A 1153433-nucleotide genomic window follows, 5' to 3' on the forward strand; every position below is an offset into this window, starting at 1 on the left:
GGTTGCTCCATGACAGTATTTCTGGAAAATACTATAGTACTCTTCTCTCTTCCTTTCAACATATATTACAGGATCATTGGCTTCCCTGAACATTTTGTGTTGGTCAGTGATCATCTTGTTTGCTCTCTTACAGATGGAAATAACCAAATCCCTGAAGAATTCATTCTTGAAATCATATCTCACTGGTCCGTTCTCATGTTGTACTATGCTTGCCTTGATGTAACCAGTGAGTTGTTGAATGCAGCTCTTGTTGTAGCCCATCTTTGAAATGTTAAATGATTGAATCTCTTTGTCTGTATGCTGAGCAACGTCTGTGACAAATGATTTTATTTGAACTTCATCCTCTTTAGATAGAGAACCGCAAATTAACTTCTCAGCTGATCTCATAGCATATGTAAAAAATCCACTTGATTTTTTAACTTTTACATAATCTGAAAAACTGGGCACAGATAAAACATCACTGTTCTCCATCCTTTGATCTACAGAAACACTTCCATAGGCATCACTGAGGATCTCTCTCACATCTCTCATTATGTCAATGTCTTTGATTGGAGGAGTGTCTGAGATGATCTTCTTTACACTCTGTTTCCAAAACAAATCAAACTCTTTCTTCACTGTTTCTTCATCATTTGCTTTATCTTTTAGTTTTAAGGCAAGTTCTTTGCTCTTTTCATAGAGAGTGTTTTCTTGATGTGTCCTCTGATCATCAATCTTTTTCTTCATGTCTCGTTGCTGAAGAACCTCATTTAATTTCCTCTTTGTTTCTCTCACAATGTTTTCCTGAAGCTCATTGATTTTGATTTCAAATGATGTTTTCCACTGAATCAGTATCTCTTTATCTTTGTCTTTCTCAAAGAATTCAGACATTGATTTTTTTACTTCTTCTCTTGTCTTCTTCAGTTCTCCTTGAAGATCAGTTTCCTCAACTTCATGAATTGCTTTATTTTCTATTTGGTTGTGTAGCTTGTTCTCAGTTTCCATCATGGCACTGCGAAGACTCCAGGTCCACTTGCTGTATTCGGTCTCCAGTTTTCTGTAGGCTGAAATCTCCAGAGAATTTCTGAAGCTGAAGACAAACTGTTCATTCAGTAAAGCCTCCCAGAGATCTTTTATACGATCTTTTAAGTCTATCAGCATTAATCCATGTGACTTTGATGCATAAGTTTTAATAGATTCCTTTAGCTCTTGAATGTTTTTGCAGTAGTTTGGGTTTGGTGGTGCCATGGGTGGGCTTCCTTCCCAGAGCTGAGCAAAATACTTCACATCATTCTGAACATCAAATTTAATAACATCGCTAAAACATTCTGCATCACAGACTTCATCTTTAGCAGCGAGTTTTGTCATCTCATCCAGTTTCTCTTGCAGTCGTCTTCTTCCCTCCATGTTTTTCTCTCCAGCTGTGACGTCTGAGACGTTCTGATGCACAAACACACACCTGGGAGACAGATTTACCTTCTTCATCCTCAGGAAGGCCTGAACAACTATCTGAAGAACGTCCTGCATCTCAGATGGGTTTTCTCCAAAGATGTTGATCAATGTCAAATTTCCAAGACCAACAACAAATGTGGCCAGTTCATTGTCATGATGTCTTGTTGATCTTCCAGCCAGTTCTAGAGCACGAAGACCCTCAGTATCAACAACCAGAATATAATCAAATTTCATCTGTGTTTTCATCTCATCTGAGACTCTGACCAGCTGCATGAAAGCTCCTCTGGTGCACCTGCCAGCACTGACAGCAAACTGGAGTCCAAACATGGCATTCAGCATGGTGGATTTCCCAGAGCTCTGAATCCCTAAAACGGACAGCACAAAGACTCTCTGGTCTCCCAGTTTCTGGATGAGTGCATCTATAACAGCAGAGATCCAGACCAGAGGAACATGAGCAGCATCTCCATCCATCAGCTCTAGTGGAAATCGAGAGATCATCATCTCTGCTGCAAGACTCGGGAGAGAAGAGAAGTCAAACTGCAGATCTTTCTTGTTCTTCTTCACAGATGAACATGATTCATAGATCTGACTGATCTCCCTCATTATGTGCTCCAGACCAAAGGCTGCAGCTTGAAGATCCTCAGATATTCTCTCAAGTTCTGCTTGTTCAGCTTTGAATTGTTCAGGTTTTTTGTCTTTCAGTTTTAAAACTGCTGACCACTTTTCATCATACTTGTGATGAAGAACAGAAAGGTCAGCAGATGAGTGTTCATCCAAGAGGATTCTGAGCCATTTCAGAAAAAACATCTTTTCATGTTCAGTTTTTGAGTAATTTGTTTTATTAAATAGTGTCATAAACTCACCTGAGTCACATTCATGCTGTTGTTCACGGATTTTCTTCATTTCTGTTTTTTTCCCACCTGTTTCCATTTCTATCTTATCTCCTTTAGGTCGATGTAGTTCCTTGTTCTTCTGACTCCACTGATGCCACAGTTCTCCCTGACAGGGCAGAAATGATTTTTTGATTTTTGTCAGATCTTTACCCTCCAGTAAACTCATCATCTCCTGTGCTGCTTCTCTTCCTCTCCTGCAGTTATCATCATCTTCCTCATCTACTCTGATGTCTGAGTGTTTGGGCACATCTTCAAGTCTGAAAGTTGAAGATGATTCTGAGAGACACTCATTTATAGCTCTTCCGAGTTCATCAGATACATCTGACTGATTTCTGTCTTTCAGACCAATCTTAAATTTCCCTTTCTTCATCTTCATTAAAGTAGATTCATCCTCTGTAAAAAGACAAATAAGTGGCGTTGTGATTTTGAACAAGTTCTGGATATTTTCTGCACTTCTGTCTTTTTTCTGAAGTCCTGGTAGAAGAACAACATTGACTGAGGCCATTTCAGTGAGGATCTGCAGCTGGTTCTCATGGTCTCCTGCATCACCGTGTAGATTACAGAACGCAACACATTCAGCGAATTTATCATCATATGATCCAGAGGGACAGAACCAGGCGATCTCCACCACTCCATCCATCAGGACTCTGGTTCGGCTGCTGCCTGGGCAGTTCCTGTGGAAGAATGTGTTGTGTTTCTCATTGATCAGACTGTTCATCAGATGAGACTTCGATGAGGACACAGAGCCAAACCTGAAGAAAGACACCATTGGAGTTTTTGCCTTGTAGACCGTCTGGGTTTGACTTGAGGTTTCATTGTTGGTGTTTCTCGTCTTCCAGCTCTTGTTGATTTGTCTGAATGTCCAGAGAGGAAACTCAATCTGTTGTGTGAATGGATCAGGAACAAGCAAAGGCAGAGCATACTGACACTGGGACAGTTTAGTGACCATCAGCTGCTTCAGGAAACCATCAGCACAATGAAACACAGCCATCTGAACATCCATCGGGTGAATGCGATCAGTTTGACTTGTTCCTTTGTTAGACAATGACACTGCTTGGAATATATCACCAATGTCTTCAGCTATGTCAGTGTCTCTTTGTTGTGTTTTATCATGTTCATTGGCCTTATAAACATTAATGTATCTTGCTTTGTAGTCCATCATCAGTAGTTTTTGTAGGAAAGTCTGAATCAGTTCCTCTTCAGCACAGGACTCATGGGACTGTAATGAATGTTCAGTTATCTGAAGAACATCTGCAGCTCTCAGTTTATTGTTCCTGTGAAGATGAAGTCTGTGAAACAGGTGCTGTAATTCTTCACTTTCATTCTTTTCCTGCGGTCGGCAGGAACTGACGTTCTCTCTCTGTTTAATAAACATAATATTAATAAATTTATTTAATATTGTTTCATTCACATGCAATCATATTCAGTATTGATAATGTGAAAGGCCATGTGATTGGGTCTATACTTTTAAAAGTTATTTTAAACTTAAAGGTGAAGTAAGATTAAAAAGTAAAATACAGTCTATTAAACCAATTTTATTGTTCATTGAGTACAATTAATATGACATTCATGGGTTTATCACTGCCCTTTGAGCCTCCCAGGCACAATAAAACATAAGAGCTGTCCTCTCAGATCAGTTCCAAACAAGTTATTGTGCTCCCCTTCCCTCTTCCCTTGTTACAGAAGTGTATGTCTAAATTCATTTCAAGTAGACCTTCAATTGGGTCACATAATCAAATAAACAAGTTTGTGACGGATCAAATAATGTTTGATCATCAGGTTTCAGCTGTATATTTTATTTATGATCAAACATTACTTAGCCGACTCAACTGCTTACTTTTATGTACTTTTACCAAAAATATGTCTTAAATGGCTGACCTTTTACTGTTCACTTTTAACTGTTGAGACAATATGCTTTGTTTTTGTAATTCCACTAGATGCCACTTGCATCACAGAAGCTGCATACCTCACATTTAACCATAATTTCAGGTTTGTTTGTTTTACTTAAAATCCTGAAGGCTTTCTTTCTGAAAATACACATGCACAAGACTTCACAGAACTTCAGCATGTGTGATGTCTACATACAGTGACACAGATAATGGAAGAAAATGGCATTAATATAAAACAAGACTAAAACTCCTCTAAAGATTTTATGTGAAAGTTCACCTTTATTGAATCATTTGATTCAAAACCGTCAGTCAACTGCTCACAGAGGCTGTTTCCTGTTACACAATTCTCTATGTTTTCAGGTGAATCTGAAAGAGAGAAAACAGCACTATATTACCACTGAAGATTTTAGGGTTCAACTAAAAACCAAAGATTTGTCATTTGCTCACCCTTGTTACAAACTTATAATATTTACTTTCATTTGTGGAACACAAAAGGCAGAATTAGTAGGCTATGCACTTGATTATGCACCTTTGATGACTCGCGTATACTGAATGCCAGCGATAGTGTCACCTAATTTTTTAGGTGAACTATTGTCTATATGGTTATTACAATCACTGTTTTGGATTCCCACCTTGAACTTTTGAACGTGAGTACAGAATGACTCACCTGGTGTGCGATTCCAGTCAACAGTCACTAGCCGGCAACAACAACCTCCCATAGTCCTGCCCCACCCAGTAAGTTTTATTTATTTAGGGAGCAATATTTTTGTTAGTCATAACTCAAATACAACAGAGTAACAAAATCTAAAGTTAACAGTTTAAGGGTCCAGAGCCCAACTAAAGCAAACACTGATCACCATAATGGTGTCTAAAAAATAGATTTTCTCCTTTGGTGATTCTGCTTGTTAACATCAGGTGTCTTTGCTGTGGAGTTTGACACTGGAGTTTTTGCTGTGTACATATATTTCCCCAAGCATTAAATGGTACATATATATTCCGTTTCTTTGAAAGGTTAAGGTACAATATCAAAAGACAGCCTCTGCTAAGTAAATTTTTTAAGGTTTTAATGATACCTTAATCATTTAAGGTAGATTGTAACTTATCACTATATTTGAGTAGCCTTAAAATAAAGGAAATAAAAGTTTTGTAAGTCAATTTACTTATATTAAATCATTATAACACATCAAAACTCCAGTGTTAAATTAACTCTCCTGGGAGTTTATTTGGCTCCAGACTCAAGAGTGTTAAAGTGTTAAAATATGAATGTTAAATTAACAATCAAGATTGTTAAAGTTAATGAGCTAATTAAGTGATTCATTGAGTGATGATTTACCATTACTGGAGACACCTGATTTTAACAAGCAAAATCACGGAAGGAGAAAATAAAAAATTGTAAGACACCGTTATGGTGATCAGTGTTTGCTTTAGTTGGGCTCTTGACCCTTAAACTGTTAACTTTAGATTTTGTTTGACTGTTGTATCTGAGTTATAACTGCCAGATGAACAGAGAGAAAAGTTGATCAGGTGGTGTTGGTTATGATTGGACATAATCCAAATTTGACCTGAATCACTGAACTCATTTAAAGTCTAATTTCTGACTTAAATGTATATTGTTGATTACAGAATCACTGTGATTCAACAGCATAAGATCCAGAATTTTTGAAATAATCTAAAGGATTTCTTAAAAGTTGTTCTGATAAAACAAATATTTATTTTAGGCACATTGTGTTACTAATTTCCTTTCCCTAATTGAATATTCTGTTTTTCACCATTGTTGAGAGTCATACACTTATTATTGATGTCTGTATCAATAATCAGTGTATGACTCTCAACAATGGTGAAAAACAGAAAATTCAATTAGGGAAAGGAAATTAGTAAGACAATTCAGATCATAATTTATTCATACCGCAATGCATGATGGGAGCCATGAATGAGTTTTGATTGGTGACACCCAGAAAGCACTGCAACATGCTTTATTATTGTCACCATTGTTGACATTCACAGGCTGATTGATGTCAGTGTGTCTAAATAAAGTAATTATCAAAGTCTTTTGATCAGAACAACTTTTAAGAAATATTTTGGATTATATTAAAAATGCTGAAAATCATTTGCTGTAGAATCACAGTGATACTGTAATCAACAATATACATATTAGTCTGAGATCAGATTCTAAATGAGTTCAGTGATTCAGGTCAAATTATGATTATGTCAAAACATAACCATCGCCATATGATCAACTTTTCTCTTTGTTCATCTGGCAGTTATAACTCAGATACAACTGCCAAACAAAATCTAAAGTTAACAATTTAAGGGTCAAGCGCCCAACTAAAGCAAACACTGATCTACATAACGGTGTCTTAAAAAATTATATTTTCTCTTTCAGTGATTCTGCTTGTTAACATCATATGTCTTCAATAATGCTCAATCATCACTAAATTAATCACTTAATTATCTCATTAACTTTAACACTCTTGAGTGTTAATTTAACACAAGAGTTTTTGCTGTGAAATAAATGCCGCTCCATCTGAAAGCAGGTGATGGTGATTTACTACTAATCAAGGAACCGGCTTTACTGATGAGATGCGCCTAACAATGTCATGCGATATATCGCCCAGCCCTACTTCACGGCATAGAAATAAAGTAGATTTATTCTATATATTTAAGATCCTGTTGTACATAAGATTGATTCATTTGTTATTGTTTCAATGTTGATTTCGATGTTGGTCTGCTATCAGGGTGTATACTTAAATTATGTAAAATATTGTTGTACCTGGCATTAAGGAATTCTGCACTGTCTTTGGAGGTTCGTCTGTCTTCAGAGAATCTTCTGTCTTCAGAGATTCCTCTGCATTTGAAAGTTCATCTGTCTTCAGAGATTCCTCTGTCTTTGAAAGTTCATCTGTCTTCAGAGATTCCTCTGTCGTTGGAGGTTCCTCTGTCTTTGGTGGTTCATCTGTCTTCAGAGATTCTGACATATTCAGAGATTCTTCTGTCTTCAGAGATTCCTCTGTCTTCAGAGATTCTTCTGTCTTCAGAGATTCTTCCGTCTTCAGAGATTCCTTTATCTTTAAAAGTTCATTTGTCTCCAGAGATTCTTCTGTCTGCAGAGATGATAATGAGGGTGTGAGTTACAAACTACATGCCTACAAGACAAGATATTCTGCCTAAAATCACCTTCTGATGACGGGTTTTGTCTTTTAAAAAAAAATGTCAATAGCTTCTTGGATGCTAAAAGTTGACTGGCTTCTAGATTAACGGGTTAAGCTTTTTTTCTGGTAACAACAAAGCCTAACAAGAACAAGTGGCTAAAAATTTTTATAAAATAAAAATTAGGAATCAGTCTGTGTTTTTACAAATTAATTACAATGAAAATGTATGTACGGCCAGTGCTTTTACTCTACAAAGCTATGATGAAGAGCCAGCAATATATTGGCTTTGTGAGTCAGCTTTGGACTATCACAAATTTCATCTAATTTCAAATGATGCTGCTTATAATTAGGTCAGTTCTGTCATTCTATGTGTCTGTTTTGTGCTGGCTGTGCATTATAACACTAAGTGAAAACTTAAAGGGTAACTAAACCCTAAACCAACTTTTTTTAGTAAATTATCTGTAAGAATGGGGCCTTATTAGAGCTGTTCATTGAGTAACTGTTTTGACATTTGGGTATAAAGTGTTTTAATTCTACAATATATGGTGTAAAAACATCTGAGTGCTGCCTTCTTCAGGTTGAACGGTGGCTACAGTGTGGAGCGAATTATGTGCCATAATATCCATGCTTCGCAAAGGAAAACTTGACTCGCAAACAAACAGAAAGCAATGTGCAAGTACAAAGGTCAGTTTGAGTGAAAATGCAGTGGAGTAACAAATATGTATTGTGTTGTACAAATAAATATAAATGAGCCAAGATAATACTTCACAAATAAATACAAACCATCCTACAAAATACATGTAGCCTTTGAACAAATACCAAATCTAGTTCATAAAAATGCATATCTGTCTGTTATGATTGTGTGATACTTGGCTTTTTATGAGATCTCTCGGCTCGATTTTCTCACAAATGTGTCCAGGTAGATTTTCTCACACGTGTCCAGGTAGATTTTCTCACAAATGCATTTGAGCAACTTCCTCTTCTAAAACAGTAGATGGTGCCAAACTAGGGGATTAATTTAGCGCTAGTCTCCCGGGAGAAGCACTGATTTGGAACTTGCCTTTACCAGAGCGTAGGAAAATGACTGGTGAACGGATGTGTTTCTGTCTTAATTTATCTCTAATGAACCTTTTTGAGGTTTTCTTTTGCAAAATGTTTATTAGCTACATTAACACTAAGACAGATTAACACTTAGCAATTCACTCTCTCTAGGAATGGGGGATCTGTAAGCTCACAGCTCTGCCACCATATGTTGCTTTTTTAAATTTTTGTAAAAAAGTTATATTTACTGAACAAGTCTTTTTCTTTTGTTCTGCATAAATTAATGAGAACATTTCATTTAATTGAAAGTAGGGTCCCACTTATTTATTTATTTAGTTGGAATTCAGTCAGCTTAACTGTTAATGTAATAAAATAATTCATGAACAAAACAAACAATATACAATTGTTTCTTAACTTTCCTGTGACGTATGCAGTGCCCAAATTATGATTTTGGACAGACAAATGAAACCCGCCTCTCAATTAAAATGTTCTCATTAATTTATGGAGATCGAAAGAAATAGATTCGTTCAGTGTAGACATAATCACTAATTTAGTCATTTCGCATGTGTCCGATGTAGAATTTTTTTACAAAAGGCAACATATGATAGTAGAGCTTTCAGCTTATAGATTCCCCTGTCCCAGTGAGAGTGAAGTGCTAAGTGCTAATGTGGATTTCTGTCTAGATATGCAATAAACATTTTGCAAAAAGAAAACCTTAAAAAGGTTAATTATAGATAAAGTAAGACAGAAACACACCTGTTCACCGGTCATTTTCCTAAGCTCTGTCAAAAGCAGGTTTCAAATCGGTGCTTCTCCCGGGAGACTAGCGCTAAATTAATCCCCTAGTTTACCGCCATCTACTGTTTTAGAAGAGGAATTTCTGAGAAAACCTGCCTGGACATATTTGTGAGAAAATCGAGCCGAGAGATCTCATAAAAAGACAAGTGTCACACAATCATACCAGACAGATATGCATTTGTATGCACTAGATTTGGTATTTGTTCAAAGGCTACATGCAATTTGTAGGATGATTTGTATTTATTTGTGAAGTACCGTAAAACTTCAAATAATAGCCCGGGCTTTTATTTGCCCAAATCGTCGAACTGCATCGGCTTGTATTTGAGACAGGCGTCTATATGAGACAGGCCTTTATAATTTAGTGTTGAGATGTTGTTCATTGAGATGTCCTTCCTAGAGTCTCTAATCTCTAAAAATCTCCAAATGCTCCACGTGAAACTGCGGTCTTCCGATCTTTTACTATCGTGTCCATTGATTTTGATTTATATGCGCGAGGGAGAGCGAGCAAGACAGCGCTCGTGTTTTTTGAAGACGTGAGAGTGCGCGCGCGCGGCCGGGGCTCTTTCTGCTCGTGCACCCTGTCAAGCGCAGCAGTCATTCGTTTCAACATCACTCACCGATCAAAAAAGGCTTTTTTGCTTTTGCTTTGGCGACACATTTGCTTTGGCGGCCGCCAAAAAGCGGACGATCTGACGGGTTTTTACGGAGCCCGGGAAGTCATCTGTTGAAAAAACAAAACAATCCGTGACGACGGTTTTGAAATCCGTTCGCTCAGTTTATAAACCGTACTCACGAATTCTCAAACTGTTCCCTCGGTTTAACAAATCGTGCTCACGGATTAATAAACCGTACCCACAAGTTCATAATCCGCGCCCTCAGATTTGTAAACCGTGCCTTCAGTTTTCGCAATCTGTACCCACAAATTCATAAACCGTGCCCACGCTTTCGCAATCCGTTCCCACGGGTTTGTAAACTGTACTCACGGATTTGTGGCTTCCCCCTCATTTTAGAAGAACACGTTGTTAACTAAACTTATTGTATATTGTTTTATTGTGTATTAAGTGGAATACATTAAATTGTCTTAACTGCGTCTGCATGCTTAAAGTGATTCTCAATTGTAGCGGGTATGGCGTGGAATATACGATTTAATATGAATGACGTGCATCAATATCTTATGTTTATTTGTGATAATCTTAGCACTTTATTATTATTGTCTAACCTGTTTTATGACTGATATGTGACGAATTGCTTTGTTAATTTTTTGTACGTTTTGGACAAAAGTGTCTTATATGTAGCCTAAAATGTAATAATAATAATAATAATCATTATTATTATTATTATTATTTGGGTTTATAACTATAAGTTCACTTAGTAATACAATAATATGTTTGTCATAAAATAATTTATCAATGCTTTATTTTTATAGGCTATAACCTAACCTTTTAGTTTTGGATAAATTAGGCCAACATTTTTGCATAATTTTTGCTTAATAAAATAAAGCATTCATAAATTATTTTATGATAAACATATTACTGTCTTAAGTGAACTCATTTATAGTTATAAATTCAAATAATAATAATATTAATAATAATAATAATAATACTTATTATTATTTATAATTATTATTACTACATTTTAGGCTACATATTTAGAAGATGCTTTTGTCCAAAACTTACAAAAAAGGAAAACAAAGCAATTTGTCAAATATCAGTCATAATACAGGTTAGACAATAATAATAAAGTGCTAAGATTATCACAAATAAACAAAAGATTTTGATGCACGTCATTCATATTAAATCGTAGCCTATATTCCAGCCCATACCCGCTACAATTGAGAATCACTTAAATGAGGGCGAGCCACAAATCCGTGAGTACAGTTTACAAACCCGTGGGAACGTATTTTGAAAGCGTGGGCACGGTTTATGAATTTGTGGGTACAGATTGCAAAAACTGAAGGCACAGTTTACAAATCTGAGAGCGCGGATTATGAACTCGTGGGTACGGTTTATTAATCCGTGAGCACGATTTGTTAAACCGGGGGAACAGTTTGAGAATTCGTGAGTTTGGTTTATAAACTGAGCGGACGGATTTCAAAACCGTCGCCACGGATTGTTTTTTTTTTTCAACAGGTGACTTCCCGAGCTCCGTAGGTTTTAGAAACCGAAACTAAAAAAACAGACCCGGCCTCTATTTGAGACCGGCCTTTATTTACCCAAACCTGTCGCCACACCAGGCGTGTAAAAGAGACGGCCGTCTATTCGGGACTTGGCTACTTTTTGAAGTTTTACGGTATTGGCTAATTTATTTTTAAAACACAATACATATTTGTTACTCCACTGCATTTTCACTGAAACTGACCTTTGTACTTGCACATTGCTTTCTGTTTGTTTGCGAGTCAAGTTTTCCTTTTGCAAAGCAGATCGAGTTTGTTTGCGAATCGAGTTTTCCTTTGCGAAGTAGATGCTGGATTTGTTTGTTTAATTATGTCACATAATTCGCTCCACATTAGAACGCCCTCTGCTGACGTTTTTTCATAGGCTACATGGACACATGCTTTTCTTACATTCAAAACTACCAAAATGTGAAACACTTCAATAATTAATGAACCAGTCTGCACACTCCATTATAGGCTAACTTAAAATCAGAATCAGGAATACTTTATTGATCTTTATTGATGCTATTGACAACCCGGGGGACAATTTTTTTGTCACAGTTGATGTGCACATCAAGACATTTAAAGGAATATAAATAATAATAGAAGTTGGTAAATAAACAAGTATATACATTTAAAAAGTATAAATATAGGCTATAAAATATGAAGAAGAATTATAAAGGACTATGGATATGCATCTTACAAGATTTACAAGATTTACAGTATTAGTAAATAAATAGAAGCAGAACTGCAGCAAACTATATTGCACACTGAATATTAAAACAGAGAATATTGCACAGAATGTGAAGTATTGCACTACAGGGTCCAGTTTAATAACAAAGGGTCCATGTGTCAGACACTTTACTATCTTGAGGGCACGAGTTACTATCTTAAGGCCACGAGTTACTTTCTTGAGGCCACAAGATACTATCTTGAGGCCACGAGTGACTATCTTGAGGCCACGATATACTATCTTGAGGCCACGAGATACTATCTTGAGGCCACGAGTGACTATCTTGAGGCCACGAGTTACTATCTTGAGGCCAAGAGATACTCTCTTGAGGCAACGAGTTACTATCTTGAGGCCATGAGTTACTATCTTGAGGCCGCAAGTTACTATCTTGAGGCCACAAGATACTATCTTGAGGCCACGAGTTACTATCTTGAGGCCACGCGTTTAATATCTTGAGGCCATGACCCAGATAGCAACATTGTTTCGGCCCAGATCTGGCCCACATCTGGCACTTGTGGAATGCGGATCTGGGCCACATGCAGCGAGGACTGACGGCACTTGGGTGGCCCACTCCTGTTTCCAGATCTGGGCCACAAGCAGGCCATAGCAATGCCCCATGTCAGCCAAGAGCAAAGAAATAAACCAGAACTGGACCTTATCTTAACATTGCATCATGAATAAATTATGCAGCTGAATTGTCCTATAATTTTGTTTGATTCTAAATATTTGCTTTTATTTTTTGCTGTTGTTTTTGTTGTGAATAAGTAACTTATCAGTGATGTTTTGAATTAATCTGTTTATCTAAATATTTGTGATTCTCACCATTGTTGAGATTCATACGCTGATTGTTGATATATTTGTGCGTCAGGATAAGCTAATTTTTTTATCTCATGTTTGTTAAAAGCTCTAAACTGACTGTTATAATATTGCTAGATATCACACTGCAGAAACACAGTGTTTGTGATTTGAAAAAATTAATGGATCAACACAATTGTTAGATTCCAAAGACATCAGTGAAACAGGTTATTTCATGATGATTATAAAACCATCAACCATCGCCACGTGATCTCATTTCACTTTAGCTTTCTTTGCTGCTGCAAATGTGTTTGACAAACACACTGTCACAGCAGCCAAAAAAAGTCAAAAGATATAATAAGAGTTAAGAGCCCAACTGATGGAAAGACGAATCACTGTTATGGTGATTTCAAATGAAACACATTATAGTTAAACCTCAGTAGACGTCTGACAGAAATAAAGTCAGTCTGGTTAGTTATAAGTAAAGCTGGTAATGCTGTTTGTGGAGTTGTTTAATCCTACTATGCTGAGATCTTCACAGATTTAATGTCTTCTTTTATCTGCAGTTGATTTCATCTTATGCCTGGTTCAGATTACACGATTTTTTTTGTCTTTTACGATAGTCACTGTGTCAGATTACGTGATTTTGACTCTTAAAATCTTGTCGTGTCGTGGACAAGAAACATGTCAGACTACACGTTGCTTCCTGACCAGTCATCGTGTGCCGTCTTTAACGATGCGCGTGATGTCATTGAGAAGGCGAAACTATAGCGAGTGACTTCCGGAAACGAACGTAAACAAACAATGGATGTGGCGGTGAGTGTTGTATTGGCTGTCCTGTGTTCAGAAAACTTAAAAAAAGAAAGAAAACCCGACAATGGACACGTTCCTGGATTGCTCGAAGAGGACAGTATTGGCTGTCAATCCTCCAAAGAGAACTTGAGGTAAAATATTGTTTTCTTACGAACCTTTCCTCCATGTCATAACTCCACCTAGTAGCACCATCATCTCTCTTTCGTTTCGCCATTTTTGAAAGTTGTGTACGGAAAAGCTTCTGTGCTCCTATTGGTCAACCTCATACATGTGACGGAACCCGTCGTGGACGACCGTTTAAAAAATTAAACATGCTAGTCTTTTTGTCGTGATGTCGTGAAGCATCGCAGACGCGACGTAGGTTGTCGCCCACTATGACACACTATACGAGATGATACGATCGAATCTTGCGTCCCGACGCCCGTTGTCGTTTACGAATCCCCACGAGACCCTACGTCAAACGGATCGTGCCAAAATCGGGTTAAAATCGTGTAATCTGAACCAGGCATAAGACTGTGTCTGAAGTCAGTTGTAGTTCTTGTGTTTCTGCTCATCTCTTTTTCTGTTCTCTTCTTTCCTTCAGTGATTCTGCTTGTTAACAGGCTCATTAAGGCTGAAATGACTCCATATCTAATATACACAGACTTTGTGTCTCAGATAAGGTCCAGTTCTGGTTTATTTCTTTACTCTTGGCTGACATGTGGCATTGCTATGGCCTGCTTGTGGCCCAGATCTGGCAAACAGGAGTGGGCCACCCAAGTGCCCTCAGTCCTCGCTGCATGTGGGCCAGATTCCCATTCCACAAGTGACAGATGTGGGCCAGATCTGGGCCGAAACAATGTTGCTATGTTGGGAGTTACTATCTTGAGGCCACGAGATACTCCCTTGAGGCCACAAGTTACTATCTTGAGGCCATTGAGTTACTGGCCATGAGATACTATCTTGAGGCCATGAGATAGTTAAAATTAATTTTTTTGACAAAGTGGGACTAGGGGGGCTCCGTAGTGTCTTTCAGTCTTTTTTTTTTTTATTTAATATTGAAACTAGAAAAATTAGAAAACAGTTCCAAAAAAAACGAAAAACAAGAATTCAGCTTGATTTTTCATTCTGAGGTAGAAAATGAAGATCAGCCTAAGATCAAACTGTTCCGTCATCAGTTCTTCCTCAGTTCCGCACAGCACTTATCTCGTTTATTGCAACTACATTTAATCTTTTTCTCATCAGTTTTTTCATTTTTCTACCTCAGAACGAAAAACGAAAAGTGAAGCTGAATTCTTGTTTTTCATTTCAACAGTAAAAAGGAACTGTTTTCTCATTTTTCTACTTACAATATTAAATCCCCCCCAAAAAATGACTGAACGAATGATACATAGATTCTGAACAGACAGACAATCTTGATTTTCATGGCTTTTTATTTCTGAAACCCAGGGTTATTTTCGTAAACGAAAACGACTCGGTTACTGACGTAACCTCGGTTCCCTGAGAGGAGGGAACGAGTATTGCGTAAGTAGCTTACGCTATGGGAAAACTCCTTTTCTCGAGAATACTGAAGTCTTTATGTAAAACGCATTGCAGCTGCACAGCTGACAGCAATGAACGAAGGAAGCTCGGTCATTGGCTGTGCTACGGCAACTTGCTCAACCAATGACGGGGCGACTCTGAATGCGCGACCAATGAGCGACCAATGAGCGTCAATATGGGCGTGGCCAAAAGCTATTTATTGGGCGCCCCGTCATGAGAGTTCTTTAGGTAAAAACGACTCAAGCGAACTAACCAGGCACAAGCACGGCAGCTTACGCAATACAAGTTCCCTCCTCTCAGAGAACCGAGGTTACGTTAGTAACCGAGTCGTTCCCTTTCGAGAGGTCTCTCCTATTGCGCAAGTAGCTTACACTATGGGAACACCATGCAAAACGCGGTGCATGCTGAACTTCGCCTTATGATAGCCAGAGGCAGGTGCCTGAGCTGAAAAGCAAAGTTATCATCCAACTAGCCGGCAGAGGCGAGCTTTATATGTGGGAAAAAATACAGAGCGGCTAGAAGGCGCTCAGTGTGACACAAGCACATACATAATCTAGATACGAACTCGTAGTTCAACTAGCATCATGCTGATAGTACATTGGAATGCAATGTCGGGACCTGTAGGTTGTAGAACCTGATAAATGTGGACGGTGAGGCCCAGCCTGCCGCTGCACAAATATCCTCGATCGGTATCCCGCTCGACCATGCCCAGGAAGAAGCCACACTCCTGGTGGAGTGTGCTTTGACTCCCCAGGGGCATTGAAGTCCCTTAGCTTCATAAGCCAGTGCTATAGCCTCAACTATCCAGTGAGAGATTCTCTGCTTTGAAATGGCGGAACCTTTCGTACGGCCGGCAAAGCATACAAACAGTTGTTCTGTCTGTCTGAATAGGGCAGAACGTTCCAAATACACTCTGAGAGCCCTAACGGGGCAGAGTAGATTAGCGTCGTGTTCGTCTGCTGGAGACGACAGCGCAGTTAGGGAGATAACCTGTGCCCTGAAGGGAGTGGTGAGCACTTTAGGAATATACCCGTGTTTCGGTCTAAGGACGATCCTGCAGTCGTTAGGTCCGAATTCTAGGGAGGCAGCGCTTGTCGAAAGCGTGTGCAGGTCGCCCACTCTCTTAACCGAGGCGAGGGCCAGCAAGAGCGCAGTCTTAAGCAAGAGCTGTTTAAGGTGCACGGTTCGGAGTGGTTCGAACGGGGGCCCCTTAAGAGCGTCTAGGACAGTAGCTAGGTCCCAGATCGGCACTGAGGGGGGGCGTGAAGGGTTCATCCTCCTAGCGCCCCTTAGGAAACTAATAATTAGGTTGTTTCTTCCCAATGGACGTTCCATTACAGGGTCGTGTGACGCTGTGATGGCCGCCACATATACTTTGAGCGTGGATGGGGTGCGGCCCGCCTCCAGAAGCCCTTGTAGAAAAGCGAGTATGTTCGTAATCTCGCATGTTTCAGGGTTCAGGCCCTTGGCATTACACCAGTCACTGAACACTTTCCATTTCTGAGCATATAAGCGTCTCGTGGAGGGCGCCTGCGCCTTAGCGATGGTTTTTAGTGCTCCGTTCTCCTTGGAGGCGAAGAGGTCGATCTCCGCTTTGCCAAAGGTTTTCCATAACCACAACCACGTCAGCGGGTTGAGAGCCCATTCTCCTGGGAGAATCTTGTCTCTGGATAGCATGTTTGCCCCCTGGTTCAGGGCGCCTGGCACATGCGCTGCTCTCAGCGAGCGTAAGTTGTGCTGGGACAATAAAATGAGTCTCCTGGCCATTGAATGCATGGAGCTCGACCTGAGTCCACCCTGGCGATTTATGTATGACACTACCGTCATGTTGTCCGTTCGGACCAGGACGTGTTCGTTTTTAGATGTGGAAGCAGGGCTCTGAGAGCCAAAGCGACCGCTTTCATCTCCAGAGAGTTTATGTGTAGGCGCTTTTCCGGGTTTGACCAAAAGCCGGAGACAGGCCTGCCCTCGTAAAGGGCCCCCCAACCTATTTTGGAGGCATCTGTCGTTATCATCTTTCTCCTTGTGTTCACACCCAGACTCACGCCTGACTGGTACCAGTCGGCGGCTTTCCAGTGCGTCAGGGCTTTTATACAGCCGTGGTTCGCTCTGATTAAAAGGTGGCCCGAACGCCACGCGCGAGTAGGGACGCGGCTCTTGAGCCAGCGTTGGAGAGGGCGCATATGCAACAATCCTAGCTGGAGTACGGCCGATGCTGAGGCCATGAGACCGAGCATCCTCTGAAACCGCTTGACGGGGGCACGTCAAGCTGATGAGAGACGCGCTGTCATTTGCATCAAGTCTAGAACTATTCCCAGGAAAGAAATCCTCTGGCTGGGAGATAGTATGCTTTTTGTAAAATTGATTCTTAGACCCAGGCATTCTAAATGGCTGATAATCCAAGATCTGTGTGTTATTAACTGACTCTCTGATTGTGCTAGGACCAGCCAATCGTCAAGATAATTCAGTATTCGCACTCCCCTTCGTCTCAAAGGGGAAAGTGCTGCATCCATACATTTCGTGAATGTACGGGGAGCCAGGGACAGGCCGAACGGAAGTACTGTGTACTGGTAAGACTGTCCCTCGAAAGCGAATCTCAGAAACGGCCTGTGATGAGGCGCTATTGGAATGTGAAAGTAAGCATCTTTCAGATCCACTGAGAGAAACCAATCTCCTGGGCGTACTTGCGCGAGGATATGCTTGGTTGTTAACATTCTGAACGAGCGAATCATTAGTGCTTTGTTCAGGTGTCTGAGATCTAGGATGGGGCGGAGACCGCCATCCTTTTTCGGGACGAGAAAATAGCGGCTGTAAAAACCTTCCTCGCTCATAGAGGGGGGAACAGTTTCCACACAGCCCCCATTTCTATTAGTTTGCGCACCTCGGTGCGTAGAACATGTGAACACTCCTTTCTCACTTTCGTCTCGACCACAGTCGTAAAACGTGGTGGTCTGCGAGCAAACTGGAGCGAGTATCCGTGCTTTACTATATCCAATACCCATCTCGGCATATCTGTAATGTTTTCCCATGCCGCTGCGTGTACAGATATGGGCTGAATACAGGCTAGGGGTGGGCCGCTGTGACGTAGGGACCCGGCCAGCAAATCGCCTGAGCTCGTAGCTCTCAGAGGCGCGGGCGCGCGCTGAGCAGCTGAGTGAATGGGCGCGTGTGTGATTACAACAGCGCGCGCCGTTTCTGTAAAACTCGCAGCCTGAGCTGGGGTTGTGTTTGACACTGTAAGGACAGTGTTTATAAGTGGGGGTGCATAAACAGTGGTAGGGACACTCGTCACTTTTATAATGTTTCCCGCTTTTACTGGAGGTGAATTTATAACTGTGTGAACAGTGCTTGTGTGTAGTGGTGCGTACATGACCGTAGGTGATCTACATTCATGGGGCGCGCAGCCTGAGCTGGGAATGAATTTGGCACTGTTTTGACAGTATCTGGGAATGCACACTTTGTGGACATGTGAACCCTTAGTGACACAGGCAGAAAAATACTCTTTTTGTGTTTTCTGTGCGTCGCCGTAAAAACGGCGTTTGTTTGCAGATGAGCGAGCTCTTTGACTGGCCCATTGACTGCTGTATGGACATACCCAGCCGCCTGTAAGGGGACTGGGTAATGTTTCAGCTTTTGCAGAGAGAGTGGTCCGGCTTTTGCGAGACACGCACTCTCTCTTCTCATTCCTGTGGCTAGGACGGCTTTCGAGGCTCAGGGTTCAGCACAATCTTGGGCCGAGGACCCCGTCGCTCAGACGGCGGCTTGCGGTTGTGAGAATGCGAGCGGCGTCGAGTGTGAGCCTGAGGCGCGGGCTGAGAGGCGGTGGGAGCTGTTCTAGCCCGCTGCGGCTGTAGCGGTCTCTGTCTGCTCTGCGATGAGCTGGAACGCCTGGGCAGGAAATGGCGCATAGCTTGTGAAGCGTTCTGGGCCTCAGTGAAGCGTTCGCCGAACCCTTAACCGCCGGTCCAAACAGCCCGCTGGTGGAGATAGGCGCGTCGAGAAATGGCGCCTTATCCGCGTCCTTCCTCTCCGTCAGAGTTAACCACAGATGGCGCTCGAGAACAGTCAAATTAGCCATGGCACGGCCAATAGACTGGGCGGTGGCCTTCGTGGCTCGCAGAGCTATATCAGTTGCGCTGCGTAGGTCCCTGAAGGCTTCGGGTTCGGGGCCAGACTCGTCCATAGAGCGGTGAAGTTTGGCTTGGAACACTTGAAGTACCGCCATTGAGTGAAGAGCTGATGCATCTTGGCCGGCGGCGGCGTAGGCGCGACCGGCAAGAGCAGAAGTAGTGCGGCAGGGCTTCGAGGGGTGGGAAGCTTTGGCTTTCCATCCGGTGGTGGAGGGTGGGCAGAGATGATTGGCCACGGCCTCCTCGAGGGGCGGTGTTCCCTCGTAGCCTCTTTCCTTCGCGCCGTCCACAGAGGAGAGCGAAGAAGAAAAAGAAGGCTTTAAGCGCGCAGAGTGGGGGGCTTTCCACGACTTGGTGAGTTCGTCGTGAACTTCCGGGAAGAAGGGAGAAGGCCTTTGCCGAGGGGCCTGCTGGCGCCCCTGCAGAAACCACTCATCCAATCGGCTCCGGGTTGGTTCTTCGGGAGAAGACCAATCGAGCCCGAGGTCTTCCACGGCCTTAGAGAGGACACGGATAATCTCGGTATCCATGGTGGAGCCCCCGCTCGTGCTAGCTAGCGTCGACGGGGCGGGGTCGAGAGTGGAGCCCGGCCAGTCGTCCGATGCAGCGTCGATGGACAAGCTGTCATCTATTCCCCCATCGTCCTCGGACACGCCGAAAGTCACAAGGCCCACCGCTCTGCTAGAGGGGTGTAGGTCCGGCTGGGTGAACTGAACCGGCGGTGGGGAAGGCAAGAGCGGCGGTGAAGCACGCGAAGACTGGCTCGGCGGGACGTCACTGAGCTCAGGTTCAGGAAGCCTCTGTGAGCGGCGCTTTTTCTTGCGCGGCTCAAACAGAGGGGTGGAGAAAGCGGCGAGGCGAGCCCGCAGTGCGGAGAGACCCAGGTCATCACATTCCGGGCATCCGCCCTTGGTCAAAGCATCTTATGCGTAGTCCCGGCCCAGGCAGCGAGCGCAGATGATGTGACGATCCCCGTCCGGGAGAAGGTCTCTGCACGACGCGCAGTAAGGCATTTGAAACAACGCCTCAGAAATTTGCTCTTTTACAAGTGTCGCGGGGCGAACAGATGTAAAGATACTTGCGTGTGTGACACGCCGGATGGCTCAGTAGGATGGCGTTCGAAGGCGGCTGAAGGTGCCGACGTCCTCGTAGCAATCCCGCTGGTATGCTTTTCGACGGCGGCGAAGGCTTCAATAATCCGGAGGATCCAGCGAAGAAGTTGTTCGCTGAAGGAGATTAAATCTAAAGAACTCTCATGACGGGGCCCCCAATAAATAGCTCTTGGCCACGCCCATCTTGACGGGCTCTGACGCGCGCGGGCGCGCTCATTGGTCGCACATTCAGAGTCGCCCCGTCATTGGTTCGAGCAAGTTGCCGCAGCACAGCCAATGACCGAGCTTCCTTCGTTCATTGCTGTCAGCTGTGCAGCTGCAATGCGTTTTACATAAAGACTTCAGTATTCTCGAGAAAAGGAGTTTTCCCATAGCGTAAGCTACTTACGCAATAGGAGAGACCTCTCGAAAGGGAACTGAAACTAAGACTAAAACATTTTCGTAAACTGAAATAAAATTAGAAATTCATAATAAATGAAAAACTAAAACTAAACGAAACTAGCAACAGTTAGCCTACTGAAAAACTAACTGAAATAAAATAATAATTAGCAAAAATAAATAATCGTTATCGTATTTAATAAGCTCTTTACTTTGATGGAAAGTCTGACCTGTGGCTGTTTAGGGAAATGCCTGTAAATGGCGCTTCACACGCGTTAAGTTGCTGAGGCGAATAACCGCTGTCCTGTGACGCGCTAAATGAAGGACAAGTGAACACATCGCTAGTCCTAAGCGGCTGTTCATAAAGGATGCGTCTGTGGCAGTGGTCAGGAATGGAAAATAATAACTCAAGGTAATGAGACGCAAGTTGAACTTCTTTTAACTTGAGCGAAGCGTTTTTAGAATGTCCTTTCATTTGCGAGACGCGGGTGCAACAGTAAAACAAGTCCGTCAAGCACAAAAATACCTTTAATGTGGTGATGTCATGCTTTCATGAAGGTTGACAGGCTGAAAGGTCACGGTGCTGTTGTTATCTTTGTTTTTACAAAAGATTTTCTGCTAATAATATTGTTATCCATGTGGAGACATGTCCCGGGACACCACACACACACACACACACACACACACACACACACACACACACACACACACACACACACACACACACACACACACACACACACACACACACACACACACACACACACACACACACACACACACACACACACACACACACACACACACACACTAACCTGACCCCTAAACCGACCCATCTTACACACACACACACACAAGCAGACAAACACACACACACACACACACACACACTCACTCTCTCTCTCTGGTCCACTTTGTTGGGATTCTCCATAGACGTAATGGTATTTATATTGTACAAACTGTATATTCTGTCTTCTTACACTAAACCGACCCCTAAACATACCTCATCACACACACACACACGCACACACATACCCGACCCCTAAACCGACCCATCACACACACACACACACACACACACACACTAGCCCTACCCCTAAACCGACCCATCACACACACACACACACACTAACCCTACCCCTAAACCGACCCATCACACACACACACACACACACACACACTAACCCTACCCCTAAACCGACCCATCACACACACACACACACACACACACACACACACTCACACACACTAACCCTAGCCCTAAACCGACCCATCACACACACACACACACACACACACACACACACCCACACACACACACACACACACACACACACACACACACACACACTAGGGCTGCACGATTTTGGCTAAAATTATAATCGCGATTAATCGAACTGATTACCTCAATTATGATTATTGAACGATTATTTAAAAAAAAATCTCTCATGTGTCACTGGCAAGGCTTATACTGTAAATATGTTCACGGTAGGGATGCACCGATATGAACATTTTGGCCGATACCGATAACCGATAATTCTTTACATTTGAAAGCCGATAACCGATATATTGGCCGATAAATCTAAATTAAAAAAATGTATATACTTTGATAGCCTGTATACATAAACAAAAGGCTCACCATTAAAAGCCTTGTCTCAAACACTTTTAACATAAATCAAACATATACAATACAGTACCCCCTAGTTTGAACCAGTGTAAGATTCCTTAACTTTTAAAATAAATTTTACACTCCTATGGGCAACTTTCTTTATTAAAAAAATGGTGACACTTTATAATACGGTTTAATTTTGTTAGCATTAGTTAGCATGAACCAACAATTTTATAAGACATTTTTAATAAAGTTGTATCTGTTAACATTAGTCAATGCACTGTGAACTAACATGAACACACACATTTTATTAACTACTATAACAAACGGTATTGCTCTCTGTTAGTTAATGCATTAACAAATGAGACCTTATTGTAAAGTGTTATCAAAAAATCTATTGCCTAACAAAAAATAAAATACCTAAATAATGCAAACAAGTCATTGGATAACATTGGGCTGCATATAAAGAAACAAAATGGATCAATAAAATGGAATCGCCTCTGCACGGACAATAAGGAAATTATTTTTATCAAACCATATCGTTGATGAAAATAATACGAGAACAAAATAATGGTAGTTATTAATTATAACACAATATTTTTGAAAAAAATTAAACATTTTTAATATTACAGTGATAGTAAAAATCTTTAATAGCTTAGTTACTGTTTGTTTCAAATGACATTGCTGTGTGAGCTGCGCGCGCTGAAGCTGAAGAGAACGAACGTTAAACCAAATCGCTTTGCTAGAAGGTTAATCAACTCAACGGTTGCTGAAGAATGCAAACCCAAAGAATTTACAAATTTATTACAATAGTGAATACAATTATAATTATATGACAGTCCCAATCATGGCTTTTAATGTTTTGCATTGTTGTTCAATCTGCGCGTGCTTAAGCTGAAGAGAACGAGCACCGGGAAACTGAAGAACTTTTCTAGCAGGCTGTTTAAATCCACGAAACGCATCATATGTGAGATTAATCAGATATTTATTTTACATCAACTTTATATTACGACTTATCTGCACAAAATGACGTGAATGCACATTCGAACTTGTGCTGGTCACAATGTTGTAGTAATCCCTGTTCTGGACGCGCTATTCCCACAACAACGCGCTATTCCCACAACAACGCGCTGAAACACGGCAACTAAACCCAGAGAATTCACAACGTTTTATTACAATAGTGTTCTCATTATAATGGCATGTATATGACAGTCCCAATTATAGTTAGGAATGTGCATTGCTGTTTGAGCTGCGCGCACGATAAATAGGCTATAAAGATGATCACCGGTACAATGAAGCGCTACTGCATCGTTCATTAACTCAACCAAACGCATCCTATATTAGATTAATAATATAGGATAATATATATAATAATACAGATATATATACACAAAATAAACATATTACAACTTACAATGGCACAGAATGCTGCGAATGCTCAAGAGAACTTGACTATGCTTGTCATGAAGGCTTAACTCCATAGATGCGCTCTTTCCACAACAACGCGCTCGTCGCGCTGAAACACTGGCGAACAAGAATTCACAACATTCTTTTACAGGCGTTTTTATTATAATGTTATGAAGCCTATGTGACAGATTTGTGCTGCACATGTTGCACTGAACTGTATCTTCCTTTTCGAAGTGAATCCAATCATTCAGAACCATCATGGCGAACAGCGCGCATCTCTCAACTGAAGTAAATAATCTATTATCTATCGGCTTTGATATATCGGCCAAATTTTCTTATCGGATCGATAACGATAACATCAAAAAAGACCATTTATCGGCCGATATCGATATATGGTCGATATATCGTGCATCCCTAGTTCACGGTTATTTTTTTTTTAATGAAAGAATGCATAATCCTATCTTTGTGATTCTAAAATAAGGAAACACACAGATAGCGTTTAATGCTTAATTATTAAATATTTCAAACAATTGAATCAAACAAAGCATACAATGCTTGAAATAAAAACGTCTTATAAAAAAGTAATTAAGTTTTAATGTAAAAATAAAGTTTCCTAAAAATGTAGAAAATGCTTATTTTTGTAAACAAAATATTGTAAATATTGCCATCTTAAAAGTAAAATATAACTTGTATAAAACAAAAAAAAAAACTAATCCTTTTCATATTGTGTAGCATTTGTAAATGCTTGTGTTATCGACACCTGCTTTGTGGAGTGGAGGCACGTGTTGCTGGGCGTATGTCAGTCTCTCTCTTTTTTCGCGTGTTTCTTTGGTACAAGCGGCTCCTGTTGCTGAGTTGACTCAGTGTTTGAGTTCCATTTCACACAGAGATTCCGGAAAATACACGGATAAAGTGGCCCGGGATTTGACCCGGGTTCGTTTGACTTTGGTTCATTTACACTGCCAGTGATTTTCCGGGAATCAACAGAGTGCGTTCACACAGACACACACAACCCGCAAAGACACGTGACATGTCCCAGAGGCGTCTATAGTTTGCTTATGAGCTGCGATTTCTCTCGAGAAACCACGCTTGTCCATTTTTTTTCTCTGATTCGATCATAAACTAGCGCATTACGAACCGTTTCACGCTGGCGAACGTCATCATTACGACACGGCATTGATTATGGCTTTTGTTCACACACAGCGCGCATTCCGGGACTGAACACGGCAATGTTACTATGTCCCCAACCTGGCATCAATCCCGGGTCGTGTTTGCGTTCACACAGAAGGTGTTTGTTCTGGCAATTTCCCGGGATCAACGCGCTGTGTGAAAGGGGCTCATGACTGATGTGCTCAAAGCAACATGGAGTCACAGTGTGCAGCGCTGCGCTGCTTAAGTGCGCTTTTAAAAGTTCACGTCACAAAGCGAAGAACTGTCGAGCGCACAAATCCTAGTGCAATTTGTTCCTTTGTTTCACAGTTTTAAATTCCAGTTATTGTGCGTTTGATGCCGATTCATAGTCCTTGTGATGTGTGTGATCTAGCAAGCACATCACGGTAGTGAGTCGTTTAAAAACAGCAACAAACTCCAACAAAATAAAGTACTTTTATGCAAATCTACAGCCCTTTATCTACAGATCATGCATTATAATGTGAATATATCATATTGGAGAGAGTTTTACCGTGCATCCAAGAGGCGCGCGCGTTGTTTGAATAAGAATCGAGAATGATTGACAGCCGCAGAGGAGGGAAAACGAGTTTCCGTATACTTTAATGATGTAAATAGACTTCTGTCCCTCACATTAAGCTATGACTTCAGATGACTTTGTCACCCAAACTGGCGTGAAAAAAGCGGGAGGCGCCGAAAAGCGCGCTGTTTGCATCCCTGCTTGTCAAAACGTGGCAAAGACACATCAAAAAGCTGCTGTAACCATTTGGCACTTAAAAAGCACGTCACGACACATAATTTCCCGTCTTCTTTTACTAAAGAATATTTTTTACTTATTTATGAAATGCATAACTGACGCTACTAAAATTTATACTGGCCATTGGGGTGGCCAGTGGGGTGGCCAGGAGTCGGCCAGGGGTGGCCACGGCCACCCCTGGCCACCCCCTGGTGGCGCCACTGGCTCATGTTGCTTCAATGTCGCAGACTGGACGGGGCGGAGTTACGTGACTACACACGCGGTAATATGTTTTAAGGGGAAAGTACATTAACACACAGTGGGCGGAAATATTAATAGGATTAAAAAAACGAAATAACCGACATGGTAAAATTACGTCGGTTATAGGCTCTGAATTTCGGTTTCGATTATTTTTCGATTAATCTTCCAGCCCTAACACACACACACACACACACACACACACTAACCCTACCCCTAAACCGACCCATCACAGACATTTTCAAAAAAACTAATTCTGTGTGATTTAATTTAGGCCCACAGTGACACAAGTCCCCATGAGTGTGTGTGCATTCAGGTTTAAGTCCCCACCACGATAGAAAACATGTACACACACAGAGACACGCACGCACGCGCACACACACACACACACACACTCTGCATAGATACTTCATTATTTAATCACACTGGCTTCACAGCAGGTTGTCAGATTAATTTAGCTGTTTTTTTGTTGTATGTATCAGTTACTCTGAAAAAAGTAAATTATGTTTAACAAGATTTCATCTTTAATATGAATTAGTTGTCTGTATTTTTCATCGTTTTTTTCTTGTATACTTTTAAGTTCCATTTATTTGGTGCTTTGTTCAATCTCAAACCATTATTTTTATTTTTATTATTAAGATGTCTGCACAAGAGTTAACTGTAATCTCGGCAAACATTAAACTTTGCTGAAATTATGCGTCTCGCTTTGGTCTACCCTGTAAGTGTATGTTTGCTCTACTAAACTATAATTACTAAAACTAAAACTGAAACTAAATAAAATAAAAACTAAATAGAAATGTGTTTGCAAAATAAAAACTAAACTAAAACTAACAAAACCATTAATGAAACTAACTAAAACTAAACTTAAAATTAAAGCAAAATTGAAAACGATATTAAAATAAAAACGAATTTAAAAAAGCAAAACTATAATAACCTTGGTCAAACCATCACCCAGAAAGTGAAAGTAAAGTTTAGATTTCTGGAGCATAAACAGTGAAAATGGATGTAATACATGTATCTGTAAAATAACTTTCTTGTGTCATGTGTCATTTGTTAAGACCTATTGCACAAAACCTTCAGAGTTTCTGAGAACAATGTGTTTGACATCAACTTTACAATGAAAAATCTAAATTAACGTGAACACTATATACACACAAAATGTAAGAATAAATACATTTAATAAATTATTACTAATGTATTAAACACAGTAAATACAGTCATACAATCATAAAATTAATTTACTAATGTGTTCACTACATTAAAAACATATTCAAATTAAAATACACTTTATACTTCATTCATTCATCAGTAATGGATTTTTGTGAGTAATGGATTTTTATTTTATTTTTTTATCCTCAGGGTCACTGGAAATCTGGGAGTCTACATGTTTATTTATCATTCACATTTACTTGTAATTTTGCAGGTTTCATCCTTCATACTTGTCAGATGCCTGTATTGATCAGATTGCACATTACTGGAAGCATTTATATACCAGTTCCAAAGCCTATTGATCATTTAAATAACCCAAATGACCATTAAACTGATATTGAATAATACAAATATTGAACATACAATATAAAACAGAACCTAAAAAAGATGTGTTTGTCACTTTCACAAATGTTTACTTATATAGTTATATTACATTAAAAATGAAACCCTAGGTTTCAAGTGACCTACAGTTAAATCCTTAAAATGGTCACAAGTCAATTTGTCAACTAAATGTGAAAATTGTGATGTGATTTTTTTTAATTTGATTAAATCTTAAATCTTTTAGATTTTACAACAGGGTATCTGCACACTACAGTCAAATTTAAGGCTTTTTAAGACCTGAAGAAACCAAAATTAATACCTTACATTAGGGGTGCGCAATATTGACAAAAATATGTCTCAATATTTTAATTTCCTTTTATTGATAATTAGATGATATTTATATTGTGTTTGTGTACTGGTACCATGGCTGGTTTAGGCCTGTTGTTGACAGCTGACTCACGAAGATATATATATTTTTCATATTCTATGCAGTGGTGAGTTCACAGCAGTGAAAGAAATTAAAAATTTTTATTAAAAGGACAATATTTGCATTTCCACCCATATATGGACTTTTTTTTTTTACTTAGAGGTATGCATCACCTTTTATGTCAAATTCTAACATTCCAATTAAATTATATTAGAATAATAACTCAATACCACTGTTACCAGTTAAATTAAATCATTAAATCAAAATCCATCTTTGCAGTGCAGAGGAGACACAGAAGCAGCAACAGAACTGGCATTAATATATTTACACTCCATTTACAATTGCATAAATAAAGCTATGAGATATTCAATTCTTTCAATTCTTCAATTCTTAATTCAATATTTAAATATGAAATGATTTCTAATTGTAACATTTGAATTACAAGGTACTTTAAATGTGAAACTAAACCCGCCAGTAGGCGGCAGCAAGTCACTGTCTCAGGGAGTCATTCATTCAACCGTATTGTTCAAACGGCTGATTCATTCAGGAAGTGCAAGTGAATGTTCATTGAATCGTTAAAATGATTCATTCAAAACGCGGATTTCAGTCAAGAAATCATCGCTGTCTTTTGCATTAAGACTCTGCTACGGTTTAATTCTGAAATTCTCGTCAGCGAAATAAAGTGAAAACAAACAATATTGACAATATTGTTTATAAAATGTAACTCACAATGTTAATTTAAGTTAACTGTTATATAAAATAAATATCATATTTGCTATTGTCCACGGGAAAACAGCCCTCCTGCTGATGTAATATTGTAATATTGTATGATAACAACATATGATAAAATACAAAAAATGTATACGTCTATTAGGGAAAATACCTATAACTGCACTGACACAGTGAAAGCAAGCATGAGAGACAATGCGATGTCAGCTCGCAGTGCGCCCTCGTACATAGTTAACGTTACAATAAAACAATGATTACAATATCATAATAGACAATACACATCGCACACCACTACACACATAAAGAATGAACTTACAATTGAACTGAAATTAACCAGCTTTCTTCTCCTATCCTGCTGTTTCACGTGCATATGTCAGACGTAGGCCTAACGTTAATGCTGGCGCGAATGTGTCGCGAAATGTCACGTGAACAAGCAAATCCACAAAGAACGAATAATAAATAAAAAAGTACGCTAAATTAGATAGTTTTAATTTGGAAAACATTAAGATATGTCTAAGTCAAATTGCCATCGAAAATGTAATACCTTTCATAAGTAAAAATAAGGCTTTTTAAGACTAGGGCCTATTTATGGCCTCAAATTTTTAAAAATCTAATTTAAGACTTTTTAAGATTTTTTAAGGACCTGCGGACACCCTGTACAAAGAGAACTCTATCGTCATCTCGGGGTGGGGATCATGTTTGTGATTTCACTCCTTTATCACATTTGTAACTGGCTAACACTCTAACTGAGATTAAGTCAAATTTGACTAACCTGAAGTGAATCTGGATTCCAAGGTTTTCTGCAGCATATCCTACAACAGTTGCAGTAAGCCATTGTAACTGCATGTGTTACTCTGCTACAGTCTATGGTAAACTGTGCAAGTCTTTGTCTTAAATGCTTGTAATTAATTTATGCGAATATACACGTAAGCCAATCAAAGGTGATCTGTAGGCTACTGCTTTCCAGTAAATCACATGACATTAAAGAAACTTCATGTTAAACTGAAACTTGCCTGACACATTAACAAAATGGCAGAAAATTATATAGTTTTGGAAATTAGATGTTTATTAAAAGCCTTGAATCAAAATCATTTTTTTTTTTTGCCAACTCATTTTGTTTATTATATATTTTTTGTATCACATTTGATACATCAGGCTTTTTGGGAACGTTTTGCTTACAACAGTGTAGATTTTAGATTAAAAAAAAAATCTATGCCTTTAACAGTTTGAGAACATTTTAGGCAGTTTTTCTCTTTTTTTTTTTTTACATAGATCTTTTTTCCAGTCCTTTTATTTTACTTTGTGGTAGTCATAAAGTAGATAGGCTAAGATTACTACAATTTGACATTACTGTTTAGACATAAAGGACCATTAATACCTGCAGTATCAAATTTGATACACAATTTCCAACACGATTTACTTGTAATTTAACGATTAAATTATTAAATAATTATGCATTATTTCAATTCAGAAAGTGTTAAATTAATTATATCAGGCGCAATCCAATATTATTTTTTAACTTAACAACTTGAAATTAGCCTTTATTTTCCTGCCGAAAGCGTCTGGCTTGATCCGCAGCCGCCATTTTGAAAAGCTAAAAAATCACCCCTCTACTGCCTGCAGTACAGTGAAATTCCACAAGATGGCAGAATACATGTATCAAAATAGATACAACAGGTTTTCAAAGTATTGCTCTCACTAGCTGCGTTTACATGGTTCAATCAGAATGACACGGTGTTTACATGAACGATAAATAAAGTAATCGGGTTGATGTGCGCGTTTATGTGTCACAAGATTCAAATCGGAATTGATTTTTTGACATGTGCACACTGCATGAATATGTGCCGCTGTTCGCGCATAACTATTCTCCTCTATTGGTTGTTTATTTTTTTTAAACAGCAGACTTAATATTTATCCATCTCTGGTCATGATTTGGAGACGATGAGCATGAACCGCTTTGCCGTGCTGCTTATATTGATCACGCAGTAAAACCCCACGCCCAAAACTAGTCATCTATGGATGACAATCTTAAACAAGCACTGGTGGGACGTTGTCCTGCTTCACTTCACAGACGCTGAGTGAAAAGAGAATTTTTTAATAACGGAACACTCATTTTATATTCACTTTATTCAACAGGAAGAACAGCTCGTTCCGTGCGTCATACGTCATTACGCTATTTCAACGTCTTTGCACATGCGCAGTCCTTTTAGTTTTGGTTTTCAATCCGATCAAGTGTTTACATGTTCTCTCGATCGGACTACAAAAGGAGTAAACCACCCCTTTCAATCGGATCTAAATTTCAATCGGATCGAGCTCAATCGGATCGATTAAGGTGTTTACATGAAGGTTTTTTAGTCCGATTGAGCCGTCAATCCGATTATAAGTGTCCATGTAAACGCAGCTAGTGATTCAATATATGTTTTAGAAACTCGTGTATCAAATATGATACGTGCGATTTTAAAGGGTTTCAGTAGGGCACTTGGACCTTGGTTTATGGTCATTTACTATAGTTCAGCTGATTGTTGATATATGTGTGCGATATCCAATTTTTTTTTCATGTTTGTTTAAAGATTTAAGCTGATGTTATATTGCTGGATCTCATGCTGCAGTACTACATGGTTTGTGATGTGAATATGGAACAACATAATTGTTAGATTAAAGTACCTCAGTGAATCTCAGTCTGTTTCATGATGATTATAAAACCATCAACAGGTAACCATCATCACCTGATCTCACTTCACTTTAGCTTTCTATGCTTCTGCAAATGTGTTTGACAAACACACTGTCACAGCGGCCAATAAAGACTGTAAAAGATATAATAAGAGTTAAGAGCACAACTAATGGAAACACTTATGTGTTTCATTTGAAGTCACCATATCAGTGATTAGAGTTAAACTCTCAATAAAACATTTGTAGACGTCTGACAGAAATAAAGTCAGTCTGGTTAGTAATAAGTGAAGCTGGTAATGCTGTTTGTGGAGTTGTTTAATCCTCCTCTGCTGAGATCTTCAGAGATTTAATGTCTTCTTTTCTCTTCAGTTGATTTCATCTGAGGCTGTGGCTGAAATTACAATTTTTTGGCTATGGTAATGTCCAGTTCTGGTTTATTTCATTGCTCTTGGCTGACATGTGGCATTGCTATTCAGAGGTGTAAAGTCCAGGTTCAGAAAGTAAAAGTCCTCCTCAGTATTTTGTTCCAATCACCTGGATTTACTAATTCAGACAGGAGATAGAACTAATTAGTCCAATGACTAGAACTAATCAGCTCATAAGGCTCCGCCCCCAGTGCCATGATTTGCATTTAAAGGGCACACATTGAAAAGTGCGTTTTTCTGAGCCCCAAAATGTGACTTTGTTCCAATCACCTGGATTTACTAATTCAGACAGGAGATAGAACTAATTAGTCCAATGACTAGAACTAATCAGCTCATAAGGCTCCGCCCCCAGTGCCATGATTTGCATTTAAAGGGCACACATTGAAAAGTGCGTTTTTCTGAGCCCCAAAATGTGACAAATTAAACACGCTGTAAAAAATTATTGAGATATTGAAGCCAAAAATTATCCTTAATTTTGAATGAATGTAAAACTTGTTGCGGTAGCATGCAGACATAGGCAAGACGGCTCGCGTGCCTATTGGCTGACCTGCGGCAACCACAGCAGTCTATCGAGAGAGGCATCAAATCAAATCAAATCAAATCAAATCCTTTTATTGTCACACAACCATATACACAAGTGCAACAGTGGGTGAAATTCTTAGGTGCAGTTCCGAGCAACATAGCAGTATGACACGATGTGACGAAAACAATTACAGCAAACATCAGATTTACATAGATTACACATCTAATGTGCGCACAATTACTCACAGTACCATATACACTAACAGAACAATAAATAATATACAATGTACAATATACAACAGTTTACAATATACAACAATATACAATATACAACAATTTACAATATACAACAGTATACAAAAATACAAAAAGAGGTAATTATACATAGAATAGATACTCGTAAGGTGCAAATATATATATATATATATATATATATTATGTAAATGCAGTAGGTTATGTTGTGCTGTGTTGACAGTTAGAATGTTTATGGTTATTGATCATGAGGGATCAAGAGTTTAGAAATCTAATTGCTTGTGGGAAGAAGCTGTCATGGAGTCGGCTGGTGTGTGTCCTGATGCTGCGGTACCGCCGGCCTGAGGGTAGCAGTGAGAGCAGCCCATGGCTCGGGTGGCTAGAGTCTCTGATGATCCTCCGAGCTTTCTTCACACACCGCCTGGCATATATATCCTGGAGGGAGGGAAGCTCACCTCCGATGATACGGCTGGCAGTGCGCACCACCCTTCGCAAGGCTTTGCGGTTACGGCTGGTAGTATTGCCAAACCAGGCAGTGATGCAGCCAGTCAGGATGCTCTCGACGGTGCTGGTGTAGAACTGTGTGAGGATGTGGCGGTTCATTCCAAACTTCCTCAGCCGTAAGATTTTACGCAGTACGAGAGAACCTCTCGTAAGAGAACGTACTCGGTTACTAACGTAACCTCGGTTCTCTCTAGAAGAGGGAACGAATACTGCATCATAACCAATGGGGGCGCTTCGGGCCCACTACGTCACGTCCCGCCTAAACAGGCGTGGCCTCGCATTATAAATATAGCTCGACAGGCTGATACAAGCTGGTTTTTCATCGCCGAAGCGAACCAGAGCCTGTTGTAAGCACGGCAAGATACGCAGTATTCGTTCCCTCTTCTAGAGAGAACCGAGGTTACGTTAGTAACCGAGTACGTTCTCTTACGAGAGGTTCTCTCGTACTGCGTAAAATCTTACGCTAGGGGAACACAGTGTAAAACGCTGTGCGCACCGGGATCCCACACCAAAGTCCCAAGGGCAAGTGCCCGGGGCTCATATAGTGCATAATCACCTTGAACTTACTGAGAGTCCGAGAAAAGAGGCTAAAAGCATCATTCCCAATAAATAGCATCCTAAGGGAGCTAACCATATTAACAGTGTTCCACACAGTCGGGGCGAAAATGTTCGGCCAGCACTGGGTAATAGTATGGGTCTTATACAATGCCCGTGGGGCTGTTATGTCGATAGCGAGCGTTGCTCAAGCTATTTACAGCATTCTGAACCGAAGCAATCGGGGTAGGCGGTGTTGATTTCTAGACCGACAGTAGTTTAGCCTGTAAGGCGGGAACCTCTAGGTTGTAAAACCTTATAAATGTGGACGATGAGGCCACGCCTCTCGTGGAGTGTGCTTTGACACCCAAAGGGCACTGCAGGCCCTTTGAAGTGTAAGCCAACGCTATGGCATCGACTATCCGTCTGGATAGGCTCTGTTTAGATGCGGCTAGTCCCTTAGAACGGCCGCTAAATAAAACAAAGAGCTGCTCGGTCTGCCTGAAGACAGACGAGCATGACACGTAAGCTCTCAGTGCCCTGACAGGGCACAGGAGGCTCGCATCCATCTCCTCATCATGACCCGGAAGGACGGACAGGAAAATTACCTGAGCCCTGAACAGTGTGTTGAGGGACTTAGGCACATACCCGTGTCTTGGTTTGAGGATGACCTTCGAGTCGTTAGGCCCGAATTCCATACACGTCGCGCTCACTGAAAGTGCTTGTAAGTCCCCAATGCGCTTCACTGAAGCGAGAGCCATAAGAAACACTGTTTTGAACGACAGATGTTTCATGTCGGGCTACATAAACCTTGAGCGTGGAAGGGGTTCTGCCCTTATCCAGCAGCTCTTGAAGGAAGGAGAGAACTTCCGTGACCCCCCAGTCTAGGGGTGAAAAGCCCTGGGCTTCACACCAGCCAGAAAACACAGACCATTTCGAGAAATAGAGTCGTCTAGTAGACAGGGCTCTAGCCTGCGTGATTGTGTTTAGCACTCCAACTGGGAGATTAGCGGGTACCCGTTGATGGCCCATCCATGTAGGGACCACAGTTCCGGGCGAGGATGGCAGATCGAGCCCTTGGCCTGAGAGAGGAGATATTTCCTCATCGGTATTGGCCATGGAGCAGTGCTGGTCAGCTGCATTAGTACTGGGAACCAAGCGTGATTTGTCCAGAGCGGAGCAACGAGCAGCACTGAGCATCTGTTTTCCCTGATCCGTTCCAACACCTGAGGCAGGAACGAGACGGGGGGAAAATCATAGCTAGGGCAGCGGGGCCAGATGTGGGCCAGCGCATCCCTGCTTTTGGAGAAAAACTTCGGACAGTGAGCGTTTTCTTGGGACGCAAACAGATCCACCTGCGCTCTGCCGAATATCTCCCACAGCAGTCGGACCGTCTGCGGGTGCAAAGACCATTCTCTGGTCCCAGATTCAGGTGACCAGGCACATGTGCTGCTCTCAGTGAGAGCAGACTGTGCTGAGCCCAGACCAGGAGGCGTTCAGTCAGCCTGTAAAGGTTTCGGGACCTGATGCCACCCTGGCGATTTATATGGGCTACCACCGACATGTTGTCCGACCGGACCAAGACGTGGTGCCCTTTTGTCTGGGGACAGAAGCGCCTCAGCGCGTTGTCGACTGCCATCATTTCCAGACAGTTTATGTCTAGGAGCTTCTCCCGTTCTGACCACTAGCCGAAGAACGGTCTGCCCATCCCAAGGTGGAGGCGTCCGTGGACACCACTTTCACACACGAGAAGGTCCCCAGGCTCACGCCTGACTGTTACCAGTCGAACGCTCTCCAAGGTTTCAGAGCTGAGACACATTTCTGATCGACCTTGAGACGAAACAGACCGGATGCCCATGCGCGGGGTGGAACCCGCGCTTTCAGCCATAACTGCAGCGGGTACATGCTAAGCAGACCTAGCTGGAGTACTGATGACGCTGAGGCCATGAGGCCCAGCATTTTCTGAAACCTCTTGAGCGGGGCTATAGAGCCGCAGTGGAAGGATTTCGTGGCGCGCTGAATGCTCAGCCTGCACTCTGGCGATAATCGCGCTGTCATAGACAGCGAGTCTAGTTCTATGCCCAGAAAAGATATCTTCTGACTGGGAGACAGCGAACTTTTCGCCCAATTGACTGTAAGACCCAGATGCTCGAGGTGGTTGAGCAATATGGTCCTGTGTTCTATGAGCTCGGAGCGTGATCGAGCTAGAATCAGCCAATCGTCCAAGTAGTTCAATATTCGCATGCCCTGAAGTTTCAGGGGTGTGAGAGTGCACATCATGCACATCGTGAATGTACGGGGTGCCAAAGACAGGCCGAACGGCAGGACTGTGTATTGATATGCCTGGCCCTCGAAGGCGAATCTCAAAAAATGCCTGTGACTTGACGCTATCTGTATCTGAAAATACGCGTCCTTCAGATCTATTGACAGAAACCAATCCCTTTGGCAAACTTGCGCGAGGATTTTTCTGGTCGTGAGCATTCTGAACTGGCGTTTCACAAGCACTTTGTTCAGCTGTCTCAGATCTAGAATGGGTCTGAGACCCCCGTCTTTTTTCGGTACCAGGAAATATCTGCTGTATAGACCCCCTTCGCTCTGAGCTTGAGATAAAGGCTCTATAGCCCCTTTGCCCAGTAGTTTCGCTATCTCGGCTCGAAGTAGATGAGCTACTTCGTTTTTCACCGTAGTTTCGACGCGCACCGTATAACGGCGGGGACGTCGAGCGAACTGCAGCGAAAAGCCTCTCTTTATAGTGTTCAGCACCCATTCTGATACCCTGGGAAGCTTTGCCCACGCATTTGCATGTATAGCTAATGGTAGAATGAGATCTGAGTTCTGGCCCGTGACATAGTGGCGACCGGAGAGCTCCGGTGTGCTGAAAAGTATACACTGTGTTTGCAGTGTGCGAGGCAGGGGGCGCGCTGCACTCAAAAAAATAATTCATTGGATGAACTCAATTAAGTTGTGGGCAGGATTTCCATCCAATAAATATATGTAGCCCCAACTCAAACTGAGTACATCCATTCAACAGAATGTAAATTAGTTAACCTAACTCATTTGTATCAAATAGATGCTAAAGAATATAAATGAGTGACTTGATTAACTTATTTCTATCAAATACTTAATTACTAACCAGATTGACTTTATTTCTGTCAGATGTCTACAAAAGTTTTATTGAAAATTAACAGGGGTTTATAACTATGTTTTCCATTTAAAGTTACCATAACAGTGATTAGTGTTTCCATTAGTTGGGCTCTTAACTCTGAGTGACTTGATTAACTTATTTCTATCAAATACTTAATTACTAACCAGACTGACTTTATTTCTGTCAGACGTCTACAAATGTTTTATTGAGAATTAACAGAGGTTTAACTCTAATGTGTTTAATTTGAAGTCACCATAACAGTGGTTAGTGTTTCCATTAGTTGGGCTCTTAACTCTTATTACATCTTTTGACTTCACTTTGTAAGCAAACGTGAAATGAGATCAGCTGATGATGGTTACCTGTTGATGGTTTTATACTCATTATGAAACAGAATGATTTACTGAGGTTTTTATAATCTAACCATTATGTTTTCACGTTTTTTTCACAACACATACCTTGTGTTACTGCAGCATGAGATCAAGGAATATTATAACACTAAGACTTTAACGAACATGAGCACAAAAAAGTCTGTTTATGATGACACACACAGACATCAACAATCAGCGTATGAATCTCAACAATGGTGACAATCAAAAGTACTTTGCTGCAATGCATGCTGGGTACCACCATAGTACAAAACTCCCAGCATGCATTGCAACATGAATAAATTATGCAGCTGAACTGTCCTATAATTTTGTTTGATTCTAAATATTTGCTTTTATTTTTTGCTGTTGTGTTTGTTGTGAATTAGTAGCTTTTCAGTGATATTCTGAATTAATCTGTTTATCTAAATATTTGTGATTGTCACCATTGTTGAGATTCATACGCTGATTGTTGATGTCTGTGTGTGTCATCAGAAACTGATTTTTTGTGCTCATGTTCGTCCAAGTTTTCAAACTTATTGTTATAATAATGCTTGATCTCATAATGCAGTAACAAGGTTTGTTGTAAAAAAAACATAATTGTTAGATTAAAATGCCTCAGTGAATCAGTCTGGTTCATGATGATTATAAAACCATCAACCATTAACCATCATCAGCTGATCTCATTTCACTTTAGCTTTCTTTGCTGCTCCAAATGTGTTTAACAAACACACTGTCACAACAGCAAAAAAAGACAATAGATATAATAAGAGTTAAGAGCCCAACTAATGGAATCATTGATCACTGTTATGGTGACTTCAAATGGAAAACATAGAGTTAAACCCCTGGTAATTGTCAATTACAGCGGGCAGCCTGGCCGCGCTCGATTTCTTTATGGCATGTTGCGGAGAGAGAGCGAGCGTGGCAAACCCTGTGGGATTTAACATGTCTGTGAGATACTGTGGGCGCGGGACAGCGGGCACATTTACTGCACTGAAAACACCGTCGGCCTGAGCTGACTGTGGGTGTGTCGGTTTCATTTTTACAGAAACCATGGGACATGTATTGTGTAGTGTTTGTGGGCACAGTGTCGTGGGCACATTCACTACGTTTAATGCACAATCGACATGAGTCGATTTTATTTGTGCGAGCCCTGTACTGTAGCGGGCTGTGTTTGTGTGTAGGAATGAGCACTGAGCCGCGGGCATTTCTATGACACTTACAACACCATCGGCCGTGGCCGGAACACCAGAAAATACACTCTTTTCTAGATTTATTTGGGTCTCCATGAAAACGGCGTTTGAGTGCAAGCAACTCACATAGCAACATTGTTTCGGCCCAGATCTGGCCCACATCTGGCACTTGTGGAATGCGGATCTGGCCCACATGCAGCGAGGACTGACGGCACTTGGGTGGCCCACTCCTGTTTGCCAGATCTGGGCCACAAGCAGGCCATAGCAATGCCACATGTCAGCCAAGAGTAAAGAAATAAACCAGAACTGGACCTTATCTGAGACACAAAGTCTGTGTATATTAAATATGGAGTCATTTCAGCCTTAATAAGCCTGTTAACAAGCAGAATCACTGAAGGAAAGAAGAGAACAGAAAAAGAGATGAGCAGAAACACAAGAACTACAACTGACTTCAGCCACAGTCTTAGATGAAATCAACTGAAGATAAAAGAAGACATTAAATCTGTGAAGATCTCAGCAGAGGAGGATTAAACAACTCCACAAACAGCATTACCAGCTTCACTTATTACTAACCAGACTGACTTTATTTCTGTCAGACGTCTACAAATGTTTTATTGAGAATTAACAGAGGTTTAACTCTAATGTGTTTCATTTGAAGTCACCATAACAGTGGTTAGTGTTTCCATTAGTTGGGCTCTTAACTCTTATTACATCTTTTGACTTTTTTGGCTGCTGTGACAGTGTGTTTGTCAAACACATTTGCAGCAGCAAAGTAAGCTAAAGTGAAATGAGATCAGCTGATGATGGTTGATGGTTTTTTAATCATCATGAAATAACCTGTTTTACTGATGTCTTTGGAATTGTGTTGATCCATTAATATTTTCACATCACAAACCCTGTGTTTCTGCAGCATGATATCTAGCAATATTATAACAGTCAGTTTAGAGCTTTTAACAAACATGAGATCAAAAAGTAAGCTTACGCTGAAACACAAAGACATCAACAATCAGCGTATGAATCTCAACAATGGGGACAATCACAAATATTTAGATAAACAGATTAATTCAAAACATCACTGAAAAGCTACATATTCACAACAAAAACAACAGCAAAAAATAAAAGCAAAAATTTAGAATTTAGAATCAAACAAAATTATAGGACAATTCAGCTGCATAATTTATTCATGTTGCAATGCATGCTGGGAGTTTTGTACTATGCTGGTACCCAGCATGCATTGCAGCAAGGTACTTTTGATTGTCACCATTGTTGAGATTCATACGCTGATTGTTGATGTCTGTCATATTAAACGGACTTTTTCGTGCTCATGTTTGATAATGTCTTCTAACTGATTGTTACAGTATTTCTGGATCTCATGCTGCAGTAACTCAGGGATTGTGATGTGAAAATATTAATGGATCAACACAATTGTTAGATTCCAAAGATGTCAGTAAAACAAGTTAATTCATGATGATTATAAAATCATCAACAGGTAACCATCATCACCTGATCTCATTTCACTTTAGCTTTCTTTGCTGCTGTAAATGTGTTTGACAAACACACTGCCACAGCTGCCAAAAAAGACAAAGGATATAATAAGAGTTAAGAGCCCAACTAATGGAAACACAAATCACTGTTATTGTGATTTCAAATGAAACACATTATAGTTAAACCTAAATTCAGCACTGCATGGCAATGCTTAGAGGTTGGAATTATGGCAGGATGCACCATTTCTCCACTGGCTTTTACCATGGCAATGGAAGTAATCATTAGGGCATCAAGATGGGTAGTAGGAGGAGAGCGCTTGGCTTCTGGGATGCGACTACCAACAATCAGAGCATACATGGATGACATGACAACCATGACTACAACAGTAGCTTGCACTAATCGGTTATTGGGGAAGTTAACAGATAATATTGAATGGGCAAGAATGCAATTTAAGCCCTCTAAATCAAGGAGCATCTCGATAGTTAAAGGAAAGGTAGTAGATAAAACATTCTTCATTAATGGTGAGGCAATACCAACAGTTTCTGAGAAGCCAGTGTAGAGTCTTGGGAGATGGTACGATGGGGATCTAAAGGACACAGTTCGAGTGGGAGAAGTTAGACGACACGCAGTGGAAGGGTTGAAGAGCATAAACAGCTGTGCTCTACCAGGCAAACTAAAACTCTGGTGCTTTCAGTTTGGTCTACTGCCGAGGTTGCTGTGGCCACTGACTGTGTATGAGGTTTCTTTGACAACAGTGGATAAGCTGGAAGCGTTAATAAGTTCATACATTAGGAAACGGTTGGGAGTTCCACGCTGCCTCAGCAGAGTGGGACTTTATAGTAAAGGAATATTGCAGCTGCCAGTCTCTGCTTTAACCGAGGAGTTTAAATGTGCCACGGTCAGACTGGAAATGACCTTAGTAGAGTCACGTGACAAATGTGTAAGGGAGGCAGCCCCTGTGTTAAAAACTGGTAGAAAGTGGTCAGCAAAGAAAGCTGTAGTAGAGGCAAAGCCTGACCTTCAAATTGGGGATATCGTGGGACAGGTACAGCATGGAAGAGGGTGTTTTGGGCTCAGTTTAGCTCCTCCTAAATGGCACAAGGCAGGTTCAGCTCAAAGGAGGAAGCTGGTAGTCAACGAGGTGCGAAAGCAGGAGGAGAGGATGAGGTGTATAAAGGCCATTTCCCAGGCCAAGCAGGGAGATTGGATGAGATGGGAGAGTGTGGAACAACGCAAGATGGACTGGCAAGACCTTTGGTCAATGGAAGAGAGTAGGATCAGTTTCTTTATTAGGTCAACATATGATGTTCTCCCATCACCGCAGAACCTAAACCTCTGGGTAGGAGAGGATCCTTCCTGTCCTTTGTGGTCATCACCTGCCACATTAAGGCACATTTTGACAGGATGTAAGGTGGCTCTTAGCCAAGGTCGGTTTATTTGGCGCCATGATAAAGTACTGCAATGTTTGGCTTTAGCATTGGAAGGCAAGCGTAGTATGACCAATAAGTTGCCGCCTGTTCTAGCAAAACATTACATGCAGAAGACAATATTCCTCCGCCCAGGCGAGCAACCACCAAGAAAAGGTGTTAACACCAATTCTTAACCAGGACAGCTGGAGGCTGCTAGGGACTGGAATATGCTGGCTGATCTTGATCAACGGCTTATTTTTCCACCTGAGATTGCCACCACTAACCTACGGCCAGATATTGTTTTGTGGTCTGGATCAGCACGCATTGTTCAACTGATAGAGTTAACAGTGCCATGGGAGGATGCGGTAGATGAGGCATATGAGAGGAAGAAACTGCGGTATGCTCATCTGGCCACTGAAGCAGAACAGCGAGGATGGAGAGTCCAGGTTTATCCAGTGGAAGTGGGTTGTTGAGGTTTTGTGGCACACTCTACAACCCGGTTCCTCAGAGACGTCGGATTCAGTGGCCAAGAGTTGCGTCGCACAGTAAAGAACTTATCTGAAGCAGCAGAAAGGAGCAGCAACTGGCTGTGGTTGAGACGGAAAGATTCTAGCTGGCTGTGTACAGGTCGCCACGCTACGGTTTCGTAAAATTCTTGAAAAACTTGAAGAGTCTGGTTGGGTGGTTGGGCAGATATTGTGTTTTTGCGGTAGGTGGTACGCCATACGGAACCATTGCCACTGAAACTGCATATCAACGCACCAGTGGGGCTCGACAGCCTTAGTCAAAGGGGTTGGCGCGTATGGTTGGGTTGCGGAGAGATTGTGAGATTGTGGTTAGGTCTCAGCAGCAGGAGGGATGTAGAGGTCAGTAAGCTGGGCTGAGTTGAGTGGGGGACGGAGGGGGGTGACTCTGGGACGCCAGAGTCACTGTCGAGCCCTCTAGAGGTGTCGTGGGCTAGTCGACGAAACACTGAGGACGGAAGGTGCCCACTTGAAGACCCTAGAGATGTCCCCTACTCGGCTCAATCCAGACGGTTGTCGTGCTGGTCCACTAGGGAGACCACACTGTAGTTGCAGCCGTCGTGTGTGCTGACGCGCCAAGTACACTGCAGCCGTTAACGCCGGACAGAAGGGGAGTCAAACCACTATATGGAAAGATGCGTAAATGGATGGAGAAGCATAGTTTAATGTAAAGCTACGTCTTAGTGTTGCTTATCTTGGCGAAGGGCTAGGAAGTTTTTGAGGCCTCTGGCTTTATCTCAATCCTCGGCGGGGGCCCGCGCGAAGGGGGGCGGCGGCCAGCTGAGCGAGAGCGCGGTCTCTGGTCCCAGGCCTGGCGGCGCTGGGAAGCGGCAGCAGGGAGCTGCGGCTGCGGCTGAGAGCTTCGAGTAGACGGCTGTTTTGAGCGACCTGCTGCGGAGCTAGAGCGCTTCGGTAAGAAATGCTAGCCTGTGACGTCTTTTGAGCCTCGGCGAATATGCTGTCCGTGAAGTCCTTGATGGCAGATCCGAAGAGGCCGGACGCGGAGATGGGCGCGTCGAGGAACACAGAGTACTCCGAGTCCGGCATCTCTGAAAACGTCAGCCAAAGGTGTCTCTCAGCCACGGTGTGAGAAGCCTTATTTCTCCCAATGGCCTGTGCAGCAGGTTTCGCAGCGCGAAGAGCCAAGTCTGTAGCGCTCCTTAAATCCGGCACACTTATGGCTTCCGATCCTTCCTCGTCCATTTTTCGGAGAAGGTCGGCTTGGAAGATTTGTAAAATGGCCATAGAATGCAATGCCGAGACAGCATGTCCAGCGGCGGTGTAAGCGCGACTGTGCATGGCAGAGGTAACACGGCAAGCTTTGGATGGTAGCGCCGTCTTAGCTCGCTGTCCAGCAGAGTGCGGGCAAAGATGGGCTGCTACAGCTTCTTCCACTGGAGGAAGAGAGAGGTATCCTCTGTCTTTCGCACCGTCCACCACGGAGAATGCTGCAGAGACAGAGGTACGTATTCTGGCCGAGAAGGGGGTGTTCCAAGACCTCGCGCCTTCTTCGTGAAGCTCAGGAAGAAAAGGCGTGGGCCTAGACGGCGGAGGAGCGCGGTCCTTTTGCAGGAAACATCCGTCCAGCCGGTTGCGCGCTGGCTGCGCGGGCGCCTCCTAGTCGAGGCCGAGGCTTTCCATGGCCTGAGAGACAAGACGCATCAGCTCTGACTCGATGCCAGCCCGTTTCCCTGATGACCCACGGGTAGAGGGGGGGAGGTCCACAGAGCTCGCCCAATCCTCACTGTCCGATGCTTGGATGGATCAACAAGCCTCGTCCGTGGATACAGCTGCGTCGATCTCAATGGCGGAAGCGGTGGCAGATGGCGGCCGCTGTCCGTCGGTGAGAGACTCCAGCGATGCCGGCGAAGCTGGCGGGTGAACCGGCGAGCTTTGGCGGGCTGGAGAAGGCTCGGGGACGCGCTGAGCACGGCGCTTATTACGGCGCGGCGCTACAGCAGTCTGAAGTGCAGGCTCTGAAAAAGACAGGCAAGTCCGCAGAGTCACCATTGACATTAACTCACAGTGAGGGCATCCGCCGTCAGCGAGTGCAAGAGCCGCGTGATCCTCACCCGACGCGACGTGACGTAGTGGACGCGAAGCGCCCTCATTGGTTATGACGTCACGCAGGGCCTCTCTCGATAGGCTGCTGCGGTTGCCGCAGGTCAGCCAATAGGCACGCAAGCCATCTTGCCTATATCTTCATGCTGCCGCAACGCGTTTTATCTTTAATTCTAAATTAAGGATAATTTTTGGCTTCAATATCTCGTGGAAAAGAGTTTTTCCCCCAGCGTAAGATATTACGCAGTATGAGAGAACCTCTTGTAAGAGAACCGGCTTTACTGTTGAGATGCGCATAACAATTGGATGCGACATATCACCCAGCCCTACTCATCAGATACTTATTTTACATCTTGTGAAAAGGGGCATAATAGGTCCCCTTTAAGAAACAGCACATGAATCTCAACAATGGTGACAAGCGAAAAGCTTAATGTCGCAATGCATGCTGGGAGTCATGGATGAGTTTTGTACTATGGTGGCACCCAGCATGCATTGCGCCATGAAGCTATTCGTTTGTCACCATTGTTGATATTCATGTGCTGATTCTCTATGTCTGTTTGACACCCTAGACTGTAAAAGCTTGTATTCACTGTATTTAAAAACAATGAAACAATGTTTAAGCTAATAGCCACAATCTAATCTTGTTGAAACTTTTTAAAAGTTGGGCTGGAGGACTTTGTCCACATCACAGACAATGCTTTGTCGGCAGGCAAACCCTAAAGCCAGATCCAGCCTTGACAACATTCTCCACACCTTGCTCTTTTTTGTTCTTCTTCTCTTTCTCCTTGTTCACCACATCTTATACATAGCCTTTCTCCTATTCCCTTATATTTTTTCATCCATTGTTGGTATCAACATTCAGTGCAATATTTCGAGTCAATTTTTGCACTCTGAACTGCCTTGTAATTTGTACAGTTGGTTTGGTCTCATCATTTGAAATAAGTGTGAAAAATGTTGAGTCGTGTGTAAACGATGACAAATGGGTTGTAGTTGTGTTTAACTTTTGCCTGCCTGTGTTTAGCGTTTTGAAACAAATGCATCACAGTGCGAAATGAGTTTTAGTGAGTTAGAATGTGTTTAAAGTTTTGCAAAAAGAGTCCAGGATATTTGCAAACAGTGTTTTAACTACCTGAACTTGTTTAATGTTTCACAGAAAGAGTGATTTATTTGACAATTTGGTTTAGAGAATGGGGTTTAATGTTTTAGCAATTCAGAAAAAAAAAAAATATTTATGTAAGCACGTGGTGTATAATATATGTAATATAAATGTAAATGTAAATGTAAATGTGGTGGTTCCATTCCTAGATAGCCAACATTGTGTCGGCTCATATCTGGCACATGTGGAAAGATGATCTGGCCCACATGCAGCGTGGAATGATGGCCCTTGGGTGGCTCACTCCTGTTTGCCAGATCTGGGTCACAAGCAGGCCATAGCAATGCTAAGTCAACCAAGAGCAAATAAATAACCCAGGACTGGACCTTATCTGAGCCACAAAATCTATGTATATTTAATATGGAGTCATCTCAGCCTTAATAAGCCTGTTAACAAGCAGAATAACAAAGAAACTGAAGGAAAGAAGAGAACATCTAAGGCTGTAGCTGAAGAAAGTTGCAGTTTATGTTCTTATTTCTCTTTCTTTCAGTGCTTGTTCACAGCGGGTGTTGATTGGAATAATGATTCAGGAACATCATACTAACCTTTAAATAACATTCTACACAGCAAAAACTCAAGTGTTAAATCAACTCCCCTGGGAGTTTATATGGCTCCAGACTCAGTGTTAAAATATGAGTGTTAAATTAACACTCAAGAGTGTTAAAGTTAATGAGCTCATTAAGTGATAAATTGTGTGATGATTGACTAATATTGAAGACACCTGATGTTAACAAGCAGAATCACCAAAGGAGGAAATCTACTTTTTTAAGACACCGTTATGGAGATCAGTGTTTGCTTTAGTTGGGCTCATGGCCCTTAAATCATGAAATTCAGATTTCGTTTGGCTGTTGTATCTGAATTATGACTGTCAGATGAACAAAGAGAAAAGTTGATCTGGTGGTGTTGGTTATGTTTTGACTAGTGCTGTCAAACGATTAAAATATTTAATCGCGATTAATCGCATTAATGTCATAGTTAACTCGCGATTAATCGCATTTAATCGCACATTTTTATCTATTCTAAATGTCTCTTGATTTCTTTTTGTCCCATTATTTTTTCTCATTTTAATGCTCTTATCAACATGGAAAAGTGGATCGGCTTGCTTTGTGCAAATGTTTTTTATTGAAAACAACATTGGCATATATTGTGTTCAATTTCACACTAAAACATTCTTACTTGGAGCAAATAATCTCTCACACAATGTAACACTGTCCATCAATAAAAGGGTGAAAGAAATACTGACGAGGTCCTGATATTGACGAGGGGGCGGAGAATTCGCATCAGCTGTGTGTGTGTGTGTGTGTGTGTGTGTTTGGCCATCATCAAGTGGTATTTCAGACTGGACGTGCTGCGATGATGATAGCTCAGTTCACAACGACAAAACACACAGATCACTTTGGTCTCGTCAATGGAACCATTTGGCAACTTTTTAAAAGTAAACGTTCCATTCAGAATCTTATTGGCATCCATTTCGGTGTCTCGCGCTCGTCATCCACTCAAAACTGGACGTTTTGAACGTTCCTATAACATTCAGAAATAACGTTTTTATAACTTAATGGGAACGTTATGAAAACGTTCTTATAACCTAAAATTGTTAGCTGGGGAAGAGGAGAGATTCGCGATTGCACTGAACACGTTTTAAGTGCAGGCACATATTGTCTGAGCGAGCCCAGAGAAAATTCTAACAAGAGCAGCGTGTATCTGAGAGCGCGCGACTCGAGCAGAGAGATTCGTGCTCGGCACATTATATTCCACGCGCGAGCAGAGAGATTCGCGCTCGCGCATCCGGCTCGCAAGCCCACACAAGTGTGTGCGGCGTGCCTGTTATTTTGTTTCCGGTCTAGCTAGATCCGCTTGCGCTTTCAAAACGTCCATGCCGCGTCCTATTGCAAAAGCATGTGAAAAAAAACTACAAAGTTTGCTAGGCCAAAAAGACCGTTAATCGCGCGATAAAAAAATTAACGCCGTTAAAATGGGTTTGCGTTAACGCCGTTAATAACGCGTTTAACTGACAGCCCTAGTTTTGACATAATCATAATTTGACCCGAATATCAAATCTCAATTAGAGAGTTATGTCTACCTTGTTGATTACAGCAGACCTGTGCTTCTACAGCAAATGATTTTCAGTCTTATCAATATAATCCAAAATATTTCTTAAAAATTGTTGTGATAAAAAGATTTTGGAAGTTACTTTAATTAGACACACTGACATCAAGAATCAGCCTGTGATTCTCAAAAATGGTGAAAATAATAAAGCATGTTGCAGTGCATTCTGGGTGCCACCAATCAAAACACATTCATGGGTCCCATCATGCATTGCGGTATGAATAAATTATGATCTGAATTGTTTTAGTAATTTCCTTTCCCTTATTGAATATTCTGTGTGTCACCATTGTTGAGATTCATACACTGATTCTTGATGTCTGTGTGTGCCTAAAAGAAAGATTTTGTTTTATCAGAACAACTTTTAAGAAATCCTTTAGATTATTTAGAAAATTCTGGATCTTATGCTGTAGAATCACAGTGATGCCGTAATCAACAATAGCTGCCTTCTGACTACAGGGCCCTGTTCTACGCTGGTTTAAATCATACCTGACAGAGAGAACATTCTCTGTTAAACTGGGTGCTAAATCATCCCCTCCAGTGGATATTAAATATGGTGTCCCTCAAGGATCAGTTCTTGGTCCCCTGTTATTTTCCCTATACATGCTGCCCCTTCAATCCATCCTTGAAAAGCACAACTTAAGATACCATTGCTATACAACCCAACAGCTACTTGCTATCCCCAAGACACGTCTTAAAACCAGAGGGGACAGAGCTTTTTCTGTAATAGCTCCTAAACTCTGGAACTCCCTCCCACTTCATATTAAGTGCTGTTATACAATTGTCAGTTTCAAGACAAATCTGAAAACACACTTTTACTCTCTTGCTTTTAATTCTCTTTAAATTTTATTAATATTATATTCTATAGCTTTATTCATTTATTTAAGTGTATTTAAGGAGTACTGTACTCATTTTTTTGTCAAGGCATATTGTTTCTGCCTTTCCTGTTTTAACTTGTGAAGCACTTTGGGTCAACTGTTGTTCGGTAAAATGTGCTATACAAATAAAATGACTTGACTTGACTTACATTTAAGTTCAGTGATTCAGGTCAAATTATGATTATGTCAAAACATAACCAACACCACCTGATAAACTTTCTCTTTGTTCATCTGACAGTTATAACTCAGATACAACAGAAAAACAAAATCTAAAATTAACAGTTTAAGGGTCCAGAGCCCAACTAAAGCAAACACTGATCACCATAATGGTGTCTTAAAAAATTAGATTTTCTCCTTTGGTGATTCTGCTTGTTAACATCAGGTGTAATAATAATAATAAGAATAACTTTATTTTAAATAGCGCTTTTAAAAGTAATCAACAATAGCTGCCTTCGACACTATTGATCATGGTATTCTTACTGATCGCTTGGACAATTGTGTCGGACTACAGGGCCCTGTTCTACGCTGGTTTAAATCATACCTGACAGAGAGAACATTCTCTGTTAAACTGGGTGCTAAATCATCCCCTCCAGTGGATATTAAATATGGTGTCCCTCAAGGATCAGTTCTTGGTCCCCTGTTATTTTCCCTATACATGCTGCCCCTTCAATCCATCCTTGAAAAGCACAACTTAAGATACCATTGCTATGCTGATGATACATTACTGTATTTACCCATTTCCCCTGGTTGTACTTCAGATATCGATACTATTTTTAACTGCTTGGAAGACATTAAATCATGGATGGCAGAAAATGTCCTTCATTTAAATACCAAGAAAACAGAGATGATTTTGTTTGGATCGTCCTCCACTTCAAAACACTGGAGTAATGCCCTTGGCCCTTGGTCATCAAATTTGCAGAATATGGTCAGAAATCTAGGTGTTATTTTTGATAGTTCTCTTAATTTTAACAAACAAGTTAGCTCTGTTGTTAAAGGTAGTTTCTATCAGCTTAGAACAGTAGCTAAGCTGAAGCATTTTTATCCAAGAAAGATCTCGAAACAGTAATTCATGCTTTTGTTTCCTCACGCTTAGACTACTGTAATTCTCTGTACACAGGTCTAACCAAACATAATTTAAATAGACTTCAGTTGGTCCAGAATGCTGCTGCAAGACTCCTCGGAGGCACTAAAAAGTATGAGCACATAACCCCAGTTTTAGCTGAACTCCACTGGTTACCAGTGAAATTCAGAATTGATTTTAAAATCTTACTTTTCGTTTTTAAAGCTCTACAAGGTCAAGCCCCTTTGTATATTTCTGAGCTTTTGTCTGATTACTCTGCCGTTAGACCACTCAGGTCTACAACCCAACAGCTACTTGCTATCCCCAAGACACGTCTTAAAACCAGAGGGGACAGAGCTTTTTCTGTAATAGCTCCTAAACTCTGGAACTCCCTCCCACTTCATATTAAGTGCTGTTATACAATTGTCAGTTTCAAGACAAATCTGAAAACACACTTTTACTCTCTTGCTTTTAATTCTCTTTAAATTTTATTAATATTATATTCTATAGCTTTATTCATTTATTTAAGTGTATTTAAGGAGTACTGTACTCATTTTTTTGTCAAGGCATATTGTTTCTGCCTTTCCTGTTTTAACTTGTGAAGCACTTTGGGTCAACTGTTGTTCGGTAAAATGTGCTATACAAATAAAATGACTTGACTTGACTTACATTTAAGTTCAGTGATTCAGGTCAAATTATGATTATGTCAAAACATAACCAACACCACCTGATAAACTTTCTCTTTGTTCATCTGACAGTTATAACTCAGATACAACAGAAAAACAAAATCTAAAATTAACAGTTTAAGGGTCCAGAGCCCAACTAAAGCAAACACTGATCACCATAATGGTGTCTTAAAAAATTAGATTTTCTCCTTTGGTGATTCTGCTTGTTAACATCAGGTGTAATAATAATAATAAGAATAACTTTATTTTATATAGCGCTTTTAAAAGTTAATTCTCAGAGCGCTTTACACAAGCAGAATTAAGAAAACACATAAAAGAGGCAATAATACAAACAGAGTATTTGGCAATTAAAATTAAAACCAGAGAATACCATAAGATACATCTCATTAACAACCACCAATATCACCTTTCTCCAAATGCTTCCGTAAAGGTGTCTTCAATAATTTAACACTCATATTTTAACTCTGAGTCTGGAGCCATATAAACTCCCAGGAGAGTTAATTTAACACTGGAGTTTTTGCTGTGTAACATTCAGGAAACTGGACATTTTATGTTCCTAGAATGTTGAATTGTTAATCAAAACTAAGTTGAAAGAACATTTGAGGAATATCATACCTTTTAAAACACATACATCTAACATAAAAAAACTGGACATTTTTTACATTCCCAGAACCAACACTGAATATTTGGTGAATATTCTTATAACAAAAATCTGTTAGCTGGGAAAGCGTTGACACTGGTGACTTTGCTGTGAACTCCCGTGGCTTTGTGAAAGTCACATGACTTTGGGGAAACTGTAGAGGGATATAAGACAAGAACAGGTATGTGCAAAGGGGGTTAAGCCACCGAGTCACACATTTTGCCCTCTTCAGCTGAGGTGAAGAGAATGTCATTTTATTTGCATGGTTCATTATGCATGCACTTTAATCCACAGCTACAAATCAATTTTTATTTTGTTGTTGTTATTATTACTTTTACAGTTTTTCTAAATTGTTTAAACACATTTCTTGAAACCATCACTCACTTCCTCAAAACCTTAAACACAAAACCAAATTGTCAAACCACATTCAGAGAACCTCTGACTCTTCTGGTAAAATCAAACAATTGCCTCAAAACCATTGTATCTGTGGTCAAAATCAAACAATGCTTTCAGATCATAAGCACAGTGAGTCGATATTATAAACACAGATCATTCCTTAAAACTTCTGTAGACGTCTGACAGAAATAAAGTCAGTCTGGTTAGTAATAAGTGAAGCTGGTAATGCTGTTTGTGGAGTTGTTTAATCCTCCTCTGCCAAAATCTTCACAGATTTAATGTCTTCTTTTATTTTCAGTTGATTTCATCTAAGGCTGTGTCTGACGAAAGTTGCAGATGTGTTCATATTTCTCTTTCTTTCAGTGCTTGTTCACAGAAGGTGTTTGAATGATTGATAGAATAATTCAGGAACATCATACTAAACTTTAAATAACATTCTATTAACATTCAGGAAACTGGGCATTTTATGTTCCTAGAATGTTGAATTATTAATCAAAATTAAGTTGAAAGAACGTTTAAGGAATATCATACCTTTTAAAACACGTTCATCTAACGTCAAGAAAACTGGACTTTTTTTACGTTCCCAGAACCAACACTGAATATCTGGAGAATGTTCTTATAACAAAAATCTGTTAGCTTGGAAAGCGTTAACACTGGTGAGTTTGCTGTGAACTCCTGTGGCTTTGTGAAAGTCACATGACTTTGGGGAAACTGTAAAGTGATATAAGACAAGAACAGGGAACATAAAAATTGCTTTGTAGCTGTGGATTAAAGTGTATAATAAACCATGCAAATAAAATCACATTCTCTTCACCTCAACTGAAGAGGGCAAAATTTCTACCCCCTTTGCACATCCCTGTTCTTGTCTTATATCACTCTACAGTTTCCCAAAAGTCATGTGACTTTCACAAAGCCGTTGTCAAAGAGGCGTTGTCTTGATGTTAGATGAACGTGTTTTAAAAGGTATGATATTCCTCAAACGTTCTTTCACCTTAATTTTGATTAACAATTCAACATTCTAGGAACATAAAATGTCCAGTTTCCTGAATGTTAATAAAATGTTATTTAAAGGTTAGTATGATGTTCCTGAATCATTCTTTCAATCATGACTACAATGATGTCGTGGGTTCACACCCCTGGTCAGACTCAAAACGGAAAACTTTTTATGCAATCATTCGGTCACACAAATTTTTTGAAAATGGGTTTCAAAGTGCAAGTTTTTGAAAACGGTACCATTTCGTGTAAACTACTAATACGCACATTTGTGAAAGCGGTGATGTCATGCACATACGTGTTACGTGTTTAGTCAATAGCAGAGGTGTCAAATCCAGGATCAGAAAGTAAAAGTCCTGCCATATTTTTATTTCACCCATGAACTCACACAGCAAAAACTCCTGTGTTAAATTAACTCTCATGGGAGTTTATTTGGCTCCAGACTCAAGAGTGTTAAAGTTAAACATATAATTAAGTGATTGATTGAGTGATGACTGAGTATTATTGAAGACACCTGATGATAACAAGCAGAATCACTGAAGGACAAAGGCACATTTTTTGAGTCGCCATTATGGTGGTGAGTGTTTACTTTAGTTGAGCTCTTGACCCCTAAACTGTTACTGTTAGTGTTTTTGTTTGACTTTTGTAACTGAGTTATAACTTCCAGATGAACAACAAGAAAAGCTGGTCAGGCGGTGTTAGTTGTGTTTAGATGAAATCACATATTGACGTTGACCTGAATCACAGAACTCATTAAGAAAAATTTACCTTATTGATTACAACAGAATATGATTATACAGTATACTACTTTCTGCATTTTCAATATAAACCCAAAGTATGAGGAAAAGGACCCAAGATCTAACTAGGACCAAGGAGCAGGACCGGAGCACAGAACGTTTTAATATATTTATTAGTACAAAATGACCAACTTTTCGACGCACATGTGTCTTCTTCAGAGTCAAACAGTCAATGGCAACAATATACAGAATTTAAAGAGTCAAAATTCAAGGTATTGGCCACAAGCCTAGGTGGGTGTGCTGCAACAATTATCCAATCTTATACAAGCACTCAAGTCTAAATAAAAAAATAAAATAAAAAAATAAATACATATATATATATATATATATATATATATATAAATACATACACATAAACAATATACCTAAATACATATAGAAACACACAGGCATAAAAAAATAAAATAAAAAAAGAAGAGGATATATATCTTAAAAGTTGTTCTGATCCAAAGACTTTTTTGAAGTTTGGACACACAGACATCAAGAATCAGCCTGTGATTCTCACCAATGGTGACAATAATAAAGCATCTTGCAGTGCATTCTGGGTGCCACCAATCAAAACTCATCCATGGCTCCCATCATGCATTGCGGTATGAATAAATTATGATCTGAATTTTCTTATTAATTTCCTTTTCCTAGTTGAATATTCTGTTTGTCACCATTGTTGAGACTCATACACTGAATATTGATGTCTGTGTGTGCCTAAAACAAAACTTGCTTTTTTATCAGAACAACTTTAAAGAAATCATTTAGATTATACAGAAAAATCTGGATTTTTTGCTTTAAAAACTCTGTGATTCTGCAATGACCAACATGAGTTTAAGCTAAGAGAGGGCTCTAAATGAGTTCAGTGACACTGATCAAATGATGATTATGTGTAAACATAATACCATCTGATCACTTTTTCTCTTTGTTCATCTGGCTGTTATAACTCAATTACAGCAGTCAAACAAAAGATTAATTTAAATATTTAAAGGTCACCTGCCCAACTATAACAAACACTGATCTCCCTAATGGTGACTAAAAATTTAGGTTTGCTCCTTCAGTGATTCTGCTTGTTATCATCAGGTGTCTTCAATAATGCTCAATCATCACTCAATTAATCATTTAATTAGCTCATTAACTTTAACACACACTTTGTTAATTTAACACTCATATTTTAACATTTTAACAACATTGAGTCTGGAGCCAAATAATCTCCCAGGAGAGTTCATTTAACACAGGAGTTTTTGCTGTGTGAGTTCATGGGTGGAATAGAAATATGGCAGGAATTATACTTTCTGACCCTGGATTTGACACCTCTGTCTGGTCCTGATCTCTTCTGATGAACTGAACTATAACACAAATAGATTAAAGTGAATACATTTAATAACTGTATTTAAAAAAATTCACATATTCATTTATCTTCACAATGTTGATAAAACAACCCGTAAAATGAACTAAGTGCTCTCATATACATCTCTCATGTGTGAGTAACACTACATACATTAAAATATAAGCTACACATAAAAAATAACTAAGCAATGTCCAAAAATAATTTCTCATATCTTGTAGAATATATTACTGACTATTTTCTTATAATATAAAATGCCGTACTATAATCATATTTTTATAGAAATGAAATACCTGAGATCAGTCTGTGTATCTTCACTCTTAAAATGTACTGGATGACCCATAGACTCGTCACTCCTCATAAACACACAGCTGGGCTCTGGTTCTCTTCTGATGAACTGAACTATTACACAAAAAAACAAAATAATTATTGGTGATAATATTTTAATACAAGTTCTTAAAATGTATTTTAATTAAAAGACTGGCTGGTCTAATTGTTTTCAATAAAATTAAAGTTTTCAACTTAATAAATACATCTTCTTGACTATAATTTAAAGATGATTGAATCTGTAGTTTATTCAAAATACCTGCATCCTGGATAAAAATCTTCATCTCTGGATGTTTCTGTGTCATCCATGATAAAGCTGAACAGTTGAAACAGAATCTGATCTTCACCACTGACTCTGAATGGAAATGACAAACAAAAACAATAATTCACAATCATTCAGCTGAACGATCCTGAGATTCAGAGAAACAGGATCATGAGACGTGGCGTTCACTCAAATACACAATGTCGCAAATTAACACAAATGCTAAATAAATCACAGACAACACGAATAAATGAAAACATGTTTTGCTATAAAAATAAAAATTTCAAACACATATAAAATAACTAATATGTCCTTTAGGGGAAATAGGCAAATATTGGCCTAAACGCGGAAGTCACCAGTAAAACGTCTCGAGACATGAATACTCTAACTTTTATCAGATTCACAAAATCCACCGCCGTTTTTATCAAGTAGTTGCACGTAAACTCGTGTCTTAGCTTTTATGAAGGTTTCCATTAAACGCTTTGGATTTGATACTCAGTATAGAATCGATTCTGGCGGTTTAAATGGCGAAACATCAACTCACTTTTACTTTCACTTTTATTTGTTACGCATAAAACAATGATGGCGTCACGTTACGCGCGCGCTCAGAGTCCTGCACGCGCACGGGTTCTGTTTGTTTAACCCGCACTCGCAGTAGCAACTAAACAGAATATAGCAGTGATATATTTAAATATATATATATATATATATATATATATATATATATATATTAGGGGTGGGCGATATCTCGATATTTAAAAGATATCGAGATATTTTTTAAACACGATATGGATTTTGACATATCATATATTTCGATATATTGTTTATATTTAATTCTGATTTCGCCGCTTTGTCTTCTCTGCGCTGTGCTCGCCCCCGCCTCCTTGCTTTTGTTCCCCCTCCCCTCGCGTGTTGTCTCATTCAACATGGCGGCGCCCGCAACTAGCCCGGAGGCTACAGAACTCGTCTAAAAAGATTGTCTTAAATGCTGTCTTACATGCACTTCTTGAGGCACACACGCACACTAGCAAACACACGCAAGGTCTCTCGCTCTCAGTCCCTCTCTGGCGTGCGCGCGCTACACGGTGCTCTCTCCCTATCTGCCGTGCGCACGCTACACGGTTTGAACCATGGTTTGAACATTCACACAGCCTTTCGAAAACGATACATTTCCCGGCACAACTTATTAAAAAGGATGACAATCCCGGTAAAAAGGGACAGGTGGCAATTATTTTTGTATACAGCAATCAATTTGTATACAATTATTATTTTTGTATACAGGGATTTTTTTTTAAAATGTCGCAGAAGCACTTTGGACTACATGAACTGCCTACCTCTTTGCACTCCAATAAAAAAAAAAGACTGTGGTATTTGGCATATTTGTTTTTGCATTAGTTTTTGTTTGGTTATTTTTCCTGTAAAGATATCGAGATATATATCGTATATCGAGATATAGCAAAATATATCGAGATATATTTTTTGCTCCATATCGCCCAGCCCTAATATATATATATATATATATATATATATATATATATATATATATATATATATATATATATATATAAACCAGGAAGACAAACAATATTAATTTTCTTATGCAACCCAAGCAATCACACCAAATATTAGCCATTCTGAGTTGATGCATTTATGAAAAATAGACACGCAGCCCAACATGGTGGTAATTAGGCAAAAAATATAAAAAAATATGAGAACGTGCAAAACCTACAAAACATTTTAACAATCATGTGAACAATCTGCCCATTCAGACTATTTTGAACAGTGAGGCTATATGTCACGCAGCAACCATAAGGACCTGGGGCCTCATTTATAACATAAACACAAAACAGGCCCTGAAAGAAGCGTATGCTACTTCCGACGCATATGTTGTGATTTATAAAAACAAACTTGACGGGAAACTTTGCGTACCTGCACGCAAACTCTGACTCATGCGTACGAAAGTTTAGGAGATGGAGCAGTTTGGCGACACCGATGGTGAGCTGGAGTTAAATGTCTTTTTGGTCACTTTTAGACAGAAAATCTAAAGAAAATTATACATATACAGAAAGACAATAATACAAAAATAATTTCACTCATCTAGCCTATCACTTGAAGCAAATATCCATCTCTTCTTAAATGCCATATGCATGTGGTGCAGGCTGAAGTGCGCTCGTTTTTCCAGGCGCACCTATATGCCGCGGCGAGATGAAAACATCTCAACTTTTCAGAGAGTTCCGCAAGCGCACCGCAGGTCATGTGACAAAAACCTACCGGTTAGCTTCGGCCTTTCCGTAACAACTTCGAAAGCACGGCCGAACAGCTGATCATAGCAGTAAAGTGTGTTTTTTATTTCTCATCTCCATAAATATAGCTTATCTAGTAGTAAAGATGATACAAAATCTAGAAACCCTAGATTCAGGCCCACCTCGAATTAATCCAGGCCCACGCATCTGTCACGTTCTGCATCTGCCACTGATCTTTATGCAAATTAATTCCGTTGAACGCGACTATCCTATAGGTGGGGGGGGGGGGGGGGGGGGGGGGGGGGGTTTGTCTCTCACAGGTCCTCTGTTCTAGACATCCTACTACAAAACTGTTTTTGATTCATGACTGCTTAACGAAATCCGTATACACATCACTTCTTCGAACAAATGTTTTTACTACGCAACATTTCCCGCTCGGTCAAAACCACGCCCATAGCAGTAAACAGAGGAACGCCCATCAATGTACAAATGTGGGGAGGCATTGCGATATGGAAGCAGATCAGTCTCATTATTAATTCACATAATTATTTTCACAAAAATCAATTCACATGCACAAAATAAAATTATATATTCATAAAATACATTTCACAAATGCAAAACACAATTCGTAGATGTATAACTGTGCACAAAAAACTTTGAATGTTTCAAATTTAAGAGTTTATCCTTGAATGTCAATGTGCAAATTGTCATTAACAATCACCATGGATTTGTGTGTGTTTTTGAGACTTTCCTGGCAGCGCTCTCCTCCTACACTGATCAGTCGTACTCTTTAGCCAATCAGATTTAAGCTTATCAATCGACCAATCAGCATCACGTGAGGGCGTGCCTACCAGCATGTTACATCATCAGCTTTCGACCACAGTTGATCGGTTCGTTTCTGTGTTTATGTCACAGTACGCTAATTCATGGTTTTCTTCTCGTCTCGTGTCATTGTTGTTATGTGTGTGTGTGTACGTGTGTGGGCGTGACCCGAGTTTCCCGCTGATCAGCATCTCACTGATCTTATTAGCGGTGCCAGCTGCAGCTCATCCCCCACTCACCAGTTTTCCTTAAGTACCCACTGGTTTCTCTTCTACATTGTCAGATCGTTGTTTGATGTCTCCCGTGTGGTGTGTCTCTCCAAGTTCCTGTCTTGTGATCCTGTTCAGCGTTTCCTCGTGGAGTCTGTTTCGTGTCCTGGACTATCAGCACTTCTCATTCACTCACCGGGTTTCATCATCACCAGTTCCGTGTTGACCATCGAGGTCCCTGCGCCACCTGCCTACACTCTTCACTCTGGACTTTATTGTATCTGACTAATAAAGAGTTAACTTGCATTTGCTTCCTGTCGTGAATCTTGACAGTTTACTGAAGTTAAAGATCAGTTTAAGCAATAGTTTATTAACTGCTGTTTTGTCCACGTGTGAACAAACATTTATTTTTAGCATTGATGGATTTTCATGTCCTGTCCACCACACATTCAACTTATGATGATGATAATGTAATGACGTGCATATATAGGAGACATCTGTTTTGTTTAAGCTGCAAATATTATGTAGCTTTATTGTTTCAGATTTCAGAGAAATATGATGTATGAAGTTGCAGACAGCAGTTCTGTGATCTTACCATTCCTACTGTAATTCTTTCAAAACAGTCTAGTTGCAAGTGAAGTGGTTTCAATTGTTCTAAAAAAAATAACTTCGCAGATATCTTTGATGCCAGAAATTATTAGACTTTATTTTCGAACGCCGTTCCGTTCCATAGAACGGCGCTCTAACGCTCTGGCCCTCCGGCCTTCTAGCGCTCCTGAGTATTTTTGGGTTCAGAGTTATATACATCTTTTTTCCAAACAAGGTAACATACCCTATAGATAGTTTTACTCACTTGCTTTATAAACAATACATTATAAGAGTCACTTATACACTTCCTCCTACACAGTGAAAAATACACTTTAAACTATCACAGACCTCAGCGATTCACTTTAGCTTACCTGAGCAGTCCCTTGTCATACCTATAACAATGCGGTAACCATAAGCTAACTTATCTGTGCGCAGGCTGTCTTATTATCCTTAATAAGAAACACAGAAAACTAACTGATAACCTTATCAGTATACTCGTTATCCTTAACAAGCAGAAAATTATTAACCTTAACGAATAAAGGTTTATCTCTAAATGATATCTTTATCATTACACTTGTCATCTTCAAGGCCCTCTTGACAAGAAAAAACAATAACTGTTATCCTTAACAGTAAACATAAAAACTGATTAACCTTGACCAGTACACTTGTTAAACTTAACCCTTTAGGCGCCAGAGGTTTTTTCCTAAAACGTCCAATTTTGACATCTTAATTTCAAAAGTCTATATATTAAAAGTGATAAAAGATAGAGACTTTCTGTAAATTAGAGAAATATTAAGGATGACCCAAAGTTTATGTAGGGATTACATTTTTCCATCTAATTTGCATATTATGACGTCATATAGTGGCGGCAATCTTGGATTATAGAATTTTCATGAAAAGTCACGTTTAAATGATAAAATGCAGCACTTCTTTCCCCCCAAAATGTCCATCACCTTCTGTATGCTATATTGCACAATACTGAATGCTCAGGCATATAGTAAGTAGTAAACAAACTGTAAATCATTACTAATAAATGGTATAAACAAACCGAATGCATGTAGTGGTTGGACTTTTGCTGTAGAGATTTTCCATTTACTAAATACAGTAGGCACTCTGATTCCATGTATGGGGCACATATATATTATTCATATGACATACAAACACAAGTAGACAAGACCTGTTTAGTTCAAACGCTCACTCGCCACGGCAAGGCACAGATCATGAGTGAGATGATACGAGCAGCGCGTCCAGATCTGCCTCGCACGCGCGCCGAGTGTGCACAGCTCGGACTACTGTCATTGTCATTGCGACTCCTCACCCTGCCTCCACGTTGCCTCCTAACTGTCCTATGAATACTTCGACCTCGTCTAACATACCCAGTGGTATTAGTCAAAGTCTCCACCACAATACTGTCGCCGCGATTGTGATGGTGAGAGGCTCTGATAACATGGCTCACTCGCACACTAGCTCCGCTTTTGATCGCACTGATTCAATGCGCTCTTACTCGAACATTTTTTATAGAAACATTGCGTTTTTTTGAGTCGGGGGTGAAGAATGACATGTCTGCCATCCAGTGGAGGGGAGGTCGAACGAAATTTGACACCCAATTTGAAAAAAAGCGGCCGTTTTATTCAGTGCGCGATCTTGTCGAGTAAACTCGACCGTGGCGCCTAGAGGGTTAACAAGTAAAGATAAATCCTGATAGCCTTATCAGTAAACTCAAATCCTTACATGCGTATGACAAAACCTTTAGCAACACATCTGGCCCTCCGGCCTTCTAGCACTCCCGAGTATTTTTGGGTTCAGAGTTATATACATACATCTTTTTCCAAAGAAGGTAACACACCCTATAGATAGTTTTGGGTAAATATATCTTACCATGTGCCTTCTCAGAATAGAATTGACATTCAGGGTATTTTTACAGAAGGTCTTGCAGCTTTCAAAGTCACCTAGACAGTCCTATTAGAGGAAATAACTCATACAAGAAACAATTGTGTATTCTTATATAGCTAAATTACTTAGTCTCTAAATAATAAAATCTTTAACAAAAGCCATACATTTTGACAATTTTTTCAACAAGAGGTCGAAAGTGATGCATTGTTACTGTATTCATTTGTCTCCTGCTGACTTTATGTACACGCTAGCACTGCGTCAAAAGGGGTGTATACGGGAGAATTCAGACAATGAATACGCCCGCTAAATGTGCTGTTTGGCAGGGATCTTTGGAACTTTGTTACGCGTACCTGTAAATGCCCGTAAAGGCCCGAAAACAGGAACTTGTCTGACCACATGCTGTTAGTTGATGGCTTGGCTTTGTAAATGCTAATTTGTGTTGGGACTGGCAGCTCAAGATTGCCCCTATTCCCCTGCCCCCCTCATTAGTATTCAGGAAAGGTGGGCTGATAAGTGCTTTACATTGTGTCAATCTACAACAAAGACTGTAGACCCTGAAAAGCAGTTTGTATCTGGGTGTCCTCTGCTCTTCAAGATGGCTTGCAAAAGATCGCTGGAGTTTTACGGAGAGCAGAGTAGAGATGTTACTCCTTTACGTTGGGACAATGTGGCTATTCAAACTCCGAGTCCGAACAAAAACAGACTGGTGTATATGGTAAATGCAAGTTTGAAGAGGATATTTGAAAAGCTGGAGACGATGGACAAGAGGTTGGATAAGATGGAGGCTGACATCAATGAGCTCAAAGAGGCAAAAGAGGAGCCTGCTTCAAAGAAATTAAAGAGAGCTGGAAATAATTCTGTTGCGGTAAGTTATTTTCTGACCGTCACAAACATTTGGCGGTGTCCGCTTAACTTCGTGTGCTTTATTTATTAATGTATTTGAATTGAGCCCTCATACTATGTTGGATGTTTACAGTAAGCTGTACGGAGATTGCACAATGGGGAAAACAACATACACAAATATGACCCACAGACAAGGTATATCTTTAAAACTATTGTTTCATAACAGTCCTTTCTTCTAAATTATATTTTTAATCAACCTTCTTTAATTACTGCTCCACAGTCTATCCTCCCCCCACAACCTCGAGGTCACAACCTATCTTTATAATGGCGTCTCCATGAGCGCATGAGACAAATATAAACAAGAGTAAGTGTAAATAAATATAAATCTCAGTGAAAGACTCAGCCTGGGAGAGGCTGTTGTTTTTTTATACATAGTATTATTTATATTATAAAGTATTATTTATAGATTGTATTATATATAATTCTATATAGTTTTCTATATATATACTGTATTTATATATTCTAAACAATTCCATATTGTTATCTATTTATAAATTGTATTATTTATATATTGTACTATTTATATATTCTAAAGTATTTATATTATATTGTTTTCTATATATTATAAACAGGCCTTATATATTATATGGGGTTATATATTGTATGACTAATAGTAAAGTGTATTCTGTGCTAATGTATTTTTATTTATAGAATTTTGACTGTGTATATATATATATGTCATGTGCCCAGTGTCATTTACAAATAATAAAAATAACAAACTCAACTTTGTCTATCTGATTGTCTTGACATTATAACCATGAACACCAATGATAATAAATATTAATAATGAGTAATAATAAACCCAAATGAGGCCATAAACTGGACCAATAGTGTGGGGTTTTAGAGAAGGGACAAAGCATTGAGCAGCCAATCCTATGTAAGACCTCTGACCAATTGAAGGAGGCCACTGCCTTGTGTCCCAAAGGTGTGAAATGCTAATGTTCCCTTGCATTGACCCCGACCGGGGGATTATTCACCATGGTAACTGATGGCCCTTAGTGGCTCCCTGCTGTGCCCCAAACTTGGTACATATCCAGGAGTATTCGGGATTGTGTGACGGGACAGCAAACTCCCGTATACACACGTTTATTTGTGGAGTACACAGGAGTACTCAGGAGTTTTACATGCCCGATTACAGCTCTTTTCACGCAGTGTAGGAATAAAACCCTGCTATGCATGCATTATTAAAGGGGTCACATGAAGCAATTTTTGTACAAGTTAATATGAATCTTTAGGGTCTAAATGAAAACTTTTTGAATACTTTTATTAAAAATTCTCATTAGTATTGTAAGAAAACACAAATTTTACCTTGTCAAAAACAGCTGTTTTCAGCACGCCGTTTAAGTGCATATGCCTTTAAATGATAATGAGCTTTGCTCATTCCGCCCCTCTGTTCTGTGGGGCGTTTTGACACAACTGGACAAGTGGAGTGTTGCCTTGACAACAGTTGAGGGTATATTTTGGAACAAAAATGGCAGCGGGAGTCTCTGAGGACACATCTGTGCAACCATATCAATTTGAATCGGAGTCGGACCAGGAACAAGATGACGGCCCGAAGCAGTTCGAACAGGACGTTTCTGAATGGTTGGTTAACGTAATGTCACGTAATGTACACCTGCGTACACAGTTTTTAATAACACATTAACCATAACGCATTGTTCATTATAAACGTAGGATTATGAATTATATTGAGAACATCGTAACGTTACATAGAAAACATGGCGTAATATACCCTGAGTGTAAACATTAGCCGCATTCATCGTGAAGCGTGCAAGCGATTTGCAAAGATTAATATTTAAAGGTTAATAAAACGTTACACTCACTTCTTCTGGAGGTACAGCAGGAACACGAATAGTTGGTACCGATTCTGTTTTCAGGACCAGCTTCTTAGCATCTTCAGCGGTAATGCATCTTCAGCGGTTCGAATTTAGGAACATTAAAATGACTGCTGTGTTTCTTATTACAGCCAAGAACAGAACACCACAATCGCTTAGACCCCATTCTGCTCCAGTGTATCAACAATGGCGGACTATGATGACAGCTCGCTCAGGGCGGGTCTGTGTTGAAACCATAGAACCGCTGCTGTCAATTATGAATTGTGGGAGGGGCGTCCGTTCCCTTTCGAGGGAACTCGGACTGCGTCGAATGACACTTTGGGGGAACGCCCCTCAGCGTAGCGCCTCTGAAGTAAGAATGAAACAAAGCCAATCTCTGATTGGTGTTGCGTCATGACGTAATATGTGACGGCATACAAGCGGAAGCTATAAAGGACGCCGGCACACATGAGATGTCAGCTTTCTGTTCTTCAGCAAAGCGCTCTCTGTTTGACTTGTCTGTCTTATTTGGTGTTGTTTGTCACAAGCATTACACAATATATATATATATATATATATATATATATATATATATATATATATATATATATATTATGGCGAGCCAAGCGAGTTTCATTCGGTGAGTGCATCCCTGCCCTCGTTATATCACGGGTGGGGACACGCATCGTTTGTGCACACATTGTTTGGGAGTGCAGCACGCGCGGGAAGCTCTCGAGGGGGCTGCTTGCGAGGATTGTGAAAGACTTCCAATCCGTGTGCTGCGCTCCCGCCTGGCCATTTTTAATGAGGATGGTCAGGCTCGCAAGCCCCGTGGTGCGTCTGCTGAGGTGGCGCGGCAACGCTCTTCATGGGGCTCGCAAATGGATCTGACAGGGGATCTCGAGACTGCTGAGGCACATTCTCGGGATTCCTCTGGCAGTTCTGATGTTCTCCCACCTCGCGCGGAAGCCCGCCCCACGGCTTCTTCCGCGCGAGTGGAGGACCCGATGTTTGAGCTGTCTGCTTCCGAGGAAGTAGACGTGCTCAGCATCGAGGGCCGAGATTTTGGGGATGACTCGCCACCCCATGTCCCCGCATATGAGGAGCTGTTAGAGGTTGTCTCTCGTGCTGTGGCCCGTCTCAATATCAGTTGGCCACATGAGAGGCAGGAAGCGCTTGTGAAAAGCAAATTAGACGAGCGCTTGCTGCAGCACAGAGAGCAACCTCAACACCGGGGCTTGCCTTTCTTTCCCGATTTACACAACGAGTTGTGTAAATCGTGGAATAAGCCACATTCCTCGCGCGTGTCCAACCCCCTGTTCTTAATTATAGTAATATTTTGGGGGCGCGAGAGAAAGGTAATGGGACGATGCCGAAGGTGGAACAACCATTAGCCACCTATTTATCTCCTGAATCGGCATCGTCCCTAAAAGCCCCGGTGCTGCCCACTAAGCCATGTAGGGATTAATCTTCCTTGGTGGGCAGGGCATATATGGCTTACCAGGCCGACCTTCTGAAGGATATGGATGAGGGCGAGGGACCAACTCCAGACGATGTAGCGGAGTTGAGGAAGGCTGCAGATTTATCTCTCCGAGTCACCAAGGAGACGATCCCCTGCAATCCCCTGCAAGCCTGGTTCCTTTGGTAAAATATTATCATGCATGGAAAAATCTCACGAATATTTCACCTTGGGCCCTGCGCACTATTCAAAAGGGGTACAGGCTGCAGTTCGGTTTACGCCCACCAAGGTTCAACGGGGTGGTCTGGACTGCAGTCGACCCAGTGCAGGGTCGGGTATTGGAACAGGAAGTAAACTCCCTGCTGGTAAAGGAGGCTATAGAATGTATTCCTCCACCGGACAGGGAGTCCGGGTTTTACAGCCGCTACTTTATAGTTCCCAAAAAGGATGGGGGGGGGGTGCGTCCAATAATAGATCTTAGACACTTGAATCGTTCTCTGAGGAGATTCAGGTTCAAGATGCTCACTATTCCCATCATCGTGAGTCAAATTCAATCCGAGGATTGGTTTGTCACGATAGATCTAAAGGACGCATACTTCCACATATCCATCCTTCCATCTCACAGGAAGTTCCTGAGGTTCGCTTTCGGGGGCGAAGCGTACCAATATCGGGTTCTTCCGTTCAGCCTAGCTCTCTCCCAATGCACATTTACCAAATTTATGGATGCAGTTCTAGTACCCCTGAGGCTCCATTATATCGTATATATTATACTCAATTATATCGACGACTGGCTGATTCTGGCCCAGCCACAAGAGCTGGCGGTTCAGCATCGAGATGCCGTCCTCGCCCACATCCAAAGTCTGGGGTTGAGACTCGAAAAAGAGCGTGTTGACTGCAGCCCAGAGAACCACGTTTCTGGGAGTGGTGTGGGACTCGGTCACGATGCGAGCACGATTGTCTCCTGCACGAATCGAGTCCATTCTGGCTATAGTGTCCAGGATAAAGCTAGGCCAAGCCATTACTGTGAAACATTTCCAAAGAGTGTTGGGGCTCATGGCAGCAGCGTCCAACTTTATTCCATTTGGCCTGCTGCACATGAAGACCCTCCAGTGGTGGTTGAGAACCATGGGGTTCTCCCCGAGAGGGAACCCGTTCCGCATGATCAGGGTTATGCGCAGATGCCTTCGTTCCCTATCTATGTGGAAAAAAGCTTGGTTTCTGTCCCAAGGTCCAGTGTTAGGAGCGTCATGTCGCTGGAAAACCGTTTCGACAGACACCTCCCTCACGGGCTGGGGCGTGGTCATGGACGGCCGCTTTACGACAGGTCTTTGGTAGGACCATCATGCCTCCTGGTACATAAACTGCCTGGAGATGTTGGCGGTGTTCCGAGCTCTGAGGAGCTTCCTGCCGGACCTCAAAGGTCATCATGTCCTTGTGAGGTCAGACAATATGTCGGTAGTGGCCTATATAAACCATCAGGGGGGTCTGAGGTCTCGCCCTCTATGCAGACTGGCGCATCAGATCCTCCTGTGGTCCCAGGGGAAACTGTAATCTCTAAGAGCAACATACATCCCAGGGATTCAAAATCAGGGAGCAGACATCCTGTCGAGACAGGGGCTGATGCCCGGGGAATGGAGACTCCACCCCGAGGTGGTGGAGTCCATATCTCAGAGGTTCGGCCCAGTGGAAGTGGACCTACTCGCGTCTCGAGAGACGACCCACTGTCCACTGTGGTTTTCCCTCACTCATCCAGCCCCGCTGGGGTTGGATGCCATGGTGCAGATGTGGCCGAGGCTGCGTCTGTATGCATTTCCCCGATCACTCTGCTCCCGGGAGTTCTAGAGAGGGTCCGTCGCGATGGGATCAGCCTACTGCTGGTAGCCCCATTGTGGCCGGCCCGAGTATGGTTCTCAGATATTATGGCGGAAGTCATGGATTGTCCATGCTATTTCCTTGGCCTACCAGGTGCGCAATCTGCCTTCACCTTTGGCCGTGAGGGCTCATTCAACCAGAGGCATGGCGTCCTCTAGAGTCCTCCTCTCGGGGGCCCCAATCCAGGAGGTCTGCGATGCAGCAGGAACCCCCTACACCTTTATTAGGTTTAACAGTCTGGACATCCCGTCTACGCCTGGCACTCTTGTGCTCTCGTCCTAAGTGTACCTGTGAGCAGCTTCACACTAGGACAGGCAGGGCGCGTTGTGGCATAGTGGGTACTCGTTCCCCCAAAGTGTCATTCGACGCAGTCCGAGTTCCCTCGAAAGGGAACGTCCTCGGGTTACAACTGTAACCCTTGTTCCCTGAGAAGGGGAACGAGGACTGCGTCCCTTCGCCACGCCTTCCCCTGCCTGGGAGCGCTTGCTTCATCACAGAAGCTGAAATCTCATGTGTGCCGGCGTCCTTTATAGCTTCTGCTTGTATACCGTCACACATTACGTCATGACGCAACACCAATCAGAGATTGGCTTAGTTTCATTCATACTTCAGAGGCGCTAAGTTGAGGGGCGTTCCCCCAAAGTGTCATTCGACGCAGTCCTCGTTCCCCTTCTCAGGGAACAAGGGTTACAGTCGTAACCCGAGGACGTTTTATTAACGTCACAAGATCGAATGGCTATATTTGAGGCAGGGGAAAACATATAAGGAGATTAAAACAAAAACACTGGATGGATTTTTATCATTATATGATGGTTGTGTACAGGCACTACCAACACACATTTCAGTACAATCAACTTGTAAAAGTGCATGTACCATTATATGACCCCTTTAAAATATTAAAAGACATAGATACATTTGATGTATAAGTTTGAATGATTTCAAAGTTTCTGAATCCTTTGGGAATAAAATATATATAAAAATTACTTGGTGTAAGGAACCTAGCTATATGAAATATTAATAATCAATAATAACTTGTTATGATTAATTATGAATATTTGGGTCAGTTAATTGGATTTAATTTGGATTTGGAGTTAATTGGAACTTGACATGGCTAAATTAATATTACAATCAATTAATCAGTTCGTCCAATGAACTCTTTTGATTATTAATTTATTCTAAGAAAAGGGTATCTTCCCTGGCCACAGAAGAATAATTATTTCTTAGCATGTACAGCGTTTTGAGCATGTAGCAAGAACAAAACCGTAAAGGGACTTCGTATTGCAAGCAAATCAGAACCAAATACATAAAGTGCATAAGTTTTAACTAAATCACTAAATCATAAACATAAATAAACTAAACACACATATATACAGAAATACAGAAATAGGTTAGTGATAGGATTAAATTGGAATCCGGAAAAAGGGACTATGAGAAGAACCATCAGAACTTCATTTTCACATTTCATTGAATTGAATACTTGCATTTGTAGTGGGAACAATTCTTGAAGTTGTTGAAAATTTAAGGTAGTTCACCAGATCTAGTGGCTGTGAAAAAATGAGTAGGGGAGAGCCGGACAGTTGAAACACTTTTCAGATAAACGTTTTTAAGATAAGGTTACAGATAGATTTTTTTTTTTTTGTGATCAACAACTCCCATATGTGTTCTCTTAGTATCATTTGATATTCAGTACAAATATACAATGATTTAAGTAAAAATTGACTTTGAACGGTAGTTGTGCTTTGTTTCAATCGTCCCGCATGAGCGGGAATACACGGGTGGGACGGATGAAACATAACAGTTTAAACGGCAACTGTTCATCTAATGCTTGTCTTTATGAACAATACCTGACAAGTAACTTATGTACATATTGTTAAAAACATATTTTCTATTTCATTTTTAATTTAAAGGTTCATATTAACATTTTTGTTCTGTCGCCCAATAAGCAATAGACGATCAGCCTACGCGCATTTTGCGTAATCTTTCTAATTGGCTATTTTGAAGAAGACAGACAAATCCGTTTACAATTAATTTTCTTAAATTTCTTCCTTGAGTCAGATTGAGTGTTTGCTAGTTGAATAGCCTGTTATTATGAAGAAAATTAGGTCAACTGGAAGACGATAAATGAAATTTTATATATAAATATATATATATATATATATATATATTAGAGGTGGGCATAGATTAATTTTTTTAATCTAGATTAATCTCACTAGAATCTTGGAATTAATCTAGATTAATCTAGATTAAAATGGCTCATTTGAATTCTGCCGAAGGAATTCAGAATATGTGTGCTACCCAAATAATGACTAAAAGTAAGTCTTTGAGAATAGTTCGCCTCGCGTAGGGATGTGAATTTGTGCCAAAAATGCCATTCGACATTTGAGCAGAAGTCGAATATCGGTCAAAAAAATTTATAAAACAAAATAAATAAATAAAACGCACAATTACAATGACAGAAAGGGAGGCCAATTTCATCTTTAGCGATTTGTCACCAAACAAACTGTTTAATTGAACAAGTAAAATGTTTTCGTCGTTTTTTTTTTTTTTAACATAGTAGCCTAGGCTAATTGGAAGAAGAAAAAAACAATAAGCATGACGTAGACAGTCCGTTTTTGCATCGCCAAACCAGATGCTCGTTAGATCAAAAAATAATGTCATATGTCATAATGATTTTATGTGAACCTGCCTTTACCGGAAATAGCCTCCTCCTTTTTAAACAAATTAGTTTCAATCAACGTAAACTATTCGTGTGACTATGCCCCTGCGCAATACACACACATTACCGCAGGATGGCGGGTGTTCATTTCATAAACTGTACACAATGGTAGCTTATTTATTTTGTAGCCTATAAATTAATGTATATGTCCAACGGATAATGTCATACTTTTTAGTAGTGCTATCGCGACGTAATAATCTGTTTGGTTGTAAAATGCATTACCTGAATGAAATGAAATCGAATGTATCGTCCTGTGGAATCATTCATTCACAGACAGCTTACGAAGATGTTCAACTAATAAAGATCTTCATCGCTGGCAAAAATATGATGCATTTGCAGATTTGCTTTCACTAGACTAAACTGTAGCTCTTGATGTTCTTAAATCTTCCTGTTACGACTCCATGTCGAGTGTGATTGAACGCGCTTCAGAGTTCAGACGATTCAGTGCGTGAGGAACTGAACAGAACTGATTCGCGAACCGATTTAGACAGATCTGCCAACTTGTTTGATGAAGTCTTTGAACAGAATCAACCCATCTCTGATTCATTTGTAAATTGAGCATCTCTCATGCCCATAAAAAAGATAGGCTACAGCGCTTGGAATAAACTCATTTAACAACATGTAAAGTAATTAGAGGAACGATCAACGTAACATGTAAAAGTATACACCTTGTGTCCCTGACAGGAAAATACCCTGCTGCACGATTTGCGCGAAAATATAACGATATTCGAAAAAGCTATTTTATGATCCCAACCCAACTTTGAGAATAGATTAACGGCGATATTTTTTTTATCGCCCGATAAGAGTCTCACGTTAACGCAGCACGTTAACGCCGATAACGGCCCACCACTAATATATATAGTTTATATATTATATATTTGTTATAATATATATATATATATATATATATATATATATATATATATATATATATATATATATATATATATATATAGCCTATATATATAAACAAATATAAAATAACTGGTTTAATTCATGTCACAATGGTTACAGATGTAATGCTCTGCACCATCGGTGACCAGATTTAACTGTCAGACCCGACAGCGCCTCCTGCCAATTAAACCCTTAATTTTTTTAAAAAGGGTTTTTTGCCCTTAAACTAAAAAACTCTGATATACACACTTAAGGGTGTGTTGCAGTACTAATACACCTTCCGTATTATCATTATAATGGCACATGAAAACATAAATACAACTTGTCAGTCAAAAAACAAGTAGCCTACCGCACAAAAGAATTCACTAACCACACTCAAAAACAGTTTTCCGGCTCTAACTTTAAAACGGCATGACGTAAAGAAGAAATGTTTTCGCGGGTCTGTTCGGCATTGCGTGCTGTACGTGCTGACAAAATTTGACGTACATGACGTGAGTGGTTTTCAAGGAAATCTCAATGTTTCATCCGTCCCGCGTTTCAATTGTCCCGGCTCTCCACTACTATAATTATAATAGGGCTTCCCCTGACTAAAGAGTTCATTTAAACCAATAGTCAGCTAATCGCACGTTTAAATTATAATATTAATTTAATTACCTATATGGGTCCCAATGTTCCCTCTAATTTTTTTTCTTGCTGAGCAAAACTTTTTTCTATTGGGCGGACATTTTTCGCCACCTGAGCAAAAATATTCGTAATATCTGACCTGTACAGCATACGTAGAAACACAATGGTTTCAACATTCAGTTGTAACTTTTATCTTGAATGTGCCATTTCTATTTTATTTGACCCTTGATGTAACTTATTGGTATTAAATCATATTTTTGAAAAACAAGCAGTTAATTAAGAAGTCACTAAATGAAGCACATTTTAGGTTACCTGATATTTTTTTTACAGTGCTGTTAACTGTATAGTCTTTACCAAGAAATCCTATGAAAAATAATTTACAAAATCTTCTGCAGGACAGTTCAATTCTTTACAATAATAGAATATAGTGTGAAAGAAAAGTAAGCTGTTACACTGAGATGGTTTGGAAAAAAACATAAAGTGTTTTTGTACAGTCAATTAATTGTGTACAGGAAGCATTAAACCATCAAATTTAATGATTGTTTATTGGTTATGAATTTCCAATATTTTCTTTAGCAGGGGGTTTCAAACTTATTAATGGCAATGAGCCCTAAACAATACCCTTGTGAGATTCTTTATTTAGGCTTATAATATAATACAATATAGGCCTAATATAACCTAAACAATACCCTTGTGAGATTCTTTATTTAGGCTTATAATATAATAAAATATTGGCCTAACCTAAACAATACCCTTGTGAGATTCTTTATTTAGGCTTATAATATAATACAATATAGGCCTAATATAATATCATATAAAAAAAAATTGAAGTATTTGAAGTGATATAATATATCAGTTTAAATGCTTCAATTTGTTTACATATTATATTATTATAATATGAAAACAAACTGAAGCATTTAAATAGATCTAAATATTTTCAAGAAAAGTGAATATGTGAACTCGTTTATAGTAATCTAACCATGCCTGAAACTCCCCCACACACAAAAACATCCATTTAAACTAATGATGTATTTTGAATTTGCACGCGGGTGGGTGTGTAATTCTTACCGTTGTGTGTCCATCAACCGTTATTTTCACCACTTTAATCAAACCACTCTTCTTTAAAACATTATGATGTGATTTTATTTCACATTTATTTGCGTTTCTCGTTGCCTCTCGTATTGAGCTATTTGGTCCGCACACAAGACTCGCTGCCAATCACAGGTGCTCACAACATTGACTACGTTTACATGCAGCCAATATTTGGGTTATGGTCGGGTTAAGGTCACTATTCGGGTTTCTGAAACATTAGGAATAACCCGTTTACATGCGTGAGCAGAGAGAGTTACTACTGTATACATGGAATTGCAATATCCCGATGTAAACGGCGACGCACGGTTAGCGTCTGGACGTACGGACAACCTTAAGATGCAATATGCCTCATTTCCGATTCCTCTTCCTGTATCCAAAGACAACAACAACAGCAGCAGCACGCGGATAATGAATAGTTCGGGGCAGATAGCGATCGCCTGTTTGCGCTTTGGTGCTGGTACTGACCTCGCTCCAAATGTATGCTGTGCTGCGTCTCGCCGTGTTTACTTCCGGTATAATGCACGCGGGTTTTTGTATGTGCCGAGAAGTTCCTCTACTCAAAAGACCAAGATTCCTTGCGAATAGAACATGCGCAGAACAAAAATCATTATGGATATATGCCGATACGCGTTTACAGGACCAAAAATTCGGGTTAGAAAAGGGGTAGTACCCCAGGTATCATATCCGGGTTTTTAAAATCCAGGATATGAGCATATCCGGGTTTTTGCCGGTGTTTACATGGCCGTGCATGACCGGGTTATTGCTAATATCCCGGTTTTGAACGGGTTATTGGCTGCATGTAAACATAGTCATTCTCTTTCTTTGAAACCTGTAAACTGCATTCACCACTTTTCACTCTATAGCGGTTGACCAGAGCACTGAAACTATTTCTCACTTAAACTACAATCAAATGGATTTCCCCACACATTTCACGTCAGTCCTCTGCGTGGCATTTTATTATTTTCTGCGGCCGCGGCATCATAAGTGCGCGACCACGCACGCGTGCAGCTTAGAGGGAACATTGATGGGTCCCCATAAGCTTATACCTGTCTGTGAGGCAAGTATACGCTGAGTTTCGGTTAATTTTTGTGATGCTCTATGACCAAAAATGATGGAAAGTTCTTTCTGCTGTTATCAAGAAAAAAATGCAAGTTAGTCCGCATGCACGATTAATTGTCAATAATTTACCATTAGCATTTACCATTAGCTCTCGGGGAACCATAGCCTGGTTAAAACCAGACCCTTCTCAGTCGTAACTGAGTTAGGGTCTGGGGAAGGTTCATTCACAGCTCATTTCCAAAGGGGCGTAACCAACGGACGTCGCTCAAATGCCTCTGTAAGCAATTGGATAGACCCTAAAACCAATCAGATCGATCTTCATCTTGTAAAGCCCACCTCAATGTTTGTGATTGGTGCCTCGATTTGGAAAGATTGGAAATGAGCTTGAATGGGTTCTTCGCCAGACTAACTTGCAGAGCATTATCTAAATTTGCCGGAAGTTCGTCTGGGTTTTTCCAGGCTAGGGGAACCACCCTGGTGGCTCGTTCCTAGACCTACCCGGTGAGAAAGCCCCTATTGTCTCCGGAGCGATACTGGTAACGGCAGTAATGAAAGGGAGAGCACGCACTTTATTACAGTTCATCTGAATTGTTTTACGGAGTTGTTAATGCGCACTTCTTGTACTGTTTTAAGCTCTTACGGTGATTTTCTGGAGTGAAAACGGACGCTTCATCTTTTATGTTGTAAGACTGGAAAAACTGTAAGAACTGTTAGAGAAGACTATTCTCTGAGAAAACAAAGGAAATTACCATTTGGACCCACTCCTGTGCACCATTTGAGATGCAAGTCTCACTTCAGAATCATTCTAATCTACATCTTTCCCTCGACCACCACTCCCTCTACCTAGTGGTGAGATCTCCCAAACACACACAAGAATCAATATGGTTTTAATGTTTGGTATCATTTGAAATGTCTCAGTGCGACTGGTACAAATGTCTCATTCCCAAAGAAGTAAACCAAAAGGTAATAAAGTTCTTAAGAGTTTAGAAATATATTGCACACAAAAGGGTGTGTCTTACAGACAAATGGTCAGAAATGGTCAGAAACTCAATGATAGCAAATGGTTTAATGTAAATCCACTGTGAACTCATGTTTACATTTGAAATGAGGTCTGTAATGAAATGCAACGAGAGCTCAGGGCCTTTTTCTGTACCTCAGATCAGCCTGTGAGGCTGAGAGTTGCGAAACTCTCAGCTTCATGTATTTCCTAATGTCGGGTTTGCATCTTTTTTCTTTATTCCAGAACATTTGATGTTATTGTATTGATTATATTTGAACTGATAATGAAATTGGCATGATAGATTTACCTCGCATAATAAATTATCACATTTTAGTATTCTAATTGACTTTGACACTCTTTTCATTCAAGAGTTTAAAAAGAATAGTAAAACATTTGCTCACACTTAATGATGCACAGATATCATTAAAACCTTTTCATTTATGGAGTCAGATGAAATAACGAGAAAATACATATGAGAAAATGTGTTGCATTTAACCAAAAATACTTTGTCGCGAGAAACACGCAGAGACCTTCACCCGCTGATTAGAAGATCCTCATTGGCCTGATCCAGCGTGGGTTTACAATGTGATGTACAATAAACTTCATAAAACTCATCAGTAAAGTTTTGTACTAATATTGGATAAAAGCAAGATGTCAAGTTATAACCGTAATTAAACTAAACTGTACCTGTTCTAATGCAGCATATATTCTCTGGCTTTTTAGGCATCTTTGTTCGACTCGGTTCAAACATATAAGGCTGAATATTTCAGCTTCCTGACATTTTCAGTGCAGGAGATTGTCCTGTTTTGTTGTAGCATGAGCTCTTGAAGCTCTGCCGTCTTCTTGAACGGGAGCCGAGAGCACCAGCTCATTTGCATTTAAAGGGACACACACACAAAAAATTAGTTTTTAGTTTAGTTATTGTGATTTCACATATGCTGCGTTTGCAGAGCGCAACTGATCCGCTCTGCTGTGTTCCACACACTCAACATTTATTCACTATCTTTATTTATAAATCCAAAAGTTATCAGCAACTTTTATAAAAAAAAAAGTTTTGTCAGCATTGCCTTTCTCTTTGTACACAGTACACTCTTTCATAGACGTATTCACATTTAAACACAATCAATTTAAACAAGCTATTATTCAATTAATTACTTCTATATGGATTTATATTTAGTTGCTCAAGCAAGTGGCAAAATATTTGCTTTGAAATATATTTGTTTGCAAAATATTTGTTTGTGCTGAGCTGATAAATTATCCGTGTGGCCCCATTTAACGCAGTTTCGTTCCACTTTTTGCGCATAAACATTATATCAAGCATTTATCAAACTTTTGTTATAATATTATCAAGGAAATTTTACCGCAATAATTATTAGTGATTTATCGCCCAGCCCTAATTAATAGATTAATTGATTGTTCGTTTAAACTACAATCCATTTGTCGTTTGATATCCCTAGCACGAACACTTGGATATGCACTAATGATACTGCACATTTATCTAGGTTAACGTTCGAACCAGCGGCCATATACAGTGTAAAACATTAGGATACTACGTACATGTTTTAAATGATTAGCCCTATTCGCACGGGATTAGTACTATCTGGGGACCTTGTGTGATTTAGAAATTATCCCCCCCCCCCCCACATCTCAAATTTACTGACTTATCTCCCGGACATAACGTCAATAGGCTATTGCTTGGAAATGTCTTTTCGTTATAGGTCAAGCTGTATGATATATTATGACATAAACAGAATAAAGTTCCTTACCGCATGCTGCTATACATGTCATTCATCTCCATCTAATCATTCTTTTTGTTTTTGCTCTTCTGATGATTTTCAGCTTTCACTTTATGCAAATTGTGTAGTTGTGTATAGCGATATGACCCAGCACCCAAAAAATACTATCAAAACACTCCAACACAGGCTCCATTCTTCGCGAAAGATGAATAAAAAGGCGCACATGAAACAAAAACCTTGAAAAAATGATATACGATCCGGCCAAATCACAGAGATGCCGATTCACACGGGACTAATATTATCACAGGACCTCTGTGTTCGGCGAAATATAGTTGGTAATTTGCAATTTTACAAATTACAGACATGGCCGATTCGCACGGAATAAAGATCTCAGACAACCTCCGCAATTATTACAAATGACTAGAGGTCACCAGGTAATACTTATCCCGTGCGAATAGGGCTTTAGTTAGGTTGATGAATGATCAACGTTTGGATTTCGTCCCCACTTCCAGTGGAGTTCTTTCTTTACTTTTTGATACTAACTGACTAATTAAAATGTGGTCGACTAATACTCTTCTACTCAGTTAATGTTTGGTCAACTAGGGGGCAGCTCTAAATTATAATAAAGAAGAAAATGCAACTCAATGATCATTAAACTTATTATAATCTGACATCTATTTGATTGTACTAACAAGGGAATTACAAAACTAATCTTCTAAAGATATTGTTTTCTGATATTAAGTCAGGGTTCACTTGAGTTTTCACATTTATCCTTCTTGAACTAATTCTAACTACTTTTAATATGTTTATTTCAGACCAGATGGAAGTGAAAGAGCAAAGACAAGAACTGGATGAAGTTGAGAAGGAACATTGCGACTTCAAAAATCAAAAGAGTTTTTCATTGATGAAAAAATGTAAACAGCAAAAGAAAACCCGTGGTAAATTGAGAGATCATGAGTGTTGTTACTGCGGGAAAAGCTTTACTAGAACTGATGATCTGAAACGGCACCCAAAGAATTCATACTGGAGAAAAACCTTTCAAGTGCTCATATTGTGACAAGAGTTTCACTCGGTCTGGATCTCTGAAATCACACGAGCGAGTTCATACTGGAGAGAAGCAGTACTACTGTACTCAGTGTGAGAAGAGTTTCAGAAGAAGTACCAATCTCAAGCAACATCATCTGCACATTCACTCTGTAGAAAAGCCATTTAACTGTGATCTGTGCGGTAAAGATTTTGATATCATCATCACATCTAAAACAACATCTGAAAAATCATACAAACGAGAGGTCTTATGCATTTTCATTTTGTGGAGCGTTTTTTATGCGACTGGATCATTGTAAACGGCACCAGAAAACACACACCGGTGAGAGAAATCATGTGTGTTGTGACTGTGGAAAGAGTTTTACTGATGATCTGAAACGGCACCAAAGAATTCATACTGGAGAAAGACCAAGTGCTCATATTGTGACAAGAGTTTCTCTCAGTCTGCAAACCTGAAATATCACGAGCGAGTTCATACTGGAGAGAAGCCGTACCACTGTACTCAGTGTGGAGAGAGTTTTAGACATTCAAGAAGCATTATCAGGCACATGAGAGACTATCATAAGTGGTCACAATGAGGAACATTTCATTTTTGTGTCAAATACATTAAAGTAAATGTTGTGAGATTAACCAAATATGGAGTTGCTCCCAAAAGAACAATATCATCTAGTTTAAATTTGTAAATTTGGTGAAATGCTTAGAAAATGTAGTGGAAATTTTAATATTTGAAACATGAAATTGACGTGTGTTAATGTGAGTTTGAAAGTAGATCAGTGTTTAATATGACGATTTTAAAGTTTTCATCTGAGAAAGAACAAGAGATGAAAAAGAAGGTTGAAAGATTGAAGCTGTAAGGAATTCCTTTTAAAGTGGGAGTCAAATCAGAGATGTAGATGGGTTATTGGATGGTGTGGGTCTTAATTTGTGAATTGTGGACCCTTTCTCTGTGTAATCACTATCAACAGTGTGTGTAGTCTATACTTAAATCTTACTTTGTGAAAAAGCAATTCTTGGGGGGTTTGGGGGTATGCTCCCCAGGAGATTTAAAAAATAAAAAAGACCCCTCAAGTGATGTCTTCTAGTGAGTTTTGAGGAAATATGGACAGATTTAGTCATACAACATGTAAGGGATAATGTATAGCGAGGCGGTTGTTATAGCGAATACAAACCCGACATGCTGATTATGAAAGGTCTTGAATCAGCCTGAAGGGTTTGTATTCGCTATAACAACCGCCTCGCTATACATTATCCCGCTTATTACATGGCTACCTACCAAATAAATCAATAATTTGACACAAAATATTGATTTAAAAAGGAGTTTATTGATTTAAAAACGATTGTATTGCTTCCGCTAAAGAAAATAGTCCCTTCCGTCTCTTAACTGCTTCCATGGCAACGCTCTGTTTTTCATGGCAACGGTTTGTTATACTTAGCAGCGGTCTGTTATCAAGAAATAACAGACCGCATTCTACATTGGAATTCTACCAAGCCATGTAATAAAAGTCATCAATAGATTTAGGTTATCTGGATTGAAACAAGATTATAATGCAGGATTGCTCCAATGATAACCATGATCTGTCAAAACATTTCCCTCTGATTCAATAAAGACAGTGAAGTACCTTTTTAGTCAAACATTATTTTTGGATTTATTACAATATAACATACAACAATTTAAAATGTTGCCTAGGTCAGCACACCACCCTGCCACATTTTCAGATTTATAAATACAATAAGATTTAAAATTAAATATATTTGACAAAAATTGAAATGAATATGGGTCAAATTGACCCCCTTTATGCATTCTTGGTTATCCAAAAAAAAAAAAAACTATCTTAAGACCAAGAAATATGAAAATGACACTCATGCGGATCAGAAACAAGAAAAATTCATGGAATATCAAATAAATAAATATTTTCATTGACACAATATTTCAAAAATCAAAGTGTATTGGGTCAATTCCCCCCTTTTTATGCATTCTATAGGGTTAATGTGAAAATTTAGAGAAGATCTGCAGGCATCACCATTATGAATGAGCAAACGGAGAACTAGAAGCTTTTCAGCAGTAAAACATGCCCTGTTAACTAATAATTAAATAGGCTAAGCCTTTTAGGATAATCAGGAGATTATTCAGTTAAAGTAAACACAAGTGTATGGTGTTAGAAATACAGATTTGAAATGTTTTGTTTATTGCATATTGTATTTGTAAAATTCACTCTGACTCAAATAAAACATCAACAACATAGCACATACACTAATCAATAAGTTATTTGTCAGTACCTACACTTCCTCTCTCTTCTTCATCACCTTTTCTCTTTCTTTATCTCTCAGTCTCCTTATTTTGCCTTGTATATTTTCCCTTCCCAATGCGGAGCTTTTATTAATACTGTTTTTTCTTTTTGATCTGTCAGTGAAGAAAGTAAACGTAGACTGTTACATGTTTTATGAATCATTTTGTGTAGCCCAATAGGTAGCCTACATAGTAGCTATGTGCACATTAAGTATTAATCCTATTCCTAAAATTATGAAAACGGCTTTTTTAATGTTTCTTGTCTCTTCACATTGTAATGCGTAATAATATTAAGCATTAGCCTACATCAGGCTACATTAATCAAGCAAATTATATTTTCAATTCAAAATGGCAAAATTAGACAAAAGTTTATTAGTTTGCATCACTGAATATTTTTGTAGGTCGTTAAACATTTCTATCGTAAAACAGCTGTCAAATATTAATGTTTAGTTTATCTACTTACATCTTATCTCGAAGTTTATAACCGTAAACTGAACATAGACAGTAAAATAAAGAAACTGAATCGTGAGCGTGATTTCGCGCTCAGCAGCTTCTGTGAACAATAAGCCCCGCCTACTTTGATTTGATTGGTCATCTCAACCATGTTGACAGTGACGAGCGCTGTTAGACTGAGAAGCTCAGATGAGAAGGACGGTTATCCTGGCGTTGTAGAATATCCTCGCAGTACTAAATTAGAGTTTAATATCAGGGAATTACTTCACGACCTTAATATACTGTAGGTCTCTTGTGACATATATGTCAGCGAGCGTAATATTATAGCACTGTCTTTCTCCGGTCCTGAACGCGGCGACGCACTGCGCATGCGCTTAAGGTTTGTTTGGGTTCGGAATACACGTAATACAAATGATAACTAATATGCGAATTGTATGGCAAAGTTTGTTGTTCTTCTAAACAGAGCTTTCAGTATTGGATTCATAAACATATAAACATCCAGTTGGTGGCAGTAATACACCAAAGAGGTTTCTAGTGTACCGTGTAAATCCAAAAGAACAAGCAGAGACGCGAGTGCTAAACGTTTGAAGACCAGTTCAAGTATTTGTTATTATTAATCGACGAGGCTGTAACAACCGTGTAAGAGTTTGAATGAAGGACAGTTGTGGAGTATTTTCGCTGGATATCTAAAGTCTGTATGTTGTTGCCACACGTGAAAGATGATTCCGATTTACAGAGTGTGACATGATCCAGCTTGAGAGATGAGGTATTTAACCACTAGCCTAATTAACATATATGTGCTCAGGTTTATTGTTAATGTGTAGTAAACATGAAATCTTCTATGTTTCTAATGTAAGAATTTATGTCATTGACATAATAATATTAATTATCAATGTGTTGTAATGTATGGCTAATGAACTTCATCAGTGTATGAAATGGTTTTTAAATTGGTTTTATGTGCCCTATTAAATTCTTATTTAAAAACCTGGGTTACACAAAGAACTTGCTTCTTTCAGATGTGTTTATATAGCCTAGTAACAATATGCAACCTTACTCTGTACAGCAAATATGTTAGTTAATTTCAGAGTAATCAAATTAACTGAGTATATATTTTGTGACTTTGTTTTTGATTTTTTCCCCCCAGATCTGGACAGTGATCACAGTGAAGCCCCTCCCACAACAATTCACCAATAAATACTGGGAATATTCCCATCATCCTACAAGAGAAGGACAAACTCCAGGAGTAGCAGCTGAAATCTGTGTGACTGTTAAAGATGGAGTTTATTAAAGAGGAGATTGAAGACATGAGTGATCCAGAACCATCCAGAATAAAACATGAAGATACTGAGCAACAAATAGGTTGGTGTCCATTCTTGATTCTGCATTGTTGACTGTTGCAAAACATTAAGGTAACTGATCCTAACTACTTAATGTGTTTATTTTAGACCAGATGCAAGTGAATGAAGAACTGAATGAAGTTAAAGAGGAACATGACTTCAAAGCTCAAAATAATTTTTTATGGTTGAACAGTTTTACACAGCAACAGAAAACACATAATGTAGTGAGAGATCATGTGTGTTGTGACTGTGGGAAGAGCTTTACTACATCTGGCCAACTGAGACAGCACCAAAGAATTCATACTGGAGAAAAACCTTTCAAGTGCTCATATTGTAACAAGAGTTTCACTCAGTCTGGATCCTTAAAATTACATGAGCGAGTTCATACTGGAGAGAAGCCGTACAACTGTACTCAGTGTGGGAAGAGTTTCAAATGTAAAACCAATCTCAAGCATCATCATCTGCGCGTTCACTCTGAAGAAAAGCCATTTAGCTGTGATCAGTGTGGTAAAGATTTTAAAATGTCATCAAATCTAAAAAAACACCAGATAATTCACACAAACGAGAGGCCTTATGCATGTTCATTTTGTGGAGAGACTTTTTCACGGCAGGAACATTGTAAACGGCACCAGAAAACACACACTGGTGAGAAAAATCATGTGTGTTGTGAATGTGGGAAGAGCTTTATTACATCTGACCATCTGAAAAGTCACCAAAGAATTCATACTGGAGAAAAACCTTACAAGTGCTCATATTGTGGCAAGAGTTTCACTCAGTCTGCACACCTGAAAGAACATCAGCCAGTTCATACTGGAGAGAAGCTGTACTGTACGCAATGTGAAAAGAGTTTTAGACATTCAAAAAGCCTTATCAGGCACATGAAAAAATATCATAAGTCGTCACAGTGAGGAACATCTCATTTTCATTTCAAATACATTCTAGGAAATGTTGTGCGATAAACAAAATATGGTGATGCTTCCAAAAGCACAATATCATCTAGTTTAATTTTGTTCATTTGCTGAAATGCATAGAAAACTAGAAATACTTCTTTGTAGTCTGAATAGGGAACTAAAAAATAGTTTCAGAAAAATATTTCTACAGTTGAAGGATCTAAAGGCTCGTTCACTCCAAGAACGATAAAGATATAGCTCAAAAAATCATTCTCAATATTAAAGAACAGCAGACTCCACACCACATCTATAACGATAACTATAACGATACAAAGAAATTATATCGTTGGGATCACTTTCAGAACGATTTTTTTGCAGCTGTTGAATGTTAAAACACTGACAGCCAATCAGAATCCATTCTAATTTAATGGACTTGCATATTTAAAATGTCAGACGACATTGTGGAGAAGTTAATCGCCGAAGTCCCGAAAAATCCACCAATGTTTGACAAGTCAAGCCCCTTTTCAAGAAAATGGATATGAAAAACAGTCGTTCATACCCTCTGAATAAACGGTTAGAGGTATTACCTCAGGTATCCAGCGCTCGTTTCAACAACGTCCTGCTTCCTTTGAAGTTCTGGTGGAAAAGACTAGGTGTTGTTTTTATTCCACTGTATTGACTACGTCAGCTAAAGGCTGGAATACACTACACAACTTTTAAAATCTGAACAGATTTTTAAACAGCAGGCATCATACACTTGCCGACTTTGTAAAATGTTAGAGAGAACAGCTGGGCATCATACAATACAGCACTGAGGATCATACATAACACTAAACAGAAACACGTGATGCATTGTTCAGTGATTTTGCCGTATTTACAAAAAATTCCATATTTTTTAGCCTGGGAGTGAAGTGAGCTGGTTAACCCCATTGTGTGAATACTGAAACTGTTGCAAACAGTTACTAAACAAATGGCAGATTCTGCAGATTTTCTAACACATTTATTTCATGGATGGCGGCTCCATCTAGTGTATCCTAGTATATGATCACTCGTCAAATACAATCTAGATGGTAAATTTGTCCTTTCTTTTTTTGTCTTTACCCGATCTCATAAGTCGTCTCCATTTTTTCTTGATCTTTGTGTCTTCGCACCCTTGATTTCCATTGTATTCCATGTATTATGACTGTATTATGTACAGTATTTATTAGCTTTGCATCATACACTATATGTGTTCTAAAATCTGCTCAAAATATCAAACATGTTTGGATATCCTCCGACTCGATGGAGTTTATCGTCTGAAGCTAAAAAATCAGAGCCTGCTCTGTGCCCATCATAAACTACGTGATTTTCTGTGAATTCTGTCAACTCCAGAATGCACAAAATCTGCAGACTGACGAAAACATTCGGCAACTACTTCCGACTCACCCGGATCACAAATCGGGGCAAAAGTCCTGTAGTGTAATCCAGCCTTTACGTTACTAAGATTATTCAATAAGATCTGATTATTATTATCATCACTTCATCTCCTGCTTCTGCTCTTCCCTGACTTTCTCAGTCAAACTCTCAGGCCGATAGAAAACTGTTTTGGGTACCAGACAACTCAAGCTGTTGACAGGGTTTACTGGCATTGGACACCAGACAAAACAACTATCATCTGACAGGATTTACTGATATTTCTGACATGGAGATCCACCCGATCTAACATTTTGCCTTAGTCAGCATGATGTCTGCACTAAAACAGTGTAAATAATTATTTGTTAATCTCCTACTTGGCAATTGATCCTTCACTAAGCCACACCCAAAAACCTCCACTGGCCAATCGCAACCGTAACTAGGTGCGGGAGGTCTGGCAAGCTTTCGAATGAGGGAAAAATGCCGAAGCGTTGTGCGTATGGATTGTGCAAATCTGATACCCGGTATCCTTAAAGTTTGGACGGGGGAGTGGAATTTTTTTCCTTCCCGAAAATTTAAAAGCCAAGGGGAGAAATGGTGTGAGTGGATCAGCAGTCTGGGAGACCCCATTCACAACTAAGTGTCGACAGGATTAACAAAAACACATATTGCTTGGAAGTTGGAAATAATGACGGTTCTTTGTTCATAATGCATATATTTTAATGTAAAATAAGACAATTAAAGACAAGATGGAGGCTCACTGACATACTTTAAAATATATTTCAGCATTTTGTTAATCGACGGCCTAACGTTACTGACTGAGTAACTCTAACCCAATCTGATCGCGGCTCTCCCGGTGTTAGTGTTATTCCACAAGATTTATGGATAAACTGTTTGATTTATAATTATTAGATTATTTTCACATTTTACTTACCCTGCTGTGCACGAACATAGCTGTTCCTCGATTTGTGTGTTTCCCATTTGAATAGTCAGCGCATGAGGCGCTGCTGCTTGCGCTGGGAATATAGGCTTTAGCTTACATTTTTATGAAATTATTTTCTAGTCAGTTGCATATTATGTCGTGGATATATCCCTCGAATGCACACTGCAATCCCTTTTGTCTTGCTCTCTCAGATATTTTGCCAAAAATTATTAATTATCATTGGGAATGTCTGACACCGGTGCATACACACTGTAATAGACGTGCCAGGCGCGAAAGCTTGACAGGCATAGCAACAGTAACTAGGGAGGGCGGGGCTTAGCGAAGGGTCGATTTCTGCTTGAATAATACATATTCATGTAATTTATTTATTTGCCAATGTTTACTATATTGTGTTCTGCCTGAAAAAAGTCGGTGGCTGTAGTGAGAAAATAATAGAAGCTGTAAAATGTGAAGTTGATTGTTTTCTTGATTTACAGATGGTTTGAAATGCTATTAAATCTGCTCCAGTAAGTTGCAAATGTGTACAAATATAAATGATTTAAAAGACAATTTTCACTGGTGTGTAATTTGATTTGTATCATGAAACCAGATTATATTGTTTAATTATGTTTACCGTATTTATTAATTGTTTCAATCAGTTTAAATGCATGCTGATCATTGGCTGTTTGGCTTAGTTTATATTGTATATATTGTTAGATAATATACTAATAAGTATTTTGGAAAATAATTTAGGATATATGACATAAATGCACTTAGATCATACTCTTGTACAGCAGTTGTCATTCACATTTTTACTTTTTTGAATGCTAGAACTAACCTTTTGCACATCAAAGATCTGATATCTGATAGACAGATACCAGGGCCTGTACCATGATGGTAGTTGAACAAACTCAGGGTAACAGGATTAGTTTCGAGTTGATAAAACCAAACCAATCCAACCAGGCTTTGTTGGTACCATGACACTGATCATCAACTTTCTCTGTCAATTCAGGCTTGGATCCTGAGTTTAGGAGTCTAGGTGTGACATCAGTAGCGAACAGCCAATCACATGCTGAGAAAGAGTGAAACTGAGACTCATTTCTCGCGAGAGAAGCCGCGATTCACTTCTCTCTTCTGCAGAATATTACGAGATTTAAAAAAATGAATAATTTAAACAAATTTACACAGCAAGAAGAAAATAGCTGTCTATGAAAGAGGACCATGAAAAGAAAAAGTCTTGCTATATCAGTGCAAGTAAAAGTTGTGAAGTTAATTTATTTGATAAAGGTATAGAGAGAATTGAACATTTAAGCTCACATGTATTAGCTTTATCTATTGATTCTAAAGTGTATTTATGTTATCTTCATATATTTATTCATTTAAACTCTGCGTAATAATAATTGATTAACTAAAATTGTACATGGGTGATTGATTAAGGGTATAATAATTACATAAATAAAATCTAAATCATTCAAATTTATTATTCTAAATAAGCATAAGTAAAAGCCAGACGATTTTGTCTTTAAAATCATTTGCTATGTAGTGACCTTTAATTTGGAGTAGAAACAGGTGGAGTGACTTTATCTCATCAGACATGTGACACTTTGCTCACAGCTGATTGGTCTAAGTTCGGTTTGCAACCTCTTACCTAGAGCATCACCTGTCCCGCACCAGGTTAGCCGTGGAGAGTTAGTTACTATGGCGGTGAACACTGCTAAAAGCCAAACCACTTTCATGGTGCCTAAAACCCAGGGTTGGCACAAACTAAACTCAAACATACCTGGCTAGCCACCTAAACCTTGTTTTCTGTTATTTAATCAGGAATATCCACATATATCCTCCTTAAACTGATTTAACTCTTTAACATGTTTATTTCTGACCAGATGGAAGTGAAAGAGCAAAGAAAATAACTGAATTGAAATTTCAAAGGTGATGATGTTGTAGTTTGTTTCAGTCTGTTGACACCAATAAAATGTGCTCAATGTGCCAATTTACTGAAGATCTCAGACATCACCATAATGAATGAGCTGAAAAATCATCCATAAACATAACTGAATGGGAAAGTTTGGGGTTCATATAATCAGAGCTTTCAGAATTTGAAATAGGATGGGATTTATTACTAAATGAGTGCATGTAAACATCCAGTAGGTGTCAGTAACACACTAAAAATGTTTCTTTAGCCGTGTAAATACAAAAGAACAAATAGAGAAGAGAGACATGAAATGGGAATTTAAATTCTCTGGAGAATATATTTTCCTTACAAATAAAAAGAAAAGTAGAAATATAAAGCTAAAATTATGTAATAAGGAATTAGAACAAGTTTAAGTGATAAGCTTTCTTGAAATGTGGTTTGACACAAAAATTACATGGAGAACTCGCATAAATAAGAAATACAAGAAGATTTTTAAATGTTATGAGGTTGTGAGGCGGGGGCCGGTAGAATGGCGCTGAAAACCATTTATTCAACAATGAAAAGAGCAAAACTAGACAATGGATGTATGGCTTATAGATCAGCATCCTAGATCACAATTATTGGGATTATTAACAAAATATTAGGCATCTACATTTAATACAAACATTAGTAGGAAGAAGAAGGAATTCAGGAAAGAAGATTGTATTTTATCGAGACTCACACTGGGACATACAAGACTTAATTCAACATGGTATATAAAAGGAAAATATTTTACAGGATTGTGTGATTGGGGTGGTCAAAGAAACAGTGGAACATGTATTAATGCAGTGTAACAGATATATATATATATATATATATATATATATATATATATATATATATATATATATATGTATATATATGTATAGGCTATATATATAGGCTATATATATAGAGGAAATAAATTAACTAACAGATGAATTACAGAAGAAAGAGAACAACAGCTTCTGAATCCAGTAAGAGGAGATAGTATTAATACATCATTTATGAATTGAACTTGGTTAATTGAAATAATATTGCCAAAACGTTAAAGAAAATTGTATTATTTATTAAATTTTTTGAATACTATTATTATTATCTTTTTGGGAGAGAAGGGAAGTGTCTCTGATCCGTAACTCACAGTATATGGTGGTAATGCTTTATTTAAGAATGCAAGCCTCCAATGAAAAGAAGAAGAAGAAGAGAGAGACAGGAGCACTGAAAGTTTGAACTTGAAGACCATGAGGGCTGTTACATAATGAATGAATGAGGCATTTATATAGTGCTTTCATATGTAGGCTACTACTGTACACCCAAAGCACTTTACAATCATATCAGGGATCTCTCCTCATCCACCACCAGTGTGCAGCATCTAATAAGACAAGATTAGAATACAATTTTGGTTAGTCAGATTTATAGTCATTTTATTCTGTTTCATAAAGCAACTTATGCTGGGAAACTCATCTGGTCCAGGGCAGGCTAACTGTCAGGATAAGCTTGAGTTGTCACACAATGATATTACCACTGACACTCTCGCATACCATTATTTTACTTTATTAACCACTATCAATCCAAAAATAATACAGTATGCAGAAAATCTACCTAAATAAGGCTACAATTCAGATTGTTTTAAAAATGTACGAATACATTTCTCTCTGGTTTTGTTTGGCTTTGGCAGCTGTAGTAGGCTATATTTTATGGTTATAATGGTGCGTTCACACCGGACGCAAATAGCGCGTCAGGCGCGAGTGATTTCAATGTTAACGGTGCAGATCCACTTTATTCCTATGGGTGACGTCATGCGACTTTAACGCGCCCACAAAGCATCCCGGGAAGACGGCGCTTCATTTGGAAAAATGCTGCGCGTAAAAAAGCTGGCCAATGCCCATCTTTATGCAAATGAATTCCGTTGAACGCGACGCGTCTATCCAATAGAAGCAGAGCATATGTAGACGGGGGGGAAGTCTCTCGCAGGTCCTCTGTTCTAGACTGGCCGCTGGCTCAAAACCACACCCATAGCGGTAAACTTGAGGAACGCCCATCAAAGTACAAATGTGGGGAGGCGTCGCGACACCACGCTACAGTCGTGTCGCAAAAGTGGATCTCTACCGTAACAGTACTGATCCACTTTTGCGACACGTCTGAAGCGCGGTGTCGCACGCCTCTCCACATTTGTAAGTTGATGGGCGTTCCTCAAGTTTACCGCTATGGGCATGGTTTTGACCCAGCGGCAAGTCTAGAACAAAGACCCCTCCAGAGACTACTTCTATTGGATAGACACGTTGCGTTTGACGGATTCATTTGCATAAAGATGGGCATCGGCCAGCTTTTTGACGCGCAGCATTTTTCCAAATGAAGCGCCGCCTTCCCGGGATGCTTTGCGGCCACGTTAAAGTCAAGTGACGTCACCCATAGGAATAAAGTGGAGTGCAGCGCGACTGAAGTGTCGCACGGACAAGTGGATCAGTACCGTTACGGTAGAGATCCACTTTTGCGACACGACTGTAGCGTGGTGTCGCGACGCCTCCCCACATTTGTACGTTGATGGGCGTTCCTCAAGTTTACCGCTATGGGCGTGGTTTTGAGCCAGCGGGGGAATGTTGTGTATTTAAAACATTTGTTCGAAGAAGTGATGTACGGATTTCTTTGAGCAGTCATGAATCAAAAACAAAGAAGGATCATTGTAGTTGCACTGCTCTACCTCCGGAGGAAGAAGTCACGTCGTCGTCATTGGGTTCACCCTATCCGGAGTGAAGTTGCCCGGCGGGAGTGTGGGGAGTATCACTGCCTTGTGATGGAGCTCCGGCTTGACGATGACATGTTCAGGGAACATTTCAGGCTGTCCAAGGAGCTGTTCGACGAGCTGCTGGCACGAGTGGGACCCCGGATTGCCAAGACAAACACCTTTTTTCGTCAGGCAATTGGTCCTGCTCAGCGCCTTGCTATTTGTCTACGGTAGGCTACTGCACGTAAATAATACAGTTATCGAATAATTATTGCTGGTTGATCGGAATACATAGCTTTATTTTCAATACTAGTTTAATTGAGTGGTGGACGTTCACTCAATATGATTTTAAAGCAACATTGTTTAATTAATAGCTACTCAACGTGAATATGGTATTTCAATGAGTAGTGTATGATCATGTTAGGACCACTACATTTTTGTTTTTAAATTTTCTTATGAGGCCAATAGGCTAACGTGTGATATCTAAAACAGTGATTACATATACTGGTTAATGTATACTACCTGAATATACTACATGCAGTTCATTAACATTTATTAATTTTTAGCATTTAGTCATTTATTTGTAAAAAACGCTTTAAGTGGGTTAATTAAAAAGCGTTATTTATATGTTAAATTACGTTTTTTACAACTTACGTGCAGATTGATACGTAATATTGTGTGTGTGTGTAAAAAGAATTCGTCCGCAGCCGCTCAAAAAAATAAAAACTGAGCGCAAGTCCACCGTCTAGGCCTAGCACTAGCAGTTTTTTGTGTTAATTTCTATTTCTTGTATACATGCAATTGTAATTAATATATCTTCATATCTTCACAGATACCTTGCAACAGGGGATTCGTTCAGGACAATATCGAGCAACTACAGGGTGGGCCACTGCACTGTGGGAAGAGTGGTGAAAGAGGTGTCAGCTGCCATCTGGGATGCCCTGCTACCTGAGTACCTGCCTGTACCATGCATGGAGGACTGGCGTGCCATTGCAGAAGTGTTCAGCCATCGCTGGAACTTCCCCATCTGTATTGGTTCAGTGGATGGGAAGCACGTGGTCCTCCAGGCCCCAGACAACTCTGGCTCCCTATACTATAATTACAAGGGTGCACATTCCATCGTGCTGTTGGCAGTGGTCGATGCCGACTACCTCTTCAGGGTAGTTGACGTTGGTGGATATGGCAGGACGAGTGACGGCGGATCCTTCTACAACTCTGCCTTTGGTGAGGGCCTCCGAGATGGCACCCTGGACCTCCCTGAATCTGTGGTCATCCCTGGGTCTGAGCATCATGGTACAATGCCCTTTGTGTTTTTAGGAGATGAGGCATTTCCCCTCCACCGGAACCTCATGCGCCCTTTCCCAGGCCCCCATGTCCCTGGAGAACAGGGGGTGTACAACTACCGCCTCAGTCGTGCCAGGCTTGTAGTTGAGTGTGCTTTTGGCATTCTGTCTTCACAGTGGAGAATGTACAGAAGAGTGATGGCTGTCAGCCCCACTACTGCTGAGACGTGTGTCAGAGCCACTTGCGTTCTCCACAACTACCTGCGTGTCATGACCCTGAGGAGACGGCACAGGGCAGGTTGTTACCGTAGGCCTGGTGATGGTAGTTGTCTCCGGGGTGTTTCCAGGATGTCTGCTAACAACGCCACACGGGAGGCCTTGAGAGTGAGAGGCAACTTCGCCTCTTATTACAGCGAAGAGGGCGCTGTTCCTTGGCAGGTCCAGCCATAAACCGACCCAGCAGCTGCATAACACAACGGCTCTTTTAAGAGCCACCCACATTGTCCTTTAAAAGCATAGTTCCAAAGTAGCACAAGCATTATACATACATTGCTCTTTAAAAGCAAATCTCCATGTTCCATAAGTAAAACACATGGAAATGTAAAGCATATATATGTGATACACCTGACTTCCCCCTTCACACAGCATTTTCACCCCTTACACTGTTGGGAAAAACATAGAGCCCTTTTAGCCTGAACAACCACACTAAATAAACATTTCACAGGAATGTTACACTACTAGACACCTCCCCTGACCCCTTGTGACAACTCACCGGTTCTAACTCAACCTTGTCATTAAACTCTTCATTCCGTGTATACAATACATATATTGTCAGTTATCTTTTTTTCATTTACTTTGGTTTAGTTATTAGTTTTACCACTGACGTTTTTCTTTTTTTTATGTGGGTATCAACAGTATTCCTCCAAACAACATTCTATATGAACTTATTGGATAAAATATTAACTCCTTGAACAAAATATTTCTTTATTGAACAAAATATTTCTTTATTGAACAAAATAAACTTAAATTAATAAATATGTATAATGTACAACACAAACATGAACATAAATAACATTTTAAAGAAAATTACTCCCTTCCCTCCAAATCCGCCTCATAAACTAAACTATAGATTTTAAATTTCACCTCGGCCCTCTTGGCCAGACTCATCCGTCGCATGGCGGGCAAGAGGCTCAAAAAAAAAATCTCATCCTCATCTGCAGTGAACAGAACTACTGGAGGAGGAGGAGGAGGTGGAGGAGGTGGAGGTGGTGTCGGCTCCATATTATGAGACTCCTGGAGTGTGCTTAATAGCTCCTGCTCAAACACTGACATGATCGCCCCTCTCTTCTTCCTCATCTGGGGCCTGAAATTAGAGGTGGAAGGGGCTGCCTCCTCGAGGTCTCCCACCACCTCTGTGAGAGGTTGAGTGGGTGCAGGTGGGGTGGTGGGTGCAGCCGAAGGGGTAGGTGCAGGTGGGGGTGTTGAATATAGCGGGGTGGGTGTAGCTGGAGGGTAGTGAAGCAATGGGATGGGTGCAGATGGGGGTGTTGAATATAGCGGGCTGGGTGTAGCTGGAGGGTAGTGAAGCAATGGGATGGGTGCAGGTGGGGGTGTTGAATATAGCGGGGTGGGTGTAGCTGGAGGGTAGTGAAGCAATGGGATGGGTGCAGATGGGGTGTTGAATATAGCGGGCTGGGTGTAGCTGGAGGGTAGTGAAGCAATGGGATGGGTGCAGCTGGAGGGTAGTGAAGCAATGGGATGGGTGCAGCTGGAGGGAGTGTGGCTGGGGTAGCTTGGCGTGACAGGTTGGAAATGGTTGGCCTACCCTGCATGAATGGGGCTAGGAACCCCATCACAGCCATATACTTCCATGGCCAAGCTGATGAGGCCCCAGCCCCACTCCTGTTCCTCTCCCTCTCCTTCCTCTTTTCCCTGGTGTATTGGTCCCTCAAGCTCTTCCACCTGGTGCGACACATGTCCTCTAATAATAATAAAAACATATAATAAAATAATAATAAATATAATAAAAATACAAATATGAGACAATTACATGTAAGCTATGAATCTGTCTGTGCATCTACTGCTACTTATATGCACATTTCAAATGATCAGATCTGTAATGAGTTATGAATTTATTATTATTTTTTAATAATTTATGAGTCCCTCATAATCTCTCTAACTACCAACTAAGTTATCATAAGTACTACTAGCCTATGAGAACATGTGTGTGCAGATGCACATGTGCTGTCTGCTACCATTACAACTCATTGAATTAACATTTAATTTAACACAGTGCAAACTCATAAAACCCACCAGGGACTCCAACGACCTCTGCCACCTTCCTCCAGGCAGAATTTCGTTGGTCGTTGTCCCTATAGGACAACAAAGATGGATCATATAAATTTGGGAAAGCTGCAACCGCCACAATCAATTTCTCATCCATTTTCTACTCGGAACTAAAGTTTGAGCATTTGTGTAGTAGGACATCTAGAACAGAGGACCCGCGAGAGACTTCCCCCCTGTCTCCATATGCTCTACTTCTATTGGATAGTCGCGTCGCGTTCAACGGAATTCATTTGCATAAAGATGGGCATCGGCCAGCTTTTTGACGCGCAGCATTTTTCTAAATGAAGCGCCGCCTTCCCGGGATGCTTTGTGGGCGCGTTAAAGTCGCGTGACGTCACCCATAGGAATAAAGTGGAGTGCTTTATTCCTATGGGTGACGTCACGCGACTTTAACGCGCCCACAAAGCATCCCGGGAAGGCGCCGCTTCATTTGGAAAAATGCTGCGCGTCAAAAAGCTGGCCGATGCCCATCTTTATGCAAATGAATCCGTCAAACGCGACGCGTCTATCCAATAGAAGTAGTCTCTCGAGGGGCCTTTGTTCTAGACTGGCCGCTGGGTCAAAACCACGCCCATAGCGGTAAACTTGAGGAACGCCCATCAATTTACAAATGTGGAGAGGCGTGCGACATCACGCTTCAGTCGTGTCACAAAAGTGGATCAGTACCGTTACGGTGCTGATCCACTTGTCCGTGCGACACTTCAGTCGCGCCGCACTCCACTTTATTCCTATGGGTGACGTCACGCGACTTTAACGCGCCCGCAAAGCATCCCGGGAAGGCGGCGCTTCATTTGGAAAAATGCTGCGCGTCAAAAAGCTGGCCGATGCCCATCTTTATGCAAATGAATCCGTCAAACGCGACGCGTCTATCCAATAGAAGTAGTCTCTCGAGGGGCCTTTGTTCTAGACTGGCCGCTGGGTCAAAACCAGGCCCATAGCGGTAAACTTGAGGAACGCCCATCAACTTACAAATGTGGAGAGGCGTGCGACACCACGCTTCAGTCGTGTCGCAAAAGTGGATCAATACCGTTACGGTGCTGATCCACATGTCCGTGCGACACTTCAGTCGCGCCGCACTCCACTTTATTCCTATGGGTGACGTCACGCGACTTTAACGCGCCCGCAAAGCATCCCGGGAAGGCGCCGCTTCATTTGGAAAAATGCTGCGCGTCAAAAAGCTGGCCGATGCCCATTTTTATGCAAATGAATCCGTCAAACGCGACGCGTCTATCCAATAGAAGTAGTCTCTCGAGGGGCCTTTGTTCTAGACTGGCCGCTGGGTCAAAACCACGCCCATAGCGGTAAACTTGAGGAACGCCCATCAATTTACAAATGTGGAGAGGCGTGCGACACCACGCTTCAGTCGTGTCGCAAAAGTGGATCAGTACCATTACGGTGCTGATCCACTTGTCCGTGCGACACTTCAGTCGCGCCACACTCCACTTTATTCCTATGGGTGACGTCACGCGACTTTAACGCGCCCGCAAAGCATCCCGGGAAGGCGGCGCTTCATTTGGAAAAATGCTGCGCGTCAAAAAGCTGGCCGATGCCCATCTTTATGCAAATGAATCCGTCAAACGCGACGCGTCTATCCAATAGAAGTAGTCTCTCGAGGGGCCTTTGTTCTAGACTGGCCGCTGGGTCAAAACCACGCCCATAGCGGTAAACTTGAGGAACGCCCATCAATTTACAAATATGGAGAGGCGTGCGACACCACGCTTCAGTCGTGTCGCAAAAGTGGATACCGTCAGTCAATGCAAACGTTATTTTGTAATATGACTGTGGTTCTAATGCACAACAAAGCAAATATTTTATCACATAAAACTTGATTTCAATATATGAGACATATTCATTTTGTATTGAATGCTATTTATTCCATATCTAAATTATATGAAATATTATTATAATGTAAAGACAACCAACATACTGCATAAGTTCGTGTCTGCACAGCTGTGTGAGAGAGAGGAAAATCACAGGACAGATTAATCACTTTTGGAGGCTGGCTCCATATATCATCAAAACAAAAATAATTGACAGATTAGGTGGATGAGGGCGATCCTCGCTCCAATGCGGGACAACAGGTCATCAAGTTGGGCGCGGGACAGGCGGAAGTACCGCTGAAAGCCGCCGTCATCCAGGTGCAGCTCCTGGAGCGAGCCAATGGTGAAACTCGCCACACTGGGTTCGCCTTCGACGGGTGAGGAGGACACACATACGGCGACGATTACCCCTACGCTGCCGTTCTGCTCTCCAGAGCAAATACAGAGCGGTGACTCTCTCAATGAATGCTCTATCAACATAAAAAAGATGGCTTTCGATTCTGACGCGTCGACGCGCGTAAATTTCGCTTCAAACTTTTGTTTTTACGCGCGTCAGTTTCACTCTTGACACGCGAATTAACACAAAGTGGTCAAGCGTCAAACTAGACGCGGTAGACGCGAATTTGACGCGCTATTCGCGTCCGGTGTGAACGCAATAACATTAGAATATTTCAATCTTAAAAAAAAGCTTTTTTAAATCACAAAATTAAAATAAATTTTAAAAAACACAGACTAAATTGTAACTGGTAAGATGAAGCTGAGCTTTGTGTTTGGCCTACAGTAGGCTATATAGCTACGCCTAAATTTGATTACCCCATTACAATAGCCACTTTACAGTTATTGCTATCATAAAATACACTTAAGCCTTGTAGGTTTACAATTCTAAATAAGGCATTCTAATGTGCAACAACAAAATAATTAGCTATATATATATATATATATAAAATAAAAACATTAACGTGCTTTATTATGTCTTTCAATTCAAACAAACACAATTAAAAATTGATATTTCCTTTAAAGACATTAAATTTACATGTATATTATTGTTTATTTTCCTGTCTTTTTTTCCATTTGTGATAATATTCTCGAACGCATAAACAGCAGCACACAATAGATGATGTTTGCTGTGGTTGATCGATTTGATCCATGAATGACCTCTGCGTAAGAAACGCGTGCAAAACGCAATTATGCAGATTAGATAAACCTGGATCAAATTAGTGGGATACCGTGAAATTCAATTATCTTTTATTTGTTAGGGTCATTCAATTCAGGTGTTGGAGTTTAATCTCCGCTTTTCTTAGCGTCTGAAACAGGTCTAAGTTCAAGTTAATATTAATCGACGAGGCTGTAACCGTGTAAGAGTTTGAGTGAAGGAGTTGTGGCGTGTTTTCGCTGGATATTTTCAGTCTGGATGTAGTTTCCACACGTCAGAAATGATCCCGATTTACAGAGTGTGACATGATCCAGTTTGAGAGATGAGGTATTTAACCACTAATTATTAATAGTTTGTGCTCAGGTTTAGTGTTAATATTGAATAAGTTTTTAATGTAAGAATTGATGTTAACATTGACTAACAATATTAATTTACAATGTGCTATAATGTAGAGGCAATGCTGGTGCTCTAATCTAGAGCTTAATTTAGTCTTTAACTTGATCAGTGTGTATAATAATTGATTATTTGACAAGCCATTTTAGCTTAAAATGATCCCAGCGTTACTTCTTGTAATTGCGTTTTTACTAAAGCCTAACAATTCCAATTAGAGAACTCTGCAATTTAATTCATATTGTAGAGTGATATGACTCATACCCCCCCGCCCCCCCCCCCCCCCAAATCCAGCCTTTGTCGCTAACAACAACAACAACAACAACAACAACAAATTAAAATCTATCAAGAGCAAAATTAATAGAATGGTTATTGAGTCAGAATGACCACTCATACATATGAGAAAAAGAAAATAAATAAATAAAGACAAATATTGTATAAGAAATTATTTGATTATAAATGCCCAAAAAGCTGGCTGGCCTATTACTGACTGTGGAATAGCAACCTGTACGTTAGAAAGAGATGTTTTTAAATAAACCTATTCTGCCTTTAAATCTTTCCTGCATGAATTTCTTGTAGCCTATACTGTTTTTTTTCTTCTCATGGCTAAATAACCAAACAAATACAAGCCCAAATTAGGGGTATGTGATATTGACAAAATGCATATATTTGGGGGGGGATTTATTTATTTATTTATTTATTTTTGTCAAGGACAAGGTGATATCTTGCTGATTGTTTTTGTGCTGGCTGGCTGGTTTAGGCCTGTCTAAAACCACCAGAAGGTGACAGCTCAATCCTGTCTTAATGAATGATTCATTGAATCATTCATTCAAATGATTTGTTCAAAATGGTTGATTCATTTAAAAACTAAGCAAATTACTGTCTGTTTCTCAGTTTTTGTCTGTACTTTTGTTTTTGTGGACTTGTGAAACGTCATAAATCGCTGCCCAGGTACTGTTCCAATAGGCTTTATGCCCAGCTTAACTACTTCCTGAACTTCAGCCAGCTCCTTTGTTTCCTGTCTGCCATTATTGGACAAACTGATTAATCCAGGTGTGCCTGATTATTGTTACTGAGGCCAGGCACACCTGGATTAATCGGTTTGTCCAATAATATACAGTTTGTATAAAGTGATTTAACTTTTCCCGATGGTCTAGTGTTAAAACAATTCGCAATATATTGCAATATCGAATGGCAATACTTGTTGAATTGCAATTCTTAAAAAAATCACAATACATATCGTATCGGCACCCAAGTATCGTGATAGTATCGAATCGGGAGGTAGGTGTATCGTCCCAGCCCTATTAGTAACGTATCTGCCATTGCCATTAGCTCTTGACAGCTAGGCTTAGGCTACAGATTATGGTGGGCTATTGAAAAAAACGCATACAGTAATACAGTAACAGAAAACTAGAGTTGGAAATAGTGAAAATATGTAGTTTGAGCATTTATTTATATAAGTCCTTTATCAATTAGGACGTCTTCCCCAGGCTTCATAAACTTACTTTCCATCCTGCGACTGTTTGATCTCCAAAGTGACATCTCCGCTCCGGCATCTATGCTTAGGACTCGGTTGCAGCTGGGTCTCAACCATAGACTGTAAAAAAATATGGACGTAGTGTCCGTGACGTCACCCGTAGGTTTCTGAAGAGTGCTTTTGAAGCCTAAAGTAGGCGGGGCCAACCGTCGCCATCTTGGCATCGCGTCAGCTCTCGTCACTCCCGGATAAAAGAAAATGGGCAAAGAGGCGGAGCGTGGGTGGAGCTGAGGTGCTAATGCTATGTTACTGGCCTCGTGCTAAAGTGACAGCTGAATGTAGAAGTAAAGCCAATAGTTAAAGTTCATGTTTTTGCCCTTCAAAATACTATAATAATTAAAAGACGTAACTAAAAGTGAGACTATGTGTATCGGGATGCATTATTATTCTGCTAGTTAAAAATGTATTATCATGCAGTAACTTACAATATTGCTCTGAGCTTGTGCGTGTGACAGTGATTCATGCGCATACATGTGAGTCAGCGCGGCATCGCACGTCAAGTTCATCAAGAGCTTTATTCAGTTCAGTTGATTTTAAAATCTGATTTTGGCCGCTTCTCAATTTCTCAAATGGGTTAAACCAAAAATATTACCTCAGAAGTTCAAGTAAATGCACTAGAAATCCGCGCTCATTCAAGGGTGTGTATCTATTGCATGGACGGAGAGAAAGCACTGACACCTGCAGGATTTTCTCACGGTACTTTTTATTTAACACTTAAAAGTTTGAGAGCAACGGTACCGCATAATGAGTGTAGCCTGTACAGTATACTCCAAAAAGCAACGAAATTGTCAGACATCCATTAGTGCATGCGAGGAAAACAACTGGAAATACAACGCTGGTTGTTCTCTCCATACTAGACACCGACGGAATCCAACGGCGTGGGCAAAGGTATAATGCGTGTATTAAATTGTATGAAATAATCCCGAAAAAAGCACAAACACTGCAGAGATGGCAAGTACAGCAGCTGAGGGTGACGTTAACAGAGACAAACGTCGGCTAGCAGTTATAGCAGCCTCAATCCACCAGTCACGCAAGTGGCCACGCCCTTAATTATGCAGAACTTTAAGGCTTAATATAATTTAAACGGATGAGGTGTAAAAAAATTCACCCCCCTCACAGTTGTCATGAAGGGCAAAATTAGCTATATAGACCAAAACCACTTTTTGCTCCAGGCTGTAAACATATTTTTTTCTTCTGTAAAGTTGGGGATTTTAACATGGGGGAGATACAGATTTGACTCACTTTTGCAGCCTGCCTCAAGCGGTCAGTCGATGAATTGCAGTTTAATTGGTTGGTTTCAAGAGAGAGACGGGGAGGTTGCCGCTTGGTCTCAACCCCATTTTTTCCAAGACCTGCCCCATTCTACTTCTGATTGGCTTGTAATGTATGGAATGCCAAAGCTGACTTAATTAAAAATAAATAAATACATAAATAATTATACGAATAAATGTAAAAAAGAAAAAAATACATAAATAAATACATAAATAAATATACAAAGAAATGTAAAAAAGTACAAATAAATGAGTATTTATACTTTTATATCCTTATTTATGTATAATTCTATTTTTTCACACAATTATTTATACATTTATTCATTTATTTATTTTCACTTTTATTTCCACATTAATTTATGTATATGTTTTTATGTCTACTTTTTTTATTTTCAAATTTATTTATTCATTTATTTATTTCCACATTTATTTATTTCTTCATTAATTTATTTCTGCATTTCTTTGTCCGCATGCTAATGAGGGGGGCGTGTTTTACCTCAGACATCAGCAATCGAGCTTAGAGTGGCAGTGCTGAAGCTTTGAGGCCACAGTGACACCTTGTGGTGTGACCAAACGAAACGCAAGAGGTGTGCGGACAATATCACATTTTAAAGGTGCATTGTGTGATTTTTAGCGACATCTAGCGGTTCGGCTGCGAGTTGCACTAAGGGATCAGCCCACTGCTCACCCCTCCCTTTCGAAGAAGCTACGGTGTCTAACATGGGACAAACAAATCGTCGTCTGAGACAGCAGAAAATAGCCAGAGTAAGCCAAGAGTGTGTAACATTGTCACTGTTTCTGTACCACTGTCCATTATAAACCACATCATGGATAAAGTTGACAAAGCCATAGTCAGGTGAGGATCAAGGGTCTTAATAAATATTATAATAATAGTAATCAGCTGATTGTCTCACAAACGTAACCAGCACATTTCCCCCCACATAGCAAACCCATAATATAGGGAGGGAGAAGAACCACATGAAACTCTGCAACTATATATTTTTTCTAGCAGGGTAAAAGTTTAGCTGGCTTAATATGAACTGTTACTGTGGCTGAGCTGGTTAAAGCGTAAACCCCTGTTTAAACTCGACGCGTCCGCATGAGCCCAAAGGTGTGTTCGGCAAAAATGGCATGATTGTACAGCGCACGCGCCTCCACATCCCCTTGACACCATTTACTACACACAATAGGCTTTTTTTCTCTGATTTTGAAAACTCTTCGCGATTGACTTAAAATGCTTCCAAGATCGACTTGTCGACCGCGATCGACGGGTTGGTGATTCCTGTAACGTTACTGTTTTAAGGTCAATGACAAGAGTACTAATCAGCTGTCTCACGAACGTAACCAGCACATTTATCCCCACATAGCAAAGCCATAACACAGTGAGGGAGAAGAACTAAGTTACATGAAACAATCCAACTACATATTTTACAGCACTGACCAGGGAAAAGTCACTACTCACGGTGTTTATGGCTAGCTTCTAGCTTTCTGCTGCTTCTCTTTCAAGGTAATGACGAAACGCGCTCTGTAGCGCTGTTTGTTCGCTTTCGGCTACGGTAGAAACATGACGTCACAATATGTCGACCTTCATAGAAGGGGATTCCCGCGGTTATGTAGATATAAATGTCTCATTCTAAGGTAATAAAAACATTACGGTTTATTAAGTAAGTTCTTTATACACCACTGAAAACATAGTTATGGATGTCATATTGCATTTCTGTTAGTAGATACTCAATTTTTACACATTGCACCTTAAGTCATGTATATCACCCTAACTGTATGTAGGGTAGGCTATATAGGGTTAACACACATAGCACACATGAACAGAAACTTTACTTCAACGGGTCTGATAGCAGACACTTGGACATGGAAGCGCATGAAAGTATTCACTATTAACAACAATGTAAACACGGTGGATAGGGCTGATAAGAGCTTGCGTTTATTTTCGATGAGACTCGCACACCAGCGCAGAACGCGGAGAGAAACCAGCGCACATTTCACTGACTCCTACGCAAGCATATTGATCAATGAGTTTGAAACGCGACTCAATACACGGTTTACATTCACGTTTCATAAATTCGTATGTATAACAGGTGACAATTCAAATGCTTAAAACACAACCCATATTTCATAGATGCTGCTCTTAGATACTGATTAATCACAAGTCATCAATTTGGAATTATTCTTAAATCAAACAAAAGGGGCTCAAGTAAACGCAGCTAGTGAGCCACGCATCTCACCCCATGCAGTGGAGGACAGAAGCATCATCATGCCCATTCAAACAGCACCTGTCGTGTCCATGGTCGTGGTGATATTTCCCCCTATAAATTGATCTTATATCTACCCAAACCTTATTAAATAGGTAGGCTATACATCATCAAATATGTCAAGTTCTTAATATTAATCGATAAACTACTCAGTTATAATTATAATAAGGCACTATGCTGTTATCAATAAAATAAAATTAACAAAAGTCATTAAAGTCAAAATCCAAAAGAAGAGAATGCTTTTACACTGCAATTTCAATTGCTTAAAAGTAATTATGAGATTAATGAAATGACTCACTCGTTTAAGACAGTGACTTACCGCCACCTACTGGCTGTTTTAGTTTCATATTTAACCATACAATTTAATTGATTCCATCATTTCATATTTCTATTTTCATTTGTTTTCAACAATCTCATAACGACTTTTACTTTCTACCTATTTAATAAGGTTTGGGTAGATATAAGATTAATTTATAGGGGGAAATATCACCACGACCATGGGCACGACAGGTGCTGTTTGAATGGGCATGATGATGCTTCTGTCCTCCACTGCATGGGGTGAGATGCGTGGCTCACTATAGCTGCGTTTACTTGAGCCCCTTTTGTTTTATTTAAGAATAATTCCAAATTGATGACTTGTGATTAATCAGTATCTAAGAGAAGCATCTATGAAATATGGGTTGTGTTTTAAGCATTTGAATTGTCACCTGTTATGCATAAGAAATTATGAAACGTGAATGTAAACCGTGTATTGAGTTGCGTTTCAAACTCATTGATCAATATGCTTGCGTAGGAGTCAGTGAAATGTGCGCTGGTTTCTCTCCGCGTTCTGCGCTGGTGTGCGAGTCTCATCGAAAATAAACGCAAGCTCTTATCAGCCCTATCCACCGTGTTTACATTGTTGTTAATAGTGAATACTTTCATGCGCTTCCATGTCCAAGTGTCTGCTATCAGACCCGTTGAAGTGCAGTTTCTGTTCATGTGTTCTATGTGTGTTAACCCTATATAGCCTACCCTACATACAGTTAGGGTGATATACATGACTTAAAATGTGATCTTGTCCGCACCAGGGACGTGCACAGGAATTATGAGGGGCAGTTGCTCTGACCTGAAAAAAGGGCTTCCTGTACATTCAGTTGTGCTTATTGCTCGTCTTCAGTTCTGATGGTAGGCTACGGGCAACTACGCATGATTTGAGGTATGATTGCGTAAAGGGAACAGGAATTCTGGTAGGGAACAGAATCGACTGCTAAACCCAGGGCCGATCCTGAACTCCCCCTGGGGCCCTAAGCAAAAGGGGCCCTCTACCTGACCTGTGACGCCGTGAGCTATGTAAACCATTTGCCATTGCCACACAATCACACCTGACACTTCAGTGCTCCCAATACAATCCTCCCTCCTTTAAACAAAACAGTCAAAGAATAAGTACAACAATATAGAACAGAATGAGGTTCAAACAAACAATATTTATTGAATAGAGTATTTTCTATAGAATGTTAACATAACAAGTGAATATTAACGTAAACATAAATAAGAAGAAAATAATAAATTATAACCCTGAGCTTTGGCTTTTGGGATTAACTTTGGTTCTCTCTACAGCCTGGGTATTTTCGGCATCAGTATGATTTTTATTTATTTATTATTATGCATGTTGAAGCAATTCTTGATTTATGGTTATTATTTACCGAGGGATGTGCATCCATATTGACCAGTATGTCCAGCTAATCAACATTTTAAATTCAATATAGCCTATAAATCAATAGTCAATCAATGTCAAATTGTCAATACATTGCTTTCTATCTTGCATAATTAGTGCAGTTGTTTAGAGTTTTTAACTACACTGAGACTAGATAATCAGTTTCTTGTTTTATAAATGTGACTTTGATTGGGAGTGCCATCATTCACGTGCATGTATTGTACAGTATGTCTGGTCTCCACATATTTCTGCTTGAAAAATGCGAGTTTCATTTCGTGCACGCGCATATGAACGCACGATAACACACGCGACGCGGTTATGTTTTCCGAGCTGCAGTAAACAAACACCGTTGCACTTTGTCGTTTATCAAAAACAAACGTAATATTTTTTTTTATTTTACTCTCACTTTTGTCAGGCACAAAGTGATGCAAGAGATGCACTGCCTGCCCAGCTATAGGTTAGCAAGACCGAAAAACATCAAACTTTGCTGACATCAAACTTAGAGAGGAGAGAACACAAGTTTACCTGATTGTTGTTCCCGCAATTCACTCTCATGGGTTTTTTCTTCTTCCTCTTTTCGTGACCAGAAGGATAGTATCGCTTCATTTTGTCATGGATGTTGTACACATTAATTGACACGCTATGACACGAGATGGAGGCGGGGCCATAAGTAATTTGTGGGGTCTTACGCACCAGTCGCGTGCAGCGCTGCAGCCACGTAAACAGTTTGCCCTTCCCTTACTGACTTTCAAGTTCGGTGCACGAATGGAAGTGAATGAGGCTTTGCGATTTAAAAAAAATAAAATAAAAAATGTATCTAGGCCTATGTGAAATTCTGCAGCCATTGTACGATTTTTTTTTTCTCGGAAGGGCAACTTGAGTCGAGAAGGGCATATGGGCAGTTGCCCGGGAAACCTGAGCAACCCCCCTGTGCACGTCCCTGGTCCGCACACCTCTTGCGTTTAGTTTGGTCACACCACAAGGTGTCACTGTGGCCTCAAAGCTTCAGCACTGCCACTCTGAGCTCGATTGCTGATGTCTGAGGTAAAACACGCCCCCCTCATTAGCATACGGACAAAGAAATGTAGAAATAAATGTAGAAATAAATAAATAAATGTAGAAATAAATGTGAAAATAAATGTAGACATAAAAACATATATACATAAATGAATGTGGAAATAAATAAAAGTGGAAATTAATAAATGAATAAATGTATAAAAAAATAGATGTGTGAAAATACAATTATACATAAATAAGGAAATAAAAGTATACATACTCATTTATTTGTATATTTATTTATGTATTTATTTATGTATTTATGTATTTTTGCTTTTTTACATTTATTCGTATATTTATTTATGTATTTATTTTTAATTAAGTCTGCTTTGGCATTCCATAGTAATGTTAGTTTGGTTGAGCCTGAAAGCTGTGTTCCTCTCATACCATTGATAGGCAAACTCATGAACCTGAACGTGATATCAACAAGTTTTCTTTTTTTAAATGTAGTATCTTTTTTTTCCGCAGCCAAATGCTACACGGCGGAGATCCGGCATGCTGCCGGAACACTTTAATCCCTCATTTTATTAAAGAGGAGATTGAAGACATGAGTGATACAGAACCATCCAGAATAAAACATGAGGATGTTGAGGAACAAACAGGTTGGTGTCCATTCTTTATTCTTGATTGTTGACTGCTGTGAAACATTAAGGTAACAAAGCTTTAGTTTAACAGATCTTGTGGCTCTGATATAATGAGCCCTATAATTAATATAATAGTTATAATAGAGAGGATGCAACATATTGATCATAAACTTGTTTATACTTGTTTTATCCAAAGTGACTTACAAATGAGGAAAGTAATGGAATCAATAACAATATGCAAGTGTTGTGACCCTTCCCAGTTTAGTCTAATGCAGTACACATTGTTTTCTCCCTAATAGATGTAGAATAGAATTGTTGGCTAATTAATGGAATAAGTGTTGGCAAAAAAGATGCATCTTCAGCCATTTCTTGAAAGTGGCTACGGACTCAGCAGCTCTGGTTGAGTTGGGCAGATCATTCCACCAGCAGAGAACCGTTGAGGACCATGAAAGTGATGTTGTGCCTCTTTGGGATGACACCACAAGGTGTCGTCTACTTGCAGAATGCAAGCTTATGGATGGCACGTAAGTCTGGAGTAATGAGTTTAGGTTAAAGGGAGCAGTGCCAGTGGATGTTTGTAGGCAAGCATCAGTGCCTTGAATTTGATGCGAGCGGCAATTGGCAACCAGTGCAATTTTGTGAGGAGAGGAGTGACATGTGCTCTCTTCGGCTCATTAAAACCACTATAGCTGTAGCATTCTGGATTATTGCAGAGGTTTAAGAACGCATGCTGAAAGGTCTTTCAAAAGAGCATTACAATAGTCCAGCCTGGATAGAACAAGTGCTTGGACTAGGAGTTGTGTAGCATGCTCTAATAGGAAGGGCCTGATCCTCCTAATGTTGTATAAGGCAGATCTGAAGGACCGGGCAGTTCAAACAATGTGGTCTGTGAAGTTTAACTGATCATCAATTACAACTCTAACTATAACTCCTTTAAGATCAGCCAGGAATCTTGATGAACCTATAGCTGAATGGAGAAGTTGTGATAAAGTGTTGGGTTGGCCGGAACCACAAGCAGCTCTGTCTTAACAAGGTTTAGTTGAAGGTGGTGGTCCTTCATCCAGCAAGAAATATCTACCATGAGATGCGAGCAGCTACCAACGGATCATCTGGCTGGAATGAGAGGTAGTAATGTCATCAGAATAACAGTGATAGGAAAAACCTTGTTTCTGAATGACAGATCCTAGGAATGACATGTAGATGGAGAACAGAAGGGGTCCAAGCACCAAGCACCCCCCCCGCCCCTCAACCCCCCCCCCAACCCCCCGCCCCTCAACCCCCCCCCAACCCCCCGCCCCCCGGTAACCGGTCCTAGTGTAGGTCATAAACACCGTCTCCCCATGTTATATAACGGGACGTGAGACCAACTAAACATTTAAGTTACACTTCACATATCTTTAATCCAAAGATAGTTTCTGTCATTTACTGTAGTTTTTATCACGCTGATGTAATTTCAAGTGTTTGTTTTTAAAATAAGTTGTTTTTAGTTAGTTATTTGATGCTATAAAAATGGCGCGGTGGCGCCATGATTGACAGCTGTGATTGACAGGTTCTCTGAGCGAAGTAGTAACTGAAGCACCAATGGACTTTTTTTCGGGATCTTTGGAGGACTGAGGAGATTGGGGCTTTAAATTTAATATCTAAATTTCTATAATTAATTATTTCACACCGACATAATGGGTTGTTCTGCAGTAGAATGTGCTAACCGATCTGGCATGTCCGATCAATCTTTGAGTTTTTTTGCACATGCAAAATAAATTTATAAATTATAGGTGCTAACCTAGCTGAAACAGACTACATGAGCTAAATATGAAGTTGATTTAGCTGTCCACCAAATTGTGATAGTTGTTTAATTGCAGTAATATGAGTAGGCTACTCATATTTTACAGTATAGGTCCTATATTAACACATTAATATATCCTATACTATAGGATATATTAATGTATCCTATACTATAGGATATATTAATGTTACTTTTTAAATATGACTGTGGTTAGTAGTATTGTTGTATTTACCTTATATTAACGAGGTACTGCAATCAGCAGACATCAAAATTGGAGCAGAACGGAGCAGACAGGCCACTTAAAAAAAGTGCAGGGTGTGTGCTTGTGATTGATTCAGCGAAAGTGAGGGCGGGGCGTTGATTTCGCGGCTTTACTTCCTGCTCACTACTGCACAGGTCTGGTCCCGAAATCGCAACTGTGCAGACTCAAGTCCCAAGATGTCAGCGCCATATCGGGACAATGGCAGCTTCACTTCTCGCCAATGGAAGAGAGCGAGGGGGCGTAATCCATCTTTTTTTACAGTCTATGGGATTGATAAGAGGATTTGGATGTTAACTGCGTCAAACGATCCGAAAAGACAGATCCAGCAGGATGAGAACTGAGGATTTGGAAGTTGCTCTAGCCAGTCTCAGAGCTTCAGTAACTGATAGCAGGGCAGTCTCAGTTGAGAGTCCACTTTTTAAATGAAACTGGTTGTTGTCCAGGAGGTTGTTCTGGTCAAGAAAGGCAGAGACTTGTTCAAGTCTTTTTGCAATGAATGGAAGGAGGGATAATAGTCTAATTTTCCAAATGTGCTGGATTTAGAGTGGGTTTCCTAAGCAGTGGGGTTACCCGAGCCTACTTAAATGCTGTGGGAAAGGTACCGGTGTGAAGAGAGTTGTTCATGTAAGTGCTAGGGGTGGCACGATCCGCCTTTTTTGCCTCCGATACCTGGGACTCAGTATTGGCCGATACCAAGTACCGATCCAATACTAAAATAATAATTAAAAAAACAGTGCCAAATAACCTAATAAACTGTATCTGTATGCCTCACTGTGGGGAAGAGACTGATTATTATTTTGTTAAAGGCATCAAAGCTTGACTTAAACATTATTTTCCTTACTTTGTAAAACAATATACAGACAAAATATACTATATAATTAAAAGACATTTCTTTTAAAATTTTAAGTGCAACTTTTTAATGAAGCAGCAACATATGATAGATTGGACAGAACAACTAAGGCTATCAATAAACTGCCATTGTGCAAAAGTATTGTAATATGAAAGGCTCCGATTCAGAGCAGCACGAAACACTTATGCGCATCCCGTGCACAGAATGATGTGTTTGAAGCAACATGGAGTCACGGCGCGCAGCACTTCGCATTGAAAAGTTCAAATCACAAAAGTAAGATATACATTTATTTATTTATTCATTAGTTTGAGCCTTTTAACAGTTTCATTTCAGTTAATGTGCGCGTGAAGAACAAATATATCGCTCTCTACTCCAGTGTTGTGATCTAACAGACACCTGGTAGAAAGTAACATGTGAAACTCCAGCAAGTTAAAGTTATTTTATGCAAACCATAGAACTTTATCTACAGATCTACAGTATAATAATAGGAACATTGACTCATCTTGGAGAGAGTTTCATCGTGTTGACTGTCGTACCCGAGCGCGACGCGCTGTTTGAATGCTGAATGGAGAATGACTGACAGCCGCAGCAGAGGGAAGCACTTCAGTGAACTTGAGTTTAACGACTTTAATCTGTACCTCAAATTAAACTATATGTAATGGCTTCAGAAAACTTGGAATATAGTACACGAAAACATTATATTTTATAATGTTTTTGTGCCTTTTGTGTTGTATAACAAGAACATGCGTACAATATCGGAATCGGAGATTGGATGGTCTCGTCTGGTCGATACCCGATCTGGCAAATATTGGTAGTATCGGAGCGATAGATACTGAGAAGGAGGGGGGGGGGGGGTGTTAGCTGTAAGATGTGGGTGTCAGGCTGGTGGTGGTTTTGTTTATGAAGGATGAGAGTAACGCATCCAACTCCTCTAAGAAACTGCCAAGCTGACCTGGAGGACAATAGACGACTACAAAATGGATTTTAATAGGACTGGTGATAGTAATCAAATGCAATTCAAATGAGCTGTTGTCACAGAGATGGTAAAGGATAAAATTTCCAATCATTGGAAATGAGCGGAGCAGTACCTCAACCCCTCGCAGTCAGGTGAGGGGTGTGTGAGAAAGTGAAGTTAGTGGAGAGGGCAGCAAAATCTGACATCTGTTTGATTGTATTGACAAGGGAATGACAAAACTAAACTTTGGCACATTAAAGATCTGATACTTGATTCTCAGAAAGATACCTGATCTCTTGTTTTCTTGTATTAAATCAGGGTTCACTTCAATTTTGACATTTATCCTTCTTGAACTGATTCTAACTACTAAATGTTTATTTTAGGCCAGATGGAAGTGAAAGAGCAAAGTGAAAATCTACATGAAGTTGAGGACGAACATTGCAACAAGAAAAATTTCAAACAGCAGCAGAAAACGCATAATGATGTGAGAGATCATGTGTGCTTTGACTGTGGGAAGAGCTTTACTAGAACTGTCAGTCTGAAACAGCATCAAAGAATTCATACTGGAGAAAGACCTTACAAGTGCTCATATTGTGACAAGTGTTTTGCTCAGTCTGGAACTCTGAAATTACATGAGCGAGTTCATACTGGAGAGAAGCCGTATCACTGTACTCAGTGTGAGAAGAGTTTCAGAAGTAAAACTGATCTCAACTATCATCTGCGCGTTCACACTGGAGAAAAGCCATATAACTGTGATCAGTGTGGTAAAGATTTTAAATCAGTATCAAATCTAAAAGAACACCTGAAAATTCACTTAAAGAAGAAGTCTTATTATCCATGTTCATTTTGTGGTGAGTTTTTTACACGACTGGATCATTGTAAACGACACCAGAAAAAACACACTGGTGAGAAAGATCATGCGTGTTTGGACTGTGGGAAGAGCTTTACAAGAGCTGACCATCTGAAAAATCACAAAAGAATTCATATTGTGAAAAAATATTACAAGTGCTCATATTGTGACAAGAGTTTCACTCATTCTGGAAACCTGAAAACACATGAGCGAGCTCATACTGCAGAGAAGCCGTACTGTAATCAGTGTAAGAAGAGTTTTAGATATAAAAGAAGCCTTCTGACTCACATGAAGATATGTCGTAAGAACATATGAGCAACATTTTGTTTTCATGTCAAATACATTCAAGTAAACTGTGTGAAATTAACTAAATATGGTGTTGCTCCTAAAAGCACAAAATCATCTAGTTCTACTTTGTGATTTTGGTGAAAAGCTTAGAGAACTAGGCTTGTATGTAGTTTGATTAAGGAACTAAAAGAATGATGTTTGAAGTGTCGGAAAAAAAATTGTACAGTGTCAATTATTTCTACCTTTCTTAATTACTTTGTTAAATCTGCTTGAATGAGACATAGTAATGGCATTTTCTTATTCACCAATATTTCTTGTTCACAATATTTTGTTCTGATTGTACAAGAGTCAGAGGTTAGAAAATGAGACGCTGTAAAATGTTAAACAATAAACAAATTGCAAAATTAAGTTGCAATAAAGTTTCTTAATTTACAGATGGATAAAAATTACATCAAATCAGTAAGTTGCAAGTGTGTACAAATATAAAGGATTTAAAAGGCAAACTTTAACCTCATTTACTGGTGTGTAATTTTGATTTGTATTGAAGGGGGGGGGGGGGGGATTGGAATCCACTGCTGCTTCAATGTATATGTACTGATTGATTATAATTAAGGTATTAATCAATATTTTTCCTTCTAAATATCAAATGAGTTGAATGACTTCTCTAGAGATTTTACTTTGGTTATAAACGTTACCTGTGTGATCACTGAAATGTTCTTTTCATGTATTCTTTAATGTCTGTATTTGATATCTGAATGCAGTGCTTGCTTATTTAACCCAGCTTCCAGAAATGAAATAGGGACTTGTTTTGTGTTTGAGAAAGGTCTTCAATGTGTTAAAACATATAGGGGTCATTGAAGCCAATAGTTTAAGGGGCCATTTCGTTGTTAAAGCCTTATTTTCCAGATAGACTAAAGTTTAGCTATCCTTGAGAGAAAGAACGCATTATCTTGATGTTTTGAGAGGACTCTCCTGTTTATAGTTAGAGCCGGGCAAAATCCAACCTCGGAAAAGCTGTGTGTCTGTGTGTGTGTTATCTTCTTGGTTACAGGTTAAGGAACCACTGGCATTATTGGAGATTGGCTGAGTTGTTGTTCTGGGCATTCTGGCGCCCAGCAACCCAAATCTGCGACCTGGAAGGTCATGATGTGCCTAACTTCAGCTGCATAATCGATGGAGATATGCTTCAGTCTATCTGTATATGTGTGGAAAATTACTGTGTTTATCTATTTCTTAGCCAATGAGAATCTTTCATCCTGTAAGCAATGACGTAGCTTAGACCTTGGAAATGGTATAACTGCTGTGATCTTTGAAACTGTAAGCGGGGCGGCCTACGAACTCCTGTGTGAGTCTTGAAGCTGACTTCTGCTGATGAAACTGTAAACTATCTTCAGTAAAACTTTTCTTTAATTTTTTTATAATTCTGACTCCGGGTCTTCATTCTTCATATCTGGGTCTTTGCCTGTATACCCCTTACAGTATCATGCAAGGTTAATGCAAAATATTTATTATCTGAATCACCATTGGCCTGTTGCATGAAGCAGGTTTCAATTGCTACCCAGGTAAATTTGAGATTAGTTTGAGCAAGCTTTGTTTGTTTTGTTTTGTTTTTTAGCTCAAGGAGGCGGTGTTTAGTGCTATGGTAACTTGTTCTACACTGCTCTTATTCTGGATTTAGCCAGGCATACACCATGTGATTTCAGCAAGGTTACCAACTCACACTACAGGTCCTTCTAAAAAAAAATAGCATATTGTGATAAAGTACATTATTTTCCATAATGTAAAGATAAAAATTAAACTTTCATATATTTTAGATTCATTGCAAACCAACTGAAATATTTCAGGTCTTTTATTGTTTTAATACTGATGATTTTGGCATACAGCTCATGAAAACCCAAATCTCAAAAAATTAGCATATTTCATCCGACCAATAAAATAAGTGTTTTTAATACAAAAAAAAGTCAACCTTTAAATAATTATGTTCAGTTATGCACTCAATACTTGGTCAGGAATCCTTTTGCAGAAATGCGGCGTGGCATGGAGGCAATCAGCCTGTGGCACTGCTGAGGTGTTATGGAGGCCCAGGATGCTTCGATAGCGGCCTTAAGCTCATCCAGAGTGTTGGGTCTTGCGTCTCTCAACTTTCTCTTCACAATATCTCACAGATTCTCTATGGGGTTCAGGTCAGGAGAGTTGGCAGGCCAATTGAGCACAGTAATACCATGGTCAGTAAACCATTTACCAGTGGTTTTGGCACTGTGAGCAGGTGCCAGGTCGTGCTGAAAAATGAAATCTTCATCTCCATAAAGCTTTTCAGCAGATGGAAGCATGAAGTGCTCCAAAATCTCCTGATAGCTAGCTGCATTGACCCTGCCATTGATAAAACACAGTGGACCAACACCAGCAGCTGACACGGCAACCCAGACCATCACTGCCTGTGGGTACTTGACACTGGAGTTCAGGCATTTTGGCATTTCCTTCTCCCCAGTCTTCCTCCAGATTCTGGCACCTTGATTTCCGAATGACATGTAAAATTTGCTTTCATCCGAAAAAAGTACTTTGGACTACTGAGCAACAGTCCAGTGCTACTTCTCTGTAGCCTCTGTTCTCTGTTCTCTTCTCTGTTCTCAGGCGCTTCTGCCGCTGTTTCTGGTTCAAAAGTGGCTTGACCTGGGGAATGCGGCACCTGTAGCCCATTTCCTGCACACGCCTGTGCACGGTGGCTCTGGATGTTTCTACTCCAGACTCAGTCCACTGCTTCCGCAGGTCCCCCAAGGTCTGGAATCGGTCCTTCTCCACAATCTTCCTCAGGGTCCGGTCACCTCTTCTTGTTGTGCAGCGTTTTTTGCCACACTTTTCCCTTCCCACAGACTTCCCACTGAGGTGCCTTGATACAGCACTCTGGGAACAGCCTATTTGTTCAGAAATTTCTTTCTGTGTCTTACGCTCTTGCTTGAGGTTGTCAATGATGGCCTTCTGGACAGCAGTCAGGTCGGCAGTCTTGTCCATGGTTGCGGTTTTGAGTAATGAAACAGGCTCGGAGTTTTTAAAAGCCTCAGGAATCTTTTGCAGGTGTTTAGAGTTAATTAGTTGATTCAGATGATTAGGTTAATAGCTCGTCTAGAGACCCTTTTCATGATATGCTAATTTTTTGAGATAGGAATTTTGGGTTTTCATGAGCTGTATGCCAAAATCATCAGTATTAAAACAATAAAAGACCTGAAATATTTCAGTTGGTGTGCTATGAATCTAAAATATATGAAAGTTGAATTTTTATCATTACATTATGGAAAATAATTAACTTTATCACAATATGCTAATTTTTTGAGAAGGACCTGTATATTGCATGCTTATCTGGGCCAACTAAGGCATATATAGCTCAGTTCTGGTAGCGGTAAAGGTCATATGGGCTGTATCTGGCCCACCCACATCAAGCCGGTTTTAGTCTGAGTTGTGGCTTGCTGTGTGTGGCCCAGATGTTGCCCATGTGACCTTTGCCGCAGCCAGAACTGAGCCATATATGCCATAGTTGGCCCAGATGAGGCATGGATATGTATACTATTGCCAGCCACACTCAGATCATTCCGTTCATCAGATCATTCTGGTTTTGCGCAGGTGCAGTGAGGGAAAAACACTAGGGTTCGTAGCTCTGCTTCAACTGTGCAATAGCCAAATTTCTGACGTCAGAAATTCACCCGACCATCCGCTTGCCAGACGAGAGAGGTTTATTGCCTCTCGTTTCCCCCTGTACACTACACGACAAACACACAGCAAAGCTGAAATTCGGCCCGGCTCAAAAAGAAGTTGCACGAGTCAGAATTTGGTTTGAAAACGGATGAAAATCGCACAGTGTATGTTTAGCTTTAGAGATCGCAAACTAAAACTGGACCAATCAGCTGTGAGTAATAGGGTCCACCTGGTGGTCATCTTCAAATTGCCATTTGACTTATCTCACTGGCCGTCCTGTGGACAGCGTTGGAATCTGAACATGTGCCATCAAAAATCGTCTGCCTCCTCCAGCAGTCATACAATGTCTCGACAAGCTGCATCAGACACCAAAACAAAGTGTCTGAAGAGTTATTCATATGAGCTGGGGTTCATCAATGAGATTTCACCTCCCAATCTTGTTCAACGTGGTGATCGACTCTATCATGAGAAAAAACATTCTAGGACAAGCGAGGAGTTCAAGGAGTTAATTGCCAGCGAACATTCTCCTTGAGGGGATTCAAATTTAACAAGTGCAGAATTTCAAGTACTTAGGATCTTTGATCCAAGAGAAGATTGCAGCTATTGCAGAAGTTCAATGACGAGTCGGCAATCTTCTTGTGGAAGAAGGCCAACATCACGGTTGCGACCAAGATGCGCCTTTTCCTGCATTGGGCGTTAGGCAATCTCCAGCGGGCTCGATCGGTCGCAACTGTTTCGACTACGTCCCATGGTAGGTCGATGGCGCGTGATTCTTCAATGAATGTACATCGCCATGTTTGTCTCGGGTGTCCTTGCTTCCGCTTCCCGTGGGTTGGAGCCCTGGTGAAAAAAAAAAATGTTAAGTTTACTTGCAGCCAGACAAATTATCAGTTTACTTCATGTGTGTTAATGATTAGTTAACTTGAAGTGTGCTATTTTGAAACAACCAATTTTGTACTAAGTATATTTTAGTTGTAATTTAAATTGTAGTAAAGCATAACTTTAAGTGCATTTAGTGTTCTTTTGTGTACGAAATTAGACCAACTTCAAGTGTACTTGGTATACTTAAATTACATGCTTGATTAGTGATATTAAAGTGTACTTTATTTGTGTTACAAGTACATTACAAATTCATTATGACTGTCTTCAAAACATAAGCAATATACCATAAGTGTATTTATATACATTACTTTTCAAAAGTTTGGGGTCACTTCAAAATTTCCTTGTTTTCCATGAAAATATACATGAAATGAGTTTGAATAGGAAATAAAGCAAAATGAATAGGAAATAAAGCAAAATGAATAGTAAATCTAGTCATTGACAAGGTTAGAAATAATGATTTTTAATGGAAATAATAATTGTGTCCTTCAAACTTTGCTTTCATCAAAGAATCCTCCATTTGCAGCAATTACAGCCTTGCAGACCTTTGGCATTCTAGTTGTCAATTTGTTGAGGTAATCTGAAAAGATTTCACCCCATGCTTCCTGAAGCACTTACCACAAGTTGGATCGGCTTGATGGGTACTACTTATGTACCATGCGGTCAAGTTGCTCCCACAACAGCTCAATAGGGTTGAGATCCGGTGACAGTGCTGGCCACTCCATTATAGACAGAATACCATCTGACTGCTGCTTCCCTAAATAGTTCTTGCATAGTTTGGATCTGTGCTTTGGGTCCTTGTCCTGTTGTAGGAGGAAATTGGCTCCAATTGGCTCCGTTGCAAAATGGAGTGATAGCCTTTCTTCTTCAAGATCCCTTCAGCCTGTACAAATCTCCCACTTTACCACTACCACAGCACCCCAGACCATCACATTGCCTCCACCATGCTTGACAGATGGCGTCAAGCACTCCTTTTCAGAACATCTTTTCAGTTAATCTGCATCTCACGAATGTTCTTCTTTGTAATCCGAACACCTCAAACTTAGATTCGTCTGTCCATAACACTTTTTTCCAATTTTCCTCTGTCCAGTGTCTGTGTTCTTTTGCCCATCTTAATCTTTTCTTTTTATTGGCCAGTCTGAGATATGGGTTTTCTTTGCAACCTTACCTAGAAGGCCAGCATCCCAGAGTCGCCTCTTGACGTTGAGACTGGTGTTTTGCGGGTACTATTTAATGAAGCTGCCAGTGTGAGGCGTCTGTTTCTCAAACTAGACACTCTAATGCAGGGGCGTGTCTAGAAGGGGGGCACGGGGGGGCACTGGCCCCCCCTGAAATATGATTGGCCCCCCCTGGTGCCCCCCCCCCCCCAACATCATTGGGCTAGATCTACTGTCAACCTGACAATGCCCAACGCCATTGGATCAGAGCGTTGTCAATCACTGCTTGATTTGCGATCGCAGAGCGGAATCACAGGTCCGCGTTTTTCAAACAGTAGGTGAGAGAGACACCTCGACACGTCACTGTTTATGGTATATACACACTCAATTACAGTATATATTTTGAAATATCGCACCATATGTTAGTCTGATTACTTTCATGTGTGACTGATCAAGCCAGTAACGTTAGATTAGCTAACGTAACTTCGACAGATGACTTGTCAGTGTTATTCCGCGGCAGCGCGTCTACATAAATATAAAATAGATACATGGTCCATTCCTGGTACGCGGTGACTTTCCTGTCCCAATGATTTATTTACCAATATTTTCTCTAAAATGAGTCACATATTTATAATAAATGGCTTAAATTGTAGATTTAAGTATTCTTTACCATTTAAACAGAGATAATAGACATTAAAAATACTATTTTGTATTTTACACAATTTTAATTGATGTATGCATTCAATTATATCATGTCCTCAGTGCACAGTAATCAACTTCTGCAAGAAACACACCCCTTGAAATGACAAAAACCTCAAAATATTTTAAATTATGTTATAGACTAGGCTAAATTGCCTCTAATCATACATATAAATCATGTGGAAATATAGGTCTTTTTCTTAAAGTTTTCTTCAATTACCCTGAAGTCATCTTCCACCCTGTTAGTATGTACTTTTTTGCCTTCCAAATCCGACTGCAATTTCCTTTAGACCATTATCAAGAAGTGAAATTTCTTTTCTTTTACCTGCTTGAATTCAACTGTACAAACTGAGGTATGCTTCAGCTCTCACTCCTAACTTTTGTTTTTAGTTTTTGAAATGCTATCCTGCTTGTCCCACCCTTAAAGTTCCACCCTGTTAGGCTATGTTATGGAGAATGTTTGTCCTATCAAAAAAATTTAAAAACAAATCTGACATAGTTATAAAAGTTCTGTTCATCTGTTGAAGGTTAGCTAGCTAAAAATGTTGATCACTCAAAGAGCTATGGCTAACTTAGCTCAGAATTTTCCACCCTGTTAGATCTATAAACCTAGCAGGGTGGAATGTGAAACATATTCGATTCATCAAAAATTGTTTTGCTTGTTTCAAGAAGAAGAAAAAAATCTAAGATGGCATAAGGGACATATACTATCCAAGAAAAGCTCATTATTGTTTAACATTTACATTATAACATGTTGTGATAACTATGTATATGTCCCTAACAGGGTGGAATATTTTTATGGACAGTGTCTGAACAATCTACCAATAATTATTATTATAGAGTCCCTGAGCTTGACCTATATGTCAAACATCAAACCTGTATGTTAAACATGTCACTATTTTGATAGAAACATGAAAATCATGTCCTTTTTTTCCCAACATTTATCTGCATTTGTATTTATATCTGCATTTATGCATTTGGCAGACGCTTTTATCAAAAGCGACGTACATTGCATTTCAAGGTACACATTTACATTCCTATAAGTTCTTGCTTTCCCTGGGAATCGAACCCATAACCTTGGCGTTGCAAGCCCCAGCGCTCTACTGTTAGAGCTAGAGGAAAGCATATATGAAGCCAAAATGTCACCGTACCAGCAATGACCCACATATTACTTTATCTTTTGTTTTAAAGACTAAAGGCACTATAATCTTTTTTTTTTAAAAGCAGAGCCGTGGTAAACATTAAAATGTGAGAACTTTACATGAAACTCTGTGTAATTTATACTGAATGGGTTTTTGTTTATTTTTACACCACAACAGGACATCCAAGGTTTCCATAAGAAGAAACCATGTCAGAGACAGATTTCATGCAGAGAACGTTCGCCGACACACACACACACACACACACACACACACACACACACACACACACACACACACACACACACACACACACACACACACACACACACACACACAATGTTTGTGTTGAGAATAAAGTGTGTTAAATGACTATGCCTAGGTGATGTTTTTTATTTATTAGAACAAACTGTGTGGTCCAATCCATGTATAATACAAAATGATTTTTAGGCTGTTGTTCAGTGCCACATTTAATACCATTTATAGGTCACTGAGCATTACAAAGATTTTTTTAAATCGTGCTTAATATTTTCTAAACAAGTATTTATTTCCATTTTAATTTTCTGATTTCCCATGGGCCCCGTCCGACTTGATCTTGGTCCCCCCTGTGCCCCCCCATTTATAAAATCCTGGAATCGCCCCTGCTCTAATGGCGCTTTTCCACTGCATGGTACGGTACGGCACGCTTTGACGCTTTTCAACTGCATGGTACGGTACGGTACAGCTCGCTTCGGCTCGCTTTAAATGGTACCTGTAGCGAAGAACTACCTGAAGCTGCTAGGGCTAGTTGGATCGCAGTGAACCAGGTGTGTCGGTCAGAACACCACAGAGTGAAGTATCAGTTTGAACTGGATTTATTCTCACTGGTATGCAGAATTAGCATGAGAGGAGGAGACAGCCTTTACATAAACTTTAACAAGCTATGAAACTTAAGATCAATAGTGCAGTAGACTGATGAGAGCAGCCTCCAGAGGGAATGGAGTTCCTTAACTGTGTTTGAGCATGAAGACGATTGCTGTTGCACATGCAAGGCTTGGTGGACAATGACACGATGTGAGCATGTTAAGCACACCTAGCTGAGACCTGGAGTAGTCACTAGGCCCTGCATCAACTGACGTGGGTTTGGCTCATAAATGGGCTGAATAACCATTAGCTGGCATAGACATGTTTGGCGTGCTCGTAGTAAAGGATGTAGAGGCTTGAATGTGTGTGTGTGTGTGGTTTCTCTGCAACACACAAAAGCAATACTCAATAACAGCAACATCATTACAAATCATCATTCACATACTGACTATAGGCTGCTCCCCTCATAACAATGATACATAAACACTGGATATAACATCTTCCATCATATTTACTTTCACTATTTATCTACATTATTTACTATAACAGTCTAAACATTATAACTCTAAACTTGGAAGATCGACAGATAAGATATAAGAGCTGTTACGGATTAATCAACGTCGTCAGAACTGTTAACTGCGTCATTACTGATAACGAGCATCAATCAGTGAACATTACGGAATAACACTCACTCTTTATAGGACGCACACCTAGACACAAGATACATCCACCTGAAAGGCAATAATGCTTCTGTAACGTGTCTTCAGCTGTTCGTGATTGCGGTGAACCTGATTACTAGCAGCGGCTGATGCAATCTGCCATTCGCACTGAGCGGAAGAGAAAGCTGCTCTTCCGGTCACTCCCTACAGAGTTCATAATAAGAGTCCCAACTAAATAGTGCTACATTGCTTTAGCATCATCTTATTATTAAGGGGCCTTTTGCACAGCCGCCCCCAAATTGCGTGCAATTTGCTCACGTAAAAGGCCCATCTTAAGTTTGGACCGTAGAGGGGCATTCCTCATCCTCCTCAGTATCTGGAATGACTGGAAGAGCAATAAGCCGGGCAACTGGCCGAGTATACACTTTGTCTTTGACTTGCACGTCCACGGATCGCACATGACCATCTGCACTCGGATATACTTTAACTACTCTGCCAATTGGCCAAAGTGCCCTGGGGAACTGGGGGTCCATCAACAGGACCACTGAATCCACTGTCAGATCTGCTGGGACACCATGCCACTTCTGCCTGCATTGGAGGGTTGGCAGGTAGCACCTGATGAACCTTGACCAGAAGTGATCTGCTATAACTTGGCAGTGTCGCCATCTCCGCCGGCTTAGTCCCTCGCTCTTAGGGTAGACAACTGAAGGTAGTGCTCCATCAAGCCGCCCCATCAAGAGGACATTAGGAGTCACGGCATCCAAGTCAGCAACACTGGATGAGGTATAGCCCAAAGGTTTGGTATTCAGTATTGCCTCAACCTCCAGTAAGGTAGTATGTAGTACCTCCTCAAAGATAGGCTGAACTCCTAAGACCGTATACAGTGCAGCCTTAACTGACTTGATCTCCCTCTCCCAGGTTCCCCCGAAGTGAGGAGCTGCAGGTGGATTGAAGTGGAAGTCAATCTTCTGCTCGGAAAGGAGCCGTTGGAGGTCGGAAGACATGTTGTTAAAAGACTCACGGAGCTCCTTCTCTCCTGCCTTAAAGTTCGTACCCTGGTCGGAATAGAGTTCAGCTGGAGTGCCTCTACGAGCAATGAACCGCCTGAGACTCATCAGGAACGAGTCAGCGTCCATACTGTGTAGGATGTCTAGATGCACCGCCCTGGTGGTAAGACACTTATAGATAATGCCCCATCTCTTCTCTGAGCGTCGTCCTATTTTGACCTGGAAAGGTCCGAAGCAGTCGACGCCAGTGGAGTAGAACGGCGGTTTGTATAAGCGTAGACGTGCCACTGGTAGGTCGGCCATCCTCGGGACCAACGGCTTAGACTTCCATCTTCGACACTCCTTGCACTGGTGTTGCACCCTCCGAACTGCTTCCCTACCACGGAGAATCCAGAAGACCCGGCGCATCTCGGCGAATACTCGCTCAGGACCCGGATGACAAAGACGAGCATCGTAGTCCTGGATAAGGAGTTTTGTCGCTGGATGCAAGGGGTCCAGGACAACAGGATGTTTGAATGCAGGGTCTAACCATTCGGCACGTCGGAGTCTTCCTCCGACTCGTATGATTCCCTCGTCGGGGTCCAGCTCCGGGGACAGGGTTAGGAGACGACTACTTCGAAGTACCGCTTTCCCTGCCTTTAGGTGACGTAACTCCTCCGGAAAGCACTCAGCCTGAACTCTACGGAAGATAGTCATCTCTGCCTGCCGGTAGTTAGCCGCTATCAAGGGCTTATCTCGGTCTGCCGCCCCATGTACCTCCTGCGCCACGGACTCAACCATATCCTTCCAGGACTCGTATGACTGGCCCAGGTGGGTCTTCTGTCTGTCTGCTCTAGATATCACCCCACATGAAGCAGACTTCTTGTACTCCGTGATGTCCTCTTCTGGTGCCTTTCCCGGTGAGGGTGGCCATTCAGCAGGTCCCTTGTGAAGGAAGGATGGCCCTTGGCTCCAGCGGTTCGGCATAGCCAATTCTGCCAGGGTTTTCCCACGGGTCACATCATCTGCTGGGTTCTGCGCAGAATCAACATAGCGCCAGGTACTCCCTCCTGTCAACTCCTGGATCTCGGAGACTCGAGTACCCACGAACACCTTGAAGCGGCATGATTCTGACTGCAACCAGGTTAACACTGTTGTTGAATCACTCCAAAGGATTGTCTGATCCGTCTTCAAGGTCAGTTCTCTATCGAGTGTCTTCGCCAATTGGGCAGCGGTCAAGGCACCACAGAGCTCTAGGCGCGGAATGGAATGCTGTCGCCGGGGTGCTACCCTGGATCTAGCCGCCAGGAATGCCAGGTAAACCTGTCCTTCAGTATCTTCTGTCCTCAGATAAGAGACTGCTCCGTAGGCCCTTTCAGAGGCGTCACTAAACACGTGGATCTGTCTGGAAGCAACCATCTGATCGGTTTGAGTCGAAGCATAATGCCGGGATAATGAGACACGTGGCAGCAGGTGTAACTCTGATTCCCACTCCTTCCATGCTTTCTGCAGATCTTGAGGGATCAGTGGGTCATCCCAGTCACGTGGTTTGTCCCACATGTTCTGGACGATCATCTTTGCACGGGTCGTGTAAGGTGCAATAAATCCCAAGGGATCATATTGCCGGGCGAGCACCTTGTAAACATTCCTCATGGTAAGTGGTCCATACTCCAGAGGTCGGCTCTTGTAGCCTAAGGTGTCGGTCTCCCAATGCCAGCTGAGTCCGAGGGCTGGTTCTGAAAGTCCGAGTTCATCGTGCGAAAGCCATCTCTCCATGCTGTCGGACCTCGCCTCTGCAGGTAGGTGTCGGAGGACATCAGGTATGTTGCAGGCCCACTGTCTGATCTCAAACCCTCCAGATGCTAGCACTTCCCTGAGCCGGTCCACCAGTTCCTTAGCTTCCTCTGCTGTGTGCACACTCTGAAGACAGTTGTCCACGTAGAAACAGTGCTCCACTGAATGCCTGACTCCTTCTCCTGGACCCCCATGATCTCTCGCATGCATTTGGAGAGCGAAGGTGGCGCAGCACGGTGAACACGCAGTGCCAAATGGTAAAACCTGCCACTCGAAGACATCAGGTGGGGTTTCACTCTTCATGTCCCTCCAGATAAACCTGAGGAGCGACCGATCTTCTGGTAAGAGCTGAACCTGGTGGAACATGCCTTTGATGTCACCACTGACTGCTACTGCACGTTCCCTGAAGCGCAGTAAAACGCCCAGGAGAGAGGCTCCCAATGTCGGTCCAGAAAGGAGGGTATCATTGAGGCTACGACCTCGGAATTGGAAGGAGCAGTTAAACACCAAACGACTCTTTCCGTTATGGCTCACCAAATGGTGGGGTATATACCATGACTCATCTTTGGTTGAGGCTTCCCTTTGGTCAATCTTCTTGACTGCTCCTGTCTCCACCAACTTGTGGATCGCAGCACAATACTCAACGGCTCGTAGGGGGTCCCTGGCCAAGCGTCTCTCCAAACTTCTGAGGCTGGGTAGCACGGCTTCCTTGGGAGCTTGAAGAGGGGGAATGTCTCGTTTCCGTAGCAGAGGCGTGGCATATCTGTGGACGCCTGCGACCTGTACTCGCCTTGTCTTGACCTCTAGGAGCTTAACTGCTTCTTTATCCTGCTTCGACCTCATTGCCAGTTTAACGCTCTGGTATGGCTGTGTGTCCATCTTCCAAAGCTTCTCCACGTTCTGCATCAACTCCGTCATCTGGGGTGAGACACTAGTGAAGAGACACTGCTGGGTGCTCGGTGCCCATTGTGTAAGGTGTGCGGGTCCTTGAAGAGTCCATCCCAGTCTCGTGCGAATGGCGGCCGGACCTCCAGGAGGCCCCATCTTCACTGGCTCGATAGGGTTGAGTAGATGGGGGTAGTCAGCGCCAATTAACACGAGCGGCTTAATGTGATTGAATGCCTCAAGGGGAAGATCCGCCAGGTGCTTGTACTTCCTCTTCAAGCTTGCGATGGGGTATGAGTGGTCTGCTAGACCCAAGCGTTGAGAGGTGAAGGCCTCCACTATCCGGAATGTTCGCTTAGGATTGGTAGAGGATGAAATTTTAAATGAGACAGCAGCTCCCTTCAGGGTTTGAACTTCCTGCCTAATCGTGCGGAGAGCAAGGTCCTCAGGCTTCTTCTCCAAACCCAACTTATCAACAGCCTCGGGGAGAAGCATTGTGCGCTCAGAACCATCGTCCAGAACTGCATAAGTGTCTAATGTCCTGTCCCTGTTGCGCAGGAGAACTCTGACGACTTTCAGCAGAACACGAGAGTGGGCCGATGGTCTGTCCAGGTAGAGAACTTCTGTACTAGTGCTCACCAGACAGCTTTCAGCCTTCGGCGGCTCAGCCTTGGGGCGTGCGTTGGCATCATGCAAGACTCTCAGATGCTTCCCTTGACACACCTCGCAGAGTTTCTTGAGGTCACATTGCGCTGCCTGATGTGCTCTCCCGCATCTCCAACATCTCTTATTAACCCTGATCCACTCAACAACCTCCTCTTTGGTGAGTCTCTGAATGACTGGACAACTATTCAAGAAGTGCTCTGTGCCCTCACAGTATGGACAGTAGGGTTTGGATTTGCTCTTCCATTTCGGCGCAGATGAGTTCTGACTCTCTTGTCTCAATCTTCGGTTGGACGTATAGCTCTCTGCTCCGTGCAGCACCGTAGCTACTGGCTTGCTCCGTCGCTTCTCGGTTCGAGGTCCTGACAGCCCTTGGATACGGATGTCTGAAGGGTTGTCGTAACCTTGGCACCACGACTCGTATCGGAGCCACTCCGCCAGGTCGAGCAGCGTATGAGTATGTCCGGGACGATGGAACATCTGACGTCTGAAGTTCGCTCTCATCTCTGTCGGAAGCTTGGTGAGGAGTCGTGCCACATGTGAGCCACATTTCAGCTCGACTTCTCCATCTGGGCCCAGTGTCTGTAACATACCCACAAGTGACTGTACATGCAGGGAGAACCTCTCAAAGGCAGCTACATCTCCTCTTCTGATCTCAGATGAATCCATCACTGCAGCGATCCTCTGCAATGCTACATGGTGCGGCTGGCCGAACTTCTCGGTCATGGCTGCCATGGTGTCAGTGTATGGCCTAGGCGAGTTAATAAAGGAGTCGGCAATGAGACAGGCCTCCTCAAGTTTCACATGATCCACCAGAATCTGATACTTAAAAAGCTCTGAAGCGTCAATGGGTAACAGATTGGCTAGGGCTAGTTTCAGCCGAGAGAACTCCATCGGATCCTTATGGACGAAAAGAGGAATTTTCGGCGCGGGGCCCCTGTAGTCTCCTCCTCCCAGAGTCACCGATGCTGGGGAGAACTGTCTGCCTCGAGCAGGGTGTGATTGACTTGTATCAGGCCTGGCTGGGTACTGAGTTGAAGATCCCGCATCTGTGCGATACATTCTGGGCTGCGGACTGGAGATGGGCATGTAGGGTTCTAGCCCCCGGGTGTAGGACCGGACGTTGTGATGTTCAGGACCTCGTGTAGGTTGAGGGCTGTTCAAGCTACGAGGGGTAGAATGTAGCCGAGTATGGGCTGTGACATTGGAAGTCACATTGTCCCTCATCAATTGTAACTCGCTCATCATTCTGTCTATAGCGGTGACCACACGCTGATCCTCCGCAACCGCAGATGATGGAGGGTAATCAAACGAAGGCCATGGTGGAGGGGGAAGTCCCTCATCATACTCCTCTTCCTCTAATGCTAATGAGTCACCTGGTAATGGAAGGGGTGGCACTGGCCATCGCTCTGAAGACGGATCCCGCTGCGCTGCTTCTAGCACTCTGGCCGAGGTTGTTAACTCACCCGACTCCCTTCTAGTACCATGAGGTGAGGCTAAACTGTACTCCAGGCTCTCTCTGTGTAACCCGCTCGGTTCATCCTCCGTGTAGGGCATAGGGGCATGTAGCCATCCTAGGCTCGTGTTGTTAATGCTCTCCCCAGAGCTCATGGAATAATCATCCCGTGCATTGGGGAGTCTACTCCACTTTACATGAGGCTGTGAACTCCACTCTTCCCTGGTTGGCGCATGTGGTAGCGGGCTGACATGCGAGTCATGTATCTTCGGTCGTGCTACACTGACCTCATAGTCTCTCAAATATGATGGCTGCCTTAACTGCCGCCTGGGCCGAGTGGATGGGGCCCACGATGCTTCATCACTCCGTTGCATGCTCCCAGCACAGCTGCGATCCGGCTCGAAGGACCACAAATGTAGCGAAGAACTACCTGAAGCTGCTAGGGCTAGTTGGATCGCAGTGAACCAGGTGTGTCGGTCAGAACACCACAGAGTGAAGTATCAGTTTGAACTGGATTTATTCTCACTGGTATGCAGAATTAGCATGAGAGGAGGAGACAGCCTTTACATAAACTTTAACAAGCTATGAAACTTAAGATCAATAGTGCAGTAGACTGATGAGAGCAGCCTCCAGAGGGAATGGAGTTCCTTAACTGTGTTTGAGCATGAAGACGATTGCTGTTGCACATGCAAGGCTTGGTGGACAATGACACGATGTGAGCATGTTAAGCACACCTAGCTGAGACCTGGAGTAGTCACTAGGCCCTGCATCAACTGACGTGGGTTTGGCTCATAAATGGGCTGAATAACCATTAGCTGGCATAGACATGTTTGGCGTGCTCGTAGTAAAGGATGTAGAGGCTTGAATGTGTGTGTGTGTGTGGTTTCTCTGCAACACACAAAAGCAATACTCAATAACAGCAACATCATTACAAATCATCATTCACATACTGACTATAGGCTGCTCCCCTCATAACAATGATACATAAACACTGGATATAACATCTTCCATCATATTTACTTTCACTATTTATCTACATTATTTACTATAACAGTCTAAACATTATAACTCTAAACTTGGAAGATCGACAGATAAGATATAAGAGCTGTTACGGATTAATCAACGTCGTCAGAACTGTTAACTGCGTCATTACTGATAACGAGCATCAATCAGTGAACATTACGGAATAACACTCACTCTTTATAGGACGCACACCTAGACACAAGATACATCCACCTGAAAGGCAATAATGCTTCTGTAACGTGTCTTCAGCTGTTCGTGATTGCGGTGAACCTGATTACTAGCAGCGGCTGATGCAATCTGCCATTCGCACTGAGCGGAAGAGAAAGCTGCTCTTCCGGTCACTCCCTACAGAGTTCATAATAAGAGTCCCAACTAAATAGTGCTACATTGCTTTAGCATCATCTTATTATTAAGGGGCCTTTTGCACAGTACCACCTCTCTTGAGGTTCCAAGCGTACCGTACCGATACTATAATGTGACGTGGAAGCACTGTAGATCACTGATTGGTCAGACAGACGGAATCGTCACTACCAGCGTCATTGTATTTGCGAGACATCAACCCGCTAGATTTAAATAGCCAGTAACAGCTGTAGCACCTGTTTTAAAACTACTTGCTTGACTTGCTTGAAGAAAAAAAAACTTCCAAAAAAGAAAAGGCTGAATCGTGGTCAGTGGACGAGAAGCGCAGAAGTTCCTCTCGTTGGTTGCCGAGGAGCGGATAAACTATAACGATCAGTCATAATCCCACCCACTTTGAAGCGGTACTAACTGCAGTGGAAAAGCAACCGAGCTAAAGCGAACTGAGCCGTGCCGCGCCGAACCGAGCCGTACCACGCAGTGGAAAAGCGAAGCGAGCCGAACTGTGCCGTACCGAGCCGAACCGTACTGAGCCGTACCGAGCCGTACCATGCAGTGGAAAAGCGCCATAATGTATTTGTCCTCTTTCTCAGTTGTGCACCGGGGCCTCCCACTCCTCCTTTATTCTGTTTTATTCTCCGCTGTTCTGTGAAGGGGGTAGTACACAGCGTTGAACGAGATCTTCAGTGTCTTGGCAGTTTCTCGCATGAAATAGCCTTCATTTCTCAGAACAAGAATAGGCGGACGAGTTTCAGAAGAAAGTACCTGGTTTCTGGCCATTTTGAACCTGTAATCGAACCCACATTTGCTGATGCTCCAGATTCTCAACTAGTGTAAAGAAGGCCAGTTTTATTGCTTCTTTAATCAGCACAACAGTTTTCAGCTGTGCTAACATAATTGCAAATGGGTTTTCTAATGATCAATTAGCCTTTTAAAATGATAAACTTGGATTAGCAAACACAACGTGTCATTGCAACAGGACTAATGGTTGCTGATAATGGGCCTCTGTACGCCATATAGATATTCCATTACAAATCAGCTGTTTCAAGCTACAATAGTCATTTACAACATTGACAATGTCTACGAGGTATTTCTGATCAATTTGATGTTATTTCAATGGACAAAACATTTGCCTTTCTTGCGAAAACAAGGACATTTCAAAGTGACCCCAAACTTTTGAACGGTAGTGTATATTTTTAATAAAAAAAAAAATTTGGGGGGTTAGGAGTTTTCGCCTTACGACAGTAGCTAGACAGGAATGAGGTGGGAGAGAGAGGAGGGATGGGATCATGAAAGGTCCACGAGCCGGGGTCTCCCGAAGCACATGTCTGCGCACTCGCCCACGAGGCTATCGTGGTGTGATATATTTGAGTAAAAAGTATAGGCTCCTTTTGGCTCATTCCAAATACTACAAATTGCATACTTAAACTTCAATAACAAATGTACATTATTAGACGAATACAACTTAGCTATAATTTAATAGTATTTTGAACAATGTATTTTGAAAGTATACTTTCAATGTATTGCTACAATGATCATTTCCAGCTAACAGTTAAAATATACCTAAAATATATTCTTAATAATTGCAAATAAATACACTTTTAAAAAATAAACGGAATTTTCACTTCAAGTATATTTTTCTAAAATAGATTTTTAGAAAATATACTAAAGTACAATTATTTTAAAGTGTGTTAAAAGTTGTATTTTGTAAATAGGTAAAAGCATGATGCTAATATACTTTTAATATATTTAAAGATAGTAAAATTTTTGTTAGTATATTTGCGATGTACTATTGAAAAAGGGCATATATTTCAAATACAATAAAGTATTTCCCCTACTTTTTTTCTTCTTTTTTTTTCAGTAGGGCGTCCACAACATGGCCATCTTTGGTAATCATTCTGGGGATAGGCGAAGAACATGTTGGCCAAGTGGCGGGTAACAGTGTAATATTTATATTATATGAATTATAATTATGTATAATTATTTAATAAAAAGTTTAAAAGTTTAATATTAATTGTCAATATAATAATTATGTGAATATATTATACATAATTGTATATTTGCATAATTATTATTTTGACAAATAATATTAAACTTTGCTTTTAAATTAATACAAGTATATAAAAATACAAGCTTTAATATATAAACTTTTAAACAGATTAAGTTTGTGTGTTCTTTTGAGCTCTTTGTGAACCTGAGTTTGTCAATCTCAGCCTGTGTTCCTGTCTTGTGTGAGGACTTTTGGGTTATTTCCTGTCTTTGGTCATATTTTGTAGTTTTTCGTGTTGATTAGTCTTATTAGTTCCCTTGGTTACCCTTGTGTGTTCCCATGATAATCAACCACAACCCCTTGTTAGCTGTGAATAAATGGCCCTTGTGTTTCTCTTGTGGTTTGTCAGTTTGTTTCTTTGTGTGCCATTGGATTACCGGTTTATATTGTTAAAGAAGTGCTTGTGTAAAGGGATTAGGTGATTGACAGCAGCGTTTGCCTATCAGCAAGTAGTATCTTCCATTTAAAGGCTGATTGGCTGTTACCCGGGATGCGTCACGTCCGTTTCCCCCTTTTCGTTTGCTCGGCCCAGTCCCAATTCGCCTACTTATACTACCACCTAAAAGTATGTACTCTTTTTGTGAAGAAAAAGTACATACTTTTGAGTGTGTAGAAAAAGAGAAGGCAAGCTTTGGGACATACTATCAAGTCTTCCTTTAATGGACAGATCTGTTGCGTGCATCTAAGGGTGTAATCCATCAGCCGGAAACTGAAGCCTCCCTGGGGGCCGCCATCGTAGCAGACCTGCTGTTAGCATTCCATTGACTCCCATTCATTTTGGCGTCACTTTGACTGCGAATAACTTTACATCTGAACCGTCCAAAGACTTCATTTGTCCATTATTTATTTCTAAAGAAACATGACAATGTGTAAAAGGCTCCATTACTTTTTATCTTACGTTATGGCCCCGTAGAAGCCGTTTTTGTAAAAATAGGCTAACGATTGCGTCATAACCACGTGACTTTGTCGCACAATAGAGACATTACCGTATAGACAGGAGGAGAAGCTCGCAGGCAATCTTTTACTGTCTATGAGGCAATCGGGGGACATAGATGCATAAAGTCAAGGGAGAAGCCCATAGATAGAGAGTCCATACAAGCAACGGGACAAAATATTTCAACAACGTGTTTGAGGAATTAGGTGATTCAGATTTGTCTTGCCACAGCTACTAGAAGATTTACAACTGTCAGACTGTCGTCAAGCTCAGTTTGAGCCTGCGCAGTCGCTCAGCCATCAGGAGGTGAGTGCTCTAATCAGGCTTCAGTTTTCTCCGTTGAAATCTAGGGGGTCGCTGTGTCCATTTCTTTTACTGTCGTGCATCCTGTCACCGTAAACTGCCCTGTCAATCACCTTGTCACAGTTAAAATCCTCTATTCAATCTAATTTGAGTTCCTACCGTTTCAGAGAGCACATTGATCTGCAAAGCTGACAACTCTCACACATTGACCGTGAGACTCACCGTGTTGACCCTTTTCACACGCTCTCATATGGGATGAATATAGTATCAACTGCGAAATTTCACGTTTTTTTTTTACGGGGTCAGGAAGGAAAATCCCATTCACGTGAAAGTTTGCACGTCGCGTTCATATAGGCTCTTGTCTGTAGGCTATATTTTCCTCTCATAGAGCCTATTATAGAGAAAACGCCTAAAGTCAATGCAGTAAGACGCTGATATTAAAACTCAGTATCCTACACTTTATTGAACATGCAACGCGCTATTGCACGTTAAGCGTTTTATGATTTTCTATGGGTGTTCATAATCTGATTTAATCAGTTTGCCTCTACACAAGTATGCTTTGTTAATAAGATAGGCCTATGTGTACTAAATTTGGTGCTTCAATATCACTCACATTAAGCATCTTAAATGGGGAAGAACGCTGGATCACGGTGCGTTGTCTGTTTTAGCAGCTACTGCAATCTAGTGGTAGCAGGTTTTCTCAGACAGTGTGTGTGGATCGTGCAAAGCTAAACCAGCGAAATGAAAGTCTCAAAATCCAAATGAATCAAATAGGATCGACTCAGAAACGAGTCAATGAATGCACGTGTGGCAGGAGGGAAAACCGCACTAGACTGGCACTAAGGCCTAACTACTTATATTAGAATAAATGCAGCTTTAAGAAACCGACTACGCCACTCTGATATCACACAGAGAATGATTGATAACCTTTATCCAAAAGGCACGCAAGTTGGTTGTACTAGTAAGGATCAGAGACGTGAATGTCGTACAAAAAGGGTTCTTTATTACTAAACTCATTAAAATAAACCGAGCATCCCAGGCAAGACACACCGCAACATCTGACAATAAAAAGGGGTTGTTATGTGGTCAGAAGAAATAGTCATTCACAAGTCAGTCACTACAAAACAAATATAATAACATTACACAGAAGCTTTTTGGCTGAGGGCTAAAGAACAAGGAATACTACCACACACACTTTGGAGTAAACTCTTATCACTCACACAAAATCCGTGCGTCTCACTGACCAAAGCACCCAGTGTTCAAACCACCACCAGCATGCGGAGAAAACCAGGGAGGATTCCTAGCTGAAGCCCTCAGCATCTAGCAGAAGTTACAGTTGCTCATGCACACACAAACAACAAAAATCAAAATACCATTGGGTTATAAATCAAAACAATATAAACACAGAAGACAGTCAATAATAATCATAAATCAAGAAAACACTAGAATTCCCATCACAAATAATCTCAAAACAAATAAACAAATTAATCAGTCGTTCATCTCACATATAATGAACCATGCAAATCAAACTAAATAACACACAAACACGTAGGTGGTAGGACAACGGCGATTCCTCGCATTATATACTGGCAAAAGGCAAAGAAAGATCTCGAACTCCTTAGAAGGGAAACACAATGGTTAAACGCCACACGAATGCCCAATGTTCTCAACCCAATCAGGAAGAAACTTACCCGATGATAGAATCGCGTCAGTCTCAATCACAAACCACCGTTTGTTAATTAGTGTTGATCCTGAAGCGCCGCACTGAACTGGTTTGCCTTTGCCTGAAATGAGCTAAAAATCACACACACTTTCCCAATCGATGCCTAAAGACACAGTACCTGTAACTTCCTATGATGACGACTTACCCGACAATAGAATCAGTCAATCACTCTGAACAGTCAATCTTTTAGATCGCTTGGTCTCGTTTTGATCCTGCAGCGTCGCATAAACGGATTTACATATGCCTGAAACAAGCTAAAATCATACCCACTCGTCAGATTAATGCCCAAACACAATTTCCACAACTTACTGCAGTAACAGCTTACCAAAAGAAAAATCGCCGTTTCAGGAGCAAGCGAACGCTGGTGTACAGCCGCAGCGCAGTCAAATCCGCACGTTGGAAACGATTGGGAACCCCCGGGTCGCGATATTTTTTTTCACAGGATGGTAGGGGAAGACTCATGAATATTCATTAGGGAACTCATCCCTGATTGGTCTTAACCCCAGTGACTGGTAGGTTTAGGGGCGGGGTTAGGGGTAGGTCATCAGACCCCCACTGACGGGTAGGTTTAGGGGCGGGGTTAGGGGGTAGGTCATCAGACCAATCAGGCATGAGTTCCCTAATGAATATTCATGAGTCTTCCCCTACCATCCTGTGAAAAAAAATATCGCCCCCGGGTCAGTCGGAAATTACGCGTCTCGACAGGAATAGAAATAGGCTATTTATAGCCGATCGGAAATGACGTGTCAACGATTAAAGAAAATTTGTAGGCGGCGAGCTCTAATTAACTTATTAATAGACAACATGGGAGGAGAGCATCCGGTCACACACGCATGTCACCTGATCCACAAATGCAGATCTTACTTGTTGCATGCACAAATTCTGAGCTACATTAATACAAAATCGAGGTTTTGTATAAACAACTATGTCTCTATTTGTACAAAATGCTGCACATTCACGTGATTCTGGATTTTGCACACACAAGCTGTATTGTATTAGTTTAGAGTAACGCGAATTTTTCAAATAGATGGGTAGTTGTGCACACATTAATAATTAGCACCAGGCCTATTCATTTGTAGTTGTTTGTGTGTAATGCTTTGAGAAAATCTCAAAATCCAAATGAATCAAACGAGATTGACTCAGAAAAGACATCAATGAATGTACGTGTGTCACCTGATTCACACATGCACATCTTCTTTGTTGGATGCTCAAATTATGATACACTTATACAAAAGAAAACATTTGTATTCAAAAAAATGTCTCTCAATGTGTAGCAATTTGTAGACTACAAATAGCTGCACACATTCATTCAATTTTGAATTTTGCACGCAAGTTGAAAGGAATCTGGTTGTGGATAGTTGTCACGGTGTGGGTTTTGTGTCTTGTTCCTTGTTCTTGTCTGTCATGTGATTCCCTGTTTGTCATGTGATCCTGCCATGTGTCTTGTCCCATGTTCAGCTGTTCCCCGTTATGTTGATTAGTCTTCCCAGGTGTTTCAGTTTAACCACGCCCCCTCGTTATCTTGTTTAGCTTGTGTTCCCTTGTATTTAAACCCTGTGTTTTAGTTCAGTCCTTGTGAGTTCTTGATGTTGTTATGTTTGCTATTCCTGTCTTCGTCTTCGTCTTCGTGTTCCTGTTCTGAGTTCCCTCGAGATTACTAGTTTGTTAAATAAAGTGCTTGCGATTGGATTCACTCTCTGCTTCATTCCTGCCAGTACGTAACAGAAGAACTCACCCAAAATGAGTCCAGCAGCCAAAAGCAACCAGGCCCTAAGGAGATACCTGTCGTCTATGTCACAAGATGGCCAGCCCATAGTAAGGTATGTGAAGGATTTCTGGGTTTGCTGCCATTTAGCATCCCTAGACGACGCCCAGCTGATAGAGCTGTTCCGGAGTGGACTAGACGAGGACATCGCTCTTATGATGCCAGATGACTATACCGATTGGACGCTAGAACGGTATATCGACCTGGCCCTTTCCTTGAGCATTTCTTTGTTTGCTGTGGACATGAAGGAGAAGAAACTCTGTCAACCTGCAGTATCCCTTCAGTCTGGTCTTTACGTCACTCCCATTATCAAGCCACCCACCAGATCGATCTATAGCCGTCCGGGTTTGGTGTCCAGCGTGGTCGATCCCGCGCTGAAGTCAGCACGGGTTGCCAAGAAGGCTATCCTGCTTGGGACTCGGTTCGTCCAGACCGTCCCTCCCCCAAGACCGCCTCCGCTTCACCACCCTCCTGAACTATTGTTTTTTGTTTTTTATGGGCGTCGGGAGCCGCCCATAGGGGAGGGGCTATGTCACGGTGTGGGTTTTGTGTCTTGTTCCTTGTTCTTGTCTGTCATGTGATTCCCTGTTTGTCATGTGATCCTGCCATGTGTCTTGTCCCATGTTCAGCTGTTCCCCGTTATGTTGATTAGTCTTCCCAGGTGTTTCAGTTTAACCACGCCCCCTCGTTATCTTGTTTAGCTTGTGTTCCCTTGTATTTAAACCCTGTGTTTTAGTTCAGTCCTTGTGAGTTCTTGATGTTGTTATGTTTGCTATTCCTGTCTTCGTCTTCGTGTTCCTGTTCTGAGTTCCCTCGAGATTACTAGTTTGTTAAATAAAGTGCTTGCGATTGGATTCACTCTCTGCTTCATTCCTGCCAGTACATAACAATAGTAGGCTAAAACATATCTGCAACATTAATCAAGTTCATTGATAATTGTGCTTGCATGTGTTAATCATTTTGATACTATATTTATCCCATATTCTCACGCCACATATCCATTTTCTCACGCAGAAAAAAACTCGCGGACAAAGAGGACACTGACACCAACAGACAAGACAGAGAAGGTTACTTTTGATATGGAACAAATTCTCAGCTGTCAGATTCTGTCAATATTTTTACGAGATTCACACAATAAAGTTTTGGGGCTTTTAAAAGTGACAGCACCTCAGTTCAAACCGCACGTGATACAGTAGCCTGAGACTCTCCTCATGTGTTTGCAATTTGAATATAATGATGCATATAAAAGGTAATGGCTAAACGTATCTTTACAAAAGTTCACAATGCTGCTGAAATATAATGTAGACAACTTTGAACAAATACATTTGTCACATTAGATACTGATAATTAATCACTCAAACCCCTTTATCTAAACCTCTCTACATAACCGCCGGACTCGCGTGTCCTCCATATCTGTAGTTTTTTTAACACTTTTCACTTGTGTTTGTAGTTCTAACCATAGAGCTTCTAACCGAATCCTCGTCAAACGCGCGATGGGTTGTGGGCAATGTTAGTGTGCATCGATCTGCATGTCGCTACTCGATCCGTACCGGAAACACGATCTGTACTGCGCATGTGCGAGAACGAAGTTTTTCTGCCACTTCCTGTCATCATCAATGTTTTTAAGACATCGTCACTGTCACTACTCGATCCGTTTACTGTCACAATTTGTACTGTACTGTGCTGCATGTGCGAAAAAAACATGGATTCTTTTGCATTTTATGTGAAAGTTCAAGAATTTCTCTTAAAAGGAGAAATGCCTGGCAATCACGCAGAGCGTCGGAAAGTGAAACGGTCGTCTGCGAATTTTATCATCAAGGGCCAGTTGTTCAAAATATTTAATCTGGATCAAAATGATCCGGATTTGGAAATCCCATTTTTTCTTATTCAGGATCAGGTAATCCGTCTAACTTTTATGCCGGTTTTTCAAAGCAACATTGGACTGGATCACCCTGATCCAGATACACAGTTTACAAGATTACCAAATCCGGATTACCAGTGCTCTTAATGGGACAACATATCCTTTAGCTATGTAAAGAACAGGTAGAAGAGCCAACATGGAGTCACTGTAAATGCTTCTTACTTTGAGACAAAACACAAAAATAACAAAAACATCCACTTCCATTCGTAAATTTATTTTATGACCCCTCATCTGAGCCACAACAAATAAAAAACAAATATACATTGTGGATATTTTGAAAACGTCTTAAAACATTTTTCTGAATGAGGGACTGACTGGACGTATAGTATGCAATTGTTAGAATTTATTTTTGACAGGCTCATCTCTAATGATTGTTTCTTTGAAATTAATATACGGTGATGAATGACAGAAAAATGGAATTATATTATTTTTGTTTGTTATTGAAATTATTTCATGGGGACAAGATCATTTTTATTTTTACTTTACTTTACTGAATGGCTTTATTGGTAGCCTATGTCTACTTTATCTACTTTATCACTGTTACAACGGTTACACAAGTCAAGTGCAAAATATAAATAAAAGTATATATACACTAAATGATACAAAAGTATTATTTGACCAATTTAAAAGTTTTACTACATTTTCTTCCTGAAATCCACCTTGAAATCCTACCCCCGGTTGGGATCAGGATAATACTGTTTTTTTGGATCAAAGTTATCCAAATCCCACTGACAAGTTTTGAACAACACAAACTGAAGGTTTGATCCAGATTAAAATTAGGATTGGATTCCATGATCTAATCTGATGTCAGACTCATTCTTTCCCTTTTGAACAACCCATTTTCAAGATTTGATCCAATCCGATAACCAAAATCCGATCAGTTTACCTTTGAACAACTGGCCCCAAAGGTAACTATGACAAGGTTTAGACTAATCCAGGATTAGGCCTTAGTTCAATTTTGTTGTGTAACAATATATCGTGCCACAATATATCGTAATACAAAAATCATGCAACAATACGATAGTGACAATATATGTATCGTGGATAGTTCACCCAAAATAAAAATTGTGTGAGGAAAAAAATTATTTTTGCAGAGTTTTTGTGTAAGTACTACATTAAACTACTATATAATGTTGTTTTAATGCCAAACGTCTTATGTTACCAGTATGTTAAGCATATTCGTCTAAAATAATTTTTATTCTGGTGGCACCATTGTCTTTGGGTTACAAGCACCAAGTCCAAGCCTATTCATTTAAATCCACAATGTAATATCAAAGTTAGCATTTTAATCAACAGTGCATTTTGTAATAACCTTTTATAATATTTCTTGGGAGTATCGCAATAATGTCGTATCGCTGTTGCTTTCAGTTAAAACAGCTAAAATATGCATTTTACTCTCTGGGCCTTGTCTGTGTGATACCGGGGGTATAAGAACCGGAAGATTTTATAATGAAAAATAGAAGAGAACTGACTGACTGGTACAACCTCATGTTCTAAATGGACAAATTTGTTTAAAATATCAAGTTATTTTAACTGTACTTGTTCAGCTCCCATATCTGGGTATTAATACGTGACTTTAATGTAGTTAAACCTGTCAGATATCAGATAGTAATATGATATTTTTCTATTTACTTTGAACTTCAACTCTTTCAGACGTTTTCTTTTTTCCTTTTAAAACAGACGACAGACTCTTCTACATCGGCCCCAGTATGCAGTATATGCGGCTAGTTGTCCTGTCAGAGGAAAAGAAGAGGTCTGTTCTGTGTTCTCACAGAGTGCCATAATAATCCTGGGACTGGGAATCATAGTGGTGTCAGAGGCACTCAAAACAGGGTTGTTGCTGGCTACTATTGGTCTACAATTATCCAGGATGTGAAAGAATGGGTATCTTATATCTATACTTAAGAATGTGTCTACTTTTGCCACCTTTGATTGTTAGATACCTCCTTGATTTAAAAGTTGTCTCTGGATCAAAAGTGGATCAAAAAAGTTAATCAAAGTTGTCCTAAGACAAGAACGGGTATTATTCAAAAGTCACATATAACTTTAATGAAAGGTCTTTATCCACTTCAAATGTTGACTACTGTATTATCACCAACTTGTATCAACTGCAGTAGCATTATGGACTTAACATATTAAAGCCACAGATGCCATGTCACTTAATGTTAATAGCGCCTCTCATCAACTGGCTATTTTTCTAGACAATTTGTTCAAAAAATGTGTTGCTTTTTAGGTCAGATCTTGTCACCGCTGCCAGTTGAATGACCCAATCAAGACTGTTGTGCCAGTCTTGCATTCCATTAAGGTACTGCTTACAATGTTTTAGCATACTGATGAATCTAACAAGCTAGTCTCAAGCTTGTGTACAGTTTTACCAGCATTTGACTAATACTAATTTTGTGGCAAGCAGGTAAAAGAAGCTTGGGAGGTCATTGGTTTGGATCTGATTGGACCTCTGCCAGAAACGGCAAGCAACAAGAAGTATGTCCTTACAATGACAGACCTGTACACAAAGTGGGTGATTGCAGCGCCCCTGCAATCTAAGACAGCAGCTGAGGTGTCTGCAAAAATAATCAAAAAGTTGTACTTGTTCGGCACGGTCAGAAAAATAATTAACAACCAAGGGAAGGAGTTTGTCAACAAGGTGAAGTTTTGTAAAGGTTTAATTGTTTTCCCCCTACTCTAGTCACTCTCAACATATGTGTTGTTGTCTGCAATTACTCTAGTCTTGCAAATTTAACTGATGATCCCTTTGCAGCTCAACAGCAGCATTTTCAGTACGCTGAACATTAAACATGCTGTCTCCAGTGCTTACCATCCCCAGACCAACAGACAGGTAACTCTTATACAGGATATCTGTCCTGGGAGAACTATTGTTGCCTTACGGTTATTCACAACACAGGCTCATTAGAAAATCGTTCTTGTGGCAATATTTATACATGTCACTGCAGTTTCCAACAGAAATTAACACTAGAGGCAGTAAAATAGCAAGCACTTTTAATCATTTTTATACACAATTATGATTACAAAGGCAGATTATGGATCAATGACTTGTTTTCACTTGGCTCCTTGCACAATTTATATTATGACCTCAAAACCCTTTTTACCATAGTGCATGATTTTTAAACTAATAAATTCTGAAGTTTGCATCACTTAACCAGCTCCATATGGTCCAAATGAGCCTGGGCTGGTTATTCATCAACTTTATAAATGCATTGATATTTACAGGATGAAGGAACCAATCAAAACATCAAGCGTGGTCTCAGAAAGTATGTTAATGACAACCACAATGACTGGGACCTCCACCTTCCTGCTGTGGTGTACGGTATCAACACTGCAAAGCAGGTCTTAACACGTTTACTTATTATATTTATTATAACTACAGTTAGATGTCGACGGGAAAACTGAATTGATGAACTTATTTAATATTTAATGTTAAGGGTGAAGTTTTTCATTTAATACACATTTGATAGTAAATGGGAAGCTTCCTATGTGATCAGTACTCCACTAGACACAGTCCATACTTCCTACTCTTCAATCGACACCCACGTCTGCCAGAGGTCATGAATGCCTGTCCCATGGGAGATGATTTTGAAGTTATTGAAGTTATTTTTGAAGTTAAAAAATGAAATTCCCAGATAATGCATAATGTTCCACAAATGAGAGCGTGTGTGAGAGCGAGTGAGAGGGTGTGATGGATTCAGGAAGTGTGTGTGTGTGTGTGTGAGAGAGAGAGCGAGCGAGAGAGCTTGTGAGAGAGCGAGTGTCTTAGGGAGGGAGGAGGGATGATGGAGAGAAGGGAGGATGGAGGGAAGGGAGGAGGGATGGGAGGAGGGATGGAGGGAGGGGAGGAGAGATGGAGGGAGGGGAGGAGAGATGGATGGAGGGAGGGATATAGATGGAGGGGTAGATAGATAGATGGATGGATGGAGGGATGGATGGAGGTAGGTATGGATTAATTCATTTATTAATAAATAAATAATGTTATTCTGAGTGTTTCTGTGTTTTTTCTTGAGTGCAGACATTTGTTAAAGTATGCTGCAATAAGTAGAACAAACCTTTACAAAATGAAATATTACATGTAGTAATATTGTAAATATTACAATATTACTTCTGTAGAGGAGGCTACATACACATCTGTATGTAAAATTGACAACAATAACTGGCTTAAACAGAATTGACAAATATATGAGTGTTAACATGAAACGGAGCACGTAGAATAACACAACTTTAGGGAGAAGAAAATAAATTAAAGTTATAACCTGTTAACCTTCAAGGCCACTTTTGAAAAATCCCCAGAAATGGCATTCCCAAACTTAAACAGATACAGTTCATGAACCCTTTGCACTAAAAGCACAAGTATGATCTCATTTGAAAGCTGACACCTAGTAGTTTATTGTAAATGTAGAATTAATTATTGTCATAATGAAAAAAAATGTTTAAATAGCTTCAAAGTTTTGTAAAGTTATTAGAAATTTACTTTTATGAAACATCTTCATAAAAATAAAATTGAAGTTGGCCCTGGAGCAATCTAGAAATGCACTGCAGCTAAAGCCATATGTGTGACCATTTTATATTTAAAATCTGAAAATGATAAGTCTAAAACTCTGTATTTAGTTAAATGTTTTTCAAGATCATGTCAAATTACTTTATTTTGATTAGACTCTAAAATGCAAACTGATGTTTAGTCATCTTCTGAGTCATCTAATCAGTCTATTGTCTATATTGTTTTGTGGTGCAAACGAGCCCCATTCAGTGTGAGTCTCTCCCTGCACACATTTACACCTCTCCAGACTGGTTATGGCTCTAAATATGCATTTCTTTTGTCTGCATTATAGCTACTAACGACTGGCTATTCACAGGCTATTCATAGGGTTTCAAACCCTAATTTCTTTTATCAAAGTTCTCACTAAATATTTGAAACTGGTATCAAATGCACTGAAACATTTCAGTAAGCATTCCTATTTAGAAAAAAATCATAAAACAATAACTGCTGGTGGCAGGTGCACCTGGGCTAGCTAGCATGTTAGCTTAGCACACCATCAATACACGACCATTTATGAGATTAAAACCATGTTTGTGCTCCAAACTTACTTTATAACGCAAGTCGAGTGTTTTAAATAATCTTCTGTGCTCTAATTTGGCTTCAGATAAAAAAAAATCCGACAGAAAATTTATTATTTATAGTCTTCTGCACGATGATGAAATCTATATCGATTAGCATTGCATTATAAATATAATCTATTATTATGAAATACCTGGCATGGCTTGAAGAACACAGGTAACTCAAATATCATTGCAATCATGTTTATTGTCTTCAAAACATCTTTATCTGCATGTTACAGCGATCTCTGTCAGCTACTTTCTGTATCAGTGACGTCCTGGAATGTCACATGACTATGGGTCTTCTTCGTGATCCATATATGGATTGTTATTGTGCATATAGCGCCCTCAGGCTATTGGTATGAATTGAAAACACAGCACATCTCAGTAAGAAGCGATCATAATGATTACATCGACGCATTTGGGTATAAATTCAACAAATATTATTCCTGTCTATAGAAATATGATGTGAATCTATGAGAATATATCAATATTTCTCCAAGTCTGCACATTTTTGAGCTAAAGCCCTGAGGGACGATGTTTTGCGAATCGCTGTCATGACGACAGCACGGAGTGTTTTTTATGAATGGACCAGCTGACGCTCATAATTCATATTAAAGGTATCGACTCATTTTTCCATTTCATAACTCCTGACACAAATTAAGACATAACTGTCACTATAAGTTTCTCAGAATACAATAGTGGTCAAATACTGAATCTTGAGTATTATATCTTTTTAATGATGTATAGTTTGTCAAGGTATAACATTAAATCTGATAGTAAATTTGAACTAAATAAAAAAAAACCGCTTCAGTGCACCGACGCTCTGGAAACGGTTAACAGGATAATAAAATAAATAAACAATCAATAAAATGACAAAGGATAAATAAAAGTCAGTTAAGGGGCTTCAGTTACGGTCTTTTACTGTCTAGGGTTACGATACGGATCGGGTAGTGTCGAACAACAACTGCCGTAAATGGTTTCGACATCAGACAGGAAGGAGACGCGTTTTCGCACATGCGCAGTACAGATCGTGTTTCCGGTACGGATCGAGTAGCGACACTGCACATCGGATTCTGGCCGGAAATAGTAGACCATCCGGGTATCTTTGGAACATTCATTTCAACATCCCGGTAATACGATTTGGGACGTACTAATTCTATTTTCGAATACCATTTAGGACGGTGGTTGTAGGTAAGCACGCTATGTTTTAATAGGTGATGATTTGTTGGAAATTGTTGGCGAATGCATAACTTGAAATCGTTTTTACGTTAATCATAGTGCAGCCTTTTGTGTTGGTGCTGATGCCCCTTCGTGCTGTTTGGTGGATTTGATGACTGTTCGCCTCACAGTTAGGTTTGTTAAGGGCTCGTTATATAGAGCTGGTATGGCTGTGTGGGCTTAACATCCTTTTCGCGTACTAAATAGGCATGATTCCTTGTATCCCATTGCGTTGCATGGCATAAAGCGTGCTAGCTGGCGCGATATAAGTGTTTAATCGCAACTATGATGGGGGAGTGGGGATAGTATTATGATTGGTAACATCTCCTTTTGTGTTTGTTATAGGATTCTCGTTCTCTGCCGTGACTGTTTGCTGCTGTTAAAGCGCTGTGGTTTATGCAGACGCGATCATCACTATAAATAAAGGGGGACTGCTCTGCTCGGTTGATTCTTATCGTGCCGTTTTTGTGCCATGCTTCATATTTCTGGTTTGTGTGGGAGCTAAGCTGTCTTCTGTTCCGTTTTTTTCTTTTGATATAATCCTTTTCTTTTCTGTTGTAACACTAATTAACTGGTTATAGCTCTGGATGCATGTGATTAATCATCTATTCATGTCATCCTATTTGTGTGTGAACCTCTACCGAGTTGAAATTGCTTTGTAGTAATCTCAAGTGACCAACTATTTTATTTTTCTAAGGTTGTGTTTTTTTTGTTATTGATATTCATTGATGTGAGGACTTGCTTCATTAGTGATGTCCATATTGCCAATTCTATGTTCATTTCTATAAATCTTATTGTTCTTACTCTTTTTCTGCAGGAGCTGGGGTCCCACAGTGGATTGCTCTTTCCCCTTGTGGTGGTGGTCTTTCTTTATTGTGTGCGGTGTACAACTTGAGTGTTTGATAGTGTGATTAGACTGCACGGGTGTGTGTGTGTGTGTGTGTGTGTGTGTGTGTGTGTGTGTGTGTGTGTGGACGTGTGCCCTGCAAAACCGAACTCCACATCGATTCCTGCCGTTGGGAGCCTCAGCCCTGCAGGTATTATTTGTTTTTTGTTTTACATGTATACATAATTGTTACATATTAAGTTGGATTGTATTCTTTGTCTTGTTTTGAAGTGGGGTTGTTAGTGTTTCTTGTTGGTTTTAGTGACCAACATTTTAAATCATTTTTGTATTAATAAACATTTGTATTTTTTGTACTTTACTCACGTCTCTTGCTTAATTCTACGAGGGGACCGAACCGGTGTGCTTTACTTAATGTTTGAGTATTTTTCCCTGGGGTTAACTCCTAGGGTGGCGCAGTCGGACTTTCTTATTAGCAAAACAACTTGTGCTTGTGTCTCGAAATTGCACCAACGCGCCACATTTGCATGTGGATTCTCTCTCCGCTTCATCCCTGCCTCTCCATTACAGAATTATTAGACCTATTTGTTTGATCAACTTGCATTGCTGTAGTCAGATATTAACTGTGTCCCAAATGACACACTATACACAGTGCATAAGTACATAGTGTATAAGTGCATAATGTACTCAACGGTGTAGTGTATGAACTTTATTTGTTTATTTTGTCTTTCAACATCGGAGTCTGATAGACCCCCCTGTCTTCACAGTCTCTTAATCCGTAGCAGAAAAGTGAATTGTGCCGGCTCTCTCATGAGTGAATCACATTGACGCTCTCCATGTGATTGGCTGTTTGCCGCACGTGTCACACTTACAGGTGCACACGCATTGCAAACTCTGTATTAAAACAGAGTTGAGTTGACAGAGAATGTTTATACTGAGCTTTGTGAGCCGTATGAACCTGGGTCCTGATTGTAGTTAAAACACACAAACTCAGTGTCACAGGATTGGTTTCACGTTGACAAAACCAAACCAATCCAGTGATGCTTGGTTGGTACCATGACGCTGATTATCAACTTTCTTTGTCAACTCAGGCTTTGATCCTGGGTCTAGGTGTGACATCAGTCTCGAACAGCCAATCACATGCTGGAGCATTGAAACTGTGATTCACTTCTCCCAAGAGAAGCAGCGCGATTCAAAGGTGCTGATGCTGTAGTTTGTTACAGCTTTTACAGAAAAATGAGGTGAAAATAAGGAACTTTTGGAGACGGAGCTTTTCAGCAGCTCAGTTAAACATGATGGCTCTGTTTATTTATTTTTTGTCAATCTATCAAAACTAATAAAACAACCCTTTTAGGATAATCAGGTTTTGTGTGAGAGAGAATTCCATGAGAGATTGTCACACATGAATTAAGTTCCAGATAAATTGCAAAAAAAAAGATAAATTAAAATTTAATTTGCTAACAACTAAGAAAAAGTAGACGATTCGACATAGAACAAAATATAGACAAAGCTTTTGTTGAATTTGGAATTTTTTTCTCAAAGTCTTCATTGTCCATTTTAAACAAGTAAAAATGTTGAAATCTTCTGATGATTTCATACAAGATGACAAGAAGGAAATGAACACTGATGCATCCCAGTCCAAAAGATGACAATGACTTCAGCCACTATAATTATATCTCCAACGTCTAGAGGAAGAGGTAGTGAAAAATAATTAATTCTGTCCCATCTTTAAGACAACACTTTCACTCAAGACATGCTACCTGACATCATAGGATTCCATTCATTATGCTAAGCTAAGCTAGCATCGGCACTGCCAAACTAAGACAATGCATGCACTGAGACAAAAATGCTTTTGCCCAGGTATCTTAATGTAAGGGAGACTGTGAATAAGCCCTATTTCAAAAAACGGTGGAGTGTTCCCTTAATAGCAAGAATACTTTATTTTATCTTTTGTGGGGGAAGGTCTCCCCTAAGTAGAATTATACATACATTTTTTGTTATTATTCTATGTAATTTGAACATTCATAAATAAGAGATGTTGTATTTTCAGTTTTATAGCTGATTGTCTTATTTTATTTACAAGTTACAGATGGAGTCTAGAGATGATGTGTACTTATTATTTACTGTTTATGTCTTACTTTACACACTTCAGGCTGTTGCGGCAGCTCAGGGGAGAGACTGTATGATACTGGATGGTACAGACTGAGACATGCACAATGAAAAAAATGCCTTCTGCATCTTTGTTTTGCTTTTCCCTCCATTGTACCGAACCGTGACTTCTGTGTTTGCACCTCTAAAATATACATTATATAGGCTATATAGCTTATATATATATAATGGTGTTATATCCTGGGTTACACAAATATGATCTTATATATTTCAGATGTTGTTTTATAGTAATAATATGCAGCCATACTCCTTTACAGAAAGTATGTTCACATAATTTCAGAGTATTTAAAGTAGTTGAGTATTTAGTCACTTGTTTTTGATTTTTCCAGATCTGGTCCTGTGGGCGTGACTATCACACAGTGATCACAGTTCACACCTGCAGTGAAGCCCCTCCCAATTCACCAATAAATACTGGGAATATTCCCATCATCCTACAAGAGGACGACAAACTCCAGGAGTAGCAGCTGAAATCTGTGTGACTGTTAAAGATGGAGTTTATTAAAGAGGAGATTGAAGACATGAGTGATCCAGAACCATCCAGAATAAAACATGAAGATACTGAGAAACAAATAGGTTGGTGTCCATTCTTTATTCTTCATTATTGACTGTTGAGAAACATAAAGACTAACACTAACAGATCTAGTGGCTGTGAAATAATGAGCACTTTAATTATAATAACAGAGAAAAAGCAACTCTACCATCATAAATGTATTAATCTGACATCTATTAGATTGTATTAACAAGGGAATGACCAAACTAACCTTTGGCACATTAAAGATCGGATACTTGATACTCATAAAAATCCCTGATCTCTTGTTTTCTGCTATTAAATCAGAGTTCAGTTAAATTTTCACATTTATCCTCCTAAAAACTGAATATAATATGTTTATTTTAGACCAAATTGAAGTGAAAGAGCAAAGACACACACCATATGAAGTTGAGGAGGAACGTGATTTTATCAAAACTCAAGAGTTTTTCATTGAAGGAAAACTGTAAACGTCAACAGAAAACGCATAACAAAGTGAGAGATCATGCATGTTGTTACTGCGGGAAAAGCTTTACTACAACTTCAAATCTGAATCAGCACCAAAAAATTCATACAGGAGAAAAACCTTACAAGTGCTCATATTGTGACATGAGTTTTACTCAGTCGGGAAAACTGAAATTACACAAGCGATTTCATACTGGAGAGAAGCCGTAGTACTGTACTCAGTGTGAGAAGAGTTTCAGAAGTAAAACTGAACTCAAGTATCATCTGCCCGTTCAAACTGGAAAAAAGCCATATACAGGTGAAACTCGAAAAATTAGAATATCATGCAAAACTTCATGTATTTCAGTAATTCAGATTAAAAGGTGAAACTAACATATTTTGTATATATAACTATATACATATGCATGATAATACTTTTCAGAGGGCCGACATTTCTGTATTTAAAATCCTTTCTTTTAAAAAATTTATTTCATGTAATATTCTAATTTTGAGGTTTTGAATTTGGGGTTTTCATAAGCTGTAAGCAATAATCATCAAATTATAACTTTTGCATGATATTCAAATTTTTCGAGTTTCACCTCTAACCGTGATCAGTGTGGTAACGATTTTAAATCAGTATCAAATCTAAACAAACACCTGATGACGCACACAAACGAGAGGCCTTATGAATGTCCATTTTGTGGAAAGACTTTTTCATGGCTGGAATATTGTAAATGGCACCAGAAAACTCACACCGGTGAGAAAGATCATGCGTGTTGTGACTGTGGGAAGAGCTATATTACATCTGGCAATCTGAAACGGCACCAAACCATTAATACTGGAGGAGAAACTTAAGTGCTCATATTGTGACAAGAGTTTCACTCAGTCTGGATCTCTGAAATCACACGAGCGAGTTCATACTGGGGAGAAGCCGTACCACTGTACTCAGTGTGAGAAGAGTTTTAGACATTCAAATAGCCTTCTTGGGCACTTGAGGAAATATCACAAGTTGTCACAATGAGTAACATTTTATTTTCTTGTCAAATACATTCAAGTAAATGGTGTTGAACAAAATATGGTGTTGCTCCCAAAAGCGCAATATAATTTTTTACTTTATGAATTTGGTGAAATGCTTAGAAAAGAGTGGTGTTTGAAGCTTCATAAAATAATTCTTACAGTGTCAATAATTTGTATCTCTCCTTTTCGCTGCACTACTCCCTTCCCTGGTGGAGGGCCGGGTGGAGAATCCTTTGTTCCGTTTTATTTCTGTCAAGAAATACGTTTATTTCTGTACCCAAATGTTCAATAAAAGAGCAATTCCCTCTACCTCTGGTTCCCAAGAGGGCGTGGTTGGTGGTGTGCGGTACTATGATGAGATCCGGTGCAGAAGATCTCTTTTCTCGGTATGGAGTTGGACAGCACGCCTCATAGAGTGTTGAACTGCTTGAATTCATCCACAGGCAGGACGGTGGCCCCACAGAAACATTTCCAGGGGCTCCTGGGCCATATAGCATCTGCACTAACGCTGCTCGGATTGCTTCATATGAGGCCGCTTCAGCACTGGTTTCACGGCCGAGTCCCAAGATGGGCATACCAGAGCGGCACCCTCCGAGTGTTACTCACCCCGCGGATGGGCCCCCAACTGCATTGGCACATCAACTGCCTTGAGTTCTTAGTAGTACGTCTTTCGCTGGGCTGCCTCAAATCGCCGCTACGAGGCAAGCACATACTGTTCCGTGCAGACAACACTATGACCGTTGCATACATTAACCATCAAAGTGCGCAACTTTCTACGCAACTCGCCCGCAATCCCCTTCTATGGAGTCAAAAGCATCTGAGGTCGCTTTGTGTTTCTTAATCCCTGGCATGCTCAATCGTGCAGCCAACAAGCTATCACGACAGCCTGCGCTTCCGGGGAAGTGGTGACTCCATCCCCTGGCAGTCCAGCTGATATGGAGACGCTTCGGGGCCGCACAGGTAGACCTGTTTGTCGCCCCGGACACATCACATTTCCTCTTTTTTTATTTCCTGACCGAAAGGACCCTTGGCACGGATGCACTGGCATACAGCTGGCGACAAAAAGTATGTGTTTTCCCCAGTGATGCTTCTTTGCACTGTGATACTGTGCCAAGTCAGGGAGGACGAAGAGCAGGTCTTGCAAGTTGCCCCATATTGGCCCAACAGGTAGGCCCTGGTTCCCAGAACTCATGCTCCTCACAACATCCCCTCCCTGGTGCATTTCTCTGAGGAAAGACCTCCTTTCTCAGAGACGGGGCAACGTATGGCAGCCGTGTCCAGACCTCTGAAATCTCTTCATCTGGTCTCTAGATGGTAGGTCCAGGACATGCAGGGTATCCGCGGGGTCTTGAAAAGTATTAAAAGGTGATAAATCAATTTTGGGAAAATTAAGACCCATAAAAAGTATTAAAAAGTCTTATCTCGGGTTTATAAAGTCTTAAATTTGGAAAGTATTTTTTCTGAATTAGCTGTCCAACAGTTTCCCAACAGAGTCCCAAAAACATTGTAAAAGTGTGTGAATTTAGTCATTATTATTAAAAAAACTAACAGGTACATAAAAGACTAGGCTATTTTGGCTGCGTTCGTAAATTGCCTCTCAGTCATGTCAATCACTGTACTGATTGCCTACACCAGACACTGATCCCTAAACCTACCCGTCACTGTAACCTAAACCAATGAAATCGGTTGCAGGGCGGGATTTCCGCTGAAGTGGTTTGGGAAAAAAAAATCACGCGTATTACAACGCACCGAAATGTTTTAAGAGAAGGTTGGTGAACGCATGAACAGAATGGGGACGTGCAAATTTGCAGCGTTCTGGCTGGAAATGCCGGACTTTGAAGAGTGGCTGCAGCCAGTCGAGGGGAATGTCAGGGAGGCATATTGTACATTATGCAAGAAAAAAATAAGTAATGTGTCAATTGGCATTAACTCGTTAAAATCCCACATGTGTTGTGCTAGCCACAAAGCTGCTGCTAGCCGCCGAGAGCAGCAGCACTCCATCGCTAGCTTCTGTGGTAATTGCGTTGCACCACCACAACCTAGTGCCAACGTCGTTACTCCACTGGCAGTTGAACCTGAAGCTACAGCTACGACCCGGGCTGTCTCTGCTTCCTCATCTTCTGCAGCCGACATCAGAGTGGCTCTGGGCGGCACAGTAACACTGCGTGCTGAGGTGTTGTGGTGTCTCCACACAGCGGAGAAACACCATTCACTGAACTCAAACGAAAACTTGGCTGAAGTTTTCAAGGCTATGTTTCCGGATTTGGATATAGCAAAGTCGTTCACTTGTGGCAAGGACAAAACTGGATACATCATACGATTTGGGTTAGCACCACACTTCAAGCAGGAGCTCATCAACACCATCAACAAGGCTGGCCAGTTTGTGTTAATGTTTGACGAGTCACTCAACCAGTCAACAAAAACGAAACAGCTTGATGTCCACATTCGATTCTGGGAAGATGACCGTGTCCAATCTAGGTACCTCCTGCGCATTATTACTATATGTTATATATACTCTATATACTATATTTTTATTTATTTAATTTTCAACCTGTTATATGTGTGTTTTAAGGAGTGTCATATTAATAAAGATCTGTTCTGGCTAGGTACCTTGGCTCTCAATTCTTGGGACACGGAAAAGCTGTCGACCTGTTGCATCACATCAATCGTAAGTTAACTTACTAGCATTTCATCTTCAATTTTTGATACTTATGGACAATCGTGTGGCTAAAGTGTAGATTAATAGATGAGACTGGGATGTGGCAAGTGACTAAAAACAGGTTGATGGGGTTGGGGAGGAGGAGCCATGGATGATAAAGAGGTTGGTTGTCTGTCAGAAAGTATAAACATGTATAAATGTGACACACACAGTGGTGTGATAAAGGTTACTGTTGTGTAGATCTGAGATTTGTGTGTGTTTGTGTGCTTGCATAGACGTGTGTCAAGTCAAGTCAAGTCATCCTCATTTATATAGCGCTTTTAACAATGTAGATTGTTTCAAACCAGCTTTACAGAGATAAACATATAATTTAAGGTAACAGAGATTGGTTTGGTTTTATAGTGGCTCTTGAAAAATGTTTTTTCCAGCTAAAGTTAGTTTTGATTGATTCACTTCTGTCTAAATGATAATTTGATATTAAATTAGGGGCCGCTAAGACGACACCGTTCTCTCTGAACAGACTTTAAACGTGAACCTGTGATAGACGCTGATGGCGTTCACATGCGCATTAAGAATTGATTCTGTAGTTATGTGCATTTGAATATATGTGCGTCAGATCTGGAAACGGCCTGGATCCAGCAGGCTGCGGGAAAACCTCAGGATAAACAAAGGCACTAAAATTAGCGTAGATGCCATTCTTCTTATGATGTAACTAGTACATTAGGATATGAGGGAAGTGTTCTCAGTTCCGGCTGACCTAATCTAAGTGTGTGCGTGCGTGCGTGCGTGCGTGCGTGCGTGCGTGCGTGCACGTACATGTATTTGATTATGCGTGTGTGTGGTTGCTGTGGGTTCTTTGACTAGCTAATTGTCTGAAGTTGGTTCAGAGTGAAGTTGGTTGAACCAGACTAGTTCAGTTTAGCTTGAATGGCTTGGAAGTAATTGGAGCACATTACCTGGATGTACAGTGAAGAACATTCACTCATGTTTGTTAGTACCACTTGTTTGTTTCACTTATAAAACATATTGGTGTGCAAATATTGTATTTTTTGCTCCAGGAATTTGCACACCAAAAACATTTTTTCTTATAACCATTTTACATATAATACGAGTGAAAATCAGGCTAATACCTTACTGAATGCCAGTGTATTCAAAAATAAACATAAAAGGAATATTGCCATTAATATACTTGCTGTTGTGTTTATTCTCAGGAATGTGTTGCAAAACTGAATATGAGGCAGCTTCTCTCCCAAATGTCAACTAGAAGCTTGCCGAGGGGAAATCTGGGAAATTAATGGCACAACTGATCACAAAGTCCAACATCCTCAGAAAACGTAGTAAAGAAAAACGGAACGAATTGGTCCAAACTGAGAAGCTGCTGGGAACAAAATCAGAAGAACTGAGGCACATGTCAGCATGATTGTTGTTGAGGGTGAAGCAAAGTTTTGTTTTGTTTTTTAATAAACTTTGCTTTGATTTACTATCCCAGCCTATTTGTTTTTTTTGTATCAGAGTGGTCTATAGTCTTTATCACAAACTAAAACTTTTAAGGTTAAAGTATCACTGATGTAAATGGTTACAGCTTGAAGTGGCGGTGAGGTATTAAAAAATATTGAGAAGTTCTTGGAAAAAGTCTTGAAAAGGTATTAAAATTAACTTCAAGATTCCTGCATATACACTGACATGGGTGATCTACCCCAAGTGGTGATAAACACCATCACTTCGTCTAGAGTCTCCTCTACGTGGCGGCTCTATGCATTGAAGTGGAACCTGTTTGTTGAATGGTGCTATTCTCATCGGGAAGACCCCCAAAGATGCCCAATCAGAGCTGAGCAAAGGCTCTCTCCCTCCACCATAAAAATGTATGTTGCCGCAATAGCCGCACATCATGACGCAGTAGATGGTAAGTCTATGGAAAAGTACGACCTGATCGTCAGGTTCCTGAGGCCTCCTCGCCTTCACCCTCTTGGGATCTCTCACTTGTGCTAACAGCACTTCAAAGAGCTTGTTTTGAACCATTGCAGTAAACAGAGTTAATATCTCATCAATGAAGACCTCCTGACTGCAGGGGCAGACCCAGCTGCCTCCCTGACGGTGATCCCGTGTCTTTCCTTTGGCTGAGTATGCTCTGCCGTCCTTGCCGGTTGTTGACTCCCTCCTAATATTCACCTCAGAGACATTCCATATGTTGCACTAGCCTAATGGCCAGTCCATATGTGTAATTTCCACATGATAACTCCCCACGGGTAGGATGGGGATTCTGTAGCATCCATTTCAAAACATGAAAGGGCACACTTTCCCAGAGTTATCCAATAGTCTCGCTTTCCAGCAGCTCAGTTAAATATGATGGCCCTGTTTATTTTAGTCAAACTATCAATAATCAAACAAACCTTTTAGGATAATCGGGTTTTGTGTGAGAGAGAATTCCATGAGAGATTGTAACACTTGAGTTAAGCTCCAGATACATTTCTAAAAAAAGAGACAGTGAGAGAATATACAATTTTGGCTAACAAATAAGAAAAAGTAGAAGATTCAACATAAAACAACATCTTGACAAAGCTTTTGTCCTTGAACTTGTATCAAAATGGCACTGACATGGTCCAGTGATCTGAGTCTGCTCTCAAAGTCTTCATTGAGAATTTTAAACAAGTACAAATGCTGGCACTGTCTGATGAAGATTTCATACAAGATTAAAAGAAGGAAATGAACACTGATGCCTCCCAGTCCAAAAGATGACATCAGCCACTATAATTTCAGCCACAAAACTTCAGCCACTATAATTACATCTCCAATGTCTAGAGGAAGATGTAGTGAAAAATAATTAATTCTGTCCCATGTGAAAGAAAACAACAACATTTAAAAATTACATTAATAAAAATTAGAGACAAGATGTTGAATATCTGCAGAGACGCAGATAAGAGAGGTCAAAGGAAATTCAGCAAAACAAGGATGAATTGTGAAGTAAAATCAACTTTAGGAAGACTTATATAACTCATTGTGTTACATTGGTTTTATGTACCATGTTTAATTTTTACTTAAAATCCTGGATTACACACATATGAACTTCCATATTTCAGATGTTGTATTATAGTAATACTATACAGCCTTACTCTGTACAGCAAATATGTTCACATAATTTCAGAGAAATTAAAGTAGTTGAGTGTATATATTTATTCACTTGTTTTTTATTCTTCCAGATCTGGTCCTGTGGGCGTCACTATCACACAGTGATCACAGTTCACACCTGCAGTGAAGCCCCTCCCACAACAATTCACCAATAAATACTGGGAATATTCCCATCATCCTACAAGAGAAGGACAAACTCCAGGAGTAGCAGCTGAAATCTGTGTGACTGTTAAAGATGGAGTTTATTAAAGAGGAGATTGAAGACATGAGTGATCCAGAACCATCCAGAATAAAACATGAAGATATTGAGGAACAAATAGGTTGGTGCCTATTCTTGATTCTTCATTATTGACTGTTGAGAAACATTAAAGGAATAATGAGCATTATAATAACAGAGAAAATGCAACTCTATGATCATACATGAATTATAATCTATTTGATTGTATTAACAAGGGAATGACCAAACTAACCTTTGGCACATTAAAGATCTGATACTTGATACTCATAAAAATCCCTGAGATCTGTTGTTTTCTGCTATTAAATCAGGGTTCAGTTGAATTTTCTAATATATCCTCCTTCAATTGATTGTAATATGTTTATTTTAGACCAGATGGAGGTGGAGCAAAGACACAAACTACATGAAGTTAAGGAGGAACATTGGAACCTCAAAACTCAAAAGAGTTTTTCATTAAAGGAAAACTGTAAACGGCAACAGAAAACACACAATAAAGTGAGAGATCATGTGTGTTGTTACTGCGGGAAAAGCTTTGCTACAACTGGACATCTGAATGTGCACCAGAGGATTCATACTGGAGAAAGACCTTACAAGTGCTCATATTGTGACAAGAGTTTTATTCAGTCTGGATCTCTGAAAGAACACGAGCGATTTCATACTGGAGAGAAGCCGTACCACTGTACTCAGTGTGAGAAGAGTTACAAAAGTAAAACTGAGCTCAAGTATCATCTGCCTGTTCATACTGGAGAAAAGCCATATAACTGTGAACAGTGTGGTAAAGATTTTAAATCAGTATCAGATCTAAACAAACACCTGAAAATACACACAAATGAGAGGCCTTTTGCATGTTCGTTTTGTGGAAAGACTTATTCACGGCTGGATCATTGTAAACGGCACCAGAAAACACACACCGGTGAGAAAGATCATGCGTGTTGTGACTGTGGGAAGAGATTTACTACATCTAGTCATCTGAAACAACATCAACGAATTCATACTGGAGAAAGACCTTACAAGTGCTCATATTGTGACAAGAGTTTCACTCTATCTGGATCTCTGAAATCACACGAGCGAGTTCATACTGGAGAGAAGCCGTACCACTGTACTCAGTGTGAGAAGAGTTTTAGTTATTCAAAAAGCCTTCTCAGGCACATGAGGAAATATCATAAGCAGTCACAATGAGCAAAATTTTATTTTCATGTAAAGTAAATAGTCAAGTAAATGATGTGAGATGAAGAAAATATGGTGTTGCTCCCAAAAGCACAATGCCATCTTTGTGAATTTGGGGAAATGCTTAGAAAAGAGTGGTGTTTCAGGCTTCAGAACTTTTTTTACTCTATCAATAATTATTTGTATCTTTCCTACTTGGTAAAAATGATAAAATCTGTTTGAATAAGACATATTCATGAAATTTACTTATTTACTAATGTTTACTATATTGTGTTGATTGTAAAGAGTCGGTGGCTGTAGTTAGAAAATAACAGACGCTGTAAAATCTTAAACAATTAAAAAAACTGAAAAATAAAGTTGATTGTTTTCTTGATTTAGAAATTGATTCGTTTTAAATACCATTAAAGCCGCTCCAGTGAGTTGCACGTGTGTACAAATATAAAGGATTTACTAGACAAACATGACAACATTCACTGGTGGGTAATTTGATTTGTATCATGAAAGTTTTAATGACAAAACATTTATTATCCAAATCACCAGATTCTCTGGTTTGATTATATATTTAACTTACACACAACTTTTATTTAAATATAAAAACAAATATTTTATGGCTGACATATTTGTTTTTATATAATTATTTCAATTAGTTTAAATGCATGAGGATCACTGTTTGGCTAGTTCATATTGTTAGAAGCCAATCATAAGAGCTGTGAAAAATAAGCAAATAATCTAGGGAAATATGACAAATATACTTAGATCATAATCTCATACAGCCGTTATCTTTCACATTTTGACTGTATTGAATAACAGAAATATCCTTTGGCTCAACAAAAATCTGATATTTAATAAACAGATACCTGATCTCTTGTTTTCTGTTATTAAATCAGGGTTGAGTTTTCACATTTATCCTCTTAAAACTGATTCTAACCACTTCATGTTTATTTCAAACCCGATGGACCAAAGGTGATGATGCTGTAGTTTGTTTCAGCCTGTTTCATTTCATTTATTTATTTATTTAAGGACAGTGCACATTAATTAACATCACTGTAAATGTGCCAGTGTTAGCCAGCAGGCTAATTTTCAACTGTAGTTTATTGGCAAGATGTTATACTAGGCACATGATGGCTAAAATAAAATAAAATAAACATTAAATCACACAGCAATTAATACACGACAATATAACATAATGCCATAGCCCTGGCTCCATTAAAACATAATATCATAAAACATATAGCATATAACCATACAGCCATACAACTGTTAGGGAATTAAAAAGTAACCATCTATCATCTATCTATCATACATATACCATAGGTTATGGACAGCTAAAGTATAGAGGCAGACATACATTAATTATTATGAGAGGAGTTCACATTTTTGTATGCTCAAAAGCCAATCCTTAAAGGGTAAGTTCAGCGTTTTACAAGTAAAGCCCTGTTTTAAGATAGTTTCTGATTAAATCAAAGGGTTAAGTTTAAAATTTGGACACATGCTGCTGTCCCGAGAATTTTAGGTTTTTGTGTTAGCACCACAAAATATAGGGGGGGGGGGGGGGGGGGGGGGGGATAACAATATATTCACATAGGCTACTCGAACTTCCCGGATCAATATTCTTGAGCTAAACGTTGTTAAAATACAAACAACACCTATTTACAATCACAGTAACCATTTGAAATTGCAGTGACAGATTTGAGATTTCCATTACACGAGAGTAGATGTTAAAACTTCATGCTGATTTGTACTCGGCTTTCGCCAAGATAATCACCAACTAAGACGTAGCTTTACAGTAACCTATGCTTCTCCATCCATTTACGCTTCTTTCCATCTGGTGACGTGAATCTTCTGTCTGGTGTTAATACAGTGTATTGCGCGTCAGCACACACAACGGCTGCAACCACAGTGCGGTCCCCCATAACAACCCTCTGGATTGAGCGGAGTAGGGAACATCTCTAGGGTCTTCAAGTGGGCACCTTCCGTCCTCAGTGTTTCGTCGAGTAGCCCACGACACCTCAAGAGGGCTCGACAGTGACTCTGGCGTCCCAGAGTCACCCCCCTCCGTCCCCCACTCAACTCAGCTCAGCTTACTGACCTCTACTTCCCTCTTGCTGCTGAGACCTAACCACAATCTCACAATCTCTCCGCAACCCAACCATACGCGCCAACCCGTTTGACTAAGGCTGTCGAGCCCCACTGGTGCGTTAATATGCAGTTTCAGTGGCAACGGTTCCGTATGGCATACCACCTACCACAAAACACAATATCTGCCCCACCACCCGTCATTCACGCAATATACACAGGAACGTAATGACTGTAAATACTATACAACCTATACAAATAAACCAACAGTTGCTGCTGAGACCTAACCACAATCTCACCGCAACCCAACCATACGCGCCAACCCGTTTGACTAAGGCTGTCGAGCCCCACTGGTGCGTTAATATGCAGTTTCAGTGGCAACGGTTCCGTATGGCATACCACCTACCGCAAAACACAATATCTGCCCAACCACCCGTCATTCACGCAATATACACAGGAACGTAATGACTGTAAATACTATACAACCTATACAAATAAACCAACAGACCTTTCAAGTTTTCAAGAATTCTACGAAACCGTAGCATGGCGGCCTGTACACAGCCAGCTAGAATCTTTCCGTCTCAACCACAGCCAGTTGCTGCTCCATTCTGCTGCTTCAGATAAGTTCTTTACTGTACGACGCAACTCTTGGCCACTGAATCCGACGTCTCTGAGGAACCGGGTTGTAGAGTGTGCCACAAAACCACGACAACCCACTTCCACTGGATAAACCTGGACTCTCCATCCTCGCTGTTCTGCTTCAGTGGCCAGATGAGCATACCGCAGTTTCTTCCTCTCATATGCCTCATCTACCGCATCCTCCCATGGCGCTGTTAACTCTATCAGTTGAACAATGCGTGCTGATCCAGACCACAAAACAATATCTGGTCGTAGGTTAGTGGTGGCAATCTCAGGTGGAAAAACAAGCCGCTGATCAAGATCAACCAGCATCTTCCAGTCCCTAGCAGCTTCCAGTTGTCCTGGGCGAGAATTGGTGTTAGCACCTTTTCTTGGTGGTTGCTCGTCTGGGCGGAGGAATATTGTCTTCTGCGTGTAATGTTTTGCTAGAACAGGCGGCAATTTATTGGTCATACTACGCTTGCCTTCCAATGCTAAAGCCAAACATCGCAATACTTGGTCATGGCGCCAAGTAAACCGACCCTGGCTAAGAGCCACCTTACATCCTGTCAAAATGTGCCTTAATGTGGCAGGTGATGAACACAAAGGACAAGATGGATCCTCTCCTACCCAGAGGTTTAGGTTCTGCGGTGATGGGAGAGCATCATATGTTGACCTAATAAGGAAACTGATCCTACTCTCTTCCATTGACCAAAGGTCTTGCCAGCCCATTTTGCGTTGTTCCACACTCTCCCATCTCATCCACTCTCCCTGCTTGGCCTGGGAAATGGCCTTTATACATCTCATCCTCTCCTCCTGCTTTCGCACCTCGTTGACTACCAGCTTCCTCCTTTGGGCTGGGCCTGCCTTGTGCCATTTAGGAGGAGCTAAACTGAGCCCAAAACCCCCTCTTCCATGCTGTACCTGTCCCACGATATCCCCAATTTGAAGGTCAGCCTTTGCCTCTACTACAGATTTCTTTGCTGACCACTTTCTACCAGTTTTTACCACAGGGGCTGTCTCCCTTACACATTTGTCACGTGACTCTGCTAAAGTCATTTCCAGTCGGACCTTGGCACACTTAGACTCCTCGGTTAAAGCAGAAACTGGCAGCTGCAATACTCCTTTACTATAAAGTCCCACTCTGCTGAGGCAGCGTGGAACTCCCAACCATTTCCTGATGTATGAACTTATTAACGCTTCCAGCTTATCCACTGTTGTCAAAGAAACCTCATACACAGTCAGTGGCCACAGCAACCTTGGCAGTAGACCAAACTGAAAGCACCAGAGTTTCAGTTTGCCTGGTAGAGCACAGCTGTTTATGCTCTTCAACCCTTCCACTGCTTGTCGTCTAACTTCTCCCACTCGAACTGTGTCCTTTAGATCCCCATCGTACCATCTCGCTAGACTCTTCACTGGCTTCTGAGAAACTGTTGGTATTGCCTCACCATTAATGAAAAATGTTTTATCTACTACCTTGCCTTTAATTATGGAGATGCTCCTTGATTTAGAGGGCTTAAATTGCATTCGTGCCCATTCAATATTATCTGTTAACTTCCCCAATAACCGATTAGTGCAGGCTACCGTTGTAGTCATGGTTGTCATGTCATCCATGTATGCTCTGATTGGTGGTAGTCGCATCCCAGAAGCCAAGCGCTCTCCTCCTACTACCCATTTTGATGCCCTAATGATTACTTCCATTGCCATGGTAAAAGCCAGTGGAGAAATGGTGCATCCTGCCATTATTCCAACCTCTAAGCATTGCCATGTAGTGCTGAATTCTGGAGTTGAGAAACTAAATTGCAAATCTCCAAAATAGGCTTTCACTAAATTTGTTATCGACATCGGTACCCTGAAAAAATCAAATGATGCCCAAAGAAGCTCATGTGGCACTGAACCATATGCATTAGCCAAATCCAGGAATGTCACGTGGAGCTCCTTCCTCTCCTTTTTAGCTGATTGAATTCGTTGCCAGATAACACTGATGTGTTCTAAGCATCCTGAGAATCCTGGAATGCCCGCTTTTTGAACTGAAGTGTCAATGAAGCCATTCTTTAATAGGTAGGTTGACAATCTCTGAGCAATAATGCTGAAGAAAATCTTTCCTTCGACGTTTAATAGTGAAATAGGGCGAAACTGACTGATGCTTGTAGCATCTTTTTCTTTGGGTATAAAGACTCCCCCTGCTCTGCGCCATGCTCTAGGTACAACCTGCTTTTCCCAAGCCACTTTTATCAATTTCCACAGAATTCGTAGAACTCCTGAAGCACTCTTGTACACTCTGTACGGAACTCCATTAGGCCCTGGAGATGATGAAGCCCTTGCCTTTCTCACAACCTGCTCTATCCCTTTCCACTTAGGTGCACAGACCTCCATTTGGTATTCTGGTGGATTGACAGGTGGGATGTCTGACGGAATAGACATAGGCTTATGCCTTTTTGCATCTGTATGTGTTTCCTACAAATATCTCTCTAGCTCAACCCTAGATGCTTTTAAAGTGCCATTCTTCTCACTGGTGAATAACTTCTTTGCGAATTTGAATGGATCTTTATAGAAATTAGCCCTCGCACGCTCCTTCTTTTTGTAGCGTTTCCGTAGGCGCTCAGCTCTGCGTAATGTTGCAAGCTTATCTTTTATGGCCCTTTGTAAGAGATTGAGTCCCTCCTTCTGACTTTGTTCCGCTCTTTTCCATTGCTTCCTCAGCTGTCTCCATTCTCTAACTAACCCTTCAATTTTCTGCTGCCGTCTAGACAATCCAGGAGTAGTTTGTACTTTTTCCTTCCTTTTTTCCACACCAAACCTCTCACTTCCATATGCGTAAATGATGTCCCCAAATTTATCCAGCTTCTTTTCAACTGTACCAGTTAATCTTTCTAATGCAAAGCATAGATCTGTGTTTACCGTGTCCCATGCAGTTTTCTCACAAGCTCTTGGCCATCTAACTCCAGGCCTATGCCCGTTGAGGTTCTTTTCTCTCTTATGCTGGTTAGTCTGACCGGGTTCACAAGAATCAATGTGTTCATCACTAACTGTGCAAACCCTCCTCTCCTCTATGACAGGGGTGCTGATATCCTGCGAACTGTGGTTTGCTTCCTGTCGCTGGATTTCATTCGACTGACTTGACTGACTTCGTAAGAAGTACTGATCAATGCGAGGCCCTTGTCCCTTCTCCCTCAAGCATTTCATCAAGAAGTTGCAAGTGCCTGCTTAAGGTTGTACTGCGAGTGCGAATGTAAGAATAAGTGAAAATATATGTTACAAGTTTGTGTCTGTCATTGTATTTTTGTGAGTGGCATTTTACACATTTGTGACTGCTTGTCTGCAGCTTCAAACTCAGAATACAGGTTTGTGACTATTGTCTGCGAGTGCAAATGTCAACATTCAACTTCAGTTTTTTATTTTACAGGTTTTCACATTGGAGCTGTGAGTGTTCATTTTAGCGTACAAGTACGAATATTTATTGTACAAGTTCTAAAATTTACATCTACGTGCTCTCGAGTTTTGCTACTAATTTACCTTCATAGTAGAAGATTCAACATAAAACAAAATCTAGACAAAGCTTGGACAGATAAAGTCAACAAGAACAACTAGGAACTTCAGCAAAAAAAGGATGAACTGAAGTAAAATCAACTTGTAACTTATATGTGGTGTTTAATTGGTTTTATGTGCACTAAATTTAATTCTAATTTAAAATCCTGGGTTACACAAATATGAACTTGCATATTTCAGATGTTGTCTTATAGTAATAATAATATACGAAGTGTGAGAAGAGCTTCAAACATAAAATAAGCCTTCTGACTCACATGAAGATATGTCGTAAGAAGTTGTTACTATGAGAAATATTTAGTTTTCATGTACATTCTAGTAAATGTTACGAGATGAACAAAATAGTTTAAATTAGTGTCAATAATTATTTATATCTTTTCTTACAGGATAATTACTTTGCAAAATCTGCTTGAATAAAAATAGAGAACGGTTGTTTTCTTGATTTTCAGATGGATTAAAATGCCATTAAAACTGCTGCAGTAAGTTGCAAGTGTGTACAAATATAATGTATTTTATAGTGTTGAGAGGTTTTTTTTCTTCAAGCAAACTTGTTTATGTTTTATTAGGCTATTGAATTTGTAGATTCTGAAACTATTAATTAAATGCGTTAAGTAATTGTTTATATTCTTTTACTTTATGTATATCATGTTTATTTTTATTTTTTGCAAGACGGGGAAAATATATATTTTTGGTTATAAATAATATTTAGAGTTCGTTCTCTGAGTGACGTCATTTGTAATGGACCGGTTCCGCGCGCACGCGCTCAGTCAGAACAGCCCGTGAGAGAGTCAGTCAGGTAGGTCTCTGCATTAAAGAAAGAAAATAGGCTGTATTAAGTGAAGTTTTAAGTTTATATTAATAGCAGTTATTATATCCAGACATAAAACCGGGACAAGATTTATTCGGTTTTCCGCCAACAGTTCGATTTATTTTGGGAGTTTTATTAATGAACGGGTTTGTTTTATGTTGCCGCCGGCGCGCTAAATCATAGCTCGTGGTTTTGCCTGTTAATACATTTCTCCACATATAATTTTGGTGGATTGAGTGTGTAGATGTGGTTTAGAGTAGTGAATGTGTTTAGCTTTCAGTTTGATGGTAACGTATGTTTTAGCCATATCTGTGACCTGTGTATTTAATGAATTGCAGTTATTGTTAGGGAGGACGGTAAAGAGTGAATCTGAAGGTGTGTGTGTGTTTATTGTCTGTCCTCTGTCAATAAACTGCAGATGTGGTTCATTTAGGTGAAATTTGCTATACATTTACAGGAGAAACATTTTGACAACATTTACTGGTGTGTGTGTGTGTGTTGGCTAATTTGATTTGTATAATGAAAGTTCAATGACAAAACATTTAGCCTAGCCTATTTTCTGAATAACTAGATTTTCTTGTTTAATTCTGTAGTTTCCTTCTACACAAAACAAATATTTCCAATGTAAAAAAAGGCTGATTTTATGATTTGTTTCAAATAGTTTAAATGCATGATAATCACTGGCTGATTTTTTTCCTAGTTTATATATATATATATTATACAGTTGTGTCCAAAATAATAGCAGTGTGTTTAAAAAAGTGAGTAAAGCTCAAAATCCTAATAATAACTTTTATTTCAATTAGTGGTGTGACGGTTATTATATAACCGTGAGACCGACGGTTATAGTTGAACACTGTCATTAGAACTCTATAACCGCCAAAACCGTGTTATTAAAATATTTTTTACAAATATTTTTTTATCATAGAGAATGTTTAAATACTAATATCAGCTTACGAGGGAAACGGAGGCAGAGTTAGTGGTGGTGCTTCCGCTACTGCTGGAGATGATTCGGGAGAAATTTCTGCCCCTTTACCGATCGGAGCGCGCGCTGACACGAAGTAAAGCCTTGTTTATACTCGACGCGTCCGTTTCTTTTACTGTTTATGGTCGGCACGAGCGCGAAGGTGCGCGCGTCAAAAATGACGCGTTGGGTGCGCGCGTCAAAAATGACGTGTTGGGTGCGCAATAGAGGATGGATACCCGACACGAGCCCGACGGGACCCGTCGGTACCCGACGGGCCGGGCCGGGTTCGGACAGATATTTAGAAATTATGTTCGGGTTCGGGTCGGGCTTGGTCACATCAGCGCGATATGGCATTGAACATTTTAAATTTAAAACAGCTTATTATGTTGGTAGCCAATGTGCCTGATGCTTTCACGTGATGCAAACGTTAGTTTTTGTGATTAAAATACATGTAAAATATTACCATAACATCTGTCTTCCTGTGTGCGGAAATTTGTTTATGTAGCCGTGACAACGAAACACGTGCATGCGCGCCTGCGTTAAGTGCGCTTGTTTCTCCATGCGCGCTGATGCACTCATCCTGCTGACATTTCCGAATGTCTTCCTACAGTTGCTTTCCACACAAACAAACGGACATGTGTCATTAGTATGAGAAAAAAAAAAGGGATTTTAACTGTCGGTCTCGGGTCGGGCTCGGACATAAATATCTTTATGCCTGTCGGGCTCGGGTCGGGTTCGGTTACTGCTCTGTCGGATAGCGGGCCGGGCTCGGACAAAAAAATTCGGCGCGATCCGCACTCTAGTGCGCAAGACCGGCAAGACCCCATTTAGCATTGCTGCGTGCACAGCTTTTTTTTTGTAACAGCGCGCGCGGCGCCGCATCCGAGGATGAATGACTTCAAGCCGAATCTGCCCGATAATGTACGTCTCACCGCACCGGCACCCTTGCGCGTCTAAATTGCAGTTCATTGCGTTTGACCTCTTTGAGTACGAGTATGACCTCTTTAAGTATGTTGATGTACTCAAACTGATCCATGAGCCGTGGTATACAATATGTAGGCCCAACACCATGGTATGAGAAACATCCCCATATCATGATGCTTGTGCCACCATGCTTCACAGTCTTCACAGTGTACTGTGGCTTGAATTCAGTGTTTGGGGGTCGTCTGACAAACTGTCTGCGGTCCCTAGACCCAAAAAGAACAATCTGGACCACCCTGGAGCTGATCATTGGCTGAGTCTTTGCCATTTTGGCTATTCTTCGATCCATTTGAACGGTAGCTTTCCGTTTTCTTCCACGTCTTTCTGGTTTTGGTTGCCATTTTAAAGCATTTGATACCATTTTAGCTGAGCAGCCTATCATTTTCTGCACTTCTTTATAAGTTTTCCCCTCTCCAATCAACTTTTTAATCAAAGTACGTTATTCTTCTGAACAATGTTTGGAACGGCCCATTTTATTCAGATCTTCAGAGAGAAATGCACTATAACCACCATGTAAGAGCTGCACGATTATCACAAAAATCATAATGCCGATTATTCCCTTGAAATTGTAATTGCGATTATTAATTACGATTATCACAATTTACATTGAGTATATATAGGCGTATTATAATACATGTTTACACAAAAATTGTTAACACACACACACACAAGTACTGTCCCCCTTTACTTAACATACCCATCATTTGTAAGAATGACTAATAGTAAAGACTACTAATAGATAAACATTAGGATTATGCTAAAGCAATTAAATAGCAGTCCCAAACTAGTTTTTGTTAATACAATGTTGATATGAGCCACCACAGTCATTTAAAAATATAAAAAATAACACAAAGTGAAAATAAAGTGGCATTTTGGGGTTATGGAAACGACAGTTACCATGGTGAATACACAATATACTAACAAGAACTGTTAATAAAACAACTCCTGGTGAATAGAATGAAAATCATACCTGCGTGCAAATCCTTCTCTGCTAACACGTGATTTATTGGTATTTTACTTTTATTTCGTGACTTACTAATTTACATTGTAATTACATTGTAAACTACATTGCTCGTAGTTTCTTTTGCACTTTATACAGTGAAGCGATACACAGCGCGCGCCGCCGCATTTGCGCGTGCAATTGAAGAGTGCGCGCTACGAGCACAGTATAACGGCTGACAGGACAGTAAAGTCCGTTTTTCTGAGGGGACGTACACTTACGTCACTGCCTGGTATGTCATATTGTGCTGGGTTTTCTGAAGTAGTCGTGATTCGCCTCTCATAACATAATTGTGCTCTAAACACACAAACGCAGAGTGGATTTTCTTTTGTAATCGCGGCTTTGAACGAGTACGTAATCGTGGCATCCGTAATCGTAATCGCGATTAGAAATTCGTTTAATTGTGCAGCCCTACACCATGTACAGTCGAGTACTGCCTTCGTCCTTAAATAAGGGCCACTTATTGACACTAGTTTTTTCACAGAATGATTAACTATGTTCAACCTCACTAATAAAAACTCCACACTGCTATTATTTTGAACACACCCCTTTCAATTAATGATTCAATTATACAGAATTAGCAACATGCATGTCATGACTGTTGGGTCTGTTGTTTTTCCATTACTCTACTACACCTACTAGTAAATAGTACTAGTAAAAAATTATTTGCCAGAAATATAATTTCTACCAAAAACAGTGATTGATCTGTTAGTGATGTTGGACTGCTATTATTTTGAACCCAACTTTGTATATATATATATCGTCGCTGCCCGATGACACTCACGTATGTCCAAAACGGTTACTTTTCAGGAAGTGAAAAAACACCGTAATTTCAAAAGCAGTTGAACGTAGCGTTGTCATACTTGGTACGGCATCTTTAAATGTAACCATATTCTTGCCATTGTAATTATATAATCCACAATTGACCAAAATCAAGTTTAAATGGACATACGTGCATATTTTACAGTAACGATGGTCGATACGCGTTCTTCCGATCATTAATTAGAATGACCAAGTCGCGTTTTATATTGACAGATTAATAGGCTACGCTCAGTTTATTAAATAGCCTACGTCTCAGTTTATTAAATACGCTCAGTTTATTAAATGTCTCTTGCAAACTATGAAGGGACAATGAATCAATACACTGACATGGCAATGCTCGACAGATACTTTGTTTGCACAGTCCTACCGTAATTTTGTAAAATATACAAAAAAATTACACTGCCTATACGGCAACTCAAAAGGCGGCTTGGAGGTAACGGAACAAAAAAAATTACACTGCCTTAGCAGTGCTTCTCAATCTTTTTTCAATAACATACCCCCTATCATTTTTTTTCTCAGTCAAGTACCACCTAACCGACCGCCAATCATTTTAGATAGAAATAAAAGCTGGCTGTGATATAGTGACCTGCCATTATTATGAGATTTATTAAACAAATGAAAAACATTTTTAATAATAAACATTTGCAATAGTAAACATTTACAATAATAAACAATGTATCATTACCGATAACTGATCGTTCAGTTTAATTACCCCTTGACTGGCCCCAAACATGTTTGATAAAAGAATCATAATACAGTGTGTAGGTATAGGCTATATGATGTGTATGACATTTTAGCTCAAAAACAATTATAATAAAATATAGGATCATAAGATGCGCAATATGAGACATGGTTTTTACCACTTAATTAAGTTTTGTTTTGTATCTCTTCAGACATGATTTTTACCACGTAATTAAGTTTTGCTTTGTTGAAAGCCTTTCTTTAAAGGTGCAATGTGTAAAATTTCTGTGGATCTATTGACAGGAATGCAATATAAAATCCATAACTATGTGTTTAGTGGTGTATAAAGACCTTACTTAATGAACCGTAAAGTTTTTATTACCTTAGAATGAGTCGTTTATATCTACATAGGCGTGGGAATCCCCTTCTATGAAGGTAGCCATGTTGTGACTACCGTAGCCGACAGTGGACAAACATCGTTACAGAGCGCGTTTCGTATCTAACCGGAATAGTAAGCAGCAGAAAAAGACGCGGCAGAATTTCTGGAGAATGATGCACCACAGTTATTGTTCAGGAAAAGATTCGAAATCGGGTAAATCTGCTTCAAAGAAGAGAAAGTATGATGAAGCTAGAAAAATAATGCAGAATCGTAGACAAAAATCGCGGATCAACATCGTGTGGCTTTTCCCAGATGGAAGGGTCTTATGAGGGAAAAGGGCTTTCAAAGCGACGCCGAGGTTGCCTGTTTTCTGCTGGACAGGTAAGATATTCAAACTTTAACAATCAAAATTAAAACTCTTGTTTGATAATGTTAGCAATACCTAGACATAGCTAGCCATAGACACCAAGTGTCAGTTTTGTAAAATATGTAACTTAGATTGTTTCATGTAACTTAGTTCTTCTCCCTCGCTGTATTATGGGTTTGCTATGTGGGAAGAAATTTGCTGGTTACGTTCGTGAGACAATTAGCTGATTAGTATAATTATATTACATATTAAGGACCTTGATCCTTACCTGACTATGGATTTGTAAACATTATCTATGATTTCGGTTTATAATGGACTGTTGTATAGAAACAGTGACAATGTTACACACTCTTGGCTAACGTTTGCTATGTTGTCTGTCGGTGATCATACTTGCACTAGATGTCATATTTTTTGGGATGTTGAGTTTATTAGGCCCGATGAGCAAACCATAACAAGATGTTACACATTGTGAATTACAAAACAGTAATGTATTACAGTCGTATACGACTGTGTCATGTAGCACTTCATTTATTGATGCTGTTGTTTTTTCTCCAGGTACGAGACAGGTCCTGCAACATCAACTCCCTTGAAGATAAAACCTTTTCCAGTCCCAGCTCCAGCATTGTCTAGTATAGGTGCTTCCAGTGGAACAGACAGGTAAAACATGCATTATGATGTATTAATTTTGTCCTAATATCTTTTATTATAAACATGATCATTATGATTATTGTGTAATTTGAATTTATATTTGGTCTATATCTAGTGTTGAATGTGCATATGTGGGATATACACAACTTTCTTTGGTAATTCTTTACAGAGATGAGCATCTTGATGTCCTTGTAGAAGCCACTGAAATTCAGGGCCTTGAACAAAAATATAATAAAATATTTGATAACTATATTGTACCCTATTACATGTCAATGAATGATATTTGCTGTACAATATAGTCTGTAACTGTCTGATGGCACTGTATTCAACAGGACCATTACTCCAACCAGCATCTGATGTGGAAGGATCCCCATAGATCACCTTGCATGTGTCCTTGTCAAGCAGGATCACGATGGAAAGAACTTCAATTCAACGACAAAGTCATAGCTTTCAACTATTTTCATCTTATTCTGCTAAGTACACTGTTAACAGCGCATATTATTTTCAGTAGGTAGCCCAAATTAAAGTTTTCAATTTTGAAAAGTAATGATAAGTAAGGCTACAGATGTACCATATTATGTAAATATAAAAAAATAAAATTGATTTTGATAATTTGAAGGCAAAGTTTGAAATTGTCATACTTTTATAAAAACATGTTCAAATGTATATAATGGAAAATAAAACACCATGTTCTTCTATTTCTTTACTTTTATTTTTTCAATAACATAGAACTGCAGTTGAACAACTATAACAAAATATATAACTATAAAACCGATTAAAATTAAATAAAGACGGGAACAATAGTAATAAATATATATAGAAAAGTAATAAATCAAATATTAAATATGTACATTTGTTTGATGCCTTGATGATGCTGAGGCAGATTTGTGAGTACTTGTGTAAACTGTATGAACATGCCAGAGGGCCTGGAAGGAAATTCATAGTCCAGGAATAAAACCAGTGTAGTGTCCTTGAGGATCAGGGAACTTGTCCCTGATCCTCCAAACACAACAACTGGGAATGACAAGTTGGTTTCCCTGGCATAAAGCTCCATGTTGCCAATAGATGAAGTGTCTATAGGCTCCATAAAGGTACTCTCTGTTGTCATCCCCAGGCTCCCTGATGTTGCCTAATGCCGTAATGTCCTCCCGGTACTGTCTGTGAATGCGAATAAAGCCTTCTTCAAGGCAGTACTGGGAGAAGTGGGGCATTAGGCTCACACAGTTTGCTTTATCCTGGCCACAGCATTTCCTCTCCTGGTCCGTAGGCATTTCCCGACAATTACCACAAGTACACCAAGGTACTTCTGGGACTCCAGCAGAAGGTGGAGCACCGTGTGCGCTGATGCATTATCAAGGCATCAAAGACCAGGCCTGGCTGTCTCTCAAGCAGAAGGGTGGAGAGCTCTCTGTGTTCTTCTAGGGTCATCTCCTGTAGAAGTCTCTGAAGAAAAGGGACACAGGGAAAAATAATCAATATGCAATATTCTCTATTTATATACTCTGGTTACTATGTCTCAATAATGTTGTTTTTAATATTGTATCCACTCAAAATGAACTATAGCAGTACTCATTATTACTGTTAGTATTTGATGCTCTAGCACTATTTATCATTACACTTCTGCTGATGTTGTAAGTTATGTCAACGTCATTAACTTTATTTAGAATTATATTTTAAAATTTGTTTATTGTATTGTATTTCCTACTTACCTACTTTATATAGTGATTTCTTTTCCTCAGTATCTTGACATGCAAGCTTAGCAAATGTTACCCAGAGTATCCCATAGGTTATCAATACATAATTTCTGATTCTGATAAAATATGTACATATTTTAAATATTAAATATGTTGACAAACGGTACCATATTGGGGTTTGTAGTCTGGCAAGTATTTGCTAAACTTGTGTAATATGGCTTCATATAATCATTGTTGCCCAGTAAATGACAGGTTACACTATGAAAACATTCAACTACTAACTAACGTTACAGTACCAGGGGTACATGTGAACAGAGCTACTATGTAAATAACGTTATCACTGTGTGCTTGGATGTCATAAAGTGCAGACAGGTCAGAATATAATAACGTTACAATAACTTTATAAATACAAACCCCTCGGTAACAGCTCTCCGGTTCCTTTGGAGGGCTAACACTCTTTTTTCATCCTCTATTGAGCCATCGATCCGGGTAGGTCCTCCTCTGCCTCTCCTTTCCCTGACTGCACCTCCAACACCTCTGCCTCTCCGCCTTCTTCCTCTCCCTCTACCTTTCCCTCTCCGTCTTCCAGTTACCTCTGGTACGTATTCAGGTTGTCCCTGACTCTGAAACCGTGTATAAGCAATGCTGTCCGAGTGATGCCTCGGAAATCGTAACGTTAACTATTTCCCCTTACGTAGCTGCTTTGATGCTCTTATCCATAGCTCTTATCTTGTACTAACTAGCATGGAAACAAGCTATGGTAAAGTCAGTGAATAAAACACTAACACAATGATGAACAATTAAAAATAACAATCGCAACAACATGTGGTTTTACTGAATAATTAAGTAAATACAATTTAATATAAAATCTAATATAAAAAAAACCTCCTTGCTTGACTTGCTACTCTCTGCTGACTCAGACGACGACATACTTTATCCTCTTTGACTTTATCCTACGTTGGCCACCGTAGCTTCGAAATCGTGTTTGCAAATGGAGGGAGAGGCCGTGAGTGACTTGCTGTTTGCAATTCGCAAGCCTCACCACTAGATGCCGCTAAAAACTACACACTGCACCTTTAAAGTGAATTTCGTTTTGTATAAATTGTATCTTAATTTTAATAAATGTTTCATCAACCAATTGCATGTATTTAATAAATAAAAAGCAAATAGGCTATAGCAGACAATATAATAACCGTAACATGGAGGCGCCTGCGCGCTGCGTTCACTTGCATTGTGAACTGGAGCGCATATCTCATCATAAATGAATGAAACTCAGCGTAGGCCTATGATTCATTTATTAGCCTTAAATATGTTTGCTGCATCCTTTCTAGAACAGACAAGGGCTTCTAGCCTCGCTGCTCGCTTCAGCATCGTCCATAGACCGCAAAACAATCAGCGGATGGCGGGCGGGCGCGGCTTTGAAATTTGTTCAAAAAACGTTTGTGCGGATGATGCGTTTTGTGATGCGGTTGAGGATGAAATAATACCCCATCCGCGCATCTCTATCGATAACAACATTGAACACTACACAAATAGTAATTTTATGTTTTTAATTTAGGCGATACATTTTTCATAGGAGGTGCCGGATCCAATAAAAAAGGTCCCGGATCCAATAAAAAAGGTCCCGGATCCAACGTCGGATGTTCCGTCGTGTTCCAGCTCAAATTAAGCCCTGTCTATACATATTGTGATGCAATCTTTAAAGCATTTGGTGAAGTAATCAATAAAGTTTGAATTCTGAACCATTGCATACTCTCCTATATTTTGATTCTTCTATATTAAGGTTTTCACTGAGGGGTCTGTGAAGATTTAAAACAGATTTTTTAAAACATATTTACAGCTTTATATCTCTGCAAAAAACAAAATTTCCAATAAAGGATATACAGTAAAGTGTGATCTTAGTAAAGAGAATATTTGTACTCATTTGAATACGCCACATGATGTCGCTGTAACAGTCACGAGACCGGCGAGATACCTCCACAGGGTGGGAGATACGCGGCGTGATTGACAGCTTTGACACCAAATGGATATACGTGAAAATCAGATGACATGATTTCACAACTTTTCATTGGTCATTTAGATATGTGAAGCATACTGTATACGGAAATGAACCTGGACATTCTAGCCGTAGAAAAATCTCAAAATCGGCAAAATGGCCATACGCGGTTTTCATCGGACAGCGACGATATATATATATATATGTGTGACTGATCACGGAAACTAGAGACACAAGTCGGTTCTGGGGCATTTTGAGTTATTCATAGATTCTGAAAGTGTAGTCTCCAAGCTTTCCAACGATGTGTAACACATTGAAATCTGATAATATTTGGAGAAGTTGTGGCCATTTGAAGGTAGGCACTCAACAAAGCTAAAAGGTTAGATAACGGCCTCTAAAGATTGTGCAGTTCTCACCTCTCTCTGCTGCTAGGAGTGACAATAGGCCTCATTTACATCTCATTTGGATAAGCCATACCCCCTGTAAAGATTCCCCCTGTGCTTTACAGCTTTTTTTTCTTTCCTGAGCTAGCTAATAACAATAGGTAGGTATGGGAAGGTCTAAACATGGACTAAACATGAGTTACGTGTTCTTAGAATGAACACAAAACGACAAACTTTGATGTTTATGGAAACTCACCCCCAGGACCGGCGAATGCACTTCTGTCGCTCTAGGCAAAAAACAATTGTGCCGCCCCTCTATTTGCAACGTATACCTGCAACAACCAACAAAGACCAATATGCCATACATATAACGCAAAACCAGCAACAACACACAAAGACCAATAAGCCATAGGCCTACATACTGTATAACGCAAATAGTGCACAACGCGCGTGTACCCAAAATGTCAACAATATTAAAGTTTATGCAGGAGGCAAATGCCTGCTGGCATTTTTCTTTAAGCAGTTATGACAGGACTTTTCCAAATAATCACATTTCACCTCCTCAAATTACTGTTGCAAATCTCTTTTCACCACTTTCTTATGTGCGTAAAACACACACAAATGAAATGTCCGCAAGCACATTATATCATCAGCAGGTTCAGCATCTTAAATAACGACTAAAGAGCAAATGAAGCTTAACTTACGTTTCAGAAGCATGCACGGCGGGCCTTCATCGCAGCAAAGGTCTTAACTGCATCCTCTATTTCGATTCTCTGTACCAGTTCATGTTCTGTGGAGATTGTTGCCAGTCCATTAACTCTGTTCCCTGTTCACAAAACGTTCCCCATTCAAAGCAATCGGGACGTCACATATGAAACAGCCAGCCACCGCTGTCAGCGAGTCGCCGTATTCAAGCACCGAGGGCGCGCGCGCCCATACCTCCGGTTCAGTTTCCCGAGCCCACGAAGTGCGGCGATCGGAACCTGGAGGCCATTCTGCCCCTAGCTGTACATGTAAAAGCATGGGAAGCGATTCCAGGGATATCAGAATGCAAAGGGGCCATAGAACCGGTACCTCCTTCTCTGAGCGAGTCAGGCTTTTACAGACGGTTCTATGGCCCCTTTGCACAACAGTTTCGCTATTTCAGCGCGGCTTGTCGAAGAAGTACTTCAAAACATTTTCGGTGTAACTGCCACGGTTCAGCTCGTCTGCGAAAATCTTTGCAGCGTCCATCTTCATTGAATTTTGATATCAGATAGAGCCGGCCAGAGCGCAGCATAATAAGTAGCCACGCTGTTCACTTGGAGGGCGGAGGCAAAAGCCGGCTTATCCAGTATGGAAATACACACAGACAATGACACGCCACGCCCCCACTGCATGCTAGAATCTCCGAAAACAAGCCGATTTCAACCTCAAAATGTAAGGTTTTAAATATACCAATACTGCTATCTCAAACATGGAGAGGCTTCTTCGTGATTTCAACTAACAGATTCTGCAAAAAATTGAAATTCACCAATTTTGAAAAAAAAACCCCGCTTCTTTCTCACTTTGCTCGAAAGTTGTGCTGCCGACTTGTGTCTCTAGTTTCCGTGATCAGTCACATATATATATATATATAATATATAATATATATATATATATATATATATATATATATATATATATATATATATATATATATATATATATATATATATTGTTAGATACCAATCATAAGAGTTGTGAAAAATAAGCAAATTATCTAGGAATATATTACATAAATGCACTTAGATCATAATCTTGTACAGCAGTTGTCATTCACATTTTGACTATTAACAAGAGGATGACAAAACTGAGCTTTGGTATAACAAAAAATTGATATTTGATAAATCTCACTTGTTTTCTGTTATTAAATCAGGGTTCACTTGAAAATTCACATTTATCCTCCTTGAACTCATTCTAACAACTTAATATTTTAATATGTTTCAGACCCAATGGAAGTGAAAGAGCAAAGACAAGAACTGAAATGAAATTTCAAAGGTGATGATGCTGTTTGTTTCAGCCTGTTGACAGCAATAAAACGATTTAATGTGCCAATTTACTGAAGAACTTTTGGAGACAAAAAGGCTTTTCAGCAGCTCAGTTAAACATGATGGCCCTGTACTTTTTAAATGCAGATTGGATAAAAACACAGTGATCACAGTTCACATCTGCAGTGAAGCCCCTCCCACAACAATTCACCAATAAATACTGGGAATATTCCCATCATCCTACAAGAGAAGGACAAACTCCAGGAGTAGCAGCTGAAATCTGTGTGACTGTTAAAGATGGAGTTTATTAAAGAGGAGATTGAAGACATGAGTGATCCAGAACCATCCAGAATAAAACATGAAGATACTGAGGAACAAATAGGTTGGTGTCTATTATTGATACTTCATTGTTGACTTTTGAGAAACATTAAAGTCGTCATGAAATCAAATTTTACCATTCATATTTTTATATGTAATATTGTAGTGTTTATTATAAATGATTTATCTGTGCACTTCATTATTTTTTTTAAATTCCTGTACGCTTATAATCTTTTATCAAATACGTTACCCTTCCCTCCCCCCTCGAAACGCCTTCTCTTCACTTCCGGTCAAAAACTATTACTAGAGGGCGTGGCTATTGTGGTCTGTCTCTTTTGACTTGACTATCAGCCGCCTCATCTTGGTTCACGGGAGGCTCGTATAAATATGGGCTGATACCTTCCGGAAAATGTGGCTGCTTGTCCTCGTTCTCATCGTCGGGTTCCTCAATTAAAAATGCTTCATGGGAGGGTAATGGTGGTGAGTCCGGTGGAGAGAAATCCTCCACAAATTGATTGTAAACTGGCATTCAAATCTGCCTCCATTTTGTTAGCGGCGCCCAACCTCCAAAGATCCAATCAATTCCCAAAGGACGAAATCAAGCCCCGCTCGAAATTTTTTTCTAATTGGAGAAGCCGTTTCACTCGGATATACGTCACAATAAGGAAAAAAGGACAATCTCAACTTCCGTTTCATGACGACTTTAAGGGAATAATGAGCACTATAATTATTATAACAGAGAAAATGCAACTCTGCGATCATAAATGTATTATAATCTGAAATCTATTAGATGTATAGTATTAACAATGGAATGACCAAACTAACCTCCTAATTTAAAGTAAAGGGATAGTTCACCCAAAAATGAAAATTCTGTCAGTATTTACTCACCCTCATGTTGTTCCCACCTCGTAAGACCTTCGTTCATCTTCGGAACACGAATTAAGATATTTTTGATGAAATCTGAGAGCTGGATCACTCCTCCATAGGCTTCTAAGGGATTGAAACTTGCCAGCCCCAAAAAGTTATTAAAGATATCGTTAAAATAGTCCAATTGTCTACAGTGGCTCAATCTTAAGTTTATCAAGCGACGAGAATACTTTTTGTGGGCAAAAAAAACAAAAATAACGACTTTATTTCAACTATTCATTTCCTTCTCCATGGGCCTCTGGTCAGTTAGCGTAGTGTATAGCGTAGAGCTACGACACACGTAGGCTCACTTTTGGCCGACGCTGGTCATGTGTGTGATGCGTGTGACGTACAAAAACAGAAGAACTGCGCTATATCACCAGTGAACTGACTCGAGGCCCACAGAGAAGGAAACAAATAGTTATATAATAATATATATAATAGTTAAAGAAAGTCGTTATTTATTTATTTTTTGCGCACAAAAAGTATTCTCGTCGCTTGATAAACTTAAGATTGAGCCACTGTAGTCAATTGGACTATTTTAATGATATCTTTAATAACTTTTAGGGGCTGGCAAGCTTCAATCCCTTAAGAAGCCTATGGAGGAGTGATCCAGCACTCAGATTTAATCAAAAATATCATAATTCTTGTTACGAAGATGAACGAAGGTCTTATGGGGATGGAACAACATGAGGGTGAGTAAATACTGACAGAATTTTCATTTTTGGGTGAACTATCCCTTTAAACTCACATTAAAGATCTGATACTTGATACTCATAAAAATCCCTTATCTGTTGTTTTCTGCTATCCACCTTATTCTTCGCCCGTTTTATTTCCCATGATTCATAGCGGGTTCAACGGACTAAACGGTTTTCTACTTCCGGCTGAAGTGTTTGTTTACATAGCATGCGAGTACTAGCATAAAGGCTATGGTGATATTTTTTAAAGTTAATAAAGTAGTAGATAACTGTTCAGTCAAGATGGGAAGTAGTTGGTGGCTACAAATTTTCATTTTGTTTTATCTGTTATTTAATAAAAATAACGTGATCAGATCACATTTGATGAATGTTTTTTTTTATTTAGTTTAGAGATGTGGAGATCACACAATCTGAAACACATGGCAAATGGATATAGATCAGACTCTGGTAACTAGGGATGAGTCACGGTTTTCGAATATTTCTGAAGATTACGCGCCACTCGCTCATATTTAGCCTCAGAACGCCCGCAGTGACGCGCGGCTGGTTAGATAATTATGTGAAATAAGTAGGGCTGCCCGTGCACGACTGAAGTTATGTTGGAGAGAATGCGAAACCATAATGAGCATTTTCGTAATATATATTTCCTATTCTGCATTTTAACGCACAGATAAAGCTTGCCACAAAAAAAACGGCAAAAGTAATGATTATGCATGCAACATTTGAATTGATTATTAATAAACTAGTGTTTTCTGTCAGTGTTGGCTGCAAAGATAAAGTTGACGATGCTGACTCGCCATCTTTGCAGTAGTGAACGCGCCTATAGAGAGAAATGCACATTTCATTCGAATTAACCTACATAAGCAGAGAGCGGCCCATTTCTGTTCGTTATTAATTATTTTGTTTAAAAGTAGACATGTCAAGCTTTCTATAGATATACTTCTCAGGTCTGTGAGGCAAGTATCTTATACGCTGAGTTTCAGTTCATTTATGAGACGCGATCCAGTTCACGCACCGGCGCCTCCGTGTCCTGATTAGATTGTCTACTATATTTAGCCTACTTATTTATTAATCCCAGCAATTTGTTGATGAAACATTGATTAAAATGAAAATACAGCTTATACAAAATGAAATTCACTTTAAAGAAAGGCTTTCTACAAAACAAATCTTAATAAGTGGTCAAAATCTTGACACATTCCAAATGTTTTCCTATATATTGGGCATCTTCCTATCTTACTCATCTCATGCGGTTCCCTTTTCATATAATCAACATGGATTAAATAAAAAAAAACATTATTTTATGGAACATAGATATAAAACTTATGTTTTAGTTTTTTTTAACTTATATTTAAGCGTCACTTCGCTCCGCTTTGCTCACATGCTCTCGTTTGTAGCCTGGGTAGACTGTGTACAGTTGAGATATGAGTACAGTTGAGACACCTTAAATATTGCGTGTGCAGCAAGCACAAGTTGTGATTTTTGCTGTGCACATGTGTATTAGTGTCCTCTTTGATCGTGGGAAATTTGAACAACGGGCGCATCTCCGATCCGAAGATATCAGCAAAAGTTTTTTTTCTAAGCTAAGACTTTCACTTCACCATGCACACTCCACAATGAATAGCTTATTATCCTTATGTGACTGTTATACATAACTGGTATCATTACAAACGTTAATCTGTGCCCTAAAAACTGGCAAATTTCTTGGTATTGTGTCATGCAAGGTCGTTGCAAAATCTAGGCTAGAGAAATGTGCGAGGTGGCCAGCGGGGTAAGTTGAGACACACGTGTATCTGTACCCCCCGATAGAGTTATATTAGGAAGCACACTTTAGTTGTTCAGTGTTATGATAACAGGTTAAACGTCGTAATTAGCCAGCATAGGACGCAAATGAAAATAAAATATGATATTTGTGATATTTAAACTGTGTATTATTAATTAATATATTAAATATATTGTTCCTGTTTTATATATTTTAACCAGTGCTAATTTAAATAAAATTAATGAAGTTAAATGGATGAATAAACAAACATGTTGCCCAATTGTTATTTTCTTTATTTGTCTTTATTTATTATATTATCAATGAACGTTTAGTTACCTTTACATCATTAAAAATGGGTGTCTCAACTGTACCATGGTACTGTCTCAACTGGACCACACAGTTGAGACAAAAAGCACCTTATTTTTATGAGCTAATTGTGGAAAATATAAACTACTTATGGGTATATTGATTGAAAATATCTTAGTCTACAAGCTAATGAAGTGTAATGTGGCATGTCATGTGGAAATTCACTTCTTTTCAGTATCTATTTTTGTCTGAAAAAGCAAAAAGTGTCTCAACTGTACTCAGTCCACCCATGCATGTGTGCGTGCATGTGATGGAGGGGTGTGATTTTAGAATAATAATGAATACCCAGCGATCTTCGAATATTGTTTTTGCTTGAAATGCCCATCCCTACTGGTAACGTATTTGGCGTTTGTCAACAAAGTGGTGCGAGCAGACATACACATTTTTCGGTGGATGCTTCAGTTTTAGCGCAGCTAACCAAAAACGTCTAACGTTACACTCTGGCATTGAATGTAACAGCTGATACGGAACCGGACATGGGCATTCTCTCCTTTTTATCTTATGCTAAAAGCACTCAGTTTCTAAAAAGTTTTTTTTAATCTTCTTTGAATTGTTAAAACAACCAACAACAGCTAGGGATGTTAACCGATGACCGTTTGACCGATGGTTGACCGCATCAACGTTAACCGATCAAAGTTGTCGGTAGTCGGTTAAAAAAAAAAGTGATCTCTAAATTAGGCTATTATTGACAGTGGACTAAACGCTACTACAGTTAGCCATCTCATTCCAAGATATTTTTGTGTGAAGTGAACAAACCCCTCACAGTAAATTTTTCATTACTCGCCTGTTTGTACTTAATAAACCAATAAAAACATTTGGCGCGAGGGCACAGCGCTTGGGTTCGCGTGATCACAAGGTTTGGGAAAAGTAAAGGCTACAGGCTAAAACACTCGAGGTTAGAGCCAGGGCAGACGACAGGATGAAGCGTGCAAAGCGTGTGTGTGACCATTTCACCAAAAAGAATGCTGGGCTTAGATTTGGAAATAAATTACATCTACATTTCAGTGGTAACATAAGGTGATGATGATCATCATCTTTCTTTATTATTGTTATCACTACGTTACCTCAAACTAAAGCGGCGTCTCTTCGGAGCTGTCATTTTTTTTAAATGAGCCGCGGCAATGTTTCTAATGAGCTTCTAACGCTAGCCTAACGCCTTTATTTTCAACGCGATCACCTTGTACCCAAACCGTTTCGAAACTAAGGAGCCATTTGTCCTCTGATTACATACAAGCTCCTCGGCGCCGCGTTTGCGGGACTCATGTTTCGTGCTGTAGGGGATTTTAAAAAAGTGATGTGAGTGGAACGGCGGCGCCGGGCCGTGTGTGTGTGTGTGTGCTGGAGGCGAGCAGCAGAGAGATGCGACAGAGTTGCGAAATTGTGCGGCTCGAAATGGCTGTTATTTCAAATAGCGTAGCATATTTTAAACTAATCGGTTAACTGGTTTCAACCGGCTAATGAGGCTCGGTGGTCGGTCAAGAAATTTTTTTGTTTTCGCCATCCCTAACAACAGCACATGTAGAGCCTGAACCCATTCTCTCACTGCTAATATCGCTACGAACCGGAAGTAGGCAACCGGAGTCGTTGTCATGGCGGCGAGCATTGTTTAGAGCAGAATAAGGGGGATTAAATCAGGGTTCAGTTGAATTTTCTAATTTATCCTCCTTCAACTGATTCAACTGATGTTTATTTTAGACCAGTTGGAGGTGGAGCAAAGACACAAACTACATGAAGATGAGGAGGAACATTGCAACATCAAAACTCAAAAGAGTTTTTCATTAAAGGAAAAATGTAAATGGCAACAGAAAACACATAATAAAGTGAGAGATCATGTATGTTGTTACTGCGAGAAAAGCTTTACTTCAACTGGACATCTGAATGTGCACCAGAGGATTCATACTGGAGAAAAACCTTACAAGTGCTCATATTGTGACAAGAGATTTGCTCAGTCTGGATCCCTGAAATATCATGAGCGAGTTCATACTGGAGAGAAGCCGTACGACTGTACTCAATGTGAGAAGAGTTTCAAAAGTAAAACTGAACTCAATTATCATCTGCACGTTCACACTGGAGAAAAGCCATTTAGCTGTGATCAGTGTGGTAAAGGTTTTAAATCAGTATCAAATCTAAACAAACACCTGATTATTCACACAAACGAGAGGCCTTATGCATGTTCATTTTGTGGAAAGACTTTTTCATGGCTGGAATATTGTAAACAACACCAGAAAAAACACACCGGTGAGACAAATCATGTGTGTTGTGACTGTGGGAAGAGATTTATTAGAGCTGACCGTCTGAAACAGCACCAAACCATTCATACTGGAGAAAAACCGTACCACTGCACTCAGTGTGAGAAGAGTTTCAGATATTCAAATAATCTCAATCATCATCTACGCGTTCACTCTGGAGAGAAACCATTTAACTGTGATCGGTGTGGTAAAGATTTTATTTCATCATCAGATCTAAAAAAACACATGACAGTTCATTCAGATGAGAAGCCTTATGTGTGTTCTCTCTGTGGAAAGAGTTTTTCTCGACTGGACAGTTTTAAACGGCACCAGAAAACACATAATGAAGTGAAAGATCATGTGTGTTGTGACTGTGGGAAGAGCTTTATTACAGCTGGCCAACTGAAACTGCACCAGAGAATTCATACTGGAGAAAAACCTTTCAAGTGCTCATATTGTGACAAGAGTTTCACGCAGTCTGGATCTCTGAAATCACACGAGCGAGTTCATACTGGAGAGAAGCCGTACCACTGTACACAGTGTGAGAAGAGTTTTAGTTATTCAAAAATCCTTCTCAGGCACATGAGGAAATATCATAAGCAGTCACAATGAGCAACATTTAATTTTCATGTAAAGTTAATAGTCAAGTAAATGGTGTGAGATGAAGAAAATATGGTGTTGCTCCCAAAAGCACAATGTCATCTGATTTAACTTTGTGAATTTGGTGAAATGCTTAGAAAAGAGTGGTGTTTGAAGCTTCAGAATTTGTTTTTACGGTGTCAATAATTATTTGTATCTTTCCTACTTGGTAAAAATGGCCAAATCTGCTTGAATAAGACATATTCATGAAATTTACTTATTTACTAATGTTTACTATATCGTGTTGATTGTAAAGAGTCAGTGGCTGTAGTTAGAAAATAACAGACGCTGTAAAATGTTAAACAATTAAAAAAATAAAGTTGATTCTGTTCTTGATTTAGAAACTGATTGATTTTAAATACCATTAAAGCCGCTCCAGTGAGTTGCAAGTGTGTACATATATAGAGGATTTACTAGACAAACATGACAACATTCACTGGTGGGTAATTTGATTTGTATCATGAAAGTTAAATGACAAATCATTTATTATCCAAATTACCAGATTCTCTTGTTTGATTTATATATTTAATTTACACACAACTTTTATTTAAATATAAAACACAAATTTTATGGCTGACATATTTGTTCAAGAATTATTTCATTTGCATGAGGATCACTGTTTGGCGCAGTTAATATATTGTTAGATTGACTGCATTTATATAGTGCTTTCAACAGACCCAATGGCCACCAAAGCGCTTTACATATTGCCTCACATTCACCCATTCATACACCGACGGCGGTGTCAGCCATGCAAGGTGCCATCCAGCTCGTCGGGAGCAGCTGGGGTTAGGTGTCTTGCTCATGAGCACCTCGACACTTGGTCAGGTGGACCATTTGGCTCATCAAAAATCAGAAGTTTAATAAACAGGTACCTGATCTCTTGTTTTGTGTTGTTAAATCAGGGTTGAATTTTCTCATTTATCCTCTAAAAACTGATTATAACCACTTAATGTTTGTTTCAAACCCGATGGATCAAAGGTGATGATGCTGTAGTTTGTTTCAGCCTGTTGACACCAATAAAATGTGCTTAATGTTCTACCGTTCGATCGCGAATTGGTCATGTCTGTCTTCCCCCGCAAATTACCTACCATATTTTGTCCTGTGATAATTTTAGTACCACGTGAATCGGCATCTCTGTGATTTGGCAGGGTCGTATATAATTTTTTTCGAGGTTTTTGTTTCCTGTCAGCATTTTTATCCATCTTTCGCGAAGAATGGAGGCTCGAGTGTTTTGATAGAACTTTGGGTGCTGGGTAATATACACCATACAACTATACAATTTGCAGAAAGAGAAAGCTGAAAACCATCAGAATGTGTTTAGCTTTCTTTTTGATGTCAACCTATGTTTTTATTACATATTAAAATTGTATTATGTTCTTCTGGGACAGTTGGTAAATTAAGAGGTTTAAGAAAGACTTCAATTTGTTGTTCATTCTCCAATGGCGGTTGTGAGTACAGAATTTTGTAGTATTTCTCAAATGAATTTTGTTGCTCTTCTTGTTTATACTGTAAAATATTGGAAGCTGGATGCTTTATTTTGTATATGGTATTATCAGCTCTTTGTTTTTGTAACCTCCTTGCAAGAATTTTAGCCGATCTAGGTCCGGATTCATAGTATTTTTGTTTAGCAAAACTCATATTTTTTTCTATTTCTTGGGTATATAATAAGTAGTGCTGTCAAACGATTAGAACATTTAATCGCGATTAATCGCATTAATGTCATAGTTAACTCGCAATTAATCGCACATTTTTATCTATTCTAAATGTCCCTTGATTTCTTTTTGTCCCATTATTTTTTCGAATTTTAATGCGCTTCTCACTGTTATAACAAAAGCAAGCAGCTACTGCGTGCATGGTTTGGCATGACCTAATTCCTAAAGAGCGGACATCCGTCCATCGCGATCTCACACATCCCTGTTATTATCAATGAAGCTGACTGCACAATGAATCTTTCATACACTTTGTTTTAATTAGAGGATTTGCCAGCATACAGAATTCAGCTCTGAACAAAAATGTCAGTTTTGAGCGGTGAGGGGATTCTATCTTAAATGCTTCTGATTGGCCATTGCGTTCAAGAAATCAACACATGTCTGTGATTAACTACATCGCTCAACGATGCAAACATGTTATTAAAATAAACTCTGGCCTATAAATCGTTTCTATTTTGTTTTAGTTGTTCTTGTTGCTTTTCTGCAACATTTGAATAAAAATGTATTCGTTTTTATGTTTTATTCATAGATATTTCTAGTTTGCGGGAGTCCCGTGAATCGTTTTATTCTCCCGCAGCCCACACACACAGAGTGAGTGCATTACCGCCTGCGTTCGCACTCGGCCATCAAATCTAGTCCCGCGCCGCACTCTATTGCGTTGGGAGTGCACGTCTCTAGATCACAGGCATCCATTTCGGCGTCTCGCGCTCGCCATCCACTCAAAATGTAACGTTAGCCTACTACTCTTTGGCCGGCGCGCAAGCCCAAACAAGTGTGTTTGGCCAGAGAATTGGGCGGTGTGCCTGTTGTTTTGTTTCCGGTCTAGCTATCCGGTTTGCTGTTGTAGTTTTTCTAACGTTACTAGTTGTTGCAACAGCATGGGAAAAAAAAAACTACAAAGTTTGCTAGGCCAAAAAGAACGTTAATCTCACGATAAAAAAATGAACGCCATTAAAATGGGTTTGCGTTAACGCCGTTAATAACGCCTTTAACTGACAGCACTAATATTAAGTCAATTTCATTTCTGATTTTCTTAATTTTGGTCAGCAAATTAGAGGTTGGTGCCCTTTTGTGTTGCACTTCAAGGTTTTTTAATTCTTTGTTAAGGTCTGTAAGTCTTAATTGTTTGTTTTTTTCTATTGTAAGCACACTAAGACATAATTTTCCTGTGAATAACTGCTTTTAAGGCATCCCACACTATTAATAATAATACATCGAATTTGTATAGTGCTTTTCTCAAACTCAAAGTCACTTTACAGGGCAGGTGAGTAAACAAGTTAAGACAAACTAGATGAAAAAAAAAGATTCAGGCACAGATGGAAATGGGAGGGGCGTGGGGCTACGGGAAGGCAGAGGTAAAGAGATTGGTCTTGAGGCGGGATTAGAAGATGGTGAGGGACTCAGAGGTGCAGATCTCATGGGGGAGGGAGTTCCAGAGCCTGGGGGCTGCCCTGGAAAAGGTTCTGTCCCCAAAACTGCAGAGTTTGGGCTTGTGGATCTGAGGGACCGTGAGGGATGGTAGGGGGAGAGGAGGTCAGTGAGGAATAGGGGGCCAGGTGGTGGATTGTTTGGTAGGTAAGGACCAGGATTTTGTATGTGATCCGGTGGAAAATGGGAAGCCAGTGTAGTTGTTTTAGGACTGGAGTGATGTGGTGCCAGGATTTGGAGCGAGTGATGAGTTGAGCGGCTGCGTTCTGGATCAGTTGGAGTCTTTTTAAGTAGGTTGAGCTGATACCAAGGAGTAATGAGTTGCAGTAGTCCAGTCGTGAGGAGATGAAGGCGTGAATGAGTCTTTCAGCAGCAGAGGGTGTGAGTGAGGGTCTGATTTTAGCGACGTTGCGGAGGTGAAAGAAGGAGGTTTTAATGACATGACGGATGTGAGGCTCAAGGGAGAGGGTTGAATCTAAAATCATGCCGAGATTCCGGGCCTGAGGAGATGGGGAGACAATGGTGCCGTCGATGGTGAGAGTGGGGTTATTGGTTTTGCTGAGAGTGGATTTGGAGCCTATAAGGAGGAATTCAGTTTTATTGCTGTTGAGTTTGAGGAAGTTGTGTTGGATCCAGGTTTTAATAGCTGACAGAGATGAATTGATGTGGGAGAGGGGAGGATTGTGGGGGGGATTTGGTGCTGAGGTAGATCTGGGTGTCATCGGCATAACAGTGGAAGTTCAGGTTGAAGTGGCGGAGTATCTGACCAAAGGGGAGGATGTAGTTGTTGAAGAGGAGGGGGCCGAGTACGGAGCCTTGGGAACGCCTTGGGTGACTGTGACTGTGGCGGAGGTATGGTTATCAAGAGAGATGAAGTGGGATCTGTTGAAAAGGTAGGAACGGAGCCAGCTGAGTGCAGTACCTTCGATACCAAGGTCTTTGAGTATGGAGAGCAGGATGTTATGGCTCACTGTATCGAAGGCTGCACTCAGGTCGGGAAGAATAAGGATGTTAAGGGAACCGGTGTCAACAGAGGTGAGGAGGTCGTTGAGGACTTTGAGGAGAGCGGTTTCTGTGCTGTGGTTGGGCGAAAACCAGATTGGAGAGGTTCAAATTCTTCATTGGCATGAAGATGGGTTTGTAGTTGTGAGACTACTATACGTTCGAGGGTTTTAGACAGAAAGGGGAGGTTGGATATTGGGCGGTAGTTGTTGAGGGAAGAGGGTTCCAGACCAGGTTTTTTAAGATTTGGTGTTACAGCGGCAGTTTTGAAAGCAGAGGGGACAGTACCAAGGGGCAGTGAGGAGTTGAAGAGGTTAGTCAGGTAGGGGCAGAGGACGGGGAGGCAGGACTTCAGGAGTGGAGTAGGGAGGGAGTCAAGTGAGCAGGTAGTGGGTTTGGAAGAGCTGATGAGTTTAGAGATTTCAGGAGTAGTGACCAAGTCAAACTGTGAGAGGAGGCCGTGTGGAGGAGGGGGAGGGACATCCGGAGGGATGGGGGGAAGAGGGGCCGTGATAGGTGCAGTAGTAGATACTGGGAGGTCAGATGCAGAGGATAGGCCTCCCTACCTCTATTGGTCCGAGGCTTGATGAGGTAGTTCATTGTGTAGAAGAGGGTTCTGGGGTTATGACAGGGGTTGGTGAGGATGGTGGAGAGGTAGGCAGATTTGGCAGCAATGAGGGCATCTTTGTAGGCAATGAGGTGGAGTTTATAGGCTTCTTGGTGGACTGTGAGATATGATTTTTAAGGATGTTTAAGTCACCGATTAGCAGCAGACGTGGAAAGAGAGATGAGGCTAGTGTGAGGAGTTCTGTAAAATCAGAGAGGAAGGAGGGATTTGGTTTAGGTGGCCGGTAAATGAGGATAACTGTCATGGAGGAAAGGCGAGGTATTTAAATGATGATACTGAGGGGAGAGTGAGTTCAGTGATACTTTAGTTCTGATTGTAAATAACGGCAAGGCCACCTCCACGGCGAAAGGGGCGGGGTTTGCAGATGTAATTGTAGCCAGTGGGGGGATGCTTTGTTGAGGGAGAAGAAGTCATTTGGTTGTTGGCAGGTTTCGGTGAGCAGAAGGAAATCCAGCCTGTTGTCGAGGATTAGTTCATGGAGGGCCGGCAGTTTATTGTTAAGCGACCGGGTGTTGAGGAGGGCAAAGTTGGCATGGTGAGAGGGTGGTTAGATGGGGGAAGGCTTGAAAGATCTGAGGTTGTCACAGTTAGCAGTGCGTGTGGAGTGGTAATGCAGTTGAAGAGGGACGGTGAGTGGATTTGCAGATGATTGGAGAATAGGTATATATGAAGTGTGAATAGCACTGTAGTCCAGTCTGGGTTTTCTGTGCTGCCTGACGGTGCGCTCTGCTCTATATGATCCAGCGGGGGAAGCGCTCCGATGACGTAGGAGAGGTGCGACAGAGCGTGCAGGTGACCAGATGGATGGGAATGGATTGTCCGTGGTGCAAATAAACAAACTTGCAGGATGTAGCGGGGTCGACGTTGAAGTCCAAGCTGTTTGATGACTGGGATGCAGGATGGAATGGAATAGTTGATTAGTGCGACCAGTTGCATATCTGAACACGATGCCGAGTGGAGGGACTGAGAGCTCCATGATAGCAGTTAGCGATGGACTAGGGACTCCGAGATGGGTGACTGATGTAAGTGCCAAAATTATCCACGGCATGACTGAAGGAGATGAAAGTCTAGGTCACGGCTTGAATCTGATGGAGGTTGCCTATGAGAAAGAGGTAGGCAATCGGGTTAGCTGCTATTTTAGCTACTGCAGCTAGAATTAGCCACCACGCATTAGATGAGCACAGGCAGCCAGCCAGCGGCTTACCAACAAGGCGACAGTCCGGTTGAGGTGCCCAAGCTGCTTCGGAGAGGCTGTCCAGAGGTAGAGGTACAGGGAACCAGCTGACAGGCTGTCCAGAGTACAGTGAACACAAAGAAAACAGGAACACAAGAAGGGATAGCAGACTGAGAAGCGGCAAATAAACATCGCCAGCGTCCTCTCACCTCTCGATGAATGAAAGATACAGATTACAGACTCAAATTACCGCATCAACCTCTCCCTTATCGTTTTCCTCCAGAAACTGTTTTATTTCCTTTCTCATCTGAGCCACAAATTATGGATTATTTAAAGCACTTGTGTTCAATCTCCACAATGTTTTACGTGGATTATCACTGATATGGACCCTACAAGAAACAGATGCATGATCAGACAGATCCGTAAAGCCAATATCACAAAAACTTATTTTGGAGCGATCTCTCTTAAACAGAAAAAAGTAATCTATTCTAGAATATGTATTATGGAGGAATGAATACAAAAGTGTAGTCACGTCTTAGTGGATAGAAGTCTCTGCAAAGGTCTAGTATGCCCAATTCCACCATGAGATTGTTAACTTTCTTATGTAATGATGTAGTAGGTACATTTTTGGATTTTATCTAATTCCGGGTTGAGGCGAATGTTCCAGTCACCCCCGCAGATTACAAATCCTGTTGCTTTCATCATTAAATCTAAATCTTCCTATACAGACCAAAACTGTTCCAGGAGGAACATAAACAATACCTATTGTGATTATTGCATTATTTATCTTTCCAGTAACCATTATATATCTCCTTTCCTTATCGGATATCTCTGATATGTACTCAAAAGGTATTTTTTTGTGAGATTAATATTATTACCCCTCTTCTTCAACCAGATTTATAGGATGAATAATAAGCACTTGTGTATCCCACTCTTCTAATTTTTTCATGTTCTGTTAAAGAAAGATGTGTCTCTTGTAAAGGGCCGTACACACTGGGACGAATATCGGCACGCGTTATTCACCAGTGTTTTTCAACGCGTTTTTTGTGTTCACACCCAAGCGATTTTCGCTGACGATGAGCCCAGTGAACATGCAAATTCATTCCCTGACATTAGATGGCGTTACAACAGTTAAAAGTTACAATCCTATTTACATGAAAGACAATTAAGTGACATGAAACTCACCATCAAAGCCCATTTGCTCTGCAATACCACTCCTTAACAGTTCTCTTTTATCAATATTTTTATAGTCGCTGTTGCGTTTGTCATACAGTTCCTTATGTTCCGACACCAACCAGACCAGCAGCTCTACATTTATCTTGGCTTGCATCTTCCTCGTCTTCTTCCCGGCAGTGTTTACTGTAACTTCAGAAGCTCCAGACACGTGAGCAAAAGCGCTAATCTCATTGGTCGGATAGTTTTTGACGCGGCGCGTCAAACCAAAAAAACGAACCTGAGGCGTTTTTTAAAAAATGCCGCTTTTACGCGTGGTGTTTTTCGCATCGGTGTGCACACTAACATTGGCGCCCTTTGTTTAATCACGAGGCTTTAAACGTCAGCGAATATCGCAAGCAAAATTCGTCCCGGTGTCAACAGGCCTTAATAGGACAATCTGAGCATTTTCCCGTTTCATTTTTGATAAAATTGTACTTCTCTTAACTGGGTTTGAAATGCCCTTCACATTAAGTGATATTATCTTAACGTCCTGTATATTCATACTTTTCTTATCTGGTGCTCTTATTCTTATCAAGCATACTCCAAATTTGGTTGTCCCGACCCTTAATTATAATAAAAAAAAAAAAAAAAGAACAACACTTTAATTGGATTAACTAAAAATATAACTTAGCCCTACTCAATTGTTATAATTATAAAAAATAATTGTAAAAAGGGACAAGTCCTTCATACCTCTAGTAAAAGTTAACTGACTTTGTAAGGTGACCTTGAAGCATCGGTCCTCAATAGTAGGTAGTCTTCTGAATCCCTGGAGCTTTTCCTTGAATTGTGCGTGATGACTTCTCTGTGTATTGTCCCCTGTTGCACGAGCTCTTGGTCGCCGCTCCGCACATGTCATCATCTTCTCACAATCTGCCACGGAGACAAGAGTTGAATCTCCTCATGACCTGGGACTGCTGCGGGCGGTACGGCAGCGACAGGGAACCCACGAGCTGCCACATCTCTCGTCACTTCTGCTGCGTCCTGGTAGAGATGGGTGCCATCATCATAAAACACCCGCATCTTTACTGGATATGGGGTCTGAAACCTGATGCGTTCATTTTTAAGTATTTTTTGGCACCTGCGTAATTGTTGCGTTTTTTTAAGCACTTGTAGTGGAAATTTTAATATTTGTTGATCAATAATAGACCTTGCATTGAAATGTCATGTGGGTTTCTTATCTGCATTCTGTATATGGAAACAGGGAGACCTGTTGTTCTGTTATTGTGTTTATACAGTCTAAGGGTTGGGTGAGATAGCAAGGAGATGGTTGGGCAATCTAACCCCCTGGGGTGAAGAGATCCTGAGTGGAGCCATAAGTTCCTTTTGGTCATGTCGTCTAAACAACAGCTGACAAAAGATAGCTAGAAAAGATAATTGTTTACTGCCAACCAATCTCACTATCTGTCTCCCCCATTTTGACACGTAGGGTTGACCGAGCCATAATTGTTTATACATCTGAAATACAGGAGAGAGAGACACCTCGGGAACGGCTGAGCAGGGACTTTGCCCCCTGGGGAGCAGGAGTCATTAAGTAAAGGGGAACCTTTTGGGCCAATAAGTAGCCAGGAGCTAGGATCCTGTTTATCTAAGGAATTTGATAGAAAGAAGCCCTGCTTCTTTGAAGACCTTGGAGGGAAGTATAAAAAGCTGCTCAGCCTTTCTCATTGTTGTCTCACTCCTGCCACAGCTTAACCTCTGTGTAATGACTGCAAGAATAAATACTTTTAAGAAAGACAGTTTGGTTTCAGAAGCCCCTTTCACACAGACATTCCAGAAAATACACGGATAAAGTGACCCGGGATTTGACCCGGGTTCATTTGATTTTGGTTCATTCACACTGCCAGTGATTTTCCGGAATCAGAGAGTGCGTTCACACACAACCCGTAAAAATCCTGTAAAGACATGTGACATCGATGTTACGTAATGTCTCAGCAGCGTCTATAGTTTGCTTATTAGCTGTGATTTCTCTCTCGAGAAAACACGCGTGCATTTTTTTCTCTGATTCGATCATAAACTAGCGCATTACGTACCGTTTCACTAGCCTGCTTTGACTTCAGCGTCATCATTACGACACGCCACTGATTACGGCTTTTGTTCACACAGCGCGCGTTCCGGGACTTATCCCGGCAATGTTACTAGGTCACCAACCCGGCATCGATCCCAGCATCAATCCCGGGTCATGTTTGCGTTCACACAGAAGGCGTTCTGGCAATTTCCCGGCAATTTCCTGGGATCAATGCGTTGTGTGAAAGGGGCTAGAGTGTCTCTTACGCAGTGATTATGGTTTTTTAATTTTTGCCACAACACATTTCAACTGGAAAGTCATGGTCAACAAAGAAACGCGTTTCATCACAGAATACTTCTTTTTTCTGCCATGCTTTCCGGAGAACCTCCTCTTTTGTACGGTAGCTCCCAAAATTTACCACGATAGAGCGGGGATTCCCCTGTGCACTGTACGGCCTTTGAGTCAGTGTCAAGTGTTTTACTTCTTTAGCTGTGCTTTAACCCTCACTTGATAGGGATGTACCAATCATGAACATTAAACTGTTTCACTCAATAACCAGGCCTCAATTGGATCTTTGCCCTTTTTTCTTTTATTTGTCTTCACCTCTTGAAGCCCAGACATTACAGGTGAAAAACCTTCAAAACCAGAAAACACCAACAATTTACTTTTTTGCATGTTTGAGGTAAAACAGACACATAGAGCTCAAAAGTGATTAATTATCAAACTTAGCACTAGACATATATATAAAAGTAAATACACAGATCTCTTCATGAACTATTTAAGTTTAAATTCATTCACAAACATTAAATTACTATTTAAATTACAGGAGGCACAATGAATTGCATGAGTATTTAAATATTCAAACTGTGAATTTAACTCATTTTTTACCCATACAAAATATTTTCAGTACATATTCACTCCCATTAAAATTGTACAAACTTCTACTTTAACATTTAAATATTTTTAATTTCCATTTTAGGCAAATATTATATAAAAATAGGACCATGCACGATTTTAAACCATGTCTTTCCAAATCAACAATATCCCAAATGTCGGAGCACATATCAGAATTAAATCACTAAATTAAGTGATTTCGTAAATACCACGTGAGTGTCTACAACACACAAATACTACAGCACGCAAACATAAGTGTCTTCTTCCACCCGCACCTCAACGCCTCATCAGCGTGCAACAAAGTCTGATTAATGTGGCGATCTTACCGGCTGTCTGTTCAGTCTTTTGATTTGGTACCGATATCTGCACAGCTTCAGTGAAGTCTGATTAGAAAGCCGCTTTCCTTTCTCGCGCTGTACTGGCGTTGTTGCTGGTACTAGCTGACACATTGAATCTGAAATGTGCGTGTCTTTCCTGCTTGATTGCCCACAGGTGAGTGATAATTTGTTCCGCCTGATCGCTGACGAAAAGGGGCGTTCGCTGCGACACCTCCCACTCAACCTTTTTGTTCTTGGATGGAAAGGTTGCAGAACTTTAAGCGAACTTAATCACTACAGAGACTGCTCCTCTACAGGCAAAAGGACTACAAGTCGTCTGACATCTCTGCGCAATATCACTCCATTAGACCTCTTAGCCTGGTCACTAGAAACTAAGGACTGGGTCCCCGGCTCTTGATACTGGACTGAGCGACAATTTCCTGGTGTGACAAGAATCTCAACATCTCTCACAATGCCCTTTGAGTCTGGAGCTACGGAGACGACTTGCCAAGCCTAAACTGACCCCGCAGAGCGTTCTGGTCGCAAAGCCAAACGACATCCCCAACAGCGACATTTCTTTCCGTAGTGTGCCATTTGGTTCTAATGAAAAGACTTGGGCCAGCAAGCTGGCACCACGCTTTCCAAAACTCGTTAACCTGGGCTTGAACTTCACGAAGGCGCTTGTAGGGGTAGTTGTTAAAGTTAAAAGACTTGAAGTCGCCACTGTGAGATGCTCGCCCTAAGAGAAGCGAGTTTGGTGTTACATACTCAATGCGGTCCTCGCGACTCTGGATTCTTGCATCAATTGGCCGCTCATTAGCCAGATTAGCTGCCAAATGGAGGGTTGTCAGGAACTCACTGAAAGTAAGGTTTGCCGATCTGCTTAAACTTTGAAGAGCTCTCTTAGCAACCCTAACGCCAGCTTCAGCAGCTCCATTTCGATGTGGTGAATCAGCAGGGAGCACTTTCCACGTCCAGCTTGTCCCATTTTTTGCAGCATACTCCTCCAGACTTACTGTATCTTGGCTTCGAGAAAGGTATACAAGTCCTTCAGAAAAGATCTTGCCCCAATAAAATTAGTCCCAGGGTCTGACCAAACCTTAAGGGGATGGCCCCTGATGGCAACGAATCTTTGGTAGGCCATTAAGAAGCTCTCTGTGGACATACTACTGGCAAGATCTACGTGTAGAGCCCGACTTGCAATACAGCAGAAGATGATGCCCCAGACCTTCATGGACACTCTTCTTTTGATGTCATCTTTCACCAGGTATGGTCCAAACAAGTCAACAGAAGTAAACTGGAACGGCGCAGCAGGTCTTGACCTTTCTACTGGTAGATCACCCATTACTTATTGACATACTTGAGCTCTAGCCTTCCGACAGTGCATGCACTGGTTGACAACTTTCTGGGCCAGCCTTCTACCTTGTATGACCCAAGCCTTTTGCCGCATCCTTGACAGAGTTCCAGCAACCCCTTCATGCCCTTCCTGATGACTTTGGCCTGCCAGTAGAGTCCCCAGCCAGGTGTCAAAGGGAATTAGGGGAACAGCCCAGCAGTCTTCCTTGAAATACTGTATTCGGCCTCCGCACAGTAACAACCCACTAGTTTCATCCTTGTACACGACCAGCCGGTCTGTTGTAGTGCTGGGGAAAGTAACTCCTTCTTGAGCTGCTAGACACAAATCTCGGAAGGCGTCCTCCCTTTCGGCCACAGTAACAATGCCAACAAACGGGACTGCCTCCCACTTTAATCTTCCCCTGGCTCTGCCTTGAAGAAACTTCTTTGCCGCTCTCCAGACCAGCACTAGTGACTTTATCAGTTTCACCAGGGTACTGAACCGCTTGATATCCAGAAGGCTTGTAGCTGCAACCCCAATGGGTGGCCTATGCAGATTCATGGAGGGCTCCTTCTTTGCTCCAACCCTGGTAAGAGCAGCAACAAAAGCCTTCTTCTGGATGCGTGTGAGGTTCTCTCTTGCTTCAACAGCAACATCCTTGGCGGACTTCACTGGCCACTCACTCTGCGGGAGACTTAAGAACTTAGGACCCAGCTGCCACTCTGTGCCTTCGTCCAACTCCTTGGGGCTTGCCCCTCTGGAAATAATATCCGCTATGTTGAGTGGCCCAGGAACCCACCACCAGTCTTGGACGTTTGTGCTGCCTTGAATTTCCCCAATTCTGTTAGCAAAGAATGTCTGGTAGCCGTAGCTTTCACGTTGGACCGCTCCCAGGACTGTGTGGCTGTCAACCAGGTGGTACCACGTCTCTACATGAATTCTGCAGTGCTTCTGGAAATGCTTCTTCAGACGGGCAGCATAGACAGCTCCACAAACTTCAGCCTTGACAGCAGGCGTCAGTTTGGCCTTAGATTCGACCAGCCGTATGATCACATAATGTGGTAATTTCCAACGTAGATACAATACAGCGCCGTATGAGCGCTCACTGCCATCAGAGAATGTGATACCGCAGGGCTCGGCGGCAGGGTCAGAAGGTGTTAAAGCCCTGGTGAATCTCAACCGACCGAGCTCAGCATAATCTTCAAGAAGGCAGATGGCGTTTTCCCGGAGGTCCTCAGACAAAGGTACGTCCCATGTGTTTTCTGATGGACTATATTTGACCTTCGCTTCTTGAAAAGCTCTCCTCACCAAGATAGCTCCCTTCTGCTTAACGGGTGTCGCAAGACCGAGGGGATCATACAACCCAGAAACCTGACTTAGGAGCTCTCTACGGGTAAGTGGATTTGGCACCTGCGCCCTTACTTCTTCTTTCAACAGGTTTTCTCCCAACCTCATTTTCTTTTTCTTTTTGGAGAAGTTCACAGCTACCATCAAGCGAAGTTTGTCACCTTCTGGATCATAACCAAGGCCCAGAGCTTTATTGTTCTCTTCGGAGAGTTGATTTGGAAGGACCATCACCGAGGGTTCTTTCCTCCCCAGGTCTCTGGGTTCTGGCCTCCCACTTTGGCCAGAGTAAACCCACGGCTTCAAGTAAAATCCGCCGGCTTCCAAGATTTGCACAATATTGGCTGTTATTTGCTTGAGCTTGCCCAGGTCATTGTGCCAGGTCAGGATGTCATCTACATACGCATCTTGTTCCAGCACACGGCGCTCTTCTGCAAAATGGTTGAACATTGGCAGATTTGCTGTATCACGCATGGCAACTTGCGCAATGCACCCAGCTGGTTTGTCTCCGATGTTAACCCTCGTAATTGCAAATTCCTGAACATCCTCTTCTTCAGAGTCTCTCCACAAGAACCGATGAAGATGTACCTCCTGGTCCTCAAGCCATACAGAATTATACATTTTTTTGATGTCCCCAAGCGCAGCAAAAACACCTTGCCGGAACTGTATGAGGACAGCACGGATGTCATTGAGTACATCTGGACCCTTGATGAGTAGGTCATTCAGGCTTTGGCCCCTGAATTTCTGACTACTATTCCACACAAGGCGAACCGGTGTGGTAACAGAGTTGGGGTTTGGTGCAATTAGATGACTAATGTACCACACCGGTCCAGTCCATCTCTCCAGTTCTTCAGCTGACAGCTTGACAGCAGCGTTCCGCTCAACCATATCGTGGATTTGTGCTTTATAGGCTACCTTCCATTCCAGCTCTCTTGCCAATTGCTTTTCGGTCCTCCGGAACGTTGCTTCGACAGCCCTTCTATTGTTGGGCAATGTTACCGGATCCTCCAACCAGGGGTACTTTACATGCCAATGTGGCTTCTCACTGTGACGATCTCCAGTTACATACGTCAATCCACTTTTTATTTGCTCCAGCTCCCGCTCCTCAGAAATGGTCATCTCCTTCCCCCCAGGTTGACAATTTCCACATCTACAGCCACCGCACCTGGGTTCACAGGCAGCCCCGATACTGTCCCATCTCCACCAATCCATGAAATCTCGCCTGGCAGCACATGAAGTGGTTTGGGTAAGTAGAGATGACTGGACTGAGCCATTACAGATGATTTCCTTGTACTCCGCAGCTGCTGTCCTCATGGAGCGTGCAAAATGCGTTCTGGAGCTATGGGCAGTGACTGTAACATCTTCCAAGAGATCCGGGTGAGAACCACCCACCGTTTGACTTGGGGTCTCCTACCCAAACAAAATTGGAGTGGTGCAGTGAAACGCACACCTACAGCCTCAGAACAGTAAACTGAAGCACCAACAGAGCTTGTTATAGCTTACTCTCAAAAAATCTCTCAGAAAATTAATTTTTTTTCAGACGACTTTTCTTGAGGACTTGTAGTTTTTCAGTGGCAATGCAGCCTCTCTGACACTTTCACTGAAAGAGCCCGTTCTTTAAAGCGAGTGCTTTATTTGATAGTTTAACTCCATCCAGTTCCATAAAAATCTTTTGGACTACCTCAAACGTGTAGTGGAGGTCAGCAGGGTAGCTGAGGTTCAAGGCATATGTAAGCTGCAGTTGCTTTCTGAAGTTTTAATTCCGCATCGTATGAAAACTTGGGCACATGAAATACAGCAGGCCAAGAGGATCGTGAGCTCATAGTCACTTGACAAAAGTACAACTGTTTCCATAGTTCCACCAAACACGACAGAAGAGTCACGTAAATAGGAAGAACAGAATGTATGGGCTTCTGGAGTGCACCTCTCATCTTGCTGTAAAGTGGGCCTGGCCTGGCCATATCAATTATCTTAATAGTACCTTTATCCTCTACCTCTGAAACTGTGGTAAGGTTAAGGAACTCATTTCCAAACATGGAATCCTTAAATTGAAGCCTAAAATTGCCCTCAAGTCCACACTGTTTCTTGACTTCAACCATCAACCATTAAGTCATCAATGGATGCAGGGAGTCTACCTTTGAGAACTGCCATCAGTCAAGATGATTTTAAGGATTACAGGAATCACCATTTTCAAAAGCGGTTTAATCTGCAAAGACATGCACAACAATGAGTAATGTCAGACATGCATTCATTCGTAAATACAGTGGCCTACACTAATAACTAAATGAAGTAGGTATGCAAATTTACACACTTTTTTGGATGAAATAGACAGTAAAAAAGGGGGATTGTGAATATGTAGTCAAATGTAATACTTTTAAAGACATATTTAAATAAACAATAGTAAGTAAAGTAAACTGTGACAAAGCAAGAGCAATTAAAAAAATGACAATAGAACACAGAAACATGAAATACATAACTGAAATACTAGCCTAAGTTACATAGAATATATTTTAAAAAAAATATGCATGTGCAAATTAAATATACATTTATTAAAAGTTACAAAAGATATTAAAGCTGCAAAAGTGCTTTAGTAAAGAGCAGTGAGAGATTTTTCTCTTTTTTGTTGTTTGATTAATATTAATAACGACAGCAGCGGTCACTTTAAGACAGACAGCACGGTTCCATCATCCTCGTGCATTGTTCTGAACTTCTCTCTTAATTTTAATTCTCAGTTCTCTCAACCGGTTACGTTGACTTACATTAGACATGCATAACTGTTTACTTGCAAAGACATGTCACTTTGACACACAGGTCTCTGCATTTAACAGTTCAAGCCCAATTAGGCGGCAAAAAGGACTCAGTTCTGGTCCCACGCACTTTATGAGCAGTGGCTTCATGTCGCATGTCTCTCAGACTGCGCTGAGCGCACGCATTTAGCGAAATTATTTGCCTTTCGCTGCATACTGCGCTTCAACGGTTTAAAAATCACCAGTTTTTAAACCTCAGTGCTTAAAACGCATGCAAACGATAAGCTTTCGAGACAGCGCAGCACAGCAACGTAACATGAACGTAACCGCGACAGAGAGGATCATTCAAAATCTATATCGCCCACCCCTATTCCTATAGAAGTCTAGCTTCGAGCGGGAAACTCAACTTCCATATGAACTAAAAACGTTCGCTCTGCTCCTCTCGCTTTGATCACGGACCTTTATTGAAAATGAGGTCGATACTCGCGAATGGCAAAAAAAGGGCCTTCACACTGTCAGTAAGCTTCAATCAACATGTGGAAAATAAGATTCACAATATTTAATTTTTGAGAAATGCCTCCGTTTCAAAAATACCAGTTTTGCGTAATGAGGCCGACTGACTGTTTTCAACGACTGAGAGTAACGTTAGGCCTACGTTGACTCTTGATGCTAAACTAACAGAGGGTGTTAAAGTGTTGATAATTGTACTGTAATCTAGTGGAAATATCACCTAAATTACTAGAAAACAAACATCAAGCATTATGATTAACTTACTTTTTAGAAATCCAGTCGGTGTCCGTCGCCTGAGGCTGCAGAGTCTTGCACAGTTTTGGCGCAAATTGGCGGTCGATTCTCCTTTTTCGGCATTTGGCACATCCTTCTCACTGATGCATTACCGCCACCTTCTGATCTGGAGTACCCCGGTTGTGTACAAACACAATTATATTGATTTCAGTTGTAGCGTTTATACGCCCGTATAAATATAACTAATCATTATTCATAACGGATTATGATCCATAATTAATAATTTAATTATTTTCAGAATTTACTGTAGCAGAATCAATAGTATGATCATTTTATCAGTTCATCCAATGAACGGAAAGCATAAACAATTATTAATTCTAGGAAATATAATATCTTCCTGGCCAAGAAAGACTAATTCCCAGCTAACAGCTAAATTAAGAAATAATCAAGGGTACAAGCATAGGTAGCTTTAGATCTCAGTTCAAGACAATAAATCTGTAAGCACACAACACAAGTAATGCTTCTCTTTTCAAATACAAACAATATTTTATTGATTATAAGACTAACACATAAAACTAATAGTAATAATAGTAATGGTAATAAAACTAACACACACACATGCACACGCATTCATACAAGTTGAAGAAAGAAAGAGAGTGAGGAAGAATGGGTTTTAGGAGTCAGATGGTGAGATCCCAAGTTTCTATATGCACTTATAAGACACAACCTGAACGAACCATCAATAATTAATTCCACCCTTTTGTTTCTTAGGTTACTAAATCTGTATCAAAATACACCAGTTCCGTTTAAGAGTCTGGAGGCATTACTTGCTTGTTTGCGTTCCTTTTTTTTTCTCTTGGGATTCCCTTTCCTCGTAAAAGGGGGTTTCCCGAGCTGGTTCGTTGGCTGGTCTCCTCGTGTGCCTGGATAGATCTTGGACAGCCAGTCACGTGGTGTGTTGGCGCGGATGAATGAAAGTCTTTGAAGTTGGAAGCTGGTTTTGCAGTTGAAACGTTAAAACGAAACTTTGCAGCAAAACTTAACTTAGAACCGAGACATTTAACGAGAAAATAAAGAAAAACTTAGGAAAGAAAGAAAATTTAGATGAGAGTAGATGGTGATGGCCTGAATGAAAGTGTTGAACCCTGTCTTCTGATCTTAATTTGGGTTCTTTGTCTCTACGCGTCTACATGGTTACTATAACCATCGTCTGCTCCATCCGACTTGTTGTTCTGCCGAGACCTTTTTCGAGAGAGAGCCCGCCCGACTTCTGTTCTATTCTTCTAGCGCATTATTCTACTAAAGTCTTCTTCCTTAACTCTGTTCTGGTTTGAGGTTTTAAACTCAAGTGTTTTGTCCCGCCTCCTGGAGGAATTTGGAATTCGAACAATAAGATACTATATGGTTATTTGAGAAGGGGGTCTTTTCTACGCACCCCCCCCCCCCCCTCTCATCGTGAATCATGTGTTATCTGTGGTCTGCTTACTCATCAGCTCGAACAGAGGATTCAGTTTAGACATAATTTCCATTTTAAGAACATAAACATTTTTACACAGATTTCAATCAAGCCACCTTCTGAATTAATAATGTATGAGCATAATGATAGGAAACACGATACACTTTCATTCACACAGGTAATAGTTACAACAATTAGATGACTTATATGTGATTGAGCATAATAGACACATACAGGGGTCATAGACACAATATAGAATTATGTAGTTGAACGATGTTTGATTATAAGTTCGTCAAGAATTGTTTTGTGATGATTGTATGCATTTTTATATGAAAAGTCTCTTGTCTCTGTGGTTTTTAAGAGGTCTCAACAATGAGGTCATTCAAAGGTCTTCAAAAAGGGGGAAGTCTGTTTTACATCTCTGTCATGGGACCTTGTTCCTTAAGAAAGACGTAGTCTGTTAGTCGCAGGGGTCAGGTGACCTCTCGTTAGGGCATCTTGTTTTACCATTTCTGAACAGAGCTGTCTTGCAAAATTATAAAACGTTGACAACGTTCTTCCTTTAGTTAAACAATAAAAAGTCTTTTTGGTTGCAGATTCTCTGGAGCCTATGGCTCTGGGTCTGGTGATTTGATTCTGGAATGTGAAGACTCTTTGTGGGATTATGTATGAACACCTAAAAGCTTCAATTGTGTTAATTCAATCAATTTCAATCAACGTGGGAAAAATGTCTAAACTCAGCACTCAAAATAAATAAATGAAATCTACTTGATTAAATCATATTCACAAAAGAAACAAATGAATTGTGTTGTATATACATGCTTTATTTGTGTAATTTCAAAGACCTGACATGTCCATTTTTTCAGTGTATTATCTCCCACTGAACTGACTGGAACTGGATTTTGTTCACTCAAAGTCACTAATGGTTCAGTTCAACTAATTTAAATAACAGTCGCGTTATAAAAATAACACATGAGGTGTGTAAGCACATCAGTCTACTCTTATTGTGTTAAATGCTTTGAGTAAATTCCCAAGTTGTTAATTTACACATCGATATGTGTAAAATAGATAATTTTTTCCTACACAATTTTAGTTAATATTGACACAAAATGTGTAAATTAGAGTTACACATATTGTGTAATTTTTCTACTCATTCCTTCTAAGAGTGTATATTGTGTTAAATTGGTTTTATGTGAACTGTTTAATTCTAATTTAAAATCCTGGGTTACACAAATATCAACTTCCATATTAGATGTTGTCTTATAGTAATAATAATATACTCAGTGTGAGAAGAGCTTCAAACAAAAGAAGCCTTCTGACTCACATGAAGATATGTCGTAAGAAGTCGTCACAATGATAAATATTTAGTTTTCATGTAAAATACATTCTAGTAAATGTTAGAAGATGAACAAAATAGTTTAAATTAGTGTCAATGATATCTTTAATATGTCTAATATATCTTTTCTTACTGGATAATTACTTTGCAAAATCTGCTTGAATAAGACATTTTGTAATGTCATGTCATGTCATGTCATTACAGTGTAATGTAATGTCATGTAATTTACTAATTTACCAATGTTGTTTCCTGATTGTACATGAGTCATTTGCAGTAAAATTTTAAACATAGCCTAAAATTAGAGTTGGTTGTTTCCTTGATTTTCAGATGGATTAAAATTCCATCAAATCTGCTGCAGTAAGTTGCAAGTGTGTACAAATATAATGTATAATGTAAGTTTTTTTTCAAGCAAACTTCTGTTTATGTTTTATTAGGCTATTGAATTGGTAGATACTGAAACTATTTATTAAATGTGTTAAGCAATTGTTTATATTCTTTTACTTTATGTATATCATGTTTATTTTTATTTTTTGCAAGACAGGGAAAATATATATTTTTGGTTATAAATAATATTTGGAGTTCGTTCTCTGAGTGACGTCATTTGTAATGGACCGGTCGCGCGCGCACGCGCACGCGCTAAGTCAGAACAGCTCGTGAGAGAGTCAGTCAGGTAGGTCTCTGCATTAAAGAGTGAAAATAGGCTGTATTAAGTGAAGTTTTACGTTTATATCAATTATAGCAGTTATTATATACAGACATAAAACCGAAACAAGTTTATTTATTCGGTTTTCCGCCAACAGTTCGATTTATTTTTGGAGTTTTATTAACGCACGGGTTTGTTTTATGTTGCCGCCGGCGCGCTAAATCAGAGCTCGCGGTTTTGCCTGTTAATAAATTTCTCCACATATATAGTTTTGGTGGATTGAGTGTGTGGATGTGTTTTAGTGTAGTAGTGAATGTGTTTAGCTTTCATTTTAATGTTAACGTATGTTTTTAGCAATATCTGTGACCTGTGTATTAGATTAATTGCAGTTAAGTTATTGTTAGGGAGGAGGTAAAGAGAGTGAATCTGAAGCTATGCGTGTTTATTGTCTGTCCTCTATCAATAAACTACAGATGTAGTTAATTTAGGTGAAATCTGCTATATATTTACAAGACAAACACTTTTTGACAACATTTATTGGTGTGTAATTGTATTTGTATAATGAAAGCTCACTGATAAAACATTTAACCTATTATCTGAATAACTAGATTTTCTTGATTATGTAGTTACTTTATACACAAAAAAATCCCTTTCAGTGTAATAAAAAGGCTGATTTTATGAATTGTTTCAATTAGTTTAAATGCATGATATTCAGTGGCTGTTTTTTCTTAGTTTATATAGCCTATTTTGTTAGATACCCATCATAAGAGCTGTGAAAAATAAGCAAATAATCTAGGAATATATGATATAAATGCACTTGGACCATAATCTTGTCAGTATTTACTCACCCTCATGTTGTTCCAACACCGTAAGACCTTCGTTCATCTTCGGAACACGAATTAAGATATTTTTGATGAAATCTGAGAGCTGGATCACTCCTCCATACTAGTCCATAGGCTTCTTCAGGGATTGAAACTTGCCAGCCCCGAAAAGTCATTAAAGACATCGTTAAAATAGTCAAAGTGACTACAGTGCCTCAATCTTAAGTTTATCAAACGACGAGAATACTTTTTGTGTGCAAAAAAACAAAAATAACTTTATTTCAACTATTAATTTCCTTCTCTGTGGGCCTCGAGTCAGTTCACTAGTATAATAGTGTAAGCTTCTGTTGTTGTACGTCACACGCATCACACACATGACCAGCGTCGGCCAATAGTGAGCCTACGTGTGATGTAGCTCTACGCAATCATACTAAGTTAACTGACTAGAGCCCAACAGAGAAGGAAATGAATAGTTGAAATAAAGTCGTTATTTTTGTTTGTTTTTGCGCACAAAAATTATTCTCGTCACTTGATAAACTTAAGATTGAGCCACTGTAGACACTTGGACTATTTTAACAATATTTTTAATGACTTTTCGGTAGGGATGCACCGAATGTTCGGCAACCGAAATTAGTAAAAAGTAGGCAGAATAAGTAAAAAGACCGAAAAAATCTGACCGAACAATGACGTTTTTGATGAAGCGATCAAATATTAACCAGCGTAGAGTGAGAGGCGCGCGCTTTATAAATGCAGCAAACATGCCCCCTTTGAGCAGATAACAAAAGAGAAGCTCATCTGATACGTCTGTGGCAGACGTTATACCCTTACTTGCAGCACTAAAGCGTCTTTTAACCCTATGTAGTTGACAAACGCGCCGCCGCGTTTTGCTGGATTTTTTTCACATAGCAGCAAAATAGACTTAAATACTCCGTTATTTATGGTCACTTAAATGCAGACTTAAGAAATATGAAAAAAAACTGTTAAATGTCTACTTGTGTCCACTTGTAATCGAAACAAAACTGTGCTTTTGTAAAATAGGGAAAATAAACAGGGTGTGCTTTCAGCCTCTCCGTCTCCGTTAACTTTTTTTCTGGAGCACGTCTCTAAACTTAAACACAACTCAGCCAATAGTCACACAGGCAAAAGCAATATATCTTTATAATCATTTAATCATCTACTTTTAAATGATCTATTTCAAAACGAAAACAAATATTCTCTGTTTATGTAATCTGTATGAAAAGAGAGAGATGTCAGTCGTTCTCATGGCAACTCCTTATCTGCTAATCGCCACGGAGAGCGCGCGCTATATTGAAATGATCTGAGGCAATCCATGCAAAACTGTCGACGCCCACGATAAAGTGTATGTAAACCGCAAAAGTAGGCTTATGTCTAGGACAGTTATTCATTTGTTGTGGGTTCATCCACATTTTTTTTGCACTTTTCAATGCACTTTTTTAGTTACATTCTTTCAGCAGTCAGTTATAGGTCTAACATAGGCTGTTCAAGAAGGGGGGCTTCAAAGATGGCCAAATAAAAATATATTTTTTATTTTAATAATTTATTTATTTTAGGTTATATTGTGCTTTGTTTAAATAATATCTGCTGGAATGTAAAAAAAAAATTCAGTGTTAAATAAATTGTATTTTTGCAATTTGATTTTTTTTTCTCTGAAAAGCAAGACAAATAGTAAAAGCATATTTTTACTATTTAATTAAATGCAATGGTGAAAAAATAAATGGAAAAAATGTGAAACACAAGCGTTTCATTATTATTCGGCCAAGAATTTTAATTTCGGTGCATCCCTACTTTTCAGGGCTGGCAAGTTTCAATCCCTGAAGAAGCCTATGGAGGAGGGATCCAGCTCTCAGATTTCATCAAAAATATCTTAATTCGTGTTCCGAAGATGAACGAAGGTCTTACGGGGTTGGAACAACATGAGGGTGAGTAAATACTGACAGAATTTTCAGTTTTGGGTGAACTATCCCTTTAAATCAGAGTTCAGTTGGATTTTCTAATTTATCCTCCTTCAATTGATTGTAATATGTTTATTTTAGACCAGATGGAGGTGGAGCAAAGACACAAACTACATGAAGTTGAGGAGAAACATTGCAACATCAAAACTCAAAAGAGTTTTGCATTAAAGGAAAACTGTAAACGGCAACAGAAAACACATAATAAAGTGAGAGATCATGTGTGTTGTGACTGCGGGAAAAGCTTTACTAAAATTGGACATCTGAAACGGCACCAAAGAATTCATACTGGAGAAAAACCTTACAAGTGCTCATATTGTGACAAGAGTTTTACTCAGTCGGGATCTCTGAAAATACATGAGCGAGTTCATACTGGAGATAAGCCGTACCACTGTACTCAGTGTGGGAAGAGTTTCAAAAGTAAAACTGATCTCAAATATCACCTGCGCGTTCACACTGGAGAAAAGCCATTTAACTGTGATCTGTGTGGTAAAGATTTTAAATTATCAGCAAATCTAAAGGAACACATGAAAATTCACATAAACGAGAGGCCTTATGCATGTTCATTTTGTGGAGAGTTTTTTACACGACTGGATCATTGTAGACGACACCAGAAAACACACACCGGTGAAAAAGATCATGTGTGTTGTGACTGTGGGAAGAGCTTTACTAGAGCTGACAATCTGAAACAGCATCAAAGAATTCATACTGGAGAAAAACCTTACAAGTGCTCATATTGTGACAAGAGTTTCGCTCAGTCTGGAAACCTGAAAGAACACGAGCGAGTTCATACTGGAGAGAAGCCGTACCACTGTACTCAGTGTGAGAAGAGTTTCACCCAATCAAAGTATCTAGTGAATCATGCTAAAAAGCATTGTTCTGTGTCACAGTGAGAAAATGTTTTGTGAGATTCACATAAAGTAAATGTGTAGTTACTTAACTAATAAACTAATGTTTCTGTGAAATACCACAAGATTTGTGTTTTATATGTTGGAGAACAAGAAAATTATTGAATTATTTGATTGAACGCTTAAAGAATTACCAAAATTAAAAGAAACTGGAAGCAAATGTAAAAAAAACCCCAATCAATTATGTTTGTATTCTCGTTCCCCGAAGGAGAGAACAGAGACGTCACATCCCGTAGCCACAGTTGCTGTACCACCGCTGAGCTGCCTAGTAACTATCTCGGATCCTCAGGGAAAAGCAAATGTGCGCCAATCTCCATTATCTCGTTTAGTTTACACTAGAAGGTGATTGGGCTCCTTCAGGGAACGAGGGTTACATACGTAACAGAGAAGTTTTGTGAGTTCAAGAAGGTGGATTGGTTTTTAGCAGTGTTCAATGCCATGGTATCTTACGCTACACTGCTTTTATTCTGGGTTCGAGATCCAAACCAAAACTGGACCAATCAGCTGTGAGTAAAGTGATGCAAGAAATATATCTGACACAATAAAGATATAGGGGGAGTGCCCTTATAGACAGTTTCAACAGCAACAACATAAACAAACGTTACTGCGCATGCGCGCTTTTGTGGCCCAAACTTATCTTCCGGTAGACTCAATAACAACAGAGTTCATCTGTAGAAACAAGCAAATTAGCTAGCAAGTATGTCTAGCCAGTATTATTTGCGACTATCAGTCGAAGAAAAGAGCCGCTACTTGGCCAGATTAAAATGTGACAACGTTAAACTACCAGACCCGTTCAACAAAATTGAGGCAAACTTTTTTTTCTACAGACCTGCCTGATTTACCGGAGGTCAGTCAGGTAAATATATTTGAATATTTAGTTGAGAAGGAATGTTTGTACACAAGGGAGGCATTCAAGGCATATCGCAGCTTGGATGCCTATAACTATTTTCATTCCGGAAAAGTTAAAAAACTTCTAACACACACAAATGGAAATACCTGTGTCGTTTATGGGGAAATCGAGGCGGGTCAGACGCTTTCAAAGAGCTACTCCGCCTGGATCATTGCGATGAAGTCCGGCGAAATCCAGAGTGGGCATTGCACCTGCATGGCAGGGTAAGTATGGCTGGCTAGCTAACGTTACATTTTACAATAGCATTTAGATACACTTTTTCAATACTTGCATTTATCCCGCTGATAAAATGTCTATCTGGATCTATGCAGCAATGGAGAGGTGTGTACCCATGTGGGTACGATTTTGGTTGCTGCGGAGCAGTGTGTTCAGGATGGACTCCAGAGTGGCCCATCTGTCACTTCAAAACCAAGTGTTTGGTCACAGGTGACTAAAAAGGGGAGAATTTTAACAATTATTATATTTAATAATTATATCCTAGTCCTTTCAAATATCAGTGTACAATTGGTGGTATTTTGTACAACACTACATGTGCCAATTTTCTTTAATTATTTTTATCATCATGTATATTTATGTATAATGTACATTTCAAATATCCTTTCAGGCTGATCCACAACCAGTAGCTCAGTGTGATTTCTTGAAACCTGGCAAGAAGATCAAGCTACAAGCTCCTCCTTCAGTCTTCACCATTGGACGGGCTGTCCCAGCGTCCCTGTGTTGCCAAGTGCACATCATCTCTGGACATTTTCTCCATTATTGCTCCCTGTCACCATCCAGATTTCAATAAATACTTTTTACTTGTATTTGAACCATTGTTATTTCATCACAAACATTCACTGGTGGGTAATTTGATTTGTATCATGAAAGTTCAATGAAAAAACATTTATTATCCAAATCACCAGATTCTCTTTTTTGATTATATATTTAAATTACACACAACTTTTATTTAAATATAAAAACAAAAAAAATATTATTCAAGAATTATTTCAATTAGTTTAATTGCATGAGGATCACTGTTTGGCTTAGTTAATATATTTTTAGATACCAATCATAAGAGCTATGAAGAATAAGCAAATAAGACAAATACACTTAGATCATAATCTTGTACAGCAGTTATCTTTCACATTTTGACTGTATTGAATGACAGAAATAACTTATGGCTAATCAAAATCCAGATATTTAATAAACAGATACCTGATCTTTTGTTTTCTGTTATTAAATCAGGGTTGAATTTTCCCATTTATCCTCTTAAAACTGATTCTAACCACTTAATGTTTATTTAAATTCTGATGAATCAAAGGTGATGATACTGTAGTTTGTTTCAGCCTGTTAACACCAATAAAATGAGTTTAATGTGCCAATTTACTGAAGATCTTAGACATCACCATAATGAATGAGCTGAAAACAGGGAACTTTTGGAGACAAAGAGGTTTTTCAGCAGCTCAGTTAAACATGATGGTCCTGTACCTTTTAAATGCAGATTGGATAAAAACACAGTGATCACAGTTCACACCTGCAGTGAAGCCCCTCCCACAACAATTCACCAATAAATACTGGGAATATTCCCATCATCCTACAAGAGAAGGACAAACTCCAGGAGTAGCAGCTGAAATCTGTGTGACTGTTAAAGATGGAGTTTATTAAAGAGGAGATTGAAGACATGAGTGATCCAGAACCATCCAGAATAAAACATGAAGAAACTGAGGAACAAATAGGTTGGTGTCCATTCTTGATTCTTCACTGCTGACTGCTTTGGTAAATTTGAATTAATAAGCAGTATATTGATGATAAATGATGGAGAAAAACATCTAAATGATCATAACCTTTTATATAGCAGATGTCAAACATATTTGAACCAATTAACAAGTGAATGACAGAACAAAACATGGAAGATCTGGTACCTGATCTCTGTTGCTTACTGCTATAAATTAAGAGATGGTTATCTCTTGAACTGTTCTGCTGAACACAAAGAAAGATATTTAGATGAATGTTTGTAACCAAGCAGACCTTGACTACCGTAGTATTTTTTTTCCTACTATGGTAGTTGATGGGTGGCGAGATCTGCTTTGTTACAAACATTCTTCCAAATATCTTTTTTGTTCAGCACAACAAAGAAATGTATACAGGTTTGGAACAACTTGAGGGTGAGTAAATGATGACAGACTTTTAATTGTCAGGTGAACTATCCCTTTAAATCAGGGTTTACTAGAATGCAGTGGCGGCTGTAGATCATTATTTTTTGGGGGGCACATTTTTTAAATTTTATTGAGGGGGGCAAATAAATACAAAGCAGTACCAAAAAGCATGTTTCCTACTTGAACATAAATGTTGCTCTCCTTTATATACAATTCAGACCAACAAAGCACTACCAAAAAGCATGTTTCCTGCTTGAACATAAATTTTGCTCTTCTTTCTTTCTGGCCAGCAAATTTCTCAATTACTCTCTGATTAAAGTCAGTCATCTCCGTAACAAGTCTCTTTTCCATGGACAGCAATGCCAGTAAGGGCTCGAAAGTGCGATAATTTTGGTCGCATATGCTCCTGAAATTTAATCGGTGCGACCTAAAAATATATTTGGGAGCATTTGTGCGAGTGCAAATAATGGTTGTGGTGCGACCTGTTTTTATTTCTCTACAATACGTTCACAAATTACTGCACAGTGTGTACCTTATGTGCGCTGATACGCGGAGGCCGGACCATCATTCTATCCAATGATTACATCCAATCAAACTTCATCCGTACGTTCTTAACTTTAAAGCAGATTTTAGATTGGTTAATATTAGCTGTCAATCACTCCAACTCACTTATGCCACGCTCCGTTGTCACGTGACAGGGAGCTGACTACCGCGCGAAATTTAAAATGCTGAGTAAGAGAGAAGATGAAACGAGGTTCCCCCTGCATTGAATTTTTTTTGGCGACCGCCAAAGTTTTATTTAATCGGTGAGTGATAGATGACTGACTACTGCGCTTGTGACAGAGCTCATGTTACTGAAAGAACGAGCATAGAGAGAGAGAGCCGGTCGCGCGCGCACTCTCACCGTCTTCAAACTTGCCACTCAAACCGTCTTGCTCTCCCTCCTTGCGCATATTGATATGATAATATACCAAAATAATTATTAGGTTTAGCAAAGAAGGATTTTATCTTACAAAGCTATGAAATACAGTGGTAAAATCACAGATAAAAAAATAAATAAATAAAAACAGGGCAAGAAAGGACCGTGTCCATCGGCCACCACCGAAAACCAAAACATTTTAAGCGCGAGAGCTTGGTTAAAGTTGCGGTAGGGAGTTTTGAGAAAATGTTGACTTAGCCTGAAAATTTGAACAAGAACAACTTACAGGTCCCAACCCCCCTTGCCCTCTGCTGCGCTACAGCCCTCCCTCCACAGCTCGTCCCCCACAGCGGAGCCTGCCGTGAACGTGCAGGATAGTAAGCAGGACCACCGATGACGACGGATTATAAACAGTTATGGAACATTCACTAATAGGAACGAAACATCAACAATATGCTTTACATTGACTATGGCCTGCCCATACTTTGACTTCAAACTTGGTCCTCAAATCATTATGTATTTTGCAATACATGTAACTTTATAAAGTTGCACTCTTTCTATAAGTTATAAATAGCTAGTAATATAACGTTAAAGGATTAGTTCACTTTAAAAAAAAACTTTTGCTGATAATTTACTCACCCCCATGTCATCCAAGATGTCCATGTCTTTCTTTCTTCAGTCGAAAAGAAACGAAGGTTTTTGATGAAAACATTCCAGGCATTTTCTCCATATAATGGACTTCAATAGGACACAAACGTTTCAAGGACCAAATCGCAGTTTCAGTGCAGCTTCAAAGGGTTTTAAACGATACCAGACGATGAATAAGGGTCTTATCTAACGTAAGATCGGCCATTTCAAAAATAAATACAAAACTTTAAGTTTTATAAGCACAAATGCTCGCCTTGCTCTGTTCTGTGATGCACGTTCGTAATCCTGTTCGAACTCGTTCATCAAAATGAACAAATCTTTTTTCGAGACATTTCGTTCGTTGAATGAACGAAATGACTCCAAAAAAGACTCGTTCAAAATGAACAAATCTTTTTTCGAGTCATTTCGTTCGTTGAATGAACGAAATGACTCGAAAAAAGATTCGTTCATTTGGATGAACGAGTTCGAACAGGAGAGTCAAGAACACGGTACGCGCTCGCGCTGTGCAAGAGGGGGATGATCAGCGCGTACACGAGCGTGATTGACACTGCTAAGACTTTCCTGATGGCTCTGATTGGTTGTTTCTGACCGGGAGCGGTGTATTTCCGCAAATGGCAATAGGGCCACAGGGAGGAGCCAGAAGAACTTGATTTTTTCCACAGATTATCTGTCTCATATTCTACTGTCAGGACATAATGACAGTTTTAACAAATATTTGTTTACAAAAGTGACCTACTGGAGCTTTAAACACGGAGAGAGTGCCCAGCACAAAAAGATGCAGGGACAAGTGTGTGGAAAACAAATCAGGATTGATTATTAAGGCTTTTAATCACCAGAATGCTGCCAGTCGTTCCACTCTACTGGCAGAGCTAAACGTCAAATTTGGTGGGTGCTCCTAAATTTTTGCTGGTGCTCCTAACTTTTTGAATTTGGGAGCACCAGTGCTACCAAGTAAAAAGGTTAATTTCGAGCCCTGCCAGTGCATTCAGCCTCTCCTGGGTCATGGTGTTTCTGAGAAAAGTTTTTATTCTTTTCAAGGTTGAGAAGCACCTCTCAGCTTCAGCCGTGGTCATGGGTGTGGTAATGATAACTTCTAGGAGAGTCACAGTTTCGTAAAATACTTCTTCGAGATTATTCTCCATAAACAGCTGGATTAGGTCCACAGCACCACGGCAGGCTCTAAACTCTTCCTTGCTGTAGATGAGACTTAGCTCTGTCTTCAGCTTGCTTCTACTGAGCATCGGATACGCTTTTATAGTGCTGCCCAATGCATCTTCTTTTATTTTGGATGCGATTAATCCCGATTAATCTTTTCACAGCCCTAATTATAATATTAGCAAAGGAGAAAGAGACTTAAAAATGAAAGAGAAAGCAAATAATCATCATTTTACAGGAATACAGTTACCTGATCTTTTGTATTTCCTGTTCGAACTGTTGGATGCTCACTTTGATATGGACAGAATCATTGTTCTTTTTCTGGAGCTTGGCATAGAGGAAGTCTACATGTGGCATAATGTGGTGATGAAGTTCCAGAAAGAACTTAAAATCCTCATCCTCCAGTAGCATGGCCAGGGCTGCTGCTACTCTGACAGTATTGGGGTCAAAGTCACCTGAGTCTTGTTTGCTCTCAAAACAGTGAACGAGATCCTCTCTGTGCTCAAAAACAGTATTGATGCTGGATCTTGGTAGTCTATGGGCAATCACTTTATCCAGAAAACATGTCCGCTTGGGTGACTTAGAAAAAAAGCGGGCAAATCCACCAATGTTAGGAAAAGAAATTCTCGTCTTGGATATGTGAGGCGTGGCCTGTTGCATTATCAGGTTGAGCTGATGTGCGTAGCAGTGGATGTAGTGGGCATTTGGGTACACATCTTGTATTTTTCTCTGAACACCTGCAGTGGTCACCCCTCTTCACTCTGGCCCCCTCATATGCCTGGCAGATGAGCTTACTTTTCTGATCCTCAGGAAGGATAGAAGCAAGACGCTCTTTTAGTGCAGTAGAAATGGACTCAGCTGTAGCTGACTGCAGAAGGATGAACTCAAAAATCTTTCCTGCACGATATTTTTGTCGTCGATGTAGCGCAGCACAAGCACAAGTTGGGACTGTGTGGCAATATCTGTTGTTTCATCTGCCTGGATTGATAAACTACTTGTCTGGACTTCTTTGATTATTTATTCTCTTGTAACAGACAACATACAGTCCAGTAGCTCATTCTGTATAGTTTTTGACATTCCCTTGTGGCACTGTCAAGGTGCTCTTTCAATGCTCCATCAAGAGAGGCAACAAAATCCACCAACCCGCAAAATATACCGGGGTTATCTGAGCTCTCACTCTCATCATGGCCACGTAAAGCCAACTCAAATGCTTCACACAGTCTATTATCCTGGACAGTATGTGTCAATTTTTTGTCACCTCTTTGTTGTGCCTTCTAATGCCAATCCTGTAGCCTTCATCTAGTTGTTCAGGAATGCTAACTCTGCCCAAAAACGTTAGTTTCATGCTAATATCAAGATGGCTGCGGCTACTTTCATGACGTTTGCATTTGTCAGAGAGATGTTTGAGGTCTCTTACCCCCGTTGTTGTCCACAAAACTTCAGTGCCGACACTTTGAAATAAAAGGCAGGGAAAACAAAACAGGGAATTGCTAACATTACATCCAGCAAGCCACCTCCGTTTCTCATAAAAAGCGCGGGAGAAGTTTCGTGTATAGCTTCGTCCTTTGTCACTGGCCTGCTGCTTGATTTGTAAATCTGGTTGTTCCGGTCCGAGATCCTTTATTATTTTTTTTTCTACAAGCGAAAGCCTTGTGAACAGGGTTTTTTTTGTAAATAAATTACAGAATTTGGATTAACTGCTGCCTGTGTTTATACAAAAATTGTAGTCACTTGTCAGCCTAGCAAGGTTTTGGCGGAGTCTGTCGAAGTGGTGTCGCCTGCGCACTTGCAGTATTGGGCCAGAGCGTAAGTTGAATGACAGGTGACGAGAACCAATCAGATTGGATAAAATAACATGTATCCAATTCTGATTGGCCAGGGACGAAACGACTTGCGCCCGGAGGAGAATCTTTAAGAAACCAATTAGAGAGCAGCTTCAGGTCACATGCTGCCCGAAAATTTAAAGTCTCAGATAGACATCCATTTTTCCGACGTCCCTCGCCCATGAAACCGCATGAAACATTTTGAAAAACATAGAAAAATTGTAGACCGATGAAAGACAGTTTTTATTAAATGCTGATGCTTTTCTTACTACCAGCCGGCACATCGTATGAATAAACCATTTTATTTTTGTTTTTTTATATAGTTTTTGTATATGTATATTTCTGTAATCTTGATGGGGGCGGCGCCCCAGCACCCTCTATTGACAAGCTGCTTGAATGGATTCTAACTGTATTTCTTTGTATTTTAGACCAGGTGGAAGTGAAACAGCAAAGACAAGAACTGTATGAAGTGAAGGAGGAACATCATAACTTTAAAACTCAAAGAACAGAGGCAAAAAAGATGCACACCTGCACTCAGTGTGGAAAGAGTTTCACATATTTAACTGATCTCAATCATCATCTAATCACATGAAAGATCATGTGTGTTGTGACTGTGGGAAGAGCTTTACTAGAGCTGAATATCTGAAACAGCACCATAGAATTCATACTCGAGAAAAACCTTACAAGTGCTCATATTGTGACAAGAGTTTCATTCAGTCTGGAAACCTGAAATTACATGAGCGAGTTCATACTGGAGAAAAGCCGTACCACTGTACTCAGTGTGAGAAGAGTTTTAGAAGTAAATCTGATTTCAATTGTCATCAGCGTGTTCACACTGGAGAAAAAACATTTAACTGTGATCAGTGTGGTAAAGGTTTTATTTCATCATCAAATCTAAAAGATCACCTGATAGTTCATTCAGATGAGAGGCCTTATGTGTGTTCTCTCTGTGGAAAATTATTGAATTATTTGATTGAACGCTTAAAGAAATACCAAAATTAAAAGGGACTGGAAGCAAATGTAAGAAAAAAAACACAACAATCAATTATTTGTCAATATATGAAGCAATGGACCACTTGCACTGAGTTTCGTGATTCTGTTTGGAAATACATCTCACTTATTTCCGGTTATGTTTACTTTCAAGGTACTGTGATCAATGAGTAGAACAAACACCACCTAAAATGAGTGTCCGCAATAAGATTTAAAAATTTGGAGATGACAGAATTTCATTGACAGGAGAAGGGATATTCTGATGTTTACTGTAAAATCCAATAAGTTAACTCAACTCAAACTGATTGAGGAAACTGATTGCTACAAACCGTTTAAGTTTAAAAACAAATACATATGAGAATTGTGAACGTATATATATTGAGTCCTATTCACTCATAATTTAGTGTTGGTTTAGTCAATCATTTTGAGTATAGGTAACTTAAAGATTTTAAGTTCATTCCATTAATTTAAACTAACTGGTTTGAGTTCATTTAATAAATTGAATCAAGTTTAAACAACTATATAGCTACTGAAAAGGTGTGAGGAAACCGATTGCTGTGAATGATTTAAGTTAATTAAGCTCAAATTAATAAAGTTAAATTAAGACAAGGGGAAAATATTAGTATAAAGAAATGATGAAAGGAAATGATGCAAAATACTTTTTCACAAAAGGTCATCAGGCATAAAACAGAAGTGTGCTGTTCAGTCCAAATGACATTAAAACAATTTCATAAAATATACACTTTAACCATTAAAGGGTTAGTTCGCCCAAAAATGAAAATTCTGTCAGTAATTACTCACTCTCATGTTGTTCCAACCCCGTAAGACTTTTGTAATTACTGACAGAATTTTCATTTTTGGGTGAACTAACCCTTTAAATCCACTATTCCTTTAAGACTATAACAGACCGCCCAAACAGGGACATTTTAAAACTAAATCAGTGTGCAAAATCAGTCCAAATAACATTACAAAATGTCATTACACATTTCACATGAAATATTTAAGATCAACTATTAAAACTTTAACAGCGCACATTGGGAACTTTTAAAAAGAAAATCAAAAACTGCTGTTTAAAATTCTAAAAACCCGCAAACTCAATTGCCTAATTGTACCAGAAACAACATGGATTTCATATTAGTCAATTAGAAGTTCACTTTTAAGTGCAAGCAACTTCGGCCTGGCCTTCCCATCTTCGAGATTTAGCAGCACTTTCTGTATGAACTCAAAAAATAAAACGGTCAGCTTCTTTGGGTAGCTTATGTGAAGGGCATAGAAGAGCTTGCTAGTTTCACAGATCTATGTGCATTCTATCATATTGGAAGGCCAAACAATTGAATAAAATGTAATACATGTCAGTTGGCAGTAGCATAAGTTATTTGTCAGTAGCCTACCTGCTCTTCCTCTCTTTTCTGTCATCTTCTCTCTTTCTTTTTCTCTCAGGCTCCTTATTTTGCCTCGTATCTCTTCCCTTCTCAATGCTGAGCTTTAATTGATACTGTATTTTCGTCTGTCAGTGAAGAAAGTAAACAAAACTGATAGCTATTTGTTTCATGAAACATTAAGTGCATTTACTGAAAGGCTAAAAGGGACACTGAAAAAAATTTGGAGTAGGATTTACTTGAAAAAAGCTAGGCAACTTTTTCCACTCAGAAAATGCTAGTAAATTTACAAAGATTTGCCAAGTAAAAACCTAAACATATTCATCAGTAGCTTTAATTAGAAATCTTTAATTTAAAATTTATTTGGAATATGGAATTAAGTAAACTTTACTTAACCTAGTTAAGTGAAAGTAACAAAGAAAATAAGTAATTTTAACTTGGCTAGTAAAAGGTTGATTAATATCAATTTAGTTGAAATTTCCTTTGCATTACATTTCATTCAAACAATTTTATTGAATTATACCAGTCATTTATAGTATGTGTTTTACTTAGAGTATCTAAGTAATTTATACTTCATCATGTCAGATGTTAAGCATGATGTGAATGCAAAGACCTCAATACTTGGTAGACACAGGGGCGCAACTACCCAGTGTTAGAGGGGTATGCAGCAACAATTTTGGCGCCCCACAATACACACACACACACACACACACATATATATATATATATATATATATATATACAATGTTAACAAATTATAAAAAGTTACAGAATAAACAGTTACATACACACACACACACACACACACACACATATATATATATATATATATATATATATATATATATATATATATATATATAAAAATAATAATCATCATATTGTGTGTAGCTGTCATTTGTATCAAAATGATCATCCATCAAATCTTCCTTATCCCAGAAAATTTTCTTTTTTTCTTTGCAAATCCCTGTACTTGTGACAATGACAACAATGAGGACATAAATTATGTCAATGAACAACAACAACAACAACAACAACAAAACAGAAACAGATTTTGTCCAAGTGGACAACAAAAGCCTCGTTGCTGTTTGCCACTTGATCATACATATTATATAGCACATATCTTTAAAGAGAGAGAGAGATGTGACCCTAAATACAGCTTCCATGTCACCCAGCAGATGTAACTATAGCTTGTATGTCTGATAGCAGAGCTAACATGAACATACATGAATGGTAAAACAAAATCTAGTTGTTTCCATGATAAACCAGCCTTATTGCATAAGTCATGTTTTCCAGCTTCTAGTCATTTATTGTGCATGCTACCTTATATTTACCAGTTGTTATTTTACTTTAATAAAATTGAGATATGTCATGCATGGGATTGGTACCATAAGGTTTAACCAAAATCTAAATGTAGATATCAGCAATATTATTTTGCATTAAGTTAGCAAACACTTGCTGTTAACATTAATATTTGCAAGCCTCCAAGATTGGTAGCAAATCTACGCATGATTCCATGGTAAACCAGAGATATTGCATTAGTTGTTTTCTAGATTCTTGTCATTTATTGTACATGCTACCTTATATTTTTTAGTTTTCAGCTCAGCAACCTCGGTTTTGCATATTCTAAACTAGCTAGCTCTGGCTGCTAACATACATTCCCAGAGTTAGCAAACGTTAGTCTGTTAACATGAATATTTGCAAGCCTCCTCCAAGCACAAACATCACATACCTGTTGCATTTCACCATCCACTTATTTCGCTGCTGTCGCATCCCTTGACATGCCATCTCCTTTAACCTCCTTCTTTTTCTATTTTTAGCCCCCGACCGCTTTTTTGCTTCATTCATCTTTTTCGAGTTTCAACGATAACGCACTCCTGTGCTGCTCACTCAGCGCTCACGCGCGCGCCGCCGCCTTTTTTTTAACCATCGCTTTGGCGCCCCCATGATGCGGCACCCCTATGCGCCGCATATAGCGCATACCCACTTTTTGCGCCACTGGGAAGACAATACAAAATGACGGTAACATTTGATGGATCGTTTTTGTGTTTGAAATGTGTCATTTTGAGCAGAAAATTTACTCGAAATGTCACAAAATGGCAAGTTACTAAATCCTGACAACAAAAGCAATGATAAAACAGTGTAAATACTGCTGGAAACCAGTGAAAAATGAACCTCATTAATTATTCAAGGTCCAGTGCATGATGGGAACCCCAATGTCAGAAAAGTTGAGTAATTTTTACTTAATTTTATTGAGTTGATATTTACGCTTTCATTTCTAATCGCTTGAATTAAGTACTGATATGGAATTTACTTAGTTTTTTTAATTCTTGCCTGAACTAACTTTTTCTTGTAAATTACATTGGTTTTTTTCAGTAGTTTTTACCTTACCAAAAAATCATTTTTTACAGTGTAGGTACACAATATGTGGACATTCATTATTAATCGTATGCCTAATATGATGAAATATAATGTTTCTTGTCTTGTCACATTGACAGTTACAAATTACATTAGGCTAACGCAAATTCTAGGTTATTTTCAATTCAAAATTGCGAAATTAAACAACCAGGGCTCTCAAGTTTTATCAAAAGTTTAGAGTGAGATTTAGGGGAGGAGCCACCCAAATATTTGCAGCAGCGGTCCATCGACCCAACCAAATTCGCTTAAATTTTTGCTAGCAGTTCAATTTTGCCTATTGTTCATAATTGACCAGCACAAATGGAAATTATAACAATTGTTAAATCTGATAAAAAGACAAATTCATCCAAATAAAATAAATAGTTATATTTAAAAAAAATACAAATTTATTGAAAAATAAAAATAAATTTGACCCCAAACAAGCCAATTGAACATCAGTGCTCAATGTACATAACATTGTGTCATAACAACTTGCCCTGAGCATGTATGTCAAGACCAAAACCGGTCACCTTTACAGGGGTCATCGGATGCCCATTTTCCACAAGTTGGTATGATTCTTTTGGGTCTTCATGTAAAGTTTGTAACATACTTTGGTTAAAATTTCTCAATGGTTATGTAAAACAACACCCTTTTTACCTCTTAAAAAACAGCTCTGTTGACAGTGACCCGTTTCGGTGCCTGTCTCTTTAAAATGATAATGAGCAACAACTTTATGGCTTTTTGAGGATTAAAAAAAAGTGAATGGATTTTTTTTATTGCATGGTGATTGTGTCCACACACTGCAAAGACACATTTATTTGCAAATACCATATAAAAGTGTATTTTGCATCCGATGGCAAAAATTCTGTTAAACATCATCACTGCGTAAGAGACACTCAGACGAAAATGTTAATATCATCATATTAAACACTGATCTACTTTCAAGCCCACATTAACACCAGAAATTTATATCACTTAATTACACTTTGTTTATTACACCTTCTCGGTGGGCATTTACAGTTACATGTTAGAATGTCCTGCTGACCACAATCAAGACACTCTCTGTCATTAAGTGGGTTCATGTGTCAGCCTCAACTACAGCATCAGACACCTGTCCTTTACTATAGTTTGATCACTGTGAGCTTGCAAACGGCTCCAACTTACTGCACACCCTTGAAGCAGTGTGTGTCCCATTCAGGAATGTAAACAGAGCCACTGATTAAGCAGTTCTCTGTATTCTTTTACAGTCCACCAGTGGCGGATTTAATCACAATAGCCAAATCATAATCTTCATCATTATCATTGGCCGCACATTAATTTTAATAAGCTGCATCGAAATGCTCAAAATATTCTAAGTTGTTTTCACAAAGATTTCGTTTAACTTTAGTCATACTTGTCCAGGGAAATTATCCCCGACCCATAATTTCATTTATAAAACAGACAATATCTTTTGCTTCAATTACTTAATATCAACAAATATCCAACATTATACATTATTGATTTCCAGAATTTTTGGTCAAAGTAGTCTTTACATTTTACTAATTTGGTATTATCATCAACAACCCTAATTACAGAACAAGTACATATCTAACATCCGGGAACCGGGCTGAATAATCAAACCCTGTTGCTGTACCCCCAGCATAGCTGGACCCTAGGTTCAAAACACAATGGTTATCAAACTAAAACTAAACCTAATTTCAATCATTATTTTACCATTAAAATATAGAATTTTTCCCCATTTTTAGCACGAATTTGGCTATACTCCTCAACATCAGCTCTCACTGTCTTTGATCACAGGCAAGAGATATCGTCCAGGAATCGTAAAATCAAAATGCTAAAAAAATAAATAAATAAATGAAGATGTCCGCAAACCGCATTCATCAGATCGTGCTCTTCCAACTTCCACTCCGTGTGTGCGCGTGTTGTCTATAACGAACTAGCTTGCAGCGGGAACACATAATTCACCCGGAAACAACTAATTCTAATTTCTGATTGGCTGGTAGCTAGCATTTAACTCTGTATAACTCGAGACAGATGCTATGAACTCGGCAGAGAACTTTCCTCTGTTTGCCTGCGCCTCGTCCATTAATTGTATAGCGGGACAAGTTCCCTTACTCCTCAGCGTGAGAAATACAGGTGTGGCGTGTGAGCGTGTGAACGGGTTGAAATGCGTGTGTCTCACGCCCAATGCGTGAGACTTGAGAGCCCTGAACAACAGTTTATTAGTTTGTTCACATGATTATTTCTGTCGGTCGTTTAACATTTCTATCATAAAACAGTTGTTAAATATTAATGTTTAGTTTAGCTACTTACATGTTATCTCGTACTTTATTACCGTTAACTGAAACGTCACTCTGGAATTCGCGCTCAGCAGCTTCTGTGAACAATAAGCCCCGCCTACTTTGATTTAATTTGTCATCTCAACCATGTTGACAGTGACGAGCGCTGTTAGACTGAGGAGCTCAGATGAGAAGGATGGTTATCCTGGACCTGGCGTTGTACAATATCCCTGCAGAATCAAAATAGAGTTAAGATCTGGCAATTTCTTCAAGACCTTTATTATAGCCTATTATTATATACATAAAAATGTCGAGGTCCGGACCTCATTGTCATTGGTGAGTATACGACCCTAGAAGAGACTGAAATTAGCTAGAAATATCTTGTGATTTCATTTTTTTGTCTGTCTTTCTCCGGTTCTGAAAGCGGCGACTGACGCACTGCGCATGCGCTTAATGTTTGTTTAGATTCAGACTGCACGTAATACACATGTAAACCAATATGGGCGTTGCATTGCAAAGTTTAGGGTTCTTATAAACCGAGCTTTCAAAATCTAAAATCGGATTGGTTTCACTTACAAAAATTAGTGCATGTAAACATCCAATAGGTGGCAGTAATACACTAAAAAGGTTTCTAGTTTGCCATGTAAATTCAAAAGAACAAGAGTATGCGCAGAAGAGGGACACGAGCGCTGAAACGTTGAAGACCAGTTTAATATTTGTTCATTTAATCCGAGATGCTTTAACGACCGTGTAAGAGCCACACGTGAACGATTACATGAACAAGCTTGAGATATGAGGTATTTGACTATTAATTAACACATTATGTGCTCAGGTTTAGTGTTACTACGCAATAAACAAAACACGAAATCTTCATTAACGGTAGTTTCTAATGTAAGAATTGATGTTAACATTGATATTAATAATATTAATAATGGTCCATAATGTAGAGCTAAGGCTAGTGCTCTAATCTAGAGAATTTAGTCTTTAATTTAATTAGTGTGTCTGTGGTTGTATATGGGTCATTCCTGGGATTCGGTAATATTTCAACTTGGACTTTTTTAATTTTTGAACTGCATATGATTACATTCTAAATACCCCACATTATTAGGTACATATCAAACCTTCAAAAAATCATATTTTCCCATCTCAGGCATTAAAGACTATTTATTATTTTCAGTTTTTTTCAGATTTGTACACCTTTTATTCTCAACCCCGTAACGGACAAAATTGAATTAGTTTAAACAGGATTTTACACAAAACTTGTTATAAAACAAACATCTACCTACTGCTCATGTGTCCCTCATACCAATTCAATGACTTAAAATGTAAAATTTATGATAATTTTCACATTTGTATATGATGGAAGTTACAAATATCCAAATTGTTTGTCCGTGGTCTCTTTATTTTAGTAAGAAAAAAGATCACAATCAGAACTCATAGAACACAGGACCATATTACTCGAACACTATGTCTATGACAGCGCGATTGTCGCCAGAGCGCAGACTGAAAGTTCAGTGCATCACAAAATCCTTCCGCTGCGGCACTATAGTCCCGCTCAGATGGTTTCAGAAAATGCTGGGTCTCATGGCCTCAGCATCATCATCAGTACTCTAGTTGGGTCTGCTTCGCATGCGCCCGCTGCAGTTATGGCTAAAAGCTCGAGTACCACCTCGGGCATGGGCCTCCGGTCTACTTCGCCTCAAGGTCGATCAGAAATGCGTTACAGCTCTGAAACCTTGGAGACGAGCGACTGGTACCAGTCAGGTGTAAACCTGGGGACTTCCTCGAGTGTGAAGGTGGTGTCCACGGATGCCTCCACCTCGGGATGGGGAGCGCTGCTCGAGGGCAAACCGTTCTGTGGCCAGTGGTCAGAACGAGAGAAGCTCCTACACATAAATTGTCTAGCAATGATGGCAGTCGACAACGTGCTGAGGCATTTTTGTCCCCAAATAAAAGGTCACCACGTCTTTGTCCGCTCAGACAACATGTCAGTGGTGGCCTACATAAATCACCAGGGTGGCGTCAGGTCCCGAAACCTTTACAGGCTGACGGAATGCCTCCTGGTCTGGGCTCAGCACAATCTGCGCTCACTGAGAGCAGCACATGTGACTGAACAGCTGAATTTGGGACCAGACAGACTGTCCAGAAACAATATTCCAGCAGGAGAATGGTCTCTGCACCCGCAGACGGTCCTACTGCTGTGGGAGACATTCGGCAGAGCGCAGGTAGACCTGTTTGCGTCTCAAGAAAACGCTCACTGTCCGGAGTTTTTCTCCAAGAGCAGGGATGCGCTGGCCCATGTCTGGCCCCGCTGACCATTCTATCAGGCTTGTGCAAAATTCAGAATTTCAGAATTGACCAATTTTAATTGAATTGACTCCGCACCACAGGAAGTTGAATTTGAATTTGAATGACAGGAAGTGGAATTAAATTCATGGCAATTCAAAGAAATTCTACACAGTCACACATAGGGTGACCACCATCAAACAAACCAAATGTGGGACGATGTGGGACATGTTACCAACACTAAAACATAACCTGAAACTGTTATATAATGTCCATTTAACTTAATAAAAACATTTGTATTCTGCATTTCAGCTGATAAATATACTTTGTTATTTAGTCCCTTCCAGACAACACAATTACATCACCAATGTAACATAACATGTCTTTATTTTACTTGCCATTTAAATTCAACATCACTGAGCAAGGAAGCAGCATCATGTAGATCACTATTTTTGAAACAGTTCTGACTAAGTCCAACTAAAATCCAACAAAATAGATAATGAACAAATAAAATATAAAACAACATGAAAATAGTTTATTGACAGCCTTATATATTAAGAATATATTACACCAAACACTTTCATATTTTTAGAAAGGATGTGAATTAAAACAACTACAGCAGGCAATAAATTGATAAATTCTGTTAAATTAAAAATTTCATTTACCGAATTATCCATTTGGTTTCTGACAGGGAACACATGAACGAATCACCGCTCAACATTTTGATTGACAACCTACTAGTGACTGTGTTTACTCCTTTCTTTTCAACCATTGGATATGAAAAGAACGCATGCACATTTTCTTAATATGATAATTAAAAACAAAATGCGGGACATTTTCTCAATATGCAATGTGAGGAACAAGGGGTGAAAATGCTGTGCGGCACAACACAAAGCGTGACGGGTGCTCACACTACTCACACAACAGAAAGAATATGTTGAATCTCACATACATTCAGCGTTAGGAAGGTTACTTTGGAAATGTAATTGCTAACTGTTATAAGTTACCTATTATAAATATGGTTTGGATTATTTTATTTGGATTACTTTATCAATGTAAATCAATTTCCTTTTAATTTGATTAGTAACTAATTAAATTAAACATTTCACCTCAGTAATACAACTAAATACAATTACATTCATTTTGTAATTCAATAACATAATTTCATTACAGTTAACTCACTCCTCAACCTATATATATATATACATATATATATATATATATATATATATATATATATATATATATATATATATATACAAACAAATGTCCACCTAAAATTGTTTTTTTTTCTTCTAAAGATTTACTAAAGTAATTCTGGGAGTCATGTTCTATCATGTTCCACAAAATTACAATTACAATAAATCAAACTTAATTATTTGTTCTGTGACTAGAGCTTTTAACATTCATTGCTGGGGGAAAATATTTCCTGTTAATGTAATCTGTACAAGTAGTTCAAACTAATATCATTTATAGAATATGTAATGCAATCATATCTGACATATACTGTAAAGCTTCATTGTTAAACACTTCACTTAAAATATCTATATGAATTTCTTAGAATTTGTTTTGAATTGCAATTCTGCTTCCTTTAATTCAAATTCGAATTTTAATTCTAGATCCTGTTTTTGACATCAATTCAAATTCAATTAAAATTCAAGAATTAAATTTAGGAGTCATTCTCAATTCAATTCTGAATTGTGCAAAAGCCTGCACTCTATGCTTTTCCCCCGGTCTCGCTCCTGCCTCAGGTATTGGAACAAATCAGGGAAAAAGGATGCTCAGTGCTACTTGTGGCTCCGCTCTGGAAAAACCAACCCTGGTTTCCAGTTCTGATGCAGCTGACCAGCACTGCCCCATGGCCAATACCGATGAGGAAAGACCTCCTCTATCAGGCCAAGGGCTCGATTTGGCATCCTCACCCGGAACTGGGGTCCCTGCACGCATGGGCCATCAACGGGTACCCGCAAACCTCCCAGAGGGAGTGTTAAACACGATCACGCAGGCTAGAGCGCCATCTACTAGACGGCTCTATTGCTCGATATGGTCTGTTTTCTGGCTGGTGCAAAGCCCGAGGCTGTTCATCCCTAGACTGCGGGATTACGGAAGTGCTCTCCTTCCTTGAAGAGCTACTGTATAAGGGAAGAATCCTCCCAGACACCCCTCAGTCCCCATGTGGGACCTTTCCACGGTTTTGGAAGCCATGAAAGGTGCCCTGTTCGAGCCAATCCCGTCCTGTCATTCAAGACAGTGTTTCTTATGGCTCTTGCTTCAGTGAAGCGCATAGGGGATTTACAAGGGCCCTCAGTGAGCGCGACGTGTATGGAGTTTGGGCCAAATGACTCGAAAGTCATACTCAAACCAAGACACGGATACGTGCCTAAATCCCTCAACACACCGTGCAGGGCTCAGGTTATTTCCTTGTCTGCCCTGCCGGTTTACAACGAGGAAAAGGACGCGAGCTTCCTTTGCCCAGTCAGGGCGTTAAGAGCTTATGTGTCTCGCTCGTCTGTTTTCAGACAGACTGAGCAGTTCTTTGTTTTGTTCAGCGGACGTGCTAAGGGACTAGCCACATCGAAACAGAGCCTATCAAGATGGATAGTTGATGCCATAGCGCTGGCATACACATCTAGAGGCTTGGAGTGTCCTTTAGGTGTTAGAGCGCACTCCACAAGAGGCATGGCCTCGTCGTGGGCTTGGTCTAGCGGGATTACCTTACAGGATATCTGTATGGCGGCAGGCTGGGCTTGGATCCCAGCACGCATGGCGCTTTACACTGAGTTCCCCTAGCGTAAGATATTGCACAGTACGAGAGAACCTCTCGTAAGAGAACGTACTCTGTTACTGACGTAACCTCGGTTCTCTCTAGAAGAGGGAACGAGTACTGCGCATCTTTGCCGTGCCTGCAACATGCTCTGGTTCGCTTTGGCGATGAAAAAAGATTATATCAGCCCATCGAGCCGTATTTATAGGTCCAGGCTACGCCCGCTCAGCCAGGAGGTGACTTAGTGGGCGCGAAGTGCCCCCATTGGATATTGCGTCACGCAGGGCCTTTCTCGATAGGCTGCTGCAGTTGCGGCAGGACAGACAATAGGCACGCAAGCTGTCTTGCCTATGTCTGCATGCTGCCGCAACGCGTTTTACATTAATTCAAAATTAAGGATAATTTTCGTCTTCAATATCTCGTGGAAAAGAGGTTTTCCCCGGTTTTCCCAGTTTTCCCCGCCTCTGGCGCTATGCTCTCTCACTTAGGACACTTATTGTTTTTTTTCTTTCCTGCCTCAACATTCCTTCTCCATCTCTGCTTCTCTCTCTCAAGGAACTGTGCCCTTTTTTCTGGGTCAGCATCTCTGCATGCACGAAACTGCCTTTGCCTCTCTCCTGTTAATGTGGGTGCCATTTCTGACTGGATGCCTGTTGAAGTTTAAGTGGAAACATTACATCAAATATTTTATCTATAACAAAAATATGAGTTAAGATATGAGTTCGTAATAATATATTTACTGAAATTAAACTTTTAAATTGAAATCATTGATTAAATTAAGTGAATAACTCAACCCTGTCACAAAGTTTACAACCCCGAAACAATGACATATGTGACGGGGTTGAGTGTGACGGAGTTGAGTTTTTTTGCTCAAAATTGCCACTGCTCTTAATGTGGTGTAGAAGAGTGGGCCACATGGCAGCCAATGAAATAAGTATATTTTAGATTTTTATGGATTAAAATAAAATTGAAAAGTCATAATTTTCCATCTTAATTGTATGTGATGGGGTTGAGTTGTTAAGCCTGACAGTACCCACCCTGACTATAATACACCTCAAAAAATGAATTAAAAGTGTGATATCACTCACCTTCTTCTGCACCATGCTGTTGAAGAGAGCTGAATGATGCAACCTCCTGTGAATGATGTCACATATTGGTGGAGTCTAAATTATTATGGGCGGAGAATGTTGGCGTGACGGGGTTGAGTTCAGACTGAGGGACATAACTTTATAAGTTGTTTTTTATCAAATATTTTGCATTTTTTAAAAAAAAATTATTTTCAAAAGCAAAGAAAACAAATAAATACTAGCATTATTGCCGAAAATTATAGACACTGTGCACATTTTATTAATTATTTTCAAAGTACAAATTCAGCGAAGAGCCTCAGGGACATGACAAAATGCTTGCTGTAAGACAGAAATAAGATTTTTTTTAATGATAAAAATTATTTAAATGCAATAATTATTTGTATTCATTATAAAGGATATACCAAGGTATTGTGAAAAGCTTTTAACATTTCATTTTGGTGAACCACCACTTTCAAAAATCTAGAGGACTGAAATATTACCGAATCGCAGGAATGACCCTTATATATATATATATATGGGTAAATGTACCTATTAAGCTTAAGTACCCATTAAGCACACTACCATTATTTCAGCTCAGATTATAAAAAGAAAAAAATGTTGTATCCTACTTGATGTCTTAACAATTGATGTGTTTGTTACTACATACCGCCTGTAATTTCAAGCAAATCAGACCATTGCACACTGAGATATGGGTATCTGTGTTCACACTGTCTGGTGGCCACTTTGGAAGCTGTATGAAATCTTTCACCCAAAGAGGAGTGATCCCCTTAAATGTGCATTTTTTAAACGTTTAAGCCTTTATTTTTGGTTAGTATAACTACTTACTGCAAAATGAATTGATTAATGTTTAGACCTTTGCATATTATAACCTGTGACATGGATTTGGCAAATAAACAGATAGATCCAAAAGATAGTTTTAGCAACATAGCGCAGATGCTACAGAACATAGTTACCTTACCAGCTGTATAAGATTGTGTGCTACACTAATATATTACTTCAAAATGTAACTTTTGTTTTTTAAAACTTGTTGGTAGGCTACAACAATATTGTACCTTTATCAAAGGTACAAATTTGATCCTTTAATGTACCACCCCAGTGACAAGCCCCTCTGTACCTTAACTGTGTCAAATATGTTCCTTTGAGAACTATTAAAGGCTGATTTCCTATTGAATAACATACACATTCAACAACTGAATCCAAAAGGCATCGATTTAATTAGTACTGTAAATACATATCAAATACATATGAATGTTTGAATATTTCGTTCCAACTTACATAAAGTATTTCTTTATGTAAATAAATCAGACTTCACAATACAATAAAGACTTAAAGGAATATCACTTCTTTAAAACGATTTGAAAGAATTAAAAATGCAATTACACTAAAATGTTACAGTACATAAAATATATTTTCTCATCTACAACAAAGCTAGACTTGTTTTTTCCCCCCATTTTCACACAATACCCTTGGATTTTACCCTTTATTTTTATTTTTTTTAAACACCATCCTCTACCCCAACTACTCGGCAATTTCAGATCCCTCCATTTTTACACGGCTGAAGATTCTCCTCTAACTGAAGACACGTCCAGTCAAGACCTTCCCAAAATCTGCACAGTGTTGTGATGTAGCCAGTTCTCCCTGAACAAAATGAAGAATCAGTATTAGAAAAGACTAGGGATGGGTACCGAAACCCGGTATTAAACGGGCCCCGGGGCTGAATTTTGAAAGACCGCTGTATCGATAACCTCGGACGTTATCGGTTCTGCTGTCGGTACTGGAGAAATTAAGAAAATACACGTTCTATTTATTATTGCTATAAAGACGTTATCTTGAACATGTTTATCTCCCCAGCCAGTTCTATATATAATATTATTAAAGCATTTGTTTGTGATGCAATTTTGCTATTCACAGTCCAGAAGAGAGAGAGAGATCTCTCACACGGAGCCACAGCACGCACAACACAATTTTATTCGTTTTGTTAAAGCATTACTTTTTCTTTTGCTATAGATATTTTACATTTCAAAATATAAAGTAAATTTGAATTATTACCTGAATGTAAAAAAAAAAAAAAAAAACACAACAAAAAGAACCAATAAGAATACCGCTAAAGTACCGGATCGATAAGCAGTATCGGTAAGAGTAGTGATACAGTTAAAACCTTAACGATACCCATCCGTAGAAAAGACAGAAGTTAATGGATTAAATTTATACTCCCAATGACAAGCTAAAATTTGACCTCTAGAACTGAAAATTCTGTCATTTACTCGCCCTCAAGTTGTTCCAAACCTGTTTGAGTTTCTTTCTTCACCTGAATGCAAAAGAAGATATTTTGAGAATTGAAACAGTTGATGGGCCCCATTTGACTTCCATAGTATATATTTTTTGATACTATGGAAGTCAATGTGTTGACCCCATCAACTGTTTCAATTTTTTGGGTGAAGTACAAATCCTGCAACATCTCGTCTGGCATCCATGCAATGTGATTCTATAACGGATTTTCAGTTTAACCAATTTTATGAAGCGGTGCTTTTTTTGATAAAAATAAATATAAAAAATGTTAAAAAATATAATAAATAATTAAAGCTGCAAGCAGCATTTATCGGTGTTCAAGCAGTTAAGGCAGTTAAGCTCAAAAGCATCAAAAGACATTAAGTTTCATGTAGCAAGCATTTAACCACTGACATCATAGATGGAATAGACCTTGTTTTAGCATGATTTGCCATGATATACCAAACTTTAGTGTGATTTTTCATGATTTACCATGTTCCAGTATGATTTACCATGAATCTGGCATGATTTACCATAGTTTACCATGATATACCAAGTTCTAGTATGATTCACCATGATTTACCCTGCTCTAGCATGGTTTACCACAATTGAACACATTCTAGTATGATTTAATATGATTCTAGCATGATTTACCATGTTATAGGATGATTTACCATGATATACCACATTCTATAATGATTTTATGATGTTTTTTAACATTAGTGCTAGGACCAACGGTCTATGAGTTATGAGCAATTTAGTACTTTTGGTTGCTGTAGCGCCACCTATGGGCCAATCGGGTTCATAGTCTGATAGGTTCTCCCCAAAAGTGTGGCCTACCATCTGGCCGAGTTTCAAGTCGCTGGGCCTAACGGTTTGGGCTGCACGATGCGTTTTAGGGGAATTTCTTTTTTTTCAAATAGCAATTACAATAGGTTTTCAGCACTTCGTGCTTAAACACCTAATAATAATGAGACGTTTTTGACAGTTATAGCGCCACCTATGGTCCGATCTCCATGAAACTTTGCATGCTTCTTCACCATGTTATGACACATATGCTCATCAATTTTTGTGAAGTTCTGAGTTTTTATTTATGATTTATAGGCTTTTGACTGTATTTTGCCATGCCCCTTTTCTAAATGACCCTGTTACAGCCACCCAATTGCAAAATTTGAACTTTTTTTTTCGATAATTATTGATCTAGAGAGTCCAGAGAATAGGCCTAGACTGGTTTGGTTCCGATCGGGCGAAAAACCAGGGACTAGTTTGCAAAAGTAGGTTTTGGACAAAATCCGACATAACTTTTTTTGTGTGTGCCTAACCGGAATCGATATACATATTGTCCGTCTTGAGCCAAGGATCACAGTGATGTAAAAAGCTTGAGGCTAGGACCAACGGTCGATGACTTATGAGCAATTTAGTACTTTTGGTTGCTGTAGCGCCACCTATTGGCCAATCGGGGTCATACTCTGATAGGTTCTCCACAAAAGTGTGGCCTACCATCTGGCCGAGTTTTAAGTCTCTAGGCCTTACGGTTTGGGCTGCACGATGCGTTTTAGGGGAATTTTTACAATAGGTTTTCAGCACTTCGTACTTGAACACCTAATTACCACTTTATTTAGGAAAATACTGACCTGCAATCCAGTAGGGGGAGCATGCTTATTGTGTTGACTCAAGACCGGAAGCTGTACTGTGAATTTGCTTTAGACTATATTATTTTCTAAATATAGAGGTAAATTATGATTTTTGTTTTGCGCAAAACAAAGCACTTGTATCATTTCATAAAATTGAGGTTAAACCACTGGAGTCACATGGATTACTTTAATGGTGTCTTTACTACCTTTCTGGGGCTTGAATGGATTAGTTGCGAAGGCTCCCAATGGAGGAACAAAAAAAACTTTGAAAAAGTAAAAAAATCAAATCAAACATATCTTAATTTGTGTTTTCGGAGATAAACAAAAGTCTTACGGGTTTGGAACGACGTAAGGGTGAGTAATTAATGACAGAAATCATTTTTATGTTAACTATACCTTTAAGGAATCCTGGAAACACCTTAATTTAACCACAGCATGCATTCGGTCCATTTCCTGGAATAACGGAAATGCAGATAAGAGAAAAAAAGTTTCACAAAAAAAAAACCTTTCTGCATTTTTACATTTCACACACAAAAAAAAGATTAGCAGTTTTAAATGATTCACTTAACACTTCAGATAGCCCTATTTTACGGTGCAAATCCTCTCCATACTTTGCACTTCTATGAGAGAAGTTTACAAAACTATTGCTTTCACTTTAGCAGCATTTAAGCATGGTCAATGTGAAGTAGATTTTGTCATGCACTCTTGAATGTGTAAAGTAGAGCTAGGGCTACTGTATGGTGAAAGGCAAGATGCTCACTAAAAAATAAGATGAACCAATCATGGACATTATTTTTGAATTTAAATTAAGTAAATAAAGGGTTAGTTCACCCAAAAATGGAAATTCTGTCAATAATTACTCACCCTCATGTAGTTTTCAAACCCGCAAGACTTTAGTTCATCTTTGGAACACAAATTAAGATCTTTTAATGAAATGGGAGAGTTTTGTGTCCCTCCATTGACAGCTACGCAACTACCACTTTGACGCTTCAAAAACGTTCATAGAGATTGTTAAACTAATCAATTTGACCGTGTTAGTGTGTAGCTATTTTGAGCCTTGTTAGTGGTATTAACTAGCGTTTTTTTCTTTTCTTTACTCTATGCCCTATATACTAGTGTTATAAGCTAATCTGTGGTAAAAACTAAAGATAAAACTGGATACATTCGATTATCATGAAAACTCATCCCAGAGAACGGTCGACTCGGTACCCATGTGCTATTTACCCCAGGTTCATTTTTGGCCAGAATTGTCCTTTAAAAAGTGTAACGTTATACAAGTCAAATGGCTAAAAGCATTTGGTGCAAAGCGAATTTAACTCGCTAAATTTGCGTAAAGTGGCTGAAACATTTATAGTTTCGACTTGTGAACTAAGTATAAACATAAGTGTTCAGAACTCACCTTTTAATTTTGTCTTCAAGTTTGATATTTAAAATAAACCGCGCAGTCGTGTAGCCTGCATCCGCTGTCAGTTCGAAAATTCCTTAACGGCTGAAGCGATTTCGGCCAATCAGCGTCTTGTTACTACGCCAAATACTCAACACAGCAACCAATCACTAATTAAACAGTAGTTTGGCATCACTACCCTTGATGTGAGAACAATTATGTACCTTAATTTCAATTGTACCTTAAAAGGTACCAAACCGTATCATCAGAGGTCTTTCCTGTACCATTAAAGGTACTTTTATTGAAAAGGTACAAAACTGTTCTTTGAGGAACATTATTTGTACCATCGTCTACCTTTATTTCTGAGAGTGTGTAGTTGCCTTCTACACAAAAAAATACTTTTCAATGTAAAAATAGGCTGATTTATGATTTGTTTCAATTAGTTTAAATGCATGATAATCACTGGCTGGTTTTTATTAGTTTATATATTGTTAGATACCAATTATAAGAGTTGTGAAAAATAAGCAAATAATCTAGGAATATATGACATAAATGCACTTTGATCATAATCTTGTACAGCAGTTGTCATTCACTTTTTGACTATTAACAAGAGGATGACAGAACTATCCTTTGGTACATAAAAAAATCTGATATTTGATTTACAGATCTCACTTGTTTTCTGTTATTAAATCAGGGTTCACTTGAAAATTCACATTTATCCTCCTTGAACTCATTCTAACAACTTAATATTTTAATATGTTTCAGACCCAGTGGAAGTGAAAGAGCAAAGACAAGAACTGAAGTGAAATTTCAAAGGTGATGATGCTGTAGTTTGTTTCAGCCTGTTGACACCAATAAAACAATTTAATGTGCCAATTACTGAAGATCTCAGACATCACCATAATGAATGAGCTGAAAACAGCGAACTTTTGGAGACAAAGAGGTTTTTCAGCAGCTTAGTCAAACATGATGGCCCTGTACTTTTTAAATGCAGATTGGATAAAAACACAGTGATCGCAGTTCACACCTGCAGTGAAGCCCCTCCCACAACAATTCACCAATAAATACTGGGAATATTCCCATCATCCTACAAGAGAAGGACAAACTCCAGGAGTAGCAGCTGAAATCTGTGTGACTGTTAAAGATGGAGTTTATTAAAGAGGAGATTGAAGACATGAGTGATCCAGAACCATCCAGAATAAAACATGAAGATACTGAGGAACAAATAGGTTGGTGTCTATTCTTGTTTCTTCATTGTTGACTGTTGAGAAACATTAAGGGAATAATGAGCACTATAATCATAATAACAAAGAAAATGCAACTCTACGATCATAAATGTATTATAATCTGACATCTGTTTGATTGTATTAAAAATGACCAAACTAACCTCCTAACTTAAACTCACATTAAAGATCTGATACTTGATACTCATAAAAATACCTGAGATCTGTTGTTTTCTGCTATTAAAAAAGGTTTCCGTAGAATTTTCTAATTTATCCTCCTTCAACTTATTGTAATATGTTTGTTTTAGACCAGATGGAGGTGGAGCAAAGACACAAACTACATGAAGTTAAGGAGGAACATTGCAACATCAAAATTCAAAAGAGTTTTTCATTAAAGGAAAAATGTAAACGACAACAGAAAACACATAATAAAGTGAGAGATCATGTGTGTTGTTACTGCGGGAAAAGCTTTACTTCAACTGGACATCTGAATGTGCACCAGAGGATTCATACTGGAGAAAAACCTTTCAAGTGCTCATATTGTGACAAGAGTTTTACTCAGTCTGGATCCCTGAAATATCATGAGCGAATTCATACTGGAGATAAGCCGTACCACTGTACTCAGTGTGAGAAGAATTTCAAAAGTAAAACTGATCTCAAATACCATCTGCGCATTCACTCTGAAGAAAAGCCTTATAACTGTGATCAGTGTGGTAAAGATTTTAAATCAGTATCAACTCTACACAAACACCTGATAATTCACACAAACGAGAGGCCTTATGCATGTTCATTTTGTGGAAAGACTTTTTCATGGCTGGAACATTGTAAACAGCACCAGAAAACACACACCGGTGAGAAAGACCATGTGTGTTGTGACTGTGGGAAGAGCTTTATTAGAGCTGACAATCTGAAACAGCACCAAACCATTCATACTGGAGAGAAACTTTACAAGTGTTCATTATGTGACAAGACTTTCACTCAGTCAGTATCCCTGAAATCACATGAGCGACTTCATACTGGAGAGAAGCCGTACTACTGTACTCAGTGTGGGAAGAGTTTCAGATATTTAACTAATCTCAATTATCATGTGCGCATTCACACTGGAGAAAAACCATTTAACTGTGATCGGTGTGGTAAAGATTTTATTTCATCATCAGATCTAAAAAAACACTTGAAAGTTCATTCAGATGAGAGGCCTTATGTGTGTTCTCTCTGTGGAAAGAGTTTTTCACGACTGGACAGTTTTAAACGGCACCAGAAAACCCATAATGAAGTGAAAGATCATGTGTGTTGTGACTGTGGGAAGAGTTTTACTAGAGATGACCAACTGAAACTGCACCAGAGAATTCATACAGGAGAAAGACCTTACAAGTGCTCATATTGTGACAAGAGTTTCACTCTATCTGGATCTCTGAAATCACACGAGCGAGTTCATACTGGAGAGAAGCCGTACCACTGTACTCAGTGTGAGAAGAGTTTTAGTTATTCAAAAATCCTTCTCAAGCACATGAGGAAATATCATAAACAGTCACAATGAGCAACATTTCATTTTCATGTAAAGTAAATAGTCAAGTAAATGGTGTGAGATGAAGAAAATATGGTGTTGCTCCCAAAAGCACAATGTCTAGTTTAACTTTGTGAATTTGGTGAAATGCTTAGAGAAGAGTGGTGTTTGAAGCTTCAGAATTTTTTTATGCTGTCAATAATTATTTGTATCTTTCCTACTTGGTAAAAATGGCCAAATCTGCTTGAATAAGACATATTCATGAAATTTACTTATTTACTAATGTTTACTATATTGTGTTGATTGTAAAGAGTCAGTGGCTGTAGTTAGAAAATAATAGACGCTGTAAAATGTTAAACAATTAAAAAACTGAAAAATAAAGTTGATAGTTTTCTTGATTTGGAAATTGATTCACTTTAAATGCCATTAAAGTTGGGTATTATACCGTGAAGCCGGTTTAGGTGGCCAAGTATGTTTCAGTTTTGTTTGTGCCAACCCTGGGTTTAAGGCACCATGATAATGGTTTGGCTTTTAGCAGTGTTCATCGCCATAGTAACTAACTCTCCACAGCTAACCTGGGGCCTGTACCATGATGGTAGTTGAACAAACTCAGGGTTACAGGATTAGTTTTGAGTTGACAAAACCAAACCAATCCAACCTTGCTTTGTTGGTACCATGACACTGATCATCAACTTTATCTGTCAATTCAGGCTTAGTTTAGGAATTTAGGTGTGACATCAGTAGCGAACAGCCAATCACATGCTGAGAAAGAGTGAAAGTGAAACTTTGATTCATTTCTTGCAAGAGAAGCAGCGATTCACTTCTCTCTTCTGCAGAATATTACGAGAGAGAAAAATATTAAGAATTGAAACAAATTTACACAGCAAGAAGAAAATAGCTGTCTTTGAAGGAGGACCACTAATAGAAAAAGTCTTGCTATATCAGTGCAAGTAAAAGTTGTGAAGTTAAAGGGATAGTTCGTCCAAAAATGAAAATTCTGTCAGTATTTACTCACCCTCATGTTGTTCCAACCTCGTAAGACCTTCGTTCATCTTCGGAACACGAATTAAGATAGGTTTGATGAAATCTGAGAGCTGGATCACTCCTCCATACTAGTCCATAGGCTTCTTCAGGGATTGAAACTTGCCGGCCTCGAAAAGTTATTAAAGACATTGTTAAAATAGTCAAAGCGAGTATCAAGCGACGAGAATACTTTTTTGTGTGCAAAAACAAACAAAAATAAAGAATTTATTTAAACTATTCATTTCCTTCTCTGTGGGCCTCTAGTCAGTTAACTTAGTATGATAGCGTAGAGCTACACGTAGGCTCACTATTGGCCGACGCTGGTCATGTGGGTGATGCTTGTGTTGTGACATACAACAACAGAAGCTTACGCTATTACACTAGTGAACTGACTCGATAAGGAAATGAATAGTTGAAATAAAGTCGTTATTTTTGGGGGTTTTTGCACACAAAAAGTATTCTCGTCGTTTGATAAACTTAAGATTGAGCCACTGTAGTCACTTGGACTATTTTAACGATGTCTTTAATAACTTTTCGAGGCCGGCAAGTTTCAATCCCTGAAGAAGCCTATGGACTAGTATGGAGGAGTGATCCAGCTCTCAGATTTCATCAAAAATATTTCAATTTGTGTTCCGAAGATGAACGAAGGTCTTATGGGGTTGGAACAACATGAGGGTGAGTAATTACTGACAGAATTTTCATTTTTGGTGAACTATCCCTTTAATTTATACATTTGATAAAGGTAAACAGAGAATTGAACATTTAAGCTCACGTGTATTCATTGTATAGCTTTATCTATTTATTCTAAAGTGTATTTATATTACCTTCTGTAACGGGGTTCAGATGTTATGGGAAGAAGAAGGCGGGAACCGGCAATCATTTAAAATTTTTAATAATACAAATACAAAAACAAAAGAAACTGCCAGCAGCCCCTCACGGCCGACTGCTGGCAACACCGAACAGAAACAAAACATCAAATAAAACACAGGCCTGTCCTCTCTCGATCTCCTCTGTCGTCGCTCCCCCTTTATGCTTCCGCTCCTCCGTGAGAGATGCGAGACCGCTGCGTCTCGCAGGTGTCATTCATTACCAATCACGCCACCGGCCTCGCGCCGTTCTCTCACGTCCCTCGACCTCGTCCTGCTCGCCACATACCCCCATTGCCCCTTGCAGGCCGGGGGGTACCCACGAGACTGCGCTCTACTCCCCCCCGGCGGCGGCGGCGATCCCTGGGGGGTATGGTCCGACGAGGTGACTGAAACGGAGACGGAAGCATGAGGAGCGACAGATCCGAGAGAGGGGAGAGAGAAAAAAAAAAATCTTGGTCCGGTTCCCGGACACACTGCCGCTCGGTCCTCAGCCAGCTGAGAGACTCAGTCGCGGTGCCATGCGATGGTACTGGACATCCGTTGGGGGACGGTTCGACGCTCCTCCGCCTCCTGGCGGACGGCGATGGCTCCTCCGGTCGAGGGCAGCCGGCAGCGAGTCCCCCGTTCCCTGCTCCGCCCCCATCATGGCAGACGGCAACAGGCTCCGGCCCACGGCGAACGGGAGCGACTCCTCCGCTCCCTCTCGGACGGCAGGCACCCCTCCTCGACCCAGGAGCACGGCAGCGAGGTCTCCGTCCCACTAGCTGTTCAATCGCTCCAGCACCATCGCCTCGGGCAGCAATCGGCGGCCATGGGTCCCTCGTGCTGCCTGAACTCCTCAGCACCGCGATCCCCCTCAGCAGCGAGGCTCTCCGACAGCGTGCCCCTCCTTCCTCCCGGGTTTTGGCACCAATGTAACGGGGTTCAGATGTTATGGGAAGAAGGCGGCGGGAACCGGCAAACATTTAACATTTTTAATAATACAAATACAAAAACAAAAGAAACTTCCAGCAGCCCCTCACGGCCGACTGCTGGCAACAGCGAACAGAAACAAAACATCAAATAAAACACAGGCCTGTCCTCTCTCGATCTCCTCTGTCGTCGCTCCCCCTTTATGCTTCCGCTTCTCCGTGAGAGATGCGAGACCCGTGCGTCTCGCAGGTGTCATTCATTACCAATCACGCCACCGGCCTCGCGCCGTTCTCTCACGTCAATCGACCTCGTCCTGCTCGCCACACCTTCATATTAGGGCTGGGCGATATGGTCAAAATTTATATTAGTCGATATCGATAATTATCACGATAAATGTGAAATCTTTATTTCTTTCCAGTTTAAAGGCAGATTTTTGCTCCTAAGTGAAAGTTGTAGAAACCAGAGCGTTAATTATGGTTTTAAACTACTCTTTATTGTCAGAACATATCATGACAAACACTTGCCAAACAGGTGAACATTTCACAAATCTGAGGTAGAACATTTAAACATTTGTCATTTTTCCTTAAAATAAATATCTGAATAGAAAAATATGTTTCTTAGTTTCTGCATGTGCTAATGGGGGATATTGTTTCTTTGATCAACAATAAAGTGATTTCCATTACACGAGAGTAGATGTTAAAACTTCATGCTGATTTGTACTAGGCTTTCGCCAAGATAAGCACCAACTAAGACGTAGCTTTACAGTAATCTATGCTTCTCCAATCATTTACGCTTCTTTCCATATGGTGATGTGAATCTCCTTCTGTCTGGTGTTAATAGCTGCAGTATATTTGCACACACAACGGCTGCAACCACAGTGCAGTCCCCCCATGACAACCGTCTGGATTGAGCTGAGTAGGGGACATCTCTAGGGTCTTCAAGTGGGCACCTTCCGTCCTCAGTGTTTCGTCGACTAGCCCACGACACCTCAAGAGGGCTCAATAGTGACTCTGGCGTCCCAGAGTCACCCCCCTCCATCCCCCACTCAACGGAGCCCAGCTTAATGACCTTTACATTCCTCCTGCTGCTGAGGTTGGTCCTTCCTCGTAGTTCACATGTGACCTTAACACAATCTATCCATAACCCGACCATACGCGCCAACCCGTTTGACAAAGGCTGTCGAGCCCCACTGTCGACGTTTAAAGCAGGTTCAGTGACAACGGTTCCGTATGGCATACAACCGCAAAACACAATATCTGTCCAAACACTAATCCTCTTTCACGCTAAATACACAGGAACATAATGAGTGTAACTACAATGCAAACTATATACAAATAAACAGACTCTTCGAGTTTTCAAGAATTCTTCGAAACAGTAGCGTGGCGGCCTGTACACTGCCAGCCAGAATCTTTCCGTCTCAATCACAGCCAGTTGCTGCTCCTCTCTGCGACTTCAGATAAGTTCTTTACTGTGCGACGCAACTCTTGGCCACTGAATCCGACGTCTCTGAGGATCCGGGTTGTGGAGTGTGCCACAAATCCTCGACAACCCACTTCCACTGGATAAACCCAGACTCTCCATCCTCGCTGTTCTGCTTCAGTGGCCAGCTGAGCATATCGTAGTTTTTTCCTCTCATATGCCTCATCTACAGCATCCTCCCATGGCACTGTTAACTCTATCAGTTGAACAATGCGTGCTGATCCAGACCACAAAACAACATCTGGTCGGAGGTTAGTGGTGGCAATCTCAGGTGAAAAAATAAGCCGTTGATCAAGATCAGCCAGCATTTTCCAGTCCCTAGCAGCTTCCAATTGTCCTGGGCAAGAATTGGTTTTAACACCTTTTCTTTTCGGTTAAAGCAGAGACTGGCAGCTGCAATATTCCTTTACTATAAAGTCCCACTCTGCTGAGGCAGCGTGAAACTCCCAACCATTTCCTGATGTATGGTTATTATTAACGCTTCCAGCTTATCCACTGTTGTCAAAGAAATCTCGTACACACTCAGTGGCCACAGCAACCTCAGCAGTAGACCAAACTGAAAGCACCAGAGCCTGGTAGAGCGCAGCTGTTTATGCTCTTCAACCCTTCGACTTCTTGTCGTCTAACTTCTCCCACTCGAACTGTGTCCTTTAGATCCCCATCGTACCATCTCCCAAGACTCTTCACTGGCTTCTCAGAAACTGTTGGTATTGCCTCACCATTAATGAAGAATGTTTTATAAACTACCTTGCCTTTAATTATCGAGATGCTCCTTGATTTAGAGGGCTTAAATTGCATTCGTGCCCATTCAATGTTATCGGTTAATTTAGCCAATAACCGATTAGTGCAGGCTACTGTTGTAGTCATGGTTGTCATGTCATCCATGTATGCTCTGATTGGTGGTAGTCGCAACCCAGAAGCCAAGCGCTCTCCTCCTACTGCCCATTTTGATGCCCTAGTGATTACTTCCATTGCCATGGTAAAAGCCAGCGGAGAAATGGTGCATCCTGCCATTATTACAACCTCTAAGCATTGCCATGTAGTGCTGAATTCTGGAGTTGAGAAACTAAATTGCAAATCTCCAAAATAGGCTTTCACTAAATTTGTTATCGACATCGGTACCCTGAAAAAAATCAAATGCTGCCGAAAGAAGCTCATGTGGCACTGAACCATATGCATTAGCCAAATCCAGGAATGTCACATGGATTTCCTTCCTCTCCTTTTTAGCTGATTGAATTTGTTGCCAGATAAATTTGTTGCCTTTGATGGCATGTATACGGTGGCCGAGAAGGGTCACAACACATACAAACGCCACAACAACTACATATAGTATTCAGAAAACACCTCCAAATTCAGAAAACACATGCAAACGCCGCCACAACAACTACATATTCAGAAAACATCTCCAAATTCAGAAAACACATACAAACGCCACAACAACTACATATTCAGAAAACATCTGCAAATACAGAAAACTCATACAAACGCCACAACAACTACATATTCAGAAAACAACTTCGTCGATTTCACATCACGTACGCTGCAAATATTCACAACACGAGCAAAAAGGGAATCGAACTGCAAACTGCAAAGACACAACGGAAATGTTTCCGGGGGGCCATAATCAGTGACGGACCCGCATCCATCCGGTTATCTTCGCGCTTTCTGAATGTGCGCTTTTGTTGTCTATGGCTACAAGAGGTTAGTGTTTCTCTTTTATTATGACAGACTTGTCGATGTGCTCTGATACCGAAGTGGTTTTGTGTGTTTTCAACATATTAAGTTATTGTCCCCATAATGTATTAGTCCACGCAGATAATTGTTAAACGTTCTGCCAACGTTGTTAGCTGGAAACTAGCTGTCTAGCTCGCTTCTGGTCACTAAATGGATGCATTACTGGCGTTTGTACATTGTTGTCCTGATATCTGAACTATTTATTTATTTTTCAGTTAGAAATGTTCTGTCCGTTTTGTGCTGTGCAACTGGGGGACGCTCCCAAGTTTTGCCCGTCGTGTGGTCTGAACGTGGGGTTCCTTACGGAGCATCCATCCACTTCATCAAGCGTAGGCCGTGGACCTACAGGTAACATCCCCTTACTGTGCTCCCATTCCACTGTGCTGCATTGAATTGTCCCGTGGTTTTAGCTGTCAGAAAGGCGACAATTTATCAACCAATCACAAATCATAGCTATAATGAATCAGTGTGTGTGTGTGTGTGTGTGTGTGTGTGTGTGTGTGTGTGTTAGTGAATGAGACAAGTATCCAAGGAAGAGCAGCTCTATTTATGAGGTTCAGGGAAGTTAAAGAGGCTGAGAGGAGGACCTTTTCAAAGGCTAAAAAGAAACCAAACATTACGGTCAATGTAAGCTAGTATGGAGGTTTAAGGTCGCAATGTGACTATTACACACAGTCTTAAACATGTTTGTTTTTCTTTTTTCTCTTCTTTTCTTATTTCTGTAGATTTCGATTGGCATAATGACCAGAACAAAATATGGGTTAAAACCTATAAGAGGGAAAACTTTGCCATTAAATGTTGAACCCCTGTGGTCATCAAAACAAATTTTGCCAGCTGCTATAAAAAAACAGCGAGATTTTAATCAAGACACGATGTACGATGGAGAATATGTCTTGGTCTATCCTGATGGCTCTCAGGTACAAAATATACCAGGCACAGACAGACCCTTTGTCCTTGAACATTATAAAGAGGCCTTTGGAAAGGCTTACCAGAGGATCGTACTGTACATCTGCCCCCTTCAGGATTTGAGTAAGTATTGAAGTACATTTATGTAAAATAATAATAATAATAATTGCTAATGGTTGGTAATTGAGTGAGTCCTTAACTTAATTCGTGCTGGTTGTAAAATTGCCATATATTTTGCATATATGGCACCCCAACTGTTGCCTTTTGGTCAAATTCACTGGTGACATCGGGCAAACAGAGGAGGCTGTGGACACAGGAGGGCCTACGCGGGAATTTCTGACACTCTTGATGGACGCCATTAAAACCAGTCGATTTTTTGAAGGCAAAGAAGATGGCAAATACCTGTCATTTGATAGCAAAGGTAATTCGCTTTTTGTCACATTTTGACAGTATTATAAATCAATTTGAACTAACTGTGGAACATTGCCATTGTTATCTGCAGAAGGTGATGAGTATTTCCATGTTGGAAGAATGGTTGCGGTCTCCATTGTACATGGCGGTCCAGGGCCTCGATGCTTTTCCCCAAGCTTCTACCAGTACCTGATTGGTAAAGTGAAGACCATTGAGGCCCCAATTGAGGATATACCTGATACTGAAGTCAGGAATGTTCTCCTTGAGGTAATTTTAATTATGTGTTTCTAAGCATATTCAAGAAAAAATATTTTTTTTAATATTTTGATGAACAATCAACAATATGGACACCCCCGTAGCTTGAAAAACCAGTGTGATGCTGGAATAATGCCAGTGACTTCCATGCTTTGTGACTAATATGTAGTCTAAATTCCAACCAATACAGACTCCTGTCAAAGAGAAATTTTCTGACATTTAAAATGTGATTTTGTCTATTCAGTGTTTTTATTTTACTCTAGATTAAGAATGCTAGAACATTGGAAGAACTCGTGGACCTCGCAGATAAGCACTCTAGCATGCTTCAGACAGCAGGATGCTATCGATACCTGAGGACACTGTAGGATAAGGAAAAAGTTGTGGATGGTTACATCCAGTGGTACTTCACCTATCGCAAGCATGTTTCCTTCCAGAGGTAGGTCACTCTGACTACTTTGTAAGAATTCAAACGAGAATTTGAATGAAACTCAAATGAGTGTCTAACAAATGGTTAAGTCAAAAGTGAGTCCTACTGGCAATAGCATTAAGAACCTACCATGATCTGCCTCTTCCCCTCACCCACAACCCAACCCGGTTATAGGTTCAAGGATGGCCTGGCTACTCTCAACTTTTTCAACGCTCTGGAACAGCATCCCTCCATTTTCCTGCCCTACATGTGTTACAGTGCAGAAGACCTGACAGTCGAGAGTGTAGAGTCACTGTTCCGTCCACAAATGAGCCCAACTGGTAGCTCAAATCACCATGAGGAGGAGAGAGTGTTTGGCTACTGGTTGGACTACTTAATCACTGTAAAAGGTATAATTTTTTGTATGTTGTTTAAAGTGAAGTCCACAAATGGATGATAAATCTTAATGTGTTTCATTAGTCCCAACCCCCACAAAGGAAGGGTCAGGGATGTCCCTGCAGGACATTCTGATGTTTGCCACAGGCCTGAAAGAAATCCCAGCAAAAAAAATTAATACCACAGCCTCAACTCACATTCCAGAAACACTCAAGGTTTCCTGAGGCTAATGTCTGCGCTAACACAATAAAACTCCCGATCTTACCCTCATATGAAATCTTTGAGGAAGCCATGAATTATGGAATCAAGAACGCCCCTGGAGTTGGGCTCCATTGAGGTGTCAATCAGAAATTAACATTCGGTGACAAATTTGCATTACTGTTTGCAATGCACTTTGCAGTTACCGTTCGCACTTTGCTGTTACTACTGTTACATTGTTTACAGAAATCCAATGATTTTTTTATAAGAAAAGGTGCAAGTTTCTCTATTTGGAAACTTTGTGGCAGATTTGCATTGCTGTTTCTGTTGTGAATCATCAGACACAGTCAGATCCATTTGCAGACAGTTTATTCAGAATAGACAAGTTCGACAGGCAAGGGTCAGAACCAGCGAGAAACAGTGGAGCAGAGCAGACAATAGCAAAAGATAACCAGGCAAGAGATCAGGGCAGGCAGCAGACAAGACGAGATCCAGGAACCAGGCGGGGGGTCAGTAGGCAGGCAGCAGTCAAGACGAGATCCAAGGAAACAGGCAGGGGGTCAGTAGGCAGGCAGCAGTCGATCAGAGATGAGATACAGCAGGGTCGTAAACACGGGCAGAATAACAGTCAGGAAAACGCTCAGAAATGTACACAGGGGTGAAACAAGACTTCGCACTGAGCTAGCTGTGAGCGTGGGTTATATAGAGCTGGGGATGAGATGCAGCTGTGTGAAATGATCATTGCCCGCAGGTGGGGATGAAATCAGGGCCAGAGTGAAGCATGGTGGGAACTGTAGTTCGGGAACCAGTCAGTATTCGGGGGAGATCGACCGTCGTGGGTTATTGGGGAGACTAGCAGGACTAGTGGTTGTGACAGAGCCCCCTCCCTGCGAGCGACTCCCGGCGCGATAATGCTGACGACGACGGGGTCTACCACGTGGTCGGGGAGCCGGTCTGGTGGGATGGTTAAGGTGGAATTCCTGGGTAAGCGTGGGGTCCAGAATGTCTTTGGCGTTGACCCATGACCGTTCCTCTGGACCAAACCCTTCCCAGTCGATGAGATATTGGAGACAGCCCCCCCGGCGCCTGGAGTCTAGTAGTTGGTGCACCTGATAGGTCTCCTCGCCCTCCACCAGTAGGGGTTGAGGAGTGGATTCCCTGGGCCTCTCCTCCCTCTCCTCGGTGGGGGTTATGGCCGGCTTGAGCAGCGAGACATGGAAAGTTGGAGAAATACGGAGGTGGTCAGATAGGGCAAGACGATAAGACACTGGAGTGATCTGCCGAAGGATTTTAAATGGACCCACATACCTCGGGCTGAGCTTCTTGCAGGGGAGCCGAAGGCGGAGGTCTCGAGTGGAGAGCCAGACCCATTGACCGGGTTGGTACTCAGGGTTGGGTCGGCGGTGTCGATCGGCTTGTTTCTTGCAGCGGTTGATTGCCCGTTGGAGGTGAGTGTGCGCGAGGTTCCATGTTTCCTCGCTGCGTCTTAACCAATCCTCCAAGGAGGGTATGTTCGTGGGTTCACCGGACCATGGGAACAGGGGTGGCTGGAAACCGAGGACACATTGGAATGGAGTAAGTACCGACTCCAGTACCGACTTAAAGCACATTAAGTACCGACTCCAATCCTCTTGATGTAGATGGCAGTAGGACCGAAGGAACCGGATGATCTCCTGGTTGAGGCGTTCGACTTGTCCATTGGCCTGGGGATGGTACCCGGACGTGAGGCTTACGTTGACCCAGGAGCATCTGGAAGAAGGCTGCCCAGACTCGGGAGGTGAATTGGGGACCCCTATCGGACACAATGTCGTCGGCAGTCTGTAGAACCGGAACACTAAGTTAGAGAGGTGTTCTGCCATCTGTAGGGCAGTGGGGAGTTTGGTGAGCGGAATGAGGCGGCAGGACTTGGAGAATCGGTCTATCACCGTGAGGATGGTGGTGTAACCATCGGAGGGGGGCAAGTCAGTGACAAAGTCAATGGCGATATGTGACCAGGGCCGTTGTGGGACAGGAAGTGGTTGGAGTAGACCGGCGGGCAGAAGTCGAGATGCCTTCTGGGTGTTACAGTTTTGGCACTGCTAGACGAACTGGTTGGCGTCGGGGACTAACGTGGGCCACCAATAGTGATTCTGGAGGAGTTGGGTGGTGGCCGTGATTCCCGGGTGCCCAGAGCTGGGGAGAGCGTGCACATGTTCCATGACCCTTCTTCGGTAAGCCTCGGGGACATGAACCCTGTTGGGAGGACACTCTGGGGGGACTTCTATCTGGGCGTTAGCCTGACTGAGCTCGGTTTCAATGTCCCACTGGATAGGGCCGAGGACCAGGTCGGGGTTCAGGACAGTTTCAGGGGTCTGGAAGGAAAGGTCTGGCTGTTGTTGGCGAGACATAGCATCAGCCTTGGTATTCTTAGACCCGGGACGATAAGTGACCGTAAACTTGAACCGGCTGAAGAGCAGCGACCATCTGGCCTGTCTGGGATTCAATCTCTTGGCTGTGCGGAGGTATTCTAAATTTTTGTGATCCGTGAATACCGTGAAGGGGTGTGAGGCTCCCTCCAGCCAGTGCCGCCACTCCTCGAAGGCGGCTTTCATGGCCAATAGTTCACGATCACCCACATCATAGTTCCGCTCTGCTGCATTGAGCTTCCTGGAGTAGTAGGCGCAAGGGTATAACTTGGAGGGAGATCCTTGCCGTTGGGACAGGATGGCGCCCAAGCCTGTGTTAGAGGTGTCCACCTCAACTATGAACGGTAACTCAGGGTTGGGATGGTGCAGGATGGGAGCCGTGGTGAATCGATGCTTGAGTTGATTGAAGGCGTGGGTGGCATCCTTACTCCAAGGGAGACGCACCGTGTTCTTCCGCACCAGAGAGGTCAGAGGCCCAGCCACCGTGCTGAAATCCCTGATGAAGCGGCGGTAAAAGTTCGCAAACCCCAAGGAAGCGTTGTAACGCCTTCAGGGAGGTGGGTTGTGGCCAGTCCAAAACGGCCTTGACCTTGCACTCATCCATTGCCACGCCTTCTGGACTGATGACATAACCTAGGAAGGTGGTAGAGGTCTGGTGGAACTCGCATTTCTCAATCTTGGCGTAGAGTTGGTCCTGAATGAGTCTCTGAAGGACTGGCCGGAAGTGCTGGATGTGGTCTTGTATGTTGTCTGAGTAGACTAAAATGTCGTCAATGTAGACGATGACAGTTCGGTGGAGCATATCTCGGAACACATCGTTGATGAAGGACTGGAAGACTGCTGGACTGTTTGCCAGGCCGAACGGCATAATCAGGTATTCGTAGTGCCCCGTGCAGGTGGAAAAGGCAGTTTTCCACTCGTCCCCTTCGCGAATGCGGATCAGATTATATGCGCACCGCAGATCCAGTTTGGTGTAGAATCTGGCCGTGCGCAGGAGCTCCAAGGCAGCAGGTACTAGGGGTAGGGGGTAGCGGAACTTGATCGTGCAGTCATTGAGAGCCCGGTAATCGATGCAGGGTCGGAGGCCGCCGTCTTTCTTTTGCACAAAGAAAAAACCGGCCGATGCAGGTGACGTTGAAGGTCGAATAAAGCCTTTCGCCAGTTCCTCCTCAATATATCTGCGCATGGCCTCAGTTTCAGGTTGAGAGAGTGGAAAGATGCGGCCTTTGGGAGGCGTGGTGCCTGGCACCAGATCGATGGCGCAGTCGTTGGTACGGTGAGGAGGGAGCTTTGAGGCTTTTGCCTTGCTGAACGCCTCTGACAGATCATGATACATGGATGGGAGATGGTTCATAACAGCATCCTCTTGGGGTTCGATGATGCTTAGGAGTGGTAAGGGAGTGACAGTGGCGAGACAGGTAGCGTGACATTTCTTCCCCCAGCAGATGATTTGACCCGTTGCCCACTGGATGTGTGGGTCGTGCGTGCGGAGCCAGGGCAGGCCCAGGATGACAGGTGTGTGTGGGGCGTGGAATACATAGAACTGAATGGTCTCATGGTGAAGGACTCCGGTCCGCATGCGCACCTCTTGTGTGATGTGGGTGACCAGGCTGGAACCTAGCGGCCGCCCATCGACGGCTTCGACTGTGAGGGGAGAGGAACAGGGAATCAGAGCAATCTTATGGCGCATGGCATAATCTCGGGACATGAAATTACCAGCGGCACCAGAATCAATTAAAGCGGCCGTTACTACTGTTTTGCCATTAAAGGTGAACTCAAGGGGTACCGACACACAAGAGTTGGGGTTGAGGGAATCAATGGTCAAACTCACCGATGCTACATCTCTCAGAGGTGGTCGTGAGGGACAGTGGAGACGGAAGTGTCCAGCGCCGCCGCAGTACAGGCATAGTTTCTGAGATCTTCGTCTCTCCTTCTCCTCTGGAGTCAGACAGGAGGTGTTTATCTGCATGGGCTCACTGGTCTCCATTGATGTTGACTCAGAAGCTCGAGGAGTGAAAAAACTGCGGGCGGAAGGCACAGGGCACGGGCCTTAAGTGGCTTGGAAATACCACAAAACCCCCTAAAAACTGCTTGAGTGCCAAGTAAACTTTGCGAATGGCACGACAGACAGCACTTTTCACTAAGTTCTCTGCATCTCCAATAGTGTAAAGGAACGTGCCACTCGCAAAGAATCTCAGGGCAATGCACACAGTCTGTGCAGTTGTCAAAGCCCGACAACCTCCGTGTTGAACATTTAATGTGTGGTTCCAGCAAATTAATGATGTAAATAACACCCTCACGAGAAAAACGATATCTCTCAAAAATTACACTGTCGTGCTGCGCTAAAGGATCCTGTCTATCCTGCAATACGCGATTAATTCGAAAAGCTCTGCGAATTATCCTCGCACCTTCCGCAACAGGTTGCTGTCGTAAAAATGGACAAGACATGGCTACGACAGACTTCCCGTATCACCTCCGCTTATAAAGCCGCAATCTAATCCTGTTTACATGAAATAAGCCTGCTCGCGAGCAGGTTCAAGCTGGCGCACCTGTTGCTATGACAGCAAGTCTAGGATGAGCTTCGAAGAACCAAACGATCCAAGATCATGCCAAATAGCCAACAATCAAATCCAGCTAACTGAGTTAGCGACGTACGAAGAACAGGCCCCAGATGAATAACATCAGTACGACCCACAAACATTTGTTTAATTGGATTAAATATTTTAATCATTCTGTCATGTTTTTGCCCTTAATTAATATTCAAAGTAGTTGACTGTCATTCTCTACGCTGTGTGCGCTACTGTTTAAGATTAATTAAATAGCCTATACCCTATTTAACATCATTACAGGCACCTCACGAGCATTCACTCATTCAATTATTTTAAAAGACTGGAATAAAGCACCAGCGCACACAAGCAATCCTTTTTATTAGTCAAATTCATTTCAAAATGTAAACTCAACAGGGATAAAATATCAGTAAGAGAAAAACACTGTTAATGAGGAGGAGACGAGCATATAGGTAGGACTGCTGCAGGTTAGTGGATAAATATATATTTAGCCTATTTATTATTCAGAATGCACAGTTGGAAAGAAAATGTATTTATAGGAACATTTCTGCAGGCTCAAGATAATTAATACAGAGATCATTATTCATTGTTTTTAGCAATTGGCATCCATAAAATGTAGTGATAATTATCTTCCATGTAGGTTCGCTGAACTCTTTTCCCGGAAACTCCCGTATGGAAGTAAAATAATGCCTAATGTTTTTTGAAACAAAAAGCCTGTTGAATTGAAAAAAAAATATGCATTGCATTAACCCTGCTTGTATTTTAATGCATTGCATTTTTAGCATGGTTGAATATTTAAGCTGTGAATTTAAATTAAAAACATTTCAAACACATTTTCATTAGTAAAATTTCAATAATCCATATTCACCTTTCATATTTCACTTCCAAAATATTCAAACTGATTAAAAATACAACCTATGATATTCAACAGGCGGTTTTCGGTCCATTTTATTTCGCTTTGCAAATTCGCTTCCACAAATTCAGTGGTTCAAATTCGACAGTAAATTCAACTTTGCCGTCCAGGAACTGCAGGAAACGCAGTAGATTACCGAGCATAATCTCCATCTGCTGTTAGTCAATCTCACCAGCAGGGTGTGCAAGCGCGTGTTGTTGACGAAGGCGAGCAACAGTTAGAGGGAGCCATTCATTTATAAAAACTAATTTACAACAATGTAAGTGTATTTGCGATTATTATGTTTTATGTGAAATTCGGTTTCTTCACAATTACTTTTCCTGTGTAGCCTACATGCATCTCTACCGTGAACAAGATTATAATGTTATTCCCCCGATGCGGATGTATTAATACAGATCCAATGTTACATTTGAGTTTGACATATCTATAGAGATCGCTAAGACATGTGACCAACTGGGCGGCAACGTCATCAGAACGCAAAGAATTATGGGTAAGTTTGGCCCGTTTACATCGGTTTACATGGGCTGGCATAGCAGACTAGTGTTCTGGCATGAAAAAATAAATAAAAATAGCGTGAAAAACAGAATATAATCCTACAAAATGCAGCGGGCTAAAGAAAACATTGTCGGACCATACCAGAAAACTGTCGTCCGTTCAAAAGTATGCTAAAGTTTTAAGCACCACACTCCTCGCTCTCTCTCATCTATCTGCATGCAATCGCAATTCATGTCAAGATTGCAATGCTGGAGTGTGTGCGTGTGTGTGTGTGTGTGTGTGTGTGTGTGTGTGTGTGTGTGTGTGTGTGTGTGTGTGTGTGTGTGTGTGTGTGTGTGTGTGTGTGTGTGTGTGTGTTTGTGCGCCCGCGAGAGAGAGAGGCGCGGGCGCGATCGAACTGTGTGTGTGTGTGTGTGTGTGTGAGAGAGAGAGAGGGAGAGAGAGAGGCGCGATCGAACAGTGGAAACATAAAACATACTCCCTCATTTTGTTCATAGAGGTTATCATTCAAACTGCAAAGTGTTTACTTATATTTGTGTAACTTACACTCGCAATAAAACACAACATTGTGCTTTTGTCACACTCTAAACTCTTGTCAAGCTGTAACATATAACTGTCACCCAACCAAACACACACAGTTTTAAAAGCAACATCCAACCCCATTTCAAAACAGTCTGTGGGTTACATCTTTTGGACATTAATCATATCGCATTGGTTTTCATTTCTTTTCTTCAGAGCAGTTACATATTCTACATTGATTAAAAAAAATCAAATGTGTTTTTAATGGTAGTATAATTTTATATGAAAATCAATTATTTACCATTCAGATGAGAATAAAGTTAGGGTTCATTAAAATTAAGGAAAACATATTGATCCGTTCTTAAAAGATAATTCAGGTATTTAGCACTTTGAGTCTATTTTCTAGTTTGTTTTGGATGAACTAAGTTAAAGTAGTGGGTAGAATTTTGACGATAGGTCCTGTCTCGACTTTTTGAATCTTTTAGAATCGCCTCTGACCGCTTCAGAGTGAGTGTCTACGAGCATACACAAACATGTCCTTAAAATAACCCGTAATGTTCGTTTTCAAAACTGTGCAAGAAGGACTATTGCAGTTTATAACACAGCAGGTAGACGGCATCTAGAACACTGCGTTCTTCCCTCCATGCAATCAAGTCTGGCGCCTTCTGTTTGTGCCGCGGATTCCCAAAATGCTTTGCGTTCACCACTGGTAATACGTCACGATGACGTCACATTAGCAATCTCTATTGGTTGTTTAGTTGCCTCAACCTTATATTGCGGGGATTGTGCTGCATGCAGTAGCTACTACCCAGCAAGCAATAGCCGTCATTTCAACGTCTCGGTTAAATATAGACCCGATATAGTCCGGCTATGTGTAACCCACTTTTAGCCCAAATAACATTTAATCTGGATAAATTAATTTTTTTCCAAAATAACTTGTGAGATGTATGATATTCCATCATGTAAGCAAAGTCAACTGTGATTACAAGGTGTTTGGTTTGCTTTATTTTACATGTTATATATGTAGGCTGTGCGTAGCCACGATTTAGCTCGTATTCAGACCCGGCTATTGTAGCCCACTTTTAGTCAAAACAGAGTAATTGTAGTTTTTTGCCAGGCAGTGCATGAAATGGTTGATATTCCATCATGTTCGCATTGGTAATGATATCTGCAAGGTTCAACGTGTCATTTCACGACATGGTCGATCTGTAGTCACGATTTAGCTCCTGAATTGGACGGGCTATATGCGGTCTACTTTAGCCCACCTGGCGAAATCAAAGCAATCTGGTCTACGTACGGCTTGGCTAGCCATGATTCATACCAGCGAAATAGTATAAGAATATTAGTCTTTAAAATGTTTTTGCTCACACAGCTTAATGTTTGCTGCCTGTCACACATAAACATAATAACATTCAAACACAATCTAAGATATGACTGTATCATTATAATTAAATCAAATGCAATTGCATTTCTCAACCGCGAGATGGCACAATCGAAACACTACTGAGACATGACTACTGGGACTACTGGCGGCATTGCGCGACTAGATCACTTTAACCAGATCTCGCGATAAACATTTCTGCCATTTTCAATTTTATTTTACACGAGGCAGCTGTCGGAGAGCATCGGGCGAGCGACACTCTGAAAACTTCAAATGTATACTTCGATCTTGTAAGTATGCGTGTTATTTTTGTTATGTTCATTGTTTAAATAAGTTAGTTGTTATAATGTGTAGAAACCGTGACATTTTAACATTACCATTGCAGAGTTAACGTTACCTGCACGTGTTATTGCAACTGTGTGCCCTTAATCTAAAAGGAATCTAAATTCAAGGTGGTAAGCATGAAACTATGAAACTTATCATTACAATTTTATTTGTATTATTATTAAAGATACCAATATATTTTTGTTTTTAGATTAGAGTAAGAAATAATAGGTTTTGATTTAATGCACATTTTCAAAGTATACTTTACATAAAACTTAACAGCAACATGAAAAGAAATTATAAAAAATTATTTTTTCCTTTCCAATTAAAAGGTAGTGGCAAACAGTAAAGTCTTTAAACTTGATTTAAAAGAATTAAAATATGCAGCATACATTCCGTTTTCAGTGAATTTGTTTCAGATATATGGTGCATAAAAACTGAATGCTGCTTCTCCATGTTTTGTTTTGACTTTGGGGATATAAAAGTAGCTGGCTACTGTCCCAGGTGACCTGAGAGGTCAGCTCTGGATGGTTCATAATGCATCAGAATATTAGAAATTTACGTTGGCCTTAATTTAATTATTGATATTGATTTATTAAAAATATTGATATACATTGTCTATATTGATATAAACTATATAATCTCAATCTATTTTCCATTAACTCTATATTGGCCAGCTCTAGTGTGCATCCTAGCAAAAGTGAATGACTGTAATTAGTTAAAAATGATTGTCAACAATGCTTTTCTTGAGCAATAATTTTTTTTCTTTTTCTCATTTGGCAGACGCAGTGATGGCCAACATTCCTTCGGCGACTGAATGGGAAATAAAAAATTCAATTTCTGGTCATTTTAAACAAGCACCAGGGAGAGCAGGGGATGGTGGTTATGGATATAAAGCTAACAATTAATTCTTAAAAATTTTAGTATCTTAAGTTGTTTTACATATTTTTTTATTTGTTCATTTTTATGTTTGAATGTTGTCTAAGTTGTTAATATAATTGTTCTAAATAAATCCTTTATATTCAATTAGTTTGGATGGATTTTCATTTATGAGAACCTGTTGTATTTGAGTGAAAAGAATCCTTATGCCTCATTTTGTTGTCAATTACATGTATATGTAGTGTAATTGATGTCTAGTCTATTCTTGGGCTATGGTTAGACGTCTATTAGATTTTCACTGACAGCCCAAAATTAGCCTTGTTTTAGCCTAGACCCATATTGCCTGTCTATTAGACGTATATATGTAGTCGTTTAATAGCTGTCTAATTGATGACTAGTCTATTCTTGGGCTATGGTTAGACGTCTATTAGACGTATATGTAGTCATTCAATAGCTGTCTATTCTTGGGCTATGTTTAGACGTCTATTAGATTTTCACTGACAGCCCCAAATTAGCCTCGTTTTAGCCTAGACGTCTGGGCTGTGTTTTGACGGCTATTAGACGTCTATTAGACGCAAAATTGCTTGCTGGGTAGGGTTTCCCTCAATACATGAGGATTCCCCTGCTGGACATATAAAACGCTTAACGTAGCTTAATGGACTAATACAGTGATATAAAAGACCAAACTCGCAGGCAAGCAGAAGGACTCAGAATATGGACTTAACACGCTAAGTTTAAAGCTGAGCGTTTCTCAGTGATACTGGCATAAGTTGGCTTGACATTGGACATTTGCACATTTAGGGACCGTCTCTAAAGTTACATAAGACATTGGTATACACGTTTCTAACTTCAATAGCATTTTAAGAGAACGACTTGCAGTCATAAAACCAACTGTAAAGTGTTCATGTAGGTGATGTCAGGCATTATGCGCAATTTATTCAAATACATTTAAGTTCGAAACGTTTAGGCCTATAGGACAACCCTAAATGTAGAGACGGTCCCTAAATGTGCGAATGTCAAGCCAATTTTAGTCATTTAGCAGATGCTTTTATCCAAAGCGACTTAAGTTACAGTTAAACTAACAATATATGACAACAATATGAAAGTGCTATGACCCTTCCCAGATTAATCATGTATGTAGGAATATTAACATGTATGTAGGCATACTTCCCCAATAAGGTGCGAGTTTGGGCTTTTATATCACTGTATTAGATTAAGCTACGTTAAGCATTTTGTCCTGATGGAAGGGGAATCCTTGAGTATGATGAGGTATTGCGGGAAACCGATTATAATCTCGTTCATGGTAGAAAAAGTTGATAACATGTAGCCTAACTGTACGTTCACACCGCCGCAGGCGAGAGCGGCAAAATTCGCTCTCGCCGCCCTGCCAGCGACGCCGTGGAAAGATTCGTGGACGCTCTGATGCTCTGACGTTGATCGAACGCGTGGTCATTTTTACAACTGTATTTAAAGGGGCCACAAAGCATCAATCATGTCGATAGTTATTTTTGCAGATAATTGATCGATGGAAAAAACTTTACAATTATAGTGACATGTTTGCTAATGAAATAAACAAATTAAAAGCGATTTGTGAGGTGTGGCTTTTGTGTTCATGCTTAAGTGCTATTATAATTTACATTCCCGCTGAAAAACAAGCGTTCTAGCGCGAAAATATTGCCTATAAATAGTGTTGCGCGCCTTCTTATCAAATTCAAATGATCAACCTCCTCAATTTTGCTTGGGAACTAATGTGGTCGGAACCAAAGTTTACAGGACTGCGTTCTCTGGACTCCTCTCAAACGGAGCACTTCTATATTCCGATTGGTTGCCGCCGGTTGCCGCCGAACCGCGTCATTGCTTATAACCATAAAGTTGACCTGACTTCAACTCTCCTCGCCGCTCTCACCGTCCAAGACGCATCGCGCCGCTCTCGCCGGAGCTCGCCGCCAGCTCTCATTGAAAATGAATGACTTCCGGCCACTTTGACGCTCTCGCCGGCGGCGGTGTGAACGCACAGTAAGGCTACACAGGGAAAGTAACAATGATGTTAATGAATGAAACATAAAAACAGCTTTTGTGCCTTTATCATCTTTTCCGCATATGTACTGACCCAAATAATCATCACAAAAAACTTAATGCATGCTCAATTGTTGTAAATGAGTTTTTGTAAATGGCTTGCTCTAACTGTTGCTTGGGCTTCGTCAACAACACACGCTTGGATCCCCTGCTGGTGAGGTCGACTAACAGCAGACGGAGATTATGATCGTTAATCTACTGCGTTTACATTTACATTTAGCTGACGCTTTTTATCCAAAGCGACTTAAAATTGCTATATATGTCAGAGGTCGCACGCCTCTGGAGCAACTAGAGGTTAAAGGGATACTTCAGGATTTAGCATTAACCCTCTGGGGACTAAGCTCTTTTTGGTCCGTTTTCTCTATTTTTACATTTGGGCTTATAAACTATATGTAATGGAGATGGAACACTATATTTGGTATCTATGGATTCAGAAGACCCTAAGCTAACATAAGCACACATGTAATATGATTATAAAGGAAGTATGAGTGAAAATGTACCATAAACTAGAGAATTTCAAAAACGGAAATTTGATTTTTGGCATTTATTTTTCTGTAAATCACACATCACACAACAATAGTGAACAGTTTTTGAACAAAAAAATATATTTGTCAAAGCCTTTGCTTGACAGACATGTGTAATTGTTAAATAAAATGTGTAAAGAACAATGAAAAAATTAACTGTATTTACAAATAGTCCCAGACGTTTTTCTTAGGAATGCTTAGAATTTTCTAAGCAATGCTTTCTCCTCGTCACTCTCCAGTAATTGTTCCAGAGCTTGTTCCACCGTAAATCGTTTACTGCTTGCCATCATAAAAGTGCTAAAACAATAAATAATGCTATAATTGTATGTGTGTATATATATATATATATATATATATATATATATTATAATTGTTCTGTCTCTCTCTCATATCTCTGTGCGCTCTCGCTCCGTAAAGCCTTGTTTATACTCGTCGCGTCCGTTCGATTTCTGACGTCTCTGCCACAACGCTGTTTGCGTAATAGTATATAGTACCAACCCTTGCAAGGCTACAGAGTCCTCCGATTTATTAGAATACGTCATGGTAACCTTCCTCTGATGGGGTAAGAAAAATATTCCTCCATCGGCAATTTTTCCATTGGTTGTTGCTCGTGAATCTGCCAAACAACATCGATTTCATTGGCCTTTGACGAAGTGGTATTGCGCAACAAGGAAGTGTGTATACAAGCCGGGTAGGTATTTACCGCACCTCTCTATCATTAATAGTTTTTAGGATAATTACACATTTGTAAAAGTATGTCACTTTGGGCGGTACCGCCCAATCCGTCCCCAGAGGGTTAAGCTTTGTATCAGTAGAAAACCAGTAGTATTTTCGAATAACTGTGCTTCCCCCCCTCATTTCCCCCTGATATGAGAGATTTATGTATTTTTAGTCTGGAAAGAATCGTCATTTTGCGTCATCGGAGGATTTTTGGGCCAGAGGCTTAAAACTACAGCCAGTACCTGAAGCTAGTTCTGCATGTTTTCACCACGCCCATATGGGGCAGGATCTCACTCACAGAATGTAAAGATATTGTCAGCCATCTTTCTGTACAAGCTAAGCTAACAGGCTCTTTCTCTGTGTATAAAGTTTGTATAGTAGGCTAATCACGATGGCGTAAGGTAACGTTAGTTTTGAAGTTGAAATGGCAGAAGGGGATCTCGAAGATCTGTTGCGCGAATCTGATGCTCGCGGCTACCTGTAGGAGCCGCAATACAGCGACCAACAGTTGCGGGAGATGGAGGAACAAGAGGCGGCCGGAGCAGCTGCTGCTGCAGCAGGGGAGCAAGACCTGACTCGAGCCCGGCCAGACTTGAGCTGGGGCGGACTGGTGGTGTCAGTGCTCTCGCTGTGCGCCTATGGAAACAGATAGAGAGTCCTATTGCTGTCGCGAATTTCAGCGATCCCATTTTCTTCTGGACGAGATCAATTGGAAACGCCAGCCAAAGCACGCAGGGACAAACGGATGGCTTAGTGTAAAGTGAGTAACGTTATTTCGTTTGTTTTTCTTTTTTTACCGAGATGTAATGTACAGAGTTTGGACACCCGGCATTATCACAATGTTCTTCCCGCGTAGTCAGCTGAGCTATTGTTGTTATATTTACATGATATCATTCTGTATGTGCAAATAGTTTGCATTGCTAATGTTGTGCTTACTGTTTTGTAGACAATATCGCCTAACAGCCTATTGTCACTTTATGGAATGGGTCCTGCAATGCGAGCGACTTGGTAAAGACTATCGTCTCGTTTTGCCCACCTGTGTTGTCCAGGACATCAGACGGAGATATCCAGCTCCTGACGGGCAATACTGTGAATATAAGGAAACAGCTGAAGCTCTGGAAGAGCTTTGAGTGTAAAAGTGTTAATATTAATTATTTTTTTAATTAAAAGTTATAACTCACATTGGTTGTGGTTCTTTTTATAAACCTTTACTGTTACTAGAGTATGTATTAGCCTAGAGAATGTGTGGAGAAATGTTTCGGATACTGCCGCCTGTAACCGGTAGGCGTGGTTTGGAAGTGGCCTGGCTTCGTAAGCAAGTGCATTCTGGGAGTTGTTGTCTTACAGCCACATGAGTAAAAAATACATTTTCTGCCTTTTCTCAGTCTAGAATGCTTCAATTTAAAAAATAATTTCACATTTCTACTATATAAATTATCACTATTAAATACACATTCATCTTCCCAGAGCTGAAGTATCCCTTTAAGGGTCTTGCTCAGGGAAACACTCACAGTGGATTCAAACCCGGGTCTCCCACACGAAAGGCATGTGTCTTATCCACTGCGCCATGACCACCCCCGCATTGCCTTCAGTTCCCCTGGATGTCAACGTTGAATTTACTGTCGAATTTGAACCACTGAATTTGTGGAAGCGAATTTGCAAAGCGAAATAAAATGGACCGAAAACCGCCTGTTGAATATCATAGGTTGTATTTTGAATCAGTTTGAATATTTTGGAAGTGAAATATGAAAGGTGAATATGGATTATTGAAATTTTACTAATGCAAATGTGTTTGAAATGTTTTGAATTTAAATATTCACAGCTTAAATATTCAACCATGCTAAATTTCAGCCCATAAAAATGCAAACCCTAAAAATACAATGCATTAAAATACAAGCAGGGTTAATGCAATGCATTTTTTTTTTCAAGTAGTACAATTCAACAGGCTTTTTGTTTCAAAAACATTTTCCATTATTTTACTTCCATAAAAAGTTTAAAAAAATTAAATTCTTGTCTGAACTTACTTTTTCATGTAAATTACATAGTCTTTTCTGTAGCATTTACTTCACCACAAAATATTTTTTATCAGTGTGTATAGTGAAAAAAAACTTGTGTTATGTGACATTAGTTTTGTGGAAGTTCTTTTGAACTTTCTAAAATTGTCATTTAGCGGTGACTCATTTCAACATATAAAGATTTTTTCATATAGATGTAATTTATTTCTAAATTCACAAATTTATTTCTAAGATAATTGAGGTTTGTGAAAGAATATTGCTATTATAAATTGACATACATAGACTTGGTATAATAAATGTTAAAACTGTTCTAATTCGATCCACTGCTCGATCTGAATGAAAATTCAAACCTTTCAAGAGGGCCGTACGCAGGGTTTTATAAATACTGAGGTCCCAAATCTGAGCTTGCTAGTTTCACAGATCTATGTGCATATTGGAAGGTTTTCGTCTGTTGGTGAAGAAAGTAAACAAAACTGATATGATTTGTTTCATGAAACATTAAGTGCATTTACTGAAGGCTAGTAGACAATATGTGGACATTCATTATTAATCTTATGCCTATTATGATGAAAATGGATTCGTTAATGTTTCTTGTCTTGTCACATTGACAGTTACGAATTACATTAGGCTAATGTTACACGAATCGCGCAAATAATAGGTTATTTTCAATTCAAAATTGTGAAATTAGACAACAGTTTATTAGTTTGCACACATGATTATTTCTGTCGGTCGTTTAATATTTCTATCATAAAACAGTTGTCAAATATTGATGTTTAGTTTAGCTACTTGTATCTTATCTCTAAGTTTATAACCGTAAACTGAAACGTCACTCTGGAATTCGCGCTCAGCAGCTTCTGTGAACAATAAGCCCCGCCTACTTTGATTTGATTGGTCATCTCAACCATGTTGACAGTGACGAGCGCTGTTAGACTGAGGTGCTCAGATGGGAAGGACGGTTATCCTGGCGTTGTACAATATCCTTGCAGAACCTAAGTAGAGTTAAGATCTGGCAATTATTCCAATACCTTTTTTACATACTAATAATATATAAACAAAAATGTCGAGGTCCGGACCTCATTGGTGAGTATACGGCCCTAGAAGAGACTGAAATTAGCTAAAAAATCTCTTGTGACGTCAGTTTTTTGTCTGTCTTTCTCCGGTTCTGAACGCGGCTACTGATGCACTGCGCATGCGCTTAATGTTTGTTTGGATTCAGAGACTGCACGTAATACACATGTAAACTAATATGCGCATTGAATTGCAAAGTTTAGGGTTCGTATAAACAGATCTTTCAGAATCTAAAATAGGATTGGATTCAATTGCAAAAAATTAGTGCATGTAAATATCCAATAGGGGGCAGTAATACACTAAAAAGGTTTCTAGCTTGCCATGTAAGTCCAAAAGAACAAGAGGATGCGCAGAAGAGAGACACCAACGCTGAAAGTTTAAAGACCAGTTTACTATTTGTTCATTTTAATCCGAGATGCTTTAACGACCGTGTAAGAGCCACACGTGAAAGTTGACATGAAACAGCTTGCGATATAAGGTATTTAACTCTACTAATTAACACATTATGTGCTCAGGTTTAGTGTTAATATGTAATAAACACAAAATTTTCATTAGTTTCTAATGTATTAGTTATCTAATGAATTGATGTTAACATTGATTTACAATATTAGTAATGGTCCATAATGTAGAGTTAATGCTCTAATCTAGAGCTGAATTTAGTCTTTAATTTGATTAGTATATATATATATATATATATATATATATATATATATATATATATATACATATACATATACACACACACAAAAGATAAAGCATGTATACACTCAATATATATACATGCATCATTCATATTATATATACATAAGAAAAAAGAGATCCTCACATGACATTTTAGGTCAAAAATCCATTTACATTCCCTCTGCAAAAGTCTCTGCTCCAAATTACCAACCAGCAACTGTGTCATATGTTCTATAACAACGAAATGTAATTCCGCGATCGAATGGGAAATCTCATCAAAATTGACGTGCAACTGGAGATTTTTTTGTCTTTCCTCCTGATAGCGCTCCTATTTTCAGTGATACGCGTCTTAATTTGTCTCTTTTCTTTACCTACGTATTGTTTGTCACATGGACAAGATAATAGGTAAATCACATTGGTTGAAGCGCATGTAACAAATAGTTTAATCTTATATGTACGGTTTGTTATGCTTCTGCAAAAGGAAGAACATCTTTTACGGATGTGTCTACATGCCGCACACTTAAGACAGGGAAAGAAACCAAGTCCTTGTTTATACGTCCATCAGGACTAGTCTTTATGAAGGTGTCGGATTTGACCAAATAGTCTTTAATGTTTCTCGCTCTATAATGTGAAAAAAGATGCGGATCCGCAAAAAGACTCGCCCACTGGATCACACTTATACCAATGTTTTTTAATCACATTCTTGATGGCTTGACTGTGTGCAGAATAAGTAGTGGTATACAAACTACAGAGTGGAACTTCTTTTGTTTGTCCGATATATAAGACGATTCTCGTACTTTCTCCAAAGCGATATCCAGCCATTTTTTCGGATAACCCCTAAGAATAAACGCTTATACATTATCACAAATTGTTGTTCAAAATCTAATTCTGATTCTACACTGCATATACGCTTCGGTCGAAGAAATTGGGTATAGGTTAGCCATTATTTTAAATAAGATGGATGAGCGCTTGCTGCATGGAGAATACTATTATTGTCAGTTGGTTCGGAATAGAAAGAGGTAAATAACGTACCCAATTCAAATATAACCCTATTATAAAGGAAAATGACAGAATGGGAATCAATTGCCACATTGAACTTAATAGAATACTATATTATTCAAAAACTCAACAAATTCAACGAACTTCAACTTTAACACCCTAAAAATACAAAATACATAATCCACATAATGCTTCCACATAACAATATTATCTAAAAAAGTTATTTTTTATTCCAGATGTATCTCTCCTCTAAATATCGCATAAATAGGCAAGCATAATCCAGAGAAAATTTGGTACCCATGGCTGCACCCTGCTTTTGTAGATAGTATTTATCCTCAAAAAGGAAATAATTATTTTCTAAAAGTAAAGTGATCATATCAATGATAAATTCAAAAGGAGGCGATTTCTCAGTTCTTTGATTTAAGAAATGTTTCATCACCACTAAACCTTGCCTGTGAGAAATGTTAGTGTATAATAAGACCACATCCATAGTTGTTAAAAAATATCTTTGTAACAAGGTTCGTTGTGGGAAGAAGGAGGCGGGAACCGGCAAACATTAAACAAAAATACTTTATTTAAAATAAAACATAACACAACATAAAATCAGGCCTGTTCCTCTCTCGATCATCAACGTTGTCGCCCCTCCTTTATGCTTCCGCTCCTCCGTGAGAGATGCGAGACCGATGTGCTTCACAGGTGTCGCTTGTTAACACTCGCATCACAGACCTTGCGCCGTTCTCTCACGTCCCTCGGCCTCGTCCTGTTCGCCACATACCCCCATCGCCCCTCACAGGCCGGGGGGTACTCCCGAGACTGTGCTCTACTCCCCCCCGGTGGCGATCCCTGGGGGGTATGGACCAACGAGCCGAGGGAAACGGAGATGGAAGCATGAGGAGCGACAGATCGAGAGAGCGGAGAGAAAAAAACAAAATAAAAAAAAACGTGGTCCGGTTCCCACAACGCGCTGCCATCTGGTCTTCCACAAGCTGGGCGATCTCCTCTGCGGTGGCTGGCGATAACGCTGGATAGCTGTCGGTGGACAGCTCGACACTCCTCCGCTGCCCGGTGGACGGCGACGGCTCCTTGGGCTCTTTGGGCAGCCTGCAGGAGTCCCCCGCTCCCTGCTCCTCCCCTTCGCACGACGGACGGTAGCAGGCTCCGGCCCTCGGCGAGCGGCAGCGACTCCTCCGCTCCCTCCCGGACGGCAGCCGCCCCTCTAACTCCCAGGTGGCCGGCAGCGAGCTTGACCGTCCCCCCGGCAACTCACTCCAGCACACCGCCTCGAGTGTCCATGGCCGCGACTCCCCTGCTCCCTACTCCTGCAATGGCGGACGGTAGCAGGCTCCGGCCCACGGCGAGCGGCGGCGACTCGGGCACCATGCTCGATTCCCCACAGCGGCAAGGACTCTCTGACAGCGCGTTCCTCCCTCTTCCCAGGTTTCGGCACCAGTGTAACAGGGTTCGTTGTGGGAAAAAGGAGGCGGGAACCAGCGAACATTAAACAAAAAGACTTTATTTAAAATAAAACAAAACACAACATAAAATCAGGCCTGTTCCTCTCTCGATCATCAATGTCATCGCTCTTTCTTTATGCTTCCGCTCCGCCGTGAGAGATGCAAGACCGGTGTGCTTCACAGGTGTCGCTCTTTAACACTCGCACCACCCGCCTCGCGCCGTTCTCTCACGTCCCTCGGCCTCGTCCTGTTCACCACAATCTTATTGGGTTCTTTCCCTTCTATATTCATTTCAGATAATTATATCAAGAAAACACACAGTACACGCACATGTATTATGTAAACACAAACTTTGATTTTGGATATGATTAATCGTTGCCCGGCACTAATTTTTATGCAACAGTATGCCTTCTTTTTCACATTATATTTATATTTATTTTTAAATCATTTATGTCCGTCTTATTCATTGCAGAACTCAAACCGACTTTGGAGAGGGGTCATCTTTCTTGGTCTTCCATTTATTAAAGGAGCAGTTCACACAAAAATCATTTACATGTTGTTCCAAACACACAAGACTTTTCTCCACCTTTGGAACACAAATGAAGATATTTTTAATATTATCATCATTTTTTGTTGATCCATTTACAGTCTAGATAATCTAAATTTTCAAGCTTCAAAAATATATGAACCATCACTGAACTTGCTTAAGCTGGACTACGACACTATTTTCTTCTACATCTGCTGTACAGCCGAAACAAACTTTGTTGCATTATTTTCCTGTTATCATTGTAAAGCTGCTTTGAAAATATCTGTATTGTAAAAAGCACAATATAAATAAAGGTGACTTGACTAGAAGTATTCCATACCAATATTTACACATGAATAAAATCCTAAATTATATCTGTTCATATCATAGTCAAGTCACCTTTATTTATAAAGCGTTTTTTATAATACTGATTGTTTTAAAGTTGCTTTAACAGTGATAACAGGAAATTAATGCAACAAAGGTTATGGATTTATAGTGATAAAGTTGAGTGAACTTAAATTTGGTTTACTTGTTACCTTTGTGTGCTTGAATAAGTTGGTACAATATTTAAAGGGTTAGTTCACCCAAAAATGAAAATTCTGTCAGTATTCACTCACCCTCATGTTGTTCCATCCCCGTAAGACCTTCGTTCATCTTTCGGAACACGAATTAAGTTTATTCAACGACGAGAATACTTTTTGTGCGAAACAATAAATAAATAACGACTTTATTTCAGCTATTCATTTCCTTCTTTCTGGGCCTCGAGACAGGTTACTAGTTTAACAGCGTAGGCTTCTGTTGTTGTACGTCACACGCATCACACACATGACCAGCGTCGGCCAATAGTGAGCCTACGTGTGACGTAGCACTACGCTATTACACTAGTTTAACTGACTAGAGGCCCAAAGAGAAGGAAATGAATAGTTGAAATAAAGTCGTTATTTATGTTTGTTTTTGCGCACAAAAAGTATTCTTGTCGCTTGATAAACTTAAGATTGAGCCACTGTAGTTACTTGGACTATTTTAACGATGTCTTTAATAACTTTTCGAGGCCGGCAAGTTTCAATCGCTGAAGAAGCCTATGGACTAGTATGGAGGAGTGAACCAGCTCTTAGATTTCATCAAAAATATCTTAATTCGTGTTCCGAAGATGAACGAAGGTCTTACGGGGTTGGAACAACATGAGGGTGAGTAAATACTGACAGAATTTTCATTTTTGGGTGAACTATCCCTTTAATACAAATACATAATTCTATAGGGTTTTTGTTGGTGCCAGATGATATAGGCAAGGCTAGTTTATTCATAGCACTTTTCATACACAGTGGTAATTCAAAGTGCTTTACATAGAAAAGGAATTATAATAATGATAAAATAATCACAACATATGCGTAAGCAATACAACAGCCTGCATCCAAGGACGGCTGTTTACATTATTTTTCACATTACATCATTCTAACAACTTAATGTTTTAATATGTTTCAGACAGGGTGGAAGTGAAAGAGCAAAGACAAGAACTGGAGTGAAGTTTCAAAGGTTATGATGCTGTAGTTTGCTTCACCCTGTTGACAACAATAAAATTAGCTTAAAGTTCCAATTTACAGAAGATCTCAGATATCTTTTCAGCTGCTCAGTTAAAATGATGTACTTTTTAAATACAGATTGGATAAAATCACAGTGATCACAGTTCACAGAATATTCCCATCATCCTACAAGAGAAGGACAAACTCCAGGAGTAGCAGCTGAAATCTGTGTGACTGTTAAAGATGGAGTTTATTAAAGAGGAGATTGAAGACATGAGTGATCCAGAACCATCCAGAATAAAACATGAAGATACTGAGGAACAAATAGGTTGGTGTCCTTTCTTGATTCTTCATTGTTGACTGCTTTGGTTGAAGTGAATTAATAAGCAGTAGGTATGTGTATGATAAATGATAGAGAAATACGTCTGAATGATCATATTTGTTTTTGCCCCCAATTTTCATGAGCTGAACTCAAATATCTAAGACATTTTCTATGTATACAAAAGGCCTATTTCTCTCAAATATTGTTCACAAATCTGTCTAAATCTGTGTTAGTGAGCACTTCTCCTTTGCCGAGATAATCCATCCACCTCACATGTGTGGCATATCAAGATGCTGATTAGACAATATGATTATTGCACAGGTGTGCCTTAGGCTGGCCACAATAAAAGGCCACTCTAAAATGTGCAGTTTTATCACACAACACAATGCCACAGATGTCGCAAGTTTTGAGGGAGTGTGCAATTGGCATGGTGACTGCAGGAATGTCCACCAGAGCTGTTGCCCGTGAATTGAATGTTCATTTCTGTACCATAAGCCATCTCCAAAGGCGTTTCAGAGAATTTGGCAGTACATCCAACCGGCCTCACAACCGCAGACCACGTGTAACCACACCAGCCAAGGACCTCAACATCCAGCATCTTCACCTCCAAGATCATCTGACACCAGCCACCCGGACAGCTACTGCAACAATCGGTTTGCATAACCAATGAATTTCTGCACAAACTGACAGAAACCGTCTCAGGGAAGCTCATCTGCATACTCATCGTCCTCATCGGGTCGCGACCTGACTGAAGTTCGTCGTCGTAACTGACTTGAGTGGGCAAATGCTCACATTAGATGGTGCCTGCCACTTTGGAGAGGTGAATGAATGTCTTTAAGAATGAATCCTGGTTTTCACTGCACAGGGCAGATGGCAGACAGCGTGTATGGCGTTGTGTCGGTAAGCAGTTTGCTGATGTCAACTTTGTGGATCGAATGGCCCATGGTGGCAGTGGGGTTATGTTATGGCATACTCACCGTACATGTCATCCATTGAGCATGTTTGGGATGCTCTGGATCGGCGTATGCGACAGCGTGTTCCAGGTTCTGCCAATTTCCAGCAACTTTGCACAGCCATTGAAGAGAAGTGGACCAACATTCCACAGGCCACAATCAACAACCTGATCAACTCTATGCGAAGGAGATGTGTTACACTGCGTGTGGCAAATGGTGGTCACATCAGATGCTGGCTTTCGAACCCCTCCAATACAGCAAAACTGCACATTTTAGAGCGGCCTTTTATTGTGGCCAGCCTAAGGCACACCTGTGCAATAATCATCCTGTCTAATCAGCATCTTGATATGCCACACCTGTGAGGTGGATGGATTATCTCGGCAAAGGAGAAGAGCTCGCTAACACAGATTTAGACAGATTTGTGAAAAATATTTGAGAGAAATAGGCCTTTTGTGTACTTAGAAAAAGTCTTAGATCTTTGAGTTCAGCTCATCAAAAATGGAGGCAAAAACAAAAGTGTTGCATTTATAATTTTGTTTTTGTTGTTAACAAGTGAATATGCCACATGGCAGATCTGAAACCTGATCTCTGTTGCTTTCTGCTATTAAAAAAGGGTTCACTTAAACTGATTTTATCTGTATTTCTGTGTATTTTAGACCAGGTGAGAGTGAAAGAGCAAAGACAAGAACTGAGTGAAGTGGAGGAGGAACATTGTTTCTTTAAATCTCAAAGAGCAAAAGCTGAAAAACTGCACACCTGCACTCAATGTGGAAAGAGTTTCAGACAAAAAGGAAACCTTAAAACACACTTAATAATTCACAATGGTGAGAAACAGTATACATGCCCTCAGTGTGGAAAGAGTTTCAGACAAAAAGGAAACCTTAAGACACACTTAAGAATTCATACTGGAGAGAAACCATATACATGCACTCAGTGTGAAAAGAGTTTCACACAAAAAGGAGACCTTAATATACACATGAGAATTCACACTGGAGAGAGACCGTATACATGCACTCAGTGTGGAAAGAGTTTCACACAAAAAGGAGACCTTAATATACACATGAGAATTCACACTGGAGAGAGACCGTATACATGCACTGAGTGTGAAAGGAGTTTCACATATTTATCTGATCTCAGAATTCATCTACGCGTTCACTCTGGAGAAAAACCATTTATCTGTGATCAGTGTGGAAAAGTGTTTATTTCATCATCACATCTAAATAAACACCTGAATGTTCATTCAGATGATAGGCCTCACTTGTGTTCTCTATGTGGAAAAAGTTTTTCAAGGCTGGAAGGATTTAAACAGCACCAGAAAAGACATAATAAAGTGAGAGATCATGTATGTTGTGAGTGTGGGAAGGGATTTACTACATCTAGTCATCTGAAACAGCATCAAAGAATTCATACTGGAGAAAGACCTTACAAGTGCTCATATTGTGACCAGAGTTTCACTCAGTCTGGACACCTGAAATCACATGAGCGAGTTCATACTGGAGAAAAGCCGCACTACTGTACTTAAAGTGAGAAGAGTTTTGCCCAATCAAAGAATCTAGTGACTCATATTAAAAAGCATTGTTCTGTGTCACTACGAGCGAATGTTTTCTTTAGATCCAAAACGTCCAAGTAAATCATGTGAGATTCACATAAAGTATATAATAAACTATTAAATGTGTTTTTATGTTGGAGAAAAAGAAAATGATTGAATTATTCTTTGATTGAACGCTTACTCAAAGAAATATCGAAATTAAAAGAGACGGGAAAAACAATCAGTTATTTGTCAATAATATTGACAAATAACTGATTGTTTTTCCCGTCTCTTTTAATTTCTATATATGAATATAGAAATATAAAATATATCATATATAAAATATATGAAGCAAGTCTTTCAATTAAGTTTTTTTAATATAATATGGAGTTTTTTTTTACTTTTGTTTGTTACATAAAATCAACAATTGTAATTTCATAAACAGATGTATTATGTATATATTATATATGTATTATATATAAGTTCTGTACAATAACAACAAATAAATTTACCATTTCACTGACAATGTGTGATTTTGTGAGCAAAAGTTATCTACAGATCCAATCAGATAAAGCAAATGTATAGTAAAATAAACCTGTGTTCTTTGATGTTAGAGTTGTGGAGTTCTTTTTTTTGCAACTGATTTGTCATCTATTCATCACATTCATTTCAATACATATATATAACATATTTTTTTCATAGAAATAATTTATAAATTCAAACATTTTGACGTATGCCACATTGCCATCCTTAGATTCTGAAATGAAACAAGATCTATATTGGAATGAGACAAAGATGTTTTTCAGCAGCTCCGTTAACCTGCTGTTATTTCACTCTTTTGTTGTTTTTATTATACAAACACACATTGTACATTGATACAGCACCATCGTTGTTTTGTAAAGCCTATCAACAAGAGTGGGGGTGATGAGCACCACGCCCCTTTTCTGCTCAGACATGGAAAACTTCCTACAGCGATTGTTGTGGAAAAATCTTCTTTTTGTGAACACAATCCAATAGCACTGTGCTATAAACACAGAAAAATGATCTTTCTATGGCCCTGGCCTACGGCACTTGAGGATACAGGCCCTCAAGGTAGCAAGGCTAAGATAGGGTGAAGGCATACCCCCGAGACAAAGGAACTCAAACCATGAGGTCTAAGCCTTGAGGGACAATGTTCTGAGCGGGTTGAGCTCGGGTAGAGTTAAAAGGTCGCCTGGGAAAGGAGGTGCTTTCTCAGGGGAATTGGCCAGGGACCTGCTGCCAGCAGCGGCATCAACTTGGAGAGCCATGACTGCTTCCACCAGAAGGTCTATGCGTCTGTCCTCCCTGATTTGCCTGATGACCTGAGGCAGTAGCACGACTGGGGAAAAGTGTACAGAGGAAGGCTGGGCCACTCATGGGCTAGTGCATCCCTGTACTTCAAGAAGATGTCAGTGAAAGTTGTCTTCTGAGGTAAAGAGATTAACCTCTGCCCTCTCGAAGAAACTCCAGATCGTGTGAACCATCTGGGGATGAAGTGTCCATTCCCCTGAGGACACATTGCAGACAGCATGTCTGCCCCTTAGTTCAGTTTGCCCGGTAGTGTGACGCTCTCAGCGAGCACAGGTTGCTAACCCCAAGTTTGCTCTGGCCTGGAAATAAGTAAAATAGGAAATGATGTGGGGTTAAGGGATGGGACTTCAGTATACTGCAGGGATGTTGGCACTTAATTGGGTAGAAAAGTGATGGCAAATAAAGTTGTGATTTGTTCAGATTCAATGGCATAGCTTACCGGCCTTCAAATATTTCAAACAGATATGATATGATACAAGAAACCCCAAGTGGAAAACAACAAGCCCAAAGCTGAGTACAAGAAAGCCCAAGTTGAAGACAAGAAGCCCAGACCTGTATACTGCAGGGATGTTGGCACTTAATTGTGTAGAAAAGTGATGGCAAATAAAGTTGTGATTTGTTCAGATTCAATGGCATAGCTTACCGGCCTTCAAATATTTCAAACAAATATTATGATATGATACAAGAAACCCCAAGTGGAAAACAACAAGCCGAAAGCTGAGGACAAGAAACCCAGAGCTGAGTACAAGAAAGCCCAAGTTGAAGACAAGAAGCCCAGACCTGAAGACAAGAAACCCCAAGCTGAAGACAAGAAACCCCAAGCTGAAGACAAGAAGCCTAGAGCGGAGGACAAGAGTCCCCAAGTTGAAGACAAGAAGCCCAGACCTGAGGACAAGAAACCCCAAGCTGAAGACAAGAAACCCCAAGCTGAGGACAAGAAACCACAAGTGGAAGACAACAACCTCAGAACTGACTACACCTTTAAGCCCAGAGGGGAGGACAAGAAACCCCAAGTGGAAAACAACAAGCCCAAAGCTAAGGACAAGAAACCCAGAGCTTAGGACGAGAAAGCCCAAGCTGAAGACAAGAAGACCAGAGCTGAGGACAAGAAACCCAGAGCTGAGGACAAGAAACCCCAAGTGGAAGACAACAAGCCCAGAGCTGAGGACAAGAAACCCCAAGTGGAAGACAACAAGCCCAGAGCTGAGCACAAGAAAACGTCTCGGTTACGTATGTAACCCTCGTTCCCTGAGTAGGGAACGGAGACGTTACGTCGGATGACGACGAATGGGGTTTCACTTAGAACACCTATCGACTTCGAGTATTACAAAACGAGCCAATGGCAAAGAAATGCCATGGGTCTGCGGAATTTGCATAGCGTATCTCCGCCTTACCTCGTGGGTATAAAAGGAGGACGCCGGCAACAGGCAGATATGTTTCTTCGCTGAGGAGCCAAGACTGAGCTCAGGCGATCCCCACGGTACAGCGGAAAGTGGCAGGAAGACGTAACGTCTCCGTTCCCTACTCAGGGAACGAGGGTTACATACGTAACCGAGACGTTCCCTTTCGTTGTCACTCCGAGTTACGTCGGATGACGACGAATGGGGTTACCAGTCTAATCACTCCACTTTCTCAGCTGTCTTCCAGTGCCCTGCGTAAATCTGAGATCCCTGTCGTGAGACTGGCACGGACGAAGGACTCCTATTTAGCACAGGTATACCAAGGTACACTGGGGAGCATATCCCAAAGTTTAGGGGAAATATGCAATCACTGCCAACCCAGAGGGAGGACTTAGAAAATACACATATGACCCAAAGGGATGCATATGGAGAACACTGGGGTGTCCAGCCGCAGGTGGAATATTTCAACCCCAGGGGTGGCAAGGTGGCTTGCCAAGGGAAAGACACATGCTCAGAGAGGCTTACAGTGGAATACACATTTGGGGGTCGCTCAGAGGAGGGACCATGCACACGGGAGGCACCTAGCCGACGCGCAGGCAATAGACACTGGCGCCGACGTCAGGAGTGCTGGAGGAACTCAGGGCTTTCGGAGAAGCTCACCTGAGGAAATATCGCACGTATCCAGTCCGTGGAGTGGAATGGCGAGCAAGCGAAGACACCCGAGCGGATCCAGTACTAGCTGGTTGAAGCGAGTACATGAGAGGACACTGGCTCCTCTCGGAGATTGTAGAATCTGGCGAATGTGTTAGGTGTCGCCCAGCCTGCAGCTCTTCAGATGTCTGTTAGCGAGGCGCCATGCGCTAGAGCCCAAGAGGACGCCACACTCCGGGTGGAGTGGGCAGTCACACCAAGGGGGCACGGTCGACCTTGCTGCTTGAATGCCAAGGCAATCGCGTCCACTATCCAGTGAGACAACGTTTGCTTGGAAAGAGCCTTTCCCTTCAGCTTCCCACCATAACAGACTAAGAGCTGGTCTGAGGTCCTGAAACACTGCATCCTGTCTACATAGGCGCGGAGAGTGCGTACTGGACAGAGCAGTGCAAGGCTGGGTCTGCCTCCTCCAGGGGTAGCACTTGCACGTTCACCACCTGGTCCCGGAAGGGAGTGGTAGGAACCTTGGGCACGTATCCAGGCCAGGGTTTCAGGATCACGTGAGAGTAAGCCGGCCCGAACTCCAGGCACGCTTCGTCAACGGAGAATGCGTGCAGGTCCCCTACCCTCTTGATGGAGGCCAGTGCAACCAGGAGCGCTTTCTTCATAGACAGGAATTTAAGCTCGACTGATTGTAGGGGCTCAAATGAGGCACTCTTCAGGGCAGTTAGAACCACTGAGAGAAGGGCGAGGCGGATTTAATCTCCTCGCTCCTCTCAGGAACCCGATAACCAGGTCGTGCTTCCCCACCGACTTACCTTCGATGAGGTCATGGTGTGCGGCAATAGCGGCAAACGTAGACCTTCAGGGTGGAGGGAGACAGCCTTCGCTCCAGCCCCTGTTGAAGGAAGGAAAGCACAACGCTGATCGAGCATCTCCGGGGGTCTTCTCGGTGAGAAGAGCACCAGCTGACGAAGAGGTTCCACTTCGACGTATGACGTGTCACGTGGACGACACCCTAGCGGAAGTGATGGTAGCCACCACCGCTGGTGGTAGGGTACTCAAACCTGCCTCGTCCCATCGAGGAGACGCATGTGGAGGTTCCAGAGGTCGGGACGAGGGTGCCATAGGGTGCCCCGTCCCTGAGGAAGAAGGTTCTTCCTCAGAGGGATCGGCCAGGGAGGTGCTGTCGCGAGGAGTACTAGTTCGGAGGACCAGGTCCGGGCGGGCCAGTACGGCGCGACCAGAATGACCTGCTCCTCGTCCTCCCTGACCTTGCGCAAGGTCTGCGCAAGAAGGCTCACTGGGGGAAACGCATACTTGCGGCCCTGCGGCCAGCTGTGCGCCAGAGCATCCGTGCCGAGCGTGCCCTCAGCCAGGGAATAAAACTGGGCGCAATGGGTCGAGTCGTGGGAGGCAAACAGATCTATCTGTGCGTCCCCGAACTGGTCCCAAATCAGCTGGACCGACTGGGGATGGAGTCGCCATTCTCCAGGGAGTGGCTGAAGCCGTGAGAGCTCGTCGGCTGCACAGTTCAGGGCTCCGGGGATATAAATGGCATGAAGCGAACTCAGACGCTTCTGACTCCATATGAGGAGGTGGCGAGCGAGTTGCGACATACGGCGGGAGCGTAGACCACCTTGATGGTTGATGTACGCTACAGTGGCGGTATTGTCTGAGCGGACTAGTACGTGTTGGTTCTTGAGCACGCCCGGAAGCGGCGCAAAGCAAGACGTACGGCCAGCAACTCGAGGCAATTGACATGCCAGAGGCGACGGGGTCCTGTCGAGGGCACTCCGGCCCGTAGAAAACTGAGGTTCGACCACGGGGTGAAGGTCTGACGGCAGGTCGGAGTAACTGTTACTCGGAGGGTGCCGTGTTGCCATGCCCACCTCGGGACTCGGTCGCGAAGCCAAAGCTGAAGCGGTCTCATATGAAGCAATCCGAGCGGCGTTGCCGCGGCTGCAGAAGCCACATGCCCCAGGAGCCTCTGAAAAAGTTTCAGTGGAACCGCACTCTTGCCCTCGAACTCGAACACAAAAGTTGTCAAATAAATTCAGAAAAGTTAACTGCATATAAAGCAACATAAAATACATTAAAATAATTTCAATTCATGCGTCACATTTATATCCGTACGCCTGTAGCGTAATGCGAAACTGTCAAACCGTTTCATTACATTTTACATCAGGAGTAGACAGTTCTGCAGTAGCCTACATTGAGAGTTGAAGCTAGCAGAGATAATCGGCAGAGAAATGTTACGGATGGTTTTATTCCATCTGCACGCACTGAAACTCAAGCAGTGCTGCATGTTCATATTCTTTCACCAACAAACCGAACTGTCTGTGTTTTAGTCCTTGCACAAGAATAAAACGAATGTTATGCCGGTTACTTACTTCCTGCAGCGTTAATAAAAGATCATGTCAGGAAGGAAGCAAAACATTCTGCAGATGATATTTAATGGTGTGTCTGCTGGGTTAATTTCCTCAACAGCTTCAACTTTTAACACACTTTTGTGTTCTACACAGGCCGTTTATTTTCACACACCTAACTGCAGCTACAGGTCCTTCTCAAAAAATTAGCATATTGTGATAAAGTTCATTATTTTCCATAATGTAATGATAAAAATTAAACTTTCATATATTTTAGATTCATTGCACACCAACTGAAATATTTCAGGTCTTTTATTGTTTTAATACTGATGATTTTGGCATACAGCTCATGAAAACCCAAAATTCCTATCTCAAAAAATTAGCATATCATGAAAAGGTTCTCTAAACGAGCTATTAACCTAATCATCTGAATCAACTAATTAACTCTAAACACCTGCAAATGATTCCTGAGGCTTTTAAAAACTCCCAGCCTGTTTCATTACTCAAAACCGCAATCATGGGTAAGACTGCCGACCTGACTGCTGTCCAGAAGGCCATCATTGACACCCTCAAGCAAGAGGGTAAGACACAGAAAGAAATTTCTGAACAAATAGGCTGTTCCCAGAGTGCTGTATCAAGGCACCTCAGTGGGAAGTCTGTGGGAAGGAAAAAGTGTGGCAAAAAACGCTGCACAACGAGAAGAGGTGACCGGACCCTGAGGAAGTTTGTGGAGAAGGACCGATTCCAGACCTTGGGGGACCTGCGGAAGCAGTGGAATGAGTCTGGAGTAGAAACATCCAGAGCCACCGTGCACAGGCGTGTGCAGGAAATGGGCTACAGGTGCCGCATTCCCCAGGTCAAGCCACTTTTGAACCAGAAACAGCGGCAGAAGCGCCTGACCTGGGCTACAGATAAGCAGCACTGGAGTACCCACAGTCAGTGATGCTCAGGGATGCCATGTCAGCTGCTGGTGTTGGTCCACTGTGTTTTATCAAGGGCAGGGTCAATGCAGCTAGCTATCAGGAGATTTTGGAGCACTTCATGCTTCCATCTGCTGAAAAGCTTTATGGAGATGAAGATTTCATTTTTCAGCACGACCTGGCACCTGCTCACAGTGCCAAAACCACTGGTAAATGGTTTACTGACCATGGTATTACTGTGCTAAATTGGCCTGCCAACTCTCCTGACCTGAACCCCATAGAGAATCTGTGGGATATTGTGAAGAGAAAGTTGAGAGACGCAAGACCTAACACTCCCGATGAGCTTAAGGCCGCTATCGAAGCATCCTGGGCCTCCATAACACCTCAGCAGTGCCACAGGCTGACTGCCTCCATGCCACGCCTTAGTTTCTTTCTGTGTCTTACCCTCTTGCTTGAGGGTGTCAATGATGGCCTTCTGGACAGCAGTCAGGTCGGCAGTCTTACCCATGATTGCGGTTTTGAGTAATGAAACAGGCTGGGAGTTTTTAAAAGCCTCAGGAATCTTTTACAGGTGTTTAGAGTTAATTAGTTGATTCAGATGATTAGTTTAATAGCTCGTTTAGAGACCCTTTTCATGATATGCTAATTTTTTGAGATAGGAATTTTGGGTTTTCATGAGCTGTATGCCAAAATCATCAGTATTAAAATAATAAAAGACCTGAAATATTTCAGTTGGTGTGCAATGAATCTAAAATATATGAAAGTTTAAGTTTTATCATTACATTATGGAAAATAATTAACTTTATCACAATATGCTAATTTTTTGAGAAGGACCTGTATATTGAGACTTTTAACAGCGATTCACAGTTTTTAAATCCATAAAATTTGTCCTGTCATTGATGGAAAAAGTTGTTTGCTGAAAGCAGTACTTGTAACAGTAAAGGAAGAACACAAATCAACCCCAGTTTTAATAAACGCATATCTGCATGATGGTGCAATTGGTAATAACGAGTGCATTTGTGTGCAAATGACTCAGGTGACCAGGGTTCGATTCCAGTCCGAAGTGGTTCCTACATTCAATGTGCAAATGTCTGTTCCCATTGTCTCACTGATGTTCTCTGTAAGTAAGTTACTGGTATACTGAGGTGTGTCAGTAAAAGGCAATTTCTCATACAGTGTCATTATTTATAAAGATTACTTTATTGTGGTCTATTTGAAGCACACTATAACAATGCCATTAGCACACTTCAAGTTTCCTTGGAATGCCATTGCAAATTCTGTTTTAAAATCGTTTTAATGTATGTTCAACATTCTTACAGTGTAACCGAATTGCAATTGTAATGTCACCAAAATACATTTGAAGTTTAAGCTGAGTGAATTCTGCATTTCAAAACTTAAATACAAGAGTATATTTAAAGTGCACATAAGTATACTTGGGATAGTTCCACTTTAGCCCAAACACGTATATTAAATACAACTTTAGTTGAGCACTTCAGCACTACTTCTGTACAACTAAAATGCATTTAGTACAATATTAGTTGTTTCATTTTAATACCAATTTATAGTTTGGCATAAATACATTTAGTTATACTTGATAAATTGTGCTTAAATATACTATTTATTCACCAGGGAAGCGGTTCCTTCAAATTAATTTTTTTAAAACTTTTGTTTGTTGCATAAAACCTGTAATTTCATTACCGATTTATTTAAAAGTACACATTTCTCTGCAACATAAAAGTAGTATATAAGGTCTGTACAATAACAAGAAATAAAATGACCATTTCACTGACAATGGTGATTTCACCAGGAAAATGTTCTAGGCCCTTAAGGTCTTCAAACAGGTTAATGCTGACTGTGCCACAATCTCGCTTTAACTAAAAGGTTGATAGTGCCTTTTCTGTTGCTTCTCAAAGTCTGTGGAATGATTTGCCAGAGCGCATAATGCTGTCTGCAATGTTGATAGCTTTAAATCCTAACTGACGACTTATTTTTTCTCTCTGGCTTTTGGTTCAATGTAATTATATGAATTTGTGTGTGTTTCTGTGAGTTTATGTATTTTTATTGTCTAAAGTTGTAAGATTGGACAACAGCACTTTGCTCAGCAGTGGCTGTTTTAAATTGCTCTAGAAATAAAAGTGCCTTGCCTTGCCTTATAGATTTTTTTTATATATAGGTGTTGGTTATTTCTAAATTCACAAAAATATTTCTAAGATCACTTCAGGTTTGTGGAAGAATATTGTTATGACAAATTGCCATCTATAGACTCTGTATAATACATGTTCTAAAACTGTTCTGTTCTAAAACGGATCTGATCTGAACCTTTCAGTAAGAAGACCAGGGCCCGTATTCCTAAAGAATCTTAATGAAAAGAGTAGCTCCTAGTGACAAAATTCTAAGAAAATTCTTAGAAATGTGGGGGTTTACTCCTAAAATTAAAGAAAAAATCCTAGTAAAGAAAAAAGTAATTCAGAAAGCATCTTAACCCTTAAAAGAGGTCTTAAGGTCAAAATTGTTAGGAGCACGGACGAGGACTTTTAAGAGGCTTAAGAGTTTTTTTTAGCAGAGGAGAAAATGGCAGAAAGACGAAGAGGGAGAAGAAATGTGTTGCAGACAATAGATGACAGTGAGTTAATAAGAAGACACTATAGATTAGATCGTGCAGGGATCATGTTTGTGACCAATTTTATTAGAGACACAATAACATCTCCGACACAGCGCAGGAATGGCGTAGTGCCAGAAATGAAATCACTACTGTACATTAAGATATTTGGCAGCTGGGAAAATGCATCAATGCAGCAGTGATGATTTGGGTCTGTCACAAACTTCTGTAAGCAGAGTGATCACAAACAATTACAGCACTTTCAGAACCTCTTATTGTGTCGCAGTTCATTTAGTTTCCACTGGACATTCCCACATTGCAGGCTCAAAAAAATGCATTTATGAATATAGTAGGCTTCCGCACAAGCAGGGGGAATGAACCGTAAATAATTTATTATTAACCGCTATAAGCTCCCACGTCTGCTTCTGTGCTGTGACACCCGGCCTGATTTTCCTTTAAGGATGGCCTTGTGTTCATCCACTAACTGGGCTCACAGTAAACACTGTTCCTCTGTCCAGTTGAGCTTTCTTGTCCTTCTTGTTTTTTATTCCATGTTTGTTACATTAAAACCAACATTCAAACCGCCACTTAAATAGACAGTGGAACAATTTTTATCATTCTAATCCAATCAAATACCTTATAGGAAATTAACAGTATGGTAAATAAAAAAAAGGATTTATATACACAAATATAATGTGTGTGTGTGTATGAGAATGGTCAAATAGGAAAAATTACGCATGTAATTTCAAAGTGAAGGCTTAGAATAGACCCTAATCACTCTTTTTTTCCTTCTTGGACAACCAACCAATCACAGTCTTCAAAAGATTGTGTCATACATAGCAACGGGGTCAGCCCCGCCTCCTCACTAAGATAAAAGTTTTTGTCTTTTCCTTACTCAGAGTTGCTCTCAGATCGGTCCCGAATCACTCTTAAGCTAAGACTCCTACGTAAAAGTTTTTAAGCTAAATTAAGAGTTTTCTAAAAGGATTCTTATATTCTTTAGGAATACGGGCCCAGGACCGTATGCAGGGTTTTAGAAATACTGAGGCCCAAAAACCCAAAACTGAGCTTGCTAGGGGTTCATAGATCTATATATGTGCATTTTTTTGTATTGGAAGGCCAAATACATGTCAGTGGGCAGTAGCATAAGTTATTTGTCAGTACCTGCTCTTCCTCTCTTCTCCATCATCTTCACTCTTTATATTTCTCTCAGTCTCCTTATTTTGCCTTGTAGCTCTTCCCTTCCCAATGAGCTTTGATTGATACTGTTTTTTTGTCTGTCAGTGAAGAGGGTAAGTTAAACAAAACTGATAGCTATTTGTTTCATGAATCATTGTGCATTTACCGAAAGCTACAAAGTAGGTACACATGCGGACATTCATTATTAATCTTATGCCTATAATGAAAAAGGGCTTCGTTAATGTTTCTTGTCTTGTCTCATTGACAGTTACGAATTACATTAGGCTAACGTTACATGAATCACGCAAATTATAGGCTATTTTAAATTAAATATTGCAAAATTAAACAAAAGTTTATTAGTTTGCACCCATGACAATTTCTGTTGGTCGTTTAACATTTCTATCATAAAACAGTTGTCAAATATTAATGTTTAGTTCATCTACTTACATCTTATCTATAAGTTTATAAGCCGCAGATTGGGGCGGGGCTGCCCATAACACATCTCATTGGTTAGTGGCAAAGTGATGACGTCGATAGAGGCGGGGCCGCACCAACGCTTCTCTCGTTAGTGGCACAGTAGGCCTAATGACGTCGACGCCACGGTAAACAGGAAATGTGTTTGAAAACAATGCAGTCGTTAAAACTCATGCGCTATATCGCATGCATCGTATTTGCATTAAGTGGTACAGTAATGACGTCGACGCGTCTTCAAAACGCATGCGCAAATTTGAAATACTTTAATAAAATGATAAAGTATTAAAAAAACTGAAAGCAGCAAAAAGGAGTAGAGCGCATATCCATAGTTTTAACTATGCCTGATCTAAGGTAAACTTATAAGGAATTACAGAGTATATATTGTGTAATATCTGTGTAGTATTTTAAAAGTTTTTCACATTCTGTTGCACTTCACTGTAAATTACAAAATTACTGTAACATTAATTGCACCTTATATATATTTATTATTTTAATCATTCCTCTGTAATAGTTCTTGTTTATTTTTGTGCATTATATAGGCTATTATAAAACATTTATGCCAATTAAGTAGTTTGAAGTTAAACCAACTACATAAAGTACATTGTCAATCTCTGTATCCCATAGTATGCATGCCAACTCAAAAAACCAAACTCATACCGGTGATAACTTTTATTTCAAAACAAGAATAATTGTGTAAAGAGATATGCAGACATCTAGATAATCACGTACACACACACACACGTACACTCACACACGTACGTACGTACGTACGTACGTACGCACGCACGCACGCACGCACGCACGCACGCACGCACGCACGCACACACACACACACACACACACACACACACACACACACACACACACACACACACACACACACACAATCTACTCAGCCTGAAATTCCCCTCCATCATTGAAAAAACAATCAACCGAGCAATAGCCCTCAACCTCCTTCTCGGGAAAAAATCCAAGCAGGACTCGTCTTCTGCCATCACACACACACGCAGGACTCGTCTTCTGCCATCACACACACACACACGCAGGACTCGTCTTCTGCCATCACACACACACGCAGGACTCGTCTTCTGCCATCACACACACACGCAGGACTCCTCTTCTGCCATCACACACACACGCAGGACTCCTCTTCTGCCATCACACACACACGCAGGACTCGTCTTCTGCCATCACACACACGCAGGACTCATCTTCTGCCATCACACACACACGCAGGACTCCTCTTCTTCCATCACACACACACACGCAGGACTCGTCTTCTGCCATCACACACACACGCAGGACTCCTCTTCTGCCATCACACACACACACACGCAGGACTCGTCTTCTGCCATCACACACACACGCAGGACTCGTCTTCTGCCATCACACACACACGCAGGACTCATCTTCTGCCATCACCACAGACCCAGCTGGGCAGTTCTTGTGTATTTCAGTGCAGTGCAAGCACAGAGTCATCGAGTACGGCACCCGGAACTCTTGCCTATATTCTCTGGAAAATGCACTCCAGTTCACAACACCTAATTTAGATAAAATACAGAACAAACAATATTGAATCATTTTGAATAAAGGCATTAACATAGTACAGAGTCATACAAGGAATTTATTTTTTATACATTTTAAACATATTATAGGAAAATGTTAAACAAGATATACTTGAGTGTTATTGGCTTTGTCTGTAAAGTACCTAAGAGACTTACTTTGTTTATGAACAACATAAACTAGTTAAAAAAGTTTGTCAAGACAAACTTTAATTTGGCTTGAGAAAGCCTATCCTAAAAGTTTGAAATAGTTTTAAAAGCTTGGAGTTTGAAGGTTTTCAGTTTGAATATCAAAGTAGTTTTGAAGCTGAAAGTTTTGAAGGCAATATAGTTTATCAGACACAGACAGATAGACATGACAGATAGGTAGAGATAGATAGACAGACAGAGATAGATAGATTAGGATAGAAAATGATTTTTGATGTGGTAATACATCAGCTGTGGCATGGTGGTGTACTGGCAGAATGGGCACTTACTACTGTAGTATTTTAAATACTGCTCACACTCCCCCTTGCTTAACACAGTTGTAGGCATTTTTGCGGGGGGGGGGGGGGGGGGGTGGCCTTTGAGTTATAAAGTAAACAACAACAAAAAATAGGTGAGAGAGATGGAGGACTAGAGTAAGAGTTAGAGAATAATTAACACAGCAAAACAAAAGTGGTAACACTTTACAATAAGGTTCATTAGTTAACATTATTTAACTACCTTAGTTAACATGAACTAAGAATGAACAATACTTTTACAGCATTTATTAATCTTAGTTAATATTAACTTCAACATTTACTAATGCATTATTAAAATCAAAGGTTGTATTTATTAACATTAGTTTATGCACTGTGAACTAACATCAACAAACAATGAACAGCTGTATTTTTATTAACTAACATTAACAAAGATTAACTAATACTGTAACAAATGTATTCCTCATCGTTAGTTCATATAAGTTAATGCATTAAATGATGTTAACTAATGACCTTTATTGTAAAGTGTTACCACAAAAATAATATACGTAAAGTAAAATAGCAAAAGTGGTACCCAGGGAATATAAATGGGGATCACAATGCCAAGGATCTGCAAAGAGAAGGAAGTATAGAGCATCAGAATTAGCATAAAATGTTTTATTATTGTATTACTCTAGTGCAGGGGTGTCCAAAGTCGCTCTTGGAGGGCCACTGTCCTGCAGAGTTTAGCTCCAGCTTGCCTCCACACACCTGCCTCCACACACCTGCCTCCACACACCTGCCTGGAAGATTCTAGTATGTCTAGTAAGACCTTGATTGGCTGGTTCAAGTGTGTTTAACTGGGGTTGGGGCTAAACTCTACAGGACAGTGGCCCTCCAGCAGAAGGATTGGACAGTGCATATACTGTATAGCAGCATAAGTGTAAGTAACAGTATGCAATATATAAAACAAGCCCTACTTTCCAAGGAGTTTTGTTGAATTTGTATTACTATTGAATGTAGTTTCATGTTCAATTAAATAAATGTATACTTATTAATAACAATAATATCAAAATAGTTTACATTTAATCAATTTATTCATAAAAAAAGCCCTACAATATAACTTTGTATATTGTTACTATTCATGGGTTTCAGTCACGTGACTTTTTTGTTGTGGGCGCCATCTTTAGGACCTTTGCGTAGTGATCGGAAAGATGTCGCACACTAAAATAGCACACCTCAATACAGATGAAAAACAACGGTATTTAAATAAAATTGATACTTTAGGATTAGATCCTTATTTACTGTCAAACGAACTGCTGACTCCAGTTAAGTCTAGTAAAAACTTGCCAAATTTGACGTTTGCTGATATTTACATCTACCTCGTCCACAATCCCTCTCCATTCACCGGAGAAGCTCTCAAGGCATTTAAAAGCACTGAAGCCTACCGCTACTTCACCTCAGGATGGGTTAATGATCCCAGAATCTATCATCTGGAGATGAAGAAAATGTTCTTGATAACAGGAAGGGTAAGTGGCACTCTTTTAATTACTCGCTGAACATAAAAGCATAGTTGAAATAAATTGACCGCTCGCAAAGACCCGCCATGTCCGACAAGCTCATTTATTTTTAAAGCACTCACAATATTGTTTCAAAGCATCTTTACAGAAAATGCATATGTACATTACAATTTAGACTGTCCAAGTTATGCATTTCAGAAATGTAGACAAATCACTAATTGTCTACTAATGTAAGGCAGAAACAGTGAGCACAGCATGTGCTGAATATGTATTCAGCCATATGTATAACTAAGGTTACTAATGTAAATATAGATAGCTGTCTAGAATGACGTTATACGTGTTCCAATTGTAAACTACATGTTTTAATTTTGCAAGCTAACCTGTAATTTGCTAATTTTACTTTTATTTAAATTTCCAGGTGAAGCATTCACAAAGCCTCAATGTAACACCAACACACCCCTGGATAACAGTACAGGAAGATGGGACAGTTCTCATGGCTCATTGCACCTGTAAGGCCGGTTTAGGAGAGGTATGCTCTCATGCAGCAGCTCTAATGTATTGTGTTTTGGCTGCTGTTGATGTCAAGAATGGGCAGGCTTGCACTCAGAAGCCCTGTGCATGGGCCCAGCCAAGTATGGAGTCTGTCCGAGGTGTCCAATATGCAGAGATCCGTAACATCAGTTTCTGTCATAAACAAGAGCCCCGTCATGTTCAAGGCCCTGTTTTTCCTTACATTACACCATCAGATGAAGAGTGCAGGATGTTTTTTGAGATGCTTCATCACAGTGAAATGCAAGAGTCTAAGCCAAAGAAAAGTGCCATCCTTTCTGTCATTGAAGGCCACTCCCACAGGTACACAGTGGTGAAATGTAACTAATTGCATCCAATGACATCAGGCATATGATCTGTGTATACATATATTACTCTATGGAATTGTTTTTTTAAAGGGTAGTTCACTCAAATATGAAAATTCTGTCATCATGTACTCACCCTCAAGTTGTTCCAAACCTGTATTTGATATAGCTTGAGGGTGAGTAAATGATGACAGAATTTTTGGGTGAACTATCACTTTAGGTCAAATATCTGAATACATCTTCCACCAATGCAGGTACACGCCAAAAGTGATGCAGCTGGACTTGCCCACTCCTTTGTCAGCCATATATTCAAGCACCTGGCTAGAGATGGACTTGCCCATGCTACTGGTTGAGAGTGCCAAGGTATTTGATAACCTACAAGTGACACAGCAACAGGTAAGTATGAAAATATTATCAACTAATTACTACTAATATTTCTACCTGTGCAGTTATAATTCACAACAATCTAGATAATTAACTAATTAACTAACAAACCTTTCTCCAGTGTTTGGTAGTTGAGGAGGAGACCAGGGAGCAAAGTAAAAGTAAGGTATGGTTTGATCAGAGGGCAGGAAGAGTCACAGGGTCAGTATTCTATGAGGCAGCCAAGGCAAACAGAGCGGTATCCTTGATCAAAAGAATTTGCTATCCACGCTCTTCTCAGTTTTCCACTGAGGCAACAAGGTAAATAGAACAAAGCACAATTAAACATGGTGAAGGTTTGGTACATGTAGTTACTTACCATGATGTAACCTGTTTAGCCATTCAATACAAGTAAATGAGGAGAAGCAGTTTACAAGCAAATTATAAGCATAAGGGTATTTATGACATTTTTGCGGTCAGAGTGCAACACCTTAGGGTAAATGTTAGGTAGATAGGCAGTAAATGTCATTCTAACAAATACATTTTAATAAACAGTTTGTATTTAAATTTTTGTCAGATGGGGTCAAGTGAATGAGGAAAGAGCAAGGGCAAACTATATATCTATGATGCAAGATCAGCACGGAGACTTTCAGGTCTATCAACAAGTAATTAATATATGTACAGCCCATCAATATTTATTTACAGTTTATCTATATACTTTGTATACATTCCAGTTTAAAGCATCAGGATTCGTCATCAATCCAGACCTACCCTGGATAGGAGCAACACCCGACGGCCAGGTAACATGCACTTGTCATGGTGAAGGCGTACTGGAGATAAAATGTCCATTCAACAGCAGGGACCGTTCACTCAACGAAAGCTGCAGAGATTCATCATTCTGTCTGGGCATAGGGGAGGATGGGACAATGGCACTTAAGACTGACCACAAGTTCATGTATCAAGTGCAAGCTCAGATGCATGTTTCCACGGTGAGCTACTGTGATTTTATTGTATGGACACCACAGGAGTTTTTCATTCAGCGGATCATGTATGATCCTGTTTTCTTCCACAATGCCTACCTCAAAGTGGTTGAATTCATCAAGACTGGAGTACTACCAGAGCTGCTGGGAAAATGGTATACAGCTCCACGCCATACTCACCCAAACACTACAACCACTGAACAGCCATCTGAAATGGGGTGCTACTGTGGTAAACCTCGTGACACAGATGACATCACCTGCACATCTGGACAGTGTAAGCGGAAGCACTTTCACAAGTCTTGCCTTAAATTGAGCAGGGTACCAAAGACATGGAAATGTGTGGAGTGCAGAAGAAAACGTGTAGTATTGGCTTAGTTTTTTGATTATTCTTCTCCCCTTAGTTACATGAGTGTCCTTTCAAAATAACCTCCATGAAACTTAACTTCATTAAGTGTTAGTTTACAATCAGTAGTTTAAAATGCCTTTTTCAATAACTTATAACATTCAGTTAAGTTACTATTTGTGAGCCAGGCACAGGGTTTCTGGTAAGAATAAATATTTGCACAGTAGATTACTCATGTGGTTTATAATGTATATGGGATTTTGTATGAATTATTTGATTATTATGAATGATTAACAATAAACAGAATGAGAACACAGAATTTTACTGTCACCTTTTTATTGCAAAAATAAAACAGACTTGTATAAAAACAAACATCAGTTCATATAGTTATGTGTTACACTGGGAACACAATGTTTCTTAGTCTCTATTCTGAGGGCACAACAGATGGGCAAATGTTACACAAAGCACAGCAGACTCTGACCATCTTGTCCAAAGATGTAAGTTCTCCTGGAGTTGTAGTCTGGCAAAGAGAGATGGGTATTGTGCTTTGCAAGATTGTGTACTTGTTCCTCACAAGACCAATGACGCGTTCCACATGGATCCGAACAGCTGCTAGTCCCCTTGTACTTTCAAGTTCACTTGGGTGCAGTTGCTGTTTCCCTTTAGTGAAGGCTGGTAATTTGAGATGAGCACTGTACAAGCTCACAGCATCTCCTATGGTAAACCCTCGATCTGCCAAGACGACATCACCAGGTGACAGGTTTTCCAGGTAGCCGCAGTTTTCAGTGAGGTGCTTATCACTTGTTCGCCCCCCCCAACCAGTAGACACAAATGATATGACTCCCTGTGGTGTTATTGAGATCAAATATTTAACAGTATTATGATGCTTGTACTGTGAATATGTTTGGGCTCGGGCTTTCATGTTCTTAGGCTTCTCAATGAAAATTTCAAAACAATCTATTATGGAAGTACAATTTCTGTATATGCTGTTTTTGAAACACATGGGTAAACTGATTTGAATTTGCTCCTTACTGGGCCACACTATGAAAGAAGAAGACAACCTACTGTTCATGACATTTAATGTACTGTTAAAAATTCGGCTTACAGTAGGCTTTGACACATGAAATATATATGTAAAGAAGTGGAGTGGTAAATCCAATCTCATTCTCATTAGAGTCATTAAAAAGCAGTGAAAAGGGGTCAGCCCAGGTCCCCCCTTTAGGAATCCTGACAAGAAGGTGAAGACGACCATCATCTTGGAATAGGATGGAAGTCCAGTTAAGTCCTGGACCATCTCATCATTGTCTTTGAACACCTCCTGCTGGAAAGATAACTTGCTTACCCTGTCCCTAAGCTGATAGACCTCTGCCCTCAGTCTGGTACACTCTTCCGTCAGTTTCTTCACAGTTTCTCGACAGGCTTCATCAGAGCATGCTACACTGCTCTCAGTATGGATAGGGTCTTTACAGTAGCTGTGTTCCCCACTCTGCCCGCACTCAGGAAAGCTGTGACTGTGGTCCATCTCATTGCCAGTATATTTACCATGGGGTAACATTGACACATCACTGGTACAACTTCTCTTCCTTTTGACAGCTTGTGTTTGCTCAAATTTCTTGTAGCAATTGATTTTTCTTTGTCGTTCCTCAGGTGACAGGTAGGCAAACAGACTTGGCACATAATTGGGGTTCAGAGGATTATCACTTTTCGTGCCTGCAGTGGTATAATGAGAGACCAATTAACATTACCTACTCAAAATTAGTGGTAACACTTTATAATAACTGCACGCTATTATTCATTAGTTAAGCATGAGTAAACAGTTAATTCATTAAGCATTAATAGACAAAAAATAGTTTATAAATACGGCTATAAATGCTTTTTCCTTGATTTATAAGCATATCTATAATGTTTAATAATAGTATTTTCATTCTTTGTTAATGATCAATTTATCATTTCTAAATGAAGTATAGGATTATTTACAAACCAGTTATTTAAGAGTTGTCAGTGATTCATAAGATCACTTAGAAAGTTTAAGTAAATGGAGTAAATTCAGGTAGATTTTATGAACACACTAAGTATTACTGTATGTCTCAATAATACGATGTATGAATGTGGATTTAAATACTTTTTTAAGTAATCTTAGACAACTCCATTGACAACTCTTAAATAACTGGTTTATAAATAATGCAATACTTCATTTAGAAATGATAAATTGATCATTAATAAAGTATATAAATACAATTATTAAAGACATTATAGATATGCTTAGAAGAATAAAGCATTTATAGCTGTATTTATAAATAGTTTTTTTATAACTATTAATGACTATTAATGCTTTATATGTGATGAAATAACTATTTACTCATGCCTTAGTTAATTTTTTACCGAATTAGTTAGTCTAAAAGTGGATAAAGTTAACGTTAACATAACGTTAGCAGAGACACAGATGACCTAAGCTATTTTGTCTGGAAATGTAAGCCAGCTACACATTACCTAATTGAATTTTTCTGCAAAGGCTGATTGGTAAGGAACTGGTGCTAATGTTACAACAGTTAACGTTTGCAAACCATGTTGCAAACGCTTAGCTTAGCCATACATTCCTTACCTGAAATAAAGTGCTCACTGCAGAGTCTGGAGTGTTCTGTAGGTGTCCAGTGATCCCTCTTGATAGCAGAAATCCATTTCTGACGACGTTCAGGGTTTTTGGGAATATTGTAAAATTTTAGTTTCTTATCATTTCTTTGTGATTTGCTGTTGTCACAGCTTACAGCACAGCAGATAGACGGCATGTTGGCATTTGCGATTCGGTCCTACAAATGGCGGCCGCGCCACTGTGTGACGTCACATGAAATCTAAGAATTAACTCTTAAATCCTATTTTCCTGGCTCAGTTTTGCCACTGTATTTCTTTTAAGGGCCTTGTTTTAACACTATAACCTAATCTAAACACACACACACACACACCTACGATGCTTTTGGGAAACGCTGCCCTAGTTATTTGTGCAATATGGTGAGTAAAGTTAAACAATCTTATGTTTACATAACTTCATTTTATCATCACACTAAACGCCACTTCAGAATTAAAAATTGTAAATAAAATTAGAGAAAAGAAGAGTAACTTGCCTGTAGGCTCATAGACATCATGATGTCTATGTGTAGGCTACTCACCATACAGAGATGAACAGCGGAAATGAAAACATGCTAGAATCGACGTCATGAGTTCACGTCAGTAACCAATGAGAAGAGATGTTGGCGGGTAGAGACGTGAAGCTCCGCCCCACGTGCACACCCGCCCAAATCTGCAGGCTTCAGCCAGGTGCTTCTCGGCTCAGCAGCTTCTGTGAACAATAAGCCCCGCCTACTTTGATTTTGATTGGTCATCTCAACCATGTTGACAGTGACGAGCGCTGTTAGACTGAGGTGCTCAGATGGGAAGGACGGTTACCCTGGCGTTGTACAATATCCTTGCAGAACCAAAGTAGAGTTAAGATCTGGTAATTATTTCACGACCTTTATTATATACTTCTATTATATACACAAAAATTTCGAGGTCCGGACCTCATTGGTGAGTATACGGCCCTAGAAGAGACTGAAATGAGTTAAAAAAAATCTCTTGTGACGTCAGTTTTTTGTCTGTCTTTCTCCGGTTCTGAACGCGGCGACTGATGCACTGCGCATGCGCTTAACGTTTGTTTGGATTCAGAGACTGCACGTAATACACATGTAAACCAATATGCGCATTGAATTGTAAAGTTGGGTGCTCATATAAACAGCTTTCAAATGTACTATTTAGTAAGTTTAATCCAAGATGCTTTAACGACCGTGTAAGAGTTTGAATGAAGGACAGTTGTGGAGTATTTTCGCTGGATGCTGGATGTTTTCAGTCAGTAAGTTATGTTGTTGCTACACGTGAAAGATGACACGAATCAGCTTGAGATATGAGGTATTTAACTACTAATTAACACATTATGTGCTCAGGTTTAGTGTTGATATATAATTAACACGAAATCTTCTTAGCTAAGCTTCTAATGTAAGAATTGATGTTAACATTGATTAACATTATTGATAATGGTCCATAATGTAGAGCTATATAAGGCCAGTGCTCTAACTAGAGCTGAATTTACCCTTTAATTTGGTTAATACACACACACACACACACACACACAGTATGCTTATACAGAGTGCTGGCTAGTAACTGATTACTGTAATCTGGATAATACATTCAGATTCCTAAAAATAAGTACTTGTGAGAAGAGTTTTCACAGCATTTATAATTAAACACAGTCATTATTTGAATTATATCACCAGTCTGTCATTTATTACTTACTCTGGAAGGGTTTTGTGTCTCAAACACATTAAAATGTACAAATTCACGTAATTGTATTTGCATGCAATGCAGGGATTCCTCAATTGTTTCCGTCAGCTAAACCTCTTTGTCTTAATATATTTCGTTGAAGATTACCCTGAGATTTTAAAACATCTTAGGTCAACAATAAAATAAAAATAAATGTACAATATTTAAGATTTTTGTAATAAAATATCCAAAAATCACTTGCACAGTGTGATACCCTATTTCCTGCAGTTGTGTACTTGCAATATCCCAAAATATGATCAGTATGTTATTCTAATGTTGATCTAGCTTACTGCTAGTCTCATACAGCCAACAAACTAACACATAGAATAACATTATAACTTTCAACACACTCAAATGCAGTTTAGTATGATAGTGTAACGTTAGACCAAGAGAAATAGCGCTGCGTTACCTCACAAGTTTAATTTGTCAAATAAACTGACCTTTGCGAGTAGTAATTCTGCACTTGCGGGTAGCTTAATAGAATGAAATATCCTTAACCCTTTATATCCGCGAGACTCGCGTTGGCGCTGATATCTGTCTCTTATTAGCAATCGCGCCCTGCTTCATACCACAGTCATGTTAAAAACATAAACATTATTTGATCCATCAGCATGACGACAAGTTCCATAATTCCGCTTATGCGTCATCAATACGTCTTTGTTATTGGAAGAGGTTAGTGACCCTTTGTGGTGAAAAATACATATTGTAGCTTTAATGGATTTTTGATGTGGGTTAATGGTCACATGACATGCAGGTACACAAATAATATATTTAATAATTTTTAAGTGTTTTTATTTTAAAATTATTCAATTTAATTAAAAAACGCTGGGTTGATTCAACCTAATTTTGGTTAAAAATCGTTCTTAATCGGTAACACAACACTGCTGGGTTGGGAACGCGGATGTGAAAGACGCGGGAGCATGCATTTCACATTAACAACACGAACGACACCAATGATAAAAAACGAGTGGTTTATGGTAAGTAAAGATAATAAATTAAAGTCCTTATAAATTGTTTTTGCCCAAGATTATGTTGAGGTTTCTTGGAATGCGGAAAAAGCAAGAAAAGAGCTTTATATGGGAATATTCTTGTTTTTAACAACTTAACGGCCTCTTTTATTGAACTGAAAAGACACTTTTAATATAGTTGGTTTCTTATGTCATGTTTACAAGTTTTTTTTTTTTAAGTATGTTGATAGAGGGATATCAACAGATTTACATTTAATTATTTGTATTACCCAATTTAGTTTCCCTTAACGAAATTAAACGGCAATATGTAAAAAGGGTTGAATTATTTTGATGCTTTTGAAGTGATTAATGTTTTGCCTTTAATATTTCAGACTTGCGCATTGTATGTTCATTTTGCCTGTGCCGGGAGTAATTGACACAGGCGACTTCTGCGCGAGGATTTTCTCAGCTTCTTCAGAACAGAGGAAAATACGGTTTATGGTAAGGAAATGTTCAAATTCCTCGTTGTTATCAATTGTTTTTTAATTAAGGGTAAAACCATGTTTATTTTTTTTTTGTACAAAGCCAGAGACCTAGGATTGCTTAATTCTTCTGAGTTTTTGTGAGTTTATTTTTAGAAAATGTTTCTGTTGTCTCCTGCCTGTTTACTTTATATAATATATGTGTGGGTACTGTGTATAATTATTTTGTTTAAATACACATGAATGTATATATTTAAGAAATATTTGCATGTATACACTGAATATATATTTATTAACGAGTGTGTAACGATACATGTTTTCATATTGAACCGTTCGGTATGAGGCTTTTGGTTTCGGTAATTGGTACACATTACAAACCGAACGATTCGTTGGACCATTTTTCCTGCTGACCAAAATCCACCATCACAACGTTGCGCAACATCAAATGGCAAACGTAATGAAAGCGTAACGAAACTGCGCTACTCATTATTTTGTGCTTCACGGATAAGAGATCCAGTAAACAAAGCCTTTGAATTCTCCACTAAGTAATTACATCGCTGCGAGATCTAGTGAGAAGCATTAAAATGTCTCCGTTATTCACGGATCAAACAGCACTGACGTGGAAACCAGAAGAAACATTGTTCCATGAATTAATTAGTTATAGGTTTTAAGTCCATAGATCAGCAACATTCACCATGGGTTTAATGTAGTAACACTCACTGTAACCATTAAAAAGTTTGGCAGAAATAGTAAAATGCTTTCAAGTACATCACACATCTTTTTCCAGCACTTCAAAACTCAAATATTATCATATTTAAATGTTATTTTTAATGTGATGACCAAAACATTATTTGTTCATCCTTCAGAGATTACCCCCATTTATAAAATTAAAAGTTTCAAGATGTAGGAAAACTCACACTTTTAAATTTCTCTGGCATTTTTCTTTATGCTGTATCGTATCGTATCGAACCGAACCGTGATTTTGTGAACCGTTACACCCCTAATATTTACACATAATTTATATTATATTTAAATATTTTATATATAAATTACACATTCTTAAATATATACATGCATATGTGTGTATTTATATATACAGAAATAATTATACACAGTACACACACATGTATTATGTAAACACAACATTTTATTTTGGATATGATTGATCACGATTAATCGTTGCCCAGCACTAATTTTTATGCAACAGTATGCCTTCTTTTTCACATTATATTTAAAAAATAGACTTTTGTCCATGGTTGGAACACAAATGAAGATATTTTTAATATTATCATAATTTTTTGTTGATCCATTTACAGTCTAGATAATCTAAATTTTCAAGCTTCAAAAATGTATGAACCATCACTGAACTTGCTTAAGCTGGACTACGACACTATTTTCTTCTACATCTGCTGTACAGCCGAAACAAACTTAGTTGCATTATTTTCCTGTTATCATTGTAAAGCTGCTTTGAAATAATCTGTATTGTAAAAAGCGCTATATAAATAAAGATGACTTGACTAGAAGTAATCCAAACCAATATTTACACACAAATAAAATCCTAAATTATATCTGTTCATATCATAGTCAAGTCATCTTTATTTATGAAGCGCTTTTTACAATACTGATAGTTTTAAAGCTGCTTTACAGTGATAACAGGAAATTAATGCAACATAGGTTATGGATTTATAGTAATAAAGTTTAAAGTTTTCTTGTTACCTTTGTATGCTTGAATGAGTTGGTACAGTATTTAATACAATTACCTAGTTAATACCAATACATAATTCTATAGTGTTGTGTTTTTTTTGGTGACAGATGATATAGGCAAGTTTATCTATAGCACGTTTCATACACAATGGTAATTCAAAGTGCTTTACATAGAAAAGGAATTATAGTAATGATAAAATAATCACAACATATGCATAAGTAATACACCAGCCTGCAGGACGGCTGTCCCAAACTCATGTCTGAGTGTGTGTGTGTAAACTCACTTCCCAATTCTCTCAACTCTTCCAACCAGACAGTCCTAACCAAAGATAAACAAAATCGTATCAAAATTAAAAACAAGGATAATTAAACGAGTTATAAAAAGATGATACATAGCAGTTGGATGTTCAGTGTCACAGTGCTCATCCAGTAAATGCACAGCTAAACAGAAGCGTTTTGACTCTGTATTTGAATCCAATATGCAAAAAAAGTCTAATTTGGTCTTAAATTCAGGTTATATTCATCAATGTTAATTAAATTGTTAAAATACATTTAATTTAACTATAAACCATTTGGCTGTTGATGTGCAGTATTTATTGATATTCTTCTCACACACTTTGTTACTTTTGACTGTGTTAACAGGTTTTATTAAATTTGTACCTTTTGATAGTCATTCTGTGTGTGTAAAAGTGATTTTATAATGTCCAATACATCCATGATGTCATACAAGTCATATAAGATGTCCATTATCGGTTCCACTTTATTTTGCTAGTCCTCTTTAGACATTCTTCTAACTATAAGTAACTTTGCAACTACATGTCAACTAACTCTCATTAGAATATTAGTAGACTCGGGCTGTAGTAGACTGTCAGTAGACTGTTAGTTTAGGGTTCGGGTTAGGAGAATAAGTTGACTTGTAGTTGTCAAGTTACTTATAGTCAGTATAATGTCTGTTGTGGGACCAACAAAATAAAGTGTTAGCAGATATTAAGCAGACAGTCTACTAATACTCTAATGACAGTTATTTTACATGTAGTTGCAAAGTTACTTATAGTTAGTAGAATGTCTCAAGTGGACTATCGAAATAAAGTGTTACCTGTAAGATTTCTGGGTTACACTATAAACCCATTTTGGGTTCATTTTAATCCAGCAATATAGTAATATTTTATATATAACACAAACACAAAGATGAACTTGCTTCTTTCATGTGTTATATTGTCAAAAAAAACAAAAAAACAATATATATATATTACTCTGTACAGCAAATATGTTCACATTATTTTTCACATTACATCATTCTAACAACTTAATGTTTTTATATGTTTCAGACCAGATGAAATAGAAAGAGCAAAGCCAAGAACTGAAGTGAAATTTCAAAGGTGATGATGCTGTGGTTTGTTTCAGTCTGTTGACACCAATAAAATGTGCTTAATATGCCAATTTACTGAAGATCTCAGACATCACCATAATGAATGAGCTGAAAACAATGATGCAGTGACAACAAGGTTTTTTTTCAGCAGCTCAGTTAAACATGATGGCCCTGTACTTTTTAAATGCAGATTGGATAAAAACACAGTGATCACAGTTCACACCTGCAGTGAAGCCCCTCCCACAACAATTCACCAATAAATACTGGGAATATTCCCATCATCCTACAAGAGAAGGACAAACTCCAGGAGTAGCAGCTGAAATCTGTGTGACTGTTAAAGATGGAGTTTATTAAAGAGGAGATTGAAGACATGAGTTATCCAGAACCGTCCGGAATAAAAGATGAAGATACTGAGGAACAAATAGGTTGGTGTCCATTCTTGATTCTTCAATGTTGACTTATTTGGTAGATGTGAATTAATAAGCAGTATATCGATGATACATTATAGAGAAATACATTTAAATGATCACAACCTTTTTATCATAACTAGAGGTCGACGATAGTGGATTTTACCAATACCGATAACCAGGTTTGAACGTACTTGTAGATAACCGATTATTCAACCAATTTAAAAAAATAAAAAAACATAACACTCCAAGTAAAATAGTGCTGAACTGAAATGTACTAAATATTAAATAAATATATTAAAATGAGAATTTCTACAGTACGAATTCGTGTTTTTTAATTATAACCTTGAAACATACTTAAAGCAACACTATGTCATTTTTGCGGGTTTTGCTCTCGGGGTCCCCCTACAGTTGGGAAACAGTATTGTCTTCTACTACTGTCGTAAAATCTGTAATGGTTACACCAGGCGATACACGTGTGCATTTGTTGACAAGCTGATACTGTCTTGAGTTCTCGCTGGCAGACTGCCAGCCTTGCGTGTGAAATGTCTTCATCCCAGGTACATTGGCATATATTTCAGCATGTCATATGAATATAATTTCATGGGTTTTATTTTTTTCATACGTCAAAAGATCGCGTAGCTCACGTTTACAATCCAGCATCATTATAGTAGCCTATTGTCTACTCTTTTACATAACAGATATGCTTATTCAATTCAATGTTTGTGTGGTAGGTAATAGCCATATATCGTCAATATTTTAATATCAAGCTACCATTGATGAATCTGCAAATTTGAAAATCGATTTGCATTACAGCCTGAGGCAAAACACTTTCACCAGAAAAATTAATAAACAAACATGATTATCAGCCTGCAGACATTAGGATAGTTATCCTGAAAGATTATTTATTATAACCACCGTAAACTATCATGTTAGTGCAGCTACCAGATTGATAATTCGCTACTCTACTCGCATTACTTGATTCATGAAGATAAATGGAGGACCAGATAGATTCCGTAACATGGCCAGGCCATGTTATTCAGCCTTTACATTTCGCGGGGTAGTCAGCTCCCTGACTCCCTGATTTATTTATAAATGTATAAACACTTTATAGATGACTGACTGCTGCGCTTGTGACAGGGTGCATGTTACTGAAAGAACGAGCATAGAGAGAGAGAGCCGGTCGCGCACGCGCACACTCTCACCGTCTTCAAACTGTCTTGCTCTCCCTCCAATAGTGATCCTCGTCTGGCCTTTTAATTTGTCACTCTCCCTTTTTCTTCTTTTAGTCTCCTCTGACAAAACCTTTGCCTTCTTCCTTTTAGTTGTTGCTTCGGTCATGACAACAACATACAGACGGGTATCAAATGCTAGTTGGGCTCTCACGTCAGAATTTGAGGAAGTGGGGGGTTGTGGGGGAAGTGATGTATGCCGTAAAGCAGTCGAATTTTGAATTTTGTTTGTGCTCTGCTTACTACCCGAAACCCAAGGTTACGTAGTGCCAGTAAAAGCGATACACACACTGTCAGGCTACGGCAGACGTGTCATTCAACCTATTGTAAGTCGATGTACCATCTCAAGGGTCTTGGAAATATATAATGAAGGTTGAAAAACAACGGTAGTGAACGATAGTGTTGCTTTAAATTTCATAGGTAACACTGTGCAAGTCACATTTGTTAACAAGGATGTATTAGCTAGCTTTCATTAGCTATATTATGCAATGTACATTTTTACAGCATGTATTAATATTTGAGCAAACAATTGTACCTTGATCATTCATGTTTGTTCACAGTACATTAACTAAGCACATGATAACAAAAAAAATTAACTCAATATAAAATGTAGGCTTTTAGTAAATGTTGAAATTGACAAACCTACAGTGAACAATACTTTTACAACCTTATTTAATGCTAAAAATGGAATCTTATTGTGAAGTGTTACCATTTCATATAGTAACATAGTTCATAAAGAGTCATGCTTAAAGATGGCCATCTATAAATATCTGCCAATGCCAGAGCATTAAAATTACATTAATGTAGACCTATATTACATGTATAGTCTCTCACTTTATTTGCTTCTACTTTAGAACACCAAGATTATCTAATCAAAATAGCAATATGTATTGTAGTGTTAAAAAAAAACTGATATCGAATGTTTTTCTGGTTTTTTTTTTTATGTTTCTGTCAGCTACATGAACTTATCAATGTTGAGAAAGCAATCACGTCAGTAGCTTTAAATATGCAACTTCGCAAGCTAATGAATGCATAAAAGTGACCAGCTGGATATTAACTTATCCCAATAGACGGTAACAATTTCGACATTAAACATTTGGGCGAGGTTTGCGTGTGTTTTTATCATATTCTTTTAGCCGCTTGAGGTACTACTAATGCTACATCTAGTCAACAAATTATTTACTTTATAAAGATATGGTAATATGTACTTTTGTGTTCTGTATTCATACTGTTTCGCTGTCGGTGATTTAAATGCGCATCTGAAGTGTCAGCGTTTTCCGTGCAGCGCACAGCCTCACTTGATAAAATAAACATTTCGAGGTGCCAGTGATAGTTTTTATTTGGCCACCAAAGGCCGCTCTCACTCTGTATAATTACAGCAGTCTCTTCTCGGCGCGCTTGTATTGTGTAATGATGGCAAATCTTCTCAGCCGCTCCAGCAACGGTCGCAACCCGGAAAAACTATTGGTGTGGATTTTTGTCGATAACTGGTATATCGGCAAAACCGATGAATCGGTCGATCTCTAATTACAACCATATTTTAACTGTATCAATAAGTGAATGAAAGAACAAACCTTTGCCACATGAAAGATCTGAGACCTGATATATGTTGCTTTCTGCTTCTGATTCTAACTTGATGTGTATTTTAGACCAGGTGGGAGTGAACGAGCAAAGACAAGAACTGAATGAAGAGGAGGAGGAACATCATTTCTTTATAACTCAAAGAGCAAAAGCCAGAAAGACCTACACCTGCTCTCAGTGTGGAAAGATTTTCCAACAAAAAGGAAACCTTCAGGCACACTTAAGAATTCACAATGGTGAGAAACCGTATGCATGTCCTCAGTGTGGAAAGAGTTTCACACAAAAAGGATACCTTAAGACACACTTAATAATGCATTCTGGAGAGAAACCACATGCATGTCCTCATTGTGAAAAGAGTTTCGTACAAAAAGGATACCTTAAGATACACATGAGAATTCACACTGGAGAGAAACCATATACATGCCCTCAGTGTGAAAAGAGTTTCATACAAAAAGGAGACCTTAAAACACACATGAGAATTCACACTGGAGAGAAACCATATACATGCACTCAGTGTGAAAAGAGTTACACATATTCATCTGATCTCAGAATTCATCTGCTCCGTCACTCTGGAGAAAAACCATTCATCTGTGATCAGTGTGGTAAAGAGTTTATTTCATCAACACATCTAAAAAAACACCTGAATGTTCATTCAGATGAGATTCCTCAATTGTGTTCTCTGTGTGGAAAGAGTTTTGCAAGGCTGGAAGGATTAAAACGGCACCAGAAAAGACATAATGAAGTGAGAGATCATGTATGTTTTGAGTGTGGGAAGGGGTTTACTACATCTAGTCATCTGAAACAGCATCAAAGAATTCATACTGGAGAAAGACCTTACAAGTGCTCATATTGTGACAAGAGTTTCACTCAGTCTGCAAACCTGAAATCACACGAGCGAGTTCATACTGGAGAGAAGCCATACTACTGTACTTAAAGTGAGAAGAGTTTCACCCAATCAAAGAATCTAGTGACTCAAAAGCCCCTTTCACACAGCACGTTGATCCTGGGAAATTGCCGTATAATTGCTAGAGTTCCTTCTGTGTGAATGCAAATACGTCCCGGGATTGATGCCGTGATCGCTGCCGGGATGGGGACCTAGTTACATTACCGGGATCAATCCCGGAACACGTCCTGTGTGAACAAAAGCCAGGACCAATGCAGTAAGGGGTGTGTCGTTGTGATGACGCACGGGCCTTTCTACAACCTATGCTACAACATATGAAGAACGTGCCACTTGTCAAATCCAGTGGCGCTACTGGGGAGTATGGACTTGTCTTCATGTAGAAATGACGAACAGGAGTTATCAGCAGAACTGACATCTGAAAAGGAGTTATCACATCCTGACGTCACGTGTCTTTACGGGATCATTAAGGGATGTGTGTGAACGCACTCACAGATCTCGGAAAATTTACGGGCAGTGTGAATCAACCAAAATCAAACGATCCCGGGACAAATAATCTGTGTGTTTTCTGGAATCTCTGTGTGAAAGGGGCTATATTAAAAAGCATTGTTCTGTGTCACAGTGAGCAAACGTTTTCTTCAGATCCAAAAGTAAATCATGTGAGATTCACATAAAGTAAAATGTGTAGTTAGTTAACTAATAAACTATGAAATTTGTTAGAGAAAAAACATGATTGAAAATGTTTGAATTATTCTTTGATTGAACATTTACCCAAAATGTACAACAAATGTAAGAAATATGAAGCAATTCCTTAAGTTTTTTTTTAATATGGAGTTTTTGTTTTACTCTTGTTTGTTATGTAAAACCTGCTATTTCATAAACAGATGTATTAAAAAGTCTACACATTTCTCTGCAATATAATATTTTATATGCGTCTATAAATGTCTATAAGCTCTGTACAATAACAACAAATAAAATTACCATTTAACTGACAATGTGTGATTTTGTGAGAAAGTTATCTTCAGATCTAATCAGATAAAGCAAATGTATAGTGAAATAAACATGTTCTATGATGTCAGTGTTGTTGTTTTTCTTCTTTTTTCTTTGAGTTGTAACTTTCTGATTTGTTATTTAGCCGTCACTTTCATTTATATATATATATATATATATATATATATATATATATATATATATACATATATATATATATATAAAAATTCATATAAGTAATTTATGAAGTAAATTTTTTGACTTGAGCCACGTTGCCATCCATAGGTTCTGAAATGAAACGGCAACTATATTAGAATGAGACAAAGATATTTTTCAGCAGCTTGGTTAATGCTGTGGTGCTGTTATTTCACTCTTTTGTTGTTTATTTTAGACAAACAGACATTGCATACTGATACAGGGCCATGGGTGTTTTGTAGAGGTGGAACGGTTCACAAAGAAATTTCCCTTTTTAAAACTTTGGAAATACCATACATCAGCATAAAATATATAGCCTTATAATCTATCATTTACAGTATTTAAAAAAAATATCATTCTCACCGTTATGTAACCAAAAAGCCGTAAGAATGCGGCAGCTTGGTTTGAGGACTTTACAGTCGTTGGGCCCAAACTTAAGGCAAGACGTGTTCACAGAGAGCGCTTGCAAGTCACCCACTCGCTTGACTGATGCTAGGGCAAGCTGAAGGGCAGTCTTTAGCGAAAGGGGTGCTGCTTGGCCGACTGAAGCAGCTCGAAGGGCAGGCCCCTGAGGGCCCTAAGGACTGTAGATGGGACCCATGTTGGAATAATAACGGAGTGAGGCAGGGTTCAGTCTTCTGGCCCCCGTCAAGAAAACAAATACCTAAGTCGTTCCTGCTTATAGACTGGCCAGCCACAAGAGCGTGGTTCGCTGCTATGGCCGCCACATAAACTTTGAGCATGGAAGGGGTGCACCCCTTGTACAGCAGCTCCTGCAGGAAAGACAGCACAAGTGAAATATCACAGGACTGGGTCTTCATTCCAGACTATGCATCAGTCAGAGAAGAAATACCACTTAGGGGCGTAGAGGTGTCTTGTAGATGGGGCTCTAGCCTCAGAAATAGTGCTTAATATCTTTGCGTGGAGGCTTGTAGGCTCCCGTTGAGGGACCAGACATGGAGGGCCCACAGCTCGGGTTGGGGGTGCCAAATCATGCCCTTTGCCTTGGAAATGAGGTCCTTTCTCAGGGGAATTGGCCAGGGAGCTGGTGCCAGCTGCGGCATCAACTTGGGGAGCCATGACTGGTTCCGCCAGAAAGGGGCCACCAGAAAGACTGCACATCTGTCCTCCCTGATTCATCTGATGACCTAAGGGAGTAGCACGACTGGGGGAAAGGCGTACAAAGGAAGGTTGGGCCACTTTATAGAAATAATGAATATATTGTATAGATTAAGACAAGCTGAAATAATAGTTCATTTTGTTTGAGTACCAACACGTGTTGATTTATTAACTCAACACGTGAAAGAGCCACACGGAAGGCACATCCTCGCGCCGTAATACATCTATGGGGTGGGAGGGTGGAGGTCCTGGAAGCTGTGGCAGCGCTTGCAGTTGAGCAGCCTTGATCCGGGAACTTGGCTTGGCTACTATGGCCGAGAACGTATAGCACCGTCACCGCCTCCCCCAATATTTTTTTAGATGTAAGTATGGGGTTCTGAACGGCAGTGGGCTCTTGGGCTGGAACGGACTCTGGTCAGGGGCTGGAGCCATCACTGGAACAGGATCTGTGGCTGGCAGGCTGGTTTCCTCCTCGCTCCGACATCTGCCTTTACAGGCACATGAACTTTAATGACATCCCATTCTTAATCTGTAGGGTTTAATAGTTGACCCACCATTTTCTGCTATAACAGTTTCAGCTCTTCTGGGAAGACTTTCCACAGGGTTAGTCTTCAACCCCACACCATAATCCCCCCTCTACCAAACTTTACACTTGGCACAATGCAGTCGGCAAGTACCGTTCTCCAGGCAACAGCAAAACCCAGACTAGTCAATCGGATTACCAGACAAAGAAGTGTGATTCGTCACTCCAGAGAACACGTCTCCACTGCTCTAGAGTCCAGTGGCAGCGTGCTTTACACCACTGCATCAGATGCTTTGCATTGCAAGGCTTGGATACGGCTGCTCGGCCATGGAAACCCAGTCCATGAAGCTCTCAACGCACTGTTCTTGAGCTAATCTGAAGGCTACACAAAGTTTCGAGGTCTGTAGCTATTGAATCTGCAGAAAGTTGGCGACTTCTGCGCAATGTGCACCTCAGCATTCGCTGACCCTGCTCTGATTTTACGTGGCCTAACACTTCGTGGCTGAGTTGCTGTTGTTCCCAATTGGTTCTACTTTGTTATAATACCACTAACAGTTGACCGTGGAATATTTAGTAGTGAGGTAATTTTACGAATGGATTAACGGCAAAGGTGGCAACCTATCACGGTACCACACTTGAATTCACTGAGCTCCTGAGAGCGACCCAATCTTTCACAAGTGTTTGTAGAAACAGTCTGCATGCCTATGTGCTTGATTTTATACAATTGTGGCCATGGAAGTTATTGGAACACCTGAATTAAATGATTTGGAGGGGTGTCCCAATACTTTTGGCAATATAGTGTATATACACACACAAAGATGAATTAGCTTATTTCAGATGTGTTTAGATAGTAATAATATACAGCCGTATTGGTCTTTTTGCAAATTTCTAAATTTTGAAGCTTAAATATGTCACACAGCCTAGGCGATTCGTGCAGAACCATAAATTTTTAGCGAATGAGGCAACTAGATGAATTATCTAGTTCTATAACAGCTATTGATGTTCAGTACTCACTGAACCCATCTTCCAACCTTTATAAAGAACGTCAGATTTTGCAGACAAAATATGATCTGTTATCGACTGAAGAGGCTGAGAATTGAGAATGTTTTTACAAGCTCAACATAGGGTCTATGAGTTTGGTAATAAGGTGGGTAAATTGTTAGCTTATCAAATTCGTATCGCAGTTACGCTTGGTATCCCGACTTAAGTTACCTTCAGCAATTACTACCACTGACTATAAAGAAACAAACTCTCACATTTAAACAATACTATGGAAATTTGTACACCTCGGAATCTTCTCAAGATGTATCTTTAATGAAAACTTTTTTTAGATAAATTAGATTTCCCCACTTTAGAGAAGACTCTGTGTGATTTTTTTGGATGAGGAAATTCAAATTGAAGAAATAGCTGATGCGATTGCTTCCTTGAAAACAGGCAAGGCTGATGGTTTCCCATCTGATTTTTATAAAGCATTTTCTAAATTACTATGCCCTGTGTTGCTTTTGGTTTTTACAGAGAGTCTTCAAAATTCTAACTTACCCTCAACCTTCTGTCAAGCTACTATTTAATTAATTCTTTAGATAGATAAAATTTGGCATTTATCCTCCTTGAACTGATTCTAACTCCAGTGGTTTGGCATTTATTTCAAACCAGTTGGAGGTGAAAGAGCAAAGACAAGAACTGAACTTAAAGGTGATGATGGTGTAGTTTGTTTCAGCCTGTTGACACCAATACAATGAGTTTAATGTGCCAATTTACTGAAGATCTCAGACATCACCATAATGAATGAGCTGAAAACAGGGAACTTTTGGAGACAAAGAGGCTTTTCAGCAGCAGTTAAACATGATGGCCCTGTACTTTTTAAATGCAGATTGGATAAAAACACAGTGATCGCAGTTCACACCTGCAGTGAAGCCTCTCCCACAACAATTCACCAATAAATATTGTGAATATTCCCATCATCCTACAAGAGAAGGACAAACTCCAGGAGTAGCAGCTGAAATCTGTGTGACTGTTAAAGATGGAGTTTATTAAAGAGGAGATTGAAGACATGAGTGATCCAGAACCATCCAGAATCAAACATGAAGATACTGAGGAACAAACAGGTTGGTGTCTATTCTTGATTCTTCATTGTTGACTGCTTTGGTAGATGTGAATAATAAGCAGTATATGGAAAATAAATGATAGAGAAATGCATCTAAATGATCTTAACCTTGTATATAGCCGTTGTAAAACATATTTGAACTATATTAACAAATGTATGACAGAACAATCCTTATGAAAAATAAGTTTATTCAAGTGTGCTAATAGTATACTTTTAAATTAAAATAAGAAAGTATACTTTCAGTCTACTTATGTACTTAAAATTGCACTTAAGTATACTTGACTCATTGGTACTGACAGAAAGGTCCAAATTTGGACTATAGGACTCAATCTTTTGATAATTAAGTATTCTAAGAAATTGCCTTGAAGTTGTTTAATCTTTCAGTTTAGTAGCCTATTAAATACTTTTTCACATAGTTTTACATACTGAAAATATTGGTTTATAAAGAGTAAAATGAAGATACTGAGGAACTAATAGGTTGGTGTCCATTCTTGATTCTTCATTATTGACTGCTTTGGTAGATGTGATTTAATAAGCAGTATATGGATGATAAATGATATGTAATACATCAAAATGATCATAACCTTGTATATAGAAGTTGCCAAACATACTTTTAACAAGTGAATGACAGAACAAAAAATGAAAGATCTGATCTCTGTTGCTTTCTGCTATTAAATAATGGTTCACTTGAACTTATTCAAACTGTATTTCTGTGTATTTTAGACCAGGTGAGAGTGAAAGAGCAAAGACAAGAACTGAATGAAGAGGAGGAGAAACATTGTAACATTACAATTCAAAGAACAAAAGCCAAAAAGACACACACCTGCACTCAGTGTGGAAAGAGTTTCTAACAGAAAGGAAACCTTAACACACACATGGGAATTCACACTGGAGAGAAACCGTATACATGCACTCAGTGTGGAAAGTGCTTTTCTGATAGATCAGCTCTCGATAAACATCTGCACATTCACTCTGGAGAAAAAGCATTTAAATGTGATCAGTGTGGTAAAGGTTTTAATTCCTCATCAAATCTAAAACAACACCTGAAAGTTCATTCAGATGAGAAGCCTTATGTGTGTTCTCTCTGTGCAAAGAGTTTTTCACGGTTCGACCAATTTAAACTGCACCAGAAAACACATAATGATGTGAGGGATCATTTGTGTTTTGACTGTTGGAAGAGCTTTACTGCATCTGACAATCTGAAACGACACCAAAGAATTCATACTGGAGAAAAACCTTTCAAGTGCTGATATTGTGACAAGAGCTTCGCTCATTCTGGAAACCTGAAATCACACGAGCGACTTCATACTGGAGTGGAGCTGTACTACTGTACTATGTAAAGCGCTTTGGTGGCCATTCGGTCTGTGAAAGCGCTATATAAATGCAGTCCATTTACCATTTTACTCAGTGTGAGACGAGTTATAAACATAAAAGAAGCCTTCTGACTCACATGAAGTTATGTCGTAAGAAGTCGTCACAATGAGCAACAATTCATTTTCATGTCAAATACATTCTAGTAAATGGTGTGAGATAAACAAAATATGGAGTCGCTTCAAAAAGCACAGTATCATCTAGTTCAGTGTTTCTCAACTGGTGGGTCGAGTTTGCAGTCAAAGAAACAACAGCAAACTTAACTCTATGATCTATTTCTGATACAAGGCTTTTATTTTGAAAGATGTGCATGAAAGCTATTGAGACTTCTGTCAGACTCATTTTAAGAAAAAGACCCCCTGAGAAAAACTTGTTGTCCTTATTCAGTATCTGCGGTCTGAGATGTTGTAAAACTATATGTCAGTGTAATTATTTTAATGTTATTTTTGTAACTTGTTATGAAATAAAAAGTCTGTCACATTTTCCTGTCGTGTGTAATGGACAAATTTGATTCTCATTGATCTGTAGTAGTTATTGCAAAGGAATGCAACATGTTTTTTTCTCATTTGTAGTGTGAGGGGGGAAATGTATGTATGTTTATACATCTGAAATACAGGAGCGAGACAGTTCGGGAACAGCTGGGTATGAACCTCTGCCCTCTGAGGACATCTAGTCCGGGGGGTCCTAAGGGTCAGTTAGTAATAAATCGAGGCTAGCAGCCATGGGTCCTTTATCTGACCGTGCGTTCACACCAGCAGTGACGCTGTGGAAAGATTTGGGGACACTCTGATGCTCTGACGTAGATCGAATGCTTGGTCTTTTTTAAAACTTTATTTAAAGGGGCCGCAAAGCAAACAAGCATGTCGTTCGTTATTTTTGCCGAAAATTGATCGATGGAAAGAACTTAACAATTATAGTTACATGTTTGCTTACGAAATAAACCAATTAAAAGCCATTTGTGTGTGTGGCTTTTGTGTTCATGGTTAAGTGCTATTCTAATTTGCATTCCCGCTGAAAAACAAGCATTATAGCATGAAAATCTTGCCTATAAATAGTGTTGCGCGCCGCCTTATCAAATTCACATGATCAACCTCTCCTCTATTTTGCTTGGGAACTAATGTGGTCGGAACCAAAGTTTACAGCACTGCGTTCTCTCGAATCCTCTCAAAAGGAGCACTTCTACATTCTGATTGGTTGCCGCCATTTGCAGCCAAACCGCATCATAGCTCATTACCATAAAGTTGACCTGATTTCCCCTCTCCTCGCCGCTCTCACCATCCACGCCGCGCCGCCCTCGCCGACTCTCATTGAAAATTAATGACTTCCGGTCACTTTGCCGCTCTCGCCGGCGGCGGTGTGAACGCACAGTAACGCCGCCTTCACACTAGCAGTTGAAATCAGCTCCGATAAGGCTCCGAAACGACCGGAAGTCATTCATTTCCTATGGAAATTGGCAGACCGCATGCGAATGGGTCCGAAATGGGTCCAAACGAGTGCGGTAGGAAGAAAATCATATCAGTTGGTTATCCGGATGCGTTCAAAAAATTGAACTCTTGCGAAAGGCTACGGACGGTTCCTATCTGACAATTCCAGCGGAAGTTAGCGTTGCTATGGTACTGATAAACAAAACTGAATTAATTTCTTAATTTCTGCATGTTTCAAGTCTTGAAACAGGATTGTGTTGCCTAACTTTGATGGCATGTATCTTCAGCACAGTTTGCAGCGCAGGCTGCAATATTAATATGACATGTTTTGTCTCGAAACGCATATTTGACAGTGAGTTGACAGTATAGTATTATCTTGAGTTAGATGCAGGTTAAATTTATGTTCATTAACAAGAACAGTAACATCTGTTAAAAAAAATCTCCTCCATTTTTGCAGTAGGCTACTCGCTTCCGACGCTTTTCTACGGTGTAGTATTACGTCCGCAGGTGGTGTATTGCGTATTACGGAGCTGATTTCAACTGCCAGTGTGAAGGCGGCGTAAGGAACTGGGACATTTTACCATGGTCATTAAGCTGCGACTGTCACACACACACACACACACACACACACACACACACACACACACACACACACACACACACACACACACACACACACACACACACACACACACACACACACACACACACTTGCAGCTTAATGACTATGGTAAAATGTCCCAGTTGAGAACCACTGATCAAAACTAACTTTAGCTGGACAATAACTTTATTCTAGAGCTGCTATACGGCCAAAACAATCTGTTACTTTCATTTCCTATTATCACTGTAAAGCGGCTTTGAAACAAAATATATTGTTAAAAGCGCTATATAAATGAAGGTGACTTGACTGATCTAGTTTAATTTGGTGTTAATAATTATTTTTATTTTTTTCTCACCGGTACTGCTTTGCAAAATCTGCTTGAATAAGACATATTCATGTAATGTACTTATTTACCCAATGTTAACCATATTATTTCCTTCATTTGTTGTGGTTAGAAAATAATAAAAGCTGTAAAATGTTAAACATATTGAAAAATAGAGTTGGTTGTTTTCTTGATTTTAAGATGGTATAAAATTACATTAAAACTGCTGTAGTAAGTCGCAAGTGTGTGCAAATATAATATATTTATAGTGTTGAGAGTTTTTTTATGTTGTAACTGTTCCCATTCTGAAACAATTAACTGTATGCGTCAAATGTTTTATATTTTTTTACTTAATGTATATCATCTTTATTTTTTTGTGCACGACAGAGGGGAAAAAAATATATTTTTGTTTATGAATAATATTTTGAGTTCGCTCTGTGAGTGACGTCATTTGTAAGGGACCGGTCGTTCGCGCGCGCGCTCAGTCAGAACAGCCCGTGACTGGAGAGAGTCAGTCAGGTAGGTCTCTGCATTAAAGAGTGAGAATAGGCTGTATTAAGTGAAATTTTGAGTTTATATTAATTATGGAAGTGGCAAAAAACCCGGAACAAGTTTATGTATGCGTTTTTCTGCCAACAGTTCGATGTATTTTTTGTTTTATTAACGCGCGTTTTAAAAAAAAATTCTCCACATATTTTGGTGGATTAAGTCTGTTGAAACTTCTTTAAAATGTGTTTAGCTTTCATTTTTTATGTTAATGTATTTTAAAGCCATATCTGTGACCTGTGTATTCGATGATTTGGATTTACTGTTAGTGAGGACGGTAATGTGTCTTTTCTAATGCATCCTTCAGCTGAAAGACAGTTGCTGCGTCCCAATTCGCCTACATTACTACGCCCTAAAAGTGTACTCTTTATTTGAAGTAGAAGTACATACTTTTGAGTGTGTAGCAAAAGAGTAGTAGGCAAGCTTTGGGACATACTACTTCCTCATCTTTAACGGACAGATCTGTTGCGTGCCTCATCATATATTATGAAGCTGCAGACTCGGAGCCTGCATCTACAGTTTTTCGAACACAGCGCCTCCTGCTGTTCGAAAGATCGTATAACATCCGCACACAGAGTACAGCGCACGCTTATCCAAATGCAATTAAAAACAATAGGATGCAATATTACGGTCTCCAAATAAATGATCCAATAAATATTTGCGTTCCCTGCTTAATGCATGTGCCAAAAAAACTCATTGCGATGGAAGGGATACAATTACAGATTGAACTATCTTCTGAAAAATAGTATGTGATATTATATTGCTACAATGTTTTTTTTATATTTTTTTATTCAAATTCCAATTTTTCTTTCAGTTCAACCTATAATGGTCTAATTAACATTACCATGCTAACATTACAAAATCTGTTTTTTGATATTTTGAATGCGAAGCAAAACAAATCAGAATAGACAAAACACTAAAAATAAACAATTCTGTACTTTATTTAATGATCACCTAAACATCATCTTGCTGTAAAGAAAAAACTGCGTTCGTGACTTTACTTTTCGTCTTCAATTGCATTAAAAAAACAAATTTATAAGTCGCTTTGCATAATCATAAAATGATATGTTGCTGGGTTCGGCAGGGGCGACTCCATCGATGTATGGTGTACCCTGGAATAGCCTACAACAGTATTGGCCCGATAGCACATGTCTTATGATGTTTCAAAAAGAAAGAAAGAAAAAAGATGTTTGCAAATGTTACCTTCATGTTGCATTGCTCTGTTGAAGTGTCCCTTGAGATGTTTTTGAACTTTGGACAACTTTGTGGGTTTGAAATATATGGGGGCACAAAATGGGCAGTGAAAATCACTGCAGCATTTATGACATATACAAAAAGTCCAAGGTTAAAGGCTAACGTTAGCTATCAAAATATTTTTGGGGGGAAGAGGGCGAAAAAACATACATTAACGGCTCAAATCTTGTTACAAACTATCTTTACAAATATTAAATGGACTATTCATATGTTGTATCGATGAGCTACATTAGTTTTATTAAAAAATAAATCAAACAAGTAGGCTACTACGATTCGCTAAATAAATTGAAGATAGCCTACTCACGTTTTGGCTTAAGTTCTTCACATGTTCTTCACATGTTTATCCGATACAATTTGATAGGAGGCGCTGTCTCGAAAAACGAGGGGTCTGAGAATGCGGGACTCTGGGTGCGGGGGGACTGTAGATGCAGGTCTCCAAATCTGCAGCTTCATACTTCTCTGCCTCATGTCACCTTAAACTGCCCTGTCAAGGCATAAAAAAAAAAAAGTTTGGTTCCGGTTGGTTGTCAGTTGAGGTCATGGGTCGGTAGGGAATTTTTTCTTTTCATTTTTTTTCTCTCTCCAGTGGCAGCAAGGGATGGGTAGGAAATTATTATAACTTTTTAAATTTTACTTTACAGTAGCGATGGATACTCTATTTTTTCATAACATAGCCTACCTGTACTACATGTACTCTACCACCTTGTGTGTCCCAGCATGTTACACACACACACACACACACACACACACACACGCGCTGATTTTAAATGTGTGTACTTTTTTCTACTCCTAAAAACCAGACATCTCAAGCAATGTTTCATCTAATACCTTTAATAGAATTAACCTCGATACAAACCTTCTCAGAAAAGTTTTTTTAAGCTTCTTTTTTTTTAGTTTGCTGCATGGTTAAAGAAAATACTATAGGCTATATAGCATATTTATTAACTCACAGGTAGGGATGGGACGATTACCGGTTTCACTATAAACCATGATAAAATGTACTGACGGTTAGTATTATCGTTTAAAATTCAATTATCATTAAAACTGTGTTTGATACTCGCGGTTTTAATAACTCACTATGAATTCTGTCCAGCCAGCAACAGTCTGACGCATGCGATGCAATGTTGTTGTTTTGTTTTTTTATTCGAAAAAGGAATGGCGGAAGGCGGTGACCGTGTTCGGGAGATTTTTCAGCCTTTTAAGAGGACCACATCTGAGGTGTGGTCATATTTTGGCATTTACAAAAATCCTGAGGGAAACTTAACTCTCTGGGGTCGAGAAACGCGCCGGCGCGTTTTGCTGTTTTTTTTCCACATAGCAGCAACATAGACTTAAAATACTCCGTCATTTTTGGTCATACAAATAAAATCAACACATGATTATAAACTATAGAGGGTCTTCTTTTTTTTGTGTACACTCACATTAACATCAAAACCGTGTGCTTTTGTAAAAATGAAGAAAATAAACAGGGTGTGCTTTCTGCCTCTCTGTCTCCGTTAAATTTTTTTCTGGTGCACGTCTCTAAACTTAAACAAAGCTCAGCGAATACTATTCACACAAGCACAAGCAATATATCTTTATTATCATTTAAGTTTGTACTTTTCAAATATCTAATTCAAAACTAAAATAAATATTCTCTGTTTATGTAATCTATAAAAAAAGAGAGAGGTGTCAGCCGATCTCATTATCGTTCTCTCAGCTCATTATTCTGCTAATCTGACACGCCCACGGAGAGCGCGCGGTATTCAAACGCAAATGATCTGAAGCAACACATGCAAAGTGTCAACGCCCCTCATAAACGCGATAACACAACAAATGTAATCATCAGATTAATGTAGTCTACTATTTCTTCTTGCGAGGCTGTGTGAGGAATAATCCTGGGACATTTACCTCAGAACATGTACTGTTTTTTTTCATTTCGAGGAGCAACGGATCCATCTGATAAGTAAGTTTTTTTATTATTATTGTTCTAATCGCGATATCATAGTGTATGTAAACCGCAAAAAGACTGTTTAAATATGAATCGCGTCTGTGTGTGAATGAATGAACTGAACAGTTTTTTACCAAACCCTATTACTATACTGAGATGAGTGAAAATCGACTGAAATATGTTGAAATAACGTTAAAATGTCTTTGTATTAGCAACGTATTAAACTGCAAATTAATATGTATGCCCTAATATAGGCTCATAAAAACAAAAAACGACATGCCTATGTTACAGACGAAATTATGAAAGACAACATTTCGTCGACTAGTTTTGGATAGATTATTAACTGTTTACTGTAAACTAGACTACTGCCACATTGAATAAGCTTTTGTTCACCAATTTCTGATCAAATGTTAAATATATTAGGCTATGTTTGTTTTGTCAAAAATAAAGTCATCAACTAGGATGCTATTATAGTGTTTGTTCCAATGTAGGCTTTATTCAAACTAATGAATCCTTAACTTTGAAATATGTATGATAAAATGTATACTTTAGTTTTTACAAAGAAATATTACACTTGAAATATTGTTATTTTAATTGTTGCTGTAATTGTAACCTTTTTAATAAAATAGCAAATAATATATTTACAAGGTAGATGTAAACAAAATCTTAAAAGGTCAATATAAGCCTTCTCTTCAAATTATTTGTATTGTGTTTTATTAGTGACAAATTTGGGGAGAGGATACATATCCAAAACTTTCTGAAAATACAGTATGAGAATTAACTACACAATTACTAGAAATGTTCACCTTGGATATTATACAATTTGCAAGCAAAAATACAAGTGGAAAAATACTATTTTTTTATAGATGTTTCCAACTGTGAACCAATTTTGTAGTATATATACACATTTCTTTTCTTGTGTCCTTGTATTCTGTCTTGTGGCTCAGTGACACACGTGTGAAAAGCTCATTATGCAGGCTCATTAAGCAGGTCTTTTGTCTTCACAGGTGTGAATCAGACCATTATACATGAGTCACGCCCATTTCGCATATTGCCTTTCCAAACAAAAAGTGTTTTACTAAATTTAAATCAATGTATTGTTTTATGTGAATGATTTGGAAGGATGATTTTCAGATCATTTTGAAGCAAAAATCCTAGGCGAGAACATCCATTAGTCAAAAGTCTTGTGGACACATATTTAGTATGTGTTTTGTGGCCTTATTTCAGAGACTTTAAGTTTTAGTTTTTTCAATAACCATGCATAAACAATATTCTCTCAAAAATACAAACATGTACATACATCTTGCTAACATATTATGGTAGCCCCGTTTGTGCTATATAGAGTGAATTTACACCTTTGCCATTAACATGTTTATAAATAACTGAAAAAAGCACAAATGTTAGAGCATGTCAGAACACCTCCAGGACCCCAAAAACACGTAGGACCCCAGAGGGTTAATCGAGGATGGTCACGTTAAACACTTCAAATCTGCCGGGTCGTCCTGTGTGACCATCACACACTGTTGTAGCGAACGCAAGGCAAGTTAACTTTGATCTCAATACTAAAACTACGTCTGGGAAATAATTGGGCACAAAATGTTGTTTTGAGTTGAAATATTTTATCTCACTCACTTGAAATAAACTTGAAGCTTCCGCGAAGAAAAGTTCGCAGCAATAAGTGGCTTTGAGCCAAAGACGAACAAACAAGTTCAAACAAGACTATTAAGAGTGACAATTAAGAGATAATATTGTATAGTCAGTGTACACTTATAACACCGATTTTCTTTTACCACATAATTACGGGGACATATTGAATAGAGATTAATGTCTCTATTCTTACCTGTTAAATCCATTTTGTACAGCGGACAAAACTCGTCCAGACAAGATGATCTCAACAATATTATCAAATTCTGTAAACAATAAATCAACTCCGATTTCATTTTCAATAAAATCAAAAACGGAGACGCAAGATGACAAGTTGTATTTGAATGAAATGAGAGAGCGTGCGTCCGTTGTGGTATACATGGATGTGCGCTGTATTATAATGCGTTGCTATTGATGACGGTCATTATAAGGAAGGAAATGCCACAGAATAGATCTTGCTTTAAAAAGTGCATAGAGCTGCTTGTTTTATTTGTTGTTTGTTGATTCTCAAATATAAAACTTGTTGGAATGTTTTCAGTGTGAGCATCAGTTCTTTTTTAACACTTTAATCTTGTTTAAAAAAAAAGTGATAATATTGATAATCACGATAATTTTGGTCACTATAATTGTGATATGCAATTTTCATACCGCACATAATTTTCAACCACACACGTGCCTGCAGACATCTTTTTCCGAGCAAGCAAAATGAAGCGAGCGAAAAGAAGTACAGTGTGGGACCATTTCAACAGAAAGGGCGACAAAGTTAAAATTAAAATACAGCAGTAGTACAAGTACGATGCAGTATCATTTGCGAAGCAAACATCCACAAACATCGAGTGATGAAGGGCAACAAACTTTGCCCTCCATGAAAGCAAATGAAAGGCGCTTCTCGAAACTGGCCACTCTGGCGAGACGTTATCTCTGTATTCCCGAATCCCGGGATATCTGTGCCATCGGAGAGGGTGTTTTCAGCAGCGGGTCTGGGGGTCGCACACCGGACGAGAAGGTCTTTAAAACTCGAACACAATATTCTCTATGAGTGTACACACACCGGCGGTTCCCAGCTACGGCTCAGGACCTTGTTCAAAACCCTGCCGCGCCACAGAGCGCCATTTACATGGTTTTATATTAAATTTACATTTATTTGTCTCATATCGTCATTAATGTATATACTGACTTCACCCTTTGCTGCAATATACATTTAGTTTGACATTCATTTACAGAAATCAGCTGCTTGAATGAAAATTGCTGATGTTATCGGATTTTCAGACGAGATTCTCAATTCATTCAGTTAATGTACGCTCTGGGCAGGGGTGTGTCTAGAAGCGGGGCACGGGGTGGCACTGCCCCCCCCCCCCAGAATATGATTGGCCCCCCCCTGGTGCCCCCCCCAACATCATTGGGCTAGATTTACTGCAAACCTGACATTGCCCAACGCCATTGGATCAGAGCGCTGTCAATCACTGCTTGATTTGCGATTCTCAAAGCGGAATCACAGGTCCGCGTTTTTCAAACAGTAGGAGAGAGAGACACCTCGACACGTCACTGTTTATGGTATATACACACTCAATTACAGTATATATTTTGAAATATCGCACAGTATGTTAGTCTGATTACTTCTATGTGTGACTGATCAAGCCAGTAACGTTAGACTAGCTAACGTAACTTCGGCAGACTGTATAGAGATGACTTGTCAATGTTGTTCCGCGGCAGCGCACACGACCACGTAAATATGAAATAGATACATATTACTTTATGTTTTGTTTTAAAGACTAAAGGCTCAATAACCTTTTTCCAAAGCCGTGCCATTAAAATGTGAGAACGTTAACTAACTCCATAGCTATGCAACTCTGTGTAATTTAGATACTTAATGGGTTTCTGTTTATTTTTACACAGCAACAGGACATCCAAGGTTTCTTTAAGAAGAAACCATGTCCGAGACAGATTTTATGCATAGAACGTTCGCCGGCACACACACACACACATACACACACATACACACACACACACACACACACACTAGGGGATGTCCCGATCCGATCCACAGCATCGGTACTGGCCCAGAAAAAATATGATCCGATACCTATCCAACAATGCTTGAATATAGCATCCCTTGCTGCGACATCCAATTAAGCGGCGCATATTGGGCAGTTTTGCAATCTATTTTGCGGGCAAAAAAATTGGTTTGGGCGGGTGAAAAAAAATTGGGCTGGTTTAGGATCAGTTCGACGGGTTTTTGTAGCTGAAACACCGGCACTTCAGATCCTTCTTTCGGCGACCCTCTGTTCAGCAGGCAGTAGTCTGTCTCACTCACTCACGCACACACACACATCTCTGGCTGACGTGCCCCCTAAACTCACAACAGACACTCCATCCCACTACCTTCGGTGTACTATAAACACAGTTTTGCAATCTGTCTCCTCAGTTTATAAGCCGTAGGCTACACAGGATTTTGACGCATATCCAAGCAAGCGTTTGTGCAGAGTGTGGAGTGCGCTCTGCATGGCACGGAGCGCGTGCGTGAACACTTCGTTTTCCTTTCAACAGTGGAAACAGCTTAAAATACTCTATCATTTCTGGTCATACAGAAAATAACTTATTTATATATAACTTACGTAAATATTTATTTTTTTAATAAAGGGTGGCAGTCTTTCATAATCAACTGTTGTTGTGGACTATATACTGGGGAAGTATTTGTTCTCCATTTGAGTGAGATGTTTTTAGGTTGCTAATTGAGCAAAGTGCTTCCATATATTTTATTAGGCCTAGTATTAGTTCAAGAATAAAATAGAATAAAATAAAGATATCGGATTAATATCGGTATATCGCAAATAGCCAAATCTGCGGCATCGGTATCGGAAGTGAAAAAGTGGTATCGGGACATCCCTAACACACACACACATTCACATTCAATGTTTGTGTTGAGAATAATGCATGTTAAATTACTAATTAATGCCTAGGTGATGTTTTCTATTTATTAGAAAAAAAAATGGTGTGGTCAAATCCATGTAAAATACAAAAAGATTTTCAGGGTCTTGTTCAGTGCCACATTTAATACCATCTATATATTAATCTATATACTTTGCACTGGGCATTGCAAAGATTTTTTAAATCATGCTTAATATTTTCTAAAAAAGTATTTATTTCCAGTTGAATTTTTGGATTTCCAATGGGCCCCCCTGACGGCTTATTGGTCCCCACTGTGGCCCCCCATTATTAAAATCCTGGAATCGCCCCTGGCTCTGGGGTAAAGTGTGTTCAGACTGGAGACTTAGCAACGATTGTATTTAATTGTACAGTACAATCATTACATAATACAGACATTATCTTAATTCCATAATGTCCTTAAACATAACAATATTGCTGGCCATAAACTGAGAAAGTGCGGGTCCGGTGTGCGATACCTCGAGTTGTCCTAGACGCGACACGGCGTGGCGCTAGGGCTGCTCGATTATGGAAAAAATCATAATAGCGATTATTTTGGTCAGTATTGAAATCACGATTATGTAACACGATTATTTCACATGAAATTGGGAACGTGTTGCATTTGTCATGACACCTTTCAACAATTCTTAAAAAAAATCTAAATTTGAACTTTTATTGTACTTTTTGAACTATTAAACAGACCTGCAAACTCACAAGTGGTGAAAAAGGTGACATGTTTACAAGGTAATTTGTTGTAGGGGGTCACCAGGGCGTTATTTACCTTTATAAAGGACAATTTATTAATATATGTTTTATGTCAAATTCTTACATTTGATCAAATTCAGTTTTCATAAAAAGGGCTGTTATCCATTAAATTAATTTACACTGCAAAATTACAACTGTAAAAATATTATGAGATTAATGTTTGAACAAATAATAAAATAAAAAATAAAATCAATGATGCCTTCAAACAAATCAATAGGTGGCGACAAGTGACCCTCTTAATAAACGAATCATTAAAACGATTCGTTCAAAATAATAAATCATACAGTAACAAAACACAGCGCTTAGTGATGCTTTTCTTTTGTAACTATTTTCGTCGGTGAAATAGAACAAAACCAGTCAATATTGCGTCTAAAATATAAGTTACTACATATAAAACTACTTGTTTATGAAACTATAAATTCAGTGTAACATTTGCAATCGTGATCTTATAGAACAGCCCTTAGTCGTGTTATGCTACTTAACTATATCATATATTATTAATTAAAAAAACCTCAACATTTCTACCTCAGTATGTTTCTTCTGTGAGTTTTTGTGTGAGCTGTTAGGCCAATTTGTTTTGATTTCTCCACTAATGTCTCTCTCACAAATAGACCGGCAGCGCAGCTTCCAGAAACTTTATCCATTACCAATCTCTGTTTACACTGACTGTATAAGATCAAAATCAGATCACGTTTCGATCGGTCGGGCAAGTAAAACTCTCTTTTACTTTAAACTTAAAAAATCCCCTTTTCCCGGACAAGCAGACAAGTGTTGATGTCACTCCCTGTGTTCATTCTCGATTGTGTTTCGTGCTGTAAAGCGGAACAGATGATCAGGTCACGTGCGCTCGCGCTGCCGTTCGCTTGAACTGAGGCGCTACAGTGATCGAGCAGAAAGAGATCGCGAAAGCTCGAGAGACGTCTATGGTCTCACTTCAGTCTATATTAAATTAGCCAATTGTTATTGTGAAGTTTATTGTGCTTGCAGTTTGTGACTGTATACATGAATATCGGATGATGTCACCAACGTCTCCTCACTGACGTCACTCAATTCTAAAACTTGTCTTCCGCCATCTTGAGTACCTGATTCGGCAAGATCGATAATACGTCAGTCGCAAAGGAAGTAGAGCTTATTCTCTGGCCGAGCCCCAACTTGCGGGCCGATATTTCCCGTCACTATCCTCGGGCCGGGCCCTTGATCTAGAGACGTGCACTCCCAATGCAAAAGAGTGCGGCGCGGGACTAGATTTGATGGCGAGTGCGAGCGGCAATGCACTCTCTGTGTGTGTGCGCGTTGCAGGGAGAATAAAACGATTCACGGGACTCCCGCAAACTAGAAATATCTATAAATAAAACATATAAAAACTAATACATTTTTGCATAAAAGCAACAAGAACTAAAACAAAATAGAAACGATTTACAGGCCAGAGTTTCCTTTTAAAACACGTTTGCAGCGTTGAGCAATGTAGCCAAAAACAGACATACGTGTTGATTTCTTCAACGCAAAGGCCAATCAGAAGCATTTAAGATAGACTCCCCTCACTGCTCAAAACCTCTATGCTCAAAACTGACTTTTTGTTCAAAGCTCTGTATGCTGACAAATCCTCTAAATGTAACAAACAAAGTGTATATATTATGAAAGATTCATTGTGCAGTCAGCTTAATTTATATTAACAGAGATGTGAGATCGCGATTAACTGATGTCAGCTTTTTAGGAATTATTAATTTTTAGTGCAAAATTATGCACTTTGCGCGCATTCAGTCAAAATCCTTCAATCATATCATGCCCAACCTTCCACGCAGCTGCTTGCTTTTATGTTATAACAGTGGTGTGCAAACTCTCTGTGCAGTGTTCATGTTGTCTGTGGATGTAAATGATAATGAGCTTACGCTAGCTTAGGGCTGTGCGATATCACGATTTATGATCGTGGATTAAAATATATCCACCATCTGCTTTTGAAGAAATGTCGTAGTATCGTGCATTCTATCAGTTGCAGTTCTGGAGCCTCCGTCTCAGCATAGGCTACAACGCGACGTATATTCACATCACATGTTAACGCAAATGAACGGGACAATGCAGTTCACATAAGTTCATTATTTGCATGTGCTAACAAGTCTTTCACGTGTTGATGCGCGGTTCTAACGAGCGCTTTTCTGAGCGCGTACACCCGAAGCGCACGCGCACTAAGCCTGTCTAACAACAGCGACAGGTTACTGAACCAAGTTATTTTTCTAGTCTTATTTCGCGAATACTGTCAAATACACACAGGGTTTACATAAACAAAGTTGGTTATGTATAAAGTGAAACAAACAGAGAAAATCTGCTTCCTAGCTAATGCCGTCAGTATTGTAGACAGTACCCGGCAGGTACTCAAGATGGCGGCAGTCAACTGGAAAAAGAGCGGATGACGTAAGAGGTCATGTGACTGATATTCATGTATAGGCTGAGAGTTTATGGCTTCGGGAGGGGCGGATATGCGCGTGCGTGAGTCAGTCAGAACACAAGACAAAAGAACATGACAAAATAATCGTTTTTACTCGACTACTATTTTGGAGATCGTTGGGAGCCAAAATTGAAATCAAAATTCAATTAATTGCACAGCCCTACGTGGCGCTGCGCTTCTCGTCCGGTGTGCGACCTGTCAACAGGCTGCCCTCCAGACTAACCCCACATTAAGTTGACGCAATGTTTTTTTTTTCGATAACGGTGATATGATTTTTAAACACATTTGCGATATTTCAATATACATAACAGCATTTGTCACTGACTGACGTTAGGTGCGCACCCGTCAGAAAGAGCAGAAGACAATTGGCTACTTTCTTGATGACGTACACCACAGACACGCAGCCAGTGCTCAGCAGGAGTAGCAGATCTCCAACACGACCTGTTTTTATTTCTCTACAAAATTACTGCACAGTGTGTACCTTATGTGCGCTGATACGCGGAGGCCGGACCATCATTCTATCCAACGATTACATCCAATCAAACTTCATCCTTACGTTCTTAGCTTTAAAGCAGATTGTAGATTGGTTAATATTAGCTGTCAATCACTCCCACTCACTTACGCTGCGCTCCGTTGTCACGTGACAGGGAGCTGACTACCGTGCAAAATTTAAAAGGCTGAATAAGAAAGAAGATGAAACAAGGTTTTTCCTGCAAATTTTTTTTTTTTTTTGGCGACCGCCAAAGTCTTATTTGATTGGTGAGTGATAGTTGACTGACTGCTGCGCTTGTGACAGAGCTCATGTTACTGAAAGAACGAGAGAGAGAGAGAGAGAGCCGGTCGCGCGCGCGCACTCCCTCCGGCATATTAATCGAAATCAATTGAGAATTGACACGATGGTGAAAGGTAAGAAGACCGACGTTTCACGTGGAGCATTCTGAGATTTTTCTCCTGAATTACCGCAGGGTGTGAATGGTGCAAAAAAAAAAATGTTGCCTTATCTTTTCTGAAAAGCACATTCAGCTGACATAAACCAAAATTTCAATAAACAAACTATCCAGTGATGAAATGTTTTCTGTGTTGACATGAATCTTGTGCGATGTCCTAAACTGCTAGGATAATTACACAACAATTCGTGCCGTAGCCTACACGTCCGCTAATGACACATGCGATTCGCGAACTAATGACTCCTTTGAACTGATTCCATGTAATGAACGGTTAAAACAACAGATCTGTCCAACACTGAACTCACGATAATTGGTGTATAACAAATCGGTAACACTTTACAATAAAGTTCAATTTATTAAACTCTAGTTAACTACATTAGTTAACATTAACTATTAATAAACTGCTTTGTTAAAGGTATAGTTCACCCTAAAATGAAAATTCTGTCAGTATTTACTCACCCTCATGTTGTTCCAACCCCGTAAGACCTTCGTTCATCTTCGGAACATGATATTTTTGTTGAAATCTTAGAGCTGGATCACTCCTACATACTCCTCCATTGTCTTCAATAGGATTGAAACTTGCCGGCCTCGAAAAGTTATTAAAGACATCATTAAAATAGTCCAAATGACTACAGTGGCTCAATCTTAAGTTTATCAAGCAACGAGAATACTTTTTGTGTGCAACAACAAACAAAAATAACGACTTTATTTCAACTATTCATTTCCTTCTCTGTTGGCCTCTAGTCAGTTAAACAAGTGTAATTGCGTAGAGCTACGTCACACGTAGGCTCACTATTGGCCGACGCTGGTCATGTGGGTGATGCGTGTGACGTACAACAACAGAAGCTCTACGCTTTTACACTAGTGAACTGACTCGAGGCCCACAGAGAAGGAAATGAATAGTTGAAATAAAGTCGTTACTTTTGTTTTTTTTGCGCACAAAAAGTATTCTCGTCGTTTGATAAACTTAAGATTGAGCCACTGTAGTCACTTGGACTATTTTAACGATGTCTGTAATAACTTTTCAGGGCCTGCAAGTTCAATCCCTCAAGAAGCCTATGGAGGAGTGATCCAGCTCTCAGATTTCATCAAAAATATCTTAATTCATGTTCCGAAGATGAACGAAGGTCTTACGGGGTTGGAACAACATGAGGGTGAGTAAATTATGAGTGGGTGAACTATCCCTTTAATGTTAATTTAATCATTAATAGTAGCCTTATTGAAATCAAAAGATGTATTTGTTAACATTAGTTAGCCTAATGCACTGTGAAGTAACATGAACAAACAGTGAACAGCTGTATTTTTTTATTAACTAAAGATTAACAAAGATTAATAACAGTAATAGGGCCAGATGATTACCGCTATACTGAAATCGCGGAATTGGCAAATTAACGCGGAATCTACTGTTAATGCGGAATTTCGCGGAATTTTACGTATTTGGAATGAAATTCGGTTTTTGTGTGGGAGAAGAATGTATGTCTGGGGAAAATGCAGAACGGGGGAAGCAAATATGGGCGACACAACCTCTCCCATCATTTGAGCTGCCTCTCCCCCTTCAAAACAACGAGAGCATGGCGAAGCGGCTCTCCACGAGTTAAGGAAACTTGACGCGTCAGTACTGAGCCGAGCAGTTCCCACGTGACTTTTATGCAGCGTTTCCCACACCTATTGCACTTTTCCACTGCATGGTACGGTACGGTTCGGTTCTGTACGGCACGCTTTGGCGCTTTTCTACTGCATGGTACGGTACGGTACAGCTCGCTTTAAATGGTACCACCTCTGTTGAGGTTCCAAGCGTACCGTACCGATACTATAATGTGACGTGGAAGCACTGTAGATCACTGATTGGTCAGACGGACAGAATCGTCACTACCAGCGTCATTGTATTTGCGAGACATCAAACCCGCTAGATTTAAATAGCCAGTAACAGCCACCACTGTAGCACCTGTTTTAAAACTACTTGCTTGAAGAAAAAAAACTTCCAAAAAAGAAATGGCTGAATTGTGGTCAGTGGACGAGAAGTGCAGACGTTCCTCTTGTTGGTTGCCGAGGAGCGGATAAACTATAACGATCAGTCATAATCCCACCCACTTTGAAGCGGTACTAACTGCAGTGGAAAAGCAACCGAGCTAAAGCGAACTGAGCCGTGCCGTGCCACGCCGAGTCGTACCACACAGTGGAAAAGCGAAGCGAGCCGAACCGTGCCGAGCCGAACCATGCAGTGGAAAAGAGTCAATAGACTAATTCGTGGCGATGCGCCACATAATCAACACCGGCCGCCACATATTGCGTTTCGTTATTAATTTTTTTAACGCTATTAAAAACATGCAGCGTATTCTTTCAGTTGCATTTCCTTTCCCTGCTCTCCCTCCGTCTCTGTAGCTCACACGTCTCTCGCATAACACACTGCGCGGGTGAGACCGAGTGTGTTTCTCGCGCTCGAAACTGCGCGAGAGAGAGACTGAGTGTGACTTTTATTTAAACTTAAACTAATATAATGTATTTTACTGGACAATTTAAAGCTCATAACCATTCATATTTTGTTGTTACCTTAAGTACTTCGAGTGCAGTGTTTGCATCATGCAGTAAATGTGATGTTTGTTACCTCAATAAATTTGAGGAATGCTGCCGGTCGTTCCACTCTACTGGCAGAGCTAAACGTAAAATTTTTGCTGGTGCTCCTAACTTTTTGAAGTTGGGAGCACCAGTGCTACCAAGTAAAAAAGTTAATTTCGAGTTAATTTAATGCGCGAGTGACTGCCGACTAGCAGCGGGAACACATCAAATCTGTTCTACTATCTGAAGCAGTTCCACCCGATAGAAGCAGCACAAACAACACTTTAGCCGGCACAAACGAAGCACAAACAAACAAAACTTTTTGCGTGAATTTGGAGCATGTAGGGATGCTGAGTGACCTCAGAATGACCAATATTATGGTTTTAATATCTGAGAAACCGAAACTGCACGCAGTGATTGACAGGGCGGGAGGGAGCATGATCGGCTTGGGGTCCATTTTCAATTTGCACATTGCATTTTGCTACATTCATTGCGGGACATTTAATGAAAATGCAATCGCAAGTGTCTTAACTGTGAGTGTAAATGCAATTAAGAAAAATAACATTTAAATGATCATTTTGCTATAGTTTGTGCTTGAACATGTTAAACATATCTAATCATATCTGTAATACATTTTAATTGTGCAACTTAGAAACGTTAAAATATGTATTCAATTTACATATTAAAACTAGTGTATGAAATAGCAAATGTAAATTATATAATTGAATTTTAATTTTGCACCAAACGTTGCTCAAATGTAATGGCAAATGTAAATTTAAACACAGAAATGCATTGCCATTTTACATATTGCATTGTCATTTTGCATGTTAAATTTCAAATTGAATATTGCTACCCATTAGGGGTGGGCGATATAGCCTCAAAATTCTATCACGATATTTCATGAATATTTGCGATAATGATATTTATGAAGATATAGACATTTTTGTTGTTGTTGTTGAAAATTTTCTTATCTCACCTAAATGTTTGCTCACTCATTGCGTTTTTACAATGTGGTAATTTTGTTGTTAAGAGTTTACACAACACAAGGAAGCTTGATTTCAATCTTTGACTTAAATGTTAAATGTGTGTAGGTCTAACACCAGTATTCAGAAATACTACAGAAACATAATAAAGTAATCAAATGTAAAATAACACAGTCTTTTAGTTCTGTTTCCTGATTAAATTAAATACATAAGCTAATAATTCTCATTCATTACAATTAAAGCTATCTTTTGTTGTTTTGACGACAACATTAATGACAGAGCATTAGCCTATGGCTGCTGTCACTTTTACAGCTAGTGCACGGATCCATTGCTGTTTTCATTATACTGTCTGTCACACTGTCACATGCGTTTTATACGTAACCGACTGTGTTTATGAGTATACTTACCAAGACCGGAAGTTTTACACAATTTTGCGTTTTTCCCCCCATTAAAGCGATATAATCCGTGAAAAATAACTAGTTTCTCGCGAGCTGTAGCCTACTCTATGTATGCACGCAGTGCAACTCTCTCAGAGAGTGCGCGAGTAGCTTACTGGATAGTTTAAAACCGCTTGAATGTTTAAACTGATAAGAATTAAGAAGACTTGAAAATTATAAACTTTAGTTACGATGCACTGATGGCCCGATTGTGCAAGAGACCATTCAGTCATGTCCCGACTCCTAAACACGCGCGAGAGAAGACGCGCGTCGGCAGCCCCGCTGAACACTCAAGCTGTTTGTGAAATTGCTAAATCGTCATCGGAGGCTGACAGGCTCTCGCGCTCAGACAGGTGTTGTTGTTGTGCGTGCTAGGGAACGTAAATGCGCCATACGTCATCGCGTCGCTATATCATTGATATCGCGATATGACACTTTTTTTATCATGTAAAAAATGTTCGTGTATTATCGTGGACGGTATGATATGGCACACCCCTACTACCCATATGCTTCCATAGTCTTGTAGCAGGTATTGAGAAGAGAATATTATTGTTATGATGGGTTATGTGCGTGAAAATTTGATCTGAATCCAGGTTCTGTTGTTGATCTTTTCTGTATACTGCTGTTTGCACTTTGCACGTTAAAATAAACCCTTTGATAAATAAAATAAAAGGTTTGTATTTTTAACTGGTCACAGATAAGCGTCAATTTTATTTTTATTTAGTGCCAATTCAATATTATAATCTTATCAGTTAACGGTTAATAATCGATCAACGAGTTGCGGTTGTCGGTTGGGAAAATTAACTGAAATGAGCATCCTTAATTAGCCTGGTGATACCAAACTCTGCTACTTCGCTTTGCTGCATAGACAGAGTCTGGAATGGCATAATTGAAAAGTGTTTTCTTTCTCGCGGGGGGTGCTTGTCTGAAGTATAAAATTATTGGTTACCTGTAAGCCAATCACATAACGCAATCACCTCTCTCGCCAACTTAAACATCACCTCCATTCAAAATGTTTAACAAACACTCTTCTTGTTTGGGCTTCAGTTTGCAAATGCCGGGAATATTCTCCACAACAGAGCGAATTGCATCCCGTGTCTCCATATCCGCGGTCGTTTTCGATTTCCCTAACCTAAAATAAAATCTTAAACTCGGCGCTTAGCGTCTACGTCACGGCTCTCCGCCCACCCTCTGTTCGTTGATTGGCCGGCTGTTTTCAGGCCGGAGGAAAACTGAGAGATAGGTCGCTATCTCAGACTGAGTACAGAAGCGAACTGAAATTGAGCGGAAGTACGAAGTCTGACGTAGTCAGGCTAATCCTTAATTTGTGTATTTATTTAATTTGTATTATTTCTTCCCCAAGCTCGTAAAATAAATTTGGGTCGCACATAAATTGACGGTCGGTCGGAAACCGGAACCAAACAAAACATTTTTTTATGCCCAATCATCTTGTTAAAATCCTCCATCCAATCTAATTTAATTTCCTACCGTTTCGGAGAGAAATGTAGTAGCACGTTCATCTGCCAGTCGTGGGTCTTTCATGCGAAGATTCTCCTCATGTGTTTGCAATTTGAATATAATGATACATTTAGGGCTGCAACTAACGATTATTTTGATAATCGATTAATCGGACGATTATTTTTTCGATTAATCGATTAATCGGATAGAAATTAAATTAGATTTTTTTTAATTATAACTAAATAAAACCGTAAATCAGGGTATTTATGTGTAAAAGTGTACTTTAAAAAGTGCAAAAGCCACACATTGAGTTTTACTAATATCAATATTTGCATTGTTTTTAATGATAATTGCTGATGGCAAGTTGACAAACATGATTATTGTTAAAAAAATGATATCCAACATATTATGTTTTAACACAATTTTTGTTAAAACAAATTTACACAGACATGTTGTTCAGATGTGAATATCTGAACTAAAAACAAACTAAAAACATCTAAAATATATAATTCATTTAATTTTTATTTAAAATTAATTATATATAAGGAATATAAGGATAAAGAATATAATATATATTATATATAATATATAAAAGAATAATATAAGGATAAATTGATTAAATAAATATAGAAAGACTGAAAACAATTGTGTGAATGTAGAGCCGCAGTAGATCGCGTTTGAAAAACAATTAAAACTTAGTAGACAAATGCTATAAAAAGAGAACGGAATGGAGGTAACGTTACCCAGCAAGCTAACAGGCTTGAGTAAAGGACAGGAGAAATTATGCATTAGTGCACAAGCATTCGCTGAAAACCACTGAGTACAGTGACTAAAAAACAATATTTTACTGCTGCTGTTATTAACTGCCTTTATATTTAGTGCTTCGCTTTGTAAAGACCGTTTTAATTTAACCTATTTCTGCGGTAGCGCTATTTTAATCCATCACTTACGTTGCGAGCGAACTGATTGCGCAACCTGATGCTCGAGACAAAATACAGACATCCCAAGATCCCGGAAGTCCCGGGAGTCTCCCGCATATTGATTGCGGCTCCCTGATGCCCGCGAATTAGTTCAAACTCCCGAAATCTAGAGCGCGCAAGCAAAAGCGCGCATGCGAGACAGAAGAGACTGCTCCAAACCGTGTAGCGCGCGCGCTCGGCAGAGCGCCTGAGGGAGAGAGACCTTGCGTGTGTGTGCGTACCAGTAAACGCTCCCCGTGACGTAAGCAGACCAACTAATCGATAATGACATTCGTTGACAACGATTTTCATAATCGATTATAATCGATTTTATCGATTAGTTGTTGCAGCCCTAGATACATTTAAAAGTTAATGGCTAAAGGTATCTTTACAAAAGTTCACAATGCTTTTGCAGATGCAATATAATGTAGACAATATTGAATAAATACATTTTCGTCAGGTTAGATACTGATAATTAATTACTTAAACCCCTTTATCTAAACCTCTCTACATAACCGACGGACTTGCGAGTCATACAAGTAGCTGACTGTAAGGTTGAGGATGGCCTTATGCAATATTTACCCTGCTCTATTCCGGTAGATAAATGTATATGTCTTGGCAATTAAATACTTTTTTTAAATTATTATTTTTTTAAATTAATATAGGCTATTTATAAGGCAGGTGCATGTGCACTGTCAGAGTCTTCTGGGTTAAAATTTACAGGTTGTTGTTGAATCTCAGATTTTGTTCAAACCTTGTCTATATCACGGATGTGTCCCAAAACCAAGACCTGTAAAATATTTCTGTTCAAATCCTATGTCTTCATATTTTCAGCCCTTGAAATTTCTTCAGTTTTACAGCCTGAAAATCATATTATCTGGGAAGCAATATTTGGAAATTAATGAAAAGTATTATTCATTGGCATCATCTATCTAGACAGTGATACATTTTGAAAAATAAAACTTATTTGCTTAAATATTTGATCCTTCTGCTATTACGAAACACAATTTTGCCTGTTTATAGCATTATATCTTTTAATGTGATAAAAACACTAAATAATAATTTTGACTATGTATTAGTATGTAATTGGCTGTGGTGTAAGGTGCTGGAAAAAGCTTTAAAATGGACCTTGAAAGTGCTTGAATTTGACCTTGGAAAAGGTGTACGTACCCTGCATACAGATTTGTTTGATTTAAAGCAGCTTTACAGTGATAATGTGTTAGCACATGGATTCAAACATTCTGACACGCAAAGTAAAGCATTCATGTCAAAGTGGAGCTTTAATTTTTATTGTGCATAGGCGTAATTTATGGCTGGGACATTCCTGCCCACCATTTTTTCTTGTGGTCGGTATTGTCCGGCACGGATGTACCTTATACAAATAAATAAAACATATCCAGTTAACTAGCAGAACATTCATTTAGTTTGTTATTAAATAAGAGACAATCTTGCACTAAAATGTGTTGTTTTTTTAAATCATGCTGAGCACTCGTTGCCGTGGTGATCGGTTGCATGGATACAGTGTTCTCTTGTGTCTCGCGCAGTCTTCACTCAGACGCGCGCTTCAATCTATAGCCGTTGTGGAGACTCTATTCGTTGCGGTGAAGTCACAAAATAAAATGCACACAAACGTGATTTGATATATACTGTAACCACTGATGAACATATTTGGTTTTGATGAGAAAAAAAAATCTATACGTGTGTGGATTAGAGCTCAGAACCTCTGACACGCTTGGCAAAAGTTTTAACCACAAGTAGGGTTGTGCGACGTCTACCAATTTAGCATCAGACGATGTGTACAGTCAAACATCGTGATGGACGATGATATCGGGAGGAGGGGCGGGGCTAACATTCTAATTTTTCACTTAAGCAATAAGCCCTGCAAAGCCGTGTTTTACGCCCGTTTCACACATAACACACGGACTCTATTCGTTCCGGTGAAATCACAAAATAAAATGAATTATAAAATAAAATGCACACAAACGTGTCCCTGCTTGATATATACTGTAACCACTGATGAACATATTTGGTTTTGATGAGAAAAAAAAAATCTATACGTGTGTGGATTAGAACCCAGAACCTCTGACATCCTTGGCAAAAGTTTTAACCACAAGACCAATACGGCACACAAGCAAAATGAACCCTGAATGTGCTTAATGTGCCAATTTACTGAAGATCTTGGATATCTTTTCAGCAGCTCAGTTAAACATGATGGCCCTGTACTTTTTAAATGCAGATTGGATAAAAACCCAGTGATCACAGTTCACACCTGCAGTGAAGCCCCTCCCACAACAATTCACCAATAAATACTGGGAATATTCCCATCATCCTACAAGAGAAGGACAAACTCCAGGAGTAGCAGCTGAAATTTGTGCGACTGTTAAAGTTGGAGTTTATTAAAGAGGAGATTGAAGACATGAGTGATCCAGAACCATCCAGAATAAATGAAGATACTGAGGAACAAATAGGTTGGTGTCCATTCTTGATTCTTTATTGTTGACTGCTTTGGTAGATGTGAATTAATAAGCAGTATATGGATGATAAATGATGAAATGCATCTAAATCATAACCTTGTTGTCAAACATATTTGAACAAGGCTATATTAACAAGTGAGTGACAGAACAAAACTTTGCCACATAAAAGATTTGATACCTGATCTCTGTTGCTTTCTGCTATTAAATAAGGGTTCATTTGAACTGATTCTAACTGTATTTCTGTGTTTTAGACCAGACGAGAGTGAAAGAACAAAGACAAGAACTGAATGAAGTGGAGGAGAAACATCGTAAATTTAAAATTCAGAGAACAAAAGCCAAAAAGACGCACACCTGCACTCAGTGTGGAAAGAGTTTCAGTCAAAAAGGAAACCTTAACACACACATGAGAATTCACACTGGAGAGAAACCGTATACATGCACTCAGTGTGGAAAGAGGTTTTCTCATGCATCAACTTTCAGTCATCATATGCACGCTCACTCTGGAGAAAAAACATTTAACTGTGATCGGTGTGGTAAAGATTTTATTTCATCAGCACATCTAAAAACACACCTGAAAGTTCATTCAGATGAGAAACCTTATGTGTGTTCTCTTTGTGGAAAGAGTTTTTCAAGGCTGGACAGTTTTAAACTGCACCAGAAAACACATAATGATGTGAGAGATCATGTGTGTTTGGACTGTGGGAAGAGCTTTACTAAAGTTGACAATCTGAAACAGCACCAAAGAATTCATACTGGAGAAAGACCTTACAAGTGCTCATATTGTGACAAGAGTTTCACTCAGCCTGGAAACCTGAAAGAACACGAGCGAGTTCATACTAGTGAGAAGCTGTTCTACTGTACTCAGTGTGAGAAGAGCTTCAAACATAAAAAAAGCCTTCTGACTCACATGAAGATATGTTGTAAGAAGTCGTCATAATGAGCAACATTTCATTTCTATGTCAAATACATTCAAGTAAATGGTGTGAGACATAGGCATAGCCTAAAAATTGATGCAGAAATATTTTAATACTTAATAATAAATGTGTTTCTAAACCTGGGCTATTGTGGTTTACTTACAATATTTGTTCATTTAAAATGTAATCTAATTTTTTAATTATTATCGTTAAAAAGAAATATCTACCAACATTCGGACTGATGCCAATATCAACCAATCCGATAACAGCTGTACTGTCTGGCGGTAACTGTACTGTCTGGTGGTTAATGAAATGTAACCACATTGTGCTTTTGAGGCTCGCGCATCATGAAAATAAAAAATGAAAACAAATGAGGTTATCTCACACAAAGAAACTCAGTGAACATGTGGAGTTTTAATATTTATAACCTATGATACAGTTAAGCAACATCACGACCAAGAGTGCTGAATACCATCACGTTTGAAAATGTGACAGATTTAATGACAGTTCAATAAACAAGAAATTCATATTAAGTCGCTTATATTTTAGATGCTATACTGACTGTTTTTGTTCTATTTCAGCAGCGAAAACAAAGATCAAAGCAGAACCATAAAGCCTCTCACAGGAACACATAACTGTGTTTTCATTACTGAATGATTCAGCGTTTTGAAAGAATCGGTTGAGTCAAAGATTCAATGACCCATTAATAAAAGCCTGGCTGCATTCCAAACCGCATACTCAATGATTAGGTACTTAATTTCAATAAGTGCTTAACGAGCGGGAAAAGAGTAGGTACTATATAGCCTGATCACGTTGAGTGTGAATGCGAACCGGACATCATACGCTAGGGTCCCCCATAGAGGGTCTCATAACGGCAGGTGGAGTGATGGAGGGTCTTATAACGGCAGGTGGAGTGATAGAGGGTCTCATAACGGCAGGTGAAGTGATGGAGGGTCTCATCAGGGCAGGTGGAGTGATTGAGGGTCTCATAACGGCAGGTGGAGTGATGGAGGGTCTTATAACGGCAGGTTGAGTGACGGAGGGTCTCAGGGCAGGTGGAGGAATGGAGGTTCTCATAACGGCAGGTGGAGTGATGGAGGGTCTCATCAGGGCCGGTGGAATGATGGAGGGTCTCATAACGGCAGGTGGAGTGATGGAGGGTCTCATCAGTGCAGGTGGAGTGATGGAGGGTCTCATAACAGCAGGTGGAGTGAAGGAGGGTCTCATAAGGGCCGGTGGAGTTATGGAGGGTCTCATAAGGGCAGGTGAAGTGATGGAGGGTCTCATAAGGGCCGGTGGAGTGATGGAAGGTCTCATAAGGGCCGGTGGAGTGATGGAGGGTCTCCTGGTAGGTGAAGTGATGGAGGGTCTCCTGGCAGGTGGAGTGATGGAGGGTCTCATAAGGGCCGGTGCAGTAATGGAGGCTCTTAAGGGCAGGTGGAGTAATGGAGGGTCTCTTAAGGGCAGGTGTAGTGATGGAGGGTCTCATCAGGGCCAGTGGAGTGATGGAGGGTCTCATAAGGGCAGGTGAGGTGATGGAGGGTCTCATAAGGGCAGGTGGAGAGATGGAGGGTCTCATCAGGGCCGGTGGAGAGATGGAGGGTCTCATCAGGGCCGGTGGAGTGATGGAGGGTCTCATCAGGGCCAGTGGAGTGATGGAGGGTCTCATAAGGGCAGGTGAGGTGATGGAGGGTCTCATAAGGGCAGGTGGAGAGATGGAGGGTCTCATCAGGGCCGGTGGAGTGATGGAGGGTCTCATAAGGGCCGGTGCAGTAATGGAGGCTCTTAAGGGCAGGTGGAGTAATGGAGGGTCTCTTAAGGGCAGGTGTAGTGATGGAGGGTCTCATCAGGGCCAGTGGAGTGATGGAGGGTCTCATAAGGGCAGGTGAGGAGAAGGAGGGTCTCATAAGGGCAGGTGGAGAGATGGAGGGTCTCATCAGGGCCGGTGGAGTGATGGAAGGGCTCATAAGGGTAGGTGGAGCTCCAATTGGAAAAAAAACCTCCAATTGGGATTGCTCCGATCTGTGCTCGATTGCTCCTGTCTGCCTTGCTGCTGCTGGTTTGGTTTGCGTCTGTAAGCCTCGTATATCTCTGTTTTGAATCATTATTTACTAGCATTTCCTGTTGTTTATACTGCTAAATATAACTTAATATCACAAATGAACTTTACATTGCTAGCTTCAATCTAAATCGTTGCTAGCATAACATGCTAGTAATTCGCAACTTGATCCTACAGAATTAGTCAATTACAGGCCGATCTCGAATCTACCTTTTCTGTCGAAGGTACTAGAAAAGGTAGTATCTTCACAACTATGTTCCTTTTTAGAAAGAAATGTTATCTGTGAGAATTTTCAATCAGGACCATATCATAGTACTGAGACAGCTCACACTAGAGTCACAAATGATTTGCTCTTATCATCTGATCGTGGTTGAATCTCTCTATTAGTGCTACTCGATCTTATTGTTGCATTTGATACTATCGACAACAACATTCTTTTAAATAGACTCAAAAATTAGGTTGGCATTAGTCGAATTGCATTAGCATGGTTTAAATCATACTTATCTGACCGTTATCAGTTTGTAGCAGTATATGAAGAGATGTCTTATCAGTCAAATGTTCAGTTTGGTGTACCACAAGGCTCAGTTCTAGGACTGTTGCTGTTCACTCTGTACATGCTACCTTTAAGAGATATCATTAGGAAGCATGGCAGTAGTTTTCACTGTTATGCTGATGATACTCAGCCCTATATTTCTTCACGCCCTGACGAAACTTACCAATCCACAAAATTAACGGAATGCATAGCTGATATAAAAAACTGGATGACTAGTAATTTCCTACTACTTAATTCTGAAAAAAACAGAGATTCTAATTATTGGACAAAAAACTTCCACACGTAATAACGTAGAATCCCGTCTACCACTTGATGGCTGCTCTGTCAAGTCTTCGTTGTCAGTTAGGAACCTGGATCTGCTCTTTGATACCAATCTTTCATTTGTAAGTCACGTTTCTAGTATCTGTAAAATTGCATTTTTTCATCTTAAAAATATATCTAAATTACGTCATGTGCTCTCAATGAAAAATGCAGAACAATTGGTTAATGCATTCATGACATCAAGGCTAGATTATTGTAATGCTCTTATGGGTGGTTGCCCTGTATGCTTAATAAACAAACTACAGCTGGTCCAAAATGCAGCAGCTAGAGTTCTTACCAGAACCAGGAAGTATGACCATATTAGCCCGGTTCTGTCAACACTGCATTGGCTCCCTATTAAACATCGTATACATTTTAAAACATTGCTGATTACTTACGAAGCACTAAATGGTCGAGCTCCCCTGTACTTGAGCGAGCTCTTAACGCATTATAGTCCTTCAAGTCTATTGCGATCTCAAAATTCTGGCCAGTTGATAATACCTAGAATATCAAAATCGACTGCTGGCGGTAGATCATTTTCCTATTTAGCACCAAAACTTTGGAACAATCTTCCTAACATTGTCCGGGAAGCAGACAGTTCAAGTCAGTTCAAATCTAAACCAAAAACAGATCTCTTTGGCTTAGCATACACATAACACATTATAGACTTCTATAATTCAATGTTAGGCTGCATAGTTTAGATCAGCCTGAACCGGGAACACATCCCATAAATCCTGGTGTACTTTGTACATCATGAGAAGGATGGTGTCTACGCTAATATTAGTCTCTCTGTTTATCCCGAGGTTTAACGCAGTCCTCCGGATCCAATCCGTATCCGGATCTGATGAAGGACCTGCGTCTTGACACGACGACAACGCAGTGCTCAAGTGTCACTAGTCTCTCCCTTGTGAAGGCCTCCTTCCCTTTACCTCTGTACAGATAAAACGTTGTCAGGATAATTTCGATTCACGTGGCTACATGGAAGTGATAAAAAATTCTCAGAACCACCAGGCACTGTTTTATGCAAATGAGCGGCCGGATCGCATTAAAGGGTTTCTGTTAGAATGGTGTCGTGTTAGCGGCCCATAACTGATATTTAACATAAATATAATATAAATAAATAATAATATTTAATAAACAGATCTCACTTGTTATCTGTTATTAAATAAGGGTTCACATGAAAATTCACATTTATCCTCCTTGAACTCATTTTAACGACTGAATGTTTTAATGTTTCAGACCCAATGGAAGTGAAAGAGCAAAGACAAAAGCTGAAGTTAAAGGTGATGATGCTGTAGTTTGTTTCAGCCTGTTGACACCAATAAAACGATTTAATGTGCCAATTTACTGAAGATCTCAGACATCACCATAATGAATCAGCTGAAAACAGGGAACTTTTGGAGACAGGCTTTTCAGCAGCTCAGTTAAACATGATGGCCCTGTACTTTTTAAATGCAGATTGGATAAAAACACGGTGATCACAGTTCACACCTGCAGTGAAGCCCCTCCCACAACAATTCACCAATAAATACTGGTAATATTCCCATCATCCTACAAGAGAAGGACAAACTCCAGGAGTAGCAGCTGAAATCTGTGTGTCTGTTAAAGATGGAGTTTATTAAAGAGGAGATTGAAGACATGAGTGATCCAGAACCATCCAGAATAAAACATGAAGATACTGAGGAACAAACAGGTTGGTGTCCATTCTTGATTCTTCATTGTTGACTGCTTTGGTTGATGTGAATTAATAAGCAGTATATGGATGATAAATGATATGTAATACATCAAAATGGTCATAACCTTGTATATAGCAGTTGTCAAACATATTTTTACTATATTAACAAGTGAATGACAGAACAAAAGGTGAAAGATCTGATCTCTGTTGCTTTCTGTTAATAATAAGGGTTCACTTGAACTGATTCTAACTTGATGTGTATTTTAGACCAGGTTAGAGTGAAAGAGCAAAGACAAGAACTGAATGAAGTGGAGGAGGAACATCGTAACTTTACAATTCAGAAAACAAAATCCAAAAAGACGCACACCTTCACTCAGTGTGGAAAGAGTTTCACACACAAAGAAAACCTTAACAAACACATGAGAATTCACACTGGAGAGAAACCGTATACATGCACTCAGTGTGGAAAGAGTTTTACTTGTTGATCAGGTCTCAGTTATCATCTCCACATTCACTCTGGAGAAAAAAAACATTTAACTGTGATCAGTGTAGTAAAGATTTTATTTCATCATCAAATCTAAAAAAAACACCTTAAAGTTCATTCAGATGAGAAGCCCTATGTGTGTTCTCTCTGTGGAAAAAGTTTTTCAAGGCTAGACAGTTTTAAACTGCACCAGAAAACACAATGATGTTAGAGATTATGTGTGTTTGGACTGTGGGAAGAGCCTTACTGCACCTAGTCATCTGAAAAAGCACCAAAGAGTTCATACGGGAGAAAAACCTTACAATTGCTCATATTGTGACAAGAGTTTCACTCAGTCTACACACCTGAAATCACACGAGCGAGTTCATACTGGAGAAAAGCTGTACGACTGTACTCAGTGTGAGAAGAGTTTCACCCAATCAAGTAGTCTTGGGACTCATATTAGAAAGCATTGTTCTGTGTCACAGTGAGCAAATGTTTTGTTAGATTCACATAAAGTAAATGTCTAGTTGGTTAACTAATAAACTAGTGTTGCTGTGAAATGCCACAAGATTTGTGTTTTATATGTTAGAGAACAAGAAAGAAAATGAGTGAAAATGATTTTGATTGAATCCTTACTCTAAGAAATACCAAAATTAAAAGAGACTGGAAACAAATGTAGAAAAACAACAACAATCAGTTATTTGTTAATATATGAAACGATTCCATGAATATGATCATTTTTTTTTACATTTGTTTTAGTTACATAAAGCCTGTTATTACAAACAGAAGTATGTACAATAACGTACATCTGTACAATAACAACAAATAAAAGGACCATTTACTAACAATGTGTGATTTTGTAAGTAAAAGGTTTCTACAGATCCAATAATTAAAATAAACTGAGAATCAGATAAATCAAACGTATAGTGAAATAAACTTTAATTCTGGGACGTTAGTTTTGTGGAAGTTGTTTGAAAAAAAACAACAAAAACGTCCTGTGGCCTGTTGCACAAAGCAGGTTTCAGTTGCTAACAGGTAAAGTTTGAGATTAGTTTGAGCAAACTCTGGCTTTTTCGGGCTCAACAAAGTGGATTAGTTTTTAGTTGTTTTTCATCACCATGGTAACTTGCGCTACACGGCTAACCTGTTCTGGAGACGGTTTTATTCTGCGTTAGAGATTTTAGAGACCAAAACTGGACCAATCGGTGCAGTGACATCATGTATCTGATACAATAAAGCCACTCCCCCTTTATCTCTCACTCCAAATCAATAAGATCTGATATTTGATAGACAGATCTCACTTGTTTTCCGTTATTAAATCAGGGCTCACTTGAAAATTAACATTTATCCTCCATAACTAATTCTAACAAAAATAAACAATTTGTAAACAAATACGAGTTTAATCAAACACAAAAATATACAAAATTCGTGTTGGATCCTGCATCCTATGATATTAAACCTTTATCTTGTGTTACCTGAATCGTTTAATCACAAGTTTTATCCATAAATGACAGACAAGATGGTAAGAAACCGGTTTCTCCCTTATTTCCTTTATGTGAACCAGTTCAAGTTCAATCTTACGTCACAACAAGTGTGCGTAACCATTAAAGAAACAGAACAGAAATGATACATAAAAAACATAGGAACTTATACTGAAATATATAAACATAGGAAATATCAGAATTGCCTCTCAAAGAAAGTTACAAAAATTATACTTTCAGTTATTACCTGCTAAATCCACTCTAAGCAAACAATAATAATATACACATTATGGATGCAAGTACAGTGCGACTGTTGGACATCCACCTGGTCAAATTAAATCCTCCTGATGTAATGGATCACAGAGACGGATGTAATAGCAAAGACTCTTTATTAACGTGTACAAACACACGTAGATCAGACACAAAAACACAGGGAATAGTTCTCCAAACAGGTGCAGGTCAAGCGATCAGCGCTAGATGGAAGGTGACACAGGGACTTCGGTGAGCGACTGGTGCTGGTGATCTCCCGTGAAGACCCAGTGCAGTGCTTGGTATTCCAGTGCAGGTGAAGAATCCAGATGAAACGAAAAACACAGGGAATCCACGATCCAACACGAACACGATCCAACACAAACACAGGAACACACCGGGGAAACCACAACGATCTGACAACATGAGACACCAGTTACTGAACTTATAAAGGGACAAACGGATTGAAACCAGCTGGCGCTGCTGATCAGCAGTGATCAGTGACCACGCCCACAGACACACACACACACACACAAACAACCGCACGCGAGACGAGAGAGAGACAGTGAATTTATAAACCGTGACAGTACCCTCTCCCCTAGGAACGCCTCCTGGCGTTCCCCGATGGCCTTACCTGTCGATTGTAATCATCGATAAGGGAGTGATCCAGAATGTCTCTAGCAGGAACCCAACTTCTCTCCTCCGGACCGTAACCCTCCCAGTCCACCAGGTACTGAAATCCGCGTCCCCTCCTTCTCGAGTCCAGAATACGATTAACCGAATACGTTGGTTCCCCATCTACGAGACGCGGCGGGGGGGGGGGGGGGGGACCGGAACTGGCGGATTAATTCGTGAATGAAACACGGGTTTGATTTTTGACACATGGAAGGCGGGATGAATTCTCCTGTACACAGGAGGAAGTTTGAGGCGGACTGCCACCGGACTAATGATTTTGGTAACAGGGAACGGGCCGATAAATTTGGGAGCAAGTTTATTAGATACGGACCGGAGAGGAATGTTCTTAGTAGAAAGCCACACCTTTTGACCCACGACGTATACGGGAGGCTTCGACCGGTGGCGATCGGCTTTAGCCTTAGTAGGTGCCCCCACTTGAAGAAGAGTCTCACGGGCTCTTCTCCAAGTGTGGAGACACCTCTGGACGAAGGCGTGAGCGGAGGGGACCGCGACCTCGGATTCTGTACTAGCAAAAACTGGTGGCTGGTAACCTAAACTACATTCAAACGGAGTGAGGCCCGTGGCTGACACTGGCAATGAATTGTGGGCATACTCCACAATAGAGAGTTGCTGACTCCAGGATGAAGGATTCCTGGAAACCAGACATCGCAACACTCTCTCCAAATCTTGGTTGGCTCTCTCGGTCTGACCATTGCTTTGGGGGTGAAAACCCGAAGAAAGACTGACAGTCGCCCCCAGTAATTTACAAAACTCTTGCCAAAATTTGGACACAAATTGGGGACCCCTGTCGGAGACCACGTCCGTCGGGAGGCCATGTAAGCGAAAGACGTGATCTACGACAGTTACCGCTGTCTCCTTGGCAGAGGGTAATTTAGGCAAGGGAATAAAATGGGCCGCTTTCGAGAACCGGTCCACGACAGTCAAAACGACCGTCTTGCCCTGGGAGGGCGGGAGGGCGGTAATAAAATCTAGCGCGATGTGGGACCAGGGTCTCGAAGGGACAGACAGCGGTTGGAGTAACCCATCTGGGGGTCGATTGGAAGTCTTACCAGTGGCACAGTCCGAGCAAGCCAAAACAAAACTGTGGATGTCACGAGCCATCAATGGCCACCAGAATCGTTGTTTGACCCAAAAACTGGTGCGATTGACCCCAGGATGACAAGCTACACTGGAGCAATGACCCCACCGGATGACGTCGGACCGATACCCCTCCGGCACAAATAACCGATTCGGTGGGCAATCGGGCGGAGGCGTTACCCCTTCAAATGCCTTCATGACCTTCGATTCGACCTCCCATCTGAGAGTGGAGACCACTAATGTCTCAGGTAAAATACACTCGGGAGTAGCCGGGCGTTCGGATTGGTCAAAAATACGAGATAAGGAATCGGGTTTGATGTTCTTAGAACCCGGACGGTACGAGAGAGAAAAGTCAAAACGTCCGAAAAAAAAGTGCCCACCGAGCCTGCCTAGAGTTAAGTCTAGAGCGTTGGGAGAGAACTGCTCCTACCCCCACCTCTGACGCGTCGACCTCCACCACGAACTGACGTGATGAATCAGGGGCAACGAGGATGGGAGCCGAACTGAAGCGGCTCTTGAGTTTGGTAAATGCAGCTTCGGCTGCATCAGACCACCTGAACGTCGTTCTGGAGGAGGTCAAGGCAGTCAGAAGTGAGGCTAGCTGGCTGAAGTTGCGAATAAAACGCCGATAAAAATTGGCAAACCCCAGAAACCTCTGTAGGGCCTTACGGGAATCTGGACTAGGCCAATCTATCACAGCCTTAACTTTGTCAGGATCCATACGCATTCCCTCAGATGAGACGATGTACCCTAGGAAAGGAACAGACTGTGCATGAAAAACGCATTTCTCCGCCTTGACAAAAAGCCCATTCTCTAGCAACCTCTGAAGCATTCGTCTGACGTGCTGAACGTGTTCCTGGAGAGAAGATGAAAAAATCAAAATGTCATCCAGGTAGACATAAATGAATTGGTCAACCATATCTCTCAGCACGTCATTGACGAGCGCCTGGAAGACCGCTGGGGAGTTGGACAGCCCGAAAGGCATGACCAAATATTCAAAGTGCCCCCTAGGGGTATTGAACGCGGTCTTCCATTCATCGCCCTTCCTTATGCGAACCAAATGATAAGCGTTACATAAATCCAATTTTGTCAAAATGGATGCTCCCTGTAACCGCTCAAAGGCTGAAGACATCAATGGCAAAGGATAAGTATTCTTTACCGTGATGTTGTTCAACCCCCGGTAATCAATACACGGTCGCAGAGATCCATCCTTCTTTCCCACAAAAAAGAACCCCGCCCCCGCTGGAGATGAGGAAGGTCTAATGAATTTGGAAGCTAGAGAATCAGAAATATATTTCTCCATAGCCTCCCTCTCTGGAACAGAAAGTGAATATAACTTGCCTTTAGGCGGAGACTGACCTGGCACTAAATCTATGGCACAGTCATAAGGACGATGAGGAGGAAGAGAAGCAGCCCGAGACTTACTGAACACTTCCTTCAGATCCTGGTACTCCTCGGGCACGGTAGACAAATTCACCGCCTCCTCCTGAAACAGACACAGGAACAGACGAACACGCTGACACAAGACATGACTCATGACACACATTACTCCACATGGAAACAGATTTGTGACCCCAATCGACTCTGGGATTGTGTTGCCGTAACCAAGGGTGACCCAGCACCACGGGTGCCAGTGGAGAGTCCATGAGTAGAAACGTGATAGTCTCCGTGTGGTTGCCAGATGTTATGAGTGTGATGGGTTCGGTAGTGTGAGAAATATGGGGAAGTTGTTGTCCATTGAGAGCATTAACGGAAATGGTGTGTGTGAGCCTCGAGATGGGAAGATGAAGACGTTGAGCCAGTCCAGAGTCCAAAAAATTACCTTCCGCTCCCGAATCCACCAAAGGCTCAGTGTCGTGCATGTGAGTCGCCCACCTTAGTCTTACCGGAAGGAGAGTAGATGATGATGGTGATGATGAGGTCTTCCCAGCGGAGATCCCACCCGATAGTAGCCTCAATGTTACTACCGGGCTTGATCTTTTACCGGGCAGGCGAAGATGAAGTGGCCCGCTTTCCCACAGTACAGACAAAGTCCCTGGGATCTCCGCCGTTCTCTCTCCTCCCGGGAAAGCCGAGCTCTGCCCACCTGCATGGGTTCAGAATCGGAAGCTGGGCTGACCGTGTCCAGATTGTCGACGCGCAGGGTCTCCATGCCGCGAAACGGGTTCCTCTGCTGGAAGCGGCCCATGCGATCCAGTCGTGCGTCAACTCTTAATGCCAGTTCGATCAGTCCATTAAGGTTAGTGGGAAGGTCCAGCATATATATCTCCCTCTGGACACGATCAGCCAACCCATGCAGGAATCGGTCCCACTGGGCCTCCTCGTTCCAACGGCACTCTGCAGCCAGGGTGCGGAACTGAATGGAATATTCCGACACCGAGCCATTACCTTGGCGGAGATCAGCGAGTAGTCTGGCCGCCTCCCTACCCGCTACCGCCCGATCGAACACACGTCTCATCTCCTCGGAGAGTGCCAGGAACGAGGTGCAGCATGGGTCTTGGTTTTCCCACACCGCCGTTCCCCAAAGAGCCGCCCTCCCAGACAACAGGGTGAGAACGAAGGCCACCTTCGTCTGTTCCTGGCTGAACGTCAGTGGCTGTAACGAGAAATACATCGAGCACCGAGTCAAAAAGGCTCTACAGTACTCTGGTTCACATGCATAGCCCTCAGGCGTAGGAAGACGAGGTTCACGTTGCTGGTGCGGCTCCGGTGGAATGGGTTGAACAGGCGGTGTGGGTGGCGCAGTGGGAAATCTGAGTTGTTGAAATTGCTGGGTGAGCTCGGACACCTGTGTCACGAGCGCTTGAATCGCCCGACCTGAATTGGCGATGGTCTCCTCTTGAGAATCCATCCTCGAGATGCTTCGAGCGGCGAATTCGTCCCAAGTCGTGGTCTCTGCTACATCCATGATGGTGGTCAGATTGTTCTGTAATGGATCACAGAGACGGATGTAATAGCAAAGACTCTTTATTAACGTGTACAAACACACGTAGATCAGACACATAAACACAGGGAATAGTTCTCGAAACAGGTGCAGGTCAAGCGATCAGCGCTAGATGGAAGGTGACACAGGGACCTCGGTGAGCGACTGGTGCTGGTGATCTCCCGTGAAGACCCAGTGCAGTGCTTGGTATTCCAGTGCAGGTGAAGAATCCAGATGAAACGAAAAACACAGGGAATCCACGATCCAACACGAACACGATCCAACACGAACACTATCCAACACAAACACATGAACACACCGGGGAAACCACAACGATCTGACAACATGAGACACCAGTTACTGAACTTATAAAGGGACAAACGGATTGAAACCAGCTGGCGCTGCTGATCAGCAGTGATCAGTGACCACGCCCACAGACACACACACACACACAAACAACCGCACGCGAGACGAGAGAGAGACAGTGAATTTATAAACCGTGACACCTGATGCACACATCTCCCTTAATTCATGTATTAGAGCTATACCCTGCTGTTCAGTAACCACATACGTCAAACAGTCTGAATTACCTCTGATCTGTGCTGTACACTGTTGTCTTTTGCACAGCTTTGCAGAGCGTAGATTGCACAAACTGGAGAGGATGTAGCACCAAATGAGTGATCAGTCATTCTGTATTCCACCATTTCCTATGCAGATAAGTTTCCTAAACTTAGGCCTTTAGGCCACCAAATGAATCTTAACAGGTCTTTGTCTTTAGCAGGAACTCAGACCCGAGGAAACATCCCCTCTACATCTGCTGCAAGGGCAATCGGCTTATGTCTGAATCTCATCAGCACACCAATGGGAGAATTATTCAAGTGGAGTCCTTGCAACAGTTCAGAGTTGAGTGATTTTCCTTGATAGATAATTGCGCAGTCAAACATCACTCAAAGTTTATGTTTCTGTGGGTGATACACTGCGTGGTGTGGGATGTACCAGATTCCAAATTCCACTTGCAGGAATTTTCTCAGCATGACCTTTGAGTAAAATGTCCTCCATGAAACTACAATAGTCCTTGTGGAAAGCTGAATTTCTTTTGAATTTCATTTTTAGAAATCGAGTGTGCAGAGAAGCAACAACATAATTGTTGGGAAACACTAAGTCCTTTTTTTTCAATGGAAGGTCAATGCAGTAATGTCCATCAACAAGCCCGGACTGTGATACAGACTCCAAAAACTGTCTATCTTCAATGGACATTTCTAAATTTTCAGCTGGTTTACATTCAGGAAAATCATAACTTTTTGCTGTTGAATTAAGTTCTCCAGGCTTACCACTGAAATCCTGTTTGCCATCACCTGTGGCCATACTGTGTTTCTGTTAGATTGGATGTTCCCTATTTCCAAAGGTCCATTTACAATCCAGCCCAGGATGGTCTTGACAGCATAAGGGTCATCTTCTCTGCTACTGATGACTTTCCATGGCTCAAGAATCTTGGGTACATTTGTTCCTATTAGTAAGCCGATGCATGCATCAATCTGAGGAAGATGAACCTCCTCAAGGTATTTCCATTTCTTAACATCCTTCTGTTGTGGAATGTTTTCTCTTTTAACTGAAATCTCTTTTTGTGAGAACACCTGAGGGAGATCACCAAAATTTTTCTCATTCAGTCCTCTTATTTCCAATTCGGTGAAAACGGGTACTTACAGAACTTTTGTGTCCCATGGTACGCCGCAGGGTGTTTGTTTTCCTACCAGTTAGCTTTAATTCCTTCATTAGCAGTTCTGTGCAAAATGTGGCAAAACTTCCTGGGTCGAAGAAGGCGTAGGTTGTAACCTCATGATCACTTTTTTTACTCTAACTGGTACAATGGCCAAAGAGCACACTAAATGACCAGGCCCAGTAAACCAAAGTTTCGCTGGCTACGTTACATGACTCTGTGACAGTTATGGAGCTGTCTCTATTTTGAGACACTAGAAGCACTGGTTTTTCTGGGAGATGAAGTATGGTTTGATGCTTTAGTGAGCACTTTTGACAAGTAAGTCTTTGCACACAACCTGTACTCGTGTGACCTGGTAATAAGCAACCATAGCAAAAGCACTTAGATTTCAGAAAGTCAAGTTTTTCTTTCTGAGGCTTATGCTTCAGAACGTTGCAAACATCCAATCCATGGTCTTCATTACAGCATAAGCAGAGGGGATCCATGGCTTGCTTTTTCTCCATCCTTTTCCTTTGTTCTTTGTTTTTTGAGTTCCGGAACAGGTTTCAAACTTGTTGCAAATGTATGTGGTTTTTCTTTCTTTAACCTGAAAGCTACCTGATTTGTTTGGTTTGAATTTGAGATTGTCTTGTGCCATTTTGGATGTGTAACAATATTTGCCTGTTTGTCTACAAAACTGACCAAGTCAGAGAATCTTGCTTTCATGCCAGTCCTTTCTTGAAGCTCACAGGCGACTACTCTCCACTTTTCTCTCAGTTTGAAAGGAAGTTTTGATACAATCGCTCGCATGTTGCTTGGACTGTACATTTCCTAAACGTATTCCACACTATCAACAGTGTTGCGACTACCATTAAGGAAAAGAGAAAAATCTTTTAAGGCTTTGTTATCCTCATTGCCAAAATGTTGGTAGAGTAGTCTCTTGGCCTCTTTGTAGCCCTTTTCAGAAGACATATGTTGACAGCTGCGTACCAGTACCTTTGGTTGGCCTGTTGTGAACTGCTCTAGGAAGTACAATCCGTCTTTGTTATTTGTTGTCTTAATCTCTACTCCATGTTCAAAAGCTCGAATGAAGAATGTAAATTCAAGCGGGTCTCCACTAAAGACTGGAATATCCATAGGCGGGAGAGTAGATAAAGACTGCTGTTTTATAAAAATCTCAGCAATGTCATTTTGACCTTGCATGATGTTGAACCAGCTTCCTGTATCAACATGTGAAGGAATGCTCACATCTGTCCTTGATGGCTGTGATTCAGCGAAATCCTGTTGCCCATCACTGACTATTGGAACATCAGCGTCAGGTGCTAACTCACTAAAATATATTTTTTTGTCGTACTACTTTATCAGATGTAGCTTTATAGTCCCTGTAAAGGCAATTCTAAAAAAAAAATTCTAAACACATTATAAATATTAGAAATGTATTGCTAAACATATTACAAAGACTGTGATCAGTGCAGTACTGGATTGTGGAGTTAGATCGTTAAACAGTTTTTCACCATTGCTGTGTTCCGGATTTTTGGGCGGGGCTAAAACGGGGTCTTGATGACGCACTGCAGTGCCTGAGCTCCTGGACACGCCCCTACTTGATGACGCACTGGAGCCACTGAGGCCGGCCCCTCCCCTAATCGCGAGTTACTGTCAGTACTACTAGTTACTACAGTCTACAGTTTGCTAGCTAGCTATGCCTTTGTCACGGAAATGCGAACTACCTGGTTGCGATCACATACAAAACAGATCGGTGTCCTTATTTAAATTTCCGAAAAACTATCACATCAAGAAGAGGTGGATTAATTTTCTGAAGAGCCAGCTTGATGGAGAGCTGAGGATCACCGCCAAAACCCGCCTCTGTAGTGATCATTTTACATGGGATAGTTTTATAAACTTTCGTCGGAAACAACTGGGATTCACTGATAATCCGCTGTTACTAGTGAATGGGGCCGAACCGACTTTCTCCCGCCTCGGCCTTCATCCTCCCGTCGTGCCGACATCATAGGCAGCGCTTGCCAACCGTGCGAGCATCCATTCCGGTTGTAGTTGAGTGTGGCGACGGCAGCTTTCCCGAGAGTGGGCGTGGTTTCAGCGCAGCCACGCCCCCAGCGTTTGAGAGCAGAGACTACTGCTAATTAGCTTATTTTATGTACTTGCCGGCTTTTTACCATTAAAATTTGGCTGGGTGGCTAATAACACATTTTTCTGTGGTGTGACAAACTCAGAACACATACTTAATTTTGACTTTACAGGGACTTTAAGGTTTTCTGCAGTTGTGTCTCCCTTTGCGCCTCTCTCAGATGCATTAGAAACACTACAAGCTGGTTCATACATGGACAAAACCTGAAGTTGGGCTTCAGCAATATTCAGCAATAGTTGGGCTTCAATAGGCTTCAGTTGACGTATAGTTTGGAGCTCTTATTTGTCTTTCTTTGCTTTGAGCTCAGCTTCCTCCCTCTCAAGCTCTTGTTTCTGCTTCAAAAGCATTATTCGTGCCAACAGCTCTGCCCTTTCAGTTTCAATTTTCAGCCTAGAAGAAACGGTAGATGAAACACCTGATGCCACCTGACTACCAGACTTTTTTCCAAAGAGAGGCATTTTTGAAGAAGAAATAACCAGAGGCACTGTCAGTACATACAACCTCTGAATCACATTGCTCTGTCTCTTTGTATTGGAGTTTAACTCTTTCAATCCAGTCATTGGCCTTGTCTACAAAGTGCTTAACTGCTTGAGACTTAGCTTCAAACCAGTGTAACTGATCCAAATATGACTCATCATCTGACATAAGTTCTCTGGTTGCATTATTAATGTCTTGGAATGAAATAAAGGACTGTGCAAACTCACCATTTATGTATTACACAGTGTCAACATTACCAGAGACCTCAAGCAAAGATTCAATTTCTCTCATTGGCCTTATTAAATGTCCCGGCTTGGCTCTTCTAGTTCTCATTAACTGGTTAAGGTGTTCCTCTTGTGCTTTAACAGTCATCTTCAGCACTCTTTTAGAGGTCGCATTCAATTCCTTTGTTTACATAGTAATCAATGTTCGTGTTCAAAGCGTGCATTGCATTCCTCATGAAAGCAGATCAGATCGCCCTCTTGCGCTGCTGAGTGAAGGCGTAAACATGGCGGGTCCATGACACAGCAAAGTTCAATAATATCCAAAGTCAAATAATATCCCAAAAACGTCCAAAAAGACTGTGAAAGTTCACCAAGGTCCAATATTTAAATCTGTAGAGCGTGTAATCCAAATGTAGGGCTGTAATACTCGAGTCCGGTCTTGGACTCGAGTCCGGACTCGAGACCGTTTTTCTATGGTCTCGGCCTTGTCTCGGACTCGCTGGTATTCGGACTCGGACTTGTCTCGGTCTCGGCCACTGGTCTTGCCAAATATGGCTTTTGTTCTCAACCGAGTCCAGGTGTCTTCATTATGTTCCCAGTAAGCACACATAAAAGCCGTTTATTTGCGCGCCGTTTATTTGCTCTGGTGTGAGCCGCGATTGCGCCAGAACCCGCCAGATGTCGAGATAATTCAGCACGCGCACTCCCTGGAGTCTCAGGGGAGAAAGCGCCGCGTCAATGCACTTCGTAAATGTACGGGGTGGTAGGGACAGACCGAACAGCAGAACTGTGTATTGATAAGCCTGCCCCTCAAAGGCGAATCTCAAGAATGGCCTGTGATGAGGGGGCTATCTGGATGTGAAAGTGTGCGTCTTTCAGATCCACAGTGAAACATTGCTATTATGAGGTATCACCATATGTCATCATTCTGTTTTCTTTAGATTAGAAGATTGTATGATATCAGGGGAAATTTCTATACTTAAAATTCCTGGGTTTTGTGACACTGTTTTTGCTTTTATATCAACAAATAATAACCCAAAATGATTGTCTTGATAATGTCATGCATAAGAATTTTTTTTCCTGTCCTGGGATCAGTCTTGACTCGGACTCAAACCTTTTCGAATTCGGTCTTGTCTTGGACTCGAACCTCTTTGGACTTGGTCTTGACTTGGACTCGACTAGTCCTGGTCTTGGACTTGTCTTGGACTCGACAAAAGTGGTCTTGACTACAGCCCTATCCAAATGCCATCGGAGAATCTCAGCCGCGATAGTTTGTTATTTTTCAAATTATGCTCTCTGATGATGCGTGAATCACTCGCTAATCCTCTCGTTAAAAACAAAAATATTACTCATCTCTGAAGAAAAAGAGAAGTTTACCTACTTTATGTTGATGCAAAGTCCTAGGTTAACTTCACGCCTATTATAGAGGCAGAAAAAATGGGTTCTTATTCATCACTGGTCAGTAAAAAATCCAGAAACAAATGCAAGTTTGATCAAAAACAAAAATATACAAAATTTGTGTTGGATCCTGTATACTATGATATTAAACCTTTATCTTGCGTTACCTGAATCGTTTAAACACAAGTTTTATCCATAAATGAGGGACAAGACGGTAAGAAACCGGTTTCTCCCTTATTTCCTTTGCACGAACCAGTTCAAGCTCAATCTACCGTCACAAGTGTGCGTAACCATTAAAGAAACAGAACAGAAATTATACATAAAAAACATAGGAAATGATAATGAAATATATAAACACAGGAAATATCAGAATTTCCTCTCAAAGAAAGTTAAAAAAAATATATACTTTCAGTTATTACCTGCTAAATCCACTCTAAGCAAACAATAATAATATACACATTATTGACATATAAAATTAGCTCTTCATTCACATTTATCCTCCTTGAACTTATTTTTACAACTTAATATTTTAATGTGTTTATTTCAGACCAGATGGAGGTGAAAGAGCAAAGACAAGAACTGAAGTTAAAGGTGATGATGCTGTAGTTTGTTTCAGCCTGTTGACACCAATAAAACAATTTAATGTGCCAATTTACTGAAGATCTCAGACATCACCATAATGAATGAGCTGAAAACAGGGAACTTTTGGAGACAAAGAAGCTTTTCAGCAGCAGTTAAACATGATGGCCCTGTACTTTTTAAATGCAGATTGGATAAAAACACAGTGATCGCAGTTCACACCTGCAGTGAAGCCCCTCCCACAACAATTCACCAATAAATACTGGGAATATTCCCATCATCCTACAAGAGAAGGACAAACTCCAGGAGTAGCAGCTGAAATCTGTGTGACTGTTAAAGATGGAGTTTATTAAGGAGGAGATTGAAGACATGAGTGATCCAGAACCATCCAGAATAAAACATGAAGATACTGAGGAACAAACAGATTGGTGTACATTCTTGATTCTTCATTGTTGACTGCTTTGGTAGATATTAACAAGTGAATGACAGAACAAAAAATGAAAGATCTGATCTCTGTTGCTTTCTGCTATTAAATAAGGGTTCAAACTGTATTTCTGTGTATTTTAGACCAGGTGAGAGTGAAAGAGCAAAGACAAGAACGACTCAGGTTACTATTGTAACCATAGTTCCCTGAGAACAGGGAACGAGACGATGCGTCCATCGACGCCATGGGAACGTCCCCAGCGTGACTGCATCTGAAGCATCTATGTCAACTAGTCCAATGGAAAGAAGTGTCAGGTCTCATTCATCAGGTCTCTCCTGATCGGGGATCTCGAAGGGAGGACCGTCTAGGAGATGGATCAGGTCCGAAAACCAGATCCGACTTGGCCAGCGTGGTGCTACTAGCAGTAGGCTTATTCCATACCGGCGTACTCGCTCCAGAACTCCTGGGAGCAGAGCAACAGTATCCTGTATCCTGTCAAACACACAAAAGGGGGCCTGACAGAAGATTAGTCACATACATCAGAAGACATTCATGAAAGATAGGCATTCAACCAACATTCAGGAAAGATGTGCATTCAACAAAAGTATGAATAAAAAACTATATATGAATCACTTATTGAGTATAGGAAGGATTATATAACTTGATTAGTGCTTATTATAGTAATAATGTAATCATAAAAAAGGATATACATATAGTTGAATTGAAGAGGCAAGGGATTCTGACCCCAACCCTTCAATTTACTAAGGGAACCAGCCTCTCGAGGCTGGTCTCTGGTGTTACTGAGACAGCTAATTCTGGAGCCTGGAACATCATGGCAGGAACTACCTGAACTGGCTGCTCTAAAGCCCCCCTCAGAGGGCGCGAAACCGATGCTGTGCTGCAGCATAGCATCAGCGACTCGCTGGAGACCGCTCCGCCCTGAAGCACCAAGGGTGGCAGGGTTGGCAGAACGGTCTCGTGAGGACCCCAAAATGGAACGGGCACCGTATAATGAGGTGTACACTGCTCTACTTCGGCCGGAGCTGTCCTCACAGGCCTGACGCATGAACATCAGGACCTTTTTTTTTTTTTTGAGCCGAAGTCCTCTTCGCCTGAAGAACGGTCCTCAGATCCGGCTTCGACTTAGAAGACTTCGGTATAGAGGGTTGCGTCTGTCTCCAGTGTCTAAGTGGAGGTGCACGAGACGCAACACTCTCTTTCTGTTGCACATGATATGATGAGCTCGACGGCTGGGGCTGCTCACGCCCAGCAGCCCCAGGGGGCTGGACACGGCGAGGGATAAACTTTTTAAAAGCGTCATCTTGCTTTTTAGACTCCTGAAATCTCTCGACGACCGCGTGGACTGCGTCGCCGAAGAGACCAGAAGGTTCAAGCGGAGCATCTAATTAAAAAGCTCGATCATTTTCTTCAATCTCTGACAGATTTAACCATAAATGTCTCTCAGTAGCTACCAAGGGTGCCATAGACCGCCCAATTGCTCTGGCGGAGCACTTAGTAGCCCTGAGAGAAAGATCGGTAGCCCGACGAAGTTGGCCATTCAATATTTAATTTCTCTACAGCCCGTGACATAACATTCACCAGCTCATCATATGCTGGGGAAATAACTTGTGAATCCCTTTCCCCCATGTGTGTGCTTTCACTCTCCATACTCATAACATCGACCTCCTCGGAGGAAGAGCATTGAAGTAATGGAGGGCTCTCCCCCCGGGGCGGAAGAAACTGCAGCGCGTGCTTCCGACACCGGGGGGTGAGCGCTGGATCTTCCGGGTAAGGAAGGAGAAAAGGCCCGCGGACCCGTCTCCAACCCCTCCGAAAGATCCTTTTGCGATCCCCAGGAATGCATTCTCCGCGCCGCCTCGGCAGACGCGGGTCCTGATCCCTGAGGATCGCGAGCCTGCCCACTCTTTTCATCAAAGAGTGACAGGCGAGAGCGGAGCATGCGGAGCGGTAGCATTTCACAGTGTTGAGACTCAGCCTCCTCGAAGGCTGAGACCGCATGCTCCACTCCCAAACAAATGACACAAAGCTCGTGTGTGTCCCCACCCGTTAAATAACGCGAGCAGGGAGGAACTGCTTGTACACTTGTTTCGCCATAACGTTTCCGAATAAATTGCAACAGACAACAATAAATAGACAGAGACAGTATAACACAGATCGCTTGCTGAGGCAACAGAAGCTAATGTCGGTTTGCACCGGATGTGCTTTTATCATATCCTGGTCATGACGTCACCCGCCCGTGACGCTCATTCTTTCCATTGGACTAGTTGACGTAGATGCTTCAGACGCAGTCACGCTGGGGGCGTTCCCATGGCGTCGATGGACGCATCGTTGAGTTCCCTTCATAAGGGAACTGAATGAAGTGGAGGAGGAACATCGTAACTTTACAATTCAAAGAACAAAATCCAAAAAGACGCACACCTGCACTCAGTGTGGAAAGAGTTTCACACACAAAGGACACCTTAATAGACACATGAGAATTCACACAGGAGAGAAACCATATACATGCACTCAGTGTGGAAACAGTTTTTCTCATTCATCAACTCTCAGTGATCATCTGCACATTCACTCTGGAGAAAAAACATTTAACTGTGATCAGTGTGGTAAAGATTTTATTTCATCATCAAAACTAAAAGATCACCTGAAAGTTCATTCAGATGAGAAGCCCTATGTGTGTTCTCTCTGTGGAAAGAGTTTTTCAAGGCTGGGCAGTTTTAAACGGCACCAGAAAACACACAATGAAGTGAGAGAATATATGTGCTTTGACTGTGGGAAGAGCTTTACTACATCTAGTGAACTGAAACTGCACCAAAGAATTCATACTGGAGAAAAACCTTTCAAGTGCTCATATTGTGACAAGAGTTTCACTCATTCTGGACACCTGAAACAACATGAGCGAGTTCACGCTGGAGAAAAGCCGTACTACTGTACTCAGTGTGAGAAGAGTTTCACTCGTGAATCAGATCTCATTTATCATCTGCACATTCACGCTGGAGAAAAAAGCATTTAACTGTGATCAGTGTGGCAAAGATTTTATTACATCATCAAATCTAAAAACACACCTGAAAGTTCATTCAGATGAGAAGCCTTACGTGTGTTCTCTCTTTGGAAAGAGCTTTACTGCATCTAGTCATCTGAAAAAGCACCAAAGAATTCCCACTGGAGAAAAACCTTACAAGTGCTCATATTGTGACAAGAGTTTCGCTCAGTCTGGAAACCTGAAATCACACGAGCGAGTTCATACTGGAGAAAAGCCGTACCAGTGTACTCAGTGTGAAAAGAGTTTCACCCAATCAAGTAATCTAGTGAATCTTATTAAAAAGCATTGTTCTGTGTCACAGTGAGCAAATGTTCTGTTAGATTCACATAACGTAAATGTCTAGTTAGTTAACTAATAAACTAGTGTTGCTGTGAAATGCCACAAGATTTGTGTTTTATATGTTAGAGAACAAGAAAGAAAATTATAGAAAATTATTTTGATTGAATGCTTACTCTAAGAAATACCAAAATTAAAAGAGACTGGAAACAAATGTAGAAAAACAACAACAATCAGTTATTTGTTAATATATGAAACACTTCCCTGAATTTGATTCGTTTTTTACATTTGTTGTAGTTACATAAAGCCTGTTATTACATAAACAGAAGTATGTACAAAAACGTACATATGTACAATAACTACAAATGAAATGACAATTTCACTGACAATGTATGATTTCGTGAGTAAAAGGTTTCTACTGATCCAATAATTAAAATAATCCCGACAAGCGTAGCGTAGACGCCATCCTTCTTATGATGTACAAAGTACATCAGGATTTATGGGAAGTGTTCCCGGTTCCGGCTGATCTAAACTATGCAGCCTAACATTGAATTATAGAAGTCTATAATGTGTTATGTGTATGCTAAGCCAAAGAGATGTGTTTTTAGTCTAGATTTGAACTGACAGACTGTGTCTACTTCCCGGACAATGTTAGGAAAATTGTTCCAAAGTTTTGGTGCTAAATAGGAAAAGGATCTACCCCCAGGAGTCGATTTTGATATTCTAGGTATTATCAACTGGCCAGAATTTTGAGATCGCAATAGACGTGAAGGACTATAATACTTTAAGAGCTCGCTCAAGTACAGGGGAGCTCGACCATTTAGTGCTTTTTAAGTAATCAGCAATATTTTAACAACTCGCTCAAGTTTAATAGGGAGCCAATGCAGTGTTGATAGAACCGGGCTAATATGGTCATACTTCCTGTTTCTGTTAAGAACTCTAGCTGATGTCTTTTGTTTATTACAGGGATACTCCACTTTTTTTGGAAATATGCTAATTTTACAACTCCCCCAGAGTTAAACTGTTGAGTTTTACCGTTTTTGAATCCAATCTCCAGTTCTGGCAGTACCACTTTTAGCATAGCTTAGCATACATCATTGAAGTGCGTACCATCGCATCAGTGCCGTACCATGAGTGCAGCAGGCGCAATAGTATGACGCAGCGCCTGAAATTAGGCTACCTTCCGTCAACTGCGCTGCGTCATATCATTACGCCTGCTGCACTTATGGTACGGCAGTAAAGTTTCTTAAATTATTACGCAGGAATGAGAGTATAGTTCCTAGCCATATCAGCCTAGAAAATCGCAACTTTACGTTTTCCGTCGGTCTTAGTGCACGATGTAAATACAGAAGAGTCAAGTTTTAAATAGGAAAAATATCGAAACACTTTGGTAATTTTTTTTTTAGAAATGCTAATGGTCTTTTCCACTTCAATGATGTATGCTAAGCTATGCTAAAAGTGGTATCGCCTGGATCGGAGATCGGCTGAATGGATTCAAAAACTGTAAAACTCAACAGTTTAACTCTGGGGGAGTTGTAAAATAAGCCTATTTCCAAAAAAAGTGGAGTATCCCTTTAATGTGTGCAGGGCAACCACCCATAATAGCATCACAATAATCTAGCCTTGATGTCATGAACGCATGAACTAACGGTTCTGCATTTGTCATTGAGAGCATATGACATAATTTATATATATTTTCAAGATGGAAAAATGTGGTTTTATAGATACTAGACACGTGACTTTCAAATGAAAGATTAGTATCAAAGAGCACACCCAGGTTCCTAACCGATGACGAGGACTTTACAGAGCAGCCATCAAGTGTTAGACAGTATTTTAGGTTATTACATGAGGACGTTTTTTGTCCAATAATTAGAATCTCTGTTTTTCAGAAGTTTCGTCAGAGCGTGAAGGAATATAGAGCTGAGTATCATCAGCATAACAGTGAAAACTAATGCCATGCTTCACCAACATACTTTATTCTACTAAAAAGATACATTTGTAAAGATAAGTAGGGAACCAGTATTGCATAGCCTGCCACACTGTAGCAACATGGCAAGTTGTCGCTTCAGTCGATATAATCCTGCAATAATGGCGAATTTGGGTTCCCTTTATAGGCGCCTTCGCCATTGGTTGTGCAGTTGCTGCAGCACAGCCAATCAGTGAGTCAGTCACTGCAGTTGCAATGCGTTTTTACATATAAGCTTCAATAAATCTGAGTAAAGGAGTTTCTCCTGGACAAAATTATTACCAACTCACATTTCCTTTCTTTCTTTTCTTCCGCATGATAAAGAAATCACTTAAACTGAGCTGCTGCTGTCTTTTCATCTTATCTCTGACATGTCGCCACTCGCCAGCTGCAGACTCCCGCTTCCCAAACAGTCTGAGCCGCTGAGGGGGTGCGCCGGTGACAATACGCTGTGTTGCGCTTTCAAAATAAAAGCATGCAAGTTAAAGATTTCAAAATCAAATAATTTTCTTCTCTGCGGTATAATTTTTGGGTGGGGCAAATGCGACTGTCTCCAATATTGGAGGGGACACCCCCCAGAACCCACCCCCCACCCCCACTTTACCCGTAGCGTAAGCAACTTATGCAATACGAGATAACCTCTCGTAAGAGAACTACACATATCTCTGCAATATCAAAGATGTCTTTAAGCTCTGTACAATAACAACAAATAATTACAATTTCACTGGCAGTGTGATTTTGTGAGCGAAATGTTTCTACATATCCAATACTTCAAATAAACAATGAGATTCAGATAAAGCAAATGTATAGTGAAATTAACTCTGTGAAATTAGTGGAAGTTGTTTTTGAGTTGTAACTTTCTGACTTGTCATTTAGCTTTCACTTTCATTCAATATATACATTAAAGATTTTTTTCATAGACAAATTTCTCATGTTCAAATTAGGTTTGTGAAAGAATATTGTTGACCTATAAGAAAAATTGCCATCCAATGGCTCTGTATAATAAATGTTCTAAAACTGTTCTATAGGCTATATAGAAACCAGGTATGATGACTCAATACAGATTTACACAGATGGATCCAAAGATCCAATAACTGGCAAGACGGGTTCAGCTGTTGTCACATGCCTGTCCTGTCTTGTGTTGCACATGGGTGTTTTGTTATTTTGGGCCATGTGCTCTGGTCGTTGTCTGATCCCTCCCCCTCGTTACCTGATTATTGTTTGAGTTCTTCCACCTGTCCCCTCTTGATTTGTTCCCTTCTTAAGTCTCCTCTTGTTTGCAGTCTTTGTTGGATCGTTTGTCTAATGTCTCCCGTTCCCCGTGATCCCCCGTTCCCTTTCGTAGTCACTCCGAGTTACGTCGGATGACGACGAATGGGGGTTTCGCTTAGAACACCTATCGACTTCGAGTATTACAAAACGAGCCAATGGCGATGAAATGCCATGGGTCTGCGGAATTTGCATAGCGTATCTCCGCCCCACCGCGTGGGTATAAAGGAGGACGCCGGCAACATGCAGGTATGTTTTCGCTTCGGAGCCAAGAATATTTCTTCACTCCATAATCATCTCTGACTTCGCTCTATGAGACGAGCTTCTCTCTCCGGTGTTGGTGTGACGGCGATCTGCAGCGAGCTCACAGTGCCTGCTGATCTGTGCAGTGATCTGCCAGTGTGTGTGTGTTTCCCTGTGCGCTTCAACATCGCAGAGTTTTTTTTTTTTCTTCTCTCATAAAAGAGCTTGCACGCGGCACGTCTTTTTAAAGACGGCTCGCCTGTGCATTTCTGGTTGCAGCGAACTGGTATCGGACTCTGATGGGCACGAGCGCTGTCTAGTGTGTTTGGGCTTTGATCATGCTTGAACAGAGCTCGTGGATGACTCATGTTCTCTCTGTGGGAACATGACCATCGCAGCATTACGATCGAGACTCAGTGATCTCGCAAGAGTGAGAGTCCCCTCATCCACACCCCGATCTTGCGTCTCCACGAAAGGCTCTACTTCTGCTGGTGGCCAGGTGATATTCAATTCAATTCAATTCAAATTTATTTGTATAGCGCTTTTCACAATACACATTGTCTCAAAGCAGCTTTACAGAAAGTGCATTTCGGAAATGTACATAGAATATGAGGGTGACTGTGGGGAAAAAAGCGCCGACTATCCGTCCGTGCCCCGCGTCTCCCTCTCCAGTGCTGCAACCCGCGAGCGTTCAGGAGATTCCAGCGAGACCATCTTCGGATGCCCCGACACTGCAATTAACATTAGCCCTTTATTCATGACAACATGGATACCGCATGGATACCGCAATCATACCGTGCATACGGCTGTGCCTGATCCAGAGATGACAACCATGCTTTCCCGGGCAGCTTCGAGCATTGGTTTAGAGTGGACCCTGTAGCGTATGGACAATCTCAATGCTGACTCACTCATTCCATTTGCTAAAAACCTTTTAGCCCCTGACTTTGGCCCGGTAACTCACTAGGATCGCGCCAACGAGTCTGGATCCGAATTGCCCATTTGACACCTTTATAGCATAACAGTTTTTACCCAGATACCAATAAACCAGAATGCGTATATGCAAAACCTACATTTCTTGGTACCGAATTAATCCTCTCGGTCTGCTTTAGCTAAAAATATATATAAGGTTATGATAAAATGTATCACACTATGTTTCCCATTCTTGATAGTAGAAAGTGGCGAAGTCTGATACCGCAATAAAAAATCTAAATGTGTTTAGAGCTGTTTATCCCTGCTTTAAGGTGTGTGATTTCTTGATGGTTCTTAAGGGTTAACTGTCTTGTGAAGTTTGCTATTTCTGTGATCTGCTTTCTCTCTCTTCCTTTCCTTACTTCCGTTATTCATTATTCTGTATATATTCGTTGTTAAATGTAATTTGTGCCATAGCTTCATTTATTAAACCCTCATTATACTCTTTATTGTCTCTGACTGGTGCTCATCAAGCAAAGCCTCTTAAATGTGTGATCCAAAGCTACAAGCTTGATAAATACTTTAACTAGTAATATTATCAGAAAGTTAATAATCCTTTTTGCGAAATTGATCAGAGAATCGCCGGTAGGTTCGGTGGACGAACAGATGGCGAGGCGGAGTTTATTTGTTTAAAGGATATTCTAAAAAAATGATATAGCCTATCTGTATATTATATGTGTTCATAATTGATTATAATTCGTTGTGGTTAATTGTCTATACATATATAGATACAGATGGACTATATATATATTTTGGGCAATTTAAAATTGTAGGTGATAACTCAACCCGTGTGATCAGTTATTAATTATTAATTATTGATTATACATTTCCCCCCACTTGAGCTGAGACCCTAAAACCCCTCCACCCTGTCCCGAGCGTTCGCGGCTGGATGATTGGTTTTTGGGTAAGGCCGCGGACCCCCGTCCGCGTCAAACCTCAATAACTTTCTTCCCGGATGTGCATGATGTCCAGGAAGACCCACATGTCTTCCTGCGACCACTCGCTGATTTCATCCGCCTTTCCTCCCCTCGATGAAGCGGCTGCCCGTGGGTACACTGGGCTCCCCCCGGTTGAACGCTCTGTTGCGATGCAACTGTGTCCTCAGAGTGCTTCTTCTCGTGGCGAGCCTAAGCACCCATCCAAAGCCTGTAGATTTTCGTCTACGCTAGGCGAAGTTTTACAGAGCGGCGGGACAGGCAGCCACTTCTTTGCATGCCATGGCCACTCTGCAGGCCTAACAGGCCCAGATGCTCAGGAACATGCACGAGGGCAGGACAGACCCAGGGCTCTTTGATGAGCTGCGCGCCGCCACGACCTTGCTCTCCGAGCGACGAAGGTGACCGCACGCTCCCTGGGTTTGGTGATGTCCACGGCTGTGGTCCAGGAGAGACATCTCTGGCTGAACCTGGCTGATATGCGGGATGCCGAGTGGTCCCGGCTGCTCGACACCCCCATATCCCAGGCCAGCCTTTTTTCTTTTTTTTTTTACCATGGTACAGTTGAGACACCCATTTTTAATGATGTAAAGGTAACTAAAGTTCATTGCAAATATAATAAATGAAGACAAATAAAGAAAATAACAATTGGGCAACATGTTTATTTATTCATCCATTTAAATTAATTCATTTTATTTAAATTAGCACTGTTTAAAATATATAAAACAGGAACAATATATTTAATATATTTATTAATAATACACAGTTTAAATATCACAAATATCAAATTTAATTTTCATTTGCGTCCTATGCTGGCTAATTACGACGTTTAACCTGTTATAATAACACTGAACAACTAAACAGTGTGTTTCCTAATACAACTCTATCACGGGTACAGATACTGTTGTGGTTTTCAATCTTTCCGAAAAATAACTTCGCAGAGATCTTTGATGCCAGAAATAATTAGACTTTATTTTCGAACGCCGTTCCGTTCCATAGAACGGCGCTCTAACGCTCTGGCCCTCCGGCCCACTGGCCCTCTGGCCTTCCAGTGCGCTCCCGAGTATATTTTGGTTCAGAGTTATATACATACATCTTCTTCCAAAGAAGGTAACACACCCTATAGATAGTTTTGGGTAAAGGTCTTTTACCATGTGACTTCTCAGAATAGAATCTTCTGCAGCAAACAACATTCCATTCAAGGTCTTTCACATACACAGAGGAAATCCAAAGTCACAGACAGAAGAAATAATTGTGTCCAAATATATAGCTAAATTACTTGTTTTCTAAATAATAAAATCTTCAACAATACATGTGTGTCTCAACTTACCCGCTGGTCACCTCGCACATTTCTCTAGATTTTGCAATGACCTTGCATGACACAATACCATGAAATATGCCAGTTTTTAGGGCACAGAAAAACGTTTGTATTGATACCAGTTACGTTTAACAGTCACATAAGGATAATAAGCTATTCATTGTGGAGTGGGCATGAAGTGAGTCTTATCTTAGAAAAAAAAAACTTTACTGATATCTTCGAATCGGATATGTTTATGTTGTTTAAATTTCCCATGATCAAAGAGGACATTAATACACATGTGCACTGCAAAAATCACAACTTGTGCATGCTGCGCACGCAAGTTATTTAAGGCGCACTGGTGAACCGGGCAGTCGCCCGGGGCGGCATTTTTTCATGTCACATGGCACCCCTGCTTGCTGAGAAGGTGCCGTGTGTGACGCCGGTTTCACCGGTTTCGCCGGTCAATGGGAAATCTGTTGATTGTCGAGTGCCAAATAAACAGAGATGGACAGGAAAAGGTCAAAGCCATCAGGTGCACAATTTAGAAAAAAAAAGAAAAGAAGAAGAAGAGAAACGAGCAAAAGATAAGGGTATGCAACTTTATTCTCTCTGTGGTATGATTGCGGTATCCATGCGGTATCCATGTTGTCATGAATAAAGGGCTAATGTTAATAGCAGTGTTGGGAGTAACGCGTTACAAAAGTAATGCATTACAGTAACATATAACTTTTTGCTGTAACGCAGTAGTGTAAGGCATTACTAATCAATTTTCAGTAATATTTTACTATATTACATGTTCAGTTACGCTTGCGTTACAACACATTTTTAGTTTTAATTGTAAAAAAACAACAACAAAAAAACACCAAGACCGCGAGACAAATAACGAATGAAAAGTGCAAGTAGGTTAAGTTACCTGTTCGTGGTCAGTCAATAGCCGCGTGTGGTGTCCAAGTTTGTGAATAAAGACTAAATGGCAGCGTCTGATATATTTTTTATTGCGATTCATTTTTTACAGGAGTGCCGTGAGGCATGATTTCGGCCTCTGTGCTCGCGCTGGCCAGTGGAAAAGATGGCATGAAGAAGACTGTAGCCTACATTCGCGAGATGGACGTGTGCGCATTAGGCTACCCCATTTGTTCTGTGTTTTCTTTCTAAACAGTTAGGCTATGTGTAGGTGGTATTTTTCTTGTTTTCATCACGCAATCATTTTTGATGCGGTGGTGACACCTTCACGTAACATGATGTAAGGAAAGCAACTAAAAGCTGTCACAAAGAACTGGCAAAAGCAATGATTATGAATATGTCAAATAGCTATAGCAAGGAGACATTTTAATTGTTTATTAATAAAGATGAAGTTGACGTTGCTGACTTGCGATCTTCGCAGTAGTGAATGCGCCAGAGAGAAATGCACTTTATACTGATAAGCAGAGACCAGTCCGTTTTCTTTCGTTTTGAATTGTTGTGTTAACAAGTAGACATTTCAATATATATATATTTTTCAGGTCTGTGAAGTAAGCTACCTATAGCCTACGCTGAGTTTCGGTTAATTTATGAGACAGCGCTCCAGTTCACGCGCAGGCGCCTCCGTGTCATGATTATCTATTGTCTGCTATATTTACTTCTTGTTTATTAAATCCAGGCAATTGGTTGATGAAACATTGATTAAAATTAAGATACAATTAGTACAAATCGAAATTCACTTTAAAGAAATTTGTGTCTTCTGTTTGAGGTCTCTGTGAAAGTTTTAAAACAGTCTTTTAGTGCCGCTTCAGAGCGGTCGCGTCCGTAACGGAGAACTGTCACGTAGTCCTACATTGTTTTTTCCTCATAAATGCGAACACGAAAAATAAAATAAAATGAATATTTTATGTTCTGTGGAGACCCAACCCTTCTTCATCCGGTGGGTAGTATTACTTTTGATTTGCGCAGTGTAATTCACAGAATTACAAAAAAATATTTTGCCTCCTAAAAGTTAAATATTTTTTTTGTCCAAAACGCTGGAAATCCCCAATTTTAAATAATTTATCCTCAACTAGTTTTGTGGTGTAGGTCTACGTATTTTATAATGTTAACTTCAAAATTCAAATAATACTAATAGTAATTAAAGATGTGATAGCATTGGATCTGGGCTGCATTTCCCGATAACGATGGATCTTAGCACTTACAAGCATTTTCTACGAGCGACTTTACGAACGTTCGTGTCCATTCCACGTGTGTTTCACAAAAAGCACTTAGCACGATCATGCGCAGTTGTGCTTTAAGTGCTACTTAGAGTCGCTGTCCGTTTGTCAAGTGCTGAAATGTCACGCTCCTAATTGTAGCACACTCTTGTATTTTGAAATGTATAGCCTAATTGTTTTCATCTGATGTGCATTTTCTACGAGGCCAATAATCTATAAAAGCACAAACCTACGGGTGGAGACATTTTTTTTTTAAAAGAGGAGATTAATGTCATTTTAGGCATGGTTTGTAAGGAATTACAAACCTGCGCACATATATTCAAACGCACATAACTATAGAATCAATTCTTAATGCGCATGTGAACGCCATCAGCGTCTATCACAGGTTCACGTTTAAAGTCTGTTTAGAGAGAACGGTGTCGTCTTAGCGGCCCCTAATTTAATAACAAATGATCATTTAGACGGAAGTGAATCAATCAAAACTAACTTTAGCTGGAAAATTTTTTTTTCAAGAGCCACTATAAAACCAAACCAATCTCTGTTACTTTAAATTATATGTTTATCTCTGTAAAGCTGCTTTGAAACAATCTACATTGTTAAAAGCGCTATATAAATGAGGATGACTTGACTTGACTTTAGAGGAGGTGGAGCTATACAACATATTTTATTCCGCAGGTTTAAGGGCAGTCATACAAAAAAAAAAAAAATCTGGGAGATTATTGCTAAAAAACCGACTGCAACTAGGGGCATTAAAAGTTCAGGGAAGGAGGTCAGGAAGAAGTGGCAGGACTTTGCCAGCCTTGCTAAAAGGAAAAAGGCACTGCAGAGGACAACATTTAATAAAACAGCTGGTGGGACCAATGATTCCCCCTTCTCACAGCAGAGGAAGAAAAGGCCTTGTCAATACTTGGCACAAGTGCTTCAGATGGCATTTGTGGTGGTATTGACATCCATGGAGGGGTAGGGGTAACTCAACCTGAGCCTGGTCAGGTCCTTCATGCTCAGAGGAACCATCAGTTTCATCTGCCATCTCCCAGTCCTCCAAACAACCCTCCCAGGCCTCAGCCTCCATCTTCTGTTGTCCAGACTGCAGGCACAACATCTCAGCAGTTTGAGAATGTTGAGAACATGATAATTTGAGAATGTTTGTTGTTGTAGTCAGGACATATGAGAGTGTCGTTACTTAACAGGGAAGAGGATGAAGAGGTGGAGAAGGACAAAGATGGCATGGGACCACATGATGGCCAACCAAGAAACAGGCTACATGGCTGGTTTTCGTGCATGTCAGCAAGTCATTGACATATTTTTTTTAGTTCATCCTATTTCCCCAGTCTTTGAAGCATATTACACCTTTTATTATTTTTTTTGTTCATTCATTTAATTTAGATTAAAATTATTAGATTAAATTATTTCTTTTTTGTTGTTGTTTTCTGCCCTTTTTAATTATTTTATTTATAAATTCATTTAAACAAAAAACGAGTAATAAAGTGTACAATAAAGTACAAGCACAACCTTATATTATAATCACATTGCACTTGAATAAAGTTAAATGTGTAATGTGCCGGTTGTCCTGCAGGTGACCTCATAACTCTGTCTTCGTACGATGCACTTGGGGATTTACGATTACTCCAGAGCACTCGTAGATCTACGATGATTTTCAAGTGCTACTTAAGTTACGATGCTTTTGGGAAACAGACCGTAATATTAAGATCACTCGTACGATCGTTTTTGCGATCTTCTTAGGCTTACGATGCTTTTGGGAAACGCAGCCCTGGACGGGAAGGATAACTCTTGGAGTTGGAAGGGGTGTGTCGCGATTCTGCAGGTTCGTGGATCTGAGTGTCGCGATTTCGGTTTCATATTGCATATCCTTACAGCCTTAGAATGTTAAGTTCTATTAGGCTACTGTATAGCTATTCTGGTGAAAGTAACTCAAAAGTAATACAGGAGTAATTTAACGCATTACAATTCTTAGACAGTAATATTGTAAGCAGGGCCGGATTAACCATTAGGGCAACTGGGCACTTGCCCAGGGGCCCACAACATCTAAGGGGCCCTGGGCACCAGGGGCGGAGTGGCAATCGGGAGAGTCGGGAGTTTCCCCGGTGGGCCGGTAGTGTTTCGAGGCCGCGAGGGCCGGTCTGATAAAATGTATTCATTGCAAGTTCGCCATGCGCAATTGTGGCGCAAGCGAGGGGAAGAAAACAAATATTTTAGATAACGGAGCGTATATTTGCACTAAGAGCCTGTCTTTTTAGCAAAAAGACGCCCTTCACGGAATAACTACAGTGGCGCACGCGGGCGCGTGAAGTGCTAGAAAGCTGCTTTTGATGCGCTCGACCCGAGTTCGAATCCGCCTTTTGCCGAACTCTCTCTTCTCCCTTTTCCCAACACATATGAGATGTAAAATGTATAACCTTACCTAACATAAAGGTCTCTAGCGTTATATTTTGCCAACGAACAAAAATCGAAACCATGATATGGCTTTGTGCCTTTATAAAACAGCACAAGACTTTAAGAATAGGCATCCTGTTTGTGCTGCGTGATTTAAAGAAAAGTGCGCTCTTTGAACAGCATGGTTATCTCGTGTTTTCTCCTAAATAAAAGCTCAAGGGTTTATTTCTTGCAAGTGAAGAAATTAGGACAAAAGTATTTTAATTTTCCTGTATTATAGTGTAATGTAGACTAAAATATACTTTTGAAATATTCATTTTCACTTATATAGTACATTTATAGGCTATATGGATTTTACGTCATAGGAATAATTATATAAATCATTATTACATTATTATTATAATTGTTTGGCATTCTAAAACACCATTGATAATGTAATGTAGACTGAGACTCTCATAACTAAAAAGATGTTTGAACCCTCTTTATTTTCCTGGTACAAATCAATGCTTTTTCTTTGTTCAACGAGCAGTTCATGGGTTGAAGCTCTTAATTTTGATCTCTCAAAGAGCACGAGATTGATGCATTTAACCTTAAAATGTACGAAATTTTCTTGCGGGGGAGCATGCCCCCGAACCACCCTAGAGGCACAGAGGTCCACCCAACATATAGTTTTACAAAATTGGGAAAGAACAACCATTTATGAACTTTACTCCAGCATACAACAAGGTTCCTTTTAAGTCAGTTAAACTGTAAATGCCATATTAAAATGTCCTTGGACAAAATATAAATTTGGCCTGCCTAAGGCCTTTTTGACTGTTCGTGTTTGTTTTCTTGTTTTCGGATTGCCTTTGGATTTGACCCTTGCCTGGACTGGATGTACGATTTTGGATGATCCCTAATAAACTACTGCTTTTGGAACTTACCCTTGTTTCCCCGTGTGTGGAACGTTACACTAGGCCCTGTAATTAGCCAATGGAATTTTCAAATCTGTAGGTAGTTTCAAGTCATGTAAACTTTTCTTGACCTCAACTACAGTGGTACAGTGACATTTTAATGACAAATTCATTTTGTACCTCTGTAGTTGAGGTCAAGAAAAATATTCATGACACAGTTATAATGGCCTCATGATGACATCCAATGTTCTGTTCTTAGTGCAATAGTGTAATAATTAGATTCTCTTTAGTGTGTTTTCACATTGGTGTGATAAAGTATTTGTGCTATAGAATATTTATTCTATATTTTAGTTGTATATTATTCTTAATGTTTTATATTATTTTTGCTCTCTGCTCTTGTTAAATTTTTTATATTTGTGATTGTATATATTTTTGGCACATTTATTTATATAGTGTATATTTAAGTTCTGATAACTTAGTCATAGTTTGTACAGAATTGTGTACATCGTCTTTTGGCAATGTTGGATGTAATGAAGGATTTGTGCAATTGAGAAATATAATTTTCTCTTTAACTTATGTTGTTATAATAAAATATGACTGTTTGTGGATAATGTGTGTTATTTATTTATTGGGGGGCTCGAAGGTGGTCTCGCCCAGGGTGTAATTCAATGTAGAACCGCCACTGCTTGACACTTAAGTAGCCTATGTCAAACTTCTTTTAAATTGCGTCAAAAATACGTAGGTATAGAATCCACTGCAAAAACAAAGCGCTTTATTCGCATACCAGTGTACAACTAGTGAAATATTTGTTTTTATTAGGTGATCCGTTGAATTGGGCATGAATCTGTCGCCGTTTAACATCTGCTGGAAATCCACGTAAAACTATCTGCGTGCACGCGCGTTCCTCCAGTTAACATGATCCCAAGTTGATCCGTTACACCGGCCATCACTACTCGTTGTGAAGTTTTCTTTTGCCCTGGTGAACATCTCTGAGCGTTTCTGCCTGTTGTCTTCCCGTGGATTACTCTTGGACTGTTTATTCTCTTCGTGAGTATTTGCTGCCTGCCCTGGACTGTTTCTATTGTGGACTGATTTATGTAAGTTTACTGCCTGACCTAAACGTATGCCTGTTTTCAGATTACGAGTTGCTTTGTCTCTACTGTTGTGTTTGCTGGTTATTGGACCTGATTGTACGACCAAGATTACAATAAAGCTGCAAATGATCCTCACTTTGCTGAAGCCTCGTTACAATTAAGTGAAGTTTTGAGTTTATATTATGGAAGTGCCATAAAAACGGAATAAGGTTATGTATGCGTTTCCTGCCATCAGTTTGATGTAATTTTTTTTTAAGTTTTTTTTAACGTGCGTTTAAAAAAAATCTCCACATATAATTTTGGTGGATTAAGTCGTTTTTAAAATGTGTTTAGTTTTCATTTTGATGTTAATGTATGTTTATAGCCATATCTGTGACCTGTGTATTAGATGAATTGCAGTTACTGTTAGGGAGGACGGTAATTAATGTGTCTTTTCTAATGCATCCTTCAGCTGAAAGAGTGTATCTGAAGGTGTGTGTGTGTTTATATCCTCTGTCTATAAACTGTAGATGTGGTTCATTTGTGTTGCTGGGTGAAATCTGCTATATATTTACAAGGTGTGCTAATTTGATTTGTAGGCTATAATGAAAGTTCAAAGACAAAACATTTAGTCTATTATCTGAATAACTAGATTCTCTTGTTTAATTCTATAGTTACCTTTTACACGAAAGATAATATTCAACGTAAAAAAAAATGCAGCAGTTGTCGTTCACATTTGGACTATTAACAAGATTATTACAAAACTAACCTTTAGTACAACAAAAAAATGATATTTGATAAACAGATCTCACTTGTTTTCTTTTATTAAATCAGGGTTCACTTGAAAATTCACATTTATCCTCCAGAACACATTTTAATAACTTAAAATGTTTTAATGTTTCAGACCCGATGGAAGTGAAAGAGGGAAGACAAGAACTGAATGAAGAGGAGGAGGAACATCGTAACTTTACATTTCAAAGAATAAAAGCCAGAAAGACGCACACCTGCACTCAGTGTGGAAAGAGTTTCTCACAGAAAGGACACCTAAACACACACATGAGAATTCACACTGGAGAGAAACCGTATACATGCACTCAGTGTGGAAAGAGTTTTACTGATGCATCAGCTCTCCGTAATCATCTGCTCATGCACTCTGGAGAAAAAGCATTTAAATGTGATCAGTGTGGTAAAGGTTTTAATTTGTCATCACAACTAAAACAACACCTGAAAGTTCATTCAGGTGAGAAGTCTTATGTGTGTTCTCTCTGTGGAAAGAGTTTTTCACGGCTGGACCATTTGAAACTGCACCAGAAAACACACAATGAAGTGAGAGATTATATGTGCTTTGACTGTGGGAAAAGCTTTACTGCATCTGCCTATCTGAAACAGCACCAAAGAATTCATACTGGAGAAAAACCTTACAAGTGCTCATATTGTGACAAGAGTTTCACTCAGTCTTCACACCTGAAATCACACGAGCGAGTTCATACTGGAGAGAAGCCGTACGTCTGTACTCAGTGTGAGAAGAGCTTTAAACAGAAAAGAAGCCTTCTGACTCACATGAAGTTATGTCGTAAGAAGTCGTCACAATGAGCAATAATTCATTTTCATGTCAAATACATTCTAGTAAATGGTGTGAGATGAACAAAATATGGAGTCGCTTCCAAAAGCACAGTATCATCTAGTTCAGTGTTTCTCAACTGGTGGGTCGAGTTTGCAGTCAAAGAAACAACAGCAAACTTAATTCTATGATCTATTTCTGATACAAGGCTTTTATTTTGAAAGATGTGCATGAAAGCTATTGAGACTTCTGTCAGACTCATTTTAAGAAAAAGACCCCCTGAGAAAAACTTGTTGTCCTTATTCAGTATCTGCGGTCTGAGATGTTGTAAAACTATATGTCAGTGTCATTATTCTAATGTTATTTTCGTAACTTATGAAATAAAAAGTCTCTCACCTTAGGAATACACACTTTCCTGTCGTGTGTAATGGACAAATTTGATTCTCATTGATCTGTAGTAGATATTGCAAAGGAATGCAACATGTTTTTTCTCATTTGTAGTGTGAGGGGGAACAGCAAGAAGAATGTATGTGAACAGGAAATGTATGTATGTTTACGTATATCATGTCATTAAAAATGATAATAAATGAATAAATGACTAGCATGGAGTGTCGTAGTTATGTTGTCAATTAGTAAGTCATGAAATTACCAAAAAGTACCAATAAATTATGTAACTGGTCGTGTGTTAACTGGGAAGGATTTGCATGCAGGAATGATGTTCATTCTATTCATCAGAAGAAGTTTTCATGTTTCATTAATAATTCATGTTAGTATTGTGTATTTACTGTTGTTTCTGTTTCCCCAAAATGCCACTTCACATTATTTCACTTTGTACACTTTATTTTTGGTGGCTCTGCCAACTTTTTAATTATTATATAATATAAAAGAACTAGTGTAAAGATTGTTAAAAAGTGGAATTTAGATAAAGAGCTAATAGCTCAGGAACGAGTATTTATAAAATGTTAATTTGATTCATGCAGATCTCTGAGTGTTCAAATTTCAGATGGCTTCAGTGTCGAATGGAAGCAACAAGAGGTGAAAGGGCAAAGACACGACTGCAGAAAGAAGAGAGAGTGGTGAGGGGCGTTCAGCTCCCCTTCTGAAGCTCAGCTTGGAGAAAGACTGATTTAATGCTGAAAAAAGGTGAAACTTTCACTACAGACGTTTTCCTGAGGACAAAGAGGAAAATCCTGAGATGCAAAACTGTGGCAGAATCTATCAAAAGCCCAAACTGAAAAGAGGCAGAAAAACAACAGAGCCTATATTCAACTTTACGACACCAGGCCTTTGAGTGACAGCTGAGCTGACGACACATGCAGAGCGACAGCCGAGAAGCTTCAACAGACGGATGATCTAAAAACAGAAGAACTGACTGACATCCTTCCCTTACGGGCACCACAGGTGCGGCAACTCCAATGATCACTCTGTAGAGATTGCTTAACTTTATTCATCCTAAGTATTCACTGGTCTCATAAGCACTTCTTTATATTCTCTGCTAAACTAACCCTCTCTGCTTTTTCAGTAGGTTCAAGTCCAGCCCTATAAAAAAAGAAAGAAAATACACAGTTAAAACTGAGGCTGGATTTGGTATAGTGAGGGCTATTATATGAAACAACTATAGGGCTAAAAGCATTAGAAAAAATATTCTGTAGCAAAGAAAAAGATAGACACAAAATGTCAAAGAATAATTATTATTGTTGGCAAAACAATGATACTGGTCACTCCATTTTGTCTTGGTAATTTTCCAGAGATAGATTGGAGAAAAAATTACTCCAAAAACTCCAAAATTATGAAATCACAAATGCTGTCAAAACTGGGATAATGAGATGGAAATGTTGTTGGCCATGGATCCAAGATTATCCAGAGATCTCCAATTTCTTAAAGCAGCTCATGAGCAAAAACAAAAAGATTCGGAAAAATTAGATTTGATAAAATTAGATAAAAATTACAATTGGCTGGCCTATTATTCTAAAATATTGAATCTATTAGAAACCTTATGATCATTGACATTTCTCAATAATGTTTAGTTGAGCTGACCTGATCTGACCTTGTGGCTAAAATTATAAGATGCCGCATTTAGCTGAAGCACAAGAATGTATTCTGGCCAGTGTGAGAGCGACTGAGTATGAATGGAGTGAGAGATGGTGTTTGAAAGGCAAATCAATTATTTCGCCAATACAGCTGTATTTAAGAATTAAATATGTGGGCCCACAGGGCAAATTCTGCCCAATAAAATAATGACCATGGATGGATTTGGTTAAATTTCCTGGTCGGAACTGTAGTGGCAATAGGAGAAAAAACAAAGAATGAAAAGAGGAAAATAACCAGTGCTACATTTGCGCAGCGCATAACACATCTGACTTTCTTTTCAGCATATCATGATGGAGCTGAATCTTTGTCAAAAGTATGAAATATTGTCTAGTAAAATGTGTCGTGTAACAAAGTGGGTTGAGTGTTGTCCAAGATGCCTGATAAATAGTGTGCTGATAGTGGAACTCAAAAAATGAGATAACTGAGTTGAATTGACTAATTGTTAAAAGTACATTGGAAATTTATTATGAGAAAATTGTAAAAGAAATTGCAATTATGATGATAACAAGCCAAACTGTATGAAAAACAAACGAGAATATATGGATTAAAGTCCTGCTGTTAATGAAAGCAGAAAGGACACCACTCAATTACAGTAACAAGTAATGTATAATGTATTACAGTTTGGAAGTAACTTGCACAACACTGGTTAATTGTGGGTAACTGGTCTCTTACGTTTCTTAGCCTTTTTGCTATGATGCTAGTTATGCTTATACAACAATCATTAGGTTTTAAGTCAACAAACACGAGATCTAATTTCACCATAATATTGTGCTTTGCAACAAAACTGTTACAAGTCCAGTTATTATTTATTTCCATCAGTTGGGTTAACTAGGCCCTGTAATTAGCCAATGGAATTTTCAAATCTGTAGGTAGTTTCAAGTCATGTAAACTTTTCTTGACCTCAACTACAGTGGTACAGTGACATTTTAATGACAAATTCATTTTGTACCTCTGTAGTTGAGGTCAAGAAAAATATTCATGACACAGTTATAATGGCCTCATGATGACATCCAATGTTCTGTTCTTAGTGCAATAGTGTAATAATTAGATTCTCTTTAGTGTGTTTTCACATTGGTGTGATAAAGTATTTGTGCTATAGAATATTTATTCTATATTTTAGTTGTATATTATTCTTAATGTTTTATATTATTTTTGCTCTCTGCTCTTGTTAAATTTTCATATATGTGATTGTATATATTTTTGGCACATTTATTTATATAGTGTATATTTAAGTTCTGATAACTTAGTCATAGTTTGTACAGAATTGTGTACATTGTCTTTTGGCAATGTTGGATGTAATGAAGGTTTTCGAGAGGTCTCTCCTATTGCGTAAGTAGCTTACGCTATGGGAAAACTCCTTTTCTCGAGAATATTGAAGTCTTTATGTAAAACGCATTGCAGCTGCACAGCTGACAGCAATGAACGAAGGCAGCTCGGTCATTGGCTGTGCTGCGGCAACTTGCTCGAACCAATGACGGGGCGACTCTGAATGCGCGATCAATGAGCGCGCTTTGCGCCCGCGCGCGTCAGAGCCCGGCAAGATGGGCGTGGCCAAGAGCTATATATTGGGCGCCCCGTCATGAGAGTTCTTTAGATTTAATCTCCTTCAGCGAACACCTTCTTCGCTGGATCCTCCGGATTATTGAAGCTTCGCCGTCGAAAAGCATACCAGCGGGATTTGCTACGAGGACGTCGGCACCTTCAGCCGCCTTCTAACGCGATCCTACTGAGCCATCCGGCGTACTGCTCACGCAAGTATTTACATCTGTTTGCTCTGCGACACTTGTAAAAGAGCAATTTTTCCAAGGCGTTGTTTCAAATGCCTTCCTGCGCGTCGTGCAGAGACCTTCTCCCGGACGGGGATCGTCACATCATCTGCGCTCGCTGCCTGGGCCGGGACCACGCAGAAGCTGCTTTGACCAAGGGCGGATGCCCCGAATGTGACGACCTGGGTCTCTCCGCACTGCGGGCTCGCCTCGCCGCTTTCGCCGTGAGCGAGCCCATCGCCGCCATCCCTCTGTTCGAGCCGCGCACTAAGAAAAAGCGCCGCTCACAGAGGCTTCCTGAACCTGAGCTCAGTGACGTCACGCCGAGCCAGTCTCCGCGTGCTTCACCGCCGCTCTTGCCTTCCCCACCGCCGGTTCAGTTCACCCAGCCGGACCCACACCCCTCTAGCAGAGCGGTGGGCCTTGTGACTTTCGGCGCGTCCGAGGACGACGGGGGAATGGATGACAGCTTGTCAATCGACGCTGCATCGGACGACTGGCCGGGCTCCACTCTCGACCCCGCCCCGTCGACGCTAGCTAGCGCGAGCGGGGGCTCCACCATGGATAGCGAGATTATCCGTGTTCTCTCTAAGGCCGTGGAAGACCTCGGGCTCGATTGGTCTTCTCCCGAAGAACCAACCCGGAGCCGACTGGATGAGTGGTTTCTGCAGGGGCGCCAGCAGGCCCCTCGGCAAAGGCCTTCTCCCTTCTTCCCTGAAGTTCACGACGAACTCACCAAGTCGTGGAAAGCCCCCCACTCTGCGCGCCTAAAGCCTTCTTTTTCTTCCTCGCTCTCCTCTGTGGACGGCGCGAAGGAAAGAGGCTACGAGGGAACACCGCCCCTCGAGGAGGCCGTGGCCAATCATCTCTGCCCGCCCTCCACCACCGGATGGAAAGCCAAAGCTTCCCACCCCTCGAAGCCCTGCCGCACTACTTCAGCTCTCGCCGGTCGCGCCTACGCCGCCGCCGGCCAAGCTGCATCAGCGCTTCACTCTATGGCGGTACTTCAAGTGTTCCAAGCCAAGCTTCTCTGCTCTATGGACGAGTCTGGCCCCGAACCCGAAGCCTTTAAGGACCTACGCAGCGCGACTGACATAGCCCTGCGAGCCACAAAGGCCACCGCCCAGTCTATCGGCCGTGCCATGGCTAATTTGACTGTTCTCGAGCGCCATCTGTGGTCGACTCTGACTGAGATGAAGGACGCGGATAAGGCGCCATTTCTCGACGCGCCTATCTCCACCAGCGGGCTGTTTGGACCGGCGGTTAAGGGTTTCGCCGAACGCTTCACTGAGGCCCAGAATGCTTCACAAGCTATGCGGCATTTCCTGCCCAAGCGCTCCAGCTCATCGCAGAGCAGACAGAGGCCGCCGCAGCGGGCTAGAACAGCCCCCACCGCCTCTCAGCCCGCGCCTCAGGCTGACGCTCGACGCCGCTCGCGCTCTCACAACCGCAAGCCGCCTTCTGAGCGACGGGGTCCTCGGCCCAAGATTGTGCTGAACCCCGAGCCTCGAAAGCCGTCCTAGCCACAAGAATGAAAAGAGAGAGTGCGTGTCTCGCAAAAGCCGGACCACTCTCTCTGCAAAAGCTCAAGCATTACCCAGTCCCCTTACAGGCGGCTGGATATGTTCATACAGCAGTCAATGGGCCAGTCACAGAGCTCGCTCACCTGCAAACAAACGCCGTTTTTACGGCGACGCACAGAAAACACAAAAAGAGTCTTTTTCTGTCTGTGTCACTAAGGGTTCACATGTCCACAAAGTGTGCATTCCCAGATACTGTCAAAACAGTGCCAAATTCATTCCCAGCTCAAGCTGCGCACCCCATGAATGTAGATCACGTGCCTACGGTCATGTACGCACCACTACACACAAGCACTGTTCACACAGTTATAAATTCATCCCCAGTAAAAGCGGGAAACATTATAAAAGTGACGCGTGTGCCTACCACTGTTTATGCACCCCCACTTATAAACACTGTCCTTACAGTGTCAAACACAACCCCAGCCCAGGCTGCGAGTTTTACAGACACAGCGCGCGCTGCTGTAATCACACACGCGCCCATTCACTCAGCTGCTCAGCGCGCGCCCGCGCCTCTGAGAGTTATGAGCTCAGGCGATTCGCTGGCCGGGTCCCTGCGTCACAGCGGCCCGCCCCTAGCCTGTATTCAGCCCATATCTGTACACGCAGCGGCATGGGAAAATATTCCAGATATGCCGAAATGGGTATTGAATATAGTAAAGCACGGATACTCGCTCCAGTTCGCTCGCAGACCACCACGTTTTACGACTGTGGTCGAGACGAAAGTGAGAAAAGAGTGCTCACATGTTCTACGCACCGAGGTGCGCAAACTAATAGAAAAGGGCGCTGTGGAAACTGTTCCCCCCTCTCTGAGCGAGGCAGGTTTTTACAGCCGCTATTTTCTCGTCCCGAAAAAGGATGGCGGTCTCCGCCCCATCCTAGATCTCAGACACCTGAACAAAGCACTAATGATTCGCTCGTTCAGAATGTTAACAACCAAGCATATCCTCGCGCAAGTACGCCCAGGAGATTGGTTTCTCTCAGTGGATCTGAAAGATGCTTACTTTCACATTCCAATAGCGCCTCATCACAGGCCGTTTCTGAGTTTCGCTTTCGAGGGACAGTCGTACCAGTACACAGTACTTCCGTTCGGCCTGTCCCTGGCTCCCCGTACATTCACGAAATGTATGGATGCAGCACTTTCCCCCCTAAGGCGAAGGGGAGTGCGAATACTGAATTATCTCGACGATTGGCTGATTCTAGCACAATCAGAGAGTCAGTTGATAACACACAGATCTTGGATTATCAGCCATTTAGAATGCCTGGGTCTAAGAATCAATTTTGCAAAAAGCATACTATCTCCCAGCCAGAGGATTTCTTTCCTGGGAATAGTTCTAGACTCGATGCAAATGACAGCGCGTCTCTCATCAGAGCGCGCGCTCACCATCCGGCGCCTTGCAACATCATTCAGGGCGGGCGCGCTCGCCCCCGTCAAGCAGTTTCAGAGGATGCTCGGTCTCATGGCCTCAGCATCGGCCGTACTCCAGCTAGGATTGTTGCATATGCGCCCTCTCCAACGCTGGCTCAAGAGCCGCGTCCCTACTCACGCGTGGCGTTCGGGCCACCTTTTAATCAGAGCGAACCACAGCTGTATAAAAGCCCTGACGCACTGGAAAGCCGCCGACTGGTACCAGTCAGGCGTGAGTCTGGGTGTGAACACAAGGAGAAAGATGATAACGACAGATGCCTCCAAAATAGGTTGGGGGGCCCTTTACGAGGGCAGGCCTGTCTCCGGCTTTTGGTCAAACCCGGAGAAGCGCCTACACCTAAACTGTCTGGAAATGAAAGCGGTCGCTTTGGCTCTCAGAGCCGTGCTCCCACAGCTGAGAAACGAACACGTCTTGGTCCGAACGGACAACATGACGGTAGTATCGTACATAAATCGCCAGGGTGGACTCAGGTCGAGCTCCATGCATTCAATGGCCAGGAGACTCATTTTATGGTCCCAGCACAACTTGCGCTCGCTGAGAGCAGCGCATGTGCCAGGTGCCCTGAACCAGGGGGCGGACATGCTATCCAGAGACAAAATTCTCCCAGGAGAATGGGCTCTCAACCCGCTGACGATTCACTGGTTATGGAAAACCTTTGGCAAAGCAGAGATCGACCTCTTCGCCTCCAAGGAGAACGCGCACTGCCCTCTTTTCTTCACGAAAAGCATGGATGCGCTCGCCCAGAGCTGGCCGAGCCGTCCCTTATATGCCTTTCCCCCGATCGCGATGCTACCGCAGGTCATCAGTCGGGTCAGAGAGGAGAAAAACGCAGTGCTGCTGATAGCCCCACTCTGGAAGAACCAAACATGGTTTCCAGATCTGATGCAAATGCAATCTGCACCACGGCCGATTCCACTGAGGCCAGACCTCCTCAGTCAGGCCAACGGGATGATATTTCATCCCCGCCCCGATCTGTGGGCCCTTCATGCATGGCCCCTCAACGGGGCTCCCAGGAACCTCACGAGCGGAGCACTAAAAACCATCGCTGAGGCGCGGGCGCCCTCCACGAGACGCTTATATGCCCAGAAATGGAAAGTGTTCAGTGTCTGGTGTAATGCCAAGGGCCTGAACCCTGAAACATGCGAGATTACGAACGTACTCGCTTTTCTACAAGGGCTTCTGGAGGCGGGCCGCGCCCCCTCCACGCTCAAAGTATATGTGGCGGCCATCACAGCATCACACGACCCTGTAATGGAACGTCCATTGGGAAGAAACGAACTAATTATTCGTTTCCTAAGGGGCGCTAGGAGGATGAACCCTTCACGCCCCCCCTCAGTGCCGATCTGGGACCTAGCTTCTGTCCTAGACGCTCTTAAAGGGCCTCCGTTCGAACCACTCCGAACCGTGCACCTTAAACAGCTCTCGCTCAAGACTGCGCTCTTGCTGGCACTCGCCTCGGTCAAGAGAGTGGGCGACCTGCACGCGCTTTCGACAAGCGCTGCCTGCCTAGAATTCGGACCTAACGACTGCAGGGTCGTCCTTAGACCGAAACATGGGTATATTCCTAAAGTGCTCACCACTCCCTTCAGAGCACAGGTTATCTCCCTAACTGCGCTATCGTCCCCAGCAGACGAACACGACGCTAATCTACTCTGCCCCGTTAGGGCTCTCAGAGTGTATTTGGAGCGTTCTGCCCTATTCAGACAGACAGAACAACTGTTTGTATGCTTTGGCGGCCGTACGAAAGGTTCCGCCGTTTCAAAGCAGAGAATCTCTCACTGGATAGTTGAAGCTATAGCGCTGGCTTATGAAGCTAAGGGACTTCAATGCCCCTGGGGAGTCAAAGCACACTCCACCAGGAGTGTGGCTTCTTCCTGGGCATGGTCGAGCGGGATACCGATCGAGGATATTTGTGCGGCGGCAGGCTGGGCCTCACCGTCCACATTTATCAGGTTCTACAACCTACAGGTCCCGACACTGCATTCCAATGTGCTATCAGCATGATGCTAGTTGAACTACGAGTTCGTATCTAGATTATGTATGTGCTTGTGTCACACTGAGCGCCTTCTAGCCGCTCTGTATTCTTTCCCACATATAAAGCTCGCCTCTGCCGGCTAGTTGGATGATAACTTTGCTTTTTTAGCTCAGGCACCTGCCTCTGGCTATCATAAGGCGAAGTTCAGCACGCACAGCGTTTTGCATGGTGTTCCCATAGCGTAAGCTACTTACGCAATAGGAGAGACCTCTCGAAAGGGAACGACTCGGTTACTAACGTAACCTCGGTTCCCTGAGAGGAGGGAACGAGTATTGCGTAAGCTGCCGTGCTTGTGCTTGGTTAGTTCGCTTCAGTCGTTTTAACCTAAAGAACTCTCATGACGGGGCGCCCAATATATAGCTCTTGGCCACGCCCATCTTGGCGGGCTCTGACGCGCGCGGGCGCGTTCATTGCTGTCAGCTGTGCAGCTGCAATGCGTTTTACATAAAGACTTCAATATTCTCGAGAAAAGGAGTTTTCCCATAGCGTAAGCTACTTACGCAATACTCGTTCCCTCCTCTCAGGGAACCGAGGTTACGTTAGTAACCGAGTCGATTTGTGCAATTGAGAAATATAATTTTCTCTTTAACTTATGTTGTTATAAAATATGACTGTTTGTGGATAATGTGTGTTTTATTTATTTATTTATTTATTTATGGGGGGGGGGGGGGGGGGGGTGATTCAATGTAGAACCGCCACTGCTTGACACTTAAGTAGCCTATGTCAAACTTCTTTTAAATTGCGTCAAAAATACGTAGAGTATAGAATCCACTGCAAAAACAAAGCGCTTTATTCGCATACCAGTGTACAACTAGTGAAATATTTGTTTTTATTAGGTGATCCGTGAAATAGGGCATGAATCTGTCGCCGTTTAACATCTGCTGGAAATCCACGTAAAACTATCTGCGTGCACGCGCGTTCCTCCAGTTAACATGATCCCAAGTTGATCCGTTACACCGGCCATCACTACTCGTTGTGAAGTTTTCTTTTGCCCTGGTGAACATCTCTGAGCGTTTCTGCCTGTTGTCTTCCCGTGAATTACTCTTGGACTGTTTATTCTCTTCGTGATACTTTGCTGCCTGCCCTGGACTGTTTCTATTGTGAACTGATTTATGTAAGTTTACTGCCTGACCTTATGCCTGTTTTCAGATTACGAGTTGCTTTGTCTCTACTGTTGTGTTTGCTGGTTATTGGACCTGATTGTACGACCAAGATTACAATAAAGCTGCAAATGATCCTCACTTTGCTGAAGCCTCGTTACAATTAAGTGAAGTTTTGAGTTTATATTATGGAAGTGCCATAAAAACGGAATAAGGTTATGTATGCGTTTCCTGCCATCAGTTTGATGTATTTTTTTTTTAAGTTTTTTTTAACGTGCGTTTAAAAAAAATCTCCACATATAATTTTGGTGGATTAAGTCGTTTTTAAAATGTGTTTAGTTTTCATTTTGATGTTAATGTATGTTTATAGCCATATCTGTGACCTGTGTATTAGATGAATTGCAGTTACTGTTAGGGAGGACGGTAATTAATGTGTCTTTTCTAATGCATCCTTCAGCTGAAAGAGTGAATTTGAAGGTGTTTGTGTTTGTATCCTCTGTCAATAAACTGTAGATGTGGTTCATTTGTGTTGCTGGGTGAAATCTGCTATATATTTACAAGGTGTGCTAATTTGATTTGTAGGCTATAATGAAAGTTCAAAGACAAAACATTTAGTCTATTATCTGAATAACTAGATTCTCTTGTTTAATTCTATAGTTACCTTTTACACGAAAGATAATATTCAACGTAAAAAAAAATCATGGCTGATTATATTAATTTTTCCAATTAGTTAAATGCTTAACATTGTTAGATGCCAATCATAAGAGCTGTGGAAAATAAGCAAATAATCTATGAATATATGACATAAATGCATCATAATCTTGTACAGCAGTTGTCGTTCACATTTGGACTATTAACAAGATTATTACAAAACTAACCTTTAGTACAACAAAAAAATGATATTTGATAAACAGATCTCACTTGTTTTCTTTTATTAAATCAGGGTTCACTTGAAAATTCACATTTATCCTCCAGAACACATTTTAATAACTTAAAATGTTTTAATGTTTCAGACCCGATGGAAGTGAAAGAGGGAAGACAAGAACTGAATGAAGAGGAGGAGGAACATCGTAACTTTACAATTCAAAGAATAAAAGCCAGAAAGACGCACACCTGCACTCAGTGTGGAAAGAGTTTCTCACAGAAAGGACACCTAAACACACACATGAGAATTCACACTGGAGAGAAACCGTATACATGCACTCAGTGTGGAAAGAGTTTTTCTGATAGATCAGCTCTCCGTAATCATCTGCTCATGCACTCTGGAGAAAAAGCATTTAAATGTGATCAGTGTGGTAAAGGTTTTAATTTGTCATCACAACTAAAACAACACCTGAAAGTTCATTCAGGTGAGAAGTCTTATGTGTGTTCTCTCTGTGGAAAGAGTTTTTCACGGCTGGACCATTTGAAACTGCACCAGAAAACACACAATGAAGTGAGAGATTATATGTGCTTTGACTGTGGGAAAAGCTTTACTGCATCTGCCTATCTGAAACTGCACCAAAGAATTCATACTGGAGAAAAACCTTACAAGTGCTCATATTGTGACAAGAGTTTCACTCGTTCTTCACACCTGAAATCACACGAGCGAGTTCATACTGGAGAGAAGCCGTACGTCTGTACTCAGTGTGAGAAGAGCTTTAAACAGAAAAGAAGCCTTCTGACTCACATGAAGTTATGTCGTAAGAAGTCGTCACAATGAGCAATAATTCATTTTCATGTCAAATACATTCTAGTAAATGGTGTGAGATGAACAAAATATGGAGTCGCTTCCAAAAGCACAGTATCATCTAGTTCAGTGTTTCTCAACTGGTGGGTCGAGTTTGCAGTCAAAGAAACAACAGCAAACTTAATTCTATGATCTATTTCTGATACAAGGCTTTTATTTTGAAAGATGTGAATGAAAGCTATTGAGACTTCTGTCAGACTCATTTTAAGAAAAAGACCCCCTGAGAAAAACTTGTTGTCCTTATTCAGTATCTGCGGTCTGAGATGTTGTGAAACTATATGTCAGTGTCATTATTCTAATGTTACTTTCGTAACTTATGAAATAAAAAGTCTCTCACCTTAGGAATACACACTTTCCTGTCGTGTGTAATGGACAAATTTGATTCTCATTGATCTGTAGTAGATATTGCAAAGGAATGCAACATGTTTTTTCTCATTTGTAGTGTGAGGGGGAACAGGAAGAAAAATGTATGTGAACAGGAAATGTATGTATGTTTACGTATATCATGCCATTAAAAATGATAATAAATGAATAAATGACTAGCATGGAGTGTCGTAGTTATGTTGTCAATTAGTAAGTCATGAAATTACAAAAAAGTACCAATAAATTATGTAACTGGTCGTGTGTTAACTGGGAAGGATTTGCATGCAGGAATGATGTTCATTCTATTCATCAGAAGAAGTTTTCATGTTTCATTAATAATTCATGTTAGTATTGTGTATTTACTGTTGTTTCTGTTTCCCCAAAATGCCACTTCACATTATTTCACTTTGTACACTTTATTTTTGGTGGCTCTGCCAACTTTTTAATTATTATATAATATAAAAGAACTAGTGTAAAGATTGTTAAAAAGTGGAATTTAGATAAAGAGCTAATAGCTCAGGAACGAGTATTTATAAAATGTTAATTTGATTCATGCAGATCTCTGAGTGTTCAAATTTCAGATGGCTTCAGTGTCGAATGGAAGCAACAAGAGGTGAAAGGGCAAAGACACGACTGCAGAAAGAAGAGAGAGTGGTGAGGGGCGTTCAGCTCCCCTTCTGAAGCTCAGCTTGGAGAAAGACTGATTTAATGCTGAAAAAAGGTGAAACTTTCACTACAGACGTTTTCCTGAGGACAAAGAGGAAAATCCTGAGATGCAAAACTGTGGCAGAATCTATCAAAAGCCCAAACTGAAAAGAGGCAGAAAAACAACAGAGCCTATATTCAACTTTACGACACCAGGCCTTTGAGTGACAGCTGAGCTGACGACACATGCAGAGCGACAGCCGAGAAGCTTCAACAGACGGATGATCTAAAAACAGAAGAACTGACTGACATCCTTCCCTTACGGGCACCACAGGTGCGGCAACTCCAATGATCACTCTGTAGAGATTGCTTAACTTTATTCATCCTAAGTATTCACTGGTCTCATAAGCACTTCTTTATATTCTCTGCTAAACTAACCCTCTCTGCTTTTTCAGTAGGTTCAAGTCCAGCCCTATAAAAAAAGAAAGAAAATACACAGTTAAAACTGAGGCTGGATTTGGTATAGTGAGGGCTATTATATGAAACAACTATAGGGCTAAAAGCATTAGAAAAAATATTCTGTAGCAAAGAAAAAGATAGACACAAAATGTCAAAGAATAATTATTATTGTTGGCAAAACAATGATACTGGTCACTCCATTTTGTCTTGGTAATTTTCCAGAGATAGATTGGAGAAAAAATTACTCCAAAAACTCCAAAATTATGAAATCACAAATGCTGTCAAAACTGGGATAATGAGATGGAAATGTTGTTGGCCATGGATCCAAGATTATCCAGAGATCTCCAATTTCTTAAAGCAGCTCATGAGCAAAAACAAAAAGATTCGGAAAAATTAGATTTGATAAAATTAGATAAAAATTACAATTGGCTGGCCTATTATTCTAAAATATTGAATCTATTAGAAACCTTATGATCATTGACATTTCTCAATAATGTTTAGTTGAGCTGACCTGATCTGACCTTGTGGCTAAAATTATAAGATGCCGCATTTAGCTGAAGCACAAGAATGTATTCTGGCCAGTGTGAGAGCGACTGAGTATGAATGGAGTGAGAGATGGTGTTTGAAAGGCAAATCAATTATTTCGCCAATACAGCTGTATTTAAAAATTAAATATGTGGGCCCACAGGGCAAATTCTGCCCAATAAAATAATGACCATGGATGGATTTGGTTAAATTTCCTGGTCGGAACTGTAGTGGCAATAGGAGAAAAAACAAAGAATGAAAAGAGGAAAATAACCAGTGCTACATTTGCGCAGCGCATAACACATCTGACTTTCTTTTCAGCATATCATGATGGAGCTGAATCTTTGTCAAAAGTATGAAATATTGTCTAGTAAAATGTGTCGTGTAACAAAGTGGGTTGAGTGTTGTCCAAGATGCCTGATAAATAGTGTGCTGATAGTGGAACTCAAAAAATGAGATAACTGAGTTGAATTGACTAATTGTTAAAAGTACATTGGAAATTTATTATGAGAAAATTGTAAAAGAAATTGCAATTATGATGATAACAAGCCAAACTGTATGAAAAACAAACGAGAATATATGGATTAAAGTCCTGCTGTTAATGAAAGCAGAAAGGACACCACTCAATTACAGTAACAAGTAATGTATAATGTATTACAGTTTGGAAGTAACTTGCACAACACTGGTTAATTGTGGGTAACTGGTCTCTTACGTTTCTTAGCCTTTTTGCTATGATGCTAGTTATGCTTATACAACAATCATTAGGTTTTAAGTCAACAAACACGAGATCTAATTTCACCATAATATTGTGCTTTGCAACAAAACTGTTACAAGTCCAGTTATTATTTATTTCCATCAGTTGGGTTAACTAGGCCCTGTAATTAGCCATTGGAATTTTCAAATCTGTAGGTAGTTTCAAGTCATGTAAACTTTTCTTGACCTCAACTACAGTGGTACAGTGACATTTTAATGACAAATTCATTTTGTACCTCTGTAGTTGAGGTCAAGAAAAATATTCATGACACAGTTATAATGGCCTCATGATGACATCCAATGTTCTGTTCTTAGTGCAATAGTGTAATAATTAGATTCTCTTTAGTGTGTTTTCACATTGGTGTGATAAAGTATTTGTGCTATAGAATATTTATTCTATATTTTAGTTGTATATTATTCTTAATGTTTTATATTATTTTTGCTCTCTGCTCTTGTTAAATTTTTATATATGTGATTGTATATATTTTTGGCACATTTATTTATATAGTGTATATTTAAGTTCTGATAACTTAGTCATAGTTTGTACAGAATTGTGTACATTGTCTTTTGGCAATGTTGGATGTAATGAAGGTTCCCTTTCGAGAGGTCTCTCCTATTGCGTAAGTAGCTTACGCTATGGGAAAACTCCTTTTCTCGAGAATATTGAAGTCTTTATGTAAAACGCATTGCAGCTGCACAGCTGACAGCAATGAACGAAGGCAGCTCGGTCATTGGCTGTGCTGCGGCAACTTGCTCGAACCAATGACGGGGCGACTCTGAATGCGCGACCAATGAGCGCTCTTCGCGCCCGCGCGCGTCAGAGCCCGCCAAGATGGGCGTGGCCAAGAGCTATATATTGGGCGCCCCGTCATGAGAGTTCTTTAGATTTAATCTCCTTCAGCGAACACCTTCTTCGCTGGATCCTCCGGATTATTGAAGCTTCGCCGTCGAAAAGCATACCAGCGGGATTTGCTACGAGGACGTCGGCACCTTCAGCCGCCTTCTAACGCGATCCTACTGAGCCATCCGGCGTACTGCTCACGCAAGTATTTACATCTGTTTGCTCTGCGACACTTGTAAAAGAGCAATTTTTCCAAGGCGTTGTTTCAAATGCCTTCCTGCGCGTCGTGCAGAGACCTTCTCCCGGACGGGGATCGTCACATCATCTGCGCTCGCTGCCTGGGCCGGGACCACGCAGAAGCTGCTTTGACCAAGGGCGGATGCCCCGAATGTGACGACCTGGGTCTCTCCGCACTGCGGGCTCGCCTCGCCGCTTTCGCCGTGAGCGAGCCCATCGCCGCCATCCCTCTGTTCGAGCCGCGCACTAAGAAAAAGCGCCGCTCACAGAGGCTTCCTGAACCTGAGCTCAGTGACGTCACGCCGAGCCAGTCTCCGCGTGCTTCACCGCCGCTCTTGCCTTCCCCACCGCCGGTTCAGTTCACCCAGCCGGACCCACACCCCTCTAGCAGAGCGGTGGGCCTTGTGACTTTCGGCGCGTCCGAGGACGACGGGGGAATGGATGACAGCTTGTCAATCGACGCTGCATCGGACGACTGGCCGGGCTCCACTCTCGACCCCGCCCCGTCGACGCTAGCTAGCGCGAGCGGGGGCTCCACCATGGATAGCGAGATTATCCGTGTTCTCTCTAAGGCCGTGGAAGACCTCGGGCTCGATTGGTCTTCTCCCGAAGAACCAACCCGGAGCCGACTGGATGAGTGGTTTCTGCAGGGGCGCCAGCAGGCCCCTCGGCAAAGGCCTTCTCCCTTCTTCCCTGAAGTTCACGACGAACTCACCAAGTCGTGGAAAGCCCCCCACTCTGCGCGCCTAAAGCCTTCTTTTTCTTCCTCGCTCTCCTCTGTGGACGGCGCGAAGGAAAGAGGCTACGAGGGAACACCGCCCCTCGAGGAGGCCGTGGCCAATCATCTCTGCCCGCCCTCCACCACCGGATGGAAAGCCAAAGCTTCCCACCCCTCGAAGCCCTGCCGCACTACTTCAGCTCTCGCCGGTCGCGCCTACGCCGCCGCCGGCCAAGCTGCATCAGCGCTTCACTCTATGGCGGTACTTCAAGTGTTCCAAGCCAAGCTTCTCTGCTCTATGGACGAGTCTGGCCCCGAACCCGAAGCCTTTAAGGACCTACGCAGCGCGACTGACATAGCCCTGCGAGCCACAAAGGCCACCGCCCAGTCTATCGGCCGTGCCATGGCTAATTTGACTGTTCTCGAGCGCCATCTGTGGTCGACTCTGACTGAGATGAAGGACGCGGATAAGGCGCCATTTCTCGACGCGCCTATCTCCACCAGCGGGCTGTTTGGACCGGCGGTTAAGGGTTTCGCCGAACGCTTCACAGAGGCCCAGAATGCTTCACAAGCTATGCGGCATTTCCTGCCCAAGCGCTCCAGCTCATCGCAGAGCAGACAGAGGCCGCCGCAGCGGGCTAGAACAGCCCCCACCGCCTCTCAGCCCGCGCCTCAGGCTGACGCTCGACGCCGCTCGCGCTCTCACAACCGCAAGCCGCCTTCTGAGCGACGGGGTCCTCGGCCCAAGATTGTGCTGAACCCCGAGCCTCGAAAGCCGTCCTAGCCACAAGAATGAAAAGAGAGAGTGCGTGTCTCGCAAAAGCCGGACCACTCTCTCTGCAAAAGCTCAAGCATTACCCAGTCCCCTTACAGGCGGCTGGATATGTTCATACAGCAGTCAATGGGCCAGTCACAGAGCTCGCTCACCTGCAAACAAACGCCGTTTTTACGGCGACGCACAGAAAACACAAAAAGAGTCTTTTTCTGTCTGTGTCACTAAGGGTTCACATGTCCACAAAGTGTGCATTCCCAGATACTGTCAAAACAGTGCCAAATTCATTCCCAGCTCAAGCTGCCCACCCCATGAATGTAGATCACGTGCCTACGGTCATGTACGCACCACTACACACAAGCACTGTTCACACAGTTATAAATTCATCCCCAGTAAAAGCGGGAAACATTATAAAAGTGACGCGTGTGCCTACCACTGTTTATGCACCCCCACTTATAAACACTGTCCTTACAGTGTCAAACACAACCCCAGCCCAGGCTGCGAGTTTTACAGACACAGCGCGCGCTGCTGTAATCACACACGCGCCCATTCACTCAGCTGCTCAGCGCGCGCCCGCGCCTCTGAGAGTTATGAGCTCAGGCGATTCGCTGGCCGGGTCCCTGCGTCACAGCGGCCCGCCCCTAGCCTGTATTCAGCCCATATCTGTACACGCAGCGGCATGGGAAAATATTCCAGATATGCCGAAATGGGTATTGAATATAGTAAAGCACGGATACTCGCTCCAGTTCGCTCGCAGACCACCACGTTTTACGACTGTGGTCGAGACGAAAGTGAGAAAAGAGTGCTCACATGTTCTACGCACCGAGGTGCGCAAACTAATAGAAAAGGGCGCTGTGGAAACTGTTCCCCCCTCTCTGAGCGAGGCAGGTTTTTACAGCCGCTATTTTCTCGTCCCGAAAAAGGATGGCGGTCTCCGCCCCATCCTAGATCTCAGACACCTGAACAAAGCACTAATGATTCGCTCGTTCAGAATGTTAACAACCAAGCATATCCTCGCGCAAGTACGCCCAGGAGATTGGTTTCTCTCAGTGGATCTGAAAGATGCTTACTTTCACATTCCAATAGCGCCTCATCACAGGCCGTTTCTGAGTTTCGCTTTCGAGGGACAGTCGTACCAGTACACAGTACTTCCGTTCGGCCTGTCCCTGGCTCCCCGTACATTCACGAAATGTATGGATGCAGCACTTTCCCCCCTAAGGCGAAGGGGAGTGCGAATACTGAATTATCTCGACGATTGGCTGATTCTAGCACAATCAGAGAGTCAGTTGATAACACACAGATCTTGGATTATCAGCCATTTAGAATGCCTGGGTCTAAGAATCAATTTTGCAAAAAGCATACTATCTCCCAGCCAGAGGATTTCTTTCCTGGGAATAGTTCTAGACTCGATGCAAATGACAGCGCGTCTCTCATCAGAGCGCGCGCTCACCATCCGGCGCCTTGCAACATCATTCAGGGCGGGCGCGCTCGCCCCCGTCAAGCGGTTTCAGAGGATGCTCGGTCTCATGGCCTCAGCATCGGCCGTACTCCAGCTAGGATTGTTGCATATGCGCCCTCTCCAACGCTGGCTCAAGAGCCGCGTCCCTACTCACGCGTGGCGTTCGGGCCACCTTTTAATCAGAGCGAACCACAGCTGTATAAAAGCCCTGACGCACTGGAAAGCCGCCGACTGGTACCAGTCAGGCGTGAGTCTGGGTGTGAACACAAGGAGAAAGATGATAACGACAGATGCCTCCAAAATAGGTTGGGGGGCCCTTTACGAGGGCAGGCCTGTCTCCGGCTTTTGGTCAAACCCGGAGAAGCGCCTACACCTAAACTGTCTGGAAATGAAAGCGGTCGCTTTGGCTCTCAGAGCCCTGCTCCCACAGCTGAGAAACGAACACGTCTTGGTCCGAACGGACAACATGACGGTAGTATCGTACATAAATCGCCAGGGTGGACTCAGGTCGAGCTCCATGCATTCAATGGCCAGGAGACTCATTTTATGGTCCCAGCACAACTTGCGCTCGCTGAGAGCAGCGCATGTGCCAGGTGCCCTGAACCAGGGGGCGGACATGCTATCCAGAGCATCAAAATTCTCCCAGGAGAATGGGCTCTCAACCCGCTGACGATTCACTGGTTATGGAAAACCTTTGGCAAAGCAGAGATCGACCTCTTCGCCTCCAAGGAGAACGCGCACTGCCCTCTTTTCTTCACGAAAAGCATGGATGCGCTCGCCCAGAGCTGGCCGAGCCGTCCCTTATATGCCTTTCCCCCGATCGCGATGCTACCGCAGGTCATCAGTCGGGTCAGAGAGGAGAAAAACGCAGTGCTGCTGATAGCCCCACTCTGGAAGAACCAAACATGGTTTCCAGATCTGATGCAAATGCAATCTGCACCACGGCCGATTCCACTGAGGCCAGACCTCCTCAGTCAGGCCAACGGGATGATATTTCATCCCCGCCCCGATCTGTGGGCCCTTCATGCATGGCCCCTCAACGGGGCTCCCAGGAACCTCACGAGCGGAGCACTAAAAACCATCGCTGAGGCGCGGGCGCCCTCCACGAGACGCTTATATGCCCAGAAATGGAAAGTGTTCAGTGTCTGGTGTAATGCCAAGGGCCTGAACCCTGAAACATGCGAGATTACGAACGTACTCGCTTTTCTACAAGGGCTTCTGGAGGCGGGCCGCGCCCCCTCCACGCTCAAAGTATATGTGGCGGCCATCACAGCATCACACGACCCTGTAATGGAACGTCCATTGGGAAGAAACGACCTAATTATTCGTTTCCTAAGGGGCGCTAGGAGGATGAACCCTTCACGCCCCCCCTCAGTGCCGATCTGGGACCTAGCTTCTGTCCTAGACGCTCTTAAAGGGCCTCCGTTCGAACCACTCCGAACCGTGCACCTTAAACAGCTCTCGCTCAAGACTGCGCTCTTGCTGGCACTCGCCTCGGTCAAGAGAGTGGGCGACCTGCACGCGCTTTCGACAAGCGCTGCCTGCCTAGAATTCGGACCTAACGACTGCAGGGTCGTCCTTAGACCGAAACATGGGTATATTCCTAAAGTGCTCACCACTCCCTTCAGAGCACAGGTTATCTCCCTAACTGCGCTATCGTCCCCAGCAGACGAACACGACGCTAATCTACTCTGCCCCGTTAGGGCTCTCAGAGTGTATTTGGAGCGTTCTGCCCTATTCAGACAGACAGAACAACTGTTTGTATGCTTTGGCGGCCGTACGAAAGGTTCCGCCGTTTCAAAGCAGAGAATCTCTCACTGGATAGTTGAAGCTATAGCGCTGGCTTATGAAGCTAAGGGACTTCAATGCCCCTGGGGAGTCAAAGCACACTCCACCAGGAGTGTGGCTTCTTCCTGGGCATGGTCGAGCGGGATACCGATCGAGGATATTTGTGCGGCGGCAGGCTGGGCCTCACCGTCCACATTTATCAGGTTCTACAACCTACAGGTCCCGACACTGCATTCCAATGTGCTATCAGCATGATGCTAGTTGAACTACGAGTTCGTATCTAGATTATGTATGTGCTTGTGTCACACTGAGCGCCTTCTAGCCGCTCTGTATTCTTTCCCACATATAAAGCTCGCCTCTGCCGGCTAGTTGGATGATAACTTTGCTTTTTTAGCTCAGGCACCTGCCTCTGGCTATCATAAGGCGAAGTTCAGCACGCACAGCGTTTTGCATGGTGTTCCCATAGCGTAAGCTACTTACGCAATAGGAGAGACCTCTCGAAAGGGAACGACTCGGTTACTAACGTAACCTCGGTTCCCTGAGAGGAGGGAACGAGTATTGCGTAAGCTGCCGTGCTTGTGCTTGGTTAGTTCGCTTCAGTCGTTTTAACCTAAAGAACTCTCATGACGGGGCGCCCAATATATAGCTCTTGGCCACGCCCATCTTGGCGGGCTCTGACGCGCGCGGGCGCGAAGCGCGCTCATTGGTCGCGCATTCAGAGTCGCCCCGTCATTGGTTCGAGCAAGTTGCCGCAGCACAGCCAATGACCGAGCTGCCTTCGTTCATTGCTGTCAGCTGTGCAGCTGCAATGCGTTTTACATAAAGACTTCAATATTCTCGAGAAAAGGAGTTTTCCCATAGCGTAAGCTACTTACGCAATACTCGTTCCCTCCTCTCAGGGAACCGAGGTTACGTTAGTAACCGAGTCGATTTGTGCAATTGAGAAATATAATTTTCTCTTTAACTTATGTTGTTATAAAATATGACTGTTTGTGGATAATGTGTGTGTTTTATTTATTTATTTATTTATGGGGGGGGGGGGGGGGGGGTGATTCAATGTAGAACCGCCACTGCTTGACACTTAAGTAGCCTATGTCAAACTTCTTTTAAATTGCGTCAAAAATACGTAGAGTATAGAATCCACTGCAAAAACAAAGCGCTTTATTCGCATACCAGTGTACAACTAGTGAAATATTTGTTTTTATTAGGTGATCCGTGAAATAGGGCATGAATCTGTCGCCGTTTAACATCTGCTGGAAATCCACGTAAAACGATCTGCGTGCACGCGCGTTCCTCCAGTTAACATGATCCCAAGTTATACCGGCCATCACTACTCGTTGCGAAGTTTTCTTTTGCCCTGGTGAACATCTCTGAGCGTTTCTGCCTGTGGTTTTGTCTTCCCGTGGATTACTCTTGGACTGTTTATTCTCTTCGTGATACTTTGCTGCCTGCCCTGGACTGTTTCTATTGTGGACTGATTTATGTAAGTTTACTGCCTGACCTAAACGTATGCCTGTTTACAGATTACGAGTTGCTTTGTCTCTACTGTTGTGTTTGCTGGTTATTGGACCTGATTGTACGACCAAGATTACAATAAAGCTGCAAATGATCCTCACTTTTTGAAGCCTCGTTACAATTAAGTGAAGTTTTGAGTTTATATTATGGAAGTGCCATAAAACCGGAATAAGGTTAACGTGTATGCGCTTTCCTGCCATCAGTTTGATGTATTTTTGAGTTTGAAAGTTTTTTTAACGTGCGTTTAAAAAAAAATCTCCACATATAATTTGGGTGGATTAAGTCGTTGTTAAAATATGTTTAGCATTCATTTCGATGTTAATGTATGTTTATAGCCATATCTGTGACCTGTGTATTAGATGAATTGCAGTTACTGTTAGGGAGGACGGTAATTAATGTGTCTTTTCTAATGCATCCTTCAGCTGAAAGAGTGAATTTGAAGGTGTGTGTGTGTTTGTATCCTCTGTCTATAAACTGTAGATGTGGTTCATTTGTGTTGCTGGGTGAAATCTGCTATATATTTACAAGGTGTGCTAAGTTGATTTGTAGGCTATAATGAAAGTTCAAAGACAAAACATTTAGTTTTTATTATCTGAATAACTAGATTCTCTTGTTTAATTCTATAGTTACCTTTTACACGAAAGATAATATTCAACGTAAAAAAAAATCATGGCTGATTATATTAATTTTCCAATTAGTTAAATGCTTAACATTGTTAGATACCAATCATAAGAGCTGTGGAAAATAAGCAAATAATCTATGAATATATGACATAAATGCATCATAATCTTGTACAGCAGTTGTCGTTCACATTTGGACTATTAACAAGATTATTACAAAACTAACCTTTAGTACAACAAAAAAATGATATTTGATAAACAGATCTCACTTGTTTTCTGTTATTAAATCAGGGTTCACTTGAAAATTCACATTTATCCTCCAGAACTCATTTTAATAACTTAAAATGTTTTAATGTTTCAGACCCGATGGAAGTGAAAGAGGGAAGACAAGAACTGAATGAAGAGGAGGAGGAACATCGTAACTTTACATTTCAAAGAACAAAAGCCAAAAAGATGGACACCTGCACTCAGTGTGGAAAGAGTTTCTCACAGAAAGGAAACCTTAACACACACATGAGAATTCACACTGGAGAGAAACCGTATACATGCACTCAGTGTGGAAAGAGTTTTACTGATGCATCAGCTCTCCGTAATCATCTACTCATGCACTCTGGAGAAAAAGCATTTAAATGTGATCAGTGTGGTAAAGGTTTTAATTTGTCATCACAACTAAAACAACACCTGAAAGTTCATTCAGGTGAGAAGTCTTATGTGTGTTCTCTCTGTGGAAAGAGTTTTTCACGGCTGGACCATTTGAAACTGCACCAGAAAACACACAATGAAGTGAGAGATTATATGTGCTTTGACTGTGGGAAAAGCTTTACTGCATCTGCCTATCTGAAACAGCACCAAAGAATTCATACTGGAGAAAAACCTTACAAGTGCTCATATTGTGACAAGAGTTTCACTCGTTCTGGATCTCTGAAATCACACGAGCGAGTTCATACTGGAGAGAAGCCGTACGTCTGTACTCAGTGTGAGAAGAGCTTTAAACAGAAAAGAAGCCTTCTGACTCACATGAAGTTATGTCGTAAGAAGTCGTCACAATGAGCAATAATTCATTTTCATGTCAAATACATTCTAGTAAATGGTGTGAGATGAACAAAATATGGAGTCGCTTCCAAAAGCACAGTATCATCTAGTTCAGTGTTTCTCAACTGGTGGGTCGAGTTTGCAGTCAAAGAAACAACAGCAAACTTAATTCTGAAAGATGTGAATGAAAGCTATTGAGACTTCTGTCAGACTCATTTTAAGAAAAAGACCCCCTGAGAAAAACGTGTCCTTATTCAGTATCTGCAGTCTGAGATGTTGTGAAACTATATGTCAATTTCATTATTCTAATGTTATTTTCGTAACTTATGAAATAAAAAGTCTCTCACCTTAGGAATACACACTTTCCTGTCTTGTGCAATGGAAAAAATTGATTCTCATTGATCTGTAGTAGATATTGCAAAGGAATGCAACATGTTTTTTCTCATTTGTAGTGTGAGGGGGCACAGGAAGAAAAATGTATGTGAACAGGAAATGTATGTATGTTTACGTATATCATGTCATTAAAAATGATAATAAATGAATAAATGACTAGCATGGAGTGTCGTAGTTATGTTGTCAATTAGTAAGTCATGAAATTACCAAAAAGTACCAATAAATTATGTAACTGGTCGTGTGTTAACTGGGAAGGATTTGCATGCAGGAATGATGTTCATTCTATTCATCAGAAGAAGTTTTCATGTTTCATTAATAATTCATGTTAGTATTGTGTATTTACTGTTGTTTCTGTTTCCCCAAAATGCCACTTCATATTATTTCACTTTGTACACTTTATTTTTGGTGGCTCTACCAACTTTTTGATTATTATATAATATAAAAGAACTAGTGTAAAGATGGTTAAAAAGTGGAATTTAGATAAAGAGCTAATAGCTCAGGAACGAGTATTTATAAAATGTTAATTTGATTCATGCAAATCTCTGAGTGTTAAAATTTCAGATGGCTTCAGTGTCGAATGGAAGCAACAAGAGGTGAAAGGGCAAAGACACGACTGCAGAAAGAAGAGAGAGTGGTGAGGGGCGTTCAGCTCCCCTTCTGAAGCTCAGCTTGGAGAAAGACTGATTTAATGCTGAAAAAAGGTGAAACTTTCACTAGAGACTTTTTCCTGAGGACAAAGAGGAAAATCCTGAGATGCAAAACTGTGACAGAATCTATCAAAAGCCCAAACTGAAAAGAGGCAGAAAAACAACAGAGCCTATATTCAACTTTACGACACCAGGCCTTTGAGTGACAGCTGAGCTGACGACACATGCAGAGCGACAGCCGAGAAGCTTCAACAGACGAATGATCTAAAAACAGAAGAACTGACTGACATCCTTCCCTTACGGGCACCACAGGTGCGGCAACTCCAATGATCACTCTGTAGAGATTGCTTAACTTTATTCATCCTAAGTATTCACTGGTCTCATAAGCACTTCTTTATATTCTCTGCTAAACTAACCCTCTCTGCTTTTTCAGTAGGTTCAAGTCCAGCCCTATAAAAAAAAAAGAAAGAAAATACACAGTTAAAACTGAGGCTGGATTTGGTATAGTGAGGGCTATTATATGAAACAACTATAGGGCTAAAAGCATTAGAAAAAATATTCTGTAGCAAAGAAAAAGATAGACACAAAATGTCAAAGAATAATTATTATTGTTGGCAAAACAATGATACTGGTCACTCCATTTTGTCTTGGTAATTTTCCAGAGATAGATTGGAGAAAAAGTTACTCCAAAAAGTCCAAAATTATGAAATCACAAATGCTGTCAAAACTGGGATAATGAGATGGAAATGTTGTTGGCCATGGATCCAAGATTATCCAGAGATCTCCAATTTCTTAAAGCAGCTCATGAGCAAAAACATAAAGAATAGGAAAAATTAGATTTGATAAAATTAGATAAAAATTACAATTGGCTGGCCTATTATTCTAAAATATTGAATCTATTAGAAACCTTATGATCATTGACATTTCTCAATAATGTTTAGTTGTGCTGACCTGATCAGACCTTGTGGCTAAAATTATAAGATGCCGCATTTAGCTGAAGCACAAGAATGTATTCTGGCCAGTGTGAGAGCGACTGAGTATGAATGGAGTGAGAGATGGTGTTTGAAAGGCAAATCAATTATTTCGCCAATACAGCTGTATTTAAAAATTAAATATGTGGGCCCACAGGGCAAATTCTGCCCAATAAAATAATGACCATGGATGGATTTGGTTAAATTTCCTGGTCGGAACTGTAGTGGCAATAGGAGAAAAAACAAAGAATGAATAGAGAAAAATAAAAAGAGAAAAACCAGTGCCACATTTGCGCAGCGCATAACACATCTGACTTTCTTTTCAGCATATCATGATGGAGCTGAATCTTTGTCAAAAGTATGAAATATTGTCTAGTAACATGTGTCTTGTAACAAAGTGGGTTGAGTGTTGTCCAAGATGCCTGATAAATAGTGTGCTGATAGTGGAACTCAAAACAATGAGATAACTGAGTTGAATTGACTAATTGTAAAAAGTACATTGGAAATTTATTATGAGAAAATTGTAAAAGAAATTGCAATTATGATGTAAACAAGCCAAACTGTATGAAAAACAAACGAGAATATATGGATTAAAGTCCTGCTGTTAATGAAAGCAGAAAGGACACCACTCAGCCCACATGATCATTCTACAGGGAACACAAGAAGGACAATGGGACAGATGAGCAGATGATTGAAATCACATGTTGTTGTCACTACCAAAAATAATTAAGCTTTAATTCACAGATAGCAGCAGCTCAATTCCAGGAAGGTTTCTGGGACGAGTTTAACAAAAAGAACCAGTGACTGTGCTTAGCAATTTCGGAAGAAGCGTGTGCAATGATCAACAGTGACATTTGAGTCCATGCCTCTCAACTTAAAATACACCAACTGACTTCAGCAACCCCCCACAACAGGAAGTGAGGGATCAAGGACATGCTGACAATGAGAGAAAAAAGTCCATTGCAACAAATTGCAAAGAGTCATCCTGGTGAAAGATATAAAGTTGACAAGATGGCTAACAGAATGATCAAATCATGAATGGAAAAAGAAGACAAACTTGACCAGAAACAAAGGAATGAGAGGAGCTGTGCAAAGAAGAGAGAATCAACAGAGATGAGTACAAGTTCAAACAATAAGCAACATCAACCAAACTTTCCTACGATTGAATGTTCAGCCCTTGAATAGACTTAGTAGCAACTTAATAATAACCCCACCAGAAAAAAAAAGATTGAGGAGAAAAAAATTATCAAAGCAACATAGAAACGATGATAATGACAAATTAGAAAAGAAACTAAAATAATGATAACGACTAATAGTACAGTGGAATTAAGACAATCCATGACGAAAATAAAAATAGAACTAAAAAGACACAAGTTCAAATAAATCCTAATGGGAACAAAAAAGTCAATACAGGAGTATACCTAATTAATTTAAGGCTACAGTTGAAATTAAAGCAAGTATTAACATTGGGTATTAATAAACATTCAATGTCAATTTTAATTTATGAGATTATGATTTGATTCAATATGCTATTGATTAATTAAAATATATATCTAGTGATTAGAAAGTTTATTGACTTACACAAAGTTATTGAAATTCAATCACAAACAGCCCCTTGTCAACAATCTAAATGGCACCAGAGGGGGGCCAAAATAGATATTTGGTATTCACATAAAGGACAGATTGTTGAACCAAAAATACTTTTGAATATTCTCAATCCAGATGCACAATGGTATTGTCACGGTTCATGAATTCACTTTCTCTCGTGTATTGGTGTGTGTGTGTGTGTGTGTCTGTGGGCGTGGCCGCTGACCACCACTGGTTAGCGGCGCCAGCTGTTACCACTTGTTTGTTCCCTTTATATGTTCAGTAACTGGTGTCTCATGTTGTCAGATCGTTGTGGTTTCCCCAGTGTGTGTTCCTGGTCCTGTTCCTGGTCCTGGTCCTGTTCCCGTTCCCGTGCTTGTTGTTTGGATTATTGTGGATATTCTTCTTGTTCTTCGTCGTCGTCTTCTGTCTGGATTCCTGCATTACCGCACTGGACCACCACACACCATCACCTGGTTGCCTGTCAAAATCCCTGCGCCACGTTACATCTGTGTTTGTGTTCGTCTGACCTGGTGTTTCTACGTTTGCTTGTTCTCTATACATTACAGAACGATCTGACCAATCATGGATGCAGCAAGTTCGGTCAGTTTGGATGAGTTTCTTTCTCGCAGTGTCACATGGATGGACCAACAAGAGGAAAGTAACGCCAACACAGTTCGGGCGGTCCAAGCTCTTGTGGCGCAGGTGTCCGAGCTCAACCATCAGCTCCAACATCTGAGGGGTCCTGCTGCGCCACCCACACCGCCCGTTCAGCCCACCCCGCCAGAACCGCATTTCCAGCACGAGCCACGCTTACCCATTCCAAAGGGATATTCAGGTGAGCCTGAATATTGCAGAGCCTCCCTTACAAGATGCTCTATGTATTTCTCATTACAGCCACAGACATTCTGTCAAGAACAATCGAAGGTAGCGTTTGTGCTCACATTATTGTCGGGAAAGGTGGCTCTTTGGGGAACGGTTTTGGGAGAACAAGAATCCATGCTGCGCCTCGTTCCAGGCGTTCTCCAAGGAGATGGAGATCGCTCGGTGTCGGAATATTCCATCCAGTTCCGCACCTTGGCCGCAAAGTGCCAATGGAACGAGGAGGCGCAGTGGGACAGGTTCCTGCATAGGCTGGCAGACCGTGTCCAGAAAGAAATTTACATGTTGGATCTTCCTCCCAGATTGAAGCTGGCGACTAGAATGGATGATCGGTTGAGCAGAATGAGCCGCTTTCGTCAGAATCGCCAGTATGGCGGCGCGGAGGACTCACGTGCCAGTGGCAGGGACACGGTCAGCCCCATCTTCGATCACGAGCCCATACAGGTGGGTAGAGCTCGGCTTTCCCGGGAGGAGAGAGAAAGGCGGAGATCCCAAGGACTCTGATTGTAATGTGGTAAAGCGGGCCACTTCATCCACTCCTGCCCGATAAAAGACCAATCCCAGTAGTAACTATAAGGCTACTATCGGGTGGGATCTCCGCCGAGAAGACCTCATCATCTACATTACTCCCGGTAAGACTGAGATGTGCAACCCACACACATGACACCAAGGCATTACTGGACTCTGGGGCTGAAGGTAATTTTATTGACTCAAGACTGGCTCACCTACTTCAGATTCCTGTTTCCCCACTCACGCACAAGATATCCGTCAACACTCTCAATGGTCTAGAACTTCCCAACATTTCACACATCACTGAGTCCATCACACTCATCACATCTGGCAACCACAACGAGACTATAACCTTTCTCCTCATGGACTCACCCTTTGGACCCATTGTACTCGGTCACCCCAGGCTCACTCAACACAACCCCAGAATCTACGGGTCACAATTCCATGTCTGCCTGGAGCAATATGTGTCATGAGTCATGTCTAGTGTCTGCTTGTTCGTCTGTGCCTGTTTCTGTGTTTCAGGAGGAGGCAGTGAATTTGTCTAACGTGTCCGAGGAGTACTTGGACCTAAAGGAGGTGTTCAGTAAGTCTTGTGCTGCATCTCTTCCTCTGCATCGTCCCCATGACTGTGCCATAGACTTTTGCCAGGTGAGTCTCCGCCTAAAGGCAAGTTATATTCACTTTCTGTTCCAGAAAGAGAGGCTATGGAGGGATATATTTCTGATTCTTTAGCATCCGGGTTCATTCGCCAATCCTCATCTCCAGCAGGGGCGGGGTTCTTTTTGTGGAGAAGAAAGATGGGTCTCTGTGACCGTGTATTGATTACCTGGGGTTGAACAACATCACGGTAAAGAATACCTATCCTTTACCGTTGATGTCTTCAGCCTTCGAGCGGATACAGGGAGCATCCGTCTTCACAAAATTGGATTTACGTAACACTTATCATTTGGTCAGCATAAGGAAGGGTGATGAATAGAAGACCGCGTTTAATACCCACAGGGGGCACTTTGAATACTTGGTCATGCCGTTCGGCCTGTCCAACTCCCCAGCGGTCTTTCTGGCACTTGTCAATGACGTGCTGAGAGATATGGTTGATCAATTCATACAGTAGGTGGACAACCAGAATGCCAGCCACCACCATGCCAACCACCGCGGCAAAAATAAACCAGTCGCTTTTCAAAGTCATTGTCGAAATGACCGCCAGGTGGCGCAAAGGTATATCGCATTTTGAAATGTAAGTGGAGTTAATGCTAATTAACAGTAAGGATGAAATACTACAATGGTAAAAATAATAGAAACTTTTTAGGACAGAAAAATAGAATGAAAAGTTAAGAACAGAGACGAGAACAATATAGCCTATAGGCCTAGACGTCGGGTGAAATAAGCCTATTCCCCGGGGGAGCAGCGCAATAACAAAAAAAAAACAAAAACAGAAAAAATTAATAACAAAAATAACAAACAAAAATAAATTAGATGCAATGAAGCTGATTATTTGTACTATTCTATTGAGGAATGAGACGAATGAAGAGCGCTTCTCGCTCATGTGAACGAACACAGGAGTAACGAACACTGGAGAAACTAATGTTTGGCATTGTCTCAGTGAGCAAATTCATGGGCGCTTGGTCAAACTTATGTTTCCATCATTTAGATGTCACGGGTTCAAATCCCGAAGAACAGGGACTACGCAAAATTTTATATTAGCCTATCAATTTTATATTAGCCTATTAATATTATATTAGCCTATTTTATAGCCTATTATTAATGCTACAGTTATTAATAGATATTTGTTTATATTTATAAAATAAAATTACCATGCATTTCCATTTTACACTAAGGAACAAATATTATCCAACAGAATGACTTTACATCTGTATAATAATAAAATCGTAATTTCAAAAGCAGTTCTGAGTGAGGGAGTGAGTTCAGGTGTGGAGACAAGGAGGATTCTGGTGAGTGTAGTGAAGACGAAGACTGACTGGTGCAGACGAGGACTGTGACATTACAGGGTGGGCATCCTGGAGTCCGTGACGGGAAGGCGGACCAGGTGCAGATGGACGGACTCCAGGATGGTCCAGGAGGCCATGGCGGAGCAGACTAGTCAGGGGGCCATGGCAGAGTAGGAGACCACCCCTCGGGTGGCCAGGGCGGAGCAGGACGTGCAGGCGGCCAGGGCGGAGCAGGACGTGCAGGCGGCCAGAGCGGAGCAGGACGTGCAGGCGGCCCTGCCTGTGAAGACCCTTCGGGTGGCCACGGCGGTGAGGACCCTTCGGGCGGCCATGGCGGTGAGGACCCTTCAGGTGGCCACGGCGGTGAGGACCCTTCGGGCGGCCATGGCGGCGAGGACCCTTCGGGTGGCCATGGAGGAGTGGATTTATTGCAAATTTTGTTGGGGAGGTTAACGGGCTGATGCTCCGGGTAGGAGAAGTCCAGCGGCGAAGGCGTGTCAGGGCTGGACAGGACCAGCGGCAAAGATGGCTCTGGGCTGGACAGGACCAGCGGCGAAGAGGGCTTTGGCGCAGGATCAACGGGCTCTGGCGCAGGATCAACGGGCTCTGGCACAGGATCAACGGGCTCTGGCGCAGGATCCACGGGCTCTGGCGCAGGATCAACGGGCTCTGGCGCAGGATCAACGGGCTCTGGCACAGGATCAACGGGCTCTGGCGCAGGATCAACGGGCTCTGGCGCAGGCTCTGTGCTGGACGGGACCAGCGGTGAGGGCTCTGTGCTGGACGGGACCAGCGGTGAGGGCTATGTTCTGGACGGGACCAGCGGCGAAGGAAGCTCTGTGCTGGACCGGACCAGCGGTGAAGGCTCTGGTTGAGCGGTCTCGGCGGGACAAGACTCTTGAATGCGTGGAGGGGTGCTGCTGGCTGGTGACATGACGTTCCACGGGAGGAAGCTCTCCAGACAACTGACAGAGTGCCTCTCTCCAGTCCCGACCGGAGAGATCTGGGAGCTCCCTCGGATCGACAGTTTTAGCCCCCAGCCGGTAACACGCCTTAATCGTTTCATCGTCCAACGAGCAGGAGGCAGCGAGAGGAATAAAACCCCAGGTGTAGTGGAACAGATCATGGCTATCCAGAGCCAAAGCCGTGATCTGTCCCGCGAGCTCCCAGCTCATGATTTTGGTCCGTTCTTCTGTCAGGGTTCGTGTGGGTTGAAGGAGACAAGAAGGCTGAAGATTCGAATATAAACACTTTAATAACGATAACTCACAGTGAGACAGGCAGATCGGTCAAACCACAACGTAACATTAACGAGAACGGACAAAGACTGACTGAACAGAGGGAATGTATTTGTACATAAGCTTTATGTTTTTTTTTCTTCAACTCTCTAATACATTTTTAACTGTTTGCAATTTTTTGTGGCTCCATTTTATTTAAACTGAAATGCTTGGTTCAGTGAATAGTTCTACATTGATTTTAACTTTTTGTGTGAGGTTTTAGTTAGAGTTTATTTTATATTCTTTTTACAGAACAGATAAACTTCCAAAATTGTTCTTATCACTTACACAGCTGCCGTGATAAGCTCTGGGATATGTAGGGGATGCGGCGACAAAAACACCAACTTCAAAAGATCAAACTAACTGTCACACATCCTATACGCCCCTTTTTCTTGATCAAACTAACTTCAAACGATCAAACTAACTGTCACACATCCATCATTTTGACAGAAAGTGTAACCGCAAGTGGCGGAACATAGGTCAGAAACGAACTGTCACACATCCTATACGCCCCTTTTTCTTGATCAAACTAACTGTCTCACATCCTATACGCCCATTTTTTCTTGATCAAACTAACTTCAAACGATCAAACTAACTGTCACATCACTTTGTAACTGTAACATCAAATCTTAAGTTAACATCAAAGGCCAATACCTCCCTTTTCTTGATCAAACTAACTTCAAACGATCAAACTAACTGTCACCATCCATCATTTTGACAGAAGCTGTAACCGCAAGGGGCGGAACTAGATCAAAGGTCATCATCCATCATTTTGACAGAAAGTTTAACCGGAAGGGGCGGAAACTAGGTCAAAGGTAACTGGAAGGGGCGGAACTAGGTCAAAGGTAACAGGAAGGGGCGGGACAAGGGGCGGGACAAGAAGGGGATGAACCGGAAGGGGCGGGGGAAGATCAAAGGATAGATACACCCACCTGTCTTGATAGATACACCCACCTGTCAAATGATTGATTGACAGGTAGTGTATCATATTACTACTCTGGTGAATGGGGCCAAACCGACTATCTCCCGCCTCAGCCTTCATCCTCCCGTCGCACCGACATCATCGGCAGTGTCTGCCCACCGTGTGAGCATCCATTCCGGCTGTAGTTGAGTATGGCGACGGCAGCTTTCCCGCGAGTAGGCGTGGTTTCAGCGCAGTCAGCAGACACGCCCCCAGCGTTTGAGAGCCGAGACTACTGCTACTTTTTCAAGATTAAGATAGCTTATTTTATGTACTTGCCGGCTTTTTTTATCATTAAAATTTGGCTGGGTGGCTAATAGATAACAAATTTTTCTGTGGTGTGACAAACTCAGAACACATACTTAATTTTGACTTTACTCGGAGGTTTTCTGCAATTGTGGCAGCCGTTGCCGCTCTACCAAATGCATTAGAAGCACTACGAGCTGGTTCATACATGGACAAAACCTGAAGTTGGGCTTCAGCAATAGCAGTTTGGAGCTATAATTTGTCCTTCTTTGCTTTGAGCTCAGCTTCCTCACTCTCAAGCTCCTTTTTCTGCTTCAAAAGCATTATACGTGCCAACAGCTCTGCCCTCTCATTTTCAATTTTCAGCCTAGAAGAAGCTGTAGATGAAACACCTGAGGCCACTTGACTACCAGATTTTTTACAAGAGAGAGGCATTTGTGAAGGAGAAATAACCAGAGGCACTGTCAGTACATTCAACCTCTGAATCGCATTGTATCTTTGTGTCTCTTTGTATTGGAGTTTAACTCTTTCAATCCAGTCATTGACCTTGTCTACAAAGTGCTTAACTGCTCCAGTTAACCAGTTAAACCAGTGTAACTTAACCAAATATGCCTCATCATCTGACATAAGTTATCTGGTTGCATTATTTGCCATGATTCTGCCATCATGTTCTTGATTTTCCTAGTCTTGTGGCAGGATCATGGCAGAGCCATGTTCTGTGTACTAGCGCATGGCCTGTTGTTTGGGCCATGTGCTTGTGTTGTCTCGTTAGATACCCCGCCCCATTGTTATCTTCGACTTGTCATTACCTAGTCTGTGTCACCTGTTCCCCTTATTAGTTTCTCCCTGTTTAATCCCCTTGTGTTTGCTGTCCAGTGTCGGTACATTGTCAACCAATGCGTGTTACTCTTTGTGAGAGTCCTGTGAGTACTTTGTCTGAATCCCGTATTAAGAATTGTGAGTTTGTGTAATTGTTTGTTTTCTTCACCTTGTCATTATCAGTCAGTTTCTAGTCCTAGTTTCTTTCCTGTCTTAGTCTAGGTGTACTGCCCTTCTGTCCTGTTTTGCCCCCTCGTGGATTTTTGCTTACTGTTTTGTGCCTCAATAAATCCTGTGTGTCCGCATATCGTCTGCGTTTGGGTTCCCTCCTTCACCCACATGACATTATTAATGTCTTGGAATGAAATAAAGGACTGTGCAAACTCACCATGTATGCATTACACAGTGTCAACATTAGCAAAGATTCAATTTCTCTCATTGGCCTTATTAAATGTCACAGCTTGGATCTTCTAGTTCCCATTAACAGGTTAAGGTGTTCCTCTTGTGCTTTAACAGTGATCTTCAGCACTCTTTTAGAGGCCGCATTCAATTCCTTTGTTTATATAGTAATCAATGTTCGTGTTCAAAGCGTACATTGCATTCCTCATGAAAGTAGATCAGATCGCCCTCTTGCGATGCTGAGTGAAGGCGCAAACATGGTGGGTCCATGACGCAGAAAAGTTCAATAATATCCCAAAAACGTCCAAAAAGATTGTGAAAGTTCACCAAAGTCCAATATTTAAGTCCACAGAGTGTGTAATCCAAATGCCATCTGAGAATCTCAGCCGCAATAGTTTGTTATTTTCCAAATGATGCTCTATGATGATGCGTGAATCACTCGCTAATCCTCTCGTTAAAAACAAAAATATTACTCATCTCTGAAGAAAAAGAGAAGTTTACTTATTGTAGAGTGAACTTCACTCCCTATGTTCCCTTTCAGGAACGTCGAGCTGCGTGAAACGCTGCGGGAACGCCTCTTGCGTTGTGCGTCATGAAGCACGTATGGAATCAGCCCAATGGCGAGACGGAACGTCACGAGTGACGTCATCGACCAGGAAACTATAAAGCACACCCCTGAACACAATGGCGACAGCTTCTGTTGTCTTCAGCAAGCGCTCTGTGTGTGAATCTGTCCCTGTGTTTTTGTCTGTTCTTAGTGATTGCTAGGCAGGAGTTTTTCACTTAAAAAAACTATATATATATTCACATATATCAGTATGACGAGCGAGCACCAATACAGAAAGTGTGTTCCCCCTGTACTCGTTTTCTCACGGGTGGGGATACACACGATCTGTGTGTTGTTTGTTTGGGAGTGCAGCATGCCCAGTCAGCTCTCGAGGGGGCTGATTGTGAGCATTGCGAGCGTTTTCCATCAAGAACGCTCCGCTCCCGCCGATCACTCTTCGAGGAGAGTGGTTCGGTTCGCGCTCCCCACGGCTCGGGTCCCGCTTCTGTCGAGGCAGAGCGGCGGCGCCTGTCGTGGGGATCGCAAATGGATCTGTCAGCGGGGTTTGATACGGGCTCTGCTTATCTCAGCCTTTACCTGCCAGTTCCAGTGCCTCAGTTCCGGGTGTGGAAGCACGCATTGCGGTTTCTTCCCCCCAGGCTGAGGCACCAATACTGCAGCTATCCAGTTCTGAGGAGCTGCATGTTGTCAGTATTGAGACAGGGGATGTTGAGGACTCGTCACCTCATTCCCCTGAACACGAGGAGCTTATGGAGGTGCTCACTCGTGTTGTGTCAAAACTAAACATTGAGTGGCCAGCTGTTAGGCAGGAATATGTTTCTAAAAGCAAGCTTGACGAACGATTTTTGCCTTCCCGCGTTCAGCCTCCACGGCGGTGCCTTCCGTTTCTTCCCGATCTCCACACCGAGGTGTCAAGGTCGTGGAAGAGACCCGCCTCAGCAGTTCTCAGACAGTCTCAGGCGAAGCCTTCTAGTGGTAAGGCTGATCTGAGGACAGTCATTATGGCTAGGAAGGCTTCGTCTAAGAAGTCGTGACGCCACTGGTGTCAGGATGCTGAGGGTGGTCCCCACCGTGAGAGGGAGGTGTTCACCGCTTTAGACGGTGCCCGTTCTCTCACGGTGCCCTCAGGGGTCCCTTCTGCCAACCCCGCCTTCGTGTCAGGGCGCAGACGGGCCCAGCGAGCGCTTTCCCGAGGGACGCTCGCCCCCTCTGAGGAGGGGTTTAGAGCAGTCAGACCAGTTGTCTCCTGGCGGTTCGCCGTTACAGGGCGCTGTGTCTGCTGCTCAAAATATTTCAGAGGCCAGCCTCGAGAGGCTGGTACCCTTAGTAGATTTTCTGGCAGAGTGGAAAAGTCTTCCAAAAATATCTCAGTGGGTTCTGCATTCGATAGAAAGGGGTTATGCCATTCAGTTCAGATCTCCTCCTCCTCGATTCAACGGGGTCCTGCCCACCGTGGTGGGCCCCGAGCAGGTTCTGGTAATGGAACAAGAGGTGAAAACGCTCCTTCAAAAGGAGGCTATAGAACGGGTTCCTCCTTCCTGCGAGGAGTCAAGGTTATTACAGCCGATATTTCATCGTTCCAAAGAAGGATGGGGGGTTGCGTCCAATTTTAGATCTGCGCCTATTAAAATCGTGCTGTAGCCAAGCTCAAATTCAAGATGCTTACGCTAAAGCATCTATCGTGACTGGTTTGTCACGATAGATCTGAAGGACGCATACTTCCACATCTCCATCCTTCCGCAACACAGGAAGTTCCTGAGGTTCGCTTTCGGGGCGAAGCGTTCCAATATCGTGTTCTTCCGTTTGGCCTAGCTTTATCTCCCCGGACGTTCACGAAGTGCATGGACGCAGCGCTAGTCCCGCTGCGGCTCCAGGGCGTTCGTATACTGAACTACATAGACGATCGGTTGATTCTCGCTCAATCGCAGCAGCAAGCGGCTCGGCATCAGGGTGTCGTCCTCGCACACATCAAAAAATTGGGGTTGAGGCTGAATGCCAAAAAGAGTGTTCTATCTCCATCACAGATAACATCTTTTCTGGGGGTACTATGGGATTCTGTGGCAGTGCGGGCTCGCCTGTCGCCTGCCCGCATCGCTTCTATTCTCTCAGCTGTAAAAAGAGTAAAGCTAGGCCAGTTGCTCACTGTAAAGCAGTTCCAGAGACCGCTGGGTCTAATGGCAGCAGCGTCCAGTGTTATACCCTGCGGCCTGCTGTACATGAGACCATTACAGTGGTGGCTCAGGACCAAGGGGTTCTCCCCGAGGGGAAACCCCCTCCGCGTGATCAAAGTTACACGGAGGGGTAACTTTGTCTCCGTGCTCTGGTCATGTGGAGGGATCCTTGGTTTCTGTCCCAGGGACCTGTGTTGGGAGCTCTTTGTCGTCGTGTAACGCTAACGACAGATGCTTCCCTCACAGGCTGGGGGGCGATCATGAGTGGTCGCCCAGCCCAGGGTCTGTGGCAGGACCATCATCGATTTTGGCATATAAGTTGTCTAGAGATGTTGGCAGTGTTTCAGTCTCTGAAGCACTTCCTGCCAGACCTGAGAGGTCATCATGTTCTTGTCCGGCAACCGACAACACATCGGTGGTCTCTTACATAAACCATCAGGGGGGTCTGCACTCTCGCCCGTTATACAATCTGGCTCGCTGGATCCTTCTATGGTCCCAGGGGAAGCTTCTCTCATTGAGGGTGATTTATCCCCATATTTAAATCGGGGAGCGGACATCCTGTCGAGGCAGGGGCCGAGGCCCGGGGAATGGAGACTCCACCCCGAGGTGGTGGAGCTCCTTTGGATGCAGTATGGTCGTGCCGAGGTAGACCTATTTGCGTCCAGGGATACATCACACTGTCCACTGTGGTTTTCTCTCAGTCATCCAGCCCCGCTGGGGTTGGACGCTATGGTGCAGGCGTGGCCGAGGTCACGCCTGTACGCCTTTCCCCCGATTGCTCTGCTCCCAGGAGTTCTGGAGAGGGTTCGCCGGGACAGGGTCAGTCTATTATTGGTAGCCCCGTTTTGGCCGGCCCGAGTATGGTTCACGGACCTAGTGTCTCTTCTAGACGGCTCTCCTCTGGAGATTCCGATCAGGAGGGACCTTCTCTCTCAGGCGAGCGGGTTGATACTTCACCCCCGCCCAGAGTTGTGGAAGCTATGGGCTTGGCCTCTGAGGGGGCCCAGCTCGTAGGGGCTGGTCTCTCAACCGAGGTTGTTGAGACCATCCTTCATTCCAGAGCTCCTTCCACGAGGAGGTTATATGCCTTGAAGTGGAGGCTCTTCACTTCTTGGTGTGGAGAAAACCTGTTGGACCCAGTTAACTGCCCAGTGGGTGCAGTGCTGGAGTTCCTGCAGGAGCGTTTCTCCTCAGGGCTATCCCCCTCCACACTAAAGGTGTATGTGGCGGCACTTGCTGCTTACCATGTCCCTTTCAGTGGAGTCTCTCTGGGGAGACACCCATTTATAACTCGCTTACTTCGTGGTACTTTGAGGCTGAGGCCTGTAGTCCGCACGAGGGTGCCAGCATGGGACTTAGCTATCGCCCTAGAAGGTCTTTCCCTAGCTCCCTTTGAGCCTATTGAAGAAGTTGCTGATAAGTTTATTACTTTGAAGACTATTTTTCTCCTTGCCATTTCTTCTCTTAAGAGAATCGGAGATATCAGGCTCTCTCGGTTGCTCCTTCGTGTTTGGAGTTTTCACCTGGGATGGTGAAGGCTTTTCTCCACCCCAGGCCAGGTTATGTCCCTAAGGTTCCTACCAATGTGGCCAGACCTATAGTTCTGCAGGCCTTCTGTCCTCCTCCTTTTACAACATCTGATCAGGAAAAACTTAATCTGCTCTGCCCTGTTCGGGCTTTAGATGCTTACGTCCACAGAGCTGCCCTGTGGAGAAAATCAGAACAGCTGTTCGTTTGTTTTGGACCACCTAAGAAGGGGTCCCCAGTGTCTAAGCAGAGGATGAGCAAGTGGGTGGTTGAGGCCATCTCACTTGCCTATGAGTCGGTTGGTCAGCCTTCACCTTTGGCTGTCCGAGCTCACTCTACCAGGAGTATGGCGGCTTCCAAAGCCTTATTGTCAGGAGTCTCCCTCCAGGAGACTTTTTTGTGATGCGGCAGGCTGGTCCTCACCGCATACTTTCGTCAGGTTTTATGACCTAGACCTCAGCTCCACCCCTGGGGCGCAGGTGCTTTCGGCTGAATTTAATCTTTGATTCACCCAGTCGGTCACTTGCTCTTATGGCGACGTGGGTATTAGCGTTCCCGCAGCGTTTCACGCAGCTCGACGTTCCTGAATGGGAACGTCCCGGGTTACGTATGTTACCCTAGTTCCCTGAAGGAACAAGACGCTGCGTGTCGTTGCCATACTCCCGGCATTCCCTTGATCGACTTGCTTCAGACTTTTTCCAGAAGCTGTCGCCATTGTGTTCAGGGGTGTGCTTTATAGTTTCCTGGTCGATGACGTCACTCGTGACGTTCCGTCTCGCCATTGGGCTGATTCCATACGTGCATACGTGCTTCATAACGCACAACGCAAGAGGCGTTCCCGCAACGTTTCACGCAGCGTCTCGTTCCTTCAGGGAACTAGGGTTACATACGTAACCTGGGGCGTTAACTTCACTCCTACTATAGTGGCTGGAAAAAATCGGTTCTCACTCGCCACTGAAGTCAGTCAAAAATCCGTAAACATATGCGAGTTTGATCAAACACAAAAATATACAAGATTTGTGTTGGATCCTGTATCCTATGATATTAAAACTTTATCTTGCCTTACCTGAATCGTTTAAATACAAGTTTTATCCAGAAATGAGAGACAAGATGGTAAGAAACCGGTTTCTCCCTTATTTCCTTTGCACAAACCAGTTCAATTTCAATCTTCCAAAACTGTGCGCAACCATTATAGAAACAGAACAGAAATTATACATAAAAAACATAGGAAATGATAATGAAATATATAAACACATCAGAATTTCCTCTCAAAGAAAGTTAAAAAAAAAATTATACTTTCAGTCATTACCTGCTAAATCCACTCTAATCAAACAATAATAATATACACATTATTGACATATAAAATTGGCTCTTCATTCACATTTATCCTCCTGGAACTCATTTTTACAACTTAATATGTTTTAATGTGTTTATTTCAGACCAGATGGAGGTGAAAGAGAAAAGACAAGAACTGAAGTTAAAGGTGATGGTGCTGTAGTTTGTTTCAGCCCGTTGACACCAATAAAACAATTTAATGTGGCAATTTACTGAAAATCTCAGACATCACCATAATGAATGAGCTGAAAACAGGGCACTTTTGGAGACAAAGAGGCTTTTCAGCAGCAGTTAAACATGATGGCCCTGTACTTTTTAAATGCAGATTGGATAAAAACACAGTGATCACAGTTCACACCTGCAGTGAAGCCTCTCCCACAACAATTCACCAATAAATACTGGGAATATTCCCATCATCCTACAAGAGAAGGACAAACTCCAGGAGTAGCAGCTGAAATCTGTGTGACTGTTAAAGATGGATTTTATTAAAGAGGAGATTGAAGACATGAGTGATCCAAAACCATCCAGAATAAAACATGAAGATACTGAGGAACAAACAGGTTGGTGTCCATTCTTGATTCATCATTGTTGACTGCTTTGGTTGATGTGAATTCATAAGCAGTGTATGGATGATAAATGATAGAGAAATGCATCTAAATGGTCATAACCTTGTATATAGCAGTTGTCAAATATATTTTTACTATATTAACAAGTGAATGACAGAACAAAAAGTGAAAGATCTGATCTCTGTTGCTTTCTGCTATTAAATAAGGGTTCACTTGAACTGATTCAAACTGTATTTCTGTGTATTTTAGACCAGGTGAGAGTGAAAGAGGAAAGACGAGAACTGAATGAAGTCGAGGAGGAACATCGTAACTTTACAATTCAAAGAACAAAAGCCAAAAAGACGCACACCTGCACTCAGTGTGGAAAGAGTTTCACACACAAAGGTCACCTTAACACACACATGAGAATTCACACTGGAGAGAAACCGTATACATGCACTCAGTGTGGAAAGAGTTTTTCTCATTCATCAACTCTCAGTGATCATCTGCACATTCACTCTGGAGAAAAACCATTTAACTGTGATCAGTGTGGTAAAGATTTTATTTCATCATCACGGCTAAAATATCACCTGAAAGTTCATTCAGACGAGAAGCCTTATGTGTGTTCTCTCTGTGGAAAGAGTTTTTCAAGGCTGGGCAGTTTTAAACAGCACCAGAAAACACACAATGAAGTGAGAGATTATATGTGCTTTGACTGTGGGAAAAGCTTTACAGCACCTGCCTATCTGAAAGAGCACCAACAAATTCATACTGGAGAAAAACCTTTCAAGTGTTCATATTGTGACAAGAGTTTCACTCGGTCTGGATCTCTGAAATCACACGAGCGAGTTCATACTGGAGAGAAGCCGTACCACTGTACTCAGTGTGACAAGAGTTTCACCCAATCACATAATCTAGTGAATCATATTAAAAAGCATTGTTCTGTGTCACACTGAGCAAATGTTTTGTTAGATTCACATAAAGTAAATGTGTAGTTAGTTAACTAATAAACTAGTGTTGCTGTGGAATGACACAAAATTTGTGTTTTATATGTTGTAGAAGATTTTATTAGAAAACAAGTAATCTAGCTATATATTTGGACACAATTATTTCCTGTATGAGTTATTTCCTCTGAATGGGGACTCTGTCTAGGTGACTTTGAAAGCTGCAAGACCTTCTGTAAAAAGACCCTGAATGTCAATTCTATTCTGAGAAGTCACATGGTATAAGATATTTACCCAAAACTACCTATAGGGTTTGTTACCTTCTATGGAATAAGATGTATGTTTATAACTCTGTACCAAAAAATACTCGGGAGCACCAAAGGGCCGGAGGGCCAGAGCATTAGAGCGCTGTTCTATGGAACGGGACAGCGTTCGCTTTATTGATGGAAAATAAATGTATTGAAATTTATTGAAAAGATTTCTTGTACAGGATAATACAATCCTCTATTCCAGACTCTAAAAACACAAACAAATATATATACATATAAATTCACATTTTAATTTATAAAAAAAAACACATTAATTTCATAATTGAAGTTTTCCTAACAATCCTAAATAAATTACGTAAAATGAATTACATAAGTTACTGGCAAGCTTTATAATCATACATAACACCTTTTGACAGGCAAACTGCATCCAACCTATTCTTAAAGGAATAAATAGAAGGGGAACACACAACTTCTTCTGGAAGCTCATTCCATGATTTTACCACACGGAGTGTGGTAAAAAAAGTTCTTTCTCTTTTCAGACAAGCATGTTCTAGGTTAGAGTTTTAACGAATTCCCTCGTGTCGAGTAACTATTATTCCAAAACTGAAGGATAGGTTCAACTGTTACATCGTATATTCCCTGTACAAGTTTATATACTTGAATCATATCTCCTCTATATCTCCTAAATTTGAGAGTTGGTAAACAAGTGTCAACCCACCTTTTGATAATGGACATTAAAATCCACTATACAAGCTTAAAGGGATAGTTCACCCGGAAATGCAAATTCTGTCAGTATTTACTCACCCTCATGTTGTTCCAACCCCGTAAGACCTTCGTTCATCTTCGGAACACGAATTAAGATATTTTTGATGAAATCTGAGAGCTGGATCACTCCTCCATAGGCTTCTTCAGGGATTGAAACTTGCAGGCCCCGAAAAGTTATTAAAGACATCGTTAAAATAGTCCAAATGACTACAGTAGCTCAATCTTAAGTTTATCAAGCGTCGAGAATACTTTTTGTGTGCAAAAACAAACATAAATGTGACCAGTCACGGAAACTAGGGACACAAGTCGGTTCTGGGGCATTTTGAGTTATTCATAGATTCTGAGAGTGTAATATCCAAGCTTTCCAACGATGTGTAACATGTGGAAATCTGATAATATTTGGAGAAGTTGTGGCCATTTTAAAGTAGGCACTTAAAAAAGCTCAAAGAGGAGAAAACGAGCTAAAGATTGTGCAGTTCTCACCTGTCTCTGCTGCTGGGAGTGACAATAGGGCTCATTTACATCTCATTTAGATAAGCCATACCCCCTGTAAAGCTCCTCCATGTGCTTTACAGCTTTTTTTACACTTCGAATGAGTGCACTTCTGCCGCACTAGGCGAAAAACAATTGTGCTGCCCCTCTATTTGCAACGTACCAGCAACAACACACAAAGACCAATAATGCCATATAGCCTGCATATAACGCGAAACCAGCAACAACACATAAAGACCAATATGCCATATACATATAACGCAAAACCAGCAACAACACACAAAGACCAATATGCCATATAGCCTGCATATAACGCAAAACCAGCAACAACACACAAAGGCCAATATGCCATATACATACAGTATAACGCAAAACCAGCAACAACACACAAAGACCAATATGCCATATACATATAACGCAAAACCAACAACAACAAACAAAGACCAATAAGCCATAGGCCTACATATAGCGCAAATAGTGCGCAACGCTCGTGTGCCCAAAATGTCAACAATATTAAAGTTTATGTAGGAGGCAAATTTCACTTTCTTATGTGCGTATACACACACAAATGAAATGTCCGCAAGCACATTATATCATCAGCAGGTTCAGCATCTTAAATAACGACTAAAGAGCAAATGAAGCTTAACTTACATTTCAGAAACACGCACGGCAGGCCTTCATCGCAGCAGCAAAGGTCTTAACTGCATCCTCTATTTCGATTCTCCGTCACATATGAAACAGCCAGCCACCGCTGTCAGCGAGCCGAGCCGCCGTATTGAAGCACTGAGGGCGAGCGCGCTGCGCCCATACCTCCGGTTCAGTTTCCCGAGCCCACGAAGTGCGGCGAAAACATTTTCGGTGTAACTGCCAGACGGTTCATCTCGTCTGCGACAATCTTTGCGGCATCCATCTTCATTGAATTTTGATATCAGAGAGAGCTGGCCAGAGCACAGCATAATAAGTAGCCATGTGGTTGACTTGGAGGGCGGGGGCAAAAGCGCCGGGTTATTCAGTATGGAAATACACACAGACAATGACACGCCACGCCCCTACTGCATGCTAGAATCTCCGAAAACAAGCCGATTTCAACCTCAAAATGTAAGCTTTTAAATATACCAATACTGCTATCTCAAACATGGAGAGGCTTCTTCGTGATTTCAATTAACAGATTCTCCAAAAAATTGAAAATCACCAATTTTGAAAAAAAACTCTTCTTTCTCATTTTGCTCGAAAGTTGTGCTGCCGACTTGTGTCCCTGGTTTCTGTGACGGGTCACAAATAATGACTTTATTTCAACTATTCATTTCCTTCTCTTTGGGCCTCGAGTCAGTTAAACTAGTGTAATTGTGTAGAGCTACGTCACACGTAGGCTCACTATTGGCCGATGCTGGTCATGTGACGTTGTGACGCTGGTCATGTGACGTGTGACGTACAACAACAGAAGCGTACGCTGTTAAACTAGTGAACTGACTCGTATATACAACACAAGGGGGAACAAGTCAAGCTTTGTTGTAGATGAGAAAATATATTTTATGTACTGTAAAATTTTGGTGTAATTGCATTTTTATTTCTTTCAAATCTTTTTAAAGACGTGATATTCTAATCATTTTGTGAAGCTTTTATTGTTAAGTTTTTGATTTATTTACACAAAGAAATACTTTACTGTAAGCTGGAACGAAAGTATTCAAACGTTCATATGTATTTGATATGCATTTACAGTACTCATTAAATCGATGATTCTGCCATCATGTCTTTGATTTTCCCTGGTCTTGTGGCAGGATCATGACAGACCCATGTTTTGTGTGCAAGCACATGGCCTTTTGTGGGCCATGTGCCTGTGTTGTCTTGTTACATGACCCCGCCCCCTTGTTATCCTCGTCTCGTCTTTATTGTCTAGTCACCTTCACCTGTCCTCGTCATTAGTGTTCCCCTATTTAATCCCCTTGTGTTTGCTGTCCTGTGTCGGTTCATTGTTAAACCTGCTGTGGTGTTATGCTCTGTGAAGTCCTGCCTGTGATTGCTCTAGTTTCATGTTGAATCATTGATTAATGTTACCTGTGAGTATCGTGTCTTAGTTACGTGTCCTGTGAAGATCCTGTTCATTTGTTTGCTGTTAGTTAGTCATCCTCTGCCTTGTCTTGTTTTACCCCATTGTGGGCATTATTTTCCCCTTTTGTTGTCAATAAATTGTGTGTTTAGTGTACTCTGTCTGCGCCTGGGTTCTCCTTCCCCACCTTGATAAAAGTGTATGTTATTCAATAGGAAATCAGCCATTAATAGTTCTCGAAGGAACATATTTGACACAGTTAAGGTACAAAGGGGCTTGTCACTGGGGTGGTACCTTAAAGGATCAAATTAGTACCTTTGATAAAGGTACAATATTGTCATAGCCTACCAACAATTTAAAACAAAAAAACAAAAGGTACATTTTGGTTACCCATGGTACAAATCATGTCCTTTAAGGTACAAACTGGAATGGTATAAATTTGTTCCTTTATATTAAGTAAAAGGTACCACCCCAGTGACAAGCGTTTGTACTTTCTTTGGTACAAAAATGTCCCTTTTTTTCTGAGAGTGCAGTGTGAAACAAACTTTAGACACCTATCTAACTATGAATGAATGTGTAACTGTTTGTATGTTAGTTATGTTTTCGTGTTTTTGTTAATAAAACTTGTGCACAATATGTGTTTGGTTCTGACTCCCTGCTTGCATACAAAGTTTAATTTACGATCTTGACCCTGTTACATGCTCTAAGCGCTGTACATGCCAGGAAAGACTTTTTTTCTGTGGAAATGAAAGATACCCTTTTCTTAGAATAAATGAATAATCAAAAGAGTTTGTTGGATGAACTGCTTAATTGATTGTAATGTTAATTTAGCTACCTCAAGTTAATCATATTAACTGATCAAGATTTGTATAATCAATTATAACCAGTTATTATTGATTATTAATATTTAATAGAGCTGATTTGCTACAAAGCTGTGTGTGTGTGAGAGAGGTTAAAGCGTGCAAGCAAACCATACGAGACAAGCCAGAATCCATCAGATCTCTATGTACACAACATTGTACTGTTATTACTATGGTAATTACATGTAACAAATGTAACAAGAACACTGTAAAATAAAGTGTTACCAAAACAGAAATAATTCAGATGAAAAAATGATAAAGCTTGGGTTGCTGAATATTCAATCCCTTTCTTCAAAAGCACTTATTGTAAATTATACCATTAGAGATCATAACCTAGATGTGCTGTGTTTGACAGAAACCTGGCTAAAACCAAACATTTGCATTACTTTAAATGAGTCCACTCCCAAGATTACTGTTACAAACATGAGCCTAGTCTAAAAGGCAAAGGGGACATTTTGCTGTAACTTATAATATCTTCAGTATTACTGAGAAGTCTAGTTTCAAATATAATTATTTTGATGTGATGGTGCTTAATGTAACACTATCTAGCGTAAAGGCCACCCATCGGCCCAACGATGGAATGCGAAGGTATAATATGTGTATGTCTTTTCATTTTACTTTAGCTCTCCGCATAATCTGACAAAAATTTCAAATGATTATCAAATTTAGATTGTGTTTCTTATTAGGAAATAATCCAAATATTGATTCTGATTTATTTAGATCTTTGATTATTCTGGATACCCCATACTTTCAATTATTCATTCATTAAGCGATTACGTGGATCTCACGGACACAGTCTCACCAGTCTGATCTTGGTCAGAGGGTAAAGGGTTTGCAAACACCTCTTTAGTCAGTTGTCTACTGCTCACTCGTAAATTTAGTAAAGTTTAGTTTATTTAGTTTAGTTTATTAACGTGCCAAGTTAGTGGCTACGTTTACATGCACAACTTTTGTTTCAATTGGACTGAATTCATTCCGATTGATGAATCCGAACGTAGGGTTTACATGAACAAAACATGTGATCAGGTTTATGTGCGCGTTTTTATGTCACAAGCTTCAAATCAGAATAGATTTTTTGACATGCCTACACTGTACGAATATACATAGTTTCCTGTTTGCGCATAATAACTATTCTCATAGATTGATTCTTTATTTGTTTTAAACAGTAGACTTAATATTTATCCTTTTCTGGTCATAATTTGGAGACAATGAGCATCTGAACCGTTGTTCTGTGCTGTTTATATTCATCACACAGAAAAATGCCCAAAACCAGTCATCTGTGGATGAGAATCTGAAACAAGGACTGTGGGACTTTGTCCAGCTCCACTTCACAGACACAGTGAAAGGAGAATTTTAGAATGACGGGACAATAATTTATATGACACTTCATTCGACAGGAAGAAAAGCTTGTTCCACACATCATACGTCATTACGCTATTTCAACGTCATTGCACACGCAAGTCCTTTCAGTTTTCTGTTATTAATCCGATTAAGTGTTTAAATGTCCTTTCGATTGGATTAGAAACAGAATAAACCACCCCTTTCAATCAGATCGAAATTTCATTTGGATCGAGCTCAATTGGATCGGTTAATGTGTTTACATGAAGGCTTTTCAGTCCGATTGAACCGTCAATCCCATTACCATTATTTGGTTGCATGTAAACATGATAGACAGAAATCAAAAGGTCTTCAGATGACATGACTACCGTTCATACATGCGCCTTTATTTTGACCTGTCCTGGGCCGGGTTCCCCAATAACGATGTATCTTAGCTCTTAAGAGTGCTCTCTACGTGCAAGGTTACGAACGCTCGCCGCAATTCCACGCACGTTTCCCAAAAATGCACTTAACATGAACGCGCGAGAACGCGCTATACGTGCTACTTAAGAATCGCTGACCAATTGAGAAGTGATTAAATATAACCTTATTAGGAATCGTATTCTGAACGTTTAACCTAATAATTGTCATCTGTTGTGGATTAGCAATCAAGACAAGTCTATATAAAGCACCTACCTAATACAGGCACAGACAAAATGGCTAAAAAAAAAGAAAAAAAAGAAAAGATACCTTTCAAAAAGATGAAATTAATTTCCTTTAGAGGAGATAGAGCAAAACAAAGATGTTATTTTTAACAGATTTAAAGGACACCATACAAATAAAGAAAAACAAATCATCTGGGAGGACATTGCTACCAAACTAACTGCAACCAGGGGTGTTCAAAGATCAGGGAAGGAGGTCCGCAAGAACTAGCAAGATTTTGCAAGCCTGGCAAATAGGAAGAGGGCACTGCAGAGGAATGCAATTAAAAAAACTGGTGTTGGGACCAATGAGTCCCCCCTTCTCACAGCAGAGGAAGAAAAGGCATTGTCAATACTTGGCACAAGTGCTTCAGATGGCATTACTGGGGGTAACAGCAGCTCATTGAGCTCAAGAAGGCCAAGCTGGCCTTAGAAGAGAGGAGGCCTGCACTAGAGGAGATTAGCTTTGCAAGGCCCTCAATTTCTGTGCCAATTATCTTGCCAGAAGACACAGGTAATGTGTTTTATTGTTCAATGAGGATTCATGAAGTTTCAGTCATTTCTTGTGCAATGTGAAATGTTTTCTATATGTAGTTATGACTCATCCCACTGTACAATGTCTTTTGCAGGTCATGCACTGTAAAAAATATTTTTGCAATTTAGTTGTTTCAACTTATTTTTGTGAGTAGAGATAACTAGATTTTCCGGATAACAAGACATTTTAAGTTTTCTTGTCCTCAACTACTGAAAGTTGAATGAACAACTTAAATTGTTATTTTAACTCAAAAATGTATGTTTTAACAACTGCACTAGATTTTCTGTTGAATTAACAAGTATAATTGTAATTTTAATTTATAAATGTAAGTTGAAACAACTGCACAAAATTTTCTGCGGGTTTTACTTAAATTATACTATAATGCTTTAATAGCAGTACATTTACTTTGTAAACTAAACTTAGTAAACTAAACTTAATATGTATATTGCTGTCTGGTAGACTGCATTAAAACCTAAACTTCAATTTTATTTAAGTTTGTACATTAAAAACATTAGCCTAATGTTATTTACAATAATGAGCACATATTAATTAAATAAATGTAATTAAATTACACTAAAAATTTGTCTAGCTGTTTCAGTTTTAATTCATGGTCAGAATTAGATTCAATCCATCATGGGCGGATTAAGCGATTCATGAAAATGAACCTCTCAATTGATTCGGTGAATCATTTTTTTTTCTCTGAGAATTTTCGAGAGAAGCATGCGGCAACCGCATGATTTTCCATGTTGGACCTTACACGTGTCTTCAGAGTAAGTGTGACATTTTATATTGTGAAAGTGGATGCACGTTTTTAGTTCATAAGCGTTTTATAGTCTTGTGTTATCGAATATTAAAGATTTGTAAAGCACACAATTAAATGTTTGTTACAGTAACAGTGTAATTGTTCACAAATACGTAATTTCTGAAATCATATTAAATTTATAAGTGCAATTAAATGACAACTAGTAAAAGCAGATTTTTAGAATTATAGTATCCATTTGTAGTCAAAGTGTTTTTGCACAGAAGATTCGCTGATTTTACTTCCTTGTGTTCAAGCTTCATTCAAGTTCATTAAAATCTGCTCGTTCACCAACCGGACCAAACCGGATTTTTTACCCCAGTTTCATCTCAGTTGCAGAGCGCCAGATATAGGTACGTTTTCACCACAATCTTTGAATTAATAAAGAAACTGTAAAATTTAACCGACATGGGTGGTACAAATATTGCAAGTAATACGTCTGTGGTTTGAAATGTCACGGTTTTCATTACTATTCAGTGTAATATTAGGCCTATTACTCGTAAGTTAGGCCTCGCGCCATTTCGTTGAGCTTTTGTTCATGTTTTAAGAAATATTTCTAATAGGGTGAATTACTCACGATGTTGTCACGAATTTAATATTATTGAGTGTATTTCTGCACATAGAAGATTCACACTGCGGTCAAGTTGGCCGCGCGTTGAAAATACACGGTCAAGCCAGCCGGACATTTTTTTAGTATATGCGCGTCTAATCGTGTACTTACAGTATGGGTGCTGGAAGCGGTCAAAATTGTTTTTAAGACTCTATTTTCCGCTATTTTACATTTTATTAGGACACAAATAATACATTTTCATGATTTTTTTAAAAAAACATGACTGTTTTATTATTATTTTAAAGTGTGTAGGCCTATGAGTTACATTAATTATTATATAATATATTCATGTTCATAGTAATGTCAATTAACATTAATCATTTTTACATATTTATTGTAGGGCTGCAACTAACGATTATTTTGATAATCGATTAATCGGGCGATTATTTTTTCGATTAATCGATTAATCGGATAGAAATTAAATTCGATTTTTTATTATTATAACTAAATAAAACCGTAAATCAGGGTATTTATGTGTAAAAGTGTACTTTAAAAAGTGCAAAAGCCACACATTGAGTTTTACTAATATCAATATTTGCATTGTTTTTAATGATAATTGCTGAAGGCAAGTTGACAAAAATGATTGTTGTTAAAAAAATGTTCCCTTTCGTCCTGGGAACTCCGACGTGTCGTCGGGGGAGTTCCCTGACGAATTGGGATCACGCTAGGGAGACCAATTGCCTTCGAGTGAATTAAAACGAGCCAATGAAAATTGGCATGCAAGATTTGCATTCCGCGACCCGCCTACCAGCGCGGGTATAAAAGGCGGAAGTAAACATTGCGCAATGCTTTTAGCTTCGGAGCCGACCGATTGTGTCCTCTCTGAGTGAGTGAGCTTTAAGATTGTATTTTTCTTACGGCTACGAGTCTGCTGTTTCGGGAGGGGATCTCTCTGTGTTGGTGAGATGGCGTTTCAGCGACCGCGCGGTTTCCTGTCTGCCGGCTGCGTCTATATGCTGTTGATTCAAAAGCTGTTTTCACAGCTGGTAAACGGTTGAGTGCGCACAGCGGGCTTGCAGTTTCCCCGCTGTGTTGCCGCGTTGGGTCCCTGTGTGCTTCAGCACGATAGAGAGAGTACTTTCTTCCTGAAAGAGCAACACGAGTGAAGATCGCGTCCTTTTCAGGATGACGTTTCACTCGTGTGTTTCTGGATGCGATCGTTTCCTGTCCTTATTTGACGGCCACGTTCATTGTTTCACATGCCTAATCAGTGTGTGAGACTACGTTCGTGGGTGGTTCATGTTCTCTCAGGAGTGCATGACCACGTCGGCACGTTGTTCGTCTCCCCTTTCTCGTAAAGGCTTGAGCCGCTCAGCGTGCCGTGTGCCGTCGAGCGCCGGCTGACAGCGCGGGTTGTCACGGCAACCCAGCGCGCGTCATTCGGCGCTCAAGATGCGCGGTCAAGATCAAGACTTGCGTGGCTCTATGAGGTGAGTCCCTTTGCTTATTTCCCGATCTAGTTTCTCTTCTGGTGCACCAGAGGAGGGCTACTTTGGTGAATAACATTGGTGATCTGAGGGTTTCAGTGAGCACGAACCACTCACTCCTCTAGCGCATCGCAAACATGTTGAGACTGTGTTCGTGGGTGGTTTATGCTTTCTTATGAGAGCATGACCACGTCGGCACGTTGTTCGCCCTGCCTGAAGGCTTGAGCGCCCAGCGTGCCGTGTGTCATCGAAGCGATGGCCACGTTCACTATCTTGCATGCCTGGTTGACGGCCACGATCACGGTTTCACATGCCTAATCAGTGTGTTGAGACTGCGTTCGTGGGTGGTTCATGTTCTCTCAGGAGTGCATGACCACGTCAGCACGTTGTTCGTCTCCCCTTTCCCGTAAAGGTTGAGCCGCTCAGCGTGCCGTGTGCCGTTGAGGCTTTCGGATGAGAATCTGGTCCTTCTCATGAGGGACCAAGCATTTCATTCGGGGCCCCAGGGAGGACAGATGTCGATCGCTACATCGGAGAGAGGGCTGTTATACTCTGAAATGATGCTGAGTTCCTACTATAATGGTGTGTTCTCATGCTGAAGATTCAGATTTAACAGCCACACTTTCCTGGGCTGTTCTAAAGTGCCTGGATGTGTGTGAAGAATTTTGGCAGCATGCAAGCATTTTTGGTGCCAATATGGCAAGCCAAACATGCCTAAATCTGCAGAAGTTTTTCCTCTCTCACTACCACTATACGTGCGTAGTTCTAACTCGGGGTTGAGCTGTGCTTAGTGACTGACCGTGATTAGTCACACCGCTGGCCCTCGGTTAGACGATGTCCACACTGGTGGTCCAGAAGCGCCTCAAACCCAGCCCGCTCAGAGTTTGTTTCCCCCAGCGCAGGGAAGCAACCCTGAGATGAGCGACCCAGAGTGTGTGACAATCTGCTCTCTGGGAGTGCGTGTCATCACCACTCCTTCCCCTGGGGGAGGGCCGGGTGGAGAATTTTTCTTTTCTGTTCCGCCGCTGTATCAGCGGTACCCAAAGTTTGAGCAGTCCACTTCCTCTGAGTCGTTCACGGGCCCCAGCGCTCAGATGGCAGTGAGGGCTACGGCCTTGTCACTCTCGTCTCTCGCTGGGTGAGGGGAAACCAGGACTCGATGCCCCCGGGCCTCGTCCCTCGTTCCCCTCACGGTCGAGACTGGCAGTATAATAAGACCAGTTTCCTCCGTCCGAGAGGGTCAGAATGGCAGTGCGTGCCGCCCCCGAGCTGCACCACTCCCGTTCCCCTCTCCCCAGCTTGCAGATAGCAGTGACGCAGCCTCGGCTGCGTCGCTCTGGTCTGCAGCTGGGCCCGGAGGCGCAGAGACCAGCATACGAGGAGTCAGGGCCTCGTTCCTCGTCTCTCCCCCTCCCCTCGCCACCGGGCAGTCCGCAGCAGAACGCCCACGAGCCTTCTCTGCCTTCTGCCCCTCGGTGGAAGCAGGTTGGTGTCAGGCGCACCCAGACCCCCGCTCTCGGTCGCTACAACGCCGGAGCTTCGGAGCCGACCGATTGTGTCCTCTCTGAGTGAGTGAGCTTTAAGATTGTATTTTTCTTACGGCTACGAGTCTGCTGTTTCGGGAGGGGATCTCTCTGTGTTGGAGAGATGGCGTTTCAGCGACCGCGCGGTTTCCTGTCTGCCGGCTGCGTCTATATGCTGTTGATTCAAAAGCTGTTTTCACAGCTGGTAAACGGTTGAGTGCGCACAGCGGGCTTGCAGTTTCCCCGCTGTGTTGCCGCGTTGGGTCCCTGTGTGCTTCAGCACGATAGAGAGAGTACTTTCTTCCTGAAAGAGCAACACGAGTGAAGATCGCGTCCTTTTCAGGATGACGTTTCACTCGTGTGTTTCTGGATGCGATCGTTTCCTGTCCTTATTTGACGGCCACGTTCATTGTTTCACATGCCTAATCAGTGTGTGAGACTACGTTCGTGGGTGGTTCATGTTCTCTCAGGAGTGCATGACCACGTCGGCACGTTGTTCGTCTCCCCTTTCTCGTAAAGGCTTGAGCCGCTCAGCGTGCCGTGTGCCGTCGAGCGCCGGCTGACAGCGCGGGTTGTCACGGCAACCCAGCGCGCGTCATTCGGCGCTCAAGATGCGCGGTCAAGATCAAGACTCGCGTGCCTCTATGAGGTGAGTCCCTTTGCTTATTTCCCGATCTAGTTTCTCTTCTGGTGCACCAGAGGAGGGCTACTTTGGTGAATAACATTGGTGATCTGAGGGTTTCAGTGAGCACGAACCACTCACTCCTCTAGCGCATCGCAAACATGTTGAGACTGTGTTCGTGGGTGGTTTATGCTTTCTTATGAGAGCATGACCACGTCGGCACGTTGTTCGCCCTGCCTGAAGGCTTGAGCGCCCAGCGTGCCGTGTGTCATCGAAGCGATGGCCACGTTCACTATCTTGCATGCCTGGTTGACGGCCACGATCACGGTTTCACATGCCTAATCAGTGTGTTGAGACTGCGTTCGTGGGTGGTTCATGTTCTCTCAGGAGTGCATGACCACGTCGGCACGTTGTTCGTCTCCCCTTTCCCGTAAAGGTTGAGCCGCTCAGCGTGCCGTGTGCCGTTGAGGCTTTCGGATGAGAATCTGGTCCTTCTCATGAGGGACCAAGCATTTCATTCGGGGCCCCAGGGAGGACAGATGTCGATCGCTACATCAGAGAGAGGGCTGTTATACTCTGAAATGATGCTGAGTTCCTACTATAATGGTGTGTTCTCATGCTGAAGATTCAGATTTAACAGCCACACTTTCCTGGGCTGTTCTAAAGTGCCTGGATGTGTGTGAAGAATTTTGGCAGCATGCAAGCATTTTTGGTGCCAATATGGCAAGCCAAACATGCCTAAATCTGCAGAAGTTTTTCCTCTCTCACTACCACTATACGTGCGTAGTTCTAACTCGGGGTTGAGCTGTGCTTAGTGACTGACCGTGATTAGTCACAGCGCTGGCCCTCGGTTAGACGATGTCCACACTGGTGGTCCAGAAGCGCCTCAAACCCAGCCCGCTCAGAGTTTGTTTCCCCCAGCGCAGGGAAGCAACCCTGAGATGAGCGACCCAGAGTGTGTGACAATCTGCTCTCTGGGAGTGCGTGTCATCACCACTCCTTCCCCTGGGGGAGGGCCGGGTGGAGAATTTTTCTTTTCTGTTCCGCCGCTGTATCAGCGGTAGCCAAAGTTTGAGCAGTCCACTTCCTCTGAGTCGTTCACGGGCCCCAGCGCTCAGATGGCAGTGAGGGCTACGGCCTTGTCACTCTCGTCTCTCGCTGGGTGAGGGGAAACCAGGACTCGATGCCCCCGGGCCTCGTCCCTCGTTCCCCTCACGGTCGAGACTGGCAGTATAATAAGACCAGTTTCCTCCGTCCGAGAGGGTCAGAATGGCAGTGCGTGCCGCCCCCGAGCTGCACCACTCCCGTTCCCCTCTCCCCAGCTTGCAGATAGCAGTGACGCAGCCTCGGCTGCGTCGCTCCGGTCTGCAGCTGGGCCCGGAGGCGCAGAGACCAGCATACGAGGAGTCAGGGCCTCGTTCCTCGTCTCTCCCCCTCCCCTCGCCACCGGGCAGTCCGCAGCAGAACGCCCACGAGCCTTCTCTGCCGTCTGCCCCTCGGTGGAAGCAGGTTGGTGTCAGGCGCACCCAGACCCCCGCTCTCGGTCGCTACAACGCCACCAGAGCCGGGTCCCTGTCTTCCACCTCGCTGCCCCGCCGCGGGTACGCCGGTGGTTCGGGTGGGTTCATTGCGACGCTATCTGGAAGCCTGGCTAGAGCGCTTCCGGGTCTGTCCCGATGGCTCATCCGCACCGTCCGGTTCGGCTATGCTATCCCAGGTTCAGGGGCGTCCACTTCACCCGTGTGCGGTCGGTGGACGCCCCTGTCTTGAGGAAAGAGATCGATGTCCTGCTGACGAAGGACGCGATCGAGCCTGCCGAGATGAGGTCTGGGTTTTACAGCCCTTACTTCATTGTACCCAAGAAAGGCGGTGGGTTACGGCCAATCCTGGACCTGCGTATTTTGAATCGGGCCCTGCACAAACTCCCGTTCAAAATGCTTACGCAGAAGCGCATTTTCGAATGCATCCGTCCCCAGGATTGGTTTGCAGCGATCGACCTGAAGAATGCGTACTTTCACGTCTCGATTCTTCCTCGACACAGACCTTTTCTTCGGTTTGCTTTCGACGGTCGAGCGTATCAGTACAAGGTCCTTCCCTTCGGGCTGGCCCTGTCACCCCGTGTCTTCACGAAAGTCGCGGAGGCGGCCATTGTTCCCATGAGTGAACAAGGCGTTCGCATCCTCAACTACCTCGACGACTGGCTCATTTTAGCTCACTCGCGAGATGTATTGTGCGATCACAGGGACATGGTGCTTCGGCACCTCAGCCGGTTGGGGCTTCAGGTCAACTGGGACAAGAGCAAACTTTGCCCTGTGCAGAGGATCTCTTATCTCGGTATGGAGCTGGACTCGGTCGCCTGGACTGCGCACCTCACAGAGGAACGCGTCCAGTCAGTGCTCACCTGCCTCAGGTCTTTTCGAGGCAGGACAGCGGTTCCACTGAAACAATTTCAGAGGCTCCTGGGGCATATGGCAGCCGCAGTAACGCCGCTCGGCCTGTTACATATGAGACCGCTTCAGCGCTGGCTTCATGATCAAGTCCCGAGGTGGGCGTGGCACAGCGGCACGTTCCGGGTCAAAGTGACCCCGCACTGCCGCCAAACCTTCTCCCCGTTGTCGGATCCTGTGTTTCTACGGGCCGGAGTGCCCTTAGTCCAGGTTTCCAGGCATGCTGTGGTTTTCACAGATACCTCTGCCACCGGGTGGGGGGCCACGTACAACGGGCATGCAGTTTCAGGTCTGTGGACGGGGCCTCAACTGCATTGGCATATCAACTGCCTAGAGTTGCAAGCAGTACGCTTAGCCTTGCGTCGCCTCAGAGGGGTTCTCAGACACAAGCACGTACTGGTCCGTACGGACAGCACTGCGACCGTTGCGTACATCAACCATCAAGGTGGTCTACGCTCCCGTCGTTTGTCGCGACTTGCCTCCCACCTCCTCCTATGGAGTCAGAAGCATCTGAGGTCGCTTCGTGCCATTCACATTCCAGGGGAGCTCAACCGTGTGGCAGACGAGCTCTCACGGCTGCCTCCCCTGCCAGGAGAGTGGCGACTCCATCCCCAGTCGGTCCAGCTGATTTGGAGTGTCTTCGGAGTCGCACAGGTAGACCTGTTTGCCTCTCCGGACACGACCCATTGCCAGTGGTTTTACTCCCTGTCCGAGGGGACCCTCGGCACGGACGCCCTGGCTCACAGCTGGCCCCGGGACCTGCGCAAGTATGCGTTTCCCCCAGTGAGCCTTCTTGCACAGACTCTGTGCAAGGTCTGGGAGGACGAGGAGCAGGTCCTTCTTGTGGCGCCATATTGGCCCACCAGGACTTGGTTCACCGAACTCATGCTCCTCGCGACAGCCCCTCCCTGGCCGATTCCTTTGAGGAAGGACCTTCTTCCTCAGAGACGGGGCACTCTATGGCACCCGCGTCCACACCTCTGGAAACTCCATGTCTGGTCCCTGGACGGGACGCGGAGGTTCTAGGTGGTCTACCACAGGCAGTGGTAGACACCATCATTTCCGCTAAAGCCCCCTGTACGTGGCGCCTCTATTCGTTGAAGTGGAACCTGTTCGTCGATTGGTGTTCCTCCCGTCAGGAGGACCCCCGGACTTGCCCGATCGGTGTCGTGCTTTCCTTCCTGCAGGATGGGTTGGAGCGGAGGCTGTCCCCCTCCACCCTCAAAGTGTATGTCGCCGCAGTAGCTGCGCATCACGATGCAGTGGAAGGTAAGTCCCTAGGGAAGCACGACCTGGTCATAAGATTCCTTAAGGGTGCCAGGAGGTTAAATCCACCTCGTGTTTCGCACTCTGTACCCTCTTGGGACCTTGCTCTGGTACTTAGAGCTCTTCAAAGTCCTCCCTTTGAGCCTTTGCTGACGGTGAGATAATATCCTGTCCATTAAGACAGCGCTCCTGTTGGCATTGGCCTCTTTCAAGAGGGTCGGGGATCTGCAGGCTTTTTCGGTCGACGAATCGTGCCTAGAGTTTGGGCCGGGCCTTTCACAGTTGTGTGAGACCCCGGCTCGGATATGTGCCCAAGGTTCCTACCCCTCCCTTCATGGACCAGGTAGTGAACCTGCAAGCGCTGCCCCAGGAGGAGGCAGACCCAGCCCTGGCTTTTCTCTGTCCCGTCCGTGCCCTGCGGGTTTATATTGACAGAACGCAAAGCTTCAGAACCTCAGATCAGCTCTTTGTCTGTTACGGAGGCCAGCAGAAGGGGAAGGCCGTCTCCAAGCAGAGGTTAGCCCACTGGTTAGTGGATGCTATCATCCGAGCATATGAGTCTCTGGGTGAGCCTTGTCCTCCCAGGTTGCGCGCTCACTCCACTAGAGGTGTTGCCGCTTCCTGGGCTTTGGCTCAAGGCGCCTCGCTGACAGACATCTGTAGAGCTGCGGGCTGGGCGACACCTAACACGTTCGCTAGGTTCTATAGCCTTCGTGTGGAACCTGTTTCCTCCCGAGTTCTGGCTACGGCCAGTGGGTCGAGGGAATAGGTTGTGTCGGCTTGCTGCGCCACTCAGCCTCAAACAGCGGATACGTGCGTTCTTTGCTCCGTATGGCGCCCTACGTTGGTGAGCCTCGTGAGTTCCTCCTTCACCCCTCCGGTGCTGGGCGTGGCGGACCGCCCGGCACCAGGTCTGCTACCTCTAGTAAGGAGCTGCTAGTAGACTGGGTGCTCCAGTGGTTTCTATTTGTGACCCATGAGGCCACGTGCAGTTCAGCCGTGTCTTCCCCTTGACGGACTCGTTCGTCGTCCCTGTTGAGTACGCTCCCACTTCCCTTGGATTGGGACTACCTCAGGGACTGCCATATGTTTCTCTATTCCTTCGGGCTAGTACATATGTGTATTCCTGGCCTTCCTCAGTCAGGCTGGGGCTTCCGCAGCGTTCCCTCCTCTCTTGAGGGAACGCTTTCCCAGTGTTATCCAATATCCACTGTGCGGGTCTCGCGGAACAGCATTGTGTTTCCCGTGCTAGCTCCCGCAACTTATTTCAAGAAACTGCTGCAGGGTAGCTTTGCCGGGCGCTGGAAGGGGCCAGCACCATGGCGTTTTATTAGGGATCCCAATTCGTCAGGGAACTCCCCCGACAACACGTCGGAGTTCCCAGGACGAAAGGGAACGTCTCGGTTACGTATGTAACCCTCGTTCCCTGAGTACAGGGAACGGAGACGTGTCGTCCCTTCGCCATGTTGCTGTACCTTCGCGGAGGACTGGACACCGTTCGGCTCCTCAGCGAAAAGCATTGCGCAATGTTTACTTCCGCCTTTTATACCCGCGCTGGTAGGCGGGTCGCGGAATGCAAATCTTGCACGCCAATTTTCATTGGCTCGTTTTAATTCACTCGAAGGCAATTGGTCTCCCTAGCGTGATCCCAATTCGTCAGGGAACTCCCCCGACGACACGTCTCCGTTCCCTGTACTCAGGGAACGAGGGTTACATACGTAACCGAGACGATATCCAACATATTATGTTTTAACACAATTTTTGTTAAAACAAATTTACACAGACATGTTGTTCAGATGTGAATATCTGAACTAAAAACAAACTAAAAACATCTAAAATATATAATTCATTAAATTTTTATTTAAAATTAATTATATATAAGGAATATAAGGATAAAGAATATAATATATATTAAATATAATATATAAAAGAATAATATAAGGATAAATTGATTAAATAAATATAGAAAGACTGAAAACAATTGTGTGAACGTAGAGCCGCAGTAGATCGCGTTTGAAAAACAATTAAAACTTAGTAGACAAATGCTATAAAAAGAGAACGGAATGGAGGTAACGTTACACAGCAAGCTAACAGGCTTGAGTAAAGGACAGGAGAAATTATGCATTAGTGCACAAGCATTCGCTGAAAACCACTGAGTACAGTGACTAAAAAACAATATTTTACTGCTGCTGTTATTAACTGCCTTTATATTTAGTGCTTCGCTTTGTAAAGACCGTTTTAATTTAACCTATTTCTGCGGTAGTGCTATTTTAATCCATCACTTACGTTGCGAGCGAACTGATTGCGCAACCTGATGCTCGAGACAAAATACAGACATCCCAAGATCCCGGAAGTCCCGGGAGTTTCCCGCATATTGATTGCGGCTCCCTGATGCCCGCGAATTAGTTCAAACTCCCGAAATCTAGAGCGCGCAAGCAAGAGCGCGCATGCGAGACAGAAGAGACTGCTCCAAACTGTGTAGCGCGCGCGCTCGGCAGAGCCCCTGAGGGAGAGAGACCTTGCGTGTGTGTGCGTACCAGTAAACGCTCCCCGTGACGTAAGCAGACCAACTAATCGATAATGACATTCGTTGACAACGATTTTCATAATCGATTATAATCGATTTTATCGATTAGTTGTTGCAGCCCTAATTTATTGTTAATTTTAATGTTTTCTAGACACTATTTTCTGCTATTTTCCATCTCATTAGGACACAAATAATACAGTTTTATGATTAAAAAAAACATTACTTTTTTATTATTATTTTAATGTTTGTAGGCCTATATGTGATTCATTAATTATTACACAATTTATTCATGTTCATATTAATGTTAATTATCATACATCATCATTTTTTTTACATTTTTATTGTTAATTAAAATATATATATATATATATATATATATATATATATATAAAATGTATTATACATTTTTGTACTTTATTTATTAACTTTAAAGAAACGCAAATATTAATGATAATTATCATACATTTATATTGCATTTTTATTGTTGATTTTAATGTTTTTATATATAAAGTATACATTAATTATTATACATAATGTATTAATGTTTATTTATTTATTTTCTTAAATATTTTATGTTAATTTAAATGGCAAATATTTGGCAAATAAATACAACAGGCTTTTGGTGGCTTTTAATCTGTCAATTATAATTGAATTGTATATATATAAGCTATAAACACCTTTATACAATCTATGAAATATACATTCATACCTGAAGTATGAAATATGATACTCAAAACACACACACACACACGCACACACACATTTACATTTTAGATATAATGGGAGTTTTGCCATTTTACTTCAACTTCTAGCACTTACATCATGTCCCATATTCAAACACTCATAAAAAGTGTTCCTTCATAGGTTTGCTCATTCTTTCATTTGATTCCTGTTCAGAGTGACCCTAGCTATTACTGTAATTATTTGTAATTGACAGATTAAAAGCCACCAAAAGCCTGTTGTATTTATTTGCCAAATATTTGCCATTTAAATTAACATAAAAAATGTAAGAAAATAAATAAATAAACATTAATACATTATGTATAATAATTAATGTATACTTTATATATAAAAACATTAAAATCAACAATAAAAATGCAATATAAATGTATGATAATTAACATTAATATTACGTTTCATTAAAGTTAATAAATAAAGTACAATAATGTATAATACATTATATATATATACATTAATACATTATGTACATATATATATATATATATATATATATATATATATATATATATATATATATTTATTTCCCTTTCAAGGGAACTCGTGCTGCGTCAAGCGCTGCGGGAACGCCCCTGCGTGAACGCGTCATGAAGTACTCGTGAAATCAGTCCAATGGCGTGACGAGACGTCATAGGCGGGTGACGTCATTGACCAGGAAGGTATAAAGCACCCCTGAACCAAACAATGTCAGCTTCTGTGTCTTCACAAGTGCTCCATGTGAAATCGTCTGGCAATTTTGGTGTGTATTATCTTTTCTATATGGATAAGCAGCAGTTTAAGCAGTGTGTTACTCCCTGCCCCGTTTTTTCACGGGTGGGGATACACACAAGTTATGTGTGAGGTGTTTGGGGCTAGAGCATGCCCAGTCAGCCCTCGAGGGGGCAGGCTGTGAGCACTGTGAGAAGCTGGCAATGAAAACTCTCCGGTCCCGCCGAGCACTCTTTGAGGAGGATGCTTCGGCTCGCGTGCCTCGGGGCACGGGAAGCTCGTCCTGGGGCTCGCAGATGGATCTGGCGGCGGGGCTTGAGACGGGTGATCCCCTATCTTTGCCTTTACCCGTTGGATCCAACGTTTCAGTTTGCGAGTCAGAAGCAAGCGCTGCGGTTTCTTCTGCTCGCGCTGAAGCGCAGGTGTTGCAGCATTCCAGTTCTGAGGAATTGGATGTTGTGGGCCTGGATGCAGATGAAGATTTTGCATTATCTCACACAACCACACACACACAAGAGGAGCTTTTGGAGATTATCACTCGCGCTGTTGCTAGATTAAATCTAGATTGGCCAACCCGTGAGCAGATACCGCATCAGTCAAAGAGCAAGTTAGACGAGCGATTTTTGCCACCCAGATCTCAACCTCCAAAGCGGGGCTTACCGTTCTTTCCTGATCTTCACACTGAGGTGTCGAAGTCATGGAATAAACCTGCTTCATTTAGAGTATTTAACCCAGCAGCATCTGAGTATTCTAATATAGTAGGGTTAAAAGAACATGGTTATGCGGCGATGCCTCAGGTGGAAGAGACGCTTGCGGGCTATCTCTCCCCTGAGTCTGCATCATCGCTGAAAGCCCCGCAGATGCCCACTAAGCCAGTAAAAACAACATCAGTTTTAGTGGGTAGGGCGTACTCGGCAGCAGATCAAGCGGCCGCCAGTCTACACACTATGGCGGTCCTTCAGACATATCAAGCTGACTTGTTAGGGGATATAGATGATGAGTGTGAAGAAGTGGGAAGAGAAACTATAGCGGAGATCAGGAGAGCAGCTGATTTGTCTCTTCGAGCCACCAGGGAAGCGGCAAAATCTATCGGCCGCTCTATGGCAGCACTGGTGGCTACGCAGAGACATCTTTGGTTGAATTTGTCTGATATCAAAGAGAGGGACAAAAAGTTTTTGTTAGATGCTCCTGTCTCCCCTACTGGTCTTTTTGGCGGCTCAGTTAACGCGGTCGTTGAGAGGTTCCAAGAAGCAAAAAAGCAGGCGGCTGCGTTTCAAAAGTTTCTCCCCCGTAAAACCTATGTATCTGGGGCTGTTGGGCGGAAGCGGCCCCAAACGAGTACACCATCGTCTTATAGAGTCCAGCAAAAGGAGAGCGTGGCTGCCCGTGCTCTCCCACAGAGAGACTGGGGTCCGGGACAGCACGCTCAGCCGAGGTCTTCCCGAGCAGTGTTTCCCCTAGGATTCTTTTTTTAGGGGGGGGGGGGGGGGGGGGTGTACTGCTAGTGTTGCGGAGCGGGCGTGTTACGGATACGTGGTGTAATTTTTTTGCAATCAAAAAGCATGTCTAATTAATTGAAATCATGTATTATGAATCATTAAACAATACTTTTTTTTTAAATATATGAAAAAAAATGTCACTAATTAATTCTGCGCTAATTCACACTAACACTAATTCTGTGTTGTGTTTTTTCTGGTAATAAAATGAAGACATAAAACAAAAATTGTATCATTTATCATCAATTTTAATCATGTGAAATTAAATAAACTTTTTGTCAAATAACTTGCTGCACAATGAGCTTTACTGTTAAAATTAAAACATGGATTATTCCTTAAAAATTTCAGTTTTGATGATAATTTATTTGGATTAGTGTTAGTGTATTATTACATTGGGACATATCTAAATTCTAATGTACAACAGTAATATATTTCTGTCAAGTTAAACCGAACTTTTATTTTGACGGGTTGCCGTGAAGACCTTTTGAGTTTCTGTGTGTTTATGTCATGATGATAGTTGTTCTCAAATGAAGCGGTTAAATGATCACGAAGTAGGGTTGGGAACATACTGTCTATGGTTGGGAATCGTAAGAAATTTTTCGGTTCCGATTCCGGTTCCGCCAAACGATTCCGGTTCCGGTTCCCATTCAATAAAAATTATTAAAACTAATACAAATAGTAGTACGGGGAAAATACACAATCCTTTTTGTGTTTTATTTCTGATAGGCCCTACTTGTCAAATGAGTTTAACAGACTGGCAATGTCAACAAATGCAACATATTATTTAGCAATATTTTTTTCTGAAGGAAAATAAAAAATGTTGCATTCTCAAGGATAATTTGGGACCTCTCCTATATCTTATTGTTTATCCAGCAGTGGAATACCCTCTCAGAAGGGGTAGAATATGCTTGAACACACATGTAAGATCCAGACAGGTGAAACATAATATTTTTTAAATCGGTTTGAATGATTGATTTCTGTGAAACTTCACTTGTTTCCTTACTGGATTAAAGTGCTCTAGCAGTTAATAAACAGAAATGCATGCGTCTTGCGGAAGAACATTGTAGCCGGAGCTACTTCTCTATGTTTATGTCAATGACTCGAGTGAGTCACGCAGGCACTGGGCTACTCCGCAGCAGTGCCGAACCGACCCGTGTAAAGTAGTCTGAGTCTAAACGCTTATTACAGCCTTACCGTAGTGATTCAGGATAAGAAAAAAACACGTTTTGAAAAAAGGCATTCATGATGTAATCGCTCATTATATACATTTTGTAAATTCTGAAGCGAATTTTCGTTATTTGAAGCGACTTTCAAAAGGTGATTAACTGTTTTAACATCAGTGTTTATTCTCGAACTATAAACTTTTATCTCAGTACTTCTGTGATCATTTGAATATTTTTAACACAGAAATATCGATACTGTGTTGTTGAAAAGACAGAAAGTAAAGCTAACGTTAGATGTTTCATGTCAGCGACAGCGCAAACAGATTTGAATGTCCCGGTGTGAAGTTTTTGTCATTTAGGAATAAGATCGCGTGGGTGTTTGAATCGAGATCGTTTAAAGATTAATGGTGCAGCTCTACTGTCTTATTCTCTCTCTCTGCGTTGATATCTGACGCAATTTTTTTTAACTTGTTATACGAATAGCGCGAGGGACAGTGCATTCATTACAATTTTAATATTTATGTGGTGAGACGTCGCTATTAAAGGATAAGCTCCCAGCACTTCGTCCACACATCGCATCAGAACCAAAAACACTACCGGTTCTGCATAAGAACCGGTTCTCGGTTCCCAACCCTATTACGAAGTGACTTTCAGAGTGGATCTAGAGCCTGGAGAGGAAGTTCATGCGTTTGTGTCTTCATATAGGCCAAAAAATAGCGCAAGCGTCACACGTGCTTCAGTGTGTGTGTGTGTGTGTGTGGTAAATGAAACTGCGCGTCGGCGGCACCATTCATTCACACAGAACATGCAGGATTCGTATTTAAATAGTCTTTGTGTTTTAATATTCACACACACTAGTCTACATCGCGATTTGATTTCAAGTGTACTGAACTGCTTTCTATTTTTTCCTCAAATTTACAAATTCCGTGAAATTCCGCGTTATACACTAAATTCCTTTTTTATGACTGGATTTCGTCAGCATTTTAGGGGGGGCGGGGGGTCGTTTTGGGGGGGCGGGGCGCCCCCCCAAAACAATGGTAGGGGAAACACTGCCGAGGTAGAGCAGATCTGAGGACTGTGATTGTTTCCAGGAAGTCCTCAGCGAAGAGGTCCTGACGTGAAGGGCGTCAGGATTTTGGTGGCAGTCCCCTCCGAGGGGATTCGGTGTGTCGAGGCACCCGTTTCCTCTCGGTGACATCAGGGGGCCATGTTGCCAACCCTGCCACCTCCGTTGTTTCAGGGCGCAACGGTCCTCAACGAGCACATGTCTTCATGTCCGCCCGGAAACGTAGCGGCATGGGGACGCTCCCACCCTCCGAGGAGGGTTCGAAGTGGGTCAGTTCGGTTGCTTCCTGCAGGTGCGCCGTTTCAGGTCACCGAGCTGGCCGCTCAAATAACACCAGAGACCAGCCTCGAGAGGCTGGTTCCCTTAGTAAATTTTCTGGCAGCGTGGAAACTTCTGCCAAATGTCTCAGATTGGGTCCTGCGTACAGTGGAAAAAGGTTCAACGTCATATCCGCCCAGGTTCAACGGGGTAGTAAACTCCGAGCAGGCTCTGGTGATGGAAGGAGAAGTACAGACACTTCTGCAAAAAGAGGCTATAGAAAGGGTTCCTCCCCACAGCAGACAGTCGGGGTTTTACAGCCGTACTTCATAGTTCCGAAAAAGGATGGGGGGGCTGCGGCCCATTTTACATCTGCGCCAACTAAACCGAGCAGTAAAAAGGTTAAGATTCAAAGTGCTCACGTTGAAACAGATTGTTTGTCAAATCAGGTCCGAGGACTGGTGTGTCACAATAGCCCTAAAAGACGCATACTTTCACGTTTCCATCCTTCCACAACACAGGAAGTTCCTCAGGTTTGCTTTCGGGGGCGAAGCATATCAGTACCGGGTTCTTCCGTTCGGCCTAGCACTGTCACCCCGCACGTTCACAAAGTGCATGGATGCAGCTCTGGCTCCCTTGAGACTGCAGGGCATCCGCGTGCTAAATTATATAGACGACTGGCTCATTCTGGCAAAGTCGGAACATCAGGTGGCTCAGTGTCGAGATGCTGTGCTAGCTCATATGAAAACGCTGGGGCTGAGGCTAAACATAAAGAAAACCGTGCTAATTCCACAACAGAATACCACTTTTCTGGGCGTGGTTTGGGACACAAACACCATGAGAGCCCGTTTGGCGTCTGCCAGGATAAGATCGATCCTGGAAGCTGTGCGCAGGGTAAGACTAGGCCAGTCACTCACTGTAATACAGTTTCAGAGACTTCTGGGTTTGATGGCAGCTGCGTCCAATGTGATACCTTTTGGCCTGCTGTACAGGAGACCCTTGCAGTGGTGGCTCAAAACCAAGCATTTCTCCCCGAGGGGAAATCCGTTTCGCATGATCAGATTCACACGGCGGTGCCTACGTGCTTTGGTAGTGTGGAAAGATCCTTGGTTCTTATCCCAGGGTCCGGTGCTGGGAGCTCCTTGTCGTCACTTAACGCTAACGACGGATGCTTCCGTCACCGGTTGGGGGGCGACCATGAGTCGTCGCTCGGCTCGGGGTCTGTGGAGCGACCATCTGCTTTCCTGGCACATAAACCAGCTGGAGATGATGGCCGTGTTTCTGGCACTCAGACATTTTCTCCCAGACCTCAGGGGCCACCATGTGTTGGTTCGTACGGACAACGCAGCGGTGGTCTCCTACATAAATCGCCTGGGGGGTTTACGATCTCGCCGACTTTGGAGGTTGGCACATCGAGTTCTGGTGTGGGCCCAGGGAAAGTTGCTATCAGTTCGAGCACTTTATATTCCGGGGTGTATGAACAAGACGGCAGACTCTCTGTCGAGACAGGGAGTAGTGCCAGGGGAATGGAGACTCCACCCCGAGGTGGTGGAGCTCCTTTGGAGCCGATCCGGGCAAGCTCAGGTGGATCTGTTTGCGTCTCGAGAGACTACGCACTGTCCCCTGTATTATTCCCTAACGCACCCAGCCCCTTTGGGGTTGGATGCCATGGTACAGACATGGCCGAGGGCTATGTCTGTATGCCTTTCCCCCTCTGGCATTATTACCAGGAGTTCTGGAGAGAGTACGCCAGGACGAGGTTCGGCTCTTGTTGATAGCCCCGTTCTGGCCGGGTCGAGTATGGCTGTCAGACATTGTGTCTCTCCTCGAGGGTCCTCCGTGGGAACTTCCGGTCAGGAGGGACCTTCTCTCCCAGGCGGCGGGGTCAGTATTTCACCCGCGTCTGGAGCTATGGAAACTGTGGGCCTGGGCTCTGAGGGGGTTCAGCTCATAGATTCAGGTCTCTCTACTGAGGTAGTGGAGACCATGTTGCACTCCAGAGCTCCTTCTATGAGGAGGCTTTATGCCCTAAAATGGAGAATTTTCGTTGCTTGGTGTACAAGCCAGTCTGTGAATCCAGTTGACTGCCCAGTTGGTTCAGTACTAGATTTTCTTCAAGAAAAGTTTTCTTCAGGGTTGTCCCCCTCCACCTTAAAAGTGTATATGTCAGCTATATCTGCATATCACAGTTCTGTAGAAGGGGCGTCAGTGGGGAGACACCCTTGGGTAACTCGCTTCCTCCGTGGTACTTTGAGGCTAAGGCCTGCGGCTCGCTCGAGAGTGCCAACTTGGGATTTGGCCATTGTATTAGAGGGCCTAGCCCTGGCCCCCTTTGAGCCCATAGAAGAGGTTTCAGAGAAGTTTCTCACATTAAAAACTCTGTTCCTTCTCTCGATCTCTTCTCTTAAGAGAATCGGGGATTTACAAGCTTTGTCAGTTGCTCCCTCTTGTCTTGATTTTGCGCCTGGTATGGTGAAAGCGTTCCTGTTTTCAAAGGAAGGATAAGTGCCTAAGGTCCCCACTAATGTGGCGGGTCCTATAATGCTGCAGGCCTTTTCTCCGCCTCCATTCCAGAATCCGGACCAGGAGAAATTAAATTTACTCTGCCTAGTTAGGGCTTTCGATGCTTATGTCCACAGAGCTGCCCTGTGGCGCAAGTCTGATCAACTGTTTGTGTGTTTTGGGTCCCCGAGTAAGGGGAAGCCCGCATCTAAGCAGACTTTAAGTAAGTGGATAGTCGAGGGTATTTCTCTTGCATACAGGGCGGCCGGTCATCCTTCACCACTAAAGGTCCGAGCCCACTCGACTAGGAGTATGGCTGCTTCTATGGCCCTGTTGTCAGGGGTTTCACTTCAAGAGGTATGTGATGCGGCAGGGTGGTCCTCGCCGCACACCTTTTTAAGATTTTATAACCTGGACGTAGCTTCTACTCCGGGTTCTCGGGTGTTTTCTGTATAATGTGCGTTACGATTTCACATATACAGGCACTTGAGGATTATGGCGACGTGGGTATTCCGTTCCCGCAGCGCTTGACGCAGCGCGAGTTCCCTCGAAAGGGAACGTCTCAGGTTACGTATGTAACCATGGTTCCCTGAGAGGGAACGAGACGCTGCGTCGCTTTGCCATACTCCCGGCATGCCTGTGACCAAGTTGTTCAACCTATCAGAAGCTGACATTGTTTGGTTCAGGGGTGCTTTATACCTTCCTGGTCAATGACGTCACCCGCCTATGACGTCTCGTCACGCCATTGGACTGATTTCACGAGTACTTCATGACGCGTTCACGCAGGGGCGTTCCCGCAGCGCTTGACGCAGCGTCTCGTTCCCTCTCAGGGAACCATGGTTACATACGTAACCTGAGACGATATATATATATATATATATATATATATATATATATTGAAACAAAATTTATTCATGTTCATATTAATGTTAATTATCATACATCATAATTTTTTTACATTTTTATTGTTAATTTGAATATATATATATATATATATATATATATATATATATATATATATATATATATTCAAATTAACAATAAAAATGTAAAAAAATTATGATGTATGATAATTAACATTAATATGAAAATGAATAAATTGTGTAATAATTAATGAATCACATATTGGCCTACAAACATTAAAATAATAATATAAAAAGTAATGTTTTTTTTTTAAATCATAAAACTGTATTATTTGTGTCCTAATGAGATGGAAAATAGCAGAAAATAGTGTCTAAAAAACATTAAAATTAACAATAGATATGTAAAAATGATTAATGTTAATTGACATTACTATGAAATTGGGCTGGGCGATAGGGTCAAAAAATCATATCTCGGTATTTTTTGGTTAAATGGCGATATACGATATATATCTCGGTACTTTCTACGTTTTTCTACTTGGATAAAGAAAATCTGTATTTATTCTAAAAAAATTATTTCATATCCTGCTCAATGATATCCAAACAATGTTGATATTGAAGGATATGGAAACAAATTAGTGAATGTAATGTAGGCTATGCAATATATAATGTGCAAAAAGGTGGTTAAAATCACATTACATTGTAACATTACAAACTAAAAACAAATATAATTCTTTTGTTTTTAAAATGACTAAAGGCTAAACTAAAAATAAAAATAAAAACAAAAGCACAAACTAATTATATTAGCCTGCATTTGATTACCTCATTATAATGGTCACTTTCATAAAAATATACTTGTAGGTTTAAAATTCCACATATGGCACATTTATTGTCTCCAACAACAAATATTTTAGCAATAGCCTATGTATATTTTAGTCAGAATTATTGCGCTACTATTCTATTATGCTTGTCTGTTTGGCGCGCATGCGCGTGGCGGCGCTCATTACCGGAAGCTTGAATTTTAGCGGAGATTCACTTGAAGAAGCTCGTCCTCTCCTGACAGTGAAATGGACATATTTGTTTGATTTTCTAACATTTACAGATGGAGAATATACCTGTGAAATGTAAGTTAAGGACTGAGGAAAGCACCACGTCTCAAACGCATTAAACAGCGCAAGTAAGTTATTTATCTGTCAGTCAGCAACAGTCTGTCAGAGCATATGACAGGGCAAGCTGCTTTAAACTTTTTAACTATATCTTACCAGTTATTTTAAAGCGATTAATATAAGCTTGTGTCATGTTTAGGACAAATTGTAGGCTACCATGTACTTTCACTGCAGGAGTTCACACTGCGTCCTCCGCTGTTTTTCAGATGTGCTCGTATCAAACTACTGTATCGATATAAACGGTATTGCCTCATTCCATATCGTGGGGATAAAAAATATCGATATATTGTACAAACTCGATATACCGCCCAGCCCTACTATGAACATAAATATATTATGTAATAATTAATGAAACTCATAGGCCTACACAATTCAAAATAATAATAAAACAGTCATGCTTTTAAAAAAAATTCATGAAAATGTATTATTTGTGTCCTAATAAAATGTAAAATAGTGGAAAATAGAGTCTTAAAAACAATTTTGACCGCTTCCAGCACCCATACCGTAAGTACACGATTAGACGCGCATACAAAAAAAAATGTGCGGCTGGCGTGACCGTGTATTTTCAACGCGCGGCCCACTTGACCGCAGTTAACGTTAGTCATAATTTATAGCGCCCTCCTGCGTCGAGTATGAATGAAATACTGGGGATATTAGTGAAGATTTTTTAGCAAAACGAACAAATTAGACGGAAGACAGAAACCGTTAACGTTACACACATTATCCTCACAATACACATTATTATCGTAATGCTTAATGGAAAATTATATATTACTCGTGTTTCAGCAGTTATAAACATTTATAATCAAATACGTTTAACTGCATTTAACTCGTTAACCCACACACATTTTAATTACCTCAGACAAACTCTCTCACCCGAACCGAAGCAAACAGCTAACAGCAGGAGCGGAAGAATCCAGAATGACAGCTCATTAGTTATGCAACATTCAACGATCTAATTGGCCAGCCGTTATATTCGTTTTAATACCAAAACCCTTATAATCAAATAATTAACAACATAATGGAATAAATTCAATCATTGAATTATTCAATCACCATCAAAAAAAAAATTGTTGTAGCTGGTCACTCTTTCAGGCTTTCTGGCAAATAAAATTGTTCCGGTTATACAATGTAGTGAAAGTTCTGCATTTAACCCACCCAAGTTAGTCCACAACACATTAAGAAAACCGTGGATATCAAATTATTTCAGTCACATTCAGTCACATAAACACATTTTCGATATTTCAATATACATAGCAGCTTTTGTCACTGACTGACGTTAGGCGCGCAGCCGTCAGAAAGAGCAGAACACAATTGGCTACTTTCCTGATGACGTACACCACAGACACACAGCCACTGCTCAGAGCAGCGGATCTCCAACGCGGCAAGTTTCAGCCATAGAATGAGCGCCCCTGACCGCAATGCAAATGTGACTGAACGAGCTTCCACAAGTGAGGAGAAAGCATACGAAATAGTTGATAAGAGAGGAAAGACTAATTCAGTGGTTTAAATTCAGTGGTGTTTCGGTGTTTCAGCGTGCTGCAAAATGTGATGGAGTGTGACTGCCGAGTTCGACTAGCAGCGGGAACACATCAAACGAGGATCAGGAGATAGACTGTGCCGATGCGCGCGTCTGCGGCCAGGAACGTCGCGTCCACACTCTAAAAATAGCTCACCGAAAGTTCTAATGAGCAGGTATCGCTCCCTGTGAATGTCCTGACGCGCGCACACACACACACACAACGCGCAGAATCCAGTTCTCTTTCTTTAGCGCTTGAATAACAACACACACATTTATGCCAAAATGTCCGTTTTGTCAATTGTATCCTCACAAGAACAGTCTAAATGAGTTAAATAAAATCTTAAATGAAAGTTAAGAGTAGCCAAATGAGAAAATTAAATGCGTAAGATCCTCTCATCAGCGACAGATCTTAAAGGGACAGCAGCCAATTCTGTCTGTCAGTTAAGTTAACCAAAGAACAAAGGGGAACAGAGCAAATAACTCACTGATCTCGTCTAAAGAACGTGTGTAGCTTTAATAAGGATTAATCTATATTTCATTTATAATTTATGCAGTTCAGACTATTTGATAACCTTATTCAATTTCTGTATATTAAAGTTTTATTTACACACAAAACATTAATAGTGAACATTTTTGACTTTATAAAATGATTATCTCAAGTCTTGAAAAAAGTAAGACATATTTTTGTTATACATAGTTTAGTAGCCTACTTTTATTTTTGGCAGAATTTATCATTATAATCAACTTAATTATTTCCTGGATTTTGTAACACCATAGTCCCTAAATTTATGTAAATGCAGGAAATGGGATTTAAATCGGAAAAACAATTCCCCCATTTTGTGTACCAAATGTTGCACAAATGTTATGGCAAATGTAAATTTAAAAACAGAAATGCATTGCCATTTTACATATTACATTGTCATTTTGCATATTACATTTCAAACTGAATATTGCTACCCAAATGCTTTTATAGTCTTGTAGCAGGTATTGAGAAGAGAATATTATTGTTATGATGGGTTATTTCCTTGCTTCATGTGGTTTGTTATGGTGCAGTAGCGAAAGACTCCAGCAGATTTCATAGACTTGGCAAATTCATTTTTTAGAAGATTGTAGGAACAGACATCTGTTATGGGCGTTCTTGGCAGTTTTTCTGAGGCTTTTATATTGTTCATATCGATATCGGAATTATATCGTATTGACCGTAATTTAGAAATATATCGTGATGTAAAATTTGGCCAATAATCATCATAAGATGAGAGGAAAACATCATTCAGCCATGCAAATTATAAAATGCTTAAGTATGCATTTTAAATCTAAATAAACAATTAATCTAAATAAAGTTAAAATCGCTATGGCTTAGTGATTATGAAAGTTTTGTAATTTGTGGATTACTGATCAGGGCTCGACATTAAGGCTTGTCCGCTTGTCCGGGACAAGTGGATTTTTTGTAGGACAAGTAGAAGAGAAAATTAGTTGTCCAACCGGACAAGTTAAATTTCAAACAAAATAAAATGCCATGTTACTTCACGTTATGTGCCACTCGTTACATCTATTTTACAGATTTAATTTTACAGATTTGAAACGAAGACATGTCCTGAATGTGAATGGCCTGTGAATGTCCTGAATGTGACTCGCAGAAAGACGCGCACCAGTATGATGCGCATGCACAGACCGCGCGCCAGAATACAGTTCTCTTTCGCGCTTGAACGAACATCAACACACACAATTAAGCCAAAATGTCATTTGTCGAGTATCTTCATAACACAAGAGCAGTCTTATGATGGACATAAAGAGTTGTGACTCGTGAGAGAATGAGGCGCGTGTGAGATCCGCGTCTCTGTCCACAGCGGCTGCTCTTAAAGGGCCAGCTACCAATAAAGTGTTCTGTCAGTAAAGTTAATGAAAGAACAAAGGGAACAGAGAAAATTACTCACTGCTCTTGACTAAAGAACTTGTGTAGCTTTAATAAGGAGTAGTCTATATATAATTTATAATTTATGCTGCGCAGACTGTTTGATAACTTTATTCAATTTCTGTATATGTCCTACCTGTTAGACAGTTCATTTTTATCCAAACATCAATGGCTTATTGATCATTATAGGTGTTATCAATCATTTAGTTGTTATTGCTAATTTCAGAATTATCACTAATCTGTGTGTGCATTTGGTTTAGAACCAAACAAGTTGACTCATGAAACCATTTGTTTATTATATCGCAATCGCATATCACAACCGCAATATTGATCTCAATAATAGGAATATGACATTTTCCCCAAATCGTGCAGCCCTAGATAAAATTATAAATCTTTACCCGGACAAGTGAGTTTTGTGCATGGACAAGTGAAACATAAATTTACTTGTCCGAAGGACAAGTGCCTCAAAAAGTTAATGTCAAGCCCTGACTGATAAGCACGAGTCTGGAGAAACAGGCGTTTATTTATTCATTCTCAGTGTTGAGAAACGTAGTCGGCATGTGTTATGTTATTGTGTTAATAATAACTACCTAATTATGTTACATAATTATTTTGTATGAATACTAGCGTATTAGTTACTTATGGATTAAAAAATACCGTTGTATCAGTGCTGCGCTCTCTCTCTCTCACAAACACAGACCGCGTGCACAGAGAGCGTCTCCTGGAGCTCCCAGAGGAACCTACCTGTTGACAGTAATCATCAATAAGGGAGTGATCCAGAATGTCCCTAGCAGGAACCCAACTTCTCTCCTCTGGACCGTAACCCTCCCAGTCCACCAGATACTGAAATCCGCGTCCCCTCCGTCTTGAGTCCAGAATTCGATTTACCGAATATGTGGGTTCCCCATCTACGAGTCGCGGCGGTGGGGGAACCGGGGCTGGCGGATTAATGGGTGAATAAAATACGGGTTTCAATTTGGAAACATGGAACACGGGATGAATTCTTTTGTACGCAGGATGGAGTTTGAGGCGAACTGTCACCGGACTAAGGATCTTGGTTACAGGAAATGGGCCAATAAATTTGGGAGCTAGCTTATTAGAAACGGAGCGGAGTGGAATGTTCTTAGTAGAAAGCCACACTTTGGAACCGACGACATACACGGGAGGTCTTGACCGGTGGCGATCGGCCTTAACCTTGGTGCGCGCCCTTACTTGGAGCAGAGTCTCACGGGCTCTGGTCCATGTACGGTGACACCTCTGGACAAAAGCGTGAGCGGAGGGGACCGCGACTTCGGATTCCAGACTAGGAAAAATAGGTGGCTGCTACCCTAAGCTACCCTCAAACGGAGATAGGCCCGTGGATGACACCGGTAACGAGTTGTGTGCGTACTCCACCATTGAGAGTTGTTGACACCAAGAGGAAGGATTCTTGGCGGCAACACATCGCAACATTCTCTCTAAATCTTGGTTGGCTCTCTCGGTCTGCCCGTTGCTCTGGGGGTGGTAACCCGAAGATAGACTGACAGTGGCTCCCAGTAATTTACAAAATTCTTGCCAAAATTTGGAGACAAATTGGGATCCCCTGTCAGAGACCACGTCCATCGGGAGGCCATGTAACCGAAAGACGTGATCGATGACAGACACCGCTGTTTCCTTGGCTGACGGCAATTTGGGCAAGGGAATAAAATGAGTCGCCTTCGAGAACCGGTCCACTACGGTTAAAACAACCGTATTGCCTTGAGAGGGCGGGAGGGCGGTAACAAAATCTAGCGCTATATGGGACCAGGGTCTCGAAGGGACAGACAGCGGTTGAAGAAGCCCATCTGGGGGTCGATTGGAAGTCTTACCAATCGCACAGATCGAGCTGGCCAAAACAAAATCTCGAATGTCGCAAGCCATAGATGGCCACCAGAATCGTTGCTTAACTAGAAATCTAGTTCGGTTTACTCCTGGGTGACAGGCTACATTGGAACAATGACCCCATTGAATAACATCGGCTAGAGGTGGGCGATATATCGTTTAGACGATAATATCCAAATTGTTGTCTGGACGATATGCAAAATTGGGATATCGAATATTTCATAATTTGTACAATCCGACCCCCCAAACATGAAAAGAGCTGAAGGAAGTTAAAGAGAAAACAAATAATGCACACTATAACCTTCTAAACAATTATATGTAGCAATTTTAATACTGTAGGGGTTTGTTTGACTGTATTTAATTTTTTGTACAAAATCACTATCGTTCCTCAATTGCACGAGAGTAAGCTGCTAAAGTTACTAATTTGCAATATACAACTACGAAGTTCTTACCTGTGTGTTATGACGTTTAGGTTGAAGCAACAATCCAAAATCGTAAAGAGGCGGCAAAATATGCGTTGTTTGTGGAAAAATGATCTTAAGTTAAAAAGTTTTTCTTAAATGTCTGTGGCGTCCTCGAGTGGCGAGCTTCGTGATTGCATCATTAGAAAATTGCGTTGTATGAGTCCAAAAGATGGAATACATTTTCCCAAGAGATCGGTTCCGTACGCATTACAAACCGAACCATTCCATTCCAGTGGTTGGACCATTTTTCCTGCCGACCAAAATCCGCGCTGGACCGAACACCACAATGTTGCGCAACATCAACTGGCAAATGTAATGAAAGCTGAACGAAACTCATTATTTTGTGCTTTACAGACCATTTATCATTTCGGACAAATATCAGTGCAGCGCGATCCGATCTTGAAGCAACACCGTTACTACATAAGAGATCCAGTAAGCAAAGCATTTGAATTCGCCACTTAAGTAATAACTTCGCTGCGAGATCTAGTGAGAAGCATTAAAATGTCTCCATTATTAACTGATCAAACAGCGCTGATGTGGAAACCAGGAGAAACATTGTTCCATGAATGAATTAGTTATAGGTTTTAAGTCCACAGATCATTCACCATGGATTTAATGTAGTAACACTAACTTGTAACCATGAAAGTTTGGCAGAAATATGAAAATGCTTTCAAGTACGTCACACATCTTTTTCCAGTATTTCAAAACTCAAATGTTATGTGTTATTTAAATTTTATTTTTAATGTGATGACCAAAACATTATTTGCTCATCCTTCAAAGATTACCCCCATTTATAAAACTAAAAGTTTCAAGATGTAGGAAAACTCACAATTATTTAAAAATAATTTTTCTATTAATAAATATGAAATTTCTATGCCATTTCTTTATTTTTGCTGTATCGAAAACGTACCGAACCGTGACACCACTGTATCGTATCAAAACAAACCGTGAATTTTGTGAACCGTTACACCCCTATTAAAAATATAAAAGAACAATAAAGACTTTGAATAATAAATGACTATTGAATAATATTTTATTATTTTAAAAAATTTAGGAGTCTTTAAATCAATAATGTCTCATATCTTTAAGTACTAGTAATTCTATACAATAATAGGTCAAATGCAGCAAGTCAAAAGAACAACTGGACCTTCTTTACCAGTTTGCACACATTTCTTTGAAGGATTGCAAAAATATCGTCTGAATATCGATATCGAGATATTGAAAAAAAATATCGAGATATTCATTTTTGTCAATATCTCCCACCCCTAAAGTCGGCCCGTAATCCCTCCGGCACAAACAATCGGTTCGGTGGGCACCGGGATGGAGGCGTTACCCCTTCTAAGGCCGTCTTGACCTTCGATTCGACCTCCCATCGGAGTGTGGAGATGAATCGAGTCTCCGGTAAAATGCACTCGGGAGTCTTTTGGCAGATTGAATGTATTCTAAGTTCTTGTGATCAGTCCAGACGATAAAAGGTACCCCCGACCCTTCTAACCAATGACGCCATTCTTCCAATGCTAACTTGACTGCCAACAATTCTCTGTTACCAATGTCATAGTTACGTTCGGTAGACGACAAGCGATGAGAAAAAAACGCGCAAGGATGCATCTTGTCGTCTGAAGAAGAGCGCTGCGAGAGCACTGCGCCTACCCCCACCTCTGACGCATCGACCTCCACCACGAACTGACGTGACAGATCAGGGGTCGTAAGAATGGGAGCCGAAACGAAGCGGCTCTTCAGGTTGGCGAATACAGCTTCGGCTGTTTCGGACCACCTGAACGTCGTTCTGGGGGAGGTCAAGGCAGTCAGAGGTGCGGCTAGTTGGCTGTAATTACGAATGAAACGTTGGTAAAAATTAGCAAACCCCAGAAACCTCTGTAGGGCCTTACGGGAATATGGACTTGGCCAATCCACCACAGCCTTAACCTTGTCAGGATCCATACGCACTCCCTCAGACGAAATGACGTAACCTAGGAAAGGGACAGACTGTGCATGAAAAGCGCATTTCTCCGCCTTGTCAAAAAGCTCATTCTCTAGCAACCTCTGAAGCACTCGTCTGACGTGCTGAACGTGTTCCTGGAGAGACGAAGAAAAAATCAATATGTCATCCAGGTAGACATAAATGAACTGATCGACCATGTCTCTCAGCACATCATTGACGAGTGCCTGGAAGACCGCTGGGCTATTGGAAAGTCCGAAAGGCATAACCAAGTATTCAAAGTGCCCCCTGGGGGTGTTAAAAGCGGTCTTGCATTCATCCCCCTTCCTGATGCGGACCAAATGATAAGCATTACGTAAGTCCAGTTTTGTGAAGACCGACGCTCCCTGCAACCTCTCGAAGGCTGAAGACATCAACGGCAAAGGATAAGTATTCTTTACCGGGATGTTGTTCAGCCCTCGGTAATCAATGCAAGGTCGCAGAGAACCGTCCTTCTTCCCCACAAAAAAGAACCCCGCCCCCGCTGGAGAAGAGGAAGGTCGGATGAGTTTGGATGCCAGAGAATCAGAAATGTATTTCTCCATGGCCTCCCTCTCGGGAACAGACAGAGAGTAAAGCTTGCCCTTGGGCGGAGACGTACCTGGCAGTAGATCTATTGCACAGTCATAGGGACGATGCGGAGGAAGAGAAGCAGCTTTGGACTTACTGAACACTTCCTTCAGGTCGAGGTACTCAGCGGGCACGTTTGACAAATTAACCCGACTCTTCCTGCAAGACAGAACAAGAGAGAGACGAACCAGCAGAAACTAAACATGACGCATAACACTCAGTGCTCCAGGCAGAAACAGAGTGATTATGGGATTATGGGGATTATGCTGCACCAGCCAGGGGTGACCGAGGACAATAGGAACCTGAGGGGAGTCCATAAGGAGAAATGACAGTTCTTCTGAATGATTGCCGGATGTTATGAGTGTTATCTGACTGGTGGTGTGAGATACTGTGGGTAACTGTTGACCATTGAGTGCGTTGACTGAGATCTTGTTAGTGAGTGGTATAGTGGGTATCTGAAGCTGTTGTGCAAGTGACCAGTCCATAAAGTTACCTTCTGCGCCGGAGTCGAGAAGAGCTTGGCAGTGCTGTGACCGAGTTGACCACTGCAATCTCACCGGGAGAAGGGTGGAAGAGGTTTTCTGGATGGAGACCCCGCCCGACAGGATCCTCTTCCTCACTGCCGGGCATGCTCTTTTACTGGGCAATTATTGAGAAAATGTCCTACCCCGCCACAATAGAGACACAATCCTCGGGACCTCCTCCTCTCTCTCTCCTCCCGGGAGAGCCGGGTTCGACCCACCTGCATGGGCTCGTGATCGTCGACGGGGCTGACCGCATCACGAACGTTGAGTGGGGCAACCCCAAAGCTCCTCTGTGTAGGTGCCGTACGAGTGCGTAGTTCCAACCGATGTAGGCGTCCATCCACTTTTAAGGCCAGTTCGATCAGGTCGTCGAGCTTCTCTGGCAAGTCCAGGGTATAAATCTCGTTTTGGATGCGGTCAGCCAGCCCATGCAGGAAGATGTCCCATTGCGCCTCCTCGTTCCAGCGGCACTCTGCGGAGAGGGTGCGAAACTCGATTGAATAGTCGGCGACGGATCTTTCTCCCTGGCGGATGTCTGCGAGCTGGCGAGCCGCCTCCCTGCCTGCGACTGCCCGGTCAAACACCCTCTTCATCAGCTCCGAGAGTGCCGCGAACGAGTCACAAGTGAAGACAAGGACTGCAACGGCGAACCTCCAGAACGAAGACAGGGCAGGAAACACAGGGAGCCGAAGAGACAGGAACACTACATGTAACATCCACAAAACAACGATCTGACAAACACAAGACGCACGAGATGAGTATAAATAGGCAGTGGTAATGCACAACACCTGTCACTGATAACCCCGGAGGATAATAAGTAACCACGCCCATACACACATACATTCATTCACAAATACACACACACACAGCGCAAGGGAGCGTCAATGAATTCCTCAACCGTACCCTATGATGCACATATGCAGTCAGTACATATAGCAGACACACATCTGACAGTAAGTATCTTATAAGAACACCTAGAGCTATTCTATACTTTGGGTCTTGAGGTGCAAGTGAGAAGAGGCATAGACATCATATAGATAGACGCCCTATCGACCGCTACTGCCTATTGGCGCGGACGAGCCGTGGGGCCGCCATCTTAAACCGGTCACCCGCTCCGCTCAGTGTAATCTGTTTGGCAGGTGCAATGAGCTGTCAGCGCATTTAATTAATCATATCTCACTGAATACCGAACTGATTTTCACGCTGTTTTTTTTGCTGCAAAGGTCATACACGTAGCTACGATAAAGGACACATTGAATATTTTGTTCACAAAATACAACCAATAGTACGGTAATGTTAAATGTTAAATCTTACTTGTGAAAAGTAATCCCCGAGTGATGGTCCGCCGATTTGAGCAGGAATATGCTGCACAGTGCTCTGGCATCTACTGCTGCTATGCAACGCAAATAGGAGTATGACCGGTTTAAGATGGCGGCCGCATTTCTTGCGCCACAGCGGCCAATAGGGCATCTAGTCTCTATATGATATCTATGAGAAGAGGTATGCTCATAGACTTTTCTTTTGGCTTTTGTGGTCTATTGCTTTTCTCATAGACAGCCAATCACAGAGGACAGGAACTGTAACCAATCATGTGTAGTGAAATGATGCCGACTGGATCCGCCCACCTACTGCCAAAAAGATTAACCGCGAGCGAGCGAGCAGGTTAAAGTTTCGCGAGCAGCAGAGCAAGGACATGGGATTCTGCGCGCACTCAAAGCACAGTTTTCTCCTCGCGGGTTACAATCCTGCTCGCGCGAGCAGAGAAATTCTGCACGCAAAAATAATATGCGCACGTGCGGCTTTCGCTTGTGCGCGCGCGCATCTCATTTCCTCTTGCGAGGATCTCATTTCCTCTCGCAAAGATCTCAAATCTTCTCGCGATTATTGACATTATTATGCCGCCATACATCGGCATCCAAACACGGCGAATCCAGTGCGTTCGTGCAGCTCGCAATAACTTGCATAGACGGAGATTACAATTGAGCTGCTATTTGAAAAATGGCGGTCACGGTACCTCGCCCCCACCCCCTAGCCCCTGACGCAAGCGGTTCTTACTTCTAGCCCTGTCGCCCAGCAATGTTTTGGTGCTACCTAACTCAACCCCTGGTCAGAGCCTGACTCCACCCGCTGGCAATATTTGATAAATGATGGAAAAGTGGGTGTGCACCTGAGACGTCTCTCTGTATGGGCGTGGTGTGCTCGTTCCTGGCACCACAACTACCAATAGGAAAATTCAACTGCAGTAGCCACTGTTCAACCTGAAGAGGGCAGCACTCAAACGTGTTTACAGCATATATTGTAGAATTAAAACACTTTATACCCCGAAATGTTAAAATATATTAGAATCAATGAACAGCACTAATAAACACCCAGTTTTACAGATTATTAACTAACAAAAAAGTTGTTTTAGGGTTTAGTTAGCCTTTAATAACAAAAAATTATCCACTTTTACTGGGAGAAGGGGTAATAATAATAAGTAATTTTTCCACTTATTTCAAATTAAATTCATGATTTTTATTAAGTGGTATTTTGACGGGATTTGATTTCAGAGGAAGGGTTCTGACTCAAATAAGTGGATAAATTACTTTAAAAAATACATTTTTCAAAATCGAATTCCTGATTTTTATTTAGTTCAGTCAGAACCTCCTCAGAGAAGCATTCCTTCAAAACTCAACAAAATTTCCTTCAAAATATTGCTTTGACTTTAATTTTATGAATAAAACAAACACAAAATTAAATAATATTTGCCAGAGTTTTTACATGTACCTTTCTCTGCCTTCAGCATGGCAACTCCAACTTCGCCTGCATTTCTGACTTGCAAGTGTGTTGCAACCAAGTTGAACCAGCGAGCCCAGAGCTTCACCAAGGGACGGAAAATTGAAACTGCACGATTCAAAACCCAATGTCTGAGTGCCCTTTCTGACGGGTCAAAAACTTTTTTAAATAAAAAAGATGGATTTACCCCAGAGTTCGAGGAGGGGGTAAGCTACGTTCTTCAGAAATACACAATATCCAATTCATACGGATAGATCTATTTGTTTGTTGGCCCTGGGACCTTGAAATTCAAAACCGTTCCACTCGACATCACTGAGGAGGCAGTGATGCAGGCCAAACATGCCCTGTGTCCGGCTTCACCAATGATGAGTGGTGAAGAAAACAAATTTTTTTCACAGGGAGGATACCTCAGCCTCCAGGGGACGATCACAGAAGTGACTATATTTTTTATCCGTCTAATACATTTAGCAGTATCTAATATAATGTACTAAATTGACATCATTACCTCCTCATCGTCCAGTTACAAGTTGCCTAAAACAGGAAATTTAATAAAAAATTAACAGTGATAAAGTGATAATGACAGTGTTCTGCAATACCTGTGCCAAATTCACTTATATTGCTAATTTTGTATTTGTGAGCTGAATAGTCTCAAAAACATACTAAATCAATTACAACATTTTATTATATAAATTTTGAAATAGTTTGTGCATGTAATGGGTGATTCAAAGTTGTCAAAGTTGTGAAAATGTCAACATACAAATAAACAGGACATAACAGTTGAGTAAGACTGTTGACACCATATATGCTTTTTCACCCTCTGATTTACTATCTATATTTCCATCTGACCGTCTTTATCTGTCTATCACTATGGCACTGTGATTTAAAGTCCCTGTAAAGTCAAAATTAAGTATGTGTTCTGAGTTTGTCATATCACAGAAAAATGTGTTATTACCCACCCAGCCAAATTTGAATGATAAAGAAAGCCGGCAAGTACATAAAATAAGCTATCAAAATCTTGAAAAAATGAGCAGTAGTCTCTGCTCTCAAACGCTGGGGGCGTGTCTGCTTACTGGGCTGAAACCACGCCCACTCGCGGGAACGCTGCAGTCGCCACAATCAACTGTCACCCGCTACAGCCAGAATGGATGCTCCTTGCAGCTTATTAGGTTAATTAACGTTATAACATAAGCACACAAACTTACACTCATTGGTGGGCACGTACTGCCGATTATGGCACCAGTTGTCGCCGCGACGGGAGGATGAAGGCCGAGGCGGGTGATAGTCGGTTCGGCCCCATTCACCAGTAATTGAATCCAAGTTGTCTCCGACGAAAGTTTATAAAACTATCCCGTGTAAAATAATCACTACAGAGGCGGGTTTTGGCGGTGATCCTCAGCTCTCCATGAAGATGGCTCTTCACAAAATTAATCCACCTCTTCTTGATGTGATCGTTTTTAGGAATTTTAAATAAGGACACCGATCTGTTTTGTACTTGATCGCATCCAGGTAGGACGCTATCCGTGACGAAGACATAACTAGCAAACTGTACGCTGTAGTAACTATAATAGTACTGACAGTAACTCGCGATTGAGCGGCAAACTGATGCGAATGTTCTCTATTTATATTGTTAGCGGCCAGCCTCAGGGGCTCCAGTCACATGCGTCACTGGAAAATAGCAATGGTGAAAAACTGTTTAACGGTCTAACTCCACAATTCAGTACTTCACAGTTCACAGTCTTTGTAATATGTTTTAGCAATACATTTCTAACATTTATAATGTGTTTAGAATTTTTTTTTTAAATTGCCTTTACAGGGACTTTAAACACACATTCAGGAAACCTCAACACTACATACTTTGTATTTTTCCCTTATTTGGAAGACAAATTGTGTAATTAACAAATTGAATAAATAAAAGAAAAATTCAAAATGTGCAATGTTGAGGAACTCCAGGAACATAACTAAGAAACAGAACTGTATTATACTCACCCATGAATTTAATTTTTCCAGTTGCGTGGCGTGAGGATGACTCGCACAAACGTCCCCATTCTGGACATTCAGCTGCAGTGTGGAGGGAAGTCCTTAGATGTGTCGCTGTGGAGGGATGAGGCGTTGACTGACCTCTACGTGGGGGATGAGGTGGTGCTCACACACCTTCGTCCCTGCATTTTCACGAACGGCCAGGGAAAACTCCACTCCTCAGCCTACACGTCTGTGCAGGTACATAATGCACAACACTACTGCTGCCATAGTTTACACTGAAACAGAAGATTTACAAACATATTTTGGAGATGTAAACCTACATTTCAATTAATAAATATCACATGAACAAAAGCATAACTGTTCAGAATATCAGCATGACTGTAATCTGATAATAGGCTAGAATTGCAAGTGTGTTTTCTAATACAACAGGTCAATAAACAAGAATTTAATATACAGAAAAGCAAAATTGTACAAAAAAGAAATACTTACAGTAAGGTGTTTTTAGTACTAATACACTGAAACTTCCCATACTGGTTTGTTTCCACAGATCCCTGAGGGGCAGGCCCAGGAAATGGAGGCCAACATCATTTGCGTCTCTGAGGTGAATGACACCTGCCACTTCCTCAGCAGTGAGTCGGAGGTCTTTATTGTCCCTTCAACCATCTTCTCTGGCACCACAGATGACCTCATTAACAAACTGCCAATGAAAGTCACCCTTAAGCACTTAAACAGACGGGTCCTGCAGATCAGTTCTGTTAATGAGAGGGAGACATCAACGGATTAGCCAGCTCCCTCAACCATTTTTCTTCATTTATTTACTTTGTTTGTGTTCTAAGAAAAAAATTGAAATAGTTCTTGTTTAGTTCCTATAGTGTGTTCCAAAATAAAATATAATTTTACATGTTTCAAAACGTTGTCTTCTCTATCATTGGTATCTTTTTGACAACAATGCATACCCTCTTAATTACCTGCAGAAAAGTAACACTGTTTTGCTTACCTATTGCGATGCAATGTAATGCAAGGTTCGCATCTTTGATCTGAGGTGTGGCCAGAAATTCATGGACCTCACCCATTTGAATGCAACACTGTGGGAGAATATAAACAGAAAAATCTTCAACAAGTGTAAAATTACACAAATATAATGCAAAATACATTGAGATATATCAACAAACACATACATTTGTCATACATTTAACAGGATGTAGTCCCTGTGTTTCCCATTAACTAGATGGTGACGACCCGTATATTGATATTAATCCTATCCTGATTGTTTAAAACTTGTTTAAAAGTGAAGCTTGCATTTTAAATTGTGATCGTGATCCGGTGTTTCCCGCGACTCAAGACAGCATGGTGCAGGTATGAAATTAAAACCCCGCCCTCTGGTTCCCTCCAGATTTTTCTATGGAGTTTTAGAATGGGGTTTTTCCAAATTAGGAGTAAAATTACATACATCTTTAATAAAATTACATAAATTACACACACCCATACCGAAAACACGAATTTTAAAAGCACCAGTTGAATCTCAATAACAGTGAATTGCTGCCATCTAGTGGCAGTTTTAATTTAACATTTAAATTTTAGTTTAAATTTGAACTTATTTCAAAAGTAAAGTATTAAGCATTTTATGTTTAAAACGAAGAATGAATAATGTCCGTTACTAATTCATTACTCATTCCCTGTGAGCTGCATTAAACAATGCTATTTCAGAATCAGAAAGAGCTTTATTGCCAAGTGTGCTTGCACACACAAGGAATTTGTTTTGGTATTGAGGCTTCCAGTGGACATATACAAATACAAATACAACATGAAACATGAAACATAATACTACAAATTATAAGAATAAAAATATAAATATATGAGAATAAAACTATCACAGTTGGGTTTAGTCAGAATAGACATTTTCAGATTTACAGATTATGAACCTATTTACAGTGTTTTGAATATTATAAATAAATAAATCTACATATAAGTATCACCTGAGTTGTAGGATATTGCACTAAACAGTGGGAGTATTGCACTTACAGGCCTATGCCTTGGGAGATATGTTAACTGGTCAGAAGGGAAATGGCCTGTGGGAAGAAACTGTTCCTGTGCCGAGATGTTCTTGTGGCCAGTGATCTGAGTCTCCATCTTGACGGTAACAGTTCAAACAGGTGGTGTCCAGGGTGAGTGGAGTCTGTGATGATTTTACCTGCTCTCTTCCTCACTCTGGAAGAGTACAGGTCCTGGAGGTTTGGCAGGGGGGCACCAATAATCCTCTCCGCAGTCCGGACCGTCCGTTGTAGTCTCCTGATGTCTGATTTGGTAGCTGAACCAAACCAGACAGTGATGGAAGCGCACAAGACAGACTCAATGACGGCTGAGTAGAACTGAATCAGCAGATCCTGTGGCAGGAAATATCCTTAACCCTTTATATCCGCGAGACTCGCGTGTGGCGCTGATATCTGTCTCTTATTAGCAATCGCGCCCTCCTTCATACCACAGTCATGTTAAAAACATAAACATTATTCGAATCATCAGCATGACGACAAGTTCCATAATTCCGCTTATGCGTCATCAATACGCCTTTGTTATTGGAAGAGGTTAGTGACCCTTTGCGGTGAAAAATACATATTGTAGCTTTAATGGATTTTTGATGTGGGTTAATGGTCACATGACATGCAGGTACACAAATAATATATTTAATCATTTTTACTAAGCGTTTTTATTTTAAAATTATTCAATTTAATTGAAAAACGCTGGGTTGATTCAACCTAATTTTGGTTGAAAATCGTTCTTAATCGGTAACACAACACTGCTGGGTTGGGAACGCGGATGTGAAAGACGCGGGAGCATGCATTTCACATTAACAACACGAACGACACCAATGATAAAAACGAGTGGTTTATGGTAAGTAAAGATATTAAATTAAAGTCCTTATCAATTGTTTTTGCCCAAGATTATGTTGAGGTTTCTTGGAATGCGGAAAAAGCAAGAAAAGAGCCTTATATGGGAATATTTGTGGTTTTAACAACTTAACGGCCTCTTTTATTGAACTGAAGAGACACTTTTAATATAGTTGGTTTCTCATGTCATGTTTTTTTTTTTTTAAGTATGTTGATAGAGGGATATCAACAGATTTACATTTAATTATTTTTATTAACCCGATTTAGTTTCCCTTAAGGAAATTAAATGGCAATATGTAAAAAGGGTTGAATTATTTTGATGCTTTTGAAGTGATTAATGTTTTGCCTTTAATATTTCAGACTTGCGCATTGTATGTTCATTTTGCCTGTGCCAGGAGTAATTGACACAGGCGACTTCTGCGCGAGGATTTTCTCAGCTTCTTCAGAACAGAGGAAAATACGGTTTATGGTAAGGAAATGTTCAAATTCCTTGTTTGATCAAATGTTTTTTAATTAAGGGTAAAACCATGTTTATTTTTTTTTTGTACAAAGCCAGAGACCTAGGATTGCTTAGTTATTCTTTTTTTTTTTTAGTTTATTTTTAGAAAATGTTTCTGTTGTCTCCTGCCTGTTTACTTTATATAATATATGTGTGGGTACTGTGTATAATTATTTTGTATAAATACACATGAATGTATATATTTAAGAAATATTTGCATGTATACACTGAATATATATTTATACATAATGTATATTCTATATATATATATAAATATTTTATATATAAATTACACATTCTTAAATATATACATGCATATGTGTGTATTTATACATACAAAATAGTTATACACGGTACACACACATGTATTATGTAAACACAACATTTTATTTTGGATATGATTGATCACGATTAATCGTTGCCCAGCACTAATTTCTATGCAACAGTATGCCTTCTTTTTCACATTATATTTAAATCATTTACGTCCGTCTTATTCATTGCAGAACTCAAACCAACTTTGGAGAGGAGTCGTCTTTCTTGGTCTTCCATTTCTTAAAGGAACAGTTCACAAAAAAATCATTTACTCGCCCTCATGTTGTTCCAAACTCACAAGACTTTTGTCCATGGTCGGAACACAAATGAAGATATTTTTAATATTATCATCATTTTTGTTGATCCATTTACAGTCTAGATAATCTAAATTTTCAAGCTTCAAAAATATATGAACCATCACTGAACTTGCTTAAGCTGGACTACGACACTATTTTCTTCTACATCTGCTGTACAGCCGAAACAAACTTTGTTGCCTTATTTTCCTGTTATCATTGTAAAGCAGCTTTGAAATAATCTGTATTGTAAAAAGCGCTATATAAATAAAGGTGACTTGACTTGACTAGAAGTAATCCATACCAATATTTACACATGAATAAAATCCTAATGAATAAAATGGGATCAGCCCTTCCCTCCAAAATTAAACACACAAAAAATGTATTCAATTCAAATATATATATATATATATATATATATATATATATATATATTATTTTAATTTTATTTTAATTAACGTTAGTCGTCTGCTGTAATTTTACTGGTCACCTTGCTATTTTCTAGTTAGTTATATCCGGTAGCTCCCAGCTTAGTTGAGGTGCGATTTCACTTACTTCACATATTCTTCTATGTGCTGATTTACTATCCCCAGAGCCGTTGAAAGACTGACTGGCCCCGTTTGACATGCTAGTTAACGTTAGGGTGACCATACGTCCTCTTTTTCCCGGTCATGTCTTCTTTTTGGACCTAAATAAATGCGTCCAGCCGCCCATTTCTAGATCGCCCAAAAATGTCGGGGATTCGGCTTTTGCTTTCTACAGTCGCCATTCATTATGTTTATGCACACCTTTTGTTTCAATCGGACTGAATTCATTCAGATCGATGAAACTGAATGTAGTGTTTACATGAACACTAAACAAGTGATTGATTTGATAGCGACCTAGAAGCCCAAATAAGGAAAGTAGGCCTATACAAGAGAACATCAGAAGCACTTTTCTTTTTTCTTTTTTTACTGAAACAGTGTTTTTTCTGTACATTTTTTTCTTTTCTTTTAACCATTGGCCAATAAAAGAAACTGTGTCATGTAAAAGGTGTTAAAAGCTAAACTTTTTTTAAAATTATAATTTGTTTGTCATTATTCTATTGTTGCGGGCAAAAAGTTAAATGGAAATTATAATATAGCCTATTTGCAAGGTCGTTTAATGCATTTGTCAAGATATACATAACGTGTTTAAATGCTTCCACATGGTTTTAGTTGCATGCATGTAATATGCATGCTTCTTTTGTTACAGCATATTCATACCATTTGGCTAGCAAAATGGGTTCAGGATAATGCTAAAATAATTTCAGTGTTATTAATTTTAGCTCTTTCTGTCTTTCTTTATTTCAGAGGAAGCATTCCAGTGTCTTGCAAAGAGCAGAAATGGCATCAGATGATGGTGGTGAACAAAGTGCCATGCCCACCCCACCTCCTCTCAAACAAGCAACACTCAGCACCTCAGCAATCACCCAAAGGAAAGTAAACTCCTTGGTTCTTGAGTTCATAATTGCAGATGTGCAGCCCTTTTCCTTAGTGGAGAATGCCTCATTCCGTGAGATGATTGCAGGAATTAGTGGGGGTAGGACACCCATGTGCAGAAAAACATTGATGCAGCGCATTGAAAGGGGATCTCAAAATATGAAGGAGGCACTTACTGAAACACTTCAGGATGTTCAAACCGTGTGCACAACAGCAGATATATGGACGGCTCATCATAGGAGTTTTATGGGAATTTCACGTGTCATTGGATTGAGCCAGAGACATTAGATCGAAAGTCTGTTGCTTTGGCATGTGAAAGGATAAGGGGCCGCCACACCTATGATGTCATTGCTGCCAAAGTTAGTCAGATTCATGCAGAATTCCAGATCCAAGGCAAAGTCAGTGCCACAGTCACTGAAAATGGTAGCAATTTCGCTAAGGCGTTCACTGAATATGGAGGGTGTGAAATGGATGATGAGATGGATAGCACAGATGATGTGCAGTTTGCTGATGTCTCTGCAGTTCTTCAGGAGCAGCAAGAGGAAGAAGAGCTAAACTTTTTTTTGCCACCTCACCATCGACGTGCCGCACATACTTTGAATCTTGTTGCCACGACTGATCTTGACAAAGCTGCCTCACACGGTGTTCCTCGAAAATTATACAGAAGTGCAATGTCTAAAGGTGCGGCAATCTGGAATAAGGCTCATCGCTCATCAGGAGAAAAAAGTTTTTCACCCTATGTTATGTTCAACTTTGACATTTTGGCTAGGTTTTTGCTGCTAGCCTTTGTTGTTACATTACCAAGAAGTAATGTTGGTTTTTCAATATAACATGGTGACATGTGGGTAAAATTATATTTGGTGGCGTAGTTTAAAAAAAGAAAAATTATTTCTGGTGCTTTTATTTAAAGGTGATAAGTTGCAACACCTATGCGCCTAGTTGCTCAGTGTTTTTTTTTCTTTCTTTTTTTTATATAATGGCAAATTCTGTACAGACACAGACTATTTTATTTGTCTATTTTCACACTTTTAACAGCTGAGTAAATAAAGAAACTAAAAGGGTAAAATTGGACAATTCTTCTCTTTTTTATTTTACCAAGCAAAACATATTTTGCATAAACATACCCTTATAGTCTTTGTTCCTCTACAGCAAATTATAATATATTGCACTTTCAGGGAGACTTGGGCCTAACACATTCAGCCATTTGGAACAGAAAAACACACCAAATTAGGCCTGTTTAGTAAGCAGGATTTGATGTCCGCATTCCTACACTTATATAATGCAATTCAATGTAGAAGTAATCCAAGTATTCAGAATACAATACTCAGATTGAGTAATGTAACGGAATATGTTACAAAATAAAATTTTGAGCATGTATTCTGTAACTAAATACATTTGAAAGTACCCTTCCCAACACTGTATATATATATATATGACTAATTAATGTCATTTTGTTGATAGATTGGTGTGCCAAGAGTGACATTAGTCTTCACGTAGACTGAGTTAAGCAAGAGTCTTGTGACAAATTATAATAGGACATTATAGCAAAAAAAATCATAGTACTTAAGTGCATTTGAAGGCAAATACTTTTTTTACTTTTACTCAAGTGAATTTTTAAAGGCAGCACTTTTACTTTTACTTGAGTAATATTTTACCTTGAGTATCTTTACTTTAACTCAAGTACATCGTGTGTGTACTTCGTCCACCACTGGTTAGTAGAATGTCTCAAGTGGACTATCGAAATAAAGTGTTGCCTATAAGATTTCTGGGTTTCACTATAAACCCATTTTGGGTAAATTTTAATCCAGCAATATAGTAATATTTTATATATAACACAAACACAAAGATGAACTTGCTTCTTTCATGATGTAATATTGTAAACAAACAAAAATATAGCCTTACTCTGTACAGCAAATATGTTCACATTATTTTTCACATTACATCATTATAACAACTTAATGTTTTTTTATGTTTCAGACCAGATGAAATAGAAAGAGCAAAACAAAGAACTGAAGTGAAATTTCAAAGGTGATGATGCTATAGTTTGTTTCAGTCTGTTGACACCAATAAAATGTGCTTAATGTGCCAATTTACTGAAGATCTCAGACATCACCATAATGAATGAGCTGAAAACAGGGAACTTTTGGAGACAAAGAGGTTTTTCAGCAGCAGTTAAACATGATGGCCCTGTACTTTTTAAATGCAGATTGGATAAAAACACAGTGATCACAGTTCACACCTGCAGTGAAGCCCCTCCCACAACAATTCACCAATAAATACTGGGAATATTCCCATCATCCTACAAGAGAAGGACAAACTCCAGGAGTAGCAGCTGAAATCTGTGTGACTGTTAAAGATGGAGTTTATTAAAGAGGAGATTGAAGACATGATTGATCCAGAACCATCCAGAATAAAACATGAAGATACTGAGGAACAAACAGGTTGGTGTCCATTCTTGATTCTTCATTGTTGACTGCTTTGGTAGATGTGAATTAGTAATCATATGGATGAAAAATGGAAATACATCCAAATTATCATAACCTTTTATATAGCAGTTGTTCAGACACATTTTTACTATATTAACAAGTGAATGACAGAACAAAAAGTGAAAGATCTGATCTCTGTTACTATTAAATAATGGTTCACTTGAACTGTATTTCTGTGTATTTTAGGCCAGGTGAGAGTGAAAGAGGAAAGACAAGAACTGAATGAAGAGGAGGAGGAACATCGTAACTTTACAATTCAAAGAACAAAAGCCAAAAAGACGCACACCTGCACTCAGTGTGGAAAGAGTTTCACACACAAAGGACACCTAAACACACACATGAGAATTCACACTGGAGAGAAACCGTATACATGCACTCAGTGTGGAAAGAGTTTTTCTGATGGATCAGCTCTCCATAGACATCTGCACATTCACTCTGGAGAAAAAGCATTTAAATGTGATCAGTGTGGTAAAGATTTTATTTTATCATCAAATCTAAAAGATCACCTGAAAGTTCATTCAGATGAGAAGCCTTATGTGTGTTCTCGCTGTGGAAAGAGTTTTTCGAGGCTGGGCAGTTTTAAACGGCACCAGAAAACACACAATGAAGTGAGAGATCATATGTGCTTTGACTGTGGGAAGAGCTTTATTACATCTGGTGAACTGAAACTGCATCAACGAATTCATACTGGAGAAAAACCTTATAAGTGCTCATATTGTGACAAGAGTTTCACTCAGTCTGCACACCTGAAAACACATGAGCGAGTTCATACTGGAGAGAAGGCGTACGATTGCTCTCAATGTGGAAAGAGTTTCAGACAGAAAGAAAACCTTAACAGACACATGAGAATTCACACTGGAGAGAAACCGTATACATGCACTCAGTGTGGAAAGAGTTTTTCTCGAGCATCAACTCTTGGTTATCATCTGCACATTCACTCTGGAGAAAGTGTGGTTTAACTGTGATAAGTGTGGTAAAGGTTTTATTTCATCATCAAATCTAAAAGATCACCTAAAAGTTCATTCAGATGAGAAGCCTTATGTGTGTTCTCTCTGTGGAAAGAGTTATTCAAGGCTGGGCAGTTTTAAACAGCACCAGAAAACACACAATGAACTGAGAGATTTTTATGAATGAATGACTCTCTCACCCGTTGCTCTAGTCTTCGTCAACAGCCGCTTGCGCCCCCTGCTGGTGAGGTGGACTAAGAGCTATGGAGATTATTACCAATCGGCAATCTACTGATATTCCTGCCGTTCCCGGATGTCAAATGTCGAATTTGAACCTGCCGTTTTTTAACCACTGAATTTGTGAAGCGAAATAAAATGGACCGAAATTTGCCTGTCGAATATTATAGGAAATATTTTTAAACATAATTAATATTTTGGAAGTGAAATCTAAAAAGTTGAATATGTATTATTTAATTTTTTTATAATGAAATTAAAATGCAAGCAGGGTTATTAATGCAATGCATATTTTTTTCAAGTGGGGCAATTCATCAAGCTTTTTTTCAAAAACATTTGTCATTATTTTACTTACATATTAGAGAACAAGAAAGAAAATCTTTTGTATCCGTGACAGAGTAAGTATTCAATCGAAATAATTTGCAATCACTTCGCCCACTCGTTCTGCATCACCGGAGTATTAATCATCTGCTCCTGTCATCATCACCTGCCGGCAATCTGCACTCACTTCACTCAAACCTTAAAAACCTCACCAGTTCCCTCACACAGTTGTCTGGTCTCGTCGACTCACCATCGACTTCCTGATTCTCTCCACCAAGACTTCTCTACTTACCTGTTGCGAATACTTTCCTGCTTCCAGAATTCCCGTTCAGAGATCCTGGTCATCCAGTCTGCCGGCCGTCTTCACTCTTCAGCCTTTCCTTCCTCACCATTCTACATCAGATAAGAGATTCAACAATTACCAATTCAGTCATTCACTCAATCTCCATATTAACTCAGCAACCACCTTTCTGCCGTGACTGTTCCTTAGTGCTTTCAATAAAGACCACTACACTTTACCTGTTTGTGTCCTTCTGATTCATGACATACTGAAAGAAATACCTACATTTAAAGAGACTGGAAACAAATGTAGAAAATTATTTCCTAATATATGAAACAATTCCCTGAATGTTATCAGTTTTTTTTTTGTTACATAAAGCCTGTTATTACATAAACAGATGTATATAGAATAACATATCTGTACAATAACAACAAATATAACTACAATTTTACTGACAATATGTGATTTTGTGAGTAAAGGTTTTCTAAAGATCCAATAATTAAAATAAACAGATTCAGATAAAGCAAACGTATAGTGAAATAAACTTTAGTTAAAGTACTTATAACTTTAGAATAGTTTTGTGGACGTTGTTTTTGAGTTGTCACTTTCTGACTTGTCATTTATCTGTCAGTGTAAAGCAGTTCTTTGTCTCTAGTGAAACAGAAATATCACCCTGTAGTCCAAGACTGGTTGCCCACTGAAGCTAAGCAGGTTTGAGCCTGGATGGGAGACTCCTTGGAAAACCAGTTGGGTCATAACACCCCAGTATAGGGATGGGGACACTATACTGTAACAAGCACTGTCCTTCGGATGAGGTGTTAAACCGAGGTCTTGACTCTTTGTGGTTATTAAAAATCCCATGGCACTTCTCGTAAAGAGTAGGGGTGTAACCTGTAGGGGTTTAACCATTCTACCCATTGGCCCTTGCCAATCAATCATGGCCTCCTAAAAATCCCCATCCTTTGAACTGGCTCTGTCACTCTCTCTCCTCTCCACCTATAGCTGGTGTGTGGTGAGAATTTAGTTATTATAGCCTATTAATTAACAAATACAATTAATTAATATAAATATTGTACATTGCTTCATATATAATGCTTTTAAACGTGTTCCCTTTCAGTGAGTCACTCTTGACGCCAGTCGTTCATAGACATTTGGAGCCATAGTGATGATGTCACTGACCACTACTTGGTAACTTGCATATTACGCACTGCTATAATATGTCATGCTGCGCCACGTTATCGACCAGGTAGAACAATTCGTCCATCCACCATAGATCATTTCTCAAATAGCTTATCTGATCTGTCCCAGCAGCTGCCTGAACCCAAACAAACAGATGAACTAGACGAACTAACTAGCACTATGAGCTCCATTCTCTCTAGAACTTTGGATATTGTTGCACCCATTAGATTAAAAAAGGTTAGAGAAAAAAGTATAGCACCATGGTACAATAATACTACGTATGTTTTAAAGAGAGAAACCCGTAATTTAGAGCGTAAATGGAAAAAAACTAATTTAGAGGTCTTTAGAATCGCGTGGAAAGACAGTATGTCACGTTATAAAAAGGCCCTTAAAACGGCCAGGGCGGAGCACCTCAGCAAATTAATAGAAAATAACCGAAATAATCCAAGGTTTTTATTTAATACCGTGGCTAGACTAACAAATAAACAGACGTCGTCTGAACAAAATACCTCGTTACAGTTTAGTAGTAATGATTTAATGAACTTCTTCACCGAGAAAATTGAAAGCATCAGAATCAAAATCGTAAACGTTCGATCTCTGCTCGCGCCTTATAATTCAGCCGCAATTATCACCCCGCAAGAACAATTACAATGCTTTACAACCATAGAACAAAAAGACTTAAATAAACTTATCACTTCATCTAAAACAACAACATGTTTATTAGATCCTATACCAACTGAACTACTGAAAGAAGTGTTACCTATAGTGGAAGAGCCTCTTCTCAATATTATTAACTCATCTTTATCTTTAGGTCATGTTCCAAGAACGTTCAAGCTGGCAGTTATAAAACCTCTTATTAAGAAACCACAATTAGATCCAAATAACCTAGCAAATTACAGACCCATTTCGAATCTTCCATTTATGTCAAAAATATTAGAAAAAGTTGTGTCCGCTCAACTCGGCTCTTTCTTGCAAGAAAATGACATCTATGAAAAGTTTCAGTCTGGATTCAGGCCACATCATAGCACTGAAACTGCGCTTGTTAGAATCACAAATGATTTACTTTTAGCATCGGACCAAGGCTGAATCTCAGTACTAGTTTTACTTGATCTTAGTGCTGCGTTCGATACTATAGATCACACAATACTCTTAGATCGACTACAAAATTACACTGGTGTTCAAGGACAAGCATTAAGCTGGTTCAGGTCATACTTATCTGACCGCTACCATTTCGTCTACTTAAATGGAGGAAAATCGATTATAACTTCGGCAAACTATGGAGTGCCGCAGGGATCTGTGTTAGGCCCTTTATTATTCTCAATATATATGCTACCACTTGGTAATATTCTAAGGAAACATGGAATTAGTTTCCATTGTTATGCTGATGACACTCAAATATATATTTCATCACGGCCAGATGAATACGCTAAATCATCCAAATTGACAGATTGTGTTAATGATATAAAAGATTGGATGACGCGTAATTTTCTTTTATTAAATCCAGACAAGACAGAGGTAATACTTATCGGTTCTAAAAACCGTCCACAAAACCCTTCACAGCACGACTTTAACATAGTAGGATGCCCTGTTACTTTATCCGCTACAGTAAAAGACCTGGGTGTTATACTAGACTGCAACCTGACTTTTGAAAAGCATATTTCATATGTTACAAAAACAGCCTTTTTCCACCTTAGAAACATTGCTAAGCTACGTAATATGCTATCAGTCTCTGATGCAGAAAAGTTAGTTCATGCATTCATGACCTCGAGACTAGATTACTGTAATGCTTTATTAGCTGGTTGTCCTGCATCTTCAATAAACAAGCTACAGTTAGTGCAAAATGCAGCCGCTAGAGTTCTTACTAGATCAAGAAAATATGATCATATAACACCGATTTTATCATCACTTCATTGGTTACCTATAAAGTTCCGTATTAAATACAAGGTATTGCTTTTGACTTATAAAGCTCTAAATGGTTTAGCTCCAGTCTATTTAACGGATCTTCTATCGCCATACAACCCATCGCGCTCTTTAAGATCACTAGATTCGAGGCTTCTGGTCATTCCTAGGATATCCAGATCCACCAAAGGAGGCAGAGCATTTTCAGATTTAGCTCCGAAGCTCTGGAATAGCCTTCCTGATATTGTTCGTAGCTCAGACTCTCTCTCCCAGTTTAAAACTAGACTGAAGACGCATCTATTTAGCCAGGCATTCATATACATTTTTTATCTTACAGTTACTGTAAATTCGGCCTCTAGTTCATAAACGCCAGAGGAGAACTGGCCCCCGACTGAGCCTGGGTTCTCCCAAGGTTTTTTTTTTCTCCATTGGGTCATTTGATGGGGTGTTAGGACACCATTAGGTCACTGGATGGAGTTTTTTCGGTTCCTTGCCACTGTTGCCTTTGGCTTGCTCAGTTGGGGATATTCGAATTAATTAACCAATCATACCATTGAGCTCTACCAAACTAGGATGTCTTTTTTTCCAGTAATAAACAAACATTGTTAAGTTGTTTTGATTGATACTGTGAAGCAGCTTTGATACAATCTGTATTGTGAAAAGCGCTATATAAATATATTTGACTTGACTTGACTTGACATTTGGAAACATTTTTGGGGCAGAACTGACCTGTTGAGAAGAGATATTCATTCCTCATAGGATGGTGCCGCTCTTCTCTCTAGTAATATGGCACATAGTCTTAGAGTTGAAACTTGACTAACTGGGGCCCAGGTCAGGAGGCAGACAGACTGGCTAACCATCACAGAAGTCAGATCCCAGCAAGCAATTTTGCATTTAAAAGACGTCTAATTGCCCAGACGTCTAGGCGAAAACAAGGTGAAATTTGGGCTGTCAGTGAAAAATGAATAGACATCTAACCATAGCCCAGGAATAGACTACATCAACTTGTGGTTAGGGTTAGGGCAGGGGTAGGCAAGTTTGGTCATAGAGAGCCGCTGTCCTGCAGAGTTTGGCTCCAACACTGAGTAAAACCTCACCTGCCCATAGCCTTAGTAATCCTGAAGACATTGATTAGCTTGTTCAGGTGTGTTTGATTAGGGTTGGAACTAAATTCTGGACAGAACTTGCCTACCCCTGGGTTAGGGTTAGGGTCAGGCTCAACATGTCAAAGAAATAATACCAAACACCTTCTAATCACTGTTAACTTTGCTTACATAATGGAATATCATACACCTCGCAAGTTATTTTGGCAAAAACGAAATGCACACTCTAAAAAAATGCTGGGTTAAAAACCACAAAATCAGGGTTAATGTAATCAAAATGGGTTGGAAATACTAGAAATTGTAGTAATTAAAATGACTAAAATAACACATCTACGGCAATACAGACTTCAGTAATCAAAATATGAAAATTTATTTTTGTTTTATCAAGTAAAATTGTTCATATGTAAATAAATTTTTGTAACAGGGTTCAGATGTTATGGGAAGAAGAAGGTGGGAACCGGCAAACATTTAACATTTTTAATAATACAAATACAAAAACAAAAGAAACTGCCAGCAGCCCCTCACGGCCGACTGCTGGCAACACCGAACAGAAACAAAACATCAAATAAAACACAGGCCTGTCCTCTCTCGATCTCCTCTGTCGTCGCTCCCCCTTTATGCTTCCGCTCCTCCGTGAGAGATGCGAGACCGGTGCGTCTCGCAGGTGTCATTCATTACCAATCACGCCACCGGCCTCGCGCCGTTCTCTCACGTCCCTCGACCTCGTCCTGCTCGCCATAATTTTTTTTTAAATTTCCCATCACTCCCTCCCCATTGACAAAATGCAATGAAAATGCATGAAACCATATCACAGAAAGACTTGAAACAACTTCTTGAAGAAAATATGAAGTGAAATCTAAAAACATTTCACAACATTTACATCAAGATCTTGAGCATAAGATATCATGTGAGAGAAATACTCAGTAAGAATGAATTGTAGTGTATTTATACTGTAGAAGAAAAGCACAAGTATTCAGAAGTAATAGTAAATATAAAAAGAACAACAGCATAAAAGAGGCAAGGTCACAGACAGTAATAACCTGTTTGTCAGCAAAAATGAGTCAGAAAAATTAACCTTTTGAAGAAAATATGATTTTGAAATCTTAAAACATTTCAAAGCATTTACATCAACATCTTGAGCATAATTGTACTGTAGAAGAAAAGTACAAGTATTTAGAAGTAATAGTTTAGAAGTAATAGTTTAGAAGTAATAGTAGTAAATATAAAAAGAACAAACAGCATAAAAGAGGCAAGGTCACAGACAGTAATAACAAAAACTACTGTTTGTCAGCAAAAATAACAGCACACATACATTATATATATATATATATATATATATATATATATATATATATATATATATATATATATATATATATATATATATATATAAAATTCCGTCAACTAGTTTTCAATAGTATCTACAATACCTCTGCCATTGGGTGTTGCAAGAAGGATGTCTATTCTAAGGATGTTCTAAACAATTTTTTTTTTGTTTATGAAAAAAACATCCTACAAATTTCTTTAATTTAATGCAAAAAAAAAAAAAAAAAAAAAAAAAACCAGACCAAACACCTTTTCTAGCAACAGTCTGGTCCCAAAACAAGAAATCAATAAACACAAACTTACAAATGCTGTTACTTGCTCCACAGATATCATGTGCTGCTGCTCCCTTGATATAGTAGGTGTAGTTGCAAGCTCTTCAATTGATTCCTTTAATGGAAACATGTAATTATTGCACATGTATGCATTTTTACAGTATGTTAGGTCTGCACAACACACAATTCACAATTCTGTTAATTTTCACACCTGTTCCTGACCTTACCAGTATCACACCTCAATAGCAGCAAAAGTGTTTTACAATACAACCTGAACACAATAAGTACATTGTACTTATTTTTCGATGCAAGTACATAGTACTTAAAGCCACTTAATTTAAAGTCGGACCTTATAATCTAATTGTTCAGAATTGTAATCGAATCGTGAGGCAAGTGAAGATTCAAACCTTTTCTATAAATATGCTTGTTTGAACAGCAGATTTGAAAAATTCAACAGAAAAGTCCATTTGTAATTTTCTACACTAATTTTTCAGTTTTAAAGTGTGCAAGTGGCTTACGATTAAAATGAACCCTGTAAAATATTACTACATACCTTCAAATGTGGTAATTAACTTTTCAAGATTCCATTTTCTTAGTTTAGTTTTCACATATTCGTCCATCTAAGATAAAATAACAGATAAAATACATTTTATGACTAAATTATATGCATCACAATAACAGATTGGCAAGGCAAAATTGGCGGTCATGATGCTAGTTAACATTATTGAACTAGGCAACTGTAGTCAGGTTTATAGAACTGAAAACATGTAAAACGTCGCATTGCTCTTTAATAATAGTGAAATCAGAGTCGATAATGTCAAATATACCAGGCTTAACAGAGTTGAAATTAGAAGTGGGGAAATGAGATGGAACAGTTAGCTGGATTTAACACTTTTCTGCGTCAAAGCAGCATTTGGCAAAAAAAAGAATATTTATGAAATAAACAACATAATTTAACAAGTACGACAGTAACAAAAAGGTCTTACTGTTTTGCATTTATTTTTCAATGTCCTTCGATGCACTTTCCAGTCATTTCAGAAAGATCACAGTGCTTGCTGCGCCTTTACATTCTCTAAAACTAAAATTAATGTCATTCAAAAGGCATTTTATTATCACAGAAAACTTAAGAAAAGCTCTAATCCAAATCATCCCGTGAGTGGCACGGACCAAATGACGGTCGACGAAACGTAAATTTTTTTTACAAATTAAAAAGGTAAAAATGTAAAGTAAGTATAGTGAGTAGTATGCTCATATTAAATTAATAACATCTAGGCCTACTGTTACTATTGTACAGTTAAACGAAAGCAGAGCGGAAAATTTGTTAAGAATTCTGACAGAGGACTAACGTTAGCATATGTTGTTTATCTGTACTTCCTGGGTTCTTCCCACCGGAGCCTCGCTTTCGAATTTAAAATAACGTCTGCGCGAAATAAGCGTATTGAGCTGAGAGTGTAAAACTGCGTCAGGACAGGTGTTGTGCCGAATTCCGACTCCTTGCCAGAATCGGGCTGCCCTCGCGAGCACGCGCCTGACGTCAATTCGTACCGCCAGTTGCGAAAACAGACAGGCATCAGACAACGTAAGAAATTTTACATGATAGCAATATTTGTGTGATATTGATCTTTGATCATGTATTTATTAGTTATTTGTCTTTGATCATGTATTTGACCAAACTCGTATGATTTATATCTTGGACTGTCTAGCTGTGATTTTTCGGTTGTATTGTGTTTTTACTACTGTATTATAAAACAGTGTTTTTGAAAATCTACAGTGTTTTTTGTAGTAAAACAATGGTTTAGTTTCGTAAGGGTAGTCTACACCTAAACATGAACATCATTACTAAAGGGATGTAGACAAATTTGTCATTTGACTTTACTGCCTGCACATTTTCTTTATAACAACAGTGCTGCCAAAATCATACTCCCTTATGTAAAATACTTATTAATGAATCCGAACACTTGTGCTTTTTTGCAGGTAGTCTATAGGATGAGATGTGTCTCCAGAATGAGTTTTTTGGGTCTCTGACCCAGCTAGGGATATCAGTGTGGGGGGTGTGATTTCGGCAGTGCTGCCAAAATCATACTCCCTTATGTAAAATACTTATAAATGAATCTGAACACTTGTGCTTTATATCGCAGTGCAGTCCTCCCAAAATCATAATTTTTTTTTTTTTTTTTTGCTAACCAAAAATAAATAAATACTAGGACAAATGCCAGACAACTTAAGACCCATTACACTTATCACACTTATCCAACTCCAACTAACTCCAAAAAAACTCCATTTGTTGGATCAGTGTAATGTAGATTTTCCAGGGCAGGAAATGAGACCTCGGTATCAGACTGGGTACCAGGCAGCGAACCCAATCTACTCTCCTTCTGAGGTTCAGGCCAGAGCAACTATAAAACTCACAAGGACATACAGTTGTGGCATGTGATTGACTGGTCATGCATGATCATTGACACTTCTGATTCCTTCTCCATTGCAGCACACCTTTTTACAACTGTCTTTTGTGGTTATACATGTTATACATAAAGTTACCCAGAACCAAGGGATTTCCTCCCACTAATTGAAATGATTTTTCTTATTGTATAATTATTTTTTGTTAAAGTTGTTTCCTGGTGTATGGACGTAAACCCACCCACTCACTCACCCACTGACTCACTCCCTCACCCACCCACCCACTCACCTCACCAGCTTGCAGACGTTTCTTGACTGGGTTATTTTGTTGAATTTGTTTGGTGATTAACATGGATCCTGACATATACAAAAAAATATTGAATTATAAAACAAATGGTTCATACCCTGATGGGTATTCCAAAACGGAGAAATCAAATTTTAGAAAAAAGGCCAACTCTTTTGACCTCCAAGGTAAGAGCCATAAAAAAAAAAACACATTTACAATTTTTAAAATTATTTTATCAGTTCTCTTTGTAAAAATGGTCTAAAGTTTGATCTTAAAATTTGTATCTCATATGCTAAAGGTGAGGCTGCCAGGTGCACGTGCAACATCTAGCCCTGCTTTTTGCGTCCGTGCGTTTAAGTTAAAAAAGTACAGAATATACTACTTTATAGTTGACTGCAACGTATGTTATTCAACGTGAGGACATGCATGATTAAACAATGCACACGTTAGAAAATTATGAATGTTGCAAAGTTGAATCGCCATCAATAAAAATTCGCTGATACGTTGTATCTAAATATATATATATATAATTAGCATAGTAAAATATGGCTAGACATTTTGAGGTAATCACCCACTCCTTTGTAATTTACCATTTAAGCCATTTATATTCGCTAGCAGTATAAATTAGTCGAGTTTTTAGATGCATAATGTTGTGGCAAAAATTCTGTTAAACATCATCACTGCGTAAGAGACACTCAGAGTCAAATTAATAAAAAGAAAAGTATTTATTCTTGCAAGAATAGGTTCAGTCTAGTACACAGAAGTTACGCTGTGCAAGAGAGTGACACACAACAGGAAGATATGAGACAGCCTTGATACTGTTTTCAAGGTTCCTCCTCACCCGCTGTACCTTTCACCCACCCAGATAAGGTCCTTACTGCTGTTCAGTTTCTACTTAAAGACACAAACTGGTACTGAAATAAACTGGCCAAAACTGACCGTCCCTAAGGTCAGAGGTCCTGTCCCATATGTTCCTGAAACGTCACGCACAAGCACGTGCACACATATACTTTTATACATTGAATAGGTTCTTTCTCTTATGATACTTGTTTGGGATCAATGACTATTAAAATTTCCACAACACTTTGTGCCACTAGGTGTCACTATACAGTACTGCATGCATTTTAAAGCTGACACATATTGGTAATCACAAAAATTAACCATGGTTTTACTAGTTTAAAAACACAAAAAAACTTCAAAAAACATAGTTACTATATTAAAACTATGGTTATTGTAGTAAAACCGTGGTTTTGCCAATAGTAATCCACACACACACACACACACACACACACACACACACACACACACACACACACACACACACACACACACACACACACACACACACACACACACAAAAACATGATTACTACGGTTTTACTTCAATGAAACGATGGTCAATTTTCTTAAGAAATAGCACAGGGGTCTCCAACCTACTCCAACACACCTGCCATGATGTTATATATGTATATGTACTTAGTTTGGAGTAGTTCTCGGGCTATATATGCATGTATGTATATGTGTACAGGTGTCCAGGACCTCTGGCAGAAAATTACGCCCACAGCATTAAAGATACAGCAGAGTATTAGCTCTTTTTTTTTTTTTTTTAAATCTGACCATAGAACCCGTCCTGTTTGAAGTTGAAAGTGTCAGTTACTTTCCAAACGTTCTATGGTCCGATTAAAAAAAAAGAGAGAAAAATTAGCTTTTTGACTGCAAACACTTAATATGGGTTTGGTTCATACAGGGATAAAAAAGTACCCCATGTGTAAAATGAAATACTATGCTGTATCTTTAATGCTGTGGGCCTAATTTTCTGCCAGAGGTCGAGGACATTTTGTTCAGATACACATGGCATCATGGATTCATTCAAATACCAACAGATAAGAAATCAAAACCTGAAAACCTGTGCTATAAATCTTATAACGGGCCATGTTTAGATATTCCAACTGGATACTGATCCAAAAACAAACTTCAAAATCAAAAAAATAAATGGGTTACTGAGCACAAAACCAAGCATCTGCGATGGCCATCCCAGTCCCTGACCTGAACACAGAGAATGAGTGGGCTGAACTGAAGAGAAGAAGTACCAACATGGATCTGGGAATCTACAGGATCTTGAGAGATTCTGTACGGATTCATGGGTATCTGATCTCTGGTCAGCTGTTCTCCAAACTCCTCAGGCATTATAGGAGAAAACTCTGAGTTGTTATCTTAGGAAAAGGAGGTTGAAAAAAGTATTTAATAAAAAGGGGGAAACAATTTTTCCCAATGTGTTTAGCAGAAAAACATTTATTTCATAATGACCATCCTGACCAGCACAGTATATAGGCCTACACTTTGTCTATTTTTAATTAATTTGTCTATTTTTTCTTTTCATAGATGGTGAATTGTATTACCTTCGGAACAAAGGCAAAAAACAACAGATTAAACTAAAAGTTGTGTGTGGGGCAGAAGAGGCAAACACAATTTTTGAGGAGTTTCATGCAAGCAGCATCGGAGCTAACACAGGACAAAAAAAAAAAACACGAAACGCAATATCTATACGATTTTACTGGCCTGGCATGTCACAGGACATTGACACCTTGCTAATAACATTTACAGAATTAATACTTTTGCAATATTATAAAATGCTAATGATTTCCAACATTATACAGTTTTGATCACAGGTGGCACAGTGTGTACCATGTCAGGCCAGCAGGTCATCAGTTAAGGAGCAAAATGAAATCATTCCAATTGTGGTATCCCTTTCCATCACACATTTATTTATTATTATTTTTTAGAACTAAATTAGAAATAACAATTCAGTTATAACTAATTATTTTGTTTCTATTTAATGAACTCTAGGTTAAAGAGCCTTTCGAAACTTGTGGGGATGGATCTAATTGGTAAATTAGCACCAACAGAAAATGGTAACCAATATATTTGTGTCATCATTGACTACATGACCAAGTGGCCCCAGGCTTATCCCCTCAAGTCAAAGGCTGCCAGGGAGGTTTCTGATTGCCTTTTAAAATTTGTGCATCAGTTTGAGGCACCTAATAGAATCCTCACAGACCAGGGGAAAGACTTTGTAAACACAGTATCATACATGTTCACTGATAAAACATTGGTACAAAATTATTAAATGTCAACTTTTTTCAATATACATAACTTTCATCTTTTCCCTGAGAACTTAAGAGTCTGTTTTCTTTTATACTTTGCAGCTGAACAGTAATATCTGCAAAGTGTTAAACATTAAAAGGTCCTTGTGCGCACCCTACCACCCACAGACGAATGGCCTTGTGGAACGGATGAATGCGACAATACAGAGGTAACAATAATTTTATTTTAATTCTCTTTACACTGACAACAATTTTGCATAGAACTAGCCATTTATGTATTTAAGTAGAGCATGATGATAGATTCATTGGTTCAGTTCCTTGCGAATGCACATAATGACTATGTACACACTGAATACACTATTATTTAAATGGGATAAAAATGTGTACTAGATGCATGATTGAAAATGGTCCTTCCTGACTTATTTGAACCTAAAAATAATGTTATTATATTACCAGATCCCTTTGCAAGCTTGTCAAAGACAAGCCCAATGAATGGGACAAACACCTAGACGCCGTAATGTTTGGGCTTCGGACAAAGCGGCAGGTGACAACTAAGTACTCACCGTACTTTTTAATGTTTGGAAGAGAGGCCCGTTACCCTTCCGAAATACCTGAGCACTACCGGGTAACTGCAGATTGTTAACATTTTCAAATAAATATCATTAATGATAAATAGGTAGCACTTTTTAACAGTATTGTCCTGCACTTTTTTTCAGATTGACTAGAGTGTGGAGGGCACAATGTCAGTGGAAATAATTACAGAATCGGCTACATGTTGAGGAACAACCCCGCATCCCACATAAAATAAAGTCTTCATCACCATCAGTTTCAGTTCCTGTGGTGTTTGCATCCCACTTCTCACCAGCATCTCCACCACCAGTGCCATCACCACAATCTCCACGACCAGTGCCATCACCAGCATCTCCACTACCAGTGCCATTACCACAATCTCCACCACCAGTGCCATCACCAGCATCTCCACCACCAGTGCCATCACCACAATCTCCACCACCAGTGCCGTCACCAGCATCTCCACCACCAGTGCCATCACCAGCATCTCCACCACCAGTGCCATCACCACAATCTCCACCACCAGTGCCATCACCACAATCTCCACCACCAGTGCCGTCACCAGCATCTCCACCACCAGTGCCATCACTACAATCTCCACCACCAGTGCCATCACCAGAATCTCCACTACCAGTGCCATTACCACAATCTCCACCACCAGTGACATCACCAGCATCTCCACTACCAGTGCCATTACCACAATCTCCACCACCAGTGCCATCACCAGGATCTCCACCACCAGTGCCATCACCACAATCTCCACCACTAGTCCATGTGGCCTCGTCAGGCCCCTCCTCACCGGCATCTCCACCACCAATGCCATCACCACAATCTCCACCACCAGTCCATGTGGCCTCGTCAGGCCCCTCCTCACCGGCATCTCCACCACCAGTGCCATCACCACAATCTCTGCCACTAGTGCCATCACCAGCATCTCCACCACCAGTGCCATCACCACAATCTCCACCACTAGTTCATGTGGCCTCGTCAGTCCCCTCCTCACCGGCATCTCCACCACCAGTGCCATCACCAGCATCTCCACCACCAGTGCCATCACCACAATCTCCACCACTAGTCCATGTGGCCTCGTCAGGCCCCTCCTCACCGGCATCTCCACCACCAGTGCCATCACCGGCATCTCCACCACCAGTGCCATCACCAGCATCTCCACCACCAGTGCCATCACCACAATCTCCACCACTAGTCCATGTGGCCTCGTCAGGCCCCTCCTCACCGGCATCTCCACCACCAGTGCCATCACCGGCATCTCCACCACCAGTGCCATCACCAGCATCTCCACCACCAGTGCCATCACCACAATCTCCACCACCAGTCCATGTGGCCTCGTCAGGCCCCTCCTCACCGGCATCTCCACCACCTGTGCCATCACCACAATCTCCGCCACAGGTCCATGTGGTCTCGTCAGGCCCCTCCTCACCGGCATCTCCACCACCTGCACATGCCACAGCATCCTCAGGAGTTGTGATTTTATCAGGGTCCAGCTCTTCAGATATAGAATCACGTATGTACTTAAACAACAATTTAGACAGTTATAATAATAAAAATACATATTACAGTAGTAACACATGGATTCACCAGTTGTGAGTAACACCATTGCATAATTTAAGACAGACATGTAACCTCAATTGTGATTTTTTTTTTTTTTATATTCTCATATTCTGTCTTGTCAGGACTTTGCATTGTTTTGCTTGTTTTTGACCTTTTACATGTGTCAAAGAAGTCTGGGAAGGAAAAAGCTTGTATGTGCTGGTCTCAAAAATAGGGCCTTTCAAATTGTTTTACTGAGACATTCATCAGACTGCACCCACACGATATTTTGAAAGTGAGGTGAGTTTATCCTTTTAGAAGCACCAACTCTCTAGGAAATTGTTATCTTGCTGAGTTCTAATTTCTATGAAATATTTTCCATGAAACTAATTTTATGTGATTTATATGCCTGTCCAGTTATATCTTTCATAGCTAAATACTTAAGTAATATATATGTCACAGCTTGGCAGATGAAACAGACAGATTAAGGTATATGTCCAAAGGAGATAAGTTTTAATTTTCGTGTATCCATGTCATTGTGGACATGATGTTACAGTCTGTTAACCTGCTGGTTACATTAACCGACAAGGGACTAAACTGAGGTGGAGGAAGATAAACTAATTATAGGGACTAACAAGAACAGGTGCTGACTAGACAGAACATAATTGTGACAATATACACAATTAATATTTAAAAGCATACTTTTAAAATGAAAAAAAAAATTCGAACATGTTCAAAAGTTAGTATTGAGAATTAACAGTCGTTTAGCTTTGTTTATGTTTATCTGAGTTCAGTATAAATTCACCATTATGTTGTTTAGTATTTATTTTAAATTGGCCTCTTGTCTCTTAAGGTTTTTATTTTTTTATCTAGCCATTATAATAATGTGTTTGTACAAAATATAATGTTATGTTGGCAAAATAAGTAAATATGTTTTTTTTTCTGAAATGGTTTGGATTTTCTTATTGGTTTCCACAGTGTACAGATTTTTATACCTTAAGAACACATCTTATATATAAAGCCTGTTTTATGCTTCTGCTTCGAATCAACGGCGTACCCCCGCAGACCCCTCTGCGTCGCCACGAACCCCTCCGCCGTAGCTCGACGTGCACCTCCCCAAAAAATTGTAACTACGCGTCGAGGCGACGCAGACCACAAGGGCTGTGATTGGTCAGATGCACCGCGATGCAACTCAACCTGACGCAGAACCATAAAACGGCAACGACGCCGTAGGAGTGACGGCGTAGCTACGCCGTGGAGTTGACGCAGAAGCATAATGAGGCCTTAAGTGTGTTAATGAAATCCAACAGTTTGTGAATGAAGCCACTTCATATCAAACCGTTTCAACATTTCATTTTATTTGCTAAAATAATGTTTTACAAACAAATAGTGTCCAAAGAAAAACTATCCAAAGTTCAAAATTGAAAATGTCCATTTAAAGGAGCCATTAAACAGATCACCTTTGTGAATATTTTTTACTTATGGGAAACTAATATGTCTTCATTTATTCCTGTCAGGTCATGAATGCTTATATGTACCTTTTGGTACAAAAATACAACAAGGATTCGACAACAAAGGCGGTGTGCATTGATTCATATGAAATGAGCGACATAAGGAAACATAAAAAAGCAAAGGTCAAGGTTAGTACACAATTTTTGCAAACTGCAATATAAATGTGATTAACATAGATGTAACTTATGTAGTGATCTTCACACAGACATCAGTTGTGTATTATATCATGCAACAGACAATAGAGGTAATGTGAGTTTTGGTCCCACGTAATCTTGTGTGTGTGTGTCAAGTAATATCTCCCTGCTTTTTACCTTGGGGCACCAGTCATGGAGTCACCTCGACAATATAAATGATCCAATTTGTATAGCCTCTTACTGCATTGTCAACACAAGGAAGACACAGTTGTAACAAAATATAATTTATTTAAAATATATATACAAGAAAACTAACAACACTATTAAAAGATAGTAAAATCCTAAAGGTCAGTATGATTTAAAGTAAAGTGCAGAGAATATAAATCTAATTGTTTTAAGGATGGTAGAATGTTAGCTGTTTACTTACAGTATAAGGCAAAAACCTTATTAATATTGATATATATTAATATATTAATTAATTTTTATTATTTCAATATTAATTATATATTAATTTCTGATTCTAAATAAACAGTCCATGTGGCAATGTCTTCCACTGGTCAGGCTGGGCCATGTCACATTGGAGAAAGTGTCAGATTTCTTTTAACAGCAATCAAACGTGGGTCATGGAATGCTTTTTTGTTTGTTGTTCACTACACCTCAAAATACTTGTGCAATAAATGTTGATTTTATTTTAACTGAAATTTCAGATGGATCCAAAAAAATTCAAATATATATTGGGGGTCATTAACGGGAATCAGCACTGGACTTTGACGGTACTGTTTATATGTTTTATAAGCAGTCTTAATTATCTTTTAAGTGATTGGATACAATATTTTTCTATCGTTTAAGGTTTTGTTATAATCATTTGCAATATCTTTATTATTAAGATTATGATTCCACAAGAGAAGAGGGCTCTGTTCAATGATCCTCTAGGAGAGACCAGAACAAAAATCCAAAGGTGTCAGAATGTGACAAGGTAAATCAAGATTTTAAACAAGATCTTCTGAAATTCTAAAGGTGTTTCTTAATATTCTATTTATTTAATAAATTCCAAATTCAAGATTTTTTTGTCATATGTACCTAATTACAATGAAATAATTATTTTATTTTGACCCCATAATCATAAATATTACAGGTCCTTCATGATACAGAAGGGCTACAACGTGCCCAAATGGGCATGTGACACATTACCACATTCATGCCAACAGGATGGCAGTTCCTGTGGGCCTTTTGTCTTGAAAGTAAGTTAAATGGATAATTATGCCATATATGACATTCTTTCCTTAGTGTAACACCAGAGGTAAATATTAATGGATGGTCATCCTGGATGGTAAATGGATCACAATGATAAATATTGAAATTAATGGTGACTTCAATTGAAAAGCAACACAAGGAGATATTAGTTAGAGTGTTACCGTTGACAATAGAAGTTAAGGGGGACTTTCTTGTAGTTATCATTCTAGTAGTGACATCGTTCTTTAGAATTCCCTCACTTCTATTTTATTAAAGAAGGACAGTCTTGCAGCTTTAAAACATCAAGAAAAAATTAAATAGATAACATATAATTCTTAATTTCATAATCACTTTTCTTTTTTAGTTTGCAGAATGTTTCTTAAACAATGAGTCGCTTCACTTTTCCACATCTAGGGAAAGTGTGGCTGCCTTGAGATTTAACATTGCTGCTTGTGTCTTGCAGAACACTGGTAAGTTTCAAATTTCCAATATTCATTAATTCTTTGGTACCCTAACCATTTAACAGTATTGGTAAAAATTAATTATTAATTTGCTTGTAAAAACTTGTGATGTTCTAAGAACTTGTTTTATAATAACATTGTTTATTCTGCCTTGGCGTGATCCTCAACTAGCTAACTTTAAGGACCTGTGCCATCTATGTGGGGACAAAAACAGTGGCAAAAAAGATACTAACTGGGTACATATTCCAAGAAAGAATATTGTCTTTTATCAAACCTTTATTGAATTTGCCATATGAATTGAAGGTGATATAATAATGTTCATGTAAGTATTGTTTGATATGGATTACAGAAATACCTATGCTTGACTTCCAAATTTGTTTGTCAACATGTTTAGATTGGCTGTGATGTGTGCCCACGTTGGTTTCACTGTAAATGTGTTCAACGTTCAAGGAAAAACAAAAACTACATCTGCCCAGTTTGTCAACCTTGAAGAGTACACTCAATAATTTATTGTGAACATTCATTTTATTTAATGAAAGGTTTAAGTTAATTTTCTTTTTTTTCTGAAAACTACATTGTACATTTCTTAACCTATACAATTTGTTTGCCAGGTTATTTAAATATCTTTATTGTAAGTAATCTCATCCTAAAGACTACCTTCAAAAAAGCACAAGTGTTCAGATTCATTAATAAGTATTTTACATAAGGGAGTATGATTTTGGCAGCACTGTTGTTATAAAGAAAATGTGCAGGCAGTAAAGTCAAATGACAAATTTGTCTACATCCCTTTAGTAATGATATTCATGTTTAGGTGTAGGCTACCCTTACGAAACTAAACCATTGTTTTACTACAAAAAAAAAATGTAGATTTTCAAAAACACTGTTTTATAATACTGTAGTAAAAACACAATACAAGCGAAAAATCACAGCTAGACAGTCCAAGATATAAATCATACGAGTTTGGTCAAATACATGATCAAAGACAAATAACTAATAAATACATGATCAAAGATCATCACACAAATATTACTATCATGTAAAATTTCTTACGTTGTCTGATGCCTGTCTGTTTTCGCAACTGGCGGTACGAATTGACGTCATGCGCGTGCTCGCGAGGGCAGTCAGATTCTGGCAGGGAGTCGGAATTCTGCGTTTATACAGTAAAATCGTTAGAGAAATATTGAATATGTAAGGGATAATGTATTGTGACTCTATTAACAGAATTTTTGGAAATAAGAAATAAGAAAACCAATAAAAGCGGCAGTTAAGACTTGAGGCAAAAACCGTGAATATTTCCATATAAGCTCTTTTCTGACTTTTTCACCTTCCACGAAATCTCAAAATACTCTTGGATAAAAACCAATTGATAACTACTTGAAATTTGTATATTTATTTACCATAAACTGCATAAACCTCTTTTATTTGATTCCACCTGAAGGCGCTAAGAAAATGGCAACTTCTCCAACTGGTGTCGTCCGTGTTGTTGCGTGACGTGCGTGCTCTCTTTCACGTCCGCATTCCCAACCCTTGTTACAGATTAAGAACGATTTTCAACCCAAATTAGGTTACATCAGCCCAGCATTCTTACCCAACAGTATCAACCCAGCGTTTGGGTTGAAAAAACAAACCAGCATTTTTTAGAGTGTAGCCTAAAAGTTTTTGCTACGTATCCTAATGACAAATCATGACAAAAATGACAATTAATGATATTAAGAAGAAGATCTTTGACCTCTGGAAGCATCTCTTTCAGTAGCTTAGTCGGTATAGGGTCTAACATACATGTTGTCAATTTAGATGATTTAACAAGTTTTAAAAAATCTTCCTCTCCTATAGTGTAAATGGAGGGCAATCTGAGAATGGCATTTCCCTCACTTCTTCATCCTCCTCAACTCATCGGCAAAAAAGGAAGGGTCACAATAAAAGATCAACCGCTCGACAAGTTACAGCCAGCGTCAAGGAAATGTCTGGGTTAAATCGCCTGAAATAAGGTCTGTGGTTAACAAAGCCTCTAAATATTTTCACGTTTTGATCTATGACAAAAAACACACCAGTTATAACCTGCTTGTGTTTTTTTAAACTTTATTGTGTCTGCTTGTGTTTTTTTAAACTTTATATAGGCTTCAAAATGTATACATTTTGGATTAACTTGTAAAGATTATCTTGATAGACAAAACGTGTAAGGGTCACAACTCTTTGTTGAACACACATCTTATTTTCGTATGCGTTTTTTTCGTATTCGTGATTCGGTGGCTCTGAATTGTCAAACACCATTCAAACGGCTTGCTACTGATATGAAAAACGCAGAAAATCGAACATGAAATTCTTTCACGAATTTCGGACTCAGTGTGCAATGGCCTTAAGATTTGATTGATCAATTAGCCTAGCCAAAGAGGCAGCATATGACATGGTTGTTATATTGCAAACACGGTTGAAGAGTACCAGGAAAGGTAGACTTATAATACAATAATATCATTTTTATAATAGAACACGAATTTGTATAGACTGATCACCTAACTCTTAAGGACACGACTAAAGGATAGGCTCTTTAGTTACCGCGAGGTTTTCTAAATATTCTAGATGGGAATACAGGATAATTGGGAACGGTATTAATCGTGATAATCCATCGCAATGAATATGGTCAATTGGATAACCGATTATCTCTCTAATAGACCACAGTATGTGAGGATGCAAGACTGTGTGTCTCAAATAGTGAAGTGCTGCACTGGAGTCCCTCAAGGAACGGTTTTAGCACCATTTTTGTTCACTTTTTATACATCAGATTTTCAGTATAATTCTAAATCTTGTCATCTCCAGAAATTTTCAGATGATTCTGTAATAGTTGGCTGTGTAAAGCACCACGATGAGAGTGAATATAGGGAGCTAATAAAGAGTTTTGTGGATTGGTGTGATAAAAATGGTCTCAGGCTAAATGCTAGAGACAAAGGAAATAGTGGTTGATTTAGTAGACTTCCTCAGATAGCGGTACCAGTAAATTTAAGAGATTCCGAAGTTGAGATTGTAACAACTTACAAGTATTTGGGTGTACATCTGAACTACAAGCTCAACTGGTCTGATAATACGATGCATGTACGAAAGACTGTCCTCGGAACTAAGTTATTTGTGGCACGGACTGATTACACAGGGACACACAGGAAGACAGTCTTGGAGAATGTTGATCTCTGCACGCATGAGTTCTATGTTTGTATAATGCGTTTATGCCTCAATGTAAGTACATATACATATGTATTTTATTGTATGTATGTGATTGATGTCCTGCGATCGTTCCGCGGTTAACATCGGCGAGTTTAGAGTGTCGTAGCGGCCGTTATTTGCCGCGAGAGAAGTGCGCTAATCAGCAATGTCAAGGAAGGATCCTCGGACGCCGTTATTTCGAGGATGCTACGTCATCGACATCCGTCGAAGGACTGTTCCAATGTCGAGGATCCTCAGAATTTCAACCAAGGTCTGAGTCCTTCGTTCGAAAAATATCCCATACACAGGAAAGGATGCATATGTGTAGCCTTCGCGCTCTCAAATCACCCACAATCCTATGCGCCAGCTTTACTATCTTGTTCAAAAAATAAAAAATGTCAGACGTTAGCGGAGTCGGAGCAATAACGGGGCACTATGCTTGTACATGTAAGTTACCATACATTTGTTATAACCGTTGTACATATAAGTAAAGTTTAACGTTTAAGTTCCAGTACAAATTACTACCGTATTGATATTACAAATTATACAAATATATACAAATTACGTTATTCATGGCTAACTGAACCGGACCTGTCATTTAGCGTGGTTGCCGTCACCGGCATTTCTTTTATAAATAACTAGTTAAGTTGTACAAAGTAATTTAACATGATTAGCAGAAGAGAATTCTTTTAAAAGCATTTAAAATCGTACTGGCCCCAAACTTTTGAACGGTAGTGTATATCACAACTTTTTGATCTTTTTGAATTTTTGCAGCGCCAAAAGCGGACCTTTTCACTGACGTAATGACGCAATGACGCAATGTCAATGACATGCACTTGCTAGCCTGTTCCATTTACGTGTTCTCCGAATGCTAAAGAGGAGCCTTGCCTAGCCTCTGAAGGAAATGACTTGGAAGGATCAATCCTGCCAAGGATTTATCCTTGACATTGAGAAACTGCTAGTATCAGCATCGGCAGTATCCTGAACTGCATAACCAATGTGTTTACATTAGTAATGTACCATTGTACAATTTATCATGGCTATTCGTGTTGATAAAGCTGGTATTACTGTTAAGGAGGCAGACTTGAATGTTAATCATTGTTATTGCATTTGTTGATTATAATGCCAGTGTGTAAATAATTCTCAGAATGCGATTGTAATTATATTTCTTTATTGTACCTTTAGACCATTAATACAGACATCATTGACAAAGCATAACTGGTTCAGATGAACACCCAGAGACTGTTCAATAAATACATCTTTGTGAAGAATCTCTTCTCCGACTCCTGATTCTCTGACCGGAATCCCGTCCATATTTGACTGCCTCAATCAGCGTATTATCTGTTGTAGCGCCTCCGCTATAATGCATGTCTATAAGAAGGGTCAGAGTCGTATTCATTTGTTAAGACGACTGAGATCCTTTGGGGTACGTCAGGTACTACTGAAGACATTCTATGACTCTGTAGTCTCATCTGTGATCTTGTACTCTGTCACATGTTGGGGACTGTTGGAAAAGGAGAAGAATAAGTTAAATAAACTCATAAAGAAGGCAGGCTCTGTCGAGGGGAGTGTGTTACCCACTTTAGAGAAGAAACTTTCTCTTATGATTAATCATGACTGTCATCCTCTTAATGAAATATCTCAAGCTTTTGTGAGTACCTACAGCTCAAGATTAATTCATCCACGCTGCTACAAAGAGCGTTTTAGAAAGTATTTTTTCCAACCGCAATTAGATTTTATAATCAGTGTTATATAAGATGATATATACAGGTGATGGTCGTATATATAATCATAATCATAATGCTTTTAAAAAAAATTGATATTTGAGAACAAGGCTTGTTTTCTTGTTGTGTATGTTTGTTGTTTTTGTTGTTGTTGTTGTTGTTTATTCATTGTATTTTTGTGCTGTTGTGGCATTAATTTCCCCCTGGGGATTAATAAAGTAAAGTAAATCAAATCAAATTTCTCTGGCAGTGTGAATTTTTGAGTAAAAGGTTTCTACAGATCCAATACTTGAAATAAACAACGAGATTCAAATAAAGCAAATGTATTGTGAAATTAGCTAGTGGAAGTTTTTTTGAGTTGTAACTTTCTGACTTGTCATTTAGCTTTCACTTTCATTGAATACATACATTAAAGATTTTTTTTCATAGACACTGTGAAATTAACTCGTGTTCTGTGACATTTATTGGAAGTTGTTTTTGAGTTGTATCTTTCTGACTTGTCATAGACACTTTTCTCACGTTCACATTAGGTTTGTGAAAGAATATTGTTGACCTATAAGAAAAATTGCCATCCAAAGGCTCTGTATAATAAATGTTCTAAAACTGTTCTATAGGCTATATAGAAACCAGGTATGATGACTCAATACAGATTTACACAGATGTATCCAAAGATCCAATAACTGGCAAGACGGGTGCAGCTGTATTCATCCCAAAATACAACATTAACATCCAAAAAACAACTCCAGATCCCCTCTCAGTCTTCTCAGTTGAAATAATGGCCATTATTTTAGCACTGCAATGGATTAGAGGAAGTTGATATGATAGTAATCTGATCAGATTCATGTCCTCTCTATCAAGTATTCAGAGTGGAAATCTATATGTAAGCAAGATCTTTTAGATTAAATAAATCAACTCATTTTTAGATTCACTTTTAGATTAACTCAACAAATTTTTTTACAGTTTACCTGGGTTCCAGCGCATGTGGGTATTGAGGGAAATGAAAAGCTGGATACATTAGCAAAAGAAGGCAGAGAATATAAATATACAAGTTCCACTTAGCAAATTAGAAATTAAAGTTATCATTAAAGATACAAATGTGGCAGGATATATGGGATCAGGAAGAGAAATGAAGACATTTATACAGCATTCAGAAAGAAGTGATGGATAAAAAGAACAGTATAAGACGACAGGAGGAAAATATGCTTACAAGGTTGAGAATAGGGAACACACGATGAATTAGCTGCCTGAAGTTAATAGAAAAACACCAGACTTGATTATGTATTCATTGTGGAGAAGTGGGAAATGTAAAACATACTCTTGATGAGTAGAAAGTACTCTGAAAAAAAAGAAAAGAACTAGAGAAGACAACAGAAAACATATTTAGTTTGCCTGGCACACAATCTATAATTAAGGATGTTATGATCTTTATAAAAGAAACTCAAGATTTAGGTTTTATTTTATTTTTTTTAAATTTTTTTTAATATAAACATCCCAATGAGTTTACACCTCAATCCAGAAGATGGCGGTAATGCACTTTGTTTGCAAAAAATAAAAAAACACAGATGAAGAAGAAGATCCTCGTTTTGTTTTGCCCTGGTGAACATCTCTGAGCGTTTCTGCCTGTGGTTTTGTCTTCCCGTGGATTACTCTTGGACTGTTTATTCTCTTCGTGATTCTTTGCTTCCTGCCCTGGACTGTTTCTATTGTGGACTGATTTATGTAAGTTTGCTGCCTGACCTAAACTTATGCCTGTTTACGGATTACGAGTTGCTTTGTGTCTACTGTTGTGTTTGCTGGTTATTGACCCTGATTGTACGACCAAGATTACAATAAAGCTGCAAATGATCCCCAATTTGCTGAAGCCTCGTTACAATTAAGTGAAGTTTTGAGTTTATATTATGGAAGTGCCACAAAATCCGAATAAGGTTATGTATGCGTTTTTCTGCTAACAGTTTGATGTATTTTTTTTAAACTTTTTTTAACGCTTAAAAAAAAGCTCCACGTATAATTTTGGTGGATTAAGTCGTTGTTAAAATATGTTTAGCATTCATTTCGATGTTAATGTATGTTTATAGCCATATCTATGACCTGTGTATTAGATGAATTGCAGTTACTGTTAGGGAGGACGGTAATTAATGTGTCTTTTCTAATGCATCCTTCAGCTGAAAGAGTGAATTTGAAGTGTGTTTATTTCCTCTGTCTATAAACTGCAGATGTGGTTCATTTGTGTTGCTGGGTGAAATCTGCTATTTAAGACTTTTTGGACAAAATTCACTGGTGTCCAATTTGATTTGTAAAATGAAAGTTCAAAGACAAAACATTTAGTCTATTATAAATAACCAGATTCTCTTGTTTAATTCTATAGTTATTTTTTTACACAAAACATTTTCAACGTAAAAGTCATGGCTAATTCTATGAATTTTTCCAATTAGTTCAAATGCTTAATATTGTTAGATGCCAGTCATAAGAGCTGTGAAAAATAAGCAAATAATTTTGTACAGCAGTTGTCATTCACATTTGGACTATTAAAGTAACACCAGGTAACTTTTCAACCTTCATAATATATTTCCAAGTCTCTTGTGATGGTACATCGACTTACAATAGGTTGAATGACACGTCTGCCATAGCCTGACGGGGTCTGTAGCGTTTTTAATTGTACTTTTAAACTTCGGGTTTCGGGTAGTAACCGGCGAACAAAGAGAACTACAAAACTCGACTGCTTTACGGCATATACGTCACTTCCACCACCACCCCCACTTCCTTAAAATCGCAGGGCTGTCAAGTGTCACGCATTGAGCGTGACAGTCACTCATTTCGGTCTTTTGTCACGCTCTCCCGCCACACATTGTATTTCTCACGCTGAAAAACTATTTTTAATATATTTAATATGCCGCAGCGCCCAAAACTCTGGCCGCGCCGCTCTCACTGTGGAACAGGCATGAATTCAAGCGCGTCTCCTCTGGTGTTGTTCGTCTGGTGTTGTTAGCCAATCAGAAAATAGCACTATTGTATCTGGGTAACATTTAACGCATCAACCAATGACACCCCGTAGTCTGGGGTGTTTTTTTGTCTGCCTGACTATGTCAGGAAAGCTATCTTATCCTCCGTTTATCTTCATGAATCAGGTAATGATTATTTGTCTTGCCTCAAGCTATAATGCAAATCGATTTGTAAAATTTGCAGATTTATTTATGGTAGCTTGATATTATAATATTGACGATATATGGTTATTATCTACCACTCAAACATTGCATTGAAGTATCATATAGCTTCAGTAAAACGGTAACCAATAGACTAGGCTACTGTAATTACACTTGCTTGTAAACGTGATCATCGCGATCATTTGTCGTTAGAAAAAAAATAAAACCCATGAAATTATGTTCATATGACATGCTGAAATATATGCCACTGTACCTGGGATGAAGACATTTCACACGCGATGCAAGCAGAACACCTGCATTTGACCTCCTCCTACAGTTTTCAGGGCTATCATGGTTGTCAAATGCACGATGACAGAGTTTACGACAGTAGTAGAGGACAATACTGTTTCCAAACTGTAGGGGGACCCCGAGAGCAAAAGTTACCTGGTGTTACTTTAACAAGAGGATGACAAAACTAACTTTTGGTACATCAAAAATATAATATTTGATAAACAGATCTCACTTGTTTTCTGTTATTAAATCAGGGTTCACTTGAAAATTCACATTTATCAACCTGTAACTTATTCTAATAACTTAATATGTTTTAATGTTTTAGACCCGATGGAAGTGAAAGAGCAAAGACAAGAACTGAAGTGAAATTTCAAAGGTGATGATGCTGTAGTTTGTTTTAGCCTGTTGACACTATCGGGTGTCCAGACGTCCCGAAAAATTCGGGAAAGTCCTGAAATCTAAATCCGGCCCTAATAGTCCCGAAATTATACTAAAGCAAAATCTTGAGTAGTTATTGTCTGATAAAACATTAAAAACTGTTCGTGGAGGTTGAGTCCCCGCCGGCTTCTCATTTGCCCAGCATAATTTAACATTTTTTTTTTTTTTTAAAGTTCTACAAGATATTGTAGTTGCGAATATAGATATGCATTGATAAGCTAATTTTCATTAATTTGTTTCGTTGACATGGCTGGTGTACTAGAGTAATATAAACACTATATAGGTGTACTAGAGTCCCTTGAACGAGGTCTGAAAACTTGGTCCATATATCAAAAACGCTTGCATGAATTAATATGAAACTCAATACACCCATAGATCTCATCGGGCCGAACAACTTTCCAAATTTTAACTTCTCCTCCATGGCAATTCATTCAATTGTCACCAAACTCGGTCAGCGTGAAGTCAAGACATTGAGGATGCTAAATTGCGGACGGATTTTTAATATCTCGAACGGTTTGGCCGTGGCAAGGAAATTAATTTATGACTATTAAAGGACACAAAGTTTGTTACAACTTACTTAGTTTTACCTACAGTTACAAAACTTGGCGTGTATATTGTTCTCGTCAAGCCGAACAACTTTCTAAGTTACAGTCATTAGCTCCGACCAACATGAAATCAGATATTTTGGTTTGAATGTGGATTCTGAGCATTTTCTCTCCCTCTGTCTCTCTCTCTCTGACAGAGAGAATGCACCCTGCCACTCTGTGTGTGTGTGTCTGTGTGTGTGTCTGTCTGTGTGGGGAGGGGCTCCTCGAGTGATAGTTTAGTTTAAACACAAAATCATACATAGGACCATACATCCCTCTTGTGTCCAAAATTATATTTGGTATGTGACTGAGGATACCCAGACAATAATTTAGCTCTTGTTGGGGCGCGTGTGCCTGCTCGACATAAAGTGCCTCGGTAAGATGTCTTATGGAGATCGGTAGCTAATCGGCAAGATGTCGGGAAAATGGTGGCATTAGAATGATTGCCGACCATGAGCCAACGTAAACCCGAAATGTTCGCCGACCGTGAGCCAACGTAAACCCGATATAATTATTATGACCTATGCGGCGCGATCCTACTAGAACGGCGAAAAGCATTAAGACGCCTCGCTCCCTTTGACTTAACACTGGAACAGCTGATTTTCAAGCGATGCAGCCGAAAATCAGCTGTTCCAGTAGTCAATGGAGCGAGGCGACCGAATGCTTTCCTCGCTTTCCACAATCCACCGTTATGTCTTATTGATTTGTTCAGGCTAACTGCTGTAAGTCAAGTCTAGGGCTGGGTATCGTAACAAAATTTTCGATACCGGTACCGATACCGATACCTTGACTTCGATACCGGTTCCTGAACGACACTTTTTTCGATACCAATTTTATCAATAAAACATTACCTAAAAAAAAAACTTTTATTTTTTTCAGTTTGACTTTTTTACACTCATATTTTGAGTCTGTAAAAAAGCACCAATGCTAAACTTTTCTATGTTTCCTAATCATTTAACAACATGTATTCTTTACTTCAATGAGCTCATTGTTTCTGCCTTAACTTAATGCATTGTTTAACAATGAAACTGAATGAAAATTAATTGAAATGCATTACACACAGTCACCCCTGATAACAGATCACTCTAAATTGTAATTTAGACACATGCATTTTCTGTAAAGCTCCATTGAAACGATATGTATTGTGAAAAATGCTATACAAATAAATGTGAATTGAATTAAATATAGTCTACTGGGGTGCGGGATATATGCCTCGGGCTCAGCACACGTGAAGCTTGCGCAAAGCACTGGCAAAAGTAGCCTAATGATTATGGATGTGTCGGGAAACGATAGCAAGGAGATATTTTAATTGTTTATTAATGAACAAGTGTTTACTAAACGTGTTGGCTGCAAAGATGATTATTGCGAATTTGCGATGCTGACTCGTCATCCCTCCAGTAGTGAATGCGCGCGCGCCTATATGGATTAGGTAATCAAACTATTTCTTTCTAATTGTTTCGTTTAAAAGTAGACATATTTTGAACATACAGGTCCTTCTCAAAAAATTAGCATATTGTGATAAAGTTCATTATTTTCCATAATGTAATGATAAAAATTAAACTTTCATATATTTTAGATTCATTGCACGCCAACTGAAATATGTCAGGTCTTTTAATGTTTTAATACTGATGATTTTGGCATACAGCTCATGAAAACCCAAAATTCCTGTCTCAAAAAATTAGCATATCATGAAAAGGGTCTCTAAACAAGCTATTAACCTAATCATCTGAATCAACTAATTAACTCTAAACACCTGCAAAAGATTCTTGAGGCTTTTAAAAACTCCCAGCCTGTTTCATTACTCAAAACCGCAATCATGCGTAAGACTGGCGACCTGACTGCTGTCCAGAAGGCCATCATTGACACCCTCAAGCAAGAGGGTAAGACAGAAAGAAATTTCTGAACAAATAGGCTGTTCCCAGAGTGCTGTATCAAGGCACCTCAGTGGGAAGTCTGTGGGAAGGAAAAAGTGTGGCAAAAAAACGCTGCCCAACGAGAAGAGGTGACCGGACCCTGAGGAAGATTGTGGAGAAGGACCGATTCCAGACCTTGGGGGACCTGCGGAAGCAGTGGACTGAGTCTGGAGTAGAAACATCCAGAGCCACCGTGCACAGGCGTGTGCAGGAAATGGGCTACAGGTGCCGCATTCCCCAGGTCAAGCCACTTTTGAACCAGAAACAGCGGCAGAAGCGCCTGACCTGGGCTACAGAGAAGCAGCACTGGACTGTTGCTCAGTTTTGCATGTCATTCGGAAATCAAGGTGCCAGAGTCTGGAGGAAGACTGGGGAGAAGGAAATGCCCAAATGCCTGAAGTCCAGTGTCAAGTACCCACAGTCAGTGATGGTCTGGGGTGCCATGTCAGCTGCTGGTGTTGGTCTACTGTGTTTTATCAAGGGCAGGGTCAATGCAGCTAGCTATCAGGAGATTTTGGAGCACTTCATGCTTCCATCTGCTGAAAAGCTTTATGGAGATGAAGATTTCATTTTTCAGCACGACCTGCCACCTGCTCACAGTGCCAAAACCACTGGTAAATGGTTTACTGACCATGGTATTACTGTGCTCAATTGGCCTGCCAACTCTCCTGACCTGAACCCCATAGAGAATCTGTGGGATATTGTGAAGAGAAAGTTGAGCGACGCAAGACCCAACACTCTGGATGAGCTTAAGGCCGCTATCGAAGCATCCTGGGCCTCCATAACACCTCAGCAGTGCCACAGGCTGATTGCCTCCATGCCACGCCGCATTGAAGCAGTCATTTCTGCAAAAGGATTCCAGACCAAGTATTGACTATTGAGTGCATAACTGAACATAATTATTTGAAGGTTGACTTTTTTTTTTTTGTATTAAAAACACTTCTTTTATTGGTCGGATGAAATATGCTAATTTTTTGAGACAGGAATTTTGGGTTTTCATGAGCTGTATGCCAAAATCATCAGTATTAAAACAATAAAATACCTGAAATATTTCAGTTGGTGTGCAATGAATCTAAAATATATGAAAGTTTAATTTTTATCATCAAATCATGGAAAATAATGAACTTTATCACAATATGCTAATTTTTTGAGAAGGACCTGTATATATAACTATTTCTCATGTCTGTGAGGCAAGTAGCCTATACGCTGAGTTTTGGTTTATATGTGACGTGCTCCAGTTCTTGTAGTCGAAGGCGGATAAACTTTTATACTCTCGAGTGTATTCTGTGCGCTTTTAAGTGTAGATTTACTGTGTTACCGGTCTTGGCAGCAATTATCTTGTCGAAAATATTGCATCGTGTGCTTATGGCATCGAGTCGGGTACAAAGGTACACTTTTGATTATTTCCACATATTTTCTATCTATCTGGGTTGGATGCTTACGCTTACACACACACACACTACAGGCTCACGTGCGACGAGGCACGTCTCTGGGCGTAAACTAGTGTTTTTTCCGCCACAGCCAATCATGCTGCATGTTTATTGTTTCACTGACGTTGACGAGATTAACCACTTAGGTACCGAAACTTGGTACCGAAAAACAAGACATGTTTCGATACTCGGTAGTATCGAGGCAATTCGGTCGGTACCCAGCCCTAGTCAAGTCAAGTCATCCTCATATAGCGCTTTTAACAATGTAGATTGTTTCAAAGCAGCTTTACAGAGATTAACATATAATTTAAGGTAACAGAGATTGGTTTAGTTTTATAGTGGTTCTTGAAAAATGTTTTTTCCAGCTAAAGTTAGTTTTGATTGATTCACTTCCGTCTAAATGATCATTTGTTATTAAATTAGGGGCCGCTAAGACGACACCGTTCTCTCTAAACAGACTTTAAACGTGAACCTGTGATAGACGCTGATGGCGTTCACATGCGCATTAAGAATTGATTCTATAGTTATGTGCGTTTGATTATATGTGCGCAGGTTTGTAATTCTTACAAACCATGCCTAAACAAACGACTTGTCTTGTCTATAAATTTTGATGCAGAATTTTATCTCATCACTTCGGGTAGGTACGCGAACCAAAAAATTCCACAACGATTTATCTGTAGAGTGGTATAGGGATCCTCCATAGGGAGGGGCTAGTTGGCACTTCAGCAATGCATTGTCATGGGGTCCAGGCGAAAGTCCTTCGTCAGATCTGGAAACGGCCTGGATCCGGCAGGCTGTGGGAAAACCTCGGGATAAACAAAGACACTTAAATTAGCGTAGATGCCATTCTTCTTATGATGTAACGAGTACATCAGGATTTAAGGGGCGTTAAGAGCTCGCTCAAGTACTTGGGAGCTAAACCATTTAGTGCTTTGTAAGTATTCAGCAATACTTAAAAATTTATACGATGTTTAATAGGGAGCCAATGCAGTGTTGACAGAACCGGGCTAATATGGTCGTACTTCCTGGTTCTGGTAAGAACTCTAGCGGCTGCGTTTTGAACTAGCTGCAGTTTGTTTATTAAGCGTGCAGGGCAACCACCCAGTAGAGCATTACAATAATCTAGCCTTGATTAGGGATGCAACGATTAAAGATTTTGTAAGTACGATTATTGTCTGAGAAATAATCACGATTTAACGATTATCACGATTATTATGCATCAATTAATTTCACAACACTATATGTATAATATCACATGAACACTCAACACTAGATTTTCATGTGTTATTTGCCACAACACAGTACAAAATTATAAAATGACAAACGATAATCAATCTCTTCCTTTGGAATTAAAGAGAAGTGCTTTGTAAACATCCAGCATTTTTCTTTTAAAATAACAAATTAAGTCAATGGCTGCAGGGCTCTTTGATTGAAATAGATCACAAAATGATTAAGTGTTTAGTTTGTTCTAAATTTATTTTCAACCTGAGGTAGAAAACTTGATAACATGAAAACAATATCTTGTTGGTATTTGACTTAAAAACAAATAAAGGGATAATAAATCCCAATGAAAATAAGAATACCAAAGTATTTGGCTCTATTGAATTAAATGTAAGCTAAATATTAACTATGTATTTCTTTTAAAAGAAAACAAATATAGTCCACATGTTATCCACTCCAATATTATTGTACTTATTTTAATACTCTTTTTTTAAATTATTAATCCAAATTTTACATGTGCCTTTAGAAAATCATCTATTATAATCTCATTATTTTGGTTTGTTTGTTTGAAGTTTAAGTAAAAATTATAGAAAGAAACTGAGAACATCTCTCATGTAGTGTTATTAATAACTGAAATGCAGTTAATTGGTAGTCCTAGAAGTCTACACGGCCCTGATCTTATGTTAGTGTTTTACACCGGGCATATTAAAACTACAAAGCCTAACATTTACAGGAGAAAGCAATAGGATATTAAGTTAAATGTTCACTGACTGAAACTCTTGAGAGCACGTCACATTCTGTTTTCCACAGACTTGGGTAACCAAAACATTCCGCTGTTTTTTGGTTGTTGTTTTTTTTACGTTGCACTGAAAGCTGAAAGTTGCACGCCACGTTCTCCTTTTTCCAAAGCGCTAGGGCGGTTGCGCTCCGGAGGCGTCTGTCGTTGCTGTGTTGGTTCTTGTCACTTGACCTAAGGTGCGCTTGCGGCATTTTGAAAAGTAGAGATGTTTTTATCTCGATGCGGCGCGCACGCGCTTGGAAAAAACGAGCGCGTCGCTTCCCTTATGAGCGCGCATGCCGCACGCTTACATTTGAAATAACGAACTTGAGCGCGCAAAAGACGCGATCTGTGAACAGGCCCTTAAGGCGTTTTTTCGGTGGAAATAGAGCGTCGCTGCTAGTCCCCCTGCCATAGTGGTTGACGAGCACGGCATTAAGCTGGTGCACCGCTGGTGTAACCTTGTTTTCGTTTGGTGCAAAAGTTCCGTTCCGTGCAGAACACTCGGTGTAGCATAGTCTTTAAGATTAATTAACCGTGACGTTTTAAAGCGCGGTTAATTGTGAAATCCGGTAATCGCTGCATCCCTAGCCTTGATGTCATGAACGCATGAACTAGTTGTTCCGCGTTTGTCAATGAGAGCATATGACGTAATTTAGATATATTTTTAAGATGGAAAAATGCGGTTTTACAGATACTAGACACGTGACTTTCAAATGAAAGATTGGTATCAAAGAGCACACCCAGGTTCCTAACTGACGACGTAGACATAACAGAGCTGCCATCAAGTGTTAGACGGTATTCTAGGTTATTATGTGTGGAAGTTTTTTGTCCAATAATTAGAATCTCGGTTTTTTCAGAATTTAGTAGTAGGAATCTAGTCATCCAATTTTTTATATCAACTATGCATTCCGATAATTTTGTGAATTGGTGAGTTTCGTTAGGTTTGGAAGAAATATAGAGCTGAGTATTATCAGCATAACAGTGAAAGCTAATTCCATGTTTCCTAATGATATCTCCTAAAGGTAGCATGTACAGAGTGAACAGCAGCGGTCCGATAACTGAGCCTTGTGGTACGCCATACTGAACTTGTGATCGATAAGACATCTCTTCATTTACTGCTACAAACTGATAGCGGTCAGTTAAATATGATTTAAACCATGCTAGTGCAATTCCACTAATGCCAACATAGTTTTCCAGTCTATTTAAGAGAATGTTGTGGTCAATGGTGTCGAATGCAGCACTAAGATTGAGTAGCACTAATAGAGAGATACAACCACGATCGGATGATAAGAGCAAATCATTTGTGACTCTAATGAGAGATGTCTCAGTGCTATTGTGCGGTCTAAATCCTGACTGGAAATCTTCCCAGATATCATTTCCTTCAAGAAAGGAACACAGTTGTGAGGATACTGCTTTTTCTAATATCTTTGATAGAAAAGGTAGATTTGAGATCGGCCTGTAATTGACTAATTCTGTAGGATCAAGTTGTGTTTTTTTAACAAGTGGTTTAATCATAGCCAGCTTAAAGGTTTTTGGTACATATCCTAGAGACAAAGACGAATTAATGATGTTAAGAAGAGGATCTATGACTTCTGGAAGCATCTCTTTCAATAGTTTAGTCGGTATAGGGTCTAACATACATGTTGTCGATTTAGATGAATTAATGAGTTTGCAAAATTCTTCCTCTCCTATGGCAATGAATGAATCAAATTTTACCTCAGGGAGACTATAATGCACTCCCTGATGCGATGCTGTAGTAGACGGTTGCATAGTTATAATTTTGTCCCTAATATTATCAATCTTATAAGTGAAGAAGTTCATAAAGTCATTACTGCTGTGTTTCTTGGAAACTTCTGGGCTTGAAGCTTTCTTTTTCGTTAGTGTAGCCACTTTTTCAAATAAATACCTAGGATTATGTTTATTTTCTTCTAATAGGGTTGAAAAATAAGCAGATCTAGCAGCTTTTAAAGCCTCTCTGTAAGCAATCCAGCTCTCCTTCCATGAAATCCGAAATACCTCTAGTTTTGTTTTCTTCCAGTTGCGCTCCATTTTTCTGGCTGCTCTCTTAAGGGCCCGGGTGTGCTCGTTGTACCATGGCGTTGGACTATTTTCTTTAATCTTCTTTAAGCGCAACTGAGCAACTGTGTCTAAAGTGCTGGAAAGGAGAGAGTTAAAAGTTTCTGTTGCAATATCAAAGTTCTTCTAAGCTATCTGGGATGCTGAGATGATGAAACTGATTAGGAAGATTATTGATAAAGCAATCTTAAGTGGCAGAAGTGATAGGTCTAACATACTTGTAACACGGAGTTGGCTTTGCAGCCTTGGCTAAATGTAATTGACATGAGACTAGATAATGATCTGAGATGTCGTCGCTCTGCTGCAGAATTTCAACAGCATCAACATTGATTCCATGTGATAATATTAGATCTAGAGTATGATTACGACAATGAGTAGGTCCTGACACGTGTTGTCTAACTCCAATAGAGTTAAGAATGTCTTAAAATGCCAATCCCAATGCATCTTTTCCATTATCTACATGTATATTAAAATCACCAACAATTAGGACTTTATCTGCAGTCAATACTAATTCTGATAGAAAGTCAGCAAATTCTTTGATAAAGTCTGTATGGTGCCCTGGTGGCCTGTATACAGTTGCCAGCAGAATTTTCAAACGTGATTTATGGTTTACACTATATATATATATATATATATATATATATACATATATATATATATATATATATATATATATATATATATATATATATATATATATATACATTAAGCACCAACACTTCAAAAGAAGTATATTTAAAACTAGATTTCTTAGTGGTTTTTAAAATATTACTATAAATTACAGCAACACCTCCCCCTTTGCCTTTCAGGAGAGTTTCATGTTTATAACAGTAATCTTGGGGGGTGGACTCATTTAAAGTAGTGTATCGTTTTGTTTTAGCCAGGGTTTATCTGACCTTGGTGACGCGAGGCCGCTAGCAGACGGTCAGTTTAGCCAGTTTGTCTGTTTCCTGACCTGAGCCCCAGATTGTCATGTTTTATCTCTAAGACTATGAGCCAAATTACTAGAGAGAACAGCAACACCATCCCAGGAGGGATGAATTTAATCTCTTTTCAACCGGTCAGGTTTGCCCCAAAAACTTTTCCAATTGTCTATGAATTCTATATTATTTTGATATTTCAGATAATCGTTCTTAATCTGTAACACAACACTGCTGGGTTGGGAACGCGGACGTGAAAGACGCGGGAGCATGCATTTACAGAGCATATAAAAGAGCTTTTCACGTTAACAACACGGACGACCCCAGTGATAGAAGCCGCCATTTTCTCGGCGTCTTCAGGTGGAAGCGAGTGGGTTTATGGTAAGTAAAGATAATAAATTAAAGGGGCATTCGGCAACTATTTCAACTTAATAAAACCGTTTAGAAATCATTTGGATGGTTTAATAACCTGTTCTGGTGAGAATGGTGACTTTCCCCGCTCCCCCCAGCGTTCCCAGGCGGAAAATCAACCTTGCAACATGAGGATTAACGTCCCGGTAAGTTGGAAATAGGAAGTCTCGTGAGAAGTGAGAACGAGCGCGAAACACAAACTGCTTTACGGCAATTCGACATAAACACACACGCCGCCCTCAATGTGTACTATTACCCACCTCGGTAGACATAGCTACACACGATAAAGTTGGCCGGCTCCGATAATAACAAATGCACATGAGCAGGGGTAGAAAGCGGGAGGAGTTTTATTGAACTGAAGAGACACTTTTAATATAGTTGGTTTCTTATGTCATGTTTACAATTTTTTTTTTTTTAAGTATGTTGATAGAGGGATATCAACATATTTACATTTAATTATTTTTATTAACCCGATTTAGTTTCCCTTAACGAAATTAAATGGCAATATGTAAAGAAAGGTTGAATTATTTTGATGCTGTTGAAGTGATAATTGTTAAAGTTAATGTTTTGCATGTAATATTTCCGACTTGCAATGCGTATGTTCATTTTGCCTGCGCCGGGAGTAATTGACACAGGCGACTTCTGCCCGAGGATTTTCTCAGCTTCTTCAGACAAGAGGAAAAGACGGTTTATGGTAAGGAAAGGTTCAAATTCCTTGTTGTTATCAAATGTTTTTTAATTAAGGGTAAAACCATGTTTGTATTTTTGTACAAAGCCAGAGACCTAGGATTGCTTAATTATTCTTTTTTTTTTGTTTTGTTTATTTTTAGAAAATTTTTCTGTTGTCTCCTGCCTGTTTACTTTATATAATATATGTGTGGGTACTGTGTATAATTATTTTGTATACATACACATGAATGTATATATTTAAGAAATATTTGCATGTATACACTGAATATATATTTATACATCATTTATACTATATATATATTTTATATATAAATTACACATTCTTAAATATATACATGCATATGTGTATATTTATATATATACTGTATATAAAATAATTATGCACAGTACACACACATGTATTATGTAAACACAACATTTTATTTTGGATATGATTGATCACGATTAATCGTTGCCCAGCACTAATTTCTATGCAACAGTATGCCTTCTTTTTCACATTATATTTAAATCATTTATGTCCGTCTTATTCATTGCAGAACTCAAACCAACTTTGGAAAGGAGTCGTCTTTCTTGGTCTTCCATTTCTTAAAGGAACAGTTCACAAAAAAATAATTTACTCGCCCTCATGTTGTTCCAAACTCACAAGACTTTTGTCCATGGTCGGAACACAAATGAAGATATTTTTAATATTATCATAATTTTTTGTTGATCCATTTACAGTCTAGATAATCAAAATTTTCAAGCTTCAAAAATATATGAACCATCACTGAACTTGCTTAAGCTGGACTACGACACTATTTTCTTCTACATCTGCTGTACAGCCGAAACAAACTTTGTTGCATTATTTTCCTGTTATCATTGTAAAGCAGCTTTGAAATAATCTGTATTGTAAAAAGCGCTATATAAATAAAGATGACTTGACTAGAAGTAATCCAAACCAATATTTACACATGAATACAACCCTAAATTATATCGGTTCATATCATAGTCAAGTCATCTTTATTTATGAAGAGCTTTTTACAATACTGATAGTTTTACAGCTGCTTTACAGTGATAACATGAAATTAATGCTACAAAGGTTATGGATTTATAGTAATAGTTTAAAGTTAAATTTGGTTTACTTGTTACCTTTGTGTGCTTGAATGAGTTGGTACAGTATTTAATACAATTACCTAGTTAATACCAATACATAATTCTATAGTGTTGTGTTTTTTTTGGTGACAGATGATATAGGCAAGTTTATTTATAGCACATTTCATACACAATGGTAATTCAAAGTGCTTTACATAGAAAAGGAATTATAGTAATGATAAAATAATCACAACATATGCATAAGTAATACACCAGCCTGCAGGACGGCTGTCCCAAACTCATGTCTGAGTGTGTGTGTAAACTCACTTCCCAATTCTCTCAACTCTTCCAACCAGACAGTCCTAACCAAAGATAAACAAAATCGTACCAAAAGTAAAAACAAGGATAATTAAACCAGTTATAAAAAGAATAAAATATGATACATAATAGTTGGATGTTCAGTGTCACAGTGGTCATTCAGTAAATGCACAGCTAAACAGATGTGTTTTGAATCTGGATTTGAATCCAATATGCAAAAAAAAGAAAGAAAAAAAAGCCTAATTTGGTCTTAAATTCAGGTTATATTGATCAATGTTAACTGAACTGTTAACATAAATTTAATTGAACTATAAATCGTTTGGCTGTTGATGTGCAATATTTATTGATATTCTTCTCACGCACTTTGTTACTTTTGACTGTGTTAACAGGTTTTAATAAATTTGTACCTTTTGATAGTCATTCTGTGTGTGTAAAAGTGATTTTATAATGTTCAAGACATCCATGATGTCATACAAGTCACGGTCCGGATCAAAGAGATGAAATTTGGTCCGACGAAAAGAGGTAGTCTCGGCCCGGATCAAACTGAACAAAGGTTTGGTTCGTTTCTAGTGTGAAAGCATTTCTGTATGGTCTGGACTTTCAGACCTTTTACAGGAAGTCCCGGTGGTTCCCGAATAGCCGAACAAATAGAAGTTGGAAGGAAAAATGAGCCTGACATGGGGAGAGGAGGAGACAAGGTTTTTAATTGAAGTATGGTCTGATGACATCATAAGAAGTCAACTGGAAAAAAACGCAAAAAAATGCAGACACTTCCAAATATGTTCGGAGAGGATGAGAGAGAGAGACGCACGTCCATTTACAAACCAATCAATGTCAAGATGATTATCAGTAATGAAGTAAATATAATTCGTTACTGTACTTAATTAGCTTTTTTTGCATATCTGTACTTTACTGAAGTATTTAAATTTGGGGAGCCTTTTACTTTAACTCCACTACATTTCAAAGTCAATTATCTTACTTTTTACTCTACTACATTTTCAAAATCAGTCGTTCCTTTATATTTATGAGTGGATAAAAACGTAACTTGTCAAACGAGCCACCAATCACAGTACAGCGCGCACGCTTTCTTTTGAACTTGAATCTACCAAGTGCGAACCAGAGCCATTATGATAGTTGCGAACATAGACGGTTGCGACAAAGTACCTGTGCCCGAAACCGCTCACTTGTTCACACATTCACTAATCCCTATATAGTGTATGGCATTTGAGTGCACTATATCAGCAAGGAGTGAACAAAATTAAGTGAGTGAATTCAGACACTAATGTTTACACTGTGCATAGGAGAACTGGAGCTGTTGCAGAAAATGCTTCGTCACACGTACTGATAAAACTCCTTTTATCTTACGTTACATACTTTATAAAATAATATTAACAACAATAACAATCATAGTGATCTTGCCGCCACGCGGGATGTGATTCGTTTTCAATAGTTCCAAACAAATCGCGTTGCCAATGATTTTATATATATATATATATATATATATATATATATATATATACTAATACTGTGTTTGACCCCCTTTCGCCTTTAGAACTGCCTTAATTCTACGTGGCATTGAAAGCATTCTTTAGAAATGTTGGGCCATATTGATAGGATAGCATCTTGCAGTTGATGGAGATTTGTGGGATGCACATCCAGGGCACGAAGCTCCCGTTCCACCACATCCCAAAGATGCTCTATTGAGTTGAGATCTGGTGACTGTGGGGGCCATTTTAGTACAGTGAACTCATTGTCATGTTCAAGAAACCAATTTGAAATGATTCAAGCTTTGTGACATGGTGCATTATCCTGCTGGAAGTAGCCATCAGAGGATGGGTACATGGTGGCCATAAAGGGATGGACATGGTCAGAAACAATGCTCCGGTAGGCCGTGGCATTTAAACGATGCCCAATTGGCATTAAGGGGCCTAAAGTGTGCCAAGAAAACATCCCCCGCACCATTACACCACCACCACCACCAGTCTGCAAGGTGGTAACAAGGCATGATGGATCCATGTTCTCATTCTGTTTAAGCCATATTCTGACTCTACCATCTGAATGTCTCAACAGAAATCGAGACTCATCAGACCAGGCAACATTTTTCCAGTCTTCAACTGTCCAATTTTGGTGAGCTCTTGCATATTGTAGCCTCTTTTTCCTATTTGCAGTGGAGATTAGTGGCACCCGGTGGGGTCTTCTGCTGTTGTAGCCCATCCGCCTCAAGGTTGTGCGTTTTGTGGCTTCACAAATACTTTGCTGCATACCTCGGTTGTACCTCTTCTATCAGCTTTAATCAGTTGGCCCATTCTCCTCTGTCCTCTAGCATCAACAAGGCATTTTCGGCCACAGGACTGCCGCATACTGGATGTTTTTTTCCTTTTCACACCATTCTTTGTAAACCCTAGAAATGGTTGTGCGTGAAAATCCCAGTAACTGAGCAGATTGTGAAATACTCAGACCGGCCCGTCTGGCACCAACAACCATGCCACGCTCAAAATTGCTTAAATCACCTTCCTTTCCCATTCTTACATTCAGTTTGGAGTTCAGGAGATTGTCTTGACCAGGACCACACCCCTACATACATTGAAGCAATTGCCATGTGATTGGTTGATTAGATAATTGCATTAATGAGAAATTGAACGGGTGTTCCTAATAATCCTTTAGGTGAGTGTGTGTGTATATATATATATATATATATATATATATATATATATATATATATATATATATATATATATATATATATATATATATATATATATATAATTTTTTTTTTTTTTTTTTTTTTTTTTTTTAATTGAATACATTTTTTGTTTAATTTTGGAGGGAGGGGGACTGTTCCCATAAGGTATAATACATTTACAGTATTGTGTGTATATATATATTGTATACATATATATATATATATATACTGTATATATTTTTCTCGAGCGTCTATGGTCATAATTATTAACATCCTACAGTTATGATACATTCACATAAAACTGCACAAAGCCATTATATATATATATATATATATATATATACTAATTAATGTCATTTTGTTGATAGATTGGTGTACCAAGAGTGACATTAGTCTTCACGTAGACTGAGTTAAGCAAGAGTCTTGTGACAAATTATAATAGGACATTACAGCCATATAAAAATCAGTAATTGGATACTTAAGTACATTTGAAGGCAAATACTTTTGTACTTTTACTTAAGTGAATGTTTAAAGGCAGCACTTTTACTTTTACTTGAGTAATATTTTACCTTGAGTATCTTTACTTTAACTCAAGTACATCGTATGTGTACTTCGTCCACCACTGGTTAGTAGAATGTCTCAAGTGGACTATCGAAATAAAGTGTTGCCTATAAGATTTCTGGGTTTCACTATAAATCCATTTTGGGTAAATTTTAATCCAGCAATATAGCAATATTTTATATATAACACAAACACAAAGATGAACTTGCTTCTTTCATGATGTTATATTGTAAACAAACAAAAATATAGCCTTACTCTGTACAGCAAATATGTTCACATTATTTTTCACATTACATCATTCTAACAACTTAATGTTTTTATATGTTTCAGACCAGATGAAATAGAAAGAGCAAAGCCAAGAACTGAAGTGAAATTTCAAAGGTGATGATGCTGTGGTTTGTTTCAGTCTGTTGACACCAATAAAATGTGCTTAATGTGCCAATTTACTGAAGATCTCAGACATCACCATAATGAATGAGCTGAAAACAGGGAACTTTTGGAGACAAAGAGGTTTTTCAGCAGCTCAGTTAAACATGATGGCTCTCTGCTTTTTAAATGCAGATTGGATAAAAACACAGCGATCACAGTTCACACCTGCAGTGAAGCCCCTCCCACAACAATTCACCAATAAATACTGGGAATATTCCCATCATCCTACAAGAGAAGGACAAACTCCAAGAGTAGAAGCTGAAATCTGTGTGACCGTTAAAGATGGAGTTTATTAAAGAGGAGATTGAAGACATGAGTTATCCAGAACCATCCGGAATAAAACATGAAGATACTGAGGAACAAACAGGTTGGTGTCCATTTTTGATTCTTCATTGTTGACTGCTATGGTAGATGTGAATTAATAAGCAGTTTATCGATAATATATGATGGAGAAATACATCTAAATGATCATAACCTTGTATATAGCAGTTGTCAAACATATTTGAACTATATTAACAAGTGAATGACGGAACAAAAAGTGAAAGATCTGATCTCTGTTGCTATTATTAAATAAGGGTTCTCTTGAACTGATTCAAACAAAAAGTGAAATCTGATCAGATCTGATCTCTGTTGCTATTAAATACGTGTTCACTTGAACTGATTCTAACTGTATTTCTGTGTATTTTAGACCAGGTGAGCGTAAAAGAGCAAAGACAAGAAACAATTGAAGTGGAGGAGGAACATCGTAACTTTACAATCAAGAGAACAAAATCCCAAAAGACGCACACCTGCACTCAGTGTGGAAAGAGTTTCTCACACAAAGTAAACCTTGACACACACATGAGAATTCACACTGGAAAGAAACCGTATACATGCACTCAGTGTGGAAAGAGTTTCACACAGAAAGTAAACCTTGACACACACATGAGAATTCACACTGGAAAGAAACCGTATACATGCACTAAGTGTGGAAAGAGTTTCACACAGAAAGGAAACCTTAACATACACATGAGAATTCACACTGGAGAGAAACCGTATACATGCACTCAGTGTGGAAAGAGTTTTTCTGATGGATCAGCTCTCCATAAACATCTGCTCATTCACTCTGGAGAAAAAGTATTTAAATGTGATCAGTGTGGTGAAGGTTTTAATTTGTCATCACAACTAAAACAACACTTGAAAGTTCATTCAGATGAGAAGCCTTATGTCTGTTCTCTCTGTGGAAAGAGTTTTTTATGGCTGGACAGTTTTAAACTGCACCAGAAAACACACAATGAAATGAGAGCTCATGTGTGCTTTGACTGTGGGAAGAGCTTTACTGCACCTGATCATCTGAAACGGCACCAAAGAATTCATACTGGAGAAAAACCTTTCAAGTGCTCATATTGTGCCATGAGTTTCACTCAGTCTGGATCCCTGAAATCACACGAGCGAGTTCATACTGGAGAGAAGCCGTACGATTGCACTCAGTGTGGAAAGAGTTTCAGACAGAAAGGAAACCTTAACATACACATGAGAATTCACACTGGAGAGAAACCGTATACATGCACTCAGTGTGGAAAGAGTTTTTCTCATTCATCAGGTCTCAGTTATCATCTGCACATTCACTCTGGAGAAAAAAACATTTAACTGTGATCAGTGTGACAAAAGTTAAAGCACTTTTTCTTGCGTACCGCTACTTCTCGCATGTAGCCGGTACAGAAAAAGCGTCAGTGTCAAGCCCGTTTCACATATACTCCGTTTGCAGTGCGTATGTGGTGCATATTTTTTCCGCACCCGCATTAACAGGTTAGAGCGTTCACACTGCACGCGGATGTGCTCCGGCGATCCGTTCCAGGAGCGGTGTATAGCCTATACAGCAGCGCAGAGATTGTTTCCACACCGAGTCTATTTCTGCTGTGCTGCACGTGCTGAATTAAAGTTACAGCGCATGGTTCGTGGTCAAAATGAACAGACTGACATGAAAATATAATAATCTTACCATAAATGCATTTAATTAATAAAATGTACAGTATCTTACCATAAATGTATTTTTTGACTTGCAGACTTGGAGGAGTTCTGTTTTCTCACACACACACACACACACACACACACACACACACACACACACACACACACACACACACACACACACACACACACACACACACACACACACACACACACACACACACACACACACACACACACACACACACACACAAATTATATGATATGAATTATTGAATTTTTAATAATGAAATTAAAATGCAAGCAGGGTTAATGCAATGCATATTTTTTCATGTGGTGCAATTCATCAAGTTTTTCTTTTTTCAAAAACATTTGTCATTATTTTACTTGCATATTAGAGAACAAGAAAGAAAATGATTGCAAATTATTTTGATTGAATGCTTACTCTGTCACGGATACACCAGCATCAGCGCCAGACCTCTACACTCCGCCCACTCGTTCTGCATCACCGGAGTATTAATCATCTGCTCCTGTCATCATCACCTGCCAGCAATCTGCACTCACTTCACTCACACCTTAAAAACCTCACCAGTTCCCTCACACAGTTGTCTGGTCTCGTCGACTCACCATCTCCTTCCTGACTCTCTCCACCAAGACTTCTCTACTTACCTGTTGCGAATACTTTCCTGCTTCCAGAATTCCCGTTCAGAGATCCCAGTCTTCCAGTCTGCCTGCCGTCTTCAGCGTTTCCTTCCTCACCATTCTACATCAGATAAGAGATTCAACAATTACCAATTCAGTCATTCACTCAATCTCCATATTAACTCAGAAACCACCTTTCTGCCGTGACTGTTCCTGAGTGCTTTCAATAAAGACCACTACACTTTACCTGTTTGTGTCCTTCTGATTCATGACATACTGAAAGAAATACCTAAATTTAAAGAGACTGAAAGAGAAATTATTTCTTAATATATGAAACAATTCCCTGATATTTTTTTTTACTTTTGTTTTAGTTACACAAAGCCTGTTATTACATAAACAGACGTATATACAATAACACATCTGTACAATAACAACAAATACAATTACAATTTTACTGACTGTGATTTTGTGAGTAAAAGGTTTCTACAGATCTAATAATTTAAATAAACGGATTCAGATAAAGCAAGTGTATAGTGAAATAAACTTTAGTTAAAGTACTTATAACTTTAGAATAGTTTTGTGGAAGTTGTTTTTGAGTTGTTACTTTCTGACTTGTCATTCTGACTTGTCATTTGTCAGTGTAAAGCAGTTCTTTGTCTCTAGTAAAACAGAAATATCACCCTGTAGTCCAAGACTGGTTGCTCACTGAAGCTAAGCAGGTTTGAGCCTGGATGGGAGACTCCTGGGAAAACCAGTTGGGTCATAACACCCCAGTATAGTGATGGGGACACTATACTGTATCAAGCACTGTCCTTCGGATGAGGTGTTAAACCGAGGTCTTGACTCTTTGTGGTCATTAAAAATCCCATGGCTCTTCTCGTAAAGAGTAGGGGTGTAACCTGTAGGAGTTTAACCATTCCACCCATTGGCCCTTGCTAATCAATCATGGCCTCCTAAAAATCCCCATCCTTTAAACTGGCTCTGTCACTCAATCTCCTCTCCACCTATAGCTGGTGTGTAAAATTAAACTTTGCTTTTAAATTAATATAAATATTATACATGCATTCATATGTATCACTTTTAAACATGTTCCCTTTCAGTGGGTCACTCTTGACGTCATGTCGTTCATAGACATTTGGAAACGTATTTTTGGGGCAGACCTAACCTGTTGAGAAGAGATATTCCTCCCTCATGGGATGGTGCCGCTCTTCTCTCTAGTAATATGGCACATAGTCTTAGAGTTGAAACTTGACTAACTGGGGCCCAGATCAGGAAGCAGACAGATTGGCTAAACGTCACAGAAGTCAGATCTCAGCAAGCAATTTTGAGTTTAAAAGACGTCTAATATCCCAGATGTCTAGGCCAAAACAAGGTGAAATTTGGGCTGTCAGTGAAAAATGAATAGACATCTGATCATAGCCCAGGAATAGACTATAGTCATCAACTTATAGAACATGCCAAAGAAATGAAACCAAACACCTTCTAATCACTGTTAACTTTTCTTACATGATGGAATATCATACACCTTGCAAGATATTTTGGCAAAAACGACATGTAAGTGGCTCCCAAATTCATTTAAGGGTAAACATTTTATTGACGTTGAACAAATAAAAAACTTATTGTAAATTATATGATTAGAGATCATAATCTATGTGCTGTGTTTGACAGAAACTTGACTAAAACTAAACAATTACATTACTTTAAATGAGTCCGACCCCCAAGGTTACTGTTATAAACATGAGCCTCATCTGAAAGGCAAAGGGGAGGTGTTGCTGTAATTCATAGTAATAGCTTCAGTATTACTGAGAAGTCAATTCTTTTGAAGTCTTGGTGCTTAATGTAACACTATCTAGCGTAAAGGCCACCCATCGGCCAAATGACGGAATCCAACGGTGTGGGATAAAGTATAATTTGTGTATGTCTTGTTACGTGGTTTATAGTTACACCGTAACCTTTATAGAAGGCTCTACACAAGGACCACAACAGTGTTTCTGTTGAACCCACGGCTTTATTATTCCCCCGTCCAAACATCCACCTGCACAAGGTTCCTACCTCAGTAGTTAACCTGATACTACATCCCCCTTTCTAAGCAAAGGATAAACTATGTGCAGATGCAGAAACAGAAATAACATTAAGAGCATTTCTAAACTTTAACAGAAGGCTCTTCCGATTACTTATACTGAAAATATAAACCATACCATCACTAAAATGACGATCAAGATCAATAATGGCCGTAACACACATTTATGGTTCTTTTTTTTCATAAATTTGGCTGTGAAGTACTATGAACATGTTCTTCTGTAAACACTTTATCAACAACATAAATTAGCGAAAATCAACTACTCCCTGCCCTCCCCCACCTCTCAGGTGCCATTCCTAAGAACGAACAAAGTCTTTCAAGTAAGATGGAGGATTCCTTATTCGGGCTGGGAAACATCTTTCACACACAGGAGACTGCTGACTGGCTACACACTGTGCTCCGGGTGTGACAGGAGTGTGTGTGTCAGGAACTGTGCTCTCAGGTGCTGGTTCAATTAAGTTAGCAGGTTCCCCAGGAGCCACAGGGGTTGACGAAAGATGCTATCTGTTTCTCCGCAGAGTGCCCCTGGGCGTCTCAATGATGTATGACCTTGGTGTGCCGGCCCTAGAGACCACAGTTCCTCTTTCCACTATATCTTTGACCCACACATGATCACCGGGGTGAAGGTATGGCATGTCGCGTGCTCTGTGTCTACAATCATAGTTCTGCCGCAGTTTTGTCTGTACTTTTGTTCTGTCCTTTTCAGGTTGTCCATGTCTGCGCACCCTGGGTTGAGCTTGGATGGAATGACAGGATTTGGCATTCTTATTTTCCTTCCCATCAGAAGCTCAGTGGGACTGTATCCATTCGCCAGGGGAGCAGCCCAATAGGCCATCAGGGCGAGATAAGGGTCGCTGGATTTCTTGAGAAGACTTTTGATTGTCCTCACAGCACGCTCCGCCTCCCCGTTGCTCTGTGGGAAATGAGGACTGGATGTCACATGACTAAAACCCCAATCCTGTGCGAACTGTCTGAAAATCTCAGATGCAAACTGTGGGCCATTGTCTGAGGGGACCACTTCAGGTATACCATGACGAGCAAAGATAGACTTGACGTGATCAATCACAGCTCCAGATGTTGTAGATGTCAGTTTGGCTACTTCAAAATATCTGGAGAAATAGTCCACAATGACCACGTATTGTTTGTTGTCTATCTGGAACAAATCCGCTCCTACAGTGGACCATGGTCTTGGCGGAAACTCAGTAGACATCATCTTTTCTTTGAAATTGACTCTTTCACGGCTACACACACCACATTTCTCTATCATGTTTGTCAGCTCTCTGCTGAGCCCTGGCCACCACACTGAATACTTAGCTCGCTCTCTGCATTTTGTTATTCCCAGGTGGCCCTCGTGCAGCTTTGACAGAATGTCCGCCCTGAGTGATGCTGGGAGGACTATACTGCTGCCATACAACAGTAGACCATCTTGGATTGTGAGCTCACCTGAAAATTGCACATATGGCTTAAACACTCTGTTAATTGAAAATTTATCTGGCCATCCTTCGACACAGAATTTCTTCAAGTGCTTGACTGTGGAGTCGTCGTCCTGGTGTCTCTGAATTTCTCTTAACCTCTTTTCTGTAGCTGGGAGATTCGCTACAACAGAGTCAACATAGAGGTTGATTTCCTCCTCTTCGCAATCCTTCTGCTGTGTGACTGATGGGAGCTCGGGACAGCACATCCACAGTTGCAATGTCTTTGCCGGCCACATGTGATATGGTGTAGGGAAAACGCATTATTCGCATGCGCAGACGCTGTATGCGTGGAGGAAGTTCATCTAAGCTCTTTGAGCCTAGTAGAGGAATTAGGGGCTTGTGGTCTGTCTCAATATGAAAACTCTTTCCAATGAGGAACTCTGCAAACCTCTCACAGGCCTGTGTTGATGCGCCTTTAGTTTGATTCATCCTGGACACAGATCTGCGATAGCATCAGTCTCATAATCTACTGGTCATAATGATTTCAGGAGAGTCCAGACTAAATCAAATGTAACATTTTATTTGTCAGGTAAAAAATATATTGTGTGATTTACACATGTAAACAATTAGATGCCCATTTAGAAATAATAAATACATGACATCAATTGCTCAGATATGACTCTAAGAGTAAGAAATGCATCCCTGACAGAGACACAGTGGTGTGTGAGTGTGTTATGAGTGTAAGCCTCGGGAAGACATTACACAGCACTGGATGGGGGTTTTCTGGTTACAGGTTCCCAAAGACTGCTCTGTCACTTACCCTTATATACTCAGACCAGAACAAAAGGCTTGCACAAATATTTTTTAGAGTTGGTTTGGGTCTATTCATGTACCCCAGTTTCTAACTTTGTACTTAAACCTGTCTCCCTTCACTAAACTTAAAGAAAGCATATGTCACAAAATCATTTTGCTATCTGATAAGTTATCATCTCGGTTCGGTACAGCTGGCTTACTTGTCGTGAATGCAGTGATAGACAGTTGTCTTTCCTCATTCGACTGGTGTTTGGATTTCATGTGATTTCTCATTTTCTCGCTTATGTAGGATGTTATCTTTAATTGTAATCTCTTCCCAGATGTTTCTATGTTTCTATACGGTATATAATGTTTTATAGATGTTAGAAAAATGATTAATTTAGGCATATAACCTGTACTCATTGACAGTTCTGATAGGTATGCGTTAACAGCTAAGGGTCGGGGATGATTGGCGCATGCGCATTTGTTGTAATGTGTAACCATGTGCCTGCGTGTGCAACGCCATCTCATGTGGTGTTCATGTTTTGTCATTTCAGGTAAGAAATAATTGCAAATACATTCACAAACTGTTGTATGATTTGAAGTAGTAAGTCATAAGTTAAATATGCTGTTACAGCGGTGAATCGCTCAATATAGAGTGTTATAGTGTCAGATCAGTCCGTAATTATATGTGAGAAGGTGTCTTTGATATTGATGTACTGTCTTGTGCTTGGTTGTTAAAGTCTATATTGTGAAGTTTATGTCGTCAGTTGGACATTAATGGATCAAAGGAAATATTAATGGCAAAATATGGTTATGGTTACACTTAAAATAGTTACTAAATGGATGTCTATTCAAGTCACCTTTATTTATAGAGCGCTTTTTACAATACAGATTGTATCAAAGCAGCTTCAAAGTGATAACATGAAATAATACAACAAAGTTTGTTTCTAGAAGAAAAGTGCATCATCGTCTACCTTAAGTAAGGCAGATCAATAATATAGTTGAATATTTAATTTCCCCAACTAAGCAAGCCAAAAGTCAAGGCAACAGTGGCAATGAACCAAAACTCCATCAGTGACAGAATGGAGAAAAAAAACCTTGGGAGAACCCAGACTCAGTCGGGGGTCTGCTCTCATCTGGCTAATGAGCGAACAGTGTTTGATTATGATTCAGGCAGCATTACAGGTCAGAAGTCAGATTGGATCAGAACTTTCACAATATTAATCTAGTTCCATCTGGTTGGAAGTTGGAGTCATCACGCTGGTATGGAGACGAGTTTGTTGAGGATCAGTGCCGATGGCTGTCGTGTCGATGAGTCCTTCACAGGGCTGATGAGGCTGGCACTTCAGGGATGCGACATGGACGGGTCCAGGTGCAGGTCCACCATCTGATCTGGATTTGGCCGGGGTCCGGCTGACTTCATTAAACAGGGAAGGAACTGGTTTACACTTCAGGACTGCGTTGTCATCGTGTCTAGGCGCAGGTCCTGCATCAGATCTTGATATGGCCTGGATACGGCGGACTGCGGTAAACCTCGGGTAAACAGAGAGACTAATATTAGCGTAGACGCCATCCTTATGATGCAACAAGTACATCAGGATTTATGGGAAGTGTTCCCGGTTCCGGCTGATCTAAACTATGCAGCCAAACATTGCATTATAGAAGTCTATAATGTGTTATGTGTATGCTAAGCTAAAGAGATGTGTTTTTAGTCTAGATTTGAACTGAGAGACTGTGTCTGCTTCCCAGACAATGTTAAGAATATTGTTCCAAAGTTTTGGTGCTAAATCCACCTTTTTCCTGGTTAGCGAATTTACCCATGATTCATAGCAGGTTTGAACCGGAAGCCGGTTGTCCTTTTCCGGTTCGAAGCTCAGAACGCCGGATGTGCTGGTTAGAAAAAGTATGTGAAATAAGTAGGGCTGCCCCTGCCCGTGCACGACTGAAGTTGGGTTGGAAGTTATGTATACTATATGGGAGAGAATGCTAAACCATAATGAGCATTTTCGTAATATATTGCCTATGCTGCATCTCAACGCACGAATAGCTTGCCACAAAAAAAACAGGCAAAAGTAATGATTATGCATTAAACATTTGAATTGTTTATTAACCCTCTGGGGACGGATTGGGCGGTACCGCCCAAAATGGCATACTTTTACAAATGTGTCATCATCTTAAAAACTATTAATGATAGAGATGTGCGGTCTTTTTTGCCGTCTTCCTCAGATTCCGCTGAAAACAGTGATAACAAACTTACCCGGCTTGTATACACACTTCCTTGTTGCGCAATACCACTACGTCAAAGCCCAATGAAATCGATGTTGTTTGGCAGATTCACGAGCAACAACCAATGGAAAAATTGCCTATGGAGGAATATTTTTCTTACCCAATCAGAGGAAGGTTACTATGACGTATTCTAGCAAATCGGAGGACTCTGTAGCCGTGCAAGTGGTGGTACTATATACTATTACGCAAACAGCGTTGAGTGGCAGAGACGACAGAAAGCGAACGGATGCGTCGACCGTAGAGTATAAACAAGGCTTTACGGAGCGAGAGCACACAGAGATATGAGAGAGAGACAGAACAATTATAATATACACATACAATTATATAATTATTTATTGTTTTAACACTTTTATGATGGCAAGGAGTAAACGATTTAGGTAGAACAAGCTCTGGAACAATTACTGGAGAGTGACGAGGAGACAGCATTGCTTAGAAAATTCTAAGCATTCCTAAGAAAAACGCCTGGGACTATTTGTAAATAAAGTTAAAATTTTCTTTACACATTTTATTTAACAATTACACATGTCTGTCAAGCAAAGGCTTTGACAAATATATTTTTTGTTCAAAAACTGTTCACTATTGTTGTGTGATGTGTGATTTTCAGAAATAAGTGGAAATAAGTCGTCCACTATACGAGATGAAACGATCGAATCTTGCGTCCCAATGCCCGTTGTCGTTTACGAATCCCCGCGACACCCTTCGTCAAACGGATAGTGCCGAAATCGGGCTAAAATCGTGTAATCTGAACCAGTTATAATGGACAGTTATGTAAGTGTGGAAATACATTTCTTGTGTCTCTTGATCTTGCCAGAATGCTCTGTTTTTTGTTGTTTAGAAAGCATTGTTCTGTGTCACAGCGAGCAAATGTTTTCATCAGATCCCAAACTTTCAAGTAAATCATGTGAGATTCACATAAATTAAATGTGTTGTTAGTTAACCAATAAACTAATGTTCCCTTTCGTAGTCACTCCGAGTTACGTCGGATGACGACGAATGGGGGTTTCGCTTAGAACACCTATCGACTTCGAGTATTACAAAACGAGCCAATGGCGATAAAATGCCATGGGTCTGCGGAATTTGCGTAGCGTATCTCCGCCCCACCGCGTGGGTATAAAGGAGGACGCCGGCAACATGCAGGTATGTTTTCACTTCGGAGCCAAGAATATTTCTTCACTCCACAATCATCTCTGACTTCGCTCTACGAGACGAGCTTATCTCTCCGGTGTTGGTGTGACGGCGATCTGCAGCGAGCTCACAGTGCCTGCTGATCTGTGCAGTGATCTGCCAGTGTTTGTGTGTCTCCCTGTGTGCTTCAACATCGCAGAGTTTTTTCTCCTCTCATAAAAGAGCTCGCACGCGGCACGTCTTTTTAAAGACGGCTCGCCCGTGCATTTCTGGTTGCAGCGGACTGGTATCGGACTCTGATGGGCACGAGCGCTGTCTAGTGTGTTGGGCTTTGATCATGCTTAACAGCGCTCGTGGATGACTCACGTTCTCTCTGGGAACGTAATCATCGCGTCATATATAGGTCGAGACTCGGTGAACTCGCAAGAGTGAGAGTCCCCTCATCCACTACCCGATCTTCGGCTGGTGGACAGGGTGACCTGAGGGTGTGGGTCTGGAACAAGGCGCCGACTCTGTGTCCACGCCCCAGCCCCCCCTCTTTAATGACGGTGCCCGCTAGCGAACTGATGATTCCTCGAGTCTACCCTCGGGTGGCCCGTGTGTTTTCATTTGAAGCTACCGAGGATGATGCTGTGTCTGTAGCAGCATCACTAGGTGGGCTTGATTCTTCTGGAAATGACGACTCTTCACAGCTGCCACCCTCTGGTGTGCATACGGCTGTGCCTGAGTCTGATCCAGAGATGATGGCCATACTTTCCCGGGACGATTGGTTTGGGTGAGGCCGCCGACGCGTCCACGGCAAACCCCAATATCTTTCCTCCTGGACGTGCATGATGAGTTCACGGGTCCTCTCGTTGGTCTCATCCGCCTTTCCTCCCCTCAGGGGCCGCTGCCCATGGGTACACTGGGGTTCCCCCGGTTGAACGCTCTGTTGCCATGCTACTGTGTCCTCAGAGTGCTTCCCGGCGCAATCCTAAGCACCCGTCCAAAGCCTGTAGTTCTTTTCGTCACAGTATCTGTGGCGAAATCCTATAGTGCCTCAGGACAGGCAGCTGCCTCACTGCATCCCATGACCGTTCTGCTGGTCTACCTGACCCAGACGCTCATGGACATGCAGGAGGGCGGGACTGACCCGAGGCTCTTCAGTGAGCTGCGCGCCGCCACTGACCTTGCTCTCCGAGCGACGAAAGTGGCCGTACGCTCTCGGAGTCAGGTGATGTTCACCAGTTTGGGGCTGACCAGTCTGATGTGCACAATGTCGGGCGGACCAGTCTGCTCGACACCCCCATCTCCCAGGTCTGCCTCTTCGGCGGTGCGGTTGAGTGCTTATGCCCAACAGTTCTCAACCGCCCGTGAGCAGACTGAGGTTATTCTGCCCGACGGCCCCGCCGTCCGCTCAGATCCCTCAGTCTGCCCACCGCCGAAGGCTCCCTCCCACGGTTCCAACCCCGCCCGTTCTCCGGGCCTGGCTCTGGAAGACCGTAGGGGGATGCCACAGCACTCTCCAGCCCCGCACCCCGCTAAACGCCGGGTTAAGCGGCACTTTTGAGATGGGCTGCTCAGAGATGAGACTCAGTTCTTTCCAGGAGTTGGTAGCAGGGCCACTCCTTTCCCCGGTGGAGGGCTGGGGAAGAATCCTTATTCAGAAAGAACTGACTCTCTCCTCTCTGAGCATACAGAGTTCTCGGACGACACAGAGCGCCGCCCACAAGCCGTGCTCTCCTCGTCCCCCTCTGCCCCAGAGGTGGTTGACACGGCGTGCCGTCCACGGACCGTTTCGCCCCTGTCCCCCTCTGTCGCCAGACCCCTGACAGAGCAGGCCCCCGTGGAACGCTGGTCCTTCCCTGGCCTCCTCTGTCAGGGTGCGGTTATGACCTTGCCCCCACACCGGGCCGCTCTGCCGTCCTCGTCTGGGCTGGTCATTCCGCTTCGCTGCACCACCGGGGGGACGTCTGTGGTTCTTCACTCCGCTGGCACAGTTGGGAGCCTGCACTAGAGCTTCCCTATCTGTTCCGCTGGGTCGTGCGAACCATCGGCTCGGCTATGCGATTCAGTTCGCACGGTCTCCTCCCTGCTTCACGGGAGTCCGCTCCACTTTGGTCGGTGGCTATGCCCCTATCATGAGAGCAGAGGTTGCTCCCTACTGGCGAACGGTGCGATTGAGACTGTCCCTCCAGCCGAGATGAGGTCCGGGTTTACAGCCCCTACCTCATTGTCCCGGAAAAGTCTGGTGGGTTACGGCCAATCCTGGACCTATGCATCTGAACCGCTCCCTTTCAGGCTGCCGTTGAAGATGCTCCTGGCCAAACGCATTTCTGGATGTGTGCGGCCACAGGATTGGTTTGCAGCGATCGACCTGAAGGACGCCTACTCTTATGTCTCCGTTCTCCTTCGACTCAGATCGTACCTACGTTCTGCTGTCAGGGCGCTCACATATCAGTACGCTGTTCTCCCATTCAGGCTAGCCCTGTCTCCTCGCGCCTTCACAAGGTTGTTGAGGCAGCCCTTGTTCCTCCATGGGAACACGGGGTTCGCATCCTGAACTATCTCGGTGACTGGCTGTCTTAAGCTCACTCCTGAGACCAGGTTTGCGAATACAGGGACCCAGTGCTCCGGCACCTAGCTCGTCTGGGCCTTCGGGTCAACTGGGAAAGGAGTAAACTTTGCCCTGTGCAGAGGAGCTCTTTTCTCGGTATGGACTTGTTCGCCTTCTCCACTCAGCCATTAAACAAGAATGCGGTCCCACTTAAATTGTTTCAGAGGCTCCTGGGGCATATGGCAACTCTGCTCGGCTTGCTTCATATGAGACCGCTTCAGCTGTGGCTTCGCGATCGAGTCCCGAGGTGGGCATGGCATCATGGCACGCTCCGAGTTACAGTAAATCCGACCTGCCGTCAGACCTTCACCCCGTGGTGGAACCTCAGTTTTCTACGGGCCGGAGTTCCCCTAGAACGAGTTTCCAGGCATGTTGTTGTCTCCACAGATGCCTCTTCCACGGGCTGAGGCGCCATGTGCAACGGACATGATGCCGTGGGCTCCTGGACAGGACCCCAGCGCCTTCTGCATGTCAATTGCCTCGAGTTGCTGGCAGTACGCCTTGCCCTGCACCGTTTTCGCACGTTGCTCAAGGGTCAACACGTACTAGTCCGTTCAGACAATACCGCGACTGTAGCGTACATCAACCGTCAGGGTGGTCTATGCTCCCGCCGTATGTCGCAACTCGCACGCCACCTCCTCTTATGGAGTCAGAAGCACCTGAGGTCCCTTCGTGCTATCTACATTCCGGGAGATCGGAACTTTGCAGCCTTCGAGCTGTCACGGTTTCGGCCCATCTCCGGCGAATGGCGACTCCATCCCCAGTCGGTTCCGCTGATTTGGGACCAGTTCGGGGACGCACAGATAGATCTGTTTGCCTCTCACGACTCGACCCATTGCGCCCTGTTCTATTCCCTGACCGAGGGCTCCCTCGGCACGGATGCACTGGCGCACAGCTGGCCGCGGGGCCTACGCAAATATGCGTTTCCCCCAGTGAGCCTTCTCGCACAGACCTTGTGCAAGATCAAGGAGGACGAGGAGCAACTCATTCTGGTTGCGCCGTTTTGGCCCACCCGGACCTGGTTCTCCGAACTGGTACTCCTCGCGACAGCACCTCCTTGGCCAATTCCTCTGAGGAAGGATCTCCTTTCTCAGAGACGGGGCACCCTTTGGCACCCTCGACCCGATCTCTGGAGGCTCCACGTGTGGCTCCTGGACGGGACGAGGCAGGTTTGAGTACCCTGCCACCAGCAGTGGCGGCTACCATCACTTCCGCTAGAGCATTGTCCACGAGACATGTCTATGCGTTGAAGTGGAACCTCTTCGTCAACTGGGCTCTTCTCGTCGAGAAGACCCCAGGAGATGCTCGATCTCTGTTGTGCTTTCCCTCCTGCAAGATGGGTTGGAGCGAAGGCTGTCTCCCTCCACCCTGAAGTGTATGTGGCGCTATCGCCGCATATCACGAAGCAGTTCAAGGTAAGTCTCTGGGGAAGCACAACCTGATCGTCAGGTTCCTGAGAGGAGCGAGGAGACTGAATCCTCCTCGCCCTCCTCTCGTTCCCTCTTGGGACCTCTCAGTGGTCTTAAATGCCCTGCAGAGGGCTCCCTTTGAGCCTCTGCATTCAGTTGACCTTAAGTTTCTGTCTATGAAGACAGCGCTCCTGGTTGCTTTGGCCTCTATCAAGAGGGTAGGGGACCTGCACGCATTCTCCGTTGACGAAGTGTGCCTGGAATTCGGGCCCGGTCACTCTCACGTGATCCTGAGACCCCGGCCTGGATATGTGCCCAAGGTTCCCGCCACTCCCTTCCGGGACCAGGAGGTGAACCTGCAAGCGCTGCCCCGGGAGGAGGCAGACCCAGCCTTGGCACTGCTCTGTCCAGTACGCGCTGTCCGTGCTTACGTAGACAGAACGCAGTGTTTCAGGACCTCAGACCAGCTCTTGTCTGTTATGGTGGGAGACTGAAGGGAAAGGCTCTCTCATAGCAGAGGTTGTCTCACTGGATAGTGGACGCCATTGCTTTGGCTTACCAACAGCAAGGCCGACCGTGCCCCCTTGGTGTGACAGCCCACTCCACCCGGAGTGTGGCTTCCTCTTGGGCTCTAGCGCATGGCGCCTCGCTGGCAGACATTTGTAGAGCTGCAGGCTGGGCGACACCCAACACATTCGCCAGATTCTATAATCTCCGAGTGGAGCCTGTGTCCTCTCGTGTACTCGCTTCAGTTAGCTAGTACTGGACCCGCTCAGGTGTCTTCGCTTGCTCGCCCTTCCACTCCACGGACTGGATACATGCGATTATTCCTCAGGTGAGCCTTCCTCTCTGAAGCCCTGAGTTCCTCCAGCACTGTTGACGCTGGCGCCAGTGTCTATTGCCTGGGCGTTGGCTAGGTGCCTCCGTGTGCATGGTTCCTCCCTGAGTAACCCCCACATGTGTATTTCCACTGTAAGCCTCATTGAGCATGTGTCTTTCCCTTGGCAAGCCACCTTGCCCTCCTGGAGTTGAAAGTTGCCACCCCTCGGGCTGGTCACTCCAGCGTTCCTCCATATGAAGCCCTCCGGCCATATGTGTTTCTTAAGTCCTCCCTACGGGTAGGCATGCTGCGGCATATCTCCTCTGAGATATGCTTCCCAGTGTACTTTGGTATTCCTGTGTTAAGTAGGACTCCTTCGTCCGTGCCAGTATCACGACAGGGGGCTCAGACTTTCGCAGGGCACTGGAAGACAGCTGTGAAGGTGGCGTGATTTCACGGGGATTCCATTCGTCGTCATCCGACGTAACTCGGAGTGACTACGAAAGGGAACGTCTCGGTTACGTATGTAACCCTCGTTCCCTGAGCAGGGAACGGAGACGTTACGTCTCCCTGCCACTTCCGCTGTACCGCTGGGCAGACGCCTGAGTTCAGTCTCGGCTCCTCAGCGAAGACATACCTGCATGTTGCCGGCGTCCTCCTTTATACCCACGCGGTGGGGCGGAGATACGCTATGCAAATTCCGCAGACCCATGGCATTTTATCGCCATTGGCTCGTTTTGTAATACTCGAAGTCGATAGGTGTTCTAAGCGAAACCCCCATTCGTCGTCATCCGACGTAACGTCTCCGTTCCCTACTCAGGGAACGAGGGTTACATACGTAACCGAGACGTTTCTTTGAAATACCTCAATTTGTTTTTTACAAATGATTGAACGCTTACTCACTGTAAAAAATCCAACTTGCAAATTGTTTACTCAGTTTAAAATTTTAAGTTGAGTGGGCAAATTTTTGGCTGCAATGTTGAGTTTACTTATAAAAACTTTTTAACTGCAAGTGAACTACTATTTTGTCCAATGAACACAAACAATTAAGTTGAGGAAACTTAATATTTGATTTATAATTTTGACCGTTTAACTTCCTGTTGTTGCGCATGCGCCGTCTGTCTTCGCGTTAACTTGCAAGGGGTTTCCCTCTTCAATCACGCTGACGAAGGGACTCGGGAGTGGATTTCCTCTTTTAAGAGGTAAGCTTTCTTTTATTGTTTGAAATTAAAATAAATAAACTGTACTCCTAAACGATAAAGTGCAATGTTATGTTCCTGAAAAATAACTCATTCTATAGCACGTTATACATTCAAACAAGCTCAGACAGCGATAGCAATCTTCATAGTTCAGCTGCTAACATTTAGAGGTCATAAAAAAATACACGGTTAAATACACGGTTAGAGTGTGTCAATTAAAATAATAACATGTATAGAAGTGGATTTTGTGTTGTAGATAGTGTTAATTTTGTTCATTAATGTTCGTTCTGTTTACTGTAGGCCTATTGTGCTGTAAGTTATACACGGCTTAGTGTTAAGGACGTGTGACTGAACCATAATATAAGTTTGATTTAGTCTTCAAACAATTATAAAAATAAGATCATCTCCATAAAACGTTATTGTTCCACATTCTGTTCCTGCTGTTTTAAAAGTGGCACGCTTTTCAGCTCTCCTTAAAGCTACACTATGTAACGTTTGAAGACACATGACAGTCAAATGTCCTTTCAAAGATTGTGAGCTGACAATCAATGTCCTTTCAACTTTTAGTAGCCACATAACTCGTAGACATAAGTCTCAAGGTTTTAAAGATTTCAGCTCTTCTGTTACATTTCAAACGGATGATTTGGAAAGCAATGAAGAATCTTGGTCGGAAGAGACTGGAGATCATATACCAAATCAACAGTCAAATGTTACAGATAGCACTGTTCCTTTACTTCTTTCTGGACCTGAAACAAGCTTGTATTCAGAGCCTGTAGATTATACAAGGTTAGAGGGCAAACTTGCATCATTGATCCTTTATATGCAGACAATTTTGCATGTTTCAAAAAGTGCAAATCATGAGATATTAATTTGGATGAGTGTTATTGTTTCGTTATCTAGTTATGCAGCAAAACAATCGATCAGGGGAACTTTAAGAACATATGAAAGCCACATTGATGATTCAGTGGCAGAGGAGCTTTCTGATTTGATATCAGCAGAAGTGCTTAAAAACAAATCCTGTTTTTACAGCCACTGCAAAGAAGGGTACACTCTCAACAGATTATCGAAGGAATGCTTATTTTAAAGAACATTTTCAAGTAATTGATCCGGTGGAGTACCGTTATGATAGACTACATCAAAATACCTTTGTGTATGTCTCAGTGTTGAGAGTTCTTCAAGTGTTACTCAACAGAGAAGATGTCTTGAAAAGAGCTGTTTTTGTAGAGGATGAGTTACCAGGACAGAACACATCTACTCGTAGTGGGCAGTACTACAAAGAAAACCAACTTTTTGGTTCGGACTAATGTCCTAAACGAATTGCCAGCATTGTTTTTGGAAGATCAGGTAAGTTTTTAAAGATGAATTAACGTGTGTTTTTTTTTTTAGATTGTGTAGACTTTATTCTTACTGTTAACTATGTTTTTTTAAAGGTATCAGCTGAGTTTTACCGGATTACTCAAACCAACCTGAAGAGCACCTTTTTCTCATATTTGGATATGCATCACCGATGATCAAGCTGTACAGAGCCCGTGGTGGAGCCTATGGAGAGGAAATAAAAAACCCTCCTGGACCAACTTGATAATCAGGTATTTACCAAATCTCTCTCAAAGATCAAATATCGCTGGTTAAAGTGAACTACAATGATATTTTCTGATTTTCCCCCTTTTTTTGTGTGAAATGTAGGTATTTGTGCATGCAATCGATCTGCAAAGTTACAAAGTCCACATCAAAGTTAGATGATCTCTCGAAAAGAAATCGGCTGCCTGTAACACTTCATTTGTAGCATTATTTCTGCTTCTGGTTGGATCTAACTTGTTCTGTATTTGTTTTTCTGTCTTTCAGACCTCTGATGTCCTTGCTCATAGAAAGGCTACAGCTCTCAAAGGGCTCCCGGTGTTTATGAGGGAAAAGTCAGGAAACTTTCTGAGGACTTGCTTGGTAAGAAGATGCGTATCAGCACATATACTCATACCTGAGATCCTTCCCCAGATCCTGTCAGGAGATAACAGTTTTGTCTGTTATCCAAAACACATCAACTAACTGTTCTATCATGGAAAAAACCTATATAAACATATGTTTTAATATAGGTTTTGATATAGGATTTTAATATATGTGACATATATAAAATTGTCCGTTTTCCTATATTATATGTGCATATATGTACCTATATAGGTGCATATATATATATATATGTGCATATATGTACCTATATAGGTGCATATATATATATATGTGCATATACATATATATATGTGCATATATGTACCTATATAGGTGCATATATATGTGCATATGTACCTATATAGGTGCATATATATGTACCTATAAAGAGGTATAAAAGGGTTACACACACCTGTGGTGTCTCTCGAAAGCGCTCAGTCATCATGGGACTCTCTTTAAATGGCTCGGTCTCCTCTCTGGAGTCTTAGAGAAGAAAGAAACTTAGTAAAACTCTACAACAATTTTTATTCATCCAAGCAAGCCACTATAGATTCTTATTTACAGGGGGGGCTTGGAAAACATCAAACATGTCAATAAAGTAAAGCTACATGCAAAAGTAATCTGCCAAACATCATAAAAATCCATATAGCTCTGTTTGAGTAACAAGTAAACTAAATAAATAAATACAAATGCAAGGGGATTACTCACCGGTGGCACTTCTCCAAAAGTCGAGAAGGGGGAATCTAGATCCTCCACAGGACTCCTTCCAGTTATGTTCATAGAAGAAAAATATAGTTATTCTCTTCAATAAATTAAAGTGCAAATACATCAAATAATTAACACTATCAATCAGCCCAACATCACAAGTTTCTACAGCTCTGCTTGAGAAACAATTTTAAAAAGCAATGAAAAACAGAGGAACTTACCTTTTGAGCAATAATGGCGAGGTTACTTTTCATTTGAGGGATTTCTAGAAAGAGGTTATATACAAAAACAAAACAATTACAATCACTAAATCAAAATAGCACCCAGCAACTCTACTCTTCGAAAGATATTTCCTGCAGCTGTGATGTCACAGTGTTGGGTTTGTGTTCCCCTGATGTCCACTAGATGTCCTCCTTTCCCACGGTGTCCTTCACTCTTGCGACCTCCGCGGGTCCCCGAAAACCTGGCCAGACGAGTTCCCTCGAATGATTCCCTTCTCTCGAAGGAAGGGGTCTCGGGTAACTTTCTCGCCGCGGTCTCCTCCGTGATATGAGCCCACAGAGCGAAACATTCGAAAATTTTCATACGCGGTGGCACTTCTCCAGATTGCGACCTCTCCCTTACGGTGGCTGGGGATGAGGACCAGAACCCCCTACTGCTGGAACTATTCATAACGGAGTCCTTCTGTAACGTTCCACACACGGGGAAACAAGGGTAAGTTCCAAAAGCAGTAGTTTATTAGGGATAATCCAAAATCGTACATCCAGTCCAGGCAAGGGTCAAATCCAAAGGCAATCCGAAAACAAACACAAACAGTCAAAAAAAAAAAAAAAAAAAAAAAACAGGCAACCAGAAGTGGTGTGACAATATACAAGGACTCCGTGACACATACTGAAACAGACAGGGTTATATACACAGGGAATCGACAATGATAGTGGGGAATTGGCTGAGTGCAATGATCAGTGATAAGGAACAGCTGAGTGCAATGATGAGACAAAGGATCGTGGGAAATGTAGTTCATCAGTGAAGGACACCGTGGGAAAGGAGGACATCTAGTGGACATCAGGGGAACACAAACCCAACACTGTGACATGTGAACGCAAGCTACAACCCTCCAAAGCGAGTAGCATCTGCCTGCAAAAACGGAGGCTGCATTTTCAGGACCCCACTTCTAGGACCGCATTTCTAGGACCCTAGGTTTTTAGTGACAACGCCACCTACCGAATTAGAGGACCAGCGAAGATGGATGACATTCAGAGTGTGAGTATCAAATGCGAATCAATTTTTATTTGTTTAACTTTAAAAACAATTGTGATGCATTTCATTGGAAAGTTAACGTTGCTAATGTGCTGGTGATTTGCTAAACAGTCTTGAATGCATAGCCATCATATATTAGCCTCTAATGCTGGAAAATGAATTGTTAGCACGTTCATTTAACGGAACTGTTGCATGATAAGCCTGTGTTGACTTATTTACAGCACAATAAACTGTAGCATGTTCGTTCTGAAAGCTTGTTAATTACTCACTGTTTTTCCATTTTCTCTCTCTCTATTATTTTTTTTTTTCTCAGTTCAGAGGGGCTTTATTGACATGAGTGTTTCTAGAACCTTTGTTCCCACAACATCAAAATCATTTTTTTCCCAATTCTTTGAACAGTATGCAATAATTGTATTATGAACATTAATTGGTATGAAGATTGATATCATTATTTTTATCATTATCATTACTCTGTGGTAACTAAGATCTTTTAAATATGAAATTTAAAATTAGAGAGTAGAACATGTTCAACTAAATGTTCCTTATTTAATTCACTTCTCTTTCTCTCTCTTAGGAGTCAGTGATGATGTTGTCCATGTGTTTGTCCATCCATTGTAGTTTGTCTATGTGGTTCACGTCATCATCAAATTTGTTTTTGTGTGTGTTCTCAAGTTCAGTTGTTATATATTATTTTGTAAAATATTTTGTGTGTTCAATTTCAGTTGTTATATATTATTTTGTAAAATATGTTGTGTGTTCAAGTTCAGGTGTTATATATTATTTTGTAAAATATTTTGTGTGTTCAAGTTCAGGTGTTATATATTATTTTGTAAAATACACAATCTTAAATCTTCCCCCAGAGTCATCCTTGTCTTCCCTCTGTACTTGAAAATGTGGTCCATCTAGTGACTGAAAAGACTACAACATGATTCCTTGTTTATTTTACTTGAGTTATTATAGTATGCTACTTAGACCCAATAATTTCTCAACATTCCTAGGAACCTGGTTTAATTGCAATAAAGAAAGTAGTATTTGGGTGTAATAAAACTTGGAGAAAAAAAACTCGAATGTAGTTAAAACTGGGTGGAAATACTGCCTTGGTGGCACTTTTTTCGGTCCTCCAAAACTAGGGTCCTGGAAATGCGTTCCTGGGACTGCGGTTCTCCGACTCGGTAGGTGGCGCTGTCACAAAAAACTAGGGTCCTAGAAATGCGGTCCTAGAAGTGGGGTCCTGAAAATGCAGCCTCCGGGACTGCAGACAGATAATATTGTCCAAAGCCCATTCATAAGGCTCTGCAGAGGAAACCTGGTTGTGAACGCAATTAAAACATACCAACACTACCAGCTAACAACATAGCATTTATTTTGCCAAACACGTGTTAAACTTTCAGTCCATACAATTTCTAAGTTTATACTTCTCTGCCACCGCAATATCCATCTCCAGAAAAAAACTCTGCTAATAAATATTAAAATTAGGAATACTTACGATTGATGATAGGTAGGACATAGCAGATCTCCAACGCTGATATCGCCATTTTCACTCCCAGCCGCTATCTTTCGGCGCGAATCGTCAAACGTGAGGCGGGTGACGTCATGACTTAACTACGCGGCGCTGTAGCAGCCATGGTAGCAGCAGAGTGGAGATTTTTTTTTTTTTTCAATAATTGTATAATGCCAGCACTAATTCTGTACCTCATGCTGACAGAAAATGTGCCATTTTGCAAAAGTTTCAATAAATAGTTTTTTTTGTAATGTTGAAAGTCTTTGCATTGTATTTTTTATTTATTGTAGTAATCCCTGCATTTGGATTCTTATAATGTCAGGGATTTGTGTGAGAAAATAGAACGTAAAATTAGGTTAGAAGAAAATCGAATAAAGTTGAATAAACTTAAAAAAAGAAAAAGTTGAGTTAACTTCAAAAAATTCAAAGTTGAGTTAACTTAAAAAAATTCAAAGTTGAGTTAACTTCAAAAAATTCAAAGTTGAGTTAACTTAAAAAAATTCAAAGTTGAGTTAACTTCAAAAAATTCAAAGTTGAGTTAACTTAAAAAAATTCAAAGTTGAGTTAACTTAAAAAAATAAAGCATCCAGCTGCAAAGCTTTTTTGAGTTTACTGAACTTCAGGACCTCTTTAGTTGTGCTTACTCGTTTCTTTGAGTTGGACCGGAGTTGGATGAACTTCGACCACTGAAGTTGAGTAAACTCAAAAAATAATCTGATCAGATTTATGTCCTCCCTATCAAGTATTCAGAGTGGAAATCTATAAGTAAGCAAGATCTTTTAGAAGAAATAAATCAATTCATTTTTAGATTAACTTTTAGATTAACTCAACAAAAAAATGTACAGTTTACCTGGGTTCCAGCGCATGTGGGTATTGAGGGAAATGAAAAGGTGGATACATTAGCAAAAGAAGGCAGAGAATATAAATATAAATTCAACTTAGCAAATTAGAAATTACAGGGGGGACCAAGAACCAGTCGGGGGGGGGGCCCATGGGAAATCAGAAAATTCAACTGGAAATAAATACTTGTTTATAAAATATTAAGCACAATTTTAAAAATCTTTGCAATGCCCAGTGCAAAGTACTATAGATAAATATAGATAGTATTAAATGTTGCACTGAACAAGAGCCTGAAAATCATTTTTTATTTTACATGGATTGGACCACACAGTTTTGTTCTAATAAATAAAGAACATCACCTAGGCATTAATTAGTCATTTAACATGCTTTATTCTCAACACAAACATTGAATGTGTTTGTGTTTGTATGTCGGCGAACGTTCTCTGCATGAAATCTGTCTCTGACATGGTTTCTTCTTAAAGAAACCTTGGATGTCCTGTTGCGGTGTAAAAATAAACAAAAACCCATTCATTACACAGAGTTGCATGTAAAGTTCTCACATTTTAATTTTTATCACGGCTCTGCTTTTTTGGAAAAAGATTAAAGTGCCTTTAGTCTTTAAAACAAAAGATAAAGTTATATCTATTTTATACTTATGTGGTTGTGTGCGCTAGGGATGCTAACCGATGACCGTTTGACCGATGGTTGACCGCATCAACGTTAACCGATCAAAGTTGTCGGTAGTCGGTTAAAAAAAATCTATAAATTATGTTATTATAGACAGTGGACTAAACGCTAAGTTAGCCATCTCATTCCAAGATATTTTTGTGTGAAGTGAACAAATCCCTCACACTCAATTTTTCATAACTCGCCTGTCTGTACTTAATAAACCAATAAAAACATTTGGCGCGAGGTCACAGCGTTTGGGTTCGCGCGCTCACAAGGTTTGCGAAAAGTAAAGGCTACAGGCTAAAACACTCGAGGTTAGAGCCAGGGCAAACGACAGGATGAAGCGTGCAAAGAAAAGTAGTGTGTGGGACCATTTCACCGAAAAGAATGACACAGATGTAAGTTGCAACTTGTGTGATACAGTGCTTATATACAGTAGTAGCACATTATCTATGATGTATCACCTGAAAACGCGACTTGTTCTGTCCGTTATTAGAAGGCACACAGTGAGTTAGACCTGCCTTGGCCGGTGCGTCTTCTACGCATTCTGAAGGTGCCTGTTTTATCCATTGGTTTTATCGTGTTGCAGTCTATTAGGCAACGTTCCGCATGAGATGGGCTTAGATTTGGAAATACATTACATCTACATTTCAGTGGTAACAGATAAGGTGATGATGATCATCATCTTTCTTTATTATTGTTAACACTACCTCAAACTAAAGCGGCGTCTCTTCAGAGCTGTCATTTTCTTAAAGGGGTGGTTGATTGCGATTTCACTATTTTCATTTTAAATGGTGTGTAATGTTGCTGTTGGTGCATGAACAGTATCTGCAAAGTTGCTGCGCTGAAAGTTCAACGTAAGCAGAGATAACCCTTTTTAAAAATCAGGAAGTTTAATGCCTACAAAAACGACTCGAATGGGACTACAACGAGATACTCCCGGGTTTAATACGTAACTAGCCCATAACCAACCCTCCCTCCGGAATATGCAAAAAAGGGGGCATGGCCATATTTCTGCTGCTTTGTCGAAGAGGAAGTGTCATAGTGGAGAACAGTAGTCATGCCATCGAAAGTGTGTTATTTTCACCCAGCTGTCAGGTCTTCTGTGTCCGGGTTTCTTACGGACGCTGTAGTTCGTCAACAATGGCTGAAATTTAGGTTTGATTATGTTCATGAAAATTACAATCGTAATTTAGCTCTCTGTGCTGCGCATTTTAAGGAAGACAGCTTCCAGAATCTCCACGAATTCAATGCCGGATTCAACAACAAACTGTTACTAAAGCATGAAGCAGTTCCAACTTTAAAACCAGAGGCAGCAGTTGTTGGGTCACAACCTGTAAGTAAGACTTAATAATTTTAAATGTGTTTGCATGTATAATTTTAGACACAATGCTTTAGTTTTTATCAAGGACGTAAAGAAATGCCAGCGCTGGATTTAGTAGCCACTTAGTTACGCTATTTTGTGTGTCTATGACAAACGCATACAAACATTTTGGACCTGAATTTGTAATTATGTACTAATTTTGTAAATGTATTTTCCATGTATACTTTATGACGTAATTTTTCGATTTGATCAAGAACGTAAACCAATCCCAACGCTGTTTTCTTTGCTATTTTGTGTGTATAAGACAAACGTGAATAAAGTTAAAAAATTATATGTAATCGCAACAGCAAACTTCAGCTGCTGTTATCAGAGGTTTTCACGTTCGGTTGGCATTTTAACACAGATGCCACGTGTACACCTAAAGAAAACGATACACCGAGTAAACTAATTTTTGTGAACAGATAAACGGTTGTTCATTATATCGACAAAACAATAACTTTTAAAAACGGTATTACTCAGTCATTTGTTCAGTTATATTAAACGTTTAATCAGGAGAAAACCGTATCTCAAAAGCTATAAGCAGCAGTAGCATTTTCAAGTAACAGCATATCGAAATTCTTATATAATAATAGTAGAATAGAATAATAATAATGATTCAAAAATGTACCATTCAGAAACGTTTTGTAAGAGCCGTGTTTTGGGGAGGTTCTGCTTGACTCTCTTCATTGCCGCTTTCTGGGTCTGATTCTGGCTCAAGCTGATACGCAGTATTGACACCATTATTTACATTTGACCGGAGCAAATGCAGCTTTCGCCTGTAAAGGAAATGGGCGTGAAGTTTCCAGACTACGTGCACTACGCAGTTTAGCCAATTACAACACACCAGCCCAGCTAACCAATCTGAGCCCATTGCCTGTTTTGGAGGGAGTGATTTCATAGAATCAGGAAGTCAACCGGTCGTTCAAATGACAGAGGAGAAAGCGGCTTACAATACAGGTGAAATTTATGAAAAATAAGGCTTTAAAAAAAATGTTATATTGCACCCCATAAACACAGTCATGCAAAGAAAAAAAGCAGTAAACCACCCCAAATGAGCCGCGGCAATGTTTCAAATGAGCTTCTAACGCTAGACTAATGCCTTTATTTTCAACGCGATCACCTTGTACCCAAACCATTTCGAAACTAAGGGGCCATTTGTCCTCCGATTACATACAAGCTCCTCGGCGCTGCGTTTGCGGGACTCATGTAAAAAAAGTGACGTGAGTGGAAGGGCGGCGCGGGGGCAGTGTGTGCGTGCGTGTGTGCGTGCGTGTGTGAGCGGCAGGCAGAGCAGCAGAGAGATGTGACAGAGTTGCGAAATTGCAGGCGCGGCTCGAAATGGCTGTTATTTCAAATAGCGTGGCATATTTTAAACTAATCGGTTAACCGGTTTCAACCGGCTAATGAGGCTTGGTGGTCGGTCAAGAAAATTTTTAGTTTTCGCCATCCCTAGTGTGCGCTACCGCGGAATAACACTGACAAGTCATCTCTATTCAGTCTGCCGAAGTTACGTTTACTAATCTAATGTTACTGGCTTGATCATTCACACATGAAAGTAATCAGACTAACATACTGTTAAAAATGTAAGCTTTGTCCAGAGTGAAACGGTTTTGCTAGCACATCCTGACCATTTATAGACTTGTCATATAACGTATCATATGATATAATGTAATTTAATGTATGGTTCTATTGGTTAGATCTGTATTACTCCCCTTAAACTTTCACTTTATATTGTATAACCCAGATATTAGAGATTGAGATTCTTCTCCCCAGCGCTGGTGAATTGTTCATTCATATCTTTTTGAATAAAGACCAAGATTGGGCACTTTCGTTGGACAATATCATTTCTAACACATACGGTGCGATTTTTCAAAATATATACTGTAATTGAGTGTGTATATACGATAAACAGTGACGTGTCGAGGTGTCTCTCTCTCTCCTAATGTTTGAAAAACGCGGACCTGTGATTCCGCTTTGAGAATCGCAAATCAAGCAGTGATTGACAGCGCTCTGATCCAATGGCGATGGGCATTGTCAGGTGGACAGTAAATCTAGCCCAATGATGTTGGGGGGGCACCAGGGGGCACCAATCATATTACACCTTAAAAACCTCACACAGTTGTCTGGTCTCGTCGACTCACCATCGACTTCCTGATTCTCTCCACCAAGACTTCTCTACTTACCTGTTGCGAATACTTTCCTGCTTCTAGAATTCCCGTTCAGAGATCCCGGTCATCCAGTCTGCCTGCCGTCTTCAGCCTTTCCTTCCTCACCATTCTACATCAGATAAGAGATTCAACAATTACCAATTCAGTCATTGACTCAATCTCCATATTAACTCAGCATCCACCTTTCTGCCGTGACTGTTCCTTAGTGCTTTCAATAAAGTCCACTACACTTTACCTGTTTGTGTCCTTCTGATTCATGACATACTGAAAGAAATACCCAAATTTAAAGAGACTGGAAACAAATGTTGAAAATTATTTCTTAATATATGAAACAATTCCCTGAATTTTATCAGTTTTTTTTTTACATAAAGCCTGTTATAAAGCCTGTTATAGGCTTTAGTTACATAAAGCCTGTTATTACATAAACATATGTATGTACAATAACAAGTACAATTTTACTGACAATGTGTGATTTTGTGAGTAAAAGGTTTCTACAGATCCAATAATTAAAATAAACAGATTAAGATAAAGGAAATGTATAGTGAAATAAACTTTAGTTAAAGTACTTATAACTTTAGTTTTGTAGAAGTTGTTTTTGAGCTGTCACTTTCTTGTCATTTAGCTGTCAGTGTAAAGCAGTTCTTTGTCTCTAGTAAAACAGAAATATCACCCTGTAGTTCAAGACTGGTTGCTCACTGAAGCTAAGCAGGTTTGAGCCTGGATGGGAGACTCCTGGGAAAACCAGTTGGGTCATAACACCCAGTATAGTGATGGGGACACTATACTGTAACAAGCACTGTCCTTCGGATGAGGTGTTTAACCGAGGTCTTGACTCTTTGTGGTCATTAAAAATCCCATTGCACTTCTCGTAAAGAGTAGGGGTGTAACCTGTAGGGGTTTAACCATTCCACCCATTGGCCCTTGCTAATCAATCATGGCCTCCCAAATATCCCTATCCTTTGAACTGGCTCTGTCACTCAATCTCCTCTCCACCTATAGCCGGCGTGTGTAAAATTAAACTTTGCTTTTAAATTAATATAAATATTACACATGCATTCCTATATAATGCTTTTAAACGTGTTCCCTTTCAGTGGGTTACTCTTGACGTCACGTCAATCATAGACATTTGGAAATGTTTTTCGGGCAGACCTGACCTGTTGAGAAGAGATATTCATTCCTCATGGTATGTTGCCGCTCTTCTCTCTAGTAATATGGCACACAGTCTTAGAGTTGAAACTTGATTAACTGGGGCCCAGATCAGGAAGCAGACAGACTGGCTAAACGTCACAGAAGTCAGATCTCAGCAAGCAATTTTGCGCTTAAAAGACGTCTAACCCTAGCCCAGGAATAGACTATAGTCATCAACTTATAGAACATGTCAAAGAAATGAAACCAAACACCTTCTAATCACTGTTAACTTTGCTTACATGATTGAATATCATACACCTTGCAAGATATTTTGGCAAAAATGACATGTAAGTGGCTCCCACATTCATTTAAGGGTAAAAATTTAATTGATGTTCAACAAATAAAAAACTTATTGTAAATTATATGATTAGAGATCATTACCTATGTGCTGTGTTTGACAGAAACCTGACTAAAACTAAACAATTACATTACTTTAAATGAGTCCACCCCTCAAGAGTACTGTTGTAAACATGAGCCTCATATGAAAGGCAAAGGGGAGGTGTTGCTGTAATTCATTGTAATAGCTTCAGTATTATTGAGAAGTCCATTCTTTTGAAGTGTTGGTGTTTAATGTAACACTATCTAGTGTAAAGGCCACCCATCGGCCCAAAGACAGAATCCAACGGTGTGGGCGAAGGTATAATGCATGCATGTCTTTTCAGCGTTGTGTGAAGTTCACTTAATTTGTATAATTTAGTTTCAATTTTACTTTAGCTCTTCGCTTAATCTGACTCCAATTTCAAATGATTATCAAATTTAGATTGGATTTAGATTTCTTATTAGAAAATGATCATAAATATTGATTATGATTAAATTTAGATCTTTGATTATGCTTGGAATCCCATACTTTCAATACTAGTTTATTAAGGGACTATGTGGATCTCACTTCCGTACAACTTGCCAAGTCAGTGATAGACAGAAATCAAAAGGTCTTCAGGTGACGTGCCTACTGAGCAGTTCATACAATCAAACATATCGTCAAAACAATTAAAAACATTTACAAATTGTTCCTTCCTTTAATAACTCACTAAGCAAAGATCTAAAAACATTCATTGACACCAGGGTCTGCAATTTTTAGGTCATGTTGTAAAAAGTTCCAATCGCTGGGTGCCGCATACCGAAAAGCTTATTTTCCAAATCCAGTTCGGGCGAGTGGAACTGAGAGGGTATACAAATCCTGTGAGCGCAGGATAATAAACGCCAACAGGTTTGTGTTGGGTAAGAGAGCAAAGATATGAGGCAATAAACCCAAAATTGATTTATAAATGAACAAAACTATACATGCACCTTTCAGGCCCGGCGTCGAGGGGGGCCCGGCGTCACCCCCCTAGCGGTGATCTGAATGATGATTATGTGACTAAGCGTTCGTGCAGGGTTTTTCTAAACACTTATGAATAAGATAACTATAAACGAGAACCGTCTGAACTGTTCTCGACTTTACCCCTTTTGTACACTGCACACGTCTGCAGTGCATTACGGCTCTGACAAGATTTTATTCCGTCCTCCACGCGGTGCCAACTCACACCAGGAGCATTTCAGAAGCAACGCGACTGGATGCGCGAGACCATGTGATTTGCCTGTCCGATGTGATTTTTCTTGATTTTTGGGTTTCTACCTTACAGTCTATGGTTTCTACCAAGGATATATTGGTGTGCAATACAATTGGGAGTCCTTACAGGGTGTTTATTTTAAAATTTACAGTGTTTTTTTACTTTTATTTTGTATTTATGGTGCCGCTTCTGGGATGCTTCTGAAACGCGCGTCGCAGTTGGTGTAAACACAAGCATTGACTAGAGTGGGCGCGATGAGCTCCGGTAGCTGTGCCGTAGCGCGCCGCAGACTAGTGTTAACTAATTTAACACAAAATAATTCTCTTTTTTTCCCAATATGGGGTACGAGAGAAACAGTACGGTTCGGCTCGGCGCGGTATGGTTTGGCTCGCTTCGCTTTTCCACTGCGTGGTACGACTCGGCGCGGCACGGCACGGCTCAGTTCGCTTTATCTCGGTTGCTTTTCCACTGCAGTTAGTACCGCTTCAAAGTGGGTGGAATTATGACTGATCGTTATAGTTTATCCGCTCCTCGGCAACCAACAAGAGGAACGTCTGCGCTTCTCGTCCACTGACCACGATTCAGCCATTTCTTTTTTGGAAGTTTTTTTTCTTCAAGCAAGTAGTTTTAAAACAGGTGCTACAGCGCTGGCTGTTACTGGCTATTTAAATCTAGCGGGTTTGATGTCTCAAATACAATGACGCTGGTAGTGACGATTCTGTGTGTATGACCAATCAGTGATCTACAGTGCCACTTAAAGCAAGCCAAAGCGAGCCGTACCGTACCGTACCATGCAGTGGAAAAGCGCCAAAGCGTGCCGTACCGAACCGAACCGTACCGTACCATGCAGTGGAAAAGCGCCATAAGCCTCGGGAAGACATTACACAGCACTGCTTGGGGGTTTTCTGGTTACAGGTTCCCAAATGGTGCTTTTCCCCTGCATGGTACTGTACGGCTCGGCACGGCACGGCTCACTTGTGGCGCTTTTCCACTGCATGGTACGGTACGGTACGGCTCGCTTCGGCTCGCTTTAAATGGTACCACCTCTGTTGAGGTTCCAAGCGTACCGTAGCGATACTAAAATGTGATGTAAAAACACTGCAGATCCATGATTGGTCAGACAGAATCGTCACTACCAGCGTCATTGTATTTGCAACACGAGATACCAAACCCGCTAGATTTAAATAGTCAGTAACAGCCACCGCTGTAGCGACTGTTTTTAAACTAACGTTACTTGCGTGAAGAAAAAAAAGACCAAAAAAGAAATGGCTGAATCGTGGTCAGTGGACGAGGTACAGACGTTCCTCTCGTTGGTTGCCGAGGAGCGGATCCAGCTAGAGCTAGATGGGGCGACATGGAATGAAAAAGTGTTCCAAGAAGTAGCTCAGCTCTTAGCTGCACACGGCTACCACCGAACCTATAACAGTGTAGGGACAAATTAAAAAAACTTAAAAGCGACTACATAGCCATAAAGGACCACAACTGCCGGAGTGGTGCAAACAGATGGACGTGGAAGTGGTTCGACTAAATGGACTCTATTTACGGAAGTCGACCTGCGAGCAATGGGAGGGAGGGTGCCCTGGACTCGGTCACCTCGTTGTTGGACAACACAATGGAGGATGGTACGTTGTGTTATGTGAACAATATATTATGTTTGAAATTCTGAAAAGACACAAAACCATCATGTAATTAGAAAGCCAACCCTTGAGAGTTTAAAGACTCAAAATGAATCAGACTGTTATTAATATCACATATAAGCTATAATATATATATATATATATATATATATATATATATATATATATGGTCAAACATAAAAAACAAAAATATTAAGAATACATATTAAATGTATACAAATATGTGATTGTAGTATAACAACTTATGACCACACTTATTGTTGCCACAAGTGGGGTCATGCTTCATTTTAAATCTGAGGATATCTCTAAACTTAAAACTCACTTTAAACCACCATCGAGTATTTGTATCATATTCCGGTTGCGTTTTAAAATATTGTGTCATAAAATGAATAGAAATGTTCTTCAGTATGACAAAACATTTTAAGAACATGTGATACATATTTCTCCAAATATGCACAACATTGGACTGAGAGCCCTGGCGGATGCTGTATATTGCATGTTTGTGAACAAAAATAAACCTGTAGAAATGTGATCAACTGCATTATGAGGGATGATAACTATTCAAAATATCAAACGTTACAAATTTTAATTTTGCACTCCTGGCATAAATAAAATGTCACTGCAAACCAGATTTATCATAAAGAGTGGTCAATTATCAAAGCTGGAGTCTTAAATATTTCTAATGATGCTCAGTTTGTCTAGATCAATAAGAGTGTGATGATTTAACAAGTAGTGAATGTTGAACAACAATAATCTGGGGCGTCTGCAATTTTGCCGTGAAATGGGTTAAGACAAATGCAAGGGAAACATATATTCAAATAGTGTACAAGAGTTTATTTACAACACACTTTACAGAACAGACATAGTCAATAGTCAACTATTTAAGTAACGCATCAAACCCTGAAGGACATCCCTGCCCTGCTCCTCTAGAGCCTGTGCCAGTGCCAGCACAGGCTCTGCTGCAGAAGGTGAATCCCATGCACTCTCATAGGCCTCCCACTGACTCTCACAAAGGTTATGTAGAGCACAGCATGTCAGTTACATGGATTTTACTAGCTCGACCGCACAGTTATTTCTTTTCATAAGGCAACGCCATCTTCCTTTTAATCTACCAAACGCATTTTCAACGACTACACGTGTTCTGGAAATCTTCATGTTGTAGACCTGCTGTTCCACTGTTAGCCTTCCAGTGTCAATGAATGGTTTTAAGAGCCAGTTCTGCAAGGGATAGGCAGAGTTTCCTAGGATGTAGTAGCCAACATTCACCCCACCAATGTTTCTGGTGTTAGCTGGTATGTGGTTTCCACGGCTTGCTAACTCCCACAGTGTGGACAGTCTCAAAACCCGAGCATCATGCAGGCTTCCAGGCAGTCCTTTGAAAACATTCCAGAAAAGTCCCTTTCCATCCACAACACCTTGAAGGATGATGGAGTGCCAGCCTTTGCGGTTGAAATAGTCACAGTGATAGTCCTGTGGTGCTATAATGGGTATGTGTGATCCATCAATAGCACCAATACAATGTGGGAGTCCCCACCTGTTCTCAATGTAGGCAGCCATTTCTTTAAACCTCTCCTGATCTGAAAAACGAATTTGTTCTTGTACCATCAACGTCTCTGCTGCAGCACAGAAGTCCTGATCACACCGACACACAGTTGAAATGCTAGCTCCAAAAAGATGTCCAACACTTCTGTACTCAGAGCCTGTTGCAAGCTTCCACAGTGCAATGGCTACTCTTTTCTTCAGAGGTACACACACGCGGAAGTTTGTGTCCCGTCTCTGCATCGCTGGACGCAGTTTGTTGCACAAATGGATAAATGTTTCTTCAGACATTCTAAAGTTTTCCAGCCACTGAGTGTTTGTAAAACCAGGAACAATCACATCCCACCACTCAGAAGCTCGGTTAAATGTCCAAACAGACGGTCTGTTGCGGCGACATTGCGAAATATGATACATCTGAAATACACAAATTACACATTTTAATATATAATATTGGCAGCAAAATTCATTATATGCTTTGTGACCGTGATATAGCGATTGAGACCCTAAACACATTGCTAAATGCAAGATCACCTTACCCTAGTGCGCCATCGGGCAAACCGAGTGTTGTCGTCGTCTGCGTTTTGTTGTAAGAGTTCCCAGACTCTTTTGTTTTTTTTAGCAGTGTTTTGTTTTGCTGCCATCAGCCTCATTTGAAACTAATTTCTCCGTCTTGAAGTTTAAAAACATCCACATGCCGAGAATCAAGAACACCATCCCCTCGATAGGCTCCATTGTTCCTTTGTGTTGTGCGTTTGAAATGTTGCGCGTTTACGATGATGTCATGCCAGTAGAGGCAGCGCAACTCATGATCAGTCTATAATTCCACCCACTTTGAAGCGGTACTATCTGCAGTGGAAAAGCAACCGAGCTAAAGCGAGCCGAGCCGTGCCGTGCCGAGCCGAGTCGTACCATGCAGTGGAAAAGCGAAGCGAGCCGAACCATACCGCGCCAAACCGAACCGTACTGAGCCGTACCGAGCCGTACCATGCAGTGGAAAAGCGCCAAAAGACTGCTCTGCCACTTACCCTTATATACCCAGACCAGAACAAAAGGCTTGTACAAATATTTTTTAGAGTTGGTTTGCGTCTATATTCATGTATCCCAGTTTCTAACTTTGTTCTTAAACCTGTCTCTCTTTTCTACAACCCAACACGTGACAGTTTCACACTTGTTGCAAATGTGGTTGTAGTAAGGTTTAAGGTTCTTACGTAGATTAGGAGGAAGAAGACGGGGTCGGCAGGACTGGGACTCACACTTTTTTAATACAAAATTAAAGAAAATAAACAAAAGTTGAGCCACTTGCGCCTTCACCGTAGACTCAACTACAGAAATGTAAAGAAAACAGTTTCGTTCTCAATTCACTCAGTCGAAACACTCTTCCCGCTGTTCCTCCAGCTCTCTCAGTTCATGCAAACGAACACTCTTCCCACTGTCTCTCCAGCTCTCTCAGTTCATGCAAACGAACACACTTTTCGCTGTTTCTCTAGCTCACGTTATCTGAGTGGTGCGCAAGTCCCAAGTCCTTTTCTCTCTCAACTGCTTCCCGCTTCCAGGTGGCTTTTTATGTCTCCCCACGGCAATCACTGCAAACGAGATCAGGTGTTCATCATTTCTCACTTAACCCTCTAGGCGCCAGGTCGAGTTTACTCGACAAGATCGCGCACTGAATAAAACGGCCGATTTTTTCAAATTGGGTGTCAAATTTCGTTCGACCTCCCCTCCACTGGATGGCAGACATGTCATGCTTCACCCCTGACTCAAAAAAATGTAATGTTTCTAGACAAAATGTTCGAGTTAGAGCGCATTGAATCAGTGCGATCAAAAGCGGAGCTAGTGTGCGAGTGAGCCATGTTATCAGAGCCTCTCCGCAATCGCGGCGACAGTATTGTGGTGGAGACTTTGTCTAATACCACTTGGTATGTTAGACGAGGTCGAAGTATTCATAGGACAGTTAGGAGGCAACGTGGAGGCAGGGTGAGGAGTCGCAATGACAATGACAGTAGTCCGAGCTGTGCACACTCGGCGTGCGGCGAGGCAGATCTGGCCGCGCTGCTCGTATCATCTCACTCATGATCTGTGCCTTGCCGTGGCGAGTGAGCGTTTGAACTAAACAGGTCTTGTCTACTTGTGTTTGTATGTCATATGAATAATATATATGTGCCCCATACATGGAATCAGAGTGCCTACTGTATTTAGTAAATGGAAAATCTCTACAACAAAAGGCCAACCACTACATGCATTCGGTTTGTTTCTACCATTTATTAGTAATGATTTACAGTTTGTTTACTACTTACTATATACCTGAGGATTCAGTATTGTGCAATATAGCATACAGAAGGTGATGGACATTTTGGGGGGAAAGAAGTGCTGCATTTTATCATTTAAACGTGACTTTTCATGAAAATTCTATAATCCAAGATTGCCGCCACCATATGACGTCATAATATGCAAATTAGATGGGAAAATTTAATCCCTACATAAACTTTGGTTCATCCTTAATATTTCTCTAATTTACAGGAAGTCTCTATCTTTGATCACTTTTAATATATAGACTTTTGAAATTAAGATGTCAAAATTGGACGTTTTAGGAAAAACCCTCTGGCGCCTAAAGGGTTAAGCCAATTAAGTGCCGCTCGCCTCCCAGCTCTCTCTCCCGTTGCAGCGGTCACTGAACCATGCCCCCCTCGCCACATACCCCCACCGCCCGACTCAGGCCGGGGAGCCGTCCGGCCCGCAGCCTCCCTCCTCCCCCCTCCTCCGGGAGAGGAAGTCAGCCACAACCATCTGTGCAGCTAGATAAGGCTAGATACCAACGGGTGATCCGCGCGTTGGTATCCTTCATGCGGTGGAGCCACTGCAAGGGAGCGTGGTCCGAACAGAGGGTGAACTCCCGCCCCAGGAGGTAGTAGCGGAGGGTGAGGACGGCCCACTTGATGGCTAAAGCTTCCTTTTCAATGGTGCTGTACATAGTCTCTCTCTTTAAGAGCTTCCGACTAATGTACAGCACCGGTCGTTCCTTGCCCCCCACCTACTGAGACAGGACCGTGCCCAGCCCCGCGCCCAGAAACGCTCGCTCGCCCTCCCTGTGCTGTCTTCTCCCAAGAAACACCCGTTAACGGCCACCTCCACTCTATGCTTTTGTCCCCGAAATTGGATAAATATGGCCCATAAAGGATATTCTACTATATCCCCGTGCACACACCTCACTTTAACCATGCGGCTTTTATCCAATGCCCCTGATTGTATAATTGGTGGATGGAGGTCTGGTTACAACCTGAATCCACCAGAGCCTGATAAGTACCCCCCTTTAACAGGAAATTAATGCAACAAAGGTTATGGATTTATAGTAATAAAGTTTAAAGTTGAGTGAACTTAAATTTGGTTTACTTGTTACCTTTGTGTGCTTGAATGAGTTGGTACAATATTTAATACAATTACCTAGTTAATACCAATACATAATTCTATAGTGTTGTGTTTTTGTTGGTGGCAGATGATATAGGCAAGTTTATCTATAGCACGTTTCATACACAATGGTAATTCAAAGTGCTTTACATTGAAAAGGAATTATAGTAATGATAAAATAATCACAACATATGCATAAGTAATACACCAGCCTGCAGGACGGCTGTCCCAAACTCATGTCTGAGTGTGTGTGTAAACTCACTTCCCAATTCTCTCAGCTCTTCCAACCAGACAGTCCTAACCAAAGATAAACAAAATCGTATCAAAAGTAAAAACAAGGATAATTAAACGAGTTATAAAAAGATGATACATAGCAGTTGGATGTTCAGTGTCACAGTGCTCATCCAGTAAATGCACAGCTAAATAGAAGCGTTTTGACTCTGGATTTGAATCCAATATGCAAAAAAAGTCTAATTTGGTCTTAAATTCAGGTTATATTCATCAATGTTAATTGAACTGTTAAAATAAATTTAATTTAACTATAAACCGTTTGGCTGTTGATGTGCAATATTTATTGATATTCTTCTCACACACTTTCTTACTTTTGACTGTGTTAACAGGTTTTATTAAATTTGTACCTTTTGATAGTCATTCTGAGTGTGTAAAAGTGATTTTATAATGTCCAATACATCCATGATGTCATACAAGTCATATAAGATGTCCATTATCGGTTCCACTTTATTTTGATAATCCACTTTAAACATTCTACTAACTATAAGTAACTTTGCAACTACATGTCAACTAACTCTCAGTAGAGTATTAGTAGACTCGGGCTGTAGTAGACTGTCAGTAGACTGTTAGTTTAGGGTTCGGGTTAGGAGAATAAGTTGACTTGTAGTTGTCAAGTTACTTATAGTCAGTATAATGTCTGTTGTGGGACCAACAAAATAAAGTGTTAGCAGATATTAAGCAGACAAATGTCGAATTTGAACCTGCCGTTTTTGAACCACTTAATTTGTGAAAGCGAATTTGTAAAGTGAAATTAAATGGACCGAAAATTGCCTGTCGAATATTATAGGTTGTATTTTTAACATAATTAATATTTTTTAAGTGAAATATGAAAGGTGAATATGGATTATTGAATTTTTAATAATGAAATTAAAATGCAAGCAGGGTTAATGTAATGCATATTTTTTCAAGTGGTGCAATTCAACAAGCTTTTTTTTTCAAAAACATTTCTCATTATTTTACTTACATATTAGAGAACAAGAAAGAAAATGATTGCAAATTATTTTGATTGAATGCTTACTCTGTCACGGATACACCAGCATCAGCGCCAGACCTCTACACTCCGCTCACTCGTTCTGCATCACCGGAGTATTAATCATCTGCTCCTGTCATCATCACCTGCCGGCAATCTGCACTCACTTCACTCAAACCTTAAAAACCTCACCAGTTCCCTCACACAGTTGTCTGGTCTCGTCGACTCACCATCGACTTCCTGATTCTCTCCACCAAGACTTCTCTACTTACCTGTTGCGAATACTTTCCTGCTTTCAGAATTCCCGTTCAGAGATCCTGGTCATCCAGTCTGCCTGCCGTCTTCACTCTTCAGCCTTTCCTTCCTCACCATTCTACATCAGATAAGAGATTCAACAATTACCAATTCAGTCATTGACTCGATCTCCATATTAACTCAGCATCCACCTTTCTGCCGTGACTGTTCCTTCAATAAAGACCACTACACTTTACCTGTTTGTGTCTTTCTGATTCATGACATACTGAAAGAAATACCTAAATTTAAATAGACTGGAAACAAATGTAGAAAATTATTTCTTAATATATGAAACAATTCCCTGAATTTTATCTTTTTTTTAATTTTTTTTTTTTACTTTTGTTTGTTTAGTTACATAAAGCCTGTTATTACATAAACAGATGTATATACAATAACAACAAATACAATTAAAATTTTACTGACAATGTGTGATTTTGTGAGTAAAAGGTTTCTACAGATCCAATAATTAAAATAAACTGAGATTCAGATAAAGCAAACATATAGTGAAATAAACTTTAGTTAAATTACTTATAACTTAACTGCGTTCACACCCGACGCGTATTGAGCGTCAAATTCGCGCCTGCCGAGTTATACGCTTGTACTTTTTGAATCCATTCGCGCGTCGGAGGCGAAATCTGTTGGCGGACATCTTTTTACAAGACGGCTAGTGTGTTCTATGTTCTTGCACTAAAGTATGTTGGTTCTCTTTACATTAGAATAGTAATAATAATGTTTCATATAAGCTAGATTAGATATGGAATAAATAGCATACAAAATTAATGTCTCCTATATTAAAATCAAGTTTTTATGTGCTAAAATATTTACTTCACCACGTGACAGCAGCAAGCTGGCTCCTGATTGGTTAACGTGGCGCGAATTGACGCAGAAGTTCAGATTTTTCAACTCGGGCGGATTCACGTTAAACGCGTGAATGCACAAAAAGCACTAAATAATCATTCGCGCGTAAAGCGTCAGACGCTCAATTCGCGCCATTCGTGCGTCACGAATTCGCGTCTACCGCACCGCGCTCTACGCCTCATTCGCGCCGCAGGAATTTTTACGCGCGTAACGTGTCTTTGCATTGACTTAACATTGAAATCACTCGCGCTAGACGCTCTATTCGTGTCCGATGTGAACGCAGCATAAGAATAGAATAGTAAAGCAGTTCTTTGTCTCTAGTAAAACAGAAATATCACCCTGTAGTCCAAGATTGGTAGCCCACTGAAAGCCCACTTTTAAATTAATATAAATATTATACATGTATTCATATATAATGCTTTTAAATGTGTTCCCTTGCAGTTGGACACTCTCAACGTCATGTCGTTCATAGACATTTGGAAACATTTTTGGGGCAGATCTGACCTGTTGAGAAGAGATGGTATTCATCCTTCATGGAATGGTGCCGCTCTTCTCTCTAGTAATATGGCACAATAGCTGTGTCCCAATGTGAAGGCTCCGAAGGCCTCCTATTCATCCTTCGATGGACACACCATGTAGCCTTCTTAGGATTTCCTAATTGCGCAGCCAGGTGTTCCCGATTACCGCTCCTGGCGCCAAGCAACGGTGCAGAGTACAGCTGCCATCCTGATAATTCATTTATTATAATTGTATAAACAGCTATGGAGCCAGAATTGGCTGTTGTCATTTTTTGGTTTTATATTTTACTGGAGGACATGGTGAGGATGTTTCCGTCACGTATTTTCGGCTTTAATAGCCGAGATCATGGTCAGAGCTGGTTTGCTGCGTCCCAATTCAGAAGCTGCTTCCTTAATTGTCAGATTACACTTTAAACTGTTCAAGTATTGGGTGTTAACTTGCGTAAATAGTGTAATGAAAAGAAAACATATAGGCATATAAAGGTTCAAATGTTCACTTATATCTTACCTTGATGCCATTTTGTAGGCTATTCTTTTTATTATGTATTATGTAGCATAAATGGACAATATTTATAAATGATGAGTATGAATATGGTAAATATATATTTCAACCCCGTATTATAGAGGGAAAAAAAACAAACAAAACAATCCGTGACAACAGTTGTGCAATTCGTCCCTTCAGTTTATAAACTGTACTCACAATATTTTTTATGTGTAAACATAAATGTGTAAAAATACACAATTTTATTTGTGTAAACACAATAACAAGAAAACTTTGTGCTTTTGTAAAATAAAAGAAAACAATCAGGCATGCTTTCATGATCTCCGTGAACTGGAGCGTGCCTCAAAAATGAACTGAAACAAAATATAGCCAAGTAAGCCTACCTATACAAAGCTTGAAATGTCCTCTTTTAAACAAACAAATTCGAATATAATTTCCAGGTGTAACGTAGTGCTTTAGAAATAGCGATGAGGCTGGATCCAGACGCAGTGTGGCTTTATTAACAAACTTAGACAGGAACAGGATTCAAAGACTCAGAAACAGGACTCAAGGATACAGAAATAACCAACGTTAACATCTATCATACATTCAACAACTCACAAAGACAGGGCAGGAACATAGGGCTTAAATAATCAGGGACAAACGAGCTAACAGGATAACAAGGGGGCGTGGGAAAATCAGAAACACCTGGGAAAACTAATGAACAAGACAGGGAACCAAAGAACATGACAGGACACAAACCCACATCGTGACATAACCCCCCCCCCCCCCCTAAGGGCGGCTCCTGAAGCCCAAAATAAACAAACAAAAGTCCAGGAGGGCGGTCTTGGGGGAGGGATGGGGGGCCAGGCCCATGCAGGGGAACGGGACCTGGACCTAGGCAAGGCGGGCCTGGGCCGCAGAGCGTGGGCGGACCAGACTGGGCCGAAGGCCAGGGCGGAGCAGGACGAGGCGAAGGCCAGGGTGGAGCAGGACGAGGCGAAGGCCAGGGCGGAGCAGGACGAGGCGAAGGCCAGGGCGGAGCAGGACGAGGCGAAGGCCAGGGCGGAGCAGGACGTGATGGCGGCCATGGAGGTGAAGCCCCTTTAGACGACCATGGCGGCGCAGCTCTCATGGTCTCCTCACCGGACCCTTGGCCCCCCCCCAAAAAATACTTGGGGAAATCCACGGGTTCAGGAAAGCCCTCCCGGAGCTTGAAGGGCGCAGGCAGGGCGAGGCGCAGAGGCGGGGCCGGCAGGGCGAGGCGCAGAGGCGGGGCCGGCAGGGCGAGGCGCAGAGGCGGGGCCGGCAGGGCGAGGCGCAGAGGCGGGGCCGGCAGGGCGAGGCATCTGGGAACGCCCTCCGGAGCCTGGCAAGCAAAACGAGTCCTCCTCCTCCTGCGACGGCGCTTCACTGGGCTTGAAACTTTCACTTGGCTGGATTCACTTGACTTGGAACTTGACTCACTTGACTTGGAACTCGACTCACTTGACTTGGAACTCGACTCACTTGACTTGGAACTCGACTCACTTGACTCGGCGGCACTTGACTCACTTGCACTTGACTCACTTGACTCACTTGCACTTGACTCACTTGACGCACTTGCACTTGACTCACTTGACTCGGCGGCACTTGACTCACTTGAATCGGCGGCACTTGACTCACTTGATTCGGCGGCACTTGACTCACTTGATTCGGCGGCACTTGACTCGGCAGTTGACTCGGCACTTGATTCACTTGACTCGGGAATTGACTCACTTGACTCGGGACTTGACTCACTTGACTCGGTGGCACTTGACTCGGCAGTTGATTCACTTGACTCGGTAGACTCGGTGGCACTTGACTCACTTGGCTCGGCGGCACTTGACTCGGCGGCATTTGACTCACTTGGCTCGGCGGCATCTGACTCACTTGGCTCGGCGGCACCTGGCTCGGCGGCACTTGACTCGGCGGCGCAGACGAGAAGTGCGGGCTCGTCGGGGCTCACGTGAAATGCATGCTCGTCGGGGCTCACGTGAAATGCATGCTCGTCGGGGCTCACGTGAAATGCATGCTCGTCGGGGCTCACGTGAAGCGCGGCCTCAGTTGGGCTTACGAGAGGCGACGAAAGCCCGGCAGGTGTCGAGTAGAACAAGCCCGTAATCGAGAAGAGATCATCCAAGGAGCAAGCCTGAGCAATATACCGGTCAAGAGTCCATTCAGTAAGATCCCTCGGCATCCATCGAGCGATCTTATAATCCAGCCCGTTCCAAAACAGGTCCATGAGCTGGATCTCATCTAGCGCTCCCAGATGGCAAATGGACAGAAAATCCTTCGCGTACCTTTGGACGGACTGGCCCTCTTGCAATAACGTCGACAGGTATTCTCCCAGAGCCCGGTTGCTGACAACTGCTGGATCCATTTCGTGGTGAGTTGTTCTGTAACGTAGTGCTTTAGAAATAGCGATGAGGCTGGATCCAGACGCAGTGTGGCTTTATTAACAAACTTAGACAGGAACAGGATTCAAAGACTCAGAAACAGGACTCAAGGATACAGAAATAACCAACGTTAACATCTATCATACATTCAACAACTCACAAAGACAGGGCAGGAACATAGGGCTTAAATAATCAGGGACAAACGAGCTAACAGGATAACAAGGGGGCGTGGGAAAATCAGAAACACCTGGGAAAACTAATGAACAAGACAGGGAACCAAAGAACATGACAGGACACAAACCCACATCGTGACACCAGGTTCTAATTGGGCCGTAGAAACCAGTAAAATCTAAATTTCTTCCATATTAATTTGTGAATATTTCAAATATTTAATAAAGGGGGAAAAAGTCATAAACAAAAATCTGAAAATATGTCAATTTTTTTTTTTTTCGCAGCATTTGGTGTGTAGCCTATAGTTCACATTAAAAATTTGGTGCTCAACTTTGCGTTTTAAAAATAGCTTACAACAACCGTTCATTTTTCGTTTTTCAATTACGGGTTAAAAAAAGAAAAACGAGAGGACACAAAAGTACACGGACCTTAGCCTATATTATTAAATATTTCAAATAATGTATTTGTAGAAAAAGTTTAAGTCTTGGGTCCTGTACTTTTGCGTCCATTCATTTTTGCACAAATAAAAGTAGTTGCAAATGATGTATTATTCTTTTCTCTATGACCAGAAAGTAGCCTATTTTAAGTTGTTTCCACTGTTGATAGAAAAATGCAAGTGTCCGCGCCTCCACACTCCACACAAACACTTGGATATGCGTAAAAATCTTGTTATTTATGATAATCTTAGCCCTGTATTATTATTGTCTAACCTGTATTATGACTGACATTTGACAAATTGCTTTGTTCCTTTTTTTTTTATAAAAGCGGCTCCTAAATATGTAGCCTAAATGTAATAGTAATAATGATAATTATTAGTATTATTATTATTTGTGTTTATAATTATAACTGAGTTCACTGAAGACATTAATATGTTAATCATAAAATAATTTATGAATGTTTTATTTTAATAAAACCTAACCTTGTGTTTGTTATATTTCTTTTTTATATGTGAAGTCTTTTTTTTTCTTATTCTATTATACTGAGCTTTTTCCTCCCAAAAAATGGACTTTTACAAGCCTAAATGTCGTTTTTTAGAAAATTCAAGAAATTATCCATTTTAAAAAATGAAGTTTAAACACAATGCAAAGCATCCCTCATAAACAGGTGGCCTGGTTGAATCATCGTGGACACAATTTGTTAAACCGAGGGTTTAAGAATTTTAAGAATTTGTGAGTACAGTTCATAAACTGAGGGGAATGATTGCACAACCGTCAGCACGGATTGTTTTTTACCCCCACAGGAGACTTTCCAGGCTCCGTACTACAGGAATATAAAACCCAGTTGAATATAAAAAAGTGCAGTTCAAATGTTACTCCCGCTCGTCATCGGTAGCTGTCACAGTTGCTAGGCGACAAGAACAAACATCCTTCATTTTTTGAAAAAATAAAAATGCTGTCGTCACCGGCGCATAATGACTTATGGGGTAGGAAAGGCCGCAAGGATCCATTTATGTATCCTTCCTTTCACGGGGAAACGAAGGGTGCATTTGGCGCCTTCGTCGCGCTGCGATGACGCAAGTCACGCAACCGGCCTTTGAATACGGCCTTCGAAGGATGCGAAATTGAATTGGGACATCCTTCATCGCGCCACGGTGAGGCAATCGTCCTTCAAATGCGGCCAATCAGCCTTCAAATACGGCCTTCGGAGGATGCAGCCTTCACCTTGGGACACAGCAATAGTCTTAGAGTTGAAACCTGACTAACTGGGGCCTAGGTCAGGAAGCAGACAGACTGGCTAAACATCACAGAAGTCAGATCTCAGCAAGCAATTTTGAGTTTAAAAGACGTCTAATTGCCCAGATGTCTAGGCCAAAACAAGGTGAAATTTGGGCTGTCAGTAAAAAATGAATAGACATCTAACCATAGCCCAGGATTAGACTACAGTCATCAACTTATAGAACATGTCAAAGAAATGAAACCAAACATCTTCTAATCACTGTTAACTTTGCTTACATAATGGAATATCATACACCTCACAAGTTATTTTGGCATTAAAACTTTAAAACGACATGTAAGTGGCCCCCAAATTCATTTAAGGGTAAAAATTGAATTGATGTTCAACAAATAAAAAAACTTATTGTAAATTATATGATTAAAGATCATAACCTATGTTCTGTGTTTGACTGAAACGAAACAATTACATTACTTTAAATGAGTCCACCCCCAAAGATTTCTGTTATAAACATGAGCCTCATCTGAAAGGCAAAGGGGAGGTGTTGCTGTAATTCATAGTAATAGCTTCAGTATTATTGAGAAGTCAATTCTTTTGAAGTGTTGGTGCTTAATGTAACACTATCTAGTGTAAAGGCCACCCATCGGCCCAACGATGGAATCCAACGGTGTGGGCGAAGGTATAATGTGTGTATGTCTTTTCAGCGTTCTGTGAAGTTAACTTAATTTGTAGAAATTAGTTTCAATTTTACTTTAACTCTGCACTTAATCTGACTCTAATTTCAAATGATTATCAAATTTAGATTGGATTTAGATTTCTTATTAGAAAATGATCATAAATATTGAATATAATTAAATTTAGATCTTTGATTATTCTAGGTATCCCATACTTTCAAATACTCGTTTATTAAGGGACTACGTGGATCTCACGGACACAGTCTCGCCAGTCTGATCTTGGTCAGAGGGTGTAAGTTTGCTAACACCTCTGTAGTCGGTTGTCTACTGCTCACTCATATAAAGAAAGTGTAGTTTATTTAGCCACTTCTGTACAACTTGCAAAGTCAGTGATAGACAGAAATCAAAAGGTCTTCAGATGACGTGCCTGCTCCATGATTATTTGCCCTTTATTTAACCAGATAAAACTTTCTGAGATTAAAAATCTCTTTTACATAAGATACCTGGCCAAGATGAGCAGCACAACATTATAAAAAATAAAAAGCAAAAAAAGAAGAAAGAAAATTCACCATGACATTAAAACATATCATCAAAACAATTAAAAACATTTACAAATTGTTTCTTCCTTTAATAACTCACTAAGCAAAGATCAAAAAATATTCATTGACACCAGGGTCTGCAATTTCAAGTCATTTTGTAAAAAGCTCCAATCGCTGTGTGCCGCATACCGAAAAGCTTGTTTTCCAAATTCAGTTCGGGCGAGTGGAACTGAGAGGGTTTACAAATCCTGTGAGCGCAAAGAATAAACGCCAACAGGTTTGTGTTGGGTAAGAGAGCAAAGATATGAGGCAATAAACCCAAAATTGATTTATAAATAAACAAAACAATACATGCGCCTTTAGTTTGATCCATCCTGGACACAGATCTGCGATAGCATCAGCCTCATAATCTACTGCTCATAATGATTTCAGGAGAGTTCAGACTAAATCAAATATAACATTTTATTTGTCAGGTAAAAAATATATTGTGTCATTTACACATGTAAACAATTAGATGCAAATTTAGAAATAATAAATACATGACATCAATTGCTCAAAGATGACTCTAAGAGCCAGAAAGGTATACCTGACAGAGAAACACAATGGTGTGTGAGTGTGTTACGAGTTTAAGCTTCGGGAAGACATTACACACCACTGTATGGATGTTTTCTGGTTACAGGTTCCCAAAGACTGCTCTGCCACTTATCCTTATATACCAAGACCAGAACAAAAGGCTTGTACAAATATTTTTTAGATTTGGTTTGCCTCTATTCATGAACCCCAGTTTCTAACTTTGTTCTTTAACCTGTCTCCCTTTTCTACAACCCAATACGTGACAGTTTCACATTGCAAATGTGGTTTTCCTTTCTTTAAAGTCCCCGTGAATCGGAAGTTGCAAACGACTTTTCTCCAGTTTTGTGACGTATTTCCGAGAGAAACGGAATACTAAATAAGGGAAAATAGTGGGCTTGGCTTTTTTTCCCAACTAGCACCTGATTGGATCTAGAAAAGTAGGTGTTTCAATTAGAAATGGAGGCAGATCTTAACGCAAGTTTACAATCGGTTGTTTAGGATTACTCGCCGCCTGAAACACAGTCAGCAGTCCCCTTCCTGCAGCAGGATGAGGAGGAAGATGAAGAAGAACAGGAGCACACGGAGGATCAATTCGTCACGGGGGGAATCAGACCTTACACGTTTGAGCCGTTACATGCGGAGGGTTCGAATGATCACCTGGACGTGGCGGCTCAGGAGCAAGTTCACACTCGCGAGCATCTCGATGTGTCCCAATGGTAACACTAATTGGAATTATAAAACTATTTTTATTTGCTGTTAATGCTGCAACCTTAACCGTTATGATAGTAACTAGCGTTTTATGTTTTCATAAGTTTTTGAATGTTGTACATTGTCTAGAATAGTTGCCTACATCTATAATTGACAGATAATTAAGCTTACCACGATTAAACCACAACTTTAATTTGTCAACTTAAACTCTACTATGCTTTTCATTCAGGTGCTCCTGTGGCTACTGCCAGCACATGGACACTGGTCCTGAAAGACTATGTTGTAGGGAGGTTAGGCAAGTTTGTGACAGAAGTGCAGAGAATGGGTATCATGTTATTAATCAGCCTATACATTACACAGCAGCTGAGTAGAACTGAAGATAGCAAACTCTATGACTTCAAAATACCTTAACATTTGTAATACAGTGCCTATGTGTCTATACATTACATAACATATACTACAGTCTAGAATAAATTACTAATACTATATGTGCTGTCTTTAAAGTTAAGTTAATGGGTTAAATAAGTTATTCGTTGGAAAAAGTTAAAATATTAAATTCATTAAGTTAAATTTCAGTAGTTCTTGCGGGGTGCTGCCCTCTACTGGTCAGAGTTAATAATTCAGTTAAGCACTCTCTTCAGTTGAACTCAGAGAGCTCTTCAGTAGACAGGCAAAAAAGACCGTGCTGTATTGGTGTTGCTGTATTTATTCTGATACGCTTCTGCCTTGGAGACTATGTGCCTGTAAGTAATGTGTAAATCATTTTCAATTACTTACATTGGTAAGGAATATCATGTTAGAAACGTTTTTATGTTTTGGTAAACATGTGTAACACTCTGTTAGCTAGCAGTTCAGTTGTAGCTAGCTCTGCTATTTAATTGTTTTGTGAGTTGTAGGTGAACTGTGTTTTCATTCAGTAGGCTACATTGCTTGTTGTATTCATTAGGCTACAGTGCTTATTTTACACTTTGATAGGAATTATACTTATGTATGCATATGTTCATATTTTTGTGTACTGATTTATATTCTTATTCTGTAATGTTTCAGTTTTACAAAACAAAACAACAAGAGGAAACAACTTCAGTAAAATACAAGAAAAGTCAAGCCTTGTGTGTTTATTGGAGGACTTTTGAATGTTCACTGGCTGTCTAGCTTTGCACAAGAGATCACATTGCAAGGGCAGCACAGTAAAAAGGCACCAGCACAGCGGGCCCAAGCTCAAGAAAACAATATTCAGCAAACATGAGTCTACGCTCAGGAGGACATTATCAAAAGAAAGACACCACTATGCAGCAAAACGAAGCTAGTGGAGAACAACAAGCAGAGTCTGCAGATCAAACAACCAAGAAGCAAGGGCCTCCTGAACAATTTGATGCTAAGTCACAGTCCTCAAGAACAGCCTCCAGAGCCTCTCGGCGATCATCATCAACAACTTCTTCAGCCACAAAAGCCTATGCCAAAGCAAAAGCTGCCCTGGCTCAACTAGTTTACGCTGAAAAAGAAGCTGACATGATGAAACAAAGAGCAGACTTGGAAGCAAGCATGCTAAAGCAAAAGGCTGACTGCGATGCTAGTCTCCATCTTCTCCAGTGCCAAAGAGCTGTTGCTGCAGCTGAAGCTGAAGCTACAGCCTATGAGGAAGCAGAAGTTGAAAGAGATGAACTCTGCTATATTGAAGACGTGCCCCTCAGTTCAGTCCAACGCACTACTGAGTACGTCCAACAGCAGTCTGAGTTGGCTTTTGTGGAGCTGCCTGCAAAGTACGTAGCTGGGGAGTCACAAGATAAAAAAATGTATAAATTGGAAACGCCTGAGGATAAATCGGCGAGTTACGAGGGTATCCAACAGCCAACAGCCAGTTTACAAAGACATAAAAGAAGAGGTATCAATCAACCCTCATAGTACTCCGAAGTACTCAGCCAATCCTGAAAATAAATACTTAACTGAGCCTCTAGGTGCACAAGACTTTGCAAAATATCTTATCAGGAGGGAAATGGTGACTGCTGGTCTTCTGCAATTTGACGACAAACCTGAAAATTACTGGTCATGGAAATCCTCCTTTCTAAGTGCTACCAAAGATTTGGACCTTTCAGCCAGGGAAGAATTGGACCTAATGACAAAGTGGCTAGGAGCTGAATCGTCAGAACAGGCCAAGGGAATTCGTGCAGTTCATGTCCTCAATCCCGCTGCAGGTGTCAACATGGTTTGGCAGCGTCTCGAAGAGTGTTATGGAACACCAGAAGTCATTGAAGACGCACTACTCAAAAAGATTGAACATTTTCCGAGGCTAACAAACAGAGACAATGTTAAGCTGAGAGAGCTAGGTGACATTCTCCTTGAATTAGAGTGTGCTAAGGAAGACGGTGCTCTACCAGGCCTCTCGTATTTGGATACAGCTCGGGGGGTAAAACAAATAGTGGAAAAGCTCCCGTATAACCTCCAAGAAAAGTGGACAAGCGTTGGAAGCAAATTCAAGGAGGACAACAGAGTAGCTTTTCCACCCTTCTCTGTCTTCTCCAAGTTTGTCCGACAACAGGCAAAGATAAAAAACGATCCCAGCTTCACTATATACACCTCCAACAGTCATGAATCTTCCAAGACAGAAAAGCCTCTGAAGTTCAGTAATAAAGCCGCTGTGACTGGTACACAAAACAGACATCCCCTCAGAACCGTCGGGCATCCAAACCAGTCCTGTTTTAAAGAAATTGGATGAACCAGATCGTCAGTGTCCAATACACAAGAAGCCCCACTCACTGAAAAAATGTAAGCTTTTTAGAGACAAACCCCTAGACCAGCGCAAAACATACCTCAGGGAGAATCGCATCTGCTATAGATGTTGTGGATCTACTCAACACATGGCAAAGGACTGCAAGACGACTGTCAAGTGCTTCGAGTGCAACAGTGACAAACACATTGCGGCCCTGCATCCAGGTCCTCCTCCCGTAACCACACAGAGTGCTATGGGTGACAAAGATGACAGGCGGGAGCACATTGAAAGCTCATCTTCTTCAGTCACCTCCAAGTGCACAGAGATTTGTGGAAATGCAGATAGTTCACACTCATGTTCCAAAATCTGCTTGGTGAAAGCATATCCTGTGGGAAAAAAAAGAGAAGGCAATAAAGATGTATGCAGTGCTAGATGAGCAAAGTAATAAGTCCCTAGCCAAAACAGAGTTTTTTAACCTCTTCGAGGTCAACGCCAGCTCCACCCCATACACGCTGAAAACCTGTTCTGGAAAATCAGAGACTTCAGGTAGGAGAGCTGCTAATTTCATCATTGAGTCCATGGATGGGAAACTACAGGTTCCCTTACCCACCTTAATAGAGTGTGACATGGTGCCTGATGATAGGACAGAAATTCCCTCCCCAGAAATTGCTCATCATCACCCCCACCTACAGCCAGTTGCTTCCAAGATTCAACCTGTAGACTGTGATGCTCCAATCCTCTTGCTCTTAGGAAGAGACATCCTTAGGGTGCACAAGGTGCGTGAGCAAATCAATGGACCCCACAACGCGCCTTATGCCCAGCGGCTAGACCTTGGCTGGGTCACTGTGGGAGAAGTGTGCTTGGGAACAGTTCACAAACCATCAGAGGTCAACGTCTACAAAGCCAACATACTGCACAATGGTCGAACATCCTTTCTGAGACCATGTCCTAACAGCATCCAAGTGAAGGAACACTACAGTGGCATGACACAGCATCATGGAACAACCTTCCCTACATGTGAAGAGGACACAAATCTCATCATGAGTGCAGGCAACCTAGGATGTTCAGTGTTTGACAGGTCCAAGGATGATGACAAGCCTGCACTATCCATAGACGACAAAGTTTTCCTGGCCATCATGGATACAGAGGTCTACCAAAATAAAGGAAACAGCTGGGTGGCACCTTTACCATTCCGCTTTCCAAGACGCCGCCTTCCAAGCAACAGGGAGCAAGCTTTGAAACGGCTTTGCTCACTACGAAGAACAATGGAGAAAAAGACAAAAATGAAAGATCACTATATCAAGTTCATGCAGACCATGTTAGATAATGATCAAGCTGAGACTGCTCCACCTTTAGACAAAGATAAAGAGCACTGGTACCTACCGACATTTGGTGTATACCACCCGCAAAAGCCAGACCAGATACGGGTTGTGTTCGATTCAAGCGCTGAATGTGATGGAACATCTCTTAATGACGTGCTGCTCAGTGGACCAGACTTGAACAATACCCTGTTGGGAGTTCTTGTGCGGTTCCGAAGAGAGCCAATAGCCCTAACAGCAGATGTGCAGCAAATGTTTTATTGCTTTGTTGTCCAAGAAGACCACAGAGATTATCTTCGGTATCTCTGGTATGAGGACAATGAAACCAGCAAGAATGTGGTAGAGTACAGGATGAAGGTCCATGTATTTGGAAATAGCCCTTCACCTGCTGTAGCTATCTACTGCATGAGACGAGCAGCTCAAACAGGGGAAAAAGAACATGGTTCAGATGCAAGACAGTTTGTTGAGAGACATTTTTATGTTGACGATGGTCTCACCTCAGTTGCCACACCTGAAGAGGCAATAGATCTCCTCACACGAACCAGAGAGATGTTAGCAGAATCCAACCTGCGACTGCACAAAGTGGCATCAAACAGTAACCAGGTAATGGAAGCCTTCCCAGCAGAGGACCGTGCCAAGGATCTAAAGGAACTGGATCTTGGAGTGGATCCTCTTCCTACTCAAAGGAGCCTGGGGCTCTCCTGGAACTTGAAAACAGACAGCTTTACATATCTGGTGTCCTGTGAAGAGAAGCCATTCACACGGAGAGGCGTGTTGTCAACGGTCAACAGTTTATATGACCCGTTGGGCTTCGTAGCTCCCATAACAATGCAAGGGAAAGCTTTAGTCCGAGATTTGTCTTCTGAGCAGAGTGAGTGGGATGCTCCTCTACCCCCCCAAAAGGAGGCAGAATGGAACCTGTGGAAGAACTCATTAAAGGCTCTTGAAGACCTGCACATACAGAGGTGCTACATTCCAGTCTCGCTGTCTGCAACACAGAGAACAGAACTGTGTATATTCTCAGATGCTTCTACAGTAGTTATAGGAGCTGTGGCCTACTTGAGAGCAGTCGACACTGACGGACAATACCATGTTGGATTTGTCATGGGAAAGTCGAAATTGGCTCCTCGCCCTGCCCACACCATTCCACGACTTGAGCTCTGTGCAGCTGTTCTGGCTGTGGAACTATACGAGCTGATCAGGGATGAGATTGACATTGAAGTAGAAGCTGTGAAGTTTTTCACTGATAGCAAGATTGTGCTTGGCTATATCCACAACTCTACAAGAAGGTTTTATATGTACGTCTCCAACCGAGTATCTCGGATTAGGAGATCCACACACCCGGAACAGTGTCACTATATACAGACAGACTTGAACCCAGCAGATCATGCAACCAGGTATCTACCAGCAACCCAACTCCAACACAGCAACTGGTTCTCTGGACCAGCCTTCCTGTATTGTGCCAAAGCAGCAGAAACTCCTGAATCTAATTTCTTCACCCTCATAGAGCCTCAAGCTGATGATGAGATTCGTCCTGAGGTTATGACTCTGACAACTAGGGCATCAGAGTCCCAGTTGGGCTCACAACACTTTGAGCGATTCTCAAGCTGGAGAACCCTCCATCAAACCACAGCCAGACTCATTTATGTTGCTGCATCCTTCAAAGGAAAGACAGACCAGGCAGATAGGAAGGGATGGAAGTGTTTTAAGGAAATGTCCAGCATAAGTGAGCTTTCACAAGCCAAAGCTGTGATTATTAGATCTGTCCAGCGCGACGTCTTCAAGGAAGAAGTGAAATGTCTTAATGACAGACAGACAAACTCCAAGCAAAACACACTCAAGAAGCTCAATCCAGTGGTAGATAAAGATGGTCTGCTTCATGTTGGAGGTCGTCTTTCTTCTGCTGATCTGTCAAAAGAAGAAAAGCATCCACTGATCATCCCCCATACCCATCATATTGGCACTCTACTTGTGAAACATGTTCATGAACAAGTAGCTCACCAAGGACGTCATATTACGGAAGGAGCAATCCGCGCAGCTGGATACTGGATAATTGGGGGTAAGCGTCTTGTGTCTTCTGTCATCCACAAGTGTGTTACCTGCCGCAAACTAAGAGGGAGGTTGGAGGACCAGAAGATGGCAGATCTGCCTGCAGATAGACTCACTCCTGAACCTCCATTCACCAGTGTTGGCCTCGATGTTTTTGGGCCATGGACTATCATGACACGTCGCACAAGAGGAGGAAGTGCGGAAAGCAAACGCTGGGCTGTGCTCTTTGCATGCATGTCAACCAGAGCTGTGCATATTGAGCTGATTGAAACCATGTAAACAGACAGTTTTATCAATGCTCTAAGGAGGTTTTTCTCGATTCGTGGTCCAGCAAAACTTCTGCGGTCTGATAGAGGGACTAACTTTGTGGGAGCTTGTAAGGAGCTGGATATGAACACAGATGACACAACAGTAAGGAAGTACCTCCAGGAGACAGGTTGCTCCTGGGTTTTTAATCCCCCTCACGCTTCTCACATGGGTGGCTCCTGGGAGAGACTTATTGGAGTTGCCAGGCGCATTCTAGATGCAATGCTGCTTCAGACAAAACCAACCCGTCTCACACATGAAGTCCTGAGCACTTTCATGGCTGAGGTGATGGCGATCATAAATGCAAGACCCCTTGTGTCTGTATCCACCGACCCAGATATGCCTGCAGTACTCACCCCAGCTATGCTCCTTACTCAGAAGACAAGTGCTATTGTAGCTCCTTCTGGAAACTTTGGTATTGCTCAGTTGTATGCAAAGCAGTGGAAGCAAGTCCAGTGTCTTGCTGACACTTTTTGGAAGAGATGGAAAGGAGAATATCTGTCTACTCTGCAGAGCCGCCGGAAGTGGACAAAAGACAAGTTGAATGTCAAAGAAGGAGATGTTGTCTTGTTAAAAGACAGCCAGGCTCACAGAAACGAATGGCCAATGGGACTGGTAGTCAAGGTTTTGCCAAGCAGTGACAATAGGGTCCGCAAGGTAGAGGTCAGGACTGTGAAGGACGGGACAGCTAAGGTGTTTCTAAGGCCAGTCTCAGAAACGGTAGTCCTTCTTTCAGAGCCTTTGTGAAAGAACTCTTAAGTATGTTGCTGTCAAGAGACATTCTCCCTCACGTTTTTGTAGGATCTGTAGTGATATAATGTTTTTATATCAAGCGGGGAGTGTGCTCTCTTTAAAGTTAAGTTAATGGGTTAGATAAGTTATTCGTTGGAAAAAGTTAAAATATTAAATTCATTAAGTTAAATTTCAGTAGTTCTTGCGGGGTGCTGCCCTCTACTGGTCAGAGTTAATAATTCAGTTAAGCACTCTCTTCAGTTGAACTCAGAGAGCTCTTCAGTAGACAGGCAAAAAAGACCGTGCTGTATTGGTGTTGCTGTATTTATTCTGATACGCTTCTGCCTTGGAGACTATGTGCCTGTAAGTAATGTGTAAATCATTTTCAATTACTTGCATTGGTAAGGAATATCATGTTAGAAACGTTTTTATGTTTTGGTAAACATGTGTAACACTCTGTTAGCTAGCAGTTCAGTTGTAGCTAGCTCTGCTATTTAATTGTTTTGTGAGTTGTAGGTAAACTGTGTTTTCATTCAGTAGGCTACATTGCTTGTTGTATTCATTAGGCTACAGTGCTTATTTTACACTTTGATAGGAATTATATTTATGTATGCATATGTTCATATTTTTGTGTACTGATTTATATTCTTATTCTGTAATGTTTCAGTTTTACAAAACAAAACAACAAGAGGAAACAACTTCAGTAAAATACAAGAAAAGTCAAGCCTTGTGTGTTTATTGGAGGACTTTTGAATGTTCACTGGCTGTCTAGCTTTGCACAAGAGATCACATTGCAAGGGCAGCACACTATAGTAAAATAGTACAATACTAAAACTACATAATTGTTATAATATTTTTTTATATAGGTTGTTGATAAATGTGCAGAAGCAGAACTGCAACCAGGATGCATGACTCAACACCCAAGTTTTGAAGCGGTCAGCTTGAACCCATGGGTTCTTCAAGTTGAATATGCATCCTTGGTCCAGTATTATGGTGACTATGACCAAGATGTTTTTACTATCAAAGAGTAAGCGAGTAATCATATCTGCAACAGTCAGTTTCTGTCCTGCAAAAATGTATTATTATCTAGTTTCCTTTTTTTTGTCTTAAGGCGATACCGTCACACCGCCTACAGGACTTTTGTCAGATGGTGTTAGGGCTACTTGGGAAGAAAAATACATGTTGTCCTCCCATCATGTGTTGTTGTTAAAATAAGATCCACATTCACATCAGAGAGATACACAGGCTTCAAGCTACCTTATACATCCACAATAGCAAGTGATATGTATGTAGAACTGTATGTAATAAATAATGACAAAGGACTTTAATAACACTTGATGTTTCAATTATTACATTTTGAAGATTAATTTTAACACAAAAAATTACACACACACACACACACACACACACACACACACACACACACACACACACACACACACACACACACACACACACACACACACACACACACACACACTCACTCACACACCCAGACACACACTCACTCAGACACACACTCACTCAGACACCAACACTCACACACTATCTAAACCTGCTCCTACTCCATCTGTGTAAAACGGGACCAGGGTCTTACTTCAGATTCCTGTAGGTCGGGCTTGTCAAAGGCAGCACATAAGTGGTCTGAAACCTTCAGTTCATTAATCTGCTCTTGGTATGGGCCAGGATTGATTACCACCTCCTCAAAAGTCTAAGCAGACTCTCCAGGTAGTCTATAACGCAAAAAATACAATGAACCTGGCATTTTTTAATTAGACATTTTTCTACAATTGGGATCAAACAACACTGTGGTCAATCAAACTGCATTTACCATAAACAACATGTATAATGTAATGTACGTTTTAATTGAATACCTAATTTTGCAGAAGATCTACATATTTTCCATATTTATTGTATGGTAACATTATCCTTTCATACTTACTGTAGGTTGGTGCTGTTTTTGTGTAGTGAAGGGAATGATCCCCCTTTTTGTATTTTTGCCATTTCACTTTGATAGACACTCTGGTTGCATGCATACTCGCGATTGGAATTTTCATTATAGTGAAGAGCATCAAGGTGCAACCTACATAGTTAAATTAAGAAATGAAAAGGATAAAATTGGTAAGGGGGGGTTGTTTAAACCCCCTAGTACTGTACTGATTACTGAGACTGCTCTCATTAAAGTCACAAATGATTTGCTCTTATCATCCAATCGTGGTTGTATCTCTATTAGTGTTACTTGATCTTAGTGCTGCATTTGACACCATTGACCACAACATTCTATTAAATCGACTTGAAAACTATGTTGGCATTAGTGGAATTGCACTAGCATGGTTTAAAGCATACTTATCTGACCGTTATCAGTTTGTAGCAGTAAATGAAGAGATCAAAAGTTCACTATGGCGTACCACAAGGCTCAGTACTAGGACTGCTGCTGTTCACTCTGTACATGCTACTGTTAGGAGATATCATTAGGAAACATGGAATTAGTTTTCACTGTTATGCTGATGATACTCAGCTCTATATTTCCTCAAAACCTAATGAAACTTACCAATTCACAAAATTAACGGAATGCATAGCTGATATAAAAAATTGGATGACTAGTTTGGATGACTAAATCCAAAAATTGGATTTCCTACTACAAAATTCTGAAAAAACAGAGATTCTAATTATTGGACAAAAAACTTCCACACGCAATAACCTAGAATACTGTTTAACACTTGATGGCTGCTCTGTCAAGTCTTCGTCGTCAGTTAGGAACCCAGGTGTGCTCTTTGATACCAATCTCTCATTTGAAAGTCACGTGTCTAGTATCTGTAAAAGCGCATTTTTCCATCTTAAAAATATATCTAAATTACGTCATATGCTCTCATTGACAAATGCGGAACAATTAGTTCATGCGTTCATGACCTCAAGGCTAGATTATTGTAATGCTCTACTGGGTGGTTGCCCTGTACGCTTAATAAACAAACTACAGCTGGTCCAAAACGCAGCCGCTAGAGTTCTTACCAGAACCAGGAAGTATGACCATATTAGCCCGGTTCTGTCAACACTGCATTGGCTCCATATTAAACATTATATACATTTTAAAATATTGCTGAATACTTACAAAGCACTAAATGGTTTAGCTCCGCAGTACACCCCCGCAGGGGGTGGTGATGGCGCAATGGATAAGACGCATGCCTTTGGTGTGAGAGACCCGGGTTCGAATCCACTGTGAGACACCAATGTGTGAGCAAAATACTTAACCCCTAGTTGCTCCAGAGGCGTGCGACCTCTGACATACATAGCAATTGTAAGTCGCTTTGGATAAAAGCGTCAGCTAAATGAATAAACGTAAATGTACTTGAGCGAGCTCTTAACCCATTATAGTCCTTCACGTCTATTGCGATCTCAAAATTCTGGCCAGTTGATAATACCTAGAATATCAAAATCGACTGCTGGCGGTAGATCCTTTTCCTACTTGGCACCAAAACTTTGTAACAATCTTCCTAACATTGTCCGGGAAGCAGACACAGTCTGTCAGTTCAAATCTAGACTAAAAACACATCTCTTTGGCTTAGCATACACATAACACATTATAGATTGCTATAATTCAATGTTAGGCTGCATAGTTTAGATCAGCCGGAACCGGGAACACTTCCCATAAATCCTGATGTACTTTTTACATCATAAGAAGGATGGCGTCTACGCTAATATTAGTCTCTCTTTTTATCCGGAGGTTTACCGCAAACCGCTGGATCCAGGCCATATCCAGATCTGATGAAGGACCATCACATGGACACGACGACAACGCATCCCTGAAGTGCCAGCCTCATCAACACTGTGAAGGCCTCATGGACACCTCAACAAACTCATCTCCATACCGGCGTGATGACTCCGACCCCTAACCAGATGAACTGGATAAATATTGTGAAAGTTCTGATCCAATCTGACTTCTGACCTATTATGCCGCCTAAATCATACACTGTTCGTTTGTTGGCCAAAGGAGGACTTGCCCCCTGACTGAGCCTGGGTTCTCCCAAGGTTTTTTTCTCCATTCTGTCTCCTGATGGAGTTTTGGTTCCTTGCCACTGTCGCCTTTTTTCGCCTTTATTCGCCATTGGCTTTTGGCTTGCTTAGTTGGGAATATTTAACATTTAATTTTGAATTTAACCATACTTTTACAACTTTACTTTCCTATTATCTCAAGGCTTCACCTGAACAGCTAAAATTTTCAACACACATATGACAATCAAACACATGAAACAACACAAGAAGACTATTACCAGTTAATACAATGAAGATAAACATACCTAGTAGCCTATAACTTTCCCTTTACTCCGTCTTTTCTGCTTGTGGGTTTCCGTTTGAACTGACACATTTTTCAAAGATGGTGCATGACATTGACAGTCCACATCTCTTGTTACGGGCTCTATAACAAGAATTGCATTATGTTATGATATGTGTACAAGGGCAAAATAGATTGTGCAGGACTGCCAACTTTTGAGTTATATTTCGAGTTAGAATTACGATTCAATTCATAAGCTTGAGATTCTGATCTTGATTCAATTGGATATACAATACAATTTTTAATGTTGTAAACTATACAGGGAAACCTTTCAGTTGGTATCAAAATTGACAACTTGTATACAATTATATGTCGATTTTTTAAATAATTGAGCAATTGCATGAGACATGATTCATTTCAATAAGTTGTTCTATATTTTTCAACATAAGTTACCCTTTGTAAAGAAAAAGAGATGACCGTTATGTCGAATCTGTCTTGATTCAAGTGGTGATGTTGGTTTTTGGCGCGCACGCTCCAAAAATGCACCTCCTCGCCATCTCTCCGTTCACACGCTGTCAATGCTCGAAAACACACAGGCAGCCTGTCTACTGTCAGTTGGAGGGGCGTGGTTACGGATGTTAAGCAGACACCAAAACCGTCAAACCTACGTCATCAGGGAAGGTCCTTCAATGCAGAGGGGAGGGGAAATTTCAGATTTTGATTAAAGATTACGAAGCCAAATTTTTTTGTGTGTGGATTGACTTGCATGGATGAATTGTTCACCACAAAATGATCAATTTAGGCAAACAAAGTAAGTATGGTCAACTTTGATTTCATGGGGACTTTAACCTGAAAGCTACTTGATTTGTTTGGTTTGAATTTGAAATTGCCTTGTGCCATTTTGTTACCTTGAATATTGGCAAACAGTGGATGTGAAACGTCTACGGTTACGTATGTAACCCTCGTTCCCTGAGTAGGGAACGGAGACGTTACGTCGGATGACGACGAATGGGGTTTCGCTTAGAAAGCCTATCAACTTCGAGTATTACAAAACGAACCAATGGCAAAGAAATGCCATGAGTCTGCGGAATTTGCATGGCGCGACTCCGCCCCACCTCGTGGGTATAAAAGGAGGAAGCCGGCAGCAAGCAGATATGTTTCTTCGCTGAGGAGCCAAGACTGAGCTCAGGCGAGCCCCACGGTACAGCGGAAAGTGGCAGGCAGACGTAACTTCTCCGTACCCTACTCAGGGAACGAGGGTTACATACGTAACCGTAGACGTTCCCTTTCGTTGTCCCTCCGAGTTACGTCGGATGACGACGAATGGGGTTACCAGTCTAATCACGCCACCTTCTCAGCTGTCTTCCAGTGCCCTGCGTAAATCGAGATCCCTGTCGAGACTGGACGAAGGACTCCATTTAACACAGGAATACCAAGGTACACTGGGAAGCATATCCCAAGCTAGAGGAAGTATGCAATTAATGCCAGCCCGGAGGGGGGGGGGGGGGGGGACTTAGAGAAAACACATATGACCCGAAGGAGCATATGGAGAACACTGGGGTATCCAGCCGCAGGTGGAATATTTCAACCCCAGGGGTGGCAAGGTGGCTTGCCAAGGGAAAGACACATGCTCCGAGAGGCTTACAGTGGAAATACACATGTGGGGGTCGCTCAGGGGAGGGACCATGCACACAGGAGGCACCTAGCCGACGCACAGGCAATAGACACTGGCGCCAACGTCAGGAGTGCTGGAGGAACTCAGGGCTTTCGGGGAAGCTCACCTGAGGAGAATATCGCACGTATCCAGTCCGTGGAGTGGAATGGTGAGCAAGCGAAGACACCTGAGCGGGTCCAGTACTAGCTGGTTGAAGCGAGTACATGAGAGGACACTGGCTCCACTCGGAGATTGTAGAACCTGGCGAATGTGTTAGGTGTTGCCCAGCCTGCAGCTCTGCAGATGTCTGTTAGCGAGGCGCCATGCGCTAGAGCCCAAGAGGATGCCACACTCCGGGTGGAGTGAGCAGTCACACCAAGGGGGCACGGTCGACCTTGCTGCTGGTAAGCCAAAGCAATGGCGTCCACTATCCAGTGAGACAACCTTTGCTTGGAGAGAGCCTTTCCCTTCAGCTTCCCACCATAACAGACAAAGAGCTGGTCTGAGGTCCTGAAACACTGCGTCCTGTCTACATAGGCGCGGAGAGCACGTACTGGACAGAGCAGTGCCAAGGCTGGGTCTGCCTCCTCCGGGGAATTTAAGCTCGACTGATTGCAGTGGCTCAAACGGAGCACTCTTCAGGGCAGTTAGAACCACTGAGAGGTCCCAAGAGGGAACGAGAGGAGGGCGAGGCGGATTTAGTCTCCTCGCTCCTCTCAGGAACCTGATGACCAGGTCGTGCTTCCCAACCGACTTAACTTCGATGAGGTCATGGTGTGCGGCAATAGCGGCAACATAGAACTTCAGGGTGGAGGGAGACAGCCTTCGCTCCAGCCCCTGTTGAAGGAAGGAAAGCACGACGCTGATCGAGCATCTCCGGGGGTCTTCTCGGTGAGAAGAGCACCAGCTGACGAAGAGGTTCCACTTCAACGCATAGACGTGTCTTGTGGACGACGCCCTAGCGGAAGTGATGGTAGCCACCACTGCTGGTGGTAGGGAACTCAAACCTGCCTCGTCCCGTCGAGGAGCCACACGTGGAGGTTCCAGAGATCGGGACGAGGGTGCCATAGGGTGCCCCGTCCCTGAGAAAGATGGTTCTTCCTCAGAGGGATCGGCCAGGGAGGTGCTGTCGCGAGGAGTAGTAGTTCGGGGAATCAGGTCCGGTTGGGCCAGTAAGGGGCAACCAGGATGACCTGTTCCTCGTTCTCCCTGACCGAGCCGCAATGGGTCGAGTTGTGGGAGGCAAACAGATCTATCTGCGCCTCCCCGAACTGGTCCCAAATCAGCTGGACCGACTGGGGATGGAGTCGCCATTCTCCAGGGAGTGGCTGAAGCCGTGAGAGCTCGTCGGCTGCACAGTTCAGCGCTCCGGGAATGAAAATGGCTCGAAGCGACGTCAGATGCTTCTGACTCCATAGGAGGAGGTGGCGGGCGAGTTGTGACATTAGGCGCAACGTAGACCACCTTGATGGTTGATGTACGCTACTGTGGCGGGATTGTCTGATCGGACTAGTACGTGTTGACCCCTGAGCAGCGCCCGGAAGCAGTGCAGGGCAAGGCGTACTGCCAACAACTCGAGGCAATTGACATGCCATAGCCGCTGGGGTCCTGTCCAGGAGACCGCAGCAGCATGTCCATTGCACATGGCGCCCCAGCCCGTGGTGGAGGCATCTGCTGAGACAACAACATGCCGGGAAGCCCGTTCCAGGGGGACACCTGCCCTGAGAAAACTGAGGTTCGACCACGGGGTGAAGAACTGACGGCAGGTCGGAGTAACTGGTACTCGGAGCGTGCTGTGTTGCCATGCCCACCTCGGGACTCGGTCGCGAAGCCAAAGCTGAAGCGGTCTCATATGAAGCAATCCGAGCGGCGTGACCGCGGCTGCCGATGCCATATGCCCCAGGAGCCTCTGAAAGAGTTTCAGTGGAACCGTACTCCTCCTCTGAATTGTCTCAGGCAAGTCAGCAGTGACTGTGCGCGCTCGCTCGTAAGCTGCGCGGACATGGCGACCAAGTCGATGTCCATACCGAGAAAAGAGAACCTCTGCACGGGGCAAAGTTTGCTGTTCTACCAGTTGACCCGAAGGCCCAGACGAGCTAGGTGCCGAAGCACTAGGTCCCTGTGTTCGCAAACCTGATCTCGAGAGTGAGCTAGGATCATCCAGTCGTCGATATAACTCAGGATGCGAACCCCGTGTTCCCGCAGGGGAACAAGGGCAGCCTCGACGACCTTCGTGAAGATGCGAGGAGACAGGGCTAGCCCGAAAGGGAGAACCGCCTACTGGTATGCCTGCCCCTCGAAAGCAAACCGGAGAAACGGTCTGTGTCGAGGAAGAATGGAGACATGAAAGTAGGCGTCCTTCAGGTCGATCGCTGCAAACCAATCCTGGGGCCGTATGCATTCGAAAACTCGTTTGAACGGAGCATCTTGAACGGCATCCTGTGAAGGGAGTGGTTCAGTACGCGCAAGTCCAGGATTGGCCGTAACCCACCGGTTTTCTTGGGGACAATGAAGTAGGGGCTGTAGAAGCCGGACCTCATCTCGGCTGGAGGGACAGACTCGATTGCACCCTTCGCCAGCAGGGTGGCAATCTCTGCTCTCATGATGGGGGCATTGCCACCGACCAAAGTGGAGTGGACTCCCCAGAAGCGGGGAGGAGACCGTGCGCACTGAATCGCATAGCCGAGCCTGATGGTCCGTGCGATCCAGCGGGACAGACGGGGAAGCTCTAACCAGGCTCCCAGGAACTGAACCAGCGGGACCATGCGAACCACAGGCGTCCCCCCGGAGGGGCAGCGAAGCGGAGTAACTGGCCCAGACGTGGACGGCATAGCGGCCCTTTGTGGGGGCACAGTTAGCAACCGCGCCCTGGCAGAGGGGGCCAGGGGAGGACCAGGCTGGTCATCCCGCGGGGGCCTGCTCTGCCAGAGGTCTGGCGACAGAGGGGGACAAGGGCGAAGCGGTCCGTGGACAGCACGCCGTGTCAACCGTCTCTGGGACAGAGGGGGGCGAGGAGAGGACGGCTCCTGGGCGGCGCTCTGTGTCGCCCGAGAACTCTGTGAGCTCAGGGAAGAGGGGATTGTTTCTGTCTTTAACCACATTAGGGGTGCTGCCCACCCGTGGGTGAGCAGCGTGGAGTGGAGAACAAAAGATTCTCCCCCGGCCCTCCACCGGGGGAAGGAGTGGTCCTGCGACACTTCCTGAGAAACAACCATCATCCCTGAGCAGCCCGTCTCAGGAGTGCCGCTTGGCCCGGCGTTTAGCGGGGGGCGGGGCAGGAGAGGGCTGAGGCGCCTTCTTGCGGCTTCCTCCGCGACTGGCCCTGGGTGGAGGCTGCTGCGTGGTCCGGGCGGGAGGGGCGGGAGGGCGCCCTCAGTGGGAAACAGGTCGAGGCGTCTGCCTGGCCGGCTGGGTGGAGGCAGCAGCGGGCCGGCGGGGCAGAATATGTTTGATGGCCTCGGTCTGTTTCTGGGCAGTTGAAAACTGTTGGGCAAAATCTTCAACTGCACCGCCGAAGAGGTCGGCCTGGGACAAGGGGGCGTTAAGCAGATGGGTCCGCTCCGCCTCCCGCATGTCAGCCAGGTTCAGCCACAGATGTCTCTCCTGGACCACAGCTGTGGACATCACCAGACCCAGGGAGCGCGCGGTAACATTCGTCGCCCGGAGAGCAAGGTCGGTAGCGGCACGCAGCTCATCAAAGAGCCCTGGGTCTGTCCTACCCTCGTGCATGTCTCTGAGCATCTGGGCCTGGTAGACCTGCAGAGTGGCCATAGCATGCAGTGAAGCTGCCGCCTTTCCCGCCACTCTGTAAGACTTCGCCACCAGGGTCGACGAAAATCTACAGGCTTTGGATGGGTGCTTAGGCTCGCCCCGAGAAGAAGCACTCTGAGGACATAGTTGCATGGCAACAGAGCGTTTAACCGGGAGAAGGCCAGTGTACCCACGGGCAGCTGCCTCATCGAGGGGAGGAAAGGCGGATGAGACCAGCGAGCGGTCCCGAGAAGACAGGGGGGTCTTCCAGGACTTCGAGATCTCATCATGCACATCCGGGAACAAAGGTATTGGGGTTTGCCGAGGACGAGGGTCGGCGGCCTTACCCAAAAACCAATCGTCCAGCTGCGAGCGCTCAGGACAGGGTGGAGGCCTCCACTCAAGTCCGATGCTCGCGGCTGCCCGGGAAAGCATGGCCATCATCTCTGGATCAGACTCGAGCACAGCCGTATGCACACCGGAAGGTGGCAGCTGTGACGAGCCCTCACTTCCAGAAGACTCAAACCCGCCTAGTGATGCTGCAACAGACATGGCATCTTCCTCTGTAGCTTCAACTGAAGCACGGGGGCCACCAGAGGGTAGACCCGCGGGAATCAGCAGTTCACTAGCGGGCACCGTCATTGAAGAGGGGGGCTGGGGTCGCGGACACATAGTCGGCCTTGTTCCAGACCGTAACCCTCAGGTCACCCTGGCCACCAGCCGCAGGGCGGGGGGTGGATGAGGGGACTCTCACTCTTGCGAGTTCACGTAGTCTCGACCGTAATGACGCGATGGTCATGTTCCCACATAGAGAACATGAGTCATCCACGAGCGCTGCTCTAGCATGATCAATGCCCAAACATACTATGCAACGCTCGTGCCCATCAGAGTCCGATACCAATCTGCCGCAACCAGAAGTACACGGGCGAGACATCTTTAAAAAGACGTGCCACGTGTAAGCTCGTTTTGTGAGAGAAAACTCAAGTGTTGAAGCACCCGGGGAGAACGCACCGACTGGCAGACCACTGCAACAGATCAGCAGGAAGCACGCTCTCGCCGTAGATCGCCGTCACACCAACACTCGAGGTACACGTTTGTAAAGCTGACAATTCAGAGATGGCTTGTGGAGAGAAGAATACACTTGGCTCCGAAGCGAAAACATATCTGCTTGCTGCCGGCTTCCTCCTTTAATACCCACGAGGTGGGGCGGAGTCGCGCCATGCAAATTCCGCAGACCCATGGCATTTCTTTGCCATTGGCTCGTTTTGTAATACTCGAAGTTGATAGGCTTTCTAAGCGAAACCCCATTCGTCGTCTTCCGACGTAACTTGGAGTGACCACGAAAGGGAACAATATTTGCTTGTCTACAAAACTGACCAAGTCAGAGAATCTTGATCTCATGCCAGTCCTTTCTTGAAGCTCACAGGCGACTACTCTCCACTTTACTCTCAGTTTGAAAGGAAGTTTTGATACAAACGCTCGCATGTTGCTTGGACTGTCCATTTCCTCAACGTATTCCACACTGTCAACAGTGTTGCGACAACCATTAAGGAAAAGAGAAAAATCTTTTAAGGCTTTGTTATCCTCATTGCCAAAATGTTGGTAGAGTAGTCTCTTAGCCTCTTTGTAGCCCTTTTCAGAAGACATATGTTGACAGCTGCGCACCAGTACCTTTGGTTGGCCCGTGGGGACCTGCTCTAGGAAGTACAATCTGTCTTTGTTATTTGTTGTTTTAATCTCTACTCCATGTTCAAAAGCTCGAATGAAGAATGTGAATTCAAGTGGGTCTCCACTAAAGACTGGAATATCCATTTGCGGGAGAATAGATAAAGACTGCTGTTTTATAAAAATCTCAGCAATGTCATTTTGACCTTGCATGATGTTGAACAAGCTTCCTGTATCAACATGTGAATGAATGCTCACATCTGTCCTTGATGGCTGTGATTCAGCAAAATCTTGTTGCCCATCACTGACTATTGGAACATCAGTGTCAGGTGCTAACTCACGAAAATATATATGTATTTTTTTGTCATACTACTTTATCAGATGTAGCTTTAAAGTCCCTGTAAAGGCAATTCTAAAAAAAAATCTAAACACATTATAAATATTAGAAATGTATTGCTAAAACATATTACAAAGACTATGATCTGTGCAGTATTGGATTGTGCAGTTAGACCGTTAAACAGTTTTTCACCATTGCTGTGTTCCGGATTTTTTAGGCGGGGCTAAAACGGGGTCTTGATGATGCACTGGAGTCCCTGAGCTCCTGGATACGCCCCTACTTGATGACGCACTGGAGCCACTGAGGCCGGTCCCTCCCCTAATCTAATTACTGTCAGTACTACATTAGTTACTACAGTCTACAGTTTGCTAGATAGCTATGCCTTCGTCACGGAAATGCGTACTACCTGGATGCGATCACATACAAAACAGATCTGTGTCCTTTTTTAAATTTCTGAAAAACGATCACATCAAGAAGAGGTGGATTAATTTTGTGTAGAGCCAGCTTGATGGAGAGCTGAGGATCACCGCCAAAACCCGCCTCTGTAGTGATCATTTTACACGGGATAGTTTTATAAACTTTCGTCGGAGACAACTGGGATTCACTGATAATCTGCTGTTACTGGTGAATGGGGCCGAACCGACTATCTGCCGCTTCGGCCTTCATCCTGCCGTCGCGCCGACATCATCGGCAGTGCGTGCCCACCGTGCGAGCATCCATCCGGCTGTAGTGGTGACGGTTGAGTGTGGCGACGGCAGCTTTCCCGCGAGTGGGCGAGGTTTCAGCGCAGCCAGCGGACACGTCCCCAGCATTTGAGAGCAGAGAATACTGCTGTTTTTTTCAAGATTTATATAGCTTATTTTATGTAATTGCTGGCTTTTTTATCATTAAAATTTGGCTGGGTGGCTAATAACAAATTTTTCTGTGGTGTGACAAACTCAGAACACATACTTAATTTTGACTTTACAGGGACTTTAAGGTTTTCTGCAGTTGTGGCAGCCGTTGCCGCTCTACCAGATGCATTAGAAACACTACAAGCTGGTTCATTCAAGGACAAAACCTGAAGTTTGGCTTCAGCAATAGCAGTTTGGAGCTCTAATTTGTCCTTCTTTGCTTTGAGCTCAGCTTCCTCCCTCTCAAGCTCTTGTTTCTGCTTCAAAAGCATTATTCGTGCCAACAGCTCTGCCCTTTCAGTTTCAATTTTCAGCCTAGAAGAAGCTGTAGCTGAAACACCTGAGGGGAGAGGCAAAGAGAGGCATTTGTGAAGAAGATATAACCAGAGGCACTGTCAGTACATTCAACCTCTGAATCACATGGCTCTGTCTCTTTGTATTGGAGTTTAACTCTTTCAATCCAGTCATTGACCTTGTCTACAAAGTGCTTGACTGCTTGAGACTTAGGGTGCTTTCACACCTGCCTCATTTAGTTCGGTTGAATCTCACAAGAGTTCGTTTTCCCCCTTGGTGCGGTTCGTTTGGGCAGGTGTGAAAGCAGCAATCGCACTCGGGTGTGCACCAAAAGCGGACCAAATAAGCGTACCGAGACCTCCTCGAAGAGGTGGTCTCGGTACGGTGAGAATGTTATCCGACCTTGAACCGACCCAACTGCCAAAGAACTGCGCATTTTTGGACTAAACCAGCTGCCGTAGTCAAACAAAATTATTATTTAGATTGTCAATAGCGCTCCCTTTAAACCATGACTGACTTATCGCGTTCTGCACTCTCACTAAAATTTCATCATAAACACTGAAGTTGTCCGCACTGCACAGTGAATTTCTTATTTATATCGCATCTAGACTTTGTTGTTTATTGGGGGATTTGCGAAAGGATAAAGCTTGTGCTGATTCTGAATATACATTGTGAGCGAATTCTCCACATGTCTGCCGGATTTTCCTCTTTGTTTACTTCCTGTTGGAATTTTCCCACACGTTAATTCTGACCAATCTAATTGCAGTTGTGGAAATATGTTCAAGACACATCTGGCCAACGAGTGATGTGGATGTTGTCACGTGACTGCTAAAACAACGCTTGGTTTTATTTCATCAACTGATTCGGACCAGAGAAATCAGTGTGGTGTGAAAAGGAACCAAAACGCCTGAAAATGATACAAAGTATAATTTTTCGCCCTTAGTCCGGACCAAATGAACCGAACTACAGGTGTGAAAGCACCCTTAGGTTCAAACCAGTGTAACTGATTCAAAATATGCCTCATCATCTGACATAAGTTCTCTGGTTGCATTTTTAATGTCTTGGAATGAAATAAAGGACTGTTCAAACTCACCATTTATGCATTACACAGTGTCAACATTACCAGAGTCGTCAGGCAAAGATTCAATTTCTCTCATTGGCCTTATTAAATGTCACAGCTTGGCTCTTCTAGTTCCCATTAACTGGTCAAGGTGTTCCTCTTGTGCTTTAACAGTCATCATCATCACTCTTTTAGAGGTCCCATTAAATTCCTTTGTTTACATAGTAATCAATGTTCATGTTCAAAGCGTGCATTGCATTCCTCATGAAAGCAGATCGTAAGTTATGAATATAACTATGCATCTGTGAGACCAAAGGATGACCGTCACTACGGTGTAATAGGATGATAACCTTCGTTCCGCCTTCTCTCGAGACCTTATGTAAACAAAGTCATGCCCATGACCCCGGAAGCGGAACGTCACGCACTATAAAAGGCGAGTAAACTTCCGGCTCGTTCTCTTACCTTTAATGCCCTAGTGTTCCGAGCGACAAGGATAGTGACGGTCATCCTTCGGTCTCACAGATCCATAGTTATATTCATAACTTACGATATGTTTCGGCCTCACTCTGACCGTCACTATGGTCTAATAGGATGACTCATGTAAATAGAGTAACGAGGAACTACAGACTCTGAACTATTCAAACCTCACTGGGCTACAGACATCAAAACTGCAGTGCTGACAGTTGTAGTGCTAGTTACGTCAACTCTGTAAAATTTTGAAAATGTACATGGTGTAGACCATGATGCTGCAGCACAAATCTCCCCCACTGAAACTCCTTTTAGTGCTGCCCAAGAATAATAATAATAGTAATAATATATTTTATTTGTAAAGCACTTTTCATAGTTAAAAACAATCCCAAGGTGCTACAGAGTATAAACAAAGATAAAAACCGGGAAGAGAAAAAATACTAATAAAAAATAAATAAATAAATAAATAAATGAATAAATAAAAAATAAATAAATAAATAAATAAATAAATAAGTTAGCAAAAAGTAAAAAATGCTTGCTTAAAGTAGCAGTGTGTAATTTTTAGCGGCATCTAGTGGTGAGATTTGCGAATTGCAAACAGCAAGTCACTCGCAGCCAATCCCTCGGTTTTAAAACTCGAATGAGAAGCTACGGTGGCCGACGTAAGACAAAAGATGTCGTCGTCTGAGTCTGAGTCAGCAGCAGAGAGTAGTGAGTCAAGCAATGAGGTTTCTTTAGCGCTGTTTGTTCGCTTTCGGCTACGGTAGACACATGACTTCACAATATGTCGACCTTCATAGAAGGGGATTCCCGCGCCTATGTAGATATAAATGTCTCATTCTAAGGTAATACAAACATAACGGCTCATTGAGAAAGGTCTTTATACACTACTGAAAACATAGTTATGGATCTTATATTGCATTTCTGTCAATAGATCCTAAGAAATATCACACATTGCACCTTTAAAAAGTAAGGTTTTTAGTCCTTTCTTAAAAGAGTCTATGGCTTGAGGAGCCCTTAGGTTTTCTGGAAGGGAATTCCAAAGACGCGGTGCGGCTGAGCAGAAGGCTCGATCCCCCATAGTACGGAGCTTAGTTCTGGGTGGTTGAAGAAGGACTTTGTTTCCAGAGCGGAGATTGCGTGAAGAGTTTTGCATTGTGAGTAGTTCCTTTAAGTAGGGGGGTTCATTGCCGTGGATTCATTGATGGGTAAGTAGGATGATTTTATAGTTAATCCTGTATGAGACAGGAAGCCAGTGAAGAGAGTGAAGGATGGGAGTGATATGCTCATATTTTCTTATCCTCATTAGGATCCTTGCTGCACTGTTTTGAATATATTGTAGTTTTTGAAGGCTTTTTCCAGGAATTCCAAAGAGGAGAGAGTTGCTGTAGTCCAGCCTCGAGGATACAAAAGCATGGACAAGTTTTTCAGCATCTGACAGACCAAGTGTGGGACGAAGTTTAGCAATGTTCCTGAGGTGATAGAAAGAGGTTTTACACAGATGTTTTATGTGGGCGTCAAATGTGAGTTGAGCATCAAATCTTACGCCCAGGTTAGTGACTGTCGATGATAGTGGAATGTTTTGACCAGAGAAGGTAATGTGGATTATGGGTGATGACTGGACCTGATGTGGTGTACCAACTAAAACTTCTGTTTCAGAGCTATTTAGCTGTAGGAAGTTTGCCTTCATCCATACCTCAATCTCTTCAAGGCAGGAGCTCAATGATGCCAGAGTGGCTGTAGATGAGATGAGGTTGGTTTTTATACATAGCTGAGTGTCATCGGCATAGCAATGAAATGATATTCCATGCCTGTTGATGATGTGGCCAAGGGGAAGAGTATAGATAGTGAACAAAATCGGGCCGAGAACCGACCCTTGAGGAACACCGCAAGTGACTGTATGCGTCTGAGACTTTACACCTCCCAAGGAAACATACTCTGTTCTTCCAGACAGGTAGGACTGGAACCAGGTCAAAGCAGTGTCAGAGAGTCGGATAGTATGATGGAGGCGCTGAAGGAGGATATGGTGATCAACCGTGTCAAAAGCTGCAGATAGATCCAGTAGGATAAGAAGCGATGGTGTGCCGGTGTCAGCCGCCATCAACAGGTCATTTGTGACCCTGATCAGGGCTGTTTCGGAACTGTGAGCGGAACGGAAACTGGACTGAAATTTTTCACAAAGGAAATTTGAATTCAGATGATCCTGAAGATGGGCAGCAACAACTTTTTCTAGAACCTTGGACAGGAATGGAAGGCTGGAAATAGGCCTGTAGTTTTCAAGAACTTCAGGGTCTGAAGTGGGTTTTTTAGAAGGGGTTAGATGACAGCAGTTTTTAGAGCAGATGGAACATGACCAGTGCATAAAGAATGGTTGATGACTTTGGTTATTAAGGGACTAAGAGAACTGATGTGAGTTTTCACCAGAGCTGTAGGAAAAGGATCCAGCATACAGGTGGAAGCTTTCATCCTGCTGATGATGTCCTCAACCTGTTGTTTAGAGATTTCAGAAAAACAACAGAGAGGCTGGAAGGTCCCAGGCTGTGGGTCGGCAGTGGGGACAGACAGAGCAGGGGTGCTGGAGAGTCGAGAGCGGATGGTCTGAACTTTTTTTCTGAAGAAAGTGATGAAGCTATTTCATTTCTCTTCTGATGTGTCATTATGTGAACTAGTTTGTGGCTTGGTGAGATGGTTTATGGTAGAGAAAAGCTTCTTGGAGTTTCCCTGATTTTTACTTATGATGCTTGAATAAAACTGTGTCCTTGCCTTTTTTAGCGACATTGAATAGGCCTTTTGATGTTCTTGATAAGCTATTTTGTGAACAGTAAGTCCAGTTTTTGAAGCACGCCGCTCAAGTACACGACCTGCTGTTTTCATTTTCCGTAGTTCTGGAGTGAACCAGGGAGATTTACGTGAGAAAGTGACTATTCGTGTTTTTACAGGTGCGTGGAGGTCCAAAATACTGCTCAGGGTGCTGTTATAAAAATCCACTGATTCATTTACTGATGTAACATTTTCGGATGGAATTTGCAGGAGGTCCAAAGCCAAAGTGTCTGGGTTGATATTTTTTATGTTTCTGAAATGGATTCGACGTTTTGGTTTGCTGTAATGAGAAAAGTCCACCTCCATTGAGATGACTTTGTGATCGGACACTCCGAGATCGTATACCAGCAGATTTTCAATGGGAGCAGAGTCAGTAATCACCAGATCAAGTGTATGTCCTCTGTTATGTGTGGGGACGTCAACAAGCTGTTTAAGATTTAGACCATCCAATAACTGTAGAAAATCAACTGCTGGATAACAGGAGGGGGTGTCAACGTGAATGTTCAGATCTCCAAGTATAACAATATTTGCAGATGTAGCCCAGAGTGAAGTGAGAAATTCATTTATCTCTGGGATAAAAGCTGGATTTTGCTTAGGAGGACAGTAAATGAGAAGAATAGTCATAGTGCAGGGTGGTTTACATCTGAAGGCAAGGCATTCAAAAGTGAACAAGTCAGGCAGAGACAGCGGGGTGAATTTTAAGTCACTGCGGTGTAGTACTGCTAGGCCACCACCGCGACCGGAGTGGTGGGCTTTCTCCAAGTATTGATAACCAGGAGGACATGCTTCATTTAATGCAAAAAATCCCTCTGGCTGATGCCAGGTCTCAGTAAGACACATGATATCAATATTCCTGTCCAATATGTGGCTGTGTATAAGACAAGATTTGTTTGTGAGGGACTGTGTATTAAACAGTTCAATTTTGATGTTTGATGGAGTGATGTACTGTAAAGAACAAAGTAGACTGAAATCCACTTCACGTTTTATGTTCCGCTCCGTAGTGACGGGTCTTATGCAAATAGATTTCTCAACGCTATTTACTCCAAGTAGAGAGGCGTTCTGATGACGTAGATGGCGTACGACAATGCGCTCGGCTGACCAAAGGGATGGAATGGAGTCCCCAGACTGAGAGAAAACAAACTTTCTACGGCAGCTTCTATGGATGTAGCGGGGTCGGCTTTGAAGTTTAAGTTGTTTAATGGCTGAGATATATGTTGGACTGCTGTTATTCCTCAAGTTAAGCAGTTGTGGGATGGAGTACTTTTGCATCATGTCGCTTTACAGAGTAGATCTAAAGATTGTCCAGCCGGCTGGCAAGTGGCTGCTCGCTAAGCCGGGGAGATGTTACCTTGTCCAACGAGGGCTAACTTGGCAGTGAAGTGTTGTCCGTTAAGACGATATTGATGCTGACATCGATGAGAGATATCAAGTCCACAGGGCCAGTAAACAATTGCAGTGCAGCGGCTCAGGTACAGACCGACATTGTACGAAGAAGATTGCCAGCAACAACAGGTATGATACAAAAATCCATACATCCATATAATCCGTTCAAAAACAATCATAAAAAACTACCTGGTAGATAGCAGATAGTGACTTTGTAAAAAGTAGGTTCTAGAGTGCAAAAATGATACACAAAGACGTTTAAAGATACACAAAGAAGTAGCTACACTTCTGGTTGAGTGGGCCCGTATTCCCATTGGAACTGGTAACCCACTTCCTGTATAAGCCTAGTCAGTCAACAATCCATAAACAAATGTTTATGAGTTTGATCAAACACAAAAATATACAAAATTTGTGTTGGATCCTGTATCCTATGATATTAAACCTTTATCTTGTGTTACCTGAATCATTTAAACACAAGTTTTATCCATAAATGAGAGACAAGACGGTAAGAAACCGGTTTCTCCCTTATTTTCTTTGCACGAACCAGTTCAAGTTCAATCTTCCATCACAACAAGTGTGCGTAACCATTAAAGAAACAGAACAGAAATTATACATAAACAACATAGGAAACGATAATGAGATATATAAACACAGGAAATATCAGAATTTCCTCACAAAGAAAGTTAAACAAATTATACTTTCAGTTATTACCTGCTAAATCCACTCTAAGCAAACAATAATAATATACACATTATTGACATAAAATTGGCGCTTCATTCACATTTATCCTCCTTGAACTCATTTTTACAACTTACTATGTTTTAATGTGTTTATTTCAGACCAGATGGAGGTGAAAGAGCAAAGACAAGAGCTGAAGTTAAAGGTGATGATACTGTAGTTTGTTTCAGCCTGTTGACACCAATAAAACGATTTAATGTGTCAATTTACTGAAGATCTCAGACATCACCATAATGAATGAGCTGAAAACAGGGAACTTTTGGAGACAAAGAGGTTTTTCAGCAACTCAGTTTAACATGATGGCCCTGTACTTTTAAAATGCAGATTGGATAAAAACACAGTGATCACAGTTCACACCTGCAGTGAAGCCCCTCCCACAAAAATTCACCAATAAATACTGGGAATATTCCCATCATCCTACAAGAGAAGGACAAACTCCAGGAGTAGCAGCTGAAATCTGTGTGAATGTTAAAGATGGAGTTTATTAAAGAGGAGATTGAAGACATGAGTGATCCAGAACCATCCAGAATAAAACATGAAGATACGAAGGAACAAACAGGTTGGTGTCCATTCTTGATTCTTCATTGTTGACTGCTTTGGTTGATGTGAATTCATAAGCAGTGTATGGATGATAAATGATAGAGAAATACATCCAAATGATCACAACCTTTTATATAGCAGTTGTCAAACATATTTTACTATATTAAAAAGTGAATGATAGAACAAAAAGTGAAATCTGATCAGATCTGATCTCTGTTGCTATTAAATAAGTGTTCACTTGAACTGATTCTAACTGTATTTCTGTGTATTCTAGACCAGGTGAGAGTGAAAGAGCAAAGACAAGAACTGAATGAAGTGGAGGAGGAACATCGTAACTTTACAATTCAAAGAACAAAAGCCAAAAAGACGAACACCTGCACTCAGTGTGGAAAGAGTTTCACAGAGAAAGGAAACCTTAACAAACACATGAGAATTCACACTGGAGAGAAGCCGTATACATGCAATCAGTGTGGAAAGAGTTTTTCTCGAGGATCAGCTTTCAGTTATCATCTGCACATTCACTCTGGAGAAAAACCATTTAAATGTGATCAGTGTGGTAAAAGTTTTATTTTGTCATCACAACTAAAACAACACCTGAAAGTTCATTCAGATGAGAAGCCATATGTGTGTTCTCTCTGTGGAAATAGTTTTTCGAGGCTGGGCAGTTTTATACGGCACCAGAAAACACACAATGAAGTGAGAGATTATATGTGCTTTGACTGTGGGAAGAGCTTTACTGCATCTAGTGAACTGAAACTGCATCAACGAATTCATACTGGAGAAAAACCTTATAAGTGCTCATGTTGTGACAAGAGTTTCACTCAGTCTTCACACCTGAAAACACATGAGCGACTTCATACTGGAGAGAAGGCGTACGATTGCTCTCAATGTGGAAAGAGTTTCAGACAGAAAGGACACCTTAACACACACATGAGAATTCACAATGGAGAGAAACCGTATACATGCACTCAGTGTGGAAAGAGTTTTTCTCGGGCATCAACTCTCAGTTATCATCTCCACATTCACTCTGGAGAAAAAAACATTTATCTGTGATCAGTGTGGTAAAGGTTTTATTTCATCATCAAATCTAAAAACACAGCTGAAAGTTATTTCAGAAAATAAGTCTTATGTGTGTTCTCTCTGTGGATAGAGTTATTCAAAGCTGGGCAGTTTTAAATAGCACCAGAAAACACACAATGAACAGAGATTTTTATGAATGAATGACTCTCTCACCCGTTGCTCTATTCTTCGTCAACAGCCGCTTGCACCCCCTGCTGGTGAATAGGACTAAGAGCTATGGAGATTATCAATCGGTATTCTACTGATATTCCTGCCGTTCCTGAATGTCAAACCTGCCGTTTTTGAACCACTGAATTTGTAAAGCGAAATAAAATGGACCAACAATTGCCTGTCGAATATTATAGGTTGTATTTTTAAACATAATTAATATTTTGGAAGTGATATCTGAAAGGTGAATATGGATTATAGAATTTTTAATAATGAAATTAAAATGCAAGCAGGGTTAAAATAATGCATATTTTTTCAAGTGTTGCAATTCTTTAAAAAAAATAAAACATTTGTCATTATTTTACTTGCATATTAGAGAACAAGAAAGAAAATGATTGCAAATTATTTTGATTGAATGCTTACTCTGTCACGGATACACCAGCATCAGCGCCAGACCTCTACACTCCGCCCACTCGTTCTGCATCACCGGAGTATTAATCATCTGCTCCTGTCATCATCACCTGCCGCCAATCTGCACTCACTTCACTCACACCTTAAAAACCTCACCAGTTCCCTCACACAGTTGTCTGGTCTCGTCGACTCACCATCGACTTCCTGATTCTCTCCACCAAGACTTCTCTACTTACCTGTTGCGTCAGTTGCGAATACTTTCCTGCTTCCAGAATTCCCGTTCAGAGATCCCAGTCATCCTGTCTGCCGGCCGTCTTCAGCCTTTCCTTCCTCACCATTCTACATCAGATAAGAGATTCAACAAGTACCAATTCAGTCATTCACTCAATCTCCATATTAACTCAGCATCCACCTTTCTGCCGTGACTGTTCCTGAGTGCTTTCAATAAAGACCACTACACTTTACCTGTTTGTGTCCTTCTGATTCATGACATACTGAAAGAAATACCTACATTTAAAGAGACTGGAAACAAATGTAGAAAATTAATTCTTAATAGGCTATATGAAACAATTCCCTGAATTTTATCAGTTTTTTTTTACGTTTGTTTGTTTAGTTACACAGTCTGTTATTACATAAACAGATGCATACAATAACATCTGTATGTAGCCAAGTGGGATGATTATCACAAAATATGACACTAGACATAAATTGGTCTTGGTTCCTTTAAGAGATTGTGTTGCGACGCTCACTTTACGGCATTGCCTCGTGTAGTTTTTTTTATTTGTAATTTTTTTTTATGGAACAATTATTCATGTGTGCATGCGCTAGTTTTCAGCGAAGAGAGAGAGCAGTGATTGCACGTGAGAGCTGCTGGTTTTGTTCATATACACCCATTTAAGGCTTTGTGAGGTAAAGTTTCATTCCCGTGAACAAAATGTTTAAATGTTATATTTACGTGTTACATATGTGTGTGCTCATTTGGAAATGTTTATAGATCGCCTTTTAAGGACGCCTGTGTGTGTATGTGTGAGCTGGATCTGGTTTGATCACGCGTTGGACACGTGCAAAGACTGGGTATGTGTTGTAATAAATGTTAATTAAATTGTTCCTCTTATTCGTAGCCCAGTGTTTGCGAATGTTTAAATTGGATGTTCATGTTATAAAACAGTGGGTTATTCTAACATTGAATATATGGTTAAGAGCTACTTAAACGTATTGAATGCTGTGTGAACAGTGTACTAATTTCTCTTTCTTTAAGACTGTATGCGGATAACTGTGAAGTTTGATGGTAGACTAATGTACTGTTTTTCATTTGACTATTAGCCTCTACCGTATTTCATAACTGTATTTAAATTCTGTATTTGTACTAGTCTATTTCGTTATTCCAATGTTTTTCATTTCAATTTGATTTCATTCAGTTTGTGTCATAATCATCTTTTATACCAAACAAGTGCACCAAAGAAATGTGAAAGACTTTATTTCATTGTATTATTTTTGTTTCTAAGTATTTGCTCCTCTCGATCGCTGTCCTTAAAGCCTAAAAAGTAATTTTTGTATCCTGTGTGTTTCATTCAACCACTGGTTACATGTACAATGACAACAAATAAAATTACAATTTTACTGACAATGTGTGATTTTGTGAGTAAAAGGTTTCTACAGATCCAATAATTAAAATAAACAGATTCAGATAAAGCAAATGTATAGTGAAATAAACTTTAGTTAAAGTACTTATAACTTTACAATATGATGTTCAACAAATAAAAAACTAATTGTAAATTATATGATTAGAGATCATAACCTATGTGCTGTGTTTGACAGAACCTGACTAACTAAACAATTACATTACTTTAAATGAGTCCACCTCCCAAGATTACTGTTAAAACATGAGCCTCATCTGAAAGGCAAAGGGGAGGTGTTGCTGTAATTCATAGTAATAGCTTCAGTATTATTTAGAAGTCAATTCTTTTGAAGTGTTTGTGCTTAATGTAACACTATCTAGTGTAAAGGCCACCCATCGGCCCAAAGACAGAATCCGACAGTGTGGGTGAAGGTATAATCCGTGTATGTCTTTTCAGCGTTCTGTGAAGTTGACTTAATTTGTATAATTTAGTTTCAATTTTACTTTAGCTCTGTGCTTAATTTGACTCCAATCTCAAATGATTATCAAATTTAGATCGGATTTAGATTTCTTATTAGAAGATGATCATAAATATTGATTATGATTAAATTTAGATCTTTGATTATTCTAGTTATTTCATACTTTCAATTATTTGTTTATTAAGGGACTACGTGGATCTCACGGACACAGTCTCGCCAGTCTGATCTTGGTCAGAGGGTGTAGGTTTGCTAACACCTCTGTAGTCGGTTGTCTACTGCTCACTCGTACAAAGAAAGTGTAGTTTATTTAGCCACTTCCGAACAACTTGCCAAGTCAGTGATAGACAGAAATCAAAAGGTCTTCAGGTGACGTGTCTACTGTTCAGTTCATACAATCAAACATATCGTCAAAACTATTAAAAACATTTACAAATTGTTCCTTTCTTTAATAACTCATTAAGCAAAGATCTAAAAACATTCATTGACACCAGGGTCTGCAATTTTGCATGCAGGGTCATTTTCTAAAAAGTTCCAATCGCTGTGTGCCGCATACCGAAAAGCTTGTTTTCAAAATTCAGTTCGGGCGAGTGGAACTGAGAGGGTATACAAATCCTGTGAGCGCAAAGAATAAACGCCAACAGGTTTGTGTTGGGTAAGAGAGCAAAGATATGAGGCAATAAACCCAAAATTGATTTATAAATAAACAAAACGATACTCGGTTTACTTACGTAACCTCGGTTCTCTCTAGAGAGGGAACGAGTATTGAGTAAGTTTAGCTTACGCTACGGAAAGATTCATCTTCTCGAGATACTGAAGGCAAAAAATGATCCTTCATTTTGTATTCCTTGTCAACGCAGTGCAGCAGCTAGCAGACCGAGAGCAGGCCATCTCGCTTGCTCATTGCAGCCTACCAGTGAGCCCGGTGTGACGTCACGCCCAATGAAGGGCGCCCGCGCCTTCATAGCGTCATAGCCCGCCAGAATGGGAGTGGCTTAGCTTATAAAAGTAGAGACTGTAGGCTGACTTCCCTGGTTTTTCGTCGACTGAAGCGAAGTCGCTCGTGGCGCGAGCACGGCTGGTTACGCAATACTCGTTCCCTCTCTAGAGAGAACCGAGGTTACGTTAGTAACCGAGTATCGTTCTCTTACAAGTGGTTCTCTCATATTGTGTAAGTTTAGCTTACGCTACGGGAACACTTTGTCAACGCCGTGCGCGCCAAGCATCCACATGAGACACCTCTCCTTCAAACTGACAACAGTTTAGCCTGCAAGGCAGGAACTTCTAGGTTATAAAACCTGACAAAGGTAGACGGGGAGCTCCAGCCCGCCGCTACACATATGTCATGGATAGAAATTCCACTGCACCATGCCCACGAAGAGGCCACGCCTCTCGTGGAATGAGCCCTGATGCCCAGAGGGCATTGCAGACCTTTTGACGCGTAAGCGGCTGCTATAGCATCCACTATCCATCTGGACAGGCTGGGAGAGCTGACAACGAAATAACTTGCGCTCTGAATGGAGTGCCCATCACTTTAGGGACATAACCATGTCTAGGTCTGAGGATGACTTTAGAGTCATTCGGTCCGAACTCAAGACACGACGCACTGACAGACAGCGCATGCAGGTCCCCCACACGTTTTACTGACGACAGTGCAGTCAGAAAGACGGTTTTCAGTGATAGATATTTCAACCCCGCGGAGTCTAGTGGTTCAAATGGAAAAGCTTTCAGGGCCTCGAGGACCAATGAAAGATCCCACATGGGAACCGACGGGGGGCGCGGCGGATTCATCCTTCTAGCTCCTCTAAGGAAGCGGATGACCAACTCATGTCTTCCCAGTGACTGGCCGTGTGTCGATTCTGCGAACGCTCCCACGGCCGCTACGTATACTTTGAGCGTGGATGGGGACCTTCCCTTATCCAACAGCTCTTGTAGGAAGGTGAGCAGATGCTCCACCCCGCATGTCCGCGGGTCCAGACCTCTGTCGGTGCACCATCCAGAGAACACAGACCATTGTTCATCACTCCTTCTGGCAGGGCAACGAGTACCCGTTGATCAACCATGCATGCAGAGACCAGCGCTCTGGATGGGGATGCCAGATTGTGCCGCGAGCCTGAGAGAGGAGATCTGCCCTCACCGGAATCGGCCGGGGAGCTGTATGTGACAGCCGTGCTAGTTCTGGGAACCAAATCTGATTCTCCCAACGCGGGGCTATGAGGAGCACCGAGTGGCGCGTTTCCCTGATTCTCTTGATGACCTGTGGCAACAGAGAGACCGGAGGGAAAGCATATAGCGGGAGGCTGGGCCAAACCTGGGCCAGTGCGTCCTCGTCCTTCGAGAAGAACGTCGGCCATTGAGCGTTGTCTTTTGACGCAAATAGGTCGACTTCCGCTCTGCCGAATAGGCGCCACAGTTTCTGGACCGCTTGGGGGTGCAGGGACCATTCCCCTGGGGGAACATTGTCCCTGGACAGTTTGTCTGGGCCGTCGTTCAAATGGCCAGGCACATGCGCCGCCCTCAGTGAGCGCAGGTGCATCTGAGACCAAAAAAGGAGGCGTTCCGTCAGATTACAGAGATTTCTGGATCTGAAACCGCCCTGACGGTTTACATAGGATACCACAGACATGTTGTCCGAGCGGACAAGAACATGTTGGTCCTGTATGAACGGGAGGAAGCTCTTCAGCACGTTCTCGACCGCTATCATTTCCAGACAGTTTATGTGAAAACCCTTCTCCTGGTCTGACCACTGGCCAAAGACCGGTCTGCCCTCAAACCGCGCCCCAACCCGAGTTGGACGCATCAGTCGAGATTACTTTCCGATAAGAGATGGTTCCCATCATTACTCCCTGCTGGTACCAGTCGGCCACTAACCAGGGCTGCAGAGCTGCTATGCAGGGCTGAGTCACTCTGATTTTCTGGCCGCCAGACACCCAGGCTCGGCGGGACACGCGAGCATTCAACCAGCGTTGGAGCGGGCGCATGCGCAGTAGGCCCAGCTGGAGCACCACTGCAGCTGATGCCATACAGCCCAACATCCTTTGAAATGTATTCAAAGGGAGAAAGCTGCCCTTCTGGAAAGATGCGGCTAGGTGGCGAACACGGCGCGCGTGCTGTGTCGATAAACGAGCCGTCATGGTCACCGAGTCCAGTTCTATTCCTAAAAAGGAAATTGACTGGCTGGGCAGTAATGAGCTCTTGGTCCAGTTGACCGTGAGACCCAAGCTTTCCAGATGACTGAGAAGCACTGTTCTGTGAGATAGCAGTTCTGTCTCTGACTGTGCCAATATCCGCCAATCATCCAGATAGTTCATTATTCGCAGCCCCTGACTTCTCAGGGGGGCGAGCTCCGCGTCCATGCACTTTGTAAATGTACGGGGTGCTAGGGACAGGCCGAACGGCAGGACGGTGTATTGATATACCTGACCGTCGAAGGCGAATCTAAAAAATTGCCTCTGACGGGGTACTATCTGAATCTGAAAATAGGCATCCTTCAGATCTAGAGTAATAAACCAGTCCCTCGGGCGAACGTGCGCGAGTATTTTCCTGGTCGTAAGCATTTTGAACGGTCTTTTCGCAAGCACTTTGTTCAAATGTCTCAGATCTAGGATAGCTCTGAAGGCTCCGTCCTTCTTGGGTACGAGAACATATCGGCTGTAAAAGCCTGACTCGCTCAGAGAAGGCGGTACCTTTTCTATAGCCCCTTTGCACAGGAGCTTTGCTATTTCTGCGTGAAGTAGGTGTGCTACTTACGCATTCACTATCGTCGCGGTCCGGGCTTGAAAGCGCGGGGGACGGCGAATTAATTGAAGTGTATAGCCCTGCTTTATTGTGCTCAACACCCATTCTGAAATCCCTGGGATAGTTTCCCACGCAGCTATGTGAGCCGCTAGGGGGCGAATGGCCTCCGGGTTCAGATCGCCGCCATTTGCGGGCTTGTGAAACTGAACCGGAGCCGAAAGTGCGGCGTGCGCGCTCTCGGTTCTGGGCAATGGCCGCTCCCTGCAGCCGAAACCGGCTGACTTATGTGAGATGTCCCAATCATAAGGGATGGGGAACATACTTCTACCACTTTTGACGCGGAAAAGCTTTCTGTTAGCGTGAGCCCGTGTACGCGGGCACGAGACTTACAACTGTATCTGACGCCCCGATCATAATAGATGGGGAGCGTTTTATTAATGGCCTGCGTTTTGTGATAACACTCAAACGCGCGGGCGGGGCCCGGGGGGAGGTTTTTGTTATCAAGCGTGAGCGCTCTCTGGCGGGCACGAGACTTACATTCATAACCTGCTTCTTTGATCGTGTAAAAGAGCGGGCAGATAGTGGGCACAGACCTGTGGACAGATTTCTTACATTCAACACTCGAGCGGCTTTTCTGAGCTTTATGAGAGTGTGCTCTGTGAGTGACACGGGATTCGGAGTGCTTATGTTTAGCGGTGAACACTGGGGCGTGGGCACTTTCACTACACTTAAAACACTGACGGCGTGAGCCGGACCAGACATTATACTCTTTTTGAGATTTCTCTGGGTCGCCGTGAAAACGGCATTTGTGTGCAGGCGAGAGGGTGAATAAACCGGCTCGTGGGATGCTAATTGAACCACTGCAGTAGCCTGTTTGAAGGGGACTAACAGGGAAATGAACTTCGACGGCGGTCCGGCCGCAGCGGGACACGCGCCTCTTTTCTCTCTCTCTGTTAGGAGGGCTTCGCGTGCTCAGACTTCAGCGTAATTCTTTGCCGAGGCCCACTGGGGGGCGGCGATCTGTGACGGCTGTCTGAGCAGGATCTAGGGCGGCCGCCCTGATGTCGCTGCGAAGGCTGAGGCTGAGGCTGTGCTGGACGCTGGGTGCTGGTTCGCACAGGAGGCTGGCTTTGTCTCTCGCGAGAGCGGCCTGTGGCAGAACTCGAAGTGTCGCGGCAGGAAGAGGTTCATGGCCTGCGTGGTCTTTTGTACCTCAGAGAAGCGGTCAACGATCCCGTTCCCCGCTGGGCCGAAGAGACCAGTGGGGGAGAGCGGCGCGTTCAGGAAGGTGGCTCACTCAGTTTCCCTCATATCCGCGAGAGTTAACCAGGGGTGCATCTCTGTCACAGTTAACACGGCCATGGCTCGTCCGATGGCTTGGGCTGCGGGCTTTGGTGGCGCGGAGAGAGAGATCCGTCGCACTTCTCAGATCCATAACCGCAGCTGGATCCCGGCCCTTCTCATCCCATTCACGGAGGAGGTCGGCTTGCAGGATCTGTAGCACAGCCATTGAGTGTAGAGCAGACCAGGCCTAGCCGGAGGCGGCATAAGCGCAGCCGACCAAGGCGGACGTGGCTCTGCAGGCTTTAGACGGGAGGACTGACCGTGAACGCAATCTCGCAGAGGGCGGGAAAAGGTGCGCTGCGACCGCCTCTTCCACAGGGGGAATATCCGTGTACCCTTTCTCGGCGGCGCCGTCCACTTGGGAGAGCGACGCAGAGGCCTGTGACTGAAGTCTCGAAGAAAAAGGTGTATTCCACGACTTCGTCAGCTCCGTATGAAGTTCCGGCAGGAATGGAGCGGGCCTAGTTGTTGAAGCTGCACGGGGGCGCCTCTGAAGGGAACAGCCGTCGAGCCTGTTCGGCACGGGTTCCTTTGGCAGCGACCACTCGAGCCCGAGACGGTCAACAGCCTGTGTCAGCAGGCGCATCAGTTCCGCATCAGCTCCAGCACGGGTACGGGTGGATTCCTGGATCGACGAGTTGGCGGAATGAAGCGACCATTCCTCGCTGTCCGATGCCAGGATGGAACAGCAGTGTCTCGTGGCGTGTCCCTCGGCCTCATCCTCCGATGCGACGGCAGTGAGGCTCGTAAGCGGCAGCTGCGCGTCAGTGAGGAGAGGCGGGGAAGGCGAAAGCGAGGCTCGAGGGAGGTTCTCCGGCGAGCGCGTCGCTGTGGCCACAGGTTCCGTAGCTCGCACGGATGGCTGAAGGTGGCGAAGACGGCCGGCTTCCTCAGCGCTGTCCTAGGCTGGCTGTTCGCTGTTCGATGGCGGCGGTGGCTTCTCTCAGATCCAGCGTTGCGAAGAGCTCGTGAAGAGATGAAAAATCAGGGAAGTCAGCCTACAGCCCCTACTTTTATACGCTAAGCCACGCCCATTCTGGCGGGCTGTGACGCTATGAAGGCGCGGGCACCCTTCATTGGGCATGACGTCACGCCGGGCTCACTGGTAGGCTGCAGCAGTTGCCCGCAGGGCAGCCATTGAGCACGCGAGATGGCCTGCTCTAGGCCTGCTAGCTGCTGCACTGCGTTGACAAGGAATAAAAAATGAAGGAGAATTTTATGGCTTCAGTATCTCGAGAAGATGAATCTTTCCGTAGTGTAAGCTAAACTTACGCAATACGAGAGAACCTCTCGTAAGAGAACTATACACGCGCCTTTAATTTGATCTATCCTGGACACAGATCTGCGATAGCATCAGCCTCACAATCTACTGGTCATAATGATTTCAGGAGAGTCCAGACTAAATCAAATATAAAATTTTATTTGTCAGGTAAAAATATATATTGTGTCATTTACACATGTAAACAATTAGATGCCCATTTAGAAATAATAAATACATGACATCAATTGCTCAAAGATGCCTCTAAGAGCAAGAAATGCATCCCTGACAGAGATACACAGTGGTGTGTGAGTGTATTACGAGTGTAAGCCTCGGGAAGACATTACACAGCACTGCATGGGGGTTTTCTGGTTACAGGTTCCCAAAGACTGCTCTGCCACTTACCCCTATATACCCAGACCAGAACGAAAGGCTTGTACAAATAGTTTTTAGAGTTGGTTTGCGTCTATATTCATGTACCCCAGTTTCTAACTTTGTTCTTTAACCTGTCTCCCTTTTCTACAACCCAACAAGAATTTGAACGGCTGTAAAGCTAGATACCAACGGGTGATCCGCGCGTTGGTATCCTTCATGCTGTGGAGCCACTGCAAGGGAGCGTGGTCCGAACAGAGGGTGAACTCCCGCCCCAGGAGGTAGTAGCGGAGGGTGAGGACGGCCCACTTGATGGCTAAAGCTTCCTTTTCAACGGTGCTGTACATAGTCTCTCTCTTTGAGAGCTTCCGACTAATGTACAGCACCTGCCGTTCCTCGCCAGTGTATGGAGTTTTGCTGGCAAGTCCAGAACATACTGAATTTCGTTTTTACTTTCAGAAGGCCCGTCCTCCCAAGCTTCTCTCAGGACGTCTAAAATGCCGTGAGGCTGACGTCCGTAAAGAAGCTCAAAGGGGGAAAACCCCATGGAGGCTTGCGGGACCTTCCGCACAGCAAACAAGAGGGGTTCCAACCACTTGTCCCAATTTTTAGCATCTTCGTGAACGAACTTACGAATCATTGTCTTTAACGTGCGATTAAATCTTTCGACTAAGCTATCTGTTTGTGAATGATAGACGCTAGTAGGAACCGATTTAATGCCCAATAACTCGTACAGTTCGCGTAATGTACGTGACATAAACGCTGTGCCCTGGTCAGTGAGAATTTCTTTCGGAATTCCCACTCGGGAGATCAAGCGAAACAGTGCGTCCGCAACACTCTTTGCTGAGACGCCACTGCTTCAGCATACCGTGTTGCATAGTCCACCACGACTAATGCAAAACAGTGTCCTCGTGCAGATTGCTCTAATGGCCCGACGAGGTCCATACCAATTCTTTTGAAGGGGACCTGCATCAATGGAAGAGGGCGCAAAGACGCTTTTGGGGCGGCCAGTGGGTTAACCAACTGACATTCACGACGCGCAGCACATGCGTACGTTCCCGTGAATGCCCGGCCAAAAAAATCGGGTCATTAGGAGATTTTAAGTGGCTGCCACTCCTAAATGTCCAGCCATAGGATTACAATGAGTACTTTTAAGTACTAATAACTGGGTTTTATTTTCTTTTGTCTGAGTGTCTTGGGTCACTCGATACAACCTTCTTTTATTAGCGCAAAATGAGGGAAGGTGAGGGTTCGCACAGGGTGGAGAGGCTGTCCGTCGATAGTACAGACCTGATCAAACGTGTGTTTTAGCGTTTCATCGCGGGACTGTTCCAGAGAAAAGTCATCACAGCTGGAGAGGTTTAGCCTCTCAAGCGTGTTCGGTTCCCCTGAAACGGATGCCACAGGTCCCGGAACAGTGTCCCCGACCTGAGCGCTCGCTTGCCCTCCCTGTGCTGTCTTCTCCCAAGAGACATCCGCTGATAAATGCCCCAATAATTGTTTAAAGGCAGGCCAATTGGTTCCCAAAATTAGCGAATGTCTGAAGTGCGGGTTAATGACCACATCCACTCTATGCTTTTGTCCCCGAAATTGGATAAATATGGCCCATAAAGGATATTCTACTATATCCCCGTACACACACCTCACCTTAACCATGCGGCTTTTATCCAATGCCCCTGATTGTATCAGGCTTTGGAAGATGGAGGTCTGGTTACAACCTGAATCCACCAGAGCCTGATAAGTACCACCCTTTATACTCACAGGTATTTGTTATAACCCGGCTTGATCGGGGGCGGCCTGCTTCTATCACCGGGCACCGATCCACCAAGTGGCCCGGGTCCCCGCAACGCCAACAGGCCGGCCCAGGCCTCCCCGCCATCCTAGTGGCCGGAAGTGGGTCAAGGGATTGCCGTGAGGAGGAAGGGAAAGCGGGAGCGGCTGAGGGGTCAAGGGTAGTAGCTCCAGACACATGGAACTGTCCCGGCCCGGTCCTCCAGCGGGGCGGAGCTCGTGGCGGCAGGCTGGAACGGGACATGGGTAAAGGGATGGGTTTAGAGGGAGACAGAGAGGGGGAGTCAAAAGTAGAGAGAGGGACAGATGGCAAGGGTCCCCAGAGCACGCCACCATCTGGTCCTCCACTAGTTGGATGGCCATGTCCAGAGACGTCAGCCATTTGCACTGGACCCACTGGACAGTCCTCTTGGGGAGTCGAGTGATGAACTGCTCCAGTACCACCTTCTCGATGACAGCCTCAACGTCGCTCTCCCCGGCCAATAGCCATTTGCGGCAGGCGTCCCGGAGCTGCTGGGCCATCACAAAGAGCCGGCCGCCTTCCTCAGGCTCAATCGAGCGAAAGCGTTGGCGATGTTGTTCCGGGCTCAGGCCGACCCTTTGGAGGATGGCCTTCTTGACGTCTTCGTAGGCCAGGAGGTTTTGGACCGGTAGTTGTTGGGCAGCCGTCTGAGCCTCCCCCGAAAACAGTGGAATCAGTCGCACCAGCCAGCTGGAAGGGGGCCACTCACATGCCTCCGCAGTCCGCTCGAAAAGGTCCAGGAACGCCTCAGGCTCGTCCAGAGAGCCCATTTTGCACAGGGTCATGTGAGCAGCGGGGGTGGCTGGGCTGGAGGTGGAGGCTTCAGTCCGAACCTCCCGGCTCAGCAAGCTCCGGAACAGCTTGCGGTCCTCTTGTTGCGCCTGGATGAGGGTTTCAAAAAAGCGGGCCTGGTTGCTCCTCATATCCAGTAGCGTCTGATGGTTCTCCTGGTGGAGGGCCGCGAGCGATCTGATGATGTCCGCAAACGGCTGTCCTGGCGTGGTCTACATAATGGTAGCGGCGTTCTCCTTCCTCCCGGGTTTCGGCACCAGTGTAGTAAGGTTTAAGGTTCTTACGTAGATTAGGAGGAAGGAGACGGGGTCGGCAGGACTGGGACTCACACTTTTTTAATACAAAATTAAAGAAAATAAACAAAAGTTGCGCTACTTGCGCCTTCACCGTAGACTCAACTACAGAAATGTACAGAAAACAGTCTCTTTCTCAATTCACTCAGTCGAACACTCTTCCCGCTGTTTCTCCAGCTCTCTCAGTTCATGCAAACGAGCACTCTTCCCGCTGTTTCTCCAGCTCTCTCAGTTCATGCAAACGTACACTCTTTCCGCTGTTTCTCCAGCTCACGTTCTCTGCGCGAGTCCCAAGTCCTTTTCTCTCTCAACTTCTTCCCGCTTCCAGGTGGCTTTTTATTTCTCCCCACGGCAATCACTGCAAACGAGATAAGATGTTCATCATTTCTCACTTAACCCACTTACGTGCCGCTTGCCTCCCAGCTCTCTCTCCCGTTGCAGCGGTCGCTGAACCAAGCCCCCCTCGCCACAGTGGTTTTCCTTTCTTTAACCTGAAAGCTACTTGATTTGTTTGGTTTGAATTTGAGTTTGTCTTGTAAAATTTTGTTTTCTTGAATATTGCTAAACAGTGGATGTGAAACAATATTTTCCTGTTTGTCTACAAAACTGACCAAGTCAGGGAATCTTGATCTCATGCCAGTCCTTTCTTGAAGCTCACAGGCGACTACTCTCCACTTTTCTCTCAGTTTTAAAGGAAGCTTTGATACAATCGCTCGCATGTTACTTGGACTGTCCATTTCCTAAACGTATTCCACACTGTCAACAGTGTTGCGACAACCATTAAGGAAAAGAGAAAAATCTTTTAAGGTTTTGTTATCCTCATTGCCAAAATGTTGGTAGAGTAGTCTCTTAGCCTCTTTGTAGCCCTTTTCAGAAGACATCTGTTGACAACTTTACAGTACCTTTGGTTGGCCCGTGGTGAACTGCTCTAGGAAGTACAATCTGTCTTTGTTATTTGTTGTCTTAATCTCTACTCCATGTTCAAAAGCTCGAATGAAGAATGTGAATTCAAGCGGGTCTCCACTAAAGACTGGAATATCCATAGGCGGGAGAGTAGATAAAGACTGCCGTTTTATAAAAATCTCAGCAATGTCATTTTGACCTTGCATGATGTTGAACAAGCTTCCTCTATCAACATGTGAAGGAATGCTCACATCTGTCCTTGATGGATGTGATTCAGCGAAATCCTGTTGCCCATCACTGACTATTGGAACATCAGCGTCAGGTGCTAACTCACGGAAAAAAAAAATTGTCGTACTACTTTATCAGATGTAGCTTTAAAGGCCCTGTAAAGGCAATTCTAAAAAAAAATTCTAAACACGATATAAATATTAGAAATGTATTGCTAAAACATATAACAAAGACTGTGATCTGTGCAGTACTGGATTGTGGAGTTAGACCGTTAAACAGTTTTTCACCATAGCTGTGTTCTGGATTTTTTGGACGGGGCTAAAGCGGGGTCTTGATGACGCACTGGAATGCCTGAGCTCCTGGACACGCCCCTACTTGATGACGCGCTGGAGCCACTGAGGCCGGCCCCTCCCCTAATCGCGAGTTACTGTCAGTACTATTAGTTACTACAGTCTACAGTTTGCTAGCTAGCTATGCCTTTGTCACGGAAATGTGTACTACCTGGATGCGATCACATACAAAATAGATTGGTGTCCTTATTTAAATTTCCGAAAAACGATCACATCAAGAAGAGGTGGATTAATTTTGTGAAGAGCCAGCTTGATGGAGAGCTAAGGATCACTGCCAAAACCCGCCTCTGTAGTGATCATTTTACACGGGATAGTTTTATAAACTTTCGTCAGAGACAACTGGGATTCACTGATAATCCGCTGTTACTGGTGAATGGGGCCAAACCGACTATCTCCCGCCTCGGCCTTCATCCTCCCGTCGCACCGACATCATCGGCAGTGTGTGCCCACCGTGCGAGCATCCATTCCGGCTGTAGTTGTGTGTGGCGACGGCAGCTTTCCAGCGAGTGGGCGTGGTTTTAGCGCAGCCAGCGGACACGCCCCCAGCGTTTGAGAGCAGAGACTACTGCTAATTTTTTCAAGATTTAGATAGCTTATTTTATGTACTTGCCGGCTTTTTTATCAATAAAATTTGGCTGGGTGGTTAATAACACATTTTTCTGTGGTGTGACAAACTCAGAACACATACTTAATTTTGACTTTACAGGGACTTTAAGGTTTTCTGCAGTTGTGGCAGCCATTGCCGCTCTACCAGATGCATTAGAAACACTACGAGCTGGTTCATATATGGACAAAACCTGAAGTTGGGCTTCAGCAATAGCAGTTTGGAGCTGTAATTTGTCCTTCTTTGCTTTGAGCTCAGCTTTCCTCCCTCTCAAGCTCTTGTTTCTGCTTCAAAAGCATTATTCGTGCCAACAGCTCTGCCCTTTCAGTTTCAATTTTCAGCCTAGAAGAAGCTGTAGATGAAACACCTGAGGCCACTTGACTACCAGATTTTTTTTCCAAAGACAGGCATTTGTGAAGGAGAAATATCCAGAGGCACATTCAAACTCTGAATCACATTGCTCTGTCTCTTTGTATTGGAGTTTAACTCTTTCAATTCAGTCATTGACCTTGTCTACAAAGTGCTTAACTGCTTGAGACTTAGGTTCAAACCAGTGTAACTGATCCAAATATGCCTCATCATCTGACATAAGTTCTCTGGTTGCATTATTAATGTCTTGGAATGAAATAAAGGACTCTGCAAACTCACCATGTATGCATTACACAGTGTCAACATTAGCAAAGATTCAATTTCTCTCATTGGCCTTATTAAATGTCACAGCTTGGCTCTTCTAGTTCCCATTAACTGGTTAAGGTGTTCCTCTTGTGCTTTAACAGTCATCTTCAGCACTCTTTTAGAGGTCGCATTCAATTCCTTTGTTTACATAGTAATCAATGTTCATGTTCAAAGCGTGCATTGCATTCCTCATGAAAGTAGATCAGATCGCCCTCTTGCGATGCTGAGTGAAGGCGCAAACATGGCAGGTCCATGACGCAGAAAAGTCCAATAATATCTCAAAACGTCCAAAAAGATTGTGAAAGTTCAGCAAAGTCCAATATTTAAATCCATAGAGCGTGTAATCCAAATGCCATCGGAGAATCTCAGCCACGATAGTTTGTTATTTTCCAAATGATGCTCTATGATGATGCGTGAATCACTCGCTAATCCTCTCGTTAAAAACAAAAATATTACTCATCTCTGAAGAAAAAGAGAAGTTTACCTACTTTATGTAGATGCAAAGTCCTAGGTTAACTTCACTCCTATTTTATTGGCAGGAAAAAATGGGTTCTCACTCGTCACTGAAGTCAGTCAAAAATGCCAGTTTGATCAAACACAAAAAAACTAAAATATACAAAATTTGTGTTGTATCCTGTATCCTGGTTTAAACACAAGTTTTATCCATAAATGAGAGACAAGACGGTAAGAAACCGGTTTCTCCCTTATTTCCTTTGCACAAACCAAACCAGTTCAATTCCAATCTTCCACAAGTGTGCGTAACCGTGATAGAAACAGAACAGAAAGTATACATAAAAAAACATAGTAAATGATAATGAAATATATAAACACGTCAGAATTTCCTCTCAAAGAAAGTAAACAAAAAATAATTAAAATTTCAGTTATTACCTTCTAAATCCACTCTAAGCAAACAATAATAATATACACATGATTGACATTGGCTCTTCATTCAGATTTATCCTCCTGGAACTCATTTTTACAACTTAATATGTTTTAATGTGTTTATTTCAGACCAGATGTAGGTGAAAGAGCAAAGACAAGAGCTGAAGTTAAAGGTGATGATGCTGTAGTTTGTTTCAGCCTGTTAACACCAATACAACAATTTAATATGCCAATTTACTGAAGATCTCAGACATCACCATAATGAATGAGCTGAAAACAGGGAACTTTTGGAGACAAAGAGGCTTTTCAGCTACTCTGTTAAACATGATGTCCCTGTACTTTTTAAATGCAGATTGGATAAAAACACAGTGATCACAGTTCACACCTGCAGTGAAGCCCCTCCCACAACAATTCACCAATAAATACTGGGAATATTCCCATCATCCTACAAGAGAAGGACAAACTCCAGGAGTAGCAGCTGAAATCTGTGTGACTATTAAAGATGGAGTTTATTAAAGAGGAGATTGAAGACATGAGTGATCCAGAACCATCCAGAATAAGACATGAAGATACTGAGGAACAAACAGGTTGGTGTCCATTCTTGATTCTTCATTGTTGACTGCTTTGGTTGATGTGAATTCATAAGCAGTGTATGGATGATAAATGATAGAGAAATGCATCTAAATGGTCATAACCTTGTATATAGCAGTTGTCATATTTTTACTATATTAACAAGTGAATGACAGAACAAAAAGTGAAAGATCTGATCTCTGTTGCTTTCTGCTATTAAATAAGGGTTCTCTTGAACTGATTCAAACTGTATTTCTGTGTATTTTAGACCAGGTGAGAGTGAAAGAGCAAAGAAAAGAACTGAATGAAGTGGAGGAGAAACATCGTAACTTTACAATCCAAAGAACAAAATTCAAAAAGACGCACACCTGCACTCAGTGTGGAAAGAGTTTCACACACAAAGGACACCTTAACACACACATGAGAATTCACACTGGAGAGAAACCGTATACATGCACTCAGTGTGGAAAGAGTTTTTCTCATTCATCAACTCTCAGTGATCATCTGCACATTCACTCTGGAGAAAAACCATTTAACTGTGATCAGTGTGGTAAAGATTTTATTTCATCATCACAACTAAAATATCACCTCAAAGTTCATTCAGACGAGAGGCCTTATGTGTGTTCTCTCTGTGGAAAGAGTTATTCACGACTGGACAGTTTTAAACAGCACCAGAAAACACACAATGAAGTGAGAGATTATATGTGCTTTGACTGTGGGAAGAGCTTTACTGCACCTGCCTATTTGAAAGAGCACCAACAAATTCATACTGGAGAAAAACCTTTCAAGTGCTCATATTGTGACAAGAGTTTCACTCGGTCTGGACACCTGAAACAACATGAGCGAGTTCATACTGGAGAAAAGCCGTACCACTGTACTCAGTGTGAGAAGAGTTTCACCCAATCAAGTAGTCTAGTGACTCATATTAAAAAGCATTGTTCTGTGTCACACTGAGCAAATGTTTTGTTAGATTGACATAAAGTAGTGTTGCTGTGGAATGACACAAAATTTGTGTTTACATGTTGTAGAAGATTTTATTATATAGAAAACAAGTAATCTAGCTATATATTTGGACACAATTATTTCCTGTATGAGATATTTCCTCTGAATGGGGACTCTGTCTAGGTGACTTTGAAAGCTGCAAGACCTTCTGTAAAAAGACCCTGAATGTCAATTCTATTCTGAGAAGTCACATGGTATAAGATATTTACCCAAAACTACCTATAGGGTTTGTTACCTTCTATGGAAGAAGATGTATGTATATAACTCTGTACCAAAAAATACTCGGGAGCACCAAAGGGCCGGAGGGCCAGAGCGTTAGAGCGCTGTTCTATGGAACGGGACATCGTTCGCTTTATTCATGGAAAATAAATTTATTGAAATTTATTGAAAAGATTTCTTGTACAGGATAATACAATCCTCTATTCCAGACTCTAAAAACACAAAGAAATATATATACATATACATTCACATTTTAATTTTATTTTAAAAAAACACATTAATTTCATAATTGAAGTTTTCCTAACAATCCTAAATAAATTACCTAAAATTAATTACATTAGTTACTGGCAAGCTTTATAATCATACATAACACCTTTTGACATGCAAAATTTATCCAACCTATTCTTAAAGTAATTAATAGAAGGGGAACACACAACTTCTTCTGGAAGCTCATTCCATGATTTTACCACACGAAGTGTAAAAAAGTTCTTTCTCTTTTCAGGCAAGCATGTTCTAGGATAGAGTTTTTTACGAATTCCCTCGTGTCTCGTACCTATTATTCCAAAACTGAAGGATAGGTTCAACTGTTACATCGTATATTCCCTGTACAAGTTTATATACTTGAATCATATCTCCTCTATATCTCCTAAATTTGAGAGTTGGTAAACAAGTGTCACCCCACCTTTTGATAATGGGCATTAAAATGCACTATACAAGCTTAAAGGGATAGTTCACCCGAAAATGAAAATTTTGTCGGTATTTACTCACCCTCATGTTGTTCCAACCCCGTAAGACCTTCGTTCATCTTCGGAACACGAATTAAGATATTTTCAATGAAATCTGAGAGCTGGATCACTCCTCCATAGGCTTTTTCAGGGATTGAAACTTGCAGGCCCCGAAAAGTTATTAAAGACATCGTTAAAATAGTCCAAATGACTACAGTAGCTCAATCTTAAGTTTATCAAGCATCGAGAATACTTTTTGTGCGCAAAAAAAAAACATAAATAACGACTTTATTTCAACTACTCATTTCCTTCTCTTTGGGCCTCGAGTCAGTTAACCTAGTGTAATTGCGTAGAGCTACGTCACACGTAGGCTCACTATTGGCCGACGCTGGTCATGTGGGTGATGCGTGTGACGTACAACAACAGAAGCGTACGCTGTTAAACTAGTGAACTTACTCGTATATACAACTTACACTCGTTTTTGATTTATTTACACAAAGAAATACTTTACTGTAAGCTGGAACGAAAGTATTCAAACGTTCATATGTATTCGATATGTATTTACAGTACTCATTAAATCGATGATTCTGCCATCATGTCTTTGATTTTCCCTGGTCTTGTGGCAGGATCATGACAGACCCATGTTTTGTGTGCAAGCACATGGCCTTTTGTGGGCCATGTGCCTGTGTTGTCTTGTTACATGACCCCGCCCCCTTGTTATCCTCGTCTCGTCTTTATTGTCTAGTCACCTTCACCTGTCCTCGTCATTAGTGTTCCCCTATTTAATCCCCTTGTGTTTGCTGTCCTGTGTCGGTTCATTGTTAAACCTGCTGTGGTGTTATGCTCTGTGAAGTCCTGCCTGTGATTGCTCTAGTTTCATGTTGAATCATTGATTAATGTTACCTGTGAGTATCGTGTCTTAGTTACGTGTCCTGTGAAGATCCTGTTCATTTGTTTGCTGTTAGTTAGTCATCCTCTGCCTTGTCTTGTTTTACCCCATTGTGGGCATTATTTTCCCCTTTTGTTGTCAATAAATCGTGTGTTTAGTGTACTCTGTCAGCGCCTGGGTTCTCCTTCCCCACCTTCATAACAGTGTATGTTATTCAATAGGAAATCAGCCATTAATAGTTCTCGAAGGAACATATTTGACACAGTTAAGGTACAAATTTGTACCTTTGATAAAGGTAAAATATTGTCATAGCCTACCAACAAGTTTTAAAAAAAAACAAAAGGTACATTTTGGTTGCCCATGGTACAAATCATGTCCTTTAAGGTACAAACTGGAATGGTACAAATTTGTTCCTTTATGTTAAGTAAAAGGTACCGCCCCAGTGACAAGCGTTTGTACTTTCTTTAGTTCAAAAATGTCCCTTTTTTTCTGAGAGTGCAGTGTGAAACAAACTTTAGACACCTATCTAACTATGAATGAATGTGTAACTGTTTGTATGTTAGTTATGTTTTCGTGTTTTTGTTAATAAAACTTGTACACAATATGTGTTTGGTTCTGACTCCCTGCTTGCATACAAAGTTTAATTTACGATCTTGACCCTGTTACATGCTCTAAGCGCTGTACATGCCAGGAAAGACTTTTTTTTCTGTGGAAATGAAAGATACCCTTTTCTTAGTATAAATGAATAATCTTAACAATCTAATAATCTTCGTTCATCTTCGGACAACGAATTAAGATATTTTTGATGAAATCTGAGAGCTGGTTCACTCATCCATACTAGTCCATAGGCTTCTTCAGGGAGTGAAACTTGCCGGCCTCGAAAAGTTATAAAATACATTGTTAAAATAGTCCAAGTGACTACAGTAGCTCAATCTTAAGTTTATCGGGCGACGAGAATACTTTAAAGTTATAATTAAAGATACTATAAATAAAATGTGGCAGGATATATGGGATCAGGAAGAGAAATGAAGACATTTATACAGCTTCCGGAAAGAAGTGATGGTTAAAAAGAAAAGTATAAGATAACAGGAGGAAACGTCTCGGTTACGTATGTAACCCTCGTTCCCTGAGTAGGGCATGGAGACGTTACGTCGGATGACGACGAATGGGGTTTCGCTTAGAACACCTATCGACTTCGAGTATTACAAAACGAGCCAATGGCAAAGAAATGCCATGGGTCTGCGGAATTTGCATGGCGTAACTCCGCCCCACCTCGTGGGTATAAAAGGAGGAAGCCGGCAACAAGCAGATATGTTTCTTCGCTGAGGAGCCAAGACTGAGCTCAGGCGATCCCCGCGGTACAGCGGAAAGTGGCAGGCAGACGTAACGTCTCCGTTCCCTACTCAGGGAACGAGGGTTACATACGTAACCGAGACGTTCCCTTTCGTTGTCACTCCGAGTTACGTCGGATGACGACGAATGGGGTTACCAGTCTAATCACGCCACCTTCTCAGCTGTCTTCCAGTGCCCTGCGTAAATCTGAGATCCTTGTCGTGAGACTGGCACGGATGAAGGACTCCTATTTAGCACAGGAATACCAAGGTACACTGGGGAGCATATCCCATAGCTTAGAGGAAATATGCAATTATTGCCAAACCAGAGGGGGGGACTTAGAGAATACATATGTGACCCGAAGGAGACATGGAGAACACTGGGGTGTCCAGCCGCAGGTGGAATATTTCAACCCCAGGGGTGGCAAGGTGGCTTGCCAAGGGAAAGACACATGCTCAAGAGGCTTACAGTGGAAATACACATGTGGGGGTCGCTCAGGGGAGGGACCATGCACACAGGAGGCACCTAGCCGACGCACAGGCAATAGACACTGGCGCCAACGTCAGGAGTGCTGGAGGAACTCAGGGCTTTCGGGGAAGCTCACCTGAGGAGAATATCGCACGTATCCAGTCCGTGGAGTTGAATGGCGAGCAAGCGAAGACACCTGAGCGGGTCCAGTACTAGCTGGTTGAAGCGAGTACATGAGAGGACACTGGCTCCACTCGGAGATTGTAGAATCTGGCGAATGTGTTAGGTGTCACCCAGCCTGCATCTCTGCAGATGTCTGTTAGCGAGGCGCCATGCGCTAGAGCCCAAGAGGATGCCACACTCCGGGTGGAGTGGGCAGTCACACCAAGGGGGCACGGTCGACCCTGCTGCTGGTATGCCAAAGCAATGGCGTCCACTATCCAGTGAGACAACCTTTGCTTGGAGAGAGCCCTTCCCTTCAGCTTCCCACCATAACAGACAAAGAGCTGGTCAGAGGTCCTGAAACACTGCGTCCTGTCTACATAGGCACGGAGGGCGCGTACTGGACAGAGCAGTGCCAAGGCTGGGTCTGCCTCCTCCGGGGGCAGCACTTGCAGGTTCACCACCTGGTCCCGGAAGGGAGTGGTAGGAACCTTGGGCACATATCCAGGCCGGGGTCTCAGGATCACGTGAGAGTAAGCCGGCCCAAATTCCAGGCACGCTTCGTCAACGGAGAATGCGTGCAGGTCCCCCACCCTCTTGATGGAGGCCAATGCAACCAGGAGCGCTGTCTTCATAGACAGGAACTTAAGCTCCACTGATTGCAACGGCTCAAAGGGAGCACTCCGCAGGGCAGTTAGAACCACTGAGAGGTCCCAAGAGGGAACGAGAGGAGGGCGAGGAGGATTCAGTCTCCTCGCTCCTCTCAGGAACCTGATGATCAGGTCCTGCCTTCCAACAGACTTACCTTCGACCGGGTCATGGTGTGCGGCAATAGCGGCAACATAGACTTTCAGGGTGGAGGGAGACAGCCTTCGCTCCAGCCTATCTTGAAGGAAGGAAAGCACGACACTAATCGAACATCTCCGGGGGCCTTCTCGGTGAGAAGAGCACCAGTTGACGAAGAGGTTCCACTTCAACGCATAGACGTGTCTCGTGGACGACGCTCTAGCGGAAGTGATGGTAGCCGCCACCGCTGGTGGTAGGGTACTCAAACCTGCCTCGTCCCGTCCAGGAGCCACACGTGGAGGTTCCAGAGATCGGGACGAGGGTGCCATAGGGTGCCCCGTCCCTGAGAAAGGAGGTCCTTCCTCAGGGGAATCGGCCAAGGAGGTGCTGTCGCGAGGAGTACTAGTTCGGAGAACCAGGTCCGGGCAGGCCAGTATGGCGCGACCAGAATGACCTGCTCCTCGTCCTCCCTGACCTTGTGCAGGGTCTACGCAAGAAGGCTCACTGGGGGAAACGCATATTTGCGGCCCCGCGGCCAGTTGTGAGCCAGTGCATCCGTGCCGAGCGTGCCCTCGGTCAGGGAATAATACAGGTCGCAATGGGTCGAGTCATGAGAGGCAAACAGATCTAACTGTGCGTCCCCGAACTGGTCCCAAATCAGCTGAACCGACTGGGGATGGAGTCGCCAATCTCCCGGGAGGGGCTGAAGCCGTGAGAGCTCGTCGGCTGCACAGTTCAGGGCTTCGGGGATATAAATGGCATGAAGCGACCTCAGATGCTTCTGACTCCATATGAGGAGGTGGCGGGCGAGTTGCGACATACGGCGGGAGCGTAGACCACCTTGATGGTTGATGTACGCTACAGTGGCGGTATTGTCTGAACGGACTAGTACGTGTTGGTTCTTGAGCACGGCCCGGAAGCGGCGCAAAGCAAGACGTACGGCCAGCAACTCGAGGCAATTGACGTGCCAGAGGCGTCGGGGTCCTGTCCAGGAGCCCGCGGCAGCACGTCCATTGCACATGGCACCCCAGCCCGTGGAGGAGGCATCTGTCGTTACAACAACATGCCGCGAAGCTCGTTCCAGGGGCACTCCGGCCCGTGGAAAACTGAGGTTCGACCACGGGGTGAAGGTCTGACGGCAGGTCGGAGTAACTGGTACTCGGAGGGTGCCGTGTTGCCATGCCCACCTCGGGACTCGGTCGCGGAGCCAAAGCTGAAGCGGTCTCATATGAAGCAATCTGAGCGGCGAACCCCGGCTGCAGATGCCATATGCCCCAGGACCTCTGAAGAAACTTCAGTGGAACCGCACTCTTGCGCTTGATAGTCTCAGGCAAGTCAGCAATGGCTGAGTGGAGAAGGCGACCAAGTCCGAACCGAGAAAAGAGCTCCTCTGCACGGGGCAAAGTTTACTCCTTCCCCGGTTGACCCGAAGGCCCAGACGAGCTAGGTGCCGGAGCACTGGGTCCCTGTATTCGCAAACCTGGTCTCAGGAGTGAGCTTAAGACAGCCAGTCACCGAGATAGTTCAGGATGCGAACCCCGTGTTCCAATGGAGGATCAAAGGCAGCCTCAACAACCTTGTGAAGGCGCGAAGAGACAGGGCTAGCCCAAATGGGAAAACAGCGTACTGATATGCGCGCGCCCTGACAGCAAACCGTAGGTATGGTCTGAGTCGAAGGAGAACGGAGACATAAAAGCAGGCGTCCTTCAGGTCGATCGCTGCAAACCAATCCTGTGGCCGCACACATCCAGAAATGCGTTTGGCCAGGAGCATCTTGAACGGCAGCCTGTGAAGGGAGCGGTTCGGACCAGGATTGGCCGTAACCCACCAGACTTCTCCGGGACAATGAGGTAGGGGCTGTACACCCGGACCTCCTTTCGGCTGGAGGGACAGTCTCAATCGCACCCTTCGCCAGTAGGGTAGCAACCTCCGCTCTCATGATAGGTCATAGCCATCGACCAAAGTGGAGCGGACTCCCCTGAAGTGGGGAGGAGACCGTGCGAACTGAATCGCATAGCCGAACCGATGGTTCGCGCGACCCAGCGGAACAGATAAGGAAGCTCTAGGCAGGCTCCCAACTGTGCCAGCGGCGTCGAGAACCACAGACGTCCCCCCGGTGGTGCAGCGAAGCGGAATGACCGGCCCAGACGTGGACGGCATAGCGGCCCGGTGTGGGGGCAAGGTCAAAACCGCACCCTGACAGAGGAGGCCAGGGAAGGACCAGCGTTCCACGGGGGCCTGCTCTGTCAAGGGTCTGGCGACAGAGGGGGACAGGGGCGAAGCAGTCGTGGACGGCACGCCGTGTCAACCACCTCCGGGACAGAGGGGATAGAGGAGAGCACGGCATGTGGGCGGCGCTCTGTGACGTCCGAACTCTCTGTGCTCAGAGACGGGAGAGTCCGTTCTTTGGAGAATAAGGATTCTTCCCCGGCCCTCACCCAGGGAAAGGAGTGGTCCTGCTACCAGCTCCTGGAAAGAACTGAGTCCCATCTCTGAGGAGCCCATCCCAAGAGCGCCGCTTAACCCGGCGTGTAGCGGGGGGCGGGGGGCGGGGCTGGAGAGGACTGTTTTGGCGTCCGACCGCGGCCTCCAGAGCCGGCCCGGCTGAGCGGGCGGGGTGGGAGCCGCGGGGGGGCGCCCTCGGCGGTGGGCAGACCGAGGGATCTGAGCGGACGGCGGGGCCGTCGGGGCCGTCGGGACAGAGTCAACCTCAGTCTGCTCCATCCCCGAGGAGCCCGTCTCAGGAGCGCCGCTTAACCCGGCGTGTAGCGGAGGGCGGGGCTGGAGAGGGGCTGTGGCGTCCGCCCGCGGCCCCCAGAGCCGGCCCGGGTGAACGGGGTGGGAGCGGTGGGAGGGCGCCTTCGGTCCATGAGCATCTGGGTCAGGTGGACCAGCAGAATGACCATGGCATGCAGTGAGGCGGCTGCCAGTCCCGTGGCACTATAGGATCTCGCCACAAGTGTGGACGAAAAACTACAGGCCACGGGCGGGTGCTTAGGATTGCGCCGAGAAGAAGCACTCTGAGGACACATAGCATCGCAACAGAGCGTTCAGCCGGGGGAACCCCAGTGTACCCAAGGGCAGCGGCCCCATCGAGGGGAGGAAAGGCGGATGAGATCAGCGAGCGGTCCTGAGAAGACAAGGGGGTCTTCTAGGACTTCGAGATCTCATCATGCACGTCTGGGAAGAGAGGTATTGGGGTTTGCCGCGGACGAGGGTCGGCGGCCTTACCCAAAACCAATCGTCCCAGGAAAGCATGGCCGTCATCTCCGGATCAGACTCAGGCACAGCCGTATGCACACCGGAAGGTGGCAGCTGTGACGAGCCCTCACTTCCAGGAGACTCAAGCCCACCTAGTGATGCTGCAACAGACATGGCATCTTCCTCTGTAGCTTCAACTGAAACACGCGGGCCACCAGAGGGTAGACTCGCGGGAATCAGCAGTTCACTAGCGGGCACCGTCATCGAAGAGGGGGGCTGGGGTCACGGACACATAGTCGGCGCCTTGTTCCAGACCGTAACCGAGTTCACAGAGTCTCAACCTATATATGACGGGATGATCACGTTCCCTTGCGAGAATATGAGTCACCCACGAGCGCTGTTCAAGCATGATCAAACACACTAGACAGCGCTCGTGCCCATCAGAGTCCGATACCAGTCCGCTGCAACCAGAAATGCACGGGCGAGCCGTCTTTATAAAGACATGCCGCGTGCGAGCTCTTTTATGAGAGGAGAGAAAAAACTCCGCGATGTTGAAGCGCACAGGGAGACACACACACACTGGCAGATTACTGCACAGATCAGCAGGCACTGTGAGCTCGCTGCAGATCGCCGTCACACCAACACCGGAGAGAGAAGCTCGTCTCGTAGAGCGAAGTCAGAGATGACTGTGGAGTGAAGAAATACTCTTGGCTCCGAAGCGAAAACATATCTGCTTGTTGCCGGCTTCCTCCTTTTATACCCACGAGGTGGGGCGGAGTTACGCCATGCAAATTCCGCAGACCCATGGCATTTCTTTGCCATTGGCTCGTTTTGTAATACTCGAAGTCGATAGGTGTTCTAAGCGAAACCCCATTCGTCGTCATCCGACGTAACTCGGAGTGACAACGAAAGGGAACTATGCTTACATGGTTGAGAATAGGGCACACAAGATGAATTAGCTGCCTGAAGTTAATAGGAAAACACCAGACTGGATTATGCATTCATTGTGGAGAAGTGGGAAATGTAAAACATATACTCTTGATGAGTAGAAAGTTCTCTGAAAAAAAAAAAGAAGTAGAAAAGGCAACAGAAAACCTATTGAGTTTGCCTGGCACACAATCTATGATTAAGGATGTTATGATCTTTATTAACTAATATGGTCTTTGTTTCCTGTTTACACTCAGTGTATTTGGGGTCTATATGACCCCAGACATAAATAGAGCTATTGTACAAAAAAATATACATTTTAATAATACATATTATGTATCATTTTTTTTTGTTTACTTCTCATCTATATTTTTATGCTGTGTTTTGGGGGATATGAAGTACTTTTTTACCTTTTTACTGCAAAATTCCTCAACAACACCATTAGCATAAATATGAAATATTACATTTTTATTTTCATTCCACATTGTTTTTTTCCTCTAATGCCAGGCCTTCATTTATGTGTGAACATTTTTAGATTCATGCTGGAATTATTGATTTTATTTCCCAATTTCTATAAAAATGCTCTCTTTTGCTGTCACACCTGTTTGTTTGTTTGTTTGTTTGTTTGTTTCTTTGTGTGTCTCTCTGTGTGTACGTTAATTGTGTGTAGTCATGTTATTTCCATATTGCATTTGTGCTATCATACCATACCTTCATTTGTGAAAATTTTTAGATTTATGCAGAAATTATTGATTTTATTTCCCAATTTCTATAAAAATGCTCTCTATTGTAGTCTGTGTGTGTATTTGTGTCTGTGTGTGTGTGGGCGCACATGTGTGTGTGATAATGTTCATTCCACATTGTATTAGTGATCTAGTACCAGGCCTTCATTTATGTGTGAGAATTTTCAGATTTATGCTGGAATTATTGATTTTATTTGCCAATTTAAATAAAAATGCTTTCTATTGGAGTAATACGTTTATGTGTGTTTGTGTGCGTGTACACGTGTGTGTGCAAGTGATCATGTTCATTCCACATTGCATTTGTGCTCTAGTACCAAGACTTCATTCCGGTATGGAAATTTTCAGATTTATTCTGGATTTATTGATTTTTTTTGACAAATGAAAAAAAAACACATTTTTTTTCGATATCCCCATTCATTTCAATGTGGGGTCATATTGACCCCAAAGGCACTGAGTGTGACTTTTTTTTTTTACACACCTTTAGAACAACCGAATCAAGCCCAGTTTTTTTGTGTGTGTATAGATAGATAATGTAGAAAAAGTCAAAAAAATTTATGCAACTGAGATGAAGGGAACCATGTTTATTTACTACGAAAAAGTCGATTGGGGTCATATAGACCCCAGGAGACATAGTAGGGTTAAAGAAACTCAAGATTTAGGTTTTTATTATTTTTTTTATTTTTATTTTTTATTTTTATTTATTATTTTTTTGTTTTGTTTAGTAACATACTGTATACTACCACAGCAAATTGATGCAATTAAAGTTAGACAAATCAAAAACTTTGCAGGATAACCAATATCCTGATAGCTACTCAAGAAATGAACACTAGGCCTATATGAAGAGGAAATGTGAAAATTTCACAATGAAGGGTAATGGTGTGTTAAATTGGTCTTACTATAAAAAGGTATTACAACTGTGACATTTATTTACTAATATAACATGATTACATTAGATGGAGAGCAGCATAGGTATGAAGGCCAAACTGGCCAATGGGAAAGAAACATTTATATTGCAAAACAAGTAACTGTTCCCTTTCGTTGTCACTCCAAGTTACGTCGAATGACGACGAATGGGGTTTCGCTTAGAAAGCCTATCAACTTCGAGTATTACAAAACGAGCCAATGGTCAAGAAATGCCATGAGTCTGTGGAATTTGCATCGTGCAACTCCGCCTTACCTCGTGGGTATAAAAGGAGGACGCTGGCAACATGCAGATATGTTTTCGCTTCGGAGCCAAGTTGATTCTTCACTCCACAAGCCATCTCTGAACTGTCAGCTTCTTACAGACGAGCGAGATTCTCTGGTGTTGGTGTGACGGCGATCTCCCGGCGAGTGCGCACTTCCTGCTTATCTGTCCAGTGGTTTGCCAGTGAGTGTGTTTCTACCCGGGCGCTTCAACACTCTCAGAGTTTATTTTCTCTCACAAAAGAGCTTGCACGCAGCACGTCTTTTTAAAGATTCCTCGCCTGTGCACTTCTGGTTGCGGTCGACTTGTGTCTGACTCTGATGGGCACGAGCGTTGTCTAGTGTGTTTGGGCATTGATCACGCTAGAGCAGAGCTCGTGGATGACTCATGTTCTCTCTGTGGGAATATGACCATCGCAGCATTACGATCGAGACTCAGTGATCTTGCAAGAGTGAGAGTCCCCTCATCCACACCCCGATCTAGCGTCTCCACAAAAGGCTCTACTTCTGCTGGTGGCCAGGGTGATATGAGGGTGACTGTGTGGAACAAAGCGCCTACTATTCGTTCATGCCCCGCGTCTCCCTCTCCAGAGCTGCAACCCGCGAGCGCTCAGGAGATTCCCGCATACGGCTGTGCCTGATTCAGAGATGACGGCCATGCTTTCCCGGGCAGCTTCGAGCATTGGTTTAGAGTGGACCCTGTAGCGTATGGACAATCTCAATGCTGACTAACTCATTCCATTTGCCAAAAACCTTTTAGCCCCTGACTTTGGCCCGGTAACTCACTAGGATCGCGCCAACGAGTCTGGATCCGAATTGCCCATTTGACACCTTTATGGCATAACAGTGTTTAGCCAGATACCAATAAACCAGAATGCGGTTTAGAGCAGGCAAAGGCAAAATTATTTTAAGGATAAATCTCTCAGATGTGTCCAAATGTAGGCCCCATATCTTATTAAATTATAAATATTGTAGTTCATTTATTGTAGCCTATTTAAAGTTTTTTTTACACAAAATTTTAATTTAAGTGTTCAATCCAGTTGTTTCAATTTTTTTTAGAATGTTTGAGCAGTTTGTATGATTGTCAACAATCTGGCATTATCTAAACATGAACTGTTGACGACGCGTTCATGCAAAGAAACGAATGGGAGTGATCAGCAGATACAGAGCTCTTTAATTCGCGATCAACCTTGTTTTATTGTAAGGTGAATTCAACAAGGCATGCTGTGTCTTTGAAGCAACAGAGGCTAAATAATTTGTATAGGTTTTTTTTTTTCATGTGTATGGATGAAAGGCAGCGACATACAGTATTATCAGATGATGTGTTTTTTCTTGAAATGGTTAATTTCGAGAGAGATCCAGCGCGAGAGAGGCAAAGAAAAACTCATGTTTTTAATTTATGTTGCTTTGGACTATTTCCGTTTAACGAGTTCGTTTGCCCATAAAATCTTTAAGATATTAGGTTAAACTTATTTGGCTTGCTGTCCGCTGGAGAGGGGCTCGATGAAGCAGCTTCGACTCGAGCTCTGATATACCCCCCAGTGGCTAAATGTAGGACCTGTTAATTAAAGGGCAAGGTACCTAAGATGAAGGTGGAGTTTGGGGAGGTGGAGGGATACTGGAACAGCTGATACTAGGGAGAGGTAAGCGGGTGCTTATATACTCTGTTTGTTGATTGAAAGATTGGATGTGCTCGCTCCTCCCTAACTTACGTTTAGGAACTTCATTTAACGAGTTCGTTTGCCCATACAATCTTTAAGATATTAGGTTAAACTTATTTGGCTTGCTGTCCGCTCGAGAGGGGCTCGATGAAGCAGCTTCGACTCGAGCTCTGATATACCCCCCAAAAGTGTTGAATAAATATTTGGGACAGCAAGTTAGAATTACGTAAAGCATGTTACCCCCCACCCATGTTACTGTCACCCACATCCTCACACTCACTCTCACACACATCCTCACACGCTCACTCACACATATCCTCACACTCACTCTCACACACATCATCACACACTTCCTCGCACTCACTCTCTCACAATCATCCTCACACTCACTCACACATCCTCATACACACTCTTACATACATCCTCACACTCATTCTCTCTCACACATCCTCACATACACTCTCCCACACATCCTCACATATACTCTCTCACACATCCTCACATACACATCCTCACTCTCACACACATCCTCACATGCTCACTCTTACACACATCCTCACACGCACACTCTTACACACATCCTCACACGCTCACTCTCACACACATCCTCACAAATACTCTCACACACATTCTCACATACACTCTCACCAACATCCTCACACATCCTCACATACACTCTCTCACCCATATCCTCACACTCACTCTCACACACATCCTCACACGCTCACTCTCACACACATCCTCACACTCACTCTCACACACATTTTTATATGCACTCACACACATCCTCACACATCCTCACATACACTCTCATACCCACATCCTCACACTCTCACACACATCATCACACGCTCACTCTCACACACATCCTCACACTCACTCTCACACACATCCTCATACTCACTCTCACACACTTCCTTGCACTCACTCTCACACACTTCCTCGCACTCACTCACCCGGTTCGTTCCCACAAGACAGAGCAGAGACGTGAACTTGTAAAATAACAATACTTTATTATAACTAAAATCAAAACTCCACATACACACACACACTTCAATACACACAAAGATCAATATGACTTCAAAATCAAAATAAAGAGCATAAACAAAACCAATCAGGCAATCCAAGGCGACATGTCAGATGGCAACCAGAGATAACAAACCTACTCAATTCCACTCCACTACAAACACTTCAACCGTATGTACTCATTTCACCACAAGCACACGTGCATTTCAGTGACAACAAATTCAAAAGAATCAAATCACTCAGTGAACAAGGGTACCCATTAGTTTGGACCTAGGCAGTCAGCACTCTTAGCCAATCCAACAAAAAAACACAAATTTTCACATTAAACAAAAAAAAAGAAAACACAATCATATCGTAAATGAAACAAAAAGAAAAGAAGATACAATCAAATTGTATTTCAACTCAATAAAGGAAAAATACAAAAGTTAAACACCAAAATAACAAATACAAGTCACATTACTCTTGATCCGTAAACCACTTGCGCACACACACACGCATACACACACTTTAAGATCACACCAGCGTCAATACGGGTTTCTCACAAGGGCACTTGCACACACACAACCGACAAACACTCACCCAGCTCGCACCATCTCATGTGTTCATTCAAACACCACACGAATTCCGCAAACGCTCTTCCAGTTGAAACAGTGCGGAGGCGATCAGCAGCCACGGAGAATAGGCTACACGAGACTCGCGCTCCCCAGCGTCGAGTCCACGGGATGCGGGCCAGTCACAGGCACAGATGAAGCGAGGCAAGGCAGCACACGGCAAAGGGACGAGACGAAGAAGAACGAAACCCCAAGGGGAAGAAATAAATAAGGAAAAAAAAGGGAAGCCAGGTCACAATCCCAATCAGCTCGCTTGTCTCATGCCGACATTACTCGCTCGTCCACTGATTTTCCGCAAATCAGTCCTCCCACTTTCAAGCCGCGATAGGTAAACACAGCCTGTCACGCATACCAAATGGATGTGCGACTCAGCTCAAGAATCCCCACACGAGAGCAGCTCGGGAAAGCAACAACAGAGCTTATGTAAGCTGCGCATCCCAAATAAGGGGAGTGGCAACGCTATTAGCGTCCACAGTGTTTTACTCATGATGTGCCGGGGAAGCGAAACACCAACAAAAAAGAACCTCAAACCACCTCTCAATCTTCTCTGCAGAAATGACGGCCATCATAATGGCACTACAGTGGGTAGAAGAAGTGAAGCCATATAAATCGGTTATTTGTTCAGACTCTATGTCCTCCTTAACTAGCATCCAGACTGGGAAATCTGAATGCAGGCAGGATCTTTTAGACGAAGTTCATCAGATATTATTCAGAATAAAGCAACAGAAGCTAATAACACAGTTCACTTGGGTTCCAGCGCACACAGGTATTGAGGGGAATGAGAAGGCAGACGAGTTGGCAAAAGAAGCACTTAAAGCAGAACAAGTAGAAATACAGGTACCACTCAGCAAATCAGAAATTAAAACAATAATTAAAGATGGTATTCATAAACTCTGGCAGGATAAATGGGATAAGGGGGAAAAAGGTAGGCATTTATATAGTATTCAACAAAATGTGACAGTTAAAAAAATGAGTTCATTATCACGACAAGAGGAAACATGGTTCACTAGGCTAAGGTTAGGACATACAGGACTGAACAGCAACCTACATATAATAGGGAAACATGAGACAGGAATGTGCCCATATTGTACGGAAACTGAAACTGTGAAGCATGTACTTTTGACATGTAGGCACTACCTTGAAGAGAGAGAAAAAATTAAGAGGGTAACAAAGAAATCTGTTAATTTAAGCAACCTGTTGAAACTACCAGGAACACACTCTACAATAAAAGCAGTGATAGAATTTCTTAAAAAAAACACAGTTAGCAAGAAGACTTTAGTGGTTTTTTTTTTTTTTTTGTAATTTTTTTTTTTTTTTTTTTTTTTATATGGAGGTTGAGTTGAGGTTGAAGCTGGAGGAGCTAAACACGTAGCGCCAGCTGAAGCTTGGGCTCTGGTTCCAATTTTTTTTTTTTTTTCACGTCCCAATGTGATCACACCTTATTCCAGTAGATGGCGGTAATGCACATAGATTGCAAACTGCCAATAAAAGTCACAGAAGAAGAAGAAGAAGAAGAAGAAGCGAAACACCTGTGTTGCATTAGCAATCAGGGATTAAAGGTATGATGTATTTGTTGTTTTGCGGGGGTTCTTTCTGTGGCTGCTGTTGAGTTCCTTGCCGAGGCTACCGTGCCGGGACGTGGGTTGGAGATAGACGCGTGCGAATAGCGACTGGGAGGGATATTTTGCTGGGGTTTTCCCCTCTTAAGTTTGGCGGCCGCCGTTGATTTCCTTGAATGCGGGAACCCACGTCCGGTAGCGGGTAAGGAAGCCAGCAGTACACCCTCATTTGACTGTGGTTGATGTCTGTGTTGGTATTGTGTTGTTCGCCGGGGAGGTCCTAGTTTATATGTGCAACTATTGGTCCCCCGGCGCCATTTGTGTGTAAAGTGAGCGTGTGTGTGAGTAAGGGGGTAGGAGAGCAGGTTGTTATCTTCCACATGCCTTTTATACTGTATATTGACGACGGCTATGTATTTAGCGTGAGGGGTATTGATGGGATGTCCTGATATTTGGTGTGTATTTATTGGTGTGGTATTTATGTGGTTTATATGACTTTGAGGTTTGCAGTGCAATGAAATTATGCATGCTAGGTGATCACATGAATTGATTTAATGCATGTATTTAACCACCTTTGAGACCCGTGCTGAATATATTGTCCTGTTTGTTGATGCTTTATTCTTCGTTAAGTTTGATTAAATGTTGTCATTCATTACAAATACATGATTAGAATCGCACCTGACTTTGCATTAACCTGTTATCCCCCCCTTGGGTTTTAACACCATGATTGTCCAAAAATAAAATTGTTATATTTAGAACCAATGCATTGTGCACGTGAGTTTTCCTTGGTTATTGAGCCACAGAAAATTATTGGTCCAGTAGAGAACCTGTAAATCACCCTTATTACGAGTTGGGGTGGTTACAACTTGGCGTAGTTTTGGCAGTCTGGACTGTGGGCAATAACCAGGAAAATGTCAACTGCACAACCATCAGTGCAGTTACCTTCTACATCAAGTGAGGGGCAGCAGAGAGTAGATGGTTCTCCGGATATGGCTCAGAATCAAGCAACAAATGCAAATATGTTTATGTTTCCAATGATGATGGGGACACCTTGGTGTCAAAAATTTAATGGAGATCAAATGGCACAGGGGAATAATTTTCAGGATTGGTATAATATGCAGACATAAACATTCAATATATACCCTTTTTCTGAGGTGCAAAAGGTCTCTGCTGTAATAAGTAATCTTGATGGGGAAGCAAAGAGGGAAGTGTTAGCCTTGCCAACAGCACAGCGTACGACAGTTGATCAGATATTGTCATTTTTGAAAAGCATTTATGGAGATATTGTCCCCCTTGCAACCCTTCGTGCCCAATTTTTTACTCGTAAACAGAGGACAGATGAGAATGTTAGGCAGTTTGCCTTGGCACTTCAAGAATTGAGTAATCTGTTGGAGAATAGGGGCGATGGCACCATTATGGGTAATGTTTTACGTGACCAATTTATTTTGGGACTCTGTGATGCAGGATTGCGTAGGGAACTTCGGGGTATGGTCAGGGCAACTCCTGATAGTTCTTTTGTAGAAGTTAAACAAGAAGCAATTCTGCGAGCAGAGGAATTTGGGGAGGTAAGGCAAGCAGTAGCTGCAACAGTGCAGTTGAAACCAGCCCCTGATACAACAAAATTGGTGGAGGAGATTAAACAGGAGGTCTTTTTGCAGTTAAAAGGAGAAATAAAGGAAATGGTTGCTGGAATGATTAAGGACGTTCGTGAAGGAGTACAGCACTTATTGCCAAGTAGTGATGATGCAAGATCTAGGTATGAGTTAAGGAGGGGTCGGAGAAGCTCAGATCAATTTGACCATCAGGGAAGACCTATCTGCCGACGTTGTAAACAAGTTGGGCATATCGAAAGACGTTGTAGGGTTGTAGAGGGAGCACAGGGGCCTTTAAACTTTTAGAACCCACTGTACAGGCCCAATCAGTGGGTACATTTGGTAGTGGCCAATCAGAAAAGAAAGATCATTTAATAGGACAATGTCCATCTGTGGAAGTGGTGATACAGGGGGTTAAAACGCCTTGTTTGATTGATACGGGTTCACAAGTGACTACATTAACCAAAATTTATTTTAAAAAATATTTTGAGACTAGAGGACCAACAATGTATCCACCAATTCAAAAGTTCAATTTGGTAGCTGCTAATGGGTTAACGATTCCGTACATTGGATATATTGAGGTAGATTTGAATATATGTGGTAAAGTTATACCAAAAAGGGGAGTGTTGATTGTTAAAGACTCAAATGGATCATTGTACCCAGGACTAATTGGCATGAATGTGATTAAGGAGTGTAGAGATTTCCTGATGACACAGACTGGGGTTAGTTGTGTAGGGGCAGAAGGCGAAATGCAGGGTAAGGTGTGGCATCAGATGTTTTCGGTGTGTGAAGATCTGTTCAAGTTTGCTGATGAGTCAGGACAGATAAGTTCAATTTACTGGCCGCAGGGAAGACTGAAGACAATACCAGCTCAGTCAGAGGTAGTGATAGAGGCATGTGCACGTTTACGACCTGATAGGAAGGATTATGTGGGTTTAGTAGAACCTTGTCAAGATGTATTGCCGGGGCAGTTATTGGTAGCTAGATCACTGAGCACGGTTTCAAAGGGTAGAGTTATGGTCAGAATTCTAAATCTTTCTACAGCCCCAGTGACTCTTTTTCAGCGCTGTCGAATAGGGCAGATTTTTGACGTTGAGTTGTGTCCAAGTCGGCAAGGAGATGTAGAGTTAAGACAGTTGGATGAGGAGACAGTGGAGGTGGGGGTAAGGCAGAATAGAGTGCAGGATGTAGAACAAGAACAGGTGTTTCTGCCGGTGACTGTCCCATTAGACCCATTACAATTTAGCACTGAACAACAAGAGATGATTGCCAAATTGTTATCCAAGCATCAGAAGGTCTTATCAGAACATGAGGAGGATTATGGGTACACTGATAGGGTGTTGCATGTGATACCAACAGGCGATTCAGCTCCAATTAGAGAACGGTATAATAGGATTCCACCAAAATTATATCAAGAAGTGAGGGGACTTTTGAGTAATATGCTTGAAAATGGTATTATTAGGGAGAGTTATAGCCCCTGGGCAGCGCCTGTAGTGCTAGTCAGAAAGAAGGACGGCACCCTTCGTTTCTGTGTAGACTACAGGAGGTTGAATGGTGTTACCCATAAAGATTCGTACCCCCTCCCCAGAATTGAAGAATCATTGGCTTCATTGAAGCAATCTAGAGTTTTTTCAACATTGGATCTAGCACATGGGTACTGGCAGGTGGGGGTGCATCCAGCTGATAAGGAGAAGACTGCCTTTGTGACCCCTATGGGGTTATATGAATTTAATCGTATGCCGATGGGGCTATGCAATGCTCCGGGAATATTTAAGAAACTGGTTGAAAGTTGCCTGGGTGACCAAAATTTCGAAACATTGTTGCTCTATTTGGATGATATAATTGTCTTCTCCCCTTCTTTTGAGGCCCACATTGCCCATCTGGACTTGGTTTTCAGCCGCCTGGAGAACTTTGGCCTGAAAGTGAAACCTACAAAGTGCTTTCTCTTCCAGCATAAAGTGCATTATTTAGGCCATGTGATTGCAGAAGGAGGGGTGTCACCAGACCCAGAGAAGTTGCGAGCAGTGGAGGCCTGGGCAACTCCTCAGAATATCACCCAGCTGCGCGCTTTCCTGGGCTTGGCAGGGTATTATAGACGTTTTATAAAGAACTTTGCCCACATCGCAGCACCCCTGAACCTTATGATGTGGGGGACATCAAAACGACGCATCCGACCGGCTAAAGGTAAACAAGACTGCTGGGCATGGGGAGAGGAACAGGACATGGCATTTAAGAAATTAAAGGAGTCTCTCCTACAAGCACCCATACTGGCTTATGCAGACTTTCAAGTGCCATTTTTGTTGTATACTGATGCCAGTCAGACAGGCTTGGGGGCAGTACTGGCACAGATACAAGATGGAAGGGAGAGAGTGATCTCCTATGCAAGCAGAAGCCTCCGTCCAACAGAAAGAAATGATAAAAACTACAGTTCATTCAAATTAGAACTGTTGGCGTTGAAATGGGCTATAGTAGAAAAGTTTCGGGAATATCTTGCTGTGTCTCCCTTTACTGTGTTCACAGATAACAATCCACTGGCTCATTTGAATACGGCAAATCTGGGTGCAGTGGAGCAACGATGGGCGGCCCAGCTCGCAGGATTCCAGTTTGAGGTGCGGTATAGACCGGGGCGGACAAATGGTAATGCTGATGCCCTCTCCAGGTGGCCAGTGAATGAGACTTCTGTCAGGACTACAGAGGATGGGATAGCCCCAGGTGGTGAGGGTGGATATGTAGCATCTGAAGTGGTCCGTGCCTGTGTCCAGGCTTTTGTTCCAGTGGTTGATGTTGTACTGGAGGAGGGTCAGAAGATGGAGGCAGGGGCACAAACAAATAAACACAGAGTGGGCCCCAGTTTGGTGGCTGAGTGGGTAAGGGCACAGCGGAATTGTCCCGTGGTGTCACGACTGTGGGTCTATATGGACAGAGGAAGAGGGCCAGTTCCAAGAGAGCGAGCAGCTGAAGACCGGCCCACTCAAGTGCTGCTGCGACAGTGGGCCCGCCTCTGTGTGGATCAGGGGCTGCTGTGCAGGGAGGTATTTGATCCAAAGACATTCGATAAATGCAAACAAGTGGTTGTACCTCAGTGTCTGCAGAATCAAGTCCTGGGATGGGTGCATGACCACGCAGGACACCTGGGAATGGAAAAGACCCTGGGCTTGGCCCGTCTACGTTTCTTCTGGCCAGGGCTGGCGCGAGGAGTGGAGAAGTGGTGTCTCCAATGTGCTCGTTGCGATCTGCATAAGACACTTTATACAGCCTTTTGGGGGGTTTGATCAGCTGCACTCTGACCAGGGCCCCAATTTTGAATCAAAAGTCATCAAAGAATTGTGTTCATTGTACAACATTAGTAAGTCTCACACTACGCCCTATCACCCAGCAGGAAATGGACAATGTGAGCGCTTTAATCGGACATTGCTGAGCATGCTGGGTACATTAAGGGACGATCAGAAGGAGAACTGGGATCAGTATGTGGCAGAGTTGGTACAGGCCTACAATAATTCACCCCATTCCTCTACAGGGTATACCCCCTATTTTCTAATGTTTGGCCGTCATGCGAAATTACCCATTGATGTGATGCTGGGTCGGGGAGATGAATTCTCAGGTACAGCTGGTAGCTGGGTGCACCACCACCATGAAAGACTAGTGACTGCCTATAATCAAGCCAGAAAACAGGTTCAGAAGGCTCAAGTTCATCAAAAGAAGGGGTTTGACCGTAGGGTCAAGGGGGAACCCTTGTTGGTGGGTCAGAGAGTCATGGTACTGAATAAGAGGGCCAGGGGACAGGGTAAATTGGATGATAAATGGGAACGGGATATATATATAGTTACGTCACAACCTAATCACGATATACCCGTCTCTGTGGTTAAGAAGGAAAGGGGTGATGGTGGCGAGAGAGTGTTGCATCGCAATATGTTAAGCCCGTGTAAGTTTGAAATTTCCTTGCCCTCAGAGGAGGAAGTAGAGGTCTTGCATCCTAATTCTAATGTCAGTCCTATGAACAGTAATTGGTGTATGTATCCTTGGGTGGGGGGCTGTCTTACAGGTCTGCCAGTACCCACACAGAAGGATGGAGAGACTGCCCTTAATATGGACATTGATGAAGCGACATTACAGACTGCACAGGGGGAAAATCCCCCTTGTTCACCTGCTTCACAGGTCGAATGTTCAAGACGGTCAACCCGGGCCACGAAGGGCCTGTTGCCTCAACGTTATAGAATGTGAAGTATTCGAGTGGGAATGTGCGGACACATTTAGAGTAGGGGGGGTGGATGTAAGCTGCGCATCCCAAATAAGGGGAGTGGCAACGCTATTAGCGTCCACAGTGTTTTACTCATGATGTGCCGGGGAAGCGAAACACCTGTGTTGCATTAGCAATCTGGGATTAAAGGTATGATGTATTTGTTGTTTTGCGGGGGTTCTTTCTGTGGCTGCTGTTGAGTTCCTTGCCGAGGCTACCGTGCCGGGACGTGGGTTGGAGATAGACGCGTGCGAATAGCGACTGGGAGGGATATTTTGCTGGGGTTTTCCCCTCTTAAGTTTGGCGGCCGCCGTTGATTTCCTTGAATGCGGGAACCCACGTCCGGTAGCAGGTAAGGAAGCCAGCAGTACACCCTCATTTGACTGTGGTTGATGTCTGTGTTGGTATTGTGTTCGCCGGGGAGGTCCTAGTTTATATGTGCAACTATTGGTCCCCCGGCGCCATTTGTGTGTAAAGTGAGCGTGTGTGTGAGTAAGGGGGTAGGAGAGCAGGTTGTTATCTTCCACATGCCTTTTATACTGTATATTGACGACGGCTATGTATTTAGCGTGAGGGGTATTGATGGGATGTCCTGATATTTGGTGTGTATTTATTGGTGTGGTATTTATGTGGTTTATATGACTTTGAGGTTTGCAGTGCAATGAAATTATGCATGCTAGGTGATCACATGAATTGATTTAATGCATGTATTTAACCACCTTTGAGACCCGTGCTGAATATATTGTCCTGTTTGTTGATGCTTTATTCTTCGTTAAGTTTGATTAAATGTTGTCATTCATTACAAATACATGATTAGAATCGCACCTGACTTTGCATTAACCTGTTATCCCCCCCTTGGGTTTTAACACCATGATTGTCCAAAAATAAAATTGTTATATTGAGAACCAATGCATTGTGCACGTGAGTTTTCCTTGGTTATTGAGCCACAGAAAATTATTGGTCCAGTAGAGAACCTGTAAATCACCCTTATTACGAGTTGGGGTGGTTACACTTACAACCGCCTACACGCTTCCAACACACAGAAACGTTTATGCGCGCTCCCGCACCTATAGCGCACCTCAGGGGTGGTAAAAGTAGGCCTACTCAAAAATTATACTCGAGTAAAAGTATATATACCTAAATAAAAAATGACTCCAGTAAAAGTAGAAAGTCCTCCATTCAAACATCACTTGAGTAAAAGTACAAAAGTATCCGATTTAAAACGTACTTAAGTACCGAAAGTAAAAAATAAATATTCAAACTGTAAATATCAATAATTAAACTTGCATATCACTCCCAAAACAATGTATCTGTTTTAATTGAACAACTTATCAGATACTGCAATTAAGAATTTGTTAGATTTGCAATCATAAGAGACAATGAAGCACCTTGCATCAATTCTAAACAATTTCATTAAGTTTAGTGACAGCATATTATGGTGCAATGACTGGTAGGCCATTCTTTGATACCAATTTTACAATTTCAATTCAATTATTGTGGTTTGATTCCGATCTTAATTCAATAGATTCATTTTGATAAATATTTGGTACAGTAGATACATGTTAATTTTTAAATTAAGAAAATCTCACCTAATTCTGTAAACATAGGCTACAGAGAGCCCTGTCAGCTGGTATTATTACATGTTAAAAATACATGTGATTTTTTTATAATAACAACTTTATAATATTTTAATGATATAAGTAAAAATATAATAAATATATAGTGCACATTTAACTAAATACTAATTTATACTAATATTACATATATTATAAAATACTAATTTTTCTAGCCAACTAACATACTATGGTCATTAAATGTTTTTTTTTTTTCCTGAGGTAAATGTAACTTAACGTTATGTGACATTGTTCTCCAGCTGCTTTATTGACCTCTATTCTCAGTTGAAAAACACTGATTTATTGATATTATGTATAAGGTATATACATTTAGGTAAGTTGTACTGTATCTTTCAACATAGGCTACCTATTATTGTTCATTTGTGTTTATTTACAATTAACTAGGAGTAAAGAGATTAATGGCACCCCATAGCAGGCGCTAGCTATCTGTCACATCACATTTAAAAGCTCCAAAACGGTATTTATTGTTTGAATTTCATAATAAAATTGACAGAATCTGAGAGCTGAGAATTTGTTCCATATCAAAAGAAACCTACTCTGTCTTGTCTGTCGGTGTCAGTGTCCTCTTTGCTTCGCGATTTTTCTGTGCGTGAGAAAATGGATGTGTGTCGTGAGAGCGTGTGGAAAGTGTCAATTGCGTGAGTCTCACACTGAAAGAGTGAGAGTTGGCAGCTCTGCAATAGACATGTTCCATAACATTAGCTGCATCACACAGAAGATGTGCAAGATACAAGGTAAGCGGGAATCTCGGGATCATTGCAGGGCAGAGCTCCACCTTCACCTGTTTCTGCGGTCATCTTCCACAATGGCGAACTGACTGCTATGTGAGCGTATGCTGACAAAGAGCTTGCGCGTTCTTTTTTTTCAAAATAAAACCAAGTTTTTCATTGGTTTGGAAAGCAAGTGTAATAAATACTTGGAGCAGGCATGGGGAAATGTAACGGAGTAAAAAGTAAACTTTGTCTTCAATATTGTAGTGGAGTAAGAGTAAAAGTAGATGCAAATAAAACATACTCAAGTAGAGTACAGATCCCCGAAAAAAATACTTAAGTAAAGTAACGAAGTATTTCTACTTCGTTACTTACCACCACTGGCGCACCTGAATCTAATTAGGAAATTACCACCTAATCAGTACTAGGGCTGTTACTCAAACTAACTAGGCAGCTATGCCTGCTACACAAAGGAATGCATGTTTTTTTCTCATTTGTAGTGTGAGGGGGGAACACAGGGCTCTCAAGTCTCACGCATTGGGCGTGAGACACACGCATTTCAACCCGTTCACACGCTCACACGCCACACCTTGTATTTCTCACGCTGAGGAGTAAGGGAACTTGTCCCGCTATACAATTAATGGACGAGGCGCAGGCAAACAGAGGAAAGTTCTCTGCCGAGTTCATAGCATCTGTCTCGAGTTATACAGAGTTAAATGCTAGCTACCAGCCAATCAGAAATTAGAATTAGTTGTTTCCGGGTAAATTATGTGTTCCCGCTGCATCGCTCGTTACTAGACAACACGCGCACACACGGAGTGGAAGTTGAAAGAGCACGATCTGATGAATGCGGTTTGCGGACACCTTCATTTTTTTTTTTTAGCATTTTGATTTTACGATTCCTGGACGAAATCTCTTGCCTGTGATCAAAGACAGTGAGAGCTGATGTTGAGGAGTATAAACAAATTCGTGCTAAATTATTTTTGATGCATTCAAAAACTCTCCAACTGCTTTTAAAGGGGTCATCGGATGCAAAATACACTTTTATATGGTATTTGTAAATAAATGTGTCTTTGCAGTGTGTGGACACAATCACCATGCAATGAAAAAAATCCATTCACTTCTTTTTAATCCTCAAAGCCAAAAAGTTGTTGCTCATTATCATTTAAAGAGACATGCACCGAAACGGGTCACTGTGAACAGAGCTGTTTTTGAAGAGGTAAAAAGGGTGTTGTTTTACATAACCATTGAGAAATTTTAACCAAAGTATGTTACAAACTTTACATGAAGACCCAAAAGAATCATACCAACTTGTGGAAAATGGGCATCCGATGACCCCTGTAAAGGTGACCGGTTTGGGTCTTGACATACATGCTCAGGGCAAGTTGTTATGACACAATGTTATGTACATTGAGCACTGATGTTCAATTGGCTTGTTTGGGTTCACATTTATTTTTATTTTTCAATAAATTTGTATTTTTTAAATATAACTATTTATTTTAGTTGGATGAATTTGTCTTTTTATCAGATTTAACAATTGTTATACTTTCCATTTGTGTTGGTCAATTTTCAACAATAGGCAAAATTGAACTGCTAGCAAAAATTTAAACGAATTTGGTTGGGTCGAGGGACCGCTGCTGCAAATATTTGGGTGGCTCCTCCCCTAAATCTCACTCTAAACTTTTGATAAAACTTGAGAGCCCTGGGAACAGGAAGACAAATGTATGTGAACGGGAAATGTATGTATGTTTACACATCAGAAATACAGGAGCGAGACACTTCGGGAACAGCTGGGTATGAACCTGTGCCCTCTGAGGACATCTAGTATGGGGGGTCTTAAGGGTCAGTTAGTAATAAATCGTGACTAGCAGCCATGGGTCCTTTATCTGACCGTGCGTTCACACCGCCGCCAGTGAGAGCGAATTGCCAGCGACGCTGTGGAAAGATTTGTGGACACTCTGATGCTCTGACGTAGATCGAATGCTTGGTCTTCTTTAAAACTTAATTTAAAGGGGCCACAAAGGAAACAAGCATGTCGATCGTTATTTTATGCAGAAAATTGATCAATGGAAAGAACTTAACAATTATAGTGACATGTTTGCTAACGAAATAATCCAATTAAAAGCCATTTGTGTTGTTTGGCTTTTGTGTTCATGGTTAAGTGCTATTCTAAATCTAAAAACAAGTGTATTATCGTGAACATCTTGCCTATAAATAGTGTTGCGTGCCTTCTTATCAAATTCACATGATCAACCTCTCCTCTATTTTGCTTGGGAACTAATGTGGTCGGAACCAAAGTTTACAGCACTGCGTTCTCTGGAATCCTCTCAAATAGAGGACTTCTACATTTGGTTTCCAGTTGAACCGCGTCATAGCTCATTACCATAAAGTTTACCTGGTTTCCACTCTCCTAACTGTTCTCACCGTCCGAGCCGCGCCACGCCGCCCTCGCCGACTCTCCAGTAGGGGCAAAGAGTATAGAAGTATCAAGAGGCGAAACTCCGTTGCAGTTTTGGTAACAATTGCTAAATGGCACTGCTGTCGCGCTGACGCCATTTTGGACTGAACCAACGGTTTTACCGTTAGCACAACTGTACAGCATTATGTCTGGAAATAATTGGAAACAAAGAAAACAGTGTTCTGCCATCAACTGCAACAACTACCAGTGTACAACCAATCAACTAGCATTTCATAGATTCCCCAAAGATCCAGAGAGGTAAAGTAGAAAAGGTTTTTATTAACGTTAAAATGAGCAGTGTACTTACGTCTCCATACGTAAATAGTGGCATATGGATGTACAACATGAGTGCAGGGAAGTTGTGTGACAAGGAAAAATGCAAAAACTCTCTTGTATACATGGTGAAACTATTCAATAGAGTCAGAATCCATCATATATTACGGACCCAAAATCTACAACTCTTAACGTTACAGCCCGAACAGAAGCGCAACAGAATTTATTTTAAAGCTAAGTCATCTGTAAATCTGTACAATAACTCTCTCTTTCTGTATCAAATGTAACATGTGTGTTGTACAAAGTTTTTTTATCAGTCAAGATGAATTAAATTATAATAAAACTAAAGACTAAAACATAACAGCTAATATACTTACCATTGCCATTCTATTTGTAGTAAATGTGTGCACTTTACTTGCACAATGTTTGATTTGTTGTTAATGCAGCCAGAAATGATGTGATCTACTTACTGTCACCAATTTTATTACTGTTCGTTTTGTGATGATCTTCTATTACTGGGGTGTAATAGAATAGGGGTGCTGATGGTGCAATGGATAAGACACATGCCTTTGGTGTGAGAGACCCGGGTTCGAATCCACTGTGAGACACCAATGTGTCCCTGAGCAAGACACTTAACTCCTAGCTGCTCCACAGGCGTGCGACCCCTGACATATATAGCAATTGTAAGTCGCTTTGGATAAAAGCGTCAGCTAAATGAATAAATGTAAATGTGTTACTATTAAATATTCTATCTTGACTAATGTGTTGTCTAAAGTGTATGAAAACAGGAGTTATCCCCAAAAGTTATTGGCTAAATAGCCTATTTGACAGCTTCGTGCTCTATGACGAAATTGTTTAATTATAACCCGATCCATAAGCATTATTTTGTTGTACATTAATCAACACGCCGTTTTAGTTTAGGCTATGGAGATATTAAAAACTAGAAACTACTATTTAGTTCCCTTAACCGCTTTTGAATTGGAACCGGTATCGTTCAATTCTATGACAGCTGTGTTGCGTTCAGTCCAAGATGGCGGAGCTGTTGCTCTGCGCATGGGCGCGTTTGTTGCAATGGAACGTTCTATTGAGTTTCGCCTCTTGGTACTTCTATACTCTTTGTTAGGGGTTCAGCGAAAAAATCGACAGCTGGCAGCAGGAAGCCCTGCCAAATTAGGAGGGTCCTGCCAATCGTGGTAGCCAATCAGTATCGTCCAACGTAGCACCACCAACCAATCACATGTAACTGGAAGTCAAGCGACAGCAGTCAATGGTGGCGCCGGCGAATTTTCAGAAATGGAGGCACAGCTTGTGCACCGTGTGGTCCTGGTTTGTGAGGGGCTACCATTAACTTCAAATACTACGTTACTATTTCCATCACCATTAAATATTAGCTTATGCTAACTTAATCTATTGATTAGAATAAAGGTAATGCTGAATTATTGACAAGCTCAGCCTTGATGATACACGTGCAACACTAACCATATAGTTTTTTTCCATTTCATTTTTCAGTGGATTGTCTGATATCCAACCAGTAATTGATTTTTGTTTTATTACTATTGCATTTTTTGACCAAACAAAGAACTACCTTTCTATCTCTAACTCTGTGTACACTCTGTTCTACACCTCTTGTGTAACTGCCAATCAATTATGACAGGTAAGAAGCCAATGTTTTCCCTACATCTTACTAACTAAAGTTAATTTGAGCAGAACATGGAAAAACCTGTCCATTTTAAAGATGTAATTAGACTTCTAAAATGTTCTACCTTTATATGTGAATGAATTTGTTGCTATTTTGAGGTATGTTATTTTGTTGTTATTCGTATATACTGCATGTGTACTCTTTGCTTATGGAAAAGATGACATCTTTTCTGGGACAGGCAGTTGTCCCTACTGTACAACTGGGGTGATGTCAAGTCCTGAGCACTTTCAGGCAAAGCATGTAAAGCATGCCATATATTTTGAGGACAATGGCATCCATAAGCATTGTACAAAGCACACATGCATTTTACATGTTTGTTGTAAGTTAAAATGTATTAAATTTCTCTTGTCTTTCTAGAAAAATATTGTGTTCCTTGCTTTTGTTTGAATGCCCGACAACAAAAGGGGTGCCATTCGCATTGCCCTAAGTGTCGGCACATCTTGTGTCGTGCCCCTGACCTACATTGTGCAATGTAATTAGTTAAATTTTAAAGTCTTGTTTATTTAGTCTTCATTCATGTTATGAATAACTCACCTCATCCTTTGTCCTTTTTGCAGATCTTTCAGTTACATGCAAAATTACCAGTCTGGTGGATACAGACTCATTTAGGAGGAGGGCACACTCCTGCTGGCTTGACAGTATGTATTTACTTTCTTTTACACAGTTGATTTAAATGTGCTTAAAATAGTAACTGAGAAATTTAATGTTATGGCAACATGGTCTTCAATTATTCTCTTTTTAACCATGCTCATTTTTATGCTCCTCAAATTTAAATATTTAGGTGTAACAAATTGGAGAGAGAAGTCTGAAACATGTCAAGAATATTAGCAGATGTACACACTGCAGCCCTGCAGACACTGCAATGACATTTACAAAAACTGCTTTAGGTGTATACATTATGAATGAAAATGTAATCACTGCTCGGTGCTTAATGACAAAATGTAATAAGAATATTAATTCATGTGGCTGCATCCATGTGCACTTTTAATAAGGTAATTTGGATATTAATGCCACAATTTTCTTATGAATCCTTTAGGTCATGTTGGAAGAGGAAAACGAGGAGAAATGCAAGGCTTTTACTCGGAAAACACCAATCCAGGGTTTTGCAGTGATTGGTGTCAGCTGCTGGAGAGTGAACATTTGTTTAATCCACCAGTTCCAGTCTAAAAGCCGACTTAATCATCTAACTATTCTTTATTTTTTTCTTACTAATCTTTAACTTAACAAATTCTATCTTTCTTTCTAACTTTGCTAATAAGCTAATAGAAGAGGTCAAGTCTGAAGAAGACCCTCATCAGTCTGTTTTCTGTTGACCAAGTTACTACAGGTTACAGGGGTCAAACACTACGTGACTTGCATGATTGGATTCACAGAACTGTACTTTTATGTGTATTTCTTTAATGAATAAAGTGAACATTATCTGTACTACTTTCTGAGGAGGTAATGTTCCAGTATGTTTTGGTAGTCTGTGATCAGGCCCTCTACAACTTTGGAGGAACTGTGATTCCCTTGTGCTTTTGCGTGTGTTGAATGCTCTGTGCAGGTCTTGTGATATGCAACAACAGACACCGAGACGCATTTCTACGACCTCCGAGGTCATCACTAGACCAAGTCTTGGACTCGGATGACAATTATCTTGATTAATGTCGACTTACCCTCCTACAAATAAGTGTAGAATTGTTTAGACTTTGTTTTCTTAGCCAATCAGAAGTAGCCAACATGTATGTACTGATGTCATTCATGCCCTTAGAAATGCTATAACTGGTGTGAGATTTTGTGTACGGTGGAGTCTCTGGCCTGCAACCTCCTCGATGAAACTGCAAACTATTCTTCATTAAATTTTTACTTATTTGATTGAACCTCACGACTCTTGGTCTTCTTTCATCATATCTGGTCTTGGGTCTTTAAGCTGTTATCCCCTAACACAAGAAACATGGTAAATCTTGTTAAACCATTGGTAGACCATTCTTGTTAATGAATCATGGGTAAATGCTCTAACCAGGAAAAAGGTGGATATTTTTCATTATTTAACAAACATGTATACTCATTCATAAGTTACATTTATACATGTACTAATTCATAATTTCAAGTGTAGCTTTTTGTTTGTTGTTTTATTATGTCTATGATCCTCGTAACTTGATTTTAATCAAATAATATAAAATTATTACTAACAAGTATTTTATGTAAATAAGTACTAATATTATATATAATACATTAATATTAATAATAATAAAATATATAATTATAATGATATAATAACTTATTTGCCTGGCTAAAAGCGGCATATAGCTCCGACTTCCGGTTATTAGCGGCAGCTGACGTCCGGTTTTATTGGCAGCTACTTCCTGCGGCCGGCTGCCGATTTTTTCGCTGAACCCAAGGGGGTAATCCATCAGCCGGAAACTGAAGTCTCCCGGGGGCCGCCATTGTAGCAGAACTTCACCTGCTGTTAGCATTCCATTGACTCCCATTCATTTTGGCGTCACTTTGACAGCGAATCTGGCGTCACTTTTACATCTGAGGTGTCCAAAGACTTCATTTGTCCATTATTTATTTCTAAAGAAACACGACAATGTATAAAAGGCTCCATTACGTTTTATCTTACGTTATGGCCCCGTAGAAGCCGTTTTTGTAAAATATAGGCAACGATTGCGTCATAACCACGCGACTTTCTGTCGCACAATAGAGACATTACCGTATAGACAGGAGGAGAAGCTCGCAGGCAATCTTTTACTGTCTATGAGGCAATCGTGGGGACATAGAGGCATAAAGTCAAGGGTGAAGCCCATAGATAGAGAGTCCATAAAAGCAACGGGACAAAATATTTCAACAACATTTTTGAGGAATTAGGTTATTCAGATTTGTCTTGTCACAGCTACTAGAAGATTTACAGCTGTCAGACTGTCGTCACGCTCAGTTTGAGCCTGCGCAGTCGCTCAGCCATCAGACAGGAAGTGCAATTATCGGGCTTCAGTCATCTCCGTTGAAATCAATGGGGTCGCTGTGTCCATTTCTTTTACTGTCTATGGCTGAACCCCCTCTCCGACTCTCATTGAAAATGAATGACTTCCGGCCACTTTGACGCTCTCGCCGGCGGCGGTGTGAACGCACAGTAAGGAACGTGGCAGAAAGGAGCCCTGCTTCTATGAGTGTGTGTGTGTGTGTGTGTGTGTGTGTGTGTGTCTGTGTTTGTGTGTGTGTGTGTGTGTGTGTGTGTGACAGTCGCAGCTTAATGACCATGGTAAAAAAATGGTCCCACACACACACACACACACACACACACACACACACACACACACACACACACACACACACACACACACACACACACACACACATACACACACACACACACACACACACACACTTGCAGCTTATGACTATGGTAAAATGTCCCAGTTGAGAACCACTGATGAAAACGTCCCGGGTTACGTATGTAACCCTAGTTCCCTGAAGGAACGAGACGCTGCGTGAAACGCTGCGGGGAACGCCTCTTGCGTTGTGCGTCATGAAGCACGTATGGAATCAGCCCAATGGTGAGACGGAACGTCACGAGTGACGTCATCGACCAGGAAACTATAAAGCACACCCCTGAACACAATGGCGACAGCTTCTGGAAAAAGTCTGAAGCAAGTCGATCAAGGGAATGCCGGGAGTATGGCAACGACACTCAGCGTCTCGTTCCTTCAGGGAACTAGGGTTACATACGTAACCCGGGACGTTCCCTTTCAGGAACGTCGAGCTGCGTGAAACGCTGCGGGAACGCTAATACCCACGTCGCCATAAGAGCAAGTGACCGACTGTGTGAATCAAAGATTAAATTCAGCCGAAAGCACCTGCGCCCCAGGGGTGGAGCTGAGGTCTAGGTCATAAAACCTGACGAAAGTATGCGGTGAGGACCAGGCTGCCGCGTCACAAACGTCCTGGAGGGAGACTCCTGACAATAAGGCTTTGGAAGCCGCCATACTCCTGGTAGAGTGAGCTCGGACAGCCAAAGGTGAAGGCTGACCAACCGACTCACAGGCAAGTGAGATGGCCTCAACCACCCACTTGCTCATCCTCTGCTTAGACACTGGGGACCCCTTCTTAGGTGGTCCAAAACAAACAAACAGCTGTTCTGATTTTCTCCACAGGGCAGCTCTGTGGACGTAAGCATCTAAAGCCCGAACAGGGCAGAGCAGATTAAGTTTTTCCTGATCAGATGATGTAAAAGGAGGAGGACAGAAGGCCTGCAGAACTATAGGTCTGGCCACATTGGTAGGAACCTTAGGGACATAGCCTGGCCTGGGGTGGAGAAAAGCCTTCACCATCCCAGGGGAAAACTCCAAACACGAAGGAGCAACCGAGAGAGCCTGAATATCTCCGATTCTCTTAAGAGAAGAAATGGCAAGGAGAAAAATAGTCTTCAAAGTAATAAACTTATCAGCAACTTCTTCAATAGGCTCAAAGGGAGCTAGGGAAAGACCTTCTAGGGCGATAGCTAAGTCCCATGCTGGCACCCTCGTGCGGACTACAGGCCTCAGCCTCAAAGTACCACGAAGAAAGCGAGTTATAAATGGGTGTCTCGCCAGAGAGACTCCACTGAAAGGGACATGGTAAGCAGCAAGTGCCGCCACATACACCTTTAGTGTGGAGGGGGATAGCCCTGAGGAGAAACGCTCCTGCAGGAACTCCAGCACTGCACCCACTGGGCAGTTAACTGGGTCCAACAGGTGTTCTCCACACCAAGAAGTGAAGAGCCTCCACTTCAAGGCATATAACCTCCTCGTGGAAGGAGCTCTGGAATGAAGGATGGTCTCTACAACCTCGGTTGAGAGACCAGCCCCTACGAGCTGGGCCCCCTCAGAGGCCAAGCCCATAGCTTCCACAACTCTGGGCGGGGGTGAAGTATCAACCCGCTCGCCTGAGAGAGAAGGTCCCTCCTGATCGGAATCTCCAGAGGAGAGCCGTCTAGAAGAGACACTAGGTCCGTGAACCATACTCGGGCCGGCCAAAATGGGGCTACCAATAATAGACTGACCCCGTCCCGGCGAACCCTCTCCAGAACTCCTGGGAGCAGAGCAATCGGGGGAAAGGCGTACAGGCGTGACCTCGGCCACGCCTGCACCATAGCGTCCAACCCCAGCGGGGCTGGATGACTGAGAGAAAACCACAGTGGACAGTGTGATGTCTCCCTGGACGCAAATAGGTCTACCTCTGCACGACCATACTGCATCCAAAGGAGCTCCACCACCTCGGGGTGGAGTCTCCATTCCCCGGGCCTCGGCCCCTGCCTCGACAGGTTGTCCGCTCCCCGATTTAAATACCCCGGGAGATAAATCGCCCTCAATGAGAGAAGCTTCCCCTGGGACCATAGAAGGATCCGGCGAGCCAGATTGTATAACGGGCGAGAGCGCAGACCCCCCTGATGGTTTATGTAAGAGACCACCGATGTGTTGTCGGACCGGACAAGAACATGATGACCTCTCAGGTCTGGCAGGAAGTGCTTCAGAGCCTGAAACACTGCCAACATCTCTAGACAATTTATATGCCAAAATCGATGATGGTCCTGCCACAGACCCTGGGCTGGGCGACCACTCATGATCGCCCCCCAGCCTGTGAGGGAAGCATCTGTCGTTAGCGTTACACGACGACAAAGAGCTCCCAACACAGGTCCCTGGGACAGAAACCAAGGATCCCTCCACATGACCAGAGCACGGAGACAACTCCGTGTAACTTTGATCACGCGGAGGGGGTTTCCCCTCGGGGAGAACCCCTTGGTCCTGAGCCACCACTGTAATGGTCTCATGTACAGCAGGCCACAGGGTATAACACTGGACGCTACTGCCATCAGACCCAGCAGTCTCTGGAACTGCTTTACAGTGAGCAACTGGCCTAGCTTTACTCTTTTTACAGCTGAGAGAATCTTAGCGATGCGGGCAGGCGACAGGCGAGCCCGCATTGCCACAGAATCCCATAGTACCCCCAGAAAAGATGTTATCTGTGATGGAGATAGAACACTCTTTTTGGCATTCAGCCTCAACCCCAATTTTTTGATGTGTGCGAGGACGAAATCTCGATGCCGAGCCGCTTGCTGCTGCGATTGAGCGAGAATCAACCAATCGTCTATGTAGTTCAGTATACGAACGCCCTGGAGCCGCAGTGGGACTAGCGCTGCGTCCATGCACTTCGTGAACGTGCGGGGAGATAAAGCTAGGCCAAACGGAAGAACACGATATTGGTACGCTTCGCCCCGAAAGCGAACCTCAGGAACTTCCTGTGTTGCGGAAGGATGGAGATGTGGAAGTATGCGTTCTTCAGATCTATCGTGACAAACCAGTCCTCGGACCTGATTTGTGACACGATTTGCTTTAGCGTAAGCATCTTGAATTTGAGCTTGGCTACAGCACGATTTAATAGGCGCAGATCTAAAATTGGACGCAACCCCCTATCCTTCTTTGGATCGATGAAATATCAGCTGTAATAACCTGACTCCTCGCTGGGAGGAGGAACCCGTTCTATAGCCTCCTTTTGAAGGAGCGTTTTCAACTCTTGTTCCATTACCAAAGCCTGCTCGGGGCCCACCACGGTGGGCAGGACCCCGTTGAATCGAGGAGGAGGATATCTGAACTGAATGGCATAACCCCTTTCTATCGAATGCAGAACCCACTGAGATATTTTTGGAAGACTTTTCCACTCTGCCAGAAAATCTACTAAGGGTACTAGCCTCTCTGTAACGGCGCACCGGCAGGGGACGACTGGTCTGACTGCTCTAAACCCCTCCTCAGAGGGGGCGAGCGTCCCTCGGGAAAGCGCTCGCTGGGCCCGTCTGCGCCCCGACACGAAGGCGGGGTTGGCAGAAGGGACCCCTGAGGGCACCGTGAGAGAACGGGCACCGTCTGAAGCGGTGAACACCTCCCTCTCACGGTGGGGACCACCCTCAGCATCCTGACACCAGTGGCGTCAGGACTTCTTAGACGAAGCCTTCCTAGCCATAATGACTGTCCTCAGATCAGTCTTACCACTAGAAGGCTTCGCCTGAGACTGTCGCGTCTGTTCCCACTGTTTAGAAGGGGGGCCACGAGACGTGACACTCTGCCTTTGTTGCGCCCTATGTGAGGAGCTAGTCGACGGCTTGGTCTGCCCTCGCCCAGCAGACCCTGGGACATGGACTTTAAGTGGGAGGAATTTTTGAAAAGCTGCAGCTTGTTTCCTTTCTTCCTGAAATTTATCTATGACCGTATTTACCGCGTCACCGAATAAACCAGATGGAGAAAGTGGAGCATCCAAAAGAAAAGCTTTCTCTTTATCCTTCATATCAGCCAGATTAAGCCACAAGTGTCTCTCTGCGGCCACCAGGGCTGCCATAGAACGGCCCATTAGTTTAGCCGATTCCCTGGTGGCACGCAGAGATAAATCTGCAGCCTGACGCAGTTCTCGAACCACGTCAGTGCTGACCTCCTCACTCTCACTCATATCTTTTAAAAGATCGGCTTGGTATGCCAGCAATATTGACATCGTGTGCAGACACGCCGAAGCCTGACCAGCCGCCGAATAAGCCTTACCCACCAGAGCCGAAGTATTTCTGAGAGGCTTGGTGGGTAAAGCTGGTTTCTTAAGAGACGAGGAAGACTCAGCAGAAAGATGGCTAGCTAGAGTCTCCTCCGCCTTGGGCATCGCCCCATAACCATATAACTTAGCCCCCGATATATTAGAATATGTGGAAGTCTGGGGACTAAACACACGATAAGAGGCGGGTCTCTTCCACGACCTCGACACCTTGGTGTGGAGATCGGGAAGAAACGGAAGGCACCGCCGTGGAGGCTGAACGCGGGAAGGCAAAAATCGTTCGTCAAGCTTGCTTTTAGAAACATATTCCTGCCTAACAGCTGGCCACTCAATGCTTAGTTTTGACACAGCACGAGTGAACACCTCCATAAGCTCCTCGTGTTCAGGGAAATGAGGTGACGAGTCCTCAACATCCCCTGTCTCAATACTGACAACATCCAGCTCCTCAGAACTGGATAGCTGCAGTTTTGGTGCCTCAGCCTGGGGGGAAGAAACCGCAATGCGTGCTTCCACACCCGGAACTGAGGCACTGGAACTGGCAGGTAAAGGCTGATATAAGGCAGAGCCCGTCTCAAACCCCGCTGACAGATCCATTTACGATCCCCACGACAGGCGCCGCCGCTCTGCCTCGACAGAAGCAGGACCCGAGCCATGGGGAGCGCGAACCGAACCACTCTCCTCGAAGAGTGATCGGCGGGAGCGGAGCGTTCTTAATGGAAAACGCTCGCAATGCTCACAATCAGCCCCCTCGAGAGCTGACTGGGCATGCTGCACTCCCAAACAAACAACACACAGATCGTGTGTATCCCCACCCGTGAGAAAACGAGTACAGGGGGGAACACACTTTCTGTATTGCTGCTCGCTCGTCATACTGATATATGTGAATATATATATAGTTTTTTTTAACGAAAAACTCCTGCCTAGCAATCACTTAGAACAGACAAAAACACAGGGACAGATTCACACACAGAGCGCTTGCTGAAGACAACAGAAGCTGTCGCCATTGTGTTCAGGGGTGTGCTTTATAGTTTCCTGGTCGATGACGTCACTCGTGACGTTCTGTCTCGCCATTGGGCTGATTCCATACGTGCTTCTTGACGCACAACGCAAGAGGCGTTCCCTGCAGCGTTTCACGCAGCTCGACGTTCCTGAAAAGGAACTAACTTTATCTGGACAATAACTTTATTCTAGAGCTGCTATAAAGCCAAAACAATCTATGTTACTTTAATTTCCTATTATCACTGTAAAGCGGCTTTGAAACAAAATATATATTGTTAAAAGCGCTATATAAATGAAGGTGACTTGACTGATCTAGTTTAATTTAGTGTTAATAATTATTTGTATTTTTGCTTTGCAAAATCTGCTTGAATAAGACATATTCATGTAATGTACTTATTTACCAATGTTAACTATATTATTTCCTGATAGTACAAGATTAATTTGCTGTGGACAGGCATTAAGCTGGTTTAGATCATATTTATCAGACCGTTACCATTTTGTCTGTTTAAATGGGGGAAAATCGAAGATTACGTCAGTAGACTATGGAGTGCCGCAAGGATCGGTCTTAGGCCCTCTGCTGTTCTCAATATATATGCTGCCACTTGGTAATATTATAAGAAAACATGGAATTAATTTCCACTGTTATGCTGATGACACTCAATTATATATTTCATCACGACCATATGAAAACACTAACTTATCAAAATTGACAGAGTGTCTTAAAGATATAAAATGCTGGATGACGTGTAATTTCCTGCTATTAAATTCAGATAAAACGGAGGTATTACTTATTGGTCCAAAAAACTACCCACAAAACCTCGTTCAATACAACTTTAATTTAGAAGGATGTCTTGTGACTTTATCCACTACAGTAAAAGACCTGGCTGTTATACTAGACCACAAATGGTTGAAAACCATATTTCATTTGTTACAAAACAGCCTTTTTCCACCTTAGAAACATTGCTAAGCTACGTAACTATCTGTGTATAAGCTATCTGTTTCTGATGCAGCTGCTAGAGTTCTTACTAGGTCAAGAAAATATGATCATATAACACCAATTGTATCATCTCTACACTGGTTACCTATTAAGTTCCTCATCAATTACAAAGTATTACTACTGACCAATAAAGCCCTAAATGGTTTAGCTCCTGTGTATTTAATGGACCTTCTATCGCCCTACAATCCATCGCGTTCTTCAAAGGGTTAGTGTTGTAATATAGTAATTTGCCAATAGGTGTCACTGTTGTATTAAGTGAGTCACCACAGTTCTGTTTTTTCTTCTTCGCTGTTTTTTTCTCTCTGTCGTTGTCAGTAATAAAAAAGCACGTGAAACTACAACAGGTTATGGGCCCAGATCTTCGCTAAAGAAAAAGAAGAGTTTTTTTGTGCGTGTGTGGGATAGACAGTGTTCTGGTATTCACCATGGAGGATAAACTGTTTATTGAAAAATTGAGTGGGCCAGAGAACTGGGCAACGTGGAAATTTCAAATGGAACATTTTCTGAAAGCTAAAGGTTTTTGGGGCATGGTAATGGAGACTGACAACGTGGCAGAAGGAGCAAATGCACAGGCAAGAGCAGAATTTGGAAAACGGAAGGAAAAAGCATTTTCTGTGTTGGTGCTGAATGTAAGTACGCCTCAGTTGTATCTGATAACAAGCTGTAAGACCCCTAAGGAAGCTTGGGACACTCTAAAATGACATTTTGAAAGAGACACTCTAGCAAACAAGCTGTTTCTGAAGAAAAATTACTTTAGATGTGAAATGAAAGAAGGAGAAAATGTAACTGAACATTTGAAACGAATGAAGGAATTAACTGACAAGCTGGGGGTAATAGGTGCGTTGATCGAAGAAGAGGATCAGATTGTAACACTGCTTGGTAGCTTGCCACCAAGCTATGCTACAATAGTTACGGCACTGGAAACTAAGTTGGACAGTTTGACGCTACAGTTTGTTCAGCAAGCATTAATAAATGAAGAAAAAAAACGAGTGTCTGCCGATGGTAACTATAGTGATGCTCTGTCCGGTGGTGCGTCAGCGATGTCAGTACAAGTTCGCAGTGATATGCAGACTATCTCCAAGACAGCGAGAGATGACAGATCTGGTTCGTGGAGATGTTACAAATGTGGAAAAGAAGGACATATCAAGCGTGACTGTCCAAGTAAGAAAAAACAGACTAAAATTCACAAAGCAAAAACTGTAACATGTGACCATGATGAAGATTCGTCTGAGAGTGCCTTTATCGCTAGAGGTGAAAATCAGGATAAGATAACACAACAGGTCGAATGTTTGATCGATTCTGGAGCTTCAAGGCACATGACATGTCACGAAGAAATTCTTCAAGACTACCGGCAATTTTAAAAAACACAGTCTGTGAAACTTGGTGATGGTAGAGTGGTTGACGCTCTAGGAGTGGGTAATGTTAAACTGAGAATGACCTTACAAATCAGTGATGTAAAAAATGTCACAATGTTTGATGTTCTGTATGTTCCCAAGTTATCCGGGAATCTCTTCTCAGTGGGAGCTGCTGTAAAAAAGGGAAATACTGTGCAGTTCAAGAAGTCTCGTTGTTACATTCGTAACAAAAATGGAAATCTCAGAGGAATGGGAACACAAAGATCTGATGGATTGTATCAGCTGGATGTAGAGAGAAATGTGCATTGTGCATCAAGTGCACTAACAGCAATCAGTTTGTGGCATCAGCGTCTGGCTCACACCACTAAATTGAAGGAACTGAAAAAACTGGTAAAAGGAGTGGACTTTCCTGAAGAGAAAGAAGTTTCTTTCTGTGAAGCATGTGTGGAAGGAAAGCTGTCAAGGAAGCCACATAAGCCAGTAGGTGAAATTCGTTCAAAACGAAAACTACAGTTGGTGCATAGTGACGTCTGTGGTCCGATGCAGACTGAGTCTATAGGTGGATAAAAGAACTTTGTGACTTTTATTGATGATTATTCTAGATGTTGCAAAGTATACTTTATGAAACAAAAGAGTGAAGTTCTTTCCAGATTCAAGGAATTTGAGAAAACATTATTCAATGAGTGCGGGCAGAAGATAGCAAGACTGAGAACGGATAATGGTGGGGAATACACTTCAAAAGAATTTCAAGAATACTTGAAGATTCAAAGTATCCATCATGAGGCAACTGTACCTCACACACCACAGCAAAATGGTGTTGCAGAAAGAAAGAACAGGACATTAATTGAAGCAGCGAGAACCATGCTCTCTCACGCTAAATTAACAAAGTCGTACTGGGCAGAGGCTATAGCAACCGCAGCTTACACACAGAACAGACTTCCTACTTCTGTCATGAAACAAGTGACGCCGTATCAGAGATGGTGCGACAAACAGCCAAATGTGAGTCACATGAAAGTGTTTGGTTGTGTAGCTTATGCACATGTCCCAGACACAGAAAGAAGAAAACTGGATAAGAAGGCTGTGAAGCTTCGTTTCGTGGGATATGCCAACAATGCCAAGGGCTATCGTTTGTACCATGAAGAAAAAAGGAGGATTCTGATTCGTCGGGATGTGATCTTCAATGAGTCAGATTTTGACCTGAAACAGGAAGTGGACATTTCTTGTGTGGAGAACGAAGTGGTCTTGAGAACTGACGAGAGAACATCAGTCGATGCAACTGTCGATGAAACTACTAGAGTAGGTGGCAGAATCAGAAAACCACCTAAGAGATATGGTTATGATGAGTTTGCTGATCTGGTAACTGTTGATCATTATGCTAGTGTTTGTTGTGTTGCAGAACCAAGTACTCTGAAAGAGGCAATGATGAGTTCTAACGCAAATGAGTGGCAGGAGGCGGCTGATTTGGAATATGAATCACTGCTTGAAAATAAAACGTGGGATTTGGTGGAATTACCAAAGGATCGGAAGGCTATAGGATCGAGATGAGTGTTTAAAGTTAAGCATCATAGTGATGGACGAGTGGAGAGATACAAGTGCAGACTTGTCGCAAAGGGTTACTCACAGAAGTATGGTGCCGACTACGATTAAACTTTTTCACCCGTGGTACGTTTTAGCTCAATTCGTACATTCCTGTCCTTCGCTGTCCAGAATAACATGCATGTGCATCAGATGGATGTGGTAACCGCATTTCTAAATGGACACCTGGATGAGGAGATCTATATGGAGCAACCAGAGGGGAACATCAGACCAGGGGAGGAAAATTTGGTGTGTAAACTGAAGAAGTCAATATATGGACTGAAGCAATCTCCTCGCTGCTGGAGCAAAACTTTCACAGAGTTCATGAAGAACATTGGTTTCAATCAGAGTACATCAGACCCGAGTGTGTTTGTTAGATCTCGACAGTAGCTGGAGATATTAGCTGTGTATGTTGATTATCTAATTCTAATCACAGAGTCGATGGAAAGCATGGAAGAGTTGAAACTAGCTCTTAGCAAGCACTACAAGATGAAGGAAATGAGTGAACTGTCCTATATCTTGGGAATCTCGGTCATCCAAGACAAAGAAAAAGGCTGTGTATTTCTTCATCAGAAGCATTACATTGAAGCCATTCTTCGAAAGTATGGTATGCATGATGCAAATCCAGTTGCAACACCAGCTGATGCAAATGTAAAGCTAAAAAAAGGATGATGGGGTCAGTAAGTCTGTGGATTCAAGTGCTTACCAGTCTATGGTAAGTAGCCTACTATATGCTGCGATGGCCACACGACCTGACATAGCACAAGCTGTGAGCGTTGTATCAAAGTTCAATGCAAACCCAAGTGTGTCACATCTGACTGCAGTGAAGCGAATTCTACGATACTTGAAAGGAACACTGAATCTTGCACTCAAGTATAAGCGGTCAGAGTCTGGAGCGTTAGTTGGATTCTCAGATGCTGACTGGGCTGGAGACCAAAATAATAAAAGCTGTAAAATGTTAAACATACCATATTGAAAAATAGAGTTGGTTGTTTTCCTTATTTTAAGATGGTATAAAATGACATTAAAACTCCTGTAGTAAGTTGCAAGTCTGTGCAAATATAATATATTTATAGTGTTGAGAGTTTTTTATTTATTTTGTAACCGTTCCCATTCTGAAACAATTAACTATATGCTTCAAATGTTTTATATTTTTTTTTACTTGATGTATATCATATTTATTTTGTTGTGTGAATAATTTTTTTTTTTTTTTTTTTATTAATGAAATTCAATTTTACAGACAAAATAGGTATTGAACAAACAGTATTAATTACAATTCTCAGAGGGCAGACATATACAAATCAAATCATAGACTCAAATCAAATATACAATCAAGAAAACAAAAATAAAAAATAAAATAAAAAGAATAACATTTATGTAAAAGTAAGTCCTTGCAAGGGGCAAAAAAGCTAAAGTGCACTTAGCTTATTGAAAAAACTGGCTACTGTAGAAGCTTTCTCATTTGAAAGGGTGCAAAGTGAAGAAGCAAAAGCCTTAAGTTCATTAGAAAAATGAGGAAAGGTTGGGGGGGTTTTCAAAAATCTGCACTTGTGAATAAAGTATTTAGCAAGTTCAAAAAGATTGTTAATCAAGAAGTGCTGTGAACAATCTTTCTTAAGTACACCAAACTTAATATGTTTGTATTCAAGGGGGTTTACACATGTAATAATACATGATAGTTTACTGAACAATTGAGACCAAAATAACTTTGAGTAATTACAATAATAAAAAATATGTTCTGTAGTTTCAATATCAGTTTCACAAAATTGACAAGAGTTTTCTCCGATATCAAATTTAGATTTCAGGAATTCTTTAGAAGGATATATGTCATTTATAATTTTAAAATGAATTTCTTTTACTTTAGGGAGACTTGGAAAGGTAAGATAATTCATTCTCAATTCCTTCACCTCCTCCGGGTTAAAATCTCTAAAAATATAGTAACGTTTATTTCTATTTGGATGAAGTCTATCAATAAAAACACTTCTAATATATTTGTTGTTACATTTATGATCTCTTATAGATAATTCACCCAGAGAAGGAGATGGGAGAGAGAATGTCACAGAGTAGTGTGAAAGAATACCCTTTACCAGTAACACCATGTTTTTTGGTATGGCATTTACAATTGTGTAAAACTCTTTCGGGTGACATGCAAATCCATGTTTCAAACAAAAATCATTGTAATTGAGAACATTACCATAGTTGTCCATCATGTCCAACAGGGAAAATATGTTATATTGAATCCAGTTTCCATAAAATAAAGATTTGTTATGGTGTAAAATAAAGCGATTATTCCAGATACAAGTTTTGTGTGGACTAAAATTGTGGGAAAATGCTAACTTCCAATAAAGGAGAACTTGTTGATGGAAGGCGGACAATTTAAGAGGTAATTTGTGCAACTCAAAATCACATCTAATCAGAAATTCCAAACCACCTACTTTCTCAAATATTGAGGCAGAAACAGTAAACCATAAGCCGTTTGGATTACAAAGAAAAGATTTTAACCACTGAGTTTTTAAAACACTATTCATAATTTCTAAGTCAATAATATTTAATCCTCCTTCTTCGTAACTGTGAACTAAATCATTTTTGTTAATATAGTGATGCTTATTTTTCCAAATAAAGTTAAATATTGCAATGTTACATTCTTTTAGTAAGTGAGGTGGGATAGCTAGCGAGGAGGTTGGGTAAACAAACCTAGAGAGCAGTTCCATTTTGGTTAACAAAACTCTTCCAAAAATTGAGATATCTCTTTGTATCCAGTTGTTGAGAATAAATTTAGCTTTTGAAAGGTTTTTTACAAAATTTTCTTGGACACTTTGATTGCTATCTCTAGTAATAGTTATCCCCAGGTATTTTACAGATGTTTTTATCGGTATATTACATAAAGAGTCTAGTTCGCTGCCATGAATTGCAAATAATTCACATTTATTTAAGTTTAAGTGTAGGCCTGATGCTTTGGAGAACAGATCAATAAATTGGATGGCTTTATCAATTTGATATTGGTCCTTTAAAAAGATCACTGTATCATCAGCTAATTGACTAATACCAATTTGTCTTCCAAATACATTCAATTTGTCAAAGTTGCTGTTTTTATCTATCAAGATAGCAAGCATTTCTACCGCTAAGATAAATAAGAAAGGGGAAATGGGACATCCTTGTCTTATTCCTCGTGAAATGTTAAATCTTTGGGATGTTCCAAACGATAGTGAGATAGAACTATTGATGTCTTCATATAACATTTTTATAAAAGAAATAAATTTATTGCCAAAACCAAACCTTTCGAGGGATTTAAATATGAAATGATGTTCAACCGTATCAAATGCTTTCCTGAAATCTAAAAAAAGTATATATCCGTCATCCTCAATCCACTCGCTATAATCCAAAATGTCTAATATTAATCTGATGTTGTTATGTATTGATCTGCCTTTTATAAAACCAGACTGTGATTCACTACACAGCAAATTTCAGGAGTTGAAAAATCACGAGTTAGGCAAAAAAGTGTGAAAGAGTTAATTTTTTGGAGTTAATTTGTTCACTCTGACTACAGTATGTGTTATTGGATACTCCCCGGCTGTGTTGTATTTTGGAGTTCATTCATTGGTGTTCAGGAGCGTGTTTTAACACTACACCTGGAGTTATTTTTGAGAAGTGCGCCACGACACGAGCCTGGTTCTGCTGCACAAAGGAATAATGGACTTATGTGCTTCGTCGTGAGGTAGGTAAAAGTGTATATAAAACTATTTAAAAATGTTCTATATTTTCTGACAAACACGTTTGGTCATCGCGTAGCTGTTACGTTATAGGCTAGTTATACTGTTTAACGTAAACGACCATGACAAACTTATTGCTGTTGAACGTATAGGCCCTATACTTGTTTCAAAATTTGAAATGGCTATTTGCGCGGGATTTTTGTCGATGTAAACGAGTTAACATTAGCTAACCGTCTTTCCATTCACCGTGTTTCTGAAAATGAGTGTTTTGCCGTGAAATTGATGCATCAATGTATTACAGGCGTACGTGGTTACAAAATTGCAGTGTCTAACGTTACCCTGGATAATAAGATATAGTTGAGCTTTGCTGTGTAACGTTAAGTTAGGCCTGCAATGATTTGAATTGTAACAGCTATGTAACGTTAGGCTACGTATTAGTGGTGATCCACGATGTGCGTGATTTTCAGCTTATATATTTTTGCATTCTCAATCATTAGCTGTTATCTTAAATGACATGTTTTCTCTTTAATGTCAGGTCACGATGTTAATAAAAGTGCAATTTGGAGGGAAGAAGAAGTATGTAAAACTGGAAGAAGTTTGTTTCACAGATTTGATGGATTTGCTCAAATAAAGGCAGTAAATCAAGAGTATGGTGTTCAGTGTAGTAATTTCCACATAAAGCATTATATTGTGTTAAATAAATGTTAACTCTAAGAAGTGTTAAACTAAATATTTTTTAAGTGTTACTTTTTAACACTGGTAAGGAGTTCATATAATTAATTTTAGAGTTACAGTTATTCTCCGTAGGATTAGTATTTTAACTCCATAAAGAGTTACATTTTAACTCTGAAAAAGTGTTAAAAATTCAACTCCAAGAGCAGAGTTATTTTAACTCTGCGCTGGAGTCTATTTGATGGTCACGCATGTACACTCAGATTGAGTTGATTTTAACTAACAGGGAGTTTATTCCAAAAACCAGAATTTGCTGTGTAATTATTTGATTCAAGTTTTTCTTGAGCCTATTGGAAAATATATGAGCTAGAATTTTATAATCGCAGTTCAATAGAGTGATAGGACGAAGGTTATCTATGTGTCGTGCGTCTTTACCTGGTTTGGGGATTAGAGTAATTAAACCCTGTTTCATAGTCGAAGATAGGGAGTTATTTTGGATACACTCAAGAAAAGCTTGAAATAATAGTTCTCTCAAATCTTCCCTAAAGAATTTATAAAATTCTGAAGAGAGGCCATCCGGGCCTGGGGATTTCCCTGCAGATAATTTATCTATTGCTTTATCTAATTCCTCTATTATAATGTCAGCCTCGCATAAGTCTTTAAAATCCTGGTCTAACTGCGGTATGTTTGTATGTATATTGTCAAGGAGAGTATTACAGTCTGATGCAGAGAATGATGATCTATATAAGGAACTATAAAATTGGAGAACCTCTGAGGAAATCATTTTAGGACAGGTATTTTCAACTCCATTCACATAAAGAGAGTTTATGGCGTTTTTCTCCTGTCGCCTTTTTTCAAGTCTACAAAAATAATTATTACTTTTTTCCCCTTTCTCTATCCATCTTGCCCTAGATCTTACATATGCTCCTTTAGCTTTTTGAATATATAAATTATCAATTTTAGATTGCAAGGAAAGAATTTGTGATTTGGTTTCATTATCCATTTCACTTTTATTACATAAATTGTTTAATTCTATTGTCAATTCTAACTCCAATTGTGTTCTGGCCTTACTTAAATTTTTACTGAATTGTATAGAAAATTCCCGAATCTTGTGTTTTAAATATTCCCATTTACTTATGAAAGAGGTAAGGTCCGTCAACGATACTATATCATTAATTATAGATTTAATTTGAGAGCAAAAGTCTTCGTGTTTCAATAAATCGGTATTGAATTTCCAGTAACCCTTGTTGCGTGATTCTCTTTTGCCCGAGTAGAAGGATATAAAGATGCAACAGTGGTCTGTCAAAGGTGCCGCAGATATTGAGATATCTTTGATAAAGCCAGATAGGTTAGACGAGGTTAACCAATAATCAAGTCTCGATTTGGAAGTCCCATTAGCTTTGAACCAGGAAAATTGTTTAAGATTTGGATTCCCATCCCTCCAAGCATCCACTACATTATTATTCAAACAAAAATTAAGGAGGTAAGGATTTGGGTGAGAAGTGTTAAATTTGGGCGGAAAACGATCTAAGGCATCATCCATAACCATGTTGAAATCTCCTCCTATAATAATATTATCAGTTAGATACACACGTTTGAATTCAAGCAAAGAGTCAGAAACTTCAGATAGTAATTTGTTGTTTAAGGGAACACTATTGTAGCCATATACATTGAATAAAATAAACAAAACCTCATTAATGTTCAAAACAACTGAAGCCCAGTGGCCATTTGAATCTGTCTTTACCTTTATAATTTTACCAGGTAGGTTGTTGAACAGTATTGCCACTCCTGCAGAATGAGTAGAAGCATGGCTAAAGATGATTTTGTCCCCCCATTGACTTGTCCAGAACTTCACGTCATCAGGGTTGGAGTGCGTTTCTTGCAAAAATATACAGTGTGAGTTTTTGTTTTTGCAAAAAAGAAAGAAAGCTTTTCTTTTGATAGAGTTACGCAGACCCCTTGCGTTTAGAGAAATACAGGAAAAGTGTGATTTCACTGAGAACATAACAAATAAAAAATAAATAAATAAAATAAAATAAGAAAAGGCAAACAGTCAAATGAGTAGTGTAACGTGCTCTATAGAACACAAAACGTCTCTCTCAAACAGAGCACTGTAACGAGAACTCGCTCAACAGCTAAACAAAATTCAAACCATCCCACTTAACACCTCTTGCACGCGCAAGGAAAGATGAATTGGAAAGATATTGAAATCAACCGTCCTTAACAATCCGGCTACCTTCTATGTAACCATAGGGACCACGGTAGTATGCTTTCTTCCCAGCAGCTCTTGCCTCACTAATTCTCGGCCATAGTGCAGCGCGGGCTTCCCGATCTCCCTTGGATAAATCTTCGGTGAACTTTATTCCTCTGAACTTACAAACATCCGAAAATTTGGTGGAGAGCCAGAACTCGTCTCTGTATTTTCGCATGCAGAACTGAATGATCACTTGCCTGGATTTATCCTTCATTTTGGGACCAACGCGGTGGACTGTATCCACGATGTCTTCAAGTTTGTGTTGCAGGTGCGGAGCAATTTCGGCTAACAATGAGACGACTTCTTTTCGGATATCTTCCCCCGCTGTTTCTTTCATTCCGATAACTCTGAGGTTCCATCTTCTTTTGTAACGTTCGAGCTCCGACGTGCGGCCTATCAGATCTGTTTGTGATGTGACAACAGAGGTGAGTTGCTTGTCGAACAAGTTGATTCTAGTTTTACAGTCCTTTATTTCCGCCGCGTTGAATTCCACAGCTTTTGTCAGGTTTACGATCATTAGACTGTTCTCAGTAATCTTCTGCTCAATGCTGCTCAGCTTCCCGTCTTGTAGGTCAAATCTGGCAACTAAGGTTTCCAAAAGCGCGGAGTTTGAAATTTCGGGGATCTCTTCACCTTTCTGTTTCTTGGCCGAGGCTTTAGTTGGGGTGCTCTGTAAGGAGGAAGATTCTTTGCGTTTCTCTTTGTGATCAAGGTGGTCGACTTCCATGACGTATTCATGTTCGGCAAGAGCACCCGAGGTTTTTACAGCTTTCTGTCCTCCTGGGATAACTATCTTTAGGTGGTTAGATGCCTTTTTTGCTGACATAGTCTATACTCATCGATACACAACAATTGGGATGGTAAAAAGTTTAAAATTATTATAAGATTCAAAATTTGCTGTAGAGCCGAGATAACCACATGTGCTTAGCCCGCCATCTTGTTCCTCTCTTGTTGTGTGAATAATATTTTGAGTTCGCTCTGTGAGTGACGACATGGGACCGGTCGGTCGCGCGCGCGCGCTCAGTCAGAACAGCCCTTGACTGGAGAGAGTCAGTCAGGTAGGTCTCTGCATTAAAGAGTGAAAATAGGCTGTATTTAGTGCAATTGTGAGTTTATATTAATTATGGAAGTGGCAAAAAAAACGGAACAAGTTTATGTATGCGTTTTTCTGCCAACAGTTCGATGTATTTTTTGAGTTTTATTAACGCGCGTTTTAAAAAAAAATCTCCACATATATGGAGCGAATTATGTGCCAAAACCTCACACACACACAAAACGTGTTTTACTCACACCCAATGATTCACAAACAAACTCAATGTGGGTTGTAAATACAAAACATCACTCACAAACTAATGCATATTGTTCTGCAAATAAAAAAACGTACCTATCAAACAAATACAGTATGTTTTACATATACATAGAAACGTATTTCTTCAATGACAAAAATATCCTCCAAGTACGAAACAAAAACCTTCAAGTACAAAGCAAAATTCTACAAGTACGAAAAACTGTCACGTGACTTTTGGCACTATTTTTCCGCGTCCAGTCCAGGCAGATTTTCTCACAAATATCCACGCTGATTTTCTCACAAATGCAGTTGAGCAACTTCCTCTTCCAAAACAGTAGATGGCGCACGGGATTAATTTAGCGCTAGTCCTCCCGGGAGAAGTAGTGATTGTTTGAAACGCGTTCGTGCTTCCCTTTGCCACAGCGGTGAAAATGAGCGGTGAACAACAGGTGAGTTTCTGTCTTACAGTATCTATAATTTACCTTTTGAGGTTTTCACAATGCCAACCCGACTTGAATATATATATAAAACATTATTTAAAGATATTATTGTAACCGATCTGTGCAAAATCAGTAGGCCTTGTGACAAACATGGCTGAAAACATTTAAGCTTGGGAGGTTTTTCTCCATAAAAATGGATCCATACATCATGATCCCTTACATCCACTTAAAATCACGGGGATATACAAATTATATACTTTTATATTTTTTGTATATTCGATGATGAAATTATTTTTGCAGAGAACATTTTAAATAATGCAGGGGTATATCAATATTTCGTGTCGCAATATTTTACAATACAAAAATGCAACAATATTGTGGATAGCAGCAATATGAAGTAAAGATATATAATACATTTAAAATATTTTAAATAAAGGTAGGCTATGTAGACAGCAACAGAGTGCAAGCAAATTTCTGTATTTTAGCTAAGCAGAATGATTAATATTTATGTTTTCATCACTTTCCCTGTGAATGAGGGAAGGGCCGACCAAGTAGAGCCTAAGTTCACCTCTAATGTAATATCAAATATAGCACTTTATAGCAGTATTAATGATTTGCCATATGTGCTAAAAGTAATAATATCAAAATAGCATTTTTAACTCTTATTTTGGATTTGTTCAAAGTATGTCAGTGTATAGTACTGTATTGCAAGATCAGTATTGTGTACTGTTACAGTACATGCCTGGAATAATCACTTTATTATTATTTAATTTATTTTGTCTTTCTTTTTTATTAACAGCCAGAGTATGCACTCATTGAAAGTGCAGCAAGAAACTTGCTGTCACTCATAACGGCAACAGCTGGTCAGGAACAGGTTCAGGGTCAGAGCCAATCCCGAGGTCTGACTCTAAATCCGTGTGGCAGTCAAAATCCGGGATTGAGGCAGCCCAGCGTTCATCAAGAGATGACAAGGTTACATATAATTAAATTATATTATTGTGTTTGCATACAAATACAAGTTTTTTTAAATCCTGAAAATATTGCATATTTTTCTTTGATAACTTTCAACAGGTCCTTTCCTAGTATGTTTAGAAAAGAAAGAACCAGTGGCAAACGCAAATTTCCTACTCCAGTGACAAAAGCTGTTGTAGCCCCCACAAAGCATACTAGTCTGCAGTTTTACTTACTCCCAGCAGCAACAGATAGGACCCCACAAGGATCTCAAGAACTTAAATTCTTAATGGCAGGGTTAGGTAAACGGCATATTTCTTTACCTGATAACAGCAATCATGCAGAGGTGAGCATTTTTAAATACAGTATTTGTAAGCAGGAACAATGTATTTAATATGTGGATTAATTACATTTTGTTTATGTAGATTACAGCATCTCTGGCAGTTGAGTATCCTAAATTGAAGAACTTAATGGGTGGATGGCTTTTATACAAGGCGTCAGGTCAGTAGTTATAATCTATTATCCCTTGTTTAACTCTATTATGTATCTTATATATCTCCATTGTTTGTATAATTTTTGTTAGCCTGTACTACTGCTGCTAGCTTAGTGCATGCATTAAAAAACATAGACAATGCACATTATTCCAAATGTTACTCATTTATTGAAGGTGGAAGTGGCCAGAGGAAATTGACTGTGATCCCACCAGAATCAGAGGGATACACAGCAAAGCTACTTAAGAGCTCATCTAATAATGGGAGGCATATGCTTTTCATTATTCCACTTCAGGATGAGATCGATATTTCACCTCTTCCTTTTGATGCCCCAGAGTTCAGCAAAATGCCAAAATCACAGTGCAAGACATGTGGTGAAACTTTGCCATTACAAGCTCTGGCTTTGCATGTAGAGTCGTGTAGAAAGCCAGACAGTGACCAAGTTAGTTTGAAGTGTTCATAAAACTGTTCTGAACTTGCATTGTTTTTGTTATTATTATTATTATTATTATTATTATTATAAAAAATATACGCTTTGATTTAATTTATTTATTTTTTCATATTCTCTGTTTAGGAGGCAGAAGAAGAATCAAGTGATTGCTTAGAAGCAAGTACTCAGATTATCTGTAAGTCTTAACGATCACATTTAGTACTTCATTATAATGCATAAATTAACTGCAACTTTAAAGTAGTTATTCTTTTTTTAACTATGTTTTTTATGTTTTGGTTGTTTGCTTCTGTTGAGTTGACCCTTGAACAGTTTGTTTGTTTTTATTTTAGCTTCCCCTGAAACATCTATTAACAGTGATCCCACCAATAAAGAAGACAAATCCGCCACAAGTAAAAGGTGCCCAATATGCCAAGTTATGTTCCCTCCTGGTTATATCGAGATTCATGCCAGTGCTTGTCGAGAAAGGTTTGTACTGGAGCACAAAGAGTTTGCTAACATTCAACCAATATTGATTTATGTTATTTCCAAATTGGATATATTTATGCTGGTATACATTCTGCATTTGGATATTTATTTATTTATAAATGTATTGTGTTACTGGCAGTTGTGGCCTAATGGTTAGAGAGGCGTACTTGTAACCTGAGGGGCGCAGGTTCGAGACTCAGTAGCAGCAGAAAATGTAGGTGGGGGTGGGGAGTGAATGAACCGCGCTCTCCTCCAACCTCATTACCCACAACTGGTAAACCCAAACGTAAGCAAGGCACCTAACCCCCAATCACTTCCTGGGCTCCACTGCCTACTCCTCTGGGTCTGTGTTCACAGTGTGTGTTTAATACTCACTGCTGTGTGTGTGTGCACATGAATTGGTGAAATGCAGAGCACAAATTCCGGATACGGGACACCATACTTTGCTACACGTCACATCACTCTTTCATTTTCATGTTATTTAGATGGCAAAATTAGTATCTTATCCAAAAACATGCTTCCAACAATGTATTTTTGTTGTACAAAATATGAATTGCTTTTGTCTTTCAGCCAGTGTCCTGTTTGGGATTTGTCAGACATTGAGACAGTCGATGTTGACACTGCGGAAGAGAGTGGCCCATCGGGCATAGCTTCCCAGACTACACCCAACCAAAATGTACCATCTACTTCGTCAGCATCACTGTCTGATTTTACTGATGAAGCAAATGGTTTGTAGCATATTATATAAAATGTTATTTCTCTATGATCTTCATAATGTTATCATACAGGCAATCTGTGAAATCTTGAAATCTTATGCTGGAAAGCTAAAGGTCAAATGGTCTTGTGATTTTCATTACAATCCTTCCCTAACTTTTTAAAACCACTATTTATTTATTTTTGTAGATTGGAAAACTGTACCAGGCCTCATTAAGGCAGTTGAATTGTACAGGCAATCTGTAATCCAAGTGCATGCATCTGAGAAACCTCTTTATATGCATCTTGACCTTACAAGCAGCATCTCGGACCAAGAAGGCTCTCTCATTGCTTTTTACAAAGCATCTAATGCCAAATGGGCGTGTCCTTTGAAAACCAGGCTTGAAGGTGGTTTCCTAAATTGTTGATGTATTTTGTGCAAACAATAGCTGAAGTAAATAACAACATTTACACTTTTTTTTTTATTTCCTAGGGGATCCTGCTGTTTGAGAGGGTGTAAACCGTTTTTTATTTTCAATGGTTACACAAAAATTGAAATGTGGTTTTCATCTCAACTTTGGTATGCACTTATTTCATCAATTTCTGAATCTGCAGTGACTAACTTTTGTCTCCTTCAGTGTCTGACAACAAAATATATTTTATCTTGTTTTTCAGGAAATGCTCATATTTCAAGAATTTTTGACGGAGAGCCAGATCATCTTGTTCCATCTTCATCGGCTCATCTAGTTGATAGTGATCTGTTTCTGATGGCTGGTAGAATGATCGGTCACTGCTTTCTTCATGGAGGGCCACCATTGTCAGGACTTAGCCCTGCTGTCGTACATGTAATTTCCGGCGGCAGTGCTGAAACAGCTGTTGTACAGATTTCAGACTGTCCAGATTTTTATTTACGTCAGAAAATTATGCTGGTATATATTCTGCATTTGGATATTTATTCATTGATCTATTTATTGTGTTACTGTTGTTATGCAGCAAATATTAATAATTTTTAGCATTTGCTTATTTAATAGTAAATATAAATTAAAGCATTTTATTAAAACATTTGTGACTTTCAGCTTGAAGGAGAATCTGAACAAACACCTGATGAGAAGGAGAGTGTTAATGATTAGTGCTTTTCGTGGGACCTTCCCCCAGTGAACAATGCTAATCGACGATGGCTTTATGAGAGACTTCTACATCATGCGGTAGTATGCATTTTAACACAGGTGGAACATTTTTTACTCTAAACCCGTTCTGTAATGTTATTTAATTTTTTGTATTGTTTTTTCTTACTAGGTCTTCGGAAGAACTATGAGGCAAATCAAACAACTCCGAAAAGGACTAAAAGAGACCTTGCTGTGGCCACTACTTTGTCAGCGTTCGGATGTGCTTCCAGTCATTTTCCCACGAGAGAAAAATGATGTGTTGACCCCAGTGGTATGTCATTGTGGTAATAATCTCTAAGTGGAAATCTGAATGAAATGGAATTAGTCATCTCCAAATAATACTCCAATTGGCTTGATTATCGTGTGTGATTCTTGAAATGTGTATTTGATTATAATTGACAGTGATTTTTGTAATTTTTATCTGTAGTGTGTCATAAACCGTATCAGCTGGCCTTCCATGGTGGAAAATCAAGAAGACAGCAATGACGAATGCTCTTTGGAGGATAAGAGCAGGGTTGCTGGCTACCTTCGTCAGTTCATTGAAAGTGGTAGAGTGTTAATTTTAATTCAGTGTATGTATGATATGTGTGTGTGTATATATATATATATATATATATATATATATAGACTGACATGCACAAGATTTTTGCACAGTAGAGTGTGTATACATATGCACACACACACATACATATTAATGTGACACTATAGATGTGATTCATCGTTTTGACTGCACACATATATAAATATATATACTGTAACATATTTAGATGCATGATAAAAATACATCAGCCAATATGCTATTAATGGAAATAAATAGAAACATTTGGATATCCTTATTTTGTTTATTTTTTAAAATTGTCATTTAATATATTCACAGCCTCCAGTCATGAGCTGAAGGCCCTCGTTAAGTTCTGGGTCGGTTGGGAGGTTCCCACTACTTTCCTCAAACTGGAGGTATCCAACTGTAACCTACCTAAGGCATCCACATGCTTTGAGACCCTACGGCTTCCATCAAAATATCTTGATTACACAGCATTCAAGAAAGAATTACTTGCCTGCATCAGTACTGTGGATACAGGATTTGGGCTGGTGTAATTACGGTTCTTTAACAGGCTTATTTCTTGTTTTATTAACATGATTTCCATTACACGAGAGTAGATGTTAAAACTTCATGCTGATTTGTACTCGGCTTTCGCCAAGATAATCACCAACTAAGACGTAGCTTTACAGTAACCTATGCTTCTCCATCCATTCTTTCCATCTGGTGACGTGAATTTTCTGTCTGGTGTTAATACAGTGTATTGCGCGTCAGCACACACAACGGCTGCAACCACAGTGCGGTCCCCCCATAACAACCCTCTGGATTGAGCGGAGTAGGGAACATCTCTAGGGTCTTCAAGTGGGCACCTTCCGTCCTCAGTCTTTCGTCGACTAGCCCACGACACCTCAAGAGGGCTCGACAGTGACTCTGGCGTCCCAGAGTCACCCCCTCCGTCCCCCACTCAACTCAGCCCAGCTTACTGACCTCTACTTCCCTCTTGCTGCTGAGACCTAACCACAATCTCACAATCTCTCCGCAACCCAACCATACGCGCCAACCCGTTTGACTAAGGCTGTCGAGCCCCACTGGTGCGTTAATATGCAGTTTCAGTGGCAACGGTTCCGTATGGCATACCACCTACCACAAAACACAATATCTGCCCAACCACCCGTCATCCACGCAATATACACAGGAACGTAATGACTGTGAATACTATACAACCTATACAAATAAACCAACAGTTGCTGCTGAGACCTAACCACAATCTCACCGCAACCCAACCATACGCGCCAACCCGTTTGACTAAGGCTGTCGAGCCCCACTGGTGCGTTAATATGCAGTTTCAGTGGCAACGGTTCCGTATGGCATACCACCTACCACAAAACACAATATCTGCCCAACCACCCGTCATTCACGCAATATATACAGGAACGTAATGACTGTAAATACTATACAACCTATACAAATAAACCAACAGTTGCTGCTGAGACCTAACCACAATCTCACAATCTCTCCGCAACCCAACCATACGCGCCAACCCGTTTGACTAAGGCTGTCGAGCCCCACTGGTGCGTTAATATGCAGTTTCAGTGGCAACGGTTCCGTATGGCATACCACCTACCACAAAACACAATATCTGCCCAACCACCCGTCATTCACGCAATATATACAGGAACGTAATGACTGTAAATACTATACAACCTATACAAATAAACCAACAGTTGCTGCTGAGACCTAACCACAATCTCACAATCTCTCCGCAACCCAACCATACGCGCCAACCCGTTTCACTAAGGCTGTCGAGCCCCACTGGTGCGTTAATATGCAGTTTCAGTGGCAACGGTTCCGTATGGCATACCACCTACCGCAAAACACAATATCTGCCCAACCACCCGTCATTCACGCAATATACACAGGAACGTAATGACTGTAAATACTATACAACCTATACAAATAAACCAACAGACCTTTCAAGTTTTCAAGAATTCTACGAAACCGTAGCATGGCGGCCTGTACACAGCCAGCTAGAATCTTTCCGTCTCAACCACAACCAGTTGCTGCTCCTTTCTGCTGCTTCAGATAAGTTCTTTACTGTACGACGCAACTCTTGGCCACTGAATCCGACGTCTCTGAGGAACCGGGTTGTAGAGTGTGCCACAAAACCACGACAACCCACTTCCACTGGATAAACCTGGACTCTCCATCCTCGCTGTTCTGCTTCAGTGGCCAGATGAGCATACCGCAGTTTCTTCCTCTCATATGCCTCTTCTACCGCATCCTCCCATGGCACTGTTAACTCTATCAGTTGAACAATGCGTGCTGATCCAGACCACAAAACAATATCTGGTTGTAGGTTAGTGGTGGCAATCTCGGGTGGAAAAATAAGCCGTTGATCAAGATCAACCAGCATCTTCCAGTCCCTAGCAGCTTCCAGTTGTCCTGGGCGAGAATTGGTGTTAGCACCTTTTCTTGGTGGTTGCTCGCCTGGGCGGAGGAATATTGTCTTCTGCGTGTAATGTTTTGCTAGAACTGGCGGCAATTTATTGGTCATACTACGCTTGCCTTCCAATGCTAAAGCCAAACATCGCAATACTTGGTCATGGCGCCAAGTAAACCGACCCTGGCTAAGAGCCACCTTACATCCTGTCAAAATGTGCCTTAATGTGGCAGGTGATGAACACAAAGGACAAGATGGATCCTCTCCTACCCAGAGGTTTAGGTTCTGCGGTGATGGGAGAACATCATATGTTGACCTAATAAGGAAACTGATCCTACTCTCTTCCATTGACCAAAGGTTTTGCCAGCCCATTTTGCGTTGTTCCACACTCTCCCATCTCATCCACTCTCCCTGCTTGGCCTGGGAAATGGCCTTTATACATCTCATCCTCTCCTCCTGCTTTCGCACCTCGTTGACTACCAGCTTCCTCCTTTGGGCTGGGCCTGCCTTGTGCCATTTAGGAGGAGCTAAACTGAGCCCAAAACCCCCTCTTCCATGCTGTACCTGTCCCACGATATCCCCAATTTGAAGGTCAGCCTTTGCCTCTACTACAGATTTCTTTGCTGACCACTTTCTACCAGTTTTTACCACAGGGGCTGTCTCCCTTACACATTTGTCGCGTGACTCTGCTAAAGTCATTTCCAGTCTGACCTTGGCACACTTAAACTCCTCGGTTAAAGCAGAGACTGGCAGCTGCAATACTCCTTTACTATAAAGTCCCACTCTGCTGAGGCAGCGTGGAACTCCCAACCATTTCCTGATGTATGAACTTATTAACGCTTCCAGCTTATCCACTGTTGTCAAAGAAACCTCATACACAGTCAGTGGCCACAGCAACCTTGGCAGTAGACCAAACTGAAAGCACCAGAGTTTCAGTTTGCCTGGTAGAGCACAGCTGTTTATGCTCTTCAACCCTTCCACTGCTTGTCGTCTAGCTTCTCCCACTCGAACTGTGTCCTTTAGATCCCCATCGTACCATCTCCCTAGACTCTTCACTGGCTTCTGAGAAACTGTTGGTATTGCCTCACCATTAATGAAGAATGTTTTATCTACTACCTTGCCTTTAATTATGGAGATGCTCCTTGATTTAGAGGGCTTAAATTGCATTCGTGCCCATTCAATATTATCTGTTAACTTCCCCAATAACCGATTAGTGCAGGCTACCGTTGTAGTCATGGTTGTCATGTCATCCATGTATGCTCTGATTGGTGGTAGTCGCTTCCCAGAAGCCAAGCGCTCTCCACCTACTACCCATTTTGATGCCCTAATGATTACTTCCATTGCCATGGTAAAAGCCAGTGGAGAAATGGTGCATCCTGCCATTATTCCAACCTCTAAGCATTGCCATGTAGTGCTGAATTCTGGAGTTGAGAAACTAAATTGCAAATCTCCAAAATAGGCTTTCACTAAATTTGTTATCGACATCGGTACCCTGAAAAAATCAAATGATGCCCAAAGAAGCTCATGTGGCACTGAACCATATGCATTAGCCAAATCCAGGAATGTCATGTGGAGCTCCTTCCTCTCCTTTTTAGCTGATTGAATTCGTTGCCAGATAACACTGATGTGTTCTAAGCATCCTGAGAATCCTGGAATGCCCGCTTTTTGAACTGAAGTGTCAATGAAGCCATTCTTTAATAGGTAGGTTGACAATCTCTGAGCAATAATGCTGAAGAAAATCTTTCCTTCGACGTTTAATAGTGAAATAGGGCGAAACTGACTGATGCTTGTAGCATCTTTTTCTTTGGGTATAAAGACTCCCCCTGCTCTGCGCCATGCTCTAGGTACAACCTGCTTTTCCCAAGCCACTTTTATCAATTTCCACAGAATTCGTAGAACTCCTGAAGCACTCTTGTACACTCTGTACGGAACTCCATTAGGCCCTGGAGATGATGAAGCCCTTGCCTTTCTCACAACCTGCTCTATCTCTTTCCACTTAGGTGCACAGACCTCCATTTGGTATTCTGGTGGATTGACAGGTGGGATGTCTGACGGAATAGACATAGGCTTATGCCTTTTTGCATCTGTATGTGTTTCCTCCAAATATCTCTCTAGCTCAACCCTAGATGCTTTTAAAGTGCCATTCTTCTCACTGGTGAATAACTTCTTTGCGAATTTGAATGGATCTTTATAGAAATTAGCCCTCGCACGCTCCTTCTTTTTGTAGCGTTTCCGTAGGCGCTCAGCTCTGCGTAATGTTGCAAGCTTATCTTTTATGGCCCTTTGTAAGAGATTGAGTCCCTCCTTCTGACTTTGTTCCGCTCTTTTCCATTGCTTCCTCAGCTGTCTCCTTTCTCTAACTAACCCTTCAATTTTCTGCTGCCGTCTAGACAATCCAGGAGTAGTTTGTACTTTTTCCTTCCTTTTTTCCACACCAAACCTCTCACTTCCATATGCGTAAATGATGTCCCCAAATTTATCCAGCTTCTTTTCAACTGTACCAGTTAATCTCTCTAATGCAAAGCATAGATCTGTGTTTACCGTGTCCCATGCAGTTTTCTCACAAGCTCTTGGCCATCTAACTCCAGGCCTATGCCCGTTGAGGTTCTTTTCTCTCTTATGCTGGTTAGTCTGACGGGGTTCACAAGAATCAATGTGTTCATCACTAACTGTGCAAACCCTCCTCTCCTCTATGACAGGGGTGCTGATATCCTGCGAACTGTGGTTTGCTTCCTGTCGCTGGATTTCATTCGACTGACTTGACTGACTTCGTAAGAAGTACTGATCAATGCGAGGCCCTTGTCCCTTCTCCCTCAAGCATTTCATTTTCCCTTGATGAATCTTCAAACCCCTGACCGTTGTCGCCTTGCTCCAGCCACAGACACAAGCTTGGAGTTCAATGGCTTTGCTAACTGCAGAACCTGAACTAGTCTTTTGTGAAGTACTCTCTATACTCATATCCGTTTCCATTCCAAAGTCGTTAACCATGTTGTCCACCATTGAGTCATCTTCCGCCCCTGCTCTCGCAGACTCTAGGGGTATTTTCCTCTTTAATTTTTCAGAAGCCTTGGGCGGGTGTCTCCAGCATCCTGTAAACACAGAGCTGGATACTGCCGACAAGGGTAGCTAACCCTTACCAGCCCCATTGGGGTCTCTTTCCTCCTGTCAGCTGTCTCTCCAGGCTGTCACAAGGTCTTTCCCTTGTTGCCAGCAGCACCATTCACCGCAGTCACTGGACGTATCCAGATCTTCATGATTTCCATTACACGAGAGTAGATGTTAAAACTTCATGCTGATTTGTACTCGTCTTTCGCCAAGATAATCACCAACTAAGACGTAGCTTTACAGTAACCTATGCTTCTCCATCCATTCTTTCCATCTGGTGACGTGAATTTTCTGTCTGGTGTTAATACAGTGTATTGCGCGTCAGCACACACAACGGCTGCAACCACAGTGCGGTCCCCCCATAACAACCCTCTGGATTGAGCGGAGTAGGGAACATCTCTAGGGTCTTCAAGTGGGCACCTTCCGTCCTCAGTCTTTCGTCGACTAGCCCACGACACCTCAAGAGGGCTCGACAGTGACTCTGGCGTCCCAGAGTCACCCCCTCCATCCCCCACTCAACTCAGCCCAGCTTACTGACCTCTACTTCCCTCTTGCTGCTGAGACCTAACCACAATCTCACAATCTCTCCGCAACCCAACCATACGCGCCAACCCGTTTGACTAAGGCTGTCGAGCCCCACTGGTGCGTTAATATGCAGTTTCAGTGGCAACGGTTTCGTATGGCATACCACCTACCACAAAACACAATATCTGCCCAACCACCCGTCATCCACGCAATATACACAGGAACGTAATGACTGTGAATACTATACAACCTATACAAATAATCCAACAGTTGCTGCTGAGACCTAACCACAATCTCACCGCAACCCAACCATACGCGCCAACCCGTTTGACTAAGGCTGTCGAGCCCCACTGGTGCGTTAATATGCAGTTTCAGTGGCAACGGTTCCGTATGGCATACCACCTACCACAAAACACAATATCTGCCCAACCACCCGTCATTCACGCAATATATACAGGAACGTAATGACTGTAAATACTATACAACCTATACAAATAAACCAACAGTTGCTGCTGAGACCTAACCACAATCTCACAATCTCTCCGCAACCCAACCATACGCGCCAACCCGTTTGACTAAGGCTGTCGAGCCCCACTGGTGCGTTAATATGCAGTTTCAGTGGCAACGGTTCCGTATGGCATACCACCTACCACAAAACACAATATCTGCCCAACCACCCGTCATTCACGCAATATATACAGGAACGTAATGACTGTAAATACTATACAACCTATACAAATAAACCAACAGTTGCTGCTGAGACCTAACCACAATCTCACAATCTCTCCGCAACCCAACCATACGCGCCAACCCGTTTGACTAAGGCTGTCGAGCCCCACTGGTGCGTTAATATGCAGTTTCAGTGGCAACGGTTCCGTATGGCATACCACCTACCGCAAAACACAATATCTGCCCAACCACCCGTCATTCACGCAATATACACAGGAACGTAATGACTGTAAATACTATACAACCTATACAAATAAACCAACAGACCTTTCAAGTTTTCAAGAATTCTACGAAACCGTAGCATGGCGGCCTGTACACAGCCAGCTAGAATCTTTCCGTCTCAACCACAGCCAGTTGCTGCTCCTTTCTGCTGCTTCAGATAAGTTCTTTACTGTACGACGCAACTCTTGGCCACTGAATCTGACGTCTCTGAGGAACCGGGTTGTAGAGTGTGCCACAAAACCACGACAACCCACTTCCACTGGATAAACCTGGACTCTCCATCCTCGCTGTTCTGCTTCAGTGGCCAGATGAGCATACCGCAGTTTCTTCCTCTCATATGCCTCATCTACCGCATCCTCCCATGGCACTGTTAACTCTATCAGTTGAACAATGCGTGCTGATCCAGACCACAAAACAATATCTGGTCGTAGGTTAGTGGTGGCAATCTCGGGTGGAAAAATAAGCCGTTGATCAAGATCAACCAGCATCTTCCAGTCCCTAGCAGCTTCCAGTTGTCCTGGGCGAGAATTGGTGTTAGCACCTTTTCTTGGTGGTTGCTCGCCTGGGCGGAGGAATATTGTCTTCTGCGTGTAATGTTTTGCTAGAACAGGCGGCAATTTATTGGTCATACTACGCTTGCCTTCCAATGCTAAAGCCAAACATCGCAATACCTGGTCATGGCGCCAAGTAAACCGACCCTGGCTAAGAGCCACCCTACATCCTGTCAAAATGTGCCTTAATGTGGCGGGTGATGAACACAAAGGACAAGATGGATCCTCTCCTACCCAGAGGTTTAGGTTCTGCGGTGATGGGAGAACATCATATGTTGACCTAATAAGGAAACTGATCCTACTCTCTTCCATTGACCAAAGGTTTTGCCAGCCCATTTTGCGTTGTTCCACACTCTCCCATCTCATCCACTCTCCCTGCTTGGCCTGGGAAATGGCCTTTATACATCTCATCCTCTCCTCCTGCTTTCGCACCTCGTTGACTACCAGCTTCCTCCTTTGGGCTGGGCCTGCCTTGTGCCATTTAGGAGGAGCTAAACTGAGCCCAAAACCCCCTCTTCCATGCTGTACCTGTCCCACGATATCCCCAATTTGAAGGTCAGCCTTTGCCTCTACTACAGATTTCTTTGCTGACCACTTTCTACCAGTTTTTACCACAGGGGCTGTCTCCCTTACACATTTGTCGCGTGACTCTGCTAAAGTCATTTCCAGTCTGACCTTGGCACACTTAAACTCCTCGGTTAAAGCAGAGACTGGCAGCTGCAATACTCCTTTACTATAAAGTCCCACTCTGCTGAGGCAGCGTGGAACTCCCAACCATTTCCTGATGTATGAACTTATTAACGCTTCCAGCTTATCCACTGTTGTCAAAGAAACCTCATACACAGTCAGTGGCCACAGCAACCTTGGCAGTAGACCAAACTGAAAGCACCAGAGTTTCAGTTTGCCTGGTAGAGCACAGCTGTTTATGCTCTTCAACCCTTCCACTGCTTGTCGTCTAACTTCTCCCACTCGAACTGTGTCCTTTAGATCCCCATCGTACCATCTCCCTAGACTCTTCACTGGCTTCTGAGAAACTGTTGGTATTGCCTCACCATTAATGAAGAATGTTTTATCTACTACCTTGCCTTTAATTATGGAGATGCTCCTTGATTTAGAGGGCTTAAATTGCATTCGTGCCCATTCAATATTATCTGTTAACTTCCCCAATAACCGATTAGTGCAGGCTACCGTTGTAGTCATGGTTGTCATGTCATCCATGTATGCTCTGATTGGTGGTCGCCAATCCATCGCTTCCCAGAAGCCAAGCGCTCTCCACCTACTACCCATTTTGATGCCCTAATGACCATCTATATCCATCTAACCATCTTCATGGATAGTGAGGTGGAATTGTTTATATAATTTCAGGTTTGGTTTTTTGTGTTTTTTTTACATGTGCAGTCACAGACACTTTTCTTTCTTTCTTTTTTTTAACTTGATTTATTTAAAAAAAAAAAAAAGCACTACAGAGGTTGAAAATAATTACCAAACTGTTCTTCACTGTTTATGCAGTGATATCTTATACAACCTGTTCATATAACATTTTGTATTTTTACATACAGTAAGTCTTTTCTTTTTGTTTACTTAAAGTTCAACATGGACAAGAGGTTGAAGATAAAAACAACAAAACTGTTCTTCACTGTTTGCTCAGTATGTGCTGTATGTAGTGAGTGGTTGCCAGATAGATATCTGTGCCATATGATGTTGAGGGTCCCATGGGATCAATGGCTGCCTGAAGTCCTGCTAGCTCTTCTGGGCTCAACAGGCTGTCAGCTGTGGGAACAATGACTCCATGTTGTGAATCATAAGGCAGGCCACAATCTTCCCAGTCAAGGTGTTGAAGGGACAGTTCCTAAAACAGATTAATCAGTATTTTATTTATAAATAAATTTATATCAGCAAGTAATATAACATAGCTTAACTAAATATCTGAATAACATTAACTGGGTCAGCAAGGTCAAATTTCCATCTTCTACATAAGCTAGAATAGCTTACACTTTCTAATGTTGTTGCAGCGATTTGTTTGATGCCATTTTGTTACCTCAGTGTTTTCAAACTCTGGCTCTGCCACCGCATGCTGAATGTTTCCCATCTCCCAGAGCTGATTGGGTGTCATGTTCCCCTCGGTTCGAATCGGGTGGTTATCCCATCCATTATGAAATGCGTCCAGGCTAGTTTGTATTCTGGGCAAGAACACATAATGGCAACTAAAAAGATGCATGTTGTTAGATAGGTCAAGGAACCCATCATCTTCCAGTGAGTGCAGCACACTATAGTATATGGTGGTTACAGCACACCACACGTCTCTCCACAGCCTCTCAATCCTGAAAAAGTGATATTTTATAAATAATTATTGTCAATGTATAATTTTATTTAAATGAAGTTAGTCTCATTCCAAACATATTGTTTCATGTAGATACATCATTACTTTAATCTAAGAAAGCAACGGCAAATAATTAACAGCACAGGTTTTAGAGTGCCACTACCATTTTTTAAAGTGATTAACAGATAGTGAAAAAAGTACAATTATACTTTTACTAGTCTCATTAGAATTATGTTTTTAAGACCGTAATCTGCAATTAATCTTTAAACAAAATGTATCCTATAGACCAGTGTTTCCCAACCCTGCTCCTGGAGGCACACCAACAGGGCACATTTTGAATGTCTCCCTTATCTGACCCATATATTTCTGGTCTTGGATTCTAATGAGTTGATTCAGGTGTGATTGATTAGGAACAGTTGGAAAATGTGTACTGTTTGTGTGCCTCCAGGAACAGGGTTGGGAAACACTGCTATAGACAACCAAAGTCCTACAAACATCTAAAGCAACAAAAAAAAGACCATAGCAATACATTTGAAGAGAAGAGGAAAAACGTCTCAGGTTACGACTGTAACCTATGTTCCCTGAGAACAGGGAACGAGACAATACGTCAACGACGCTATGGGGAACGCCTCAGGCGTGACAGGTGTCTGAAATCACTATCAAATCACGTCAATCATATTGACCGGCGACAGCCCGTGAATCATTAGCGTGAATGATTAACGTGCGACCTGGAAGTATAAAGGGGCGCCTTGCAAACATGACAAATCACCTTATCGTCTGAAGGGACTGTACGGTAGGCAAGCCCCGCGGCATGGCAGGGAGACGTATTGTCTCGTTCCCTGTTCTCAGGGAACATAGGTTACAGTCGTAACCTGAGACGTTCCCTTTCGAAGGGAACTCAACAATACGTCAACGACGCTATGGGGAACGATATACCAACGCCGCCATGCTAAGGGGAGTGCATGCCAAGTGGCAGTGACAACTGTCAGAACCAGCAACTTCAAATGAAACGCTAGAACCACTCACCCTCAGGTCACACTGGGCTGTCAGTGACAGCATTCCCTACGGTCATAACCCAAGCTACAGCCTCACAGAAAAACCTTCATAAACATGGTTAAATGAAAGGTCTACCTGGGCCGGCTCCGGGCCTGGAACCTCAGCTTCCAATTAGAAGGGGTCCCTTCTAGGGAATGTGGCTAGGGAACCCAAGGGAACCCCAGCCAGTCACTATTCAGGGGAACGTACTCACCCCGAAATGCCACCAGGACGGCCTGACCTGGCACCAGTACATAGACACTTAGTCTGGCCAAATCCTGTCTGTCTGAAGACAGAGCCTCTGGACAAATGCCTTAGGTAAGGCATCCAACCCGAGGGACTGCGAAGCTGGCAGTGAACCACTCGGCCCGGATCTCAGAGACGGGATATCCCGGAGAGTATGACTCAGCATAGTGCTTTCCGACCCTTGCTAGCGAGGGGAGTTTCTCTACTCGATCCACGGATCAACCCAGTGTCTGTGTTTCAAAACACTGAGGAGGCCTGTGAAGGCCTAAGGGCTGATCTAACTGGGAGGCCTCACGAGAGGCCTACGACCGTCTGACCAGACTCAGGAAGCCGCATGCTTAAAGAGACCCTCGTGAGGGGAGCACAAGGTCTGCCTGGTAGGCAAACCAGGCTGTAGGCAGAAAAGGTTCCGGGAGGGAACCTTTAGCAGAGAATGAACACTTTAGCGAGCCAGGGCGCAAGCTCGCCTTCAGCAGTTGCCTATTAAGGCTAGCTGAAACTGATAGCAAGAGACCACTAGCTTCATAAACCCAGCACCACTAGGGAGCGTTACAGGGAGGCCCGGAGAGGCCTACTACCTGATCCTTTAGGGAGGCACGTGAGGCCTACTACCTGATAACCACAGTACGTGGGAACTCACCTTCAGGGAGGCCCGGTGAGGCCTGCTACCCTACGACCACAGTATGTGGGGAGCTCACCTTCAGGGAGGCCTGGAGAGGCCTACTACCTGGTAACCACAAACTGTGGGAACTCACCTTCAGGGAGGCCTGGTGAGGCCTACTACCTGACCGTTCTCAATCAAGGAGGCCTGGAGGAGCCTACTACCTGATAACCCCAGTATGTGAGATGCTCACCTTCAGAGAGGCCAAGAGAGGCCTACTACCTGATAACCACAGTACGTGGGAACTCCTCCTTCAGGGAGGCCCGGTGAGGCCTGCTACCTTACAACCACAGTATGTGGGGAGCTCACCTTCAGGGAGGCCTGGTGAGGCCTACTACCTGGTCACCACTATCTGTGGGAACTCACCTTCAGGGAGGCCTGGTGAGGCCTACTACCTGACCGTTCTCATTCAAGGAGGCCTGGAGGAGCCTACTACCTGATAATCACAGCATGTGGGAACTCACCTTCAGGGAGGCCTGGTGAGGCCTACTACCTGACAGCCAAAATATTTGGGAGCCCACATCCAGGGAGGCCCAGAGCGGCCTACTACCTGACAGCCACAATATTTGGGAGCTCACATTCAGGGAGGCCCAGAGAGGCCTACTACCTGATAGCCAACGTAAGTGGGAATTCGCCTTCAGGGCGGCCGGGTGAGGCCTACTACCTGATAACCATCTTAAGTGGGAATTCACCTTCAGGGAGGCCTGAGTGGCTTACTACCTGATAACCACTGGTAGCTTTGAGCCCTGAGTCCGGGTGAAAGTATAAGGTGGCCTGCTAAGGCCAGCCAGCTGGGGACTCGCCTATCAGGGAGGCCTGGTCGGGCCTACTAGCTAATAGCAAGTCATATTCTGCCATAAAGTACACTGTTGGAAACCATACTACACAGCATAATTCACTAATGGGCTTCCAGTAGCGCTATAAGGTATGTCCCACAATGTTGGGACTCACCTCCGAGGAGGCCTGTTTAAGGCCTACTACCCATCAGTGAGTCAACTGCCCGAACCACCAAGGCCAACCACGTAAAGTGAGCTGGCCTACAGTGCCCTCTGGGGGGCTGTCCAATCAAGGAGGCCTGCTGAGGCCTACTACCTAATGGCGCAGCCTTCGTTGGCAGAAAAACTGTTTACACAGCGCCTACAGCATCCTGGTGCCTAATCACATTGCCCATGGCAGTGTACTCCGCAAGAAAGCTAGCACCCTTAAAACAAGGGGAGTACAACATACGCCACTCTGCCTCAACGGAGGCCCCAGTTAGTCAGGGGCCTACCATCTATGCATGGGCGTCAGCTCAGGGCAATGCTCTGGCTTCAGGGGAGCGTACTTCGACCAAAGAAGAAGTGAAGCTTACTTCATACTCGACCCGAGCCATAGTGGTGCGAGGTGGGATAAAACAGAACTGGGAGTGAAGTGCTCAGACCTACCCTGTATCACAGGGGAATACTCACACCTCACCCTGAGGTTACCAGGGTGCGGGCCTGCCAGCGGCTCTAGGGGTGTGGGGCTTGAATGAAAGCCAACCACCTACAACCTAGCGCTCGAGCAGTAGCTCAGCGAGGTGAGTGAAGCCTAAACTGGCGGCCTAAATCCGTAGGCCAGTTCTGCATGGGAGAGTCGGGCAGGAAACCCAGTCTTCTTCGTGAAGCGAAAGACGGCCTAACCCTGCTCAATAAAGACATATATACCACGGAGGCCTGTTTGAGGCCTACCATGTCCTTACAAACCATCCTCAGCACCACGCTGCATTACTCTAGGCACCCCAGAATGCAGAGAAGGGGGCGGGCCTTGGCCTAACGACTCCCACGGGAGGAGGCTGTTTATACAGGGATGCTAGAAACCAACATTCACACAGTGAAGGGTCAGAGGAAGAAATGCTAAAATTTTTAGCAGAGCGCCTCTATTATCCCTGGCACAGCCTAGGCCAGCTACAGAGGCGGCCCTGGTGAGGGCCAGCCTGCAAGCATAGATCAATCTGAGGGCTCGGAGGAGCCACAGCCTTACTAAAGAATATAGTCTGTATTATTCCATACAAAGGGCTGCAGAATCGCTCAGCCTAATGAAACCCAAACAGAGCTCAAGGGGCGAAATACTCAGGAAGAAGTCAACGGACCCGTGGGCCGGACATAAGATCTATCTGAAGCTCTAGCGTCAGTCAACACTCTAAGTAAAAAATTCTAAGAGAGAGACCAACTACTCTACCCTGAGGTGGCTAACAGCCCGAAGGCTAACATAGTTATCGTTCTGGCCACCTAACGGGGAACTTCAGGGCCCTAATGATCCAGGAAACTTCTCTTACCTTATTACCTTGACATGACCCCATAGCTCTATACAGGGAACGAGGTCTGTAGAGAGATACATCTCGGAATTTTAATTCACAAAAAATTACTCTTAAAAGACCAGTCAGCTCACCTGCGGCGTGCGGAGTGAAGACTCGCCAGATAGTTCTTTATGACCCTGGGGTCCACCACTTTACATGCCTGAAAGAGGCGTTTCTACTAGCCAAGCCTAGGCGGGCCATTGGAACATCGTTCTTATCATAGGCCCAGCCCCAGGCCTGATGTAATGAACGTCTGGGGAGTCAGAAGAGAGGAGAGGGCTGGATTTCTTTTTAATGAAGCCCTCCGGGGAGATTATCCATCAGCGACACTGTGTGCGCTTGTGCTGGATAACATCCCTCAGATCCCTCTTCTTGCGGGAGTCACGCCTCTTCTGCGCCCTGTTCCTCCACGGAGGGGGCGCACGAGAGGCGACACTGGCTCTCTGGCCCTGTCTACGGTCCTCGGACCGTGAAGGGCCAGGCCCTCCCGCCTGCCTGGGTGTGGAACCGGATCTCAGCGGTATGCAGGATCCTGCAGCAGGTCGGGCCTGTTATGCCTGCAGCACCGCCATAGTGTGCAGGGAAGCACCAGCCTGAACCGCTGTCGTGTATGCTCTGCCAATCAAACGTGCTGTTGACTTTAGCGGTTTGGATGGCAGGGTTGGAGCTCTCAGTGTCGACGCCTGCCCAGACACGAGATAGTTCGCAAACGACTCGTCAAATGGTCGGCATCGACACATACCCATGCTCTGCGATCCCCTCAACATCAGCGAAATTAACCCGCTGATGTCGGTGAATACGGGCAGAGTATGGGCTCTTCCATGCCCTCTCGATCTCCGTGTGAAGATCAGGCAGGAATGGAAGGCTCACCTGAGCTGGTGTGTATGGCAGGGGAGAAACCGATCGCCAAGCCTACCGCGAGCGGTCTCTCCTCTAGCGCGTCGCCATGGCAGCTACAGCCTGTTGGCGGCGCGCTCCACAACATCCACCAGGTCTGCATACACGGGGCAGGGTGGCTGAGAGGGTTCAGGATCTACCTGATTATAAACCTCCTCAGCCATCTCCTGCTCGTCCTGAAGAGCAGCAACTGCAGGAAACCATTGGTGCCTGCAGTTCGCCCTCGTCAGCCGTCGAATCATTTGAGAGGTTTACAGGACTCTCAAGATGATCGATGAGCTCTATCTGGAAGCCCATGATGCAAGTCGCCGCTCTGCCTCGGCACGAGCGGGACCACGCGGACCAGACGTTGAACCCCCTTCACTCGAGAAGAGGGCCAGACGAGAGCGGAGCGTTTTAAGAGAAAAACGCTCACAGTTCACACAGAGGATTCCCTCGAGAACCTCTCGTGCGCGCTCTTCTCCCAGCCAGGAAAAAACACACTCGTGTGCTGTACATTTCATTTTCTTACCGTTTCATTGAGTAGCGTTTTCAAACAGATGAGATGATTTGTCATGTTTGCAAGGGCGCCCCTTTATACTTCCAGGTCGCACGTTAATCATTCACGCTAATGATTCACGGGCTGTCGCCGGTCAATATGATTGACGTGATTTGATAGTGATTTCAGACACCTGTCACGCCTGAGGCGTTCCCCATAGCGTCGTTGACGTATTGTTGAGTTCCCTTCGAAAGGGAACTACTTGCCTCTGATTGTGGACACTCTTTTCAGCAATAAAGCTGGACCTTCCTGTGCCCGGTACGGTGAACATCAGGCGTGCTATGTCGACATTCTCTACGCCATGGTCACCTCTTACTCTAAAGAATAATTGATTAACAGTAATCATGCTAAACATAAATATAAGAAGTGAATACATGCATTGCAGCATTTACAACAATTTCCTGTCAAAGCCTTTTTTATGTCACTTCATATAAAATAGTCAGGATAGTTAATCCAAAAATGATATTGATATTATTATATATATTATTATTATAATTATATATTATTTCATCATTTACTCACCATTATGTTGTTAAATAACCTGCATGATTGTCTTTCTTATGTGGAATACAAAATAAGAATCTTGAAGAATGTCAGTAAGAAAAGAGTTTAAATTCCCATTGACTTTCTGGTCCATAAATGGGAATCAAAACGGTTTTATTAACAACACATTGTTTATATTCCACAGAAGAAAGTCAGTCATACAGTTTGGAAAGACATGAGGGTCAGTAAATGATGAATAAATGAACATTTGTGGGTGAACTAACCCTTTAACATCATACATGTTGGTTTTATTTGGACACCCAAATAAAACTCTGAAAACTGCAGCATGTGAAATTTCAGCTCAATACAGTTTAATGTTAACCGAAAGACTAAACACACACTCATACAGCACACACATGTGAGTGTTCCTCTGCATTTAAACTTTACATTTTCCACTTGAGATATATATATATATATATAAGTGGAAAATGTAAAGTTTTGTAAGACTGGAAAACTGGTTGAAGCGGGAAATTAACATTTGACTTCCTCCCCTCTTAACCCTGAGACACAAGTCTCACCTCATCTACATTCCCTCTCTCGCAGTAACAGCTAAAACTCACTTACGAATATATATATATATATGGTTTAATGTGAATGATTATCATTTGAGTATTATGTTTAGTATCATTTAAACTATCGCAGGGTGACTGGTACAGATGTCTCATTTCTAAATAAGTAAAACAAAAGGAAATAAGGTTTTTAGAAGTTTAGAGAAACTGACACACAAAGGAAGATATTGGCAAATGGTCTCTCCTACCCCCGTCAAAAAAGGTGTAACCTGAATGCAAATTACCATTGTTAGCATGTTTTCATGTGAAGAGACTTTTAATGAACTGCAGCAAGAAGTTCTAGGCCATTTCTGTACTTCAGATGGCCCGTTAGGTTGAGAGTCGCAGAGACTCCATCCTAATGTATTTCTTAAAATTTTGGGTTTGCGTCTCTTTATTCCAGAGCATTTGATGTTTTGTATTGATCATCTTTAAACTGATTATAAAATTGGCATGATACATTTACCCGACATAATAAATTGTAAACATTTGATTTTATCCTAACGGTCTTTGTTATTATTTTCATTAAAGAGTTCTAAAAGAATAAACAAACATTCGCTAACGTTTAATGATGCACGGATATCATTAAAAACATTTTAATTGATGGAGTCAGGTAAAATAACGAGTTAATACATGAGAAAATGTATTGGATTTAATCTAAATCCCTTTACCATGAGAAAAGACGGAACACGCGTGAGACCTTCACCGCTGATTGAATACCGCCATTGGTTCGATTTTATTCAAGTTTAAATGCAGAGGAACATTATATTTGTATATGTGTGTGGGCATTTCCTATTTAGATGTTGCTGCAAATATAAAATTATTGTTAGTGGCTCTGATTTTGCTTTCTTAGATCACAAACTCATAAACTTCAGTTTTAGTTTTCCGATATCTCACCACTGAAGAAAATGCTCCTATCGTAAAATCAATCCTGTGAATCCATCTTCTTTCTCTGTTTCAATAAGGGCTTCTACCTTGTCAGAATGTCTACTATCTAACTGTCCGTCCGAAATCTGCTGTATTTACAATAATGCTTTTTCTCAAATACTTGAGAGGCAAGTATGACCCAGGCCGTCCAATGCTTCATTCGATGATATCCCATCTGTGCCATCTCCAAAACACAGGACCATGACTGGTTCCGCCAGAAAGGGGCCACCAGAAGGTCTACGTGTCTGTCCTCCCTGATTCGTCTGATGACCTGAGAAAGTAGCACTATTGAGGGAAATGCGTACAGAGGTAGACTGGGCCACTCATGGGCCAGTGCGTCCCTGTCCTTCAATAAGATTATTGGGCAGTGAGAGTTGTTTTCTGAGGTAAAGAGATCAACCTCTTCCCTCTTGAAGATACTCCAGATCGTATGAACCATCAGGGGATGAAGAATCCAGTTGCCTGAGGACACATTACCCTGGGACAGCATGTTTGCCCTTGGTTCAGTTTGCCTGGAAGTGCAAACCTCCAGGTTGCGCTGTACCCATAAGAGAAGGCGCCTCACCAGTTTGTACAGAGGCCTTGATCTGAGTCCACCTTGGTGGTTCATGTAGGACACCACGGCCATGTTGTCCATGCTCGTTCCGGAGCCAGATGTTGGCCTGTCCTTGCACAGAGCATTCCAACCCAGGCTGGAGGCATCTGTCAAGACCACTTTCCTTCTGGAGACAAAGCCCAAGGCTGTGTCAACCCGGTAAAGACGAGGGTCCTTCCAAGGGGCCAGGAAAAAAGTAAAATAGGAACATATGGGGGGTAAGGGATGGGACAGTATATACTGAAGGGATGGTGGCACTTAATTGGGTAGAAGTTGGAAGCTGATCAGTGGCAAAGCCGGAAGTTCAGGAAGCCAGGGATATTGATCCGGGAACTTGGCTTGGCCACTATGACTGAGAACATATAGTAGGGCCACCCCCTCCCCCAATAATTTTTTGGAAGGACCTATAGGGTTGTGAATGGGAGTGGACTCTGGTCAGGGAATGGAGCCATCACTGGAAGACTCTGGTCAGGGAATGGAGCCATCACTGGAACAGACCCAGGAATTTCTCTCACTGGAACCGACTCTGTGGCTGGCACACTGGTGTCCTCCTCGCTCTTGCCGATGGTAAAAGGGGAACCATTGCAGAGGAATACCCAGTCCATGTAGCTACTCCTCAAATGTCCCTTGAGGTCTGTCTTCTGAAAAACACACATTGGGACAGAAAGCATTGGGACACCCCTCCAAATCATTTAATTCAGGTGTTCCAATCACTTCCATGGCCACAGTTGTATAAAATCAAGCACCTAGGCATGCAGACTGCTTCTACAAACATTTGTAAAAGAATGGGTTGCTCTCAGGAGCTCAGTAAATTCAAGTGTGGTACCGTGATAGGTTGCCATCTGTACCATAAGTCCATTCGTAGAACTTCCTCACTGCTATGACTAAGTAAAAACAATTGGGAACAGAAGTCGACAACTTTCGGCAGAGTCAATAGCTACAGACCTCCAAACTAGGTTTGGCGGTTGCCAGGAGAACGGTCGCCCGACTCCATTATGCCAAGTTTAAAGTTTGGTGGAGGGGGGATTATGGTGTGGGGTTGTTTGGGATTGGCTGCTTAGTTCCAGTGAAAGGAACTCCTAATGCTTCAGCATACCAAGACATCTTGGACAATTTCATGCTCCCAACTTTGTGGGAACAGTTTGGGGATGGCCTCTTCCTGTTCCAACATGTCTGCGCACCAGTCCTAACCTCAACCCGATAGAACTCTGTCTCCTCTCCACCAAGGTCTGTGGTGGGCGTTCTGGCGCAATATGGCTGATGTCGCATCATCCAGGTGGATGCAGCACATTGGTGTCACTTTGTGTGTTCCTGTGCACCCAGGAACCCTGCATATTCCCTTCTTGTAACACATTATTTGCCATTGTGAGGTATTGTCCAAGACAACCTTGAACAGTACCCCTTATCGCACAACATTGCCCTGAGGCAACAAAAAGAAAAACTGAATTTGTGAATATGCAAAGTGAAAAAACTTTATAAAACCTGCCAAAAAATAATCTTGCCTTTTTCTCACACCGTGTGCTCCTGTGACCATGTGTCAGAAAAGGACGTCCCACCTACAAATAATGCATTCTAGTGACTCCCAAACCTTATTGGACTGTTCTTAGACACTTTTTTTTTTTCAAACATTCTAATTGGTTGCAATCATTTAAAATAAAAATGTACTGAACATAGGGCTTAAGAAAACTTTCCTTTGCCCTCCGTACTGTAGAGGGTTAATATTCTGGAATAGTGACAATCAATGCATATGTTCTCATTTTGAGTATAATATTATCAGATTACAGACATACAAAGTAATTATTACAGCAAAAGCTAACGTTTTATTATAAATAATTATAGTTATAATAGTTATTTTTATTCGGGGGTACGTTTTTCCCATGAAATAAACAGTTCTTCTGTTTGTTTATATATAAATATTATTTCCTTTCTCTATATAATAAATGTTCTAAAACTGTATGAGGTAGAAACAGACTTTAAAATAAATTTCAAAAGTTTTGTCTAATAGCTTGCGGAATGAAATGAAACGGAAACTATACTGGAATGAGCCAAAGATGCTTTTCAGCAACTCGGTTAACGTGGTGGTGCTGTTATTTTGCTCTGTTGTTTATATTATACAAACAGCATTGTACATATAGATACAGGGCCATATGTGGTTGTATAGCATATCAACATTTCTCCTCAGAAAACTTCTACAAAGAGAAGCCACAATATGCCAGTAAACAGTACTTTGTCTCTAGTCAAACAACAACAAAAACGGTCTGATATTTGAATGCGCCTCAGTGCAGTTTCCACTTTGTGAGTGCAAACCTAAAAAAATATAGATTAGATGAGAGAAAGTGAAAGATGTGATACAGATACCTGAACTCTTGTTTTCTGTTATTGAATCGGGGTTCACTTGAATTTTCACCTTTATCATCCTTAAACTGATTCTATCTCCTTAATATGTTTATTTCAGACCACATTGAAGTGAAAGAGCAAAGACAAGAACTGAAGTAAAAGGTAATGAATCTATAGTTTGTTTCAGCCTGTTGACACCAATACAACGATTTAATGTGCCAATTTACAGAAGATCTCAGACATCACCATAATGAATGAGCTGAAAATAGGGAACTTTTGGAGACAAAGAGGTTTTTCAGCAGCTCAGTTAAACATGATGGCTCTGTACTTTTAAAATGCAGATTGGATAAAAACACAGTGATCACAGTTCACACCTGCAGTGAAGCCCCTCCCACAACAATTCACCAATAAATACTGGGAATATTCCCATCATCCTACAAGAGAAGGACAAACTCCAGGAGTAGCAGCTGAAATATGTGTGACTGTTATATTCAATTCAATTCAATTCAAATTTATTTGTATAGCGCTTTTCACAATACTTATTGTTTCAAAGCAGCTTTACAGAATGTGCATTTCAGAAATGTACATAGAAAAAAAAATACAGTTAGTTAATCATGTAGTAATTTAGGGCATAACATATCGCCGGCGTTGAGTGGTCTCTTCACAGGCGTCGAGTCGTCTCTTCACAGGCGTTTAGTCATCTTATCGCAGGTGTTGGGGCATCGGAGGTCTCCGTGAGAGGCTGGATACAAACCGGAGCTGACGAACGCTATTTACAGCAGAAAAGCAGATGGGAGATAATTAGCATAGCTGCTGTTCATAATATTAATGCATTCGGTCTGATTCAACAGTGGTATAAAAGGTAAGCATTATGTGAATGCTTGGCTAAAGAGATGCGTCTTTAATCTAGTTTTAAACTGGGACAGGGAGTCTGAGCCTCGAACAATATCAGGAAGGCTATTCCAGAGTTTAGAAGCTAAATGCGAGAACGCCCTCCCTCCTTTAGTGGACTTAGATACCCTAGGAATGACCAGAAGCCTTGAATATAGTGATCTTAAAGAACGCGATGGATTGTAGGGCGCTAGAAGGTCCATTAAATACACAGGAGCTAAACCATTTAGGGCTTTATACGTCAGTAATAGTACTTTGTAATTGATACGGAACTTAATAGGTAACCAGTGTAGAGATGATAAAATTGGTGTTATATAATCATATTTTCTTGACCTAGTAAGAACTCTAGCAGCTACATTTTGCACTAACTGTAGCTTGTTTATTGAGGATGCAGGACAGCCAGCTAATAAAGCATTACAGTAATCTAGTCTCGAGGTCATAAATGCATGTCAAACAGATAGGATGTTACGTAGCTTAGCAATGTTTCTAAGGTGGAAAAAGGCTGTTCTTGTCTGTTATAGATGGAGTTTATTAAAGAGGAGATTGAAGACATGAGTGATCCAGAATAAAACATGAAGATACTGAGGAACAAACAGGTTGGTGTCCATTCTTGATTCTTCATTATGACTGCTTTGGTTGATGTGAATTAGTAACCAGTATATGGATGATAGAGAAATACATCCAAATGATCATAACCTTTTATATAGCAGTTGTCAAACATATTTTTACTATATTAAAAAGTGAATGACAGAACAAAAAATGAAAGATCTGATCTCTGTTGCTATTAAATAATGGTTCACTTGAACTGATTCTAACTGTATTTCTGTGTATTTTAGGCCAGGTGAGAGTGAAAGAGCAAAGACAAGAACTGAATGAAGTGGAGGAGGAACATCGTAACTTTACAATTCAAAGAACAAAAGCCAAAAAGACGCACACCTGCACTCAGTGTGGAAAGAGTTTCACACACAAAGGACACCTTAACACACACATGAGAATTCACACTGGAGAGAAACCGTATACATGCACTCAGTGTGGAAAGAGTTTTTCTCAAGCATCAACTCTCAGTGATCATCCATCTCCGTCACTCTGGAGAAAAAACATTTAACTGTGATCAGTGTGGTAAAAGTTTTATTTTGTCATCACAGCTAAAACAACACCTGAAAGTTCATTCAGATGAGAAGCCTTGTGTGTGTTCTCTCTGTGGAAAGAGTTTTTCGAGGCTGGGTAGTTTTAAAAGGCAGCAGAAAACACACAATGAAGGGAGAGATTATATGTGCTTTGACTGCGGTAAGAGTTTTACTACATCTAGTGAACTGAAACTGCATCAACGAATTCATACTGGAGAAAAACCTTACAAGTGCTCATATTGTGACAAGAGTTTCAGTCTGGACACCTGAAAACACATGAGCGACTTCATACTGGAGAGAAGGCGTACGATTGCTCTCAATGTGGAAAGAGTTTCAGACAGAAAGGAAACCTTAACACACACATGAGAATTCATACTGGAGAGAAACCGTATACATGCACTCAGTGTGGAAAGAATTTTTCTCGAGCATCAACTCTCAGTCATCATCTGCACATTCACATTCAGTGTGGTAAAGGTTTTATTTCATCATCAAATCTAAAAACACACCTGAAAGTTCATTCAGATGAGAAGCCTTATGTGTGTTCTCTCTGTGGATGAATAATGTAAAATATGTATTTTATGTGTAAAGTCTCAGTCTCTGTGGTTTTAAGAGATTTCAACCCTGGGGTCGTCAAAAGGTCCTTAAAAAGGAGGAGGTCTGAAAATCATTTGTCATGGGTTCAAACAACCTCTGACGTTATCTTGGTGGGTTCTGAGCCGTGCCATCTCTGAACCAATCAGTCTTTTCCAAACTATCTAACGTTGACGACGTTCTCCTTTAGTTGGGCACATCTCTTTGAAGCTTTAGAACTGGCTGGAGCCCACTCCATTTTTGGCCTGAGATTAGACTGGTGTTTTGGGGGTCTGGAATGTTGAGTTTTGTGTGGGATTATGTTTGAACGAATCACCTGGAAGATTCCTTTGTGTCTTGTTCGCCCTCAATTCCTACAGGGAGAATACATTGCACTTCCTGATGCGATACTGTAGTTGACAGTTGCATAGTTATAATTTTCTCCCTGATATTATTATCAATCTTGTAAGTGAAGAAGCTTATAAAGTCATTACTGCTGTGCTGCTTGGAAACATCTGGGCTTGAAGCTTTAATTTTCGTTAATTTAGCCACTGTTTCAAATAAATACCGTCTCGGTTACATATGGTAACCCTCGTTCCCTGAGGGAGGGAATGGAGACATAGGTCGTGACCAACCAATAGGAATCTCGTTAGAGAGGCAATCTACTTCGAGTGAAACTAAAACAAGCCAATACAAATTGGCGTGCAATCATTTGCATCAGCTGCGCGGCCTTGTTAGCCTGGTATAAACGATCAGCCGGTGGATGCACTTCAGTTTTCGCTGAGGAGCCAACCTGATAAGCTGGCCATCCCGGCGGGAGAAAGCAGATGTGGCGACGGGACCTACGTCTCCGTTCCCTCCCTCAGGGAACGAGGGTTACCATATGTAATGAGAAAATATACACATATGGGATCCCCGTAGGGTCACACATATGGAACCCAGCCCAGATCCGGCTCTCACGGATTCAGCGGATAAAGGCCTGGCACTGGATGCTCCGCCATGTCTGGGCCGAGGGGTTTTGGAGGACTCAACATGTTTTTCACTCTGGAGCAATATGGGTGCACAGTAGCGTGCAGCAAGCCGACAGAGCCGGGCCTCTCGGTGCTTCTACCCGTTTAGGGTGAGAACACGGGAGGAGACCGGCTCTACACGTAGGCTATAAAATCTAGCGAACGTGTTAGGTGTCGCCCAGCCCGCAGCTCTACAGATATCTGTTAGCGAGACGCCACGAGCCAGCACCCAGGAGGATGCAACGCCTCTCGTGAAGGGTACATGCAACCTGAGCGGGCAGGGCACGCCTTGAGCCTGGTAAGCCAAGGCAATGGCATCCACTATCCAGTGGGCCATCCTCTGCTTGGAGACAGCCTTTCCCTTCTGCTGGCCTCCATAACAGACAAAGAGATGGTCTGAGGTCCTGAGGCTTTGAGTTCTGTCCACGTACAAACGCAGAGCACGAACGGGACAGAGCAAAGTCAGAGCTGGGTCTGCCTCCTCAAAAGGCAGCGCTCGCAGGCTCACTACCTGGTCCCTGAAGGGAGTGGTAGGAACCTTGGGCACATAGCCAGGCCGGGGTCTTAATACCACATGGCTGTCACCCGGCCCGAGCTCTAGGAACGATTCGTCCCCCGAAAATGCCTGCAGGTCTCCTACCCTCTTGATAGAGGCCAGTGCAACCAGTAGCAAAGTCTTCATGGAGAGAAGCTTTAAGTCCACTGATTGCAGAGGCTCAAAGGGAGCATCCTGAAGTGCTCGAAGCACCAGGGAAAGGTCCCAAGACGGTATGGCGGGGGGTCGAGGAGGATTTAATCGTCTTGCCCCCCTAAGAAACCTGACGACCAGGTCGTGCTTCCCAACTGTTCTGCCATCTATGTGGGCATGAAATGCTGAAATAGCTACAGCATCAACTGTAAGGGTGGAAGGAGACAGCCTTCGCTCCAACCGATGCTGCAAGAAGGAAAGCACAGACCCTATCGAACATCTTCGGGGGTCTTCCCGGCGAGAAGAACACCAATCGACGAATAGGTTCCACTTCAGGGCGTAAACACATCTCGTGGACGGCCCTCGTGCTGAAGTGATGGTGTTAAGTACCTCTGAGGGTAAGTCACCTAGAACTTCCGCGTCCCGTTGAGGGAATAGACATGGAGTTTTCCAGAGGTCTGGACGCGGGTGCCAAGGGTGCCCCGTCTCTGAGTCAGAAGATCCTTCCCGAGGAACAGGCCAGGGAGGGACTGTCAGAAGGAGCACGAGTTCTGGGAACCACGTCCGGGTGGGCCAGTAGGGCGCCACCAGAAGGACCTGCTCCACGTCCTCCCTGAGTTTGCACAGTGTCTGCGCAAGTAGGCTCACTGGGGGAAATGCATATTTGCGGAGGCCCTGGGGCCAGCTGTGTGCCAGTGCATCCGTGCCGAGTTTTCCCTCGGTCAGGGAGTAAAACAGCTGAACCGCCTGGGGGTGGAGTCGCCATTCTCCTGGAAGCACAGCTCGTGATAGCTTGTCGGCCACACTGTTGAGCACACTGGGGACATACATGGCTCGAAGCGATCTCAGATGCTTCTGACTCCAGAGGAGGAGTGGCGGGCGAGTTGCGACATTCGACGGGAGCGTAGACCACCTTGTCGGTTGATGTACGCAACGGTCGCAGTGTTGTCCGTACGGACCAGCACGTCCCTGCCCTGTAGCCGTCTATTCAAGCGGGTCAGGGTGAGATGTACTGCTAGCAACTCGAGGCAGTTGATGTGCCAATGCAGTTGAGGGTTCGTCCACACCCCTGACACTGCCTGCCCGTTGTACGTGGCACCCCAGCCGGTGGCAGAGGCATCTGTGAATACCACAGCATGCCTGGACACCTGTTCCAAGGGGACTCCTGCCCGCAGGAACGAGGGGTCTGACCACGGGCTGAAGGCCTGGCGGCACACCGGTGTGATTGCCATCCGGTGGGTGACATGATGCCACGCCCATCTCGGGACTCGGCCGTGAGCCAGAACTTAAGCGGTCTCATATGAAGCAGGCCTAGTGGGGTTACCGCTGCTGCTGCTGCCATATGCCCCAGGAGCCTCTGAAAGAATTTCAGTGGGACCGCCGTCCTGCCTTTGAACGTGTTCAAGCAGTTCAGCACCGACTGAGGACGCTGCTATGTGAGGCGCGCTGTCTGTGCACGGGAGGGGCCCCGGCGTGACTTTCACGAAGACACGGGAGGGACAGGTACAGCCCGAAGGGGGAGACCTTGTATTGATATGCTCGATCCTCGAACGCAAAGCGCAGGAACGGCTTGTGTCGAGGAAGAATCGAGACATGAAAGTATGCGTCCTTCAGGTCGATCGCTGCAGACCAATCTCGGGGACGGATGCATTTGAAAATGCGCCCCTGTGTGAGAATTCTGAACGGTAGCTTGTGGAGGCTCCGATTCAAAATTCGCAGGTCCAAGATCGGTCGTAACCCACCACCTTTCTTGGGTACAATGAAGTAGGGACTGAATTGCCCTGAGGGACCGGCTTTATCGCGTCCTTGGCCGGAAGGACTGCGATCTCCGCACGCAAGACATGGGCATTGGCTGCTCACACTGTAGTGGAGTGGATGGCCCGAAACTTGGAGGGACGCCGGGCAAACTGAATCGCATAGTCGAGCCTGATGTCCAAATGAGCCAGCGAGTCGGACTGGGGAGCGCTAAGCAGGCTCTCAGAGACCGTACAAGCAGGACGAAAGGGACCGTAGGCGTACCCGGAGAGGGGCAGCGAGGTGAAACACAGGGACACGGCTCGGGTGGCTCTCTGGGCAGCTGCCCATAGCAGGGTCTGTGTACGCTGAGCAGCACTTACCGGGTTCCACGGGGCAGGAGGTGCAGGAGGCGGCTCAGTGGCGTTCTCGGACAGCACTTTCTTTGCCCACTGGCGATAGAAGAGGCGGCTGAGAGTGGGGAAGATCCTGTCCTCCCACTGCTCGCCGGGCTCTCTTTGGACCAAGAGACGAAGGGAACCACTCTATTAAGAATTTGGGTACTGCTGGTTTTGAACAAAACAGTTTTCCACCCGGCCCTCTTCCAGGGGAAGGAGCGCTGGGGTCACCTTACCAGCTGTTAAAACAGCTTTTTTATTGCTCTGAGAGAGGAAAGGCTGTTCACGCTGAAGCGCCGTCACACCCGCACCAAAAGAGAAGCAGTTAGCAAAGAAGGCTTGTAATTTGTGTAGCAGCATCGAACTGTTGGCTCCGAGTTGAAAAACTGAAGTGCAATCCACCAGCTGCTCGTTTATACCCACGCTAACGAGGGCGCGCAGCTGATGCAAATGATTGCACGCCAATGTGTATTGGTTTGTTATAGTTGCACTCGAAGTAGATTGCCTCTCTAACGAGATTCCTATTGATCGTTCACGACCTACGTTGTAGTGACCGACTGATAGGGAACTAGTGTTTTGTTTATTTTCTTCTAATAGGGTTGAAAAATAGCATGTATTCATCAATAAGCAGATCTAGCCGATTTTAAGGCTTCGCTGTATGTAATTGTGCTCTCTTTCCCAGAAATGTTAAATATCGCTTGTTTTGTTTTCTTCCAATTGCGCTCCAATTTTTTGTAAAACATGCTAGTCTTTTTATCGTGATGTCTTGAAGCATCGCAGACGCTGCGCCGGTTGTCGTCCACTATACGAGATGAAACGATCGAATCTTGCGTCCCGACGCCAGTTGTCGTGTACGAATCCCCGCGACATCCTACGTCAAACGGATTGTGCCAAAATCGGGCTAAAATCGTGTAATCTGAACAAGGCATAATGGACAGTTTATGTAAGTGTGGAGAAATACATTTCTTGTGTCTCTTGATCTTGCCAGAATGCTCTGTTTTTTGTTGTTTAAAAAGCATTGTTCTGTGTCACAGCGAGCAAATGTTTTCATCAGATCCCAAACTTTCAAGTAAATCATGTGAGATTCACATAAAGTAAATGTGTTGTTAGTTAACTAATAAACTAATGTTTCTGTGAAATGCCACAATATTTGTGTTTTAAATGTTGAAAACTATGGAATTATTCTTTGATTGAACGCTTACTCAAAGAAATACCAAAATTTAAAAAGAGACTGGAAACAAATGTAATAAAAACAACTATTTGTCAATATATGAAACAATTTACTCAATATCATTTTTTAAATGTAATATGGAGGGTTTTTTATCTTTTGTTTGTTTAGTTATAAAACCTGTTATTTCATAAACAGATGTATTAAAAAAACTACACATATCTCTGCAATATCAAAGAGGTCTATAAGCTCTGTACAATAACAACAAATAATTACAATTTCACTGGCAGTGTGATTTTGTGAGCAAAATTTATCTACAGATCCAATACTTCAAATAAACAATGAGATTCAGATAAAGCCAATGTATTGTGAAATTAACTCGTGTTCTGTGACATTAGTGGAAGTTGTTTTTGAGTTGTATCTTTCTGACTTGTCATTTAGCTTTCACTTTCATTCAATATAATATTAAAGATTTTTTTCATAGACAAATTTCTCACGTTCACATTAGGTTTGTAAAAGAATATTGTTGACCTATAAGAAAAATTGCCATCCAAAGGCTCTGTATAATAAATGTTTTAAAACTGTTCTATAGGCTATATAGAAACCAGGTATGATGACTCAATACAGATTTACACAGATGGATCCAAAGATCCAATAACTGGCAAGACGGGTGCAGCTGTATTCATCCCAAAATACAACATTAACATCCAAAAAACAACTTCAGATAATGGCCATTTTAGCACTGTTAGAGGAAGTTAAACCGCATATGATAGTAATCTGATCAGATTTGTAAGGTCGTGCTAGATCGGCCCAAAGTCCGGCATCTGACCGGCACGGAAGGGTCTGCGTGTTACTGTCTTTTCTCGCGGCAAAGTATTTTTGGTTAGATTCAATACATTTTCTCATATGTATTTACTCATTATTTACTCTCATATGTATTTACTCCATAAATGAAAAGGCTTTAATGATATCTGTGCATCATTAAATGTGAGTGAATGTTTTACTATTCTTTTAAACTCTTGAATGAAAATAATGTCGAAGTCAATTAGAATAATCAAATATCACAATTTAATATGTCAGGTAAATGTATCATTACAATTTCATAATCAATTCAAAGATAATCAATGCCAAACATCAAATGCTCTAGAACAAAGAGGAAACAATTTCTTGTTTAGCCGACAAGAAATACGTGAGGCCGAGAGACTCGGCTCTCGACCTCACGGGCTGATCTGGATACAGAAAAGAGCCACGAGCCCCTTGCTGCATTCCATTATATAGATAGACAATGGGTATTTGCATTCAGAGGTAACACCTTTTGAGAACAAGAGGGCTTAACAATCCCACCCTCCTTTGTGTGCATGTTATCTCTAAACTCTTAAAAACCTTATTACCTTTTGTTTGACTTATTTGGGAATGAGATGTTTGTAGCAGTCGCACTGAGCCATTTCAAATAATACCAAACATGTATAAAACCCGATGATCATCATTCACATTAAACCATTTCGATTCGTGTGTGAGTTTGGGTGATCTCACCACGAGTGGGGGTCGAGGGAAAGAGATGTAGATTAGAATGATTCTGAAGTGAGACTTGTGTCTCGAACGGTGGACATGAGGCGGTCCAAATGGCAATTTCCTTTGTTTTCCCAGAGAGTAGGCTTCTCCTACATTCTTACAGTTTTCCAGTCTTACAGATTTATGTCCTCCCTATCAAGTATTCAGAGTGGAAATCTATATGTAAGCAAGCTCTTTTAGAAGAAATAAATCAATTCATTTTTAGATTAACTTTTAGATTAACTCAACAACAAAAATAAATTACAGTTTACCTGGGTTCCAGCGCATGTGGGTATTGAGGGAAATGAAAAGCTGGATACATTAGCAAAAGAAGGCAGAGAAAATAAATATACAAGTACCACTTAGCAAATTAGAAATTAAAGTCATCATTAAAGATACTATAAATAAAATGTGGCAGGATACATGGGATCAGGAAGAGAAATGAAGACATTTATACAGCATCCAGAAATAAGTGATGGTTAAAAAGAAAAGTATAAGACGACAGGAGGAAACTATGCTTACAAGGTTGAGAATAGGGCACACAAGATTAATTAGCTGCCTGAAGTTAATAGGAAAACACCAGACTGGATTATGCATTCATTGTGGAGAATTGGGAAATGTAAAACATATACTCTTGGTGAGTAGAAAGTACTCTGAAAAACAGAAAAGTTTGCCTGGCACACAATCTATAAAGATGTTATGATCTTTATGAAAGAAACACAAGATTTAGGTTTTATTATTATTTATTTTATTTTTTTTCAATTTTTTTTATTTCTTTTTTTTTTGTTTTTGTTTTTTGTTTAGTAACATATAAAATGACATCCCAATGAGTTCACACCTCAATCCAGAAGATGGCGGTAATGCACTTTGTTTGCAAACTGCCAATAAAAAAACACAGATGAAGAAGAAGATCCTCGTTTTGTTTTGCCCTGGTGAACATCTCTGAGCGTTTCTGCCTGTGGTTTTGTCTTCCCGTGGATTACTCTTGGACTGTTTATTCTCTTCGTGATTCTTTGCTGCCTGCCCTGGACTGTTTCTATTGTGGACTGATTTATGTAAGTTTGCTGCCTGAGTCAGGGGGGCCCATGGGAAATCAGAAAATTCAACTGGAAATAAATACTTGTTTAGAAAATATTAAGCACAATTTAAAAAATCTTTGCAAATGTGCAATGTGTATGTGTTTGTATGTCGGCGAACGTTCTCTGCATGAAATCTGTCTCTGACATGGTTTTTTCTTAAAGAAACCTTGGATGTCCTGTTGCGGTGTAAAAATAAACAAAAACCCATTCATTACACAGAGTTGCATGTAAAGTTCTCACATTTTAATGTTTACCACGGCTCTGCTTTTTTGGAAAAAGATGTGCCTTTAGTCTTTAAAACAAAAGATAAAGTAATATGTATCTATTTTTTATTTATGTAACTTAGTCGCGTGTGCTGCCGCGGAATAACACTGACAAGTCATCTCTATTCAGTCTGCCGAAGTTACGTTTGCTAATCTAACGTGATCAGTCACACATGAAAGTAATCAGACTAACATAATGTTAGAAATGTATTTTCGTCATCTCAGCTTTGTCCAGAGTGAAACGGCTTTGCGAGCAAATTCCTGGGTATGTAAGTCAAACATCTGTTTCATATTAAAGGGATAGTTCACCCAAAAATGAAAATTCTGTCAGTATTTACACACCCTCATGTTGTCCCAACCTCGTAAGACCTTCATTCATCTTCGGAACACGAATTATGATTTTTTTGATTAAATCTGAGAGCTGGATCACTCCTCCATAGGCTTCTTAAGGGATTGAAGCTTGCCAGCCCCTAAAAGTTATTAAAGATAGGGATGCTCCGATCAGGATTTTTGCAGCCGATACCGAGTACCGATTTCTTGTCATGGTGATCGGCCGATACCGATTCCGATTCTTAATATAAGACTAAGATAAATAAACAAAATAGAGCAGTTTGATGCAGCCCACAAGGTTTATTTAAACATTGTCCAATAGTTAACTGTGGGGGACAAAATAAACATTTAGTGGAGAAGTCTGATGTAATTTAAACATTGTCCAATAGAAGTCTGAGCAGGACAAAATTAATAAAAAAAATCAACATTTAAAGTCCTAAAAGAACAAATTTGAGTAGTTTGATACAACTCATTAGGTTTAATTAAACATTGTCCAATGTTAAAGAGAGGATAAAATAAATTGAAACATTTAAACTCCAACATGGAGAAGTCTGATTGTAACTCAAAGGTTTAATTAAACATTCTCCAATATAAGATTGAAGAGGAAAAACATTTCAACTAGCAACTGAAATAACAAAATGGAGTACTTTGATGAAACTCATGAAGTATATTTAAACATTGTCCAGAGTTAGAACAAAATAAAATAGAAACATTAAAACTCCAAAATGGATAAGTCTGATGTAACTCATATGGTTTAATTAAAAATCATCCAATATAAGACCGTAGGGGAAAAAAATAGTAGAAAAAACTTACAGGAATATAATTAAGTTATTGCCAAGCTGCAGAGTAGTCCTTTGGCCCCTTACTACTTAATTAGGTAAGGCAAGTTTTTTTTAATAAATATTAGTTTTTCTGCATTTTGGGAGGACAGCCTATTCCTCTTCTCATCCAAAACGTGTGCGGCTGTCCTGAATAGCCGCTCACTATCAACACTCGTCGATGGAGTAAATTAATTTACTGTTTTCTACATAAAATCATCCTATATAATATATATTAAAAACATTCTGTGAAAATATAACCTTGATATCTTTAATATTGACTAAGACCATTTCAAAGATTAAAATCATAGGGAAATGTATTTAAAAAATGAAACTTTAATGCTCGTTATCTCATGCGATATCATTAGATTGAGATTTTAGCCTGGATTTCACTGACAGGGTCACATACTATGAAATATATCATATACATTATATCTACACAATTAATTAAGACTTACCTAGGATCAAGGACCGTAGCCACAACATAAACAGGTTCACTGTCAATTTTGGAGAACCTTCTTACAACAGCTTCGAGAAGTGTTTGTTTAGATGTTTTTACTCCATGGTCCGAGTCGGACTCTCTCTCAAGGAGACGCTTCATGGCACTGATAGATGGGATGACGTCAACCACAGATGATTTTAATGAGCTAATCTCTTTGGTCAACTCTTCAAAAGGTGCAAGAATGGAAACCATGTTTTCAATTAATTTCCACTGCGTTGCATTGAGATTCGGAATGTCATAGTCAGCTGTGTATGCCATTTAAAGCATGTTTTTGTTCCAGCAGAGAGTTGAGCATATAGTATGTACTATTCCAGCGTGTGTTGACGTCTTGCTGCAATCTTTTAGGAGCCTGGCCAAGTTGTTTTTGAATATCACCTAAACGAGAGTATGCTTGGGGCGAATGCTTAAAATGCCCAACAATGCGCCGGCTAATCGCCACAGCATCACGGATAGCCCGCTGTGACAGGACTCCCTCGTGAACCACTAAATGGAGAGTATGTGCCATGCACGGCACGCTGCGTAAGTTGCAGTCTCTCATGGCTTTTGCTATATTTCTTGCATTATCGCGTAGTACGACATGCACTTTCTCTTCAGGTATGTCCCAAGCCTGCAACATGTCTTTGTATTTAGCGACTAAAGCCTCAGCAGTGTGTGAGCCAGGAAATTCTTGGGAGTGGAGAATCACTTGCCTTTTTTCAAAGTCTTCAGTTATCCACTGCGCTGTCAAACTTAGCATGGACATAGGTGATACGCTAGAGCTCCAAATATCAGTAGTTAAACTCACCGCGGTCACATTTTCGTGAAGTAAACTGTTTATGTGGCTGTAGACGATTTGATATAACTCTGGAAGAGCTACATCGGTAAAATATTTGCGCCGTGGCAGTTGATATCGTGGTTCAAGATGTGCAATAAGGCGTTTAAATCCAATGTCTTCTGTGACTGACAACGGCTGGTTGTCAATGCATACAAACTCCATTATTTTTGCGGTTATAGCCTTAGCTTTCTTGCTGTCTGGTGTGTAAAGTTCGTGTTTTTTCAGAACGTCTGTTATGGATGGCTGAGTGAGGGTCGCATTACTAGTTACCGTTGCCTTTTTTGCAGTTGGCAGTTTTTCGTATTCACCATAAGTCTCGCGGTGGCTCGTTCTTAAGTGCCGAATCAGGTTCGTTGTATTAAATGTTTTGGACAATGCTCCTCCACGTGAAATTTCTGGAACATACACGGCAAATAGCGAATTTTTCATTTTTTTCCGAAACATCATAGAAAAACCACACCGGGGATGACATGACTGCGCGCCAAATCTTTTAAGTCCTCACGCATCATGTATGTCCTCACGCATTGACGTCATCAAATCGCGATCGGTTTGTAAGATCGCCCAAGTAAGTGAGTACCGATCGAGTCATAAAATGTGATTATCGGCCGATACCGATCTCCGGCCGATCGATCGGAGCATCCCTAATTAAAGATATCGTTAAAATAGTCCAAGTGACTACAGTGACTCAATCTTAAGTTTATCAAGCGATGAGAATACTTTTTGTGCACAAAAAATAAATAACGACTTTATTTCAACTATTCGTTTCCTTCTCTGTAGGCCTCGAGTCAGTTCACTAGTATAATAGGGTTAGCTTCTGTTGTTGTACGTCACACGCATCGGCCAATAGTGTGCCTACGTGTGACGTAGCTCTACGCTATCACACTACGCTAACTGACTAGAAGCCCACAAAGAAGGAAATGAATAGTTGAAATAAAAGACGTTGTTTTTGGGTTTTTTTGCGTACAAAAAGTATTTTCGTCGCTTGATAAACTTAAGATTGAGTCACTGTAGTCACTTGGACTATTTTAACGATATCTTTAATAACTTTTCGGGGCTGGCAAGTTTCAATCCCTTAAGAAGCCTATGGAGGAGTGATCCAGCTCTCAGATTTCAATATATATATATACCATAAACAGTAACGTGTCGAGGTGTCTCTCTCTCCTACTGCGGACCTGTGATTCCGCTTTGAGAATCTTAAAGTGATTGACAGCGCTCTGATCCAATGGCGATGGGCATTGTCAGGTTGACAGTAAATCTAGCCCAATGATGTTGGGGGGGGCACCAGGGGGGTCCAATTATATTCCAGGGGGGGGCAGTGCCACCCCGTGCCCCCCTTCTAGACACGCCCCTGATCTTGAGTAGTTATTGTCTGATAAAACATTAAAAACTGTAAGTGGAGGTTGAGTCCCCGCCTTTTTTTTTTTTCTTCTTCTTTTTTTTTTTTAAAGTTCTACAAGATATTGTAGGCACGAATATAGATATGCATTGATAAGCTAATTTTCATTAATTAGTTTTGTTGACATGGCTGGTGTACCGGAACACCAACACGCCACTAAAAAGCAAAAACGTCTCTGCAGGACGGGAGGAGTGGGGAAATATATATTTTATATATAAAATATGTTTGGTTCAGGTTTGAAATCTTTTTATCTTTTATTATAGGCTATGTAGTCTAATATCAGATACTGAGAATATTCCCATCTTCCTACAAGAGAAGAACAATCTCCAGGAGTAGCAGCTGAAATCTGTGTGACTGTTAAAGATGGAGTTTATTAAAGAGGAGATTGAAGACATGAGTTATCCAGAACCATCCAGAATAAAACATGAAGATATTGAGGAACAAATAGGTTGGTGTCCATTCTTGATTCTTCATTGTTGACTGCTTTGGTAGATGTGAATTAATAAGCAGTATATCGATGATATATGATGGAGAAATACATCTAAATTATCATAACCTTGTATATAGCAGTTGTCAAACATATTTTAACTATATTAACAAGTGAATGACAGAACAAAAAGTGAAAGATATGATTTCTGTTAATAAATAAGGGTTCAATTGAAGTGATTCTAACTGTATTTCTGTGTATTTTAGACCAGGTGAGATTGAAGGAGGAAAGACAAGAACTGAATGAAGTGAAGGAGGAACATCGTAACTTTACAATTCAAAGAACAAAAGCCAAAAAGACGCACACCTGCACTCAGTGTGGAAAGAGTTTCTCACGGAAAGGAAACCTTAAAACACACATGAGAATTCACACTGGAGAGAAACCGTATACATGCACTCAGTGTGGAAAGAGTTTTTCTCAAGCATCAACTCTCAGTGATCATCTGCACCGTCACTCTCAGCGAATTCATACTGGAGAAAAACCTTACAAGTGCTCATATTGTGATAAGAGTTTCACTCAGTCTGGACACCTGAAAACACATGAGCAACTTCATACTGGAGAGAAGGCGTACGATTGCTCTCAGTGTGGAAAGAGTTTCTCACGGAAAGAACACCTTAACACACACATGAGAATTCACACTGGAGAGAAACCGTATCCATGCACTCAGTGTGGAAAGAGTTTTTCTGGTGGATCAGCTCTCCGTTATCATCTGCTCATGCACTCTGGGGAAAAAGCATTTAAATGTGATCAGTGTGGTAAAGGTTTTAATTCATCATCAAATCTAAAATCACACCTGAAAGTTCATTCAGGTGAGAGGTCTTATGTGTGTTCTCGCTGTGGACGGAGTTTTTCAAGGCTGGACCATTTTAAACAGCACCAGAAAACACACAATGAAGTGAGAGATTATATGTGTTGTGACTGTGGGAAGAGCTTTACTACAGCTGACAGTCTGAAACGACACCAACTAATTCATACTGGAGAAAAACCTTACAAGTGCTCATATTGTGACAAGAGTTTAACTCAGTATGAATATATAAAATCACACGAGCGAGTTCATACTGGAGAGAAGCCGTACGAATGTACTCCGTGTGAGAAGAGCTTTAAACAGAAAAGAAGCTTTCTGACTCACATGAAGATATGTCGTAAGAAGTCGTCACAATGAGCAACAATTAATTTTCGTGTTAAATACATTCTTGTAAATGGTGTGAGATGAACAAAATATGGAGTCGCTTCCAAAAGCACAGTATCATCTAGTTCAGTGTTTCTCAACTGGTGGGTCGTGGAGTTTGCAGTGAAAGAAACAACAGCAAACTTAATTCTATGATCTATTTCTAATGCAAGGCTTTTAATTTGAAAGATGTGCATGAAAGCTATTGAGACTTCTGTCAGACTCATTTTAAGAAAAAGACCCCCTGAGAAAAACTTGTTGTCCTTATTCAGTATCTGCGGTCTGAGATGTTGTAAAACTACATGTCAGGGTCATTATTCACATGTTATTTTCGTAACTTGTTATGAAATAAAGTCTCTCACCTTACGAATACACACTTTCCTGTCCTGTGTAATGGAAAAATTTGATTCTCATTGATCTGTAGTAGATATTGCAAAGGAATGCTACATGTTTTTTTCTCATTTGTAGTGTGAGGGGGGAACAGGAAGACAATTGTATGTGAACGCGAAATGTATGTATGTTTATACATCTGAAATACATGAGCGAGACAGTTCGGGAACAGGTGGGTATGGACCTCTGAGGTCATCTAGTCTGGGGGGGTCTTAAGAGTAGGGTTGGGTATCAGTAGGGTTTTATCCGATACCAGTACCTACTCGGTATTTTTTAAACGGTTCCGGTGCTTAAACGGTTCTTGAAACGGTACTTAAGAAAACGAAACCGCACACACTTTGTCAAAAAATAATACCCTTTCATTTACAGGGCCAAACTGGACACAATATTAACTTAAATCTTTAAACAATATAAATAGAAGGAACATATATGGTAATAATAAATACACCAATATAAAATAAAAATTCATATTTACATAATATATAATAAAACAATATTGTATCAAACAATGTAATAATACTGGAGATTAATAGAGATTACTACCAGGGTAATCTAATCTCGACATGCCTCCAGGTTCCCATGTTTTGTCTGCTTGAACCAGTCATGTAAGTTATCTGGTCGTTGTACTAGTTACGGCAGCGCTTTGCTTGTTTGGTATTTCGTTCCCACTGCGTCTTTACTACGCAGTGTTGAGTGAACCTAGGAAAGAGAACGTCTCTGGTTACTGCTGTAACCTATGTTCTCTGAATAGGGAACGATATGCTGCGTTCGCTGCCAAGCTCCTTGCGCTGCCGACAAGCTTCCTTTTTTGGCAGAGAAATCTGAGGAGCAGATTATGCGTGCAATAATATAATATGACGATGTAAGAGCGCCGAGGCGGCGCCCTCGCCATCACCCAATGGATTGGCGTGATTCTATATAGGCTTCAGACAATCGTCAAACCCAGAGGGCGTTCTGACGCATAATTTTACACGTGAAATGCAGCCAAACCTTGGGGCGTTTTGTCTTCGGCATCTTCATTAATCCCCTCGCTTTCAGCAGACATTCCTGGAGTCTCCCGCATATTGATAATGGCTCCCTGATACCAGCAAATTAGTTAAAATCTCCCGGAATCTAGAGCGAGCGAGCAAGAGCGCGCATGCGAGACAGAACAGACTGTCCTCCAAACCGTATAGTGCGCGCACGGTGGAGAGGGAGAGGGAGAGGGAGAGAGCGAGAGACCTTGCGTGTGTGCGCCTCATGACACAGAGAGTCAGGCACCGAAATGTACGTTCTTACTCGGTCTGGTTACTACCGTTTACGTCGGAACCGGTTCCCTATTGGCAACGCATTTCGGTACCCAACCCTACTTAAGGGTCAGTTAGTAATAAATCGTGGCTAGCAGCCATGGGTCCTTTATCTGACCGTGCGTTCACACCAGCAGTGACGCCGTGGAAAGATTTGTGGACGCTCTGATTTAGATCGAACGCTTGGTCTTTTTTAAAACCTTATTTAAAGGGGCCGCAAAGCAAACAATTATGTCGATCGTTATTTTTGCAGAAAATTGATCGCTGGAAAGAACTTAACAATTATAGTGACATGTTTGCTAACGAAATAAACCAATTAAAATCCATTTGTGTGGTGTGGCTTTTGTGTTCATGGTTAAGTGCTATTCTAATTTGCATTTCCGCTGAAAAACAAGCATTATAGCATGAAAATCTTGCCTATAAATAGTGTTGCGCGTCGTCTTATAAAATTCACATGATCAACCTCTCCTCTATTTTGCTTGGGAACTAATGTGGTCGGAACCAAAGTTTACAGCACTGCGTTCTCTGGAATCCTCTCAAACTGAGCACTTCTACGTTCTGATTGGTTGCCACTGTTTGCAGCTGTTGTAGATTTTTCCATGAACCTAACTACGTACCTGGAACCTAATTATTTTAATTGAACACTATCACTTTGGATTGGTAGTAAGGTCTCTAGTGCTCTTGAATTTGTTTGGGGTGCCCAGTCATCACCCAAGCGTCTCTCATCGACAGATTAAGTCCGACACTTAATCTATAGCGTCTTTAGTCGACACTTAATAACCTTTATACCCTAGCTTCTGCGTCTCTAGTCGACACTGGCCGAGTTCCCTAAACTCTAACTTACTTACTTCCCTAAACTAGCCTGCTGCGCAGCAGAAAATAACAGACCGGCTACAGCAAATGTCCTTTAAATGCTTTAATCACGGCCAGGAGAGTTCTCGAGCAGTTCTCAGAGAATCTCCCTAGAAGAAGCAAGGCCGGTGGATCTCTGACAAATCCCATAGAGAATCCCACCAGTGACCACTATACAAAAGTTTTTATAATGTAACATGATTCATCAACCTCATTTTACTAGGTCAATCACACTTATATTATTTGAGTTCATTCAATCCTATTATTTATATTAGTCTAACTTCATTTCACTGCATTCCAACTTAAATGTATTTATTTTTCCTACAGTTGGATCAACTTTAAAAAATTACTTCATTGGTAACACCTATCACACAAGGTCAATCACACAAGACTCAAATTGCTTTAGCAATATTTATTAACAATTCATTTTATACACTAACAGTATTTTCCATATTACAAAATTTGAGAAATCATTACAAACTGTTCATATTTGTTGTGCCAATAAAATTTCATTTACTGTCACACTTAACATCCATTCCATTAACAGTCTTTTTGCAAAGTTGTTTTTGCACTGCATTATGCTCAATTTTATTAAATGCTGCATTATTAAATGAGCCACCTAAAAACAATTAAAGGGATCGTTCACCACCAAAAAATGGTTCAAGCTGTTCCAAACCTGTATGAGTTTCTTTCTTCTGCTGAACACCAAAGGAGATGTGTTGAAGAATGTTGGTAACCAGACAGTTGACAGTACCCATTGACTTCCATAGCAGAAAAAAAAAATAAAAAAATACTGGAAGTCAATGGGTACTGTCCACTGTCTGGTTACCAACATTCTTCAACACATCTTCTTTTGTGTTCTTCAGAAGAAAGAAACTCATACAGGTTTGGAACAACTTGAACCATTTTTGGGTGAACGATCCCTTTAATATATTCTTAAAATAGAACCATATAAATGTATTTTTATAAGTGCTTTAGAACAGCTTACAGGTAATGCCCTAAACTGAACAAAGTTTTTATAAAAAATAATAATGATAAAAAAGCAGTTAATTTCAATTGATTCAAAACAGTTCATTCAAAACTTTAGCACCCTCGATGACAACACCTATGTCAGCCGGTGGTTCGTGATGTTCTCCCCCCTACTTCCGAATAACATACAGCGCCATGGTGAGCTACTCCCTTCGCAATCATCTCGCTGCTTTTCCTAAAGTAGTGTACATAAAAAAAATGCAATGCGTTCATAACTACAAAACACAAATTTAAACTTTCTGAAAAATAAAATCAAAATAGAATATGCGGATTTTCAACTCACAAGGTACTCCTTGATGAGGTCTTGAGAATTTCCCCCCAGGAAAACGATGAGGGCCTTCAGGACACACTCTCTTTTCATGTGAATATTTTCAGTCTGTGAAAAAGCAATTGTGATTATTTTTCTTATTTAAAAAATTCTGAGTAATCTGTAATAGAGAATCAGATTTCGCAGAGGATAGCAAAGGACAAGAAAATATAAACATTTACAAAACTATAAAAGTTTGTATTAATAACTGGTAAAAGTATATATATCACAAAAGTATACAAAAGTTCATTATTCAGATTATAAACGCTGATGTCTACATTACCGTTCAAAATAGAATAAATCACCTTCTGAAAGTAACTGATTGGTTCAAAATAACTATATTGCATTGACTGAAGTGGTTCAGCGCAGAGCTTCCGGATTCCGGATTCTGGCTCCTTATTGGCCGGCTCCTGTGTCAGCACTCAGCATTGCACACGTTAGGACCCTATGAAATCCATTTCATTTTTTTTTCCAAATTCCGTTTTAGTTTTTCCCAAATTCTGTTTTTCCGTTTTAATTTTTGGAAATTCCTTTTTTTCCGTTTTAAATTTTGGGAATTCTGTTTTTTTTTTTTACCCTTTACTGTTATTTTAGTTGTAAAAAGAGTGTGCTTTTAATGTCAATGATTAAAATGTACACAAATAAAACAGGAATGACCTTAAATTTATTGAGGTAACAAACATCACATTTAGCCTACTACTTTTCAGGACAAATACTGCATGATGCAAACACTACACTCGAAGTAGCCTACTTCAGATAACAACAAAATATTAATGGTTATGAGCTTTAAATTTTCCAGTAAAATATATTATATTAGTTTATATAAGTTTAAATAAAAGTCACACTTAGTCTCTCTCTCGCACACTGTCGAGCACGCTCTCGGACACACTCGGTCTCTCTCGCGCACTGTTGAGCGCACTCTCGGACACACTCGGTCTCTCTCGCGCACTGTCGAGCGCACTCTCGGACACACACGGTCTCTCTCGCGCACTGTCAAGCGCACTCTCGGACACACTCGGCCTCTCTCACGCACTGTCGAGCGCGCTCTCGAACACACTCGGTCTCTCTCGCGCACTGTCGAGCGCGCTCTCGGACACACTCGGTCTCTCTCGCGCACTGTTGAGCGCACTCTCGGACACACTCGGTCTCTCTCGCGCACTGTTGAGCGCACTCTCGGACACACACGGTCTCTCTCGCGCACTGTCGAGCGCACTCTCGGACACACTCGGCCTCTCTCACGCACTGTCGAGCACGCTCTCGGACACACTCGGTCTCTCTCCCGCACTGTCGAGCGCGCTCTCGGACACACTCGGCCTCTCTCACGCACTGTCGAGCGCGCTCTCGGACACACTCGGCCTCTCTCACGCACTGTCGAGCGCGCTCTCGGACACAGTCGGTCTCTCGGACACTCTCGGTCTCTCTCGCGCACTGTTGAGCGCTCCCTCGGACACACTCGGTCTCTCGGACACACTCGGTCTCTCTCGCGCACTGTCGAGCGCACTCTCGGACACACTCGGTCTCTCTCGCGCACTGTCGAGCGCTCTCTCGTACACACTCGGTCTCTCTCCCGCACTGTCGAGCGCACTCTCGGACACACTCGGTCTCTCTCACGCACTGTCGAGCGCGCTCTCGGACATACTCGGTCTCTCGGACACACTCGCTCTCTCTCGCGCACTGTCGAGCGCGCTCTCGGACACACTAGGTCTCTCTCGCGCACTGTCGAGCGCACTTTCGGACACACTCAGTCTTTCTCGCGCACTGTCGAGCGGCTCTCGGACACACTCGGTCTCTCTCGCGCACTGTCGAGCGCGCTCTCGGACACACTCGGTCTCTCTCATGCACTGTCGAGCGCGCTCTCGGACACACTCGGTCTCTCTCGCGCACTGTCGAGCGCGCTCTCGGACACATTGGTCTCTCTCGCGCACTGTCGAGCGCGCTCTCGGACACACTCGGTCTCTCTCGCGCACTGTCGAGCGCACTTTCGGACACACTCAGTCTTTCTCGCGCACTGTCGAGCACACTTTCGGAAACACTCAGTCTCTCTCGCGCACTGTCGAGCGCACTTTCGGACACACTCAGTCTCTCTCGCGCACTGTCGAGCGCGCTCTCGGACACACTCGGTCTCTCTCGCGCATTGTCGAGCGCACTTTCGGACACACTCAGTCTCTCTCGCGCACTGTCGAGCGCGCTCTCGGACACACTCGGTCTCTCTCGCGCACTGTCGAGCGCACTCTCGGACACACTCGGTCTCTCTCGCGCACTGTCGAGCGCACTTTCGGACACACTCAGTCTCTCTCGCGCACTGTCGAGCGCACTTTCGGACACACTCAGTCTCTCTCGCGCTCTGTCGAGCGCGCTCTCGGACACACTCGGTCTCTCTCGCGCACTGTCGGACACACTCGGTCTCTCTCGCGCACTGTCGAGCGCGCTCTCGGACACACTCGGTCTCTTTCTTGCGCACTGTCGAGCGCGCTCTAGGACACACTCGGTCTCTCGCGCGCACTGTTGAGCACGCTCTCGGACACACTCGTCTCTCACGCGTGCTCTTGGACACACTCGTCCTCTCGAGTGTCGCTCGCGGAGTTCGCTTTGCTTCTGTCCTCATAGACAGACGTGGTGGGTGTGCACGGAGGGAAGGGGCTGTGTGTGTGTGTGCGTGTGTGTGTGTGTGTGTGTGAGAGAGAGAGAGAGAGAGAGAGAGAGAGAGAGAGACACGTGAGTGAAATGTGGAGGCCGGTGTTGATTCTGTGCTGCACCACCACGAATTAGTCTATGTGTGGGAAACACTGCATAAAAGTCACTTGGGAACTGCTTGGCTGGTTACTGAGGGCTAAGCGTCAAGTTTCTTAACTTTTTTGCCGACGAAAACAGAGCCATGGAGAGCCGCATTGTGCTTTCATTGTTTTGAACGGGGAGAGCTGAAATGACGGCGGGGGGTTGTGTCGCCCGGATTTGCTTCCCCCGGTCAGCATTTTCCCCAGACATACGTTGTTCTCCCCCACAAAAACAGAATTTCATTCCAAATATGTAAAAATCTGTGAAATTTCTCGTTAATTTGCCAATTCCGCGATTCTGTCCGCGATTTCCGCATCGCGAAAATCATCTGGCCCTAACATGTGTGTCCTGCTGCTCATGTGTACAGCGTCTGCCAATACTAAGCCGGCGTTCTGACGTGGAATCTGGAAGCTCTTCGCTGAATGTACTACATGAACAGCATAGGTGACCGACAAGGGAGAAAAGAAACTGGTGAATAAAGTCGTTATTTTTGTTTTGTTTTTGCGCACAAAAAAGTATTCTCGTCACTTCATAACATTAAAGTTGAACCACTTGAGTCACATGGACTCTACACTGACACTGTAAAAAAAAAATGTTCTCTCAACTTAAATTTTTTAGTTATCTTTTTGCTTTGACTCAGTTAAGTTTTATTTACTTAATCTACTAAGTATTTTCAACTTAAAAAGTTTAGTTGACATATCAAAAATAGTTGACCCAACAACTTATTTCAAGTAACCTGGACTAGCAAAGTTTAGTTGAAAGACGATAAGTTATCTGTACTAAAATGTATGTTCATTTAACTTAATTTGGCAAATTTTCTCAACTTGTAATAGCATATTCAACCAAATAAATAACAGATTTTTCCATACAAACGATTTTATTGTTCCTTACAAATCAATAAACTCAGTTAACATATTCAAAAGGAATAAAATGTATTGCATTTGCATAAAATTAAAAAAATACAAATTTATTTGAAAAATGCATGGAAAGTGTATTCATATGGAAAAAAAGTAATTTTTTTTACGTTTTTACAAGTTCTCTGCATCGATGGATTGACATCCATTTTCATTGTTTAACTTTGTTTAATTTTACTTGGCTAAAACATATATAAGATTTCATGTGTTTTAAAGTTATTTCAGTTAAAGCGGCACTATGCAGGATTTCCGTTTTTGTCAAACAGTGACCCCTAGAGTCGCTGTAGAGTACTCACGCAGAGCGTCTCTGCACTCACGGCCTCTGCACTTTATAATAATAAAGTCGCCTACCGTGTTAGGCTTACCTGAGCCTAAATGCCAGATGAAATCAATAAAGTTACATCATGTACGTCGCATTATTTCATAACAATGTCCGTTATGATGTTGTTAGACATGATTATTGCAATTTATCACAATAGTTTGCAAATTGCGCTCATTTACACTATTTACAACGTGTATTCTTATTTATGTCCTGATAATTATGTGAGATATTGACAACTGTTCTAATGATGACGAGAAGGCCACCATTCAACCCGAAAAGAGTCATATAACCATTCCAATAACTCCGAAGCTTTTCAGTTAAGCTAAAAAAACTGCATAGTGCTGCTTTAAAGGGGTTCACACAAAAATGAAAATACTACTGCTAATTGCTTGCCCTCATGCCATCCAAGACTTTGTTGGAAGACAAATGAAGATCTTTTTAATGAAATCTGTGAGCTTTCTGTCCCCCCTTTGACAGCCTACGCAACTAGCACTTTCAAGATCCAGAAAAGACATCCTTAAAGTAATCCAAGTGATTTCAGTGGTTTGACCTCAGTTTTATAAAGAATAGCGTGTGTTTATACCATTTTATTTATTAAATAGTTTTATCCATCGCATGTTTACAAGAGTATAACAGCACATGCTTCTTGTGTGGATGGGAAAGAAGACACTGTAGCATGTAAACACACACATATATATATATATATATATATATATATATATATATATATATATATAAACACTGGAGCCACTTGGATTACTTTAAGGATGTCTTTACTGGACCTTTAAAGTGCTAGTTGCATAGGCTGGCAAAGGAGAGACAGAAAGCTCACAGATTTCATTAAAAAAATCTTCATTTGTGTTTCAAATATAAACAAAGGTCTTTTAGGTTTGGAGCAACATGAGGTCGGGTATCTAACAAAACAATTTTCATTTTGGGTAAACTGACTAAGATTTTTCACATTAATAATAGCCCTTAACTGTGAAATAATTTTAAAACACATGCAATCTTAATATATGTTTTAGCCAAGTAAATTTAGACAAAGTCAAACAATGACAATGGATGTCAGGTCATTGATGCAGAGAACTTGTAAAAATGTGGGGGAAAAAACTTTAAAAATGCACAACAATCACAGGCACTATGTAGAAATACACAACACCTTACCTCAACATCTTTAATTCAACTATGTATTTTACCTGCACTGCAGGTATCAGCTCCAATGTTCATCAACAGCCTCTGAATCACCTCAAAAGTGTATCTGAGGTTTTTTTGGGGTAGTTTATGTTGAGAGCATAAAGCAATGTCATTTATATGTCACCAAGTCCTCACAGAACAACTGATTCCTCGATTACAAGGGCCACATCAGAAGAGTTGCATGGAATGGGGTCAGTCTAATCTTCCACCACTGTGATGATTCAGTCATGCTCCTGATCAGATCTTCTTCAGAATCTGTGTGCTGCAATAAACAATGACAAACTTCAAAATGTGCTTTCACACAACACTGAAGCTCAGAGACTTAAACACAACATGAGTACACCAAGTCTTATTTAGTGTTGCGAAGAAGAATGAAGGTCTTACAGGTTTGGAACGACATGAGGGAGAGTAATTAATGACATAACTTTCATTTTTGGATGAACTGCCCCTTTAAACTGAGAGAATTAGGTCAAATACTATACAGTGTGAATAAATGTAGGCATTTTGCATATTCATAGATCTGTACACTAAATGAAGCAAGGGTATAAAACGTTACAATCAAGATACAATATTTTAATGACTAAAATAAATTGATTTCACAGGGGGAAAAAAACTTTCAAAATATCATTTTGATTATCAAAGATAAAACTTAATATAACTTTACGTAATAAAATTATTGACTAGATGGTGACTAAGTAATTTAATTGATTTTAAATACTTCTGCATTAAGAAATGGCATATTACTTTTTTCCTCTATTTTGCAGCACTAATAAAAATTATGCAGGACAAGAGAAATTGCAAGAAAGGAGATGCCCATAATTTTTATGAAAAAAGTACAGTAGATGTATATGTACTTATAAGTTACACGAGAGTAGGTGTTAAAACTTCATGCTGATTTGTACTCGGCTTTCGCCAAGATAATCACCAACTAAGACATAGCTTTACAGTAACCTATGCTTCTCCATCCATTTACGCTTCTTTCCATCTGGTGACGTGAATCTCCTTCTGTCTGGTGTTAATAGCTGCAGTGTATTGCGCGTCAGCACACATAACGGCTGCAACCACAGTGCGGTCCCCCCATAACAACCCTCTGGATTGAGCGGAGTAGGGAACATCTCTAGGGTCTTCAAGTGGGCACCTTCCGTCCTCAATGTTTCGTCGACTAGCCCACGACACCTCAAGAGGGCTCGACAGTGACTCTGGCGTCCCAGAGTCACCCCCCTCCGTCCCCCACTCAACTCAGCCCAGCTTACTAACCTCTACTTCACTCTTGCTGCTGAGACCTAACCACAATCTCACAATCTCTCCGCAACCCAACCATACGCACCAACCCGTTTGACTAAGGCTGTCGAGCCCCACTGGTGCGTTAATATGCAGTTTCAGTGGCAACGGTTCCGTATGGCATACCACCTACCGCAAAACACAATATCTGCCTAACTACCTGTCATTCAGGCAATATACACAGGAACGTAATGACTGTAAATACTATACAACCTATACAAATAAACCAACAGACTCTTCAAGTTTTCAAGAAATCTAAGAAACCGTAGCATGGCGGCCTGTACACAGCCAGCTAGAATCTTTCCGTCTCAACCACAGCCAGTTGCTGCTCCTTTCTTCTGCTTCAGATAAGTTCTTTACTGTGCGACGCAACTCTTGGCCACTGAATCCGACGTCTCTGAGGAACGGGGTGTTAAAGAGTGTGCCTCTTCCTGCTTCCTGCCATTTTGGCCAGGACTCCCTGGAAGAAGAGATTTTTACCTCAATGGGACTATCCTGGTAAAATAAAGGATAAATAAAAAAATAAATAAAAACCTCGATGTGATGTAGCTCAGGGTTCGTGTGTGTGTGATGGAAGGAGACTCGGGGTCGGCAAGTAGTGGAGCTCGTGCACTTTATTAAAGATCCTCTTTGCACAGCGCTTTCTTGCGCTCTCAAAATTAACTCAAAACAAAACACTCAATTTTCACATGTAAGGCAATACTCTTCCCGCTGACTACAGCTTCTCAGATCACCAACGAGGCAGCACTCTTTCCACTGTTCACAGCTTCATGAACATTTCGTCCCGACCGTCAGCGTGCACGAGCTTCCAGTCTCTCCCTCCCCACCGTTATCAGCACAGCCCGCTTATATGCGGTCTCCTCACGCCAATTACTGAAATCACAAACAGGTGTTCGTCATTTGAACTTGACCCACTTACTCACCGCTCGGCTCCGCCCTCGCTCTCCTGCTACAGACTCCGCTGAACCACGCCCCCCTCGCCACATACCCCCACCGCCCGTCTCAGGCCGGGGAGCCTTCTTTCTCAATGGTGCTGTACATAGTCTCTCTCTTTGAGAGCTTACGACTGATGTACAGCACCGGCCGTTCCTCACCCTCCATCTCCTGGGACAAGACGGCTCCCAGCCCCCTGTCCGACGCGTCAGTCTGCAGGAAAAAAGGGAGAGAAAAGTTAGGAGCCTGTAATAGCGGCCCGCCACACAGGGCAGCCTTTATCTGGGTGAAAGCCTGCTGACACTGCTCCGTCCACTGGACGGTATCTGGTGCCTCCTTTTTAGTTAGATCAGTCAGCGGGCTAGCAAGGTCCGAATAATTAGGTACAAACCTTCTGTAATATCCTGCTAGCCCCAGGAACTGTCTAACCTCCTTTTTGGTCTTAGGTCTTGGACAGGTCGCAACTGCTGCCGTCTTATCAATTTGGGGACGCACCTGCCCATGACCCAAGTGAAAGCCCAGATACCTGACTTCCACGCGCCCAATCGCACACTTCTTTGGGTTGGCCGTGAGCCCCGCCTCTCGCAGCGTCCTGAGGATAGCTCGCAAGTGCTGCATATGCCGCTGCCAGTCATTACTATAGATGATAATATCATCCAAGTACGCCGCGGCATATGCAGCATGCGGCCGGAGGATTCTATCCATCAGGCGCTGAAAGGTGGCAGGTGCCCCGAACAAGCCGAAAGGAAGGGTGACAAATTGGTGTAATCCAAACGGCGTCGTGAAAGCGGTTTTTTCTTTAGTCATTGGAGTCAAGGGGATCTGCCAATAACCCTTTGTTAAATCCAGTGTCGAGTAAAATCGAGCCGTGCCGAGCCGATCAAGCAATTCGTCCACCCGTGGCATTGGATATGCATCGAACTTCGATACAGCATTCACCTTACGATAATCCACACAGAACCGCACTGAGCCGTCAGTTTTAGGCACTAAAACTATCGGGCTCGCCCAGTCACTGTTGGATTCTTCTATTACTCCCATATCCAGCATAGCCTCTAATTCAGCCTGAACTACTTTCTTTTTATGCTCAGGCAATCTATATGGCCGGCTGCGTACCACCACACCCGGTTCGGTCTCAACATGGTGCTGTATGAGGTTTGTTCGACCAGGGAGGGGCGAGAACACATCAGCAAACTCTGTTTGTAAGTTTCGAATGTCAGCGATCTGGGACGGTGAGAGGTGATCTCCGCAAATGGCCAGAGCGGAGGATTGAGACTTTAAATTCGCCTCTGGCCCGAGATCCTCCTCCCCACTCACTACCGTCGCCAGCATCGCTGACTCCGCCTCATTCCACTTTTTTAACAGGTTGAGGTGGTAAATCTGATGTGCTCCGTCCCTATCTGATCGAAGGACCTCATAGTTGAGATCCCCGACTCGCCGTGTGACCACAAACGGTCCTTGCCACTTGGCGAGTAATTTAGAGCTGGATGTGGGAAGCAATACAAGCACTTTATCTCCCGGTGCAAATTTACGTAGTTTAGCCCCCCTGTTGTACAGCCGACTTTGCTTGTCCTGGGCCTGTAACAAATTCTCCATAGAGAGCCGCCCCAACGTGTGGAGTTTTGTTCTCAGGTCCAGGACGTATTGAATTTCGTTTTTGCTATCCGAAGGTCCGTCCTCCCAAGCTTCCCTAAGTACATCCAGCACCCCGCGGGGCTGGCGACCAAAGAGCAGCTCGAAAGGGGAAAACCCCGTGGAGGCTTGGGGGACCTCGCGTACAGCGAACAAGAGGGGTTCTAACCACTTATCCCAATTTTTGGCGTCTTCCTGTACGAACTTACGAATCATGGACTTCAACGTGCGATTAAATCGTTCTACCAAGCCGTCCGTTTGTGGGTGATAGACGCTGGTACGAATCGATTTAATACCCAATAATTCGTACAGTTCGCGAATTGTGCGTGACATAAACGCCGTGCCCTGATCGGTGAGAATCTCTTTCGGGATTCCCACCCGGGAGATTAATTGAAACAGTGCACTCGCAACACTTTTAGCGGAAATGTTGCGAAGCGGCACTGCTTCGGGGTATCGCGTTGCATAATCCACCAGAACTAATGCAAAGCGATGCCCCCGTGCGGATCGTTCTAACGGCCCGATGAGGTCCATGGCAATTCTCTCAAAGGGGACCTCTATTAATGGAAGGGGGCACAAAGGTGCTTTTCGGTTGGCCGGTGGATTCACCAACTGACATTCACGACAAGACGCGCACCACCTGCGCACATTCTCGTGAATGCCTGGCCAGAAAAATCGGGTCATTAGACGATTCAGTGTAGCTGCTTGCCCTAAATGCCCAGCCATCGGATTACAGTGAGCCGTCTGAAAAAGCATTTCCCGGCGGCTCTTTGGAACTAACAACTGAGTTGTATCTTGTTTTGTCTGGGTATCCTGGGTCACCCGATACAACTTATCTTTTATCACGGCAAAATAAGGATACGAGAGCGGTTGGTCTGGGTGGACAGGCTGACCGTCGATCACGCGGACCTGATCAAACGCATTTTTAAGCGTATCATCTCGGGACTGTTCCAGAGGAAAATCATCGCGTTCAAAAAGGATTTCCCTTTCTGAAGCGCTCCGTTCCTCTGAGACAGACCCCGAGGGTCCCGGCACAGCCTCTCCAACCTGAATCACCACTCTCTTCTCCTGCCTTCTTTTAATCCCAGAAACACCCGTACATAAATAAGCCAATAATGTTTTAAACCCCGGCCAATTGGTTCCCAAAATCAACGGGTGCTGGAGGTGCTGGTTAACTGCCACCTCTACACTATGCTTTTTCCCCCGAAATTGGATAGTGACTGGCACTAAGGGGTAACCCACCACCTCACCGTGCACACACCGCACCTTAACCACGCGGCTCCTATCCAATGCCACTGGATGAATCAAACTTTGATGGATGGAGGTCTGGTTACAACCTGAATCCACCAAAGCTTGATAGGTACCCCCCTTTACACTTACTGGTATCTGGTACAACCCAGCTTGATCGGGGGCAACCTGTGGCGCGTCGGGGACCCTGACCAGCGTTCCGACCTCCATCACCGGGCACCTATCCACGAAGTGCCCAGGGTCCCCGCAACGCCAGCAGGCCGGCCCAGGCCTCCCCGCCATCCCAGTGGCGGGAAGTGGGTCAGGTGATTGACGTGAGAAGACCGCAGGGGCCGGGGTTGGCGGACCGCCAACCATCGATGGGGTTCCCCGGGGCGGCGCACGTGGTGCAGGGGCCGGATCAGCTGCAGGGCTGGTCCTCCAGCGGGGCGCCGGGCGTGGTGGAAAGCCACCTCGGGACCTGGGAGCAGGGACAGGGCGAGAGAGAGAGGGAGAAGGCAGAGAGAGAGAGAGAGATGTCGGTAGGGGCTCGCCGACCCCTGGGCACGCCACCAGCTGGTCCTCTGCCAATTGGATGGCCTGGTCCAGCGACGTCGGGCGGTGGCACTGGACCCACTGTGCGGTCTTCTTTGGCAGACGGGCGATGAACTGTTCCAGTACCACCACCTCGATGACTCCATCGACGTCGCGGGCCTCGGCCATCAGCCATCTGCGGCACGCGTCCCGGAGCTGTTGCGCAAAGATAAAGGGCCGGCCGGATTCCCCGAACTCCATGGAGCGGAACTGCTGACGACTCTGCTCCGGGGACCGGCCGACCCGCTGAAGAATGGCGCGTTTCAGGTCTTCATAGACCAGGAGGTTGCGGACTGGCAGCTGCTGGGCGGCGATCTGCGCTTCGCCCGAGAGCAGCGGGATCAGACGCATGGGCCAGTCCGCGGGCGGCCAGCACCCGGCCTCGGCCGACTTCTCAAAGAGGTCCAGGAACGCCTCCGGGTCATCCTGGGGACCCATCTTGTGGAGGGGAAGGGCCGTGGCCGGGGCCGACGAAGTAGACGCCCGAGCCTCCCGGTCTAGCCAGCTCCGGAACTGCTCGCGGTCCTCATGCTGGGTCTGGAGGAGTGCCTCGAAACGGCGCTGTTGCTGATCCTCCATCTTCAGCAGAGCCTCCTGGTGTTGTTGGTGGAGTCCCGCGAGCGCGTGGATGATGTCCGCAAATGGCGATGACAGAGCGGTTCTGGCGGCGGCCTCTCCTTCCATCCCGGGTTTCGGCACCAGTGTGATGTAGCTCAGGGTTCGTGTGTGTGTGATGGAAGGAGACTCGGGGTCGGCAAGTAGTGGAGCTCGTGCACTTTATTAAAGATCCTCTTTGCACAGCGCTTTCTTGCGCTCTCAAAATTAACTCAAAACAAAACACTCAATTTTCACATGTAAGGCAATACTCTTCCCGCTGACTACAGCTTCTCAGATCACCAACGAGGCAGCACTCTTTCCACTGTTCACAGCTTCATGAACATTTCGTCCCGACCGTCAGCGTGCACGAGCTTCCAGTCTCTCCCTCCCCACCGTTATCAGCACAGCCCGCTTATATGCGGTCTCCTCACGCCAATTACTGAAATCACAAACAGGTGTTCGTCATTTGAACTTGACCCACTTACTCACCGCTCGGCTCCGCCCTCGCTCTCCTGCTACAGACTCCGCTGAACCACGCCCCCCTCGCCACACTCGACAACCCACTTCCACTGGATAAACCTGGACTCTCCATCCTCGCTGTTCTGCCTCAGTGGCCAGATGAGCATACCGCAGTCTCTTCCACTCCTATGCCTCATCTACCGCATCCTCCCATGGCACTGTTAACTCTATCAGTTGAACAATGCGTGCTGATCCAGACCACAAAACAATATCTGGTCGTAGGTTAGTGGTGGCAATCTCAGGTGGAAAAATAAGCCGTTGATCAAGATCAGCCAGCATCTTCCAGTCCCTAGCAGCTTCCAGTTGTCCTGGGCGAGAATTGGTGTTGGCACCTTTTCTTGGTGGTTGCTCGCCTGGGCGGAGGAATATTGTCTTCTGCGTGTAATGTTTTGCTAGAACAGGCGGCAACTTATTGGTCATACTACGCTTGCCTTCCAATGCTAAAGCCAAACATCGCAATACTTGGTCATGGCGCCAAGTAAACCGACCCTGGCTAAGAGCCACCTTACATCCTGTCAAAATGTGCCTTAATATGGCAGGTGATGAACACAAAGGACAAGAGGGATCCTCTCCTACCCAGAGGTTTAGGTTCTGCGGTGATGAGAGAACATCATATGTTGACCTAATAAGGAAACTGATCCTACTCTCTTCAATTGACCAAAGGTCTTGCCAGCCCATTTTGCTTTGTTACACACTCACCCATCTCATCCACTCTCCCTGCTTGGCCTGGGAAATGGACTTTATACATCTCATCCTCTCCTCCTGCTTTCGCACCTCGTTGACTACCAGCTTCCTCCTTTGAGCTGGGCCTGCCTTGAGCCATTTAGGAGGAGCTAAACTCAGCCCAAAACCCCCTCTTCCATGCTGTACCTGTCCCACGATATCCCCAATTTGAGGGTCAGCCTTTGCCTCTATTACAGATTTCTTTGCTGACCACTTTCTTCCAGTTTTTACCACAGGGGCTGCCTCCCTTACACATTTGTCGCGTGACTCTGCTAAAGTCATTTCCAGTCTGACCTTGGCACACTTAAACTCCTCGGTTAAAGCAGAGACTGGCAGCTGCAATACTCCTTTACTATAAAGGCAACGTGGAACTCCCAACCATTTCCTGATGTATGAACTTATTAACGCTTCCAGCTTATCCACTGTTGTCAAAGAAACCTCGTACACAGTCAGTGGCCACAGCAACCTTGGCAGTAGACCAAACTGAAAGCACCAGAGTTTCAGTTTTCCTGGTAGAGCACAGCTGTTTATGCTCTTCAACCCTTCCACTGCTTGTCGTCTAACTTCTCCCACTCGAACTGTGTCCTTTAGATCCCCATCGTACAATCTCCCTAGACTCTTCACTGGCTTCTGAGAAACTGTTGGTATTGCCTCACCATTAATGAAGAATGTTTTATCTACTACCTTGCCTTTAATTATTGAGATGCTCCTTGATTTAGAGGGCTTAAATTGCATTCGTGCCCATTCGATATTATCTGTTAACTTCCCCAATAACCGATTAGTGCAGGCTACCGTTGTAGTCATGGTTGTCATGTCATCCATGTATGCTATGATTGGTGGTAGTCACATCCCAGAAGCCAAGCGCTCTCCTCCTATTACCCATTTTGATGCCCTAATGATTACTTCCATTTTCATGGTAAAAGCCAGTGGAGAAATGGTGCATACTGCCATTATTCCAACCTCTAAGCATTGCCATGTAGTGCTGAATTCTGGAGTTGAGAAACTAAATTGCAAATCTCCAAAATAGGCTTTCACTAAATTTGTTATCAACATCGGTACCCTGAAAAAAGCAAATGATGCCCAAAGAAGCTCATGTGGCACTGAACCATATGCATTAGCCAAATCCAGGAATGTCACGTGGAGCTCCTTCCTCTCCTTTTTAGCTGATTGAATTCGTTGCCAGATAACACTGATGTGTTCTAAGCATCCTGAGGAATCCTGGAATGCCCGCTTTTTGAACTGAAGTGTCAATGAAGCCATTCTTTAATAGGTAGGTTGACAATCTCTGAGCAATAATGCTGAAGAAAATCTTGCCTTCGATATTTAATAGTGAAACAGGGCGAAACTGACTGATGCTTGTAGCATCTTTTTCTCTGGGTATAAAGACTCCCCCTGCTCGGCGCCATGCTCTAGGTACAACCTGCTTTTCCCAAACCACTTTTATCAATTTCCACAGAATTCGTAGAACTCCTGAAGCACTCTTGTACACTCTGTACGGAACTCCATTAGGCCCTGGAGATGATGAAGCCCTTGGCTTTCTCACAACCTGCTCTATCTCTTTCCACTTAGGTGCACAGACCTCCATTTGGTATTCTGGTGGATTGACAGGTGGGATGTCTGACGGAATTGACATAGGCTCATGCCTTTTTGCATCTGTATGCGTTTCCTCCAAATATCTCTCTAGCTCAACCCCTAGATGCTTTTAAAGTGCCATTCTTCTCACTGGTGAATAACTTCTTTACGAATTTGAATGGATCTTTATAGAAATTAGCCCTCGAAAGCTCCTTTTTGTAGCGTTTCCGTAGGCGCTCAGCTCTGTGTAATGTTGCAAGCTTATCTTTTATGGCCCTTTGTAAGAGATTGAGTCCCTCCTTCTGACTTTGTTCCGCTCTTTTATATTGCTTCCTCAGCTGTCTCCATTCTCTAACTAACCCTTCAACTTTCTGCTGCCGTCTAGACAATCCAGGAGTAGTTTGTACTTTTTCCTTCCTTTTTTCCACACCAAACCTCTCACTTCCATATGTGTAAATGATGTCCCCAAATTTATCCAACTTCTTTTCAACTGTACCAGTTAATCTTTCCAATGCAAAGCATAGATCTGTGTTTACCGTGTCCCATGCAGTTTTCTCACAAGCTCTTGGCCATCTAACTCCAGACCTATGCCCGTTGAGGTTCTTTTCTCTCTTATGCTGGCTAGTCTGACCGGTTTCACAAGAATCAATGTGTTCATCACTAACTGTGCAAACCCTCCTCTCCTCTATGACAGGGGTGCTGGTATCCTGCGAACTGTGGTTTGCTTCCTGTCGCTGGATTTCATTCGACTGACTTGACTGACTTCGTAAGAAGTGCTGATCAACGCGAAGCCCTTGTCCCTTATCCCTCAAGCATTTCATTTTCCCTTGCTCCAGCCACAGACACAAGCTTGGAGTTCAATGGCTTTGCTAACTGCAGAACCTGAACTAGTCTTTTGTGAAGTACTCTCCATACTCATATCCGTTTCCATTCCAAAGTCGTTAACCATGTTGTCCACCATTGAGTCATCTTCCTCCCCTGCTCTCGCAGACTCTAGGGGTATTTTCCTCTTTAATTTTTCAGAAGCCTTGGGCGGGTGTCTCCAGCATCCTGTAAACACAGAACTGGATACTGCCGACAAGGGTAACTAACCCTTACCAGCCCCATTGGGGTCTCTTTCCTCCTGTCAGCTGTCTCTCCAGGCTGTCACAAGGTCTTTCCCTTTTTGCTAGCAGCACTATTCACCGCAGTCACTGGACGTATGCAGATCTTCATGATTTCCATTACACGAGAGTAGGTGTTAAAACTGCATGCTGATTTGTACTCGGCTTTCGCCAAGATAATCACCAACTAAGACGCAGCTTTACAGTAACCTATGCTTCTCCATCCATTTACGCTTCTTTCCATCTGGTGACGTGAATCTCCTTCTGTCTGGTGTTAATATTAGGCTCACTATTGGCTGACGCTGTCATGTTGGTGATGCGTGTGACGTACAACAACAGAAGCTCTACGCTTTTACACTAGTGAACTGACTCAAGGCCCACAGAGAAGGAAATGAATAGTTGAAATAAAGTCGTTATTTTTGTTTTTTTGGGCACAAAAAGTATTCTCGTCGTTTGATAATCTTAAGATTGAGCCAGTGTAGTCACTTGGACTATTTAAACGATGTCTGTAATAACTTTTCGGGGCCTGCAAGTTCAATCCCTGAAGAAGCCTATGGAGGAGTGATCCAGATCTCAGACTTCATCAAAACTTGACTTGACTTCATCAAAAATATCTTAATTCGTGTTCCGAAGATGAACGAAGGTCTTACGGGGTTGGAACAACATGAGGGTGAGTAAATACTGACAGAATCTTCATATGTTGGTTACTCCATCATGGCTTCTCCATAACTTCTGTAAATCTGCTCTAGCAAACAAATTCAACTCAACCAAACCTCCATTCAATTCCAAACCGAACGCTTTCAACCCAACTAAAAAGTCTGGCTTTGTCCGGGTCCTAAGATTTTAAACTCGGCTGTTTGTCCAGCCTCTTGGATGAGTTCTGACCAATTAGGCACGGCCTTTATCTGAGAGGTGGCATTCTCTTCACCTCTCATCGTAAATCATGCGTTATCTGTGATCTCTTTACTCTTCGGCTCTAGCATAGTACAAAAGTGTACAGTTTAGACATGATTCCTATTATAAGAACACAAAACATATTACACAGATTTCAATCAAGCCATCTTCTGAATTAAGAACATATGATCGTACTGATAGGAAACAAGACACACTTTCATTCAAACATCTAATAGTTATAACAATTACATTATGACTTGTATGTGATCTAAGTGTAACCGGTCTGCAGCTGACCGCTGTTACGTTTCTCTCTCTGCGTTGTGTACAAGGACCAGGACACTGTTATTGCAGTTCACCAAATGGGGATGTGTATTCACAGTCACGCCCAGCTACTTCTCACCAACTGTAGATCTGTAGATCAACATCAGTAAAGTTGACAAATCATATATGAGCATCTCATGAACACTTTCACCTCTCCCCAGCGTGTACAATGCAAACTCCTATGTGTAACAATTAGGCAATATACACATAACATTAAAACATAACATCAACACAATACAAGAATGTAAAATAGAATAAAAGTGGAATACCTGTAGATCAACATCAGTATCAAGTTGACAAATCATATGTGAGCATCTCATGAACACTTTCACCTGTATGATACAACAGTAGTTTATAAATGCTTATACATATCATACATAGTGATGTTACGTCTGACACCGACGCTCCGAAGCTTGCTTCAATCTCGAACGGTCCTTGCAATAAACCACTGCTTCGGAGCTTTTATCATTATGTCAATAGTCACGTGAAAATGACTTCTGAAGTAAACACACTGGTTCACTCCTGTAGTGAACTACCTGACTGCTTTGACAGCCCAATCCAGTGTTGACTAGGTCTGAAACCTGGCGGCTGTATTTCTTATAAAAGTGAAGCCAAACCATGGCAACACCGAGAAAATAATATTTCTGAATAAAAACCCTACCATTTAATGAACACTTTGTCTAAACCTTCTGCATGATGTACCCAAAGCACACCCTCTGCCAAATGTTTTTTATTATTATTATTAATTAGAGAACATATGAACATTGTTACATAAAAACATGCATCAAAGACAACAACTTCAAAAACCTCTGCTACATTATACAAGTGCAACCAGTTACACAAGCACATTATTTTCAACATACAAAAATATCAGTCCCACCAGTTAACAAGTTATAGAGTTCTGCTTCCCACAGCTAAACAAGATAAAGCTTTCACACATGATACTGCCCTGCTAAAAAAAAATATATATAGAAACCATTACAGAAATTCTATTGGATTTAATGGTTTTCATGGGAAATTTTATTGGTTGTAATGGGAATTATAGTGGTCTCTACTGATATGTGTTGGGTTCTATTGGTGGGGGCATTAAATCCTAATGGAATATGTCCCAAACACACTACAAAAAAGACTTCTGTAGTGGTTTAAATGGTAAAAGCCAATGGTTCCTATTGGTATTTTAATAGAAACCATTAGAATTTCTGTGATGGTTTCCAACTTTTTCTAAGCTGGTTTGATCTTCTGTCCTTGTCTAAAGAAATAATTACACACATACATCATGCTTAATGTTTTATTATCAAGGTAAACACATGAAATTCATCAGTATCTGTAAAATTCACCTACATAAATGAGTTTCACAGCACTAACACTGTATCAGCTTTGATCGCCTCGGTAAATGCGTAATAAACGGGCGTTAACATATAAGCCTACTTGCATTTAATGGTTGTCAGCTTTGCTGCATTACATTTACTTCACCAAGAGATGGTGCTGAAATTTCTATCTGAATGAAGCTTCGATTAATGAACCATTATCGACACAATTGTATCAGAAAGCAATAATGCTTCGAAACGCTTCATTTTGCCATCACTAATCATATGGCCCACACATAATATCTTCAAATTATTGATCCACTCATGCATGTAACATTCAACAGAATAGAAAACAGAATACAAAGAATACATAAAAACATAATACAAACACTATACATTCTCAGTACTGTTTACAAAAAGATATTAAATCAATTTATACACTTGGCAAACTTAATTTTCTCATAAATCGAAGAGCTCAGAATAATGCTTACCTCTCCCCAGCGTGTACAATGCGAACTGGAGAGAGGCCCGCACACTTCAAAATGGCACCAGGACAGCGGCAGAAAAAAATGTCAAAATAAAAGTCTCTAGACAGAATTGCAGAATCAACATATATTGCGCACTAAATTCCTTATACATATATGGTATGGGTAGCCCTTTAATGTATATTACGCTGTTGTGCACGTACAGCGCGCTAACGCGCATTCCACCAGAGCGGTTTTTGTTTACTTTCAGTTTCGTCTCTGCCGCCATCTTCTACGAGTGGTAAATGTGCGTGCATGAATGTAAGTTCATTTATTCTTCTATTTAGCTGGTGTATTTTGAAATTAACACTTTATGTCGCAGCTGTATATCCGATTGTTGTTACTCAGTTCATATTGTGATTAATGTATTTAGAGGCGAGTGATGCCAGTGTAATTCCCACGCATATGTTTAGCGCCTTTTGTCGCGCTGTGGACAATATTTCATGTGTATAGATGATGTACTGAGGTGAATGTTTATGTTTACTGTATTCAGACATGTTCTGATATATTTATTTGTTTATTTCAGACTAAACCACGTTTTACCACCTCAATTCTGACTAATTCTGTATAATGCTGGATATGTATATTGACACATCTGAAGAGATAAACAGTTAAACGATCTTCTGTCTCCTGTCACACTTCTTGCCGGAGTTCCGAAGTGGACTAGCCTTCCACCTAACTTCACAAAATAGAGTCTTTTACATATTGGTCAAAGAAAAACGGAAATAAATCACTAATAAAATAAGGATTTTAGTGAAAAACAACAACAATACATACAATACATAAATTCGGATTGTACTTATAACTCGTTAAATTAGCATAATAGACACATACAGAGGTTGTAGATACAATATAGGATTATGTATTTGAACAATGTTTGATTAGAAGTCAGTCAATAATTGTTTTGGGATGATTTTATGTATTTTATATGTAAAGTCTCAGTCTCTGTGGTTTTAAGAGGGTCGTTCCAAGGTCCCTTAAAAAGGAGGAGGTCTGTTTTAAATAATTTGTCATGGGTTCACACAACCTCTGCCCGTGCCATCTCTGAACCAGTCAGTCTTTTCCAAACTACCTAACGTTGACAACGTTCTCCTTTGGTTGGGCACATCTCTTTGAAGCTATCATGATCATAAAGTTCTTAGCTGGGACTGGCTGGAGCCCACTCCATGTATGGCCCTAGATCAGACTGGTGATTTGGCGGTCTGGAGTGTTGAGTTCTGCGTGGAATTATGTTTGAACGAATCACCTGGAAGATTCATTTGTGTTTGCTTCGCCCTCAAATCCTACATATATTTATTGACATTATTATTAAGACAGTATTAGGACAGTATTAAGCATTTCACTATAGTTTTTGGAAAAACTGCGATGATGAAGCGGTTGCTATAGTTACATAATCTCCCACAATAAACTAAACATAACTGCCCAGTCTTTTAAACAACTTCGACTTTTAAGTTGTAAAACTAGAGAGCTGTACAACAACTTTTCAGTTATGGAGCATCCAGCTTGAACACCGGAGGATTCTGATAATCCGGCCGCACCAGTCACACAGTTTTACATTAAATTACATTATAATTGCCAGCTCGATGTTATCGTACTCACGCGTCGACGATGCTCTGACTGTATATGGTGATTAGATTTTGCCACAAAGAACTTGAACACGAGAGTGAACATGAAAGTGCGTTATTTTTCACGCCACGAATTTCCCGCTCTGTATTTGACATTCATCTATGTATCAGTCTCTCTCACATTAATTTTTTTTTTAAAAAAACACTGAATTCGGTGCAGATATTTCAATATTACTTTGCATATTGTGATATAAATTATATTTTAAAAATGGAAGTATATGATAGAAATATCCTCCATATGAAATTAGTCCAGCCACCCGCCTTTTGGGAACTTAATGAATCAGAATCAGAATCAGAAAGAGCTTTATTGCCAAGTGTGCTTGCACACACAAGGAATTTTCCTTGGTACTGAAGCTTCCAGTGCACATATACAAATACAGATACAAGAAACATAGTAATATAAATTCTACAAATAAAATTATAAAAAACATATGAAAATACTATAAAAATATACGGTCACAGTTGGGTTTTGTCAGAATAAACATTTACAGATACAGATTATGAACATATTTACAGTATTTCGAATAGTATGAATAAATATAATATAAATATCACCTGAATTTTTAAGATATTGCACTAAACAGTGGGAGTATTGCACTTACAGGCCTATGCCTTGGGAGATATGTTAACTGGTCAGAAGGGAAATGGCCTGTGGGAAGAAACTGTTCCTGTGCCGAGATGTTCTTGTGGCCAGTGATCTGAGTCGCCGTCTTGACGGTAACAGTTCAAACAGGTGGTGTCCAGGGTGAGTGGAGTCTGTGATGATTTTACCTGCTCTCTTCCTCACTCTGGAAGAGTACAGGTCCTGGAGGGTTGGCAGGGGGGCACCAATAATCCTCTCCGCAATTCAGACTGTCCGTTGTAGTCTCCTGATGTCTGATTTGGTAGCTGAACCAAACCAGACAGTGATGGAAGTGCATAAAACAGAACTGTAGATAGAACTGAATCAGCAGCTCCTGTGGCAGGTTGAACTTCCTCAGCTGACGAAGGAAGTACAGTCTCTGCTGGGCCTTTTTCACAGTGGAGTCAATGTGATTATCCCACTTTAGGTCCTGCGAGATGATAGTGCCCAGGAACCTGAATGACTCCACTGCTTCCACAGTGCTGTTCATGATGGTGAGTGGGGGGAGTGCTGGGCTGTTCCTCCTGAAGTCCACGATCATCTCCACTGTTTTGAGCGTGTTCAGCTCAAGGTTGTTATAACTGCACCAGACAGCCAGCTGTTCAACCTCCAGTCTGTAAGCAGACTCGTCACCGTTTTGGATGAGACCGATGACAGTGGTGTCGTCTGCAAATTTCAGGAGCTTGACAGTGTGGTCTTTAGAAGTGCAGTCATTAGTGTACAGGGAGAAGAGCAGTGGGGAGAGAACGCACCCTTGGGGGGCGCCAGTGCTGATTGTGAGAGTCCTGGATGTGTGTTTCCCCAGTCTCACTCGCTGCTGCCGGTCCGTCAGGAAGCTGGTGATCCACTGAAAGATCGAGGATGGCATGGAGAGCTGGGTCAGTTTGGCTGTGAGAAGATCAGGCATGATGGTATTGAAGGCGGAACTGAAGTCCACAAATAAGATCCTTGCATAAGTCCAAGGTCTTTCGAGATGTTGCAGGATAATGCAGTCCCATGTTGACTGCATCATCCACAGACCTGTTTGCTCTGTAAAGTGTATTTGGAGTGCAGGAGGTGATGTTGAATGTGTGAAGTGCAGGTCAGAGCCGGTGTGTGGTGTGAATGAGGGCTTTTCAAACCTGCAATAAAATGAGTTTAAATCATCAGCCAGGTGTTGATCGGGGGGATGGTGACTTGTAGTTGGTGATGTTCCTCAGGCCAGTCCAGACTGATGATGGGTCGTTGGCTGAAAACTGTTTTTTCAGCTTTTCAGAATAGCGTCTTTTAGCAACTCTGATCTCCTTTGTCAGTCTGTTTCTGGCCTGGTTATACAAGATTTTATTCCCACTTCTGTAGTCATCCTCTTTGGCATGACGAAGGTGTTTGAGTTTCCCAGTAAACCATGGTTTATCAATAGTAAATGATAAGAATGACCTGGTAGGAATGCATGTATCCTCACAGAAACTTAAATATGATGTTACAGTATCTGTGAGCTCATCCAGATCGTTGGTAGCAGCTTCAAAAACAGTCCAATCAGTGCAATCAAAGCAGGCCTTTAGATCCTGCTCTGCTTCATTAGTCCATCTTTTTACAGTCCTTATTCCAGGTTTAGCTGATTTCAGTTTCTGCCTGTAGGTCGGTATGAGATGAACCAAACAGTGATCAGAGAGCCCCAAAGCTGCCCTTGGGACGGAGTGATACGCATTTTTTATTGTGGTGTAACAGTGGTCCAGTATATTACTGTCTCTGGTGGGACATGTAACGTGCTGTCTGTATTTTGGTAGTTCACGGGAAAGAATTGCTTTGTTAAAATCCCCAAGAATGATTAAAAGAGAGTCAGGATACCTTTGTTCTGTTTCAGCTATTTGTTCAGCCAGCTGTTGTAGAGCCGCGCTCACACATGCGTCTGGAGGGATGTATACAATCACGAGAATGAAAGAGGAAAACTCCAGAGGAGAGTAGAAAGGTTTACAGTTTATGAAATGTGCCTCTAAATTAGGAGAGCACATCTTCTTCAGTGTTTTTACATCTGAACATCAACTTTCGTTAATGTAGAAACACATTCCACAACCTCTCGTTTTCCCCGTTAGCTCCGCGATCCGATCCGCTCGGAACAACTGGAAGCCCGGCAGATGTATTGCGTTGTCCGGTATGGCTTCACTCAGCCAGGTTTCAGTGAAGCACAGAGCAGCAGAGTTTAAAAAAATCCTTGTTGGTGCGTGTGAGAAGAAGTTCATCCGTTTTGTTAGGAACGGATCAGAGATTCGCAAGATGAATACTGGGGAGGTAGTGCGGAGGCCGCGCTCGCGGAGTTTAACCAGCGCACCGGCGCGCTTCCCGCATTTGCGTCTGAACGCGCGTTTGAACAACAACGCAGCCCCACCGACGAGAATGTCCAGCAAGACGTCCGAATAATCAAAAACTGTAGAAATGTTATCTGGTGTGTGTTTCCTAATGTCCAGTAGTTCGTCTCTGGTGAAACTGATAGGAAAAGAATGACTAAACGCAGAACAAACGAACAAAAACAACACAATAGCTGGAGAGCTCTACACCGAGGCGTGTGTGAGAGCGCGGCGCTACAACAGCTGGCTGAACAAATAGCTGAATAATGAAATAATGTAACTTAACTGTTAGCCTACGTTGAATAAATAAAAGAAAATAAGTAATAGTTGGCTTGTTTTATAGATTTTTAGCTTTAGTTTGCTTACTACAGCTAACTTATCCTACATAACGAGCCAAACTGGATTAGCAACGGTCCGATGTGATACAGAAGCGTTGATACTGAACAATACATGGACGATTACTTCATATATGTAATTTTACAAGTTATTACACCATATGAACGAATATTTAATTACCAGATTGGATGATAATGGAATAATTAAATCATCTGGTAATAAACTCTCCAGCATGGCCGATGTAGGAGACCTGTTTCGCGTTTCACGTGTTCTGATCTCGCGATAAATAATGACACTAACCCTACTGGTTCAGCATATGTTTTTAAGTCGAGGCAGCACATACTCTAGTTAAGTCAAATTACAGACTAGTTGAGACCGTGAAAACGTAATATGTTAAGTTGAATTAACAAATTCAGAAACTGCAAGTTGTACCAACTTACAAAATTACATTGAAATAACAAAAATGCGGAATAATTTTTTACAGTGAGACCACAGTATGTGAGGATGCAGGACTGTGTGTCTCAAATAATGAAGTGCTGCACTGGAGTCCCTCAAGGAACGGTTTTAGCACCATTTTTGTTCACTTTTTATAAATCAGATTTTCAGTATAATTCTAAATTTTGTCATCTCCAGAAATTTTCAGATGATTCTGTGTAAAGCACCACGGTGAGAGTGAATATAGACAGCTAATAAAGAGTTTTGTGGACTGGTGTGATAAAAATGGTCTAAGGCGAAATGCTATAAGACTATAAGGAAATAGTGTTCGATTTAGTAGACTTCCTCAGAAAGCGGTACGAGTAAATTTGAGAGAGTCAGAAGTTGAGATTGTAACAACTTACAAGTATTTGGGTGTATATCTGAACAACAAGCTCAACTGGTCTGATAATACGATGCATGTCTATAAGAAGGGTCAGAGTCGTATTCATTTGTTAAGACGACTGAGATCCTTTGGGGTACGTCAGGTACTACTGAAGACATTCTATGACTCTGTAGTCTCATCTGTGATCTTGTACTCTGTAACATGTTGGGGACTGTTGGAAAAGGAGAAGAATAAGTTAAATAAACTCATAAAGAAGGCAGGTTCTGTCGTGGGGAGTGTGTTACCCACTTTAGAGGAGAAACTTTCTCTTATGATTAATCATGACTGTCATCCTCTTAATGAAATATCTCAAGCTTTTGTGAGTACCTACAGCTCAAGATTAATTCATCCACGCTGCTACAAAGAGCGTTTTAGAAAGTCTTTTTTCCAACCGCAATTAGATTTTATAATCAGTGTTATATAAGATGATATATACAGATGATGGTCGTATATAATCATAATCATAATGCTTTGAAAAAAAAAAGATATTTGAGAACAAGGCTTGCTGTTGTTGTTGTGTATGGTTGTTGTTATTGTTGTTTATTTATTCATTGTATTTTTGTGCTGTTGTGACATAAATTTCCCCCTGGGGATTAATAAAGTAAATCAAATCAAATTTCCCTGGCAGTGTGATTTTGTCAGTAAAAGTTATCTACAGATCCAATACTTCAAACAAACATTGAGATTCAGATAAAGCAAACATATTGTGAAATTAACTCATGTTCTGTGACCTATAGGCTATATAGAAACCAGGTATGATGACTCAATACAGATTTACACAGATGTATCCAAAGATCCAATAACTGGCAAGACGGGTGCAGCTGTATGCATCCCAAAATACAACATTAACATCCAAAAAACAACTTCAGATCCCCTCTCAGTCTTCTCAGTTGAAATAATGGCCATTATTTTTGCACTGCAACGGGTTAGAGGAAGTTAAACCGCATATTATAGTAATCTGATCAGATTCATGTCCTCTCTATCAAGTATTCAGAGTGGAAATCTATATGTAAGCAAGATCTTTTAGAAGAAATAAATCAATTCATTTTTAGATTCACTTTTAGATTAACTCAACAACAAAATGTACGGTTTACCTGGGTTCCAGCGCATGTGGGTATTGAGGGAAATGAAAAGCTGGATACATTAGCAAAAGAAGGCAGAGAATATAAATATACAAGATCCACTTGGCAAATTAGAAATTAAAGTTATCATTAAAGATACAAATGTGGCAGGATACATGGGATCAGGAAGAGAAATGAAGACATTTATACAGCATCCAGAAAGAAGTGATGGTTAAAAAGAAAAGTATAAGACGACAGGAGGAAACTATGCTTACAAGGTTGAGAATAGGGCACACAAGATTAATTAGCTGCCTGAAGTTAATAGGAAAACACCAGACTGGATTATGCATTCATTGTGGAGAATTGGGAAATGTAAAACATATACTCTTGATGAGTAGTTTGCCTGGCACACAATCTATAGACCATTTCAACGGCTATTTGTAGATGGAAAGAAGTGACGTGTTTGGCCCTCAGTCGTTTCCGGTTAGTTATTGCGCACATTCAAAACAACAGACTTGTATGGCGTTTTTGTATGGCAATTGTTCGATTATTTTCTTATTCATTAGATAAAACATGTCCAAATTTAAATTATGAGCGTACTGTTCGGTTGTTGGCTGTTCTCTCAGGCCCGGAACTAAGTTGCTTTCGGAAATCAAAGCGTTTAGATTTCCGAAAACCAAAAAACCCCGTGACGCCTGGATTGCGGCAGTGAAGAGAGAAGGCTGGATACCAACTAGCAACTCTAGGATATGCAGCACACATTTTATCTCCGGTAAGTAAACAACATTTTTGTCACTAAATAATTTGTCTATACGTTAACTAGTTAACGCTAAGTATGATGAATCATTATTTGTGCTAGCAGTTTGGCTCCGTCATTGTTTTCATATGTAGATAGCATGTAACGTAAAATAGCTAACGTTAGCGTTTTGATACGTCTGCAATGAAAAAGCCAGATTTTTATTTCCGTTTCATTTCTAAATGTTCTGTGGGCTGTAATTAGGAAAGTAGCCGTACATTAGTTGTCTAGCTATCCATTCAGCTGACAGCAGTGTATAACTCTTTACAATAATGTTTTATTGTGTAACATTAGCTAACTGCATTATTTCACAAAATATAACGATAAACAACATTTTTCATCGCTTATTAAGCTTGTTTAATGTTAATTCCAACATGCACGTATGCATTAAACAATAACAGTATGGTTATTTTTTCATTGCTCATTAACCTGGGTTATTTAAAGGAGAACTCCGGGCAATTTTTAAGTTAATCTTGATCGTTAGACCTTTGTGAGTACTGACTATAGAAAAAAAAAACGAACCGGATTGGTGCTTGCTACTCGGAGCTGCGACCGCGAATGCCCAGAGCTCCCACCCAGCTAAAACGGCAGCTATGGGGGCATGGACATAAAGAGCGTTTTTGAGCCTCTTAACAGACACAAAATGCAATTAAAATGTCTGTCCAACATGAACAGGGACCCTACATGTTAACAAGATGCGTTTAGCAACTTAGCCATTGTTTCTACTCACCTAAATAGTCTTTTAGATGGCAAGCTGTAGTCTCGCGCTGCAGTCCCGTGCTGTAGCCTGAAAAGGTTAACAACGTCCAGGAGGGAGGAGCGTTGATCATGTGCGACGAGTTAAGATCAGAGTTGCTTACAAGTGGAGAAGAAATGGTTCGTGTTTGTGCCTTTCCGAATTGTGGCAACAGAATGCGAAAATATAAGCGCTTAAATTTTCATCGTCTTCCTTTTCATGACCTCGAGATTCTGCAGTTGTGGCTAGTTGTAATTCAACTTGATGTGCAAACTCCCGTAGAAGTACTACGCGCTAAAGATCACTGCATTTACAGCGAATACAATTACAATACAATTACAATTCAAGTCGAAGAAGCTAGTGAAATAATTAAAGCTTTGTAAATAAGACTCTTTATGTCCATGCCCCCATAGCTGCCGTTTTAGCTGGGTGGGAGCTCTGGGCATTCGCGGTCGCAGCTCCGCGTAGCAAGCACCAATCAGGTTCGTTTTTTTTTCTATAGTCAGTACTCACAAAGGTCTAACGATCAAGATTAACTTAAAAATTGCCCGGAGTTCTCCTTTAAACATTTACATTTAATCATTTAGCAGGCGCATTTATCCAAAGCGACTTACAAATGAGAGCAATAAAAACAGTCAAATCTTCTTGTATTAAATATGAAAGTAATATACTTTTATTACAAATCTGTTTTTAATTATTGTGTTTTAAAGTTTTAACCCGATTTTGCCATAGGCCACTAACAAGCTGTACATTATGAACTTGTGAACAATTTTAAATGTATTAGACTTGCTGTAAAATGTTAATTGTTTGTTCATGATACCTAAAATATTACTAATACAAGACCCTTTTTAAAGTGTTACAGTGCAGTATGCAGTGGTCTTACTGATAGCTAGCTAGCTAGTTTATTGATGATTACATTAAAAATGCTCTTGGTCTTTGTCACCTATCTTCAACCAGTGATGTGTAAAATATATGGGTCAATGACAAATAACATTTTCAAGCAAAACAGTTTTAAAATGCAATTTTATGTCCAAAAAAATGTATGGTGTTGATTCATATTGGTTTTACAGCGTTTTAGGCAGTATTAATTCATTATAAAACAAGATTTCTGATTTTACCACCCAGAAAATGTCAGGTGGTGCGACCATATATTAATTTAAAATAATATACATTTAATGTACTTAAGATCTCACAATGAGTGATATTGAAGATATGCAGAAACTGAACACATCTTACAGAGCAAGTGAGAAGCCTAGATTCAAAGGTACAAACTCTCACCTGTGAGAGGAAACAACTGAAATCTGATGTGGATTTAAACGATGATCAAATCATTCACTTCTACACTGGCCTTCGCTCATCCAAAGTGTTTTTTGCCCATTTAACATATCTCACCACTGCTTGGAGTCCGAGAACACAGAGTTCTCCAACACCTCTCCAGTTTTACTTAGTCTTAATGAAACTGAGACTTGGCCTCACTCATCAAGATCTTGCCTTCAGGTTTCATTGCAGTTGTGCAACTATCTCTGCAATATTTCACGACTGGTTGAACGTGATGACACAGCGTTTCAGCTCTCTAATTCATTGGCCTTCTAGGGAAGAGATTAAAAAAAATCTTCCTGCCCTGTTCAAAAGTCCCCCATTCAATTCAGTGAGGTGTATCATAGACTGCAGCGAGATTTTTAATGACCGACCAACATCACTCAGTGCAAGAACAATGACATACTCCAACTATAAGTCCCACAACACCATCAAATTCCTGGTTGCCATCAGTCCAACAGGGTCAATCACGTTCCTTTCCAAGTCTTGGGGTGGTAGAGCCAGTGACAAAACAATATCAAAATCATCTGGTCTAATAGATCTTTTGGAAGAGGGAGACATTGTCATGGCTGACAGAGGGTTCAGTTTCCCTGAGTATTTTACTGCGAAAGGAGTCCAGCTACTCATACCAGCTTCAACCCATGGAAAGACACAGCTTTCAGGACAAGAAGTATCTGTGTCACGTCAAAAGTCAAGGTTGAGGATTCATGTGGAAAGAGCTATTGGTCGAATTAAAAAGTACTGCATTTTAAGACAAACACTCCCCATAAACTTGGTGAAGCGAAGAGCAAAAGAGACAGTGGCAACTGTAGATAAAATTCTTTTGGTTTGTTCTGCATTATCTAATTTGGACAAGTCATTAATTCGGTAAAAAAAAAAAAAAAAAACCTATATATAAAAAATAATTTAAAAAAAACGTTTATTTCGTTATTGAATGATTGTGTACAGAATTGTATATATCTGTTGTATGTATATAGATTTATATTGGATTTATATTTGGTCTTTAATTATTTTCTTTTTCTAACTATCTACAATTATTAAACATTTGTTTGTTAATGAGAATATTTGTTGTCCTGCAATTGATTGAATGTATTACAATAATTAAAATAACAATTTTAACAAATTACTTTAAAGGCTGTGTATGATTTCACATTTATTTGGATTATGGTGAGCACGCTGAACAAAACCATTGCTCACCAGGGTGCCTTTTTAAGCCTACACATCCCAGATGAAACACCTTGTGACAGACAGAGCACTCTGTGAAACATGTTTTAGACCTGCTTTTACACAAACAGGAAGTCTCTCCAATCAGAAATTGTTTCATCAGTTTGTGTGTGCACATTTCTGTGAGAATGTGCTGTCTGTAGAAGAGGTCCAGTTTTGTTCTGATCTGAGCCCAGTACTCTTTAGAGAACTCTACTTTCTGAATGTGGCAGTCTTCTGTTGTCCAAATGACAAAGAAAGATGTTTGGACTTCACACACTGCCATTTGCCCCTGAACTTGTGCATAGTATGCATGGTTCTGTTTAAGCTCAAAGTTTTTTCCCAGACAGAAATCTTTGCTCTTGATAGCATCAGTTATGGACATATTTGCATACTTTAAGGGGCATTTTATTTCAAGTGTTGCACGTGGGCAGCACTTGTAATGGACTATTCCATCTGGGCTGGCTCCTTAAATGAGGAAACTTTGGATTTACTACTAACCATATTTCTTCCTCTATCAAGCTGTCATGACAAGTCATCTGGTTTGAAGTAAATGCTTCTCTAGCTAGTTTTTCATTATTCTTTCCCCAAGCTAAGGCTGGTACATTTCTGCTGGATGTGTAGCCCATGATTTTAGATGTCACGCTAGCTTGACTTGTCTTGCTTCTTAACACTTCATTAAAGTGGCTAGCGGTGATTCTGCCCTGTCTCTGCTCAAACCACTGTTCACAAGAGGACTGACCTAGTGTACTTTCTTGGAGGTGCTTACAATTCAGTTCATTAAAGTAAGTAGGGATGGTTTGCATGATTTTATCTAGCTCATTTTGTAGTTCATCTTGTGATAATAAACTGTGCTTCTCATCAAAAAGCTGTGTAAGGTGATTTTTTGATCACCTAACAGATATTCTTAAAAAGTGTGATGTGAAAGAAATACTTCTTATGGGGGATTTTAATATAAATTGGATCGATAAGAATGGTATAAAAAAATTAAAAGAGATTACTCAAAAATTTCATTTTACACAAATGATTGAAAAAGCAACTAGGATTACTAAGACATCTCAAACGCTTATTGATCTAGTCTTTACTAACAATACTGACCGTATTGGTAAAGTTTATAATTTAATAACAGGTCTGTCTGATCATAATTTAACATTAGTTGCAAGGAAATTGTCAAAAATGCGCTACCGAAATTTAAATAAGGTTAATATTAATGATTCTGTACTCTATATCCCCAGGAAAGATGTTGAGAGGTTTGACAACGAAATGAGAAAGGTAAATTGGTTGGAAATGATAAATGATAAAGACAGTAATACAGCTTCTAGTGAGTTGATAAAGAAGTTACAACAGCTTGTTTTTAAATATTCTAAAGAAAAAAAAGTAAAGCCTAAAGGCAAAATTCCTTTACCTTGGTTAAATGATAATCTATGGAAATTGATGAGAACTCGAGATTCAGCATTAAAAAAGTCCCATAAAACGGGACTTACAACTGATCGTCTAGTCTATAAGGGACTTCGAAATAAAGTCACTCAACAGCTAAGACAAGCAAAAGCAATGTTTTATCTGAATATAATTAAACAAGCTAAGGGTAACTCTAGAGAACTTTGGCAAACTATAGATAAATTAACTGGAAAGGTGCAAACTAAGAGTGGAGTAATAGAGCTGAAAATAGATGATGAAAATCACAAGGATGGACTAACAGTTTCAAACTATTTTAATGATTATTTTATTGATTCAGTGAATGAAATTATTCAACATGTCTCTGGATTACCTCATTCTTGTTCATTACCTCAGCCTCCTATTAACGATCACGAGGCTCTGTGTTTTAAACACATTGATTACTCTAAAACAGATAAAATAATGCAATCCTTATCTAATTCAAAAGCAAAAGATTTTTGGGGAATTGATAGCTCTTTCATTAAAAAACATAGGGAGATTTTAACACCAGTTATTACATATATTGTGAATAAATCTATTGATGAGAGTATCTTCCCCAGTGTCTTCAAAACAGCAGTTATAACCCCAATATACAAATCCGGAAGCAAAAACGAAATAAGCAACTACAGGCCTATTAGTATAATGCCTGTAGCATCAAAAATTCTTGAGAAAGCCATCATAGAGCAGTTAACCGATCACTTAGACTGTAATAATCTGTTGCACTCCATGCAGTTTGGCTTCCGACGCAATCATTCCACCGACGCAGCCTGCTGCTATCTGATGGAAAGCATAAAGGCTAGCTTGGACGGAGGGGGCACGGTGGGTGCCGTGTTTCTGGACTTACGAAAAGCCTTTGACACGGTAAACCACAGTGTCCTCCTGTCTTAGCTCTCTAAGTATAATCTGTCAATGGACACACTGCATTGGATACGATCATATCTTGCAAATCGGATGCAATGTGTGAGGGTGAAAAATGTATTGTCCTCTTTGAAGCCCAGCACAACTGGGGTCCCGCAAGGATCAATTCTGGGACCCTTGTTGTTCAGTATTTATATCAATGATCTTCCGGCTGTGTGCAAGGGTGTAGACATCATCATGTACGCAGATGATGCTGTCATCTACGTACATGGGAGGGATACGGAGCAAGTAGCCACTAAATTGTCCTCAGCCATGGACAAAATAAGTAACTGGCTAAACTCTTCTTGCTTAACACTTAATACTGAAAAAACTGTTGGAATGTATTTCGCTAAGTCCAAAAAATTTGAAGATATGCCTAACATCTATTTTAATGGACAAAAAATTACCATCGTGACAGAGACTAAATATTTAGGTATCCATTTAGATAAAACGTTAAGTTTTAAAAAACATATTAAAAAAATGTCTAACTCCATTAAATATAAAATTTCTATTTTCAAACATATTAGGAATAGTTTGACAATTGAAGCATCTTTCATGTATTTTAATGCCATGATTTCTTCACACATCACCTATTGTTTGTCCTGTTGGTCACAGGCCAACGAGACCACACTTAAACCGCTTAGATCAGTCTATAATCAGGCGTTAAAGGTGCTTGACAGAAAAGCCCCTCGCTGTCATCATTGCAGTATTTTAAGTAAATATAAAGTATTAAGTTTTGACTCCCTAATTCGATTTACAAATTTGAGAACTGTTTTTAAAATTGTTAATAATATTGCTCCACTCTCAATGAAAAAATTCATAAAACTTTATTCTGAACAAACCGAACATCCCGGTCCACTGCTCACAGAAATTGTGCTATCCCGAAAAGATCCTCCGCCTTTGCACAGACAGCTTATTCATTTAAAAGTATTAAACAATGGAATCAACTTCCTAACAATCTAAAGTTGTCTGTAGATTTAAATAATTTTTCTCAAAACTTAAAGAAACACATTCTTGATAACCAGCTGTGTCAGCATCAGCATATTTAAAAGGTACAAATGTTATTTTTAAAGTAAATGTTTTTGACTTTGTTGTATATATTATAGGCTGTGATGGTCTTTTGATTAGTTCTTTCATCTTGAACATCTGATTGTTTTTAAATGACCATTGTTGGACTAATATTATATGTACTTGCTAAGTACTATTGATAGTTATTTTGTAATGTAATGTTGTAAATATTGTGTGTACCTGCCCGGGGACTGCAGATGAAAATTAGCTTCGGCTAACTCTGGTACAAAACATCTTTTCGTAAGATCAATGTATTTTGTACGTTGTCCCTGGTAAATAAATAAAGTAAAAAAAAAAAAAAAAAAAAAAAAAAAATTTTTAAAAAAACCTGTGTAAGGGGCTTTGGCAAGTTTGTTGCATCTACAGTGCTGTCGGTACAAGGTGTGTCACCCGGAACTGCTACGTGTGATTCCTCACTAGAATCTGCCTCAGCTGTAGTCAGAACATCAACCCTGTCTGTGTTCTCCTGCTCTCCCTCAGATGCAATGTCTGTATCACTACCTACAGTTATAGTGGTAAACAGTGCACAGTCTGGGATCTCATTCTGAAATCAGAATCGCATTAAGTTATAGTCAAATCTATTTTGTTTTTATTTTATTTTTTCACACTACAGATCATTTCCAAAAAAAAAAACATGTTAAGAGTGAATGTATGTACTGATGACGGTATAGTTACATATCTGTATTGCATTTGGTTTACATTATTTGTTAATGCTTTAGAATATGGTTCCTTCGTTAATGAAGAATTTCACAGGAGCAAATGAGTAACAATATTAACAATCTAGTAACTAGTCAAAGTCATAACTTCTTTTGTATGACCTGCTTTGTCCTTAAAAAAGTTCCTATTTGATGTTTCAATCCATATGTATGGAAAAACATGAAATGTGTTCTTATGGTTTTTATTTATTTCACAGATATAGTTAGATACATGTGTATATATGGTGACTATATCCATATATGTATTCATGTATGTGACTATATCCATGCAAACCATATAGGAACATGTGTTGTGCATATATTGTTACCAGGTTCCTGCAAATTCCTTACCTTCAATGACTTAAAAAGCATGCTTGGTGAGACAGGTGTGACTACAGCGGGTAAGATGGGCTCCCTACTCTGAATTGCTCTTTGTCGGACAGGCTTGGAAAAGTCTATGTCTGCTACTTGTGGCGTGATGGTAAGGCGGAGAGCAAGATGATAACTACGATAAGCAGAAAAAAAACTCACATTAAGGTACTCAATGTCTTCACTGTAGCCAACTACGCCACCTAGGGACTTCCACCCCATATACCAATAATCAGAATCAAAAACCCCAGGTTCGTTCTCCCCAGAGAGGACTGAGACCGTTCTGCCAGTTAAAACAAATTTTTATTATGGTAAAATATAATTCACATGACAATCACTAATAAGTACCCTCAATACATTTACCTTTTACATTACCCACACATACGAAAAAAAGGTACTTAAAATAAAGAAAAGAAAGAAAATAAAGATTCAACACAGAGGGCAGCACTCGGGTCATCAGAGACACTAACAGGGAAAAAGAATCCGGCCCCACCCCAACCAGTAATCACTCACTACAACCACACACACACACACACACATTGGTGTTGCACACTAGAAAGGAAATGAGAAACACACTCATGTGTTAAACACTACACCCCAATAGAGAGGTGGGCAACGTACCCCTCTACCAATGGCCACCAGTGACCCCCAAGCGCTTACCAAAAAGAAAAATTTATAAATAAACCCCAAAGGCAAATGTAGATACCCTAAATTATTGTACAAACAATTGCTTGTCCTTCAGTAAACTTCCCCAACAGGAAGCACTTCGTCTACAAAATACAAGTATATATATATATATATATAAATAAATACATAAATAAAAGAGGAAGATCAAAACTAATAAAGAAATACCACAAAACAAATTAATCAAAATAAAACACAATTCACAATGGAAACAAAACAGCAGCGTAATCCGGGTCCGTGTGTCCTGGCATTACAGATACGCTTACACCGCTCAGAGCTGGAAGCAAGCCTGTTACGTCCCTCCGACCTGCACGCACACACACACAGCCGTGAGTTTTAAGTTTTTCTTTATACAAACATGAAACGTAGCCTGGTAATACCAGACTCTGCTACTTCACTTTGCTTCGTACACAGAGTCTGGGATAGCATAATAGAGAAGCGTTTTCTCTCTCGCTAGGGGGCGCGTACTGAAGTTTAAAATCATTGGTTACCCGTAAGCCAATCAGATAAGTTTGTTTATGACGTATGTTATGCGCCGACACAGCCGCATCGAACCACAGACATCATGCATTGAACTCAAATCTATGATCGAACTTCCACTGTAAACACTTGATGATGCGAGCGAAATACCCGAGTGAACATGGCTGTAAACGACTTTTTTGATCTGTGAGTGATGTAATAGAATGACTGCTGCGCTTGACAGGGCAGAGAGAGAGAGAGAGAGAGAGAGAGAGAGAGAGAGAGAGAGAGCCCCGGCCGCGCGCGCGCACTCCCCCGTCTACAAACAACAAGAGCGCTGTCTTGCTCTCTCTCCCTCGCGCATATTCATAAAAATCAATCGACAAGATAGTAAGAGGTCGGAAGACCGCGGTTTCACGTGGAGCATTTGGAGATTTTTTGAGATTATAGACTCTAGGAACAACATCTCAATGAACAACATCTCAACTATAAAGGCCTGTCTCATATAAGTTAGACGCCTATCTCAAGTACAAGCCGGTGCAGTTCGACGATTTGGGCAAATAAAAGCCCGGGCTATTATTTGAAGTTTTACGGTATTTAAGACCTGGAAAAGAAAAGAGACACTGACCTGTCAAAAGGCTCCCCAGTCTCTCGCTGACGATCGGTAATAGTTGATAAATTAAACTTTTCCCAAAGGGAGTAGGGCCACAACATCACCTCCATTCAAAATGTTTAATACACACTCTTCGTGTTCGGGCTTCAGTTTGCTAATGCCGGGAATATTCTCCACAACAGAGCGAATTGCATCCGCGTCTCCATATCAGCGGTCGTTTTCGATTTCCCTGACCTAATCTTAAACACGGCGCTTACCGACTACGTCACGGCTTTCAGCCCGCCCTCTGTTCGTTGATTGGCCAGGCTGTTTTCAGGCCGGTGGAAAACAGAAAGATAGGCTGCTATCTCAGACTGACTACAGGAGCGAAATGAAATTAGCGGAAGTAGGAAGTCTGACGTAGTCAGGCTACATGACACGGTCCACCAGAAAAGAGATCATACTCACTGCGTTAACAATGATTTTAACACGACTATACAGGCTCTCGCTGCACTCGGACTGTGTAGTGACTGCAGAACATAGGCTTTAAATTACACACCAATATTAGGAAATCACATTCCACGTCTCATAGATTCACATACCTGATCGAACAATGAACGGAATAAATGCCCCGGACCACACGACTCCACTAGGAAAAGGCAAACAGGATGCCAAAAGCAACGTGCACACCCAGCCATTTGAACGCTGTGCTTTTATTTAGAAGCGCAATCATGGTAATGATCAACCAGCCAGTTACCGCTAAATCTACTGGGCAGATAATTCCAGTTCTCCACCAGGGGGAGTTATCGGGGAAATTCCCAATCCACTACATACTGGTTTTGGATCAATCTAAAACAAAGTGGGATTATACATTTACTGCGAGTATCTACTTTTATATAAAAGCAGCAACACGCCCCTTATGAAAATTAACTATGGTTATTAACCAAATAAAAGCAGTAGTAACCATGTTTTTGTTTCGTTTTTTGATACTCATTTGTATAACCACAGTTTTATTATAAATGCCATGGTTAAACTATGGTTACTGTTGCAAATTATTGTTAATTTTGTGGTTACCATGGTTTAACTACAATAATCATGTTTTCTATTTGCAGTAAAACCATAGTTAATTTTCATAAGGGATGTGAATAGAATTAGAATTTTAATTTAATATGAAATAGAACACAAAAACAAACAAAACAACACGTTAGCCAGAATTGAATTTCATGCACCTTCTTTTTTATTCGTGACCACATGCAGGGCTCAGATGTCACAGATGGAGCATTCAAACCTTCTCTAACACACTGTTCCACAGCAACCAGGATCGCAGCAACATGGCTACACACTTCACCTAACCTAACCACAAATATTTCCAAACGTATGAAATAATTAATTATGCAGTAGGTAATAGAACACAACAATTCGTTTACTAGAGGATTAGCAATGCGATTTAGTATTTGGATAGTCATTTACCCTGCCATGCAAGTGCAATGCCCACTAATAACCTCCCCGGTCACCTTAGCAACGAACCACGCAGAGTACGTTTTTGACAATGTCTGACTTGCTCCAACTTCACCAAACACAAGACAAACATCGTCCACATTGTAGGAACAAATGTTTCCAACTTTTCCACTAAGGAAGTAGTTGTAAGCATCTAGGCTACGATATGCCTTGACCGCTTCTCTCGTGTAGACACACTCGGTCTCAACCAGATAATGGTACACGTCTGGATACGACACTTCAGGTAAATGTTTTACATTCTGAGTGAATAGTTGTCGCCTCAGCGTATGATTTAAAGGGTCCGGTAATTCCACGCTATCGCATATTTGAATTTCCTTTAAATATCTTAACTGTTCTGTTTTAGCTAGACTTAAAAAGTATGTGCTAGTCATTTTGTTTTGACAGCTCTGTGGTTTAAAAATGGCGACACCGGAAGTGCTTCAGGGCCAGACATGCGCAGTAGCAGTCCAACACGTTTGTTATTGTTTACGTCCTTGAAATGGTCTATAATTAAGGATGTTATGATCTTTATAAAAGAAACTCAAGATTTAGGTTTTATTATTTTATTTTAATTTTTGATTTATTTTATTCATTTATTTTTTGTTTAATAACATATGTACTATATAAAATGACATCCCAATGAGTTTACACCCGAATCCAGAAGATGGCGGATAATACACTGATCCTCTTTGCGAAGTTTTGTTTTGCCCTGGTGAACATCTCTGAGCGTTTCTGCCTGTGGTTTTGTCTTCCCTTGGATTACTCTTGGACTGTTTATTCTCTTCGTGATTCTTTGCTTCCTGCTTTGTTTCTATTGCGGACTGATTTATGTAAGTTTGCTGCCTGACCTAAACTTATGCCTGTTTACAGATTACGAGTTGCTTTGTCTCTACTGTTGTATTTGCTGGTTATTGACCCTGATTGTACGACCAAGATTACAATAAAGCTGCGAATGATCCTCACTTTGCTGAAGCCTCGTTACAATTAAGTGCAGTTTTGAGTTTATATTATGGAAGTGCCATAAAACCGGGATAAGGTTATGTATGCGTTTTCCTGCTTTCCTTAAAGGGATAGTTCACTTTGAAATTATTTTTTGATATGTTTTAGCTTACCTCAAGGGCATCCAAGATGTAGGTGTCTTTGTTTCCACAGTATTTTCAATTTTGATATTTTTAGGTCAAACCGTTCTTGTCTGTCAGTCATATAATGCAGGTATATGGGGTCCACCCCAAAGAGCATGCACAGAGAAGTCCAAATTAAACATGATTTAATGACTCCTAAATGTAAGTACACATTGATGGCCTGAGACACTAAACGAGCGGTTTGTGTGAGAAAACGAACAGTATTTATATCATTTTTACCTCTTGTAATCACAGTCACGTCCAAGTACTCTGAGGGCGCGGGCGCTTCGGTCTGCGCAAGCGCCGGAGAGCGCCGGAAGTGATCTCTCGCGTGTGTACATCTCTGTGGAGATGTAAACATATTTATTCATATCGAGAACATCTTCCATTGCGATTTCCTGTATATCTAAATATGTTTAGATCTTCACAGTGAAAGGTAAAACTTCCGAAATCTCTGTGTAAACAATGAGTGACGTACACGCGCGAGAGATCACTTCCGGCGCTTTCATGGCTGGTGTACCGGAACACCAACACGCCACTAAAAAGCAAAAACGTCTCTGCAGGACGGGAGGAGTGGGTGGGGAAATATACATTTTATAATATATAAAAATAGGTTTGGTTAAGGTTTGAAATCTTTTTATCTTTTATTATAGGCTATGTAGTCTAATATCAGATACTGGGAATATTCCCATCATCCTACAAGAGAAAGACAAACTCCAGGAGTAGCAGCTGAAATCTGTGTGACTGTTAAAGATGGAGTTTATTAAAGAGGAGATTGAAGACATGAGTGATCCAGAACCATCCAGAATAAAACATGAAGATACTGAGGAACAAAAAGGTTGGTGTCCATTCTTGATTTTTCATTATGACTGCTTTGGTAAATGTGAATTAATAAGCATTAAATGGATGATAAAGGATGGAGAAATACATCTAAATGATCACAACCTTGTATCCACCTTATTCCTGACGAGCTTACTGCGTTTTGAATTATGGGCGGCACTTCCGGTTTGGGGAACTCCCATTCAAAAAGACTGAAACGAATCATTTCAAATCATAAGGTTGCCCTACAAATAAAGCTGATCCGTCAGTTTGACTCAATGAGCTAACAGTTTTCTTTCATGTTTTATCTAAGAATAACATCAGAATAACGTAACACTTAGTATTTTAACGTGACATGTTATAACAAGAATATCTATAGTAGGAGCTCTGCATTCTTTTCCTCATGATTATTTTCTTTTTTACTTTTGAATTTCGCTGTAATAGTATGATAATATACTGCACATTTGTGGTCTGTTCTCCCGATTTAATTTACGATGTAGCCTATACCAATTCACTGGAATACTCCCCAAATCCTGCACGTCTCTTTCCAGGTTTGGTTTCACAGGTAAATTTACAATTTATTATCTGTCAAAATGACTGAAATCACTTTAAAATAGTATCACGCAATGCTCAAGTAAAACATTTTTTTATTATTAAGGCAACGTATGTTACATAATACAGATTACCGCCGATGTTGCTGTGGAAAGATACTTTTTCATAGATTATTCATGGTCTGTTGAAAGTACCTTGTTTACGGTTTTACACTTTTAAATGTCCTTTTAATGTTCAATGGTTGAAGGGTAAGTAGAATAATGTAATGTCATCGTACACGGTTTAAAAATATATTATTGCGTCCAGAGCTAGTCTTTCACTGATTGTTTACAGCTTAACGGAAATTACACCCATAATTCGCGAAAAGCGTCATGGGGCGCAGGAATACTGTGGATATGGCAGTTTTCAAACATATTTTAACTATATTAACAAGTTAATGACAGAACAAAAAGTGAAAGATCTGATCTCTGTTGCTTTCTGTTAATAAATAAGGGTTCAATTGAACTGATTCTAACTGTATTTCTGTGTATTTTAGACCAGGTGAGAGTGAAAGAGCAAAGACAAGAACTGAATGAAGTGGAGGAGGAACATCGTAACTTTACAATTCAAAGAACAAAATCCAAAAAGACGCACACCTGCACTCAGTGTGGAAAGAGTTTCTCACACAAAGGAAACCTTAACACACACATGAGAATTCACACTGGAGAGAAACTGTATACATGCACTCAGTGTGGAAAGAGTTTTTACTGATAGATCAGCTCTCCATAAACATCTGCACATTCACTCTGGAGATAAAGCATTTAAATGTGATCAGTGTGGTAAAGGGCTTCAAGAAAGGCCATTCAACCGAGACTGCACTATTGTCGGTCACAGAAGCCCTGCGGATCGCAAAAGCTGCTTCCAAATCTTCAGTTCTCATTCTGCTGGATCTTTCTGCTGCCTTCAACACTGTGAATCATCAGATCCTTCTTTCCACCCTCTCTTCACTGGGCAGCAAAGGAACTTCCCTCCACTGGTTTGAGTCCTATCACAGGTAGGTCCTTCAGGGTTACATGGAGAGGCGAGGTATCCAAAGCACATCAACTGAACACAGGGGTTCCTCAGAGTTCAGTGCTTGGACCGCTCCTCTTTTCCATCTACACCACATCATTTGGACCCATCATACAGGCACATGGTTTCTCTTACCATTGCTATGCTGATGACAACCAGCTCTACCTCTCATTTCAACCAGATGATCCCACAGTAGCTGCACGTATCTCAAGCTGTCTGGCGGACATCTCGGCATGGATGAAGTAACATCACCTGCAGCTCAACCTGGCGAAGACTGAGCTTCTCGTCCTTCCTGCAAAGCCGTCTCTACAGCACGACTTCACTATCCAGCTAGAGTCATCCTCAATCACCCCATCAAGGTCGGTCAGAAATCTTGGAGTAATATTTGATGACCAGCTGACCTTCACAGACTACATTACAAAGACAGCTCGATCATGCAGGTTTGCCATGTATAACATCAGGAAAATCAGGCCTCTCCTAACTGAGCATGCAACACAACTTCTCTTCCAGGCCCTGGTTATTTCTAGGCTTGATTACTGCAATGCTCTTCTAGCTGGACTTCCATCATGTGTTACTAAACCTCTACAAATGATCCAGAATGCTGCAGCCCGCCTTGTCTTCAACGAGCCCAAAAGGGCTCACGTCACTCCTCTGTTCATCTCACTGCATTGGCTACCACTCGCTGCTCGCATCAAATTCAAACCTTTGACGCTTACTTACAGATCTACCACAGACTCAGCTCCGTCCTACTTTCACTCGCTCCTACAGGTCTACATCCCTACCAGAAGCCTACAATCGGCCAAGGGGCGACGGCTCATGGTGCCATCACAGCGAGGCACTAAATCAATCTCCAGAACATTCTCATTCACGGTTCCATGCTGGTGGAATGATCTCCCCACCCTCGTCCGTAATGCAGAATCCCTAACAGCATTCAAAAGACAACTGAAAACTCATCTCTTCTGTGAGTACTTAACATTAAAAAAAAATAAAAAAAAATAAAAAAAAATTCTTCTCTTTTAAAACTTTCCTTCCCTTTTAAATCTTCCCTCTTCTGGCTTTTGCTACTCTGAGCAATGCCTGAACTTTGTATTTTGAGCACTTCTTGCGTCGTTCTTCCCTCTTCACGATGACTCACTTGCTTTAGTCATCAGATGTAAGTCGCTTTGGATAAAAGCGTCTGCTAAATGACTAAATGTAAATGTAAATGTAAAGGTTTTAATTTGTCATCACAACTAAAACAACACCTGAAAGTTCATTCAGATGAGAAGCCTTATGTGTGTTCTCTCTGTGGAAAAAGTTTTTCAAGGCTGGACAGTTTTAAACTGCACCAGAAAACACACAATGAAGTGAGAGATTATATGTGTTGTGACTGTTGGAAGAGCTTTACTACATCTGAGAATCTGAAACAGCACCAAAGAATTCATACTGGAGAAAAACCTTACAAGTGCTCATATTGTGATAAGAGTTTCACTCGGTCTGGAAACCTGAAAGAACACGAGCGAGTTCATACTGGAGAGAAGCCGTACCACTGTACTCAGTGTGAGAAGAGTTTCACTAGTGAATTAGGTCTCATTTATCATCTGCACATTCACTCTGGAGAAAAACCATTTAACTGTGATCAGTGTGGTAAAGATTTTATTGCATCATCACAACTAAAAAAACACCAGGAAGTTCATTCAGATGAGAAGCCTTATGTGTGTTCTCTCTGTGGAAAGAGTTTTTCACGACTGGAATGTTTTTAAAAGCACAAGAAAACACACAATGAATTGAAAGATTATATGTGCTGTGACTGTGGGAAGAGCTTTACTAGAGCTGACAATCTGAAACGAAACCAAATAATTCATACTGGAGAAAAACCTTTGCAAAAACAAGTGCTCATATTGTGACAAGATTTTTTCTCGGTCTGGACACCTGAAAGAACACGAGCGAGTTCATACTGGAGAAAAGCCGTACGAATGTACTTAGTGTGTGAAGAGTTTCACCCAATCAAGTAATCTAGTGAATCATATTAAAAAGCATTGTTCTGTCACAGTGAGCAAATGTTTTGTTAGATTCACAAAGTAAATGTCTAGTTAGTTAACTAATAAACTAGTGTTGCTGTGAAATGCCACAAGATTTGTGTTTTAAATGTTAGAGAACAATAAAGAAAATTATTGAAAATTATTTTGATTGAATGCTTACTCTAAGAAATACCAAAATTAAAAGAGACTGGAAACAAATGTAAAAAAACAACAACAATCAGTTATTGTTAATATATGAAACAATTTCATGAATTTGATCAGTTTTTTACATTTGTTTTAGTTACATAAAGCCTGTTATTACATAAACAGATGCATGTACTATAAAGTACATCTGTACAATGACTCTGTACAATTACAACAAATAAAATGACCATTTCACTGACAATGTGTGATTTTGTAAATAAAAGGTTTCTACAGATCCAATAATTAAAATAAATGAGAATCAGGTAAAGCAAACGTATAGTGAAATAAACTTTAATTCTGGGACGTTAGTTTTGTGGAAGTTGTTTTTGAGTTGTAACTTTCTGACTTGTTATTTAGCTGTCAGTGTAAGGCAGTTCTTTGTCTAGTAAAACAACAACCACAAAAACGTCCTGTGGCCTGTTGCACAAAGCAGGTTTCAGTTGCTAACAGGTAAAGTTTGAGATTAGTTTGAGCAAACTCTGGCTTTTTCAGGCTCAAGAAAGTGGATTGGTTTTTAGTTGTGTTCATCACCATGGTAACTTACACTACACGACTGCTGTTCTGGAGAAGGTTTTATTCTGGGTTAGAGATCGCAGCCCAAAACTGGACCAATCAGTGCAGTGACATGTATCTGATACAATAAAGCCACTCCCCCTTTATCTCTCACTCCAAATCAATCAGATCTGATATTTGATAGACAGATCTCACTTGTTTTCTGTTATTAAATCAGGGTTCACTTGAAAATTCTCATTTATCCTCCATAACTCATTCTAACAAAAATAAAAAATCTGTAAACAAATGCGAGTTTAATCAAACACAAAAATATACAAAATTCGTGTTGGATCCTGCATCCTATGATATTAAAGGGTCATGAAACCCCCCTCTTTCAGCTCAAGTCTAGCTCACAATCTTTTTTAAAAATGCAACTTAAATGGGCGTGGATGGCTGTGAGAAGAAGGGAGGGAGTGGGTGTGGCACGGCAAAGGAGAGGGGGGGAACTGTCATCAGCCAGTGGCCCATGCATATCGACTGTCACTAAAAATCTGTGGAAGACATGAGGAAATGCTAGATTTTTTTTTATAGCTGGCAAAGTTAAAGTCTAATGAAATACACTGACACTTTATTATTGTCCTTTCAAAAGTAACTGAATGCCCTGCTACATATATTAGACTATAGTTGTCATGGTACTATAGATCACAGGAAGCAAATGCGAGTGAAGATTTCTTTATTTTAACTCAGTCCAAAGCAGTAGCCAGAAGACACGGTGACGCAGGGACTTCAATGGTCAACCCGATGAGTGTAGACAAACGGTGTGAAGAATCCCAGGTGAACGAAGAACACACTCCAAACACGATAACACTCCACGGAACACGAGACGATCAGGAACAGGATAACCAGACAGGGACACACCAAACAAAGATCTGACAAGGATGAGAGAACAGCAGTGAGTATAAATAGTGTGGTGGTGATCGACTGCAGCTGGTGATGTGATGATGAACAGCTGGAGCGGATCAGGTAATGCCATACAGACACGCCCCTCACACACGTGCGTTCATACAACAACATAAACACGAGACAAGAAGGGACAGAGAAAACGTCTACCGTGACGGTACCCCTCCTCCTAAGAACGCCTCCTGGCGTTCTCAGACTCCCTTACCTGTCGATTGTAATCATCGATAAGAGAGTGATCCAGAATGTCTCTAGCAGGAACCCAACTTCTCTCCTCCGGACCGTAACCTTCCCAGTCCACCAAGTACTGGAATCCGCGCCCCCTCCGTCTAGAGTCCAGAATCCGATTGACCGAATAGGATGGTTCCCCATCTACAAGTCGCGGCGGTGGGGGAACCGGGACTGGCGGATTAATGCGAGCATAAAACATGGGCTTGACTTTGGATACATGGAACACGGGATGAATTCTCTTGTACGCAAGAGGAAGTTTGAGGCGGACTGCCACTGGACTAACAATCTTGGTAACAGCAAACGGGCCAATAAATTTGGGAGCAAGTTTATTCGAGACGGATCGGAGAGGAATGTTCTTGGTAGAAAGCCACACTTTGGAACCGACGACGTATACGGGAGGACTCCGCCGGTGGCGATCGGCCTTGGCCTTGGTGTGAGCTCCCACTTGGAGTAGAGTCTCACGGGCTCTAGTCCAAGTGCGCTGACACCTCTGGATGAAGGCGTGAGCGGAGGGGACCGCGACTTCGGATTCCAGACTAGGAAAAATTGGTGGCTGGTAACCTACACTACACTCAAACGGAGATAGGCCCGTAGATGACACTGGTAACGTATTGTGGGCGTACTCCACCATTGACAGTTGCTGACTGCAAGAGGAAGGGTTCTTGGAAACCATACATCGCAACGTTCTTTCCAAATCTTGGTTGGCTCTCTCAGTTTGACCATTGCTCTGAGGGTGAAACCCAGAGGACAAACTAACCGTCGCCCCCAGTAATTTACAAAATTCTCGCCAAAATTTGGACACAAATTGGGGACCCCTGTCGGAAACCACGTCTATCGGGAGGCCATGTAACCGAAAGACGTGGTCTACGATAGTTACCGCTGTCTCCTTAGCTGAAGGTAATTTGGGTAAGGGGATGAAATGTGCTGCCTTCGAGAATCGGTCCACCACAGTTAAAACCACTGTGTTACCCTGAGAGGGTGGGAGGGCGGTAATGAAATCTAGAGCGATATGGGACCAGGGTCTCAAAGGCACCGGCAGCGGCTGAAGTAACCCATCTGGAGGTCGATTGGAAGACTTACCAATGGCACAAACTGAGCAAGCCAAAACAAAATCGTGAATGTCGCGAGCCAAACGTGGCCACCAAAACCGTTGCTTGACTGAAAAACCAGTGCGATTAACTCCTGGATGACAAGCTACGTTGGAATTGTGACCCCACTGGATAACGTCCGACCGTAATCCCTCCGGCACAAACAAACGATTCGGTGGACAACCGGGCGGAGGCGTTACCCCTTCTAAGGCCCTCTTGACCTTCGCTTCGATCTCCCATGTGAGTGTTGAAACAAATATGGTCTCGGGTAAAATACACTCGGGAGTAGACGGGCGTTCGGAAAAATCAAATATGCGAGATAAAGAGTCCGGCTTGATGTTCTTAGAACCCGGACGGTAAGATAGAGTAAAATCAAATCGACCGAAAAAAAGTGCCCACCGAGCCTGCCTGGAGTTCAATCTTTTGGCAGTTCTGATGTATTCTAGATTCTTATGATCAGTCCAGACGATAAAAGGTACCCCCGACCCTTCTAACCAGTGGCGCCATTCCTCCAACGCCAACTTGACTGCCAACAACTCTCTGTTACCAATGTCATAATTGCGTTCGGCTGGGGATAATCGATGTGAAAAAAAACGCGCAAGGATGCATCTTGTCGTCCACAGGTGAACGCTGGGATAACACTGCTCCTACTCCCACCTCTGACGCGTCGACCTCCACCACAAACTGACGTGATGAATCAGGGGTTATAAGAATAGGAGCTGAAACGAAGCGGCTCTTCAGTTTAACGAACACAGCCTCGGCTGATTCGGACCACCTGAACGTAGTTCGGGGGGAGGTCAAGGCAGTCAGAGGCGCGACTAGCTGGCTGAAATTGCGAATGAAACGCCGGTAAAAATTGGCAAACCCCAGAAACCTCAACAGGGCCTTGCGAGAATCTGGACTTGGCCAATCCACCACAGCCTTGATCTTCTCAGGATCCATCCGCATTCCCTCGGACGACACGATGTAGCCTAAAAAAGGAACAGACTGTGCATGAAAATCGCATTTCTCCGCCATGACAAAAAGCCCATTCTCTAGCAACCTCTGAAGCACTCGTCGGACGTGCTGCACATGCTCCTGGAGAGACGAAGAAAAAATCAAAATGTCATCCAGGTAGACATATATGAACTGATCGATCATGTCTCGCAGCACGTCATTAACCAGTGCCTGGAAAACTGCTGGGGAGTTGGACAGCCCGAACGGCATAACCAAATATTCAAAATGCCCCCTAGGGGTGTTAAAAGCAGATTTCCATTCATCTCCCTCCCTAATGCGAACCAAATGATAAGCGTTACGTAAGTCCAATTTTGTGAAGATAGATGCTCCCTGCAACCTCTCGAAGGCTGAAGACATTAACGGCAAAGGATAAGTATTCTTTACCGTGATGTTATTCAACCCTCGGTAGTCAATGCAAGGTCGCAAAGATCCATCCTTCTTCCCCACAAAAAAGAATCCCGCCCCCGCTGGAGAAGAGGAAGGGCGAATGAATTTGGCTACTAGAGAATCAGAAATATATTTCTCCATAGCCTCTCTTTCAGGAATCGAAAGTGAATATAACTTGCCTTTAGGCGGAGACTTACCTGGCAGTAAATCTATAGCACAGTCATAGGGACGATGCGGAGGGAGAGAAGCAGCACGAGACTTACTGAACACTTCCTTCAGATCCAGATACTCCACAGGCACGTTAGTCAAATCCCCTGTTTCCTCCTGCAACACAGAAACAGGTACAGACGGACAAGCAGACACAAGACAAGACTTAAGACTTCCTTATTCCACTCCAGCACAGCTTTATGAATCCAGTCCACACGGGGGTTGTGTTTGATCAGCCAAGGATGTCCGAGAACAACGGGTGCCAAAGGTGAGTCCAAAATAAAAAAAGAAATAGTCTCGGTGTGATTGCCAGAAGTAATGAGTGTGATGTCTTCAGTGGTGTGCGAAATGGTGGGAAGTTCTTGACCAGTTAATGCATGAACAGAAATCCTGTGAGTGAGGGGTCGAAGGGGAATCTGGAATGTGCGTGCGAAATTAGAATCCATAAAATTACCTTCCGCCCCGGAATCCAACAGTGCAGAACAATCGTGCTGGTTGGTTGACCATCTCAGTCTTACCGAGAGGAGGGTGGAGGTAGATGTAGCTGATGAGGTCTTCCTGGCGGAGATCCCACCCGATAGTAGCCTCATGTTTACTATCGGGCTTGGCCTTTTACCGGGCAGTTGTACGCAAAGTGACCAGTCCCTCCACAGTAAAGGTAAAGGCCCTGGGACCTCCGCCTCTCCCTCTCCTCTCGGGAAAGCCGAGCTCGACCCACCTGCATGGGCTCGTGATCGTCGACGGGGCTGACCACGCCCCTGCCGCTGGATCGCCGGCCGTCGAAATCTCCGAGAGGGCGGGTGGAAGTTGCTCTGCGCTCGACTCTGGACAGTCGAGCGTCCACCCGCAGGGCAAGGTCGATCAAGCCATTGAGATTGGTGGGGAGATCCAGGGCATAGATCTCCTTCTGGACGTGGTCAGCCAGCCCATGCAGGAACATGTCCCACTGCGCCTCCTCGTTCCAGCCACACTCCGCCGCCAGGGTCCTGAACTCGATCGAGTAATCCGATACTGAACGTTCTCCTTGACGGAGTTCAGCCAATGTCCTGGCCGCTTCTCTTCCTGATACCGCTCGATCAAACACCTTCCTCATCTCCTCCGCGAGGGACTGGAACGAGGAACAGCATGGGTTCTGGTTCTCCCACACCGCCGTTCCCCAGAGTGCCGCTCTCCCAGTCAGCAGTGTCAGCACGAATGCCACTTTCGTTTGTTCATTGAAAAAAGTGCGTGGCTGTAAGGCAAAGTGCATGGAACAACGGGTTAAGAATGCTCTGCAATGTGAAGGCTCACCCGAATAGGCTTCTGGAACCGGTAACCGAGGCTCCGACTGGGAGGGGCTTCCAGGTGGTGCGGAGGGAACGGCAGGTGTGGGGGGCGCAGCGGGGATACGTAGGCGCTGGATCTGCTGGGTGAGCTCAGACACCTGCGTCACCAAGGCTTGAACTGCGCGCCTCGTGTCGCCGATCTCCTTCTCTTGGGAATTCATTCTTTGAATGCTGTGATGTACAAAATCATCAATGGACCGTGACGCACTCGCTGCTCCCATTTCATGGTCAGATCTTTCTGTCATGGTACTATAGATCACAGGAAGCAAATGCGAGTGAAGATTTCTTTATTTTAACTCAATCCAAAGCAGTAGCCAGAAGACACGGTGACGCAGGGACTTCAATGGTCAACCCGATGAGTGAAGACAAACGGTGTGAAGAATCCCAGGTGAACGAAGAACACACTCCAAACACGATAACACTCCACGGAACACGAGACGATCAGGAACAGGATAAACAGACAGGGACACACCAAACAAAGATCTGACAAGGATGAGAGAACAGCAGTGAGTATAAATAGTGTGGTGGTGATCGACTGCAGCTGGTGATGTGATGATGAACAGCTGGAGCGGATCAGGTAATGCCATACAGACACGCCCCTCACACACGTGCGTTCATACAACATAAACACGAGACAAGAAGGGACAGAGAAAACGTCTACCGGGACAATAGTAATCATATTTCTATTTACAACATATTAATGTACATGTCTAATTATAATGTCATTATAAAATATAAATTTGTTTATATACACACTATAAATGCATATATTTGAAAATAATTAATTTTCCGCTTGAAAAAACGTTCCGTGCATAACGTTAGCCTATAGATCTTGGCGCCCCCTGAACCCCAATGACACGACAACGACGACACCTTGCACACGGTCTCTCGCTCGCTGCCGGGCGCGCGCGCGGTTTGAAGCACAATAGCTGTCTCGCATGCACGCTCGCTCTAGATAGATTACGGGATATTATTACTAATTTGCGGTAACTAGTCGATCACGAGTGGCTCAACAGGTAGATATATAGATAAACTCATCTTTCAGGCATTTGACTGACCGGGTTGACACTTCAGCGTGAGAAATCGGGGGGTTGGCGCGAGAGCGTGAGAACTGGGTCAATTGCGTGTCTCACGCTCAATGCGTGAGAGTTGGCAGCCCTGGATTAGATGTGTCCATGGTTGATGGCCAACCAGCCGCATGGAGCCAGAGTCTAGCCCTGGCAGCATCGCGGGGAAATATATTCAACCCACTTTGACTTTTGCACCACGAAAACAAACACTTGCGTCCCATGATTGTCTCTCTCCTCTACTACGCGATATCACAGTTTGACGTGTCTGTAATTGGAAAGATCCACGTGGTGTCATAAATAATTAAGAGACAGTGTCTTCTCATACAATATGAAAATTCAGTCTCTAATTATGAGAGACCGATGAGTCATCAACACACTATACAGTGCTCTGCCACTTCACAGTCTGCGATGAAGATTTTTAACCCGGAAAACGAAAATAGCGGAAAAAAACTAAAATGTAACGATTTTTACCCTACTATTAAATCTAACAGATGCTAATATTGTCTTCAATGGTGTTCAACACATATACCTCTGTTAAAATCTCAGAAAATTTGTTTTAGGGTTTTATTACCCTTTAAACCTTCATCTTGTGTTACCTGTATCGTTTAATCACACGTTTTATCCATAAATGACAAACAAGATGGTAAGAAAACTGTTTCGCCCTTATTTCCTTTACGTGAACCAGTTCAAGTTCAATCTTCCGTCACAACAAGTGTGCGTAACCATTATAGAAACAGAACAGAAATGATACATAAAAAACATAGGAAATTATACTGAAATATATAAATATAGGAAATATCAGAATTGCCTCTCAAAGAAAGTTACAAAAATTATACTTTCAGTTAGTACCTGCTAAATCCACTCTAAGCAAAAAATAATATACACATTATGGATGCAAGTACAGTGCGACTGTTGGACATCCACCTGGTCAAATTAAATCCTCCTGATGCAGTCCAAATCCAAATCCAAGATGGCGTAACTGTGCAACCGTTATTTGTCTCTGTCTCTGTATACAATCCTCGTTTTGCTTTTGTTTTGCTTCACCTACGATTCCATAAGTTACGAGCTAAGCAATTTATTCGTCAACATCTCATTCTGCTATTATGTGGTATTTTTATTTATTTATTTATTTATTTTTCTCCTGCATATAACGCATTACCGTAAGCTTCTGTTGTTGTACGTCACATGCATCACACACATGACCAGTGTCGGCCAGTAGTGAGCCTACGTGTGGCGTAGCTTTACGCAATCACACTAGGTTAACTGACTAGAGGCCCACAGAGAAGGAAATGAATAGTTGAAATAAAGCCGTTATTTTAGTTTGTTTTTGCGCACAAAAAGTATTTTTGTCACTTGATAAACTTAAGATTGAGCCACTGTAGTCACTTGGACTATTTTAACGATGCCTTTAATAACTTTTCGGGGCTGGCAAGTTGCAATCCCTGAAGAAGCCTATGGACTAGTATGGAGGAGTGACCCAGCTCTCAGATTTCATAAAAAATATCTTAATTCGTGTTCCGAAGATGAACGATGGCCTTACGGGGTTGAAACAACATGAGGGTGAGTAAATACTGACAGAATTTTCATTTTTGGGTGACCTATCCCTTTAAACTGGGATATGCTCAACCCCCCAGTCACTTTACTTTCTAAGCTTGATGCACTCAACCTTACACAGATTATAAATGAACCTACCAGGTTCAACCACAAATCAGCGACGAAGGGAACCCTCATAGACGTTGCCCTGACTAACTTGCCTTGTAAATATACCTCTGCTGTTTACAACCAGGATCTTAGCGATCACTGCCTTATTGTCTGCGTCAGTAATGTGACCGGGGTCAAACGACCACCCCTCATCTCCGTCAAACGCTGTCTAAAGCACTTCAGCGAACAGGTTTTTTTTAAATGACCTGAACGCTATTTCTTGGTTAAAAATGAATCTCATCCCGTCAGTAGAAGACGCTTGGCTGTACTTCAAAAGTGCATTTCTCTCTATTCTGAATATGCATGCCCCTTTTAAAAAGTTTAGTACGAAAGATAGATGCAGTCCTTGGTTCACCACAGAACTGACCTCCCTCAATCAACACAAAAATTGTGTTGAAGAATTTCCTCTTAGGTAGAAACTAAATTTAGGCCTTTAGGCCACCAAATGAATATTAACAGGTCTTTGTCTTTAACAGGAACTCTGACCTGATGAAACATCCCCTCTACATCTGCTGCAAGGGCAATCGGCTTATGTCTGAATCTCATCAGCACACCAATGAGAGAATTATTCAAGTTGGGTCCTTGCAACAGTTGAGAGTTGAGTGATTTTCCTGGATAGGTAGTTGTGCAGTCAAACACCACTCAAAGTTTATGTTTCTGTGGGTGATACACTGCATGATGTGGGATGTACCAGATTCCAAATTTCACTAGCAGGAATTTTATCAGCATGACCTTTGAGTAACATGTCCTCCATGAAACTACAATAGTCCTTGTGGAAAGCTGAATTTCTTTTGAATTTCATTTTCAAAAATTGAGCGCGCAGAGAAGCAATAAAATAATTGTTGGGAAACACGAAGTCCTTTTTTTTCAATGGACGGTCAATTCAGTAATGTCAATCAACAAGCCCAGACTGTTATACAGACTCCAAAAACTGTCAATCTTTTATGGACATTTCTAAATTTTCAGCTTGTTTACATTCAGGAAAATCATAACTCATTTGCTGTTGAATTAAGTTCTCCAGGCTTACCACTGGAATCCTGTTTGCCATCACCTGTGGCCATACTGTGTTTCTGTTAGTTTGGATGTTCCCTATTCCCAAAGGTCCATTTACAATCCAGCCCAGGATGGTCTTGACAGCATAAGGCTCATCTTCCCTGCTATTGATGACTTTCCATGTCTCAAGAATCTTGGGTACATTTGTTCCTATTAGTGAGCCGATACCTGCATCAATCTGAGGAAGATGAACCTCCTGAAGGTATTTACATTCCTTAACATCCTTCTGTTGTGGAATGTTTTCTCTTTTAACTGAAATCTCTTTTTGTGAGAACACCTGAGGGAGATCAACAAAATTGTTCTCATTCAGTCCGCTTATTTCCAGTTCGGTGAAAACGTGTACTTACAGACCTTCCCTGTCCCATGGTACGCCGCAGGGTGTTTGTTTTCCTACCAGTTAGCTTTAATTCCTTCATTAGCTGTTCTGCACAAAATCTTGCAGAACTGCCTGGGTCCAAGAAGGTGTAGGTCGTAACCTCATGATCGCTTTTTTTTTTACTTAACTCTCTAACTGTTTCAGTCACAACCACACCTGACTCCAACCTCGAATTTGGGATATTTGTAATAATATTATCAATGATAGACTTGGATGAGTGAGCTTCTCTAGTATATCTATTAATGGTTGGTATAAAGGAGGAGGAGTGAAGAGTGTTCATGAAATCATTTTTAATAGGACCATCCCTAGAGATGTCAATATTAAAATCCCCAAGGATTATACAGTTGTGATTTTTCCTATTGATGTAAAAAAGAGTTTCCTCAAATTTACTAGTAAAAATAATAAGGGTTCACATCAGGGGGCGATACACTATGCCAACAATGAGATTACTGGTTGCATTAATACTTATGTCAACAAACAATGAATCTGTTTGTTCATCATCCAAGGCCAAATTGTCACAGACATTGGCCTGGAATCTTGATTTAACATAAAGACACACACCTCCACCCATTCTACCTAATCTGTTCTTGTAATAAAGTTTATAGCCCTTAAGGTTAAAAGAATCACAGTATGACCTATCATTTAACCAGGTTTCACTGCAAGCAATTACATCAAAACTACAACCTGATGCAGACAGCATTGACACTAATTGATCATAATGTTTAGCTAGGCTTCTGATATTAATATGGACCACCGAAAAGTTATTATTCATACTTAAGTATTTAAGATTTTCTAGGTCATATTGCTTGCGAGTGATATATGCACCAATGTCACTGCAGTGCCGAACCTCCCCATCAAGATCATCCAATTCATCCAAACCCATCCAAAAGCGACAGACCTAGTCCTACATCCAACATCCATGATAAGGCATACACATAAAGCATTCAATCCTAAGTACAAAAAAAAAAAAAAATACATACACACTTGCCTAGATGCACTCTCTTTTGCACCTTGCTCCATTTACACCCACGACCACGCCCACACACACCCACTCACAACCACAAGTAGATTTATGTAGGGCACAAACTGACACATTTGACACATCTCAACACCCACATTTATGAGTTTAATTAATTAGTCAATCACTGGGTATGCATGAATAATTTTTGTTCATCAAGGAAAAAAAACCCACAAAAAAAACAAGGAGTTAGTCTCATGAACATATAAGGTCTTTTCACCTATTTAAGATATCAAAGCAGTTTTGAATAGAAAAAAATATTTAAAAAAAACAGTTGTCAAAGCCTATTCAAATAACCACACAGGTCACCAACCAGCCAGTTTAAGGCAATGTCTTAACATATTGCTTTGCTTCTGAAACCGAAGAAAAGTACATCCTACCTCCCTCCTTAAGTTTGATAAAAAATTTGGCAGGGATTAGAAGCATTGGTCTAAGTCCGCGTTTGTACAGCTCCGACATCACCTCTCTATATTCCTTCCGTTGCGCCACAATTTCAGGTGGATAATCCTCGTAAACTGAGATGAGATGGGATTGGAGGTACTTGTGAAGCCGGATAATGACCGACCGTGGTCTCTGACCTGGTTGTGGTTTGGCAGATGGAGTTCGATGAGCCCATTCGCACTCAGGCGGGGAATCCAGGATGTGTCCAAACACCTCGGCCAGCATTTTGGAGTAAAAGACTGTCGGCTGTTGCTGTGTTTCGATGGATTCAGGTAGGCCAACCACCCTGATATGATGTCGACGATGCCTAGATTCCAAGTCACTTACTTTCGCAAGTAGCTTGGTATTGCTATCACTTAATTTGACACAGTTTGCTTCTAGTGTTGCCAAGCGTGAATCTTGTTGAGTTGCATTTTTCTCGAGTTCGCCGATCGTCACTGAATGCGCTGCAACAGTAGCCTATCATGAATTCGATCCAGTTTATGCTCAAGCTTTGCAAACGTTTCTTTAAAGTCCAGTGTTAATGTTTCTCGGTGTTCTTCGAGAAGTTTGGCGATGGACGCCAAAGTCAGAGCCCCGCAATCTTCAACAGATGCTGGGTCAGGGGCATCTGGTTTACTTTTAGAGGGTCTAGGCATGTTTGAGCGTTTGGTATAATGGTCAGGTAATTTAGGTCGTAGGTAGTAATGTTCAGATCAAATTATATGTTCTTACATGTTCTTAGAAGAAGTTTGACTGCATAATTGCTGGTGGTATTGAGACACCAAGTATATCGTGCAACTTCACGTCGGCCATCTATATATATATATAGTTGAAATTCACAGACCACATTGCTAGAACTGCCCGGTCCTGCAGATTTGCCTTGCACAACATTAGGAGGATCAGGCCCTTCCTTACAGAGCATGCCACACAACTCCTTGTCCAAGCACTTGTTTTATCCAGACTGGACTATTGTAATGCTCTCCTGGCTGGTCTTCCCGCTTGCTCTGTCAAACCTCTACAATTGATCCAGAATGCTGCAGCCAGAGTAGTCTTTAATGAGCCAAAGAGAGCACACGTCACTCCTCTCCTCACTAAATTGCACTGATTGCCAGTTGCCGCTCGCATTAAATTCAAGGCACTGACGTTTGACTACAGAACAACCACTGGCTCTGCTCCCTTTTACCTAAACTCATTACTTCAGACTTATGTGCCATCCAGAAACTTGCAATCTGCTAGCGAATGTCGTCTTGTGGTACCATCTCAAAGAGGCACAAAATCTCTTTCTCTGACCTTTTCCATGACTGTTCCCTGTTGGTGGAATGATCTGCCTAACTCAACCAGAGAACTTCTGAGTCAGTAGCCACTTTCAAGAAACTGCTGAAGACGTATCTTTTTCGGCAGCACTTGATTCAGTAAATCTAACACTTTCTCTTCTCTTCTATTCTATCTAAATAAAAATAAAATAAAATAAAAAACTGCACTAAAGTTACATAAACCGAGAGGGGTTATAGCACTTATGTATTGTTGTCCTACTGTTAGTTTAACTGCTTCTATTGTTCTCATTTGTAAGTTGCTTTGGATAAAAGCGTCTGCTAAATGAATAAATGTAAATGTAAGAATAAATAGTTTTGGCTGGGTAGCAAATAAGGAGGCACAGGTAATGGGTATAACCGAGATAGAAGTAGCTCCTTTTGTTATAATTTCATCTATACCCCCATGGCTATTCCCAATGCCAGAAATAGACCTATTCATACATAAGGAGATACACAAGAATGAACCAAATTTACCATTAAAAGTAATCGTTCAACAATTCATTAATCAAGTATAGAACAACATGACTCAAATATTCACAGATGGATCAAAAGACCCTATAACAGGTAGAGCAGCTGCAGCAGTGTATATCCCTCAGGACTATGTTAAAATTTCAAAAAGACTAACAGATCATATATCTGTTTTTACAACAAAACTGATAGCCATATTATTAGCTTTACAATGGATAGAAGAAAAGCAGCCTAATAGTAGTGTGATATGTACAGACTCACAATCAGCTCTGCAAAGTTTAGAGAGTGGAACATCTTTAGCAAGACAAGATATTTTAAATAAAACATTGCAGAAGTTATATACCATAAAGCACTTAGGTGTAAGGTTGAGTTTTTTGTGGGTTCCAGCCCATGTCGGAGTAAAGGGGAATGAGGAAGCTGATAAACTGGCAAAGGAGTCGTTGAAAGATCCTGAGATCAACATCAGAGTACGGATGAGTAAAGTGGAAATTAAAGGGCTGATTGGGACTGAAGTGAAAAAGACGGGCAGAGGATATGGGACAATGAAATAAGAGGAAGACACTTGTATAGTATACAAAGAAATGTGGAGGTGGAAAGAACAACTGTTAATAATAATAATGTGGTGGTGATGGTGCAGTGGATAAGACACATGCCTCTGGTGTGAGAGACCCGGGTTTGAATCCACTGCGAGACACCAATGTGTCCCTGAGCAAGACACTTAACCCCTAGTTGCTCCAGAGGCGTGCAACCTCTGACATATAGCAATTGTAAGTTGCTTTGGATAAAAGCGTCAGCTAAATGAATACATATAACAGGAAAAAGGATGTGATAATGACAAGATTACGTATTGGACATACAACACTAAATCAAAGTTTACATAAAATAGGAAAACATGAAAGTGGTAATTGCGATAAATGTGGATATCCAGAAACAGTAAATCATATATTACTAGAATGTGTAGCATACAATAGAGAAAGGCTTGAATTAATTCAGTCACTAAAGGATAGGGGTGTATGAAATTATTCAGTTAAGGATATATTAGGAGAAGGAACAAATTATACAATACACGAGAAAGTATTCAAATTTTTAAATGACACAGAACTGGTAAAAATATATAATTTATTTATTATTATATATATAATTTCTTTTTTTCTTTTTGCACCAAGTGTATTCTACCAAGTAGTGCTTCTTACTCCAATCCAGTAGATGGCGGACAATGCACCTTTACGTTGGCTTGCCAACCACCATGTAAACAACAGATGAAGAAGAAGATCCTCATTGTGAAGTTTTGTTTTGCCCTGGTGAACATCTCTGAGCGTTTCTGCCTGTGGTTTTGTCTTCCCGTGGATTACTCTTGGACTGTTTATTCTCTTCGTGATTCTTTGCTGCCTGCCCTGGACTGTTTCTATTGTGGACTGATTTATGTAAGTTTGCTGCCTGACCTACATTTATGTCTGTTTTCGGATTACTAGTTGCTTTGTCTCTACTGTTGTGTTTGCTGGTTATTGACCCTGATTGTACGACCAAGATTATAATAAAGCTGCAAATAATCCTCGCTTTCCTGAAGCCTCGTTACAATTGAGTGAAGTTTTGAGTTTATATTATGGAAGTGCCATAAAACCGGTGTTACGGATCAACTGGGGATGATGTTAATTGGGGAAGTGCGCGTGCACGCAGACAGTTTTACCTGGATTGCCAGCAGATGTTAAACGGTGACAGATTCGTCACAGACTCACAGCTAATTTTTCACTGAGCATATTTAAAAGCTTTCCACGTTATTGGTTGTTTGTATAATATTAGGGCTCTGTTGTTTACTCTGCGCTGCTCCGCTGTATGTTTCAGACGCCTTTAAGGAAAGTTTTAATGTGCTTTAATTTCGCAACACACAGACCACGCCCACATTATTTTGTTCCATTCGTTTCAATGAAATTTGTATCTGATGACAACTGTTAATATATTAAATAAATTATGCTATTGACATTGTGTCTTTGCAGTGCGTGTGTATTCGCAGATTATTTTTATGATGCCAATTTGTGTCTTAATATTAAGAGGCACAATCTGAGACGTTGCAATTGCTTTCTGACGGGTGATATGGATCATGTTAGGAGGGGTCAGGGGGTTTCTCCCCCAGACATTTTTTAAATCCTGGCTGTTAAACATACAATTTCAATGCAGTTTTGGGAGGGACAGAAATACCTTAACGAAGCTAGCAGCAACCCTCCTCTATCTGAGGACTAAGTTAAAGTATCTATTTAGTAAGTTTATGTAAAAGACAGGTTGACTGTAAGCTCAAATTCAAAAGCTTTTGAAGTCGACTTCATTAAAGCATGTTTGCACACACACTTACTGTACACTTAGGTAGGGCTGGATGATTAATCGAAAAATAATCGAAAACGAAATTCAGAGCCTATAACCGACGTAATTTTACCATGTCGGTTATTTCGGTTTTTTAATCCTATTAATATTTCCGCCCACTGTGTGTTAATGTACTTTCCCCTTAAAACATATTACCGCGTGTGTATTCCCGTAACTCCGCCCCGTCCAGTCTGCGACATTGAAGCAACATGAGCCCCTTTCACAAAGCGCGTTGATCCCGGGAAATTGCCAGAACAAACACCTTCTGTGTGGACGCAAACACGACCCCGGATTGATGCCAGGTTGGGGACATAGTAACATTGCCGTGTTCAGTCCCGGAACGCGCGCTGTGTGTGAACAAAAGCCATAATCAATGTCGTAATGATGGCGCTAAGCCGGGATCGTTCGCCAGCGTGAAACGGTTCGTAATGCGCTAGTTTATGATCGAATCAGAGAAAAACTAATGCACAAGCGTGGTTTCTCGAGAGAAATCGCAGCTCATAAGCAAACTATAGACGCCGCTGGGACATGTCACGTGTCTTTGCGGGTTGTGCGTGTCTGTGTGAACGCACTCTCTTGATTCCGGGAAATCACTGGCAGTGTGAATGAACCAAAGTCAAACGAACCCGGGTCAAATCCCGGGCCACTTTATCCGTGTATTTTCCGGAATCTCTGTGTGAAAGGGAACTCAAACACTGAGTAAACTCAGCAACAGGAGCCGCTTGTACCAAAGAAACACGCGAAAAAAGATAGAGACTGACAAACGCCCAGCAACAAGTGCCTGCACTCCACAAAGCAGGTTTCGATAACACAAGCATTTACAAATGCTACACAATATGAAAAGGATTAGCTTTTTTAGTTTTATACAAGTTATATTTTTCTTTTTAGATGGCAATATTTACAATAATTTATTTTGTTTACAAAGAACTATTTTCTACATTTTTAGGAAACTTTCTTTTTACATTAAAACGTAATTACTTTTTTATAAGACGTTTTTATTTCAAGCATTGTATGGTTTGTTTGATTCAATTGTTTGAAATATTTAATAAGTAAGCCTTAAAAGCTATCTGTGTGTTTCCTTATTTTAGAATCACAAAGATAGGATTATGCATTCTTTCATTAAAAAAATAACCGTGAACATATTTACAGTATAAGCCTTGCCAGTGACACATGAGAAAGAATTTTTTTTAAATCATCGTTCAATAATCGTAATCGAGGTAACTTGTTCGATTAATCGTGATTATGATTTTAGCCAAAATCGTCCAGCCCTACACTTAGGCCTACTACGCATGATTTTAAAAACAGTACCATTGCAGTTTTTATGTTATGATTTTAAATTGGTATGTTACCTAAGAACGATCTTACATTAAAGGTACATAAAGGTGCTGAGGTCTGACTTTGTGGTGCTCTGAAATTAAGTTATTTTAATATTAATATGTGATGAAGGACTTTGAAAAAAGTTTGACAGATTTCAGTGCTGAATAAGGTTAACACTACCCCGTTTATTTGAAAATGGTTAATATTTGACAGAAATGTAAAAAAGTAATCAAATCAAATGTAATATGTAACATTACTTTAGTAATCCCACTACCTTTTAATATCATCCGATAACTAATTCAATGCCAATTTGTTGCTTTGCCCTGTGCCCACTTACCACTTTAAGACCATCTGTAAAACATTGCCAGCTCAACGTGCGAGACCAGTGATTTGCTTGAACATACACATAGATATATACACTAGATGTCGCCTTGGCTACGGCAGTTCATTGGAATGAATGCCTCAGTAGAGTTGCCATCTTGAAACAGGGGAACCCCTCATCAGCGTCAATGTAGGAAAAGGTCTAACGGAAATAAAACCACCATAAATCGTCATGCATGCGATTTTCTAGTTGTTTTGGCTCGTTCCAACGGTCAGACATGTAGGCTATTTATTATAGAGTCCAGAGAAATTAGGCAAGTTTGGCAAGGCAAGTTTATTTATATAGCAAATTTCATACTCAATGGTAATTCAAAGTGCTTTACATAGAAGAAATTAAAATAATCAAAAGAAATCAGAATAATTAAAACAATTTAGAATAAAAGATAAAATACAGAAATAATCAAATTAAATCAGAGTAATTAAAACAAAATAAAATACAGTGCAAACAGTCGGACGAACAGTGGCACAGTGCTCATTCAGTAAATGCACAGCTAAACAGATGTGTTTTGAGTCTGGATTTCAATGTGACTACTGTAGGGGCACATCTGATCTCTTCTGGAAGCTGGTTCCAGCTGCGGCTGGCATAGTAGCTAAAAGCAGACATGCCATGCTTAGAGTGAACCCTTGGTATTTCTAGCTGATGTGATCCTAATGATCTTAGTGATCTGTTGGGTTTATATTCAGTGAGCATATCTGCAATGTATTGAGGTCCTAGGCCATTGAATCATTTATATACCATTAGCAATACTTTAAAATCAATCCTAAATGTAACTGCCAGCCAGTGTAAAGACCTGAGGACTGGTGTGATGTGTTCATATTTTCTGGTTCTGCTCAGAATCCAATCAGCAGCGTTCTGTATGAGCTGCAACTGTCTTATGGTCTTTTTGGGAAGGCCAGTGAGAAGTCCATTACAATAATCCACCCTACTGGTGATAAAAGCATGCACAAGTTTTTCTAAGTCTTGACTGGAAACAAAGCATCTAATTCTTGCAATATTTTTCAGGTGATAGTATGCTGATTTAGTTATTGCTTTGACATGACTACTGAAACTAAGGTCTGACTCTAGAGACACACCCAGATTCCTGACTTGATTTTTAGTTGTTTGACCCCTAGACTGAAGGTATGCGTTCACCTTGAGAACTTCATCTTTGTTTCCAAACGCAATGACTTCAGTTTTGTCTTTGTTTAACTGAAGAAAGTTTTGGCTCATCCAATTGTTTACTTCATCAATGCATTGGCAAAGGGAGTCAATGGGGCTGTAATCGTTAGGCGATAGGGATAAGTAGAGCTGTGTGTCGTCTGCATAGCTATGGTAAGCGATTTGGTTCTTTCTCATTATTTGGCTCATTGGGAGCATGTACAGGTTAAATAGGAGTGGCGCAAGAATTGAGCCTTGAGGGACTCCGCATGTCATGGATGTCCACTCAGACTTATGGTCTCCTATACTCACATAATAACCTCTCCCTCCTAAGTATGACCTGAACCATTTTAGGACCATCCCAGAAAGCCCGACCCAGTTTTCCAGCCTGTCAAGAAGTATGTTGTGATCGACAGTGTCAAATGCAGCACTGAGTTCGAGTAGTACCAGAACTGATAATTTGCCTCTATCAGTATTTAAGCGAATATCATTTATTATCTTTATGAGCGCGGTCTCTGTACTGTGGTGCGGTCGGACACCAGATTGAAAATTGTCAGAGTATCCATTCGAGCTTAAGAATTTGTTCAGCTGATCGAAGACAACTTTTTCAATGATCTTGCCTATGAAAGGAAGATTTGAGATCGGTCTATAGTTGTTTAATATGGTCTTATCCAGATTGCTCTTTTTCAGGATGGGCTTGACAACTACAGTTTTCAGGGAGTTCGGAAAACTCCCAGTGCGAAGTGAGGCATTTACCACTTCTAGGAGATCTGCTTCTAAGCTGTGTAACACATTTTTGAAAAAAGATGTGGGAAGTGCGTCAAGGAAGCAGGTTGATGTTTTTAGGTGCTGTACGGTTTCTTCCAAAATGTTGCCATCAATTTCTTCGAAATCAGACAAAGTGACTACTTTCTCAGGCTGTTGTCTGATCTGCCTGACCCCAGCGCAACTCAAGGATGAGCTGATCACCTTTCTGATATTATTGATTTTCTCAGAGAAGAAGGAAGCAAACTCACTGCACTTGCTCTCTGAGAGCATTTCACTGGGAATCTGGTTTGGGGGGTTAGTCAGTCTCTCTACAGTAGCAAAAAGAGTGCGCGTGTTGTTTTTATTGCTGTTTATAATATTCGAGAAGAAAGTCTGTCTAGCTTTGCCTAGTTCCTTATTGAAAGCATGGATGCTGTCTTTGTAGATGTTATAATGGACTACAAGTTTTGTCTTCCGCCACATGCGCTCTGCTTTTCTGCATTGTCTTTTCATATTTTGCACTGCTGTTGAGTTTCTCCAAGGTGCTTTTTGTCTGTCACTCTTCTTCCTGACTTTCACAGGAGCAATATCATCAATTACACTCTTAAGTTTTGAGTTAAAAGAATCAAGGAGAAAATCAACAGAGTCAGCAGATATGCTTGGTGTTAAAGATATAGGCTAGCCTTCATAAATAGTACACTAGTGTTCTCATTTAAACATCTCTTCTTGACAGACACAGATCTAGCTTCAATGGCAGGAGAGATCAATATATCAAAGAAAATACAAAAATGATCAGACAGTGCTACATCCTTAATAACAATTGATGAAATGTTTAGACCCTTACTGATAAGTAAATCTAGAGTGTGTCCACGATTATGTGTGGGTCCATGTACATGCTGAGTCAGATCAAATTTTTTTAAAACAGTTTTGATTTCTTTCGCATATTGGTTTCTGCATTATCTATGTGAATGTTAAAATCTCCAGCAATGGCAAAGCAGTCAAACTCTGAGGAAATTGTTGATAACAGTTCTGTTAAGTTCTCAGCAAAAGCTGGAGAGTATTTTGGAGGCCTGTAAACAATAAGTAAAATGCGTGGAGCACCTTTTAACACAATACCCAGATATTCGAAAGACGGGTAATTCCCAAATGATATTTGCTTACATTGATAGACATCTTTATAAAGAGCAGCTAAACCTCCGCCTCTTCTGACAGCTCTGCAGAGACTCATAAAAGTAAAGTTAGGTGGGGCTGTTTCATTGAGGACTGTTGCACTGCAGCTGTCTTCTAGCCAAGTTTCATTTAGCAACATAAAATCCAGGTTGTATGTGGTTAAGTCGTTGACTAGAAGTGATTTATTTTTAAGTGAGCGGATGTTTAAAAGTGCTAACTTAACAGTCTTACTTTTTGTCCCCACAGAAGTATGTCGTGTAATAGGCACCAGATTAGGTGGGTTTGCTGTACGGCTTTTGAAGGCCTTAGACTTTCTATCATGTAATCGAACAGCAATAGAGAAAGATACAGGCACACTGGGTTCCCGCTTGTTCTGTAAACATTTGAGAAAGTTATTGTTATCATAGCGGGGACCCGACACATATCACTGAGAGCTGGTATCAGTTGTTTTTGGTTCACCTCGAGCCGCTGGAGGAGGGTGTGGGCCCTGGCGCTGTGGCAGAGGCCGAAGAGCTCTCACAGGAGGAGGGAGAGGGCGAGCTGGGCCCGCAGGCTTTGGTGGTTGTGGGGCCTGGCGTTTTTTGGTTGGTATCTGGGGGCTCGCAGCAAAAGAGTGGGATAGTCTAGTTCCAGCATGCACCAGTTGTTCCATTTTCTCTGAGAAGCACAGAAGGGGAGATGCTGGAGAGAGGGATAACGTGTCCGGTGAGGGCGGCTGTTGCTCTGGTGTTATTGGAGGCTGTAATAAGCTGTCCTGGTTTCCCTGGCTGTTTTCCAGAAAGTCGTCCTTGGGTGCTGAATCTTGGAGCAGTGCTAGTATGTCACAGTCTGTCTGTGGTGAGCTCTGTGGGCAGGGCTCAACTGAGATTGTGTCTGTGAGCAGAGGCTGTTGTGGCTAAGTGGTGTTATCACTGTCCTTGTGTGATGCGTCAACCGTAAGTCTATTCAGGTGCGGAAGTGAAGTCCTGTGGTCATTCATGCTGTATCCAGGTGTGTGTGTGTGCCATTCAGGTTGAGTGGATTGGCACACATTGCAGAAGGATGACGGAGGGAGAGGTAGATATTGTCCTTCAGCAATCTTGAACCAAGTTTGTTTGGGTGGTGGCCATCCTGTTGAAACAGTTGCCTCTGACTCCAGAAAAGATTGAAGTTGTCAATAAAGTTCAATCCTTTTATATTGCAGGTTTTTTGCAGCCATGTATTAAGCCCAAGCAACCGTGAAAACCTGTTTGTTCCTCTTGCTGGGAGTGGTCCACTGATGAATGTCTGAACTTTCAGTCTTTTAAGTGTTTCAAAAATTTCATTGAAATCCTTTTTAAGAAGTTCCGACTGCTCTTTATGAATATCATTCTTCCCCACATGAATGATGAGTCGATTTGCAGTCTTATGTTTCATCAGAATGTTCTGAAGTTCCCTGTTTACATCAGAAGTTGTTGCTTGTGGAAGGCAGCACGTTGTTGTATCCCTGCTATTAATGTTTCTGATTACAGAGTCGCCCACTATCAGAGTACTGGGCCCGGCTGCGCTCTGAGCTGAGTGCCGCTGTCTGCTCGACCTTGAGCCCCAGTTAGCATCAGTGTTAGCTACTGGCTGTGTTAGCTACTGGCAGTGTTAGCTACTATTCCAGAGGAGGCATTTTCTTATCCTTATGAATGTAGGCAGTTGTGTTTTCTCTTCCCCGGAATGTAAGCTTTCAGTGGGAGGCTGGTCGAATAAAATAATTCTGCTTTCTTTGTAGTAATCCAAGCGTTTGAGCACTGTGCTGATTTGTTGAAGTTAAAATTAGGTGATAAAAGGAGATAAAATATAGAAATATAAAAGCGATAGAGCAAAGCGCGGAGCAGTAAGCGAGAGCATCCGAACAGTAGCTGAGCAGGAAGTGAAGAGAAATTACATTTTTTTTTTACAAAATTTCACAATCTTGTGAAATGTAATCCCTTGCTGTCTGGTTTTTAGATTTCGTTCGTGTAAACATCCATACGCAGCACAAAAGTCCGGTATCATCCATGAATTCAGCATTACCCAGCTACTTCCTATGACAAGACCCCTGTTCCAAGATGGTGGCGGTTTTGACGCATGTTTAGAACCCCAAGGCGACATCTAGTCGGGGCTCGAATTTTGGTGCGGGATTGCGGGTATTGCCATCATTTTAATCATTCCCACAGGTCTTGCGTTTATAAGGCGGGAAATTCCCGCAAACATTCATTCAATCTAGCATGTAGGCCTATGAGTAAATTTAACCTAACAGATTATAAGATCAAATCAGTCATTTTAAAACTTTCTGCGAGACGCAATTTCACAAACAGCGTGAGTGATTCTGCCAATGCTGCGTCTTCTCTGTCTCTTAAAATAGGTTGTACAAGGCAAGCCAATCGCGCTGCAGCTGCAGGCGGTGATTCTAGACACTCGCGTTTCAGGAGTCGGGACATATGATGGAAATGTCACTAGCACAATCGGGCCATTGCATCTAGGGGTGGGCGATATAGCCTCAAAATTCTATCACGATATTTCAAGAATATTTGCGATAATGATTAGGGCTGCAACAACTAATCGATAAAATCGATTATAATCGATTATGAAAATCGTTGTCAACGAATGTCATTATCGATTAGTTGGTCTGCTTACGTCACGGGGAGCGTTTACTGGTACGCACACACACGCAAGGTCTCTCTCCCTCAGGCGCTCTGCCGAGCGCGCGCGCTACACGGTTTGGAGCAGTCTCTTCTGTCTCGTATGCGCGCTCTTGCTTGCGCGCTCTAGATTTCGGGAGTTTGAACTAATTCAAACTGCATCAGGGAGCCGCAATCAATATGCGGGAGACTCCCGGGACTTCCGGGATGTCTGTATTTTGTCTCGAGCATCAGGTTGTGCAATCAGTTCGCTCGCAACGTAAGTGATGGATTAAAATAGCGCTACCGCAGAAATAGGTTAAATTAAAACGGTGTTTACAAAGTGAAGCATTAAATACAAAGGCAGTTAATAACAGCAGCAGTAAAATATTGTTTTTTAGTCACTGTACTCAGTGGTTTTCAGCGAATGCTTGTGCACTAATGCATAATTTCTCCTGTCCTTTACTCAAGCCTGTTAGCTTGCTGGGTAACGTTACCTCCATTCCGTTCTCTTTTTATAGCATTTGTCTACTAAGTTTTAATTGTTTTTCAAACGCGATCTACTGCGGCTCTACATTCATACAATTGTTTTCAGTCTTTCTATATTTATTTAATCAATTTATCCTTATATTATATTCTTTTATATATTATATATATAATATATATTATATTCTTTATCCTTATATTCCTTATATATAATTAATTTTAAATAAAAATTAAATGAATTATATATTTTAGATGTTTTTAGTTTGTTTTTAGTTCAGATATTCACATCTGAACAACATGTCTGTGTAAATTTGTTTTAACAAAAATTGTGTTAAAACATAATATGTTGGATATCATTTTTTTAACAATAATCATGTTTGTCAACTTGCCATCAGCAATTATCATTAAAAACAATGCAAATATTGATATTAGTAAAACTCAATGTGTGGCTTTTGCACTTTTTAAAGTACACTTTTACACATAAATACCCTGATTTACGGTTTTATTTAGTTATAATAAAAAAAAAATCTAATTTAATTTCTATCCGATTAATCGATTAATCGAAAAAATAATCGCCCGATTAATCGATTATCAAAATAATCGTTAGTTGCAGCCCTAATAATGATATTTATGACGATATAGACATTTTTTTGTTGTTGTTGTTGAAAATGTTCTTATTATGTTTATCTCGAATAAATGTTTGCTCACTCATTTCGTTTTTACAATGTGGTAATTTTGTTAAGAGTTTACACAACACAAGGAAGCTTGATTTCAATCTTTGAATTAAATGTTATATGTGTGTAGGTCTAACACCAGTATTCAGAAATACTACAGAAACATAATAAAGTAATCAAATGTAAAATAACACATAGTCTTTTAGTTCTGTTTCCTGATTAAATTAAATACATAGGCTAATAATTCTCATTCATTACAATTAAAGCTATCTTTTGTTGTTTTGACGACAACATTAATGAGACGCATAGTCTATGGCTGCTGTCACTTTTAGAGCTTGTGCACGGATCCATTGCTGTTTTCATTATACTGTCTGTCACACTGTGACATGCGTTTTATACATAACCGACTGTATTTATGAGTATACTTACCAAGACCGGAAGTTTTACACAATTTTGCGTTTTTCCCCCCATTAAAGCGATATAATCCGCGAAAAATAACTTTAGTTTCTCGCGAGCTGTACTCTATGTATGCACGCAGTGCAACTCTCTCAGAGAGTGCGCGAGTAGCTTACTGGATAGTTTAAAACCGCTTGAATGTTTAAACTGATAAGAGTTAAGAAGACTTGAAAATTATAAACTTTAGTTACGATGCACTGATGCCCCGATTGTGCAAGAGACCATTCAGTCATGTCCCGACTCCTAAACGCGCGCGAGAGAAGACGCGCGTCGGCAGCCCCGCTGAACACTCATGCTGTTTGTGAAATTGCTAAATCGTCATCGGAGGCTGACAGGCTGCTCTCGCGCTCACACATGCGTTGTTGTTGTGCGTGCTAGGGAACGTAAATGCGCCATACGTCATCGCGTCGCTATATCATTGATATCGCGATATGACACTATTTTTATCATGTAAAAATGTATACCGGTATTATCGTGGACGGTATGATATGGCACACCCCTAATTGCATCGTCATTATTGTTTATAATTTGTGCGTCTTTTTAAGTCTTACCTATTTAAACATTCAAGCGATTTTAACCCGCATAACAAACAGCTCGTGAGTAACAAAACTGAGTTATTTTTCTTGAATTATAGCGCTTTAACGGTCAAAAGCACACAACATTGTCTTAATTCCAGTCTTGGGGAGTATCCTCTCAAACACAATCGGTTATGTCTTAAAAAAATAATACAAAAAGAAAATGAATGTGACACTATAATGAAAACAGTATGGGCCGTTCACGTTACGTCTTTTGCGCGTTCATCCTTTACTGAAACGTCGTCATGGAGAGCGTGTCTCACGATTGCTTAGCAACAGGGAGCCCTTTTTAAAAGAGGAGAAAGTGGCGCGGACTGCGCTTTACGACGCCGCTCGCGCTCCCACAACCGCAAGCCGCCTCCTGAGCGACGGGGTCCTCGGCCCAAGATTGTGCTGAACCCTGAGCCTCGAAAGCCTTCCTAGCCACAGGAATGAGAAGAGAGAGTGCGTGTCTCGCAAAAGCCGGACCACTCTCTCTGCAAAATCTCAAACATTACCCAGTCCCCGTACAGGCGGCTGGAAATGTCTATACAGCAGTCAATGGGCCAGTCACAGAGCTCGCTCACCTGCAAACAAACGCCGTTTTTACGGCGACACACAGAAAACACAAAAAGAGTCTTTTTCTGCCTGTGTCACTAAGGGTTCACATGTCCACAAAGTGTGCATTCCCAGATACTCAAAACAATGCCAAATTCATTCCCAGCTCAGGCTGCACGCCCCATGAATGTAGATCACGTGCCTACGGTCATGTACGCACCACTACACACAAGCACTGTTCACACAGTTATGAATTCATCCCCAGTAAAAGCGGGAAACATTATATAAGTGACGCGTGTGCCTACCACTGTCTATGCACCCCCACTTATAAACACTGTCCCTACAGTGTCAAACACAACCCCAGCTCAGGCTGCGAGTCTTACAGACATAGCGCGCGCTGTTGTAATCACACACGCACCCATTCACTCAGCTGCTCAGCGTGCGCCCGCGCCTCTGAGAGCTATGAGCTCAGGCGATTCGCTGGCCGGGTCCCTACGTCACAGCGGCCCGCCCCTAGCCTGTATTCAGCCCATATGTGACCGGTCACGGAAACTAGGGACACAAGTCGGTTCTGGGGCATTTTGAGTTATTCATATATTCTGAAAGTGTAATCTCCAAGCTTTCCAACGATGTGTAACATGTGGAAATCTGATAATATTTGGAGAAGTTGTGGCCATTTTAAAGTAGGCACTTAAAAAAGCTCAAAGATGAGAAAACGACCTCTAAAGATTGTGCAGTTCTCGCCTGTCTCTACTGCTGGGGATGACAATAGGGCTCATTTACATCTCATTTAGATAAGCCATACCCCCTGTAAAGCTCCTCCATGTGCTTTACAGCTTTTTTTGCACTTCGAATGAGTGCACTTCTGCCGCACTAGGCGAAAAACAATTGTGCTGCCCCTCTATTTGCAACGTACCAGCAACAACACACGAAGACCAATATGCCATATAGCCTGCATATAACCCAAAACCAGCAACAACACACAAAGACCAATATGCCATATACATATAACGCAAAACCAGCATCAACACACAAAGACCAATATGCCATATAGCCTGCATATAACGCAAAACCAGCAACAACACACAAAGACCAATATGCCATAGACATATAACGCAAAACCAGCAACAACACACAAAGACCAATATGCCATATACATATAACGCAAAACCAGCAACAACACACAGAGACCAATAAGCCATAGGCCTACATATAACGCAAATAGTGCGCAACGCTCGCGTGCCCAAAATGTCAACAATATTAAAGTTTATGCAGGAGGCAAATGCCTGTTGGCATTTTTCTTTAAGCAGTCATGACAGGAATTTTCCAAATAATCACATTTCACCTCCTCAAATTACGGTTGCAAATCTCTTTACACCACTTTCTTATGTGCGTATACACACACAAATGAAATGTCCGCAAGCACATTATATCATCAGCAGGTTCAGCATCTTAAATAACGACTAAAGAGCAAATGAAGCTTAACTTACATTTCAGAAACACGCACGGCAGGCCTTCATCGCAGCAAAGGTCTTAACTGCATCCTCTATTTCGACTCTCTGTGCCAGTATATGTTCTATGGAGATTGTTGCCAGTCCATTAACTCTGTTCCCTGTTCACAAAACGTTCCCCATTCAAAGCAATCGGGACGTCAGTGTGAAACAGCCAGCCACCGCTGTCAGTGAGCCGAGCCGCCGTATTCAAGCACTGCGGGCGCGCGCGCCGCGCCCATACCTCCGGTTCAGTTTCCCGAACCCACGAAGTGCGGCGAAAACATTTTCGGTGTAACTGCCAGACGGTTCAGCTCGTCTGCGACAATCTTTGCGGTATCCATCTTCATTGAATTTTGATATCAGATAGAGCCGGCCAGAGCACAGCATAATAAGTAGCCATGCGGTTCACTTGGAGGGCGGGGGCAAAAGCGTCGGGTTATTCAGTATGGATATACACACAGACAATGACACGCCACGCCCCCACTGCATGCTAGAATCTCTGAAAACAAGCCAATTTCAACCTCAAAATGTAAGCTTTTAAATATACCAATACTGCTATCTCAAACATGGAGAGGCTTCTTCGTGATTTCAATTAACAGATTCTGCAAAAAAATGAAATTCAGCAAATTTGAAAAAAAAACTCTTCTTTCTCATTTTGCTTAAGTTGTGCTGCCGACTTGTGTCCCTGGTTTCTGTGACGGGTCACATATCTGTACACGCAGCGGCATGGGAAAACATTCCAGATATGCCGAAATGGGTGTTGAATATAATAAAGCACGGATACTCGCTCCAGTTCGCTCGCAGACCACCACGTTTTACGACTGTGGTCGAGACGAAAGTGAGAAAGGAGTGTCCGCATGTTCTACGCACCGAGGTGCGCAAATTAATAGAAAAGGGCGCTGTGGAAACTGTTTCCCCCTCTATGAGCGGGGCAGGTTTTTACAGCCGCTATTTTCTCGTCCCGAAAAAGGATGGCGGTCTCCGCCCCATCCTAGATCTCAGACACCTGAACAAAGCACTAATGATTCGCTCGTTCAGAATGTTAACACGTTAACATTGAACATTCACGAAATGTATGGATGCAGCACTTTCCCCCTTGAGACGAAGTGGAGTGCGAATACTGAATTATCTCAACGATTGGCTGGTCCTAGCACAATCAGAGAGTCAGTTAATAACACACAGATCTTGGATTATCAGCCATCTAGAATCCCTGGGTCTAAGAATCAATTTTGCAAAAAGTATACTATATCCCAGCCAGAAGATTTCTTTCCTGGGAATAGTTCTAGACTCGATGCAAATGACAGCTCGTCTCTCATCAGAGCGCGCGCTCACCATCCGGCGCCTTGCAACATCGTTCAGGGCGGGCGCGCGCGCCCCCGTCAAGCGGTTTCAGAGGATGCTGGGTCTCATGGCCTCAGCATCGGCCGTACTCCAGCTAGGATTGTTGCATATGCGTCCTCTCCAACGCTGGCTCAAGAGCCGCTTCCCTGCTCACGCGTGGCGTTCGGGCCACCTTTTAATCAGAGCAAACCACGGCTGTATAAAAGCCCTGACGCACTGGAAAGCCGCCGACTGGTACAAGTCAGGCGTGAGTCTGGGTGTGAACACAAGGAGAAAGATGATCACAACAGATGCCTCCAAACTAGGTTGGGGGGGCCCTTTACGAGGGCAGGCCTGTCTCCTGCTTTTGGTCAAACCCGGAGAAGCGCCTACACATAACTGTCTGGAGATGAAAGCGGTCGCTTTGGCTCTCAGAGCCCTGCTTCCACATCTAAAAAACGAACACGTCCTGGTCCGAACGGACAACATGACGGTAGGGTCGTACATAAATCGCCAGGGTGGACTCAGGTCGAGCTCCATGGATTCAATGGCCAGGAGACTCATCTTATGGTCCCAGCACAACTTGCGCTCGCTGAGAGCAGCGCATGTGCCAGGCGTGCTGAACCAAGGGGCAGACATGCTATCCAGAGACAAGATTCTCCCAGGAGAATGGGCTCTCAACCCGCTGACGATTCAGTGGTTATGGAAAATCTTTGGCGAGGCGGAGGTCGACCTCTTCGCCTCCAAGGAGAATGCACACTGCTCTCTTTTCTTCACGAAAAGCACGGACGCGCTCGCCCAGAGCTGACCGAGCCGCCCCTTACATGCTTTTCCCCCTATCGCGATGCTGCCACAGGTCATCAGTCGGGTCAGAGAGGAGAAAAATGCAGTGCTCCTGATAGCCCCACTCTGGAAGAACCAAACACGGCTTCCAGAATTGATGCAAATGCAATCTGCACCACGGCCGATTCCACTGAGGCCAGACCTCCTCAGTCAGGCCAGCGGGATGATATTTCATCCCCGCTCCGATCTGTGGGCCCTTCATGCATGGCCCCTCCACAGGTTCCCAGGAACCTCACGAGTGGAGCGCTAAAATCCATCGCTGAGGCGCGGGCGCCCTCCACGAGACGCTTATATGCCCAGAAATGGAAAGTGTTCAGTGACTGGTGTAACGCCGAGGGCCTGAACCCTGAAACATGCGAGATTACGAACGTACTCGCTTTTCTACAAGGGCTTCTGGAGGCGGGCCGCTCCCCCTCCACGCTCAAAGTATATGTGGCGGCCATCACAGCGTCACACGACCCTGTGATGGAACGTCCATTGGGAAGAAACGACCTAATTATTCGTTTCCTAAGGGGCGCTAGGAGGATGAACCCTTCACGCCCCCCCTCAGTGCCGATCTGGGACCTAGCTACTGTCCTAGACGCTCTTAAAGGGCCCCCGTTCGAACCACTCCGAACCGTGCACCTTAAGCAGCTCTCGCTCAAAACTGCGCTCTTGCTGGCACTAGCCTCGGTCAAGAGAGTGGGCGATCTGCACGCGCTTTCGGCAAGCGCTGCCTGCTTGGAATTCGGACCTAACGACTGCAGGGTCGTCCTTAGGCCAAAACATGGGTATATTCCTAAAGTGCTCACCACTCCCTTCAGAGCACAGGTTATCTCCCTAACTGCGCTATCGTCTCCAGCAGACGAACACCACGCTAACCTACTCTGCCCCGTTAGGGCTCTCAGTGTATTCGGAGCGTTCTGCCCTATTCAGACAGACAGAACAACTGTTTGTATGCTTTGGCGGCCGTACGAAGGGTCCCGCCGTTTCAAAGCAGAGAATCTCTCACTGGATAGTTGAGGCTATAGCTCTGGCTTATGAAGCCAAGGGACTTCAATGCCCCTGGGGAGTCAAAGCACACTCCACCAGGAGTGTGGCTTCTTCCTGGGCGTGGTCGAGCGGGATACCGATCGAGGATATTTGTGCGGCGGCAGGCTGGGCCTCACCGTCCACATTTATCAGGTTTTACAACCTACAGGTCCGACATTGCATTCCAATGTACTATCAGCATGATGCTAGTAGAACTATGAGTTCGTATCTAGATTATGTATGTGCTTGTGTCACACTGAGTGCCTTCTAGCCGCTCTTTACTTTTTTCCCACATATAAAGCTCGCCTCTGCCGGCTAGTTGGATGATAACTTTGCTTTTTAGCTCAGGCACCTGCCTCTGGCTATCATAAGGCGAAGTTTAGCACGCACAGCGTTTTGCATGGTGTTCCCATAGCGTAAGCTACTTACGCAATAGGAGAGACCTCTCGAAAGGGAACGACTCTGTTACTAACGTAACCTCGGTTCCCTGAGAGGAGGGAACGAGTATTGCGTAAGCTGCCGTGCTTGTGCTTGGTTAGTTCGCTTCAGTCGTTTTAACCTAAAGAACTCTCATGACGGGGCGCCCAATATATAGCTCTTGGCCATGCCCATCTTGGCGGGCTCTGACGCGCGCGGGCGCGAGGCGCGCTCATTGGTCGCGCATTCAGAGTCGCCCCGTCATTGGTTCCAGCAAGTTGCCGCAGCACACCCAATGACCGAGCTCCTTCGCTCATTGCTGTCTGCTGTGAAGCTGCAATGCGTTTTACATAAATACTTCAATATTCTCGAGAAAAGGAGTTTTCCCATAGCGTAAGCTACTTACGCAATACTCGTTCCCTCCTCTCAGGGAACCGAGGTTACGTTAGTAACAGAGTCGTTTTGCAATGTGTATGTATACATTTTTCTTACCCATTGGCCAGTTTGGCCTTCATACCTACTGCTCTCCATCTAATGTAATCATATTATATTAGAAAAAATTTCACAGTTGTATTACCTTTTTATAGCAAGACTAATTTAAAACACAATCACCCTTCATTGCAAAATTTCACATCTCCTCTTTATATAATAGTGTTCCTTTCTTGAGCAGCTGTCAGGATATTGGTTATCCTACAAAGTTTTTGATTTGTCTAACTTTAATTTCATCCATTTGCTGTGGTAGTATATGGCCTAACAACAATGACACCAGTAACAATGACACTTAATTTATAGACCTTTTTTTAATCTGTTCCTAACAGATAGCAGACGACAAAAATGAAGGCACATGATGTGATGAATAACAATTAAAGAGAATATGTTCAAGGATTAGTTCACTTTCAAAAAACATTTTTGCTGATAATTTACTCACCCCCATGTCATCTAAGATATCCATGTCTTTCTTTCTTCAGTCGAAAAGAAATTAAGGTTTTTGAGGAAAAAATTCCTGAGTGAGTGCTGTAGATTTATCAGCAAAACATAGTTTGAAAGTGAACCCTTTAATGAGTTTCCTACCAGTCAAATGAAGAGAACTGGCATAGTTGAAATTTAGATCACATAAAAAGTGGCCCAAACCCATTACATTTTATTTATAAAACTCATAGACCATTGTGTCATATTTATTTTGTTAAAGAGGTCAACAAAAAAGTAAACAATAAAGCATTTCCTATTGTTTTAGTGAGGGTCATGCTCTCTTCATGTGAGGTGACAAGTGAGGTTAGTGATGCAGGCCTATGTGAAAATTAGCCATAGAGAATATCGGTAGGGTATATACTTGTAATAATTCATCATCACAATATCATATGTTCTGCTTATTTCAGTAATACAATTTGTGGTTGCACTTGCCACTCTGTGTTTCTCACAGGACTTTAATCACTAAAGACAAAGTGTTCTTCTACATGTCCAATACAAGGAATTAGATAGGCCTACACAAAATTCAAGTTCATTCTACTGACCATAATTTACATTTGAGCAACTTACATTGCATCTCAAGGTACACATTTTAATTTCTAGTCTTCATCAGTTCTTGCTTTCCCTGGGAATCGAACCCATGACTTTGGCGTTGCAAGCACAACACTCTTAAGTTTGAGCTACAGGAATGCTTGATACAAAGGTTTGATCACTTGGTTGATCAAACAGAATTGTTCTGAAAGAAAGAAAGAAATTATTTTTTATTTTATAAATCTGTTGAAAATGTTACAAGTTCATGAGATAATTAACTTCATGACCCTATAAGCATTGCTGCTTTATATCCAGGGAAAATGATACGGAGGCATCAGAGCTGGTTGTTCAAAAAAGAGATCTAAATATCATAGCCGAGTAAAATAAGCTGACAAGTGTTTTTATATAAAAATAATATAAAAAATAGTAGATCCATTATAAAATTAGGCTATATGCAGATCTATAAATGCAACTTGTTGAAAAAATGTAAAAGACTTTGCGATTTATGTTTCTTCTAGGTAGCCTAGCTACTTTAACTTTATCTACATCTGTTCTTATGTGTGATTAGAACTCATGACAACACAATTAAAATATGATACACTAATGTTGAGAAGAAAATTCATACACGTCTTCTGAAGTGCGCTGACAAGTTTTTTCATCCAATGAAACCGAATGACCCATGTCAACATAGGCGTGGTTTCTGAGCTTGACACTAAACTTCTTTGAAAATGCATCAAATACGAAGGAATATCATACACTGCAAAACAAATCGCTTTATTCGCATACCAGTGTCAACTGGTGAAATATTCGTTTTTAATCGGTGATCTGTAAAATAGAATGAATCATGAATCTGTCGCTGTTAACATCTGCTGTAAATCCAGGTAAAACTATCTGCGTGCACGTGTGCGTCCCCAGTTAACATGATCCCCAGTTGATCCGTAACACCGGAATAAGGTTATGTTTGCGTTTTTCTGCCAACAGTTTTTTTTAATGCGCGTTTAAAAAAAATATCCAAATATCATTTTGGTGGATTAAGTCGTTGTTAAAATGTGTTTAGCTTTCATTTTGATGTTAATGTATGTTTATAGCCATATCTGTGACCTGTGTATTAGATGAATTGCAGTTACTGTTAGGGAGGACGGTAATTAATGTGTCTTTTCTAATGCATCCTTCAGCTGAAAGAGTGAATCTCAAGGTGTGTGTGTTTGTATCCTCTGTCAATAAACTGCAGATGTGGTTCATTTGTGTTGTTGGGTGAAATCTGTTATATACATGTGAAGCCTTTTTTATCATAGTGAGTCTAATAGGGTTAATATTGCTTACAATTTAAGTATTATCATAACATTTTGATATAAAATAGAAGTTAAGGTCTTTTGCCTTAGTAAGGCAGTACTGTACTTTAAAGTTTTGAACTGTTGTACAATGTTCACAGAATACAGTGACTTGGTCTCAAGTGAGTTAGATGTTTATTGAGAATACTCAGGGTTGGCTTATTCATAGTGTGAATTCAGGACACACCTGCATCCTTTATAAAAAAAAATTATATAAATATTAATTTTTTCTTCTGAAAATCTGATGACATATTTTGCACACAGGTAAAGGTGCCCAATATCAGTCATTTCTGAAAATAAATTACAAAAGTAAAAAAGTGTTTTGGAAAATAGCTCTTTATTTGATTATCATAAAAATGTGTTTTCTATACAGAGATATCGACATTGGTAAATATCGGTATTGCCCATTTATATTATATCGGTTATCGGTATCGCCACAATTTTCACATCGGTGCATCACTAATGATATTTGATAAACAGATCTCACTTGTTTTCTGTTATTAAATCAAACATCACCATAATGAATGAGCTGAAAACAGGGAACTTTTGGAGACAAAGAAGGTTTTCAGCAGCTCAGTTAAACATGATGGCCCTGTACTTTTTAAATGCAGATTGGATAAAAACACAGTGATCACAGTTCACACCTGCAGTGAAGCCCCTCCCACAACAATTCACCCATAAATACTGGGAATATTCCCATCATCCTACAAGAGAAGGACAAACTCCAGGAGTAGCAGCTGAAATCTGTGTGACTGTTAAAGATGGAGTTTATTAAAGAGGAGATTGAAGACATGAGTGATCCAGAACCATCCAGAATAAAACATGAAGATACTGAGGAACAAATAGGTTGGTGTCCATTCTTGATTCTTCATTGTTGACTGCTTTGGTAGATGTGAATTCATAAGCAGTGTATGGATGATAAATGATAGAGAAATGCATCTAAATGATCATAACCTTGTATATAGCAGTTGTCAAACATATTTCTGCTATATAAACAAGTGAATGACAGAACGAAAAGTGAAAGATCTTATCTCTGTTGCTTTCTGCTGTTAAATAATGGTTCATTTGAACTGATTCTAACTGTATTTCTGTGTATTCTAGACCAGGTGAGAGTGAAAGAGGAAAGAAAAGAACTGAATGAAGTGGAGGAGGAACATCATGACTTTACAATTCAAAGAACAAAATCCAAAAAGACGCACACCTGCACTCAGTGTGGAAAGAGTTTCACACGGAAAGAACACCTTAACCTACACATGAGAATTCACACTGGAGAGAAACCGTATACATGCACTCAGTGTGGAAAGAGTTTTTCTCGAGCATCAACTCTCAGTTATCATCTGCACATTCACTCTGGAGAAAAAACATTGAACTGTGATCAGTGTGGTAAAGCTTTTATTTCATTATCACAACTAAAACAACACCTGAAAGTTCATTCAGATGAGAAGCTTTATGTGTGTTCTCTCTGTGGAAAGAGTTTTTCGTGGCTGAACAGTTTTAAACATCACAAGAAAACACATAATGAAGTGAGAGATCATGTTTGCTTTGACTGTGGGAAGAGCTTTATTACATCTAGTGAACTGAAACGGCACCAAAGAATTCATACTGGAGAAAAGCCTTACAAGTGCTCATATTGTGACAAGAGGTTCACTCAGTCTGGATCTCTGAAAACACATGAGCGACTTCATACTGGAGACGAGTATAATTGCTCTCAATGTGGAAAGAGTTTTACACAGAAAGGAAACCTTAAGACACACATGAGAATTCACACTGGAGAGAAACCGTATACATGCACTCAGTGTGGAAAGAGTTTTTCTCATTCATCAAATCTCAGTGTTCATCTGCTCCTGCACTCTGGAGAAAAAGCATTTAACTGTGGTAAAGGTTTTATTTCATCATCACATCTAAAAGATCACCTGAAAGTTCATTCAGATGAGAAGCCTTATGTGTGTTCTCTCTGTGGAAAGAGTTTTTCGCGGCTGTGCAGTTTTAAACAGCACCAGAAAACACATCATTTTTAAAAAAAATATGCATTGCATTAACCCTGGTTGCATTTGAATGCATTGTATTTTTAGGGCTTTTTTATGGGCTGAAATTCAACATGGTTGTATATTTAAGTTGTGAATAATCCACATTCATCTTTCAGATTTCACTTCCAAAATATACATTCTGTTTAAAAATAAAACCTATAATATTCGCCAGGCAATTTTCTGTCCATTTTATTTCGCTTCCCCAAATTCAGTGATTCAAATTTAACAGAAAATGTAACATCTGACATCTGGAAACGGCAGGAATATCAGTAGATTGCCGATTGATAATCTCCATAGCTCTTAGTCCACCTCACCAGCAGGGGGTGCAAGCGGCTGTTGACGAAGACTAGAGCAACAGGTGAGAGAGTCATTCATTCATAAAAACGGATTTACCGAAATGGAGCAAGTAGTAATTATTTGTGATGATTGTCAGGACCAGTTTATATGGAAAAGCTGATAAAGACAAAAACTGTATTTACATTTAAGTCTTCACAGTCAGTGTTGCACATGTAAGCAGCTTTCTCTACCGTAAACCATATATAATGTTATTGGTTGGTCCAAGATGGCGACCGGTGCAGACGTCTTATTCTGAGCTCCGAGACTCTGACTGAGTATTAATGATTTGAATTTATTTTTTGAGACTGTTTATCGATAAATGAAGGAGTGGATCGTTGCTCTGTCACCCAGTAAGTTATTTCGCTCGAATAAAAGGCCCTTTGCTTGTTGTTAACCGAAGTTGTGCTAAACCAGGACACGTGCGCAGTGTGCTGTAAACGAACATTTTTGCTAACTAGCCAGGACAAGAGTGCTACGATGTCAAAGAGAGATGCCAAGAAGGTGAGAAAGGAAGGCTTGATAATGGATATAGAGGCTGAAAGTTCGTTCTCCGGTTTATGTACACCTCTTCCTGATACTCCCACAAAAAGCCCAAATCCTAAGAAAGTCTGTACCAAAGAAGAGGAAACGGTTTCAAATGCTGACATCCTAAAAGCAGTTAATGCTTTAAACGACCGTTTTTTGAAGTTTGAAGAAATGATCATGGAAAATACAGCTGAGATTGCTAAAGTGCAAGAAAATGTGAAAGGGCTGGAAATTCAGTGGAAAGGTACTGAGGACGCAGTAAAAAAGACGAGTGACCAGATGACTATCCTGAGGGAGAAACAAGAAGAGTCAGAGCGGTACAGAAGGAGATGGAATCTTCGTCTTCTGAATTTTCCAGAAAGCAGCAACGAGGATGTGAGGAAGGAGGTGTTGGAGATTATTGCGGAAATCATTCCAGAGGAAAAGAGCAAGCTTGGATTCATGGTGGACACTGTGCGCAGGGTCGGACGCCCGAGAGAGGATAAAAGCACACGTCCAATCATCATTCAGTTCACCATGCGCACCTTCAGATTCAAACTATGGAGAGCTTCCCTCAACGCTGATGTTATGAAGAAAAAGAGCCTGCAGATGACTGAAGATTTAACCCAACAGGAGAGACAAAGCAGAAATAAACTGTGGCCTCTTGTGAAGCAAGCGCGCGCTGACGGAAAGAAAACGAAATGGCAGGGGCCTGCTGTCATCATTAACGGTGTGAGACACACCGTATAACTTGTTAATCTTCCCTTAATGTGTGAGGTACAATTTTCAAGTTAACGACGTCACGTGATCAGGTTAATTTGTTCTTCTGGTAGACAGTTAAAAGAGCAATATGTTCACTCCAATTGTTAAATAAGAATGTTTAGGAGTTTGAGATACTCATGTTCAGAGTTTTCTACTAGGCGGTAAGCTAATCTTTTATATTTCCTATCTCAGGTTCTTTTTTTCTTAACTAGTTCCTATAACTTTAACAATCATCCAGTTCTTTATTTTTCTTTTTTTGTAATATGACAGACTTCCGTTTTAGTTCCTTAAAAATAATATCTTTGAATGTCAGAGGTATTCGCGATGGCAGTAAGAGGAAATCAATCTTTTTATTCAGTAGAGGAAAAAATGCTGATTTAATTTTTTTACAAGAGACTCATTCGGTGGACGATGATGTGAAGTTTTGGAAAGCACAGTGGGGTGATGTATGTTATTTCTGTCATGCCTCTCAACAATCAGCAGGTGTCGCCATTCTACTTAATAAATTTAAAGGAGATATCATTGAATCAGTGACCTCAAATGAGGGTAGATGGATCATCTTGGTTTTCAAATTAGACAATTCCTTCTTTATAGTTTGCAATTTATATAACTATAACAATACAGCTCAAGCAAAAATAATGTTTTTACAACTTAGTTTGAAACTTGAAGCCTTTAAAAACCAATACAAGGATGCACACTTGATTATTGGAGGTGATTATAATGATGCTCCTGATGATCTTGTAGATAGAGTACCGGTAAGATTAACTCCACATTTGAGATTCAAAAGTACTGCATACATTTGTGAACAACTAGCAATTATAGATGTTTGGCGTTTTCTAAACCCTGATATTAACGAATTTACCTGGAGCAATGTTAGTAGATCCTCTCAGTCTAGAATTGATCTATGGCTTATATCTCCCTCTTGTCTGCAATTTGTGGCAGAATCATCGCATAGCTATGCCCCATTTTCTGATCATAAATTAATTTCAATCCATTTAGCAGGAACAAAACAACAAAATGGTAATATACGTGGTTATTGGAAATTAAATAATAATTTATTAAAAGATGAGGAGTTTTGTGATTTAGTCAAAAAAACAGCAAAAAGCATATTTGATAATGACGAAATGAAACCCATACAAAAATGGGAATTTTTCAAGTTTAAAATGAGAGAAATAGCAATTAAACGAAGTAAAGCAATTAAAAAAAACAATATAGCAAAAGAAATAAGTATTATGGATAATTTAAATAATTTGATGACTAAAAATAATCTTTCAGAGGAAGAAGACACTATAATGAAAAAATTAAAAGAGGAAATAGATAATATGTATATTGAAATGGCTAAAGGGGCATTTGTAAGGTCGCGAGCAAAATGGCTGGAGCAAGGGGAAAAAAATTCAAGTTATTTCTTTGCTCTAGAGAAACGAAATCGCAAGAGAAATAATTTAACTACTCTTAAAATTGATGATAACATCACCTCTAACTCTTTAGACATTTCAAGATATGTGGGTACATTTTATAGCAATATATATAAGTCTAATATTCAATTTGATGATTGTGATAAATTTGTCGAATTAGTTAAAGTATTTACACCAACTATATCTGAACAATTCAAGTTGGATTGCGAACGTCTCAGAGGCTGTCAGCTCAATGAAAAAAGGTAAATCGCCAGGCAATGATGGGCTTTCAGTCGAATTTTATTTGCATTTTTGGGAAATTATTGAAAATCCTCTATTTGATTTATTTAAAGAATGTATCCTAAAAGAGGAAATGTCTACGAGTATGAAGCAAGGTTTAATATGTCTTCTCCCTAAACCTGATAAAGATCATTTAGTGATAGAAAATTGGAGACCTATTACACTCTTAAATATTGACTACAAAATTTTATCGTTAATTTTTGCTAAACGGTTAAAAAGAGGTCTTCATGAGATAATAAGTGAAACACAAACAGGTTTTATGTCTAACCGTCACATTAGCTCCAATATAAGACTTGTTCTCGACCTAATGGATTATTCTGATAACATCAATACTGATGCACTGATAGTATTTCTTGATTTTTATAAAGCATTTGATACGGTAGAACATTATTTTTTATTTAATGCACTTCAGATTTTTGATTTTGGACAAAAATTTATATCTATAGTTAAAATGCTTTATAAAAATATTGATAGTTCTGTAATATTATATCCAAACACCACCAAAAGATTTCCTGTACTGAGATCAGTTCGCCAGGGCTGCCCTATTTCTCCGTTTTTGTTCCTGCTGGTGGTTGAATTATTGTCATTACATATTAAACATAGTCCTATTATTAAAGGATTGTCTATTTTTGGTAAGGAAATCAGAGTAACTCAACTAGCGGATGATACAGCTCTCTTTTTGAGTGACAAACATCAGATTGATAATGCTATAACTCTCATTGACCAATTCTCGGCTGCTTCAGGTTTAAAGCTTAACAAATCTAAATGTGAAATCTTATGCCTGTACCAGACTGATGAGGAAAAAATGTTTAACTTACCTGTTAAGAAATGTGTAAAATATTTAGGTATTCATATCTGTAAGGATCACAGGGAACGTCAACAACTAAATTTTTCACCTAAATTGAAGAAAACTAAAACAATTCTAAATTTATGGCTTCAAAGAGATATTTCAATTTTAGGAAGGATTCTTTTGACTAAAGCAGAAGGAATTTCAAGATTTGTCTATCCTGCTCTCTCTCTTAATGTTCATGATTCAATATGTAAAGATATAAATACCATATTTACAAATTTTGTGTGGAAAAACAGACACCATCATTTAAAAAAAGCGGTGCTCTCTGGTTCTAAGGATGAAGGTGGATTTGAACTTTTGGACTTTTGTGACTTAAATTATACCTTTAAGGTGAAATGGTTGAAGGAATGTTTAAGAGCACCTGAGTCCTTATGGTACTTTATCCCCAACAACATTTTTAATAGTGTAGGAGGCCTAAAATTTTTATTAAAATGTGACTATAATATTACAAGATTGCCGCTAAAACTATCCCATTTTTATCAACAAGCACTTTTGGCCTGGAAGCTGTGTCATTCTCACAACTTCTCTCCACATAAGTCCATCGTTTGGAATAATGAATGCATCACTAGAGGGAACAAGTCACTCTATTTGCAGAAATGGATCGATAGAGATATCATTTTTTTAAAAGACCTTTTTGATGGTAATAACCAATTACTTAACTATGAATCTTTTCTCAGGGAAAAGGCATTCCCAATAACTTTCAAAGAATATAACTTAGTTTTCAAGTCTATACCTAATGGTATATTAGAATTAATGAAAAGTTATAATAAACAAAACGAAGTTCCTGGTATTAATTTGACTCTTTATATAAACGGTATGGATGTTATGAGTAGCAATTGTACAAATAAGCATATCAGAAAATGCTTTCTAAATTTAAAGAAAATAACACCTCGTGGGAAATTTTTCTGGAATTCGCACTTTTCTGAGATTAATTGGCATAGAGCGTGGCTTGTTCCTTTTAGATTTTGTATCACAAACAAAGTTAGGGAATTACATTTGAAAATATTACACAATATATATCCCACAAATTTGTTTATTTCAAAATTTAAACCTGTTGATAATCTTTGTAGTTTTTGTAAGACAGAACAAGAATCGTTAACTCATCTTTTTTATGGTTGTTCATTTTGCATTACATTTTGGAAAAATGTTGAAAATTATGTGACATTTAAAACAAAGAATACAATAACGCTTGAAGGGAAACAGATTATTACATATTTTGATTGTAGAGATAGAACTTTATGTAATATTGTAAATCTTTTTATTTTATTGGGCAAGTTCCATATTCATAAAGCTAAATTTTCCAAGTCAAGGCCATGTTTTAAACTTTTCCAAATTGAAACTGATATATATTTTGAGTCTCTTAAATGGGTTAAAAATAAGAAAGCTATGTCAATTACTGAATTATATTCAAAATTTTTCAGTTGAAAATAGAAAAATCTTTTTATTTTTATAAATAAGATTGTAAGCCTGTCTATTTAATTTATTTTTTTATTTTTTGTATTAATTTTATTCTTGTATTTATTTATTGTTTGTTGTATAATATTTGTTTACGTACTGTGATGATTGTATGTTTGAAATTTTATTTCAATAAAAAATATATATATATATATATATATATATATATATATATATATAATGTTATTATATATGAAAATATATAGAAAATAACTAACTGAAAATTTCTTCAGGTATGATATAACTGCAAATACATGCACAAACTATTGTATGAGTTGAAGTAGTAAGTCATAAATTGAATATGCTGTTACAACGGTGAATCGCTCAATATAGAGTCAGATCAGTCCGTAATTATATGTGAGAAGGTGTCTTTGATATTGATGCACTCTCTCTTTAAGATGAAAACAGAAATGTGCTTGGTTGTTAAAGTCTATATTGTGAAGTTTATGGTGTCAGTTAGACATGAATGAATCAAAGGAAATATTAAATTTAATCGAGGTGATATATGCATACGCATTTGTTGTAATGTGTTACCATGTTCCTGCATGCGCAACACAGTCTCACTCCCTACTCGTCAAATGTCTGACGCATGGCCAAGGGACCCTGGCGTCACTTTTTTGACGCACTGGGTATACCTTCGGCTTCATTTTTCAACGTGCGGGGCAGTCCCATAGACTTCTATAGAACTCAACAGCGTTGAAATTTGACGTCTTGGGTCGATCACCACACCGCAACCCGTTGTCTGCCTTGTGGGTCGAGACAACAATAAATAAAAATAAAAAGGAATAGGCTACCAAAATGATCTATGCCAGGGATTAAAATGGCGGCACCCAGATAATTTTTATCTGGCCCTCCAACTGGTGTTTGATGTTTAAAAACCCTCGCAATCTGATATCAAAGTGCCCTCAAAAGTTTAGCGCGTTCATCAGCGGTGAGTTTAACAACGCACATGGTGTGCAACCACATTCAGCGGTGAGTTTAACAACACTGAACTGCAGGTAAAACGGCATTCAGAGGTGAGTTTGACCAAAGCAACGCTCAACTACAGGTAAAACGTAATTAAAAGGTGAGTTTAACAACGCTCCAATGCGCGTGCAAGTATGCAGTTTAAGCGTTTTCTTCTCATTGGTAAACACTGCTTTATCTAAAGCATGCTGGATAACGTATTTTTATCGGAGGTTTGTTGATTTTAATATGCTACGATTGTGTTCAATTAACCATTTTTTTTTTAATTATTATTTTTATTAAATCCTCTCAATTAATAACGCTGACGTCACCGTATGGGCGATCCCAAGGTCCATTGCGATTTTCCACTCGGTAAGTAGAAGGGTTAATTAATAGAGATGGATATTATTCTTACATTTACACATCAAAAACTGTTGGATCAGGACAGAAATTGTGTTTAGAAACTTTAGATTTGTAAGTTGGCCTTTTTTATGACAAGAACTGATAGAAGACATAAAAAATATAGCTTTCTGCACCAAATGTGCAGGCTAGCAAAGTTAGCTAATTGAATTCAAATTCATTTTTGTCGCATATTATCATGTAAGGTACAATCATAGGGGAATGTAAGATTTTCAGATTTTTATTACATAGCCCGGGCCTCAACTATCCAACATTATAAATGTTCAGAATGAAGAACGGTGTTGCCAGATTGGTTTGTTTGACAGCCTAATTGTTAAAAATCCATTGTATTAACAATACAAATTAATTACTACATTGTATCTCATCAACATTTTTCAATATGAAATAAAACAATTTATATATACATAAATAATGTAATAAGTAATCCTGTCATAAATTATTGACTGATTCATATATATATATATAGTAGCTTCCAAAATAGGTGCACTCTAAAGTGCACTGTAGAAAATTCATGCCATAGAGACTGATATAAGTGCATGGTTATTGTTGCAGTGACACTAAATTAGCTAACAGTTAACCTTAAAGTTAGCTGCTCAATCGTTCTCATTGTTTTGGTAGAAAGCAATTATGCCAATAAGTTGTGTTGTGTTTGTTTACACTGTCTAAAGTGCACTCTAGAAAATGTGTGTGTGTGTGTGGTGTAGATTTCAAAATGTCTCGAAAGAAGTTCAGGCCTTGCCCCTCCTGCCAAGCACCTAACCAGGTGAGGGAAAGTCGAATAGAGCATTATGTCCAATATTCAAATATGTGGTTTTAAATGTTATACATTTCTCTTTATTAGGTCATTTGGACACTATAAAGTATACTCCTACTAAACGACCCTGTATGATAAGTGTTCTGTGTTACAAAACAGTGATAATTTAAGGCGTCTGGTTGATATCAATTTTGATTGCTTGTTTTGCACCAAATGCCATAGGCAACATTGATTTAGCCTGGGTGTCTCCTACATCTGCCACTTTCACTGTATGATAATAATAATAATAATAATAATAATCCTGTGTCAATCTAGAGACGCATATTCTGAATTGCATTGTGCTTCGTGTGTTCCTCTCTTTCCTGTATACAGCCAAATTAAACTGTATATTAATTCTACTTCTTCTCTGTGACTGTGGATCTGATGTCTCACTTTGGTATACTTTTACCAACACAGGTGAGCCGCAAAACCTGCAGCTCTTGTTTCGCAGCCATCTCCCAAAAGAAGAAAGTAGTGGCCAAAAAAGTGACCCTGGACAGGAAGTGGGGGGAAAGTGTCCTAAAAAACAGAAATGCGGGAAGAGTGGTGGACTCTGCCCATATTGCAGTAAGTAGAAATGCTCATATTTCATTAAGCAATATGATTTGTTTCACTTTCATTAATATTTTGTGATAGGGCAAGGGAATTTCCTTTTTTTTTTCAATAGGGTGGAAAGTAATGCAGTGGGAATAACTAATGTTTGCTGTCTGCATTTATTTATTACAGGTGAAAAAACTAAGTGCATTGGGCTATGTCCCAATTCTCTTTTTCGCAAAGAAAGATAAGGCCTCTGGAAAGTGGGTGTCTGATGTGGTGACCCATCTGCTACCCACTGAGGACAACCTAAAAATTGTGGCCACCATGAGAAAGGCCTACAATTTTGTATTGATCAAAGAAGGTAGGATTTGTGTAATTTAAGTCATGCCTGTTTTTTTTATGATGGTGAAATATTGAAAATTAACATTCACATGCAATATTGTAGGGAACTCCATGACGACATTGCCCGAGCCACACCCTCAGGCCCAGCCCGATCCACACCCTCAGGCCCAGCCCGAGCCACACCCTCAGGCCCAGCCCGAGCCACACCCTCAGGCCCTGCCCGAGCCACACCCTCAGGCCCAGCCCGAGCCACACCCTCAGGCCCAGCCAGAGCCACACCCTCAGGCCCTGCCCGAGCCACACCCTCAGGCCCTGCCCGAGCCACACCCTCAGGCCCTGCCCGAGCCACACCCTCAGGCCCAGCCCGATCCACACCCTCAGGCCCAGCCCGAGCCACACCCTCAGGTCCATCCCGAGCCACACCCTCAGGCCCTGCCCGAGCCACACCCTCAGGCCCTGCCCGAGCCACACCCTCAGGCCCTGCCCGAGCCACACCCTCAGGCCCAGCCCGAGCCACACCCTCAGGCCCAGCCCGAGCCACACCCTCAGGCCCTGCCCGTGCCACACCCTCAGGCCCTCCCCGAGCCACACCCTCAGGCCCTCCCCGAGCCACACCCTCAGGCCCTGCCCGAGCCACACCCTCAGGCCCTCCCCGAGCCACACCCTCAGGCCCTGCCCGAGCCACACCCTCAGGCCCAGCCCGAGCCACACCCTCAGGCCCTGCCCGAGCCACACCCTCAGGCCCTCCCCGAGCCACACCCTCAGGCCCTCCCCGAGCCACACCCTCAGGCCCTCCCCGAGCCACACCCTCAGGCCCAGGCCCAGGAAAAGGAGACATTTTATATTTTAGATTTACACCCTGTCTCTCTCCCTGTGAAGGAACAACCCCCCCCAAAAAAACGAAAGTGTAAGTTAACTGTGGTCTTAGCACACCATGTATGAGTTTCTCCTTTTTGTAATCATTATTCATGAAATACAGAAATCTTTAGGTAAATTTAAGTGCAATCAATTACCGTAGTTAATAGTGAGTAATTTTCAGTGGCCAGTCTGATACACAAAGGAGTTTGTCCTCGCATGCATACCTTTCAGTACTGAACACGCACACTTTAGGAGTAAAGCAATGAGCTTGAGGAGAGATGAATACACACACACACACTCACACACACATCAGTGGGCAGCCCAGGTAGCTTATCCCCCCCTATCACTGTTCACAATCTGCTTCAATAACCTTTGGGCTAGGCAGTAGGATAATTAGGCTAAATTTCGGCTATGAAATCAATGAATCTGATGGCTAAAGAGCAGTTCATTCCAGGAACTATAACTATAACGATAAAAGCGTCCAGACAGACTGACCAGCTATAAGCAAAGTCTCACCTTGTGTTAATAAATGTGATGGCTAAGATGTGATAGGTTCTTATTGGTTGTTAGCTTTTCTTTTTATTGTTCTCAAAATCGCTTTAAAAGCGATCCCCAACGATATTGTTCTCAATGTCGTTATAGTTTATCATATTAACGAGAACAATATTTTTTTTTATATAGTTATCGTTTTTGGTGTGAATGGCCCTTTATATATGTATTCTTTAGTTATTTAGCTGTATTTTCTGACGTTTTCAAAGTTCAAGGACAATGCTTAAAGTTGTTCCCCAGGTTTTATGAAACTAAGAATTTAAGTTTAATTTCTAGTTTTTTTATATTTATGGTTAATTAATATTATTATTATTATTTTTGTCATTTTAAGGTTGCCGGAAATGTAGTAGGCAAAAAGTTTTCAAATATGACTCCATAACAGGACGAAGGATAAATGAGGTAAGAAATATATTTTTCATTAGGCTGTCTGATCATCTCTCCATTGTCTGTGGCTCATCTGGCATTTCACATATCACAAAATACTGACCATTTAAGCATTGGTAATTTGAGTCCATTTAAGTTCAACTGAAGGCCAAGTGGCCTTGGCCTAAAAATTATGAAATTCAAAACCTGATTATATGTTTGTGTCTTTCTGTAGGGGCAAGAGGAAGTAAGGGTGAAATGGTTACCTTGCTCTGCGTGGTAAGTACTGCTTTATATTGGTTTATATTGCCTTCATACATGTACTCTGTTTCCACTTTTTACCGTCTCATAGGTAGTGGATAAAGGTTGAAATTTATATTGTAGCACACACAACTTTAAATGTACAGGTGGGTCTCAAAGTTTTGCAACCAAAAAGCAGCATTGAAAGAATTGTCATGTCCACTAGGTTTTAGGTCCAGCGTCAATGCAGCCTTCTACCTGGAGATTTTAGAGCATGGTTCCATCTGCTGACGAGCTTTATGTACATGCTCATATCCTTTTCGAGCAGGACTCTGCCCCTGCCACAGGGCCAAAACTGCTAGTAACTGGGTAGTCTCGCGTAGCCAGACCTTCAGACTGACGGCTGAAGGTCTGGAATTCATAGCAGCTTTCTTTGGTCAAGGCCCGCCCATAAGGCCGTTTGACCGACATGTCAAACAACCAATTACAGTTCGTTTCGTTCAGCGTCACGTTTCGACGCGTGGAAATGTCCCCACAACAACAGACCGGCGTGCAACAAGTCAGTCAGCATAAAAAAATCAAAGGAGAAGAAAACAAGCAGTAAGTCATTGATCTGTTCGTGCACGTATAACAACAATGGCGTCTGCATTACCACATCTGATCAAAACACCGAGTAAATCAGTAGGAAACGCAATCACACGTCTGCGCTTTGTTTCCCGGCGGACCGAAAATAAACACGACACTCCCGCCCCCCCGGAAATCCGATAAAATTCAACCAATCAGATGACGACTTCGACATTCCTGAAGTGTTTCCAGTTAAGTGTACCATATGCATCAGACGTTTAGCCAACGTTCCGTGGGCGTGACGTCTGAGGCTGAGACTAGTAACTGGGTTGCTTAGCATGGTATTGCTGTGCTTAACTCGTCTCACCTGAACCCCATAGAGAGGACAATGATAGAAACCAAACCCAACATTACAGACAACTTCAAGGTCACTATCAAAGCAACATGGGCTTTTATAACACCTCAGCAATGCCATACACTGATGGCCTCCACACCACACCACACTGATGCAGTAATTTGTGCAAAAGCAGCCACACCAAGTATAGAGTGTATGCATTAACAATTTTTGATAAGTCAGATTTGTTCATTTATTTTCAAAAGGTCGACATTTCTGTATTCCTCTTTATTATAATATAGTGAGTTGATTTATTTTTTTGGTTTTCATGAGCTGTAATCAAGATTAAATCAACAAAAATTGCTTGAAATATTGCACAATATTGTAATTGTAGACCTATCTGTATATTAATTACACTATTGGTTACACTGTTGGTATAGGGTGGATTAAATGCAGTGTCAAATATTGTCTACAGGATTTAGCCACTTGCTCTTTTCAGTACTATGCATAATTCCCCCTGTGTAATGTCTATGTAGGAAGTAGACATTCACCAATATATTGGCAGAACATCAGTATCGGCCAAGATCATCCTTGTTGACTGATATCAGCTATTGACTTTCTATGACTTTATCTATGAGAGTGGCTGATGTTTATCTGTTACATTTCATCAAGCACTATATATGTATAGGTTTTATAAAAACAATGAAATACAAGACCGTACAATATTTTTTGAAAATATTTATGCTGTGAAACTATTGTTAAAATGGCTCCTGTTTTTCACTGTTCTAATGTTATTTTTTTTTACTGATACTTACAGTGGAAAAATCTGGGAGGAGACATGGGAGCCGACCTGCCAGTTCTCACCAGGTGCCAACCATGTGTAATGTCACACATTGGTCTGTAATTCAATGAGTTAAATACCTGCTATGAAATGTCAAGTTTGCCATTACGGGCACAGCCATCCTGCTTGCGGATGTGACTACTTTAGATGAGGAGGAGCCGCGTTACACACTTTCAATGGTTTCCACCCTAACATGCTGTCATGCTGTTTTTTTATTTATTTTAATTATTATTGATTTTTGTTAAAAGCTGTGTTCAAATAAATCTAAGTATACCATTATTTCTGTTTGTCTTTCCATTCACCTTGTGGGTTAGCCAATCATATGAAATCTTCAATGCATCAAATGATATATTGTAATGTGATGCACAAAGTATGTAGGAAGGTGGGACATGTTTTCATTCATATTAATTGACACCATTAAGGAACCGTTGATTCCACCAGCTAAACCATACATTTTCTGTATAAAGGGTAGCTGAGGTAGGCAGGGGTGGATAAATTAACAGGCTTACCAGGACCAGAGGTCAAGAGGGTCCAGAAGCCTCTAAAAATTTGAAAGCATGCTTGGTGTTATCAGATTTAAAAAATGTAAGCGTTAAATAGGTGAAATAGCTTATTTCCTTATTTGACCGTGCTTACAGTGGGTAAACTTTGGTGACCATATCCCTACTCGTCAAATGTCTGAAGCATGGCCAAGGACCCCTGGCGTCAAGTTTCAACGAAAGAGGTGTACCCTTGACGTTGTTTTTCGACGCGGGGGTCCGTCAGATAGACATTCATGTTAATCCCTCATCGTCGGATTTAGACGAAAGGAAATCAACTGTCCATCAACGGTGATGCCCTCGTCACTGACTGTGACGCTGATGCCGTCACTTTATGCGACTGTTGGTCACGTAATTTAATCTATTGATTCGTTTGACACGGATTTATTTATTTAGCCTATTTATTTCGTCATTTTCGTGATATCAGCACGTTTTTTAAACTAACGTATTTCAATGGGAAGCATCTTTCTTGATCACAGCACGATTCTTTCTGCCTGTCAGGCTACAGAGAGCTGTTTAATCAACATTTATTCACGAGGTCTTATCATGGTTTGTGTATTTATTTTAATGTTATTATTTCGGTCTTATTGCCAGGGAAGCTGGATTGCTTTGTTTTTTATTGATATTTAAAAAATTATATTTTATCACTAGGAAATTGCGCTGAAGAAGTCTCATTCCGGACACATCGCGATATTTGGCAGTAGTTCACGTGTGCAAGATGTTGGTAAGTAGTCGTAAATACGCTGTCCTTATAATGTTTGATATAGGCTAATGTATTTTCTGTTTGTCGATATTAATCAGATTAGCTCACGTTCAGTCACTGCATTATATCTGTCATCTCCACGGAGGTTTTGCGTTTCATTGCTTTCTAATTCAAAACAGGGAGATTAAACTGCTGTCACGTGACGTTATAGTCCTAGAACTTTAATAAGTTAATCATATTCATATCAGGTTTAAAGTAATACAATAAGTTCCAAAGTTGTATTTGTAGTAAGCACAGTAAAAACAACACTCACCATGCTTTTACCACAGTAACATTAGTTTTACTGTGATAAGTGTAGGAAAAAGACCGTTATCACAAAACTTACCATGCTTTTACCACACTATTGGTAGTTTTAATGTGATACTTATTGTAAATGCACAGTAACCACAACACGTACTATGCTTTTACTACAGAAACCCTAGTTTTACTGTGATAGGTGTGGTAAAAGGACAGTAACCACACAACTTACCATGCTTTAAACCTCAGTAACCTTAGTTTTACTGTGATGGGTGTAGTAAAGGACAGTAATCACAAAACTTACCATGCTTTTACCTCAGTATTGGTAGTTTTAAAGTGATATTTGTTGTAAATGCATATTAACCACAACACTTAGCATGCTTTTAATGCTTAATAATGTAACATCCTATATTTGTAAGTTAAATCTGTACTTTTTCCTTTAAATAATCCTATATATTATTCATAATGATTCTCTTTTTCAGCTGAAAAGACCAAAAGGGCCTTTCGGACTCAGTCAGCTCATTATTGTTTGAGGACAAGTAAACCGAGGAGACGGACAGCTGCAAAGGCAAATATTCACAATGGTATGTATGTGTTGGTTTTAACCCTAAATCAAACATTTTATAAAAGCATTTGTTGTTTCTTAAACCTTTTCTTACAAAACCCATAGCCCAATCAGTACGAACATAGTTCATAATTCACATGATTTAACAAGTTGTCAAATTCGTACGATACTCGTACATATTTATATAGTACATAATTCTGCGATTATCTGTGATTAGCATGCGACTGATAATCCTTACTTATGTTTTAAGAATTTTTGCTTAGTTTCCTTGCCTCCAGTCCTTATGGAATATTTTCATTTGAAAAATAATTGGTTTCATGTTATATTGATCAAAGGGTTAAGCAAAATGACTGTCTCTGCAGCTGCTTCTCAATCCAGAAGAAGGGATCCTGTGCATGAGGAAGGCCTTCAGATAGAAGATTAAGAGTTGGCAAGTCTTGGTGAGAATACTGAGTGTTACAGTAGTATCATTACACTACATTTTCCAATTTCCACCATTTATTTAATCATAATCAAGCATTATGTTTTGTCAGTTCCACTACAGACTCACAGTATAACTGATATATACTTGTGTGTGATCATAATCATGAGTATAGCCCTTTTAAGGACAAGTGAATGTATATTTTTGTTTTTTAGAAACAAGACTCGAGTTAAGGGACACCATAACTGCAGGTCAGGTTCTGGATGGAACAGACAGAATGGTTTCTGCTTGGGAACAAAGGCAGCTTCTCACAGATGTGAGAATGAAAACTGCTAGGCCTATGCTTTTTGATGCAAAGCTCTCAGCCGAGAGAGTATTCATCCAAAATTGTCACAGATGCTGTGCTGTAGAAGCTGTGATCAGGTGCCTGGACTGTGTACCACTGGACATGGAGTTCCTCTGTGCTACCTGTGACATAGAGGCCCACAAGAGAAATGTCTTCCATGACAGAGAGGCTGTGTTTCATGGATTTCTTGAGCCCGTTCCCCCTACAACTGCTGTGGTGGTGGATGAAAATGGCAGCCTCAGTTTTGTAAACAAAGTATGTTAAAATTAGCATTATATCAAATTGTCTCATACTTATAGTGTAATTCCCCAAATGTTGTTGTAGCTAGCGCACATGTTTATATTTAACAGAGTTTCTAAATGGCTTAGACATTTTTTAAACTCAAAAGTGCAAGTGTGAAATTGAATAGCTGAATAACAAAAGTATGATTGGTTTTGACAGTTCTGACCAGCATATCTTTGACCAGCTAAGTCAATTGCGTCTTAATATTTTTCAAAATGTGCTTAAGCATTTACATGTTGTTTCAACATAGTGACAATTACAGTTGGAATAGTGGTGTGGCCAGTTTGGATTAATTGTAGGGTTTTAAAGCACTATTTTGAAAATGAGGTTAGCGTTTTGGGAAATGCATCTAAGGGACTGAGGAGATGCTGTAAATACACCCTTCATAACTTCTTTCTGTTTTGCAGTATGTCAACTGCCTGTTCCTGCACCAAGGTCAATTTGTGAATGCACTCATGACCTCACAATCACTCCAGGGAAGCATATTTCTGTGGTCACCATCAATGGTGTGTTGTTCTGAAAGCCCTCCTTTTTGTGAAAGTATTATTGTACTATAACTTTACCGCTGTATGCAATGCAAAGCTTTTTATCACCATGTCATTTTTAGGTAATGCCCAAATGCCATGTCAAATAGCTAATATATAATATATTTGTATCTCTGTATAGAAGGCAATCTGTTGCAATTTGATTACTGAAATTATTTTAGTCTTTACTACATTATATTCACTTGTTCACAGGACGATATGATGTCTACTTGCCTCGGAAATCCTGTCCATCATGCTCTGCAGAATGGACTCCCGAGGTGAAGGACCTGCCCGTTTATCGGTACTGGCCAGCGAGCACCAGCTGCCAGACCCTATACAAGTTTGATGTCTTCACCTCGTTTGAACATATGAAGGTGACGGCACCAGCCATGTCCAGACAGGCCTTCCTGAAAATGTTGGAGCACAGATCTGTTCAAGCTGGAAGGGTAAATCTGCCTGAATATCACTGAAACATATAACAAACAAAATTATATTACTGTATACCTAATATTTAATTATGGGTATTGCTTCAAAAGATCCTAACCAAACATTTCTTAATATGCAGACAGGTAGTATCTGTGCTGATACATTTCAGCTAAGCCTTTTTGAGTTTACCTTCTGTCAATACAAAGAAGAGGATATGTGGCAGGTCCATCACTTTGAGTGTCCAGCATGTTCTCCAGACATGTTGGCTGTCTGCTCTGATGGAAACCGAAAACATTACCGCTTCAGCAAGTCAAAAGGGTAGGTATAGGTATTTTTTAGAAGTTTATTTTAGTCTTGTCTTACACAAATAGTAGCCATTCGGGTTGTCTTTGAGTGATCATAACTTACATTTTAACAAATAGTAAATGTAGTACTTGTGATTTTTATTACTGACGCATGTTATCTTATGGACAGGACTGAGGAGCCACCCATATATGAGGGCTTGTTTCTTGCCAAGGACGAGGAAGCTGCTACCTTTGTTGACCATGTCAGAGGCAACATAAGAAGTGTATGAACATTTGATTGTTTTTTTTGTATAATAGTTGTTTATACAGCTGTTTTGTGTTTTTATGTACCTTAAAATGTGTTATAAACTGACTTTATAGGCAAATGACAGTGCTGTCTGCAGTACTGCTAAGTTCACCGCTGGCAGAGAGATGTCAAAAAAGTCTGGTTCTCAGATAGACGAGGAGGGCATTCAGTGTGTGTGTGTGTGTGTGTGTGTGTGTGTGTGTGTGTGTGTGTGTGTGTGTGTGTGTGTGTGTGTGTGTGTGTGTGTGTGTGTGTGTGTGTGATTCTTGAGTCTGATATTTGAGTTTTAATGGCAATCCAAGTCTGAGTAAAAATTGAAAGCAATTCACACGTTTCCTTGCAGAGTGGTATTTATCTAATCTTTATAGTAGCCAAGTATTATATTTATCATATATTTTGTTATATGCACTCAGTTGACAGAGATGTGTGCTTAAGCCAGGCCTTACTGGGTCAATTGATTCTTAACCACTAGATTTTCTTCTGATTTATCAGACATGGGTTTCTCTTACGAGGACTGAGCCATTACCGCGGAGAAATATTTGCTTATCCAATGTTTCTTCAAAGAGAGATGTCATAGAAGGCAAATGTTACCTTCTTCTGTATGGATGTTACATGCAGGTAATTCTCATTGTCATATTGCAAATCCAACTCAATGATTAAAATGTCTTGTTTCTCAGCTTTACAGTTATGTTAGTCATTTTAGATTTCAATTAAAAATGGATCTTTGTTACACTCACATGATGCTGCTCCTGCTTTTTAGGTACTGGCCCTACCTTAACAAAGTAGCAGAGGGTTTACCAGAGCTTCTGCCATTGACAGAAATGAGGCCATTCCTGAGCGTCTTGCATGCCAAAGCCCATACAGCAAAATGCGAGGTACATGCAATAACTTTAAGTCTGGTATGGCTGTAGTTATTGAGAAATAATGGGTCGGATAATAGAACGTGCTGTGTGTTATCTTTCACCAACTGCTTTTCAGCTGCTTGTTCAAATTTGTAGGACAGGGATTTTGTTTTTCCCCGCCAAATAAAAGCTTGGGTCATGAGATGTTTTAGAGATAATTGTATGAATTAATGTAGATATAACATTCAAGTAATCTTCAGTGCAAAGGATTATTTTTACATTTGTGCATGTTATGCCTGATTGGATGATGTTATATCAAAACTCCTGAAGTACTGCTACATAACACTTCTCGCTCTGTTGCAGGTGAGATGGGGTGGCAGAAGCCAGGATGGAGCAGGAAACACAGTGGGAGAGGAAGTGGAGCAGGTGTGGTATTATTGTCAGTATTTTAACTATGGCTTCAAAGAGTCTTAATAGAAACCATTACACCAAAAGGTACTTATTTGTCATCTAAGTAACACACCTGGTGTGAGGGATAAATCACATCCTTTATGTATGAGTTAAAATAAAGAATAGGCAGTTCAGTTGTTTTCAACAATTCAAAATGCATACATTTGTAAGGGGTCCCAAATTCCTAGGATAATACAGTACACATGCTTTCTGTTAAACCACAACTTCAAGATCTATGGTGTGTACGTAATATTTTTATGTAATGGAGACCAAAATTTGATTGTATTATTTTCTTTATAGGTGAACAGCTTTCTGTCCAGGGCAGCACTTGTCACAAAATAGATGACAAAGGCTGGTTGGTGTTACACTTACACTACACGCTGTGGTAGCCTAAATAAATAATAATAAATACTTAATAGTGTTTTTATAGGTAATTAAAAAACAAAGTTTATCTGTTCTGTTCTTACGAAAGTTATCATTGTATTACTTCAAGGTAATTACCAGTTCAACTAACTTTTAGTGATATGGTTTTGGCATGTCTGTTGGGTTACTCTTATTGCCTTTTGGATGTGAAATCTTACTTTTTGGCTTGTGGGTGCATTATTGTTTTCATTAGGAAGAGTGAACATGCTAACGCGACAGGCCATGGGTTGGAACAGAAGAAAGAGGGACAACCTATATAATATAAAACATTCCTTGTCCACTATTCCATTCCTTTCCCCAACCAAAGGCAACACCTTCAGGTTGAAGAGATCTATCTTCGACCAGGTAATGCTACTGAAACGCTTGGAGGAGGAGCAGAGCATCCTGGTAAAGGAGATGTCTCAGCACATCAAGTACCTTCTGAAGCAAGTCCAAGAAGTGGAGTCACTCAGAGGACAGACTTTGGAGCGGATCAAAACCTGCAGTATGTACAAGATCTTTAGATTTTAGTATTATGTATTTGTTTATAATATATAGATAGATAGATATATCTCCAGGGAACTCTACTTTATACATTGAGTTGTGATCAGGCACTTCTCTTTCTATTTTTTTCCACAATTCCTCTACAGGTTTCGTTGACCTGACAGAGGTCAACGAAACAACTGGCTTCAACTGGCTTCTCAACACATAGGCTCAACAGTGTCCTCAATCGGAGCGGTCACTCACTTAGAAGTCAACACAAACAGGCTGTTAATGCATACAGCAGTATAGCCACTATGGAATTTGATTTTCTTTCCATACATGAGGACATTGAGGAGTGGGATGACAATGGCTTCGCCAGCCCTGAGTCTGAGGAAGAAGACACCTAAAGACCACTGCCAAACAACACACAGGAACTGGAGATTTGTACAAAAAATCTTGCCTTGCCTTTGTTTTAAATAGCTGTACCAAAGTATCTACAGGAAAGTTTTTGTAGATTTTGTGTGTATTTTTATTTTAAAAAATAGAAAAACATTGATTTATTTATCTCTTCTGACATTTGAGCTTGCTGGTTTCAGACCAAAACTGCTTATTGCTGCTTCTCATCATCTATGCATGGAAACATCTAATGAAGATTCAATGGCAGTCTGTAATTTTAACAAGTATAATTCTAATGTACTTTGGTATTTCCATAATGTATGTGGATTTATACTGTATTTGTATGCAATATGCATATACTACCCATATTATTTTTTTGTTATTTGTAGTTATAGCATACTGAATACTGTCAAATAGCATTGAAACCATAGATGTTTTTCTTTTATGTTTTCCATATGACATCATCTAAATGTACATACAGACAGACAAATCCAAGCATTTTTCACTTACATCCTGTAAAACTATAAAGAAATGTCTTTGTTATGATGCATACATTTGCACCACTGTAATAAACCCATTTGATTGAATTGTCTGTTGTGTGAACTTAATATGCCAGTTAAATCCTTCAGTGGTGGACAGTAAATAAGTACATTTACTCAAGTACTGTAATTAAGTACAAATTACTGGTGTTTGTTCTTGTGTATTTTCTTTTCAGAAAACTGTTGAACATGATGGTTTCTTGTGTAGACGCATTTTTGATGTGTAAATCTCACAAACAGATTACATTTCCTATAGAAATGTAATTTTTGGTTTTCATGAATGTGAAAAGAAAAGTGATTTATTTTATAAACCTTATTTTTCTGTTAGCTAAATTTCATATTCACAAATGTAAATTTTCTAAATGCAATCCTCTTTTTGTAAGATTTAAACTTGAAATGAAAATGTATTTTGAATCTATTGAGTTCTCAAAAAAATTTAAAAGCTATAAGAACAGTGGCTGTGTTTAAGGATTTGGCACTTAATCTGGATTAAAAAGACTGAAGGAGCTTAATCTGGATTGAAGGACTCAATTGTATTATGTTATGACAATAACTGTTGATGTTTTTTTTTTTCCTTTTACGAGCATTTAATAAAAATAATTTAAAAAAAAAACAGATTGCATTTCCTGTGACTACTTCAAAATAAAAGGTCACTTGTGTTTTGCCAGTTAAATGCTTTTAATGTGAAGCTTTACAACGGTGGGGTTTTGCACACAAACAATATGAAGAGTATAAATTAAGGTACTCAACAGTTTATACAAGTACAGCTAGTACATTAGTTGATCGACAGAACTTTAATAGCCAGCTATTTAGTCATGTCATGTAAAAACATTTCATGGTTCCATCTTAACAAATGTGAAGATTTTCCTCTTTTCTTTTTGATTATTTTAATATATATTTGTAAACATTTTTAGGTTTAGACTGACGAAACAAGCAGTGTGAGGGTGTTACTTTTGGGCTATGGGCTCTCGATTCATAAAAATAAAAAAATCAGCAAATTCATCCATAATGAAATAATCATCTCATGCAGTCAGAGACAAAATTGTTCAACCACAACCAACTACTTTTACATTAGCACATGAGTACAATAATATCATGATAATAATATTACAACGTTTTTCTTTCAGCTTTGAATACTTTTACTTTCAATACTTTACATTTTCCTGATTATGCTTTCATAATTTTACTTAAGTAACATTATGAATGTGTTATTTTGACTTTTACTTTTACTTGTAACAGAGTATTTGTCCAGCAAATTATTAGTACTTTTACTTAAGTAAATGATCTGAAAACGTCATCCACCACTGACATCATTTGTAAGTACTTTTGGACACCTAATTGCATCTTTAGACCAATGCTGATGTTCATAAGTTTATGATTCTGGCCAAAACACTAAAATAGTCTGTTTGTTGCTTTGCTGTAGTACATACGTGCAGTATTGTTATAATACTAAATTTTAAAAAATATATATATAAAAATTGAGGTCGGGGCCTCAAAGTCCTCACCTAAACTATGCCTGAGCCAAGGCTGTGTCCATGAAAAGTTAAAATTGAAACTTTGTCGTAGGACTAAAACAAATATATTGTTGGAAAGGGCTTGACCTGGAGAGTAACATATGTCAGTCTGAAGGTTGAAAATGGCTCCTGCTTTGAAATATTGACCTCTGAACCTTGATTTTGGTGCATGTTGGAAAGCTTGTCATTCAGGAACAGAAGGGGCTACATACATGAAACCAACTGTTATAAATAGCTCTTGACTTCAGCTATATGACTATACCCATATGGATAGAGTCACCAAGAGGGGGTGCTGTCAAAAATGGTCAAACTTGATTTTCACCTGTTTAACAGTAAGGTATTTGAAATTTTATTACACAAATGTGATTCACATCAGCTTTAACTCATCAGTGTACTCTTACATCATTATTTACTCATTTCAATTTCAGTATATTGAGTCATATATTTTTAAACTACAATTCCCTCTAGCCGCGCCATGCCACTTGATACTAATTAGTGTCGTATTTGTAGTTTTTCCTGTTTGCAAAGTTAGGCTGTGAATAGGGTTGTAAAAAGATGTATGCACTGAATATATTAAATATCTAGTACAGCCAAACTAGTACTTGTACACTGTATTTAGGTGTTGTATGATTAGAAAAAGTAAAGAATTTATTAAAGTGATTTATTAAGGCGATTTTAGCAAGTAGGCCTATATACACGCGTTTCATGATTATGTTCACTCTCGGCGGTAGTTACTTAAAGTAGTTCCTTAATTACACCTCGGAAGTGTAATTAAGGAGCTTTAGGCATTTGTATATTGTTTAATTAAAATTTCAAAACGTTTGTTCGGCCGCCATGACTTAAATAAAAGTGCTCCTGTTTGCTTAGTAATGTTGTACGTGTATTGTGTACAATACTGTGCTATGTAAATAACGTGGTCAATGTCAGTGTATGGTCAATGATATATGGACAGACCTGAAAAACACCCATCATAAATTAAAAAATGTACAGTGCGTACTCACGATGTTTGTAATAGGCTAAACTTACTAATATAAGGCTACAAATCACTCCTAAATGTGTAAATATGTATATATAATTTCCTTTCTTTTACTTCTTGTTATACAGATATAGATTACCTTTATCAAAGTCTCAATAGGCTATTAACTTTGCTAATGTCCATGTTAACTCTCCTTATGTGATTTATGTCCATATTAAATTCTGATTGTGGATTTACTGATTATCAAATAAAGTTTAACTGAAAGTTTTCAACCATCCCCTTGATAAAAAAAGTTCTTAAACTAGTTATGTCATAGATTGCAAAACTTCATAATAAAAGACAAATCTGTAAATGTCACATAGTACACTTCATTTATTTTGTTAGGTATAGTTCAAATTTCATAGCTTAAACTCTAGTTTGATATGAATAACAGAAATGGCAAATGAACAACAAATGTAGTACCAAAAACAACATTTTATTTATTTGCAATGTATGTTGCATATTTGCAGGCTAGCTGCATGGGAATGGAATCAGGCTGGCTGCCAGGATGGAGGCCAGGTCTTTCCACTGAGAAAAACAAAGAAAGAAAGAAAGAAAGAAAGAAAGAAAGTAAGTAAGAAAGAAATAAAGAAAGGGAAGTTGAAGGAGAATTGGAAAGTATAATACACATTGGATTGATTGTCATGATTGTAACATTTACTGTTTTACAATACTTTGCAGAGTTGTGCAGTGCATCAAGAATCTGTTGTTCCAGAGTGGGGACGAGGCGATAAAATTATAATGTTAACCTAGTCTTGCATAGCCAGACCTATCTCCACACTAGAGCTGTGCCAGAGTTGGAGGAAGGTCTTGCTGAACCCATTATTATTCTGGTGTGTTTCCCTGTGCGTAAGATTACTTTTAAACAAGATATAAAACATCACGGTCATTATGGTATGTCAGTGTTACTCACAGTAACTGTTGCTCATGGAAAATATATATATATATATATATATATATTTATATATATATTACATATTTTTAGATAGGCACAATACAGCTGGCAGGTGGAACAATAATGGGCCCAGTGCAGCAGCTTAAAATGTCAAAATGTTGTGTCTAAAAATTTTGTGTAGCCTGACCTAAGCCAAAAGACAACAGCCCATGTACGTTGGTCTGAAAAATGCTTGGAATGAAGACTAGCTGAATTATTGGAAAAATGTTGTTTAAATAATGCATTCCTACTTTGTGGCCTTTCCATAGTTACATTTAAATAGTGAATTTCACTTTTGGTTTCATATGGCTGTGGATGCACAGTACAACATATCAGTATCCTCACAATTGTAAACAGCATACAAAAACGGTTTGCATTACCATTTTTCTTTAATTATCTCTACCCACGACAATGGAGAGAGCCAGGTGTGCTGAATTCTGGATGTGTGGAGCTGAGTGTAGTGGTGTGTGGGTTGAGAGAGCCAGGTGTGCTGGTTCCTGGATGAGTGGAGCTGAGTGTAGTGGTGTGTGAGTGGAGAGAGCCAGGTGTGCTGGTTCCTGGATGTGTGGAGCTGAGTGTAGTGGTGTGTGGGTTGAGAGAGCCAGGTGTGCTGGTTCCTGGATGTGTGGAGCTGAGTGTAGTGGTGTGTGAGTGGAGAGAGCCAGGTGTGCTGGTTCCTGGATGTGTGGAGCTGAGTGTAGTGGTGTGTGAGTGGAGAGAGCCAGGTGTGCTGGTTCCTGGATGAGTGGAGCTGAGTGTAGTGGTGTGTGGGTTGAGAGAGCCAGGTGTGCTGGTTCCTGGATGAGTGGAGCTGAGTGTAGTGGTGTGTGGCTGGAGAGAGCCAGGTGTGCTGGTTCCTGGATGAGTGGAGCTGAGTGTAGTGGTGTGTGAGTGGAGAGAGCCAGGTGTGCTGGTTCCTGGATGTGTGGAGCTGAGTGTAGTGGTGTGTGGGTTGAGAGAGCCAGGTGTGCTGGTTCCTGGATGAGTGGAGCTGAGTGTAGTGGTGTGTGGGTGGAGACAGCCAGGTGTGCTGGTTCCTGGATGTGTGGAGCTGAGTGTAGTGGTGTGTGAGTGGAGAGAGCCAGGTGTGCTGGTTCCTGGATGAGTGGAGCTGAGTGTAGTGGTGTGTGGGTTGAGAGAGCCAGGTGTGCTGGTTCCTGGATGTGTGGAGCTGAGTGTAGTGGTGTGTGGGTTGAGAGAGCCAGGTGTGCTGGTTCCTGGATGTGTGGAGCTGAGTGTAGTGGTGTGTGAGTGGAGAGAGCCAGGTGTGCTGGTTCCTGGATGTGTGGAGCTGAGTGTAGTGGTGTGTGAGTGGAGAGAGCCAGGTGTGCTGGTTCTTGGATGTGTGGAGCTGAGTGTAGTGGTGTGTGAGTGGAGAGAGCCAGGTGTGCTGGTTCCTGGATGAGTGGAGCTGAGTGTAGTGGTGTGTGGCTGGAGAGAGCCAGGTGTGCTGGTTCCTGGATGTGTGGAGCTGAGTGTAGTGGTGTGTGAGTGGAGAGAGCCAGGTGTGCTGGTTCCTGGATGTGTGGAGCTGAGTGTAGTGGTGTGTGGGTTGAGAGAGCCAGGTGTGCTGGTTCCTGGATGAGTGGAGCTGAGTGTAGTGGTGTGTGGGTGGAGACAGCCAGGTGTGTTGGTTCCTGGATGTGTGGAGCTGAGTGTAGTGGTGTGTGAGTGGAGAGAGCCAGGTGTGCTGGTTCCTGGATGTGTGGAGCTGAGTGTAGTGGTGTGTGGGTTGAGAGAGCCAGGTGTGCTGGTTCCTGGATGTGTGGAGCTGAGTGTAGTGGTGTGTGAGTGGAGAGAGCCAGGTGTGCTGGTTCCTGGATGTGTGGAGCTGAGTGTAGTGGTGTGTGGGTTGAGAGAGCCAGGTGTGCTGGTTCCTGGATGAGTGGAGCTGAGTGTAGTGGTGTGTGGGTGGAGACAGCCAGGTGTGCTGGTTCCTGGATGTGTGGAGCTGAGTGTAGTGGTGTGTGAGTGGAGAGAGCCAGGTGTGCTGGTTCCTGGATGTGTGGAGCTGAGTGTAGTGGTGTGTGAGTGGAGAGAGCCAGGTGTGCTGGTTCCTGGATGTGTGGAGCTGAGTGTAGTGGTGTGTGAGTGGAGAGAGCCAGGTGTACTGGTTCCTGGATGAGTGGAGCTGAGTGTAGTGGTGTGTGGGTGGAGAGAGCCAGGTGTGCTGGTTCCTGGATGTGTGGAGCTGAGTGTAGTGGTGTGTGGGTGGAGAGAGCCAGGTGTGCTGGTTCCTGGATGTGTGGAGCTGAGTGTAGTGGTGTGTGGCTGGAGAGAGCCAGGTGTGCTGGTTCCTGGATGAGTGGAGCTGAGTGTAGTGGTGTGTGGGTGGAGAGAGCCAGGTGTGCTGGTTCCTGGATGAGTGGAGCTGAGTGTAGTGGTGTGTGAGTGGAGAGAGCCAGGTGTGCTGGTTCCTGGATGTGTGGAGCTGAGTGTAGTGGTGTGTGGGTGGAGAGAGCCAGGTGTGCTGGTTCCTGGATGTGTGGAGCTGAGTGTAGTGGTGTGTGGCTGGAGAGAGCCAGGTGTGCTGGTTCCTGGATGAGTGGAGCTGAGTGTAGTGGTGTGTGGGTGGAGAGAGCCAGGTGTGCTGGTTCCTGGATGAGTGGAGCTGAGTGTAGTGGTGTGTGAGTGGAGAGAGCCAGGTGTGCTGGTTCCTGGATGTGTGGAGCTGAGTGTAGTGGTGTGTGGGTTGAGAGAGCCAGGTGTGCTGGTTCCTGGATGAGTGGAGCTGAGTGTAGTGGTGTGTGGGTTGAGAGAGCCAGGTGTGCTGGTTCCTGGATGAGTGGAGCTGAGTGTAGTGGTGTGTGAGTGGAGAGAGCCAGGTGTGCTGGTTCCTGGATGTGTGGAGCTGAGTGTAGTGGTGTGTGAGTGGAGAGAGCCAGGTGTGCTGGTTCCTGGATGAGTGGAGCTGAGTGTAGTGGTGTGTGGGTTGAGAGAGCCAGGTGTGCTGGTTCCTGGATGTGTGGAGCTGAGTGTAGTGGTGTGTGGGTTGAGAGAGCCAGGTGTGCTGGTTCCTGGATGAGTGGAGCTGAGTGTAGTGGTGTGTGGGTGGAGACAGCCAGGTGTGCTGGTTCCTGGATGTGTGGAGCTGAGTGTAGTGGTGTGTGAGTGGAGAGAGCCAGGTGTGCTGGTTCCTGGATGTGTGGAGCTGAGTGTAGTGGTGTGTGGGTTGAGAGAGCCAGGTGTGCTGGTTCCTGGATGTGTGGAGCTGAGTGTAGTGGTGTGTGAGTGGAGAGAGCCAGGTGTGCTGGTTCCTGGATGAGTGGAGCTGAGTGTAGTGGTGTGTGGGTGGAGAGAGCCAGGTGTGCTGGTTCCTGGATGAGTGGAGCTGAGTGTAGTGGTGTGTGGAGGGATGGAGCCTGGTTTTGTGATGGTGTGGCTGGTGTTTCCTGTTGTGGTGACTGGTCACACGGCACCAAATGTAAGATGAAGTTCTCTTCTTGAGGCAGTTGGTCTGGGTTGAGTCTTGTCCAACCTATAAATGGACATGGAACACACACAAATATAATATATAACATGCAGTTAGGCCAAAGTGAAAATAAATGCAACCCAAATCAACCTAGACGGTAAAAAAAGATGGATTTTACCCACAGGATTCTGAAAGGCATGGGGCAGAGGAGTCAAGGAAGAATGGAGAATGGGTTAGATATGTGTTCTTTCAACAGCTGTTAAGTATTGCCATTATTGTGTCACAGTCTAAGACGCAAAGAACATTGTCATCCATTGTAAGCTTTGTGCGACCATCAAAATGTTTACAATCACTAACAATTCTAAATCTAATTTATTGAAGCAGCCATGTAAAACTTATAAAAAGAAACGTCAGTGCTGGGGGTGTAGGATGCTACTGCCAGTGATGCATGCACTCGTCAGGAGAGTGGTATTAAGCAAAGTTGAATCTTCTGTAAAAACGCTGAATACTGCTCTTATAAATACATGTGCAGAACAACATTAGTTCACAAATCGGAGTTGACTTGCTTTATTTTTTATTTCAGCCAGTGATGTTAGGAAACGTTATGTTTTGTAAAAAAACATACTCCATGCTGCTCTTATCAATATGCTATTAGTTAAATAGCATTAGATAGCTATTAGTTGGGACAGTTTATTATTTTTAAATATGCACATTGCTTCTCTGTATAGCATCACCTGGTCGGAGAGGCAGCAATGTGTAAAGTTTGGCTGATTGTTGACTCCTAATGTTAATTATTGTTCCAGTAAAGTGGATTCCTTTCTAAAATAAGCGGACTAAACAGGTTATTTGTCACTTTTTAGAAAGGGGCAGGGTAGGGGATAGTAAAAGTAATATAGTAACGTGACAAGTAACGTAACTAGTAACTTTTAATTTCCTGTAAAAAGTAAAGTAATATTATAACTTTTACAGGAGTAATTCCTGAGTAACTTGCCCAACACTGGTTGTGGTCTCAGTGACTTTCATGCCGTTAGGTTCTTTTTTGCACATCCAATCTCTATTCGCAGTGGCACAAGTAGTAGAATTACTTTTGACTCCCATTGGTTTTAAAAAATACATTAACACAAGTTAGTCTTAAAGGGCAAAATGAGTAGGATTGTCTCGTGCTGTTTAAACACGATTCACTTCGGTTACATTCTAAAGCACAGATAAACTTGACCGGTTGACCCCACCTCCACAGAACCCTGTTGGAAGGAGCCACATTGGCGGATTTTTTGTGAATACAGCCAAAGCCACCATCAGCCTTTAATATAGGTCTGCTATAAGTGTGTGTGCAGCTCAGACAGAGACAGAACACAGAGGAGAGAGATGGAGACAGCAATGTAACCTGGTTTCTGCTTTACTATAGAGTCAGAGTCCCGTCTTTTATTTTATGAGAAACCACAGGAAGTCCTTTTTCCCATTTGCGCTACCTTCCCAGCTGAGTGTTTAGGCCCAGTCAAAACTATGCAGCCTCTATGCAGGAAAAACCCTGCAAAAGCTTATCGACATACAGCTGTGTGAATTTAAATAATCAAAGTACTGACATTTTTATTGATTGGATTTAGCTGGAGGTCACTAATTTAGCTTTAGCACACTTCCAGGCTGGTCATCTGGCTGAAATGCAAACTGTGACTAAATAAGTCTGCTGGTGGTCTTGTGCCAAAGCTTTCAGCATATTTGATTTGACAGTGAGTGTGACTCATTAAAAAGTTCAGCCTCAATGGCGCTCCCACTTTAGCTGCGGATTTCAAAATTTCCAATAACTTAAAACTACCAAGCAGATAGAAGTGATGTATTTTAAAGCACAGGTGACCCCTGCCATCATCCCAAAGCAATTTTTGTTCTTGTTTTCCACAATACCAGCTCTTTAAAATGACTCTAGGTTGCAGCTAGGCTACAGCCAGATCAGAATTTCTAGTCTTTGCTGTTTGGAAAATGTGACAACACCAACAATTGTACAACGGATAGTGAATATATGCATGTGTATGCATTTCAAGGTTAAATAAATGCAACCTCACCTTCAACCATCAATTTGTAGATGGCATCCACATTGTCAAGGCATGTCTTCGCTGATGTGCTAAGGTTGGCATGCATTGGCAGCATTAGTTTAATTTGGCACTTCCCTGTCACCACCTTAGGAGGATGTGCAATCAGCAGCAGAGGCTTCATGCCAAGGGCATACAACTTCTCAAGCTGTAACAGAGAGGTAGAAAGATCAATTAGATATATAAACAAAACTTGTTTTAGATGAAGAGATGTCACTTTCGCTTTGTAATAAATCCATGTCACGAATCAATAGATTAAATTACGTGACAATTAAAAATTACGAGACCAACAGTCGCATAAAGTGACGGCATCAGTGTCACATTAAGTGACGGCATCACCGTTGATGGTTTCCTTTCGTCTTAATCCGACGACGAGGGATTAACATGAATGTCTATCTGACGGACCCCTGGCGAACTTCAGGCGTGTGCATGTGATTGTAACATGCGCGAGGGGTGGCGTGTGCATGACCTGTGATTGACAGTCAGATCTCACACCCCCCTGCGCTGATTGGACCCGATGATCCGGGAGCAGTGGATTTTTGCAAAACAAATAACACGCTCCAGAAGGGTAGGTGGACTTAGAAGCTCGGGTTTTTTCTAAAACCACTTTATTAATGTTGTTCTGTCGGATTATAGTGTCGATTTCACTGAATATGATCAAAAAAATTTTGCCGACGGCAGCTTTAACTGGTGATTTTTTAGGACCTGCCCCCACTACTAAAAACAAACAAACAAAGGAAACACTGACAAATATAAGAAATCAAACCAAAAGTGAGTTAATGGTCATTTATCACTTCGAGAGCTCCTCAAACTGACAATCCTCAATCTGACAGTTCAGAATCACTGTCGTATCCATCCCAATCATTCTGGAAGTCCATACTTGTTCCAGTCAAAACTTGAGCATAACAGTCTCTTGCATGCTTCATCATTCTGGTGACTTCTTGCTTCTTTCTCAAAGTTAAGCTGAGGAAACCCTTGATCCCTTCTTCATTTAGAGCCCACAGCTCACCTTATGGGAGTAAAACAAAAAATTATCAGAAAAAAAATTACAATGTAGAGTATAGTATTACAACACATTACTTAAATACGTACTTTGCAATGCCTCACTGGAAAGCTGGGATGACATCTCCTTGAGTGTGTCTGCACGAGTGGAGAGAGATTTCCAATGCTTTGCCATCTCAGAAAGAACAATCTTCTTCTCCTCCTCAAGTCTCCTTATTGCCATCACAACATCAAACGCCTTCCTCTTGGTTTTCAAATCTACAGCGTCTGGGATACAGTTGTGGAAAATAAGTAAATTGTAAGTATGATTATTTTTCAAATAATATTTGAGATAATCTGGGATAAGGCATAATTGGTTTTGTGCCACTATGTGAATCAAACAAAATTGTCAACAGATTTGTGTACATACCACCATGTGAAAGTTGCCATGGCCAAACTGTCTCGTCAGAGAGAATGATGTCAAAGACGATTCTTTCTGTATCTGGAACCATACTGTTGTATTTTTCAACGACAGAGCTAAGAATGGCCTTCTCCTCTCTGATTTTGCGCCGAATCCGGGCCCGACCTTTGCTGCCATCAGTGTCTTTGTAAAGGCGCTGGGACCTTCTTTTAATGCTGGCCACCAGCACCTCCATTCTACTGGTCACCGCGTCAAGATCGGCATTCTTTTGGGATGTTGTTGCTGAGAAGAAAAGAAGTGTAAACATTTCACTTACATTTTCATGGCAGTAACTGAAACGAGCTAAGTCTCAGTGTAACACAGAACGCCACAGGGAAGTCATAAGGATTATCCCTCTTTGCTTCTTTTTTTTTCTTTATAAAAAAAAAGCTCCTGGAGGAAGGACAGGTGAGTCTCAATAATCATTTCATATTTATTAGCGTGTATAGGAAGTATGTAACAGGGTACCAAAGAAAATGACAAAGTAGCCAAGATGGGATCCGCTAACTGCAAGAAATGTCGGAAACACTTTATTTTACGGTGTCCTTGTTACATATGTTACATGAACTTAAAATAGTAATAACAATAAATTATGCATAATTACATGTAACTAACCCTCAACCAAATCCTAATCCTACCCTAACCCTATAGTAAGTACATGTAGTTAATTAATATTACTCTGTACTTAAATGTATAATTACACTGTGACAAGACAAGGACACCTTAAAATAAAGTGTGACCGAAATGTCCAATGTTCCAACTTTTGGACTGTGCACCATTCAGGTACTTTCAGGGCACTTTGTTTTGACATGATTTCCAGTGTGCATGCACTACATACTAAAATTTGGCATTTTAATTGCACAAGTACATGACCAAGAAAACAGTGTATGTATGATTTCATTTTAAAACAGTAATTACTTGCAGAAGCATGTCTCCCATTATTCTGCAGAACTGAGACATTGAAATAATAGTATAACTATCACCTTCTGCCCACTCCTTAATATCAGTGACCCAGCCCTCAACTTCAACCTGTGTCACTGCCAGCTGGATTTTCATGCTTTCCAGGTCCTGAAGTTGGCTTTCCAGGCGTTTTGTGGCCTTCAAATAACAAAAAAAGGAAACAAAAGAAAAATGTTATACCTACAAAAATATACAATAGAAGGTATTTACAATATAAGAAAATAACAATACTCATCTCTACCTTCTGATATCGGCAGGCAAGTGAAGCAGCCAAGTTATTAAACTTTTGCTGATTCCAGCGCATGGCCATCAGTGTGAGCATGTCTGTACGTCCTGCAAAAAAGAAAAAAAATACACGAATCTGTGTTGTACCACATGTCCCTCACTGGCTACAATTTTCTTGTAACACTTTCAATCTAAGTAGTGCAGTGTGTGGTTACCTTACCTGCTTTGGACATGTGCTTCGTGGTCACAGCAATCCTAGAGAGGAAGGCGTTACACTGCTCAACCTCCTCCCCAAGTGTCAATCCGGCCCCTTGCTGGTAAGCTCCACTCCATTTAACCTATTGAAGAAAATACTTAAAAGCTGCCAACATACCTTTGCAGGTGTTTAGGGACAGTTAATAACCTGGTAATGTTTTCTTACCTCGCATTTAAAATCATGGGCTTTGGCATGAAACACTGAGAGGAATGGTTTCATGCCCAGAAGGTGCTGGAGCTCCGGGCAGCTTTTTGTCACTTTGTTGAGGTAGGGCCAGTACTTGCAGGTTACATCCATGGCAAAAAAGCTTATTGACTTATTTGCCAGCTTGTTCTGCAGGTAGAGGGGATAAGCATATATTTCTCCCCTGAACATGTTGAGAGCGCCGAGAAAAACTCCATGTCGACAGACCGCAAGCTCAAGTCCCTCCTCATCAATTTTACTAGAGGATCTCTGAGAAGTTTCCCTGGCAGCTGACCACTCCCCTCCACAGACACCTCTTCCAGAGACCTACAACATGGAAAAAGGTTGATATAAATAGTCAGGACTCACCCAAACAATGTCAACTGTAAAATGTTATTGGTGGTGTTTTTAGAAATATTATACAACAAGTTTACATGGTTGGTGTTGGAATGAATGTAATCCACAAATCGTTCTACTTCATCATCTTTTGCAATGAAGATGCCATCAAATAAGGCTTGTTCTTCAGATCTAAATGAACGAAAGGTACACATTGACCTTCAATATGACACAGAAGAGGTTACTTTAACAACACTGCAAATTACACACATTTTGTAAGTACCTTGCTGCGTTCTTAAAGCGGTAGTGCTTGCGATTTCCGTCCACAGAAACAGCAAGCATGTCTGGGGTGCATGCAGGACAGATAAAATGCTCCTCCCTGCAGATCTTATCCACTTCAAATCTAACAGCCTCCCACTCCAAAAAGCTTTTTCTGAAGCTGTCTGCTGTGATCTTCCCAGTCTGTTTCAGAATAGTAAAACATGTCAACATAATTCACAGTTAAGTTAACTAAAGTGAATAAGGTCAAAGGTGACACCAAATCCTCCTGCATCGAGCCTCCACAGGCAGCCGCTCAGCCAAGTGCATCATTGGAAATCTTTTGGCTCTTTGTATGTCATGGACAAAAAACATCACGACCAAAGTCCCCCAAAAAAAAGACTCCCACAGCAAACTTAACCAATGTCTTTATGGACCTATTTGTTTTTTTCTGAATGCAAACTGCATGACTAGGATGTGACATCACTACTTGATCTTATACACAGGTCTAATGTTTTGAGTGATTGAGTTGATAAATTGCTCCAATACTTTTGTACATTTAGTGTACGAATTTAGATTTTTTACTGAGTGGTAGTTTTTACACAAAGACTTTGAATCTTAGATGATGTTCTATCAATGTATCGAGTATAGCTGAATCACTGTTTTGATTTCATCAACATGCTCCAATTATAATAATCAATGTGTTGATAATGTCACCATAGTCATTCTGCGATACACATCAATACTAGTACTAGTTGTTAGTGATTCCCACCACTCATACTCACACGGCCAAAGCGGACAGTTCGTTGATCAAGCATTCTTAAGAATGCTTGGCAGGACAGTCCTGGTGCTGCCATCTTCAATTCTTCATAAGAACAAAAAACATCTGTAGCGTACACAGTGGAAAAGTGAAGGGTAGCAGGCCAGTAGTCATTACGGACTAAGTCATCCACTCCAGCGCTCCATGTGGCTTTGCATGCCTCACATTTCATCTCAGGCATACTGAGATCATATCGTCCTGGAAAAATCAGGAAAAGTAGCCTACATTACTATCACCTATGTAGTACATTCAGAACTAATAAAACTTAAAATCAGACATCTGGCAGTCTTTCTCATTTGTCAAGTGCCTCTTTTGTGAGACAGAACGCAAAACTGAACATCCCTCCTGCCTATCCTGGGTCTTTCACAGGCGGGAGATGCAAATAAGGTTATAGATGCGGGCGGGAGCGGGACTAAAACACATTATTGCGGAACGGGACAGAATATTGCGGGAACGGGGGGGGGGCGCAGGACTGAAAATCCTGCCCAGCGCAGACCACTATAGGGAACGTTTGAATAGAAATAGATCAGGACACATTTACAAAGCCAATAGCACAGCCTTGTTTTTTTTTTATTCAAATAGGACAATGAAATGTGTCAGGAAGCGAGTGGGAGAGCCCTATGGGGTGTAATCAGGTTAAAGTCCAACCCAGGTCCCTATGGGCACTTTGCCCAGAATGTGATATGGACGCTAAAGCCACTTGATCTGGAATGTTCCCTTAAGTTCATTTTATTCTTACCATTCATTGTAACCACAGCAACAACTTTTCCTGTGTTGACACTCAACGATCCCGGAGAACAACTACATATTTTTTTGGGCATCTCCAATGGCACAATACACACTGAAAGACACATCATATGCAGGGATTAAAGACATGCATCATCCTATGTACTAGCTAGGAAGTATTCTGCAATCATTTTCTTTTTCTTTTTTCATTAATGATTTGAAAAGCTTTAAAGATAAAAGGTCATTAAGTGTGTTTCAGAGAAAGTACTCAAAAAATTCTCGTGAAGCCTATTATACTGTAAAGTTATTTAAATAAACTGAGAATGGGACTAGGGCTGCACAATATATAATTGCACTTTTTCTGACAGATAAAGCGATTACCATTTCCAATACGATTTTTGAATGTGTATGATTTGATTCAGTTCAATATTCCAAATGTCTCTTTAATTTGTGCCACCCCTGATAGGTAAGCACAGCCAGTGTACAAGACTATCACCCACTGACCGATTGAAGTTCACCAATCAGAGTTTTTGTACCCTTCACACACCCACCAACAAGAAGTTGCACAGTCAAGGAGGATGACGTGAATATAAAAGTCAAATGTCACAAATGATATTTGAAGATTTTACCATTAGGCAGTTGTGTTGGATCATATTGCAATTATGATTGCAATAATTGTGCAGCCCTAAATAAGACACTCAAAGAAATACAGCTTACCACACTGGGAAAGAGCCCTCTCCACGACACAGGTTGTTGGAGGCAATGGCTGAAAGAATCCAGCTATTGTTGCATCCCTGTTGTGGAAGACATGGTTTCGGTGTATACTGACATCACAATCAGCACAGAAGAATGGTTGTGGTCGGCAGTCACGACAACAGACAGCAGCTGGACTGCTGCCACATTGTTGGCAGATCTGAGTGTTCACATTTTGTTGTGCCACCATGGTATTCACCAGAAAGGGTCTCTCTTTCTCCCACCTCTCTGAGAGGAGACTTTTTCGAGTAGACCAGTCTGAGGAAGCTCGTGGTGGTGCTGGTGCCATTTCCTGATCATCCAAGTCATCACCCTGTGAGTGGTTTAGCTCTTCAAGGAAAGTCTCTGTTAAAATAGTACATCATATTTAAAAACAATTTTCTACACTATCTAAGTGTGCAACATGTTGTCGGTTATTCTGTCGCAAAAACATGTAATTTACATTCTAATTATTAGAATCTATAAACATAATGAACTAATAGACACAAAATAAAGAACATACCAACAGTATCAGGAGGACAGTAGTTGGTTATCTCAAAGCTGTTGTCCAACATCCTAGTATGAGAACCAGTCTTACGACTGTAGCTGTGACTAGCTGTAGCAGAAAATAAAACCCAAATCAACCTTTACAGCATTACAATTCCATAGATTTTGACAAGCTAATTTTATTCCACACAATGATACATACTTTTATTGGCCCAATTTCGTTGTCTATACCACTTTGGATGATCATGAGTATGTAATAAAAACCTCATATCTCATACCAGACACATGACTGATTCATGTATTCAATCCCAAGTGGTAAAACAATCTATATCTCCGTTTTAGATATATGTGAAAAATCACAGGAGTACTCCTTTAAGTAATATGACTGAAAAAAGAAAACTGACCCGTTTGGTTTCGGGATGATCTCGGTCTGTCATAGAGAACATTTCCATCACTGTCTCTCTTCAGCCACCTGACAGGTTGATGGCTAGTGGATGGTGCTGCCTCCTGGCCTGGTTGATGGATGGTGGATGGTGCTGCCTCCTGGCCTGGTTGATGGATGGTGGATGGTGCTGCCTCCTGGCCTGGTTGATGGATGGTGGATGGTGCTGCCTCCTGTTCTCCCGGCATCTTATTGATGAAATCTTCCAAGATCTGGAGTTCATAATTTAATTTAGAATGTTCAACAAGCTCATCAAGCTCATTAAGGACCTGTTTGAAATTGGAATTGTCACTCATGATGAACAAGGACAAACAAAACAACACTAAAGGGATAGGGGGGAAGAGCAAAAACAACAGAGAACCAGACAGACTAACAACAATTAACTAGACAAAAGTGGCTCTTAAAAGTGCCTTTGTTTTTGCTTTGTAACGAAGCTGAGGTTTTGAAGTAAATGATGAAGAGACTAGGGAACCTGTTGAGAGAGGGGAAAGATAATAAATTCAGATTTGAAGATCATGCTACATACAACTACATAAATACTAAATAACTGAAAGGTTTAAGAACTTGAGAAAATGTTGGTCTAGTTTGCCCATGCTTTGGGCTGTGGTGGGGAGGTCTGTGGGTGCTTATAATATTAGGCCAGAATACTGTAGGGCTGGGTGTTGCCTGCAAACTCACAATACAATAACTCACTAGGTATGGACTGATCTTGACACTCATGTCTGATATTGATACCAACCATTCAAAATGCCAGTTTGGCTGATAATCAGTGCCATTTTTTAATCTGTTTATGTTATTAATTATACTTTTGTATTAACAAGGAAACACATTTCTTTAACTTTTTCCCTGTGATCCTTTTTATCAAATAGTTCCCTCAGCAGTCATAGTAGTTTAGAACACTAGCTTTTAATTAACACTGATTTAATTTCTTTAATTTAATTTAACTGATTTAATTTACACTGACTAGATTGTGTATAAATGGGCACAAAACACTGGGCAAAGAGCAACGACACACAACAACAAGAAGAATCCCAACGCAGACATACATTACAGCTAACACGGTATGTCTCAGTATGAAAATCTTACATTCCCCTATGATTGTACCTTACATGATAATATGCGACAAAAATGAACTTGAATTCAATTAGCTAACTTTGCTAGCCTGCACATTTGGTGCAGAAAGCTATATTTTTTATGTCTTCTATCATTTCTCGTCATAAAAGGACCACCTTACAAATCTAAAGTTTCTAAACACAATTTATTGTCCTGATCCAACAGTTTTTGATGTGTAAATGTAAGAAGAGTATCCATCTCTATTAATTAACCCTTCTACTTACCGATTGGAAAATCGCAATGGACCTTGGGATCGCCCATACGGTGACGTCAGCGTTATTCATTTAGAGGATTTAATAAAAATAATAATTTTTAAAAAATGCTTAATTGAACACAATCGTAGCATATTAAAATCAACAAACCTCCGATAAAAATACGTTATCCAGCATGCTCTAGATCTTACCTATGAGAAGAAAACGCTTAAACTGCATACTTGCACGCGCATTGGAGCGTTGTTAAACTCACCTTTTAATTACGTTTTACCTGCAGTTGAGCGTTGCTTTGGTCAAACTCACCTCTGAATGCCGTTTTACCTGCAGTTCAGTGTTGTTAAACTCACCGCTGAATGTGGTTGCACACCATGTGCGTTGTTAAACTCACCGCTGATGAACGCGCTAAACTTTTGAGGGCACTTTGATATCAGATTGCGAGGGTTTTTAAACATCAAACACCAGTTGGAGGGCCAGATAAAAATTATCTGGCTGCCGCCATTTTAATCGCCCTGGCATAGATCATTTTGGTAGCCTATTCCTTTTTATTTTTATTTATTGTTGTCTCGACCCACAAGGCAGACGGTGTGGTGATCGACCCAAGACGTCAAATTTCAACGCTGTTGAGTTCTATAGAAGTCTATGGGACTGCCCCGCACGTTGAAAAATGAAGCCGAAGGTATACCCAGTGCGTCAAAAAAGTGACGCCAGGGTCCCTTGGCCATGCGTCAGACATTTGACGAGTAGGGAGTGAGACTGTGTTGGCATGCGCAACGCAATCTCATGTGCTGTTCAGGTTTTGTAGTTTCAGTTTCAGTGTGAGACAGTAAAGCCCTTGATTCCAACACGCTCTGGAGTTAGTGTTATTTCTCGAGTGTTACACTTAATATGACTCCAATTTCAAATGATTATCAAATTTAGATTGCTTCTTATTAGAAAATAATCATACATATTATGATTTAACTTCGATCTTTGATTATTCTGGGTATCCAATACTTCCAATCATTAAATTTGTTCATTAAAGGAACACGCCAACTTTTTTGGACTTTATCTTATTCACTTTATCCCCCAGAGTTAGATAAGTCCATACATAGGCTACCTTTTTCATCTCCGTGCGTGATTTAACTCTGTTTGACGCACCCACCACTAGCCTAGCATAGTATGAAGGTATTTTTGGTGCAAAACTACTGAACGCCTGTGACAGTGAAATTTGTAGTTGTAGAGAATATCCACACATGTGTATCAGTAAATTTGAAGTCACAGAGAGAAATGTTTTAAGAGTTGCCAACTTGTAGACTTTTTTTTTCTCTCCCACAAACACAACACAACAGTTACACCTTCTCAAATTCTTCATTGCAGGTGCACAAATCCTATTCTACAAATCACAAATTAAGAAACTCGTGCGCTCACATTTTTGCTACAGTTGCTGCAGTGAATATATGGTGCAAAACGCATTTAAACGCCCGCATCAAACAATGTGAAGTCACAGAGAAATTTTGCTCATCCGCAAATCAGTATGTGAATTCATCCAATTAGAGTTGCACACTTGTAGAATATTTTCTCACAATTATCTTGTATATTTTTCTAGCACAAACACAAGTACATAACTACAGCTGCTTGAATCTGCAACTGCGAATCTCAAACAGTGTTTTTCGCTTTCAAGTGACAAGTTTTGCGCGCTCTCCATTTTGCACCATAAATCTCGTTAAATGTGGAGCAAAAGTGAGTTGTGCATCTGTAGAAGCAGTGGGAGGAGCCGACATGAATATTCATGAGTTTCCCGGGCACGCGCGTGTCGAACTGCTCCCTCAGTTTAGTTCACTCAGAGGTTCACTCCGCGTTTCTCAGCAGTTTTAATGGGTTATTTAAAAAAGGTAAATATAGTTTCAGCGCGAACTTAAACTACAATTGTTTATCGTTTCGTAAAGTTCATGTTTTTATTAATTTGCACGTTTTGTGCATTCGTCAGTCACTGAATGATTGCAGGCATTCACTTCGTGTAGCTTATAAAGTACAGCAAACTTCAACTCGTTAATTTCGTTGTACTTTTCCTTTGTGCATTGCAATGCTTTAAAACTGTCTCTTGTTGTCATTTGTTGAATGTCACTGCAATAAATTGACATTTTTTTTACAAACAAAATATACATTTACAAAAAAATATCACAGGTTCCACTTTTACTGTAAAACCAAAAATTCCAGAACACCTGAATGATCACAGCAAAAATTATTTCCAACAGAAGAGATATAGAATATTCCTAAATACACTAACAATTATAATTTAATTTATTTATTGCTAAGCTCTTCTGATACATTACCTTATGAAGCTTTAAAACTGTGTCATCTCTGGCAATAATCTCTAGGAAAGAACTCCACAACCATATCAGTAACCTAAAAGAAATATTGCACCCTACACTGATGTTTCTCTTTGTCATGTTATTAGGATGATATGAAAATGAAACCTTTAAACTTTGTTGGATCGATGTTAAAACATGACATTCTCGTAATTTTCATCACTTAAGATTTGCATGACAAAAGTTTGGAATCACTATGATTTAAAAAAAAATTATACCAGCCAAGGTCAAAGATGCCTTAAATTGATCACAAATGACAGCAAAGACACTTATAATGTTACAAAAAATATATAATTTTAAACAAATTTTGTTCTTCTGTACTTGCTATTCATAAACAATCATGGAAATATATGCTCCATAATGATTTTCACACTTTATTAAGCAGCACCACCTGATCATAATCAGAAATGTTTCTTCAGCAAATCAGTATTAGAATGATTTCTGGGGGCTCGTGTGACACTGAAATCCAGAGTAATGAGCTCTGCCATCACAATACATTTTTTTAAAACATTAAAATAGAAATCTTTCACATATTTATATAATATTTCACAATATTATTGTTTTTCAGATAAATGTAGTCTTGGTACCCTACCAAGAACCTTACTAATATCAAACTTTTGAACAGTAGTGTATATATTATTATATCAAAGCCAGCACAAACACACCTTGCAACCAAAACATTAAAAAAATAGTGTTACATTATTTTGCCAGTATGTATATTTGTAAATATGAATCTTTTAGAACATCAAATTGGTTGCTTATTATATTCCGTAAAAGAATGTTGTTTTTTTCCTCCTTTACAGTAACCAAGTTGTACCAAATGTAATTTATCACCCTTTTGTCCATACAATTTTGTTTAATCCAAATTGTACTTAAGCCTATTAAAGCAACACATTCATGCTTCTGTGTGGTCTTAAATTATTTGGCTTATTTAAATAAACAAGAATTTATGAATAATCACAACAGGATATATTGTACAAAAAAGTGTCAGCCCACAGATACATTTATGAGGGTTTATTTAATTTATTGCAATCAACAAATGACAACAATTAGTAAAAGACACAGTTTTAAAGCTATATGCAAGGTGCAATTTGTACGATGAGTTGAAGTTTGCAGTACTTTATAGGCCTGATATTACACGAAGTGAAAGCTTGCAATCATTCAGTCATTGATGAATGCACAAAACGTGCAAATTAATAAAAACATGAACTTCACGAAACGATAAACAATTGTAGTTTAAGTTCGCGCTGAAACTATATTTACCTTTTTTGAAATAACCCATTAAACCTGATGAGAAACGAGGAGTGAACCTCTGAGTGAACTAAACTGACCGAGCAGAATATTCATATAGGCTCCTCCCACTGCTTCTACAGATGCATAACTCACTTTTGCTCCACATTTAACGAGATTTATGGTGCAAAATGGAGAGCGCGCAAAACTTGTCACTTGAAAGCGAAAAACACTGTTTGAGATTCGCAGTTGCAGATTCAAGCAGCTGTAGTTATGTACTTGTGTTTGTGCTAGAAAAATATACAAGATAATTGTGAGAAAATATTCTACAAGTGTGCAACTCTAATTGGATGAATTCACATACTGATTTGCTGATGAGCAATTCAAATTTACTGATACACATGTGTGGATATTCTCTACAACTACAGTCACAGGCGTTAAGTAGTTTTGCACCAAAAATACCTTCATACTACTTAGCACAAAGACTGGATGTAAATGGCTACAGCTAGCATATTTATTCCAATAAATGACAAAATAACGCAAACATTTTCCTATTTACATGTTGTGATTTGTATAGTCACAGAGTGTACAAATAACAAGGTCATATGAGACAGCCATCTTTTAACCGCATAAATATTGGGAACTATATTCTCAGAAGGCGAAGCACTGCTACTTGGGCAGAGTGACCCCAGCACCTGAGACGCGCCGTGTTGAGGAGCAGAGAGTTCGCATCCCAATGATAGCACAGACGGGACAAAGTAGTGACCTGCGGCTGCAGTAACTGTTCCTTTATGTTTTTAGATGACTATCTTGTCTATCAGCTACCAAAGTTTGTAATTCCTGCACCTTCGTGGAATGCTCTGGGCTATGGAGCTAGAAATGTGTCTTTATTACATGCGAGAAAATAAATGATCTGAGAGAAAAAAAAAGTTTGAGAGAAAAAGTTATCACACTGATAGCAAAAAAGCATTTCATTAGAGAAAAAATAATATTTGAGAGAAGTTTTCATACCAATAGCAAAAAATTATATTTGAGACTAAAATAAGTTTTGAGAGAAAGTATTTTCTCATAGAACATAAAAAAATTTCTGAGAAAAAAAATCTCTCTCAAAATACAAAAATCTCAAATATATATATTTTTGCTATCAGTCTGAAAACATTTTCTCAAAAAAAAGAGTGTTTCTCTCAAAACGCTTTTCTTTGCTCTCGATGCAATTTTTTGCTCTCGTGTCAGGATTTTGCTTTAGCTGTGAAAATTGTGTCATGGGCGGGGCCACGTTCTTTTTTTCCTATTGGAACGTTCCTATTGGCCAGTCGGGTGAGCATCGTCTTGGGAGTCGAACTGAATCATTACACCATTGTTCGCGTTCGGTTCACCTAGATAGATGCCGTCTCTGCCTTAGAGTTTAGATTCTCTGCCGAGCCCGAGGTCGGGCCGATATTTGCCGTCACTATCCCCGAAAGAGATGTGTGAGATCGCGATGAACTCTGATGTCAGCTTTAGGAATTTTTAAAGGAGCGCACTTTGGGCGCATTCAGTCATGCCAAACCATGCACACAGTAGCCTGCTTGCTTTTATGTTATAACAGTGATTTGTGTGTTAACCGATTGACGCTCTAGAGCGTCAAAGGACACACCCCTCAGATATCTATTTATAACCTCGGATCGGATCATGGTATTAAGTTACTTTTTTTTTTATGAAAAAGCTGCCATTCCTCTGCATATACTGTGTTGACTTTCGCAAATTAAAAGCATTTTTTATTTTAGTGCAAATCTATTGCATTTTACTGCAAAACAAAGAAATATTTTATTCTGGTCTAATGATATGAAATGCTGTTGGGGTGTGTGAACCAATCACAGACATGTTTGTGAACCAATCACAGATCAAAAACAAAAGATGCCCTCAGACAAAGGGGAGGTTTTTACAATCAGCCCCAGGTGTGTGTGATAGCCGTAGCCGATGCAACTTGTTGTACACGGTCTTAGGACGCGCACAGTTGGAAGTTTTCAGATACAGCTCTTTTGTACTTCGCAAGATTCTTTTCGAAGAACATATGGCACAACAGAGATTCTCTGCCGAGCAAGTCGCTGAAATGCTTTTTGCCGACAGTGAGGAAAGTGAAATAGGATCCGATCCAGATCGGTTTGATTCGGAGGAAGAAGACCAAATATTCCACGGAATCGATCCATTTCAGAATCAGAATCAGAATCAGAAAGAGCTTTATTGCCAAGTGTGCTTGCACACACAAGGAATTTGTTTTGGTACTGAGGCTTCCAGTGGACTATACAAATACAAATACAACATGAAACATGAAACATAATATTACAAATTATAAGAATAAAAAATAAAAAATAAAAATATAAATATAAATATATGAGAATAAAACTATCACAGTTTGGTTTAGTCAGAATAGACATTTTCAGATTTACAGATTATGAACCTATTTACAGTGTTTTGAATATTATAAATAAATAAATCTACATATATGTATCACCTGAGTTGTAGGATATTGCACTAAACAGTGGGAGTATTGCACTTACAGGCCTATGCCTTGGGAGATATGTTAACTGTTCAGGAGGGAAATGGCCTGTGGGAAGAAACTGTTCCTGTGCCGAGATGTTCTAGTGGCCAGTGATCTGAGTCTCCGTCTTGACGGTAACATTTCAAACAGGTGGTGTCCAGGGTGAGTGGAGTCTGTGATGATTTTACCTGCTCTCTTCCTCACTCTGGAAGAGTACAGGTCCTGGAGGGATGGCAGGGGGGCACCAATAATCCTCTCCGCAGTCCGGACTGTCCGTTGTAGTCTCCTGATGTCTGATTTGGTAGCTGAACCAAACCAGACAGTGATGGAAGTGCATAAAACAGAACTGTAGAACTGAATCAGCAGCTCCTGTGGCAGGTTGAACTTCCTCAGCTGGCGAAGGAAGTACAGTCTCTGCTGGGCCTTTTTCACAGTGGAGTCAATGTGATTGTCCCACTTCAGGTCCTGAGAGATGATAGTGCCCAGGAACCTGAATGACTCCACTGCTTCCACAGTGCTGTTCATGATGGTGAGTGGGGGGAGTGCTGGGCTGTTCCTCCTGAAGTCCACGATCATCTCCACTGTTTTGAGCGTGTTCAGCTCAAGGTTGTTATAACTGCACCAGGCAGCCAGCTGTTCAACCTCCAGTCTGTAAGCAGACTCGTCACCGTTTTGGATGAGACCGATGACAGTGGTGTCGTCTGCAAATTTCAGGAGCTTGACAGTGGGGTCTTTAGAAGTGCAGTCATTAGTGTACAGGGAGAACAGCAGTGGGGAGAGAACGCACCCTTGGGGGGCTCCGGTGCTGATTGTGAGTGTCTTGGATGTGTGTTTCCCCAGTCTCACTCGCTGCTGCCGGTCCGTCAGGAAGCTGGTGATCCACTGACAGATCGAGGATGGTATGGAGAGCTGGGTCAGTTTGGCTGTGAGAAGACCAGGCATGATGGTATTGAAGGCCGAACTGAAGTCCACAAAGAGGATCCTTGCATAAGTCCCTGGTCTGTCGAGATGTTGCAGGATTTAATGCAGTCCCATGTTGACTGCATCATCCACAGACCTATTTGCTCTGTAAGCAAACTGAAAGGGATCCAGCAAGGGTCCAGTGAGGTCCTTCAGGTGGGCCAGCACCAGTCTTTCAAACGACTTCATGACCACAGACGTGAGAGCGACAGGTCTGTAGTCATTAAGTCCAGTGATTTTGGGTTTTTTGGGGACAGGAATGATAGTGGAGCGTTTGAAGCAGCAGGGAACTTCACACTGCTCCAATGATCTGTTGAAGATCTGCGTGAAGACCGGGGCCAGTTGGTCAGCGCAGGCTTTTAAACAAGCAGATGAGATGCCGTCTGGGCCTGAGGCTTTCCTAGTCTTCTGTTTTTTGAAGACTCGGCTCACGTCCTCCACACAGACCTTAAGCTCAGGTTGGATGGCAGGAGGGGGGAGTGATAATTGGAGTACAGGAGGTGATGCTGAAAGTGTGAAGTGCAGATCAGACCGGGTGTGTGGTGTTAATGAGGGCTTTTCAAACCGGCAGTAAAATGAATTTAAATCGTCAGCCAGGTGTTGATTGTCCACAGATCGAGGGGATGGTGACTTGTAGTTGGTGATGTTCCTCAGGCCATTCCAGACTGATGATGGGTCGTTGGATGAAAACTGTTTTTTCAGTTTATCAGAGTAGTTCCTTTTAGCAACTCTGATCTCCTTTGTCAATCTGTTTCTGGCCTGGTTATACAAGATTTTATCCCCACTTCTGTAAGCATCCTCTTTGGCATGACGAAGGTGTTTGAGTTTCCCAGTAAACCATGGTTTATCATTAGTGAATGATAAGAATGTCCTGGTAGGAATGCATGTATCCTCACAGAAACTTATATATGATGTTACAGTATCTGTGAGCTCATCCAGATCATTGGTAGCAGCTTCAAAAACAGTCCAATCAGTGCAATCAAAGCAGGCCTGTAGATTCTGCTCTGCTTCATTAGTCCATCTTTTTACAGTCCGTATTCCAGGTTTAGCTGATTTCAGTTTCTGCCTGTAGGTCGGTATGAGATGAACCAAACAGTGATCAGAGAGCCCCAAAGCTGCCCGTGGGACGGAGTGATACGCATTTCTTATTGTGGTGTAACAGTGGTCCAGTATATTACTGTCTCTGGTGGGACATGTAACGTGCTGTCTGTATTTTGGTAGTTCACGGGAAAGATTTGCTTTGTTAAAATCCCAAGAAAAGACACCTAATGGAAGTGTAATGAGTGTGATGTGCCGCTCTGCCTGCAGCCAGAGCGCAACTGCTTTCAAATGTGGCACATGTAAGAAAAGCACATCAATATTTCAACTTTCCAATGCAGTGCACAGTGCACAGTGCCATCTAGGGGTGGTTTTTGTATATTTTGTACATATAGACTGAGAATATTCCATTCTAATGACCATTGGGTTCCCTTCATATTCTTATTTCTGTTTTGTTCACAAAAAAGTATGGTTACTACAGTTACAGAAATGTAAATATTTCTTTTGTTTCTTTATATTTTTTCACCCATTTTTTTTTGCAAGTGTTCTAAAGCCTTTGGGGAATTTTTTGTTGTTGTTGTAAAATCCTTTGTTTATTTATGTTTCATATTTTTATATAATAAAAACAAAAAAAATAATTTCTGTTTTTGTATTTCTTGGTGATATATCACACAATAACTCATATAATTGTCTCAAAAAGTGTATTTTCAATGCATCCACATTGTAGGTGAGAATCTATAGAATCCAGAAATATGTCTCTCTTTACTCTGCTATGAAAATTGACCATTCCAGAAGCAAAAATATCAACATAGTGCCAGGTGGCCTTAAAACCCCTTAGGGTTTGAAGGGTTAATGCTTTAATAACACAATTTATCAGGAGCATTTATGCTGATGTGTATCATGGTGATACGTAGGCTAACTTGAAAGTATTTGGAGGGGCAGAAAAGAGGAGGAGAAAGTAACATAGAAAGTACTTGAGAACGTCAGTTATAACGACCCATGTATTAAAATGGTCGGGTTTAAATTGGGCTCGGGCTCGGGCTCATAATTATAGTTAATGTGTCGGGCCGGGCCGGGCTCGGACACAACGTGCACGGGCTCAGGTAAGTTACTGTACGTTCACACCATCGCCGACTTGAGCGTCAAAGAAGCTCTGGCCGCTCTGTCAAGGACGCTAGTCAAAAAGCACGGGGAAGCTCGTTGACGCTTTGGACGCTCTGACGTAGCAGGGAGAAGAGAAATGTCACAAGATGAAATGTAATAAACAGAAAAAACAAGCAATACATTGAAGAAACCTTTTATAATGACAGCATTTTTATAACCGTTTTGGTCACATTTGGTCGGGGAAAAAATAATAATTAGCTAGTATTATTATTTGTATTAGGCTATTATTTGCATTAGTGCAATTGGTCAAATCGTTGTCACCGTGAGCAAATTAATTGCATTCCCGCTTAAAACGGGCATTCGTAAATATTTCAAATAAAAGTTGCGCTCATTCTCAAATGTGTATCACTGGATCATTATGGAAAATCGCGAAGTTGTTTGTTTGGTGCTGCTATTTTATCCCATGCCTCGTTCTTTTGTAACTGGTCCCTGTAAGCAAACAACGTCATATCATATATGATAGGAAACCCAGCAACAGCGATTATCAGCTTCTCCTCCATTTTCTCGGAACTAATGTTTTGGTAGGAACGAAAGTTCACATCGTATGTTTCTCCGGAATCAGCCAGAGTGAAGGACGTCTTTATTCTGATTGGTTTCTGGCGTTTTGCCGCTGCTTGCCGCTGAACCGCGTCATAGCTCATTACCATAAAGTTGAGCTTCTTTCAACTTTCTGATTGACGCTCAAAACGCCCAAAACGCGACGCCGAGGGATTTGACACTCCTTGCAGCTGAGAGAGGCCAGCTTCCATTGAAAATGAATGACTTCCGGCCGCTTTGGAAGCTCAAGTCGGCGACGGTGTGAACGTACAGTTAGGGTCGAGCTTGATTTTTTTTGGGCCCGATCTAAGCTCTAAGTCGAGCACGGACACTCCAATGTTTGGGTAAGATGATGACACACACAACTGGATGTTAGCTGGCTGAGCATGGCCAGCATCACTGAAGATTAAGCATTAAAAATAGCACTCATATTCATGAATGAATGTGTATTATATTATTAGCTTGCTAATCGCTAGTAAAGCTAATTATTAATTAGCCATCATGCTAGGTAAACGTGCATGAGTGCTATTTTTTAATGTTTAATCTTCAGTGATGCTGAACTTGCTCAACCAGCTACCCATCGAGTTGTGTGTGTCATCATCTTACCCAAACATTGGAGTGTCCGCGCTCAACTAAGGCAGAGACGGCATCTATCTAGGTGAACCGAACGCGAACAATGGTGTAATGATTCAGTTCGACTCCCAAGACGATGCTCCCGACTGGCCAATAGGAACGTTCCAATAGGAAAAAAATAACGTGGCCCCGCCCATGACACAATTTTCACAGCTAAAGCAAAATCCTGACATGAGAGCAAAAAATTGCATCGAGAGCAAAGAAAAGCGTTCTGAGAGAAACACTTTTTTTTTTTTTTGAGAAAATGTTTTCACACTGATAGCAAAAAATATATATATGAGATTTTTTTCAAAGTATTTTGAGAGATTTTTTTTTCTCAGAAATAATTTAAAAAATTTCAAATGTATATTTTGTTATGTTCTATGAGAAAATACTTTCTCTCAACTTTTTTAGTCTCAAATATTATTTTTTGCTATTGGTATGAAAACTTCTTCTCTCAAATATTATTTTTTCTCTCATGAAATGCTTTTTTGCTATCAGTGTGATAACTTTTTCTCTCAAACCTTTTTCTCTCTCTCAGATCATTTATTTTCTCGCATATAATAAAGACACATTTCTAGCTCCATACTGGGCCAGCATACTCTGAGGGGCTTTTTAGGGGCTTTCCTCTCAGGGCGAATGAGAGGATGCTTAATTGATTTTATCAGACATCTTGGAAGACAGATGCAATGATTAATGCATCCATGGCCAGGATATAATTATAAAATATGACATGATTTTAAAAGGGACCTATAACATCAACTATGCAATACATTTTAATGTATTTAGTGCTAATAAAATGATTAAGCCTATTTGGAGAGAGAGATGTTTATAATGTGACAAATATGTCAGTCATCATTAGATTAGATTAGATTAGATTCAACTTTATTGTCATTACACAAGTACAGGTACAAGGCAACGAAATGCAGTTTGGGTCTAACCTGAAGTGCAATAGCAGCAAGTGCAGGATATACAATGGTTCCGTAAGTGCAGTACATGGATATGTACTGAATAAATATAGAGTTGAATACTATTATAAACAGAATTTTCCAGATAGATTAGTCCTATGAATATGATATACAGATAACTATTATTGTGAACAGAATTTAAAGCTAGATATGTACTGAATATAATATAAAGATGGCTATTACTATAAACAGAATTTTTACAGATATGTACAATGAACATAATATACAGATGATTATTACTATAAAAAGAGTTTACAGGTGAATGTGTACTATGAATATATATACAGATGGCTATTACTATAAACAGAATGTGAGCTTAGTATACTAATGTGATATATATAGAATGTGATAATATACAGAATGTGAGCATAATAAACAGATGGTTATTACTATAAACAGGATTTACAGATAGATATATGTAATAAGTAAGGCTAAATGAGCAGTATAACAATGGATTTAAGTAGTGCAAATTAAGTTGGACAGAAGCTATCCGACTAAAAGTGCAATGGAAAGTAATTGCATTATACAGTTAAAGTATGGTATTGCAAATGTATATGTAAACAATTGGTACTGTAAATAAACAGTCGGCAGTGCAAATTGATATTCTAGTCAGGTGAGTAGTGCAAGATGCATATGTAAACAGTTGTTACTACGATAATAGTCAGCAGTGCAAATTTCGTTATCATGTGATAACGAAAATATGACTAGGCTGTAAAACTGTTGAACAGGCTGTAAAACGAAACTTTCGGAAGATGTTGTAGCAGAATCACGTGAACAATTCCAGGACATGCTTATTTTTTGCATTGGTTGCTTGTTAAATCTTACCCAGATACAATAGTGCTATTTTCTGATTGGCTTTTGCGTAGCCCCTTTATTTTTTTTGATTGGGGTTGCTCGACTAAAAACTCCAGGGGAGACTTGATTCCTGCCGGTTACACAGTGAGAGCTGCGCGGCCAGAGACATTTTGGCACTGCGGCATACTAAATATATTTTAACCCTCTACTGCACGGTGTTGCCATATGGCAACATACCCTTTCTTTGGACATTTCTTGAAATTTGAAAATAAATATGAGCTCTGATTAATCTTAAATTCATGGTAGAACCTGGTGGTAACCAATGATATGCTATGATGACATCACGACATTACACACACCCTTGCAACGTCATTCTTTTCACACACTTTTGATGACTCCAGCTGCTGAAAAAGTGCTTGTGTATATGTGAAGATTTTCCTCATTTTTTTCATATTTCTTCGGAATAAAAAAATACATCAAGCATCTGGGGTAAGTTCTAATCTTATTTCAATCATTGTCACATTGTTTTGATACTTATATTACCTTTTTATTTAATAAAATAGGTGTGTTGCCATATGGCAACATTGTGCGGTAATGGAACAATATTTTGCCCATTCTAATGCAGAGTAGCTTTGTATGAATGACAATGTATGGATGCACTGATATAGTTGGATGGTTGTATTCTACTCATATATTTATATATATTTTTATATATTTATAAAGTAAAGTAAAAGTAAAGTATAAAAGTAAAATATATATCCGTCTTGACCGCTTTGATCACTGGCCAGAGATGGGTGCACCAAAAGGAAGGTGCAAGAATCCTGGCTGCAAGGGCATCGTCAGAGGGGTTTGCTCTAAGTGCAAGGTGCACCTCTGCTTAAAAGGTGGGGTATGTGATTTTTAAAACGGCCGGCAGATTTTGAAAATACACAACTCAAAAGGTCCTACCTTCTTTCCTCCAACGCTGGCCCTGACTCCACCCACTCGAAGAGGGGCATGGGGGAGGGGGGTATGGTACGACCGTTTGATTGACGCACTTACTGTCCAATGATTCTAGGTGGTCTTGGAAATGATTGGCTGTTTTTCGAGTTTTTTCGAGTTTTTCGAGTCCTGTCCGTTCCACAGATGATTAAATTTTTTAATTTTCATGTCAGTGCTTCTAACTCAGTGGCTGTAAGTGGGTTAGGAATAGGATTTCAAGTGATTTTGAAAAAATGGTCAAAAAAGAAAATCACATACCCCACCTTTAACAGAGAGAACAACTGCTTTAAGGCGTTTCACATCGAGTAGTTTCACTTGAACAGTTCTTATGAGTTTGCGTCAGATGTTTTGTAAATGTTGTTGAAATAATCGTTTCACATTGAGTAGTTTCACTTGAACAGTTCTTATGAGTTTGCGTCAGATGTTTTGTAAATGTTGTTGAAATAATACTTTGAAAATTAGTTTCATATTTTGTACACAAAGCTCTTGAAAACATTTTAAATAATAAAAACAATTTCATTTCTAAAAGACAGGTCTGTAATCATCTATGAATTTCATGTCATTTTGGGAGAAAACGCATCAGGCTGTTCCATTGTCGCACAATGTTGCCATATGGCAACGCACCCAAAAGTACCCCCCCCCAAAAAAAAAAAAAAAAAAAAAAAAAAGGAAATGTTAATTTGAGTCTATTTTATATATAAAAAAACACTGTAAAAAAATTTTCCATGATTGCATAATAATGCGTGCAGTAGAGGGATAAATAGTTTTTCCGTGTGAGAAATACAATGTGTGGCTGGAGTGCGTGACTAAAGACCGAAATGAGTGACCGTCACACTCAATGCGTGACACTTGAGAGCCCTGTCACCATTCACGTCCGTTACTAGCCACGTTGGTTTTGTTGATGGAAGAAACAACGGTGCGTCTCAGGTGCTGCGGTTATCACTCCGCCCAAGTAGCAGTGCTTCGCCTTCTGAGAATATAGTTCCCAATATTTATACGGTTAAAAGATGGCTGTCTCTCATATGACCTTGTGATTTGTACACTCTGTGACTATACAAATCACAACATGTAAATAGGAAAATGTTTGCGTTATTTTGTCACTTACTGGGATTAGTATGCTAGTTGTAGCCATTTACATCCAGTCTTTGTGCTAAGCTAGGCTAGCGGTGGATGCGTCAAACAGAGTTACAGCACGCACGGAGATGAAAAAGGTATGTCAGGGACGTGCGGTCAGGGTAGGCAGGGTAGGCAGTGCCTCACCAAAAGAAATGTTGACATTAAATTTATTGATTCCAAGAGCTTTATTAATTCACCACATTATTAATTGCATTTATTTTATTCCAAATATAAATTTTTATAACAAACATTTTCAGGAATACACATATGATATACTCATTTTGCCATTGTTTGCTCATACAAATCATTGTTTCATGCAGAAAATTCTAGGCCATGGCCATTGAGGCAGAGGTTAGCAGTGCCTCTTTGGTCCAAAGAACGTCGTTTACGTAGATTTGCGCATGCGCAGTCAGTTCTCATGCTGTCTTGAATTATCACCATTGAGGAAGAGACCGAGCTTGCTTTATGTCACGTGATCCACTCGCTCCCATCACTCACTCCGCGCTTCCCGCTACTTAGCATCTAGTTGCGCCTAGCGTTGGAAGCGTCCTATGAAGAAAAAAGAGCTGTGGTCGCTAACAGGAAACCGTTGTAGATGAAGTCCATGCGTCTATCCCTCTGGACAAAGATGTCAATTTCTTTGTGTAAAAGTCCTCTTTGTTGGGTGTATTTCTCAATTTCATGAGTCTCTCTCTCCTTTTCAATGGAAATATGAGCCAAGGAAGAAAGTCTGTTCTGCTCCATTCACGTCTGAGCGCCCTCGCCATTGGATGTGCAGTTGCCGCAGCACAGCCTATGAGCGAACCATACGCTCACTGTGCTAACGTTAGCTGTGCAGCTGCAAATGCGTTTTACATATAGGCTTCAGTAAATCGAGGAAAAGGAGTTTCGTCTACAAATAAAAGTAAGCACCCCCTTTAAAACGTAAATTATTAATTTATTTATTATTTTTTACTATAGGTCTGCTGTGCGCTGACACCAAAATGTTCTCTCTTCCATACCCTGGTGCGCCGTCACCTCTGCCACATTTGTACTGTAGGTCTATCTGTGCGATTGTGGTGGATTTCGTAAGGGTTAAAATGCTGTTTTGTAGTTCTTTTTTTAATCCTGGTGCGCCGTCGCCAGACGCTCATTGCGTGTCGGTGTGTGCTCCTAGCGCAGTTTGTAGGAGCGAATAAGATGTTTTTGTACTTTAAATCTGTACTGCTGACACAATGTTTTCTGACTGTAGCCTATTCAAATCCTGGTGCGCCGTCACCAGAGTGACCAGACCAATAGTGTGTGTGTGGCTGTCTGTGCGCGTTTGCGCATTTTGAAGGAGTGACTAGGCTGCTTGTCGGTTCGCTGACAACGCGCCGCCTCCCTCTCTTACTGTGTCCCGCACAAAACATTTGTTTGTTGTATAAGTCATAAGATAGATGTGTCCATTAATTTAATTATTAGATTTGATTGTGCATTAGCCTCACATATGACTGACTTTGCTGTATGCAGGCAGCGATGTGATGATGCCTGATATGAACTTGGGTTGAGACATTAACTGAATGAATATATGAACATGTATGCCACATTGATAGGTCACAGCCTACCCATGACAAGATTTCACCGCTCGTTACTGAGGTATTTATGGACTTATCTAACTCTGGGGGATACGGTGAATAAACTGAAGTCCCAAAAAGTCTACCACAGGGTGCTACCACAGAAACTGGGACAGCAGCATTTGTCCAAATTTCAATCTTAACCATTCTATTTCATCAGAAACGATCTTAAAACAGGGCTTTAAGTGTAAAATACCTAACTTGTCCTTTAATATGATTTTAGCGAAGAAACCCTAATTTCAATATTAAAGCTTAAGTCTTTTTTGACATAGGACTTTCAGCTCAGCGGCATGTAAACTGTACCAGAATTGATTATTCTGCTTTGGTTGAAGAAATTCCAATTGCAGTATTGCTTAACATGTTTCTGATGAAGAAATCTCAGGGATGCATATATTATTGACCGTTTAAACATTAACCGAAAGTACAAATTTTAACCGATTAATACTACCAGTTAAACGGTTTAAAAGTTAAAAGTTTTTTTTTATTTTTAAGGTTTTTTTAGGGGTTCAAGCATTAAGTGCTAAAACCCTATTGTAATTGTAAGGGTTTTTATTATTATTATTCTCCCCTAAAATGCATCGTGCAGCCAAAACCGTAAGGCCTAGAGACTTGAAACTTGGCCAAATTGTAGTATAAAAATCAAGGAGAGGTTGGCAGAGTATGACCCCGATTGGCCAATAGGTGGCACTACAGCAAGCAAAAGTAGGAAATTGAGCATAACTCCTAAACCGTTTATCCTAGACTCAATCGTTTATCGTGTCTTATATCACTGTAATCCTTGGCTCAAGACGGACAAAACGTATATATCTCCGATTTTATTTCCGCCTGGAAAAATCTTCCGCCATTTTGAATTTTGTCAAAAACCTACTTTTGCAAACTAGTCCTAGGTTTTTTGCCCAATCAGAACCAAACCAGTGCCGAAATGTTTTCTGGCGTCTGAATAGCAATAATTATAGAAAAAAAGTAGAAATTTCGATTCACAGTCGTTAAGGGGTGAAAAATGAACGTTGTGGGAGGAGCCTATTTTATTAAAATTGCTATAACTCAAGAAGTAAATAAGATAGCTTCACTACTCTGGGTATAAATGTGTATGAGTTCAAACTGAGGTCACAATAAAAAATCACGACGATTGAGCACTAGGTGGCACTATAACATTAAAAAAACTTAAAAAGGGCTATGACCACCTGACTGTTTGTCGGGTTGACTTGAAAATTGGCATGCAGTGTCTTGGTCCAAGGTGCCATGTATGTCTATGAGGATAAAGGCATATCTCAAAAAACATGGCCGCCATCGGCCAATGATGTTTGAGCACCTATTAGGCAAGGTTAACGGAGGCCGATCGGAACGAAACTCGGTGGGCATGTTTGACTCATGGCCCTAAAGGTCTGTAAGAATTTTGAAAGAAATCGGCCACTAGTTGGCGCTAACGAGTTTTACGGCTCTGTAATCCCGTGGAGTTGCACATATCCACACAATATGCATATCATTTGATAGATCTCCTCATACTGACAACTTTGCCTCTAGAACCACTGCTGTCAATCAATTTTTTCATTAAATATTCACGAATATGTTAAAAACATACTTTTGCGTACTAGTCTGTAGCGACTGACCGAATCCTGTTTTCCTTTCACTACTGAACAAATATGAACACATATATGTTTAATTCACAAAACCTTGAATCATGTGAAATGGTGCCCCAATGTCTGCCAGCAGGTCATTGATTAACTCCATTTATGACGCTTTGCGCAATCAAGAAACAGGTCCCCGTTGTTCTCGAAACCCTCACGTGGTGCACACCACGGATGGACAATATGCCCTAAGGATACACACACACACACCACACATACCCGCACACAAACGTCCTTTGTGTGCAACTTAGGATAGGAATGTCCTTAATGTATATAACACAGAATTGTATCTAACCTTCCTGTATGCATGCATATCTAATTAGTTTTGTCTTATTCTATAGATGTAATTGGAGACTGGTCTGTAACTTCAAATCTTAAGTGTATTTCTAAAGAAAGATTACCTAACAGTATCATCTTCTGTAACTCGCCCTCTTGCTAGGTCATAAAACTTTATGACCCCCAAAAGGAATTCCAAGGGAATCACAGCTCCCACTTGAATTCTGATAAAGAAAGAGGAATAGACTCTGCAATTATATATTTTCTATAAGTATAACCACTTAAGAAATGTATAAACATGAATTTGATCTTTCCTAGGTCATGGTAGCCGGTATTATGGCTTTATAGTCGTGTGAGTGAACATTAAATGTGTGTAATTCTGCATATGAATGTAACTTTATGTTTCTTATACTCTTTCCGGCCATTCTTGGTACCTGTTTGACCGTCTTGTTTTGACTAAACCAGTCATACATAGGATATTACAGTAAAATGTATTGTTCTGTGTGTACAATCTTTCTGGCTAGAAATGACAAAATTTTATAGCATCATCAATTATCCTGACAAGACAAAGAAGAACTTTTCCCGCTCGAGATGCTCTAAGATGATTGGTTCACATACGCGAAGCAGGCGTGAACCCCTCCTCTCTATAAGAATCTGACACAGGAGTTTCTAAAAAAAGAGAGCACTTTCCCTGTGAGAGGTGTCCGGTCCCATGGCTCCTTAGGGAGCATTACACCGCGTTTCTTTTCTTTTCCTTTCTTTACTAAGTTTTATTTTCATTCTTCGCCTCTCCCTCCCGAGGGAGATGAACTCTGAACTATTTCCTTGGTAACTTCACGTTCGGTGAACCTTTAAAACTTCCCGCGAGTCTGCTCGCCCCGGAAGACACGAGAGAACAAGCCTATAGCGCCGAAGGACAAACACGCATACGACTCTGCGTTCTTCAGCTCACACAAAGAGAACCATACGCATTCGCAAGTATAGGTTATTGATTTGATTTGATTGATGTGATTTCTTGTTGCCTCCCTAAGGGTTATTGTCTGTGATTTTTGCCATGCTGCGATCACCCCGGTGATCTCTCTCATCCTGACCGTTAGTTTCACTTTCTCATCCTCTATCTCTCTCTCTCTCTCTATATATATATATATATATATGTATATATATTCACTCTCTCTCTCTCTCTCACTCAATCTCTCTCTCTCTCACTCCCGTTGTTATTCGTTTGTCTCGTTAGTTTTACTGTTTATTGTACATACATGTATCCCGGGTTTAAACGTAGAATTCTGTATCCGTAGTTTCATTTTATTAAAACCATTATATTCTTGATTGCTAATTGTCTAAAGTGCTCATTTTTACAAAGTCAATGAAGTGTTCGACCATTTTGCTACAAAGCTTTACAATTCGTTACTATTTCAGTAACCTAAATTTTATAATAACAAGAAGGTGATTTTTCATGGCCAGAAAATAGCTTTTTTTGGAATTATAAGAAAGAGATACTTTTTGTTGAAAATTGATAAGTTAATCTTACGCCCGTTTGCTGGACAAACAGATTGTTCGATAACTAAATTAATTCCATTTAAGGTTATCTCATATAATCGATCTGTAATAAGACTATTGATATATTAATGACGAACCATAACCCATTATGGTGATCATTCATATATACAATCGATCTATTTTCAGCTTCGATAATTTAACTGTAATATGCAATATATTAATCATTCATGATTAATTATTAAATTCCCTATATATAATTTGAGCTAATTTAATGTAAGACTCATTGTCGCTACAGTTTGGTGGAGAATGCGGGCATTTCAAACTTTGTTTTATGAGCAAATTCAGTTTCAATCTATGAGTATATTGTGTATTAATTTTTTTTATGCGCACTCCAGTGAAAGTCGCGCAACGCGAACGCACTGAAGAACTGATCGGCACAAAGCCGATCTCAGTTAAGCAAATCGACTCTGTGAAATATGTCTAACATGTGAACACTGTTAATTGCTAAATTAAACTGCAGTTCATAATACCTGTCCCTGTAAAGACGAAGCAAACTCTTTGCAGATGGTACATGTTAATATTATTTAAACGCCTGATTAAGACGAGAATCTCTTTCTCAGAGCAAGACGTAAATCTGAACGAGAGCGAGTTTCCTCTCTTCAGTGGTAAAAGGCCTTCCATAATGTCGTTATTGAATTCGTGGTTAACCCAGTGATATTCAACAAAAACGGTAAACTCCTGGTCAAAATTGGTTTAGCTACCCAATTAAAGATCTGATACATTTAAATATAAATCTAATACATAAAAATGTTTATGTGAGTAACAACAGACGGAAATTCCTGTTGTATCACATCTGCGTGTTTTCACAGCGAAAAAATCCTGTTTCACGCTCTTGTGCAGTACAGCACCGAAAGATCCACAGAGATCTGCTTGTTTATTTGTGATTTATTGCAGGAATTCAGCGCACGACGCGAGCTGAAAGCTCTTAGTTTGAATCACATTAAAGTCGGTTGTAATTCCGCTTGCTAAACACCAGAGGGCGGCCTTTAAGTGTTTAGGAGTCTCGAATTACGCCCCGCCTTCTGACTTCAGCCTGCATGAGCGCAATTACGCCATCTTGTGGCCGTTTCAGATAATGCTCTCTTTACTGCTGAATTCATTTCCCTGTGAATTAAGGGAATTCATTTCCCTGTCTAAATTCTCAAGAATTATTTGCATTTAGACCTTTGCTCGTGCGAATATTATTTTGTGTTAGACAAATTTTTCTGCTTTTGACTGGTACATTTACTTTGAGTTTGGTTCAAGACAAGATTTGAATTAAAACTTAAACTAAATCCCAGCACAGCCAGAGAGAGCCCAAGTCGGCTCACTCAACTCTCCTTGTCTCTCTGTCCAATTCTGTTTGAATTGCCTATTTCTACTTTTCTCTTTTTATAGTTATTGAAGATACTTTACTGTTGTTGTTAATTATTATAAAATTTTATCCTGATTTCTCAATCTCCTTTCACGCTTATTTTAATTTGGTTTTAAACCAGTTTAAATTTACATCGTGTTTGCCTGTCAGTCACTGATATCCATGTGGAGGGAACAGCGCCACCCTGTGGCCTTTCCCCCTAAGTCGGTATCACGTTTTTCCTCCTTTCACTCTGTTTTGAATTGTGCATCTATCTCATCTTCCCCTTTTTGATTATTTTATAGTTATTAATGATACTTTACGGTGTTATTAGCTATTATAGGATATCATTCTGATTTCCCTTGTAATTCTTTCCTGCTTGTTTTAAGTTTTAAATTTAAACAAGTTTTGAATTTTTAATTTGAATCAAGTGTTCTGTTTACCCAGGCAAAGCACAGAGAAGGAATACGCCCCCTCGTGGTGAAAACCCACTACTGCGGCCTGCTTCTTCTATCTACAGTGTTTCAATCCTGTCTCTTTATATTTTGATTTTAATTATTTTTCCTCTCTTTTGGGTTAGGTTATTTTGATAATTACCAACATTACCATAATTCCCTCTTTTTATTATTATTTAGTAAAACCTTCGACTCTTATTGCTACATAAATAATTACTCAATTTGGTTTAAACAAACAAGCCTTAATTCACTTTAAGCTTCCCTTGTTCATCCTTTTGTGTATCTATTGTAGTACTCCCTTGGTGATTTGAAGTCATCTCTGGTGGTGTTCCGGCCAGCAGGGTTGTCCGACCAGCGTTACCAACACCCTACTGTGCGTGAATCTCGGTTTCTTTTATCTCTGTCCGTCGTTGCGGCCCGCAGTGCTGACATCAGCAATTTGGCACTCCAAAGGTAGTCAACCAGTCCAGCCGACACAAAAAGGCAATTTCTGGGACCAGTACCTAAACCGGGGCCTAAAAAGAGGCCACTCCTCCGGGAAGGTTCTGGGGAACAGCCCAATTTTGCAGTGTTGTCTGGCGGTTGACATCTTGGCTTTGCCGAGTTGTGTTTAAAGTCACAAAGGCTGTTTGGGAGGGCGCAATGCGACACAGAGTAACGGAGGGCCGAGGACACCGCGGTTGAGTGTTTGGGAAGCGCCAGGGAGGTTGACCATGCCACTGGTTCTCACCGGAGTGGATTCAATTCACCGCAGGTAAACTAAATTTAATAAAAACCCATTCCACCTACTATGAGCCACAAAATACTAGATATCTCCCGGATATTTTAAGTGTTTGGCCCATCTCTTCTCCAAGCCACACTTTCTTAGGTTGCTATCTCGACAACCCCACTCACCCGTAGGCCCTATCTTAAACCCTATCAGCGGTAGTCGGCTTAGGCCTCCTTATTCTCCCTAACACTTCCGGTGTTAGTATTTATTCCAGTTCATTTCAGACCTATTCATTTTCATTGTTTCCTTTCACTCTGATCTCTTCTATCTCTGTGTTCTGTTGTGATTTGTTTCTTTCATTTCACTTAGAGACAGTAACCTGTGAGAGCCACCAAGGAAGCTAAATAATAGAATAGAGTGACAATTACGCAGCCGGTGTCATCACGTGACCCGCTAGGCTACTGCCTGTCAAATCCCTAGTTCGGGTCCTTCGTCGACCCAAATCAATTGGCTTCGCTAACTGTTTACATCAGTTAGCCCCAAAATTCTCATGAACGGCATAGCCCGTATGAGTATAGCTTGTTAAGCTTAGAACGGACTTGCATTGGTCTCTTTGTTTGTGTATGTTGTGTTCCTCTCGCCCACAGTGAGCCAGTTTGTTCCTGTCCTACAGTCATGGTCGAGAGCCATGACGACCCCCTTCCTGCCCAAGGACGCCAGTGACCTGCAGCATCTGAGCCAAACGCAGCTGGACACCGACCTGGACAAGCTGATAGCCCTGGATCCAACCCTGAGCTACAACTACAAAGACTGGGCCAGAATCGTCGGAGGCATCGCACACAACCTCGTCCCCCAGGCAAGGCTCAGCGAACGGAGTAACATCGACCTGGAGCAACAAGCAGCAGCGCTTCTGCTTCAAGCGGAGGAGGCCCGGAAGCACCAGGCCCGAACCCAGAGTCGCCTTGATCAGCTCCTCCTCGAGACCCAGAACCAGCGCGAGAAAGAGGACGACACAGATCCAGAGCTACAGAAAGAAGTAGAAAGACTTCAATATGCCCTGCAAGATCTTCGTCTCGACACAGACCAAAGAAAGCAAGCGGAGAGAAACGCCAGAGAGGAACTCAACGAGAAACTCCGACAAGGTGAAGTTCTCCTTGTAAGAGCAGAGACTGAACTAAAAGAAAGAGACGCTAAAGCCAAGGCCTGCAAAAACCACTTGCACGCAGCCCGAGCTGAAATCCACGAGCTTACTCAGCAGAGACACGATCTAAAAAAAACTTGACATTGTTCACAGAGAGCTGAAACACTCTTATAGACTGCAGAATGACCGGGAAGGGGAAACGCACACCACAAAGTTTCCCCTAACCAGCCGGTCCGTACCTTTCAGCCACAAACTCAAAGCTGAAAGGGGGGGTTAAAAGCCCATTGCTCAAGATGTCACCAGCCAGCTTCCAGACAACCCCTGCCGCTAACCACGGCATGGCCCCCAAAGAACTCGACAAGCTGGCCAGAAACATCCCTACGTTCAATCCAGACCCTGCAGGAGGTGATGACATTCACTCTTATCTACAGGACATTGACTTTCACTTGCAAGCTGTCGCCAACTTGACAGCTTGGGACAATTTGTATCTGTTAAGAATCACATCCAGCGGTGATGTGCGCAGCTTCCTAGACCGTCAAACAAAGACTGTCAAAACTGACTACCAGCAGCTGCGACAAGCTTTGATCCGAGCATTCTCTGATCCAGAATCAGACCAAGCCATCGCCATGGACCTCAAGCAGACAAGACTTGAAACATCACAGACCTACTACGGCCGATTCCGACAAGCCTACTTCGGAGCACGGAACAAGCCAGGTATGGAAGAGGATTTCAACTTCAGGACTCTGTTTCTCCGAAATCTGCATCCCACAGTGAGTCATCACCTGGCATGTTCACGGACCATGTCTGCCCAACAGCTACGAGACTTGGCCCACAAAGCTTATGTCAAGCAAAAGACTGTGTCCAACCAGACTGTAAAAAAACCACACATCTATGTCTAAGCATAAGAACCGAAACCAACGCCCGGTCTGACTACCAACTGACTGAGCCAAGCACCCCGAACACTGCTCGTCAGCCAAAGACCACAGAGCTAACTGTCACATCACAAGGTGACAGCATCACCCAAGCTCCACAGCTGACAGCTGCACACCCTGAATGAGACAGCACACTTCCTCATATCAGGTACCACTATCCCAATGTACCAGAAAATGCTGTTTTGGCTATCTGCACCCGCAGACAGCCACACAAAACCGGTCCTAACCACCCATTGATCGTCAGACCTGCCCCAATGACAACATTCCTGGGCAACCTGGTAGAAAAGGGGGTGGGCCGGTAACTCCTCCTGAACATCACGTTGGAAAAGGAAGTGAGCAGGGAACACACAGCATCACATCTTACGGTGATCTCATCTCACCTTTTCAAAAAGACTCCAATTTCAAGCTAAGAGACAAGATCGAACTCTTACACCTCAAACTTGTGAACTGAACGTGCAATCCCACAGCCAGAACGACATCCGGCTCAAACAGGTAGCTCCCATCCACCTGACAATTGATTCTATGAGTCTGATCCACCCAGTGCACACCTAAAAAATGAACACTTACCCACTTCTAATTGGCAAAGACGTGCTAGATCGCTTTGAACCGTTACTGGACTTGAAACAGTTCAAAGTCTGGGCTCAAGTACGAGAACTTGACCCCCTCCAGACACAGCCAGACGGTCGATCACAAAGGTCACGGGAACTCCAGCAAAACCAGACTTTCAAGTCACAGAGTTCACGGAAACTCCCACAGCCAGCCATGAAGACACAGACTCAACACCAACTGTAGGTTCGAATCCGCTACCATGCACCTTACAGCTCACCAAAGACTTTGATTCCTACTGCCCCAAGGTCACAACTGACCTGCAGTTGAATGATGTAACCACTACTGACTTTGTACTTGCACTATGGGCAGACAACTCAGCCATCAGTGTCTCACTATTCAATGCTCTCATTAAGACACACCAGACCTTCCTTCTGCCAGCAAGCGCACCCGTTTTCCTTTAAACACGTACCCATCAACCATGATGACGGCCAAAGGTGTCTTCGCTTTGAACCTGAACTGGAACCACCGGTGTCTGACCCATTACTTCCTGGTCCTTCCGGACCCGCCCCATGATTTCTACATTGAGGTAGACATCCTGACTCACCTCAAGGCTCATGTGGACATCATTAATGAGTTAGTGTGGGCCCCATTGACTTTACAGCCCCCTGTTGTTCCAACCAACACTGAGAACCTCCTGTCAGGTCAAACCATTCCTGAGGTTGGCACCCTAATCAACGAATAGGACACTGAATACCAGCTTACACCAAAGGGGTCGCCGTCCGGCTCAACATGCGTTGTGGTCAAACCCTAAAACCACACGATGGGCTTCTTTCAACCTTCACCCGAATGTGTTGAACTTGGACTCACGCTGGAAGCCACACCCCTTACTGAAGTGTCATCGCGTGTAGTCTACATCCTTTTCAACAACTGTGTGGCGATGGACACCACCATTCCAAAAGTCTATCGGGTGGGATGGCTAGTGAGCCACGACTTCCATGACTTTGAACTCACACTACCAATCATTGGGCCCATCCCATCTTCAATGATACCCGAAGGGAGCACAAACCACACAGTGTTCACAGCACCCTTCAAACTCATCTCCATCACTTCGGTCATGCCAATGGACAAAGACCAGGTATGCAGAACAGCACTGACAGAGGACCAATACCTTGCAGTATACAAAGTCTCCAGACAGCTTGCTTGCGAGACTGACGACACTGCTGCACCTCTGCCTGCCAACACGACAGACGACACACCAACAGAGGAGCCGTACCCAGGATTTGAGTCTCAAGTTCAGCAAATTCTAAAAGACGCTGACGCAATTAAAAATGATGCAGATCTACAAAGACTCAGACAAGTCCTTTACAAGTTCAAAGCATCCTTTGCCAAAGACTCTTTAGATTGTGGTCTCACTGAACCCCACACTGTGCGCATCCCAACGCACCCTAATGCTCCTCCCACTTTTGTCAGGCAGTCAGGCAAGATCCCCATCGCTTCACACGAACCGGTGCGAGAGATCATCGAATCCAGGCTTGAAAAAGGTGTCATCCGTCCATGCAACAGCACCCATTCTGCCCCCATCTGGCCCGTCCTCAAACCAAACGGCAAGTGGCGACCCACCATTGACTGCAGGAAACTGAATCAACAGGTGCCACTGTCCCGATGGCCCATGACCCAGCTGGAGCAAGAAATACCCAGAATCAGAAAAGCCACAATCTTCTCAACACTTGATGTGGCCTCTGGATTCTGGACCATACCTGTGCATCCAGAAGACCAGCACAAGCTAGCATTCACGTTCGGCAACAGACAATTCACGTTCACCAGGTACCCATTGGGCTATGCCAACTCACCTGCTGAGTTCAACATCTTCCTGAACAAGGCATGCCCAGATGCCAGAATGAGAGGTAACCTTATGTGCATTGATGATGTTCTCATGAAAAGCACAACAGTGGCTGACCACCTGAAAGAGCTAGACTATGTTTTCAACCAATTATCCACTGCCGGTGCCAAGAACACCCTCCACAAAGGACAGTGGTGTCGAACCAAAGTCAACTATGTGGCCCCACTCATCGGATCACAGGGCATCGAACCACAGTCCAGCCGTATTCAAGCTGTTCAAAACATCAAGCCACCCACCAACATCTCAAGCTACAAGCTTTCTATGGGTGCGCAATTACTCACGGCAGTTCAGCGAAAGCTACTCAGACATTGCGAAACCTCTAACTGCCCTTCTGAAAACAGACTGCCCATTTGTATGGACAGAAGTTAAAGACAATGCCTTGAATGAGCTAAAACGACACTTATGCACAGCTCCATGTCCGGCTTACTCTGACCAACAAAAAGAGTTCTATCTAGAAGCTGGGTTCTCCAACCACTGTCTCAGTGCTGGCCTGTACCAAAGGCATGATCAAGACAAAGGAGTCGTTACATATGTCAGCAGGACACTTCTCCCACCAGAGACTAAATTCTCAGACTGTGAAAAAGCCCTGCTCTGCACTGTATGGGCCATCCAGAGATTCTCCAACTACATTGGAGCCAGTGCATCCGAGATGGCGTGGTCACCAATTCACGCATAGCCACATGGTTAATGGCCCTCCAGGGGCGCAATGTTGAGGCACTTATGCTCAAAATCACAAGTGTGCGCTAGGCCACGGCCTGGCAGCCTGCCAAAACTGCTCTGATAACACACCAGCTGCGACGGTGAATGTAGAAGAACCCCAACAACAACAACTGACCTGTCACAGGTACTTTAAAGAGAATGCGTGTCAAGGTATGCCCACACCCTACATCGATGGATATTCCTACCACCATGAGGGCACCCGTCAATCAGGTGCGGGCATGCTGTAGGTAAATGACATACCGTGCCCACCACAATACTTCATCACAATATGCTGAGGTAGCAGCCATCCTCATAACGCTGCACATCGCGTTGACGCATAACATCAAAGAACTCCTTATGGGCACAGACTTTAACTATGCCAGACTCAGTTTCCCATACCAACTTCCAGGCTGGAAACAAAATGGCTGTAAGACTTCAAACCACATGCCTGTCACACACCAACACTGGTTCCAGGCATGCGATGACATCACAAGAACAAACAACATGATTGTCTACTGGAAAAAGGTGAAAGGACACTCAAGGCAACCGGGCCTTGACAAAGACTTGAATGACCAAACCCATACCCTCACCAAGCCTGGCGCACTTAACGACTAGCTGTGGTCACTTCAAACCCGCCCACCCACCCTGAAGTTTGAAGTGATTACACACAGCATAAGAACTTTACAACCTAAACTGTCTACCTCACAGCAGTTTACGCTAGCTCCGCTGTTTACAAACACAAACATAACGAACATGCGGGCTTCTGACACAATAAAGACTTTGCTTCACCACCTATCGGACCCCTCCAACCAACCCTTGACTGCCGTCTACACTCACTGACAACCAGTTACTCAGAACACGACATGACACCTAGCACATGCTGCGTGCACAGAGCTACATTCTATGTGTGCACCGTCTGACACCACAACGCAAAGACGTGTAATGCAACGGCGCAAAGGGGGGATAAGGCCAATGTACGTCCATGACGCATCATGCGCTGCAAACCACAGCACCAGAGCCACTGACAATACACTGAAGCAAGCGACATGCCAGCAGCAAGATGTGGCAAAACATGGGCCAAGGTTGCTGCTGTGGTTTGCCATGCCGTGCTGTCAGCCATCCAGAGGACAGCTGCCACCGAGATAACGACTGAGACTCCTGATCACCGACTGCAGGACCTACACCCATCAAGCGCATGTTCGACTCATCCAGCCCCACAAGGCCTACAGAGCACACTACCCCAGCACCGTAGCCAAATACATCTGGGCAAGTGCCCGATGGACAGAGGACTCCCTCTCTCACGCCAAGGCCAAGGTCGAACACATGTCCAACCAACTTGGGAAAGTGACTGTTACACAATCAGGACTCTAAAGCACCAACTAACACTCAAAACGGTTCCTGGGAGCGTTGCTCGGAGCCGTAGCTGCCGCCAGAACTCTGTTCGACACTGGTATGCCAAGTGTCCAGACAGCAAACATAGCCACTGTGAAACAGCATGTGGTTGAAATCCAGACTGAACTTTCACAGCTAAAAGAGCAACTCACCACGCAGAGTGCATCTTTCCAAACCATCGGCAAGACATTGAGAAGAACATGGTCATTCTCAACATTCACAGCGTCCTGCTGAATCAGACCATGAACTGCATGAAACCGCTGTTTACTGTCTTCCAGAATGACTTTGCCCAAACTCAGCTGGTTACAGCCCTGATAACAGACATGCTTGGGAGGTTAACTCCTCAAATGACAGCCCAACCACGGGTAGAATCCCACCGTACTTGAAACCCTTAAGCCTTGTGTTAACTATGCTGGTTTCCGCCATCACCAGGCCAACTGATCCTCTACAAATACACCTGGCCTACTCTCTGGGTAGCGCCATCCTACTCTACGTCGATCACGAGCAGAGGGAAGTGGATGTGCTCTTGAACCAATCCATCAGCGAGTCAAACCAAGTCTACAGACTTAAAGACATTGCCAATGTCAGGTTTTTGAAAAGCAACACCCACAACAAGGCACACATTCCAGATGTGGTGGCCTACCACGACAGCTGCACCTGGCCCCAAACCTGCACATGTGTACCTCACCAAATTCATTCACTATCTCTGCCCTAGCAAACCCTTCCTCAGAGACAACACTTAAGGAACCTGCGGGTTGCAACCCCTGGTCAGCGACACACGCTGCCCAGCCAAAGCTAAGCCTCGAGCAAAAGTCACAGAGATGCAAGCAGAGATTGTAGGTGACAGGTGGCTCGTTAACACACCTGTGCGTACAGCTACTCTCACTTACGACCAGCATGACACAACCAGCCGTGTCAACATGCTCAACCACAGTACGTGGATTCAAGCCCCGAAAGGTGCCATATTCCACCTGAATGATCTGGCATTGTACCATCTTCCGAGCAAAGAGTACCAGACAGCACTGGAACTCCCATCCTTCAAGAACTACAACTTCACCTTAGATCCAGAACTGGAACTCTGTATCGAGGAAAGGGGGTCCCAATTCATTGACATTTCTCCGGTCAACACAGCCATCCAAGCACTGTCTCGACTGCCCGTTCTGAACACTTCATCTGCGGTCCTAGGCTGGACCTCAGCCGACATTGTGCTGTGCATCTCTACAGGTAATCAGCCACACTCTGACACTATGCGTGGCATTCATTCTGTACAGAAGTCTCCACCAGATGCGACACAGCCGAGCTCACGAAAGCCGTGCCTGAAGGTCTCAGACGGAATCCCCGGAAAGGGGGTGCCAAGTCAGAGACCACGCCAAACCTCATCAAGCTGAATCCTCAGCTTTAAGATCCACCTGCCATCCTACCGTCAGGTTCCACCTGCCATCCTACCATCAGGTTCCACCTGCTACCCTACTACCATGGTCCACCTGCTACATGACCATCAGGATTCACCTGCCAGTCGGCCATTGTGATGATTGTCGTCCGATGATGTTCACACAGGGACTTCATCCGACGAAAAGGGGGAATATGTAGCGACTGACCGAATCCTGTTTTCTTTTCACTACTGAACAAATATGAACACATATATGTTTAATTCACAAAACCTTGAATCATGTGAAATGGTGCCCCAATGTCTGCCAGCAGGTCATTGATTAACTCCATTTATGACGCTTTGCGCAATCAAGAAACAGGTCCCCGTTGTTCTCGAAACCCTCACGTGGTGCACACCACGGATGGACAATATGCCCTAAGGATACACACACACACACCACACATACCCGCACACAAACGTCCTTTGTGTGCAACTTAGGATAGGAATGTCCTTAATGTATATAAAACAGAATTGTATCTAACCTTCCTGTATGCATGCATATCTAATTAGTTTTGTCTTATTCTATAGATGTAATTGGAGACTGGTCTGTAACTTCAAATCTTAAGTGTATTTCTAAAGAAAGATTACCTAACAGTATCATCTTCTGTAACTCGCCCTCTTGCTAGGTCATAAAACTTTATGACCCCCAAAAGGAATTCCAAGGGAATCACAGCTCCCACTTGAATTCTGATAAAGAAAGAGGAATAGACTCTGCAATTATATATTTTCTATAAGTATAACCACTTAAGAAATGTATAAACATGAATTTGATCTTTCCTAGGTCATGGTAGCCGGTATTATGGCTTTATAGTCGTGTGAGTGAACATTAAATGTGTGTAATTCTGCATATGAATGTAACTTTATGTTTCTTATACTCTTTCCGGCCATTCTTGGTACCTGTTTGACCGTCTTGTTTTGATTAAACCAGTCATACATAGGATATTACAGTAAAATGTATTGTTCTGTGTGTACAATCTTTCTGGCTAGAAATGACAAAATTTTATAGCATCATCAATTATCCTGACAAGACAAAGAAGAACTTTTCCCGCTCGAGATGCTCTAAGATGATTGGTTCACATACGCGAAGCAGGCGTGAACCCCTCCTCTCTATAAGAAACTGACACAGGAGTTTCTAAAAAAAGAGAGCACTTTCCCTGTGAGAGGTGTCCGGTCCCATGGCTCCTTAGGGAGCATTACACCGCGTTTCTTTTCTTTTCCTTTCTTTACTAAGTTTTATTTTCATTCTTCGCCTCTCCCTCCCGAGGGAGATGAACTCTGAACTATTTCCTTGGTAACTTCACGTTCGGTGAACCTTTAAAACTTCCCGCGAGTCTGCTCGCCCCGGAAGACACGAGAGAACAAGCCTATAGCGCCGAAGGACAAACACGCATACGACTCTGCGTTCTTCAGCTCACACAAAGAGAACCATACGCATTCGCAAGTATAGGTTATTGATTTGATTTGATTGATGTGATTTCTTGTTGCCTCTCTAAGGGTTATTGTCTGTGATTTTTGCCATGCTGCGATCACCCCGGTGATCTCTCTCATCCTGACCGTTAGTTTCACTTTCTCATCCTCTATCTCTCTCTCTCTCTCTCTCTCTCTCTCTCTCTCTCTCTATATATATATATATATATATATATATATATATATATATTCACTCTCTCTCTCTCTCTCACTCAATCTCTCTCTCTCTCACTCCCGTTGTTATTCGTTTGTCTCGTTAGTTTTACTGTTTATTGTACATACATGTATCCCGGGTTTAAATGTAGAATTCTGTATCCGTAGTTTCATTTTATTAAAACCATTATATTCTTGATTGCTAATTGTCTAAAGTGCTCATTTTTACAAAGTCAATGAAGTGTTCGACCATTTTGCTACAAAGCTTTACAATTCGTTACTATTTCAGTAACCTAAATTTTATAATAACAAGAAGGTGATTTTTCATGGCCAGAAAATAGCTTTTTTTGGAATTATAAGAAAGAGATACTTTTTGTTGAAAATTGATAAGTTAATCTTACGCCCGTTTGCTGGACAAACAGATTGTTCGATAACTAAATTAATTCCATTTAAGGTTATCTCATATAATCGATCTGTAATAAGACTATTGATATATTAATGACGAACCATAACCCATTATGGTGATCATTCATATATACAATCGATCTATTTTCAGCTTCGATAATTTAACTGTAATATGCAATATATTAATCATTCATGATTAATTATTAAATTCCCTATATATAATTTGAGCTAATTTAATGTAAGACTCATTGTCGCTACAAGTCCTAGGTTTTTCGCCCGATCGGAACCAAACAACTCTAGGACAAATATATGGAGTCTCTAGATCAAAGGTTATCAAAAAGTTGAAATTTGGCATTTGGATGGCTATAACAGGGTCATTTCAAAATGTGACCATCACCAAATTTATTTGATAGTCAAAATTTAAAGAAAATCTCAACCAATCCTGACAGCACAGGGCTTATTCGAACCGTCAACACAAACTCTATAAACGGTATGAATTTCAGGCATTTTTGTTGAGATTTCGCCGAGTTATTATCGAAAAACCACCGGGCGCAATTCAAAATGGCGGCCGCCATTGACGGTCACGCCCCCTTGTACAAATTCACTCACAACTTGAAAACGGAAACGGAACTCCCTGCGTGCTCAAATTGGATGGTAGGGTCCTCTATTGGGCCTTGATCGAAATCTATCGTCGCGGGCCTCGGGAGCGGACCCCCGCGGATCGCTAATCCGAGAGACCCCCGACTTTGAACGGCTGTAACTCCTGATCCCGACCATCCCGTTCCTTGAGGGAGAGCTCGTTGGAAAGGGCTCGTTCTCACCTAGCTTCGATCACCTAGCATTCATATTTAGACACTATCAAGTCACTTATATAACAATTACTATTATAAGACAATCATATTTTGTTTTTTATTTAGTTTTAGGGCTGCAACAACTAATCGATAAAATCGATTATAATCGATTATGAAAATCGTTGTCAACGAATGTCATTATCGATTAGTTGGTCTGCTTACGCGCTTTTGCTTGCGCGCTCTAGATTTCGGGAGTTTGAACTAATTCGCGGGCATCAGGGAGCCGCAATCAATATGCGGGAGACTCCCGGGACTTCCGGGATGTCTGTATTTTGTCTCGAGCATCAGGTTGTGCAATCAGTTCGCTCGCAACGTAAGTGATGGATTAAAATAGCGCTACCGCAGAAATAGGTTAAATTAAAACGGTGTTTACAAAGTGAAGCATTAAATACAAAGGCAGTTAATAACAGCAGCAGTAAAATATTGTTTTTTAGTCACTGTACTCAGTGGTTTTCAGCGAATGCTTGTGCACTAATGCATAATTTCTCCTGTCCTTTACTCAAGCCTGTTAGCTTGCTGGGTAACGTTACCTCCATTCCGTTCTCTTTTTATAGCATTTGTCTACTAAGTTTTAATTTTTTTTCAAATGCGATCTACTGCGGCTCTACATTCACACAATTGTTTTCAGTCTTTCTATATTTATTTAATCAATTTATCCTTATATTATATTCTTTTATATATTATATATATATAATATATATATTATATTCTTTATCCTTATATTACTTATATATAATTAATTTTAAATAAAAATTAAATGAATTATATATTTTAGATGTTTTTAGTTTGTTTTTAGTTCAGATATTCACATCTGAATAACATGTCTGTGTAAATTTGTTTTAACAAAAATTGTGTTAAAACATAATATGTTGGATATCATTTTTTTAACAATAATCATGTTTGTCAACTTGCCATCAGCAATTATCATTAAAAACAATGCAAATATTGATATTAGTAAAACTCAATGTGTGGCTTTTGCACTTTTTAAAGTACACTTTTACACATAAATACCCTGATTTACGGTTTTATTTAGTTATAATAAAAAAAAAAATCTAATTTAATTTCTATCCGATTAATCGATTAATCGAAAAAATAATCGTCCGATTAATCAATTATCAAAATAATCGTTAGTTGCAGCCCTACTGAGTTTATCACTTTATTTGTACTGACACTTCACATCAATGCTAGCAATGTGGTAAATCATGGTAAATTACGCTAGAAACATGCTAAATCATAGTAAATAATACTAGAATGTGGTTTATCATGCTAAATCATGCTGAACATGGTAAATCATACTAGAACATGGTAAATCATGATAAATCTTGATAAATCATACTAGAACATGGTATAAGCCAACAAAGATATGCCTTTTGAACGGGCGTAAATCCCGTCCCCAATCGCCCAGCAATACCAGGATGGTCTTGTTCCACAGGGCCCATCGAGCACTATCTATGCCCCGAGTTTTTTCACCTTCTCGTTCCCGAGTTATGTGTGAAAAACCAAATTCCCATTCATGTTCGTTCATTCACTAGAACTATAAGATGGAGGCTGTAATACTGTTGTCCACTAGAGGGGGCAGCAGGATAAGACATCATTTTTAATCTTTTTATCAGCTTTCAGCATTGGCCAACAAACAGATGCTTAAAGCAATTTTTTTATTATGATAGACTGGTAATAAAGTTTTATGTTATTAGTTCACAAAGAAATATGTGAAATGCTTATAGACCATTAAAATACATTTTCATGAGAGTGTGTGTGTGTGTGTGTGTGTGTGTGTGTGTGTGTGTGTGTGTGTGTGTGTGTGTGTGTGTGTGTGTGTGTGTGTGTGTGTAAGTATGCATAATGGAGTTAACATGGAAAAACTGGTTTGCTTTAGTGCAGAATACTGGTGAAAATCAAGGCTCTTAAAATGTAAGTGAGCCAATAAGTGGTCTTCTACTGCCCTCTGCTGGCCAATCTACGTATTAATAAAGTGTTTTCACAGGTGTTTTTGCATTCATATTTAGACACTATAAAATCACTTATATAACAATTACTATTATAAGACAATCATATTTTGTCAGAGTTTATCACTTCATTTGTACTGACACTATACATCAATGCTAGCAATGTGGTAAATCATGGTAAACTATGGTAAATCATGCAAGAACATGGTAAAGCATATTTGACCATGCTACGCATATTTGCTTACATTTGATTACTTATCATTTATTGTATTGTATTATATCTGCCATCGGAGAGGCGGTTTTCTGCCGCAGTGTGACAAGGTGTGGATTGAGGTAGGCCTGCTATTTTTATTTGACGAAAAAACGCAGTCTGATGGAAAACAAACTGCTGTTTTTCAAAGCTTCAAACGGATTCACAGTGTTTTCTTTTTGTGATTTGTGAATTATTTAAGTTAAAAAAATATATTTAGTGTAGGCCTATTTTATGTTTTTCTCTGTTGTCACTGTCAGAAATGCTGCAGGTGAGTGAAAATGTGATGTGAATCCAGGTTCTGTTGTTGATCTGTTCTGCATGCTGCTGCTTGCATGTTAATATAAACCCGTGAATTTCAGATTTTAAGAATCACAGACACTCGTCAATTTTATTTTTATTTAATGCCAATTCAATATTATAATCTTATCAGTTGACGGTTACTAGTCAGATAACGAGCGGCGGTTGTCGGTCGGGAAAATTAACCGTAATGAGCATCCCTACTCAGTACAGTGTTATATAAATGTAGATTTGGGCGATACTCCCCTTTTTACAGTATAAATGCCTTACAAATTATAGTTAGATTGATGCCATTCATCTAAACCTTATCTGTGCATCTAAAAGGCATAGCTACCTGGTTATAAACTGTGTTCCACTCACTGAAACTCTGAAGTGCATTGGTTCCCATGACAACGACTTGTCACAGGAAGTGCTTACTCCAGATAGCACATGCGTTACCTTCCGACGCCATTTTGTAAACAAGCCAGCCTAGGTGGTTAAGCTAACCCAACCTTGCAGCCCTTCGGCTAAGCTAACTAATAACTTAAACAGTTAGCTGTTAGCATTACATGAAGCCTCTAACTACAGCTTGTGTGTATGCAGTGTGAAGTGATCTAAACCTGTTCCCTTTAAGCCCATTTCTGGTTTCTGAATTCTTACTTTCGCTTTCCTTAACTTTAATTCTTCTCATCTAATTTCACCTTCACTGTTACAGGTGCATTCCTTACTTAAAGGGTTAGTTCACCCAAAAATGAAAATTAAGTCATTAATTACTCACCCCCATGCTGTACCAACCCCGTAAGACCTTCGTTCATCTTCGGAACACAAATGAAGATATTTTTGATTAAATCTGAGAGGTGGATCACTGCTACATAGGCTGCCAGAGGGAATGAAACTTGACGGCCCAGAAAGTCATTAAAGAACATGTTTAAATATTCCATGTGCCTACAGTGGCTCAACTATAAGTTTATCAAGCGACGAGAATACTTTTTTTCCGAAAAAAAAAAACATAAATAACGACTTTATTCGACTATTCCTTTTCTTCCTTGTGGGCCTGAGACGATAGTTCAAGAGATTTCCACGACGCATGCGCGAGAACTGAACAAGAAGTATTAGAAGAAGAACGTCCTCTTCTCAGTTCTCGCGCATGCGTCGTGGAAATCTCTTGAACTCTCATCTCAAGGGGGGAGTTGTAGCGTCAGGACCAATCAGACACACGCTAATTATTCCTTATATTTAATGAATAATCCAGCAAACTAACCCTTCCAACAAAGGTCTATGAAACTTCCCCCGAAACTAACATGACAATGAAGCTAACAACACTAGCAGAACTTGGTGTCCTGTTACAGGACACATTAAGACTGATAAGGCTTTACGACCCTAAAAGGAAATTCCTGAGAGATGTGACACTCAAATAATTGTTACGGAGAAGGAGAAATAAACCCTGTTAATCCTATATATTCTATATATATAACCACTTGAGGAATGTATAAACATGTATCTAATTTTCCCATCTCATGATTTTCCTGTTATTGGGTTTGGCTTATGTTTTCTTGTAAACTCTAATGAGTTAATGTTTTGCATACTATGGTTAACCAAAATCATATGTGTGGCATGTTTGGTCTCTATAAACTCCAATCTTCGTTCCCTATTTGTTAATTTACATTACATTCTGCTAACTTTGTGACGCATTGGTATTATAAGAACCTTGAAGATTCTTTTTCTTAAACACCCAATGAAATTACAGATTCAAATGCTTTGCTCGAACACAAAGGGTCGTAAAATCTCCCTCCAAAGGGACAACTTCTTATTGGCTCACACACCTCCAGAGGGTGTGACATCTTCACACTTTAAAATTCACTGATCATAAGATCATGTCTCTTAGTCCCTTTCTGAAATCCTAATGTGAAGATGAATGCTGAACTAGAAGTTTTCTAAAGACCCCCAAGCTTGTGTAACCCCTCTTCACCCGGGTCCCACTCGACCCGCTCCGAGCGGGCCTCGAACCCGGGTCTCCGGCATGAGAGTCAGGCGCTCTAACAAGGAGGCTAAAGACTGCAGCCTCTAGCATCTGTCGCTAGAGAGCCTTTTGAGATCAGAGGAGTGAGGTTTACTCGCACAGCAACTACTAGCTGGCCTCCGTTACACTCACCCCCCTAAACCTCGCTCCCATCCGGGTCACGGCACCAATGTAACCCCTCTTCACCCGGGTCCCACTCGACCCGCTCCGAGCGGGCCTCGAACCCGGGTCTCCGGCATGAGAGTCAGGCGCTCTAACAAGGAGGCTAAAGACTGCAGCCTCTAGCATCTGTCGCTAGAGAGCCTTTTGAGATCAGAGGAGTGAGGTTTACTCGCACAGCAACTACTAGCTGGCCTCCGTTACACTCACCCCCCTAAACCTCGCTCCCATCCGGGTCACGGCACCAATGTAACCCCTCTTCACCCGGGTCCCACTCGACCCGCTCCGAGCGGGCCTCGAACCCGGGTCTCCGGCATGAGAGTCAGGCGCTCTAACAAGGAGGCTAAAGACTGCAGCCTCTAGCATCTGTCGCTAGAGAGCCTTTTGAGATCAGAGGAGTGAGGTTTACTCGCACAGCAACTACTAGCTGGCCTCTGTTACACTTGTGTCAGGCTGCGGCCTTTTCTTTCCGTTCACCAAAGATCCTTTGACTCCAACTGGTTCTCTCTCATCAAGACAACCTCAGCAAAGCTCAATTGGAGTCTCAACAAATTCCATCAGGACAGTTTAATTCAAATGGGTGAAACATGCAAGTATCAAACTTAGTCTCATTATTTGATACATTAAGTATCCTTATCCCTTTTAAAGAAGGATGTGTTAGAACTAAACTGATGGTTTGCTCAAGGCTGTTGATCTGCTGAATTTCAAACAATGCTATAACTTCTTGCTTTCCTGTATTCTGCTTTGGCTCTCTTTCCCTTGGTAAATTGTATGCATGTATCTATGTGTATATTAGAGTAGTTTAAATGTTTAGTCTAGTTAATAAAGTCTTGTTCATATCATGCGTAAAGTTGTCTGTCTCAAGCTCATATCTGGAGTCACTAATCATATCGATTTTGACTACTTGCTCTTTGTAGTACTTTGTAAGAAAGACATAGCTACATCAAGTTAATCCGATTAACTAACCCAAATATTCATAATCAATTATAACAAGTTATGGTTGGTTATTAATATTTCATAGAACTAATTTGCTACATAAATAAGTGTTACAATGTGGTCAGCATGCACAAAAATGAGTACATATTAAGTAACTAATGTAACCGAAACTAAACATCGTCTCTGCGCATTGAAAGGCTGTCCCTCAGCCCGCAGTTACATTGTTATGGCAACGGACTGTCTTTGAGTGAGACATTAAACTGTTCATTCAACGAACCCGTTCAAAAACGCTGATTCATTAAAAGATAGTAATGAAAGAAGCTAATGAAAGGTTAATTATTTTTAACTTTGAGCTCCACTTTTCAAGGCTCAACTGACCAGCAATGTGTTGCATGGTAACGCTGAAGCATCACTTAGAGACCAATGGCATTGATTCAATGAGTGACTCGCTGATTTTTGTTTGCCGTGGCTTCCTTGCGCTGTTGATGCTGACCAGCGTTGACACTGATGCCATTCATGGTAAATACCCTTAAACGTTAAAAGGATGACACAACAAATATTTGGCTTTCCTTGGACATGGCAACCTTTTCTCGAATATGTATGACTTCAACTCAAAGACAGAGGCAGGTAATCACACGCGCTCAGTCAATCTCTCTCATTCATTGCCTGTTTAGGCTTAAAGGGTCCTTATTATGCTTATTATGCCTTATTAGCTATTATAATTATATAATATTAATTATAATTATTTTATATTTCCCTAATGTTGTTTTGGAGTCTCCTATAACAGGTTTACATGCATCAAAGGTAAAAAAACTGTTTAATTTTCTCATACTATACATTTGCACATCACCAGATTTTCAATGATTCTCAAACAACTCGTCATATGAATCAATCTCTCTAAATTCCTCCTTTCCACGAGCTACTCTGCTCTGATTGGCCAGACATCTCAGTCTGTTGTGACTATGGCTGGGACGATTACCGCATTACCACGGTCACGTGATTCCAACCGCGGGTCTGAGCTCGTCACCATCATCACCGCAAAAAAGAACAAAAAAAAAAAACATTGGCCTGCAGCCCTGCACATGTGTGTGCACGTTGTGTCTAATTACATGGATTCATTGATTCTAATGACATGGATTATGTCTAATGATATTGTGTCTTACATGGATTCAAGGTTTTCTAAACAAAACTTATCAAAAGATGCAGCAAATCCGATCTTTCGCAGGTTGGTGGAGCGCAATGTTCCATGATACATAATAACATTCCATTTGTATTAGAGATGTGCGGATGGGCTAATAGTATTTCATCCTCAACCGCATCACAAAACTCATCATCTGTCCGCAACAACGTTTTTTGATCAATTTTCGAACACAGGCGCTGACTGTTTGAAGGTCTATGTGTGAGGCACTGCTGCCGCGAGGCTAGAAAGCTCTTGGCTGTTCTAGAAAGGAGATTGATCCAATGCATGCAAAGATATTTAAAGGCTAAAGTCCCTAATATAGCCTATTGGCTAAGTTGTATCCCCAGAATATCAGCAGTGAACTCCGTCTCCGATCGGCCCACAGGGATACAAATAAATAAATAAATAGCATAACGCACTTCGGCAAACCTGACCTTACCTGACTAGGCTACTGTAGCCTAAAATTTTTGCATTTCATTTTGAATTTTGTTTAAAAGCAGACATTTTAAGCTTTCTATTTATTTCTCATGTCTGTGAGGCAAGTAATCCTAGACTATACGCTGAGTTTCGGTTCATTTATGAGTTGAGCTCCAGTTCACGCGCAAGAGATCGAACCGGCGCCTCCACGTCCTCCTGATTATATGTCTGCTACATTTGCTGCTTATTTATTATTTCCAGTAAATTAGTTAATGAAACAGTGATTAAAATTAAGATACAATTTATACAAAATGAAATGTAATTTAAAGAAAGGCTTTCTACAAAACAAAACTTAATAAAGTGGTCAAAATCATGTCTGACCCATGTTATGATCTTATGATATTTAAAGCGGAGATCTTAGATCTCAGCTTTAAATAAGATAAAGATCTTATTTAAGATAAAGATCTTATGATATCTTGCTTTTCAAACACGGTTAGAAAAAATCCATACCACCCCAGCCCTAGTTGTGACTGGTTTACCGCATACAGCACGCGTCGAAAACAAAAACTCCCATTGCCATAACAACGTCAGCCTTGCGTGTCCTGTTGTGAAACCCTGGAAGAACTAGTTATCGAACCACTATCGCAAGGACTAATCGAGCAGGATGTTTCTCAGTGATACGCTAACGTTACTCAGTTTGAGGTACAATATTAGATTTTGCAACTGTGATTCCTTAGCATCAGCACTAACAAATGCATGTCCATCAACCGATTATTTTACTTTTACTCATTTATTTACAGAGTATTTTTCTAATATTGCGGTGAACATGTGGAAACTGTATCAATAACAGCAGTGCATGTAGGTTATTCAATACATTAGGGTGAATGACTGATGTAACATAAACGTTGGTAAAACTAATCTTGCTCCATGCTTAATCTTTCCTCAAACTAGTGAGAACGACAGACAGTATTCATTAATAGACACAGTTTTAGGTAATGGTGGTCCACAACTGATTAGCAGAAGTATTTTAGTTACACAGTAATATTAATGTGAGTTAGCCAGAGTTAGCAGGAGACCTACACAATATAAAACTCAAAACTAAGTATTTTGAACACCATCTTTCAAGAGCAAACGATTTGCGAACCCTGAATTAAACTTTAGGATTATTTATTTATTTATTAAGTTATACTTTTAAGTTTAGGATTATACTGCTGTGGTATTGTGCTAAAAATGAATTTTAACCACTGTTTCTTCACATGTTCGTCCTTGTCAGTGAAAAAAAAAAACTCGCTTTACCTTCACCTTGTAGAACACAGCATCTTCTCGACATGATGCTGTCCAGTTTCCACAGGAATCAGCTGCAGTGTTTGAGGTTCAAGTTTTCCTTGGTGTCTGCGTGTGCAGTAAGTGGGCGGGCAATATGCTAATTCTTTATCTTGACATCACAAAACTGTTTATAACTCGTTTGAAAAACAATTAATTTCATTGACTCAGAGTCGACTCTTACTTTTGAAAGACAATAACTTTATATATGGCTTACTTTCAGATTTAAAACTTTTCAGGATGTTTTCACACAATGTTACACACTACATGAAAGGTCATTTTCAAAAATTCATAATAGTGGCCCTTTAAATGCAAATCCACAAAGCCTCTGTAATGATTCCATTACACGAGAGTAGATGTTAAAACTTCATGCTGATTTGTACTCGGCTTTCGCCAAGATAAGCACAAACTAAGACGTAGCTTTACAGTAACCTATGCTTCTCCATCCATTTACGCTTCTTTCCAAATGGTGATGTGAATCTCCTTCTGTCTGGTGTTAATAGCTGAAGTGTATTTGCACACACAACGGCTGCAACCACAGTGCGGTCCCCTCATGACAACCGTCTGGATTGAGCAGAGTAGGGGACATCTCTAGGGTCTTCAAGTGGGCACCTTCCGTCCTCAGTGTTTCGTCGACTAGCCCACGACACCTCAAGAGGGCTCGACAGTGACTCTGGCGTCCCAGAGTCACCCCCCTCCGTCCCCCACTCAACTCAGCCCAGCTTACTGACCTTTACATCCCTCCTGCTGCTGAGGCTGCTCCTTTGACCTAACCACAATCTCTCACAACCTCTCCACAACCTGACAGTATGCGCAACCCCGTTTGACTAAGGCTGTCGAGCCCCACTGCGGACGTTAAAGCGGTCAGTGGTAACGGTTCCGTATGGCATACTACCGCAAAACACAATATCTGTCCAAACACCAATCCTCATTCACGCAAAATACACAGGAACGTAATAACTGTAATTACTATGCAAACTATACAAATAAACCAACACACTCATCAAATTTTCGAAACCGTAGCATGGCGGCCTGTACACAGCCAGCCAGACTCTTTCCGTCTCAACCACAGCCAGTTGCTGCTCCTCTCTGCTGCTTCAGATAAGTTCTTCACTCTGCGACGCAACTCTTGGCCACTGAATCCGACGTCTCTGAGGAACCGGGTTGTGGAGTGTGCCACAAATCCTCGACAACCCACTTCCACTGGATAAACCCGGACTCTCCATCCTCGCTGTTCTGCTTCAGTGGCCAGATGAGCATACCGCAGTTTCTTCCTCTCATATGCCTCATCTACCGCATCCTCCCATGGCACTGTTAACTCTATCAGTTGAACAATGCGTGCTGATCCAGACCACAAAACAATATCTGGTCGGAGGTTAGTGGTGGCAATCTCAGGTGGAAAAATAAGCCGTTGATCAAGATCAGCCAGCATCTTCCAGTCCCTAGCAGCTTCCAGTTGTCCTGAGCGAGAATTGGTTTTAACACCTTTCCTTGGTGGTTGCTCGCCTGGGTGGAGGAATATTGTCTATTTTTTGCTAGAACAGGTGGCAACTTATTGGTCATGTTACGTTTGTCTTCCAATGCTAAAGCCAAACATCGGAGTACTTGGTCATGGCGCCAAGTAAACCAACTTGGCTAAGAGCCACCTTACATCCTGTCAAAATGTGCCTTAAATTTTCATAAAGAAATGTTTCATAAGAAGTGTTAGGTAATGTAGGGTAAAGTTGAGACACTGACACAGATATATAAAGCATATTTTTAAAAAAAGAAATTGTAAAGTAAAAAAAAAATTACATTTATTTGCAACCGTTATGTTAACAGCATTATATTTCTGTCGTCAGAACAGCTATTCAGCTGATGAACACCGTGCTGCGTTGTCATGGGAACATCCCATGTGAAAATAATGAGGAAATGACTTCTTTCATTGCTTCCTTTATCAAGTGCGTTCCAAACGGCTATATAATGGCACACTAGTGCCAAGCTCACTCCAAAGTCCACTTTAAGAGCTCTGCCGTCTGCCCTTCGAAGGGAGTAGGGAACAGGGATGCTCATGAGGAATAAAATAAAGTAGAATTTTGAGCTGTAGCCTATGCACGTTTCTGTATTTGGTTGTGTTGTGAGTATTTGGAGCACACGCGTGTTGTGAAACTGATGAAGATGTTTTTTTTTAATTTGCAGTTGTTTTTTTCTATTTACATGTGTTTTTTTCTATTTGCATGCGTTTTTACTATTTGCATGCGTTTTCTTCAGTTGCAGCACGTTGAGCTCTCTCGGCCACTGTACTTCTCTCCTGTTTTTTCCTGCACTTCTCATATCTCCCACTTTCCTTTGAATTTTGTAAAACCATCAACCTTTCTTCTCCATATCCCATTGTTTTTGCCATCTTACCTTCAACCTTTCCTTAATAATACTCTTGATTTCCTTCCTATACTAACACTTATGTTAATGTAATTGTTGTTATGGCTTCTTTTGCTGCCTTATCTGCCATTTCATTCCCTTGGATATATGTGCGGGTAAAAATATCACTGTAAGTCCCATCATTTGAATTCTATTAAAATGTCTGGTCTACTTTCCGAATGACTGTATGAAGGTATGCGGTGCGTATTATTTTACGTACCCATGTTAACAGGTTAGAGCTTTCACACTGCCCGCGGGTGCGGCCCGGCGATCCGTTCCAGGTGCGGTGCGTATAAAGCAGTGCAGAGATCGTTTCCGCACCGCACTGAATTAAAGTGACAGCGCATTGTTCACATTAAAATAAACATAGATTGACAAGAAACTGTAATAATTTCATCATATATGCATAATTATAGTTAATGTGTTCTACAGTTACTAAATTACAGGGTCAAGAAAAACAAAAAAGTATGATTATAGTCTCAAAAGTTGCAAAATGCCATCATATTGTCACGACACACACGAGAGAGACAGTAGATCCAAGTGCAGTGAGATATTTATTGGGTAATCCGTGAAACGTAATCCAGTCCAGGCAAGGGTCAAATACCATACGAACAATCCAAACAAGAACAACGAACACAAGGAACAGGCAGGAACAAACCAAGAAGTGTGAAACATTAACAACGACTCCGTACACATACTAACACAGACAGGGAATATATACACATATCTAACAAGACTAACACAGAACAGCTTGGAACAATGATTACGTGGAACAGCTGAGTGCAATGAACTGATGAGTGACAGTGACAGACAGAATGCTGGGAATTGAAGTCAAATGTGAAGGACACCGTGAAAACGAGGCACTTTAGTGATAAACAAGGGAACACAATCAGACACTGTGACACATATATGATTTTTTTCCCCCCTCAAAAAATACATGATATAAATATATATTTGGGGAGGGGATCGGGGCGGGAAACTACATGTAAAACAAAGAATCACAATGATTACAAATAATTCTCATAATGTTTCAATGTCTTCCCATACAGAAATGTAATATATGTCAATATAAGTAAATTACATAGGCCTATATAATGTCAGTGCCCATGTAGGTCTGCTGCCTATATAATGTCAGTGCCCATGTAGGTATGCTGCCTATATGAGAATAAATGCAAATTTCATATATATAAAACACAGACATATATGAAAAATATATTTCAAAATATAGCACATATATGTACTTATTTCAATGCATCAGTATCACATGCATGTATGTTTACAAACATTTATTAAATATGTGGGAAACAAATATGTCACATATTTATACATAATGTTGTCCATATATGCGAAAAACCAATACTATAGCCATACATTACCATGAATGAGCATCAATTTCGCACTGACGAAGCCCGTGTGGCCTTTCTGATTTCATTGCTGTCCGGTCCAGCGCTTCAGTGGGCTAGGTCATTGTGGGATTCTAATTCACCTGTGATAAAAGTCATTTACTGCCTTCAAACAGCACTTCAGAGAGGTATTTGAGCAGCACGGGTCTGGAAAACCTGATCCAGCTAACGCTTCGGATTTCCCAGCGCCTCACTGCTTGCAATCTAGGTGAATCCACTGTCAGCTCTCCGCCTCCAGCTCCATCCGTCACTCCTCCAGCACCAGTACCGATGGAAGTAGATTCCACCCACTGTCCACGGCGGAGAGACAGCGCCGAGTACAACATTCCCTCTGCCTTTACTGCGCCTCCGAGAATCACCACCTCAGTTCTTGTCCAGTGCGTCCACCGCGGAAAGCGGTAAGTACAATCCAACTTACTCCGAGGGTAGAGCAGATGACACGTACCAGTGTGCATATTATAACCCCTGTGTCTGTCTCCCAACGCAAGCCCTCGTCGACTCCGGTTCCGCGGGGAACTTCATGTCCAGCCTCTTCTTTCAAAAGCTGAACATCCTGCAACGGCGCTTATCCCAAGACCTGCCCATCCATACCATACAAGGCAAGCCATTGGGAAGAGATTGTATTCGCCACTTCACACCCACTCTCGTTCTTCGCATTGGATGCTTACATTCGGAGGAAATCTCTTTTTTGGTGCTGGAGGAGTCCACCGCAGACATCATCCTGGGGCGCCCGTGGCTATTCCAACATCAGCCAGTACTCCACTGGGCAACCGGTGAGGTACTCCGGTGGGGCGAGAATTGTCATACTTCCTGTCTCGGTTCCGTTCAGAAAAGCCCTGAGGTCCAGAGCCAGGTCGAGATCCCAGTGGAGTACCGGGCGTTCCAGGATGTCTTCAGCAAGCAACTGGCAACCAAGTTACCACCACACCGGCCATGGGACTGCGCAATCGAATTGCTACCCGGAGCCACCCTTCGCAAAGGTCGCATTTACCCTCTGTCCATCCCGGAACAGAAGGCCATGGAGAAGTATGTGGAAGAAGCACTAAACCAACAGTTCATTCGACCATCGACCTCCCCTGCTGCTTCGAGTTTCTTCTTTGTGGCCAAAAAGGACGGAGGCTTGCAGCCGTGCATCGACTATCGTCATCTCAATTCCCAAAATGTCAAATTCAGTTATCCCCTTCCTCTAGTGCCTGCTGCTCTGGAACAGCTACGTGGAGCTCGCATCTTCTCAAAGATGGACCTTAGAAGTGCGTACAACTTGATCCGTATTCACGAGATGATGAGTGGAAGACCACCTTTGTGACCCCTACAGGCCACTACGAGTATCAAGTTATGCCCTTCGGACTGGCCATATATATAAACTAAGCCAAACAGTCAGTGATCATCATGCATTTGAACTAATTGAAACCATTCATAAATTCAGCTATGATTTTTTTTTTTTGTATAAAGGTAACTGTAGAATTAAACAAGAAAATCTAGTTATTTGGAGAATAGGCTACATGTTTTGTTTTTGAACTTGCATTATACAAATCAAATTACACACCAGTGTATGTTGTCAAAAAATGTTTGTCCTGTAAATATATAGCAAATTTCACCCAACACAAATTAAACAGTTTATTGACAGAGGGCAGACAATAAACACACAAACCTTCAGATTCACTGTCTTTCAGCTGAATGATGCATTAGAAAAGACATATTAATTACCGTTCTCCCTAACAGTAACTGCAGTTCATCTAATACGCAGGTCACAGATATGGCTAAAAACATACATTAACATCAAAATGAAAGCTAAACACATTTAAACGACATTTCCACAGACTCAATCTACCAAAAGGATATGTGGAGAAATTTATTTATTAAAAAAATGTGTGTTAATAAAACTCCAAAAATGCATCGAACTGTTGGCAGAAAAACGCATGCATAAACTTTTTCAGTTTCCTATCAGTCGCTCACGTTCGACGTTCAACGTGTACAGCATTGGGTCCCTTATAAGCGAATAATTGAAAGTATGGGATACCCTGAATAATCAAATATCTAAATTAAATCATAATCATTATTTATCGTATTATCATTTTCTAATAAGAATCATGATCTAAATTAGATAATCATTTGAAATTGGAGTCAGATTAAGCGCAGAGCTAAGGTACAATTTAAACAAAATTCTAAAAATTAAGTGAACTTCACAGAACGCTGAAAAGACATAGACACATTATACCTTCGCCCATACTGTTGGATTCCGTTTTTGGGCCTATGGGTGGCCTTTACACTAGATAGTGTTACATTAAGCACCAACACTTCAAAAGAATTATATTTGAAAAAAAGACTTCTCAGTAATACTGAAGATATTATAAGAATTATAAGAAAAAGAAGATACTATATTACAGTAATTTTACAGTAATTTGGTGGATGCAGCGCGGATTGATAGAAATGGAAAGAAAATAGTGCAGATTAAAACTGAGGTATAAATTTTGTCTGGCGTGTTTTTTGTGTGGTAAATTAATCAAGCTTTGAAACGCAAATAATTTTTTCACGTAAAAACGCACAGTTTTGAGGCCCCGGAAAGTAACCAGGAGTACTTTCTTGAAAAACTTCCAGCGGCCAGAACTCTGACCAGGGAGGTGACTACAGAGTGGGTCAGTGTGTATGCACTATAGTGCTGGTAAGGATTGCATACAACTTCATGTCTTAAATGGGTGAACTAACCCTTTAACTGTCTGGGAGTTGAGATGTTGGTAGTCGATGCACGGCCTCAAGCCTCCATCCTTCTTGGCGACGAAGAAGAAGCTTGAAGCGGCAGGGGACGTGGAAGGTCAGATAAACTGTTGTTATAGGGCTTCCTCGACATACTCCTCCATGGCCTTCTGCTCCGGGATGGACAAAGGGTATACTCTACCCTTAGGTAAGGTGGCTGCAGGTAGCAGGTCGACAGTCCCATGGCCGGTGAGGTGGTAACAGGGTAGCGAGCTGCTTACTGAAGACATCCTGGAACGCCCGGTACTCGGAAGAAATCTCTGTTTTTGGACTTGTAGCAGGACTTTCAACTAGGGGTCGACCGATATGTGATTTTCAGGGCTGATACCGATTATTACAGATCAAGTAGACCGATAGCCGATATTTTAAAACCGATATATAGCCTATGTCTGGTGTAAAAATGTAAGTTAATGTCAAAATTAAGAATAACAAAGAGTTTTGAAAAATACTTTCTTTAAAAAAAAATGTGCAGGGAGCACCCAACAGCATTCTGTAAAACTTAAAGACTATTTTAATGGTTAAATTAAATTTTTGTAATCAAAAAGCATTTCTTATTCATTTAAATCATCAAACTTATTCAATTTATTTACAGTTTAACAAAAATTACATGTTTAGGGCCCTATGATAAAACAAACTTTTATTTTGACGGGTTGCTGTGGAGATCTTTGAGTTTCTCTGTGTTTATGATATGACGATAACTTTTCTCAGTTGAAGCTTTAAAAAGCTCATGAAGTGACAAAGCGGCTCTTGAGATGATGTTTATGCAATCATGTCCTCATATAATGATGCGGCTGAGGCTGAAAAAAGCGCAAGCGTCACGTGTGCTCCAGTGTGTGTGGTAAATGAAATCACGCGTCTGCACCATTCATTTAGAGACACGCAGGATTCATATTTAAATAATCTTTTTGCGGTTTGAAATTCGATTTGATTTGTACACAGCAAAATCCCCAGTGTTAAATTAACACTCCTGGTGTACATATAGGTCCAACTACAGGGTGTTAAAAATGAACACTGAAGCAGTGTTGAAGTTAATGACATAATTAAGTGATGATTGGCCATTAGTGGTGACACCTGATGTTAATAAGCAGAATCGTTGAAGGAAAGAGAAACAACAAGAATGGAAAAAAAGAGAAACACAAGAACTACTGACTTCGAGCCTTTACACATTATTGTACTTATTATGACCAGTGTGACTTTATTTCTGTCATACATCTACAAAAGTTATTGAGAATCAACAGAAGTTTAGACGGCAATGTTTTATGGAATTTTTCATTTCAAGCCACCATTATGGTGGTCAGTGTTTGTTTTAGTTGGGCTCTTGAACCTTTTAATTTTTTATTGTTAGTTTTTCTCTGGCTGCTCCAGCATTGTGTTTATAAGCCACATTTGTTATTGCACGAGAAAACCTGTTAACAATATGGTGTGATGATGACTTTTTCATCACGTAGTGACCTGATTCACTGATGTCATTCAGAGTCTAAATCTTTTACTATATGATTTATCTTGCGTTTTAGTATTGGTGATTGTAGCCCTGAGATTCTACAGTTTGAGATCCAACAGCAATATGAAAAATTTTGAACAATCTTTGTGCACTGGAGCTCTTGTGTTTAGACACACAAACATCAAGAATCAGCATATGAATCACAACAATGGTGACAATATACAAACTAGTGACACACGGATCAACTCTGAACATCACAAAACAAGCTATTAAAGTCATAACAAAACAATAGTAAAAAAAAACATGCAAACAGAAAAAACAATGAAAATTAGAGGACATTTCAGCTGTATAATTTATTCATACTGCAATGCATGATGGGAGCCATGGATGCATTTTGATTGGTGAATCCCATCATGCACTGCAATATGAATCTTTCGTGTGATTGTCACCATTGTTGAGATTCATATGTAGATTCTTGATATCTGTGTGGGATTTTAAAACCTTCAGATTATTAACGCACTGCTGGAATTAGCTACTGTAAAGAATAGAACCTTTGTATAATCAGTTTATAATGCTGGTTGAGTGAATCAGGACACTACAGGGATTGTAATTTCATCATTTAAACATAACCATCATGACCTGGGATGTGTTTCCCAAAAGCATTTTAAGCCTAACTTGATCGTAGAACGATAGCAACAAAAGGTCTGTACGATCAAATTAAGCTTACGATGGTTTTGGGATACACAGCCCATGTCATGGTTTCTCTTGCAGTAACTCATGTGCTTTATAAACACAGAGTTGGAGCAGCCAGAGAAAAACTAATGTTAAAATGCAAAGAGTCCAGACCCCAACTAAAGCAAACACTGATCGCCATAATGGTGACATGAAACAAAACATTCCATAAAGCATTACCATCTAAACTTCTGTTCAATATAAATAAGAATGTGTGTAGATGTATGACAGAAATACACTGGTAATAATAAGTACAATAATGTGTAATGGCTCGAAGTCAGTATTTCTTGTGTTTCTCTTTTTTCTGTTCTTGTTGTTTCTCTTTCCTTCAAAGATTCTTCTTATTAACATTAGGTGTCGCCACTAATGGCCAATCATCACTTAATTATCTCATTAACTTCAACACTGCTTCAGTGTTCATTTTTAACACCCTGTAGTTGGACCTATATGTACACCAAGAGTGTACATATGTACACTGGGGATTTTGCTGTGTAGAAAAGGCAGTATCCTCACAACTGTGTTCCTTTCTTGAAAGAAATGGTATCTGCGAGGATTTCCAGTCAGGATTTAGACCGCACCATAGCACTGAGACAGCTCTCATTAGAGTCACAAATGATTTGTTCTTATCATCCGGTCGTGGTTGTATCTCTCTATTAGTGTTACTTGATCTTAGTAATGCATTTGACACCATTGACCACAACATTCTCTTAAATAGACTAGAAAACTATGTTGGCATTAGTGGAATTGCATTAGCATGGTTTAAATCATATTTATCTGACCGCTATCAGTTTGTAGCAGTAAATGAAGAGATGTCTTATTGATCACAAGTTCAGTATGGCTACCACAAGGCTCAGCACTAGGACCGCTGCTGTTCACTCTGTACATGCTACCTTTAGGAGATATCATTAGGAAACATGGAATTAGCTTTCACTGTTATGCTGATGATACTCAGCACTATATTTCTTCCAAACCTAATGAAACTCACCAATTCACAAAATTATCGGAATGCATAGTTGATATCAAAAATTGGATGACTAGTAATTTCCTACTACTAAATTCTGAAAAAACAGAGATTCTATTTATTGGACAAAAAACTTCCACACGTAATAACCTAGAATACCGTCTAACACTTGATGGCTGCTCTGTTAAGTCTTCGTCGTCAGTTAGGAACCTGGGTGTGCTCTTTGATACAATATTTCATTTGAAAGTCACTTGTCTAGTGTCTGTAAAACCGCATTTTTCCATCTTAAAAATATATCTAAATTACGTCATATGCTCTCATTGACAAATGCGGAACAACTAGTTCATGTGTTCATGACATCAAGGCTAGATTATTGTAATGCTCTACTGGGTGGTTGCCCTGCACGCTTAATAAACAAACTACCGCTAGTTCAAAATGCAGCTGCTAGAGTTCTTGCCAGAACCAGGAAGTATGACCATATTAGCCCGGTTCTGTCAACACTGCATTGGCTCCCTATTAAACATCGTATACATTTTAAAATATTGCTGATTACTTACAAAGCACTAAATGGTTTAGCTCCCCAGTACTTTAGTGAGCTCTTAACGCATTATAGTCCTTCACGTCTATTGCGATCTCAAAACTCCGGCCAGTTGATAATACCTAGAATATCTAAATCGACTGCTGGCGGTAGATCCTTTTCCTATTTAGCACCAAAACTTTGGAACAATCTTCCTAACATTGTCCGGGAAGCAGACACAGTCTGTCAGTTAAAAGCTAGACTAAAAACACATGTCTTTGACCTAGCATTCACATAACACTCTATAGACTTGTTACAATGGCTCCTGATACTTATAAACGCTGTGAACAGCTCGAGGTTTTACGCCGACCTCGCTACATTCACCGGTCGCGGAAAAAACTCTGGAATTATCATTACTCGCCCCCCAATAATTTTCCGGTTGTCTCTACCATCACCCGTGTTCTGGATACAACACAACTGGATAAAAGACATAGACATATCAACTTTGGAAATTTAAGATCGCTGCGTCCTGATCTTGACCTCGGAATCTGCAGACGTGCATCACCTGACCTGCGATGTGCGCTGCTAAACACCCGCTCTCTAACTGATAAAGCATCACTATTGAACGACATAATCATTGACACTGACCTGGACATGCTATTTCTAACGGAAACCTGGCAGGTGCCAAATGACTATTTGAGCTTAAACCTCTTAACGCCGCCTGGATACATCTTTTTTTCTCAACCACGTCTTCATCGCAGAGGTGGAGGGCTGGTTGTAGTTTGCCGTGAGACTATTAAAATATCCAAGATTGAGTTACACGATGTTACAACATTTGAATATTTAGCGCTGAAAATGACGGGCCAAACGTCACTGGTGGTAATTTTAATTTACCGACCACCAAAAAGTCCCTCTGACTTTTTTTCTGATATTAGTGAGATACTTACTCTTGTCTGTGCTTGTCATTCATCTGTTATTTTGCTTGGTGATTTTAACATACATGAAAACACTGCACAATGCAAAGAGTTGATGTCAGTATTGGACTGTTTCAACTTGACTCAAAATGTAACTTTTGCCACTCACTCCAGAGGCCACATACTGGATCTCATATGTACATCTGGCTTAAATAATATTCTTGTTAACGGCTCTGATTTTGCACTTTCAGACCACAAACTTATAAATTTCAGTTGTAGTTTTCCAATATCTATGTCTCCTCAGAAGAAAATGCTGACCTATCGTAAAATTAACTCTGTAAATTTAATTTCTTTTTCTGCTTCTATAAGGGCTTCTACTTTATCAGAATGTCTACTGTCTAACCATCCATCAGAAATCTGCTGTACTTACAATAATGCTCTGTCTCAAATACTTGATATGCATGCCCCTGTTAAAACTAGACTGGTTCCATCTACTCGTGCCTCACCCTGGTTCACTCCCGAACTTCGGATGATGAAAACTGAGGGTCGCCGTCTAGAAAGACTATACAGGAAAACTGGACTCATTGTGCACTCTTTAGCTTTTAAAGAACACCTGCTCAACTACCGGACCGTCCTTAACAATGCAAGATCCACTTATTTCTCCTCCACTATTAGAAATTCCTCGTGCAGACCCAAATCACTCTTTGCTATGGTTAACAAACTAACAAATCCACCACAACATGTTATGTCAGGCTCTGTGGAGCTTGTAAATAGCTTCTCTAAATTCTTTTCAGACAAATTGATGTCTATCACTTCTTCCATCACCAAAAACAAGCATACAAGCGACTCAAACTTAATGATAACTGGACCAGCCCACTTGTCAAACCCTCTCTCTACTTTTACTCTGACTACTCCTGTTGCCATAAGTGACCTAATTGTGAAGTCAAATTCTACATCCTGCCGGCTCGATCCTACACCTACTGTTCTACTTAAGAAGTGCGTCCTCGAGGTCGCACCATTCATAACTCACATGATAAACTGTAGTTTAGCCCGTGCCATTGTCCCAGCGGAATTAAAAACTGCTGCAGTGACTCCCATTCTTAAAAAACCTGGCCTTGATCACCTAAACATGGACAATTACAGACCGATATCAAACCTAACATTCTTCAGCAAAATCCTTGAAAAGGTTGTTGCTTCTCAATTACGCTCTTATTTGGATATGAATGGTCTTTTTGAACCTTTTCAGTCGGGTTTTCGCCCATCTCACAGCACTGAAACTGCTCTTCTGCGTGTGGTTAACGACATTCTCTCATCGATGGATTCAGGGTTAATAAACATCTTGATGCTCCTTGATCTAAGCGCCGCTTTTGACACAGTCTGCCATGAATTGCTTATTTCTCGGCTTTCTGATATTGGTATCACTGGTTCCGCTCTTTCCTGGCTTATTTCCTATATCACTGACAGAATGTATTATATCACCATACAAGGTCATAATTCTGCCATCAATTTACTTACACGGGGCGTTCCTCAAGGTTCGGTTCTTGGTCCACTCTTGTTTATCATCTACATACACCCACTTGGTAGCATCATACGCAGGCATGGACTACAATTCCATTGCTATGCAGATGACATCCAAATTTACCTCACCACCAGCTCCGATAGACCATCCCTGCCTGACTCACTCACTGCATGCATCAGGGACATAAAGCATTGGATGTCCCTTAACTTCCTCAAATTAAATGATAATAAAACTGAGATATTAGTGATTGGTTCTCCAGTTTCAGTCAAAAGGATGGACCAGTCCTTCTATATTGATGGTTTCCATATAAAGCCTTCATCACTGACTCGCAACCTCGGTGTCTTATTTGACTCAACTCTGTCTTTTGGCTCTCATATTTCTTCCATTGTTAAAAACTCTTTCTTTCATCTTCGAAATATTGCTCGTCTAAGACCATCTCTCACTTTAGCTGACGCCGAACTCTTAATTCATGCATTAATCACATCACGTCTGGATTATTGCAATGCTTTATTTCTTGGCCTTCCCAAAAAACTTATTGCAAGATTGCAGTACGTCCAAAACTCAGCAGCAAGAGTTCTCACCTCCACCAGGCGTTCTGCTCACATCACTCCGGTGCTTCATGACCTTCACTGGTTACCCGTTTCATCACGTATCCACTTTAAGGTATTGCTTTTAACATATAAGGCATTAAACGGTCTTGCACCCCCATATTTGTCTGATCTACTTTTCACCTACCGTCCTGCACGCTCTCTCAGATCAACTGAACTTGGTTTACTGTCCATCCCTCGTTTTCGATTATCTACAGTAGGTGGAAGGTCATTCAGTGTTAATGCGCCAACATTATGGAATTCACTGCCCCTTTCACTTCGAAATATCTCATCAGTGACTGCTTTCAAGACACAGTTAAAAACATATCTGTTTAACATGTACTTCGCCTAAATGTGATTATATGTGTCCTTTGTGATTGTAAAGTTGTGCGTCAGTGTTAAATGTATTATAAAGGTACCATGTAAAGCGACCTTGAGCTTTGGAAAGGCGCTATATAAATAAAACTTCTTCTTCTTCTTCTTCTTCTAGACTTCTATAATTCAATATTAGGCTGCTTAGATTACGTCAGCCGGAACTGGGAACACTTCCCTTAAATCCTGATGTACTCGTTACATCATAAGAAGAATGGCATCTACGCTAATTTTAGTGTCTTTGTTTATCCATAGGTTTTCCCGCAGCCTGCCGGATCCAGGCCGTTTCCAGATCTGACGAAGGACTTTCGCCTGGACCTGATGACAATGCAGTGCTGAAGTGCCACCTAGCCTCTTCCTATGGAGGATTCCTATACCACTCTACAGATAAAGCGTTGTGGAATTTTTCGGTTCGCGTACCTACCCAAAGTGATAAGATAAAATAAAATTCTGCATCAAAATTTATAGACAAGACAAGTAGTTTGTTTAGGCATGGTTTGTAAGGAATTGCAAACCTGCGCACATATATTCAAACGCACATAACTATAGAATAAATTCTTAATGCGCATGTGAACGCCATCAGCGTCTATCACAGGTTCACGTTTAAAGTCTGTTTAGAGAGAACGGTGTCGTCTTAGCGGCCCCTAATTTAATAACAAATGATCATTTAGACGGAAGTGAATCAATCAAAACTAACTTTAGCTGGAAAATACATTTTTCAAGAACCACTATAAAACCAAAACAATCTCTGTTACCTTAAATTATATGTTTATCTCTGTAAAGCTGCTTTGAAACAATCTACATTGTTAAAAGCGCTATATAAATGAGTGCAGGTGTGCCTCTTGTTGGCTTTTGTTATTTGAATTGTAAAGTTACGATGTTCCTCCTCCACTTCATTCAGTTCTTGTCTTTGCTCATTCACTCTCACCTGGTCTAAAATACACAGAAATACAGTTTGAATCAGTTCAAGTGAACCCGTATTTAATAGCAGAAAGCAACAGAGATCAGATCTTTCACTTTTTGTTCTGTCATTCACTTGATAATATAGTAAAAATACGTTTGACAACCAGGGCTGTCGAGATAACTGCAATATTGCAGTACCACGCTACTGACAAGCCTACCTCAGAGGAATGCAAGTAATCGCAGAAACCACGATATTCGCGTGTTTTCTTTTTTTCATAAAGCTATACCCTTGTTTTGAACATCGTGCATGTGTATTGAATGTTAAATTAGTAAAACAAGACTGTTTTTATCATGGTGATTTCTAGATTAGATTAACTGGTACAGTTTAAAAGAAGCTGGATACATTTGGGGACATCATTTACGCATGTGGAAGTGAGAGGTTTGGTGTGTAAAAAAGGAAGGGAAAAGTACAAACTACTCCTGGAATGTCTAGACGGCAGCAGAAAATTGAAAGGTTAGTTAGAGAAAGGAGGCAGCTGAGGAAGCAATGGAAAAGAGCAGAACAAGGTTAGAAGAAGGGACTCAATCTCTTACAAAGGGCCATAAAAGATAAGCTTGCAACATTAAGCAGAGCTGAGCGCCTACGGAAACGCTACAAAAAGGAGCGTGTGAGGGCTAATTTCTATAAAGACCCATTCAAATTCGTAAAGAAGTTATTCACCAGTGAGAAGAATGGCACTTTAAAAGCATCTAGAGTTGAGCTAGAGAGATATTTGGAGGAAACGCATACAGATGCAAAAAGGCATGAGGCTATGTCAATTCCGTCAGACATCCCACCTATCAACCCAGCAGAATACCAAATGGAGGTCTGTGCACCTAAGTGGAAATAGATAGAGCAGGTTGTGAGAAAGGCAAGGGCTACATCATCTCCATGGCCTAATTGAGTTTCGCCCTATTTCACTATTAAACGTCGAAGGCAATATTTTCTTCAGCATTATTGCTCAGAGATTGTCAACCTGCCAATCAAAGAATGGCTTCATTGACACTTCCGTTCAAAAAGCGGGCATTCCAGGATTCCTCAGGATGCTTAGAACACATCAGTGTTATCTGGCAACGAATTCAATCAGCTATAAAGGAGAGGAAGGAGCTCCATGTGACATTCCTGGATTTGGCTAATGCATATGGTTCAGTGCCACATGAGCTTCTTTGGGCAGCATCTGATTTTTTCAGGGTACCGATGTCGATAACAAATTTAGTGAAAGCCTATTTTGGAGATTTGCTATTTAGTTTCTCAACTCCAGAATTCAGCAACGCATGGCAATGCTTAGAGGTTGGAATAATGGCAGGATGCACAATTTCTCCACTGGCTTTTACCATGGCAATGTAAGTAATCATTTGGGCATCAAAATGGGTAGTAGGAGGAGAGCGCTTGGCTTCTGGGATGCGACTACCACCAATCAGAGCATACATGGATGGAATGACAACCATGACTATCACATTAGCCTGCACTAATCGGTTATTGGGTAAGTTAACTGATAACACTGAATGGGCACGAATGCAATTTGAGCCCTCTAAATCAAGGAGCATCTTGATAATTAAAGGCAAGGTGGTAGATAAAACATTCTTCATTAATGGTGAGGCAATACCAACAGTTTATGAGAAGCCAGTGAAGAGTCTTGGGAGATGGTACGATGGGGATCTAAAGGACACAGTTTGAGTGGGAGAAGTTAGACGACAAGCAGTCGAAGGGTTGAAGAGCATAAACAGCTGCGCTTTACCAGGGAAACTAAAACTCTGGAGCTTTCAGTTTGGTCTACTGCCGAGGTTGCTGTGGCCACTGACTGTGTACGAGGTTTCTTTGACAACAGTGGATAAGCTGGAAGCGTTAATAAGTTCATACATCAGGAAATGGTTGGGAGTTCCACGCTGCCTCAGCAGAGTGGGACTTTATAGTAAAGGAATATTGCAGCTGCCAGTCTCTGCTTTAACTGAGGAGTTTAAGTGCGCCAAGGTCAGACTGGAAATGACCTTAGTAGAGTCACGCGACAAATGTGTAAGGGAGGCAGCCCCTGTGGTAAAAACTGGTAGAAAGTGGTCAGCAAAGAAATCTGTGGAAGAGGTAAAGGCTGACCTTCAAATTGGTGATATGAGGGGGCAGGTACAGCATGGAAGAGGGGGTTTTGGGCTCAGTTTAGCTCCTCCTAAATGGCACAAGGCAGCCCCTGCTCAAAGGAGGAAGCTCATAGTCGACGAGGTGTGAAAGCAGGAGGAGAGGATGATGTGTATAAAGGCCATTTCCCAGGCCAAGCAGGGAGAGTGGATGAGATGGGAGAGTGTGGAACAACGCAAAATGGGCTGGCAAGACCTTTGGTCAATGGAAGAGAGTAGGATCAGTTTCCTTATTAGGTCAACATATGAGGTTCTCCCATCACCGCAGAACCTAAACCTCTGGGTAGGAGAGGATCCCTCTTGTCCTTTTTGTTCATCACCTGCCACATTAAACATAACATGAAACAATTTGTACAGTGTAACTGATGTATAGATTAATATTTTTCCTTCATGTTCTTCTTCTCTATCTGTTTTATTTATTTTAGTTTTCAGCTCATTGCTCTTTTCTCATTTGTATTCTGATGAAATTGAACATATTGTTAATACATTTTGTATATGTTATACAAGTTGTATGTCATAAAAATTTAATACGTCCCAGCCGGCTTCGTCACTTATTTGGTTCCCCCGGAAACATTTCCATTGTGTTCTGTGTTATTTGCAGCGCGTTTCTGTATTTGGTTGTGTTGTGAACTTTTGCAGCGCATTTCTGTATTTGTTGTGAGTATTTGTTGTGAGTAGGCTACTTGGAGCACATGCATGTTGTGAAACTGTTGAAGATGTTTTCTTAATTTGCACTTGTTCTTTTCTATTTGCATGTGTTTTTTTATACTTGCATGCGTTTTTTTTATACTTGCATGCGTTTTTTTCCACTTGCATGCGTTTTTTTCTACTTGCATGCGTTTTTTACTATTTGCATGTGTTTTTTTACTATTTGCATGCGTTGTCTTAAGTTGCAGCACGTTGAGCTCTCTCGGCCACCGTAGAGAAGAGATAATATCAAGGATGAGATTTGGACATACAAGATTAAACAGTACACTTTATAAAATGTGTAAAAATGATACAGGAAGGTGTGAATTTGGTGGGCAAGAAGAAACTGTGGAGCATGTTATGTTATACTGTCAGAAATATGAGCCTGAAAGAAGGATGCAAAAAATAAAGAATAAATAAAAATGCAATTTATACTAGGAGATATTTTACAAAACAATTCGGGAAATGAATGTTATAATTTTATATTTCTATATTTGAGTATCTTGGAATAACTAATTTGTGGGAGAACTTGAGAAGATATAAAAATGTCATTTTGATCCACACTCCATACCAGTCGGTGGCGGTAATACACCATTTTGTTGTTTGTCAACCGCCAATAAAACCTTAAAGAAGAAGAAGAGCATCTCTGAGCGTTTCTGCCTGTGGTTTTGTCTTCCCGTGGATTACTCTTGGACTGTTTATTCTCTTCGTGAGGATTTGCTGCCTGCCCTGGACTGTTTCTATTGTGGACTGATTTATGTAAGTTTGCTGCCTGACCTAAACTTATGTCTGTTTACAGATTACGAGTTGCTTTGTCTTTACTGTTGTGTTTGCTGGTTATTGACCCTGATTGTACGACCAAGATTACAATAAAGCTGCAAATGATCCTCACTTTGCTGAAGCCTCGTTACAATTAAGTGAAGTTTTGAGTTTATATTATGGAAGTGCCATAAAACAGGAATAAGATTATCTAAGTTATGCGTTTTTCTGCCAACAATTCAATGTATTTTTTGGTGGATTGAGTCTGGAAATTTCGTTTAAATGGGTTTAGCTTTTATTTTGATGTTAATGTATGTTTATTGTCATATGTGACCTGTGTATTAGATGAATTGCAGTTACTGTTTGTGAGGACGGTAATTAATGTGTCTTTTCTCATCATGCATCCTTCAGCTGAAAGAGTGAGTGAGTGTGTGTGTGTGTGTTGATTGTCTCTAGGGCTGCACGATATTGGGAAATTGCGATATGAAAACAATTTCACCAGATGACTTGAATAGCTCTATTTGGAAAGAATGAATCATTCTAGAATGACGGGTGATTTTGTAATGAAGTAAATCTGCATAGAAAGTAATAAACAAATTACAAGGTAATTCAAGGTAAACAATAGAACAAAGATTAAAATGAAATAAACATCCATTTTTTCAGGTAAATCTAACTGTATTCATGTACAGAGGCTGACATTGAATATTATGTAAAATAACACTGCAGTCTTCACTGTATAAATTAAATATAATTAGCCAACATTAATTACCTTTGTTAAAGCAGCAAAAGTATTTTTTTCTTTCTTTTTTGTTGTTCGATTAACATTGGTGACAAACAGCTGCGATTTATATAATAGGGTATATTAAGACAAGTGCACAGATCCAATATAATGAATGATATGCATCCATTTTCTTTCTCTATTGTTTACAACACTCAAGGTTTTACCTGGGTTAAAATTGTTCTTCGATGGTGGCCAACGGACACTGTCATACTTTTTCTTTTCTTTTTTTTTTGAAGCTGTGATTTTACCATTAGATTTCATAGCTTTATAAGATAAAATCCTCCTTTGCTAGACCAAATAATTATTTTGGTATATAATCATATCAATTTAAAAAAGTAAAGAAAAAAATTGCATTAAAAAGTTTATTTTAACTAATAGTCTAATTTCTACCATATACAATAGCAGCCAGCTAACAGCAACTTGCTTTGCACTCATTTTTTCGGGTTTCGCCTCACTCCAGTCTAAACTAAAAAAAATTGGTAATTGTTTTACACATTGCCATATAACCTGAAAATACCTGGGGGGTTATGGGGGTTGCTGGATGTCAAAGGCAGGCTAGATCCACATTAATTGTGCAGATATTAACATAAATATATACATAATATTCAATAAAAAGAAACATGTTATACTTATTCATGTTTCTTTTTTATTTTTATCGAATTTCAAAAATTAACTATTAATCATTTTTTTTCCTGTTATGATCACCATTAAAAAATATTGTGTTTTTAATATCTTTTTTAATGTTATAATTTAATCTGTTAATCTCGAAATTAATGTAGAAACAACAAAAATACAGTATATTTCTATGTCTAACAGGTAGGAAATGTACAGAAATTGAATAAAGTTATGCACTGCGTATATTTTAAATCAGTGGTTCTCAACTCCAGTCCTCGGGACCTACTGCTCTGCACATTTTGTATGTTTCTCTCATCTGACAGACTCAGTTCAGTTCATGGAGTCTATCCTAACGAGCTGATGATCTGAATCAGGTGTGTTAAATAAGGGAGACATACACAATATGCAGAGCAATGGGTCCCGAGGACTGGAGTTGAGAACCACTGTTTTAAATTATATATAGATTAATCCTTATTAAAGTCCCTGTAAAGTCAAAATTAAGTATGTGTTCTGAGTTTGTCATATCACAGAAAAATGTGTTATTAGACACCCAGCCAAATTTGAAAGATAAAAAAGCCGGCAAGTACATAAAATAAGCTATCAAAATCTTGAAAAAATGAGCAGTAGTCTCTGCTCTCAAACGCTGGGGGCGTGTCCGCTGGCTGCGCTGAAACCACGCCCCCTCGCGGTAAAGCTGCCGTCGCCACAATCAACTGTCACCCGCTACAGCCGGAATTGATGCTCCTAGCAGCTTATTAGGTTAATTATAACATAAGCGCACAAGGCAACTTACACTCGTTGGTGGGCACGCACTGCCGATGATGTCACCAGTTGTCGGCGCGACAGGAGGATGAAGGTCGAGGCGGGAGATAGTCGTTCGGCCCCATTCACCAGTAACAGCGGATTATCAGTGAATCCCAGTTGTCTCCGCCGAAAGTTTATAAAACTATCCCGTGTAAAATGATCACTACAGAGGAGGGTTTTGGCGGTGATCCTCAGCTCTCCATCAAGATGGCTCTTCACAAAATTAATCCACCTCTTCTTGATGTGATCGTATTTAGGAAATTTAAATAAGGACACCAATCTGTTTTGTTCGTGATCGCATACAGGTAGTACGCATTTCCGTGACGAAGACATAGCTAACTAGCAAACTGTACGCTGTAGTAACTAATAATACTGACAGTAACTTGCGATTGAGCGGCAAACTGATGCGAATGTGCTCTATTTATATTGTTAGTGGAGTGGCCAGCCTCAGGGGCTCCAGTGCATCATCAGGTAGGGGCGGGGCCAGGAGCTCAGGCGCTCCAGTGCGTCATCGAGTACCCTTTTAGCCCCGCCCAAAAAATCCGGAAAATAGCAATGGTGAAAAACTGTTTAACGGTCTAACTCCACAATTCAGTACTTCACAGTTCACAGTCTTTGTAATGTGTTTTAGCAATACATTTCTAACATTTATAATGTTTAGAATTTTTTTTTAAATTGCCTTTACAGGGACTCTAAAGTTACAAAAGTTGTTTAGTCAAAAGCAGTGAGTGTTTTTCTCAGTTACCTTTGTTCTTTGATTATCTTTACTGATAGACCGCTTCATTGGCTGCTGTCCCTTTAAGACCAGCCCTGCGGACAGAGACGCTGATCTCACACACATCTCTTTCTCTCTGTCACGACTCTTTACCTTCATTTAAGACTTTAACTCATTTAAGACTGCTCAGTCTGCTCATATGAGGATACTCAAAAAAACTGACATTTTGGCATAATTGCTTGTGTTTGTTCAACTTCAAGCCGAAAGAGAACTCAATTTGGGTGTGCGTCTTTCTGTGCGTACAAAATAGAGTACAATATAGATTGTTTGAAAGCAGCTTTACAGTGATCACACAATAACTGAAGCATATGCGCAGACTGCAATGATGGCCTTTTTCGTCCTCCTCCGCCTCAAAATCATGGTGATGTTTGGCAAACTTCGCATATATCGCAAAGCCAGAAAACATATTTCGCCTTCGTCCATCTGTGCAAGAACCCCCTTTAAACATGCGCAATGTTTCAGATCTATGTCAAGTGTAAACGTATGAATTAAATATGGGTCACAATTTAAAGAACGTATAAAAACGGACGGTCAAAAGAATCGGACATGCAGGTGAAACTCGAAAAATCAGAATATCGTGCAAAAGTTAATTTAATTCAGTAATTCAACTTAAAAGGTGAAACTAAAATATTATATAGACTCATTAAATGCAAAGTGAGATATTTCAAGGCTTTATTTGTTATAATTTTGATGATTATGGCTTACAGCTTATGAAAACCCCAAATTCAAAATTAGAATATTGTGAAAGATTGTTATAGCTGTAAACGAGGCCACGCCAATCAGCATCGGCAAATTAAACGCAAGAAAACAGACGAACAATGAAAAGAAATAGAGTAGACCCATAGAGTTTTTTCTTTAAGAAAAGTAGGCCTGTTCCCCCCGGTCAGTGCTCCGACAACATGGAGCTACTTCAGCCATCAGTTCAGGAAAGCACTTTAAACAGAAGTACTTTCTATTTCTATTTTTAAATGTTTTATTTTGCTTAAAATGTTTTAGTTAGGCAGCTCAGTGAATCACTTCATTTTTTAAAAAATATTTTTATTTTTATATACAGTATAATTGTGCTTCAAATAAAAAAAGTTATTTACCTACACCTTATTCTTGTTTAAAATGATTTACATAATATGTATAAATGTATATGGAGCGTGATAAAAAGGTGACCTTGAAATTGTGGCGTTAAAGGCGACGCAAGCCGAGGAAAAATTGACCCTGTTGCTACGCCTGTCAAGCTTTCGCGCCTGGCACGTCTATTACAGTGTGTATACACCGGTGTCAGACATTCCCAATGAGATAATTAGTCATTTTTGGAGAACATGTGAAATATCTGAGAGAGCAAGACAAAAGGGACTGCAGTGTGCATTCGAGGGATATATCCACGACATGAAATGCAACCGATTAGAGAATAATTTAATAAAAATTTAAGCTAAAGCCTATAGTCCCAGCGCAAGCAGCAGCGCTTCATACGCTGACCATTCACATGGGAAACACACAAACTGAGTAACAGCTATGTTCGTGCACAGCAGGGTAAGTGAAGTGTGAAAATAGTTTAATAATTATAAACCAAACAGCTTATCCATAAATCTTTAAAATATATTTCTGCATTTTGTGAATCGACGGCCTACTACCCCTGACTTTTAACAAGAGGATGACAAAACTAACCTTTGGTACATCAAAAATATACTATTTGATAAGCAGATCTCACTTGTTTTCTGTTATTAAATCAGGGTTCACTTGAAAATTCACATTTATCCTCCTTGAACTCATTCTAACAACTTAATGTTTTAATATGTTTCAGACCCGATGGAAGTGAAAGAGCAAAAACAAGAACTGAAGTTAAAGGTGATGATGCTGTAGTTTGTTTCAGCCTGTTGACACCAATACAACGATTTAATGTGCCAATTTACTGAAGATCTCAGACATCACCATAATAAATGAGCTGAAAACAGGGAACTTTTGGAGACAAAAAGGTTTTTCAGCAGCTCAGTTAAACATGATGGCCCTGTACTTTTTAAATGCAGATTGGATAAAAACACAGTGATCACAGTTCACACCTGCAGTGAAGCCCCTCCCACAACAATTCACCAATAAATACTGGGAATATTCCCATCATCCTACAAGAGAAGGACAAACTCCAGGAGTAGCAGCTGAAATCTGTGTGACTGTTAAAGATGGAGTTTATTAAAGAGGAGATTGAAGACATGAGTGATCCAGAACCATCCAGAATAAAACATGAAGATACTGAGGAACAAACAGGTTGGTGTCCATTCTTGATTCTTCATTGTTGACTGCTTTGGTAGATGTGAATTAATAAGCAGTATATTGATGATAAATGGAGAAATGCATTTAAATGATCATAACCAGCAGCTGTCAAACACATTTTTACTATATAAACAAGTAGGGGTGTAATGATTTTCAAACCGAACCGAAAAACAGCGATACATACGCCTCGCCCCCTGCTACCCCGGCTCTTTGGACCTCATGTCTTGTGTGTACACAACGTATTCAGTTTTGCAGCCTAAACACCATTAACACCATATAATAGCAAGCTCCGTGTTTTGTTACTTAAGATAATAAGCAAGGTGTAATCTTTCAAATTCTATTTGATCACGAAATTCAAACAATAAATGCCGTTTTGGCGCTCTTTGATGTGGCGTGAGGTCTCTATACTAGTTCCTCATTTCAAGCGGCAGCACGGAGCGCGAGTAAACGCAATCATCTCTTCCTCAGTTATAGAATAAACATGAATGGACACCTGAAGGTATGTTGAAAGACACAGTACACTTACTGAAAGGCATCATAACTCGTTTAATCGCTCAATCAGTCTTTCAGCAGCGTAAAGACGTCAATAAAACAGCTTAGTTTTTCACATAGCATTATATTTACTACAGCAGGCATGTCATCATCCAGTTCCTAGAGAAATGAACTCTTGTACTAATAAATGCACTATATTAGCCTATATATTATATTCTACTTAACCTGTTAATGATATCTTGATTATTTAATGTATGTTTAAAATATCTTTCATGAAAATGACAGCAACTGTGTAAATTATTAGCTATATTCCAATAACGAATTAAGTGTAAAAGCGTAAGTTAATGCAAAAACTGCCTTATGTTCAATTTACATGTTTTCATACAATGTGTTGGGTGTTGATTACTATATCTAAAAATAAATAGCATCTGAATTTAGGCTAAAAGTCTAGGCTCTCTTGTAATGTTATAGTAATGTGCGGCTCCTTATATAGTTTACATCATTAGCAGATCTTTTTTTTTTTACTTGCGAAACGTTTAATTGTAATTGAATTAATTTAAAGACAGACACATTCTTTTATCATTAAACCACTGTTTAAAAAAAAAAAAAAAAATTAGCTTTCTAAACCTCAACGAACCGCACCGAACCGAGACATCAAAACCGTGGGAAGAACCGAACCGTCAATTTTGTGTATTGTTACAACACTATAAACAAGTGAATGACTGAACAAAAAGTGAAAGATCTGATCTCTGTTGCTTTCTGTTAATAAATAAGGGTTCACCTGAACTGATTCTAACTGTATTTCTGTGTGTTTTAGACCAGGTGAGAGTGAAAGAGCAAAGACAAGAACTGAATGAAGTGGAGGAGGAACATCGTAACTTTACAATACAAAGAACAAAAGCCGAAAAGACGCACACCTGCACTCAGTGTGGAAAGAGTTTCACACAGAAAGGAAACCTTAAAACACACATGAGAATTCACACTGGAGAGAAACCGTATACATGCACTCAGTGTGGAAAGAGTTTTTCTCATTCATCAGCTCTTAGTCATCATCTGCACATTCACTCTGGAGAAAAACCATTTAACTGTGATCAGTGTGGTAAAGCTTTTATTTCATCATCAAATCTAAAAAAACACCTGAAAGTTCATTCAGATGAGAGGCCTTATGTGTGTTCTCTCTGTGGAAAGTGTTTTTCACGGCTGGACCATTTTAAACTCCACCAGAAAACACACAATGAAGTGAGAGATTATATGTGTTTTGACTGTGGGAAGAGCTTTACTACATCTAGTGAACTGAAACATCACCAAATAATTCATACTGGAGAAAAACCTTACAAGTGCTCATATTGTGACAAGAGTTTCGCTTGGTCTGGAACCCTGAAATTACACGAGCGAGTTCATACTGGAGAGAAGCCGTACAAATGTAATCAGTGTGAGAAGAGTTTTGGACATTTATCAAGTCTTCACACTCATATAAAAAAATGTTGCAAGAGATCAAAAATAGGCCTTTATCACAGTGCTCGTGTCGTCACTTCCAATGGCGAACAGTAGCGTAAACAGACTTCCGGTCTAGTCTGTAGCAATGGCGGCGAGCACATCGAGGAATTGTTGTTGTGTTCCTAAATGTTCTAATAGTTCTACTAAACAGCCATATCTCATTTTCCATTCTTTTCCAACTGATGAAAAAGCGAAGAAAATGTGGATTCATGCTATGCGGCGGAATGAAGGCAAAAGTTTAGAAGTTTTAAAAGGTAGTATATATGTATGCGGGCAACGCTTCACAGAATCTGACTACTCGTCAACAGCCGATTGTAAATACTTGAAACGTGGAGTTATACCATCCAGGTTCGAATGAAACATTACATTTACATTTATTCTTTCAGCTGATGCTTTTATCCAAAGCGACTTACAATTGCTATATATGTCAGAGGTCGCACGCCTCTGGAGCACTTAACTAGGGGTTAAGTGTCTGGCTCAGGGACACATTGGTGTCTCACAGTTGATTCGAACCCGGGTCTCTCACACCAAAGGCATGTGTCTTATCCATTGCGCCATCACCACCCTGGGGGAACAACTGGGGAAATGTTCGGTAAAAACTACCTGATGTACTAGATAAGGTAACGTTAAAGCACCAACATTGCAGTGAATCAGAGATCAACGATGAACAGCCCGTAGTCTATTACGGGCCCATCCCACCCACAGACCATGACTACTCAACACCTCCGTGTCCAGGTCTTTTGGATGCCGCAGCAGAGAGAATTAGAGAGTTGGAGGCTGAAGTGCAAACTTTGTCTGTCTCCAGCATTCAAATAAAAAGACTTTGTCTCTCAGATGTCGACTTCCGATTGTACACGCGCTTTCCCTCAGAGAATGTTTTCAGGATTTTCTGGGCATCAATAGAACCATCAGCATCGAACCTTGTGTATTGGTCTAAGGCACAGAGGCATGGTCTAGAGACGGCTCTAGGACCAATCCCTAACAGAAAGCTTCAGCTTATTGATGAGTTTTTCCTTTATTGCCGTCACGAGTCTGCAGGTCTACGAGAGAAAGTCTTGGCAGATATCTTCAATGTGAGTACGACAACGGTCATTCGAGTTTATCATAACATGGGCACATTTTCTGTACCTTGTTGTGGGGTACCAAAGAGCAAGTCAGAGCAACCATGCCAGCGAAATTTAAGAAGTACTGCCTAGATGTCCGTGTTATTTTGGACTGTACTGAGATCAGATGTAAAAACCCCATAGCACTTACACTAAAGTCAGAGATGTTTTCACATTACAAAAACTACCCTACCTTCAAAGGTTTGGTTGGTGTTGCTCCATGTGGGGCCATAACCTTTGTTTCACAGCTGTTCACTGGATCTATCTCAGACAGGGAAATAACAAAACTGGACTTTGAAACTGCTCGAGCCTGGAGACTGTTGTATGGCAGATAAAGGCTTTACCATAGAGTGACTGCTTGAGAATGTGGGAGCCAGACTTGTTATTCCTCCACTCAAAAGAGCAGACCAATTTACAAAAGAGGAGACAAAACGTACACAAGCAATAGCCCGTCTAAGGATTGTGGTGGAAAGAGTCATTCGACGAATTAAAGAAAACCACATTTGGGACTCTACCATTCCTCTCACACTGACAGGCAAATATGGGCAAACTGCTGTTTAATGTCTAATTACCAAGGCCCACTTGATGTAAATGATGTTGGTGTTGTATAAAACGTTTATACAGAAAATAAACAGGATTTAAGTTGCCACCAATCAAATGTCTGTCATTTCATAACCAGTGGCGGCTGGTGCAAATATCTGAGGTGGGGCTGTGTCATATTCTGTCGGTTTCCATAGTCTGGTAACATGGGAGTCTTTTATTGTAGTGGCTTTGAGATTGTGGAATGCTCTTCCTCAAGACATCCGTCCAACATCCACCCTTCTCTCCTTCAAAAACACATATTTTATCTGATTCTGTATATTACTCTTCAGTTCACAGTCTGTAAATTAAACATTGTTATTGGTATGCTATTTGTTTGAATCCCTCTTTGTTTGTATCTTTAACCTAACTTTGTAAGTGACCTCTGTATATTAGGCCTACTTTCTGCCCTTGGGATGTGTATTGTGCTTTGGTGTTGATTGTTCTATTCCTTAAAGGGGGGGTGAAATGCTCAGTTTCACTCAATCTCATGTTAATCTTGAGTACCTATAGAGTAGTATTGCATCCTTCATATCTCCAAAAAGTCTTTAGTTTTATTATATTTATAAAAGAAAGATAGGCTGTACCGAGTCTTTCCGGAAAAACCCGAGCGGGTGGAGGCGTACCGTGTGGGCGGAGCTAAATAATCAGGACACGAGCGCGCGAAGCTTTTGCGTTGAGAGCGTCTGGAAGCTGTGAGTGACATCCGAAAATAAACCATGGCTAACAATCAGATTCAGCCATACATTTTTGATCCAGAATCAGATCCCGAGGCTGAGATTGAAGACGACCAGCAGCAGCAGCAACGGCTACAGCAGGACCTCTCTATGTGGTGTGTAGGCCTACTGGAACGGTATAACTTATAACTTAAACAATATAAGGGCTCGTTCATACAGAACGCGTTTTTGCTCACAAAAACATGAGATGGGCAGTGAAATGGGTGAAAAACAAAAGGTCTCGAGCGTTTTTTTAAAAATAGAAATGATTTGAACTTGAGCGCAGTGTTTTTAGAACACCATGTCATGCGCGAGTTTTACAACATTTGTGTGTTGTAAACAGACAGACTGGTTTATGAGGACATGATTTATTTTTACAATAAACAAACTGACACCTACAGTGGCCAGCTAAACAAATGTATTTAAACACACCATACATCGCATGCTCCATAGATACATTAACTGTATGTGATCATGTTGTTTACTTTCTGTGCTTACACGCCGATAGTTAACAACTCACAGACATTTGAAGCCGTTTTACTCACCGCCTGCGGTTCCAACGCACGACCGTGAACCTTTATCGTTGGGACTGCTCCATCTTTGAGTATTAGGCGATCTGCAAATCCGGCGTTGAACTGGGCCTTGTTTATAAAACTATTACTGTCGAAATGAAGGGAACAAACAAAAACACTTGCACAACTCCGTTGCTGCTCTGGAAAAACAAAATCCATCCACAGGTCCCTTAACGCTGGGTTCTTTGGAAATTTGTGCAATGTTGTCTTGCCCTGGCAACCAAAAACACACTTTTTTGGTGCCATTTTTTTAATTGCAGCGCAGCCGAGCCCAGCGCTCTGATGGGCATAGGCGTACTCTCGCACGCACTAGGCTACAGATGCGCGCGCGCCCTTCCGGGAGAAGTGCCCTTAAGACCCGTATAAGGAAATTCCGGCGACTCTGACGTCACACAGGCCCGTATTCGAAAAAAACTTTCCGAAACTTGTGACAAACCGGAAGGAGTATTTTTGGAACAGAATTACTCCATCAAACTTACAACTTCATTTTTGAAACTTTGTCCATGTTTAGCATGGGAATCCAACTCTTTAACAGTGTGAAAAACTCACTAAGCATGAAACAGCATTTCACCCCCCCCTTTAACCCAGTCCCAGTGGTTCTCAATCTTTTTAGAGTTGTACCCCATGAGGCTTTTAGCATTTAACTTCGTACCCCCACTCTTCAGTCACACCTTTTTCAGTAAGGGACAATATTTGCCCCCTTAAATCGATTTAAATTAAAACAAAATCAATAGAGAAATGCGCAATGATGGTAAAAACAAAGTGATGCTTTTAAATATTAAATTAAAACTGCCAATAGGTGGTGACTCATCGAGTCATTAATTCAGTAACGAAGCAAGTGGATGTATTTATGAATTAATAATTGAATCATTGACTCTAATGATTCGTTCAAAGCCGCAGATTTGTTCACAAATACTGCTGTGTGCTGCAGTTCTGCTGGGGCTTTCGTTGGAGCTATTATTTTGTTGTAAAAAATTCTGACAACTGTGTTGTAGCCTAAATGAACATCACTTAATATTAATATTTCGTTTGTTGAACTGTTTGTGGTATATTTAAATACATGTGTGAACACTAGGTGTCACTAAGGTACCAGTTGCCTAGTTAAACAGAATGGTCACGAAGAAGTGTTAGAAAGGAAGTTGATAATAAAGAGCAGAAAGACAACGTCGAATTCTCTCTCGAGTGATTATTGTGAACGATACAACATATTGGCGACGAGGATGGCCCTACTTGCTCTCTCACCCCCTCCTGCATTTCTGGAAACCCCGGGTGAGCCGACGATACCGTTTAATTCATGGATTCGTATGTTTGATAATTACGTGATTGCACTGTCGGCAGAGGACATACCGGAGAAGAGAAAGCGTGCTTTGCTTATTCATTGCTTGGGTACGGAGGGACAGAGAATTTTTTATACACTCACTGTGGCCGATGATAAATATGAGACTGCGCTGGTTGCTTTACGAGGATTTTTTGTTCAGAAGGTGAACGTGGTTGCTGAGAGGAATAAATTCCGCCAGCGCGCTCAGAGACTCGGTGAACCTATCGTGCAATATGTGGCTGCTCTGCGTGAATTGCTTGTGAACTGTGACTTCGGCGCGCTCACGGATGACATGATTAGAGATCAGATCGTAGAGAAGACATGCACTCCACGTATTCGGGAACGTCTGCTTTTGGAAACGGACCTCACTCTTCAAAAGGCAATTACTATCGCCGGACAAATTGAGTCTGCAGTTGCGGAAGCTAAAGCTATGGAGCGCACTGAAGCTTCAGTTAAAGTGGTGCATACTGGCTCACGTGACTGTGCAAAACCGCGGTGGCGACAGAGACCTACTTCACGTAAGTTCACAATTTCTCATCCGATGCCATCGAATGAATCACAGAAAAAGCTAATGGATGCAAAAACATGCTTCCGTTGCGGAGTTACTTCACATCTTGCAAACTATTCCAAATGCCCAGCCAAACAGTCTAAATGCAGACAGTGTGGTAAAGTTGGACATTTTGCCAGAGTTTGTCGCAGTTCTGCATCCACGTGCAATGTGCAAGAAGTTTCTGCACCTGAGTTAACTGTCTTAAGCATTGAAACGCCACTGCCGATGAAACAGAAACAAAATCTTACATGTAATGTTTCTTTGCACACTGCGTGTGGGAAAACAGTCGATGCTGAATTACTGGTGGATACTGGCTCAGCTGTTTCCATTCTCCCAGAACATCTGTACCACCAACACTTTGCAGATAGCTCTCTTGCTGTGCCTAATGTTCGTTTGGTGACGTATTTGAAAAAGACTATTCCAGTTTTAGGGTGCCTTGCCACTACAGTTACATATGAGGGTCACCATACGCAGGCTTCTTTCTACATTGTACCCGGCGGAACACCATTGCTTGGCATGGATCTCTTTACTGCTTTGCATCTTGAGATAAGGAATGGATCGATTGCATCTTTCGCAGAGGACGGTCAAACTACTGTTAACTTCACTGAGCCATTGGGTGTTGCTGCTGGTTTTGTACATAAAGTAAATGTGCGTTCAAATGTGCCGCCAGTACAACAGAAACTGCGCAGGTTGCCATTTGCAGTGAGAGAGGCAGTCTCACAAGAGCTACAGAGGCTAGAATCTGAAGGGATCATTGAAAAAGTGCCATCATCACCTTGGGTGTCGCCGGTGGTGGTCATCAAAAAGAAATCTGGAGGAATTCGACTTTGTGTTGATTTAAGAGAGCCAAACAAAGCTGTCATCATAGATAGTCACCCGTTGCCACATATTGAGGAAGTTTTTACAGAGCTACGTGGGGCTTCTATGTTCTCTACAATAGATCTCCAGAATGCATACCACCAAGTGACTTTGCATCAAGATAGTAGGGATCTCACAGCTTTCGTTACCCATGATGGACTCTATCGTTTCACACGGGTCCCTTACGGTCTGGCCTCAGCACCAAGTGCTTTTCAAAGAATGATGTCTCAAATTTTGTCTGGTCAGGATGGTGTGCAATGTTATCTAGATGACATCATTGTCTATGGTGAGAATCCGGAAGTCCATGAGAAACGACTTCAAGCTGTACTTCAGCGTTTACAAAGCAGTGGGTTGAAGCTTAATGAGGAAAAGTGTCACTTCAGGAAAACGGAGTTACCTTTTCTTGGCCATGTTATTTCAGCCTCAGGTTTGCATCCAGATCCAGATCATGTTCTGGCTATACAACAAGCACCAGCTCCTCATGATGCACAGACCTTGCGTTCTTTTCTGGGTCTTGCAGGCTGGTATTCAAAATTCATTCCCAATTTTGCGACATTGGTGGAACCTCTCCGTGCACTGCTCCGACGGTCTACTGGCTTTTGCTGGACAGAGGAGGCTCAGGAACAGTTCAGCCGTGTGAAAAATCTGATCACTGCTAGCCCAGCTCTTGCATTATTTGATCCTTCTTTACCGACGACAGTCACAACGGATGCTTCAGATTATGGCATTGGTGCTGTGCTTACCCAGTGTCATGGCAGTACTGAAAGAACAGTTGCTTTTGCATCTAGAACATTGTCTGACTGTGAAAGGAAGTATTCTACAACTGAAAAAGAGGCTTTGGCATGTGTTTGGGCGACAGAAAAATGGCGCACCTATCTATGGGGCCGCCATTTCACTCTTTGCACTGACCACAGTCCTTTATCTACACTGCTTTCCACAAAAGGCCTTGGACGAGCAGGCATGAGAATTGCCCGATGGTCTGCACGTCTTCTGTGTTTTACATACAGCGTGAAATACAAACCTGGCCGAGATAATGTTACTGCTGATTGTTTGTCCAGACTTCCACTTCCATCAACAGAAGACAGCCAATACCAGGAGCCTGAAATGGTGGCTCTACTGTCTCCGGAATTTGCAGCTGTTACTGTACAGGAGCTGAGGTTTACTTGTGATACCTGTCCTATCCTTCAACAGGTAAAGACCTCCATTGCAAAGGGGTGGCCTCGTAGTGCAAAAAGCTTGAATTCTGCTATAGCTCCTTATCATCGTATCAGGAATGAGCTGGCTGTACAAGACGGATATGTAATTCGTGGCACACACCGAGTGATCATTCCGGAAGCTTTGCGATCAAAGTTCATCCAGCTGGCGCATGCCACTCATCAAGGGATGGTGCGCACAAAGCAGAGACTGAGGGAATTGTACTGGTGGCCTGGCATGGACTGTCAAGTGGAAAATGCCATCAAATCCTGTTCCACCTGTCTCCAGCATGACAAAACTGCCATTACCCATGCAGCTCCACTCTGTCCTGTGCCTACTCCAACAACTGCTTGGGAGAAACTGGCTATTGATGTAGTTGGGCCTTTGAATAATGCTCCCCAAGGTTGTCGTTTTGCAATGACACTCATTGATTACTACAGTAAATGGCCAGAGATTGCGTTTGCACCTGATGTTACTTCTGCGACTGTTGTGAAGTTTTTGTCTGCTGTGTTTAGCCGTGAAGGAAATCCACTTGAACTTGTGACTGATAATGGTTCACAATTTGTTTCGGCTGAGTTTGAGGCATTTCTTGCAGACAGAGATATCAAACACTACCGTAGCTCTGTCTATTATCCGCAAGCGAATGGTGAGATTGAACGATTCAATCGAGTGTTCAAAGACTGTTTGCAAACTGCTAGCATTGAAGGTAAAGAGTGGAAAGCTTTTGTGACAGAGTTTCTACATACATACAGAGCAACTCATGCTGTGACAAAACTGTCACCTGCTGAACTTTTGCATGGCCGTCAAATTAAGACAAAATTGCATGTGTCTGGTCTTCCAATTGTGGGACCGCCAAAGGACAAAAAGAACTTGAAACAAATCATCCAACAGTCACAAAGCAAGATGAAAGAGTACACAGATCGGCAACGCAGCGCACAACCTCCAAAGATTCAAGTTGGTTCGTTTGTGCGCATTAGGAGGCCTGGAATCGTCAAGAAAGGACATTCCAAGTTTTCACAGCCTTTTAAAGTTGTAGCTCAGAAAGGCCCTGCAACATATCTCCTCTCCGATGGAAAAGCTTGGAATGCTATACACCTGGCTCCGTCTTCATTCTGTGTTACCACTTCTGGAACACCACCGTTAGCAGAAGACTCCTTTAGGCCTTTTCAATCACCTCAAACATCACAAATGCCAATCTCTCCTCCTGGTGCTTCACGTCCTCGTAGAGTGTGTCGTGCCCCAGTGTGGTTTAAGGACTACAGTACATAGAAGTATTCAGTAACTTAGAAAAGGGGAAAGATACAAGGTATTGAATATTGAACGTAGTCTAGAAAATGTATTGGAGATATGCATGATGTTAAATTTTGTTTTATGAAAAAAAAAGTGAAAGAAATAAGAATTAGAGAGAAGAAAAGTGTTCGCTCTTTTCCATAGATTGGAAGCAGGTTAAACATTTGAGTTATTTAATTGCATACTTTTCAGTAAAACGAATTCAGTGAAATAGTCAATTGAAATATGCAGTGATATAATGTTATGCATGTTGTTGACATTTAGAACAGTTTTCTTGAGTTCTGTGCTTTATTGTTTTGTTTAATGCAAATCTTTTTCTTTAACAAAAAGGGAATATGTGGTATATTGAAATACATGTGTGAACACTAGGTGTCACTAAGGTACCAGTTGCCTAGTTAAACAGAATGGTCACGAAGAAGTGTTAGAAAGGAAGTTGATAATAAAGAGCAGAAAGACAACGTCGAATTCTCTCTCGAGTGATTATTGTGAACGATACAACACTGTTGTATAAAATCAATGTCACATTTGCAATCGTGTGGACCTTCATATAATGTGATCAACATTAAACACAGGAATTCACACAGGGAATGTGTCTGTATCGAAGAGAGTTTGAATCTTATATCGATCTCCATGCACAGCCTGTGTCTATTTTGTTCTGCATGATAGTAAGTGCTAAATCTCTTATTTTACAAAGGTACATTGTCTAGAACGGTAGTGCGATTTGCCAAGGCAGCAATCTGAAACGTGTATTTGTACTGTAATTTTAATTGTTTTATTTGTTTTAATTATTCTGATTTCATTTGATTATTTCTGTATTTTATCTTTTATTCTAAACTGTTTTAATTATACTGATTTCTTTTGATTATTTTAATTTCTTCTATGTAAAGCACTTTGACCATTGTGTATGAAATGTGCTATATAAATAAACTTGCCTTAACAATCGAGTCCGAGTCCAAGTCCGAGTCCAAAGATGGCCGAGTCGGACTTGAGTCCGAGTCCTTAGCATCCGAGTCCGGCCGAGTCCACAAAGATTTAAATGATTTGAAATTGACCTTTCACAAAGACTCGCCCCTCTTAGTAACTGTTGCTACGTCCAACAAGCCTACGTCACACAGTGAAAAATATATTGCGGAGCAAAAGTGGACACTGACAATGTGCCAAAATACGAGACAGAGCAGCCAACTTTTGGTATGAAATAAAGTCTCATCTTTCACATTTTTATAATGTGAATTTATTTTTTAAATATATACTGTTTTGTGGTGCTTTAATGTGTATGCCTCAGCACCACAAGCAGCACATGAACTGATAATCTTTTCTTGTTATAGCATGAATTAAACGAATGAAAATCAGAACTGCAAAAATAAATCCATACACACATTTTTCAAGTTTAAGTCCACTGACTTTAATCTACTAACTGGTTTGGTTTGTTTGTCGGACAAAAATGGTGGGAATCTGCATTATGATTGGTCAGATCGCCTGTCAATCAAATTCCTGCGAAAGGTCTCAACACTGAGCTCTTAAATTAATATTTTAAACCTTACAAAATGGTTGCAATGTATAGTCAAAGTCATACGTTTACCTATTGTACATCGTTCAGAATCTGCAAGGTAATGCTCAAGAATGCAACACGATGCATTAAGAGCCAGGGGTAAACTTTTGAGCAAGATAATGGTGATGTTTAAATGTTTCTTATTTTGTTTTACATGCTAATATATTTTTTAGCCTCTGAAGGGCAGGACTAAATTAATAAAAAATTTCAACAAAATGAGAACAATTTACATCCAGTTCCGTCCTTAATGGACTTATTGAGCATCACTAAATGTTTGCAGGGTTTGTAATAGTTGTGTATTGTCACCAGTGCGGAAAGATGCATCTCAAAATCATAGTCACTGCAAGTAAGGAGTCAAATATTCAATTCAATTCAAAAATTCAATTCAAAAATATGCACAAGATGCTGGAAAAGCAAAGAATGTGCAGAAGCTGGAGGATTTTTCCTCATGAACAACCATTACAAAAAACAGTTGTGGATCATTCAGGTAATGACACACAATATTACAATCAAGTTATTTGTCTTGTATTTTGTGTTTGTATTTTGTCTTGTGGACTAGGCTATTAAACATCTGTTATGTGAAAAAGCTTTTTCAGTGCAGTACTTAATAGAAACAATGTTTTCATGATCCTTCTTATTAATAAATAAATAAAAGTTACATTTTGGAGATTCAAGGTGTATGTAAACTTTTGACTAAAGTGTAAATGTAACAAAAATCATAAAAATATTAATAAGCAGTATATGTGTGATCAATGATAGAGTAATACATCCAAATGATCTTAACCTTGTATATAGCAGTTGTCAATAGGGATGTCCTGGTGAAGTAGGCTATTTTCCCTTGTGGTAATTGTGAGTGCCTCAATCGGAAAATGTGATTTGAATCCAGGTTCTTTTGTTGATCTGTTCTGCAATCTGCATGCTGCTGTTTGCACGTTAAAATAAACCCATAATTTTTTATTTTTTAGGGTTCACAAATAGGGTTGTGTACCGAAACGCGGTGCCAATGGGGAGCTGGTACCAACGTAAACGGTAACGAGACCGAATAAGAACGAAAATTCCGGTGCCTGATTTCGGTGCCTGACTCTCAGTCTTAACTTACATGCGTTTCATGAGGCACACACTCGAGGTCTCTCGCTCTCTCCCTCTCCGCAGTGCTAGATTCCGGGAGATTTTAACTAATTTGCGGGCATCAGGGAGCCGCTATCAATATGCGGGAGACTCCAGAAACTTCCTGGAGACTTTGGATGTCTACTGATAGCGAGGAGATTAAAGAAGATTCCGAAGACAAATCGCTCCAAGGTTTGGCTGCATTTCACGTGTAAAATTACGCGTCAGAACGTCCTCTCTGTGCCGATTGTCTGAAGCCCATATAGAATCACGCCAATTCATTGGCTGATGGCACGGGCGACGCCTCAATATATTGTATTGTCATATTATATTAGCGCGCGCATCATCTGCTCCTCCGATCACTCTGCCGAAAAAGGAAGCTTGTCGGCAGCGCGAGGAGCTTGGCAGCGAATGCAGCGTCTCGTTCCCTATTCAGATAACACAGGATACACCAGTAACCAGAGACGTTCTCTTTCGTAGGTTCACTCAACGCTGCGTTGCTAAAATACAGTGGGAACGAAATAACAAACTCGCCAAGCTAAGCGCTGCCATAACTAGTAGGCCTACAACGACCAGATAACTTACATGACTGGTTCAAGCAGACAAAACATAGCCTAACCTGGAGGCATGTCGAGATTAGATTACCCTGGTAGTAATCTCTATTAACCTTCAGTATTATTACATTGTTTAATACAATATTGTTTTATTTGATATTATGTAAATGTGAATTTTTATTTTATATCGGTTTATTTATTATTACCATATGTTACTTGTTTTTATATTGTTTAAAGATTTAAGTTAATATTGTGTCCAGTTTGGCCCTGTAAATTAAAGGGTATTATTTTTTTGACAAAGTGTGTGCGGTTTCGTTTTCTTAAGTACCGTTTCAAGAACCGTTTAAGCACCCGAACCGTTTAAAAATACAGAGTAGGTACTGGTATCGGATAAAACGTACTCGGTTACTAACGTAACCTCGGTTCTCTCTAGAGAGGGAACGAGTACTGCGTAATATCTTATGCTATGGGGAAAACCTCTTTTCCACGAGATATTGAAGCCAAAAATTATCCTGAATTTTGAATTAATGTAAAACGCTGTGCAGCAGCATGCAGACATAGGCAAGACGGCTTGCACGCCTATTGGCTGCCCTGCGGCAACAGCAGCAGCCTATCGAGAGAGGCTCTGCGTGACACATATCCAATGGGGGCATTTCGCGCCCATTTCGTCACGTCCCGCCAGAAAGGGAGTGGTCGCGCCCTATAAACATAGCTCGATTAGGCTGGTACAACTGGTTTTCATCGCCGAAGCGAACCAGAGCTGTGTGTGCACGGCAAGATACGCAGTACTCGTTCCCTCTCTAGAGAGAACCGAGGTTACGTTAGTAACCGAGTACGTTCTCTTACGAGAGTATCTCTCGTACTGCGTAATATCTTACGCTATGGGGAACACAATGCAAAACGCCGTGCATTCCGACACCAAAGTTTCAAGGGCAGTAGCCCGGGCTCATATAGTGTATAATCACCATGGACTCACAGAGAGTCGGAGAAGAGAGGCTGCAAGCATCATTCCCCATGAAATAGCATCCTACAGGAGCTAGTTATGTTAACAGTGTTTCACGCAGACAGGGTGAACGTGTTCAGCCTGAACTGGGTAATAGTATGGGTTATTCAACACCCATGGAGCTGTTTTATCGCTCAGTGATCGATGCACAAGCGAAACTCAGCATCTGGGCCGGCAAAGCGGGGCAGATAGCACTGAATTCTATACCGACAGAAGCTTGGCTTGTAAGGCGGGAACCTCTAGGTTGTAAAACCTTATAAATGTAGACGGCGAGGCCCAGCCCGCGGCCGTACAGATATCGTTAACCCCACTATACCACGCCCCCGATGAGGCCACGCCTCTCGTGGAGTGCGCTCTGACACCCAAAGGACACTGCAGGCCCTTAGAAGTGCAAGCCAGTGCTATGGAGTCGACTATCCATCTGAATAGGCTCTGTTTGGATGCGGCCAGTCCCTTGGAGCGTCCGCCAAACAAAATGAAGAGCTGCTCAGTCTGTCTGAAGACCGACGAGCGGGACATATAAGCTCTCAGTGCCCTGACAGGGCAGAGGAGACTCGCATCCTTCTCCTCACCACGAACCGGGAGGGCGCACAGGGAAATAACCTGGGCCCTGAACGGTGTGTTGAGGGATGTGGGCACGTACCCATGCCTTGGTTTGAGTATGACTTTTGAGCCATTAGGCCCAAACTCCATGCATGACGCGCTTACCGAAAGCGCTTGCAAGTCCCCTACGTGCTTCACTGAAGCGAGAGCCATAAGGAATACCGTTTTGAGAGACAGATGTTTCATGTATGACAAATGGATTGGCTCGAATGGGGCACCTTTAATGGCTTCCAAAACCGTAGAAAGGTCCCACACAGGGACTGAGGGGGGTCTGGGAGGATTCAGCCTCCGAGCTCTCCTGAGGAATCGCACGACCAGGCCGTTTTTCCCCAGTGACTGGCCAGACGTCGGTTTTGCAAACGCCGCTATGGCCGCCACGTATACTTTGAGCGTGGATGGGGTTCTGCCCTTATCCAGTAGCTCCTGAAGGAAGGAGAGCACTTCCGTAACCCCGCAGTCTGCGGGTGAAAAGCCCTGAGCTTGACACCAGGCAGAGAACACTGACCACTTTGAGGAATAGAGCCGTCTAGTAGATAGGGCTCTAGCCTGCGTGATTGTATTTAACACTCCCTCTGGGAGGTTAGCGGGTACCCGTTGATGGCCCATGCATGTAGGGACCATAATTCCGGGCGAGGATGCCAAATCGAGCCCTTTGCCTGAGAGAGGAGGTCTCTCCTCACCGGTATCGGCCACGGGGCAGTGCTGTCCCGCCGCATTAGGACTGGGAACCAATTCAGGTTTGTCCAGAGCGGAGCCACGAGTAGCACTGGGCATCCGTTTTCCCTGATCCGTTCCAGCACTTAAGGCTGGAGCGAGACGGGGGGAAAAGCATAGAGGGGGCAGCGGGGCAATACGTGGGCCAGCGCATCCCTGCTCTTGGAGAAAAAGTTCAGACAGTGCGCGCTTTCTTGGGACGCGAACAGGTCCACCTGCGCTCTGCCGAATGTCTCCCACAGCAGTTGGATCGTCTACAGGTGCAGCGACCATTCCCCTGCTGGGACATTAGCCGCGTTTCCACTGTCGGGCCAGGGCCGGGCCAGGGCTGGGCCAGGGCTAACAGCGAGCCGAGCCGGGCCACTGGCCTCGGGCCTCAAGCACTGGGCTTGCGTTTCCACTGCCGGGCCAGTAGCCCCGCAGCGCTGCCATAAACCCCGCCCTTAACACGCCTTCCTGGATCGAACGTCATACAACCCCACCCATTTCAGCGGGAATTATGAAGTTCATTCAGGCAGGACACACTAGCTTGCTAAAATCACACGACGATCGAGATGGAGAGGACCGAAGCGTCTGTTTGTTTGCTCATTTTGGTATTTGCTTGGTGGAAGATGAGGCAGCAAAGCCAAGATAAGAAGATGGAGGTTCAGCGGCGACAACGCCGAAAGCTTATGTTGGCAGCAAGGCGAAAGAGAGTGATCCAACGACGTGCAATTCGGTTACAGCGAATGGAGAGTCGTCAGCAATGGATGGAAACGGTAAGTATTTTATTTTATAGTATAGTTAATTCGTATCTTGTAGTCGATGTGAGCATAACTTCAAATCATATTGCACGGAGTTGTTTTTATGAGCTTTTCACTGTCTTTACTATCTGCTGAAAAGACAAATATTTTGCTAGCTTATCATATCTTGCTTGCTATATTAATATAATTAAAGTTAGATGTTATTGTTAAACTGTCATTGTATTATTCGTTTAATACATCTATTTATACCCAAGATTATGAAAATATGCATTTACATTTAGCATAATTAGGGAAGTAATGTTTACAGTACCACTTTGCAAGAAAGTAAAGTATGTAATGTATGGGTTAACATGAACGAAACATTAGCAATACATTTGTTAATGTATTTGTTTATCTTTGTTAACGCTAGATTTTCAAAAAAATCAGCTGTTGGTTTGTTAGTTTGTTCAGTGCGTTAACTGATTGTAACAATTAAAACATTGGAGTGTAATATATTAATAAATGGGTTAGCAAATATTTATAAATGCTGTAGAAGTGCCTTTCATTTATGTACATGTACAGATCTGTAACATAATTATGTAATTAATGTTTACACTTCATTCTATTATTTTTCAGATGATGCATCACTACTACACCAATATAATACGGACTGCTGAGGTGTGGGCCTATCAGCGAACAAGTGACTGGTGGGAGAACACTGCTCAAAGATTCACAGATGAGCAGTGGCTGGGCGACTTCAGAATTTCCAGAGAAACATTCACATACATTTGTACAACTCTGAAGCCTGCACTACAGCGACAAGATACAAATTATCGATTATGCATTCCTCTGGAGAAACGGGTAGCCATTGCATTGTATAAACTAGCAGCAACAAAAGAGTACAGGACAGTAGCCAACCTGTTTGCTGTCAGTCGGACAACGTTCACTTTGCAATGTTGGTGATGAGCGTTCAGATGCAAGAAGTGCTCTGCAACAGTTATTCATGCAGCAGCAATAATTGTAAGTTGTTGTTATATTGTGTTTGTTACAAATAAAATATTTGAAATGAAGATTTGGCGTAACCCTGTTTTGTGACTTGAATACAATTCTGTATCCTAAATGGTACATGGTTACATCAGACAATATCAGATCAATAGGCCATTTAAGCATTCAGAGTGAATACTGCAAAACTGTTTTAATAACATACAATTTAACAATCTTCTCACTATTTTTAAATAAAATCAAACATACTTAGCTCTACAGTTTTTTTTAAATTGCAGTTGTAAGTATATGTCTGTTGAAATTTATTTAGCTGTGGTCACTTCTGTTAATGGTACTTTAAAATGTTAAACTGCTTACACTGTTTACAGTACAAAAGGTGCCCATCAGACAGCCGTTTAAATAATGTGCCCATCAGTATGCATAGTAGTCTATAAGTAGTCTATACCAATAAATGTCTTTGCTTGATTATCGTTCTACTGACTAGGACCGTATTTGCATTACATAATACAAAAGGTGCCCATCAGACAGCCGTTTAGATAATGTTTCCCATCAGTATGCATAGTAGTCTATACCAATAAATGTCTTCGCTTAATTATCGTTCTACTGACTAGGACCGTATTTGCATTATAGAATACAAAAGGTGCCCATCAGACAGCCGTTTAAATAATGTGTCCATCAGTATGCATAGAAGTCTATACGAATACCTGCAATAATGGCTTATCTGAGTCACAAAGTCTTTATATTTTAGTAAATTATCATGTAGGTAACTTTTACAATAGGTTTTCATAAGTTAACATTAGTTAAATACTTTATATAATAAAAACTAATAGTGAGCATTTACTACACAGTATGTATTCATCTTAGTTAAAGCAAATGCCAAATATTGCTAAGTATTGAAATCTAAAGTTTTTTTTTGCTAACGTATATGCAGTGTGAAATAACATGAACCAACAATGAATTACTAATAAAGAATGTATTTAAGTAACATTCATTTTACATATATGCCTTATATAAGGTGTATAATTTTTACTATAATGTGTATTTTGCTTTTGATAATGTGCCCCTTAATAAGCATGATTTCCATTTGCCTCAGTTATAATAGCACAGATACTACTTTATTTATATATTAAGTTTACATCAGAGTGCAAAAATACAAAGGTGCTTATAAAACTTATAAAGCATACATACAAATGAAACAAAACAGGTGCTTTTGAGAAGTACTACTTACAAATGTGCATACATTACAAACAGAACAGCAGGTGATTTTAAGAAGTAGCCTACTATTTACACAATTTTTTTAAGGCATTAAGGAAACCGTTTCCATTAAGGAAAGATAGATGTTTTGTCCATCTAAGTTACTTCCTCTGGAGAAGGGCTACGGTCAAATGACTGAAGACTGATGCAAAAGACTCCGATTCTTTCTGTCTTTGTGACATCTCCTCCCGTCTGAGTTGTGCATCATAGTCCAATTCCTCTCGTCTCATCATCATTTCTTTCTTCATTTCTTCTCTTCTTAGCTCACGCTCTTCTTTCATCTGTTGCTGTGTTATGTCCTGCATACACTGCAAAAACTCCCTTGATGCCAAATTTACAGCTTTGCGTTTGCGACTCTCTGTAAAAGCAGACACACAAATAAGCAGGATATTTGAGATGTCTTCTGATAGATTATAGATTGTGGTATATAGCACATACAGTATACCAAACTATAAAGTCTGTTACATATATTCAGCAGGTACATTAAGCGCATAAATAGTAAATACCTGGTATAGTCCTTTGTGGAATGTGATGTGATCCTCCTCTTATTATGGTTAGATCTTCAGGGTCGTCATGTCTCTCTGTAATAAACATATATACACATAACGTTAATTACATACTGACAAAGAAACTAACAAAACATTGAATACTTCTGTGGTGTATTTTGTATATTTTTTGCATACCAGGTGTCGACGTTAGCAGTGGAAGTGTAGACGGTCCCTGCTCCACTTCTGAGTCAAATAAAACACTCTGGGATGACGATTCTAGCACACAAAACATAAACACGCACGTTAGCCACTTATACAATATTTAATTATTTTATTTAAAAGTTAGGAAGATAGCATATTAACTCACCGGCCGTGGCTGCCATAGTGTCCCGACTTGTCTTGCCACTAACAGAAGGACGGTGACCCAGCACACTGTCCATCAAATCGAACCATGGAAAATTCCTTCTTTGGGCTCCGCTTTTTCCATTGTGCGTTTTAATCGCCTTGTACTGCGCCCGTAACTTTTTTATTTTATCCCGAACTTGAAGCGTTGTTCGGCTAATACTCAGCTTAGCAAGTTCAGCAACGATGTACTTGATAACATCCTCGTTTCTGCACACGCCGTCAAATTGACGTTGTACTCTTTCTTCTGCCCAAATGCTCAGAAGAGCTTTGGTATCCTCGACAGACCAGTACAGGCGATTCTCCATTTCGAGCAGCGATAATTTTGCGCGATATAAAAAAAGTGAAATGTGCATCTTGCCGCAGACCATACCTTTCCCTAACACCGATAAACTCCGCCTTTTACCTTGACCACGCCTCTAGCCCGAGCTGGCCTGCTTTGGCCCAAGGTATTCGACGGGCCAGAAATCCTGGCCGTTGGCCCCGAGTAAGCCCCGCTCAAGCACCGGAAGTGACAGTGGAAACGCGACTGGCCCTGGCACGCACTAGCACGGCTCGGCCCTGGCCCGGCAGTGGAAACGCGGCTATTGTTTCTGGACAGACGGTCCGGTCCGCGAGGATTTTCCTGGTTGTCAGCATTCTGAACTGGCGCTTCATAAGCACTCTGTTCAGCTGTCGCAGATCTAGAATGGGTCTGAGACCCCCGTCTTTTTTCGGTACCAGAAAATATCTGCTGTATAGCCCCCCTTCGCTCTGAGCCTGAGATAAAGGTTCTATGGCCCCTTTGCTCAGCAGTTTCACTATTTCGGCTCGAAGTAGATGAGATACTTCATGTTTACCGTGGTTTCGACTGGCGCCGTGTAACGGCAGGGACGTCGAGCAAACTGTAGCGAATAGCCTCTTTTTATAGTGTTCAACACCCATTCTGATACCCCGGGAAGCTTTGCCCACGCATCTGCGTGAATAGCTAGGGGTAGAATGAAAACCGGGCTCTGGCCGCGGCATAGCGGCGGCTGCAGAGCTTCGGTGTGCTGAGACATAAACACTGTGTTTATAGAGTGCGAGGCGGGAGGTGCTCCAATCGCGGTGGGCAGCCTGGTCGCGCTCGAATTCGAGCGCGAATTCGCTCGAAGGGAGCGAGCGGGACAAACCCTGTGGGGTTGAGCGTGTCTGTGAAGGATTGTGGGCGCGGGACGGCGGGCACATTCACTGCACTGAGAACACCTGCGGCTTGTGCTGACCGAATGTGTTTCGGTTTCGTTTTTACAAAAAACGAGGGACACGCATCGTGTTGTGTTTTTGGGCACTGTGTCGTGGGCACATTTACTACATTTTTGCACAATCGAAATGAGTGGATTTTATTTGTGCTAGCCCTGAACTGTGGCGGGCTGTGTCTGTGTGTGGGAATGGGCACTGAGACATGGGCATTCTTACAACACTCATAACACCATCGGCCGTGGCTGGAATACCAGAAAATACACTCTCTTGGGATTTATCTGGGTCGCCGTAAAAATGGCATTTGTGTGCAGGCAAGTGGGCTGTGGTGCCGGCTTGTTTACTGCGAAATACACTGGAACAGTCACATTGTTTGGAACTGAACGAGCGAGAAGTTTCGGTGGAGTCTGGCCGCGGCGAGACTTAAACACCGTGGGTCTTAGCTGACTGTATGTGTGTTGGTTTCGTTTTACAGAAAACGTGGCACATGCAGTGTGTAGTGTTTGTGGGCACTGGGTTGTGGGCACATTCACTACATTTAATGCACAATGACATGAGTCGATCTCATTTTGTGCGAGCCTTGCACTGTGGCGGGCTGTGTTTGTGTGTAGAAATGAACACTGGGCTGTGGGCATTTTTATTACACTCATAACACCATCGGCTGTGGCCGGAATACCAGAAAAAATAAACACTGCTTATATGATTTTTCTGGGTCGCCGTGGAAACGGCATTTTTGTGCAGGCAAGCGGGCCATGGTACCGGCTTGTTTACTGCAAAATACACTGGAACAGTCGCATTTTCTTGGAACTGAACGAGCAAAAAGTTTCGGTGCAAGTCTGGCCGCGGCGAGACTAAATTTTATCTGCTGCGAGACCTGGGATTGAACACGGGTCTTCCGTGCGAAGGCCTTGGGTTTCGCCATTGAGCCAAAGGGGGAAACGACAAAAGCTTAAAATAGCTCGAGCAGATAAGAGAGCTTCATTACAGTTTGTGTGTGTTGGCGTTTGTTTGCAGGTGTGCGTGTTATACAACAGGCTCATTGCTGCAATATTGACATTTTCAGCTGTTCAAACTAAGAGGAGCTGAGAAATGTTTGAGAAATGGAGATTGGTCCGGCCTCGGCGGGACCAAAACACACTCTTTCCTCATTTCGCCGGTGACGCATGTCCATGGGGGGCGGGGTAGCTTTCTTGTAACGTAAAGAAAGCTAGCCGCGCAGCGGTTTTGATGCTGACCCGTTTCCCTGACGACTCGCGGACAGAGGGGGGGAGATCCACAGAGCTCGCCCAGTCCTCTCTGTCCGACGCCAGGATAGAGCAGCTGGCCTTCTCTACAGATGCAGCTATCTCGTCGTCATTAACGGCGGAAGCGGCGGCGCACGGCGGCCATTGTCCGTCAGCGAGCAACTCGAGTGAAGCTGGTGAAGCTGGCGGGTGAACCGGCGAGCTATCACGGGCTGGAGTAGGCTCGGGGCTGTTTTGTCGACCTCAATGGCGGAAGCGGCGGCAGACGGCGGCCGCTATCCGTCGGTTAGGGACTCGAGCGATGCCGGTGAAGCTGGCGGACAAACCGGCGAGCTTTCGCGGGCAGGAGAAGGCTTGGGGCCGCGCTGGGCACGGCGCTTTTACGGCGCGGCGCTACAGCGGGCTGAAGTGCAGGCTCTGAGAATGATGCCAGGCGAGTCCTCAGAGTCACCATCGGCAGTAGCTCACAGTGAGGGCATCCGCCGTTGACGAGAGCGAGAGCCGCATGATCCTCACCCAGGCAGGAAACGCAGATGACATGGCGATCCACTTCACTGAGTGTGGCTCGGCACGAGCCGCAGGATCTATGCATCTTGAAAAAAACGCAGCTCTTTTAGGAGAGGGAGAGAGACAGTGAAAAAATGTGTGTCGCAGCGGCGAACACACACACACACACTTGCAGAAAAGATTATAACGCCGGAAAGCGTAGCAGGTACGGCGGCTAAAGGCGGCGATGCCAGTGACTTCAGACTCAAAGGCTTTTTCTCATACGGTGTGGCTTCTCACTCCGGATCCAGCGATGCGGTGATGCTTCGCAGAAGAGATGAAAATCAGTTGTACCAGCCTAATTGAGCTATGTTTATAGGGCGACACCACGCCCTTTCTGGCGGGACGTGACGAAATGGGCGCGAAATGAGCCAATAAGCGCGCAAGCCGTCTTGCCTATGTCTGCATGCTGCTGCACAGCGTTTTACATTAATTCAAAATTCAGGATAATTTTTGGCTTCAATATCTCGTGGAAAAGAAGTTTTCCCCGTAACGTAAGATATTACGCAGTACGAGAGATACTCTCGTAAGAGAACCCAACCCTAGTCACAAACATTCAGAATAAATGCGGTATTATAACCATTTATTTATTTATTTTGATTTATTTATATTTATTTGTTGCTAATTAAATAAGTGTTAAGATGTGGTCAGCATGCACAAAAGGAGTACATTTTCAGTAACTAATGTAACCAGGGTCCAAAATTAACACCCGGCAAGCACCAAATGTGGGTAGATTTTCCGTTTGGCAAATAAATCTCAAAAGGCTATCCGCCACACTGGCGGTTGAATGTTTCATTCCAAAATAGTAATGTAATTATGTTTATTACAATTGCATTTTGTAATGTTATAAAATATCTGGCATGATGGCTCTTAGGGATGCTCATTTCGTTTAATTTTCTCGACCGACAACCGCCACTCGTTATCCAATTATTAACCGACTGATAAGATTATAATATTTAATTGGCATTAAATAAATAAAAAAAATTAACGAGTGTCTGTGACTCCTTAAAAATACAAAATAAAAATTATCACGGGTTTATTTTAACGTGCAAACAGCAGCATGAAGAACAGATCAACAACAAAACCTGGATTCACATCACATTTTCACTCACCTGCAGCAGAGTAAAACAATGAAATAATATATTTAAAAAACCTAAAATAGACCTACACTAAATATATATATATTTTTAACTTAATTAACAAATTAAGATGACTAAAAGAAAACACTGAATCAGTTTGAAACTTTAAAAAAAATATTATTTTTTTTCCATCAGACTACGTTTTTTTTCTTTGTCAAATAAAAATAGCTGGCCGCGTGTCTAGTTTTTACTTAAAAAAAGTAACATGTCTACATGATGTGGGGTTAGTCTGGGTCTCCGATGGCACAGATGTCCCGGGAATACAGAGATAACGTCTCGCTAGAGTGGCCAACTTCGGAAAGCGCTTTTCATTTGCTTGTGAATGTTTGCTTCGCAAGTGATATTGCATTGTACTTGCACTAGGCCTACTGCTTTATTTTAATACCAGCATATTTTGTAGCATTTTTTGTAGCATATTTTGCAAGTAACTTCGTCGTCCTTTCTGTCTAAATGGTCCCGCACACTAGCTCTTTTCACTCTCTTCATTTTGCTTGCTCAGCGAAATATGTCTTTTGTGTGGTTGCGGGTCGACGCACCCCGTGAGTGATTTAAAAAATATAGGCTATAGCCTATACTGTTTTTTTTAAAACATTTTTTACTTTTAAACTGTTTAACTGATAGTATTAATCGGTAGAGTATCTGATAGTTTTACAAAACCTTCAAATGTACTGTTATGAGCACTAGTTTCATGCTCACATCTTCCATGTCTTACTATTTGTTGCTCTGTTTTGACTTCTATGTACTCTTATTCATTCAACATAATACCTTATCTCAATTAAATGTACTGAAATGAATGTATATGTGACACAAAAAGGCTGTTTATTATTTTGGCCGGTAAAAAATATGCTTGGCTGGTGTATTTTTTCATCTACCAGTCCCCATGGCAGGCGAGCCAAAAAGTTAATTTCGGACCCTGACAGATTTTCAGTGATTCTCAAACGACTCGTCAGATGAATCAATCTCTTTAAATCCCTCCTTTCCACGAGCTACTCTCTTCTGATTGGCCAGACAGCTCAGTCTGTTGTGACTGGTTTACCGCTTACAGAACGCGTCAAAAACAAAAACTCCTATTGTCATAACAATGTCAGCTGTCCTGAGGCTTCCTATACCGTAGGGCTGGGCGATATGGCCAAAAAAAAATTCACCATAATTGTTTTATAGCCTATCAGTTGATGTCGATAATTATTACGATAAATGTCAAATCTTTTTTTCTTTCAAGTTTAAAGGCAGATTTTTGCTCCTTAATGAAAGTTGTAAAAACCAGAGCGTAAACTAGGCTACTTTTTATTGTCAGAACATATCACAACAAACACTTGCCAAACAAGTGAACATTTCACAAACCTGAGGTAGAACTAGCGATGGGTATTGTTAAGGTTATAACGGTATTATTACTCTTACCGATACTGCTTATCGATCCGGTACTTTAACAGTATTCTTATCGGTTCTTTTTAGTGTTTTTTTTTTAATTATTCGGGTAATAATTAACGTTTGCTTTGTATTTTGAAATGTAAAATATCTATAGCAATGCTTTAACAAAACAAAACAAAAATATATATTTGTTATGCAGCAGTGTGCAGGCTTTTTTGTTTTATATGAGATTGGATATGATAAGCAAAAACAAGTACAAACACATGGTCAAAAAAACAATACAATTAAACAAAGATTTGGATGAAGCCCAAAGTTAAGTATACTTTTCTTGTCTCGTTGCATTCCATTTCGGAGGGCGCTTCGCCTTGTGAACAGCTCTTGCGCAGATTTTTGTGCTTTTAATAGCTCTTTCAATGATTAAATGCGTCTGAAATTTAGCAACAGTAGAGACTGCATTTTACAACAATCACCGATCGGGCTGATTCTGACGGTAGGCCTACGCTTGGGTTTTAGGAAGAAATGACAGCACATCGCTGTGAAGGGAAGGAAGTTGCGCTAGACAGAATGCGTTTAGTTTGTAATGGTTTAATCTCAAATATCTTCTTTTTATAATCTCTGGAAGCCGAAATCTAAAATAAAATTAGAATAATATCCCAGATCTGAAGTGTAACCACGTTTGAATGTTTAGTTCTGTCTAGAGATGCACCGATTAAAATTTTCTAGGCCGATTCCGATTTCTGATTTTTCATGAGTTTGGCCTGCCGATACCGATTTTAGCCGATTCTGATTTCATTGTTTCTAACCACTTTACAGCAAACACAAAGATTTATTTTCTATCTTTTCTTTAATAGAACATAATTGTTTTGAACAAATCAAATACAATAGAACTATATAAATTATTACATGATAATGTAACATCATTTTCCACTAGATATTTTCCTCTATATCTCATCAGCAATTTCGATTTCGGCAAACTCTGCAGCATCTGACCACTAAGGAGCGAATTGTACAGTGACGTGACAACTGCCAGATTCTAACTGTGCTTTCGCGTTATGGCTGGCGCTGAGCCAAAGACGGACGCGCTTCATCTTTCGTTATTTTGGCTGTGGTGAATCACGTACCAAGCATGAAGCGCGATTCCGGCTAAACATCTTGATGTCTGTCAGCCATCACGATCGGCCCAACCCTAACTCCTGGTTTGGGAAATGCACAGATCTAAGTGCAGTGTTTTTCCAATGTTCAACTTAAACAAATGTGATATATTTACTTATTTAGGAAACTAAACTTCTGTATGAAAACAGGTAATGGCAATCAAATAATATAGGAAATAAAAATAAAATAAATATAGCCTTGCAGTATCAAACAAAACACCCCCACACACAAAGGCCTTGCAATCACGTGTACATCAATGTTTTATTTAGTTCTTCTCTGCCACATGTCCAGCCAGGTTAAACAAGCGCTAAGCTCGGGCAAGTGGAACAAGTGCAGGGAAACGATTGGGAAATAATAAAAACAAGTTTAAATGCGTAAATTTTCTATAAATATTTTTGAGTCTGCATTTTCTTTTCTGCCATAGCCTACTCCAGTTCTTGCTCACGCTTGCGGTGTGAAACGGCCATAATTCACAGTGGCTTCGCGTGAAAGATCACGAATAGTAAAATTGCATCACAGACAAATGGTTTACTATTATTATACATAGAACTGGCTGGCGAGATACACATGTTCAAGATTACGTCTTTATAGCAATAATAAGTATGTATTTTCTTAATTTCTCCAGTACCGACAGCAGAACCAATAAACGTCCGAGCTTATCGATACAACGGTCTTTCAAAATTCAGCCCTGGGGCCCGTTTAACACCGGGTTATGGTATCCATCCCTACTTGCCTCATACCAAATTATTTCCAATTCCTCAAAAGCATTGTTGAAATATTTTGTCCCGTTGCTTTTATGGACTCTCTATATATGGGCTTCTCCCTTGACTTTATTTCTCCATGTCCCCCCGATTGCCTCATAGACTGTGAAAGATTGCCTGCAAGCTTCTCCTCCTGTATACACGGTAATTTCTCTACTGTGCGACAGAGAGTCGCATGGTTATGATGCAATCGTTAGCCTATTTTTACAAAAATGGCTTCTATGGGGCCATAACGTGAGATACAAAGTAATGGAGCCTTTTATACATTGTCGTGTTTCTTTAGAAATAAATAATGGACAAATTAAGTCTTTGGATGCCTCAGATGTAAAGTTATTCGCTGTCAAAGTGACGCCAAAATGAATGGGAATCAATGGAATGCTAACAGCAGGTGAAGTTCTGCTACAATGGCGGCCCCAGGGAGGCTTCAGTGTCCGGCTGATGGATTACACCCTTGGAGTAAACGTATCTGCTCTAGTGAGGTCGTACTGCGCTGCCATTTGGACTTTGAGCCGAGCGGATAAATGGTCCGTGTGGCGCGCGGTTCAAATGAGTTTCATTCCGCTTTTGGCGCATTGACAATATCGAATATTTATCGTTATTGTTTTATGCACGCAAGTTATTCAAAACATTAGCCGAGCTCTAGCTTGAATGTCTGATGTAACGTAAACGTTGGTAAAACAAATCTTGTTTCATGCTTAATCTTCACTCAAACTAGTGAGAACGACAGACAATCTGCATTAATAGACACGGTTTTAGGTAATAGTGGTCCACAACTGATTAGCAGAAGAATTTCAGTTAGACAGTAATATTAATGTGAGTTAGCCAGAGTTAGCAGGAGACCTACACAATATAAAACTCAAAACTAAGTATTTTGAACACTATCTTGCAAGAGCAAGCGATTTGTGAATCCTGCATTGAACTCCAAGATTTAAAGGGGTGGTAAAACACGATTTCACTTTTCTAACTTTAGCTAGTGTGAAATGTTGCTGTTTGAGCATAAACAACATCTGCAAAGTTACAATGCTCAAAGTTCAAAGCAAATGGAGATATTTGCTTTTAAAGAAAAGGACCAGAACAAACGTCTGGTAGGGACTACACGACATTCCTCCCGGGTTAGTGACATCAGAAACCCTAAAATGTACATAAACCCCGCCCCAGGGAACACGCAGTCCATGTTGAGAAGAGGAAAAGTTGTTGTATAAGAGTACATTTGTGAGTCAGCTCAAACTTTAGCATCCTTCTTTTCACATGCAATAAAAAGTCACTCTGTGTGCATCTCACAACAGTTCCTATACAAGCGATTTATTGATTGTCATGACAGAATATGCTAATTGAAGATAGTTAACTCCACATCAGCAACATAAATTCATCAACTAACCATTCAGAGCTGTCCTGTTGCATTCTACATGTTGTCATTCCTTCTTGAGTCTCTCCATCTTTTTCTGACTCTGTTTTAACATTAAAGGCAGAACAGTTTCTGTCATTTTAGTGTGTCTGCGTGAGGTAGTTGCAGCTGCTAACCCCGCCCTCTGAGGCAGCTTTTAAAGGGCCAGGCACAAAACGGAGCGTTTTTGCTAACCCTCAAAAAGTGACAACTTTAACATGCTATATAAAAATATCTGTGGGGTATTTTGTGCTAAAACTTCACACACACACTCTGGGGACATCAGAGATTTATTTTACATCTTGTGAAAAGGGCATTTTACCACCCCTTTAAGTAGGAGTTCTTAGTAAAATAAAGGGAACAGCAAAAGTTTAGGATTATACTGCTAGGGTATTATGGTAAAGATTAATTTAAAGTCCCTGTAAAGACAATTAAAATAAAAAATTGTAAACACATTATAAATGTTAGAAATGTATTGCTAAAACATATTACAAAGACTGTGAACTGTGAAGTACTGAATTGTGGAGTTAGACCGTTAAACAGTTTTTCACCATTGCTATTTTCCGGATTTTTTGGGCGGGTCAAAAACGGGGCTCGATGACGCACTGGAGCGCCTGAGCTCCGGGACACGCCCCTACTTGATGACGCACTAGAGCCACTGAGGCTGGCCACTCCACTAACAATATAAATAGAGCACATTCGCATCAGTTTGCCACTCAATCGCGAGTTACTGTCATTATTAGTAACTACAGCGTACAGTTTGCTAGTTAGCTATGTCTTCGTCTCGGAAATGTATACTACTTGGTTGCGATCACGTACAAAACAAATCGGTGTCCTTATTTACATTTCCTAAAAACGATCACATCAAGAAGAGGTGGATTAATTTTGTAAAGAGCCACCTTGATGGAGAGCTGAGGATCACCACCAAAACCCGCCTCTGTAGAGATCATTTTACACGGGATAGTTTTATACACTTTCGTCGGAGACAACTGGGATTCAATGATAATCCGCTGTTACTGGTGAATGAGGCCGAACCGACTATCTCCCGCCTCGGCCTCCGGCCTCCAGCCTCCCGTCGCGCCGACAACTGGTGCCATCATCAGCAGTGCGTGCCCACCAATGAGTGTAAGTTGCCTTGTGTGCTTATGTTAAAATTATTATAATTAACCTAATAAGCTGCTAGGAGCATCCATTGCGGCTGTAGCGGGTGACAGTTCGGTGTGGCAACGGCAGCTTTACCGCAAGTGGGCGTGGTTTCAGCGCAGTCAGCAGACACGCCCCCAGCGTTTGAGAGCAGAGACTACTGCTCATTTTTTCAAGATTTTGATAGCTTATTTTATTTACTTTCTTTTTTATCATTCAAATTTGGCAGGGTGGCTAATAACACATTTTTCTGTGATATGACAAACTCAGAACACATACTTAATTTTGACTTTACAGGGACTTTAACGACTGATTCTTCACATGCTCGTCCTTGGCTTTGAGAAAAACTGGCTTTACCTTCACATTGTAGAGCACAGCATCTTCTCGACATGATGCTGTCCAGTATCCACAGGAATCATCTGCCGGTTCGAGGTTCAAGTTTTCCCTGGTGTCTGCGCGTGCAGTAAGGGGGCGGGCAATATGCTAATGTTTCATCTTGACGTCACGACGAAACGGCATATGACTCGTTTGAAAAACAATTAATTTCATTTGACTCGACTTCGGGGTGGTGATGGCGCAGTGGATAAGACACATGCCTGTGGTGTGAGAGACCCGGGTTCGAATCCACAGTGAGACACTTAACTCCAGTTGCTCCAGAGGCGTGCGACCTCTGACATATATAGCAATTGTAAGTCGCTTTGGATAAAAGCGTCAGCTAAATGAATAAATGTAAATGTAAACTTAGAGCTATGTTGCACACTACATGAAAGGTCATTTTCAAAAATTCATAATAGTGGCCCTTTAAGTGCAAATCCACAAAGCCTCTGTAGAAATCACCATGATAAAAACAGTCTTGTTATCATTATTAACTTATTTAACATTTAATACACATGCACAAAGTTCAAAACAAGGGTATAGACTTATGAAAAAAAAAAAAAACACGAAAATATCGCGGTTACTTGCATTCCTCTGCGGTTGGCTTGTCAGCAGCGTGGTACTGCAATATTATGACAGCCCTAGTTGTCAAACATATTTTTACTATATTAAGTGAATGACGACAAAAAGTTAAATATCTGATCTCTGTTGCTTTCTGCTAATAAATAATGGTTCACTTGAACTGATTCAAACTGTATTTATGTTTATTTTAGACCAGGTGAGAGTGAAAGAGCAAAGAAAAGAACTGAATGAAGAGGAGGAACATAATTTTACAATTCAGAGAACAAAATCCAAAAAGACGCACACCTGTACTCAGTGTGGAAAGAGTTTCTCACGGAAAGGAAACCTTGACATACACATGAGAATTCACACTGGAGAGAAACCGTATACATGCACTCAATGTGGGAAGAGTTTCACTGGTGAATCAGGTCTCAAGTATCATCTGCACATTCACTCTGGAGAAAAAACATTTAACTGTGATCAGTGTGGTAAAGATTTTATTTCATCATCAGATCTAAAAGATCACCTAAAAGTTCATTCAGGTGAGAGGCCTTATGTGTGTTCTCTCTGTGGAAAGAGTTTTTCTCAGCAGTTCTGTTTTAAACAGCATCAGAAAACACATAATGAAGTAAAAGCTCGTGTGTTGCGACTGTGGGAAGAGATTTACTCAAGCTGAGCATCTGAAACAGCACCAAAGAATTCATACTGGAGAAAACCTTACAAGTGCTCATATTGTGACAAGAGTTTCACTCTTTCTGATTCTCTAAAATCACACGAGCGACTTCATACTAGAGAGAAGCTGTACTACTGTACTCAGTGTGGGAAGAGTTTCACCAAATCAAGTAATCTAAGGACTCATATTAAAAAGCATTGTTCTGTGTCATTTTGAGCAAATGTTTTGTTAGATTCACAGGTAACACTTTACAATAACAGGGCATGAATAATCATCTACTAATTCCTGAATTAATGGTTACTTCAACATGAACTCATGATTAGTGAAGATATGAACTAATCATGAACCACTAAAGAGCGATCCTTAACTATGAAAGGAGTCATAATGAGTCATGCATGAATAACAGAACTATCTAACTATCAGTATGGCGTTCCACAAGGCTCAGTACTAGGACCGTTGCTGTTCACTCTGTACATGCTACCCTTATGAGATATCATTAGGAAGCATGGCATTAGTTTTCACTGTTATGCTGATGATACTCAGCTCTATATTTCTTCATGCCCTGATGAAACTTACCAATTCATCAATTTTACAGAATGTATAGCTAATATAAAAAATTGGATGACTAGTAATTTCCTACTACTTAACTCTGAAAAAAAAAACAGAGATTCTAATTATTGGACAAAAACCTTCCTCACGTAATAACCTAGAATACTGTCTAACACTTGATGGCTGCTCTGTCAAGTCCTTGTCATCGGTTAGGAACCTGGGTGTGCTCTTTGATAGCAATCTTTCATTTGAAAGTCACGTGAATATTATCTGTAAAACTGCTTTTTTCCCCATCTAAAAAATATATCTAAATTACGTCATATTCTCTCAATGACAAATGCAGAACATTCATGACATCATCCATGCATTCATGACATCAAGGCTAGATTATTGTAATGCTATTATGGGTGGTTGCCCTGCACGCTTAATATACAAACTACAGCTGGTCCAGCTGGCGGTAGATCCTTTTCCTATTTAGCACCAAAACTTTGGAACAATCTTCCTAACATTGTCCGGGAAGCAGACACAGTCTGTCAGTTCAAATCTAGACTAAAAACTCATCTCTTTGGCTTAGCATACACATAACGCATTATAGACTTCTATAATTCAATGTTAGGCTGCATAGTTTAGATCAGCCGGAACCGGGAACACTTCCCATAAATCCTGATGTACTTTGTACATCATAAGAAGGATGGTGTCTACGCTAATATTTGTCTCTGTTTATCCCGAGGTTTACCTCAGTCCGCCGGATCCAGGCCGTATCCGGATCTGATCAAGGACTTCTGCCTGGACACGACGACAACGCAGTCCTGAAGTGTCAACTAGTCTCTCCCTTGTGAAGGTCCCTTCCCTTTACCTCTGTACTGATAAAACATTGTCGGGATAATTCCGATTCACGTGGCTTCGTGGAAGCGATAAAAAATTCTCAGATCCACCAGGCACTGTTTTATGCAAATGAGCGGCCCGATCGCATTAAAGAATTTTCTGTTAGAACGGTGTTGTGTTAGTGGCCCCTAAGTTTAAAAACTAATGATTGTTGCGACGGAAGTAAATCAATCAAAACTAACTTTAGCTGGACAATAACTTTATTCTAGAACTGCTGTAAAGCCAAAACAATCTCTGTTACTTAAATTTCCTATTATCACTGTAAAGCTGCTTTGAAACTGTCCATATTGTTAAAAGCACTATATAAATGAAGGTGACTTGACTTGACTTGACATGTAATAACATGTTCATGGCTAAATGCATTAATTTACGTTTAGGGGTAAGCTGAATCAATCAGGCTCCGTAAGAATAAATAAGAAGTAATCTAAATTTGAATTAAACATATCATTTTATACTGCATAAATTTATACTTTAATATCATAATCTGCCATCTACAGCTTTGTGACAAATACTTGAAATTATTATTTAGCCATTAATTACACAGATCCATTTAACCAAACGTGGAAAATAGACTAATAACCAGTGTTGGGAGTAATGCGTTACAAAAGTAATGCATTACAGTAACATATTACTTTTAGCTGTAACGCAGTAGTGTAAGGCATTACTAATCAATTTTCAGTAATATTTTACTGAACAACATACTTTTAGCGCAAAATTTAAGTGTTAAAAAAAATAAAAACATCAAGACCGCGAGACATTAACGAATGAGAAATGCAAGTTATTACCTGTTCGTGGTCGGTCAATAGCCGCGTTTGGTGTCCAAGTTTGTAAATAAAGACTAAATGACAACTTCTGACATATTTATATAGCGATTTATTTCATTCATCTCCCTCTTGCTGGTGTACCTTTGTGTTGTGTGACACAGTCCAGTGAAGGCATGTTTAGGGCGGGTTTTACAGGAGTGATTTCGGCCTCTGTGCTCGCGCTGGCCAGTGGAAAAGCAGCTAATGGGTGAAGATGTCAGAAGAAGACTGTACATTCGCGAGATGGACGTATGCGCATTACTCTATTCGTTCTGTGTTTTCTTTCTAAGCAGCTAGGCTATGTTTAGGTGGTGTTTCTCATCATGTTTTCATAACACAATCATGTTTTTGATGCGGTGGTGACGTGTTCATGTAACATGTAAGGGTGGCACTGACAACTAAAAGCTGTCACAAAGAATCGGCAAAAGTAATGATAATGAGGAGACATTTTAATTGTTTATTAATAATCAAGTTTTTTTCTGTGTCAGTGTCGTCTGCAAAGATGAAGTTGACGATGTTGACTTGCGATCTTCGCAGTAGTTTACACGTCGGAGAGAAATGCACATTTTGTGAGGGGCTCGTCTGTCCAAAAAAGAAGTCGAAGCATGTGCACTCGAATCACTGTCGATGGTAAACTCACTTTCAGTAGAATCACTCTGTCCATTAAAAAAGGTTGCTCCATTTCTTCTCGTCCGATTGCGAACACGAGCCGTAGCTCCAGATGATCCACGGACTAATGCGTTGGCCTCTCGGGTCACGCTGTCTCTCATGTCAGGCAAGGTGGCTGGTCTCTTGTCCCATGGATAAACTTCATTCCGAAGGTAATCCTCTGTATCTCGTTTGTATTTCTTCAACTTGATATCTTTCAAATAATCTCTGTATTTCTCAGTAGACGACTTGATAGAGGAAAGAAAGGAATCGAAGTCAATATGGGAAATAGATTTAATCTTTTCTTCAAGTAAGACGACTTTTTCGTGGGTCTGATGTACATCAGCAGATACTTGTTCCACAATCAGAAGCATCAAATCCATAGAACACTTATTAAGAATCTCGCTCCATCTCTTTAAAAACAGTTTGTTCTGTTTGCACAATGTTCGAGGTTTAGGAATTCTCAGACCGCGTGGGATTCTCTTGTTCCTCCAATATTCGCTCAATGTTGAACCATGCATTTTTAAACGCATTTCGTTATGGTACAGTCTTTCAAGTTGCACCCGGTGTTCATCATGTGATAAGTTAAAATCCACGTTCTTCTCTGGGAAAAGGATCTTATCCGCATCTTCTTGCGTAAACGACAATATGTTTGCGCAGTTGTCCGTCAAAGTGTTGATCAATTGAAAAGTAGTCATGTTTCTTTTTTTGCAAGCCTCAGGGTGGGTAGGATAAAACTCTCTCAGTCAGCAAAGAGACAATTAGTGAACAAACTCCATCGCACACCTGCAGGTGATAGGTGCGTCGGATAATAGGACCAAACAAGTTGCGGCACATTTTGTAACTTTGAATCACGATGTTACCTCTTTACGGTTTTGTGGGATTGAGAAAGTGACTTTGCCACCTAGAGGTGGCGACATTGAATTACTCCAACAGAGACGTGAATTGTTTTGGATTTACACTCTTCAAACTTTATCACCTAGGGGTATGAATGACGAAAGCATTATTTAATGTAATGTTATAGTGATTTTGTAGTGTTTTGAATGACATGTTGTTTCTACTAGGTATTTACAATGAGTTTGAGTGGCTAAGGAGTCTGACTGTTGCAACTGTTTAGAATTACAATTTGATGCTGTTTGATGATGACGTGTTGATTATGTGTTTTGGATGATCTTGTTAACCTACAGGTTGATCTTTATTGATTGTTGTAACTATTACAATTTGTAATTGTTTGTGATGTGGTGCTAATTATGTACTTCCAATGAGCTTAATTGTTTACAGATGGAGTTCTGGTAATTGGTCATGTTTTTTATCTGAAAAGAGATAATTTTGAACATTTGTATACTCCTGATGAAGGTCGTGTGACCGAAACGTTGTGTGTTAATAAACATTCATTTTAAATTGCAAGTTACGATAGTGTGCGGGAGTTCCTTATCTGCTAAGTTACACATTCTACATTGATTAAAAAAAGAAAATCAAATGTGGTTTTTAATTGTAGCCTAGTATTATTTTATACGGAAATCAATTATTTATAATTCAGATGAGAATAAAGTTAGGGTTAATTAAAATTATGAAAAACAAATATATTGATCTGAAATATGGCAAATTAATTTTAAATTCATTCAAACATACCAAACATATCGCAAGGTCTTTGTCTTTTTATTAATTTAATTAATAAACTAATTAAATTATATAAAACTATTGTCAGTGCACTACAAATAAACTGGTTCAATGCCCTTTATTAATAAAAATTATTTAAAAAATACAAGGCTTAAGACATTTATAAAAATGCCTTCTGCATTTTTGTTTTGCTTTTCATTCAATTGTACCGAAACCGTACCGAGCCGTGATATCTGAACCGAGGTATGAACCGAACCGTGACTTCTGTGTACCGTTCCACCCCTAATATATACTTTGTTTAGCATTAGCTTATGCGCTATTTTGCATATAAATGTGCCTTATGTGTGTCTTTACAGGTATGTTTGGGCTTTCTTTTAAGTCCATATATGTTTAATTGTATAAATAAAAATAAAAGAACTACACAATTTGTATCTTTGACAAATCATAAACTAAAATATAAATAAACACATATGACATTTATGATTTGTAAGTGCATCATTGTGTCATGACTTTACATCATAATTAATTTATTATTAACTAACCATACACTAACATAAAGTAATGGCTTGTTCTTGCATTATTATGTCATGACTTTACTTGAGGGGCACATCATTACTAACTCATGATTAACTAACCATGCACTAACATAAAATAATGGCTTATTAATGCATGACTGTGTTGAAGGGGGTGGATTAGAATCCATTGCTGCTTCAATGTATATGTAATGATTGATTATAATTAAGATATTAATCAATATATTTCCTTCTAAATATCAAATGAGTTGAATGACTTCACTGGAGATTTTACTTTGTTATAAAAGTTACCATTGTGATTTCTGAAAGGTTCTTTCCATGTATTCTTAAATGTCAGTATTTGCTATCTGAATGCTGTAACAGTGCTTGCTTATTCAGCCCGTATTCCAGAAATAAAATAGGGACTTGTTTTCTGACACGTTTTGTTGTTTTCTGATATGTTTTAACACGTCTTCAACGTGTAAAAACATATAGGGGTCATTGAAGCCAATAGTTTAAGGGATCATTTCTTTGTTAAAGCCTTACTTTCCAGTTAGACTAAAGTTTTGCTATCTTTGAGAGAAAGAACGCATTATCTTGATGTTTTGAGAGGACTCTCCTGTTTATAGTTAAAGCCTGGCCAAATCCAGCATTGGAAAAGCTGTGTTGTGTGTGTGTGTAAGTCTTCCTGGTTACAGGATAAGTAACCATTGGCTTTATTGGAGATTGACTGAGTTGTTGCTCGGGACTGGCGCTCAGCAACCCAAATCTGTGACCTGGAAGGTCATGACGTGCCTAGCTTCAGGGTCCGAGTGTTAGCTGCATAATTGATGGAGATATGCTTCAGTCTATCTGAATATGTGTGGGAAATTCCTGTGTTCATCTATTTCTTAGCCAATGAGAATCATTCAACCTGTAAGCAATGACGTAGCTTAGACCTTGGAAATGGACCTACGAACTCCTGTGTGAGTATTGAAGCTGACTTCTGCTGATGAAACTGCAAACTATCTTCAGTAAAACTTTTCTTTCATTTATTATAATTCTGACTCTGGGTCTTCATTTTTCATATCTGGTTCTGGGTCTTTGACTGTAAAAGCCCTTACAGTTTCATGACTTTACTTGAGGGGACACATCATGATTAATTCACTGTTAACTACTTACCAATTTCAGCTCATGGTTTATCATAAACTTATTATCAAATACACATGTACTACAACTAGTATTCAACCCAGTTGAGTGATGTTGTTTGGCTTTTCAAAGAGTCAGAGAACTGATGAACAGTATCATCATGTCCTGTGTCGGGATGGAGAGTGAACTATTGATCCCAGCAAATGTTCCCTGACCCGAGTTCATGCTTCCTGTTTGAATACGTTGTTTTGGGAACTGATTCCTCAGGAACTTTTGTAAGTCACACTAGGTTTAGTTTGATGGGAAACAATATCCCAAATCAAATTAGGACCTTTTAAGACAAATTATTTAGTATTTTCTATGTTTGATTAGGATGATCAGTGAAATTGACAAATTAATCATGTGCCTTTCAGTAATGTTTATGATGAAGCTGCTATTGTCAATAGTTTAAATTATGACTAATAAATTGTTTAAATATATTTCAAAGTCAGACTATTTATTTATTTTCTTATGGAGCCTGAATAATTTAGTTTGCCCCTAAACTTTAATTATGCATTAACATTATATATCTAACATGTACTAACATGTAATAACATGTTTACGGCAACTGTTATTCATGCATGAATCATAATGACACCCGTGATAGTTAAGGATCACTTCAGTGGTTCATGATTAGTTCATATCTTCACTAATCATGAGTTCATGAAGTAACTCTTAAAGGTTGTATCAGCGATTGTGGGTGACGTCACTTCTGTTTGTGTTTGAAGCGAGATCCAAAACAAACCAAGTTAGCTCAACCCTCCCTCCCGTTTTGTGCATAATGAAAAAAACGATCATGCAAGCGCATGTATATAAAATCTGCAGTCAAGCCATGTCATATCATACAGCTAGTTTTGCTGGTGCTTCACTGGAAGCAGCAGTATTATAAAACGACCAAAATCAGTCATATAGCTACAGATCTAACGTTATGGGGAAAACTCATGGTAACAACAGCTATCTGGAATAATAATATAACAGCTTATTATTATTATTCGGCTAACGTTAGCCCTGAACGTAGGCTAGTGTTATTGCTAATAGTACACTGTTATGGCTACACATCAAAGTAGACACATATAACCAACGCAACTCACACACTAAATCCCTACAATCTGATATTCGCTAGAGCTATCCAAGTTTAGTCGACCTTTACTCATATTTTTTTATTCACACACAGTTCACATACAAAAACGTCAGCACTAGAAACTACTCACCTGCCCAGAAGAAACAGTGCAACCTCGGCGTCCGATTTAAAAAATTTCAATTCTTCATTCAAAAGCCTTCCCGATTATTATTCGTTTTTTTGACGAAAACGACGGTATTCCCTCACCCTAATCCTTCCTTCTCTTCTTGGGGATTGCCTCTTCCATGTTAAATGTATCTGGTCCGTTGATAGCATAGGGTTGATAGACGCTGGCTTATTCTTCAGCTCCGACTTGGTGTGCAGGCGCCGTGCACGAGCGCAAAAACAAACAACACCTGCCCCTGTCGGTGATTGGTTAGAACCGCTGATCTATATAGAATGACTAGATAGCTCATGACGTCATAAACAGTGAAGCCACCGCGCTGTCATATTGGTATTCCCTAGTGAGCTCACGCGTTCTATTGAATCAATAGGAAATTTTATGATTTGACTGAGATAACATTGCCTAAGGAGACACCGTTTTAAAATCTAAAGTCTCCCTGTACATTCTTACCACTCAAACACCCTAAGTATTTAATTGGATGTTTGTTTAAAGTCGAAAACTTTTCCTGCTTATTAAAAATTGCATTACATTAAGATGTAGCTAAATCTACTATACAACAGCAGGCAAATATAATTATTTCAGTCAATTTCTTCAAGCTAACCCAACTTTTATTTTGACGGGTTGCCGTGAAGACCTTTGAGTTTCTGTGTGTGTTATGATATGACGATAGTTTTTAACTATCGGTAAAAATGCTCATGAAGTGACTATCAGATCGGCTCTGGAGAGGAAGTTCATCATGTCCTCATATCGTGAGGCAGCAGAGACTGAAATCTGCGCGAGCGTCACGCGTACTTCTCTGTTTTGTGTGTGTGGTAAATTAAACCGCGCGTCTGCGCCATTCATTCCCACAGAGACAAGCAGAACATGCAGGGTTAATAGCCAAGTTTTTTGCGGTTTAATATTCACAGACACTAGTATCTTATATCGCGGTATAACTTAGGCTACATTGGCTAAAGTGCTCCTAGTAAAAAAGTTAGTCTGGAGCCTCGATCACGCTTATATAAACACTGAAGTGATTGAAAGCAGCTATTAGTGGGTACCGAGAATATAAGTTACCCGGTTCTGCAGAAATGCTGGTATCGTCCCATTTTAAAAATTTCAGTACCGACTTGGTAACTTACTGAAGTAACATTACCGGTTCTTTTGACAAAACTAGTAGAAGAATTAAGTTACTCTTGCCTCGGAGAAAACAACACCGGAATAGCGACAATTGTAAATATAAATTACTACTTATTACAACCTGTGGGCAGTTTTTCTACATCGTTTTGTGAACGTCGTTTTACACTTGTATGCTGCACAGTGGGTCATCTTAAAAGTACCGTCGATGCTACCAAAATCTGTATAACGGCCGTTGGAGCCCTCTGCTGGTAGGAAATCGTAAGATGGCCGTTCGAACATTTCCGGTGGCTTCACTGCCTGATGGCAGTTTAGAACGTCATGAGCTATCCAGTCATTCTATATAGATCAGTGGTTAGAACACTGTGTATTTTGATTTTGAGTGGTGGTTGTACCCATTTGTTTTTGTGTGCAGATCTCAGAGCCTAGGCTGCCTACAGAGACACAGTTTTTTGACAGCCTGCTTATGGGGCGGGCAGCTAGCGGATCATAAGGAAAGATTAGATGAATGTGATAATTTTTGTTTGGGAATCGCCTGAAATCGCTGATACAACCTTTAATGGAGGTATTAGTACATGATTATTCATGCCCTGTTATTGTAAAGTGTTACCGATTCACATTAAGTCAATGTGTAGTTAACTAATAAACAAGTGTTGCTGTGAATGCCACAAGAACTGTGTTTTTTATGTTGGAGAACTAGAAAATTATTGAAAATTATTTTGATTGAACGCTTACTCAAAAAATGCCAAAATTAAAAGAGACAGGAATCAAATGTAGAAAAACAACAACAATCAGTTATTTGTTAATAAATTCCCTGAATTTGAACAGTTTTTATTTATTTATTTATTTATTACCTTTTTTTTTGTTACATACATCTGTTTATGTAATAACAGGCTTTATGTACAATAATGTACATCTGTACAATAACTCTGTACAATAGCAACAAATAAACTGACCATTTCACTGACAATGTGTTTTTGTGAGTAAAAGGTTTCTACAGATCCAATAATTAAAATAAATTAGATTCAGATAAAGCAAACATATAGTGAAAAAAAATAAGTTTTAGTTCTAGTTATTATAGTTTATTAATTGACAAGTAATATTAGAATTTGCTTTTAAAATGTATATTAATATTATACATGCATTAATTTATAATGCTTTTAAACATGTTCCCTTTCAGTTGGTCACTCTCGACGTCACTTCGTTCATAGACATTTGGAAAAAGTTTTTGGGGCAGACCTGACCTGTTGAGAAGAGATGGTATTCATCCCTCCTGGGATGGTGCCGCTCTTCTCTCTTGTAATATGGCACATAGTCTTAGAGCTCAAACATGACAATCTAGGGCTCAGGTCAGGAAGCAGACAGACTGGCTAAACCGACCATCTGCTAGCTGTCTTACGTCACAGAAGTCAGATAAATCCCATCACATAGAGACTCTTTCGCCTAGATATCATCACATAGAGACTGGTTCCCTTTCAGTCGATAACGTCAGACGTAGTCGACGGTCGACTGAAATGGGATCGCGCTAGAGGGCCTATCATCTTCGATTACTATTGAACGAGCCAATGGAATTTGGCGTGCGTGATTTGCATCACACACTCCGCCCCCGCGGCGCGGGTATAAATACGGAAGTGGATGCACGCACTAGTTGCCTTTCGCTTCGGAGGCGTTCGTCTTTGATGTCTCTGAAGAGTGCTGTTGTATTCAACGAGCGAGTGTGTCGGTGTTCTTGCGGGAAGACCTCTCCAGTGTTGGTGTTCTACAGCGTGGTGCAGCGGTGATCGCGAGCTTCTCAGCTCTCAACTGCTGTTTTAACAGCATCAAATTTCTTTTGTTTGTTTGTGTGTTGACGGTTGGTTAGAGGGCGAGAAGTGAGTGCTTCACTGTTGGTTGAAAGACTATTCAGTGTTTGCGGCACTGGTGACGGTCCCATTTCCTAAAAGAGCAACACGGGTGTGAGTGCGTCTTTTTCAAGATGCCATTCTATCCGTGCGTTTCTTGGTGCGGTCTGGCGCTATCCCCCTCTGACGGCCACGAAAGTTGTGTCGCATGTTTGGGCTTACAGCATGCCGAGGCAGCTTTCCTGGATGAGTCATGTTCTCACTGCGGGAACATGGCCATCTCGGTGTTAAGATCTATACTCGCCTTCGTCAAAAGCGTTGGTGCAGTCCCCACCTCTGGGCCCCGCCCTTGTTCTTCCTCTGGGTTACCTTCCCAGAGAAAGACTGGGGTGCCGTCCAAGCTGGGTGATTTGAGGATCACAGTGAGGGGTAATCCGCCCGGCCAGGCCCCGTGGGTCCCTCACTCCTCTTTCGCACCGCAACCGGTGGAGCTCCCCATTGATCCCGCTGGTCCCTCTGTAATGGACAGGCCAGCCGTGTCATTTGGGGCCCCTCCAGGGGATACTATGTCAATCGCAGCATCGGAGGGGGAGCTGAACTCTGGAGATGACGACTCGGCTGCACTGCCTCCCTCCGGGAGACCAGTGTTGCCCGAGCCAGATTCAGAAATGTCAGCTATGCTGAAAAAGGCCGCCGAGGCGGTAGGGCTCGTGTGGAACCCTCCACCGTGTCCAGAGCCGTCTCGGTTGGATGATTGGTATATCGGGGTGGGCCGTACTGGTTCTCAGTCCGCCGCCCCGGTTCCTTTCTTTCCTGAAGTGCATGAGGAGCTTACGAGGGCATGGATGGCACCTTTCTCTGCCAGAAACCGCCTGAGTGGCTCCTCCCCCCTCACTACCCTTGATGGGGGAGCGGTGAAGGGTTACGAGGCTATCCCTCCGGTGGAGCGGGCCGTTGCGATGCAGTTATGCCCAACGGCAGCCGCTTCCTGGAGAGTTGATCCTCGTCACCCCTCTAAAGCCTGTAAGTTCTCGTCCGCTCTTACGGGCAAGGCTTACAAAGCTTGTGGGCAAGCCACTTCCTCTTTGCATGCCATGGCGTTGCTCCAGGTCCACCAGGCCCAGGCACTCATGAACATGCACAAGGGTAGTTCGGACCGTGAGCTCATGGGTGAGCTCCGCACTGCAACTGACCTCGCCCTCCGGACCACAAAGGTTGCAGCTCGCGCGTTCGGTTCGGCGATGTCCACACTTGTGGTCCAGGAGCGCCATCTCTGGCTCAACCTGGCCGATATGTGAGAAGCAGACAAGGTTCGGTTCCTGGACTCTCCCATTTCCCAGGTTGGGTTATTCGGCGACGCTGTGGAGAACTTTGCCCAAAAGTTCTCTACAGCTCAGAAACAGACGGAGGCCATCCGGCACATCCTGCCTCGGAGGGACGCTGCTGCCTTCACCCGCCCACCGAGGTCAGATCCTCCGCCTGTTCGTTGCCGGGGGCGTCCGCCCGCAGCCGCCTCAGCTCCCACCGGACCACCGCAGCAGCCTTCACCCAGGTTCCGGCGTGGAGCCGACCGTGGAAGGGGCGCCCAGCCTGCTCCAGGCGCTGCCAAGCCAGGTGATAAGCATCAGCGCAAAAGGAAACGCTGAACCTGTTCCGCCGCTGGCCCCTATAAAAACGGGGTCAGCGGTACCCACATATTCAGAAAAAGAGCAAATTTTCTGTTCCTGAGTCCCAAGTGGACCAGTCTGGCGGTGTGACCCTGTAATAGCCTTACATCCCCCAGCTTCCCTTGGTCGTCAGCAGGCAGCTTGGGGCGTTCGAGGACCCGGTCATCCGCCTTCTCACGTCCCCCTGTCGCTAGTGGAGACAGGTAAGTGTTGCACTGCACACTAACACCACTATCTCTACTTTGCTGCCCTACCCCAGGCTCGGCTATCCCGCTCAAGTCAGTGATAATCATCACATTAGGTGTTGAGCAGACGTGCTCCTGAAAATTCAGTGATATACATCACACCGAGTGTGGAGCAGTGCTCCTGAGTTGTGCGTGCTTATCTTATCCTGCTGGCGAAGGATTTGATATAGCCGCTCCTCCAGCCGGTACGAAGGCCAGTTGTAAACTCGTTCTTCGTGCTACTAGGTGGTGGGTCGTGACCATCTTGGCCCAAGATTGGTCTGCAGCTCCGACCTGAAAGACATGTGCTTTAGATCTCTACCTTCCGCACCGCAGGCCATCCTGTGTGTGGCGTGTAAGGGTGGAGTATCAGTACAGTGTCCTTCCCCTCGAGTGCTCCAGAGCCCGTTGGGTCTTCAGGTCAACTAGAAGAGAGTAATCTCGCCCACGGGCTGAGTATCTCTTTTTCAGTTTTGGAGATGGACTCGGTCTAACACGTCTCTCCAATGAGAATGTGTTCAGCTGGTGTTGAAGTGAGAAAGGGTCCCACTGAAAGAACTTTCAGAGGCTCCTGGGGTATATGGTAGTCACAGCCTTTGGCTTCCTCCATATGTGACCGCTTCAGCGCTAGCTTCATGATCGAGTCCCGAGGTGACTGTGGCAGAGCAGCTCACCCTGTGTGGCTATAGTTCATCCCGGTCTGCTGCCAAACCCTCTTCAACAGAGGGGCCATGTACAAAGGGCGTGTTTTAACAGGGGCCTGGGCGACCCCCGACTACACGGGCATTCGTGCCTCGAGTTGTTAGACATTGCGACCATTGCGCAAGCTTCCCTTGCATGTCACAACTCACCCGTCGCCTCCTCCTTGGAGTCAGAAGCTTCTGAGGACGCTTTGTTCCACTCTTCCCGCTTTACTCAATCGTGCCGCCGTCGAGCCTCACGACAGTTATAGCCAGGGCAAGTGGAGACTCCATCCCCTGGGTCCAGCTGGGTCATGACCATTCCGGGGCCGCTCAGTTGCCCCCCCGGTTTCATCTTCCCGCCAGTGTTTGTGTAAACCGAGCGGACTACCCTTGGACAAACACTGGGTCTCAGCTGCCCCAGGGGCCCGCAGAAATGCGTTTAACCCCAGTGAGCCTTCTAAAAGCGACTGCGACTCAGGGTCGCCTTGCGCCTGCTCAAGTCAGTGAATTCATCACACTTCATGTTGAGCAGAAATGCTCCTGAAACTCAGTGAAGTTCATCGCACTCAGGTGTTGAGCAGCAATTCTCCTGTAGCTCAGTGAGTTCGTCACACTCAGGTGTTGAGCAGAAATGCTCCTGCAGCTCAGTGAATTCATCACACGCAGTGCTTAGCAGAAATGCTCCTGGTGCTCAGTGAAGTTCTTCGCACTCAAGTGTTGAGCAGAAATGCTCATGATGCTTAGTGAGTTTATCACACTCAGGTGTTGAGCAGGAATGCTCCTGAAGCTCAGTGAACTTATCACACTCAAGTGCTGAGCAGAAAATGCTCCTGAAGCCCAGTGATCTTCACATGTTGTGTTGAGCAATGCTCCTGTCTTTTTGCGCCCGTCGCTTGCACCTACGTGCCAGTCAGGAGGAACAGGTCTTCATAGTTGCCCCTTATTGGCCCAACTAGACCTGGTTCCCATCGACAGCCTTCCTGACTTCCCCTGAAAACTCTTTCAGGGACGGGGCACGATGGCACCCGCGTTCTTCCCCCGGGGATTCCGGGCGATCTTACATCTGAACGCGGAGGTTCAGGTGGCTATCACAGGCATGTGATAGTTACCATTACTTCTGCGAGCACCCCCTAGAAAGGGGTAGCGTGCTTACGCATTTAGAAGTGGAACCTAGTCGTTGAGTGCGTCTTCTCTCCAGAGGAGATCCTAAAAGCTTTCGATCACTTCAGTGCTCTCTTTCCTGCAAAATGGGTTGGAGTAGGCTGTTTTCCTTCACCCTCAGAATGATGTTGCCTCGGTGTTTAAACGACGCTCATCGTGTTGCAGAAGCACGTTCTGATCGTCAGGTTCCTGAGGAGTAAGGTCTTGTAAATCCTTGCGTCCCTCTTTATCCTCTTGGGCCTTGTCCCTGGTGCGACTGCACTGCAGAGACCGCCCCTGAGCCACTGCAGGCAGTGAGTTAAAAATTCTGTTATATCAGTTCTCCTGCTCGCGTGGTCTCTACTAGAGGGTAGGGACTTGCTCGCTTTCGGTCAACGTATTGTGCCTGGAGTCTGGGCCGGCTAACTCTCACAATTTGAGACCCCGGCTCGGATTGTGCCCAAGGTTGCTACCTCTCCCGTAATAGGAGCAGGTGGTTAGCCTGCAAGCGCTGCCCTGGAGGAGGCAGATCCAGCCCTGGCTTCTCTGTCCGTTCACTGGGACATGTACAGAATGCAAGCCATAGACCTCAGACCAGCTCTACAAATATCTGTTGGAAGTCAGCACAGAGGGAAGGCTGTTTCCATGCAAAGTTGCACTTAGTGCTTGCCTTCATTTCGGTAAAAATCCGAGATGAAACATGTCCACTTAGGTGTTGAGCTCCTCTATGATGAGTGTAAAGTGCTCCGCCTGGGCGTTGACGATATGCTTTGCTAAACAGATTCTAGAGTTGGGGGCTGGACAACACCTAGTTGAACCGGTGCTTCCCGTGGGCTCCCTTCTCATGAAGCCAGTTTCACCGTGAGCCCGGTTCAAGTGTCGGCTTGCTGCGCCATTCCCCTCCTATGGACTGGATACGTGCGCCTATCTACTCCAGTTGAGTTCCCTTAAAATTGAACCCTGTTGAGTTCCTCCACACCCCTCCGACGTCGGACGTGCGGAACGTCTGGTGTTAGGCCTACCACTTGTAAGCAGTGTGGAACCTGTGTTAGGCTGGGTCCATATGTTGCGGTCCCTACGGCGACCCCATATGTGTATTCTTCCACGATACGGCTCCCTGCGGTGAGCCCGTGTCTTCCCTCGGCAGAGTCTCTCTGCCGTCACTGTCCGGTGTGTCTCCCCCGTCTTAGGCTGGAGCCACCCCAGTGACATTCCATATGTTAGACTGCCCGGTTTCCACCCAGTTCATATGTGTATTCTCCACATTACCTCCCTCTGGGTTGGATGTGGCTTCCGCAGCGTCCCTTCCTTCCAATGTACGGGGAACGCTTTCCCAGTGGTCCTGTAGGAACAGCAGTGACTTCCTTGGCCTAAGCCCTGTCCTTCCCCACCTTAAATTTGCGGGGGCATCAGGAGGCTTTGGTTCAGGCACTGGAAGGTGGCAGCGTTAGTGGCGTGTTCAAAGGGTGATCCCATTTCAGTCGACCGTCGACTACGTCTGACGTTATTGACTGAAAGGGAACGTCCTGGTTGCGTATGCAAGGAGGGAACGGAGGACGTAGTCCCCTTGCCACTACCGCTGGACCACCGCTGACCCCGGGTTACCCTCGGCTCCTCAGCGAAAAGCAACTAGTGCGTGCATCCACTTCCGTATTTATACCCGCGCAGCGGGGGCGGAGTGTGTAATGCAAATCACGTCGACTACGTCCTCCGTTCCCTCCTTCAGGGAACGGTGGGTTGCATACGTAACCAGGACGTTCTCTATTATTATTAAGTATTATATACTTTAATTTACTGTCAATTATTACTTGTTTTTTTTTCTCACTGGATAACTGCTTTGAAAAATCTGCATGAATAAGACATATTCATGTAATTGACTTATTTTCCAATGTTTTCTATATTGCTTCCTTATTATAAAAGAGTCATTTTCTGTAGTTAGAAAATAATTAAAGCTGTAAAATGTTAAACAAATAGAGTTTGTTGTTTTCTTGATTTTCAGATGGTTTAAAATGCCATCAAAACTTCTGTTGTAAGTTGCAAGTGTGTACAAATATAATGTATTTGTAGTGTTCTTGGTAACTGCAAACGTTTGTAGCTATTTGTTTTATTTTTGAGTTGTAAAAACGATTCTGAAACAATTAATTATATGCTTTAAACAATTAAATGTTTATATTTTTTTATTTACTGAATATCACCTTTATTTTGTTGTGCAAGACAGAGGGAAAATATATATTTTTGTTTATAAATATTATTTTGAGTTTGTTCTGTGAGTGACCTCATATGTAATGGAACGGTCGCACGCGCGCACGCCGCGCTCAGTCAGAACAGCCCGTGATTGTAGAGAGTCAGTCACAAGGGGGTAATCCATCAGCCGGAAGTTGAAGCCTCGCGGGAGCCGCCATTGTAGCAGAACTTCACCTGCTGTTAGCACTCCATTGATTCCCGTTCATTTTGGCGTCCCTTTGACAGCGAATAACTTTACATCTGAGGTGTCCAAATACTTCATTTGTCCATTATTTATTTCTAAATAAACACGACCATGTAGAAAAGGCTCCATTACTTTGTATCTTACGTTATGGCCCCGTAGAAGCCGTTTTTGTTAAAAACAGGCTAACGATTGCATCATAACCACGCGACTTTATGTCGCACAATAGAGACATTACCGTATAGACAGGAGGAGAAGCTCGCAGGCAATCTTTTACTGTCTATGAGGCAATCGGGGGGACATACTGTAGAGGCATAAAGTCAAGGGAGAAGCCCATAGATAGAGAGTCCATAAATACAACGGGACAAAATATTTCAACAACGTTTTTGAGGAATTAGGTGATTCAGATTTGTTTTGCCACAGCTACTAGAAGATGTACAACTGTCAGACTGTCGTCACGCTCAGTTTGAGCCTGCGCAGTCGCTCAGCCATCAGACAGGAAGTGCAATAATCGGGCTTCAGTCTTCTCCGTTGTAATCAATGGGGTCGCTGTGTCCATTTCTTTTACTGTCTATGGTCAGTCAGGTAGGTCTCTGCATTAAAAGAGTGAAAATTTGCTGTATTAAGTGAAGTTTTAAGTTTATATTAATTATGGAAGTGCCAAAAAACTGGAACAAGTTTATGTATGCGTTGTATGCTGTGTGTTTTTCCGCCAACAGTTCGATGTATTTTGGGGTTTTATTAACCCTCGGGTTTGTTTTATGTTGCCGCCTGCGGGCCAAATTAGAGCGGATAATTTTGGTGAATTGAGTCAGTGGAAATGTTTAGTGTACTAAATGTGTGTAGCTTTCATTTTGATGTTAAAATGTATATTTATATCCATGTATTAGATGAATTGCAGTTAGGGAGGACGGTAATTAATACGTCTTTTCTCATACATCCTTCAGCTGAAAGAGTGAATCTGAAGGTGTGTGTTTATTGTCTGTCTTCTGTCAATAAACTGCAGATGTGGTGCATTTGTGTTGCTGCTAGGTGAAATCTGCTATATTTCACGTTACAAGATACACAAAAATTCTGGTTTGTAATTTGATTTTTTAAGTTTTAAATTTTTAAAGTTCAAATACAAAACATTAATTATCAGAATCACCAGATTCTCTTGTTTAATTCTATAGTTACCTTCTACACAAAACATTGTTTTAAATGAAAAAAAAGAAAAGAAATCATGGCTGATTTTATTAATTGTTTCGAAGCCTATTTTAAATGGGAACTGAAAAGAACAAAATATAGTTCGATAACATGTTGGTTATTAAAATTATTAACAAATTAATTACAAAAATAATCTTAAAAACATAACATATATGAAGTTTTTCCCAATACTGAAATGAACATTTGTTGTTATTAGAGCGCAACCGTGTTCGATGACGTCAATGGCATGGTATTACTGTAGGCTACTAAAGTCAGGCTACTCTACTGCTACTCTAACTGAACTGACTGATTTTGACAGTATGGACAGATAACTGTACAAGTTAACAATAAAAATGGCATTTAAGTAAGAAATTGAATCAAATGAAATAATAAAACGTACTCTGTTACTAACGTAACCTCGGTTCTCTCTAGAAGAGGGAACGAGTACTGCGTAATATCTTACGCTAGGGGAAAAACTCTTTTCCACGAGATATTGAAGCCAAAAAATTATCCTTAATTTTGAATTAATGTAAAACGCATTGCAGCAGCATGCAGACATAGGCAAGACGGCTAGCATGCCTATTGGCTTCCCTGCGGCAACTGCAGCAGCCTATCGAGAGAGGCCCCATGTGACGTCAGATCCAATGGGGGCACTTCGCGCCCACTACGTCACGTCCCGCCAAAACGGGCATGGTCTGGGCCTATAAATATAGCTCGATGGCTGATATAATCTGGTTTTCATCGCCGAAGCGAACCAGCGTGTTGCAGGCACGGCAAAGATACACAGTACTCTTTCCCTCTTCTAGAGTGACCGGGGTTACGTTAGTAACCGAGTACGTTCTCTTACGAGAGGTTCTCTCATACTGCGTAATATCTTACGCTAGGGGAACACAATGTAAAACGCTGTGCGTGCTGGGATCCACACCAAAGTCCCAAGGACAAATGTTCCATGTCTTACAAATGGATTTGCTCGAACGGAGCACCTTTCAAGCTTCCAAAACCGTAGAAACGTCCCACATGGGGACTGAAGGGGGTCTGGGAGGGTTCAGCCTCTTAGCTCCTTTAAAGAAGCGGATAACCAGATTGTCCCTCACCATTGACTGGCCAGTCGCTGGTTTAATAAACGCTGCTATGGCCGCCACAAAAACCTTGAGCGTGGATGGGGTTCTGCCCTTATCCAGTAGCTCTTGAAGGAAGGAGAGAACTTCCGTAACCCCACAGTCTGGGGGTGAAAAGCCTTGAGCTTCGCACCAACCAGAAAACACAGACCAATCCAAACACAGACCAAACACAGACCAATCCCTGATTCGGTCCAATACCTGAGGCAGGAGCGGGCACTAGGGCCAGACGTGGGCCAGCACATCTCTGCTCTTGGAGAAAAACTTCAGACAATGAGCCTTTTCTTGGGACGCAAACAGGTCTACCTGCGCTCTGCCGAATGTCTCCCAAAGCAGCAGGACCGTCTGTGGATGCAGAGACCATTCTCCTGCTAAAATATTGTTTCTGGACAGTCTGTCTGGTCCCAAATTGAGGTAACCAAGCACATGTGCTGCTCTTAGTGAGAGCAGATAGTGCTGAGCCCAGATCAGGAGGCGTTCCGTCAGCCTGTAAATGTTTCGGGACCTGATGCCACCCTGGCGATTTATATAGGCCACCACTGTCATGTTGTCCGAACGGACCAAGAAGTGATGACCCTTTAACTGGGGACAAAAACGCCTCAGCGCGTTGTCCACTTCCATCATTTCCAGACAGTTTATGTGTAGGAGCTTCTCTCGTTCTGATCACTGGCCAAAGAACGGTCTGCCCATGAGTAGTGCTCCCCATCCCGAGGTAGAGGCGTCCGTAGACACCACCTTTACATTCGAGGGAGTTCCCAGGTTTACACCCGACTGATACCAGTCGATTGCTCTCCACGGTTTCAGGGCTAAGACGCTTCTCTGATCGACCTTGAGGCGAAACAGACCAGAGGCCCACGCCCGAGCAGGTACTCACGCTTTTAGCCATGAGACCCAGCATTTTCTGAAACCTTTTGAGTGGGACTATAGTGCAGCTCTGTGCCTAGAAAAGATATTCTCTGACTGGGAAACAGCGAACTTTTCGCCCAATTGACTGTGGGACCTAGATTCTCGAGGTGTTCGAGTAATATGGTCCTGTGTTCTATGAGCTCTGAGTGTGATCAAGCTAGAATCAGCCAATCGTACAAGTAGTTCAATATTCGCATGGCCCGAAGTTTCAGGGGCGCGAGAGCGGCGTCCATGCACATCGTAAATGTATGGGGTGCCAGGGACAGGCCCGAACGGCAGGACTGTGTATTGATGTGCCTGGCCCTCTAAGGCGAATCTCAAGAATCGCCTGTGACGTGACGCTATTTGTATTTGGAAATACGCGTCTTTCAGATCTATTGACAGAAACCAACCTTTTTTCGGTACCAGAAAATATCTGCTGTATAGACCCCCTTCGCCATGAGCTTGAGATAAAGGCTCTATGGCCCCTTTGCTCAATAGTTTCGCTATCCCGGCTCGAAATAGATGAGCTACTTCGTTTTTTACCGTAGTTTCGCCCCACGCATTTGCATGAATAGCTAGGGGTAAAATGAGATCTGGGCTCTGGCCCCAACATAGTGGCGGCCGGAGAGCTCCGGTGTGCTGTAAAGTAAACACTGTGCTTGCAGCATCTGAGGCGGGGGCCGCACTGATCACAGCGGGCAGCCTGGCCAAGCTCGATTTCTCTATTGCAGTTTTGAAGAGAAAATGAGCGGGGAGAACCACGTGGGGTTTAACATGTCTGTGAGTGAATGTGGGCACGGGACAGCGGGCACATTTACTGCACTCAAAACACCGTCTGCCTGAGCTGACAATGTGTGTTGGTTTCGTTTTTACAGAAACCGCGGGACATGCATGTGTAGTGTTTGTGGGCACTGGGTTGTGGGCACATTCACTACGTTAAATGCACAATCGACGTGAGTCGATTTTATTTGTGCGAGCCCTATACTGTGGCGGGCTGTGCTTATGTGTAGGAATGAACACTGATTCGTGGGCATTTTTATTACACTCATAACACCATCGGCCGTGGCCGGAATACCAGAAATTAGAGTCTTTCTGTGATTTATCTGGGTCTCCGTAAAAACAGCGTTTGTGTGCAGGCAAGCGGGTCGTAGTACTGGCTTTGTTTACTGCAAAATACACTGGAACAGTCACATTTTCTGGAACTGGACGAGAGAAAAGTTTCAGTGGGAGTCCGGCCAAAGCGTGACTTAAACACCGTCGTTTTCCTAGAAGGGCTAGGAAGACTGAGGCCTCGGGCTTCAATCCTTGGCTGGGGCCCGCGTGGAGGGGGGCGGCGGCCAGAAGAGCGAGAGCATGGTCTCTGGTCCCGGGCCTGGCGGCGCTGTGGAGCGGCGGCGGGCAGAGGCTGTGGCTGAGAGCTTCAAGCAGACGGCTGTTTTGAGCGACTTGCTGCGGAGCTAGAGCACTTCAGGAGGAAGTGCTTTATAGCCTGTGACATTTTCTGGGCCTCCGCGAATCTGTCCGCGAGATCTTTGACGGCAGATCCGAAGAGGCCAGCTGGGGAGACGGGTGCGTCGAGGAACACAGAACGCTCCGAGTCTGGCATCTCCGATAACATCAGCCAAAGGTGTCTCTCGGCAATGGTGAGAGAGGCCATAGTCCACCCCATGGCCTGTGCAGCGGATTTTGCGGTGCGAAGAGCGAGGTCCGTAGTGCTTCTTAGATCCGGCAGGCTGATAGCTTCCGGTCCTCCCTCGTCCATTTTACGGAGGAGGTCGGCTTGGAAGATCTGTAGTACGGCCATGGAGTGCAGTGCCGATACAGCTTGCCCAGCGGCGGCGTAAGCGCCACCGTGCATAGCGGAGGTGGCGAGGCAAGCTTTAGAGGGCAGCGTGGTCTTCGCTCGCCGTCCACCCGAGGGTGGACAAAGATGGGCTGCTACGGCTGCTTCCACTGGGGGAAGAGAGAGGTATCCTCTGTCTTTAGCACCGTCCACCACGGAGAATGCTGGGAAGACAGAGGTGCGCACTCTGGCGGAGAATGGGGCGCTCCAGGACTTTGCGACTTCTTCTTGAAGTTCAGGAAGAAAAGGGACGGCGGTGGAGTGCGGTCCTTTTGCGGGAAGCATCCATCCAGTCTGTTGTGCGCAGGCGCCTCCCACTCGATGCCGAGCCTCGCCATGGCCTGTGAGAGCAGACGCATCGGTTCTGTCTCGATACTAGCCCGCTTTCCTGACGATGCGCGGGCAGAGGGGGGAGGTCCACAGAGCTCGCCCAGTCCACACTGTCTAATGCCAGGATAGAGCTGGCCTCCTCCACAAATACAGCTGCTTCGTCAGAGCGCCCCCATTGGATCTGACGTCACATAGGACCTCTCTCGATAGGCTGCTGCAGTTGGCGCAGGGCAACCAATATGCACGCGAGCCAGGATTTACATGAACGCAAAACATGTGATCAGGTTGATGTGCACGTTTTTATGTCACAAGCTTAAAAATTGGAATAGATTTTTTTACATGCCTACACTGTACATTATACATAGTTTCCTGCTGTTTGCGCATAATAACTATTCTCATAGATTGATTCTTTATTTGTTTTAAACAGCAGACTTAATATTTATCCATTTCTGGTCATAATTTGGAGAGAATGAGCATCTGAACCGTTGTTCTGTGCTGTTTATATCATCACACAGAAAAGTGCCCAAAACCACCCTTACAAAAAATAACTGCAGTAAAATCAAGTCAAGTCACCTTTATTTATATAGCGCTTTTTACAGTAGAGATCGTTTCAAAGCAGCTTTACAGAGATAACAGGAAAATAATGTTGTAATAGTATTGTTAAATACAAAATTAAATGTCCCCAACTAAGCAAGCCAAAAGACAATGCGACAAAGGCGAAGAAAGGCAACAGTGAAAGTGACACATGATGGCCAAGTATGGTTACCCATACTTGGAATTTGACCTCTGCATTTAACCCATCCAAGTTAGTGCACACACATTAGGAGCAGAGTAGTGAGTAGTGAACACACACACTGCAAACACACATACACACACCCGCAGCAGCGGGCAGCCTGTGAGGCGCCCGGGGAGCACTTGGGGGTTAGGTGCCTTGCTCAAGGGCACCTCAGTCATTTCCTGCCGTACTGGAATCCAACCAGCAACCTTTGGGTCACCAGTCCAACTCACCAACCATTAGGCCATGACTGTCCCTTGTCCTTTGGTGGCAAGGAACCAAAACTCCATCAGTGACAGAATGGAGAAAAAAAACCTTGGGAGAACCCAGGCTCAGTCGGGGGCCAGTCCTCCTTTGGCCAGTGAACGAACAGTGTATGATTATGATTCAGGCAGCATTATAGCTCAGAAGTAGGGCTGTGAATCCTTGGGTAGGCAGCGAATCGATTCTATTCACGATTCATAGGTTTTCGATTAGATTCAAGAACTATTTTTGCAAATTCAGAAAGATTCGATTCAATGCGATTCACATTAAAATTCGATGTGATTCGATTCATTCGATTCGATTCTTCATTTTTTATATGCATTCATAGGATTATTTAAATGCTTCCCCAAGTGGGACTTAGTCAGGGTGTGAATTACACAGTGGTCTTCGGGGGTCAGAGAGTGGGGACAAAAAAAACCCAACTAAATTTTGTCTATTGTTAATGTTAGTTCATGTTAGTTTTTAATGAATCTATTATTATAAAAAATATTTCCAAAGCCTATAAATTTGCATTTGTAGAAATGTAAGCCAAGATTTAAAAAGGCTTTAAAAGTATTATTAGTTCATCATGCCAACTAATTTGTAGGATATTGTTAATGGATACACAATCTTAAAGTGTTCCTGGTACATTAAACATCCTTCCATTGTGAGACTAAATATACCATGAACTTTCCCAACTAAACCTTAACTAACTTTTCCTCATGGCATAGTAAGTATTCCTCATGGAATACTCTTTGTTCTCTTTATACTGAACATTTTCCTTATGATTCTGAAAGAAAACGCGCTGGGTGTCTACTTGTGCTATAGTAACGATTACGAATGCAACTTTAATGTGCATCTGATTGATGGATAAACCTGCTCGGGACGGGTATGACCCATTTCCGTAAAACTTCAGTATCTTAACTTAAAGAAAATAACGAACGCGTTGTTTCATAGCAGTGCCCGCTCAATGATATGGCAGCTTTATCAATGGCTTGAGCGGTTTGACTCAAGACTTGCTTTCTCGATAGAGAGCTGTCATCTGCTCATGTGAATATCAGTGACTGTCCTGAGGAGAGCTCAAGCATGAACTACTCAGAAATCTGTAGATGAGAGCTATATGGGACCGAGTGCGAGCGAAATCCAGTGAAAGATGGTAAAGAATGCAGCGAGTAGCCTATCTGTGAAGGAGAGCTGTGAGGACGCGAAATGACGCCGCACAACGCCTCATTAATTTGTGCATGTAGTCATTTATTGTTTATATATTTTAAAGCACTGAATCGCTATAGAATCACAAATTATTTGATTCTTAGCATTTTAAATTGAATATTGACCAAAATAAACGATTCACGATTCAAAATACATGTTTCAAGATCCGATTTATGTACGTTGCATGTTATGTCTCTGCCTTCTGAATGGACCAAGAGTCTGGAAATAAAAAAGTTGATGATGCATATGCATCGTCAGGATTTGTAATCGATGCATCGAGAAAACGAATGAATCGTTACACCCCTAGTCAGAAGTCAGATCGGATCAGAACTTACACAATATTTATCTAGTTCATCTGGTTGTGGTCGGAGTCATCACGCCGGTATGGAGACGAGTTTATTGAGGTGTCCATGAGGCCTTCACAGGGCTGATGAGGCTGGCACTTCAGGGATGCGTTGTTGTCGTGTCCATGCCATGGTCCTTCATCAGATCTGGATATGGCCTGGATCCGGCAGTTTGCGGTAGACCTCGGGATAAACAGAGAGACTAATATTAGCGTAGACACCATCCTTCTTATGATGTACAAAGTACATGAGGATTTATGGGAAGTGTTCCCGGTTCCGGCTGATATAAACTATGCAGCCTAACGTTGAATTATAGAAGTCTATAATGTGCTATGTGTATGCTAAGCCAAAGAGATGTGTTTTTAGTCTAGATTTGAACTGACAGACTGTGTCTGCTTCCCGGAAAATGTTAGGAAGATTGTTCCAAAGTTTTGGTGCTAAATAGGAAAAGGATCGACCGCCAGCAGTCGATTTAGATATTCTAGGTATTATCAACTGGCCAGAATTTTGAGATCGCGATAGACGTGAAGGAGTGTAATGCGTTAAGAGCTCGCTCAAGTACTGGGGAGCTAAACCATTTAGTTCTTTGTAAGTAATCAGCAATAATTTATGTAAATAATATGTAAAAAGACTTTACGTATATGTTATTCAAACCAATGAGCAAATTAGAGGAAACGTCGCTTCCGTACTGTAACGTAGTTCTCTTACGAGAGGTTCTCTCGTACTGCGTAATATCTTATTACCCGGTACATTTACGATGTGCATGGACACGGCTCTCGCGCCCCTGAAACTTCGGTGAATCCAAATATTGAACTACTTGGATGATTGGCTGATTCTAGCTCGATTACACTCAGAGCTCATAGAACACAGGACCATATTACTCGAACACCTCGAGAATCTAGGTCTCACAGTCAATTGGGCGAAAAGTTCGCTGTCTCCCAGTCAGAGAATATCTTTTCTGGACACAGAGCTGGACTCGCTGTCTATGACAGCGCGCCTGTCACCGGAGCGCAGACTGAAAATTCAGCGAGTCACGAAATCCTTCCGCTGCGGCACTATAGTCCCGCTCAAAAGTTTTCAGAAAATGCTGGGTCTCATGGCCTCAGCATCTTCAGTACTCCAGTTGGGTCTACTTCGCATGCGCCCGCTGCAGTTGTGGCTAAAAGTGCGAGTGGGCCTCTGGTTTGTTTCGCCTCAAGGTCGATCAGAAAAGCGTCTTAGCCCTGAAACTGTGGAGAGCAATCGACTGGTATCAGTCGGGTGTAAACCTGGGAACTCCCTCGAATGTAAAGGTGGTGTCCACGGACGCCTCTACCTCAGGATGGGGAGCGCTACTCGAGGGCAGACCGTTCTTTGGCCAGTGATCAGAACGAGAGAAGCTCCTACACATAAACTGTCTGGAAATGATGGCAGTGGACAATGCGCTGAGGCGTTTTTGTCCCCAGTTAAAGGGTCATCACTTCTTCGTCCGTTCGGACAACATGACAGTGGTGGCCTATATAAATCGCCAGGGTGGCATCAGGTCCCGAAACATTTACAGGCTGACGGAACGCCTCCTGATCTGGGCTCAGCAGTATCTGCTCTCACTAAGAGCAGCACATGTGCTTGGTCACCTCAATTTGGGACCAGACAGACTGTCCAGAAACAATATTCCAGCAGGAGAATGGTCTCTGCATCTGCAGACGGTCCTGCTGCTGTGGGAGGCATTCGGCAGAGTGCAGGTAGACCTGTTTGCGTCTCCCAAGAAAACACTCATTGTCCGAAGTTTTTCTCTAAGAGCAGAGATGCGCTGGCCCACGTCTGGCCCCGCTGCCCACTCTATGCTTTCCCCCCCGTCTCGCTCCTGCCTCAGGTATTGGACCGAATCAGGCAAAACGGATGCTCAGTGCTGCTTGTGGCTCCGCTCTGGAAAAACCAGGCTTGGACAATCACGCAGGCTAGAGCACCATCCACTAGACGACTCTACTCCTCAAAATGGTCTGTGTTTTCTGGTTGGTGCAAAGCTCAAGGCTTTTCACCCCCAGACTGTGGGGTTACGGAAGTTCCCTCCTTCCTTCAAGAGCTACTGGATAAGGGCAGAACCCCATCCACTCTCAAGGTTTATGTGGCAGCCATAGCAGCGTTTACTAAACCAGCCACTGGCCAGTCACTGGGGAAGGACGATCTGGTTATCCGCTTCCTTAAAGGAGCTAAGAGGCTGAACCCTCCCAGACCCCCTTCAGTCCCCATGTGTAACCTTTCTGCAGTTTTGGAAACCATGAAAGGTGCCCCGTTCGAGCCAATCCATTTGTCAGACATGAAACATTTGTTGTTCAAGACAGTGTTTCTGGTGGCTCTCGCTTCAGTGAAGCGCATAGGGGAGTTACAAGCGCTCTCAGTAAGCGCAACATGTAATTTGGGCCAAATGACTCGAAAGTCATACTAAAACCCAGGCACGGGCACGTGCATAAATCCCACAACACACCATTCAGGGCTCAGGTTATTTCCCTGTTTGCCCTGCCGCTGTACAACGAGGAAGAGGATGCGGGCTTCCTTTGCCCTGTCGGGGCATTAAGAGCTTATGTGTCCCACTCGTCTGTTTTCAGACAGACTGAGCAGCCCTTTGTTTCGTTCAGCGGACGTTCTAAGGGGCTAGCCATTTCGAAAGAGAGCCTATCCAGGTGGATAGTTGATGCCATGGTGCTGGCGTACACCTCTAAAGGCCTGCAGTGTCCTTTGGGTGTCAGAGTGCACTCCACAAGAGACATGGCCTCGTCGTGGGCGTGGTCTAGCGGGATTACCTTGCAGGATATATGTATGGCGGCTGGCTGGGCCTCGCCGTCTACATTTATATGGTTTTATAACCTAGAGGTCCCCACCTTACAGGCTAAGCTACTGTCGGTCTAAAATTCAGTACTGATCTGCCCCGTTGCTTCGGCTCAGAATACTGAAATTGCTTGAGCATCGCTCGCTGATCGATAAAATTACCCCATGGGCATTAGATGAGACCCATACAGTTACCCAGTTCAGGAAGAATATTTTTCACCCTGACTGTGTGGAACACTGTTGATGTAGTTAGCTCCCTGAGAATGCTACTTGTACGGAATGACGCTTCTAGCCTCTCTTCTCAGACCCTCTGACCTCTGAATCAGTGCTTCTCCCGGGAGACTAGCGCTACATTAATCCCCTATCTTAGCGCCAACCACTGTTTTAGAAGAGGAAATCTGCCTGAACGCATTTGTGAGAAAATCGAGCCGAGAGATCTCATAAAAAGCCAAGTGTTTCACAATCATAACATACAGATATGCATTTGTATGCACTAGATTTGGTAATTGTTCAAAAGTTACATACAATTTTTAGAATGGTTTGTATTTATTTGTGAAATATTGTCTAGGATCATTTATTTATATTTGCAAAACACCATGCATATGTGTCACTGCACTGCATTTTCGCTCAAACTGACCTTTGTACTTGAACATTGCTTTCTGTTTGTTTGCGAGTCGAGTTTTCCTTTGCAAAGCAGGTCGAGTTTGTTTGCAAAATGCTGGATTTGTTTGTTTAATTATGGCACAATATTAATTCCATAGAATAACCCCTATTTCAAAAAACAGTGGCGTGTTCCTTTAAATTTAAGAGATTAACTTGCATATTCGTTTTAAGCATAATATATGCCTGTGGTGAAGAGTGTAACTGAAAAGAGTGTCTCTGATTCTTTTTGTTTGTTTGTTTTTCCAGACTACATCCAACATAGTGTTTCCACATCTGAGATGAAGGCAGTTAAAAGAACCAAGTGGAATAATGAGAATAAGCTCTTCAAAAAACGCAACCTTTCTGAATATTGTGGGGGAAGATGTAGGCATGATTTGTTAACAAACACTTTAAATACCTTGTCTAACTCTCAGCTTGTTATTTGAAGTTAAAACTAAGTAAAATCACATTATTTGTTCCATTGCAGTTTGAGACATTCACTGTTGTTTTGTACCTTAATTTATTATATTGCAGATGTGTGAAAATAAAACTTAATCTGGATATTCTGGTTGTATTTCAATGGTATTGTACTTAAGTTGAATTGTGTATTGCAGTACTACTTCAGTTATATTGCACTATTATTGTAGTATTACTTCAATTTTATTGCAGTATTATTGTAGTACTACTTCAGTTATATTGCAGTATTATTGTACAATTACTTCAGTTTTATTGCAGTATTATTGCAGTACTACTTCAGTTATATTGCAGTATTATTGTAGTATTACTTCAGTTCCCTTTCAGTCGATAACGTCAGACGTAGTCGACGGTCGACTGAAATGGGATCTCGCTAGAGAGCCTATCCTCTTCGAGTACTATTGAACGAGCCAATGTAATTGGCGTGCGTGATTCGCATCACACACTCCGCCCCCGCGGCGCGGGTATAAATACGGAAGTGGATGCACGCACTAGTTGCCTTTCGCTTCGGAGCCGATCGTTTGATTTCTCTGAGAGTGCTGTTGTCTACAACGTCTACAACAAATTTCTAAATGTTTGTGTGTGTTGATGGCTGGCTAGAGGGCGGAAAAGTGAGTGCTTCATTGTTTCAATTCTCTGTTCAGTGTTGCCGCGGTCATTCCCCTGTGTGCTCCGGCACTGGTGACGGTCCTATTTTCTGAAAGTGCAACACGGGTGCGTTTGCGTCTTTTTCAAGATGTCATTCCGCCCGTGCGTTTCTGGGTGCGGTCGTTCCCTGTCTCTCTCTGATGGTCACAACTGTTGTGTCACGTGTTTGGGCTTACAGCACGCTGAGACAGCTTTTGTGGACAGCTCATGTTTTCACTGTGGGAACATGACTGTCACAGTGTTGAGGGCGAGACTCGCATTCGTTCGCGGAGAGCGAGTCCCCATTACCATGCCCCACCCTCGGGTGCTGTGTGGGATGGGATCCTCGTCTCCCCCCTAAGGCCTGTGAGTTTTCGTCCGTTCCGACGGGCAGAGCTTACAAAGCCTGTGGGCAAGCCGCTTCCTCTTGCGTGCCATGGCGTTGCTGCAGGCTAGGGCACCCATGGCATGCACGAGGGTAATCCAGACCGTGCGCTCATAGCTGAGCACCGCACTGCATCCGACCTCACCCTCCGGGGCATGAGTGTCGTAGCGTGCGTGATCGGTCTGGCGATGTCCACCTTGGTGGTCCAGTAGCGCCTTCGTTGGCTCAGCCTGGTTGGTATGGCGGATGCGGACAAGGTTCGGTTCCTGGTCTCCCCAATTTCCCAGGTTGGGCTGGTCGGCGACGCGGTGGAGAATTGCATCCAACAGTTCTCTGCCGCTCAAGCGCAGACGGAGGTCATCCGGCACATCCTGCCCCGGTGGCCAGCTGCTGCCTCCACCCGCCGCCGGTGGCAGCTCCTCCGCCTGCTCGTCGCCGTGGGCGTTCCCCGGCCGCCGCTCCTGCTGGCCCTCCGCAGCAGCCTCCACCCAGGCCTCAGCATGGAGCCGGCCGCAGTAGAGACGCCCAGCCCAGCGGGCCGCCCAGGAATGGATGAGATGCTCTTGGAGTGGCACGATCACTCCCTCCCCCCGGGTGAGGGCTGGGTGGAGCCTTTGTTTGTGTGTGTGTATGTTCCGCCGCTGGCTCCCTAAAAAAAAAAAAAAACGCGGAGCAAGCGGTACCCACACTTCAAAGAGAGAGCAATTTCATCTGTTCCTGGGTCCCAAGAGGGCCAGTCTGGCGTGTGTGACCCTGTATAGCCTTACACCCCTCAGCTCCCCCTTGGTCGCCAGCAGGCAGCTTGGTGCATTCGAGGACCCGGTCATCCGCCTTCTCACGCGCCCCCTGCCGCTAGTGGAGACAGGTAAGTGTTGCACAGCACACTGACACCACTCTCTCTACTTTGCTGCCCCACCTCAGGCTCGGCTACCCCTCTCAAGTCAGTGATAATCATCACATTAGGTGTTGAGCAGACGGGCTCCTGAAAATTCAGTGATATTCATCACACCGAGTGTTGAGCAGTGCTCCTGACTTGTGCGTGCTTATCCTGCTGGCGAAGGATTTGATATAGCCACTCCTCCAGCCGGTACGAAGGCCAGTTGTAAACTCGTTCTTCGTGCTACTAGGTGGTGGGTCGTGACCATCTTGGCCCAAGATTGGTCTGCAGCTCCGACCTGAAAGACATGTGCTTAAAAACAGATCTCTACCTTCCGCCTCAGGCCATCCTGTGGGTTGCGTGTAAGGGTGGAGTATCAGTACAATGTCCTTCCCTTCGAGTGCTCCAGAGCCCGTTGGGTCTTCAGGTCAACTGGAAGAGATTAATCTCGCCCACGGGCTGAGTATCTCTTTTTCAGTTTTGGAGATGGACTCGGTCTAACACGTCTCTCCAATGAGAATGTGTTCAGCTGGTGCTTGAAGTGAGAAAGGGTCCCACTGAAAGAACTTTCAGAGGCTCCTGGGGTATATGGTAGTTGCAGCCATTGGCTTCCTCCATATGTGACCGCTTAAGCGCTAGCTTCACGATCGAGTGCCGAGGTGACCGTGGCAGAGCAGCTCACCCTGTGTGACTATAGTTCATCCTGGTCTGCTGCCAAACCCTCTTCAACAGAGGGGCCATGTACAAAGGGTGTGTTTTAACGGGGGTCTGGGCGACCCTCGACTACACTGGCATTCGTACTCGAGTTGTTAGACATTGCGACCGCTGCGCAAGCTTCCCTTGCATGTCACAACTCACCCGTCACCTCCTCCTTGGAGTCAGAAGCTTCTGAGGACGCTTTGTTCCACTCTTCCCGCTCGACTCAATCGTGCTGCCATCGAGCCTCACGACAGTTATAGCCAGGGCAAGTGGAGACTCCATCCCCTGGGTCCAGCTGGGTCATGACCATTCCGGGGCCGCTCAGTTGCCCCCCCGGTTTCGTCTTCCTGCCAGTGTTTGTACAAACCGAGCGGACTACCCTTGGACAAACACTGGCTCTCAGCTGCCCCAGGGGCCCGCAGAAATGCGTTTAACCCCAGTGAGCCTTCTAAAGGCGACTGCGACTCATGGTCGCCTTGCGCCTGCTCAAGTCAGTGAATTCATCACACTTCATGTTGAGCAGAAATGCTCCTGAAACTTAGTGAAGTTCATCGCACTCAGGTGTTAAGCAGCAATGCTCCTGTAGCTCAGTGAGTTCATCACACTCAGGTGTTGAGCAGAAATGCTCCTGTAGCTCAGTGAATTCATCACACGCAGTGCTGAGCAGAAATGCTCCTGGTGCTCAGTGAAGTTCTTCGCACTCAAGTGTTGAGCAGAAATGCTCCTGAAGCTCAGTGAGTTTATCACACTCAGGTGTTGAGCAGGAATGCTCCTGAAGCTCAGTGAACTTATCACACTCAAGTGCTGAGCAGAAAATGCTCCTGAAGCCCAGTGATCTTCACATGTTGTGTTGAGCAAATCTCCTGTCTTTTTGCGCCCGTCGCTTGCACCTACGTGCAAAGTCAGGAGAGGAACAGGTCTTCATAGTTGCCCCTTATTGGCCCAACTAGACCTGATTCCCATCGACAGCCTTCCTGACTTCCCCTGAAAACTCTTTCAGGGACGGGGCACGATGGCACCCGCGTTCTTCCCCCGGAGATTCCGGGCGGTCTTACATCTGAACGCGGAGGTTCAGGTGGGTATCACAGGGACATGTGATAGTTACCATCACTTCTGCGAGCACCCCCTAGAAATGGGTAGCGTGCTTACGCCTTTAGAAGTGGAACCTAGTCGTTGAGTGCGTCTTCTCTCCAGAGGAGATCCTGAAAGCTCCTGAAAGCTCAGCGAAAAGCAACTAGTGCGTGCATCCACTTCCGTATTTATACCCGCGCCGCGGGGGCGGAGTGTGTGATGCGAATCACGCACGCCAATTACATTGGCTCGTTCAATAGTACTCGAAGAGGATAGGCTCTCTAGCCAGATCCCATTTCAGTCGACCGTCGACTACGTCCTCCCTTCCCTCCTTCAGGGAACGGTGGGTTGCATACGCAACCAGGACGTTATATTGCAGTATTATTGTAGTATTACTTCAGTTTTATTGCAGTATTATTGTAGTACTACCTCAGTTATATTGCAGTATTATTTTAGTATTACTTCAGTTATATTGCAGTATTATTGTAGTATTACTTGAGTTATATTGCAGTATTATTGTAATACTATAATTATATTGCAGTATTATTGTTGCACTACTTCAGTTGTATTGCAGTAAAACTGCAGTTGTACTCCAGCTACACTGCAATATTGCAGTTTTTTCGTGTCCAAAAAACTGAGGGAGCAGTTCGACCCGCGCATGCCCGGGAAACTCATGAATATTCATATAGGCTCCGCCCACTGCTTCTACAGATGCACAACTCACTTTTGCTCCACATTTAACAAGATTTATGGTGCAAAAGGGAGAGCGCGCGAAACTTGTCACTTGAAAGCGAAAAACACTGTTTGAGATTCGTCGCTGCAGATTCAAGCATCTGTATGCACTTGTGTTTGTGCTAGAAAAAATATACAAGATATTTGTGAGAAAATATTCTACAAGTGTGCAACTCTTATTGGATGAATTCACATAGTGATTTGCGGATGAGCAACATTTCTCTGTGACTTCACATGTTTTGATGCGGGTGTTTAAATGCGTTTTGCACCATATATTCACTGCAGCAACTGTAGCAAAAATGTGAGCGCACAAGTTTCTTAATTTGTGATTTGTAGAATAGGATTTGTGCACCAGCAATGAAGAATTTGAGAAGGTGTAACTGTGTTTGTGGGAGAGAAAAAAAAGTCTACAAGTTTGCAACTCTTAATGCATTTCTCTCTGTGACTTCAAATTTACTGATACACATGTGTGGATATTCTCTACAACTACAAATTTCACTCTCACAGGTGTTCAGTAGTTTTGCACCAAAAATACCTTCATACTATGCTAGGCTAGTGGTGGGTGCGTCAAACAGAGTTAAATCACGCACGGAGATGAAAAAGGTATGTACAGTTGGTTCACAACCAGAATAATACTTTTACCGCCGCCGCGGTAATAATCGGGTGTGTATTTGCTGCCTTTAACCGCTAAGAGGCGCTACATTCACCGACTTTGAAGAATGTCAGTTTATTCTCTCTATTGCGTAATCACAGCTGTTGTGCCGAATTTCGACCCCCTGCCAAATTATTACCCCCCTCGTTGAAGTCAGTACCTGATTGCCTAATCCTAACCCCACCCCTAATCCTAACCCCTCCCCCACAACTAATCCTAAACCTACCAATGCTAGGGGGGTAGTAATTTGGCGGGGGTCAAAAGACGCACAACGCCTGTTCATTCAGAGCGATTGAAAGCTGGTAGCAGATGAATTCAAGTGAGACATTGTAGTTAAACGCATAAACACAATACTGAAATTAACTTGAATAAATAATGAAAACATTTCAACATAAAACATTGCAATAGAAACATATTAGGCTCAATGAGGCTTTGGAAGAGCATAAGACGATAATTTACAGCGTTCAGACAGTAGCTCAGTATTCAACGCAACACGAGACTCACGGACCTTCAAGCGATCCGAGATCCAATCTCAATGTAGTCAACATGCTGTGTCAGACTTCATTTATGTTTTACCGTTCTTGGTGCTTAAATAGGTAACTGTTTATTAGCGAGTATATTAACTGTTTATTTATTTAAAGTCAAGCGTTTTGTTTAATTATCAATGGCACTTTACAACATAAATTTGCTACATTCTAGTAGAGCCGCTGCACAACGAAACTGATGAAGGAAGATTACACGATCGCGTCAGAAAATGAAAATGATGAAGCACGTCTTTAATCTGCTAAATTATTGTTTTGTGAATAATTCACGAAATTGAGACGACACTGATACCCGGCCATAATAACAACGGAATTCATTTTTCAAAACAGATCCATACATTGAAAAAGACTGATTTTGTTGACTTGGCTACACAAAATAACAGACTAACTAAATAGTATTGCTTTCAATATAAAAACAAATGAACATTTAAAAGAACACTAATTAAGGTAATTAGGTTTGAAACCCCATCGCACATTTCAAGGTTTAAATAAAGTGTCGGGACAGTTTATTTATTTAAAACAGGGTTGCATTGAGTTTAGAGTTTATTTTCTTTGCGATGCAAAAATAAGAAACAGAATCTTATTCTTGCGACATTTTAAATTTGTATTGCCAAAGAAATTGCAGCTAAATTAAACAATTAAAACAGAGGGCCTACAAAACGAAAATAGTCCAAAGCGACATAAATTAAGAACATGCGTTTTTCTTTGCCTCTCTCTCGCGCTGGAACCCTTTTTAGCAAGTTTATTTTGTCTTCCTCCAAAAAAAACTATAACAAATTATTTAGCCTTTGTTGCTTCAAAGACACATCATGCCTTGTTGAATTCACCTTACAATAAAACGAGGTTGATCTCGAATTAAAGAGCTCTGTATCTGCTGCTCACTCGTATTGTCTTGGCATGAACGTGTTCGTCAACAGTTCATGTTTAGATAATGCCAGTTGACAATCGCACACACTGCTCAAACATTCTAAAACTCTACAAAACTATTTTAAACAACTGGACTGACCACTTTAATTGACATTTTGTGTGAAAAAAAAATTAAATACAATAAATAAAATACAATATTTATAATGTAATAAGCTTTGACACATCGAGAGATTTATCCTTAAAAGAATTTTACCTTTGCCTGCTCATCAGGCTGGCTATCTGACATCTCCATACAGGGCCGGCCCGAGGCATAAGCGAACTAAGCGGCTGCCAGGGGGCCCCCCAATCGAGTTTAAATTTTAGTTTTTTTTAGATGACTTATACAAGTGACATAAATGAATGAATGAATAATTCAAGACAAGAAAATTCTGATTTCAGGATCAATATACCTGCGAACAAATGCTGCTGTGTCTGCCAGCGTTTAAGTCATGCGAATAATCTAGTCACCTCGCGAGTGCATAGACAATTCTTGCGCAACTGCGGTAGTCACGGTATCGGTTTAAGTTGGAGAAAATAGCCGCAGGGGAACTTAACCTTCTAGGTGTAAGGTTAGCAGTTTGAATAAATAATAAACATAGCAGTTTGAACTCTTCTCCACTTTATTATACCACACATCAGATCACTAACTCCAAAAACCCGCGACACTCCAGTAACAAGTGCGCACGACCCATTCCTATCTACGGCAAGCCCCGAGGGGAAAAATAGATTGCATACACACATACAACGAGCGCCAGTACATTACCGGTATTATAGTAACAGACTTTGTTGGATTCTGTCATGTACAATCCAACAAAGTCTGTTACAATAATAATAATAATAAAGATTTTGAGGACAGTTACACTGTATTGAGACAGTAGAGAAATAATAATAATATTTTTTACAGTTTTCAACAATAATTGTCATTGTTGAACCCTTGTTCTTATTATGTTTCTGATGTCTCACTTTTGTCATTATGTTTTGCAAATAATTTATTTTATATACGTTTTGAGACAGTTTGTTTTAAGAAGTTTCAAAGAGTTAGTAAAAGAGTAAAGTAAAAGTTTCAACTTTTTTATTTAAGTAGGCATCTATTTTTTATTTATTTTGTATTAATACATAACCTCACTGTATTCATTTATAATGTATCATTATTGCGTGACATTTGTGTCAATAATTGTCAAGCACAGGTGACTTCGCGTAATGGGAGGGGGCCCCCAAATCAAATTCTGCTTAGGGCCCCCAAAAGGCTCGGGCCGGCTCTGTGAAAGATGGAAACATTAACACCTTTTGTCCTGCACACACGATAAAGCCACTGTCCCTCCAAACCCCCCACAGGCTCTGAGTCTGAGACGGAGTTAAAGAGAAGTCGCAATTCACACTTAAATCGCTATTCTAGGCCTTGCTACATCATTAGGCTATTAAAGTGTTGATAATTAAGAAATTAAATGATATTTCTGTCATGAAACTTTATTAATAAATATTTCATTTCAATAATTCATTTAATTACAATACGTTTTTTTTTTAAATTATTATTCAAATACATCTCGAACCACAGTGCTTCGTGGTGCTGCTGTTAAAGTAAATCAAATTTATAGATTAATTATGAACTTGAATGAAAAAATATCACAACATTTCGACAAATAAATTATTTGATCTGTCTTTACATTTTAATTCAGGGCGATTTAGCCTATACATTTAATATAACATTTAATTAGAGCGAGATTTCCCCCCTTGCCTTGTCCTTTCCTCATTGGGAAGCGCTTACATGATAGCTAAACATGTTTGAGTAGATAATCTATTCTGTACCTTTCGGTTTCAGATGGATTACATAATCAGATAACATTTATAAAATATTTATACATTTAAAGGCTTTAGACATAGTCGATTTTATCGTGACTGAGCTGAGGCAAGTGGTTTTCAGTTCATTTCTGTGGGGGGGATTAAAACAATTCAGCAGAAGCAGGGATGTTTAGACCAGAAGGAAATCCCCCCCCCCCCCCCCCCCCCCCTGCAAATGGCACTTTGCATAAAACCATGTTTTTAAAAACTCTATGTAGGCTATAGGGAATAAAAAATAAAAAAAATAGGCTATATATGTATATATATATATATACTGTATATTTTTATTTTTATTTTACAGAACTGCTTTTGAAATTACGATTGGTATTATTATACAGATGTAAAGTAATTATGTTGGATAGGGTACTATTTGTTCCGGTTTAAAATGGGAATGCATGGTGCAAAAAACTAGGCTATATGGTGTAACAGAGTTTTAGAACTAGACAAATCTCTCTGCATTAATAATAGGATATAAATGCATTAATAGGCTAATATAAAATTTACAATAGTCCATCTTTGTTCGGGATTTGAACCCGTGTCATTTAATTGAACGAACTGGAAGTTCTACCACTTGGCCATGAAGTCTCAGTGAAATGTCCAAACGTTTGTTTCTCCTGTGTGTGTTCGCTCACATGAGCGAGACAACATTTTATCATTAGCCTATTGTAGACCTTTACAGTTTTAAAAGATGATATCTTATCTGTATGAACAAAAATTAGGGAGTAGGCTATAGCCTATTAAAGTTGCAGTAGGGAGTTTTGACAAAATGTTGACTTAGCCTGAAAATTTGAACAAGCACAACTTACAGGTCCAACCCCCTTGCTCTCTGCTGCGCTACAGCCCTCCCTCCCCAGCTCCTCCCCCACAGCGGAGCCTGCCGCAGGACCACCGATGACGACGGATTATAAACAGTTATGGAACATTCACTAATAGGGACGAAACATAAACAATATGCTTTACTTTGACTACAAACTTGGTCCTCAAATCATTATGTATTTTGCAATACATGTAACTTTATAACATTGCACTCTTTCTATAAGTTATAAATAGCTAGTAAGATAACGTTAAAGGATTAGTTCACTTTTAAAAAAACTTTTGCTGATAATTTACTCACCCCGATGTCATCCAAGATGTCCATGTCTTTCTTCAGTCGAAAAGAAATGAAGGTTTTTGATGAAAACATTCCAGGCCTTTTCTCCATATAATGGACTTCAATAGGACACAAACGTTTCAAGGACCAAATCACAGGTTAAGTGCAGCTTCAAAGGGCTTTAAACGATACCAGACGATGAATAAGGGTCTTATCTAGCGAAACGGTAGGTCATTTCAAAAATAAATACAAAACTTTAAGTTTTATAAGCACAAATGCTCGCCTTGCTCTGTTCTGTGATGCACGTTCGTAATCCTGTTCGAACTCGTTCATCAAAATGAACAAATCTTTTTTCGAGTCATTTCGTTCATTTGGATGAACGAGTTCGAACAGGAGAGTCACGAACGACGGTACGCGCTCGCGCTGTGCAAGAGAGGGGTGATCAGCGCGTACACGAGCGTGATTGACACTGCTAAGACATTCCTCCTGGCTCTGATTGGTTGTTTCTCACCGGGAGCGGTGTATTTCTGCAAATGGCAATAGGACCACAGGGAGGAGCCAGAGGAGCTTGATTTTTTCCACAGATTATCTGTCTCATATTCTACTGTCAGGACATAATGACAGTTTTAACAAATATTTGTTTACAAAAGTGACCTACTGGAGCTTTAAGTTCTTTTAGCTGTTATGAGAAAAATAGATTAAAGTGAACGCGCCGCTGCGTTTGTCGAACTCTAATTCAACATGCCAGAATAAAAAAATTTAGCCTATCTTCCATAGCCTACCGGTATATGAAACCCCATTAAGTTTTTTTATTTTTTATTATTATTAACAGAACTGCTTTTGAAATTATTCGGAAATTACCATGTAGAATTTCATCCTTACTGTTAATTGACATTAGCCCCCCAATTACGTTTCAAAATGCGGCAATTTCGGCTGTTTTGCTAAATGCCCCTTTGCGCCACCTGGTGGTCATTTTGCGAACGACTTTGAAATGAGACTGGATTATTTTTGCCACGGTGGTAATAGGCATTCTGATTGACTACCTACTGTATGGACTTATCTAACTCTGGGGGATATGGTGAATAAGATAAAGTCCAAAAAAGTTTGCGTGTTCCTTTAATGAACGAATTTAATGATTGGAAGTATTGGATACCCAGAATAATCAAAGATCGAAGTTAAATCATAATATGTATGATTATTTTCTAATAAGAAACAATCTAAATTTGATAATCATTTGAAATTGGAGTCATATTAAGTGTAACACTCGAGAAATAACACTAACTCCAGAGCGTGTTGGAATCAAGGGTCTTTACTGTCTCACACTGAAACTGAAACTACAAAACCTGAACAGCACATGAGATTGCGTTGCGCATGCAGGAACATGGTAACACATTACAACAAATGCGCATGCATATATCACCTTGATAAACTTTAATATTTCCTTTGATCCATTCATGTCTAACTGACACCATAAACTTCACAATATAGACTTTAACAACCAAGCACATTTCAGTTTTCATCTTAAAGAGAGAGTGCATCAATATCAAAGTGTAACAATATCTGGGTGATGTCCCCTGGGTAGCCACTAGAGGTCCTCTTCCCTCACAGGTGTCAGTCACTATTGGACTACAATCCCCATCACCCTTGTCGGACTCATTATTTATTATCACACTCAGCTGTTCCCACTCACCTTGTTAGTCTCTGTCTATTTCTATGTCTATAATCCTTTTATTTTGTCACCCGGTTCCCAGAGTTGTCTTGGTTTGATTAAGTGTTTATTTCTTGTTTTTGGACTGCTTACATGGACCTTGACCTTTTGCCTGTTCCTGGATTTATGATTACGGATTACCCAATAAACTGCACTTGGACTATGACCTGTTTGTGTGCGTTCCGTGACAGAAGGATTCCAGCAATATGTATAGATCCAGCAGTACGGGTTTTCGTATCCGTCCCCCAACCACTGAGAAGGAGAGGAGGGGACGATTTAGTAATTTAACAGCCCTACGTCAGCAGGGTCAGACGGTGGGTTGCCTGTCTCAGGCATTTTGGACGCTCTCGAGAGGCATGGGTTATAATAATGCCACCCTCAAGAATCTTTTTAACAGCTGCCTGGATGATCCCTTGCCTCGATGGGAGATGGAAGGGCTGGAGATCCTGGATTTTTGGGGTTTTTCCAGTTACCTAGTACATCGGAGCCAGTGGGATGTACCAGAGCCTCACCCTGCCGACGCCGCTACTAGTCCGGTGGTCCCGAGTCCGGTGGTCCCGAAACGGAGGAGGAAAAGGAAGACTTCCTCCGTGACTGTCCCGGTGGTGCCTGTTCCGGTGGTCCCGAGTCCGGTGGTCCCTGTTCTGGTGGTCCTGAGTTCGGTGGTCCCAGTTCCGGTGGTCCCGAGTCCGGTGGTCCCGAGTCCGGTGGTCCGGAGACGGAGGAGGAGGAGAAAGGCCTCAATCACTTATCTGGTGGCTCCTAACCCAGAGACCATCCCGGGGGTGACTGCCATCCCTGACGCGCCGCCCAGGCGCCTTGCTCTGCCCGCGCCACCCAGGCGTCTTGCTCTGCCCGCTCCGCTCAGGCGCCTTGCTCAGCCCTCGCCACCCAGGCACCTTGCTCAGCCCACGCCGCCCAGGCACCTTGCTCTTCCCACGCCGCCCTGCTCTGCAGACCCTGCCTGAGCTGCTCGCCCTGACGGCGCCACCCAAACGTCTCGCCCTGACGGCGCCATCGCCCTGACGGCGCCACCCAAGCGTCTCGCCCTGACGGCGCCACCTAAGCGCCTCGCCCTGACGGCGCCACCCAAATGCCTCGCCTTGCCGGCGTCACCCAGACCCCTCGTTTTGCCGGCGTCACCCAGACCCCTCGCCTTGTCAGCTCCGCTTGAGCTGCTCGCCAGCGCTCTCCAAGAGCCTTCACCGCTGGTCCTCTCCAGCCCAGAGCCTACACCCTGGTCCCGTCCAGCCCAGAGCCTTCACCGCTGGTCCCGTCCAGCCCAGGGCCTTCACCACTGGTCCTGTCCTGCCCAGGGTCTTCACCGCTGGTCCGGTGGTCCCGAGTCTGGTGGTCCCGAGTCCGGTGGTCCGGAGACGGAGGAGGAGGAGAAAGGCCTCCTCAATCACTTGTCCGGTGGCCGTCCAGCCCAGGGTCTTCACCGCTGGTCCCATCCAGCCCAGGGTCTTCACCGCTGGTCCCGCCCAGGGTGTTCACCGCTGGTCCCGTCCAGCCCCGGGAGGGTCTTCACCGCTGGTCCCGTCCAGCCCAGGGAGGGTCTTCACCGCTGGTCCAGCCTAGGGAGGGTCTTCACCGCTGGTCCCGTCCAGCCCAGGGCCTTCACCGCTGGTCCCGTCCAGCCCAGGGTCTTCACCGCTGGTCCCGTCCAGCCCAGGGTCTTCACCGCTGGTCACGTCCAGCCCAGGGTCTTCACCGTTGGTCCCGTCCAGCCCAGGGTCGGTCTTCACCGCTGGTCCCGTCCAGCCCAGGGAGGGTCTTCACCGCTGGTCCTGTCCAGCCCAGGGTCTTCACCGCTGGTCCCGTCCAGCCCTGAGTCTTCACCGCTGGTCCCGTCCAGCCCAGGGCCTTCACCGCTGGTCCCGTCCAGCCCAGGGCCTTCACCGCTGGTCCCGTCCAGCCCAGGGAGGGCCTTCACCGCTGGTCCCGTCCAGCCCAGGTAGGGTCTTCACCCTGGTCCCGTCCAGCCCAGGGAGGGTCTTCACCGCTGGTCCCGTCCAGCCCAGGGTCTTCACCGCTGGTCCCGTCCAGCCCTGAGTCTTCACCGCTGGTCCCGTCCAGCCCAGGGTCTTCCCCGCCCTGGCCGCCCGAAGGGTCTTCACCGCCCTGGCCACCCGAAGGGTGAAGACTTAAATGTAAATACAGTTTTTGTCTTTATCAGCTTTTCCATATAAACTGGTCCTGACAATCACAAATAATTACTACTTGTTCCATTTCGGTAAATCCTTTTTTATGAATGAATGACTCTCTCACCCGTTGCTCTAGTCTTCGTCAACAGCCCCTTGCACCCCCTGCTGGAGATTATCAATCGGCAATCTACTGATATTCCTGCCGTTTCCAGATGTCAGATGTTACATTTTCTGTTAAATTTGAATCACTGAATTTGTGGAAGCGAAATAAAATGGACAGAAAATTGCCTGGCGAATATTATAGGTTTTATTTTTAAACAGAATGTATATTTTGGAAGTGAAATCTGAAAGATGAATGTGGATTATTCACAGCTTAAATATACAACCATGTTGAATTTCAACCCATAAAAATGCAAGCCCTAAAAATACAATGCATTAAAATGCAACCAGGGTTAATGCAATGCATTTGTTTCAAGTTGTGCAATTCAGCAAGCTTTTTTGTTTGAAAAATGATGTGTTTTCTGGTGCCGTTTAAAACTGCACCGCCGCGAAAAACTCTTTCCACAGAGAGAACACACATAAGGCCTCTCATCTGAATGAACTTTCAGGTGATCTTTTAGTTGAGATGATGAAATAAAACCTTTACCACACTGATCACAGTTAAATGCTTTTTCTCCAGAGTGAATGAGCAGATGAACACTGAGATTTGATGAATGAGAAAAACTCTTTCCACACTGAGTGCATGTATACGGTTTCTCTCCAGTGTGAATTCTCATGTGTGTCTTAAGGTTTCCTTTCTGTCTGAAACTCTTTCCACATTGAGAGCAATTATACTCCTCGTCTCCAGTATGAAGTCGCTCATGTGTTTTCAGAGATCCAGACTGAGTGAAACTCTTGTCACAATATGAGCACTTGTAAGGTCTTTCTCCAGTATGAACTCGTTGATGCAGTTTCAGTTCACTAGATGCAGTAAAGCTCTTCCCACAGTCAAAGCACACATGATCTCTCACTTCATTGTGTGTTTTCTGGTGCCGTTTAAAACTGTAGAGCCATGAAAAACTCTTTCCACAGAGAGAACACACATAAGGCTTCACATCTGAATGAACTTTCAGGTGATCTTTTAGATGTGATGATGAAATAAAATCTTTACCACACTGATCACAGTTAAATGTTTTTTGTCCAGAGTGAATGTGCAGATGATCACTGAGAGTTGATGCTTGAGAAAAACTCTTTCCACACTGAGTGCATGTGTGCGTCTTTTTGGCTTTTTTTCTTTGAATTGTAAAGTTATGATGTTCCTCCTCCACTCCATTCAGTTCTTGTCTTTCCTCTTTCACTCTCACCTGGTCTAAAATACACAGAAATACAGTTAGAATCAGTTCAAATGAACTGAGATCAGAGATAAGATCTTTCGCTTTTTGTTCTGTCATTCACTTGTTTATATAGATAAAATATGTTTGATAACTGCTATATACAAGGTTATGATCATTTAGATGCATTTTCTCTATCATTTATCATCCATACACTTCTTATTAATTCACATCTACCAAAGCAGTCAACAATGAAGAATCAAGAATGGACACCAACCTATTTGTTCCTCAGTATCTTCATGTTTTATTCTGGATGGTTCTGGATCACTCATGTCTTCAATCTCCTCTTTAATAAACTCCATCTTTAACAGTCACACAGATTTCAGCTGCTACTCCTGGAGTTTGTCCTTCTCTTGTAGGATGATGGGAATATTCCCAGTTTTTATTGGTGAATTGTTGTGGGAGGGGCTTCACTGCAGGTGTGAACTGTGATCACTGTGTTTTTATCCAATCTGCATTTAAAAAGTACATGGCCATCATGTTTAACTGAGCTGCTGACAAACCTCTTTGTCTCCAAAAGTTCCCTATTTTCAGCTCATTCATTATGGTGATGTCTGAGATCTTCTGTAAATTGGCACATTAAATCGTTGTATTGGTTTCAACAGGCTGAAACAAACTATAGATTCATTACCTTTTACTTCAGTTCTTGTCTTTTGCTACATTTCTCTCCCCCATTCTTCATCCTGGCAGAGATCTCCCAAACTCACACAGGAATCTAAATGGTTTAATGTGAATGATTATCATCTAGTTTTATACATATTTGGTATTATTTGAAATGTCTCGGTACGACTGGTACAAATGTCTCATTCCCAAAGAAGTAAACCCAAAAGGTAATAAAGTTCTTAGGAAGTTTAGAAATATCTTCCACACCCTCCAATACTGGAGGGTGTGTCTTTGAGTTAACACCTTCGACCATTTGACTGAATGCTAATTTTCCACTGCTAGCAAATGGTGACTTACAGGTAAATTTCCACTGTGAATGATGTTTAGATTTGAAATGAGGTCTGGGTATATAATGAAACGCAGCGAGAGCTCAGGGCCTTTTTTCTATATCTGAGATCGGCCCGTGAGGCTGAGAGTTGCGAGTCTCTCTGCCTCACGCATTTCTTGTCGGGTAAACTTTTTCCTCTTTGTTCTAGAGCATTTGATGTTTTGCATTGATTATCCTTGAATTGATTATGAAATTATAATGATACATTTACCTGACATATTAAATTGTGACATTTGATTATTCTAATTGACTTTGACATTATTTTCATTCAAGAGTTTAAAAGAATAGTAAAACATTCGCTCACATTTAATGATGCACAGATATCATTGAAAAACCTTTTCATTTTATGGAGTCAGTGAGTTAATACATAAGATAAAATGTATTGCATTTAACCAAAAATACTTTGCCACGAGAAAAGACAGTAACACGCAAAGACCTTCACCGCTAATTCGAATACCGCCATTGGATCGAGTTAGACGGCCTTACACTACCACTAGCTATTACTGGATTTTAAAGATATCTTTTTTATGCACCCGTGTCGTGTGTCATTCTTACCTTGATCATTTTCATTTTCACCATCATTTTCCTCCGAGAGTATGCCATTATTCAATAATCTAACAAAAGCAATAACTATGAAACATCAGTCCCTCCAGGTTTCACGGGCCTTTTCTGTGATTGTTGCGGCCTAAAATGCCTGATGTTGCGGACACTTTTCTAAAAAGTTGCGATGTTCTTTGGCATTTGTTTTTATAGGTTAAAACAGCAAAGGTAGATAGATGGGATTCTTCATCTCTGTAAAGATGAATGTGTATTTAAAATGGGTCATTTACAGTTTTTTACAATCGCTATGACAATTTTTTCAATACTTTTAACAAATTTCCTAAACTCTTAACACAGTTAGCACTGCATCCGTCAGTGTAAGCTATACTAGTAAAACATTTATTGTTGCTTTAAAGGTGCCTTGTGTAATACATGCAAAAAAAAATCAATTCATACTCCACATTCCATACCAGATGGGGGCAGTCTACCTCCAGAAAGTGAATTGATCTACTCTAGAGTAACAAACGAGAAACGGCATAGTCTCTATGCTCCGCCCCTACCTTCACAACAACCCTAGAGCCATAGCCGAAGCCGAGCCAACTCCTAATAGAGGACGTTGTGACTCCAGAGGAACGTTGGTTGATGTTAAGTGATTCTTAAATGACATCTTCAAGCTACTCCCCTTCACCAGTGAATGTTCATATTCGTTTTGTTCATATTACATTTTTATTGTTAGTTTGAATTACATTAATTTGACAGACAGCGTTCGCTGCTGTTGACCAAGCTAGCGCCATTCAGAGCTGCCAACTCTCACGAATTCCCCGTCACCGATTCTGTCAATGTTATTACGCAATTCAAACAAAAAATACCGTTTTGGCGCTTGTAAATGTTAAGGTTACACGACAGATCCCTAGCGCACGTGAACCGATCATCTCTACTAGCTAATAGTAAAAAAACACGAACACTGTTGAAAGATACAGTATGCTACAACTTACCAAAATGTATTCTTCATATATAATACCGACCAATCATTTTTTTAATCACCGTGCAGAGGTCAATAACATAGCCGGAGAACAAATATGTCAGATTTACCTCAGGAAAGCAATTTAGTAAACATAATATAGCTCACATAGTTCTCATTACACCTTTCAATGTAGCCATCACTAACTTTAGAACTTATATCGAACAGCCTTCGATACATTTCCATGTTATAACTTCCCGAAAAAACTAAACAAACATATAAAACAAACTTCTAGCGAAATACTAACAGCTTCTTACTGACCAATCCAAAAGAAATGTTGCAAGTTCGGAGTCAAACCTCATTTCTTCCATTTCCATTAGTGGTCTCCAACGATGGAAAGCAGTCCCAATGTTAACTCTGGTTCTGCTCCTTTTTTTATCCGATTTTATAAGGTGATTCCGAGCGCGTTTTTTTCCCTGCAGCGGGTGGTTGTGGTAAGGGTCTCTTGCCAAGGGCTTCAGCCATTCTTCCGCTCTCTTCCCTGAACTGAACTGTAGTAGTGGGGTGTACTTTCCACACGATTGACATCAGGTTCAAATACGCCCACAAGCCGTGCGACTTAATCGTATATTGCAGTTTGGCTGGTATTGCCCGCATACCGCCTCCCATGGCCGAAACTGGTATTATGACCTCTGTCGGGCCGGGGCTAGTAATTTAAAATGCTAATTCTGGTTGATATCTCTGCAACACTATAACTTTTCATTTTTTTAATGACATCATCGCCCTTATTTCTTCTCATTCTTTTGATCCGTGTAACTCGTTTTTTTGTATATGTTTAACTCAATTCTGACACATGGCACATTTAACACAAAATGCATATAATTAACACAAATTTAAGATGCTTGAACTTCTTTTACACACAAGCTCAAAAAAGACCAAAACAGTGGATTTTTACTGGCAAATTTACCAATGCTTTATCACTGTATGTCAGAACAGATAACACCATGTTCTAAACCTAACCCAGGCTAAAGTCAAGGTGAACAGCTGTTTATTGAGAGTGAGGAGTTGTCGTCATTGTACAGAGCCCCTCCCCTCTCGGCCATGTTGGCAGGATTACCGCGGCAAAACAATGAAAACATGATTGTTTACGTGTGTTGTTAACTCGGTAGTAGAGGAGATTCTCGCAATTCCGCACTGTTTTACCATGCCTGGACGTCACTGCTGCATTAAAAACTGCTCCAGTACCTCACACGATACATACGGAAAACATAGGAACAATCGAATACAGTTTTTTAGGTTACCGAAATTGACACAGCATCAGGGAAAGCAAGTCTCTGACCTGAGGAGACGCTGGATTGCTTGGTTGGCTGATGCCTTTGATAAGATTGTCTGCTGTGCCTTAACGAACATGTGCAAAAGTGTTGTTTGAGTGGCTTGTTCATTACTTTTTTATTTCTTTGAAATAAATGCTTGAAACAACTTGATATGGCTTAACAATATTTATTGAGAACTGAATATATATTTTTTGGACAACATAAGTAATAATAATAATAGGCCTACTGTTATTAGTGCAAAAGAACAAATATCTTGATGCTACTTCTCCAAATACCACTGTTTTACGCTTGGTGTTAGCTTGTTCCTGTAAGGTCCCTTTTCTTTCGCCTTATCTTTTTGCATTGCTTTACTTTCTTCCTTTTTTCCCCTCATATTCGTGGATCCGTCTCTGTCCCGCCAAAATAATAAATGCGTGAAAATAATAAATGCGAGAAAATTAAAGAGTTCTGGAATGTTTAGTAGCGCCTCTGTGAAGTTCTGAAGGTGTTGCCCCTGGCAACCGATAGCATCTCCTACCATCATGGCCGACAGGCTCAGACCCCGCCCAAATTGCCACGTGACTCCTCACTCTCAATACACAAATGTATCCCCTGTATTTTATTCTATTGTTACTGAGAAACAGCTGATTGAATTATGCAAATATATAAATTTATTTTTATTTATTTTATTCATTGCAGCAATTCTGTCTCTGTCTTCGTTTTTTCATTACAGTAACCGTACATTCTATAAAGCACTCTGAGATGTGTCTTTTTTCATTGAATTTCTGCAGAAAAAGACCTAAACCCAACAAAACTGTAGAGAGGCTTCAAAAGAAACTGCAGTGCAAAACACAATCTATCATCAATACAATATACTGTCTGTTGTATAAGGGCAGACCTGACACATGTGAAATAATACAGTTTCTGTAATTCCATCTGATGTTAGTGTTTTTATGACATTGTGCTATGATTGACTAAATCTTCCTGTTGGATGAGAACATATGTTAGTGTTTTGAAAAATTATTTGATTTTGAGACATGTTTGTGTATTGTTGCTAGTGTATTATTGTATTTTGAAAATTAGTGTTGGAGTTTAGTTTACAATGTGTTATTTTGAGCATGAAATTAACTGTTTTGCCAAGTGTGTGTGGTAGGTGTGTTGGTGCGTTGAGAGTTTAAGAAATTTGTTAAAAGTATTGGAAAAAAATTCATAGCGCTTGTAAAAAACTGTATACGTAGTAGAAATGTGAAAATATTTTTGAATTTGCGATTCCCAAGCCACGCCCTACCAGTAAGAGAGCGCAGTTAAACAACAAGGTTATTGTAGGATTACAAATTTTATTTAAATGTTTCATTGAGCTTCCAATACAATAGTATAGAAACCGAGAAAGTTTATTAGTGTGAATTTTGTATCTAAGGTAAATGATGTCACAAACCTGCCTGTTCCTGTCTGTCCAGCTCTCTATTGTAAGTTAAATTGGTCAGAGCACTGAGACTATCACCTTTTGTCTTTATGCACTGCCTGGCCATTAAGATAATGTGAAGGTATCGTTGAAGAGTCTGGCTGATTGGATTAGGATATTTACATTACACTGTTATGCTGATTGGATTAGGATTGGTAACACTCTCAGTCTAGGGCACATTCCTTAACCGGTATGCCTCATTTAGATGCTTTTGTTTCAGAGTGCCTCCACCTTTAGGTAACTCCTCCCCCTGAAAGGGTATATGAACTAAATGTATACTGCCTTAGTTAGACTTGATTGAGATGACTACAGCGACGAAATAAATAACTTATACCTCAACAATCTCCTGGTCTGCAACTCTATCTTTTCTACACTTGAGAAGAAAAAGTTCACAACACTATCTACTAGTGAGTCTCCCTGAAAAGTCTGCCCGGGAATTCGAGATCGCCGAAAATGTCCGGGATCTGGCTTTTGCGTTCTACAGTCGCCATTCATTATGTTTACTGTGGCGAGCAGGACGAGACTGAGGACCGCGGGAGAACGACGCGAGTGATCACTGATGAGCGACACCTGTGAGACCAATCGGTCTCGTATCTCTCACGGAGGAGCGGGAATTTTCTTTTATTGTTATATATCTTTTTTGTGCATGTTATAGGTTTACAAAGTGAAAAAGCCCAAAGTCCACCCCAAAGGGACTTACCATGTCCCAGAGAAAACACTGTTCACCATCTGCTCTATTGTAGTCCAGCCTTTAGCCTACTTCAGAGACAAATGTGCTCACTTTGTAACACACGTTTTAATGCCCGCTTAGCTGCAAAACATAATGTTGCATGTAACTTTGAAATGTGTTTTATTTTTACCTATATTGTAAAAAAGAGTGTGTCGCCCTTTGTGTGAGGAGAGTGAGCCGCTGCGTGAGGAAAGTGACCGACGCTTTGCAGGAAACTGCAATGATTGGTCAAAGTTGCAGAAAAGTTTTGGTGATTGGTCAAAATTGCAAGCCGCACTTAATTCACGGGGATTTGTTGAAGTTGTGTTAATTGTTGCGATCGCAACATCGCGAAATCCTGGAGGGACTGAAACATGTAACTTACGTGTGTGTCTGAGGTGATTTAATTGCTGGGTCAATGACGTGACGGGCCATTTTTTTTTGTCCATAGGCCTTAATAATAATATAAAACAAAATATGACATCCAAAGTATGTAAGATAGTACAACTTGATCTCTTTTATTGAATCCAAAAGGTTTTAATTATATTTTACTACATATGAAGGTATTTTAAAGATTTTGAAGTGTCAAAAGGTCATTCAGTTTAACTGTCCGAAGGCCAATACAGCCATTTCATTTGTGATTAAAATATCTTAAAATGTAATAAATTTATATCGTTTTTATTGTGGCATGATTTTATAACATTATATATCAACATAGTGCCAAATGGTATTAAAATTATGTGTAGAAGTCATTGCTTTGTTATTAGTGCTGTCGCGATAACCGCAATATTGCAGTATTACTGACAGGCCAACCGCAGAGGAATGCAAGTAACCGCAGCAACCGCGTTTTCTTTTTTCATAAGGCCACCCTTCGTAGTTCGTACCATGTGTATTGAATGTTAAATAAGTTAATAATGATAACAAGACTGTTTATCATGATGATTTGTACAGAGGATTTGTGGACTTAAGCCTAAACAGACAGTGAATGTGATCGACTGAGCGCGTGCGATTACGTGCATCTGTCTTTGAAGTCAAGTCATGTATATTCGTGAAAAGGTTGCCGTTTCCAAGGAAAGCGAAATATTTGTCGTATAGGCTATCATCCTTTTAACGTGTAAAGGGTATTTACCATGAATGGCGTCAGCGCTGGTCAGCATTACACAGCGCGAGGAAGCCGTGGGGGGAAAGCAGCGAGTCACGCATTGAATCAATGCCATTGGTCTCTATTAAGTGAAGCATTGCTTCATCTTTGCCCAAAAGTGAAGCATTGCTGGCCAGCTGAGCCTTGAAAAGTGGAGCTCAAAGTTAAAAAATAATTAACACCTTGTTTCATTACATCTATCATTTAAGGAATCAGCTTTTTTGAACGTTTTCGTTGAATGAACGGTTTAATGACTCACTCAAAGACAGTCCGTTGGCGTAACAACTGAGTGACAGTCTGGAGAAATTAGGAAACTACATGTACTACTTATTATTGCTATAAAGACGTGATCTTGAACGTGTATCTCGCCAGCCAGTTCTATGTATAATGATATTAAACCATTTGTCTGTGATTAGGGATGGGACGATTACCGGTTTCACTATAAACCACGATAAAATGTACTGACGGTTAGTAATATCGTTTAAAATTCAATTATCATTAAAACCGTGTTTGATTATCACAATTTTAATATAAATGCTGTCCAGCCAGCAGTAGTCTGACGCAGGCGCGCAACGCGCAATGTTGGGTTTTTCTTTTTATTCGAGAAGGAATGGCGGAAGGCGGTGACCGTGTTTGGAAGATTTTTCAGCCTTTTAAGAGGACCAAATCTGAGGTGTGGTCATATTTTGGCATTTACAAAAATCCTGAGGGAAACTTAATCGAGGATGGTCACAAAAAAAGTCGCTGCGATAGGGGTAAACACTTCAAATCTGCCGAGCCGTCCTGTGTGACCATCACACAATGCTGTAGCGAACGCAAGGCAAGTTAACTTTGACCTCAATACTAAAACTACGTCTGGGAAATCATTGGGCACAAAATGTTGTTTTGAGTTGAAATATTTTATCTCACTCACTTGAAATAAACTTGAAGCTTCCGCAAAGAAAAGTTCACAACAAGTGGCTTTGAACCAAAGACGAACGAACAAGTTAAAACAAGACTATTAAGAGTGACAATTAGCCTAAGAGATAATAATTTATATGCATTGTGCACTTATAACATCGATTTCTTTTTACCACATAATTACGGGGACATATTGAATAGAGATTAATGTCTCTATTCTTACCAGTTAAATCCATTTTGTACAGCGGACAAATCTCGTCCAGACAAGATGATCACAACAATATTATCAAATTCTGTAAACAATAAATCAACTCCGATTTTTTTTTTTACATTCAAAACAGGAGACGCAAGATGACAAGTTGTATTTTAATGAAATGAGAGTGCGCGTCCGTTTGATACATGCATGTGCGTTGTGTTATAATATGTTGCTATTGACGACGGTCATTATAAGGAAGGAAATGCCACAGAATAGAATCTTGCTTTAAAAAGTGCATAGAGCTGCTCGTTTTATTTGTTGTCTGTTGATTCTCAAATATAAAACTTGTTGAAATGTTTTCAGTGTTAGCATCAGTTCTTTTTTAACACTTTCATCTTGTTTTAAAAAAAAACGTGATAATATTGATAATCACGATAATTTCGGTCACTATAATCGTGATATGAAATTTTCATACCGTCCCATCCCAACCTGTCTCTGCTGCTGGGAGTGACAATAGGGCTCATTTACATCTCATTTAGATAAGCCATACCCCCTGTAAAGCTCCTCCATGTGCTTTACAGCTTTTTTGCACTTCGAATAAGTGCACTTCTGCCGCACTAGGCAAAAACAATCGTGCTGCCCCTCTATTTGCAACGTACCAGCAACAACACACAAAGACCAATATGCCATATAGCCTACATATAACGCAAAACCAGCAACAACACACAAAGACCAATATGCCATATACATATAACGCAAAACCAGCAACAACACACAAAGACCAATATGCCATATACATATAACGCAAAACCAGCAACAACACACAAAGACCAATAAGCCATATAGGCCTATATACAACGCAAATAGTGCGCAACGCTCGTGTGCCCAAAATGTCAACAATATTAAAGTTTATGCAGGAGGCAAATGCCTGCTGGCATTTTTCTTTAAGCAGTCATGACAGGAATTTTCCAAATAATCACATTTCACCTCCTCAAATGATTGTTGCAAATCTCTTTACACCACTTTCTTATGTGCGTATACACACACAAATGAAATGTCCGCAAGCACATTATATCATCAGCAGGTTCAGCATCTTAAATAACGACTAAAGAGCAAATGAAGCTTAACTTACATTTCAGAAACGCGCACGGCAGGCCTTCATCGCAGCAAAGGTCTTAACTGCATCCTCTATTTCGATTCTCTGTGCCAGTTCATGTTCTGTGGAGATTGTTGCCAGTCCATTAACTCTGTTCCCTGTTCACAAAACGTTCCCCATTCAAAGCAATCGGGACGTCAGTGTGAAACAGCCAGCCACCGCTGTGAGCGAGCCGAGCCGCCGTATTCAAGCACTACGCGCGCGCCCATACCTCCGGTTCAGTTTCCAGAGCCCACGAAGTGCGGCGAAAACATTTTCGGTGTAACTGCCAGACGGTTCAGCTCGTCTACGACAATCTTTGCGGCATCCATCTTCATTGAATTTTGATATCGGATAGAGCCGGCCCGAGCACAGCATAATAAGTAGCCATGCGGTTCACTTGGAGGGCGGGGGCAAAAGCGCCGGGTTATTCAGTATGGAAATACACACAGACAATGACACGCCACGCCCCTACTGCATACTAGAATCTCCGAAAACAAGCCGATTTCAACCTCAAAATGTAAGCTTTTAAATATACCACTACTGCTGTCTCAAACATATAGAGGCTTCTTCGTGATTTCAATTAACAGATTCTGCAAAAAATTTTAATTCACCAATTTTGAAAAAAAAACTCTTCTTTCTCCTTTTCCTCGAAAATTGTGCTGCCGACTTGTGTCCCTGGTTTCTGTGACGGGTCACAATTCCTTCACCGCGACAGCCCTATTTGTTATGAGAAAGAATGTCCGGAAAAATGAATTTTATTGATGTCATTCGGAGTAACCAATATAAAGGCACCATTTGGGATAAAGTCATGCAGTCAATATCATGTGACAGGATGTTATATCATTCAGACACCTGCAAAGGACCCCATGGTCATGAAGCAAAGTAAGTTACTCACTCTTAACTATTTGAAAAATTCATGTTTTCACTTGCTCATACGCATGTCCCGAAATATCAGATCATTCGGTACAACCACTATAAAACATGGAAAATGTAGTAATATTTAAAAAAACTTGTACTAAATATAAAATGTTTGATTTTCTTTTTGCTTGCTAGCTAGTCAGCTAACTAGATAGCTAGCTAGATATCAGTATGTAGCATTGTTTGAAAATGTTGTCATTCGGTGTTACCAAAAGTGTAATAAATTTGGTCATACCGAATGACCTACTGGTTGTACCGAATGACAGCAGTGTATGTAGGTCATATTTGTACATATCTGGAATAAATAAATACAATTTGTTTTTAATAGGAAATGTGCAGAGTATATTATTACATCATTTTGACCGAATTTTACTTTTGCAGATGCCTTTCTCAAATAAGGAAAAAGCAGCTCGCTATTGGGAAAGGATCAAAGCTGATCCTGTTAAAAAAGAAGAGATACTTGCCCACAGAAGAGAAAAGTATAATTTATTTTTATTATTTATATTATTTCATTATTATTATTACTATTATTATAATACTATATAGTAGTAATTGCATCATAACACTGTTACAATGCATACAATCAGCTCTATTTTGCATTTAGTAACTAAAGTGTTAACTTTACGTTCCTATGTTAACAGGAACACCTGCCAATATTATATGATTAGTATTATTATTATTATTATTAGTAGTAGTAGTAGTAGTAGTAGTGGTATAGTTTTCTTTTTGCTTTCAGTTACCAAAGAAGAAAACTCAGTACCAAAAAAGGACAAGTATCAATTGATGAACTTGGCCTAAAGGATCAAGAAAAAAGGAGTCTTGTATGGATGAGGGCAAAACAGAGGCAGAGAGAGAAGTTGAGGACCATAAACAATACTGAACCTGAACCCAGAGTCTTTAAATGTGACACCTGATATCCCAGTGGATGAGGTGCCACAGGAATCACATTTGGCATCAGAGCCAGACAAAATCGTCTACTTTAAAGAAGACGTGCATATAACCATTTAGTGAGGCAGTACCTCTAAATTCACGGCCCTAAAGATTATGCTCTGGATGACTTTGATGAATATATAGCATTTAACAATCTAATCTAATCTAAATGTTTAAGAATTTAACCATTTGTTCCAAAAACAATTTAATGCTTCAGTTTTTTTTAATTACTTTATCACATTATCACATTAACAATATGAGTTGTATGTAAATATGTTGGTTTCAATAACAATCAAATCAAGCGTAGTGTCAGTTCTGGCAGGTCATGTTAAAGCCTGCAAATAGTCAAGCTCGCCTCAGTGACTCTCAACTGATCCATGTCTCTATAGGAATGACTCCTATCACTGTATATAAGCTCCATCAGTATTATCAGCATCTAGCCTATCGCGTTCTCAGGAGCTGATTACCCTCCTCCATCCCCAGCTCCACCTCTCGTCAGTCAGGATCTGGCATTCTGATTCTCATTGAATCAGAATAAATTCTCAATATGCTAATTGTCAATTGTATTTGATGATAGTGGTCCTGACAGAAATGTTTTCATGTTTGATGTAATTTCGTACATTATTATTACAGTATATTAAAAATAAAATGTGCTTTTGTAACTTTTTTCGTCTGTGTATTGTCTTAAATATTCATAATGTCAAGGGCAGCAGACATAGTCATTCGGTATAACTAGCCTTGGTCATTCGGTGAAACCGAAATATAGTAAATATTTAAATCGAATAATATTGTTTTTAATTACTAAAGAAACTACAATAATACAAATATAAATCAGATTAGAATAGGCTTTTTTTTCTACATTTCCCTGTGCAATGTTTTATTTGAATATTTAGGAGGGTTTAGAGTAGTCCAATAAAATGATTACATTTATGAGATCTGTGGTAATGTTATTTTATATTTCTTCTGTAGTACACAATACTATCTCAACATCAATGTCAAATCAGGTTTTTTCATGAATAATTATCTGCAAATTAATAATTTTAGAAATATTCACGGTTAAACCGAATGACTTTTTTGGTGACAAATTTTGTTAATCTTGTAAAAAAATGACATAAGCAGTATTAATTGATTGTACAAACCACATAATCTCATTGTTAACACTAGGCTTGCTACGGTAGTCGGTGTTACCGGTGTTACACGGTGTCATTTGGTCAGTCAAAGAAAATTAAACAATAAATATGCCTACCGTTTTGTGGCTCTTTAATGTGTCGTGACAGATTGCCTCAGTTAAAGCCAAGTTCAATTCCACCGACATTAGTCACTCTCCTGACTGCTTTGTTGGACAAAAATTGTGGATTTTGATTGGTCAGATCACATGTCAATAAAACTCCCTGTGATGGATGAATTGACGCTAATTTAAAAGTTAAAGTGAATTGCGCACTGCCACACCAGCTTTTTATAAGCGTTGTTAAAAAAAAATTGTTTAGTTTTCAAATTAGCGCCAATTCAGGGCACAATAACAAAACAGTGCTGCTCCGAACCACCGCACCAATATGCATGCCTGTGCAAACTCGCGCATTTTACATTTGCTTTAAAATTAGTGATTTAAAAGCCCCCGCCCGTGATACCGGTATTGTCACACGTCGATTAACCGGTGGGAAAATATCCTCACCGTCACATCCCTAGTTAACACTTAGTCAACCTAAAAAATAGTTTCAAAATTAATCATATCTCCATTAATTTTTTTTTACACTTTTAAAGACCTTATCAGTCAATGACCCTGCTACATCATAACCCCGTAACTCCAGCGCGGCAATACTTTGATGGTCGGTCAGAACAAGGCAGAGTGCCGTAACTTGCCGCCTCCAGCAGCTGCTTCAGCACATTGTGTGTGTAATGTATGCGCTTGTGCAAAAACAAACATCTCCGCCCCCACATAAGCCTACACACACGTCAAATACACAGGAATCATTATCGGCCGGTTCACTTCGGCCCTATTTTTACATCGGAACGATACCGATGTGTAAAAAATTTACCATATCGGCCAATATATCGTGCATCACTAAATATCATATTTTTGTTGTACTAAAGGTTAGTTTTGTCATAATCTTGTTAATAGTCCAAATGTGAACGACAACTGCTGTACAAGATTATGATAAGTGCATATGTCATATATTCCTAGATTATTTGCTTATTTTCCACAGCTCTTATGATTGGTATCTATCAATATTAAGCATTGAACTAATTGGAAAAAATCATAGAATCAGCCATGATTTTTTTTTTACGTTGAATATTATGTTTTGTGTAAAAGGTAACTATAGAATTAAACTAGAATCTAGTTATTCAGATAATATACTAAATGTTTTGTCTTTGAACTTTCATAATAAGTTACAAATCAAATTAGCCTACACACCTTGTAAATATATAGCAGATTTCACCCAGCAACACAAATGAACCATATCTGCAGTTTATTGGCAGAGGATACAAACACACACACCTTCAGATTCACTCTTTCAGCTGAAGGATGCATTAGAAAAGACACATTAATTTCCGTCCTCCCTAACAGTAACTGCAGTTCATCTAATACACAGGTCACAGATATGGCTATAAACATACATTAAATGAAACAACATCAAAATGAAAACTAAACACATTTTAACAGCGACTTAATCCACCAAAATTATATGTGGAGATTTTTTTAAGCGCACGTTAAAAAAAAAAAAAAAAAAAAAAAAATACATCAAACTGTTGGCAGAAAAACGCATACATAACCTTATTCCGGTGTTACGGATCAACTGGGGATCATGTTAACTGGGGACGCACACGTGCACGCAGATAGTTTTACCTGGATTTACAGCAGATGTTAACAGCGACAGATTCATGATTCATTCTATTTTACAGATCACCGATTAAAAACGAATATTTCACCAGTTGACACTGGTATGCGAATAAAGCGCTTTGTTTTGCAGTGTATGATATTCCTTCGTATTTGATGCATTTTCAAAGAAGTTTAGTGTCAAGCTCAGAAACCACGCCTATGTTGACATGGGTCATTCGGTTTCATTGGATGAAAAAACTTGTCAGCGCACTTCAGAAGACGTGTATGAATTTTCTTCTCAACATTAGTGTATCATATTTTAAGTGTGTTGTCATGAGTTCTAATCACACATAAGAACAGATGTACATTAAGTTAATGTAGCTAACTACCTAGAAGAAACAAATTGCAAAGTCTTTTACATTTTTTCAACAAGTTGCATTTATCGATCTGCATATAGCCTAATTTTATAATGGATCTATTATTGTTTATATTATTTTTATATAAAAACACTTGTCAGCTTATTTTACTCTGCTATGATATTTAGATCTCTTTTTTGAACAACCAGCTCTGATGCCTCCGTATCATTTTCCCTGGATATAAAGCAGAAATGCTTATAGGGTCATGAAGTTAATTATCTCATGAACTTGTAACATTTTCAACAGATTTATAAAATAAAAAATAATATCTTTGTTTCTTTCAGAACAATTCTGTTTGATCAACCAAGTTATCAAACCATTGTATCAAGCATTCCTGTAGCTCAAACTTAGAGTGTTGTGCTTGCAACGCCAAAGTCATGGGTTTGATTCCCAGGGAAAGCATGAACTGATAAAGACTAGAAATTAAAATGTGTACCTTGAGATGCAATGTAAGTTGCTCAAATGTAAATTATGGTCAGTAGAATGAACTTGAATTTTGTGTAGGCCTATCTAATTTCTTGTATTGGACATGTAGAAGAACACTTTGTCTTTAGTGATTAAAGTCCTGTGAAAAACACAGAGTGGCAAGTGCAACCACAAATTGTATTACTGAAATAAGCAGAACATATGATATTGTGATGAATTATTACAAATATATAGGCCTACTGATATTCTCTATGGCTAATTTTCACATAGGCCTGCATCACTAACCTCATTTGTCACCTCACATGAAGAGCGTGACCCTCACTAAAACAATAGGAAATGCTTTATTGTTTACTTTTTTGTTGACCTCTTTAACAAAATAAATATGACACAATGGTCTATGAGTTTTATAAATAAAATGTAATGGGTTTGGGTCCCTTTTTATGTGATATAAATTTAAATTATGCCAGTTCTCTTCATTTGACTCTTCATTCAACTGCTATCTGTTAGGAACAGATAAAAAAAAGGTCTATAAATTAAGTGTCATTATTGTTACTGGTGTCATTGTTGTTAGGCCATATACTACCACAGCAAATGGATGAAATTAAAGTTAGAAAAATCAAAAACTTTGTAGGATAACCAATATCCTGACAGCTGCTCAAGAAAGGAACACTATTATATAAAGAGGAGATGTGAAAATTTCACAATGAAGGGGGATTGTGTTTTAAATTGGTCTTACTATAAAAAGGTAATACAACATGTGACATTTATTTTTGTAATATAACATGATTACATTAGATGGAGAGCAGTAGGTATGAAGGCCAAACTGGCTAATGGGTAAGAAAAATGTATACATACACATTGCAAAACAAGTAACTGTTCTTCATTAGCATGTAACTTATTTTATCCACCTTATTCCTGACAAGCTTACTGCGTTTTGAATTATGGGCGGCACTTCCGGTTTGGGGAACTTCCATTCAAAAAGACTGAAACGAATCATATCAAATCAAAAGGTTGTCCTACAAATAAAGCTGATCCATCAGTTTGACTTAATGAGCTATCGATTTTCTTTCATGCTTTATATAAGAATAACATGAGAGTAACGTAACACGTTACATGTTATAACAAGAATATCTATAGTAAGAGCTCTGCATTCTTTTCCTCATGATTATTTTATTTTTTCCTTTTGAATTCCGCTGTAATAGTAGAATACAGGTCAACATAATACTGCACATTTGTGGTCTGTTCTCCCAATTTAATTTACGATGTATACCATTAATAATTCACTGGAATGCACGAGGAATCTCTCTTTTTTCCCTCCCCAAATCCACTGCGGTAAAGCCAGCCGCCACCTCGAAATGAGCGGTCAAACTAGCCGCCCCTATATTTCGTGGTGCGCGTATACACTGGCTATCACGGTAAGACTGTCAGACCGTCATCTGGATTGAAAACAATTGATCTTCCGGCGAAGGCTATTTCACATTAATTTATTCTTTCTTTCTTTTCTCTCTCTCTCTCTCTCTCTCTCTCTCTCTCTCTCTCTCTCTCTCTCTCTCTCTCTCTCTCTCTCTCTCGATCTGTCTATCATCTGTCTGTCTATCATCTGTCTCTCTATCTGTCTGTCTGTCTGTTGTTCTGTCTGTCTGTCTATCTATCTATCTATGTCTATTTATCTATCTATCTATCTATCTATCTATCTATCTATCTATCTATCTATCTGTCTGTCTGTCTGTCTGTCTGTCTGTCTGTCTGTCTGTCTATCTATCTATCTATCTATCTATCTATCTATCTATCTATCCTGCCTATCTATCTATCTATCTATCTATCTATCTATCTATCTATCTATCTATCTATCTATCTATCTATCTATCTATCTATCTATCTATCTATCTATCTGTCTGTCTGTCTGTCTATCTGTCTATCTATCTATCTATCTATCTATCTATCTATCTATCTATCTATCTATCTATCTATCGATCTATCTATCCTGCCTGCCTATCTATCTATCTATCTATCTATCTATCTATCTATCTATCTATCTATCTATCTATCTATCTATCTATCTATCTATCTATCTATCTATCTATCTATCTATCTGTCTGTCTGTCTGTCTGTCTGTCTTTATATTTATGTATCTGTCTATTTATAATTACCTATCTATCTATCTATCGATCCATCCATCTATCCATCCTAAAATAGTAATATACTGTTGTGTCTATACATTCAGAAAATCATTAAAAAAAAATCCTAGTTTACACTGCCCAATTTCACCTCAGATGGAGAGTACACCACCTCACCGTGTCACCTGCACAGTTTCAGGACATTCTGATGTTGTATTACAAAATAAGAGCCCTCCAAAGTTCATAAATATGCTGTTTTGGCTTTACATTCAGAAAATCACAAACAAACAAAAAATCCTAGTTTACACTGCCCAATTTCACCTCAGATGGAGAGTACACCACCTCACCGTGTCACCTGCACAGTGCAGGAAAATCTGATGTTGTATTACAAAATAAGAGCCCTCCAAAGTTAATAAATATGCTGTTTTGGCTTTACATTCAGAAAATCACTAAAAAAAAATCCTAGTTTACACTGCCCAATTTCACCTCAGATGGAGAGTACACCACCTCACCGTGACACCTGCACAGTTTCAAGACATTCTGATGTTGTATTACAAAATAAGAGCCCTCCAAAATTCATAAATGCGCTGTTTTGGCTTTACATTCAGAAAATCACAAAAAAAAAAATCCTAGTTTACACTGCCTAATTTCACCTCAGATGTAGAGTACACCACCTCACCGTGACACCTGCACAGTTTCAGGACATTCTGATGTTGTATTACAAAATAAGAGCCCTCCAAATTTCATAAATGCGCGGTTTTGGCTTTATATTCAGAAAATCACTAAAAAAAAATCCTAGTTTACACTGCCCAATTTTACCTCAGATGTAGAGTACACCTTCTGACCGTGACACCTGCACAGTTTCAGGACATTCTGATGTTGTATTACAAAATAAGAGCCCTCCAAAGTTCATAAATATGCTGTTTTGGCTTTACATTCAGAAAATCACTAAAAAAAAAATCCTAGTTTACACTGCCCAATTTCACCTCAGATGGAGAGTACACCACCTCACCATGACACCTGCACAGTTTCAGGACATTCTGATGTTGTATTACAAAATAAGAGCCCTCCAAAGTTCATAAATGCGCTGTTTTGGCTTTACATTCAGAAAATCAATAAAAATAAAATTCTAGTTTACACTGCCCAATTTCACCTCAGAAGGAGAGTACACAGGGTTCCGGTAATGGCTGCGGACTGATCAGTCGCGTTTTCAACTCTCCCGTTCCAAGTTCCTGTTGTTCTTTATCTACCTTCACCCATCTTTCTCAAAGTCACTATTTAGTTGCTTTATTGCTTCTTTATCATGCCCAAGCCGTCAAAACAGAACAAGCCGGACCATTCCCGAGGTTTTACGGAGGAATGTACTGACTCGAGCGAGGCTAGTGCTAGCAGTAGCCATGCGGTTAGCAATGAGAGCTTGTTACCTGATATATCACATGGGGCTTTGTTGAAACACATTGCCGAAGTCGTTGCAGAAGAAGGGCGGCACACGCAAAAGATGCTGAATGACTCTTTTGTTAAGCTGGAGTCGGGGCTGGACGTGAAAGTTGATTGCATCATCAAACGCATCGATGAGGTTGCTGCAGCCACCGACTCCCTTGCGACGCGCCAGGCTGAAGCAGAAACTCGTATCTCCGTCCTGGAAGATGACATTGCTCCACTTAAAGGGAAATTGGCCGCACTTGAGAAGCTTAACTCGGCACTTACGGAGAAGGTTACGGATCTAGAGGGGCGTTCCAGGCGGGACAATATCAGAATCCTTAACCTCAAGGAATCCGTCGAAGGAAGTGACCCCATACTTTTCTTTGAAACTTTCATTCCAAAGCTGCTTGAGTTGTCAGTCCCGAATATCGCAATTGACCGCGCACACCGAGGGCTCGGTACTCCTTCGGATGGTCGGCCTCGCCCTGTTATTATCAAGATCCATCGTTCTAGAGACGTTGCTACAATTCTGACCGCTGCTAGACGCAAAGGTCAGCTTCAATACGAGGATCAACCTCTCCGTATCGCTCCTGACATTTCGCCTACAGTTCGTGCCGCGAGGAGAGCCTTCAATCCGATCTGCGCTGAGCTTATTAAGAAAGGCATCCGCTTCCAAATGAACTTCCCAGCCGTGTTGGTCTTCAAAGCAAACGGCACGCAGAAAACTTTCAGAGACCCGAAAGACGCCAAAGCCTTTATGGACGGTAATTTGTGAACTCTTTCGGCTTTTCGTTTTACCTGTAACGTTAATGACCGATGCAACGGTTTTGTTTATTCTATGATGGGTGTTTACCAAGGAATGGGAGAGTTTTCACATGTGTATACCGTTATTATCGTGAAGTTTTTGATTTAAGCTGGGATATTGAACAGGTGCATATCTTTTTTCTGTACCTTTAATAATTAATAGATCCTAGTTTTCCATTTGTTTCACAGGAGTTATAGACATGGGTGCGGCCAATCTTCTCCTTGTTCTGTTTTTGTTTTTGTTTTGTTCTAATGTTATGTTTTCAAGCCTGAACCAGAGAAGTTCCTATTTCCTCCCCATCTTTTTCCCCTATGGAAAGTTTGTTTTTCTTGTTTACTGCATAGTTTACCTGGCTATTACTTTTTAAATGATTGATGGTTCCAAGTTGAATATTCTCAGCCTCAATGCAAGGGGCCTGAATAACCCAGTGAAACGAGTTGCTGTTTTGGACTTTCTGCGGAAACAAAGAATTAATATAGCCTTCCTACAAGAGACTCATCTGTTAAAAAGGGATACAAATCGCATGTCTAATCGCCTTTTCCGGGTAATTGCCTGCTCGTCAGCTTTAAACAAATCGAAAGGGGTTGCAATCATATGTCAGCGTAATTTGCGATTTAAGTTGTTGGATACGTGGGCAGATCGCAATGGCAGAATAACAGTTGCGAAAGTTCATATAGAAAATAGAGATGTTGCCTTCATCTCAATTTATGCCCCTAATACTTTTGAAAAAGAATTTTATGTACAGCTCACTAAGGTACTGCTGGAGCTCTCTGACTTCAAACTCGTAATAGGTGCTGATTTTAATGTTGTTGTTGACTATTCAGTTGATAGATCGGGACACTCCGAAAATGTAGATCAAAAATATGCTTCTGAGGCTTTACGTTCCTGGATTGATGATACTGGAGTGGTGGATCTCTGGCGTGTATTTAATCCTGGTGTTAAAGGCTTCACCCATCTTTCATCAAGACATAAATCTTCCTCTCGAATTGACTTTATTTTTTCTTCTAGAGACTTGTTTTATAATATTGTTACTGTTAACTTATTACCAGTGGCTTTTTCTGACCATAATGCAGTGATTGCTTCTGTGGTGTTAAATTCAAATCCAGCTCGGGCCCCTAGATGGCGTTTTAACGCCTCGCTACTCCGAGATGAAGCATTTAAAACCAAGTTTTCAAGCCAACTATCAGATTTTGTAAATATAAATAAAGGCTCTGCGGATGACCCAAGGGCAGTCTGGGATGCTGTTAAAGGTTTTATTAGGAATTTTACTGTATGTTATGCCTCCAACATACGGAAAGATCGTTCATCCAGATTACACAATTTAGAGTCTAAATTATCAGCATTAGATAGCCTATTACAACAAAGTTATGATGAGGAGGTTAGGCTTCAATTTGAACTTGTTAAAAAAAGAGATAAATGCTGTTATGAAACAGCGGGCCGAATTTTTAATTCATAGGACGCGACAGTTGTACTATTTTAATGGGGCTAGACCCAGCCGTTTATTAGCCCTTAGATTGCGGTCCAATGAACATTTTGCAGATATCGGCACAATTAAGTCCAAAAATGGTGATATTCTTAGTGAACCCTCTCAAGTTAATGCTACTTTCCGTAGCTTTTACGCTGATTTATATAGCTCTGAGATATCACATAATCAGGATACTTGTGACAATTTTCTAAACAAAACACTGCTTCCTAAGTTGTCTGAGGAAGACTCTCTAGAATTAAATACCCCCATTACTTTAGTTGAGCTTAAAGAGGCTGCTTTTGATATGTGTAGCGGTAAATCCCCTGGGTTGGATGGAATTCCACCAGAATTTTACACCACGTTCTGGGACAGTCTGGGCCCCCTACTCTTTTATATGATTCAAGCCGCTATTGAGAGAGGGTCCTTTTCCAGAGATGTGAATATTGCAGTCATTACGCTTTTGCTCAAAAAAGACAAGGACCCCAATGATTGTTCAAATTATAGGCCTCTGTCACTTCTAAATGCTGACTTGAAAATTTATGCTAAATTGCTCGCGCGGAGGCTCCAGCCGGCCATGACTAAGCTTGTTAACTGTGACCAGACAGGCTTTATTAGGACTAGATTAGCATCTGATAGTGTTAGGAGGTTACTCCATATAATACATGGGTCATCTTCGTTGACTCCTCCTACCGCAGTCCTTTCCCTAGATGCTATGAAAGCCTTTGATCGTCTGGAATGGCCATATTTGTGGTCTGTGTTGAAGCTCATGGCTTTGGGGTCCTCCTACATTCATATGATCAAGGTGCTGTATGCGAACCCCACAGCCATGGTTTTGACAGGAAAGACTTGTTCTTCACTGTTCAGCATAGCCAGAGGTTCTCGACAGGGATGCCCTCTAAGCCCGCTTCTTTTTGCACTCTCGCTAGAGCCACTGGCCCAGACAATACGCATTGATAAAGGTATCACCCCAATCACAATGTGTGGGACCAACCATCTTATTTCTTTGTATGCAGATGACATCCTTCTTTTTTTAGGCAATCCACTGCAGTCCATTCCTAACATTTTAACTATTTTTGGCAGTTTTAGCGAGATTTCCGGATATAGAATAAATTGGACAAAGTCGGCACTTCTTCCACTAAATGACGCAATGAGAAACTCAGCACTACCCGCGGGTATACCAGTGGTCAAACAATTTAAGTATTTGGGCATTATGATTGGTGCTTCATTGCAGTATATAACTAAGACCAACTATGAGGGCATCATGTCTAAAATTTCTTGTAACTTGGATAATTGGTCATCGCTTCCAAATTCTCTTAGATCGCGCATCTCGATTATCAAAATGAATGTACTCCCTCGAATTAACTTTGTGAGTTCTATGCTGCCCTTGCCTCCCCCTTCTCGGTTTTGGGATAGGCTACAGAGCGTAATTACCAAATTTGTATGGAATGGCAAACGTCCACGTCTTAAACTTTCCACGATGCAACGAGATAGATTCGCGGGTGGACTTGCACTTCCGAATTTTAAGCTGTATCACTGGGCTTTTACACTACGTCCCCTGCTTAGCTGGTATAATGATAAAATGGATGTTTCTTGGCGGTCCTTGGAGGGAAATCTAGTTCTTCCTCTGAAGTTAGATGAAGTTTTATTTGCCAATATTCCTCTAAAAAAGTGTACGCTCCGTTTTGGTCCTTTAGTGTCCCATGCTCTGTCGGTTTGGAGAGCAGCTGAAAAAGCTTGTAATATCCGTTCTAATTGGAATCCCTACTCTCCTATCTTTAATAATGATGGTTTGCTAATTGGTAAGCGCCCAATAAAGATTGGCCAGTGTCGACAGTGGTTCGACAAAGGAATTCACTCATTGGGTGATTTAATGGGTGATAAAGGCCTTCACTCCTTTGAAAAGCTTTCCATTCAATTTAACCTTCAGAGCTCTACCTTTTTCTTTTACTTACAGTTGAGGGCAGCCATGAAGGCTTATGGGGTTCCTTGGCTGGCTCCTCTTAAAGATCACCATTTACTTAAAGTGTTACTTGAGACTCGGGGTACAAGAGGTTTGGTTTCTAAATTATATAATTTTTTTCTGGAAAAAGTGCAGCATCCTCTGACAATAGACTCTGCATGGCGGGCAGATATTCCGGACCTTTCCCCCAGTTTTAATTGGGACAGTGTTTGGGTGATGGTAATGCATGTCTCAAGGAATCCGGATCATCAACAAATCCATTTTAATTTTATTCATAGGACTTATTTGACTCCACGTAAACTCTATAGTATGAAGCTTAAACCTGATCCTAATTGCACGCTGTGCCATACAGGGGAATTTGGTACTTTTTTTCACATGATTTGGGAATGCCCTGGGGTTGCTTACTTTTGGAATATGGTTAAAGAAAGTTTGTCCACTTTATTGAATGTTTCGGCCCCTTTGTCCCCACAAAACTCAGAAACGAGTGTTTTTAGCTGGTTTGACAGCCGCTAAGAAAATAGTAGCAACGAGATGGAAACCTCCACATTCTCTCAATAAGCAGTATTGGGTTCTCACATTTATAGATGTGGTGTATCTCGAATTGTCCACTGCACGCATTCATGGCGCAAGAGAGGACACCATTAGACTCTGGGCCCAAACATTGGAAAAACTCAAGGGTTTACTGAGTTGAATTAATACCCCCCTCCCTATCTCTCTGGTTTTATGGTAATTTTATCTTATTTTATTGTTCTTGTTCATCTGGTTGGTTTATTTTTTCCTTATTATTAATCATATATTTCAACTGTCGTAGATTTCTCTCAGCTCTATGCTACTGTGGTTTTTTTTTTTTTTTTTTTTTTTTAAATTTTTTTTTTATTATTATTATTATTATTATTTTTTTTTTTAAATAATCTGTAGTACTTATATATATTTGTGTATATCTTGAAGTATATTCTGTATGTTTGTTTATTTATTCATTATATATAATTTTTCTGTATCTTTGTTATCCCACTTATATAGTGCCCTATATATATATATTTTAAATTTGTATTATCTTAATTATTGATTTATTCATTTTTATTTATTATTATTTGTATCTTTTTTTCTTTTTCTCATACTGGGGTAATTGCTGATTGTTTGTCTTCGTCATTATATGTCATGTTTAAACAATAAAAATTTGATAACAAGATGGAGAGTACACCTTCTCACCTTGTCACCTGCACAGTTTCAGGAAAATCTGATGTTGTATTACAAAATAAGAGCCCTCCAAAGTTCATAAATGCGCTGTTTTGGCTTTACATTCAGAAAATCACAAAAAAAAAAAATCCTAGTTTACACTGCCCAATTTCACCTCAGATGGAGAGTACACCACCTCACCGTGTCACCTGCACAGTTTCAGGAAAATCTGATGTTGTATTACAAAATAAGAGCCCTCCAAAGTTCATAAATGCGCTGTTTTGGCTTTACATTCAGAAAATCACTAAAAAAAATCCTAGTTTACACTGCCTAATTTCACCTCAGATGGAGAGTACACCACCTCACCGTGACACCTTCACAGTTTCAGGACATTCTGATGTTGTATTACAAAATAACAGCCCTCCAAAATTCATAAATGCGCTGTTTTGGCTTTACATTCAGAAAATCACTAAAAAAAAATCCTAGTTTACACTGCCCAATTTTACCTCAGATGGAGAGTACACCACCTCACCGTGACACCTACACAGTTTCAGGAAAATCTGATGTTGTATTACAAAATAAGAGCCCTCCAAAGTTCATAAATATGCTGTTTTGGCTTTACATTCAGAAAATCACAACAAAAAAAAAAATCCTAGTTTACACTGCCCAATTTCACCTCAGATGTAGAGTACACCACCTCACCGTGACACCTGCACAGTTTCAGGACATTCTGATGTTGTATTACAAAATAAGAGCCCTCCAAAATTCATAAATGCGCTGTTTTGGCTTTATATTCAGAAAATCACTAAAAAAAAAATCCTAGTTTACACTGCCCAATTTCACCTCAGATGTAGAGTACACCTTCTGACCGTGACACCTGCACAGTTTCAGGACATTCTGATGTTGTATTACAAAATAAGAGCCCTCCAAAATTCATAAATGCGCTGTTTTGGCTTTACATTCAGAAAATCACAAAAAAAAAAATCCTAGTTTACACTGCCTAATTTCACCTCAGATGTAGAGTACACCACCTCACCGTGACACCTGCACAGTTTCAGGACATTCTGATGTTGTATTACAAAATAAGAGCCCTCCAAAATTCATAAATGCGCTTTTTTGGCTTTACATTCAGAAAATCACCAAAAAAAAAATTCTAGTTTACACTGCCCAATTTCACCTCAGATGGAGAGTACACCACCTCACCGTGTCACCTGCATAGTTTCAGGACATTCTGATGTTGTATTACAAAATAAGAGCACAGTGTCACATATGAAATGACAACAGATTCTGATGTTGAATTTCACATGTAAAATTGTTTAATGACTATTTACAAATTATTTTCAAAAACACTCAATATTACACAAATTATTTAAAGGGACACAGACTGGAACTACCAACAATATTTTACAATAAAAATAAAATAGCATAATTTAAATAAAAATAAAATCACTTTTCTAAGAGCACAAAATGCAGTCCCAGTCGTTGACTCTGGCCTGTTCCAGCTCCCCTTCAGTCATGCTCAGGCACTCTTCGTGGTACCACCTCTCGCAGGTATCACACTGGATCTAGAAAGTAATAAGTTGGAAATATCACTGATCTGCAACAAACACGGATCCGCGGTTTTATATTGTTACTGCTTTTTTACTTTCCAATTTATCTTTCACAAGTGAAAAAAGGAGGCCCACTTCCACTTGGCTTTTTCAGTGAGCACATGGCACAGTTATTGGCCTCATCAAACACTAATATGAAAGTATAAACAGAAATTAATTGGTAACACAAATATAAGGTGTTTATAGCTCAATGTCAATGTCCTTGTTTAATTGAAAAGCCTTAAAATTTTAACATCCCATACTGCAAAGACTGCATACATTTCATTTGTTCTGTACTAAACCATAACCAAAGAGATATTCAGGTTATTTCTAAATGCAGCCTTTAAACCATGCTTTAAAATATTGTATAACCTCTAGTGAAAATAACAATATGTGTAACTGGTGTCAAGACAGTACCATTAATAAACAGCCCATTTACATCCCTTTCATTCTTGTTAACCTCTTCATATCACTGTATATCTATGACCAGATTACATCAGTATTACTGTGCTGTTGTGTCTGTGTTTTGCCTCTTATTAACATTCTGCTTAACGCTGCAAAGAACAACATTCTTTGATGAAAGAGTTATTGGTAACGCTTTAGATTACAGCCCGGAAAGTACTGCGTAATTAAAGCGATTTTACAGTGTAATTTTCTGTTATTATAGTGTACCAATAAAGTACTTACATGTAAGTCTAAGGGAACAACATGTGAAGTTTTGGGAATAACAGGGTAACAACCAGGAGAATTCTTATTTTTTATATACTATAAGTATTATAGATCTAAGGGGTACTTATGCTACTATTATGACACAACAATCACATTTGGGACCAATATATAAAGGTTTCCAAGTCAGTGTTATAAGATTGTCTGTATGTATTTTTTATTGTACTTACCCTGTAACTACATGGAACAAGAGTATATTTCCAATAATTTTTTCAAAAATACTGTAAAATCCAAAAAGCATGTAAGCCCAAACTTAAACATCTGCTCCCAAATGCAATATTGTTGTACCATAATAGTAGAATAAGTACCCCTTAGTTCTATAATACTTACAGTATAAATATTTTTTTTAATTCTCCAGGTTTTTACCCCGTTATTCCCCAAACTTTGCATATTGTTCCCTTATACTTACATGCTAGTACTTCATATAATCGCGTAAAGTTATGCTGTAAATTCATCTTAAATACGCAGTACATTCCGGGCTGTAATCTAAGGTGTTACCAATTAAATATAAGATTTATTTTTCTGTACATGTTATGAAATCTTTACAGCTTCTTGTAGTTTTTCAAAACAGCTATAATCTGTTCTATGTTGTGGCTACCAACTCCCATATGTTGACCCGAAATCACTGGTCACCACGGCTTCATAGGCCGTAATGTGGTCATTTGACTTAAATTTAATCATTAAAACTAAATTGCAAATTTACATAGGTCTGTTTCACCTCTGATGGAGGTGTTATTAAATGTAACAGACACCCCCTAATGCAGAGAGACATATTACATGTTTTACCCAAGAAAATATTTTTTTCTACTACTGTTTTACCTTACACTTGACTTCTGCGTTGTGTATTTGAATGCTGTCTACAGTATATTTTTTAAAGCTGCATTTTATTTTGTATTACTCTACACAACAGACAAATACTTGCTTTACAAACCTGATTCTTTCAGTATCTGGAGAGCCATCATTTTTCGCTCTTGTGCCATTTCCTTTTTCGATGTGCCAAAATTTAAAACTGGATCAGCCGGAAATGCCCTCATTATTTGCTTAGCCATCTAAACAAACAATAATATTTAAAAGCATCATCTGGACTGTGTCAGACTCCATGTTAGCATTTACAATACCCCAATTATTTTGTGTTCTGTCATACACTACAATCTGTATAAAATGTTGAAACACAAACATTAACTTAATTTACAGAAAAAAACAGAGAGATAGGTATTACAACACTTCACATACCAAGATGACAATGACCCCACAGCTAAAGGCATTCCGCTGGAATGGATGTTTCAGAACTCCTCCATTCCATTCGATGTCCTCCCACTCTGTTTTGCCATGGATCGTTTTCCTCATATTTAGGTACTCACTGTGTGCGATGTATTACGCGAATATGTATTAATTAGGAAAGAGTACAGAAAGTATGGTTTCATATTCTAAACCTTTAAGAATATAGTTATTATTATGGAAAGTCTAAGTACACCTAAATAATTTTATTTAAATCTTATTTTCAGAGTATAGACCAACATTTTTTATTTTCATTACTTTTCGCAACACAACAGTCAAAAGTACCGCTAATCAGCTATTATCTACAAGGTATGAAATGTAAATAAAATATATTACTTTATTGTAATACAAAGTCTTTGCAATGTCTCCTTAAATACTGATATGATTAACCATTAAGCAAACTGGTCAGTAAATACTTGAATAAATTAAATAATATTAAATAAACGTAGCATGCTAACCTAACATCATCTGTATGCCCCTAATCAGGAGACACTCATTGTTAGGTTAATTTATGTTATGCTCCAACCTTTAGGGCTTATGCTACTGGGACACATTCTTTAGCTGGAGGTAGGTCAACATCCATTACTTAAAGAAATATTACACAATGTCCATATGAAAAAGATTACAAAGTAATAAAACCCTATGGGCATTAACATGCACCACAAAAAAACAAACATATATGGATTATAAATTATACTAACAGTATAAACACCTTAAAGTATGCAAACAATTTAAATGGAGAGAGGTGGACCCCTTATTAGTAGGTAGGGAACAAAATCTCTTCAGTGCTGCAAAACTACAGGCAAATAGCCATAGAATGTGCCTTGAGGATGTAATGAGTCATACAAAGAATACCTGCATTTTTTGGCTGCATGAATGGAATCAGTTTTCTCTGAGTAACTTTTTGAGGGATCTACCAGGTACACAGTGTGGTTGACCGCATTTATGTACTGAAAATGAAAAGTGGAGAGAATGTACATCTTTTAATAATATTCCAGACACTGTAAATAATGACAGATCACATTCAGCTACTCACCAGAAGTTTCCAGTGGACCTTGTTTATGTTCACAAATGAAACAATTGCCTGGTAATTGTTCAAGTTGACCTAATGAAGAAGATAAATAATAATTACCTTTGCATTTTAAACCATCATTAAGTATATTTCCCTTTTTAAAGCAAGATTGAAAGCAGGCAAATTTGTTATGTAATTTTGCAATAGATTATGTATTATTTTTCATGTGTAAGCCTTGTAATATTAGTCCCTGCAAACACACACACAAATTTGCATATTCACACTATAGTTCAGCCACTGTGATCACCTTTGACAAACTCTGCCGGGCAATCTGCGTGCTGTCCCCATTTAGAATCACCCATGCTGTGTAGTGATTGAGAATGTATATGGAGTTCCCCATCTCCAGTTGATTGACAGCAAGATGAAACAGGCCTTCAATTATCTACATAAGAAATGTTGGGGAAATGTTTTTATTTATTTTAATTTGCATTATAAATTAGGAATACAATGTTAAGAAGACATCAAACATATATCTGTTTCACTTATAAGGATACACAATTAAAACTTCAATTTAAACCGTGTAACATCAGTCAGATTTGCTGTAATTTGTGCAAATGTGTTTTGTTTTTTAATGTCTTGTATTGCAACCATTCATTTCAATATTTTAATTTTTAATCTAAAAAACACATTCCCAAAAAACACACGAGTAACTAACCATGTTTATGATAAAACATTACAATAATTGCCCATCATTAATTGGTATCTGTAATGCAGGACAAATTATTACTTCTATATTAACAGTTAAGCTAACACTATTTAATAATATGAAAATTAGATTAACTAATCAACAAGTAATACTCAATATAGGACTGAGATAGTTACTTAATTAATAATTAATTAAATTAACCTCATTAAGAACTATTAACTATGACACATGTTCAGTAATTACCAATTACTTACTAATCACAATATTGTAATGAATGGCCTCAATCAAAATGCCCTAGTCATCATAAAACCTTCCCCCTCTCCCCTACTGTCATCGCTTTAAAACCAGTTCTCTTCAAAGGCAGTTATCACCTCAGCTCCACTAAACGATCTCAGCAAAAGACTGTGTCTACAAGCCTCAAAAGACAGCACAGGAGACACTAGACATTTGGTCAAAGACTAGAGATAAACTTCCAATACAAAAGGACACTTACTCCATTCTTACCCTCAAAATTTCCCAAATGTTTATAGAATTTCCTCTGTGTTTTATGCATGTCCCTTTGTTTTTATTAGTTATGACTAGTTATGATTCTTTAGTTATGTTAGAGTAACTTCCAATGTTGATATCCAAAGATGATGTATCACTGCTTTTAAGTCTTCAAATCCCCTCTTTCTTGATATCAAAATAATCCTCTTTTGATTTTAAAACCAATGGTGTACAATATGTTATAAATCGCATCATGATATTTTTCCATACTCTTTGACACCATGAACATGCAAATGGAGATAAGATGGAACAAAGACTTTCTCCCGGTCATCTTTGATTAGTCACATAACCAAATTGGTGTGAACTGATTGGACCTTTAAGAGTATCTGATTAGGTCAGATCTTTGTAGCCTTTAGATGTGTTTCTAAGTTATTGCGCCCTTTTAAGGTGACCCTGATTCTCAGATGTTTCTCGTAGGTTGCGGTTAACTGATTGTAATCTTGCCATTCTCTTTTCATTTCTCTCTCTTTCTTCACATTTCTTTACTTTCTTTAATTCTGTATAGAATCTTTGTTTAGTTTAGTTATGTGTATGGCCTACCGTAGTTTCGTTTATTAAACCATTATATTCACACGTTTATTGTCTCTGTTTTTGCCACTTATGGAAGTCACTTAAACATCTTGATCTAGCGATACCTGCTATTACCCTGCTAGTACTTTATTTACTTTAGCTGGAAAAGGTTATTCTGTCTTGGCCAGGAAAATAATATATTTCCCAGAATTAATGATTGATTATGCTTTCTGTTCATTGGATGAACTGATTAAATAATTGTACTATTAATTCTAATTCTCTTTATATTTATAATTGATTATAATCTGTTAAAATTAATTATAAATATATATTTAATACTGTAACTCGTTACAATATTAACACATGTCTGAGACATAATAAATTCCATTTTTTTCTCCTTTAGTGATCTGGACCTTTATTTTTATGTAGAAAAAATAATCAAGTTTCTCAATTTAAAATAATGGCTCAGATCACTAGTAGATCATGCAGAGTTACTATGATAAGTCATTTCTTGGACATGTTATTGTGATCATTTTTTAAAAATTATTTTTTATTTGTCATCATTCATTGTTTGTTTTTAACAAAGCTAGTTTCATTTTGTAATTATTGAGTAACAATTGCGTTTAACAATTGCGTGCAATTAAAAAACTATTTTAATCATAAATTGACTCACTGATCTTGTTTCCATATTTGTTAATAATAATAGCTGAAGTGTTAATATAGAACAACTCATTTGCCCTGTATTATTCATGTACCTATTCATGATAGACCATTATTGTAAAGTGTTACTCTGTTTATAAAAATTTTCTTTCTAAAAGATGTTACATGTTGTTTACTATGTGATGCTATTCCAATAGCAGTAACAGTCATGACATGATGTAACGTTGACTTGTATAAGCTTTTATAACTACACATTTATAGTTTTAAAAATTAACTACAGCTTGTATAACTTAATTTTTAAGAGAATGAGATGCACACTATACCTCGCCATATAGCCACCGGTGCGGTTGAAGTGTACGGAGCTCTTTGTGGCGAATAATTATGGTTTGTCCTGTGTTTTGGGTGGGGATCACAGAAACCACAACCTCTGCGTTCCTTCTTTTCCACAAGGAGGTGAGCTGCATGCCACAAATTTCAACCAAACATTACACATTGATAAATATACATTAAATGTGTATAAAAAAATTTGTCTCTCTGTTTAAAAAAAAAAAATATTGTTCCTTTTTACTTGTCATGTAGATAATAACCTTTAAAAGTTACTACTATCAGTTAGATCGTTTGATACTAGAAACCCTTCTTACTTGAAGTTGTGTGGTTAATGATGTCTTGGATGGTTCTTGGGGTTTGTTTGGGACATCCCCATGTACTAGAGCTTTTCCATCCAAAGTTTTTTCATGGTCCTCCTGCAGGGATGAACTAGGCTGTGGTGAAGACTTTGGTTTTCCAGTGGGACCCACAGGCACTGTGGTCTCAACCTATAAACAGTGTGTTTAAAAACAGATAACATCATTAAGGAGCTTTCAAGTTTGAGCGTTGTAAATTTTGCAGATTTTGTTTAAACTCAAACAGCAACATTACACACTAACTAAACTTAGAAATGTGAAATCAAAATCACCCCTTTAAAAATATTTGTGTTTAACAAGACTCCATGTTTCAGGTGCATTAATTGGTTTTCTTAAAATGAAGTATAACAGTATTAAGTAAAGACTTGTATAGTGTATGAAATAAAAGAAAATTAATTGATGAAAAAGGGGGTTGGCTGTAAGATGTCTATGTGTAGTAAAATTTCAGATAGGCTGCATTTTCCTTGGCTACAGAATAACTAAAAGTGTTATATTAAGAATAAGATTGTTACTGTTAATTCTGTAGAATGCATCACAGTATTACGTTTAAAGTATACCTTCTTGTTTGATTTTTTGAAAACAAATGGCTTGCAGTTACATTGCATAGTTGGAGTTACATATCTCCCCTTTTTTTTCTGCTTGCGTTCCTTCCATTTTTCTTCGTCCACTCTGTGTGTCTTCATAAAGAAAATTAAAATAACTTTGTGAGCTGGTTTAGATATCAATACATATAATGGGATGACATACAAAATATAATGTTGTGTATATATAGTTTTCCATAAAAATTGGTACCCATCATATCTTCAATGACACATTTATTAAAAGAATTCAAACCTTTCTCCTGAAAACTCTTTCAGAGTCGTCATACTCCTTCAGGAGAGCGGTGTGACTTGTTTGGTAGCGGGCCACAAAGTCATCAAGCCTAGTGAGCCGTCCAGAAGTGAAACGAATATGCTTTAAGTCCCACTGGCTCTTCTCCATGATTCCCTGTGTTTTATTGTCCTCTGTTATGTTCTGAGCAAGAAATAAAAAACAGGTGAATTCATAACATAATTTATCATTTAAACACAATAATAGTACTTAGACAGAGGTCATGTTATGATAAATGTATTATAATAACTTGTCTTTTGAGCTTTCTCAGGACATTATATCTCCTAGTGCTCTGTTCATAATGAGGTCCTGTCCCATGTCGTCCAAGGTCACCTTTGTACAAAAAGAAAAGAAGCCATGTATTTTCAGAAAACATACCCAGATTTTTCTATCCGAATAGCGATATTTTGATTAATTATGGCAAACCTAGCATTATCCCGGTCCACAATCCAGCATATGGAAGAATATATTTGCTGAGGTGATTGATAAGGCCTTTACAGAAGTACACATTGTCCTCTCCATTCCTGTCCAGTGAAGCATTGGAAATGATTGCCTTGCAACGTTTTGCAAATTTGTTGGCTCCTTTAATGTCCTAAATGTAAAGTAACAATGTGTTGTTATTATTAGAGGTGTGTCTGTAAAGGACTTCAGGCACAATTCAATAGAAGACATCAGCCCTTCATAAACAAGGAAAAAGTACAGTTATAAACAGTTATTTAAAAAAGCTGCCAAAATTGTTACCATACTGTTATATGTTTTAGAGGCTGCAGTTTCTGTGGAATTCATATTTCTTTCTGTCTTATTCTATTAAATTATGCTGTGTTGTGTTGTTTGAGTGGCAGGTACTTGATTATTTTTGTTGTGAATAAAAGTAGTTAGTCTTTACATACAAAACTCACTACAGTTACTTTCTGTACTGACAAAAGGGCTTGTTTTTCCGATGTTATCCTACTATTGTATTAGTATTAAAATAGTGTTAATATAGTATAAATTTCAAATATATATTGCCGTAACAAAGACTTTAAGCACATTTAAACATAGCTGCTCTCCCTAAGACATGTATCCAAGTACATTTTCATGCAAGAAATTTCACTTAATTACTGTTTATTTACTTGATAATAGAATTATTTCTTCACATCTTTGTTTAAGTAAAACCATATACGTTACAATGTAAAATTAGATTTGTCATTTACCTTCAAGTCCTCAGCATCAGTTTTGGAGTTGGTAGTCACATCCAATGTCTTCCCTGTTCTCTGCAGCCAAGACTGCAGGTTTTTAAAATGTTTTTCAACATTGGCCCCACAGGATGGACTTGAGAAGACAACTGCAGCACTTTGAACCATTTCATCTAGTTCTTTTAAAGTGCTTGCAGTTGTGAGGGCACCAAATACATGCATGGCCAGATGGTAGTGGTTTGGCGCACTGTGAATATAATATAATAATTAGGTTCAAGAACAAAATTATGTACTGCAATGTAATATGTAACAGTAACAAAGAAATTTCATAACTTGTGCATATTATATCCAATCTGTCCTTTATTAATACTGGCTGCTCTATTGGAAATGTATGGAATACTTCAGTATTCTAAGCATTTCACAGACAGAGTCGATGTAGGGCAATTCTGAGGTCACACTGCCAAGAGACTTTTAAATTGTGTGTATTTTGGAAAAACCAGTTCACATTGGTCAGTTTACAAAGGTCACATTGGCAGTACCGTTCTTATGTTTTGGTATAAGGAAAACAGATGTTGCTGTGGTGTTTTTTGTGCTAGCACATTAATAAAAGGTTATTCATCACATAGAGTCTGTATAAAGTTCTTCAGACACTTAGCAACTGTCACTAAAAAAGGAATGTCACGAACACTACTTTGTTAATGTACAGTACTTACAACTTTGTGCACATTTCCTTGGCATTCTTCATTACGTGGCTAAGGCAACGATGAAGAATGGGCACCTCAAAATCTTCCTTTGTTCCTTTTCCACTGGCTATCTTGTAATAGTGGTTAATGGTGTCTTGTAGATTTTTTTTGGCGAATGACAGGCATATAGCCTGCATTAACACCATCGACCCATCGCAAAGGATCATGATGGGTGACCGCATACCTTTCCTTCCCTTTCAGTCGATAACGTCGGACGTAGTCGACGCCGACTGAAATGGGATCTCGCTAGAGAGCCTGTCTTCTTCGAGTACTATTGAACGAGCCAATGTAATTGGCGTGCGTGATTCGCATCACACACTCCGCCCCCGCGGCGCGGGTATAAATACGGAAGTGGATGCACGCACTAGTTGCCTTTCGCTTCGGAGCCGATCGTTTGATGTCTCTGAGAGTGCTGTTGTCTACAACGAGCGAGTGTGTCGGTGTTCTTCAGGAAGACTCTCCCAGTGCTGGTGTTCTACAGCGCGAGTGCAGCGGTGATCACGAGCTTTGAGCTCTCAACTGCTGTTTTAACAGCAACAAATTTCTAAATGTTTGTGTGTGTTGATGGCTGGTTAGAGGGCGGAAAAGTGAGTGCTTCACTGTTTCAGTTCTCTGTTCAGTGTTGCCGCGGTCATTCCCCTGTGTGCTCCGGCACTGGTGACGGTCCTATTTTCTGAAAGAGCAACACGGGTGCGTTTTCGTCTTTTTCAAGATGTCATTCCGCCCGTGCGTTTCTGGGTGCGGTCGTTCCCTGTCTCTCTCTGATGGTCACAACTGTTGTGTCACGTGTTTGGCTTACAGCACGCTGAGACAGCTTTTGTGGACAGCTCATGTTTTCACTGTGGGAACATGACTGTCGCAGTGTTGAGGGCGAGACTCGCCTTCGTTCGCGGAGAGCGAGTCCCCATTACCATGCCCCACCCTCGGGTGCTGTGTGGGATGGGTGACCGGAGGATAGTGTTGGATGTCCCGCCCGGTAACCATTCCCTGTGGGCTCCTCACTCCTCCCTTCCACTGCAACCACTGGAGCCTCCTGTGTTGTCTGCTGGTCCATCTGTAATGGGTGGGCCAGCGGTTTCACTCGGGGCTCCCCTGGAGGACAGGACGCCGATTGCAGCATCGGAGGGTGAGCTGACTTCTAGAGATGATGACTCGGCTGCATTGTCTCCCTCCGGGAGTTCAATGTTGCCCGAGCCGGATCCAGAAATATCAGCTATGCTGAAACGGGCCGCCGAGGCTGCCGGGCTCGAGTGGAACCTCCACCGTGTCCCGTTCAGTCTCGGTTGGAATCTGGAGTTTGGTATCTTGGGGCGGGCCGCGCTGGTTCTCAGCTCGCCGCCCCAGTGCCTTTCTTTCCCGAAATGCATGGAGAGCTTATCAGGTGGTGAACAGCATCTTTCTCTGCCAGAAACTGCCTGAATAGCTTTTCCCCCTCATTACCCTTGATGGAGGAACGGTGAAGGGTTGCGAGGTGTCCCTCCATTGGAGCGGTCTGTCGACACAGGTGCACCTGTGTCCGGCGGCCGCTGCCTTTTGGGGGGATCCTCGTCTCCCCCCTAAGGCCTGTGAGTTTCGTCTGTTCCGACGGGCAGAGCTTACAAAGCCTGTGGGCAAGCCCCTTCCTCTTGCGTGCCATGGCGTTGCTGCAGGCTAGGGCACCCATGGCATGCACGAGGGTAATCCAGACCGTGCGCTCATAGGTGAGCACCGCACTGCATCCGACCTCACCCTCCGGGGTACGGGTGTCGTAGCGTGCGTGATCGGTCTGGCGATGTCCACCTTGGTGGTCCAGTAGCGCCTTCGTTGGCTCAGCCTGGTTGGTATGGCGGATGCGGACAAGGTTCGGTTCCTGGTCTCCCCAATTTCCCAGGTTGGGCTGGTCGGCGACGCGGTGGAGAACTGCATCAAACAGTTCTCTGCCGCTCAAGCGCAGACGGAGGTCATCCGGCACATCCTGCCCCGGTGGCCAGCTGCTGCCTCCACCTGCCGCCGGTGGCAGCTCCTCCGCCTGCTCGTCGCCGTGGGCGTTCTCCGGCCGCCGCTCCTGCTGGCCCTCCGCAGCAGCCTCCACCCAGGCCTCAGCATGGAGCCGGCCGCAGTAGAGACGCCCAGCCCGCTCCAGGCGCTGCCAAGCCAGGTGGCAAGCGACAGCGAAAGCATTCCGGAGCGGGCCGCCCAGGAATGGATGAGATGCTCTTGGAGTGGCACGATCACTCCCTCCCCCCGGGTGAGGGCTGGGTGGAGCCTTTGTTTGTGTGTGTGTCTGTTCCGCCGCTGGCTCCCTAAAAAAAAAAAAAAAAAAAAAAAGCGGGCAAGCGGTACCCACACTTCAAAGAGAGAGCAATTTCATCTGTTCCTGGGTCCCAAGAGGGCCAGTCTGGTGGGTGTGACCCTGTATAGCCTTACACCCCTCAGCTCCCCCTTGGTCGCCAGCAGGCAGCTTGGTGCGTTCGAGGACCCGGTCATCCGCCTTCTCACGCGCCCCCTGCCGCTTGTGGAGACAGGTAAGTGTTGCACAGCACACTAACACCACTCTCTCTACTTTGCTGCCCCACCTCAGGCTCGGCTACCCCGCTCAAGTCAGTGATAGTCATCAAATTAGGTGTTGAGCAGACGTGCTCCTGAAAATTCAGTGATATTCATCACACCGAGTGTTGAGCAGTGCTCCTGACTTGTGCGTGCTTATCTTATCCTGCTGGCGAAGGATTTGATATAGCCGCTCCTCCAGCCGGTACGAAGGCCAGTTGTAAACTCGTTCTTCGTGCTACTAGGGGGTGGGTCGTGACCATCTTGGCCCAAGGTTGGTCTGCAGCTTTGACCTGACAGATATGTGCTTCAGATCTCTACCTCCCGCGCCGCAGGCCATCCTGTGTGTTGCGTCTAAGGGTGGAGTATCAGTACAGTGTCCTTCCCCTCGAGTGCTCCAGAGCCCGTTGGGTCGTCAGGTCAACTGGAAGAGAGTAGTCTCGCCCACGGGCTGAGTATCTCTTTTTTAGTTTTGGAGAGGTACTCGGTCCAACATGTCTCTCCAATGAGAATGTGTTCAGCTGGTGTTGAAGTGAGAAAGGGTCCCACTGAAAGAACTTTCAGAGGCTCCTGGGGTATATGGTAGTCGCAGCCTTTGGCTTCCTCCATATGTGACCGCTTCAGCGCTAGCTTCACGATCGAGTCCCGAGGTGACCGTGGCAGAGCAGCTCACCCTGTGTGACTATAGTTCATCCCGGTCTGCTGCCAAACCCTCCTCAGCAGAGGGGCCATGTACAAAGGGCGTGTTTTAACGGGGGCCTGGGCGACCCCCGACTACACGGGCATTCGTGCCTCGAGTTGTTAGACATTGCGGGTGTCACAAACTCTCCCGTCACCTCCTCCTTGGAGTCAGACGCTTCTGAGGGCGCCTTGTTCCACTCCTCCCGCTTACTCAATCGTGCCGCCGTCGAGCCTCACGACAGTTATAGCCAGGGCAAGTGGAGACTCCATCCCCTGGGTCCGCTGGGTCTTGACCATTCCGGGGCCGCTCAATTGCCCCCCCGGTTTTATTTTTCCGCCAGTGTTTGGGTAAACCGAGCGGACTACCCTTGGACAAACACTGGACCTCAGCTGCCCCGGGGGCCCGCAGAATACGTTTAACCCCAGTGAGCCTTCTAAGAAGTGACTGCGACTCAGGGTCGCCTTGCGCCTGCTCAAGTCAGTGAGATCATCACACTTCATGTTGAGCAGAGTTGCTCCTGAAACTCAGTGAAGTTCATCGCACTCAGGTGTTGAGCAGCAATGCTCCTGTAGCTCAGTGAGTCCATCACAGGTAGCTCAGTGAAATCATCACACGCAGTGCTGAGCAGAAATGCTCCTGGTGCTCAGTGAAGTTCCTCGCACTCAAGTGTTGAGCAGAAATGCTCCTGAAGCTCAGTGAGTTTATCACACTCAGGTGTTGAGCAGTAATGCTCCTGAAGCTCAGTGAACTTGTCACACTCAAGTGCTGAGCAGAAATGCTCCTGTCGTTCAGTGAAATTCTTCGCACTCAAGTGTTGAGCAGAAATGCTCCTGAAGCTCAGTGAGTTTATCACACTCAGGTGTTGAGCAGGAATGCTCCTGAAGTTCAGTGAACTTGTCACACTCAAGTGCTGAGCAGAAATGCTCCTGTCGCTCAGTGAGGTTCTTCGTACTCAAGTGTTGAGCAGAAATGCTCCTGAAGCTCGGTGAGTTTATCACACTCAGGTGTTGAGCAGGAATGCTCCTGAAGCTCAGTGAACTTGTCACACCCAAGTGCTGAGCAGAAAACGCTCCTGAAGCCCAGTGATCTTCACATGTTGTGTTGAGCAATGCTCCTGTCTTTTGCGCCCGTCACTTGCACCTACGTGCCAAGTCAGGAGAGGAACAGGTCTTCATAGTTGCCCCTTATTGGCCCAACTAGACCTGGCTCCCATCAACAGCCTTCCTGACTTCCCCGGAAAACTCTTCGGGGGCGGGGCACGATGGCACACGCGTTCTTCCCCCGGGGATTCCGGGCGGTCTTACATCTGAACGCGGAGGTTCAGGTGGCTATCACAAGAATGTGTGATAGTTACCATCACTTCTGCGAGCACCCCCTAGAATGGGGTAGCGTGCTTACGCCTTTAGAAGTGGAACCTAGTCGTTGAGTGCGTCTTCTCTCCAGAGGAGATCCTGAAAGCTTTCGATCACTTCAGTGCTCTCTTTCCTGCAAAATGGGTTGCAGTAGGCTGTTTTCCTAAATCACCCTCAAAATGATGTTGCCTCGGTGTTTAAACAACGCTCATCGTGTTGCAGAAGTATGCAGAAGCACGTTCTGATCGCCAGGTACCTGAGGAGCAAGGTCTTGTAAATCCTTGTGTCCCTCTTTATCCTCTTGGGCCTTGTCCCTGGTGCGACTGCACTGCAGAGACCGCCCTTGAGCCACTGCAGGCAGTGAGTTAAAAATTCTGTAATATCAGTTCTCCTGCTCGCGTGGTCTCTACTAGAGGGTAGGGACTTGCTCGCTTTCGGTCAACGTATTGTGCCTGGAGTCTGGGCCGGCTAACTCTCACAAGCTGAGACCCCGGCTCGGATGGTGCCCAAGGTTCCTATCTCTCCCGTAATAGGAGCAGGTGGTGAGCCTGCAAGCGCTGCCCTGGAGGAGGCAGATCCAGCCCTGGCTTCTCTGTCCGTTCGCTTGGACGTGTACAGAATGCAAGTCATAGACCTCAGACCAGCTCTTCAAATATCTGTTGGAATTCAGCAGAGAGGGAAGGCTGTTTCCATGCAAAGTTGCACTTAGTGCTTGCCTTCATTTCGGCAAAGATCCGAGATGCAACATGTCCACTTAGGTGTTGAGCTCCTCTATGATGAGTGTAAAGTGCTCCGCCTGGGCGTTGACGATATACTTTGCTAAACAGATTCTAGAGTTGGGGGCTGGACGACACCTAGTTGAACCGCTGCTTCCCGTGGGCTCCCTTCTCATGAAGCCAGTTTCACCGTGAGCCCGGTTCAAGTGTCGGCTTGCTGCGCCATTCCCCTCCTATGGACTGGATACGTGCGCCTTTCTACTCCAGTTGAGTTCCCTTAAAATTGAACCCTGTTGAGTTCCTCCACACCCCTCCGACGTCGGACGTGCGGAACGTCTGGTGTTAGGCCTACCACTCGTAAGCAGTGTGGAACCTGTGTTAGGCTGGGTCCATATGTTGCGGTCCCTTCGGTGACCCCATATGTGTATTCTTCCACGATACGGCTCCCTGCGGTGAGCCCGTGTCTTCCCTCGGCAGAGTCTCTCTGCCGTCACTGTCCGGTGTGTCTCCCCCCGTCTTAGGCTGGAGCCACCCCAGTGACATTCCATAGGTTAGACTGCCCGGTTTCCGCCCAGTTCATATGTGTATTCTCCACATTACCTCCCTCTGGGTTGGATGTGGCTTCCGCAGCGTCCCTTCCTTCCAACATACGGGGAACGCTTTCCCAGTGGTCCTGTAGGAACAGCAGTGACTTCCCTGGCCTAAGCCCTGTCCTTCCCCGCCTTAAGTTTGCGGGGGCATCAGGAGGCTTTGGTTTAGGCACTGGAAGGTGGCAGCGTTAGTGGCGTGTTCAATGGTTGATCCCATTTCAGTCGGCGTCGACTACGTCCGACGTTATCGACTGAAAGGGAACGTCCTGGTTGCGTATGCAACCCACCGTTCCCTGAAGGAGGGAACGGAGGACGTAGTCCCCTTGCCACTACCGCTGGACCACCGCTGACCCCGGGTTACTCTCGGCTCCTCAGCGAAAAGCAACTAGTGCGTGCATCCACTTCCGTATTTATACCCGCGCCGCGGGGGCGGAGTGTGTGATGCGAATCACGCACGCCAATTACATTGGCTCGTTCAATAGTACTCGAAGAAGACAGGCTCTCTAGCGAGATCCCATTTCAGTCGGCGTCGACTACGTCCTCCGTTCCCTCCTTCAGGGAACGGTGGGTTGCATACGCAACCAGGACGTTCCAAAGTGCCTTGCCACATCAGTTTGGAACGCCTCTAAGAAATAATTAACTGAGGCTGTGGTGTGGTCACAGGTCAGATAAGTAGCAACAGGTAAAGGGGATGATTTTTTTTGGGGATTCCTGACCACCAACTCGTAAACATAAAAAGGAGGAGAGCCCTTCTCTTTTCGCATGATGCTGCCGGTCGCATCGAGATAAACAATGTCCTCCCGGCATCGCTCCTGATAAATTTCAATTCCCCTTTGTGACCACAGTAAAACACCTTTTGGTTCAAGCATGATTTTTTGAAGGACCTCATCAGGACTGTCTTTTTTTTTTTTTACCATTATTTGAAGACTTATTATCTCATTGCTGTGCTGCCGGCTTCTCTGACGTGCTTCCCAAGATATTGTTTTGAGGACATCTCGATTTGGAGCCTCATCCCTACAGCCAGACTCCATGACATCATCAGGGATTTTATACAGCTTGTCAAGAAACATGGCTCGTGGGGGTTGCCTTTGTAAGTCTTGACCCAGTGTGTTCCTGTCATTTGCTCTTACAGGCCTTCTTTTTAATTCTGTTAATTTGTGATAGCAATGTCCACCTTGGTAGTCTACTGTAGCTTTGAGGTTCTCTTCAGTTTCAACTGTAACTGTTACAGTGACAGGGCAATCTTCAAACCTACAGTATCCAAGACAGGAGAATTCAGGACTTGCTCGCATCAAACCCAAACCCTTCAGTCTGTGCCTTTTGAATGCGATGGAGCAGTACGGATGTATGGTCCTAAGTCCTTTCGCAATAACATTGGTCCACTGTAGTCCTTTAAAGCTTCTTTTTTTTCTCTGTTGCTTTAGTTTGTCCCACTCGTTTCTTTCAATGTAAAAGAACGATGGGTTCTTTGGAAGGCGGATTTTAATAAATCCATCTTCATCAGATGGATAACTAATGGAGCCCTAATGAAAAAATACAATGTTACTGCAACATCTGTCCTTTAAAGATGTTTTTTTACACTAATCTAATTTCATGTAGGATTGGCCAGGTAAGATTGCATCACACACACAAAAATTACATGTTGTTGATTTAGATGATTTAAAGAGTTTAGACAATTCTTCTACTCCTAAGCAATGAATGAATGAATTGTTTTCTCATCTACACTACAAAGCACATGACTAACTGGCTCTGGTGATTTGTGTCCATGGTCATCAGCAGCAGTTCCACTGGCCTCAGACGGCAATGGAGACAGGGAATATTCTGGCTGGCGCTTTGATAGAAAGACAAGCGACATTTTGCATTAGAGGGAAGGAGGCCATATAAGACAAATTTATGAATAAAAACAGTGATGACTAACTGGCTCTGGAGATTTGTGTCCATGGTCATCAGCAGCAGTTCCACTGGCCTCAGACGGCAATGGAGACAGGAAATATTCTGGCTGGCGCTTTGATAGAAAGACAAGCGACATTTTGCATTAGAAGGTAGGAGGCCATATAAGACAAATTTATGAATAAAAACAGTGATGACTAACTGGCTCTGGAGATTTGTGTCCATGGTCATCAGCAGCAGTTCCACTGGCCTCAGACGGCAATGGAGACAGGGAATATTCTGGCTGGCGCTTTGATAGAAAGACAAGCGACATTTTGCATTAGAAGGTAGGAGGCCATATAAGACAAATTTATGAATAAAAACAGTGATGACTAACTGGCTCTGGAGATTTGTGTCCATGGTCATCAGCAGCAGTTCCACTGGCCTCAGACGGCAATGGAGACAGGGAATATTCTGGCTGGCGCTTTGATAGAAAGACAAGCGACATTTTGCATTAGAAGGTAGGAGGCCATATAAGACAAATTTATGAATAAAAACAGTGATGACTAACTGGCTCTGGAGATTTGTGTCCATGGTCATCAGCAGCAGTTCCACTGGCCTCAGACGGCAATGGAGACGGGGAATATTCTGGCTGGCGCTTTGACAAAATTTATAATCATGGTGTATAAAATTAATGTCAAAAAGTACAGATAAGGGGATGTTAGGTCTTGCTGTGACTGTGTGTATAATATTGAAAAAAACAAAACAAATATAATGCCTAGCAAACATAACATTGCTGCATTTTTTTATGAGAAATTACAATAAACTTTTATAAGAAAATAAGGTATTGTAAACTCAATATAACAATCTTCATAACTGGTGATAATCAGCAAGAGGTGTTTTATATTTCTCTCTCTCTCTATCTGTGTGTGTGTGTGTGTGTGTGTGTGTGTGTGTGTGTGTGTGTGTGTGTGTGTGTGTGTGTGTGTGTGTGTGTGTGTGTGTGTGTGTGTGTGTGTGTGTGTGTGATTTGTAATAATTTGAAGTCAGGAATCATGCTTTGAAAGACAGACAGTGAAACAAAGAAATGCTCACCTTTTTAAATATAATTTTCAGTCTATATCGACTGTTTTTGGTGTTTGCAATGCCAAGTGCAATGCACACTTGTCCCCAGAAGCCCTCCTTATGTGTGACAGTGTCATCGTAATTGATGAGATTCTTTTTTACGAGTTCAACTGTCTCCACAATTTCATCGTCAACTATACGTTTGGTTTTGTTCTATTGGTGAAAAAAGGCATTGATAAAAATAAAGAACATAGTTGCACATAGTTTTTGGACTAAATGTACTTTCTGGGATGGATGGTAAACGACTGAATTACTCACCCCAAATTGTTACGTGTGGGTTTTGCTGTGTCTTGTATTTCACGTGATTCCTTGTTTGTCATGTGACCCTGCCATGTGTCTTGTCTTTTGTTGTTGTTGCTCAGTGTCCACAGGTGTTCCTCGTCCATGTTTATTAGTCTCCCCAGGTGTTTCTTATTAACCACGCCCCCTTGTTATCTTGTTTAGCTTGTTTGTCTGTGTATTTAAACCCCTGTGTTTCAGTTGTTGGCTGTCGGTTGTTGTTTTATGTTACTCCTGTCCTGTTCTGAGTTCCCTGGATTTCCTGTTTTTGTATTTGTTTAATTAAATGTGCTTGCAATTGGATTCACTCTCCGTTTCATTCCTGACTGGATGTAACACAAATAGCTTGAATGAGTGCACTCTGGATAAAATAAAAAGGGAAGACATTAGGAAGACAGCTTTCGTACATATTCTAGTCACATTTTAGAATACTGTTCCATCAGTAATGAATAATTACACAGGAACAAATAAGTAATGCTCTATTAACATTCTATAAACTACTATTAACTTAAAAAGAAACTCTAATTAAGGAATTAGTCATTAATAGTGCTTAGTGAAATGTGGTAGTTCACTATTAGCTAATCTGGATCAGTAGCATAAAGTAAAAACCTTTCTAAAACCTCCATGCAATAATAAGGAGTTATTAACCTTTTCACTTAAAAATACTGTTCCAAGTAGTTAAATCCCTCTGAATGGTTTGTTAATATTTGAGTCATTAATTGGTTTACCAAGTAGATGAAAAAATGTGTTTTTATTAGCTAATAGGAACTACCACATTCAACTAAGCACTATTATGCTACTTAATAATTCATTAATCAGTTTTTTGTTAGATAATAGTTGCTTAGATAATAGTTGCTAATACAATGTTGATATAGCGTTACTCGTTTGTTATTGTGTAGTTATTCATTAATGATGGAACAGTAGCTACTCTATAGTGTTACCCCATAGGCTACTACATCAGTTTAAAAGGTTAGCACTGTAATTACATTTAGGTGATAGCGTTAACAAAACAAAACAAAAAGTTTCTATTTGAAATGATTATGGCAATTAATTGAATCAAAGACTGGCCTAAGTAAATAATTTCTATTTCATTATTCCTTAGTCTCTACTGAATAATAATAAATTGCATGACATTAGACAGACCTCGGAGAAATAGGAGAAATAGCATATAGCCTAGGCCTACATGGTTGAATGGTGCTACGTACAATCTCATTGCCGTAATTATGTTACTCAAATGTCCCAAATTTCAGCTCTGTAAAGCAAATGGGGCTTATACGTGTAATATAATATGCATTCACCCTTGCTCTTTCTTCGACATCTTTTCCTTCCTCGATTGCTGCAAGCTTAGATTTTTTTTGTGTTTACCAAGCAACATCTATAATTACTGTCTTTAACTTTTAATCGTGCGGTTGTTGCCCTGCTATAAGATGCCAATTTAGGCTTCGCAGGTGCCTGTTTGGAACTTATTCGATTTTTGCTCTTTTGACATTTTGCACGTTGCAAAATACTCAGCATAAATATATAATAATACAATATTTTGTATAATAAATAAATACAATAAATACAAAACACTTTTAGACATAATAACCATTCATTTTAAATATAATGGCAATCATAAAGGTCCAATCTCAAGTAGACATGAATACAGTGTTTCTTGTTTACAAGATATAAAAGTAATGTAGTTTACTTAATTTTGCATTATTGCTTTAATACAAAGTTTTCTTCGCGAAATGTGACATGTATAAAGGTTTTTTTATTTATTATTATTATTTTTTTAAGTTAATGTACTGAACCACTTTCACTGACGTTAAACTTCCAGTCTTAAGACGATTTGGCTCCCTCCGGTGGACAACAGCTACCACCTGTCCAAATATATGTAACTGTGTTTTATATTAAGTATTGTGTAGGCCTATTAAGCTTAGGCTTTACATTATGTAGTTTAGAAAATATTATCCAACACAAAACTGACGGGGAAAAACACGTAAGATAGAAAATCTATTGGCTAAGCACAATGGACAGCGTCAGTTATTTGTTCAGAGCAGTTTTAAGGCTCTAATGTCATGAGGCATGATCAAGGATACAAATATGTGTTTATAATATTATGTGATATTTAGTGAGTAAAACTTATACACAATTATTATAGGAACACGAAGAACTAAATGAGGAAACATTCAATAGCAGTGTTATAACCAACCTTTGACAGACAAACCAGTCCTACAGGCAACATGGGAAATGACAGAACTTTTTATAGATTAAAGTACATAATTTTATGTGATTGATAAAGATGTATTTACATGTCAGTGTTACATATCACAACAACATTTATATTGCACACTTAATGTCCACCACAGAGAGATTTGTGTCCAAAAACATTTACAATCGAAAGACACAAGCACAAAAGGAATAGGCATAAAAGTCTCTTCATGGATTTGTTCACAACTGATGTCATTTTCCAAATTAACATCATGACAGATAATTCGACATGGTACAACATCTGCCATTTCCACTGCCTTGCGCATTGTTGCTTGTGACTGAAACAAAAACAAACAAACAAACATGGAAATTATTTGTATTATTCATCAATGACAAAAAACACATGTACTGAAGTTTTTAAAGGCAATTTATTTTGTAATACAACATCAGAATGTCCTGAAACTGTGCAGGTGTCACGGTCAGAAGGTGTACTCTCCATCTGAGGTGAAATTGGGCAGTGTAAACTAGGATTTTTTTTTAGTGACTTCTGAATGTAAAGCCAAAACAGTGCATTTATGAACTTTGGAGGGCTCTTATTTTGTAATACAACATCAGATTTTCCTGAAACTGTGCAGGTGACACGGTGAGGTGGTGTACTCTCCATCTGAGGTGAAATTGGGCAGTGTAAACTAGGATTTTTTTTTAGTGATTTTCTGAATGTAAAGCCAAAACAGCATATTTATGAACTTTGGAGGGCTCTTATTTTGTAATACAACATCAGATTTTCCTGAAACTGTGCAGGTGACACGGTGAGGTGGTGTACTCTCCATCTGAGGTGAAATTGGGCAGTGTAAACTAGGATTTTTTTTTAGTGATTTTCTGAATGTAAAGCCAAAACAGCATATTTATGAACTTTGGAGGGCTCTTATTTTGTAATACAACATCAGATTTTCCTGAAACTGTGCAGGTGACACGGTGAGGTGGTGTACTCTCCATCTGAGGTGAAATTGGGCAGTGTAAACTAGGATTTTTTTTTTTGGTGATTTTCTGAATGTAAAGCCATTAAGCCAAAACAGCGCATTTATGAACTTTGGAGGGCTCTTATTTTGTAATACAACATCAGAATGTCCTGAAACTGTGCAGGTGTCACGGTCAGAAGTTGTACTCTACATCTGAGGTGAAATTGGGCAGTGTAAACTAGGATTTTTTTTTTTAGTGATTTTCTGAATATAAAGCCAAAACAGCGCATTTATGAATTTTGGAGGGCTCTTATTTTGTAATACAACATCAGAATGTCCTGAAACTGTGCAGGTGTCACGGTGAGGTGGTGTACTCTCCATCTGAGGTGAAATTAGGCAGTGTAAACTAGGATTTTTTTTTTAGTGATTTTCTGAATGTAAAGCCAAAACAGCATATTTATGAACTTTGGAGGGCTCTTATTTTGTAATACAACATCAGATTTTCCTGAAACTGTGCAGGTGACACGGTGAGGTGGTGTACTCTCCATCTGAGGTGAAATTGGGCAGTGTAAACTAGGATTTTTTCTTTTTGTGATTTTCTGAATGTAAAGCCAAAACAGCATATTTATTAACTTTGGAGGGCTCTTATTTTGTAATACAACATCAGATTTTCCTGAAACTGTGCAGGTGACACGGTGAGGTGGTGTACTCTCCATCTGAGGTGAAATTGGGCAGTGTAAACTAGGATTTTTTTTTAGTGATTTTCTGAATGTAAAGCCAAAACAGCGCATTTATGAACTTTGGAGGGCTCTTATTTTGTAATACAACATCAGAATGTCCTGAAACTGTGCAGGTGTCACGGTGAGGTGGTGTACTCTCCATCTGAGGTGAAATTAGGCAGTGTAAACTAGGATTTTTTTTTAGTGATTTTCTGAATGTAAAGCCAAAACAGCGCATTTATGAATTTTGGAGGGCTCTTATTTTGTAATACAACATCAGAATGTCCTGAAACTGTGTAGGTGTCACGGTGAGGTGGCGTACTCTCCATCTGAGGTGAAATTGGGCAGTGTAAACTAGGATTTTTTTTTTAGTGATTTTCTGAATGTAAAGCCAAAACAGCGCATTTATGAACTTTGGAGGGCTCTTATTTTGTAATACAACATCAGAATGTCCTGAAACTGTGCAGGTGTCATGGTGAGGTGGTGTACTCTCCATCTGAGGTGAAATTGGGCAGTGTAAACTAGGATTTTGTTTTTAGTGATTTTCTGAATGTAAAGCCAAAACAGCATATTTATGAACTTTGGAGGGCTCTTATTTTGTAATACAACATCAGATTTTCCTGAAACTGTGCAGGTGTCACGGTCAGAAGGTGTACTCTCCATCTGAGGTGAAATTGGGCAGTGTAAACTAGGATTTTTTTTTTAGTGATTTTCTGAATGTAAAGCCAAAACAGCGCATTTATGAACTTTGGAGGGCTCTTATTTTGTGATACAACATCAGAATGTCCTGAAACTGTGCAGGTGTCATGGTGAGGTGGTGTACTCTCCATCTGAGGTGAAATTGGGCAGTGTAAACTAGGATTTTTTTTTTAGTGATTTTCTGAATGTAAAGCCAAAACAGCGCATTTATGAACTTTGGAGGGCTCTTATTTTGTAATACAACATCAGATTTTCCTGAAACTGTGCAGGTGACACGGTGAGAAGGTGTACTCTACATCTGAGGTGAAATTGGGCAGTGTAAACTAGGATTTTTTTTAGTGATTTTCTGAATGTAAAGCCAAAACAGCGCATTTATGAATTTTGGAGGGCTCTTATTTTGTAATACAACATCAGATTTTCCTGAAACTGTGCAGGTGACACGGTGAGGTGGTTTACTCTCCATCTGAGGTGAAATTGGGCAGTGTAAACTAGGATTTTGTTTTTAATGATTTTCTGAATGTATAGACACAACAGTATATTACTATTTTAGGATGGATAGATGGATGGATCGATAGATAGATAGGTAATTATAAATAGACAGATACATAAATATACAGACAGACAGACAGACAGACAGACAGATAGATAGATAGATAGATAGATAGATAGATAGATAGATAGATAGATAGATAGATGATAGATAGATAGATAGATAGATAGATAGATAGATAGATAGATAGATAGATAGATAGACAGACAGACAGACAGACAGACAGACAGACAGACAGACAGACAGACAGACAGATAGATAGATAGATAGATAGATAGACAGACAGACAGACAGACAGACAGACAGACAGACAGACAGATAGATAGGCAGGATAGATAGATAGATAGATAGATAGATAGATAGATAGATAGATAGATAGATAGATAGATAGACAGATAGATAGATAGATAGATAGATAGATAGATAGATAGATAGATAGATAGATAGATAGATAGATAGATAGACAGACAGACAGATAGATAGATAGATAGATAGATAAATAGACATAGATAGATAGATAGATAGACAGACAGATGATAGATAGACAGATAGAGAGACAGATAGATAGACAGACAGATGATAGACAGATCGAGAGAGAGAGAGAGAGAGAGAGAGAGAGAGAGAGAGAGAGAGAGAGAGAGAGAGAGAGAGAGAGAGAGAAGAAAGAAAGAATAAATTAATGTGAAATAGCCTTCGCCGGAAGATCAATTGTTTTCAATCCAGATGACGGTCTGACAGTCTTACCGTGATAGCCAGTGTATACGCGCACCACGAAATATAGGGGCGGCTAGTTTGACCGCTCATTTCGAGGTGGCGGCTGGCTTTACCGCAGTCCAAATCCTCAAGTCTCTTTCCAGGTTTGGTTTCACAGGTAAATACAATAATAATGTATTATCTGTCAAAATGACTGAAATCACTTAAAAATAGTATCACGCAATGCTGAAGTAAAACATTTTTTTATTATTAATAATACAGATTACCACAGTGATATTTAACCGACGGATTACTTACAGAAACTTACATAAATCAGTCCACAATAGAAACAGTCCAGGGCAGGCAGCAAAGAATCACGAAGAGAATAAACAGTCCAAGAGTCATCCACGGGAAGACAAAACCACAGGCAGAAACGCTCAGAGATGTTCACCAGGGCAAAACAAAACTTCACAATGAGGATCTTCTTCTTCTTCTGTTGTTTACATGGCGGTTGGCAAGCCAACGTAAAGGTGCATTGTCCGCCACCTACTGGATTGGAGTAAGAAGCACTACTTGGTAGAATACACTTGTTGCAAAAAAAAAAAGAAAAGAAAAAGAAATTATATATATAATAATAAATAAATTATATATTTTTTACTCCTTTGCCAGTTTATCAGCTTCCTCATTCCCCTTTATCCGACATGGGCTGGAACCCACAAAAAACTCAACCTTACACCTAAGTGCTTTATGGTATATAACTTCTGCAATGTTTTATTTAAAATATCTTGTCTTGCTAAAGATGTTCCACTCTCTAAACTTTGCAGAGGGTCTCTAAACACAGAAGACATTTCCAGTCAGTTTCCTTGTGGAGAGCTGAGGACCACGGCAAAACCAGGAACTAGACACGGCGGTGGCGGTTTGTTTGTATCTCCAAGAGATATTTTCTTTGCTTTTTTCTTTTGTTGTTTGTTTTGGTTTGTTTTGTTTATTTTTATTTGGCGGTTTGGCATAATCTGATTTGTGACTGGGTCTGGATAGTATAATGGAGGAAGATGATGAGAGTGGGGATTGGTTAAAAGGTCAAGAAGATTGGAAAAATCAAGGTTATGTAATCGGTAGAGGGAGAGGAGGAAATTATACTAGGTCTAATGGGGCTGAGGGAATGGGGAAAGGATCATCGAAGAGGAGTATTGAAGATGTATCTGATGAAGTAGGTAGAGATGTGAGAAGGAAGGTAAGTCAGGAAGATGATTTGAAAGTAATCGTTAAATTTAAAGAGGGGCATGATATAAACGAAATTGGTTTGTTTACATTGACGAGTGGATTGAAAAAGGTAGTAGGAGACATAGAAATGGCAAAAGTGTTACGAGATGGCAGATTACTAATTAAATGCAGGAACATTGAGCAAAGAGAGAAGGCTGAGAGATTACAGTCGGTGTGTAAGAAAGAAGTGAGTGAAGTACGAAGGTTTGTAGGTATAAGAACAAAGGGAGTGATCACAGGTATACCGATTGGGGAAAAATTAGACGATCTTAAAAAGAACATTAAGGGAGGAACTGTAGTGGACATAAAAAGACTTAAAGCAAACCGTAATGGAGAGAAAGTAGATAGCACTACAGTACTTTTGGAGTTCAAGGAGCAAGTGTTGCCAGATAAAGTGATGGTGGGCTATTTGAGTTTCAGGGTGCGGGAGTACATCCCTCCACCAACTCGATGCTATAAATGCCAAAGGTTTGGTCATATAGCAAATGTATGCAAAGGGAAATTAAGATGTGGGAAGTGCGGAGGAGAGCATGAATATGGGAAATGTGGAGAGGGGGTTGAGAGGAGATGTTGTAACTGTGGTGGGGATCATACGGCTGCGTATGGGGGATGTCCTGTAAGCAAAAGGGCAGTGGTGGTACAACAGATACGGACAACAAAAAAAATTACATATGCTGAGGCGGTAAAGGTCGTCAATATGGAAAGGAAAGAGACACAGGAGATAAATGCAACACAAGGTGGTGCTGAATGCAGAAGGCCAAAAGAGGATGTGTTAAGCTCAGAGAAATTGATACTGTTCATTGCGTACGTGGTTAATTGTTCTGATCAAGCTAAAACGAGAACTGAGAAAATAAAAATAATTGTTAAAGCTGCTGCAAAGTTCTTGAATGTGGATAATTTATCGTGGGAAAAAATACAAGCTGATCTTATGCAGGGTGAAACAAATGATCCATCATTAACACCTCTAAGAACTTATTGATTTTACAGTGGAATGCAAGAAGTCTTATAGCAAATGGGCAGGAGTTAAAAGGTTTTATTAATAATTTAGAGGTTAAGCCAGATGTAATTTGCATTCAGGAGACATGGCTTAAACAGTCATTAGATTTTGTTATAAAGGGGTACATAAGTATAAGAAGGGATAGAGTGGAGGGAAGTGGTGGAGGGTGTGCAACATTTGTTAAAAGAGGGATGCAGTTTAGAGAGGTTAAGAAGGGTGTGGATTTAGAATATATTGTAATAGAAATATGGACAGATAGTGGTAGTATGGGTATCATTAATTTTTACAATCCATGCAGACAACTAGTAGATGAGAATCTGGATGAAATGTGGGATAACTTAAATGGTAAAGGTATTTGGTGTGGTGATTTTAATGCGCATAGTACTCTTTGGGGGGATAGGGATGATTCTAATGGAAAAGTTATTGAGGAATATTTGGGTGAGAAGGGGCTAGTATGCTTGAATGATGGATCAGGTACGAGAATAGATATAGCTAGGGGATATGAATCTGCAATAGATCTGACTTTGGTTACAAAGACAGTAGCTGATAAATGTAGCTGGGAAGTATTGAGGGAAAGTAATATAGGCAGTGATCATTTTTTAATTACAATTAAGGTAGGAGTGGAGGTGATAAGAGAGAGTGTAATGAGGGAAGGTAGGTGGATGTTAGAAAGAGCTGATTGGGACACATTTAGAGAGTTGAGTGAATACAGATTGGTAGGTGTAAATAAGGATCAAAGTGTTGAGAATTTATGTAGGGAAATCAGCAGCAGTGTAATAGAAGCAGCAGAAGTAGCTGTACCTAAAACAAAGAATAAAAATGTCATCAAAATTGTTCCTTGGTGGACTAAGGATTGCAGTGAGAGTATAAAGCATAGAAATAGAGCCTTTAGAATTTTGAAAAGATCACACAACTTTCAGAAAATGATTGAATATAAAAGATTGCAAGCAATAGTGAGACAGACAATAAGGAAGGCAAAAAAAATATACTGGGAAAAGTTTTGTGAATCTATTGGTAGAACTACACCAATACAACAAGTGTGGGGTATGATAAAGAAAATGAGGGGTAATGGGAGAGAATATGAATATCCAATAATGTTAGATGATAATAGGATTATTACTAATAGCAGGGACAAGGCTGAAGTTATAGCAAAGACATTAGTAAAGGTACATAGTGAAGCAAATTTAGATCAGATAGAAAGGGAAGGAAGAGAAGCTACTAAACTAAGATATAGTGCTGAGTTGGGTAATGATAAGGAGGAAGGTGGTGTGATGGAGGTTCTATTTACAATGAAGGAACTGAATTGTGCTTTGAAGAAGGTGGGGAAATCTACACCAGGGAATGACAAGGTTTGCTATGCAATGATAGGAAATCTAACTGATAAAAGTAAGGAAGTAATATTGGCTCTTTTTAATAAAATATGGGTAGAAGGGGTAATCCCTTGCACTTGGAAGGAGTCAATTATTATTCCTATTAGGAAACCTGGTAAAGACGCTAAATTGCCTAGTAGTTATAGGCCTATTGCACTGACATCTCAGTTGGGTAAGACCATGGAACGAATGGTAAATGATAGATTAGCATTCTATTTAGAAACTAAAAATGCATTGAGGAATTACCAGAGTGGTTTTAGGAAAGGTAGGGGGACTATGGACCCAACTGTGTTACTTGAAGATGACATCAGAAAAGCTCAGGTAAACAAAGAAACAGTTTTAGCTTTATTTTTTGATATAGAGAAAGCATACGACATGATGTGGAAGGAGGGGCTTCTTATCAAATTATATCAGTTGGGAGTAAAGGGGAGAGTGTTAGTGTGGGTAAAATCCTTTTTATCTGGGAGGAAAATTAGAGTTAAAGTAAATGGGGTTTTGAGTGAAGTGTATGAGGTAGACAATGGTACTCCTCAAGGGAGTATTATTAGCCCATTATTTTTTTCAGTAATGATAAATGAGATATTTATAAATGTAGAAAGGTCTATTGGTGTAGCTTTATTTGCAGATGATGGAGCAATGTGGAAAAGGGGAAGAAATATCAATCACATTGTAAATAAGATACAACAAGCAGTGGATACAGTACACACATGGACAATTGAATGGGGATTTAGGATATCTGTGGAAAAAACTAAGGTCATTTTCTTCACAAGGAAGAAAATAAGTCAGGAGTTACAGATTCAAATATCAGGTAAGGAATTGGAAAGAGTAGAGAGCTTTAAATATCTAGGTATATGGTTTGACAAAAGATTAACATGGGCAGTTCATATTCAGAAGATGGTAGAAAAGTGTAAAAAGGTATTGAATGTAATGAGGTGTTTGCATGGGGTGGAATGGGGTGCAACTAGGAGTGCTATGCATACAATATATACTGGACTGATTAGATCAGTTTTTGATTATGGGTGTGTTGTATATGGGTCTGCTGCTAAGACAGCTTTAAATAAACTAGACAGAGTGCAGAGTCGAGGTTTAAGATTATGTTGTGTGGCCATGAAGACAACTCCAGTGGCAGCCATCCAAGTAGAGATGGGGGAGTTGCCTTTAGATCTCAGAAGAGACCAGCTTAGCCTGGTTTTTTGGGCAAACCTTAAAAGTCATAGGGAAGACCATTTGAGTCAATCTACATTGGTAGAGTGTCAAGAGAGACAGAATGGTAGAAAAAGTAGTTTTGGGTGGACTATTGGACAGAAAATAAATGAGATGGAAATAGCCTTGTTGGATATAAGTCCCACAGTAGTATTTTCAAGAGTTCCTTTATGGACTCTTGAAGATCTTTCAGTTGATCTCAGTCTTTTGGAGGAAACTAAGAATGGGGATATAGATAGTAATATGGTGCAGGGGTATTTAGTTGAAAGATATGGGGATAGGATTATAATGTACACAGATGGGTCCAAAAGGGATGGGAGAGTGGGGGTGGCTTTTGTTATTCCAAAATTAAAAGTAGCAACACAAAAAAGAATTAATGATAATTTAGCAGTCTATACAGCAGAACTAATTGCTATTTTAATGGCACTCTCTTGGGCTGTGAGTAACAGGCCAAGAAGTTTAGTAATTGCTTCAGACTCAGCGTCAGCTCTGATGAGTATTCAGAACATAAATTCACAATCTAGACAAGACATTGTTGTAGAAATTGTCCAAATGGCTAGTACATTAATTAAAACTGGAGTCAATGTTGGACTTGTATGGGTTCCTGCCCACAAAGGAGTAATAGGGAATGAGTTGGCTGATAAGTATGCAAAAAAGGCAACAGAAATGGAGTATATAAGTTTAAGCATTAAGTATAGTAAAGAAGAGGTGAAATCAATCATTAAAAGAAAGATAAAGGAGAAGTGGCAAGTGTTGTGGGATAATGGTCAGACTGGTAGGAGACTATATAATATCCAAAAAAGAGTGGGGGTGAGTAGAAGTACTTGCAGAAATACACAGGAGGAGAACATCATTTCAAGAATGAGACTTGGGCATACAGGCTTAAACAGTACATTATTTTTAATGGAAAAACATGCTGATGGGAGGTGTAGTGTATGTAACACACAGGATACCATAGAACATGCTATTGAAGAATGTACTAGATATAGTAATGAGAGACAACAGTTAATCCAGCAGCTAGAAGATGAAGAGATACCTTTGAAAGTAAGAGATATTTTGCTAAGGAATTCGGGAGATTTTTGTTTTGGGTTTTTATTTTCCTTTTTTAGAAGAACAGGTTTAATAAAGATAATTTAAGTGTAGGGAAATAATTTATCCAGACCTACACTCCATTTCAGAAGGTGGCGGTAATGCAACCAGACGTTATTTGCCAACCGCCATAAAAACAAGAAGAAGAAGAAGAAGAAGAACTTTGCAGAGCTGATTGTGAGTCTGTACATATCACACTACTATTAGGCTGCTTTTCTTCTATCCATTGTAAAGCTAATAATATTGCTATCAGTTCTGTTGTAAAAACAGATATATGATCTGTTACTCTTTTTGAAATTTTATGAGAATGTATATTTATGTGAATATTTGAGTCATGTTGTTGTATTTATTAATGTATTGTTGAACGATTACTTTTAATGGTAAATTTGGTTCATTCTTGTGTATCTCCTTATGTATGAATAGGTCTATTTCTGGCATTGGGAATAGCCATGGGGATATAGATGAAATTATAACAGAAGGAGCTACTTCTATCTCGGTTATACCCATTTCCTGTGCCTCCTTATTTGCTACCCAGCCAAAACAATTTATTCTTCCATACTCATACTCCCAACAGTTTTCCAGTACCTTTTTAACTGGATGGCTTTCATCATGTCCTTTTACATTAATCCAATATCTCATCCTTAACTTTCTCCTTCTAACTTCAAGCGGCATTTCTCCCATCTCTACTTGGATAGATTGTACTGGAGATGTCCTAAGTGCTCCACAGCTGATCCTTAGAGCTTGAGTCTGAATTACCTCGATCTTTTTATGCCATGTTTCTGATGCAGAGCAGTATATCAGACTACCATAATATATTGCCGGTCTTATTAATGAGCAATATATTCTTCTTAAAGACTGTCTACTCGCTCCCCACTCAACCCCAGCCAAACACCTCATTACATTTATTCCTTTTTTACATTTATCTATTAGTTTTTGAATGTGAATACCAAATGTTAATTTAGACTCCATCCATACCTAAAAATCTTAACATTTTAACTTGTTCCAATTCCTGACCATACATTGTTATACTTACTCTAAAGTTTTTTCTCCTTTTTGTGGAAACAAATTACCTGCGTTTTTGCAATTGAGAACCGGAAACCCCACTCATTTGCCCGAGGATCTTCTTCTTCATCTGTGTTTTTTTATTGGCAGTTTGCAAACAAAGTGCATTACCGCCATCTTCTGGATTGAAGTGTGAACTCATTGTGATGTCATTTTTAATATGTTGCTAAACAAAAAAAAATAATAATAATGAATAAAAATAAAATAATAAAACCTAAATCTTAAGTTTCTTTTATAAAGATCATAACATCCTTAATTATAGATTGTGTGCCAGGCAAACTCAATAGGTTTTCTGTTGCCTTCTCTAGTTCTTTTCTTTTTTCAGAGTACTTTCTACTCATCAAGAGTATGTTTTACATTTCCCACTTCTCCACAATGAATGCATAATCCAGTCTGGTGTTTTCCTATTAACTTCAGGCAGCTAATTCATCGTGTGTACCCTATTCTCAACCTTGTAAGCATAGTTTCCTCCTGTCGTCTTATACTTTTCTTTTTAACCATCACTTCTTTCTGGATCCTGCATAAATGTCTTCATTTCTCTTCCTGATCCCATGTATCCTGCCACATTTTATTTATAGTATATTTAATGATAACTTTAATTTCTAATTTGCTAAGTGGAACTTAGAATAGAATATTTAGAATATTTATATTCTCTGCCTTCAGGGCTTCTTTTGCTAATGTATCCACCTTTTCATTTCCTTCAATACCCACATGCGCTGGAACCCAGGTAAACTGTACCTTTTTGTTTGTTGAGTTAATCTAAAAAAAAGTAAAACTGGTTTAAATCACTGAGACATTTGCGTTCTTCGCTGATCAAGCGCTTCTCGGATCTCTCGACCGAGACCGATCATAAAACGCGTCTGATCCGTAATCCGTCTAGTGAGCTCGCGCTGCGCTGCCATCTGGACTTTGAGCCAAAAGGATAAATTGTCCGTGTGGCTCGCGGTTCAAATGAGTTTCGTTCCGCTTTTGGCGGACATTATCGAACATTTATCGAAATCTTGATATTGTTTTATCGAGAAAAAATATAAGTTAATTGTAAGTTAATCTTGATCGTTAGACCTTTGTGAGTACTGACTATAGAAAAAAAAACGAACCGGATTGGTGCTTGCTACTCGGAGCTGCGACCGCGGATGCCCAGAGCTCCCACCCAGCTAAAACGGCAGCTATGGGGGCATCGACATAAAGAGTGTTTTTGAGCCTCTTAACAGACAGAAAATGCAATTAAAATGTCTGTCCAACATGAACAGGGACCCTACATGTGAACAAGATGCGTTTAGCAACTTAGCCATTGTTTCAACTCACCTAAATAGTCTTTTAGACGGCAAGCTGTAGTCTCGCGCTGCAGTCCCGTGCTGTAGCCGGAAAAGGTCAACAATGTCCAGGTGGGAGGAGCGTTGATCATGTGCGACGAGTCTTCGTACATGGAATGGCATTTTTCTTCAAACGGCCCCGCTGTGTTGAGTGTGTGTAGTCATCCTTGTCAAAGTGTTCACTGCAAATGCGGTAATCTTTAGCGCGTAGTACTTCTACAGGAGTTTGCACATCAAGTTAAAGTACAACTAGCCACAACTGCAGAATCTCGAGGTCAAGGAAAGGAAGACGATGAAAATTTAAGCTCTTATATTTTCGCATTCTGTCGCCACAATTCGGAAAGGCACAAACACGAACCATTTCTTCTTCACTTGTAAGCAACTCTGATCTTAACTCGTCGCACATGATCAATGCTCCTCCCACCTGGATATTGTTTACCTTTTCCGGCTACAGCAAGGGACTGCAGCGCGAGACTACAGCTTGCCGTCTAAAAGACTATTTAGGTGAGTTGAAACAATGGCTAAGTTGCTAAACGCATCTTGTTCACATGTAGGGTCCCTGTTCATGTTGGACAGACATTTTAATTGCATTTTCTGTCTGTTAAGAGGCTCAAAAACGCTCTTTATGTCGATGCCCCCATAGCTGCCGTTTTAGCTGGGTGGGAGCTCTGGGCATTCGCGGTCGCAGCTCCGCGTAGCAAGCACCAATCCGGTTCGTTTTTTTTTCTATAGTCAGTACTCACAAAGGTCTAACGATCAAGATTAACTTAAAAATTGCCCGGAGTTCTCCTTTAATGTGTTTTAACTTATATGTTTCATATACTGGTATATAACCGAAGCTATTGATTGTAAATTTAAACATTTCTCTTTCTTAGTGTTTTTTAGTTAGCTTACATAGTAGCATAGCATACAGCTATTCGATGATCGTGCTAGCTGAGGTTTACCTGAGTTTATACTTCCTTGCCGTATTCACAGCGATTCGAAATGCAATTATAATTATGTCACTATTTTTATTGTAATAAGCAGCGCAATATGTTGTTATTATATCGCGAGAACATATTTTAATCGGGCATACTACTGGCATACTAATGGGGTCCTCAGCTGGGACCCATCTCTTCAGTGGGACTCACCTCTTCACCACACCTGAGTAGCAGTCGTGTTCCCCCTCAGTGTCTGACAGAGCAGCTGGATGTACGGAAAGCGAAAAAGGCCAAAAGCGGCCAAAAGCTGACACGAATCAGTGTGAGATATGAGGTATTTAACTACTAATTAACACATTATGTGCTCAGGTTTAGTGTTAATATGTAATCAACACGAAATCTTCTTAGTTAATGTAAGAATTGATGTTAACATTGATTAACATTATTAATAATGGTCCATAATGTTGAGCTATATAAGGCTAGTGCTCTAATCTAGAGCTGAATTTAGTCTTTAATTTGGTTAATACACACACACACACACACACACACACACACACACACACACACACACACACACACACACACACACACACACACACACACACAGTATGCATATACAGAGTGTTGGCTAGTAACTGATTACTGTAATCTGGATAGTACATTCAGATTCCAAAAATGAAGTACTTGTGAGTAGAGTTTTCTCAGCATTTATTATTAAACACACATTCATTATTTGAATTATATCACCCAGTCTGTCATTTAACCATGTATTTCTATGGAAGGCTTTTGTCTCTCAAACACATTAAAATGTACAAATTCACGTAATTTTATTTGTATGCAATGCAGGGATTCCCCAATTGTTTTTGTCAGCTAAACCTCTATGTCTTAATATATTTAGTTGATGATTACCCTGAGATTTTAAAACATCTAAGGTCAACAATAAAATTAAGTCAATTATAATAATAATAATAGATACAAAAAATTAAGTTAAAGTTACATTATGTACCTTTTAATATGATATTTTTGTAATAAAATATCCAAAAATCACTTGCACAGTGTGATATATTTCCTGCAGTTGTGTACTTACAATATCCCAAAAGTTACCTATTTCAAATAATGGTTCGTCCCTGGTAATTGTCGCCTGTCAATGACGTAATATCTGCGTTATCCCTGGTTTCCGCTCGTACTGCCATAGTAACCATGGCGACAGACATGGACAATTGCGTTACGTCTAGCGGCACACTCACGCTGTTCTTGTTTCGTTCAAACATTATGGACCATGGCAAGCAGACTTTGGGACAAAATGAGAACTAAAAAGAGGATTGTAGTCAAATTCAGCGTGTGTGGGTGGAGGAAGAAGAAGACAGGGTCGGCGGAAGAATTCAGAAAATAATTCAGAAAAAAAAAAAAAAAAAAAAGGTGCGCTCGTGCGCCTTAACCGTAGTGCAATACTACAGCAAACATATAAGAAACACTATGCCCGCTGTACCAGCTCACGCTGTATGTCTCCAGCTCTCAAGTTTCAGTCAAACGACCACTCTTCCCGTTCCATCGATAACTCATAATTAGGCACAAACCTTCTGTAATAACCCGCTACCCCCAGGAACTGTCTAACCTCCTTTTTGGTCTTAGGTCTCGGACAGGTCGCAACCGCTGCCGTCTTATCAATTTGGGGACGCACCTGTCCGTGACCCAAGTGGAAGCCCAGATACCTTACTTCCACACGCCCAATCGCACACTGCTTCGGGTTGGCCGTGAGCCCAGCCCTTCTCAGCGTCTTCAGGACAGCACGCAAATGCTGCATATGACGCTGCCAATCGTTACTATAGATGATAATATCATCCAAGTAGGCAGCGGCATATGCAGCATGTGTAGCTGGTTTAAAAAATTGTGAAATGTAATGAATATTGTTAGTGAACTTCATCAAAACTTAATTATTTTCGTTTTCATATTTGTGTGCTGAGTTGTAATCCGGTACAATGTACATAGTTCTAGTGGGAACCATTTATTCAGAATATTGTTTTATATGGGGCACATATTGGTGACGCATACGATACCTCGTGCTATGTGCGGACAGCGCCATCTTTAGAAGCACATTTGCCGCTGACGGGGTCGGGTGTGCTCTCTCTCGCTCATCTGACGAGCGTGCTGGTAAGAACATTTTGAACGGTATTAAACTATGTAATCGATTTATTTCATGAGATAACAATGTTTAAGTGAAATGAAGAGCGGTGATGTCATGAAATTGAATGTAGTTAATTGATTGAGTGTTTTACTAAGACTGGTTTTGCTTACTAGCTTTCTCCGTGCTGTATGAGACTGAAGGGGAGAGACGTGTATCCCACAAAAAAGAATATATTAATTGTGCTCTGTATTTCTGCAGGTATGTTCAATTGTTTATTGTGTTTTATGTTGAGAAATGTTTGAAATGTGTTTGATATCAGGTTTAAATGTGTTTGATGCATACAAAAAACGTGAGGTCTGTATGCAAAAGTGATGTGAAAGTTTATTTGTGTAATTAACCTGTAATTTTTGACATTTTTCTCCATCTAATGTATTTACTAATGCAAGTAAGGGGTGAAGAAATTGTATTTTCCCTTGTATATTATTTTGTATGCCATTTAAGGGTGACCTGTGTTTTGTGGCTTACTATATTTTGTGATTTTAATTTATTTTATTATTTGTCCTATGTTTTGTAACTATTAGTTGATTAAATTAACATCTTGAGAAGCACATTTGCCGCTGACGGGGTCGGGTGTGCTCTCTCTCGCTCATCTGACGAGCCTGCTGCTTTCTCCGTGCTGTATGAGACTGAAGGGGAGAGACGTGTATCCCACAAAAAAGAATATATTAATTGTGCTCTGTATTTCTGCAGAATAAAGATCCTGAGACCTCTTCAATCGGCGTTGTCTTCATTGAATAGAAAACAAACACAACCAAAGTAAAACTGTTACACATGCGGCCGGAGCCATCAGACGCTGAAAAGTTGCAGGAGCCCAGAACAAGCCAAAAGGAAGGGTGACAAATTGGTGTAATCCGAACGGCGTTGTGAAAGCTGAATTTTCTTTGGACATGGGAGACAAGGGTATCTGCCAATAACTCTTTGTTAAGTCCAGTGTCGAATAAAAACGAGCAGTACCCAGCCGATCAAGCAATTCGTCAACCCTCGGCATTGGATAAGCATCAAACTTAGACACCGCGTTCACCTTTATATAGACCACACAGAAACGGACCGAGCCGTCGGTCTTAGGAACTAAAACTATCGGGCTCGCCCAGTCACTGCTGGACTCTTCTATTACCCCCATATCCAGCATAGCCTCTAATTCGTTCTGAACTACTTTTTTTTGTGTTCAGGTAAACAATACGGGCGGCAGCGCACCACCACATCCGGTTCCGTCTCAATGTGTTGCTGAATGAGGTCCGTTCGACCAGGCAGGGTAGAGAAAACATCAGCAAACTCAGCTTGTAAATTTTTAATGTCAGTGAGCTGGGAGGGTGAGAGGTGATCTCCACCAAGAGCCAGCGCGAGAGATTGTGGTTTTGTGTTCGCTTCTGGCCCGAGATCCTCCTCTCTGCTCACTACCGTCGCCAGCATCACTGACTCTGCCTCAACCCACTTTTTGAGGAGGTTGAGGTGATAAATTTGATATGCTCCGCCCCTATCTGTTCGAACTGCTTCATAATTGAGATCGCTGACCCGCCGTGTGACCTCAAAAGGTCCTTGCCACTTTCCGAGTAATTTAGAGCTGGAAGTAGGGAGTAATACAAGCACTTTATCTCCCGGTGCAAATTGACAAAGTCTAGCCCCCCTGTTGTACACCTGACTCTGTCTGTCCTGGGCCTGTAACAAATTCTCTTAATTGATAGCTGCCCCAAAGTGTGGAGTTTTGTTCTCAGGTCCAAGACATACTGAATTTCGTTTTCACTAGCGGTCGGTCCATCCTCCCAAGTTTCTCTAAGAACGTCTAACACCCCGCAGGGCTGACGCCCATAGAGAAGCTCGAAGGGGGAAAACCCCGTGGAGGCTTGGGGGACCTCGCGTACAGCGAACAAGAGGGGTTCTAGCCACTTATCCCAATTTTTGGCGTCTTCGTGAACGAACTTCCGAATCATGGACTTCAAAGTGCGATTAAACCGTTCCACTAACCCGTCTGTCTGTGGGTGGTAGACACTAGTGCAAATCGATTTAACGCCCAATAATTCATAAAGTTCGCGAATAGTTTATTCGCCGGGCCCTGATCGGTGAGAGTCTCTTTAGGGATTCCCACCCGGGAGATTAACAAGAAGAGCGCGCTTGCAACACTTTTGGCAGAAATGTTACGGAGCGGGACTGCTTCAGGGTACCGCCATGCGTAATCCACCAGGACTAACGCAAAGCGGTGCCCACGTGCTGACCGTTCTAATGGCCCGATGAGGTCCATACCAATTCGTTCGAAGGGGACCTGCATTAATGGAAGGGGGCACAGTGTTGCTTTTGGATTGGCCGGTGGATTCACCAACTGACATTCACGACAAGACGCGCACCACCTGCGCACGTTCTCGTGAGTGCCCGGCCAAAAGAATCGGTTTAGTGTCGCCAGAGCCGGCCCGAGCCTTTTGGGGGCCCTAAGCAGAATTTGATTTGGGGGCCCCCTCCCACTACGCGAAGTCACCTGTGCTTGACAATTATTGACACAAATGTCACGCAATAATGATACATTATAAATGAATACAGTGAGGTTATGTATCAATACAAAATAAATAAAAAATAGATGCCTACTTAAATAAAAAAGTTGAAACTTTTACTTTACTCTTTTACTAACTCTTTGAAACTTCTTAAAACAAACTGTCTCAAAACGTATATAAAATAAATTATTTGCAAAACATAATGACAAAAGTGAGACATCAGAAACATAATAAGAACAAGGGTTCAACAATGACAATTATTGTTGAAAACTGTAAAAAATATTATTATTATTTCTCTACTGTCTCAATACAGTGTAACTGTCCTCAAAATCTTTTTTATTATTATTATTGTAACAGACTTTGTTGGATTGTACATGACAGAATCCAACAAAGTCTGTTACTATAATACCGGTAATGTACTGGCGCTCGTTGTATGTGTGTATGCAATCTATTTTTCCCCTCGGGGCTTGCCGTAGATAGGAATGGGTCGTGCGCACTTGTTACTGGAGTGTCGCGGGTTTTTGGAGTTAGTGATCTGATGTGTGGTATAATAAAGTGGAGAAGAGTTCAAACTGCTATGTTTATTATTTATTCAAACTGCTAACCTTACACCTAGAAGGTTAAGTTCCCCTGCGGCTATTTTCTCCAACTTAAACCGATACCGTGACTACCGCAGTTGCGCAAGAATTGTCTATGCACTCGCGAGGTGACTAGATTATGCGCATGACTTAAACGCTGGCAGACACAGCAGCATTTGTTCGCAGGTATATTGATCCTGAAATCAGAATTTTCTTGTCTTGAATTATTCATTCATTCATTTATGTCACTTGTTTAAGTCATCTAAAAAAAACTAAAATTTAAACTCGATTGGGGGCCCCCTGGTGGACAGGCAGCCGCTTAGTTCGCTTATGCCTCGGGCCGGCCCTGAGTGTCGCCGTTTGACCTAAATGCCCGGCCATTGGATTACAATGAGCCGCCTGAAAAAGCATTTCCCGGCGGCTTTTTGGAACTAACAACTGTGTTGTATCTTCTTTTGACTGGGTGTCTTGGGTCACACGATACAACTTATCTTTCAAAATAGCAAAGTAGGGATAAGAGAGCGGTTGGTCTGGGTGGAGTACCTGGCCGTCGATAGAACGGACCTGATCAAATGCACGTTTTAACGTCTCGTCCTGGGACTGCTCCAGGGGAAAATCATCGCGCTCAGTGAGGATAGTTCTCTCCAGAGCACTCCGTTCCCCTGCAGCAGAAGCCAGAGGTCCCGGCTCAGCATCTCCCACCTGAACAACCGCTGTCTTTCCCTTGTTTTTCTTTTTCCAAGAGGCATCCGCACACAAAGACCCAAATAATTTACTAAAAGCAGGCCAATTTGTCCCCAGAATTAGCGGATGCCGGAGGTGGGGGTTAACTGCTACCTCTACGCTATGCTTTTGACCCCTAAATTGAATTACCACAGGCATTATAGGATAACTCACCATCACCCCGTACACACATCGCATCTTAACCATGCGGCTTTATCCGATGCCCCAGGTTGACTCAGGCTTTGATGAATGGAGGTTTGGTTGCAGCCTAAATCCACCAAAGCCTGATAAGTACCCCCCTTGATACTCACTGGTATCTGGTACAGGCCAGCTTGATCGGGGGCAGCCTGTGGCGCGTCGGGGACCCGGATCAGTGTCCCCACCTCCATCACCGGACACCGTTCTATAAAGTGACCCGGGTCCCCGCAGCGCCAACAGGCCGGCCCAGGCCTCCCCGCCACCCCATTGGCGGGAAGCGGGTCAAGGGATTGGCGTGGAGAGCGCAAAACTGCAGGAACCGGGGCGGAGTGGTCGACCGACGCCGTCCCCCTGGATGGGGCCCTGGATGCTGGGACAGGTTCCGCCGGAGCCCCCGTTCTCCACCTCGGCGCCGGCCGGGGCATCAGCCTCCCACGAGACCTGGGAAGGGGAACAGGTTTGGGGAGAGAAGGAGACGAGGGAGAGAGAAAGATAGATGGGAGGGGCTCGCCGACACATGGGCACGCCACCATGTGATCCTCCGCCAGGTGGATGGCCTGGTCCAGTGACGTCGGGCGGTGGCACTGGACCCACTGCACGGTCTTCTTGGGCAATTTGGCGATGAACTGTTCCAGTACCACCTTGCTGATAACATCCTCAACGTCGCCTCCGTCGGCCATCAGCCATCTGCGGCAGGAGTCCCGGAGCTGCTGCGCCATGACGAAGGGCCGGCCGGACTCGTCCAGGCTCAGGGACCTGAACCGCTGGCGATGTTGTTCTGGGGTCTGGCCGACCCGCTGAAGAATGGCGCGCCTCAGGTCTTCATAGACCAGGAGATTCTGGACTGGCAGTTGGTGGGCGGCTATCTGCGACTCTCCTGACAGTAAAGGGGTGAGCCGCATAAGCCAGTCCGCTCGGGGCCATCCCCGGGCCTCGGCCGACCTCTCAAAGAGGTCAAGGAATGCCTCTTGATCATCCTGGGGCCCCATTTTATTGAAAGGCAGGGGCGGGGCCGAGCCCGCAGCTTGATCGGGGACGGCCCGAATCTTCCGGTCGAGCCAGCTCCGGAACAGCTCGTGGTCTTCTTGCTGGCCTTGGAGAAGCAGCTGGAACCGCTGATCTTGCTCCTCTTTCACGGCCAGCAGGGCGTGGTGTTGCTCCCTGTGAAGACCCGCGAGCGTTTGGATGAGGTCCGCAAATGGCGTTCCTGGCGGGTTCTGCATGGCGGCGACAGTCTTCTCCTTCCCGGGTTTCGGCACCAGTGTAGTCAAACTCAGCGTGTGTGGGTGGAGGAAGAAGAAGACAGGGTCGGCGGAATTGGTACTTGCACTTTATTCAGAAAATAAAAGAAACAAAAAGGTGCGCTCGTGCGCCTTCACCGTAGTGCAATACTACAGCAAACATATAAGAAACACTCTGCCCACTGTACCAGCTCACGCTGTATGTCTCCAGCTCTCAAGGTTCAGTCAAACGACCACTCTTCCCGTTTCATCGATAACTCAGTCCATTCGGTCAAAACTCTTTCCACTTCGTGCATCAACTCTGCCGGTGTCTGCTGCGGGTCGCGTGCGAGTCCCAAGCCCTTCTCTCTCGCCGCTCTCTCATTCCTGGCAGCTTATATGCGGTTTCCACGCTAATCACTGCAATCAGACACAGGTGTTCATCATCTGCACTTGACCTACTTACTCACCGCACAGCTCGCTGACTCGTCTCTCGCTACAGACTTCGCGAGGCCCCCCCCCCCCCCTCGCCACAAGGATCAATATCAGCGTGGCGTTTTCGAGATACCAAGAGCTCCACGTTCTTGATTAACTTCGACTTGATGAGACGCCGCTCTTGCATGTACTTTATTAGACAGGTTAACAAATGTAGGCTACATAAAACTCATCAATGTTAAAGCCTAGAGCTCAACATGATGAAATGTTAGAATATGATCAGTATGTTATTTTAATGTTGATCTAGCTTACTGCTAGTCTCATACAGGCAACAAACTAACACATAGAATAACATTATAACTTTCAACACACTCAAATGCAGTTTAGTATGATAGTGTAACGCTAGACCAAGTGAAATAGCGCTGCGTTACCTCACAAGTTTAATTCGTCAAATAAACTGACCTGTGCGAGTAGTAATTCTGCACTTGCGGGTAGTTCAATAGAATGAAATGTCCTTATTCCTTTATATCCGCGAGACTCGCTTGTGGCGCTGATATCTGTCTCTTATTAGCAATCGCGCCCTGCTTCATGCCACAGTCATGTTAAAAACATAAACATTATTCGATCCATCAGCATGGCAACAAGTTCCATTATTCCGCTTATGCGTCATCAATACACCTTTGTTATTGGAAGAGGTTAGTGACCCTTTGCGCTGAAAAAATATACGTATACATATTGTAGCTTTAATGGATTTTTGATGTTGGTTAATGGTCACATGACTTGCAAGTACACAAATAATATATTTAAAGGGTCACTCCACCCATTTGCATTAAGATTTCCATTGTTAGAAATCCAGTCATACTATTGAATGGTCGTGCAACACTCTTTCATTTTCCCCTGAGACGAGAGAAATCCTCTAGTTACCATTTTCACTTCCTCCTACAATGACGCAAAAATCGTCAATTTACGTCATTGTAGGAGGAAGTGTAAAAGGGGGGGATTTCTATGAAGACTACAAACACTAGTTCCCACCCTTTCAAACCCGCCCATAGGGGGTTGGACCTAATGCGCTAACAGACCTATCAGATCAGTGCCAGTGCATTTGATTTCACCGGGATAAACTTTTTGAAAATATGGACGAAGGTACTGAATACACAGGCGGATGCATTATGGAGGATCTGGATTTTGACAAAGTTATGGTAGAAACGGATGTTCGTGGCTACCTTTATGAGCCATTCCTAATTGAAAGAGAACAAGTTGACAAAAAGATTGAATCCAAGATTGGGTGAAAATATGGTATAATGAGTGACTGTTACCGTCAAGACGGAGACTCAGATCACTGGCCACAAGAACATCTCGGCACAGGAACAGTTTCTTCCCACAGGCCATTTCCCTCCTGAACAGTTAACACTCCTCCCAAGGCATATGCCTGTGAGTGCAATACTCCCACTGTTTAGTGCAATATCCCACAACTCAGGTGATACTTATATGTAGATTTATTTATTTATAATATTCAAAACACTGTAAATAGGTTCATAATCTGTAAATCTGAAAATGTCTATTCTGACTAAACCCAACTGTGATAGTTTTATTCTCCTATATTTATATTTTTATTTTTTATTCTTATAATTTGTAGTATTATGTTTCATGTTGTATTTGTATATGTCCACTGGAAGCCTCAGTACCAAAACAAATTCCTTGTGTGTGCAAGCACACTTGGCAATAAAGCTCTTTCTGATTCTGATTCTGATTCTGATTTCTGACTTATAAGCTATTTTTTATAGGCTGGTCATTTTTGACCGGGAACACCAGAAGTGTGTGACTATGTGCCATATTTTTTACAAAACAAAAGTTTCAAAACAAAATTCCTGGTGAAAATTTTAAGTTGACTTGTGTGATCAACAATACCAATTTTTTTCAGATTTCATTTAATATTTCCAAAATTATTCAAAAATTTAAAAAAAAATTACTCAAAAATGAAATGCCTACTCTCAAATAAATGAGGCCTATGATTATTCAGATGCAAATCAAAATATAAAACCAGTCCTAATTGAAAGAGAACATGTTGACAAAAAGATTGAATCCAAGATTGGGTGAAAATATGGTATAATGAGTGATTTATAAGCAATTTTTTATAGGCCGGTCATTTTTGACCGGGAACACCACAAGTGTGACTATGTGCCATATTTTTTACAAAACAAAAGTTTCAAAACAAAATTCCTGGTGAAAATTTTAAGTTGACTAGTGTGATCAATAATACCAATTTTTTTCAGATTTTATTTAATATATTTCCAAAATTATTCAATTTTTTTTTTAATTACTCAAAAAAAGAAATGCCTACTCTCAAATAAATGAGGCCTATGATTATTCAGATGCAAATCAAAATATAAAACCAGTCCTAATTGAAAGAGAACATGTTGACAAAAAGATTGAATCCAAGATTGGGTGAAAATATGGTATAATGAGTGATTTATAAGCTTTTTTTTATAGGCCGGTCATTTTTGAACGGAACACCACAAGTGTAACAAGGTAACAAAACCCCCACAAAAAAAGAAGAAAATTTTCCACAAAAAAATGAGATTTAGTTATACCGTTTTGGAACAAAGTCACTAAGTTTCAGTCCAAAGTGATAACATTAACTAGTATTTTCGGGAAAAAGAAAATCTTCTCCGGGTCAAATCAACCCGAACACCACATGAGTTAATACATGTTTATGTATTAATGTTTATGTTTATGTTAATATATTTGTTTAAATTAATACAGCATGCACTGGGACGGTTTGCAGCCGAGTGTGAAGCGGCTGGGATGAAAATCAGCACCTCCAAATCCGAGGCCATGGTCCTCAGTCGGAAAAGGGTGGCTTGCTCACTTCAGGTTGGTGGAGAGATCCTTCCTCAAGTGGAGCAGTTTAAGTATCTTGGGGTTTTGTTCACGAGTGAGGGAAGGATGGAATGGGAGATTGACAGACGGATCGGTGCAGCTTCTGCAGTAATGCGGTCGATGTACCGGTCTGTTGTGGTGAAGAAGGAGCTGAGCCGTAAGGCAAAGCTCTCGATTTACCGGTCAATCTACGTTCCTACTCTCACCTATGGTCATGAGCTTTGGGTCATGACCGAAAGGACAAGATCCCGGATACAGGCGGCCGAAATGAGCTTTCTCCGCAGGGTGGCTGGCCGATCCCTTAGAGATAGGGTGAGAAGCTCGGTCACTCGGGAGGAGCTCAGAGTAGAGCCGCTGCTCCTCCACATCGAGAGGGGTCAGCTGAGGTGGCTCGGGCATCTGTTCCGGATGCCTCCTGGACGCCTTCCCGGGGAGGTGTTCCGGGCACGTCCCACTGGGAGGAGACCCCGGGGAAGACCTAGGACACGTTGGAGAGACTATGTCTCCCGGCTGGCCTGGGAACGCCTCGGTGTCCCCCCAGAAGAGCTGGAGGAAGTGTCCAGGGAGAGGGAAGTCTGGGCTTCTCTGCTCAGACTGCTGCCCCCGCGTCCCGGCCCCGGATAAGCGGAGGAAGATGGATGGATGGATGGATGGATAAATTAATACATTTATTTATTTTGTATTGCAAATTAAAGACATTAACAGTGAGAAAGAGAATAAATAAATAAATAAATAAATAAATAAATAATAACATCAAAAGAGATTGAGGCTACACAAATCAATACAATTTTACATGTTGTCAATATAAAAAATTAAAGATTCTTTACAACAGACTCAATGATATTATTTATTTTAGAAACCTTTGAGTTTAAAGGTTTTGACATTTTCTTAAAAGAAGAAAAAAGGGACTTTATATCAGAGGAGAATATTCTTAAATCAGGATCATTGAATGGTTCTGTCTTTATTAGATGAATCTTGACCAGAAGACAAAGTAATAGTAACGTATAATCAAGATTTTTATCGTTAGAATGAAAATCTGACAAAAAATTATAGATTCTGTCATTTGTATGTTAAATAATCTGCTAAAGTTATTGCTATTTAGCAATGATGCAACATTTATTATTTATAAACAATTAGCTTGGTATAGGTAGCCTTTCAATTCATTTCTATATCAATGGGTGGGTCTATAATTTATTTCGAGAGACAAAAAGTTCTTGACGGTCAGGTTTATGTTCTATCTGGCTTAAACTTAGCTAACCACGTGTAGGTTTAGCTGCCCCTAGTCTTCTCTACTCACTTTAAAATTCATTTTCTTTTTAATTTTCTTATGTTGCCTGTCTTGAGCTTGTGTCTTTAGCTTCTGGTAAGATCCTGTTTACTCCTTACATTAAAACATACTCCACATGGTTTCTGGGGCAACATTACAGTAGATATTGGAAATATGTGAACTTGTTTTTTTTTACAGTCTATGGTGTGAACACACAAAAGACACATTTATAATAGGCATATATGTATACATGTATGTAAATCTCTCTCTAGTTGAACTGCACACTCACTCAACTATTTTGATTATTTCCAACATAATTTCTTAAAATAGCTTACTGGTCTGGACTAAAATGTAGGGTATGTGCACTTAATGTGGGTTTTATCATAGCCTACTCTGTCTTTACCAAATTCTTTTTAACTTGCATCTCATAAAGGTGTGTTTGCTTTAGCTATAAGAAAATGAAAATCTCTCTCTAAACTTATAAACACCCATCTTTTTTTTTACGACTTACAAAATAAACAACTTACAGAGACATACATGGACATGGTTTTAATGTCATTTTCAATTTTCTCTGCACAGTCCATCATTGGTGGCCAAAAGAAATCAAAGTGGCTTGGCACTTTTTTTCACTATTGTTCCACCAACAAGTGCTTGTGTCGTTGTACTTTGAAGATCAGGAGCAAATTGATGCAATCCACACACACACCTGACACCAATTCTGCACACACACACACACACACACACACACACACACACACACACACACACACACACACACGATAAAATCACCTTGGATGTCCTTTTAAAAAATAGTTAAAGAAGAGGGGCAAACCATAGGGGAGTCATCATAATGTTAATAAATAAATGGTGTTAATAAAAAAAAATTGTGAACAACAATATTGTCTTTCTTTTAAATGGCCCTTGGAATTTTAGAAAAGGGATAAATTGTGCTTGTCTTCATAAAATTCTGTGTAGGACTCGACTGTTTTTTAGCTGTTTGACGACCAATAGAGAATAGTACTACAGCTAATCAAGGATCCATATGATTACACGGTAGGCTACTGTCTAATGGGCTAAATTTGGTTAATATCTAAATGTAACTATAAATTAATTCAAAACAACATATTTCACTCAGTCTTCCATATAAAAACCTACGGTAAATAGGCCTATAACTGCAGTAGGTCATATACTTTTCATAACATAGTTGATCCAACTGTGTATTTTTAATTTTTCGATTCACAAAAACATATAGTCTTCTGTAGGCTTAGCGATCGAGAGTGAAGCCCAAATGAATAACTACAGACATTTTAATCCGTGCATATTTACACTGTAATGTTTATATTTAAATGAACAAAAAACTAAAAAAAATTGTCTATGGACGGGTTATTAAAGGGTTAGTTCACCCAAAAATGAAAATTAAGTCATTAATTACTCACCCCCATGCTGTACCAACCCCGTAAGACCTTCGTTCATCTTCGGAACACAAATGAAGATATTTTTGATTAAATCTGAGAGGTGGATCACTGCTACATAGGCTGCCTGAGGGAATGAAACTTGACGGCCCAAGAAGTCATTAAAGAACATGTTTAAATATTCCATGTGCCTACAGTGGCTCAACTATAAGTTTATCAAGCGACGAGACTACTTTTCCCCCGAAAAAACCCCCATAAATAACGACTTTATTCGACTATTCCTTTTCATCCTTGTGGGCCTGAGACGAGAGTTCAAGAGATTTCCACGACGCATGCGCGAGAACTGAGAAGAGGACGTTCTTCTTCTAATACTTCTTGTTCAGTTCTCGCGCATGCGTCGTGGAAATCTCTTGAACTCTCGTCTCAGGCCCACAAGGAAGAAAAGGAATAGTCGAATAAAGTCGTTATTTATGTTTTTTTTTTTGGAAAAAAAGTATTCTCGTCGCTTGATAAACTTATAGTTGAGCCACTGTAGGCACATGGAATATTTAAACATGTTCTTTAATGACTTTCTGGGCCGTCAAGTTTCATTCCCGGCAGCAAGCAGATATGTTTTCGCTTCGGAGCCAAGTGTATTCTTCTCTCCACAAGCCATCTCTGAATTGTCAGCTTTACAAACGAGTACCTCGAGTGTTGGTGTGACGGCGATCTACGGCGAGAGCGTGCTTCCTGCTGATCTGTTGCAGTGGTCTGCCAGTCGGTGCGTTTCTCCCCGGGTGCTTCAACACTTGAGTTTTCTCTCACTAAAAGAGCTTACACGTGGCACGTCTTTTTAAAGATGTCTCGCCCGTGTACTTCTGGTTGCGGCAGATTGGTATCGGACTCTGATGGGCACGAGCGTTGCATAGTATGTTTGGGCATTGGTCATGCTAGAGCAGCGCTCGTGGATGACTCATGTTCTCTCTGTGGGAACATGACCATCGCGTCATTACGGTCGAGACTCCGTGAACTCGCAAGAGTGAGAGTCCCCTCATCCACCCCCCGTCCTGCGGCTGGTGGCCAGGGTGATCTGAGGGTTACGGTCTGGAACAAGGCGCCGACTATGTGTCCGCGACCCCAGCCCCCCTCTTCAATGACGGTGCCCGCTAGTGAACTGCTGATTCCCGCGGGTCTACCTTCTGGTGGCCCGCGGGCTTCAGTTGAAGCTACAGAGGAAGATGCCATGTCTGTTGCAGCATCACTAGGCGGGTTTGACTCTTCTGGAAGTGAGGGCTCGTCACAGCTGCCACCTTCCGGTGTGCATACGGCTGTGCTCGAGTCTGATCCGGAGATGACGGCCATGCTTTCCCGGGCAGCCGCGAGCATCGGACTTGAGTGGAGGCCTCCACCCTGTCCTGAGCGCTCGCGGCTGGACGATTGGTTTTTGGGTAAGGCCGCCGACCCTCGTCCTCGGCAAACCCCAATACCTTTCTTCCCGGATGTGCATGATGAGATCTCGAAGTCCTGGAAGACCCCCCTGTCTTCTCGGGACCGCTCGCTGGTCTCATCCGCCTTTCCTCCCCTCGATGAGGCAGCTGCCCGTGGGTACACTGGGCTTCCCCCGGTTGAACGCTCTGTTGCCATGCAACTATGTCCTCAGAGTGCTTCTTCTCGGGGCGAGCCTAAGCACCCATCCAAAGCCTGTAGATTTTCGTCGACCCTGGTGGCGAAGTCTTACAGAGCGGCGGGACAGGCGGCTGCTTCACTGCATGCTATGGCCACTCTGCAGGTCTACCAGGCCCAGATGCTCAGAGACATGCACGAGGGTAGGACAAACCCAGGGCTCTTTGATGAGCTGCGCGCCGCGACCGACCTTGCTCTCCGGGCGACGAAGGTTACCGCGCGCTCCCTGGGTTTGGTGATGTCCACAGCTGTGGTCCAGGAGCGACATCTGTGGCTGAACCTGGCTGACATGCGGGACGCTGAGCGGACCCGTCTGCTTAACACCCCCTTGTCCCAGGCCGGCCTCTTCGGCGGTGCAGTTGAAGACTTTGCCCAACAGTTTTCAACTGCCCAGAAACAGACCGAGGCCATCAAACACATTCTGCCCCGCCGGCCCGCTGCTGCCTCCACCTTGCCGGCCGGGCAGATGCCTCGACCTGTTTCCCGCCGAGGGCGCCCTCCTGCGGCTCCCGCCCCTCCCGCCCGGACCACGCAGCAGCCTCCACCCAGGGCCGGTCGCGGAGGAAGCCGTAAGAAGGCGCCACAGCCCTCTCCTGCCCCGCCCCCCGCTAAACGCCGGGCCAAGCGGCGCTCCTGAGATGGGCTGCTCAGGGATGATGATTGTTTCTCAGGAGGTGGTAGCAGGACCACTCCTTCCCCCGGTGGAGGGCCGGGGGAGAATCTTTTGTTCTCCACTCCCCGCTGCTCACCCACGGGTGGGCAGCACCCTAATGTGGTTAAAGACAGAAACAATCCCCTCTTCCCTGAGCTCACAGAGTTCTCGGGCGACACAGAGCGCCGCCCACAAGCCGTGCTCTCCTCGCCCCCCTCTGTCCCAGAGGCGGTTGACACGGCGTGCCGTCCACGGACCGCTTCGCCCCTGTCCCCCTCTGTCGCCAGACCCCTGGCAGAGCAGGCCCCCGCGGGACGACCAGCCTGGTCCTCCCCTGGCCCCCTCTGCCAGGGTGCGGTTGCTAACTGTGCCCCCTCTCCGGGCCGCTATGCCGTCCACTTCTGGGCCAGTTACTCCGCCTCGCTGCCCCTCCGGGGGGACACCTGTGGCTCGCATGATCCCGTTGGTTCAGTTCCTGGGAGCCTGGCTAGAGCTTCCCCGTCTGTCCCACTGGATCGCGCGTACCGTCAGGCTCGGCTATGCGATTCAGTTCGCACGGTCTCCTCCCCGCTTCAGGGGAGTCCGCTCCACTTTGGTCGGTGGCAATGCCCCTATCATGAGAGGAGAGATTGCCACCCTGCTGGCGAAGGGTGCAATCGAGACTGTCCCTCCAGCCGAGATGAGGTCCGGCTTCTACAGCCCCTACTTCATTGTCCCCAAGAAAACCGGTGGGTTACGGCCAATCCTGGACTTGCGCGTGCTGAACCGCTCCCTTCACCGGATGCCGTTCAAGATGCTCACCGCCAAACGCGTTTTCGAATGCATACGGCCCCAGGATTGGTTTGCAGCGATCGACCTGAAGGACGCCTACTTTCATGTCTCCATTCTTCCTCGACACAGACCGTTCCTCCGGTTTGCTTTCGAGGGGCAGGCATACCAGTACGCGGTTCTCCCTTTCGGGCTAGCCCTGTCTCCTCGCATCTTCACGAAGGTCGTCGAGGCGGCCCTTGTTCCCCTTCGAGAGCAAGGGGTTCGCATCCTGAGTTATATCGACGACTGGCTGATCCTAGCTCACTCTCGAGATCAGGTTTGCGAACACAGGGACCTAGTGCTCCGGCACCTAGCCCGTCTGGGCCTTCGGGTCAACTGGGAGAAGAGCAAACTTTGCCCCGTGCAGAGGATCTCTTTTCTCGGTATGGACATCGACTCGGTCGCCATGTCCGCGCAGCTTACGAGCGAGCGCGCGCAGTCACTGCTGACTTGCCTAAGACAATTCGAGGGCAAGAGTGCGGTTCCACTGAAACTTTTTCAGAGGCTCCTGGGGCATATGGCATCTGCAGCCGCGGTCACGCCGCTCGGATTGCTTCATATGAGACCGCTTCAGCTTTGGCTTCGCGACCGAGTCCCGAGGTGGGCATGCCAACACGGCACGTTCCGAGTACCAGTTACTCCGACCTGCCGTCAGTTCTTCACCCCGTGGTCGAACCTCGATTTTCTCAGGGCCGGTGTCCCCCTGGCTCGAGCTTCCCGGCATGTTGTTGTCTCAACAGATGCCTCCACCACGGGCTGGGGCGCCATGTGCAATGGACATGCTGCTGCGGGCTCCTGGACAGGACCCCAGCGGCTGTGGCATGTCAATTGCCTCGAGTTGTTGGCAGTACGCCTTGCCCTGCACCGCTTCCGGGCGTTGCTCAGGGGTCAACACGTACTAGTCCGCTCAGACAATACCGCCACTGTAGCGTACATCAACCATCAAGGTGGTCTACGCTCCCGCCGTATGTCACAACTCGCTCGCCACCTCCTCCTATGGAGTCAGAAGCATCTGAGGTCGCTTCGAGCCATCTTCATTCCCGGAGCGCTGAACTGTGCAGCCGACGAGCTCTCACGGCTTCAGCCCCTCCCTGGAGAATGGCGACTCCATCCCCAGTCGGTTCAGCTGATTTGGGACCAGTTCGGGGACGCGCAGATAGATCTGTTTGCCTCTCACGACTCGACCCATTGCGCCCAGTTCTATTCCCTGACCGAGGGCACGCTCGGCACGGATGCTCTGGCGCACAGCTGGCCGCAGGGCCGCAAGTATGCGTTTCCCCCAGTGAGCCTTCTTGCGCACACTTTGCGCAAGGTCAGGGAGGACGAGGAGCAGGTCATTCTGGTTGCCCCTTACTGGCCCAACCGGACCTGGTTCCCCGAACTAGTACTCCTCGCGACAGCACCTCCCTGGCCGATCCCTCTGAGGAAGAACCTTCTTTCTCAGGGACGGGGCACCCTATGGCACCCTCGTCCCGATCTTTGGAACCTCCACGTGTGGCTCCTGGATGGGACGAGGCAGGTTTGAGTACCCTACCACCAGCGGTGGTGGCTACCATCACTTCCGCTAGAGCGTCGTCCACGAGACACGTCTATGCGTTGAAGTGGAACCTCTTCGTCGACTGGTGCTCTTCTCTCCGAGAAGACCCCCGGAGATGCTCGATCAGTGTTTTGCTTTCCTTCCTTCAACAGGGGCTGGAGCGAAGGCTGTCTCCCTCCACCCTGAAGGTCTATGTTGCCGCCATTGCCGCACATCATGACCTCATCGAAGGTAAGTCGGTGGTGAAGCACGACCTGATCATCAGGTTCCTGAGAGGAGCGAGGAGACTGAATCCTCCTCGCCCTCCTCTCGTTCCCTCTTGGGACCTCTCAGTGGTTCTAACTGCCCTGAAGAGTGCTCCCTTTGAGCCCCTGCAATCAGTTGAGCTTAAGTTCCTGTCGATGAAGACAGCGCTCCTGGTTGCACTGGCCTCCATCAAGAGGGTTGGGGACCTGCACGCATTCTCCGTTGACGAAGCGTGCCTGGAATTTGGGCCGGCTTACTCTCACGTGATCCTGAGACCCCGGCCTGGATATGTGCCCAAGGTTCCTACCACTCCCTTCCGGGACCAGGTGGTGAACCTGCAATCGCTGCCCTCGGAGGAGGCAGACCCAGCCTTGGCACTGCTCTGTCCAGTACGCGCTCTCCGCGCCTATGTAGACAGAACGCAGTGTTTCAGGACCTCAGACCAGCTCTTGTCTGTTATGGTGGGAAGCTGAAGGGAAAGGCTCTCTCCAAGCAAAGGTTGTCTCACTGGATAGTGGACACCATTGCCTTGGCTTACCAGCAGCAAGGTCGACCGTGCCCCCTTGGTGTGACTGCCCACTCCACCCGGAGTGTGGCGTCCTCTTGGGCTCTAGCGCATGGCGCCTCGCTAACAGACATCTGCAGAGCTGCAGGCTGGGCGACACCTAACACATTCGCCAGATTCTATAATCTCCGAGTGGAGCCTGTGTCCTCTCGTGTACTCGCTTCAACCAGCTAGTACCGGACCCGCTCAGGTGTCTTCGCTTGCTCGCCATTCCACTCCACGGACTGGATACGTGCGATATTTTTCTCAGGTGAGCTTCTCCGAAAGCCCTGAGCTCCTCCAGCACTCCTGACGTCGGCGCCAGTGTCTATTGCCTGTGCGTCGGCTAGGTGCCTCCCGTGTGCATGGTCCCTCCTCTGAGCGACCCCCACATGTGTATTTCCACTGTAAGCCTCTCTGAGCGTGTGTCTTTCCCTTGGCAAGCCACCTTGCCACCCCTGGGGTTGAAATATTCCACCTGCGGCTGGACACCCCAGTGTTTCCCATATGCTTCCTTCGGGTCATATGTGTATTCTCTAAGTCCCCCCCCTCCGGGCTGGCATTAATTGCATACTTCCCCTAGCTTGGGATATGCTTCCCAGTGTACCTTGGTATTCCTGTGTTATATGGAGTCCTTTGTCCAGGCTGACAGGGATCTCGATTTACGCAGGGCACTGGAAGACAGCTGAGAAGGTGGCGTGATTAGACTGGTAACCCCATTCGTCGTCATCCGACGTAACTCGGAGTGACAACGAAAGGGAACGTCTACGGTTACGTATGTAACCCTCGTTCCCTGAGTAGGGAACGGAGACGTTACGTCTGCCTGCCACTTTCCGCTGTACCGCGGGGATCGCCTGAGCTCAGTCTTGGCTCCTCAGCGAAGAAACATATCTGCTTGCTGCCGGCTTCCTCCTTTTATACCCACGAGGTGGGGCGGAGTTACGCCATGCAAATTCCGCAGACCCATGGCATTTCTTTGCCATTGGCTCGTTTTGTAATACTCGAAGTTGATAGGCTTTCTAAGCGAAACCCCATTCGTCGTCATCCGACGTAACGTCTCCGTTCCCTACTCAGGGAACGAGGGTTACATACGTAACCGTAGACGATTTCCTTCTGGTCTAAACATCCCTCTGCTGAATTATTTTAATCCCCCTCCCCCCTCCCTCCTCCACAGTAATCAATGCTATAGGCTACTTCACCAATAGACCATATAAATAAAGATATGCAACAGGCACGTTTAAACGACAAACAATAAAATCCAAACCAGCGTTTCAGTTACGTTCATGGTTCCAGTGGCCTTAATGCATGCACGGCTTTTCAAAATGCCACAAAGCGTTTTGAGATTATTTTGAATGAAATATTGAAGTTTATAATTAATTGTTTTGGCGCACCATGCCGAGTGGCGCTATGCATTGTTCTAAAGTCGGGTTTTATTCTGGCATGTTGAATTAGTGTTCGACAAACGCGGTGGCGCGTTCATTTGGATTTATTTTTCTCATAACAGCTAAAATAACTTAATAGGCTACTCCGTGATTTTTTTGATCATTCAGATAAGAGTAGAGTAGCCTACATCGTTCAAAACTGTAAACTTTTATTCATGTTAGGCTAACGACAAAAGTTTATCTATCGTCTCTGTCTCCGGGAACTGCGCGTCACAAATATGAACCGAAAGCCACTTGCCTCAGCTCAGTCACGATAAGAAATCGGCTATGTCTAAAGCCTTTAAATGTCTAAATATTTGGCTAATAAATGTTATCTGATTATGTAATCCATATGAAAACGAGAGGTACAGAGGATCTACTCAAACATGTTTAGCTATCATGTGAGCGATTCCCAGAGAGAAAATGACAAGGCAAGGGTGGAAATCTCTCTAATTAAATAAATCGCCCCTGAATTAAAATGAAAAAACAGATCAAATAATTTATTCGTCGAAATGTTGCGATATTGTTTCATTTAAGTTCAGAATTATTATATAAATGTTATTTAGTTTATCAGCAGACGAAGCACCGTGGTTCGAGATTTATTTTAATAATAATAATTAAAAAAAACTTAATTCACAAATTGCATGTCTGGTTGTAAGGATCCAAAGATCCCTGTAGAATTTAATATTGAGTTGAACATTTTGTTCATGACAACAAATGAACATTCGTTTGAAGATTATATTGAGTTTTGCTTGGAAAAAGCTGGCCCAAACCAGTTTTATTTCTTAAATTATTGAAAAAATGTAATATTTAGTAATAAACTTTTATGACAGAAATTTCACTACATGTAGCTTAAATCATTTAATTCCTTCATTATCAACACTTTAATAACCTAATGCTAATGTTCAGAATAGTGATTTAAGTTTGAATTGCGACTTCTCTTTGTTTTAAGTCAGTCTCAAAATCAGATTGCCTGTGGGGGTTTGGAGGGACAGTTCAGTGCTTTATCGTGTGTGCAGGACAATAGGTGTTAATGTTACTCTTTCATTTGGAGAGTGTCGGATAGCAAGCTTGATGTAGCCTGCCTACGTCAGACTTCGTACTTCCGCTCAATTTCATTTCGCTTCTGTACTTAGTCTGAGACATCGACATGTCTCTCAGTTTTCCTCCGGCCTGAAAACAGCCAGCCAATCAACAAACAGAGGGCTGGCTGAGAGCCGTGAAGTAGACGCTAAGCGCCGAGTTTAAGATTGGGGAAATCGAAAACGGCCGCGGATATGGAGACACAGGACGCAATTCGCTCTGTTGTGGCCCTACTCCCGACAGGTTTTGGTAAAATTTTAATTTATCAAATATTACCGATCGTCAGCGAGAAAGTGGGGAGGCCAAAGGCCGGCAAGGCGATAGTTGTGATTGTGTCCCCCTTGGTTGCACTCATGGAGGATCAGGTTAAGGAGGCAGCAAAACTCGGTCAGCCATGTTCACTCCGGTATTTCCCTGATGGTTTCGTTTTCGCATCATACATGTGTTTACAGTGGAAGTTCGATGCGGCTGAGCTGGCGAATAACACACGTCATAACTAAACGTTATGTGATTGGCTTACGGGTAACCAATGATTTTATACTTCAGACAAGCGCCTCCCTAGGAACGCCTCCTGGCGTTCCCAGACTCCCTTACCTGCCGATTGTAATCATCGATAAGGGAGTGATCCAGGATGTCTCTAGCTGGTACCCAACTTCTCTCCTCCGGGCCCTAACCTTCCCAGTCCACCAAGTACTGAAATCCGCGTCCCCTCCGTCTCGAGTCCAGAACACGATTGACCGAATAAGTAGGTTCCCCATCTACGAGTCGCGGTGGGGGGGGGGGGGGGGACCGGGACTGGCGGATTAATGCGAGCAAAAAAAATGGGCTTAATTTTGGATACATGAAAGACGGGGTGAATCCTCCTGTACACTGGAGGAAGATTGAGGCGGACTGTCACTGGACTAATGATTTTAGTGACAGAGAACGGGCCAATGAATTTAGGCGCAAGCTTATTTGAAACGGAGCGGAGAGGAATGTCCTTGGTAGAAAGCCACACTTTGGAACCGACGACGTATACGGGAGGCCTACGCCGGTGGCGATCGGCTTGGGCCTTGGTGCCCGCCCCCACTTGGAGTAGAGTCTCACGGGCTCTAGTCCAAGTGCGGCGACACCTCTGGACGAAGGCGTGTGCGGAGGGGACCGCGACTTCGGACTCCAGACTAGGAAAAATAGGTGGCTGGTATCCTACACTACACTCAAACAGTGGTAGGCCCGTGGATGACACTGGCAACGTGTTGTGGGCGTACTCCACCATAGACAGTTGCTGACTACAGGAGGAAGGATTTTTGGACACTAAACATCGCAACGTTCTCTCCAAATCCTGGTTGGCTCGCTCAGTTTGACCATTGCTCTGGGGATGGAACCCGGAGGACAGACTGACAGTCGCACCCAGGAATTTACAAAACTTTCGCCAAAATTTGGACACAAATTGGGGTCCTCTGTCAGAAACCACGTCTGTCGGGAGGCCATGTAGCTGAAAGACGTGGTTAACGACAATCAACGCTGTCTCCTTGCCTGAGGGTAATTTGGGCAAGGGAATGAAATGGGCCGCCTTCGAGAATCGGTCCACCACGGTCAAAACTACCGTGTGACTCTGGGAGGGTGGGAGGGCGGTGATGAAATCTAGAGCGATATGGGACCAGGGTCTTGAAGGCACCGGCAGCGGTTGAAGTAACCCATCTGGAGGCCGATTGGAAGTCTTACCCGTGGCGCAAGCTGAGCAAGCCAAAACAAAACTGTGAACATCGCGAGCCATGAGAGGCCACCAGAATCGTTGCTTGACTAAAAACTTAGTGCGATTGACCCCAGGATGGCAAGCCTCATTGGAACAATGACCCCACTGAATGACGCTGGACCGTAAACCCTCAAGCACAAATAAATGATTCGGTGGACAACGGATCGGAGGCGTTACCCCTTCTAAGGCCTTCTTGACCTTCAACTTGATCTCCCATGTGAGTGTAGAGATGAATAGGTTATCTGGTAAAATGCACTTGGGCGTTCGGAACGGTCCTAAATACGCGATAAAGAATCGGGTTTCATGTTCTTGGAACCCGGGTGGTACGAGAGAGTAAAATCAAAACGACCGAAAAAAAGAGCCCACCGAGCCTGTCTGGAGTTTAGTCTTTTAGCAGTGCGAATGTATTCTAAGTTTTTGTGGTCGGTCCAGACGATAAAAGGTACCCCCGACCCTTCTAACCAGTGGCGCCACTCCTCCAATGCTAACTTGACTGTCAACAACTCTCTGTTGCCAATGTCATAATTGCGTTCGGCAGGGGATAAACAATAAGACAAAAACGCGCAAGGATGCATCTTATCGTCTGAAGGAGAACGCTGGGATAACACTGCACCTACCCCCACCTCTGACGCGTCGACCTCCACCATGAACTGACGTGATGGATCAGGGGTTATCAGGATGGAGGCTGAAACGAAGCAACCCTTCAGTTTAGCAAACGCCGCCTCGGCTCCGTCTGACCACCTGAACGTCGTTCTGGGGGAGGTCAAGGCAGTCAGAGGTGCGGCTAGTTGGCTGAAATTGCGAATGAAACGGCGGTAGAAATTGGCGAACCCCAGGAACCTCAGTAGGGCCTTACGGGAATCTGGACTTGGCCAATCCACCACAGCCTTAACCTTTTCAGGATCCATGCGCATTCCCTCAACCGAGATGATGTAGCCTAGAAAAGGAACAGACTGTGCATTAAACGCGCATTTCTCCGCCTTGACAAAAAGCCCACTCTCTAGCAACCTCTGAAGCACTTGTCGGACATGCTGCATGTGTTCCTGGAGAGACGATGTAAAAATCAATATGTCATCCAGGTAGACATATATGAACTGATCGACCATGTCTCGCAATACGTCATTGACAAGTGCCTGGAAGACCGCTGGGGAGTTGGAAAGGCCGAACGGCATAACCAAGTATTCAAAGTGTCCCCTGGGAGTGTTAAACGCGGTCTTCCACTCATCCCCCTCCCTGATGCGGACCAAATGATAAGCATTCCTTAAATCCAATTTCGTGAAGATAGATGCTCCTTGCAACCTCTCGAAGGCTGAAGACATCAACGGCAAAGGATAAGTATTCTTTACCGTGATGTTGTTCATACCCCGGTAATCAATACAAGGTCGCAACGATCTGTCCTCACAAAAAAGAACCTTGCCCCCGCTGGAGAAGAGATAGGGCGGATGAATCCCGTTGCTAGAGAATCAGAAATGTATTTCTCCATGACCTCTCTCTCTGGGGCAGAGAGTGAATATAACTTGCCCTTAGGCGGAGATGTACCTGGCAATAACTCTATAGCACAGTCATAGGGACGATGTTGGGGAAGAGAAGCAGCCCGAGACTTACTGAACACCTCCTTCACGTCCAGGTACTCCGTGGGCACGTTAGATAATTCCAATGCTTCCTCCTGAAACACAGGGACAGAAACAGACGGACAAGCAGAGACAAGACAAGACTTATGACAATAACTGCTCCATGCCGACACAGACATGAGCTGCCAGTCCACCTTGGGGTTGTGACGGGTGAGCCAAGGGGTGACCAAGAACGATGGGTGCAAGAGGAGTGTCCAGAATGTAAAAGGAGATGGTTTCGGTATGGTTGCCTGATGTGATAACGGTGATGTTTTCGGTGGCCAGTGAGATGGTGGGGAGTCTTTGACCATTGAGGGCGTGAACTGCAATCGGGTGCGAAAGGTGTCTGAGGGGAACTTGAAATGTGCGTGCAAAGTTGTGGTCCATGAAATTACCTTCTGCCCCTGAGTCCAGAAGTGCCCGACAGTCGTGGAGGTGAGTAGACCATCGGAGCCTTACCGAAAGGAGAGTAGATGTGGATGAGGTCTTCTCGGCAGAGATCCCACCCGACAGTAGCCTCATACTTACTGTCGGGCTGGGCCTTTTAACGGACAACTGTAAGCGAAATGTCCAGCTCCTCCACAGTACATGCAAAGGCCCAGGGATCTCCGCCTCTCCTTCTCCTCCCGGGAAAGCCGGGCTCGACCCACCTGCATGGGCTCAGGATCGTAAACGGGGCTGACCGCGCCCCCGCCTCCAGAACGCTGTCCCTCGATCCCTCCAGATGGACGGTTAGGTTGAATTCGTTGATCCATACGTCAAAGACGTGCGTCTACTCTCAGGGCCAGAGAAATGAGATCATTGAGCTTGGTGGGAAGATCCATGGCGTAGATTTCCTTCTGGACGCGGTCAGCCAGCCCATGCAGGAACATGTCCCACTTCGCCTCCTCGTTCCATTGGATCTCTGCTGCCAGGGTTCGAAACTCAATCGAAAAGTCAGACACGGATCTCTCCCCTTGCCGTAGATCCGCCAGCACCCTGGCAGCTTCTCTTTCTCAAAACTCGACGCATCTCGTCGGAGAGCCGCTGGAACGAGGAGCAGCATTCGTCCTGATTTTCCCACACCGCCGTTCCCCATAGCGCCGCCCTCCCAGACAGCAAAGTCAGGACAAATGCAACTTTGGTTCGTTCTTCCTGGAATGTCCTGGGTTGAAGAGAGAAATGCATTTCACATCGTGTTAAGAAAGCTCGACAGTAGTTAGATTCACCTGGATAGGACTCGGGAACCGGCAGACGAGGCTCTGACTGGGAGGGTTCCGCTGGTGGTGTTGGAGGAATCGGCGGTGCGGGTGGCGCAGTGGGAACCCGAAGTTGTTGGATCTGTTGGGTGAGCCCGGACACCTGCGCCACTAAAGCCTGAACGGCGCGAGCTGTGTCGTTGAGGTTTTCTCTTGCGTGTCCATTCTCTGTATGCTGCTGTTCACAAATGCGTCCAGTGAACTTGAAGAATCGCTCGCTGCTTCCTTGTTGGTCAGATCGTTCTGTCAGGGTAATAAGCACAGGAAGCAAGATGCAAGTGAAACAGTTTATTATAAATGAAGTAGATGGTGGTAAGTCCAGAGATGACAGGTTAGTAGTGCAAGGACTCCGATGGTCAGATGAAACTGATGAAGACAGTGCAGCGGTGCGGTGAGAGAATCCAGTGACGAGAAATAATCCAAACGAAATCCAGAGGAACATGAACAGGAACGAGGAAGGTACAAGACTTGAGACGTAGACTGGAACACAACACCGGGAAAACCACAAACAACGATCTGACAAGGTAGATGAGAAAGTGATGAGTATATACACAAGATGGGATGAGCTGCAGCTGTTGATGGGGGTGATGAGTGATCGCTGATGATGTTAATGAGTGGGCGTGCCCACCTAATCAGTACACACACACACAACAACAGAAACACGAGACAAGAAGGAGACATAGGAATTAAGAACCGTGAGATGCTGTATCTGTGAAGCAACAGAGGCTAAATCATTTGTTTAGTTTTTTTTTTTTTCATGTGTATGGATGAAACTAAGCGAAATATAGTATTATCAGATGATGTGTTTTTACCCTGAAATGTTTAATTTCGAGAGAGATCCAGCGCAAGAGAGGCAAAAAAACCTCATGTTTTTAATTTATGTTGCTTTGGACTATTTTCGTTTTGTACTGTTTTAATCATTTAATATAGCAGCATTTTCTTTTTCAATACAAATTTAAAATGTCGCAAGAATAAGATTCTGTGTTTCTTATTTTGCATCAGAAAGGAAATAAACTCTAAACTCGATGCAACCCTGTTTTAATTTTTTTTTAAATGTCCCGACACTTTATTTAAACCTTAAATTGTTCGATGGGGTTTCAAACTTAAGTAATTTTAGTGTCTTTTTACATTACACAATAATTTAGCAAACTAAAGACAAGCTTCTTCATTTTCAATTTTCTGACACAATCGGCAGACAATCTTCCTTCGTCAGTTGTGTCTGTGCAGCGGCTCTACAGGGGTTACCAGTCTAATCACGCCACCCTCTCGGCTGTCTTCCAGTGCCCTGCGTAAATCTAAGATCCTTGTCGTTAGACTTGCACGGACGAAGGAATCTTATTTAGCACAGGAATAGCACAGGACTTAGAGAATACACATATGACCCGGAGGGATGCATTTGGAGAACACTGTGGTGCCAACTGTAGGTGGAATATCTCAACCCCAGGGGTGGCAAGGTGGCTTGCCAAGGGAAAGACACATACTCAGAGAGGCTTACAGTGGAAATACACATGCACACGGGAGGCACCTAGCCGACGCGCAGGCAAAAGACACTGGCGCCGATGTACTGGAGGAACTCAGGGCTTTCGGGGAAGCACACCTGAGGAGAATATCGCACGTTTCCAGTCCGTGGAGCGGAATGGCGAGCAAGCGAAGACACCTGAGCGGGTCCAGTACTAGCTGGTTGAAGAGAGTACACGAGAGGACACAGGCTCTACTCGGAGATAGTAGAATCTGGCGAATGTGTTAGGTGTCGCCCAGCCTGCAGCTCTGCAGATGTCTGTTAGCGAGGCAGCATGCGCTAGAGCCCAAGAGGACGCCACACTCCGGGGAGTGGGCAGTCACACCAAGGGGGCACGGTCGACCTTGCTGCTGGTATTCCAAAGCAAAGGCGTCCACTATCTTTTCTGGTGAGACAACCTTTGCTTGGAGAGAGCCTTTCCCTTCAGCTTCCCACCATAACAGACAAAGAGCTGGTCTGAGGTCCCGAAACACTGCGTTCTGACTACATAGACGCGGAGAGCACGTATTGGACAGAGCAGTGCCCAGGCTGGGTCTGCCTCCTCCAGGGGCAGCGCTTGCAGGTTCACCATCTGGTCCCGGAAGGGAGTGGTAGGCACCTCGGGCACATATCCAGGCCTCAGGATCACGTGAGAGTAAGCCGGCCCAAATTTCAAGCACGCTTCATCAATGGAGAATGTGTGCAGGTCCCCTACCCTCTTGATGGAGGCCAGTGCAACAAGCAGCGCTGTCTTCATTGACAGGAACTAAAGCTCCTCTGATTGCAAAGGCTCAAGGAGCACTCTGCAGGGCAGATAGAACCACTGAGAGGTCCCAAGAGGGAACGAGAGGAGGGCGAGGAGGATTCAGTCTCCTTGCTCCCCTCAAGAACCTGACGATCAGGTCATGCTTTCCTACGGACTTACCTTCCACTGTAACATGGTGTGCGGAAATAACGGCAACGTATACTTTCAGGGTGGAGGGAGACAACCTTCGCTCCAACCCTTCTTGAAGGAAGGAAAGCACGACAATGCTGGTAGTTGGATACTCAACCTGCCTCATCCCGTCCAGGAGCCACACGTGGAGGTTCCAAAGATCAGGACGAGGGTGCCATGGGTGTTTAGATGTAATTTTCAAATGAGAGAGATGGAGAACATAGAGAGCACACAGAGCACAAAGAGAAATGGTTTAGAAGGCTTCTGTTCATGCTTTTATACTGTTTGCTCCTCCCCTTTGTTTGGTAAACCATGAGAATTATGTTTTCCCCTCCCCCATGCCACGGGGGAATACATTTATGTAAAATTATAATGAACATTATACAATTATAACATGTTATAGTGACCAAAACAAATGTGTGTGAAACTTTAATATTTCTTATGTTTTATACAGCTAAAAAAGCCTGGGGTCAAATTGACCTCAAGGAACACCGATGCTACAAAATGTGTACAGGACATTGAAAAAAATATCAGCAGGTTAATTTTATGTTCATTTTATGTACAGAGTTGTCCCCATTAAATTAGGAAAAGTCATTAAATCTGAAGCAAAATAAAATAAAAAATAATATATTTACAGACGTTAAACATTGAATGGGGTCAAATAGACCCCAAAGATAATAGGAGGGTTAAGCTTTCATTATTTATTCAATTTAATTTCAGTAATTTCAGTATTGTGAATATGAATTATTTTAACTACGTTTCACTTAAATTCATCTGCTACCAGCTTTCAATCGCTCTGAATGAGCCGCGGCGCAATAGGATTACGCAATAGGGAGAATAAACGGACACTATTCAAAGTCTGTGATTGTAGCGTCTCTTAGCGGTAAAAGGCAGCAAATACACCCTGTTCCACCGCGGCGGTAAAAGTATTATTGTGGTTGTCCACCTACTGTATATCACTAGTGCAGTCCGTTCTCAGAGCATATAAGCTCTGCTCGCGTGAGGCGCGCCGCTTCCTGCTCGCGGTGTTCTGTAGTTTATTAAAAGTTTATTAATTCTGAACGTGTCGCGTCTCGCCTGTCTATCTATATAGCACCAAATACGACACTACACACCCTTGTGAAGTTGTTTGGATGAACGGTTCTCGAAATAATCAAAATCCAAACGGACAGACAGACATATAGAGATTCCGAAGCTTCGAATATTCAATGAATCAAAATTCACAGATTTCTTTTTTTTTCTTTTTTACACCTCAGATATGATCAGTGGCGGATACAGACTGTCATTAATAGGTGGGCCTGGTGAATATATGGAGGGGCCTCGGTTTTTTAAGCTTATTCACGCCTGATTAATATGTCAGCTATAGCAGATCGGTAGTGAATTTAAATAGGACTATTCCTTGTACTCATGTCAGTCAGCCCTCCCGCCTGCTTTAAACCATAAGGTCATCTATCTGTCATTACACTCAACTCGCATGGCGCATGTAGACTATCACAACGGTAAGCCAGTGCGCGCACGGAGAGCGTGCTGTGGCTGACTCGTGCAGAAAAAAATTCACAGGAGAACGAGCTGACTCAGTATTTAAAAGGAATCATGACAGAAAAAACAGGTATGCTATGGAAATATACTCAGCTTTATTTCGAAGAAACAGAGCCAGAAGTGCATTCACCAAACGTAACAAATGCCAAAGCAGGAGACGACGGTGAACATTACAACACAAAAAGTGGGCCGCCCCCGCAGAATAACACAGATAACAGCATGGCAGATGATGCCCCACATAAAATAATAAACAGCAACAGATCTAACATTGTATAAAATTCGTTAAAGAGTTGGTACACCCAAACTAAACGTGAATAGGCTTTGTTTTAATAGCCTAGTATCAGAATCAGATAATCCTTTCAGAAAAAGCAGTAATGCCACGGCGGGCCAGCATAAAAAAACACAGTGCTGTACAGCAGCCTACCTGAGCTCTAAACCAGGCGGAGTCTCCTGGGCTTTGAGTTGAAAACGTTGATTATGTCATCATAATCCGAACTGTCAATAAGTTCTCTTTCAAACGACAGAAGTGCCAAGTTGTTCAGGCGTCCTGTCAGCATTGATGATCTCAAGCGCGTTTGGATCCTGTTTGTTGCGGAGAAAAGTCTCTCTACGCTGCAGGATGTTAAAGGCAGTGTTATGATGGCCCTCAACAAACGATTGATGTTGGGGAAAATGTCGGCAGGGCAGCTATCCAGTACTTCCATTAATGTGGGGAAGTTCTCCTTATCCATTTTCCGTCTGATGTGTTGGATGAATACCGCATGTTCAGCATCAGCAATGTCAATGCCATACAAAGCACACGGATCATTTAAAATGTTTTTCACTCCAAAAGTGGTAGATCCAGGTGTGAAAGAGGCCGAGGCTCTCATTACACCGTAGGTGTCATCTTTAAACCTGCAGTTTAACTCTGTTATCTGTCGGTCAATGATGCAGTTCCACAGGGCCCTTAAATCCTCATTGCTTCTGACAGCCGAGGTCTTTCCCAGTGTTGTGGTAACAACAGAGTCATGAAACTTTGAGGGCAGCTTTCGTTCACGAGAAGCAACCGCGTCCCAGTTAGCTATCTCGTGCTTTTCCATCAGCTCCTCTGTCAGCCTGAGCACCTCAACAAAGTCACCCTTCGAATCCTCTCGGAAAGTTGCATATGTAGCTTTAAGTGTTTCAATAAGTGAAATACAGTCCGTCACACATAGCGTTGAGCTCTGCAGCCCCTTGGTGGCAAAATCGCTGTTTTCAAACAATTTGCAAAACGTTAAAAGCATGAAAACAAACTTTTTCGTTTGCACCTGCTGCAACAGCTGGTCTGCTTCGATTTTACTTTGTCCACTAGTTTCGGAAAATCCAGCCAGAGTCTCCAGTAGTACATTGAGCAACTGCAAAATCTTATGCACTGACCCTGATTTTGAGCTCCATCTGGTATCACACGAACGCTCCAGCTCCATAACCTGGCGGTTGGGAAACGAGAGTGGCGATGGGCTCCAGTAAAGTAGCTGTGTATTTGATTCACAGTGTCAAAAAAAGTACTTACATGTCCGGACGCTTTAGCGGCGGTGCAAAGCACCAAGTTTAGCCGATGAGAGTTGCAATGCACATAGATGGCTTTAGGAAATGTTTCTTTCAAAATAAACTGTACCCCTCCCTTGTGCCCCGACATGACCGAAGCTCCATCGAAACAGAACCCGACGCAGAGAGCAGGATCCAGTTCGAGTGGTTGAAGGACCTCCAGGATTTTCTTTGATATCCCTTGCGCTGACAGATCTGCGGCCTCAACAAAGCCCACCGCCCGCTCTTTGATGATCCCTCCATGTATGAATCGCACACACACTGCAACCAGCTCACGTTTAGCTAAATCCTTATACTCATCCGCAAGTATGGCAAAATATTGCCCATGCAGTTCAGTCTTTATTTTACGGAGTAGGATCGATGCTGCAGCTTCAAGCAACTCATCCTGGATGTGGTGGCTCATGAAGGTGGCATTTCTGGGCAGCTTGTTCAGTCTATTTTCAATTTCTGGAGCATATTTTGACATGAACTTGAAGAGCTCTAAGAAGTTACCTTTATTAAGTGCATCCTCGGTTTCTCTGTGGCCTCGGAGTGGGATTTCCAGCTTGGCACACAACATGGCAATGTCCAACACAACTTTAACATGCTCCCTGTTTCGCTCCACAAATGTCGGGGCGTCACCGTGCAGCTGGTTCAAAACTGTCCCGCGGCTTTGCGGTGCATAACTGACCATGTACGATTTTATCTTAGTTAGCGCTATAGCATGGGGCTTGCTTGCTTCATGTTTGTCGCAGGCTTCTCTGAGACGTTTCCAGTTCTTGTAGCCATCTTTAATAAAAGTAAACTCTGTGTGCATCTCCGGAAAATGTTTACAAGCCTTGCAAAACACTGCATCCCGTTCTTTGCTGTATTCAATCCATTTGAATTTATCATACCAGTTGCTGTTGAATGAGCGTGGTTTTCCACTTATAACAGTAGCTGGAAATGTTGACAGCTTTGGCTGAGTGGCAGGTCCCTCCAATGCCGATAGATCCGATGGCATCGCGGTTGTCTCTTTGGACGCTGGTGGCGGTCTGTGTCGGTGGAGTGCAGTGTCAGCCTTCATGTTAACATTAACGCTAGCATGACTTGATAAAAATGCGGCAGTTTCACCGGCATTCCCAGAGCCATTAAGTGTCTCACGACCATCCTCCTCCTCAGGTATGACATGGTCCAAAAGTATGTCATCATCTAGACGTGGTTTTTTTAAGAAGAGTGTCAATGATAGCTGTTTAGCCATAGCTTAGGTAGGTTCCCGCTACTTTCTAAAGGTGCACGTAACTGCCAACTGTCGGTGCTAACGCAACTGGACTGACACATGATATGCCGACATATCAACTTTTGTAGCTATTTTTCATAGCAACTGTACATATTTTAAAATTTAAATGTCCTCAAGAAACTATTATAATTAAATAAATAAGTAATTAATTAATTGTTTTTTTTTTTAAATAAAAAAATAAAATCTGAAATCTAAAATTTTAAATCTGATTGGGTGGGCCACCTGTCAATCTGGGTTGGCATGTGCCCACCCAGGCCCACCCATAAATCCGCGCCTGGATATGATCTGTCTGCTAACCCTTTCTCTGTTTAATTTTCTTTTCATTTCATGCTGACAGATGCAGCCAAAAACAAGGAGCAAAAATGGTGGAAGCTGAGGAAAAAATAAAAACCTGGCTGAAGTATAGTGGAGACCGAAATGGATGAAGAAAAAAAAGAGCAACAGAAAAAGGTATACAAGCCATTTTTAAGGCTGATCAAATATGTTATTAAGTATTATATATAATAATATATAAGTTTTAAAGGACAAGTTCGGTATTTAACACTTAAAGCCCTGTTTTGAAGATCATTTCTGACGAAATAGAACGGTTAAGATGGAAATTTGGACAAATCCTGCTGGCCCGAGTATTTTCGGTTTCTGTGGTAGCACCCCCCCCAAAAGATGCAAAAGATGCCTTCCAACAGGTGTTTTAACATTCGTTGTAAAACTGTGGACCTATTTTTTCCAAACGCCTCACACCCGTACATTCTTCCGTTGAGAGCTTGAATAGACACTCCAGCCCAGTTGGTGGCGATAATGCACCTTTGCCAATTGCAAGCAAACTACTGTTTAGCATAGCCAATACACATCAATAGTGTAGCCCATAGACATCATATAGATAGACGCCCTATCGACCGCTACTGCCTACTGGCGCGGACGAGCCGTAGGGCCGCCATCTTAGACCGGTCACTCGTTCCACTCAGTGTAATCTGTTTAGCAGGTGCAATGAGCTGTCAGTGCATTTAATAATGATTTAATAATCATACCTCACTGAATACCGAACTGATTCTCACGCGGGTTTTTTCCTGCAAAGGTCATACAGGCAGCTATGATACAGGACACATTTAACAGTAATAGAATATTCGGATATATGATAAAGTGGCCATAATCCCCGAAAATGGGACTGGGACATTTTGTCTATCAATCTGATTGAAAAACCTATTGTTGGGTCTACAAAAACAATTTTTCTGTATTTAGCCAGGGACAGGCAACCAAAAACGGGGACTGTTCCCTGAAACCGGGGACGTCTGGTCACCCAATGATATGTGATGTAGGCTATGAAAATGTTATGTATTTTGCAAATCACACACTATAAATATGATAGAGATGCAGAAAGAGATAGTGGCAGTAAGGTCAGATATTTTAATAAGTTGAATAAACAATATATTATTATATTATATTAGAGTCTACTCAGTGGCGGTTTTAGGCACGGGTGAACCAGGCAGTCGCTCGGGGGCGGCATTTTTTCATGTCATATGGGGGGCGGCACGAGCAGTTAAAAAAAAAATCCTCTGCGCCACGAAGCGGTTTTCTATTATCTATAATTTCACTGTGTGGGTAATTGGCGCCCTTCCTTGCTGAGAAGGTGCCGTCCGTGTGTGACGCCGGTTTCACACATAGACAGTAAAGGTTTCACAATGCACGCGTTAGTATACACGCTGTATACTTTTCTTGACCTCAACTACAGTGGTACAGTGACATTTTAATGACAAATTCAATTTGTACCTCTGTAGTTGAGGTCAAGAAAAATATTCATGACACAGTTATAATGGCCTCATGATGACATCTAATGTTCTGTTCTTAGTGCAATAGTGTAATAATTAGATACTCTTTAGTGTGTTTTCACATTTGTGTGATAAAGTATTTGTGCTATGGAATATTTATTCTATATTTTATTTGTATATTATTCTTAATGTTTTATATTATTGTTGCTCTCTGCTCTTGTTAATTTTTTTATATATCTGATTGTATATATTTTTGGCACATTTATGTATATAGTGTATATTTAAGTTCTGATAACTTACACTGTCATAGTTTGTGCAGAATTGTGTTCATTGTCTTTTGGCAATGTTGGATGTAATGAAATGATTTATGCAATTGAGAAATATAATTTTCTCTTTAACTTACGTTTTTATAATAAAATATGACTGTTTGTGGATAATTTTACCCCTCCAAATCTATTTATTTGTTGTTGTTTTTTTGGGGGGGGTGGGGGGCGCTCAAAGGTGATCTCGCCCAGGGTGTAATTCAATGTAGAACCGCCACTGAGTCTACTTGAAGCTTTTTATATTTGTCTCTCTCTGTCACACACACACACACACACACACACACACACACACACACACACACACACACACACACACTGTACTACCGCGTTCTTCTGCATCTCTTCCCAGCCCTTGACATTTAGCAGCCCGCCTCCCAAGTCCGAGCACACACACACACACACACACACACACACACACACACACACACACACACACACACACACACACACACACACACACACACACACACACACACACACAACAGACTGTACTACCGCGTTCTTCTGCACCTCTTCCCAGCCCTTGACATTTAGCAGCCCGCCTCCCGAGTCCCAGCACGCACACACACACACACACACACACACACACAAACACACACACACACACACACACACAAAATAGTGAAGCTGCAATAGTGAAAATACTACATTACTAGTTAAGCTACAAGTAGTGACTGCCCAACATTTATAATAATACAGTCTGTGCTACTTGTGCCACAATTCGCAGGCCAGTAATATTTGTTTTATTTCTACAATAGTATTATTGTGTCAGTTGTAATCTAAGTCAGTGTTATGGAATATGACTTATCAAGTCTCAGTTCATAGCTGAACACCGGCCGGTGCAGTAAACATAGCCTAGCTAGCGGCCACGATATCAGTACAGTAATATCAAAGATCCTTCTTAACTCTCTGGTAATATTCTATTCACAAAATACAACCAATAGTATGGTAACATAAAATTTTTCTTGTGAAAAGTAATCTCCCGAGCCCTATTTGCGATTGTCTGCCAATTTGATCAGGAAAATGCTGCAAAGTGCAAAGCATCTTAACTGTTGCTGTGCGACGAAACTAGGAGTATGACCGGTTTAAGATGGCGGCTGTATTTCTCAGTGCCCAGCGGCCAATAGGGCATCTAGTCTCTATATAACATCTATGGCATAGCCTACGATACCGCGACCATAGATATCCCTCTACCGCATGGTGTTGCCATATGGCAACATACTCTTTGTGTTCATTTCATTGCCAATATTTCTTTAAGAAAACATTCTAATGTTTTTTTGTTGGAATGAGAAGACCTTAGTTTAGCCAATGATGTGCTTTGGTTAAGTCACATGACATGCAATTTTTTTCTGTGGCGCGATTTTTGACAGACTGCCGTCTCTTGTCGGTAGTTGCTGAAAGCAATCTAGAATGTCAGTAACAAACAAGGACCATCCCATATCACATACACAAAAAAAATCAAAACATCACCTCAGTTAAGTTAAAATGACATTTTAACCAAAAAAAAAACTTTTTACGAAATCAGTTTTTGGTAAATCGATCAAATGTGTCTGTGTTGCCAAGCGGCAACAGAGGCCTCATCATCACTGATGATGGGGTGGGCTGGCACAACTGTCTCCCTCTTGCCGTAAAAGATTCGCGTAGATTGCTGCAAAGAACAGAGAGTACATTTTTGAGTCAATATCAAGCCCAGTTTGAGTTATTTGTTGAGTAACAGTGAAGTGCAGATCTACTGAAATATAAATAAGAAAAATAAGTGAGTAACATTGGACTGGTCTGTCATAACACTTAAGTGCTAAAAATATAAATCCTTTGAAATATTACTCAAATTATTAAAATGTTTATTTTAATACATTAACATAATTGGAAACCAAATTAATGAAATAGCAGATGTTGTGCACTGTGCAATATACAATAGGGCATTCATTTATGGTTTGTGTTCCTAAGAACAGTGCTCGAAGTGGGGCGGTAAAATACTTCTACATTTTACTCTTAAGCGTACCTGCACTTTTTCTTGCGTACCGCTACTTCTCGCATGTAGCCGGTACTCGACCACTGACAGAAAAAGCGCCAGTGTCACGCCCGTTGATATACTTCGTTTGCAGTGCGTATTTTTTCCGCACCCATGTTAACAGGTTCGAGCTTTCACACTGCACGCGCATGCGGTCCGTCAATGCGCTCCTGGTGCTGTGCGTATAGGCCTACAGCAGTGCAGAGATCGTTCCGAGTCTATTTTTGCTGTGCTGCACGCGGTGAATTAAAGTGACAGCTCATGGTTCGTGGTCAAAACACAGATTGACATGAAACATAATAATCTCACCATAAATGCATTTAATTAAATAAAATGTAATAATCTAAATGTATTTTTGGACTTGCAGACTTGGAGGAGTTCCGTTTTCGCACGCACGTGCACACACGCACGACTTGTTTTAATAGGCTACATTTATGTTGTTAATAAATAACATCAAGTTTTGTTCTAAGTTTTGTTTTTCACTGTAGAAATCTCAAATGTCATGATTTGCCAATGCAAGAGAGTACCGGCACCTTTCTTTTCCGGCTTCAAGCACTGCCTAAGAACATCTAATATTTCATGTTTTATAAATGCACATTTGTACTAGTACCTAGTAGTAAATACTAGTAAAACTAGTAAAATCGAACAAAACTAGTAAAATACTAGTTACTAGTAAAATCCAACAAAATAAATAATGAACAAATAAAATATAAAACAACATAAAATTATATCATTGACACCTTAAATATTAATATATTAAACCAAAAACTTTCATATTTTTAGAAAGGATGTCAATTAAAACAAACACAGCAGGCAAAAGTTGATAAATTCTGTTAAATTTTAATTTAAATTTACTGAATTATCCATTTTTTTCTGACTGGGAACACATGGAACGAATCACCGCTCCACATTTTGATTGACAGCCGTCACAACCTACTAGTGACCGTGTTTACTCCTGTCCTTTCAACCATTGGATAGGATTTTAAAAACGGCTGTTGTAGGCAAAGAGGAGATGAGAACCTGTTTGTACTGAGGAAACACTGTTAAATATAACTGAAAAACTACGCCGCAAAAAGAATATATAAAGTGCTTTCTTAAAAAGGCACAAGAACGCATGCACGTTTTCTTAATATGATAATTAAAAACGAATTAATTAATTAACTAGAGAGGGAACGAGTACTGCGTAATATCTTACGCTACGGGAAAAACCTCTTTTCCACGAGATATTGAGCAAAAAATTATCCTTAATTTTGAATTAATGTAAAACGCTGTGCGGCAGCATGCAGACATAGGCAAGACGGCTCGCGCGCCTATTGGCTGCCCTGCGGCAACAGCAGCAGCCTATCGAGGGAGGCCCAGAATAGGCGTGGCCTTGGCCTATAAATACGCTCGGCAGGCTAATACAAACTGGTTTTCATCACTGAAGGGAACCAGCGCTGTTGTATGCACGGCAAGATACGCAGTACTCGTTCCCTCTCTAGAGAGAACCGAGTAAGTTCTCTTACGAGAGTATCTCTCGTACTGCGTAATATCTTACGCTATGGGGAACACAATGCAACACGCCGTGCGTACTGGGATCCGACACCAAAGTCCCAAGGGCAGTAGTCCGGGGCTCATATAGTGCATAATCACCGTAGACTCACAGAGAGTCGGAGAAGAGAGGCTACAAGCATCATTCCCCATGAAATAGCATCCCACAGGAGCTAATTATGTTAACAGTGTTTCACGCAGATAGGGTGAACGAGTTTAGCCTGAACTGGGTAAAAGTACGGGGTATTCAAAACCCATGGAGCTGTTCTATCGATCAGTGAGCGATGCACAAGCAAAACTCAGCATTCTGCACCGGCGCAGCAGGGCAGATAGTACTGAATTCTAGACCAACAGCAGCTTGGCCTGTAAGGCGGGAACCTCTAGGTTATAGAACCTTATAAATGTAGACTGCGAGGCCCAGCCCGCCGCCATACAGATATCATGCAAGGAAATCCTGCTAGACCACGGCCACGATGAGGCCACGCCTCTCGTGGAGTGCGCTCTGACACCCAAAGGACACTGCAGGCCCTTAGAAGTGTAAACCAGCGCTATGGCATCGACTATCCATCTGGATAGGCTCTGTTTTGATGCGGCCAGTCCCTTGGAGCGTCCACCAAACAAAACAAAGAGACACATAAGCTCTCAGCGTCCTGACGGGGCAAAGGAGATTAGCATCCACCTCCTCATCATGCACTGGGAGGGTGCACAGGGTAAAAACCTGGGCCCTGAACGGTGTGTTGAGGGATTTGGGCACATACCCGTGCCTTGGTTTGAGTATGACTTTTGAGTCATTAGGCCCATACAGGGCAGTCCATACATGACGCGCTTACTGAAATCGCTTGTAAGTCCCCTACGCGCTTCATTGAAGCAAGAGCAACAAGAAATACCGTTTTGAAAGACAGGTGTTTCATGTCTGACAAATGGATTGGCTCGAATGGGGCACCTTTCATGGCTTCCAGAACCGTAGAAAGGTCCCACACAGGAACTGAGGGGGGTCTGGGAGGATTCAGCCTCCGAGCTCCCCTGAGGAATCGTACGACCAGGTCATTTTTCCCCAGTGACTGGCCAGACGTCGGATTTGCAAATGCCATGTATACTTTGAGCGTGGATGGGGTTCTACCCTTATCCAGTAGCTCCTGAAGGAAGGAGAGCACTTCCGTAACCTTGCAGTCTACGGTGAAAAGCCCTGAGCTTGACACCAGGTAGAGAACACAGACCATTTGGAGGAGTAGAGGTTAGCGGGTACCCGTAGATGGCCCATGCATGTAGGGACCATAAATCCGGGCGAGGATGCCAAATTTTGTGAAAAGTAATCTCCCGAGCCCTATTTGCGATTGTCTGCCAATTTGATCAGGAAAATGCTGCAAAGTGCTAAGCATCTTAACTGTTGCTGTGCGACGAAACTAGGAGTATGACCGGTTTAAGATGGCGGCCGTATTTCTCAGTGCCCAGCGGCCAATAGGGCATCTAGTCTCTATATAACATCTATGGCATAGCCTACGATACCGCGACCATAGATATCCCTCTACCGCATGGCCTTTGCCTGAGAGTGGAGGTCTCTCCTCACCGGTATAGGCCACGGGGGAGTGCTGGTCAGCCACATCAGGACTGGGAACCAAATCTGGTTCGTCCAGAGCGGAGCCATGAGCAGCACTGGGCATCCGTTTTCCCTGATTCGTTCCAGCACTTGAGGCAGGAGCGAGACGGGGGGAAAAGCATAGAGGGGGCAGCGGGGCCATACGTGGGCCAATGCAGCCAATGAGCGTTTTCCTGGGACGCGAACAGGTCCACCTGCGCTCTGCCGAATGTCTCCCACAGCAGTTGGATTGTCTGCGGGTGCAGCGACCATTCCCCTGCTGGGACATTGTCTCTGGACAGTCTGTCTGGTGCCAGATTCAGGTGACCAGGCACATGCGCTGCTTTCATTGAAAGCAGGTTGTGCTGAGCCCAGACCAGGAGGCGTTCCGTCAGCCTGTAAAGGTTTCGGGACCTGACGCCGCCCTGGCAATTTATGTATGCCACCACTGACATGTTGTCCGACATGGAGGTGGTGGCCTTTTATCTTGGGACAAAAGCGCCGTAGCGCGTTGTCGACTGCTAGCATTTCCAGACAGTTTATGTGTAGAAGCTTTTCCCGTTCTGACCACTGGCCAAAGAACGGTCTGCCATCGAGCAGCGCTCCCCATCCCGAGGTGGAGGCGTCCGTGGACACACACTCAAGGGAGTCCCCAGACTCACGCCTGACTGATACCAGTTGGCTATTTTCCAAGGTTCCAGAGCCGAAACGCATTTCATGTCGACCCTGAGGCGAAACAGACCAGAGGTCCTTGCCCGGGCTGGAAATCGCGCTTTCAGCCATAACTACAGTGGGTGTATGCAAGCAGGCCCAGCTGAAGTACCGAAGATGCTGAGGTCATGAGACCCAGCATTTTCTGAAACCTTTTGAACGGGACTATAGAGCCGCGGCAGAAGGATTTTGCGGCGTGCTGAATGTCCAGTCCGCGCTCCAGACAGCGAGTCCAGGATGGGAAACAGCGAACTCTTCGCCCAATTGACTGTAAGACCCAGATTCTCGAGATGCTCGAGTAATGTGGCCCTGTGTTCTATGAGCTCTGAGTGTGATCGAGCTAGAATCAGCCAATCGTCCATGTAGTTCAAAACTCGCATGCCCTGAAGTCTCAGGGGTGCGAGATGCGCATCCATGCATTTCGTAAATGTACGGGGTGCTAGGGACAGGCCGAACGGTAGGACTGTGTATTGATATGCCTGGCCCTCGAAGGCGGATCTCAAGAATCGCCTCTGACGTGACGCAATCTGTATTTGGAAATAGGCGTCTTTCAGATCTATTGACATGAACCAGTCTCCCTGGCAAACTTGCGCGAGGATTTTCCTGGTTGTCAGCATATTGAACTGGTGCTTCAAAAGCGCTCTGTTCAACCACCGCAGATCTAGAATGGGTCTGAGACCCCCTTCTTTTTTCGGTGCCAGAAAATATCTGCTGTATAGACCCCCTTCGCTCTGAGCCTGAGATAAAGGTTCTATGGCCCCTTTGCTCAGTAGTTTCGCTATTTCGGCTCAAAGTAGATGAGATACTTCGTTGTTTACCGTGGTTTCGATACGCGCCGTGTAACGGCGGGGACGTCAAACAAACTGTAGCGAATAGCCTCTTTTTATAGTGTTCAACACCCATTCTGATACCCCGGGAAGCTTTGCTTTGCGACCAGCCTGGTTGCGCTCGATTTCTCTATGACAGATTGTGGAGAGAGAGTGAACGGGACAAACACCGTGGGGTTTAGCGTGTCTGTTAGAGAATGTGGGCGCGGGACAGCGGGCACATTCACTGCACTGAAAACACCGTCGGCTTGCGCTGACTGAATGTGTGTTGGTTTTGTTTTTACAGAGACCGTGGGACACTCATCGTGTAGTGTTTGTGGGCACTATGTCGTGGGCACATTCACTACGTTTGCACAATCGACATGAGTCGATTTTATTTGTTCTAGCCCTGAACTGTGGCGGGCTGTGTCTGTGTGTGGGAATGGGCACTGAGACGTGGGCATTCTTACAACACTCATAACACCATCGGCCTTGGCCGGGACACCAGAAAATACACTTTTTATTGGATTTATCTGGGTAGCCGTAAAAACGGCTTTTGTGTGCAGGCAAGCGGGCAAATGAACCAGCTTGGTGGTGGTGGCGCAGTGGATAAAACACATGTCTATGGTGTGAGATACCTGGGTTCGAATCCACTGTGAGACACCAATGTGTCCCTGAACAAGACACTTAACCCCTAGTTGCTCCAGAGGCGTGCAACCTCTGAAATATAGCAATTGTAAGTCGCTTTGTATAAAAGCGTCAGCTAAAATGAATAAATGTAAAAAAAAAATGATAAAGCTTGTTGACTGCTAAATACGCTGGACCAGTCACATCGCATTGAACTCGACGAGCAAAATGTTTTGGTGAAAATCCGGCCGCAGCGAGATTTGAACACCGTCGCTTTCTTAGGAAGGCTAGGAAGGCTTTGAGACCTCGGGTTTGATCTTGATCCTCGGCCGGGGCCCGCGCTGAGGGGGGCGGCGTCCAGCAGAGCAAGAGCGCGGTCTCTGATCTTGGGCCTGGCGGCACTGAGAAGTGGCGGCAGGTGGTGCAGGCTGTGGCTGTGAGCTCCGCGCAGACGGCTGTTTCGAACGACCTGCTGTGGAGCTAGAGCGCTTAGGGAGGAAGTGCTTCATAGCCTGCGATGTCTTTTGAACCTCCTGGAATCTGTCCGCGAAATCTTTGACGGCAGATCCGAAGAGGCCCGCTGACGAAATGGGCGCGTCGAGAAACACAGAACGCTCCGTATCCTTCATCTCAGACAGCGTTAACCACAGGTTTCTCTCAGCCACGGTGAGAGAGGCCATGTTCCGCCCAATGGCCTGTGCAGCAGATTTAGCGGCGCGTAGATCCAGGTCTGTAGCGCTCCTTAAATCCGCAACGATGATCGATCCCGCGCCTTCCTCGTCCATTTTTCAGGAAAGGTCGGCCTGGAAGATCTGCAGGATGGCCATTGTGTGTAGCGCCGACACAGCTTGCCCAGCGGCGGTGAAAGCGTGACCGTGCATGGCTGACGTCACTCGGCAGGCTTTAGATGGCAACATCGTCTGTGCTCGCCGTCCAGCAGAGGGCGGGCAGAGATGTGATGCTACCGCTGCTTCCACTGGAGGAAGAGAAATGTACCCTCTATCTTTCGCACCTTCCACAGTGGAGAATGGAGCAGAGACAGAGGTACGCATCCTGGCCGAGAAGGGGGCGTTCCAAGACCTTGCGACTTCTTCGTGAAGCTCAGGAAGAAAAGGCGCAGGTCTGGATTGTGTTGGGGCGTGGGCGCCTCCCAGTCGAGGCCGAGGTTGTCGACGGCTTGAGAGAGCAGACTCATCAACTCTGACTCAATGCCAGCCCTTCTCCCGGAAGGCTCGCAAACAGCAGGGGGAGGTCCACAGAGCTTGCCCAATCCTCACTATCCAGAGCCAGGATAGAACAGGCCTCGGCTGTTTCGTCGATCTCAATGGCGGAAGCGGCGGCAGACTCGATAAGCGGTAAGCGACTCGACTGATGCCGGCGAAGCTGGCGGGCGAACCGGTGAGCTTTGGCGGGCAGGAGAAGGCTCGGGACCGCGGTGAGCACGCCGCTTTTTACGGCGCGGCGCTACAGCGGGCTGAAGTGCAGCCTCTGAGAAGGATGCCAGGCGAGTCCTCAGAGTCAACATAGGCATCAGCTCACAGTGAGGGCATCCGCCGTCAACGAGAGCGTGAGCCGCATGATCCTCACCCAGGCACGAAACGCAGATGACGTGACGGTCCCCGTAGCTGAGTGTGGCTCGGCACAAGCCGCAGGATCTTTGCATCTTTAAAAAGATGCTAGCTTTTTTAGAATACAGAGACAGAGGGAGAGTGTGAGTCGCAGCGGCGAACCCACACTCTAGCAGGGAAAAAGGATATTAACGCCGGAAAGCGTAGCAGGTACGGCGGCTGAAGGCGGCGAGGTGAAGGCCAGCGGCTTCAGGCTCGAAGGCTCGTCACGCAGAAGGCTTACTCTCACTCTGGATCCAGCGATGCAGTAGTGCTTCGATGAGGGGATGAAAATCAGTTTGTATCAGCCTGTCGAGCGTATTTATAGGCCAATGCCACGCCTATTCTGGCGGGATGTGACAAAATGGGCCGAAGCGCCCCCATTGGGTATCACGTCATGCAGGGCCTCTCTCGAAAGGCTGCTGCTGTTGCCACAGGGCAGCCAATAGGCACGCGAGCCGTCTTGCCTATGTCTGCATGCTGCAGCACAGCATTTTACATTAATTTAAAATTAAGGATAATTTTTGGCTTCAATATCTGGTGGAAAAGAGGTTTTCCCCGTAGCTTAAGATATTACACAGTACGAGAGATACTCTCGTAAGAGAACCAACAGACTGATGAAAATGCGGGACATTTTCTCAATATGTGACGTGCGGGACAAGGGGTGAAATGCTGTGCGGTACAACGCAAAGCGGGCCAGGTGGTCACCCTAGAAACGGCCCATTTGCAAGATAGACTATTGAATGGCGATGCAGAGGTGAACTATCTGGAGGATTAGGCAGATGTTCATGATAACCAATTGGTGTGCCCCACACATGACCAGAAACAACCCTCTCTGCAATATACGGCCCATCTTCAGTGCACTGAATGAGTGCACACACATCTCCCTGAAACTGGCCTAGGACAGGGCCCAAGTGTAGTCATGGCCTAGCCCATAGGGTTCTAGCCGAACAAGCAGAAGTTCCTCCAGGGTGTAACTTTGTGCATGACAACCTTTTCACCTCACTAAGCCTCCTTCATTCATGAAATTACAAAACGCGAAATTGGATGTCTTGGAATATTTTTCGTAAATAGGTCTAACTGAAGAATTTATATGAATTCTGACTATGGTGTTTCCCACTGGTCCCTTTTGTGACCGAGTATAAAACCAGAGACTAATTATATAGAGACATGCCACTTCCTCGATCCTCAAAACAACAATATAGGGAAACCCTGTAACGCCAAAGATGGCGTTGTATGCACATGTCCCGCCCCTCCCGCTGGAAAGCCAATCGTCTGCTTTTAACAGTCAAGCCGGGAAACATTTAAGCCTATCGTCTGGTTCCACTGACGCATGCGCACAGTTGAGGTTTGCGAAAGCGGAAAATACGTTACTGTTTGAAAAGGCGGCAGATTTGATATGCAGTGTATGTGTGAGTTGTGTAAATATCAGACTTATTAAGTCTCCCGGAAGTTCCCGGATTCTCCCCCATATTGATATGGGCTCCCTGATGCCCGCAAAATAGTTAAAATCTCCCGGAATCTAGAGCGAACGAGCAAGAGCTCGCACATACTGTGCTTTAAATCTTGTAGGGCGTGCACAACATAGAGGGAGAGAACCGTTGTGCATGCGTAGTAAAAGCATAACCTATAGGGGGAAAGGTGTTTTAAACCTTATTTTGGGGCAAAGTCATCAAACTTTTTCAGCGAGTTTTATCATATTTTACTGCTGTTTCTATACATGCAGTTTTTATGTCCCGGTGACCAGTGAAAGTGCAGTTCTGACTCTCTGCCCATTCATCTAGATAGGAGCCTGGTCTTCTTAGTCTGAAATAGCTGCCCGAAGGCGTTGCCAAGATGGCGCCCGAGTGGCATGACTTGCCTAAAATGACTTTGATAAAACCTAATATTTCACTAACTTAACCAACATAAAATCAAAGGGGGCATAATGTTTGAGTGTTAGGGAGGTCTAAGGAGTAAAATGCATGCACTCAAATTGCAAGAAAAAATAAGTTAATTTAGTTAAAATAAGTAAGCTAATTTTGTTACCAATAAATAGATTCATTTTTATAACCAATTCAGTTTGTCTGCTGTGCCGTCTCTTAATGCAATTCAACAATGAATAGGCCATGTCACAATCTTAAAATTTGAGTGTAAGATAGGTAAAGCTTATGTATTTATAAGTTTGCAGATTTACTACTTATGAAGTTGGCAGATGATTAAAATAGGCTATATTTTTAAATTTGTTAGAGGGTCTGCTGGCTGTCCAATGACACAGCTGGCCCAACAGTCAAAATATTGTTGGGCCAACGTCAGCACCCAACGTTGGCCCAACACAACAACAATGTTGGGCCTATGTCTGTTTGCTACCTGGTATCTCTTTCAGTAGCTTAGTCAGTATAGGGTCTAACATACATGTTGTCAATTTAGATGATTTAACGAGTTTATAAAATTCTTCCTCTCCTATAGCAATGAATGAATCAAATCTTTCCTCAGGGAGAATATAATGAATATTTTATTAGTATTTGTAATTTTTGTTTTTTTTGTTTTTTTGTTTAGTAATTTATATACAATGACAATCCAATGAGTTTACACCTCAATCCAGAAGATGGCGGTAATGCAGTTTGTTTGCAAACTGCTAATAAAAAAAACACAGATGAAGAAGAAGATCCTCATTGTGAAGTTTTGTTTTGCCCTGGTGAACATCTCTGAGCGTAAAAAATTTATCAGAAACATCATTAAAGATAATTCTCGGATCGTTTAATAAAGTATGGGAAACAGGGAAACTTCCTTCTGAGTGGAAACATGGGGTCATAGTGCCAATTGCTAAGCCAGGGAAAGACAAAGCTCTACCAAGCAGTTACAGGCCAATAGTGTGATGAGGTGAAGGCTGTAACCACTATAGTATTTACGGTAGTCCTTTGTGGTAGGGTGAATACGGTTTCCGGTCCGATGTCCCCTTTATGAATGGAGTAGTTAGTTCAGTAGTAATGGCGGCACACGCTGAACAGACAACGCCAGATTGGCTGCTGAGATTTCTGTCTTTGAGACAGTGAGTATGTGCCTAAATTGCAAAACAGCTGTTGTAAGCTGTAGCTGTTGCATGGTACAACAATGCCAGATAGGTGACAGTGATTTTCCTTCTTGGAGGTAAATCAAACTTTCATCAGCTATGTTTGATTTAATGGGTTTTAAATGTATGATAATCAAGTGTATCTAAATATTGTGCAGGTTGTAGTGATGGTTTGTTCCTGGTTTGGAAAACAGTTATTGTAAGCTGTTGCCAGGTACGTGATGTATGGTTGAAATGTATGTTTGTTTTAATTAATGTGTGTTTTTGAGGAATGTTGTTTTTTTAAAAGGTTTTGTTTGTGAATATTATTAGCACAAATAATAAGGGTGTTTTTCTGGCTCTGTTTTAGGAGGCTGGTTTTTGTTACTGTTTTGAATTACCTAAAGTCAAGTCAAATAGTGAAGGTCTGCACTGATTTACTTAGGTGTATGAACCATTTTAACTTGTCAACTTCCTGCCATCTAAGCCTATTTATGTGATTATTGTCAATAAATTGAATTGAAACGACAACTGGGTTGGACATTTTAATGGGGTGGTGATGGCGCAGTGGATAAGACCAGGAGCGGCGCTTCGCACACGCACATCACGCACTGCGCGTAGGGCACCAAGTGCTTGGGGGGGCACCAAAAAATCTGGGTCGTGAAAAATCATCACAATAGGCTACTAGTATAAATAATAAATAAAATGTCTAACGCATGTTAATATACAAAAAGCAATACAAAAGTAATATAGGCCTAGACCGAATTAGTCGAGAAAAAGGTGAATCTCCTGTGCCAGTCTCCCTCTGGTGCCCCCCCCCCCCCCCCCCTTCCCCAACTCCCAGTGGTCTATTCATGCCTCAATCAATGTCAAATTTGGCAGACACCGACCTCAGACATGGCCTCGAAAAGGCACCAAGAGTCGGGGGCGGAAAAAGGAAAAAGAAGAGACAGCGGGATGATACTCGCGCTTCGCTTGCAGGTAAGACAATGTTTTAAATAAAAATGTTAGTTTTGTAGAGCGGGCGCCCTTGCGTCGTGTATGCATGTCCAGGGGGGCGTCGCTAGTAGTGCATACATTTCAACCATACATCACGTACCTGGCAACAGCTTACAATAACTGTTTTCCAAACCAGGAACAAACCATCACTACAACCTGCACAATATTTAGATACACATGATTATCATGCATTTAAAACCCATTAAATCAAACATAGCTGATGAAAGTTTGATTTACCTCCAAGAAGGAAAATCACTGCCACCTATCTGGCGTTGTTGTACCATGCAACAGCTACAGCTTACAACAACTGTTTTGCAATTTAGGCACATACTCACTGTCTCAAAGACAGAAATCTCAGCAGCCAATCTGGCGTTGTCAGTTCAGCGTGCGCCGCCATTACTACTGAACTAACTAGTCCATTCATAAAGGGGACATCGGACCGGAAACTACCGTATCCACCCTACCACAAAGGACTACCGTAAATACTATAGTGGTTACAGCCTTCACCTCATCACAATAGCATTGACATCAAACCTATGTAAGCTTATGGAGAGAATGGTAATGTCAAGGTTAGTATATTTTATTGAGAAAAAGGGGTTATTTTCACTATACCAGAGTGGTTTTAGGAAGGGGAGTAGTACTATGAATTCTGTAATAAGTCTGGAGGCAGCAATAAGGAAGGCTCAAGTAAATAAAGAGGTAGTAGTTGGAGTGTTCTTCGATATAGAGAAAGCTTATGATATGTTGTGGAAAGAGGGTTTGTTAATAAAACTTGATAAAATGGGAATTACTGGAAAGATGTATGATTGGATTAAGGATTTCTTATTGAATAGGACAATACAAGTTAGAATTGGGACAACATATTCACAAATATATTCTATAGAAAATGGAACTCCCCAAGGTAGCGTAAGTAGTCCAATACTTTCTAACATTATGATTAATGATATTTATGCTCAAGTTGACACAGAAATAGGGAGGTCACTGTATGCAGATGATGGCGCACTATGGAAAAGGGGAAGAAATGAAATATTTGTAGTAAAAAGTCTGCAGGGGGCAGTAAATAAGGTAGAAAAATGGGCAAAGGAGTGGGGTTTCCGGTTCTCAATTGCAAAAACGAAGTAATTTGTTTCACAAATAGGAGAAAAACATTAGAGTAAGTATAAAAGGAATTGGAACAAGTTAAAATGTTAAGATTTTTAGGTATGGATGGACTCTAAATTAACATTTGGTATTCACATTCAAAAACTAATAGATAAATGTAAAAAAGGAATAAATGTAATGAGGTGTTTGGCTGGGGTTGAGTGGGGAGCGAGTAGACAGTCTTTAAGAAGAATATATTGCTCATTAAAAAGACTAACAGATCAATTATCTGTTTTTACAACAGAACTGATAGCCATATTATTAGCTTTACAATGGATAGAAGAAAAGCAGCCTATAAAAGAGGTGTCAGAGGATATGGGACAATGAAATAAGAGGAAGACATTTGTATAGTATACAAAGAAATGTGGAGGTGGAAAGAACAACTGTTAATAACAGGAAAAAGGATGTGATAATGACAAGATTACGTATTGGACATACAACACTAAATCAAAGTTTACATAAAATAGGAAAACATGAAAGTGGTAATTGCGATAAATGTGGGTATCCAGAAACAGTAAATCATATATTACTAGAATGTGTACATACAATAGAGAAAGGCTTGAATTAATTCAGTCACTAACGGATAAGGGTGTAAGAAATTATTCAGTTAAGGAAATATTAGAAGGAACAAATTACACAATACACAAGAAATTATTCAAATTTTTTAAATGACACAGAACTGGTAAAAAAAACTATATGTATATATATATATATATATATATATATATATATATATATATATATATATATATATATACACACACACACACACATATATATACACATATATATATATATATAATTTTTTTTTTTGTTTGTTTTTTGCACCAAGTGTATTCTACCAAGTAGTGCTCCATACTCCAATCCAGTAGGTGGCGGACAATGCACCTTTACGTTGGTTTGCCAACCGCCATGTAAACAACAGATGAAGAAGAAGAAGATCCTCGTTGTGAAGTTTTGTTTTGCCCTGGTGAACATCTCCGAGCGTTTCTGCCTGTGGTTTTGTCTTCCCGTGGATTACTCTTGGGCTGTTTATTCTCTTCGTGAGTATTTGCTGCCTGCCCTGGACTGTTTCTATTGTGGACTGATTTATGTAAGTTCGCTGCCTGACCTAAACTATGTCTGTTTACGGATTACGAGTTGCTTTGTCTCTACTGTTGTGTTTGCTGGTTATTGACTCTGATTGTACGACCAAGATTACAATAAAGCTGCAAATGATCCTCACTTTGCTGAAGCCTCGTTACAATTAAGAGAAGTTTTGAGTTTATATTATGGAAGTGCCATAAAACCGGTATAAGGTTATGTATGCGCTTTTCTGCCAACAGTTTGATGTATTTTATTTTATTTTTTTACTTTTTTTAACGCGCGTTTAAAAAAAAACTACATTTATTATTTTGGTGGATTAAGTCGTTGTTAAAATGTGTTTAGCTTTCATTTTGATGTTAATGTATGTTTATAGCCATATATGTGACCTGTGCATTATTTTAATTGCAGTTACTGTTAGGGAGGACGGTAATTAATGTGTCTTTTCTAATGAATCCTTCAGCTGAAAGAGTGAATTTGAAAGTGTGTGTGTTTATATCCTCTCTCAATAAACTGCAGATGTGGTTAATTTGTGTTGCTGGGTGAAATCTGCTATATATTTACAAGACTTTTTGGACAAAATTCACTGGTGTGTAATTTGATTTGTATAATGGAAGTTCAAAGTCAAAACATTTAGTCTATTATCTGAATAACTATATTCTCTTGTTTAATTCTGTAGTTACCTTTTACATGAAACATAATATTCAACGTAAAAAAAATCATGGCTTATTCTATGAATTTTTCCAATTAGTTCAAATGCTTAATATTGTTAGATGCCAATCATAAGAGCTGTGGAAAATAAGCAGTTAATCTAGGAATATATGACATAAATGCACTTAGATCATAATCTTGTACAGCAGTTGTCGTTCACATTTGGACTATTAACAAGATTATGACAACTAACCTTTGGTACAACAAAAATATCATATTTGATAAACAGATATCACTTGTTTTCTGTTATTAAATCAGGGTTCACTTGAAAATTCACATTAATCCTCCAGAACTCATTCTAACTACTGAATATGTTTTAATGTTTCAGACCCGATGGAAGTGAAAGAGCAAAGACAAGAACTGAATGAAGAGGAGGAGGAACATCGTAACTTTACATTTCAAAGAACAAAAGCCAGAAAGACGCACACCTGCACTCAGTGTGGAAAGAGTTTCACACATAAAGGAGACCTTAACAGACACATGAGAATTCACACTGGAGAGAAACCGTATACATGCACTCAGTGTGGAAAGAGTTTCATAAATAAAGGAGACCTTAACAAACACACAAGAATTCATACTGGAGAAAAACCGTATACATGCACTCAGTGTGGAAAGAGTTTTTCTCAAGCATCAACTCTCAGGCATCATCTGCACATTCACTCTGGAGAAAAAGCATTTAAATGTGATCAGTGTGGTAAAGATTTTATTTCATCATCAAATCTAAAAAAACACCTGATAGTTCATTCAGGTGAGAGGTTTTATGTGTGTTCTCTCTGTGCAAAGAGTTTTTCACGGCTGGACCATTTTAAACTGCACCAGAAAACACACAATGAAGTGAGAGATTATATGTGTTGTGACTGTGGGATGAGCTTTACTAGAGCTGTCAATCTGAAACGGCACCAAAGAATTCATACTGGAGGAAAACCTTACAAGTGCTCATATTGTGACAAGAGTTTCACTCGGTCTGCACACCTGAAATCACACGAGCGAGTTCATACTGGAGAAAAGCCGTACGACTGTACTCAGTGTGAGAAGAGCTTTAAACATAAAAGAAGCCTTCTGGCTCACATGAAGATATGTCGTAAGTCATCACAATGAGCAGCAATTAATTTTCATGTCAAATACATTCTAGTAAATGGTGCGAGATGAACAAAATATGGAGTCGCTTCCAAAAGCACAGTATCATCTAGTTCAGTGTTTCTCAACTGGTGGGTCGTGGAGTTGCAGTCAAAGAAACAACAGCAAACTTAATTCTATGATCTATTTCTGATGCAAGGCTTTTATTTTGAAAGATGCGCATGAAAGCTATTGAGACTTCTGTCAGACTCATTTTTAAGAAAAAGACCCCCTGAGAAAAACTTGTTGTCCTTATTCAGTATCTGCGGTCTGAGATGTTGTAAAACTATATGTCAGTGTCATTATTCTAATGTCTTGTTATGAAATAAAAAGTCTCTCACCTTAGGAATACACACTTTCCTGTCTCGTGTAATGGAAAAATTTGATTCTCATTGATCTGTAGTAGATATTGCAAAGGAATACAACATGTTTTTTTCTCATTTGTAGTGTGAGGGGGAACAGGAAGACAAATTTATGTGAACGGGAAATGTATGTATGTTTATTCATCTGAAATACAGGAGCGAGACACTTCGGGAACAGCTGGGTGACCTCTGCCCTCTGAGGTCATCTAGTCCGGGGGGTCCTAAGGGTCAGTTAGTAATAAATCGTGGCTAGCAGCCATGGGTCCTTTATCTGACCGTGTGTTCACACCGGTGAGAGTGAATTGGCAGTGACGCCGTGAAAGATTTGGGGACGCTCTGATGTTCCGACGTAGATCGAATGCTTGGTCTTTTTTTAAACTTTATTTAAAGGGGCCGCAAAGCAAACAAGCATGTCGATCGTTATTCTATGCAGAAAATTGATTGATGGAAAGAACTTAACAATTACAGTGACATGTTTGCTAACGAAATAAACCAATTAAAAGCCATTTGTGTGGTTTGGCTTTTGTGTTCATGGTTAAGTGCTATTCTTATTCTAAAAACAAGTGTTCTAGCGCGAAAATCTTGCCTATAAATAATGTTGCGCATCTTCATATCAAATAGAAATGATCAACCTCTCCTCTATTTTGCTTGGGAACTGATGTGGTCGGAACCAAAGTTTACAGGACTGCGTTCTCTGGAATCCTCTTAAAAAGAGCACTTCTACATTCCGATTGGCTGCCGCTGAACCGCGTCATAGCTCATTACCATAAAGTTGACCTGGGCTGAGTTCCAGTCCAAAATTGTCCTGCCCTTCACTCGCTAACTTCCCTCCGTCTCGTTCACTCGGATGTGCGTCATTGCTTACGTTGCACGAGTGCCCACTTCTGGGGGAAACTGCAATGGGCTGAACTGGAACACGTCCTAAGCCCTTAATCACTTGGAATCAGCTATGGAGTTGATTTATTATTTTTTTTTAAATTCCCTTTGAATTTGTTTAATGCAGCATCCAAAAATATATAGGTGTGTTTGGGTTGTTTTATATAAAACAAATCTAATTAATATATCATAGAGTTGTTTGTGGTGGTGGTGATTAGACGAGATCTGCGGTGACGTCACAATCGTGTTGCATTGTGGTATATGGAGCTGACTGAAGGGTACTTATGATGTAGACTTGCTCCATCAGTCAAAATCGAGGGAACAAGGGTCTGTCCATATAAACTTACCTCGACCACTTCACGAAGAGGAGCGCACTTTAAAATGGCGGCAGGGATTCCCCCGAGGGGAAGTGCTTAGGGAAGTTCGTAAGTGCATGTCTAAAAGTGGACTGGAACGCAGCACAGATTTACAATCTCCTCGCCGCTCTCACTATCCGCGCCGCCCTCGCCGACTCTCATTGAAAGTGAATGACTTCCGGCCACTTTGACACTTTCGCCGGCGGCTGTGTTAATGCACAGTAACGGTGCTGATCCACTTGTCCGTGCAACACTTCTGTCGCGCCGCGCTCCGCTTTATTCCTATGGGTGACGTCACCCAACTTTGTCACGCTCGCAAAGCATTCCGGGAAGGCAGCACTTCATTTTGAAAATTGTCGCGCGACAAGAAGCTGCCCGATGGCCATCTTTATGCAAATGAAGTCCGTTGAACGCGAGGCGTCTATCCAATAGAAGTAGAGCATATGGAGACGGAGGAATGTCTCTCGCAGGTCCTCTGTTCTGATACACAAACATTTCCCGCTCGGTCAAAACCACGCCCATAGCGGTAAACCGAGGAACGCCCATCAACGTACAAATGTTGGGGAGGCCTCGCGACACCACTCGACAGTCGTGTCGGACAAGTGGATCAGCACCGTGGCAGAAAGTGTCACATTTTCAATTGTGATGGTTTTCAGCACTCGTGGTCGTATGTTGTTGCTTAACTGTATCATATGTTAATATAAAAACTTAATAGTTTTTAGCACACTGAAGAAGGCACTCGCCAAAATGTGTCTGTGCATATAAATAAAACGAATATGCATAGTGCGGCCTCTCTCCTGTTTTTTGAATAGTCCAAGTGACTACAGTGGCTCAATCTTAAAGGGTAAGTTCGGCGTTTTATAAGTAAAGCCCTGTTTTAAGATTGTTTCTGATTAAATCAAACGGTTAAGATTAAAATTTGGACACATGCTGCTGTCCCGAGAATTTTAGGTTTTTATGTTAGCAAAATCGCTGCAAAAGATGCTTTCCAACAGGTTTAATCGTAGTTTTTGGAAGAATGTCCGGTTGTAAGGCGTTGGAGATATAGGTCCACAGTTTTATAACGAATGGTAAAACACCTGTAGGAAAGCATCTTTTGCAGCGATTTTTGCGTGAGCATATCGGTGAACACCCTAGACCACTCGGTGAGTTTCACGTCTTTGTAAACTAAAGTTATATGCGTTTATATGAATGATTGTTCCAGTGCCCCTATGAAACCATTGTATAGGTGGGGGAGTGCTAAAACAAAAACCTAAAATTCTCGGGACAGCAGCATGTGTCCAAATTTTAATCTTAACCATTCGATTTCATCAGAAACGATCTTAAAACAGGGCTTTACTTGTAAAACGCCGAACTTACCCTTTAAGTTTATCAAGCGACGAGAATACTTTTTGTGTGCAAAAACAAACAAAAATAACGACTTTATTTTAACTATTCATTTCCTTCTCTGTTGGCCTCTAGTCAGTTAACCTAGTGTAATAGCGTAGAGCTACGTCACACGTAGGCTCACTATTGGCCGACGCTGGTCATGTGTGTGATGCATGTGACGTACAACAACAGAAGCGTACGCTGTTACACTAGTGAACTGACTCGAGTCCCACAGAGAAGGAAATTAATGGTTGATTTAAAGTTGTTATTTTTGTTGCGCACAAAAACTATTCTCGTCGTTAGATAAACTTAAAGCAGCACTATGTAGTTTTTTAGCTTAACTGAACAGCTTCTGAGTTATTGGAATGGTTATATGACTCTTTTCGGGTTGAATAGTGGTCGTCTCGCCCCCCTCTGATGCCTGTTTGTGGAAAAACCGCACTTGCAACTTTGGGCCGGCGGACTGCCGTCAGGAAGTATCGCGTGATATCAGCTCTTGCGATGTAACGAATTGCTTTACGGCACTGCACACATTACACGCATACACGCCCCCATCCAGGATCCGGCTAGCTATAAGAAAAACTATCTTCCCATGGCAAATATAAGAAGCAGAAAGCTAGAAAAGCATTGTCGGAGGAACAGAGAAAGAGGAAACGGCAGACTGACCGAGCGAGGAGTCAGACACGAGTAAACAGCGGACCTGCATTTTCAGAATGGAGAAAAAAATGAAGAAAGCGCGGTCGGAAGAGTCTAGAAAAAGGTAACGAGAATCTGACAGCGAGAGGAACCGGACAAGAGTCCCACTCGTTCAGGCTTTCACTGTTAAAGTTGATTCCTGCGATTATCATGAGAACAGTTGTCAATATCTCACATAATTATCAGGACATAAATAAGCCTACACATTGTAGGCTATAGTAAATAGTGTAAATGAGTGCAATTTGCAAACTATTATGATAAATTGCAATAATCATGTCTATCAACATCATAACGGACATTGTTACGAAATAATGCGACGTACATGTAACTTTATTGGTGTCATCTTGCATTTAAGCTCAGGTAAGCCTAACGCGGTAGGCTACTTTATTATTATGAAGTGCAGAGGCCGTGAGTGCAGATCATAGGTGCAGATACGCTCTGCGTGAGTTGTGTTTAGGACAGTAACGTTAAATACAAGTACTGCGGGGGGTGGTGATGGCACAGTGGATAAGACACATGCCTTTGGTGTGAGAGACCCGGGTTCGAATCCACTGTGAGACACCAATGTGTCACTGAGCAAGACACTTAACCCCTAGTTGCTCCAGAGGCGTGCGACCTCTGACATATCTAGCAATTGTACGGCGCTTTGGATAAAAGCGTCAGCTAAATGTAAATGTGTAAATGTAAGTACAGCGACTCTAGGGATCGCTGTTTGACAAAAACAGAAATCCTGCATAGTGCTGCTTTAAGAATGAGCCATTGTAGTCACTTGGACTATTTTAACGATGTCTTTAATAACTTTTCGGGGCCTGCAAGTTCCCTGAAGAAGCCTATGGAGGAGTGATCCAGCTCTCAGATTTCATCAAAAATATAATAATTCGTGTTCTGAAGATGAACGAAGGTCTTACGGGGTTGGAACATGAGGGTGAGTAAATACTGACAGAATTTTTCATTTTTGGGTGAACTATCCCTTTAAATTTTTTTGTGTGAACTGTGCTCATTGTTTCTATTTCTCCTCATGAGGCTGCGCGAGCCTCAACAGCACAACCTACGGTCAGACAGTCAGCGGCTGTTTGCGGATTGTTTGGCAGTTCGAATGTCGGCAGACATTTTTTTAACGATAATTATTTTAAAATTAAAATACATTTTAAATCTACAAATATTGTAAGTAAACAACAATAGTCCAAGTTTACAAAGACATTTTTATTAAGACTTTACAAAATAATTCTGCATCTATTTTTTTGGTGTGCCAGCTGCCACTGTGGGTGGCACCGGCACACACTGGCACACCGGTGGCTACGCCTATGCTACAGCGTAACTTCTGTGTGGCGACTGGGCCTTCTTGCAAGAATAAATACCTTTTAAATTACTATTTGATTCAGAGTGTCTCTTACGCAGTGATGATGGTTTGATAATGTTTGCCACAACACTTGTCACTGTTATCAGCCGTTATACTGCAAATACAGCGGTGTGCACTGTATATCATGTCATTAAAAATAATAATAAATGAATAAATAAATGACTAGCATGGAGTGTCGTAGTTCCCTTTCATTGTCACTCCGAGTTACGTCGGATGACGATGAATGGGGTTCGCTTAGAACACCTATTGACTTCGAGTATTACAAAACGAGCCAATGGCAAAGAAATGCCATGGGTCTGCGGAATTTGCATAGCGTAACTCCGCCCCACCTCGTAGGTATAAAAGGAGGAAGCTGGCAACATGCAGATATGTTTTCGCTTCGGAGCCAAGAGTATTTCTTCACTCCACAGTCATCTCTGACTTCGCTCTATGAGACGAGCTTCTCTCTCCGGTGTTGGTGTGACGGCGATCTGCAGCGAGCTCACAGTGCCTGCTGATCTGTGCAGTGATCTGCCAGTGTGTGAGTGTCTCCCTGTGCGCTTCAACATCGCAGACTTTTTTTCACCTCTCATAAAAGAGCTCGCACGCGGCACGTCTTTTTAAAGACGGCTCACCCGTGCATTTCTGGCTGCAGCGGACTGGTATCGGACTCTGATGGGCACGAGCCCTGTCTAGTGTGTTTGGGCTTTGATCATGCTTGAACAGCGCTCGAAGGTGACTCATGTTCTCGCTGGGAATATGATCATCGCGTCATATATAGGTCGAGACTCGGTGAACTCGCAAGAGTGAGAGTCCCCTCATCCACCCCCCGATCTTCAGGTGGTGGCCAGGGTGACCTGAGGGTGTTGGTCTGGAACAAGGCGGCGACTCTGTGTTCGCAACCCCAGCCCCCCTCTTTAATGACGGTGCCCGCTAGCGAACTGATGATTCCACGAGTCTACCCTCGGGTGGCTCGTGTGTTTTCATTTGAAGCTACAGAGGATGATGGAGTGTCTGTGGCAGCATCACTAGGTGGGCTTGATTCTTCTGGGAATGACGACTCGTCACAGCTGCGACCCTCTGGTGTGCATGCGGCTGTGCCTGAGTCTGATCCGGAGATGACGGCCATGCTTTCCTGGGACGATTGGTTTTTGGGTGAGGCCGCCGACCCGCGTCCACGGCAAACCCCAATATCTTTCCTCCCGGACGTGCATGATGAGATCAACACAGGGACCTAGTGCTCAGGCACCTCAGCCAGTTGGGTCTTCAGGTCAACTGGGAAAAGAGCAAACTCTCCCCTGTGCAGAGGATCTCTTATCTCGGTATGGAGTTGGATTCGGTCGCCCAGACAGCGCGCCTCACAGAGCAGCGTGCTCAGTAGGTGCTGAACTGCTTGGACACGTTCAAAGACTGGACAGCGGTCCCACTGAAATTCTTTCAGAGGCTCCTGGGGCATATGGCAGCAGCAGCAGCGGTAACCCCGCTCTGCCTGCTTCATATGAGACCGCTTCAGCACTGGCTTCACGGCCGAGTCCCAAGATGGGCGTAGCATCATGGCACTCACCGGGTGGCTATCACACCGGCGTGCCGCCAGACCTTCAGCCCGTGGTCAGACCCCTCGTTCCTGCGGGCAGGAGTCCCCTTGGAACAGGTGTCCAGACATGCTGTGGTATTCACAGATGCCTCTGCCACCGGCTGGGGTGCCACGTACAACGGGCATGCAGTGTCAGGGGTCTGGACGGACCCCCAGCTGCATTGGCACATCAATTGCCTCGAGTTGCTAGCAGTACATCTCGCTCTGAGCCGCTTGAAAAGGCTGCTACAGGGCAGGGACGTACTGGTCCGTACGGACAATACTGCGACCGTTGCGTACATCAACCGACAAGGTGGTCTACGCTCCCGTCGCATGTAGGGGGTGGTGATGGCGCAGTGGATAAGACACATGCCTTTGGTGTGAGAGACCCGGGTTCGAATCCACTGTGAGACACCAATGTGTCCCTGAGCAAGACACTTAACCCCTAGTTGCTCCAGAGGCGTGCGACCTCTGACATATATAGCAATTGTAAGTCGCTTTGGATAAAAGCGTCAGCTAAATGAATAAATGTAAATGTAAATGTCGCAACTCGCCCGCCATCTCCTTCTCTGGAGTCAGAAGCCATGTATGTCCCAGGCTTGCTCAACCGTCTGGCCGACGAGCTGTCACGAGCTGTGCTTCCGGGAGAATGGCGACTCCACCCCCAGGCGGTCCAGCTGATCTGGAGAGAGTTCGGGTAGGCTCAGGTAGACCTGTTTGCCTCCTCAGAGACCTCCCACTGCCAGCTGTTTTACTCCCTGACCGAGGGAACACTCGGCACGGATGCACTGGCTCACAGCTGGCCCCGGGGCCTTCGCAAATATGCGTTTCCCCCAGTGAGCCTACTTGCGCAGACACTGTGCAAAGTCAGGGAGGACGAGGAGCAGGTCCTTCTGGTGGCTCCCTATTGGTCCACCCGGACTTGGTTCCCAGAACTCATACTCCTCGTGACAGTCCCTCCCTGCCCCATTTCTCTGAGGAAGGATCTTCTGACTCAGAGACTGGGCACCCTATGGCACCTGCGTCCAGACCTCTGGAAACTCCATGTCTGGTCCCTAGACGGGACGCGGAGGTTTTAGGTGACTTACCCCCTGAGGTACTTAACACCATCACTTCAGCACGGGCGCCGTCCACGAGACGTGTTTACGCCCTGAAGTGGAACCTGTTGCCGCTATTTCAGCTTATCACCACCACATAGATGGCAAAACAGTTGGAAAGCACGACCTGGTCATCAGGTTTCTTAGGGGGGCAAGACGATTAAATCCTCCTCGACCCCCCTCCATACCCTCTTGGGATCTTTCCCTGGTGCTTCGGGCACTTCAGGATGTTCCATTTGAGCCTCTGCAGTCAGTTGAGTCAAAGCTTCTTTCCATGAAGACTTTGCTGCTGGTTGCACTGACCTCTGTCAAGAGGGTAGGAGACCTGCACGCATTATCGGTCGACGAATCGTGCCTAGAGTTCGGGCCGGGTGACAGCCACGTGGTACTAAGACCCCGGCCTGGCTATGTGCCCAAGGTTCCTACCACTCCCTTCAAAGACCAGGTAGTGAACCTGCAAGCGCTGCCTTTGGAGGAGGCAGACCCAGCCCTGGCTTTGCTCTGTCCCGTTCGCGCTCTGCGTATGTACGTGGACAGAACTCAAAGCGTCAGAACCTCAGACCAGCTCTTTGTCTGTTACGGAGGCCAGCAGAAGGGAAAGGCTGTCTCCAAGCAGAGGATGGCCCACTGGATAGTGGATGCCATCGCCTTGGCTTACCAAGCACAAGGCGTGCCCTGCCCGCTCAGGTTGCATGCACACTCCACGAGAGGCGTTGCATCCTGCTGGGCGCTGGAACGTGGCTCCTCGCTAACAGATATCTGTAGAGCTGCGGGCTGGGCCACACCTAACACGTTCGCTAGATACTATAGCCTACGTGTAGAGCCGGTCTCCTCCCGTGTTCTCACCCTAGACGGGTAGAAGCACTGAGAGGCCTGGCTCTGTCGGCTTGCTGCACCCTACTGTGCACCCTTATTGCTCCAGAGTAAAACCTGTCGAGTCCTCCAAACCCCTCGGCCCGGACTTGGCGGAGCGTCAGGCGCCAGGCCCTTATCCGCTGAATCCTTGAGAACCGGATCTGGGCTGCGTTCCATATGTGTGACCCTACGGGGATCCCATATGTGTATATTCCACGGCTGCTCCTAACGGAAGCCCGTGTCTTTCCCTTGGGCTAAGTCAGCCATTATTTCATATTCAGTACAGCCTTCGGGCTACTCCATATGTGTTTCCACATAACTCTTTGAAGAAGTGGCTTCCGCAGCGTTCCTTCCTAAACAGAAAGGGCACGCTTTCCCAGTGTTATCCAATATCTCACTGTATGGGTTATCACGGAACAACAGTGTCAGACTCACTCTGTGTAAGCCTCCTCCTATCGTAATTCCAGGCAAGAAGGTGTAGAGGCTTGCACAGGGGCGCTGGATGGGGTGCAGCAGCTGTGGCGCTTTGGTAGGGATTCCTATTGGTCAGTCATGACCTACGTTGTAGTGACTGACCGATAGGGAACGTCTCGGTTACATATGGTAACCCTTGTCTCCTGAGGGAGAGAACGGAGACGTAGGTCCCGTTGCCACATCTGCTGCCGCCCGCCGGATAGTGTGCAATCGCACCAGCTGCTTGTTAAATACCCGCGCTGCGAGGCTGCACAGCTGTTGCAAATGATTGCACGCCAATGTGTATTGGCTTGTTTTAGTTTCACTCGAAGTAGATTGGCCTCTCTAGCAAAATTCCTGTTGGTCAGTCATGACCTACGTCTCCGTTCCCTCCCTCAGGGAACGAGGGTTACCATATGTAACCGAGACGTTATTTGACATGTAGTTGCAAAGTTACTTATAGTTAGTCGAATGTCTTAAGTGGACTATCAAAATAAAGTGTTACCTATAAGATTTCTGGGTTTCACTATAAACCCATTTTGGGTTGATTTTAATCAAGCAATGTAGTAATATTTTATATATAACACAAACACAAAGATGAACTTGCTTCTTTCATGATATTGTATATATATATATATATATATATATATATATATATATATATATATATATATATATATATACACACTCTGTACAGCAAATATCTTCGTATAATGTGAAATATTTTTCACATAACATCATTCTAACAACTTAATGTTTTTATATGTTTCAGACCAGATGAAATAGAAAGAGCAAAGCCAAGAACTGAAGTGAAATTTCAAAGGTGATGATGCTGTAGTTTGTTTCAGTCTGTTGACACCAATAAAATGTGCTTAATGTGCCAATTTACTGAAGATCTCAGACATCACCATAATGAATGAGCTGAAAACAAGGAACTTTCAGTGACAATAAGGTTTTTCAGCAGCTCAGTTAAACATGATGGCCCTGTACTTTTTAAATGCAGATTGGATAAAAACACAGTGATCACAGTTCACACCTGCAGTGAAGCCCCTCCCACAACAATTCACCAATAAATACTGGGAATATTCCCATCATCCTACAAGAGAAGGACAAACTCCAGGAGTAGCAGCTGGAATCTGTGTGACTGTTAAAGATGGAGTTTATTAAAGAGGAGATTGAAGACATGAGTGATCCAGAACCATCCAGAATAAAACATGAAGATACTGAGGAACAAACAGGTTGGTGTCCATTCTTAATTTTTCATTGTTGACTGCTTTGGTAGATGTGAATTAATAAGCAGTCTATGGATGATAAATGATATGTAATACATCAAAATGATCATAACCTTGTATATAACAGTTGTCAAACATATTTTACCATGTTAAGTGAATGGCAGAACAAAAAGTGAAAGATGTGATCTCTGTTGTTTTCTGTTAATAATAAGGGTTCACTTGAACTGATTCAAACTTTATTTCTGTGTATTTTAGACCAGGTGAGAGTGAAAGAGCAAAGACAAGAACTGAATGAAGTGGAGGAGGAACATCGTAACTTTACAATTCAAAGAACAAAAGCCAAAAAGACGCACACCTGCACTCAGTGTGGAAAGAGTTTCACAGAGAAAGGAAACCTTAACAAACACATGAGAATTCACACTGGAGAGAAACCGTATACATGCACTCAGTGTGGAAAGAGTTTTTCTCGAGCATCAGGTCTCAGTTATCATCTGCACATTCACTCTAGAGAAAAAACATTTAACTGTGATCAGTGTGGTAAAGATTTTATTTCATTATCACAACTAAAAAAACACCTGAAAGTTAATTCAGACGAGAAGCCTTATGTGTGTTCTCTCTGTGGAAAGAGTTATTTAAGGCTGGGCAGTTTTAAACGGCACCAGAAAGCACACAATGAAGTGAGAGATCATGTGTGCTGTGACTGTGGGAAGAGATTTACTAGAGCTGACAATCTGAAACAGCACCAAATAACTCATACCGGAGAAAGACCTTACAAGTGCTCATATTGTGACAAGAGTTTCACTCAGTCTGGATCCATGAAAACACATGAGCGAATTCATACTGGAGAGAAGCCGTACCACTGTGCTCGGTGTGGAAAGGGTTTCACCCAATCACGTAGTCTAGTGAATCATATTAAAAAGCATTGGTCTGTGTCACAGTGAGCAAATGTTTTGTTAGATTCATATAAAGTAAATGTCTAGTTCAGGGATTGCCAAAGTGTGGTGCGCGCACCCCCAGGGGTACGCGGGCGGAAAAAGTAATGGCGGTCTGTTTTTTTAAGTGGGATTTTTCCATTCAGTAAAATAAAAAAACATGAAAACATTTCCTTAGTAATCGCTTTTATTTCATATTTAAAAAACTATTATTTATTAGTTTTTGATAGAAACATAGAAGACAGCTGCTGTCTGCACTGCAGCCGCTAGGCTATATGTCACATGATCAACTTTTAAATTCAAATGTGCTTTCGCGCGTTGGCTGGCACTGAGCCAGTGCTGTCATATATCACAACTACTGAGTGTTGTAGGTTTCAGACATTTAAATACACATAAGTACTAGCAAAACAATGATTTTGAGTTTGCTGATTTCTATGGAAGCGCCAATAACAATCCTTTTCATCATAATAAGACGACACGTTTTATTCATATCAGATACACATTGTGTAAGTAGCTTCACATTTTACCCTATTCTTCTCCCAGTTCACCGGCCACTTACTTCCATGTATCTCGTGAGATGTGGAGGAATTGACGTGTTGTAAATCCAACAGATCCGATTCTCTGAACTGTGGCACAACCTAACATGGCGCCACCCGTCGCGCATACAGCTCAACGCGATCGTTATAAAGGTGTTTAAACGACAAAACACATCCACTTGCACATATTTGACAATGGAAGATTAGTGTTTCATGCTATAGCTAATACATTTGTGAATATTTTTGATAAAAAAGGAAAAATTACATAAAAGCAGATCATCATTCATCATCGCTGTGTTGTGGTTGCGCTGTGTCACGTGACAAGCAATGGAACCATGGAAACATCCATGTCACCATTGAAACATTAAAGTGAAAGTTCTAAATAACGGTCGCCTTGAAAAACTCACGCTGGGGGGTCAGTTAGAATATTTTAAACTTACGTGTGAAAGGGTTAAAAGTGGAAGCTTGTGCGTAGCTTTGTTGCATTATATTGAAACTTTGTTGATGTTGTTATTGTCATGCGTGTTCTGGTTATTTGTGCATGATTAAACAAAAGTCTTTATATGGCGATAAAACAAAGCTTTGTTGCGTTTTTTTTTTTTTTTAAGTGGGGATTGGGTGTGCGCCAACCCGGTTGGGACATAGAAGCCCTTTTCAGAAGACATATGTTGACAACTGCGCATCAGTACCTTTGGTTGGCCTGTTGTGAACTGCTCTAGGAAGTACAATCTGTCTTTGTTATTTGTTGTCTTAATCTCTACTCCATGTTCAAAAGCTCGAATGAAGAATGTGAATTCAAGCGGGTCCCCACTAAAGACTGGAATATCCATAGGCGGTTTTATAAAAATCTCAGCAATGTCATTTTGACCTTGCATGATGTTGAACAAGCTTCCTCTATCAACTTGTGAAGGAATGCTCACATCTGTCTTTGATGGCTGTGATTCAGCGAAATCCTGTTGCCCATCACTGACTATTGGAACATCAGCGTCAGGTGCTAACTCACGAAAATATTTGTTTTGTCTTTCTACTTTATCAGATGTAGCTTTAAGGTTTTCTGCAGTTGTGGCAGCCGTTGCCGCTCTACCAGATGCATTAGAAACACTACGAGCCGGTTCATAAATGGACAAAACCTGAAATTTGGCTTCAGCAATAGCAGTTTGGAGCTCTAATTTGTCCTTCTTTGCTTTGAGCTCAGCTTTCCTCCCTCTCAAGCTCTTGTTTCTGCTTCAAAAGCATTATTCGTGCCAACAGCTCTGCCCTTTCAGTTTCAATTTTCAGCCTAGAAGAAGCTGTAGATGAAACACCTGAGGCCACTTGACTACCAGATTTTTTTTCCAAAGAGGCATTTGTGAAGAAGAAATAACCATTGAGGCACTGTCAGTACATTCAACCTCTGAATCACATTGCTCTGTCTCTTTGTATTGGAGTTTAACTCTTTCAATCCAGTCATTGACCTTGTCTACAAAGTGCTTAACTGCTTGAGACTTAGGTTCACACCAATGTAACTGATCCAAATATGCCTCATCATCTGGCATAAGTTCTCTGGTTGCATTATTAATGTCTTGGAATGAAATAAAGGACTGTGCAAACTCCCCATTTATGCATTTACACAATGTCAACATTACCAGAGGGTTGGGAATCTCTAGGCACCTCACGATTCCATTCGATTACGATTCAGAGGGCTGTGATTCGATGCTAAAGCGATGATAGATTATCTGAATCTGTGTGTGTGTGTGTGAATATAAATACTTTGCTTTAAAAGTACAAAGTAATGACCCATAAAGAATTAACGTACAATATATTTTATTAACATTGCAAATATCAACAGGAAAATAAATGTGTACCTGAACTAGCATCATACTTGTAGTAAATTAGTAATATACCAACGACTGGTACAGCCGAGTGTTTTTCCTCCTCTGGGTCGAAACCATATGGCTTCTCATATTTGTTGTGTTTCCGAAATATTTTAGTTTTATTCTACAAAGCTTACAACTAGTGTGACTCTTGTCCAGCTCCTTTCCCCCTTCAACTTCATAGAAGCCAAAATATTTCCACACGTCAGCTTTTAACGAGGAGGGTGTTTGGATTTCGCGCTCAGCCACAAAGAGTATAGAAGAACAAGAGGTGAAACTCTGATGCTTTTTTGGAAACAGCCACTACGTGGCGCTTCGATGGTGCGACCGCCATTTTGGGGTGAAAATTCCAACTGGAGTTACTGGACAACAGCACAGATAACAGTTAATCCAATCATTAAATACACATTTGAGGTAGTTTTTTCTTGCTTTATTGAGTATTTCCATTTAATGCAACTTTACACATTTATTACTTACCAACTCCACTAGGCCTGAAATATATTTTGTACTTTTTACCCATACAAAAATGTAATGTAATATATGTTATATTTTAAATAGCATGACATATATCTATACATATATTTGACTTATCTGAGAACACAATATAGCCAATGCCTGCAACATATATGAACATTTATGTGTCCAAACATGTGAAGAAAATATATGTTAATCTACTGTATATATGATACCATATATCTGCATATATTACAGAGTAGGCTATAGTATTTCTCGAATATATGGACAACATTAAGTATAAATATGTGACATACATTTTTGTTTCCCACATATTTAATAATATGTAAACATACATGCATATATTCTCATATAGGCAGCAAACATACATGAGCACTGACATTAGGCTATATATGGAATTTACTTATATTGACATTACATTTCTGTATGGGTGATCCCCTGGATCATGCTACAAACATGACGATCTTATAGAACATGATGGACAGTGGCTGTGTTTTTTTGTTTACATAGTCTTGCTTTAACGGTTATTAATATAAGATAGTATACTGCAAAAAACAAACAAACAAAAAACAGTTGACTGTAAAGCTATTCTATTGCTGTTATATATAAATATTGTCCAACATTCCCAATTATCTGATATAGCATGTCCTTTACTTAGGCTACTGTTATATGTTGGTATTAATTCAGTGTTTGTAATGCTAATACTAAAGGTTTTGTGGGAAAAAAGTAGAAAACTTGTCTAAGTCTGTGAAATAAACTGTTAAAAGGGAGTTGATGATCACTATTCTAGTGATTGTAGTTATTCTGTGTTGTCATCATTCAGTTTGGATTTGATTTTTAATGTAGGCTACTAAAAAATTACAAAGCAGCTGATATTGCCATAGCGACAACAAAAAGCTAGTGGATAGTGATGGGAAGTCCGGCTCTTTTCAAAGAATAGGCTTTTAGAGCGGCTCGTTCGCGAACAACACATCAACACTAGTGGACTGCCGAGGCGCTTTCACCCCAAAATGGCGGAAGCGTAGCGCTGCTGCTGGGCGCTGGTGTTGCAGTGGAACGTTCTTCGAGTTTCGCCTCTTGTTCTTCTATTCGTTCGGTTCACATGACGTCACTGTAGCTTTGCGCCGCCATCGTGACGACCCGCGGTCTCAGTACTGCCTGCAATATGTTGTGCAGTTGGCTGCAACAACAGCCGAAAGAGGAACCCCGAACTGGCATTTTATTCTATACCAAAAGAAAAGGATAGAATAAATGTCTCATATTGTATGAATGTCTAATATTGTATCATGTCTCATCTTTCTGTGCGCACACACCCGAGCCGAAGTGTGCAGCCATAGAGCCCTATACAGCGCGAGAGTAATGAATTGAGCTCTGTTTCGTGTCTGAATGGACAAATACACACAACATTATGTTTAAATGTCCGTTTTGGAGAGTATTCACGTAAAATAATATTTTACGTGAATACTACGTAGACTAGATGACAACCCTGTTTAAGACATAACTGACATATTATGTCAGTTATGTCTTAAACAGGGTTGTCATCTAGTCTCTTTGGTGTAGAGAGAGAGAGAGAGAGAGAGAGATAGAGAGAGAGAGAGACGAGGAAAACAAAGCATGCAAATGGAAATTATTGCGGCCGGAAATATTATCGAGCTCATTTTTTTATTGTGCGATTAATTGATTTATTGTCTATCATGACAGGCCTAATCCAGATTAATGACAGCTAGCCGTGAGCCGTGGCTAACAGCTAGCAAGCTACCAGCTGAGCCACTTAGCTAACAACTCACTACCTAGTCAGAGCAAACTACCACCAAAATCATACATTTTATTTATTTTTATAATATCAAAATTTCTCATGATTAAATATAAATCCTTGGTGGCCAGGTGCCGCACTTTTATGTTTGTAACCCATCCAGCCACAGCATATTGATACGCGTCTGTACTCTTTGAAAGCCTTCAAGCGATCCCCACTGTATGGGGAGGGGTTATGCACAAGGTAAATATATATATCATGGAAGGCAAATTGGGGCAAGTCTGGGGCAAATGATAAAGGACAAAAGAAAACTGGGGGTAACGAATAAGGATCAGAGCCTAAAATGAAAATTGTATCTATCTCTGTCTTTCTCTCTCATTCAAATGGGCAGTTTGGGCGGCGCCGGGCGAGATCGGTCGTCAATATGGCGGTGTTCTATTTCTAGTGACGTAGGTGGCATCTGTTACGGCGTCTAACCCTGGTGATTCCCTGCACCCTCAGTCCCATGCTCTCTCTCCTGAATACTAAGCGTCTCATACTTCAGCTTAGTAGGGATCGTTATGCTCTGATTGCATTACACCTCTTCTGTATGAACTCTGGTCCCTGAGCTATATCTGCCTCGTTAACTCAGAACCCTGTGCGAAGTATTGTTTCACTCTGTGTTTCATGTCCGAGCGCTCTCTAGTTCCCTGATTATCTGTGTTACTGAACCCCGCCTGTTACTAACCTCTCTGACTGTCTGCAGCCTGCCAAGTGACCGTTGCCTGTATCTGGACTCTGATTCTCGCCGCCAGTCCTGATCCTTGCCCGTCTCCGACATTCCAGTTGTCTGCTGCCCGTACCGAACCAAGCCTGTCTCTGACCCTGAGTTTTGGCCACTGCCCCGGGCTCCAGTCCAGCCCTTACAAGAATTTCTGCCTTGTGTTATCCTTATACCTAAACGCTTTATGTTTGCTTGAAACTGCTCATTAAATTGTTGCAAATGGATCTGCCTCACCTGTCTGATTCGTCACAGAATACTTCGCCAAACGAGGATCCAGCGACAATGAATGCTCTGTCAGCCGCCTTCACTGCTCAAGCCTCTCAGGTGGCCACTCATCATCACCAGTTGTCCCGCTTGACCACTCTCACGGAGGAATTGATTTCAGCGGTTCAAACCCTGCAGAAGTCTACCGCGGGATCCACGGCCGCGTCAACGCCCACCACACCTGCTCTTCCCCCAGACTCACTTAATGCTGCGAGCAATAATCTCCGCCTCGCGCTCCCTGAGAAATACGAGGGAGACCCAGGTAAATGCAAGGGCTTTATATTGCAATGTTCACTGTATCTCGCCCAGCAGACCTCCCTTCACGCCACAGATGCAAGCAAAATCGCTTTTGTATGTTCATTACTCACCGGACGCGCGCTGGAGTGGATCACCGCGGTCTGGAGAGTGGATGGTTCCGCCTTTTCATCTTACGGAGAATTTCTGGAACGTTTCCAAGCGGTTTTTGAACATGCCAAAGAGGGGAGAGGAGCCGAGGATCTTCTCTTGGAGCTCACGCAGGGGAAAACACCCGCCGCAGAGTACGCGCTCACATTCCGAACTCTGGCAGCTCAAACCAACTGGACGGAGAACGCTCTCAAAGTGGTTTTTCGGAGGGGACTCAGCCACGAACTACAAGCCGAGCTGGCCTGTCGCGACGAGGGAAAGGACTTTGATCAGTTCGTTCATCTCGCCATACAGATTGACAACTTGATGCGCTCACGTCGCTCCAACCTCCGCTCAGCGAGCACTTCGCGCGATCTCTCCACATCACGTGCTTCACTTCCCTTCGCTCACGCCGACGAACCCATGCAAATCAACGCGTCACACATATCAGAGGAGGAGAGGGAGCGCCGCAGGACCCTGAAATTATGCATGTACTGCGGAGGAGCTGGCCACTTTCGTCTGCACTGCCTTCGACGACCTACACTCAAGGAAAAAACCTCGGTGAGTCTAACCCTTGACTGTTTAAATCCTCTTTCCTGTATCTCAGTGCCTCTTGAGTCCTCTGTAAATGGACAAACTGTTAAAACTTTAGCCTTAGTTGACTCGGGGGCAGCTGGGAATTTTATGTCTAAAGATTTTGCCCAGGTCCACGAGATAGCTCTAATTCCCTGCACATCCCCGCTCTCAGTTGAAGCTGTCGATGGACGCCCACTCGGCACAGGTCGCATCACACACACTACACAGGAACTTCACATGCGCACTGGTCTGCTTCATCATGAAAAAATCCATTTCTACGTTCTCCAAGCTCCTCACACACCGGTAATACTAGGCTTACCCTGGCTAAGGAACCACAACCCTCATTTGGAGTGGACGACTGGACAGATAGTCAGCTGGGGAGAGAGCTGTTTTTCAAGGTGTCTATCTACCGTCAAACCCTTCCCGGTCCGAAGTATCTCCGAGCCCCGAGAGGAACCCTTGCTATCCCGCCTGCCAACCATGTACCACGATCTAGCCGAAGCATTCAGTAAAGTCAGAGCTACCCGGTTACCACCTCATCGTGATTATGACTGTGCCATTGATCTCTTACCTGGTACCACACCACCCAGAGGCCGCATCTTCCCACTATCCCAACCTGAGACCGAAGCTATGCAGAAGTACATAGAAGAGGAGCTCGCTAAGGGGTTCATCCGTTCTTCCACTTCTCCAATGTCGGCTGGCTTCTTCTTCGTTAAAAAGAAAGATGGGGGACTTCGACCTTGTATCGACTACAGATCACTAAATGAATGCACAGTTAAGTTCCGTTATCCGCTGCCTCTGGTACCTGCCGCTCTAGAGCTCCTGCGTACTGCCAAATATTATACCAAGCTGGACCTACGCTCTGCCTATAACCTGGTTCGAATCCGAGAGGGGGACGAGTGGAAGACCGCATTCTCCACAAGCACAGGGCACTATAGATACCTTGTTATGCCTTTCGGGCTTTCAAACAGTCCTGCGGTCTTTCAATCCTTCGTCAATGATGTTTTCCGTGATCTGCTCCACCGAAGCGTAATCGTCTACATAGTCGATATTCTGATCTATTCAGACACCCTCGAAGCCCACATCCAGCATGTACGAGCTGTACTAGAATGACTCATCCAGTTCCAACTCTACGCCAAGATAGAGAAATTTGACTTCCATCAGACCTCCACAACCTTCCTGGGATCTGTCATCAGCTCAGAGGGCGTGGCCATGGATGAGAATAAGGTCAAAGCAGTGATAGATTGGCGCCAACCGTCCACTTTGAAGGAGTTGCAGCGTTTCCTGGGCTTCGCTAATTTTTTCCGCCGTTTCATCAGGGGATTCAGCTCAGTGGCAGGCCCTTTGACAGCTCTGGTTCGGAAGGGCACCAATCGACTTCCTTGGAGCGAAGAAGCTTCCCGGGCTTTCAAGCAACTCAAAGTCAGTTTCACTTCTGCTCCCATCTTGCACCATCCTAACCCCGAGTTGCCCTTCGTGGTGGAGGTGGATGCCTCGAACACCGGACTAGGAGCGGTGCTCTCTCAACGTCAGGGCGATCCTCCCAAGCTGTACCCCTGCGCCTTCTACTCCAGGAAGTTGAGCACAGCGGAGAGAAATTATGATGTCGGAGACCGCGAACTATTAGCCATGAAGTCAGCATTCGAGGAGTGGCGCCACTGACTCGAGGGAGCTACTCATCCGTTCACAGTCTACACAGACCACAAGAACCTGGAATACCTTCGCACGGCCAAGAGACTGAATGCACGTCAAGCTAGGTGGTCACTATTCTTTTCCCGGTTCCACTTCACGGTTACTTACCGTCCCGGCTCAAAGAATACCAAGGCTGACTCTTTGTCTCGTCAATTTGACTCCGAGGCAACTGCTCCGACTCCTGAATCGGTTATCTGCCCTGAACTCATTCTCGGACCTGTCCAGTGGGATATTGAAACCGAATGCGCTCAAGCCAATGCGGACATTGAGATACCTATGGTCTGTCCTCCTGGGAGGATCTTTGTGCCAGAAACACTTCAAGACAAGGTAATAGACCACGTGCATGCCCTTCCCAGCTCCGGACATCCCGGAATCACTGCCACCATTCAGCTCCTTCAGAACCGTTACTGGTGGCCCACGCTCTCCCGAGACACGAGCGAATTCATTCAAAACTGTCGGATCTGTAACACCCAGAAATCCTCTCGTCTGCTTCCAGCTGGCCTTCTTCAACCTCTGCCTGTTCCCCAACGACCTTGGTCCCATATCGCTGTCGATTTCATCACGGATCTGCCTCCCTCAGAGGGTTACACCACCGTTCTCACCGTCATTGACCGCTTCTCTAAAGCATGCCGGCTCATTCCGCTCACCAAGCTGCCCACAGCTCTGCAGACGGCTGAACATCTATGTAACTTTGTATTCCGGTTTTACGGGTTACCAGAAGATATTGTGTCCGACAGAGGTCCTCAATTTACTTCTCGCGTCTGGACTGCCTTCTTTGAGAATCTTCAGATCAATGTGAGTCTAACTTCAGGGTATCATCCCCAGGCCAACGGGCAAGTTGAAAGTCTCAACCAGGAAATTTCCCGCTTCCTTCGTTCCTACTGCCTCGATCATCAGGAGGATTGGCACCGCTACCTCATGTGGGCTGAGTATGCGCAAAATTCCATACTCAAGCACTCTACAGGGATGACTCCTTTTCAATGCATCCTCGGATTTCAACCACCTCTGTTCCCCTGGTCGGGTGAGCCCACCAGTGTCCCTGCTGTGGATGATTGGCTCAGGCGAATTGAGGAGACCTGGAACCTGGCCCATACCCATCTCCAGCGTGCTGTAAGACGTGGCAAGGAACAGGCTGACCGTCATCGCAGGCCAGGCCCGGAGTACCAAACCGGCCAATGGGTATGGCTATCTACACGAGATTTACGCCTCAGACTACCCTGTAAGAAGCTCAGTCCGAAATTCTTGGGTCCATTTAGGATCATCAAGCAAATCACCCCTGTGTCGTTCCGCCTAGATCTGCCCAGACACATGCGCATCTCGCCAACATTTCACGTCTCCCTACTCAAGCCAGCCTCTGTCCATTCTGTGGAGAGGAGAGAGGAATCAGAGGATGCTGCTACCCAACCTATCCTGTTAGAGGGTGAGGAGGCTTACCGAGTACGTCATCTACTGGACTCTAGACGTCGCGGGGGGCATCTTCAGTATCTGGTAGATTGGGAGGGCTTTGGTCCTGAGGAGCGTTCCTGGGTCAACGCTAATGACATACTGGATCCGTCGCTTATTCAGGACTTTCACCGCAATCACCCTGATAGACCTGCTCTCCGACCTCGGGGCAGACCCCGCCGCCGTCAGTTCCCTCGTGCCAGGAGGCGCTCGCAGGGGGGGGGGCTCTGTTACGGCGTCTAACCCTGGTGATTCCCTGCACCCTCAGTCCCATGCTCTCTCTCCTGAATACTAAGCGTCTCATACTTCAGCTTAGTAGGGATCGTTATGCTCTGATTGCATTACACCTGTTCTGTATGAACTATGGTCCCTGAGCTATATCTGCCTCGTTAACTCAGAACCCTGTGCGAAGTATTGTTTCACTCTGTGTTTCATGTCCGAGCGCTCTCTAGTTCCCTGATTATCTGTGTTACTGAACCCCGCCTGTTACTAACCTCTCTGACTGTCTGCAGCCTGCCAAGTGACCGTTGCCTGTATCTGGACTCTGATTCTCGCCGCCAGCCCTGATCCTTGCCCGTCTCCGACATTCCAGTTGTCTGCTGCCCGTACCGAACCAAGCCTGTCTCTGACCCTGAGTTTTGGCCACTGCCCCGGGCTCCAGTCCGGCCCTTACAAGAATTTCTGCCTTGTGTTATCCTTATACCTAAACGCTTTATGTTTGCTTGAAACTGCTCATTAAATTGTTGCAAATGGATCTGCCTCACCTGTCTGATTCGTCACAGCATCTATGAATACTCTTTGTCAGCCATCGCGTCTCTGTTATGTGCACAAGCCACAGACGGTCCGGGCACTGCACTTCCGCGCTTCAGAGTTCCGTCTTTTGTGTTCTGTCAATATTACGTTATTATAAATATATGTATAAAAAAATGTTTTTGTTTTTTTTTGAAAATCGATTTTTGACATTGGTGAATCGATTCAGAATCGTCCATGTCCGCATCGCGATGCATCTAAGAATCGATTTTTCCCCCACCCCTACCAGAGTCCTCAAGCAAAGAATCAATTTCTCTCATTGGCCTTATTCAATGTCCCACCTTGGCTCTTCTAGTTCCAATTAACTGGAAGCAGATGAGATTGCCCTCTTGCGATGATGGATGGCGGCGCAAACATGGCGGGTCTATGACGCAGCAAAGTTCAATAATATCCAAAGTCCAATAATATCCCAAAAACGTCCAAAAAGACTGTGAAAGTTCACCAAAGTCCAATATTTAAATATGTAGAGCGTGTAATCCAAATGCCATCGGAGAATCTCAGCCGCGATAGATCGCTTTGATGATGCGTGAATCACTCGCTAATCCTCTCGTTAAAAACAAAAATATCGCTCGTCTCGTAAGAAAAAGATTTTCTTACTTTATGTAGATGCAAAGTCCTAGGTTAACTTCACTCCTATTATAGTGGCAGGAAAAAATGGGTTCTCACTCGTCACAGAAGTCAGTCAAAAATCCGTAAACAAATGCGAGTTTGATCAAACACAAAAATATACAAAATTGTATTTGGATCCTGTATCCTATGATATTAAACCTTTATCTTGTAATACCTGAATCATTTAAACACAAGTTTTATCCATAAATAAGAGACAAGATGGTAAGAAACCGGTTTCTCATTTCCTTTGCACGAACCAGTTCAAGTTCAACCTTCCAAAAGTGTGCGTAACCATTATAGAAACAGAACAGAAATTATCCATAAAAATAGGAAATGATAATGAAATATATAAACACAGGAAATATCAGAATTTCCTCTCAAAGAAAGTTAAAAAAATTCATTCACATTTATCCTCCTTGAGCTCATTTTTACAACTTAAAGGGTTACTTCAGGATTTAGCATTAAGCTTTGTATCAGTAGAAAACCAGTAGTATTTTCGAATTACCGTGCTTCCCCCCTTCATATCCCCCTGAGATGAGAGATTTATGTATTTTTAATCTGGAAAAAATCCTCCGATGACGCAAAAATCGTCATTTTGCGTCATCGGAGGATTTTTTGGTCAGAGGCTTAAAACTACAGCAGGTTTGAGCAGCTAGTTCCGCATGTTTTCACCACGCCCATATTGGGCGGGATCTCACTCACAGAACGTAAACATAGTGTCAGCCATCTTTCTGTAGCTAAGCTAACAGGCTCTTGCTCTGTGGAGAAAGTTTGATTAATCACAATGGCGGAAGGTAGTTTTGAAGTAGAAATGGCAGAAGGGGATTTCGAAGATATTTTGAGAGAATCGGATGCTCGCGGCTACCTGTATGAACCGCAATACAGTGATGAACAGTTGCGGTTGATAGAGGAACAAGAGGCGGTCGGAGCAGCTGCTGCAGCAGAGCAGCAAGACCTGCTTGGCGGTCAGGAGGAAGAGCCCGGGCAGACTCGAGCTGGGGCGGACTGGTGGTGTCAGTGCTCTCGATGTGCGCCTATGTTATCAGAGAGAGAGTCCTATTGCTGTCGCGAATTTCAGCGATGCCATTTTCTTTTGGAAGAGATCGCTGAATCCGCTGATGAAACGGCATGCGTAACTGAGCACCCTAGTTTTCAACCACATATGGACAGGGGGGTCCTGGAAACCTATTTCAGGATCCCGAAAATAAATTGGAAACGCCAGCCAAAGCCCACAGGGACAAACGGACGGCTAAGTGTAAAGTGAGTATTTTGTTTTTTTACTTTTTGTTACTATGACGACATATAACTTACAGAGTTTGGACACCAGGCAGGTATTATCACAACGTGCTTCCCACGTAACGTTAGTCAGCTGAGCTATTGTTGTTATATTTACATCGTTAGCAATTATACTGTATTTGAAAATAGTTTGCATTGCTAACGTTGTGTTTACTGTTTTGTAGACAATATCGTCTAACAGCCTACCGTCACTTCATGGAATGGGTCCTGCAAGGCGAGAGACTGGGGAAAGGCTATCGTATTGTTTTGCCAACCTGTGTTGTTCAGGACATCAGACGAAGATATCCAGCTCCTGACGGGCAATACAGTGGCTATATAGAAACTGCTGAAGCTCTGGAAGAACTTTGAGTGTAAAAGTGATTTATTATTTATTTATTTTTTCAATTAAAACTTATAACTCACATTGGTTGTGGTTCTTGTTAAAAACCTTTAGAGTTGATACATTAGAGAATGTGTTTGCCTATTATACTACATGGTCCTGCCTTGAATAATCTTTTTAATGTGAAAGTCTAAATTGTGTAATATTCATTAGGCTAACTTTTTTAATCCAAAATAAATTCCAAGAAGGGAAATAATCCAGGTAGTTTGTGTACAGTAAGTAATTACAGCAAAATCAGTGACAGTAACCATTCAGCCTCCCTCCACAAGTCTATAATATAGAAATTGAGTGTACACAGGAGTATAGGGTAAGATGAAGAATTTTTTTTTATTAATATTCACACAAAAATTATTCTGCTGCCATAGTCAAAGGTACATTATTAAAATAAATAAGGAGATACAAAACAAAAAATGTCCTGCAGAATATAAACAAAGGCGAAAATAAATAAATTATAATCTAAAAAATAAATAAGGAAATATAATCAGCGGTGGCAAAATCTGATTTGACAGTAAGAAAACTCAGGAAGGAGTAGCAGAATGAATTTGAGGAAGGTGCCATGAGTGCTATGATAAGGTGCTATCAGTGTCGGTCTTAGAAGCGGCTTTGGAAAGAAGTTGTGGCAGCCTCCTTTGATGGTTTAGGCACGGGTGCAATGTTGGGTGGAAGTGCAGGCTGTGCCAGGGCAAGTGAGGAGGTCTGTATGGTAAATTGAATGTTCGGGTTGCGTCTTCTATCCATGACCCTCTTGATGAGTGTGTCTATAAACTGGGTGGTGTGTGGTGTGAAGATTTTCTTCAAGACCCACTGTTTGGATCTCTTGCAGAAGACTTGGTTGAACCGTGCTTGTCCTGTTAATGATAGGAAATATAATTAAATATAAAATCTGAACTAAGATTTGATTTTGTCCTGTCTGATCGTTCCCTTGGCTCTAAACATTGTAATTTTTGATATTATATTACACAGACAACACATAATTACATACCTGTCTGGGTTGTGTCCTGCTTCCTCTTGACAATATTCTCATTGTGCTCCAGGATTGCAAGGTGACATCGCTCCTTCATTCCCTGGAATGAGAATGCCTGGCGTTTGGGGAGGTATTTTAGAAGTGCACTATGAAAGACTTCAAGTGGGCCTGTGGGCAATTAAAATGAGAAAGGGAGAAGGGATACAACAAATTAAAACATTATCATTATGATTTTGAAAGATAAGTGTACAAGGGCACCTATTCTCACCTGTATGTTTGAACAGGGCCATCTTTTCCATGTCTCGCAGAAGCCTTTTGTCAAGGACCAGCGAAGACAGGTCCTGAAATGCCAATGAATCTTTTCTCATCCACATGCGCTTCTTTTGCTCCTGGGCTGTTAGAGGAGCATGGTCACAACGATGCTGTTCTCCGGTTTCATCTGTCCACTCATGCTCATTACACACATGGTGTGTAATGGACTTCCACCGGCATTTCAATGCCTGTATGAAAAAATAAATATTAATCTTAAGTGTAGAATTTATTTTTCTTCCAAAAAAAGAATCAAATTAGAATCAAATGTCTTACCTCGACGTCCCCCTTACTTGTGGCACAGGCAAACCACATATGGTTTACGACAGACCTATAAAAGATAATACAATTAGTAATTTTGAATCTTGCAAACCAATGTAAAGTCTGCTAGATTACAAACCAACACTGACCTGGTCCATGCATGGATGATTTCTCTGCCCTTTTTTTTCCCCTTATTCTGCATCTTCTTTCGGAAACCTGTGAGTAAATGGAGCACAAGTTTTGTCAAACAATAACAATTGTCTTTTTAATTTTTATTGGTCCAAATTCACACCTTAGTCTTTCACACTTTGCCCCTTAAAGAGCTTTGTAGACTTCCTGCACTGTGCTAGTGTAGAAGTTTGAAATGTTCATGGTTTTCTTGAATGAACAATTTACACTAATACACTGGCTGAGTGCATCATGGCTGCAAAACTGTGAGGGGGGTGAAGACTGAGACCATGAGGTGTCAGTCGGGGTAGGGCTGGAGAAGTGTGGAGGTTTGTGTGTGTACAAGGGGGACTAAACAAATACATACCTTTTGCTGTGTGCCAGATGTCAAACTGATGTTGGACATTAGGAAATTGTTCCCTCATTGTTTTCTGAATAGATGTGGAGCGATCTGTGGCCATCACCTCCACGTCAAGTCCCTGGTCCATCAGCTCATTCATGCCCCTTTTGAAACCCAGTGGTTCCATGGCAACAGAGCTGGTGGCCTCAGTAACCTAAAGAGTCAAGTTTGAATCATACCGGTAATCCTAATTTTACAAATATCATCTGTAATTTTCCATTATTATAATAATTTTACCTGCACAAGTTCTGTGTGGAGTATCTCCTTTGTGTCATCCAACATAAACGTATAGTGGCAGTATTTTGCACTAAAACCTGGTGTGTCACACCGGCCATCACCCGTCAAGTGTAGCCTCTTTCCATCCTCCTGTTCTAAATACACTCTTGCCAAGAGTTCTGTTCGTTTTTCAGTATACACTTCCTCAATAGCAGGGTGCAAGTATACCTTCTGGATGTTATAAAATGTAGTCTGTCCCATCATTTGGACACCCATGGTCTTACACCAGTCTGAGAGTTCTGTGTATGTGCCCCCTCTGAACAGAACAGCTGCTGCTGCAAGGAGGTTCACCTCTGGCATTCCCCTAACATCACGGGAAGATTTCCAGGTCCCAGTATGGCCCCCAAGACATGTCCAATCTACCTTCCTCTGTGCACCAACGTCAACAATAGTCTTTGACGAAATTGTATTCCCGCACATCTGGCAAAATTTGAAGAGTGACATGAGGCTTGACTCATTGACAATTATCTTCTTTTCATTCCAGTCCTTTTCACCTTCATCATCTGATGATGATGATGTTGATGTGAGGGTGAAGGTTGACCCAGGTTGATAGCTTTCATCATTTTCACCTAAAGCTTCAATGCTGCTGATGGTGGTATTGAGGCCCCCAGGTGTACTTAGGCATGGTGACTTTAAAAAAAAAAAGATTAAAAAAAAAAAGTCATACAGTTGCTTTAGAATTCATTTAGAAAGAATATGATGTGAAGTATGTTGGTTATTCAAAAACTTACAAATTGTTCTTGGACTGAGACCGGAAATTTGACCGGAGTTGAGGTCAGCAGGATTTTTTCTTCTTCTTCCAACGACACTAACGCAGCAGACGCAATTGGAGTCTGAAATGACAAGTTCAATAACGTTACATAATATTTCAATAAACTAAAGTTATTCTGAAGTGAAAACAATGCAGGTTTTTTCGTTGCCCAAATAAAAAGGAAATACCTCTAACATATACATATTGAGATTTCTGACCGACATAAGTGTCAATTTTATTTTTAAGCTTACATTAATTAACACTATTTTGTTCTAGTCTGCACTACATCAGGGGTTCATCTCGCAAATGTATCTGTTTCTGCAGTCATCTCCAAACATACAGCAACTTGCTTGTGTGGTAACGTTAGCATAAATAGACTAACACAGTTTTACAGAACTGTGGCTTTACTTTGATAACAGTCAACTAATATGTAATTATCTATCTAACGTCACTTTGCTAACTTTCCTGTTTTACTGCTAACAACTACAACACTATATGTAGGCTACTGTGTGATCAGAAACAGAGTCGAGTATTAGCGAGTCTTACCTCTAGGCGAATGCGTTTAGTACCAGAAGGCCCAGGCTGTTCGTCATCTGGAAATCTGAATATCGACGGGATTGCGGTGTCCTTCAGAGTGGTTCTCTTAATTCCAAGGACATTCGTTTCGTAGTCTTCCTGCTTGAAATGGCGACTGCAAATCCTACGGGTTTTCAGGTTTTCCATATCGGTGTCCTCGCCAAACTTCGGGTGGTTGATAGCCCGCAGCCATTGTTTACATCGCTCTAAATGTTTTATCGGAAAATGATGGAAACTTACTTCTTGTCCTTTCCTGGTTTTGTTTGTACATCCCGGTACAACGCAACTTAACACCATTTCGATGGAAATGTATCTAATTCACGATTTATAGAGTCACGATGTAACAAAGTACACTAGATATTGTTGCACCAATTAGATTAAAAAAGGTTAGAGAGAAAACTAAAGCACCATGGTACAACAGTGCTACGCATGCAATCAAGAGAGAAACTCGTAACTTAGAGCGTAAATGGAAACAAACTAATTTAGAGGTCTTTAGAATCGCGTGGAAAGACAGTATGTCACGTTATAAAAAGGCTCTAAAAGCAGCCAGGGCTGAGCATCTCCGCAAACTAATAGAAAATAACCAAAATAATCCAAGGTTTTTATTCAACACCGTGGCTAGACTAACAAATAAACAAACATCACCAGAGCAAAATATTCCATTACAATATAGTAGTAATGATTTTATGAATTACTTCAATGAGAAAATAGAAAGCATCCGAAACACAATTGTAAATATACAATCCTCTATGATGTCTTATGATTCAGCCTCAATTACGGCCCCTCTAGAACAACTACACCGCTTTACAACTATAGGACAGGAAGAGCTAAATAAACTTATCATTGCATCGAAACCAACAACATGTTTATTAGATCCAATACCCACTAAACTACTGAAAGAAGTGTTACCTGTAGTCGAAGAGCCTCTTCTTAATATTATTAACTCGTCTTTATTTTTAGGTCATGTTCCAAAAATATTCAAGCTGGCAGTAATAAAACCTCTCATTAAGAAACCGCAATTAGATCCAAATAACTTAGCAAATTACAGACCCATCTCAAATCTTCCATTTATGTCTAAAATACTAGAAAAAATTGTGTCCGCTCAATTGTGCTCTTTCTTACAAGAAAATGATATCTATGAAAAATTCCAGTCGGGATTCAGACCGCATCATAGCACAGAAACTGCGCTAGTTAAAATTACAAATGATTTACTTTTAGCTTCTGACCAAGGCTGTATCTCAATACTAGTTCTACTCGATCTAAGCGCTGCGTTCGACACTATCGATCATAAAATACTCCTGGATCGACTACAAAACTACACTGGTGTTCAGGGACAGGCATTAAGCTGGTTTAGATCTTACTTATCAGACCGTTACCATTTTGTCTGTCTAAATGGGGAAAAATCAAAGATAACGTCAGTAGACTATGGAGTGCCGCAAGGATCTGTGTTAGGCCCTCTGCTATTCTCAATATACATGCTGCCACTTGGTAATATTATAAGAAAACATGGAATTAATTTCCACTGTTATGCTGATGACACTCAATTATATATCTCATCACGACCAGATGAAAACACTAACTTATCTAAATTGACAGAGTGTCTAAATTATATAAAATGCTGGATGACGTGTAATTTCCTGCTATTAAATTCAGATAAAACGGAGGTACTACTTATTGGTCCAAAAAACTACCCACAAAATCCCTTACAATACAACTTTAATTTAGAAGGATGTCCTGTTACTTTATCCACTACAGTAAAAGACCTGGGTGTTATACTAGACCGCAACTTGACTTTCGAAAATCATATTTCATATATTACAAGAACAGCCTTTTTCCACCTTAGAAACATTGCTAAGCTACGCAACATGCTATCTGTTTCTGATGCAGAAAAGTTAGTTCATGCATTCATGACCTCGAGACTAGATTACTGTAATGCTTTATTAGCTGGCTGTCCTGCATCCTCAATCAACAAGCTACAGTTAGTGCAAAATGCAGCTGCTAGAGTTCTTACTAGATCAAGAAAATATGATCATATAACTCCTATTTTATCATCTCTACACTGGTTACCTATTAAGTTACGTATCAATTACAAAGTATTCCTACTGACCTATAAAGCCCTAAATGGTTTAGCTCCTGCGTATTTAACAGACCTTCTATCGCCATACAATCCATCGCGCTCTTTAAGATCACTAAATTCGAGGCTTCTGGTCATTCCTAGGATATCTAAGTCCACTAAAGGAGGGAGGGCGTTCTCGCATTTAGCTCCTAAACTCTGGAATAGCCTTCCTGATATTGTTCGAGACTCAGACTCGCTGTCCCAGTTTAAAACTAGATTAAAGACGCATCTCTTTAACCAAGCATTCACTTAATGCTTAACCTTTGATACTGCTGAATCAGTTCGAATGCATTAACATTATGAACATCAGCTATGCTAATTATTTCCCATCTGCCTTTCTGCTGTTATCTGCGGTAAATAGCGTTCGTCAGCTCCAGTTTGTATCCAGCCTCTCACAGAGACTTCAGATGCCCCAACGCCTGTGAAGAGACGACTCGACGCCTGTGAAGAGACGACTCAAAGCCGGCGATATGTTATGCCATAAATTAATACTTGATTAACTAACTGTATTTTTCTATGTACATTTCCGAAATGCAATTTCTGTAAAGCTGCTTTGAGACAATGTGTATTGTGAAAAGCGCTATACAAATAAATTTGAATTGAATTGAATTGAACAAAGCAAGCCTAGTTGGATCAAACTTTTCGGATACTGCCGCCTGTAACCGGTAGGCGTGGTTTGGGAGTGGCCTCGTAAGGGCAGCAAACCAAGTGCATTCTGGGAGTTGTTGTCTTTCATACACATGAGTCAAAAATACATTTTCTGGCTTTTCTCAGTCTAGAAAACTCCACATTCAAAAATAATTTCACATTTCTACTATATAAATGACCAATATTAAATACACATTCATGTTCCCAGAGCTGAAGTATCCCTTTAATATGTTTTAATGTGTTTATTTCAGACCAGATGGAGGTGAATGTGCAAAGACAAGAGCTGAAGTTAAAGGTGATGATGCTGTAGTTTGTTTCAGCCTGTTAACACCAATAAAACAATTTAATGTGCCAATTTACTGAAGATCTCAGACATCACCATAATGAATGAGCTGAAAACAGGGAACTTTTGGAGACAAAGAGGCTTTTCAGCAACTCGGTTAAACATGATGACCCTGTACTTTTTAAATGCAGATTGGATAAAAACACAGTGATCACAGTTCACACCTGCAGTGAAGCCCCTCCCACAACAATTCACCAATAAATACTGGGAATATTCCCATCATCCTACAAGAGAAGGACAAACTCCAGGAGTAGCAGCTGAAATCTGTGTGACTGTTAAAGATGGAGTTTTTTAAAGAGGAGATTGAAGACATGAGTGATCAGGAACCATCCAGAATAAAACATGAAGATACTGAGGAACAAATAGGTTGGTGTCCATTCTTGATTCTTCATTGTTGACTGCTTTGGTAGATGTGAATTAATAAGCAGTAAATGGATGATACATGATAGAGAAATACATCAAAATGACCATAACCTTTTATATAGCAGTTGGCAAACCTATTTTTACCATGTTAACAAGTGAATGACAGAACAGAAAGTGAAAGATCTGATCTCTGTTGATTTCTGTTAATAAATAATGGTTCACTTGAACTGATTAAAACTGTATTTCTGTGTATTTTAGACCAGGTGAGAGTGAAAGAGCAAAGGCAAGAACTGAATGAAGTGGAGGAGGAACATCGTACAATTCAAAGAACAAAAGCCAAAAAGACACACACCTGCACTCAGTGTTGAAAGAGTTTTACACAGAAAGGAAACCTTAACACACACATGAGAATTCACACTGGAGAGAAACCGTATACATGCACTCAGTGTGGAAAGAGTTTTTCTCGAGCATCAGCTTTCAGTTATCATCTGCACATTCACTCTGGAGAAAAAAACATTTAACTGTGATCAGTGTGGTAAAGATTTTATTTCATCATCAAATCTAAAAGATCACCTAAAAGTTAATTCAGATGAGAAGTCTTATGTGTGTTCTCTCTGTGGAAAGAGTTATTCAAGGCTGGGCAGTTTTAAACAGCACCAGAAAACACACAATGAACTGAGAGATTTTTATGAATGAATGACTCTCTCACCCGTTGCTCTAGTCTTCGTCAACAGCCGCTTGCACCCCCTGCTGGTGAGGTGGACTAAGAGCTATGGAGATTATCAATTGGCAGTCTACTGATATTCCTGCCGTTCCCGGATGTCAAATGTCAAATTTGAACCTGCCGTTTTTGAACCACTGAATTTGTGGAAGTGAGTTTGTAAAGCGAAATAAAATGGACCGAAAATTATGTTATGTTGAATATTATAGGTTGTATTTTTAAACATAATTAATATTTTGGAACTGAAATCTGAAAGGTGGATATGGATTACTGAATTTTTAATAATGAAATTAAAATGCAATGCATATTTTTTCAAGAGGTGAAATTCTTTTCTTTTTTTCAAAAACATTTGTCATTATTTTACTTACATATTAGAGAACAAGAAAGAAAATGATTGCAAATTATTTTGATTGAATGCTTACTCTGTCACGGATACACCAGCATCAGCGCCAGACCTCTACACTCCGCTCACTCGTTCTGCATCACCGGAGTATTAATCATCTGCTCCTGTCATCATCACCTGCCAGCAATCTGCACTCACTTCACTCACACCTTAAAAACCTCACCAGTTCCCTCACACAGTTGTCTGGTCTCGTCGACTCACCATCGACTTCCTGATTCTCTCCACCAAGACTTCTCTACTTACCTGTTGCGAATACTATCCTGCTTTCAGAATTCCCGTTCAGAGATCCCGGTCATCCAGTCTGCCGGCCGTCTTCACTCTTCAGCCTTTCCTTCCTCACCATTCTACATCAGATAAGAGATTCAACAATTACCAATTCAGTCATTGACTCGATCTCCATATTAACTCAGCATCCACCTTTCTGCCGTGACTGTTCCTGAGTGCTTTCAATAAAGTCCACTACACTTTACCTGTTTGTGTCCTTCTGATTCATGACATACTGAAAGAAATACCTAAATTTAAAGAGACTGGAAACAAGTGTAGAAAATTATTTCTTAATATATGAAACAATTCCCTGAATTTTATCAATTTTTTTTACATAAAGCCTGTTATAAAGCCTGTTATTACATAAACAAATGTATAAACAATAACATATCTGTACAATGACAACAAATAAAATTACTATTTTACTGACAATGTGTGATTTTGTGAGTAAAAGGTTTCTACAGATCCAATAATTAAAATGAATTGAGATTCAGATAAAGCAAATGTATAGTGAAATAAACTTTAGTTAAATACTTATAACTTTAGAATATGATGTTCAACAAATCAAAAACTTATTGTAAATTATATGATTTGAGATCATAACCTATGTGCTGTGTTTGACAGAAACCTGACTAAAACTAAGCAATTATATTACTTTAAATGAGTCCACCCCCCAAGAGTACTGTTATAAACATGAGCCTCATCTGAAAGGCAAAGGGGAGGTGTTGCTGTAATTCAAAGTAATAGCTTCAGTATTATTGAGAAGTCTATTCTTTTGAAGTGTTGGTGCTTAATGTAACACTATCTAGTGTAAAGGCCACCCATCGGCCCAACGACGGAATACAACGGTGTGGGAGAAAGTATAATGCGTGTATTTCTTTTCAGCGTTCTGTGAAGTTCACTTAATTTGTAGAATTTAATTTCAATTGTACTTTAGCTCTGCGCTTAATCTGACTCCAATTTCAAATGATTATCAAATTTAGATTGGATTTAGATTTCTTATTAGAAAATGATCATAAATATTGATTATGATTAAATTTAGATCTTTGTTTATTCTAGGTATCCCATACTTGCTGGGTTGTTTTTTCAACCCAAACGCTGGGTTGAGACTGTTGGGTAAGGATGCTGGGTTAATGTAACCCAATTTGGGTTGAAAATCATTCTTAATCAGTAACCCAGCGGTGGTGGGTTGGGAACGCGGACGTGAAAGAGAGCACGCACGTCACGCAACAAGACGGAGAAGTCGGAGAAGCTGCCATTTTCTTAGCGCCTTCAGGTGGAAGCAAATAAAAGACGTTTATGCAGTTTATGGTTAAATAAATATACATATTTCAAGTAGTTATCAATTGGTTTTTATCCAAGAGTATTTTGAGATTTCGTGGAAGGTGAAAAAGTCAGAAAAGAGCTTATATGGAAATATTTGCGGTTTTTGCCTCAAGTCTTAACTGCCGCTTTTATTGGTTTTCTTATTTCTTATTTCCAAAAATTCTGTTAAGAGAGTCACAATACATTATCCCTTACATATTCAATATTTCTCTAATGATTTTACTGTATAAACGCAGTTTTACGCTCTCAGCTCAATTGAGATTAACGTTACCTCACAGCCAAATGACAGCCTCATACGACACAATTCTCTGCTCAGTGGACTAGGAAGAAAGTGCGCCACACTGTCATCGCGACGCTGGCCTTAGAAAGAAAAAAGTTAATTCCATTTTTAAAAATTGCTTTTGAATATGTTAACTTTACTTTATTATATATGATTTGCTGTATTAGCTACGGGTTTGATTCGGTGAAGTTTAACTTACTTTGCTAACGTTAACCTGGTCTTCTGTCAGAACATACTTCACAAATTTTCCGCTCTGCTTTCGTTTAACTGTACAATAGTAACAGTAGATGTTATTAATTTACTATGAGCATACTACTCACTATACTTACTTTACATTTTTATACTTACACAACATTTTTACCTTTTTACATTTTTTTTACGTTACCTCGACCGACATTTGGTCCGTGCCACTCACGGGATAATTTGGATTAGAGCTTTTCTTAAGTTTTCTGTGATAATAAAATGCCTTTTGAATGACATTGATTTTTGTTTTAGAGAATGTAAAGGCGCAGCAAGCACTGTGATCTTTCTGAAATGACTGGAAAGTGCATCGAAGGACATTGAAAAATAAATGCAAAACAGTAAAACTTTTTTGTTACTGTCGTACTTGTTAAATTGTTGTTTATTTCATAAATACATTTTTTTTTACCAAATGCTGCTTTGACGCAGAAAATTGTTAAATCCAGCTAACTGTTCCATCTCATTTCCCCACTTCTAATTTCAACTCTGTTAAGCCTGGTATATTTGACATCATCGACCCTGATTTCACTATTATTAAAGAGCAATGAGACGTTTTACATGTTTCCAGTTCTATAAACCTGACTACAGTTGCCTAGTTCAATAATGTTAACTAGCATCATGACCACCAATTTTGTCTTGCCAATCTGTTATTGTGATGCACATAATTTAGTCATAAAATGTATTTTATCTGTTATTTTATCTTAGATGGACGAATATGTGAAAACTAAACTAAGAGAATGGAATCTTGAAGAGTTAATTACCACATTTGAAGGTATATAGTAATATTTTAAAGGGTTCATTGTAATTGTAAGCCACTTGCACACTTTAAAACTGAAAATTTAGTGTAGAAAGTTCAAATTGACTTTTCTGTTGAATTTTTCAAATCTGCTGTTCAAACAAGCATATTTTAGAAAAGGTTTGAATCTTCACTTGCCTCACGATTCGATTACAATTCTGAGGGGAACAAAGTTTATAAGGTCCCACTTTAAATTAAGTGGCTATAAGTATATGTACTTGCATCAAAAAATAAGTGCAATGTACAATGTAAAACACTTTTGCTGCTATTGAGGTGTGATACGGGTAAGTTCAGGGAAAATAATGGTTTAGTCGAATTAACAGAATTGTGAATGTGCACATCATGATATCGTTGCTGAAACAATATATTGTGTACTAATGTACTAACGTACTGTAAAAATGCATACATGTGCCTTACCATTACATTTGTAAGTTTGTGTTTATTGATTTCTTGTTTTAGGACCAGACTGTTCCTAGAAAAGACGTTGTGTTTTATGGGGGGGTTTTTTTGCATTAAATTAAAGAAATTTGTAGAATGTTTTTCTTTTAAACAAAAATTTATATTTTTTAGAACGTGAGAGACATCCTTCTTGCAACACCTAATGGCAGAGGTATACTTTTGAAAACAAGCACTGCATTTCACTTAAAGAGAGACAAGCCATGGTTCGGATCTTGGTGTCACATCTTATTGAACGCTTTGGAGAAAAGTCAGTACACATTTTCAATACAAATGAAAGTAAAACATTTTAATGCTAAAATATTTTTTGATATATTTAATGTCTTGGTGTACATTTGTACTACTGTTAAAATTCAAAATATGAAATTGTTTATTTTAGCCCAAGTGCAGGTACAAAAGTCACCCTGGCTTCATCAGTAGTTGAACAGTTTCCATGCCTTAAGGATTGCCAGGGTAAAGGCTATGTGAATACAGTGTCTAACACAGGGATATGATTTTGCTGTATTTATACAGACACCATTGCACATTTAACACCTGACTAGCTCATTAGTAGATTGCAAGACTTGAATTGGGTGTGTCTGATGAGGGAGACATACAAAATGTGCAGTGGTGGGGGTCCCAGGACAGGTTTGAGAAGCACTGCCTTATCTGACCCATGTATTTCTGGTCTTGGAGTCTCTACTAACGAGCGGATGAGTTGAATCAGGTGTTTGATTAGGAAGAGTTCAGAAATGTGTAATGCTGGTATGCCACCAGGAACGGGGATGGGAAAACACCACTTCAATCACATTCATGTACTCATGCAAATGGGGCCAGTGTTGCACGTGGGTTTAATGTTCGCAACGTCAGAATTTATTCGGCAAATGCGTTTCCATCTCCCATTATTTACATTAACTTGTTTTCGTACTAGTCAAAACCACCTCAAGTGAGCGTAAACTTCTTTGCGAATTAAGGAATTTTGTTTCTAATTTTGGTGTTTCCATCACTCGTTTCTGATGCGATACTTCAAAATACCTCAACACAGTGATAGAACCATAGCTAATAAGGACTGCCTGATTAGCCAGGGTCAGCGTGAAAGATGCTCGGGATAGTTGACGGAATTATATATATAATGTATGTGTGTGTATATGTATATGTCACCGGCTGAAACGGGCCCCTTTTGTTTTACGTACCACCTCGAGGAGTTTACCCAGAGACGCCACAGTCGGACAACATGGTAAGTAATAAAAGTTCTATTTTGTTGAACTAAAATCCTATTTACTAAAACACGTAGCGGAAGAAGTCCAACTCTGTTCCCCTCTGTCCAGCAGCGGTGTGAGGACTTGGTGCAACGATCACGACCCAGCAGATAACGGAATGGGAAAGTTGACTCGATCGATCCTCTTCGGACAGAACTGGTAAGCAGCCTTTTTAGGTGACGGTATAGAGGGGGGGGGGGGGTCCCTCGGTAGGTCTTCCTCCGAGCAAACGACGGGGACGGATCAGACAGATAGTGCTACAAGATCTCCACTCCGCAGTTCCTGTTCGGAGCAATCGATGGTGGGTATAGTGATTCCTCTTCAAGACAGCCAATGGTCAATACCTGCAGCGATAACGGCAGGGGATCCTCACAGCGGTTCCTCGCTAGGGCAATGAATGATCTGTATCAGTACAGGCGATGGTAGAGTAGAGCACACAACGGTTCCTCTTCGAACAAGCACGGCGGACAATGAGACAGGCCGTGGCAAGAAACTTTCATACAGCGGCTTCTCGTCAGAACTGACAACGGCCGGTCATGGAACAGACGTTGGTAAGAGGCTTTCCCACAGCAACTTCTCTTCAGAGCAGACAGCAGATAGTGGAACAGACTGCAGTAAGAGGCTTTCGAACAGCAGCTTCTCTTCAGAGCAGAAAGCAGCAGACGATGAAACAAGCTGTGGTAAGAGGCTTCCACACAGCGGCTTCTCTCCAGGGCAGGCAGCAACAGACGATGGAACTGACTGTGGTAAGAGACTTTCACTCAATGGCTCCTCTTCAGAACAGACAGCAGATAATGGAACGGATGATGGTAAGAGGTCTTCACCCAGCGGCTTCTCTACAGAGCAGGTAGCAGATAAGATAAAGGAACAGACAATGGTAAGATATTTTCACACGGCGGCTTCTCTTCAGAGCAGGCAGCAAAAGACGATGGAACTGACGGTAGTAAGAGGCTTTTACACAGCGGCTTCTCTTCATAACAGACAGCAGATAATGGAACAAACTGCTGTAAGAGGCTTTCGCAAGGCGACTTCTCTTCAGGGCAGACAGCAGCAGACGATGGAAAAGACTGTGGTAAGAGGTTTTCACTCAGCGGCTTCTCTTCAGAACAGACAGCAGATAATGGAACGGACGATGGTAAGAGATCTTCACCCAGCGGCTTCTCTTCAGAGCGGACAGCCACAGACGATGGAACAGACTGTGGTAAGAAACTCTAACACAGCTGCTTAACTTCAGAGCAGGCAGCAGAGCAGAAAACAATTAATGTTACAGGAACAGACAATGGTAAAAGATCTTCACCCAGCGGCTCCTCTTCAGAACAGGCAGCAGAGCAGTCAACAGATCACGGGACGGACGATGGTAAGAAATCTTCACCCAGCGGCTTCTCTTCAGAGCGGGCAGCAACAGACGATGGAACAGACTGTGGTAAGAAACTTTAACACAGCAGGTTAACTTCAGAGCAGGCAGCAAAAGCAGACAGCAATTAATGATACAAGAACAGACAATGGTAAAGGATCTTCACCCAGCGGCTCCTCTTCAGAACAGGCAGCAGAGCAGTCAACAGACAACGAGACAGACGAAGGTAAGAAATCTTTTCAGTAGTTCCTATACAACACACGCTGGATAAACAATGGTTAGAGGGCTCTCTTCAGCTCGAGCCACACAGACCTGCCCACTGGGGCCAACGGGTGGAAGCAGAATTAGAGACCCACACTTGTACATGCAGTAAGTCACTTCAAAGAGTCACACGTGTTCACTTCACACTAAGCACTGCAGTCCACAACAACTCACAGTGAATAAGGCTCCACTCGCGGTCCCAGCCGACGTCCTCTCCCATTGATAGGTCTGAATATCCAACACTGTGAGGAGTAACTTTACACTACAAAGTAATCTCAGTCAATATCTTGACTAATTTGGAGCCACGGTTCACTGTCTGATACACCCAAACGAATATTGAAGAATACAAGGGCTTCACAGAAGAATATTAAAGAGACACTTACCTGCTGCATAGATGATGTGGATGCTCAGCCACTCTTCAATCCTTATCGTTCTCACTTTATGAATCCATTCTTCCAGTTCCCCGAGATGCGGAGAATAAAGTTCTGCCTTCGCGCCGCGTTAATCCTTCCCGCTCCATACCGTCCTCTTCACGCCAGAATGGCCTTTTTATAATCCATGTAATGGATAGGTGTCCCAATCACTATTAACTTTCCTCCTCTAGCACAGCTGACGCTCGTCTCTTCATTAGAAAATACGCCCGGACGCAATACATGGGGGAAACCCCGGAACCGGCCTGGTATCCCACTAAATCCGCTCCCACTCGGAAACATTCCCCGGAATAATAGTTCCTCTTTGTTCGTCACCCCGTGACATACAGTATATGTGTGTCTGTATGTGTGTACCTCAGCGTAACATATTTTCCCATTCAAAATTCCTGTTTGTGATTTACATTTCTCAACATAGTCAAATGTAGATTCAGAAAGAGCTACTCAAATGACAGAGTGGCTAAAAATAATATCTGGCCACTAAGTCAGGTTGAGCAATACATGAAGGAGACGTCTAGCCATAGGGCCAAATGGATTTGTGACGATGGAACCAAGACAATCATGGGAAATTCAAGGAGTATCCACGTCTCCTCGACACTCCAGACATTGTGGGTTTAAATTTAAGAAATAAAAACATTGGCTCAGTATTTTCTTTTTTGTTTTACAACTTTGTTTGCCATGTTGGCCTTTGTTTAGTATTTTTTAGATATCCCAGGATTTCTTAATTTTAAATCCAGGCTCCGCTTCAAAACTCACCGAAAATTGGGTACCTGTGTTTAAGGATAAGATTCTGCAGTTTGCCAGCAGAGAGAGACAATCTCTTGATCTACTTTCCAGTGTAGAATTGATGTCAGCAGGTAATGGGTATTCAGAACACTGTTACAAATTAATAATACCGTTTAAAAATGAATTACTATCTCTCATGTAATTCTAAAAAAGGAGAGAGTTTTCCTGTTTAAAATTACTGTTAGTCATGACAATTTCCATTTTCATTTTGTTAAGTATGATTTAATTTAATTTAAGTATTTATTTTTGGTTGAACTAACCCTTTAAGGCCAAGACACACTAAGCCGAAAAAAAAAAAAAAAAATAGTGACATCAAACGGTAACTGTGTTGTTGCCATGAGTCATTTGCATCTGGGCCAAAAAGATGGAACACACTGCGACGGCTATGGCCAAGGGCCAACCCCTGCAACAGGGGTCCGACTAGTGCTAACATTGGCCGATGGTTGGCTTGGTGTGTCATAGCCTTTACTGTTACTACAGGTATTTACATTAGTTTTACATTTTTGCGTTCTAAATTGATGCCAATTATTATTTGTTTTCCCTCTTCTATTTTTTTTTTTTTGTTGTTGTTGTCAGATTTGGACCAATATGGCTGAGTACTTGCGCTCAAAAGACTCTGAATGTCCACATGTTCTCATGCTTGGATACAACCAGTGCTTTCAAGCCTTTGCCATTATAAACGGAGAGGCACTTAAGCAAAATACATTGCTTGGTGCAGTTGATGTTTGCTTTAAGGCGTTCTACGTATTTGACACAGACTACTCGAAACAGTATTTACGTTTACATGGCTAAATCGGAATGAAATCAATCCGATTGATGAATCCGAACACGGTGTTTACATGAATGATAAATAAAGTAATCGGGTTGATGTGCGCGTTTACATGTCACAAGCTTTGAATCTGATTTGATCTTTAGACATGCGCAGTTACGCACAGTGCACTAGACGATTCCCGCCGTTCCACGATGCGCACAGCAGCCACCCTCTTACCATTGCTTCTTTTTTTTGTTTTAAAAATCCGAATTAACATTTACCTATTTCAGCTGCTAATTAGGAGACGACGAGCGCGTGATGTTTTGTGCCGTGCTGCTTGTATTTATCAAGCAGTTAAAATGCCCCTGCCAGAGCCCAGAACAAGGACTGGTGGGACAACGTTGTCTTGCACCACTTCACGGACGAGGAGTGGAAGGAAAATTTTAGGATGACACGACAGTCATTTATGACATTATGTTCAATGATAGAGGGGTACATGGCACCTGATGAAGTTACGGTGAGAGTACCAATACCATTGACAATGCGAGGCGCAATCGTACTGTATAAACTCGGCAGCTGTGCGGAATACTGTGTCATCTCCAATCAATTTGGTGAAGCACAGTCAAGAAATTAATTTACATGTTCTGCAAAGGCATGTTGAGAGGTCCGATAAAACAGCTGATCTGGGTGCCAAATGAGGAGGAAGCACTGGAGATCGCCAAGAGGTTTCAGAAGATGCACAACATTCCTCAAATAATGGGAATTATCGACGGAACACATATTCCCATCCTTCCACCTTCAGACTGATGCAAAGATTTTGTTAACCGTAAAGGCTGGCCTCCTTACGTTTTGCAAGCTGTTGTCGATGACAAATTATGGTTAGCCAAATTATTTTTTAGCCTGAATTATTTAAAATAGTTAAAAATGTATTAAGTAAAAAAAAATTTAAGAGTAATAACATATCATGCTTGTTTTAAAAAATGCATTTATGTTTACAATTTTATAAACTATATGCATACTTTAAGTGGATTTAATATATATATATATATATATATATATATATATATATATACACACACACACCTCTTTATAGTTTTTGGAGCATCAGCTGTAAAATGCTTGGCAGTGCTCATGATGCCAATGTTCTACGCCAGTCTGACCTCTTCCAAATATCCCACCTCCTATTAAAGGTGAGGCTTTGTGAAAGCTTTACTTTTTAAAGGGAATATTAATTATATAATACTATGTAATTAATTCTTATTTTAGGGTGTTAAGAACATCAAGGGAAAAGACACTAGGCTTCTAATAGTTGGGGACCCTGCATACCCCCTCCTTGACTGGCTCTTGAAAGGATACATGAATTCTGCACATTTGACCCCTGATCAAGAATCTTTTAATGCCTACCTGAGCTCACTACAGGTGGGAGTTGAGAACACGTTCGGAATTTTGAAGTCAAGGTGGAGGGTGCTGCTAAAAAGAAGTGATTTTCACTTCATCTTGAATGCTATCTATCCTCAACCTAACCACTCAGTGAATATGGAGTGTGATGCCACTGGTAGCAATGCAAGAATAGCTCTGTCCAATTACATGTCCACCCACTTTCCCCTTCGTACAGGACATTTCCACTAAATGCAGTCTTTAAAAAACACCTCTGAGATGAAAATATCACTTTTAATGAGAAACCGTTTTACACATACAAATACAAGGTAGCTCTTAAAAGTGCCAGTGCAATACTTATTGCAAGAGTTTCAACAAAAATGTTAATGTTAACAAGTGCAATAAAAAAAGTGAAGTTGCAAGTACAATTTTGTTAAACTTAAACCCTTCACTGAAGTGACACTAAAAAAAAAAAACTGTTGTAAACTCCAAAAAAAACAATGGCTTACATTACTTTCTTTACAACTAGCTTAAAGGGATAGTTCACCAAAATTCTGACAGTATTTACTCAACGGCATGTTGTTTCAACCCCGTAAGACCTTCGTTTATCTTCGGAACACAAATTAAGATATTTTTGATGAAATCTGAGAGCTGTATCACTCCTCCATTGGCTTCTTCAGGGATTGAAACTTGCAGGCCCCGAAAAGCTATTAAAGACATCGTTAAAATAGTCCAAGTGACTACAGTGGCTCAATCTTAAGTTTATCAAGCGACGAGAATACTTTTTGTGCGCAAAAAAAAAACAAAAATAACGACTTTATTTCAACTATTAATTTCCTTCTCTGTGGGCCTCGAGTCAGTTCACTATTGTGAAAGCATAGTTGTTGTACGTCACAAGCATCACCCACATGACCAACGGCGGCCATTAGTGAGCCTACGTGTGACGTAGCTGTCACACTAAGTTAACTGACTAGAGGCCAACAGAGAAGCAAATGAATAGTTGAAATAATGTTTTTATTTTTGTTTGTTTTTGCGCACAAAAAGTATTCTCGTCGTTTGATAAACTTAGGATTGAGCCACTGTAGTCACTTGGACTATTTTATCGATGTCTTTAATAACTTTTCGGGGCTGGCAAGTTTCAATCCCTGAAGAAGCCTATGGAGGAGTGATCCAGCTCTCAGATTTCATCAAAAATATCTTAATCCGTGTTCCGAAGATGAACGAAGGTCTTACGGGGTTGAAACAACATGAGGGTGAGTAAATACTGACAGAATTTTCATTTTTGGGTGAACTATCCCTTTAAATAACTGTCTCTACACAACTAAGACTGTCTTTGTTTTATTTAGTGCTGTCAAATCGGTTAATTGCATCTAACATAAAAGTTTGTGATCTCAACATATATAAACTTATGTTAGATGTGATTAATTGATTTGACAGCATGAGTTTTATTATTCTAATCTAACCTAGGTCATGCAGACTGTGCTCAGAGCTACTGGTTTCATTGCCGTTTGGGACATTAGCAGAATAGTGCACTGGCCTAATGTAAAATTGGCCTGGGTAGTTCTACGGAGGCTGCATATAAGGATTGAGTGGTGGAGCTTGTGCCTGGAAATGAGGAGCTGCTTCATAGGTTTGCGCAAGAATACTCCCGAGACCCTCAAATATTTGTCCTAACAGACGTTCAGTTGAGCGAGTGCTTTCTTCCAGAAACTTTGAGAGTATAATCTCGTCACGTTGTTGATTTTTGATCGAATGATAATTATAACTGCTGATTAATTATTACTCATAATGAGTGATTTGACATGAAACTTACTCTTTTTGCAGCGTTTGATAGAGAATGGGCATAGCCTTCAGCTGTCTCCTCTTCTGGGTGTAAAGAGCTGCTCATCCCCGCTTCCTCAAAGTTGCTCTCACTATCTACATATCAAAATCCTTATGAATAATAGCTAACTCTATGAGCAATAAGTGCACATGTAATGTGTGTGTGTACATCTCTGCATGTGTTACACTGCGGTGATATTATCACAACTTACCAGATGCGTCTTCCGGGATGGTAGAAGCACTCGCATCAAAGGAATCTTCTTCTGGGAAGCCAACATCCACATCATGTGCTGTGACGTTCACCAGTGGTCTTCCTCCCATTATTTCATCCATAATGGCATAGAATGGAAAATTAGCCGGAGATTCACCACTTTTGTCGTTTTGGGATTTCGCCTTGTAGTACCCACTTTTAAGCCCTTTCCAGCTGTGTTTTATTTGCTCTAACTGACCTGTTAATTCCAGCTGCTTTCAGTTTTTCAAAAACCTGCTTGAACAAGTCATTATTGCGTGACTTGCGACCGTCTAGTCTTTCAACTACTTTTTCTTCCGTCAAAATATTCAGCAACAACGTGGTTTCTGCTACAGACCAATTTTGCTTACTGCACGCCATCTTCCTTTCAACAACAACTGTGCGTCATAAGTTATTACGTCATTTCTAAGTCATTGCACATGCGCATTCCTTACAGGTTTGGTTTTCAGTCCGATTAAGTGTTTACATGTTCTCTCGATCGGATTAGAAAAGGAATAAACCACCCCTTTCAATCCGATCGAAATTTCAATCCGATCGAGCTCAATCGGATGAATAAAGGTGTTTACATGAAGGTTTTTCAATCCGATTGAGCCTTCAATCCGATTATAAGGGTCCATGTAAATGCAGCTATTGTTCCACAGTGTGGCAGTTTTTACAGACTGTGGTGTATGGTCTTTCTGGGGATGAAACACCAAAAATAAGACTTTTGCGAGCATCCATTTTTGCTGACAAACAGTAGTTTTTGTTATTAACGTCTGTGACCTTGCCTCTTTTTTGATGTTTGTTCTTTTTATATTTACTACTATTACTTCTAAAATATTACTTCTAAACTATTACTTCTAAACTATTACTTCTAAATACTTGTACTTTTCTTCTACAGTATAATTACACTACAATTGATTCTTACAGTGAGTATTTCTCTCACATGATATCTTATGCTCAAGATGTTGATGTAAATGCTTTGAAATGTTTTAAGATTTCAAATTTATATTTTCTTCGAAAGGTTAATTTTTCTGACTCATTTTTGCTGACAAACAGGTTATTACTGTCTGCGACCTTCCCTCTTTTATGCTGTTGTTCTTTTTATATTTACTATTACTTCTAAATACTTGTACTTTTCTTCTACAGTATAAATACACTACAATTGATTCTTACTGAGTATTTCTCTCACATGATATCTTATGCTCAAGATCTTGATGTAAATATTGTGAAATGTTTTTAGATATTTTCTTCAAGAAGTTATTTCAAGTCTTTCTGTGATATGGTTTCATGCATTTTCATTGAATTTTGTCAATGGGGAGGGAGTGATGGGAAATAAAAAAAAATGTATTCACAAATGAACAATCTTACTTGATAAAACAAAAATAAATTTTCATATTTTGATTACTGAAGTCTGTATTGCTGTAGATGTGTTATTTTAGTCATTTTAATTACTAAAATTTCTAGTTTAAATTTACAATCCATTTTGGGTTACATTAACTCAGCACTGTAGAAATTGTTAACCCATTATTGGATTAAAATGACAATCCAGCATGCTGGGTCAAACATTTACCCAACTAGTTGGGTTAAAACAACCCAGTGCTGGGTATGTCCCTTTTTGACCCAGTGCTGGGTTGCCAAAATAACCCTAATTGGGTTGTTTTTAACCCAGCATTTTTTAGAGTGTACTCGTTTATTAAGGGACTACGTGGATCTCACGGACACAGTCTCGCCAGTCTGATCTTGGTCAGAGGGTGTACACTCAAAAAAATGCTGGGTTGTGTCACGGAATGCACACGAGAGAAAAGGTAAGATCCAAGCGCAGTTTATTAGGGTAATCCGTACTCGTAGACATCCAGGCAAAAGGTCAAAATCCATAAACGACAGTCCAAAACAAGAAACAATACAGAGTGGAACAGGGAAGTGCAACACGGCAGAAAACAAGGAATCCACAATGAACATAGAAACAGACAGGGTATTTATACACACAGAACTAACAGGGTAATGGGAAACAGCTGTGTGCAATGATCAAATGATGAGTACAGACAAAGGACTATGGGAATTGAAGTTCATAGTGAGTTGGTGACGATATGGGGAAGAGACCTCTAGCGGACACCCAGGGGCACACATACCAGACACTGTGACAGGTTGTTTCTGTAAACAAATTGTTGGGTTGTGTTGGAGCTATTTCCTTGTTTTGTAATTTAACTTAATTAATTTATTTATTTTGCTTCACCTTAAATAATTTGCATGATTATTTTATTGATTTAGATATAGAATAGTAATATTATTATTTTGGTTAATTTGAGTATTTTTGTGACTTTTATTTTGAAAGTATTGAGCACCTGTTTGCAGGTATATACTGGTGGTCACATTTAGGACAGGCAGGCACTGGGAAAGGTTGTTGGTTTTTTACCACTCACACATACAGGGTAAGAGAGGCTGCAGACGAAATTTGTTTGTACGCTTGCTTAATTGGAAATAAACCGCATGAACGATATGCTTGCCTGGACATTGGACTTCTTTTGCCGTGCGTAAGATTCGATCTTTCAGTGCCTAAGTGGCCGTTTGATTTTGAGTTTGTTTATCTTATTTTGATTTCTTGTTTGAGTTAAATTGGAGGACAAATCGCCACTACAAAAGTAAAAAAAACACCTTAATGTGGAGATTCATGTCGATGGACTTTGTGGAAGCTTGGATCACTTACACGAAGGAGGATTGTGGAGTATGTTGTTGAAAACCACGTCGTTGCCTGGAAAGACGGTGGCACACGGACATCACACAAAGCTGTTCAACAGTCGGTACGTGAAAATTTTTTACTATGAAGTTGTATTGGAAGACGGCTTAGCTATTGGAGTGTTGGATTCATTGTTTCACTGCACAAGGTTGAATATTGGATGTTTTAAAGGATTTTGAGGGATTTTAGAGGATGTGTAGCGGTTGCGCAATACCTCGATAGAGACATTCACGTCATTCATTCATAAGAAAGCTATGTCATTGAAGCGTCCCAATGCAACAAATGATGTTTCTCCATGCTACTTGTGAATAAATTGAGTGAAAGTTAAGCTGGACTTAAAAGGGATTTGAAAACAAAGAAACAATGTCGCAACAGTCTAGCACATCAAGAGTGAAGAGCGACGCTCTGTCTACGCACTCTGTAAAACGAAACGGCAAGTTCACCGAAAAAGGGTTGGCATTTTATGCAAAAACGTGCCAAGAAAAGAGGTCTTTGAAATGCAAGCAAGCTAAGAAGTACATGGAACAAATTCGTGCCTTGATGGAATCCACTGATAATGTGAACTCTGTGCAATATCAGTTGGGAAAATGCATTAAGTATAATGAGGAAGCTAATGACATGCATGAATCCTTCTTGAATTTGAATTTGCCAGAGAGTGAAGTTTAAAGACAAAATAAGTATTTTCATACAAAAATGACCATGTTCTGTGATTTTACTGAGGAAGTAAAGGGCTGGTTATCTGAAGCTGCTCAACCATATGTACCATGAGTTGATATTGATGCTGAACATCCTGACAACCAAAGTGTAACTTCTGATGGGATTAATCCTGAAGACAGTGCATCTAACATCTCATTTGTAAAGGAGAATAATTCCAGATTACATTCTCAAGTATCAAGAGTATCCTCAACTTCATCTGCAAGGATAAAAGCAGAAGCTGATTAGGCAGCACTTATGCAACGCATGACTGCATTAAAAAGGGGAAACACTTGTTAGAAGCCAAAGAAGTGGAATTAATAAAGGAAAATGAACAGTTGGCTCTGGAAACCAATCTTGCTGCAGCCAATGCTAAACTTCATGTGCTGGAAATGATTTCAAAGTGTGGTTCTAAAGGATCTGACGGAATGAACTCCTATTATGAATGGAACAAGCCAAGAACAGGCCGCCTGAATCCTCAGGCTGATCATTTCATTCCAGAACACAGTGACATAAAGAATATTCACAGTGAATCTCACCCTGAATCACAGGCTCTGATTGTCAGACCTAAAAAAGTGGAACAAACAGACACCAGACTTGCAACAAGTGACGCCCAAACACAAAGGACACCAATGGTTCATGATGCTCAACAAATAGGACGGCAATCCCATCTTAACCCAGCATGCAATGATAACACCCAGAATTATATTGTGAGCATTATGCAACGACAGAACGACATCACATTGTTGGTTCAGCAAAATTTAGCATCTGCTTTGCCAATGAGAAATATTCCTGTGTTTGATGGTGACCCTCTTCAGTTTCGAACCTTTATTAGAGCTTTTGAAAACTGTGTAGAAGAAAAGACTAATAATATGAGTGATTGCTTTTTGAACTTTTTGGAGCAGTACACTAGGGGTCAGCCAAGAGACCTGGTGAAAAGTTGTCAGCACCTGCCTCCTCAGCAGGGATACCAAAGAGCTAAATCCCTTCTTGCAGAACATTTTGGTAATGAGCACAAAATTGCCTCTGCTTATATGGACAAAATTCTTACATGGCCTCTCATTAAGCCAGAGGATGTGAAAGCACTACAATCATTTTCTCTGTTTATTCAAGGTTGTTCCAATTTAACACAGCAAATCATGCATATGAAGGAGTTGGACATGCCATCCAACCTCAGAAGCATTGTGATGAAATTGCCTTATAAGCTAAGGGAAAAATGGAGAAATGTTGCATGTGATCTGCAGGAGCAAAGTGGAGACAAGGCTGTATTCACTGACCTTGTGACCTTTGTTGAAAAACAAGTAAGAATTGTCTCTGACCCTCTGTTTGGTAACATACAGGATTGTCAACCTACCAGCTACATTAAAGCCTCCAACGCTGGTCATGCAAAGCAGAGACGAACTGGAAGCACTTTTGCAACCAGTGTTGGTTCAGTAAAAGGAGATAAGATCTACATTGATGATAATATCAAGTCCTCCTCTGCCCAAAGTAATCTTAAATAATGTTTATTCTGCCAACAGAACAATCACGCTCTGGATAAATGCTCACGGTTTAAGTTGAAGATGCACCGGGACAAGATAAGTTTCATAAAGGAAAATGGAATTTGTTTTGGTTGCTTAAAAGTTGGTCACACAAGCAAAGACTGTACGAGTTGTTTGGATTGGAGTGTGTGTCACCTGAAGCACCCATCAGTCCTTCACATTGATGGAAAGGGTACATCATTCAAAGAAGCACAGGAGAGCTCAGTGAGCCTTCCACTGAGTGTGTCAACTGGACAACAGACGTGGTCATATAGGGACCAGTGAAGAGGATGATCCTGTCTTCTCAATTGTTGCAGTTCAGGTTAAAAGCAAGAGGAGTAAAACAGTGGTTCAGACCTACGCATTTTTGAATTTTGGGAGTTCAGGTACTTTCTGCACTGTTGATTTGGCAAGGAGACTAGGCCTAAGAGGAAAACCAGCAAACATTCTATTAAGGACAATGGGTCAAAAGAAAATTGTGAATACTAATGTTTTGTCTGGTTTGGAAGTATCTGGCATGGATACTAATGATTTTATTGAGTTGCCTAATGTTTTAACTCAAAAGATTATGCCAGTGTCAAAGTTGAACATTCCACGACAAGAGGATGTGGGTAAATGGTCTTACTTGAGGAACATAAAGCTTCATGAAGTGGATGCAAATGTGGATTTGCTCATTGGAACAGATGCAGCAAAAGTGATGCACCACTGGGAGCTGATTAACAGTCAAGGTGAAGGACCATATGCAGTCCGAACAAGAGTTGGTTGGGTAAGTAATGGAGCACTTCGAGGTGGAGGCAGCAATAGAGTAAAGACTGGCTGCTCTGTTGTCACAACCAATCGCATTTCTGTGGAACATCTGGAGGAAATGCTCATTAAACAATATAACCATAATTTTAATGAAAAAACATCAGAGGATCAATTGGAAATGTCAAGAGAGGACATTAAATTCATGAAGATTGTGAGTAGTACAGCAGAATTGAAAAATGGACATTATTGCATTGACTTACCTTTCAGAGAAGAAGATCCTGTCTTACCAAATAATCGCTGTGTTGCTGAACAGCGCCTCCAAGGCTTGAAGAGGAAGTTTGAGTGGAATGATAAGTTTAAGGAGGAGTACACCTCATTTATCGGTGATATGTTGGTTCAGGGCTATGATGAAGTGATACCCGTTGACCAACTGGAACAATAGGATGGATCTGATCCAAGATGGCGCCGCGGATGGCTGCCTCGGTGTGGAGCTCTCCAGCTATTGTGTTGTTTTTGTTCGTTTGTTCTGCGTTTAGTCATTCTTTTCCCATCAGTTTCACGAAAGACGAACTACTGGACATTAGGAAACACACACCAGAAACCTTTTCTACAGTTTTTGATTATTCTGACGTTTTGCTGGACATTCTCGTCGGAGGGGCAGCGGTGTTGTTCAAACGCGCGTTCAGACGCAAACGCGGGAAGCGAGCCGGCGCGCTGGTTAAACTCCGCGAGCGCGGCCTGCGCACTGCACTCCCCAGTATTCATCTCGCGAATCTCCGATCCCTTCCTAACAAAACGGATGAACTTCTTCTCCTCACCCACACTAACAAGGATTTTTTAAACTCTGCTGCTTTGTGCTTCACTGAAACCTGGCTGAGTGAAGCCATACCGGACAACGCAATACATCTGCCGGGCTTCCAGCTGTTCCGAGCGGATCGCATCGCGGAGCTAACGGGGAAAACGAGAGGTGGTGGATTGTGTTTCTACATTAACGAAAGTTGGTGTTCAGATGTAACAACACTGAAGAAGATGTGCTCTCCTAATTTAGAGGCACATTTCATAAACTGTAAACCCTTCTACTCGCCTCGGGAATTTTCCTCTTTCATTCTCGTGAATGTTTACATCCCTCCAGACGCGTGCGTGAGCGCGGCGCTACAACAGCTGGCTGAACAAATATCTGAAACGGAACAAAGGTACCCAGACTCTCTTTTAATCATTCTTGGGGATTTTAACAAAGCAAATCTTTCCCGTGAACTACCAAAATACAGACAGCACGTTACATGTCCCACCAGAGACAGTAATATACTGGACCACTGTTACACCACAATAAGAAATGCATATCACTCCGTCCCACGGGCAGCTTTGGGGCTCTCTGATAACTGTTTGGTTCATCTCATACCGACCTACAGGCAGAAACTGAAATCAGCTAAACCTGGAATAAGGACTGTAAAAAGATGGACTAATGAAGCAGAGCAGAATCTACAGGCCTGCTTTGATTGCACTGATTGGACTGTTTTTGAAGCTGCTACCAATGATCTGGATGAGCTCACAGATACTGTAACATCATATATAAGTTTCTGTGAGGATACATGCATTCCTACCAGGACATTCTTATCATTCACTAATGATAAACCATGGTTTACTGGGAAACTCAAACACCTTCGTCATGCCAAAGAGGATGCTTACAAAAGTGGGGATAAAATCTTATATAACCAGGCCAGAAACAGATTGACAAAGGAGATCAGAGTTGCTAAAAGGAACTACTCTGATAAACTGAAAAACCAGTTGTCATCCAACGACCCATCATCAGTCTGGAATGGCCTGAGGAACATCACCAACTACAAGTCACCATCCCCTCGATCTGTGGACAATCAACACCTGGCTGACGATTTAAATTCATTTTACTGCCGGTTTGAAAAGCCCTCATTCACACCACACACGCGGTCTGATCTGCACTTCACACATTCAGCATCACCTCCTGTACTCCAATTATCACTCCCCCCTCCTGCCATCCAACCTGAGCTTAAGGTCTGTGCGGAGGACGTGAGCCGAGTCTTCAAAAAACAGAAGACTAGGAAAGCCTCAGGCCCAGACGGCATCTCATCTGCTTGTTTAAAAGCCTGCGCTGACCAACTGGCCCCAGTCTTCACGCAGATCTTCAACAGATCATTGGAGCAGTGTGAAGTTCCCTGCTGCTTCAAACGCTCCACTATCATTCCTGTCCCCAAAAAACCCAAAATCACTGGACTTAATGACTACAGACCTGTCGCTCTCACGTCTGTGGTCATGAAGTCGTTTGAAAGACTGGTGCTGGCCCACCTGAAGGACATCACTGGACCCCTGCTGGATCCCTTTCAGTTTGCTTACAGAGCAAACAGGTCTGTGGATGATGCAGTCAACATGGGACTGCATTATATCCTGCAACATCTCGACAGACCAGGGACTTATGCAAGGATCCTCTTTGTGGACTTCAGTTCGGCCTTCAATACCATCATGCCTGGTCTTCTCACAGCCAAACTGACCCAGCTCTCCATACCATCCTCGATCTGTCAGTGGATCACCAGCTTCCTGACAGACCGGCAGCAGCGAGTGAGACTGGGGAAACACACATCCAAGACACTCACAATCAGTAGAGATGACTGCAGTCCACTGAGTCCAGTAAAGAGCCTGCTCCATTGAAGAGCCTGTTAAAGCTGTGAATGAAGAGCCTGCTGGAGCTGTGAATTATACTCACTTCCACTCTCTCTGTCTGAGTCCAGTAAAGAGCCTGCTCCAGTGTAGAGCCTGTCAAAGCTGTGAATGAAGAGCCTGCTAGAGCTGTGAATTATACTCACCTCCATTCTCTCTGCCAGAGTCCAGTGAAGAGCTTGCCACAGCTGTGAAGTATATTTACCTTCATCCTCCCTGTCTGGGTTCAATGAAGAGCCTGCTGAAGCTGTGAATGGGAAGAGCCTGCTCCAGTGTGAAGTATACTTATCCTCCTTCTCTCTGTCTGAGTCCAGTAGAAAGCCTGTTAAAGTGGGGGAACACCCACTCCTTCCTCCATTCGAATCCTGTTCAAGGGAATGCTGAAGTGACTTTAGTAAAAGTTTTAAAGAGATGTTTTAAAGTAAATAAAGAGATTTTTATACTTATCATTTGTCGTCCTGCCTGTTGTGTCCTGCGGTTTAGCTCCTCACGGTGGCGTGCATGCCAGGGGTGGCGGCCGGTCACTGAGAGCCCACCCCGACCTGTGACAATTCGTCTCTATAGGGTCAGGGTTGCCAACTCTCACGCATCTGGCGTGACACTTACGCATTCAGCCTCAATCTCATGGTCTCACACTCAACAAAGAAATCTCACTCTAAATTAGACATTCTTCTGTGCTGTATTTTTTTTTCACTCAAGTGCACTAATTTCCGAATTACTATAAACAAGTTCAGGCTCTTAACTACTGATTGGACCACTGTGTGTCTAATGCCTTTCTCTGATTGTTGATTCGCTGGAAAAATTTGTCGTCGTACGTTAGTGACGTCCGTCTGCTGTCTATTTATTGGAATCTTCCATAGCATCTTCACCTTCAACGCCAGGAAAACGTTTAGTGGCCTGTTTGGTGTAGAATCAGAATGGTTATCTAGGTAAGAAACATAATTTATTAAAACAATATTCTTGCTCAACTGTATGTCATTATTAAACTTTGTCTGATAGAAAGTCGCATTATTATACTTTTAGCGAAGCAAAGAAACGGTACCGTTAAAGTTTTAGGTGTAACGTAAATTATTATCTTATTGCATCTGTAATTATAGGCGCGAACTGTAGTGCGGCCATCAAGGGAGAGCGGATGTGAAGAGGCACATCACCAGAGACGGTCACATCAAAAAACAGAAAACTCTTGAAAACTCCCAGAAAATACAGTTTATTTTGTTCAAGAACTGATGAACTGAATCTTGAGACTCAGGTGATTAGTAAATTAAGATCCATGCAAGTGCTCACATAGGCTCACGTTCAACTTCAGATGTTAAATTAAATCTTTTTATGTATTATGTATTTTATGTACTAAAGGTAACTCTATTATGTTTCTTATTTTGCAGACTAGGAGGGCAGAGATCAAGGTTGCGGTGGCCATGGTCAACCATAATATTCCTTTAGCATTCGATGATCATCTTAGTCCTCTTTTCAGGGAGTGTTTTCCAGACTCAAAAATTGCAAAGAAATATTCCTCAGCGAGAACTATGGAAGTAAAATAATGCCAAATGTTTTTGAAACAAAAAGCATGTTGAATTGTACTACTTGAAAAAAATATGCATTGTATTAACCCTGCTTGTATTTTAATGCATTGTATTTTTAGGGTTTCCATTTTTACGGGCTGAAATTTAAGCCTGGTAATACCAAACTCTGCTACTTCGCTTTGCTTCGTAGACAGAGTCTTGAATGGCATAATTGAAAAGTGTTTTCTTTCTCGTGGGGGGCGCTTGTCTGAAGTATAAAATCATTGGTTACCCGTAAGCCAATCACATAACGCAATCACCTCTCTCGCCAACTTAAACATCACCTCCATTCAAAATGTTTAACAAACACTCTTCTTGTTCGGGCTTCAGTTTGCAAATGCCGGGAATATTCTCCACAACAGAGCCAATTGCATCCCGTGTCTCCATATCCGCGGTCGTTTTCGATTTCCCTTACCTAAAATACAATCTTAAACTCAGCGCTTAGCGTCTACGTTACGGCTCTAAGCCCGCCCTCTGTTCGTTGATTGGCCGGCTGTTTTCAGGCCGGAGGAAAACAGAGAAATAGGTCGCTATCTCAGACTGAGTACAGAAGCGAACTGAAATTGAGCGGAAGTCTGACGTAGTCAGGCTACTGAAATTTAGCATGGTTGAATATTTAAGCTGTGAATATTTAAATACAAAACATTTCAAACACATTTTCATTAGTAAAAATTCAATAATCCATATTCAGCTTTCATATTTCACTTCCAAAATATTCAAACTGATTAAAAATACAACCTATAATATTGAACCGGCGGTTTCACTTCCACAAATTCAGTGGTTCAAATTCTACAGTAAATTCAACGTTGACGTCCAGGAACTGCAGGAAACGTAGTAGATTACTCGGCATAATCTCCATCTGCTGTTAGTCCATCCCACCAGCAGGGGGTGCAAGCGTGTGTTGACGAAGACAAGAGCAACAGTTAGAGCAAGCCATTCATTCATAAAAACTAATTTACAACAATTGAGCATGCATTAAGTTTTTTTTGTGATGATTATCTGGGTCAGTTTATATTCGGAAAAGATGATGAAGGCACAAAAGCTGTTTTTATGTTTCATTCATTAACTTCATTGTTACTTTCCCTGTGATAGCCTTAGGCTACATGTTATCAACTTTTTCTACCATGAACTGGATTATAATCGGTTTCCCTCAATACCTCATCATACTCAAGGATTCCCCTTCCATCAGGACAAAACGCTTAACGATTTCCATTAAAAGAGAGTAGATGTTAAAACTTCATGCTGATTTGTACTCGGCTTTCGCCAAGATAAGCAACACTAAGATGTAGCTTTACAGTAAACTATGCTTCACCCATTTACGCTTCTTTCCATATGGTGGTGTGACTCTCCTTCTGTCCGGCGTTAACTACAGTGTGGTCTCCCTAGTGGACCAGCGCGACAACCGTCTGGATTGAGCCAAGTAGGGGACATCTCTAGGGTCTTCAAGTGGGCACCTTCCGTCCTCAGTGTTTCGTCGACTAGCCCACGACACCTCAAGAGGGCTTGACAGTGACTCTGGCGTCCCAGAGTCACCCCCCTCCGTCCCCCACTCAACTCAGCCCAGCTTACTGACCTCTACTTCCCTCTTGCTGCTGAGACCTAACCACAATCTCACAATCTCTCCGCAACCCAACCATACGCGCCAACCCGTTTGACTAAGGCTGTCGAGCCCCACTGGTGCGTTAATATGCAGTTTCAGTGGCAACGGTTCCGTATGGCATACCACAGTATCTGCCCAACCACCCGTCATTCACGCAATATACACAGAAACGTAATGACTGTAAATACTATACAACCTATACAAATAAACCAACAGACTCTTTAAGTTTTCAAGAATTCTACGAAACCGTAGCATGGCGGCCTGTACATAGCCAGCTAGAATCTTTCAGTCTCAACCACAGCCAGTTGCTGCTCCTTTCTGCTGCTTCAGATAAGTTCTTTACTGTGCGACGCAACTCTTGGCCACTGAATCCGACGTCTCTGAGGAACCGGGTTGTAGAGTGTGCCACAAAACCTCGACAACCCACTTCCACTGGATAAACCTGGACTCTCCATCCTCGCTGTTCTGCTTCAGTGGCCAGATGAGCATACCGGAGTTTCTTCCTCTCATATGCCTCATCAACCGCATCCTCCCATGGCACTGTTAACTCTATCAGTTGAACAATGCGTGCTGATCCAGACCACAAAAAAATATCTGGTCGTAGGATAGTGTTGGCAATCTCAGGTGGAAAAATAAGCCGTTGATCAAGATCAACCAGCATCTTCCAGTCCCCAGCAGCTTCCAGTTGTCCTGGGCGAGAATTGGTGTTAGCACCTTTTCTTGGTGGTTGCTCGCCTGGGCGGAGGAATATTGTCTTCTGCGTGTAATCTTTTGCTAGAACAGGCGGCAACTTATTGGTCATACTACGCTTGCCTTCCAATGCTAAAGCAAAAAATTGCAATACTTGGTCATGGCGCCAAGTAAACCGACCTTGGCTAAGAGCCACCTTACATCCTGTCAAAATGTGCCTTAATGTGGCAGGTGATGAACACAAAGGACAAGAGGGATCCTCTCCTACCCAGAGGTTTAGGTTCTGCGGTGATGGGAGAACCTCATATGTTGACCTAATAAGGAAACTGATCCTACTCTCTTCCATTGACCAAAGGTCTTGCCAGCCCATTTTGCGTTGTTCCACACTCTCCCATCTCATCCACTCTCCCTGCTTGGCCTGGGAAATGGCCTTTATACATCTCATCCTCTCCTCCTGCTTTCGCACCTCGTTGACTACCAGCTTCCTCCTTTGAGCTGGGCCTGCCTTGTGCCATTTAGGAGGAGCTAAACTGAGCCCAAAACCCCCTCTTCCATGCTGTACCTGTCCCACGATATCCCCAATTTGAAGGTCAGCCTTTGCCTCTACTACAGATTTCTTTGCTGACCACTTTCTACCAGTTTTTACCACAGGGGCTGCCTCCCTTACACATTTGTCACGTGACTCTGCTAAAGTCATTTCCAGTCTGACCTTGGCACACTTAAACTCCTCGGTTAAAGCAGAGACTGGCAGCTGCAATACTCCTTTACTATAAAGTCCCACTCTGCTGAGGCAGCGTGGAACTCCCAACCATTTCCTGATGGATGAACTTATTAACGCTTCCAGCTTATCCACTGTTGTCAAAGAAACCTCGTACACAGTCAGTGGCCACAGAAACCTTGGCAGTAGACCAAACTGAAAGCACCAGAGTTTTAGTTTGCCTGGTAGAGCACAGCTGTTTATGCTCTTCAACCCTTCCACTGCTTGTCGTCTAACTTCTCCCACTCAAACTGTGTCCTTTAGATCCCCATCGTACCATCTCCCAAGACTCTTCACTGGCTTCTCAGAAACTGTTGGTATTGCCTCACCATTAATGAAGAATGTTTTATCTACTACCTTTCCTTTAACTATCGAGATGCTCCTTGATTCAGAGGGCTTAAAGGGTCATGAAACCCTAAACCAAATTTTCTGAGATTTTAACAGAGGTATGTGTGTTGAACACCATTGAAGACAATGTTAGCATCTGTTAGTTTTAATAGTAGGGTGAAAATGGTTACATTTTAGTTTTTCCCCGCTATTTTCGTCTTCCGTGTTTAAAATCTTCATCGCAGGCTGTGACGTGGCAGAGCACAGTGTAGTGCGTTGATGACTCATCGGTCTCTCATAATTATTAATGAGACACTGTCTCTTAATTATTCATGACACCACGTGGATCTTTCCACAGACATGTCAAATTATGATATCGTGTAGTAAAGGAGAAAGACAATCATGGGACGCAAAATTTTCGTGGTGCAAAAGTCAAAGTGGGTTGAATATATTTCCCCGCGATGCTGCCAGGGCTAGACTCTGGCTCCGGGCGGTTGGTTGGCCATCAACCACGGACACTTCTAATACGTGTGCCGCAAACATTTTACCCGAGAGAGCTTCGAGAACTGGAGAATGGTGGACTTTGGCCTTATCGATGACCAATGCAAATTACGTCTTGCGAGTAATGCGGTACCAAGTCCTGAGGACTTTTCTATCCCTTCAGAGGTAGGCTATGTGTGTGTCTAAAACGTAACCCTGGTCATTTTACTTGCCTTTAGTTAAATAAGCAGTCGTTATGAACATTTTAGATATTTCGATAATATATCAATTGTATGCTTAATGCGGGAGACTTGTGAATGTGTAGTGTTGACGTGCGGGCCGGGTGACACCGTGTGGTGCCTGTGTGTGTGTGTATGTGTACTTGCTTGCGTGCAGGCAGGGCGAGCCTGCGAAATGATTCGGGGTCAGAGAGAGAAGCGATAGGATGTGTGTTTGGACGAACGACTGAAAACTCTGAAATTATTGTTCATTATTGATCGTACATTGTAGAGAGGTCAAAATTATTGTAAAAATACGATCATTATCGTACATCTGGCAACACTGCTGGCTGATGACAGTTCCCCCATCTCCTCTCCCCTGCCGTGCCACACCCACTCCCTCCCTTCTTCTCACAGCCATCACGCCCATTTAAGTTGCATTTTTCAAAAGGATTGTGAGCTAGACTTGAGCTGAAAGAGGGGGGTTTCATGACCCTTTAAATTGCATTCGTGTCCATTCAATATTATCTGTTAACCCCAATAACCGATTAGTGCAGGCTACTGTTGTAGTCATGGTTGTCATGTCATCCATGTATGCTCTGATTGGTGGTAGTCGCATCCCAGAAGCCAAGCGTTCTCCTCCTACTACCAATCTTGATGCCCTAATGATTACTTCCATTGCCATGGTAAAAGCCATTGGAGAAATGGTGCATCCTGCCATTATTCCAACCTCTAAGCATTGCCATGCGGTGCTGAATTTTGGAGTTGAGAAACTAAATAGCAAATCTCCAAAATAGGGTTTAACTGAATTTCTTATTGACATTGGTACTCTGAAAAAATCAAATGCTGCCCAAAGAAGCATGTGGAACTGAACCATATGCATTAGCCAAATCCAGGAATGTCACATGGAGCTCCTTCCTCTCCTTTTTTGCTGTCTGAATTCGTTGCCAGATAACATTGTTGTGTTCTAAGCATCCTGAGAACCCTGGAATGCCCACTTTTTTAACTGAAGTGTCAATGAAGCCATTCTTCAATAGGTAGGTGGACAATCTCTGGGCAATAATGCTGAAGAAAATCTTACCTTCAACGTTTAATAGTGAAATAGGACGAAACTGACTGATGCTTGTAGCATCTTTTTCTTTAGGTATAAAGACTCCACCTGCTCTGCGCCATGCTCTAGGTACAACCTCTTTTTCCCATGCCACTTTTATCAATTTCCACAGAATTCGCAGAACTCCTGAAGCACTCTTGTACACTCTGTACGGAACTCCATTAGGCCCTGGAGATGATGAAGCCCTTGCGTTTCTCACAGCCTGCTCTACCTCTTTCCACTTAGGTGCACAGACCTCCATTTGGTATTCTGCTGGGTTGATAGGTGGTATGTCTGATGGAATTGACATAGGCTCATGCCTTTTTGCATCTGTATGCGTTTCCTCCTAATATCTCTCTAGCTCAACCCTAGATGCTTTTAAAGTGCCATTCTTCTCCTTGGTGAATAACTTTTTTACGAATTTGAATGGGTCTTTATAGAAATTAGCCTTCGCACGTTCCTTCTTTTTGTAGCGTTTCCGTAGACGCTCAGCTCTTCTTTTATGGCCCTTTGTAAGAGATTGAGTCCCTCCTTCTGACTTTGTTCTGCTCTTTTCCATTGCTTCCTCAGCTGTCTCCTTTCTCTAACTAACCCTTCAATTTTCTGCTGCCGTCTAGATATTCCAGGAGTAGTCTGTACTTTTTCCTTCCTTTTTAGGAAGCTTAGCTTAATGGACGTAGCTTAATGGACTAATACGGTGATATAAAATACCAAACTCGCACCTTATTGGGGAAGTATGCCTACATACATGTTAATATTCCTACATGCATGATTAATCTGGGAAGGGTCATAGCACTTTCATATTGTTGTCCAATATTGTTAGTTTAACTGTAACTTAAGTTGCTTTGGATAAAAGCATCTGCTAGATAACTAAATGTAAAATTGGCTTGACATTCGCACATTTAGGGACCGTCTCTAAAGTAAGTCCTATAGGCCTAAACGTTTCTAACTTCAATAGCAAACTTCAATTTATTTGAATAAATTGCACATTATGCCTGACACCTACATGAACACTTTACAGTTGGTTTTATGACTGCAAGTCGTTCTCTTCAAACGCTATTGAAGTTAGAAACGTGTATACCAATGTCGTATGTAACTTTAGAGACGGTCCCTAAATGTGCGAATGTCCAATGTCAAGCCAACTTATGCCAGTATCACGGAGAAACGCTCAGCATTAAACTTTGCGCGTTAAGTTCATATTCTGATCTCCTTCTGCTTGCCTGCGAGTTTGGTCTTTTATATCACTGTATTAGTCCATTAAGCTACGTTAAGCGTTTTATATGTCCAGCAGGGGAATCCTGATGTATTGAGGGAAAACCTAGCCTACTGCATGCAGCACAATCACCGCAATATAAGGTTGAGGCAACTAAACAACCAATAGATATGTCAAACTCAAATGTAACATTGGATCTGTATACATCCGCATCGGGGGAATAACATTATAATCTCGTTCACGGTAGAGATGCATGTAGGCTACACAGGAAAAGTAATCGTGAAGACACTGAATTTCACATAAAACAATAATCACAGATACACTTACATTGTTGTAAATGAGTTTTTATGAATGAATGGCTTGCTCTAACTGTTGCTCGCATTTGTCAACAACACGCGCTTGCACCCCCTGCTGGTGAGATAGACTAACAGCAGATGGAGATTATGCTCGGTAATCTACTGCGTTTCCTGTAGTTCCTGGACTTCAACGTTGAATTTACTGTCGAATTTGAACCACTGAATTTGTGGAAGCGAATTTGCAAAGCGAAATAAAATGGACCGAAAACCGCCTGTTGAATATTATAGGTTGTATTTTTAATAAGTTTAAATATTTTGGAAGTGAAATATGAAAGGTGAATATGGATTATTGAAATTTTACTAATGAAAATGTGTTTGAAATGTTTTGAATTTAAATATTCACAGCTTAAAAATTTCAACCATGCTAAATTTCAACCCATAAAAAATGCAAGCCCTAAAAATACAATGCATTAAAATACAAGCGGGTTAATGCAATGCATATTTTTTTCAAGAATACAATTCAACATGCTTTTTGTTTCAGAAAACATTTGGCATTATTTTACTTCCATAGAGAACCAAAACGTCGGTCATCATTAATGGGGCAGTCAGTCCCTATCTTTTGTCTGAGCTTGTGAGACACTTATAGTTGGGGGCCTTATGCACATAAATAGGTAATTTCGCACAAATTCATCTAAAAGCGCCAAATTTCGCACAGATGTAGCTCAGGTCATACCGAAATGATTTAGCTAGGGCGCTGGAGCCAGCGACCCTCGGGGCCAAGATGGTGGCCAAATCCAATATGGCCGCTGCCTGAAAAGGGTTCCGGCAATAACTTTTGAACCACGTGAGTTACAAATACAAACTTGATATGTTTTTCAGCTTAATTGATCATGGGAAACACATAGGAATGTTTATATTTATGACTAGGGGTGGGAGAAAAGTTTGATGCATCGATGCATCGCGATTCATTAACTAACGATTCAGAATCGATTCTCAAAAATTCAGAATCGATTCTGTGTTCAATTCAAACTGCCACTTCACCACTATGCGCGCGCGGTCACTGTCCAAACAGAAAAACCCGTTGATAGACGAACGTTTGTATGCTGGTAAATTTTCGTTTAAGATAAAATGGACAAACTACGACCTGCTCCATCAAATTTGAAATCGACTGTGTGGCAACATTTTGGATTTTCTGAAGACAGCGAAAAAGGTGTCGTTGATTAACGCCATACTGTGTGCAAAGTCTGTGGCATCAAATTCAAATATTTCGGCAACACTACTAATATGAAGAAACATATTACGAGGTTCCACTCAGAGCTGGAGAAACAGCATTCTGTTCCAATCACGAACACTCCCGGTTACAGTCAAAGAACCCTCGAGCAAGTAGCAAAGCTTCCACCGAATTCTGAAAAGGCGAAACGAATTACCCGGTCAGTGGCGGGTTTTATTGCCAAAGATTTGCGCCCTTACTCCGTTGTGGATAACCAAGGATTTCGCACGATGATACAGGTACTTGAGCCACGATACAGTTTGCCCTCACGTCGTTATTTTAGTGAGACAGCGGTCCCTGCACTCTACAGTGAGTGTAAAGATCACATCTTAGAATCCCTAAGTAATACGGACAGAGTGGCAATAGCATGCGATGCATGGACCTCAATTACAACAGAATCATATGTCACTATTACGGCACACTACATTACAGATGAGTGGAAGCTTGCGGCTTGTGTTCTGCAAACGCGTGCTATGAGCGAAAGTCACACAGGGGCGAATATTGCTGAACTACTGCACAATGTTTCAAACGAATGGAAAATTCTGGACAAAGACTTAGTTTTGGTGAGTGACAATGCCTCTAACATGGTCGTTGCAGCACAGCTCAGCAAGTTTTCACATGTGAGATGTTATGCGCACACACTGAATTTGGCTTCTCAGCGAGCGCTAAAGTTGCCGTCAGTTTCAAGGTTGTTAGGGAGGGTGAGGCGGATCGTGACTTTTTTCCACCGCAGCACAATTGCAAACCATCAGTTGAAGGAGAAGCAAAAACAACTTAATCTTCCGTGTCACAAACTGAAATCAGACGTCATCACTAGATGGAACAGCGCATACGAGATGCTTGAAAGATTTCTTGAACAACAGCCGGCTGTCTGTGCTGCGTTACTATCACAGGAGGTGAGAAAAGGCGCGGCTGAAATTTTCACTCTCACGGAATCCGATATTTCATGCGCTGAGGATGTAATAAACGCTCTCAAGCCTATGAAAGATGCCACCCCTCTAATGTCAGAGGAGAGCAGCCCCACAGCGTGTTTAATTGCCCCATTGCATGCTAAACTTATCCAGGACATGAAAGAAAACGCTGAGGAGAAATCAGTGATGATCAGGGAGATAAAGAGGGTCATATGTGAGGACCTCAGCAAAAGGTACACCACTGAGCAGGAGACTAGCCTTCTTAACAAATGTGCTTCTCTTGACCCGCGCTTTAAGGCACTGCCTTTTCTTTCCAAAGAAAAAAGAGAGGAAACTTACAAAACAGTGATTTCTGAAGCTTCATCATTACAAGAGGTAATTATTTGTACACAATATCTGTGATCATTAATGACAAAAAGTTTTAGCATGTGACATTATTACAGAGTGCAATATTTCTGTCTTAATATTATTAAGGCTTATTTGTGTAATGATTTCATGTCTTAAATTTATTAAATTAATCTCTCTAATTTCTCTAAATATTTAAATATTTATCAGTGTGTACAAATAATGTATACTGTGTGGATTACATTACCTCAATGAATTACTGGAACAGTTATTTTTGATCTACACTCTGTGTTTATTTCATTTTCTTGTAATTGCTTAAAAGCAGGAATATGGGGCAAAAGAGCATGTCAATCTAGAAGACAGCACAGTGAAAGCCAACATCTCAGTGAGCCCACATCCTGAAGTCACAGAGTTGCAGGATGACTGTCCTACTACTTCAAAAGGAAGAGCTTCATCTCTGCTTCACAGTCTGCTGGGACAGACCTTCTCTGATGCTTCAGATACACCACATCATCATCAGTCAGCCTGTGCCTTGGTTGAAGAGGAGATGACCAGATATTCCAGTACCACACCACTCCCTCTAACAGAGGACCCCCTCAACTGGTGGCATGTCAACAAAGTGTCATTTCCTTTGCTCTCCAAAATGGCATAGAGATACTTATACATTCCTGCAACCAGTGTCTCTGCAGAGAGAGTCTTCTCCACTGCAGGAGATATTGTTACAGCACAGCGAAGCACACTTACTTCTGAACATGTGGACCAACTGCTGTTCCTACACAAAAACTTAAAAGTATAATATAAGATAAACTATGGTAGGCCTAGATGTTGAATATTGAAGTTTGTATTTAATTTGTCCCCTGACGTTTTTTCTTCTACATTAGCCCTGTGTTTAAAGATTTTTTTTTTGTGTGGCTCTAACCAAAGTAAACTTTTTTTGCTTTAAAGACAATTTCTTGTTAAAATGTTCTTAAGAAACTGAAAAATTGTCACACTTTGTTGTATGGCTTACCATGTTTCATTCAGAGCTTGTTAATCCTGAATATAACTTTGTTAATAAAATAAAAGTATTGAAAGAAATCTTCATAATCATTTTTAATATGGCAATACTATAAACAAAAAGGATAGTAACTCCAATTTTGGTTAAATTGTAAAGTTCATGTATTTGCACAGCAGGATTAATAGTTACAAAAGATTGATGTTAAGAACCGTTTTGGGAATCGAATCGTTACTCCCAAAATCGGAATCGGATCGGATCGTAAAGTGTCTTAAGATTCCCACCCCTATTTATGACCCAGTATATCTGGACCCCTTGATCCTCCAATTCCAATATGGCCGCTGTCCAATAAAGCAGTTTGGGATGTAGTATGGGGCCTTACACCCCATTGTTTGTGCAAATTCATCTACAAGCACCAAATTTGGCACAGATGTAGCTGAGGTTATACTGAAATGTTTTAGCCAGGGCCCCTGAGCCAATGGTCCCTGAGACCAAGATGGCGGCCAAATCCAATATGGCCGCCGCCTGAAAGGGATTCGGCTATAGCTTTTGAGCCAGATGAGATACAAATACAAACTTGATGTCTATTTTACCTTTTTTGTCCATGGGAAACCCATAGGAATGCTTACATTTATGAATGGGTATATCAGGACCCCCCCAAATTCTTAAAATTCAATATGGCCGCTCTCCTATAAAGGGTTTTGGCTACAAATTTTGAACCAAATGCGCTACAAATGAGTATGTGGTGTCTATTTTATGATTTATTGACCACAGGAAGTCCATTGGCATATTTATATTTATGCTTGTGTAAGTCTGGAACCTGTATTATTTTCAAGACTGTGGTTGAAAATGCTTTCTGTCGCTGGAGTTCATTCGACTGACTTGACTGACTTTGTAAGAAGTACTGATCAATGCGAGGCCCTTGTCCCTTCTCACTCAAGCATTTCATTTTCCCTTGATGAATCTTCAAACCCCTGACCGTTGTCGCCTTGCTCCAGCCACAGACACAAGCTTAGAGTTCAATGGCTTTGCTAACTGCAGAACCTGAACTAGTCTTTTGCGAAGTACTCTCCATACTCATATCCATTTCCATGCCGAAGTCGTTAACCATGTTGTCCAATATTGAGTCATCTTCCGCCCCCGCTCTCGCAAACTCTAGGGGTATTTTAGTCTTTTATTTCTGAGATGCCTTGGGCGGCTGTCTCCAGCGTCCTGTAAAACAGAGCTGGATACTGCCGACAAGGGTAACTAACCCTTACCAGCCCCATTGGGGTCTCTTTCCTCCTGTCAGCTGTCTCTCCAGGCTGTCACAAGGTCTTTCCCTTGTTGCCAGCAGCACTATTCACCGCAGTCACTGGACGTATCCAGATCTTCATGATTTCCATTACATAAAAGTAGATGTTAAAACTTCATGCTGATTTGTACTCGACTTTCGCCAAGATAAGCACCAACTAAGACGTAGCCTTACAGTAACTTATGCTTCTCCATCCATTTAAGCCTCTCTCCATCTGGTGATGTGAATCTCCTTCTGTCTGGTGTTAATGGCTGCAGTGTATTTGGCGTGTCAGCACACACAACGGCTGCAATCACAGTGCAGTCTCCCCAGTGTATCAGCATGACAACCGTCTGGATTGAGCTGAATAGGGGACATCTCTAGGGTCTTCAAGAAGAAGAATTTTTCTAATGCTTTTAGCCCTATAGTTGTTTCATATAATAGCCCTCACTCTACCAAATCCAGCCTCAGTTTTAACTGTGTATTTTCTTTCTTTTTTTATAGGGCTGAACCTACTGAAAAAGCAGAGAGGGTTAGTTTAGCAGAGAATATAAATAAGTGCTTATGAGACCAGTGAATACTTAGGATGAATAAAGTTAAGCAATCTCTACAGAGTGATCATTGGAGTTGCCGCACCTGTGGTGCCCGTAAGGGAAGGATGTCAGTCAGTTCTTCTGTTTTTAGATCATCCGTCTGTTGAAGCTTCTCGGCTGTCGCTCTGCATGTGTCGTCAGCTCAGCTGTCACTCAAAGGCCTGGTGTCGTAAAGTTGAATATAGGCTCTGTTGTTTTTCTGCCTCTTTTCAGGGCTTTTGATAGATTCTGCCACAGTTTTGCATCTCAGGATTTTCCTCTTTGTCCTCAGGAAAAAGTCTCTAGTGAAAGTTTCACCTTTTTTCAGCATTAAATCAGTCTTTCTCCATGCTGAGCTTCAGAAGGGGAGCTGAACGCCTCTCACCCACTCTCTCTTCTTTCTGCAGTCGTGACTTTGCCCTTTCACCTCTTGTTGCTTCCATTCGACGCTGAAGCATCTGAAATTTTAACACTCAGAGATTTGCATGAATCAAATTAACATTTTATAAATACTCGTTCCTGAGCTATTAGCACTTTATCTCAATTCCACTTTTTAACCATCTTTCCACTAGTTCTTCTATATTATATAATAATCAAAAAGTTGGCAGAGCCACCAAAAATAAAGTGTACAAAGTGAAATAATGTGAAGTGGCATTTTGGGGAAACAGAAACAACAGTAAATACACAATACTAACATGAACTATTAATGAAACATGGAAACTTCTTCTGATGAATAGAATGAACATTATTCCTGCATGCAAGTCCTTCCCAGTTAACACACGACCAGTTACGTAATTTATTGGTACTTTTTGGTAATTTCATGACCTTCTAATTGACAACATAACTACGACACTCCATGCTAGTCATTTATTAATTTATTATTATTTTTAATGACATGATATACGTAAACATACATACATTTCCCGTTCACATACATTTTTCTTCCTGTTCCCCCTCACACTACAAATGAGAAAAAAACATGTTGCATTCCTTTGCAATATCTACTACAGATCAATGAGAATCAAAAATTTCCATTACACAAGACAGGAAAGTGTGTATTCCTAAGGTGAGAGACTTTTTTTTCATAACAATTTACGAAAATAACATTAGAATAATGAAACAGACATATAGTTTCACAACATCTCAGACCGCAGATACTGAATAAGGACAACAAGTTTTTCTCAGGGGGTCTTTTTCTTAAAATGAGTCTGATAGAAGTCTCAATAGCTTTCATGCAAATCTTTCAAAATAAAAGCCTTGTATCAGAAATAGATCATAGAATTAAGTTTGCTGTTGTTTCTTTGACTGCAAACTCCACGACTCACCAGTTGAGAAACACTGAAATAGATGATACTGTGCTTTTGGAAGCGACTCCATATTTTGTTCATCTCACACCATTTACTAGAATGTATTTGACATGAAAATGAATTTTTGCTCATTGTGACGACTCCTTACGACATATCTTCATGTGAGCCAGAAGGCTTCTTTTCTGTTTAAAGCTCTTCTCACACTGAGTACAGACGTACGGCTTCTCTCCAGTATGAACTCGCTCGTGTGATTTCAGGTGTGCATACTGAGAGAAACTCTTGTCACAATATGAGCACTTGTAAGGTTTTTCTCCAGTATGAATTCTTTGGTGCTGTTTCAGATTTTCAGATGTAGTAAAGCTCTTCCCACAGTCAAAGCACATATAATCTCTCACTTCATTGTGTGTTTTCTGGTGCAGTTTAAAATTGTCAAGCCGTGAAAAACTCTTTGCACAGAGAGAACACACATAAGGCTTCTTACCTGAATGAACTATCAGGTGTTTTTTTAGTTGTGATGACAAATTAAAACCTTTACCACACTGATCACATTTAAATGCTTTTTCTCCAGAGTGCATGAGCAGATGATTACGGAGAGGTGATCTATCAGAAAAACTCTTTCCACACTGAGTGCATGTATACGGTTTCTCTCCAGTGTGAATTCTCATGTGTGTGTTTAGGTGTCCTTTCTGTGAGAAACTCTTTCCACACTGAGTGCAGGTGTGCGTCTTTTTGCCTTTTGTTCTTTGAAATGTAAAGTTACGATGTTCCTCCTTCACTTCATTCAGTTCTTGTCTTCCCTCTTTCACTTCCATCGGGTCTGAAACATTAAAACATATTCAGTTGTTAGAATGAGTTCTGGAGGATAAATGTGAATTTTCAAGTGAACCCTGATTTAATAACAGAAACCAAGTGATATCTGTTTATCAAAGATCATATTTTTGTTGTACTAAAGGTTAGTTTTGTCATAAACTTGTTAATAGTCCAAATGTTTATGACAACTGCTGTTCAAGATTATGATCTAAGTGTATTTGTCATATAGATTATTTGCCTATTTTTCCACGGCTCTTATGATTAGCCGCGTTTCCACTGCCGGGCCAGGGCCGAGCCGTGCTAGTGCGTGCCAGGGCCAGTCGCGTTTCCACTGTCACTTCCGGGGCTTGATCGGGGCTTACTCAGGGCCAACGGCCAGGATTTCTGGCACGTGGAATACCTTGGGCCAAAGCGGGCCAGCTCTGGCTAGATGCGTGGGCAAGGTAAAAGGCGAAGTTTATCGGTGTTAGGGAAAGTTATGGTCTGCGGCAAAGCCGGCAAGATGCATATTTCACTTTTTTATATCGCGCAAAAAAATCGCTGCTCGAAATGGATAATCGCCTGTACTGGTCTGTCGAAGATACCAAAGCTCTTCTGAGCATCTGGGCAGAAGAAAGGGTACAACGTCAATGTGACGGCGTGTGAAGAAACGAGGACGTTATGAAATACATCGTTGCTGAATTTTCTAAGCTAAGCATTCAGCAAGCAACGCTTCAAGTTCGGGAAAAAATAAAAAAGTTGCGGGCTCAGTATTGTACAAGGCGATTAAAATGCACAATGGACAAAGCGGAGCTCAGAGAAGAAACTTTCCATGGTTCGACTTGATGGACGGTGTGCTGGGTCACCGTCCCTCTGTTAGTGGCGACTCGCGAGACAAGTCGGGACACTATTGCAGCCACGGCCGGTGAGTTAATATACATGCTATCTTCCTAACTTAAAAAAATAAATAAATTCATAATACCCGCTGAAATGGGTTGGGTTATATGACGTTTGATCCAGAAAGGCGTGTTAGGGGCGGGGTTAAAGGCAGCGTTGCGGGGCTACTGACCCGGCAGTGGAAACGCAAGCCCGGTGCTTAAAGGGTAAGTTCGGCGTTTTACAACTAAAGCCCTATTTTAAGATCGGTTCTGATGAAATCGAACGGTTAAGATTAAAATTTGGACACATGCTGCTGTCCCGAGAATTTTAGGTTTTTGTGTTAGCACCCCCCCACCTATACAATGGTTTCATAGGGGCACTGGAACAATCATTCATATAGACGCATTAAACTTTAGTTTACAAAGACGTGAAACTCACCGAGTGGTCTGGGGTGTGCACTGATATGCTCACGCAAAAATCGCTGCAAAAGAAGCTTTCCAACAGGTTTTATCGTAGTTTTTGGAAGAATGTCCAGTTGTGAGGCGTTGGAAAAATAGGTCCACAGTTCTCTTACGAGAGTATCTCTCGTACTGCGTAATATCTTACGCAATGGGAAAACCTCTTTTCCACGAGATATTGAAGCCAAAAATTATCCTTTAATTTTGATTTATCTAAAACGCTGTGCGGCAGCGTGCAGACATAGGCAAGACGGCTCACGCGCCTATTGGCTGCCCTGCGGCAACAGCAGCAAGCCTATCGAGAGAGGCCCTGCGTGACGTGACATCCAATGGGGGTGCTTCGCGCCCATTTCGTCGCGTCCCGCCAGAATAGGTGTGGCCTTGGCCTAAAGATACGCTCGACAGGCTGATACAAACTGATTTTCATCTCTTCAGCGAAGCACTACTGCATCGCTGGATCCGGAGTGAGAAGCCGCGCCGTCTGATAGTAAGCCTTCTGCGGGACGAGCCTTCGAGCCTGAAGCCGCTGGCCTTCACCTCGCCGCCTTCAGCCGCCGTACCTGCTACGCTTTCCGGCGTTAATATCCTTTTTCACTGCTAGAGTGTGTGTTCGCCGTCGCGACTCACACTCTCTCTCTCTCTCTTTATCTAAAAGAGCAGCGTCTTTTTGAAGACGCTTCGTTCCTGTGGAACTATTGCCATGGTGACTCTGAGGACTTACCTGGCATTTTTTTTTTCCGAGTCTGCACTCCCGCCCGCTGTAGTGCCGCGCCGCAAAGCGCCGTATTCAGCGGGTCCTCGAGCCTTCTCCAGCCCGTGAAAGCTCGCCGGTTCGCCCGCCAGCTCCACCAGCTTCAATCGAGTCGCTCACTGACGGACAGCGGCCGCTGCGCGCCGCCGCTTCTGCCATTAGTGACGACAAGATAGCTGCATCGGTAGAGGAGGCCAGCTATTGCCATGGTGAGTGAGACTCCCGCCCGCTGTAGTGCCGCGCCGCAAAGCGCCGTACTCAGCGGGTCCCCGATCCTTCTCCAGCCGTGAAAGCTCGCCGGTTCGCCCGCCAGCTTCACCAGCTTCAATCGAGTCGCTCACTGACGGACAACGGCCGCCGCCCGCCGCCGCTTCTGCCATTAATGACGACGAGATAGCTGCATCTGTAGAGGAGGCCAGCTGCTATATCCCCGCGTTGGACCGTGAGGATTGGGCGAGCTCTGTGGATCTCCCCCTTCTGCCCGCGAGTCGTCAGCGAAACGGGCCAGCATCAAAACCGCGGCTAGCTTTCTTTACGTTATTAGAAAGCTACCCCGCCCCCGCCCCCCGTGGGCATGCGTCACCGGCGAAATGGGGAAAGAGTGTATTTTTAGTCCCGCCGAGGCCGGACCAATCTCCATTTCTCAAACATTTCTCAGCTCCTCTTAGTTTGAGCGGCTGAAAATGTCAATATTGCAGCAATGAGCCTGTTGTATAACACGCACGCCTGCAAACAAACGGCAACACACACAAAACTGTGATGACGCTCTATTATCTGCTCGAGCTATTTTAAGCAGTTGTCGTTTCCCCCTGTGGCTCAGTGGCGAAACCTACAGCCATCGCACGGGAGACCCGTGTTCGATCCCAGCTCTCGCAGCAGATAAAATTTAGTCTCGCCGCGGCCAGACTTGCACTGATACTTTTCGCTCGTTCAGTTCCAAGAAAATGTGACTGTTCCAGTGTATTTTGCAATAAACAAGCCGGTACCATGGCCCGCTTGCCTGCACACAAATGCCGTTTCCATGGCGACCCAGAAAAATCATATAAGCAATGTATTTTCTGGTATTCCGGCCACAGCCGATGGTGTTATGAGTGTAATAAAAATGCCCACAGCCCAGTGTTCATTTCTACACACAAACACATCCCGCCACAGTGCAGGGCTCGCACATATGAAATCGACTCATGTCAATTGTGCATTAAATGTAGTGAATGTGCCCACAACCCAGTGCCCACAAACACTACACACTGCATGTGCCACGTTTTCTGTAAAACGAAACCAACACACATACAGTCAGCTAAGACCCACGGTGTTTAAGTCTCGCCGCGGCCAGACTCCACCGAAACCTCTCGCTCGTTCAGTTCCAAACAATGTGACTGTTCCAGTGTATTTCGCAGTAAACAACCCGGTACCACAGCCCGCTTGCCTGAACATTAACGCCATTTTTACGGCGACCCAGATAAATCCAATAAAGAGTGTATTTTCTGGTGTCCCGGCCATAGCCGATGGTGTTATGAGTGTTGTAAGAATGCCCACGTCACAGTGCCCATTCCCACACGCAGACACAGCCCGCCACAGTTCAGGGCTAGCACAAATAAAATCGACTCATGTCGATTGTGCAAACGTAGTGAATGTGCCCACGACACAGTGCCCACAAACACTACACAGTGTGTGTCCCACGGTTTCTGTAAAAACGAAACCAACACGTATTCAGTCAGCGCAAGCCGACGGTGTTTTCAGTGCAGTAAATGTGCCCGCTGTCCCGCGCCCACATTCACTCACAGACACACTGAACCCTACGGGGTTTGTCCCGCTCGTTCTCTCTCCACAATTTGTCATAGAGAAAGCGAGTGCGAACAGGCTGCCCGCCGTGATCGGCGCGCCCCCCGCCTCGCACACTTTAAACACAGTGTTCATGTCTCAGCACACCAAAGCTCTGCAGCCGCCGCTGTGCCGCGGCCAGAGCCCGGATATCATTCTGCCTCTAGCTATCCACGCGAATGCATGGGCAATGCTTCCCGGGGTATCAGAATGGGTGTTGAACACTATAAAGAGAGGCTATTCGCTACAGTTCGCTCGACGTCCCCGCCGTTGCACGGCACGTGTCGAAACCACGGTGGACAACGAAGTATCTCATCTACTTCGAACCGAAATAGCGAAACTACTGAGCAAAGGGGCCATAGAACCTTTATCTCAGGCTCAGAGCGAAGGGGGTGTATACAGCAGATATTTTCTGGTACCGAAAAAAGACGGGGGTCTCAGACCCATTCTAGATCTGCGACAATTGAACAAAGCGCTTCTGAAACGCAAGTTCAAAATGCTGACAACCAGCAAAATCCTCGCGCACGTGCGCCAGGGAGACTGGTTAATGTCAATAGATCTGAAAGACGCCTATTTCCAAATACAGATTGCGTCACGTCACAGGCGATTCTTGAGATTCGCCTTCGAGGGCCAGGCATATCAATACACAGTCCTACCGTTCGGCCTGTCCCCAGCAACCCGTATATTCACGAAGTGCATGGACGCGGCTCTCGCACCCCTGAGACTTCAGGGCATGCGAATTTTGAACTACTTGGACGACTGGTTGATTCTAGCTCGATCACGATCAGAGCTCATAGAACACAAGACCGTTTTACTCGAGCATCTCGAGAATTTGGGTCTCACAGTCAATTGGGCGAAGAGTTCGCTGTCTCCCAGCCAGAAAATCTATTTTCTGGGAACAGTGATGGACTTGCTGTCTATGACAGAACGTCTGTCGCCGGAGCGAGGACTGAACATTCAGCGCGCTGTGAAATCCTTCCGCCGCGGCTCTATAGTCCCGCTCAAACGGTTTCAGAAAATGCTGGGCCTCATGGCCTCAGCATCCTCAGTACTTCAGCTGGGCCTGCTTCGCATGCGCCCACTGCAGTTATGGCTAAAAGCACGAGTTCCGCCCGGGGCTTGGGCCGCTGGTCTGTTTCGCCTCAGGGTCGACAGGAAATGCGTCTCGGCTCTGAAACCTTGGAAAAAAGCCGACTGGTACCAGTCAGGCGTGAGTCTGGGGACTCCCTCGAGTGTGATGGTGGTGTCCACGGACGCCTCCACCTCGGGATGGAGAGTGCTGCTCGAGGGCAGACCGTTCTTTGGCCAGTGGTCAGAACGGGAGAAGCTCCTACACATAAACTGTCTAGAAATGCTGGCAGTAGACAACGCGCTAAGGCGCTTTTGTCCCCAGATAAAAGGCCGCCACGTCTTAGTCCGGTCGGACAGCATGTCAGTGGTGGCGTACATAAATCACCAGGGCGGCGTCAGGTCCCGAAGCCTTTACAGGCTGACGAAACGCCTCGTGGACTGGGCTCAGCACAACCTGCTTTCACTGAAAGCAGCGCATGTGCCTGGTTACCTGAATCTGGGACCAGACAGACTGTCCAGAAACAATGTCCCAGCAGGGGAATGGTCGCTGCACCCGCAGGCGATCCTACTGCTGTGGGAGACATTCGGCAGAGCGCAGGTGGACCTGTTCGCATCCCAGGAAAACGCTCACTGTCCGAACTTTTTCTCCAAGAGCAGGGATGCGCTGGCCCACGTATGGCCCCGACGCCCACTCTATGCTTTTCCCCCCGTCTCGCTCCTGCCTCAAGTGCTGGAACGAATCAGGGAAAATGGATGCCCAGTGCTGCTCGTGGCTCCGCTATGGACGAACCAAACCTGGTTCCCAGTCCTGATGCAGCTGACCAGCACTGCCCCGTGGCCGATACCGGTGAGGAGAGACCTCCTCTCTCAGGCAAAGGGCTCGATTTGGCATCCTCGCCCGGAGTTATGGTCCCTACATATGTGGGCCATCAACGGGTACCCGCTAACCTCCCGGAGGGAGTGTTAAACACGATCACGCAGGCTAGGGCCCCGTCTACTAGACGGCTCTACTCCTCGAAATGGTCAGTGTTCTCTACCTGGTGTCAAGCTCAGGGCTTTTCACCCGTAGACTGCGGGGTTACGGAAGTGCTCTCCTTCCTTCAGGAGCTGCTGGATAAGGGTAGAACCCCGTCCACGCTCAAAGTATACGTGGCGGCCATAGCGGCGTTTGCAAAACCGACGTCTGGCCAGTCACTGGGGAAAAACGACCTCGTCGTGCGATTCCTCAGGGGACCTCGGAGGCTGAGTCCTTCCAGACCTCCCTCAGTCCCTATGTGGGACCTTTCTACGGTTCTGGAAGCCCTGAAAGGTGCCCCATTCGAGCCAATCCATTTGTCAGACATGAAGCACCTGTCTTTCAAAACGGTATTTCTTGTGGCTCTTGCTTCAATAAAGCGCGTGGGGGACTTACAAGCGCTTTCAGTAAGTGCGTCCTGTATGGAGTTTGGGCCTAATGACTCAAAAGTCATACTCAAACCAAGGCACGGGTACGTGCCAAAATCCCTCAACACACCGTTCAGGGCCCAGATTATTTCCCTTGGCGCCCTCCCGGTGAACAATGAGGAGGCGGATGCTAATCTCCTTTGCCCCGTCAGGGCGCTGAGAGCTTATGTGTCCCGCTCGTCTGTCTTCAGGCAGACCGAGCAGCTCTTCGTTTTGTTTGGCGGACACTCCAAGGGACTGGCCGCATCAAAACAGAGCCTATCCAGATGGATAGTCGATGCCATAGCGCTGGCTTACACTTCTAAGGGCCTGCAGTGTCCTTTGGGTGTCAGAGCGCACTCCACGAGAGGCGTGGCCTCTTCGTGGGCGTGGTCTAGTTGGATTTCCTTGCATGATATCTGTATGGCGGCGGGCTGGGCCTCGCCGTCTACATTTATAAGATTCTATAACCTAGAGGTTCCCGCCTTACAGGCCAAGCTGCTGTCGGTCTAGAATTCAGTACTATCTGTCCCGCTGCGCCGGCGCAGAATGCTGAGTTTTGATTGAGTATCGCTCACTGATCGATGGAACAGCTCCATGGGTGTTGAATAGCCCGTACTTTTGCCCAGTTCAGGCTGAACGCGTTCACCCTGTCTGCGGGATATACTGTTGACATAACTAGCTCCTATGGGATGCTATTTCATGGGGAATGATGCTGGTAGCCTCTCTTCTCCGACTCTCTGTGAGTCTATGGTGATTATGCACTATATGAGCCCCGGGCTACTGCCCTTGGGACTTTGGTGTCGGATCCCAGTACGAACGGCGTCTTACATTGTGTTCCCCATAGCGTAAGATATTACGCAGTACGAGAGATACTCTCGTAAGAGAACGTACTCGGTTACTAACGTAACCTCGGTTCTCTCTAGAGAGGGAACGAGTACTGCGTATCTTGCCGTGCATACAACAGCGCTGGTTCGCTTCAGCGATGAAAACCAGTTTGTATCAGCCTGTCGAGCGTATTTATAGGCCAAGGCCACGCCTATTCTGGCGGGACGCAACGAAATGGGCGCGAAGCACCCCCATTGGATGTCACGTCACGCAGGGCCTCTCTCGATAGGCTTGCTGCTGTTGCCGCAGGGCAGCCAATAGGCGCGCGAGCCGTCTTGCCTATGTCTGCACGCTGCCGCACAGCATTTTACATTAATCAAAATTAAAGGACAATTTTTGGCTTCAATATCTCGTGGAAAAGAGGTTTTCCCATAGCGTAAGATATTACGCAGTACTCGTTCCCTCTCTAGAGAGAACCGAGGTTACGTTAGTAACCGAGTACGTTTTACAGCGAATGGTAAAACACCTGTTGGAAAGCATCTTTTGCAGCGATTTTTGTTAGAGCATATCAGTGCACCCCAGACCACTCGGTGAGTTTCACGTCTTTGTAAACTAAAGTTTAATGCGTTTATATGAATGATTGTTTCAATGCACATATGAAACCATTGTATAGGTGGGGGGGGGGTGCTAACACAAAAACCTAAAATTCTCGGGACAGCAGCATGTGTCCAAATTTTAATCTTAAATGTTCGATTTCATCAGAAACAATCTTAAAACAAGGCTTTACTTGTAAAACGCCGAACTTACCCTTTAAGGCCTGAGGCCACTGGCTCGGCTCGCTGTTAGCCATGGCCCGGCCCTGGCCCGACAGTGGAAACGCGGCTATTGGTATCTAAAAATGTTAAAGGGGTGATGAACTGAGAAATCAAATTTTCCTTGAGCTTTTGACATACAGGAGGTCTTCATACTAGAAGAATATCCTGTAATTTTCAGAACTGAAAACTTCCTTGTTAGTCCAATAAAAGTTTTTATTGACACCCGGCTCAGCGAACGACATGTTTTTCAAAGTGGGGATCTATGACGTCAAAGAGGATAAAACCCCTCCTCTGCAAAAGAAGATCAACGCCTACTTCAACACGGCCTGTTTAGCCCCGCCCACGACTCGCGCATTACATGCTATAACATAGGCCTTCGACGAGGTAGCCTAATTTTGCTAAACTGGATCGAGCTACCAAGCAATAAACATTTACGAAATATTGTGCAGTACCTGGTTATGGAAGAAGACAGTTGCTGCATAAGCTTCCTTCGGATTCCAATATTAGGAATGCGTGGTTAAGCTTTATTAAATCAACAGAAAATCAGTCACAATTTCCAACACATGGCTCTGCAAACAGACTCTTACAACACGGATCTACCAGCAACGCCACAAACAAGTAACCATGTTTATTTAATGCCTGATCTGTGAGCAGTGATTTCTGATGTGTAATTATTCAAGTTCAGTATTATCTTTCTCTCAAAATCATTCAATACTGTTTATGCATCAGTGACTAAACGATCAACTTCACATCGTTTCTCTTAAGATGAAATAATATTAAAACTGATTAAGTTATAGAAAGCGACCAAAGAACGCTCCCTTTCCAATCGCCCAAGCTGTCAGTCAATCAATCACACAGCGCGCACATCTCGTTATGAAATCAATGACGCTGTTACACTGCACAACGAAGCTCTACCTGTATTTATGTCGTGTTTGCATGTTTATTTGGTGAAAAAGCATTCGTGAGTGTGCAAAAACTGCGTTGCAATAATGAGATCTTTATTCACGCGAACACCAGACTGTATGTCATCTACTCAGCTCATCACTTCAACCTTTCACTTTCAACCTTTTCATAATGCTTTAAACAATACATTTAAAGATTTGTTAATCTTCTCGTTATCTGTAATAGTAAAAACGTAGTAGTTTCCGAGAGTTTCACATTTAATACTAGCTATTTTATATGCAAACATTTCAGCCAATCACAGCAGTGGGCGTTTACACTGAAGTCTCACAGCAGACACGCCCCTTCAAACAGAGCGTTCAAATCAGAGGCTAAAATCAGGCTAGGAAAAATGCCTTTTATTTCTTAATTATGACCGTGTTTGATGTAAAAATCATACTAACATTATGAGGGCACCCCAAGCAACATTATAAAATAATAAAATAATCCAGTTCATGACCCCTTTAAGCATTTGAACTAATTGGAAAAATTAATAGTATCAGCCATGATCTTTGTTTTAGGTTGAATATTAGGCCTATCTTTCGTGTAAACGGTAACTATAGAATTAAACAAGAGAATCTAGTTATTCAAATAGACTATTTTTTTTTTGTCTTTGAACTTTCATTATACAAATCAAATTAGCCTACACACCTTGTAAATATAGGCTATAGCAGATTTCACCCAGCAACACAAATGAACCACATCTGCAGTTTATTGACAGAGGATATAAACACACACACCTTCAGATTCACTCTTTCAGCTGAAGGATGCATTAGAAAAGACACATCAATTACCGTCCTCCCTAACAGTAACTGCAATTAATCTAATATAGGCTACAGGTCACAGATATGGACATCAAAACTTAAATTAACATCAAAATGAAAACTAAACACATTTTAACAACGACTTAATCCACCAAAATTATATGTGGAGATTTTAATTTAAACGCACGTTAAAAAAAGTTTAAAAAAAATATATCAAACTGTTGGCAGGAAAGCGCACATAACCTTATTCCGGTTTTATGGCACTTCCATAATATAAACTAAAAACTTCACTTAATTGTAACGAGGCTTAAGCAAAGTGAGGATCATTTGCAGCTTTATTGTAATCTTGGTCGTACAATCAGGTCCAATAACCAGCAAACACAACAGTAGAGACAAAGCAACTCGTAATCCGTAAACAGACATAGTTTAGGTCAGGCAGCAAACTTACATAAATCAGTCCACAATAGAAACAGTCCAGGGCAGGCAGCAGCAAAGTATCACGAAGAGAATAAACAGTCCAAGAGTAATCCACGGGAAGACAACACCACAGGCAGAAACGCTCAGAGATGTTCACCAGGGCAAAACAAAACTTCGCAACGAGTAGTGATGGCCGGTGTAACGGATCAACTGGGGATCATGTTAACTGGAGGAAGGCGCGTTCACGCATATAGTTTTACGTGGATTTCCAGCAGATGTTAAACGGCGACAGATTCATGCCCTATTTCACGGATCACCTAATAAAAACGAATATTTCACCAGTTGTAGGCTACACTGGTATGCGAATAAAGTGCTTTGTTTTTGCAGTGGATTCTAAATTCCTGCAATTTCAAAGAAACATAGCCTAGCCTACTTTAGTGTCAAGCTCCGCGTATGTTAACATGGGGCATTCGGTTTCATTGGATGAACAGACTTGCCAGCGCACTTCAGATTTTCTTAAGTTCTCAACATTAGTGTGGGGTAGACTGTGTACAGATGAGACATGAGTAGCCTACAGTTGAGACACCTTAAATAACTTGCGTGCGCAGCATGCACAAGGTGTGAATTTTGCTGTGCACATGTGTATTAATGTCCTCTTTGATCATGGGAAATTTTAACAACGCAAACATATCCGATTCGAAGATATCAGCAGACGTTGTTTTTTTTCTAAGATAAGACTTTCACTTCACCATGCCCACTCCACAATGAATAGCTTATTATCCTTATGTAACTGTTAAACGTAACTGGTATCATCACAAACGTTATTCTGTGCCCTAAAAACTGGCATATGTCATGCAAGGTCATTGCAAAATCTATAGAAATGTGCGAGGGGACCGGCGGGGTAAGTTGAGACACACGATAGAGTTGTATTAGGAAACTCACTGTTCAGTTGTTCAGTGTTATGATAACAGGTTTAACGTCGTAATTAGCCAGCATAGGACGCAAATGAAAATAAAATTTGATATGTGTGATATTTAAACTGTGTATTATTAATAAATATATTAAATATATTGTTCCTGTTTTATATATATTTTAACCAGTGCTAATTTAAATAAAATGAATGAATGGATGAATAAATAAACATGTTGCCCAATAGTTTTTTTTGTTTTTGTTTTTTTTGTCTTCATTTATTATATTTGCAATGCACATTTAGTTACCTTTTTTACATCATTAAAAATGGGTGTCTAAACTGTACCATGGTGCTGTCTCAACTGGACCACATATGGGTACGGTTGAGACAAAAAGCACCTTTTTTTTATTAGCTAATTGTGGAAAATGTAAACTACTTATGGGTATTATTGATTGATAATATCTTAGTCTACAAGCTATTGAAATGTCATGTGGCATGAAATGTAGAAATTCACTTCTTTTCTGTATCTATGTTTGTGTGAAAAATCAAAACGCAAAAAGTGTCTCAACTGTACTCAGTCTACTATCATGTTTTCTTTAGTGTGTTGTCATGAGTTCTAATCACAAATAACAAAAGATGGCTACCTAAAAGAAACATAAATTGCAAAGTCATTTAATTGTAATTTATATTACATTAAAAGAGGCCCACACCCATCACATTTTATTTATAAAACTGACAGACCATTGCGTCATATTTCTTTTGTTAAAGAGGTCAGCAAAAAAGTAAACAATAAAGCATTTCCTATTGTTTTAGAGAGGGTCATGGTGTTCATGTGAGGTGACAAATGATTAAGAAATAGGTTAGTGATGTAGGCCTATGTGAATATTAGCCATAGTGAATATCAGTATATATTTATAAAAATTCATCATCATCACTATATCATATATTCTGCTTATTTCAGTAATAAAATCTGCGGTTGCCACTCAGTGTTTTTCACAGGACTTTAATCACTGAAGACAAAGTGTTCTCTACATGTCCAATAAAAGACATTAGATATACTCAACATTCAAGTTCATGCTCCTACTAAGCATAATGTACAATACAATATTACCATATAAGCATTTATAAAATTCACTTAATTTAAATGATTATATGATTCTAAGAAGATGCAGTATTACATACAGAATTGTTCTGAAAGAAGAAGAGTCAAAAGGTTTTTATTTTTTATATTTTATTATCTGTTGAAAATGTTACAATTTTATGAGATAATTAACTTCATGACCATAAGCATAGCTGCTTTATGTCCAGGGAAAAGGATACAGAGGTGTCAGAGCTGGTTGTACAAACAAGAGATCTTAATATAATCAGCAGAGTAAAATAAGCCGATACATTTTTTTAATATAAAAATAATAGATCCATTATAAAATTAGGCTATATATGCAGATCAATAAATGCAACTCAACTCAACAAAACTTAAAATTTTGAGGCAATAGATTGCCTCAATTACATTTAGTTTATCTAACTTATCTCATCTCTAAAAGTAAACATGTCTGTAATTGAACAGTATTTTCTTGGCCACTCACTTTTAGCACACTGCAATGTTTAAATGAAATAAAAAAAATAAAAAAAACATTTATAAATTAAAATAAATAGAACAAAAATTTTTTTTTTTTAAATATACTGAGCTGCAAAAAGAAGATTACCTGATTATTTGCAAAGTAATTGTATTCATAAATGATGAATTTAGAGATTTTTAAGAAAGTCAAAATTCTCCGATTCTAACCCATTCTAGCCTTCCAAATGTGTTCCTGGTCACTTAAAGGGACTATGTGTAGGTTTTTTTTAGGTATTTTATTATCTAAAATCAATATATTTTTATTCATAAATATGTCCTCAGTGGTTTACAAATACCTCTGCCAATTATCTGACTTATCCTCGTAAATGAAGAATTTATTATCTTTATATACATGTGACGGGTAGGTCCACGGATCCTTCCATATCGTTCCGCCATCTTGAAAAACTATAATACCAGAGAGGGTCAAAAAGTACAAGGCAAACGCGTTTTCGTTCAGAGCCAGCGTTACATAACTGAAAGCAGCAGAAACGGAGGAGCAGAGCAGTGAGAGGCGCTTGTCACTTCCCCGGCAAGTTTAAAAGGCTGCATTGCACTGTTATTATTCATACTGTAATATTCGTTTGTTCGTTGTGTCAAGTTGCTGTTGGTTTGAAATAACAAACCTGTTCCCCCGAAGGAAAACTTGATGAAGTGCTATTAGAAGACAATCTGTCATAGCTTTTTGGTACATAACAGCTACCGTAGATGCAACACACATTTGAAAAAGCGAGGCGCTGGAGAGCACAATTTGTTTGAATGCAAAATATAATTTCACCGTTGAAATTGGTTGGGAGAAATTCCTACACAAGGTCCCTTTAAGGCCCTACAAAATAGATATTTATCACGAATGTCTGATATTGACCAGACAACTAATCAGATAGTCAGGATAATGAATCAGAGTAATCGAAAAATAATAATAAATATTACCAAAATGAAATTCTTTCATTACATCTATATATATATATATATATATATATATTAGGGGTGGGCCGTTATCGGCGTTAACGTGAGACTATTATCGGGCGATAAAAAAATATTGCCGTTAATCTATTCTCAAAGTTGGGTTGGGATCATAAAATAGCTTTTTCGCATATCGATATATTTTCGTGCAATTCCAATGTGTAGTACTATATTTTAATGCAATGACATGTTGTTAAATTAGTTTATTCCAAGCACGCTGTATCTTTTTTATGGGCATGAGCGATGAGCGACAAATAAATCACTCTTTTGAGTCGATTCTGTTCAAAGACTTCATCAAACAAGTTGGCAGATCTGTCTAAATCGGTTCGCAAATCAGTTTGAATGATCTGTTCAGTTCCTCACGCACTGAATCGTCTGAAGCGCTTTCAATCACACTCGAAACGGAGTTGTAACAGGAAGATTTAAGAACATCAAGAGCGTTGGATGAAGTTACCGTGGATCTAAAGTTTAGTCTACTGAAAGCAAATCTGCAAATGCATCATATTTTTGCCAGCGATGAAGATCTTTATTAGTTGAACATCTTCGTAAGCTGTCTGTGAATTAATGATTCCACAGGACGATACATTCGATTTCATTTCATTCAGGTAATACATTTTACAACCAAACAGATTATTACGCCACGATAGCACTACTAAAAAGTATGACATTATCCGTTTTTTGGACATATACATTAATTTCTAGGCTACAAAAAAACGCTTCAGAGCGTCGGCGCACTGGCAAAGGTTAGCAGGTTAAATAAGCTACCATTGTGTACAGTTTATGAAATGAACACCCGCCATCCCGCGGTAATGTGTGTGTATTGCGCAGGGGCATATATGCACACTATAGTCACACGAATAGTTTACTGTCCACATTGATTAAAACTAATTTGTTTAAAAAGAAGGAGGGTTTGGCATTGATCACGTAAGAGCAGCGCTCGTGGATGACTAATGTTCTCTCTGTGGGAACATGACCATTGCAGCATTACGATCGAGACTCAGTTGTTACGACCTCTAGGGGTCAGCCGCAACAGAAAAAGGAAGAGAGTCACACTACCAGAGAGATAAAGAGTAATATGATTTTTATTGACCATAAGGGGTTATCGTCAGGGGCAGACAAGGCCAAAATAACAAACAAAACAATTTACTTTTTAGAATCTAAATAACCTTTAACAAAAGAAAGAAGAAATGAAAATACAGTTTAACTTACCTAACTCCCTTACACATAAACAAAGTGAAAAATAGATATAAATAAATTGGCGTCAAACCCCCTACATCCCTTGGTATGGTAATAATTACAAGAATGCTTACACACATTTAAAATAGTATCAGGTTGACAAGTTAGAATTAGAATCCAAAGAGGTAATCAATCAGGCAATAATCAGATAGAAGAAAACCCGAAATAGTATTACATTCAACGAACACTTACTCAATTTCACTAAACACTAATAATCTCTCTGGCACGACACTCTTTCTCAATCAAACAATGGTGACACAAACAAAGCTAACGAGAAGTACCTAAACAGTACAACCACAAAACACAGAAGCACAAAGTCAGCGAGGCTCAAAGGCCTTGATAGAGTGTCAGAGGCGGTCCTTATATCCAGGTCAGGTGCATAGCTGGTCCAATCACAGTCTTCCACAGATTAACAGAGGTAACGCCCATCTGAAACAAGCTTGTTAACATACAGAGAGAAAAAGAGAACAAGACAAACCTTCACACAAGGACAGTTGATACCAACACACAAAATATCTCAAAATCCTAACACCCCCACCCATAAAATAAAACATAATTTTTTACTAGTTGACACGGGACAGTGAGTCAGCAAGTACATTTTCGATACCTCTTATGACAGATCTTCATATTGTAGCTTTGACAAATCAGAGACCATCGCATTAACCGATGATTGCTATTAGACATTAGCTGGAGAAACGTAAGAGGATTATGATCAGTGAAAATGGTAATAGGTGATACACTCGAACCAATATACACTTCAAAGTGTTGCAAGGCAAGAATCAAGGCAAGAGCCTCTTTCTCTATCGTACTATAGTTCATTTGATGTTTGAGAAATTTCTTTGAAAAGAAACTGATCGGATGATTCAAATCATCTTCACCGGTCTGCAACAAAACCGCTCCGATACCAGTGCCACTGGCATCAACTTCTAGCAAGAATGGTTTTTCAAACTGAGGGGCAACAAGTACAGGAGCACTACAGAGCAGAGTCTTTAATGCTTCAAAAGCGGACTGACATTCAGAAGTCCACTTGAATGAGACTGCTTTACGCAGTAATTCTGTAAGAGGACTAGCTACAGATGAGAAGTTCTTACAAAAGCATCGATAATAACCCGTCATTCCGAGAAATCGACGGAGATCTCTTCTATTGTTCGGAATGGAAAAATCAAGAACAGCTTGAATTTTTGAATTCAAAGGGCAAATCTGACCGCTACCAACCTCCTTACCCAAATAGGTGACTGTAGCACAACCGAATTCGCACTTTGCTAGATTCAAGGTAAGATTAGCATTTTTAAGGCGTCCAAAGACTTCCTCTAAAACCTTAATATGTTCTTCCCAAGTGTTAGCATAACACACAACATCATCTAAATAAACTTCACAATTAGATATGTTGGATAACACAATAGACATTAACCGCTGAAAGGTAGCTCCAGCATTTCGAAGACCGAACGGCATAACCCGGTATTGTAGAAATACCTCAGGGGTGGCGAATGCAGAAATTTCAGCCGCTCGCTCCGTGAGCGGCACCTGCCAATAACCTTTTAGTAGGTCGAGTTTAGTCACAAATTTGGCATTACCCACACGATCTATGCAATCTTCCATTCGCGGAAGTGGAAAGGAATCAGCCTTAGTTAACGCATTAACTTTCCTGTAATCTGTACAGAACCTTGAAGTACCATCGGGCTTAGGGACGAGAAGACATGGTGAACACCTTGGACTAGAACTAGGGGCTGCCAAATTGTGTTTAAGTAAATACTGAGTTTCTTGTTTCATCAGTTCCTTCTTAAGTGGATTTACTCGGTAAGCACTTTGCTTAACGGGCGCATGTGAACCAACATCAATGTCGTGTTTTAACACGTGTGTAGTTGTAGGCGAGTCACTGAACAAAGTCGGATACCTCTTTATCAAATTTAAAATGTCAGCCTGGGCCGATGAAGACAAGTGCGACAATCTTGCTGAAAAGTTTAACAAAGTTTCTGAATTAGGCAACCGAGCGGTTGTGAACGCGGCACTGTTCATCTTCAAACCATCGATTTCTGGTGAATATTCTGAGGGTGATACATCTACTGGAGCAACAGTGACAACAGGGATCTTAGTCTCAGAATTAGACCACGTAACATATGCCTTCAGCATATTGATATGACAGACGCGTGACTTTTTCTTATGATTTGGGGTGTTAACAACATAATCAGTGACACTTAATTTCTCTTTAATATCATAGGGTCCAGTAAATCTAGCCTTAAGCGCTGAACCAGGCATAGGAAGTAAAACGAGAACTTTCTCTCCAATTTGGAATGATCGCTGCACAGCTTTTTGATCATATCGAGTTTTCATTTGGTCTTGAGCGGAATCAAGAGAACGTCTTGCCAACTTCCACACTTTATGAAGTCGCTCACAAAACGAGCTAACGTAATCTAAGACGTTCGTTGCAGGAGTAGGACGATCAGATGAAAGGATCTGCTCCTGCAAAATTTTCAAAGGTCCACGCACAGTATGCCCAAAAATCAATTCAGCAGGGCTGAATCCGAGAGATGCTTGAGTCGTGGTACGAATTGCGAATAACAATAGTGGGATTTCCTCGTCCCATTCTTTCTGTTGATCAACACAAAAAGTTCGAAGCATGGACTTGAGAGTTTGATGAAATCTTTCGATTGCCCCCTGTGACTGAGGGTGATAAGCGCTAGATACTTGATGTTTAATATTTAATTTTTTTATTACTTTGGCGAACACCCTAGACATAAAATTGGTTCCTTGATCGGACTGAATGTATTTCGGTACTCCAAAAGTGGTGCAGAATTTAATGATTGCTTTAACAACTGCATGAGCTTTAAGAGAGCGTAGTGGTATTGCTTCAGGATACCTAGTCGACGTACACATTAATGTCAACAAGTAGGAATTTCCAGATTTTGTTTTGGGTAGTGGCCCAACACAATCAATCAAAATACGCTCGAACGGTTCGCCAAGCACAGGTATCGGCCTCAACGGTGCTGGAGGAATAACTTGATTGGGTTTACCGGATAACTGACACGCATGACAAGATTTACAGAATTTTGAAACATCTGATTTCATGGAAGGCCAAAAAAAATGTTTCAACAGATTATCATACGTTTTTCGAACTCCTACATGACCCGACAGTTCATGGTCATGTGCTACACTCAACACTTGTTCTCGATAAGGTTTTGGAACGACAACTTGAATAACAGTGCCCCAGTCCTCCTTGACATGACCTGGAGACCACTTACGCAGAAGAACATCGTCTTCAAAGAAGTAAGCCACTGGACACTCTGGCAAAACACTCGGCTCAACAACAGCTTCAGCACAATGACACAGAGTTTGATCGGCACGTTGTGCCTCAATTAACATAGTTCTTCCAAATGGAAAATCAACATTGGGAAGTGCACACATTTTTAACTCAGCTGCATCAGCTTTTTCCTCTGTCTCACGAGAATTATCAGCACACAGAAAAGTTTTAGATAAATCCACAGTTTCTTTTAGCTTATGAGCTTGAGCTCGAGTTGCTACACACGTACTAAATACTTGGGGAAATTCTTTCCGCAGTGCATCTTCATTATGTAGGTATCAGGAACATCTATCACTTCAGGCAAACAGAAAACTTTATCACCTGCCAAATCATTTCCTAGAATGAGTGATACACCTTTCACAGGTAATTCAGCCCGAACTGCCAGTTTAACGTTCCCTGAAATAATCCCGGAGCGTAAATAAACATTGTGCAAAGGAACTCTAACTACAGTAAGATCAATGCCTTGCACTAGCACACTGGAACCACAGTTTGAAAGTTCTGAAAATGGTAACACACTCTCTAAAATGAAGGATTGCGCAGCACCAGTATCACGGAGTATACAAACAGGTTTCGTTTCCAAATCTGCTTCATTAAATGACACAACACCATCAAAGATAAACGGCTTAAAAGCGGATTCAGCGGTCGTATAATCCAGAGACTCTGGCTCGATGGAAAAGATAGGCCGCTCTACTAACGCAACGCTTTTGAAAGTGTTTACTTTCTTGCCAGTTTTACGTTTCAGAACCGGGCATACAGAAATTAGATGTCCGACGTCATGACAGTAAAAACATTCACGGTTTTCCGTAAAGTCTGCTCTCAAAACGTTCTTAGGTACCACTAAGGAATCCTTAGAACTACGAACACGATCAGGAAGATTACGTTTCGTGGGTGAAAACACTACTCTGTGCGTAAGTACGAACTCATCAGAAAAAACTGCAGCAGCGGAAAGAGCGGAAACCTTCTGCTCATTTAAGTAAACCACAATTTTCTCTGGTAAACAATTCTTGAACTCCTCCAATAATATTAATTCTTTAAGCTGCTCAAACGTGACTATTTTGTTTGCGGCGCACCACTTCTCAAATAAACTTGCTTTGTCTCTAGCGAACTCAACATATGTTTGACTAGGGGTTTTCACATGATTCCGGAACTTCTGCCGATAGGCTTCAGGGACTAATTCATACGCACGCAAAACGGCATTTTTCATTACTTCATAATCCAAACTTTGCTCAAGCGATAACGCTGAACAGACTTCTTGGGCTTTACCCACAAGTTTACATTGTAACAACAGCGGCCAAACATTCCGCGGCCATTTCAACGTGCCAGCGATTCGTTCAAACACGTTGAAATAAGTGTCAACCTCGGTCTCTCGAAAAAGTGGCACTATGGATATCTGACGACTAATATCAAATTCAGGTTGACTTACTTGTGAGTTGCGTCGAGGTGCAGGAATAGGACTCGGAGTGGAAACAATCATAGGTGACGATACATTCACGTTCATGTCAGGCGCATCAACAGCTGAGGGGAAAACAGATGATTTAATTTTGAGCTCCAGCTCCAGCTCCTTGAGCTTGATATCTCGCTTGGTTTCAAGCTCAACTGTGCGTACATGCAACAGCTGACTCTCATAATGCTGTCTGCTCAGTTCCACCTCTAACTCTTTCAGTCTGATCGCCAGAAAAGGATCTCGCGGAGAAGCTAAATCGACGGGATCTATGCTGGCCAGCTCATTAGGTTTGGGTTGCTCACCCTCACTCATAGAAACCGGCAACTGAAATGCAACACCCGCCGACTCACTCCGCTCTGGCAAAACTCCACGCTCCATCAAGTGTTTATAAATTACCTCCTTAATCTCCTGTTTAACTGCACCACGAGGAACTGTGATTTGATAAAAATCCGCAATCGTGACCAAATCATCTTTACGACAAATATCTAACTGTTCAGACGTAGGTTGAATCGCAAATTTATCTAGTGCAAACTTTAAAGACATACCAAATTCCCTCCCCCTCAAAGTGAAAACCACTAGCCAAACAACAATATACAAAGCAAATTTCATGAGTTCCTAATTCTCCTTTTTTCTTAACACACAGTGGCGAAACTCCAATTGTTTTTTTTTTTTTCTTTTCAATAAAACTTATTTTTAAGATGAGCCCCCAATTTCTGTTACGACCTCTAGGGGTCAGCCGCAACAGAAAAAGGAAGAGAGTCACACTACCAGAGAGATAAAGAGTAATATGATTTTTATTGACCATAAGGGGTTATCGTCAGGGGCAGACAAGGCCAAAATAACAAACAAAACAATTTACTTTTTAGAATCTAAATAACCTTTAACAAAAGAAAGAAGAAATGAAAATACAGTTTAACTTACCTAACTCCCTTACACATAAACAAAGTGAAAAATAGATATAAATAAATTGGCGTCAAACCCCCTACATCCCTTGGTATGGTAATAATTACAAGAATGCTTACACACATTTAAAATAGTATCAGGTTGACAAGTTAGAATTAGAATCCAAAGAGGTAATCAATCAGGCAATAATCAGATAGAAGAAAACCCGAAATAGTATTACATTCAACGAACACTTACTCAATTTCACTAAACACTAATAATCTCTCTGGCACGACACTCTTTCTCAATCAAACAATGGTGACACAAACAAAGCTAACGAGAAGTACCTAAACAGTACAACCACAAAACACAGAAGCACAAAGTCAGCGAGGCTCAAAGGCCTTGATAGAGTGTCAGAGGCGGTCCTTATATCCAGGTCAGGTGCATAGCTGGTCCAATCACAGTCTTCCACAGATTAACAGAGGTAACGCCCATCTGAAACAAGCTTGTTAACATACAGAGAGAAAAAGAGAACAAGACAAACCTTCACACAAGGACAGTTGATACCAACACACAAAATATCTCAAAATCCTAACACAGTGATCTCACAAGAGTGAGATTCCCCTCATCCCCACCCGATCTAGCGTCTCCACGAGAGGCTCTACTTCTGCTGGTGGCCAGGGTGATATGAGGGTGACTGTGCAGAACAAAGCGCCGACTATCCGTCCATGCCCCACGTCACCCTCTCCAGTGCTGCAACCCGCGAAAGTTCAGGAGATTCCCGCGAGACCATCTTCGGATGCCCCGTGCGTTTCCTTTGGCGCTCCAGAGGAAGATGAGATGTCAAACGCATCACAGGGCGGGCCAGATTCGTCTGGAAGTGAAGACTCGTTACGGCTGCCACCTTCCGGTGTGCATACGGCTGTGCCTGATCCAGAGATGATGGCCATGCTTTCCCCGGCAGCTGCGAGCATCGATTTAGAGTGGACCCCTCCACCCTGTCCCGAGCAGTCGCGGCTGGACGATTGTTTTTTGGGTAAGGGCGGGGACCCCCGTCCGCGTCAAACCCCAATACCTTTCTTCCCGGATGTGCATGATGTCCAGGAAGACCCCCATGTCTTCCTGCGACCACTAGCTGATTTCATCCGCCTTTCCTCCCCTCGATGAAGTGGCTGCCCGTGGGTACGCTGGGCTCCCCGCGGTTGAACGCTCTGTTTCGATGCAACTGTGTCCTCAGAGTGCTTCTTCTCGTGGCGAGCCTAAGCACCGAGGACATGCACGAGGGCAGGACAGACCCAGGGCTCTTTGATGAGCTGTGCGCCGTCACCGACCTTGCTCTCCGAGCAACGAAGGTGACCGCACGCTCCCTGGGTTTGGTGATGTCTACAGCTCTGGTCCAGGAGAGACATCTCTGGCTGAACCTGGCTGATATGTGGGATGCCGAGTGGCTGCTCGACAACCCCATATCCCAGGCCGGCCTTTTCTGCGGTGCAGTCGAGGACTTTGCCCGACAGTTCTCGTCTGCCCAGAAAAAGACTGAGGCTATTAAGCATATTCTGCTCAGACGGCCCACACCTGCCTCCACCCAGCCGACCGGGCAGAGTACTTTTCGAGTCTGTTCGCAGCCGAGGGCGCCCTCCTACGGCTCCCGCCCCTCCCGCCTGGCCCAAGCAGCAGCCTCCACCTGGGCCCGGTCGCGGTGGAAGCCGTAAGAAGGCGCCGCAGCCCTCTCCAGCCCCACCCCCCGCTAAACGCCGGGCCAAGCGGTGCTCCTGAGACGGGCTGCTCAGGGATGATGGTCACTTCTCAGGAGGTGGTAGCAGGACCACTCCTTCCCCCGGTGGAGGGCCGGGAGAGAATCTTTTGTTGTCCACTCCCCGCTGCTCACCCCTGGATGGGCAGCACCCTAATGTGGTTAAAGAAAGAAGTGACATGTTCATCCCTGAGCACACAGAGTTCACGATCGACACGGTGCGCCATCTCCGAGCCGTGCACCCCTCGTCCCCCTCTGTCGCCAGCCCCCTGGCGGAGCAGACCCCCCTGGAACGTTCGTCCTTCCCTGGTCTCCTCTGTCAGGGCGCGGTCAATGACTGTGCCCCCACACCGGGCTGGTATGCCGTCCACGTCCGGGCCAGTCATTCCGCCTCGCTGCCCCACCGACGGGAAGTCTGTGGTTTGCATGACCCCGCTCGTACAGTTCTTGGGAGCCTGGCTAGAGCTTAACAACCTGTCCCGCTGGGTCGCACAAACAATCAGGCTCGGCTACGCGATTCAGTTCGCGCGGTCTCCTCCCCGCTTCAGGGGAGTCCGCTCCACTATGGTCGGTGGCAATGCCCCTATCATGAGAGCAGAGGTTGCTATCCTGCTGGTGAAGGGTGCGATCGAGACTGTCCCTCCAGCCGAAATAAGGTCCAGCTTCTACAGCCCGTACTTCATTGTCCCGGAGAAAACCGGTTGGTTACAGCCAATCCTGGACCTGCGCGTGCTGAACCGCTCCCTTCACAGGCTGCCGTTCAAGATGCTCACTGCCAAGCGGATTTTCGAATGTGTACCGCCCCAGGATTGGTTTGCTGCGATCGACCTGAAGGATGCCTACTTTTATGTCTCCATTCTCCCTTGACACAGACCGTTCCTTCGGTTTGCTTTCGAGGGGCAGGCATATCAGTACGTGGTTCTCCCATTCGGGCTAGCCCTGTCTCCTCGCGTCTTCACAAAGGTCGTCGAGGCAGCCCTTGTTCCCTTACGGGAACACAGGGTTCGCATCCTGAACTATCTCAACGACTGGCTGATCCTAGCTCACGCTCGAGACCAGGTTTGCGAACACAGGGATCTAGTGTTCCAGCACCTAGCTCGTCTGGGCCTTCGGGTCAACTGGGAGAAGAGCAAACTTTTCCCCGTGCAGAGGATCTCTTCTCTCGGTATGGAAATCGACTCGGTCGCCATGAAAGCGCAGTTTACGAGCGAGCGTGCGCAGTCACTGCTGACTTGCCTGAGACAGTTCGAGGGCAAACTGAAACTATTTCAGAGGCTCCTGGGGCATATGGCATCTGCAGCCGCGGCAAAGCCGCTCGGATTGCTTCATATGAGACCGCTTCAGCTTTGGCTTCGCGACCGAGTCCCCAGGTGGCCATGGCAACACGGCACCCTCCGAGTACCAGTTACTCCGACCTGCCGTCAGACCTTTACCCCGTGGTCGAACCTCAGTTTTCTACGGACCGGAGTGCCCCTGTAACGAGCTTCCCGGCATGTTGTTGTAACGACAGATGCCTCCACCACGGGCTGGGGCGCCATGTGCAATGGACGTGCTGCCGCGGGCTCCTGGACAGGACCACAGCGTCTATGGCATGTCAATTGCCTCGAGTTGCTGGCTGTATGCCTTGCTCTGCGCCGCTTCCAGGCCGTGCTCAAGAATCAACACGTACTAGTCCGTTCAGACAATACCGCCACTGTAGCGTAAATCAACCGGCAAGGCGGTCTACGCTCCCGCCGTATGTCGCAACTCACCCGCCACCTCCTCTTATGGAGTCAGAAGCATCTGAGGTCGCTTCGGGCCATTTTCATCCCCGGAGCCCTGAACTGTGCAGCCAACGAGCTCTCACGGCTTCAGCCCCTCCCGGGAGATTGGCGACTCCATCCCCAGTCGGTTCAATCTTGCATCTTCGATCTTCCTGCCACTTTCTGCTGTACCGCGAGGATCGCCTGAACTCAGTATTGGCTCCTCAGCGAAGAAACATATCTGCATGTTGCCAGCATCCTCCTTTTATACCCACGAGGTAGGGCGGAGTTACGCTATGCAAATTCCGCATACCCATGGCATTTCTTTGCCATTGGCTCGTTTTGTTATACTTGTTATAAGTTGATAGGCTTTTTAAGCGAAACCCCATTCGCTGTCATCCGACATCAGGGAACAAGGGTTACATACGTAACCGACCGAGACGTTCTTCATTAACATGTAACTTATTCTATAGTTTGTTCTTCCTTCCTTAGATTGAATGTTCAGAATGTGGAAGGTGGGACTGTGTGGTCAGACCTTCCACAGTTGGAAAATACAGCTGTCTTGCATGCATGTACATTTGGCTATTTTTTTTTCTTTTGTTGTTGTTGCTTCATACCTGTTAGCTAATGAATATGTTTTTTGAACATTCCCCTAAATAAATGCTGTGGGTAATTCACTGGATCCATAAGCTATGGCTTATCCATTTTGACCTCTCTTCTTTAGGAACATGTATGGAGTGAACTGTATGCTTTATGCTTTAATTCATTACTCAGCAACATTAAAATAAATAAATAAATAATAAATGCATGTTCGACATGTGCCTTCAACCGCAGTATTGCGGCTCAATTTAAATTAAGCCACAAATTGGCATCATAACAATAATCTGTGAATATACACGCCCTGCAAAGACTGTAAATAGCATAATTTTTTTAATCTACTAACAGTTGTCATCAGGTACGAATTTCATTAAAACGAATGTAACAAAATAATGTGGGCGTGGTCTGTGCGTCGCGAAATTAAAACACATTAAAACTTCCCTTAAAGGTGTCTGAAACATACAGCGGAGCTGCGACACAGTAAACAACAGAGCCCTAATATGATACAAACATTTATAAATAACGTGGAAAGCTTTCAAATCTGCTTAGTGAAAAATTCGCTGTGTCGAATCTGTCGCCGCTAACATCTGCTGGGAATCCAGGTAAAACTATCTGCGTGCACGCGCACGTCCCCAGATAACAGGATCCCCAGTTGATCCGTAACACCGGTTCGTGAACGAATCGTTCTTTTGAACCGGTTCTTTTTAGTGAACCGGTCAAACCAGTACACTAAATCGGACTGAATTGTTCGAAACAGTTCGCGTCTTGCGTCAGTGCTGATCCACAAGTTACTACAGTTATTTTTAAATTACCCTTTATATTTATTAAAGGGTAACTTAATTACTTTTAAGTTACCCTTTAAATTTTTAAATACAGCTGTATTGGCGAAATAATTGATTTGCCTTAGTGTCTTTTCAACACCATCACTGACTCCATTCATACTCAGTCGCTCTCACACTGGCTAGAATACATTCTTGTGCTGCAGCTAAATGCGGCATCTTATAATTTTAGCCACAAGGTCAGATCAGGTTAGCACAACTAAACATTATTGAGAAGTGTCAATGATCATAAGGTTTCTAATAGATTCAATATTTTAGAATAATAGGCCAGCCAATTGTAATTTTTCAAATGCATTTTTTCATTTGTTGGTCTAATTTTTCCTAATCTTTATGTTTTTGCTCATGAGCTGCTTTAAGAAATTGGAGATCTCTGGATAATCTTGGATCCATGGCCAACAACATTTCCATCTCATTATCCCAGTTTTGACAGCATTTGCGATTTCATAATTTTGGACTTTTTGGAGTAATTTTTTCTCCAATCTACCTCTAGAAAATTACCAAGACAAAATGGAGTGACCAGTATCATTGTTTTGCCAACAATAATAATTATTCTTTGACATTTTGTGTCTATCTTTTTTTTTTCTAATGCTTTTAGCCCTATTGTTGTTTCATATAATAGTCGTCACTATACCAAATCCAGCCTCAGTTTTAACTGTGTATTTTCTTTCTTTTTTTATAGGGCTGGACTTGAACCTACTGAAAAAGCAGAGAGGGTTAGTTTAGCAGAGAATATAAAGAAGTGCTTATGAGACCAGTGAATACTTAGGATGAATAAAGTTAAGCAATCTCTACAGAGTGATCATTGGAGTTGCCGCACCTGTGGTGCCCGTAAGGGAAGGATGTCAGTCAGTTCTTCTGTTTTTAGATCATCCGTCTGTTGAAGCTTCTCGGCTGTCGCTCTGCATGTGTCGTCAGCTCAGCTGTCACTCAAAGGCCTGGTGTCGTAAAGTTGAATATAGGCTCTGTTGTTTTTCTGCCTCTTTTCAGTTTGGGCTTTTGATAGATTCTGCCACAGTTTTGCATCTCAGGATTTTCCTCTTTGTCCTCAGGAAAACGTCTGTAGTGAAAGTTTCACCTTTTTTCAGCATTAAATCAGTCTTTCTCCAAGCTGAGCTTCAGAAGGGGAGCTGAACGCCCCTCACCACTCTCTCTTCTTTCTGCAGTCGTGACTTTGCCCTTTCACCTCTTGTTGCTTCCATTCGACACTGAAGCATCTGAAATTTGAACACTCAGAGATCTGCATGAATCAAATTAAGATTTTACAAATACTCTTTCCTGAGCTATTAGCTCTTTATCTAAATTCTACCTTTTAACCATCTTTGCACTAGTTCTTTTATATTATATAATAATCAAAAAGTTGGTAGAGCCACCAAAAATAAAGTGTACAAAGTGAAATAATGTGAAGTGGCATTTTGGGGAAACGGAAACAACAGTAAATACACAATACTAACATGAATTATTAATGAAACATGGAAACTTCTTCTGATGAATAGAATGAACATCATTCCTGCATGCAAATCCTTCCCAGTTAACACACGACCAGTTACATAATTTATTGGTACTTTTTGGTAATTTCATGACTTACTAATTGATAACATAACACGACACTCCATGCTAGTCATTTATTTATTCATTTATTATTATTTTTAATGACATGATATACGTAAATGTACATACATTTCCCGTTCACATACATTTTTCTTGCTGTTCCCCCCTCACACTACAAATGAGAAAAAAACATGTTGCATTCCTTTGCAATATCTACTACAGATCAATGAGAATCAAATTTTTCCATTACACAGGACAGGAAAGTGTGTATTCCTAAGGTGAGAGACTTTCTATTTCATAAGTTACGAAAGTAACATTAGAATAATGACACTGACATATAGTTTTACAACATCTCAGACCGCAGATACTGAATAAGGACAACAAGTTTTTCTCAGGGGGTCTTTTTCTTAAAATGAGTCTGACAGAAGTCTCAATAGCTTTCATGCACATCTTTCAAAATAAAAGCCTTGTATCAGAAATAGATCATAGAATTAAGTTTGCTATTGTTTCTTTGACTGCAAACTCCACGACCCACCAGTTGAGAAACACTGAAATAGATGATACTGTGCTTTTGGAAGCGACTCCATATTTTGTTCATCTCACACCATTTACTAGAATGTATTTGACATGAAAATGAATTATTGCTCATTGTGACGACTTCTTACGACATATCTTCATGTGAGTCAGAAGTCTTCTTTTATGTTTAAAGCTCTTTTCACACTGAGTACAGTAGTACAGCTCAAACTCAAGTATGAACTCGCTCGTGTGATTTCAGGTGTGCATACTGAGAGAAACTCTTGTCACAATATGAGCACTTGTAAGGTTTTTCTCCAGTATGAATTCTTTGGTGCTGTTTCAGATTGCCAGCTGTAGTAAAGCTCTTCCCACAGTCAAAGCACATATCATCTCTCACTTCATTGTGTGTTTTCTGGTGCAGTTTAAAACTGTCCAGCCTTGAATAACTCTTTGCACAGAGAGAACACACATAAGGCTTCTTACCTGAATGAACTATCAGGTGTTTTTTTAGATTTGATGACAAATTAAAACCTTTACCACACTGATCACATTTAAATGCTTTTTCTCCAGAGTGCATGAGCAGATGATTACGGAGAGGTGATCTATCAGAAAAACTCTTTCCACACTGAGTGCATGTACACGGCTTCTCTCCAGTGTGAATTCTCATGTGTGTGTTAAGGTTTCCTTTATGTGTGAAACTCTTTCCACACTGAGTGCAGGTGTGCATCGTTTTGCCTTTTGTTCTCTGAATTGTAAAGTTATGATGTTCCTCCTCCACTTCATTCAGTTCTTGTCTTTGCTCTTTCACTTCCATCAGGTCTGAAAAATTAAAACATATTCAGTTGTTGGAATGAGTTCTGGAGGATAAATTTGAGTTTTCAAGTGAACCCTGATTTAATAACAGAAAACAAATTAGATCTGTTTATCAAATATCATGTTTTTGTTGTACCAAAGGTTAGTTTTGTCATAATCTTGTTAATCGTCCAAATGTGAACGACAACTGCTGTATAAGATTATGATCTAAGTGCATTTATGTCATATATTCCTAGATTATTTGCTTATTTCCCACAGCTCTTATGGTTAGTATCTAACATTATTAGGCATTTGAACTAATTGGAAAAAATGTTTTTACAAATCATGGCTGATTCTATTTTACGTTAAATATTATCTTTCGTGTAAAAGGTAACTATAGAATTAAACAAAATAATCTAATAATTAAGATAATAGACTAAATGTTTTGTCTTTTAACTTTCATTATACACATCAAATTAGCCTACACACCTTGTAAATATATAGCAGATTTCACCCAGCAACACAAATGAACCACATCTGCAGTTTATAGACAGAGGATATAAACACACACACCTTCAGATTCACTCTTTCAGCTGAAGGATGCATTAGAAAAGACACATTAATTACCGTCCTCCCTAACAGTAACTGCAATTCATCTAATACACAGGTCACAGATATGGACATCAAAACATACATTTACATCAAAATTGAAGCTAAACACATTTTAACAACGACTTAATCCACCAAAATTATAGGCTATGTGGAGATTTTTTTTAAACGCGTTAAAAAAAAAAAAAAAAAAAAAAAAAAAAACAGTGTTCAAACTGATGGCAGAAAATCGCATATATAACCCTATTCCGGTTTTATGGCACTTCCACAATATAAACTCAAAACTTCACCTACTTGTAAGGAGGCTTCAGCAAAGTGAGGATCATTTGCAGCTTTATTGTAATCTTGGTCGTACAATCAGGGCCAATAACCAGCAAACACAACAGTAGAGACAAAGCAACTCGTAATCCGTAAACAGGCATAAGTTTAGGTCAGGCAGCAAACTTACATAAATCAGTCCACAATAGAAACAGTCCAGGTCAGGCAGCAAAGAATCACGAAGAGAATAAACAGCCCAAGAGTAATCTAGAGATGGCTGACGCAAAACAGTCGTTCCGAAGCTTTGCGAGATCCCGAAGCGCAGATGTTTCGAAACACTGATCCGAAGAGTGATTCAAAACACACATGTCACGTGACTACAGCTAAATGAAGCTTCTGAGTGTTTCGACAGGTGGCGTGCTCCGCCGATTCAGCGTTTGATTGACAGGGTCGGGAACTATGGAGGACCAAACCTGCAGAAATAAAAAATTAATAAATTAATAAATACATTAATAAATAAACAAATACATTTGCGAATACATGTAAAAATAAATAAATAAATGACTATTTATACTTTTATTTCCTTATTTAGGTATAATTATATTTTTTCCACATTTATTTATTTTTTCATTTATTTATTTATGCATTTATTTATTTATGCATTTATTTATTTATTTTCACATTTATTTATGTATATATGTATTTATGTCTACATTTATTTATTTATACATTTATTTATTTATGCATTTATTTATTTATACATTTATTTATGTATACATTTATTGCTCTAGTATGCTAATGAGGGGGGCGTGTTTTACCTAAGACATAGCAATCGATCTCAGAGTGGCAGTGCTGAAGCATTGAGGCCACAGTGACACCTTGTCGTGTGACCAAACAATACGCAAGAAGTTTGTGGACGTGACTTTACAGGTGTCACAGGAAATAAATGACTTAGAATCTTATAACACGGCTTATGTCCTTTAATATGCCCTAACTGTATATACTTGACACGGAAGCGCGTCAAAATTATCCACCATTAACCACATTTTATGACATGCATTGTAGATCCGTACACAGAAGCTAACTGCATTTTTAATGTGGCCTATCTTCCAAAAACAATGTTGACAGCAACAAACTTTTCCATAAAGAGGTAAATAAGGTAAATAAAGAGAAAATAAATAAATGAATTAAAAATATTATAATTTAAATAATTGAAAGAACAACATTATAGTATTACAACATTACAATTATAATATTTTAATTCATTTATTTATTTTCTCTTCCTTGCCTTTCATGGTTGTAAATATGATTTGAGACTTCATTGCTGTTATTTATTGTAATTTGCAACTACGTCGGCCTTTTGAGAATTGTAAAAAAATACAATTTTGTTAATAGCCTATTGTTTGTTCAATGCCTATTTTGTAAGTAAATTGGTTTATTTCTCAAAAAAAAAAAACTTTCTTCCGCCACCTCGCAAACAACAAAATTAATAAATAAATGCCCCAATTAAAAATGGTGTAAAAAAGCCTATGTATGTGATAATTTTATTATATAACATAATATGATATACTAGCACACGGGAAGAGTGTTGAAAAATACTTTTTCTTTATTTTTTGCTGTTTCTTCAGAAAAAGAAAAAAAATTCCAAACTCCACAGAACCGCTGCGACTCTAAGCAACACGTGGTGTTTTCTTACTGAACGAATCAGTAGCCTATTTGAACGAATCGTCTGAATTAATGATTGAACTCACTCGTTAAGACGGTGGCCTATAGGCCTATATACAGTATACTGGCTGTTTTAGTTTCATGCTTAAAAGTATAATTTCATCGATTCTATCATTAAATATTTGAATATTCAAAATATTATATTAAAAAATGAATCTCATAACATTATTTACGCAACTGTATTTGCAGTGTAAATGCAACCATGGCTCCTCTGCATTAACAGTCTGTGTAAATAATATCTAATGCCATTCAGAGTCAGCGTCAGTCCCACATCTGCAGTGTGAAGATGGATTTTGTTGAAACTGATTTTACTGGTGACAGCCCAATAGTAGTGCCTTATTAACTGAATTGATCAGTTAAACTTCAGGACTTATAAGCTACATGATGATGTATATAGCCTATAATAAGGTTTTTTAAAAATGCCCCAGGAAATCAATTTATAGCGGAAATATCACCTCTTTATGGAAAAGTTTGTTGCTGTCAACATTGTTTTTGGAAGATAGGCTACATTAAAAATGCAGTTAGCTTCTGTGTACGGATCTACAATGCATGTCATAAAAGTTGGTTAATAGTGGATATTTTGACGCGCTTCCGTGTCAAAGAGTCTGTTATCTACGGATTCTGTTCATGTGTGCCAAGACATTTTATAAATCCCGACCTGCTGATGTTTTATGGCCATGTCTGGAATAAAGAGTAGGCCTATGTATGGTAAACCTATATAGCTATATACAGTAAGGGCATATTAAAGGACATAAACCGTGTTATAAGATTTTGGCTTTATTTCCTGCGTGACATGTGAAGTCACGTCCACAAACCTCTTCCAAATTGTTTCGTCACACGCAAGGTGTCACTGTGGCCTCAATGCTTCAGCACTGCCACTCTGATATCGATTGCTATGTCTTAGGTAAAACACGCCCCCCTTATTAGAATACTAGAGCAATAAATGTATAAATAAATAAATGTATAAATAAATAAATAAATAAATGCATAAATAAATAAATGTATAAATAAATAAATGTAGACATAAATACATATATAAATGTGAAAATAAATAAAATTGAAAATAAATAAATGAAAAAATAAATAAATGTAGAAAAATATAATTATACATAAATAGGGAAATAAAAGTATAAATAGTCATTTATTTATTTATTTTTAATTTCTGCAGGTTTGGTCCTCCATACGGAACAGACCACACAATCGTACATCTATATAAAAAGTGGAGTCAACTCATCTTGACCTCGTGGGTTTTTGTGAGAGGATTTTTTCAAAGACTGGAGAAATAATCTGTTTAAAAAAGTAGGCTAAGTCCTTCCAAAGAAGAGAAATTAATATTTTTCATAAGAATCTCTTGTGGCTTGATGTATTTTATTAATATTCATTTTTCAGGACCAAAATAACATTCTGCACAGTGAGGAGCCTACAAGTTACGAGCTTCACATATTAGAAAAATAGCTACAATAATCAAAAAACACATTTTTTAATGGCTCGTTGTCAAGGTTGTTCCAGATCAACACCTGCAAGTGACCACTAGGTGTCACCGTTGAGACGGGTGTCGGATTGATTCGAAGCCTAGACAGAATATGGCACATTTGGTTGATTGGTTCAACTGTTTCATTGCTTCACGAAGCCTCGATCTGCCCACCACTATGCCACTATCCGTCACCAAACAATTACATGTCTACCCTATCAGCACGAGAGGAAGCATATATATATATATATTATCTGTCAACTCACCTAACATTCGCAAATACGCATTTATTTTATCTGACTTATTTGTAAGTGTGAAATCGTGAATCATCCTATATGTAGGCTATGGGATAAAAATGGTTTCAAATATTTACACTCACATATAGGCTAGCTGCATAACCATAAAAAAAAACCCACTGCTGTAAACCTGTGCAATTATAATATAATAAAATAAATAAAAAACCCAGCAGAGAAATGATATGAACATGAAGGCCTATTGCTTAAATATGCTCTTCATAGCCTACAATAATCTCCTTCGATGCACTTTCCAGAAAGATCACAGTGCTTGCTGCCTTTACATTCTCTAAAACAAAAATTAATGTCAGTCAAAAGGCATTTTATTATCACAGAAAACTTGAGAAAAGCTCTTATCCAAATTATCCCGGTAGTGGCAGGGACCAAATGATGGTCGAGGTAACGTAAAAAAAAATAAAAAATAAAAAAGGTAAAAATGTAAAGTAAGTATAGTGAGTAGTATGCTCATAGTAAATTAATAACATCTACTGTTAATGTACAGTTAAACGAAAGCAGAGTATGAATGTTCTGACAGAAGACCAAGTTAACGTTAGCAAAGTAAGTTAAACTTCACCGAATCAAACCCGTAGCTAATACAGCAAATCTTATATAATAAAGTAAAGTTAACATATTCAGAAGCAATTTTTAAAAATGGACTTACCTTTTCCTTTCTAAGGCCAGCGTCGTGATGACAGTGTGGCGCACTTTCTTCCTAGTCCACTGAGCAGAGAATTGTGTCGTATGAGGCTGTCATTTGGCCGTGAGGTAACGTTAATCTCAATTGAGCTGAGAGCGTAAAACTGCGTTTATACAGTAAAATCATTGGAGAAATATTGAATATGTAAGGGATAATGTATTGTGACTCTCTTAACAGAATTTTTGGAAATAAGACATAAGAAAACCAATTAAAGCGGCAGTTAAGACTTGAGGCAAAAACCGCGAATATTTCCATATAAGCTCTTTTCTGACTTTTCCACCTCCCAAGAAATCTCAAAATACTCTTGAATAAAACCCAATTAATAACTACTTGAAATTTGTATATTTATTTACCATAAACTGCATAAACGTCTTTTATTTGCTTCCACCTGAAGGTGCTAAGAAAATGGTGTCGTCCGTGTTGTTGCGTGACTTGCGTGCTCTCTTTCACGTCCGCGTTCCCAACTCAGCACCGCTGGGTTACTGATTAAGAACGATTTTCAACCCAAATTGGGTTACATCAACCCAGCATCCTTACCCAACAGTCTCAACCCAGCGTTTGGGTTGAAAAAAACAACCCAGCATATGGGATACCTAGAATAATAAAAGATCTAAATTTAATTATAATCAATATTTATGATCATTTTCTAATAATAATAAATCTAAATCAGATCTAAATTTGATAATAATTTGAAATTGGAGTCAGATTAAGCGCAGAGCTAAAGTAAAATTGAAACTAAATTCTACAAAATAAGTGAACTTCACAGAACGCTGAAAAGACATACACGCATTATACCTTCACCCACACCGTTGGATTCCGTCGTTGGGCCGATGTTTACACTAGATAGTGTTACATTAAGCACCAACACTTCAAAAGAATTGACTTCTCAATAATACTGAAGCTATTACTATGAATTACAGCAACACCTCCCCTTTGCCTTTCAGATGAGGCTCATGTTTATAACAGTACTCTTGGGGGGTGGACTCATTTAAAGTAATATAATGGTTTAGTTTTAGTCAGGTTTCAGTCAAACACAGCACATAGGTTATGATCTCTAATCATATAATTTACAATAAGTTTTTAATTTGTTGAACATCAATTCAATTTTTACCCAATCAATTCAATTTGTAAGTGGCTCCCAATGAATTTGGGAGCCACTTACATGTCGTTTTAACGATTTAATGCCAAAATAACTTGTGAGGTGTAGGATATCCCATTATGTAAGCAACGTTAACAGTGATTAGAAGGTGTTTGGTTTCATTTCTTTGACATGTTCTATAATTTGATGACTATAGTCTATTCCTGGGCTATGGTTAGATGTCTATTCATTTTTCACTGACAGCCCAAATTTCACCTTGTTTGGGCCTAGACGTCTTTTAAACGCAAAATTGCATCCTGGGATCTGACTTCTGTGACGTTTAGCCAGTCTGTCTGCTTCCTGATCTGGGCCCCAGTTAGTCAAGTTTCAACTCTAAGACTATGTGCCATATTACTAGAGAGAAGAGCGGCACCATCCCATGAGGGAGGAATATTTCTTCTCAACAGGTTAGGTCTGCCCCAAAAACGTTTCCAAATGTCTATGAACGACGTGACGTCAAGAGTGACCCACTGAAAGGGAACACGTTTAAAAGCATTATATATGAATGCATGTATAATATTTATATTAATTTAAAAGCAAAGTTTAATTTTACACACCAGCTATAGGTGGAGAGGAGAGAGAGTGACAGAGCCAGTTCAAAGGATGGGGATTTTTAGGAGACCATGATTGATTAGCAAGGGCCAATGGGTGGAATGGTTAAACCCCTACAGGTTACACCCCTACTCTTTACGAGAAGTGCCATGGGATTTTTAATGACCACAAAGAGTCAAGACCTCGGTTTAACACCTCATCCGAAGGACAGTGCTTGTTACAGTATAGTGTCCCCATCCCTATACTGGGGTGTTATGACCCAACTGGTTTTCCAAGGAGTCTCCCATCCAGGCTCAAACCTGCTTAGCTTCAGTATGCTGACGCGCAATACACTGTATTAACACCAGACAGAAAATTCACGTCACCAGATGGAAAGAATGGATGGAGAAGCATAGGTTACTGTAAAGCTACGTCTTAGTTGGTGATTATCTTGGCGAAAGCCGAGTACAAATCAGCATGAAGTTTTAACCTCTACTCTCGTGTAATGGAAATCATTCAGTGGACAACCAGTCTTGGACTACAGGGTGATATTTCTGTTTTACTAGAGACAAAGAACTGCTTTACACTGACAGCTAAATGACAAGTCAGAAAGTGACAACTCAAAAACAACGTCCACAAAACTATTCTAAAGTTATAAGTACTTTAACTAAAGTTTATTTCACTATACGTTTGCTTTATCTTAATCTCAGTTTATTTTAATTATTGGATCTGTAGAAACCTTTTACTAACATAATCACACATTGTCAGTAAAATTGTAATTGTATTTGTTGTTATTGTACAGATATGTTATTGTATATAGTCTGTTTATGTAATAACAGGCTTTATGTAACTAAAACAAAAGTAAAAAAACAAAAAAAAACGACTGATAAAATTCAGAGAATTGTTTCATATATTAAGAAAAAAATTTCTACATTTGTTTCCAGTGTCTTTGAAATTTAGGTATTTCTTTCAGTATGTCATGAATCAGAAGGACACAAACAGGTAAAGTGTAGTGGTCTTTATTGAAAGCACTCAGGAACAGTCACGGCAGAAAGGTGGTTGCTGAGTTAATATGGAGATCGAGTTAATGACTGAATTGGTAATTGTTGAATCTCTTATCTGATGTAGAATGGTGATGAAGGAAAGGCTGAAGAGTGAAGACGGCCGGCAGACTGGATGACGGGGATCTCTGAACGGGAATTCTGGAAGCAGGAAAGTATTCGCAACAGGTAAGTAGAGAAGTCTTGGTGGAGAGAATCAGGAAGTCGATGGTGAGTCGACGAGACCAGACAACTGTGTGAGGGAACTGGTGAGGTGTTTAAGGTGTGAGTGAAGTGAGTGTAGATTGCCGGCAGGTGATGATGACAGGAGCAGAATATTAAAGGAGAACTCCGGGCAATTTTTAAGTTAATCTTGATCGTTAGACCTTTGTGAGTACTGACTATAGAAAAAAAAACGAACCGGATTGGTGCTTGCTACGCGGAGCTGCGACCGCGAATGCCCAGAGCTCCCACCCAGCTTAAACGGCAGCTATGGGGGCATGGACATAAAGAGCGTTAATCTTTGCGGTAATCTTTAGCGCGTAGTACTGAGTTTGCACAAGTTGAAGTACAACTATAGCCACAACTGCAGAATCTCGAGGTCATGAAAAGGAAGTCGATGAAAATTTAAGCTCTTATATTTTCGCATTCTGTTGCCACAATTCGGAAAGGCACAAACACGAACCATTTCTTCTTCACTTGTAAGCAACTCTGATCTTAACTCGTCGCACATGATCAATGCTCCTCCCACCTGGACATTGTTTACCTTTTCCGGCTACAGCACGGGACTGCAGCGCGAGACTACAGCTTGCCGTCTAAAAGACTATTTAGGTGAGTTGAAACAATGGCTAAGTTGCTAAACGCATCTTGTTAACATGTAGGGTCCCTGTTCATGTTGGACAGACATTTTAATTGCATTTTGTGTCTGTTAAGAGGCTCAAAAACGCTCTTTATGTCAATGCCCCCATAGCTGCCGTTTTAGCTGGGTGGGAGCTCTGGGCATACGCGGTCGCAGCTCCGCGTAGCAAGCACCAATCCGGTTCGTTTTTTTTCTATAGTCGGTACTCACAGAGGTCTAACGATCAAGATTAACTTAAAATTTGCCCGGAGTTCTCCTTTAATAGTCTGGTGATGCAGAACAAGTGGGCGGAGTGTAGAGGTCTGGCGCTGATGCTGGTGTATCCGTGACAGAATAAGCATTCAATCAAAATAATTTGCAATCATTTTCTTTCTTGTTCTCTAATATGTAAGTAAAATAATGACAAATATTTTTGAAAAAAAAAGCTTGTTGAATTGCACCACTTGGAAAAATATGCATTGCATTAACCCTTCTTGCATTTTAATTTCATTATTAAAAATTAATATTCACCTTTCAGATTTCACTTCCAAAATATTAATTATGTTTAAAAATACAACCTATAATATTCGACAGGCAATTTTCGGTCCATTTTATTTCGCTTTACAAATTCGCTTCCACAAATTCAGTGGTTCAAAAACGGCAGGTTCAAATTCGACATTTGACATCCGGAAACGGCAGGAATATCAGTAGATTGCCGATTGATATCTATGGTTACACCCCTAGAGATTATCATATAGAGACTAGATGCCCTATTGGCTGCTGTGGCGCAAGAAATGTGGCCGCCATCTTAAATCGGTCATACTCCTATTTGCGTTGCATAGCAGCAGTTGATGCCAGAGCACTGTGCAGCATATTCCTGCTCAAATCGGTAGACCATCACTCGGGGATTACTGTTCACGAGTAAGTTTTAACATTTAACATTACCGTACTATTGGTTGTATTTTCTGAACAAAATATTCAATGTGTCCTGTATCGTAGCTACGTGTATGACCTTTGCAGCAAAAAAACCCGCGTGAAAATCAGTTCGGTATTCAGTGAGATATGATTAACTAAATGCGCTGGCAGCTCATTGCATCTGCCGAGCGGGTGACCGGTTTAAGATGGCGGCCCCACGGCTCGTCCGCGCCAATAGGCAGTAGCGGTCGATAGGGCGTCTATCTATATGATGTCAATGGGTGTAACGATTCATTCGTTTTCTCGATGCATCGATTACAAATCCTGACGATGCATATGCGTCAATCTTTTAACATGTATTTTGAATCGTGAATCGTTTATTTCGGTCAATATTTGATTTAAAATGCTAAGAATCGAATAATTTGCGATTCTATAGCGATTCAGTGCTTTAAAATATATAAACATTAAATGACTACATGCGCCAATTAATGAGGTGTTGTGCGGCGTCATTTGGCGTCCTCACAGCTCTCCTTCACAGACACTCGCTGCATTCTTTACCATCTTTCACTGGATTTCGCCCTGCGCTCGGTCCCATATAGCTCTCAACTACAGATTTTTGAGCAGTCCATGTTTGAGCTCTCCTCAGGACAGCCACTGATATTCACATGAGCAGATGACAGCTCTCTGTCGAGAAAGCAAGTCTTAAATCAAACCGCTCAAACCATTGATCTGCCATGTCATTGAGCGGGCACTGCTATGAAACAACGCGTTCGTTGCATGGAAACGTTGCCGTTATTTTCTTTAAGATAAGATACTGATAAGATACCGTTTTACGGCTATGGGTCATACCCGTCCTGAGCAGCTGAAGTAAAACCCCACTTATTCAAGGGTGCGCATTTATTACATGGAAAGAGTAAACGCATACAAGATGTCTAAAATGCACATGCTTCCGATTAATCATGAATGATCAATGAAATTTAAATTTATGTCGTTAAACTGAATGTACGAAGGAAACTGCTGAAATAACTACAATATTAATTACACTGAAATAAGAGCGTGTGGTTTATCCATCAATCAGATGCCTTTAAAGTTGCATTCGTAATCGTTACTATAGCACAAGTAGACACTCGGCGCGTTTTCTTTCAGAATCATAAGGAAAATGTTCAGTATAAAGAGAACAAAGAGTATTCCATGAGGATTACTTACTATTCCATGAGGAAAAGTTAGTTAAGGTTTAGTTGGGAAAGTTCATGGTATTTTCAGTCTCACAATGGAGAGACTACAATTAACAATATCCTACATATTAGTTAGCATGATGAACTAACAATACTTTTAAAGCCTTTTTAAATCTTGGCTTAAAATTCTACAAATGCTATTTTATAGGCTTTATAAATATTTTTTATAATAATAAATTAATTAAAAACTAACAATGTCAACGACAAAATGTCGTTGGTTTTTTTTGTCCCCACTCTCTGACCCCCGAAGACCACTGTGTAATTCACACCCTGACTAAGACCCATTGGGGGAAGCATTTAAATAATCCTATGAATGCATATAAAAAATGAAGAATCGAATTAATTGAATCGCAAAAATCGTTCTTGAATTGAAAACCTATGAATCGTGAATCGAATTGATTCACTGCCAACCCAAAGATTCACAGCCCTAATAATCTCCATAGCTCTTAGTCCACCTCACCAGCAGGGGGTGCAAGCGGCTGTTGACGAAGACTAGAGCAACAGGTGAGAGAGTCATTCATTTATAAACATCTCTGTTTATTGTGTGTTTTCTGGTGCTGTTTAAAACTGCCCTGCTTTGAATAACTCTTTCCACAGAGAGAACACACATAAGGCTTCTCATCTGAATGAACTTGTAGGTGATCTTTTAGATTTGATGATAAAATAAAACCTTTACCACACTGATCACAGTTAAATGGTTTTTCTCCAGAGTGAATACGCAGATGATAACTGAGATTTGATGAATGAGAAAAACTCTTTCCACACTGAGTGCATGTATACGGTTTCTCTCCAGTGTGAATTCTCATGTGTGCCTTAAGGTTTCCTTTCTGTGTGAATCTCTTTCCACACTGAGAGCAATTGTACTCCTCTCCAGTATGAACTCGCTCGTGTGATTTCAGGTTTGCAGACTGAGCGAAACTCTTGTCACAATATGAGCACTTGTAAGGTTTTTCTCCAGTATGAATTCTCTGGTGCTGTTTCAGATCAACAGATCTAGTAAAGCTCTTCCCACAGTCAAAGCACATATAATCTCTCACTTCATTGTGTGTTTTCTGGTGCTGTTTCAAACTGCCCAGCTTTGAATAACTCTTTCCACAGAGAGAACACACATAAGGCTTCTCACCTGAATGAACTTTCAGGTGTTGTTTTAGTTGTGATGACAAAATAAAATCTTTATCACACTGATCACATTTAAATGCTTTTTCTCCAGAGTGAATGAGCAGATGATAACTGAGAATTGATGCATGAGAAAAACTCTTTCCACACTGAGTGCATGTATACGGTTTCTCTCCAGTGTGAATTCTCCAGTGTGTGTTAAGGTTTCTTTTGTGTGTGAAACTCTTTCCACACTGAGTGCATGTATACGGTTTCTCTCCAGTGTGAATTCTCATGTGTGTGTTAAGGTTTCCTTTCCGTGAGAAACTCTTTCCACACTGAGTGCAGGTGTGCGTCTTTTTGGATTTTGTTCTTTGAATTGTAAAGTTAGGATGTTCCTCCTCCTCTTCATTCAGTTCTTGTCTTTGCTCTTTCACTCTCACTTGGTCTAAAATACACAACAATACAGTTAGAATCAGTTCAAGTGAACCATTCTATAATAGCAGAAAGCAACAGAGATCAGGGGCCTCATTTATAAAACTTTGCGTAGGATTTGCGTCAGAAGTGGCGTACGGATGAAACATAGGATGTGCGTACGCACAGAAATATTCGGATTTATAAAACCGTGCACATGCACATCCTACGCATTTTTCCCTTAATAAATCACAATCAATTCTAAATGTAGCGCAGCTTTTGCGGCTTCATGTCACGCCCATAGTTGCCCATAAATAGTCCGTGAAACGCCCGCAAGTTACTATTCATCGATTGCGAAATCATGGCAGACACAGAAAGGAAAACCAAGAAATGTAACTGCACCCAATGTGAAGAAGAAATTATCGTTGACGAGGTGGAAAAGAGGAGTAAAATGTTGTTTGGAGGGCACAGTGTGGGCATTACGTCATTATGTCATGTGCGTCATTACGCATTGTGATGGCATCATGGCATTTTACCATCCATTTGATAGCATCTGACCATCTCCAGATGTGTTATGAGGATGAATTGCATAACATGCCAATATTATTGCAGAACATATTTC

The 1153433-nt window shown here is 41.5% G+C and overlaps 26 protein-coding genes, 3 long non-coding RNA genes and 4 pseudogenes across 49 annotated transcripts in view; 25 read left to right on the plus strand and 8 right to left on the minus strand.

The window, feature by feature from the left end:
- Nucleotides 1-54467, minus strand: part of LOC143715378 (NACHT, LRR and PYD domains-containing protein 3-like) — a 124891-nt gene extending 70424 nt beyond the window's left edge. The window contains exons 1-2 of one of the 2 annotated variants that reach the window (XM_077207112.1): nt 54407-54467; nt 54114-54222 (exon numbers count right to left, since the gene is read on the minus strand). In XM_077207112.1, coding sequence (XP_077063227.1) covers nt 54114-54222; nt 54407-54452 — 155 coding nt within the window. In that variant the 5' untranslated portion in view covers nt 54453-54467. The remainder of the gene's footprint in view (nt 1-54113; nt 54223-54406) is intronic. The other variant, XM_077207116.1, reaches the window with a different exon arrangement.
- The window catches only part of LOC143715374 (interferon-induced very large GTPase 1-like), a 56200-nt gene extending 1224 nt beyond the window's left edge, over nt 1-54976 (minus strand). The window contains exons 1-7 of one of the 2 annotated variants that reach the window (XM_077207106.1): nt 54954-54976; nt 54407-54502; nt 54114-54222; nt 31360-31499; nt 6981-7311; nt 4488-4576; nt 1-3681 (exon numbers count right to left, since the gene is read on the minus strand). The exon at nt 1-3681 is cut by the window's left edge and continues 1224 nt beyond it. In XM_077207106.1, the coding sequence (XP_077063221.1) occupies nt 1-3681; nt 4488-4576; nt 6981-7185 (3975 nt within the window). In that variant the 5' untranslated portion in view covers nt 7186-7311; nt 31360-31499; nt 54114-54222; nt 54407-54502; nt 54954-54976. The remainder of the gene's footprint in view (nt 3682-4487; nt 4577-6980; nt 7312-31359; nt 31500-54113; nt 54223-54406; nt 54503-54953) is intronic. The other variant, XM_077207105.1, reaches the window with a different exon arrangement.
- A 24308-nt stretch (nt 54977-79284) lies between these two features.
- Nucleotides 79285-84228, plus strand: LOC143715446 (uncharacterized). The gene is made up of 3 exons (XM_077207256.1): nt 79285-79883; nt 80262-80476; nt 80563-84228. Exons 2-3 carry the CDS (start codon nt 80392-80394, stop codon nt 81360-81362), a joined length of 885 nt encoding a protein of 294 aa, XP_077063371.1. The 5' UTR covers nt 79285-79883; nt 80262-80391; the 3' UTR covers nt 81363-84228.
- Nucleotides 84229-95036: 10808 nt separating this feature from the next.
- On the plus strand, nt 95037-109112 carry LOC143715443 (uncharacterized). 2 transcript variants are annotated; one of them, XM_077207246.1, is made up of 3 exons: nt 95037-95242; nt 103601-103734; nt 107950-109112. In XM_077207246.1, the coding sequence occupies exons 1-3, from the start codon at nt 95238-95240 to the stop codon at nt 108729-108731; spliced, it is 921 nt and encodes a 306-aa protein (XP_077063361.1). In that variant the 5' UTR covers nt 95037-95237; the 3' UTR covers nt 108732-109112. The 2 variants fall into 2 exon arrangements, with proteins under 2 accessions (XP_077063361.1, XP_077063362.1); XM_077207247.1 differs by lacking the exon at nt 103601-103734.
- A 7991-nt stretch (nt 109113-117103) lies between these two features.
- Nucleotides 117104-124837, minus strand: LOC143715373 (uncharacterized). Its single transcript, XM_077207104.1, has 2 exons — nt 124749-124837; nt 117104-124439 (listed from the first exon to the last, which is right to left on the minus strand). Exon 2 carries the CDS (start codon nt 123923-123925, stop codon nt 118100-118102), a length of 5826 nt encoding a protein of 1941 aa, XP_077063219.1. The 5' UTR covers nt 123926-124439; nt 124749-124837; the 3' UTR covers nt 117104-118099.
- Nucleotides 124838-139766: 14929 nt separating this feature from the next.
- On the plus strand, nt 139767-401585 carry LOC143715444 (uncharacterized). 7 transcript variants are annotated; one of them, XM_077207253.1, is made up of 7 exons: nt 139819-139924; nt 140012-140086; nt 140769-140988; nt 141887-141993; nt 143294-143537; nt 150808-151056; nt 151342-152494. In XM_077207253.1, the coding sequence occupies exons 6-7, from the start codon at nt 150972-150974 to the stop codon at nt 152148-152150; spliced, it is 894 nt and encodes a 297-aa protein (XP_077063368.1). In that variant the 5' UTR covers nt 139819-139924; nt 140012-140086; nt 140769-140988; nt 141887-141993; nt 143294-143537; nt 150808-150971; the 3' UTR covers nt 152151-152494. The 7 variants fall into 7 exon arrangements, with proteins under 7 accessions (XP_077063367.1, XP_077063366.1, XP_077063363.1 ...); XM_077207252.1 differs by lacking the exon at nt 141887-141993 and having other exon boundaries at nt 139767-139924; nt 140017-140086; XM_077207251.1 differs by lacking the exon at nt 141887-141993 and having other exon boundaries at nt 139802-139924.
- Nucleotides 171174-201755, plus strand: LOC143715727 (uncharacterized). The gene is made up of 8 exons (XM_077207471.1): nt 171174-171492; nt 176850-177991; nt 181795-182010; nt 182052-182265; nt 191207-191786; nt 192375-192450; nt 200727-200760; nt 200875-201755. Exons 1-8 carry the CDS (start codon nt 171408-171410, stop codon nt 201681-201683), a joined length of 3156 nt encoding a protein of 1051 aa, XP_077063586.1. The 5' UTR covers nt 171174-171407; the 3' UTR covers nt 201684-201755.
- On the plus strand, nt 216768-230865 carry LOC143715399 (uncharacterized). Its single transcript, XM_077207156.1, has 4 exons — nt 216768-217130; nt 228523-228573; nt 228752-228986; nt 229289-230865. Exons 3-4 carry the CDS (start codon nt 228902-228904, stop codon nt 230515-230517), a joined length of 1314 nt encoding a protein of 437 aa, XP_077063271.1. The 5' UTR covers nt 216768-217130; nt 228523-228573; nt 228752-228901; the 3' UTR covers nt 230518-230865.
- On the plus strand, nt 237672-239389 carry LOC143715481 (G2/M phase-specific E3 ubiquitin-protein ligase-like). The gene is made up of 4 exons (XM_077207315.1): nt 237672-237828; nt 237910-238085; nt 238337-238509; nt 238675-239389. Exons 1-3 carry the CDS (start codon nt 237756-237758, stop codon nt 238436-238438), a joined length of 351 nt encoding a protein of 116 aa, XP_077063430.1. The 5' UTR covers nt 237672-237755; the 3' UTR covers nt 238439-238509; nt 238675-239389.
- Nucleotides 260290-293979, plus strand: LOC143715440 (uncharacterized). Of its 5 annotated transcripts, none has more exons than XM_077207239.1 (5): nt 283321-283418; nt 285618-285726; nt 288740-288790; nt 288971-289205; nt 292069-293979. In XM_077207239.1, the coding sequence occupies exons 4-5, from the start codon at nt 289121-289123 to the stop codon at nt 292932-292934; spliced, it is 951 nt and encodes a 316-aa protein (XP_077063354.1). In that variant the 5' UTR covers nt 283321-283418; nt 285618-285726; nt 288740-288790; nt 288971-289120; the 3' UTR covers nt 292935-293979. The 5 variants fall into 5 exon arrangements, with proteins under 5 accessions (XP_077063358.1, XP_077063354.1, XP_077063355.1 ...); XM_077207240.1 differs by lacking the exon at nt 283321-283418 and adding an exon at nt 283488-283867; XM_077207242.1 differs by lacking the exon at nt 283321-283418 and adding an exon at nt 283488-283811.
- LOC143715728 (uncharacterized) lies at nt 261980-263172 on the plus strand. The gene has a single exon (XM_077207472.1). It carries the CDS (start codon nt 261980-261982, stop codon nt 262934-262936), a length of 957 nt encoding a protein of 318 aa, XP_077063587.1. The 3' UTR covers nt 262937-263172.
- LOC143715493 (uncharacterized) lies at nt 274511-283168 on the minus strand. The gene is made up of 3 exons (XR_013195765.1): nt 283093-283168; nt 276464-276499; nt 274511-275407 (listed from the first exon to the last, which is right to left on the minus strand). It is a non-coding gene; the product is annotated as an uncharacterized LOC143715493 (long non-coding RNA).
- On the plus strand, nt 277834-280214 carry LOC143715422 (uncharacterized). Of its 2 annotated transcripts, none has more exons than XM_077207201.1 (5): nt 277834-277873; nt 278067-278240; nt 278497-278638; nt 278748-278926; nt 279183-280214. In XM_077207201.1, the coding sequence occupies exons 2-5, from the start codon at nt 278149-278151 to the stop codon at nt 279958-279960; spliced, it is 1191 nt and encodes a 396-aa protein (XP_077063316.1). In that variant the 5' UTR covers nt 277834-277873; nt 278067-278148; the 3' UTR covers nt 279961-280214. The 2 variants fall into 2 exon arrangements, with proteins under 2 accessions (XP_077063316.1, XP_077063315.1); XM_077207200.1 differs by lacking the exon at nt 277834-277873 and having other exon boundaries at nt 278140-278240; nt 279183-279258; nt 279340-280214.
- LOC143715394 (uncharacterized) lies at nt 280248-283107 on the minus strand. The gene is made up of 2 exons (XM_077207149.1): nt 282531-283107; nt 280248-281638 (listed from the first exon to the last, which is right to left on the minus strand). Exons 1-2 carry the CDS (start codon nt 282712-282714, stop codon nt 280353-280355), a joined length of 1470 nt encoding a protein of 489 aa, XP_077063264.1. The 5' UTR covers nt 282715-283107; the 3' UTR covers nt 280248-280352.
- Nucleotides 283361-719983, plus strand: LOC143715731 (uncharacterized). The gene is made up of 4 exons (XR_013195879.1): nt 283361-283489; nt 478671-478721; nt 718516-718700; nt 719769-719983. It is a non-coding gene; the product is annotated as an uncharacterized LOC143715731 (long non-coding RNA).
- On the plus strand, nt 302010-323929 carry LOC143715468 (uncharacterized). Its single transcript, XM_077207297.1, has 3 exons — nt 302010-302069; nt 322634-322865; nt 323123-323929. Exons 2-3 carry the CDS (start codon nt 322814-322816, stop codon nt 323806-323808), a joined length of 738 nt encoding a protein of 245 aa, XP_077063412.1. The 5' UTR covers nt 302010-302069; nt 322634-322813; the 3' UTR covers nt 323809-323929.
- Nucleotides 344591-360470, plus strand: LOC143715729 (uncharacterized; annotated as a pseudogene).
- LOC143715472 (uncharacterized) lies at nt 370197-372593 on the plus strand. Its single transcript, XM_077207300.1, has 2 exons — nt 370197-370338; nt 371338-372593. Exon 2 carries the CDS (start codon nt 371343-371345, stop codon nt 372024-372026), a length of 684 nt encoding a protein of 227 aa, XP_077063415.1. The 5' UTR covers nt 370197-370338; nt 371338-371342; the 3' UTR covers nt 372027-372593.
- On the plus strand, nt 451063-452579 carry LOC143716534 (uncharacterized). Its single transcript, XM_077209086.1, has 2 exons — nt 451063-451147; nt 451379-452579. Exons 1-2 carry the CDS (start codon nt 451063-451065, stop codon nt 452149-452151), a joined length of 858 nt encoding a protein of 285 aa, XP_077065201.1. The 3' UTR covers nt 452152-452579.
- LOC143715433 (uncharacterized) lies at nt 476468-496712 on the plus strand. Its single transcript, XM_077207222.1, has 4 exons — nt 476468-476633; nt 493776-493826; nt 494007-494241; nt 494563-496712. The coding sequence occupies exons 3-4, from the start codon at nt 494157-494159 to the stop codon at nt 495501-495503; spliced, it is 1026 nt and encodes a 341-aa protein (XP_077063337.1). The 5' UTR covers nt 476468-476633; nt 493776-493826; nt 494007-494156; the 3' UTR covers nt 495504-496712.
- Nucleotides 566659-587652, plus strand: LOC143715489 (uncharacterized; annotated as a pseudogene). The gene is made up of 4 exons (XR_013195764.1): nt 566659-566706; nt 566886-567120; nt 567376-568157; nt 585016-587652. The product of XR_013195764.1 is annotated as an uncharacterized LOC143715489 (transcript).
- Nucleotides 634584-662546, plus strand: LOC143715730 (uncharacterized; annotated as a pseudogene).
- Nucleotides 669806-676249, plus strand: LOC143715432 (uncharacterized). The gene is made up of 3 exons (XM_077207221.1): nt 669806-670075; nt 674486-674670; nt 674916-676249. Exons 2-3 carry the CDS (start codon nt 674586-674588, stop codon nt 675869-675871), a joined length of 1041 nt encoding a protein of 346 aa, XP_077063336.1. The 5' UTR covers nt 669806-670075; nt 674486-674585; the 3' UTR covers nt 675872-676249.
- A 1538-nt stretch (nt 719984-721521) lies between the features above and the next one.
- On the plus strand, nt 721522-722689 carry LOC143715470 (uncharacterized; annotated as a pseudogene).
- A 14160-nt stretch (nt 722690-736849) lies between these two features.
- Nucleotides 736850-760105, plus strand: LOC143715438 (uncharacterized). The gene is made up of 3 exons (XM_077207237.1): nt 736850-737016; nt 756561-756795; nt 757051-760105. Exons 2-3 carry the CDS (start codon nt 756711-756713, stop codon nt 757965-757967), a joined length of 1002 nt encoding a protein of 333 aa, XP_077063352.1. The 5' UTR covers nt 736850-737016; nt 756561-756710; the 3' UTR covers nt 757968-760105.
- Nucleotides 760106-771558: 11453 nt separating this feature from the next.
- On the plus strand, nt 771559-773431 carry LOC143715505 (uncharacterized). 2 transcript variants are annotated; one of them, XR_013195780.1, is made up of 4 exons: nt 771559-771626; nt 772385-772486; nt 772830-772907; nt 773104-773431. It is a non-coding gene; the product is annotated as an uncharacterized LOC143715505 (long non-coding RNA). The 2 variants fall into 2 exon arrangements; XR_013195779.1 differs by lacking the exon at nt 773104-773431 and having other exon boundaries at nt 772830-773006.
- A 2177-nt stretch (nt 773432-775608) lies between these two features.
- On the plus strand, nt 775609-778782 carry LOC143715479 (uncharacterized). Of its 2 annotated transcripts, none has more exons than XM_077207313.1 (5): nt 775609-775675; nt 775818-775932; nt 776263-776325; nt 776966-777256; nt 777402-778782. In XM_077207313.1, the coding sequence occupies exons 2-5, from the start codon at nt 775926-775928 to the stop codon at nt 777461-777463; spliced, it is 423 nt and encodes a 140-aa protein (XP_077063428.1). In that variant the 5' UTR covers nt 775609-775675; nt 775818-775925; the 3' UTR covers nt 777464-778782. The 2 variants fall into 2 exon arrangements, with proteins under 2 accessions (XP_077063428.1, XP_077063426.1); XM_077207311.1 differs by having other exon boundaries at nt 776280-776325.
- Nucleotides 778783-784954: 6172 nt separating this feature from the next.
- LOC143715383 (uncharacterized) lies at nt 784955-793670 on the minus strand. 2 transcript variants are annotated; one of them, XR_013195738.1, is made up of 13 exons: nt 793051-793351; nt 792347-792448; nt 791573-791805; nt 790813-790991; nt 790628-790721; nt 790176-790520; nt 789975-790092; nt 789771-789862; nt 789553-789667; nt 788540-788812; nt 788221-788397; nt 787102-787276; nt 784955-785110 (listed from the first exon to the last, which is right to left on the minus strand). XR_013195738.1 is itself a non-coding variant. In XM_077207128.1 (13 exons), exons 1-13 carry the CDS (start codon nt 793638-793640, stop codon nt 787950-787952), a joined length of 2349 nt encoding a protein of 782 aa, XP_077063243.1. In that variant the 5' UTR covers nt 793641-793670; the 3' UTR covers nt 787702-787949. The 2 variants fall into 2 exon arrangements, 1 of the variants encoding a protein (XP_077063243.1); XM_077207128.1 differs by lacking the exons at nt 784955-785110; nt 787102-787276 and adding exons at nt 787702-788137; nt 793589-793670 and having other exon boundaries at nt 793051-793431.
- A 60888-nt stretch (nt 793671-854558) lies between these two features.
- Nucleotides 854559-863684, plus strand: LOC143715456 (uncharacterized). Of its 2 annotated transcripts, XM_077207277.1 has the most exons (4): nt 854580-854705; nt 859476-859519; nt 859699-859933; nt 861249-863684. In XM_077207277.1, exons 3-4 carry the CDS (start codon nt 859849-859851, stop codon nt 861980-861982), a joined length of 819 nt encoding a protein of 272 aa, XP_077063392.1. In that variant the 5' UTR covers nt 854580-854705; nt 859476-859519; nt 859699-859848; the 3' UTR covers nt 861983-863684. The 2 variants fall into 2 exon arrangements, with proteins under 2 accessions (XP_077063390.1, XP_077063392.1); XM_077207275.1 differs by having other exon boundaries at nt 854559-854705; nt 859476-859933.
- Nucleotides 863685-932994: 69310 nt separating this feature from the next.
- On the minus strand, nt 932995-983842 carry LOC143715442 (uncharacterized). The gene is made up of 3 exons (XM_077207245.1): nt 983675-983842; nt 934310-934544; nt 932995-934070 (listed from the first exon to the last, which is right to left on the minus strand). Exons 2-3 carry the CDS (start codon nt 934392-934394, stop codon nt 933208-933210), a joined length of 948 nt encoding a protein of 315 aa, XP_077063360.1. The 5' UTR covers nt 934395-934544; nt 983675-983842; the 3' UTR covers nt 932995-933207.
- Nucleotides 983843-1042206: 58364 nt separating this feature from the next.
- LOC143715464 (uncharacterized) lies at nt 1042207-1045173 on the plus strand. Of its 2 annotated transcripts, none has more exons than XM_077207291.1 (2): nt 1042207-1042438; nt 1043518-1045173. In XM_077207291.1, exons 1-2 carry the CDS (start codon nt 1042321-1042323, stop codon nt 1044285-1044287), a joined length of 888 nt encoding a protein of 295 aa, XP_077063406.1. In that variant the 5' UTR covers nt 1042207-1042320; the 3' UTR covers nt 1044288-1045173. The 2 variants fall into 2 exon arrangements, with proteins under 2 accessions (XP_077063406.1, XP_077063405.1); XM_077207290.1 differs by having other exon boundaries at nt 1042319-1042488.
- On the plus strand, nt 1044325-1055453 carry LOC143715732 (uncharacterized). Its single transcript, XM_077207473.1, has 2 exons — nt 1044325-1044397; nt 1054768-1055453. The coding sequence occupies exons 1-2, from the start codon at nt 1044325-1044327 to the stop codon at nt 1055451-1055453; spliced, it is 759 nt and encodes a 252-aa protein (XP_077063588.1).
- An 84069-nt stretch (nt 1055454-1139522) lies between these two features.
- The window catches only part of LOC143715487 (uncharacterized), a 29746-nt gene continuing 15835 nt past the window's right edge, over nt 1139523-1153433 (minus strand). Inside the window, exons 3-4 of the mRNA XM_077207321.1 lie at nt 1151991-1152845; nt 1139523-1140495 (exon numbers count right to left, since the gene is read on the minus strand). Of these exons, the coding sequence (XP_077063436.1) occupies nt 1139990-1140495; nt 1151991-1152845 (1361 nt within the window). The 3' untranslated portion in view covers nt 1139523-1139989. The remainder of the gene's footprint in view (nt 1140496-1151990; nt 1152846-1153433) is intronic.

This window comes from Siphateles boraxobius, unplaced genomic scaffold (genome assembly GCF_051911475.1).
Source record: "Siphateles boraxobius isolate OS27281-9 unplaced genomic scaffold, OSU_SipBor_1 6, whole genome shotgun sequence".
Lineage (NCBI taxonomy): Eukaryota > Metazoa > Chordata > Actinopteri > Cypriniformes > Leuciscidae > Siphateles > Siphateles boraxobius.

Coding starts and splice junctions, on each gene's coding strand:
- LOC143715472 (XM_077207300.1), top strand. CDS start 371,343: ATGGAAGTGAAAGAGGGAAGACAAGAACTGAATGAAGAGGAGGAGGAA.
- LOC143715728 (XM_077207472.1), top strand. CDS start 261,980: ATGGCAGATCTGAAACCTGATCTCTGTTGCTTTCTGCTATTAAAAAAG.
- LOC143715456 (XM_077207275.1), top strand. CDS start 859,849: ATGGAGTTTATTAAAGAGGAGATTGAAGACATGAGTGATCCAGAACCA. Junction 859,934..861,248: donor AGATACTGAGGAACAAACAG/GTTGGTGTCCAT, acceptor TGTGTGTTTTAG/ACCAGGTGAGAGTGAAAGAG.
- LOC143716534 (XM_077209086.1), top strand. CDS start 451,063: ATGGAGTTTATTAAAGAGGAGATTGAAGACATGATTGATCCAGAACCA. Junction 451,148..451,378: donor AGATACTGAGGAACAAACAG/GTTGGTGTCCAT, acceptor TGTGTATTTTAG/GCCAGGTGAGAGTGAAAGAG.
- LOC143715394 (XM_077207149.1), bottom strand. CDS start 282,714: ATGCCGTCTATCTGCTGTGCTGTAAGCTGTGACAACAGCAAATCACAA. Junction 281,639..282,530: donor CAGTGAGCACTTTATTTCAG/GTAAGGAATGTA, acceptor ATACCACTGCAG/GCACGAAAAGTGATAATCCT.
- LOC143715481 (XM_077207315.1), top strand. CDS start 237,756: ATGGACGCCATTAAAACCAGTCGATTTTTTGAAGGCAAAGAAGATGGC. Junction 237,829..237,909: donor CCTGTCATTTGATAGCAAAG/GTAATTCGCTTT, acceptor TGTTATCTGCAG/AAGGTGATGAGTATTTCCAT. Junction 238,086..238,336: donor TCAGGAATGTTCTCCTTGAG/GTAATTTTAATT, acceptor ATTTTACTCTAG/ATTAAGAATGCTAGAACATT.
- LOC143715479 (XM_077207311.1), top strand. Junction 775,933..776,279: donor CCCATACAGCAAAATGCGAG/GTACATGCAATA, acceptor ATGGGGTGGCAG/AAGCCAGGATGGAGCAGGAA. Junction 777,257..777,401: donor GGAGCGGATCAAAACCTGCA/GTATGTACAAGA, acceptor ATTCCTCTACAG/GTTTCGTTGACCTGACAGAG.
- LOC143715440 (XM_077207243.1), top strand. CDS start 260,383: ATGGAGTTTATTAAAGAGGAGATTGAAGACATGAGTGATCCAGAACCA. Junction 260,468..292,068: donor AGATACTGAGGAACAAATAG/GTTGGTGTCCTT, acceptor TGTGTATTTTAG/ACCAGGTGGGAGTGAACGAG.
- LOC143715732 (XM_077207473.1), top strand. CDS start 1,044,325: ATGGTGCGAGATGAACAAAATATGGAGTCGCTTCCAAAAGCACAGTAT. Junction 1,044,398..1,054,767: donor AGTTCAGTGTTTCTCAACTG/GTGGGTCGTGGA, acceptor TGTGTATTTTAG/ACCAGGTGAGAGTGAAAGAG.
- LOC143715446 (XM_077207256.1), top strand. CDS start 80,392: ATGGAGTTTATTAAAGAGGAGATTGAAGACATGAGTGATCCAGAACCA. Junction 80,477..80,562: donor AGATACTGAGCAACAAATAG/GTTGGTGTCCAT, acceptor TGTTTATTTTAG/ACCAGATGCAAGTGAATGAA.
- LOC143715443 (XM_077207246.1), top strand. Junction 103,735..107,949: donor GGATGTTGAGGAACAAACAG/GTTGGTGTCCAT, acceptor TGTTTATTTTAG/GCCAGATGGAAGTGAAAGAG.
- LOC143715442 (XM_077207245.1), bottom strand. CDS start 934,394: ATGGAGTTTATTAAAGAGGAGATTGAAGACATGAGTGATCCAGAACCA. Junction 934,071..934,309: donor AGATACTGAGGAACAAATAG/GTTGGTGTCCAT, acceptor TGTGTATTTTAG/ACCAGGTGAGAGTGAAAGAG.
- LOC143715432 (XM_077207221.1), top strand. CDS start 674,586: ATGGAGTTTATTAAAGAGGAGATTGAAGACATGAGTTATCCAGAACCA. Junction 674,671..674,915: donor AGATATTGAGGAACAAATAG/GTTGGTGTCCAT, acceptor TGTGTATTTTAG/ACCAGGTGAGATTGAAGGAG.
- LOC143715422 (XM_077207201.1), top strand. CDS start 278,149: ATGTTTTTTGAGATGCTTCATCACAGTGAAATGCAAGAGTCTAAGCCA. Junction 278,639..278,747: donor TACAAGTGACACAGCAACAG/GTAAGTATGAAA, acceptor ACCTTTCTCCAG/TGTTTGGTAGTTGAGGAGGA. Junction 278,927..279,182: donor TTTTCCACTGAGGCAACAAG/GTAAATAGAACA, acceptor AATTTTTGTCAG/ATGGGGTCAAGTGAATGAGG.
- LOC143715444 (XM_077207252.1), top strand. CDS start 150,972: ATGGAGTTTATTAAAGAGGAGATTGAAGACATGAGTGATCCAGAACCA. Junction 151,057..151,341: donor AGATATTGAGGAACAAATAG/GTTGGTGCCTAT, acceptor TGTTTATTTTAG/ACCAGATGGAGGTGGAGCAA.
- LOC143715464 (XM_077207291.1), top strand. CDS start 1,042,321: ATGAAGAAGAAGAAGATCCTCGTTGTGAAGTTTTGTTTTGCCCTGGTG. Junction 1,042,439..1,043,517: donor TTGGGCTGTTTATTCTCTTC/GTGAGTATTTGC, acceptor TTAATGTTTCAG/ACCCGATGGAAGTGAAAGAG.
- LOC143715383 (XM_077207128.1), bottom strand. CDS start 793,640: ATGTTGGACAACAGCTTTGAGATAACCAACTACTGTCCTCCTGATACT. Junction 791,806..792,346: donor TGCTGTGGTTACAATGAATG/GTAAGAATAAAA, acceptor TGATTTTTCCAG/GACGATATGATCTCAGTATG. Junction 790,521..790,627: donor TTCATTCCAACACCAACCAT/GTAAACTTGTTG, acceptor TCCATGTTGTAG/GTCTCTGGAAGAGGTGTCTG.
- LOC143715373 (XM_077207104.1), bottom strand. CDS start 123,925: ATGCAACGGAGTGATGAAGCATCGTGGGCCCCATCCACTCGGCCCAGG.
- LOC143715399 (XM_077207156.1), top strand. CDS start 228,902: ATGGAGTTTATTAAAGAGGAGATTGAAGACATGAGTGATCCAGAACCA. Junction 228,987..229,288: donor AGATACTGAGGAACAAATAG/GTTGGTGTCTAT, acceptor TGTTTGTTTTAG/ACCAGATGGAGGTGGAGCAA.
- LOC143715468 (XM_077207297.1), top strand. CDS start 322,814: ATGAGTGATCCAGAACCATCCAGAATAAATGAAGATACTGAGGAACAA. Junction 322,866..323,122: donor AGATACTGAGGAACAAATAG/GTTGGTGTCCAT, acceptor TCTGTGTTTTAG/ACCAGACGAGAGTGAAAGAA.
- LOC143715438 (XM_077207237.1), top strand. CDS start 756,711: ATGGAGTTTATTAAAGAGGAGATTGAAGACATGAGTGATCCAGAACCA. Junction 756,796..757,050: donor AGATACTGAGGAACAAATAG/GTTGGTGTCCAT, acceptor TGTGTATTCTAG/ACCAGGTGAGAGTGAAAGAG.
- LOC143715727 (XM_077207471.1), top strand. CDS start 171,408: ATGGAGTTTATTAAAGAGGAGATTGAAGACATGAGTGATCCAGAACCA. Junction 177,992..181,794: donor AATATCATAAGCAGTCACAA/TGAGCAACATTT, acceptor TGTTGGATCCAG/GTTTTAATAGCTGACAGAGA. Junction 192,451..200,726: donor ACATCTTCCAAGAGATCCGG/GTGAGAACCACC, acceptor GTTCCGAAGATG/AACGAAGGTCTTACGGGGTT.
- LOC143715433 (XM_077207222.1), top strand. CDS start 494,157: ATGGAGTTTATTAAAGAGGAGATTGAAGACATGAGTTATCCAGAACCA. Junction 494,242..494,562: donor AGATACTGAGGAACAAACAG/GTTGGTGTCCAT, acceptor TGTGTATTTTAG/ACCAGGTGAGCGTAAAAGAG.